The sequence below is a fragment of the Candoia aspera genome, chromosome 7, assembly GCF_035149785.1.
Source record: "Candoia aspera isolate rCanAsp1 chromosome 7, rCanAsp1.hap2, whole genome shotgun sequence".
NCBI lineage: Eukaryota > Metazoa > Chordata > Lepidosauria > Squamata > Boidae > Candoia > Candoia aspera.
Window position 1 is genome coordinate 70,468,642 of NC_086159.1, and position 1,153,433 is coordinate 71,622,074.

The window sequence follows — 1,153,433 nt, forward strand, 5'->3', positions numbered from 1 at the left end:
TGATATATGATACAAGTACTGTAAAACATGCATAAGAATAAATGAAATGCTTAGTGAATGATTCAGCATTGAGAACGGAATAACACAAGGATGAGTGATGTCCCCTTGATTGTTTAATGTATTTATGGACAAATGCCTAAAGAATGCTTGTGGTAATGTTAACAGGAGTGTTATTTGTGGATGTGAATATATACATGCCCTTTTTTATGTAGATAGTGCTATGTTGGCTGAGAACTGAAATGATTTGCAGTGGATGTTAGACAGCGTGTATGATACAACAAAGAGTCTGAATCTGAAAAATAATATTCCAAAGACTAAGTGAGAGAAAGGTATATCAGGAGAACCCTAAAAATAAATTGCATGGGGTTTGTAAGAAGAGATTGGATCAAAAATTAATGGGTGGTGAATGATTGTGGATTGAATACAAAATGGATGACCAGTATAATATGATCTGATCACCACTTGGACCATGTAGCCATATAGTTTGGTACATGGAGAGAATGAAAGAGGATCAAAGTATAAAACAAATATATGAAGGAAGAGTGAATGGGTCAAGAGGAGGGTGAAGGCTTGATTTAAATGGCGTTGATGAGATCATCAAAGAGAGAAGTTTAAAGAACAAAAGGCCATATATGAAGTGGTGCATAGCTGTAGTAGAAGGATGGAAAAGTCGCATGGATAGATGATATGGAGAGGTATAGTGAGTGGTGTTGGTATAAACTAGATTTACCTGTGTTTCCTTTTCTTATCTCTTGCCTTTAATCAGTTTGGCTTACTCCTTTTCTGAAAATCCAAAAGGAATAGTGTGGTGTGTGTGTGTGTGTGTATACACATACACATACTGGAGTAGCTTCACAGGGGCACATGTGTCACCGTTCTGTGCCCCCCCACCCCCATTAATGGTATTTTAACCCAGAGGCTTATGTAGCCCTTCGCACCTCACGTGAATCAATTCAGTGTGTGTATTTATTATGTAGGTTTATTCATTATTATGTAGGACTAGAAGCCAGGAGACACTGGTTCTAGTCCACCCTCAGCCATGGAACCTCACTGGATGATTCTGGGCAAAGAACTCTCTCTTAGTCAAACCTACCTCACAGGGTGGTTGTGTACAACTGTAGAAGAGGGACTGCCTATATCCCACCTTTAGTTTTGTACAAAAGGTGGAATATAGATCTAGTAAGTTCATAAATAAACTAATAGCACCAGTGCATTGTACTAGCATAGTCCACCTAGCTGTGTGGTTTATTGAAAAATGTATCGTTGATTGGATTCACACAACACTCTTACACGTATTCGCAGCGCACGTTTAGGAATGGGCTACAAACAAGATTCCAGAATACCGTCCCACGTTAGCAATTCAGCCACCCCTAAAGATGAATCAGAGACTCGGGAGAAGAAGTCCTGCACATCCATCGGCACCCAAACCCTGTATCTAAATCCCAGGCAGACTCTATATAGCTACAATTTATTTCCCCTCCTACCAAACCACAATGGTACATCCCACAGCCCTAGTTCTCAAACCCTAGGATGAGCCCATTTCCATGGGATAATTTAGGGGTGGGAAAAGGAAGTTCTCCCGCGGTACGGAGGGAGGGAGGGACTAGCAGCCAAGCCAATCCCAGCGAGGTTCGGCAGCCGAAAGCCAATCACGGAGCAGCGTGGCCAATCAACACGTTGAAGGGCGGGGCCCGAGTGGACGGGACTGCGCTTGCGCGCGGGAAAGGCAGCCAGGGAGGGCGAGCGAGAGGAGAGAGAGAGAGAGGGCGGGAGGAAGGATCGCGTCGTTTCGTCTTCCAGCTTTCGGCGTTGGCGGCGGCGGCGGCGGCGGCAGCGAGAGAGGGAGGGGCAGGCGGCGCTGAGGAAGTTGCGGGGGGGGGGGGTCGTTTGGAGAGGCGGCTAACTGAGGAGGAGGAGGAGGAGGAGGAGGAGGAGGAGGAGGAGGGGGGGGGCGCAGCGGGAGCGGCAGGAAAGCCGGTCGGCGGGGCGGCTCCTCAGACTGGGTCGCTCGCGCTTCAGCGAGGGCAGGAGGGAGCGGGCGGGAGGAGGAGGAGGAGGAGGAGGATGGAGCAGGAGGAGATCCTGAGGAAATTCATCCAGCGCGTCCAGGCCATGAAGGACACCGACCACAATGGGGAGGACAACTTCGCCACCGACTTCATGGTACGCCTGGGCGGGGTGGCAGGGACAGTGCAGTCTATCTGGCCTTTCCGGGCGGGGAGGGGTCGCGGCGGGAGCCTCCCGGGGTAGGGATGCTCTCGGCCCCCTCCCCCATTTCTCCCCCCGGAGGAGCGGTGGGGGGGGCGGCGGAGGGGAAGGGCTGCCTCCCCTCCCCTTCCCTTTCCTCCGTGAATGCTTCGGGTATGAATAATCTCGCCGCTTCTCGCTGGGTGTGTGCTTGCGGGATGGAGGGATCCGGGGCGTCCCTGGCCGTGGGAGATATTATTGCTATTGTTTGTGGCTTCCTTTTCCTCCCAGTAATCAACCTTTAAAAACCCCGGGCACTCCTTTCCTTGGAGAAGTCAGGGCTGGGAAGGCTGAGCTGGAAAGGTTCATTTCTTGCCTCTTTTCCCTTTCCTTTCCTTCTCTTTCTCTCCCCCACCTTTTTCTCAGTGTGGATGCAGTCCTCATCGAGGTGGAGCGAATGGATAGATTAACAGCAGAGTCTTTTTTTAAAAAAAATTCTCTGGACTCCTGATGTAATTTTTCCCAGGGCTTTTCATCTTTCTCCACACTGGGGGTGTGATTCTTTTCAGGTTTTGCCTGCCCTTTTCCCTTGCATTAATGGGGACCATCACTTTTTCTCTCTTTGCAACCTCCAGCCGTATTTTTGTTATTTTATCTTTTTACGACAGTTGCAACTATTTAGGGGTAGGCTTGCAGTGTGCGTTTAACTGTATTTAGCCAAACAACTCCGTCTTCAGCTCCGTCTTCTTGAGATGTATTTTTACATCCCTTCGGCTTTTGGGATATGATGGGTACATCAGTTTTGATAGCAGTGCAGTTCCTTTTAAGGATCAGTCTAAATGCATCATATGGAACTCAGAGTTCTCAGCAGAAAAGAACATGTGGGTTAAACAGCTGGAGATAGTAACCTGTTTCTTTGTGCTGGTCAACTAATATTGTATGTGTGTTTTGGCTTGGAAAACAGAAATTTTGAAGCAAATGTCAAATTGGGTTGCCTGAAATACAGGGAGGTGGCTACGGGATATTGCGAAAGATCAAGGAGGAAAGTTGTGTCAGGTTTGAGACATGGAAGAGGAAGTGGATTGTAGGAAGTGGCTTCCTTATCCTGATTAGGGAGGCATGGAAAGAAGAATAGCTCTTCTGGCTGAAAGGATCCTATTGTTCCTCAGGTAAATAAAAAAGAATCTGGAAAATAGGTGGAAGTTTGCCATTTTAACTTACTTTGAAGTTATCTTGATGCACACTCTCTAAGATTTCAAACTATTTCATAAATTTAGAATATATGTTGCATACAGTTAAGAATGTAATTCTGTAATACCATTACGTATTTCATCATAGTTCTTGTGCTTTGCATACTGTTGTGAAATAAACATGCAAATTCCTCTGTTCCAATAGAAGAGAATATCTGTAGCTCAGGGGTGAACTGTGGAGTCCTTGGTACTCTCTGAGCTTGGTTTTCTTGCAGACGTTTCATTACTCGACTAGGTAACATCATCAGTGCTAGTGGCTGTGGGATTTGCTCCTTGTTTATATACAGTAACTATGCTGTTTACTGTGGAAAGCTAAGTAAATGAACTTGAAAATTGCAGCCAATTTATAGAAAATCACTGTTCTATCAACATTCCATTCTAATAATACTTGAAATACGGAGTATTTGTCAAGATCTTGCCTCACCTGTTACCAGAGCAACATATGTTAGAAAATAATTGATACAAAGTTTGACTTTATGAATTTATATAATGAGGAGTAAAAATATTTTTTAAAAAGGGAATGAAGTTTTGTTTAGATTTAGCACCTGAATACTTTTGTAATGCATCTTCTAATAAAGTAAAACGTGTTTGCCATTTATGTGTGAAGATGGGGAAAAAGTGTTTATTTGTCTTGATTTAATAAACCACATTTCAACTAATTGGTTTCCAGCTGTATTAAGCTTATTCAGCAAAACCTCAATTTAATGGACCATTTGCAGGGCTTGTCCATTAAATAGGAATTTATTTCATTTACATCAGTTTGTATCAGTTACATAATTATGTAATTGACATTAATGGCATCATTTGCAATAAAACTTCTATTTAATGGACAAGTCCTTGATTTAATGGCTGTTCGTCCATTAAATACAGGTGAAGTTTGAATGAAAGATTTATCTGTTGTATCCAAAGACTACAAAATTGAGATCTGCTAAACTGAGGGTTTACTGCGTTGGCTTGCATTTTTAGTCAATATAAATTTCTAATATTCAAACAAGATTTAGTAGGGTAGGCTCACTCCAGGTCTCTTGCCTTAGGGATTAACATCTGCAGGGCCCAAGGAGTCGAGTCTTCTTTTGCAGCTTACTGTCCAAGATCAGAGTAGCTTCTGTCATTTTGTATTTTAGTAGAGGCATTAAAAGTTGGCTTTTAAGGAAAGCTCTGGGAGGGGACTTAGTGTATATTAGAATTCCCCCCCCCCCCCGTTATATTTGGATGTTTTTGTTTTTGATGGCCTTGATGTCTGTCTGTGTAACTCTTGTAATCATATCGCACTTTAGTTTGTTTTATTTGATCATAGTTGTATTTTAAGCCTTTTACAGTAAGAAGGGAATATAAGCCACTCAGTGTCCTGCTGGATTGGGGTGATGTGTAAGGCCCAGTTAATAAATAAATACATAGAGAGACTTAATACAGTGAAACCTTGATTTTCCAGGCTTTAATGCAATGGGTTTTCTATCGAATGGATTACTGTTGTGATTACCTACTTTGTGAAATGAGTTATTACGCAGATGATGTAACATGCATTGCCACAGTGATGTAGTTCTCCAGATTTTGCACAACACACTGAATCATGAACTCGGCATTCTGTCTGCATTTGTACAACACATTAATTGCAAACTAGGCAAACACATTTTAGTCTGGTGTGACCTTAAATAATTTTCTTGAAGGCCTTGAAAGAATGTCCTTTTTACTTGCTTCATGTCTAATGTGTTCTAAGCTATGTAGACTTTACCAACTTTGTGGAGCTGCATGCATTGTAAAATGTCAGTCATCAGTGTTCTGGGCTGTGTACCATGCAGCTCTCTCTACCTTTTTGGTAAGTTCCATGTTCTTTTACTGTGCCTGTTTTGAGCCTTCCTTCGATCTTTTCACACTTACTAATTGAAGTCTCCTATAAAGTGCTTTTAGAAATTGATCGTTATTATAGTACATCGTTTTAGGATGATGTTTATGCATATGCTGCTCTGAGCTAATTTAGTAGAAGAGCAGGATATTGATGATGCTGTTAATCTCTTAATCTCATATAGATTTATAAGCTTTTTGGTCAATCACGCTGCATTTATGGTTTTCTGTGGTAGTTGAGACATTGTTAGTCCAGGATACTGGGCAGACTGCCTTTGCCATTACAGACTTGATTGATTGTTAAGATCATCAGAGGGGTTGATGCTATGTGTGTTGAGATTGACAGAGTGCCATTTTAAGCTTTTTTTTTTTTCCCCAGACAGGCCTCCTGTGTAACAGTCTCTGCACACTGTGATGCTTTGTAAGGTATCTACAGTTACATCTTTTAGATGTTGGCTGAAGACCTTCTTTTTATCTAGGCCTCTCCTGGATGAATGGCACTTATTCTTGCATTTATTTCTCCCATTTTTGAATGCAAATGCGTCTTTAATATTTTGATTTGTTTGAGCAAACTTTATTTGTTAAACTCTGTTTTATAGAATAGAAACTGGATTTTAAAGTTTTATTGTAAACTGCTTCAAGAAACATTTGTATGGCAAGTAGTATAGAAATATATTAAGTATGCTATTTGGATTATATGCTGAGCCATAGTGATAAAATTCCTTAAGGCTTCAGTTCTCAAACTGCACAGCAGTGAACTTATAGGGGCATCATGAGATATTTTAAATTTTTGAGGGAAGCACAGTGATACTTGACGTCTGTCAGACAGTGGACAAACTGCTACCTCAAGTTTTGGCCTAGAGGTGCTGTAAACTGAAAAAGTTTGGGAACCTTTGCCTTAAGGATTGCATAAGCGATATCTACACTTTTGCACTTAGTATATGAAGAGAGTTAGGAAATAAAGGATGGGAGACATAATGGTCTACATTTCACAATTTAGGCCATAATGTGTTTAGTTTGTTTTGAGGCTTATGTTATGTGCATAGCCATTCACTATGAAATAACGTTATGTATATACTATATTCATCACAAATTGTAGTTTAAATATTTTTTGGCTCAACATAGCCTATGGTAGCAAGGGAAGAAACTTAGTATATGTGGTGACTTGTACTTAAAAGTGAAGAATAAGAGAACAAGTAAAACGCAGAAAATATAGTTTCCTTCTATCTTTCTCTGGTAACTCTATTAGGCATTTAAAAATCTCAGTTTTATATGGAGGAGGGTCAAAGAGGTGGATTGTAGTTTAATGTTAATAGTGCATTATAGCTTAATTGTGGGGGACAGGGTGTAGTTGAATATTATAAACAGAACTGAAAGATGCTGAAAAGGCATGAAGGCAGTAAGAAAACAGGATGTGGGGAAGAAGGTAAAACAAAATGGTAGCATCCCACTAAGTTGAATTTTGGATAGGGAACCATGGAAAGAGTCAAACAGAAGAATGGTGTTTACTAAAGATTCTAGAGCACAAGAACAACATAACCAGAAGACGCACTTCAGTAGAGTACAGAGGGCAAAATTCAGATTATAAAAGGTCAAGAAGAATTGAAGGAGAGAAAGTTGGGATGGTAGGAATGAATAAAGCATTCAAACATAAGAAGGAAAGAATGAGGTTAGCTACTAGTTTGAGAACAAGCAAGGATAAAAAATATGCAGAGAATGGGATAGATGATGTTTTGAAATGTGAGTAAGGGGCTTTGAGAAAAGAACAAATTATTGGTGTGATGGAGATTTGGAATAATAGAAAAGATAGAATTTGGAAATAGAAAGTGTTGTTATAAAAATCATGTATATATGGTTAGAACAGTGATATTTTATTTCATGGTAGAGAAAGAGGTATTCAACTTTGTAATTGTAATTTGCAATGCCACCATGCCCGTGAAATGGGTGACCGGTTTCCCCCCCGCCATAGAACCATCCAGCTGGGTGAAAATCATGGGACGTTGCAGTGGAAAGCTGGGTAACTCCAAAGCAGCCACCACGTCAGGGTGCATCAAGCAATGCGAACACCCCGAATCGATCAATGCCCAAACTTCAACGGTTCTTGTGCGGGAGCCTAACTTCACGTTCAGTGTGGGATAGTTGGCACTCACTGAAACATGTTCTCGCCCGTCCTCCACCACCTGCCCACAGGCGCTCCTTAGAGCAGGTGGCTGGCGTTTCCCGCCGGCTGGTGTAGGTTGGGCTCCCCCTAGCACCCAAAGTAAGGAACCTCCTCCACTTCAGTTTCAGCCCTGGCTGCCTTCATTTTCTTGGGTAGGGAGGGAGATTTCCCCGTCGGCTTCCCCGAACAATCATCGGTCTTGCCCTTTGGGCACGCCGCCGCTCGGTGACCTTCCACATCGGAGGCACTGCCCTTTCGCTTAGTGGCGCTCCCTCTCCTCCTCCCAGGCACATTGACCGGACTTTCCAGTGGGCGCAGCAGGGTGGGAACCCTTGCTGAGCCCGGAATATCTCATCCCCTTCCTGTGAGCGAAGGTTTCATGGGCATGCTCAGCCTTCCCTGCCAACTGTATCCATTCATACAGGGTATTTGGGTCGTCCCTACCGAGCAACCACCTCAGGACCTCCGCGTTCAGACCGTCCTTAAAAAGTTCTATTAAGGTAGATTGGGACCAATCCTCAACCTTCCCAGCCAGAGCCTTAAATTCCAGAGCATAGTCCGCTACCGATCGTGGCTCCTGGCTAAGCTCCCTCAGCGCCCGTTTTGCCCTTTCTTTAGCTAACGGGTCTTCAAAGTGTAGCTTCGATACCCACAGGAATTCTTCGAACTCCTCCAGTTCAGGGGCATCCGATTGACATAACTGCACATACCAATCGGCAGCCTGCCCCTTGAGCTTAGTGGCAATGGCATTAATCTTGGCTCTTTCTGAACGAAAGTACGGTTCCCATTCATCCATATAACTCCTTGCATTGGTAAGGAAGAACGATAGCTTAGTTGGATCTCCATCAAATTTAACTGTAAAGTCCTTAACCCCCACTCCGGGCAGTCCCTTCGCCACAGCTGGGTGGTCGGACTTTCTTTTAGCTCCCAGGGATCTCCGCTCTCGAGGAGGGGACCTTGAAATTCGCACCCTCGGCGCCCTTGCCTCCTCTCTGTGCCGGGTCTTACTCCTTTCCTCCGAAGAAGGTGTGGGCGAAGAAGGGGACGAATGCCTATTACTAAACTCCTCTCTCCTCCTCTCCCGGGGACCCCAGCCCATTGATATTTTCTGAAGCATAAATTCTATTGACTCCAATTTGGCCTCCACCAGTCTTATACGGTCAGGGGTTTGGGGATCCTCCTTTCCCTCCTGCCTCACCACAGTTGGGGAACTCAGGTACCGCTGTTTCCAAGACATTTTGGACGTCCCTGGTAGGGGTCCCTGGGTTTCATCCCAGGTGGTCAGTTCGCCTGGTGACTTGCCGGTCGGTTCAGGGGCTCTTTTACCTCCAACCTCCTCTTCTCCCAGGCTGGAGCTCGACACCTCCCGAATTTCTGAGAGCTCCCGAGTAGGGACCCTCTCTGTTCTTATCACCGTGGAGTCGGGTTCCCCCTCGCTCGATTCCTCACTTTCCATGGTTTGGGGATTTGGTTTGCTCATCACTAGCACTTCTCCCTCACAAAATAAATCTGGAAAGGGGCTAGCGGTAAATTTTTTGAGATTCTCAGCTTTATGTAAGGATTGCCTACCCTAATAGACTCAGACTCACAAGCAGGAACTTAATGATATCTGATTTATTAAAGAATAGTATGCAAATACAGAGAAAGCTGAGAATGAGCAAAAGCGTGCCAAATACAAACTAAACACCCTGGGCTCAAACGTAATCCCTCCCCTCGCCCTGCCGTTGCAAATTCCCCCCCCCCCCCCAGGTGCTGGTAACCGTTTCTGCTGATGTCCTGGGAAAGGAACCTTGAACACAGGAGATAACCCAAACACATTCCAATCCAGCTGCTAACATATAACAATCCCACAAGGTGGAATCCTCCTCCTCTCCCGGATGAAACACGCATCAGCCAAATGACATGCGAAACGTTACGAGGTAACGGCAACATTGGAACGGTGAACATGACAGTAATTGGCAAAAATAAGGAACCACATGGAATGAAGAAAGAAACAGGTCTTAGAGTTGAGTATGCAAAAGTACAAACAGGACTCTCAGAATTGTTTAAATGCAGATAAATCAGGGGGCCTGGATGGGGAACAACAGGCTTCAACTGAACCCTGGTAAGACCGAGTGGCTGTGGGTTAATGGTTTTTCCGTATCTGGGACATTAACATCTCTGGTTCTGGATGGGTTTGCGCTGCCCCAGACAGACCCGGTGCGTAACTTGGGGGTCCTCCTGGTTTCACGGCTCCTGCTCAAAGAGCAGGTGGCAGCCATGGCCAGGAGAGTCTTCGTGCAGCTACGTGCTGTGCACCAGTTACGCCCCTTCCTGGATGGGGAGGCCCTTCGAACAGTCACTCATACCCTTGTTATCTGTCATATAGACTGCTGCAATGCGCTCTATGTGGGCCTACCCTTGAAAAGTATCTGGAAGCTCCAGCTGGTCCAGAATGCAGCTGCGTGAGCTGTTTTTGGTGCCCCTAGAAGGGCACATATAACACCGCTGCTGTGCGAGCTGCACTGGGTACCAGTTTGCTTCCGGGTCCAATTCAAGGTGTTGGTTATTACCTTTAAAGCCCTACATGGCATGGGGCCAGGTTACCTGTGGGACTGCCTCTTCCCCATTACATTAGCCCGTCCCACCCGATCGTGCAGAGAGGGCATGCTGTGGACCCCATCTCTAAGACAACTTCATTTGGCGGGGTCCAGGAAGCGGGCCTTCTCCGCAGTAGCTCCTGCCCTGTGGAACATGCTGCCCCTGGAGGTGAGATTGGCCCCATTGCTCCTGGCCTTTTGGAGGAGTCTGAAGACCTGGTTCTGCCTCCTCCCTTGGGGTGGAGAGGGGAATAGATCTACATGGGAATGGCTGCTATAGACCACTCCTCCCACATTTGGACTGTTTTAGATTCTTTCGCCACTTGGACTTTTTATCTTTACTCTTATTTATATTATTTATTATTGTAATTTTATACTGTAGATTTTATGATTGTTGTTTTAATTGATTGTTGTAAACTGCCCAGAGTCCCCCGATGGGAGGAGATAGGTGGGGACAAATTAGATAAATAAAATAAATAAAAAATAAAATGCTTATTCAAATAAAGAGCAATGGAAAAAGAAGAGAATATGCAGTCAATATGTGCAGAACTCATTTTAAGGAAAATGAATATGCCCATCCAGACTGGAGATTAGGCTTCTGAAGGAAACTAACTTTGAAAGAAATCAGAGGAAGCTTGAGCACCTGTAAAATACAGCCATGCTGTAACTCTAACTTAGGTCTCCTGCTGCTAGAAACAGGAGTTAGATTCCTAAATGTGTCCTGGAAGATACTATTCTACAGATGGGGTGAGGTTTAGATCCCTTTCTTTTCTTTCCCACACTCAACCACTGCTCTTGGGAAGTTTTAAAGGACAAGAACCTCTAAGAAACTCCTCCCTCACTATTTAATTTCAAAGGAAGGGGATTATTCTTGCTTGCAGGTTTAGTTAACTGGCCTTCATAGGCTTACGTTGGAAGGAATGGTCAACTGTGTTTATGTGTGTTTTTATCTGACTGGGGTCTCCAGGTGCTTGTGTTGCTAGAGGTAGCCATTGCACAGGGGATGTGAACATTGTCAAAATGTTTTTCAAGGAAGGTCCCAGGTTTAGCTTCTGGCATTTCCAGCAGAAAATCAGGTAATAGGAAAACTCTTGTCTGAGTCCCCAGCAATTGTTGAAGTGGTCAATGGTCTGGCTTGTTATAAAACAGCCATCTAGGTTTGAAAATTGACCTGGGTAGATTATGAGAGACAATTCAGAATCATGGGCCAAGGGAGGAGGCATAGTACGGGAAGCAGCTCATTATTGTGCGTAGGGATGGGAGTTGCTGATTAGTGAAGTGAGATAGGAGTATTGTCAGAATGCAAGTTGAGTGTTATGTAAGAGCAGTAAGAGGGAGAGGGAATTGGTAGAGTGACATACCATAGCACTGTTGTATGGCAAAGGCGGGTAAAGCATGAAGGCTTTGGAGGATCTTGAAGGTACACTTGTCGTAAAAGTTAACGGGTATATTGCTCAGTTGGCCCTTAAAGTTAATTTGCATTGGCTGCCATGAGTTGAATATTTTTGTATTGTTTCACCAAATCATATTTCCACTGCTGCACATTTGAAATATGTATTCATGAATTTACTACAGCAAGGTCCTGTGGTATGCAGCAGTCTGCCTCTGAGCATGGACAAAGCAGGGGATGCTGCATAGTTTTGCCTTTTGTCACAGGGAAGTATCTCAGACCAGTAGGCCAGTTAAGTGCCTTCATTTGATTGCATTAATATCAGCCTGAGTCTAAAGGCACTTTAGCATTTTAGCATTTTCCTAAGTACTAATTTTTCACCTCCTCTAGGAACCTTTTGCAGTAGAAATTGGTCTGTTTTTTAATGGTTTGTTGTTGTAAGAAAACTTGTACATGATCTCAAATGTCTCTGTTTTATAATATGATTGTATAGAGGATGTCTAGCATCCTCCAATTGTTCTATTCCATTCTGACTTGCTACAGTTCACCGGATGTCTAGAGAGTCTATTCCCGTAAGAATATACGATCTATTTGTTTTAGTTGGCTTTAAACAGTCTGTGATAATTCAGCTGCTGATGTTCAATAATGGGTCAATTTTTCTTGCGTGCGTAAAGCTTCCCTACAATGAACTTGTATATTCAGCACTTGATTTCAGAGAACCAAAGCAGAACATGGTTGCTGATGGTTGCTAGATGGGCCTGAATGAGAGTGTGCCAGGTTTTGAATAATGTTACTCTGGTTACTGACTTTGTTTCTCAGTTTCTCTGTATTTGAAATAAAAGTGTAGAATCCCGGGTCACTTGAATGCATATTGGGTTTTTAGTTGTGATTCAACCAGGTCGCATTCCAGTTAATTTTCAATTGCTGGTTTGTGTCTTGATTGCACAAGTGAAGAGGCTGGTCCATGTCTCATATTTTGCCCATGTTAGTTGGCCTAACAGATAGCAGCTTTTCTAATGCTGCTGCAGGTGTCTTTTTAATATGGGTAACTTCCCTTGCCTGTGTTGGGATTGCCACATCATCAGCATAGATGAAGCTGTTTGTTTAGATGGGTAGGTTGATCATTTATATAAATACTAAAAGGCAGTAATGGTTCTGGTTAGCCATTCTCCTGAGTTTGGTTTGCTGTTATGCCGCAGTGCAGTTCCATTTTCTTTGGGTCATTGTTCAACTTCTAATCATCTTTCAGCCTTTCTGGCTGTTGTGGATCATGCTCTGCTCTATCCATTCTGGCTCTGGTCTGTGTTGTTGTTTAACTAGCATGTCTGTTACCTTTCTTCCTCCCCTTATGCTTTTTTTTTTTTGAAGGGGTCAGTATTGTACATTTGGACATAGTATGTGTCAAATCTGGTTTGTAGCCTTGTTTCCATCAACTGCTGTTAAAGGCAACCCACCCCAGTATTCTTGCCATGAAAACTCAATGGATCAGTACAACCAGAGATATGTCGGTATACCATCGGAAGATGAGACCCCCAGGTTGGAAGATGGTCAAAATGCTACTGGGGAGGAACAGAGGATGAGTTCAACTAGCCCCAGACGTGATGACGCAGCTAGCTCAAAGCCGAAAGGACGGCTAGCGGCCGACGGTGCTGGTGGTGAACGGCGAATCCGATGTTCTAAGGATCAACACACCATTGGAACCTGGAATGTAAGATCTATGAGCCAGGGCAAATTGGATGTGGCTATTGGTGAGATGTCAAGATTAAAGATAGACATTTTGGGCATCAGTGAACTGAAATGGACTGGAATGGGCCACTTCACATCAAATGGCCACCAGATCTACTACTGTGGACAAAAGGACCACAGAAGAAATGGAGTAGCCTTCATAATTAATAGTCAAGTGGCTAAAGCAGTGCTTGGATACAATCCAAAAAATGACAGAATGATCTCAATTCGAATTCAGGGCAAGCCATCTAACATCACAGTGATCCAAATATACGCCCCAACCACAAATGCTGAAGAAGCTGAAGTAGAGCAATTCTATGAGGATCTGCAGCACCTACTGGACAACACGCCTAAAAGAGATGTTATTTTCATCACAGGAGACTGGAATGCTAAGGTGGGCAGTCAAATGACACCTGGAATTACAGGTAAGTATGGCCTGGGAGAACAAAACGAAGCAGGACATAGGCTGATAGAATTTTGCCAAGACAATTCACTCTGCATAACAAACACTCTCTTCCAACAACCTAAGAGACGGCTTTATACATGGACTTCACCAGATGGACAACACCGAAATCAGATTGACTACATCCTTTGCAGCCAAAGGTGGCGGACATCTGTACAGTCAGTAAAAACAAGACCTGGAGCTGACTGTAGTTCAGATCACGAACTTCTTCTTGCACAATTTAGGATCAGACTAAAGAGATTAGGGAAGACCCACAGATCAGCTAGATATGAGCTCACTAATATTCCTAAGGAATATGCAGTGGAGGTGAAGAATACATTTAAGGGACTGGACTTAGTAGATAGGGTCCCAGAAGAACTATGGACAGAAGTTTGCAGCATTGTTCAGGAGGCAGCAACAAAATACATCCCAAAGAAAGAGAAAACCAAGAAGGCAAAATGGCTGTCTGCTGAGACACTAGAAGTAGCCCAAGAAAGAAGGAAAGCAAACGGCAACAGTGATAGGGGGAGATATGCCCAATTAAATGCAAAATTCCAGAGGTTAGCCAGAAGAAATAAGGAATTATTTTTAAACAAGCAATGCGCTGAAGTGGAAGAAGACAATAGAATAGGAAGGCCTCTTCCAGAAAATTAGAAACATTGGAGGTAAATTCCAGGCCAAAATGGGTATGATCAAAAACAAAGATGGCAAGGACCTAACAGAAGAAGAAGAGATCAAGAAAAGGTGGCAAGAATATACAGAAGACCTGTATAGGAAGGATAACAATATCGGGGATAGCTTTGACGGTGTGGTCAGTGAGCTAGAGCCAGACATCCTGAAGAGTGAGGTTGAGTGGGCCTTAAGAAGCATTGCTAATAACAAGGCAGCAGGAGACGACGGCATCCCAGCTGAACTGTTCAAAATCTTGCAAGATGATGCTGTCAAGGTAATGCATGCTATATGCCAGCAAATTTGGAAAACACAAGAATGGCCATCAGATTGGAAAAAATCAACTTATATCCCCATACCAAAAAAGGGAAACACTAAAGAATGTTCAAACTATCGAACAGTGGCACTCATTTCACATGCCAGTAAGGTAATGCTCAAGATCCTGCAAGGTAGACTTCAGCAATTCATGGAGCGAGAATTGCCAGATGTACAAGCTGGGTTTAGAAAAGGCAGAGGAACTAGAGACCAAATTGCCAATATCCGCTGGATAATGGAAAAAGCCAGGGAGTTTCAGAAAAACATCTATTTCTGTTTTATTGACTATTCTAAAGCCTTTGACTGTGTGGACCATAACAAATTGTGGCAAGTTCTTAGCGGTATGGGGATACCAAGTCATCTTGTATGCCTCCTGAAGAATCTGTATAACGACCAAGTAGCAACAGTAAGAACGGACCACGGAACAACGGACTGGTTTAAGATTGGGAAAGGAGTACGGCAGGGCTGTATCCTCTCACCCTACCTATTCAACTTGTATGCAGAACACATCATGCGACAAGCTGGTCTTGAGGAATCCAAGGCTGGAGTTAAAATCTCTGGAAGAAACATTAACAATCTCAGATATGCAGATGATACCACTTTGATGGCTGAAAGTGAAGAGGAACTGAGGAGCCTTATGATGAAGGTGAAAGAAGAAAGTGCAAAAGCTGGCTTGCAGCTAAACCTCAAAAAAACCAAGATTATGGCAACCAGCTTGATTGATAACTGGCAAATAGAGGGAGAAAATGTAGAAGCAGTGAAAGACTTTGTATTCCTAGGTGCAAAGATTACTGCAGATGCTGACTGCAGTCAGGAAATCAGAAGACGCTTAATCCTTGGGAGAAGAGCAATGACAAATCTCGATAAAATAGTCAAGAGCAGAGACATCACACTGACAACAAAGGCCCGCATAGTTAAAGCAATGGTGTTCCCTGTAGTAACATATGGCTGCGAGAGCTGGACCATAAGGAAGGCTGAGCGAAGGAAGATCGATGCTTTTGAACTGTGGTGTTGGAGGAAAATTCTGAGAGTGCCTTGGACTGCAAGAAGATCAAACCAGTCCATCCTCCAGGAAATAAAGCCAGACTGCTCACTTGAGGGAATGATATTAAAGGCAAAACTGAAATACTTTGGCCACATAATGAGAAGACAGGACACCCTGGAGAAGATGCTGATGCTAGGGAGAGTGGAAGGCAAAAGGAAGAGGGGCCGACCAAGGGCAAGGTGGATGGATGATATTCTAGAGGTGACGGACTCATCCCTGGGGGAGCTGGGGGTGTTGACGACCGACAGGAAGCTCTGGCGTGGGCTGGTCCATGAAGTCACGAAGAGTCGGAAGCGACTAAACGAATAAACAACAAAAGCTGTTAAAGGACCACGGGAGCTTAGGATGTATATCATGCTCATCTGGTTTATTTCTACCCAGATTTTCATGAGTTCACGTCCTTATTGTGGAGTTACATCCCCATTTAGCATGAAAGCTATGGAAGTTGCAAACTATAGTTTGAATGTTATTTATCCATATTGCTGGCTTTGCAAAATCAAAGGTTGTATTTGATGCCTTGTAAAGTGAGATGATTAAGTTCTGTCCTATTTTATTTTAAGATTGCAATACTGTTCTCAGCCATAATCAACACAGAGATAAAATGCATTGCCTATTACTAGTTTTATTCCTGGCATCAAAGTTAGATTATCAATTGATAATCTATGTTTCTTGGAAAGAGATTATATGATATTTAGTTTCTTCACATATTTTAGCAAGAGAAGAGCTTTTGGCAGTTGAGAAGCATTTGACATTAATTGAAACCCTCCATCAGGGTTCCACAAGGGGCTTGCTTTTATTAAAGTCATAATCTCTAGGAATCTTTGAAGTTCTATATCTTACTTTGGTGAAATGGTAATTGGCAGGATTTGTAGTTGGTAGTTAAAAAAAAAATCTGACTCTGAGGAGAATGATGTGAGCATTCTTGCTGTTGTCTCTGCTTATGAAACCTTAACTATGAAAATCACAAATTTGCAGAGGTACTGCATTTATTAGACCAATTAAAATATAATAATTGGAAGCTTTACATTCTCCAAAATTCTTTATCAGGTAAGTTTAATATATATATATATATATGTGTGTGTGTGTGTGTGTGTGTGTGTGTGTGTGAAATGTCCATGGCTGGTTTCAGGGGTAGGGGTAAAATGTTATTACTGGAATCCATGTGAGAACACAGTTGGTATTTGTTCATTATGTTATTACATATTATACCATAGTTGTTTCCTGTTGTCATCCATCCATCCATCCATCCATCCATCCATCCATATATATATATATATATATATGGAACATAACATTCAGAAGAGATTTTTGGAACATTTCTCAATGCAAAACCTTAGATGGCAATATATGGAGTAAAGCCTATTGTTAACCCTCTTCTATTGTGTTGTATAGACAAATAATAATATTAATTAACCATTGTTGTAGCTAACATAAATCACTAGCAGTGGCTTCAGTCTTGGAATCACCTGTAGCATGCATTATATTTTTATAGTACAATATTTTTTAAATCTGCACTGTAAATTGGGATCTATTTTACACCGGATTGCAGATCCATCATGGATTGGTGATAAAGGCTAAGAACTACAGATTTAGCTATTTATACTTTCTGGCCTGCCAGTGTCTCTTGTCAAAGAACCTGTGCTCCCCCATGATAGAAAAGGTAATCCCCTTTGTTCTGGGAAAGGCATGTATATTTATGAAGTTGTACAAAGCATTTTAAGGGGCATTTGGCAAAGTTGCTAAGGGAAATGAAGCGCTCCTTGGAGTGGCATCCTTTGGGAAACAGGACAGTTGCTTGGAGGCTGTTCCTGGTGATCACATGTGTGCACAGGCAACATTGCTCTGTGACTGTTGACAGAGTGAAGTGGTTACCCATGCTGATCTATGAAGAGATTACCTGGGAAGGTTTCGGAAGTAACTCGTTCGTTTCTTTGAAGAGAGGAGCTTGTTCATGCCAGTTCACTTCACAAAATGCCCTTCCAAATACTTTGCATTGCCCTGATGTTTACAAACATTCACTTATATTACTGTCCTTAAAACCTAACCTAATTTATGTTAGGTTTTAAGGACAGTAATAACTTCATCACTAAGACAGATGTGATTAATGTATTAATATTAATGAGAAAACTATTAAAGCAGCCATATTTTATTCCTTGTTTCGTGCTTGTAAATAACAGTTAATATTTTCTTTCCTATCTGTAAATAGATGTACAGTTTTAGTAATTCCTACTTATAAAATAATATTTTCCAATTGTAATATATTTAATCCAATTAACTTAAATGTTGTTTTCCTAATCAATCCTCCATGCTCACACACAGGGCCCAGAGAAAAAGTAATTTGAGTAATTTTATGAAAAGAGGTCTTTTTATAAAAAGCCTTATGTTAGCATATTTTCTTTTCTGCCATTGCAGTTATTTGTGTGCAGTGTAGAGGCCCTGAGTAGTTTGGTTAATTTCAAAGGATATCCTTTCCCACTATTTCTTTAATTTTAAAATTGATTTTCCATTCCCCGTACAAGGGACTGTACAGTGGTGGGGTTAAGACTGCCGCTACCACACTGAGTCAGAACCATAATCCACAACAACAGTCATAAAAGAACGAGGGAGGGTTCTGCTGTGTTACTTTGCTAAGCATGGAAGGCTTGGTGAAACCATTCGGGTTCCAGACACCCTTTCTCGCGGGCTTCCCTTGGTAAACCGTTGCTGCTTCTCTGCTTCTGGTTTGTGCTAATCTTTGTTAACTTGCAAGAGGTGTGGAAAACAGCAGTGCTGGAGAGGAGCTGAAAGGTGAGGGGGGGGTAGAACAAACCCCAACCCAACCCAACCTCCTGTTTGCTTCTCACAAATCAGCAAAGGTTTCACAGAATAGGGCAGGATGAAAAAAATGCAACAACCTAGCCTGGCAAGCAACTTGGAAATTGAAGTGGGCTGGGGGGGTGGGCGGGAATAGGGTAGGAAGTTGGGAATGAATTTCTCACTAACAAAGCTGGTACAGCCTGTGTGGCCCCACTCCTCCATTCAAGCCTGCTATACTCTCTTGCTTTGAGAAGGCTGCTTCAGGATGCGGTTCTTGAAGCCGCTCAAGCTGGCAAGCATGTGGAGGATCAGGAAGTTGTCGGGTCAGCATGTCATGTTTGCCGATGGACAGGATGACTGAGGAAGTGTGAATTCTTAGTAACTGTTGTGCTTAACTTCCTTCCACCTAAACTGCAACTGCGTATCATAGGTTGAGGAATATTTTTTAGGAAATTTGCTGTCAAATTATGCCTTTTGGACTTTCCACACTCAATATTTGTTAACGTTTGCACATGGTAACTTTTTTTTTGCATTGCCTCAGCCTTAAGATGTGTTTATTTTATTCTGTATTTATATAATTTTTATACATTTACATAAAACAGTACTATTGTGGTTGAATTTAAATTTCTGCATTTTGTTGAGTGTCCCACCATATAAATAACTTAAATGAGAAGAGAAATGGATTTTGCTATGCGGTGCTATTTCAGAAAAAAAATTCTCAGGCGTAAGTTAAGGCATTGTTTAAGCAGTTTTGTTTAGCATAGTTCAGTAATGTTTTCCTGTTGGAAAAGTAAAAATAGATCATCTACTTTTGGAAGATTCTTCATCTTTAGGCAACCACGTGAATTTACTTTTAGAAATTTGAGGAGGGAGAAGTTAATGTACAGAGTTTAATGCTAGCAGGAGTATGATAAAATACAATCAAGAAGGACAACTAGAAGTATTATTTCAGTTTGTGTGATACTTTGATTAAAATCTCTGACACAAGAAAAGCGGATATGCTAATGTATTATTTTGCACAATAAACTACTAAGTATGGAAATAAGTTGTCTGTTACATTCATCAGAGAAAACTGCATTCATAGTTGTCAGCAACAAAATATGTAAGATAATTCTGTTTTTGCATCTTGCTGCAGCACTGATTATGATAGGTTTGTCAGAAACTCATGACTTTGTGTACATAGCGTCACAACCTGAACTAATTTAATATAAATGGCCTCCTTTGATGGAACTAATATCATTTATTATTTTTGTTGCTGAGGCTTTATATCATGAGACTAGAGGTCTTGCAATATGCAATAGCTATATAAATCACTGGCTTTCTGTAATTAAATGTGGCAGGAACACACAGATTCATGGCCTTATAGTTTTATATGAGTGAAAATGGGCCCCTCTGTGGACATATGGGGGGCTATAATGTAGAGCAAAAACTTATTGCTTGTTGTTGGTCTTTTTCATTTAAACTGTACTGTATTGTAAGCCACCCAGAATCTCCTGGGGATTTGTTGGTCTCCAAATCTAATAAATAGACAAAACAAAACAAAATAAATACCAATAATAGAGATATTATCCATGTAAGAAAATGATGTTTTGAATTAAAATGTCTCCCTCCCGCACAAAACCTACAGCCCTGGATACTATATCTACCTTCACTATTGATGCTAGGAAGTACTCCTTGCATATAGAGGGAATCATAGAGGTGCTAATCCTGATAAAGATAGGATAGACTGCTTGGCTTGGTTCCATCAAAGCACTGGAAATCCTTACCTGTACCCTATTGCTCCCTTAGTCCTCCCTTTTAATCTGAGTTAATTCTAGGTGCAGATGGATTTGGAGGGGGCATTACAGTATGATGCCTCTTCAGAGTCTTCCCTCATATAATCTCCAGGGGATTAAAAAAGGCTGAGATTTCAGTTGTTAGTTCTGGCTTTTCTGCACAGTTATTTCAAAATGACTCCATGGATGCTTTTATCATAAATATAAACGATGAATACTCTGCAAGGCTTCCACCACTGCTGATTATCTAGTCTAGTGGGACCTATCTATGAATGCATCGTGTTGGAGCTGCTAGATGGATGTATTGCAAGCTTTCTGCAAAAAATTCTTTTGATCTTTCCTCTATGTAGTAAGGCATATTTTTTTGTGAAGTTTAATGAAAAATTACACTTCTTTGAACCAGTACTGAAGGTTTTCTGAGCGAGAAAACGTTCATTATTTATACTGATATTAAAATAGCCAGACTCTTCTTTCTCAAAGTGGTTTTAAACATAATCAGTGTATTGATTTTCAATGAATTAACATCTACTGCTCTGACAATTGACTGCAGTTCTCTCAACATGTTCTTACTGGAAAAAGCAATTACATATTCTAGGATCCAGTAACATTTTAAACAATAACATATAGGTGGTGTATTAGTGAGATGGCTTTATTGCCTGTAACAATGACACTCCTTTTATTAGTAACTTTGGCTGATGATTTAATTGCTGAATTTTAAATAGTTTTTATTTTTATTTTTATTTTTATTGTATGCCACCCAGAGTCATGATCTGGGTGATCTTTTTAGTTTTGATTATCTTACAGGGTAAGGTGGGAAAAAAACTAGAGGGGAGAATACTGTATGGGGGTTGCAAAGTCCCTATAATATATATCTATGAAGACAACAGTGCAATTATTTCCTGTACAGCTATTTGAGCTTAAACATGTGGTGAGAACCACTGCAACCAGAACAGGCTGTACCTAAGTTACTAGCAATCTAAAATTACAGTTTTTGCCAAGAAAACAACAAAACTGGATAATTGAACAGAACAGAATTGAGCAGGTACACTCCTTTAAATATCTAGGAGTAGCCTTCCATGACGGGATCCTGGGAAGTCCATCAGGAATATATCAAGCAAGTGGCATCAAGTTCTGCATAGGCTATGAAAAATTTTGTTTTGTTTTTTGTTATACTTCAGAGGAAGTAAACTGATACCTCCAGCATTAAAGCTTTTTGAAGCCAAAACACTAGCCTAAATACTGTATGCAGCTCGGCTTATTATTTATTTATTCAGTTTGTATGGCCACCCATATCAACAAGTGACTCTGGGTGGCGAACAATCTTCAAATAAATTAAAAGCAAATCCAGTCACAAATTCAAAAATTAAAATACACAGTAGGCCTATACATGGGGGGGGGGGATCCTAGAGACAATAGAATCCAAGTTTTTAAGATCATCATTTGCTGCACCCCACCCAACAGAATACTCAGGCTTGAGCCTGGGATGCCCTAAATTGAACATAAGGCATGGAGAATATTGCTGGTTAAAAACCAGTTTTTTCTTCAGGTTTGCTACTGCTAATCTTAGCTGACAATTATCTCTTGCTGTGGACAAAAGTGATAGAGCAGAAATTAAGAACATCTGGACTACCTGTAGATTCCTTATTATATTCAGACTTCGTTAAGGCCAAAATTCTGGTGTTGCAAAGATTGAACAACACTGAATACCAGTCTGAAGTCAGCTCACTGTCTCAGAGAATTACACTAGACTGAGGCTCCTGGGAACCTGCATGATATTTGTACACCCTCACTTCCTCTAGCTTGCGGAAAGGATTTTCAGGGCCAGGCATACATCCTTCCATTTGTGATGTTATCTAGCAGGTTTTCCAGTATTCCACTATCTCGGTGCACTTGCCTTTGTGGCTCTGGGGAGCTTTGAGACAATTCAGCATGTCCATTTTTATTGTAATCTTTATAAGGATCTTTGAAAGGACATTCTAACTCCTTTTTTTTTACCAAGTGCACCTGGGAGAACAGACAATTTCTACGCCCACTTTTTACTCTGAGACGCAAACCGCGAAGCCACCTACGCAACCAAATTTATTATTGCAGCAGTTAAAATGAGGCAACAACTAACATCAAACACAACTTGACAGTCCTTTCTCTTTCCTTGACTTTTAACTGTGTGATTTTATCTGTATCTATTGCCGATCTCTGACCATGAATAACTTGAATTTGAATACTTGTATACGCATTTAGTCTGTACCTGCTGCCAGTTTGTGAGTAGTTGTCATTTGTAATTTATAGCTGTATCAGGTGATTCCAGAGTTAAGATAGTTTGAGAATAAAATACAGAACAGATTCTTCAAATTTGAAGTTGCAGTGGTTTTTCTCTTTTGTGGAGTCCCATATTCTCAACCAGATATTTCAGAACCTAAGTGATTGGAAGGAGTAAGTGGAATGTTCGGGGCAGATTTCAGGAGGGGGAATAAAAATACTTCCAGTGGTTCTCTCTCCCCATCTCTGGAGCCCAAGCACTGCGTACAATGCTGAGATTTGATTCTGGTATGATCCAAACTGAGCCCTTCGGTTGAGTTAGTTTTATGGCATAGAAGGAAGAGCTTTCTGGGACAGGAGAAGTATTATCTTGCAGTGTAAGCTGCAACAGAAGGAGAGAATGGAAGTTTTATTGCTTTACTACAACGAAACATGAAAACAAAACAAAAACTACAAAAAAGAGAAAACATGACTAAATGGAAGACCATAAACAATTTTATCTATGTTTGAAAAGTAACACCAGCTCATCTTTAAACAACAAATTAAAGTTGACCACACAAATTCAGTTGTCCAGTCCTTCCCATGGAGTTGATAAAAAGCTAGTTCAAAGCCTGGAGATGACACAATTCATCAAGCCAACCTTTGGTATCTAGCTGTAGATACCAACTTTCTTTCCAAGGCTGTTGCAGTCTTTTTTCCAACAATCCAAGCATGGTAGATCCAGAGTTCTTCAAAAATAGATAAATTCTAAACCAGTAACACCTTTAAATGTAATGTTCTTTACTAAAATTGTATTGATCTTATTGCAGATATTCAGTCAATCAGAGGACATAAATAAATCAGGTGTCTTTTCCTGCATAAAAAGTGAGATACTCAGCTCTTTTTGAACATCTGAGGAGTTCAGGAGACCCAGAAAAAAAATTGAACGAATTTGTCCATCTTAAGATTATATGAGACATGCTTAACATTTATTTAAAATCTGAAACCACTGATTTTTAAAACTGGATATTCCAATTCTTTATTCCTAATTTCTTTAAATTAACAATACTTACAAAAATTTCAGTTATTGATAAAACGGAATAAATGATTTAGCCTCTAAAAACTTTGCTTAATATTCTTAAACGTAAGAATTGCTTTAATTACACATAAGCCATTCTGCTGTTTAGTCAGCTTTTTAGATTTTTGTTTTTGGTAACCTCTCAAGTCTTCATGGTATAACTAACAATAAGCTGATCTAGGGTGTTTACCTCATATTCAGTCCAAATTTCTCAGAAAACTCCTTTTTCCAGTCATTTTAAAATTAGAGTTATTCTGAACAGTCTTTCATCAGAACAAGAATCAGATTTTAATTTCTCAATAGTAAGCAGATATGTCTAACTTTCTTTAATGCTGCGAATACACTAAATTCCAGCTATAGTTAGAACCAAGTACTGTTGAAGATTTCAGAGGTGTCAAATAATAACTTTCCACTTGTCCCCATAGTGGTACATACTCAATCTCACTTTCATTCCAGAAAAAACAAAATAGAAGTTAATATGTACTCTCAGTGGCACAATGAAAAGTCTGGAAAAATTAAAACTCCTATGTTCATATGGGATTTGTAATTTAGAGAGAGAGAACCTTCTCTGTCCATTCCTTGAAAACGTAATCATTTACTTGTCATTTTCTCTAACATGTATTTTAATAGAATTAACATAGCTGTTTCTCTTAATACTTACCAAGTTATTAATTTTCACAGTGTTTATCCTTTCACATAAATTCATGGGTATTTTCAATCATGTATTAATATCATTATTAATCTGTGTTACACTATTTAAAACATTCTCTTATACTAACAACTGTATTTTTCCAGAAATAGTTATCCCCCAATATTTAAGAATATCTGAACAAAAAATCCTATTTTTGACACATTTCCATGGAAACCTTATTATCAATTAGTGATACATTTGATTTATTTATTTGGAAGTAAATATATTAGAAATATACAGTATTTTGGAAATTTTCCCATATTATTATGCAACCTGAGTAGCATTGGGAAAGGACTTTGAAAATATTAGTAAGTGGAAAAATCAGTGGAAAAATAATCCCTTCAAGGAGAAGGGCTAAAGTAGTAAATTTTAATCCAATAAATACAAATTAAATTATAACACGTTCCAAAATTTCAATCTGTATCATACTCTGTTAGATATTTGCACTGACAATGAGGGGTATTTCACATCAACATCACTAATAATAGCTAGCTAGCTGCAATATCTCATATGCTGCAGGAGGCTTCTGTAAAATTTGTCTTAGTAATTTGGACAGTTGCATGGAATGTTCATGTTTGAACTCACTTGTAAAAGTCATTTTGTCATGGCATGTTACATGCTGGAGATGGCTTTGAAGGAGAATTTTGGTGGTAGCTCTGGTTGTCTTGAAATAATTTATGCTTTCATCAGACAGCTGAACAAGTGGTTATTTTGGAAGCCTGTAATAAAACATGGAATGTCTCTATATAAGAGTTATGCTTTGGAAAAAGAAATCTAAATTGGTAACCTAGATTGTAAAGTTTATCATATAAGAGGTATTTTAGTCCTAGAAATAAAATGCCATCAGTCAAAGAATATGTGATCTTAAAGAAAATAATCTGTGTAAGTAAACTAGGTATCCTGGTCAAACTTAAATTATTGTTACTTGGGGAAAAGAAATGAAGTTCTCTGGCCCCCAGGCCTAATTTTATTTGCTGAGTTCCCCAGTGTAACTGTGACAATGATCCCTATGGTCCTGATGTTTTCATGCTTTTCTATTTCCCTTCCCTTGCTCTCTTCTTGAGATACTTGCTGCTTACAGGTACTCCAGGTTTTTCATGACCTTTTCATGATTTCTGGGCACCTAGCATAATCATTACCTTCTGAGATTCTGAGAGTTTTTAAATTTTATCTTTGGAATTGATCTGTTCCTCTGCATTGCTTTGTTGGCCTTCTTAAATTAAAGAGGCTTCCATGATTTTTGCAGAATATTCCTGTATGGTAACTAGCTGTTAAATAATTTGGCTTCTCCAGAATGGGGGCAATTTCGTATTTGCAGCTGCTGTGAACATTTCTGTTTCCATACTGATGCGGTTTTATTTTTGAGAAAGCATCCATAGGACTGGGAGCCTTAGTCATTGATGATGTAGCCAAAAGGAAAATGTTCATAACGGCTCAGATGCTGGAAAGATCCCTTAGCACTATGTAAAACACTAAAGACTCTTTAGTGGAGTCTTTAAAGACTATTTAATTATGCCCAAAAAGTCATAGAATTCTGTATGCTGAAGACTGTTGGATCTATTTAATAGGGCAAACTTGTTTTTTTTAAAATAATTTTATTAAAGATTATATTATACACGTAAAACTAATACAACTACATAGTACAGAAATACATTTAAAAAATTAAAAATTTAAAAAATGGAGAAAAAGGAAAAAAAAGGGAAAGAAAAAGATAGAAAAAGAAGCCTCCCCCCTTCATCTCCACCAAATATAATCAAAAATAATAATTTATCAATAGAGCAAACTTGTTGATACTTCTAGTTACGGAGTTATTCTTAACAAAAGAGGATTTTTGCTATACTTCGTTGAAACAATGCACACACATGCAACATCTCATGTGTATTTTGTTTTATGTGAGGAAGGGAGAACAGAAAACATTTTCTCAGATGAGATCAATCCACTGTGATTTTTGTAAGCACTTACCCCTTTTAAATCCTGCCTAGTTTAACTTAGGCTCAGAAGATTTTTAATCAATTGAATCTTGCAGGCTTAATTTGATGCAAGATCTGTTTACTGCCTAGATTCAGCCATTAGCCCTCTGCCCACATAAGCTGAGAGCCAAACAGTTATTTCAGTTTTACCATGAATCTTGACATAATTTTTTCTCCCCATTCTCCTATTTTCTGACTTAAAAATAAAACAAGCTTGCTTTACAGTTTGTAACAGGGAATACTGAAAGCATATAAAATACAATAAAAACGCAAATACATACAATAAATAGCAGTACTTACCAGAAAATAAGAAATTACTTAAAATTTTAGCCAAGTTGCATGATTTACAGGATTCGTTTCTTGGCATGTATTTGGCAATGATACATGAGGATATGTAAGAATTACATAAAGGAGGACTGTTAATGTTACTGTCAGGCATTTATGTACTTCAGAATGCATTAGGATGCATAAAACAACCAAAGGGTATTATCTTAAATGTGAGAAGGTTTGCTGTGTAACCATCAAGACCAGTTTTAAACACAGATGCTCTGTATTTAAAGAAAATAAGTGCAAAAGCTACACCAATTCCGACTAGCATTGAAGTATATTTGACTCTCTATGCCTTGCTCTATTCATGAATGTGAACCAATAAGAATGGGATTACAGATGGATGCGGCAGTGTCAGGAAGAGTTATTGGGGAAACTGTATTTGGCTAGCTCTGGCTGAGGACATGTTGTAAAAAGCATTGTTCCTTATCTACTGTGGTTTGGATACCCTGTTTCAGTTTAGCCCGATGCTATTGTGAGGCTAATAAAATGTTAGCTCTCACTTTTTTTGCCAAATCCTCAACCTATGTGAAGAAGGAGACTTTGGAGTTGAAAAATCAACAGTTGTTACCATGATTAAAATTTCTCTGGCTATGCTTTCCTGCCTGTGCATTATTTAGTCTTCACTCAAATATCTAATGCCACACTGTGGCTGTAGATAGAATGAGTACAGCTTCAAGCCCAGTGCAAGATGCAAATATATGACTTTTAAAACTCCAGTGGTTTAAGATCCAAATACTTGCAGGGAGCATTATTTCTATCTCTAGTTATTTATGCTCTAGGATCTTCTTCTGTGTATCCTCTCAATCAGGGAGAAACCCATTTATGTAGTAGTGCCCCCTGAGGGATGTATTCACCATATAGAGGATATTTACCATATGTTCCTCATATTTTTGTCTTTAAAAATTCCGGATTATCACCAAAAGAAGACGAAATCTTTGTCTGCTGGCAAAGACAGCTGAAGAAAAAAAGCAGGAGGGCAGAAATTAAGGATAGCCATAGAATGGGAAAGACAACAAATTTAAGAAAATCACAGAAATCAAAGGATTCTTTTATGAGAAGGTGGGCACAGTAAAAGACACAGTAGGTAAGGATCTACTGATAAAGAAGGAAGAGCTTGGCTGTATGGAACAACTGTACAAAAAAGATTAAATCAATCATACATCTAAAGGTTGGTCACTGGACTAGAGCCTTGTTCTTGAAAGTGAACTTCAATGGACCCTAGAAAATATTGCTAACAGGAAAGCTGCAAGAGTTGATGAGGTACTAGCAGAACTGTTTATAACCTTAGAAGATGAGGCAGTTAAAATGCTGCTCACAGCTTATAAGCAGATAGGGAAAATAGTCATGGCTAACAGTCTAGAAAAGATCAATTCGTATTCCAATACAAAAAGTGCTACACAATGCTCAAACTATTGAACAGTTGCTTTTATCTCACATGTAGCTAGGGTGCTCTTGAGATTTTTCAAGTCTTTGAAATACATGGAATGGATACCATATAAACTAGACTCAAACTAAACAGGAACACCCAAAACCACATTACTAGTGTAGGATGGCCACTATAAAAAGGAGGTTTTCTGTTTTTGCCTTATTGGTTATATAATGGCTTTTGATTACGTAGACCACAATAAGTTGTGAATTCTTAAAACATGGAGGTGCCAGGCCACCCTCTGCTTATTGAAGAATTTTGAGATGCCCAGAAAGCAAAAGTTAGAACAGAATATGTAGTACCTAAATGGTTAAAATTGGAAAAGGAGTGTCCAGGGTTGCATATTGTCACCTTATTTAACTTCTATGCAGAACATATCACGAAAAATGTTGGACTAAAGGAAATAGAAATTAAAATTAAAAGTACTGTGATGAATGCCAGCAACCTCAGATACATTGGCTTGATGGCTGGAAGAGAGAGAGGACAAAAGCCAGTCTGCTCTTCAGTATTAAAAAAAACAAACTATGTCAACAGTGTTAACACAGTAAAGAAGAAGTTAAAGCAGCAAAAGACTTTTATCTGTTCAAGTACAGAGACATGCTGACAACAAAAGTACTTATTGTCAAGTCCACAATTTTCCAAATTGTAACATATATCTGAAATCTGGACTAGTCAGAAAAGCTGAAAAAAAGAGGAAAAAACTGATGCCTTTGAATTGTGGTACCCAAGAAAATGGTTGAGAATACCTTGGACCAAAAAGAAGAATAAAACAGTCAGATGAAATAGCACCAGGCTGCTTACTGGAAACAGTAACAAGTAAACCGAGCCTTGCGTATTTTGGACAGATAACGCAAAGGCAAGAGTTAATTGGAGAAGATCCTGATGCTTGGAAAAATGAAAGGTCGAAAAAGGGCAACAGAAGATGAAGCTCGCTATTTCAGATGATACACACAAACTTTAAGAACTTAAAGAAGTGGTTGCTGACAAACTTGATGAACTTACATTGTCCAGTTCACAAAAAGTTGGAAGTGACTGAACAACAGCAAAACTATCATCTAACCCATTTTCCGATGGAATGAGTGCTTTCCATTCCCCCTAATACAGGTTTTCAGTTTCCTGAAAGAAGTCTTCCTAACTTTAGGGGCACTGTTAAGGATATTATGCTGGCCTCTCCTTCTCCTTCACCCTTTCACCTTCCTCTCTGACTACTTATCACCATTTTTATAGAATGTGGAGGTATCTGTTGGGAGATTGACTGTTGATTTGCCTAATCAAGGATGATGCTCCATGTACTGTATGACAGTGCTCTGACCAGCAAACTGGAAATGATCTGGGAGCTAAGCCCTCCTCCTTGTTACCCCTAATGGAATTATAAATGTACAATTTGAATTTCACCCATTTTGCCTTTGTATAAATGGAATTACAAGGGAAAGGTTACATTAGGAAACAAAAGCTGAATTCCACCTATTTAAGCGTCTCAGAATAGGATCAGTTCATCCATTGCTCTGTGGGCACTATGGTGTCACTAAAACTGGGGTTTTCCCAGTGATCAAGGCAGAAATAAAGTATTTTGTGTTCCTCTTACTCTTGCAAATATAATTATAGCTGTACTTCTACTATTTCTTTTACAAATCATACCTGTTTTCCTCTATAAGTCACCACTTCCACTAGCAAGCAAGGCTTTCTTTGGTATACAATTAGGATGGGTAACCTGTGGCCACATGCAGGACCCCCAGACCCTGAAATTGTGTGCAGAAATTCAGTTGCAAAATGTAATTTTTTTCTTTCTAAAAAAATGGTAGTGCAATGGGAAGCATATTTCTTGCTCCCAAATCCTGGGAAATGATTGATTTCATGCTACTGAAATTGAGTGGCAAAATGGCCAAATCTCAGTAGTATAATTTTGGTCTATTTGGGAGAATTAAGGGTGGGAAAGAAAGCAGTGCCAGCTGCAGAGGGCAGCTGTGTAATTCTTAGAAATGATATGACTGCTGAGTTGCTGGCAGGAAGTACATTCTTGGATACCTGCATCTTCCAAAATACCTTTACTAAATTGGTTTTGAATATCTGCATGGCTCTAAACGGTATACTTTCCCCCCATATATAAGATTTTAACTCTTAATTTTGTGTCATTCAGTGGGAAAACCATAGTTGAGCTGGTATTTTGTATGTGTTTTAGATTTAAATTATTTTCAGTTAAATTGCTGCTTCTTGAAAATCATAAGCTGTTTTGTCTATATTGAGAAAAGTGATCTACATTGGCAATGGGAGGAATTTTTAAAAGCTAAAATAGCTTTTAAATGAATAACTTGTTACATAGAGAAGGCAAACAAATTATATAAATTGAATGATTTGGTTGTTCTGTCATTAACTACTGCTTGAGCTAAACTCCAGATTGAGAACAGCCAGCTTTTTACCAACACTAATGTAGTAAACAGAATTCCACATTCATGGTACATCCCATTCTTTTGATAGAGAAGTTTGCATCTGAGTAATCATGTGTGACTAAAAGAAGCAATTACTAACAGACAGTGCAGGTGAACAACCAGTATCACATACGTGTTTTAAAAAGTATTACATTTAACATAAATTTATGGAACAGTCAATGCAAGTTACAGAAAACAAACTTGGCCACTAAAACGGGAACAGTAAAAAAGAACTGTGTGCTAATTTAAGCTGTTAAAAAGATCCACAGGAATGCAAAATACACTTAAGAGTGTGACATGGTGATTAAATGGGCTCCTTTTGGGGAACAGAGAGCCAATTCCAAAGCAGTGGTGCCATCGTTCCCCACTATGTATTCTTACTGGAAATCAGGTATTCCTGGCATCTTTTAGAGAGCACAGAGGCTTATTTAAGAAGATATATTTCAGTAGAAATATTGGACACAGATAATTTAAGTCTACAGTGATTATAACTAGCATTGTGCATCTGGCTTTGTAAGGTAGGGAGAAATGCTCAATGTGTTGAATACTGTTATTGAAACCAAGTATTGTTAATAACTGAGCTGCTATATTTTGCAATAAAATTGTATTTTTAAATCTTGAGATTACCCTATTACAGTAATCAGTATGGGAGGCTGTAGTTGGTCAGTGACCATCATAAAGCCTCCTGCTAAATGGGAGTCTACCAGTGCATTGGTGCAAAAATAGGATCCTAAAAAAAGCTAGAATAACATTGATCTTGGAAAGTCCACTTTAAGTGACCATCATAAAGCCTCCTGCTAAATGGGAGTCTACCAGTGCATTGGTGCAAAAATAGGATCCTAAAAAAAGCTAGAATAACATTGATCTTGGAAAGTCCACTTTAAGTGACCATCATAAAGCCTCCTGCTAAATGGGAGTCTACCAGTGCATTGGTGCAAAAATAGGATCCTAAAAAAAGCTAGAATAACATTGATCTTGGAAAGTCCACTTTACCTCCTGTCACCTCCAGTGGAATATGATGAATGTAGTTGACTCAAACTTTTTAATTATAAACATGAGTACAGCAGAGTTCTAGATAGCTTAAATATAGGTAGTTCTCAGGTTCTGATGACAGTTGGGACCAGAATTTCTGTTGCTAAGTGATGCAGCTGTAAAGCAGGATGTCACGTGACCACATTGCTTAGTGACGGCAATCCTGGAAGTCCCTGTTGCTTTTGTTAAGTGAGGACCACGGAGATCGTTAAGCGAGGACCTCATGTCACCATGACGGAACAGGTGGGAATCCAGAAGCACTTGCTGATGCCGTTGAAACTGCATCCCAGGCAAGCAGACCAGTGGGAGACAGTGATGTGTGAGCAGGTGCCATGGGTGGGTGCTACGGAGTATAGGTGGGCAGGAGCTACAGACTACTAAATCCCCATGCTGCCCAGGGGCTTCTTGGGAGAAAAAGCAGCAGGAGTGGGACTGACTTGCGATCTCCTGCTGGCTTCCCCATTGACTTTGTTTGTGGGAAGCTGGCAGGGAAGGTCGCAAATGGTGATCACATGATTGCAGGAGACTGCAGCCATGGTAATTGCGAACTGGTTGCCAAGTGCCTGAAGCGCAATCGTGTGACCATGGGGATGCTGTGATGGCTGCAACTTTGAGGAATGGTCATAGTCCCCCTCTTTCAGTGCTGTCGTAACTTCAAATGGCTGCTGAATGAGTGGTCACTAAGTGAGGACTACCTGTATTGTTGAAATGGTTGGATGCACCTGCAGTAAATGTGGAAGTGGCAAAGATTAGCATCTTCTGCTGTGTTTTGTTTCAAGGAAATCAGTGATGTAAATATCTGTGCATAATTTGCAAGTGTCAGTACTGTGTATTTTGGTTTCCTAGTTTTTTTTTTTAAACTGTTATAAGAACCTGTGGTGGCAATGCAGGTTAAAGAGTTTCTGCACAGCAGATCAGGATAGTGTGTGGTGTTCCTTCTACCAGGCATTGGCTGAAATCAAGCAGTGTGAACACCAACTGTGGGAAAAACAGATTTTCATTTTGTCTTTTAGCAACTTCTGAATCACATCAAATTTCAGTTCTTTTCTACAATTGACAAGATGGGTAGCAACCTTATCCTGTTAGAAGGGAAATACAGGAAAAAGTGACAGCTCAGATTTAACATTCTACATGGATATTTTAATAATTATATAATGATTATATTAGCAATAATTATACTGCTTATGAATGTTCCTTACTCTTAAATATTTCAAAACATATTCTGTAGGAAATGTCATATGCAATATATACTGTACAGTCATGTGAATAAGTAAATACCCCCCCATTGAAATTTTTGACTTTTTCAACATATTTCAACATACAGATATTTGATCCAATTCAACGTTATTGATAAAGGGAATATAATATAATAAATATGCATCATTTATATTTTGCAGTCCGTTTTGTAATTTAAGTAAACATAAATGCCAATTTCGCATGTGGAAACAGTGAGTATACTCTTACATTTATCACCTCTTCAAATACCTAAAATTAGATTAGGTGCACCAGATCAGGTACAAACGATTAGGACGTCTGGGAGGAACCTGTATTACTGAAATATCAGACATTTGATTTGATTTGTTCCATGTTGTTGAAGTGTGTGATATCACCATGCCTAGATTGAAAGAGCTCTCTGAGGCCTTCAGACAGAGGGTTATAGAAGCCTATGAGTCTGCGGAGGGATTTAAAAAGATTGTCAAACAATTGGACATTGATAATTCCGCTGTCTGGAAGATAATCTACAAGTGGAGAGGATTTCGAGCAACAGCCAACTTGCCCAGGCCAGGCCATCCCAGCAAGTTCATCCTGAGAGCAGAACACAAGATGCTGAAAGAAGTCTCTAAGAACCCCAGAATTTCATCATGTGACCTACAGGTAGCTCTCACCACTATTGATGTCAAATTGCATGAGTTTCCCATTAGAAAGAAGCTGCACAAATTATATCTACATGGGAGGTATGCCAGGAGGAAATCTTTGCTGTCTAGAAAGAACATCAGGGCAACACTAAAGTTTGCTCACTTTATACCTAGGCAAAGACTAGGACTTCTAGTCCTGTCATTGGAACAATGCTCTCTGGACAGACAAGACAAAGATAGAGTTATTTGGCCACAGTACCAGGAGACAAGTTTGGTGAAAACCAAAGACAGCATTTCACCAGAAGAACCTGATACCAACTGTAAAGCATGGTGCTGGAAATGTTATGGTTTTGGGTTGCTTCGCTGCATCTCATCATCATAGGATCCACTATGAATTCTTCGTTGTATCAGAGGGTGCTTGAGGATAATGTAAAACCACCTGTCAGATGATTGAAGTTCAACTGAAAGTGGACCTTGCTATATGACAATTGCCCTAAACATTGCAGTACATCCACCAAAGAATGGCTTAAAAAAAAGAAAAGAAATGGAGGGTTCTGGGATGGCCAAGTCAAGGCCCAGATCTAAATCCCATCAAGGTGCTGTGGGAGGAGTTGACACAGGCTGTGCATGCAAGAAACACCTCAAACATCACACAGTTGAAAAAATTCTGCATGGAGGAGTGGGAAAAAAAAATCCTGGTAAACTGGTAAACAGTGATATGAATTCAGGTTGTTTTTGCCATAGTGGGTAATGCCAGGTATTACAGCCAAGGGTGTACTTACTTTTTCTACAGAAGGAAATGGCATATCTGTTAACTTTTTGTTGAGTAAATGATTGTCAATTTTTCATAGTTTTTTTAATTCAGTTACATCATCTTTGTCTTTATATACTGTTTGAATGAAAATAAAATATTGATATGTCCATATATATTAAAATTTTATGTGGGGTGTACTTTTTCACATGACTATCAGTATGTTGTTGATGCATTTTGTAAAAGTTATATTTGGTTCTTCATAATGACAGTCTTATAATTTGAAAATGGATGCATATGATATTGGGAAGAGTGACACCTCTGGGAATCTATAGGTGCTACTGAGGATCTAGGCTCCTCTTCCTGTTGTGTCTCAGAAATATAGGGCTATTTGTGAACATATTGGGTTAAATGCAATACTCTTGCATGAACAAAGTAGCTTTGGAAATGTTACTTATATTTGTTTTCAGAACTATATTTTTGCAATTTTGTAGAATGTTACATAAGTTGTTCTATCCATCAACAGTGCAAAGTTAGAGCAAATAACCCATTTATGTTTAGAGAGAAATAACTTCCTTTCTATCCTGCCTCCAAAATATTCCTCTACAAATGTACTTAAATTGATTTAGGTAAGGAAATTCATCCATCTGGGGGAAATTCACCAGAAAAATGAATGAATGAATGAATGAATGAATGAATGAATGAATGAATGAATGAATAAAGCTCTTTAAACAATGGCTTAGCCATTGTTTGATGACGAGGAACTTCACTTTTTAAAGTTCAGCAATCTGCTTTGGTGGTCTGATCCTGGGGTGCCCTCTGGGGGGTTGCGAAAATAGGTTGGCCAAAAGCATGCCAACTGCAGATTGCCCACCCAGATTTCCAGGCTGCTTTTTCTTTGGGTAACCAAAGGAAGGTTCACCAATTATCTGGGAGGAACCTTTTTCTAAAAATTAGATGTGACTTTAATTCTTTCAGTAGCAATAATTGCAACAGTGCCCATTTTGAGAAGCTCAGCTGTTACTGGTAGCACTAAACAATTCTGTGTTCTTTTGAACACATAATTGACCTCCAGTTCTAAATATGAGCCATCCCAACATTACATTCCTTTTTGATATGCAGTATTAAATTAGTTGTGGGGTTATTAAAGTTGAGGTCCCAAGTATAAGGGGTTTTCTAGGCTGCTTGTTTAACCTCTGTTGTGCTCTGTCACAAATAGGCCTTTTGTGGAAAGTGCATTCCTTGGGAAATAGCAGTAGGCTAGATAGGAAGAAGGCACATTTTTACATGTTTTGTCCATTAAGGGAGTTGGGTTTTTAAAAAGGTTTTATTTTACTGTTCATGGATTGAGGTTATGACCTTAATAGCCTCATACTTTAAGCTTGTATTTCACCCTCAGTTTTCTGTTTTTTAAGAAGCCGCATCGTGCTTTTTTCTGCGCTTCCAGGTATAGAATGAAAGGACAATATGGAGGGCCGAGCGCCATTCAGTGCTGCTCTGTGCAGCTACTATAGTCACCCGATCCTTTGGACTGAGGCAGCAGCAGGGAAAGACTTCAGTCATAGTGGGAGCATCTGGCTTAATCTTTAGCGGAGGTACACTTTTCTAGGAAAGAATGTTTTCTTAAAAGCATCTAAGAAAGATGATACTTAAAATCCTGAGGTCGTTGGACTTCTGACAATTTTGTGCCATGTTCTGTTCATAAGCCCAGCCTCTACTACTTACCTCTCATGACACCTTATGGCTGTTCTGTAGCTTTAGGCAGTGTGTTTTCAGGAGATGAGTCAGGGCTGATACAACTTACAACAACTTAAATACTTTATCGGTCTCCAGGAATTGCTAATATAGAAATTATTAATGATACTCAAGTGTAATGTAAGTTCTTGACAGGGTTGTTGGGAATAACTTCCATAATTAAGAAATCCTTTCTGTAGCACCTTGCTGACATTAATTTCTAATGGACTATCCATATTTATTACTGTCAGTAGTCCATGAAAGTATAAAAGCTATCCCCTTAATGTGATTCACAGATTATTATTTTAACACTAGGTTGTTAAATTTTAATTTGTTTTACAATTTAAGCCAGAGTTACTCACGTAAAATTATAATTCCTGGTTCACATAATAATATAGTTTCTACTAAAAATAAATTATAAATAAGTGAAGTCTGGTTTATTCCTTAGTCATCTTGGGAGAGAGCAAGTATATGATGTCTGTTCTTCCACATGCGGTTATTTGCTGCTTTACATAATGCTGAAGTTTGATGTAGCAAAAGGTGAAAGATTTATATGGAAAAGATAATAGGTCTGAACTGGCAGTTTGGTATCCATGTAGCCTTCTCATTGCAAAGGCGGCTTTCTTCTATCTTGATAGATGTGTGGTCGTAAAACCTAGAAATCTCAGCAGAGGCCATACAGAATGGGGGGTTCTGGGAGTTAAAGTCCATGCATGTGGCAGGTGCCCAAGTTGGAAAAGGCCTACTTAAGGAGTAGGAAAGATTGGCTCAAGTGGTTACCTGCAAGTGTTATGGGACGCAGCAGATTTCATTTAGGACAGTCAACAGGGAATTTGGGTACTAGGATGGATTTACCATTATCTCAGACTGCTTTCTCAAATTCTTCCCTCATTTCCATAGATTTGGTTGCCCTTCTCTTTTGGTAGAATTGTCTGCCAAGTGGACAAAACACCTTCTTAGGATGTATAACCTATCCTCATACTGGCCTAGTGGTGCACAACATTTTTGCAGCTAGGTGTAGCATTTTTTTTTAAATCTCCAGAGGGTCCTGAGGTAATGAAAAGCTGTCACTGTCTTTGCAGGTGGCAGGGCCTGGTTGAGAAGTGAAGGATCAGTCCTTGTTAGTACTTGGATGGGGGACCTCCAGGGAATACTAAGGATATAGGCTAGACTGGGAAGTCAGAAAACTTCAAAGAAAATGCTGTGACTAACCATTGGGTAGTTTTACCAAGAATACAGCATGATGCGTCTGGGAAGACACCAGGTGACAAACTCCACTCAAAGGAGACTTAGTTACCTACCTAGGGATGTTACTGAAGGATGCAAAGCTAGAGTTTTTGGCCCTGTATCATCTGTTTATATTTTTTAATGGAAGTAATAAAATGAACTTTAAAATAAAACAAAATAACTGTATGAAACTTACCAGAACAAGCATAGATTTTTAACATGTACAACATCTCACTGCTGTTTACCCACCCACCCTGGTTTGTCACCAGATTTTAGCAGCCTGATGGGGATTGTCTCTTGGGATTGCAAAAAAGGGATTATGTTTTGAAGTGAATGGTTCAATTTCTAATGACAGTTGTCTTATAGAATGCTTATTATTCATCTGTCTGCATGTATATTTTTATTCTTCATGTAATAACCTGGGAATTCTGTTACTGTAATATGTTCTTTTTTTTTTCTCTCTCTCTCTCTATATGTATACATGCTGATGGTAAACTGCTTGATTGGGGAGTATTCTGCTACTTCTCCAGATAGCTAAGGCTTTATTTTTTACCTACTGTTCATGTACATAATTTCTTGATTCTTGAGTCTGGACTGGAGAAGGTTCTTGGTACAGATCTTTAATGTCATGGCATTTTTAAATATTTAATTTTGTTTTAGAGGTTACCTAACATACAAATTCTCATACAATAAATAGAAGTGAGGAAGAATTAATTACACTGTTTTCCTGGTGGACAAGGAATTTTGCATGGTGTTTGCCACTTTTTGAACCATCTGTGTAGAGCCATTAGAGCAGCCTTTCTCATCCTTTGACCCTGGAGGAACCCTTGAAATATCTTTCAGGCCTTGGGGAACCCCTGCACATTCAGGCTCAAATATACGCCAGAAGTTACAAACTTACTATTATATTTGTTTCGTGTGTAGGCCTGTATATATGCATTAACCATATTCTTAAACTGAAAATAAAGAATGAAACTTACCTCTTTAATGTGAAGTGGCCTGAATTTGAAATAATTTTTTAAATAAATGGTGATCTCCCAGAGAACCCCTAGTGACCTCTCACGGAACCCTAGGGTGCCACAGAACCCTGGTTGAGAAACCCTGCGCTAGAGTGTTAGAAGGTAAAGCTCCTCTTCAGGCATTCTCAGCTGAAATGAATTGTAGGGGATTACATGAAATAAACTGTTCAAGTCACCATTGTGCATTTCTGAAACTAGTGTTTGTAGTTGATAGTTGATTGTGTTGTTGTTTATTCGTTTAGTCGCTTCCGACTCTTCGTGACTTCATGGACCAGCCCACGCCAGAGCTTCCTGTCGGTCGTCAACACCCCCAGCTCCCCCAGGGACGAGTCCGTCACCTCTAGAATATCATCCATCCATCTTGCCCTTGGTCGGCCCCTCTTCCTTTTGCCTTCCACTCTCCCTAGCATCAGCATCTTCTCCAGGGTGTCCTGTCTTCTCATTATGTGGCCAAAGTATTTCAGTTTTGCCTTTAATATCATTCCCTCAAGTGAGCAGTCTGGCTTGATTTCCTGGAGGATGGACTGGTTGGATCTTCTTGCAGTCCAAGGCACTCTCAGAATTTTCCTCCAACACCACAGTTCAAAAGCATCGATCTTCCTTCGCTCAGCCTTCCTTATGGTCCAGCTCTCGCAGCCATATGTTACTACAGGGAACACCATTGCTTTAACTATGCGGGCCTTTGTTGTCAGTGTGATGTCTCTGCTCTTAACTATTTTATCGAGATTTGTCATTGCTCTTCTTCCAAGGATTAAGCGTCTTCTGATTTCCTGACTGCAGTCAGCATCTGCAGTAATCTTTGCACCTAGGAATACAAAGTCTTTCACTGCTTCTACATTTTCTCCCTCTATTTGCCAGTTATCAATCAAGCTGGTTGCCATAATCTTGGTTTTTTTGAGGTTTAGCTGCAAACCAGCTTTTGCACTTTCTTCTTTCACCTTCATCATAAGGCTCCTCAGTTCCTCTTCACTTTCAGCCATCAAAGTGGTATCATCTGCATATCTGAGATTGTTAATGTTTCTTCCAGAGATTTTAACTCCAGCCTTGGATTCTTCAAGGCCAGCTTGTCGCATGATGTGTTCTGCATACAAGTTGAATAGGTAGGGTGAGAGTATACAGCCCTGCCGTACTCCTTTCCCAATCTTAAACCAGTCTGTTGTTCCGTGGTCTGTTCTTACTGTTGCTACTTGGTCGTTATACAGATTCTTCAGGAGGCATACAAGATGACTTGGTATCCCCATACCACTAAGAACTTGCCACAATTTGTTATGGTCCACACAGTCAAAGGCTTTAGAATAGTCAATAAAACAGAAATAGATGTTTTTCTGAAACTCCCTGGCTTTTTCCATTATCCAGCGGATATTGGCAATTTGGTCTCTAGTTCCTCTGCCTTTTCTAAACCCAGCTTGTACGTCTGGCAATTCTCGCTCCATGAACTGCTGAAGTCTACCTTGCAGGATCTTGAGCATTACCTTACTGGCATGTGAAATGAGTGCCACTGTTCGATAGTTTGAACATTCTTTAGTGTTTCCCTTTTTTGGTATGGGGATATAAGTTGATTTTTTCCAGTCTGATGGCCATTCTTGTGTTTTCCAAATTTGCTGGCATATAGCATGCATTACCTTGACAGCATCATCTTGCAAGATTTTGAACAGTTCAGCTGGGATGCTGTCGTCTCCTGTTGCCTTGTTATTAGCAATGCTTCTTAAGGCCCACTCAACCTCACTCTTCAGGATGTCTGGCTCTAGCTCACCGACCACACTGTCAAAGCTATCCCTGATATTGTTATCCTTCCTATACAGGTTTTCTGTATATTCTTGCCACCTTTTCTTGATCTCTTCTTCTTCTGTTAGGTCCTTGCCATCTTTGTTTTTGATCATACCCATTTTTGCCTGGAATTTACCTCCAATGTTTCTAATTTTCTGGAAGAGGTCTCTTGTCCTTCCTATTCTATTGTCTTCTTCCACTTCCGCGCATTGCTTGTTTAAAAATAATTCCTTATCTCTTCTGGCTAAACTCTGGAATTTTGCATTTAATTGGGCATATCTCCCCCTATCACTGTTGCCTTTTGCTTTCCTTCTTTCTTGGGCTACTTCTAGTGTCTCAGCAGACAGCCATTTTGCCTTCTTGGTTTTCTCTTTCTTTGGGATGTATTTTGTTGCCGCCTCCTGAACAATGCTGCCAACTTCTGTCCAGAGTTCTTCCGGGACCCTATCTACTAAGTCCAGTCCCTTAAATCTATTCTTCACCTCCACTGCATATTCCTTAGGAATATTAGTGAGCTCATATCTAGCTGATCTGTGGGTCTTCCCTAATCTCTTTAGTCTGATCCTAAATTGTGCAAGAAGAAGTTCGTGATCTGAACTACAGTCAGCTCCAGGCCTTGTTTTTACCGACTGTACAGATGTCCGCCACCTTTGGCTGCAAAGGATGTAATCAATCTGATTTCGGTGTTGTCCATCTGGTGAAGTCCATGTATAAAGCCGTCTCTTAGGTTGTTGGAAGAGAGTGTTTGTTATGCAGAGTGAATTGTCTTGGCAAAATTCTATCAGCCTGTGTCCTGCTTCGTTTTGTTCTCCCAGGCCATACTTACCTGTAATTCGAGGTGTCATTTGACTGCCCACCTTAGCATTCCAGTCTCCTGTGATGAAAATAACATCTCTTTTAGGCGTGTTGTCCAGTAGGTGCTGCAGATCCTCATAGAACTGCTCTACTTCAGCTTCTTCAGCATTTGTGGTTGGGGCGTATATTTGGATCACTGTGATGTTAGATGGCTTGCCCTGAATTCGAATTGAGATCATTCTATCATTTTTTGGGTTGTATCCAAGCACTGCTTTAGCCACTTTACTATTAATTATGAAGGCTACTCCATTTCTTCTGTGGTCCTCTTGTCCGCAGTAGTAGATCTGGTGGTCATTTGATGTGAAGTGGCCCATTCCAGTCCATTTCAGTTCACTGACGCCCAGAATGTCTATCTTTAATCTTGACATCTCACCAATAACCACATCCAATTTGCCCTGGCTCATAGATCTTACATTCCAGGTTCCGATGGTGTGTTGATCCTTAGAACATCGGATTCGCCGTTCACCACCAGCACCGTCGGCCGCTAGCCGTCCTTTCGGCTTTGAGCTAGCTGCGTCATCACGTCTGGGGCTAGTTGAGCTCATCCTCTGTTCCTCCCCAGTAGCATTTTGACCATCTTCCGACCTGGGAGTCTCATCTTCCGATGGTATACCGACATATCTCTGGTTGTACTGATCCATTTAGTTTTCACGGCAAGAATACTGAGGTGGGTTGCCATTACCTTCCCCAGGGATCGCATTTAGTCTGACCTCTCTGTCATGACCTTCCCGTCTTGGGTGGCCCTTCACGGTTTAGCTCATGGCATCATTGAGGTGCTCAAGCTCCAGCACCACGACAAGGTAACGATCCTTTGCTGAAGAGTTGATTGTAACCTCAATTAATTATGTAATAAGTGACAAACCTAGTGCTTTAAATTAATCCAGATACCTTATTTTCAGTAGATAAGATTGTAAAGGAAGGTCTTTCAGATTATAATGTTTATTTTGTTAGAATATAGTAGAAGACCATAGCGCTAAACATGTATTGAGTAGGTGCTTTAACATTAGGTTGGAGGTGAAGGTGATGTAGCTATGACATATTACTCCATTAGTAATCAAGGTTGATAACACAAGAAAAACTAGCTTTCATTTAAAATTTTCTGAGGAGGCACCTATCAGTTTCTTATCTTCAGACTGTAATGGAGTATCTATATATGCTATGATATTTGCAAACTAGAGGTTTTATTTTTAAAATCTGTTCAGTTTTGTCTGATTTTCAGAGACTGCCTGGACAAGTCCCTGCAGTTTTCTTGGCAAGGTTTTTCAGAAGTGGTTTGCCATTGCCTCCTTCTTAGGGCTGAGAGAAAACAACTGGCCCAAGGTCACCCAGCTGGCTTTGTGCCCACGGTGGGACTAGAACTCACAATCTCCCGGTTTCTAGCCTGATGCCTTAACTGCTACACTAGACTGGCTCTGCAGCCTAGAATAAATCTTCACAATTGACTTATGGAAAAGAATATATTTCAGAACGTGACACTACAGTCAAACAGGCTTGCAGGAGTTATATGCTACCATAAACAGTAGCTGTGAATGAGACCCAGCATTTTTATGGCACATTTTGTAAGGGAGCATCAGATCATGGTGACAATTTTGAGAAAGCAATTAAGTGCTCAGATCAGTATTCAGGTATAATTCCACTAATGCCAGGGTGATATTGGTAAATTCCTTTTCATTACTGATGGGGGAGGAAGGAGGAGTTGATATTAAATGAGTCTTGAGAATGACAAGGAACCCTGGGATAATGACAGAGTTGTTGCTTCATTGTCCTCTCATCACAGTTACAACTTTATACTTCATCTATTCCAAGGAATGTACTTTTGACAAAACACCAGGGAGACTTCCTGTAAATTTTAGTAGTGTGGAATAAGCTCTTAGAATAAATGACTTTTTTTGTGAGTTTTTGTTTTTGTTTTTGTTTTTACTGAGAGAGTAAAAGCAAAATATTGTTTATAAGCACAATATTTTGAAAAGGCAAGGCAGAGTTAATTTTGGTCTTTATACTATCTATACAATATGAAACTTTGTGTAGGGATACAGTTTAATGAAAGGAAAGACCACCCTGGAACCAGTTAGATTACAAATTGCTAAAATGATACAAGTCATATTATGGTTCTGAATTTTATGGCTTTAATCGCATAAACTTGCTAGAAGAAACACAGAGGTACTTTTTAGGCTAATATTATTTTTATCCCTAGTACAGTAGGAAAAAAAGACGGCCTCGTGTGGCACAGAGTGGTAGGCAGCAGTATTGCAACCGAAATTCTCCCCACGACCCGAGTTCAATCCCAGTGGAAGCTGGATTCTCAAGTAGCCGGCTCAGGTTGACTCAGCCTTCCATCCTTCCGAGGTTGGTAAAATGAGCACCCAGCTTGCTGGGGAAGGTGACGACTGGGGAGGGCAATGGCAAACCACCCCACTATAGTCTGCCAAGAAAATGTCGCGAAAGTGGTGTCCCCCCAAAGGGTCAGACATGACTCTGTGCTTGCACAGGGGACCTTTCACCATCACACAGTAGGAAAACTTCTACTAGCATAGAAATAAATTTCTTTAATACAAATAGGTGCAGATGGAAAAGATGTTATCTGGAAAAAAGACTACTATTCAACACAGTAAAAGTTGACTAAAGAAATGAAAAAGACTTGTATTTTTCAGTAGGCATTGTATCGTGAGCAGATTTGGTACTGATTCAGTGAAAAATAAAATATTACATAGACATGGAAAGGTTGAGCATATGTGGGCAAAAATTAGTATAATATAATGCACAATATATTTTTATTGCTCATCATATATGGCACTGAAAAGGGGGTTCTTTTCACTACTGGAAAGACTTTAGAAATACCTGTCATATTTAGAATATTTTAATGCAGTTGCAATCAACTAATAATACAGGTTCATTAGTCTGTATTTTGTAAAGACATTCCTTCGTGGGTCATGTGTACATTGGATATATGAGGTGCTCATTTTGGGAAACCAGTGGTTTTAGCATTTCCTGTTGTATAATTTAGAACCACTTTGAAAACTATCTACAGAAGATACTCATCTGTTTAATGTGGTTTGATGCTGGATTTAGAGGACACTACCCAGAATTACACAAACTAACTTTTTGTGAATTAAGAATTCTCTTTATGTACCTCTAAAATTGCTTCAGGAGGTCTCTAGAAATGTTGGGTATATAATTCTGTTGGAGAGAGAGAGTGAATAAAATCCACTATATGATGTTGAACTTATTATGTCATTGAACATCAAGTGATAATACTGCTATCTCGATAGCTTTGAATCAGGAATTGTATTGTTGCAGTTAAAGATAACTCAGCCTCTGGTCATATGTGTGCCATTTTTTTCAGGTATCATTTGCTTTACATTGAACAAGCTGAACTCATAGGGTGGTTATATGAAGTTAACATGAGAGAAAGTTCTGTATGTACTGCCTTTAGCTACCGGACCAATGGCAAATGTAAATGAAATAAGTAATACATGATAATGTATAAAAGTCTTTAGACTGGTGGTAGCTTCCTGATGTTAATGAGAGATAAGGGGGAAGTTGTTTTTGAAGGATTCCTAATCAGTTTCTTGTGCTTAGCCTAAAAATGAATTAATTACTTTGACCAAAATTCAAGTTGTACACCAGCAATTGAGTAGCCATGTTCTTGAAAAAGGAGCACTTAATTATTTATTTATTGAATTTCTGTTGCATGTTCTTCTATCATTTTTCTTTCTGTGGGTTTCCCCTCCCCTGCAATATTTTAATTTTTTGTTCCTTGTACTTTTTGTGATTATATTGTTCACCTTGACAAATATTGTTGCATATGTTTTGGTGTTTTAGAATCTATGTAAACAGTTACATCTGATAAAATGAGTGCTAGCAACTCCATAAAAATGCTTCTTTATTATTAGGCTTTACTGTATTACATGACTAAATTCCTGTTTAAAGCTCAACAGATTAAAGAAGAATGAGAATCAGAAAATTGTACATTCCTGCAGCTTAAATGTTACTCTCATTTGCTCAATGTTTTACTGTCAATTTTTAATCACCAATAGCACCAATAATATTTCTGAAAGCAACAAAGCAACTGGGTAGCTAATCCTACAGCTCTATTTTTTTCTGTATTAGTGTCATGAGTAAGGATGGCGAGCAGGGGGCTCCCATCCAGGCTGTAAAGTGCATGCGTAGTACTGAGGAATTAAGCAGCCATTCAAAGAGACACAGATCAGGCCCACCTTAGCTTTGGGGGTTTATATGTCTGGGTTTTTCCCACGCTTATTCAGTTTGTTAGGATTCTGTTTATGTAGCAGTAATAAACATTAGAGAACTACTCCTCGTCTCAGCGTGTGTCTCACTGTTAGGACATCTACCTTGTCCTTAGTTTTGGAAATAAGTGCTTCATGGTGTGTATGTATACATGTGAAGAAGCCTTTATTTGTTTACAACATTGATTTCTCTGATTTGGCATCTTTTTCATGTAAAGATAGAAGGTTATGGAAAAAAAGGTTACCTGAGGGACCACCTCCTCCTCATTACATCAACCCTTCCCACCTGATCATGCAGAAAGGGCATGCTGCGGACCCCTTCTGTAAGAGAATTCCGTCTGGCGGGGTTCAGGAAGCTTGCCTTCTCTGCAATAGCTCCCACCCTCTGGAACATTCTTCCCCCGGAGGTGAGGTTAGCCCCATCGCTCCTGGCCTTCCAGAGGAACCTGAAGACTTGGCTCTGCTGCCTTGCTTGGGGTGGGGAGGGAAGTAGTTATGCTTGGGGATGGCTAGTGTCTTAGAGGGCTTCTCAGACACATGGACTGAATTAGACCTTTCTGCCACTTGGATTTTATTCTTATTTTTATATTTATTGATAATTGTATTTATATTTTATATATTGTATTTATATTTTATAGTTATTGTTTTAATTGATTACTTTTATTGTAAGCCACCCAGAGTCCCTCTTTTGGGGGGAGATGGGCGGCGACAAAATTTGATAAAATAAAATAAAACAAAATAGTTGTAGAAGAAAGTAGCTAAAAATCTTCCTTTGTAGATAGAGACCAAACAGAAAAAGTATTTTCAGCCACTAAATAAGTAACAACTTAGAACATTTTAATTACAGAGATTGAGGAGGTTATCAACAAAGTATAGAACAGAAAAGATCTACCCAACCATCACTGGAGAAAAAGAAGAAAATGTGAAAAAGAACAGATACAAAGATATACTGCCATGTAAGTCTGAGTCTCTTCCACATACGTTTTAATAACATTTATTAAGCTATCTTTCTGGTTAACATTTACAGTCTTGTGTGTAGGTGAATTAGATGGTAATTATTTGCTGAAAAGAATATTTTTCCAAAGATGTTTCATCTGCCTAAATTAATGCTTCTTTTTATGTTTGCCACCCTTGCAGCCACTATTTAAAAACTGTCTCCAAGTGCTGAAAAAAGTGTTAATTAAGTGTGACCTCCAAACCAATGTAGCAAAAGTTTTTCTGAATCATCAAACATGCTATTTATCTACATGCCCATCTACTTTCAAAATGTCATTTTTCTTACAATTTACTTCTCTTAGGGGAAAAGAGAGAGAACCTGGACTGAATATTGACTGTGCATAGTATATAGGGCTCTGATAGTATCTTATTTGAAGATACATGATACTTAAGTGATAACAATAACAACATTTGTGAAAGCTTAACTAGAGTTAAAATGCAAAGTTTAAGCATGTAGGACATTAATCATGTTCTCCTATAGTCATGAGATTTTGAATAATGGCAATTGCCTGGCTTTTTGGCTGCTTTGGAGAAAAACCTCTCTCCACTACTCATTTTTATCGTTTATTCTACCTTGGAATGACTTATCTTATAGACAACAAAATGGAGAAGTAGCTTCCTTCACTCCCTGTTGTGCGATTAGACTGTTGGGATGCTAAGACTACATATATCTAGAGTTAGCCACAGGAATTGAATTGAACTCCATGACAGTTGAGAGGAGAACCCTAAGCACTTCATATTCTAGGGCTCGCCTGCCTCTTTTTCCTGTCACAGCCCTGTGTGTTCTCAAAAAAAACACAGCTTGCGGCTGGTAACCCTTGAAATAAAATGAAGTGGACTGCACCAATCCAAGACACTGGCTGCCTGAAGTGAAAGCCAAGATAGCTGTCTGCTCATTGCATACACACAGGGTAGACTGTAAGTTGACTATTTCTTCAGTACTGCTCGTGGGGCTTTCTCCTCTCTGAACCTGAGGATAAAAAGCTAACCTAGAAGGGTGCAAGTTGCGTTGTATACCTTTTCTGTTCTCCAGAAGAACAGAAGGGCCAGGGAAAGCCCAGGAGAAACAAATGAGGGTTGCCACTAATATCTCTCCATTCTCAAACCTCCTACTGAGAGGTTAACCCTGTGGTGTAATGAAGTTGGACTAGTTAAGATTCAAAGCACTTGTGCAAGTGACTAATCAGTATCATGTGACTAATCAGTATTTGATTGGTGGAGCACACCTACTGACATGCAAAGTAACGTTCCGTAAATTTGCTGTATTTTAGTTGATCACAGTAGAGTTAAACTGACGTTAAAAACTCCCACACAAGATTCTGACTACATCAATGCAAACTTTATTAAGGTATGTATTAATGTAATTTTATGACCTTGTGTGATGTGCTGACACGTTGGGAATACTTCAAAATGCTAATTTACATTTCTCAATGGAGACCAACTTTGACAGAGAAGTATTGTGTGTGATTCTGTTGAACTTGAATGCAAAGAAACTAAAACCCCAAAAACTGAAATAAGGAAAGAAAAAAAGAAAAGATGATCCTATAAACCGTTAGTGCAGGAAACAATAACTGCTGAATTAATTTACCAAAATTAGGCACAAAACCAAAGGAAATAAAACCTCTGATTATAGCAATTTGTAATAACCTGTTTTGACTGGCTGTACTAATATGTATGTGAATAAGAGAGAGGCCTTAATTGATTAACAGTTTTGAATAAAGAATCTTAGTAATTGTACAGCTTTTAATTAATTGACTGGTTGCATGTGATAAATATTTTATAAAGTCCAAGCAAATTGGAAACCTTTTTACTTCTGCCTTTTGGAAGTATGACACAAATTAACATGTAATTCTTCCAGAAGGCAGAAGTAAATTAACATCATTTGTTTTATGTATTTATATTACAGAAGCAATACTGTGTATTATTCCCAAAGCAGCTTATATAATAGAAAATAGCTATTATGGGTTAGATTTTAGGCCACCGGATTCTTGCATCTGTGGTGTCTTTTCCTCAAATTCAGATTAGGTGATTCTTATTATAATTTTTTTTTTAAAAAAGATTAGGCGATTCTTAATGAAGTCCTGTATCATTTAAAAAAAAATCTCAATATTTGTTGGTTTTGTTTTGTTTTTAAATAAACTGTTTCACTTTAGGAAAACAAGACCAAAAGGAAGAGCAATCAGTTAAAGAAAATAATTCATATGTTTTGCAGCCTGTACATAGAAAGAGGACTAAGCATGTTCCCTGAGTTGCTCAATCATTTGGGCTGTTACAGTGAACTTTTATTTGAGGGTTTGCTACTTAACTTGTATTTTATTAATAAAAATTGGTATTTGTCCAAGGATTTGTTTAAATCTTCATTTCATTTTGAAAAGGAAATCTTGTTGACACTTTGTGTCTATTTTGAAAATGCATGTGCTTATTATCATATCTGTCTTTGGAACAATCTTGGACATTTTATGTGTAAGAGCAGTCTCAAGATGTATCTCGTTCTGTAATAATATGCAGTTGTATATTGCAATTTTAGGGAGTACATGGGCCAAAAGCATATGTTGCTACCCAGGGACCATTAGCAAATACAGTAATAGATTTCTGGAGGATGATATGGGAGTACAATGTTGCAGTAAGTAACTTAAATACAGAATTGTTTATATTTTGTGAACTTTTGCTAAGAATTTGATTTGACTGGGGTAGGCCACTTCTGGTTGCCTAGCAGCCCAAGATTGTCCTATCAAAAATTGGAAGTAGATTGGCTGAATTTTTGTAATGTCTCAATTGTTTTGGAAGGCCTGATGCTCCTGTCCCAACTGTTAAACCCTTCATATGTATTCACCTCCCACAAAGGTCAGCTTCTAGATAATTTAAGCCCTTTGTTGATGGGGAATGGCAATTAAGGATAGGAATGGGAGGAGGCCTCTGGAAGGCAAATCAGCTCTCAGAATCCCCAGTTCCCCAAAATTTTGTTTTTGGGGGCTAAAAAATGGCACTCAGTCTCCCAAAGTCTTCCCTTACTAATGCCTACCTAAAAGCTGACGAACTGCAATAACAGAAAGGGCTGGAAGTTTTGTCCTCTTCCAGAAATAACCTTCCATGGCTCTCTGGAAAATTGTCAGCTCAGCCCCTGATATCTCAAATATTATCCACCCCTTAATGTTCTGTCATTACGAGATATATTAAATCCTTGCTGGGAAAGTGTTGGCAATACCATGGAATTAGAGACTCCCCCTTGCCCCTGTTTACTCTGATTAAGACTTCATTAAAAAATAAAGTACCTTCTAAGTATGAGATCACTTACATGGGGCTGACTTTGAAGACTACCTGGAAGCTTCAGTTAATGCAAAATGCAGCAGCCCACGTATTGGCAGACAAGAGCTCCACAGGGATTCAGTAAGGCAAGGATTTTGGCGACTTTTTATAGTCACATCTGTTTTCCCCCCCCAGATTATTGTAATGGCCTGTCGAGAATTCGAAATGGGAAGGGTATGTATGGATAACATTAGTTTCCTTTTGCATTTGCCAAATTTGCTACAGGTGATAATGAAATTAAATCCTGACTTACAGTTTTAGCTTTATTTAGTGAAAAAAAACCTCCAGAAAAGACCACAACTAATGGTCCTTTAGTCTACTTCCTTTTGTAGACTAAAAGGACATCTATAGACATCTCAAGAGTCCATTTAAAGTTAAATAGCATTTAGTATTTTCTTGTGCCACTTAAAAACCAGGGTATGAACATTTTTACAACGCTAAATTTTCTGACATCAAGACGAATCATAATATTGCTATGAAATTTCAAGTTTCAAAAAGACTAAATGTGAAAAACTGAGGAAGTAGATTGCGAACTAAAAAGGTTGGGAGGACTTTGTCCATTTAAAGTCTGAAATGTATGTCTTCCGAAGTGTGTATATCTTTTTTTTAAACCGCATATTTTGCTAACAGAAAAAATGTGAACGTTACTGGCCACTGTATGGGGAAGACGGTGTTTCCTTTGGACCATTCCACATTTCTTGTGTAAGTGTTCTTACAATTGATAGCCTTTAAATGAAGTTGTAATTTGCGTTTAATATGCACATTTGTGTGAACATTGAACAAATCAACTTATTTTAAAGAAACTCCATTCTTCTGCGGTTATATGAATTAATCACTGGTGGTTCTGAAGTGTTTTAGTTTGAATAAATTGAATAATCATACAAGTAGCAAAAGCAGATTTCTAAATTCTTATCCTCAGTGATGCTACATTGATATCTTGTTCAGACATGTGTGCATTAATAATGGAGCATTTTCCCTTGAAATTAAACTTCAAAAATAGAGAAATTGTACATTAGCCTTATTCATGAAACCATGCTATGGGTAACTTGTGACATTCCCCCTCTTCTCCACTGTGGTGCAACTAGAAGATTAGGAGATTTTACTGCCATTTTTAAATTGTCACGGTTCGCTGATTTGCACAAACCTGGATAGACTGGTCAGTCTGAGCAAAGTTTACTATTGCTTATGTGTTAAAGAAAGCAAGCTTCATAAATCATAGTTTGAAGCTGGCTTTTTTGGTAAGCATATTTAAGTCTACTCAGTTTGTCTTAGTTTCTACACAAAGCTGAACAGGGTTTATTAAAGGAATTTGCACAAGAGTGCAAGGCTTGCCTGTGATAAGTCATGCAATGCTAAACTGGTGTTCATCCCGGAGCCTTGGCATCCTACTTTCCTATCCTAGATTCCTCCCAGAGTGGCAAAAGTTGAATATTTCAGACTGTTCCAATAGAAGAGAATGTCTGGAGCTCATGGTTGAACTGTAGAATTCCTGGTGCTCTCTGAGCTTGGTTGTTTGCTTGCAGACATTTCACTACCCAACTGGGTAACATCATCAGTGTGAGCGAGTGGGTGGGGTTTGCTGCCTGCTCATATGCAGTAGTAGGCAAAGGCTGATGAGAACCATGAGTCTGGGTATTTCAATCTTTGTGTATTTGGCTAGGTCGGATGTGGTGTTGGCAAATGCTAGAGAATTCCTGGAAGCTTGGCATTCAGACAAATCAGCCATCAGTAGACATATAGAGATAAACCACATTACACACCATTCAAAAGAGACAATAAAAAAACCTAGGAAGGAAACAAAAAGGCTACAACTTATTCCCTCCAGCAGCCCACATTCAGATAAGCAACGATCAGCACCAGACAAACAACGAGGGAGACTCATTGAGAGTCCGACAAACAATCAGACTCTAATCAAGGAACCACCAAGAAGGAAACCACACCCCCACCAACACTGGCAGGGCTAGCTACTGCAATATAAACAGGTAGCAAACCCCACGCTCACTTGCACTGATGTTATCTAGCTGGGTAATGAAACATCTGCAAGCAAACGATCAAGCTGTGAGACCACCAAGAACTCCACATTTCAGACTTTTTTTTTTTTCCTGTTCAGGGTTAAGGGGCAAAATTAATGCTTTAACCCTCATAGAAGGTTAAGGCCCCTATCATATCCCTTAAAATGCCCCCCACCAAAAGTCAGGTTGCTCCCCACTATTTAGGGGAGTCCTGAGGCATTACTTTCAAGACTTAACCACCCAGTAAAAGTCCAGAAACTTGGGGCATACCTACTGTGGTCAGGGAGAGCAGAAAGAAGAAGTATGGCTGAAAAAGATGACCTGTCTTTATGCTGAATTAAATTTAACGCTGCCACAAAATGATGAAAACCAGTATTTGTTTTTCCCAAATTGCCATTAGATAATATGGAAAGGAGTGGCTGTAGAAGTATCAGTGGGTTACCATGCTGCTGAACTGTGAAATGATGAAAACTCAAAACTGATTGTTTTGAATTTCTGTGGTGAATTATAGAAAGGAAGAAAGCCAGTTTTTAAATTATGCCTGTGAATTGGGATTTCACTAAAAAACAGAATAGGCCTATTATGTTGAGATTGAGTTTCTGTTTTGTACATTATGAGGAATAACTGCAATAGGAAGTGGGGAAAGGGGTAAGATACTTTAAGAGGAAAAGGACATTATGCCCTCCCCATCTCTGCAAACCTTCTGTAACTAATAAAGATAGTTTCTTCATACACAAAGAATATTCCACTTATTGAATAGCTATTTCATGCCTTATTTGGTTTAATTTTTGTATCTCCTACATTCTTGTGCTTCAGCAAATTGCACATTTCACATACTGAAGAGAAGTGTCTGTAGAGAAATAAATTTACATTCCACTTTTCAGAAATACTGTTGCTGACCTAGGAACAATAAAGGTGTTGGTCATATGAACATGAAAATATATCAACTTCTATAGAATCTTGTATAACACTGCTGCCATTCTGGTTTAAGCCTTGGTATAAATATGTATGGAATTGCACAAGTAGTTATTTTTGTTATATTCAAAATTACTTGGCTTCAACCCATAATTTGCTAGAAGCTGGAGATCACATGGAAACACCATTTTAGTTTGATGACATTGCAGATGTAGATTGGTTTGCTATGGCTTGCTGTCGTTAATGTTACATCTGAGCAAAGTCTGAATTCCATTTATTTCTTTTATTGAAACAAATAAAGCAAATCAAAACTCATTTTCCATATTCCAATTTTTGCTTCTTATTAAGGTTCATATTACTATCAACACTGAAGTAAAATTGGGCAAAGTTTTAATCTACTCATAATGCTCTCTTTCCAATTTAGGAAGCGGAACAGGTCAGAACAGATTACTATATTAGAACTCTGCTATTTGAATATCATAATGTAAGTAGATAAAATATCTGTCCCCCAATCAAGCTGAACATGATAGAATTCTTATTTTGATTGTTCCATGTGTGAAATTACTTTAACTGTTTTTGATAGCATATTGATGGAGTAATGGAATGGCTTTCAGTTTGTCAGAGTTGGCAGTTAAATTCTGTTCAGCTTAGAATAATAGGAATGGTTTTATAAATAATATAACTTCCTTCTTTTCCTTTAGGAAACACGTAGAGTATATCAGTTTCATTATGTCAATTGGCCTGACCATGATGTTCCTTCATCTTTTGATTCTATTCTGGATATGATCAGTTTAATGAGAGAATACCAGGAGCATGAAGACGTTCCCATTTGTATACACTGCAGGTACAATTTTTTCTTCGTGATTATTGCAGGAGTTTAAATGAGAGGCAAAAGGAAATACTTTGAGTAGTTTTCTTTTCCTTTAATAACGTGGGAGTTGATGGATTTTTTCTGCTCCTTTTAATATATTTCTGAAGTCTATTACACTGGGAAGTTTAAGTCCTACATATAAATCATGGGAGTATAAACCAAAACTTATGAGTTATGTGCCTTTGAATGTACAAAAATAGACTGTGTATCCGTGTGGACTCTATTGTAATATAAAATGTTCAAGTGGGAAGTTTTTTTTAATAATTTTTAATGAAGTCCGGGAGCAGCTGTCCAGGATGCAGGTGGGTGATATCTCATTCTCTCCTTTATCTGGAAAGACTTTCGCTGGCCAGAAATCACTGCTGGCCAGCATTCACTTCACTGCGCCATCTCTGCTACTTTGGAGATATGTAGTCCACCATAGAACCTTACCCGGAAGCCTTCAAGCAGCAACTTTTCATGTTATGTGTCATTGAAGTGCTTCCTATAAGCCTTTTAGCGCAGAATTAGAACCCCTTCAACTAGGTTGGGCAAGGTGTTGACTCTCCATCCTTTAAGTCTTTGTTCTAGTCATCCTTCATTATTGGAACATTGGTCTTAAGTTACACAGTCTTTTCCCATAGAAAGCTTGTTAATTTTAGCTGAGCCAAGCTTTTGACTAGTGAAAACCTTCATATATTTTTCTTTTATCTTTTGTTTTCTAATATTTGTGGGCATCCAAATTTGCGATTTACAAAGTGAAAAAAATGCCAGAATTCAAGGTAGCTATTTTGGAATTAATAGTTACCTATTACAATAACCATGCAAAGGCCAGTAGTGAGATATAAGCAAAAAAGTCTATATTGTATCATTTATAGTACAATGAAGATATATCAATTTGTAGACCCATATTTTAAAAAAATAGAGTGGAACATGCTCATTAAAAGCTGATGCTTTTCTTCTTGAGGTTCTTTGATAAATGAGACAGATCAAAACTGTAGTTGTCACTCTTATTCTTGGATAATGGCTTTTAATAGACCTTTGGCCACATTAAACTAGATGCACTCTGAACCACAAGATATATTGTCTTTTATTATTTTGAGTCTTTGCCCCATTGTGCAGATGATTGGATTGTGAGTATGCAGTGGAATAGCACTTCTGTGAAACCATGTTGCTCACAGCTCTAGGAAGGAGGATAGTAGCATTCTGGAGTGAAACAGGCTTATATTTGACAAATGCATTTGCTTATTTATTTAAATTTATTTAAACAATTTATATAGCTGCCAACTCGCAACAGCGGCTCTGGGCAGTGCAAAACAGGATCATAATATACTGAAAAGGGTCCAGATAATCCAATTCCCCCAAGCTTTCTGGAATTGCAAACTAACCACCTTCTCAACAACCTGCCCTGAAAAGGGAAGGTTGGAGACTGGCCGGAAATTCTTCAGTTCCACTGGGCGTGTTTCTGTAAATGCATGTCATGGTAGAAGTATTGAAACTGCTAATAGTAAATTATTTGCTTTCTCGTCTATTCATTAAACTTGGTTATTGGGGAAATAAAATGCAGTAATAAAAAGTTCATGGTTAAATGGACAAATCAGTATGCATTTTGTACCTGCTATTTGGTTTTTGTACTGCTTTTAAAAAGAAAACATTTTGACTAGTTTGAACAGGTTTGTAGTCTAGAAACTTAAGCCTTTCCTATAAAAACATTAAACCACTTATTAAACTTATTTTCTCTATTATCCTTTGATAATAATTACTTCAGGAGAGTCCCTTTTCCAAGTGTCCCTGCCTGATAAGGCAAGGCAAGTAACTACAAGAGAAAGGGTCCCTTTACATAATTTTTTTAGTGCCAAATGAATAGTTCTTTTAAGTTTCCAGTTATTTTAAAAGCCATTTTGTGTGTGTGTGTGTGAGAGAGAGAGAGAGAGAGAGAGAGAGCTTATAGCCTGTTCCAGTTGTTACTGTGAATGACTGAGTGGCATCCCTCCCAACCTTAGTAAATTGAGTTAGAACAATACAATAAAAAGGAAAAAAAAATAAGTAGTATAACACAGCCTACATATAGACTTGGAATAACCATCAATATCACTTAAAATCCAGAGAGTACAAGGTCACAACATTCCAACCCCCAGGGCTTGATGAAATAAAAGTATTTCAATAGCTTTCATAAAAAACAGGAGATTTCAGGAGGAATGCTGTGTTGTCCAAGAGGGACAGTGACTGAGAAGGCTCATTTCCAGGGACCTGGAGAGAAGCCCACTCTACCGGATTTGTTGGATGGACAAATACTGTTGAGAGCTGATGCTTTCACATAAATATTCTGAGCCATGAAGGGCATTAAAGCCAACCAACACCTTGAGTTATACCCAGAAGCCAACTGGCAAACAGTGCAGCTCTCAAAATATTTGGTTATATGGATGAATCAGGAGTGTTGCAATAGTCCAACTGAAAGGTTGAGTGACTACGAGTAGAACTCCTGTTCCAGAACTGTAGTGTTTGTTGCTAATTTGTTATTAACCTTTTATGCTGTCTTTATTGTTTTCACTATTGCTGTTTTGTCTTTTCTGTGCTGTTCTCCACTGTCGTCGGTTTTTTTTGCAAGAGATGTATTTATATATGTGTGTGCATGGATGTACATATGTTTGTATGGGTCTGTACCCTGTTTTATAGTATATTTTAATTGGTTGGACACTATCCATACAACAAGAATTCTTGGTTAGAATAAAGATACAGTATGTTTAAAAAGTGAACATGTGGAGTTTTATTTAAATCTACTTTCCACCAACTGTTTGTGTCTCCTTTTTTGTTATAGTGCAGGATGTGGAAGAACAGGAGCCATCTGTGCCATAGATTACACATGGAATTTGTTGAAAGCTGGGGTAAGGAGGGTTTACAGCAATCTACATGCTAAAAAACTAGGTCATCTTATGCGAGTGATTAAAGCTTTATAGAAGAATAATGAGTTGTACTCCATGTGCAAAACTGATGATAATTTGGAGAAAAAGCAGGCTGTTTACTGCTGTCAGGGAAAAAGTAATGGTAGTTTTAATTGTTGAAGTGTACAGTGTTACAACAGAAAATAAATAAGCAGTTTGTAAATGCTTTATACAACATTTAAAATTAAGTGCTTCTATGGAAAATCTGTTGTTCCTTTCTACTGCAGAAAATACCAGAGGAGTTCAATGTGTTTAATTTAATACAAGAAATGAGGACGCAAAGGCATTCTGCAGTGCAGACTAAGGTAATCTTGTCTTTGGTACTGAAATTAACTATACGGCATGATGGTTTTGGTGAAACGGTCTCTTTCAAACAATGTATGTTAATCCTTGTCTTTATCATGTACACACAGGAACAGTATGAACTTGTTCATCGAGCCATAGCACAATTGTTTGAAAAACAATTGCAAAAATACGAGAGCTGTGCAGCTTGGAAAATTGCAGATGGATTGGTATGTGGTTTTAGTCGTACTTCATCTATTTTATATATTTTGAAACTAGCATTTCCATGGAGTTGAATTACCTTTGCTTTGTTTAGCCTTGTTTCCTTTGGTGGTAAGCAGCTTTTCGGATACTGTGAAGGCACGGGTAGAATTCCGGCTGCATTGGGTCCAGTTCAACCACTGATACCAATTTCTAATACTGCGTAATTTTAGATTTATCTCTTTTTTATCTTTCTACATTTCTTATTAAAGTTCTCAGCATGGCTCTTTTGAACTTGGCCTGTAGCGATTGTGTGATGTGACACTTCTGCAACACCAAGGTTTTGATAGTGGTGTGGCTAGTGCTAAATAAAATTCAGTCATTTAGATCCCACAACCTACTTACCCTTACTAGGTTTGTTTTGAAGCTGTCTTTATATAATGTATTGATAGAAACTGGCCTTGATACTATGTGCAATCTCCTCTTTAATTTGTACTTTGTATTGAGTAGGTAAAAATAAAACTGAGTAACTTCTGCAGTAGTTGCCTGAGTGCCAATTTTCAATTGGAACTACTTTTGACAAATTGCAAATAAACCTGACCCAGAAGAGAGTTCAAGATATATATTGGGGAAACTATAATTGAAGAGTATTTTCTGGTCTGTCGTGTTTTACCTGTGCTTTCTCAAATTTCTTAGACACATTTTATTTCTAGACATCAACAGTTTCAAAGGCGGTTGTGCAATATCCAGTTTCAGTGACTAATTCAGGCAAGGTAACCACAGGCAGACAAAGCATTCATCTCCCTTCTGAAACTATTTGGCTTAGAGTCACCACATTAATGAATTCTTAAAGCTTCTGAATTTCTCTAGTCTGAGACATAAACAGTGAAATTCTGGTGAAGGGCTCTTACGCTTTAGTCATCAGAGAATATATTGATGCCATGCTGAAACTTCCCATGATGTACTTTAATCTTAGAGCTTTAAAACCCCTAAGCCGTTTTCCAGTGGCTAATACCTTTACTTGAGTTTTCCGTGCATTCTACAGAACATAAAGGAGGAATCTGTCTTCTCATGCTGGTTCTGCAGAAGCTTGTGGGGTCTCTGCATCTTGCAAAAGGAACCCTTGAAATATTTTTCAGGCCTGGGGGAGCCCCTGTACATTCAGGCTGAAATATAGGCCAGAAGTTACAAAAGTATTATATCTGTTTCATGGGTAGGCCTGTATATATGCATTAACAGTGCTCTTAAACTAAAAATAAAGAATGAAACTTACCTTTTTAATGTGAAGTTGCCTGAATTTGAAATAATTTTTTAAATTAATTTTGATCTCTCAGAGAACCCCTAGTGGCCTCTCGTGGAACCCCGGGGCTCCGCGGAACCCTGGTTGAGTAACCCCGTGCCTGAAAAACTTTAGAGAAGATGACAGCTGTAGTAGCAAACTTTTGTGTGACACCCTGTCTTATGCAGAATAAACAGGGAGAGGATCAGGCCATCTACTCTTTTTCTCTGCAGCTCACTGAGATCACAAAATTGGGAAGGGCTGGGGCTGACTAAAATAGCTGATTTGTTAGTCCAAACAAAACCTATGTATCTCTACTTAGGTGGCATTTTCTGTGCTCAATTCTGTCTTTTGTTGTTGTTGTTGTCACCAAAGAACAATATTGAGGCCATTTATCAATCACATCCTTATTTGTTGAAATTACTCAGGCATTTCCTTGGATTGGGAATTTAGAAAAATGATAATCAAGGGATCAGTTCTACTCAATATGACATTTTAAAAGATTTGGTTTATATATTTATAGCTAAATATAAAATAAACCTTTCAAAATGAAAAAAAAAATGAGCTAAAAATCCTTCTCCCTCACCCCTCCAAGTTACCATTTTGTCAGTGCTTGCTCCTACGTTCTTGACAGCTAAAAAGAATTAGGGGAAAAGTGCAGACCTCTGTAACAGAAGGTTGGTTGCTTCTGGTTTTAGTGCAAGAATTTTATTTTTGTTTGTTTATTATACCTTTCCCCTAAAACATGAGATAAATATGTTAGTGATATTTCTGGATTTTTTTTCCATCATGAGATGGGAAAAATTAAAAATGTCTTCTAAGATTTGGTTGACTTCTGATTCAGATCAAATATTTCTATGGTCATAAACCAGCATATAACTTTTAAATGATATATGAAATCCCATTGACCATTTTGTTAGCAAAAATAACTAATATTGTTCTGATTGTAGACAGTATGCTCCAAGATTGATTGTGTATGAATAAACTAACCTCCTTTTAGAAAAAAAGGATCCCAGTTTGTTTTTGTTGCTGTTTCTAAATCATATTTTTAAAAGTAGACTTCAGTCATTGTAGGGTGGAGCTAGACTTCTTAATTCTGTCCTACTGGAACAATTTTTTATAAGCTGCAGGCTGGTTCATAAGCATATAATTACCTTTCAAAATTACTAGGTCAAATTTTGGTAGGCTACGTAATATATCGTGCTTCAAAGTGATTTTCTGTTAATGTAGTTATGGAAATACAATAGATATATTTGTATGGGCAAATAGGCAATAATTTGGCTAAAGCAAAGGGGTTTCCTATAATGTCTGTATCTGTTCTGCCTCACAGTGGATGAGGTCATCATTAGAACATGTATGACAAATCCTTAAGTTGTTTTGGAGTGCCAGAAGCAAGTGTTAGGAGAATTTGCGAAATGGGATTGGTTGAATGGTGCATTTGGCAGCTTTAACCATACACTGCACTTTATCATACTTTGCAGTTTAAGCTTCTTGGCTCGGTTTTTCCCATAATCTCTCCTTGCTCTGCGTAAGCTCATCTGTTACCTGTTCTTTTTTATCCTTCTTTCAAATTCTGTTTGCTATCTTGAAACTTTGCTTTAAATGTCACTACTCCAATCTTTATTCCTTTATGGCTTTTTAAAAACCCATTCTGTTTTGTAATATTTTACTCTCTTGTGTAACTATTATAGATTAATACCTTGATGTTCAAAAACCCGTTTACCTTCATTTTCCATGTATAAATATTTGATTACATTTTATTTGAATTATTTTGTAAGGATCATCAAGTAACAGATTTTGTGATGGGATAGGAATTGTTAAATATTAAAAGTATTAAAATACTGATCCAACTCTGTTGATTTTGAGCCCTGCCACCTTCACCATTTACACTGTTTTTGTTTTGGTCCAATTTCTCTCCATTACATACAGTATGCTAAAGACCAGGGATATGGAACCTTGGGCCAAAGGATTTCTCTGTGCATGTCCCATACAGAGATCAACCATGTTCACACAACATGCTAAGCGTGGGTGGCTTAATGTTTACCAAAGTCAGGAAGTTCACTCAGGAAGCATGGCTCACATGAAACAATAAAGTACAGCTTGGTATGCTGCATTAGTTTTTTTTCACTGTGGTCAATATCCCCACAACTGTTGTGCTGGCCAGCATTTCCTGGCCTTTTAATTATACAGAGAGCATTTGTGGACTGGCTGAGGATGGAGCCTTCACGTGGAGGATGGGGGAGCCAGTGCAGAGATTCCAAGAGTCCAGTTCCAATCTACCTGAAGAAAGCCAAGTTGGAGAAGGCTTCTCTCAGTGGATTGGACCAAGTATCTCAAAAACCAACTGCTCCCACATGAAACATCCCTCTGAACTTCCTCTCCTCTGAAGTCAGACTAGTATCTGCATGGATGCAAGCCTGTTTGATGACTAGTCCCACTTGGTGAAATGCTTCGCCACCTGAGGCTTGTTTTGATGTTCTGGCTGAAATTGAGACTAGTCTGTGGTTTATCCAGCATTAATTAGAGGCTTAATTGGTTTTCATTCCTTGGATTTATATTTTATTGTTTGTCATTTTGCTTCTCGATAGAAAAATAAGATAAACATAGTTTAAGCTAAAAATTCATTCTGGGAATCATTTACCCTATTCTCTTTGCTGACTACAGTTTTCCTTGAAAATTGCTTTAGGCTTTGAAAATCTTAAAATACTTTCCTGAAGTGTGATGCTGAGTGTATGTGTTCTGTATACAAAAATGTTTATAGTAGAGTATGAGGTGGCCCCATCCAATTCTTGCAGGACCTCCACCTATTTTGGCATGTGATCCTTAGAAGGCTCTGCAAAATAGCACGTACTGAAACTGTAACACATCCTGGTTATAAAGTGATATGCCAAGCTATGTCTCCCCCTTACCTTCAGGGATCTCCATTAAGTTACTAAATTTAGTAAGTAACATGTAGTTTTAGAAACGACATGAAAATTGTCCCGTTACCATTTTAGCTTAGTGTCAGCCCTTGTTCTTTTACATCATTGATATCAGAAGTTCAGGTTCATTGTACTGAAATATTAAGCATCCACATTGCCAAAGAATTTCCCAACAATTTTTAGCAGACCGGTGGCTAGATAAGGTAGTGATTCGGAGCAACTGTACTGAATTAAGTAATTATGACTATCAGAAGTGGATAGTGAACTTATACACTTTTCTAAAAATGTCAGCAGTGATTTTAAACCATTACAGAACTGTGTCCAAAAAGTGTACAGCAGATTACCACAAAGCATTTTCATTTGAATGGCAATGTTTGGGTTTGTATCAGAAAATAATTTCATGTGAATGCATGCATTCACTGCACAAATGTGTCACTGGAGATGTTGTGAATACTGTATATGCAGAGGAGCCTTTCTGTGAATGGAATAGTGGCTCACAATTCAGTATAAAGTCCTTGTGAGAAGAGCTCTGAAATCCAGTGGGATGCTATTACTGGGTCAAGGTCAGGGAATTGCAGATTTTGTATTAAGGCTATGCTGTGCACATTGCCTTCTAGATTTAGTGCAACATATTGCAAAGAATCCCTATTAAATGGAGTCCTGTGGATTTACAGTATTCAAACTTCCGTATTGTTTTGCATTCTCATTCTGTTTCTAAAATGCTAATTTAATTTCTGTTTGTGGGTGAGGCTCTTAAAAGTTCAAATAAAATTCCTTGGGATTTTATTCCATTGACAGAATGAAGTTAACACAGAGAACACAGTCGGTTCTGGAGACCTTGAGAAACAGGATTCTCCTCCCCCCAAGCCACCTCGAACTCGCAGGTATTTCTGAATCAACCATTGATCAGTTATTAGGAATCATTTAATATAGATTCATTCATTTTCCATTACTGCATAAGTTTTATTCAGGTGTTCTTCTCATGATGGAAAGTAGGGGATGTGCTAGCTATTTTTGTACATAATCCTAATCTCATGGATAATTGACATGTGCAGCAGAAGTTTGGAGTGGACAATAGAGGTTTGATAGAATGGGTAGAAAGTCACTAGGGTATCTCTGCTCTTTCTAATATAATTTGGATTGCAAGAGGAAAACTTATCTCCAATAACAAATATCCTCAGTGTGTTGATACAAAATGATGACAATTTCCCTGGAGCTGATTCCAGTGACAGTGGTGTTAGGGGTAGTCCATGCTGAGTACAGAAATGGCTTGCTATTGCCACCATCTGGGATGGTTTTTCAACTTCTTAAGCTAGTCTCCAGTCCTGGGATTTCTTGATGGGCTGCCATGAAAGGTGAATTTGGGAGATTTTGCAGAACTTGGTCCCTGTTGGTCCTGGGGAGGTTTGAAGCCTTCTGGGCATGAGCTTACTCAGTCTGTAGGGAGGCATGTTTGCTGTAAGAGGATTAATATAGAATCCAGTTTCTTTACATTTAACATGGATACCTTTCCAGTATATTATTGTTGTTGTTGTTATTAATTAAATTGATATGCCGCCCAACTCCCAGTAACTCTGGGCAGTTTACAAATGATTTAAAACATGAAAACATGACAATAAAAACAACAAGAAGCAAAAAAGAGTAGAGATGGCAGAGTAACAAACTGGGTGGAAACAAAAGAAAACAGCCTAAATTAAAAGGAGGCTTCAGTCATCCCCTCCAAATATATTCTTTTAAAGTCTGCCACAAGAGGGCATGACTTTTCTGCTGACTGTAAAACTAAAATTAAAATACGCAGTGGAAGTAAATGGATACTGGTAGTTCCCAGAGGCAAGAAGATCTGTCCTATCTTGGTCTTCAGCATTTTTGGTCTTTCTGATTTGACTTTTATTCAAATACATAACATAGAGATTAAGAATCTGTATGTTGGAAGGAAGTAGGATTTCAGAGGCCTTCACCATTATACATGGTACTGAATCTTAAAGTCTCTACAGTTGCAAATAATATCTCCTTATACTTAATTGCAATTACAGTCTGTTTTATCTCATTTTCTGTGTTTGTGTGAGAGAGATACTTATTACAGTATTACCATAACTGTCTCTAGTTGCCTTGTTGAGGGAGATGTAAAGGAAGAAATTTTGCAGCCTCCAGAGCCTCATCCAGTACCTCCCATTTTAACACCATCACCTCCTTCAGCCTATCCAACTGTTACAACTGTTTGGCAAGACAATGATAGATACCACCCAAAGCCTGTTTTGCACATGGTTTCTTCAGACCATTCAGCAGACCTCAATGAAAATTATGGTAAATCAACTGAATATTCAGGGAAGAATGAACTCTCTGACCATGTAGATAAAAAGCTGGAACGCAACTTGAGTTTTGAAATTAAAAAAGTGCCCCTTCAGGAAGGACCACGAAGCTTTGATGGAAACCCTCTTCTAAGTCGGGGAAATGCACTTAAAATTAAAACAAGCCTATCTAGTGCAGTGGATATGACCTCTAAAACACAGGAGTGTGGTTCAGGAGATGCATCTACAGAGACTGTACAAAACACTTGTATAGAATGCAATATGCAGCCAGTTAATCAAGTTGCAATATCCTCCCTGGAAGGACGTCAGTGTCTTACAACTTCTAATGCTCTGGAAAGACCAGACTGTTTGCCCCTTAAAGAGAAAGGACATGCCCTGTGGTCATTACAAGAGACTAAAAGTGAACAGCCAATATCAGAGGATGCATCTTTACCTGTGTTATGTCATGAAGTTAAAAATCTGTATGTAGACTCAAACGTGCCAGTCCAAATGGACACCCCTTCAGGTGAACCAGCAGTTCATTATCAGAGTGGTGTGCTCTCAGTTAGAGCACCTCTTTGTTTTACAAATCCTCTGCATTCTGATGATTCTGATTCAGATGAAAGAAACTCGGACGGATCCATGGCACAAAGCATGTCTAATGTTTCTATTGCAAGTGCCACAGTTTCTGCAGCTACTAATACAGAAAACATTTCTGCTAGAAAGGTATTGCCAATGTCAATTGCAAGACAGGATAATCCAGTCATCTTACATTCTAAATCTGATAAAGGTAAGTTGCACAAAATTTTATTTATATGAATTAGGAAAAAATGAAAGGGTTGGGAGCTAAAGACTGTGTAAACCCGAAGGTGATAAGCAACTTCCTTTTTCCTCTTTGCATAGTGCTCTCCTGCTTCTCCTGTGCATCTAGCATGTATGCTGTGGCATGGAAAGGCAGAAAGAGCTGCTGTGAAGGAAAAGGCAAATTCTTCCTGTGTGCAACATCCATTGTAGGCTTCAGTGCATGTGTGATACAGACATATATGAATCAAGCGGTGGCTTGCTCTTTTAGCTTTAACCCCGTCCACAGGAGGATATTCCTATGAAATGTAGCTGCCAGAATTATTAAATGACAGTTTCTGTTTTACTTTAAAGCAAACTATGAAATACGAATTCTTAACAGAGGTGAAGTGCAAACCAAGAAAGAACCGTCCTCTGTATTTGACTCACTGAACTGGTTCATCTTGTGCAAGTGATTTGAATGTATATATCCCTAAAACCTCTACTCTTCAACTATTTTAACTCACATTTAATTCCATGACTGTATGAAAACTAGAGCAAAGAGGTTGTGTTATAAGGAATATTCATATTTACTGTCTGAAAATAGTGTGATCATGATGAAATCTTCCTAGCCATTGCAGTTAAACATGAATAGTCTCTTTTTAAATCAAAAACAGTTATAATTATCTGTTGACCAGTCATATTAGATGGGTCTTACTATATCTTATTAAATTGATTCTTTATGACAGATCTGTAAGGTTCTATATGAGCTTTCATTTGAAACAGACAACAGATGCCAGGAATTAAGTATTTTAATTCTGCCTGATATAACATTTTGCATTAATATAAATGTTGGATATTTTCAGCAAATTCTAGAAACTGATTTTGATACTCTGACAAGTCTGGACACATCTACCTGGAAGTTGATCTTTCACCAAATTGCATGACTCATGGCAGTTTATAACAGCAAAATATAACAGTACACCATAATGAACCGTGAAATCAAAAAATAATGTAAAAATAGCATGCCTAAATATACCAAATGTAGATTCCATCAACACAAGTAACTTTAAGTACTAACGGCCCTATGGAACGGCCAGTTTTTACTGGTCTGTGAACTAATGTTAATGTCTGTACTAGTCCAGTGGGACTGGCAGGGGAGGCTGTTCTATAAAGTGGGGCCCTTGATGATTAGCTTGGCCTGTATCCGTTTGTGATGAAAATTACTGTAGTTTTACCCTATTCCAGTTGTAACCTGGTATCATGCAAAGTGAGTTAGTAAATCAGATTAGGGGGTCTAAATGCATTATGGTTAATCCACTATTTTTTATTTATTGTGTGCAATGCTCTTAGATAATAAGGGGATAATATAGGAGGCATCACTCTAAAGTTTATTTGATTGATACTTTACAGAATACCTTATTTAAATATTTAGGTGATCTAAATAATGTTTTTCTGCAGTTCTGCTCACTGACAGTTTTATTCAACTTAAATGCAGGTGCAATTGATGATTTTTCTCCACTCTTACCAGAAAGAACTCTGGAATCGTTTGTGCTTGCAAGTCAACAGGGTAAGTTTTATGTTACACTTGAAGCAAAAACCATGGATCAAATGCATGTACCAAAAGGCAGGATTGGAGTCAAATAGCAGTCCATCGTGGGGGAATGACACTTGTGTATTCATTTATTTAGTTTGCTGGATTATTGCTTCTGTTAAATATAGTGTGTGTGCAATCTTTTGAGGCTACCTGTGTTAAATAGTCCCTGTTGCCTCAGCTAATAGAGCTTTCCTGCAGCTACTGAGCACATCTGTTGTCCTTACTTTTTAAATATATATATGTATATTTATTTAATTTTTAGTCACAGCTTTGCCAAAAAGTACTGTTCTTCAACAGTCAGCTGAATGGAATTTGTTACAAGACCAGAAAATTTCTGAACAACCAAAATGTACAGTAAGTATAATACAGAGAAAAAAACTAGCAGCATATGAATAAGATATTCGTAACGTCCTTCAGGAATATACCTTCTGGATGGGTGTATGCGTGTGTGTGTGTAAAAATAAATAATTGTTATTGGCAGCTTCCCAAGCAATCACTTGATTTATGTACTCAAAACCAAACTGTAGTATGTAAGCTACACCCTCACTGTTTTACTTACAAGAGCTGGCATCGCCAAAGATTTTTGTTTTGGTTGTTGTTATCTTCCCTGCATTTAGTATGCAGATATCTTGAAAGCAAAACTTTATTTCAGGAAGCATTTTTTTGTATGGGTGGGAACTTTAGCATACTGCAATTGTTACCCTGCATTGATTTATGGAAGAAAATATCCTGTAGTATATTATGATGATTTTTTTCATAAGAGTTTAATTATGTTTTTTTCATGGAATTTTCAGACTGTCCTTTTGAGTAAAAGGTGAGTTGTGAGATGTGATAGAAGTGCATGATGCACTTGGTTGTCTTGCCAGAACAGTATGTAGTATTTCAGTTGACTAGATCAATACTGGGCAACTGAGTCGAGGCACATTGTTATATATGGATAAATTGGGATCTGGCAATTCCCAGATTCCAAAGTGCCTGCACTTGTTTGTTCATTTAAGAATAATCTGGAAGCAGAATGTGCTTGTCTCTGTCTTCTGTGGACAAACAAATAATTACCCCATGGCTCTTACTGTGGAATCTAATAAGAGTTCTAATAAATGGAACAGGAGGAGAGCTTGTCCTTCCTCTATGGTTAAAACTTGCTCCAGAGGCTTCCTTGACTCTTTGGACCACACTTTAAAGAGTTGTGGGGTTAAAGGACAGAACAGAGTCCTGTTGAGTTAGTGTTACTGTAGCTGTAATCCAATGGTGGTGAGATAAAATGTAGCTTTAATGTTGGGCAACGTTGGGCTTCAGGGTTTAGTGATATGGTCTGCGGAACAGATTTCCTGATGTTTCATCAGCAACTATGGCTGGCATCTTCAGAGGCAAAGTGGTCTGCTAACACAGACCACAGGCAACTGAGCAGGGACTGACTGGGCTACTGTCTTTATAGCCAGGTGTCGTGAAATCTGTTCCTTTAGACCATGGTCTCTAAACCCTGAAGCCTAACATATACTGGCCATGAAAACCTACACCAGTTTATTGAAGCTTTAATCTTAGACATTTATATCTATTTGTCCTCAATTAGCTCAACACTGTGTGCAAGAATATATCATGGAAAGTCTTTGGTGCTCTCTGAGCTTGTTTGTTTGCAGATTTTTCATTACCCAACTAGGTAACATCATCAGTGTGAGTAAGTGTGGGGTTTGCTTCCTGTTTAGTCAACTGGCAGGACAAGTACTGTATATAAACAGGGAGAAAACCCCACACTTACACTGATGTTACCTAGTTGGTGTCTGTAAATAACCAAGCTCAGAGAGCACCAAGGACTCCACAGTTCAACCCTGAGCTACAAAGATTCTTTTCAATTGGAATATATAATGCTTTTGATTTCTGTGTGTGCGTTTAGCTCTCTTATATGAAACCACAGTTCTTATATGTATTTTTATGTTAACAGAGAATGAAAATGTCTGGGTCTTCACAGCTTGGTAAGCAATTTTTCTCATTTACAAGCTTATAGAATATTATTGCTAATCAAATTAAATTCAGACTGTTGTGAGTTGAGAATTATGTAATTACAGAAGTACAGTATCTGAAATCAAAATTTTGGTGCATGAGTAAAAAGCATTTCCACTTTTACATGAAAAGAAAAACTACTGTACTAATCCCTAAGGCCTTACTGGGTGAAGCTCTGGAAACTGTGAACGGAAGCGTGGAGGAACATTGTATGAGTAGAGCAGCTACTTATTTGGGTTTGGTATTTTTGGTTTATAAACACCAGCTGCCTATAAGAAAAGTTTAGACAGTCCTCACTTAAAACCCAGAATTGGGACCAGAATTTAGATCACTACGCGATGCACTCGTTAAGGAAATCCGGACCCGGTTTTATGACCATTTTTGCAGTGGTTGTTAAGCAAACCACATGGTTAAATGAATCACATGGTTCCTTATTGATTTTGCTTATTGGAAGCTGGCTGGGAGGGTTGAAAATGGCGATCATGTGACTGTGGGATGCTGCAACCATTGTAAATGCATGATGGTTGCCAAGAATTGTGATCACATGACCATGGGGATGCTGTGATGGTCGTAAGTGTGAGGAACGGCTGCAAGTTGTTTTTCAGCACTGTTGTAACTCAGCAGTCACTAAACGAACGGCTGTTAAGTGAGGACTACCTGTTGTTAGATTGATAGAACATTTATTTAGTTCTAGTGATAGAACATTTCATTCATTCATTCATTCAGTTTAGGTGCTGCCCAACTCCAACTGACTCTGGGCAGCTCACTATGTATTACCATAAATATCCAATATAAACCAAAAACAGATGGAATCCAGTTACTATATACAGACAGAAACAAAAAGAACGATGTGCCCAACAAGGGGCCCCATCCAACCCAAGATTTGGGAGAACCACCAGAATGTAATAAAGGAGTAGAAATAGTCAAATTCTTTAAATTTTGCTTAGTTTCTCCATTTTTCAGTTTTATCTATTTCTGAATAAGTTTGCAATTTTAAAAAATTCCACTCAGTTTAACTCATTTTACAATACTTTACCTAAATTGCCAGAATGTTTTAAAATGCATTACAAAAATTGGGAATATAGCAAAGAATCATTGCAATTGAGTTTATTTCATAAAGTGCAAATTTGTTAAGCCCATGTTAAACTACAAACCAAAGTAAGCTGTTTGTTGCAAAATGTGAGAGATTCCTCCAAGTTGTCATTGTACTATGATACCAAAGTACTGAAACTCAAACTAAATTCTGCTGTTACCAAAAATTAAAGAACAAGAAAAAGCTGAAAGATGAGTCTCCCACACTCAAATTATGGCTTTATTTAGATTTCTTATTATGTTCGCATTTTACTAGGCTTTGCTGTTCATTACTTATTCTTGGCTCCTGGTTGTACTTGTTTATTTCCTTTACATTGACAAACAGAAAGATTACATTCATTTTGAGGTGGTTACAAGATCTAATTAAAGTAAAAAAAAAAAGATGAGCACATTGCTCTAGAAGTTTCTTGTGCACAAACTTACTACCTTTTAATGCTGTTCATTTCTTACAAAATTGGTACTTGACCTCCATATGACCATGACGCTGCAAGAAATGAAACAACTTTGCAGAAGCTCACAGGAATTCATGGCTTCTCATGTGAGACTACAGGATATACTTAAAATGCATTAGCATTTATTAATCAGAATTTTCCTTTATAAAAAGGGAAATATTTTTGTAACTTAAGGAGTACATTATCCAGTAAGTTACATTGTTTAGTAACACTAAATTGTGCAACCTGCTTACTAGTGAAACAATTTGTTTGTTTTATGTAAGAAATTTTTGCTTGACATGCAAGCTAGATATCCAGTTATTAAACTCTAGATACAGGTATCTATGATATCTAGAATATTAAATCTATGAATCTAGATATTAAAACTTAGTTTTGAAAACTGTCCTTTATTGATGACTTCCCTTTTACAGATAACCCAGAGCTGGAAGACAAATCCCAGACTGATACAATACCTCAACCATCTTCCTCCAGTCCAATTCCTGAAAGACAGCCATCACCAGACGTTGCACTTGAGACTACAGATATTGGTAAACTGCTGATTACTATTCTACCTGAATTCTAACCTGGGCAAATTTCGTGAAAAATAGCATTATCTGTGCTTGCGTCCATTACATTTAAATTGTGCTTGTTTCCTCATTGGTTTCAAGACAGTGTGAGATGTCTTCCATCCAAGACAGGACCTAGACCTGTTTGCAGCCAGACAGGTGCATCGTGTTGACCCTTGGACAGTATCTTCTTGGGGGTACAAATATGTATAAATACAGAATTTACAGATTTATAGGAAACTACTTTTAGGCAGAATTTTCAAGCAAGAATATTCTTGGGAAGTCAATTACTCCATGGTAAAATATTTCAGTTGTAGTGCCCCCTTCCATCAAACATAAGTATAATAAAATAAAATTAACCTGGAAGTAGTTTAGCGAGAATACTTGCTTAATTTTAGAAATTGCTGCCATTTCGCAAGCCTTTCATATATCCAATACAATAGTAAATGCAGCTTTTTCTAAAGACAGCCGCATTTTAAGTTCCTCTGCCCCAACTGCCCCATAGACATTCAGTGACAAAAATGCTAATATTGATCAGCTTAATTTTTGGTTGGGTTTACTTACTTTCCCATAGAGAAGCCACCCACATCAGTTACTAGATGAACAGATGTGCTTGGGTTATGCTATTTCCGTTTCTTTTGATCTTTTGGTTGTCACATGAGGTCTCCTATGCCTCACACCATAGCTATTTGAAAATACCTGTCACAGAAGTAGCATTTGCTAGATTTACTACAATAGCATGAAAAACCAGAAATATTTCTGAACATTAGCTAAATGTGTATTGTTAATGAGGTGCCTTCTTCAATGGATTTGTACTTTTAGGGTTTGGTAACCGCTGTGGAAAACCAAGAGGACCAAGGGAGCCACCTTCAGAATGGACATGATGCAAGAACAAATGGACACATATTAAATTATACTGGAATATTCAAGTGCCACTGAACAAGATCCATAGTATTCCAACACTTTATTTTTTGGAACTAACAGTGTACATATAGCTACACAATGGTACACTTTTGTATACATCTGCACCAACATTAAAGATTCAAAATGGTGGATTCTATACTTCAATCTTAACTTTCTGCTGGGGCCATCAATCTGCCTTATTACATTTTAAAAAAAGTATTACTTATGGTTTGTTACTTCAAGTATTATTGCCTTAATGTCTTTTAAACCTGTTAAAACACTGTTTATAGACATGTTAATATGGTGAAACTTTTGACAGATTGAGTTTATGGACAACTTTTTTGCTAATGTTTGATTACCATGTACATTTTATTTTGTGTATGTACAGGGCAAGCAGGTATACAATTTGATAAAGCTGCAATCATAAAGTATTAACAGAAGGTGTAAGAAATCTCTGCATGAACTAAAGTTGTGTACCTTGTAAATTATTTGCCCTAATGTTTTAGAAGTTTGTTTTTTGTTTTTAATAATGTTGGGTGCACATTCAGAATTACAGAATAGCAGAGATGAAGATTGTAATACATTTTGTAAATTGTAAGCAAAAGGTTATTTTTATATTATATACTGTTTAACTGTCAGTCCTAATTTGTCCTGGTTTTCATCTAGTCACTGATATTCCGTAAGTGCCTTGAAAGACCAGATTTTTAGCATGAACAGGTTACATATTGAGACTAGTGTTATCAACATATTTGAACTGTCAGTAAAAGAGAACATTTTAAACTCGTTTTAAGTTATTCTTTATACTGTATTTCAATTTAAATTCTTAGAATTTTCTAAAGGAAAGCCTTGGTAAGTATCATCAGGATTAAAGTTACAGTAAGTAATGGTGCTAGTAAAATATTTTTCCCAAGAGAGTTAATTTTATGTAACAATTTGAAAGTACCCAAAATCCTTATGGCATCAGTCTTTCTCGACAATCTTTACTGTCAAGTTCCCTAAAGTTCTGCTACAAATTTGTTTCAGCTTCTACAGTATAGAATCTTTAAATTAAGAAATGAATTTCATGATCATTCATGTATATTCCAGTAGAAGTAGTGTAACTGACTTGGGACTTAATGTTCTTCCAGTTATAAAATTAACTTTTGTTCCAAGCCCCTCCCCACCTTTGATTTGCATGCTAGTGGTCACACCCTAAGAATAGCAATTAAAACTAAAGTACTTAAATATAGTTGACTGTTCTTATAAACTGATGCTAATTATTGAAGGCTAACAAATCTCACAGAATATAGATAATGGTCAGGATTTCTAAAATTGTTACTTGCATTAGCAAGCAGTCCTTTCCCTTCACAAACTTAGATTGAACTGCCCTGTTCAGAGAACAAGTTCTTTAGGAACATGAGTAGTTTTAAATACATTATGGCACTAATTTTCCACTGTGACTCTGGCTCTGCTTTACAATAGTGCTACACATGCTGTTACTAACCTGATGATTCAAAACTATTTTATTGAAATATCCAGTGATGTATATTTGTGTATCTTTCTGTGTCACACACACACACATCACTTAGGAATGTTAGCCTAGATAGAAGAAGCTATGTTGTGTAAGGAGGAAAATAAACAAGGCCAGAATTTACAGCAAATTAATTTTATTGAGAGTGAAATACTCCTGTATAAATCAACAGTGTCTCTCAGGGGCTTTCAGTCTTTTGCTGCTAATAGAGGATTGGGTTCTATCAACTCTAATTTCCAAACTGGACTAACCACAAAGCTCAGTAGGAAGAATGGAACGGTTTTGCCACTGAAAGGATTGGCTTATCTGTTCTACAGAATGATAGAAACCTGAACTTAAGTGTACTAATACAGTGTGTGCAACTTTTTGTGTTGCTGGGAGCTGCATTTCAAGAAATGGAACGGGCACTTAAAATCAAGGTGGGTGGGGGAAGAGAATATGCTATGACCAAAAAGTGTGGAAATGTTTTTTTCCTCCTCCTACTTTCTTGGGTTTCTTGTATTGAAACTGATGTACTTATTTTTTTTCTCCAGCAAAACTTGGTGGGAAATCATGGTTCCTTTTTTGACAATTTGCTGAATTAGTACAATTCTTGGTATCAGCCAAAAAAAAAAAAAAAAAAGTATTGTGTGCTGTCTACCTGTGTATGCAACTGGTATTTCAGCAGATTGTTAGGAGTTCTGCACTACTGTTTAAAAACAAATTCATTGCTAGCTTGTCTCTGAAACTATATCCTATGGAAAAAAACCATCACAGGAATACAGTACATACGTCACAGTAATATGTCAATTTTATTACCTCTGCACAAAGTCCAAGTAAAAGTCATTTAGTATACCCTTCTTCCTGAATTTTCCAAGTGGAATTAAAAAAACAACAACCTTACTAGGAGTATACATCTACTGTGGTGCTTCGAAGTTTGTGAACCCTTTTTAATTTATTATTTCTGCATAAATATGACCTAAAATGTTATCTGTTTTCCACATGAGTCCTAAAATTAGTTAAAGAAAACACAATTAAATGAGTCAAAACCATATTTGTTCATTTGCCTTGAATGCTGAGATAATACCGTCTGGAAAACTGTATACAGTGCTGTTGCTAACTTTTTACATTGGCACTACAGTTCATTCTGAAAACATCCACAATTCTACTTACAGAATAATCAGCTCTTTTTTTAGGATATGAAACATAATAAAATATGGTATCATGGACATGGTGCATTTAGAACAATGTGCCACCTCAAAAGTGCTGATAAAAAATCTCACGACTGAAATAAAAATAGCCCCATATCCATACCTTCTCATGAAATACAATGCTTATTTCCAAATGCTTCCATGTTCTTCTCTATTGTTCTAATACTGAGTGTTCACTCAATTTCAAAGATAACCTCGGTTTTTTTTTTAAACAAAACTCATTTAAGCATTCTGAATTCAAATACTTCCTGCAAACAACAGGAATGTAAATTTAGCTAATACTGTTCTTATACCATTAAGATAACTAAAGAATATGAAATTTAATCTTGCAAAAAAAGCAGGACAAGTTTTTAAAAAAGGAGTAAAAAAAAAGAACGATCTAGATTGTGAAGGACGAATAAAATTATATTGAGCAGCTATAATTTATGATAAATAAATACAAGAAGTCTTAACAGATTTCCCCTGCACTGAAATAGTTTTCTAATTCTGTACTGGAAAGTTTTAGAGTAATACAGTTGATATTTTACAGGAAACAAACTTAAATTACAGAAGGCCAGGTCCACGTGACACATTTACAGGAAATAGAGGAAAATAATGGAAATGTTCATGTAATAGTCTTCATTCCCCAGGTCTTACCTTTCAATTACCATGTTTGTTCTGGTTGCATTTTTGGAAACACTTGTTAAGCAAGTTCCTCTGTTTATATAATACACTTCTATCCCAGATACAACTCCAAGTTTATAACTTTTTTTTTTTGCTCTTTGAATTTTTCAGTATATTTTTCATTTCAAGCTTTTAAAAAAGTAAGGTCGTCTTTGAGTTGAGCTTAATGTCTGATATGTCCGTGTCCATGCAAGTGACTTGCCACAGCCTTATTCCCTGTTTATATTTTTTTCTATCCTAATCATAGTATTAGGTAAGAAGCGTTCAGTCTAAATATTTCACTTACATTAAATGTTAAATAAAAAACCAGGTATTATTTAAGAAATATATACCCATATTTATTTTTAACAAATAGTTTGGGCTAAAGCATAACTATACATTTAGTAAACAATTGTTTTATTATAGGTATTTTAAAATAGAAAAACTATCTTTAATAGTTCTGAATGGACTATTAACATTAATCCTTAATTTTTCTAAGCAAAGTTTAATTCCTAATAGTTCTAAGCAACTTAGAATTTATTTATATAAAACTAATTTTACTCATAGGAGAAGGACTAAGAGCACTGGACTGCAAGAAAGAAATTTCCTTACAGCAGAGACAGGCGTTTTATGATGTTTCCCTGCCATTTGCTCTGGAAGTTGGGCTGGAAATATTTCTGATGTTGGTTCCTATGGGAGGAAATAGCAGTCTTCCCCAGTCCCAGGCCTGCCTTGTTTGCAGATATGCCTGCAAGTTCCACCTGCTACCCATTAGCTGGGACCATTACAATTACAGATTTTTGCCCATTTTCACCTTTCTTTGCTTTTTACCTTCTGTCTCTGGAACCTCAGGCGATGGCCAGTAAGCAAAGAACAGAGCCCTCCAAGTATTTCTTGGAGTCATTTTGATGATGATGAAGAGCAGGTAAGGTGGTTGGTTTCCAACTGCACATTAACATGAACTCTCATCTCCTTTCTTGCTCTCCCTGCAGGAGGATGTGGTCAATCCTTTTTTTTATGTTATTTTTATAAAAAATATGGAATGCTTCATGAATTTGCATGTCATCCTTGCGCAGGGGCCATGCTAATCTTCTCTGTATCATTCCGATTTTAGTATATGTACTGCTGAAGCTAGCACAGGAGGATGTGGTCAATCCTGTGGTTCTTGAGTTACTGACTCTGTACCTCCCACAGACCCCCAAAAATTCAGTGCTATTCTTTTTGGGAAGCTAGCCAGCCCAGACACTAGAGGGCACAGTAGTCAACAGTGCTAGGCATCTGATCTTCCCACTACTCATAATCAACAGAACCTCAACATTTCAGCTGTTACACCAGCTTCACCAGGTAATATCCTTCCCAAAGGCTCAGATACCATTAATTCCCTGGAGATCTCAAGGGAAGGCCAGTGGACACCTAGTTGGGTCAGGACTCTGGCAAAGTGGCCTACATCTATGACTGCCTCCTGGGAAGAAGAGCAGGAACAGGAAGTCCTGTCTTGGGGCCTTCCAGTTGGGGGTGATCAAGGAGAGGCAAAGGTTAGGTTGTCCTGGACCCCTCCTGACCTCCACAAGGGTTGAAGTTGATACCATCTTCACAAGCAGGAAAGATAGGTCATGGGATGTGTTTGTGTGTGTGTAAAATACCTAGTCTTCTCCTGATCTTAGATGCCTCTCCTCAGACTAGCAATGTTCACAAGGGGCAGGGGTGTCAAAAAGCCAAGGGGGCAGTTCAGAACATAGGGAGCTCAGACAAGGTATGAAGCAGCTAGCCAGGGCTACTGACTTAATAACAAATGTTAGTCTGGTCAAAGTCTAGTTCTCAAGTCAAAGGCATGATGTCCACTATGGCCTCCAGGAGTCAACTAGGGCTGAAGAACATGCAGACCACGTCAGACTTATTGTCAGGACTGTTCAAAAGTGGCAAGTTATTTGCAGAAACTCTAGATAACCAAGGTTAAAAAAAAATGCAAGGGCAACAGGTACACTTCCATTTCTATTGTCCCTGCTGCCCCCGAAGCAAGCCCTTGGATCAAAAGGGGCAGATCCTTCAAAAGGCAGGGCAGAAATCCGGTGACAGATCACATTCAATGCAGGGGGCCCTCCCCTATCAATAAATACTCTCAGCCTCCACACCTAATTAATGCAGCCTTAAAAGGGAAAGTCATCAGAAAATGACCCACAAAGGCATTACTTAATTTTTTTGTTGTTACAGCAAACAAGTTAAAGGGACCCAAGATACATGGTAAGCTTCCGAAGTTTCAAGTGACACCTACTAGCTGAGCTTCACGGTGTCAGGCAAACGCAGCCTATGTGAACTACAGCCTGTCTACATCTCAATGCAATTCTCACTTTCTATATAACAATCTTAAATTCTGTGGCTTACGAGAAGTTTACACAGCCTCATCTAGCTATGCCCGTTCGCAAGTCTGATTTAAGCAAGCATTTCTCTCTCCCCCATTCAGTACCAATGCTCTCACTAAAATATATTCAGTTAAATTTGGCCAAGATACATTCCACTATTCCTCACTGCTGCGTTGCAAGCTAGCTCTGACGCTAAGCTTTCAAATCGCCGCTCTTCCACAACTGCCTTTCAATGGATATACTTCACCGACTTAAAGGGGGTTAGCGGTACGGAAACATCTGCATGAACTAGCAGCTTTGCGGGTGGAAGAGTTTATTCGTTTTGGAGACAGTCCCAACCCCAGAATGTCCCAATTAACTCGGGTAGGCACGATCCACCGCGAACCTTAAATTTCCCCCGCTTTCACCGGGATTTCTGGCTAGGGCGGTCGTAGGACGGCGGGCAGCCTTAACGCGCAATCCTACGCCTCATTGGGTGCAACGGCGCTGAGCACTACGGAGAGGCCTCCTGGCCGCGCTTCCAGTGCCACTGGTCCTTTCAGGCCAGGCCACCGCTGTTCGTCGCCAAAGGCACCATCTTCACCAGAGGCGCGCTGGGCGGCGAGGGCGAGGCTGCACCTCTTTAAGATGGCTGCCGCTCGCCAGTTTGGGAACCGGGGCACTTCGGGGTGGCGTTTAGGAGATCCGCCGCCCGGCCGCGCCTTTTAGAAGGCCCAAAGGGTTTGGGCTTTCCTCCCTTCATCCAGCCCGAGGTCTCCCGGCCGGTTGAGGAAAGTCGACCTTGTCCCGCGGACGCCGAAGCCGCTCCGTCGCCCCGAAGAAAGAGGCGACCCAATCCGTCGGTATCCTTCGCGGGGAAAAGGAGCCATACAACCTCCTCCTTCGCTCCCTCGCCGACAAGACGAGGCAGGCCGCTTCCCCGCGTCCGACACCCGATCGCGGGGCCTCGGCGGCAACGGGAGCAGCAAGCCAACAGCCACCTTCTCTTCCCCGCGACGCCACTCGTAGGGGCGCCGCGGGAAGAGCTTTCGAGCGGCCCATAAGCCGCTCCTCCCTCGGCCGGGCGCCCCTCAGCCATTGGCGGCGTCGGGCGTCTCTCCAACGCGGGCCGCGCTCCTATTGGGAGGCCGAAAGTGGCGCTTGCAGGGCCCTCGGCCCGCCCCCCGACCGTCCCGGCTCTCTCCAGCGACGGGCTGCGAGGTAAATAGAAGCCAGATCGCAAAATGGCGGAGCTGCCGAGTCCCGTGCGAGGGGCGACGGTGGCGCCGCCGCCGCCGCCGCCTTCGGGTCTAGCAGCGGACGCCCGGGTTTCCCCGCGCGGGTTCCAGCCGGCCACCAAGCGCCTCAAGGGGGACGAGCGAGGCTTCAAGGGTGCCAAGCGACTCAACGGCGAGGGCGGTGGCAATAGGCAGCCGCCGCAGCCGCCGCCACACATACCAGTGGCGTCAGCCCCGGGAGGTCCCGGCGGCCCCGCTGTATGGAGCCTCGCCGCGTTTTCTTCAGGCGGCGGCGCTCAGCCGACGAGCGGCGGGTCTTTCGTCTTCCCGCCTCAGTTGCCCCCCAAGTTGCTCCTGCCGCCGCAGCCGCCGCCCGCTCCGCCCTCGCACCTCTGCTTGACCGCCGGCGGCGTGGAGGGGAGCGGCGGCGCGAAGAGCAAGAGGCCCAAGGAGAAGCGCGAGAAGGAGAAGCGGAAAGTTCGGGCCCTGCCCGTGACAGTGGCCGTGCCGGCGGCGGCCCCGGGACCTGGCGGCGTTGGCCGGGAGGAGAACGGCGACCTGAAGATATTACTCCAGCAGCAGCAGCAACACCATCACCACCACCATCACCACCAAGAAGGTGAGGAGCCCGTGACGCCGGCAGGCCTCCGGGCTGACCGGCCGAGAGTGGCCGGCGGGACGAAGGCCAAAGTGCGGGGTCTCCTTGCCTTGGATGGGGGAGAGGAAGGACTGCGTGGCTGGAAAATGGCCTTCCCCTTTTTGCTGCTTTGGCGTTCCCCGAAAGTGTGTGGAGAGGAGGAAAGGGGCGTCCTCTGTAGCCAGGGAATGGCTGGCTGCCCTTCTCGTGGAGGAACGATGTTGGGGTGCTGGCCGCCCTGGTGTTGGACGGTCGCCCTCCTCGGGCGTCGCCCCCTCTCTTCCACCTTGGGCTACTTAAAGGGGGCCCCATCTGAGAACTGGGGTACGGCTGAGTGCTGGTGATGTGTCCAGTTTTGCAGAGGAGGCGGATGCAGAAGCGAAGCGCCATCCTGCAGCTCTTGTCAGAAAAGGGGGTGTGGAAACAGCTCTTCCTCGAGGTAGAAGTTGCCTCGGGCCTTAGGTTTTCAGCCCTGTTCGGGAATAAAGGTCGCTTGTGGGAGGTCAAGACCCAGATGCTAACTGTACTCCTTTGCATTCTGGTGGAAATGAAATGTCCTGAACTGGGGTAACTTTAGCCCCTCTGCCTGGAGAGAAATGTAATTTATTAAAGGGGTTACTGTGGACTAGAGGTCATGTGCCATGGAAGCTGATGGCCAGCCATGTAAACTAATTACATATTGATGCTTCTGTGTTTAAAATGCTATTTTATTCTGGTGAGCTAGAAATGACTGACTTGTGTTTCTTAATATAAGACACTTTACCAACATCAAGTTTCAAACACTTGAATCTTTACTACTGGAGTCTACAGTGTTTTTAACATTCTAATGGGGCAATTTCTGCAAAAGCTGTGAACAGTGAACTTGAAGTTCAGTGCTATCTAATGTCAGGATGCAGCTGTGTTAGAGAGGATGTAAATGCCTTAAATCTTTGCTTTTTTATTCAAAAGTAAGGCCTACTGAATATAGAGGTCCTTATTGCTAAAAAGTCTCAAGATAGCTGGGATTGTTATGAATAACTGCTACAAATTTACCTTCAGCCTGGATGCAACTGAGAAACCCTTTTTGTGACTACTGTAGTTTAAGGAATTTGGGCAGTCCAGCTGAACCTTGTATTAACCTCAGATGAAAAGAAACAGGATTTGGTACTTTTGAACTTGGTGGAGTTTGAAAGTTAAAAACATGAATGCTATAAAAAGTGGGGCCCGTTATGTAATCTTAAACAATATGCATGCTCTTTTCTGTTTATATACAGCTGGCAAAAATGCCAAGGAACATCACATGGATCCCTATACTCAATCAATTATTGTTGAACAGAAAAGGAATTGAACATTGTTTAAGTTGATACCAGCTGGTTTATGCAGATGTAAGCCAGGATTTTAATGGCAGCCATTTTAGCTGGAGTAGAGAAATAGGGGTGTTTTCAAATGTGCAGGTTTTTAACAAGTTAGGAGGTTTTGACTTCTGCACTTAAAGCAAACTTTTGAATCTCCATCCAAATGTTTCCCAGAACCTTTCAGTATAACCTGGAAAGTAGTAACCAAATTAGATGCTTTTCCTTAAGACTATTGTAAGAGAAACTTATTTTATTAGAACTTCATGGTGTTCAGCAGCAAAACATTTATTATAGGGTGAAATAAATCAGTGTTGACTAATAACCACATTCACTTTATTCATATGTCTGCATAGTTAATTTAAGAAGAGTAATTATATTTGTTTACTGGTAATTAAATGTACATATTAGAACTATCCACTATTCATCTTGCATCACTGCACTCTTAAAACCTTTTTTCACATATAGCTTTACAATGGAAGGGAGGTTTCCTTTGGGAAAAAAAAACTGCTTTAATGTTTTAAAGAGCAGCAAGATGATGTGAGGAAGGTTTTAGCTTCCCACACATGTTTCTTTCAAGAAACAGTGAATGCTGCTTTATTGGTGAAGTAAATAGATATGGGGGAAGAAACATATGTCTTTCCTGTCACATCCGGTTTGGCTCAGTAAAAGCATATAGATACTTATGAAATCAAGCTGGGGTTGAAAAGGAAATTTGTTTCAATAGTCAACAGTAAAAGCACTTCTCTAATCTCTCCAGAGTACTATTATATTAAGATTTTTGTGCATATAGAAATCTAATCTGAATATGAAAGGTCAGATATCTTCTTGAATCTTCAGTGTTTTCTTGCATCTGTTAGTGTTCAAAGCTGATTAGAAGTTTTAGCTTTAATAACAAGTCAATATTTAAAAAGCTTGCAAGAAGAGGAGGTAAGAGGAGGACATTTGCTTTGAAATGGTCGCTACAGCAACTTAAAGGAGTATCACAGACCTGTGACATGACTAAGTTTTCCTTTAGATAAATTGAAAAATGTAATGGTAAAACTTTTTGGGCTTTTCAGTATCAATATATAAGAGCATAAGAACAATACTGTTAGATAAGGACAGTAGCTCACCTAATTCAGCTGTTTCATACATTGGCCAAGAAAATGTGTGGAGGAAGTTCATGAACATGGTTGGAAGGACATTCACTTTCTATCTTTCTCCTTGATAGCTGGAATTTGAGTCATGCTACCTCTGATTCAGGAGATAGTAAACAACCATCACAGCTAGTATCCATTATAATCCAATCCCTCAGGAATTTGTCCAGTCCTTTCTTCAAACTGATGGTATCACCATATCTGATAACAAATTCCAGAGTTTGTTATTTCTTTCATCTTCTGAAAGAAAATGCAGGAGACTGATAAAAATACTTTTTTTACACAATAAATAATTTTTATCAGTCTCCTGCATTTTCTTTCAGAAGATAGTCCCAAGTTCTGATATTTTTGAATAAGTGAATAGCATTTCTTTAGCCACATTTTTCATACCATATAAATTTTTCTTATCTGTCTTCAGTCCAGAAAGCTGTACTTGCTGTTACTAATTACTATTGAGCTATTTACTACCAAGATCCTTTTTAGGATCAATCATTTCTAGCTCAAATCCCATTAATGTATAAATGAAGTTTAGATCTTTTGTCCTGGTTTACATCACTATGAATTAATTAATATTCAGCTGCATTTGGTAAGATTCATTTTGAGTTCTTTCTTATTTCTTATGTGCTACCTGTAACAGCTTATATATCTTTTTGGTATGAATCTATTCTGCTTTCTGTTTCCTTTTCTTTAATCACCATTTCTATAGAATTTCCAGCTTTCTTCCTTGCATAAAAAGGGAAAAACTGTTACAGTAGTACCCTAGTAATAAAGAGAATGGTGAAACTTTTAGATTCTGCCAATAAGCCTGTTGTTACTTGAGTTGTTGGTAGGTAAGTTTATAACCACTGAAGTTTTGTCTATGTGAATGATTAGCTCATATTAAAGATATAATATAAAATTTATACAGTATATTGCTGTGGTTGATAAGTAAGAATACATTTTAACATAGGATTATTACCATTTTCATATTGCCTATTACACAGTGATTTTAAGGTAACATGATAATTGATTTCATGTTTACCAGAATCATTCTATTGTCTAGCTAGTGTGAGGATCAATTGTGCTATTACCCATTGAGAACTTGTGAATGCTGTATGAAAAATTGACTACAGGTCTGAACATATTAGATTATATTTTGGCATTCTCTTAGGTTTATTTTTACAAGATGTATAGTTTCTTAGTTATAAATTTATGGCCAAGGTGCTTCACTTAAGTAAAGTTGCATTTCCTTTCACATTATGAGAAAGTTGATTGTTTTTAAATAACGTTGCCAATGATGTTTCTGTGAAAGTTTGCCAATTTTGTATATACTTTGGAAGAAACTGACTACAAAGGAAGCTCTGAGATTTTCAAAACGTGTCTTATTTATCTATTTATTTATTTAACACATTGGCATGCCAGGATGTTCCCAGCAAGCTTAGCCCATGGTAGTTTATATCAATATAAATAAAACTTTAATACAAGCAATAAAATATCAAAAATAGTGACAAGAATTAAAAAGCTTTAGAACAGTTAATAATGCCATAATAAAAATGCAGTAAAAATACAAAGACAAAATACTTGGCAACAACATTAAAAACTAAAGAGCAAATTAAAAGCATTGTCTTTAGGGGGGAGAGGCTAAAGAACAAGCATAAGTTTTCAATTTAAACATGCCACGGAAGAGGTAGATTGAATAGATTGGAGAAGGGCATTCCAAAAAACCAGTGTCTCTCTGAAAAAGCAAGGGAAGTTTCTTTTCAGGGCAGCATATATAACAGGGCTTTATCCAAAGAGTGTATCTCTGAGGCGGCTATGTATGAAGGATGCCATTTGTCCAGGTACATGCAGCCCATTATTCTAAGTTCATAACAATACTTGAAATTCATGGGCCTTGCTTGAGTTATTACTCTTTGAAGAGGATCTTTCAGATTCTGATGATATCTTGCTACTACTTCCTCTAAAATATATGTCCTTAGTTTAACACAGTAATCCTAATGAAGGCATGTGAGGCTTAAATGAAAATAAATCCAACAGTTAAGAGTTCGTGTGGCTGTAGAATATGAGTAGAGAGCCAAGTTAAGGCATCAAGCTAGAAACTGGGAGACCATGAGTTCTAGTCCTGCCTTAGGCACAAAGCCAGCTGGGTGACCTTGGGCCAGTCACTTTCTCTCAGCCCTAGGAAAGAGGCAATGGCAAATCACTTCTGAAAAACCTTGCCAAGAAAACTGCAGGGACTTGTCCAGGCAGTCTCCCAGAATCATACATGATTGAATAGCTTAAAAAAAATGAGTAAATTAAGTCCTGATATATTTTTATGCTGTTTCTTGCTGGCTGCCTTCAGTTTGGTCTGTCTTGACCTTTTCATCTCTGAACTAGCTCCCCACAGTGAGTTGCCTGAAACAACAGTTTGGCTTCTCAAATATTTAATGTTGTGGTACATTTGTCTTTAAAAGTGTGTAGCATCAGAACAGAGAAAGGAAGTGTTCTTCAGTAAATACCCTGAAAAAGAAATGTAGAATCCTCCTATTTACTCTAAGTTAAGGGTACATTAAATACCTGGGCTGTTTGTAGAAGGCTGCAACCCATTTCATTATATTTTACATTTATTTCCCTGATACAAATCTCAGTTTTTAGCTGTACATTCTCAACCAATTGTTTAGAAATTCTTACCACATTTAAGATGAAGATTGTCATATAGGGCTATGCATTTTGAAAAATGGCAATTAAAGGTATGAAAAGTAGATGCTATTATGCAGCAGTGTATATAATGTTAGATTTCAGGGAACATTTGCTTGCTATAATGGCTAATAAGAAACTGCATGATTTTAATAGAAAGGATGCTCTACAGATGGCTTAATTTTGTATACAGCATATCTGAAAATTTAGAGAACTCAACTGCAAATGAAGTAATGCTTTCATTGAACATAATGCTTATGCATTATTGTGGCTAAAATTATACTCCTTTTCAGTTTTACATTATCTAAAATGCCCATATATAGATACTGCTTTAAGACTTCCATAATTTTTAGTCAAACAGGGTGGTGATTATCTTGAATTTCAGCTTTGCTACAGGTCTGTAGGACACATTGAATGCTGCGGCCCAGTAGTAACTGAAGACAAAAGAAATATAACAATGTATCCTGTTTTACTCTTGAAATTATCAGTAGTTCAACTTCTGATTCTGAGCATTTGCAGTTCAGCAGATACTGGATAAAGAGAATTGGTACATGCAGGAATGCGTTGATTTACTTTTGTTTACTCATCCAGTTTACGAAAGTAAGCAACAATTAAAGTCAAATTAACAAGTAGGATATAAATCCCTTCTCACCCCTATGGGTGATATGTGTCTTCCTCAACCTCGGGTCCTCTACTAAAGGCCTGGGAGTTTGAGGGTTCTGCGCAGTATCTTAGCTATTCCTAGCACTGTCCACTCTGTGGACAGAGAGCTCTGATGCTGTTCCTGGGATCTGTTGGAACCACTCTCCCAGCTTGGGGGTCACAGCCCCAAGTGCCCCTACCACCACTGGAACCACTTTGGCCTTCACTTTCCACATCTTCTCTAGTTCCTCTTTCAGGCCCTGGTATTTCTCCAGCTTCTCATACTCCTCTTCTTTCTTCCTGATGTTATATTCCAAGTTCACATGGACAAGGCAAGAGAACCTGGAATGAATGAATAGTGTTGATCATATTAAGTTTCTTCTTTTAGCAGTTTTGAAAAAGAGTGAAAATTAACATTGCAATAAATACCTGGATGGCTTAGGTATGTCTTCAACGGTTTCCTTGCTCTGTTGACTCTGCTGAATTCAAAACAGGCTTATAAAATCATAAATGCATTTGAAAGTGCTTTAAGACTGTTTGCCTAGCAATAGGTTGCCTTGGCCAGAGCAAGGATTGTTTTCATAGTGACTGATATAATGGCCTATGTTTAGACCTCTTAGACTGTGCTGCACTGATGCAGTAATTTCATACACCTTTTGACAATGCTTAAACTGCATAAGCAGCCCTAGATCTTAGTGACTTCTTTTATAATCTGATCTGGGATTCTGCTGAAAGAATGCGCAAAAGGTATTTGCTTTCTAATAGAAAACCAGTATAATACAAAACCCACAAATAGGTATACAAGGTTGTAAAAGGATTAAAATATATGATTAATTGGAAAATACCAATCAGTTATTAAATATTAGAATTGCATTGAGATAAACGTTACTTTAATTGGCCTATGCCAATTTCAAAAGGCTAATCATTTTATGATTAGTTTCAGCAGAATATTCTGTCATTTTTACTAGCTTCGTTGTTTTAAAGAGCAGTTATATAATATAGTAGTATTTCTTAATTCAGAGTACAAATTGGAATATTACTGTATGATCTCTCGCAACAGGAATTTGAAATACTTTGGTCATAGAAGTTGTAGAACTATTTGGATTTTGTATCTCTAATCTGCAAGGTTAAGAATTACTACATTTTTGTTTATGTAAGGGTAGACTCTTAAAGACTCTAAGTTGATCCTTAAGAAGTGGAAAATGCCAGTTTATTTAGTAATTATAATTTTCTGAGTGTTGCTGCTTGGAGTACAGTATAGCCTTTTACCTCACTAATAATTTTTGTGCTAGCTTTTCTCACATACAGATACACAGTAGATCACTGCATATCACAAGCAGTCAGACTGCTTGATCAGAGGTAAATAACTCAGAAATAGAACACTTAATAAAATTTAGACCCTCCAGGAACTGAAAAGGTTTAAATGCACTAACAGCTTAAGGTTTACAGCGAACATGTCTCTTTTAAGGGAACAAAATGGTAGCAGAAAAGAAATAGAGTCCTCAAAATGGGATTAGGCTGCAAGACAGAGTTAATACTAAATAAAATCATGAGGAATGATCTTTGAGAGAAGAGAATACTAACCATTGGTAATTTTTAGAATTAACTATCAATATTCCCCATTCTGGATGTACAGACTTGAGTCATAGAATTTTCACATAGGGTCGCTCTTACTGAGAATTCTGGGAGTTGAAGACTGAAAGGTATACCAACTGGGGAAGGCTGAACTAAATCTACAAGCATACTGGGTGTCCTACCAAAAAGGATGGACAACTGGTATCCTGATTCAGTGAGTTTCTGAACAAATTACTTTTGAGGCTGGACTTCAGATCAGTTACTATTAGCTACTAGCTTTATTCTGAATAACAATAAAACCTGAAGATTTTGCCAAACTGATTAAGACATCTGTTTGAGGAGACTATGTTACAAAAGACAAATAAGTACTTGTATTAAGAAAAAAAGATACCATAAGGGGATGTTCCAACTAGTTGATCCATTTTTGAAGATGCAAAGCTTCTGGATTGAGCTGTTTCCCCAATCAAGGTTCTGAACTGGACAGTTTTTAAGTGCTTTGGTAAATGGCTGGATTGCAGTTTAGCAGTTGGGCAGATTTATAAATACGCTGACCCTTGTGAAACAGCAACTCCTCATCTGTCAAGGGAATGAGCAGGTATCTTTCCTGGACTGAAATCAATGAAAGAGATACATTAGTAGGTTCTTTTTTCTCAGTTTTTCTCCAGGAAATCATCCTTATTAGGAATCACCCAAGCCTCTGACTTGGTTGACCTTTTGAAACAAGATGGATGATTGAGCCAAGATTTCAAGGTAATGAGAATGGGAAAATATATAGTGACATGAGAACAAAGAGGTGGTATATTTTTGCCTTCACAGTATAGTCTTTGAAAGTTATTCTCAGACCTAATTTTCCAGCTGTAAATTGTAACAGATATTGGTCAAGATTGTTAGTTGAGATAGCACACTGAAGATTATAAGCACTTTGCAATTTAAAAGTGGTATATTAATGGTTTATAGTAATTTAAATTTCTTTTCCCTGCAGTTGCATTTTGTGAAATTAGATTTTGCATTCTAGGTTAAGGAATGGCAGTCTGTAGATTATTAAAAAAAATCTAAATGCATATAAGAGAAATCTATAAGTATTTTTGCTTATCCTTTGAAATGTCAGGAACAAAAATAGATTGCTCTAAAGAATCCTGGTTAAGTCATTCTGTTTCTGAAATAAAATATTCTGTTTAACCTCCCAGAGTTTCCCGATGGGAGGAGATGGGTGGGGACAAATTTAATAAATAAATAAACTGTCACTTTGTATTCATATACTGTTTAACTATTTTCTGAGTTGCAAAATTGTATATTGTGAGAAGAAAGGGCATTCAAATACTCTTTTTGAAAGTTGTGCTGATCTAAGACCTGTTTCTGTTACAGTGCATTAAAGGTGTAGTCCAAACCCCAGTCACACGGCAGGTCATTAGTTGTGCCTACTGTTGGTAATTTCTTTTAAAAACTTTCTTGTCTTTATTGAATATGAAAATATTTACTTTTCAGATGAAATCATCAGAGAGAAAACCACAGAACGAGACAAGGAAAAACAGAAAGAAAAGAAGAAGCACAGATTAATGTCTGAAATAAAAAAAGAGAATGGAGAAATGAAATTATTTCAGAAAGGTCAGCATAGTATTCATTACATATGATTATGGTATATACTTGAAGGAAGCTTTTTAAATAATGATGTACTTAAATATTTTTAATTCTGATTAGTTCAAGCTTCGCTTAATGTTAGGAGGCAGTATGGTCTGTTTGGTTTTCATTTCAGTTTTGTACTTAAAGGAAAGAGTATCATGCTTATCTAGTTACAGGTCTGAAAGACATTACTTACAAACAGCAATTTGAATACCAAATCAATTATGCTTTATGTGAGAATTAAAGCCAAACACACAGTTTTTGTGCCTGAAATTTTAATTTGTGGTACATTTCTAAGATTCTACTCTTATATGACACAAAAATGTTTGTATCAATACTAAAATAGGTTATAGAATACAGATTTTTTTTTCATTCGAATTAAAGTAATTCTGTTAATTAATGGACCTGGTCATGAACAGATCGTTCATCCTAGCTGGCATCCAATAACTACTATGGATCTTGCAAGATTTTACTTATAAAAGTCCTTCCCTCCTGATAGTGTTAAAAACAACTTGTCATACAATTTTTTTCTCAGTTTCTAGGCTAGTTTAACATACTGTGTTGTCTTTAATGTTTCATGGAACCATTTTTATTTATTTAGATTTTGGCATCACACAACTCTGGGGTCTCAAAATGTAAGAACAAAATACAAGAAGATAGTAAAAATAGAATAAAGGAAAGAACACAGAGGAATTAACAGAATGGCAATCTGGACAGCTCACATCAAAACATACATAAAACATGATAGACACCTCTAAAAATGGGATTCCATCCACTCTACTGCAATTTACAGCTCTTTTACTATCCCTTTTAATTTAGCATTGTGAGGTTTGATTCTGAATTAGTAATTTGATTTCTGGCTTCTCTGGACAAATATGGTAAGTCAGTCTGGATGATTAATAGGATAGAAACAATGGTTAATCTTAACCATTTTACATACCTATCCTTTATTCCTGTTATCTCCTTTAAACAGGGTGTGAAGTTTATTTGAGTATTTGCTGAACCTAGAATAGTTAGCACGAGCTAGCACTAATGACTAATTTTGTCTCAAAACTGCAAAAGTATAATATATTTTAAGAAAATCATCAATAGTTTCATAGTGTTGGTGGATATTTTTCTGGCTGATTTGGTCAGTGGTGTGTCCATGCACTGGTTGATCTCTAGCTATCACATGGGTGACTGGCACAGTTACCACCCAGTATTCTCTCCAAAGCTTTTTTTGCTTTCTATGGAATTGGGTTCAGTAAAAATTATTGACTTAGGTTTAGAGCATAAAATAGTGGAAAATTTGGGCTGAGTCTGATCAAGCACAAATAAATATCCACTTTAGGACCTTTTCTGTGCTGCTGATGTGGGGAAGCCTTCTTCTCTACCTCTATCACAGTGATGGTGAACCTGCTGGGCTCATATGTCAAAAATTAGGAAACTGCCTAAGGTGACTCTACTGGCATGTCATCCCCTCCCCCCAACAAAAGAGAATCAATTCTTTACATATTCATTTTAAAAAAGTACAATCCAATTTTGGGTAGCCAAAAGGGCAGAGATTGGGGGTGGGGGAATCGGTGGGTGGGTGGGAGTTACAGTGCCTTTTGTTTGTTCAGTTGTTTTGTAACTCGAACAGGGAGAATAGTTGTTGGGTGTTGATGAACACTGGTGTGTCACCCAAAACATTGTGGTGTGTCATCTTTGACACACGTGTCATAGGTTTGTGTCGCTGGCTTATCATATCTGCTTGATGCTGTCTAAGAACTGCTCTGGATATAAACTGGCTAGGGTAAAGATGGCTTTGAAGAGTGAGACGCATGTTTTAACCATTAAGCACAGCACTTAAAAGATAACATTGGTAACTGCTGCTCTGACTCAGATGCCATAGTTATGACAGTTTCCATTCTAGTAGTTGAGTCCTATTTGGGCAATTGTCTTTAGGTGCTTTGAATAAACTGTTTTGCTTATATAATGGGTGGACTCTAATGCAGTCTGCTTGATTTTTTTGTACTTCTCAGCAGTTTTTATTACTAACAGTTAAGAATACTTCTGATCTGCCTCACTGTCTGTGAGTACTGTGAAAGGGTACTATTGTACTATATTTCCTATTGTTTTAGCAGGATTTTCAAGGTGCTGTGAAGTTAAACAGAGGTTTAGAGTGGAGGATACTCAGTGTATTACTTGATTAACTCTGGGTATGTTTCTAATACATGTGTTCCTGGGATAATTATATAAGTCAGAGATAGCTTGGTGTCCAGGAGCTTCACTGTGCACAGGGAAGGATTTGGAGTGGGGAGATGCCTTTTTTCTTCTTCCTTCTTTTTTTTTCTTTCAAACTTCTGGGTTTGGGGCTCTTTGGTTCATGGAGAATTGCCATCTTTGGTCTTGGATGGGGTTGCACTACCCCAGACGGACCTGGTGTGTAATTTGGCGGTTCTGTTGGACTCACGACTCCTGCTCAAGGAGCAGGTGGCAGTTGTGGCTAGGAGGGCCTTTGTGCAACTACAGGTTGTGTGCCAGTTATGTCCTTTCCTGGACCAACAGGCCCTGCTCACAGTCACCCACACCCTAGTCACCTCCTGTCTTGACTACTGTAGTGTGCTCTACATGGGGCTGCCCTTGAAAAGTATCTGGAAGCTTCAGTTGGTTCAAACTGCAGCAGCCCGCATGGTTTTGTGTAAGTTCAGTTTTGCACATGTGTCATCTCGTTTGTGGGAGCTGCATTAGTTGCCAGTTTGCTTCTGGGTCCAATTCAAGGCTCTGGTTATCACCTTTAAAGCCCTACATGGCTTGTGTCCAGGTTATTTGAAGGACCACCTTTTCCCAGTTACATCTACCCAACCCACCAAATTGAAGAGCTGGGGTATGTTACAGGTCCCCCCCCCCCCCATTAAGAAGGTTCGTCTAGTGGGGCCAAGAAGGGCCTTCTCTGTGGTGGCTCCCTCCCTGTGGAACATCATCCCCACAGAGATAAGGTTGGCCCCCACCTTAATACTCTTCCGAAAGGACCTGAAGACATGGTTTTGCCAGCAGGCCTGGGGGTCCTAGGTTAATGCGGAGCCCATTGAGTGGTTTATTTGAAGGTATTGTTGCCGTCGGGGGCGGGGGAGGTAGTGGGTTTTATATTTGAAGTTTTATTTCTGTAAGCCACCCAGAGTCACTGTGAATGAGTTGGGCAGCCATATACATCTCCTTAATTAATAAATAAAATAAAACTTCAGGGAGTCACAAATTGCCTATCCCAGGTTTAAGTTATAAACCAGTGTAGAGAGTGAGGAAGATGACCTTGATGGAGATACACAGAAGCTGATGCCTAGTCAAAAGGGTGTGAAGCATTTTTAAAGTCCAGAACAGCCAGATAATATTTGGAAATGGCTCAAACAGATGTCTCCCTAATTCAGTGAACTATAGGAAGGAGGAGGAGGTATAGCACAATAGACTTGAAAGATAGCCGGTCTCTATAAAAGTGGTAGCTTTCCTGTGGAATTGATTTCTTAGTCTGATCTATTTGAGGGCTGACAACCAGTGCCTGGGAACAATTTTGAATTATGATAAGTAGATTGAAGTTTGATCTGAATAACGTGCCTGAACTTTTGGTTAGTAGACCTATTCAGTCTGTTCTTGAATTTGTTTTATTAAACTAATCAACAGAAGTAATCCAAAGATATGTATGGAAGTATTAACAAAATCATGTAATCTCAAAATCAGGGACTATGATAATAAAAAAAGCAGAAAAGACCTATAAAACTACATTATAAATAGTACAATAAAAATTGACTATATTGCTTGAAAGTATTATTTCTTGCCACTTTGTTCAAAACAAAACAAAAAACAAACCTTATTTAAATGTTGACAAACAGTACATATCAGCAATCCATTGCTGTAAATCAGATGCACATTGCCCTCTTACCTGATAATTATTTTACATATCCCCCAAGTCTGAAGAAGCCACAGTTCTTTATGTCTTGATATTGCAAATACTGGTGATATAACCAAGACACATATACTAATCTAACATACCGTGATTGATCCAGTATTCTGTTGATTTCAGCCAAAATGTGGCAATAATAGGATAAATCCAGACTGGATAAGTTAATGTTCCACCTCCTTAGTTGCATCTCCAACAGCATGGCAATTACAACAAATCTTTATTAAATCTTTTCTGAAACTTTTGTCTTGTTATTTAAAGTGAACTTCTACTGATTTATCAGAACAAGGCATTCAAGTTTGTAGTCCCAGTAGTCCCTTAACATTGCAATATAACATTGCTTCATTTGTATGAGTCTGAAGGCTAATAACTGGGTTTCTCTCCATTTTCTCAGTATCATTGCCTGCTGACATGTAATAATAATTCTTTTATGGAAGCATACAGCTTGTTAAGTTGTTATTGATATAAAACAGGAATGTATGCTTGGGTTTTGAATGGAAACTTCCTTGCTTGTTTGAGAGTATTTGTTTGTTCCTCTGGATCTTCTCTTGGCTTTCATTAACAGTGACCATGGTATTATTTTGGATTGCCTGTTAAATTAGTTTTCAGATGTTGTTATATGGTGGCTTTGATCATGCTTTGGAGATTAATTTCAGAATTAATCTGAAATTGGGGATCTTCTACTGGGGGTGAAATTGGTGGGGATCTTATTCTGCCAGGATGATTAGTAGTTTGAATTTTATTGTCGTGAAAAATGCTTTGCAAAGATAACCTCACAATTGGGCTGACAATACCACCTCAGGAAGCTCAACATGTGCTTGGAGATGATTTGGCAAGGATAAGAATGGCCAAATTGAAGAATATATATACAAAATTAAAATGCAATAAATCCTTAAGGGACCGGGGTGGGGGGATGACTATTGCTAACTGTGTGTTAAATCCAAAAATACATCACACAAGTTATTTCCACCATGACATGATGAAAATGATGGTAATGGTATAATATAAATGGTCCAAACTCTTATGGTTTACAGAAGACTTTGCTACATGCAAGCGTTATCCAAACACCAAATCTGTCCACTAAGCCAAAATTCGCAAGTATTGGAAGTCGATCAAGCCAAAGTCTGTTGAAAGAGGGTTTACTACACTGCTAATCTCGATAGAAAGATTTAACCGCTATTGGTTCTAACTGTTAAAACCTAGACTGAGTCTAACTTATTTGAAGAACTACTTCACTTTTAGATATTCTGTGTATATGCAAATGTAATACCCTTCCTTTGCTCATATAGGCACTTAAGGCAGCTTACAATAAAAATAGAAAATCTAAAATGCAGTAAAAACAAAATTAAAAGCATTACAAGAAATACAGTGAAAATAAGTTAACAGTTAAAAACTTGGTAAGCGTTGAAATATTGGGACAGTAGGAGCCAAATGTGGCTGCTTGGGAAAAACATTCAGTCACCTGGGAGCTACCCAGGAGAAGAAGCCTTTCTCCAGTTTACCGGTCGGCTGCGCTTCTGCCAGTGGGAGCAATGTTCAGAAAGTCTTTACTTAGGATCTAAATACAGGGCAGGTTCATAGCAAGAAAGGCAGTCCCTTAGGCCATAAGCCATTTAGGGCTTTCAAAGCCAGTACCAACACCAATTGGCAGTTGTAATGCATGCCAGGTTAGTGCTTTCATTCAGGATTAAATCCTGATAACAGCTGTTTTGCCAACAACTGACCTGGCATTGGAAGGCAGAAATTTGAGGTTGTAGGGCCCACCTTTGCTGAACCCTTGACCTCCTTGTTTAGACTGTAACTCGAAAGAAGAGAGATCATCAACTAACAGCCTGTCTTTCTTACCCTGCAGCAGCCAAGTTGCAGCCTCCTATCATGTATCCGTATGCCAGTTGGGACATCAGAATTTACTTCCAGGACACGCTCCATTCCCCTAGGGCTTTCATATCTGTACTGCAAAAATCCAGATGACAATAGATGGCAGCATGTTTTCCATATTGCTTGGTTGCCATTGACTGTCCTAATCTTCTACTTTCTCCCATCTCTTTCATACGTCTTAAAACACCAGATCATGATCAATAAAATGAGAACTTTGAAGTAATTCCCCCCATGCTACAATCTCAATTCTCTCCCAGTGTGTCTGCATAAGGACAAACAGAATGGGAATCGATGTAAGGGGTTTCCAAAAGAAGCATCTCCTTTGACAGCAGTGTCACTGCTTCAGGAAGTCCAGGAAGCAGATGGTGTAATTTTTGCAGAGTGGCTTCACTAGGCAAAGCTTAAGCAATTTAGATCCTGCAAAGAAAGTGACAAGCAGCTGTTATTTTTGCAGCTACTCTCCAAATAGTTGCTGCATACTGATGATTGCTGCTATCAGCTCTGGCCTGCACAACTCCAGACAACTACTTGATGGTAGCAGAGATACAGAAAATTGGTATTTCTTAAAACCTTGACCTTTTGCTGCCATCTAGTGGTATTAGAATATTTTTTTAATCATTCATTTTACTTGCTACTCTGACTTCCAGCAGCTTACGGACCTCTGAAACAGTAACAAGATAAACTAGAAAATAACAGTGTATCAGTAAGATTTCTTAGTGCTGAGGAACAGCTGTAACTCATGTACACAATTACCTCCATCCCCACCCCCTCACACACACCAGCACCACCAGCAGCAGCAGCAGCAGCAGGGAGACAAGAATAATCCCTCAGAGTCCAAAGGCTCACTAAAGCAGCCAGGTCTTAATGGCAGGTTTACAGGGTTGGGTCCTACCTGCCTTCCGGAGGGATGCTATTCTGGAGGAGGGAGCCAGCAACTTAGAAGGCTTGACCCCAGGATCCCTGCAGGTGACATTTCTCTTTTGGTAGGGATCCAAAGACAGCCTTCTCCCTCTGATTTTTTTGCAGCCTCGACCTGGTAGCTTAACTATATTAATGATTGAAGGTGATATTGCTGTTCTTCAGGATTCATGTGTAGTGTGTTTATTATACTTCAGAACTTAAATAGGTTTACTTGGCATATTATTGCATGGGATTATAAATCAATTTTTCATCTTCATGTATCTACAGCTTTTGATAAATTAAAGCAAAACCTTTTCTTCTTTTAATAGATGTAAAAGAAAAACCAAAAAGCAGTGCAGATGATCTACAGATTAAAAAAGTAAAGAAGAAAAAGAAAAAGAAACATAAAGAGTGTGAAAAACGGAAGCGTCCAAAAATGTATAGTAAATCTATTCAAACCATCTGCTCAGGATTGCTTTCTGATTTTGAGGATCAAGACGCCAAAGGCATTGTTGATAATCATCTTAAATATTTCAGTGAGAAAAATAAGAATCCCAAGAAGGACTCTGAGTACAAGATACCAGAGAACAGTGAGTTTCCATTTGTCTCGTTAAAGGAGCCACGGGTGCAAAATAAACTCAAAAGGTTGGACATGTTGGAGTTCAAACAGTTCATTCATGTTGAGCACCAGCCTAACGGAGGTGCCTCAGTTATACATGCCTACACTAATGAACTCTCCCACTTATCTCCTGTGGAGATGGAGAGATTTGCAGAAGAATTTGTGGGTTTGGTTTTTAGTGAAAAGGAAAACTGTGCAGCTTACTATGTAATGGGAATTGTTCATGGGGCAGCTACTTACTTACCTGACTTTTTAGACTACTTTTCATTTAATTTTCCCAATTCACCAGTGAAAATGGAGATTTTGGGAAAGAAAGATATAGAGACTACGACTATGTCCAATTTTCATACTCAGGTAAGAGGTTATCTTTCATATTTCAAAAACATTTTATTTCATATTATATGTTCCAGTTACTCCTTTTCTCTAAAAAAATTAAACTTGTTAAATGAGACAGTGAGCTTTCTCATTAAATGCTAGAGCTTTTTCTCTGTATACAGTGTTACGTAGAGAACAAAAATGACCGCAGTAATTTCCAGTTGGATTGAAGCATCCAACTATGTTTGATAAGCCAAATAAAAACTCCTGTGAATACCTACTTACAGATTAGATTGCCTACATAATTCATTGAGTGGGAAATTATGCCTTCTATTCCTAGGGTCTGGAATAGGAGGTGCTAGTTTTGTATATTCTGGATGTGTGTGGATCGTTCTATTTCTCTTAATACCGATGGACAAATAGTAGAATAGAGACAACATAGGAAAGAACAATTCTTAAAAGTGGTTAATGAGAAACAAAGCAGGTTAATTTGTCTAAATGTGAAATGGCTGCGGTCTTGTATCTGCTTATCTGAGAATCTGCATCACTGGACTCAGCAAAGCCTTTAGCCCACCTTGATATGTGCTTGTGTTATAGTAACTGAAACAAAAGAAATGTAACATATCCAACCCTTCCATTGAAATATTAGAATAGTTCATGTTCATTTCATACCTTTAAATGGATAGTGGAAAGATTTATAGTTTCTGATTTTAGATTTTCCACTAGACTTTGTGTAATTTAGAAAATAGATTATTTTCAGTTTTTTCACATATTAGTGTTTGTCACTTGCCTGTAAACAAACATCCAGCGGGTTTGTTTGGTTTTTTTGCTTGATTCAAAGAATGTAGAGGAGTTTAAAGCAAAATGGAAATGAAATAGTGTGTGGTATAAAGACCTTCTTCTCATGCTGCAGAAGCTGTATGCTTTTGCTTTTATTTGAGTTTTGTTGTGCCATACATCTGACACTGTTGTTTGAAGCATTTAAAAGAATGATGGCAAGAGTGTTCCTCATTTAGTCATCATCCCATGGAAAGTACAATGTTATGACCAACACTGTTACGTTTAATTGGATCTGAGATTTACAGCTTTTCTGCATATGGGGTCGGGGAATGTGGCTTTTGCCCACACACAAATACACTGAGATACCTATATCGAAGTATGCCCCATATACCCATTTACAGGACAGGGAATCTGTAGGATTGGTTTCAGCTGCACTTGGAAACCTTAGGTTGAAAAAGTGGGAAAGCAAGGTGCTTCACAGGACCTTTGCCTGTTTTTATCGTTTTATTTCAGTCTACTTCTCTTTTTCTGGTAGAAGGTCATTGTTGCAAATTCAGGTTCCTCTTCCTTTTAGTTAAATATAACAATCTAAAGCCTACTGAGGAGACATTTGTATGAAATCTCAACCTCATTTGTAGTTAAATAAAAACTAAAAGAACTTATGTTAATAATGAAGATAAAAAAATTCATTATGTCAAAATATTCATGATTAAAAGTTTTAAAAATATTTTCCAAATATGGAATTAGAATGATTATATGTTATAAAATATTAGTAAAAAATATGTATGCCATCTGGAGGAGTTACAGTTGTAATCGAAATTATTCAACCACCATTGCAAATCAGGTTGATTGTCAAAATGTACAGACTTTCAGCTGTTTGCAATGAACAAATCAAACAAAAGGAATTGAAATAGCTCAACACAACAAATGTTTCAAGTGGTGTCCCCAAATTCATCTGAAAATGTAACTTATAATGACTTCTCCAGTCTCAGAATTATTCAACCCCCTGAATAGAATCTGTCACAACAGCACACATACAGTATGCAAAACAGGTGCTGTCTCAAGCACACCTGATGCAACAAATCAAGGGCTTCATTAGTTGCACCAGGTGTGCTTGAGCTGGAACACATGAAATACCTGAAATGGCTAGGGGTTTGTTGGGTGTCACGTTTGACTGCGTGTTAGAAATACAGTATGATTAAGTCAAAAGAATGGTCCAAAAAGGAAAGAGAAGAGATCATTGTCCTTCACAAACAAGGAACAGGATACAATAAGATAGCGAGGGCACTGGATATTCCTAGAGACACCGTTGGAAGCATAGTTTGTAAGTTCAAAGTTGAAGGAACAGTGGTTACGCTACTGGACAGGGCAGAAGAAGGAAGCTGTCAGTGGCTGCAACCAGGTTTCTGAGAAAGCAGGTGGAGAGAAACCCTCAAGTGACTGCAAAAGACCTGCAGCAAGACTTGGTGACAACAGGCACTGAGGTTTCAGTGAGCACAGTAAGGCGTGTACTAAACACAGAAGGTTTCCATGCCAGAACTCCAAGTCGTACACCACTATTGACCCAAAAGCACAAGAAAAGTAGGCTCCAATATGTTCAAAATCATATAAATCAGCCACAGAAGTTTTGGGATTCTATTCTGTGAAGCAATGAAACAAAACTGGAACTTTTCGGCCCAATGGATCAGCAGTACGTCTGGAGGAAGAAGAATGAAGCATATGCTGAAAAGAATGCTCTGCCTACAGTTAAGCATGGTGGTGGCTCGGTGAAGCTCTGGGACTGCTTTGCATCCTCGGGCACTGGAAACCTGCAGCGTGTGGACAGCAAGATAGATTCATTGAAGTATCAGGAAATCCTAGGAGAAAACATGCCATCTGTAAGAAAGCTGAAGCTTGGGTGTCATTGGATCTTCCAACAGGACAATGATCCCAAGCATACCTAACAAATTCCACTAAGGCTTGGATGCAGAAAAGTCCTGGAAGATTCTACAGTGGCCATCACAGTCACCTGACTTGAACCCCATAGAACATCTCTGGTGGGATTTGAAGAAGGTGGTTGCAGCACGCAAACCCAAGAACATTACTGAACTGGAGGCCATTGCTCATGAGCAATGGGCTAAGATTCCTCAGGAACGCTGCCAGAAGCTGGTGTCTGGCTATGCATCTCGTTTGCAGCAGGTCATAACAGCAAAAGGGTATTCTACTAAGTACTGAAGATGCTTGCCATGAAGAGGTTGAATAATTTTGAGACTGGAGAGGTCATTATAAGTTGCATTTTCAGATGAATTTGGGGACACCACGAAGCATTCGTTGTGTTGAGCTATTTCAATTCCTTTTGTTTGATTTGTTCGTTGCAAACAGCTGAAAGTCTGTACATTTTGACAATCAACCTGATTTGCAATGGTGGTTGAATAATTTCCATTACAACTGTAACATCATAATTACATTTTTATACCATATTTGAATATATTTGTGTGTGTGTACGTGTGTTAATCTCCATTCAATCGTGTCTGATTCTCAGAGACTGCCTGGACAAATCCTGGCAGTTTTCTTGGCAAGGTTTTTCAGAAGTAGTTTACCATTGCTTCCTTCCTAGGGCTGAGAGAGAGTGACTGGCCTAAGGTCACCCAGCTGGCTTTGTGCCTAAGGCGGTACTAGAACTTCTGGTCTCCCAGTTTCTAGCCTGATGCCTTAACCACTACACCAAACTGGCTCTCATTTGAACATAAGAAATATCTTAAACTGCAATTTGAAAGCAGCATCAAAGAAGCAGGTTTAATAACCAATAAAGCCATTTAAAGCCTGCAAAATAAAATTTCTTGGCTGCTCATCTAAAAAGTATCAAGACAGGGCAATCTAGCATGCCCTTCTTCATAAAGAAGTTTTTCTTGTAATGGTCCAAGCTGCCAGGGCAGATTTTTTGGGAATAGATGGTCTTTCCAATATTTCTATCCAAACTAATATGGTTTATATTAGTTATATCCAGCACTTCAATTGGACCTGAAAGCTTTCTAATAGCAAGGTCTAAAAAATAGTTGGATCACTACATTTTGTACTGTTCTACTTTCTGGATACTCTTCAACGAGAGTTTCATGTAAAGTATGTTACAGTAATTTAATCTGGGTATGAAATTAGACAGCTTTCCCAAACCTGGGAAAATTCTCAGCAATGGCCATGCTGATTGGAGAATTCTGGAATTCCATATATGTGAAAGTGACCTAAGGTATGTAAAGATACAGCCAGGAAAGGATGCAACTGGTGCAGTGGCTGAAGCTGACAAGCAGCTACCTGGATATTGAGGTGTAATGTCCAGAACATACCGAAATTGCAAACCTCATCCTTCACAGGGACTATAACCTCAACCAGAATTTTCAAGTGGTCTTTTCCCATACATTACCACCTGGTCTATTGATTTTCTGTTTTGTTGGAATCTTAGCTTCTTTATTTACATCCAGCCCTTCTCTAGAATCAGTGATACTTGGTATTGTTTGGAAAAAATGAACAAATTGGGATGACTGTCCCAAAGGTTTAGTATAGAGGTTGAATTATGCAAGGCGAAAAACGTTTGTAGAATCTTATACCAGGCCATACATTGTGGTTTATTTTGGGGAACTAGCTCAAAATTGAAGTCATTTGAAGTTTATTTATTTTTCAAATTTCTATTGCTGCCCATCTCTCCCAAAATGGGGACTCTGGGCAGTTTACAATAAAATCAAAATTAAAAGCATATAAATTACAGTATAACAGACCAATAAATAAAGATAAAATAAATATAAAATCCAAGAGGTGAAGATCTTATTTGTTGGTTGATTTACATATCTGTCCTTTTAAGTATGGCTAATGCTTTTGCATGTCATGCTAAGCAATATTTGTTTGGAAGATGATTTGTTAAATAACTTCAAAGAGTTCTTGCAGATGAGCAAAGTAATCATGGCTTATTTAGCCAGTTTCTCATTTGTTTTCCTGCTATTTCGTCTGCAAATATCCAGCAGCATCTGTAATGCCCTGAAATAGTAACGGATTCCTTTTCCTGTGTTGAAGAAACTTGTTTTCTGTCGTAATAGTGCTTCTAGCATGTCTGTTGTGGGAAGTTGTAGGTTTCTTTAATGGGTTTGTATGATTTGCTGTGCTTTGTGGAGTATGCGTAGATACATACACTGTGCATACAGTTTCTTGTTAAAAGGGTGGTGAGCAGGGATTTTTGTTTACTTATGCCATAGTTTTGCAGAATGTGGGGCTTTGGTGGAGTAGTGCTGAGCATTTATATGAGGTGCACATCTTTGCCTGCATGCCTTATTCTGAGCCTCGACAGTTTTCTTCCTGTGAAAACGGTGTTTGGTTTTTGGTTTATATCAGATACCTGTTTTAGTATTTGGACGTTGGGTTCTCTCCTCTTCCTTGTGCTCAGAGAGGAGTTACATTATTGCCAGAAAGAAAGAATATTGTCAGGATGAATAAGGGGCTTTGGGGGGAAAGCAAGAGAATTAAGCTTAGTCTAAAAGTATGTCGCACTTTTCATCAATGAAAAGCTTGAAACAGAAATTAACCAAGTTTCTTGGAGATGTGAAAGGCATGTGTTGTGTTGCTAGATTGATCTGTTGATTACATACATATTGTTGAATTATTTAGTTATTCAGTGTATGCATTTATCTATTTCCTGTTTGCTTTTTTTAATGAAAGTTGTATGTTTAAGGAATGCTGTTAAAACATTTATCCTTTGGCAAAAATATATACATTATTATATTAATGAATGGGGTTTTGAATGACAAAGAGAGAACTGTGTTCATATTTGGGCAAATTACATGATTTTGCTTCTGCATGGAGAAACGTAGGCTAGCATTCAATTCCACTGTTTTTATTAAAAATAATTTGCTGCTTGTTAAATTTGTTCATTTCATTCTTGCTCTAAAAATAGGACAGATTCAGTCATAGCATGTGTAATCGTTCTCTTTCAATATTTAGCGAGCTGAACAAAATGCCAGCTAGATTAAAAGCAGATCTGCATATTCTTGATGCACTAGGATTCGCCATAATATGGCATATTATAAAACAACTTAAGATTATTATGTTTTGAGATGGTACCTTTTAAATCAGACTTTCTCAACTTTTTGACCCTGGAGGAACCCCTGAAATATTTTTCAGGCCTTGGGGAACCCTTGCAGATTCAGGCTGAAATATAGGCCAGAAGTTACAAAATTATTACATTTGTTTCATGTGTAGGCCTGCATATATGCATTAACAGTGTTCTTAAACTAAAAATAAAGAATAAAACTTACCTCTTTAATGTGAAGTTGCTCGAATTTGAAATCATTTTAAAAATAAATTGTGAGCTCCCATGGACCTCTTATGGAACCCTAGAGTTCCATGGAACCCTGGTTGAGAAACCCTATTTTAAATGAATAATTAATATTTAGAATACACTAAGTCGAGGCTAGAAATTAATAGAGTGGTGCTAAAAAGTTTGTGAAACCTTTAATTTTTCAATATTTCTGCCTATATTAGACCTAAAATGTGATCTGTTCTCCACTCATCCTAAAACTAGATAGAGAGGACCCAATTAAACAAATGAGTCAAAACATACTTGTTCATTGATTTGAGGAAAATTATCCAAAGCTACATGTTTGTGTGTGGCAAAAGTATGTGAACCTCTAGGATTATCAGTTCATTTGAAGGGGAAATGACGGTCACGTGTTTCAATCAATGGGATGATAATCAACTGTGAGTGTGGGAGATCCTGCCTTATTTAAAAAACAGAATTCTGGGTATTTACTATCGAAGTCTGATCTTCACAACACAGGGATGTGTCATGACTCGAACAAAGGAGATTTCTGAAGAATTCTGAAAAACAGTTGTTGATGCTCACCAGGCTGAAAAAGCTTACAAAACTATTTCCAAAGGGTTTGGACTCCACCAGTCCACTGTCAGGCAGACCATGTACAAATGGAAGCAGTTCAACACCATTGTTGCCCTTCCCAGGAATGGTCAACCAAAAAAGATCACATCAAGAGCAGGGCATGTACTACTCCGGGAGATCTTGAAGAAACCCAAGGTAACATCTAAGGAACTAAAGGTATCTCTTTCATTGGTGAGTATCAGTGTTCATGAGACCCTCATCAAAAGAACACTGAACAACAATGGTATGCATGGCAGGGTTACAAGGAGAAAGCACTATTCCCCAAAAAGAATATTGGTGCCTGTCTACAATTTGCAAAATACCATGTGGATAAGCCAGAAGGCTATTGGAAGGATGTTCTGTGAATGGATGAAACCACAAAAGACCTTTTTGGTTTAAATGAAAAGTGTGATGTTTGGCAAAAGGCAAACACTGCATTCCAGCATAAGAATCTTATCCCATCTGTGAAATGTGGTGGCAGTATCATGGTTTGGGCCTGCTTTGCTGCCCCTGGACCAGTACGGCTTGCCATCACTGATGGAACTATGAATTCTGAATTGTACCAGCAAATTCCACAGGAAAATATTGGGGTATCTGTCCATAAACTGAAGCTCAAGAGAAAGTGGGTCATGCAGCATGACAATGACCCCAAACACACAAGTTGTACAACCAGAGAAAGGTTACAGGAGAAGAAAGGTAATGTTTGGAATGGTCAAGTCAAAGTCCTGATCTTAACCCTGTAGAAAATTTGCACAAGGAACTGAAGCAGGCAGTTCATGTGAGGAAGCTCACTACCATCCCTGAGATGAAGCTGTTCTATAAGAAAGAAGGGGCTAAAATTCCTCCAAGTGTTACACACACAAGCTCCCAGGTTTGGCTTATGGCCAGTCACACAGACAGCCTGTTGAGGCACGCAGATCTTGTCAGCCCCCCTTGCTTTCTACTTGGGTTTTCCAGATAGGTGCGGCTTGAGCAGACAAGACACACAGACCTGGTCAACAGCCGGGAAGTAATTAGGGACATACACAAATAAATTTCAAGCGAACTCTGAGGCACAACAGGTTCTTTGAAATACACGGAGACCCAGTGAATTTAAAGGAACAGCAAAACTTTACTAGTTGCAAGATGCTTTTTCTTTTTCTCATATGCACGCGCACACACACGCTCATCCACACTTACCCACGTCCAACTAAGCTGCCAGGCACTAGCTAGAGGGACGGAAACTGCCAAGTCTGGATCCAAAGATGACTCAAGGAGTGGGTGGGCTTTGGGACCCCTTTTATCCCCAAAAGTCCTTGCTTTGTTGATTTCACAAGTTTGGTAGCTGTAGATGGGATTGGGGGGGATGGTCCTCCATGTGCTCAGGCCTAACTTCCTTTGGCTGGTTTAGGTGACATTTTTCCTTTGTTTCCTTAACAACTTGCTTCCTTCTTACCTACCTCTCCGAAGGGATCTCTTAGACAAGTTTCCTGGCTTTTGTCCTGTCCGCTTGCGTGTCTGCTCATCTTTAGGTAATGGCAGATTCAGCCTCGTCTCACACAAGGCTATGTGCAGGACTGATCAACCCTTATTGGAAATGTTTAGCTGCAGTCATTGCTGTCCAAGAGGAGCACACCAGTTCCTGAAAGCAAGGGTTCATAGACTTTTGCCACCCACAGAAATATGTAGCTTTGGATCATTTTCCTCAGTAGGCAAATGAACAAATATAATGCTTTTGTCCCATTTCTTTAATTGGGTTCTCTTTATCTTGTTTTAGGACTTGTGTGGGGAACAGATCATGGTTTATGTCATTTATGCAGAAATACTGAAAATCAGAAGGGTTCACAAACTTTTAAGCCCCTCTGTAACGTAGCTCAAGAGTCTCAGGTGCTGCCTCCTGAATTTTTATTTATTTTAATAGTATGAATCGCAAGCTTAATATTTTTGTGTGTTTGTTTTTGCTTAGTATAATACATGAACCAAGTGATCGTAGATTTACAAATCATGGCTTAATAAAGATGTAGGCATTTTTCCCTCATGGGGACCACAATTCTTTGGATCATGTGATGTCACAGGACTTACCTTTTTTTTTTTTTTGCCATTTGGGGTGGAAATAAAAGTTGGGGGGCCTCTGGGAGGAAAGGTACTCCCATGTCCACCCTTAAAAGGCCCCAAGATAGCCTGGAATCATTTCACTGAATTTAAGCAATAAAATGGCTGAATGGTGGTGGTATGATTTTTGGTTATGAGGATAGTTAAGAGTAGAAATGAAGCACATTGTCTCCCAGTCTTCCATGTTTTTAAGGAGGAAAACAAAAAAAAAAAATAAACCCACCGAAAATTACACTCCTCAGAACTGGCCATTTTGACATTGAATTTTAATGGCATGATCTTGGAGTATTGGGTGTGAGTTGACAGGATTTGGGAAGATACAGTATGATGTGTGAATCCTGCTATTCAGTAAATTGTTCTTAAACCAAATAGTTGTTTAGTGCAATGTATAAATCTGGCTCTCCAGTTACTCTCCTGAAAAATAATTGTTTGCATTTATTCACAGAATGAGTTGCAAGGCTGTTATGAAAAGGAACTATTAATTTAGGCTCTGTTAATTATATGTGTTCCAAAGTATACAAGACCTCTCTTATGAGTCTTGGAAGAAATGACTTGGACAAATTTTTCAAAAATGTTGTCGAATATCACTTATTGGCTGGATTCAGAAATCAGAAATAATTTGTTTTAACATTGGCATACTGAGCAAGCCACTGTGGCCTAGTTCATAAGTAATACTAGGGCGTAAATCATGGTTTGAAAACTAGAGTAACTGGATTCACACATTTCATTAAGCCAAAACTAAACAAAGCACATTACAGCTTATCAAGATGTTAACCAAATCATTTCTCATAATGTAAATATTTGTTTGACATATGTGCTTATTAAATAACACTTGTTTCCATTCCTCACATTCATATAGATTCAGACTTGGCTGTGGTAGCGGAAGCAGAGTTTATATTAGTTGCTACCTCCTGCTGGTTAAACCTTGTATTTATTTCTACTTTTTTAAAAATATATTTGTTAAGTCTTTTATACTGTTAAATGATACAGAATATATGAGACAATTAAAAGCAAACTGCTTACTGACAAGCCAGTAGATCAGATGATTGCCTCAACAGAACTTTCAGTTGAGAAGAGGAGGAGGAAAAGGAAGGAAGTGGTTAAGGAACCAGGCTGGAAACCAGGAGACGGAGAGTTCTAGTCCTGCCTTAGGCATGAAAGCTGGCTGGGTGACCTTGGGCCAGTCACTCTCTCTCAGCCCAACTCACAGGGTGGTTGTTGTGGGGAAAAATAGGAGGAGGAGGAAGGAGTATTAGGTATGTTCCCTGCCTTGAGTTATTTATAAAAATAATAAAGGGAGGATAAAAAAAAAACTTTAAAAAAAAGTGAGAATAGGATTGCTTAGCTACCAAAAAAAAAATTCAAAACTGTCTCTAGTTCCAGAAGATGACAACAACTCACCATTTAATCATGATGTGGCATGTTTACAGTAGTCTTTACCTGCAGACTTTATCCTAAAAACACAACAGAAAAGAGGGAGGGAAGAGAAGGATGGAAGCAAATGAAAACAAATTGTTGTTGTTCAGTCGTTAAGTCATGTCCAACCCTTCATGACCCCATGGACCACAGCACGCCAGGCCTTCCTGTCCTCCACTGTCTCCTGGAGTTTACTCAGATTCATGTTCATTGCATCAGTGATGCTATCTAACCATCTCACCCTCTGCCGTCCCCTTCTCCTTCTGCCTTCAGTCTTTCCTAGCATCAGGAGCTTCTCCAGTGAGTCCTCTCTTCGCATTAGGTGGCCAAAGTATTTGAGCTTCAGCTTCAGTACCTGTCCTTCCAATGAACAGTCGGGGTTGATTTCCTGTAGGATTGACTGATTTGACCTCCTTGCAGTCCAAGGGACTCTCAAGATTCTTCTCCAGCACCACAATTTGAAAGCATCAATTCTGCAATGCTCAGCCTTCCTTATGGTCCAACTCTCACAGCCATACATCACTATCGGGAAAACCATAGCTTTGATTAAACGGACCTTTGTCGGCAAGGTGATGTCTCTGCTTTTTAATATGCTGTCTAGGTTTGTCATAGCTTTCCTCCCAAGGAGCAAGCGTCTTTTAATTTAATGGCTGCAGTCACCGTCTGCAATGATCTTGGAGCCCAAGAAAATAAAATATGTCACTGCTTCCATTTCTTCTCCTTCTATTTGTCAGGAAGCGATGGGACCAGATGCCATGATCTTAGTTTTTTTAATGTTGAGTTTCAAGCCAGCTTTTGCACTCTCCTCTTTCAACCTCATCAAGAGACTCTTTAGTTTCTCTTCACTTTCTGCCATTAGGGTGGTATCGTCCGCATATCTGAGGTTGTTGATATTTCTCCCGGCAATCTTAATTCCAGCTTGTGATTCATCCAGCCCGGCATTTCTCATGATGCACTCTGCATATAAGTTAAATAAGCAGGGTGAGAAAATACAGCCTTGTACTCCTTTCCCAAGTTTGAACCAGTCGGTTGTTCCATGTCTGGTTCTAACTGTTGCTTCCTGACCCGCATACAGGTTTCTCAGGAGACAGGTAAGGTGGTCTGGTACTCCCATCTCTTTAAGAATTTGCCACCGTTTGTTCTGATCCAAAGGCTTTTGCATAGTCAGTGAAGCAGAAGTAGATGTTTTTCTGGAACTTTCCTGCTTTCTCCATGATCCAGCAAATGTTGGCAACTTGATCTCTAGTTCCTCTGCCTCTTCGAAACCCAGCTTGTACTTCTGGTAGTTCTTGGTTCATATATTGGTGAAGCCTAGCTTGTAGGATTTTGAGCATAACCTGCTAGCATGTGAGATGTGCGCAATTGTGCGGTAGTTCAAACAATCTCTGCATTGCCCTTCTTTGGAATTGGAATGTAAACTGACCTTTTCCAATCCTGTGGCCACTGTTGAGTTTTCCAAATTTGTTGGCATATTGAATGCAGCACTTTAACAGCATCGTCTTTTAGGATTTTAAATAGCTCAGCCAGAATACTGTCGTCTCCCCTGGCTTTGTTGATAGTAATGCATCCTAAGGCCCACTTGATTTCACTCTCCAGGATGTCTGGCTCAAGGTCAGTGACCACACCATCGTGGTTATCAGGGAGATTAAGATCTTCCTTGTATAGTTCTTCTGTATATTCTTGCCACCTCTTCTTAATCTCTTCTGCTTTTATTAGGTCCTTGCCTTTTTTGTCCTTTATCGTGCCCATCTTTGCACAAAAGTTCCCTTGATATCTCCAAATTTCTTGAAGAGATCTCTAGTCTTCCCCATTCTATTGTTTCCTTGATTTCTTTGCACTGTTCATCTAAGAAGGCTTTCTTATCTCTCCTTGCTATTCTCTGGAAATCTGCATTCAGTTGGTTATATCTTTCCCTTTCTCCCTTGCTTTTAGCTTTCCTTCTTTCCTCATTTATATGTAAAGCCTCATCAGACAGCGACTTTGCTTTCTTGCATTTCTTTTTCTTTGGGATGGTTTTAGTTGCTGCCTCCTGTACAATGCTACAAACCTCTGTCCATAATTCTTCAGGCACTCTGTCTACCAGAACTAGTCCCTTAAATCTATTCATCACCTCCACTGTATATTCATAAGGGATATGATTTAGGTCATACCTGAATGGTCTGGTGGTTTAGATTGCATTAAGTGTAATGTGCAGCTGAAATGAAAATAGTTCAGGGAGAGGAAGAGGTAGGTGTCTATCTGCCTATCTGATCTCCTTTTTTCTATTCAACTGTTTAAATCAAGTTGCTGTTGGAGTATGGATAAAAGTTTGTGCATTTTTCTTATAATATAGCTACAACAGATAGAACAGGGCAATCTTGACTGTAAGCATTCCATGCATTCTCTACCATCTGTAAACAGGCCTGAATATTTTATGTGATAGCTTTCCATACCAACATGCTACTTGTTTATTATAAATGCCTGGAAAAGTGTTTTATAATCACCACTGTCACAACTTTTGGCCCCACAGCATGCTTTATAAGCGTGCATTTGATGTAACTGTAGATGTAGAAAAGTGTAGTTTAAGAAATACGGAATAAGCTTTATTTTATCTAATTTTTTTGGACCAAATATTAAAACAAATTGTTGTAAAAAGAATGATTAACAAATTTTTAAAATCAGAGTGGTTATTATTTACATATCAACAGCAATATCTTTAATTTTAATCTGAATATATTTTTTTCAACAAACAGTTGTATTGCAATTACCCTCCAGTACACTTTAAACTGCTCAGCAAGTTAAACTAAATGGTTGCTTAACCTTTATGGCCTGTTCCATTGGGCTGTTTTAATGTTGTCCATTGTGTTAATTGAGTGTTTTAATTTTGTTTTAGTTTTGGTGAGATGGCAGAGTTTGTGGAATTGGGGCTATATACTGTATAACTTACGCAATATAAACAAACAGTTTAACCTCTCAAATATCTTCAGAAGTCTTAAGTCATGTAAGAGTTTGTGTGCAAAAATATAGAGCACCAAACTTCAATTGATGGATTAGAAAATTAAAGTTGGCTATAGGGGCTTCTGTGGAAGAAGTACCGTATGCTTAATTAATTTGGAGCAGTATTTTATTGCCAGGCTAGTGAAGAGGTTTTGTTCCCAACATTTATGTTTCTTTTCAGGGTATGGCAACAACATACATTGAAAAGAAACACATGAGAAAAACCATTGTCTAATGCCCAGAAACTTGAATCTTTGACTAAAGAGATTTAAAGATTAGCACTGCCACATTAGTTACTGCAGTGTTTTATTTTAGTGGATAGGATTTTGGAATTCAATATGTGCATTAGATCATCTGGTAAGTTGAAAGGCCCTTAGTGGATACTGAGGATTCAGCTAAATAACCTTATGAAGTATTATCTTCTCTATGTGTTCATTTTTCCCCTCAATGTGATGACAACTTGATTCTATCATTCAAAGCAATATTGGCAAAAATCTGAGATAACAGCTTAGATGAGATAGCATTTACTGCCTCTTATGAATGGGAATGAAATCCCGAAGTTATACCTTAACAAAATGAATGATTTTTTAAGTAAATATTCTCAAGAAGTAATTTTGTAAAAATAGGATGCTACATTATGTATGAAGTAAGTATATTTTCTTTTTTCTTTTAATTAAGAACATACTCTGTCTCCTTTAGCTATGTACCTGAAAACAGAAATTGATATTTTCTGATTGCTCTTTGTATTGCAGTGTTGCACAGCCATCATGTCTTATTTGCCACTTTTGCTTAAATTTATTTTTAATGTATTTGAGATCATATCCTTTTGTTTAAGCATATATTGAAATAGTAATTTAGCATTGCATTTGTCAGCAATCTGTATTTAAAATTATTTAGGTTTATTGTTTTGTGAGCAACTTTTAACACCAAGTCCTGCTTGGGTTTCAGAAAATATTTAGGATATTTTTATATATTTAAATACTTTTGCAACTTATTCTGGGTATAAAGTAAACTGGCACTTTTTTTTTTTACTTTATATGGCTTTTGTTCAGGTAAAAAGAACATATTCCCATGGTACATACAGAGCTGGCCCAATGAGACAAATCAGCTTGGTTGGAGCAGTAGATGAGGAAGTGGGGGATTATTTTCCAGAGTTCCTTGATATGCTGGAAGATTCACCTTTCTTAAAAGTAAGATCGAAATTGGAGTCTGGTGGAACATTTATTTCAAATAAAATCATGCTATTGTTCAGAAATTAATTTCCAAATCTAATTAGACAGTCAAAATCAGTAAATTATTAACAGCAAGGAGGTAAATATATTGTTCCTTCAAATTGTATTCTACATTCATATTTTAAGAGCCAGCTCATATTTTAATTCCTTTTTAAGGCTGCATCCCATTGCAAGTTTTCAAGCAAAACTGGAAGTTTTAAAATTGTGAAGCTCATAACATGTAGTTTGTAGTTTGTCCCTTGCAGAAATTGGCACAGTTGCAATGCTCATCAGTTTGATTTGAAAATATTGTGACTGCACAAGTTTCAGTCTCAGTTACAATCTCAATCTCAATTGAACGTTTCAATGCTTTGCATTAATCAAACTGCTGATAATGTTATATAATTGTTGGATACACAGTGCTTTTCATTTTGTAAAATAATTAAAATGTCTGAAATAGTGGTATCACAAAATAGCATAGGTTTTAAATATAAGTGTTTCATTTTAGTGTACTTTACCATGGGGGACTCTTTCTAGTCTGAAACTAGAAAGTCGAAAAGATAGTGATGATGGTCCCATCATGTGGGTACGTCCAGGAGAACAGATGATTCCTGTGGCAGATATGCCAAAGTCGCCTTTCAAAAGGAAAAGGTATGTTGAAATGTCTGGTTTATCTCAATATTCAGTAATATTTAATACTCTGTTCCAGGGACTGGCAGTGCAGTTACTATGTATTGTATGTTTTCTCCTGATCATAAAACTAAATAGAATATTAAGTAATTTTAATATGGTCAATATCTCATGAGATCTTAAGTAGATTTTCAGCCATTTAATTTTATATTTTCTGTCCCTGGAATAGATTATCAAATCAATGTGCACATGCCCACACCATCATATAAATTTGCATGATGGCACCTGAACAGATTTCTGACCCTGCTTTGCTTTGTAGACTCCTAAAGCAGCTTTCAACAGGGAAAGCAATAATGAACATCATAAAAATATAAAAATCATGGGTGAGTAAAAGGATCTTCACTAAACAGACATCATTCTCCATATTCCTATTGGGTAGAGTGTATATCCTAAAGAACTGGTTTCCCAATTACCACATATCTTGCCCTAAAAAAGCAGCTGAGCCCCAGAAAAGGGCTTCAGAGGTTGACTGTCAGATATCTGATTAAGGATTCTGTTACTGTTCTTGCTTTTTTCACCTCTTGCTCTTAGAGATGCTATTTCTTACCAAACAAATACATAAACTTATTTAATTGTTATCCCCTTTAGGGAAATAAGGAGCCCACATTTCATGCAACATGTAAGCCATAGTTTGTTTTTATTTGGGATGTGCATTGTGTCCCTGAGTTCCTTTATCTATAATTCTAGAGCTCTTCATGATTACCTTTGTGTACACACATACCTCATGGATAGTCAAATATAAATGTATACTAGCCATAGAACTATAGTAGTATAAAAATCCTTCTGAACTTGAAGGACCTGTGTCAAATTCTAAACTAAACCATTTTGAGCTCAAGTACACTTCCGGAAAGGTAATAACAGCAGTAGTTAATATTTCTGGTCAGGCTTGAACATCCTGTTTCAACTCAGACATTTTGCATATCTCTAAAGAACAGTTATTTGGTCCTGTGTAAGCATATGTGAACCCAGCCTCTTTCTTGGGAGGGTGTATATGTTCAGAAGCTGAGTAAGAAAAAAGTGTAAGACCAAATGGGTCTGGAATGTGCAAATGTGATTATTTCTTTGTGGAATAAAAAGTAAGTATTTATTTACATGAAGTACTCCTTTTGATTCTAAAAAAAAGTTATTAGAAGAGTTTATTGTGTGAAGTCGTTGAGAATTAAGTGTCTATATCTTCTGTATAGAATAAAGGAGAGGTGATACATTCTCTGGAAAAAAATGTGTATCCAGGAGGCATGTGAAATTATTGTTTGGTTCTTCATTCTGTCAGGCTGTTGTTAATTACCTGTTTATTAGAGTGCCTCATTGCTTGGCAACCATTTGTATCAAGAGTGCATAGCCCATGGTATGCTGCTTCTGGGATTCAGTTTTACTCTTGCATGTGAGGGGGATTTGCCCTTCATCTCTCTTCTCTCTACTCCCCTCCCCCCCACAAGATGGAGAAAACAGAAAACATCTACTGCTTCTAAAAGGCAGTCTAAGATGACAAGCTTTCCCCCAAAGAACAGAAAGAAGTCTTAAGACCCACCTTCTAAGTAACGGGGGTAGAGTTAACCCTTTCCTGTTGGGTTCATCTTCCATTGACCAGAGAGATACGTCACAGTAAACCCAACTAATGTTCAGTACCTAAACCTCTTGCGGTTGTAAACCATTCAAGAGGTTTAATGGGAAGCAATATACAAGCGTTTTAAATAAAAATAAATACAAACTAAATTTGACAGTTTAATTTTGGCACATTAGGAATGCTCTTGAATATTCCATGAGACTAAAGCAGGTTGGCTACTGCTAAGGATATCTTAAATAATGCAGCTTGCTATTTTTGTGGTATATAAAAGGATTTAGAGTAAATCTCTGTGATTTAATTTCATATCTAAGATACTATTCTTTTGCAGAGTTTGATCCAGGATGTGCTTATCCACATGACTCTAGCTTTAATGTTTTTATTTAGTCTTTAAAGATAGGCAGAAATTACCTCAAAGTTGAGAACTCTGCCTCAATGTTCATATATTGATAGTGTGGAGGAGGCCTGCTTTATGGAAACGGATATCCAATTATGGCTGTGCTAATTAAAGAGTCAGTATAGCGATTAAGGTGTTGGATTGGAATGAGGGAGGACCCAGGGTCTAGTCCACCTTTAGCCATGGAAGCTCACGTGGTGACTTTTGTACAAATCCCCCTTTTTCAGCCCATCCTACCTCATGGGGTTGTTGTTATAAGGAAGAATTGGAAGAAGGAGTTGTATGTATGGCATAGGACAGGGGTTATTTGTGGGACTATCTCTCCCTGCTTGTATCTATCCATCCTGTTAGAACCTGCAGGAAGGGCATGCTCTGGGTCCTGTCTGCTAGGGAGGGGGTGTTATCAGGCAGGAGCCAGGAGGAGAGCCTTTCCTTTCATGGTGCCAACCCTCTGGCCGTCATTCCCCTACTGATCAGACTCATCCCAACCCATGATGCCAATCCTCTGGCCGTCATTCCCCCAACCATCATTCCCCCAGTGATCAGACTCATCCCAACCCTGCTGGCCTTTCGTAAGGACTTGGAAATCTGTTCCTTTCTTTTTTTTTTCCCCATCAAGCCTGGGGCCCCATATATGTGGCTAAGCCCATATCATAGTTGTGCAAATTGTTGTTGTTGGTTGGTTTTTCTCAGCTGCTATAAATGCTATTTATAATTTTTAATGTGGTTTTTATCTTGGTTTTAGATATTGTTAACTGCCCAGAATCCTAAATTGGAGGTGGGCAGCCATAGAAATTGGGTAAATACATGTATGTCACCTTTTGCTCCAGGAAGAAAAGCAGGATATAAATCTAACACATTAATTAATTAGCTTATAAATATAAGCTATATTTTAATTCATAGTTTTCATAATTCATATTTTGTTTTATTTTCTTGGAAAGGCTGCCCATTCCTCCCATCTCAGTAGGAGGGCAAACTGATAGTTTCAGATTTTTCTTTTTTTAAATTTCAATTTTTACCTACTTAACTGTCATTGCAATAGTTATGGATTGTGGGTGTTTACTCCAAAACATGTAGGAGGAATTAGATTTCATATTTTGTAGATGTAGTATAAACTTCAGTGACTACAGTTGGAAGAAATATAAACAATAACAACTAAAAATGAGCAGAGAAATGAGGGTGTTTCTTACTCATTGGAGAAAAAAAATGAAATCAGCTTCTGTGCTGCGAGTGAAATTAACTGATGAACCGAAAATCTTTAAAACGTGACTTAAGTGTGTACTTTCTATTATTTTCTTTTGACAGAACTACCAATGAAATTAAAAACCTGCAGTACCTACCTCGTACTAGTGAGCCTCGTGAAATGCTTTTTGAAGACAGGACGCGGGCACACGCAGATCACATAGGCCAAGGCTTTGAACGACAAACTACAGCTGCAGTAGGAGTACTAAAGGCAGTGCATTGCGGAGAATGGTATGTGATTGCCAGTCTGTTCAGGGAGAATATCTGCAGAATGCTAGACATGTTTAGCATTGAGAAGAAGTGTCTGAAAGTGGGATATGATAGTACCCTTCAAGTACATGAAGGGGCGTCTCACAGAAAAAGGTTAAGTGTTGTTTTCTGTCGTTTGAAAGTGCAGGATATGGCATAATGATCTTCGGTTATAGATCAAGGCAATGTTGGGTTAGGAAAAATGTACTGGTAAGAACAGTTTGATGGTGGAACCAGTTAAACATGCTGAGATCTTTTCCATTGGATGTCTTCAAACATACCAGTCAAGGACACTGTAATTTGGATGCCTGGACTGAATGGGGGGTTGGATTAAATGGCCTTTTCCAAGTTTTTTCTAGACATATCATGGCAGAATTTTCTTACTAAACACATTCAGTAGCATAAAAAAAGGAAGATATTTAAAATAATATTCAATGAAGACATATTTTTGTTACAATGTTTATTATTGGGGTAATTCATACAAAGTTATCTAGAAAAATGAAAATTATATCTTGATTGGAGAACTGTAATGTCTGGCACTTAAGGAATGGAATAATAATAATTAATCTTTTGGTTTGAAATTGGGTTATGCAGATTTTACTAAAAATATTTCCTTTTTCTGAAGTTATTTGTTAGTAGAATATAATAATAGGTATTCAGAAGGAAAATGCCACGTCAGTAGAATATGCCCTCATTTTGTAGAATAATCTTTTTTGTCCCATATTGTCTCATAAGTACATAAATGGAAATTTTTGGCTGATATAATTTCATTCCTATGGTCCTCCCATGAACATATGAGTGGAAATAGGTTTTGGATTCTGTGCATCATATATGAAACCCATATGGCATAGTAGATATAAAATGCTGTGAAAGTGAACTTGTAAATATTTCGTTATAATGCTGTCTGATAAATCGAAAACAGGAATATTTGCTAACCTGAAGTATGATTTCTTTTCCTCGTAGGCAAATTTAGATCAATCTAAATTTAGCACTGGTTTAGGAAGTTTATTTCTACTTATCAAACTATATAATCTTCCATTTCTTAGTTCTGTGAATTGTACTGTATTTGTATTTAAGATGAGAAAGTGAAAGTGAGATGTTAAGAAAGCATTGTTATGACTGAGAATTTTTATACCTGCTGATAATTGAATTACCCTTTCTGGAAGGAGCAGCACCTGGAACCAGACTGATTTTAAGCATTACTGCATAAGCTCTTCAGATATGTATTTAAGCTAGAACATGCTCCAGAACATGTCTGTAAGGGAAGCTTTTACTATTAGCAATACTATATTTTGGGAAATGATTCTCAGTGACTTGTATACATTTCTGTAAAATGGGAAATCAGTGTTTTTGAAACTAAGGATAAAGATTATAATTATCATTAGAACTTTGTACAGAAAGAATTTTTGCTTTAAATGAGCATTTTCTTGGGTTTTTCTTTTTGAATCTTGATGAAGATAATATATATACATATTAAATACAGTTGTTACAAATACTGTATTTCATGAATAAATTAAGTAGGTTTTAGTAAAGTCTCTGGGGACGTGGTAGTGCTGCGGGTTAAACCGCTGAGCTGCTGAGCTTGCCGATCGGAAGGTCGGCGGTTCGAATCCACGTGACGGGGTGAGCTCCTGTTGCTAGTCCCAGCTCCTGCCAACCTAGCAGTTTGAAAACATGCAAATGTGAGTAGATTAATAGGTACCACTTCGGCAGGCAGGTAACGGCATTCTTTGTAGTCACGCCGGCCACATGACCACGGAAGTGTCTACGGACAAATGCCGGCTCTTCGGCTTTGAAACGGAGATGAGCACCGCCCCCTAGAGTCGGACACGACTGGACTTAATGTCAAGGGAAACCTTTACCTTTACCTAGTAAAGTCTCCAAGTCCTAGTGACTTACTTTATAGGTATCTCCGTGTAGTTTTCTTGGAAATAATGCTTTGCCACAGTTTTCTTCTAGTGTTTTTTTAATTTCCCTGACTAGCCAACGGCGATAGTATATTCTAAAGGTCTCCCATCCAAGTACTTAATGAAGATTGTCTCTGCATAGCTTCCAAACTCAGTGCTAGCTAGATGCTCCTAAAACAGTAAGATACTGGGTTGTGAATCTTATTGCTTTACTCTCAGTGTAAAAGTAAAACATTGCTTTAATTCATTACTGTCAGTCTGTTGCTGTACTATTTGCTTCAATTGTCACTAAGCAACAATTATGGGATATTCCTGTCCAGAAACTAAATCATAGTACAAGGTGCAGACCTTTGGGATCAGTTACAACTATGCCTTCCTGATGTCCTTCTATTTAAATAATTGTAGTCATAGTAAATATTGGATCACTTTTAGTAAGGCTAAATTACATGTTTTTCTATCACATATATTGAAAGATATCCCTACCTTTGACGGTGTCCCTATTGAAGAAGGATTTTGTCCTTGCCATAGCGAAGAGGTAGAATTGGTGGAACATGTTCTCTTGATTTGTAATTTTTAGGTGGGCCATTCACTTATATCTGCTTTGTCCTATATTAAAAATAATACCAGTCAGCTCTGATTTTGAATATGTTTAGTTCTTGTTGTCTAATAGAGATCCCAAGGTGATGCTTAAAGCAACCAAATTTTGGATAATGGCTATCTAACTTAAGGACACAACTACCAAATTATTTAGTACTGGTTGGTTTTTTCTAGTATATTGTTTATAGTTAATTGGTGATGAATAATTAAATTGCTGTTTTTCTGCAGTGGGTAATGCAGTAGATTCTGTGGAATTTATATTTTGTTCTGTTTCATGTTGAGTGTCATGGTTGTCATAAACTCATTACTAATACATTGCTGAAGCTGAAAAATGGAAAAGAAAGAATTATCTGGGCTTGACTTTTTATTACTATGATAAATTTTCAGTTTAACAAACTGGAGGGAATTGGATGTCTGTTAAATTTAAATGTCCATTAAAGATGTGCTAAATCAACTTACTTACACAGTTTACTCAGCAAAAACAAATTTTGAATAGTTTGTTTTACATTTTGTACAGAACAAAAACAATACTGCTGAATGACATTTCATCTTTCATTTATTGTGTGTCAGAATCAACTTTGTTTTGGTTATAGAATGGAACAGGAGAAGAAAAGCCAACACACACACACACACACACACACACAGAGAGAATATTAGAGAGAGGGAGAGAGACAGAGGAAAAAAGTACTTCGTTTTACTGATTGATTTGAAGAAAATGTCCAGTTTTAATAGTCTTGGAAGCATGCCGCTTCTGTATCTTTCTCTTGAAGAGCATGTAAACATGGATAGTATGGCCAGACTTTATGTTGTCAAGGTGGACCTCAATGCCAATAATTTTACTTTGGGATTTCACAAGTTTTCTTTACTGTCATCTTGATGTCTTGCCAAACATAGTCTCTGCATTTCACACTCTGATATCACCTGTTACATAGAGTTGCCTTCATTATCTTAATTACTACAAGACATCATTCACCAGCTTTTTGGAAGGTTTTGTGGTAGTCATGACTTTCAAATCCTTCAAACAGCAGTCTGTATCAATGTTGTAAGGCATTTTTTCATATGAAAATCGGAATTTTTATTGTTTTTTTAAAGCTGCAGCAAAGTTGTAGATTGCTGGCTTTAAATTGTTGTTTTTGAAGTTTATTAGGATACCTGTCTCTCTGCATCTTTTCTCTGTTTCATCTTCCAACACAGCTACCACCTCTTCTAAAAACCTTCCTGTACAATCTTTTGGTTGCAAGAATGGTTCATCAGCTGGTGATGGATACTGTGTTTTTGGGCTGAAATTTGCTATTAAACTTTCCATCTTCATTCTCAAAGTTTTTTTTTTCCTGGTGGATGAAAGAGTGTTTTGAAGAGTTAGAACTTTCATTTGTTAAAGTGATATTTTCAGCATCTCCTTCTAGTACTTCTGATTTGGGGCACAAAGAGGAAGAACCATTTTTGAAAAATGATAATGTAAACTATACATCGGTGAACTGCAATATATGACTGGCAATTGTTTCATGATGTGTTTCAGCACTACTGGATGATGAAGTTTGCATACTGCGATCAACTGTGCACTCCATCTTTGATTGTGCAGCGTGATGCCAAGATCTTCTCCTTGCTGATTTTTTGTCTTCTATTGATCTTTCATGCTGAGATCCCTGAATGTTTTAGGAACTGTGTGCCAGAATAAACCAGCCTTATCTGCATTGTAAATTCAACACAGTATGAGGCATTCGCTATCAGTGTTTTTATGTAACTTTTTTCTTAAAGGCCAAATTTCCTCAGTTGGGACAAATGTTCACCGCCTGTTCGTCTTTCCACAGTTCCAAAATTACAAGCCACAGTCATGCAAATCTAGATTCATGTGGTTTGCAGTCGCATTAGCTGCTGATTTTTAGTTCTGTTCCATGTAAATTAACACCACCTGAACACAGTGTTTCACCATTGCTTCACTAAGTTGGTTTCATGCCCCATTTTTAATTTTTTTTTTAGCTCCAAGTGCAGTTTACATACTGCTATTATTTATATTACACTGAAGACAGTTCTTCCGCTTCCTTTTTGCTTTACAAATATCAGAAATAACTTGTGATTTTTTTTACCCCATACTTTTCTCAGGCACATGCAATGGGCATCTCTGAGTCTAGTTTATCAATCAATCATAATCTGTGTTGCGTGGTGAAATTTATTTTTTCCTGTTTCCATCCACTGCTTTTTTCCCCACTGCTGAATTGCATACTGGGGGACCTTACAGTCTTCTGCCCATGATGTAAGCTTTTAAAGTTATCTGAGATTGTGAGCAAACGCCAGTAATGCCAAGATCACCAGTCGATGTACAGAAGGGAGAAGGCCAATGCATACTCAAAAAGAAATAACACTGTTGCATATGCAGATGGGTGTGTTGTCAAGACTACTTTGGAAAGAGCAGAGTTTCACCATTAAACACAGGTGGTGTCTGAATGAAAATTTGTCTGCTGAATTTGAAAGCCTCTAAACTGAGATCTATTAAACTGAGGTTGCTATTTGATCATAACTGAGTGAGGGAGCCTGTATCTAAGGTGATTTATTTAAAATATTTGTCTCCTTCTGTGATTAAAATGATGGGCTATGACTGAAAGCATAGTTACAGGAGAAACTATTAAAAAAACTTACAAAAACAGTGATACATCAGAAAAAAAAATAAATGGTGTGAAAATCTGCAGTATAGGAGGATGGTTAAATTGACTTAACTTTTTATTATTTATAAGGGAAAATGGACAGTGGCTACTTCAGCTATTTCAGAGCACAAGTAAGGGCTTTTTATAAGAACAGTCCACTTCTCTTTGAGAAGTACATGAAGGATTCCAACATTTTATCAATAATTAGCAAAATCTGCATTTAAGCTTAGGCTGGTAACCATAGATGACCAAGAATTCCATTTAAGTGAGGTTTCCATCAGTTGCATTCACCATGTGAAGAATATATAGCACACTATTTTGGATGGTTTGATTGTTAAAAATATGGACCTGACTTGTGCCATTATAGGCAAGGAAGTGTTGAACCCTTTGATTGATGAGCAATCAGAGAATTCTAGGGAAGTTGGTAGAAAATAGTAAAGTAGGGGAAAACATGAAGGGTCTCTTACTTAGGAATAAAAATGTTTTAGAACAGAAATATAAAAGGTTTAAAGAGAGTGAGCAGTGGCATTTTGACTTTAAAGAACTGCTTAACAAGCCTTACAAAAGACTAATACAGAAAAAGTTGCTTGTCTAGTCTTGAAAGAAAAAGGTGAGAGAGAAACTTAGGAATGGGGAAGTTGGATTAGAGTAACATTGTGAAAAACCAAGTGTTGGTGACAATGTAATGCTTAAAATGTAAGACTCGGATTGGGGAGATCTGAGTTCTGCTCCATCTTCAATTTCCTGAATGACTTTGGGCCAGTCACTCTCTCAACTCAGTCTACCTCACAAGATTGTTGTAGGAAAAAATGGGAATGCTATGTATGCTGCCTTGAGCTCCTGAATAGAAGGCAGGATATAAATGAGATTAATAACAGTAAGTATGAAACCAGTATTTTGATACATTAAGGAAAAAAGACTTGGCACCTTCTCTTCACCTTTGTTATGTTTAATAAAATATGCTTTGTTTTTGGAAATCCTCATCTGTCATTAAAGAATTCTGACTAATAACCTCACCCTAATCTTCCTCACCACTCTAGAAAGTAAGACCACCCATTAAGGAGACATGAAATATAGAATGGGCAGAGTTACAAGCAAACAAAAGTGGTCCTCAGCAATAATGTTCAGTAGGAAAAGCCAAACCGAAAAAAAGAAAAATAATCGGAAGCCTGCATTACCACAGAACTATTTTCCACTGATCATTCTGTTTTGCGGTATGCTTTCCCAAAGTAGCAAAGTTACAGTTATATTAATTAAGCTTCTTTCATGTAGCTAAAGTAGAAAGATGAGATGCCTTTCATTGACATTTAGGAGGTGGACGTATTTGGCTGAACTTGTCTGGTCTCAGAGGGAGGCTAAGCAGTATTCGCCCTGATTAATACTTGGATAGGAGACCACTAATGAATTTCAAAGCAGTAAGCGAAACTGAGAAGTCAAAAATGCGCTTATGCCAAACACCTGCATGGATGAGGCCAACTAGTTATCAGGAGTGGTGTCCAACTTGGAGGTGTCTTTACCATTACATTTAAGCTTGGTCAGTTATGTATGTATGTATGTATTTATTTAATATCACTGCCCATCTCCCCCAATGGGGGACTCTGGGCGGTTAGTTTAGACATCAATAAATGGCTGTTTTGTTCCAGAAGGTATGCTGTATACTGTAGCTATGCTGCTATGTGTTCATGCAGGTGTAACAGAGATTGGGTTTTGGCTGCCAGCCTGTGCTGCTGCTGCTGCATGAAAGGAAATAACAATTTCACGTGCTGTTGATTGCTTAGTATTTGGGCTTCCCCAAAATTGGAACATAATTTGTATATTGATAGTGTTTCGTTTAACTTGCTTATAAATACTTAGAATGCAACAATCTTTTAATTTTAATAACTCTGAATGGCAACTTTTTTTTTCCCCCGGGTAGGGTTGAACAGCCTCGTATAACCAAAGACGTAATTTGTTTTCACGCGGATGATTTCTTAGAGGTAGTTCAACGACTGCAGTTGGATTTGCATGAACCTCCGCTTTCACAGGTAATGGTTTTGATAGATTGATGGCATTAAGGAATGTTATGCTTTGACAAAGATCTTTATTTTCTTTTTTGCTTTTTCCTTCTAGTGTGTCCAGTGGGTCGATGATGCAAAACTTAACCAATTACGAAGGGAAGGCATTCGATATGCCAGAATTCAGTTGTATGATAATGATATTTATTTTATTCCAAGGAATGTTATACATCAATTTAAGACAGTTTCAGCTGTGTGTAGTTTGGCATGGCACGTTCGGCTCAAACTCTACCACTCAGAGGGAGAAAACCAAACCATCTATGAAAAGGATCCCCCAACCGATCACACATCTTCTGTCACGGGACTTCAGACAGATAGCGTCACCCATCCAGGGGGCGTAAATGCCTCCGAAGACGTCAAAATTTTAAGTACCCTTCAGACTAAGTATGTGAAACAGGAGGTTTCACACACGCAACATGGACCTGCTTTATCTCTCCAGAATGAAGAGGGGCCAGTTGCAGTTAACCTTCCTGAAAAGATGGTCGCCTCCAGTGCTGTGGAATGTCAGAGAGTCAAAGCAAGGCTGGATCATGCTCAGTTGACAGGGTCGAGGCTTGAAACTGACTCTGAAATTGAGCTTGGTGACAAATATGTACAGGACAGTTTGTGCCCAGGTGGCCGTGTGAATCTGGAAGATACAAGACAAAGTAGTCCGGCTTATCCACGTCTGCGTGGCAAACAGGAAGATGACTTTTTGTGTTAAGTGTGTGTGTGTGTGTGCGCGCGCGTATATATGTTTTTAAAGTACTTTTAAAATATAATGACATAATGTAAAGAGGCTTACATTCTGTGAGGCAGGTTTTTTACTTGCCCTTGCAGCTGTTACAGAAAATAGTTTATGTAGCTTTGTAACATTCCTCAGTGCCTGTCCATAACTGTAAACGTTTTAAAGCACTTAGGGCCAGATGCACTGTAAACACTGCAGGTATAACATAAAAGTCTTTAAATATGAGTTGTAGGTTTTAGAATAGAGCTGACATTTAACATATATTTTTTGTAAGATAAGCCAGAATTCTTTTTGACAATTCCAGGCTTTTCCATAGAGCTTATTTATACCATATTTTTTTTTTCATTTTAATGTGTCAGCACTGTAGTGTAAATAGCTTTTTTAAAAAAACAAAACAAAACAAAAACTTTTTAGCGTGATTTATATTAAAATGTGAGCCGCTTAATAAAGGTTCATAATAATTTTTATTTTGAAAAATCTCAGTCCTGGTAAAAAGGGAAATATTCTTATATTAAAAATGCATAGATGTATTAAGTTAGATATGATTTGTGGTTGAATTTTCACAAAACCTTATTTGGAGAAGAATTTGAACATTTGTAGCAAAGTTCTTCTAGAGCTATTCTACTGCCTGGCTAGAGATAGGAAGGTCCTTTCCCTTTTGGTCAGATGCTATATACCGGAACTAATGGGCAACCTTCCTCCCTTTCCCCATTTTATTAAAGTTACACTTTAGCAAGGATTGAGCATTTTAGCACTCTAAGAAGCAAATGACTAAAGCAGAGTCTCAATGAATGGCAAATCATAAATAAATACAAACAGTGGAATGCAGGTTAAAAAACAACACTACTACAGTTTGCCAGTTATTTGAACAAAATAAATAATTAGACAGTGCTGATCCACTAAACTCTTCCTTTCCTGTCCTTTGGCTGGGCAGTAATTCCGCAACATCAACTAGCAGATAACTAGAGAGTTTTACAGTACATTTAAGAAAGGAAAGAAGAAAAGAGCAATGCGATTACAACCAAGAATATAGCACCAGATCAATATGAATTTCCCTCATGCTTCTGTCTAAATAATGTTAGGAATATGCTTAGTCTAATTCCCTCTGTACTTAAAACACAAGCCTTCCTTCTGTAACAGAAAACAGGAACAGCTGCCTTTTTCTGACCTCTCTCTTATGGCACAAACTCACAGTATTCCCAGCTGGGAGTAAAACACGAAACCCCTGGACATTAAAAGATCAACACATCCCTGCTGTTCTATCCCAAGTCTTCAGCTTCCCAACACACACTGTGACTACCCTTCACAGCAGTTCTGGCCCCAGTATGTGGTTAAACATTCAGTTAACTTCTCCCTGTCATATCGCTGAGTTACTTTGCTTGCAGTGCTGTAACTGTGATAAGTTTAGAGATAAGCAGATCATTATACTTCATTTGAAAGCAAGATTGTTTTAAAATTACATTTAATATGTGGGCCTGCATCCAGTTTGTGACAAAACACTGAAACCAGTGACATAAAGTGGTTGAGAATCAGCACGTCTTGCTCTTTTCAATGGGACTTAGGCATCTATAACTTAAAATTGATCCGAGGTAGGGAATATACGCTGCCTTGCTGCATCCTCCCTTGTTTCTCTACAAAAGAGAAACAGATACAATGAAAATATCAGTTGGAATGCCTTGCTATACTGTGTAAGTATATGTGGAGCCACATGTTGTAGGTTCTGAGATTTACTTCGTGATCTTAAAACTCAAAATTGAAGGAAAAAGCAGATGCGCAGAGATTGGATATAAGGATGGAGAATAACTCATCTGTTCTAACTGGACCTTTGGTAGAATAGTCATGTTTGATTTTAGCCCCTTTTACTTTAAACTCTGTGGGTATTTTGAAACTTTAATTTATAGTCTTGAAGAAGAAAAGCACAGCCAGAAAAGAATGCCCTTGGACCTTTAAAGCGATGACATATAAAACCAGATTCAATAATTGCCATGCATTTTAAGCATTGATGGTTATTACTAGAAGACTTTTATTATGAATGCAGGAGTCGACATCCTGTTTTCTGTACAAAGTTTGGTTATAGCCCTTTCAAACTGCTGCTGTCAGCAAACTCCATTTTTGTGTTTTTTGTACACAGATTGATTAATATGTCTTAACAATGTCAGGCAGTTTCTTTAATTTTTAAGAAGCTGCTTTTGTGTTTTCCCTTTAAGGTTTATGCGGTGTACTAAAAATGGTATGAAATGCTGAAGCCTCCTTTTGTTTAAATCAATTTTTCATCTGAAACTAAGCTCTCATTGGATGGTGTCATTTCTGTCTTTTGTAGGGCTATTATATCTGACATATAAAAACCTGGATGGCCTCTAGAAGGCAGCAATATGTTAGTTTTTTCTGTATCTTTCTGCTGTCATCTAGTGATTATCTAAATCTTTGTAGCCCAGATATATTGGCTTTAATCTTTCGTTTTTCCTCCAGAATTGTGTCCTTCCTAGTTTCCTTCCAGTTATCTGTTTTGAATGGTGCAACAACAGATAAATGCTACTTTTTATGATAAGTGCTCTGAGCTTTTTGATACTCTCCACCTCGCTCTAGATTTTAGGAGGAAACTACTTTCAATCTCTACATGTTAATCTTTCCCAACTAGGATTTGAACTGTTGGCATTATGTTTTGTTATGACATCCTATCCTCCATTTTAACGTATCATACAGGAGGCAAAGAAGAGCTTCAGCAATTGTAATAATTAGGAATTGGATTGAAGAGATTGGTGCTTAAGCATTTTGGGGGGGGGTGGAATTTGAGACACGGCTGTAATATTCCATGATCAGTAAATTATGGGAAAATATGGTTTAGCATTTCTGAAAAATGAAGGATTCACAAACATTTGAATCCTAGACCTAATGTTTTGCTGGCATGTAATTGACTACAAAATTAGTTTTGAAGTGGAGAATGTTTGTACTGTGTATCCTAGACAGCAATGGATCGTTCCAAAGCTTAATTCATGGATTATGCTGAAAATATGGTTAAAAATAGTATAAAAATCACACACTTCATTGAGAAGGCGATGAATGCTATAGGCACTTCCTGATGGAAGGGTCCTAGAACTTATTTATTATTTATACTTGACCAGTCAAGCAAAATTGTAATTCTTCTTAAGATACTGAAGTGATGGGAAAATATGGGTGGGTTGTATACCCATACTACAAAACTGACAAAAAGCCAATTGCCTTTTACCTGGTCCTCAAGTCATCTATGCAGTGGGTGGAAAGAAGGAAACTATAAATCATTTTGAATGCCTACCTTCTACATTTGTATAAACCTAAAGTTACAGAAGCTAGAACAAGCAGGAATCGGTTCACTGCTGTGGTACTCGTCCCATTACAGTTGCCTGCAAACCCCCCTCAAAAATTATTCTAACCATAAGAAAAGCCAGTGTTGTGCTTTAGGTAGAAAACTAAAACCCTGATGAGTTGGTAGATTTTTCCTTTGACAGTTCTGAATACAATTAGTTACCTTTATCCAGAACAAAATACAAAAATGTTCCATCTGAATTGAAAAATAAGTGAAATAGTATATATGCTCATTTCTCCATGTTACAGAATATTTTACTAGAGAAAGTAAGGCTAGTTTAACGTAAGCTAAGCTGATTTGGTTTAAGTGTAGTTTAAATATGCCTCAATGGTGGGTTTACATTTCACTAACCTACAGTATGGATTAATGTGATGTGTGAATCCTGAGAATGAATGGAAGAGGTAAGTCACACTGAGGAAGCAATGTATCTTCAGAGTATCTTAGTACATATAACACTTCAATGGCAATTGTTTTTTTTTTTAATATTTTACACACATTATTCTAGTTTTCCACACACAGAACTAGTCATAGACATGTAGAGGGAGTAATTTTTTTTTCAGAATTTATGTTCCTTAGTTAATGAATTATATTAAATGATGCAGAGGTTTGCCAACGGAACTGGGTTTTTCCACTAAAATGCCCTGATTTTCTAAGACTTCAGAAGTCAGTATGAAAGGAACTAGCAAAGATTTGGCAGAGGCAGCTTGCACAAAGATGGACCTCACTTGTCCAAACTCTCTCTACCACTCCATCACCGATTCTGTTTTTCTACTATAATACAAAGTGATTTCTGCTAATTGTAGGCCCTTCTGGTTTTCCCTGGTAGCCTGCATTCATTGATTGGCTTGCACATCACACTAAACTATGGTTTAATAAACTGCAATTGGTTGTACTAAAATATAAATCACAGTATATATCAGAGTATATACTAGGGCTCTTTACACTTCAAAAATGATTTAGAGTCTAGCATGAGCAAAACACATCTCTGCTACTAATTAAAGCAGTCTTGTCTTGGACTACTGTGGGAGACGGAAAATAACGCCTACTTGAATGAATCAACTAATTAAAATGACCTTTAAAGCAAACACATGTTTTGTCTGGCTTATGGTGGCCTGACAAAAGTTGTGGCTGCTCTAATGAATAGCTGAGAAGTCTCATGCTCCTATGAAGTCTTAAGGCACTGCCGTATCATTATTAAAGCATCCACAGCCCTCATGTTAATATTAAGCTCAAAACAAACCACATGATGGCTTAATCCTGTGAACAACTCCTGATGTGTTATTTTAAAAGCTTAGAAAGCCTTTTTTTTTTTTTTTTTTAGAAAACTGCCACTAGGCTAATACTTCCCAACCTTATGGTCCAGAAAGGTACTGCTAGTAGTTACTGATCTAGGCATAAAAATATTTGGAGGTTCATTTGGTAAACTCTTATTATTATTTGGAGGTGAGTTCACTGCTCAGGTGTTATTCCCTCCCATATAATTTCTAGGTACCCAGTTGAAGCCAGTCTGTGTCTGGATGCTATAAGTAGCCTTGCACCTGCACAGGCCTTCCTTGCTTATCTTCAAGTTGTAGAACCTACAGTCTCCAGAGTGAATAAGGGCTAATCAGGATGTCCTGAATGCTCAGTAGCACTCTTGCTGGCCACATTGGAAATTATCAGTGTTGGAAGAAACACGTAGAACAATCCTGGAGCTCAGGTGATGCTGTTGTCTATTGCCATTGTTGCTATCCTGAAAGTGGAAGAAGTAATGCTGGATCTATTGATTGCTCTTGTTCGCGAACAGGTCAACTTGGAAGAGGTGGCCATTTCTCTAAACTTGGCTGGAATTTTTGGGTGTAAGGCCCATTCTCTACAGGATAATGCTTCCATATTTGTTGATTCTTTTATATATTCTGCTATTGAAACCATGTGGCTTCATTATGAATCAAGCTACTATAAAGTTGTTTATGTCTAAGGGAAGTGTCACCTTGTACTGGGACCATGATCCTGAACTGATCAGTTCCAAAAATGGTTTCCCAATCCTACAAGCTGATGTCCCTAAGTAGTGCTTTTCGTGATGGATATATTAATATCAGCTATCAGCGTAGTGATTGGGCCAGTTCCTGGAATATTTTTAGCTAAATGCATTATTCTGTTGGGGAGGTCACTGTGAAGGCTAAGAAGAAATTGGATGTAAGTCAAAATGAGTCCATGGGGCTAAGTTTGTGATTGTGATCACATTCTGGTTACGTATCAACTTTATAATGGTTTGATAACATTCATTTCAGATCTCTTGACCCTCCCTCTGTAAATTTGTCTGTTCTTGTGATTTACATCCAGGTAAAGGCTCTTTTTGTTAGGACTCCCAGGTGCAGTACCTCCTTGAAGGCTGAGATCTTGGCCTAATTCATTATGAACCTTTGTTTTTCTAGATGGTAGCCCTGTCCATCAATGTGATCGCAATCAGGCTTCCTGGATATAAGTGTATGTATATGGCCCTTGTCTGAAAATGGCCTACCACTGCAGTTGGGCAAAAACAAGGCACTGCTGCCAGACTGAAAGGGAGCTGCTTGAACTGAAACTGGTTGTCAAGGGGGAACCTCAGCTCTACTGGTCTGGTGGGAATGTAGAAGTAGGCCTCCAGTAAGTCCACTAACGTCCACCGTTCGCCTGGTAGGATGGCTCCTTTAGCTGATCTCATTCCTGAATCTCAAATTGCTTCATGGACTTGTTTTATGGTCCTGATATTTAGCATCTATGCTGTCTTGGTGAATAAGCTGAAGAATAGTTCTTCCAATAATACTTGCTCTAAATACTGGTGTCTAACAAGTGGTCAGTGGCTGAGAGATGATTATTTAATGGTTTTCCCCATTTCTCCTATACACTTGTGATTGTAGGAACCTGTCTCGCTGGCTTTGAAATTCTAGTTAAGCTGCGCTTGCGTTATAGTCAGCTAACACTTTTTCCCACTCAGAATGGGTTTGGATGGAAGTTTGGCTTTGGGCTGGTAGCCTTCTTTCCAGTGTTTAAACCAGAGTCTACTGCAGATCACTACTACCAGTTCCTAAACTTTTGCCAAACTAGAAAGGCATTTGAATTCAGGTGTGGTGAGTGGTAGCAGCTGAGGGGAAGATGCTGGTAAGCTTGGGCATATTGGCTCATGGGCCATGTAGAAGAGAAGGGGAATGAAGGGTGAGACACCAGCCTTGCCTGTAAGACCCCTCTAGATTATTTTTTAAAGCAAAACCCAAACTATCAAAACTTTCCAAGTTTTGGTTTGGCCAAACTGACTGACCTAGTATGGTTTGATCAAACTTTGAAATTAGTATTTGTTAGGGTTCAACATTTTCTGTTGCATGCACACTCTTTAATAAACGTAACTGGTGAAGCCGTAACATGGTTTTGTTTTAGCCCAGTAATGAGCTGTGAAGCTAGTTGTGATTTGTAAACCAGGGTTTGTGGCTCAAACCAGCTAATGATGGTTTATTTAATAAATCATGCATGATGCAATGAGTGACTATGGTCAAAATTAGATGATTTGGAGGATATTTTCCTGCTCATGAAAGCTGCCCGTTTTTGTAATTATAAAGGAGTGCTATCTAAGAATGTAGATGCATTTCTGGTACTCTTAGCAGAGAGATGGACCCCACCCCCCCATCCAAGTGCCCAAAGCACAGAAATATCTTGATCCCTGAATTTAACTAATGCCTAATTGTGTAAATCAATTTCAATTTTATTTGATCATGTTACAGAAAACTCTCAGTAAATATGTTAAGTCATTGCTCGGGGCAAGTAGCATAGATTAGGAATTGCCACCTGTTATAGGAAGACTGTTTCATGTGATGAGTCATCTACTCCCTTGGCTTGCTTACTTCCCTGACACCACAGCATAGAGTCATAATCCGTTGTGCACAGGCACTTTTTCTGTCCTCTCAACTGCTGCCAAGAAGACTTGAAGGATATCATTTCTGGTAGTTATTTTCTTTCCACTAGAAGACATTGAACAGCCCCCATTCTTTTCTGCCCCTTTTCCCACCATGTGGCTGTGAGGGAAGTAAAATGGAAACTGAGAGCATTAACAAGCTCCATCTTCATAAAGCTTCCCTAGAACTTTGTTTCCGTCTTAGAAGCGGGAAGGGTCAGTTTAATAGTTTGCATGGCACAACTGAGGAAGGCTTAAACAGCCCTGGAACTGCGAAGTGAATAGTTTTTTCAAGCTATACACTAATCCCTGCCTTGACCCAGTTAAGTATATTGTGCAAATACAGCTGAACAATCATCTTTCCATAGCAACTGTATTTAGACTTGCTAGCTTTGTATCTAGTAGCAGTATAAAGCTTGTCCCATATCGGAAACACAAAACGAAAACATTTATGAGACAGATTCCGCATTTGGATACTTCATACCTGAACAAATGCTTGGTAACTAATTCTGTTAATATCAACTGTATTATAGAGCTTGATTACATACAAGAATTTGTTCATCTCCTTAGACACTTTTTTAAACTGCCTTCTGCAGTCTGGATGCTCTCCAGAAGTGCAGATTTAATTCCCAGAATTATTAACAAGACTGTTTGCTGGGGAATTCTGGGAGTGCACGCATTGGAAACATGGTGGTTAGAAAGAGTGGTTGACATAATAGCTGAAATAACTGCAAAAATAGTTCTGGTATACTGTTGTGTAATTGAAAGTTTTATGTACCGTGACTCACTCACAAGACACTTGAGACATAAGAACTTAAATGCAGAAACCACAGAAAATATGAGGTGGTTTTATTTACAATATGTACATGAAAATAAGACAGCTCTGCTTCACATACTGAAGAATCGCATCCAACAGCTTGAAGATCAAATATATATATATATATTGAATAGTTCCTTTAGAGGCAGTAAGCTTATAGCAGCATTGCTCAGGAATGTGAAAAAAAGTTTAGTCCCTTCGTACATAGAAAATATTATATCCAAGTTCTATCATCCCTCCAATTAGCAGAATCCAAAGAGGAATAAAGACATAAGCAAGCTTCATTACAGTAAATTGTTCTAGTTTCGCACAGAGAGCAAGGCAGGCGGCCAGCTTAAGTAGCATTGCTGCAAGATACCAAGCTTTTTTCTTGAGATTTTGGGAGCCATTGCGAGGATCATAGCCAGACTTACAACGGCGAGCCATTTTCACAATGATCATAACCAGAAGAATAGTATCAAATATCCAAACTGGAATAAATATTAGAAACCAGTTCCATGGTGCCTTTTCATCCAGTTTTAACACCAACATGATCAGGAACAGTAATGTAAAGAGCCATGTGAGTAGCACTCTCTGCGCCAAGGACATTCTCATCTAAACAGCCTTGGTAGGTAAGTAGTAAGAACAGAAAAGATACTCCCTAAAATAAAGGAAAAAAAAAAAATAGGGTGACGTGTAAAAGCATATAAAGACATTCAATTATGTCCATAAATACAGCTGGTTTTCCTCTTGCTATTTTTCAAAAACTTTCAGATAGTGAATATTGTGAACCGAGAATTTTTGCTTTTTATGAATTCTGTAAAACAACAGAATGTCTATCTGTTTCACTTAACTAATTTGGCTTTGCACTGGAGATTATCATAATAGACTAGTTCCTTGAGGGACATCCACATAGGAAATTTAAAAAATAAATAACTCCGATAACCTCAATTAAACAGCTATAACTCTAGTACAAGCAGAACGCTGAACCTATTAGTCCTAATTTCACAAAACTAAACTTACCTGAGAGCGTGCGTGTCGGTATTATTAACAGAATGATCAGGGAGACCCTGCTTGTAACTTACCAAGAACATGTTTGGAACTGCTGCCTAACAATACCAAACCTCTTTCATTTTGGCACCCATCAGCAATCAAATCTTTTTGCCATTAGGTCCTGTATTTTGCTCTGGAGAATATCTTTGTGGTCACTAAAAATCGCACTGTCCTGATGGCACATAATCAAGAAGTCCTGTATCAAATTAGCTGGACAACTCAAATATATATCCCATACTGGATTCAGTGCTGGAGAGTGTTTTCATTGTGCCCTCCTTTTTTCTAGATTTGCTTGTTGATAAAAGACGTTGGCCTACTAAAATACTGTAACAAACACAACAAATATAAAAAAGCCCAAGCACGACTAATATAAAAACTGTTGACTTTGTTCCTATCACCAAATTTCTCATAAATGAAAGAGCAGTTTCTGCAAAAAAGTGTTTATATACATTAAACAGCATATGAAATTAATGAAGTTGCTAAAATTATGTATTCTAATTGATTTATTATGGCAACAGTCATATGATTACCCAGCATGCAACAAAATATCAAAAATGTATCAAAAATACTGCATAAGTATGAGTTTTCTAGCTGTTACTTCTCAGTGAATATAAAATACATAGTGCAACATTTTTAAAAAAAATTTCAAGCATCTGATAAATTCTAAGCATTTTGCTAATGCGGGAGCTATCTGCACGGAACCCGAGTTATAGGAGCAGAAAACCATGATCCTTGAACCTGCACTTTAACATTATTATAGTCCAGATGCAGGCTACCCGATGAGAACAAGGCAGAGTTAACAACCATGCACACAGATTACAGTCTAGAAGACAAAGCCATTTCTCAATTAGTGCCTGCCTTATACTGTCTTTCTGAATCATCTAACCATCGTGCCAAAGCAAGGAATGAGGACAGGTTTTATATCGCTTCAGTGATGCCTGGACGATGCTTTGAAGGGTACCATAAGTCATTTACGGCGGATTTTTTTTTTTTTGGAAGGGGCGATTGTATGGTTCCAAATGTCGGAGAAACAAGTGACTCCCCCCCCCCCGGGACTTAACTTTTTAAGGTAAGGGCCCTCTTTCTTCCGGTTATAGCGTTTTGTTCTTTTGACCGCCGTTATAATCCGCTGCCATTGCCGTGCTGCAGAACTGGCTTGGTGTGAATCGTTTAATGCAACCGAATTCGAGGCGGCTCCCGAGCCTCGTCAAGGTAACCCTTTTCAATTCCGAGTTTGACTTTCAAAGAGCCTCGCTCTGGGGACCGGCCTTGGCCGGGTGAGCGGTGGGGAAAGCACCCCTCGTCCCGTGGCCGAAAGGCGGCAAGGACAAACCGGACCAGAGCCAGGCCACCCTTCCCGCCCCGCTCGTGGAGCGGCTCCGTCCAAGCAGAAAAGACGGGGAAAAGGGCCGCGTCTCTTGCGACGCTTAGGCCGGGGAGAGCCGGCTTCAGTCCCAACCTCCTACGGGGGTCGTCGTGAGAGGCGGGAGGGGAATCCGACGAGAGACGGGCGCGGAAAGCGGGGCGGCGAGGACCGTCCCCGGCCAAGGCTACTCACCCGCCTCAGGACCCCATGAGCTTCCGCGACTTACGCGCGAAGCTTCGGGCGCCCCGCGCAGCCAACGCCGGTCTAGGAAGGGCCTTCAGCGAGGGGGCTCCTCGCAGCGAGGCCCTCCAGGCCTCCGGCTAGTCATCGAGAAAAAGGAAGAAAAGCCAGCATCTTGAAGCGGCGGCCAACGATAGGCCGGTCGGGCACGTCATGCCTCCTTCCCCGCTCTCATCGGCTGAAAGGGTTGTCCGTTAACACGCGTTGCCGCCCACAAAGGCCTCCTCTCGTTAAGGAGGGCGCCCGCTGGCGCTAAGGGGAAGCCCCATTATTGTTTTCTCCCTCCTCCTCCTCCTCTATTCGTCAGCTGAGCTGCCTATCAGACTCATTTCAAGGACGCGAGCGGCTGACTAACCCCTCTCGGGCGCTGTCATTTACCTTTGGGTGATTGGACAATGTCCCCCGTCAATCAAGCGCTTCGCCGCGGCCTTCCCCGGGGTCCTCGCCCAATGAGGGAAGATGTTGATGCTGACTTGGGACCACGTTGGATTTTTCGATCCTCGCGCGCCGCGGGGCCTTCGTTTCTCCCCCGCCCGCTTCTCAGAAAGAGGCGGGGCAGGCAGAGGCGTGATTGGCGTGCCATCTTTTCCACGGCGGCGCGCTGTTGCTGCTGCTGCTGCCGCCGCTTTTTCTCCCCCCTCCCTCTTTTTCCTCCTCTCTCTCCCCCCACCGCCTCGGGCGCGCGCGCGTGCTTGCCCCCCCGTCCCCGCCCGGCAGCAGCTGCCTGGCGCGCGCTGCCTCCTCCTGCCCTTCCCCAATTGCTGACGGGTGTCGTCGCCACGGAGCGCCCGCCGTCCCCTCGGTCGCGTGCGGAGAACCGGTGAGATCCCCCGCCCTCGCTCGGGTCCCCGCCGCCCCCGGAGCTGGGGCCGAGGCGGGCGGGGGGAGGCTGGGAGGCTGGGCGCGCGCCGGGGGGGCGGGCGGAGCCGGAGGCGGGGGAGAAGGGCTGGGGAGGCCGGGCGGTGGGCAGCCGCCTTAGCGGCGGAGGCGGGGGAGCCCTCCCCGGCCGAGAGCGGGGCGATCGCCGGGAAGAAGGGCGCGGGGAGGCGGCAGCGGCGACACGTGTGGGGCGCGGGCGGCGGGCGGCAGCCACTTGTGGGGTGTGCAGGGGAGAGGATGCAAAGCCGGGGAGGCGGCGTCTCTCCTTCGAAAGAAGGGAAGCGTGACGGGGGCCGGGCCCTGGCCGGCGGCGGCGGCGCGGGGCGCGAGCTGCGTGCGAATGAGGGGTGGGATCCGTTCCGTGCGGGCGCAGGCGACTGGGAAGCGGGCAAGGACGCGCGGGGTCGAGTCGAGGGAGTTCATGCCGGCTCAGGCGGGAAGGAGCGTCCCTCCTCCGAGGAGAGGATGGGGAGGGAGCCGAGACGCTCCGGTTGGCTCCTGGCCGTTTATCAGGCACTCCCAGAGCCGCCCGTCCCTTGCCCGATCCTGAGCGGCCTCTCAGAACTGGGATCCCCGATGTCTTTGCACGACTGCAGGTGTGGTAGGAGCAAAGCCGTGCCAGCCTAGAGGGGCAAAACAGAAAATCAGGAGCCTGGTAGCACCTTTTCCGACTACCTAATTTTGTACAAGTGTACGCCTGGTTTTGTACAAGCCTACTTGATATGTCCCTGTGTATGCCACACCCTTAATCGTGCCAGGGAAGCAACACCCAAGAGATATAGTTTTTGTACAGCATGCTAAACAGATTATAGGTAAATCCTGATGAAAAATCTACAAGTAGCTTCCTTCCTTCCTTAGTTTTTGCCCTTCCAATCAAAACCAACTTTGAGCACCCTACAATTCCCACCTTTGTAATTCAGATTAAAAACGATATAGACTGATACAAAAACATAGCCAATCACAAATGCCAATGATCTGTAGCAACCACATGCAAACAATATGGTTATTGTGATTATGCAAACACAACCTGTTTGCATGAATGTAGAAGATAGGTTATTTTAGTAACTAGATTAAGCATGTGGGGTGATGGCTTATGTGTAATATCCAGTTGGTCTTGCCTGGTAGCCCATGCCAGGATGAGTGTCCCGATCCAGACAGTCAGCTTGGTATGCATGGAGGGTGGGAATATTGTTGGTGCATTGTGGGTGCATTGTTTTTAGCTTTATTGGGTGTTATATAGTTTTTGAAAGACATCATGGGATGTCTTTCTTAATCTTCAGATGCCGAGAGAGGAGAGGTTATTGGGTCCCCACTTTTCTAAGGGGTGATCATCTTGCCAAGGTGGAAGGGCTCAGTAACTTCAGTGACCCTGAGAGCGCTCTTAGTGGGAACTCCTGTTAGGATTATCCTTGTGGGTAAGGTCAAAATGAGAGAGGTGAAGGCAAGTGGGCTCTGCAGGAATGAGGGAAGCCTGCAGAGAATCAGAAATCAAACTTGGAAAAAGGCAGTGTCAAACCACTTCTGTATTGTTGACAATAAGCTGCACAGAAACCTTTAGACAAGTTTGAGTGCCAGATAAGGCTCCTAGTTGGGAGACACCCCTCTAGTTACTCAAGGGAAAAAGACAAACTTTCATAGGTCATCTAGAAATGCTGATCTGACTAGACCATGGTCTCAAGGGAGTCTAGTCACTTACAGTGCCAGTACTGAAAGGGGAGCTCATCTTTTTACAAGGATGCATATAGCTGGAACAATGGACTATTGAAAGCTTTAACCAAGGAAAACTTGAGATTGTCAAAAGCAGAAGTACAGTACATTAAGGCTAATAGGCATGGCAGAATGCTTGAATCTTCTTTTGAGGAATCTTTACAAAGAAAAGAAGCTATTATAAGAACTGAATTTGGAGAAACAAAGTGGTTCAGAATAAGAAAGGGAATGAAACAAGGACACGTATTATCACTGCATTTGTTTAATTGATACAGGTAATCTCAGCCAGCATGCTTAGTGAACTCACAGCTGACAGTGAAAAAGGTAGTAGATAGTTTTGTTTTATTGGACTCAAGGCTAAAGATGGGCAGTGCACTTGAGAAGGACAGACAAAATTAATCCTAGGGAGAACTTCAATTGCAAACTTATAACAGATCATGAAGAATAAATATATTTCTGTGATAGACAATTAAAGCAGTGTTTTTTTTTCCTAATGATAACATTCAACTATAAAAACTGGACATTGAAAAAAAATGAGAGAAAGAATACAGAAATCTCCAAATAGTGGGTTTAGAAATGGTTACTATAAATACCATGCACTACATGAAAATACTGTCAGTTGGTCCTGGGTGAAATGAAGACAGGTTGAGGTAGTTGGTAGTTGTCAGGAGTTTCACCTGACTTGAAGACAACTCAGTATTCAGTTCTGTTCTGTTTTACCTTGGTTAATGGAGTTCGCTTTCTTGATACATTCTGCATCTTCCAACTCCAGGAGTACTTATCTCTGCTCCATATATCCAAAGAGATTCGAGAAGACTAGTTAGGAAACTGTAATAGAAAAAGTTATCTGTCTAACCACCCTCAGGAATCTTGCCTGTTATATATGTACATTTGTCTGAGGGTTTGAATTTTGGACAATCTCCTCCTCCTCCTCCTCTTTATTTTTTTTTAAGTTTGTTTGGCTCGCCTTTTCTTGGCCTTGAAGATTTTTGCTGTCTGCCCCTTGTTTACAAAATGAAATTCTCTGGCACATTCACACCTTGCCATTTTCAACCGTTTTACCACTTCCCACTCCATTTTCACCTCTTAGTCCCCCTTTGGATATAGAGATGCCAGGAGCATATCTTTCCTCCTTTCTGTGCTCATTGGAGACCATTTCTATTATTTCCTCAACATGCTACTAAATTCCCCCCTCCCGCCATCTTTAATGCTCTCAGTTCCTCCTTCCTCTTGGCTGGGGATCTTAGGAAGGAAGGGAAGCGCCATTTCTTCTGTGGTTGGAGAATTTCCTCCTTATAGTTTCTTCTACCCTTTTGTCAGGCACTCCCCCATTACAGATCTCCGTCCCTCTGGCCCTTTGAAGGCAATCATAGTAATGTCACCCTCCCCAGACCGATCTTTCTTCCCTCAGAATCGGAACTCCTGACAGACACTCTAGCTGAATGCGTGGACAACTGCCTCGTGAGGTTTGGATTTGTGCAAATTAAAATTTCAGAGGACATGGTGGGTCCTAGGATCTTTTTGTGCATGACTAGTTACTCTAGTGAATCATATACCAAAATGCATTTTGTATTGAATTCTTTCTTGTCCTCAGCAAAATAAAACAAAAGGCAGGGCAGGGCAGAAGGTATGCAAGGGTGTCATTCCAAAACTTGGAATGATGCTGGAAATCAGGATGTACCTTCAGTGTGCTTGAGAGATGGAAGTGAAAGCCTTCTGGATTGATCTGGGCAAGAACTGTAAATGGTGCAGGAAACTTGATATCCAGTTATTTAGATGGTCATGTGGAAGGCCATACATAATCAACAACAGAGGGGAACCTTTTTGGCAGAGACAGTCAGCTGAACATTTGTAGGAGGTTTTGGCACAATCTGACAGATTCTTGATGAGGCGTTAAGCAGCCTGCCATTCCTGGAAAATGGGAGGATTTATTTGTTTATTTAACAAATTAATATAGCCACCCATCTACCCAGGGAAATCAGGGATGGGGGAAGACCAGGAAGCATTAGGCATTAGATTTGAGTTAAAACAACTGAGTAGAGGGATGTACCAAGTTATTGGAAACAAATAGCCCATAGGTAAAAGACCAATTTGGTATCTGGTTGGTAGTTAACATAGCAATGGAGGTATTGGTCCAAAGTGGCATTTGTCCTCTGTGTTTTGCTACCTATCTATGGATAATAGGCAGAGGATAGAAGGAGTTGTATGTGCAGTAGATGAAACAGAGCTTTCCAAAACCATCCCATGAACTGTGGGCCTTTGTCAGAAATTGGGCAAGCTAAATGGTTTTGAAAGACCTGTTGAATAAACAGACAGGCCATTTCAGGAACAGAAGGGTGGCTATGACAGGGAATGAATGGGTCATTAGCTACCACTTGAATGCCACGTAGATGCTTGACATGTGATTGGTAATAAAGTAAAAGGAAACTGTCCCAAAAACCATGAAGAGTGGTATTATAAAAGTTTATTGGTAAAAGAGTTGGGAAGGGTTGGGAAAAGAACAATTATAGCAAGAATAAAAGTGTGCCTTGATATCAGTTCTAATGTGGGACTACCCAAAGTGATGGAGAAGAAGACAAGTCATTTTAAATATTTTAAAATGTGTACTTGACCAGCTGTCATGGCAGATTTCAAGACTTCCTCCCTCAAGGAAGGAGGAACATACCACTGGTCATTGTGATACAGTTCTTCCCATTCCTAATAAAAGGGAGAGAGGGGTCCCTATGAAAGTAATCTGCCCAACCTTGCATGAATGGTCTTCCTTTGTTAAATATAGGTTTACTCAATTAGCAAAGGAGTCTTGTTTCAGCTGCAAGAGTTTCACAAGGTGAACCAAGCACTGGAGATGGACAGGAAAGTTTTTTTGGGGGGGGCAGAATGGATTTGGGAGGAGGTCACAGGGCAATAACTTTTCTGACTTACACGATAAAGCATCAGCATGCTTGTATAAGCAAGGAATGAATAGAGAGAGAGAGAGTTAAAACAAATGGATTGTTTCTACCTGATTTGGGGCTGCATAAGTCTGTGAGAAATTTATGTTACAAATTAATGTGGTCAGTTTGAACTTCAGTAGGGTGTTCCATGTCTTCAAGGAGATATCTTCAAGGAAATGTCACCAGTGTCTTCAAGGAGATGTCACCAGTGTTGAAAAGCATGTTTGATGATCACAAGCTCCTTGTTAAAAGCAAAATTTTGCCCAGAAAAAAGTAGCAGTTGACAAAAGGGAGTTCAAGGGAGGAAATAGTTGTTGAAGTCCAGAATGGATTGTAAATACAGAATGTCCAAGGTGGAATCAGAAGCATCAGCCTTAAATAAAAAAGGGTGAGTGGTATCTGGATAATGGAGAATGGATGGAGAAATGAATGCCTCTTTTAGCAGGAGAAAGAAGATCCCTTTCTTGGTAAATGACCAAATGTTGCAATTAGAACAGCAAAATTAGGAACACAGTTATAATAAAAATTTGCAAAACCCAGAAAATGCTGCATATCCTTAATAATGAATGGCAGTAGCTAAGGCAGAATAGATTCAACTTTAGCTGAATCCATCTAAAGCCCTTCTGAAGGAAATTAAGTAGTCCTAGTTAGGCAGATCAAAGGTGCATTTATCTATCTTAATGTCACAAAGATGTTGAAAGGCTACCCAAAAGTATTGATTGTGGACAGCAGGCTCCCCAGAGTAAATAAGCAAAACAAAACAACCCAAAAAACATTTCCAAGTCATGAAAAATATTTATACATTCCATGTAGACTGAGTGACTTGATGCCAATCAGAACAGCATTATTGTATATTCAAACTTCCTGTAATATGTATCAAAGACAGAGAAATATTCATGCCCTTTCTTCATGTGATTTGGATTGTAAACTCCCTGAGATCTAACTTTATGAAAAGGTGTGCAAGTGCTTCAGTAGATCAGAAATTAGAAGAAGATAGTAGTGTTCTCTATAAGAGTGTTCAGGGACCAGAAATTATGGATTACATGGAGGGAGGGAGCCTTGTAGTGGTCAAAAATGGACAGATAAAACCCTTCTGCAAGTTTTAAATAACAAATTCTGATTTGATACTGGATTGGGGCATTTTGTGCAGTCTGAGCTCCAGGAATGAGGTTGATATTTCAGTCACAATTGATGGGGAGAGGCAGCAGAACCTACTTTCCCCTTTTTAAACATATTATTAAATAATCAGTTTAATTAGTATACCAGGCAGACAAAATAGGAGGAAGAATTTCTGCTGCGAGGTGGTGAATGTTGTGGGGTGCTGAACCCCTGTAGGCTGTGAGTTTTGCAAGCTGAAGTCAAAAATTAATTCCTGTGCCAATGAATATATGAACTGTGAGCCCAAAGTCAGTCCATTGCCAGGATTATTGGAAAATGTAGAGGTGGAGTTAAATAAAGTTTCAGAGAGTCCAGATGGTTGTTGATGTTAAGTAGAGTTCGTTCAGTGCACTCAGAGATAGGTCCTGTGTATAAGAGTTGGCCATCAATAGTTTCAGCTCAAGTGGGGTGGGTGGGATCAACAGGATACATGGGAATAGCATACTAGTGTGTGCTACATGATTGTGTAAAGTTGCTGGAGATGTCAAAGTTTATTTGGACTTGTAGTTGTATTTCCAGTCCCATTTGGGTTTGAAGAGTAACAGGAATAGTTAAATCATAGTTCATCTCATCACATATTTTGGCTTCACATAATTTCTGGTGCTCAGCCTCTGAGCTCTTGGATACTCTTAGTTCACAGCAGGCAGATCCAGAACATTTGGGACACCTGCTTGCAAAATGCCCCTTTTCCACAGACTTAGTTGATGCTTTGGAAGGGGCAAAGTTCTTAGCGGGGCATTTGTGCATGATATGACGGGGGCTCTCCAAAAATATATACATAGTTCTTGCATCATCTGACCTAGCTGCATAGCATACATTTAACTTCTGAAGCGTGGGTGGAGTGGGGCAGGGATGAACAAGAAGTATGGCATCTTTCTCTCCTGCCCATACCTTGCTGCAATTCAAATCTTCCATTGATACCCAACAGAGTTGGATTAATGCAGCCAGAGTTTTTAGGGTGCCCTGCCAAATAAATTCATCCTGTATTTCATCTGATAGTCCCTTCTTATGCTTGTCTCTTTCATTCCAGTCCACAGCTTTGTGTGGACAACTGAAAATCAGTTGACTATCCTTGCACAGAGCGTTTACCCTGTCATTGGTGATGACTCTTGCAATTGCTGATCCTGCTTGACAGGATCATTGAGTATAGTTCTCAGGAATGTGAGAAAATTAGGGTAGTTGTCCATATTCTGGTTGTTTTGTATCAGAAAAGAGACAGTCCATTTCACAACTTCTCAGTCATCAGGCCAATTGTAAATCCTACTTAAGATCTTAGGGAGATGTGTAATTCATTGAACAAGGAAGGTATTAAATTTGTCTGGATTCCCATCATATTTGTCAGGCAGGGAGGCAGGTATTTGATGTTAGAGGGCTGCTGCAGCATTATTACTGCTGGCAAAAAATGTAACTTATGGCAGTTCTGATGTTTAAATAAGTATGTGGCTATATTTAGTTGGCTATTCTAGGAATGATGCAGTGATAAGATGATTTAAATATTCTGCATTTGAACACTATTATATTTTCTATATCAGATCTAGCTGCAAATGAATATTTGACACTTGAGCTTTCAAAAGATTAAACTTATCTCCTTAGAAATCTTTTGCACAGTAACTTTAGCAAACTCCTGTGTGTTATATACCTTAGAACAGAATTTATAAGCTTGTAGCTTGTTTATCCAGAGTTAAATTCCACTAAGTCCAGTGGGATCTACTTCCTAATTGCATTGTATTTCAAATTTAATTAAATTTAGTTGTAAACTGGGTATGGCCCAGTGCAGAAATTTTGCATTAAATTCTTTGCCCTGGTTCCAAATAACTACTTTAGGCAAGCTTAGTGGATTTAAAAAGTCAACCTGACATTTTGCAAATTGCTTTTGTAACACACCTTATTCTGAAAAATAGTTCATTCTGTATCTGTGAATATGGCTGGAAAAAAAGCAAACTAAGTGCCTTAATGGATCTCTAGCATTGCTTACAAGGAAGGCATGAGAGCTTTTACTGAAATCTATAAGCTCTACTTCCTTCCATTAATTTAATATCTCCTTTATATATGCCTTTACCTGTGGGACCTTGTTCAATTGACATTACTGATTTGGGATAGTAGAATATATTCTGCTGCTAGGACTTTAATTCCAGAATGACATCTTTAGAAATTTAATTGCCTTCATGTTCTTGTTTTTGACTTTTGTAAAGAAAGAATTCAGTTGGTGCTAAACATTTTTCTGTTCCTGTTCAAGCAGTGCTTTTGACTGAAAACCACAGAATCTGGTTCTTTGCAAATTTGGGTTGATGTGTCCCTCTCTAACTCACTCATGCATATGCAGTGCCTTTTAGATTGTAATACCACCTCCACACATAAGGTCAGTTTTAAAGCAATGAGTAATGTGAGTCCTCTTGGATGGAAAGTCTTCTCTGCAAATGTACCTATGTAGATTCTTAAGACAATTCTGACCCTTGGGGTGTGGTAGGAGACTGGCAGTAAGGAAGAAGGTCTGACCAAGCCAAGTAGATGAGGAAAGAAAGTCAGATGGGAGAGTTTGCCTGGGAACCTTCTATGTAGACCCTAGCCTGGCAGCCTGAAAGTAGAAAACAGTGCAGAATTGGAAGTGAGTTTAGTCTTTTTCAGCCATGGACATTGCTACAGAGAGACATCATGGAATAATCAGAGAAGCGGTTGGAATTCTTCAGTAGAGGCAAGTATATAATGTCCTCCCTATAACTTTACAAAATATAGTTCAAGGGGACATAATCAGTCTACCAATTGATTCTCTCATTTGAGTACTGATATGTAGATCCAGTTGAGCACTGAACAAAGAGCATTAGATTTTGGCAATAAGGAGATCAGCTTGTTTTCCAGGAAGAATTAAGTGATGGGAATAGTAAGTTATTCGGAATGTCTCTTTCTAAAAATAATAAATAGTTATATATAGAAATTCCACTCCTACTCTGAATCCATTTTTGTTTTATACTTGCGGCATGACATCACCAGAATGATTTTTTTCCTTGTGTTGTTTCTTATATTAAACAGCCCTGGCATTATGGGAAAATACATGTTACTGTTTTCCATGGCTGCCTAAGGCAAAGGACTTGCCACATTTTCCTACAAAACAAGTATCATGTGAAAAGAGAATGGAATCTTCTTGCCTATGAATATATAATTTATGAGCTGACATTTCAGCTGTTTAGCTGAACCAAAATCTTGTATGAGGAAGATTGCAAATATATCCTCATGAAAATATGTGATGAACGAGAAAAGTTTGTTATTGCAAATGTTTTGCAATTAAAGTCTCCAAATCCAAGTTCTTCTTGGACACAGTCATGGACAACTTTGGCAACATTTTATAACCTGAAGGCAGGAACTGGATTCTGTGCAAGTACCAGTGCTGTTTATGTACATTTATATTTAGAACTGATTGCTAGGCAGTTCAACAAGTTTAACACAAAAGTTGTAAAAGTGAAACGTGCATAATTAACATGCTAATAAAAACTGCAAATCCATTGTCCTAGAAGTCATATAACTTGGTATTAACTTTATAACAGAAACAATCTGAAATTGCATTGATCTCAGATCTCTCTGCAAATGAACTTGGCTTGAGGGTTGTGCTTACAGTTGATGGTTGAAAGCCTTAATGTCGATAATACTTGTGAATTTTAGTGATGGAAAAGAAATTACTTGATAATATCCGAAGCTTCAGGGATCAGCCTTGCACCAATTTTTAGCATGAATATATTTGCATTAAACTCAGCCTGTCAAGCTTATTGAATTCTTTTTCAAATTGATCTTCACTTTTCTATAATGTAGTCTGTTGTTTCTGGAAAACTGCTGTTTGTTTCCTATACTATACTATATTTTCTATAGTATACCGTCTTTTCTAATTGCTTACAATATTAATAATTCGCATAGTTAAAAAAAATAGGAAATGAGGGAAATGAGGGAAATGTTAGCTGGGAGTGAGAGATGCACCATATGTATAATAACATGGTAGCAGAGGAGCTTATGTATTGCAAAACAAGGAAATTAGCATCGTAGCTTCAAATCGGATCACAAAGCTGTACTTGTGCAGGCAAAATACTGCTATTCATGCAACTGCTGGCAAAGGCTACTGAAGAAGAGATGGGAAGTCCTTTTTCTAACTAGTGTTATGAATGAATGATCTTATTGACTGCAGTGCAGCTTTTGCCAAAAACAAGAACCTTACTGTGTATTTATTTCATACAGTTTCATAAATATGTTCTTGAATAGATTCTTACATGTTATTACAAGACAAAACAAAGGATAGAAAGATACTTCCAGTTTTTATTAAGTAGCAGTGACTATTTAAATCAGTGCTTCCCAAACTTTTTCCTTCATTGTCCAAAGCCGATCAGAAAGTCCTTTTTACCCAATGTAGGTAAAACAAGTCAATTTAATGGGGTCGTGTGTCATTACCCAAAGAAAAAACACTTTTACCCATTTTGGGGGTAATTTACCCAGGTTTGGGAAGCACTGCTTTAAATAGTGACTTTTTCACATACAGTTGGATTAAGGATGCATGAAAAATTATGTGACATTTTCATTATTCAAAAATACTTGAATAAAGATTGCCTTTTCCATTTATTTGGCAAAGGATTTCTCTTAATATTTAGCTATATCAAAAGTAATGTAAATATGAATAAGGTAGATATGATTTGGAAACGCAACATCCAGAATTCAGAGGTACATACTGGTATTCCATACTAAAATAACTCATATTTAAGAAAGAAATCAATATTTAAGAATAACTGGAGCTACCTGTTTATCAGTAGGATTGTTCAAGGCTGCTGTTGAATACACCTAAATATCTGAAAGAAAAAAAATATTTTGATGTTTAAATAGAGAAGTATTCAGTTGTACCATTAAACTGTCCTGTGAATCTAGGAGAGAAGTATTCAGTTGTACCATTAAACTGTCCTGTGAATCTAGGAAAACAAATTGTACCACTGCTAGAAAAAAATGATCTATATGCTACATGTATATTGAGGGAGGTTGGATTGGAAGATGAGTGTGGTTTTAAAATTAGGGAAAGATCCTTCAACAACCTGTACAATGCTGATGACTACTCTACTCTGGTATCTGAAAATGCAAATGATCTGCAAGCTCTAGTGATGAAAGCCAAGGAGCACAGAGAAAAATAGGATTAAGATTATATGTAAGGAAAACCAAGCAGATGACCACAGTCACAGCAACCAGTTTTAGAATTAACAATAGATATTAAAGTGGGAAATAGGATTAATAGATTAATTAATCCTTAAATCCTGCCTTCAGGGATTAATTATCTATAGTAAAGGAACTAGCACTCAAGAAATACACCACAGATTAGCAATTGGTAGGGTAGCAATGAAGGCCTTGGAAAAGATATTCAGATGCCATGCCATGGCTGTATCTACAAAGATCAGAATTGTGCAGGCCGTGTTTTCCCTGTATCGCACTATGGATGTGAAACTTGGACTTTGAAGAACCAGGATCAAGAATTGACACTTTTGAGCTTTGGCATTGAATGAGACTCTTGAGAATACCATGGATAGTCAAGAAATAGACAAATGGATTATAGAACAAATCAATCCCGAGTTCTCACTTGAGGTGCAAATAACCGGGCTCAAGATATAATACTTTGGCACATTATGCAAAGAACCAGCTCCCTTGAGAAGTCCATAATGCTGGGGAAAGAAGGAAGGAAGGAAGGAAGGGAAGAAAGGCAGGCAGGCAGGAGATGGCCATTAGAAGGTGGATAGACGGGTTCTAAAAAAATGGGAACGTACTTCTAATGTGCAAAGGTTTACCTCCCAATGAATATGAATATTAATGGATAATCCAAAGCTTGATTGTGTGGGGGTGAGTTTGTGGGAGTTGTGAGAGAGTTAAATGGTAGTAGTTAACATGATTAATATTGAGACCTTCTAGAGGATAACCAACTTAGGCTTAATGAATTTCTTTATATACCTAATTTTGTAGTACTTTAAATAAATCTAATACTTCAAGTTACTATCAGAATGTATTTGAGCTAAAACCAATTATTCTGAAAATGGAGCTAAAACATACAAGTTTTAATACAGGTAGCAGCTCCTCACTGATCCTGGCTAGGCTTGGAAGTTAAGCAAGATTAGCCTATATGGGTGGGAGACTACGTGGGAAACATGTAAGCTGCTCTGGGAAACTATTCTGAAAGAAAAGAGTTGCCAAGAAAACTGTGTGGTCTTGTCCATGCGGTTACCAGAAGTCAAGCTCAACTTGAAAGAGACTTTATCTTTAAATATTGTACTGTACAGACGTGGCCAAAAGTGTTGATACCTCTTCACTTTTTCCCAAAGAATCTCAATTTGCCATGAAATAAGTTGAAACTGACACAAGAAAATGGCACCCACCATTCTTTGTTCTGTAGCTCGGAGAGCAGACACTTTGCCTTGGATGTATGACTTAACATATTCTTTTCATTTGTTTTATTATTAACAGGAATATGTTAAGTCGTACATCCAAAGCAGAGTGTCTGCTCTATGGGCTATGGAATAAAGAATGGTGGATGCTATTTATTTGTGTCAGTTTCAACTTATTTCATGGCAAATTGGGATTCTTAGGGGAAAAGTGGAGGGGTACCAATACTTTCAGCTGCGCCTGTAAGTATTACTGTGTGCTTAATATACATACTTTTTAAAAAAGGGCAAATATCTACCACTGGAGTGCCAAACCTGTCAAAGAAGAAGAGTTTAGGCTTGGTTTTCTCTTCTGTTATCACATTGTACACAGGTACAAAAGGGGCAGGGCTTTTGTTGCAGTGCTCCATCTGCCATCTTGCTGATTTTGACCACCCCACCCCTTGTCTCTCTCAACATGCCCTTGTATACATGCCCTTCATGCTGAGTGCGGTTTTAACGGCAAGAAAAGGAAAGTTCAGAGCCAGCTGCTGGGAGGGAAGGATTTCTGTGCCAGAAGAGATTTATGCTGACTCCTGACTTCCCATCAAAAACAGCCTCTCCCAACTTTCAGTGCTTTACAGGAGTTTGAGTTATAACTCCCAGAGTTTCCACCCAACGTGACCAACAACCATGCTGGCCAGAAATTTGGGAATTGTAATTCCAACATATGTGGAGGGCACCAGCTTGGAGAATACTGTCATAAAGTAACAGTTTTGTGTTGTGGGATATTATATGCATGTAAGTTAATATATGCAGCAGTATTTTTTAATTAGAAAGTTGTACATGGTACATAACTTCTTTCATAGATTACTTATTTGGAATCCCTTTGAAGGCAGCGTAGCTCATTTCTGAGTAGATGGGTATGGTATTCACTGGCCAGGTGGTTCAGATTATATTAAACTAATCCTGAAAAGCTTTCTTTGTCTATTTTATTTAGAAAATGCATATGCCACCATTCTCTTAATGGGTTTGGACAGCTTACAAAAGTGCAATAAAAACAGTAATAAAAAATTAAAACAGAGAAATTATAAACACTAAAAACTAATATAATAGCACTTTACTTCATAACCCATCACTCCAAAGCAGGAGAATATTTGCTGTCATTTTCATCAACACTTCATAGTTACCCCAACCAGGCTGGGACATGTTTGTCCAGAAAAAGGAGAATTTTTATTTCATTTTGATCAATACGACATTACTGTCCCAGATAAAATAACATTTTGTGCAGATATGGGGAATCTACATTTTCCAAATTGTAAGGCAAACACTATTAAATTTAAGTGAACATAAATTTCTACATGGAATTTTACTTGGTTCTGCTGTGAAATTGTTAGAATGTGCTCAGCTCTGAATGTGTGTGCATTTCCCCCAACAGAGTTGATGCACAGTTTGGGGGTCCTCTTGGACTCACAGCTCCTGCTCGAAGGGCAGGTGGCAGCCATGGCTAGAGAGCCTTTTAACTTGTGTGCCAGTTGTGCCCATTTCTGGATTGGGAGCTCATACAGTAACTCATTCCTTAGTCACTTCCTGTTTGGATTAGCGTAAATCACTCTACATGGGACTTCCTTTGAAGAGTATTTGGAAGTTGAAACTTGTCCAGAATGAGTAGTGTGCAGTTTTGGGTGCTCCATGATACATTTATATAACACCACTATTTTTGTGATCTTCACTGTCTTTCAGTGAGCTTCCAGGTACAATTCAAGGTGCTGATTATTATCTATAAAGCCATACATGGCACTAGGTCATGATATTTGCAGGACAATCTGTCTCCAGTAGTTTTTGCTTGCCCTACCCGAACTGGCAAGGTGAGTGTGCTCTGGATCCTTTTCATTAAGCATTGCCATCTTGTGGGACCTGGGAGTCATGCCCTCTCTGTTGGGATGTCTCCACTATGTAACAGCATCCACCACTCCAGAGATCCAGATGGCACCAACCCTAAAGTCCTGCTTGTCCCCTCAGGCATTTGGGCCAGAATGTTAAGGGAGCCTCCTCAGTTGATGCATTTATGCTTGTTGTTTTTATCCTAATTGTAAAGTATTTATTTATTATTTATTTTATTTTATTCAAATTTTTGGCACTGCCCATCTCCCCCCACAAGAGGGGGAGTTTTACTTCTGGCCTCTGATGTATCTATTGTTTGTGGTTGGTATTTCTTTTTTATTCATTGTGTTTTCATTTTTTGGTTCTTAATTTCCTTTTCACCACCCAGATTCACGGTAATGAGATGAGTGACCATGTAAACTGTTTAAATAACATAAATAACTATTGTAGGAACAGGCCGGGAAAGACTGAAGAGATTTGGTTTCGTGTTTTCTGATGGCGGGATGCCAGCCATGAAAAAAAGAGAGTGTTCAGTGGAAGTATGATGTCAGCTAAATTCAGTATAGCTGAAGAGTATAAGCAAAAGCATACTTTCTTTAACGTATGTAGTTGGTGGAAAGACGCATCAGATCGTATAACAAAACCTAGGAATTAAAAAAAAAAACATTTGGAGAGAAAACATGCTTATCCGAAGAGTAAGTCTTCTTGAGTGCAGTTTAAATCATCCTTGATTTAGACAGATAGCTTTGCTTTGGCAAATAGTGGCACTGCCACAGTCCTGGCATTATTTTTTAATTTCTTCGTAGATTGCTACGGGTAAAAAGCTTGCAGAGAAATTCTTGGAAAAGAAAATAGGATAGCTAAGATCCTACTTTTAAATTTTATTTATTTATTTTTCACATTTCTATTAAAACGATTAAAATAATGATTGAAATAATGCAGTTATGGTGCTATTCTGGGGGCATGGTGGCTCGGCGGTTAGGAACCCAGGCTTGTCGACCGGAAGGTTGCAAGCTTGGCGGTTCGGGACCCGAGCGCTGTGTGACGGGAGTGAGCTCCTGCGCTCGCCCCAGCTCTTGCCAGCCTAGCAATTTGAACGCATGCAAATGCCAGTAGAGAAATAGGTACTGCTTCAGCGGGACGGTAACAGCATTCCATGACTGTCATGCCAGCCACATGACCGCAGAGGTGTCTTCGGACAACGCTGGCTCTTCGGCCATGAAACGGAGATGAGCACCGCCCCCTGGTGTCAGACACGACTAAACGGGAACCTTTACCTTTATGGTGATATTCTTTCATCACTTCTTCTTTTTCCCCACAACCCAAATCGTGTTAGTGTGTTCCTGCCAAGCTTTTTTGTTCTCTTTGTCAGTAGATGCTGATAAGATTACTTGAGTTGTAGCATCTAGAGGGAAAAAAGCAGAAGATGACTGATCATTCTCATTGCTACATTGCAGAGAATACGACAAGCCAAGCAGACTGGAAATTGTAAAAAGTGAAGCCAAACTCTGCAGTGCATATAACAATTTTAGATGATCCTCATAATTAATGACTGTATTATGCCAATACAGTCATTAGAGTTAACCTAAAATTGTTCATATAGTAACAGCAGGGTGACAATATTTGACTTTGTTCTTATAAATCTAGATGAAAGTCTAAAATAAGTGTGTATAGCTTCTTATAGAATCATAGGATTTCAGATCCAGCTTCCCCATGGGAGATAAAAAGTAGGCGAGTTTCAATGTAAGACAAGTGAGAGATAAATGTTAAATAAATAAATATATTATTACTGGATTATTATTGATGGATCACCTTTTTTCGTATGCCCTTTAATCAAGTCCAGGTACAATTTGGAAGCTTCTGTTGATTTCAGACTATAGCTCAAAAGAACACGACACTTTTAATCACCTCATCTTCTTTCCTTTACTTGATGGCATGGAAACTTCAACTTTATAGCTAGTAAAAAATGAGCCTGGTAGCACCTTTTCCACCTAACAATTTTTTTTAAAAAGGCTTAAGCTTTCGTGAGATGCCCCTCACTTCATCAGATGCACAGAATGGCTAGACTGATGTAGGATTTAAATTGGAGTGAGGGTGGGAGGAGGAAGTGAAGACAGGTTGGTTATGCAACTCTTACATTGGAGTAAGAATTTGCGTTGTTCTAAGCAACAAGAAATAACAGAACCATGATGCTAACATGGGAACCAGATCCTGCAACCAACCTAGATGTCTACTTTACCCCCATATCTACACCAGCAGCACCATCACAGGCCCCACATGCTCTTCCTCTAATGTGATATATGCCATCATCTGCCAGCAATGTCCCTCTAGATTCTACCTAGGACAAATGGAACAAACTTTGCACAGAAGAATTAATGGACACAAGCTTGACATCAGAACTCAAAACAAGGACAAAGTTATATCAAAGTATATCAGCCTCCCAGGTCACTCAGTGGTATACCTCAAAGTGACTGTTTTGGGAAAATGGGACTTTAATATCACCACTGAGAGTTTGCTAAACTCACATGCCTCAGAAAGTCTCAACAAACACAATGGGTGTTTTTATAGTATCTTTTTTAAGATACTATAATTGTTAATTTATAAGTTACTTTCAGTGTAACTGCATCTCCATAACCAACCTGTCTTCCCTTCCCTTGCTCCCCCCTCACCTTGGTGAGGTGAAAGGTCCCCTGTGCAAGCACCGACTCATGTCTGAGCCTTTGTGGGGATGCCGCTTTCGCGACATTTTCTTGGCAGACTATAGAGCGGGGTGGTTTGCCATTGCCTTCCCCAGTCGTCACCTTCCCCAGCAAGCAAGCTGTGTACTCATTTTACTGACCTCGGAAGGATGGAGGCTGAGTCGACCTGAGCCGGCTACCCAAGAGAGAATCCAGCTTCCACTGGGATCGAACTTGTGGGGAGAGTTTTGGTTGCAATACTGCCCTTCACCTTAAAGGTAAAGGTAAAGGTTTCCCTTGACATTAAGTCCAGTCGTATCTGACTCTAGGGGGTGGTGCTCATCTCCGTTTCAAAGCCGAAGAACCGGCGTTTGTTTGTAGACACTTCTGTGATCATGTGGCCAGCATGACTAAACGGAACGCCGTTACCTGCCAACCGAAGCGGTACCTATTAATCTACTCACATTTGCATGTTTTGGAACTGCTAGGTTGGCAGGAGCTGGGACTAGCAACGGGAGCTCACCCTGTCAAGTGGATTCGAACCGCCAACCTTCTGATCAGCCAGCTCAGCAGCTCAGCGGTTTAACCCGCAGTGCCACTTGCCCTTGCCTTACCCTTACCCCAATTTAAATCCTACCTCAGTCTAGCCACCCTATGTATATGATGAAGTGAAGTGCTCATGAAAGCATATGCCTTTTAATACATTTGTTAATTGGAACAGATGCTACCAGACTGCAGATTTTTTCTACCACAGACTAACATGGCCCTCCTGCTGTCGTTTATACCTAGTAGAAGTCTTTACAGTACTTAGGACTGCTAAGAAACTTCACTTTGAAGTTCTGTGCAATGCTAAATAAATGCTTCTGCAAGGTTACCCAGAGTTCTTTACAAATTTATTTTGCAGCTATATCTGTATGTCATCCACCACTTACAAAGGAAACTTCTTTTTCCTCTCACCCGCTCTCAGGGCATTCAAGCTATTGCTCATAATTTCCTCTGCAGGCCTCCTGAAGTCTTTTATTTTCCTTTGAGCCTTTAACCGCTTGCAAAGTGCATCTATAGAATATGAATGTGATATATTTAGTAACAGTTGCATCTGCAGTTGCAGATCTTATGGTTGATCTGCTTTTGCAGTTTCTAAGAATAGAGGTGGATATGGAATGTGTTCTCAGACTTCTACTTTAGAAAAAAAAAGATACAGACTTTTGGATTCTTAAACTAGGGTGAGTACTTCCTTTGAGTGATCTGTACTCTCTTCACTTTTGATGTGATGTGTCCATCACATTGCCTATAAGTTTAGCTTGTTGCCAAACGTGGGATGAACAGAGTCCACAAAGAACAGACTGTGTACTAAGTTTTTAAGAGACTGTACATTTTGCATAATTCACCCTCCATTCCTGCACTGATACACTGTTCTTGCGTCTGGGGAGAACTGAGGAAAATGATGTTTTTCTGTAACTTAAGACAGCCACAATGGAGTGTGAGTGGGACTTCTTGCCAAAAGTTCTCCATTTGGTAACATTCTGAAGGCTGTTCTGTACAGGCACAAGACTTACATTTGGGAATGCAGAAATAACCATCCAAAGAATCACATTTACAGATCTGTAGCCTATCTTTCTCTCCCAAACCATATTTTCTAGTAGAAAAGGCAGTGCATAAATCATTAGGACTGTGCAGCTATCTTAAAGAAGCTTATGTAGCACCCCAGGAAAATATGTGGTTGATCGAATAAGGTACCAACAAGCACGATGTGCACACCCATGCTCATTCCAAATAATTTCTTTCCCAAATCCAGATTGCTGCACATCTGCAGTAATCACCACTTGCATAGCACAAAGAAATTATGAGGTGTCTACCTCAAAATACACAATTGAACGTCTATCTCAAAATATACAATTAAAACATGGTCAAGTTCTACCATCTGTTTTTTGTGGTTCTGTCCATGTGGGAAGTAATTTTCCTGATGCAGGAAACATGCAGAATATTCTCATGGTACTCTTGTTAACAGGAAGAGCTACACAGAAGATTATAATGGGAATGAATCCAAGTTTAGGTTACTGGGCTGAAGGAACAGGATTTTCCTATAGCTCCTGCTGAATAGCAACAGCTTCATCTCTCCTCTCCATATTCTCTTCAGAGGGATGTGGAATTTCTTAAGTTTGATGAGACAGACGGTGTTGTGACTTGATAATCAATACTGTACCTTCCATGAATGGAATTCTGCACATTTCGGATCCTTTCGTTCAACTTTCAGGGCCCTTCTTTACTTCCCACACCACAGCCTATTTGTCCCATTCAACACCATTTGTATACCTTCTGCATAACATTTTTTTTAAGCATTGGAGATGAGCTGCTATGTGGACAAAGGATATAGGGAGTTCTGCAGTTGACTAGATCTGGATCCAAGCCAGTGTTTCATTTACAATGCAAATCCTATGCTTTATTAGAAATGCAGCAGTTTATTACAAATTAAACTGGTTACATTCTTCCTTTGGAATCCCATCAGTTCTGTATTCCTGTACAGGAAGTAGAAGATGGACTGTGTCAAATAACTGGGAAAGAAGACTGAAGTCTCCCAGAAAGAGTGACAGGGAGATTACTTCTGAAATAAGAGTGTAAGAATATAGTGAAACAGAAAGAGCTTTTGGAGGGCTTAGAAGCAATGCGCCATAGGAAATGTTAGAGATAACCATATAATAGAAAAGCAAGTAGAAAGTGTGACATGATTGGCTTTATTGACAACATTTGAACTTGGTTAAATAGTCATGGACCAGTTGACAATATTTGACTGATTAATTGGCCATCCAGATTTATTTATTTATTTGTTTGATTTCTATAGCCGCCCATCTCAGCGAGTGACTCTGGGCGGCTTACAGCAATAAAACTATAAAACAATTAAAACAATTACAATTAAAGCAGTTAAAATACAAAATAAATATACATGGCTGCCAAGCGAGCAATGCATGAATGTTAATACAGCCAAGAGAAGGGACCATCCACATGCTCGAGGGCCCGGGCACAAAGCCAGGTCTTCACAGCCTCACGAAAGGCCAACAGCGTTGGGGACATCCTAATTTCTGGAGGGAGGATGTTCCAGAGGGCGGCGCTATGGAAGAGAAGGCACGCCTTCTAGTTCCCACCAACTGACACTCCCTGGCTGACGGGACCTGCAGCATACCCTATTGGTATATTGTTTTCTGTTACAGAGAGATTAAAGTTACTGTCATGAGTAAGGACAGTTACTATGGTAACTAATCATTCTGGCCAGGTAAAGAGGTTGAATGTAATTGTCCTCTTTTTAGGTGATAATAGTTACATTGCCTCAGGCAAGGGCAGCTTGCTTGTTACTTAGTTCCTTCTTTTTAGGCTTGCAGAGAGTATGCAGCTGAGAGAGAGCTCTCTCCTCTCTGAGAGCCTGTGAAAATGCACAAGCCTATAAATATGTTTTTGTGCTTTCTGTAAATAAATTTATTTTTACAGAAATGCCTGGTGTGTGACTTTTCTGATCTCTCCTGGGCCAAATGTTTTCCAGCACTCTGCCAACATACCCAACCTACTAGATCGAATTGGACGGGCAGAAACAACTGGGAGAAGGCGGTCCCTTAGGTAACCCGGCCCCAAGCCATGAAGGGCTTTAAAGGTGACAACCAGCACCTTGAATTGCACCTGGAAGCACACCGGCAACCAATGCAGCTCACATAGTAGTAATGTCACATGTGTCGAGTACCCAACACCATTTACTATCCACGCAGCTGCATTCTGCACCAGTTGAAGCTTCCGAATGCTCTTCAAGATTTAAACTAAACTGTCATGTAATGCTTGTTTTAGTTTAGATTCTGATTTTAAAATTATGTATCTTTTTCTCTGCAGCCTAAAATGACTCCTGTATAAATGCCACAGAATAAATGGCGTCCAAAGTAACAGATGCTATAGTCTGGTACCAGAAGAAGGTAAGATTTTTCAGTAAAACTTAAATGATTGTTCTAAAACAAATTATAACTTGGCTTATGATTGCTTACTTACTTTTTCTCCTGTGTATTTGTATTTTGCCACTCCCTATTCCACACAGTTCACATTTCCATCACAATGTGGCCTGCAGGTTCTGTTGTAGCTTCAGTGGATGGGGGCTCTAAAGGTGGAACAGAAGAAGGAGAGAGGCATGGAAATAATTTGTCTCTCTGCTATACTTAGTTTAAATCTGCTTTTTTAATTTTAATCCTCCTTGGCAATTGCATGTTTTATTTCTTTTGTTTTTTTATTTATTTTCTGGATTTTATAGCTCACAGCTGGCTTGCTGTATGTATGTATAAGTGTTGCTTTCATGCCACCCTTTCCCACAAGCCACCTTTTCCCAATATAGACATATAAAATATCCCAAGGAATCCCACATATATACTTATATATATAGTATATAAGAGCCCTACTCGAAGGACCGCCTGTTTCCCATAGTATTTATCTGGCAGGGTTGGTACACTCCAGTTTCCTTCAATGAAACAATGCCTTCTATCAAGAGCCTGAAAGCATGCCTTCTCTGTATCAGTACCTGCCCTCTGGAATGCAGTTTTGCCCGAGATGTGGGCAGCCCCCTGCCCCCACTGATGTTTTGAAGGGCCTTGAAGACCTGGCCTTTGGCAAGGGTGCACGAAACTCCCCTTTAGACTAAAGTATGTGGGATTGTTCCTTTTCGTTCCTGTCCAGTTTTTTGTCACCTTCATTTTTGTCTACCATGGTATTTTTAACTTTTTTATCTGTAACTGCCAAGAGTTGTTGAGATTCAGGTGGCATATGAATTTTATGCATATGATATATCTATATATCTATATGTATGTATGTATGTGTGTGTATATATATAGGCAGTATATATATATGCATAATATATACTCACTATATACTCTCAATATGTATTCAATATATATACAGTATAGACTCAACATTATACCAATCACTTTGCTATATATCTCCTTCATACTCCTCCAAAATTAGGGTTGATAGCTCTCTACCTGCTGTTCCAAGGAAACCCTGTTTAGTGACTGATGAAACAAAAGTAAGAAATGAATGAAGTAAAGAAACATTCTGGCATCATGTTTCCTCTAAAAAGAAAATAATTTTTCAAGATCTGCTCAAACCTTTGGACCCATATACTGTAACCCAGCTCTGTTCTAGGAAATAGCCTTCATGCAACTAGGATCTTTTGATAGCTGTTTAGCAGGTATCTTGGGATCTTCTATGTGAGTATCTTTTTCTCCATCTGAATACATATTTGGGAGCTTCCTTCAAAGATCAGGGGTAGTGTAGCTTTCAGTTCCTTGAAATCAACTGCTAAGGAGTTAATGGTGCCTTGTTCTGTTGGTTGAACTATCTAAGCTTCTGCGTGGAAGGGATTCTCAGTTACACTAGTATCTGAGTTTTTTAAAAAGAAAATAATTCAGTTCATAGTCTTGTTCCATGAAGCTTTTGTAATGTCTGAAGGCAGTGGGTGCCGTAGATGTTTGTTGCAATATTTTCATCTTTACATAGAAAATAACTTCTCGCTCTGGTCACCCACATGAACTTAAGTTTTTCAAATGTTACTGGAGAAATATGCAAGGGTGGATCGTGGTTGCCTTGGGCACAGTTGTAAATATATGAATACAGTCATTGTGTCCTCTTTCTTTATTCACTATAGTTTATTCTTGCTCTTGAATTTTTAGAAAGCAAATTCAAACATGACTTTTCAAAGGCAAACTTTTTGTCTTCTTGGATTATTGCTTAAGGTTGAACTTAATATTCAGCTCAGTAAACATCACTCAGGTACAAATTCAAATTATTTACTAGATTTGATTTACTGTAGCTTAGATGCAAAAGTGTGAACATCAAAAGAAATCTCCTGAAATCTGGTTGCTCATTCTAATCTACCTTGGTGTACCTACATCATGTTGTACCAGAGGATACTTTATTCCTAGAAGTTGCTTTTTTAAGATTATAGGAAGAAGGAAGAGAAGAGGAATCATGCAGAAAATCCCATTTCCATGTGCTCTTCTCTAGGACCAACTAATGACTTTATGAGGCTTCAATAATTTTCCTTAGCTAAAGGTCTTCAGTGAATAAAACATTTTTATGTCACAAAGAACTTTTAAATGGCAACAGGTATGGCTGATTACTGTTCAGTGCATAACTGCAAGCATAAAATATATGCACATTTATTGAGGATGGGGAAATCTCCAGGATTGGTTTCATCTGGATTTGAGAACCCCAGGTTGAAAATGTGAAGAAACTGGCATAACATACAAATTTTTGTCTGTGTTTACAATTTCTTTTTCTATCAAATCTTCCTTTGGGGGGATGATTGTCTTAAATTTAGGGTCTTGTCACAAAAATACAGTACATTTTACTCAGTAACAATCAGTTTTAGCTAAAATTTGACATTGAATATCTTTTTGACTCAATATACAGCTTATTTTGGAGTTATGCATTGCAGAATTTATATTTCTGTTCAAAGTTTTATTTATTTTTTCTGATTATCAAAATTTTGATCAGGTTGATTACACAAATATTTAGGTTAGGATTTTCATCTTGGTGGATGGTTGTCCTCCTGGACATGAATTATAAATTGCTTCTGAAATATTTATTGTTTCTATTAGAAACACTGGGGTTGGTAAGTATTGGACTACATGTTGATACTATCACAGCCTATAGTTAAACTGAACATTAGGTGTCTGTCACAAAGCTCAGGTTTAGTTCTGGAAAGGATACACATTATTCTTTCAGCAAGAAAGCTATGGGAAGAATTAATCAACAAGATATCTCCTCCCAGCTTTAAAAAAAAAAACCATTTATTTTTAAAAAGAGAAATGTAAAGGTAGATATAATTGCACAGTTAACTACATACCTTTTAAGGTTTGCCTGTGAATAGAGATGGTAATTGGGCTGTTTTGCTCATGTAGTCGCAAACCCCCCACTTCCACCCCAGAGTAATATAATTCTACATTTTATATCAAGTTGAAGAATAGGTAGTAATAAAATTAGCAGATTCTTTTTCAAGAACTTAATTAAAGTGGCTACCACCTCCACCTTTTAGAAACGTATGTGTATGTGGGAATGGGCACATAGCAGTTTTTAATCATATCCTTCTAGTATTTGTGCACTGCTTGGGATGGCTAACAACTGGTCAAAACAGTATTCTACAATACTGTTGAGAAGCTAAAGACATGAATATATAGTATGGTGTGTCTGTACATAATTCATGGAGACTAGTTATAGTTTCTTCTGAACAGAGAAGTTCCATTCTATCCTCCTTAATGCTAGGATAATCATTTTCAACTTTTAAAAGGTACTAGCAGAGTTGTGGGTTCAGGCATAATGGTAAACTAGAAGTGCATCAAGGGTGCCACCAAGCCCCACAAAAGCTTCTGTGTCGTTCCCCATTCCACCCCTGCCAGATAAAGCCACCTATCTGCTGCTGAATCCAGGCTCTACGTGTGATTGGCAGGGAGAAGAAATTAGCAAATGTAGTACCTGTATAGCCAGTCCCCCTCAACTCTTTGCTGTTATTCTCACTCCTCATCTACAATGGCATGCATCTTGTCTTCATTCCTTTCTCAGTGTAGCTTGCAACTGCAAGGCAGAAACAGCCTTTGCTTGCCCTTTTGTTCCTCTTTTGTCCTCTTTTGATTTTTGTTTCTACTTGTTTTGTAATCTCTTCTTTTTCACTCCCAACTTCTTTGTGATGCTTTTAGCCATGGTGAGAAGCCTGGAGGACAACAACATTGTTAGTGCTTTCTGCTCTTTGAACTCTGAATCATGATCTTTGACATAGACTACTTCCTGCTCCAACCACCTGCATGCTTCTTAAACCAGTTTTGTATTAATACAACAGCATCCCCCACAGTTCTCTACTTAACTCTTGTCATTCTCGTTTAGTTTCTGTTCAAGATTGCTGGGAGTGAGAGGGTGTTCACTCCGCATCTTTCTGAGTGATACTTCATGAAAGCAGGTGCTGTGTGGGGAACGCATTACTTCTCTCTACACCCACATATTTTGTGAGGAGTTGAGAAAATTAAATGTATGGATGGGTGAATGAATGATTTCTACAGTTAGGAGTAACTTATTGTACAGTCAAATCAATCCATTTTAGTCAGTTGCTATACAGTTAATTAGATCTTTTTTGTGCCAGTCCTGCTTTTGTTTGGAGTGTGGCCTCTAGCATTCCAGCATATCTTATGGCTCTTAGCTGAAAAAGAAAATTAAGCACCTTTGTATGAACTTAGCTTATGTCTATATTCTAGTTATATGTGACTTTCCAAATTACATTGATCGTTTCACTTCAAATCAGCAAATGAATCATTTTTCTTTCCATGCTTGATTTCACTATCGATTTCAGTGAAGACTGCAATTCTGCTGCATACCATTGTCTATCCAGTAGCATCTGGGAAATTACTCAGCTCTGGTAGATGTGGAAAAATTTAAATTATACCTCCTAATTGGTGAGATGTGGGGAATGGTGTGTTAGCTTGTGAGATGGTGTCTGGATTAAAAATCCTAGCTTGCACATAGCAGTGTAAACATGCTTGGAATAAAAATGTGCTTTTGTTGTGTTTGTAACATACTGGTCAAAATGTACCAGACTGACCACTATGGTCCTTGCTGGTAGCAGAAAATGATGCATTTGGCATAGTTGGTAAACAGCCACTAGGCAATAACCTAATCTACACTTCTCTGTATCACTAGAAGGCATTACATGAAAGCCTTGATTGATCAAAGCCATGATGGTGTATTGTCACTGCAGAAGACTGGGTGAGAAGATATAGTGGGATGCCAATTTTTTCAAGACTGGATTAAAAGTATTCCCTGCTTATCTGTTTGTACTTGGATTTCTCACAATGTAGAAAGCTGACACAAAGCTATGTAGATAAATCTTCTGCCTAACACCAAGCTACTCCCTAATAAGCACACCTGCAAAGACAATGATTTTCTGGTAAGGGTAAATGTTTTTCTGTAACTTTGACAGTACGGAAAATAGATAAAATGGAAGAACATAGTGGTAATAGTAAAGAATGGGTAAGAAATAGCCTTTTCCAATTTCTTCTGTTATAATATCACCTTTGTTGGGTGATACTAGCTAAGGAGAGAGAGGGAGAAAGAGAGAGATTATGTGCCATCAAGTCATTTTTGATTCCTAGTGACCACATGGATAGATTTTCTCCATGACGATCTATCCCTAGCCTGTTCTTTCAAGTCTCCCAGTGGTGCACTTATCGCCACTGTAACTGAGTCTGTCCATCTTGTTGCTGATCGTCCTCTTCTTCTCTTTCCTTCCATCTTTCCTAGCATTAGAGCCCTTTCCAGAGAGCTGGGTCTTCATATAATGTGTGGAAAGTAGGATAATTTGAGCCTGGTCATTTGTGCCTTGAGTGAGAACTCTGGGTTGATTTGTTTGATGATCCATCGGTTTGTTTTCTTGGATATCTGTGGTATTCTCAGGAGTCTTCTCCAACACCAAAGTTCAAAGGTGTCAATACTCTAACTATCCTGCTTCTTTGGAAGTCCAACTTTTGCTTCCATAGAGTGTCACAGGGGATACCATGGCTAGCATGATTCCGATCTTTGTAAGTATAAACACATCCTGGCATTTGAATATCTTTTCCAAGGCCTTCATGGCTGCTCCACCAAGTGCTAGTCTGCAGCATATTTCAGTGGTGAAGGGTACACTGTTGGAAGATCTGAAAGACCAGGTTAGAGACAGATCATCATGGAGAAAAATCGACATGGTCCCTGAGTCAACACCAACTTGATGGCATGTAATCAATCTATCAAACATGAGCTTATACTATTCCTGGTCAAGTAACACATCTGAAATGAAACCGAAGTAATTTAGAGGCACACTCATAATGGAATTCCAATTATATAAATAATAAACCTGTTGGTTTGAACCAACTTTCCTGTACATCTATAGTCATACTCAACAAGAGCACATTATAAATACAATTATTCCATTGAAAGAATAGAATTACACAGTAATTAAGTTTTATAAACCGACAGCTAATTTTTTATTATGATAAAAGGCAATTGTGTGATGACCTGGATAATTACACTGTTTCTGTTCATTCAGATGTCAAAGTATGATGTCAGTTTAAATATAAAAGATTGTTATATACCCTTGATTGGTTTCTTTATTAACCATGCATCAGTGTTTTCAATGATCCATGATATATGTAAATACAGAGGAAATTTTCCTATATTTTCAACATTAGTAGATCCACAGCATTAGATATGATCTTATAAATTATATAGCAGTTCCCATATATGTTCTAAAGTACCAAACTAGGTTAAACGAATGTAAATCCATTTTAATATACTAATTTGCCCTAATTGTGCTTTATTTCATGTTAGAATACTTCTCTTGCCTTCAGTTTATCTTTACACTTTTCTGCATTTCAAAGTATTGTTTCCTTCAGTTTCAAAATGCTCAGTTGCACATCACCTTTTGCTGTTGGGAAAAAAAAAGCCTATCTAATTTGTCCTTAAAGTTTCGAATTTTATCTTTGTTCCATTTGAGCATCTTTCAATAATTACTGTTCCTGATGTGAATCAATAATGGAGTCTTTATACTGCATTACAAGGTTGTGTGATAGGATTTTTAAAATTTTTAATCCTTTTGATTAAATTGCAGATTCCGTTCATTTTTTTTTTCCAAAAAAGAACTATATATCTTTGTTAATAGTGATTTTTGTTCAAAGGAGTTAAAGGCACTGTCAGTAGCTACTGTTCTCCCAGTATTTCCTTCAGTAGAAGAAAAACGTAATGTTGTATTTAGAGCTACTTGCTACTTTTCTAATTTCTGGATCTGGTTCATATCACCGAAATCAGGAATTTATGGAAATATCTTCTGTACTGAAACAGACCAAAGGATTCTGGGCCCAGCAGTCTAGATTGTCTCATGAACTGGGTTCACAAAAACTGGAGGGTGGCCCTGGAAAATAAGCTTAAGCAGGCTGAGAGATTCTTACTAGATTTCATGTAGGTTTTTTGAACTGCTATCATGTTTGTTGCTGTGTGCTCCTAAGAAAAGTGGAGCTCTCAGGATTATATAGAAAAAACATGGGAATCAGTTAATAGTGTTCTGCAGATCATTCTGAGAGACATGGCTGTGATGGCAGATGCATGAGGAGACAACCAGCACTGGTTTCTGAATTTCTGAAGCAGTCACACAAGCCTGGAAAGAGACATGGCTATGTTAACAATTCAGATAGGTATATTTTTTCAATGCTCCCACATATTCCAAAGTGCATCTTGTGAAGACTTTGCACAGCCCTAAGAATTACACGTTTCCTGTTATTATCCCTAACCCATAGCAATGCACCTGAATTGTCAGCTTTGGCCCCTCTGTTTTCATTATACTTTGGTTTCTTGTCTTTTCATTTGATAGTAATGCAATAAGGGAGCTGCCTCATTTATACCATTTATGATAATAGGAACCATTTATTTGGAACTCAGGTTTTTTGGGGGGGAGCGGATTTTGGAGAAAACAAATTTCTTTACTTCCTGCTGTTGGCTGGCTTTCTTTTAGTGTGTTTCTTTACATTCTTTCTGTCTCGCAAACCTCAGAGTTCCCACAAGAACACTGATCCCCCTGCAGTTTACCAGAGGTAGCATTTTGCTCCCATTTCTAATGACACTCAGCAGTGAGAAAGTGGAAAAGTTGAAAAGGTGATTTAATGAAAAATGGAGAGGAATGCTTTAATAAAAAGTTTTAAACAGCAGTATGTGACAAACAGAGCAGAAGTACATTATTTTAAAGGAAAGGATAATTTTTAGAATATGCATTGTAAATCGTACTAGTCTTCAGTCTGTTTATGAAATTTTATGAGATTATCTCTTCGTACTAAAATGAAATGTAATGTTTACTACAGACATAATGGCAAACCACAAGTTTCTACTCTTCCTTCTTTCTCTGTACATAACAATTGTAGAATGAAAACTTAAGGCATGTTTGTGCAGCACAGCATATAAATGATCTCCTAATAATTTAGGGGCACTCTGAAATTATTGTGATCATTTAGTTTCTAGGGTAATAAAGTCAGCACGGTAGCAAGTCAAAACTGCCTTTCATGTATTACCTAGCACTCCTGCGATCATGTTATTTCACCATCTCTAACATAGGCATGTGTACTGATAGGATGAATTATTATCTAGCAAAATCTGCCACCAAGACTTGAGAGGGATGTGGGATCCTGAAAGTAACACGGTCTACGGAAATGTTATGTAGATTCTTTTTATTTTTGTATATTTGTTTTTTTCTAGATCTGTCTGAACATGGTCAGAGCATCAAATCATTCGTTTTAATAATGACTGTAAATATGTAATTTGTCACTGATCTACTCTGGCTCATTAATCAGCTATCTATTATACAAGGAAGCAGATTTTATGGATGATTAAATATATTTAGGTCCTATGCACAGTATAGTATAGCAGATCTTTTTTATTCTGAGGACAGTCTTATTAGGAGCAATGCTTAGATGTTTATTTCGTTTATCCGGGAATTACTAAAAGTATACTGGTGTACCATCATATCTACTTACTATAAAGCAGTTCTCTGGAATTTGACTGATTGATTGATTGATTATGTGCCATCAAGTGGTTTTTGACTCCTAGCGGCCACATAGATACATTTTCTCATGACAGTCTATCCCTAACTTGGTCTTTCAAGACTCTCAAAGATGCACTCATTGCCACCGTAACTGGGCCTCTTGAATTTAGCAGTGTTCTAAGTCAGATGTTTTAATACAGCTTCTGATTGTGTGCCAGTGCATTTTTGCAAACAGAAAGTATTTAGAAACAGTGAGCAATTTGCTGTTGCCTTCTCTGGAAAGTTTTCCAGCTTCTGAGTCCAGCCTATAGCCCTGAGATTTTCCCATTCAAGTATTGCATAGGCCTGACCCTGTATTAACTCTGAAGCCCAGACAACATCAGCTGGGTGCTGCCACCAATTCAAGCAGTCAGAAAAATATAGAAAAGGCCTTCTGTATTTCCTTATGATTTGCAGCACAGAAAGCTCATAAGGAAGTCATAAACCAAAACACTGTCATGCTGTTAAAAGAGGTACATGTGATTTATTATCAGCCATTCTATTTAATCAACTATAACATTTACAGATAATGCTTCAGTTGGTAATTGCTGAACTGTTTTTTTATTTTTAATAGGCACATTTGAATTAAATTTATTTAAGCTGATTCATCTCTTTGATTTGCAGACATATAGAGATATACACACAAACACACACACACACTTTTTTTCCTGATGTCATGCAAAATTTACATTCGAAGACTGCTATGTTACAGTACTTTGCTGTGCAGTATTTTAAATTAAACCCTTTTTCCTTTTTAGATTGGGGCTTATGATCAGCAAATATGGGAAAAATCTGTAGAACAAAGAGAAATCAAGGTAAAGTTTCAGATTTTCTTACTGTTTTATAGCAGTGCATTCTTTAATAAATTCCTCCCACATTGGTTAAGATGAAGCAGAATTTTTATGCAAAAAGTTCTAATCTTTACTATAATGTTTAGTGTTGAGTATTAGCAGTGCTTCTTAACTGTTCCCTATATGTACTTATATACAACCAATAATATGTTTGATATTGTCAGTTCAGTTTTAGATATTTGCATAACCGATTTCCCTGTGCTGTTTAATGGCTAATGACCGCAATAAAAAAATTCAAATTTTAATATGTTTAATACTCCTTTTCAAATATGTGTTTTATGGAAGTATTTTTGGATGAATAAGCTTTTAGCAGCTTCCTTTCCATTATGAACTTACTGTGGAAGTCATATAAAATTCTGAAGAGTCACATGATCCAAAGAAAATTATATGAAAAAACTACATAGTATCATGCAGTTTTAAAAGAACCTGCTTGAAAGATCCCCTTCCACATTTTGTTATGAAGTAGTAGCATTTATTATGCTAATATTTACAGATCTGCAGTAAATTTTGTAGTTTTAAATCAGCTTTTCTCCTTCTACTGAAATGAAAGATTGGCATAAGAATCGGGAATGGGAGGGTAAGTTATAGGATTTGGAGATGTATATGTTTTGTATCCACCTGGGTATAAACTGTTCGATGGTTGGCTGCTATGGGTGCATCTATAGAAGCTTCTGCCTTTGGAGAGGAAGTTAGACCCCACCTCTCTCTTTAAGAAATCCCAACCCTGACAAAAATACTGCTGCGTTTCATTAATGTTGCATTAAACTACTTGTCATTTAGTAGTCCACTCTCCTGTGTATTTTTATGTGACGTTTGTCAGTTTTAGTTTATTGTCTTCTGGTTATGTTTATAGTTCCAGTTCACTTTTCATCCTGTTATTCTTTTGAACAGTTTACTAAATTGGTAAGTATGCAATGGCAGAAATTTGTATTAAGCAAACAGCTTCTGTAGATTAACTGTCTCTGCATCTTAGCGTCACTAACAAAATCCACTTAGTATCTGATAAGCTAGAAACTGTACCAAAAGCACTTGAATGCTTTAGGATCCTTTCCTTTTGAAAAAATTAGGCTGCAATCCTGTACAATTGACTTGTGAAAAAGTGTTATTAAACTTCTGAGTAAATTTGCATAGGATTATACCATTAGGTTTACTTTCAGTATTTATACAGTTTTCCAAAGACACATGAATGTGCCCAGGCTGGGATGTTAAAAAACTTAATCTTCTATGGAGAAAATTTAAAACTTTTGGATCTGATCCCAGATTTTGACCTTAAATCATAATTCTGACATAATATATGTTTGGTACGTTAGAACTTAAGACATACCCTTTTATTTTATGTCTTGAGTCTCTTTGGCTCAAAATAGTCATTTTGTTCTGGAAAAACATAGCTACAGTAAGCTTAAAGAAATGGAATTGCTAGGAACAAGTAGCAATAAATTAATGTATTGTCTTTTCTAAGCAGGGGTGTATGTTTCTTCCCATACTAGGTTAAAGAGAATTTTCCAGAGAGTCGCCAATAACTGGCAATGGCTATTTGGTTGGAGCCTCCATATTTCAAGTAAACTTACATACAAAGACTCTCTGAGTTGACCTTTCCAGAGCCCACTAGAAAAAAATGCCTCGGTTCTAAAGCTCTGTTTTTTCTTCTAAATGATTAGCAAATTCAGAATAACAAGTAATTTTACTGCATCTTTCTTTTCACTGTCTGCCTTCTGATAAACAGCTATAAAGGCAACTCAGCAGCCTAGAAAGTTTCTGAGAAAGTTTTTTTTTTCATTGTCAGATACAGTGGTTATGTTCTTTGTTCTGACCATCCTGAGTACAAGCCCAGTGCTACTGAGTTCTTTGAAATGTAATTAAACAGTAATTGTCTTTGAGTCCAGATAATAGACTTTCCCCCACGGTCTTGCTTACCTACTTGTATCTTACCTGTATGCTGTGCATCTTGATTTGGCCCAAGCCCATTGATTTTTGGTCTCCTGCTTAGATCATTCCTCTTATTTTTCAATATCATTATCTCCATTGTAACAGCCATCTCCAGAACTAGAATCTTTTGCTGTTTCCTTGGCCTGTTTATTGCCATGCTGGTCCAGAAGGCCCTGTTTGCCTTCAGAACATTTTATCCTTTAATAAAATACTCCTTGAGTCCAGAGCCTGGCTTGATAAAGTGGTATGGTTGCACCTGTCTATCCTCTATGTTTGTTGCTAGGTAGCTCTCATGGCTGAGCAGGAAATTCAGAACTAGTGACCGATTGAGCTAATTATGACTGTACTCATTTTTTATTCTCTTTTCAAACTAAATTACTGTGGCTCAGGGTCAGTATTAATGGCTTAGCCTGTATTAAATCTCCCCATTATCATCACCATAGCTGTTGTTTGGAGGCATCTAAAGGCATGAGATGTTTTACCTCATTTTTCTTTGGATTCAAAAACTAAGAGCATGGAGGGCAACATATGATTTGCCTCTTTTCCTTCTTAAATTTATCGGTTTTATCATTTCCTTTAGTCTACATAGCTGTGCAGCCGTGCCATTTCAAAAGTGTCTCCTTTCATACCTTCTTTGAAAAAATGCCGTCTTTTCTCCCCATGACTTTTTTACCTTTGTTAGAAATAATATGCTGCTCTTCACACTAGGATCTAAACTTACTATCTAATCCTGCTTTCTTTTTTAGAACATGGATGTTTGCTTCTTTTTTTCTGCTTTTGTGTGTGGGTGTGAAATAAACTTATGTAGACTTTTCAACTTTAGGGATGGCCTGAGATAAGTCTACTTCACTGCTTGGGAATGTGAGTGCTGGTTGAGTTATTTCTCTGTTGTTTACGAGTTTGTGAGCTAATTATTTCACATGCAGTAATAGTGTCCCCAAATCAGTGAAATAACAACCTACAGTATAGGTGTAAAGCCCAGCTCTATGAAAAGATCCCTTGTTTCAACATTTGGGTTAACATCAAATTGCACCTTCTCATTTTTATGGAATAAAGGGAAATGCAACCATTAAGAGTCCAGCCTTAGAAATTAAGCACCACATAATGTCCACAGGGTATAGTGAAAAAGGTCAAGATGGCAGCCCACCACAGTGTGATTGAAGCTCCAGCTGTTTCTTTATGTGCATTGCACAGGTGGCGCGTATAAAAATGGGTGGAGATTTGTTCACACCATTGTGGCCGTCATCTTGACTTTTTTGACCACACACTGTGGACACCCCTAATCACTAAATTAAAAAAAAAAATTGGTTTAGCATAGGTACTACTGATTTGAATAGGATGAGAAAACTTTTAAAAGCCTAATGGCTTGTTTCAGAAGACACTGAAACAGGGGTCCTTCTTTACAGACACTAAGACATTTTTGTAACTTGTTGCCTGCATATTAATGATTACTCCTGGGCAAGCAGTCCCTTGCCAATTGCATCTGCCTGCTCTTCTTTGGTTGTTGCTTACCTGCATGCACCATTTTCAGAATAAGGATTGCATACATCAAAATCCAGTGTTAACCTGCTGGAAAAACAAGCCTATTAGGTCTAACAGAGAGAGAGAAATGAAGGAATGAGACTAGACTACCTGATGCGTGTATGGTCATTCTTTCTTAAGGCAGAAGAAGAGCATACATTAATTGAGATAGAAGTTGGGGGTGGGATGGCGAAGTGGGGAAGTGGAGCAGAGAGTGGGAACATTCTTTTAATGCCAATGTTTTATGGGTCATGAATTTATTTCCATTGCAATTGGTATCTTTTTCAGTTTTCTCTTTGCTAATTAGCTGATATCATTTAGATCTCTCTTAAGTAAGTTTTAACTCAAAAATTGAGATTTTTCTGTACTGCATCAGAACAAACATGCCTCTAGATTCTGTGTTTAAGTAATCAGGAATGCATTACCCCAAACATGGAAGCTGCAGCATTTTGAGGCAACCAATCCATAAGTTAAATTATTCAGTGCATTCTTTGTCCTGAATATTCTATTAACCTGCTTAAGCTTTAGTTAACACAAGGAGGAGGATTAATTTCTCCCTCTAAAGTATATATAGCTTACCATGATTCCTTTGATAATCTTTCCCAAAATGAAGAAGAGAGATTCTTAAATAAAACAGAGCCATCAGATGAAAACGTCAAGCAATTTTGTTTAACCTTTCTTTTGCAGTACCTTTTTGACAAGAGAAAATCAGTACAATTCTACATTGGTTATAGTGAATCTTAGATAACAATACCATCTAATAGCCAGCTCAGAGGCTTAGATCTCCCAGTATATTTTTCCACTGGAGGTTTTTCTAAGATGCTTTCTGTGATTTGAACAATCTATATTTAATTTCTCCTTTCATTGATTGTCTTGAATATAACTACTTAAAGTTGAAAAGGATTTTTTTTACATTCTCTTTTCCTTTTATTTTTTTAAATGAGGCTTGATTCTATTTATCTTTTGCAAGATGGGCCTATTTCCTGACAAAAGAGGATGGGTTGATTTTCCTAGCCACTATGTATCAGTGATATAGGACCAGGAGGTGGCACTATTGAATTAATTTTCTCATTTCCCTTTTTCAGTTCCCCCTTTTTACTCACTGGTGAGGCATCCAGGCTGAGGGATACCATTTCTCTCACATGCTGGGGGTTGGGGGAATGCCAAACAGAGTCACCTCTGGTGGCAGGGAGAGCTACCAAGACAGAAGGGGGATCCAAAAGGCTTGAAATGAAGTTTTGATCTCTAACCTTCCATCCTATAGGTTCAGCTATCTGTTATGTGGCCATAACATGTATTTGGTATGCATATATTGCAGCTTCCCTGATCTGTATCTCTGCCAGCTATTGGCATCACTGTACGGTTTACTGTTGCTGCGGTATTCACTTTTATATCAGTATAATGTTGCATATAAAATCCCCTTTTGGCTTGTAGTTAATTTTGCCTTGATTCCTGCTGGAATATTAATGGTTGGGAATTAAGAGAACTGTAGCCAAAACACATTTGGAATGTACCCAATTGAAGAAGGCTGCTTTAAGTGAGATGAACTTGTACAGTATTTTGCATCTTTATTGATTCTGCTATTTAACAGTAAATATAATAAATTGTTTGAACTTGTTTTTTATAACCAGTAAGATAGGCCTAAACTGAAAACTGGTTATAGAAAGAAAATGCAGGTGCCCTAAAGGAATATGACCCTCCTACCCATATGTTTTCATCTTCCTTTTAACCGTAAGTGAAAGTGTGTGTTATTTTAGTTACAAAATCCTTGAACCCATAATTACCAAAGTAATGAGAATACATTAGTGGAAGACATATTTGTGAGCTAAGAGGAAGGAATAATGAAGTTTGCCATTTGCCACACAATAAGGCAGAGAACTTACATTAGCTAGTACTGTAGGCAATAGATGAACACTGAGATTAGTAATGAATGCAATAAGACTTTAAAAGCAACGTGTCTTGTAATGTGTCTTACCTGGTGTGAGGTAAGACATAGGAAGATTGCATTGAAGCTAAGATGCACTAAACAATTGGTGATTATTTGCTGCCAGGAGAGAGCAGGAAAGAACAAATCAGTTATCTAGGTAGATGGGAAAAAATGTTATTTCCAAATGGTGAAGTGAACTGTCATCATGATCTCTGTGAATTCAGTGGTTAAGTTAAAAGGACTCCAAATTACAATGACTTCTGGGCAGGGGACTTCTTAGTGCAAAAGTGCTTGATGATAAAATAATGACCTTGATAGAGAATATGCAAAATATTAGCCAGTGTTAAGATAGATAATTTCTTAATTTAATTGAATGTGCTAATATACTTGAGATCTCACAAACATGAATTTTAGAAATACTAACATATTTCTAACATAACAATACAGCAATTGAAACAGTTGAATTCTTCTATGGTACAATGTTTCATTGCATCTTTCCTGGGATGAAGAAAACCCTGTTTTAATGAGGAGATGGAAGAGACAGAACTGATTACAAAATAGGTGTCAAAATAAAACCAGGATTAAAATGCCAATTAAAACAGTAATTTAACAGACCTGGACAAAATGGAATCAAAAGGCCCTCTGTCTTTTAATTTCTGAAGTGGACATTTTCAGTTTGACTATGCTTAAATTTTGTAAGTGTCCTAATTCCACAAATATGTCTCAGGAGATAAGGAAGCTTAAGAGACAGGGAATCCAGTAAGAAATAGAAATAGGGATGAAAGTGAATGAGAGGTAAAGGAGCAAATAAGGTAAAAGTAGCTTTTAAAAAAAGTATTTAAGTGCCTGGTTTCTGACTATTTCAGATGCAATTATTTGTATTTCACAGGCAGGAATAGATAGACATGTTGTCCTTCCATCTGAAGTCTGTTAAATGGGAGATCTGTTAAACTGAGCTTTCACTGTAAATATTAATCAAACCAATAAACTAACATATTCTCTACCTGAATGAATTAAATTCTCAGAAAACAAATGCATTTCTTATGCTTCTCTGTAAAACTTCCCATCTATAAAAAGTAATGGATCCACCAATCGTAAAATTAATTAATTAATTGGTGTCACTGAAAGAGAGAAAGCTCAACAGTGCCCTGTATCCCATCCCCAGCAATCTATTTACTGATCGCAGTTTCTCATCATGGAAAACTAGGTTTTTGCATAGAGGGATCATACGGGAAGTCTAATTTTTCCTCCTGCGCAGCAATCTCTGTTTCTCCCAATCAGAGGTAAGGAGTTGACTTCAGAGAGAATGAAACAGCCTAAATTTGGTTTTTGTTTATGAAATCTTGCTGCTATTAAAGCCATTAAGGCAAAGAGGAGGACATAATCAGTCAGCTAGAAGAAAGAAGGAACAAGTGAGGGCAAAAAGAGAACAAAAAGCCCGAGATGCTCCGAGTCCAAATTTTCAGCAGAAAAAAAATTGGCAGTTTCAGTTATGTGATAATTGATGTTCAGATTCTGAATTGATGTTCAGAATCAATAATCAGGATTTCACTGCTCTCCCTCTCTTGTGTCAAATAATATATCCCAATATTAGTGGTGATTATGAATACTGAGATGAATATACAAATTAGACTCATATTTCACAGAAAAAAAATCCAATTGAATTTTTTTGTGGGGGGAGAATAGCCCTCTGAAAAAGGCACATGGTAATGGTTTCTTCTCAGGACTGCAAATCTCATTGGTGGTGAGAATGGGGGATTCAGGAGTAATATCAGGGGATGTTGAGGATCCATCTGGAACTCTTTGAAGGCACTTGTATACTTTTGGATTTGATAGTGGGAAGATAAATTTCCCATACATGCCTTCTTTCGTCACTGCAGTATGTAGCTGAACCAAGAGACATTAAGCTATACAGTCATCATAACATTCTATTGTGGTTGTATTGCATTTTCTCTTAATTAGGATGTTAACTTTGCTAACTTGGCTATTCATTTTTTCCCAACAACAACAACAACAAAGCGTTGTTTGGCTCTAAGATCTTCCACAAATAGAGTGACTCCTTCTGCTCATGACAAGCAGGCACTGGATCCAAACCATTTTAAACTGAAGCGTTTCTTCAAATAGATTTAAGGTAGCCCAGTTATGACCCATATTCAACTTTCAGTGTAGTGAAGATATGTTATGTTCTATGCGTGTTGCAGGGGTTGAGAAACAAGCCAAAGAAAACTGGGCATGTGAAACCTGATCTCATAGACGTGGATCTTGTAAGAGGTAGGACTTGGTCTCCTCTGTAGGGGACATAATTGCATTCAATATATATTAGCTTAATTTTAACATTTTCAGTGTACTCTTGTTTTAGAGGGCCCCCATTTTTTTCATGGGTAAAACTACCTATTGGGGAGGGGAGGGGAGTGATTTTCAATAACGGGGAACTGCCATGAATATTTATCAGCATGGTATAGCTCTGTTCCTATTACTGCATCACTTACTGGGAGGATGGAAAACAATTTGTAAAAGAGAACCTCCCTGAACAAATTATTGTGTCGCTCTTGCAAACAAACAAGTATATTTCAAACATTGCATGCACACACACACACACACACACAAAGTGGTGTGTTAACTGGATTGAAGTAACAGCCTGCTTTTGCTGTGCTTCCAATTCTGTAGCAATCCCTCCCTCTCAAGTATTATTCCTCTTGAGGATAGTGGAATTCAGTTTGTTGGAAATAACTCCAACAGAGTTATTGCACATGAAAATAACTCTACCAAGTGTAGAAATGGAAAGAGGTCCCTGTGAAATACCGTCCTCCATGAGCAGAGCGACACTGGCATTCTTTGTACCTAGGTGGAAATGTTGGGCTTGGTATCAGGGACAAATAGACATATGTTTCTGTGTAACTGAGTAATTTATTTTTCTTCTGTTCAGGCTCTGCCTTTGCTAAAGCAAAACCAGAAAGTCCCTGGACCTCCCTGACTCGAAAGGGAATTGTTAGAGTGGTTTTCTTTCCCTTCTTCTTCAACTGGTGGTTACAAGTGACATCGAAGGTTATTTTTTTCTGGCTCCTTTTCCTTTATCTTCTTCAAGGTACAAGTGGATGATACCTTCTGCTTAACAAATGCCTTTATTTAAAAAGAAACAGGGCTACCTTGCAGTTCTATTCTTTGAAATAACAATTGTCCCAGTAGTTGATGAACAATAAGAATAATGTATTTAAAATATATTATTTTAAAATACAGTGTAGTATACAGTATATGCTATGCTATGCTATGCTATTTTTTTAATGTTAACAATATGAAAAAGAAACAACAGTGTGATGGTGGTGGTGGTGGTGGTTTTGACACTCTCCACAAAGAGCAGGAGATTAATACAGAAACAAAAAACATCTTAACGATGTTTAGATTAACGAACATAACTAGTGAACTTACCAAAATCTGAATGTGCTTGCTCCTCCTCTTGGTGAGAACAGCTAAGAAGATCAGGGAAGCTGGGCTAAGATTTATCAGGCATTACATATGAACAGGAATCCTTGACTGTTTTGCTCTTCTATAAGCCATTTTGATCACAGGATTTGTTCTTTTTTCTGTTTTTTAAGTCAGTGATTGTGTATCTTAGGTAACAGACCAACACCACTAAATGGTGTGCTCAGAGTCTTAAATTTTTTGGTATATTTTTCTGTTGAAAGTTCTTCTAAGGTATTCTATGAATTGAGAAGCCCATATTTATATCTGTTCCACCATTGATTGTATTCTGTGTAAATACTTGAAGTTAGAAAGGAAGTTTTACATTTTTTTCTTGAGCTGCAGTTTTGACTTATTAGGACAGTAACAAACCATATGTGCCAATTTGATGTAATGGTAAACAAATAATAAATATAGGCTTTCTGTTTGATTAACTGCTTCACTAGCAGAAGGGAACAAGTATGGGTCCCTAAAGCAGCATGCAATGTTTTTGTTTTCCTGATGTGACATGCACACTTTTTATTAAACTTAAAGCTTAAAAATTATTCACATAATTAGAAAACTACCCCCCTAGTTATTTGAATTATCATTAAAGTGTTATTGAGCCATGCAAGGCTTCTGAAAATAATTTGAAATAAGTGTTTTGCAGCGTGTTGGAGTTACAGCCGTCTGCAACCCCAAACAGTCGTATCCCCAGGATTGTGCAGCTGTTCTCTTTAGCTTTCAAGTGATCAGAGTAGAAGATGTGTCTCTTTGGAAGAGTTGCAGATTAATGCTACATTTGCACTTGCAAAATGCTGAAGCAACTTTTTGGTATTAAAACAGGAGCACTGCACAGCCATATTATCATATAGTCTAATAGCTACCTACCTACACATAACAGAATAGTGAAGGATTTATTGCTGTGCTTCATTCTGGATAACAATTTAAATTTATTCAGTGCATAATACCTTAAAATACTTAATTGATCAGGAGTGCACTATTTTAATCAACCACTAATATTACTACATTTGTCAGCTCTTTCAAAGATGTCAGCTTGAGTAAAAGTATTTCATGTACAAATCAATTTATAGGTCAGACAGAATAGTATTGAGTTATACTCATGCCTTATACCTTATATTATTGTTTTAACGGCAGTTTCCAGCTAATGTCTGAAATTAGCTGCTGCCAAACATTTTAGCAAAGGGACGCGGTGGCGCTGCGGGTTAAACCGCTGAGCTGTCGATCGGAAGGTCGGCGGTTCGAAACCGCGCGGCGGGGTGAGCTCCCGTTGTTAATCCCAGCTCCTGCACACCAAGCAGTTCGAAAACATGCAAATGTGAGTAGATTAATTGGTACCGCTTCGGCGGGAAGGTAACGGCGTTCCGTGAGTCATGCTGGCCACATGACCCGGAAGTGTCCTATGGACAACGCCGGCTCCAAGGCTTAGAAACGGAGATGAGCACCGCCCCCTAGAGTCGGACTCGACTGGACTTTACGTCAAGGGAAACCTTTACCTTTACCTAAACATTTTAGCTGTAAGAAAATAACTGTATTTGTGCACAGTACAATATTGGATAGTTTTCTCGTATGTAACAAGTTCTACCACAGAGGTATATTAAAAAAAATCACTTTATATAGAGAACAGTATCAAGCCCAAATTAAGAATGTTTAGATACCTTGATTTCAGTGTAAGACTTACATGTATGCTTAAATCTCTTCCACTTGGGGATAGGGGTTGAGTGGGAAGGTTTTCTTTTGATTGTGATCATTTCTGACTTCTAACAATAACAATCTTCTGATTAATGATCTCCTTTTCTTTAATTTAATTATGAATGTCAGTGCAGTTTTATCCTGTTTTCTTCTTTCAAACAGTTGCTGCAGTAGTATTGTTCTTTACAATAGAAGGCCCACACAATATACCTCTAACTGAAGTAATAGGGCCAGGATGGCTCATGTTGCTCCTTGGAACTGTTCATTGCCAGATTGTTTCAACAAGGACACCGAAATCATCACCAAGCACAGGAGGGAGAAGGAGAAGGTACATTTATGCTAATACCGGGTGGTGTTTATGCATGTTTTTGCTTTGAATCGATTCAAATAGCATTCGAATCTTAAACTCTGAAAGATTATAGAAGACACATTATATAAAATTGGAGATTATATATTAGTATGATACTATTACAAGAATTCGTTAAGTCACGCATCAAAAGCAAAGGGACTGCCCTTTGGACTATGGAATAAAGAATGGTGGATGCTATTTTCTTGTGTCAGTTTCAATTTATTTCATGGGAAATTGGGATTCTTTGGAACAAAGTGGGGTGGTGGTACTGATACTTTTGGCTGCACCTGCATGTTGTTATTTCTAATATTCCTTTTATCCAGGAATACCATACAGATATTTTATTATATGCTAAACAGTACAAATCCATACATTTTAATAGAAACCTAAATAATGGAAATAAGATGCTGTAACCTTAAATACTGGCTCTAATTCCATGAGAATTAAAGTAGTCTGTTAAAAGTTTAAAAAGTGTTTATGAATTTTCTTTTTTCTGCCCTTCTGAACTTTTTTTTCTTATTAAAAGAGAAGATTTCTGTTGTTTGAAAAGGGGGTCATGAAAACTTAATTTGTCTAAAATTTGTTAACTTAACAAAGCATTGTTCAGCTTTAAATATACTGGTAGATTTAAAGCTCTTGTGTACATGATTTTCAAGCATGCTGCCCGTGTTGTGGTGCTAGCGAATGACATTTACAAGATACCTCCGCTTTTAATTTCTCCCGATGAAGGAAATTAAGGAAAGCGGCACATTTGGAAGTGCACAGAGAAGGAGATGGCTCCAGTACGACAGATAACACACAGGAAGGAACCATACAGAGCTACAGTACAAGCACCTCTTATAGTCTTGGCTCTGTCTTCAGGGATATCTGGCATGCTACTTCCTTTTTATCAGGGTTTGTATTTCATTCAAGGCTTTGTTTATCTTAAATGATGCCCTATCCCTTTTCTGTAATATAATTCTATCAAAGTATTTTAGCACCTGCGACTTTGTTTTCCACACTGCAGTATGTGTAAACATTGAAGACTAACCTGAGAACATTGAGGCCCCAGAGGCCCCAAGTCCATGAAAAAATTAGATTCTGTTGTAAAACTGCTGATCTTTTTTCAGCTGGGTTTCTTATTTGGCTCTCATAGATTTGCTGTTTAATTAGGAACACACTCTTCTAATTTTTCAGATGCAGGACTTTATTTCCAGCCTGTAGCCCTCCATTTCCAAATTCAGAAATGGAGGGCTACAGGAATAATGTCTTTGGTGCTTTCAGGTTCTGGCTGGTTGAAGAGTGGCCTAACAGATTTGGAGGGTTATGCCATTGTTTAGAAAAAAGAGAGGGGGCATTGATGGAATCTTTAGGTAATAGAAAATACAGTTGACTTTCATGCCACTGTTGAGGTAGGCCGTTGTCCTAGGTGAAAGATGAAAGGTCCCCTATGCAAGCACTGAGTCATGGCTGACCCTTTGGGGGGACGCTGCTTTTGCGACGTTTTCTTGGCAGACTATAGTGGGGTGGTTTGCCATTGCCTTCCCCAGTCGTCACCTTCCCCAGCAAGCTGGGTCCTCATTTTACCAACCTCAGAAAGATGGAATGCTGAGTCGACCTGAGCCAGCTACCCAAGAATTCAGCTTCCACTGGGATCGAACTCAGGTCTTGGAAGGAACTTTGTACTTGCACTGAAGATTTTATTCATTCATTCATTCATTCTTCACATTTCTTCACCGCCCATCTTGCCAAAGTGACTCTGGACAGTTTGCAATCAAATTAAAATAACAAAGAGATTAAAATACCATAAAAACATCATTAAATATAAAATCCAAGATGGAGAAACGAACAGTCTCAATTAAATTCCTCAGGGCCTCATCAAGGCGCCAACCACCCCCTTGACTGACTATCCCCCCTCCCTCCAGATTAAGTATTCACACAAGGAATTTTCACTGTGTGTTCACTAGATAAAGCTCAAATTGGAGAGGTGCCATTAACAGAATTACAGGTCTTATTTATTTATTTTTTAGAACAATGCAATACTGAACTAAAATATATCTATGCTGCAGCATATGATTGACTGGCAAATATGATACTTGTTCATTAATGCTATGAATGTAGCATTGGAATCTAATATAAAACCTGCAGAGGAAAAGAATTGTGCAATCCTTTTTAAACTATAAACTGACTACTCTTCATCCCTGTCTAAATATGGTTCATATGTTTGCTAAAAGAACTGAAGTGCTGACATGTATAATAAAGTAATTGTGTTTTAAAAAATCATGAAAAGGGATAATGCAGTTTACTACGTGAAGAGTTTGTACTCAGCATTGCTACACTGTTTCTGCTGTTGGTTGCAAATGGAAATTTTGGCACATGAAAATGATATACGTTGCTTCCAGCCATCTTATAAATAACTTGGGGGCAAAAGTGATTTCATGCTCTCTAGTTTTGTATGAAATAGTTATTTTCCACTGTATAAAAATCTTAGTTTTGTAGTTTTGTCAGAACAGGTGAACAACGACTATCCATTTTTTAGAATCATTTACTAACAGTGTTAATTATCCAAATAAATAATCATACTTTCCTTTGTTTACCAATATTTAGGTTATTCAGTTGTAAGTAAATTGAATTCATTAAAAACTTTGAAATGCATGGCTTGTATTATCCAGGGGCAGGATGTTCCAGAGGGCAGGCGCTACTACAGAGAAGGCCCTCCTCCTGGACCCCAAATATTGTGTCTATAATAGCTGAATGCTACATTTTCAGAGTTCAGAGGGAGCCATCTTCCTTCGACCCATCAAAAATTAGATACAATGGGTATCTTTTCTCTGACTGGAATAAATAAGGAGGCGTCTGGCAGCCCATTTTAGAATAAACCCATTTTGTTAAAAGGCATCAGCTTTTGTGAACTGTAGCTTACTTCATTAGCTGCACAGGTGGTTTTGTAGAGTTCTTGGTGCTTTCTAAGCTTGGTTGTTTGCAGGATGTGGTTTCCTTCTTGGCAGATCCTTGAGTAGAGTATTGTCTTCTGCCCGATGGTTTGTCTAGTGCTGATCCCGGCCTATCCAAATGTTGGCTGCTGAAGAGGATGGGTTCTATCTTTTTGTTTCCTCCCTGGATTTTTTATTCTCTTTTGAAAGGTGGCAAGTGACTACATATAAGCAGGCCACCACCCCACACCTGAGAGCCAGTTTGGTGTAGTGGTTAAGGCATCACGCTAGAAACTGGGAGACCGTGAGTTCTAGTCTCTCCTTAGGCACAAAGTCAATTGGGTGACCTTGGGCCAGCCACTCTCTCTCGGCCCTAGGAAGGAGGCAATGTCAAACCGCATCTGAAAAACCTTGCCAAGAAAACTGCAGAGACTTCTCAGGCAGCCTCCAGGAGTCAACGCTGACTCACCGCCCCCCCCCCCCAAACCCCACTCATTCTCACTGATGATCTAACCTAGTTGAGTAATGAAATGTGTCCAAGCAAACAACCGAGCTCAGAGAGCACCAGGACTCCACAGTTCAACCCTGAACTACAGACATTCTCTTCTGTTGTAATGTAAGATTTAAACTGGGATGAAGTGAAGACCGGGTGTTTATACAGATGTAGGTTACATGTGAGACAGATTATGAGTATTTTTGCAACAAACCATTGCAAGTGTTAAAAATCCATTGTGCTTGTTAAGAGAAAGCCTGAAACCGTTTGATGTACAGTATGTGAGTTCAGCAATCTCTGGCTCAATTGTTTCTTTGTCTCAACAGCTACTTTGAAATCCATAATGGGGTGCTTTGCTATTACTTCGCCCTTGTTTTGTGTCCTGATGTCAAACTTGTGTCCGTTAATTCTTTTTCACAAAGTCTGGCCTGTTTGTCCTGTGTAGAATCTAGAGGGGCATTGCTGGCAGGTGGTGACCATTAGAGAAAGGGTGAACCTTATTGTCTAACCTCAGTGTAACTTTATTAATATCTTTCCAGGATTTGATACTGAAGTAGTTACACTATTCTATTTTCAATGTCCTTAATTTTTGTTTCTTTTCCTGGTTACTCTTCTTAAGTATTTGATCTAATGGATAGGCCGTATCCATTTTATCTAATCAATAAAATAAATTATGGAATTATGAAAATAAATTCACGGACACTTGCAATTAAGGCAGTCAACTTTCATGTGTGGCCCTTCTCAGCCTTCCACCTAAGATCAGATGTGTGTGCATAACTTTCTGGTGTGCCTTATGCAGAATTTGCATGTTCCTGTTTCCATGTTGTTTTCTTAGCTAGGGTATAAAGAGAGAGAGAGAAAGTTGATTTCCAGATCAATTTGTATAATAAATAATGTAATGAATCAATAGGGATGATAAAATCTAGCAGGGTTGAATTTTCTTTCAAGGACTTTCAACGGCAGCACTTCTGCTTTGTCCTTGAGCCTTGAGTACTGATTGCTGCTCTCGGGAGTGCCTTAATTTTCCAGGTACATGCTATTCTTAAATGTCAGTTCTACTTCCAGGTCAATAAAGGAGGGTTTTGTTTTTTGTTTTTTTGCAACTAAACAAATCAAATTCAGTAGAACATATTAAACCAAATAAGTAATATTATCTAAGGGCTATATAATGGAGAATCATTAAGAATTTTTCACTTCATGTGTGGTCAGAATCCAAGTATTACATATAACATGGCCTTTTATCTGAACCAAAGAGTACAGTTGAAAATTGCGTATGTGGGTCTGATTAGGATAAATTGTATGGGTAGTACAGAAATATGATTTGTATTTCCTTTTAGATCTGCCTGTTACTTTATTTTATTACACATGGCCTAATTATTGTTTTGCATTTTTTAATTTTGTATTCTGATATGGCCTTATGGCTAATCAATAAATTATTGTTGTTATTACTATTATTATTAAGAATCTGTCATCATCCAGCATTATAGAGTTAGATTCACATTGCATTTATTACTAATTTTTTGGTCTAAATTTTTAATCTTCCTATTCAATATATATGTCTTAGCTCAATGGTGATTTTAGTTTTAAGAAGTTGGGAATTGTACACTTCTCAAAGTATAGATCAGAAAGGGATGTGGGCATGTGAATATTGTATACATATAAATATCAATTGATTGGAAAAAATATTATATTGTGATATAATCTTCATGTAAAATCTTCCTCCATGTTCATTAATTTACTCATTCCAGATTTATATTTTTCAAATAAAAAGTAACATAATTGAATTCCTTGTCTGATTCCCAGTTCTAATTTTATAACAAAATTAAATCTTTAATTGTCCTTTTGGTGAGCTTGATACTCATATTTTTAAATATGCCATAAGAATGTAGTTCAAGAAAAGTAAGGCACACCTCAGACAGAACCGTAATTTCAATTATTACTCTGTCATTACTAGGCCAACTTAGGCATAAGATAAATATTGCCTCCAACCCCCTGATTTACTTTGACAAACAGGTTTATATATCCCAAATCAGTAATTAATTTGTAATAGTTTGTATATTAAAATATACTCTCAGTTTATATCCTAAATACTAAGTTTATTATTGCCTGCCCCTCCCTCCCTCCCTCTCTCTTTCTCTCTCTCTCTTTTTTTTTTTTGGTTAAAGCAGTTTGGGAAATCAGATAATGAAGAACTCCTAACTTATTTCGTGTATATCATTTGCCTCTAGAGCAAAGAAAGCAAAGAACTCAATAGACAAATCAACGGAAACTGACAATGGGTATGTCTCCCTTGATGGAAAAAAGACAGGTAGAAACAGTGAAGATGTTTTACAGTCCCATGAGCCGCCCTGTGAAGTCACCCGATCAGAAGAGTCTGGGTGGAACACGGCAACTGCAAGAAGTACATACAGTAATTCAAATCATAAAGTGAGTGCCTTATTTTGTCTTCCGGTTATTATTTTAGGGAAGCTAAGAATGCAATGATGCAGTGGGAGCAGGGGGCAGGATTTTCTGCTTTTATTTTTTTTTCCCTTGAGTTTTGGATGTGCTTTTTAAAAATACCTTAAGCCTGTTTTACGACTTACAGTTAGCATTCTGAGCCTGAAAATGGCAGGTAATGATGCTAATGATTTTCAGCAACTGATCAGCTGGAGCTACAAGCGGCAGTAAAGGGGTTCAGATATAGGATGTAGCCCTTGTGCCTCCAATTGCCACCCTTATTTTACTTGATGACTCAGCACCTGTATTTTCGTATTTTGAACCATAAAAAATGCTGTGTTGGGTGACACCAAAAGTCATTTTTGTTCAGCATTCTACCTTCTGCACTGGCAGTTTCCACTTTGTTAATGGTTTTGAACATCCCAATTCTAATCAACGTTTGTCAACACTTTTATTTTCCCTACAATTTGCCCCTTAATCTGTCTTCTGTAATTGGAGAGCTAGCCCATATACTGTAATTAGCTAAATCTTGAAAAACTCCAGGCTTTGATTCCGTCACATTTCATTTTTTTATTCATACCTTTGGCAGGGTAGGGTAATGCCTGAGCTTAGAAACAAAAGTTTGTTCCCTGCTTTTGAACCAAATAGGAATTTAGAAAATAAAGACATAATCAGACAGTATGTTACTTTTCTATTCAGTAAGTTCACTGAACCAAGCAATTACAAGTATTTGTTCTGTATGGAAATCTTGTTTTCAAATGGTAAAAGATAATGAAATCGTAGGTACGGCTTTGAATATAACAATAGTTTTCTTATGTTGCATTGTGCAATTATGTGCCACATGTATGATGCCTGATTTTACAGAGTGTAACAAAAGACAGTAAGTGTTTTACTGAACAATTGTCTGGTTTCAGCAGCTTCCATATCCAGACCAAGAATCTCTTCTATATCTTTGAGTTTGCTGTTGAATATATGTTCTTACTGCATTAGTAATTACCAAAACCAGCATAGGATTATTAAAATCATACAGTTTGTGTTTGTTCTCCATATGTGTTTATATAAAAAGAAAACTGGGTTCATGAAGCATGGAATTAATCAGGAAACAGATCACAGGGGAAGTAATGTGAATGCATTCCTATTGGTCCACCCCTCCTCTTTGGAATGAAGTATGAAGAAGGTACTGTAGACGTGTACAGACGAGCATTCAAGGATGCTTGTCAAAATAACTGCGTTATTTTAAGATATTTGGTTGGTTGGCTGATTTTGCACTCTGAACATTTCTTTAAAAATTCTCTAGAATTGTATATAAAAAGTGTATAAATTACATGTTCCATACCAATGGAGGAAGAATATGCCTTATTTATAAATGTAAACACATATGGAGAATAAGAGCCTTGTTTGAGATTAAAGATGTGTACTTTATTAATAGTAACGTCTTTATTGGCCTAGGACAGTCACAGAACAATGACAAATATATCTGATGAAGTTTCTAGTGAAGAGGGGCCAGAAACTGGCTATCCTTTGCGACGGAATGCAGAACGTCCTTCCGGTGATTGTGCATTTCGAAACAAGAAATCTCATCATTATAAGAAACATTACCCCATAGAGGTAATGCCTTGTCTTGTTGCTAAGTAAACCTTTATGCAAGTCAAATTTGTTTGTATGTCTTGGGGCATAGGTGTGTGAGATATGTGTATAAAAGGACTGTTTTCAGTATGACCTCATGTTTATATATCTGCAGTATATATTTATTATAGAAATGTTAAAATACAAGAATATAGAGGGTTCTTGAATGAATCTCTTTATCCATTCAGCAAAGAGTAATATCACTGCTTAAAAACTAACATAAGTTTTGGGGAACTTTGGTCCATGACAGCAAGTATCATGCTTGCCACAAAAAAGTTAACATGGCTACTTCCCTCCTCTTTGCTCCAGAAATTAGATGTGTGTATACTGATACAGTATACTGATACAGAAGGGACGCGGTGGCGCTGCGGGTTAAACTGCTGAGCTGCCGATCAGAAGGTCGGCGGTTCGAAACCGTGCAGCGGGGTGAGCTCCCGTTGCTAGTCCCAGCTCCTGCTCACCTAGCAGTTCGAAAACATGCAAATGTGAGTAGATCAATAGGTACCGCTTCGGCGGGAAGGTAACGGCGTTCCGAGTCGTCATGCTGGCCACATGACCCGGAAGTGTCTATGACAACGCCGGCTCCAAGGCTTAGAAACGGAGATGAGCACCGCCCCCTAGAGTCGGACACGACTGGACTTTACGTCAAGGGAAACCTTTACCTTTACCTATACTGATACAGTTTAATTGTAATGTATTTCCCAATACGTATCCTACCAGTTGGAAGAAATCAAAGTAAGAACACAAAAAACTGGTATAATAAAGTACCAATGCACAAAAAATACTAAATATATATATAAAAGAACTCTGAGAATTGGCTTTAAGAATTATAGAAGGCCAGATAGATAGCTATGTTAATGTTCACTAGTATGCATGTTTGTTTGCTTTAGCTGTTAATAAGATTGTTTCATTCAGAACCAAAGAGCATGGTTAATTACTTACATTGTATATGCTATTTTACAACAGATTCATGTTAAATATCATACTATGCAGGTGAAATATGTACGTATTGGTAATTTAGTTTCAGTGCTTTATCAGTTTCCCATGCCTGTAAGAAACAGCTCATTTATAAGAAAAAAATAAATAAAAGGATGCTTTGATGGTGGCTAAAGTAATCTGCCATAGTCATTATAAATCCAACTAAGATTGTTCTGATCTTAGCTATTCCTCAGATTGTAGTCTATAGTTTTTTCCATTTAAACTTGATGTTTAACTTATTTTTTCCCCAATCCTAATGGCATTAATTTGATTCTTACAAGTGTACACTGAGTTGTATAAACTTAAACTTCAAAAATGTTGGAGGTCAAGGATTGTTTCCGCTGACTTACTCTGTGGAGAAATATAAAATTAAGCATATAATAGAGATAGACACCTATTGCTTTAAGAATATTAGAAGACAGATTCCTTTAATAAGACACATTCCATTAGTACTAATTCTGAAAACTAAAAAGTATTTGTTAATTGAATAATAACTAATAATTCTAAAGACTCCTTTTGTATAAACCAAATTATTCTCTTCAGTTCACCATCAGAGATTGTTCTGGTCATGCCACATTTGGAAGAATGTGAAGATTCAAAGAGAGGTCCTCTGTGCAGTGATCTCTGTATTGTTGGAGTAGAGATTGGAATGGCATCTAAGAAGCAGGTGTACCTCCTGATACTTAGCACTCATTCTGTTGAGTGCAAGAAATTTTGTGTATATTCATGTTTTATTGGTTTTATTTTTAAGCCACCTGATATCTTGTATGATTGCATGAGGTTCAGAGATAGTTTTATAAATAATAAAGACATATTTGGGGTCTTTGTACAGCAGAAGAGCCTTAGCTTTTAAAAAAGACCTCTAGCATGCCTTAGACTATGAGTTTAGTTGGCTATTCGTAGTCATGAATGCGTGATAGCGTTATATGGCTATTAATGTATATCTTCAGGATGTCCCTAAATCAGGCACTAGTTGCAGTTCACGATGTTCAAGTTCTAGACAAGATTCTGAGAGCACAAGACCGGAATCAGAGACCGAAGATGTACTCTGGGAGGATTTTTTGCACTGTGCAGAGTGCCGCTCATCCTGTACAAGCGAGACAGATGTGGAGAATGCTCAGGTCAATTCATGTATGAAGAAGGAATATAGAGATGACCCCTTCCATCAGGTTAGTGGAAGAAGAAACGATATGTAACTTACCAAATCTGTCATAAGCTGAGTAGTTACATGCTATTTGATAATGTAATTTTTGTTATGATTAATACTTGTTTACAGAACTTTCTATGTCCTTTTTTGTTTGTTTGTTTGTTTGTTTTTCACAGAGTCATTTGCCCTGGTTCCATAGTTCTAACCCTGGGCTAGAAAAAGTAAGTGCAATTGTTTGGGAAGGCAATGACTGCAAAAAAGCTGATATGTCAGTGCTTGAGATCAGTGGCATGATCATGAACAGAGTGAGTATATTTTTAAATGTTAGGATTTGTCCCCAGTTAAATATGATGCTTAAAATGCTCTAATTTGAGTGTATATATTGTTGCTGTTTTTTATGCTTACGCTTGTTGTTCAACCAAAGAAATGGGCTGGAAAGAGGATGATTTAGTGATTTTCTAGAAGTTAATCTTCTGAACCACAGATTATACTGATGATGTTCAGGAAGCTGTTAAAGACCCGGCTCTTCTCCCAGGCTCTGGGTCAGAGTGAAAATTGAGCCCCTACAAAATTGGGTTTTTGGGTTATTTGTTGTTTTGGGGTCCGTTCACAGTCCCTTTCTTGTGTTTTATAATTCTGTGTTTTTAATTGTAAGCCACCCAGAATCGTTGGGAGTCAGGCAGCCTATAAATTATATAAATAAATAATTCTTGGACATGGTTGGGTCATCATGGCCCAGAGGAGAAACTGAATATTCCAGAAAATTATTCTTTTCCTGGAACGGTAGGTTTTGCACACTCCTGGTGGACATCATTGTACATGGGTATGAAAGACTATAACTTCAAATGTGGAATATGAGCAATGTTTTGAAAGTTTCAGAAATACTGGATTAGATACAAAGGTCCTTGCAGGAGGAGGAATGCCTAATTTTTGCTGAGTATCATCTCCAGCTGCTCTCCCATTCCCCATATCATTACCAGAATTGACTTTTAGTGAGGAGCAAGAGGCTTGAAGAAAGGAAAAAATCATGGGTTTCGATGTATTACCATTTTCAGACCTCTAATGTTTTTTTATTTGTTAGATATACTGCTCTAAAACACTGTAGATGCTATAGAGTTTAATGATTGTTGCTGTTCTCACTTAACTTCTGCACTTTCCTTCAGCCTTTTTCAGAATTCCTTTTTATGCCATATGTACCACTTCATGGAATAGTGTTTGTTAAAATGCACGGTATTAATAGTCTTTATTTTCTTTTGTTTTACATCTTTAGGTGAACAGCTATGTTCCAGGAATAGGATATCAGATTTTTGGAAATGTTGTCTCCTTAGTCCTGGGATTAACACCATTTGTATTTAGACTTTCACAAGCAAAAGACCTGGAACATTTAGCTACACATACTGCGACTGAACTTTATGCTATTGCGTTTGGGTCAAATGGAAACGTAATGGTGATTTCCATGGTTATTGTGTGCTTTATCGTTCGTGTTTCCCTTGTATGGATTTTCTTCTTCCTTTTATGCGTGGCTGAGAGAACTTACAAACAGGTATGTGTTAACACCAAAACTTCCAAACTCTTGTTTTTGAGGAAGAACATTGACATATTTTTCTATGATCTTTGCTATGTTTCATGCCTTGGATATTGTTTCTAGTGCTGTTGTTATGCTTTATTTGTTATAAAAAATACATACTCTATCCTTAAAAAATATTTTTCCAGCTTGGCTTACAATTCAGTCGTTAAAATTAGAACTCATTAAAATACCCAAATTTTAATTGGCTATTACTATTATTATTGCGTACTCAGACTAAGAGAAAACTTCTAACATAATTCTGTTAACAGTGTAATATAGTTAGAGAATTAAAGAAAAAGTAGGCGTAGAAAGTTGTATCATAAACAGACCATGTCCAAAAACTAACCAAATTTGTGAAAGTCATCTTCCTTGCCCCTTTGCCAATAATAACAATAACAATAGTTTAAATATTGGTTACACATATCAGTAATCCATTCTTGCAAATCAGGTCTTGAGTTAACCATGGCCATTATTATTATGGCCATTCCTTGTGCACCTTTTGATGTCTTGACAGATTCCTAGTACTGGGGATCTAATAAAGAAATTAGCATCCTTAACATGCAACAATCAGTAGTGTAAGTACCTGTAATTACGGTTGTATTCTGTTTGTCCTCCTAGATGCTCCTGAAAGGACTACGATGAAGTACATTGTTTATTTAATTTAAAATAACTTGTGTTTTACAGAGGCTACTTTTTGCCAAACTCTTTGGTCATCTTACCTCTGCTAGAAGAGCTCGAAAGTCAGAAGTCCCACACTTCCGACTAAAAAAAGTGCAGAATATTAAAATGTGGCTTTCACTTCGCTCCTATCTAAAGGTTTGTTGGCATTTATTTAATTTTTTTTAACATTTACAGCTTTAACTTAAATTAATGCTAGCCAAATAGGATGGTTTTGATGTGATATGTTTAAACTCTCCCCTTGTTTTTCTCTCAAACTGTACAGAATTAAAGGCCTGTATTTCTCAGTAGCGGGGGGGAAAGCCAAGAGGTCAAGAACTAGAGACATTCAGTCAGTCTTAATTTTAATAAGTCTTTCTTTTGTATCAGGACAACATTAACCGCCCAGAGTCCCCTTTTCAGGGGAGATGGGTGGTGATGGAAATTTGAAATATAAATAAATAAATAAATAAAATTACTCATGGCTTCTTTTGCCATCACGCATTTAATGCTAATCAGTCCAATGTTCTGTATCTTAATTGCTTTTGTAGGTTAACATCTTGCAGCAATGAATCTAATCTAAAGTCAAGAAACATTTACATGATATCTTTTGAGCAAATCTATGTTCTGTGCCTGTAGAAAACCAACATTTTGGTTTTTGTTCTGAGATAATTACAGGGGTGCTTGTTGTCTTGATGGATTTGTAGGTTGAAGAGATGGTGGTATCATAACAGAATGATTCTGCCCTGATAGCAATTTACAAAGATCTCAGAAATTTTAAATAGATGTCCTATAGAAGTATGCAGAACCTGATGATGATGATGATGATGATGATAAAAGTATTTTATTTAAGTAGTACACTTAAAAAATTAACAGAAGATTGAATTTGTACATGATGTTAAGTTAGTATTTCAATATATCAGAAGATCTACACGTGATCACATATGCCTTTTTCAGATGTTAATAGAATTACAGGCCAGGCTACAATTGTTGCTTCGTTAAATGTATAACACAATCCTTTTTGTTTTACTTTGTTTTATTTTGTTTTCATTTGTTTCTGTGTTACTTGCTTTCAGAAAACTTAAAGGATGGTTACATATATAAGATTCAGAATACTGTGATCAGACAACTTCTAAACCTTTAGAGATAACGCTGTTCAACTAGCATTTCTTCCCATTCATTGATAATAATTGTTTTTAAAAACCCATCCTCTGAACTCTACAGCAAATAATGTAATATTTTGTATGCACAAGTTACCATATTGTTATATATTAATATGAGAGCCAGTTTGGTGTAGTGGTTAAGGCATCGGGCAAGAACCTGGGAGACGGTGAGTTCTAGTCCCACCTTAGGCACCAAGCCAGCTGGGTGACGTTGGGCCAGTCACTCTTTCTCAGCCCTAGGAAGCAGGCAATGGCAAGACAACAAAACATTGCCAAGAAAACTGCAGGGACTTGTCCATGTGGTCTCCGAGAATCAGACACGATTGAATGGAAATATACAGTATATATATAATACATACATACATATAAATATAAGTTCACGTCACCTCATTTTCCAGGTTCTATGATGGTCAATCCATCCAATCCATTCACTGTTTTTATTTCCAGCGACGAGGTCCTCAGCGTTCAGTGGACGTAATAGTTTCGTCTGCTTTTTTGCTGACTATTTCTGTTGTATTTATCTGCTGTGCACAGGTAAGAAACTGATGGGAATTGATTTCCTTCATTTTAATATGTCACAGTGAAGCAGTTTAGATAGAAATGTTCCTGCATGAATCCTCAAATAGGCATCACAGGCCTAAATACACCCATAATCACAAAACAAAAATAGATGCAAAGCAGAGGCTGGTCCAACAGCTGATGCATTTACCCAGGTGGTAGACCCTAGGATGCCTCTCGCTTTGCGTGGTTCACAACCACAAAGAAGTATGAAAAAGAGAAGGACTTTGTCAATGGCTATTAAGAGTCCAAGGACAGGAAGAAATCTAGCTAGAATTAATTTGTTGCATTCATAACTATTTTATCCTTGGTAACAAATGCAGCTGGAAGTTTCCCCTTGCTAGCTTACTACAAGAAACGGAATTTGCCCAAGAGCATGGTGATTCGCGTAGCTGATTTTTGTAAAACTTGCAGAGATGAAATTATCTGGGGAGCTCTTGCACTTCTGTAACACAATCATATGCATGTCTACTCAGAAATTAATCATGTTAAAATTGAAGAGACTTTTCCTCAGGAAAGTGAGGATTTCATAGGATTGCAACACAAGTCACTCATTAGTTTTATTTTGTGAAAGATACTTGAGTGCTTGGGAGTCTTATGGAGAATTAACCCTTCTGTTTTTGTTTTTTCTTATTTCAGCTACTTCATGTACATGCAGTCTTCCTTGATTGCCACTATAATTGGGAACTGGTGATATGGTGCATTTCATTAACCCTCTTTCTTTTGAGGTTTGTAACACTTGGATCTGAAACAAGTAAAAAATACAGCAATACATCAATATTACTTACAGAACAGGTGAGAACTATCCTGATGTTGTCTGAAAAGATTTACCTCAAAACATTGTGTTACAATTATCTTTTTCTCTTAATGCATTTTTGCTTTGTTAGAATTTTTATCTGTAAGCTGCCCAGAGTCACTATGGAGTCAGGTGGCCTCAAAATTGAAATGATAGATAGATAGATAGATAGATAGATAGATAGATAGATAGATAGATAGATAGATAGATAATGCAATATTTTAAAAATGGAAACCATCTCAGAGTTCAGATTGAGAATATCTTGAAGGTGGATATTTTTATTCTATTCATGTTTAACTGATAAAAATAAGATTTTTGTGGAATATTCAATATTGTATAGCTAATGTATCTACTGAGCAGTGTTACTTTTGAAATACTTTTCTTGATTCTCAACTAGATCTCTTAACATCAATTCTAAGTATTTATATTCATCTTCTGTATTATTTACAATATTTTTATTTCTTATTCTTCATAAGAATTAAACCTATTTTGAGAATTCAAAGGTATTCATGTGGCAGCATTGGGAAAATATTAAAAGCTTATAGCTGAGACATTATTGACCATACTTAATCTTTCCTTAATATTAAAAATTTAAACACAGATCTTGCTTGAATGTTAATGTTTAATGCTAATATTCATAACTCTTTTCTTTTCTAATTATTCTTGGTATTTGTAGTCTTTATTTACCAGACCAGTAATATAGGGAATCACCATCTTCCCAGATAGGCTTTTTTTCATGTAGAGAATCCTACCTCATTTATGGAATTTTACAGTAGTCCAGATGACATCTGCCTTGATGTATCTTCTGAATTTTTCTTTCCACAACAGTAGCTGCATGATTTCTTGAGGGGTAGCATTGGAAACCATCCATCTGGAGGGATCAAGAAAGTCTGAATTTATGTTTGCTCATAAATATACCTTCATAATGTAGATACGTGGATTTATGGTTAACTCTTGAGTCACTCAGAAAACAGACGAAACTGCAGTTATGTCATAGCAGTTACTTCTGAGTAGATTTGCAGAGGATTTCACATATTTTAAAAAGCACTTCTTGCTATATGAACCTACTCAGACTGTGCTCTTCATTTGTGGCTACAGCAGGTAGGAAAAAATGAGAGTACTGTGGTTTTGGTACTCTGTCCTTGGAATTCTCTTCCTTGGAATAGTAGTATCTTATAAGTACCAAAGGAAGACTTCAAAAAAATTCTTAAGCATCTCAGTAGATGAATCTATGAAACATTCTTCATAGAAAATAGTTGATAGGTCTTTCTTAATTTAAATGTTAATTTAATTTAGTTTGTAAATTATTTATTGCCCTGAGAATCTTAGCCTGAAGAGTGGCTTATGGATTTATTATATAAATAAACATTTTCAAATGATTTGATAATGAAAGATAAGCACTATCATTGTTAAAAAAATAATGCTACTTGAGATGAATGTTTGTTTTAAAAAACAACTTTGTCTCCCCCTTGGGTTAGATAAACTTGTACTTGAAAATGGAAAAGAAACCAAACAAGAAAGAAGAACTGACATTGGTAAACAATGTTTTAAAACTTGCTACAAAATTATTAAAGGTAAGAATAAAAATGGAAATTCTTTTGCACACTTAAAAATAGACTGACTTTGCTTAATAAGGTTCCTTTTGAGATTGTGATCTCATTCCCAGATAACTTGCTTGCCATTTGTATTCTGCCAGTTCAGATTTATTGATTAAAAAACAACCTTAAGTTCTGCCATTTCTATTGCAGGAAGTGCCAAAGTGTATCTTAGCAAAAATTAAAATCCATAACATCAGTGCAAAAGAATAAATCCATACAGTGATAAAAAGCTAGCTTAGACTTTATTCCCTCCATACCAGAACACAACTACTTTACTTGCCTCTGAAATAAATTAAATGTAGTGCAGTGAAATCATGATTTAGTGAATCCTGACACAATAGACTTTGTCTGTAATAGAGCAATTTCCATGCCAATGTATGTAGTTTGTATAATGGTATCATTATGCAAATGATGCAAATTGCCACAATGATGTACTTTTGCGTTTAACAGGCATTTATGAATAACAGACACCCAAGGTTTCACTGTGTTTTTCTTTAAAGCACATAGGAGTTTGGGCGGCAGCTGAATATGTATGCTTGAAAACTAATAATATGCAAAAGTTCATAAATAGGAGGACTACGTCTCCAGCTCTCCCCACCCCCCGCCCCAGCCTTTGGTGGTTTTCAAACTGTTTCAACTAAATTATAAATAATGGTAACACACAGTCAGGGATATGTGTATTTGCATTCTGTACCAATTCAATATGCTTAATACTTGTTTGTATTTTGTCCCCTTTTCATTTTGAGGCAGAATGGAGTCAGCAAGTATTTATGGGTAGCTCTCTGTTCTCTCTTGGGACTCCACTTATTTTATAAGTGTAAATAATCTTTTAGATGGGGTCAGATATTTTGTAAGGACAATGACATTCTCTGTCCCCAAGCCATGGTGTTCCATTCACTTTTCACCTGTTTATTGGACCTTACACTCCTTTCTTAATTAGCAGTAGTAGTAGCATACTTTATTGATTAGTCAATTGACCACATCAAAGCATGACATCAGCAACAGTAAGATACAATAAAACGAAATAAAGTAAGATACCGTAAAATGAGGTAAAATAGGCTACAGTGAGATAAGAGAAAAACTATAGTAAGGTAAGATGAAGGATAAAAAGTAAGATAAAATAGTATAAGATAAAATACAGTGCAGAGATGTATAGTAAAATGAATATTAAACTCAAAGACAGTACGTGTTTAGGCAAATTCATCATCTTTGCATGCAACCCCACTGTATTCTATAAAATGAGTTCTCTGTTGGACAGCCCTGACTATAACTTAACAGTTCTAGTGACTACATATATGTTTGTGCCCTGAAGGCAGTAAAATAATCTTTTGTTGGAGTCCCAATATATGGTTCTGTCAAGTAGTGTCTGCAAGTACTGAGCCCTTGCTGAGGCATATATTTGACAGTTAAACAGGACATTGCAATGTCTTCTCTTTCTGATGCTCCACAAACACATGTTCTCTCAAAATACGGCACTTGATGAAGTTGTCCATATTTGACCATTTTCTTAATTAGTCAACAGTCTGTACCATTGACTTCTGGTGGTGATGTATTTGGGTTCCCCTTGGTGTTCCCCTCAGCGTTGCACTTCCAGGACTTGGAATTAGCACCAACTCCTGATGTATTGTCCTGGTACTTTTTTCTTCTGTATTTGTAAGGTTATTTTGGCTTCAGTTCCTTGACCACATAAAGATTTTAATAGAAAGCAATGATAAAAAGATTTGCGGTCTGCATCACATTACGCTGTCTCAACCTGAGGAGGCTGAGCTTAGACTCCTGTTTTTCTTCATGTAAACATGCTTTATGAAATGCGCCTTAGAGGATTGTAGAAGCATGTTCTTTGATTCCTAACTATAGAGATATAGATCCGCTCTTTCTAAAGCATCAATTCAGATATCCGCTAATACTTAAATGTTATCTAAACAGTATTTCTTCCATTTAGATGATTTATATTTCTTCCATTTATATTATGTAAATATATTTCTTCTTCCCAGGAGCTGGACAGTCCCTTCAGATTATATGGATTAACAATGAATCCTCTGCTCTATAATATAACACAAGTTGTTATTCTGTCTGCCGTTTCGGGTGTTATCAGTGACTTGCTTGGATTTAACCTAAAGGTAGCTTTCTCCATTTTGCCTTTAATTTATTTTAGGTTTGTTTTTTGTGTTATTTTAAAGGTAACAGTGACTTAATTTATAAATGTTGAAAAGTGCACATTATTTTAAAAAGTTGATGTATTTCAGTCCCTAGCACTTGTTCTTTTCTGAGTTACATGAAAATATGTAGGCAATCATTGTATTATGTTATGAGCTTTCTTGAATTTGGGGCCTAAACATTTGTATTAATGGGTTTGCCTGGAGCCACAGAATAGTATTCCAGAGCACTGGCATACTGTAATGGTTTGTGATATTGGACTGGTTCAAACTCAAGTAAGCTTCAACTTGTATAGTGATCTGCAATAAAAAGAGCTTTAAGTGAAAGTCATTCTCTATGGTATTTGAAACTGTATTAGCTAATCATCTTGTCTGCCTTAAATGGTTGATCAAATTTCAGTGGAAACGCTTTATGACACACCTTTTGTCATTTTTTTAAACAATAGCTTTGAAAGAAAGTAAAACATTTTCTCAACATAATTGTATGCTTACATATTTCAGTGAGATTGAATTTATCCCTAACCTTGCTTGCTCATGGTCACTCATGCCTTAATCACCTCCTGATTGGATTACTGCAATGTGCTTTACATGGGGCTGCCTTGAAGACCATCCAGAAGCTGCAACTGGTCTAGAATGTAGTAGCACACACAGTTCTAGGTGCCCCAGAGTTCACCCGAGTTACACTGCTGCTTTGTGAGCTGCACTGGCTCCCAGTTGCTTTCTGGGTGCAGTTCAAGTTGCCGGTTGTCACCTTTAAAGCCCTACATAGCACAGGGCCAGGTTGTTTGCAGAACAGCCTCTCCCGGATGGTTTCTGCCCATGCCACTCGGTCAGATAGGGAGGGCACACTCCATTTCCTTTCCCTTAAATGCTGTTATGTGATGGAACTTCTCTGTAGTGCCCCTGCCCTTTGATTTAGCCTCCCACCCCTTTAGCCTTCCAGAAGGCCATGAAGACCTGGCTCTTCTCCCAAGCGTTGGGCTAGGATGGGGATAGAGGCAGGAGGTTAATAATTTAGTTGGTCTAGCACCTGGTGGGAAGTATTGTTCTGTTTTCTTTCCCTTGTTTTTATTGGTTGTTCTGAGCAGCCTAGGATCACTGCATGAAATAGGAAGGCATATAAATTATTTAAATAAATAAGTAAATAATCTACATAGATAAGCTTGCAGGCAGGGGAAACCTCTGTTCTGTCAGCCCTTAATATTGCCTGGAAACACTCTCTGTCTTCTGAAAAAAAGAGAGGAAGCCCGAAACTGGGAATGGCGTACCGTGACAGTAATACACAGGAGCAGGAAAGGACAAATAAAAGGGAATAGAAGGTAGAATTGGTGAGAAAGGCTTTAGAAATTGTGGCTCAAGAAAAGAGAATGAGGTGAAAGAAACTGAGAAATATGCCATGCCTAAATGTAATATATAATATATAAATATACCTGTAAATCCTTGTCTCTATTTGTAAATGTTGAGGAGCATGTGTTCCTTGCAAAGTTGCTATCATCTTGAAAAAGGTTCCTACCTCTGATGCCAGAGGAGGACAAGTACAAGATAAAAATAGATGGTCAAGCTGGAATGATTATAAATCTTTTGTTTTCCACTGTTTTAATTTCAGCTTTGGAAGATCAAATCCTGACCTTTTTCCAAAAGAAGATGCCCACATTGTTCTGAAGAAGTGAACAGGTTGACTAAGCTGCCTCTGTGCAGTCACCAATACTGTATTTCAGATGTTACAATCTCTTCAAAGACCTCCTTTGAAAAAAACTGAAGTGTTTACAACTGACTGTCTAGTGCAATCTTGATATTTATTTTACCTTTTCAATTTTTGTAAACTTTATTTTAGCTGACAATATGTTGGATTTTGGATCATCAACATGCTTTGGTTACTGAAATGGTCAAAAATGAAGATTCCAATCCTTGAGATCCTGGTAATGGGTCATCTTAAATAAGTCAAATGTGCTTCATGGATTTGTGAAAGATGAAGTCCGTCTCACTTCAGAAGTTATTGTTACAACAAAGTCATGCTGAAGTCACCTTATTGAATAAGTATTACAAAGTGTTTAGAACATTTTATACCACCCTTGGGGGAGGGGGGCATCAGAGCACCAGCATATTGTTGATTACAGTAGAAAATTACATTTACTGTAACGATAATGCATTATGCCAGGGAGCTAATAGATACGTATAAAAATACAAAAGCATAAATGCAAGAGCCAGCAGCTTTCTTACTGAAGTGAATCCAGGATCCACACTGAGCCGTTGTTTAAACATTACCGAATCTTAACAAGGTGTTACCTAGCAGGTCAATAAGTGCTCTTTCACGACATTTTTAGCAGAGCAATAATTGTAAACTGTTACTACAGTGTAAGATATTTTGATAAAAGTTAGTTGTAGTATTTATTTGAAACGATGAGCTGTTTACACAGCTCTCTGCCGCTCAGTATGTGCACTTTCATTGTTATTTTAATAATGATCTTTATATGTACTAAACAAAATACATTATGGCACTGTGGTGCAATAATATTGCCTTTGCAGCTGGATATAAAAATATGTATGCTCAAGATGAATACTTTCCGGTAGTACACTATAGTATATGTGACTTATACCACACATAGACTTTAAAGTGAACATCTTATTAAGGTATATGTTTTAAATTATAAGGGGAAACTCCAATTTTCAATCCTATTCCTAGCCCTGTTTATAAGCAATTGCTGATTGTTTCAGCGAGCATCTTTCCAGACAAAATTCCTGAATTCCTGAAAAAAAATCCAAAATTCCTGATTTGCCTCTTTGTTCTGGAGGAAGTTATGCTGAACTTCTCAGCATACTTTGGAATGAACATATTTAAGGATCAGCTTGTCTGACTGTGATCTTAAACTCTCCAGTTGTGATCCGGAAGCACAGATAGAAGGAGGTTCTGAGCCTTATTTTCAAGTACAGGTGCATAAGACTGCAGCCTAAATTTATTTCTGGTTTCTGGTTCAAGACAGAGCCATGGGAAATTTGACTGGGTTTCTGTAATTTTCTAAAGCTATGTATAGCTTTATATGTGTAGACAATATTAGTCAATGTTTCCTTTTGTAGTAATATTGGTAACTAATGGTTAGTTATGCAGTGAATGGGGGTGATGCCTATAACTGAGTTATCTTGAGCTAATATGCACTGCTGTGATATATGGAGGGCATAGAAAATGCTAGTTGTGTCCCGGCACACATCTCTAGGACTCTCCCATTCAGTTGAGCGGTCAATACTGCATGCACAAAAATTACCAATAACAAGTTGCCACCCTGTTAGGTGAGTAGGATAGTCCATATACTCTGTGTATTCCCTGGATTCACTCTGGGTTCCAGGCGAAATTGATGGCATCTGCATAAACGAGAGTCCGTCAGAGTTGGGCGGCTATAATAAATTTGGATAAATAAATAAAGTCGAATTGTTAGATTTACATGTTATATTGATTTCCTATCTGAAGAAAAAGGATCAGTTGATTTTTTAATAAGCTGAAAATAATGTCTTTATAAACTTCAGTTTGGCTTACATCATCACATCGTAACAAGTATGCAACAAAGTACAATTTTATTATGTTGAATATATCTAGAAGATTCTGCATTACTCAGTTGATGCATTGAGTTTAGAGTTTTAAAATGTTGTTTCTTTTAAACGAAAGCAAGAGAAAATAATGTAGCTGAGAAGAAAGAAAGCTTAGACGTTAACCTCTTGTCCAGAATTATGACTGATCTTAACTTGTGTGGTATAAGATATTTTTATATATAAAGCAACACATTTTGTATTTTATTTGTTGCTGTACTAATGACCAAAGTACATGCTGTTGTGTTATTGTTTGTTTACCCTTTCCCTAAAAGAATGTGTTACTAGAGCTTTAAGAACATGCTGTGTCTAATTTATCATGTAAAAACATTGGCCGCGTGACCTGTTCTTCTTCATCTTTGTTGTCTGATGTTCAGGTTATGTTTAGGAATTAAGTCTATTTTATATATATTTTTTCCAAAATACGGTACAGACCTACATAAAGCTAAATTTTACAAAGAATATATTTTGAGAAGAAAAAATAAAGAACAGTATGAGTTGATGACGAGTTGCGTAGTGGTAAGAAATCATTTTCCATTTCTACGTTCTGACTTACCGTTTAAAAAAAAGAGATGTTTTCATAATGAAGCCATTTTTGGTTCTTTAGGTATCTAAATATTGAGTATGATCTTATTTGAAGGCGGCCGTTTGAGTTTAAGGAAGGAATTTGATTGGAAGCATACTATACCTCTGCAACTAGCAGTATGCTAGATTGTCAGTGCTACCATAATTAGTGCAACAAACTTAAATATGAGGGCTAGCAAATATGAAAAGTACTTCACAATAATGACAGGTTTAAATTGTGCCATTGGTATACCAAACACGCAACTGAAATGCTTAGCATATTTTGCATCCCTTACTTGAGAAACAGAGGCAAAGAGAAATGTGGCAATTCTTGTTTAACTGTTGTTGACTTATGTTTGTAACAGGCAGCGTGCTCAAGCTTGGAATAAAACCTGTGGCTGATGGTATAACTCTTAAGTATCCCTTTTTATTTTTTCTATCACGGTCTTTCTCACATTGGGGGGTCTGGACTACACCGAAGCTCTGTATTTCTTCAGCTAGACCTGGATCTTCCTTGTTGTCTGTTAATTGCCTTTAAAAGTCGTAGCCCACATGACCGCTCCGGGAGATGGTCTTATCATTGTTATTCTTGAAAATGGAGGGTTCTTGCATCCTGCAGATTCTCCACGACAGCTATTATATGGAGCAACTTATTCGAGCATTTAATAAAAATATTCCTGATGCTATCATAAACACACCAGAGAACTACGTATTGTCCTGTTACTACACAGAATTTAGAAATAGATTGCAATAAAGAGAAATTGTGTACATAATGCGTTTTCCATTTATTTCAGCTATTTATAATAACAATCCTAGGGAATGTCTAGGCCTTGTTCTCATATATCTAATGGGACAATAGGGATGGGTTAGTGTATTTTGAGAACAACAAAAAGGTTAATTGACACAGTCTACTAACTCCTTGGGTGTGTGTGTGTGTATGAAATTTAACCCAGAACAGATTCAGTCATAAGCAGGTTAAACTAATTCCACCTGTCATGTATTCTATGTGATACATCTAAGCCTGTTCAATGTGTCTGTTACCATTCTTTTCCTCCACAGTAAAGTGCTGAAGGGGGGGGGGGAAACAGCAGTAGAATTATCCATACTGTGAATTACAACAGTATACATGTCAGTAATTGTGATTAGACTGTCAACCTGCTTGATTTCCTGCTTGCATGATTTACAGTAGCAGAACAGTAGGAAACCGTTTAGAATAATGGGATAATGTCTCAGATGTTACTCCTGAATTCCTCAAAATGTGACATAGTAATTACTGGAAGTCCCCCAAAAATTAAAATAAAAATTCAGATCCTTCTAGGAGGATTTTCTATCTCAGTAAGTAAAGATAGAATATTTACTTCCAGGTCTGTTGAAAAACAGTTGCTAACCTTTCTCTTGTTGCATCCCATCTGACCAACATAAACTGCTGCTTTGGTTTGTTTAGTTCATGCTTTTCTTTACGTTCCTTCCTTCCTTAGACATCATCATTTACTAACCACTTTCAGATGGGCTTAATGAACATAATTATGAGGATTTAGATTGCTAGTGTCACATGCTTGGGTACAAACACAATTCCATCCAAGCACATGAGGTATTGAAAGAATTGTTGGCTTTTTCTTATCAAAATACAACCCAAAAGGCTAAAGTCTTTTAACATCTCCCATGGCTACTTTTCATGAAAGTTTTATTTTTTAATTTTTAGAATTTATTTGATTTATATAGCTGCCCATCTCATATATGTGAACTTAAGTTCCTGGACCATGGACTGCGTGGAACCTCCATTTTGTAGCCTCGGGGAACCTTCAAAATAGGTTCTCCACTTAAACCCTTTTGTGAAGATGCTGAGACCGAACAGTCCAACCATATTAGAAAATTGACTGATTGCAATATAGCTAACTTAGCCAGCCAGCCAGCCCCTGCTGTTTTCTATCCCTGAAGGCTCCATTCCTCTGACAAAACAGAATCACAGCCTGGGTTTGACTGGCTCACTTGAAGAGGCCTTTATCAAACTAAATGGGGCAGATGAGCATCCATCAACAAAATCTGCTTCCTCCGGTGTAATTTTGTTTTAGCTTGTGATATATATATATTTTAAACTATAAACCACTTTGGGATTTTTATAAAAAGGTGTGGTGTACCACATCTTGCAGTCTCCTGGGGTACAGATTCCAAGGGATTCCCAAATCAGTCCCTTTCCACTCATGAAAGGAAGGGGCTGGGATGAAGTGTAATACAGCACTTCAAGGCAGTGATGTACTGAGGAGGAGGGGGCCAGGGGGAAGGGGAGCCTCCAGGATTCAATCACTGGCCCAAGTAATCAGACAGGTCCTGAATCTGCTGATCTGCAGAGTAATCTCTCAGCTACTTTTGTTTATTCACTTTGACCTAAAACAGCAGACCAGTAAAGCAGAAATATTAGAAGTATGCTTGAAGTTAACTTTCTAATTAAGAAGTGGCACTTGAGGAGCAATTAAGCAAGAGAACCAAATGTTTTCTGCCCTGTAGGTTCCTTGTTTGGACATGATCCCTTAATTCTGCTGTAGGCCATCCAGTTGTCTCTGGTAATCATAAATCTAATTCTAGTAGGAGGTTCTTTTTTAAGAAGGCAAAATGCATCATAGCCCAGTTCTGTGTTAGGGCTACTAGATCTGGGATGCACCATTCTGAATGACTGCAGATGATCATCAGCAGAATATTCTCTCTCTTCGCTGCCATCTAGCAGTCAGCTGGAGTTTTACAATTCAGATGTAGTAGTGCAGCCACACGAATGCTTAAGCAAAGAGAATATTGCAAACAAACATTTTGAAAAATAATATTGCTCAAGGTGCCTTCCACAGAGCTATGTGCACAAAACAAGCTACTGGATCCAGGCAACCCCAATTCTGCTATGTTATATTCTGCGTACGGTGATCATATGCATACATCATCTTAGCTCTGCTAAGCTTATTCATTTGTGTAATGTGTTCTTGAAAAATGGTTCAGTAGTTCTTCTATATTAGCTCACAACAGCTGAAATGAGCTACCTGAAGAGAAAGCCAGATGTGTTGGGCCTGCATCACCCAAAAGTCCTTGCCAGATGAGAGTACTGGGAGTTGTAGTCTCAACACATCTAGAAGAAGCTAAATTGGAGAGGAGGCTGCCATGGGCTATAGTGCCCCCCTCCCCCAATAGTGGTTGTCAGATGTACACTCTACTTTCATGTTCCCATTCCTAGTTGCAGTTAAATCTTGAAGCTTTTTCTCATGACAGATATCCTTGACTCCTATGTCGAAATTCTGTATTAATGATCACTGATGGAAATGCACATTTTTCTCCACAGAGTCACTCAAAGTGATGTACAAATAATAAAAAATGGGATGAAAGCTGAAGGTAACACACTGCTTGGCATAATCCTATATATCTATTCAATCAATCTTTAATACGGTCACAGACCAGAATTAGAAATTTTTAAAAAAGAAAGAAATACATTGAAATACGTTAAAATACATTAACAATACATTAAATGAACAAAACATGATAATATATTTACAGCTTAATAGAGTCGTCAATGGGCAGTCAAGGTCTGCCTAATTTGCAGACAGTATAGCAAAATTTAGCTACGTTCAGGGAAACTAAGTCATTCTGATCAGATAGCAACAACTGAACATAAAAGAGATCAGAATTTCCTGGATATTTTATCAAATGAGGCGTTATTAAATGGGTTTGTGAATCCTTATAAAGAATACAGTATAGCAGGACATGCTCTATAGTTTCAATAGCCCCTTGTCCACAGGGGCACAGTCTTAACTCGTATGGGACTTTTTTGTAGCGGCCCTCCAAAACTGCTGTGGGAAGCACATTACAGCGTGCCAAAGTAAGCACCCTCCGAAATTTGGAGACAGTTACATGATTTAGGTATCTCGCTGGCTTATAAGAAAAGACTGGATCGCCCAAAAAAACACTCTTAGGCAAAGCTGACTGGTCCTGCTGGATTTCCAGGTCTTTGATATGCTGCTTGAATTCGCTAAGAGCACGCTCATAGCCCATCATTAGGAGTGCCTCACTAGAAAAGCAGAGATGTTGTAGTTTTTGTGAGATAGTCCTGAACCATACTGATTTATAATTATCCTTAGAAAGGAAAGAACCCAAACCCATAGGGAAAATCAGTAGTTTCAGCCAATGTGCTATAATACAAGTCCATGCACCTGTTTCAACTTTAGGCAACCCCGCTTCCCTCCTTAATACTACATTTGGGGTACAGGGGGGTACCTGAAATATGGCCCTTAAGAATTTGGATTGACCCCTTTCCAATGGTGTGAAAGAAGGATAGGGTCCTAGCTGAGCACCGAAGAGTAATTGTGTGCGGGCCTTAGCTGAGCATAACTTCAGTGCTGCTGGAATGTGCTGTGCTCCCTGGGTAAAATGAAAGGATTGGATTGCTGCCAGTATTTTTTGAGCATTTTGTATAACATAGCTTTGGTGCGCACTGCGTTTAGTGGAGCTATGAAAAACCATGCCCAGATATTTAAAGGATTTAACTTGTTCAACGTTCTGGCCGTTTATCCTCCAGATGTGCACTTTAGGTCTCTTTGCAAAGACCAAAATTTTAGTCTTGCTATAGTTGATTTTGAAAGCTTCTTCAGAGCAGTAACTGGCCAGAGCGTTCATGGCTCATTTGAGTCCAATTCATGTTTGTGATAGGAGTACTATGTCATCTGCATACAACGAAGTTACGATATGCCTGTCTGCCAATTTTGGAGGGTGGTATTCTAATTGATTCATTTTGGCCACAAGTGAATTTATATAGAGATTAAACAGCAGAGGAGCTAAATTACAACCCTGCCTCACTCCTCTGTGAGTTGGAATCTCACTTGTGTGAAGGCCTTGCGTACTGCACCGAACTTTGATTCTGGAGTTCTTGTAAAGATTATGCATGAGCAGCAGTAGCCTTCTATCAATTGTAGTATGGATAAGCTTAGACCAAAGCCTTGCTCTGGGAACCAGATCAAAGGCAGACCTAAAATCAATAAAAGCGGTATATAATGTCAAGCCTGTTTTAGATGTATATTTTTCAGCCAGATGTTGAAGTATAAGGGCATGTCCATCAATAGAATGTCCGGACCTAAAACCTGCTTGCTCATCTGCCAATATATGCTCTGAGTCAATCCAGTCAACTAGCTATAAGTGTATAAGTGTCTGGCATAGAGCTTACTACTTATACTTAACAAGCTAGTGGGCCTGTAGTTAGCAGGCAGGTCTCGAGTGCCCTTTTATAAATAGGGACGATAATGGCTAGGCCCCAGTCCTCTGGAATTTGTGCAGTGCGGTCAATATAAGTAAACAGGGAAGCAAGAACAGGAGTCCACCAATCCAGGTTGTTTTGTAATATTTCAGGTGTAATAAAGTCATTGCCTGGAGCTTTACTAGGCTTTAACTGTTTTATGAGCCTCTTTATTTCAGCGTTTGTGACAGGGGCCCAATTTGGGAGCCGGTTAATCTTAAGATCTAAGTCAACTATATGGGCCTCTTCTTGTGAGTATAATGCTCTAAAGTGTTCTTCCCACACAGATGCTGGTATGAGGTGAGGGAGTAAAAGGGGCCTGTCAATTGAATGGAGAGCTATAAGGTGCCAGAACAGAGTGGAATTTCTGGCTTGAGAAGCTGTTGCTGCCAGGAAACCTTTGTGAATTCTCTTTTCTTGTTTTGTAGAAGATGTTTATATTGTTTCTTCTGGAGCATAAAATCTTGGATGGGGTGGTCAGCTGGGTTCTCTTTGTATAGCTTAAATCCCCTGATCAGTTTACCTTTGGCCTCCAAACATTCTGCATCAAACCAGGCCTGGGAAGGATAGATCTTTCCCCCTAGATTATCTCTGCTCCTTGATATCTGGGTGGAAATCACAGGCTGGAGCAACTGAATCAGTTGTGTAAATGTCTGCAAGGGAGAATCCCCCGATCTCTCTCTGACTATGGTGGAGCGGAGTTGCAGTGCTGGTTCGGATAGAAGCAGCTGAGCACTTTGCTCACTAAGTTGCTGAGTCCATTTGACACGAACCAACCTCAGCTCTGAGTCTGAATCCCGAAATGGGGTGGGTTCTGTTTCCAGAAAGCAATTGTCAAATGTTTTTAAAACTGTAATACTTGGAAGATGGTCACTATTGGGTCGATTTCCTAAATAAAATTTTTGTACAAAAGTAATCAAATTCCATGAGATTAAAGTATAGTCAATCAGGGAAGGTCTTGAGCCAACCCAGTGGGAGAATTCACCAGGGAAATCACTACTGATAGATCCATTCAATAAATATAAATTGAATTTGTTAATTGTTAGTAATAGACACAGCCCCTTATAGTCCCCTTTTGAGTCTTTAGATTGCCGGATTAGCAGGGGGGGAATTGTAACTGGTTCTGGGGGATACTGGTGGAACTGAGTAAAAAGTGCCTTATCGTTTGCCCCCACCCCTGGCATTTAGGTCACCAGAAACTATTAGCTGAAGGATTATATAGCATAAGAGTACTTATATATACTTCCAGTTTAGTCCATATGTTGTTAAAATGGGACCTATTCTGGAGAGGTGGAAGATAGACATTCACCAATAATGATAGAGCATTATTAAATTTTAACAGCACAGACATTGCATAGCACTCCATTGGATCTAACTGTATAATATTTGTACGTAGTTTGGTTGAGATTTGAGACCACACATTCTGCCTCGTCCTGCTCCAGGAGCTGCGGGTAGTGAGAGGGATGTATACCCATTTATAAACAAGTTGCTGTCAAACCAAGTTTCTTGGAGTAAGAGTAGGTCAAATTCAGCAATGTAGTTTATGAAAGCGGAGTCTTTGGATTTGGCATTCCAACCTGCAATATTCCATGAGAGGATAGATAGGGATTTAAGAGCGTCCATATGTTGATCTGAGTTCCCAAATGTGACCGTTTTTAAAGGTGAGTCCTGGGAGATGGTCGAAACTTGAGTTCCTTCATGATGGTTGCAAGAAAATTTATCTTGTACAGGTCTTCCAGAAACAGAATATTCTAGATGGGGTGGTTGACTAACAAGTGAGGATAGATACAGTCAATTTGGTTCTGATGCTGGGACTATGTTGTCAATACTTCCCGTGTAGACGCAATTATTATAGGATTCAGCTTTCGTCATCATAGGTTGTAATTGCTGCTCTTCTTTGTCTTGGAGGCCAATATTCCACAGATTTTGGTTTGCTGCTAGCATTTCTGCAAATGGTAGAGGACTCAATCCATCCCTCTCATTTTCTAATTGCTGTACTTGAAAGTGACTAGCGTCAAGTTAGTGGCTGTTTTCGGAAAATTGCTCCGATTCAGAATTTCCCTTCATGGTATTAACTTGTACTGATATAGAATGACAGGATATAGGCGGAACACCCCCTTGCTGAACAGAATCAGAATTAGGGTCCACGCTGAGTTCAACTGGGTAAAGCGACTCTTGAGATTGCTCTATCTGATTCTCTACTGCCAGTGATGTTAGGTCACCAGCTACAGTTTCATCCTCTGGATGGTTAACTAGGACTTGTACTATATTATCCTGCTGAGAGTGCTTCTCCTTTGTGTGGTTTTGCTTTGGGCTGGCATGCTTTCTCTCTTTTTTTATTGGAGATTTTATGCTTTCAGAAACCGGACTTAGTAACATCTCCACAGAGGAGTTGCTGGAGGGGAGCAGGGTGTCAAGAGTTTCTGTCGCGTTAGTTACCGATTTCAACATTGACCTTACTGATTCAATTTTATGTAAAATCAGTTGTTGTTCTCCTGGGGGAAGGGTGGCAAACTGATTGATTAGTTCATCCTCACCATCCAAAAACTGTATCTTCCCTTTAAGTGAACCTGGGATCTTTTTTCCGTTAACCTTATCTTGTTCTGTCTTTGTTAATGGAGGAGTACTTTGTTTTACTGATAGTGAACAGTTACATTTAGGATTTTCAAGGCTCATTGTCCTAACAGCCAGGAACCATGCTGAGACAAGGAACAGGTCTCTAGTGTTTTATTGCTGCTACATAACAGGAAAATCCTAACAAACTGAAGAAGCGTGGGAAAAACCCAGACATATAAACCCCAAAGGCTAAGGCGGGCCCAATCTGTGTCTCTTGGAATGGCTACCTAATTCCTCAGTGCTACGCATGCGCTTTACAGCCTGGATGGGAGCCCCCTGCTCACCATCCTCACTCATGACACTCATGTTGTCCTCCCTCGCTGACTTGGCTCTCCGCCCCGACTTTAGCAGGGACTGAGTTTGTGTATTATAAAACACACGAATTGGCCAGATACAACATTTCCTTAAAGGATTTTCAAGCCTAAAGAGCATTGATGGATAAATAATCTGTCCAAAAGTTAACAATATTCTTTTACATCCGTGCCTACTAGGGAGCCAAGAGATCTCTATTAATTCATTAGAATATACCCTGCAACGTAAAAGTTGAGAAAGAGAGTTCAGTATTACTCTTCTGTTATGCCACCTAGCCCTATTCAGAGGTGTATCTGCCACTTGGAGCAAAATCCTGTGCCTCTGTAAGACTAGCCTCTCCTCCATGTCTTCTCCTCCTGAGAGCCCCTGTGCCACCCATGGTGTCCGTGGATTAGGGGTACGTTTTGGAGCATGGGAGTCACTGTTTGCTTTCTTATCTGTTTTGGAGATGTAATTTCCCATTGGAGTCTTTAGTTCATCTATCTTATTGGCTTCTGAGGGTTGACAATATATAGCAATGACTGTCTAAGCAGTCAAAAGACAGTTTTGGCAACCAGGTCCAAGTCTCCTTTAAAATTGCTCTTCGTATTAACCATGTCCTCCCCTCTATCTCCTGCTGAAACCTCATTTTCAATGGAAAAACAATCGTCCACATCCCAGTCCAGTAGGGGTTAAGAATTGTTGACGGAGGTTAGAAGGGGAGAGGGAAAAGGAAAAGGAGACTTACTTGCAGTGTCTACTGATTGAAATAAATCCTTTATCTTTGGTTGCTTTAGAGTCTTCGCAGCCTTGTCTTGTTTTGGATTTCCTCCCAGCTGTGTCTCCAATTTGTGACTCCTTTTGACCTTTCTTTTCAAGTTCTTTTTTGTTTTTATTCTTGCTTTCTGATTTTGCATCCTTGAGTGGTAATTCAGGATTGTAAGTCCTACTCTCACTTCGTTGACAGGTGTCTGCAGCTGATGAGTTCCAGAGTCCAATCTAAAATCCTAATCCTATCTAACCCTGAATCTAAAAACCTAAAATTGCTAATCCTAATAAGAAAAACTAAAATTACTAAGATCACTGATTGATATTAAATAAAATAAACTAACTTAAAACTACATATAGGGGGTAAATAAAATAAGAGGATCAGGAGCTCGCTAAAAAGCTGTCACTCGGTGGCCATCTTGCTCCCCCCCCCCATATATCTATTTAGAAGTACAACCCACTGAATTTAATAGCATTCATTCCCAGATAAGTGGGTTTAAGATTGCAGCCCTCCTTAACATTTTGTTTTGCACAGTATCCTGAAAATATGAGAGAGGAGTGGTATTAAAATATACTTTGCTTAAAACAAAATCTCATCCTAATTTCTATCACGAATAGTATTGCCTCATGCCTGCATAAGAACAGAGTAGTTATTTTTTAAATAATCCGTTGTCACTTAGTATGCAATGCACCATGACAATAGCCACTGTTCATGAAGTCCTAGAGCAGGAGTGTGTGGTGGGGAGGGTGTCCCGACTCTTACCCTTATGTAGCATGATAGTTGTATGGCCTGGTTTTCATCACATGTCCATTTGCCTTGCATAATGGTGTAAATAGGTAAGAACATCTCAGATGGGATTTTTATTTGTAGTAAATAGTTTAAAACCTGGCTCATAACATGAAAAACCTGTCTGTAGTGGGCCTGAAATATGTCAGTGATGTTTTGCTCTGTTGTAAAAGCACTCACGTTAAGAAAATACAGTATCTTCCTGGGCTTTGTCTATTGCAGAGTAATTTGAAGCAGAAGATGGTCTGCTTTAGTTCCACTTCTATGTTTAGTAGAACCTCTAAGCCATCAATTGCACAATTTAATGGCGAAGTGTGTGGTGTCTTTCCCTTTCCAAAATTAATTCTATACTCATTGGGGGGGAGAGTTATCATCTGTAGGGCAGATGCCCACAAACAGATTAAAACAACGTGAAAAAGAGTTGTCTCTTCATTCTACCATGCTGATAGCTACTCACCTCTAACTTAACCCAAGTAGCAAAGAATCAACAAATTCAAGCTAGTTTAACAAAACCTAATCAATCATTTTTCAACTGTGAAGATCAAGCGACTCTTATCAGATGGCTTTTCTCTTTGTTAAGCCTTGGCATGAGTTTTGAGATCAGTCGAATGCTGACTTCTGTTTATGAAGCTGTCCCAGTTCTTCTGCTGAAGTGTAAAAAATGAAAGCACTATTTATTTTGTAAAAGTGTTTCAGGGTATGCCCAGACTTTCCCTCTGCATGTAGACCCCATGACCATCTGACTTGCATTGGAGATCAGAGGATTCCGTTTCCATAACAAAAAGTACGCATTACTCACCTGATGTGTACAAAAACTGTATCTTTCACTCTTGTAGGAAATAAGGAGCAAGTCTGGAAAGTTTGCAACTGGTTGAGTTTCATGAGCTGGTTTAATAAAATACCATTTCAGCTGGCTGATCTCTTGATGCTTCCCCTTTGATGCCACAAGGTGGCTCTGTGGCCCACCAAAAAGCTACCTAGAGCTGGTTAAATTGATCAGGAAATTTCAGGCATGAGGACTCTTGGTATCAATATTGTCAAGATGCTGTGATGTTGAACCCAATGAAGAAATTCCAGTTCACTTCTAAAACAATGTGATTAATATCACACACTCTGAAACTGAGCAGCCCCTCAATTCAAACACAGACATCCCTAAAAGAAAGTTCTGTCTGATTGGAAATGCTTGTTTCTGCCTAATCTTGCCCTGGAAATGGGAATAATGCATGTCCTCATATATCACTGGTAAGACAATGATGTTGGCCTCTGCAAGGCTATCTGCATGAAGTCCCTTCTCATTTGCATAACAAAAAGGTTCTTTGCACCTCCCTTTCTCTTATCCAGATCCTACATCAATTCAGTGCCAGATGTCCCAATAATGATAATTCTGACAGTTATTTAAATTTTGCTGTTCAGCTGAAGAGAGACACATTAGCAATCATCGTGTTTCAGTCCAACAGGAAGCATCTTCTTTTGAAAAGTAAATTAAATCCTTACAGCTGTGGCAATCAGCTTACTCTTGTGGAGGGAGATTGGATGTCAGAGAAGAATGATTTTCCTTCTGTTTTTTTTTTAAAGGTGCTTTTAGTGACTTCCATTTTGACTCCTTCTTATACAGTAGAACTCTCATCTGGCATTGTTAATTAGACTCAGACTGGATGGGAAGATTGCCATCTATGGGTTATGCAGTAAGTAAGTTGATGACAAAGAACCTGAAGAGGATTAGAGGCTCAGTTGTCTCTGAATGTCAATCTAGACGAGGTTTTTTCACAGGCTCTTTGTGGGTTTAATGCAGGACACAACACACGGCACGACACTTGTTATTCACCCCACCACCACTCCCTTCATACTGTTATTTTTAAGACAGTAAGCAGGGCAAAGGAAAATAGTTTCTGCTTTTGGCTTTTGGTCAACATGCCTTATCTCTGATAAGAAGCAGGAAAACCATTGTAAAGCCATAAGGCAATGAACTGGAGCTTGCATTAGAAGCAGCCAGCCAAACATTATAAAGGTAAAGTGCTCTCCTGGTAATGTAAACAACTTAAGCCTATTCAGGTTTTACCTCCGCACTAGCATAATAAAGTTTTGTGCTTCTGGTAAGGTCTCCTTCGTTATGTGTGCAGTTTTGTATGTCAGCTAAACGCAAATAAGGCTATCTAAAAATCCCTTCCTACTTCATCTTAGAAATAGGAAAGGGGTTATAATTATACAGGCCAGCATTCTGTCTCTTGGACTGGCATTGGTCAGTCTCTGGCTAGTAGAACTTCATCTCTCCCATTTCTCTTCAGCCTCCTACCCATGGAGACCATCTCCAATGAGTAGATTTTTCTCTCTCTCAGCAGCCCTCCTCTGCTTCAGCACTTTTCTCTGGATTTTCCCAGTCTCCACTTCAAATGTCTTGACCTGGTCATCTCAAGAACAACAAAACAGTTCAGACCATTTCAGGATCTCCATCCACCCTTCCTTGTTTTCCTCAAATAGACTAAACAACAGTAAACTCTGTCTGAAATTCCCCTTGGTTTGCTAGCCATGACACTTCCATCTCTCCTTATCCAAAAGTTCCTTTTTAAGACTCCCTCCCTTCTCCTGTGAGAAGATCTTCCTATGGAAACTAGCCTATCTCCTGTTCTCAGCTTCTACTTATCAAGTTAAAGAATAGCATGTCTGTTTGGTTGTTTGGGTGGCTAGTGACAGGATGCTAAAGAGCCAAGGGTGATAGCAAGATTACTAGTTTTCATACATTTTCTTGTCACAGTTTCATAAGAAAACTCAAGTGGTCATGGAAAGCTGCAAAGTGCTCCAAGAAACTGATCAATATTGAAACATGTAAGTGACTGGGGTACTTTGGCATGGAATGTATAGAATATACCACAAAACAAAGCAAAGGCTTACTAGTAAAAACAAAATTTATCGACTTTGCTAGTTATGCCTGCTTGGTTTGTGACCTCCAAAAATTGATGTAGCTGCCCACTGTTTATGATAAATCTTAGACACTTGTCCACTTTTTGGAATCCCAGGCAGGGCACAGAAACAAAGATTATCAATGTTACTAGTCTGGTGCCACTTCACTTGAAAGTTTTTTATATTGCTGTTAAGATGACAGCCTAGTCATTGTTGACATACCTGCACTATGTTAAGCTAATCTTACTAATTTCTGGTTGTGGGGTTTATTGTATTTGTCAACTGGATAAAAGCTGTAATAAAATTCAGTCAATGACTTGCCTTTTTGTGCAGAAATCCTTGGTAGGACATTCATTCATTCATTCATTCTATCCAAGTTGTGGGTCAATGCAATGGCAATTACATATGAGTAAACAGCAATTAATGTATCCATTTTATTTCCCTAAAGTTCCTACGGGGTGTAATTCAATTTTCCTTGTTGCAGATCCGCTTGAGAATAAGTTCTTTTAGTCATTATTCATCACTATCATGTTGGTCAAGAAAAGCCACACAACTAGATTCAGTTATCCTTTTGACATAAGTGAAAGACCATTGGGCACTTAAAAAAAAAATCAGTGTGTTTCACAGGGGAACAAAATGATGGAAGCCAAGTGATGGTAGAGGAAATATGATATATGAAAAACATGAGTCAGGTGGAAGTGGTACATGTATTTCCTCTTTCCCAGAGCAGGATAGGCCCTTCTATAGAATTCAAAAAACATAGGAAGGTACAGTTCTGCATTACTTATCCACATCATCAGATTCATATATGAAGGTTGCACTTCTAAAAACCTTTCAATCCATGACCATGAGTTGTAACATGCATTACAGCAACCTGCAGTTATATATCACAGAAGCAGACAACATGAAGATTAAATTTGTAATACATGGTGAAAATAATGGGTGAGAGGCAAGGATTGGAACACAGATTCCCATCTTGAAAGGTGCAGAATATGATGGAACTTAAAATGAAACAAAATATAAATAAAACTAATCTGTGCCAACTTCCAGTTTTTAATTATTTGGTTCTATCATAGGTTTGCATGTACCATGTGCAACAAATCACAGTTTGGGGCAGGTTTTTTTGCGGGAGGAGGGACCAGGCCATGGAAGTAAATATTTCACCAGTGTCAGCCTTTGCTTGGTACCTCAATGGCTATATTGGTTTTTACTAGGGTCACTGGGTTTGGGTAGCAAAAATAAGCAGAAATACCGAAATATTGGTTGCTGGCTTTTTGTAGTCTCAGTGTGGTAGCCCTTCATTTACAGTTTAGGGATTATTAGGAAAAGATCTGAAGCAAACTGAAGTTGCCAATATTTCCACAGTTCTGGTTATTTGCAATGCAAAGATGCAGTGGTGGAGAAAGACATGTTTTTGGAGTCCTATACACAGAAGGAACTTACAGAGGAGATGTGTCAGTGATGTGTGTGATTATATATGGTGTGGAAAGGGAGGTGGAGAAGTTTTAAACTATTCTCACAATAGTAGAAGCTAGGGTCATCTAATGAAGCTGAATGGTGGGATAGGTAGGTAAAGGTTTCCCTTTTAAGTCCAGTCGTGTCCAACTCTAGGGGGCGGTGCTCATCTCTGTTTCAAAGCCGAAGAGCCGGCGTTTGTCCGTAGACACTTCCGTGGTCATGTGGCCGGCATGACTACACGGAAAGCTGTTACCTGCCCACCGAAGTGGTACCTATTAATCTACTTACATTGGCATGTTTTCAAACAGCTAGGTTGGCAGGAGCTGGGACTAGCAATAGGAGCTCACCCCGTCACGTGGATTCGAACCACCGACGCTCCGATCGGCAAGCTCAGCAGCTCAGCAGTTTAACCCGCAGTGCCACTGCATCCCTGAATGGTGGGATAGTAAGTTGAAATACAAAGTAGTTCAAGTATATAGCTAAGCCATGGAAAGTGCTACTATAGGATATACTATACTGATGGCTACCAAACTGGATTTCTTTGTAAGGGGATTACACAAATGCACCAAAGAAGAGATGACATTCCATCTCCTTCTACATTAGCTACTTTAGAGATATGATGGCCCAAAGCACATCAAATCAGAGCTTTATCTGCATGGTTTTGGCTGCCATCTTGACTCGCTTAACTCCCTCCCCACAGATCCCCTGATGTAAAAACAATAAAATGAAATAAAATTCATGGAAGAGAACATGAACAGTGCCTACTCAACATAATCAGTCTATCTTACTCCAGATGAAAGGGTTGTCATACCTGTGTCCAGGAGAGTACTCTGGTATTGTAGTTGTGGGAACTGAACACTGAAGTGAAATTTGATTGACCCTTCGGGGCTTTTAGCTTCTTAGATCTATAGTTTCATCCTCCCTCCCATAATGAATTGCACAGTATAAACAGTTGGGAAAAAAAGATTCTTGGATATATATTTTATTTGAGTGGTTTAGAATATCATACAGTAAACAAGATTTCTGTAAAAGTTAATTTATCCATAGTGGTGTGTTTCATAAAAATAGTTGCTCACTTACAGCTTTTCTGTGACTATTAATACATGGAATTATATTTATAGCAATAGAGCTGTACAAGGTAAATTCACAGCTAACACTACACAGAAATATTATTCAGAATGGGGTTTAAATGATGTCTTCACGGGTTATCAATTACAGCCGCATAAAGCAGTGATCTGCACAGAGGAGGGCTGGACAGTGTGCAAACTGAAGTTTATGCAAACAAAATTTCAGTTTTCTCCCCCTTTGCTGTTTGTTCCTGTTCATTATATGAAGGAAGTGACACAGCAGGACATATCCTTCCCTGCTGATTAGAGAAGTTCTGTCCACATTTCAGATTTAATAAATTAACAGCAAATTATGCCAAATGTCTAGGCTGGGAATAAAGATATATCTCTATTTTTTAAATTAATATATATAGACAGATATTCTATTTTGTAAACAGCTACATATCTTTGTGCTTTCTTAAAAAAACTATAATGGGACTAGATCTTAAATACGCATTTTGTTTTCAAAGGTGCAAAATCCTTTCTTCTTTTCATTCTAATTTAATAGAAAGATAGCTCCATAGCTCCTAAAGAAAATAAATGAAACACAGGTAACTCTGATTGTTGGTTGAGTGGGACTAGCAGTGTGGTGACCTGCTGCTTGGCTAGTATTCAATCACATTTTCATACCCCTCTCCAAATCAAAACTTCCGCTGATCTTAAAAGTAACTGGATTCTGCCCACCAAACAGTGTTACTTCTGAGAAATGTGAGGGTTTGCCCCGGAAATCTTTTCAAGTTAAATAATAATTTTCTTTTTAAAAAAAAAATATTATTACTGAGTGCTGCTGCTCTTGATTCTATTGCTGTTGCTTAAAAAAATAGCAAACCTCTCAAAAATAAGAGTTGATTCATGGAGCTCATTGAGGAAGCCACACTTCATCAGTGTGCAAATGAAATGTTGTTATGGCATTGAACACGTGAAATTTAAAAGCAAGAGAGACACAGAATATGGAAGGAAGAAACACGTAGTTGCCTGGTGGATTTATATAATAAAACAGGACTTTTGTGGACATCTATTTTAGACTTTCTAGAGTGTGATGGAGAATAAAATTCAAAGACATTCATATTAAAAACAAGCTGAATTAGTATTTAGACAATTATGAGTTCCTGCAGGAGACCAAGGCTGTTCTGATAGGAAACTTCAGTTTTTAATCTTTGAAGAATCACTCATTACAGTGACCCAGCAATTTTATGTCACAATTACCTATGTGAAACCTATGTGATGTTTGGGAATCCAAATCTATAGGTGTGCCTGTATGCATGCGTGTGTGGGAGAAATCTATAATGTTGCTTCTGAGGCTAGATTTCTGAATACAATTCCACCCTCTTTTCTCAATGTACAGAAAGATGGTTTGTACACAAAATGGAAGTAGAAATGATTCTGCTTTAGCTAATCCACTAGGGTTGTTCACCCGGCATAATGAATTATGCTACTAATATTGGGCAGTTTTTCCAAAGTGTTAACAGTAGAGACATACCATGGATTTACAATTTCAAATGGTTCAAACCCCTGTCTAGATATGTTGAGAACTATTTATTTACAACATTTAATTCAGATAAAATATTCTATTTCACTTTTAACTTTCTCCGTGCAGTTTTATTTAAGGCGATGTTCCAGTTTATGATTGCTCTAACTTCTTCCAGTTTCTTATATAAAGTCTGAATGAAAATCCCAAGGCCTTCATGCAGTGGAAAACATCAAACTAAAGCTACACTGCACTGTCTTTGTGGGTCAACTGTCCTTCATATTATTTTGGTTTCTTCCATAGCTGCCAAAGTCTCTGAAATGAAACTGGGGACATTAAGGTCACAGTTAGATACAAGAGTGACTATATCTTCCATTAACTTATTAAGACGTTATGCATGTTGTCATAGAATTACACATTACTGTTTTCATTTTTCCATATTTTGAGCAGGTATGTATATGAGTTAAAATAAATTAAAACAATGTGAGACAGAAATAAGAAGGATGTTCTGCATCACCGTGAAACAATGAGAAGGCAACGTTAACAGTTGACTTATCTGCTCATTGCAGAAGTGCTAGATTTTAGAACACCAGGTAGCTTATCAGAACCAGGAATCTTCCATGGACCTGGTGAGACAGTTGCCTTCCGAGCTGTAGGATTGGTATTGTGTGTTGTAATGGAATGAACATGTCCCTTCCGTGAGAATTCACTGGGCTTCCGGTCAGATTCTTTCTGGTTATGATCCATGTCACTTCCATGAGAGCTGCAGCTATTGCTACTGTATGTCTTGGTAGCACCAATGGAATCCAGCTTGACATGTTCGGCTGCTGCAGCTGATTTCTTCTCTGCAGCAACTGTGACATAGTGATCCTTTGTTCCAAGGGATCCCCCTCTTTTGCTTTCCAGCCACTTGGATCTCCCAACCCATTCATCATTGAGTCCAGCACATCCATGTTCTCTGACGCCAGCCTCGGCCATTGTGTTCAGTCCCGCTACCTTAATCTCTGGCAGCGGCCTGCCACTTTCACTGGTCTTACTCTTGCCTTCTGAGCTTCCTTTCTTCAAAACGTCTTCATGCTTTGACCTGTCTACCTTCTTAGGACTTGCAGATCTCTCTGTCTGTTCACCTAACCTTTTCTTTTTGTGGCCATTTACTGAGAGCTCCTTTGGTTTTTTTACATGATGTTCCCTCTTGATATCCCAAGCTGATTCTGGGTTTATCTGGCGGGAAGGGTCAGAAGATTGGGCTAGATGTGATGAAGATAATGGCGAGACAATGTCATCAGGGGAAATAGTTACTTCCGACAGACCTGGGGAGGTGGCAGCGGGAGAACTCCAGGAGTTTGGTTCGTCTGTTTTAATGAAGAGAAACAAGGTTATTTCCACAGCCCTTTGTAGAATATATATTACAATGCCTAGTGGTTTAACAGAAAGTAACCTCTGTAATTTTCAAAGGCTTGGTGAAAAGGAGGGAGGGGACCAGAAGAGAAGTAATTTTAATCAAAATTTTAACTTAGGAATGGTTGCTAACTTTTCTATGTTTTATGTTCTTCTAAAGTTGCATGTTGAGAGCTACATATCTCATAACAGAGTTTTTTTTCTTTACAAAAGCTAGCCAAGGTGGGCTCTTTGAATAGAGACTCTAAAGCAGAAGAAGAGAGATAAATGCTTGGCTGTTTAGAACTCTTGAGTTAATCATATCTGCTCTCTGGATATATTTTGGAATGGGGATTTAAGAAGAGGATTGGCCCAAGGGAAAATATTACTGGATCCATCCTTCTCCTGTGCCACACATGTAATCCCCAACACAACTGTTTGCCCAATATCTTTATTTTTTATACTTCTAGTCAATTCTTCAGAATGAATATTGGCTCTTACCATGTAACTTTGATAATCACAGTGATTATGATGCTAGATTAACCATTATGTACTATTCTATGCAACAGAATTGAGTCCATGAACTATACTGTAACCCTTGGGAAATGCAGCATTCATCACTGAAATATGATTGCAGCTTATTGAACATCACAGTTGATACTGACATGCATGTTCAGAGCCAGATTTTTAAATTATATTGCAGATTCAATTAATTGGCCTTTCAATGGTCATTTCAGGTCTCCCTTAAGTCTTAGGCATTTCATTCAAGCAAATAACTTCTATGCATGGAAAAAGTTTGCAAACAGGAGATGGCAAGACATGATGAAGTGGATTTGTTCATTTCATTGAGTATATCCATGCAACCCAGAGAAATAATGATTAAAGTTATAGTTATAAGCTTGGACAAACAAAAAAATGCATTTAAAACCATCCCATCCATAAAGTAGGACAGGCTTTTAAAGAGCTTTTTGCCGTGTAACACTTTGCCTCTTTTTAACGACCTTCTATCCCAGAGCACTATTTTCCACTTTCTTCCAGCTTTATGAATAATGTACACACATTATGGATATTAATGCCACATATGTTGATAGTATGCATGCCTTTTCCTGGACCAAAGAACTTTCCACAAAGAGAATGAGCAATAACTGAAGATCATAGTAAATCAGAGGTACCAAAAATTCAGTGGATTAACTTAACTTAGTTGAAATTGAAATTAATGGGACTTAACTATATTTTGATGGGTTGTCATTTTAATTCCAGATGTTACTGATAGAGCATATACAATATCTTCTGTAATACATGTTCCCAGCTTTAAAATATTAATAATAACAACAACAACAGAAAAGCAGGGCTTTTGGTTTTTTTCTTTACCTCTGATCTGGATGGAATGTGTTCTTACCCTCTCTTTGTACACTTTTAATAAGGTCACCGGTCCCCTACTTGCATCTGCATGCATATGACCTTCGAACAGTCACTCACACCCTTGTTATCTTTCATATAGACTATTGCAATGCACTCTACATGAGGATACCCTTGAAAAGTATCCGGAAGCTTCAGCTGGTCCAGAATGCAGCCGCGCAAGCTGTTTTTGGTGCCCCCCGAAGGGTACATGTAACACCGCTGCTGCACGAGCTGCATTGGGTACCAGTTTGCTTCTGGATCCAATTCAAGGTGTTGGTTATCACCTTTAAAGCCCTACATGGCATGGGGCCAGGTTACCTGAGGGACCGCCTCTTCCCCATTACATCAACCCGTCCCACCTGATCGTGCAGAGAGGGCATGCTGCAGATCCCGTCTCTAAGACAACTTCATTTGGCAGGGTCCAGGAAGCAGGCCTTCTCTGCAGTGGTGCCTGCCCTATGGAACATGCTGCCCCCGCAGGTGAGACTGGCCCCATCGCTCCTGGCCTTTCGGCAGAGTCTGAAGACCTGGTTCTGCTGCCTCACTTGGGGCGGAGAGGGGAATAGAGCTACATGGGGATGGCTGCTATAGACCACTCCTCCCACATTTGGACTGTTTTAGATCCTTGTGCCACTTGGACTTTTTTATTTTTTACGCTTATTTATATTATTTATTATTGTAATTTTATATTGTGGATTTTATGATTTTTGTTTTAATTGATTACTGTAAACCGCCCAGAGTCCCCCGAAGGGAGGAGATGGGCAGGGACAAATTGGATAAACAAATAAATATGTACGTACAGGTACAGACACACACACACACACACACACCCTGTTCTCTTCTGCCAATGACAACAGTGAAGATGGTAAGGATTGTGGAGGATATTATTTTCATCAAATTTCTTGGTTTGCAATCTTTATATATCCCTGATCTGCAAGACTATTTTGCTGAACAAAATCAAACCTATTTCTACTTCAGCATGCCCAGTGCTGAAAGCTCAAACACACAGCGTCCGCAGGGTATGGTTAACAAAAAAGTCAAGATGGTGGCCATGATGGTGTGATTGAAACTCTACCCTTTTTTAAATGTGTGATACACACATTAAAAAAAAACAGGTGGAACTTTGATTGCATCATTATGGCTACCTTCTTGACTTTTTAACCACACCCTCTGGATGCCCTTGCAACCACCACCCAGCATTAATTACCATCTGCAGCTTGGAATGTCTTTGTTGGCCCACTTCACATAAGCTGATCTGGGTGCTGATTTTTGTGAATGTGTAAGTGTCCCTGTCTTGGATTAATTAGGAGTTCAAACTGAAAAGATGTCACTGTTTCTGTAGGGAGAGATGCAATATATCTGTGTTAGCTTGGCACACGGGTTGATCCTTTTGCTGTGCTGTTCTAGGGAAAACCAGGGAGCAGCTAGATTAAAGTGTCTTTGTGAATATAGGCACATGGACTTGGGCTGGTGGAAGCAAACTTCCCCAGCTGCAAATCCAGTGCACTTTTGGTTGGGATTGACTGTTGGTGGGGAGGGCAGGACCGGAACCTTCTGCAGGCTTTCTCTACACGGCTCACCCCAGTCCACCCAGTTTGGCAATGGCCCTTGACCTTTTGCTTAGTGTTTCAGTGGACAAGAGTGAGGTCAGGAAGTTCACCACCAGCAGCCTAGTTGCATATTCTTAAACCTTGATTCAGCCCACTCTCCACTGGAAAATACATCAAAAGTGACTGAATGTGGTATCTTTGGATGCAAGTTAACCAAGAGCCAAAGCAGAGTTACATCAAACCTTGTAGGGAGGACAACGGAGATACATTCAGGCTCACAACCTGTCATTAGGTAATCAAAACCATGTAACTCTCCTGCTCAGAATGCCTCTGACTGGCTGGGTTCACTTAGTGAAGGACTTGATCAGGACCACTCCAGCTGGCAAGTTGATTGCCTGCTGAATATAGTGCCAGGAATGTCCAAGATTGCTGCCACAGTGCAATGCATTTTGTGCCTTGAGGATTAACTCATGCAGACCACTATGACTATAAAACTATACCTATAACATTATAACTATCTATACAGGACTTCTCCCCTTCTTCTCAATTTTATCATTTCAGCATTTTTAAAGAAAATAAAAACAAACAAAAACAACAACCCCACAACAGAGGATTCCTCTGTGAAACATGAAAACAAGCAGCAGTCTCCATGACTGTTGTTTGATTTAATGTAACGGGGATGGGGGTGGGGTGGGCTAACATTAAATAACAAAATTAATTTAAACATTTTGAAAGAGTGTAAATAAAAAGAATGTAAGTAAAACTAGAAACATTAAGCAATTCAGAAGGCCATTAGTTAAAGCCAAAGATAATTCAATAGATAAGAAAATCCAGGTTTTGGATGTGGCAAATAATGAAATTAAGAAAAGGGTTCTGTGAGGTACACATTCTTACCCAAAGGAAGAGCAAGGAGTGGCAGAGTTGGGCAGGAACTGAGGCAAAGACATTGTCTAAAGGGGCTCTGTGGTAGCCCACTGTCCAGACTGAATCTTTTGCAAGGTGTTTTCAAACTGTCTTAATTTGGACATGGGTGTATTGAGCGGGCAAAGACATTTATTAACAAATAAATAAAAATTCTTCTTAACCTGCCATAGATTTCAGCCCCACCTGAGCACAGGGCAGAAGTAGCTTAAATGATAAGCTCAGACATGGCCTCAGTTAAATGTGGCTGCAGAGGTGGAAAACCCTTGTTACTCCCCACAGAAAAGTATAAAAGCAGCATGAAGAAGTTAAAAGGAAGGTGCTGGAGAGTCACATACTTTTCACCTGGAAAGCGTGCAAAAGTACAGACGCAACGCAGCTCTCCTTAGAAACAGCTGTCTTCCTAAAAGCAGTTTACAAAGAGCTCCATTTTGCTATCCCTTCAAACCATTTATTCAGGGAAGTGGAAAGAGTTAACTCATACAAGGTATTCATCTAATCAGTACTCACTGAGCCAAAGCTGTACTAAATTATCTACAGCTAAATAGTTATCTGGCACTTTCAGGCCCAATTTCACAAATTATACAATCCTTGCCTTCCCAAATTGCATCTAATAACACAATAGGTCTTGCTCTGGAGTTATTAAAATGTTGATGGTGAGAAGACAGAAGGTGTGAGATAGGAGTAACAAGGGCTATGTGTGAACAAAGCTAAGTTTTCTGCAGTTGAGAATATTCCAACCCATAGCATAAACAATTGTTCACCTAGTTCATTAAACTACATGCATTTTTGGTGGTTTCTGGATTATGTTGATCTCATATCTTGAGATATGGCTCCACTTGAACAGTATAAAGTCTTTCTTCCTGCCCATAATGTATTCATTACTCTTTATAATTTTTCATTGTGTTAGCTACTTCTCCCAAACCAGAGTCCTTCAGAAAGGCTGAACTTCTAGGAGCATGGGATATCTGACAGTTGCAGTTTCAGGACATCTATTGCTAGATGGCTAGTTGCCAAAACATAGTGGATAGGTAAAGTGAACATATGAGAGCCATATCGTTGCAACCTCCCTGGTGCAGGTTCTCAGCTTTCAAATTGTCCTATGTATTAGACCTGAACAACAGGCAAGTTTACCGCATATACTCTTATATAAGATAAACTGGATATGTTTAGTTTGATGAGACTGAATGCAAGTAAATAAGTACAAGGAAGGCCTTCTGCATAGACTAAAAAGAAAGAAAGAGCTACTTCTGCTGATGTATCCCATTTTTTCCTTCTTTTATCCTTCAATGGCCACAGGTGTTAAAGCCAGCTGCTACAAATCTAAATGGTTGAAGGGCTGGATAAGGTAACCTGGAGGTGTATGGGTAAGTTCTGGGGATTCGTTTTTTTCTAATTTTAATTGTCTCCTAATGCACCTTCCAAGCAAGTCTCCTCTTTCTCTGGATAAAAATGCCCAGCCTAATATTACTATACATTTTATTGTTTCTGTGGCTGTCATGATTAACCGTGCTATGAAAATACAGTATATCAGAAATGACAAGGGTATATCATAGAATATTAACTTCATGTGATTTTCTGCTCAAATGGAACTCTGCTCAAACAGTTCATTGGGATTTGCTCAACCATCAATAAGATAACTTTTCTTAACATATTTTGATATGAAAAATACCCCATTTTATGCTTTATGGCCATTAGATTAATGGTTTTGGTCTTTTCAGCTTATAGGTAAATTCTGAAGATATTTGTTAGCACTTCTGAAGCGTATCCCTTTGCTAATACACACAGATACTTATTTGTTTCCCTCTCTAAGCCAGAATATCTCAAAGATAAATTTTACAGCATTCCTAGCTAAAACCATTTGCTTCCTTATGTTGGATTTTGGACAGATTCTCAGATATGCTGAGAATGCTGGCTGGGGAATTCTGGGAGTTGAAGTCCACACATCTTAAAGCTGCTGAGGTTGAGAACCACTGCTCTAGATATTGCAGAAACAACACATACACATATATACATACACACACATGAACATGTAAGTTTGTGTGTATACACAAACACATACACATTTACAGAACCATGGAAGCATTTTTAGCTCTTCATTCCCCTTTTAATCATGAATCCCTCAATCATTTCATTTATCTGGCAGTGGGGGCAATTTAATTAATTAATCAATATATTAATTTTTATAATCAGTAAACCAGAATAATTATTCCCATCACAGAAGGAAGCCTAAACCAAGGCACACTTTCTTTAGTGGGAGAATTCTGATCATGTGATTAGCTATTATCTGATTCCAACTTTAAATCAAACTCCAAGCACTTCCCTTAAAGTCAGAAATCCGCTTCTACAGAAATCTTTCTGAAATGTCTAAAAACTGTCTGTGTAAAAACCCAAATATGCTCCATTACAATTTTATTGGTGAAGTGAGGAACTGCCAGGAGGCAAATGTTATTCTTCAAAGCAGATACAGCTAATAAAGACCACAATGTTTTTCTTGTATGGCAAGAGTAGTGTAAAATCACAAAACATTTAGTCTTTGACCATCTTAATTCTGGCCTCCTGCAGCTTTTGCTTCATCAGATTCTTCTCAGTGTGAGACTGTTTAGCAACCTTCACACTGCCCTTTTAAAACAGGAAGAGAGATATAATTAAACTACCTTCAGCTTGACTTGTTAACAGCTAGAAACTTAGTTTATTCAATTAAAAGCAACTAGCAAAAATCAATCAGCCCCTAAATCATTCCATCTTTATTCATGATATCACAGAGCTCACCTTCCGCTTTTGTCCATCTGGGATTCTAGTCAGCATAGTCTTCCCACTCCTGCGGCCCTATCTTCTGTAATTCTCTCTTGCTGAACTCAAGTTAGATAGGTATTAAAATAATAAGGACCTCAGGGAGCTCTTTTATCTCTTCCTACAGGACGCTGAGCTCAAGATTCCTTCAAATCTCTTATGACCTCATCAGAAATGGAGATACTGCTTACCAAGATTGGAAGGTAAATTTGATATGAAGTGCTACTATTTTTTCAAGGCAAATTGTCCCTTCTGATAGTTCTTTGCTGCTTCAAATAATAACCTCCTCTCAACCACCCAATCACCTTTTCATTGGCTATTTTTGATGGCAGTTATGGAACTGTTATTCCTCTCTCTTCTCCAGGCATTTTCCCACTTTAAATCAAAGAGGGGAAGGAAATGGAAAGAGAAACATAGACAAGGGGAATGAAAAGTGGCTTCCTAGCAGCTGCGTAATTTGGGAAGATGTGCAGTTCAAACCTCATGACACTTCTAATGATGTCAGTAAGAAACACAGGACTCCAAACAGAACTCAGATTGATTAATCTATTTTCCATTGGAGGGTGGACAATACCTTGGTTTTTCAAGCTTAATTTACCTGCTCATTGCTAACTGTTTGGCCATATGCATCACAAGGAAAACACAGAACTTCACTTGGAGAGACCATTCTACAGGGCTTACAGAATCGGTGCTCATGAATGCTTTGTTTAAATTAGAAAAGTTTTAATGGAGAAAAGAGAGAAGCTTAAAAAAGAAAGAAGAGAAATGTTCTAGAAAATACAGAACCCAACAGTACATCTCCAGAACACATCCTAATGAAAGGGATAAAACAGGAAGTTGAGACAAAAATTTACAAGTTCAAGGAGAATATAGTCCTAATGGAATTCTAAAAAGTGACAAGTCCTGTTTTCTGCATTCACTTTTACCAGATATTTTAGAGGACAAAATCTTGATGTAGAATAGGATGAAAGGTAACAGAAAATCACTGCGGAATTAGTTAGTATGGATCTCCTCATTCTCATATAGACCCTATTACTGAATTTCTACTCTCACACTGCTTACGTTCATCCACATTATTTCCCGATTCATAAATTATAGCCAAATATTAAAAAAATCATGGATGTTAAACACTCTTTCTACTTCCATGATCATTTATCTTTCAACAGTAGAATTGACAACTCTTATGTCTCATAGCAAAATCAATCTGAACGTTGACTTTTCTTCAATTCTTGATTTGGATAGATACATATGCTTTGGTAATGGTTTTACCACTGTGCTACAAGTTACAAAATGACAAGTGATCAAGCTATATGTACATATATTTACTGGTTACATTTATATTCTCTAGAATTCATTATGGAGCTCAAATGGATGTACAGTATTTTCAGTTCTAAAGTATATTCAGCCTCCCATTAGATCTCGATCTGTTTATTTGCAGGAAAGTTGTTGGATGATATGTCTTTGTGCCATGGAAGTAGCCTATAAAATTATGTTTACCAACCCAACTCTATTATTTTTCAACTTTCAATTCTATTATCTTTCAACTTTCAACTCTATTATCTTTCAACTTTCAACTCCATTATCCTTCAAATGCCATGTAACTTGAGACTCAATTCCACTTTTGATTTCTTTTATATGTGGATACAAGTTGGATATGTTCTTTATGGGGTGGATATATCCCCAAGTGAAAGGGGCTGAATTTGCTGGAATTTACATATCAAATATCCTTGCGAAAATGCTATTCTACTTCACAGTAGATCACTCTTGGGGAGCTCTGCCACTCCAACTGTTCATATTAAAGTATGGTATGTTCAAAGCAATTAAAAAGGCAATTTTCACAATAATAATTGCTTTTTTTATTCAAATGAGTTCTGCCTAAGGATGAAAAAAAAATTCTTCAAGTCTATGTTTTATGCAGAGCCAAAGAAAGGCTGCAAAACCTATACCAAAAGTTGGGACATAATTAAGAAATATAATGAATTTTAGATAACTTTTATTAATATAATTAAACTATACTCAGTCATTAGAAGTGTCCATAAATAACTTAAAAATGGGCAATTAATAAAATAAGCAATTAACCTTATCATTTACATGAAATATTTAGGAGATGGGAAGTGTATAATATATTAGCCACAATCCTATAGACAGGGGTGTTTTGTGGGCAATTAATAAATTAAGGGAGGGTCAAAAAAGTCAAGATGCTGGCAATAAACATGTGATCAATGTCATTTCCTTATTTATGTGCATTGTGCATGTTGCACACAGGGAAAGGGGTTGGGTTTTGATTGTATGATCATGACTGCCATCTTGACTTTTTTTGACACCCACCCACCCCTACACACCCATGGACCTCCCCACCTATCAGCTTAGGAATAGCAAGCAGGTCATTTTATTAATGATACACAGCCAATAAGAGCCTAACCTTTTAAAAACCTCATAAAATATTCAGTTAGATACCCAGAAAAGATGTATTTAGACAATATTATTTTTCTATAAGCCAAGTTCTGAACAAATCTTTTGGCAAAGCACAAGTCCCTTTCCTTTCTTTTATGTGAGCAGACAAACATATTGGGAAGATTTCCACCAACTACAGTTTTTTGTTTCATCCAGTTAGGTACTCTGGGATTGGTAGCTACAGAAGCCAGGAAATTTGAAGTTGGTTTTAACCGGATGTATTTTAAACCAGTTAATTGCAGTTTCCCAATTCAGAAAAAGTGGGCAACTATAACTAAGAGAAAGACTTCCTCAGCTGTTTGCATTCTTTCAGAAGGGGAGAAACTGATGCAATTGAGTCCCTTTTTCATAGTTAATCTGGTATATAATTATTTGATTGGAGCCCAGGTTTTATGAAATTCTCTGCAATTCTTTTCATTTTATTGAAGAGTTTTACATTACAATCCTATAACCTCCAGCTCAGAATTCCAGGGACCAAGGACAAAATGAAATTCCCTGAAGCTGGAAAGAGAGTTCCAACTTCAGAGGTGAAATTTGAAATTGGTCTCACCTCCTGGTACCTGTGAAAACACCCCCAGCCTTTCTTTCTCTGATATCTGGGTTCTGACATTAGAAGGAAGTAGGGGAATGGAAAGAGTTTGCACTTAAGGAATCCATAGTGCTCCCTCCTCTCCAGCATAGTGCTGAGCAGACTTGCAAGTGGTTGGAAGTGTATTCTTCCCACTGTTTGCAAAGGAATGGCAACTGAGAAAAGTTAGCTGGGAAAAGAGGGGCAAAGATCTCTGGGCCATCACTTCTGTCCTACCAATCTGTTACCAACAAGGAATTGGAATCCTTCAACCCTCCAAAGTCAGACTAATCTGAGATCAATAGGATTGCCATTTAAAATAAGTTTTGCTCAAACACACTTTTTGTTTAAAATTCCTTTTTCCCCAAAACTAGAAAAAACACAACTTGATAGCCTGTGATACCTGGGCTGCAGAATTCCAAAGAATTACTACAGCAGTTGGCAGGAAAAGATGAAAAAATCACCTTACTAAGCCTTTGCTGATCTTGAGTGATCATTTGAAGATATGGTAGCTTTAATTGTTCTAACCCATGACATTTCTCCTAGAGTAATTCTCCTTTTTACTACTCTGTCTTATCCTATAGCTTCCTGCCAATAACTTTAACAATGTTGGCTTGAAGAATCATTATTCTTCCTCATCGTAATTCTTTTGCTCAGTTCTTCTGTTTCCTATTGGTCTGCCACACTGAATATTTTGCATTCTCAGTGTTTATCTATTTCTCCACATATTCCTTTTGTTTAAGCTTCCTATTGTTGTAGCCTTGGGTACATTGTATTGTGTTTAGTTATTCACCTGATACGTTTGGCTTTACAGACCAACCCCTGCCCCCTTACCAAATAGGCTACTCACCCAGAAGTTTCCAAAGACTTGTCAAATCAGATCCTGTGTCTGCATATCCTGTGTGATTCACCAAGTTAAATCTAGTCTGTCAATTTGTCAAGAGTTTCCTGCCCTTAGTTTTGTAGCCCTTGGCAACAAAAGACAATAGTTTTCTCAGATTCTTGATGGGATGCTAAACATATCTGGTGTGTCATACCTTGTGTACCATGCTGTCCAGATGTCATCTAACAGATTATTAGTCGACAATTACTTTTACAAGGTTCTCTTCTAGAGGTGGGTTCCCAAGAGTATACTTTATCCCCTCCTCAATTAATACAATGAAAAGAGGAAGTAAAATCCTGTTGCTCCAGTGAGATTTTTGTCAAAAGATGTTCAGGACCTTAACATTCTTTCTTTACAAGAACATATTTAGATAATAGCAGCTTGGAGCTGCTCACTTCTTATGGAAACCATTTTCTGATCTCACTTTCTTTGTTCATTCCACCCTGTGAAGGACAGATATAAAGAACATCTGATGCAAATGTCACTAATAGAGATTTTCAATTTTCTGCTAGCTACTAACTATAATAGAATTCTGATTTTCTGCTAGCTACTAACTATTGACTGAATTTTGAAATTTCACCTTGAATTGTTAGCTGAGACAGAAGGGAGCCAGAATTTTAGGGTAGTATATTTTAAGGGAGAACTACAGCACAAAGTTAGTAATTGCTGTTTTGATTCATTGAACTGGCATATACTTCTGGAATGAGGAGGCATGAGAATGTAGCAACTGAGAAAGAAATCCTAATGTAAAAAAGACAACACTGATGGCTGCTTTTCAGGGCATCAAGTGGTGGTAGAGCAAAACTGTTGGGGGACATATTCTTACTGGGCAAAAGCTTAAAAAGTACTAGATGTGTAGGGTAGCTGAATTCAAAACAATGCAAGTTTATGCCATCTAAGAGAATAGGCTGCAAATGGTCTATCAGAAGTCCATGGTGACTATCCATAGATATTTGAAGGACCAAATCTCTCCCATTTTTCTACCCATCCTGTAAGATCCTATAGGTTGGCCTGCTTCAGGTCCCATTGATCAAGCAGTGCCAACTGAAGGGAGCCAGCAGTCGTGTCTTCTGTATCATGGCTCTTGAACTTTGGAAGAACATCTTACCCAAAGCTGGACAGCCCTGACCCTGCTGCCCTTCAAGACAGTCCTGAAGACCTGGATGCCTCAGGGTTCACAATATATCCATTGTGAAGATACATATGCTGGGTAAATGGCTAAGAGCAATTTTCTTCCCCTGGTATGACTCTCTTACTACATCCCCATTGTGCTCCTGATGTGGAAGGAAGGAAAATATTATTTTGCTCTTTCTCTGCCTTTTTTCTGTGCTGTTGATTGCTCCTGGACTATTTCTCAGTCTCTTCTTTCTTTTCGTGGGCACTGGTCATCCATCCTGCATGGAATTCAGAACAAACTTCCCCTGTTCAGTTTAGTTAGCTTCCCTCAGTTAGTTGCTTCCACCACTACCATCTTGCCTCCTGGTAGAGTCTCTTTTATTAGTGGTTTAAATGTATTGTTTTTGTTTTTAAATCTTATAGGCTGCCTAGCAGGTGGCTCAATAAATTTCAATTATAAATAAATGAATTTACATTTAAATTATAAACCAGCAACTGTGCACCTCATCAACAATCAGTTCCCATATCTAAGTTGGGATCCTCCCCCCAATCTTAACCCACTCTGTTGATCCATGTCCCCGCTCCCTCCAAAGAGACAACCTGAGATCAGGTGAGAGACCATTTTGTTCTCTGCTTTGCCTTTTGCCCATAGTCCTCTGTACTTCAGAACGCTCCAAGGAATGAATAGATCGGTCCCTTTCTGGTGTACTTTGAGGCTACTTTCTATATTGTTTAACATTTTCCATGGTTTTTCTCTGTGGGTGATATGGGTGATACTTTTTGATATGGGTGATACTTTCTCTGTGGGTGATACTTTTTGAATTGCCATGGATTTCCTCCTGAAGCTTTAGGTGTCTAGTCAAAGCCCAATAGGACCTATCAGTGATAGGGTAACAATCATAAGGTAATCACCCTCATAACAGCTTTCAACTGAAACTCACACGAGTGTCTGCAGGGTGTACTAAAAAAGTCTAAATGGTGGCCATGATGGGGAGATCGAAGCTCCTCATCTTCCTCATGTATGATACACATAAAAAAGGCAGAGCTTCAAACACTCTGTCATGGCCACCATCTAGACCAGGCTTACTCAACCAGGGTTCCGTGGAACCCTAGGGTTCCGTAAGAGGTCACTAGGGGTTCCCTGAGAGATCATGATTTATTTAAAAAATTATTTCAAATTTGTGCAACTTCATATTAAACAGGTAAGTTTCATTCTTTATTTTTAGTTTAAGAACACTGTTAATGCATATATACAGGCCTACACATGAAACAACTATAATAATTTTGTAACTTCTGGACTATATTTGAGTCTGAATGTGCAGGGGTTCCCTGAGGCCTGAAAAATATTTCAAGGGTTCCTCCAGGGTCAAAAGATTGAGAAAGGCTGATCTAGAATTTTAACACACCCTGTGGACATCCCTGGAAAACTCAGTAAATGGAAGGCAATTGTTTCTAAGCTCATCAAATATAGATCTCTTTCAAACACACAACCCCAAGCAACAAACTCTGAAACCTACAAATGTGAGATTTGATTTTCTTTCCTGGTACCCATTCATAGCTTCATATTATTATCCTTTGTCTCAAATAAGAAGATGGCACTTGCTCACTGTACTATATCGTCTTTGAATTTCTTGAGTACTTCCCATTTTGTGTCCTTAATGATCAAATTACTTCTCTACTTGAAAAGATATCCAGAATTTTTGGCAGCTGGCTTTATAACAGGCTTGTCTGAGAAACTGATCTTCTTACAATATTACACATTTTTTGGAACTCATGAATTAGCTACAGCAGCACACACTGAATTTACAACACACATACACAGCCATCCCATAGCAGGCATGCAGTAAAATTAAGTATACTCTCACTTCTGATTATGACATTTAAACATATAATGCCTAATCTTATATGGCAAGAATATATCAATTATTTATTTGTTTGTATTTTGTTTTTGTCCAGATCAGCTTGTATTAGAGACTGAATTACAAAATCAATCTGCACTCATTTTTTTTCTTAATACTGTACAGACATGGCATCCTTGGGGGAGGGGGGGCTCAAAAAAGTCAAACGATGCATGTTAAAAGAGGGGTGGGGTTTTGGTTGTTCTGCTTTGGCTGCCATCTTGACTTTTTTGTTTCCCCCCTGCCCCATGGATGCTACTAAGTGTAATGTCTGGCCTACTTCTGCAGTATACCAATCTGTTCTTCTGACATTATTTCCTACTGAATATATTTCTTTTAGTATTTGTTATTGTTAATAATTTAAGTTTATATGATGAGAATGACTGGTCTATCAAAACGTCAATTTTGTAAATGTAATTTGCAACTTCAGAAGACATTTTGAAACAATGTGAATTCCTGATTGAAGTCAGACCCTGCTGGTGCTCATAATACATTTCTCTAATCTTTGTTGTTGATAAGGTTGGGAAAAAAGTGCCATATTCGCAAAAAAGGATGTTATACAATACATGTTATTTATTTACAACATTTGCAAAACTCTCCAGACTGAAATGGATCCTTTTTTAAAAAAAACTTTTCAGACACTGCCTTAAATACCACAGCGTGTCTTTGATAAAATTCATAATATAGTAGAATAGAAATTTGTCAAAACATCTATGTTTAAATACATATTGGTTTCTTTTTCATTGTAAATGGCAACAGAATGATTTCTGATAATTCTAGTCCTTTATTCAGATTAGATAAGAACAAAATATCTTTAGCCTTGGGTTGCTTGACATAGGGCAGTACATAAATTTTTATATAAATTGTTTTTTTTTCAAAAGTCTTTATTTTTTTTTCTAAAGGAGGTTAATTCCTAACTTCTCTTCCCTTTTATTTCCCCATGTAGTATACTGAATTCAGATCACTCCTTTTAAAGACAGAGTAAGCACAGGTAGGGTAAATGTTCCATTAATTTTCCTATGAGTTTACTACTGTCAATCTCAGATTACATTGAATGAAATGCGTAATTGCCCAAGGAAGCTCATTCTGTACCAATTAAAAAAAGACCAATGAGAGGAATATAAAAGAACTCCAATGAACTAAATAATTTATATATGTGGGTACAATATAGCTTCTAAAGGAAGATATAATCCATGTGACTGAGCCTGTTGCTTTCGCTGAACTAGCTGTGCTAAAGCAAGAAGTTAGCAGTTGAATTGGCAACTTGTACAGATGAAAAAAGCAGCTTATATTCAATGTCCCAGTGCTAATATATCATCAGACAGAGGATAGAAGTAGCTCTCCGCCATAAAGTACTTAGCATAATGGTTAACCCAGCTCTAATATCAAATCAATTTTATAAAGTTTGAAAAAAGGATTGAGTAAAATCAAACACCTTAACATCTATAGGTGTCTCTGTGTCAAAAAAGTCAAAATAGCAGCTCAGCCATGAGATCAAAGCCCCACCTTTTTAATGTGCATCTCATATGTTACAAATTGATCTTGTGGTTTCAAATGCCATCTTGACTTTTTTGACCCCCTGTGGCAGACACTTGTTGGCATACACAGAGACAGCAATGAAAGTAAAACTGAAATAAGGAAAGGATGTTCACTTGGCAATTACACAGCAATGATTTTCTCTTTTAATCATTTCTATGCAAGGAATTTCATACAAAGTTAGGATAATTACATCAAGTTACTGGAGATCATAAGGTATTATAAAGAACTGCATTGTTCATTAATTCTGACTCATTTGCAATGACATTTTCAGCCATTAAAACATACCAGGTCTCAACCAGAAACTTGTTTATTCATAATCTAAATTGTTTTTTTCTGGATCCTAGACTGAGTAAGGCAAGTGCATTTTCACATTAAAAGGACATTATTTTAAATAATGTGTGTGTGTGTGTGTGTGTGTGTGTATATATAAATTAGAAATTAGAAAAATATATTTTCTATAATGAATTTGAGGTTATTCATCCTGGTTCATGAGAATTGTTGTGCCTAAACTGTATTATGCATTTTAGTTTTAATAATAGATAAAAAATAGTTAAGAATAAGCCCTGAAATGGAACAAGATTTTTTTGTAAATGAATACTCTACACAATTCCTTGAAGGAGAATTGCATTTGTATCCCATGGAAATAAGATGGGATTTAAGCATTCTCTTCTATTTTTTACACTTAACCAATTTCACTGGACTATCTTTGTGTCTTCATGATCCAAACTGACTCATTTAGATGTTATCTACATTTAATATATAGGTACAGACTAAACAAGTAAAAGTTTAAAATGTTCTGAATAAAACATAACTTCTTAGAAAAATAAATTGAAATGAAATATCATTTTCTTAAGTTAGTTGCCACAATTTCTACTGGTTTGGGTTAGTGAGCTGATTTTCAGATCATCCTTCTTTAAAGGGGTGCATGACTAAACATGCCAATAATTTAGCAGGTAAAAAATCTTTTGTCTCTGTATTTTTCATCTGCAGGGGTTCTGCTAGGTGAAGCTGAACACCACCCAAGTCAGCAATTCAACTTGGGAAAAATCATTCAGGAAAAAAAAAACTTTAATGGCAGAATAATTAATCTAAGGAGAAAAATGTTTGACCTCTTCATTAAAGGATAAAAATGAACTTGATGTACATCAGCATATTCTTCTGCCAAGGTTCATTTCAATGGAAATGGATGAGCAGAACTCATACTTTTAACTATAATTGGGTATTACTTTTGAAGGCTACCCTACTATTCATGAAAGATACCTGCCTTTTTGATCATTTGAAAATGCAATCAGTTTAATAATATTAAACGTTTGAAAAAGTGAAGCTATCATTAGTGTCATCCAAAAATCAGTGTAATGAAACAGTATTTCCTTCAGCAGCAGCATTCTTTATGTCATCACCTGATGTTATTAATAATACTACTTTGAGGCTCCCTCCTTTTTAATAGCACCGGCCAATAAAAGTTGACAAAATGTAGAATTCCATTTTTCCTTTAGAAAGTTGTATGTGAAAGCATCTTAGAAAACAGTGGCAAGTGGATATCTATAGATCCACATGGGAAAATGATCAAATTTTACTTTATCATGGGAACTGTATCATTGCATGCGATAAGAAATATAGCACTGAGTATTACATAAGCCTAGACAGACGGTGTATTTTAGACAGAGGAACACAGAAGAAAATCGACACAGTGAGATTCCTTAAATATGATTTGAGCTGAACATTTGCTAAGGCTAGGGTCCTATAACCCCTATAGAATTTGTTAAACTACCTCCCCAAGGCTGGAGAGCAGGTTCTACGTTGGAGGGGGAAATCCAAAGTCAGAAAACTCCTCTCATCCTCTGGCAGCTTTTGACACTAAGAAAGGCTGGTATTAGAAAAGCTGTAAAGGAAGAATTTGGGGCTTGGCCAAGAGCAACTGGGAACAGAGGCCTGTTTCCAATGAACTCCAAAGCTACTCAGCCTTTCCTATGTTGCCAAATGCAGGGAAAATGTAGACCAGATCGCTCTAAATTCTGTCCCATTTCTTGCAATAGAAGGGAAATTGTAAACACGGGCAATAATTAGCAAAAGAGGTCCAAGGCATAAAAATAACTGTCTTCCCATCTACTCTACCTATCACAGAGTTCGTTAATACTTCTGAAGGTGAATTGCTTGTCCAAAATCGAGTGAAAGAAATGAGGTAATTTTCTACAGTTCCAAGTGTGATTGGGCTTTTGTTTCAAACCTCCTTGGATTCACATGTCATGGGATTTTTAGTGTGATAATCATTCAGTGGTCTTCTGGCTCTTTTCAAACATTATGTAATATTGTAGTTCAAGCAATATGAGAACCTCATAAGGTTTGAAGGGGGAATTATGATTAATTTAAAACATGGCTTCTTAAAACATCAGTATTGACGTAAAGAGTTTAGTACAGAATTTTGATATAACAAAAACTTCTAGTTAAACTAAAAGTACAAGTGGGCACTTTTCATCTCCTTGCGTGGAAGAAGATTAGGAGGGGGTTGAGCAAGTGCACATAATGGTTACTGTTGTTTGGGCAAATTGAGCAAAGTGCATCCGAACTGGTCAGTGAAATCAATAAGGGTTATTTTCCCATAACTGATCACTATGCCTGCAGCAAATATTCTACATAAACCTCAAGGAAATAGACGATACATCCTGAAACACAGATCTATGCATTCACTAATTTATCTTAAATTATGCACCTGAATTTTATATTTTCAGGCTAAAGCAAAACCTACGATTAGAGGAGACATAAAACCAGTTACGAACAATTGGACGAAGCTCCATTAAAAAAACAAATTCTGTCAAATGAAAGTATATTAGCAAATGATAAGTATACAGGCAGAGTTTACACACCGTATCCTTAGGGTGCCCCAATAAGTAGAAATATGGGGAGCCATGCTTGTCACTTTTCATGCACATGGAGAGACTGGAAGGTACCATTCCTAAAGGAAGGGGAGGAACAGCCTAGGACCAATCATTAGAATTAACAGAAGCAGTAACATCAAGACATTATTAATCATTTACTATTATTATTATTATTATTATTATTATTATTATTATTATTATCTATAGCAAAATAGCTTTCTATTATTAGAAGAGATGTTTATAAGCAGTAGCCACCTTTTTCTAATACAGATAAGACAAAGAGGCATGCAGACGATTAATAAAAGAAAAAGAATTAAGAACTTTACAGACATATTTAAGAAGCAGATATACGAGAAGTGTGGGATAAACCTTGAGGTGATTCCAAAAGGCATCTTAAGGTTGGAACAATGAAAGGTGGTACAAGATGAATTAAACCAATTTGTTCCACCCAAAAGGGAATAGATCTGTCTCTCAGTGGAATGGAGTAGAAATGTAATATTCACTTGACACTAGATTAGTATTGCTACCCCTGTTTTTTAGATGATAATTGACATTTCATGAGATTTTGGAGGTCTGATATAAGAACACCTAAACTAATGTTGATGGGGAGGGAGCACTTGGGCCATCATCCAAGGTTTCATCCAAGATTGATGCTTGGATATTTGAAAAAGGCAGCTGATTTCTAACAGAAGGAGCAGTGAAGGTCTCTTTGACTGCAACCATGGTTGTATTTCATTTGGTTTAATGCAACACAACATCTATGTGGCTACCTTGGAAGACTCTTGGAAATAGCAACTGGTTCAGGATGCAATAACCAGGCTATTATTTTGAACAATTATATGGCGCATGTAAGTGCTAGACTATAGCAATGATACAGGTGCCAATCTCTTCCTAGTCAGAATTCAAGTCCTTGGTATTACTTGTACATTTCTAAACGGTTGGCACCAAGATGCCAAAAAACCTTTGTGTTCCCAAGCAAAACTGCCAGGGTGTTGAAATCCCTTTTTTCTGTTCCATTAACACCTAATAAGAACTTGGCAGCAAGGATCTTTATGACACAAAGTCATAATGTAGTTTATTTGATTTTAGCTTAGCATGCTCTGTGAACCTAACTACTGCACACTGAAAACCATTCTTTATGGCTTAGAATTTTGTTTTTAATTTGTTAGGATCATATCTACCTTTCCTGCAGGAGCTCAAGACAACCCATGTGTGTGGCAGGTTGGGCTGAAAGACAAAGTCAGTCAGGCCCGAAGTCCCTAAGTGAGTTTCCATGACTGAAGGAAGATTGAACTTGAGTCTCCCCATCCTAAACCAACATCCTAACCATTCCTAGACCAATACCTTAAACTTGGTAGTGCCATGATCCCCCCTAAATAATAAGTAAATCTATCAGACAACACTCTGACAGAAAGAGCTCCAACTTTGTCTGGAGAAACCAGCTGTTGACTTGTCCAGGCAGAATTGGATCATAGCCTGGCTGTGATCCAGTTGAGAGTATACAAGCAGACTTGCATATCCAAAGCTGGATTGCTGTTAGAACTTGCTCCTGGGGCTGGGAGCCTCCTTCAATGACCTTTGCACTCATAACAATGGCTCCATTGTTGAACCCTATTCAGTCGGCTCAGGATCAAGGTGCTCTGAGTCTGCCTGTCCAGTAGGGAGCTAATTGCCACACCAGTTCTGCTTCTTGCAGGAGGATGACACCTGGCAATGGGAGCTTGTCTGGAGCAGATATGCAGGCTCCAAGCCAGGAACCATCATCTAGGCCGCCCCCTCCAAAAAAAGAAGTCTAGGAAGTTATGCAGGGAAGTTGGGACTATGTTAGAGCACTTCAATCCTGGACAGGTTGAGCATAAATGCTGTCAAATGAGAGTTCCCTCAACACCTGGATCCCACACATAGCCAGGTCCAGCTGTGGTAGTTTAGGAAAGGCTTCCTGGATCCAGGCAAAATGAGAGTGAGTGTGATTCCCCTCCAGTTTGCTTGAGATCCCCAAGGCAATTATGATCCATAGTTTGAGATGCTTTGCCTTACCCACAACTTAGTGTGAATATCCTGTTAATTGTGTTCTATTTAAGTGTGAATCCAGCCAAGACCAAGACTTTGGAGCTGTCTTCTAAGCAAAATAATTACAACACTTTTATTAATGGTCTTTTCCAAACAGGCAACCCCACTGTTGCTGTTTCTACCATCAGTTCTCTATATCTTTGCAGTGTGTGTGTGTGTGTGTGTGTGTGTGTATGTGTATTCTGCCTAAATCTCTGTCTCAACCAACAGGCAAATGGTTCTTCTCTGTTGCTCTGGGTTTTAATCTACATGTTTTATGTTTTAAATTTATTGCCTTGTTTCTATAATGGTTGTTAGTTCCTTGGGAATTTTTAATAAGATAGGGCATAAATTAACACTCTCACTATTACTACTACTACACACATAGACATATACATGCAACCTATTACTACTAGATGTGGGTGGCAAAAAATCTGGAAAGCCACCAGACGGGGACAAAGAGATAATAATATTACTGTAATTGTTTGCTCCTATCTAGTAGTCACACTAATTTTGGTAGCCCTAATTCATATTCTCTCTCTGTCCAGCATACACAAATTCACAAATATGAATGTAACACAAAATAAGCCCAAGTGCCACCATCAACGTGGATTCTACAAGTCAAACCTATCTAAAAACATCCACACCCATTGGGGGTAGTTTGAGAAGGTAGTTCCTGCCCTTTCAGCATCCTTTGTGTGGCTTGCATTCATGAAGCCACCTGCTCCCTGGGCATAGAAAGGAGGTGGGTCCTCAGTTGATGGGCATCTCCAAAAAGGAAAGCCCTTTCACTGACCCTTGTCCGTCTTCATGTCAACTGTGAAAGCAAGTTGGGTTTGAATAAAGAAGAGATGCCATATTTTGCTGTTTTTATTAATGAATTTACAGCTTGATGTTATTTATTTAGTTAGTTTTTTGAGCTGGGCTGAGGAGATGGGGCAAAGTGGGAATGGCCTAGGTGCAAATATTGAAGTTGTAACTGGTAGGTGGTGATAGATAACAGTGAAAGTTCTGCAATCTTGTCATTATAGGGAAAGGAGAACAGGTTGCTGGGGTATCAGTTAAAGTAGTTTTTTCAGCTTCAAGGTGCTTTTTAACATCAGCCCAGTTGTGGGTAAAGCATCCATTATTCAGGACTCAAGTCTGGATGAAAACATTGACTTGACACATTTTATAGACATCTGGCTGAGGGAATAGAGCCCGGGGGACTATATTCTACTGGAAATCTACAGTATCTCTCAGACTAGAAACTCCACTTGCAAATTTGCCAATTTTGAATATCTGCTGCTGCGTTTGGGTGGCCAGGACAGGCTGGGGATATTGTTAGGATACATGTCACCTCCCCAAACTACTTTCTCTTCCTTAGCTAGCTGGAGTGATAATGAGGAAACTGTGAAGCGCCTGGGCATTCCTGTAACTTAGGAAGTGAGCTGCATTAGACCTGTTTGTTTATATCTTTTGCTAGTCAAGATTAAAATGAAAGGACATGGAAATAGGCAGGAAAATGTTTGGATCCGCCCTCCCCCAAGATATTTAGCAGATGACTGTAGAGAGTCTTCCTAGTTTCTTATGGATATTTCAGATTCCCTGCAGATTAACTGCTCTGAAGGAGTCTCTACTTGGGCTCTTTAAGGTTCATAATCTTCACAAGCAACTTTGCTCATTATGATTATCAGCTTTTCTTGCCCAGTTTAGTCATTGTACCTTGACATGGGAAAGCCAACAGAAAATAACTTTTAATCCCTCAGTTTTGCATATTGGTTTCTTAAAAATTGGAGCCAGTAGTGAGAGATGGCATTTGTGACTGAAATGGGAATTCTAATGCTTATTGTCATGGAGAATTTGACTTTTTGAGGGACACTTTTTAATATTCCTTTTCATGGCAGCCTTTCAACTTTATTTTTCTTGAGGCTCAATATGCCTTTTAACTCCATCTAAATGTCACTTTTTAGAACTGGAGAACAACACATGCCTCTAGGGATTCACACACTTCTCGACATATATTAGTATTCTTATTCCTTGCTTTGCACACTTGAGCAAATTATGTTGGATGTGGACTTCAAACGCATATGTTCCCCCACCGCACTTGTGTGTGTGTGTGTTTGAATAAGTTTTAAATGCCTTTATTCCTACTGACTCTCTTCTCCCTTTTTATAATTTAATAAAGCTAGATAAATGCATCATATTGTTTTGTTGAACAACTATATACAAATAAAATTACATTACTTTCTAGCTTTTTAAAATTTCTGATCGGTCCTCAAGTATTTTATTAGGGTGTTTTAGAATAGAGTGATTCACGTAACTCTCTACCTTAGAAAGAAATTTGAATTATCTTCTGAAAAACAAGATAGATCCTTTGATTAGCTGCGAGAAGAGAATTAAAAGAGAGTAAATCTTTTACTTATCTATCTTATTGCATTATTTAATTTCTTACTTGTTGATTATGGGAAGGCTTTTGAAATGAAATTATAAGTACATTGGCAGGAAAATTGATGTTAGAATTGAGAATTGGTTGCTATTTCAATAATGACTCAGCCATTGTTCTCTCAATGTCCTGCAGAAAGAACCTCATAAAATACACAGAAAATATTCCTTATTCAGGCCACAAAAAAGGTTTTTCCCCTTAACTTAAATTTTTTAGAAGCAAAGTATTTTATTCCCTAGACAAATCTTACAACCCCAGATTACATTCTTGGTAGATAAATGTTGCCTTTCAAACTGTAATTTACAAAGAATCCCAAGAGATCCTCAGAGAGATGAATGAAGCTAATGATCACATTGTTGACCAAAGCTATGGAATTCAAGGTATGGCTTTGCAATGAAAGCATGGGGCTTTCAAGTTTTCTGTGCTTGAAAGGTAAGGGAACAAATGTGGGAGAAATAAAGAGTTCAGGGAAGTGCCTCCTATACCTTGCTACCCATTGAACTAGACTAATTATCTACATTGTTTTAAAAATGAGTTTGTTGGTAAGCAGAACAGGGTCAATGCTAAAATAGCAATGAATTCTAGCATTATTATTCCTGTTGATGTACTTACAATTTTATTTCAAAAGCTTCCCCATAATTATCAAATGAAACATAAAAGACTTTTCCTTGAAATAGAAAAAATAATATTTTTATTCTCATTTTTAAAATTTTCTATGTTGCTTTGTTCTATTGGTAATGCTACCAGTTACTACTTTTTTGTGCATGTGCCTTCAAGTTAGTATTGACCCTTGGTGACTGCCTGGACAAGTCCCTGCAGTTTTTCTTGGCAAGATTTTGGAAGTGGTTTGCCATTGCCTTCTTCCTATCACTATAACATATAAAAATCCAGAACAATGTTGTTTATGGTTGAGTTTGTGTGGTAGTACAAGAGTTTTCATATAGTCAGAATGTAAGAGTAATTCTTAATGAAAATACATCAATATAATAATTGAGAATTGATAGCATTGTTTATACCTGTGAGTGAAAATTCTCATCTAGAATTTTTTGAGGAATTGAAGATGTGGTCATAGGCATCCATTCCAAAACACGACAATGCCAAAATGATGAAATATGTGTCTTGACATCACAGTGAAATCTGTCCTTTCATACTTGCCCTTGTCACATCTCCTTCCTTGTCCCCCCCACCCCCCATAAATACCAATGGAACTGGTACAAATTTACATGTGAAAGATAGCCAGAAATATTACTTTGTAAACTTGTTTATCAAAACAAAATATCATTATATGAGAATCTAATAGACTTTAATCTAAATTGCATAATTCTATAAAATGAATCCTAGGGCTTAAGCCTGTAACTGTATTTCTTTTCTAGAGATTTCTTTTGCAGATATGCTATATATTCTCAAGTCAGAATGCCTGATAAAAACCTACTAAGCTTAACTCATTGATTTATTTATCCTTAATTATTTTACTTCTTTCATAACCACCTGCCAAGACTGCAGCCACATAGAAATGCAAACTGATTTTGGCAGCTTTAATGTAACTGTTCTTTGGCCACAACTATTTGTATCTGCATCCTTTTCTTTTATAAAACAAACTAATCAGAAGATTAGTTTGTTTTATAAAAGAACTAAAATCAAATCTTGTCTCTTGCAGATGAATTATCTTAGTGCTGTTTAATATTGATAATAATAAGATACGCTTCTTAAAGCTTTTCAGATGTAATTATTTAGATATCTGTTTTTAACATATTGGGATATAATGGGGATTTAAAATAAGATTTTGATGTACTTTGGAAAGAAGAAGGTAAGATCACCTTTGAGTTGAATACAACTCCTCATGGACAGATCCATGCAGTTCTCTTGGTAACAGTAAGAAGTGGTTTGCATTGCCTTATTCCAAGATGTTTTTCAATATCCCAGGCTAATCTGGGATGTCCTGACCTTGCTTAGCTTCCAACTCCAGACAAAATCTACCAAAACCAACAAGCTGTTTTTTTCCTCTGGAAAAAAAAAATCTGAAGATATTCCCTAGCACATGAAATATGGCAAAGGATGACCAATGCCTAACATTTCAGCATGGACAGGCTTACATGTAGAAGGGTACATACAAGAGAAGATCTATCACATCCCATGCATCACTTAACAGAAGAAACTTCAGGTTCCAAATGAATATTTTTTTTTCTCTGTACTCATGCATTTAAAAACAATATTAGAAATTTCTAGATAGTTATATTGGGAAAATAGCATACATAGCTGGTCCTATTATGTGACATTTTTAATAAAGGTGTATTCATACTTTCCTTCCCATTAAAAGCACATTAAAACCACAGCAATTAAAATCAAATAAAAAAAATCTCACATTAAACAAAACCAATAAAAATAGTAGAAAAAAGTCCAGCAAACTCAAAACAAGCACCGAAAGAGAAATAAAATAGACATTATGGAAATCTCTGCTGATGAAAACATTTGCAAAATATTTGATTGTAGAAAGGAGTTATTTCAGCAACCAATTAAATTGCAGGCATTTCCCCAATACGTTTATGTGCAAATTTATTTGTTAAGAAGTTGGGGGTGGTGGGGAGAGACAGATTTGTTCATAAAAAGCCATCCTAATTGTAATAGGATACACCTTTGGAATTAAGGTATCTTCTCCTCTGTAATGTTGTATTTAATGGCAATTTGGTAGGCAGTAGTGTTAAATTTAATGTCCTTGTAATTATTTTGCTAACATAAGAAGCATATAACAATGTAAGTAAACATGTATCTCAGGAATAATACTGCACCAGTTTGGTATAGTAGTAATGATGTTTAGCAGTCAATAGGGTGGAAGAAAGTGGGCCCATTTGGCAGTGGGTTGTAAATGGTTCTCTCTTCTACCACATCCATACATCTTTTCCAGAGGATGAAGGGATGTTCCAGAAAGACATTCAAAGGAATTACAGGATGGAGACAAAGAGGAAACTCCATTGCACAAGCAAAAGTCTTTTTTTGTGTGTGTGTTACTTGCAGTGTTACACCAAATACAATACAGGTATTTTAAATGTAAGAATCACTAAATTGACAACGATGATGATGATAGTAATAATAAAAAAGAGGAAACCCACCATATTCTGGGACCTGTCCAGTTCCACGTTTTAGTAACAATCGTACTCTTCTGCCACCAGATTTGATGAGTTCTATTGCTCTGGCATGTGTCATGTCTCTTGTACTTTCCCCATTGATTTCAATAATTTGATCTCCCACCTGCCAGATTGAAAAGGGGCCAAATTAATACTTGTAAACACAGCATTTCATACACATACATAAAAATTATTAATTCACATGCCATTAAGTTCAATGTATTTAGATTTTGGCCCTCCTGCTTAATGAATTAAAGATGTACAGAGTTCAGTCACATCTCAGAATTTTCTACCTGCTGCTGCCTTCTCCTCCTCTTCATTATGATTATTTAGAGTTTTATATCCAGTTTCTCCTCCAGGATCTCAAGGTGGATTTCCTTCCACTTTATCCCTACAACAAGAATTATGTGGGGAAGGTTGGCCGAGGAGAAACTGCCAAGTCACCCAATGACCTTCCAGAACTAACGGTAGACTTGAACTTGGGTCTTCCTAGCCTTAGTCCAACACCTCATCCCCCCAATGGCTTTCTTTAGCCACAATGAGTTCTGCTGCAAGTTGCAAAGACATTTAGGATACAATGACCTGAAATATGTAATTATGTGGCACTGTGTGGCAGTTGAGTTTCTAATTTAAAAGTGTGCAGCATTGTAGAGGTAAAGCAGCAGTCTGTTTCTGAGAATTAAGTTAAAACATATCACAAAAGAATGGTGAATAATCACTGGGCCTAAAAGTTTAGAATCTCTTGAAGTCAGTGTTTCTCAACCTTGGCAACTTTAAGATGAGTGGACTTCAACTCCCAGAATTCTCCAGCCAGCCATGGAGTTGAAGTCCACCCATCTTAAAGTTGCCAAGGTTGAGAAACACCGCTCTAAGTGAACATTTTTTCTCCCTCTGCTTGCAGTCACCAGAATCAACAAACAATTGTGTTTCTGTGGCAGACTAAAGTGCCTGTTCACACTCACCACCCACTTGCAATTCTGTGAGGCAAGTGTAAAGTTACATCTTAATTACTCTTTTCTTTTATTCTTACGTTTAGAAGAAAGTGTCACTGCCATTCAGCTTAATTCAGATTCATCAGCCATGCACTAGAACAACTGAGCTATGAAATTGGGCGGCCTGTTTTCTGACAATAATGAGGAGATAATATTCCTAGGGAACATCTAAATGACATTATTATTGATAGGTTAATTACAAAGAAAAGTGTAAATCTTTAAGAAACCATTAGAATAAAGAGTCTTTGAGGGAGTGAAACATTTAGATGTCCTTAAAAATATTTATTCTGTACAGTAGGTAAATCAAGTATATTGTTACAAAAATATTGTAAATCAAGTATATATTGACATATTTCTCTCAATAAGATCAAGAAATGTCTATTGTGACAAATCAGGTCTTCCCAGACAAGTGTACTTCTACTGATGCAGTGTAATTCTAGGTTCCCGATTGCCCTAGTCACATTTACCTGCAGGCATTCTGTATGCATTTCATGAGAAGCATGGGAAACTTCCTTAGAATCAGGTAGAGAAAACATGCAGAGGCTGGCTTCTGGAATTCATTCTCCTGCAGAGACCATATGTCTGTGCTTTGAGAAGCATGGGCTGGGCTGCATACACTTTACTCTGGCTCACAGGAGGGGAAGGGAGGCGGGCTCAGAATGGAACAGTTGCCAACGTTTTGAGCTGCTGTCCATCTGCCTTTCTCGTAGCGATGCAGAATTTTTCAGAATTTCCTTTTTCTGTAGTCTCCAGCCTGACCCATCCCAGTACAACTCTTTCAAAGTCTTCCTTTTGCTGACTTTCATCAAGCCACCGCACCAAATTTGGTCTCATTCTGTTCCATTTTCAGTTATTGTGCTGACACCCAGACAGAGTCCTGAGCTCCATTACATAGTTTGTACCCAACATTTCATTGAATTGGAAAGAATAATAAACATATGCATGAAGAATCCTACATGCACCTGATCATATACCTAGTTATTCTATGGGTCCCTTGTAGATGACATTGTATTCTGCATTATATTTCAGTGGGGAGTTAACACAGCAATAAATATAAATCATGGATCAGTAACTTGATGCTCCTTAGATATGTTGGAGCATAAGAATCCCTGACTTTTTAACCCTGTAATCCATAATATTTTGACATTTGGTTCCTACCACCAATAGACTAAATAGCTGTGTGATACTACATAACTAATGATTGTTTGCAAATGTATTTCTAAATTAGTTTCCTTGGGATAAAATCCAAAATATCTCCGCAACAATAAAAACAATTCAAAAGTATATGTTCTTCAACACAGCCATAGATAAGAGATAGGACAAATGCCCTGTTTGCTATTCTCAACTTATTCTTTTTTCAGTTACACAGAAAAAATACTTTCTGCATAAGAAAGGTGGAAGATATGAAGTAATTTTACTGGAAGACATGCAACAAAATTAGACTTGCACAATTCTGAGTTAAAGAAGTTATCAGGAACATTAAAGAGTGGGAAGATGGAAAGCAGAGGCATCTGCAAGGAGGAAATAAAAAAAATCAAGATGGAGCCCAAGACCATGTGATCAAAGCCCTGCCCATTTGAGTATGTAGTTGTGGCTACCATCCTGAGTTTTTAACACACACACCCCAAAGTGGCCCTGAAGTGAAAAAAAACCCCCAGTGAATTTAGCATCTCAGTAAATATTTTCAGTTGATGTTCCTGATTAATTTCTGATATTTCAAAACAATTACAGTAGCTTAAAGTAAGGATGCTGCAGTGTCACTCTTGAATGAGCAAGGTTCTGCCAATAAAAAAAACCCATTACAGGTGGACCATTTCCCTGCCACATCAGAACAAAATGTAATTACATGTGTGGGCTTTCAGCTTCTGTTAAGTGGCAACTTTTAATGATAAAACAGCCCCTGATTGTGCACAAAGGGTACGGTTGTCTGCCAACTTAATGCATTTGATAATTAAACCTCCTGAAAGAGACTAATTGCCTGATGGAAAGTGACATCTTCTTTCTAAATGTGGATTGTAGTTTCCAGACAAATTGTTTGGGTATCTTTTTCTTCCCCATCCTTCCTGCTGACAGAAAGAGACAGCAAGTGAACTTGTGGTGTTGTGAAAGTCTGCTCACCGCAGGAGCCTTTTTCTACTCCCCCAATTGGCTGTTCCTCTCTTGTTGAAGCTGAACATGTAACAATCCCCATCACAGCCAATAAAAACTAGATGGCTCTCCCATAAGTTACCTACCCAAGGGTTCAATTACTGGTTCAGGGATGGCCCACCTGATGCCATGGTGCTGAATGCAGCCCCCAAACTATGGTTTTATGACCCACCTCAAAATATCTTTTACTACACCATTGAATGTTTTGCTCCCTGCCATTATGAGATGGAAAATACATTAAAATCTGTGAGTTCTGAAATATCATTTGTGACTGACTTACCCACTCTGCATTATTGTCACACCCTCCAGGTCCCTTGTCCTCCATTCCCTCTGACCATCACAAGGTAGCCCACCCCTGTTCTAGATAGCCTGAAAGAAGCGATGGCCACTCAGCCATGGCTCCATTTCTTCAAGTGTTGCTGAGGATTGCAAAACATAAAATGTGTGAAACACTCTCAGTCTTATCAGGAGGAATCACTGTTATTCTGGGGCAGGAAAAACAACAAAGACTCATGTAGAATTTTAGTATCTACCAGATTTATTAAGCTGGAAGGCTGAATAGATGCCCTGCCTCAGAATAACCTTTAAGTTCAACCATCCATTTTCTCAACCACATGAGGTTTTATACTGAGGTAGGAGTAAGGCCATAGAAATGCCAAATCTGTGACATTTCTTTTCTTTCTGATCTCACTGCTTACTATTCTGCACCACCACCATGTTGCTTATATACTGTCATAGGATAATCTTCCATATAGCTGATCTAGTAGAATGAAAACACAGAATCCTGTGTCATAAGACTTGTGTTATTTTGAACTCTAAAGCATGACAGGCTTGGAGTTATCTGACCAGATAATTTGATTCAGAGCAGGAAGCATTGCTTCTCCCCAATGAGCAACTGAGGTAGGCCCAACCTGCCTTGACTGGCTGATCTGCCTTGAGAATGGAAACTTCCACGCTCTGCATGGGGGAAGCAGCTGACGCTGAGCAACATGGCCCTACTGCTTCACAACCGTTTGGGGTGCAAAACATTTCCCAAAGGGTCACAACAACCTGTTACCAATGCAAAACAGCTTTTTCCCGCTCAAGAGAATTGTTTCAAATCTGAGTCACAGTGTTCCAGTTTCAAAATCATGCAACTGTGCTAGGGATTCTCCCTGCATTTTTATAGCCTGCTGATTTCAGGTGATGAATGATGAGAAAGCATGGTGTCAGAGAGCGAAAAGGATTCTTATTTTCTTCTTTCAGACAGGTTTATTAATTAGAAGAATAAGAAGTGAAAGATAATGCCATGCCAATTTATAATACCCAGTATTATTAAAATGTTAAAACATTCCTCTCCTGTAAATACCTTGCCATAACCTTGCTGTACCAAGTATCTAAGAGAAGTTATCTCTGCATGACTCATTGCAGCAGGATAAAAATGGTACACATTTGAAAATGTGTATACCGCTAAAGCAAGGCATGCATGTTGGCTATACACACATTTAGCTGTACAATACAATGTACACTCCCATGTCCATGGATTTTAGGCCCAGTGTTCCTGTTCACAGATCTCTTAAGTAGCATGTATTGTATTTTTTAAATCTCAGAAAAAACAGAGGGAACACTGCCCCTCTGCTGAATAAGGAAGTGTTCTTGAAATGCCCTTCCTAAAATAGATTCTGGCTGTAAATGTATAAGAAAGCAGAAACGCTTGCCTCTTTAATAATCCTTCCTTTTGTTCACTGCTATGTGTGACAGGGACAAAGGAGATTAGAACTAAATTATGTCCTGTGGTGAAGTTTTGGCAGGTCTTCACTAAGCCTGCAGTGAACTGGTTAGAACCTTACAAATTAAGCAATAGAACAAAGGAATCATAGCACTTTTGTCAGTTTTTTGTGTCTCTGTGCTGTTGCCTGTGCAGACAACACTGAGTTACTCCTCATTGTCTTGCTGGGAATTATTCATATGCTATTGAGGTAAAAATCAGGGGACAAACCAGTTCTTTCTTGCCCAAGAACCTTATTTGGATGATTTTCCTTAACTGGGAATGCTACAAAAAGTAGAGGACTTGCCTGGGAATGGGAGAAGAAATTTAGGAGTCCCTCACTCAACCTGCATAGTACTAGGAACTGTGATTTCCTTTTTCTAAGTCTGGGTGTGGCTTTCATCTGATTAGCCCCATATCAATGAATACTCTGGAAACTGCGAAGAAGCAGCATATTTTAGGTTGCAATTTAAATTATATAAAAGAGTAAAACAATGTGCATTTTGGCCTACACCATTCTGTTGACAGGAGATTTACAGCATGATTCTTGATGGCTATCTGTTATGAGAGTTGCAGTTATCTTCAAGAACATATTCCAGAAATTTTATGCATAATTTACCAATGGCTATGCTAATTCATTCCACAGAGTGAAAAATGTATGTACTCTTATAGATAATTCAGATTTAACAACATTAATTTAGCAACATTATCATTTTTTAAAAAAGAAAAGTTGAATTAGATCTGATTAAAGCTGAGATTATTAGCTTGACTTTTGGAGGTTATTTTCCATGAATTATAAAGATACTTGCAGCTAGACAAGCCGACTACATCTTTTAGAGAATAAAATTAATCATAACTGTAAAAGGAGAAGTCCTTTCCTTCCTGATTAGTCTTCTTTGCCTATGAGAGCTGAACTTGAAAATAGACTATATAAAAGGTCTCCCATTTGCTTCTTATTAAGATGGGATAAAACATCCAGCTGAAATAAATTCAAGTACCCTAAAGAAAATGCATTCTACATTATCTACAATTTTACTTATGTCTTACTGCAGTTCAATATATTATGTTACTAAGGCTTTAGGATTCTGATTCATCAAAAGCCAATGCCTATTTTATTAAAAGAGGATAAAGACGAATGCCGTAGAGAATTAGGGTAATGTCCGCCAAATGCTTTAGAATACAAAAGATGACCGAAGACTTGGCTACAGGAGCTAAGATTTATTCCAAGTAAACTTCACTTTAAATTCAGAACACAGCCTATATGAAGCCTTAACAGACAAACTGCCATAACTCAGAATTACTTCCTAAAGAATGTTCACTTACTTTTAGTGTGCTAATTTATTATTTTTTATTTAATTATAAATCATCATTCCTCCAAATCGCTCAGAGCCTACTACATATTAACCTTGGCTACTTTTAGATTGAGGGGATGAAGTTTAAGGGCTGAGAGGATCTGAACCATTCCAAGCGCAAAGTGAAATCATTAGAACAGGTGTGGCCAAACACTGTAGCTCCATTTTGTAATATGGCAAATTTGGGGTTTTTAAGGGATAAAATGGATACATTACAGGTAGTCCTCAACTTACGACTGTTTGTTTAACAACGGTCTGAAGTTACGATGGCCTTGGAATGGGTGCTTTATGGCCTGTAAAGCACTTCTGAGTATCGCAAAATGTTGCACCACCACCCCACAGTCACATGATCGCATTTTGGGCACTTGGCAACTGGCTTGCATTTTTGACTGGTTGCAGCATCCTCTGGTCACCTGATCGCATTTTACAACTTTTTTGCCATTTTCCGGCAAAAAACTCCTGTTGGGGAAGCTGGATTCGCTTAACTGTAATGACTGCAATCATTCGCTTAATGACCCATGATTTGCTTAACAACTGCCATAAAATGGTCGTAAAATCAGACCCAGTCACATGGTGACTCGACTTATGACCGCAACGACGTACAATATAAATTCTGGTCCCAATTGTGGTCATAAGTCGAGGACTCCCTGTAATGGGTCCTTGCAGGGGAGAAAATTTCAGAAGGGTATAAGGGACAGTTTCTTACAAATTTCCCTCTTTCACCTTACAGATCAAGTTGAAATCTGGTCCCACTGTCATTGTGAGACACAAAATATTGTATGTGTTGGGATCACATGCAACCTGTGGATTGTGGGTTATTCTTTAGCAGTAGGCAGACAACAAAACAAGTAATTTAACTAGAAACTTGGAAAATGATCTAAGAATGGGAAAATTACAGATATGGCCAATGCCAGTGGCAATTAAGATATGCTTTCAAAGATGAGGCAGTAATACATCAATGGGAGAATATTTAGCAATGGGGAATTATGTCAAGTAAAACCTTGCTGTTCAGAACAACTGAAAAAGGAGCACTTAAAACTTTCACGTACTTTGAATTCACTGTTTGTCTTAGAATCATATAATTAGAGTTGAAAACTGCCACGTCAGCTGTCCAGCCTCCTGTTTAATGAGGGATTCAAACTGAAGCTTCTCTGATACATGGCCATCTAATCTGTACATGAGCAAATCCAGTGGACAGGAACCCATCATCTCTCTGGATAGTTGATTCCTTTTTCTGAATTGCTGCTATCTTAGGATTTTTTTCTCTAATATTTAATCAGAATCTGCCTCCCTGTAATTTAAATAAATCATTCCATGTTCTGGACTCTGGAGCAACAGAAAACAGGTCTTGATTATCTTTTGTGTGATATCCATTCAGATATTTGAAGAGTGTTCTCATATCCCTCATCAATTTAAACATTCCCTGTTCCTTCAGTCTCTCATTATAGGACTTAGTTTCTGGTTTTCTGATCATCCTCGCTGCCTTTCTTGGAATCTGCTCGTTTCTCTGACATCTTCTTAAAGTGTGGTGCCCATAGCTGGACACAGTACACAAGGAGAGGTCTGACCGAGGGAGAATAAAGTGTAGCTGCCACTTCTTCTGGTTTGGAAATTACACTTTTCTTGAAGCAGTCAAAACTACATTTGCCTTTTTGACAGCTGCATCACAGTGCTGATTCTATTCAGTTTGCAATCAACTATATTCCAAGATTTTTTCCCCCCACAAGTATTATTACCAAGCCAGCTATCTGACAGCTTCCCTTCTTGCATTCTGGATTGGAAATAGTTAATTCAAGTAATAGGCATCCATGAACTCTGATTAATGGTATTTATTAGAAGAAAGGTAGGTATTTCAGTATAAATATATTTATATTATTTCAGCAGCACCCTGTCTCCTAGGGTTCCAGAAAGCTTTGAAAACCTGGTTTTGGTCCCAGGCCTGGGGTTGTTGTTTATTATTTGTTTAAGGCCCCCATTTTGTTTTGTTGATTTTATTGTTTATTGATCATTTTAGTCTGGGCTGTCTTTTGGATTTAATGTTTTTAGCTGTTTTTAATGTTTCTGTTTTAGTTTTGTACACCACCCAGAGTTCACTGGAGTTGGGCAGCCAATAAATTTAAATAAGTAAGTAAGTAAGTAGGCAATTTAAGGCAGCAAAACTCTAATCCAGTTACTCCTTTCTATGTAGAGGGCTGGATGTCCTTTTTTTTTGCAAAGGAGGGGGAGTTTGTATCTGTTCACCGATTTGATAATATGCACTCCTTTTACCAACTCTCACAGTATCCTCCAACCAATATCTGTGCATTTGATTTCTGTTTCTTTTATCAAGAACTTTGCATGTGTGTCCATTAACATCCATTCCATTATTTTCAGCCCATTTTCCCAACCTATCATGATAAATTTGATGCTTTTTATTTCCGTCACCTTATGCCAGCCCTTCAAGGTAGATCAGACTAGGAAACCAGTATCATGTATGCTAGTCCTATTTTTATTGTACAGCTATAGTAACAGAATCTTGCAAGTCTGAATGAGCCTCCCCCTTCCCTCCCTGTTCCTTTGTGTGCACTGGGGAGGAGCTTGTCTGAGTCGTTTACTCAAGCTACTTTCTTGGCCCAGGCTCAAGCCCCACATCTGACCATTGCTTTGGCAGTGGCTCCTCCTCCTATCCCTCAAGCCCACTCCCTCTTCCCTTTACACCTTAGATATTAGTTACCCTAATCAATTTTCAGTCATTGGCAAATCTAATGAACATTCTTCTACCTCCTCATAAATACTTAATAAAAAAGGTTGAAGGGAGCACAGTGTAGATGTAAACTTTGAGTGGGAGGGCAATAGGCTTCATGGCTCTCCAGGAATCCACAGAAGTGGCCATGTCCACCAGGCCAACCCCCATTTTGGTCTATGTCCCCACACCAACTGGCTTCATCCGACTCTGCAAGGACCAATTTGACAAAACACATTCAGCATTTTGTTTCACTTAAGTGCCATGTCCCCCAGCTGTCCAGATAGAATTAAAAATGATTGAAATCTATTTCTATTGTTCTGTATCTTATATACCTGCTATATAAAGGCTTTTTGGACATCTATTACTTGATTAAAGCTCTTCCTAGGGAATTGACAAGTTCTCCCCCCTCCCCCTGTAAACTGGGAAGGGGACCAGTTTTGAATATTGTGACATCTCACTAGGCACCTAATTTGAGTGTAATAAGGAACCATTGATGAGTACTCTTTGAATTCAATTTTTGAGCCAGTTATATTATCAGCTTTTTTGTTACTCCATCAATCCCACACTTAACTAGCTTGCTAATCAGAATGTTGAGAGATATTTTGCCAAAGGCTTTTCTGAAATCAAGATATATTGTATCTGCCACATTCCTATATTCTACTAAGGATTCATTTAAAAAATGAAATAAAGTGAGACTGAAAGCACTTGTTTTTGAAAAATATTTTCCGATGATAGCTAATTGCCACATTGTTTTCAATGAAGTTGGATTGTCTGGTCTATAGTTCCTTAGATAATCCTCTTTTCTTTTTAGAAGAGAGTGCTACATATCTGTCTAGTGCTTCCCTAGTTCTCCAGATGTAGACAAACAGAACAAACATCAGGATGCAATTTACCCGGCTTTGAGATTTGAACTCATTAAAAATAAATACATGTTTATTGACCATGTTCCATCCTATCCCTTCATCCTGGTCTTCAACAAATGGAACATATTTCCTCTTGCTGGAGAAGTCTGAGCACAAATAGGAATTGAGTACTTATCACTTACTTTGGCACCTGTTAGGCATTTTGCCACTTTCAGACAGTTGATGGTCTTCTTCAATATTGTTTTATTAGTGCAAACTATGTGGCTCAGCAGAGTGAGGCTACCACCTCAATGGCAGATGGTAGAGACCAAAGATGGTATCTGTTCCTCTTGATCCTCCCTCAGTGCCACGTAGCCTGTTTTGAATCCTTGAAAGTAGTCTCCTGTCCTCTAGTATGATTAAGAACACTATTTTTGCAAGTATCAAAAGAACTATTCAAGTGTCACTCCAACCAGCCACTATATATCAAACAAAGAAGGACATCTTGTCCTTTGTCTGAGAAGCAATATGTCTTAGGTTAGCTCTGGTACAATTTTGAATAAAGAACACTCCTGTTTACTTAAGGATCTCATTAACTGAATATCTGGATGTTCTCCAGGGCAACCAGAAATGAGACTGAATTATCCTTTTGCCCCTAACATCCAGGAGACTTTGATCTGATGAACTTGTTAAAGTTGAGCAAACTCTGTTTCCTTTTCCAGTCAATGTTTTCAATTTTTATAAAAAAGTGTTCAATGTTCCTTATATTTTATAGTGTTTTATCTTTATAAATATTTCTATTCTAAACTCTGAGAAGCTCAGTTCCCTCAGCCTTGTATATCCCATCATTCTTAGTTCATTTATTCTGTTAACCCAATCACTGATCCTTAATGCAGAGTCTCTCACACTATTTCATTTTCTCCAGTTATTTGTTTTTCTCTTTCACAAGTTTGCTTCAAGATTTCAGCATTCCCATGACTGCAACCTTGAATACTTGTATACAAGCCCCCCAAGTCTTTTTTTCTAACCTTCTTAGTTTTCATTCTGGCATAATGCAACAATGTGCAGATATGTCCTTGCAGCCCAAAAGAAGAGGAAAGAAACATCAAGGATTACAGAGATGGGCAGAAAGTTTGTTAATATCAACAGTCTAAACACTCATGCTTCTTAAGGCTTCCATTTATGGGAAATATTCTAAAACCATCAGCACTTAGTTCCTTGATAGCTCAAGCAAGCACTGTCTACATTGCAATTTCTACCCTATGCTGATGATCCAAGAAATATTGAGCTACCCAGAATTCAGGCAACCATCTGTAACATGTACTGTAGGTATGTGCCTCCACAGAATATAGATAGAATCAGTTACATGAATACCTGACTGCCTTAGGAAAGTAATGCTATGTAAGAATAACGGACAGAAGGGTTCAGCAGTTGGACAGACTGTCTCAACAGGTGGCAAACTCTCCTTCATGGTGGTGTTTAAACGGAGGCTGGGTGGTCATCTGTTGGGGATGGAGTATCAGTTACTTCCTCCTCTAAGCAGTGGATTGGACCAGATATCTCCAGGATCCCTTCCAACCTTTACATTCTATGATGCTTTGATTCAGATATGAATTTAAATGCATGTTGGGGCAAAAGCATCAGTTCTGCCCATTGCTTGGACAGTCTTCAGGTGTTGAGTACCAAGTTGTGCTGTGGGCTTGTGAGCATGTCCAGCTCCTTGCTATCTCCAGTACTGCCTTATCAGGCCAAGTACACATGAGTAGAATGAATGTTTCCAGAAGATTCATAATTACAGAACATCCAAAATTACAGATGCATCTTTCAATTTTTAATCATGTACTTCAGCAATAGTGACTACAACTAAAGCGGATAAATTGCAGGAATAAAATCTTACAAAGATGGAGCATGGGGTAGTTTTATTCCTTAGAAGATGTTTTTATATGCAGATAAATCTGCAATAATGATCAGCTAGATTTGCTTAGCTGTATTTATGATTTCCTTACATAATGATTATTGTTTCGTGCAGTTACTGATGTTCAGGTTTTTAATTCTGTGATTTGACTTTATTCATTTGTACATTAGCTTGGCAACAAGAACATTGCTTTCTCTTTGAAATGAAAAGAAGGAAAAAAGGGCAAAACACCGATGGTTAATATTGATATATTGCTGTTCTGAAGTCTATCAATGCTATGTGATAGATTAGTTCCTCAGGAAAAGACTTCGTTGCAAACGTATTACTACATAATCATAACATCTGCCTCCCACCACAGTAAGCTATTTTCTACATCAAACAAATGAGCAGATACATGTTTACCCAGATGTGACCCCACTGAATTCAACAGAGCTTATTCCTAGTCTGCATTTAGAGTACCCTGTACCAGCCTAGTGTTTGAAGTCCCACTGACTTGAAAATCATATGAGATAGAGAGGTTTAAGTTATGCTGACAGTTATGGGTGTACAGGACTCCAGCATTAATACTCTACCCTATGCATATTTAGTGAGACATGACCTATATTTTGTTCAATGCCACTGGCTTTCAATGGTCTGTTAGAGTTTACCTCCTCAAGCCGTCTTACCCTCATTCGTCCATTTCTTATTGCTGGTCCGTCTTCTGCCAATCTCAAGACATAGAGATCCATTTTGTATTCTCTTCCACCTCGAATACTGAATCCAAACCCTTTGGCACCCTTTTCCATGTCAACAGTAAAATAATCAAAATCCTGAACAAACCAAGGGAGATAAGAAAAATAGTTTTAATAAATGATAACATTTTTCTTTACCAAGGCCAATATTTTCAATTTATTGCCCATATAAATGAAGAGACATGGACTCAGACTAATTTACCACTTTACACCATGATGCTCAGTTGAAATATTCACTAGGGTTTTTTCAATGATCATGTGAATTTAGTTCTCATATGCTTAGTGTGAAATCTAGGTTTGTGTGTGATGTTGTCTTCTGGAGCTCAGTTTGGTGTAGTGGTTAAGCATTAGGCTAGAAACCCGTAAACTATGAGTTCTAGTCTTGCATGAGACACAAATCCAGCTGGGGGACCTTGGGCCAGTCACTCTCTCTCAGCCCTAGGAAAGAAGCAATGGAAAACCACTTCCAAAATCTTGCCAAGAAAACTGCAGGGATTTGTCCAGGCAGTCACCAGGAGTCAACTATGACTTGAAGGTGTGCGCATGCACACACACACACAAACAGATAAGATCAGAAGCTCTTATTTTGAGGACAGGTACACTGTAGCTTGCCATATTCTCTGAAGCTGGTAAATTGTAATTAAGTACAATTTGCTTGAAACAATGATGCTTCAAATCATGATTCAACAAAACATTAGCTACAATTTATGTTTTAGATTAAGTACAGTGCAGTTAAGGGGGGGGGGAACCTAAAGCAAAAATTTCTCATTTCTTCATGGCTGTTCCAGAAAAAAGAAGAGAGGAACATACAAGCCTAAAGACCACCTAGTCTCTGTTCCATCATGATAAACCATAGTTTATTTTGTTATCTGAATGCAGACAATATGCATAAGATCAGCACTTAAGATACCAGCAGATGGATAATTAAGTTACCACATTTTCATATCAATGCAGTCCATGTCACAAAACATGGCATTATTCCAGCGAGGTGACTCACTGAATCATTGATCTCATACTTAGGTTGATATGAAAGAAATGGGACATATGTCTGAGAAAATTGTTAAAAGATTGTAATCCAAATCTATAGATTGCAGAGAGGACTATAAAGAAGATTTTGAAAATGTGGCACATTTATATATATATAAAAAAATTAGGAAGTTTTTTTTAATACATAGCTGATATTTCCATAACATTTGAATAGTTGGGTTCTGTCATTCCAAATTATATGTTATGTGTTATACAATCTCTCCATCTCTGTATATTTCTGTGATTTACTCACACAATTCAGATTCAGTTTAAAAAATCAAGAAAAGAAAATGTATCCATATAAAAATACAGTATACAGGAGATGGGCCATATTTTGTTCCTATTCCCTAATATGGAGAGTCTGTGGAAGAACAGATGTAATCCATTAATCCGTCGGGTATATTTATTTATTTATATTTCATATTTTGTCACTGCCCATCTCACTAAGAGCGACACTGGACGGTGATGAAATAGAGTTCAGGAAAAACTCCTACACTAAATTCCATTAATGGCATAAAGAAGCACTTTTAAAATGTTTTTTGATTACATACAACGAGGTGTAAAAAAGTGACTCCATTCTTAAGCACCATTACTACCTCAGGGTCAGATCTGTGCAGCAAAAATCTGATCCTAATTGTTGATTCAGCTTGGAAAACCAATCTGATCTGGGTCAGTTTGATTCGGATTTCCAAGATAGTTCGGGGGAAAAAAAAGCCCTTTCTGTACATGCTTAGAAGGGTCTGAGACATCATCCCAACTGATTCAAAGACATTGCAGATTTGATTACATCATCAAAGAATGGTAAGTACCACCTTACTAGATCAGGCGAAGGTCCATCTTAGTCCAACATTTTGTTTTTCAATGGGGCTTTTGGGGTGTTCTCAAGTAGGCATTCCCACTACGGTTCCCCTGGAAGTGATATCTGGAGGCATTCTGCCTCCCACCTACAGGTCACATGACTGAGAGCCCTTGGCAGAACTGCCCTTCAGTCTGAATATCCAATCAAATATTTGCTCAGCCCTAATCAGTAGATTCCTGCTGTAAATGTAGTTTACATGAAGTGCAGCTTATGTGGAAAAGTATATTTATTATACAAATTATATATATTTTTGGCTGGCTCTCTATGCTTATTAAATCTGTGTCCGGACCAAAAATGTCTTAGGAGAAGACTACTGGAGTTGTTGAGCATGAACGTGGCAGGATCTGGCACCCGTTCAATTTATGTGCAGAAAACTTCTGTTTGGACAATTCAAATGGCAATGCAAATATGCACATAAGGTACAAGCTGCTGAATAAACAGTCATTTTGCTTGAGCTCCTTTGTAGTTTTCTTTTTTTTAATGATTGCCTAATTACAAGAAGAATTGATCTATAAAAGTGAGAGAAGTGGCAATATTGATGTAGTAGTTCCATTTGGTTACATTTAGCCAATCCACTGGCAGAGCTGTTTAGACTATCCATGCGGTAAAAGTGATTCCCTTGCTCTCTTGCTTAGGCAAATGATATGGCTCCCTTCCAAAGAACCATGTTACACAAGAACAAGGGTTTATATAGCTGGAGCAGTATCTTAGTTGATCAACTATTATCTCAACAACAGTATTTTGGAAGGTGTTTTTAAATACAGAAGGGTTTACACAGCTTGCTTTCATAGATACCACCACACTTTGCAAAGAAACTAAAAGAAAACCTCCATCCATCCATCCATCCATCCATCCATCCTTTTCTGGCCTGCTCCTTAACCCCTAAACATCTTCAGAGTAGCTAATAACTAAAATAACAGATATCAGTATTAAAGTGGAAATGTATAGGTAGTCCTTGCTTAATGACCACAATTGGCACCAAAATTAAGCAAACCTGACCCAATTTTACAATTTTTGCGGCAGTCGTTAAACGAATCATCATGGGCATTAAGCAAACCACATGATCGTTAAGTGAATCACATGGGTCCCCAAGCTGGCTGGGAAGCTTGAAAATGGTGATCACATGACCACAGGAAGCTGCAACAGTCATAAATGTGAACCAGTTGTCAAGTGCCCAAATTGTGATCACTTGACCATGGGGATTCTGCAACAGTTGTGTGAGGACAGTTGTAAGTCGTTTTTTCCACACTGTTGTAAGTTTGAACTGTCACGAAATGAATGTTTGTTAAGTGAGGACTACCTGTATGTATAAGTTACTTAAGATCAAAGCAGGGCATTAAAACAGAAATAGCAGTCACCTGCCACACTGTCCTAGAATCAGGCAGATAAAAACACAGAATCTGGACCAAAACAGGGCCATCTGCCTGCTTGCTCATAGGAGGCCACTAACCAAACATGAACTCAGCTGGAGAAAACAAAACAGCATGAGAAAGAAACTCACCCTTCCTTGACTCTTTTTGGTATGAGAGAAAGGGAAGGGGAAATGCTTTTAATTTTAATTTTATTTTAATTTTAATGTTTTTAAGACTGATGTCACCCTTTCAAGAAAGGCTAGGTCAGGAAACAAACACCCCAAAAAATCCTAAAATTGATGTTATTGATGCAGGCTATAATAACTGAGTCTTGAAAGCCTGACCGCACTCCTCCTTCCCTCCCATTTGTACTAGGGAGAGAGACAAGGCAGGGCAACTACGAAATTATTTCTCGTGCTGTCTTCCTGGACGAGTTCAGATTGCATTAATGGTCCCTGTGTACCTTCTCCAAGGCCATCCTGGTGCTCCTTTACAATCTGTCACTTTTCTTGCACTCTTGCTCCAGCACTCTTGCTCATCTCTCTTGCACCCTCTTCCGTTTTTCCCTCCCTTGTCCTTTTCTCACTCTTTATCTCCCTTGCTCTCACTTCACGACTCTCCCCAATCTGCCTCTCTTGTTCATCTCTTGGCCAATCTCTCTGTCTCTCACTTGCTGTCTCTCAAACCAGCTGGGGAAAGGGCTGCTAACTGGCAGTGGTGTGTGGGCTTTTCCTGCTTCAGCCGTTGCTGCTGTGCTATGCAAATTTCCTGTCAGTCTTTTATCTACTCATGCAAACCAGGAACCTGCAGAATGCTTGGCTGTCATCACAGTGCTGGTGCTGGAAGACTCCTGTTGCTCCAGCCCAAGAAAAGTGTCAGTAATGATTGGAAGAGAGGGATCATGCCCTCAGCCACCAAAAGTGACCAGCTCCTGCTGCATCATCCTTGGGGTTGCTGCTGAAGCACAACTAATTGTTTAGGGAGCAAGTCTGGTGCTGGAAAAAGATGGAGAACATCACTTTAACTTTGGATCAGATACATATGAAGTTAAGTATGTGACCTTTGAGAACGTCAGCAAGGCATCTTCTAGTGGATGTGTGGATGAATCCACAGTGCTTAGTCTCAATCACTGATCTCTAAAAGATTTTGGAAGTTTCAATCAGCTTTCAAAGACAGTCCCACATAAATGCACTATAGTGACTTTTTGGTGGCCAAAGGCCTCACTAGAAGGCAAAAAGAGGATTGGGTCACAACACCTATGAGGTGTTCGGCTGGGTTTGGAAAGAAGCTTTGAAGAGTTTTCTTGTTTCTTTTTTTTAAATCTCATTGCCTATTTTAGGACTGGTACTACATTTCTCATTTTTAACCGCATCAAAAATGAAAGGAAATTGTCCCTTCAGTTTTCAACAATCATAGTCAGAGGTTAAGGAAAGGATACTTGGGAACACACAATATTATCTTTAGTAGTAATCCAAATGGAATATTATTAGTATGTGGATAAGGCTAACCTGGATCAGGAGGCTTAGAAATGACACATCAGCCTAAGATGGTGAAAGCACACAATTTGGGCCAATGGAAATATCCTGGGACCTTCATGATAAACAGATCTCATTACATCACTCCCTAATGCCAAGGCTGAGAATCTGGGCCTTAAGAGAAGGTGCAGTATGTGTTTGTTAGTCTCTTGCTCTTCCCTCTTCATTGGATCTATTTTCAAATATTTAAGGAAATATGCTATAGTTACAAAAGTACTTATAAATACATGAATGCATACAGATTTCAATTAACGGAACATCTGAATCTGCCTTCCACTGATCAAACCATTGGTCATTTGGTCTAGTCTATTACTGTCTGTTCTAATTGCCAGGAACTATCCAACATTTCAAGAGCCAGTTTGGTGTGGTGGTTAAGGCACCAGGCTAGAAACCAGGAGACCGTGACTTCTAGTCCCTCCTTAGGCATGAAGCCAGCTGGGTGACCTTGGGCCAGTCGCTCTCTCTCAGCCCTAGGAAGGAGGCAATGGCAAACCACTTCCAAAAAACTTTGCCAAGAAAACAGCAGGGACTTGTCCAGGCAGTCTCCGAGAACTGGACATGACTGAACAGATTAAAGAAAAAATCCAACCTTTTAGGCAAAATCACTTTTCACACTGGAGAGTCCATGGGTTGACTTTGTCTATGAAAACCTTGCAGTGATTGAGGTCCCTTCCCATTTCTGTCCCCTTCCCCTTCCCATTTCTGTTCATTCTCTGTCCCACCCTCCCACCCCCACAAACACACATACACACACACACTACAGAGTGTGTGTGTATGTGCATTTGTGTTTAGGTTTTCAGTTAATTTTAGCAAACAGAAACATCCAGTGATTGGGGCATAGAATGGAAAAGCATTATAAAATTATGCAAACCAACAAGGAGAAATACCTGAGGCGGTCTGTAATCTGATAAGGGAAATTGTCTGGTGTCAGGAGAATGCTGCCGGTAGTCCAAAGGGGGGGATTGCCGGTAATCTAACACTGGTGGATGCCGGTAATCTAATGGAGGCTGCCTATAATCTGTAAATGGAGGTTGCCGAATGTCAGGTTTCACATCCTGCCTTGCTTTTACCTCTGACCTATAACTAAACAATAAAGAACAATTACATTAGAATCTGAACACTGTGTTGTTTGTTAAATTAAAGACCTGCAAAATACATGCCCAGAAACAAAACGTAGATTGCTGGATTGTAAAACTGAGTCCCACTAGGCTTGGCTAAGTAATCAAAGTATGCAGCATTTCATTTTCAAACATATCGTTTGAGGTGTCTTGTTGAAAATTAGAACACTGTTCCTAAGGCAGTGGCATTTGAGATCTCCACAGAATGACCAGGGACTGTTCTGGTGTGCTTCACAACAACTGTGCAGCAAGAGAAGCAGCTGGAGAGGCAGGTTGCTGGAGGTGAGAATCACCTCCTGTTGCTATAGGACATTTGAAAAGGGAAAACTGCTTTGTTGGTTGCCGCTCTCCTCTCCTTAGTTTTTCACTACTCGATTGAAAGGTTAAGCAACATGGCACCACTGACTGTTGAACATATCTCCATGACATTAACCAAGCCATCTCCTCCGCCTGTTAACTGATATCTATGTTCCTGGGGTATTTTTGTTCTTCCTGACCAACAGGGGGAAGCATATCATCATAGAGAGGAATCATGGAACCTTTAGTCTGAGGGCATGACACATTAACAACTATGTCTCTCAATTGAGTGTTTAAATCAGGAAGGAGTGCACCCATTCATCTCTATGACCCAGAGACACATGACCTGAGATGACTGGGTGAATTATGAGTTGGCCATTTACGTAGTTCTCCCAGCCTCTCCAGATGAGACTGGGAAGCTCTTGCTTCTTGTCTTTTTTTGAAAAAGGGAAAAAATAATAAAGACAAATTCACAGTGGACAATTGGGCTTAATACCAGTGCATTCAGTAGTCATTACTCAACCCCAACCATTTCTATTCCTTTTCTAGGAAGCTGGAGGGAGAGAGACACAGGTCTTTCTAGAATTTTGTTTGTTTCAGAACCAGGAAAAGACATTTAATCATTGCCCCAATCTTACAAGATCCTGCATGAGGACACTAATATTCAGGAACCAGACCTTTCTTCTGCTGGAATACAAAACAGGTGACAGACCAGCAGTGGGGTAGGCAGGCTTACATTAAGTTAATATATTTCCATATAATTGAGGCAACACTTATTTTTGCCTACATCATTTGTGCCATTAAAAAAAAAAAAAAAGGATTCCCTTTGTACATCTCAGGAAGAAAAAATATTGTAACACATTTCCTGAATGTATAAACTGTGAAGTTCTACCAGAATTTCCAGAAATTTGTTAGACAGACTCAAGCTCTCATCATTCTGCATCTGGATTATGGTAATGTGCTCTGCATGGAGCTGGCTTTGAGGACCACCTTGAAGCTACAATTGATACAAAATGATTATCAGGAGCATATTATGCCTCTGCTTAAAGCCTTGCATTGGCTACCAACAGGCTTCAAAGGGCTGGTCTGGATCTATAGAGCCCTGTCTGGCTTGGCATCAAGATATCTCCAGGACTGCCTTCTTCACATGGAGTTGATTTGACCAGTCATTCCAGCTGTTCTCTCCAGTGACCTCAGGACAGGCTTTTGGTAACCCCACATTTTGTAAATTGAAGGTGTTAAGGCCAGGAAATGATGTTTTTGTATTGTGGCACCAAGATTTTGAAACAGATTCCCTTTGGAAATTAGACTCTCCCCCCCTCCCTCAACATAATGGCCTTCTGTAAAATGAATTATTTAGGAAAGCCTTTGGTAAGTGAGTGATGCCTGGGGTGAATTACAAAGTTGCTGTGATTATAGCCCCCCCCCCCCCATTATGGTTGTATTGAGGATGGAAATTGTTACAATTATTGTTACTGTGGTTGTTTCAATAATTTATTTTTGTTTATAGTGGATGTTTTGGAGTGGTGGTGCAGCCGTATTGGTTAGAATAAAGTTTAAAATGGCAGTGTAACTGACATACATGCAGATTGTTCTTTAAAGAAAATCAACAATTTTTTCATCGAACAACCTGTAAATAAATAAAGCAATGGCTGCCCATGATTGTTGAATGGGATTTCTATGCCTAATTAATAAAAGGCAAATAATGCCAGCTTTTCCCCCTGACTCACTCCTGATTATTCTCCATTACAGGCAAAGTGTTCGCAGCTCATTTTCTTATGGTGTCCAAGGGGGACTGCTTTCTCTTGGAAAGCATCTGCATTCCCCTCACCAGGTCAGTATTTCTTTGCCTGGATCCATACTTACATTTCATGCCAGTTGAGTGGGAGGCAATGGTTAAATCTCAATTTGTTATTCACATTCTGTATGGATGATAAGGGGAAGGTCTTTTTTGGCTGAGGCATGTCCCTGGGATTGGGTTTTGCTCTGAGGACTCCAGTTGCTTATTTCTACTTAATGCTGAAGAGCCAAAAAATTATTCAGCTATTTATATTGTGAGGAAAGTTTTTCTAATGAATGGAGCAGGCTAAATCAAATTGAAACATAAGGAATGTGCTTTAGCCTTGAAACTAGCATTTCACTTCAATTTACGGCAAGTTTATCTAGACATTCCCATGACAACCCATGCCAGATGCCCTGGAATAATGTATCCTCCTTTCTGCATTTGGCACCCCTAAATTACTCCCTCCCACCTGTTTATTTTCTTCACTAAGACAATTGCTTTCTTTGAAGTAGATAGCAGAGGGGGCAGAAGGCAACCCAAGAGATCTATTGCTCATTAATATACATGCATCGCTTTCCCCTTCCCCCTTTCTCAAATTTATATATATTAGTGCATTCCTTTTGTTGGCAGGGGAAACACCCACAATCCTTTGGTGAATTTCCCCTCCAGTATGTACTGAATCAACTGAATCAACAAATACTGCAGTTTGCCTTGATTATTTTTGCTTTGAGACCTGTGTTGATTCCACAGTATGCATTTCCGTTCATTCTGGATTTATGTTTTTCTAACTCTTTTATGTGGTGATATCTTGGAAGTCTTCTCCATTTTATTCCCATGATAGAACTCATAATGGAATCAACGGTATTGCCAAATTGTCACTGATTCTAACTGAAGCCCGTTCAAGGAAATTCATGTCTTGGGACCTTCTAAAGTGGAAGAGAATATAAAAACAAGTTGCACTAAAGCTTAGGGAGGCCTGCTCTTCACAAAACAGCAAAGGTGTACAAAATGGAAAACTGTTGTCCCAATTTTCTAGTACATTATCTGGAAATGTCCCACTGATTTTAACAGAACTTATATTTTCCTTAGAAAGTAGGTTTGGGATAGTAATTTCCATTCTGTGGGATTGTTAAATGAAGCATTTTACTTGAATTATTGCTAATTGGTCCTTTTTGCAACTCAGTTGAGAATCTTTGAAACTGTCATTTAATGTTGGGTCAAGGTCCGGATGAGGAACATTGGTAAATCAGTGATGTGATATGGTGTAACATAATGCATTTGGTCACATTTTGCAAGACAAAAGTTAATCCAAGGACAAAATATAATTCTCTAGAAATTATAAAATGATAGAAGTTTTAATGTGCCCATTTATTTTAAAGTAAAGCTTCCATAAAGAGTCAGTTTGGTGTGGTGGTTAAGGCATCAGGCTAGAAACTGGAAGACCATCAGTTTGTCCCATCCGAGGCACGAAGCCAGCGGGGTGACCTTGGGCCAGTCACTCTCTCTCAGCCCTAGGAAGCAGGCAATAGCAAACCACTTCTGAAAAACCTTGCCAAGAAAACTGCAAGGACTTGTCCAGGCAGTTGCCAGGAGGCAACACTTACCAAAAAAAAAAAAAAAAAAAGAGCTTCTGTCCTTATGTATGAAGAGATGTGGGTGTGCAAAGAACTAAAATGGAGAAATTATGGAGAGCAATCTGCTATAAACGAAGATAGCTAAGTCACTTAAGAATCTGAAATACTTAAACTTGAGGCAGGGCTAGTTTTAAGATTAAAAAAAGATGAAATCAGTATACAGTTAACTAGAATAGATATGTGTCAGTGGCTACTTTTGATGTGGTGAAGTTATCCAACATATTTTGCCCATTGTTTTTCATATGAAATAGTATTTTTAGCATTCTGTGGTAGAAATGCAAGCTTTATTATAATGAACTTTATTTTTTTATATGCATTTTCAGAACTTTGTAAAGAATGCGTTATCCTTTGGGGAATTATCACAAAAGTTCTTATTATGAAAAAAGGACCTTTTGTTAGCCTTGTCATCTACAATGGACTTTGCATCCCAATTCTACCTAGTCTGTTGGTGGAGTAAGTATCCAATTTTATATCCTTTCATTAACATATAGGGTTGAATCCATAAATACTGCGAGAAGAGTTCTCCTCATGGAAGACTTTCCCCTATAAAAAAGAAAGTGATTGGGGGGGCTGATTCTGGTTTGGATCCTGTGTTTCCTGCCCTCCCCTCTCCAAATTTGCTGTGGAGAGCCAGGAGATCCTCTAGAACATGTGAGATTGAGGAGGCAGAGAAGACAAAACCAGCCTATGAATGGAAATCTTTCTTCCTACCAACCAAAGTGTAAGTAAAGCTGAACTGTTTTGCTTATGACCAGTAAGTGCTTCCCATCTTCCCCATAAGCCCAAGAACCAGTGGTTCTTGCCTTACCTATTTTCATGTCCTTGAGTCTGTAGAGGCTGCGGAGGTGTCGGCTGTGCTACAGGGCTCTGCTGAGTCACAGGGCTGTGTTGCTGTGCCATGGGACTCTGTTTTTCTGAGCTGGGTGCGGAAGCTGGGCTGCTCAGCTCTGCATGATGGGACAAGAGAGGTTGAAGGGTTGTCACACCAGATGGCATTAAGTGAAGAAAAAAAGGGAGGCAACCAATCCACATCAAACCATACACATATGTATTTCATTGCTTTTATTATTATGGTTTGTAAATTAGATCTAAAAAGAAATCCCTCTTCACTTAATAGGTTCCACTGATAATTTTTATGCTTCAAAATCTCATATCAGCTGAGCTGATACAAAACTGAGATGGCATCGACACACATGGATTCCATTTCTCACAGTTCTTTTTAAGGTGAAAGAGAAACGAGGACATTTGGAAAGTTCCGACAGAGAACTTCAATCATAATGAATTTTACTGTGTTGGCATTTCAATTTACAGTGGCTTTAGTCCATCTGATTAGAATGTGAGTGTTTAATGGAAAAAAAAATTGGTAGATTTCTCCATGGTGACACTAGGTTTCTAAGCTGGAGCCATGCCCAAGTGGAATGAAATGTACAATAGTAAGGCAAAGGTGAGTAATGGCTTGTGGACCCCAGCACCTTCTTGGTGGCCCAAGGACCATCTGAGAAAGGACTGAAAAAAAAATACTGGAAAATTTTGGAAATGGTTAAGAATGAAATGGATTCCTTATGTCTCTCCTTAGGGACCCAAAGCACTCCTTAAAAATCCAATCTCCCATAAAAAATATTTTGGTGGATTTTTTTTTTTCCTTTAGGAGATTTTTAAGAGTAAAATTGAGGTATTAAGAGTCTGCAAGATATAAGGCATCAGTTTCACCCATTAAGCCTCTCAAGAGAAAAACAAAAAATGGATGAAAAATTCAGCCCAACCTGTTTCAGTGCTGACACAATATTATCAGCTGTGCATCTTGGAACAGGGCCTAGACCGAACGCATGGCTGTCAGTGCAAGAAGGGTTCTCACCCATATACTGAAGAATGGGAAATGGTAGTGTGAAATAAAAAAAAGATTTTTTTTTAAAAAAAGGAATAGATAGAAATCTATAAGGCATAAAAAAAATCAGTTGAATCTAATTAGGTAAAATAAATATTCAATATCCAATCTGAATCTGAAGGATTAACAGATGTACCAAATACCTGACTGATTGATTGTTCCATCACTAGCCTAAGTGTATTAGGTAAGACTTCCCACCAACTTCACATATATGGGTAGGTGTGGTAGAATTGTAGTCTAAAGTACTCTTGAAAATGAAAGATACTTGAATAAAACAGAATTCATACACTTACAGGAGTAGAGTAAATCACTTATGGAGTTATCTTCAAAACACCTTTAAAGCCTATGCCAAATAAATCTATCATTTTTTAAGGTGCTACCTAACTCTGTTGTTTTCATAGGCCATCTTCCATTATCTACATTTTGTTTAACGTACAAGGCACTGAGAACAAAGATCTATCAAGGTGCAATTGCTATTTCTTTTTTTGATCCTGATTAACAGGGCCCAGTTAGTCAGGTTAGAAAGGCATGCAGACAGACAGAAATGTTCTTCTCCCTACCCTTGGATTCAGCAAAAGTTTAGGAGGATTGAGGACAAACCAACAAATACTGTCAGATATAGGGGCCTTCCACATGTAAGAACCCTTGGGTGACCTGACAATGTTATAGGGCTTCCAATGGGCTTTGCACCCTGAGCTTATCAATTTCTCCTCCTGACACTTGGCATTCCCCCTCTACTCCTGAAATGAAAATGCATGGGGCTTTGGAATCATTCCTTCCCTCCCTCCTTCCCTCCAGTTTTCTTGGCTGCAAAATGCATCTTTTGTGGGAGAAGAACAAGGAAAGGGAACAAGGGCAAGCCAGCTATTTTTTAAACAGGTAGAGCTTCAGTTTCACTGGCTACCATCTTGACTTTTTTTTACTACAGCCTGTGGACACCTCTGCTGGGTGGGGATGAAAGGTAGAAACTACAGCAAAAATTTCTAAAGTTCAGAGTGATCTGTTAGAACCCTGATTGTTTTGATTCTGTTCTCAGTTACACAACCCTAAAAATGCCTGGACGTGCACAAGCAAATTAACTGACGTCAGTGGAAATCCAATTATGTAAATGGAATGAGATTGGAACTGTTAGTGGCTGTAGTGATGGTTTCCAACTGCTGTATAATGCTAGTTTTCCCAGAAGACAAAGCAACAGACCCTAAAGTGCTTCATCAAGGGCTTTTTCTGATGGGTTCAGATATACTTTTGCCATCTGAAGTGGTTGTGGAGGGCTCAGATTCTGTTCCAGCAAGGTCTGCGGGGATCCAGCAATACCATTTATATAATGTCATGTCCTGCCCACACATATACAATTCTCTTCCCTTTCCCAAGGGAGCAGTTTAGATTAATTGGTTCCTACTTCAAGTTTCCTCCTGGGTTTTAAGGGTCAATTACTTACCCTCCTGAGGAATGATGCGAAGAGTCACACTAAGACCAGCATCTTTAATTAGCTTCACAATATCTGCATGAGGCATGTTAATAATAGACTGGCCATTCACAGCTAAGATCCGGTCTCCGACTTTTAATTTTGCACAGCGATCAGCAGGACTCCCATCAATTATCCTGCCTATTTTATGGGGTACAGCTAGAAGAGAAAAGAAGGACACAATGGGGTAGATACAAGCAAGCAAACAAATAAATGTTTATATACAGACAAAATGGCTTCCACTGGAAAATGTCTAGACCAGCTGCCTGAGTTCTGTAAATTATTCCTGCCTCGCCTTTCTCTTTGTCCTTAGGCTTTTTTACTGTCCAAGCTTCCACTGTCATCATGCTTGTGTTTTTATTCAAAATTTCAGCTGCTAAATCCATGTTATTGGAACTAATGCTAATAATCAGGTAGTGAAGAACAATATCTTCAAAATCCCTGACTTCCATTATAAATGCATCTTCTCTTGAAGATTAATCTGAAGAAAATACCTTCTTATATTCCTGTCTTTGCTGAAGGTGAAAAAGATACAGCACAGTGTCAGAGGTCCTTTCAATGCTAGCTACAGTGGCCTTGCACAAAAGGCCTTGCAAGTTCTCTGATGATGGGTGAGGAAACAGAAGAGATACAAGAACAAAGACAGAAAACTTATGGCACTTGCGGCAGGCTGGCACCTGAAAAGCTAGTTGGACAGAATTCAACAACTGTTGCAACTACTCATTTCAGGGCAATCTTATGAAAAAGACAAGACAACTGCAGGACTCTCAAAAATCTCCCCTGACCAAAGGTCGTTGGGGTGAGGTCGCTTCTCACCATTATGAGATGGGAAACCTACAAAAACTGCACTGGATGCTCTAACGTGACTGAACACAGTTAAAAAAAAAATGGAGGAAAAAAAGCCTTAGATCATTTCAGTCCTGTCATTATCCTCTTGCTCACTGGAACCTTGTCCTCCCAATAAACATTGGGACCTCAAAAGCTCTATTAATTGGATTATTAACTATTCACATACAAAACATCTCTGAGTAAAGTTTTAGTCCAGGCTGCTGCTTTATGTGTATGTGGGTTTTAATCGTTTTACTCTTTTTGTGGATTTTATAAGCTGCCCAGAGTCTTCTGGAGTGGATGGCCATATTTAATCAAGTAAATTAAAGGGATGCTGGATTTCATTTCAGTGTAGCACTGGACAGAGAAAGGTATTGATTCAATGCAATGTCGTTTACGCATTATGGATGATCGGGTTACTAATGCAATCTAAATTTAAGTATGTATTTATTGAATAAATTATCATTCAATGAAGTTATCAAGGGAACTTATAGAATGGCCACAGAAGATGACCACACATAGCTGAGCTTGAAAAATGCTAAGGGGATTTGACACGGTTAAGACCATCTACCTGTTACAATGGAAAGATGTGGTCTTCTTTTATCTGATTGTTAAAATATGAGCATATGCTGCTGCTTTAACCATTCAGTCGTGTCCGGCTCTTGACGACTTTATGGACGAGAGCTCTCCAAGCAGCCCTATCAAGCACAGCTTCTTTCAATTGCTGGATGTTCATCTTGATATCTGTTATGAGTACAGATGGTGAGCAGGAGGGGCCCCTATCCAGGGGGGAAAATGCACCTGTAGTTTAGAGGCTTTGAACTATCATTCAAAGAAACTCAGAGCAGACCCGCCGTGAGTTTGGGGGTTTATCTGTCTGGGTTTTCCCACGCTCATTCAGTTTGGTAGGATTGATGTCCTGGCTTAAGCAAAGAACACACTGAGATGAGGAGAATGTCTCTAGTGTTTGTTAAACTGCTATAGTAGACAGAAAATCCTACCAAACTGAAGGACCGTGGGAAAACCCAGACAGATAAACTCCAAAACTCAAGGCGGGTCTGCTCTGAGTTTCTTTGAAGGACAGTTCAAAGCCTCTAAACTACAGGTGCGTTTTCCCCCCTGGATAGGGCCCCCCTCCTGCTCACCATCTGTACTCATAACAATATCTGCTTGATGGTATCGAGCCAGCATATTCTTGGCCTGCCCCTTCTTCTTGTTCTGCTAACAATTCCTAGCATCACCAACTTCTCTCGTGAGTTTGCACGTATGACATGGCCAAAGTAAGTCAGCCGTAGTCTTACAATCTTGGTTTCTAATGATGCATCTGGTTTTATACGGTCCAGCATGTCTCTGTCGGTTACTCTGACTATCCAAGGTAAATGTAACAATCAACTCCAGCACCACAATTCAAATGCGTCAACTCTTCTTCGGTCATCCATTCTTATTGTCTCACACCCATGCATCATTATGGGAAAGACCATTGCTCTGACTAGTCTGCCTTTTGTATTTAGGGTGATAACTTTGCTCTTCCAGATCTTATTCATGCTGACCATTGCAGTGTGGCCTAAAATTATCCTGCGTTTTATTTCAGGTGTAGATTTGCCATCATGAACAATTTTTGATCCAAGAAAGATGAAATCCTGGACTGATTCAATTTCCTCATTATTAATTTTAAACATCACTTGTCCATCTGCTGCTGTTGTCATTATCTTTGTTTTCCTGATGTTAAGGTTCAATCCCATTTTTTCACTTTCTTCCTTGATTTTCAGAATCATTTTTCCCAGATCTTCCTTATTTTCAGGCAATAATGTTGTGTCATCTGCATACCTCAAATTGTTTATGGTTCTTCCACCAATCTTCACTCCAATATCAAGCAACTCAAGGTCTAATTTCTGCATGATCACCTCAGCATAGAGATTGAAAAGGAGTGGGGATAAAATGCATCCCCATCTAACACCCTTGCTGATCCTGAACCAATCTGTGTCACCGTAGAGTGTTCTTACTATGGCAAGAGCTCAACATGATGCAGATGAGCATATGTATTTGCAAAAATCTTGGGGCTTAGGAAATTATTGCAACTTTGGAGTAGAGAACAAGAGTTACCCTGTACAGTTATGCAGCCAAAGAAACAAGTGGATAAAGGCAGTAAGATTCCTAAGGGTCTAAAAAGGGGGTAGTGTCACCCATTACAAATTTTTAGATAAGGGTGCCTTGATAAATCAGTTAAATAAACCTACAGAAAATTGTATGTTCTTTTTCACCTGATCCCAATGTTTCCATATCTAAACTGCAAACACCTGGATAATGGCTATACAGTAGATTCTCAGATAACCAGCACCCATGGGGATTGGTAGATACCAGATAAATGTAGTTTCTGGTTGCTTGAGAGTTACTAATAAACCCTAATACCCACTAGATGGCAGCAGAGAGATAGATTTTTTTTGCCAGTTGGTTGAGAGTGCCAGTTGAGTGCTGGTTCAATTTTTCTGCTGATTGCTTGAGAGTGTTGGTTGTTTGAGTTCTGGTTAACTGAGAGTCTACTGTATTGCAAAGAAATCCAGAAAATGTTAACACCTTGTAGCTACCTAGCGTTGGGCTTTCCAACATCTTCTGCTGAGAGTGGATCATTTTGCTCTGCTGGATAGGATACAATCACCCATCTTTGGACAAGATGATCTTAGTAGCTCCCTTCTATACCACTGATTTTGTACTAGCCTCTTCCACAGCAAGCAAGCAAGAGTAAAACCAGCAATGACTGGTACCCTTCTTTCTCTTGTCAGTGGTTGTATATTTGTTGATGTACAGACACACAGTTATCACAGCAAGATAATCACATTTGGGTAATCACAGCATAGAAGAAGAGTCGCAGCCAGGACCAGGCAGATTTTGAAAGGCAGATTCTGTTGGAATTTAGACTTTGGCAGGTGCCTGACAATATTATCACTGAGAGATACTGAAGGAAGAGAGTAGCAACCAGTTATGAAGGGATCCTTTAATATTTTGGCTTTCCAAGCTTGTTTCATGGATGGTGCAATCATGTTGATTTCATGACGAGGATTCACATGGACAGTCTTTGTTGAAGGGTCATGGATGCATTGCAACATCTGCATTGGATGGATGCATTGCAATGTTACAACATCTGACCAAAATACCAAAAGGTGTGAGAAGATAAGACATTGCTGGCAATAAAAGTTAATATTGCTGATATTCTTTCAGTTCTTAGCTGATATTCTTAGCTGATATTCTTTCAGTTCTTAGCTATCACTACCTAGCCATTACCAAATACAGTAAAACCTTGTTTACTGTTGGGGACAGAGGTGTTGAGTAGAGCCAAATGTCCATTAAATGCAAATGTATGTAGCTAGCTGATGTCTTTTGCCTACATTCATATTGTATATATAATTACACAACTGACATAATTTACAGCAATTGCATTAATCTACATCATTTGAGTAATTATGAAATAACACAAATGACATCAACTTACACAAATGGCATCAATTATGTTAATTGTCCAGGCTGTTTTACAGTGGATGTTGTCTGCTAATATGAGATTTTGCTGTAGATTTTGCCAAGCAAAATGGTCCAGCTAGTTGCCTGGAATATTTGCCACCCAATCTGGTCTTTTAGTATGGAGGGAGGGGGGTGGGAAACCAGTATCCGTCTCTCCCAACTTCTGTTTGACAGAGCCAAAATGTGTTTAAAAGTTAAAAGGTTTGATTCAATTTATTTATGTATTAGACTTACATGACTGCCATATCGGAAAGACTTAATACATGCAGGCAGAGCCAACAGGAGTTTGGAGACCTGGCATATGAATTTCAACAAAGACATAGCCAGTTGCATCAGGACAAATCATTGTGCCAGAAGTATGTTATTTAAGGTATGGAATAAACTACAAGGCAGCAGTACCCCATAACTTCATGCTATTATATTATGTGGTCTACTGCAGCAACAGCTTTGAATGTTCTCAGAGCAAGAAATGTATAGCTCCATCACTTCCTAATTATATAGAATGCAGCACACACAGAATTGTTGTCGGAATAAGCTCTTACTCCTGCACTCTTAAAAGCATTAATGAAATTCTTCAACAAGGTGTTTTATTTGTATGGGGACAATACAGTTGTGTCCAGTCTCTGTAGAACATAAAGGGGAAAAAAAAACCTTATAGAACTTATGGAACATTTTTCAGCAGGACAAATTTTAGCCTCTTCCTCTAATTGAAGCAACATCCTTTATCAGTGAAGAAACTCCTGCACTGAACTTAGGAGTTCAAACTCCATTTTATGGATCTTAAATTTTAAGTTTGTTAATTTCTTCACTGGACAATTTAAACCTGTTAATGTCATGTTAAAATTGAAATCCCAGATTGGAGCATTTGGGGCTTTCTATCCTAATTTCCCCTCTTTTCCTCAAACACTTCCTGCGCCAGTATCAATTATGACATCTAAAACTCGCTGATGAACTACAGTTTTTCAAAGAAAAACTGCTTCCATTGTGCTTTCTCCTAGCAACTAGATAATGCTGCATGGCTTTCAGCACAGTATTAACTTCTCATTAATTTCTAGTGCTTTACCATTAAAAGCACTTTTAATTAAGCAAATTGTAATTTGATTTAGTGCTTTGGTTTCTCATGAGCCACTTCATTGTGCAGTGACAAACAAGTATCAGGCGCATTTAGAGAAATGCAATGCCTGAACATTTGCAGAATATTACATCAAAAGTGGGGGAAGAGAAGAGGCCCCACCATCTGTAAATTTAACAAAATAAAAATGTGGTTCATTTTGGGATCTGAATTGTAAGAAGTCAGACCAGACTGATGAAATAGTCTGTAGCAGCCTTAGATTTTAGACAGCATTCACCTATATGTTATGAGCTTAAAAGCTGAATAAATCTGACTTCTACAACTACAGGTAGTCCTTGACTTACGATCATTTGTTTAATGACTGTTCAAAGTTACGATGGCGATGAAAAAAGTGACTTAAGACCTGTCCTCACACTTACGACCGTTGCAGCATCCCCACGGTCATGTGATCAAAACTCGGGTGTTTGGCAATCGGCATGTATTTACGATCACGTGATCACTGTTTGCAACCTTCCAGCCAGCTTCCGACAAGCAAAATCAATGAGGAACTGCGTGATTCACTTAACAACCACGTGATTCGCTTAATGGACACGATGAGTCGCTTAATGAAGCAGCAAAAAAAGTCAGAAAATTGGGTACAGTCACATGATGCCTCACTTAACAACAAATTTTCCAGTCCCTATTGCGGTTGTAAGTCGAGGACTACCTGTAGGTATAGCAGGGACTGCCAATTTCTAAAAGCAACTTTTAGGAAAAGGATAATGAAATGCAACATGTGCTCAGCCCTGCAGTGGCAGCTATAACATAAACATTTAAACTTAGCCACCCAAAATGTAAATCAAAACGTAGTACTAATGAGTAGCAGTTTTTGCAGGGGGGAAGGAAGAGCAAATGATGAAAGCAGGGTTACTCTGGTGCAATCCAAACCCTGCCCCTTTTGTGTGTGCTTTTGACACTGCAACAGTACAATGCTGCTTTGGATTCTGCAAGAGCCCCTGCTAATGGGCTCTCAAATTCAATGAGAATGTGTAAGAAGGCACTGGATAAGTGCCGTCATACTACTGATTTGCATCACTGCTAAGGAAACTACTTGTGCTAAACCCAGCCTACATTTATCTAATTCTGAGACAGTGAAATATTCCTATTTTAGACATACGTAAAATGATTCTTATGCTCTCCTTTTGCTGACTGCCATTTCACTCATCTATTAATTTTGATAGAAAGTGCATAAAACATGCAGACATGCTGCTTAATTTTTTTAACCAAAAGAATAGGGGGGGGGGCTCATAGTAGAGATTTATTTATTGACAGCAGAATGTCTGTCTATTTGTTTCCCCTGCCTATTTATTTTTTTTATCCTTTTAACTTCCTTTCCAGTAGAAAATAAAATGTGGACCCTAGTTTCCTCTCTAAAAGCAGCTAGGCAAGGCAATTCTGAGCAGTTAAATGGACAGAAAAGGAAAAAAAAAAATGACCAAGCCCTGACCTGCTGAATTTTGGTACAGCAATTGTATCATATACTCTCAGACCATGACTGAAAGCAAAGACTGCATTCCCATGATTGGTTATGAGTGCGAATGTGTTTTCTGTGCATGGAAATGTCTGTTTCTAGGGATACTCCCTGGTCACCCCAGTGGAACTCTACACAAAGGGATATTTGCACAGCTGGCCCCTCAAATTAATTAAGGTGTTTTCTAGGCATACACTGCAAAAGAGAATTTCAGAGTGAAAATCTTCCCTTCCATTCTTCCTCTAGTACAAGGGTCTGCCTAGTTTAATTGAAAGTGGCTGCGACAGATAAAAGCAAAAATACAAGCCAGTGTTTGATTATTAAGATGATAAACTTAGTAAAAGAAAAAAAAAAAGAATGCCAACCAAAATATGGCCTCTCTCTCTCTTTCTCTATCTCAAAAAATCACTAAGCCCAGACAGAACTCCAGTTAATATCACAGCATGGCACAAGAAAATGTTGGTTGTTATAAGCCAGTGTCACAGGCAAATTTCTCATTTCAACAGTAGAGTGCATTTTCATCAAGTGTGTGAGTACAGTACATCCCTTAAGCATTTCAGAGGCTGTATTTTGTGAAAAATTGCTTTCCTGCATTCTCTCATTTCACTTTTTTCTTATATAGTACGTATAGAAAGTGGCCTCCCCCCAAAGGGTCAGACATGACTTGGTGCTTGCACAGGGGACCTTTCACCTTTCACCTTTCACCACGCTAGAAGTGATGGAGTAGAAAGGGGAAAAAGCCTTCTCTTGTATTTATTACAAATTCTGGCAGATAACTTCATATAGTCTTTTTTTTTTTAATGTACACAGAAATGGATGCTAAACTTTTCAATATGTTACATGATAATCACAGAAATATTTGTTATGTCTTCAGTTCTCCATAAATACGTATGAACTTTCATTTAGCTTTAATTCTTAGTATGACATCATTTGACTGGGAGAAATAACAGCCCAGTAGGACTGCTTTGCTCCCTTTGTACACATCTGTGTCTGAGACAAACAATCAATAATTCTTTGCAAGCTTCCTCTAATCTTCTCGTGTTAGGAAATCCCAGGAGTGCTTGTCAACCAAAAGTTGTCCTATATTGTTAACAAGGTGTGTGAACTGCCTGATACAATGCCCTGTAGCCCTGCATGCCTTACATTTCTTGCAACTAGCTTTAAACTATAGTTCTATTAAACCTGGAAGCAAGGAAGGAAATCATTATGTATCCATCCATACTTTTTACTCATGGTCTTGGACAACTCTTTTTATTGGCCTTTATATCAGACAACGTAGCGGCAACTTGAGATTTCAAACTGTTCAAACCATGCAAAAACTGTACAGAAGCCCTAAAACAAACTAAGCATTCTTTAAAAAGAAAGAAAGAAAAGAAAACTGTTTCCCCAACCCAGGGGAAAAATAAAATCCTAGTTCCATTATATGAATGACATGGCCTTGCCCATTTTGTTCCACCATCTGCGTATTATGGCCTTTGTTCTCCCCAAAATCATTAAGTGCAGCCTTCAGCAGCTGAAATACTAGCCTCTTCAGATGTGTGGGCAAAAATGTGGGGGAAGCAAAAGGAGCGAATGATGCTATGCACATGACTGCATCACTACACAAATGCCCTTACTTATGTACTCTGATAAGAGGGTGCGTAAGGCAACTTTGGCATGATGACATCACTAGAAGCATGCCATCATTTTGGCATCACTGTGGTTTGCTGTGGGTTCTACTTCCAAGACTTCAAAAATGGAAAGGGAAGACAGCAGACTTCTGAGGCCATATCATCTGGAAGCAAGCAAGTATTGACCAAAGTGATAATTGAGCCAGCCACAAAGGCATAATGACTGAGGGCAGAAAATTGGTATGAAAGTAATTGAAATCTATGATTCAGCAATGAATTACTTCAGCTGAGATACTCAGCCAGAATTAGAAGATATCTAAGACCAAAGGGAAACCTAATAACTCCTTGAGTTATTTGATCACCATCTGGTGGCAATGAGGCACTGAAAGACTAGAGGAGAACTTCATTTTCTGACAAATTACCTTGATAGTGAAGAGATCCAGCCACATGTTACTGTCAGAATCAAAACCCTTCAGTGAATTGCTCTGCATCTTTCAAACACATTTGAACTCTATTAAAGGGAGTGAAAGATTGTAAGCAGAGCTTACACAAAATATACCTCCTTATTTTTGTTTCCTAAAATCTATAACCTAGGGATGCATTTTTTAATGGCATTTTCTCAATCTTCACGAGAAGTCATGATGTAGGGACAATTGTATGACACACTCTTTTATCCATAGCATTATTTACAAAAGTCTTATCTTGGCTGGCTTTTGGGGAATAGATTATTTTTACTGGACACATGCCTATTTATATACCAATTTTATACTATTTCTTTTAATGCTGTTAAACATGTTGGCTCATTGCTACTGATGTTGGTCATAAAAATATCAACAACACTGGCCACCTGATATGTAATAAACTAGCCTGGAGTATATTTGCACCTACTGTTCTGTACTGTGCCATGCATCTACTACTGATATAGTAGATACATTTTGGAAAAATGATGCCTATGGATGCCATGGCATCCATTAAAAGCAATAAAAATGGCACCTATGGAGGTGTAAATTAGTTTTAATTTCTTTCAGAACTGACTGAAATGTGGCAAGGTTGTCAAATCTTGTAGGACTACCAGAATTTCATGGAATTTAAAGCAGTTGAAAGGGGAAGCTGTTGTGCAAGTTGCCCAGAGCTTGAAAAGACTGTTAACTTTTGTGCACATGAATAATTTTATCATTCACACACACATACAAGTATACAGTTAATAAAAATTACAATACTGGTAGCAGTAACAGTAGACAAAATAATTTATATAGTATGTAATGTAAAGTAATATTGCCCTTAATTTATGATGTATTTTCTGTTGAGCTTAACTCTGTTTATTTGCTTGCCTTGATTTTGGCTTCCCCTTATGAAACTCTACCTGTCCAATTTCCAGATGACCTTACTGTGGCAAAATTGATGGGGTTCTGTGTCCTTCCTTTATATATGGTTCCAATTCCCTGTTTAATACTATGCCATTCCTATGCCTCTGAGCCTTATTCCTCTCTGGTGGCCATCCGTTCTTTATTCTCCACATTTGACGGTTCCTGCTAAAGCTTGTGGTTTTCCTTATGTCCATGTTCTCTCTTCCCTTTTGGGTTTTTAATTTTAGCTTTAGATACCTGTAAAAATTTCATTTTCTCTTGCTCTTTGTGGTTGGAAATGCACAGGTCTGATGGTTATGGTGCACAGGCTCTGATCGATGCCCACATTTTCCGTAATGAAGGTTGGCATCCAGAACATTTCCTGGCTGTGTTTTGATGTCACTTGGGAGACTTCGTTCTTTCCAGTCCCCCCACTGGTTTCTATTTGCCCATTAGGGTTAAGCATCTAGCAGGTTGTGCTGAAAGTATGCAAGCCAGGTTCCATTTTATCCAGATAAAGGTAATAGTTAGTACCTTTTAATTAACAACGCTTTTCATTTTTAAGTAATTCTTTCTGTTAATTCTTTAGAATATAACTTTGCTTCTGTGTTTCTTCTTCCTTATAAAATCCTGGTAGATACCTAAGTGGAAAAGCAGAACTTTCAGTACCATTTTGTGTGGGGGGCATGCCAATGAGTTCTGTTCATCAGAATGAGGAATGGGTTTTTTTTGTGTGTGTATTATGTTCAGAGCCAATCATAACTATTATTATTTTCAGACTGATGACAAGCACTGCCACAACATGATCATGTGGGATAGAGGGGAAGGCACCACAACACAGTTCTTTTCTTCTTAAGGCGTGTTCTGTAGACATGCTGTGTTGGGAAATGTATTTTGGATGGACTGTTGTTTGTAAAGAAGAACACCTCTGAGACTCAGCTCAAAATTCATCTTCTGTGGTCTGGGGACCTTGCCTGGGAGAGCTGTGCATTTCTGGCATATTTTTTCTTTTCAACTGCTTGCAGCCAGGAGCTGAAGTATCATTCTACAAAAGCTCTTTGCATAGGGCCCGGTTCTCTGCTGGATTGCCTATCTCCAATTGTTCCTGGTTGCCTGGTACGTTCTGGCAGAGTGGGTGTGCTCCAGGTCCCCCCATTAAACATTGTTATCTTGTGGGACCAATAAAGTGAGCCTTCGCTGTCATGGCCCCAGAGATATGGATGGTACCCACTCTCCTGGCCTTCCAGAAAGCCCTTAAGAGCTGGATCTGGTCCCAGGCCTGGGGTGAATATATTGGTGGGGCTCCGTCATGTTTTTATTGATATGGTTGTTTTTAGTCCGGGCTGTCATGTTTTGTTTTATGTTTTTAACTGTTTAGATTTTGTAAGCTGCCCAGCATACGTTTTATTGTTAATAAGAATAGCCTTAGAAAACAATCTATATAATGTATTTGTGTCTCTGTGTATTGTGTGCTATATCAACATTCAGCAACCATGTACAGCTAGAAACCCCAGTTTCCCAAGCTGGGGTTTATAGCTAAGAGAGCTGGAGGTGGACAACTGCTTATGTGAATTCCTACACCAGCATCTCACATGGGTATCACCTATCAGGTCTGTAGCTCAGTGTGCTTATAAATGTCCCAGGTACAATTCTCCAGAAAAGTCTGGCAAAGCTATCTGTCTGAAGCACAGGACAATCTTTGACATGCAGCAATGGACTAGAGGAAAAAAGGGACTGACTTGGAATAAATTTTTGATGCCCCCCCAAAAGATGCCATATAGCCATTACTAGACTCATTCCTGGGTAGAGTTTCTAGAAGGTAAGAAAATAATGGCTCCAATCTGAGTAACAAAGGAAAAAGAATGCAGAGGGTAGAGGAACATTAAGCCTAAGAAATGTAAATTTATCTTCAAGTTCTTATGAATAAAAATAACATTTTAAAAAGTAATAGAAACCTAAATGGTGGTGGTCAGTTCTCTTCTTCTTACATATTCTCAGTTCTCAACATCTGTAACCACATCTCTTTGGAGCCCCTAACTGCCTACTATTCATAACTATGAAAAACACACATTTTTGTTTCAAATTTCCCATTTCCTTCATTGGGGAAGCAGCTAGTCACAAGTGAGGGGATGGCTAATAATCCAATATTCTGCAACCCATGGCCAGCTCATACAAAACCATTACAGGGCTCTCGTCAATCCATAGGAAGTATGGGAAATATTGCTCATTCCAATTCTAGTAAGAATGCTATAATCTGGAAAGCTTCTATTACAGATGGAAATATTAGGAGAATATTGAAATACAGTGGGCACAATCCAGAGAAAGTTAACTATGAAATCAATGGGGCTTAAGTGCTTATATCTGAACTTAAATCTCATTGATTTCAACTGAACATAGGCTCACTTAGCTTTCTCTTGATTGTATCCAGTGTCGTCGTCCAGCCTGGTCCTCTGGTATGTAAGGCTTAGAATGACTCTGGGTGTGGCCACAGTCCCACTAAATTCACAAAACATCAAGCTTGCATCAAGGGAACTGCAAACAAACAAACAAAACCCACGGAAAATTTCTACAATGAAATCCAAGCATACCTTCATGTATGAATGCAAACATATCCTACAAAATATATCGAGTTATATTATTCTGGAAAGGGATTTTTAGGCTTCGTCTCCTGCATGTCATTTTAGAAAACTGAACTACCACAGGTAAAACACACCTCTAATTTCTCTTCTTCCTATTCTGAGGGAAGCCACTAATATTGCAATTTAATCCTACGTGAGGTATCTGGCAGATTGCCCTTGTAGCACAGGGGTGAATGATTCACAGTCTGCTCTCATGATGGATTTGTGATTCTCTCCCGTTAGAGAAATTTTCGTCATAAGTGACATGTAAATGCACAATAGTAAAAATGGTAATTTAACAACAGTAATTTAACAGGATGCTCTTTTCCAAAAGCAGCATCAGAAATATGAGATGTTAAGGACCTACAAGGGCATTTTATGCTGTTTAACATTTTTATAGTTCTGAATCTTATGATGCCTGCAAATAACTAAACAGTGTTTCTCAACCTTGGCAACTTTAAGATGGGTAGACTTCAACTCCCAGAATTCCACAGCCAGCATGGCTGGCTGTGGAATTCTGGGAGTTGAAGTCTACCCATCTTAAAGTTGCCAAGGTTGAGAAACACTGAATTAAATTAATTGTTTATAGTCTTGTTTGATATATATGATGCTTGCTTCTTATTCATGTCTTTAGAGTTGCAAAGCATGGCCTAAATGGGAGCATAATCACATGGATCAGGAACTCTTTAAATCCTGTGTGTTTGGTAGTGAGTGTTTGGGACAGACAACCCAGTGGAAAAAATCAGTCTCGTTGACTCCAAGGACATCAAGGGAGAAGCAGTTCATAAATGCTGAACTCTTTGGATAAATAGTCTGCAACTCTTGTTGCTAGCAAATGACTTGTTTTGAGGTTTTAATAAAGGGCTTGAAGAAATAATTGGCATGAAGATTTAACTTACCCATTGTTGACCCAGATTCAGGCCTGTTCAAGGAGCTAATGATAACGAAGCCAAACCCTTCATTTTCTTTGCGATGGATGATGACATCATTCGCTTGCAAGCTGTGCGAAGGAAAGCCCTCGGGAGGCGTAGCATTGTTACTTGACCCAACATGATTGCTGTTGGCATATGTAGCATAGTCACTTCTTGGAGAACTGTGATGGGTAGACACAGAGCCTGGACTTCTGCCATTCTCTGGACATGGTTCTCCTGAAAAAGACATGGCACAAGAATCAGAAAGCACACTGTCTCCCACATCCTGTACAAGAATCAGAAAGCACATCCTGCATTCTAAATTCTAATTCTTTCAAGAGGGAAATATTGGTGAGTCTCAGGTCAAATCATGGAATGAACCTTATGGCTTACTTTAGGGTCTATTGCTTTGGGGCCTAACCTACTTTAATGGTTTCTTCAGAGCCCAAGAAAGGTTCAGGATCTGCAGTCACCTGCTCATTCCTCTGTTATCTGGGAGGAGAGCAGACAACTTGCTGGTTTCTAAGAACATTATTAGGAAAAGCTGAGAAAGACTTTGTCCTAACAAACAGAATGATAAATTGGGTTCTAAAGTGGAATCCTTGTTGAGATTTCAGAAACCTTATTCCTTATTTTTTCAATAAATTTGCTAAACAAATTCAGTGGGAATCTTGCTTTCAGATGAGTTGGCTAAGAAGAACTGGATTCTTAAACAGAATCTGCTTAAAGTAGTTATATTTGTGTTGCTGTGATTAAGTATGGTTGCCATTGCTTGGCTACAAAAACCCAGATGACCACTAGTTGGCAGCAAAAGGCAGGAACAGGGCTTCCTAAATCTTGTGGTGCTATGACTCCCTAAAATGATAAATGAACTTTAGTAATTCCATCTCCATAAAGTAAACCCTTGGGCAAGAAACAAACATAACAACTCACATTAAAATGTAATCTGTATATCTGTGCTCTCTACTCAGATCTTTGCTTTGTGGGTATATGTGCATCTCTAAATAAAAGAGCATTGCAGAGCATCTTCCTCCCCACTATCCCATTTGAGCATCAGTACCCTTTACCCATGACAGCCTTGGGTGTGATGCTGCAATCCAGTATAACTAGAAACTGCCAGGTAGGGTAGTCTCTAAAAGGTAAGTTCTTTAACTTTTCATTATTAGCATTAAAGAAACTTCCCAAACATAAACAACAAAGGTATTTCTCTGCTTCCCAAAGACTGGGTTTTTAGGGAAAAAGAAAAAGTCTACCTCTTGTCTCCTTTTTTCTCTGAAGGGTGACTGCTTTGACCTGCTATATGTGCTGTAATAAATGGCAACTCATCTATTTTTAAAATGCCATTTAATGAGGCGGATTTTAGCTTCCCCCTGCCCCCCAATCTGTTTTCAGGATTTCTTCAAAGCTGAAATTCCTGTTTGAACAATGAGGTATCCAAGCATCCATGTTCAGATGCACAGGTGATGTGGTAATCCCCCCATTGCCTTAGTATTTCTTCTGTCCCCAGTGAGAAGTGCTGATTTTACAAGGTTTACTACTGAAATATAGATCATAGGGTTGGAAGGGCTATTTAGAAGCCATCAAATCCAATCCCTTTTTAATGCAGGAATTCAAATTAAACCTTCACAGTCAGCTGAGATCCCCGCCCTCCCTCCCTATCTTATGTGTAAAATTCCATGTCCACTGATAGCACTGTGAATGTTAATTCTAATACTATTAAAAGGGTGCTACAGAAACTACTAAGCAGTGTGGGGTTCTAAGTACTGGAGTTCCTTGTTGATATATGACCTTGGGCTCTACTGCAATGTGTGTCTAATTCAGTGTTTAATTCAATATTGAGATATTTGCCTTCTACTGTAATTAAAAGAAGACTAAAGAAGGCAACCAGTAGAGTGATTAGGATTAGCAGTGTGATATCTCTTATTAATCACTTGAGGGAATGATATTAAAGGCAAAACTGAAATACTTTGGCCACATAATGAGAAGACAGGACACCCTGGAGAAGATGCTGATGCTAGGGAGAGTGGAGGGCAAAAGGAAGAGGGGCCGACCAAGGGCAAGGTGGATGGATGATATTCTAGAGGTGACGGACTCATCCCTGGGGGAGCTGGGGGTGTTGACCACCAACAGGAAGCTCTGGCGTGGGCTGGTCCATGAAGTCACGAAGAGTCGGAAGCGACTAAACGAATAAACAACAACAACAATCCCTTATTAAAAGAGAACTGCCTATTCAAAAGTTCTTTGTGGAGAAGATGGAAGACTGATTCCAAATAATAATTTCATTGATTGTTCAGAAAAAGAAAAGTTGTTCCTGCATCCACAATTGTAATACTTGCCTTTATTTATATAGTGGATAATATATATGTATGGAGGCAACATGTATGAAGATAAAGATTTTGTTTGTAATGTTTGTACCTGGCCAAAAGAGGGAAGGAGGAAGTGAAAATTGCAAGTTGGAAAATGCATAGCCCTCTTCCTTTGGCAGATTTTTATTTACAGATCTAATACAATGAGAATTGTTGAATGTTCCCCAACCTGGTCTATCCCACAATCTAAAATGAAAATTGATAGGCGGGTAAATGTCAATTCCTTGTGGGAACCAACAGACTGGACCATCCCTCGGTAAGTTCTACAACCAACAGTATGGATTTTCATGCTTTGGTTAGATGGAAGCCAGCAGAAGAACCACAGCTCCCACTGGGCCTCCTTTTGCTATCCCTAAGTGAAGGTAGATGACAGAGCAAGTCCATCTGTTATGAAAGGCAGAGAGCAGGAACATACAGTTCAAAGACAGTATGCTTTGTGCAGCAAGACAAGGCCCATACTCCCAAGGTGCCAGATTAGGATTCATTTCTCAGGCAGTTTTCAGAACTGAAAAGGGAGTCTCAAAACTTTCTTTCTGCTCTTTACCTCACCTGCCCAAGTTAAACATAATGCAAAAGAGATGCTCTGGCATCTGCAAAAGGGTGCTCTTGGACAGCATATGCCTACCCCAGGTCTCACAATTTGCATCTTTTCAGAACCCTAGATGAATTATGTCCTAAAAAGAATACAAGAGACTAACTCTATCCAGATGCTTTTAAATCCTAGTACCATTTAGAGAGCCAACTGTATAATAATAATAATGCTCAGCCACTGTATATTTAGTGGGGCTGTACAAAGCATTAAAAAGAGATGCTTTTTGGTATGACTGAAGAACTACTTCTCCAAAGGTTAAAACAGCACCATCTTTGGAAACATTGATGTGGCTGCTTTGAAAGCTGTCCCTGACTGTGTGCATGGGTGCATAGCTCTTCACTTCACTGATGATCCAACATGTTGCCTTCCCATATGTAGACAAGTAGGACCAGCCTTTGAAGGAATTCTAGAAACCTTCAAAAGGATTCAGTTGTTTCAATGTTTACAAGAAGGAGGCTTTGTGTCCGCTAACATGCTTTGCAAGCCTTGAACACTTTGCACAGCCCTTATGTCTTGCCCAAAGCATGGTACAATAAATGCAATCGTATTGATTCCTTTGTGAATATGCAGTAGGTTGAGTGAAATGTTGGCTTTTAGCCAGGTGCCACCTGCTTGCTGTCAAATAAATACTGGGACCATCTTTGATATTTAGAATCAAATCAAATCAAATCCATATATAGCACAGATTATTACTTTACTCATGCTGCTGTATGAGAAGCAAAAACCTTCCAGTTGAAAAGTGTTTCTTAAGGCAATTGTTCTTTACTCCTGGAAGTGTGTCCTCTAGAAGTCCTTGTAGAACTTTGATATAAAGTGATTAGTGCAAGAAAGAAAGAAAAAAATCCCACCAAACAATGGTTATGCCACTACGTTTAGAACTGAAAATCTCCCAGAGTTATTGAACCAGAGCTGAAACCAAGTGCCACAGTCAGTGACAAGAAAAATCTCATTTTCTGGCTGTCATGTTTTGGAAGGTTGAATGCTGTTTATGTCACAGTGGGTGCAACAGAAAGGAATTATCTTACCCTACTGAATTACTGACAGCTGTCTCTGCTGTAAATGAATGTAACTGATTCTTATTAACTATAGGAAAAATGATAAACGAATTAGAACAGTTTTTATATTGCTATTGGATTTCTACCTATTCTGAAAGATCTATTCATCAGAACAAAAGAGTTAAAGATTGGTAATATTCTCTGCAGAAAGCAGCATGCTAATCCCTTTCTTCTTTGGAATGTCAGTATTTCCTGGCTATTCGTGTTTTAATAGTTGGCAATTCTGTTCCTTGCTTAAAAACAACAACCCTAAACTAAAAGCATGATGATTTTTTAAACCTAAAGTGCAGTCCACTCTATTAAATGCTTTCAGAATAAGCTAGATCCTTTATGCTTGGGTTAATTAGATTCCTCTCATTCTGGCAACACTTCATATTTTATCCATTTTTCAGAGGTATGAAAGTATTTCAAGCTTGGGAAAAGGTCTTGCTAGGAAGTGTAAGATGCCTCCCCTGCATCTAGATACTCTCAGCCACAGAACATCCCTTCTCCTTTTAAAGGCCAGGATGTGAGGGATCAATGTAGTATGTAGAGCTTTTACACATGCAACACTTTTTTCCTGATTGTAAAACTACAGCAACAGTATGTGCAAAAATACACAACCGTTCATTTGAGTTAAGCCTCTGCTCTTGTATTTTTTTGGTTTTCAACTTTTTAAAAAAAAATATTGTTCAACTTTCCTTAAATTCACAGTAATCTTTTGCCCTTGTAATTTGACCAAGACACATCATCCTTCCATAATGTCTCTGACTGGCCCTGAGCTGCCCTGACACTGTTCCTATGAACTTGTTCTCTGTTCAAGTTTGATCACAAGGATCATTCTGATTTGAGGACAAACCTATCAATCAGTGAATCCAATCCTTTTCTTCTCTCCTCAAAATGATGCAAGCACCCCAAGATGATGATAATGATGATTATGTTGCAGAGTGCTGGAAAGCATTTGGCCCAGAGAGATCAGAAAAATCACACACCAGGCATTTCTATAAAAATAAATCTATTTACAGAAAGCACAACAACGTATTTACAGGCTTCTGCATTCACACACGATCAGAGAGAGCTCTCTCAGCTGCTTACTTCCTACAAGGCTAAAAGAAAAACTAACCAAGCAAGCTGCCCTCCCTTCAGGCAATGCAACTATTAACACCTAAACTGAGGACAATTAAATTTGACCTCTTCACCCAGCCAGAATGATTAGTTACCATAGTAACCTTAATTTCTGTAGCAGAAAACAATATACCAACAGATTAGTGAGGCCATTACAGCAGCATCATTTGTAGTACAGAGCTTTGAATTGGTTTGGGTCCCAAGCATCATGGAGAGTTTTTATTTATAGAGGGTTTTCATAGGTAAATGGCAATCCCCTGATTTCCCTCAGGAATCACATATTGTCCAGATTTGAAGCCCAAGCTTGATATACAGTGAAAGGAATTATAGGCATCTCTTCCTAACCACCATGATGCCAAAATGATGACATGTGTGTTGTAACATCCCAGTGCAAGTTCCACCATTTTATGCCCAAGTTACAACATTGTATCATACACAAGTATGTGAATGGCAGAATTTGCTGCACAACTTTGTGATGGACATTTCATCTCATAACCTACACTTGCAGATGCCCTGGTAAAACACTCTGTAAAAGATGTCATTAGTTGGGAGAAAGACTGGTTCTGGGAGTGCCAGCAGGTTCATTGAAACCATTCAAATAATTGGGATAAAGATAAAAATAACTTGGAGCAATTCCTCACAGGTGACATGTTCTCAGAATCTAATGGGATCCTAGGCTGAAAGTAAGTATGCTATTCAATACTTGTCACTTAACTCCCACTCCCAGTAAACAAATGGGGTCAGGTTGCACAGGGTGCTGTTGTCTTCAGCTTATGTGTGAAACAAATGGATTTTCAAGGCTGAAGTGTTTTCCTGAAAATATATCTTGTCTTATTCTTCTTTCCCCTTCCTTCTGCTGCATTAAGGAAAACTGGAGGGAGTTAAATGGCCTTGGTCCAGCTAAAATTAGTAATATTTAATTGAAAACAAGGGAACAATTTAATTGAAACTAATTTAATTAACAGAAGCTTCATTTCTATACTCACTTAGTGGGAAATAAGACAAAGGGACTTACTTCTGAGTAGACAAATGTACTGTTGCATTGTTTATCATGTTTAGCTTAATTTAATTTAATTTCTAATTTTAACTGGACCAGTTTTTTTATTTTTAATGCTGAATGATAAAAATGGTCATCAGTCTGAAAAAAATGAAATAAATTAACTACAGTGGCATGCTATTGATTTTATCTGAATGAGAATATAAATAATTCATATAAAAAAGGATAGCAAAACTTTTATAAATGCATATTAGAAGAATCTTTATACCCTAATTCCAGTGGCCCTGAAGCTTAATTAATAGTATATAACTAAAAGAATTGCATGGGAACAAAATGAAATGCTAAAAGAAGTACTTCTGAGTGCCGTAGTAAATAGTTCTGTATTAGTTTAGACTCTGATTTTAATCTATGTTCAATCAATGGTATTAAATTCTAGGGAGACATAGAATCGTGGCACTGTGATTAAATCACATCAAATTATGTCATACAGTAAACTTCAGAAACATTAGCTGAAACCTTGGGTCTTATTGATAAATTAAATGTTAATAAATCACCAGGCCTAGATGGTAAATTAAGAAAAATGCAAGGGATCCTCTTCATCAGTCACTACCTATTCCTGGTTGAATAGCAAGTCTCAAGACAGGATTTACTCACATTCCCTTGAACTGCAGTTGAGAACCTTAATATCAAAGGACCTTGTAAAAGTGCAACCTTTAGATGAATATAAACATCTTAATGTATCTCTTCCTAAAAGCTTCTTAATTAAAATATATGAAGGCAAGTCCTTTATGGAATGGAGAGTGAAGAAATAGAAAGTAGGACTAGTGGACATTCTCCACTGATGGAAGAATATAAGTGAGATTCTCAAAACCTTTTGATGTGGTAACCTGGTTAAGACGGTCATTCAAGAGTTATAATTAAGTGTGAGCAGTGAGAATGTGCAATTCATGGTTGCTACTGTGGTGAAAATAAATGAAACTGAAAGAATGGACACTCACAGAGGAAATGCAATTCAATGAAAGCACCCATCAAGTGACACACTCTGTATCAAAGTGTTCCCCCAAACAAAAGCAACATGATGTTGATAGCATTTCACTAGTCTGACTGCCTAGAAAATAAACTCCTCTGATCATGGTGGCTGGTTCAATGAAAGTATCAACCCAGTATGAGGCAGCAGTGAAAAAGACAAATTCCATGTTAGGAATTATTAGGAAAGAATCATGGTGGATTGCTCCATGGAAACATTCTTTCACTGTGAGACAGCTGTGAAAAAGGCAAATTCCATTTTAGGGACCATTAGGTAAGGAGTTGAAAATAAAATTGCTAAAATAATAATGTCCAGAAGGGTAGCTGTGTTTCAGCAAAAACAAATGTGCAATGGATGCAATCCATTAATGCTTATGGCAGAATTCTTGTGTTAATCTTTAAGGCCTTGTTACTTTTTAATATAGTAATAAATTTATACCTCTCTATGTTGTGGCCACCCTCACAGAGTTCTAATTTTCACATTTGGAAGAATGATGGCATTTTTCAGATGTACGACTCGGGTTTTAAAGAAAGGTGGACAACCTTTTTGGGTTTCAAAGGCCACGGAATGCTACTGGTCCTCTGAAAACCATCAGAATGATGTCTTATTTTCCTGTTGGATAAGCTCAGCAGTTTAATTTCTGCTTGGCAAGAGCACTCTATCAACATGCTAGAAAATTTTAGCACATATTGCTATGGAGATAGAATGTGCTGAAAAATTATTTTCCCCAGCTCTTAGGAACTTCATGGATAAGTGCAACTTGTATCTTGTTGATCTAAAGGGTTCGGCGACACATGAAGGGCTCTGCTCCATATGTTAGTGGAGAAGGGGTGTCTGCAGGTTGGGTCAAAAAAGTCATCATGATGGCTGTGCTCTTTAGGAAAGCACACTTATTTGAATTAGGGATTTATTTATTTTTTCAACAAGGGGGCACAGATTCTGAGTAGGTATAAAACGTTCTAACATAACTTTTCTGATTTTTTTCTGTTCCCTCCTTTTTATTATTATTATTACCTTGAGATTACATTATATTATTCATGTTGTTTTAAGCATGTATATTTTTTTTCTTGTTTAATGAGATGGGTATAATAAAATAAATAATAGGAATCAAAAACAGCTACATAGAGGAAACTACCTACAACAGATCAGGAAGCTGCCAATAAAAAAAAAAATCATGCACATTTTTAAAATAAATCTTTTTAAAAACAAACACAAAAATACCCAACAAACTGGAAAAATTTCTACTTGTGCAGAGAATAAAATGGATTAAGATAGAGAAAGATGGAGAAACATCCTTACTTAACATTCTTACTGCTATTTATTTCATATGCATGTGCTATTTTATTTATTTATTGAACCAAATTTCTATGCCACACTCCCAATTGTAAGAGTCTGACAGGCTTCCAAAAATAAAAAGCAAACAGTAAAAGCATAAAGCAAAATACACAAATAAATAAGTAATATGTTTATTTATAAAGCCACTGCCCCCATTGGGCCATAGTCCAACTACAAACAAAATTAACAAGTAAAAACTATCAAGAAATAACCTTATACAAAAGCAATATACTGCGATCAATATAGACCATGAGATATTTATAGCCACAGTAAAAAGAAATCAGCTCTAAAATCCTCTATCTGCCATCTTTTTCTTTATTATGTGCCATCAACTTGGTGTCAAATCTTAGTGACTGCTGCCGTCTACTTTGCTAATAAGGTTCTCAGTAAAACAGCCCTGCCATCTAACTTTACTAACAACCATTCTCAATATCCACCCACGGCCATTTCCACCAAATAGTCTGCTGCTGAAGGTTGCATAACACAAGAATAAAACTATAACTCAAATATAATAAAATGCATTCAGCTGGTCAAATACATATTAAGACCCCAAAGCTTGTTGATAGAGGATGGTTTTCACTTTCCTCCTGAATCTTAACAGAGATGAGACCATCCTTATATTGGAAAAGTGAACTGTCCCACAAGGCTGGGGCAGCTAAAGGGAAGGCAAATGTCCTGGTCCCTCTCCTTGGGACTTGGAGTAGGGAATGAAAATATGCTTCATGCCTTCACAACTAACTGATCCTACTTGGGAAAGATAGTTCCAAAGACAAACACAGCACTGATGTCAACACATCAGCTAACCAGAAGATTGTATGCAGGGTCGTGGTAACACAGAACCATGGAAGATGAAACATGCCAAGACCAATGGATGGCTCTTAGGGAAAGCTGGAACATAAATATGTTCTTAGTTTATTAGTCTTTTCCGCCATCGAAATCCTCAGCTTACCTGTAGGTAGCACCTTTCTTCTCACAGTAAGATTCACTTGCCCATTTCGAGCTGCATTATGCATGAGATCAATCACATATCGGTGAGTTTTGCCAGCCACAGGAAGTCCATCGACGTAGACCAACTCATCGCCAGGATGCAGGCGGCCATCTCTGTCTGCCGAGCCCATCGCAATCACTGCACCGATCAGAATCTAAGTCAGAACACACAAATAATGTTACGAATGGAAATACAAAAACAACCAAAGAACTCCCAGAATGTTTTGTGCAATGAGTAGACAGAATTTCCCTTTTTTACACTCCAGGGTGTGTGTGTGTGTGTGTGTGTGTGTTTTGCAATAGGATTCAGGAGTCATCCTTCATAGAAGCCAAGGAGAAACATCCCTAATCCTTTGCAATAACTGAAGCTTTCTGCAGTAATTAAACACAATTTTTCCTAAAGAGTGCTGAGATTCATAATCCAAATAGCAACGCATGTGTGACAATTACAGTGCTGAAGAAATCATTCCTAAAGGATATTCTTTAAAATTTTAAAATATAAACTATCATGCAATTAAATCTGTAAGCATACAGGATACTAGAAACATCAGAGTTTCTAGGACAAAGCTATTCTGGCTTTTAAAAAGGATTTATGTGTTACAGGTAACGTATGCCCCATGCCCTAGTTAGAGAAATTGCTTTCTTCAGGACTCTTGCTTTAGAAGGAATTGGAAAAGTGGTGTGTGAACTCCTGAAGGCTTCATGACAAGATAATTACAACTGCCTGTTCTTGTAGAGTTTGCTCATCTCTTTCCATTTTAATCTGATAATACATTTTATGTTGTACAATGTTGATTAGACACTTGTGCTATTCAAGAAGTTTCTGGTCCCTGCAGATGAGAAATAAATGTTCTGAGGAATGTGTTGTTAGCTTTTGACATCTCATTTAATTTTAGAACTTGGCTTTTGGCTTGCTTCCCTGCTATGGTGGTGGTGGTGGTGGGGGGGGTTGATACAGTTGATGGAGTATTATAATGTGTAAGCTGGGAATCTAAGGACCTTAGCTGTAACATGATTAAATAAATGAAGCAGTATCATGGAAGTTGCTGTAGGTTCTTCCTCACAACAGGTACTCTTCAAATGAGGAGACTTCTTACAAGAAGAGGAAAGAAGTAATGTACCCATCAGTCCCTAAACAGTGATAAACATCATAGACCATGAAGAGTAATGCAGTGATCAGTTATTTCAAAAGGGTCCCCCATTACACTGGGAATCACCTTGATTAAAAAGCTTTGTGTGTCAAGTGATATGGAAATTCTGTGTAACGTGCTTGATCTCTGATGGTTTATTTATACAATCAAGTAACCAGGCGCTTCACAGCAATCCTTAGGGTGATTGCACGGCAAATGTTTACTGCATGCACTTCAGCTTTTATGAAAAAATCACCCTTGACTGAGTGTTCAGCTCAACTGAGAATATGAATCAAATGAATAACATTTTCCAGTGGAATCATTCTTCACCTGATGAAGCATTGACAGATATCATAAGGGAAGCATAGGTGTGTGTATAAATCAGTCAATAGTGAAGGCATACCATTAGATCTGTGTCTTGCATGCTGAGCACAATATTAGATTACTTCATAGGCAAATATGTTAGCGCTGTCATCTAAAATCATAATGTCACCCCAAAGGAGCTCAGTTTTACACTGAAAATATACACATTTCTTTTCCCATCCTCCCAAGGTTTCTTGATGAACTGCTGACTTTGGCTGAGAAGTACATCCTGAGGCATTTTCTAACACAAAGCAATGGCTTTCCCATTATCTTAAAAGATTTTACACATTTTTTTTTTCTTCCAGGCTGAAGAATCAAATGCTCCCTTAAAAAGAAAACCATAAAACAAAAAGAAAAGAAAGACATTCTTTTGTTCTTTGTCACCAAGGACAAAGAAGAACTTAAGGTTTTAGATGTCTCAGAACATACTTAATATAACAGATAAACAGAGGGTGGGACAGAAGACCAGCATCAGCTGCAAACAGTCTTATTAATCCATCCCTTTTTTGGAATGATATACATCAATATTTATGTAATGGACAAGAGGAATAACCTTGAGGAACAGGAGGAAGAGCTGCTACCAAGACAACAGTGAGATTAAAAAAACATCTGAGTCTGGGCCAGAACTGTAACTGGAGAAAACATCTTGGACAAGACCCTCCCTAGTTCTCATGAATATCAAATGCAAGATTCTGTTGTAATGGCTTTATAATAAAACTACTATTAGCCTGCATGACTTTGGTTTCCTACTCTGGTCTACCTTGAGGAGCTGAAAATTAGTCCAGCTATATTATTTCTCATTATTAGTTAGTGGTATTAATAGTATCTTGCTGCTTTCCTAAGAATAACAAAAGCAGTGTGGCACTGCAACTCTGTCCCTTTGGGATGTTTGTGTGACATCAAAACACATGTAGATAAAGAGCGTGGTTTGTGTTGTGACGTTGCAATGCTACTTTCATAAATTTTTCATTCCCTCCCTCCTGCTGATGCTACTGTTACTAGCTCAGGGGTATACCTCAGGGAACCTGTCTTCTTATGCAGCTGTTAAATAGTAATCTAATGTGTAAATGTTTCTTTCTTATTTCAAGGGATGAAAACAGGCTTCATGTCCTGGTCCATAGAATCAGAGCTCAACAACCTTTTTCAGGTATTGGACTCCAACATGCAGTTTTAAAAATAACTAGAGGTCAGTGGTACTATCTAGAGTAGTGGTGTTGGGTCACCTCACACAGACATAACTTTTCCTGTAAAATCTAGTATTTACAAATGGTCAAAGGTTTACAGATTTATAATTGTACTTTTCATAAAGTAATGGCTACAATCAGTGACAGAATTGGATGCACAAACTTCACATGCTGAGACAGCTTATGCACCTCACCATAAAACTGGTATGAGGAAGAGACCATGACTGCTGCTTTAGATGATACGAATGCAGATGCATGCAAAAGTTTAACCTCTGTATTTTTCAGTGCATCCTTTGTGAACTGAAGGTGACCTAACCTCTACATGGTATAAAAGTTGACATGACATCTTCCTGCATTCAAGTTGAGCATGAATGCATGCTATTTATGTGCTATTGTTTACTGATTCAAAATAAGAAGACAGGGAATGTGCCCTGTGCAGACATCTGGACACCTTTCCAGTTGATTCATTGCAACTGTTTGTTTTAACTGTAAAGTTTTTAATAAGGTCAAAAAGGCAATCGACATTGAGCTTACAATTAGTCCAGGGAAGATAATTCTATTGGTAAGCAAATATGCTGATAAGTAAAGAATTTAGCGCTAACCTTGGGGAAGGTATGAGAGAGCTGTTAAGGGAGAAAGGGAGGAGTAAACTATTAAGAGAGGAGTTGGAGAAGAGAATACATTGTCCTGAGATACAGGGAAACTTGAGAAGAAACTCAGAATCATCCCACCTTGATTTTGATTAGTATAAGATGGGGCAAAGAAAAACTTGGACAGGCTGTCCGATTCTGTTATTCTACCATATAATAAAGAAAATTCTGGAATCTCTGCTGTACATGTTTCTTGACCTGGTCTACCTCAAAGGGCTGATTTGACCTTTCTAACCTCTCTGATTGTGACTGTGTTGTTCTTTCAACAAGCATGAGGTCCTCTAAGCAGGTGAGTGTTTGAAAGTAAAGTCACTCTTACAGTTTATAAAAAAATCTGAATGCTTCCAGCTAGCAATTTCAACTATCAGAAATACTCTTAGGAAATGGAAGTTACCTGGAATACTAGAAATCAAGGTAAGATCTAGAAGACCAAGAAAAATCTGTATTTGAACTGCTCCCAAACTGGTCAGATTGTCAAAACAAAATCTACAAATCACTGCCAACAACTTGCTGAAATGTTGGCTGACATTTGTAGTTGTCCACCATGCAGCACTGTTTATATAACAAGTGGAAGAGCTGTCTAAAGGACTTTTTTCTGACCTCATCACAAAAGTCATAGTCTAAAATATGGAAAACTTTGATAAGCCTAAAACTTTGGGGAACAAAACGTTCAAACAAAAACTAAATTATTTGGCCACAATTGCTGATTTGGAAAAGAACAGGTGAAACATTTGAGAATGTAATAGCTGGCTAACCATTAAGCAGAGGGGTAGCTCTGTAATGCTTTGAGGTTGTACAGCAGCTACGGGCTGGAAATACTGTGTAGGTGGGAAAAAGGAAGTATGGATTCAACTAAATATCAATATATCTGTAATGGGCAGAAGAAATAACTCTGGAGGACAGAGGAAGAGTTGCAACCAAGAGAACAATCAGATAAAAGAAATCTGAGTCCAGGCCAGGTCTATAACCTAAGTAAGCATCTCAAACAAGACCTTCTCTAGTTCTTATAAGGATAAAGGGAGAGAGGTGGGAAGCACATTCAGATTTGCAAGGTTCTGTTACAATCACTCTATAATAAAAGTATTAGCCTGCATGACGTTGTTTTCCTATCCTGGTCTACCTTGGGGAGCTGACAATATCCTAGAACTAATGTCTCATACTCAGTGAAGAAATTAAAGCTAAAAAGATGTTGCTATTTCAGCAATACAACAATCCAAAACGTACTTTCTTATTAATGATGAAGTACTTGGAAGAAAGAAAGATAAACATTTGGGAATGGCTTCACCATCCCCTGACTTGAATATTATTAAAAATCTGTGGGGAGATCTAAATATGCAGTATATGGAAGGAGATCTAAGAATATTTCTCAGCTAGAAGAGTTCTATAAGGAAGAGTGGGAAAAAGTATAAAAGTGAGACTAGAAAGACTCTTAGCTAGCTACAAGAAGTATCTGGAAATGGTTATTTCTGTCAAAGGGAGTGTTACAGACAGCTGACTAGAGGCCTTTCCAAATTTCTGCACCTGTTTTTGCTCTGATTCTACAAACAACTGTACATAAATCGTAAGTAAGCATTCAAATTTGCAGAAAGGTAATGTGTTGAACATTGTACCATGTAGAGATTGAGGCAGCTCCTGTCTACACAGAGATTCATTGAAACTTATGATTTGCCCAGGAATGGCTAAATTTTTGCATACAACTGTAAATATGAAGAAAGGAAGAACCAGAAATAGTCATTTTACATTGTCTTTGCATTTGTTAACACTTTATACCTTACTATACATTATTGATTTGAAACTCTAAATGGCAAGAAACACATTCAACAGTCGCTACCACTGAATCAAATAATGTGCCCTCTTCAATTTCTGACAGACTAGGTTCTTACACCTGTCACAGTTTCAAGAGATATATTATAAGGAAAGGAAGCATAACACTTTCATTTACCCCTCCTTTCCTTCTTCCCTCCCCTCCCTCCCCTCCCTCTTCTTCTTCTTTTCCTCTTCTCCTTTAAAAAATACACATACCACTCTATGTTTTATTTTGCTATTTTTTTGTTATAATCGGTTGGACCATAATGGTCTTAATCCCAACAACCCCTAGCAGCAAGTCTTAGACTTAATCTAAGTTAGGACAGCTTTACATTCTCATAGTGTTTTATAACATTCTAGTATTATTTATGGCCTTTTATACTTACCTGTTCTAGTTATTTATAGTATTTAGATTATTCATTCTAAAATTAATTGTAATTTTATAGGATACTTCTGCGTTTTAATACCTCTACTCTGTAATTTCAGCTTAGTAATTTTATCTTTACCTTATTTTATTCTATCAATATGACTTTTTATTTTTATTTCAATTTTTAATGTAATTGTTATGTTAGTTCTATGCTGGTCTATGACTGAAATAACATAGATTTTAACATTTTCATCTGGATGCTACAAAATATTGGTGAATGACTACTGCAAACCATTACCTTATGAATTTCAGAATGCAATTCAGTCTCAAGATACATGCTGATGGTTTTCAGGAAAGAATGATAAGGAGAGCACTAAAATAGAGCTCAAAAATCCCAAAACCATTATATTTCTCCAGCAATCATTTTTCATAGTTAGCAAAGCATGATATTCATTTTCTCTGAGAAAGTTTAAATACAACTGTACTGTTTTGTTGTTAAACTGTGGCTTTACTACCTGAAAACATCTTGCAGGAGTCTGTAAATCAGTAACTGAAAGATGTCAAGAATAAAATGAGCCATGTAAAAAGCTGGACAATACACTCTCGGTAACTTAATACAGACTGATTCACAATGACAGCTTGTAGATGGAGATGCTGATAACTGAAGAGAGTTGCCTTTTTCGATATCTGAACAAGGGGAAAAAAATGCCATATTCTGACAGATACAGATACCAACAGAATAAAGTTGTCAAGAACCAACTTACTGGCTGTCCTGGTTCATCTCCTCCAAGAATTCTGAAGCCGAAACCAGATTCCATTCTCCGAAGATGAACATCTAACTCTTTGTAATCTGAACCTGGTTCAACATAATAGTTCATTGAGATACAATTTTCCCCCAAAAGAAACTTAACCATATAGTATTGAGATCCTTAAATGATATATGATAGCTCCACCAGAGTTAATGCAAACCATGAGACAGTGTGTTGAACATAGATTGGCAGGAAGCAATGCTGTAAAACTATCTGTAAACAATGCTGTAAAACTAAATTAGGGTATTAAACAACCCAAGTTATTTCTGGCTTGTATGTGAGCTTAAAAAAAAAAGATCCTGCTGCTCTAAGGAATGAATGACAGGTTGCACATGGTAAGCTCCAAAGGATTTTCTTTGAATAATTTTTGCAGTTGAACAGCCTTAGTGCATATGTGTAAATATGTATGTGTCAAATACCAGATGCAATCTTCAAGGCATTTATATTTGCCCTGTAACTATGGGAAGAGTAAACACCAGAAAATAAAACTTTCTCCTTTTAGAACAACTGCCATACATGCATATCAGAATTCATGATTATAAATGTGACTGACTTTCTTGGAACACTCTCAATCTTTGAAATTAGCAAACCATTCTTTACAGGATGGTTTCTGATACCTGAATTGGTAGGATTTATTTGTTTCAGCACTGCAAACATTGTGAACCTCCAGAAATCATTGGATTCCAACTTTTATCAACCTGATCAACATTCCACTGTCCTATACTTGATCAGTAACAGTTGTTATATAATATTGCTATAGCACTTTAGGACTAAGCTCCTACAGAAAAATTTCCAAGGGAAATCTCTATAGATTTTTCAGGAAAAATTTACAAGCAGGAGAGCAGAAATTTTTTAAAAAACTTTTCTAATTCTAGATATTCTCAGAAAAGCTATATTCTTCTATTTTACTGAAATCACTTTAAGGCACTTTAAGGCACATTAAGGCACTTCAGCATTAAAATAATTGTACTTTACATTTAGAAAACTTTGAGAAATTCAGCAAACCTTTGCATTTAAATATCCTGATAAGTTAATACTAAAAATCAAAACACAGCTACAGCTAAAAATTATACCTACAGCCAAATTGAAAAAAAAAAATGTTGAAGATCACATTCCTTATAATTACAGCCATTTTGTCTATAATGAGACACAGGCATTCCATGCCTATAGTAGCCTGGGAAATAGGTTGAAAATGCAGTGGATTAAAATAGTCCAATTGAGCAAAATGCAATGGATTAGAATTACATAGAGGGGAATAAACTATAATATGATATACCCTAAACAATCAGGCAAACATATTCTATACATATTATAACAGCTTGGTGCACATGTGGGTTGAGAAAAATAAATATTTTATTTATTTATTTATTTATTTATTTATTAAATTTTGCCACTGCCCATCTCCCCCAAAAGGGAGGACTCTGGGTGGTTTACAATAACGATAATAAATATGGTGGATTGAGAGCATTTTTAAGAAACTTGACAGCTGTAAATATGATAGTGGAATGTGCTGGATGAACTAATAGGTGAGTTGGTTTAAATGCTTAATGAATCCATCCTCAGACAAGAGACAACAGGGAAAATAATTTTATTTATTTATTTTTATTTATTTAACCAATTTGTCCCCGCCCATCACCTCCCATCAGGGGAAATAATTCCTATGTACTTCCTAAGTGCAATATTGTCTAAATGCTTGACTGTTTTCCAAATACTGGTATCTAGCTGTCTACATTTTAGAAGGCAATCTGCAGTTTTAAAAGGGAACCCTCAATTGCTATGGAAGGTCAATTTCATCACATTCAATTATTCTATAGAATAATAAAAGAAGGAGAAAGGAAGGAAAGGAGATATATACACATACAGAAAGAGAGAGAGAGAGAGATTGTAACAAAACGTAATATGAAATACCCCCACTGATACTTTAAATTAAAAATAACCCTTTTTTGTATATTTTTTTGCAAATAAATGTTTTTGCCCAGGTTGAAGTTTTAAATATAGCACTATATATTTTTGTACTTGAATATTTTATGCATACCTCTCCTTATTGGATCTTCCTGAAAAGAACTTCTTAGCAAAATAAGCTCTCTGGACAAAGAATGTGTTTTATATAGTGAAATCAACACTATGTTGATTTCATCCTTTATCTTTGCCTGAGGGACAATCCCAAAGGACAGGAAGTATACTTTCAATTTAAATGTTCTAGTATTCCTGGGAAAGCAGTAGATCTGTCACAATATTCCCTTCCACCAAGATTTTTGGAAGCTTCATCTTGTATCAGGAAAAGTGAATATTTGAATCCAGGCCATTTCCAGATGTGAAAAAAACATTTTAAGACGCTGCTCCAGACAGAAACGAAACGAAACGAAACAAAACATTTTTAAAAAAAAAAAAAAACTTGAAGTGAAACTTTTGGCTTGGGTTGAGTATGTGAATTTCTGTGGACTTCCTGTCATAGTAGTAAAACCTGGCATGTAGGCAGCAATTCAGTAAATTTTAGTTTATTTTCTGGAGGAAGCTCTGCTGTTGCTAAATATAACTGAAAATAAGCCAGAACAAACACGGCAGAAATTGTAGGTTGCTCTGTTGTGTGTGATAATAACACACTGTCTTAAATTTTGTATTATCTTAGTCAGTTTTCAAAAGCAAATCTAAATATTTCCAGAACATCATTTTAATGGCTGTCTATCATGGCAATCATTTTAAAAAGGGAACTCTAATGTGACTGTTTTTTTAAAAAGACATCACTAGTTAAAAAAATTGACGTGTACGTGACTGCATCTTATTTATAAATAATTTTATTATGTAAGAGATTCTTTATTACATAAAAATCAGGAGTAAACTGATTCCCCCCCCCCTTATTTCTATATGAAAAATATCAGCCTAAATTATTGTATGAAGCCAACTAAGGTTTATCACAAATAGTAATCCTCTGGCCAGGCAGTATGAGAAGTAGTAATAGTAGGAGTAATAGTAAAAATGAACATAGGATGTGTTAAACTTCTACCTTCCTTAAAGGCTTAAGAAAAGAGAAAAAAAACATTTGCTTCTCCTCACAAATGAGGATTAAATTGATATTCTTTGCTTAATTAACTTCAAAAACATAAAAACTATATTACACAGGACGGTAATCGGACACTCATGATTGACCCTGGCTCTAAGCTGTGATTTAAAAAAGTGCACCACTAACATAAAATGGAGAAAGGATGTGTAGCACAATGAAGGCAAAATAATACTTGCCTGAGGAATCCATTCGAACACCTGTCCTGGGTGGCCCTTGTTCTGAATAAGAAAACATGGAGTTAAAGGCGAAATAAAACTTCTCCAGACATTGAAATATACAGTACTACTGTCTGCCTTGGCAATATATGCTTAATTTTGCACTTTGGAATAAAGAGATTTCACTTCTCATGCTTCTCTGTTCAATACATGAGTGAAAATATCTGTCTCTAAACGCATTCTTTTTTAAAAGTAGGTAAAGAAATATTGTTAAGTAAATGACAATAGTCTACCATTGGTATTACTCTGTGGTTTGGGTCATTACTAGTTTTACAAACTATTTTCTGTTTTCCAGTGATAGCCTTCAACTAAGTAAACTTGAATTTCAGTATGAGGAACTGATGGATTGTTATCCGTCATATTGATTTCCCTTAGACATGGAGCAGATTTCAAAGGCTGGAATCTATGTCCCTGAACAATTTATGGCTTTAGCTGATTCCCGATCGCTATATTTAGACAAACTAAAATGCTAAAAGCCAAGGAGACACTCAACATTAGGAAGCCTGTGATGTTTTTGAAATCAGCCTGGCAGTCCCGACTCTTCTGATCCTGCCTTTATTAAAAAGTAAATGAAATAATCCTAAATTAGATAGGCAACAGTGAAATTAGGTATATAGGCACTAAGCTTGGGGCAACTAAACCTTGTGTGCAAAACCTGGCAAGGATAAAACAGATTAAAAAGGAAACAACTGACAATCCACCTAAAAGACGCAATTTCAGGAGAAGCTCTGCAAGGCTGAAACTTTTAATAAGGCTTCGGATCAAGAAAGGCTTACATATATGCAGTGACCTGGCATAAATGTAAGTGAACTCAACAGAACTTACTTCTGAGTAAGCTCATACTGTACAATAGCCTTCTACTTTCTCTGTCCAATAGGAGAGCGAAAATTTGTTTAGCTGTGTCTAAATAAATTATTTTTAAAGGGTAGGTAAAGAAGTATTGTTAAGTAAATTATAGTGGTCTTCCATTGATATTGGAGACCTAAACTGTGAAGCAACTATTCTTCTTGTTTCTCTTTAAAAACCACCACCACCACCACCACATTTTAGCCATCTAACTTTTCAATGCAGAGGAGCATTGTACAGTATAGTTTCTTGCTAACTTGACCAAAAGCACTAAGAGAGGAAGAATACATTTGGTAGAATCCCTTCACATCAAAAACACAACCTGCCTTACCAAAACTAATAAAATACATACAATATTTCAGTAAAAAATGTAAGGAAGTAGTAAGCTTTAACTTAACAAACTGTCCTAGTTCTTCTAATAAATAGACATTTTTTGGCTTGTTTGCCCAGGCAATGAAGCACTTGGAGTCACCTCAAACAGGCAGAGAACCACTGGGTAGGATTTAGTTCAAAAATGCCATAATGGTAATAGGACACACAATAGGAGGTTATTGGTTCACTTCTGGTAACATGGAAAGTATGGCTTGGAACAAAGAGAAAATCATGTGCTATCTGACCCATTAAGTTTGGAGGAATGTTCAATGCAGGTACAGAATGACAGAATATTATATTCTGCCAGCATAATAGATATGTATTTAATGTCACAATGCTACCATTTAACATTTATATATTACTGCCTACACCCATTCATACAAATTCTGACCCAGACAGACCTAATTTGCATTACCTGACTCCTAAACCTCATCCCAATTATGTATCAATATTCGAACTTTCCAAACTTTGCAATGCAGTTCCCAATCAGTTTTTTAAAGTGTCAAATACATGCATTAGGAAACAGCACACCAAAAATTGCATTTGAAAAATGAGATTGTTAAAATGCATGCATTATATAGCTTATACAATGTACGTAAGAATGTGCAGAAAGACACATAATGAACTTTGTAAACTGATACAGGAATAAAAGAGAATAGAAAAGGAATAGAGTAGAATGTAAAGTTAGAAAAATCACACACACCCCCTTTCCCTCTCTCTCTGTGTTTCCTAAGGCAAAAAACAACCCTCCCCAAATCTCTAAATTTCTAAAGGTGAGTAAAGACTTTTGCTTTTTAAAAAATTAGATATTTTAAGAGGAATAGATTGGGACACCCTTAATACAGCTATGAACTGAGCAAGTGACACGTCCCCTTAGCATGACTCTTTCTGGGGTTTCCTTGCCAGCAGTCGGAATCGTTTCACATCCACAGCACTTTCTCTTGTGTTGATATTGTTATAATCGCATCTGAAAATGCTTTTGGATTTACTGTCAAATCCCATAACCAACAAAAATATTTTGTCACAATGAGTAACTCTGCTGCCAAAATGAAGAGCACTGGGAAAATTTTTGACTTAAAGCTCCCCCTCACATCTGAAGTTTATTCTGTATGATGTTAGAGGATAATTTGTATTCATAAGATGTAAGCATCCTCCTGTATCATATTTGGAGAGAAAGAAAGAGAATTTTTTGTTTTTGGAAAAAAATATGTTTGGTGAGTATATGGGTAGAAAATGGGACACAAAAATTATGCTATTTCAAAGCAATATTTAGAGAAACCTACACGTGGTTTGAGAAAAGATTGCATTGTTTTTTGTTTTACACTTTTAAAAGTTGTCATGTTTGGGATATAGTTATTCAGAGTGAAAGTAAACTAAAGGAACCACACTCTGAAAAAAGACAGCTTCAAACATTTAAAAACTAGCACATTTTTTTTCTGAACATACATGGACTGTAATGTCACTAATAGCTCAGCCTCTCCCAACCTAGCAGGCTCCAGATAGGTGAACTTCAGTTCCCAGAATTCCCCAGCCACCATGGCCACCCCTGAGAATTCTGGGAAGTGAAGTCCACACATCTAAAGGGCAGATTCAGGAAAGCCTTCAAAGAAACTGACTCAAAGTCTCTGCTCAAAGTCACTGCAACTGCAACATTACATCTCAAGTTGTCAAGGACCAACATTTGAAAACGTGCTAATAAAGGTTCCTTGGCAGGCACTTCATAATTCTTCTTGTTTATCTCAAATCCAGTTCCATCCTGGCATGTATACATATTCATGTACTTGTTAGATTTATAGCCCAACTTTCCTCCAGGTTCTCAAAGCAAATTCTCCTTTCACGTTCTCCTCAGAACACCTCTGGATTTCAGAATGGACAGAGAGAATTGTTGGTGTCGAGTGAATTGTTACATTTAAGAATAGATTTAATTTTTTAAAGATTTTTTTATCCTGCCCTTCTTATTTTATAAATACTACCTCAGGTTGAGGAACATACCTAATATTCGTTCCTCCTCCTATTTTCCCCACAACAACAACCCTGTGAGTTGAGTTGGGCTGAGAGAGATTGACTGGCCCAAGGTCACCCAGCTGGTTTGCACGCCTAAGGTGGGACTAGAAGTCACAGTCTCCTGGTTTCTAGCCTAGTGCCTTAACCACTAGACCAGTGTTTCTCAACCTTGGCAACTTAAGATGTGTGGACTTCAACTCCCAGAATGTGTGGACTTCAACTCCCAGAATTCTGGCAGTTAGTCCACACATCTTAAAGTTGCTTTGGTTGAGAAACGCTGCACTAGACCAAAGACCTACTCCAGCATCTAAACACTGCACCACCCTGGTGGCTGGTATTTTCCCTTACAAGATCATCTGGTTCTCGTAGGGAGCAGCAACAACCTGCAGCAACAGGCAGAATGCTATTTAGATGTTCTTGTACAGCCTGATACTGAAGTATTAAGGGGTCTCCATAGAAATCTTTAGTGAAAGGCAAAATAAACTGTCTGAACCGGAATTATGGAAGAGAAAAAAAAAGTCTGCAATCTTGCATTTTATTCAACTGATCTCCACAAAGGTCCTTCTGGGATACCTGGCAACCTTCCAGTCAGGTATCTCTCTCTCTCTTGTCCTGGATCAATGCTACATGGCAAATCGGGCAGTAAGGGTTCTCCAACTCTTTTGGTCTTGGCCGAGTGCTTCGGCATCCTTCCATGTGATATTCAGTGCCTTTGGGTCTTGCATGAGAGTTCTTTGCCATGTTATCCGGGGGCATCCTTGTCGTTTAGCATCGGGGGGGGGGTCCAACTCATTGCCACTTTAGGGATCCAGTTAGGGATCCAGTTAGGTATGGATTGAATATTCTTCAGTGATAATATTATTTGCAAGAATCAGATATCAGCCTTGAAGAACCTACTATCTGTGCTTCTGTGTCTCCATCTGAGTCTACAGAACATCCTTCTCAACTTAAAAATGGTAAAACTGCTGGGAACAATTGAGTTCCAGAACTATTGCTGGGCAAAACTGATTGGTGAGCTCCCAAATTGGCCATATTATGTACACACATTGATTGCCCAGCAGATCCCTGGCAACTGGTGTAATCCAATCACTGTTCTATCATATTTAAAAGGTCATAAAATAATACATGAAATTATTGTCCTATTAGAGAAGCATCTTAAGTAAGCTATATATCAGACACCTCTATATTAAATTGGTGGACTGGTCGATATAGATGTAATGACATTAAAATCAAAATGATGTAACTTATGTACTTGAGTCAGATGTCATTACCTAATTGGACCATTTGTGCAATGACATCTTGATGCACAATTTGGGGTTTTTTTTTTACATCATCGTGTCTTTTACAGATGCCTTTGGCAACAAATTTACCCAAATATGTTTTCATATGGATTGTCCATGGGATTTGAACTAGCCTTTGACTATAATAAACTTTTTAGAACTATCAGTGTGGGAGGCTGTACAACTTCTACCTGCATTTCATAATCTCAGCCATGGAAGTTGATCACCACCACCTACGGAAGGTATAGAATCTTCTGCTACCAGGGATAAAGAAATCTGCACTCTACATCCCTTAAAATGGAATAAATAAGCTGAGAATGCTTAACCGGAATGCTTCGTGTCTTCATATTCTCCTTTATCTGAATTTTTCCTCTACGGGGGATTGTTACACAGGCTCTTTTCAAAGTTGGTTTGATTGCATATATAATTAATTAATTAATTATCAGATTATCCCCTCCAATTATACATTTTATAGTCTGTTTAGGGAGCATTAACAGTACAATGTATTAATCCGTTCCAGGATTTCTGACAAGTTTATACGTCATGCATGATTTCTGGGTTAAATTAGAAGGTTCTGAGGAAATGCCACCATCCACAATTTTTCCTCAGTGTTACAAGGAATACACCCTATTTCATGAGAGAAGTTCCTTGTTCTGCCTTCATTAGAGAAGTCTATAAGCCTAGAAGTCAACACCAGTAAATAGGGGTACTTCTCAAAAGTACTTTGAAGTCAATTGTTTTTGTTTCTGCCCATCTTATAGAAATACAGAAAACAAGGAGCAGAAATTCCTGCTTTGAACTGCAGTAAATACCCTGCGGTAACAGAAACTCCCTCACGAAAGAAAATAAAACAATATCTTGTACCCCCTCTTTATTACAATCTTATAAATGTTGTTTTCATTTGTCTGGCTACATTTCTCTCTCTGTCATTCTCTCTGTCTCTCTCACCTGTCCCAGTGGTTGAAAAGCCACCAAGTCACATTTCTCCTTGAAATAACTTCTAAGGAGACTGAAACATAGATGCTGGGAGGCACAGTGAGATTTGAATTCCTGCAAATGGGAGAATGATCACCCAGAAGCTCCGAAGAAGAGAAAATATCATTGTTGTAGAAACAGGGTAGTTGTAGAAAAGTAAATTGGCTCAAATACTAAACAAGATGAAGGCATGAGATCACACAGGTCTGAAGTGAATTCTGGAATGACACAAAGATTCTAAGTGGAAGTAGGGAAAGTTGCTGGACTCTTGAGCTCTGTCAATTAAATATGTTGCACTAAAATGGTTGCTCAATTGTTGCTACCTGTGGGGAGACTACTTTGCTCATTTTACAGGGACATAACGTATATGCCTGATGGAAGGTGTGGAATGGCCTTAAAGACTATCTGATACTGAGGAAACGAACTAAAAGTTTTATGTACTCAGCTAACTTACCCAACTGTTTTGTGTGCTAGTTTTGTTAGAAAGCTGCGTCAGAACCAAACTCTTTTGTGGGCTAATGGCTATTATTCTTCTGTCATGAAGACCCAAGGCCTTCAAGGAGTCACATGTGTGTGTTTAACAAGTGTTAAAGACAAAATGGGATGTGAACTGAGCACTGGAGCTGACATTGTGGCAGTGTGAGAAGACAGTACTTTTCAGAGTAAGTTATTTGTTTGCATTAGGGTTTGATTAGTACGTTTTATGGATGCCTCTTTTACTACATAAATGATGATTCCCTGCATTTCAGCACTACAGCAATTACTGTCATGTTCTCATTCTAATGTCTGGTTAACATTGTAACGTTTCACATGTCATTCTCTGTTCCGTATCCCTTCACCCGGGGTTTTTCCATTCTTTCGCCCTCCCTTGTTTTGAGGGCTTGGAATGCATGTTTGGGTTTGCGCTCCTGTTCAAGGTTACTTTCCCAGGCGCGTCTAACGGCTTTCAGCACCTGGGAGGGGGAGCGTCCTGACGGGAGATGGGGCGGGACCGGCCCACAAGCAAGGCTTTTAAGTTTGTATTTGGCGCGCTTTTGCTCATTCTCAGCTTTCTCTGTATTTGTATACTATTCCTTTAATAAATCAGTTATCTTTAAGCCCGAGCTTGTGAGACTGAGTATTTGGGTTTAGGCAATCGTTACATAAAGCTGAGAATCATTCTATCCATTTTCCGCTAGCCCCATCCAATCATTGGATAAGAGGGAACGCTAGCGATGACAGAACCTCAACCTCAACTTCGCGCAAGTGAGGGAAGCGAAGAAGAGCGGGAGGCGGTCAAAAGCCGGCCAGTGCTAACTTCGAGAGCGCAAAGAGCAGCCCGTCGAGAGTTGCGAGATATCCAATTGGACGAGCTGCTGATATCCATGCAGGAGAGTCTCAGGAGTGAACATAGAACTGTCATGGAAAGAGCGCAGGGGAGGGGGTCTCCACAATTGACCTGGGAGCACGAAGTCCCCTTGTCACCGAGGGTGGTGGTAACCAACCAACCCTCGGAGGAGCCGGTCACTCCGGCCCGTATGAGGGCATTAGAAGATAAAATGGATTTAATTGTGACGATCCTCAAGGATCTACCCAAAGAGGATCTACCCGGAGAGGCAGAGCCCACCCCGGAGGATTGGGAGGAAGAGCCGTCACAGTACCCCAGGCATAGTACCATGGTGACCCGGGGGAGAAGCAAGACTCGATCAGCCCGTCAAGGGGGGGAGCGAGAGGCAAGACCTCCTAGGGATCGACCACCCATGGGGGCTCGGCGCACGCTGACATTAGCGGCACCGCCACAGCCAGCTGAGCCGGCAAGATCCTTCCCACCATTTGGAGTGAAGTTCGATGGGGATCCCACCACGCTCTCCTTCTTTATTACTAATGCCAAGCACTACATAGAAGATTGGGGTCGAAATTTTCGGTCTGAACATGGCAAGGTCAATTTCATTGCTAACAAGCTGAGAGGAAAGGCAGCGGATTGGTATGTGCAACTATGCCAAGCTGAGGCAACTGAGTTAGAGGACTTCGATGACTTTTTGTGGGCACTTAAAGAGCATTTCGAAGACCCCTTAGCTCAAGAAACGGCCAAAAATGACCTGCGGAAACTTTACCAAGGGTCCCTCCCAGTTGCCAAATATGCGTTGGAGTTTAAAGCTTTGGCAGGAAAAGTGGAAGACTGGTCTGAGCCAACAATCATCGAATTGTTCAAGCAGGGGCTTGAACCCGAAATCCTTCGATGGGCTCTGGGTAGAGATGATCCTAAAACGCTATATGGGTGGATTCAGTTGGCGGGAAGCGCAGAAAATGCCCTACGAACCTATGCCCATACCAAAGAGCTTAGACAAACACGTCTCGCTAGAGGAGCGCGCACATCTGGACTTGCCAGCCGCCCTAAACCAAAAACCTGGGAAGAAGAGAGGGAGCAACGGTTCTCCAAGGGTCAGTGCCTCAGATGTGGGAAAGAAGGACATCGAGCCACTTCGTGCCCAAGACGCCGTCCAGAGGAACGACAGACGAAACCCACGGTAAAGACGCCTGCTCCTGCTCCACCACGAAAACTGAAGGCAGCCCTCGCGGAACTGGACCCCCCAGACCTTCCCTTCGGTGAAGAGGAGGAAGAGTTGCAATTCGAGCAGCCGGCGGGAAAAGCCTACCACCTGCCCTGAAGGGCGCCCTAGGGCAGGTGGAAGAAACCGGGCGTAACCATGATTCGGTGAGTGGAAACTTCCCCACACTGACTGTTAAAGTTAAACTAAGCTCAAAAACCAAAACGGTGGAAGTGTGGGCCATGCTAGACTCGGGTTGCTCCCGTTCCCTAATGCACCCTGATGTAGTAGCGGCTCTGGAACTGCCCACGTTCCCTTTGCCAAGACCCATGATTTTCACCCAATTGGATGGAACTATGGCGGGTGGGAAAGCAGTCAATCTTTCCACGGGACTGGTCGCCTTGCAGATGGGCTCCCATCAGGAAAAGCTGCCATTTGTGGTAGCTCCAGTGGGGGGTCCTCTGGTAATATTGGGGATGCCTTGGTTTGTGAAGCAAAACCCTTTTATCAACTGGCTGCATAGAACTGTGACGTTTGCAGATGGATTTTACAAAGTACCCGAAAAGGACCTACTGGAGGACATGGAGGGTGGAGGGGTAGCGTATACCACTGTGCAAACGCTTCAACCTCTTGAGGGGCTACCCAATCAGTACCAAGATTTTGCTGAAGTATTTGGGGAAAAGGAAGCAGATCGCTTGCCACCCCACCGAAAAACGGACTGTGCCATTGAGTTTTTACCAAATGTAAAATTGCCTCACCCAAAAATATACCCCATGTCTCCCAAAGAGCTTACCACGCTAAGGGAGTTCATTGACAAAAATCTGGCTAGAGGTTTCATTGAGCCGGCAAATTCCCCGGTAGGAGCGCCTGTCCTATTCAGGCCAAAAAAGGATGGGTCATTAAGGCTTTGTACCGATTTCCGCGGGCTCAATGCGGTCTCAATATTAAATAAATATCCTTTGCCCCTGATCAAAGATATGTTATCACATCTGGCCAGAGGCAAAATTTTTTCAAAACTGGATTTGAGAGAAGCCTACTTTCGCATTCGCATAAGGGAAGGGGATGAGTGGAAGACAGCGTTCAACTGTCCTCTTGGGGCTTTCCAATATAAAGTCTTACCATTCGGGTTATCTGGGGCACCTGGGGTTTTTATGCAACTAATCAATGAGGTCTTGCATGACCACCTATTTAAGGGGGTACTGGTATATTTGGATGATGTATTGATTTATACTGAAACCATGTCAGAACATATCCACCTGGTGCGTCAGGTACTAGCTAAATTGCAAAAAGCACAGCTGTATGCAAAACTGTCAAAATGTGCCTTTCATCAGTCGCAAATTGATTACCTAGGGTACCGCATTTCAGCTCAGGGCATTGAAATGGACCCTGCAAAAGTAGAAGCCATCGTGGCATGGGAACCTCCCCGTACCAGGAGACAATTACAGAGTTTCCTTGGATTCTCTAATTTCTATCGAACATTCGCCCAAAATTTTGCAGAAATCGCCCTCCCCCTTACTGAACTGTTAAAAACTAAAGGACAGGGGGATACGCGACGTTCAAAGAACCCAGGCGCGCTCCTTAAATGGACTCCCGCCTGTCAGCAAGCGTTTGAAGCGCTCAAACAAATCTTTACCACAGAACCGATTTTACAGCATCCAAACCCCTCTAAACCCTTCGTGGTACAAGTCGATGCTTCTGATTTTTCCATAGGAGCAATTCTATTACAAGCTGACCAATCTGGCGCTTTAAAACCCTGTGCCTACCTCTCTCGCAAATTCACAGAAACAGAGAGAAGATGGCATGTTTGGGAAAAGGAGGCTTTTGCTGTAAAAACAGCGTTGGAGACATGGCGACACCTATTGGAAGGCACTTCAAACCCTTTTGAAGTCTGGACTGACCATAAAAATCTGGAAGCTTTAAGCACCAGTCGAAAACTCAGTCCCAAACAGCTGCGCTGGGCTGAGTTTTTCAACCGCTTTGACTTCACCCTTAAATTCATACCAGGCAAGAAAAATTTCTTAGCTGATGCACTCTCGCGCAGACCCCAAGATGCTGGCCCGGGGCCAACGGTCCAAGGCACCGTCTGGACCGACAAACAATTAGGTTTGGCAGCGGTGACTCGCAGCCAGACCCGAGCGCAATCAACTCCGCCTCCAGCCGCTCCGCTTTCCAGCCGCCCGCCTCCCTTGTCAATTACCTCCGATTTGCAACAACAGTTGCTCTCCCACCTTAAAACAGATACTTGGTTGCAAGCCAATCGCCACATGTTAACTTTCACCGATGATCTTGCCTGGCGCAACGATCGTCTCTATGTACCCGAACCAATGCGAAAAACCATACTCCAGCGCTGCCACGATGACAAGCTAGCTGGACATTTCGGCTACGTGAAAACTTTGCACCTCGTTCGCCGCCAATTCTGGTGGCCAACTTTACTCAAAGACTTAAAGGAATATGTCACTGCGTGCCCTGTATGTGCGGCGATAAAGCGCAAACCGGGCAAGCCCCAGGGTCTCCTTCAACCCGTGGCCACTCCATCTGTCCCTTGGCAGGATATCTCTATGGATTTTATCGTTGATCTACCCCCTAGTCAACGAAAAACTGTCATTTGGGTCGTCAAAGACTTTTTCTCCAAACAAGCCCATTTTATCCCATGCGCTTCTATCCCCACCGCACAACAGCTGGCACGCCTCTTCCTCATCCACGTGTACCGCCTCCACGGTATCCCCGCCCGTTTGGTGAGTGACAGAGGCACACAATTTACGTCACAATTTTGGCGGGCATTTTTGAAACTTTTGGGTACCAAACAATCGCTTTCTACCGCCTGGCATCCGGAAACGGACGGATCTACAGAGGCGGTCAATTCTACATTGGAACAATACCTCAGAGCTTTTGTTAACTACCAGCAAGACAACTGGGTAGATTTACTCCCATTTGCTGAGGTCGCTTACAACAATTCCATTCATCAAACCACTGGTCAAGTTCCCTTTAAAACAGTTTTTGGACGTGAATTTGTTCCGATTCCTGAACTTCCTCATCCTCAACCGCTCCCAGCCACCCTCGCTGGCTGGGCAGACTCTCTCAAAGACTCATGGTCTAATATTCTACTCGCTCTCCACCATGCCCAGGCTACCTATAAACGCCATGCCGATGCAAAGCGTTCCCCAGAACCATCTTTTGCGGTCGGGGATAAAGTCTACTTGTCAACTAAGTTTATCAAGTCCCCACAACCCTCTAAAAAACTTGGTCCTAAATTTGTCGGTCCTTTTTCAATTGTTGCTCAGCTCAACCCTGTTACGTTTAAACTTGATTTACCTCACAACCTTAAACGTTTACATCCTGTTTTCCATTGTAGCTTACTCAAACCCTACCTCTCGTCGGACCGTTGGCATCCACAACCCACTCCTCCACCTCCCCTCATGATTGACAACCAGCAACACTTCGAGGTGACATCTATCCTCGATTCCAGACGCCTCCGCTCCACTCTACAATACCTCGTCCGCTGGAAACATTTCCCTCATCCTGAATGGGTTGCTGCTCCAGACGTACATTCTCCTCGTCTCGTAGCCCAATTTCACTCTGCCTATCCTGACAAACCGGCTCCCTAATTTTTTTTTGGAGGGGGCAATATGTCATGTTCTCATTCTAATGTCTGGTTAACATTGTAACGTTTCACATGTCATTCTCTGTTCCGTATCCCTTCACCCGGGGTTTTTCCATTCTTTCGCCCTCCCTTGTTTTGAGGGCTTGGAATGCATGTTTGGGTTTGCGCTCCTGTTCAAGGTTACTTTCCCAGGCGCGTCTAACGGCTTTCAGCACCTGGGAGGGGGAGCGTCCTGACGGGAGATGGGGCGGGACCGGCCCACAAGCAAGGCTTTTAAGTTTGTATTTGGCGCGCTTTTGCTCATTCTCAGCTTTCTCTGTATTTGTATACTATTCCTTTAATAAATCAGTTATCTTTAAGCCCGAGCTTGTGAGACTGAGTATTTGGGTTTAGGCAATCGTTACAATTACACTCTTTAAAAGCAGAACATAATTGGTAGCTCATTACTGCCTAAATTAATATTACACAGAACACACAGATCCTAATGTAGAAATCTCAGTTATGCATACCTATCTATTCTTATTGTCATTGTGCCCAACCTTTTGTTGGCAAAACAATATTTCAAAGGTAATTTTCTACTCCCTCCATGTTTTCTAAAATATATTGGTAGTGTGAGTAGACTAGCAGGAAACCTAGGCTTTGTTTGCTACAGTGTATAGAATAAGAGACTCCGAAAATTTAATTTGTAGATGCTCCTGGTCAGTTATTTTTACATGCAGCAGCTGGACTCAAGTGTCTTCTTAAATAATGCCACTTCCTGGAATGCCTATGTGACCTCCAGCTTTATAAGATCACCTGGAAATTCCAGGAAGAGGGAGACTCTTGGGGAAAAAAAAATATTGTTTCCTTGCTTTTTAAAAACATCATTGACTATCCTTTAAAAGTGAAAGTGTAACCCCGAAGCCAGAAAATAGATTAGAAAAAACCTGACTTAAAATTAAAAAAAAAAGTAGACATGATTACTGCTTCACTAAAGCAGACAGTGAGATGTGGTGATTTATTACAGAACTGTGCCTCCCTTAGTTTGCTTTTTCTAATTCTACTCTAGTGTGATGCAGATGTTTGTTTATACACTGAAGAGTAGATTAATGTAATCAGGGCTGCAACTAGGGTCTGTGTCACCTGGGGCAAACATGGATTCCGTGCCCATTTTGGCACCCCCCAGCCCTCATTTTGCCCCCCAAGCACTCATTTCCCCCCCCCCAGCACAGCGCCCAGGGCACATGCCCTGCTTGCCCCCCCAGTTGCGGCCCTGAATGCAATCCTGCCCAAGTGTGCCAGCACACCTGACTACATGTATTGTATGCTTTTTACCCATTTGCTGTGGCAATCTATAAAGGACATTTAGCTGTGTGCACTTTCATGCGTTCCAATGTATACTGCCTTGCAGATATTCAGTGGAAAAAGACTTCTGCAAGTACCAGGGCATGGAGATAAACTTCCTTAATAGTTAAATCCACTTGTGGGCAGAGAAATGCTTCCATGAAATCTTGATTACTCAAGATTTCTATTTTGCTTTGTTTATTCAAATAGAATTTATTTATTTTATTTTTCATTCTTTATAAGCATTTTAACCCACTGGGCATTAAAGGGAATTTCCAAACTTTACTCAGCACTATTCAGCTTTTTGTGAGGTATCTTCAAGAACCTTCCTGCTGAATCATAGAAACAGAATCATAGAATCGAAAGAGACCAACTCTAAAGTGTTAGATCAAGTCTCTCTAAAGCAAAGTTTTTTAAAAAAATCTGTTCAATTGTGTCCAATTCTCAGAGACTGCCTGGACATGTCCCTGCAGTTTTCTTGGCAAGGTTTTTCAGAAGTGGCTTGCCATTGCCTCCTTCCTAGGGCTGAGAGGAAGTGACTGGCTCAAGGTGGCTTCGTGCCTAAGGTGGGACTAGAACTCACAGTCTCCTGGTTTCTAGCCTGAAGCCTTAACTGCTACACCAAACTGGCTCTCATCAGCAAAGTTAATGAGCTGCAAAAAATAAAGCAACACACACCCTTGCAAGTTACAGGCCCTCTCTTCACTTCTCACAGCTCTTTGTCATTAGGAAATAACTCGGGACAAGTTTAGCTTGGAACACTTTTTCGAGCAGTTTTGCAAACCATGCCAAAAACTCATGAAGAAAGATGCTTTGTTTGAGCTACCAAGCTTTAAGAAGCAATGCTTCTGAATGCATGGCATAGCCCTGTTGGATACTGCCTCTGACCAGAAGTCTGAGATATTATGGGGACACCAAACACAGCTTTACCATTTTTGCTTCCCAACCCTCCTCCAATGCAGTTGAGAAGATCAGAAGCTTGTGTTCCATTTTCAGCCCCCCCATTTATTGGCTTAGACTATGCCACGAGGCAGGGTTTAAAGCCACAGGTAAAGTTGCCCAGTTTTCCTAAGTCATAGCTACGTGTAACCACATCATACCCAGGTTTGTGCAATGGGGTCACTTTCATTTGCTGGCTCTATCTGCAGCATAATTTAACTAGAAGAGTGTCATCAGAAGACATTCTGAACTTGAAAAAGGTCATTCTGTTTTGAAGCTGGACTAGTCCTTGAATGCTCATAATGGCTTCTTTCTGGGATGAGAATGGCATACTGAAAGGCTGAATCAGCCCATTTGGGGGCCCAAACATTTCCTGACCCTAATATATAGTATTTTGCACCCTCCTACTAACAAGTATCTGTGGTTTCCTTTCCTACACTTAGTGGGAATGGGCATGTAAGCACGACTGAAGCCATATTAATAACTGCTCCCCTCCTGTGGTGTCTACCACGTGTTGCCCCCATAGCCCTCTTTACATGTCCAACACTTCACCATCTCCCTTTGCTTTCAGTCTCTCAGAAACTTGAAACTGTGTATATGACAGGCTAGTTGGAAAGACGTTTTATAATATTAATCAGAAGATATGGCATCATTTTCAACTGAACATTGTGGCCGCATTACAAAAAACACCAGAAATTATATATGAATGAAGTAAAGGGAAACTGCATTGTGGAACTAGCTTGACATTCATTGGTCTATGATGGTATGTGACCATAATAAAGACTAATTTAACTGCTGAGTGGGGATTCAGAGCAGGCAATCTCCACAAAAGGCCAATTTACATGGTTGCAAATTATTAACATCACCTAGCAGCAGACATGGCTGTTGTACCGTTCCCCATCTGTTTCTACTGAACTTAATCATCAGGGGTGCCTTCAGCAAATTTAAGACAAATGCATGAAGGTTTTTTCCCCTTAATATCCATAACAAATAAATTTGTTGTCTGGTTTACATGTAGTCATAATAGTCAATTCCAATGGGTCAATTTAAAGTTTCAAGGGCTCTGCAAAGGCGGACCATGGTTTTCACTTACGCCTACTTTCATAAATAGCTCGTGATTTCTCATACAGCTCGTATGGGTCAGGCTTTCTTGGGTCAAAGGCCTCTGTTGAATCAGGGAAAGAACTCCTGTGAAGGGCGGGTGGAAAGGGAATATTCTGTGGCACCGCTGGAGCAGATAAACTTGTCTGTGGACTGCCTTGATTCTCCCATTTTTCCATCATCTATAATAAATAAAAGAAAACAATACCTTGAGAGCCTGCAGACAAAGTCCATAGCTTTTTCTTTTGTCATCAGGTTATACTGTCTTGCTGTTTTGCAACGTAATTCTGGACATTTCTACTGAACACTAGATCTTATGCACAGGACTGCCATCTTAAGCATTTGTAAATAATCAATAATACTGTAACGTGTATGACATATCTAGAAAACATTGTTTTTAATATATTTCCTAGGGTCACAGTAGAGATGTATCATATGCTAGGAAGTTGAGCAAGGTAACATAAGGGCAGCAAGTCTGTCCCGGTGGCAATTAAATTTAGAGCTAACGTAATATCACTTCTACTCTATGATACACAATTCTCCTCTTATAAAGGTATAATATCCCTAAAAGTAGTTAAGTCTAGATTTATGGGAACCACTCACCAAGCTCTCCAATTCATCTCAAAAGATATATTGAAACTTGAACCAGGATCTCTTTCTATAGCTGCGTGCATGCAGATCTGTGTTCTGAGATACTAGCTGGAATTAAATTTTGGGAGCAGTTATTTAGTCCAGCTTGTTCTTGTAGACAAATTCAAGTCTTCTTGGAAGAAAGCTAGAGCGTGATCTTACTTCTTGTGGCCTATAGCTGAGCATTAGTAGTAATAGGCATTCCTTTACTTATTTGGTGACTTCAAGCCAGTTGTGTCTCCTGATGACTTTTTTTTGTGACCTGTCCAAAGTCCCTGTAGTTTTTATGGCAACATTTTTTGGAAGTGGTTTGCCCTTGCCTTCTTCCTAAGGCTGAGAGAGAGGAACTGACCCAAAGTCACCCAGCTGGCTTCATATCTCAGGTACAACTAGAATTCATGGTCTCCCAGTTTCTAATCCAGCGCCTTTAACCAGTAGGCCAAACTAGCAAGCTATTTCTGAAGTCAAGCAATTCGTTTCGGATCATGATATACAAACTGAAAGAGGGAAAGATGTACAAATTGATAAATCCAAAGTCCCAAATTATATTATAGAGAATTTTTACCTCAAGCCTAATTGATTTAAATCCTTTTTACCTTCTCTTTATTAGTCCCATGAATACACACACACACACATGCACACATCCTTTTAATTGGTGTGTGGAGACAGAATTTTATCAGCATCCTTCTTTTAAGGAATGCATGTGTTCAGCTAACTGTGTAAGCTGTAATTGTCAAGGAAAATAATAAGCCTCCTTGTCTCAAGAGCTCCAAGGCTCTCCTGGGGGATAAGGATGCCTAAGAATAAGTTGGAATATGAGGGAGGCTGGCAAGTACATGATAGGTATAAGTTGGGAGATGGCACGAATGGAAGATAAGGGAAGGGAATAACCAGCAGAAACCAGAAGAAGATAATACAAGAATGCAAGCATGCGCACATGGGGGATATCTTGTCCAAAAGTAACCGGACAGGTAATTGTAATGTTAAATTCTCCTCCCATTATTAGATCATTCCACTCCCAAAGGAGGGGCCAAGATGGAATTTTACACCTGAAGGAGGGCAGAATCCGTAAATGGTGATGGGTGTAGATGTAGTGTATAGTTAACATAGATAACACAAATGTATGCATGCCTATGTACCCTGTGACAGAAATGGTCCAATAATCATCTTATATTTGTAACTGTATCTTATGGATAATGGTATAAAAGATGCTGTCTACTAACACAAAGGACTCTCCTTTTCAGAGGAGAGACCCCCTTGTTACTTGGGCGCTCAAATAAAAGGTTTATCCTATTTCTCACTTGGTGTGTTTATTAGGACCCATTCCAGGTTGAAAGGACTCCGGTCCTAAGCCATGATTTGCGGCCCTTCAGGTGTTTGACTATAAATTCAGAAATAAAACATATGCCCAATAACCATGTCTTCTCATGGAAAGGTGGATTCCAAGTCTGCACAGCATGTCTGTCTTCTGCTGGCTGTCAAGGGAACAATATTCACCACACCTATAAATCCATATGATTTCTGCAATAATTTGATGCTCGTTCCTAAACTGTAGAGGGAATAAGGAATGGCCTTGAAATACAGTTACCAAGGCAACGATCAGACAAGCATGGTTTAAGTCCATCCCAAGAAACTAACTTAGGAAAACACCTCAGACAGGCCTCTCCTTAATTCACATGAAGATAAAGTGAGGGAGGAGGGAAGCACATTCAGACTTGCAAGATTCTGTTACTAAAGCTGTCCTAAGTAGCTGTCCTAAAATAATTTTAGACCTATGTAACATTGGTTTCTTAATCTGGTCTACCCTATAGGGCAATATAAGTAAAATATGTCTGCCTAAAGCCCTCTCCCCTATAAATCGTTTAGGTTACATCCAGGGTCTGAAATTACATAGCTTTGCCACATTCATCATACACTGCTTCTACTGTGCTTAGGCATAAGCACATACCAAATACTGCTACTATCAGTACTAATACTATGTGAAAAATGGCCCAACTTTTAAAGAATTCCCTAGGGACTCTTTCCTTGATGATTTGTTCTTTCTCAGAATGACATGAAGATAAAAGTATCCAAACTCTCCTGGAGTGTTACTTGACCCCTAGCATCCCCAAGAAAGGAAACCTGGCTACTTCCATGTGAAGCATGTAATCCCCAGTCTGCTGTTCACACAGAAGAAAAGGACAATCTTCAGGGATGACTATCCAGGCATGCTTTAAAGATGATCTCATACAAGGACCTATTAACAATAGAGGTACACTTTTTTGGAGGTGCCTTCAAGTCCATGCAGATTTCTTAGCAACATTTTTCAGAAGTGGTTTGCCATTACTATAGCTGAGAGAGATTCATTGGCCCAAAGCCACCCGGCTGGCTTCATGCCTAATGAAGCACTAGAACTCACAGTCTCCCATTTTCTAGCCTGCTGCCTTTAACCACTACACCAAACTGGCTTTCAGATGGACATTAGCTGTTCCTTCTTAATCAGGCTAGTAGACAGTTATTTGTATTAATCAGGCTCTTCCATTTTCTTGAATAAACATTGGCTTAATCACATTAACCACTCAAATGCTCCTAGGCTTCATTGTCTTCAATTCTCCCACACATCTAATTTTTTTGTTGCTCACTAGTTAAGAAAAACAAGTCTGCAACTAGAGTTGAAAACAATTCCCATAATAATCTCGGTCTAATATAATCTGCTTCCATTTGGCTAATGCTACTGAAAAAATGATTTAGGTATTAATGCTGAGCAGGCTGGAAGATACAAGGAGACTTATAGCTCATGAAAAAAAAAAACGAATTAACAAAACTTGTTTTTGTGTTCAGTTATAAGACACCGTGGTTCTACCATGAACAAAATGAAGACCCAACATTTATAGCAAATTCATATGTTGCTCATATGTCAGTTCCAGTAAATTCAGTAAGAAATGCTTGCTTTCAAGATGGCAGGTATATATATGTGATCAAATACTGTCGCATTAGATTTATATTCCTATACTTGCCAGTAGGATACTAAACCCTAGAAATCTTACAATCCAGGCTATTGTTTGTAATCATACTATTTCTCTCTCAACAATGAATCTTATTTCCATACATTCTAATTGTTCTTATTAGATTTAAAATTGAAAAGAATTTAAATTTAAAAGAAAACTTACAGGCTTTGGAGTTTTCCATGGTGAAAAGAATCCTAAAGAAAGAAAAAAAAAGTAAGCCTTACAGACATCTTTATCTCAATTTCTACAAATTATAGAAAAGCAGTGCCATCTTGTAACACAGAACATATGGAAAAATGTTTCATGTTCAACTTTTTTCATATTTAAAAACAATGGTCAGAGATAAATCTCCATATTCAAAAATGAATTAGAAAAGCTTGAAAAAAAATCCCCAACTACTGCAGTCAGAAGCTATTATCACCAGGGGTTTTCATACCTTAATACATTACATATTTATCTGGATGATTGCCTGTGTCTTTATCTACAGTATCTCCAAATATATAACTGAAGGTAAATGACTGGCTAAATAGCTAGTCTAAATTTCATAAATGTAGTATTTATCCAAAGTGTCAAACTATTTTTTAAAATTTATTTATAGTTGTGTGATTGACTTCCTGAAATATATTTTACCTTCATATAAAACCCTTCCTCTGGCAACATTGTCTTGCTCCTGAGAATTATAACCATGTAGATGATCCTGTCCTACCTTTCTATGAAAAATATGAAAGGTGGTATCAAGCAGTGCAGAACATTAACAGGCATGAAAGCTATTAAAATCTCAAATAATAATAAAAAATATAGGAAGAACTAGCATTCTTACCAAATACAAAAACAAAACTTTGTCTGCTTCAGAAGGCCACTTGCCTAAAGTAGTTTCCAAATCACTAGAAGTGAATATATTAGACTATCTCCATGATGAAGCTTTAGAATCTGGATACCATCATACAGAATACCATCTTTGTACTTTTGATACAAAGCAGGGTTTAAGATGATGTGCTGAACCAGCTTGCTCCATACAGGCCACTGAACATTTCTTACGGGCAGGAATGCACATCATCTTCTACCACCCACCCCAGACCACCAAGAAGGCAACTCTCACATGTATTTTTCTACTTGACATCAAAAGTGGTGTTTTCTGACTTATCCTGGCTCAAGCAATGCTGTCAGGCTTGCCTGCTACACTTCATTTCTTTGTAGACAAATATCGTCCCTGTCCTTCTTCTTACTGGTCTCTCAACAGCCTTTTTTCCCCCAAGAACAGTGAAAGGCTGGGCTTTTTAAAACACAAGTTGAGGGCTAGCACAGTGAAATGGTGGCCCTATCCTTTTTTTAAAAAAAATTAAAGGGGAAATTGATGAGAGTTCTGTCTGTTTCACTTCTAGCAGAAGTGACTGGAACTGTGGTGTGTTCTTTTTCTTTTTAAACTGGCGGATGCCAGGGGGTTACCCAAAAGGTCTATTGATGGACCTTATATGTCTCCAAAGATCCACACATGAACTTGCTTTTCTGTGATAGGTGGGAGGGATAAAGATGCAAAAGAAACGCAGTCAGAGGCTGTGATAAATGTGGTCTAGACAGAACATGGCCAAAGTGGAGGAAGAGGTTGAAATCTGGAAAGGGTTTTCTTAAATTGGCAACATGTCCAGCCAGTTTATGCACAAGAGTTAAGCAGATTAAGGCTGCAGTGTAGAAACACACACTATCTGAAACTTCTTTGTAAGATGAAACAGTAGTAATTGATCTATGATAGCAGCTGACAGATTTACAGATTACTCAATAACCTCAACATCAGTTTCTGGAGTAGCTGGAATTCCATGATGATGTTTATATTTTTTCCACATAGCATCAATGGCAAAGTGAATACATTTTACATTCAACAATGTCGCTACTGATGGTAACGTTTACCATCAGAGAGCAAAACTATATGCGACCGGTATCTCAGGTAACCCTGTTCCTGGGTCAAAAGACTCATCTCTCCATAAATACTTCTTCTGCAAGCATATTGTTAAATCCTGCAGAGAAAATTTCAACAGAACTATCTCTTCACCATTGGAGGATTTATCGACATGCTTAAGAACTATAACAAATATTATACCTGGTGAGCTGAATATAACCATCTGAGGGCATGGTTGGAAAATTGGACCTTCTTTCAGGAAGCTCCATTCCCATTTTGGTTTTCCATAAGTTTTCCATTCCTAACCTTCCATCTCAGAACCGGCAATGATTCTTTGGCCACAGAATCTTAGGTCCACATTTTTTTTCAGTGGTGGGTTATGTGAGGAACTGCTGATGACTCCCTCTCTTTTTCAAGGTCCTTCTTTTGGCTGTATCATAACTCTGCAGTTGCCTTTGCTATTAATATTAAGGGATGATTCACTGGAAAAGTTTTAATCATGTAACATGCCTAAATATAGATTATCCACTGATACAATAAAGAACAGCACACACACACACACACACACAAACATTTTGATGCTCACCTTTGTAAAGGCAGAATCCAATTTCAATTTCCTATGCTTAGTCGCAGCCTAGAATGAAAACCTATGCCATACATAACAAACACCTGTATCTTCCTTTACTGCATATGTACTTATTTCTTTTTATCTCAGAATGTAATAGTGTAACAAAAGCCATCCTCCAGCTTTGCAGTCTTACAAGGCTGCTTTGAATTTTTGTTGGCATTTCATATTGTTAATAAACCCAGTGACCTTGAAGAGTCTTGAATATGGAAACAGGAAACCAACTTTTTAATTAAGTTAGTCATATAATTTAGTTTGCAGCTGAGTATGGTGAATCCACATTCAGTCTCTTACCTATGCCCCACATATATCTCTATGTGTATCTGATTTCTTTAAATAGTTCCCTGAAGACATTACATACTTTTTAAAAAATTATCTAAGCATTTATTCTGGATCACTTGGGCAAATAAGACCTTGAGAGATAGTTACATCTATTGAAGGATCTGTGGTCTTCCATACCAGTAGTCCTAGTAAGCAAAACTGTAGTGAGGGGTATTTGAAGTTGTACCAGGCAGAATCTGGACAGCCACAAGTTTTATACCCTGATCTGTTGAATTGATTTGATGGAAACTGGTTAAACACAGGAATTTCAAACTATTGTTTCAGCTAGCATTTTCCAGCACAGTGTTCTAGTAGCTGTGTTATATTACAGTTTCCATCAACCCTTCCTTGTCTGGAGGCAACACAACTGTTAGGCCAAAATATTCTAGAAAGCCGGTTCAACAGATGTCACCTTGTATTCATATCACTTGTCACAACTTCATATAACTTTGTGGATTTTATTGTCTTTTGCCATAGGAAGCATCTCTGCATAAGGCTGTCTTAACTAAACTGTCTGAAGAACATGGCAAGGATCTTTATGGAAAATGAACAGATGGTATTCTGGCCCTTTCCTGGGAGATAATTGAGTCTCAGCATGAACTTTTGAGGTCCTGAGCAGCGTTGACCTTTATTTAATTTAAGGGCAAACTTTTTCAGAAATGATTTCATGTTATTAAGTTTTGTAGCAGCACTGATTCCATGTTCAAGTGGACAAATGAAACATACTTGCATATTCATCATCTCTAAAATAAATTGCTTTAGATAACAAAAGTATATTTGGAGTCTTGAAAGGGGAGAGAAAGGTTATTTAGGACATCCCTCAACTCTCTGGAAGAGACTTCCAGAAAATCTGGGTGTTAGGGATAGTGGTGGAAATGGCCTCTGTGCCAGGAGTATGCTTTCCACATGAGCTGCCTTCCTGGCAGCTTTCATTTATCCCACTGTGTCATTGTTAAAGATTCCTGCCATGATCCACAGGTTTCAAGAGCATGTGTTAGGTGTAGCCAGCCATAATCTTATCCTACTGGGGGCAATTAGGCCATCGTTTGTCCTGCTCTGGTAACTTTTCCCTTCAACGATTGCAAGACATTTGTATGGGGCTCCTGTGAAATTGCAGTTCATCCAGAATAGACAGACGTTGTCCTAAGGATATGCTTTGAACACCCCTTTTGAATGAAAGGCAAGGATGATCAATAAAGGGGAAGGAAATCCACGTAAGGCACCATCTCCCTAGGAAGGTTTACCAGGTGACATTTTGTGTTTTCTTTGTCAAGCCTTCATATAACATGTTGAGGATTCTTCAGACAGAATATTGGACTAAAACCACAGAGACCCAGATATAAGATGATCTTCCCTGGGTGACTTGCTACTTCTCAGCCCACCTCCCTCTCTGGGAAAAATTGGAAGAGAATGCTCTCTTGAACTCCTGGAAGAAAGACAGGACATAAATCTAGCTAACTAGATAACTTGGTAGCTACCTAAACAATAACCTGCATTTTTATGAAGTACAATTTCTAACTGTTTTGCATTGCAGTCTTAAGGGTGTGTCATTTTTATCAGTCAGAGAATTTCAAAAAGTGTATCTATATAGTGAAAAAAATAAGTGCCTGTGGTAACATTATAACTTGCTATAATTACTCTATTTTTATCCAACTTTTTCTCTGAAAACATAAGTTGACATGCATGAGGTCTCCCCTGATTTTAAGCCTACAACCCTGAGAGAAAGGTTGTGTCAAGAGGGGGTGACTGGTCACAAGCCATCCACTGAGCTGCACTGGGAAGAGAAAACTCAATGCTGGAGCTCCCTAGCTTGAGTCTTACACCTTAATAATTTCACTAGTTCCACCAAAATATCAACATTCATATTAGCATAGTGGTGACTGTTTGTTTATCTATTAGATTTATATGGCCACCTATCTCACATAAAATAACCCTGGGTGGCTAACACAATAAAAACATCAGTACAATAACAAAATGCAATAAATAAAACAGTCTAGAAGCATACAAATGGCTAAAAGATAAAAGAATACCTGGTCTATTTTATTTTAACTGAAAGAATGCTCCCCTGTATAACTGATTAAAAATGATATTAGTCAACATTAATAGCAAGTGTGAAGGATGACAACATTTAGAAGCGTTTCTGTCTCAAACATAATAATCACCAACATTTTCCCAAAGTTGCTACAACTGAACTTTTTACCTGAAGAATCGGCCAAGGTGACTAAAAGCAGATCTAGCTGACCTAACAGTCTGCCTTAAAGTTTAGAATGTGGAGATAAATGAAGGTTTAGGAGGCAGACATTGTGTGGTTTGTGAAATGCAAGTAGTCATGAGAACACCTGATGGCTCCAGAACTAGGCACAAAATGGCGGTTGAGGTGTAGCCATAGATGTCTTCTGTTCCATCTGCACCTGTCTCTCCAAATTTGAATTACTCTCTATACTGTCTATATCCATATCTTCAAATCTGAAGTACTACCAGTATTCTGAATCCAGTATTTGATGAAGTTTCCATATTTGAAAAATGCATCAAATGCACCTGAGATTAATCTGAAAAAATCAAACATGAAATTCGACTCTCGTGGTCCACTATACACAGAGAACCTTAACTTTCCAACCAGGAAAGCATGCAGCATTCTTACTCCTGGGACTGCAAATAGCAGTGAAATGTCAAAGATCATTGTAAACATTTGGTTTTGAAGCCTGAGTTTTAATTTTTCCCAGGGAATCATCTTTCTTAGTCCCTTTAATTCATAACCAGGTGCAACGTATCTCCCCATGTGTTGTTGTTAATCTTGTGACCACAGACATGGCTTCCCACTTGTTGTCAGCCATGTTCCCTGTCTACCAGCAAGCTGCAGAAAACAGTTTCAGTCTGGGTGAGATGGCCTTGGGGGAAAAGTGGGCTGGATTTAGGTTTCATTTGTGAGCAAAAGTTCTTTAATCCAATGGAAAGCTGTGCAGCGGTGTGATTCCATTTCCTTTGTACATTTTTAAGCTTTTTTTTTTTTTAACAGAAAGCAAATAGCACTTTGTAAAAGTTATAAATTGCTGTGAGTGGTGGTTTTTCACCAAAATGGAAGATATAAGTGGCTCTGTAAGCTAATAAAGTAAATAAAAGAATCTGTTGCACACTCAGTTTTTTTAACTCTGTGTCTTTGGGACTGTTTTGATTTCTGCTGACTCCATAGACAGGTCTATGCAGTTTTCTAGGCAACATTTTCAGAAGTGGTTTGCCTTGGCCTTCTTCTTCCTAGGGCTGAGCTTGTTTGGAGGTTCTAGCAGGGGAGTGCAGCTATCGTATACCCTTGACCGGAGATCAGTACATTCCTTCTATCTGGGATGGTTGTCTTCTTCCACCGAGCGCGCAGCTTCAGGAGGGACACACATGGAGCGGTGAGGGAAGAAGGTGACACCCGCCTAGACAGCCAGATCAGCCAAATCAACCCTGGCAATCAATGGGGTGATAGATGTCGCAGCCAGATTGCCCTCACAAACCTAACCTTCCCTAAGTTGAGAATCGCATTCTTCAAAGCTAGATTCATTATTCTTCCATCTGCACTACTCCAAGGCAGGTATAACAAAGTCCCTATAGCTGAGCATATCTGCCCATGTGGTGAAGAAGAAGTAGAAACCATCTCGCATGTACTGCTACACTGTAAATTTTATAGGGACATCAGGTCAATCTACATTTTGCCCCTAATAGATAAATTCCCTGGGTATCCAGATAATTTTTACATGAACCATCTACTTCAGGATCTAGAACTATACATTATGTGTACAGTTGCTAAATTCTCTGTTGCTGCAATGAAAATAAGACAAAACCAGACAAAGAAATAACGCTCTGTTTTAAAAAGTACTTTTAAAATTGAAATATTTCAATTAATAAATTGTCAGGGGATATATATATATATATTACTTTTATTTATAATTCTTAATGTTCTAGCCTCACCCCACTAAGGTAACAAATGTATTAATATAGTAATAGCAGAGAGAAAGCTGTATTATTATGTGATATATCTTATTAGTCTGTAGTATATTATTGTACTTCTTCGTTTTACTTTGCTTTTCTCCTTTTAAATTTTGCTGGTCATTGACTGAATAAATATGATTTGATTTCTAGGGCTGAGAGAGTGTGACTGGCAAACAAAAAATGCCAACCCCCCCACAATAAATAACAACAACAACAACTATATGAAGTCTAGGTAATTCAAGAACCTGAATTTAACCAGAGATGATAGTTCTAATCAGGCAAACATAATTATGAAAACATAAAAGACATTAGGAAACAAGGATTCTGTGTTTAAAGTGGAGTATCATCAAGGTGGAGACTCAGCTTTTTCCTTGTGGTCAAGGACATTCATGTCACGGATGTCTTGAATGGTGTACAGCCAGGTTGTGTATCCACAGCATGACAGAATGTGACAACCCAAAATAAGAACGGACCGTTTAATATGAAAATACAGATTGCAAGTTTGTGGAAAACAGGAATGATTAAAAAGCACGTGCAGAACTCAATAAAGGGAGCCAAGCCATAGGCTGACCTACTGCTATTTAGATACAAATAATACAGGGATCTGAGAGAATTCTTATTAACTGCTATTCACAGATACAAAATTGAATTACATACAACACAAAAGCTAATATAAGGTAAATATTTCAAAGATAAAAATCAGGAGGAATCAGAACCTGCGCACTAACCAACAAAGAGATATGGTAAAAGTACATGGCACGTGGAATGATGGCATGACAAAGATAATTAAACAGGAACCAGATCGGAGATGTTGGTATAGGATGTGCATACACTATCCAGGCATTCAGCAGGCCCATGAAACTTCAGACTATGCCCTTGCTCATAAACAATTGTTCTCCATCTATACTTCTTTCTATCGCACAAGAGAAAGGAAAGTGTTAACAGTGATATGACTTTTAGAACTGTGAAATACTTCAGATTCATTTTGAGGTATTTCTAAATATGCAGAAACACAAACACAAAAGTGGTCTACAACTCATTAAAGCAGCTACTTCCTATTGTCAGGACTGAGACTGCAGAAGTTGCTTTAATGAATCACAGTGTTATGTTTATGCTTTTGTGCATTCCAATGTATTCCTTATTCATAACTGAATCCAAAGCAATGCACAGACCTGCTGATTTCTATATTATCAATTATCCATTTTTCTGTCATACTAACTACTTAGCAAGTCTGATGTGAACTCAAAGTTGGGTTCAACCATTACACATGATGCAGTCCCTTACAACCATTTTTGCCTTGGGAAATCACTGAGGTAAAAACATAGAAGAGAGTATTGAGCCCAGCCCAAAATTTAAATTTTGACTCTGAATTCTAGCTAGCTTAATCAGGTGATAAAGCAATGCTCACTAATACGGAAGGCTTGCTCTAAGAGAAAGGATAAAGAGGAAACGTACTGTGTAGGCTGAAGAAAGAAAGAGTTAGTGCAAGGGAATGAGAGAAAGATGAAAAGAATGCATTCAATTACATAGCTACACTGGCTAGAAAGCATAGTTTTGTGAAGTGGGAGAGACAATGAATACATGTGTGTTTGTGTTGGTAGGAAATATCCTATATAAATAGTGGAGCTGTGTAGTGGCAGTGTGGAAGACCACTGTATTTTGAGGAATTTAAGTGACATATTTTGATTTCTCCTCATATTAAGAAAATTATAGAAGCTCAGAGTTCATTCTGAGTTATGTTTAATCGGCTTGTTTTTTTACTCTTGCTTGAAAAGGGAGAAGAGAAAACACAGTACATAGACACATCCATGTATTTTTCCAGTTGTCAATATGGAAGTGGCCTACCATTGCCTTCTTAGAAGATAGAGTATTTTTGATTCTCCAGTCTCTGCTGCGACCCTGGGATTTCCTGGTGATTTCCCATCCAAGTCATGACCAGTTCAAACACTGTTTAGCTTTTTGAGAATATGTTAATGTATAAAACAACCAAGTCACACAGCCCACCACAAAACAGCACTCAACTTCAATGAAATAGAATGTCATGCCAATTGATTTTCATGTCAGCTGGTTATTGACTAATTTCTGATAACTTGGTTGGGATCAGTTGAATGAAGTGGTGGATTTGGAATCAAAATAAATAAAAAAATAAAAAAATAATTAAAAAAATAACCCAATCTTAACCATACAGTCCATAGCTGACCTTTCTCAGCTTCACCTATTTTACAGCACTAACTTCACAAAAAAAATTATTTAAAAGATGTTACTGGTTTCAGGTATTTTATCATTATAATGATTATGGTTATATGAATTTGGTGACATCTGTGGAAAGGCAAAAACACCATTAAATAAAATGAACAAATAAGATGTAACAAATATATTACTTCTTAATATTCCTTTCTGCATATTTGACAAAACATGATAAAAATGGAATCTTGAGAAAATAACTATGGACCGTTCCTGATAACAAAACATATTTTGAATATGAAATTAGCTTCATCACTCTTTTTGTATTTATCCAGAAGTATGCTATAGTGTGTAAGGGGGCGTGGTAGCTCAGTGGTTAAGACGCCATGCTTGTCAACCGGAAGGTTGCAAGTTTGGTGGTTCGAGACCTGAGTGCCACACGGCACAGTGAGCTCCCTCGCTCGCCCTCGCTCTTGCCAACCTAGCAATTCAAAAGCATGCAAATGCAAGTAGATAAATAGATACTGCTTTGGCAGGAAGGTAATAGCGTTCCGTGATGTCATGCTGGCCACATGACTGCGGAGGTGTCTTCGGACAACGCCGGCTCTTCAGCCATGGAAACAGAGATGAGCACTGCCCCCTAGTGTGTCATTAGACATGACTAAATGGGAATCTTTACCTTTATGCTATAGTGTATTCGAGTTATACTGTACTTAGCCAGTGATAGGACCTATTCAACCCTATGGGACTTAATTTTCAATAGATGTGATCTGAGTGTTTTCCAACATTTTAATTTGCAGTTGGAATCCCTGGATAAACTGAAACCATTTGTCTGGATCTACACATTGCCCCGAGTCTGAATTTTATTGATGATTTGCTGAATCACAGTTAGTTCACACTTCATACTCATCTAGAAAGGCTTGCTTGCCATCATGCCAAGGCAAATCCAGACAAATCATCATGTGGTTGATTGCTCTCTCTCTTTCTCTCTCTCTTACTTACAGAGCTTGTCTTTTAAGTGTTCAATTTAGAAAGTTTGGCTTTAGAATTCTTTAAGCCCAAGGAAGAGAGTTTTACATAACGGAGGATCATTTTCTGAGTGAACTTAATCCAAAATGCTCTTTCCTTTCAAGATTATTGTAATTAGAATCATGAGGACCATAACAGAAGCAGCTTATTCCAGCAAAGGATCAACTTTTTGTGAAGCTCTTTTGCAAGTTATCTCCTTCCAAGTGATTTATGTTGCATTCAACTAAAACCATCTTTAACACATACAGATGTGCTGTGCACAGTAGTTGGTCCTGATTTAAATATTTTATCACAGCTGGTTTCTTTAAATTGCTTTTAATGGTAATACATTGTTTGAAATCAAATTTTTTATTTTGTCAATTTGGTGTGAAATGTGGGGTGAGATGACTTGTACATGCTAATAAGCTTGGCCAAGCAGGATCTAGAAAAAGGTGAAAAGAGTTTGGACCCTGATTTTTATTTATTATGTTTTACATTTAATATTGTCCATCATTTGTGGACTAAAACAGCTTGAACTATTGAGAGTAGGGTGGAGGGGGAAACAAAATGATGAAATCAAATATTAGCAAGCAGGATTTAATCTCTTAAGAAACACTAAACATATATGAAAGGGAACATGTACAAGTCAGATGAAATCAACTAGGGTTGGGCTAGGAATTTTTCTTCAAGGTGTTGAATGCGCAAAAAGGTTGAGTTTTAAACTTACAATATTTCATACCAGTTGACAACATTATCAGAGCAGATAGTAGCACATCTCCTCAAAAGCTAAGCAAGGTTGGATCTGCTTAGTACTTGGATGGGCTAGGCAATCCACCCCTCAGTTCTCATGAAGATAAAAGAGAGAGGAAAAATACTACATTCAGACTTGCAAGAATTTGTTACTATAACTGTTCTAATAAAAGTAGCTTTAGGTCCAAATGGTGTCTGTTTATTAGTCCAGTCTACCTGATAAGGCTGACATCAATCTTGCAAGTATGTGAAATGCAACAAAATTTAGTTTTATTTCTAGCTCTGCTACTGTTTTTTGAGGATCCCTTTAACATGTCACCCAAGACCCCTTTACCCATAGAAAGAAGGGGTGGAGCTTTGATTAAGTGGTCTCAGTGCCATCTTGACTTTTTTTGATTCTCCTGCAGATACCCCTGCATGTCTCTGATTTGTACAGTACAATAATTTCACTTAAGGAAATTCCAGAATATTGCCATTCTTCAGATTTACCTACAAAGATTATATATTAACTGCCAGCTCCTGTACGGCTTGGCAATTGAGATACTGACAGTCTGCATAAATGCAATCTGCCTAACCCACTCGGAGCACTAATGTCACCAACATCTTTTAATAGTCCCCCCAGGGAGGAGAATGGGGGTTTACAGATATTGTTTTTTAGTGGCAGTTCCAATATAATGGCAATTGGGTGGTGCTTTCATAGCTGGCTTTTGAACTATTGAAGACAGCTGTTCTGGAAGGCCTTTGGGGAATGAATGGTCACTTCTGCACATATTGTATTATGGAATATTTAGTATTTTTTTTCCCCTTGATTTTAAGTTGCTCTACATTTCATGCTTTTATAATGGCAACCATCAGGAGTTGTTTTCTTAGTCTACTGGTATACAAATATAACAAATAAACATATAGATGAGCAGAGTCTGAATATTTATAACAATGATATGTTATCAGAATTGCCTTAGAACAACAGAAATTACATGTAATACTTCTCAAACGGACAGATTAGTTTAGATTAAAATAAGGTAAAGTGGCAGGGTTGTGGTTTTTTGTTTTGTCCCTTCAAGTCAAGGTTGACTCTTGGCAACTGTCTGGACAAGTCCCTGCAGTTTTTCTGGTGAGATTTCAGAAGTTGTTTGCCATTGCCTGCTTCCTAGGGCTGAGAGGGACGGACTGACTCAAGGTCACCCAGCTGGCTTTGTGCCTAAGGCAGGACTACAACTCACGGTCTCCTGGTTTCTAGCTTGATGCCTTAACCACTACACCAAACTGGCTCTAAAGTAGCAGTAGGCATAGTGAAATACAGGAAATTTAGACCCTTGTTTCTAGAAATATGCCAAAAGTCAATGCATTCCAAGACAGACAAGCAAACTGTACATTCCATATTAACCAATACTGGGATAAACAGAAACCAAAAAGTTTGGCAGATCAGGAGTTGTGACTAATGTGTTATGCTGAGTTATTTTGCAGATTAAGAATACCGTGAATGGGAATGGCAGAGAAGGGAGGGAGGGCAAATCATCCTGATTGCCCATGATGGATAGCTCACATGGCATCTTAAACTGAAAAGAAAAATGGGCAAGCATTGCAATATCATAATGCAACTGCTGCATCCAACAACTGGAGCTCAAACACAGCAAAGGGAAATGAAGGAGAAGGGGAAGGGGGAATGAAGTTCAGAACTCAGAGAGTTCCACAGCAAACAGAAGGCCATTTCAAGAGGAAACTGCTTTGTGACGAGGTGAGAGGTTGATTTATTTATTTATCAAATTTGTCACCGCTCATCTCCTCCAATCGGAGATTTACAACCACACATTTACTGCACAAAGCGTGCAGGCGTCCAAGAAAACATTGCGTTTGTCCATTGGCTCATTTTCATAAGGACAGGTTACCGGTACAACCTTTTCTCTCCTGACATTTTACAAAGCAGACTTCCCCACTGTGCAGACAATTTTGCGCCACCTAACCCGCGTGAAGGTTATGTGATGTTGGATATGTTTTTTTACTTAGTAATTCATTAAGAGTCCATCTCTATCGGCTGAGAAGTGCTTTCAAACTGTCACGGAATAATAAAAGGGTTCATGGTGAGTGATTCACCAGTTTGCATCCACAACCAGATTTAAATCACCCATGCTGTTTAAGAGATTTGCTAGGTAGGGGACATTCAGCGAAATGTCCAGGGAACAACTTCAAACAGGAGAAGAGCATTTTTCCTTGTGCTTCGACTTTGAATGGTCAGACAATCCATGAGCAAGTTGAAATAATAATTTCAGATTTTATCCAATTTATTACACCCTCCTTCTACTCCAAACCTAGATTTTTGTAAGAATCCCCTCAAACAGTATTATTGTTTCAAAAATACATTTACTTGGCAAAAGTATATATGCCTCTTATTTTATGTGTTTTGTCCCTGTTTTTTTGGGTTACTTTTATTTGCTGTTTTATGCTGTGTTAGCTGCCCAGTGTCCATGTTTTGAAATGAAGCATAAATAATACACATTTTAACAAATATATTTTGCTTAAAGCTGAAATAACACGCTAAAATATTTTAAGATTTCACTTTAGGACAGCATTTCTTATACTTTTTTTTTCTCTCAGGACCCCTTCCCACTTTTAAAAGATATGGAGGACTCTGAAAGAGCTTTTGTTTGTATGGGCTATATTTATTAATATTTACCACATTAAAAATTAAAATTGATGCATTTGCTGCCACTACTGCTTCTCACAATTGTATGAAGCGTTTTTAAGAAAGTAATTTTTTTCAGCATAGGCTGGCAAATAATTTCGATTTCACAGATCCCCAAAAGAGTCTTGGGGGGGGGACAAGGGTCCACAGACCACATTCTGAGAAACACTGCTTTAGGAAAATGGATAGGATCACCTGATTAATTTTTTTCCAAGCTACAGACACTTTAGCTTTATGGTATAAGACCTACAAACTGCACAGAATAATTTTCTTATGTCTATTTTCACTCTTTCTTGTTGCCTTTTAGCAGTTTAAGTAAGGTAGAGACTGTATATTTATTAAAAGTACAGATCTGGGCCAAATTTTCTCCCACTCAAAGATTAATCAACAAAACCTTCATGGTTCCCACAATGAAACAAAGTTTCTGTTCGAAGTAATTATTTAATATACTGCTGGGCTGGTGGTTATAGTAATAAACAGTGAAATGCAAACAGTTTATGATCTGTCTGTTCCTTGATTTTTTTTTGTAAAACATAGTCTATTATATATTGATTATCCACTACATGACAGCCTTTGGGACAAAACCTAGACGTTACTTTAAAAGGAAAAATTGTGTCATTTCAAATATAGATTTGTAATTTTTTCACTTAAAGAATATGGACACTAATTTCTTCATTTACAATTGCTACCTGAAATTTAGAAAAAAGGATTACAGCTCATTTTATAACTGACTGTTGACACTTTATGATTGAAATAAATTAGGATTTCCACTATTTTATCATCGCATATATGTGTATATTCTGCAGGCAGATGGAACTACCAGACAAGAATAGACTTTTTGCTTTTGTTTTTCAGCAATACTTTTCTTTTTTTCTTTTTTAAAAAAAGAGGCTGGGATTTTGATATGAATGTTTATGGCTGTCATCACCAAAACGCTTTCCATTTAACCTGTCACGTTTATGCACCATTGCCCTATTCTCGTTATTAAGGGTTATTTCCATTTTGTTAGCTATGTCTTTCAAATCCAAACAGGCTGAATAATTTCTGTTTCAAAGAGAGAGAGAGGGAGGGAGGGAGGTAGGGAGGGAGGGAGCGCTAAAGTGTCATCACCGGAAGGGGGCAGGGAAAAATTCATCATTTTGTCTTCTTTCTTTCCTTTTACTGATATTAAATTCGGAGTGTCTTTGTTGGGAGGTTTTATCATAATGCATTTTCACATATTCATGCTAAGTACAAAGATGGTCAGTGACCAAATTTAATAGTGCTGAATAAGAGGAAGCGTGATTTTTACCCAGCACCACAAAGGCAATGACTGCTACTAATCAAGTCTCACTAGTCATTTTCCTATAGTGATTTCCCTCTGCCTTCGTGACTCTTAAAAAGCCAATGTCTTGTCAGTATATTAAAAAATAGGTGATTATTTGTCTTGTTTACATTCTCTACTGCAGCACTCTCTTGTTAAAGATCCTTCTCCTTCACACTCTCCTGATGATGGTTTTGAGTTTCTGGGGAACTCTACATTTTCTTTTATCTTAGCATTTACCACAGATATTGAGAAATACAATCTGTTTCAAGGACTAGACAGCAGGCATGGTGGTCCTGATACTAATTGGAGTGTGAGCAAAATGTCTCATAAGTGTATAGCTGAAAATATGATCTTGGGTACATAAGAAGTCAGCAAATAGCACTGTCTAAACCTATACACAGTAAATAGCCCAGTCTTTGAAACCTATGTCAGCATAAATTAGCGAACTCTGGAACTCGAAGAGATAGTTACAGACGTATATCCTCAGATGTACCTTGTTTGCACCCAGCTGCAAGTTGTAACTCCGCCAAGGCTATTCATGTACAGTATGACTTTGCCAAACCTACACTAAGACTGAGGAATTGTTCAGGAGTAAAAAATGGGAACAATTCTTTATGTTCATTAAACACAATTTGGGAGAAGAATATTCCAACTTTAATTGTGAATTAAAGTTGTACCTTTTCCACTTAGATAAACACATATACTGTATACTGTATACTTTTGTTTTGGAAGATAACGTTGCACTTTACTTGTAATCAGTTCTTAGAACTACAGACCAGGAATTGGAGGATAATTAAAATTAACTTCCTTAATCACAACAGAAAGGAAAAAACAGAACCTCCTGCCTTTCAAGTTCTGACATCAAAACATTAATTTTCTAACAACTATACAGACCTGAGTAGGTAAGTATAATCAAATTTCTATTTTTAACATATGAATTCAGATTCATGTTGGACTAAACAAAGATGTGCTTAAGGTTAAATTGTATAGATACCCTACAGTAGAGGGTTTGCGGCCATCTAACATTTGGCGGTAGAATTCAGGAGCACTGATGATATTATTTTGTCAATCCATGTCCCTAATTCTTTCTTTTACTATTGATTTGGCCTAGATGGGCCTTTTCCAGAGCCCACTTTGATGTCCTTCCTACAGCACTGCTGGTGGGAATATTTCATGGGACTCCTTATTCACAGAGACTTTGCCCTTGTGGATCCAGGGAGATAGAAACTCTTGCCTATGTCCTCAGATGGTGTCCTTTTTATGATGCCCCAAGACGTGCTTTGATCTTCCCAATCATCTCTAAATTTGAAGGTCATACTGATAGATTTTATGTTTATTTCTTTTTAAGGGTTGTTGACTCTAGACTCACACACCAGGTGGTCAAATATTTTTATCAAGTTATACAATTGTGCAAAACTTTTAATTAGATATGCTGTTTCACTGTTTTATTGTTTTCCTTTTTTTTTTCCTCCTGATAATGAATTGTGGGACTAAACTATTTTTCTTCTTCTGTTTTAAAGTCTGGTCAAAGACCATAATAAAGATATTTGATTTGAAAACAAAGATGTGTTTTTTTAAACAAAAAAACTTCTTTAATTTAATTTAATTTAATTTAATTTCCTTAACACTCTTAATATCAACCACCAACAGTTAGTTATCTTTTAATCAACTATTTCATAGATATCACTATTTTGGTTTATACAGGTTCTGCAGAAGCTTTAGGTCCAAAATAGTGATTTGGTTATATATTGTGTCACAGAGTTAAAGCGTTTGAGGGTAAGAGGCAATTTAAGTCCTAATGAAATTAAAGCTACCATCCTTGAACATTTCCTTGTAGATTCGCCCCACTGAACACAACACAATTTCCCTTTAAACACACATCTATAGCATTGTTTTACAAGTTACATAATTTGTAGTTTTAGATCGTAATTGTAAACACATTTATTCCAAAAGTGGCCAGATCAGGTGGCTATGACTTTACTTCTGAGTATATGTATAAAAGATTGCATTGCAGAAGTGAAAAGAAAGGAACACCTGCAAAATTACACGGATCACATGCTAAGAATCACTTTTCACATTGCTGAAAATAATTCTGTCTCCTGTTGCTGAAAGCCAGTGTGTACTGTCATTATCTCTCAGAAAAAAAATATTAAGAGGAGGAAGTGCTGCCGTTTGGCTCCTGGAAGTAAGGTAGAATACAAATTTAATGAATGAAGAAATGAATGAATGTTACATACAAGGAGGACCTTTTCCAAGTTACACCGGAATATAGCCTCTGTCCTAAAACGTACCTGACATTTCTGCAGTGCATGAAACAGCAAACTATGTACTACATTATGCTACCTGTGCATGAGGGAGAAGATATGTATTCACACTCTATTGAGATTCTTGAGAATTAGAATTTGTAATTCATAGCTGCAAAAATTCAACTTTTATGTTTTGTAAAAGTGAGCAGAAGGACATGAAGGAAACTTTACTTTGTTATGTAAAATTATCAAGGTTATCTTATCAGTTGGACTGTAAAATGAGCTGGTAGTGTTAAATTTCACCCAGCAGGCAGCACTGTATATAACCTAGTAAGCAAGCTCTCAGGAATCCAAGAACTCCTGATTAGTAACCTGAAGAAAAATAGGAAGCCATAGTAGAGAATTCTAGTGATCATAGTTTTTCAGCAAACCTTATATATAGAAACAATATTTAAACTCTTTTGCACCTCTGTTTCATTCCTACCTTAAGTAATAGGATGAGTGAAATGGCTTGTTTCAACCTGTCCTTTGTTCTTGTAATGGTCAGATTTTCTGTTGTATTATTTTTCACTGACTGGGTGTGAACTCTCACACCGAGTTCCTTAAGGCAAAAGCTTGCTATGAGTTCAATAAAACAATGTGTTCAACAGAGATCTCTTCCAAAGGTATAGAAAAAAGGGATTTATGGCATGGCATGGGGCCAGGTTACCTGAGGGACCACCTCTTCCCAATTACATCAACCCGTCCCACCCAATCATGCAGCGGGCATGTTGTGGACCCCGTCGGTAAGAGAATTTCATTTGGCAGGGTCCAGGAGGTGGGCCTTCTCTGCAGTAGCTCCTGCCCTCTGGAACATCCTGTCCCCAGAGGTGAGGTTGGCCCCATTGTTCCTGGCCTTCCAGAGGAACCTGAAGACTTGGCTCTGCCACCTTGCTTGGGGTGGGGAGGGGAGTAGTTATGCTTGGGGATGGCTAGTGCCTTAGAGGGCTCCTCACACACATGGACTGGATTAGACCTCTTTGCCACTTGGATTCTATTCTTATTTTTATATTTATTGATAATTGTATTTACATTTTATATATTGCATTTATATTTTATGGTTATTGTTTTAATTGATTACTTCTTTGTAAACCACCCAGAGTCCCTGCTGCAGGGGGAGGGGAGATGGGCTGTGGCAAAATTTGAAAAATAAGTAAAATAAACAAAATTTAGCACATGATTAGGCCAATTCCCACTCTCCTACTCCTTCCTTAACTAAGGAAAGCTTACATGCTTAGTCATTTCTGGCATTTGGCTGATGGAGCAGACTCAACTACTGGTGAGTTTCAGGACAAATTTTACAGCTATAAAAACGTGACTTTTTAAAGAAAGGTCTGGTAGGAGTTGGGAGCCTGGGCTGTTTATTATTCATCAGTGGTCCCAATGTTTGTAATTTATTGTTTTTATTACTGTTTTGTTAGTTCTGTTATTTTGTTATATACAGTCCTGCTGGATTAGAGGCACAGATGAATGTTGTTATGATGAATGAATGTTGTACAAGCAAATTTTATTTAAAGCTAGGATGAACATATCCATCTTTGTAGAGAAAAGTCTTCCATTGGGAGAGCTAGTTAAATGCATCTTCTCTCTGAAAGCCTATTTATTCACTTTAGGATCGATGATAAGGAACCATAAAAGAACAGAGTCCTGGACCATTATCACCAACTGGAACAAAGCACATTACATTCATTTGCATCTGTTTAACTTTAAGGAAGTGGCAGCATCCTCCCCAATGAATATTGCTGTTTTTATAGTTTTTTTGAAAAATACTGATCATGAGCAAATCCTGTGACAGGCACTGAATGCTTAGAATATTTTTAGATGACTTAATCTTCGTTATTGTTTTCAAAATGTGGTGCAGGTACATGTTTTAAAATATACCCGCACCAGATTTTAAAAACAATAATTCAGGAAGCAATTTGGGTGAGGGAAATGATGAAAATCCTTCTACCTTAAGTGCAATGTTTACTAGTAAAAGCAAGATGGAGATTGTGTGCAAAATCCTTCACTATTTTGCAAACCAATTTTAAGAGAAGTGATTTGACAAGAGGAGTTGGCATGATGTGAGCAATAAAGAATAAAACAGCAATTAAAAAGGGAATAATCTGGCAAGGGGGAAAAAGATGATAAGAAAGAGTGTAGTAAAACATATAAAAATGTTTTAATGAAATGCAGAGACACTCTTCCAAGTACCTTTCCAGAAGAGATAAATAAAATCCTCCATATCTCAAAATGGAAGTCTTGACAATTATATATATTTTTCTACAGTGACTGAAAACTAAAAAGAATGAACTAAAAATGTTTGTTTCCAAGATGGGAGGTTGTAGATGACAAAGACAAATGACAAAAGCAGTGTTGCACCATAAGAAACACCTTTTTGTATGTGTGTTGAGATGATGCATGAAAGGAGCAGAGTCTGCATTGTAATGTCGCAATACTGCTTTTGACCTTTTGACAAGATCTTCTCATCCAGAGGAATCCTCTATTAGGCAAGTCTGACTCTGGGCAGCAATTCTGAGATCAGCCAAGGTCAGCTAGCTGGCTGAGATGAACATAAATATAAGTGCTGAGGAGTTTTTTTAGTAAAAGCCAAAAGATGTAATAATAAGATTTGTAAAAGCTCATGTAAGAGACAAAATTGTGTAAAGAGCTCATGAGCTGGAAGGGATAAACTGAGACAGAGATTAAATGCTTTTTTAAAAAAAGATATTAGCCCTGCATCGTTACAGAGAACGAAAGCATTTAAACCTTTTACTGAATAATTACTGTATATTTAAACAATGGAATATGGTACAAATGGGGGTTTCCTTTTAAATTGATTATATTGAAGCCACAAGGAAGAGAGGCTATTTCAACCCTTTGTGAGACGCAGTTCTAATAAATTTAAGGAATACTCTCTTAATGATTAACAGAAGATAACTTTGGACACTGAGAAGATTTGTGTGACTCTCCAAGAAGAAAATTAAGACAAAAGTGTATCAATAGGTGGAACTAAGTGGTAGAGTCTGGAGGACAAAGTTGGTAACACAGAGGAAGGACTGAGATTGAGGAAGTGTACCCTCTGTTGAGAAGTACGGCCTTTGGCCCTGGAAGTAGTTCATTTTATTCAGCAAGTAGTTAGAACAGGAGGCTGTATGTGGGAGTTGTTAGCTAATATAGACATTTAGTATAAATGAACCTCCAACTCATTGTTATTGGAAGAGACTTTGAAACAAAAAGGACAATTTGTAGTCTGGGAAGTATAGAAACATTGAATGTCATAGAATAAGTGCTCAGTGTTCGTTAGGAGATAAATGAGAAAAAATAAAGGAAAGTGCTAAGTATTTTATTGTATTATTATTTTATTGCTATTGTTATTTTAATTAATTGTATTAATTGTTAATATAGGGATATGATTGGCAGGGAAGGGGAGAAAGGTCAACCTGCAAATCCTGCCCCCATATTAGATTAAAAAATGATTTATTTAACCTTTTGTGATTATTCACAATTGTTCTAAAAGAGTTTAGGAGAGCTTGAAGTAGCTGAGCATAGTATGGATAGGTTAGGGAAATGGGGTAAGAGTGGAGACAGGGAGAGTAGGGCGAAAAAGGGATAATTAATCAGAAAATAATGTTAAAGGAAACACCTAAGTTTAAAGGCATCAAAGACAAATAGTTTAGAAAACTATTTTTTTCCGGAAGACATTAATAAGTCGGGAGATGTGGCCATTTTATTTAAGACTAATATAAACTTTAAGGCTGAAAATATTCTGAAAAATAAGGAAAGAAGACTTATTTTCATTAAAGACAAATTTGATAACAAAACTATTGGCCTGGCTTCTATATATGCACCAAATCAAAATCAAATTGGATTCATGCAGAAAGTTGTGAAACCTTTGAGTAGGTTTGGCTGGGAAAATGTGATATATTTATGCAAGTAGTACCTGGGGATAACATATTTTTCATAAAAATAAAAGGCAAGTGTTAGCATCTAAAAGCTGTAGAAAGTAATGCAAATGTATGGGCTTTGGGGAACTATGAATTTCTTAATGAAACAATATACATACTAGTCAGGCAGCCATCAGTCTCCTTCAAGGATAGATTATATTTGGGGTCAAAAATTTCCTTGAACTGCAGCAAGCAGACATTGCACTAATATGCATTTCAGATCACACTCCAATGAATTTTGGGTTTAGCTTAAATGTATGCATCCCATTTTCTTATTTTTGGCATTTTAATTCTAGATTGCTTTACAATCTACAAGGGAAACAAATTTAGCTTGAGTTTTGACAATTTTTTAATGAAGATGCTGGGAGCAAACATTGTTAAAATAAAATGGGACTCTATGAAGGCATGAAGAGGAGAATGTATATACAAAATGAGCAGGATTAAAAAAGAAATCTAGAGAGGCAATTAATTTGTTATGTTCAGAATTTAAGATTATAGGGGTAGAATATATGATCCAGAAATATATACAAGCCATTGGAAAGGAAAATAAAGGAGCTAGGTATTTTAGAAATTGACAAAATTTCAACTCAACTTTTATTTTTCAAGCAAAATATTATGAATTTGATTTATAAGAGCACAAAATTATTGGCAAATAAACTCAAAAAAGCAAAAGAAAGATTTGTAAAAATGATAGAAGATATTCAAGATTATGTTACTATTAATACTAAAGATATTAATAAATTTTTTGTTAATTTTTATAGCTAGGACTTAGATACATTGAATCTTCTGGAATTATCTTGAAGAGATGCCCAGTGTTTGGATTTCCTGCTCTCAGAATCAGATGTTACTGAGATTTTCAAAAGTATTAAAAATGTGAAATCTTTGGATCCAGATGGTTTATCAGGTGAATTTTATAAATAGTTTAAATATATTCCTGCAACTGAATGTTTATTAATAAACAATGAATAGCATCAAGGAGATCTCTTTCTACCATCCTGGTGAGATTAGAAAATTTAGGCAAAGATCTCCTGGATTTTACAAACCTATTTCTTTACTTAATATAAATTATATGCCAAATTACTGAAAAATTAACTTAGTCATAGGAAAAGTTACGTCTATCTGTCCTATCAGATCTGGCAGGAGAAGCATGTTAGTGGTCCCATACATTAAAAAGTGCCATCTGGTAGGATCCAGGAAAAGGATCTTTTCTGTCATAGCACCAGCCTTGTAGAACATCATCCCCCTTGGCCTTAGCTCTGTGGGCCTTTCAGAAGGCCCTGAAGACATGGCTGCATTACTGAGGCTGGGGATCAGATTGACTGTTGTAGTCTGTGAATTAGTTTTATTGAAATATTTGTATTGTATTTGTATTGACAATGTTTTCCTTTTAAAAAAAAAAAATCTTGACTGCTGATTGCTTTTTTTGGGGGGGGGGTGTCTGGTTTCTTATTGTTGTTAGCCTCCCTGAGATGGACTTCCATATACATTGAATGAATGAATGAATGAATGAATGAAGTAAAAATATTTCTTTTATAGAGGGATGAATCATGTTTTTATCTGATCTGGAAAGATTATACATATTATGTTAATAATAGAATAATAGCTCTAATATTGATTCATGCCATCTAGTCAGAATAGATTGATTATGTGCCATCAAGTTAGTGTCAACTCTTAATGACCATGTAGATAGATTTTCTCCATGATGATCTGTCCCTAACTTGGTCTTTCAGGTCTTCCAATGATATACTCATTCCCACTATAACTGAGTCCCTCCACCTTGCTGCTGGTCATCCTCTTCTCTTTCCTTCTACCTTTCCCAGCATCTTTGTGTAATGTGTCTGGAATAGGATAATAAGTGTGATCATTTGTGCCTTAAGTGAGAACTTTGGGTTGATTGTTTGATGACCCATTTGTTTGTTTTCTTCACTGTCCTTGGTATTCTCAGGAGTCTTCTCCAACACCAAAGTTCAAAAGCATCAATACTTTTTTATCCTGCTAATCTAAGTCCAATCTAACAAAAAGCTTGTGATTTTATGGAAATCAAAATCCCATAAATTATGGGTATCTTGTGATTTATGAGATGAGAATGAATTCTAAATTATGCTGTTGCTGACTTTTAAAAAAATCTAAATAATGTGATTTTTTAAGATTGCCAATATTTGAAATGCTTTATTTTTTCTTCAGATTTTTCTGTAAAAGTATTCATTTCATAAAATTGTGTCATCATGATAGTTTTCTGATCTTCTAAAAATAGTTCAAATACATACTGTGATCATCATCAATCTGTCAAGAATGATTAATGAAACAACTGGATAAGATGTCACTTTAGTATGCATTTTCAGCTATAAGAAACAAACACAGAACAGAAGGCTTTAAAATAATCTTTGCTGCACAGGGAAACTAGAGTGTAAATAATGTGTAATTTTGCCCTTCCATCTACCCAGGAAGGTGCACTTTAGGATTTTAAAAGAAATCTATATAAAGCTATATTTTATATCTATATCACAGTAAGAATATATCTTCTTTAATGTGATATTATTTTGTTTTTGTTATACTGCTATGCTATTACAAATATTATGTATATAATATTCTGCTTGGGAGGACCAAGAAAGATATTACTGTGAATATTACATGCTATGAAAAATTTTTAAAAAATATATTCAAGCTGTACACAGTCAAGCTCATGTACATCTCAGTCAGTACTTTTTTAGCACTTCTTTAAAAATTAACACTGTATCTGTGTCCCATATTGGAAATAATATTTTAATGTTGTAAGCTTATTTTAATGTATGAAATTCTCATGTTATTTTAAGGATGTTTTTATTCTTTCTTATGTTATTTTAAGGATGTTTTTATTCTTTCTTATGTTATTTTAAGGATGTTTTTATTCTTGGAAGCTGCCCTGAATGTCATAAGGTGGTAGGGCACAAGATAAATCTAAATAAACAAATACAAACAGCACCAAAATTGGCAAGCTACCCTCCCACCGATCCATGACAAGAAGACCTCTGTAGTAAATTTCCCACAAGGATAATAAGTTCAGGTCTTCTGCTACTACCTAAATGCCAGGTAAGCAATTACTTTTCATTTAACTAAATTATTCTCTTACTTCAGATGAAAACAAATATTCAACTTCAGTTCAAAGCTATTCTGAGCTATGTTGTAACAGCTGCAGACTAAAGTATCATACTCCCACCTCACTTTGCATGCAAAACCTATAACACACATATCCCATTTTGTATGTAAAAGAAATGTCAACATCTCTGTATGTGTAAATGAATATTCCTAATAATAAAAATAATTCTTTAGATATCTGCATTCCCTCCTGAATGTGACACAATTCCACAATTCTCATGCATGCTAGCACTAATTCACTTAGTCATATATTAGTCAAATATTTCCCCATATCTGCCTTTTAAATTTATTAATAAAAGTATTATGTAATTTTAGTATGAACTTCTCCAACATGCAGTTGGAGACTATTCCACAGCATACACTTGGACGCTATTCCAACAATATTAGCCATAAAGATAAAAGCATCCACTAATTCTATAGCTTTGCATGAAATATTAACAATGCTAACATGAAAGCAGTATTATATGTATGTAAATAACAGAAAGAAATATTAGCAGTAAATATAGTTTAGATGGCTATGTTATGCTTTGACTGCAATTAACTCTACATTTGTTGTTGCACTATAATACCTAGTAACTATTACTCTTGCTCATCCTAAGTTGGTAGCTTCATGACATTTTCTATGGGAGGAAGAGAGGGGAAGGAAGGAAGGAAGGAAGGAAGGAAGGAAGGAAGGAAGGAAGGAAGGAAGGAAGGAAGGAAGGAAGGAAGGAAGGAAGGAAAACTTTGCTCAGTGAAGAAATATGACAAATCTGTAGAAGCTATAATTGCAAGTTATAGGATAATAAGATTTGAATAATTCACCTGTGCAACACCTGATATGCTACTGGGTACCGTTCAAGGTATAACCTTTGAGTTATATGGCATGGCATATAACATGTCATGGGGCCACATGGGACTGTCTATCTCCAAGGGTTTTTGACAGGATGGTCATGCTCCAGATCATCTTGAGGACCAAGGAGACATGCCTTCTCTGTTGCAGCACTTGCCCTATGGAACAGCCTCTCCCTGACCCTCTTCATTTTCTGGAATGTGGTTAACATCTGGTTTTTCCCCCCAGGCACCAGGGTCAGGATGTTAAGGGGAGCCCTTGTTTTTATGGAATTATTAAGTAGTGTCTTTGTTATTTTTTCTTGATTGGATTGTTTTAATTGAATATGGTTTTTTATATTGTTTTTGTATGGATTGTTTCCCCAACAGAGTTATGTATTTAAGATGGGTGGCCATATATATTTTCTAAATAAGGAAATATGGAAATATGCATACATATATAAACACATTATGATATAGAATGTGATTGATTATACAAATCAGATTTGCTGGAAAAATTTGCACAAAGCAGTATTTTGAGAGTAATCAGGCAGAAATGCATCACCCTAGTATTTCCAGAATTTCCCAAAACCTAAACTGTATAGAAGCTGATTTTCCTGATATTCTGAGAGAATACCAGTAAGTATTTATCTTAAATTTAATAATAGAAAAGTTAATTAAAAGTTATGAGATAAACAGAAGGGCAGTAATAAATGATAATTTTATCAAAGTGACAGGACAGGAGCTGCCAGTTCTTTAACATGTATCCTGTTTTTGATTTCTCATGTAAGCCCATCTTTTAAACAAACATTTCAATTCATAATTTAAAAATAAACACAAAAACTATATAGCTACGCACACAGACTTAGACACACTTACAGTATGTACACTATGTTCTTTTTTATAGTAAAAAGTAATGAAAATGCAATTTAACAAAAAGAGAATAGGTTAAAAAATAGGTTTTATTGTGAACCGCCCAGAGTCCCCTGTATGAGGGAGATGGCGGTGATAAAAATATGAAAAATAAAATTAAAAAAAGAATTTAATGTGAAGGGGTATGTTGCATTTTATTCCCAAGCTGGGAAAACCTAGGTTTGAGAGATGGAAATAAATAATATGGCATCATTTTTAAACTTCCTTTATTTCCTTTTTATTTCAGTTAAAGTTGTGAAGCATTTTTCCCTGAGGTATATGGAGGAAAATGGAAGAATCATATGTACTACTCCTTTTTGAACCTTTGGGTAAACATATTTTATCCCAGATTCACCCATGATTCAATTTATAGAATTATCTTCAGTTGTGTTTTATGCTGTTTGTTCTTGTTCCGGCAATACCTGGTGGCAATAATGGACTGCATACTAATTCATGAACAGAAATGGCTGAAAAGTTATTGGGAAGATAGCAAATGAATTTGTCTGCAAGGTATTTCAGGTGAAGCACAGTTTTATTCACTACAACCTCTTTGCAATGCTTATAGAAATCTTCATTTTCAATATGTGGCACAAATGTGGGAGAAGATGAAAACTTCGATGTCCCAGCTTATTTTGATATTTCCAGTGTTTTTATGACTTGTTTGTTTGCAGCTTCAAAGTGAGGCTTTTCAAAGATTCAGAAATGTCCAGCAAATGAAAATTGAAGTGTTTGGTTGTAAATCCATGATAGAACCTTTCTATCTTTTGTTGACTGAGGAAATTCTCCCATCATATTTCAGATCCAACAGTTTAGAAAGCATGTTCCCTTGGAAAGTCATCATACCTCTACCTGAAACAAAGGTCTTTATGATCAGCTCCTAAATCCATATCAGGAGCACACACACACCTTCCCCCAGTCTTGGAGTTGAACTGTTCTGTAGAAAATTTACAACACTGATGGCTACATTCAACATACGCAGATCATCTGGAAATGTTTTAGTAGCCAATGCTTGTCAGTATAGACTGCAGACAGTCACCATTATGACTTGATTATTTTCTTTTACCAATGTAACAAATCCAGAATGAGAGACAAGAAAGGCTGGAGCACTATCTGTGCACACTCTCCCATGAAAATCTGTTTTCTTCCAAATACAAACAAAAACGTTTTTTTCCTAACTCCAGAAATCTTTGATATGGTTCTTAAGTCCTTTTTGGGTGTGCACAGGGACAGCTGAATGAAGACAGAGAACTGACAAGGTTGTGCTATTGGGAGAAATGTAAAATCTTCTGCCAGGTCATTCATCCAAAAAATTCATAGAATTCTTGGAAAGTGAAAATCCAGAGGGTTTTTTCCCCTTGCTTTTGGCACCTAGTAAAGTATCAGCTGCTTTCAGCAGGAAAAGCTTTAAAAGAAAATATAAGCTTTACATTTTGTACCTCCTTGGGTTTAGCAATGAGCAATGACAGTTCCTAAAATTGGTTCTACCACTTTGGCTGCTGCTTGATGAAAATGCCAACAGCTCTTCAACTTTATGTTTCAGATTTTAAAATTTAGCACCAAGAAATTCCTTTGGCTATCTTTCAAAGTGCTATAGTTTGTAGTAAGGGCCACTCAAGATGGTTAAGTTTCATGGCCTCGTTGCTAAGGACAGGGAGGCAAACTGCACCTGGGGATGGTGAATCCTGTTCTTTCCATGATGCTGAAGCTAAGGTCAATATACTCCTCAATGAACTTGGTTTACTGCCATATTATATTGCTAGAGACACAAAGATACAGAGAGATATTCTTCATACTTCACAATACATTTAAGAGATACTATTTAATTTACAGGCGCCAGTAGTGCCATTTATGCCTATGCATATGGATTTATACAGTACCATTACTCCCTGGACATAACTGAGCAGCCCCAGTCATTCTCAAATATTCATAAGGATGCTAGAAAAATCAAGCATGTTCTATATAACTTTCTCCAATGTACTGTACACACACATTAAAAAAGAAAAAAGAAAAGTGAAGAGAAGAGAAGAGGAGGAGGAGGAGGAGGAGGAGGAAGAATTTACAATTCATGGTATGACATTTGAAAACTATTTTTTTAGCCAGACAATTTTCTTTCTTTATAATCTGTGATTAGGTGCTACAGCTTTTCTATAGCCGATCCAGACTCTGGAATCTATCTATAAACTACTATTCTCCTGCTATTATTATAGTGTTACTGTATTTTTGCCCTGATATTTATATTTGCTGAGTATTTTGTTTAAGGGGATAAGGATAAAAGATGAGATGCTATAAAAAACAATGTGTTGGCCCAGGAATATACAATTTTAGACTACTCACTACACAGCCACCTCGACACAAGCCAAACTCTACATTCAGCTCATAATTTTCACAGTGATATTTTTATAGCTGGTTTGCTTGCCCAATGATAGAGAACCTGCAGAAAAGTAATTTCTCAAAACTGCAGTATCATCAGAAAGATAATTTCTCAGAACTGTGGAATCATCTACAGTTGCTGGTAGCAAGGGTTGGTATTTCTGTACATGCATTTATACCATCAAGAAAAAAGGGGGTTAGAATCTTGGAAACCAAATAAGCAAAATTCCAGCCCTCGCTTATTAGTGAATTAATTTAAGGAGAGTCTCTGTGAATTGCTTAAACTTCTTTCTCTCAGACTGCTTAACTGACAAGCTAACAGCTCTTTCACGAGCTAAGGCTAAAATCTGCTCTGCTTTGTCAGGTTTTAACATATTCCCCTTTCTTTATCAGCTGCCAAGAGTTCTCTTAAACAAGCAGTCTAAGTCCATTCATTGTTGCTTCAGATTTGTGTAATAGCGTTCCTCTTCCTCTGTGAGTAGGTTCAGTTAATTTTAATTCCTCAGGATAGTTTGTAATTAAATTTAATATGTAGTAATTGTTTATAAATTACTTATAAATGTGAATGTTCATATATTCATGCCAGCAGGATATTGATAAAATCTGTAACTAATTTCATAATATGGATTATATCAGATGTCATCCAGTTGGAGAATATTCTTTAACAGAGGGCATCGATGTGATATAAATCGATGTGCCTATTTTACATGCAACCAGTTTCTGCATATATTCTTTGCCAGTTTGACCACGGGATCTACTTGATCAGTCCACAAGTGAAAAATCACATTTAAAAACTGCAATATGAAATAATTGTGCATGTACTAAGATCATATATTATGCAAAACAAAAAGATATGAATACCCACATTTTCATGTACATGGGGAGTATACATGAGCATTTCATGTGAGTGTTTAAGGTCTTAAAACATAAGGGAAGTAGAATGTATAATATTACATTTTGCGTATACACCTCATTATGTTTACATTTTTTACTTACCGTATATATGAAGATAACTGTCTTCAATTTCATAACACAATAATAGAGCAAGCATATTTATAACTTTTACACATATTATTGTAATTTTATAGACTTTCCAGACTTACCTCCTCTATGGATAAACAAAGAAGTCTCACTTCCAACTGGACATTCTTTAAGTATATCCACTACTTCTGCATGGGTCAGGTTCTGTACATTCTGCTGGTTGATCTCAACAATGAGGTCACCTTCACATAAACCAGGGCACCCCTGAACGTCTAAAATTTGCTTCACTCTCTGTCCTGTTGGACTGTCTGCTATAGTGAAGCCAAAGCCCTGGGCCCCTTTCACAATGGTTAAGGTCATGAGTTCAGCTTGAGTGGCCCCTGAAGAAGCCATTGAGACATTATCATCATGAATGGGTGGTGGGAATGTGCTATCAAGCTGACTGTCTGCTGGAATGGAGTGCAAGGAATGTAGTGGCCGATCTGTTACATCTGGAACAGACTGAGAAGTTCTAGAAATGTATTCCAAATAAGTTTCATAGTTATGTCTTCCATTTACTACTACTGGAGGTCTCTCCATAACTGTGAGTGGTGGCACCATGCTGTTGGCAGGATCTTCAGGATCAAAGGGCAGAGAGTATCCACGACATAGCACCAGGTTGACACTCTGACCAATGGGAACAGACTGGAAGAGTTTGACTACATCTGCATGAGTATGTCCAAGGACACAAACTTCATTAATGTAGACAATGACATCACCTAGAAAGAAAAAAAACAGTAACATGAGATATATTCATCTTGTCTTGAATTTAATGAATATATTTGGAATATCCAAGAAAGACAACGATTATGCTGCAGCCACTGAGACAATTGCTTAAAATGACAGGGAATAAAGTATATCTGCCTGCAAAAAGAATGTTGGTTGGTGAATATGTCCTAAAGATTTTACTCCAAGTTTATAGATATTTTCAAATTAAAAAACACATTGCGTGGAAAGAACCCAATGAACAGAAAATGTTATATATCCTTTGTATACCCAGAGTTGCTGCTTTAGCTTTCCCCATAACTGCAAACCAAATCTTCTGTTTTGTTATGGAAACTAATATTTAAATGCTTCTTCTAAGGATGCATGTGAAATAGGAGTCATTGTCATTTTATATGTGATATCATAATGTATATTCACAACAAAGTTTCAGTCGTTTTTGTTCTCGGTAAAAATTCAATGTACACCTCCTATCAAAAAACATGCTTATATGTAGTGCTTACAGTGATTGCCCAGTGATTGCTACACATATTTATACATTCCTAGCTAACAACCTGGAGCACACCTCAAGAATCACCGTCTATGGCTAAGCTGCAGAGACAACTGCATTTGTTATGGCTTATCAGAAACAGACTCACACATTAAGGATCTGTAATAGGTGTTTTTTTAGATAAGAAGGTGTCTTCACCTACACAATAAGGTGAAGACGCAGATCAATAAGGCCAGGCTTGTACCCAAGAATAATCTGCTCCAGGATTGACCCAGAAAAGAAAGTGACAGAACATGACTTATTATCTGCAGCTCCTTTAAAACAACTCCACTGTATTATCAGTGATCTACTGACCTCTGAACTACCTTGAGCTATAGTGGCTTGGCTACTGACAGCTTCCTAATCTAAAACAATGACTTAGCAGCAACAAGAGACCAAATCACCGAGGCAAATGCACAGGAATCAAAGCTTGGGAGAAACTCCAGACAAAGAATCAAGAGTGAGCATGGACTACAAGACTTAATAATGTTAGTTAAAACTTGAGAGGTTTATCCAACTGCTTATTCTCCAATATAACACATGTCAATCTTGTCCATTTGCCTAGCAGCAGCAGCAGTTCAGTCTCTAATGAAGAAACTGACAAAAATTTGCCAGCAAAAACAAATAGATCATTTCAATTTGTCTAACCACTGCCATTTCAAACAGATAACTTTCAAAACACGATTCCAGTGTGACACCACTGCATTAGAATTTATTGACATCTGATTGTTGAAATATAGGAGACGCCAAACTCACTACAAGTGCGCATTTATTTAGGAATGATACAATAAGTTACAAATCACCTCTCCTTCTAAATTAAAAGAGCATGTGAAGGAGTTATAGACTACATGGCCCATTTTTGCCAGAGTCCCTGAGAGTCATATTTCAGCAACTGACTTATTCAACACTCATGAAAAGACAGTTTCCAATCTAGTCCGGTTCCCTCCATGCATGGAAGGTTTCTCTGTGTTGGGACGTACATCAAATGCAAAGGTGGTGAGGATGAGCAGCATCCATAAATCTTGATTGCACAGGATGACTGTTCTGTGGAAATCAGCTCACCCTGACAGATTTCTAAGCTGATTCACAGAAAATTCTACAACTTGCAGATACAAATAAAGCATATTGCACAGCGTGTCATGTCCTTTACTCAATGCTTCCTTTGGTAAGGAATTCACCAGATGGCCTTTGGCATAATATTATTCTATCACCAATGTATTTCTCAAAACTTACGACTAGTAACTAATAAGCCTATTGTAGAAGATTATTATAAGGAGCATTGATGAGCTAATGTACAAGAAGGGCTTTTAACACCCTGAAGTGCCATATAAATGTTAAGTTCCATTTAAGTTTATTTATCTAAAAGATTTGCCTGGCTGCCCATCTTAAACACAACTCTGGGCAGCTCACAACAATAAAACCAATAACTATAAAATCATAAACCATAGAACCATAAAAATAAAAACCGGGCGCCTCAGTCATCCCCTTGGGATGCTCCACAACCAGCTCCAAATATCCTCATTCTATCCCAGCACCTGAGTCAAGAGTCAGGTCTTTCTCTTTTTTTTTTCTATAAATTTTATTAAAAGTTTTACAAAGAGTATAAAAACTAACAAATTAATAAAGAGTGGAAAGAAAGAAAGAAAGAAAAGAAAATAGAAAGAAGGGTCCAATTTCCTTTGCAGTAGATATAAGTAAAACTACAAAATTATCTCTTACTCTATGATTACAAAAAAAAAAGGTCATGTTTTTATTAACCATTTTTTTCTAATCATCAAAACCACAAATCATAAATGTATTGTTTTCCATTTCATGCAAAAAATCTATAAAGGGTTTCCAGCCAGCTATAAATGTAGATACTGTTTTTTTTCTCTGATCAAGAAGTTAATTTAGCCATCTCCACAAGTTCCATCTTCACCAACCGTTCCTCCATTGTGGGTAGTATCAAACCTTTCTGTTTTTGAACATATAATATTCTCGCTGAAGTTGTCATATACAAAAACAGAGTTCCATGACTTTTTCTAGTTGCCTATCTATTAATAATAAAGAGCCAGGTCTTGATGGCCTTCTGAAAGGCTAAAAGGGCGGGGGCCTGCTGAATCACCAGGAGGAGGTGTTCCATAAGATAGAGACAGCCATGGAAAAGGCACACTTCCGTGGTCCCACTAAATGGCAAGATTTCATGAAAGGGACCTGGAGCGTGCCTACCCTATCCCATCTGGTAGGATGGTCAGATGCTCTCTGAGAGAGGCTGTCCTGCAAATAATCTGTCCCTGTACCATGTAGGGCTTCAAAGGTGACAGCACCTTCAATTACACCTAGAAGGAAACTGGGAATCAATGCAGCTGATGCAACAGAGGTGTAATGTGGGTGAACCTAGGAAGGCCCAATACTGCGCACGTCATTGCATTCTGGACTACTTCTGAATGGTCTTCAAGGGCAGTTCCTTGTAAAGTGCATTGCCGTCATCCAAAAGGATGACTGGCTGGGGAATTCTGGGAGTTGAAGTCCACACATCTTAAAGTTGCTGAGGTTGAGAAACACTGATCTAGGCTACATTTTCTCTATTTTACTAAAAAGTGTGATGTGAAAGTTCAGCTGACCAAGATGAGCAGCAAGAAGCTAAGTATCTACGGGCCTATATGGTATTGGCTGTGGCATCTGAAGATTGTATCTCTGAAGGTCAGAGGAGTAAGTAATAAAGAGTGTAAGTTAAGGAATAAAATCAATAAAAAAAATACATTGTGTTTCTGTGAAAGAAAGGCAAAGGGGAAGAGTGTAAGAGAGCTAAATGACTGTATGGAGTGGAGTTGATGGATACATATAAGGAAGTGAAGGTGTAAGTTGAATGATCAAAAGGCTAAAATTTATGTCAGAGAGTGACATCTAGGCTGTTCTGAGTGCCTATGAAAGTAAAAATATATAAACCATTTCCATGTTATATTTTGAGATGTGCGAATGGCCCAGAAGAACTACAAAGTGTGCACTGAAAAATATTTTTTAAGTTTTTTTTTTAAAAAGGGGGGATTCATTATGAAACCTTTCAATTATCATGGTGTCAAAGAACAGTAGCTTCAAAGATGGGGTGCATACACCCAGGGGTGTAGAAGACAATCCACTGGGGTGCAGGAAGAAATTATTAGAATATCTATATTGATTTTTATCTAAAAAGTGAGAAATCATGCTATACTAATACTTAATATATAGTATTAAGTGACACTAATTCTTAACATAGTGTTTTACACACATAAACACACACACACACTTGTTTGTGTGCTTTGGATTACACCAGTAGTTCATGTGCATAAAATATAAATAAGCATACATGGTCAGGTGTGAAATCAAAGCAGTTTGAAGATTACTGTCAGAGTACTGGTGAGAAAAAGTTACATTGCTGGATGGTTTCCTAAGATCAGAAAATGTTTAATAAGAAGAAAAATGTCTTTTCCCCATTAACTAAGAATTCAGACATGGATTTTGCCTTGTATATACGATTATATAACTCATGGAGTGCAGTATATAATTAATCCACAGAATGCAGTATATAATTATCTTCACTTCTAAGACTTATTAAACATCAGGTCATAACATTAAATAAACCCACCTTACAATCTGATGCCAATTCAGAAGCAACCGAAGGACCCATGAATAGATCTTGGAATCTCCAATTTAACCAACAGTAATATAAGGATACCAAATATGGCACTCTATTAATTATCCCCTTCTCTTAAGATGGTGTTTTCTTAAAGCTGCCAATATAGGATAGCAACAACACAGTCCATTTTTGTAAGCACAGTTTTCTTATGCCTTGAAGAAGACTGATGTATACTTTCCAAAAGACATCAGCCATTAAAATGCAATCCTAATTTTACATTTTTACAATTCCTTCCAAACATATAGGTAAAATAACTTTTTGATTTGCTTTCTTAAAAACTGTTGCTGAATAAGAATGAAACACAGATATATTGTGTTTGGAGCTAACATCTTTTATATAGCTTTTAAACTTTTTTCTTTAAAGAGATCTAGCATAATTTTACTTGTATCCTGTGTACGTGTTTTAATTAAAAAAGCTGGCTTTTCAAAATGTTTGTGCTAAACCAGCATGCATCCGGTAATTACAAAGAAGCAGATGTGGACGAGTTGACGAGGCTATTTACATTTCTATTGTGTTCTGCATACAGTGGTAGGATCTATTTAAATGAAAACGTTTAACTTTTGTTTTTTTTTTGCATGAAAGGAAGAATAAAATAATTTCGAGAATCTAAAGACTTTGATTATTTGCTGATGTGGCAAATATCGAACAGCAGTGATGAAAACTGCAAGAAAAGCACAAATGATTGCAAGATGAGTGCAAAAACCAGGCAGAAACTCTGCATAGATCTGGTCTTATAAGTTTGTACTATGCTACAACATGATAAATAAAAATAACACACATTTTCACATCAAGGCCATTGGATGTGGAAGATATGTCAACCAGTAAGTAAATAAGCTCCAGAGCATGCAAGGGCCTTTTCCCATCAAACCTAGAGCTTCTTTACTGCATGATAGGGCATAAGTGTATTTGAAGAACAGAGAGAAAAATACACATTCTGTATTATTTGGGAGTGCTTGAAATTCCATGTGGAGAAAGCCTTGCTCATATGGAAGCTACAAATCTGTTCTCCTAAGGATGCCGTATATTATTTCTCCACCTGAAGCTTCATATGCCTTCGGTAATGGTTCTCAGAAGCAGAAAATTAAGTTAGCAGGTCTCCCAACACCCTCAAGGTGTAGCTATATGATATGGCTGGAGTAAGTTACAAATCAGTCACTGTATCTGGCACTGTATCTTGCACCTAGTAGGCAAGTAGTAACGAGTGTAATAGAATTGCCACCTGGATAATGAAATACACCCATAACTACTCTTATTCCTTCATTCTGGACCAGCTGAAGCTTCCAAGTGGTCTTCAAGGGCAGCCCCATGTAGAGTGGGTTGCAATAGCGCAAATAAGAGATGACTAAGACAGGACAGCCTTGTGATCCAGAAATGTGCATAATCAATATACTCTGTCTGTGCAAAGCCTACGGAAGAGAGCTTTCCATGAAGGGAAGTATTTGATTCCTGTATGAGGAGTTCCTAAATGCACATTGATTGCATGCAGCTTTTTTTTAAAGTTCATATAGGACCACCTAAAGATCTCCATGCATAAATTGCCAGACCAATGTGACTGTTCTTTGTAGGAATATTTTAAAGTGAGCTGAGATATGGGTTGCACGTTCTGTCAGCTCTACAAGGTAGACCAGCCTAAGAGACCAATGTCAGATAGATCAGAAGTACTTTGATTGTAACAGCTATAGTAACAGAAACTTGCAAGTCTGGATGTGCTTCCCCTTCCCTCACTTTTATTTTCATGTGAACTGGAGAGGGACTTGTCTGAGACATTTTCTCAAATTCTTGGCCTGGGCTCAAAGCCCACTTATCTCACCGTTGCCTTGGTAGCGGCTCTTTGTCCTGTCCTTCAAGATCATTCCCTATGCCCTCTAAACATTCATAGGGGAAACATTGGTCAGGCTTATTAGTCAAGACAGAGAAAGGAACTTTTACATGTAGAGACAATAGACATACAGGGACGAATAACAGATATTATAGGCAAGCAATCCTGGTAGGGCATGAACACTGTTGGGAATTGAATTCCAGTTTACATAGATCTTGGCATGATTCAACAAGGCAAATGTTATAGTACTTAAATATGTAATTTTTATAGAGTCAAAATTAATGTACAATTCCCCTTTCTTTCCAATATTAAACAAAGTAGACTCTCATATTTAATATAACTAATTTTACCAGTTCTTTGGGTCTATAGTGATCATAATAAATGAGAAAAGGCAGGCCATTTTTGAACACAGTTGTATTTATCCTCCCACTCGGTTAGCGTATATTTGGTGATTTAATTCATAGTACAGATTTGGGAATTAGTAGGTACATAAAAGAGTTGGACTACAGGCCTATTGTGCCACAAATCTGAATAAAATATGCATATTCAGATTTGTTATCATATCCATGGTTGTGTCCTGACAAGCAGGAACCATGCCGAGATGAGGAATAGGTCTCTAGTGTTTTATTACTGCTACAATAAACAGAAAATCCTAACAAACTGAAGAAGCGTGGGAAAAACCCAGACAGATAAACCCCAAAAGTCAAGGCTGGTCTGTTCTGTGTCTCTTTGAATGGCTGCTCAACTCCTCAGTACTACGCATGCATTTTCCCCCCTGGATAGGGGCCCCCTCCTGCTCACCATCAGTGCTCATGACAGGTTGTAACACTTTTGTAAAAAAATAGAAACAATAATATTAATTAATTTTCCATCCAAAGCACACCAATAAAAATAGTTAATTAGTACTTAAAAAGCTCATACTGGCCCAAATTAATAGTTCCTCACCAAACACAATTAATTCGCAATGTCTATTAATGTATGAAAAAATATTTTTAAGGTCTTTGTATTTTTTTTTTCATAAATCAATATATATACTCCACTAAAAAAGCAACTTTTGCACCATAATTAAAATGCCCCAAATTAGCACAGCATTCAGAAACAAGCCAAGCACACATCACAGGACCACAGCACTTCTTTTCCAATGCTCTGAATCATGTTCTGAAAATGAATTCATTTACTGCGATTAACAACCCCATTCATTAGTAAGGATTGGCCACATACATTAAATTCCACATAAATAAAGCAGTGCATGTCTTCAGGGGTGGGGGTTCAAATGCTGGGAGGGAGATGAAAATGAAAGCCCAAGGGAAGCAAAGAAGGAAGGAGGGAGGGGCATACCTTTGGTGGTGATCAAAAGGATGAGAAGATTGGAGCACGTACAAGGCAGCATCAGAGAGACTTAAATTGTATGGGCACAAAAAGTTTAAAAGGAAACCCCAGTAGAAGAGCTGGAAGTGCAGCATCTGGAGTTTTCAGTCTATGCCAAAGGGACCTAATGCTTTTGGTGCTAAAGGTTACATTTGGGCTTTTGGTGGGAGATTGACACAAGTTCCTCCACCCTGTTTCTTATAATTCTCCTCTTTCTATCATTAAAGCAAGTCTGTAGATTTTAAAGGGTCTTGGAGAGATATACCAAGGCTTTGTGGGTGAGCAACAGGTAATCCTGGGGCTCCACCCGTGCTGCTGTATATAGTGAGAACTGTGGAGTCCTTGATGCTCTCTGAGCTTGGTTGTTTGCTTGGAGACATTTCATTGCCCAACTACGTAACAGCGTCCGTGAGAATCAGTGTTGTTGTTTTTTTTGTCTTTGAGTTAGTGTTGATTCCAGGAGACTCTTCTAACGATAGTGAGAACTTCTGATTGTTTTTTCCCCAATCCCAATATGCAGATGTATAAACTTATAGGCAAAGATACAAACAGAGTAGGCAAGAAAACTACATGTTTAGTACTATCTCTCCATATGTCACCACATAGGGCAGGAAGACATGCAGGAATAAAAAGATGCTAATATAAGATTGTTTCCTAAACTTCAGTGCTGTGTTGGGAAGGGGCAGGACACAGAAAATGCCTCTGGATTGCAGCACCATGAGCAGTCCCTTAACTCTTACTTTACACCATAAAAAAATCACTATCCATAGAAAATAAGTTTCCATTGGTAGCAATGGACAATTGGTGCCCAGAGAAACAGATGTGGTGTTTCCTCTATTATAGAGGAAGAACAATAGCTGATTTCAAATAGACTAAGCTCACTGTATGTTAACTGTGTTTTTCTTTCTCTTTTACACCACCCCGGTCATCGAATGTCCCTGAAAACATTTGACATTTTATTACCCAGAGTAAAATACCAGATGATAATATTTTATCTAAGTATTTTGATTTACATAACAGAAACCTTTTCCAACTTAATAAGAGGCAGCAAAGCATAGAACTGTCAAGATCAGTAATCATAATATGCAATGTTACCATTGAATTATATATTTTTATGGCTGGCCTCTGTTGTAGGTGGAATTAAAATTCTTTAAAAAGCAAGACAGAAAGGAGATCTCCAAAGCAGGTATCTGCCATTTCTAATATAGCTTATTTGGATCCATGATCTGAAAACTTCAGAAATGATCACCACCTCATTGGAAAGATGGGAGAGGAATTTAAAGAGTGCCACGGATTCATCCTTAATGCATTATAAAGTTCATTTTATGAATGAGTGCAGAGGGTTGAACCAGTAGAAAATGAGAAACAGTAATTTTCATTTTTAACAGCAGAGATGTCTGCCTCATGGGTTTTAGGAGGCTGTTCTCAAAAGGCATAGTGAGGAACAAATTAAATTGGCTAAGTCAGGTGCACACATTCTAATACAATGGAAAACATGTAAGAGATTAAAAGTTGCCTCCATAAAAAGAAAAGAAATGGCCTGTTTGAACATTCTACAATTCCCTCAAATTTCCCATCTCTTAATTAAGGAACAGAAGAGAGGCCTCATTCAGACACAAAAATATATGGAGTGTTCATTTCCTTAATGGCAAATGAATGAAACTGAGTAATAATGTGACTCAAATGTAATCTTCAAATCTTTGGCCTGAACTCAATTTATTTAAAGTTACAAAGAATAGCATGACACCATGAACATCTAATTGCCAACGCTCTTCTGGCCTGAATTAAGACTTTTTCATTCAGTTACTCGGAATGTAAGTTTTTTATGCTTTTATTGTTTTTTCTTTTTATTTAATTTTTTTTTTTTAATTTCAAAAACTTGTGAGTGAATACTAAAATAGTATTTATGTTTCAGGAGAGGAAATGCCACGTGGTGCCTTATCACTTGCAATGCAGCTGAGAAGAAAAAAATAAATATTCCTCTGTAACATGTTGATGAGCTAACTTCAGGCCTTTTAATATATTTTATTTGTACTAGAACATCAAGAGTGGGGCGTGGTGGCTCAGTGGTTAAGACGCCAGGCTTGTCGACTGGAAGGTTGCAAGTTCGGTGGTTTGAGACCTGAGCACCACGTGATGGAGTGAGCTCCCGCACTCACCCCAGCTCTTGCCAGCCTAGCAATTCGAAAGCATGCAAATGCAAGTAGGGAAATAGGTACCGCTTTGGCGGGAAGGTAACAGCGTTCCATGACTGTCATGCTAGCCACATGACTGCAGAAGTGTCTTCGGACAATGCTGGCTCTTCAGCCATGAAATGGAGATGAGCACCGCCCCCTAGTGTCAGACACGAGTGAACGGGAACCTTTACCTTTTACTAGAACATCAAACCACCTAACCAGCCGGAGTGGCTCAGGGAAGATACATACCTAGTAAAATTAATGGACAGGATATTGTCCAACATATCAATCAGACCAAGGACTTGTTTTAAGGACCAGACTTGAGCTGCGTCCTGGTACTTTCCCTTGTTATTCATTTTAACAACCTAATTAATAGGATAAGAGAAGTTTTTTGTAATAGCTGCTGTTGGAAAACGAATGAGAAAACAAACTTGCAGATCTATTTGCAAACAGATAGCTCTTCCACCCTTTCTGATACATATACCTGAGACTTGGCTTCAAATCCCTTTTCAGGCACACAGAGCTGTAATGAAAAAAATGGGGAGGAGGAGATTTCATTTACAAATATATGACAATAATATGAATATGAAAATTTAATGTAATAGGCCATATTGTATAATTATGTAACATGCTGCCAGGTCCTCATGATTCATAGATTTAAGAACTACAGGAAATATAGGAAATGTACACAGTGGTGCTTAAAAGTTTGTGAACCCATTGGAATTTTCAATATTTCTGCAGAAATGTGACCTAAAACATTATCTCTTCTCCACACAAATCCTAAAACTAGAGAAAGAGAACTCAATTAGAGAATGAGTCAAAAACATTAAACTTGTTCATTGATTTATTGAGGAAAATGATCCAAAGCTATATATTGGTTTGTGGCCAATATTTAACTTTCCTATTTCACTTCAGTTTCCCATCTGCCTTCCAGAAAAGAAAAAAAAGAGAGAGATTTCTGGTTTGGGATATCTTGGTTATTTATTTATAAGGCTGCCTGACTCTGGGCAGCATACAACCTTAGAAACAAGTTAACAACAACAAAAAGAACATATTAGCCCATCCAGACATATTGCAACCAGCACCTTTTCAACATACGGTATGCCTACTAAGGACCTCACATTCAACCTAACCTAAGTCCTGGGGGAACAGCCAGGTTTAAGGGCTTGTTTGAATGAGGCCAGGGTAGGGAAAAATATGAATCTCTTGCGGGGAAGACGCCATAAGAGAGAAGGCTCATTTCCTGCACCCCATGAGGTGGCATTGATTAATCAATGGGTTCCAAAACATGCCAACTCTTTTGGATTGAGCAGGACAGGCAGACATCAGAAGAGACAAACTATGCCATGAAGGGCCTTACAGTGATAGCCAGCACTTTGAATTGCACCTGGAATCTTGCTGGTAGCCATTGCATCTCACAGAGCAGAAATGTTATATGGGCATACTGTGGCCTGTGCCACCATCTTCTGAACAGCTGCAGCTTTTGAATGGTGTTCAAGGGCAGCTCCATGTACAGCACATTGCAGCAGTCCATACATAAGGTGACCAAAGCATGACTGATTGTCTGGAGGGCCTCCCAATCCAGAAATAAGTGCAATAGGGTTGAAATATATAATTGGTCCAACTGATGGATGACCTCACCCAGTGACTTCATATTAGTGTTAGACAGGATAGGAGAGAGCATTGAGTCCTGCAGCTACCCACACAACAGGGCCTTGGTCTCTCCCCTCTGCCAATACTGACTGACACAGGCCACAGAGAAAGGAGGAGAACCACTGCAACCACAACATGGTGCCCTCCACTCCCGTAATCTTCTAAGTTGTAGCCGAACTATTTTCTCAAAAATATTTCCTAAAATAGGGAAGATTGGAGAGTGGCTGAACATTTTCCAGAACTGTTGGATCCAGGGACAGCTTCTTAAAAGAAGAAACACCACTTTCTTCAAAGCCAGTGGAACCACCCCTTCCCTTAATGAAGCTGATACTTATCCATGGACCCAACCAAACCCCACCTCTTAGAAGGTGTTTGCAAGTCAGGAGAGGTGTGGATTTAATAAACAGATGGTTGGGTTAACCGTCTTGAGGTTCATGTCCAATTTTGCAGGAGTTATAGACTCAAACCTTTGTGAGAAACTCTTATATATGAATGTAATTATTTTTTAAAAAATTATTCTTGTCCATTGCTTTGAGATTTAGTTATGTATGATCAGTCATGTGTGCATAATCAGGCAAATTTAGAAAAAAAATAACACAAATCCATAATTTTAAGAGCGAAAGCAATTATCAGAAGCATATGCAAAATCAACAAAGTAGACTGCTGGTCTCCTAGATATTCTCCCTCAAGTTGAGTTCAACTTCTGTGACTGTATAAACATGATATTGTGGTTTTCTTGGCAGCCTTTTTCTGGGATCTACGTTTGACTTTCTAGTGTAACCAACAAGCAAATATGAACCACGTCTGACTCAGCTTAACTTTTTGAGACCAGCAAAGACCAGTTAGATGCTGTCATCTGCTGTAGAACCAGCATCAGTGTCTCTGTCCATGCTGAGTTTGTTTTTATAAGACCAGAAACAATCTGAAGTCTCTGAGGGAGAAATTACTTTCTAATGTCTTGATAAATAGGAAGAGACATGCAATCAAATATGGTATATGAGATTCACCTTACCATTTAATTTAGTCTACAAATTGTCTATCTTCTAAGAAAAAAGGGCAAAATAAATTAGTAAGAGGTTGATAATGTTTATTTCCCAAGCTATTTCTAAGACATAATACATCATGAGAGATATCATATGTATGAAAAAAGATTATCATTTGAAAAGATTTGACCCAGACTGCTAAGAGCAATGACCCAAAATAAATATGTAGCTTTTCACAACATTCACATTCCTCTCAAAGAAAAATAGCAATCACAAATATCCATAAAATTTCAGTAGAATTCATCCAATAAACTTCAATAGTTCATATGATCAAAACATAATGCTTGCTTTGCAGAAGGTTACATTTGTGGTGGATTTTTTATTTTGTATTCTTCATTTTAATTATGATTAGCTTGAGTACAATACTCAACTAAGTAGGCTAACAGGAAAGGTATAAATAAATACTGTGTCAATCATATGAGAAGTTCTTGAGAACTACAGAAGCAGCTGAATGGCACTCCACTTTCCATTCCCCATCTTGCCTCATCCTGCAGGGCAGTGAAATTGATTTCTAACTCTGAAAAGACATCTATTTCCCTCCCTTATGGTACTTAAAACTGTTGAATGAAACAGCTGGACTCCATGCCTAGCAGTTTCTCCAAATTTACATAGGGCTACAACCTCAGATCAAACTTCACATATCATATTTTCCTTCATATTTTTAAGAAAACACAAAAATACATTAGTATTATATTTTTGCCATTCCCCCACCCCAAAACACACAGCACTGTCACTTTGCTTTGCAGCCAACATGCCTCAGTACTGCTTTAAAGGAAATGATTGGGCTATTTCATGAAAAAGAAATCCTGGGAAATCCTTGCATCCATATTGAAAAAGACAGGTCTAGCTTATTTTATTTATTTATTTATTATTCAAATTTCTATCACCACCCATCTCCCCCCAAAAGGGGGACTCTGGGCAGTTTACAATAAAATTGACCATTTAAAACCATCAATGCATAAATTACAAAGCAAACAACTGACATAATAAAAATAAATAAATATAAAATCCAAGTGGCAAAGATTACATTCGGTAGGGGGGACTCTATGACACCAGTCACCCCCAGGAAGAGCTATTGCCCTTCCCGTCCCAGGCGAGGTGGCAGAACCAGGTCTTCAAACCCTTCCGGAAGGTCGGGAGCAAACGGGCCTGCCTCACCTCCAGGGGCAGAATGTTCCAGAGGGAGGGTGCCACTGCAGAGAAGGCCCACCTCCTGGACCCCACCAAGAGGAATTCCCTTACTGGCGGGGTCCGTAGCATTCCCTTTCTGCATGACTGGGTGGGATGGGTCAATGTTATGGGGATGAGATGGTCTCTCAGGTAGCCTGGCCCCATGCCATGTAGGGCTTTATAGGTTATAACCAACACCTTGAATTGGACCTGGAAGCAAACTGGCACCCAGTGCAACTCGCACAGCAGTAGTGTCAAATGTGCCGATCTTGGGGCACCCATAACTGCCTGTGTGGCCACATTTTGGACCAGCTGAAGCTTCCGGATACTCTTCAAGGGTAGCCCCGTGTAAAGCGCATTGCAGTAGTCTATGTGGGAGACGATCAGGCCATGAGTGACTGTTTGGAGGGCATCTCGATCCAGGAAAGGGAGTAACTGGCGCACAACACAAAATTGTGCAAAGGCCCTTTTTGACACAACTGCCACCTGCTCTTTGAGCAGGAGTCATGAATCCAGGAGGACCCCCAGGTTCTGCACTGGTTCTAAATGGGGCAGTGCAACCCCATCCAGAACTAAAGATGACAACTTCCTGGATACTGAGGAGCTGCCAACTCACAGCCACTCTGTCTTACCAGGGTTCAGCTGAAGCCTGTTGTTCCTTATCCAGGCCCCTACAGCCCCCAGGCACTGAGAAAGGGCAGTCACCACATCACTTATCTCAGCCGGGATGGAGATATATAACTGATTATCATCAGCATATTGATGATACCTCATCCCATGGTGACGGATGATCTCACCCAGTGGTTTCATGTAGATGTTAAATAGGAGAGGAGAGAGGACCAAACCCTGTGGCATCCCACACAAAAGGGGTTGAGGGTTGGATCTCTCATTTCATCTCACCACTCACTGGGAGCAGCCCTGGAGGAAGGAGGTGAACCACGCCTCCCACCCCCAACTCCCTGAGCTGCCCCAAAAGGATACCATGGTCGATGGTATCGAAAGCCACTGAGAGGTCAAGAAGAGCCAGGATGGATGCACTCCCTCCATCCCGCTCCTGCCAGAGGTCATCCATAAGTGTGACCAATGCAGTCTCTGTCCCATATCTTGGCCTGAAACCTGACTGGAAGTGGTCTAGATAATCTGTTTCATCCAGAATCTTCTGGAGTTGCAACGCCACCACCTTCTCAACCACCTTCCCCATTATTAAGTTCCATATAGTATTGCAACCCCTCCTTCACTTGTCATTTCTGTATGCAAGAACATTATATGTTTATCACTCACTGGACAGCTCATGAAGTGAAGCAATATTCAATAGTGAATAAAATGAGAAGTTAATGAGGACCATTATTCCTTCCAGATTAGTTTTTTGTCACTCTCTGCCAGCAGAAAACCAAAAGCTATCATATATATATACACATATACATATACATATACATATACACACACATACACACACACACATACACAAACATACATACACACATGCATAGTGGGTAGTGTTGAATATATATATATATATATATATATATATATATATATATATATAAACTTTTAAATAAGAAAATAAAAACTAATATAAAGTGAGGAATGAAAACAAGAAAGAAATCAAAGGAAAAGCACAAAGTGCAAGAAAAGAAAAATAGTTGAAGAAAAATAGGAAAGAAAGAAAAAAGATATAAAGCAGTGGCTTCTAATATTCTTCACAGCAGTTATATGTACAAATATATTTTAACCTCTCTCTAAAGTTACATTATATTACTCTTCCTTCTATAATCTAACCTGTCTAACGATAAATTACAAATTCATTTTTTAAATTTTTATGCAAAAACTCTATAAGAGGCTTCCAGTCACCAATAAATATAGATAGTATCTTTTCTCTAATCAAAGAAGTCAATTTATCCATTTCAGCAAAATCTGTCAACTTCACCAACCTTACCTCCATAGTGGGTAGTGTCAAATCTTTCCATTTCTGTGCATATAGTAATCTCGCCACAGTAATAATATATTGAAATAATCTTCCATGGGTTTTTTCTAACTGATATCCATTAATCCTAAACTATTGGTTATGTTTTTCATGGGTTCTTTACCTGCTACAACTGGAGTTTCCAAATGAGTTGGATTTTTGGATTTTCTTGATCTACACCCAAGATGGCTAAAATCTCAATTAAATCATTGTAAATGGATTTGCCTTAAAAGCCAAGTTTTCAAACTGTCAGTAAAGTTATTGAGTGGCATTTGCTATGAAAGCAGATAGGGAATAATTTGCCCCTCACCCAAACACATACACTTCACATTAGATTTTGTGGGAATTCACTGGAAGGCTTTAATATTGCAACATGGAAAGTCATTTTTAAAGTTCATTTCCCAAAACATAAGGCACAGGATTTGTTCTTTGGGTCTGGCAATGGTGACACTAGTACCATATATTTTATTTCAGTTTGTGCAGAAACTGCGTAATCTCCTTGATCGACACAAATTCTTTAAGGTGTGTAGGAAGGCATAAGGCAATAAACAAACAACACTGTTTGTCACTCTTGTTGCAATTGTAAAGTTGGCATATTTTACTCTTCTTAAGCCATTTCCCTACATATCTTGTACATCACCATGCTGATATAAAGGACAGACTTTATATTGCTTCAACAATGACAGGGTAGTGCTACAAATTAGTGCTAAAATTAGTTTTCCAGTTATTCTCCTGGGTAGCACTGGGTAGTGATTTATTACTGGAAAAATGGCCTCAGTGGATTCTCTCAATGTTATGGAAGTTTGGTTAATGTTTGATTTAAACTTGCCAAATGCGCTGCGGGTTAAACCGCTGAGCTGCTGAGCTTGCCGATCGGAAGGTCGGCGGTTCGAATCCGTGTGACGGGGTGAGCTCCCGTTGCTAGTCCCAGCTCCTGCCAATCTAGCAGTCCGAAAACATGCAAATGTGAGTAGATTAATAGGTACCGTTCAGCAGGCAGGTAACGGCATTCCATGTAGTCATGCTGGCCACATGACCACGGAAGTGTCTACGGACAAACGCCGGCTCTTCGGCTTTGAAACGGAGATGAGCACCACCCCCTAGAGTCGGACACGACTGGACTTAATGTCAAGGGAAACCTTTACCTTCACTTAATCTCATAGGTCTGACTTCTTCAAAGTTTGTCTCAGGTTTATAGCTGAGAGATTAAAAAATAATGGACAATGATACATTTCTGTGTTACATGGGTGATGGCAGGATACTTATAAAGTTAGAATGGCTCATGTGAATAAGAAGTTATTAATGATGGAAGTTAGCAGAAGGAGGCTAGCAGGACTTACTGTTGGAACATAAGAAAACATTATTTTTTCACTGTAGGCCTTCATTTTTTTGTAAATTGGAACCAGCTAGAAATTCTTCTGTTTGGGAGGCTATGTCCAATGGATAACGTTAATAAATTATAATCCAAAGAGAAGGTACTAAGCAATGTTATCTGTTGAACTGTGTGAACTCTTTTTGCAGATGAGTAATAACAATCCAACTCTTCTAGACACATTAAAATCTGGACAAATCTATCCACTCTTTCTTGGAGCATCTCTGATTAAAAGGTGATAACCTTTTGCAAAACAAATACCTTACACATGCAACGCTTGGTCTAGAAATCTGACATTAAATCATTTCTCTCTTTTTATTGTTGCCATTTTTAATCAACTAAAGAAATGCCCTGCTTCTCTAGGATATTTCTGGTTTACATATTAACTCTACAAAGCAAAAAAGGTCAAATCAAATTATTAGGAGAAATAGGAGTCCTGAGCAAGTGTAAGACAGAAGCGGAATAATTTAAAGCATTGGATTGGATTAACCTTGGATAACTATTGTATTGGATAACTATTTGTATATTTATATGCTTGGATACAAGCCAAAAAACGATAGAATGATCTCAATTCGAATTTAGGGCAAGCCATCTAACATCACAGTGATCCAAATATATGCCCCAACCACAGATGCTGAAGAAGCTGAAGTAGAGCAGTTCTATGAGGATCTGCAGCACCTACTGGACAACACACCTAAAAGAGATGTTATTTTCATCACGGGAGACTGGAATGCTAAGGTGGGCAGTCAAATGACACCTGGAATTACGGGTAAGCATGGCCTGGGAGAACAAAATGAAGCAGGACATAGGCTGATAGAATTTTGCCAAGACAACTCACTCTGCATAACAAACACTCTCTTCCAACAACCTAAGAGACGGCTTTATACATGGACTTCACCAGATGGACAACACTGAAATCAGATTGACTACATCCTTTGCAGCCAAAGGTGGCGAACATCTATACAGTCGGTAAAAACAAGACCTGGAGCTGACTGTAGTTCCGATCACGGACTTCTTCTTGCACAATTCAGGATCAGACTAAAGAGATTACGGAAGACCCACAGATCAGCTAGATATGAGCTCACTAATATTCCTAAGGAATATGCAGTGGAGGTGAAGAATAGATTTAAGGGACTGGACTTAGTAGATAGGGTCCTGGAAGAACTCTGGACAGAAGTTCGCAAGATTGTTCAGGAGGCGGCAACAAAATACATCCCAAAGAAAGAGAAAACCAAGAAGGCAAAATGGCTGTCTGCTGAGACACTAGAAGTAGCCCAAGAAAGAAGGAAAGCAACAGGCAACAGCGATAGGGGGAGATATGCCCAATTAAATGCAAAATTCCAGAGGTTAGCCAGAAGAGATAAGGAATTATTTTTAAACAAACAATGCGTGGAAGTGGAAGAAGACAATAGAATAGGAAGGACAAGAGACCTCATCCAGAAAATTAGAAACATCAGAGGTAAATTCCAGGCAAAAATGGGTATATCAAAAACAAAGATGGCAAGGACCTAACAGAAGAAGAAGAGATCAAGAAAAGGTGGCAAGAATATACAGAAGACCTGTATAGGAAGGATAACAATATTGGGGATAGCTTTGATGGTGTGGCCAGTGAGCTAGAGCCAGACATCCTGAAGAGTGAGGTTGAATGAGCCTTCAGAAGCATTGCTAATAACAAGGCAGCAGGAGACGATGGCATCCCAGCTGAACTGTTCAAAATCTTGCAAGATGATTCTGTCAAGGTAATGCATGCTATATGCCAGCACATTTGGAAAACACAAGAATGGCCATCAGATTGGAAAAAATCAACTTATATCCCCATACCAAAAAAGGGAAACACTAAAGAATGTTCAAACTATCGAACAGTGGCACTCATCTCACATGCCTGTAAGGTAATGCTCAAGATCCTGCAAGGTAGACTTCAGCAATTCATGGAGTGAGAATTGCCAGATGTACAAGCTGGGTTTAGAAAAGGCAGAGGAACTAGGGACCAAATTGCCAATATTCGCTGGATAATGGAAAAAGCCAGGGGGTTTCAGAAAAACATCTATTTCTGTTTTATTGACTATTCTAAAGCCTTTGACTGTGTGGACCATAACAAATTGTGGCAAGTTCTTAGTGGTATGGGGATACCAAGTCATCTTGTCTGCCTCCTGAAGAATCTGTATAACGACCAAGTAGCAACAGTAAGAACAGACCACGGAACAACGGACTGGTTTAAGATTGGGAAAGGAGTACGGCAGGGCTGTATACTCTCACCCTACCTATTCAACTTGTATGCAGAACACATCATGCAACAAGCTGGCCTTGAGGAATCCAAGGCTGGAGTTAAAATCTCTGGAAGAAACATTAACAATCTCAGATATGCAGATGATACCACTTTGATGGCTGAAAGTGAAGAGGAACTGAGGAGCCTTATGATGAAGGTGAAAGAAGAAAGCGCAAAAGCTGGCTTGCAGCTAAACCTCAAAAAAACCAAGATTATGGCAACCAGCTTGATTGATAACTGGCAAATAGAGGGAGAAAATGTAGAAGCAGTGAAAGACTTTGTATTTCTAGATGCAAAGATTACTGCAGATGCTGACTGCAGTCAGGAAATCAGAAGACACTTAATCCTTGGGAGAAGAGCAATGACAAATCTAGATAAAATAGTTAAGAGCAGAGACATCACACTGACAACAAAGGCCCGCATAGTTAAAGCAATGGTGTTCCCTGTAGTAACATATGGCTGCGAGAGCTGGACCATAAGGAAGGCTGAGCGAAGGAAGATCGATGCTTTTGAACTGTGGTGTTGGAGGAAAATTCTGAGAGTGCCTTGGACTGCCAGAAGATCCAACCAGTCCATCCTCCAGGAAATAAAGCCAGACTGCTCACTGGAGGGAATGATATTAAAGGCAAAACTGAAATACGTTGGCCCCATAATGAGAAGACAGGACACCCTGGAGAAGATGCTGATGCTAGGGAGAGTGGAAGGCAAAAGGAAGAGGGGCCGACCAAGGGCAAGATGGATGGATGATATTCTAGAGGTGACGGACTCATCCCTGGGGGAGCTGGGGGTGTTGACGACTGACAGGAAGCTCTGGCGTGGGCTGGTCCATGAAGTCACAAAGAGTCGGAAGCGACTAAACGAATAAACAACAACAACTATTTGTAATAAATGATACAATACACAAAAGGAAGTGTAATTATCTATAAAAATATATTAGGCTATTCAAACAGAGTTTTTAAAAGATATTGTTTATTTAAGAGGAACAAAAAGAGACTTCTTAAAAACCAATTTTCCATTAAGTCCCCAAATATTACTCCAGTAGAAGATATTATTAATAGTATTCTTCCTTGTATGTTAAACTAAGCATAATCATAATATGGAAATATCATTTAAAAAATGCCGAGGGACATTACTCAATTTGTCATAATCTTCTAACTCCTAGAATCCAGGAAACGGACATGTTCCCAGTTGAATGAAATGTCATTATCAGCCAACGGATAGGTACATTGGAAGAACCTTACTGCATTTCCACAGCCCCCATAGAAAGCTCCTAAGGAGGATGGTCATAATTGTAAAGACTTGCAGTTTTTCCTTAGCAACTGGAATGTAATATTTGCTCCTTTGATCCTAAGACAATCATAATCATAAACTAACCATGGCTAGTACCCAAATCACTTTTAAAAAATCCTCTGTGGATATATTTTATCCCATTTAGATACATTGGTGGCACTGTGTTTTATGATGGAATAACAGAAATACAGTATTCAAAGGTAAGTATTACTTGGGAGTGTTCTCCCAAGTGTGTCTGTATGTTGTTTTTTTGATTTAGTGTTAGGGTTAGACAAGTCTCCTTTAAGTGGAATGTGGCTCCTGGTGACTACAAAAACACATCCATGCAGCTTTTGTGGCAATGTTACTGAAATTGTTTGCTCTTCCTTTCTTCAGGATATTTCCTGACTTTTCTGCCTAGCCTACAGTGGTGTCTTATTTAAGTACTAACCTGTCACAGCCTTGCTTCACTTCTTCCAGACTTTATATCAGACCTGGCAATAAATCTTCTCTCTCCAAAAATTTGACCCACACTTGCTAGCTAACTAAAGAAGCTTCAAGGACATGGCCCAGCTAGACCTGTAGTTTTTATTAGAGATACAAAAAGAAATCAAACATGCATGGAAGATCAGCCTATGGTGGAGTATAGGAATCATGTCCTATATGTGCGTGTGCACTTATGTGTCTGTCCTTGTGCATATGTGCAAGAGCACAGTTTAAATCCTATACCAATCAGGGGATTCTTAGAGTCTGCCAAAATCTGCCACCTTCCAAGACTAGGACAGAAAAGAGACCCTTACATGCATAAGCCAGGTGTAGTATGGTTGATGAGTTTTAAAAAGATACTTCAGCTTTAGAGTGTAGGGAGCCAGGGAGATGACCTTGGGGAAAATAGATGCCATTACAGAAATAAAATGTTGAGAAGCATGCGTTTTGCTCTGGGAGAGGAGACAGTACTAGGAAGAGATTCAGACTGGGTCTTCCCTGAGTAAGGTAAAGGTAAAGGTTTCCCTTGACGTAAAGTCCAGTCGTGTCCGACTCTAGGGGGCGGTGCTCATCTCCGTTTCTAAGCCTTGGAGCCGGCGTTGTCATAGACACTTCCGGGTCATGTGGCCAGCATGACGACTCAGAACGCCGTTACCTTCCCGCCGAAGCGGTACCTATTGATCTACTCACATTTGCATGTTTTCGAACTGCTAGGTGAGCAGGAGCTGGGATTAACAACGGGAGCTCACCCCGCCGCGCGGTTTCGAACCGCCGACCTTCCGATCGGCAGCTCAGCGGTTTAACCCGCAGCGCCACCGCGTCCCTCCTTCCCTGAGTAGTTGTGATATAAACACAATTAGACTTGCAAGATTCTTTTCCTATAGTCTATCTCAATAAAGCTTAGTTCTAGTCTTCCTCTGGAGTCTGATTCTTGATCTGGAGGACCTTAAAGGTTATATATGCGCTGCATCCTTAGGCTGTTCCTGTCCTGTGTGCTTATGTTGACATGATTCTAAACTGGCTTAAGAAAATCCAGTCAGGATGGAATACATTGGCAGCAGTATGCAAAGTATGCAGGGCAGGTTTGTTGTTGCTTGTTGTTGTTGTTGTTGTTTAAATTTACTATAGCCACCCACTCCCATGTTCTCCCAATTCCCTGGTGCTGTGCTGTAATCTTCCAACTTTCCATTCCAGGAAAGCAACCGCCAATTTCTTCCTCTGGACATAGATACTTGTATATCTGTCTGGGTACCTATGCACACACATACACACACCCGCAACCTGACTTTTTTGACCTCCCTATGGACACCCATGGCACATTGGGTTCGTTTGTGAATTTTTCTAAACTATGGGACTAAGGAGAAAAATAACTCTTTTCTCTTCCTCAGCACAGTGGTCTCAGTCCAGAAAGGAAATGCTGCTGCAGCATAATTATTATATACTTTGTCCCTAAGAAATGGTCTTGTTAGGTCTGAAGGACTGCGAGCATCTTGCTTAAGCCTGATACCTCAAACTGTTCTATACTCATGGCACTCCATGGAACTGAGGTAGAAGAAAGAAAATTGTAGGATTAATTCAGGATTAAGAATGAATAGGGATGAAAGGAGCAATTACACTGAAAGCAGAGAATGGGAGAAAGAAGTATTGAAAGATAGCAAATCAAAATCTACTCCAAACCAATAGCAATACCAACAGCAGTGCAGTCATGCACAGAACACACAAATAAAAATAAAATTTCATGGAGGACAAAGGAGTGGAAGAGAATAGAATCCAGCAGAAATGTTAATGACACAATAAGAAATAAAGGATATACAGTATATCCACCCAGAGTCACTTTCGCAGAACTGCCCAGAGTCGTTTTCGAGATGGGTGGTGGAAAAATACAATAAATATGTAGAAACTATAGAAATCTGCCTCGATCAGAAGGAAAGGTAGGTGAAGCTCAGGAGAAAACAATAAAACTCTAACCATCTAGGGATTTAAACTTCAATAACTTTGAATGAACAGCTGCTGGATAGCATAGTGGTTAGAATGCTGCCTTTGGAGCAGGAGACTGGGGTTCAAATCCCAGCTGTACCTACCTTACCAGTAGGGGTCCTTGGGCAAAGACCCCCTAATGCTTCACCTGCCTACCTCAAATATGAGAGTGACACAGACTAAGAGAACCATGCCGGCTCGGATGTTGCCCAGATTAACAAGGTCCGCGTCAGATGTTGGGGAACCAGGACAATCTGATGGTCAGTGGGCTACTGGAACAAACCCTATGTGGACGAGACAAGAGAACCTGGAATTGATGGAATGCTACTACAACAGCAGACCTAATGAGAGAGGATATACGAAACGCATGAGGGAACTACGGATGGACATGCACTGCTGTCAGCTTCTTTAGCTAGTAGGTGTGGATCATGTCTGGGCCAGGTGCTGTCCAGCTCTTCACGTTCTTGACCCGCTGTTGGATGTCTGCTACTGTGATGGTGACTGGTTCCTGCTCTGGGAGATTTCTGCGGTCTGTTCTCAGGTCCTGCAGCCACATTGCACTGGTGTTATGTGTCTTCTCTTTCTCCCATTTGTTCTTCCAGTACTGTTCAGTTTCTGCTGTTGGTGGCTCTGCTGTTACTGTGTTGTTGCACTGCAGTTGGGAGTACACCTTGGATGGTTCTTTGGTGAATAGGGCATTTATCTTCTTGGCCTCTGCAACTCTAGTGTATCTCCTTAGCCAGGTAGCCAGTGCTGTGAGCCTTTGTTTAGCAGTCTCTAGGGCTTCAGATGGAGTCAGGCCCTTGTATTTTTTCAGTAGCCGAGTCTTATCCTTAATCTCCACACCCTTCTGTAGTTCTACCAGCTGACTAACTTCTCTCCGAGTTGCCTTGATCTTAGCCTCCAACCTCATTTTCCAGGGGGGCTACATACTACTGTTCTTCTTGATCAGGTAGCCAAGCATTTCCAGGATTACAGCGGCTGTAGTGTATACTAGTTCATTGGTTTGAGTTATAGTGGTAGTAGGGATTGTCGCGAGGGCTCTATTGGCATCTTCTAGCATACTATCTGATGGTACTTCTCCACTGAGCCTTGGTAATCGGTCTTGAGAGTTGACTGCAGCTAGTTTATCCATGATCTTTTGCCTCATATCAGCTGCTGTGCTCTATAATGGAGGGGGTGGCAGCAACGTTCCAGCTTCAGGTGTTGGCTGTACCTCCACTTGTTCTTCCAGGTCTTCTTGAGTCTGGGATATAGTTGGTCTATCTCAAGTTGTGAGAGCAGCTTCCTCTTCACCATGTTGAAGTGTTGGGTAACCAGCTGTTTCTCAGTTACTGTGGATGCAGGTCTTCTGTCCATCCATAGTTCCCTCATGCATTTCATATATCCCCTCTCATTAGGTCTGCTGTTGCAGTAGCATTCCATCAATTCCAGGTTCTCTTGTCTCATCCACGTATGGTTTGTTCCAGTAGCCCACTGATCGTCAGATTGTCCTGGTTCCCCAACATCTGACGCGGACCTTGTTAATCTGGGCAACATCCAAGCCGGCATGGTTCTCTTAGTTTGTGTCACTCTCATATTTGAGGTAGGCAGGTGAAGCACAGATGAACCAGCTGCTAGCAGCAGGCTCCCAACCAGACTGGCTAACACAAGGTAGGTCAGTGCTGATCATGAAAGACCCCAACAAGGGAACAACACCATCCAACTACCGGCCGATAACCTGCCTCCCACAACATGGAAAGTCCTATCAGGAATCATAGCTGCCAAGCTGCAGGACCATATAGGCCAGTACATTAGCACAGCTCAGAAGGGCATTGGGAACAACACCAGAGGCTCCAAACACCAGGTGCTCATAGATGGAGCAGTCACCTGAGACTCAAGGTCTAGACAGACCAATCCGAGCACAGCCTGGATTGACTACAGGAAAGTCTATGACTCAATGCCACATACATGGATCTGTGAATGCCTGGTACTATACAAAGTCAACAGGACACTCAGGACCTTCCTCAAGAACTCAGTGGGACTGTGGAAGACAACACTGGAGGTCAACTCAAGGCAGCTTGCACAAGTGGCCATCAAGTGTGGCATATACCAAGGTGATGCACTGTCCCCACTGCTGTTCTGCATGGGCTTGAACCCCCTCAGCCAGATTATCACAAAAAGTGGATACGGATATAAGTTCAAGAGTGGAACTACCATCAGCCACCCCCTCTATATGGATGAGATCAAGCTGTGCTAAGAGTGAATGAGACATCAACTCACTGATCCACCTGACACAGATCTACAGTGAGGACATTGGGATGTCATTCGGACTGGAGAAGTGTGGCCGGATGGTGGTAAAGAGAGAGAAGGTAGTTAAGACTGATGGGGTGGAACTACCAGCAGGCCACGTGGCAGACATACAGACCAGCTACAAGTACCTTGGTATCCCACAGACACATGGCGACCATGATGAGGAGGCAAGGAAGACACCAACATCCAAGTCCCACCAAAGGATAAGACAGGTCCTAAGGCTCTGGCTCAATGAGAAGAACAAGATCCACCCCATCAACATGTATGCCCTGACAGTCATCAGATACCCTGTCTGTCTAGTGAGCTGGCCAAAGGAGGACATGGAGGCTGCTGATGTGAAGACCCGGAAGCTCCTCACAATGTACAGAGGCTTCCACCCCGAGTCCAACACCCTGACACTGTATACCAGGTGAAAAGCGGGAGGGCGGGGCCTGGTGAGTGTCCAAAGCACTGTCCTGGGTGAGACCCAGAGCATCCAGGTGTCCATCAGTAAGATGGCCCCTAAAGATGAGCTGTTGAGACAATGCCTGAGGCAGCAGCAGACATGCAAGGAAGATCAAGCAGAGGAAGTGCCATGGCAAGACAAGAGCCTGCATGGGATGTCCCATCGACAGACAGCTGAGGTGGCTGACCTTGGGAAATCCTACCAGTGGCTGGAAAGGGCTGGACTAAAAGACAGCACTGAGGCACTGATCAGAGCAGCACAAAAACAGGTGCTAAGCACCAGAACCATAGAAGCAGGGGTCTACCACACTAGACAGGACCCGAGGTGCACACTGTGCAGAGAGGCCTCAGAGACAGTCCAGCACAGAGTGGCAGGGTGTAAGATGCAGGCAGGAGGAGCATACACTGAATGGCACAAACAAGTAGCTGGCATTGTGTACAGGAACATCTGCAGAGTGTATGGGAGACCCTCCCAAGTCCAGATGGGAGATTCCACGGAAGGTTGTGGAGAATGACAGGGCTCAAATCCTGTGGGACTTCCAGATCCAGACAGACAGGCAGGTACTGGCCAATCAATTGGACATCGTAGTAATAGACAAGGACCAGAAGACAATGGTGGTGATAGATGTAGCAGTGCCAAGTAACAGCAACATCAGGAAGAAGGAGTATGAGAAGCTGGAGAAGTACCAGGGCCTGAAGGCGGAACTGGAGAGGATGTGGAAAGTGAAAGCCAAAGTGGTCCCAGTGGTGGTAGGGGCACTCGGGGCTGTGACCCACAAGCTGGGAGAGTGGCTCCAACAGATCCCAGGAACAACATCAAAGCTCTCTGTCCAGAAGAGTGCAGTACTGGGAACAGCTAAGATACTGCAGAACCCTCAAACTCCCAGGCCTCTGGCAGAGGACCCAAGGTTGAGGAAGACACATACAACCCATAGGGGTGAGAAGGGATTTTTTTTAAAATAGAAGCATGCATTTTGATGGAGCACTATAGCATTTATCTAAAGATTACTTCTTTTGCAAATTCAAATCCTTCTACATTGGCTCAAACCAACCCTCTCTATAATATTTCACTCTTGATTCATATTCATTAGTTTCCTCATGAAACCAGAAAGTCATGAGCTCTACAATATTTGAACATCTTATTTGAAACTGAGGTTTATCTGAGGTTTCCAACAGCATGTAGAAAATATAAAGATCTGCCTCAATCAGAAGAAAAGGTAGGTGAAGCTCAGGAGAAAATGCAATAAAACTCTAACCATCTAGAGATTTAAATTCAATAACTTTGAAGTGCAAGCAACAACTCTATATCAAGATTTTGCTTAACATAAATAGGAATATCCTGGTATTATTCTTGCACTGCAGAGAACCCAGATTGAATGAAAATGATAAAATTAAAGTTGAGTAAGACAGCAACAAAAGAATTAGAAAAAAGGGGCTAGGAAGTTCAATTCTCTGAATAACATAATCTTAATAAAACCTGAAACCATTGTTCTGTCACATCCTTTTAGAAATATAAGAATTCAGTTTTTTTGAATAAATACATCTATAACAAGATAAAAATGACTATAGAACTTTGGTATATGAATCAGTACAAACCGACTGTATATGTTTGAGGTGAAGGAAAGATTAAAGGATCTTGACATAACGCCACCTCTTTAGAGAAAATAAGCATGTACAATGTATATCTGTTAAGTATCTCATTAAAAAAAGTAGTAATGAGATGCTGGTACAGATTTTGTTAAGCCAATAATATTGAATCCTTCTGGGGCTACAAACGTTTTCAGCCAGCCTGATGACGGGAGGCCTAGGTGAAAATGAAGTATTAAGCTGCAGGCATAACTTAAAGAAAATTGTAATTATTGTCAGCTTATTTCTGACCAATACCTCGGCATCCCCATCTTACCAGTCCAGCTTGTTAGTCTCTCTGCCCAGCTATTATCCTCAGATGTGGAAATTAGTTGTTAATGACACAAAAATAGAACAAAATTGGTAATAAAAATACATATAAATATTAATAATAAAAACTCAACAGGAGGTCTCTGTAAAAGCTTCTTTCTCACTGTTGTCTTGGCTTCAACTAATGCCTCTGCATGGCAGGATGTTGTTGACATCACAAGATGATGAGTGAATCAGTTTGACTGCTCACCATAGCCGGAAGGTGGGGTATCAACCAATCAATCAAATAAATAAGAAATATTTTGTTTATATAAATGAACACAGGTTTTACAGAACAAGTTTTCACTTGTATATAAACCCTTGAGGGTTTGTTGTCAATCCTGGAAAGATGAAATGATCAAAACAAAGCTTATACATTTTACTAAATATACAGCAAACAAACAAATTAGAGTTTAGACACACAATACTGCAGTCATCTATTTAATTTCAAGCACACCAAAATCTCCCTTCAAAACTGGCAGTATGGTTCATTGCTATATTCTGAGAAAACTCCTATAACAGAATAGGAAGTTACTGTGGTCATGATTCAGTTCAAAAGTGATTAATTGGCTTTACTCTTATCAGAACCCCACAGTTCATTCTGATTTTGAATAGACCTCTGGTGCACCATTTCTTTTAGCCATCAAGCATCTGGAACTTTCTCACTTTGTGCCAATTTTCAATATAGGGTCAGACAGAACAATGCAAATCAGAATCAATTAGAAACCCTCACGAGTACCCTGAGCAATTTAGTTAAATTTCATTCTTTTGAAAAGGATTTCAAACTTTACAATCATCCAATTTTAAATCTATAAACTTAGAACGTTTTGATATTTTCTTTCAGCACAGTTCCACCAGGACACACTGTGAGTACAGAATTTTGGATAATATACAAGTGACTCAATTGAATGTCTTCTTCTGACACATACTGTATATAGAACCAAACACGTATAAAGAATTTATCTCAGATGCATGTCTCAGTCGCCTACTGGAGCTATCTTCCAACTATGTTCTGGGCATCTGTACAGACATACTGTATTTTCCAATCTATCTGGGGTAGTAGATAGAATTAAGATGAAAGTAATTGGCAAGACTGTGATTTATTTTTCCCCTATGTAAAGCAGAATGGTTGATGACAAATTTGGAACAAAATGAAGAACTTAATCTAGCAAATTACAATACAATACCAACATTTGTTTTGTTAACTGCAGAGAAAGTGGCAACTGAAATTTCATACACTTCAAACAATTGGTGCCCTTTAGAAATGAGGATGATGTCATGCGTGTCATGATGTGACATAGATTAAATGAACTATGTCATGTCAAATGACATGGATTATATAAATGGTGTCATTTGAACAATGATGTCATGATGCACATTATGTCTCTTGCCCCTTGTCCTCAGTGTGATGTCCATGCTTTTGACCTGTTGAAGTCTATCTTCCAGTATGATTGCTGTGTGCATGTCAACTGCATATACTTGTTAGGTGAAGTTGGTACCTTCTGAATCTGCCTTAGTGGCTAGGTACCTTTAAAGAATAATTTCTTCAGTTTTCAATTTCCTGATACATCAAAGCACTTGTACTCAGTTCTTCTATCTTATTTTGCATCGCACAAGTCAGGACAACAAGCAGAAAGTCTGAGCTGAGAAACAATATCCTGACCAATTACTCTCTCTTTGTTGAGGTCATGCATACGCAGATACATGGTTTGCACATTGCAGTAAACCATGATGAGCTCAACTACTTAATGCTTCAGTAGTTTGCTTAATAAACCACAATTGGCTGAGTTCTCACAACCTGATGACCCATATGAAGGAAATCACATTAGCAGTCTGCATGCTGAATGAACCCTGTTACTGAGGAAGCTGCTAATGACAGGCCTATTTATTCTGGTGTTTCATGCACCTTTCTATGTTAGCGTATGCAAGAAACCTTTAGACTTACCTGTTTCCATCTTGCCATCTTGTGCTGCGGGCCCATCAGGGATGACACTCTTCACCTGGAGAAATTCATCGGGCTCATCCCCACCAATGATGGTAAATCCAAAGCCCATATTGCTTTTTTTAAGAGTGGTGCTGAGGAAAGTGCCTTTCAGCTGTGAGGCATCCCGGGTGAAGAGCGGCTTTTCTACATCAGTCAACATAAAGGAAAACATGAGATGCTTGGGTGGCACTGTATGTATGCACACACACACAGATGCACACAGACAAAATAACAGTGCAGCAGAAGCAATAGCAGGGACAAAGTGGCATTTGTACAAGTAAAAGCAAAGTAAGAGTGCAAGCATTCTGAGAGAACGAAAAGTATTAGTGAGTTATTTTCTATGTAAAGCTAAAACCAGCAAGGGAAGGATTCACTTATCTAAAACAGCATTCCTTAATTCCTTAATTAATTGCTTAATTCTCTGTTTGTTCAGAGTTGGATTTTTGGGGTACTGAAAAGGGATCTAAAATGAGAAACTGGCAGGAGGTGCTTAGCCAGATGGTTATTTTTCAACCTATCCAAGTAGGTTTGCCAAACTACTTGAATGCTGACTTCTCAATCACACTAAGGGGCTGCGCACATGCGTTCCTATTTGTGTTTTCATGGCATTTTTAATCTCCACAAGTGTGATTTTAGAATCTGGCAGCTGAAATGGTTCAGTAATCCAGAATTCGCTTTCAGAGAGATCCCTTGGAAGTGTGGCAAACAATAAGCCTCATTTGATCACGAGGGCCTCTGCGGCTAGGCTTAATTAGGTGATAAAAATCACAGGATGAGGTGAAAAGCTCGGTGTTCACTTTTTTAAAGAATTCAACACACTACTTTTTATAAAAGTGCAGCCCAGGTAAATAGCAGCACTTGGACATACCATACAACCTGTACATTCCAGCATTGTCCCGCCGATATTGAGACAGGTCACTCACACTGCGAGACCTCTGAGGAGCAGGGCGCGGGTGAACATGTTTGGGCCTAGGTAATGTTGATGAGGCGCTGTCTACTGATATAAAGGAGAAGAAGCCTCATTCTTTGCGTATAGCCTTATATAAATATTTAATCTCTGCACCAATATAGACCGTTAATCACCCTTTTCCATTGCGTGCATTAACCTATTCATTACTAATATATGCATTGTTATTTTCCCACCAAACAGAGTATAAAGTCATCTTGCAGAGGTTGCCAAGGCAAGGTAAAGTCAGCTTATAAAGTCTCCCTCAACATCAGCTCAAAGCGTGAGGTAAAAAAGTAAAGAATTCCTTGAGTTGAGCACAACTCCTGGTGAACACATGTCCACGTCTAAGTTGACGTCCGTGTGCCATTGCCTTTTTGTAGTATGTCTGTACTGTCCTACAGCCGTGATGACCGCCCACCTAAATGCAAACCAGGTCTGTTTCAGTTTAGCTTTTTCATCATCCGCCAGGATTGGCTATTTACTGTCACCTGAGGAACAATTATTCTATGAGACTCATCTGTTATCTGTGCAGCTTCTTTCGGATAACAAAGCCTAGGTTAATGGCTGTGCCCCTTAGCAAAATGCAGTGTAATGCTACTGTCTGTATAGATCAAACATTTGATCAGGACTATGGCACAATGAGAAGAAGAAAAATGCCCTTTTTTCTTACGCTGCAATCCTGTCATACAAACAAACAGGCATCCCTCAAGCTGCTACTGGTCTGCAAATGAGTGCCCCTCTTGTGGATGACAGCAGTTTGGGAGGGGAGGACTGGACTTTGGAAAGAAAGAATGAACTCCCTTTCCCATGTGCCACAGCCTTGGTCCTTCTTTCTCTCATCCTCAGTGGTTGCCAGTAAACGAAAAGAGACATGTGCAATTTAGCATCATTTGTGTAAGGAGGACAACAGGACCAACATATATCATCTACTCTTTCCCTGCTTCTCTGTTTAAAAGACAGAGTGGAGGTTCAGTGAGACACTTAATGATTTTGCTCCAGTTCCCCAGGGGACTATATGGTCTCTTTTTAGTCCCATCTGGATTACCCTATTACTATTATTGTTAATTAGATTTTTCTGCTTCTGTGTAGCAAAACAAACCTTATCAGTAAAGCAGCAATGTTGGTTTGTCTTAAATAGGCTGGAGAAGATCCCCACCCCACCCCCGACCTTGAATTAGATAGGCTTACCATGACAACATTTAAGAAAACGATTTAAACATGCAGTTTTGCCCCATCCCTACTAGTTTCGGAATTTTAGAAACTGTGACGATCAACCAAAATCTTTCAATGTTTTGGGAGAAAAAAATTAGATGTTTTCTATATTCATATCCACATATTAAAAACACTGTTACAGGTGTAACACAAAACTTAATAGAATTGATCAGTCTGAAATGTGTGCACTGCGGTGATAGTGTACCTCGGAAACTTTGGGCTGGCATAGGCTTGATTCCAAGTTCTGCGTTGGGCATGGTACGCTGCTGTAACTTCCTTTTGGCTTCCAAAACGGGATTTTCAAATTGTGTCCTTCTATTTATGTGGCTGAAAATATAAAGAAACCCACTGTCAACTGAAGTGATCCTTTTCAAAAATGGTCTAGTGAAACCTTACTTGACCGGACCTCAATGAAGAGGAGACCTACTTTCTGTGCCAATTAAAGTCATAATGATGTCATTACACAAATGCTGCAAAAGATGCTGCACATGTCCTTCATGTCACAACATCATTACCCAAACAACAGAAGTGTATTTATGTCATAGGATTGCACCTTCGAGGCTTAACTGAGTGCTAAAATGAACTTACTTGTAAATTACATGTAAGTAGCTTTGATTGTATTGCCTCCAAAGGCAATAGAAAGGGTTATGGAGCATCAAGAGCCAAGAGGATTCATGTAAGTCACAGGATGGAGAGCTCAAGCAAATCTTAGAAGCCAGGAAGACTAGATTATAGTGGTAAAATAGGCTACAGGGAGTAGAACTGCTATTGCTATCCAATAGGTATCTGGCAGCTTTAAAAGAAGCTGTTGCGTACTTGGCTTGTTTAGAAATATGCCAGTAACAAATACAGACACACACATGATGTGCCTAGTTCTTCCCCAAGTGCTCGAAATGCAGAGACTAGCTTAGTGATTCCACAGTGAGGGAAAGACTTGGTACAAATAACAGATCTGTTCTTTCCTTTTTTAAAAAATATCCAAAAAATGAAGAGTAGAATACTGGAAATAATTATCAGGCTGCAATCACAGGGAATATATGTAATTGTATGTCTGATTATTACCATTATTCTTTGTTAGCTATCAGGAGTGGCTCTTCTCAGTCTTTCCCTTGCCATATTTATGTTATCAAATTTCAAAGAGCAAAACATAAATTTAATGCTTACTATTATCAAACAACTAGGAATTTGTACTCAGTGAAGAATTTTAGAGGACACACAGATTGTGGCTTTGGAAAAATCCAGCTAATATCCACAAGGCAGACTAATAGAAAACAATAATTTATTGTAAACCACCCAGAGTCCCCCCATGAGGGGGAGATGGACAGTGAATGAATTTATAAATAAACAAATAAATAAATAACCAAATACAAAATATGTGTTTTGCAAATCTCTCTAGCCATTGCCTGCTCCCTTGCCTGACATCTGTTTACCTGTCTGATAATTCTGAGGATTTTACATTATGTTTGCATTCTGATTTTGAAAGGATTTTTAACCTTCTGTTTTTCACCTCTTGCATGGAAATAATCCTACTTAGGTTTCTCTGGGGCATTTGGGCCTATCAACCATTGAGTCACGATAACTGGTATTGGAAAGCTCCAATTATTTGTTACATTAAAGCATTCCTTTTATACAGGCATAGTGTGTGACTCAATGGACCGAATGCTCTCCTTTCCTGCACATTTTTTTTATTTTGGTTTGCACCATACTGCTAGTTTTCCTTGCTTCAATGAGTTGTAGCTATTTGCTTAAAAAGTTCCTTACTGTATCACATTTGTTCTCTATGGTGCATAACATGAATTATATGTGCTAATCCTTATTGAAAGTAATATTTTGGACAGGTGATTTATTGCATTAAGCCAATCATTTTGATATATTATGCTCTTATGATTAATGGTAAATAAGAAAGGCATGGAGTGTGGAGGTAGGTGGCCTTTAAGATTAGAAGAGCAAAGTGGATTAGTCTAGGAGAAGAACAAAAGTCAGACCCAGCTTTATAGAAGAGAAAGTAACGTAGAAGCTGTAGGCAATAGAATTTGGGTTTGATGAACAGACAACTAATGGTTAGTGGCTGTATTTGCTGTTAATATATATTTACTGCTAGAACTGTAAAGAGAAGCATGTGTGGCATGCTTTGCTGTCTACTTTAAGATAACTTGTTTAGGTGTCTGGAGGAGGTCAGAAGATGCCATTGACTTCTGCAATTCATGCATCAAAATGACTCAAGCCAACCTTGATAGGAAGATATGTAATAAGCTGAACATTCATTTGTATAACAATACAATGGTATACTGTATACGCTGTGTCACTAGATACTTCCACATGTTGTTTTTAAACTTTATTTTGCAACTGCGAGGACTAGAAAAGCATTGTTTGTTTATAAAGGAAATGGAACCTTTGGCACATTAGTTTTCATCAAACATCATTACACCTGCCAATTGCAACATTCTTAAGGTGGCATTATTATTGTTGTTGTTGGGTTTTTTTTCTCCCAGGGAATAATAAGAAAAAAATGTTTAAGAGGAGGAACAACAGTTTACTGATTAAAAAAACCAAAGATATCCTCATCATCTCCATTCAAAATGATCAGGTAGCAGATGACATTAAAGGACTCTGTAACAGGCTTTTAAAAAAAGGCCCTGCCATAGCACACCATACTGAATCAATAGTTCTACATAAGGAGACTTCCTGGGTCCAGCACAGATTCTGTCACTGTTTTACATGAAACTGTTACAGTAATTCCCACTGAATTACTTGTTAAAGAGTCACATCAGGTGCTTTCTTCTCCTAGGCTCCTTTCTAGCATACATCTGTGTCAGTTTTACAGAATCCAAACCAGGCTGCTTTCAGTAAACACCATGGTCATGTTTTAGACTGTCTCACCATAGACTGACAGAAGTAAAATCCATGAAGGAGATAAAACTCTGATGGCCACAGGTTGTGGGAATTGATCCACAGAAAGGTAAAGGCACTTTTAGAAATAAGGTTCTGAAAAACTTCGTAAAATTCCATTCCTCTAGATCACCCTGATCTGCCTATCCTGGAGATGATCCAACAGTTCCCCAGAGGTTAATCCTCCAGACCAAAGGTGTTACGAATGTGGTGCACTCTGTTTTGTCTGACACATCAGATCTAAAGCACCATTTCTGGTTCAGAGGTTTATCTTCTGCAAAACTGATAGACCACCCCAAGAATAGCTAGAATGGCATGATCTGGAAGAGAAACAATTTCTTACATATGAATTCAGAAGCCAAAGAGAGCCATTTCTTTTTCCAGCTGGCCACACAAACTTTTTCAACTGAACTTTTTATGATATGTCTATTTTTATGATATAATTAAAGCTCTGTGTTACAATGGGATATTATCTCCTTAACAACAATGCCATCTATTAAATATCAGTGATAAAAGGAAGCATAATATTGTCACATTTTATGATGAAAAATGAGAAGCAATTTTTATTTCTAGCCTATGATCTTAGCAGATTAAAACACAGATTTTATCCTGACTATAAAGGTTTTTATAAATGTGATCTCACTGTATTTCTACTGCCATTAGAGCTTTACGTATTATTCCAGATCTCGATTAGAGTTTTCTTACTGCTTCCTTTTTAAAAATAAATGCTAGAAAAATAAAAATTTTCAGAAATTTGAAAAAAAATGTGTAAAATGGGTTAAGTATATTAAAACCAGTAGTATAGCTCTCTCTCCAGGTCCAAGTTTTTGAACACACCTGTACCACTTTGGGACTGACTCCACCTTTCACCTACTAAACAAAGCAGCTATTTAGGAGAGAATACACATGAACATTTATGACATACAGAGCAGTATATTTAGCTTCTCTTTCAGTGACTCTAATAATCCAATGTTGGTGTTGGAAGAAAACAATTTCAAGAGTCTTTGCTATGAGAGGGGTGGTCATATAAATTTTTCAGAAGGAAGGAAGGAAGGAAGGAAGGAAGGAAGGAAGGAAGGAAGGAAGGAAGGAAGGAAGGAAGGAAGGAAGGAAGGAAGGAAGGAAGGGAATTCTATCCTAAAATTAGACAGTCAGGAAAAAATGATAGGTAAGGGAGAAACTGTAGTCACCAGAAGTCCCCTATACTCTCCTGTGATTGCAATTTTTCTAGCTAGCAGGGTATCCTGATGGATCCACTCTTAAACCTCCGAGGCGATCAAATTTGAAAAGAAGAAATAATTGGTGGAGAGGTTTAAGCATCACCTTTTTTCCTCCTTCCATATTTCAGCTCCAAATTCTCCCCTCCTTTCATTTTTTTTTTTTTTAAATTAGTGCAGGAACTCTTTGCACATAGTTAGCCCTACTGTGAGAAGCAATGCAATGATGTATAAATTCCTGGGACAAAATAAACCGGAGAGAATGACTGGAAAACTGTCTGATATGCTCACTCAGAAAACAACAACAACAATACAGTGCTATACTTTCTCCAGGCAGCAATTTCATTAATTAGGCAGAGGATATTCTAGTTAAACCACAAATAATATATGTCTGTGCATATGTGCACACTTTCTTTCGCTTTGACCAATGTGCCAACAATAATTTCATCAGTCTTGCAGAAGACACTGCTGCTTCATGCTTGCAATTGCTTTCCATAATTCTACTTTAAAGGTTTTTTGGAATAGTGGTAGACTTGTTGTACACACTTTTAGTTAGGGTTCTTTGTGCTTAGGGTGATCAATAATGAAGTAGTGATCATGTGTTTTGAATACATTTCACCTCACATTCTAGTGAGGCTTCCTCAATATACTGCAATATTGCCTTGCAGTATTTATAGTCTGTGTGAAATTTGAATTTGGGGTGCAGCAGTGGTGGGTGGGTTTGTGACAGAGAAGGTGGCTTCTTAGGAAGTACTAGTTGATTGGTAGTTGAGAATGATTGTTGTCCAGAAAACTAGCTTTGATTGAACAACAACAGTCTATCATGGTCATGAACCAGTGCAACTTTGATTGGATGATTGATTCCTTCATTCATTGGGGAGTGGGAGACACGTGTGTCTCTGAGGTGATACTTTTCCTGATGGCAGGGCTGTAACAGAAAAGACACGCTTCCTTAGTCCCACAAGATGACAACATTTAATTAAGGGGACTTGGAGTGTACCTACTCTGTGCAAATGTACCAGAAGGCAGGCAGAAACAACTGGAAACAAGTGGCCCCTCAAATAACCAGAACTTATGCCATGAAGGGCTTTATAGGTGATGACTAGGATCTTGAACTGTAAGCCAACTGGCAGCCAGTATAACTTATGCAGCAATGATGACACAGGGGAATAACCAGGAACACCCATCACTGCCCATAATGCTGCATTTTGAACCAGCTGTAGCTTCCGGATGGTCTTCAAGAGCAGCATTGTAGAGCGCAATGCAACAGTCTAATCACAAGGTGACTAGGGTATGGGTGACCATCTGATGGGTCTTCTGGTTGAAGAAAGGGTGCAACCGGCACGCAAGTCAACCTGTGGAATGGCTTTCCACGCCACAGCTGCCACCTTCTCTTTGAGCAGTAGATGTGAGTCCGGGAGGACCCCCAAGTTCTGCACAAGTCTTGAATGGGGAAGTGCAACTCCATCCAACACCAAAAGTGAAAACATCCCCAATCTAGGGGGCCTAGATGTTCTGAAATTATTTCTTTTGTCTTTGAAACATTATTCTCTGCAGGGGAAATTGTTGGCAGGGGAAAGAGGAATAAATATATTTGATCATCATCTGGAATTCTAGAAGACTATTCATCTAACTTTTGATGTAGTTTTTTGTTCCTTGTTAACATCTTGTAACATAATAAAATCTTTGGATAACTTGAACTGCATATTTTCCTTCTTAAACTGCATGTTTTGAATCTAACTGCATGATAAAAAAATGATTATATCATGCTTTGCTTGAGACTACTGATTCAGGTTGAACAATCCTATTTAAATGTATATAGTATAATTGTAAAATATGTTTAATTCCAACAGAAGAGGTTAGCTCAGCACAGAGTTGCATTAACAACTCTCACCCTTTGCTCGTTTTCAGTTATTTCATTTACAGAATTTTTTTCTTCTGCTCCACTTATCAGTAAAAGCTTTCTGATGGCATAGTTGTGCTGCCAATGGCACTTAAATTACTTTTTTTTTTTCTGAGAGCAAAAGGAAGCATTTTCAAGATTCACACTGAAAAAAAGCATTATTCTTCCAAAGGAGCTTCAGAGTTGAGAGCATTAGTTGAAAAGATCCCTATGGCTACCTCAAGGCACTCTGAGGACTGTGTTAAGTTTCCATGTGCAATATGAACACTTTTCTGTCTAGGATTTGAGGAAAAAGATGGGGGCAGAATTATTAGAAGATCCAACCGTTTACAGAATGTGGCACTGCAAATTGTACTGTGTCTCAGGGCTATCTCGCCTTTCAATAGAAAAGATTCTGTAAGATGCGGCTCACAGAGTTAAGAGAAATAGCACAAAATTACAAAGAACCACAATAATGTGTGCAGGAAAAAAAAAATGAAATGAGACCAAACACTTAGCAAAATAGTAAAACCTTTTAAATTCCCTCTATAATGGTAAATAGCCCAATCGTATAACACACGTCTATTCAGAAATAAGGTAAAAATCTCCCTTAAGCCAAACTCAATCCCTAATGACTTTAAAGACACATCCATGTTGTTTTCTTAGGAAAAATACAGAAGTGGTTCATCACTGCCTTTTCCAGGATAGCTGGATTTTGCATCTGGAGAGAGAATTTCAAAATTTGGTGCTACAACTGAAAAGGCTCTCATGCAGTAGATGACAACTGATGCTGATAATCATTAATTAAAGCCCTATGTGGCACAGGACTGGGTTATTTGCAGGAAAGCTTCTCCCAAATGATATATGCCCATCCCACATACTATAATAGGGTGGGCATGCTTTGGGAAACTTCCCTGAAACAACACCAGCTGATGGGGCCCAGAAGTCCTTTTCTGTTGAAGCACCTGTCCTCTGAAATGATCTTCCCCCTGAGATATGGCTGGCCTTGCTTCAGAAAGGCAATAAAACAGGCTTTTCCCTCAGACTTTGAGGCCCGGATGATTGGAGTTTCACATCTGGAGATAAAATTAAATTAAATAAAATTCCCTTCTCACCCCTGTGGGTGGCATATGTCTTCCTGAACCTTGGGTCCTCTACCAGAGACCTGGGAGTTTGAGGGTTCTGTGCAGTATCTTAGCTGTTCCTAGCACTGTCCACTCTCTGGACAGAGAGCTCTGATGTTGTTCCTGGGATCTGTTGGAGCCACTCTCCCAGCTTAGGAGACACAGCCCTGAGTGCTCCTACCACCACTGGGACCACTTTGGCCTTTACTTTCCACATCCTCTCTAGATCCTCCTTCAGGCCCTGGTACTTCTCCAGCTTCTCATACTCCTTCTTCCTGATGTTGCTGTCACTTGGCACTGCTACATCTATCACCACTACTGTCTTCTGGTCCTTGTCTATTACTACGATGTCCGGTTGATTGGCCAGTACCTGCCTGTCTGTCTGGATCTGGAAGTCCCACAGGATCTTAGCTCTGTCATTCTCCATGACCTTCTGTGGAATCTCCCATCTGGACTTGGGAGGGTCTAGCCCATACACTTAAATTAAAAAAAAAAATCCTGATCACCTATTAATGATTTGGATTTTAACTGAAGTTGTTCACTTTGTTTTGGTTTCAGTTTATTTACTGCACACTGCCTGGAGTCACAATGTTTGAGTGGGGTGACCATATCAAATAAACAAATAATATCAGATTGCACAACTACAAAAATGCTAACTCTTTTCTATGGAAAATACTCTTCAAACGAGTGCTACTACTTCTTTTTTTCTTTCAGTTGGGCCTTCTATTTTCTGTCACGTTTTAAGGTGTACAAGAAAAAGAACACCACAGTGGGCTGCTTCTTTCAACCTGAAGTGCCACATGGGACATTAGCAATGGTTTATACAAGATTAATAGGCAGTTAATAACGGTTTGAAAACTTACTCAACATAATAAGTGCCATAAATGGGATCATCAATTTTCTCCCAGCCATATGGTAGTTCTGAAAAAGAAAGAGTAATGCCTGTCAGTACTTATAGCACAGGATGCCAAGATTTCTAAAAAAATAACAGAAGAGTATGGTTGTCAATGGGAGAGCAACATTAAACCTAGAGCTCAGAAGCAATGCCAAATGTTAGACATACACCTTAGAGGGGCAAATGGTTTTGCCATGAAATGTGGCAAGAAAATGCAGGCTGTTGTCTGCCAAAATAAAATACATGTTTATGGTTGTCTCTGCCATACACAGATGTGGTTCATCCATGAGTCTCTCGTCCATGGAAACTGGGAAAGCCTTGGTCACCTAAAAACCCCAAATTGCCACAGCGGACTAAAAAGAAGCAAAGAGGTATTGTGATCACTATGTAAACACGATACAAGGGGGGGAAAATACTGTCATTGTTACATCATTCAAGAACATTCACAATTCAGTTTAAATGTAATCAGAGTTAGCTCTGGTTCAACCAGAGTAAGTGCAGGTTTCATATATTTGCTAATGTGATGAGTACTGTACAGAGGCATCCACAGGTTGGAGGCCATGGCTATGACATCAAAGTCCTACCCCATTCTACATGGGATGCACATAAGAAAGGGGCACAGTCAATGGTTGCCATGTTGACTTTTTTATCCTCTGTGGATGCCTCTACATGAGTAAATCAACAAAAAAACAGGAATAGGCACCTTCAGGTCATGCCACACTCTTAGTGGCTACATGGGGATGTTCATGTTGCTTTATTTGCAATAATACAAAAATGGTTTGCTGTTAGCTTCTTCCAGGGTGTTTCCAGCTTTCCCTTCTAGCTTACAGCTAAATTTGACCAAGAGTTGCCCAAACCCAATAGTTTTCCTGTTGTAGTTTCTTATGCATTGCCTGATCATTTATGTTTTACTTCCTTTGCCATCAGCAGAATGATTCTCACCTTAACCATTTCTACTCTCACATTTTACTAGATCTAAGATATTTTTAACGGATTAAATTTTATAGTCAGGAACTTCCACAGTGGGCTTTAAAAGAGATGGCAGCTGAGACTTAAACAGGTAGAACTTCAGTTGTGTGGTCAAAGCTACTATCTTGATTTTTGTAACCCCACCCACAGATACCCTTGTTTATAGTAGTTATTAAACCTCCATTTCAGTTTTTAATACCCTTGAATAAAGGAATACAGTTCAGTTCAGCATTTAAGTCCAAGTATTTTACCCTCCCTTTTAAAAATCTTACTTTTTCTTTGTACTTTTACTTTTGAATTCTCTCCTTCCATCATGAAGCTGTGCTCTAATGTGGTAATAGACCATAATAAAAATATGTATATGCATATATGTACCTATGGAACATTTCTTGAAATAGTTTCATTTGTATAATCAGCAAAAATATTTATGGAGATCACACAAACTGCCTAGTGTTAACTATTTATTAGAATTCATGCTGTCAGTGACAAGTTAGGCCTTCTATTATCCTCACTTTTCAGTTTTCAATCCATCCATCAATCCATCAAATAAAACATCTGCATTGCCTTTGAACTCAATCTTCTAATCAAATATTCACATAGCCTTAGTAATTGTTGTCAATTTTATACTTACTACAGTACATTCCTAGATTGACTGCTGGCAATTTGCAGTGCTATGTAATGAATAAGGATAGTTGAATAACCAAATGACCCTCTAAAATAGCTTCCTATGTTTTGCCCCTTATATTTGTTATTCAGAGACTAGCAAAGACAGATAAAAGGGATATAACATTAAATAATGTATCACATGCTATTAAAACACATAGAATTAAAAACTACCAAAATTATGGCATATGTTATAAGTTGGCATATGTTATAAGTTGAAAAGCACATAGTGCTACATATACAGCTTTTTAAAAAGCCTGGGTGAATAAAATTGTCTTCTCCTAGTGCCAAAAAACGACCATGAAAATCATACCAGATGAACTTTCTTGGATCCAAAGATACCTTTGAGACAAGCCACACCCCATCCCAAGTGGAAATGTTGTTATTTTCTTGGTAACAATACAAACTTCAGGATCTTTTCACCTTTCCTTACTTGCCTACAGCCAAAGTTGGCGGAGTTGCCAAAAGCCAACAGTTTTCCCATTGTAGCTACTACTGTTTTATGTGCCTTCTCCTTGTGCCAAAAAAATTCCACTATGAAGTCATACCAGACAAACTTTCTTGGATCCAAAGAATTATGAATACATTGCATCTTCCCACAGATGAGACTTTCCAATTTTGGCATTTTATAGCTTTGCTTCCTCTCTAAACTTTCCCAAACTTATTTGCTTACTCAAATCAGGGTGGCATAGTTATTGAGAATCTTTAGGACATTGAAACAGCATGGAAACAACATTGAAATGTCCCTAATTTCCAGGATTGACTGAACTATTTTCAGCTTCTTCATTGGATGCATTATTCAAAAGGATTCTGAAATCAACAACATTTAATGACTCAATGGAGCATCTGCAACAAAAACTGCTTTCTTTCATCCCATATTATTATGTTCAATTTCCCATTGCATGGTAAAAACAGGTTAGGCATGAGGGATGCAGATGTATCCTAGAAGAGCTTTTCAACTTCAATATTGATTTAATATTTCAACCTTAATATCGTAGTTGTACCTGAGGTTTATTGGGCTCAACAACTAAATATTATATTCAAATCAGATTTGATTAAAGGAATATTGCTATTGGTTTTAAACTGTTTTTTAAATTGCATTCCAATCTTGGTTAAATAAAATCCAAAAGCATTTACCCAGCAGGAAATGTTTTCCTAAACCCTTTGCTGCAGCTACTTCATAAAATATAGAACTAAGTACTTGCATCTAGCACAGTTAAAAATAAGTTCTTACAGTTTCCTGCAGAACCGAAGATTGTTAGAATACTGGTCTGGATGCAGAGTTAATTAAATAGAAATCTATTTATACAACAGGGCTTCCTCCTTCACTGGTACCCAGGAAATTGGACTTACAGATTACAGTAGGAAGGGGAAGAGGACAAAAAGGTTTTGAATAGGCAGAGCTAACGGAATGTCCCCCACACTTCATTTGCCTGGGTTTTAAAAATCTTACTTGAGTTCAGTAGGATGAGAACACAAGTCATGGAGTGTCAAGATTTTTCCACCAGAATCTCACATTACACCTTATATCAGGGATAATAGCCAGGTTCCATTTTTTTCAATGAGGAACAAATATAATTAGCACACAGAGAATTTTCTCCACCCAAAAACTAGCCCTGAGGTGATGAAAGGTCTTGACTATTGCCTTTTTCAAAATTTCATGCATCCAGCTTATAATATTATAATGCAGGAGTGGTAAAAGTTAGATTTCATTTTAGAAAAAAATCAGAAGGAATCTGGTAGCACCTTTTCTGACTAACGTGCTCCATTAAAAAGCATACACTCTTGTGAGCTGTACATCTGATGAATGAGCTGCTCTTAAGTTTTTTCAGCTACCTTCCTGAATGCCAGTTCACATCTACCAGCCCTTCTCCTTTGGCCCATGTACACTCAAAATACTAACTCCTTTCTTGGGTTGTCAGCATCTTCTATTGCCAGGCTGATTCTGTTGCTCCCACTTCCTTTGCAATGCTCACCTCTCTCTGATGTATCCCAACACCACAATTCCTCCCAACATGCCTGTACCACCACTGGCTGGATAGTCTTCTTTTGTAGTTGATGTGAGTCTTCACTCTTCAGCAGAAGACCCAGAATTGAAAAGATGGGAAGGAGGAGTTTACACGAATAAACACATGGCTCCCCTTCCTTAGTATATAAATCTGTTAATATGTATGCACACCTCTGGAAAATATTTCCCATTCTGAGGTTAGCACACATTCATTTCAAGTATGAGGTGAAGGGAATATGTTGGCATAAAAACCCAACTTATTTATGAGGAGATGTATTCAAATTATTGGAAGCACACTGTTCTTCCTCTGGCTCATTTTGTCCTCTTATTTGCTGAAATATGTATGTGTATGTGAATTGTCTGGGATGCCACCTTTAGATCATGGTAGAAGGATGTAGGCAAGTATCAGAGGAAACGAATTAAAGAAGCATACACAAGAACTGAAACTTTTCTTCTGTTATACTTACTGTTATGTTAAAAAAAAGAAAAACTTATTTGACCATATTGCCTCCAGACACAGAGTGAAAACAGGAGATAGCAAAGTCAAATTACAATTTTACTGAAAGAAGCAGTGTCGAATCAGAATTTTCAGCCAATTCCTTCTACCTTCCCATGAAGAGACTGTTTCTGGGGCTACTAATAAAATTTGTATCACAAACCTGTCCTACTATACTTGGCTGGAAACTGCAGAAGAACAATCCCCCATAGCCTGAAGAAGCCATGAGCTTAACGAGAAAAACTACAGGAGGTTGCCATAAGATATAAATACCCACCTTTCTAAAAACCAATGCCACCTTGACTAAATAAACAGCCCTTAAAAATGTTGTCTATGTTCATGATTTTTTCCCCCCTGACTTCTAACACTAGTTGCATTATGGCCTACAATAAGCTAGAGAATCACCCCAGGCAACTCCCTGAGTGAAACATCTGATTTCACATCACTTCCAAGGAATTATTTAAAGGTCCTTCAAGTCAAGCTTCACTCCTGAGGACTTCATGGATGCATCCATGTTTTGTTTTATTTTATTGGCTTTGGAGGCTATCCAATTCCAAGTGACTCTGGAAAGCTTACAATTCTAAAAGTAGAAAACAATGAAATGAAAGAAAATGACATGTACATTTGGAACGAACAACCCAGCCTGTTATATAATTTTCTTGATAACAGTTTAGAAGTGGTTTGTCTCTCTCCATAATGATCTTGATTCCTGGTCTAGCTTATGATCATGGTACTCCCTGGAGCTTTCCCATTAAAGTCAGATCTCTTTAGTTTTCTTAGATCAGTCAGGGTTGGCTAGATGTTGTGTCATGTCCCCCGTTGCGATGTATACATACATCACAATGGGGAACATGCCTTTCTGGTGAAGGGGAGGGGGGAGGAAAGAATCAGTGCTAATCCCATAAGCACTGAAAGACAATACAGATAAAGGACAAAGGAGCCATACCTTTGCCCTGACCCGGGAAGCCATCATCCTATCTCCCTGACATCTCTGCATTACCACGGGGGACACACCTGCTCCAGACACAGGAAGAGGACAGAGGTAATCAGCGCTAATCCCCCTGATCGCCCATCGAGACTCCGGAATCGCCCCCTGATCGCCCATCGAGACTCCGGGTTCACCGTCGGTCAAGACTTTGGGACAATGGGGGGTGGGGAAGGATCAGGTCCGCACTGCGGGTATTTACTGGCTACCTCGCGTGCCATGTGCTCATTCCCATCTTTCTCTGTGTCTGCATTCTATTCTTAATAAACCAGATATCCTTAGCCCTGGCTGGTGAGTCTGTGTTTTTTTGAATAAGGCAACCATCACATAAAGACGGGAATCAAAATTTTTTTTTCCGCTAGCACCATTCCAGATTTCATCTATGAGGGATCAAAGCTGGCAATGGAAAGACTCAACCCACGAAGAGGTGGCTACCAGAGGACCGGCGACGGGGCACCCGACTCCACAGCATGGGCGATCGGTGAGAACACTATTCCCAGACGGTACGAAATCCGGGAGGGTTCGAGATCAAGCTCGGAGGAGGAGGAGGCCGGAAGGAGCAGGACACCTGAAGCCACCAGAGAGTCGCTGGGTGAGTGGGTCACCCTGGACGAGATGCCAGGATCCCTGCCAGGGATGCTCGGGGCATCTAGGAAGCCACGGGACCTGCTGTCCTCGACGATCGCAGGAGCTGAGGGAAGGCGCCAGATCGGACAAACCGAGGAAGGCTCCCAGACAGCTGAGAGGCTGAGGATAATGGAGGCGAGGCTGGGGTCAGTTGAACAGCTGTTCCTGAGATGGTCGGTGGCGTGGGAATCCTGAGGAAGGGGTGAGGTGGAACCAGGTACCAGAAGTTCATCACACACCCCCTCCCACCCCTGAGACGCGACAGCCGGGGAAAGGAAGGAGATGGCAGGAGGCTGAGGCAGCGCCGGGCAGAGTTCACCTCACGGAATCTGCCAGGAGGTCATCTTCCCCCCCTCCCACCCTGGAGATGCGACCGCTGGGAAGAGGCTGGAGCCGGCACGAAACTGAGGCAATGCCACCCGGAGTCCGGCTTGGGGAATCCCCACACCGAGACCGGAGAACCCCAGCAGCCTGAGGTACGTCCAGACGACCAGATGTGGTTTGGAGCCCACCAGGAGTGGGGGTGAAAGACTTTGGGGTCAAATTCGACGGGGACCCAGCAACATTATCCTTCTTCCTAACAAATGCCAAGAACTACATGGAAGAATTTGGGCCATATTTCCGCTCAGAAAAGGGCAAAATTAATGCCATTGCTAACAAACTTAAAGGAAGGGCGGCTGACTGGTATGTGCAGCTATGCCAGGCAGAAGCCCCAGAGCTCGATGAATTCGGCGAGTTCCTCTGGGCACTAAATCTGCACTTCAGAGACCCCTTAGAAAAGGAGAGAGCGAAGAGATCCCTAAGGGGAATCAGCCAAGGGCAACGATCTGTAGCAGATTATGCCATGGAGTTTAAAGCACTGGCTGGAAAGGTGGTGGACTGGTCACAGTCTACCCTAATTGAACATTTCAAAGAGGGCCTGAACTTGGACGTTCTGAGGTGGGCATTATGCAGAGATGACCCAAACACTCTACATCAGTGGATACTGCTGGCCGGTAAGGCGGAAAATGCCCAGGAAACCTTCCTACAAGCCAAGAGGGCAGCGCAACGAGTGGCGATGGTAAAGGGACCCCGAACCGCTGCAGGACTGGCGAGGCCAACATCCCAACCCTGCAGAGAGGAGAGGGAGCAACGGTTCGCCAAGGGGCAGTGCCTTCGATGTGGGAAAGAGGACCACAAAGCGGCGGCGTGCCCGAAAACAAAGGTAGTTGACAGGCCAGGAAAAACGCTGGGCAAACCACCCGTAGGGCCCAAAAAGATCCCAGCGGCCAGGGGAGAGATCGGAGCAAAAGAACTACCTTACTCCAGTGAAGAGGAGGAGAACGACCAGGAAGAACTGGCGGGAAACGCCAGCCACCTGCCCTGAGAAGCGCCAGAGGGCAGGTGGAGTAGGAGAATGGGTGCAGCGATGTCTGGGTGAGTGCCAACTGTCCCATCCTGTATGTAAAAGTTAAGTTAGGTTCCACTGAGAAGTCGGTTGAAGTCTGGGCCCTAATAGACTCGGGCTGTTCTAGGTGCCTAATGCACCCGGACGTGGTTGCCAATTTAAATCTCCCCTGCTTTCCACTTCAGCACCACATAGTGTTCATGCAATTGGACGGTTCGGCAGCGGGAGGGGGCCCAGTCACCCAATTCACCAGAGAAGTGGCGCTGCAGTTAGGCAGCCACCGGGAGAGACTGAAATTTGTCGTGGCACCGGTGGGCCACCCTTTAATCATCTTAGGCATTCCGTGGCTGGTACGAAGGAACCCATACATAAATTGGGAAACCAGGATGATCACGTTTGCAGATGGCTTCTACCAAGCACCTACAGGGGACCGAATTCCCTGTGCTGCGGTGGGGAGGGCGGCATCCAAAACCACACATCTGGCTGCAGCAGCCCTGGAAGGCTTGCCGGACAAGTATATTGAGTTTGCAGATGTGTTCGGGGAGAACGAAGCAGACAAACTCCCATCCCACAGAAAGACTGACTGAGATAGAACTGGTCCCCAACACAACCTTGACAAAGCCAAAAATTTACGCAATGACCCAGAAAGAACTGGCAGCATTACGGGAGTTTGTGGACAAGAACTTAGCACGAGGCTTCATCAAGCCTGCAAACTCATCACTTGGAGCCCCAGTGTTGTTCAGAGAAAAAAAGGATGGGACATTAAGACTCTGTACGGACTACCACGGATTGAATTCAGTTTCCATATCAAACAAATATCCCTTGCCCCTAATCAAAGACATATTAGCACATCTGGCAAAGGGGGAAATATTCTCTAAACTGGACTTGCGAGAAGCCTATTTCCGCATACGCATATGGGAGGGGGATGAGTGGAAGATGGCTTTCAATTGCCCACTGGGATCATTCCAATATAAAGTATTACCATTTGGTTTGGCAGGGGCACCAGGGGTATTTATGCAATTGATCAACGAGGTCTTGCACGAACACTTGTTCAAGGGGGTCCTTGTGTATTTAGACGATGTATTGATATATTCTGAGACTGAAGAGGAGCACGGACGCTTGGTTAAGCAGGTGCTCAGGAAACTCTGCAAAGCCGAGCTATTTGCCAAGCTTTCTAAGTGCGAGTTTCATAAATCTCAACTAGATTATCTGGGTTACAGAATCTCTGAGAGGGGCATCGAAATGGACCCTGGGAAAGTCCAGGCCATCCTGGCATGGGAGCGCCCACGCACTAGGAGGCAACTACAAAGTTTTCTGGGATTTTCTAATGTTTACAGGGGGTTCATCAAGGGACTAGCTGAAATCGTTTTGCCCCTAACTAATTTACTCCGCACCAAGGGTTTGGGAGACACGCGCAAGGCATGAAACCCGGGAGCACTACTTAACTGGACACCTGAATGCCAAAGGGCTTTTGATCATCTCGAAAGCCTGTTCACAACTGAACCGGTTCTACAACACGCCGACCCCACCAAGCCCTTTGTAGTCCAAGTAGATGCCTCCAATTTCTCAATTGGGGCACTCTTGCTTCAGCGGGATCCAAATGATCAGCTGAAGCCCTGCGCGTACCTCTCCCGCAAGTTCTCCGAAACAGAACGGAGATGGCATGTATGGGAGAAAGAGGCTTTTGCCATCAAAGCCGCCTTAGAGGCATGGCGACACCTCCTGGAAGGGGCCACTTGCCCCTTTGAGGTCTGGACAGACCACAAAAACCTGGAAGCACTCAGTACCCCAAAACACCTCAGCCCCAAGCAGGTTCACTGGGCTCAATTTTTCAGCCGCTTTAATTTTCAGCTGAAGTTCATACCGGGAAGAAAGAACTTCTTAGCTGACACTCTCTCTAGGTGGCCCCAGGATGCCAGTCAGGCATCAGACATTATAGGTACTGTGTGGACCGACACACAGCTGGGTTGCCAAGCTGTCACGTGCAGCCAAACTGGAACGCAGCGTACTCCGGCACAACTGCCTGCAAGGGGAGGGAGACACATGTCTATTTCATCGCAATTGCAACAGCAGTTCGTACAAGCCTTAAAAACGGATACATGGTTGCAAACCAATAAAAACAATGTTTCTTTTGAAAATGATTTGGCCTGGAAACAAAATAGCCTGTACGTGCCGGAGCAATTGCAAGCAGAGGTTCTGAGATGTTCTCACGATGACAAAACGGCAGGGCACTTTGGCTTTGTAAAAACGTTACATCTGGCAAGGCGACAATTCTGGTGGCCTACACTTAGGAGGGATGTAAAAGATTATGTCGCTGCTTGCCCTACATGTGCTATGGCCAAGCGAAAAGTGGATAAGCCCCAGGGACTATTGCAGCCGGTGGCAAGCCCCTCCCGCCCTTGGGAGGAAATCTCGATGGATTTCATTGTAGACTTGCCACTCAGCCAGCGGTAAATGGTCATCTGGGTGGTTAAGGACTACTTTTCGAAACAGGCCCATTTTATTCCATGCGCCTCCATTCCCTCCGCTCAACAGCTGGCACGCCTCTTTTTAAATCACATTTACAAATTACACAGTACCCCCTCCCGCTTGGTCACAGATAGGGGTACACAATTTACTTCACAATTCTGGAAAGCATTTTTGAAGTTGATTGGCACCAAGCAGGCATTGTCCACTGCTTGGCACCCCCACACGGACGGCTCTACGGAAATCCTTAACTCCACCCTGGAGCAATTTTTGCGCTCCTTCATAAGCTACCAGCAAGATGATTGGGTAGACTTACTCCCCTTTGCTGAGGTGGCATACAACAATGCAGTGCACCAGAGCACGGGCCACACCCCCTTCCGGGTAGTCTATGGACGAGACTTCATCCCAATCCCGGAGTTGCCACAGCCAGCTACCCCGCCTTGTTCCCCAGATGACTGGGCTGCTCAGCTAGCCAATGTTTGGCCAATCATTCAGTTGGCTCTCTCCGAAGCTCAAGCAACCTACAAGCATTATGCGGACAACCACAGGGCTGTGCAGCCAGACTTCAAAGTGGGAGATAAGGTCTACCTCTCCACTAAATTCATTAAGTCTCTGCAGCCCTCAAAGAAGTTAGCCCCCAAGTTCATTGGCCCTTTTCCAATAGTGGAAATAATCAACCCGGTAACTTTTAAGTTAGAATTGCCACACAACTTGAAACGCATACACCCGGTGTTCCATTGTGCCTTACTGAAACCGGCTACCTCCTCAAAGTGGCATAACGAAACCCCCCCGCCTCCTCCCATCATGATCGATGAGCAGCAGCACTTTGAAATAAAGGAGGGCCTAGATTCCCGAAGGCTACGGGGCACCCTTCAGTACCTGGTCTGCTGGAGACATTTCCCCCACCCTGAGTGGGTGCATGCCCGGGATGTCTCAGCGCAATGGCTAGTCACACGCTTCCATGCAGAGTATCCTTCCAAACCAGCACCTTGAGGTTTTTTGGGGGAGGCAGTATGTCATGTCCCCCATTGCAATGTATACATATATCACAACAGGGAACATGCCTTTCCGGTGAAGGGGAGGGGGGAGGAAAGAATCAGTGCTAATCCCATAAGCACTGAAAGACAATACAGATAAAGGACAAAGGAGCCATACCTTTGCCCTGACCCGGGAAGCCATCATCCTATCTCCCTGACATCTCTGCATTACCATGGGGGACACACCTGCTCTGGACACAGGAAGAGGACAGAGGTAATCAGCGCTAATCCCCCTGATCGCCCATTGAGACTCCGGAATTGCCCCCTGATCGCCCATCGAGACTCCGGGTTCACCGTCGGTCAAGACTTTGGGACAATGGGGGGTGGGGAAGGATCAGGTCCGCACCGCGGGTATTTACCGGCTACCTCGCGCGCCATGTGCTCATTCCCGTCTTTCTCCGTGTCAGCATTCTATTCTTAATAAACCAGATATCCTTAGCCCTGGCTGGTGAGTCTGTGTTTTTTCTGAATAAGGCAACCATCACATGTTGTGACCTAGCTGGGGTAGTATTGAATTCATGGACATGAACTTGTAAGTTTCTTGGCAACAATATGGAAGTGCTTTGCCACTGTCTTCTACTAGGATTCTTGTTTTAGTTCCTAGTGTAGCTGACAGCTCTGAGACTTCTGGGTGGTTTCCCATCCAAGCATTTACCAGGCCCAACCCTGTTTAGCTTGCCAAAAGGTTGGCTAGGTGCTGCCATTAAGCTGGGTGATCACAAAAAGTAGGGTACCTGCAATTTAGTATGGACAATGTTAAGCCTACCCTGTCTCTACATTTTCCACTGGCTTGTAGGTCTCAATAACCCTTCCTTCCCCTTAATAAAGCCAGGCACAAACCTTCACTCATGAAATGTTGTATATGGAAATATTTTTCTCTACAGATTTCTTTTCTTTTGTAGCTGCCGTAAAATCTGAGTACTCCAATGCTTTGTTTCAGTTGCATATTATGCAAATTACTGCTGTGTGACAACAATTTCTTTCTTTCTTTTCATCAGCATCCTGCAGCAGCAGCAGCTATATTTTTGAAGGCATTTTCCTGAGTCATTCCAAGTTTAGAAATTCTGTTAAACAACCTCCCAGCATTCGAATGACAAGGAAGTAGACATCCATTTGGAGGTTTATTTCATTTTATTTGAATTGTAATACCATCTGCCAAACTTAACTCACTCTTTATGTCTCTAAATGCCTTCCTTTTGACAGTATCATCAGAAAAGGAAGTCTTCACAACAAAGAGGCATCTGGTCTTAATTTAAAAAGTGATACATTTTGTTTGCATTCGCAGTGATTTGAGAACATTTTGCAAATTAGGGGTTGAATTAATCTGCCATTTTGGAAGAACAACAACCTCCCCCCGCACCTTTCTTAACTATATCACTCTGTGGATATTGTTACAAAAAAATTGAATATTTTTAATTACATATTATTAATTCAGATTACTTCTTTGCCTTAAGTATTAGCAAACAGGTTGTCATGAGTACTGATGGTGAGCAGGAGGGGGCCCCTATCCAGGGGGGAAAACACATGTGTAGTAGTGAGGAGTTGAGCAGCCATTCAAAGACACAGATCAGACCCGCTGTCATGTTCACTGTTTCAATGTGCACCGTACATCATAACGTTTCACATGCCATGGTGCTGACGTGCGTTTCTGTTGGGAGGGAGCTGCTGTGAAACCTTGTGCCAAGCTCTGTATCTATGTTCATTTCAATGGAATGTGTTTGGGTTATGTGCTCTGTTCAAGGACTTTTCCCGCAGACCATCAGGAGCCGTTAGGAGCACCTGGGATTGTGAGCCTGGGAAGATTCTACGGGGGGAGGGATCTCGTTTGTACCGAGGGTTTTTTAGTTTGCATTTGACGCACTTTTTTCCATTCTCAGCTTTCTCTGTGAACCTGCACACTATTCTTTAATAAATCAGATATCTTTGTGATCCTGCTTATGAGTCTGATGGTGTTTAGAATAGGCAATCATTACACCCGCCTTGACTTTTGGGGTTTATCTGTCTGGGTTTTCCCACGCTTCTTCAGTTTGTTAGGATTTTCTGTCTAATGTAGCAGTAATAAACACTAGAGACCTATTCCTTGTCTCAGCGTGGTTCCTGGCTGTTAGGACGCAGGTTATATTTAAGATATAGTACACGTATGGTAGAAAAATGCATGCAAAAACACTGATGTAATTTGCTCAGTATTCGGTTTATGTAAAATGTTATACATAAATTCAGTGGCATAGTTTCTCCATGAAAACGTTCTCTGAAACCGAAACTATTCTATAATTCTGGTGGTAGCATTCTTTTACTCAATATCATTTGACTTTCTACAAGGATTTCTTATGCTAAATCATGGCCCAATAAACAGAAGCTAATTTAGGGTTTACATCAGAAAGTTTTTCCATGTTTCTGCCTCAAGCACCTGTTTATACAGAGGCCAATTTGTCATGTAACAACCATGAATAGGATAGAATTGAGGGGTGAGGTGAATATCCTAAAGTGCTTCAATTCAATTTAAGTGGTGAACTAGCCAAGCTTCACTACTTCTTGGCTGAACGAAGAGTTTAACACTCTCTTGTGTCTGTCTGTTGCAGGGGAAGATCGATAATGGAGCACATGCTCTTTTTTTTCAGATAAGCTTGTCTGCATTATTGATCTTCTACTTGAAGAATCCCTGTTAAGCTTCCCAGGAACTACAAAGGAGACCGTTTCCAAAACAACAGCAATAAAGTAACCCCTTTTCAACAATGAATCACATAGCATGGGGTTGCTGAATGGTTATGCAAAGACAATGCAAGGTTCTCTTGATGCAGCATAATAGTGGTCCAGAATGAAAATCCCAGAATAGAGAGAGGGAAGGAAATATGGACATATCATATTCTCATGGGTCCAGAGATAGGACAACCCTTACTTTCTGAACATGCTTTCTACTTTCAGGTGATAGATAAAGCTTCAAGCAATAAAGGACACTGAGAACGAGATTTTTTCTCAGCTTCCAGATTGATACCAAAGAGCCCTTTTGTCCTAATAAATGAAAACTGTATAAAACATGAAGAAAAAAAAAAGTGAACCGTGAGAAACTTCAAGGAAAAGAAACATTAGAAGATCCCAGTAGAATCAGAATATATCATCTGAAAGATGATAATCCCAGACATCCAAAATAAACCACTGAGATACTACATGTATCTTGTTTCTAATTTTCAGGATGGGAAGCTGCCCCCTTAAAGTTCTGAAGAAGGAAATTTACGTTAACTTCCCATTTTCCTTTCTTCAGTGGTAGTAGTGGTTATAATTCATTTGATTTTTATTATGGCATTGTGCCCAGTTCAACAAGCTGTACAATTGGGATGAATAAAAGCAGGATGGAATTCCATTTTCTTGGGTTCTAGACACAGTTAAATGAAATGAACCAAAGACAAGTGATGGGTGTCCCCATCACAGTTCTGATGCCCTTGATAAATTCTGGAAGTTCTAGTCCAATGACCTGGTGGCCACTGGATTTGGGAAGACTGTCCAACTCATGAACACATTGTGGCAGGGAGAAATGAAATCTCAGCTTTTGGTGGGAAATGCTGTAGGACTAATAAACTAAGCAAATAATCCAAATAATTCTTTTTTTTTTTTGGTGCCTTCAAGTCAGTTTTTGACTCCTGTTGACTGCCTGGACTAGTCCCTGCAGTTTTCTTGGCAAGGTTTTTCAGAAGTGGTTTGCCATTGCCTCATTCCTAGGGCTGAGGGAGAGTGAGTGGTCCAAGATCACCCAGCTGACTTTGTGCCTAAGATGGGACTAGAACTCAAAGTCTCCTGGTTTCTACCCCAGTGCCTTAACCACTACACCAAACTGGCTTTCATCAACTAATTGATAAGTAAGTAGAAACCCTGAAACACAACAAAGTTAATATTCAGCAGATACGAACAATATTAAAACTTTTTAACCCCCTGCAAAAAAGTAAAGAATTGTGCCTTCAAATGTCTATGGAATATCATTATTTATTTGCATAAACAAAATTTAAAGAGAAATAAAGCAGACTGGTAATTGTGGAAACAGATGAAATGAATGTTTATAGTCAACCTGACAAAACCTCCTAGAAAAGGGCAACAGCAAACTATTTTCTCATTGCTGTTAAGTATTTGAAATCATGAGCAGTTGAGCTTGACTTGAAGAAGGGAGCCATGTTCAAGTCCTCCTTTCATCATGGAACTTCACTGGGTGATTTTAGATCCGTCTCTGCCATTCAGCCAGCCTATCTCACAGAGTTTTTGTTGTTGTGGGGGGGGGGACCCTGAAGGAGGGAGTTTGTGCATGCCCCCTGAACTCCTGATGGAAAGGCAGGATATAAATCTAACAATCAAACAAATCATAACATGATTTGTTTTATGATTTATTTGGCTGTCCAAGGGCAGATTAAGTAGCTGGGAACCAAAAATCTATTCTCACTCAATGCCTTGAGAACTGGTAGGAAGTCTGAACCAAGTCTGATCCCCATTCATGAGAGAGATAGAAAGAAAGAAATGAAAGGGGCAAGATAAATACAGTGAAAATTTTGGAAAGTGAATTTCAGGGATTTTTTTTTAAAAAAAACATGGTGTTTATCTCAGTACCATTACAAGGCTGCCAAATGTTACTTTTAATTTTGCGTTGTAAGTTTTCTACTAATCTCCAACACATCTCAGCCTCCTCTTTTGGAAATGCTTAACAGAATATCTAGATGATATGGACTGTACATAGGTAATATCCTACCATGGCATTCCAAACAAAACCAGGACAGAAACATGCACAAGGAAGTGCCAGTAAACTCCAGTGTGGCCTTTCCCTCAACTCACTTGATTTTATTTCTACCCCCATTGCTTACAAGGGTATAAACTACAAAGAAGTTTTTCCAGATATAGAGATGGCACAGGAGTACTGTAGAACACAATACAGTTTGCTGATATTCTATGCAGAAAGAGTGACATCCTTTCTTAGCAGAGGACAAATAAAGCCAGAATGTTTGCTGAATCAAGTCAGATGTAGTACATCAATGTAGATCTACTCAAACGTCTATATGATCTAACTCTGTATCTACTACTTCAAGATGGAAGACAGAAGGATTCTTTGAAAACAACCACGTGAAGCCTAAAACAATCACTCTGCTCTGGAAAGCATCACACCTAGTGGTATCCTTGGATCTATGAGCTTTACATACCTCTACAGTGTTGTGTTCAGGTGAACACATATGTAGGCATATGTAAGTATACATTTACATACCATATGTACATTTCTTTCCCTGAAAGCAATCCATTTAGATTTTGGACCCTTCCTTGGTCCCCATAAGAAAACTTTGAAGGAGACGAAAAATGGTGGAACAGATGCAAAGTGTAATTGCAGACCTAATTAGGCCACAAAGAAAAAGAGAGAACAATCCAAATCCATAAATCCCCTCTGTAACTCTGTAGAAAACACAGATCTAGCCATTGACCCTATATATTCTTAATGTATATCCTATTTCTTCAAAGGTTCAATAAATAAAACAAGTAATTAGTTATATTACTTCAGGGATATTTCTGGGATCACCTGTCTCCAATTGTGTCTGCTCACCCAGTAAGCTTTGACCCATAAGATAATATTTTTTAACAGACAGGACCTGAGGTTGGCATGCTTTGGGTCCTGTCTTTTAAACACTGTCATCTTACAGGACCCAGAAGACAGGTCTTCTGTGTTGTCATACCTGCCTTCTAGAATGGCATCCCCCACCCACCCCAGATCACTAAAATCCTGGCCCTGCTATCCTTCAAGAGGACCTTAAAACCCTGGTTCTTTTTAAGGCACTGGGCTGGGATATTGCATGAACTCACCACGGAGACTGAGATAGCATGGCCAGTTTTATTATTACTATTTTAATTGACTACATCATTTGATTTTAACTCTTTAGCAGCCACCCAGAGATGTGTGCAAGTGGATGAGCAGAGAAATTGAAATGATAAATATCCACCAACAAATCTTTAAACAATGGCCCAAAGTACATTTTGCTGAATTAAACCCAGTTAGCATATGTACAACAATCTATTCCAGCATAAAAAGTTTCTATTGAGAAAAAGTAGAGCCCATGGAATCAAAACAGACCGAGAATTTCTTTAGAGAACACCAAATAGTGTGTTCCAGTTATATCACACTGGAAAATTAGCAATCCAAAATGCAACACGAAGAGTAAAATCCAAAGTGCACAAAGTGCAAAAAAAAAAAAAAAAAAAAGCATGAGAGCAGAATATACACAGCAAAAGACAGCATTTGAAAATTCAGTCTTGAGTGGAGTAAAAAACTTAGCTGGTATCAGATTTCTTGTTCTCATAGTCTGTGTGGGGCTCACACATTCATCAACAGTGAACAGCTGTTTTCTTGAGAAAAATTGGCTTTAGGCAAACAGGGTGAGGCAGGATATAAATCTAAGAAATAAAAATATTTGACTTCTAATTTATATCCTGATCTGTTAAGCAAGATTAACAGAGGTATGTTTATCACACCCAGATATTAAAAAAATAAAAAATAGAAACTCTGTCCTTCTTACAGAATCATGATGGGGGAGAATTACTTTTTCAAATCCAGGTTTTACACTTAAACCCACTATCTTGTTCATGTATAAAACATCACCTTCAAAAAGGAGACAAATTGCAAGAACATTTCCCCATTCAGCAGGAGCTTCATTTCTCCGAATCCTGTCTTGGCGAAAATGAAAGAGCCATTTCTGCCTTTAGATTTTCAGCCTCCTGAAAGGGCAATGAGTTTGTTGCTTTTTCGACAATAGCCACCACATTTTATTGCCGGTGGAGGTGTGCTCCGGGTATGCTTTAAAGAGTCAAGACATAAGCCACAATGGTGTGATTGAAGCTCTGTCCATTCTTTGTGGGTGTCATATATAAAAAACTGGTTCAGGTTTGATTGCACTGTCATGGCCACCATCTTGACATTTTTTTAACTGTATTCTGTGGACACCCCTGATTTCCAGAGAAAGGGGGACTTACTAGATTTTCTGTGGTGTAACTTGGTTTGCAGCAAAATGTCTTAGCAAATTATGTGAAGCAAGAAACTACATTTAATTTCTTTTCCTTTTTTCTTGCCCAACAGGCATCCATTGAATTCCTGACTCAGGTGCCTCCTTCTGTCTTGGTTAGAACTATGACACTATTGAAGGAAAGCACGCTACTTCTGTTCAAAAGCATCCCCCCCACCCCAGGTGATACTTCTATCCCAGAATTCTAGAATTCTGATTGAGACAGAATCTGGTCTGCTTTTCTGAATGGTGCCACCTATTTGTGTTGCCTGTCCCAGGGTTTTTCTTTTGCTTCACATCTGAATCAGGATTTCAATGAATCAGCATTAATGGTGTTCATGTAATGGCCATTCATGCAGATATTAATATAAGTACTGTAAACAAAACAACCAACCCCAAGTGATCTAATGGGGTTGCCAATCTCTTTCCCACTCCCACTTCTTCTGGATGCAGGGGCATTTGTGGCAAACAAGTCAAGATGTAAGTGCATCAATGTTGCAAAGGAGTGGGACTTTGATGTTCTGCCACAACCATCTTGACTTTTTTGAACCACCCCACCCCGACCCCAAGACATTGCTGCCTGGGTAAGTCCCATACCATGTTGAAAAGGAGCAGGGCTTTTATTGTGAAGTTGTGGCTGCCATATTAACTTTTTTGACTCCCTCTGTTGTTACCCCTGCTGCATACTGAAGTGCTACAGGTCTAGTTGAGAAGGGAGGCTGATTCCAACTTCTCCCTTTGGTCCAGAGATAAGCAAGGCATAACACTGTGCTGTTCCCAACATTGTGGAATTTCCTGATCCTGGGATACACCTTCTCTAAAATCATTTAGGAAAGAGATAAAAATGATCCTATTCTGGCCTGCCTTCGGAGCACTGATCTGATGCTATGATGACTGCTATTTAACAGTAACTGCTACCTGAATTTTTGTTTTCGTTTTTAGGTTGTTTTTTAATGATCTGCTCTTCTTCCATTGCTGTTTACGGTTTTTTATTGTGAGCTGCTAGTGCCATTGATTGGAGAGGCATGTAAAATACATGATCAATAAACAAACAAACCCCTTTCCTATTGCAGAGCAACCTTTCTCAGCCTGTTGATCGCTGGTCATATTTGAAACAACTCTGAGTTGATCATTCTGGATTACAAATCATGGGGGTTATAATCCAACACATCTGTAGCACATCAGATTAAGGACAGCTGTTTAGCTACACTCTACTAAGGGGTGGGAATAGTTTCTATGCCAAAAGATTAGAAAGTTTTGTCAAAAGGAAGAAAAGTGGGGCCAACAGTTAAGATAAAAATTGGATGGGGGCGAGGATGGGGAGACTGCTTTCTTGCTTTTGTTTAACTGAAAGACACCTTCTTACCCTTATTTCATCTGTTAGCACTGTGATTTTAGATAACATCTTTATGGTTTTTTTAATGGTGGTGAAAGGGTGTTAATGGATTATATCATGCTGCTAAGCAGTTCAGTCTAACATCAGATGCATGCAAATGGGTTTATGTAAGAGGCTTGTTTTGTTGTTGCTCAAAATGAAAAACAATGCAAGAATATTGGCAGCATACAATATGTCTTGGGTTGCTTGTTGGTAAAAAGGAAAACTTAATTCAAACTCCTTAATTTCCATAGTAAAAATGCACACATTTCCTTATTTCCTTCAGCAGAAGTTTTGCAGGTCACATAATGCTATTTCTCTGTATAGTCTTTTCATAAGGACAGCACAGAGAAACTTGTTCATTGATTTATTTATCAGCTTTTCATAGAACTGTTTCACCTAGCATGGGAGACAAGGGAAACTGGGCAGAGATTCAGATGACAAAGTAATTAATACTGGAAAAAAAATCATAGTCATGTAGCTGAAAGGGACTGCAAACATCATCTAGTCTAACCTTCTTAGATATCCAGGAAAACCAAGTAAGTCATCTTTGAGATTTAGCTCTTCTTAAAAACTTCCAGAATTGAAGAACCCACAACTTCCACAGCTAGTCTATTCCGCTGTTGAACAGATGTTACTGTTAAGAAGTTTTCCTTATATCTAAATTAAATCTAGGTAGCTGTAATTTATACCTTTTTATTTTGAGACCTAGTTTCTATAGCAGTGGAAAGTAGTTCTCAACCATCTTTCTTCTGGCACCCTTTTATGTACCTAAACACTCATATTCTGTCTCCCATCTGAACATGGATATAATTGGGAGAGTTAAAAGGTAGCAGGTGAAAGAAAAAGACTAAGCACCTCCATTGAGAGAAAGGGATTATGGAAACCATACAGTTATTCTAGGTTTTTAGGTAGGGAGGATAAAAAAGATATTGTTGGATCATACAAAGGCATGTATAGCCAAGTGTCCATTTTTCTTCAGTGGCAAAGCAGAAGCCCACAATAAAGATACAAAGGTAATGTAGGGAACTCATTTGAGAAGTTGACAGTGCTGTAATAGTGGATAGATGTGGGAATAAGGCAGATCTGGGCCTTCTTCCAGAGTAGGAGTCATGACCTTTCTGCTGGAATGAATTCCTAGTCAGTACATTTGCTTACTGTTTTATTTTAAAAGCCTGTCCTTTGCATTAAACACGCATTAGAATGTAACACAATTGTTGTACAACTTGTTGTAAAGAATTTTTAAAGAGACATGGAATAACTAGAAAGACTTGGTTATAGTTTGAATCTGCAATAAAAAGAAGGGTGTAGTGGTTAAGGCACCAGTTTAGAAACAAGGAGACTGTGAGTTCTAGTCCCACTTTAGGCATGAAGCCAGCTGGGTGACTTTGGGCCAGTCACCCTCTCTCAGCCCTTGGAAGGAGGCAAGGGCAAACCACTTCTGAAAACTTGCCAAGAAAACTGCAGGGACTTGTCCAGGCAGTTGCCAGGAGCCAACACTGACTTGAAGCTTTTGCCTGTCTTGTGCTATATTTCCCTTTTCTTATGAACAACTTTTGTTTATATCTACAGCTTTGACTTTATCGGTTTAATAGTAGCACAAGGCTGCATCATTGCACAGCTATTCCTGATGTATAAGGATTAGCACAAGGATTGTTCTGTATTTCTGGGCTTTGGGTAGGAAAATCCAAAGCATTTTCCTTTTCTTTTCCTAGAGGTAGGCTGAATGGAGAAGTCCTTGGTAGAATAGCTAATCCCAGCAAGACAGGCTGGGGTCTGTTAAGAAGTCCATCTTGGCTGATGGCAGCTTATCATTAATATATTTTAGTAGTGAAGTCTGGAAAGAAGAGATATGCCACTGCGGCTTTTGATTTAGCTTTCCTTCCATTTCTAGCCGTGTATGTAAGGATGTACTTTTATTACAACAAGCACAGATACTTCAATGGGACAAAGACCATTCTGCTAATACTCATCTGCATAACAGAAAGCTGGTAATAAGAACAATGACTTGGAAAACAGGTACCAAGGAAGATATAAACTGATTTAGGCAGCAACAGCAACCAGAACTCTTGACATATAGGCCAATGGGGGTGGAAATGCAGCAATTTTGCTTGATAAGTAAGTAAGGCCCGCTGGCTGTTTTCCTGACAGTAAAACTCACTGAATGTAATGGGACTCATTCCTAAGTAAGATTGCACTATGAATGAGAAGTAAATATTTTAATTATTTCTGAATGGTTGCATGCATTTATAGTATAAATGGAATTTCACCAATAACTAGAATATTTGGCTTGAATGTTTTCTGTTCTTGCCAGAAGCAATCTTATCTTGCCATCTGCCAGGCACAACTAAGTCAGCAATGAAAGGAAGTAGAAGAGTGTGATAAAAGGCCCTTATCTGAGATTGGAGGAAGCTTTAGCTCCAGACAACAGGAAAACAATTCATTGTTTTGTGTTTTAATCAAGGCCAGGTTGTGAAAGATGTACAAGTACCTGAGTTACTTGTATGTCAAGGCATTTTGTCTTTTAAAAAAACTAGCCAGCTGAATAGTCCATTTTCCAAGTCACATTACTGATGACATTTTCATTCCATTGTACTGTGGTTTGCAATGCAGCTTCTGCATTATTTCCAAGAGCTTCACACACCAGAAATACTCAGGGACTAATCTGAACCATACTATGAATGGTGTGTCACTAAGAAGAGTTGGGCCTGCTTAGTACTTGAAATTCAGGGGCTGTAAGCTAAACTGGCAAGCTGGAAAAACACCTAGACTAAGGCAATAGCAAAAAACCTGAATAGTTCTGCAAAATTTCAGAACCTGAAATCTGCACAAATATATTCATGTAGACAGACTGACATGCCCCACAGCTCTCAAGCCCCAGAACAACTGCAACAAGCAAAAGTGTTCCTTTTGGCTGGGAAGGTATGTAACTACATCTAGAAGTAGTCGTATGCTTACATATACTTATAGTAGTCTGTTCTGGGAATCGATTATCACTCCAGACCTAGTCAACTATAAGTGTGTCGCAATCAACAGAAGAGGAACTATCAATTTCTCCAGATTATATATGTTTTCAGAGATGCTTCAGAATCATTAAAAACAAAACAAAGCAAAACCTCAAAGGGATTTCTAACTGCTACTAAACACTTAAAATATTACACTTGCCATTCTACTTAAAATAGCATTCAACCACTAATAGGAAAAAATAAGCATTCTAACATCTCCCTTATTTGCAAGAATGCCTTTGGGACACAAACAGGCTCCATAGACATGCTGCATAAATGAAAATAGTACATGATTGCGACCCACTGCTTTGTTGGAATTGTACCTAAATTCTAGAGTGGGGGGAGGAGGGGAAGTGAAAGGGAAGATAGAATATTTTAAGAGTTGGAAGGGAGATTGCAGATCTTCTAATCCAATCCCCTGCCCAATGTAGCAATCTACTACTTCAACATCCTCAATGGATGTCAATCCATCCTTGGTTTAAATGCCTGTAGTGAAGGAAAGTCCACCACTTAGTCCTGCGTAGAAGCAAGAGAGCATCCTGGGAATATTAGAGCAATTGCTTTGGGTCACTGGTAAACTGGTATTACAATTCTCACAATTCCCGATGTGTCCATTGGTCCCAGAATATTGGTTTATACATAGTAAACATTCCATTCACAAGCACAAGATTCAGAAGGCCTTGTAGCACTATATCCACTGAAATCAGACTACCCAGTATTTCATCTGGTTGGAAATGAGAGGACTTTGATCATCCCAACAAATCTTAATAGCAAGAAAATTGAGCTGAATTACATCAAAACGGGGATCATTTCTTCACTGATAGGCTTTACATGCAGCTAATCTCTGCTAGCTGAAAATGAAAATCATAAAGTGTGAAGTCAACAGCTAGTAACTGCATCAAATATCAAATATTCAGTACTGCAAAGGAAAAACAACATTCTTAATGTTGGGCTGGCCCTTGTTGGCACCTCAACACTTCATGCATTCATGCATAGGTACACAAAAGAAATTGCTACCTGGTATTTTCTTCTGTTTAAGTCTCTACAATGAATGAACTGGAGCTAATAAGCTGTCTCCTGCCTACCTTTCAACTGGAATTCTCCTTCCCCTGTCTCTTTTTAGCAACCATGCATGGCTATTTAAAACCTGGTAAAATGACTGGATTTTTAAAAAAGTACAAAGTACAAATCACTCAGAGTAAGCAGAAGCTTTTAAGTGATGAAATAAGATGATAGTAGTAAACTTTCTAAAAGGCCATTGGCTTCTTTTTTTATCAGAGCTAACAATTATACTATCTTTTTTGCAGATTTGTATCAACTGATTGAATATAGTATTTATAAAATTAAAACATCCTGAGAGGTGGCTGTCCAGCATCAATTTAAAATCTTCAGACATGCAGAACCTACAATTTCCACAGACAGATTGTTTCACCGTTGTACATATCTTACCATCAGGATTTTTTTTTTCTTACATTTAAATGAAGTCTAGATAGCTGCTGAATATACCTGTTATTTCTGGTCCTAGTTTCTGTAGAAAATAGATCATTAAATTAATGCCACACCAGGTCAACTTTCAGAGAAGAAAGGTAAATCAAAATGTCAAAATATATGAAATTTCATAGACAATTTATGTATTAAGTTCCTGGTGTAGTTGTTCTGATTCTGGCTCAGAGAAGAATTCATGGGATTTCAAAAAGCTAGCTCAAAGGAGAGACATGCTTTCCTAGATTACATTTGGGCTAAGATCTTTAAGCTTTCCTTGTCTCTCTGTGACAGCTCAGAGAGAGACTTCCAACCTAATGAATTTTAATCAATTTCACATACACATTCCATTTCTGAATCACACCTCTAAAAAAATACAGATTCTGCAATATATGATTTTAAAGAAATGAGTCCCTGAATCGTTTTAAAAATAGTTTTTCAAATTTTTTGTATGCACATTAACTATAATTTCTCTATGTACTGATATGCACATTTTGTCCTAAAATAAGCACTTTCATCTAAAATATATATTTGATATATTTTGGTACATTTTTAAAGCCTAGAATTATACTGAAAAGTTCAGAGAAGGTTCACTTAAAATTGGTCTGAACAAAAATCTCAACATATGTAGCCTGAAATTTACTCAGCAGATGCACAAAAAAAGCTAAGACTCTATTATACCATTTATTTTAAAATATATCCTTTTGAAATGCACTGATTAATCATCAATATATGATGTAGCAACTCATTTTCCCATACCCCAGAAACAAATCAATGAGTTGATTTTCAAGGATGGATGAATTGAAGAAGTGATCACCAGTTCAACCTATATGGACTTCTATATGTTTGGTTATTTTCTCATATCTAAATGCCTTATCTGAGTGTTTGTTTAAATATAAAGAAAGAGCAGGAGTACAGGCAATTGTTTTAATGTTTTGGACTTGGCATTTCTATTTATTTGCTTACAAGAAAGACCCATTTAATCATTCCCATATTTTATATGTACCTTTATTTGCATTTATTTTTCTGAATATCATCAGGTAAAATGAGTACATTTACAAAGATACTCTGATCTTGTTTGAATTCCTAATGGCTAATTCTCACTTTATTTGGATTCCTAATTCTGTTGCCTTGAACATAAAGAAGAAATAACTCAGTTATTCATTAATTATTCATCAAGTTTGGACTTTTATTTAAAAAAAAAAATACAAAGAAGAAGAATGCAGTTTGCTCATCCAGATTTGTGTATCATGAAAAAATAGTCAACAAGAAAAGGTCTATTTCACTATAGCCACTAGAAAGAATTAATGTTCAAAGTAAGGTAGAATTTTTCACAATTCTATCCTACCATGAAACATGGCCAATTTCTTATATTGTTCACATTACTATTTATTTGTTTGTTTGTTTTCTATCCCACCTTTATTTTTTTTTTATAAATAACTCAAGGCGGTGAACATACCTAATACTACTTCCTTCTCCCATTTCCCCCACAACAGCAACCCTGTGAGGTGAGTTGGGCTAAGAGAGAGGGACTGGCCCAAGGGCACCCAGCCAGCTTTCATGCCTAAGGCGGGACTAGAACTCTCATACCATGCCTGATTGGCTCTTGGGCTGAGAGAGAGGGACTGGCCCAAGGTCACCCAGCCATCTTTCATGCCTAAGGCGGGACTAGAACTCTCATACCATGCCTGATTGGCTCTTGGGCTGAGAGAGAGGGACTGGCCCAAGGTCACCCAGCCGGCTTTCATGCCTAAGGCAGGACTAGAACTCACAGACTCCTGGTTACTAGCCCATTGCCTTAACCACTAGACCAAACTGGCTCTAGTACAATTTGGGGTATGTAGGGGTACTGGCATTAATAAATAGGATAATCAGACAAATAAAAATGATTTAGTTACCCAACATGTCTAGAATTTTTTGAATAACTGTAATTTTAATTAGTTATTCATCTTACTATTATTTTTCTTTTTCTGTTAATATTTTGTTTATTAGACTTATAGCTACTCCAACCAAGAGAGACACTCAGTGGTTTAGATACATCTGTTAAAATACAATACATCCATGGTATAACTGTAAAAGAAACAAGCAACAAAATAAACACAGTTACATATCAGTTAATCAGATACTTGTTTTTAATAACTTTTGGAAAGCCAACAGTTTGGGACCTGACCAAATTTCTGGAGGTAAGCTACTGCATAGCATAGATACACCAACAGAAAAAGAGCACATAGTTGTTTCTATCTACTTGTGAGGAACCAAAAGCAGGTTCTCCAGAACACCTGAGAGAAAGCATCCAATCAAGTGATCTGGTGCTGAAGCATGTAGGACTTTTGTGTAATCTTCAAGACTTCTAATCAGAATTAAATTAAGTTCTGATTAACTTTCCCTTGTTAAAGGGTTAGGATATGTTAAGTCAGGTCTGGTCAACCTTTTATGGCCAGGGAACATGGTGGGGGAACACTGAGAACTGTAAAGTGGCTGGGTACATTTAAACATCTGTGGACACAGGTGAGAAGGTGTGTGGAGGCTGGGGAAGGAATGTAAGAGAAAGCAGACTTAAACAAACAAAAGACAGCAGGTGAGTCAGTTGACAGCTTCTCTCATAATCAGCAACTCAGCCAAGGTAGCAAGAAATGTGGGAAGAAACATTTCAAATCATTCAAAGAGACTTCATCTTAATGAACTCATGAGGATGGGAAATTCCTCATTTACCTCAAGAGTAGCATTCAAATAACCTTACTGAAATCTGTGTAATTCTTGTTACCTTGATCCTGTCAGCTGCTTGGGGCTTGCAGCAGTAGCTGAGTTGTGGGATTTTTCACTGTTTATTACCTAATTCTTTTACCACTTATAGTACAGTTTGCATCTATTTTCTACCTTGAAAGGGTGGGAAATTATGCCTTCTGTTTCCAGCAATCATGATCAGAGAGAATTCTAAGGGTTTCAGAATGTGATCCTAGAAACTACATTTGGCTCTGGAGCTGGCGGATGCCCAGCTGCGAAGTATGAAATACTTTAATATCTGTTCTCTCATCTTCCTGGTATATATATGTGTTTGTTAGGCTAAGATTTTTAAACATGGAAAAATTAAAAGGCTAAAACACTATAATTGCTAAGGAAATGGAGGACCATAGTCATCTCACCTTGGAATCAACCAATGCCAATAGCCATGTTTTCACAGGTGGAATAGCTGCTCTCCTTCAATCCACAGTACAACCTTTATCCCCATGGTACAGCATGACTGTATGCAGTAGGATCATGTATTCATATAGATAATCATGTAATCTCCCTCAAGATCTGGCTTGTATGCGATCTCTTTTGCAAGGGCTGTTCACCAATTCTTGGGTTTAGAGTTGCTTAGGGTTTTTCACTCAATAGAATGTAGGCATTGGTCCATCTGGCTCAGTACCTCGGAATCTCATTTCAACAGACTAATTGGGGAGAGGACTGTCAATTATGCAAATTCTGTGAATCATAGTGGAAATTTGGTCCACTGAATGCAAAGTCTGTTTGTTTATTTATTTATTATTCACATTTCTATTACCGCCCATCTCCCCCCAAGCGGGGGACTCTGGTCGGTTTACAATAAAATTCTCCTTAAAACCTCAACATAATAAAATCACCGAATCAACACCTACAATACTAAAATAATAAATACAAATATAAAGTCCAAGAAACCAAGTTTTCACTGTATTGCAAAAGTGAACAGCAATTTCAGAGAGGAGTTTTCTGAGGGTCTATTTTGAGATGTTAGGAAATTAGAACTTTTATTTATTTATTTAGCATATTTATATAACCGCCCATCTCACAAACGCATGATTCTGGGTGCCGTACAACACAAGTTAAAAACTCCGTAACAATTTAAAAACCATAAAAAATAAATATAATCAACAGATGAAATAAATGGATAAAATAAACAGATAAAACCCAAGAAAGAAGGTGAACAAACATCACTTAATCTCATACAAACACCTTACAGGCTCTCCCTGAGATCCCCAAGGCTGGTGAAAAAAACATGTTTTAAGGGTCTTCCAGAAGGCTAACAGAGATGGGGCTAACCTCACCTCAGGGGGAATGATGTTCCAGAGGGTGGGGGCCACAGTGGAAAAGCATGCTGCCTGTGTCCTGTCAGATGACATTCCTTAATGGACAGGACCCTAAACGTGCCTTTTCAGCCAGACCTGATGGGATGTGTAGATGTAACTGGGAAGAGGCGGTCCCTCAGATAACCTGGTCCCATGCCATGTAGGGCTTAAAGGTCAAAATCAGCACCTTGAGTTGCATCCCAAAGCAAATGGGCAACCAACGCAGCTCTTGGAACAGAAGTGTAATGTGTACCCTCCTAGGGGCACATATAACGGCCCATGCAGCTGCATTCTGCACAGGCTGAAGCTTCCGGATGCTCTTCAAGCAAGTTGTTTTGCATGCAAAACAGGTATTAACTTGGGCAGAGATGAACATTGAAGGCTCTGTTCCAATTTCTCCCTTTCCTTTTTCCCCAGTTTTTCTAATTTCCCCAGAAAATAGGGTATTTTTTAAAACATCTAGATAATGACTTAAAAAAAAAGCACCAGGCTGCTGCTCTATGAATCAAAATAAGACATTTATTTTAGCATTTGAGGACACAATTGTGAATTAAACAGTATAATGGAAAAGACGCTGTCATTTGCAGATAAATTGGGTGACGACATCTTCAACTTAGCAGCAGCAATACCAAAGAAGCATATTCACTTCAGAAACATACATACCTTAGCAAAACAGTTTAAAGGGTTGAGGGGTGGGGAAGCAAAACTAACTAGACAAGAGGCAAGACTAGAAAAGGCCTAGAACAAAATAAGGAAACAAATTAAAACTTCGCTTGCATTCTCAATAAAATAAGGGGAAAAAAGGGGATTTCCAAATTTTCTTTGATTAATTTTTGAACAAGATCTTAAGCTAAATAGACTGGAAGCGGCAGAATCAAAGCAGTCTACTGAGCAGGGACTAAGTCTGCTAAAATCCTGAATACACCTGGAGCCATGACAGTTACCTTTATTACATTAATTTAGCTTTATTACCTTCATTCTCTTCCTTTGTTAGAGGAAAGCTTCCTCCGTTGGAAGAAGGGAACCTTTGGATCCAACCCATTAGATTAAGATCTGTATGGGGAGAGGAAATTGACCATTGAGGTCCATGGAATCATGGTCCTTATAACATTTATCTAGATACCATTAATTACTGGGATTTTCATGTTTTAACTGGCAAAACAGTAGATTTCACAACATCCATTTTGTCTGGAGTATTCTGTTTCACTTAAGCATTCTTACCATACAGATAATAATTCAAACAGTCCAGGAACTCGTTAAAGATAAAGAGAAATGATAAGATCCACTATTTTTTGTAAAAAACAGAATATTGCTTTTCTTTACACATCATCTAATAGCACTAACAAATTGATAAGGTGCTTCCTATTATTACCTCCTATCCTCTACTCTATATAATATGAATATCTATGAATTCTCTGAATATATTTTCAGTTTGTGCTAATGCATTTAACTCTAAAAATAAAAGAATAAAATTTTCAAGTTTTTTTTTTTTAAAACGATGTTTTTATTAATTCAAGAAACATATCAAAAATAAGAGGGAAAATATATTGTCTTAAACTGCATGTAATAAATGGTCTCTGATGAAATAGTAAAATCTACCCCCAAATCCAAGAAAAAGCTGTAATAAAATCCAATCCAATTTAATTATGAAATGTAAAAATTACAACAAGGTTGTAATTTGGCTGTTTGTTAATACATATAATAGCATGCAAGAACATTCTACATGGTTGACTATTACCAGTTACTAGACAAGAAATTACTTTTGCTTGTATTCATATCCACTAAGAGATACAAGTGTAGCTTTTCCAGATTGACAAAATATTTCCAAACATATTCACTATTGTCAATATAAACTGCATTAAGCTAAATTGTGGAAGGAAAGAGAAGAGGCTGACCACTAGCAAGGATGGACTCAATTACCATGGCAATGGGTGCACCCTTGGAAGACCTGAAGGACAAAAGAATGGGAACAGATCTTCCTGAAGAAACTCTATCCATGTGGTCGCTAAGAGTCAACACTGACTTAATGGCACAAAATCAAATCCAGATACGAAATTATTCTGGGATATTATTCTGGGATATTCTCCTCCTTTCGGGGGAGTTGAGTGGTGATTAAAAATGTGAAAGATAAATAAATAAATAAAGTATATTCTGAAGGAACAGGTCAATGGACCAAAGTGAAAAACACACACCTAAAAACTGCTATCTACCCAAGTGCCCCACTGCAAAACCTTTTACAAGCTAAACACCTGAAAAAAAGGCTTCATATTTTGCAGGCCTCGTTTTCATCCCTCAAAACTTAGGAGGAAATTTGTAAGCTGTTTGCTAGGCTATCGGCTAATGGATAAAAGGAAAACAAAGTGGACACACGCATAGTGAGATTAACTAAAACTACTTCAAAGCAATATAAAGTTATGTCTGAAGTAATCATAGAGTAAGATTACAACCAGCCTTCGAAGTCTGGAGGAGAACGGTCACAAAAATTATCAATACCCCCTTTAAAAAGAGAAGGAAATAATGAAAACGATGGAAAAAAATAATTAATTGATGGTGGAAATGGCATTGTATTTAAACTATTTTAGATGCTGAAAAATGAACCCCTAATTGATTAGGGCTGATTGAATTTGAAGAGAACATTTGGAAGGAGAAAGATCACTTTTAAATATCCCAGCTGATAATTGTATCATACGTCCAAATCATACATTTAACTACCTCTATTATCTGAGGTTGTCATAGGCCAAAGAGGGAAAAAAACAGAAGAAACTCCCCTTTCATGCCTATGAAAAATAACCAATAAAGTTAATAGATAAATAAATTCGCCCAGTTGGGAGTTTAACCTTTCATATTTCTTGCTTCTACCTCACTGTTGATTCTTTGCTGTCTGTTTCCATTCATTTAGGAGTTCTGAAAGTGAGCAGTTACTGTTTTTGGAAGGTTTAGAGCAGCCTTTCTCAACTTTTTGAACCTGGAGGAACCCTTGAAATATTTTTCAGGCCTCAGGGAGCCCCTGCACATTCAGGCTCAAAGATAGGCCAGAAGTCACAAAATTATTATATTCGTTTCATGGGTAGGCCTGTATATATGCGCTAACAGTGTTCTTAAACTAAAAATAAAGAATGAAACTTACCTCTTTAATGTGACGTTGCCCCAATTTGAAATAATTTTTTAAAATAAATTGTAATCTCCCAGGGAACCCCTAGTGATCTCTCACAGAACACTAAGGTTCCATGGAACCCTGGTTGAGAAACCCTGGTTTAGAATTTATGAATGCATGTCCCTAAATCAGGAAAGGATCCAATGCATGCAGAGGAGATCCCCATATCAGACATTCTCCAACAACATCCTGAAGTCAGGACAAGGTGGAGCGAGGGCATCTGCCCATGGCTCCACGCCCCTCATGTCAGCATTAACTGAACAGAATGCTAGTTGTAATATTATTTAAACACACAAGACCATCACAGGTTAATTACTATAAATGAAAGGATGTAAAGAGAATCAGAAATGAGTATTTAGAATACCAGGCAGAGCCCAAGTTTACTTGCTATAAAACAATTCTCTCAATTAGTAAGCCCTCAAGTATTTTTAGATTCAAACTAACCCCCATTAGGTTCCACCTCCTTTCTGAGAAGAGCAGAGCCTAAAAAAATGTGTTTGACTTGGACTCTAGTAACCCATCTCAGGAGTTTTATTCTGTTTTATAAGCCAAGCTACTCTGTGTCAGTAACATTATATAATTAAGCAGAACCTTGGCAGAGATATGTAAAAAAATGCACAGTGGAATTAAATTTGTTATTATTACTTGTTTGGTATTTGGTGCTTTTTCCATGTATTTTTCACAAAATCAGTAGAGGGCTCTATAAATACCTAAGACTACACTGTAGCATGTCTGAGAAGTAATAACAGATAATCCAGTATTAGCACTTCAGTAAACTTTAATTCCTTTTATATGTACATAACCATGTTATTCCCTTTTGGCATAAGCTGTGTTGTGCAGAGTGCAGAAAAGGAATAACAGTGAGCAAGCCAGTGAAATTAAAGGAATGAGAAAAGAAAAAGAAAATATAGCTAAAATGAATTTACACTAACCTTTCCATGCCTTTCTATCTTCCCACCATTTAAACATTGCCTTTTATTATTTAAACTTCTCTTTTTTTCAGGATCTCAACAACTCCATACAACCAGAACTTTCTTGGGTCTTCCCCTTCTTCTTGATCTGTTTACTCTTCCTTCATATATTTGTTTTTTGACTGAATCCTTATTCAATCTCTCTATATAGCCAAACACTTCAACATACTTCTTCCATACCAGTTAGGCAATTTTGTGCTCAGTCCAGATTCATTCAGGAGCCATTCATTATTCCTCATTCTATTCTTCTTCCTTTATTACATATACTTCTTAAATAATGGATTCCTACTGCATTTAACCTACTTTTATATTTCCCCTGACATACCCAACTCTCACCTGCCTATAGCAAAGTAGGCAGAAGCCTGCTCTTAAATAAGCTATTTCACTTCTTTCAACAAGTATTACCACTACTACTTTTCTACCAGTTTGTGAGCCTTAACATTTCTCCATCCAGCTTCTCCAGTTACACCATCTACATCTGCAGTCTTATCATTGTTCAACATTTTCACAGCATTTATGATTTCTTTTTCATTTTTAAAATTTCATAGTAACATTTATAGCAGTCATTTCAATTCCACACTTCAACATATCACTATTATTCTTTAGAAATCTCTTAAATACTCTTTCTAGCATTACCTCACTTCAGTTTTGTCCCAAATTGCTTATTTATATTTAATAAATAAACAGTTCTGTCTGGCTCCAATTGACTCTGGACAGTTCAAAATACATTATCATAAAAAATCCAATAGAAACCAAAACAAGATGGGATCTGGTCACTCTATACAGACATAAGCAAAAATAACAAAGACACACCCAACAAGGGGGCCATCCCTTTCAACCTAAGGCTTTGGGAGAACCACCATGTTTTCAAGGCTTTATAGACTAGCAAAGGGGTAGGGGCCACACAGATTTCAACATTATTTTATTTTTAATCCCATTCACTCTTCTGAAAGCTCCTTGTTTAGCCCTGTAGTAAATGGAGAAAATCCCATCTAAGTTCATACACTCTTAAGAGTTAAAGGAAAACATGGATCTGTCAATGCAGGCAATGGGCAGAGACATCTGAACTTGCTTCAGTTAGGGGCACATTCCATTCTCAGGTGGGTTTTTAAAAAGAGGAAGGGGCTGGCTCTATTTTTGCTTTCTATCTTTTGTCTTATTTCTTTCAGAGCTGTTCCCTGATTGCTTCCATTCATTCTTTAAAACCCATGAGCCAAAAATGTTCACACATGTCCTTTCTCCAATCTAATGACCTTCATATGTGTATACTGCATTACCAACTTGTAGTATCTTTTAGAGCCATCATTTTCAACCACTATGCCATGGCACATTTGTATGTCATGAAAGGTCCACAGGTGTGCCCATCAGTGAGCTACAAGTACATGGTGGGAAGTGCTGTGCAGCTGCACAGCGATAACCCTGCCTCCATGACATCACAATGGAATACTGCTTCCATTTCTCCTCCCAAGTCCCAGCCATCTTTAACATCATGGAACTTCTGGTTTTGTGATCTGGAAGCTCTGTCTAGGAGATGTGAGACCATGCAAGTTAGCACCTTGTCAGTGTGCCATGAGGTGAAAAAGGTTGTAAACCACTATTTTAGAATAATCCATTCATTGTTGTGCTAATACTGTATAAAAGTAATGAGGACAAGCTTTATATTACTTCATTGATGGCTGGGTGATGCTATGAGGATGATATACTTTGCCAGTGCAGAAAAGATCTGTAACTCTCCTTGTTCCCATCAACATGGCTAACAACCATAAGGTTGATTTATTAGTTATTGAAATGTGTCGATCATCCCACAAAGAAAAATAAGCCAGTTTGGAAACTCTTTTCTTTCAAACAAGGGAACCGCTCTTGTAAAACTTGAAAGAATTGGATATAACATGAAAACATTTGACTAATTAGTTCACATTTGAAAAAGTGATAACATTTTAAAAATTGCAGCTGTTTCTTTATATTTTAGAGAAACAGCTGGTATGCTAGAGGGGAAAGTCAAATTCAGTCAGTTCTTCTAAGCGGAAAGGGACAAGCAGATAGAGTAGCTAAAAATGGCTATTTTAGAGATGAACATAAACCAAAAGTGATGTATTTATTCTACCTCAAATCACCTTGTATGTTAGTGTCAGGAACATGTTATCCAGCAAATGCCGAGCCTGCCTGCTTTCCCAAATAGGTCTGGAATATTTTTCACACCTGTTCCAGAAGGCATCCTCTTGGTTATGACTAGATGCTTCATGAGGCACTATAGGCACTACAGGTAGTCCTCAACTTATGACCACAATTGGGACTGGAACTTCTGTTGCTAAGTGAGGAGGTTGTTAAGTGAGTCACACCCAACTTTATGACCTTTTTTGCCATGGTTGTTAAGCAAATCACCACGGCTGTTGAATAAATCATGTGGTTGTTAAGCGAATCCAGCTTCTCCCGTTGACTTCGCTTGTCCGAAGCTGGCTGAGAAGGTCACAAATGGCAATCACGTGACCCTGGGACACTGCAACCATCGTAAATACATGCCAGTTGCCAAGCGCCTGAATTTTGATCACGTGACTGCAGGGACACTGTTGTGGTCATAAGTGTGAGGACCGGTTGTAAGTCCCTAAATTCAGCACCATTGTAACTTCAAAAGGTTGCTAAACAAATGGTTGTAAGTCAAGGACCACCTGTAGATGCTTCTAGTTCCACTCACTGCAGGCAGTGAAATATGTCTTCTCTACTAACTCCAAAAAACAAGCTCTTTTTCATGAGTCTCCTTGTGGAAATGAAAATGGTTCCTAGAACTTTTTGCTTGTCCTTTGCTTCTCTATTGGAAAGGCTGGATTCCTGCTATGCCCACTGCTGGACAGAAAGTCCTGAGAGGCTCACAAAATTTGCAAACCCTTTGATGACATTGACATGGGCTGTGCTAACTTTCCATTGGCAACAGCTTACAACGGCCTGCCAATCCAACAGAAGGAAATATGATAAACTTCAGTGTTACAACCATATCTGTTTCCTAAACAGTGCTGGGTATTTCACTGAATTTGGATTTTATGATTTCATTTAGCTTTACCAGGAACTGATTCCACTGACTGATAAGACTGATAAGACTACTTCATCAGCTAATTACAACTGGCAGAACTTTCAACTCCACGTGGCATGCCATATAGAACAGGACTGACTTTACAATGCTATTGTAAAGAAGCCATTGGTCATTCATGGGAAATTCTGCTTCTTTTCAAGATTTGAAACTGATTAGCACATGAGTTAGAGATATTATTCAATTTTGAAATTTCTTAATATGCATTTAGTATTTAGCTGCTTTCCTTGTTCCTCTTCCTTTTCCTGCCTGGATCCAGTTCTATTTTTCTTTTGCATTATTTATTTTGTTATCTATCCTTAATCTTCAGGATAGAATGGGATATGAAGCATAAACCTGGTTAAAGCTCAAGAAAAGAGCAGAAGGAGCATCCAAGTTGGAAGAATCTGTTCTGCAGTCCAGTGAGCCAAAATGTATGCACTAGATAAAAAATAATAATTTCAACTGATTGGTTCCATACTCAGCATCTGAAACAAAGCATGATTACCAGCTATCTGGCTTACATAAAAGTAACATTAGACATTTCCCTAGGTGATATTTTATGAAAAATGACTGTTCTTAAAGCTTACACGATCTATTTTATACATGCCTTCTGAGTAATATTGAGATTTAGTTTCTTAGTTTGCCTTATTCTATGATAATATTCTCTTATCCCCAGAAAGAGTACATTTGAAGAATGGGCTCCAACTAATCCCCCAAATTAAAGCCACCTTGATGCATTGAGTACAATCAAATTAATTTGCCATGCATTGAGATATCACTGAAATGTTTTCATGTTCTCATGATTTTGTCTCCAGTATCTTTAATACTTTTATAGCTGACTTCTCCCGTAACCCTTGCCTTGTTTTTAAAAAAATTGATAGCAGCTGGGACAAGCTTATAAGGGTTATGATTAGCAAAATGCACAATGGCATTGGTAAGCTTATGGGCCTGGAGAGGTTGATGAAGAAAAAGAAAATAGAATAATCAGATGGCCATCAGAGACAGTCCTGATGATAAACAGAGCAAGTTCTAGAATCAGTCACCCTTGAGTTGTGTTGCATATTACTACAGAGCAAAAATATGTATCAGTTACAAGTTGCCCGAGAAAATGAATTATTTACTTAACAGGACATTGGCATCTTAAATTTGTATTAATTGTCAAGGTAACATACTGTATATACTCCCTCTTCCCTTTCTGCCCCCTCCCCCATGGTAGCCTGTGAGGTGGGCTGGACTGAGACCTGGTGAATGGTCCAACATCACCCAGTGAACTTCTGTAACTAATTCTGGAATTCAGTTGGATTCTCTCTGGTTCTGTTCCAAGAGCTTTACCACTGCACCACCAGTCCAGATTAAAATTAACTTGAGTGTGAGTTCCTTTACTTCTAGCATCTTCCACTTGCTTATTTACTTTTCTTCATACTTCCATCTACTCCCTGAAAATTTGGGAGAGATTTGACCTAAAAACTGACTACTGAGCAGATTCTGTGTGCTTCCAAATAGGTTGACAGTGGATCTTCACCCAAGTGTCTTCTCAAACCTGATCCCCAAACTGTAGCTGAGGAGCGTTTCCTGGAACAGGAAGTCTGTTGACTTCTACAGTTGGAACAGTCCTGGGAAAGTGCTTTAGAAATAACATTAAATTAAAAAAAAAAGTTCTACACATCTGACACCAATGAAATCCTTTTTTAAAAATTACTCTCCATTTTTTTATCACTATACTTTTTCATCTTCTTGCTAACAGGTATCTATGGAGGTCACTCCCAAAGTTTTCTAATTCTGCACATTACACTCTCTATTTTTTTTAATAATTGATATACTGGTTTTCTTGCCAATTATTCAGAAACTCAGAAAGCAAAGTCCTGTAGTTCAATAAGCTCCTGTCTGGATTTGTACCCCTACCTCAAAAAAAAAAAAAAAAGGATTTTAACAAAACATATATTTGTGAATACTGTACATTCCCAATTAGCTGAAAGAATGTATAAGCTTATGGGTCACCAAGTTGCATTTAAAGAGATTAATGTCTTTAGTTATGGTGCTCTACAGAGGCAACCCCCCCCGCCCCCCCCTGCCATTTTGGCCACAAAAGTCTCTATGTTTTCCCTTGAAAAGTACTGTCCTAGACATCTGACACAAAAATTTAAAAGGCACAATTCCCTTACAGCATAAAGAGCCAAAACTAAAACACAACTCATGTTTGCAGCATTGAAACTTAAAATAGAGTTCTTATTTCTAAATTCTGGCTGTTAACAAACTATATTAAAGCTTGTGTCTTCATACATCCAGGCTCCAAAACTATTAGTAAGCATCCCATTCTGCTCAAGGTTCTTCTAGAAAGTTAATACTCAGGAGAAACTTTGGGTTAGAGTTCCCTACCGCACCCACCCCTCCATATATACCTGCCTGATCCATCCAGCTGCCATGAATAAAGGAAACACTCTTCCCGATTCATGTTTTGAACAATGTTAATATTCATTGGGATTACCAGCTGGCTATTATTCTAAATAATTAAATGGAGTTTTGTATCAGGCATCCACACCCAGGTTACACATGGTTTTAAAGTATTATTTAACTTACGTGTGCATAAGTAATAATTCATTGATAACAGTATAATTCTGAAGCATAAATGTACTACTTAGCAGACAGGTGAACTTAAGCTGGCCAAATCCTTTTGACAGCTCAGGCAGAAGATCCCCAAAGCATCTCTTTCTCTCCCCAGTCCCAGAATATGTTAGGGGAAACCCACCAGTGGAACCTTTTGTGAGTCACCCAGAGAAAATAATTCTTTTGTGAGCCATCCAAAGTCGGTTGGAGTTGGGTGGCATCAAAATTGAATGATTGTTACTGTTATGCCTCAGTACAACAGCACTCTTCCAGTTTGATTCCCTAGCACTGATACTGGGAAGCATATTACCTCCAGTACAGGAGACAATATATAGCAATTGTAATTAGTAGTCATTAATATCCTTATTTGCCATGAATGAACACAAAGCAGGGATATGTAGTTTCTACAGCTTAACAGTCCCACCACCCTTGGCATGACATATTGAGTAGACAGGGCTCATTTTGGGAAGGAGTTTCAGGATGTCAATGAGTGAAATGGGTGTTTTATGAAATAACAAGGCTTAAGAGACTCATTTTTCTCCCCAGAATGCAAAAAGGGTCCAATTATTGGTTTTACTCTCTCTGAAGAGGCTACAAAGACTACAGAATGGAATCTGGCATTGTTCTTTTTGTAGAGGTAAAGTCAGAATAATTCCCAGAAAATTAAGGTTCTGAAGGACAAATATGTCAAAGACCAATCAGAAGTCAGTGGTCAGCCAAGAAGCCTGCAGGTTACTCTTTCACATGACCTGTTGTGGCTGAGAATTACAGTAAAGTTATATAGCTAGCCAAAGAGTTTTCATTCCATTAGTTCACAATGAAGTAGCTTACACATTCCCTGTCTCACAAAGGCAGATACTAACTCACACTCTGTATATACTATAAGTATAAATGCAGTTTGGAAATAATTGGTATATCTTACGAAGAAGGAAACCAATAAATAAGCAACTATAATATTTTTCTTCCTTATCACAATCAAATAGCTTTTTCAGGAAAATTAGAATATTACAGGTGGAGGAATCGAAAGAGGGCTTTCAAAATATACTTGTTCAAATTCTTTTGTTTTTTTTTTAAAGCATACATAACTTGTTTTGTTTTGAGAAAGAATGTAATGAAACTTAGAGTGAAAATAGACCTATAATGAGGTATATATATGGCACACTATGGGTGTGTTAATTTGTGAAAAGCGAAGGCCAAGAATAATTATGTTCCTTTATGTATACACTGGACCTATCTCCAGGGATTTGAGGGTGAGAAGAACTATAAGAGAATAACTCATTCATCTTTTATTTAACAGAAACTATAGACTTTAAACCAGTCAATTAGGTTAAAAAGCCATTACATTACTTCTTGTGGCTTGTAAGTATGCATAATGGGAAGCAATGATGCCATAATTTTGGGATTTGGAGAAGCTGTGTCTTTGGTTCTATGGAGGAAAATGCAGATAGTATAGCAATATGAATTGCTTTACTGGTCTGAAATACGTTTCTTTAAAAGCAACTTAGGGAACTGTCCAAGTTGACAAGGGAAGGTCCATTTGCGCATTTGCTTCAGGTTTCAAAAAGTTTTGAGCTGGCTTTGGGCAGCGCAGTACAACTTCCTGGTCTTTATACACTGTGGGAGATGCGATAGAAAAGCTGAAAGAAAAGAGAAAATGTCTCCTTTTCATTCAATTCGTCCCACACCAACCATTACAAAGGCGAGTGAATGGACGCGGCACATCCATCTCATGAATCAAAGAAGGTGGAAACTAAAGGGGGATACTTTTCATAATGCATCTCAATATAGTTCGATTCCTTTACCTGATTACAAACTACAAGTGATCCATCCCAGTGATAAAAGATGATTATGTACAAAATTAGGTAGGGCTTCCTTTGCAAATAACTCACCAGTGGCAAACCCAACCAAATTGCTTTAAACAAACACTGCACATTATACCCTTGCTGCACATTACAATCTTCAGCAAATTGTTTTTCTAATAGCAATATATTTATGAGGTGAAAATGATTACCAAGCTTATACATCTAGGGACATTCATAGAACAAATGATCGACTGGCTTCTTTAGCTGAATGTTCCATATCCCTTTATTCCACTCTGAAGCTTGTTATTCCTGTTTCGCTACTTAGCTGAGTTAAAAGAACTCTTATGAAATATTCTAGGGAGAGATGGAGTAATAAAAATTAAAATGGCAAGAAACACTATCCAGAGTAAGATCATAAAAATCTCTGTGTTAAACCCGTCATGCACTGCTGGCATTTAGAAGACAAGTTTCAGAGGACCAAAGGAATTAGGAAATCACTTACTTATAATTAGGAAAGTATTTCTTTGGGGTACAACACATACACACACACAGAGACACAGACACACAGAGTCATTATACATCAATGTGTTGTCTGAAGAATATTACAGAAAGTCATAAATAGTTAATTATCCTGCATAGTATACTATGGTGACATTAAATCGATTGATGATGCCATAATATATTAAGGAGCACAGATATCTTGAAAAATGCTAAACTACCTGTTCTAAGACCGATGTGGCATGGGCAGTGTCATCAAGAAAGAACTAGAACCCTTCTCCCAAAAATATTCTATCCCAACCTTTCTTGATATCTTTAGGAGAGGAGCATTTTTTGCTATTCTCTCTTTTTGATCGGATCTATATATTTACAAAGTGGCAAGGCAGTACGGCCAAGACAAGGTAGAAGAAATCAGGCTCAAGTTAAGCTCTGATTATAGAAGGGAAAACCCCAGAAGGTAGTTGTAATGATTGCCTTTTCTAAACACCATCAGACTCATAAGCAGGATCACAAAGATATCTGATTTATTAAAGAATAATATACAAGTTCACAAAGAAAGCTGAGAATGGGAAAAGCGCGCCAAATGCAAACTAAAAAACCCTCGGTACAAACAAGATCCCTCCCCCTGTAGAATCTTCCCAGGCTCACAATCCCAGGTGCTCCTAATGGCTTCTGATGGTCCACAGGAAAAGTCCTTGAGCAGAGCACATAACCCAAACACATTCCATTGAAATGAACATAGACACAGAGCTTGGCACACGGTTTCACAGCAGCTCCCTCCCAACAGAAACGCACATCAGCACCATGGCATGTGAAACGTTACGATGTACAGTGCACATTGAAACAGTGAACATGACATACTGCCCCCCAAAAGAAAGAAAGCATTAAGCGGAAGGTTTTAACGGGTAAGCCAAATGGAAACGGTTAACTAAATCAGGAGCATTAACGTGGTGAGCAGGCACCCATTCAGGATGAGGAAAGTGTTTCCAGCAGATCAGGTACTGGAGGGTGCCCCGAAGCTTGCAAGAATCAATGACCTCCTTGACTTCAAAGTGCTGTTGCCCGTCAATCATGATCGGAGCAGGAGGAGGAGGTTGGGGATGCCAGCGGGAAGAGTGGTGGACAGGCTTGAACAGGCTGCAATGGAAAACAGGGTGCAAGCGTTTCAAATTGTGAGGCAGGTCCAACTTAACAGTAACTGGATTGATAAGACCAACAATAGGGAAAGGACCAATGAACTTGGGAGCAAGCTTTTTTGAGGGCTGTGGGGACTTGATGAATTTGGTAGAAAGATAAACCTGATCCCCAATTTTGAAATCGTGTTGCAAAGAATGACGTTTATCGGCTTGAAACTTGTAAGCAGCCTGGGCATCAGCCAAAGCCTGTTGAATCACCGGCCAGGAATCAGCCAGCTTAACAGCCCAGTCAGAGGCAGAACAGGACTGGGGAGGGGTTTGTGGCAGCTCAGGGATGGGAACAAAGTCATGACCAGAAACCACACAAAAAGGGCTTTGCCCGGTGCTCTGATGGACAGCATTGTTGTAAGCCACCTTAGCAAAGGGCAACAAGTCCACCCAATTGTCCTGATGGTAATTTATGTATGCTCTAAGGAATTGTTCAAGGGCAGAGTTCAAAACCTCCATAGATCCGTCAGTCTCAGGATGCGATGATGTGGACAACACCTGTTTGGTGCCAATCAATTTTAAGAATGATTTCCAAAACTGGGAAGTGAACTGTGTCCCGCGGTGGCTGACCAAATGGGAGGGGCTACCATGGAGATGATAGATGTGGATAAGAAATAGGCGGGCCAATTGCGGGGCTGACAGGATGGACGCACATGGAATGAAATGGGCTTGTTTGGAGAAAAAATATTTTACAACCCAAATGACAGTTTTCTTCTGACTGGGGGGTAAGTCCACAATAAAATCCATAGAAATCTCATCCCAGGGATGGGATGGGCTGGCCACTGGCTGCAGAAGCCCCTGTGGTTTACCCCCATTTTGCTTTGACATGGCACAAACAGGACAGGAAGCAACATAGTCTTTTACATCACGCCTTAAGGTTGGCCACCAAAATTGACAGCGAACCAAATGCAAAGTTTTGACAAAACCAAAGTGTCCAGCAAGTTTGTCATCATGGGAACGCTGCAGAACATCAGCCCTCAAAGTTTCAGGCACATAAAGGCGGTGTTCCACCCCCGCCAGACCGTTTTCAAAAGAAACATTGTCTCTATTAGCTAGCAACCAAGTGTCAGATTTCAGTGCCTGGAGAAAGTCCTTCTGTAACTGACAAGGAACTTGCATTTTCTGCTTCCCAGAGGGAGCTGGGGGCGGGGTTGCCTGCGCATGGGTCTGGCTCTGGGTGACGGCAACCAAGCCCACTTGTGGTTCAGTGAGAACAGTCCCAACTATATCTGCCACGTGGTCAGAGTCCTGAGGTAAACATGACAAAGCATCGGCCAGAGTCAGAAGCATCAACTTGGACCACAAAGGGGCATTCAGGATCGGGGTGCTGTAAAATAGGCTCAGCAGTGAAGAGGGTTTTTAACTTCTTGAATGCTGCCTGGCATTCAGGGGTCCAATTCAGCACTGCCCCAGGGCTTTTCACCTTGTGTGTCTCTCCCAAACCCTTGGTACGTAGCAAGTCAGTAAGGGGCAAAGCAATCTCAGCAAATTCCTGGATAAACTGCCGATAATAATTACTGAACCCTAGGAAACTTTGTAATTGCCTCCGGGTGTGGGGACGTTCCCAACTTAAAATCGCTTGAATTTTTTCAGGGTCCATCTCAATGCCTTTGTCAGATACCCTATAGCCTAGATAGTCAAGTTGGGTTTTGTGAAATTCACATTTGGAAAGCTTGGCATAAAGCTTGGCATCTCTAAGCTTACTTAACACTTGTTTGAGAAGGCGTTCGTGTTCCTCCTCGGATTCAGTGTAAATGAGCACATTGTCCAAATAAACCAGGACCCCTTTAAACAAATGATCATGTAATACTTCATTAATCAATTGCATGAAGACTTTGGGCGCCCCTGCTAACCCAAAAGGGAGGACTTTGTACTGAAATGAACCCAATGGGCAATTAAAAACAGTTTTCCACTCATCTCCAGCTCGTATGCGGATGCAAAAATAGGCTTCACGAAGGTTGAGCTTGGAGAAAAACTTGCCCTTTGACAAATGGTCTAACATGTCTTTCGTTAGTGGTAGAGGGTATTTGTTGCAGATCGAGATGGAATTTAACCCCTGATAGTCCGTACAGAGTCGAAGCGTGCCATCTTTCTTTTCCCGGAATAGCACAGGGGCTCCAACTGGGGAATTTGCAGGTTCAATAAACCCCCTTGACAGATTTTTGTCAATAAAGTCCCGTAATGCCCCAAGCTCCTTCTGAGTCATTGGATAAATTTTTGACTTGGGCAATTGAGCATTAGGAACCAACTCTATGGCACAATCAGTTTTCCGATGGGGAGGGGGGAGTAGCTGATCTGTTCCATTTCTCCAAAAACATCTGCAAAATCTTGGCATCGATCGGGCAAGCCCTCTAAATGTGCCAAACTAGGGCGCGGCGTGGCAATTGCAGCCCTTCCAACCCCTGCACTTGAAGCCCTCTCCACAGTAGGGGCTTGGTAAAACCCATCCTTAAAAGTCAGAGTTCTGTGTTCCCAATTTATATGGGGGCTTTGATAGGTCAACCAGGGAATTCCCAGAATTACCAAAGAGTTGCCAACAGGTGCTACTATAAATTTTAAAGTCTCATGGTGGCTGCCCATTTGCATTGCGACAGTTCCAGTGAAATGGGTCGCCCCCCCCCCCCGCCGTTGAACCATCCAACTGTGTGAAGATCAAAGGCTGCTGGAGGGGGAAGCTAGGCAGGTCCAAAACAGCAACCAGATCAGGGTGAATCAGACACCTGGAACACCCAGAGTCAACTAAAGCCCAGACCTCTGTAGTCTTTGCGGGAGCCCAATTTCACTTTCACTGCTAGAGTGGGACAGTCAGCACTCACCATAGCATCCTCGCGCCCATCCTCCTCCACCTGCCTGCAGGCGCTTTTCATGGCAGGTGGCTGGCGTTTCCCGCCGGCTCCTTAGAGTCATCTTCAGCCTCTCCTGAGAAGTAGGGTACTTCTTCAGCATTGGCCTCCCCCTTGGCTGCCGTCATCCGCCGCTATGAGGGCAGAGATTTTGCTGCTCGGTCTCCAGCCTTGGCTTTTGGGCAATCAACTGCTTGGTGCCCTTCCTTTCTGCATCGGAGACACTGACTCTTTGCATAGCGCCGATCTCTCTCCTTTTCTCAGGCTCTATAGTCTGGCTGGGTAGCAGTTGCTGCACTTTGGGGTCCCCTCATGGTGGCTGGTTTTTCAGGTTGTTTGGTTTGCATGTAGGTATGCTGGGCGTGCTCAGCCTTGCCTGCTAGACAGATCCATTCATACAATGTCTCTGGGTCATCTCTACACATCGCCCACCGCAGGACATCCATGTTGAGTCCCTCTTTAAATCGTTCTATCAAGGTTGACTGAGACCAGTTGGGGATTTCCCCAGCTAAAGCCTTAAACTCCAGGGCATAATCAGCTACAGACAGTTGGCCCTGGGTAAGATCCTTCAGTGCCTTTTTAGCCCTTGCCTTGGCTAAAGGATCCTCAAAATGCAGCTTTAACACCCACATGAATTCCTCAAAATCCTCAAGCTCAGGGGAGTTAGCCTCACTTAATTGAACATACCAGTCAGCCGCTCGTCCCTTCAGCTTGGTGGCAATGCCAGTTATTTTAGCCTCTTTGGAAGGGAAGCATGGTCCAAACTGCTTCATATAACTTTTAGCATTAGTGAGAAAGAAAGACAACTTAGTTGGATCCCCATCAAACTTGACAGAAAAGTCTTTCACCCCTGCTCCTGTTGTAGCTGAATTAGCAGTTACTTGAGTGGTTGGGCCCCAGGTTACAGTAGTTCTCCTGTCTCGGGGTGGGGACACTGATGGACGAACCCTGCGGGGTGGAGATTCATCCCGGCGCCATCTCCGGCCCTGCTCCGCCGGTGGTCCGGGTGAGGGAATGGAGGATGATTGCATGGAGCTGGAAACTCCTTCGCGCCTCGGCTGCCCCCCCCCCCCCCATGACAGAGACAGGGCTTTTAGCATGTACTCCATCAATTCTAATTTGGCCTCTACCACTCTTAGCCTTTCAGGGGTTTGAGATTCCTCCCTCCCTCACACGTTAGGCTGTCTCCCTTCTGATACCATGGTAGATTCTACGTTTGGGGTCAGCGGGAACCGATACTTCCAGGATGCCTGGGACGTCCCTGGCTGGGGTTCTCCCATTTCATCCCAGGTGATCAACTCTGCGGGCGATTCGCTGGGTGCCGGTTGCTCTGGTGCTCTCCCAACTTTGGATTCCTCTCCCTCAGGGCTGGAACTCGAATCCTGCCATGAACCTGAAGGTTCTGGGGTGAGGCTCAGTTCTCCGCTCCTGACCGTTGACTCAGGCATCAAGCCAGTCGGCTCCTGGTGTCTCCCGGTCATGGGTTTGGATTTGGCCATCGTTAACTGTTTTCCCTCACAAGAAACTAATCTTGGTAGGAGCTAACGGTACAACTTTGGTGATTCTCAGCTTTATGTAATGATTGCCTATTCTAAACACCATCAGACTCATAAGCAGGATCACAAAGATATCTGATTTATTAAAGAATAGTGTGCAGGTTCACAGAGAAAGCTGAGAATGGAAAAAAGTGCATCAAATGCAAACTAAAAAACCCTCGGTACAAATGAGATCCCTCCCCCCGTAGAATCTTCTCAGGCTCACAATCCCAGGTGCTCCTAACGGCTTCTGATGGTCTGTGGGAAAAGTCCTTGAGCAGAGCACATAACCCAAACACATTCCATTGAAATGAACATAGATACAGAACTTGGCACAAGGTTTCACAGCAGCTCCCTCCCAACAGAAACGCGCATCAGCACCATGGCATGTGAAACGTTATGATGTACAGTGCACATTGAAACAGTGAACATGACAACATGACAGTAGTTAGATCACAATTAGCATTTAAGATGGTCTGATGCCTACTTTTTTGGGAGAAGAGGTCTGTGCCTTTCCTTTCTCACAGCAACCATTCCAAGCAGTGCAGACTTGCGCTGAGAAAGTGCAAGCAGCTGTTTTCGTTGGCAGACAATGAAAAACCAAGACGGTGGCACTGTGTTAGAGAGCATAGGCTATGCTGTAATTCCTAAGCTATGCTGATGCTATCTGATGTGGTACTGGATAATGCTATTCAAAATACTGAAGGAATACATGGAACAAAATGGGGCATTTTGTCTTTTGTCTTAAGCAACAAAATGTCTTGAGGTGGCCATGCTCTCAGACCCTGCACTAAATATTAGACATATGGCTGGAGAGCCCAGCTCAGTGATTTGAGTGAAGTCTCCTCAAATTGGACTTTCTTCTCTATGAGGCTGCTACACAATTTTGAAGTGGAAATCTCAACTTCACCCTTCAGTTTTGCAGGCCACAAACAACTGTCCATCAGGCTTTCTATCCGTCTTTCTCTCCATCTGTCTCTCTGTCCCTCCATCAATCTTTCTGTCTGTCAGTCTGTCTGTCAGCCTCTGCATCAGTCAGTCCGTCCATCAGTCTGTACTTCCGTCCATCCGTTTTTCTGTCCATCTGTTCTTCCGTCTGTCCTTCCGTCTGTCCAACTTTCAGTCCATCCATCTGTTTGACTGTTCATCAGTCTGTCCATCCTCCATCTTTCCATCCATCCGTCAGTCCATCTATCAGTCTGTCAGTCTGTTGGTCCATCCATCTGTCTGTCCTCCATCTGTCCTCCTTCTGTCCGTCCATCTGCCCATCCATCCATAAGTCTGTCCATCCATCTGTCCGTCCGTCCATCAGTCTGTCTGTGAGTCTGTCTGTCCATCAATCCATGAGTCTGTCTGTCCTCCATTCATTGTCCATCTGTCCTCCTCCTCTCCATCCTTCTGTTTGTCCATCAGTCCATCTGCATGTCCCTCTGTCCATGCGTCGGTCTATCAGTCTGTCTGTATGTCAGTTTGTCCATCTGTAAGTCCATCCATCCATAAGTCTGTCCATCAGTCTGTCCATGTCAGTCTATCCCTCTGTAAGTCAATCTGTCTGTCTGTCATTCTGTCCGTCAGTCTGTCCATCAGACTGTCTGTCTGTTCATCCCTCTGTCAGTCTGTCCCTCCGTCCCTCCGTCAGTCTGTCTATCAGTCCATCCATAAGTCTGTCTGTCAGCCTGTCTGCCCATCATTCTGTCTGTCCATCCATCTGTCCATCTGTCTGTCCATCTACTACCATTTCAGTATTTTCCTGCTTCTGATTTTTTATGGGAATCAAGGTTGTATACCAGTAATACCAGTCGATCACCAAATAAGACTATTTTGCTTATTGAAGTTGGCACCTTTTTTGACATTTGAACAGCTACTGATGAGGGCCAATGCATATATAATGGCTGCCATGGGGAAACTTAAAACTGTCACAAAGGGCTGTTAAGCATTTCTAATTCAAGTTCAGCAATGCACAACATGGTCTGTGGACTTTTTTTTCATTGTCATCCAGGTTGGTTTCTTCCAATGTGGTCTCTTCTGAGAGCAATAATTTATACAGTGACCACTTTGAAAATTGTCCTGCTCTCAGCAACAAATGTCTTGCGATTCTTGAATTACATAGTGTTTAATATCACATCAAACTGTTTCTTTGCCTGAAAAAGCTGCCTTTATTTTTCTAGCTCATTCAAAGGGTGTTTTACAGTTCCTTTGGGTGTTCCCCCCCCAATTTATTTAGCTAATTGCTGCTGTTGTTTTGTATTGCACAATTGTCCATCAAGACATAGCCTGACTACCCATGCTTTCTTGAGATTTAATTGAAGCTTGGGAATCAGAGAGCTGCAGATTGCTAGACTGCTCAAAAATGCAGTGAAAACTTTTATCACAGCACACCTACACTCACATCCTTCTTGAATCCATATCCCCAATGTCCACAGCTTTATAAATTTCCCTAAAATCATTCCTGGAAAGTAGTTGACCAAGGCCAAAATGGAAGTTGCCACTGGCATAAGCTACTAAAGACTTTATTCTGCACTAAGTAGTACTATTCTAGGGGTCAGCTACACACATTCCAACCAATGCACGTAAATTCATGGAGAAATCTACAATCCACCAACCAAACATTCACTGAACATCTGAAGCAGGCTTTTGAGAGGCACCAGTGTGAATTACTTTCTTGACAGACTCCACTTAGGGAAACCATTTTTTTTGTGACAATTGAGACCTATCTGTGGCAGATGGAATGTGCAAGCGAGACCTCAGAAGAGATCAGTGACAATTTTCTGTTCCACCTTCTTCTTACCTTAATCTGCGTTTCTTAAAATCTCCTTAATAATGTTTATTTGAATAAGCATTTGAATATGCATTTTCTCTCAAGACAGGCAATTTGAAATGTGTTTTTTCTAAATCCATATCCATCTGTGAAAAACTAGAAAGGAAAACAGCTATACAGCTGAACAGTGAATGATATTAGGAGGAAGGGATCAAGTTCATTCATGTCAAAAGTCTGGCAGATTGAGTTCTTCTAGCCTAAGTCCTGCTTCTTGCAAAATCTACATGGAAGGACAGAACATGAAACATATAATCTACCTTATAAAAGGTAAAGGTTTCCCTTGACGTAAAGTCCAGTCGAATCCGACTCTAGGGGGCGGTGCTCATCTCCGTTTCTAAGCCTTGGAGCCGGCATTGTCATAGACACTTCCGGGTCATGTGGCCAGCATGACGACTCGGAACACCGTTACCTTCCCGCCGAAGCGGTACCTATTGATCTACTCACATTTGCATGTTTTCGAACTGCTAGGTGAGCAGGAGCTGGGATTAACAACGGGAGCTCACCCCGCCGCGCGGTTTCAAACCGCCGACCTTCCGATCGACAGCTCAGCGGTTTAACCCGCAGCGCCACCGCGTCCCTGCTAATCTACCTTATAGTCTATGGTAAATTATATTGTTTTAATGGGAGAGGGTTTTTTTAAAAATAAAATTTAATATACAATTGTCCATCAAATGGTGTATACATGGATATATACAATAAGAATCTTTCAGATATGACTATACAGAATACTACTATTGGGTCATGGTCATGTGGTTAAGCTGTAGAGAAGTTAAGTGTTACAAGCAAGAAACATCGCGTGCAAAATATTGTTAGTTATGACAACACTCAGCAATACATAAGCTGATTCTTAGGTTGAGTGTAATTTCAATAGCATACATTCATGTTTCAATAGGCACAGATTATTTATTTATCTATTGTTATTGGCTGCCTAACTCCAGTGGACTCTCCAGATACTGAAAGGAATTCCAAACTCATAACCAGAATTTAAAAAAAAAAAATGGAAGTCCTCCTGGATGCTGAAAAGTTAAAAGAAGACTTCATACAAATTAGGAAGAGTGTAGATGAGTATTTTAAAAGGCTGAAGTGAAATTATATTTTCTACCTTGGATTCCAACATCAGTCCTGATCTGACACCTCATTATGGTTTAGTTTTTGCATATAAAATGATTGTGCAAATTCTTCCTTGTAAGATAATGTTAATGATGGATGTGATGTTTTCAAACATCTAATAAGCTGCCATAAAGAAGACAAAAAACAAGTGTGAATTATAGCTACTGAAGATAGGATCCAAATCTATAGGAAGATGAAGTGGAATAGATAAACGTTAGAAACAATTATGTGTCACCAAGGAATTTCAATCTGTTGCTCTCTGAGATATTTATGTGGAAAATGAATGAAGAGTTCTGGGAAATGTTCCACCCCTTGATTATCAGATGATGGCTGGTTTATACTTGTTCTTCAGTTTTCTATGAATTCTATATTTCACAACTTGCCTTCCTAGTATTATGAGTCATAAACAGCACTCGATTTAGAAAATCATAGCAAAAAAGCAAATTACTAAAAAATGTCTCTGTAGCAGTCAAATTGCCCTGACCAGCCCATTTTGCATGTGTATTTCCTGCATTGGAAAAAACTGAAAAAAGGACTGCTTATAATGCACCCGCCCATCTGTACGATTTCCATTATAGCAATGGTAGCGTGGCTCAATGGGCTAATCAGCAGGATTCTAATAATGCGTTCAGAAGGAGGATAATAATGAAATGAGCTTCCATAGATATATACAATTCCAACAGGATCATAATGCCCCTTTAAGAAGAGATAACTTCCCTCCCCTCTTTATTCCCCTTCCCTCTTCGTGGTTTTATTTTAAACTGGCTACTACTAACTGGCAGAGAATCTCCCTTCACAAAACAAAGCCCATCATAATATTCATCTCCCAGCTGTGCAACCATTGCCCTGGACACTTAACATTGCAGACATTTCAAAGCTTAGAATCTCAGTACGCAGACGGGATTTAAATGGGAATTAAAAACAGCTTCCAAGCCAAAATCCCAGCACCGGGGACTCATAGTTGTTATTCTTAGACTGGAATATTACAGACTGGGGACGGGAAATACAAGCATGCTAAAACCAGAGCAAAATGCAGAATCCCAGCCCCAGTTAAACTTTCCTTTTCCTCACTCCCTAATATTTTCTCCTATTAACAACCCAGAGACATGGAAAACTTGCTTCTCTCCCCGTTTCAGATTTTTTTTTTCCCCAGCAGCAATGAAAAGTTAATAGCCTACCATTTTCTTTGCACTCTTCTGGAGGTTTAGCCTTTTTTGCCAGTCGTGGATCCAGCCATGATGTGGTCTTTGTGTTATGGCTGAAAAGAAAAGAGATCACCCTGATCAGGCACATACTAAATGGAATCACGTTTATTTCTTCCGATACCAGTTGAAAAGGGGGGTGGGGTGGGAAGGAGTAGGAGAAGGGGAAGGGAAAGAGGTTAGCGCCACAAAATTGCAATCAATATATTTATTTGCTTACTGGTTCTAAGTAGACCTGGAGGAGGTGTAAGAGTAATTGTGCAAGGCAGCCTCTAATTTTGGCAGCCTGAGCAACTTGTCCTCAAAGCAGCTATTTTTATTAAACACAACTAGAATTGTTGCCAAGCTAACCTAATTGAACATGCAGAACTCATCGGGGGCAAAAGGAACTTACAGCATTCTCTAACAAAATATGGGTGCAGTCAACAGCCTTCTGTGCTCATTTGCTGGCATTGGGCTATAGAATTTGTTTTAATTCTAAAGAAAACAATCTTGTACATATAATTTCTAAATAGCCACAGTGACAGAAAGAGATGCAGACTGTTGATGTTACAGCTTCTGTTTTCCTAAGTCAATGATTAATGACCCTACATTTAAGCAACTGTTATCTATTCCATATTTCGTCCAGCTCTGTTGCTAAAAGTATTGGGGATGTTGAAAAGAATCACATGGTTCATTTGACTGAGCCTAAAATAGCAGCCCCCCTCCCCGCCCCCCCGACCCCACTTTTGAATAACCAATGAAACAATTTCTGGACTCTTATAAGATTGTTAAACAAAGAGAGCAGCTTCCCAGATAAATAGACAAAACAACAACAACATATAAATAAAGTTACATGTCAAACTTTTTAGAAACACACATCCTTTTTCACAGCCAAGTGAATGTAAGGACAGCTTAAAAAGAAGAATGACTACTGTTAGGATTATAAACAAGGCAGAGAGATGGCCATTAGACTGTATCCAGTGATGGTTCTATAGAAGCAGGCAGCACTTCAGTTCTTACAAGGAAAATGTTCTAAACTATTTACCATCCGGTATTGCTTCTCTCTAGGGATCCAAAATGTGGTTCTTCAAATTGGATATGGTGTAGTAAACTACAAAGGTTGGAAGATTTGGGAGAATTGGGTGTTCAAACTTATGCAAGAAAAACACTTTTCATTAGCACAAAGCCACTGTTGGATACAATCCATTAGTTCCCAATTTTAAAAGACAGATTTAAACACATGTCTTCTTTCCCTCTTCATACATCCTCTAAAACTCTTTGGTAATGCACTTTTTTATTTATTAAACACATCTTTGGAGGCTGCTCACTTTGGATTGTTCACATAAGAATGAATTATTAAAGTTTTTATTTATCTACCATTTGTTGACTAACTTAACCAGTCATCTTTTTCTTTCAATGAAGGGTGGTAAAGGATCAATCAGCCTGTAAAAAGTCCAAGCACGTTGGTACTATTGATTGCTTTTCAGGCCAGGAGTACTGTGACTTGTTTAATGACACAGAGGATGTCATAGATTTTAATTTTGACTGTACCTTCTCTTTTGACTTTGAAGTAGACAGATAGGTTACACTTTTTGTCTTTTGCAATTTCTAGTCCCTAGAGACTGAAATAAAATCCAAACTGCTGAATTTGGGAATGGAAAAAAATGTACAAGGTTGAATTCAGGCTTATCTTCTTAATTTCACTTTGTGAGGATAAATTTGTTGAACCGTTCCAGACATACAGCATGGAATGCTCTTTCTAACAATGATAATAAAAATCTCTCCATATAAAAAATCTATCATGTCTGAAAGGCACAAGGATAATTCCTTGATTAAAGGTCATATTGTTAGCCCTATTCAGATGTTACAAATGCAGAGCATTAATTACCTGAATGTTTTGCATAACCCATGTTGTTTCAATGATGTCTTTTTGCTGCGGACACTTCTGCTTTCAGCCTAAACTTCTGCAGCAGATAAGTTCTTTTAGGAAAAATTGTGCCTGCCTTGCTTCTGTGCAAGCTAGAAGTTGCATTATGATGTCCCCATAAACTTTCTTCAGGATTTCAAAGATCTACTCATAAATCTAATTTACATCAGCTCCAATTGGGGCTGACCTCCTGGGATCACTCTGGTGTTGTCTGGAATTTTGGGTAGTAGAAACTCAGCAACATGTAAAGATCCACAGCTTCCTCTATCCCTGTTAGATATCATAACTATATTTACTTAAATACAGTAGACTCTCAGTTAACCGGAACTCAAGGAACCAGCACAAAAATTGAACTGGAAAAAACCCGGCACTCTCAACCAACTGGCAAAAAAATCTGTATCTCTCTGCTGCCATCTGGTGGGTATTAGGGTTTAATAGTAACTCTCAAGCAACCAGAAACTATATTTATCTGGCATGTACCAATCCCCGTGGATGCCAGTTAACTGAGAGTCTACTGTATAAGTAGACATGTAGTAAATATACTATCATATAATATTTAAACCCATTATAAAGTAAATGTATCTGTTTTATGATCTTGTTTGTATTTTCTTTTTAAATGGTGTATCTTTTTGGGAGTCACCTAATGGCAGAAAATGGGACTTAGGCTACCATAAGGAATCAAGTAAAAATATATATAGCAGGTTCATTTTTATTTTTAGGTTTTAGGAGCAGTTTTTTTTAATCCTACCACTAGGAATGTAAAGGTTGGATTCTACAATTTAGAACAATAGGGATTTCCAATAAAAATGGGGGGGGGAGGAAAAAGGTCTTCCAATATTTCTACCCATGTGCAACCAATATTACTGCATGGTCATCCATAATCAAACCCCCCTCCTATGCAAACATACACACACACACAGCTTCTTGCTAAAAAAAAAAAAAAAGGCAAGGCTTTTCTTCTGCAGCAAAGAACCGCATAAGCACTTATAAGTCACCTGCATTCTAATTCTAGACTGTGCTTTTTAAATTTAACCTTTACTGGTGCTGAAACTTCAATTACTGCAAACTCCCAAAATAGGAAAACCAAGAATTATTTTCTAAATGTCACCTTCTGCTCACCAAGTGATTCAAAGGCCTTTATGTCACCCATGCACTCATTCAAGGCAATCCATTCAAAGCATTCACTCAAGGCAAATTATCACTGGCAGAGAGGATAAATGGAAAAAGACAAGAGGACAATCCAGAATGAGAGGATTATTTCAGTGCTGTTAACTTTTTATTTCCTAGCTAGCTACCATTTGGTTAGCCAAGAATCCAGTTGGTCTCATCACTAGAGAAACATTCAGTAAAACTCCATAACTAAATGCACTAATTAGCTTGGAAAGAATATATTTATTTCATTAGAGGGCTGTTGCTACAATCAAAAAAGTAAATAAAACAAAACATCCCCCCACCTGCAACTTACAGTGTGGCATCTTCTTTCATGAAATCCCAGGAGCTGGTTAGAGTACTTAGAATTATTTATTCAACGTCTCTAATGCATTTCCCAATTCTACAACTCCATGGCAAAAGAGAATGATTATCACTATTGTTCAATCATTTATTGAAGAATAAATGATTTATTTATCTGTTTATGTATTTTAAATAACCAAGATAGGGAACCATCATGATCATGCTCCAAAGCAATTCTACCATCAAATAATCATTGATCAAAACATTCAGAGCTACACAATACTTTAAAAAGCTGAATTTAAAAACATTCACCTTGATACCGTTCCTTAAAACAGAGAGAATGAGGACAAACTGGAATTCTTTATTCAACATCTCTAATGCATTTCCCAATTTTACAACTCCATGGGAAAAGAGAACGATTATCACTATTGTTCAATCATTTATTGAACAATAAGTGATAATCGAACAACCTAAGAGACGGCTTTATACATGGACTTCACCAGATGGACAACACCGAAATCAGATTGACTACATCCTTTGCAGCCAAAGGTGGTGGACATCTATACAGTCGGCAAAAACAAGGCCTGGAGCTGACTGTAGTTCCGATCACGAACTTCTTCTTGCACAATTTAGGATCAGACTAAAGAGATTAGGGAAGACCCACAGATCAGCTAGATATGAGCTCACTAATATTCCTAAGGAATATGCAGTGGAGGTGAAGAATAGATTTAAGGGACTGGACTTAGTAGATAGGGTCCCAGAAGAACTCTGGACAGAAGTTCGCAACATTGTTCAGGAGGCGGCAACAAAATGCATCCCAAAGAAAGAGAAAACCAAGAAGGCAAAGTGGCTGTCTGCTGAGACACTAGAAGTAGCCCAAGAAAGAAGGAAAGCAAAAGGCAACAGTGATAGGGGGAGATATGCCCAATTAAATGCAAAATTCCAGAGGTTAGCCAGAAGACATAAGGAAGTATTTTTAAACAAGCAATGCGCGGAAGTGGAAGAAGACAATAGAATAGGAAGGACAAGAGACCTCTTCCAGAAAATTAGAAACATTGGAGGTAAATTCCAGGCAAAAATGGGTATGATCAAAAACAAAGATGGCAAGGACCTAACAGAAGAAGAAGAGATCAAGAAAAGGTGGCAAGAATATACAGAAGACCTGTATAGGAAGGATAACAATATCGGAGATAGCTTTGATGGTGTGGTCAGTGAGCTAGAGCCAGACATCCTGAAGAGTGAGGTTGAGTGGGCCTTAAGAAGCATTGCTAATAACAAGGCAGCAGGAGACGACGGCATCCCAGCTGAACTGTTCAAAATCTTGCAAGATGATGCTGTCAAGGTAATGCATGCTATATGCCAGCAAATTTGGAAAACACAAGAATGGCCATCAGATTGGAAAAAATCAACTTATATCCCCATACCAAAAAAGGGAAACACTAAAGACTGTTCAAACTATCAAACAGTGGCACTCATTTCACATGCCAGTAAGGTAATGCTCAAGATCCTGCAAGGTAGATTTCAGCAGTTCATGGAGCGAGAATTGCCAGATGTACAAGCTGGGTTTAGAAAAGGCAGAGGAACTAGGGACCAAATTGCCAATATCCGCTGGATAATGGAAAAAGCCAGGGAGTTTCAGAAAAAACATCTATTTCTGTTTTATTGACTATTCTAAAGCCTTTGACTGTGTGGACCATAACAAATTGTGGCAAGTTCTTAGTGGTATGGGGATACCAAGTCATCTTGTATGCCTCCTGAAGAATCTGTATAATGACCAAGTAGCAACAGTAAGAACAGACCACGGAACAACGGACTGGTTTAAGATTGGGAAAGGAGTACGGCAGGGCTGTATACTCTCACCCTACCTATTCAACTTGTATGCAGAACACATCATGCGACAAGCTGGGCTTGAGGAATCCAAGGCTGGAGTTAAAATCGCTGGAAGAAACATTAACAATCTCAGATATGCAGATGATACCACTTTGATGGCTGAAAGCAAAGAGGAACTGAGGAGCCTTATGATGAAGGTGAAAGAAGAAAGTGCAAAAGCTGGCTTGCAGCTAAACCTCAAAAAAACCAAGATTATAGCAACCAGCTTGATTGATAACTGGCAAATAGAGGGAGAAAATGTAGAAGCAGTGAAAGACTTTGTATTCCTAGGTGCAAAGATTACTGCAGATGCTGACTGCAGTCAGGAAATCAGAAGACGCTTAATCCTTGGAAGAAGAGCAATGACAAATCTCGATAAAATAGTTAAGAGCAGAGACATCACACTGACAACAAAGGCCCGCATAGTTAAAACAATGGTGTTCCCCGTAGTAACATATGGCTGTGAGAGCTAGACCATAAGGAAGGCTGAGAGAAGGAAGATCGATGCTTTTGAACTGTGGTGTTGGAGGAAAATTCTGAGAGTGCCTTGGACTGCAAGAAGATCAAACCAGTCCATCCTCCAGGAAATCAAGCCAGACTGCTCACTTGAGGGAATGATATTCAAGGCAAAACTGAAATACTTTGGCCACATAATGAGAAGACAGGACACCCTGGAGAAGATGCTGATGCTAGGGAGAGTGGAAGGCAAAAGGAAGAGAGGCCGACCAAGGGCAAGATGGATGGATGATATTCTAGAGGTGACGGACTCGTCCCTGGGGGAGCTGGGGGTGTTGACGACCGACAGGAAGCTCTGGCGTGGGCTGGTCCATGAAGTCACGAAGAGTCGGAAGCGACTAAACGAATAAACAAGTGATAATCATTCTCTATTGTTCAATCATTTATTGAAGAATAAATGATTTATTTATCTGTTTATGTATTTTAAATAACCAAGATAGGGAACCATCATCATCATGCTCCAGAGCAATTCTACTATCAAATAATCATTGATCAAAACATTCAGAGCTACACAATACTTTAAAAAGCTGAATTTAAAAACATTCACCTTGATACCGTTCCTTAAAACAGAGAGAATGAAGACAAACCGGAATTCTACCAGGAATGCATTCAGATGTCAGGCCACATTCAAATCTTGTGTCTCTAACCAAGAGAAGGCTTTCATGCTCTATACCCTTCTATCACCTTGCTTGGAGGCAGCATTCATTGAATCCCATACTTAAAGTGATCATGCCCAAGTGGTACAGGAAAGGTGGAGACCATCGCCCTTAATATTCTCCAGAACAATAAAGCAAATTTCTGCACTAGGTCCTGCTGCACTCATAAAATGCACCGTCTAATTTAGGTCACAAAACATTTATTTATTAGCATGTATTTATTGAATAAATATGTTGTTCTGAATCCTATCAAGTTTTTGACATCTAGCACTTCTTTTCCCAAACTGATGTTTTCTAGCTTTTTGTTTTAACATATGTATGCTATTCCATATCTCACTTTTTCTCTAGGAGCTCAAGATGACTAGCATGGTATCATGTTCGCCGTTCCAATGTTGCTGGTACGTTGTAACGTTTCGCATGTCATTTCACTGATATGTGTTTCATCTGGGAAGGGAGGAGGATTCCATCTCGTGGAGTTGTTATCTGTTGGTTGCTGGTTTGGAATGTGTTTGGGTTATCTCATGTGTTCAAGGTTATTTTCCCAGGACATCAGTGGAAATGGTCACCAGCACCTGGAGGGGGGGGGAGTTTGCAACGGCAGGGCAAGGGGCGGGATTACATTTTGAGCAAGGGTTTTTAGTTTGTATTTGGCGCGCTTTTACTCATTCTCAGCTTTCTCTGTATTTGCATACTATTCTTCTAATAAATCAGATATCATTAAGTACCTGCTTGTGAGTCTGAGTATATTGGGATAGGCAATCATTACATAAAGCTGAGAAACCAAAAAAAAAAAAATTCCGTTAGCCCCTTTCCAGATTTAGTTTGTGAGGGGAAGTGCTAGCGATGAGCAAACCAAATCCACAAACCATGGAAAGCGAAGAATCGAGTGAGGGGGAACCTAACTCTACAGTAATAAGAACAGAGAGAGTCCCTCCTCGAGAGACTTCAGAAGTTCAGGAGGGGTCGAGCTTCAGCCTAGGAGACGAGGAGGTTGGAGGTAAAATAGCCCCTGAACCGACCGGCGAGTCACCAGGCGAGTTGCTCACCTGGGATGAGACACAGGGAACCCTACCAGGGACGTCAAGAACATCTTGGAAGCAGCGGTACCCATTGTCCCCAACCGTGGTGAGGAAGGAGGGAAAGGAGGATTCCCAAACCCCTGATCGTATAAAACTGGTGGAGGCTAAATTGGAGTCCTTAGAATTTATGTTTCGGAAAATGTCCATGGACTGGGGTCCACAGAAGAGGAGGAAAGAGGAGTCCAGTCATAGGTATTCGACTCCTTCTTTGCCCCCACCTTCCTCAGAGGAAAGGAGTAGGACCCGGCACCAAGAAGAAGAGCACCGAGGGTGAGAATTTCAAGGTCCCCTCCTCGAGAGCAGAGATCCCTGGGGGCTAGGAGGAAGCCCGACCGTCCAGCTGTGGCGAAGGGACCGCCCGGAGTGGGGATAAAGGACTTTACCGTTAAATTTGATGGAGATCCAACTAAGCTGTCATTTTTCCTTACCAATGCAAGGAGTTATATGGACGAATGGGAACAGTGTTTCCGCTCAGAAAGAGCCAAGATTAATGCCATTGCCACTAAGCTCAAGGGGCAGCCGGCCGATTGGTATGTGCAGTTATGTTAATCGGAGGCCCCTGATCTGGAGGAGTTCGAGGAATTCCTGTGGGCGCTAAAATTACACTTTGAAGACCCGTTAGCTAAGGAAAGAGCAAAACGGGCATTGAGGGAGCTGTGCCAGGGGCCACGATCGGTGGCAGACTACGCTCTGGAATTTAAGGCTTTGGCTGGGAAAGTGGAGGATTGGTCCCAATCCACTTTAATAGAACTTTTTAAGGACTGTCTGAATACGGAGGTCCTAAGGTAGTCGCTTGGCCGAGACGACCCAGATTCCCTATATGAGTGGATACAGCTGGCAGGGAAGGCTGAGCATGCCCATGAAACTTTTGCTCACCGGAAGGTGATGAGATATGCTAGGCTCAGCAAGGGTTCCCACACTGCTGCACCCACTGGAAAGTCCGGCCAATGTGCTTGGGAAGAGGAGAGAGAGCACCGCTATGCGAAGGGTCAATGCCTCTGATGTGGGAAGGAAGGTCACCGAGCGGCGGCGTGCCCGAAAGGAAAGACCGAGGAACGTCTGGGAAAGTCGTCGGGGAAATCTCCCTCTTTACCCAGGAAAATGAAGGCGGCTTTGGCTGAGACTGAAGTGGAGGAAATTCCTTAATTCGGGGACGAGGGGGAGCCTGATATATTCCAGCCGGCGGGAAATGCCAGCCACCTGCTTTAAGGGGCGCCTCTGGGCAGGTGGTAGAGGAAGGGCATGGCCATGTTTCAGTGAGTGGCAACTATCCCACACTGACACTGAAAGTGAAGCTAGGCTCCCGCAGAAGAACTGTTGAAGTGTGGGCTTTGATCGATTCAGGGTGTTTGCGTTGCTTGATGCACCCTGACGTGGTGGCTGCTTTGGAGTTACCCAGTTTTCCACTAAAACGTCCCATGATTTTTACCCAGCTGGATGGTTCTACGGCGGGGGGGAAGCCAGTCACCCATTCCACGGGCATGGTGGCATTGCAAATGGGCAGCCACCGTGAGGGGCTGCCATTTGTAGTGGCACCTGTGGGGGGTCCTTTAGTCATTCTGGGGATTCCTTGGTTGGTCCAGCAAAACCCATATATAAATTGGGTGCACAGGACTTTGACTTTTGGGGATGGTTTCTATCAAGCCCCTGGGGAGGACGACGCTCTGCAGGCTGCAGTGGGGAGGGTGGTGGCAGCAACCCCACATTTCACTGCTACCCCACTGGAGGGCTTGCCGGAGCAATACCAAAGTTTTGCAGATGTGTTTGGTGAGAAGGAGGTGGACCAACTCCCACCTCATTGAAAAACTGACTGTGCAACAGAGTTGGTCCCAGATGCACAACTGCCCAAACCAAAAATCTAAGCCATGACACAAAAGGAACTGGTGGCGCTGCGGGAGTTTGTGGACAAAAACTTGGCCAGGGGTTTTATTGAAGCAGCAAATTCGCCAGTGGGCGCCCCCGTTTTGTTTCGAGCGAAGAAGGATGGGACATTGAGACTTTGTACAGATTACCACGGATTAAATGTGGTCTCGATATTAAACAAATATCCTCTGCCAATAATAAAAGACATGTTAGCACATCTGGCTAAGGGGAAAATCTTCTCTAAGATGGATTTGAGGGAAGCATATTTCCGTATCCCGATACGGGAGGGGGATGAGTGGAAGACTGCTTTCAATTGTCCTCTGGGCTCTTTCCAGTACAAGGTTTTGCCATTTGGTTTGGCAGGGGCACCCGGGGTGTTTATGCAATTGATCAATGAAGTGTTACATGAGCATTTGTTCAAAGGGGTACTGGTCTATTTGGATGATGTTTTGATTTATACTGAAACGGTGGAGGAACATGAGTGCTTGGTGAAACAGGTGCTTAGCAAACTGAGAAAGGCTGAGCTTTATGCCAAACTTTCTAAGTGTGAATTTCATAAGACTCAGCTTGACTACTTGGGGTACAGAATTTTGGACAAGGGTATTGAAATGGACCCTGCGAAGATTCAAGCTATTTTGGAGTGGGAGCACCCGCATACTCGCAGGCAGCTCCAGAGTTTTCTTGGCTTTTCCAACTATTATTGCCAGTTCATCCAGGGGTTCACAGAAATTGCATTGCCTCTCACTGATTTATTACGTACAAAGGGGCTGAGGGACACACAAAAAGGAGGTGAAGAACCCGGGAGCATTGCTGAATGCCAGTTGGCTTTTGACAAACTCAAAAGCCTGTTCACTGCTGAACCTATTCTGCAACACCCTGATCCCACTATACCCTTTGTGGTTCAAGTGGATGCTTCCAATTTCTCCATTGGAGCACTCTTGTTGCAGGCAGATGCTGCAGGCTGCCTGAAGCCCTGTGCGTATTTGTCCCGCAAATTTTCTGAGATGGAAAGGTGATGGCATGTTTGGGAAAAAGAGGCTTTTGCAGTCAAGGCTGCTTTGGACGCATGGCACCACCTCTTAGAGGGGGCCAAATATCCTTTTGAGGTTTGGACTGACCATAAGAATTTGGAAGCGCTTCATACGCCCCGTAAGCTCAGTCCTAAGCAAATCCGTTGGGCTCAATTTTTCAGTCGCTTTGATTTTAAATTGAAGTTCATTCCGGGCAAGAAAAACTTCCTGGCTGATGCGCTTTCCCGCCTGCCCCAGGATTCGGTCCAGGCACCTGATGTTGTGGGAACACTGTGAACTGAACCCCAATTGGGTTTGCAGGCTGTCACTCGCAGTCAGACTCAGGCACAGCTGCCCTCAGCTTCAGTTTCACCGGCTGGGGGAAGAACATCGATTCCTTCGCAATTGCAACAACAGTTTCTCTCAGAACTGAAATCTGACATTTGGTTGCAAGTGAATAGAGACAATGTTACATTTGACCGAGGCTTTGCATGGAAGCAGAACCGCCTCTATGTCCCTGACAGTTTGCGAAGGGAGATTTTGAGTAGATCTCATGATGATAAAGTGGCTGGTCATTTTGGCTTTGTGAAAACCTTACACCTGGTGCGCCAGCAATTCTGGTGGCCTACATTGAGATGTGATGTCAAAGAATATGTTGCTTCTTGTCCTGTCTGTGCCATGTCAAAACGGAAGGTGGGCAAACCGCAAGGCTTGCTGCAGCCGGTGGCCAGTCCCTCCCGCCCTTGGGAGGAGATCTCCATGGATTTTATTGTTGATTTGCCTCCTAGTCAGAGAAAGACTGTGATTTGGGTGGTGAAGGACTACTTTTCTAAACAAGCCCATTTCATTCCATGTGCCTCCATTCTGTCTGCTCAGCAATTAGCCCGTCTATTCCTAGTCCACATCTACAGAATTCACGGGAGCCCCTCCCGCTTGGTCACAGACCGCGGAACACAGTTTACTTCTCAGTTTTGGAGGGCATTTTTAAAGCTGGTGGGCACTAAGCAAGCATTGTCCACTGCATCGCATCTGGAGACTGACGTATCTACAGAGGCTCTTAATTCGACCCTTGAACAATTGCGAGCATTTGTCAACTATCAGCAGGACAATTGGGTTGATCTCCTGCCTTTTGCTGAAGTGGATTACAACAACGCCGTCCATCAGAGCACAGGGCACACCCCTTTCCGTACTGTTTTTGGCCAAGATTTTGTTCCCATTCCTGATCTGCCTCAACCCACTACACCACCCTGTTCTGCTTCTGATTGGGCTGCGCACCTGGCCGATTCCTGGCCAGTAATTCAACAAGCATTGGCAGATGCCCAGTCCACCTATAAACTGCATGCTGATAAGAGACGAGCCCTCCAACCTACTTTTAAAGTTGGTGATAGGGTCTACCTTTCCACCAAGTTCATTAAGTCTCCTCAGCCCTCGAAAAAATTGGCTCCTAAATTTATTGGTCCTTTTCCTATTGTGGGAGGTGTGAACCCTGCCACGTTTAAATTGGATTTGCCACACAATCTTAGATGTTTACATCCTGTTTTTCATTGCAGCTTGCTCAAGCCTGTCAACCACTCCAATCGGTGGCATCTGCAACCTACATCTCCTGCACCAATCATGATTGACAGTCAACAACATTTTGAAGTGAAGGAGGTCCTTGATTCTCGCAGGCTTCATGGCACCTTGCAGTACCTCATTCGCTGGAAACATTTTCCCCACCCTGAGTGGGTGGCTGCCCGCGATGTTCAATCTCCTGTTTTAGTTAGACGTTTTCATCTGACTTATCCTATGAAACCTGCTCCTTAGTATTTGGGGGGGGGGGTATGTCATGTTCGCCATTCCAATGTTGCTGGTACATCGTAACGTTTCGCATGTCATTTCACTGATACGTGTTTCATCTGGGAAGGGAGGAGGATTCCATCTCGTGGAGTTGTTATCTGTTGGCTGCTGGTTTGGAATGTGTTCGGGTTATCTCATGTGTTCAAGGTTATTTTCCCAGGACATCAGTGGAAACGGTTACCAGCACCTGGAGGGGGGGAGTTTGCAACGGCAGGGCAAGGGGCGGGATTACATTTTGAGCAAGGGTTTTTAGTTTGTATTTGGCGTGCTTTTACTCATTCTCAGCTTTCTCTGTATTTGCATACTATTCTTCTAATAAATCAGATATCATTAAGTACCTGCTTGTGAGTCTGAGTATATTGGGATAGGCAATCATTACACATGGAGACTTCCCTTCATTTTATCTCCACAATTCTGTAATGGATTGATAGAGAGTAACTGGTCCAGTAAGTTTCTGTGCTCACAGATGGATTTAAATTTGTGTCTTCCCAGTCCTAATTCAGTGCCTGTGCTACTACAATACACAGAAGCTCTGGAAGGTCTAAAGTGCTTGAACTTAGCCTGGTGGGTACAGATTTTCCCAAGGCTCATGTGCTCCAAGTTGAATTAATTCCCTCCCTCCCTCCCTCCCTCCCTCCCTCCCTCCCTGTCAGTGTTGACTGCTGCTGACTGCCTGGACATGTCCCTGCAGTTTTCCTGGCAATATTTTGAAGGTGGTTTGCCATTGCCTCCTCCCTAGGTCTGAGAGAGGGTGACTGGCCCAGGGTCACCCAGCTGGCTTCATATCTAAGGCAGGACTAGAACTCACTAGTCCTCATAGTCTCCCAGTTTCTAGCCTGTTGCCTTAAATACTTCACCAAACTGGCTCTCTTTGGATTTTCTTACTGGTGTTAATTATGCATAACATATATCCTGAATATTCTATAAACAATGAACAGACATAATTCAGAGACCTTCCTAAAATTTACCTTGCTAAAGGCTCTTGCCTCAAAAAGCTCAAAAATTTGTTTTGATCAATATGGCTGGCGGTCTTCATGATAATGATATTGCATAAAAATGTCTAGCTCTGACAATTCTGATGATTCTACTGCATTGCTGGACACACACTCTCAGGCTTTGGAGGCTGGTAAAAGATAAACATGAAGCCCTAGTCCATCGCCGCTCCACTACAATGGTAAATTGTAAACCCATGGATAAGTGGTCCCAGTAGTTACTTCTGATGGAACCTGAAGGAGCTGGTTCATGATCCAGGTTCCTCTCGGATTTGCAGCTATTGCCTAAAGAGGAAGAAAAACTGTGGCTAGGAGGGCCTCTACCCTGCTTTGATACATTGGAGATGGTAACCTATGTTTTGATCACCATGTTGTTGCATTACTGTAACATAATCTACCTGAGGCAGCCTTTGGAGATGAACCAGAATCTGCAAAAGGCCCAAACAGCTTGACTACTAGAAGGTCAGGCCTGCCATTTCAGGATAATGGTTTTGAAATTGATGTACTAGGAGCCAGCAGGCTTCTGGGCCCAATTCAGAGTTTGTTATAATCTCCAAAGCCCTATATAACAGTCCTGGAATATATTGCCCTTGCCAAGATGGAATCTGCTTATCTGGTGTGAACATCTTGAGAAAGTTGAGAATTCCTCATCCTATGAGAAGAATATGAGAGATGAGTTAGATGGTAGGCTTTTTCTGCCATGGCCCCCAAATTTGGGGATTTCCTTCCTAAGATGCTGGTGCTGCACTTTCCCTCCTGCCATTCTATTAAGTGGCTAAAACAACCTTATTCCACCAAATTTAATTGTTATGAAGAATAATGTTGGGCTGGGTTGGTTAGTTTTCAGTTATTGTTTTTTATATGAGTGCTTTGTTGTGTATCATCCGGAGTATTTGGTTGGGATGAGTTCCAAGGGGGAATGAATTAATTAATGAAGGAATGAAGGAATGAATGAAGCAGGATAGGATCCTAGGGGAAGGGGAATGAAAATATCTATCTTTTGACCTTCCTCCCAGCAGGGAGCCACCACATCCAATGTCTCCCTATTTTTTTAAAAGTTTATTTAGCTTATGACAGAGCCTGCAGAAACTCAAGCAAATACAAGAGTGCTTAAGGTCTTTGCTATTTATCCAGTACTGAAGCTTTTCCTGAGACTTCCTTTGGTACTATGTGATCTAGGGCCAAACTACATGCTACCTGAAACCATTTGGCTGGATCCAGATTCAGGAACATCAACCTGAATGGTAGATCGACTTGACTTTCCCCTCCGCAATGGCAACCCAACTGTCTGAATGGAGTTGGCATAATGTTCAACTGGGGATGGAGGAGACAAGAGGAAGAATTCCTACACAGATGCAAGGGATTTTTGAAAACTGTGTAGAAAGCGCTACTTGATTTGGAGGATTTCTAATTTTCTTCCAGCAGCCACACTACTTTCTTCAACAGAATCTGCCCATAGATGTTATGGCATTTCTTGGGTGCCTACAAGATGAAGATGGATTAGGACTTTGTCCCGACTGGCTGGATGTGATTACACCCAATCTCAAGGCATAAACCTAAATTTGAACCTTACAGGGAAGTGTAACCAATTCAAAACTAAAAACAGAAGGTTTTGATTTTCTCCTGGGGTGTGGAAAAAAGAAAAGAAAAGAAAAGGGAAAGGTGCACTCAACCCCAAGAACTCACTCAGGCAGCTCCATGTCAAAAAGAAGCCAATGCTTTTTTCTGCTATAATAGAGCTGGGGCTTTGTGTTATTCTGTAAGTAACTCTTCCAATTATTGTGAATGGGTTACTGCTTGTGTTGTGTATTAAAATAGATTTCAGGAAGAAATTCTTTAGAAAGGAAAAAAAGAGTCTGTGGGTAGGAGAACATAGATATTAGATAACACTCTTGTCCTGATGATAAATCTTGCACCATTGTAAAGGATGTATTTTGTATTGTTTTGATTAAACTATTCAGTGCAATTTTTTTCCCCATGGAATGGCTGTTCGTGGAAAAAATGTGAGTTGAAATGAAAATGATGAAAACAAAGACATAAATTCTTTTGTATTCCTTGTGACATTTAACAAACAAACACATCTCAACTAGTAGAAGTCAGAGCTTCACAATGTGAAGCTACCAGCAAACAAACCCCATGTATGAATAGTGACCTTTCAGGAAGTGTGATCTCTTTTCATTTGATAGAGTAGAATTAGAGTGACCCAATTATTTTTTGTACCAGACACTTTACGTGCTCTTGGGAAACCTGCAGGAAAATTGTGGATGCTATTATGCATTTATTTTGGTAAGACTAATGCATATACAGCTGATCCTTGGATAGTGGCCAGGGGTATAAAATAGAAACAATGAATAGAATGCCATGAAATTGATGAAGTGTATTAGAAAGGGGAGAAAATGTTCCCTTAAAGAATTTGCAATTTAACCTCTATTACTATTTAATATGACTATGTAATGTATTCGGACGAAGAACATCCTCTGCAAGGCTCAGATGGCCGATTCCAGAGCATCCCCATCTGTCTCCACATCATCAATTGGCTCCACCAACAGTCCCAGCAAAAAAATCCCCTTTTTATGTGCACAAACATGCAGGTATTTGGGATTTTGCAAAGCACCTCTTTCAAACTCTGTGCACAGCCCTACTATATTATCTCAAACCATGCATCTCCTAAGCTCAGCATTTTTCAGTTTAAGATTTATATATTGCAATAACTGCTTTTCATTTATCATTGAATAATCTTGTAGTATAATTCTCCTCAGGGAAGGTGTTAAACAAATAGATTTTTGACTTCATTTGGTGGCTAACACCAACAGTGCCTTTGTATAATGTGAACACACAAGCACCTAAGAGTCAATTGAATGGAACTTCTATTAATCTGCCGAAGCATGGAAAACATGAAAAAATGTAAATGTTCTACAAGTCAACAAAGATTGGGGGAGATTACATTTCAACGTTTCATGATCCTTGTCAGGCAGTTCAGCAGTGCCTAAAAGTGATACTTCTAAGCACAATTCTAACAGACTTTTCTTCAGCAAGATTTATTGAGAGGAATAGGATGGGCTTGCAAAAAACTCCAGCAACTAAACTCTTTCCCATTTATACCTATTTTATTCTAGCATACATTAGGGCAGATTTTTTTTTCTTGTTACTGATAATGGAGATCCTTGTACTTAGCTGTTTTCATAACAGTGACCTGAATCTTTACTAGTCTGGGAACCAACGATTACAGTAGTATGCAAGCAAGCAAATATATATACTGTACGTGCATTCACTTATGCTTACACACACACAGAGAGAGACACACAAACATGGAAAAAAAGGACTTGATGTCCACTTTTACTTTAGAGTTGATACCTGGTAAGTCATTACCTCTTTTATATAAGCAACCCAAGAACATTCATCTTAATAAGGCCTACATGAGAGAACTTCCTCATATTCCCCATGGATTATGCCAAATAATGTTTCAAAACTACACAAATGGTTTAAGAGTAATACAGCCCATATAATAATACTATATAATCTAAATATATATCTATATAATCTAAATATAATCTAAATAAATAAGATGTGTAGTCCAAAGGAACTCTCATCATATCATACACAAGTCTGGCTGTATCAGTAGAACACCTGAATTATATCAACCTTAGGAATAATTTCACTGAACTGAGATGGACTTTTTCAGTGTATAGGAGGGAATTACTACCATTATCTCTTTCCAATGGGTAGTACTTACTCAATAAAGTAGACTTCCCCTTTCTCTGTGTAAGCCATTTCCCAATTATCAGGCAATGGGCCCAGTTCATCATTTTCTTCAAGTTTTGGCTGCTTTGTTACATCCATATCCTCTTTTACTTCTTCCGGTTGGCTATAAACAGGAGCAGGATAAGGCTGAGATGAAGTTTCACCTGAGGCACCTGTATTCTTTTCTTCATGTTCACTTGACTCTGCATGAACAAAGACATGTGCATCATTTGTACGCTATTATTATTGCAGGTTTGCAGTACAGCATGCAATATGACTGGGCTTCTGGATGGTATCTCCAGGTCACACTTGGTGGATATAAGCCAGGAATGGCACACAATAATTACATACTATTATTATGGTTGGTCACACAGTCAGCCAGATGTTTAGACTGGATTTGGCATTTTTGTCTACCTACCTATCGAGTCCTATCCAGGGATCTGGGATAGGCAGATGCTGTTTAATAATATTAAAGGTATTGTCACAGGATGTGAGCTGTTCCAAGCATAGCTGCCTTTTGAAAGTGACTGATGGTGATTTTGTCAGTGCTGATGGTGTTCAAGTGGTGCTCCAGATGTTTCAGAATTGCACCCAAGGCGCCTATTACTATTGGTGCTATCTTTGCTTTCTTTTGCCACAGTCGTCCTACTTCTATTTGCAGGTCTTTATATTTTGTGATTTTCTCCAGTTCTTTTTCTTCTATTCTGCTGTCTCCAGGTATTGCATCATCATCATCATCATCATCATCATCATCATCATCATCTATTTATTTATTTTCCCTGTGTGTGTGTAACTCAAGGGGGCAAACATACTTAATACCCCTGCTTCTTATTTTCCACATAATAACCCTGTAATGTGGGTTTGGCTGAGAGAGTGACTGGCCCAAGGCCACTCAGCTGGCTTTTATGCCTAAGGCAGGAATAGACCCCACCGTCTCCTGGTTTCTAGGCCAGCACTTTAACTGCTACACCAAACTGGCTCTCAGTTGCCAGTTTGTCTATCAGATGCCTTGATAGACATCAGTATAATTTGATCCAATATATCAAAATTAATCAGACCTATCCCCCAATAGTGACCTTCTTTTAATGCACTTTTATAGACAGTGTGCATAATTTCTGACCTGGGAGGTGACTTTAAGTCTCTCCTTGCTAGCAGATAATTTATATAAAAAACACTGGAATGCTGAAGGAACTTTTTAATTAAAGGAAGAAGCAATCTTTGAAATCAAAGTAAAATTCCCAGTAAAAAGAATATGCTCAATAAACTCTACTCCATCTGTCCCTTAAAGGCATAACCTTTGCAATACTGGGGTATTATGATATCTACCCTCTAAATTGCTAAGAGTAAGACATTAAAACAGGCTCTGGAAAAGTCCACTGACACTTTCAATACATAAGTGGGAATAAGTATTTTGTGGAAATTGTCTCTGGGTTGATGGTTTCTTGTACTTTGGCCCAACTCATTCTGAAATATAGTACCCTCTGCCAGTTGCCTGATGACCTTCTCAGCCTTGTTTAACCCTAAAAGTAGAAAAGAAACTACGGTGGCATTCCACAAGATCATAATTTATGTGTAACATTCAACTACCATTTTGATGTATAGTTGTCCCTTAAAATCAATGGTAGCAGTAGATCCTACAGTATCTACTACTTTTTGCCAAGCTCTGTTCTTAATTCTGGGGATCCCAGCCCCTGACCCCAGGGCCACATTAGGGGTCAAAAAGAGATTCCTTAAAAACATTCTGTACTTTTTCACAGAGTCCAAAGTTTGAATGAGGGCCCAGTTGTGCCTCATACAGTAGTTGAGAAACTGATATGGTTATAGAAAGTTGCATTGCACTTGAGATAAAGGCTTCCCTAGCTATGATTAAATCTTAGGATGTTGATGCCACAGAGGCAGTACAGTTTGATTCAGTCTTATTTTCTTTATGGAACTCTATTCCTAGATATTTGAACCTTCTCATTTGCTCAGTGGCATGATTATTTAGGTGCCATTTGTGGGTTTTAGTGGCATTGTAAAATACCAGAATTTTAGTTTTATTATGGTTTATAACCAAATGTTCCTCCCTGTAGGGTTGGACTAAGTGCTCTCCTAAGACCAACTTAGGTTAGAGACCATATTGTAAAATGGAATAATAGTAACAGTTTATATGCCAGTTTAGGGACATCTATATCTAAATCCTGTAAATATTGACTGAAAAGTTTATGTATGGATTGGGCATTTTGTCACTGCCTGAAGGTAAGAAGGCAATGTTTCTGAAGATAGAACCAGTTGGCTTATCTTCTCTGGGCTTGGAAACTAGGCAGGACTATAGGCCAGACTGGAAATAAAAAATCTTTCTAAAGATCATACTGAGTTGTAAGCTAACCAAGCACATTTTAGTCTACCACGTTGACTGAATCCAGGCAGACAAATGAAATGAAAGGTTTTTCCAACCCAATGCTAGTTTTTTTTAAAGAAAAATGTATCAACTACATAGGAAAAGTTTTCCTCTCCTGGCTGACATTTTTTCTCATAAGTACCAAGGCTAGTTGTATTGCAAGAGAGGAGTGAACACAATAATGTTAAGAGGTTCACAAACTTTTTGTCTGAATAAAATCTTCTTGGGATCCTGCAGTGGTTTCATCTCTTATGTACAATCCTGGGGGATTTTCCTTGCTTGATATCTGCTTCATTGGCAATGATTTTGTGGTAAACTTTTGCAGTTAACTCTTTACCACCTGAAGCTATGTGTACAAGGCCAAATCATATTTATCAGAAAGAATTTTCTCCTCTAGAAGGAATTCACTTAAAAATATTAATAAACTGACTACCAGATATTCTGAGCCACGTTTAAGACAGGCAAATCTTTCCATGGCTGAAAATGAGGTTCTAAATTAAGTCTTTCCTTTCTGTAACCAATGGAAACAGTCTTGCATTTTTAGGTGACCTACTTTCAAAAATTAATCTGCTTCACAAAAGGCGGATAAAAGCACAGTTTTATGGAAAGACATCTCCCTGGAGAAGTTCAAAGCTTCCACATGACACTGTTTCCACTCTCCATTCTGTCCAAAGGATTATGAACATGGTTGGGTGATTAACTTCATTCCTGCTGACCACAGAACACTAAGAATAGCTCTGGGCTTCATTAGTACTCCCTCCAGCCAATAGGAGAAAGCAAAAAATGATAACGTATCCCTGCACTACAGCAGTTCCTGGAGTAATAAAAAATCCCTGTTAGCTCTACAAGGTAGACCAGATCACACTGATGCCACATGAAGACTAGAACTTTACATTATTGAAATAGGCCATACCAACAGAATCTTGCAAGTCTGTCTGTGTTTCTCTTTCCCTTCCTCTTATACTCCAGGGAATCAGAAGGGGCTAGTCTGAGTCTTTTACTAATACTATCCAACCCGCCTGGGCTTAACACATGCTTCAGAACCTGCTGTTGTCCTAATGGCTTCTAGATACCTTCTCCAAGGTCATCTCCATGGCTGCCTCCCTCCACACAAAAGAGAGAAAAAATAAATTGCATCTCCATTTCTGTTTTAATCCATGAGGGCAAAGTTGCTTGACTATCAAAATGTTCAGAGCTGCAATGACAGCATAATACTGTAGTATCACAGTTAGGGCCATTTTCTCAAGAATTGCAATTAAGAATTAAAAGGTGCAGTGAATTTTTTTCTTTGTGTGTGTGTTAGGATGGGAGGTATTGTGAATCAAAAGTATGGAACATGCTGCTTACATAAACAGAGAATAACATTTTTTTTTACAGGAATTGTAAATCTAACTAACTAGAAGTATTAAGTTCAGGTTCACTGACAAGCCCAAGGTGGGAAATGGGATTAAGGCAAAATTTCCTATGAATTGAAAAATGAACTGCACAACTCGCTGGAGTGCCAGTGTTGCTATCTGAAAAATAGAATCACATGCACGGTTTGGGTTTGGTAGACCTTCATGTGACTTGCGGATGTTAGATGCTCTGATTCAGCACCCCAGCTTGTCAAAATTATTCTTGCTACTGTTTAAATATATACCTATCTTCATCCTCAAATCTTCAATGCAGAAAAGTTTCAGTTATTGGGCAAACATTAGGTTCATGTTTATTCAGAGTCATCTACATCAAAGTTCAGATGATTGTTCATCTTGGCAACCAAACAACAAACAGAAACAGCTGTGCAGACCTACTACAGTATATCTAGATCCTTAGAAGGTGGCAGTGACCCAACATGCTTTGCATGCATCAAAAGTTGATGAGAAAGATTTTTAGGGCAGAGAAATTGAACACCCAAATTATTCACTATTTTTGAATAAACTTGAGGAAAACCTAGCCTACAAAGCACTGAAAGTAACAGAACACAGCCAAATAACCTCTCAGTCTCAAAAGAGAGGGTAAATTAAAATGTCTAGACATTTCCCTTTATTCTGTCTGAAGTATCAATTAAAACAAAATTGTATCATGACTGATCATGACGTATTATCTTTTTTTCCCCCTTTTCATTCTGTCCCAGTGTTGGTTTAAAGAGGGATAAATAGAATATTTCTTGTAAGAAATTGGAAAAAAAGTTGCTTCAGACTAGTTTGGTTACTGAAAAGCTGCCTTGGGAATGAAAAATCAGGCTTCTGCCACTTTTAATTTTAAAGATAATCCTGAGAATAATTGTTTGGTTGCTATAGTTTATTGCTCATTCATCAGTACAATTTTTGCATGATAGGTACAAATAAATTTCAAATAAATTGAGCGATACATTATGGCTGTCCTCCCCTCCCCACCCCCAAGAGACAAGTTAATCCACTTATGGATGATTCAAAGAGGATCATTCAAAGGGGAATATGCCAGATTTAGGGAATTCAGAGGAAAATGTATCAACTTTGCTACCATTTCTGATTGCTGCCCCTTTGACATGCCCACCTGGCTACTATTCCCACCTGCTCCTTTTGAACAGCTTCTCTTACTTGTCATTGCCACTAAAGTGCCACTTGCTCACTTATCCATCAATCCTGCAAATAAATCCACTTATTACTGCTTCCAGACTACTATCCATTTAAAATAACTCCTGCTGTCTTCTGGTTAAGTAGTAGTTTGGTTGATTTAATTCCATATGACACTGGCACTAAAGGGCCAGTGCAGCAATAGGAATGGAAGACCAGGGAACATAGCCTGTCTAATTACACTTGGGTTCAACTCAAGGAAAACTTTAAAGAGGTGAACTGCCAACCAACTGAGTTTCAGTAACTGTTCGTTATTGCTAATTGTGGTGAGTTATCATTGTTTTTCTTCTTCACTGGAGCTTCGCGTGGGTGGAAGGAAAAAAGGCAACTACTACAAAGCAATGAAGATAGAAAAAAATTGAGTGGAAAGAGAGAAGAAGCAGAGAAGGGAAGGATGGAAATGGAAGTATAAATGGGAGTGATGGAATAAACACAAAAGGGAAGAAAAGAAAGCATTAACCATCATGGACTAAGGATGAGCTCTCTGAGTCGTGTTCCCTGGATAACTTGAAATAAATAAGTCAACTGCATACTGAATTATTTCTCAAACCTTCCATTCTGTCTCTGGTTTTTGTGGTGCTCATCTGCACACAATACTTGGTGTCTACCAACCATGCACACACAAATAATCTTTCCATTATTTTCTCCCACCATTGAGCACTTCTTCCATTTTATCTTTCCCTCTTTCTTTCTACTTCCTACATTCCATGTCTAGGAGATGCCTACTAATGGATGTATAAAGGTGTAAAACTCCAAAACAGCAACAAGAATTCCAAATACTTGCAAGCAGCACTCAAAAGTCTTTCAGAGCTGAGATAAAAACCATCCCTTCTCCCACCCAACTCTTCTGTGAGAAATGCAAATATCTGCCATTAATGAGGAGAAATGCAATAATCAGCAACCTTGCAACCATTTTCCCCGCTCATATTTGTTAGCTAACAAAACCATTCTAATTTTAAAAAGGTATCACCCCATACAGAATTTTATTCTATGATATTTAATCCCTGTAACATAAAAGATGGCCAAATGATCTCAATTTTCCTTGCCACATTAGCTTCTGGCTTTGAATCACCTACCATGTCCTCAAATTTAACTTGCCCTTAAGAAATACATAATTAAAAGAACGTTTCCATATTCTCAGGCAACAACTTAATGAATTTCCTATAATTCAATAAAAAAAGAACAGTAACATAAATCTACTCTTGTTTTATTTAGGCTTCATTGTTAATGTTATCCATTAACAATCTGTTCCAATATTTTTAGATAGATTTATCAATTTGGGAATCAGCTGGGTGCAGTTGGGAGGATTTGCAGAAGAATGCAGTCTGGAACAAGGATGGAAGACATTGCACTTTATAGAGATAAGTTATGCTCATATAATTCTTTATATTCTAAATTACACATCACTTTGAAACTGAGTTTGGTATCTTTCTAGCTGCAGATATGGATCCCATAATGGTCCTGTGCAGAAAAAAATACCAGAAACATAGGTTATGAATAATACAACAGACTTGCATCTCACTTTGAACTGTATAGTACTGTAGTTATACAATTTCTTTAAAAATCCACCATGCTGGGCTTTAATTATTTTAAAGCAGGGACTATTGTATTTTGCTCCATATACCTGCCAAAGCAAAGGCTTTATAGTGAAATTACAAAAGGAACTTTGTGAATAAATGTTTGAAGTTAGGACTGATTCTTAATAGATACAATGGAATAGTAGAGTGACAAAAGGTAAGCAAAGTATTTTTGTGCATGATCTGTAGGAAGGATGTTATAATGGGACAACATAGAGGACAATGTAGAATCAGAGATAAGGAGTGAAGTACAATTTGCTTGTTTTTCCTCTGCCCCAAATTTAGCCCGTTATTTACCACTGTCAGCAAATCTGTTTAGGCTGTAAAACATTCTCAGTAGCTTAGTCTACTGGTCGCTTACAATTCCTGCCTTGGCATGAGGAGTTGGCAGAACCAATTGAGACAGCCAGTTTTCTAATCTGTTTGGTTGTCTGTGTCTGAGCAGGCTTCAAGGTGTTGTTGCTGCTGCTGCTGCTGCTGCTGCCTTTCTGTTTTTTTTCAGATTTCTAAGAACTTTTTGATTTTGTCCAGTTTCTCAGAAATTTCTATTAATCTCAGTAACATTGTTATGACTGCTTGAAGTAAGTAAACTTTACTGTAGGCAGCAGTGGTATGTGTTGTTTGTTCAGCAGGACGTAAGTATTTGTATCTGTATTTGGCCTTTAAGGGTTACATAAACAAATCTACAGAAGGTAGAACTTCCAAATTAATATCTGGATTTGCTGCTGATGGAGAAGGCCCTGGATTTCCAGTGGGAATATGGCGATCTGTACAGCTGTGCTTGCGGGCTCCGCGAACAGAACTGACAACATGGCAGTTTTTTGCGGGCTCAGGCAGATTTTCCCTGAAGTCCTGGAGCTTTTTCATGGATAGAAATCTCTTGGAATCATCCCATCCATCCTCCAGAATGGCACCTTATAGCCAGAGGATCGCAAACAGCATTCTCGTTAATCTGGTAAGAGCACCTGGGAGGCTGGGATGGCACCATTTCCAAGCTGCGGTGTAGCCTTAAAGAGACACTAAAATCAGCCACCCCATTTCTAAATCACCCAATTTATATTTTTAAAGTTTATGTACCTAAGAGAGGCTTTTTACAGCAAGGAGAAGTGATCTCTCTTGGTACTTATCGTTATTTTTGGGATTAATTTTAAAAAAAAATCTTTTTAACTTTTGGCTTGTTTCCCATCCAAATACTAAGGAGGATTGAGAATAAATAATTGCCTCCCTGCAATTATTTCTGTACTGAATTTGAAGAATTAATATTTTCCTACACGTTGTATCTGCTGTTTTGAATCTTCAGCTTTCTGTTGCCACTTTCCCTGGGAGCTGCCTGTTAGCATACTTTCACTTGTGTCAACATCTTTCAGAATTTTCCATTAACTTATTAACTCCTCCTTTCGCTAGTCAAGTATCTAGGCGGCGCCATAATCTACAGCCTGAAACATGGAGGATCTCAGGCAGACTTTCTCAGAGTTCCATTGTGAGCTTCAACACATTTTTAAACAGATTTTTTTTTTATTCCTGTCAAGCTATTATGCAAGATATTTGGGACATTGTAGAAACCATCAGCTTTAAAATGTGTCATCTGGCTGGGGATGTCATGGAAGAAGTTGAGGAGCTTAACAATGATAGAAATGTTTCTACTGATAGTGAGAGCAAGGCTTTTGCTGATGATGACCAGATTGTGGAACTGAAGGAATTAAAGGGACAGATTGAATTACAAATCATAAATGGAATTGTTTTTCTGATGGAAAGTTATGGGAAGGAAGAGTTTTTTTTTCCTATGGGAGGTTTTCTGCTGAGAAGTTGGAGTTTTTAAGGGGGGTAGTTGGGCTGTTTGATTTTTTTATTAAAAATGCGTTGTATGTAATGTGAAGACATGTAAATGCTTTGGTATATTTTGAAGTGGGTCAGAATGTTCATTTGGATTGCTTTTAAGGCTTGTTTGACTTCATACTCTTTTAATGATCTGGATTAAGATGAATAAGGTATAAACAATAAATGCTGGTTTTAGGTTTAATAGAATTAAGGTTGTTACAATTGCAGTATTATTAATTATAAGAGCAGACAATTTATGTTTTTTTAGTTTGATCTTTATTATAGTAGACAGAAATGTATAGAATAGTGGTAGGAAGGAAATAATTAAATAAATGTTTTGCAGGGAATTGTTTAGGTTTATATATTTCTTTTTCTTTTAATATAAGGGGAAGGAGCAATTGTATTTAGTGACTGTTATAATGTGCTAATGGAATGATTTATAGAAATAATGTGATTTTGGTTTGATATAGAGGGAGGGATTGATTATGGAAATTGCTGTATATTCTTGCTGTTAAAAGTCGGAAGTCACCTCTTTATATAATCTTTAAAATTCTTTTTTTCTTGTGTTTTCACACCTTTTCAGTTTTTTCCTCTTTTTGTGGTTTTTTCCTCTTTTTGTAGTTTATTTTTGCTTTTTTGTAGTTTTTATCTTTGCTTTAAATCTAATAAAATTCTTACACAAAAAAGAGAGAGAGAGAGAGAGAGAGAATGAGAGAGAGAGAGAAGGCCCTGTTGACATGATTTCTGGTTTGACTTAGCATCACCTCAGCAGAGTAATTAGCTGTTTAGTAATTAGGTGTTTAACTATCTAGGAACAAATCTGACTCTAAAGCAGTAGACTTGTTAACTGTTTCAAAGGAGTCCAATAATCCTACATTTTTGAGTGGGGAGAAGCTCTAGTCAATTTTGGGTTGCCCTGGAAATTTTTGTAGTTTCAAAGTCATATTATTACCAGGGCTATTTCTTAATATTCTTTTCCCCTCATATTTGCAAGGGAGTATGACATATAGTCACAAAGTCAAGAATCAGGATGGAATTCAGCTCAGATGTTGCTCTCTTTCCCCTTCTATAAGTCACACAATTTACAATGGAAAGATGAACAGAAAAGATCTTGCTCAGAGGCTGAATCATAAATGGGGAAATTCTACAATAGACTAAATTTAAAGATGTCATTAAAGTAGTGTTAAAATGGAAATATAAATGTGTAGGACACACCTTATGTTTACAACAGTGGACAAAAAGTGACGTAGTGATGGTCCTACAATTACACATCTCTACAAGATAGAGAGATGATCTCTCTACAAAAAGAACATGATCCTAACTGGAACAACATATTGAAAGACTGAAGAAAATAAAAGTATCTGTTAAGTCATTGCTTTGGATATCAACATTATCCAGATGGATATGATGATAAAGTGATAAAGTGAAAGTGTGGGGAAGAGGCACTTCTCAGATTTTCTGCCTCAAGGAACAAAACAGTCTACCCTACCTTCTTATAAGGAACACTTGTTTCATTTCAAGATTTTAGCCTTTCAGTTGCTAATCCCTTTTTCAGTTGCTGCGCTACTGCCCGAGGAATGATCCACAGGATACAGCTGACAAAAATGACAGAGAAAACTTTTCAAAATGATGGGACTCTCTAGGAAACTTCACCCACCCTGTTTAAACTTTGTTGTTCATTGCAGGAAAGAAAGATCAGGTTCACCTTGGATTGAGGATCTAAAAAGCAGCAGATAAATGTAGGTATTTGGAAACAGCCCTCAAGCGGACAATGCCAGATGGATTTTTAACTTCTATCTCAGGGATCGGCTTCAAAAAACTCTCACTCCCCCTTCCTACAAAGACTTTCTCCATCCGGCAATGAGAAGAGCATCATTAAAAACATCAGGACATGATATCATCATGACTAAGCTGTGCTAGAAGCTATATGATGGAGAAGGACGTGATACAGAAACACCATTTTCTGCTGCCGTCTGATTTGCTGTATAATGTATTGAGTTAGTGGTTTTTTTTTATTATTGGTATTATAAGCATAATCACTAGAAGAAAGCCATAGTGTGATGGAAAGCTCAAAACAAGAAAAAGTGCACCAGATTTGTTTCAGGGATAATAATCCAAATATGGCTATTTAGGAAACACATTTCCAAGTCATTATTTCAGAACCAAGAATTATGTCTGAGATGAAAGGGATAGAAATGTGCTCTGCATGTTGGCCAGAAAGAGATCTGTTTCCCACAGTGACTAACTTGTTCTTTGTCTTTGTTTGCTTTCTCACTGTGAGATGGGCAACAGAGTTTTATTTGGTGCTTAATCGCAACAAGTAAATTGCTGGTTGAATCCTACCATTTGATATTTTCTGCCTAGTATGCAGAAGACAAATTCACCAAGTATACAGCAAACTGGGGATGCTTAGTTGGCCTGCAGTGTGCCTGCAGAGAAGCATGAAAAAACAATATGAATTTTCCCAGAATAGGGCCAGCAATTATAAAAAATCTTTCTCTCACTGCATAACCAATTTCTCTGCCTCCCCTTTGCATTCATTCTGAAGTCCATTACAGAATAAAATGTAAGTTCAACAATGATACGATGTTCAATTTGCAAACTTGGAAGAAACCAGAAGACTTATCAAGGCTACCTCTTCCCAATAAACTAGAATAAGGCGGACTGTGAGATCAGTTACAGACTTTGCTTAGCTCCTGCCTAAATCTCTACTCTTAGTATAAATCCTCTTTATTTCCTATGAAATGGCTGATATGCTTTATCCAAAAAGGCACTTTTTGTTTCCTGCTCAGCAAATTTGCTCCTGGTGAAATTCAGCGGCAATGCTACTTTTTCCTTCATTAGCTTTGTCGGAGGTATGGAGAGTTTCCTATATAGGTCAGCATGGCCAAAGGACCTCCTGTACTAGTGAGGAGCATATAACCCACACCAAACAGTCTGTTTAATAGTCTAGATTAATATTTTTTATGGCTCCTACCTAGAGCTATGCAGATCCTCAGAAATGTCACCTCTTTTTGCGTTAAAAAAACAAACAAACACGTTCAGATGTCTTAGAGGAATCTGCATGATCCTTCTGGAAAGTTGCTTTATGCAGATTTAGTAGAAAACATAAGAAACAATGCAACCAAGATTACACATCATGTAAAGCCATAATACAGCTTTTTTGATTTTGGCTTATGTTGTTGCAGTTTATAAATAAAGGTTTGCAGCTTATTGTCAGCCCAACATGGTAGATCAGATTAAGAAACCAGTGCCATATAGATCAGTACTACTCTTACTGTAACAGCTGTAGCGATAGAATCTTGCAAGTCTGAATGTGCTTCCCCCCTCCCTCACCTTATCTTCATGTGAACTAAGGAGGGCCTTCTCTGAGACATTTTCTCATGTCATTTTCCTGACCCGGACTCAAGCATTTCTTATATGACCGTTGCCTTCGTTGTGGCTCTTCCTTCTACCCTTCAAGGCCATTCCCTATTTTCTCTACACTTACTGTGTTGGATGAACATAGCCAGTGGTGGCCTACAAACAAACTGTGAATTCATGAAAAATATATGAAGAGAGCGCCATCTTTCTTTTATGGCGCTGCGGGTTAAACCGCTGAGCTGCCGAGCTTGCCGATCGGAAGGTCGGTGGTTCAAATCCGCGTGATGGGGTGAGCTCCCGTTGCTAGTCCCAGCTCCTGCCAACCTAGCAGTTCGAAAACATGCAAATGTGAGTAGATTAATAGGTACCGCTTCAGCGGGCAGGTAACGGTGTTCCGTTTAGTCATGACCACGGAGGAAGTGTCTACGGACAAACGCTGGCTCTTCGGCTTTGAAACGGAGATGAGCACCGCCCCCTAGAGTTGGACACGACTGGACTTAATGTCAAGGGAAACCTTTACCTTTACCTTTACCTTTTAATAGTAATAATAGTTTAATTGTTTTATTATACACCTTCACCAAGGCTTGGTACAAGACCCAGTAATTACAGAATTCTGCCCAATAAAATTAGTTCACAACTCCACATGAAAACCACCAAACAAACATTAACTACTAAAACAAACCAAGTGAAATAATGCTCTGTGATACCACCAAGGCTCTAAACATCCATAAATAAAATAAAATGCTGTAGGTATTAACCATGGAATTGCCAGTATTAATGAGAGTACAGTGGGATAACCATGCCCTACACTAATCACCATGTCATATAAAAAGTTCTTTAAACTCCTTTTAAATGTGATCAAATTTTCACAGAGGCATAGGGAAGGAGGGAGCAGATTCCAGAATTGTGGAATCAGGTCCCTGAAAGTTCTAGAACCTGGAGTTTGCAACCCTGGAGCAAGGAACAGAAAGAAGACCCTTCTCAGAAAATGGAAGAAGTGAATGAGATTGTAGGGAAAAATAAAGGCAGACAAATACTGTGGGGTTGTAACCAGAGGGTCAGCACATAAGCACCAGTATTTTATAGTGGTCTCTGTTGCAGATAGCCACTGAAGAGTCCTGCAGTGCAGCAAGACAAAAGATTAATGTGGAAAGGCCAGAATGGCCCTGTTCTGATGTAAGGACAGAAGACAGAAAGAAAGATCAGGGCCACTTGCAGAACACTAGAGGAATAATCTAAACAAGAAACAACCAAGGCATGAACCAATAAAGCCTCACTTCCCAACACCAGAAACACCCAGATCATATGAATTCTTATTAAATGAAAATTAGAAACCCTCACTGTAAAATCACAGAGTCAACTGATCATCAGTCAAGACTCTGAGGCTGAGAGAGGAGGAAACTGGGGCAATCCAGGAACCCTGGAGACAATTAGTGGGGAGACACAATAGAGGATGGGGAAAACAATAAAGCCAAAATGCAGCAGTCTCCATCTCATCCCCATTGAGGTGATAGGCAATGATGGCATGGCAAACCCTGATCATGAATCAGGGCACCAAGGAAAGATGATAAAGGCTAAACCAAATAGGATCAGAGTGTATTAGTTTTTTGTATAATGAAGCAATTAGCCATTTATTTCACTTTTTAATATTTAATTTTTATTATATGTTTTGTTGTTTAATCTACATATAAAATTGTGGTCTATGGCTATAAACTAACCAACCAAGTAACCAACCAATCCAAGACTGATCTCTGATGTCACTGTAAAGAGAAATTTCTGGGACTGTAATCCATCATGCAACAATGCCAAAGAAAAAGTCAAAACAGATTTGGACCGCATGGTTAACCTTTCTATGATAGGTTGGTTAGATAGAAATTTCTAAGATAGAAATGTTCAACTCTTTAGTTACAATTTAATTTGATTGAACTAGAAAGGATTTCATAGCTATATATTGTAAATTTTAAATGGGTTTGTGGACTGTCCCAAAGAACACTTGCATTTCTAATAACAGTTCCATTTACCAAAAAAAAAAAAAAAAAAAAAGGAAAAAAAAATCTAATCCCTGATAGTGAAACAGAAAAAGAGTGCCCTTGCTAATTCTGGACCTCCTTCTTCCTAGCTCTCCCAGTAGACATAGTGAAGTAAGCTGCAGTTAAAAGAGCCCCTTTCCTTCTCCAAAGGGCCTGGTGAGCTTCTGATCATCCAGCATGGGTGAAGCTCTCCTGGGAGAGACTGTGCTGCCAAAGTGGGAAGGTTGGAAGTTGGACCTGTGAGGAGGACATGGGGGAAGAAGCTAGGTATGATTTGCTTACAGCTCAAATTATCAGGCAGAGCTCCTTGAAATGACCTGAGACAAAGGAATAAGTTCCACCTAATACTGAGTGCTAAAAGGGATTGCGTAAGAGTAAATTATTAAAGAACAAAGTAGTTTAAAACAATTGATGAAAAGGATCACATGTTTTTAAACCCTGTAAATGAACTAGAGCACAAGCTGAAAAGGGGGAAGGCAGTTTTCTAAAAAGTAAAACAAAACTGAAAATGTATGCAGCGTGCAGTTTCAGCTTGGAGGTAAGTGAACACCACCTTAGATGTTTTGTGAAACCATGGCTGCTGCTGAAGAAACCCATCAGGACACTTCCCCTCTGCAAAGTCTAGCAGAATCATGGCTCTCTGTAATTCTTTGTTCTTCTCCTACTTCTGGCTAATAAGAGGAAGTGAAAAGAAGAAAGTTCAGAATCCTGACTCAAGGGGAAGAAATCTTGAATATTCCAGGATGGGAGGGAAGAAGTGAGTGTCTTCAGAGACTGCCATCTGTGAGTTGTAAGTGGTGTTTTGTGTGTGTGCGTGTGCATGTGCAAAAGCTGGGTATAGAAGCATGAGAGAAGATGCCCTCACCTGGTGTGATTGCCGTGCCATTGCCATTGACCACAGCTTTCTCTTCCTCCTCTTCTTCTGGAGGTTCAATTCCCGTCTTTTCCATGTTACTCACTGACTTGTTTCTTTTCCGTTTGCCTTCCGAACTGGGTGTTGCACCTGGGAGTATCTGATCTGTGACATTTAATAGTAGTGGGGCTGGCTCAGCAGGAGGCTTTGGAGTACCGTAGTAATTATCTATGATGAAGCAAAACAAAACCAGAAAAATCAGAAAATGGGTCCATGGGAAACCTTTTTCTATTGATTTCATTCTGCAGTTTTCAGCTTTCAGTACTCAATCTCAATGTCTATAAAAAGTCACTGGAATAAGGAACTCAGATAAATTTCACTGATAATAATATTTTTTTATATATATACTAGTGGATAGAAATATACATTTCAGTGTGGAATGTATATATAGATGCTAGCACTCAGATGTATGGTTTGTCACTCTTACCTCTCCCCTGTTTTCTTGTTTATTTAATTGGGTATTTAGACCCTGTTATTCTGCTCACAAAATTGCCTAATGAAAAATAAAGCCAATCAAAATAGAGCATTTATTATAATAATAATAATAAAAAAAATAATCACACTCTAAGACAAATTCAGAAATAATAGAAACCACCTAATTAAGCAGACATTTGGACAAAAAAAGTGTATTAAACATAGTTATTTATTTATCAAATTTCTTCACCACCCATCTCATATAGCAATGGCTCTGAAAATCTAAAGATGCTGAAAAGGCAACAAGGCTGAGGTCTAGTTATCTTTTATGGGAAGTCTTCAGGCGGATGCTGGATGGTCATCTGTCATGGATGCTCTAGTGGATCCTGCCCTGAACAAGGTTGATGATTTATAAGACGCCTTCCAACTCTATGATTCTACGATCCTTCCATGACAGGTGCCATTCCCCACTTCACGAAATAAGCTGGAAAAGTTCTGGCATAAGGAATACGTACCAATGGCAAAACAAAAATATCTGCACTGAAATTTAAACCTTGTGGATTACCACTGCAAACAGATTTATATTTGCTTCAAACACATTGTTCATTTGTTCTTCTTGTCTTTGCTCTTGGAGAACCTAATGATGACATAGCGGTAAGCATGGAACTCTTCTGCTATTGCTTTTCCAAACTGCTTTACCATCTTTGCATGAATTTAAAAATAAATTTTAACTGAAATGTAATTTATTGGGATGGAGCAGTTCAAATTAATTCAAACAGACTGTGTGTCATAAAATGCAAATGTTCTGGGGATTTCAAAGCACCACAGATTAAATTATTAGCTTTTTGATCCTCCCTTTCTTCCAGAACAGGCAGCTATATGCATGGAACTTCTCACAACAACTAATGATCTAAAATGATGATGATGATGATGATGCGGGACTAGTGGAAGAAAAGTTGCCTGCCCATCAAAGTAGAACGACTGTGGCAAAAGAAAGCAAAGATAGTACCAACAGTAATAGGTGCCTCAGGTGCAATTCCAGAACATCTGGAGCACCACTTGAACACCATCGGCGTTGACAAAAGCACCATCAGTCAATTGCAAAAGGAACAGCTCATATCCTGCGATGATACCTTTAACACCATCAAACAACAACATCTGCCTATCCCAGGTCCTTGGGAAGGACTTGATAGGTGGACAAAAATGCCAAATCCAGTCTAAACTTCTGGCTGACTGTGTGATTAACAACGGTGTATTGAACTTGTATGCCCATCCAACTGCAATGACTGTAAATGATTTCAAAGCTGAGCAAAGATTTCACCCCATGATCTTAGTCTACAGCTTTATTTATTTATTTATTGTTTTTTAATTAAGAACAAAAGAAAAAGAAAACAAAACACAATGGTAATACTGATGGAGATACATACATTGTCATAGCAAGGAAAAAATATATATAAAAATGCTTTACAAAAAAGTGGAAACAGTGCAACCAAAAAAAGAAAAGAAAAAAAACCCCATAGTATAATATGTCCTTATAGCAACTACCAGTAACAATTTTATATATACTGTACTTATCTAACAGAAATAGTATTCAAGGACATATAATTCTAATACATTTGTATGACTACCATTTTTTAAACTTAGTGTAATTACTGTAAATGAGTCCCATATTTCATTATACTTGTCCATACAAAGTCTACATCTATAGGCAATCCTCTCATAGGTGGCAAGTGTAACCAGGTCTTCAATCCACTGAGTAAATGGGGCCATACATTTATCTTTGCATGGTGCAATATCAGTCTTTTGGCCATAGTAAAGGCATGGAGAATCCATTTACATTGTCTAGTTGTCAAGTTCCATGTATTAGGTATATAATTCAAAAGAATATTATCCTCTGAAAATCTTAATTTTTGTTGCACAGATTTATATGGTCCACTACTTTCTCCCAAAACTTGGTAAGCATAAGACATTGTAAAAACATGTGTCGTAAAGAAGCATTGTCCTTATTACATCTCCAACAGAATGTTGTCTTAGACAGTCCTTTTCTATACAGATGAAATGGAGTTCAATAAATTCTAAATATTATTTTTTGTTGTATAAGTCGTAGTTTAAGGTCCACTGACACTCTTGCTCTAGAAGTTAAAATGCTCTCCCTTTGTCTAGGCAATATAGGAACCTCTAATTCTTTATTCCACTCCTGTCTTAGCATCTGCATATCAAATTGATTTATTGATAGCAAATATCTATAAAAACTAATAGTAGATTTTTTAGTTTTAAAGGATTTAACAAGTTGTTCTAGTATCTCAGAAGCTCTAATAACTTCTTAATGAGAAGCTGAAGCAGAGGACTCTGACAATGTAAAAATCTCTCTCTCTCTCTCTTCCCTTCTTTCTGATGTTTTTTTGCTCCCCTTACTTTCAGTCTTCCAAGCACTAAAAGGCCACTTTTCCCTGTATGAATCTACACCATTTTCAGAGGGAAAGTGAATGAAGACTGAATGAACTTCTTCAGGAGTGACACCATGTTTGTGAAATGCTGAATCCAAGAAGACTGAACTGATCCTTTTTTTTTCAATGCAAACTGTACATCACTTCATAAATTTTAATTATCATGTTGTTGTTTTTTTTAATCTCAATGTGTAACTAGGAAGGCTGAATATTATTTCTGGTTTGATCTCAAAAACTGCTTTGAAGCACACAGAAGTGTGAATGTAACACCTTAAAGTGGCTGCTCCTGTATGTGCCAAAGCATCTTCTGGAGATCAAAATGGAAAAGCTGCTCAGTCCTAGAGAGTAGTTTCTGCTTGTAGGATTTATTTTGCTGTTCACAGTTGTAACTTGTTTGGGTTCTGGAGCAAAGTGATTTAGTAAGAAATCAGACTTTTCTAGATATCTTTTTGTCAAGAATTAAGTCTCATTTAGCAATGGAAAGAGTGCCAAGTTGATAAAATATCTGCACAAGAACTTGCTGGTAGCTATTTGCAGAACGTCTTCCCCAAGGAAAGGTGAATGGGTTTTCTTCCTGAACTTTTGATTCAACAAGCTTTTTACTCTTAACCATGTATAGGTATTTTTCAGGCTGTTTTAACATATTTTGATTTTGCATTGTTTTCCTGTTCTTATTTATTTTGCATTGTTAACTTTTGTTTTCAGCTATTGGATGGCACTGATATGCAGTAAATAAATACTTCATGCAATGAACATGGATTTGAGTATACTCCGGGAGATGGTGGAGGACAGGAAGGCCTGGCATGCTATGGTCCATGTGGTCACGAAGAGTTGTACATAACTTAATGACTGAACAACAAATAAATGCTTCAGGAACAGAGATGAATAACAGAGATAAACCAAATTTTAATTGGTTGTCATTTGGAGAATGAAATGTATGTTATAAACATTGCCCTATTCATGCCCCATTCATTCATTCATTCATTCATTCATTCATTCATTCATTCATTCATATATATTAAAATGTGTATAAAGATTTGCTCAGTATCAGTACAGACCAAAATTCCAGGGCAATCAAAAATCTGGTATAAGAACTTAAGAACAGAAGCAGTGCCCTGCTGGATCAGATCCCTGGAGCATCTAGTCCCCTATACAGTGGCCAACCAACTGCACAAGAAAGCCTACTAGTCTTCTAGCAGATGGCCTTCAGAGACAGTCACCCTGCCATCAAGGCTAATAGCTATTGATTTTCATGAATTGGTCCAACCTTTCTTTTTTTGAAGCCAGCCAAGCTGGTAGCCAGCACATCTCATATCTCTAGAAACCCATAATGCAAACAGCAGCAGAAAAGCACATCATCCAAGCAAGACAGCTGGCAGAATATGGTCCCCATTCTCTCTGTCTTCTTGAGATTATATATCTTCACCCAAGATATCATAGCATTAATGCAACAGAGATAGGACACATAACTTTACCTGTCCTGAAAAATAAAGCAAAATGAAGCAATAAATTAAGCAGATAATAATAAACAAATCTTCCCACTTTTATGCTTTTTAAATTGGGCAACATTTATGTGATTTGCATCTTCAGCTGGTGTATGGAACAGATTTCTTCCATGAATCAACGGATGACCTTGAATAGACACAAAACATTTTAACTTATTATCTATAGACACATAAATAAAATATGGAAGTCATGGGAAAAATGCTGGTGAATATAATGTTCAGCCAGCTTACCTTATTACAGAGGGCTAATTAACAAATTTAACACCGCCATACCATTATATAGAACAGATGTTTCCGTAATTGTGCAATATGAAAAATGTGCACTGTGCCTAATGATTCCAAGGTTCACACAGGACTTCTAAAATGCAATTGGTTGGTATATTGTTGTTTTTAAAAGCTATTATAATTCTACTTTTGTATGTCATTATTGGAGCAAAGCCAGTAAATGCTTCAAATATGTCTTTGTTGGACTTGTTGCTAGTTAACTAGGAAAGCTAAAAGGAAACAATCATTTCTGAAGATCATTTTTCTAATTTCACCCAAGTACTTTTGACTGCAGTTACTTTTTCACTGAAATGTTTAACTACATTTGGTTAGTAAAAATGAACTCCATGTTAAGTTACCCTGAAGAAAGTTTGGATGATTCAGCACGTAGAGAATGCAAGAAGTCACTAGGCCAACTAGAACAATTGACAATATATAGATTGCAACTGACCATATACTCTTTTGAAGTGGGAGGGGGTCTTTCATCTGACCCCTCCATCCCCCAAATCTCTGGTTTACTCTGGCCAGTATTTATGGTGTGAAAATGAAGTTGAGTCTATGCAACTTTGTAATTAGTCAATATAAGTGATCTTAGATTTCTGTATATTTATTGGTCTTCATTCAATCACTTGTATTAGTTGAGCCTCTGATTTTTTTTTTTTTTTAAATTTCCTGTCTTCTGTCTCTGTTGATACATGGTCAGCCACAATAGCTTTAGCTATTGCAACTTTTTCTACACATTTCAAACTGACTCTGTTTAGCATAGGTCCTCCCTGTATCGTAAATGGCTTTGATTTAGAAATTGTATGTCTTGACAAGAGCAATCTCCTTAAGGGTGTAGAAAAAGAATGCCCTTACAGATCCTCCTGTCCCAGTGCTATGTGGGCCAGACTGTTAATCGACAGCAGCAATTAGCATGGCCTCTGTGTTATTGTTAAGCTAAGTGCCCTACCAGTACAGAATGTTCTTGTACTGGACAGGATGCCCTTGATTCTTTGGGCAACTCCATCTGCATTTCTTACCAGTTGTAAACAATTGCTCTGACAAGTTCAAACTGTGCTTGTGCCCCTGAAGTTATGACATACGGATTTGATGATTAATAATATTAGCTGACAATAGAAAAAATGGATGTTATGTTGTTACCTTAGAGTAAGAGTTTAATGTAAGTTTTACTTATAACTGTTGTAAAAGGAGTCGGGAGTTTTTTCTATTTCTGTTTTCTTCTTTTTCTGCACTTCTGTTCTCTTTTTCTTTATTAGTTTCTGTTAGATTTTACCTCTCTGTTTTAAAATTTAATAAAGTTATTGTAAAAAAGATCACGCTTGTGCCCCTTTCAATTCTCTGTGAACACTATATAAGATAGTGTTACCCACTGCATTCCAAATGCTGTACTTCAACAGCAGGACTCAGTAAACTAATCTCTGGATAAATATCCTTATTTACCGGCTAAAATTACATCACAACCGCAGAGGACTGACGCATCTAACTTCAAATCTTCTTGGGAAATAGCTATTTAAAGGAGACTGAGTCTCTATGGCTTCTCCAGCAATGCCATATTTGCCTTAGAGTCAGAACAAGCTAGATCAATACTAAGGCAAAGGATCTTAGACATAGAAGGCCAAACAGAAATTGCTGCTTTTTCTCATAATATAATTGTTAATAACCAAATCTTAGTGCCTAAACCAGCTTCATATTTACAGTACATTATATTACAGTTCCCAAATTCAGGACAGTCCTATCTTTAGCCAGATTTAATGGCCTCCCACAGCTGTTTTAGAAGGGAAATACAGGAAAACCCCATATGAGATCCAATATTGCCCCTGTGACACGAGTGCCATAGAAACCACAGCCCATGTTCTTTTGTCCTGTCAGTTCTATATGGACATTTGCCACCAGTTGATTACCCCCCTTTTATTTAAATTCCCGGGGCACTCTGATAAATTTTATTTGCATTGTCTGTTAAATAACCAAGATAAACGCATTTCTCTGAAAGTAGCAACATTCTACTACATTACATGTAAGCTTCGCCCACATGTGGGCGAAGTTATTGATATTAGGGGATAACTTTGCTTTGTTTGTTTATAAAATGTATTTTTTATCAGTCAATGATTGAAATAAAGTTTCTGTCTGTCTACATAATATCTGCTCTGATCAGTCTCTGTGCCTTTTGCTCTTCCTGGCTGGGAGGCCAGAGATCATGGCAACTCTGCTATCGTAACAACAACAAAAGCAACAACCACCACAAAATCACAAAATCTAAAGACCTGCAAATAGAAGTAGAATGAGTGTGGCAAAAGAAAGCAAAGATAGTACCAATAGTAATGGGTGCCTCAGGTGCAATTCCAAAACATCTGGAGCACCACTTGAACACCATCGGCATTGACAAAATCACCATCAGTCAATTGCAAAAGGCAGCTTTACTTGGAACAGCTCATATCCTGCGATGATACCTTTAACACCATCAAACAACAACATCTGCCTATCCCAGGTCCTTGGGAAGGACTTGACAGGTAGACAAAAATGCCAAATCCAGTCTAAACATCTGGCTGACTGTGCGACCAACCATAATAACAACCCTATTCTTAAGGTGATTCCCAAAATGGGAAGGTCTCTAGAACATGATTAACAAATGCTGGGGAAATAAACCAGGCTAGAAACTAAAACTCTGATTGTAGCACAACTATTATGTAAGCCCACCTTTGTCTCAAGATCAAGGTAATCAATTTAACTGGGTGATGTTGTTTCCCTCTTCAATGCAGTAAACTAATTTTCTTCCCTTTCAAAATCTAAATCTTTTTCATATCTGATATAATGATTGACAATGAGGTGATCAATACTTTTGAATATAGTAAGGGGAGAAGAAAGGCTGAAGCAGTTTTCCAATGATGTTAGAATTCTGCTAGTGTAAAAAGTATTCTTTTAATGTTTCAGGAGCCCTGATCAATGGGACATTGATTTAGATGTAGGTATCCACTCATTCCTAATTGGTCCAAACATAACTGCCTGGAGTTTGATTTCCTGTATTTAGAGCTTCTGGGACAATGTTATAGTTGTTGTAGGAAATGCAATTGTGTGGCTTCTTTAAAATAATAACAAAACACTCCACTCTTGCTGATTGAGCATGGAGTTCTTCCACCAACCACCTATAGATATCCATTTGGACATGCACATATTTGTGGTATTTTTCAGCATGAAATTTCTGTCAAAAGTAAGGCGGTGAGAAGGCTGGTTAAACAGAATTAGGGAGCAAGCAGAAGATCTGTATAATCACAACAAAATAAGGAAGAGAGGAAGGACTGTAGTTTGCATACTCTTCTTTACACCCAAAATTAGTTCCTTGGTGGCTTACGATTAAAGCTCTCAGAAATATGTGTGTGAATGCTCATGTGTGTATGCATTGCGTGATGCCATTCACGTTTCAAGTTTTCCTTCCAGATGGATGAAGACAAAAAGACCTCTGGATGGGTTTGGGAGACTGCTGAAGGTGGAGATGCTAACTCCCAAAAGAAGCCTTTGTTTTGCTTTTTCAGAGACTTCCATGTTTAGATCCTGGCAATCAGGGATATTTGAGAAAGAAGAAAGAAAGGAAGAAGGGTGGAAACTAGGCAATGCAGAGGGAATATTATTGGGCAGAGTATTAAACTGCAGAAATAATTTCTTTTCATCCTATCATATATTGGTGAATATGAGAAAAAGTTTTTTTCTATTTCATTTCACTCTCCTTTCTCCTTATGGTCACATGAAGATATTCTTCATGCTGATAGATTACTAGATCCATGGATGCCTCTGCAAGCTTCAGTTTAAATCATGGCCAGATTGCGTTTCATGATCCTAAGGCTTTTTGAATATAAGGCTATTGAACAAGCAGGACCAAATGGACACATCACAGATGATTAACTGGAATAAAGCAGGTAAGCTGTGGTAGGTGATTCTGCTAAGACTCATATGTAAGCTATCAAGCAGGTGGCTTGAAAATAGGCCTGAGCAATCAAGACCATCTATGTCTATACTGAATAATAAATTCTCAGATTGCAGGACTATAGTTATGATCAGAAGCTATATAATATCACACTGGTGTTTTGTCCTTTGGACATCTGTCAAGCCCATTACTGCAATCTGGCCATCTGGCCATCAACAACAGTGATGCTCAAGTGTAGCAGACATTATGCTGTAGTTTCATTCATTCTTTTGGTAATTACCTTGCTAATGCAAGGAGTGAGCTGTTTGTATCTCATTGACAGAATTTGGAGTTCCCATTTCTTTAAAGGAAGCCCAACAGAGCAAAATGATTTTGGATTCAGCTTATAGGTTATTGTGTGAAAGAGGCAAATGTTACCCAGCATGGGGTCCTTTCTTTTGGCTTGGATATTCTTCAGTAGAGAAGACTGGAGTTGCATGCAGTCTCTTCCTCCTTCTCATTTACTGCCAGAAATATGTTAAAAAAATACTTAAAAGCCATCTCTAATTACCTGAAAGAAGGTGACAAATGAAAAATACCCAGGATTATATATATTGTATATGATTTAAGAAAGGCTCTGCATAAGCTTTTAAATGAATCTTAGCAGGATTTTGAAACCAATTTGTTTTCTTCTTTTCAAGTACCCTGTGATGATAACATGAGTTGAATGTGTTCATTTTTCCTTAAAAATAAAAATTATATACAGTTGATTTAGAACACTTTACCCTCAATTTTGGTATACCATCGGAAGATGAGACCCCCAGGTCGGAAGATGGTCAAAATGCTACTGGGGAGGAACAGAGGATGAGTTCAACTAGCCCCAGACGTGATGACGCAGCTAGCTCAAAGCTGAAAGGACGGCTAGCGGCCGACGGTGCTGGTGGTGAACGGCGAATCCGATGTTCTAAGGATCAACACACCATTGGAACCTGAAATGTAAGATCTATGAGCCAGGGCAAATTGGATGTGGTTATTGGTGAGATGTCAATATTAAAGATAGACATTCTGGGCGTCAGTGAACTGAAATGGACTGGAATGGGCCACTTCACATCAAATGACCACCAGATCTACTACTGCGGACAAGAGGACCACAGAAGAAATGGAGTAGCCTTCATAATTAATAGTAAAGTGGCTAAAGCAGTGCTTGGATACAACCCAAAAAACGACAGAATGATCTCAATTCGAATTCAGGGCAAGCCATCTAACATCACAGTGATCCAAATATACGCCCCAACCACAGATGCTGAAGAAGCTGAAGTAGAGCAGTTCTATGAGGATCTGCAGCACCTACTGGACAACACGCCTAAAAGAGATGTTATTTTCATCACAGGAGACTGGAATGCTAAGGTGGGCAGTCAAATGACACCTCGAATTACAGGTAAGTATGGCCTGGGAGAACAAAATGAAGCAGGACATAGGCTGATAGAATTTTGCCAAGAGAATTCACTCTGCATAACAAACACTCTCTTCCAACAACCTAAGAGGCGGCTTTATACATGGACTTCACCAGATGGACAACACTGAAATCAGATTGATTACATCCTTTGCAGCCAAAGGTGGCGGACATCTGTACAGTCGGTAAAAACAAGGCCTGGAGCTGACTGTAGTTCCGATCACGAACTTCTTCTTGCACAATTTAGGATCAGACTAAAGAGATTAGGGAAGACCTACAGATCAGCTAGATATGAGCTCACTAATATTCCGAAGGAATATGCAGCGGAGGTGAAGAATAGATTTAAGGGACTGGACTTAGTAGATAGGGTCCCGGAAGAACTCTGGACAGAAGTTGGCAGCATTGTTCAGGAGGCGGCAACAAAATACATCCCAAAGAAAGAGAAAACCAAGAAGACAAAATGGCTGTCTGCTGAGACACTAGAAGTAGCCCAAGAAAGAAGGAAAGCAAAAGGCAACAGTGATAGGGGGAGATATGCCCAATTAAATGCAAAATTCCAGAGGTTAGCCAGAAGAGATAAGGAATTATTTTTAAACAAGCAATGCGCGGAAGTGGAAGAAGACAATAGAATAGGAAGGACAAGAGACCTCTTCCAGAAAATTAGAAACATCGGAGGTAAATTCCAGGCCAAAATGGGTATGATCAAAAACAAAGATGGCAAGGACCTAACAGAAGAAGAAGAGATCAAGAAAAGGTGGCAAGAATATACAGAAGACCTGTATAGGAAGGATAACAATATCGGGGATAGCTTTGACGGTGTGGTCAGTGAGCTAGAGCCAGACATCCTGAAGAGTGAGGTTGAGTGGGCCTTAAGAAGCATTGCTAATAACAAGGCAGCAGGAGACGACGGCATCCCAGCTGAACTGTTCAAAATCTTGCAAGATGATGCTGTCAAGGTAATGTATGCTATATGCCAGCAAATTTGGAAAACACAAGAATGGCCATCAGACTGGAAAAAATCAACTTATATCCCCATACCAAAAAGGGAAACACTAAAGAATGTTCAAACTATCGAACAGTGGCACTCATTTCACATGCCAGTAAGGTAATGCTCAAGATCCTGCAAGGTAGACTTCAGCAGTTCATGGAGCGAGAATTGCCAGATGTACAAGCTGGCTTTAGAAAAGGCAGAGGAACTAGAGACCAAATTGCCAATATCCGCTGGACAATGGAAAAAGCCAGGGAGTTTCAGAAAAACATCTATTTCTGTTTTATTGACTATTCTAAAGCCTTTGACTGTGTGGACCATAACAAATTGTGGCAAGTTCTTAGTGGTATGGGGATACCAAGTCATCTTGTATGCCTCCTGAAGAATCTGTATAACGACCAAGTAGCAACAGGAAGAACAGACCACGGAACAACGGACTGGTTTAAGATTGGGAAAGGAGTACAGCAGGGCTGTATACTCTCACCCTACCTATTCAACTTGTATGCAGAACACATCATGCAACAAGCTGGCCTTGAGGAATCCAAGGCTGGAGTTAAAATCTCTGGAAGAAACATTAACAATCTCAGATATGCAGATGATACCACTTTGATGGCTGAAAGCGAAGAGGAACTGAGGAGCCTTATGATGAAGGTGAAAGAAGAAAGTGCAAAAGCTGGTTTGCAGCTAAACCTCAAAAAAACCAAGATTATGGCAACCAGCTTGATTGATAACTGGCGGGAGGGAGAAAATGTAGAAGCAGTGAAAGACTTTGTATTTTTAGGTGCAAAGATTACTGCAGATGCTGACTGCAGTCAGGAAATCAGAAGATGCTTAATCCTTGGGAGAAGAGCAATGACAAATCTTGATAAAATAGTTAAGAGCAGACATCACACTGACAACAAAGGTCCGCATAGTTAAAGCAATGGTGTTCCCTGTAGTAACATATGGCTGCGAGAGCTGGACCATAAGGAAGGCTGAGCGAAGGAAGATCGATGCTTTTGAACTGTGGTGTTGGAGGAAAATTCTGAGAGTGCCTTGGACTGCAAGAAGATCAAACCAGTCCATCCTCCAGGAAATAAAGCCAGACTGCTCACTTGAGGGAATTATATTAAAGGCAAAACTGAAATACTTTGGCCACACAATGAGAAGACAGGACACCCTGGAGAAGATGCTGATGCTAGGGAGAGTGGAAGGCAAAAGGAAGAGGGGCCGACCAAGGGCAAGATGGATGGATGATATTCTAGAGGTGATGGACTCGTCCCTGGGGGAGCTGGGGGTGTTGACGACCGACAGGAAGCTCTGGCGTGGGCTGGTCCATGAAGTCACGAAGAGTCGGAAGCGACTAAACGAATAAACAACAACAACCCTCAATTTTAGGGAAAAAAAGGGCAACGGTGATAAACGTTTATATGAGAACATGTTCTCTTTCCTATTAAGGCTTTTATATTTCTGTCCTAGAAGTCTTGAAAGCAACTGATTGGTCTCTACCAAATCCAAATGGAAGGGAACACTAACATGAACAACCAGCCAAAGGGGAAAAAATCCACCTTCCTTTGAAATTGGCCTTTGTTCAATAGTCCAATGAATACAAACTGGAACACACTGATGAAGGAAATCACAAGTCAGCTGAGAAAGATGAAGCTGGAGTAAAGTCAGTTACTTCTTTAGATCAGTATAGACAGTATACTGAGTTGGATACAATATTGTACCCAGCAGAGCAATTGCTAGGCTAATTTGCTAGCACCCTTCAAGGAAGCGGGAGATAAAACATTGTCAACCATTTATAAGATGCCTGAAAATTCTCAGAAAATGTGTTAGTGAAATTAGCCAGAGAAAATAAACTGTTATTTGCTTAGTTATGCTACATTCATGCTGTGAAGAAGCTTAAAGACTTTTTCTTAATTTTGCAAACAAAGATCTGACTAAGCATTTGTCTGGAGATCTTGCCCAGAAAACATACAGAAATGAACACAAAGCTTCACATTAACAGAATGAAAGGCATTTGGCTATCAACTTGGGTGTGGCATGTAGAAACCTCACTTGGGGATGTGGGGGTGGGGGGAACTGAGTCATATAACAAGTCTACAACTGCTATATTCTTGTATCTTATGTTCTCCTAGCTTATTTTTTCATTCCTCACATATTTTGCCCTGATTCTATAACAATTTCAACTGTAGATCATAGAGTATCATCTACTTTTTTAAAAAAAACATATTGGTTAGATGGGGAATTTTCCCATTCTAGGTACAACAGAGGCCATCGTCTGAAAGTACTATATGTAATTTTGAAAACATGGTTTCCTGATTTATACATAACATTTCTAGGAATGCTCTCCTTACTCTGTTACAGTTCCTCAGTTCCTGTGAATTAGAGACCAATCCTCTTAGGATAAAACAAATCACTACATTTGAAAATCATTATATTTCAGTTTTCTTTGAGATGGTAAAGCACATAGAGGATTCAGTAAACAGTGTAATGATTATCCCCAGCAAACATGTTCCTACAGAGCAGCTATTAAATTCCATGAGGCATAATTGAAGGAAGTTCCCAGTGGCTTAACTGTTAAATAAATATCATCATGAGTTAGAGGTTGCCAAGCTCAATTAATAAAGCCTTGTTGAACTTGGTTAATGCCTGCAAGGCTTCCCAATGTATTATGAAAGCAAACATTTTATTCTGCTATTCCACAGTATATTTCTTACCTAGCATGCTATATGTGAATTTAGCAGAGAAAGTGAGGTACTTTTACAGATTGCCCTAAAGTGTGAATGCTGTTTATTTCCTTGCATCTTCCAGTCCTTGTCTGCTGGGTGGCTATGGCCAAACAACAGGGATAGCCAGGGTAGCTAACAATTTAGCAGCTGCACTCCCACAACATGCCAAACTTGTTGATCGTTGACCTTGGTTAGTCTTCAGTAGCTTAGTGTGTTGTACAAACCCAGCCTGTTGCTTACTTTACTTATTTACAATTTCTATTCTGGAGTGTTAGAATAAGAACTCTGGTCCAATCAGGTAATCAAATGCTTACTTATAAAACAACATTTTACAGAACACATTGGGGTGGCATGCAAAGGTGATGAATTCACCCCAACACATACTGTTTTGGTATTTTATCAATCATCTTATTATAAGCTTCTGCATTATCTTATACTCTTGTATCTTACCCCTTTATCTCTATTTCACCTCACTGTATTTTATCTTATTTTATCTCACTCTAGTCTATTTTATCTTATCTTATTGTATCTTATCTGCCTTATGTTACTGTATTTTATTGTGGCTGATGCCCAATTTTTTGATATGGTCAATTGACTAATCAATAAAGTTATACTACTACTACTTATAAAATATATTATTGCATACAGTGTATGTCTTTTGTTGCACTTTTCCTGTAGCACCTTTAAGAATGGATTTCTCTTTACTATGCAGATTTGTGCCTGTTCATGACTAATTGATTATAGAGCTAATGCCTTTAGAGGAGGCAGTAGATTCAAGCTATTTATCTCTCTTCCCTCTGCAGTAAAGGGACTGCTTATTAGAATAACATTACAGCCTTGTAGGAAGAGAGCTGTGTTAGTCTAGTGTAGTGAAAAATCATAAGTCTAGTAGCACCTTTTCCAACTAACAAATTTTATTATGCATTTTAATAACATTTGTTAGATGGTAAAGGTGCTATTAGACTCCTTCTGAGTTGGAGCTGCTATGTTGCACTTCAAGGAATCTCTGCAGTGCCTACCCACCATGAAGGATACCTGCATCTCTCTTTGCCGTTATATTCTTTCCTTATTAGCAATTCTTTCTGTATTTGAGGTCTTTTGCTAGTGTATACTCATGCTTGAACTGTCTTTGATGACCATTTTATATGGTCATCAAATGTATGTGAACTTATGGCTCTTCATTTGGGTGCAAAAGACCAGTGACTCACTAAAATATACTAGCTTTGGAACTAATAAAATTATTTTTTTGGCCCTCTCCTGCAACACCACTAACCTTGGTGTTTTTGGTGTAAGTTTTCCACTGGTATATACCACTGATATATATATGTTTGTATGTATGGGTTGTTTGAAATAACAATAAACACATTAGAAGCACAGGTAACAAAACAATTACAATGGTAAAGAATGGATCCCTTATTGGCATCTAATCTCAGTGGCAACAATCAGGGTCACTGTGCTTTACTGGGCAATATCATTTTTGGTTAGCAATGAGGGTGCCAACTGAACTGCTCAGGGACGCTATGCAAGATGTCCGTCAAATGAGGGGGATGGTAGACACTTCTTGGGATGAGCACAGGACTGCAACTGGGGGGGGGGCAAACAGGGCATGTGCCCTGGGCGCCGCACTGGGGGGGCACCAAAATGAGCACTGGGGGGGCACCAAAATGGGCATGGAATCCATGTTTGCCCCGGGTGACACAGCCCGTAGTTGCAGGCCTGGATGAGCATATAGGACAGGCTGGTTCTACATAATTCTGAAAATATGGTGGAACCAAGGCATGTAAGGTTAAAACCAACACACTGAATTGGATCTGGATTGGAAGTTAATATACCGCCCACTGAACCAATATAATATGGCTGTAGCTGCCACATTTTTCCCCAACTGCAGCTTCCAAGTAATCTTCAAAGACAGTCCCACATAAATCATGTTGTAGTGGTTGAAACTTGAAGAGATTGAGGTGAAAGTTACTGTTGCTAAGCCTTCCCAATTTAGGTATGGCTGCAATTAGCATATTAGGTAAATGTTCCCGTGATCTCCATCTACTAATCCAGTACTACAAATCCAGAAGAAACCCCAAATTACAGACCTGCTCCTTTAGGAAGATTACCATCCCATCACAGAAGCAGAAGCTGACAGACAGCAAGATGGTTCTTGGACAAACAGCACTGGAGTTTTGCAAGGGTTCATTTTCAGTTTATTTCATCCCACTGAGTCCCCAGTAACTTCCAAACACTGGGTGAAGATTTCCACTGCATTCTCCACCAAGGTAGAGATGCTTAACTTTGTATCAGAATACTGATGATACCTCACCCTGAACTGGCAGATGATCTACCAGCAATTCCACATTCATGTTAAAAAGCAGGTGGCTGCTGAGCCCTATAGCAGTCTTAAGGGGAAAACCACCAGGTCCCCATCAGCCCTGGGCAGCTGTTCCAGAAAGATACTATGTCTGATCACATCAATGCTGGAGATCTAAATGCACTCTTCTCCTTGAGGTCCTGATGAAGGTCATCCAACAGAACAAGTTTGATGTACCATGGCCAGGCTGAAAATGTTGAGATCATCTACAGCTGATATCCCACCACCTTCTGCACAACCTTCCCCTTTATAAAGTTTGGAATTATTCAACAGCTGAGACATGTTTCTAATCACTGCTAGTAACTGCAGATTGAAGAGTTGAATGCTGTAATATTAAGCAGCTAAATCCTATGTAATTATTTACATAGGATAGAATTATTTTATACCCTAGTGGTCCCAAGTCCAAAATTATTTTATGCCATAATCCATGCACAGCATGGAGGAAATTCCCATCCAACTAAAATTTCTGCTTCTTTCTTTGAGGCTGCACCATTTATACAGATTAGGCTTTTAAGCTTACTATGTCTCACAATTACTGTCTTTTGATGCACTATTTTTGGATTGTGTTGTTTCTCCAAGTGCCTTTTGCCACCTTCAGGGCACCTCTGTAGAAAACGGAATTTGCCTGATATTTCTCCCAGCCTGCTTGAAATTAAAATGGCAGCCATTGATCTGCTACCAGATCTATCCATTTACTAAGGTTGATTCTGAAGTGGACTGAACATTTCTTAAAAGATGCAGCCAAGATTCTAAACTGAGAGCCTAGCTTCATTGGATAAAGAGCCTTATACTTTTGCCCCTATTCTTAATCCCCATTTTTTGCATTCTATATTGCAGGGTCCAAATTATGATCCTTATCCCTATCTGTACGATCCTAAATGGTAATGGAGAAATGGTTTGTAAAGCAGGACTTTCTTACATTAAAAGGCATTCACTGTGGAGTGGTTAGATATAGGAATTCACAGACTTAAGAAATCAGAAGCAGTTGATTTGATAGATGTTTGATAGAATATGGTTCACACTGATTCCATTCAAAACAAGAATGCACTTACAAACCTTTATACTGTAAATGTTGCTCCCGTAGAATTATTACTTCCTGTAGTTCTCAGGTTAAGTAATTTCTTAATGTAAAGCTACAGGAGATATAATGCCAAACTTTGGGTTCATCTTCAGATTTCTTTTAAGCCTGAAAGTTCTCTGTATCCAACAGCACATTCTTAGCAAAGAGGAACCCCCAGTACATTCAATGTAGCGTGCTTCTAAGTTGATATGCCTAGGGCTGTCCTGTTAGAATATCATTATTTCCTAAGAGATTGTCATGGAATATAATGGCAAGAATTTATTCCTTCAACTACCAGAGGTGATTAACATTTGCTATGCTTAAGTTATTGACCAGGGCCTTAATCCAAGGTGGAAGAAGGTCTTATGTTTCTGGAACAGCAAGCCCACAATGGCAGACTATATGGCCTGGTTCCTTGTTGCTTTAGGATTGTCGTCTTAGTAAAATCTGCTTGCTGTCCATGAACTAATAAGGAGACAATGTTCTGGGTACCCATTGTGAAAGAGATGGGGGGTTGGGACTTGGAGAATGACATTCTCAGAGGTAGACCTCCTCTTTCCCCCAAGGTCAGAGATATCCCTGTCTTGATGGCATTTCACAGAAACTGAAAACAATCTTCTTCGTAAAAGCTTGGTAGCAAAACTTTTTATTAATGGATTTATTCAACAGGAGTTATTGGCTTGAAATGGGTTTGGTTTTTGGAGTATTTTAAAGACATTTATGGAGTTAATTATAAGTCACCTATAATTGTGAGATTCAGACACATACAGATGTTTGTAAATAATACAGAAAGAAATAGATGTGGCCCTGCAGCTTGTTAGGCATATTCAAGCCCTTCGGCATCCCTAAAATGTATATTTTGGATCCTGCCCATAGTCTGAAAGTACACAAACTGTTGTATCTGCCAGCATAAATCAAGGATAAAAAATGAAGTGCAGAGCTTTAAAAAAATAGAGTCTGGGTAAGGAAGTGAGTAATAAAAAGAGGATTAATTTAATGAATAAATTGGGATTACAGTGTGATTTCCCATTAGCCTCTGTTAATGGCCTATAAGCTCTTAGATCAATATTTCCAAACGTGAGTGGAATTGGTTTTCAGTAGTTTGCTAACTAAGAGGGACACAAAAGTGATCTCTCCCATCAAGGTCAACAATATGTTTTTAAAGTTTAAGTCAGTTATGCCATCAGTGAAGACTGAAAATAACGTTTGTGGCAGATTAATGTTTCTTCTTTTCGGCCTCTCATCAACAAGCTATTTGCCAGAGGGAAATTGCATTTGTTTGGAGTCATCTCTCACCCTGCATTTTTGATACATGTCTTCTGACACCTCTGTCCTGATAACTATTGGAAATGAACAAAGGGAATGGAAATAATCCATTATATCAATTGTGCTTAATGCCTTTGCCTACAAATGCATCATATCTGAGTAAGTAGGCTGGAGGGATACCCCGTGGCTTACACTGGTCACCGTAAGCAAATGCAAAAGCAGAATCCCAAATGGTGAAGCAAACCTCTATGAAACCCAATGCCTGGAGAGAAATCCTCAGAACTAAATACTGTTTGATCGTTCTTTCATACTTGCAACATTCAGCCAGAATTTCTGAGATGCTTCCCAGAAGCAACTCTAGCTGAACTAAGCATTCTAGAAGAAGCAATAGTTTAGCATCACTTCTGAACTGGAATTCATGCTTGAACTACCCATTACTGCAAGTGACTACTTCATTTCACATTACAAATTCCTGGCTTGTTTGGAAGCAAAGAAAAGCTGAGCCTTGGCTAAACTTTGGCTAGCTTGTGAATTCTCAGTAAGAAAAGTCATTGTGGTCAGAATTCTCCAGCAATTGTAGCTGATTGTTTTGTGAAAATGTGGTGACTTTGTAGTCAACATAAGCATATTTAGGATCTTTGGACTGATTTACAAAGCTTGGTTTGCTGCAGAATGATGTCTCAAGCAACAAATTCTACTCAATGATGAAAGGTATTACCACTACTTTTTTTTCAAATGGTGTTCTGTAGAAACTTGGGGTTCCACAAGAATTTGATGGGGTTCCGTGAGAGAATAAGGGGGAAAAATCACTTGATATGTAGCAAATTCTCTATTACTAGAGCTTTGCCTCTTGATCAAGTGGTCCAGATTTTTTTTTAAACTATTGGTTCCATGGCCTGAAACAATTTGAAAACAATTCTAGATTATTCTAAATCTGCAGTGTTATTCATACATAATTAAAGAATATTGTTAAGGTGGATATTAATTATTTGCAAGACCATTGAAATAATGAGTAGTGGAACTACCCCAACTGACCAGTGGCAGCCAGTTTAGCAGAATAACATCTATTGTTTCAAAGGGTTGACTGCTGGTGGGTTTCTGAGTTCCATTCAAGGTGCTGGTCATTACCTACAAAGCTTGAATCCTTGTTACTTTCAGGTAGAATCTGCCTGCCCTACATGTCTTATCAGGAGGTATTGCTTCCTGGAGAATTACGGGTACTGGAACTTGGAGAATGACCTTCATTCCAGTGGTCCCCTAACTGTAGATCAGTTTGTCCCCAAAGTCAGATTGGATCTTAATCACATTCATTTAGAAGAACAGTAGAAGCTGTTCTTTTCAAGCATTTGGTGAGGATGAGTTTTAGTTATGGATAGCAGCATATTGGATATTTTTTCTTTGTTTTCATATTTATAATATGGGTTGTTATTATGGCTTTGCCTATGCAAACCAGTTAGAGTCTTGTGAATCAGGTGACATACAGATTTTTGTAATACAACAAAATATGTAAAAATATTAACAAATCAAGGTTCAGAGGTATTAAGGAATATTGTGTTTCTTCAAATGAAATTAATCCAACAGAATATTTTTCTAAGCTTCTTGGATGCCTCAGAGAATATTTAAAAGTGATGGGCTGTCAACTTGATTATGCTGGGAGGGAAAAATGATGGAGGGGACCCTTATGCATATGATTTGGATTTTGTCCACTATTATTTCATTTTGGTTTAATATCCATAATGTTGTCAATATTGTTCTGGGAAGAGTAATATAGTTTAAAGATGTGAATTGATTTTGAATTATATATCAGAAATTTGGAATCTATCACTTCATGAAGAATTATGAATTTATCAAGCATGGGGCATGGCAAAAAAAGATGATTCTTTCACAATGGAAAGACAGCATCTCCCTGGATTTACAACTGTGGATTGACTGTATGTGTTCTCTTTCTATTTTTGAATCAGTCTCTAGCAAGTTAATGAAAGACTGATCAATATTACACTGTGCGAAGTTTAATGCTGCATTCAAAAACTGAGCTGTTTTCTATATGAAAGACAAGTTTCTCTTTTCCTTTCTTTTTTCCCTTTCCCCTTTCTTTTTGTCATTTATTACTGATTATCACAGTAAGAAAGTACCCTTAAGGTCAAGCTCAGTTCCTGGTGACTTCACAGCTTCATGACTTCATGCAGTGGTCTTGGCAATAATGTGGAAATGATTTGCCATTCCCTCCTTGACTTCCCAGTCTAGTCTACAACTCTTCCCTGATATTATTTAGCTTCTGAGCTCAGATAGTGCAGATGTGCATGACTAATTGCCCAACTGCAAAGACATGCTACTGCCCATTCATCGAGGGTAGAAACATAAGACATTGTCCTCTACCTGCTCAGCTCACCAGGCAGGCAACCTCTTCTCTTCTTTTCTACTACACATCTAAACTAGTTTTTCCAATTTGTGGCAGCTCATGCAGAGTTGTCAGATTCACCTGTTGGACATCATTTCCTTGGAGGCTGACCCCTTGGCTACTATGCTGTGTGGCAGGAACATCCCTTCCCCTTGTAAAGCTGTGTTGTCTTTTTTGTGTGTGTGTGTGTGCTTTGCTCTGCTCTGTCCACCTGGCAGGAAGGTGACAAGTACAAGATGGAATCAATGAAGAAGCTTATACAAAAGGTCTGTCAACTGAAATCATATGTCCCCAAAGACCCACCCCTGAAATGGAAGTGATTGATTCTTGTGTTCCTGGCACAGGCTGGCAGGATAAAAAAGTCCCTCTTTTGAGGGAGATGGGCAGTGATGAAATTTGATAAAATAGATAGATGGATGGATGGATGGATGGATGGATGGATGGATGGATGGATAGGCAGGCAAATACATCAAGCAGGAGCTATGGTAAGCATGGTCTGGACAGAACATCAGGCCATCACTGTAGTCAAAGCAGAAGAAATTGTTGAGATCCAGAAAGGGATTTTTAAAAAACTGGTTTCCTTCCCAGCTGGTTGATGCATGAGAGTCAAGCAATTTAAGGATGCAGTGTGGAAAAAGCCCAAAGGAATCCTGGTGTTGCCACCCTAGTGAGACACAGTATCTGGGACCAAATAACTTTACAAGCATGGATATGATCAGTGAAGAGAAGCAATCACTTTGGGTAGTATACAGCAGGTCTCCTGCTAACTCATCAAATGCTTCTTCCTGCACAGTAGCTGATTTTAAAAGTTGGTAGAAATCTCCCCAGGATAAAATCTCACATTCTTTCTTTTTGGAAAATGTGCATGTACTATTCCTGTAGTCCTGTGGGTTTTTTTTTTAAAAAAAATTATCGCTCTGGACAGGATATGAATTTTATTGCAACTCCACTTGAATTTTCAGAAAGGACAGGCAGCTTTTTCACCTCCAGAGATCAAAGATGGTTAAGTGCCACAGTATACTGAGACAATTATATCATCATTGAAAGGAACATGGATTGTGTTTGTTGAGGTTTTCCTACTAACGATTAAGACTGCTATTATACCTAATCATTTTGGCCAGGTGAAGAGGTTGTATTTGATTGTCTCCTCTCACGTGCTTCATGCAAATTGCCTGGGGGGAGGAAACCTGCCCGGACTTGTTCTTACTTCCTCTTTTTTCTCTGCCGGCAATGTAGCCAAGCAAGGCTTGCTCCAAAGGGGAGCTAAGTCCTTTAAATATGTTTTGCTTTTGTTTTGCTTTCTGTAAATAAACTATTTTTATAGAAATGCTTGGTGTGTGACTTTTTTGACCTCTCCTGGGCTAAAGGCTTTCCCAGCATCTGCCAACAGTGTTTTAGTCCTTTTTGCAATAACTTTTGCAAAAGATACCAAGGACCTACTATAGGCAGTTCTGAGTGAAAGAAGCTACAGTATCGGCTTTTGGAGTATTACATTATTTCTCACTCATTCATATGTCTATGTATCTACTTATAAGCGTAACTGTTATAAATTGCTACATTTCTTGCCTCATGCTTGTAAAGTAAAGCCAATTCCAGCATGTATGCTAGAGATATAATTAATAGGTGTAGATATGATTCTCCTTAGGTGGCAGTGTGAAAAAAAATAAGCTATGTTGGATTGCTCTAAATGGTATTTAGCTAGAGTATTAGATTGAAGCATTAAGTGTATCCCATTGCTGATCTTCCTTGGATTAATTACATGTGCGCTTTCCCTGTCTAAAAAAGAAATGGTTCTGATTTGCCTGCAAACTAAAATAGTTGGAAACTGGAAAATGCATTTGTTGTCATAGTGAACCAATGAAGGTGAAATGAGTAAAAGCTTAGGTAAAGATAATGAAGCTGGAATTATATTCACATTTTAAATGTTTTTGATTTATTGGACAGCATGTCATAGGACAAATGAAAGCCAAAAGGACTCACACTCTGATAAACATGTGATGACTATTATTATTATATTTATTTGGAAGTTTGCCATCTGGTACCATTCCAGATATTGTCAGCTATAACTCCTACATTCTTCTGTCATTGGTTTTGTCAAATGGAAATGATAAAACTTGTTCCAAAATATTTAGAAGGCACCAGTTTGCTTACTTAAAATTGCAGTAATACATTCATTTGGGCACTTATATATGTTGAACATAACATTTTTTTGTAAACACTTTGTAATAATATAAAAAATTCAAGATTAAAGGAATCTAACCTAACTTGCTCAATGAAGTTTGAGATCACAAGTTAAATGTTTATTGTTTTATAATTATCTGTGTAAACCAAATTGGAATTATAATATATTTTTCTTTAATAGCTCCCTCTAAATAGAGAATTTAAAAATAATTCATGAGCTATAGAAACTGTTCATAATGAGATGCCCATCCTAATGCTGAGGTTTAGGTGATTTGTATTCTATTAATATTACAATGAAATGTATGACTAACAAGCTTGGATCCAACCCTATGGTTCTGGAGAGAGAGAGGGAGAGAGAGGGAGGGAGGGAGAGAGAGAGAGAGAGAGAGAGAGAGAGAGAGAGAGAGAGAGATGTTTTATTATTTTACTGATAATTTAAATAAGTTATTAGATGTGCCCATTCCTATGGCTGAGGCTAATGTAAACACATTAAAGATTTAATATGACGGGCTCATGCTTGGATAATTTTTTAGTGACTCTTTAAGATGAAAATTCCCTGCAGATACATTCTAAACTGGACAATGGGAGAACAGAGAAAAACAGGAAGATTTGGTTTGAGTTCAGGAGCAAAGACGAGACATACAAGAATTCCCACCTGTGGGGTAAACAGATTACCTTGTTATTGATCTGTATAACGACCAAGTAGCAACAGTAAGAACAGGCCACGGAACAACGGACTGGTTTAAGATTGGGAAAGGAGTACGGCAGGGCTGTATACTCTCACCCTACCTATTCAACTTGTACACAGAACACATCATGCGACATGCTGGAGCAAAGAGGAGACATACAAGAATTCCCACCTGTGGGGTAAACAGATTACCCTACAAGCCTAATATATCAAAGTGCTGCCAAAAAAGGAGGACAGATTACACAAAGATTAATTGACTGGAGAGATATTCCCATAACATAAGTGGCTGAGTAGAGTTGGATTAACTTGGCATAACTAGATTTGTTTGGAGCTACATTTAATCCCCGGGGAGCCAAATGAATGGGTCAACTGACCACTTTTTAATGTCCCCACAGCATAATAATATATCTACTGACCCAGTTAAGCATGTTAGAGAAATAGAAACAGAGTCATTGTATAAAGCTTATAAAACATGTTAGACTAATTTTCATTCAACTATTCTTTTTTCCTTGCTGAAATGGCACAGAAGCAATAAACTTAGGAGCTTTTTCCAAAAACCAAAACCACAACCTTGGATACTCTTTCTTCATCTTCTGTGAAAATGGAAAGATATCTATATCTTTCTCACATCTAGCAATAATTACAACACCTGTCGCAATGTGCACGTTCTAGCTGGTCTCTGCTAGGTCACTTAGATCACCGTTGTCTGAGGATGAAGAAATCAATTTGTCTGTTGTAAAGTGGATGAAAGCACTCCACTGTGAGCGCAACCTTCCTGCCTTCAGAAGTGCTAAGACTATATTTACCAAAGCTCTGACAGATATTTCAGAAACGGAAATATTTTGAACAACAAGATCTAATGAGAATGATGGTAGTCATTTCAACCCTATGCCAAGCATGCACACTGGTTAGATCAGATATAACAATTGTATCCTGACGGCAGGTTTAAGGCTTTGGGCTCTCACATTCTGTCCTTCCACAAATGTTCTTATACATTGTTTAATGCAACCTATGGTGTTATACGTTGTGTTGCACAATGTCCATGTATCCTACAAACTAGATTGCAGATAATAGCTTGCCAGGTTGGAGACAATAGGAAACACTGTTGTCAAGAGGTATAAAATGAAATCTGTAAGTTATATATACCTCTCAACATCAGAAAGAATTTTTTTTTTGGCAATAGGCTGGTCTCCCAGAGATCCTAGGAACTAATCTGAAATTGGAGACATACTTTACAACTCTTTCTGTCATGAGTAAGGATGGCGAGCAGGGGGCTCCCATCCAGACTGTCAAGCGCATGCGTAGCACTGAGGAACTGTTCAGCCATTCAAAGAGACACAGATCGGGACCGCCTTAACCCTTGGGGGTTATATGTCTGGGTTTTTCCCACGCTTCTTCAGTTTGTTAGGATTCTTGTTAAGTACTAGTAATAAATATTAGAGACCAGTTCATTGTCTCAGTGTGTTTCCTGGTAGTTAGGACACTTTCCAATTTGACTGGGTTTAAAATTTACCTAGTAAACTGCTTTCAAGATTATATTCCATATGCAAGGTGTTCCACTTGATGCTGCATTCTGTCTTCTTTCCCATCTTAAGTTATACTTGAAAAGTATTGAACCTCTTTGCACATTTTCTGGCAAGCAATATTTACCATTTTCACAAAGTCAAGTACATCCTTCCTACTCACTTGATAACACTTGGGGAATTATTTCTATATAACTAAAAGCCCAGCCACAATAACAAACCCAGACCTCATAGTGAAAACTACAGTGTAGAGAGATAGATACTGTGTGTGAATCTGTTTATGAACATATATGTTGCCTTAAAAATAGCTTATTTTTAAGCTTAATACCAACCAAGATTTAATAAATCTAAGTAATCTAACAATGTTGCCTCTTAAGAAATCTAGGGTTCAGAAAATGGAATGTCCTAAATTTCCTAAATTTACATGGACTTAAATCATATTTCCTTTTCTTTCTTTCCTTAATTATCTGTGGTCCTTCTTATTATAGTTTAAATAAATAATTTTTGTTTAAATCTGTTCAATTGTGTCCAATTCTCAGAGACTGCCTGGACAAGGCCCTGCAGTTTTTTGGCAAGGTTTTTCAGAAGTGTTTTGCCATTGCCTTCTTCCTAGGGCTGAGAGAGTGACAGGCCCAAGGTCACCCAGCTGGCTTTGTGCCTCATGTGGGACTAGAACTCACAGTCCCCTAGTTTTTAATCTGGTGCCTTAACCACTACACCAAACTTGTTCTCTAATGATAATTAATTTAACCTATACTTTCTACAACATTCTGTATAATCATTTAAAAGAAATGTACAAACAACAAAATAAGAATGTTTAGATTACATCAATGACATTACAATGAAGTACAATCAGTTAATCAAAAAATGAATTCAAAAGATGGGTGAGGAAGAGGAATATACATATATAATGAATTTATTATATACAGTATATAAGATTTATACAAGGAAGGCTTGGGTGAAGAGACAGATCTTTAATAGGCATCCCAAAACACAATAATGAAAAGCAATACTCAAGAAGAGCAGGAGGGAGAATTTGGATGAATTACATTAATTTTGACTATATTAATTGATTCTTAAAAAAAACACTTTTAAATCTTTGCTGTACATAGGAAGAGAGCAACCTGAGAACTCTCTCCTAGACTGCATACTTGTGAAAGCTTGTAGAGCCTTCATGCATAGAAAGCACCAATCATGTTTCACAATAAAGATAATTTCAAAAACACAGAGGCACACCAAAACTCCATAGACAGGAAATCCTGCTACACCCCTGCACTAAAAAGCTGATCTGACATAGCATCATGGCATCATGCTTTGGATTTCCCATGGCTTTGTCTTCTCTTCCAACCATTGTCCACTCAGTCTATCTAAGCTTTTATCCCTTTGCATCTTACCATCCAGGGCACCGATAAACCTACAGTCAGCATGATGATCAAGCTAGAAGTGTATTACTTTGTTATCCACGGTTTAAACCAGTCAGTGGTGTTCTAGTTTATCCAGGGTTGTCAGATTCTACCCCAACAGGTATTTTGCATTTCTAGATGGAAAAGATAGCACATTTGTTTGTTTGTTTACTTAACAGTGTCTATCACTAGCCTTGAATGAGGAGGAGGAGGAGGGGGGGGGTAACAATAATACTACCAAACCTAAGGAAGAATCTCTCAAGCCAATTGGGTGAGACCAAGAACATACCAGAATAATACAGATTTTACCTGTTTGCTGAAAGTTAATACAGTGGAAGCAACTTATGAGGGAAGAGTTTCCAGAAAGTTGGGGTTATCACAAAAAAGGCATTCTGTCTACTCCACACCCTAGGTACCTCTCAAGGAAGGGAGACTTTCAGCAGACCTCTCTAGATCAGGGGTTTTCAAACTTCTTCAGTCCACACACAACCTGCTAATTAAAAAGAATATCTATCTTTTTCAATCTCTCTTTCCAGGAACTCCTGATCTAGTGATAGAAAATTGCCTCTATTTGATGATGATGATGATGATGATGGTGATGGTGAAGAAGGAGGAGGAGGAGGAGGAGGAGGAGGAGAAGAAGAAGAAGAGGAAGAAGAAGAAGAAGAAGAGGAAGAAGAAGAAGAAGAAGAAGAAGAAGAAGAAGAAGAAGAGGAAGAAGAAGAAGAAGAAGAGGAAGAAGAAGAAGAGGAAGAAGAAGAAGAAGAAGAAGAAGAAGAAGAAGAAGAAGAAGAAGAAGAAGAAGAAGAAGAAGATTATTCCCTTGGTCTCTCACAGAACTCCATCAAGTTCTCAGGTTCTGTGGAACAGTTTGAAAAACCCTGCTCTAGATTATCAGACTACATGTGCAGATTCAATAAACATACAAGACACTGTCTGATGTATCTCGCCACTGTGCCGTTAAAGCTCTCAAGGTAACATCCAGCATTTTGAACAACACTTTGTTGTTCACAAACAGTACTTTGTTTCCTTCCCAAATCCTATCGATTTGCAATTCCTAAGCACCGTAGCCAGACTCGCTGACACATTAACATTGGTGCAGTTTTCCTGTGACCAAGAAGTACAACAGGGTACCTCTCTGACATGGTACATGTCTAGAAAGGAGTATGACAGGGAAGAATGCTTGCTCATCTCTCTCTAATTTATATGTCGGTTGGTGAACCTTCTTCATAACCTAGACTTTCAAGGCTCCTAAACCAGCAGGGCACAAAATCCACATACTTCTCCATGCTTATGATGCTGCCATAATATCTATCATGCTGAAAAGAGCAAAGGCTGCTATATTTTGGTATTGCAGACAAAATAAATTGGTCCTTAATTTTCAGAAATCTAAAATTCTGGTCTTTGCCAAGACAGTCGCTCAGCAATCCTGGACAGTAGAAGGGCATAAAGTAGAGTAGGGTATTGCCTTTTATTATTGGTTTTTACCTTGGGGTGGTTTTTAACTCTAAAGGCACATGGATGGCACAACATAATCACATAGTACAGCTAGTCCTTAGATCTTCAAATGTTATTAAATGCTTTTTTATATATACCAATGGAGGCCAACTAATATTTGTGGCACTAAAATTTTTTGAGACCAAATCATTGGCCCATAACCTTTATAGTGCCCAAGTGAGAATTTACACAAAGAATGTCAGCATTACTAGGTAGACCAGACAGGAAACACGAACAGATGAGCTTAATCTACTTTATTGTAAGGTTACATTAAGAGAATCTTACAAGTCTAAAAGTACTTCTCTTCCCTCAATCCCCTTTACAGCCCAAAAAACTAGGATGGGTCTCTTCTCAGCCTCTTGCCCCATTCACATTCCTGCTGAGGACTAAGCTGTCTTTTATCTGACCACTCCTTGGCTAAATCTTGTTGCCCTGTCTCCCAAGGTCATTCCCATATACTATTGCAAAGAAGGACATCCTGGAATCAGTAAAAACAAAATTTCTGAGATCAATCCTCACTGCACCTAATGGAACAACAAATGCCTGGTTAAGACTTGTGACAGGAATGCCCACAATCCAGCCTTGAGGAGGATGGTAAATTACTGGTTGGAAATCCGATTCCTTCCCACTGGCCTGACCTCTGTAGATTTTATGGACAACTTTTCTTCCTCCTGGAAACAGGCTATAGAACAGAAGTTGGCATTGTACAGGCTTTCTGCACCATTCCTAACCTCTCTAGGGCATGATCAAGCCAAACAATTTCTCACCCAAACAATATAGGACATGGAGTTCCAGGCTGAAGTTAATAGGTTGCCCCAATATGGCAGAAATTGCATAAGAGCACTTGTGAATCAGTAAAATACTTACAGAATCCTACTTTCCTGAGGCTGAGGATAGCATTTTTCAAAGCTAGACATAGTATCTAACCAGACACATTGGTGCAAGGTAGATACTTCAAAGCCCCATTAAGCTAGCATACTTGCCTGTGTGGTGACAATAAATTGCTAATGTATTATTACACTGTAAATTTTCAGGGATATTAGATCTATTTATATTCTGCCCTTATTATGTAAATTCCTAAGAAGGCCAGATAATTTCTATGTGAATCATCTTCTAGAAGATTCAAAACCCTTCACTACTTGCTCAGTAGCCAGATTTTGTGTTGTCACAATGAAAATAAGATATAACTGGATCCAGGAATAACCACTTCTGTTTTGTTCTCCACTTCAGATTCAGTATACAGATTCTCCAATTGTGCTAGTTGTTTTGTCTTAGGTGATACATATTTTTATTTCACAGACTGTCCTAACCCTAACCCTATTTTAGACTTATTCCTGCACAGTTTATCAATATACATTAACATAGTAGCTTATGATACATTTTCATTACAGAGACTCTTCTATGTTGGTGTTTTATCTCATCCATTTGATTTGATTTTTCTGTTGTACACTTTGTAAATTTGACTGAATAAATGTTACTACTAACATCATGTGTGATCACAGCTACAATTTCATAATTCTGCTGTATGACTAAAGTTTAAATGGTTGGTCTTAATGACAGGAGCATGCAGATAATCATCCATTTTATCCATCTTCTTGGGCCTCCTCAAGCCATTCCATTGCCATGCTTCCTTGAAAGTCCTGTTGTATCTGCTCATGGTAAAATTCTGCATTGTCTTCAGAAAGATAAGTTTCTTTTAAAAAAAAATACACAACCTTTTAGGGGGGCTGTAATTTATACTTAAAATGAACTGAGATGCAAAGCAATGAGTAGTTGTTGTTGTTTATTCATTTAGTTGCTTCCGACTCCTCGTGACTTCATGGACCAGCCCACGCCAGAGCTTCCTGTCGGTCGTCAACACCCCCAGCTCCCCCAGGGATGAGTCCATCACCTTTAGAATATCATCCATCCACCTTGCCCTTGGTCGGCCCCTCTTCCTTTTGCCCTCCACTCTCCCTAGCATCAGCATCTTCTCCAGGGTGTCCTGTCTTCTCATTATGTGGCCAAAGTATTTCAGTTTTGCCTTGAATATCATTCCCTCAAGTGAGCAGTCTGGCTTTATTTCCTGCAGTATGGACTGGTTTGATCTTCTGGCAGTCCAAGGCACTCTCAGAATTTTCCTCCAACACCACAGTTCAAAAGCATCGATCTTCCTTCTCTCAGCCTTCCTTATGGTCCAGCTCTCGCAGCCATATGTTACTACGGGGAACACCATTGCTTTAACTATGCGGACCTTTGTTGTCAGTGTGATGTCTCTGGTCTTAACTATTTTATCAAGATTTGTCATTGCTCTTTTTCCAAGGATTAAACGTCTTCTGATTTCCTGACTGCAGTCAGCATCTGCAGTAATCTTCGCACATAGGAATACAAAGTCTTTCACTGCTTCTACATTTTCTCCCTCTATTTGCCAGTTATCAATCAAGCTGGTTGCCATAATCTTGGTTTTTTTGAGGTTTAGCTGCAAGCCAGCTTTTGCACTTTCTAATGAGTGGTACGTGTATGTATGTATATATATATATATATATATATATATATATATATATATATATAATTAAATAAATAAATAAAATAAGAGTTATGGTTCGGCTGAGATCACAGAGCTATGCCTGGTCTTTTCAATTAATGTGTTGTTCCCTGTCCTACTGGGGACTTTTTTCTCCCTAAAGAGCAAATTTAAATTAATTAGCTTTGGAAGACTATTAGTTACTTTTGTTTTACTAATTGGATAACATCACCTATAAAAACAAAAGTAAAAAAATAATAATTGGACTCACTTGTAACCTGCTTGATTTTATAAAATACGTAAGTTATAGGTGATACATTATGACCAGTCTCTCAAAGAGGCATGTAATAGTGGTATTAGGAGATTTCAATTATTCTGATATCTGCTGGGAATCTACTCTGCCTAGAGTCAGAAGTCTGACAAATTCATGTCCTCTTTTGCTAACAACTTCTTTTGTGAGAAGGTAGAATAAGGCGGTCTGCTGTCCTGAACCTAATCTTCACCAAAAAGGAATTGGTTGATTAAGTGAAGGTGTCTGGCACTTGAAGGAAAGTGAATTTGTGATATTCAGGGAAGAACTGAGAAGAGTCAGACCTGCATACTGGACTTCAAGAGAAGATTCTGGTGAAGGCAGGTCAGATCCAATGGCCTGAAATCCTGAAGGAGAAGAGTCTCCAGAAAAGATGGGAAGGTCTCTGGGACAAGATAGGATAACAATTCCTACAAGGAAAAGAAAATGGGAGAAATCTAAAGAGGCCAGTGTGCATACATGCAGAGCTCTCTAAAATGCTGAAGAAATATGTGTCAAAAATGGAAGCAGGGGCACATAGCCAAAGAAGAATAAAAGATAGTCTTGTGGAACTATTGTAATGGTGCCAGAAAGGTGAGAGACATACCGAAGGCTTGTCAAAGAAATAACAAGAAAACCACCCCTTATTTGGATGCGTTAGAAGTAAAAAGAAAGTCAAAGGGATCCATTGCAAGAAGACACCGTTGAACTGGTAATGGGTGATGGTGATTGTGCATCTGTGTTTTCTCAGAAGGGAAGAGAAGACCTAGCTATTCATCATTATGCCCCTGGGGGAAAGCAGGAACTGCAGTTCAGGGTAGACAAGGCAAGTGTAAGAGAGAGCTGAACTAATTTAAGCCAACTCAAGTCTCCAAAGCCAGATGGATCCTAGGGTACTGAAGGGACAACTGGAAGTGAATGTGGAATTCCTTTTGGTAATCTTTGAGAAACCCTGGAGGACATGTGAAACCTCAGCAAATTGGAGGAGAGTAAATGTGCTCCCCATCTTCCAAGAAAGAAAGGAGGAGGATCTGCGGAACTGCAAACCTGTCAGCTTGACATTACACCTGGCAAGAACTTCAAAGAGATAATTAAATAACATTTTTGAGCACTTGGATAGCATGCTACAGATAACAGCATGTATTTGTCACAAATACATCATACCAGGTGAACCTGATTTCCTTCTTCAACATAATTACTTCCTAAGTAGATCAGGGGAATGCCCCAGGCATAGTGCATCTGGACCTCAACAAAACCTTTAATGAAGTCTCTCATGATACTCTCTTTCATAAAATGGTAAAATATGGGTTAGATGATAGAACTGTAGGATGGACTCCCAGTTGCCGGAATGACAGCATTCAAAGAGTGCTTGTTAATGGCTCAACTTCAGCTTGAAGGAAAGTATCAAGTGCAAGTATCAAATGCTCCATCTCTCTGTGCTGGGCTCTGTGCTAACTTGGATGAGGGAGCTGGGGGGATGCTCATCAAGCCTGCTGATGTATAAAACTGGGCAGGATGGAGAGAGAGAAAAGAATAAAAATGCTGTAGACAGTCAGTGGGCTGAAATAAAAGGGATGGAATTTAACAGGAAGAAATGTAAAGGTCTGCTTCTGAAAAGAAAAACGAAATGCATAAGTATAGCATAAAGGAAAACCGTAGTACATGTGAAATGGTATGATTGTTGACCATAACTTACATATGAGCCAGCATTGTGATGCAGCTGTTAAAAAGATAAATGCTCTCTAGGACCAGAGAGCCCAGGCCATAGGTAGTAATTCTGCCCTGGTCAGACCCTACTTGTAATACTGTGTTCAGTTCTGGGCTCTGCAGTTAAAAAGGACAGTGAGAAATTGAAGCAAGTTCGAAGTAGGGCTATCAAAATGGTGATGCATCTGGGAACCAACCCTATGTGGAGCTGGGTCTGTTTAGCTTGAGTTTGCTTTAGTCTGGGATATGTGACAGCAATCTTCAAGTATCTGAAGGGTTGTCACATACAAGGAGGAATGGATTTATTTTCTGTTGTCCTGGAGAGAAGGACCAGAACTGTTGGGTTAAAAATACAAGGAAGGAGATTCAGACTAGTCATTAGGAGGAACTTCCTAAGTGTACAAGCTGTCAGTCAGTGGAACAAGCTGCCACATTAAGTGGTGAATTCTCTATAACTAGAGGTTCTCCGACAAAGGCTGGATGAGAATGTCAGAAATGCTCTAGTGCAGTGTTTCTCAACCTTGGCAACTTGAAGATGGGTGGACTACAACTCCTAGAATTCCCCAGCCAGCCTTGGGGGAGGTTCCCCAGCCAACCTTGCTGGCTGGGGAATTCTGGGAGTTCAGATCTTCAAGCTGCCAAGGCTGAGAAACCCTGCACTAGTGCCTTGTGTACTGAGCAGGAGGTTGGCCTAAATGACCTCTGAGATCCATTCCAACTCTGCTTCTGTGATTATGTAGTAAATGATATACTGCCATTCTTTTTTATAATACAATATACAGAAAGAGAGACTGTGTTTGTGAGAGAGACAGGCATGCAGGGAGGAGACAGGGAAAGGCTGATCCTGAAGGTTGTTCTACAACTGTTTGCTGGCTTTAGGGGAACCCTGAGCAACTTAATGAGCCTCCTCTTTCAAGGCTGTTCTTCTTCCTTCTTACTAATGTTCCCTGCCCATTTGCTGGAGAAAACTGTGCCTACAAATTCTTCCTGCCAACATGGTTCATCCTTCTGAATGAGAAAGGAAGGGAAAACAATGGCAGTGAAGAGGATCAATAGGAAGAGGTATGTAAGTATGTGACTTTTGATTGCTGCCTAACAATGATAATATTTGTTGCTAGTTCTGGATAAGCTGCAGATCTACATCCTGGATTTTTCCCTTATATTTGACTTGTTTTTGCTAATTATGCTAGTTTTTTTCCCCTGGCTTGGCTGTTTTTAATCTTGTTTGAATTGTTTATGTTGTTGCTTTAGCTCCTGCAAGGCACTCTGAGTTGTGTATGAGTGGGTGACTGTGAAAGGAAATTATAACTTACACACACACACACACACATGCACAAATGCCTGAGCCTGAAGAAAGCCAAAAATTGCAACTGTAAAATTCACCAAATATAAATATATTTTAGTAAAAAAGAAGAAACAATACACTGAATTGCTTAGGCTAGTTCAGCTGATATTAGTAGTTAGTTTCCAGCTATGGCCCTTTTTGCAGTTCTATTCCCCTTAATTAGATGCCATCAAGGGCGAGGCCAACCCACAGTATTGATAAATGCCTACCATCTCATCTGTCTCCACCAATAATCTGCAGCTCTTCAAGGGACATCTCAGTGATTTCCTTGTTCCAGTTCATTCACCTTCTGCATGGTTTAGCCTTCCCCTTCTGCCTACATTCCAAATACGATAATTTTTTTCTCATCCATCATCCATATGCCCAAAGTATATGAGTTCCTGCTTGCTGATCATCACCTCAGGGGAGCTGTCAGTCTTTATTTCATCTAGACCTGACTGGTTCTTGTTGCAGTCTTACCGTAATCATCTCCAACTCAAACATTCAGAGGCATTAACATCCAGCTTTCCACTGCTTAAAATAAGGATTAATCTCTTCTTCACTTACCCAGTATACCATTCATCTTTATTCATAAGTCCAAGAAAACAAAATCATCTATCACCTTTCCTTCTTCAGTATCAAGTGTGAATTCATTAAACATGTGGGTTAAGTTTCCATAACTTTGTTTTAACCATGGTAAGAAATATGCACAGATCAGGGTTACCATGTGGTCTTATTAAAGTTCTCAAACAAGGTTTTGGGGTTGCAAACATTTCATTATCATACTAGAGACCACCCTGCACATCTCCAGTTCAGGAGATGTGGGGGAGTAAGGTTTGTTGGTTGGCAAGATTTGTATGCATCTTTCTATTAAACGCTTGGGTGAGGACGTTCTGTGGGTGGCGGTCAATTTGCAAAGGTTATATCTTTTCACAGGTCCATAGATAGGTGTAGAGATCCATAGATAGGTTTATATTCTACATTTTGTCATGATCCATGCAGTCAAAGGTCTTGGAATCCCCTTTTGTTCAGATCAGCATTTTTACAAAGTTTAACACCCTGAAGCTGTCCGGTCCAAATGTATAAGAGCTATAATTGCAGTTCCAAGAATGCTACCTTACAGTTAGAGACAGGTTGGGTTCCTGTGGGTGCTACAGCCTGGCTCTATCCCCTTAATTTCTGGTAAAAAATGATTTTTTTTTCCTCTCTGGGTCTGGCTCCACTGGTTCTCAGAGACCATTTTAAATCAACCTGGCTAACAAGAACTAACAGCAAACTCTAGTCCTTAGGACTCTCTGTGGAATGCCTCTGTCCATTAGGATTTGAAAATGCCAGGAGTCATCTTAAGCAATGTATCTGGGATACTGATTTTCAAACCAGTCTAAGCCTATCATCTAACCTCACAGTTCATGGCTTTTTCTCAGATGGGCACATGCCATCATCTTATCTCTCCTCAATTCTAATTTTAATTCTGAAATTTCATCAGGCCTTCACCTTGGCCAGGTTGGATGTACTGTATAGTCCTGTGGGGACTGTATAAAAATATTCCTCTTTAGCAGCGTTTATGCCCGTGTGGGGATGGTTCTCTGGAATCCCCAAGCCACCTGTTCCTTTGTCGCTCTTGTTACAGGGCATCTCAGAAGACATATATCTATCCCATTTTAAAGAACTACCATGGTAGAAAGAACAATGCATATAGTATCTGTTATTTCTTCTATTTGACCAGGACCCTATCATATCTTTCCAGGTTGCCTGAATTTGTACCAACATTTGTTCTACCGATCCTACCTACAACTGCAGATTAGTACAAATTTTGGTGGTTGCAACTGTTATCTCCCAGAATAAGTTGATCTGAGTCTTCAGGAGTGGTCTCTATGTATACTTCTGGAAGAACCTTATCTGGAACAGGAAAGGTTTTTTTTTTGTTTTTTGTTTTGGTGAAGTATTGTCATGAGTAAGGATGGTGAGCAGGGGGCTCCCTTCCAGACTGTTAAGCGCATGCGTAGCTGAGGAATTGGTGAGCCATTCCAAGAGGCACAGATTGGGACCGCCTTAACCTGTGGGGTTTATATGACTGGGTTTTTCCCACGCTTGTTCAGTTTGTTAGGATTACTGTTATGTATTAGCAATAAAACATTAGAGAACAGTTCCCTGTCTCAGAGTGTTTCCTGGGAGTCAGGACAAGTATTCATTTTAGTTATGTTAGGGTGGGATTCAGAGTAAGAAGACCCAGGCTTGCAATTACTTTTCACAAGGGATGCTTTGTGAATAGTTATTTTCTCAAGGTTAATCTATCTCATAAGGTAGTTGTAATGATAAACTTTACAGTATAAAACTGGATCTTGATCTCTCTGGATGGGAAATGGGCAATCTCAGGGAGAGGTCATGTTTTGTCTTTTGTGTTCTTCTGCCTGCCTGCCTGCCTGCCTGCCTGCCTGCCTGCCTGCCTGCCTGCCTCTGTGGCTTCAGGGTTATTGAGGTGTCACAAGAGTCCCCCTTTGGGGGAGATGGGCGGTGACAGAAATTTGAAATATAAATGAATGAATGAATGAATGAATGAAAGGGGTGAATGTGGAATTTTAGACATCTTTTAAAATTTTAGTTGGAGAAACCCTTTGATATAATCATTCTGCACTAAATCTTACTGGGGGCTTAACACATTTATTTTTACTTGTCATTTCTTTTTTAAAAACACACAGAATAGGCGTTGCAAAACATTGACAGAGCTTTGAAGGCTGCAAAATTGTTCAGCAGTTGTTCTGGGGGCTGTGGTGGCCACATCTGCTTCAGACAAAGAGCTTCAGACAAAGAGCACAGGTGATAAATAGTTGGTAGCAGATTGAAGAAGTATTTATTGTGTATGAGTCAGTAAGTCTGTGTATTACCTATGACCGAATGGAGAAAGTGAATTCTGTGCTTTATATACATTATAGGAAAACTAGGAACCAGGAAAGGTGTTAGCAATAAATAACAATCCCATAAACTAGATTAGCAGGAATGATTTATCCAAGTATTGCATTACATTATGCACATAGGAACACTTTGGTATTCAGTAATAAAATATATTTTTATTCAGCCTGCTTACAGCATAACCCACAACTATAATGTTCTCCTCTACAGTGGGACAATCTTTGCAGAATGATTACAAGGACAAACTCACAAAACAGAAATATATTACAATGGCCTCTAGTATATATCGTAACACATCATTTTCAGTGATAAAATGATATTAAAACACAGGGTGGGGGAGAAGGAAAGCAGAGAGCAATGGACTTGTGCTGGTTTGAGGTATGGAGATTGTTTAGAATAATGAGTGCTAGGGAAAAATTCCTTCTTGACAATGTATTTGATGACATGCAGATGCTTCCATGCTATGTTTCTAATGAAGACAAATAAATACAGCCCAACACTAGTCAGCATTCTAACACATCCAGCTTCAGGTCACCAGATAATTTTGGAAACACTTTACTCAAGCCTTTCTTTATTTACAACAAAGACTGAGATTTCATTAATTCCACTTTTCATCCCTGATGGCCTGCTGTGAAGTTGCCTTTCTGCAAGCCAGATGCCAAGTGATACAGATGTCCCATGCACTGAAATGAAAAGGAAGTGGTTTCCCTGGCAACAATAATGGTACAAAAGCTCTCTGAATTTTCTCTCTTGCTCATGGGAGACTTCAGTAATCCAAACAGTACAGAAGAATAATAATAAGCATCTGATCTGAGCATAATGCAGCAAAGAGATAGTGAGAAGGAGAGAAAAGGTGCGTTAATGTTATTTATAAATGTGGATGTAGTATGCCTTGACTTCACTTCCGTTTCGAATGATGTGTTTACAATGGGATCTTTATCCCATCAACATGCAAGCAATATTATCCCATTATATTCCAGCTCTCTTAGGATCAGAAATGAATAATAGCTTAAGAAGAGCACAGGAACTATGGAACATGATCTTGAAGAAGAACTAGGAAGTAGGCTATTTTTAAGACAATTAAAGAAAGATTAAAGCATAAAGGATTTAGTTGATCATTTTCATTTTCCAGATTATCACTGCTTTGCAGGGTCCCATACTTCCTGTTTATTCATTAGATTAGTAACTTGTCCTTTACTCTAGGACATTATGGCTATTTCCTTTATTTTACCCCCATGATAACAACCCTATTTTATTTATTTATTTATTATTCAAACTTAATTATGAGGTATAGAGAGATAGGGACTGGCCCAGTATCACCCCCTGAGTTCCGATGGCTGCTGGTGGACTTGGACTTGGTTCTCCCTAATTTTGTCCTCTGCCTGGTGCAAACACTTCACCCTTTTAGTCCCAATGTCATTTTTACACTTTGGTGAAAGAATCTGATAATAAGGCACAGCTATTCCAGAAAACAGTGGCAAAAAATGAGATCAGAAAGTCATTGGTTAGTCTTGGTATATTGTTTTTAGCACTTCAATTAAGGCTTAATTTTTGTTGATTATTGAAGACTGGAAAAAGATTAACAATAATTCTGGTAAAATTATGAGCATGGAGCCCAAAGATCTTTGAAGAAAGATGTAACCTTGGAATAGGCATAGAAAAGCTCAGCCAGAAATGATCTGGCTCAGTTTTTAAAAAATCAATTCTAGTGCCTTTTCATGTTAATACTGAGGCAACAGATATTATCTATTCAGTATTAGGAATCACTTAATACAAAGGGTAATTTAAGTGAATTCCCTAGCAATGGAAAGATGCCATACCAAATATACTTTGAAACACAGAGTAACATTACATAATGCAACACTAGTTAAGGAATCAGAACTAATGTTAGGAACATGTGTCCTATTACCCCAACTCTATCTCTCCCTGTAGTCAACACCATGCCTTGTCCAAAGCATTCTTAAAATTACATTTTCATAGGTAATTGTGGTGAGAAATAATCAGCTTTCTCATTAACAAGGTTTTGTTCACTGGAAATTGCTGGCAAACACACATTGTCCTAATGCAATACTTGTGAGCATTAATCTAGGCACCTGACTCAGTGCGTGAGTCACTCATATAGGTGAATATTAAATATATTTTAAAAATCGGAAGCTGGCATCATCTTTACCTCCAAGAATGCCTCTGGGTCCTATATATGCAGCCCCAATCACTCCACAGTCCAACCAATCAGCCTTTAGCCCAGCAGCCAATTGTTTTAGCAGCCAGAATGACTGGCAATAACAACAGGGAAGTGGTGTTCTGGATCAGAATAATCATGGGAAGGAGGTTGTTTAACTCAAGGGTACTGAGATCTACACTCAGAGACTATATGAGCATGTCAGCAAGTGTTTATTTAATTAATTCTATTTGATGCTGCCTGACTCCAAGTGACTCTGTGTAGCTCACAATATACTAAGCAAGATAAAAGCAATATAATAAGAACCAACATACAACAAAAACAAACTAGAAAAGGAGAAAAGGAACAAGATGGCAAACCCAGCAGATAAGCCCAACCATCCCACCACATCTAACATCCAGCAAAGAGGGCTCCAGTCATCCTAGCTGAAGACCTGGGAGAACAGCAGGTCTTTGTGGCCCTCCGGAGTGCCAGAGGGTGGGTGCCATCTAGATCTCAAGGGGAACCTCATTTCAGAGGACAAGCGCTGTGACAGAGAAGGTGTGTTTCCTTCTGTAATCCTTTACAGTGATCAGGGTGGTGATGTACCATATTTTACAAAGGATGGTACACTTTTTGAAAGGCTAAGTATTTTTTTGAAGAACACTTCATATAGAAGCAGGAACTTTGAAATTGTCTGTTAATGTTGAACAGATATACAGGACGTCTCAGCAGTGTCTTCATGATTGTGAAATATATGTTATTATTGCAGTTAATTGACAGTAGATACAATTTTAACATTGGCATCTATTCATATAATCATTATATGCAGATGTTATGCAGATATGCACCCTTTGGTGTCCATTGATGCATTCCTTCTTATGCTGGGGGATGAATATATGCCTTCTTAATTCCTATACAGTAGTTTGCTGACCTCTCATGCTGGGTAAACTACAGAAGCTCATATAATTGATCACTCACTGATTCAAAGAGTACTGTCAGTCAACAGGGGTGTATCAATGGACCAATAATAATAATAATAATAATAATAATAATAATAATAATAATAATGCTGCTGCTGCTGCTGCTGCTGCTGCTATTGTGCAGCTGAACTGGAATAATTCTGTTCTGAGTTCCAAGTCTTCAGTTAGGGCAATGTGGCTGCTAATGAGATTACCCATGGATCTGTTCTTAGCTCCTTCCCTCACCAATTGCCTAAGGAGGCGTAGTTTTTGGAAAAGGGAATCTTCTGGCATCAAGCAAGCAAAACAACCTCCTTTGTTACAAAGGCACATAGTACTTCCTGAGAGAGCTCTTTTGTAAATTAATAGCCCTATAACCACTGTGATTCCTTCTGTGTTTATAGACTGGCTGTTTGGAATCCTGCAGTTCCATCTTCAGGGAGACTGTCTCTCCTTGTGTTGGAGATGCAAGCCTCAGTAGGACTTTGGCAGAGCTGCAAAGATGTTATTCATTGACTATTTCTTGCTTGCAGAAACCTGGTTTCTTTGGTGTATGGGTTGAAATACAAGCGGTGAACACAATAGTCTCTCCTTTTGATCTACATGCTGAGTGCATCCAATTCTTCATACAAGGGGGACAATCTCTTCCTGCTGTTCATCTTCATTCTTTATGCAATACTTTATCCATCATTAGCCTAATGGTGAGTTCAGAAAAATCACTTCAGAATTGGTTTCATATAGGGAAGACTAGCAGATGCGCTTTACTTCATATCCAGTCTACAGTATCTCTTATTTATGAAGCTTTAGATGTCTCCTCTTTGACATCAATATAGATGTCAGTAAAAACAAAAATCAAGAAAGGTTTCTTTTTTTGGTAGCATTACATGATTTTTGGCAAGTGTAGCGGACTTTTCTCAGTATAGAAAACATACCTGATTTTAGAGAAATCGATAGTAGATGTAAATAATTCTGTACTATGTTTCTGTAACTTGGGGGGGGGGGGTAGAGTGACATTTGTAAAAATGTAACTCCCTCTATCTGTATGTCTCTGTATTAATAGGGAGACAGCTCCATGAAACAAACTTGAAATATCAGCAATGTTGGCCCTAATGACATAGCAATCAGAATTTTAAATCTCACAAGGAAAACACCAGGGACAGATAAAGAGAAAATTAGTGAAAGTAAAAGGGGGAAAAAGGCCAGAGCCAATGAACTAACATCGGAAAGTAACACCTCAGAAGTATTTTTTACATGAGAAATCGCCGCAGCACTGAAAGCATTAAAATCAGGAAAAGTGGTTGGCCTAGATGGAGTATATCCTGAGTTCCTGAAGCATAGCAGGCCACGCACTATACTCTGGCTCACACAATTTTACAATGATATCCAATGAACAGGGAGATTGCCAACAATCTTTAAAAGAACAAAAACTGTTGCCATCTTAAAACCTGGGAAAGAGGGGAAATCTGTGGAGGATTTTAGACCTATAGCGCTCTTAAGCATCTTTTATAAACTGCTGGAGAGACTCGTTTTAAGGAGAATTAAAACCCTGGTCGAGGAACACATACCTATAGAACAGGCTGGATTTAGATCAAAAAGAAGCTGCTGTGATCAGGTACTGTCACTAACCTCCCACATAGAAAATGGATTTCAGCAGAGAAAAAAATCTGTTGCCATGTTCATCGATCTATCATCAGCCAATGATATAGTGTGGAGAGAAGGCATGGTCTTAAAATTCTTATGTATTGTGTCCTGTAAGAAAACAGCTACCCTACTAAACAACATGCTTTCAAACAGATACATACATTTAGATGGCCAAACCAGCCAGAAGTATAGGTTAAATGACGGCTTGCCACAAGGTTCTGTGCTGGCCCCACTACTCTTTAATGTTGATACATCAGATTTTCCAGGCACTGTTGCAAAAAAGTTTACATACACTGATGATATTGTGTTCATTAAACAATCTGAAGACTTCAACGCCTCTGAAAAAGCCCTTGAAAATGACTTAAAGGAATTGGGTAAGTTTTTTGAAATTTGAGGCTAAAACCCAATATCAATAAAACTGAGGTTGCTTGTTTTCATTTGAACAACAGACAAACCAACTATATACCAAAAGTGAAATTTAGGAATCAGCTGCTGAAGTTCAGTTGCAACCCAAAGTATCTAGGAGTGACCCTCGATCGGTCTTTAACTTATAGGGAACACCTAAGGAAAACCACGGGTAAAATAAAAACTAGGAACAATATTCTACACAAACTTTCTGGCACCAGCTGGGGAGCAAGTGCCACAGTTCTTAGGACATCAGCTGTTGCTCTGGTATATTCGGCGGCTGAGTATTGTAGTCCTGTATGGTTAAATGGTGCCCATATAAAAGCAGTGGACACCCAGCTTAACGACACTGTGAGGCTAATATCAGGAACCATTAAATCAACACCTTCTGAATGGCTACTGGTACTATCCAACATACCATCCCCACATCTTAGAAGGCAACTTGCCTTAAAAAGGGAGTGGCATAAATGTGAGGCAAATCTATTACTACCTAAACACAAGGATTGCCATGATCAAATATTTAGATTCAAATCTCAGAACCCACTGTGGAAAGCAATTAGAGAAGACTTTCATTGAGACAGCATGGCACCAGGAGTGGACAACTTCTAACCCAGATCTGTTTATTTTAGTGTCTGATCTCCCAAGGAAAATCTGGACTGTGCTTAATTGGATTTGAACTAATTATGGCAGGTGCCGATATTGGAAACATAAATGGGGGCTGGGTGATAATCCTAACTGTGACTGGGGAACATCCCGCATTGCAATGGACTGTCCCCTCAGAAGGTTTCCTGGCTCCGTGCAAGAACTACATCATCTCAAGGGCACTGCTGTCCAATGGCTAAACAATTTAGATATTCAGCCATAGGCTTAGTTACTTTAGTAACTGCTCATACATGACTTAATTTATTCATAATTTTATTCATTATTTATATTGTGTGTTTTTAAAATAATTTATTGTCCCAATGTCCTATATTTTATACACTTTAATATATTGTTTTTGTGATTTTTATGCAACAATGCTGCATTCTGCTATGCCATACGAAATAAATTAACTGTATTAATAGGACCAACACATGCAACCAACAACACAATCATGGAATTATATGATTACTCAGATAATTGAATCACTAGGCAGATTTAAAGAAAAATTACTAATATTGTTCTGAAAATTAGGAACAAGATTGCTCCAATCAATCAGTCAAAGTTTATTTAGGGTCCGAGTCCAAACACAGGAAAAAGACCAGCAATACAATAAACATAAAAAGGAATTTTAAACATTGTGAGAAAATCCTAAAACAATTAGCAGCTAATAGTTAATAACACGGGGAAAGAACCAGATGGCTTGTAACAACTATAGCTATTGATAACATTTTTTGCAACCTTCTAGGAGGTTTCTGAAGAGTGGTCACTCAGGAGAAGAATAATGGCTCCCTGGTTGCAATGGCAATTAGAGTTGTTAACAATTGGAAGCATTAAGTTTGATCACCATGGGCTATAGAACAGACATTTTAATAGTACTTATGAGACAGAGGGACGCGGTGGCGCTGCGGGTTAAACCGCTGAGCTGTCGATCGGAAGGTCGGCGGTTCGAAACCGCGCGGCGGGGTGAGCTCCCGTTGTTAATCCCAGCTCCTGCACACCAAGCAGTTCGAAAACATGCAAATGTGAGTAGATTAATTGGTACCGCTTCGGCGGGAAGGTAACGGCGTTCCGTGAGTCATGCTGGCCACATGACCCGGAAGTGTCCTATGGACAACGCCGGCTCCAAGGCTTTGAAACGGAGATGAGCACCGCCCCCTAGAGTCGGACACGACTGGACTTTACGTCAAGGGAAACCTTTACCTTTACCTTTATGAGACAGATTCTATTTCCAAGTCTGAACAAAAAAAGGTTCAGCTTTCATATAGAAGTCTTATCTATCTACCAGTTGTTGTCCTAATAGGCAGTGCCCCAATTTGGGCCACATTCTTCTACGTGAAACATATCAGATGTTGAAGAAATATTTAGGGACCGTCCAGGGTGGAGGACCAATTGTGCTATAAAAGGGATGGGGAGCATTGGCTCTGTTGTTTTGGATATCTAGATCCCAAATCCTCTGCTTCAGTTCAGCCAGGGTTTTATCTCAAATCAGGTAGTGCTGACAAAGGGATCAAGATGAGGTCATTCCAAATTATAAAGGATGTAACTAGCCATGTGACTTATAACTTAATGTCAGAGCACATGTTTTGGATGCAAATAATTTTCACTTGGTATTCCCAGGTAAGGCTGGGAAGCCTTCTAATGCTGGGCTCACACAATATAAATGCCATGGTTTGCTAAGCTGTGGTTTACTGAACAAACCACAATAGCTAGGTCCAGTTAACATCCTAAGGCACAGCAAGAGGAGCACATTATGCTCTGGAATGCTGTGAAATCTCTGTCTGAAACTCAGTCGGTGTTACACAGGAGGTTCCAAACAGGAACTTTATAATAGCTTCAAAGCTACTTGTTCAGCTTATCAGGAGTGAAGTACCAATGGTACATCATTGTATAAAAATTCTGTTCCAAATTATAATTCAAGGTAAATTTCATACCTTTGTTCCACATATACTCCCATTGTTCAATCATAGCAATTTCAACTACCAATCTCTTACTCTATATTAAACCCAAAACATGGGAAATGTTTACAGGATGAAGGAACTTTCTATCATTTATGGTGGACCTGTGGAAAAGCTAAAAAATTCTGGAATCAAATATGTATTATTATTCAAAAGATTCTCAAAGTGGACTTACAATTGAAACTGGAGCTGATGGAAGGATGCACAAATTCCCTCAATTTTTGATGATTAAAAAAAAAGCTACTCATTCTTGTTTATCCAAAGAAACAAATGCAGGATTACAACACTGCTGATTTTTTCATTCATGCTGACATTCTAACATACCTGGCCAAACTGAAGTCAGCTGGCCAGCCTACATTTGAGTTTCAGAAGAACTGAGGTGGAATGCAGAGTACTCCAGTCTATGCAATGGCCCCCAAATACTACAATTCCCATCCACTTTTGTAATTTCCAACAAGCCTTGGCTAGCCCAAATTTGGTACTTTTCCTCACAGTCCTGGTACTGTTGCTTATGCTATCTTCTTAGAAATATTTATCTGGTATTTTTCCAAATGCAGCAAAAACTGAAATCATCCAGAACAACCCTTTTCCCTTCTGTGGCATGCTCTGAGTAAGTCTCCAGCACTGCATCTTTTGTACAGATCCAATCATACCTTCACACAAATATGTGGCATAAGGTGCCAGACACATATAAAGAAACCACATAACTACAAATTAGTATATAGTAACTACAAATTAACACTGGTAATAATATGATAACATCAGGGAGACACAATGTGTTTATGGATCAGTGCTCTAACAAGATAACTTCCTATCTTCCTCCTACAGTTCCTTGTTTTCCCAGTGATGATCAGCCAGGAGTGAAGAGAGACAATAACCATTGCCAACATCTCTGAAACAATTACCAATCAATATGTGGGTTCATAACTTTGTGAAAATCTAGGACAAGATTTTAATGAAACTATCTAGAAGTTATGCAAAGGGAAAGGGAGTGTGGGAGAGAATGCATTTTCCTTAAAATAGACGTAGAGTTGTTGAAAGAAGTATTATTCATGGCTTTTCAATCTCTTCTGTAAAGAAAATAGTACAAATGAACAGGAAGTGACCCCCCACCCCAAAAATGTGGCTACTGGAATTGGGTTGGAAAGAGGGATCATTGTGTAAGATAATAATGGAACCAGAGTTTAAAAACAACAAAAAGAAAGACGCTGGGGTGGTTAGTGATACATGAGCAGATGGCCGTTGTCTCACACAGCATTACTCAGAAGTTATTTCACCAACAAGAAATGTGCTTTGTGAATAACAAAATAGATTGTACTAACAGTACTGACATACTGTAGCTTCCCTTGCTATGTTCCTTATTTAATGTGACTCTTTTTTGTGGTTTTAAGCTGTCATACCATGAAATGTTAGGTTTCTAAAAAGATTCTTTACAAGTATAGCTCTATTAAAATAAGCATTGCTAACAAATATTCTATATCTGTAAGATGAAGTCCCTGAAGTGGCATTCAGAAATATAAACATTTTCCTTTGGTGCTATATGTTAATCTTTTTCAGGATGACAGTTGTTTTCAGCCCCATGTGAAACTTCTGGACAAAATTGTTGTTGCCATGGAACTGACAGCACTTTTGATCAGGAACAGATTCAAGAAAAAGGATACATGTAATTCAAGCAGCAGAAGCCCTTCTTAAAAGCCCTCATAAGCTGCCTCCTTGAAAAATTGACCAAGTATAAGTGAAACAAAGAACTGAAGCTTTGTAAAATTATATTTTTATGACCAGAGAGGTTTTCCCCAAACTGGGTACCTTTCTGATGTCTAAGTCTGGACTCCCAGAATTCAGAGGCAGCTTGGCCACTGAGTATTCTGGAAGCCTACCTATACAGAGAGCTGCACTGGCAAAGATTTAGCAGTCTAAATCCAGTTTTCCCTTTGTGCATATAAGAAATACCTGTGCAGAAAGGGTTATTTAGGCAGCTGCGGCAATTTGTGGACTCATCCACATATTAAGAGAAATTATCTAGAGAGCTTTGCAGATGGCATCATTGTTCTTGTTAATCACTCTTGCCTTGGTATTTCCACTTCTAACCATTAAGATGAAGAGGATCGCACCAGCTCCCCACTCTACCTAACATGTGCCAAGGGGAAATGGACAATAGCTGCCTAAGAGCACTGTTCTCATAAACAAACAGTCACTTCCCAAGGTATTGACCAGGTGTGTTATCACACCATCCCCAGATGCTGTCTGCTAGAGACTCTATCTTTCTTAAAATATTCTTGGCAGATATTCCACTGTCTAAAGTTATGATCAAGTTCCTGATGAGATGTGCTACCGAACCATCTCCAGGCGTTATTGTTTATAGCCCCTGTCTCATAAAAGGGTATAAAAATGAGGTAAAAGCCTCCAGGCAATTTGCACCTTGGCATAAACACAGTGTTCTGGGAAGGTGCTGCACAACTACCAGTTTCAGGGGGGTTCCCCCATTGCCATTCTTGGGGTTCCTGGCACGCTGAAGGGATGTGGATTAGTATTTCTTTCTCTGTGATTAGTATTTCTTTCTCTCTTAACATTTATTCAATAAAATCCACTTGGCATTTCATCTTCAGCCTATTACATTCATATCCTAAAGAACTTATTGGGCCCAACTGGCCACAGGGGTGCCAGCAGAAGAGAACCCTGGTTGAATAAAGTTGGGCAAACCTCCGCTTAGCAGAATGATTATCAAACTGTGAAAGTCTGTGAAGAACTACAGGCCACTTCTGTCAATGCCAAAACAACTCTATCTTTCCGACAAATGACAAGTCAATAATGTGGGAAGAAATGCCAACACTCTTATTAATCTTTTGATCTTCCAAATTAATATAATCATGTCAGTTAAACAGAAAGAACAGTTGAGGCCAAAATAGTAAATATAATACATCCTCCTATGGCTTATTCTTCTCATGTGATAAAGGAGAGGAATTCTGGTCTCTGTATTGGCTCATCTGAAAATAATAAAAACGGCTGCAAAGTCAGTAGCCAGAACAACTCATAACTCCAATCACTGTCTATCCCACAGATGGATCCAGACATGGAAAAGTGTAGGTCTTGTTAATCCAAATCTTAAGACAGAAGGGTATCATACAGAATCAGGCAACAGACACCCGATTGAACAAACCTTTCTTCAGATAATTTCATTAACAATGCAGGGATATCAGGGGGAGTCAAAAAAGTCAAAATTGTAGCCATAACTATGTGACTGAAGTCCTGCCCCTTTGGGCTATACTGCATGCACAAAAAACCTTGATAGCACCGCTGCAGCCACCATCTTGACATTTGAAACGCCCACCCCTTGGGAACCCCTGAACAAATTAAGGGAGTAAAACATTAAGGAAGTAAAAAAAAAATCTAAATGAACTTTTTGAACAACCTCAATTGCTTTTGAACTTTCATTCTACCTTTGAATGCAGAGTTGCTAAACTGGAGCTCAGAGCTACCCAATGGATTGCTGGTATGCAAAGCAATTAATCCCCTTAAGGTCAATACAGCATCACATTTTAATGTGGCTGTTTAGCTAAAAGATATATTGTACTGTATTTAGTAATCCTCGTAATTAAGGTATTTGTATGCTGTAGCCATATATGTCCTGATCAAAATATTCATGAATAGGGTTTAAGTGGTGGCTGTGTCTAATTTAAGACTACTTGAATCTTGAATGCACATTTTCAAACTTCAGTGAATACTAATTCAGTGTTTATATTTTGGCATTCACTCATCAATTTTTGCAATCTATTTTCTTACATGCAAAAGAAAAAAAAGTCACATATTTGAAGAACTTGGAAATCTGTAATAATTTCTCAAAAAAGGCACGTTTTACTCTGTTAAAAAATATTATACTTGCTAACAGGTTCCCAAAGGAAAATTCTAAGTTCACTAGTAGAATCTTCTATAATAAAACCATATGGATACCCTATTTTCTAGATTTGCTTATTCTGAGTGGTTTCAACCATTGATACTAGAAATATATGAAAACAAGGCACCATGGAATCTCGAGATACCAACTGGAGACACACCATATGAGAAAAGATGCAGCAGATTCTGTGACCAAATGAAATATTAAATAGATCCACAAACAAACAAGGCTCTGATGAACCATTTTAGAGACCTAAGTTGGTAAAAGTGCTTTTTCTTTCTTTAAATCCAAACCGTAACTTTTCCAGTTAACAACTGTGTCACATTAAGATATCAGCTATAATGGTCTAAGCTAACATAGCATTCTAGATGTTTCAGAACTCTGATTCCTGGAATGTCAGCCCGCAGTGCTTAGGAAAGATTTCTAGAGTATCTTTTGAATGACAATCTTTTGTATTGTAGGATAATTATAGGTGTTCCCTCAGAGTGCAATCCAATGGAAGGTTACTCAAATATATCAAGAGATTGATGGAAAGAGGTTTATTTACCCATAACTTACTTATGTACAAGAGATTTATTTACACATAATGTAAATAAATTTATCACCAGGCATTTGCAATCAAGTGTTCACAAATAATTTCTAAAGCAATTTTCTTTCTTTTACTTGCAAACCAATACTATGGAAGCAAGACTGTTATCTCCAAAAAATGAACATTTTTTTAGTTACAAATATCCTAACTGAGTGCCATTTCAACAGAAAATCAGAATTACAGGACAGGCAATGATTAAAAACAACGCAATGTAACAGCAGCAGTGATAACACTAGCAACCCAGAATTAGTATGATGCAGGAATTCTATGGACAAGAAGCCATGAATTAATAAACACTGGGAACAAGGCTATGGCATTGCAACTGTAAAGGCCTGTTTGACATTCATGTCTTGCTGCAAGGCATCCTCTGTTGTAATAGGTTCAACATTCAGGGAATACAAACAACTGAGGCAACAGAAGGCTTGGTTAGTTGAATGCCTTCAGAAAATGATCCTCATTAGTGTACACAGGATTTGTGGGGATGTCTGCATCTCTCCTCCTTTAGTGATCCTGCAAGTACAGGAAATGTTTTCCTCTTTCTCTGACAGTTGTCTGCATATGAGTTTTGGGTGAAGGTATTTTCTTTTGTATCTATTTTACTATCCCAATCATAGGTTTTTACCAAACCACAGGGTGCTTGCACTATGCATGAAAATTCACATATACTTCCACGTGAAATAAATTGCAAGGATTGTCGGAAACAGTGGAATGGAGACCAAGATTAGCTAAGGGGCAGTAAATGCTGAGGAACTTGAGGTGCTCCATTCCTAACTACAAGATACTAAAGGAATTTTATTACTTCTAGGATATGGCTCCCACCTTCTGAGAAGGACTCAGGGATGGTGGAATCTCATGCTACCAGATTGGTACCACTTTTAGTTCTGGACTTCTGCTCTGAGTTGTCATTCTTCCTGAGAATATCCATGCCTCAGAGGATCTAGAGCTGAAAGTCTAGGACTAGTCATTGTGCAAATGGATCCCCTGATTCTATAGCCTACCTAAGTGAAGAACTAATGGCAGGAGATTATCAGTGTCCCTTGACTTTGCTAGTATACAGTGGTGAAGAGATTTTCTGCTCAATTTCCAAAGTCTCATTAAATGTGATTCTGGTCTTGACATGAAGGTGGTCATGTCAGGACCATAACTCTATCTTACCCAAGAAAGAGTTAAAGAAACTAGACCCTTTCTTGATCTATGTGTTCTCCATTTCTGGACAGTAATGGCTTGGCTTTCTGGTTATCACTGAAAAGAAAGCAGTAATCCCATCTTTCCCATTTTGGATCATATTCCACTAGCATCCTTTTCAATGCTTGAAGTTGGATCCTTATATAAATCATAAATGTTATGTTTTATTTCTTTTACCTGGTTGCTACCTACTCAGGTTTGTTTCTCACTAAATGAAGAATAGAAAAATTATGGCCCACATGTAATATCCAGCCCTTTCTTGTAACTCCTGGAGTTACCTAAGATTACACTGCTGGCATTCAGCAATAAAGGGTGAAATCTTGCAGCATGAATCCTCTGCTAGGATTATCACCTTTCTTTTATTTTAACCATTTCCACAAACTTCGTTCCCACCCACAAAGTAAAAAAAAAGAAAAAAAGGCTTTGACCTCTCCAGTCAGTTCACAAAAAAATTAATCACAGGGAAATTAGGGTTAAAATATGGGAGGTGTTGTAATGTGGCATTCATTGCAGCAGCATAATACCTGAGATGAAAAGGACAATGTACCATATACTGTATAAGCAGGAGTACTGTGCCTTACCTTCTTCTAATGAGAAGTATCAATCCTAAAAAAACATTGCTCATTTCCAAAAGAAGATATTTATTGGGATCTTTGTGATCTTTTTCTTCACTTAAAGACATGCTTCATGCTTCAACCTCAGAAGCCACACAGTGCTACCAGCACATAAACATGGAAGTGGAGACAAACCTCTACCTGACCATCCTCTACTGTTGTGACACATATCAATGTAGCTCCTGTGTCTTAGACATGCATATTTAGGGGAAGGGGGAGATTTGCTTGAGTAGACTCTGGGCTAAATATGGCTTTCTGGGAGAGATCAGCTGGTCCCAAAATCGAAGGAGACTAGAAGACTTGTCCCCAAGACAACAAAATTCACCCAATAATTATCTATTAAAATGGTAGAATTAATTGCTGACCTTTGCCCACAATGTTGTAATAGTACTATTCATATCATATACCTACTGGCAAAATCCACTCCTTCTTTTAAAAAAGAAAACTGTTCCAACCCACTACTCATATCAGTGTTCACATTTCTTCAGCAATTTTAAGTGGAAGTGGGAAGCATCCAAAATTGGTTTTAAAAATCTCATTTCTATACCAGTTGGGTAAACACATGTCTCTGGATAGTTAGACCAGAATTACAGCAAAATCGAGAGAATCTCATATTGCATTGTCTTTTTTTTTTAAAGCTAGTTAACGTTTACATTCTATTTTGTTTGTTTGTTTGTTTGTTTATTTATTGTACCTCAGGGCCTAAATAAGAAGTTACTGCTGAAAAATCTCCCTGTAATATTTCAGGTAACTCGCTGATCCAAGAAAAGGAGTCATGCTAATTGTTCTGCATTTCTGACCATCGATTTTATCTTAATCAAATTAAAAACCAGTAACTAAACCCATGTTTCTTTCTCAGCCAAACACCACAGCAAACAGATTGATAGAGGACATGCATATTGAACATTAGACTGTACTGTACATTGGGGGAAAAAAACCCCCATTATTTTACAATTTATAATTAAATCAAGAACCAATATCAAGGGAATTCCTTCGTTCTGGCACATCATCCTTACTCTGGTAAAAATACTCAAATATAAATTTTATTTGAATATTGGCTGCACCAGGAAAATACTTCTGGACAAAATTTTTCTAACAAATAGAAGTTCCATACGTTCTTTAAAGTTCCATACAGAATTCTGTTAGGATCTTATAAAACTCAGATCCACTTGAGTAGGCATATGCAGTTTTCTAGGTGGGCTACGACCATCTTGTTCAACTCTCACATATGTCTAAGTACTAAATCACTTGTAGAAGTGATAAAAGTGCAAGGCCTTGTCCGAAACAAGTCAACACTGTCTAACTCGATTTCATTCTTTCATGTCACAAAACCCTTTGGAGAAAAATACCTTATTAAGAGGTAGAAATACATATTGCCAATTAAAAAAGGCAGAACATATTTATATAGTAGGTAAATTTCACTTCAGGCAGGTTTGGGAACCATCTGTTAAATAATTTCTCATCTACCAAAGTTTAAATATAAAATAACAATAATAGATATGATCTAATGCTTGGAATTCCTACTAATTTTGAAAAGAATTAAGCGCATACGTCAGAGTTTCTCCGTAGTTGATGGTGTCCTACCAATCTCAATCAAAACACATACACACACACACACAAACATCAGCCATTATTGTATCTTGAGCGTGTGATTGTGTGACCCACACATCTTTCTGTTTAAAAATACAATTTAGTTAACAAATACTCAAGATTATCAATCTATCAATCTATCAATGCCAGCCATTTTTTATCTCTTGTATGTGTGTATTTAATAGAGCCTCATGTGGCACAGAGTGGTAGGTGGCAGTACTGCAGCCGAAACTCTCCCACGACCCGAGTTCGATCCCAGCAGAAGCTGGATTCTCTCTCGAGTAGTCGGCTCAGGTCAACTCAGCCTTCCATCCTTCTGAGGTCAGTAAAATGAGGACCCAGCTTGCTGGGGAAGGTGACGACTGGGGAAGGCAATGGCAAACCACCCCACTATAGTCTGCCAGGAAAACATCCCCCACCCCAAAGAATCAGACATTACTCAGTGCTTGCCCAGGGGACCTTTCACCTTTCACCCATGTGTGTATTTATCAATGCCAGTAATTATTTTACCTTGTTTATGTGTGTATGTGTTTGTGTGATGCACACATCTTTCTGTTTACAAATATAACTTAGTTAATTCTTAAAATGATAGTTAGCTATTGACTTGTACACTTATGGAATGAGCCAAATCTGCAACCTTTTTATTCATTTCAATCCAATAGAAAGTCAGAAATAAACTATAGCTCCCCATATAGAGAGGGGTTCAGAACACTGTCCGTCTCTCCATCGGCATAATAACCCTCCCCAAACAGAATATAACTGGGTCACATTTGGTGTGGCGGAAGGAGCCAGCAAAAGAAAGAGATTTTGAATAGGGGCTGGATCAGGCTAGGGGCTGTAGAGAAAAAGAATGCCACTGAAATTCCCCCTTAGCATCTATCTGGAAGAAGCCAGTGGGCAGGGCTCAGAATGCTGCCAATGGCCCCATTCATAAGTTGCCTTGTCTCTTTGTCACCTTCCATTTCCACTTCTACCCTTTCTATTTTTAACACAAGATGTTATCATTTTTCATAATGGTTTTATTTTGTTATTTCACTTTTGGCCATTTGCACCCTGCTCTGAGACTTCTGTGATGGGCACTCCAAAAATGAATCAATAAGTAAATCATTAATGAATATTAAATAAACATTATTTAATTATTTAATACCCAATTATTTAAAAACTAAAAAAAAAATACATTAAAACCACACCCTGGAGATTTGGCCATTGTGCCACTGAATTGTGGAGATGTGGTTTTGGGGTTCTGGGCAGCTGCAAATAGGGTTATGGGGCTCATGTGTATTATGTGCTGCAACCTTCTCCTCCATGTACTCTGTGATTATCTGACCTGGGACAACAATGGGAAGTTTTGAATCAGACTTCGAACAAATGCCAGCAAAAATATTTAGTAAGCCAGTACTACAGAGAAAAGATGAGCAGATTTGTCATATAGAGAGTCAAGACTTTACAGCAGAAGCAGCAGATAGTTCAAACTATATGAATAGGGTTCAAATTACTGGCTAAGCAAAAGGCAGATTAAAATTCTAAAAGCAGAATCTCTAGTCCCAAATCATCAGGACATCAAACGACAAGTAGTCAAGGAGTACAAGCTATTGTTTCCAGGACTGATGCTTCTTGGAGCTAAAGTGCTTCAAGTGTGCAAACACCCGTTGCCACCTATCAAGTCCTTCCAAAGAAGCAACTAATTGAAAATCAGACGGTGCTCCTGAGAAGGTGCCTTCTCTTGACAAAACCTTCAATCTTCAGATAAACACTCCATTTTGGCTCCTGCATCCTTACATGCCTACACTCCCTAGGACTGAAGAGCATTTGAACTCAACCTGACTGAGGCGTCCATGTGGTTGGGGGGGGGGGGTGTCTATAAAATCAAGATGGTGTCCCTAACTGCATGATTGCAGTCTTGTTCCTTTTTTATGTGTCTTGCATGTTCAATGCATATAAAAAGGGACTTAGATCACACAATGACAGCTGCCATTTTCACTTTTGTGATCCCCCCTGAGGACATCCCTCAGCCTGACACTGGGACATTCTTCCTTTCTCCCCCAGGGCTGATTTGAGCTAAAGCGACTCTCACAACCATATCATTTAAACTCAGAGGAGAAGTTGAGCTAACTCCCCCTTCTAACTTCTGATATAAAGAAGCCATGCTAAGGGAAGTCACAAAAAATTGGGTTCCTCTATTTCTTCTTCTTATTCTCCCCTGAAGAAAAAGAGGGGGAATGGAGCAGAATGGGTAGGGGTGGGAAATGTCTTCTGACTTAGTCCATGGTAGTGTCGACCCTGATCACACTATTACAGAATTTTTACCCATTTTGGAGAGGGAGGGCTTTCTGAGCCAGAAAAATGCAGTCTTTTCCATAGCGTTGAAAATGGCTGCTTCCCTGTTGATTGGATCATTGGCAGTCATGTGTCCTCAGTGCATAGGGGTCAATTGGTTAACCAGTCAACTGTGTTATAGAAACATAGCCAATAATGAAGTTTGTGAGGATCTTTTTGTTTCAAAGAACAGAGCAGAGTGGCTATTTGTGGATGTATGTTTTTAATTCGTTCTTCTTCCAAAGACTTTAGGGCAAAGCTACATAACGCACTCAAGATGAGTATAACATTAATTAGGAACTGTTTATATTCCTAAGGTGTTTTTGAGAAATAGGCAATTTGCTGCAGGTAACTGTGGGTGGAAGGGATTAATTATTCTGTCTGCCTACTACTTTTTCTATGACCATTATCTTGCACCCCAGCTTCTGAAAGCAAAATATGAATCTCTAATCTTTGCACTGAAAAATGAAGCCAAACTTATTAAGTTTTACAAAATTATTTCTGTTAAGGCTGATATTTTGGAGCATAGTTCATCAGGCTACCATGTATGTATGTATGCTTGTATATATGTATTCATCAGGCTGCTACCGCATACACACACACACACACACACACTATATATATATATATATGTATGTATGTATGTATGTATGTATGTATGTTTGCTGTGGATGTATTATAAATTGCAATCCAGACATAATAAATACATAAAAGAATTTTGGTTTTAGAGCAAATTAAATGTGGCTTCAAGATTGATAGGTTTCAGCTTCTTTGGCTTGTTAACACAGCTTTATGGATATCTAGAAGTCTTTCCCAATCTGTTTCCCCTTCAGATGGTGCCTAGGAATTAAAGAAGGACCTCAGGAGAAAAAAGCTGATTGAGTGGAACAGCCCATTTGCTATAATTTCAGTTGTAAACTTGTGAGGTGGAAATAATAAGTAATGTACACTTACATCCTGAGAGCTAGTAATCATTAATTTGAGGTCTTCAAAATTACTCCTTCAAAGATCCATTGAAACCATACTGTCATTTGATGTATTGGAGTTGTACATACATAAATAGCTTTAATGTATAGCTGAAAAACTTAATAATATGCAGGGATAAGCAGTCAAAAAGACCCCAGACATGATAGATGGGGATGCAGAAAAAGGGATCTTCCTTTCTAAAATGTTAATTTTTCCAACACTATATAATTAATATGTTTAAGTATTATTTTCTTAACAGCAATACATTAGTTTCTAACTAATTCTGAAGATTTTCCACATTTTTCAATTCCACTCCAGTTCCAATGCAATATGATATACTACCATTTCACATATTCCATTTTTTTTAATGATTCTTGACTAAAGTTGAGGTGTATCAACAGTAACCCTAGGGGCATCATTAAACTGCCAGCTGCACATCTGTCAAGCAAATGTTTTTAAATCTACATACTACTGCAATTCCTTATCTATCCGTACTGCATATCTAAGGTGGTAGAACTATGCCTTTCTGCTTTTCATTAAGTTTGGAAAAAATTAAAGGATGTTAAAGTGCTCTTTCCTTATTTTAAAAGTGCTGAATCAGTTTCTGAAATACACTAATTTCTGCAAGATAATTAATAATGGGAAAGAAGATGTGTGTGAGCGCATTGTGAGGTGGACACATCCATCCATTAGAGCTCCGTTGGAAAACTTGCTGAATAAGGAATCTAGTTCATTATACAAAATATTTCAACTTAAAGCTAATTTCAAACAAGTATAGATCATGAAGGGGTTCCACCTTAACTTTGCAAGCAGATGATGAATTAATCTCAGTTTTCATTCTTCTCATCAAGTAGTGTGATAATGGATTTTAATTACATGTGCCTATTTGTGTTTAGCTTTTTACAGATTAAAGAAATTTCCAAAACTGCCCTCTGCTCCTGGAAAATTTAAGAGAATGCATACTGTGACATATTCTAATTGGATGTCCTAATGCAAATCTAGAAAATAGGAGAAACATCATGAAATTGCAAAGTAGGGTTTGCAGGAAGACTACACTTACCTTCATATGTTCCACTTTCTAAAAGAGCACCACTTTTCTCTAGTTCCATAAAATCTTCAACAGTGATGAAAATATAATCCACACCAGGGACTTCCCCCTCCTTATGAGGCCTTGTAGTGCCTATTTTGAAAGAAAGAAAAACCATATAGATCTTTTATGTGCCAGAAAGAACAACAGACTCCCAAAAGATTCAAGCAAGGTTCAATTCTTTGCATAATGTCATAAAAACTGGGTTCCCAACTGACATATTTTATCGGTGCAGCTTTCTAACCAATGAACTATGTGTCCTTCCTTCCTTCCTCCCTTCCTCCCCTTATAAGATTTATATAGCTGCCCAACTTGTATAACTGTGACTCTGGGTGGTCAAACAAAAACCAACCAGGAAACAATGATTACAAAATCAAGAGAAACAAAATCCATAAGCTACATATCATGCAATATATGGCCAGAGTCAACCAAACACACATACACTTTACAGAAGATAGGCTCATCTACTTCCTGGCCTGCCTGAGGGGGGGGGGGGGATATTTTGGAAGCTTTCTGGAAGGCTAACAGGGCCAGGTCCCCCTGGACTTTAGAGGGGAGATTGTTCTAAAGGGCTGGCACTGACACAGAAAAGATATATCAATGATTGGATAAATCACTGATTTATAAACAAAAATGATTAGAAGTGAGTACCAAGATTTAAATATTAAGATTTGCATCGAACACACAGAATATACGTTACTGAGGTACATCACAAATGTAACACAAACAATGTGGTTCAGACTTAATCTGGAAATATCCAGAATGTAATCCTTCCAAGTGCTATTAGACAGAGCTAAGCAAAAATGAATTCCTACAATCTGATTTCCCAATGTTAGTTTATATAATTCCTGTTACCAACCTCGATTCAATGGCGAAAAAATGCTGCCAAGGTCCCTTAGACCCAGATATAACAGGAACATCATTGGCTTCATGAACATGGTACAATCAAAGCATTGCATTTACTTTAGGAATGGTTTTGATGTCACTCCCAATTAATGTAGAAATTCAAATTATACCCATGCCAGATTTTCCTTGGACCTACCACAGTTCTACAATCTTTTGGGGTACTTCAGAGAGTGGGCATGGTCACAGTCACAAAATGGCTGCCATGGAAGTCTTGCCCATTCACAAAATGGCAACCATGGTAGGCATTGTCACCTGCCAGAACTGAAAGTAAATATTTTGTCCTATGGTCAACCGTCATGGAATTCTCATTAGCAAGCTTAATTAAGGTGAATATAGGAACGTTACAAGAATTCTAGCAACTGAACTATTTTTATTTTAGAAAACACAAACATATGTAAATTAGGGTGGGCAAATTTCTGAGTCTTTTTCTCATAGCTTTATGGTATAATAGTAAGGAGTCAGATCTCTTCTCAGAGACTGGAAGTCTGTAGCTCTGGGTTGTTTAGGTAACAGTCAAATATAGACAAAACTGTTATGGTAACAGTCACTTGAATCCCTATAGTCTGATAATCAAACTTACAGCCCATAAAAAACATAAATTTTCCAGGCAAGAAATTGTATCCACCAGGATGCTTTCTACCATCTGTATTGGACTTTGATGGGATTTATAGGCATTGTTACAAATAAGCTCAATGTTAGATCTAGTCTTTTGTTTAGCAGTATGCCAACCTCCTGTTTAGGACTGGTAGTTCTGGACTGCAAAACTCCATACAATCAGAAGTTGGCTAGAAAACTAACTCTTTGCTACCATCTGGTGGTCAACTGGACCTTTGCAACCCAGTTCTGGTAAGTCCTTTTTAAAGTTAAATTTAATTTAAAATATCTGGGGGGCCCTGCTAAGAGTCCCCCAAATCTCACAAGGCTCATGGGGCATTGGCAAGGTATCTGTCATTTTCCATGGTTGTTCTCTGCCCTTTGGAAAATGCTTCCAGAGATACAAGTATGTGCCGCTCTTTCTTTTATTGCATTCTGCAAGACACTTAAAGAACATTTTGTCCTACTTTGCCTGTCGTTCTCATTGATTCCAAGGGATCACTATAGTTAGGCTTATCCACTTTGTACTTATTGCTTTTGTCCCCTTTTTTAATTGTTCTTCCTTGGGAACTTTATGGAGAGAATGGTTCACAAATGCTGTGAAAGTTGGATAGGGCAGACATAGACAAGTTGGATAGGGCAGTTGTAACTTGAGCACTGCAAGAAGAACTAACTAACTATAACTAATTATAACTGAAACAGGCCCTTTTCCTTTCCTCCAACTAATTCATTTATACTAAAAGCACTTTTGGCTCCTTGCAATTGTCTACTAATTTCTTTAATAAAATGCCTACACCCAACTTCAAGCTAATACATATGTATGTATCAAGTGTGACACATCTACTTGTTCATTTATTTTAAAGCATTCTGATTCTGTTCTATAGCCCCAAAAGACTTCCAGGGCAGCTTATATACCAGTGATGAGAAACTGTCTTTTCTCAGGTGTATAATGGAATAGATGTGATGCACAAGGCAAAAAAGATGGTAAGGGAAAAAGAAAACAGAAACTTAGAGATTAGAAATTACAGTTTGTATTGTAACCACATGGGATGTTCTCCTGGTCTCTAATTCACTTACAATGGGAATAAATTGTTCATCCTATCATCTTTTTGGTTTATAAACTCATCATTGGTGGATGCTCCCAGAATCCCACACTCTGCCAAAGCTCCCATCCCATCCCATCCCATCCCATCCCATCCCATCCCATCCCATCCCATCCCATCCCATCCCATCCCATCGACAGCTATCCATTTGTTGTTGTTACTATATAGTGTGATCTAAATTCCCAAGGAAAGAACTATGGAGTAAAACACATGCTGTGTAAAGATTCTTAAAAAGAAAAACCAAACAACATTGAAATATACAAATGACAAAATTCTTTTATAATCCTCTTTTTTTCCCCTGCTATCAAAACAAAACTGTCTATAAAGTTACGAACATTTGCCACTGTAAGTCAGATACGGATTTGTTATTTCAATCCTACAGGGAAACAAAGGGAACAAACTGAGAGCATGTATGACAATGTCATCACACAAATGCCAGAATTTTTGTACTTGTATCAGACATAACAGAGACTTCTACATGCTGACCTCATTGTAACGTGTTGTCATTTGGTATCACTGTGGTTTGTAAAAGATGCTGCTGCTGCTTCCAATGTTGTATAATAATCCTCTTGGGCACTTCTCCACATGTGATACATTCTTAACTGTTTGCATGTGAGTGCATTAATATATTTTACTATATTTGGGGTACAACCTAAAAAAGATAGGAAGCACTATTGTAATCTGTCTCAATTGAGAAAAAAATATAATAAGGGTTAGATCTAGTTAGTACTTGGCTGGGAGACCAGCAGAAAAGCCCTAGGCTTTAGGTTAGACTGGAATTTTTTTAAAAAAATGAAGGTGACAACAGTAAACTGATTTTGAAAAGAAAATAATGGATGTCCCTCTATAGTCACCAAGGGTGGAGAAATTCTGGGAAACATTTTTTTTAACCATAATTGAGAATACTATGAATTTCAGACCAAAATATGGTAACATCAGGACAAGTAAGGACCATGCAAGTTAATACTGTAACTCTATAATTGCATATCCAACACAAAAAAAAGTGTGACAAAAAACAGGGCAACTCTTCTGGTTCTCTCAGTGGCTTTCAAAAGATCATGGTATCCTTCTGGATGAGCTCTGGGGATTGGGAGTGGGAGGCACCATTTTGTGGTGAATCTTCCCCATTCTCCATGGCCAGTTTTACTTGGTGTTGGGAGGGAGAGGTTGAACCCTAGGCTCCTGTAGTGTGGTGCCTCAGGGCTCAGGTCTCTCCCCTCTCCTCTTTAAAACCTACATTTTATTTTTAAAAATCTTACTTTTGATGGTCATTTTAACTAGCAAGATCACCGAGAGAGGGCAAACATGCATAGAGCAACAACTCAAAATTTTCGCCACTCTGCACATGTCCATGAATAGCCACAAAAGCTATTCATGGTTACAAATAAATTTTAGCAAATAGGCAAACTGGCAAATATGGAACCCGTGAATAACAAGGATTGCCTGTATCTGGGAATGATGTGAATAGCGGTTCAACATTTCTGGAGAGTACATGGTTGGGGGATATTGCCCAAACACTCCCAATTTTCCTAGTACACTAAAATCAAAAGAATTATGCAATAGATGCTATTTGCCTTTAGATAAATGAGCCTCGGAGAATTTTGCAGCTGTTTTTTTTTTTAATAAATGCCCAAGAGATACATAAGAACTAGGTTGGTTTGGGGTGCTAAGAAGGCCCCCCACATGTTCCTCCTCTGCACACTGTGAAACCCTTTTACTTCAAGGGAACCTGCCTCTTCCTCTTCCTTCTTTAGACTCAGTCCAGCAGATAGTCAAAAGTACCAAATCCAGTCAGAACTATCAGATATAAGTGTTCTTATAGTATAGGGGATAGTATATTTCCCTATTGTTTCCACAATGGGTCCAAGTCAAGGTGAAAAACCTCCTAGGAAGAACATGTACAATGTTATAAAAATATCTAGGGACCACCCACCTGCAGCAAAGTGAAAGTACGAAACATTGGTCCTATCATCTTGAAGATTTAAATCCAAATCCTTTGTTTGACTAAATGATCTGGGTCAAGTGATGATATAAGAAGAAGCTATAATATGCCAAATGAGAACGAATTTGGCTCCTCAGGGATGACATAAACCTATCGAATTGAGTAAGGTGAGCAAAGGACTCACCCCAGAAAATTTGTTTCCATCAAAACCTGAGATAACAAAGTCTCAGGTGGGCCCCAAGAGAGATGCAGTCAAGTGCTAAGTAAGTAAATAAGCACCTTTGTAGCTGAACGAAGAACACAGACCATAGCTTTTAAAAACTTGGATTAGATAGCTTCCAAGACAGAGACATACTTATAACTGGGCATCAAGGAGCAACAAGCCCAAAACCTTAGTTCTGTATAGTTTAATTGCTTCAGGGATGTGGTTACTGCCAAGTTGGTTTGCATATTTAAGGACTGCACTGAAATCTCCTGGGGCTTTAATCAGAAGCTCACTCAACTGATTATTCCAAGAGGTGAGACATTGGAAGTGGTTGTCTAACATACTTAAAATCCTTAAACAGATCAATTGCTCTTTTATTAATTTCCCATCTAGTAGGGGACTTAAAACATATTTTTGAGAAAACCTAAAATAATATTTTTTGAATAGTTAATTTCAAGAGATTCCCTAGGATGTTAGGGTGCAGCTTAGGCCTCTATTAAGGCCCACTTGACTTATGGATAAGATGACAACATCATCCATGTACAGGAGAGTGCAGATGGGTCAGTGGAAAAGAATTAGACAGTGAAACACTGGCTTTGCAATGGACACAATGATGTAATTAATATAAAATTTGAACAATAAGGGGCAAGAATCCAGACATGTTTAATTCCTTTTAGGATAGGAGAGAGAAAGTATTAGATAGATATATCAATAAAAGCAACATAAAGCACACCTTTAGGGCTAGCAAACTTCTCAGCTAAATGGTGTATAATATAAATGATTGACCCTGCTGATTGATCCATCATGGAATATCCTGATCCAAATTCTGCCTGTTCAGGGACAAGATGTTCTCTAGATTCATTCAATCTAGAAAATTTATGATAGAGAAATCTAGCTTCTTAATTATTGACATTAAACTGTAGTTAGCTGGATTTTGCCTATTACTTTCTTCTTTGTTGCTAGGATTAAGCCACTGTGTCAGAAGCAATAAAGCATTGTTAACAGCAGTTAACAGGGGGGCTACCACAGAAACCCACCAATTCAGTAATTCTGGCAAAACCATAAGTTTACCTGGAGTTTCACTGTTCTTAACTAAGAAATTAGTTTTTGCATGTCTTATTGCAAAACTGAGAACCAATCTGAAAAGAGATTGGATAATGGGGGGCTAAGCGAGTCATTGCCAAGTGGAGCATCAAATAAATCATGAAACGTTCTGGTCCAGGGCTTTAAAGAGATTTGGTTACTGGCATGAAAACTAGATTTTACTGAGGGACGAGGAATGAGATGTCAGAAGAGATGCTTATTTTTATTTGTCACTGCTTGTTGGAGCCTAAACCAATTCACTAATAAATACATTTCTTCTCCCTCAAAAGCTTTTGGTACCCATTTTTCAATGAGTAAAAGATTTCATGGGAGGCAGAATCATTACAGAATTAGGTATTTCTTTAGGCTGAAATTACCATTGTCTTGGCTGGAGTGCAATCTTTGTCAAACCAAAGTTTAGAGTGCTTAGAATGCATGATTCTCATGGTGTCTCTTTGGAAAGATTTGTTGAGGACAGGAGTTTCAAGAATTCTGGCAGCCAAACTCTTTCCCATCTAGCAATCAATATACGTTAGGGCAGAGACTTCTTTACCTTTTTTCTAACTGTCTTTCTCTGAACAGGTAAAATTCAGGGTCTTTTGACTGATACCACAGGAGCTTCCAGGTGGTTATTTAAACAACTGCCTCCTGAATTTTAATCAGTTTGAGAACAAACCATTTCACTATCTGCCAGCCCCTCACCAAAGCCTAGGGCTCATCTTGGCCAACCATCTACTGTCCCATTTCATTTGTGGTCTGCTATGCCTGGAGAGGAATAGAGAAGCAGAGAGAGTGGATGGAGTTTTAGGGTACAAATAGGCATGACAGTAACTAGGTTGATATATTTGAATGTTAAAAAGGGGGCTTTGAATATTCATCAAAGACTTGTGAATAAGCTTATTAGTTAATAAGTAATTAGTAGAATATAGAAGACAAAAAGTAAAGAAAAAATATATTTTTCTCTGTCCCTTTCTTTCTCTTTCCTCTAAGGGAAATGTGTCACTGTAAACAGAAAGAATTTGTTTTTTTTTAAATATAAAAATAAAAAATATGTATTAGTTTTTTATGTCCAAAGTGATTATCCAAGACAAATCTTTACTTTTTAGCTTGAGTTCTATGGGTATTCTGGTTTGAATACATGGTTTTAACATTTTGTTTCATAGGAAACCATGCACATTGCTAGGGCTGTGCATGTGGGGCTCCTCCAGATCTAGTGCTGCACTGCCCCCCCCCATTCCTTAAACCAGGCCTGAGTTACAGGGTGTAAAAAAATAAAAAAAAAAGGGCTAGATGAGATCCCCATAGATTCCACATTCAGCTAATTCTGGTTCATACTGCTCTCATTTAAATTTATCTGAATTTGAACTCTCAAAATTGCTTGTTTCTTAAAGAAAGCCCTACAGAATATCAGCCCAGATGCTGCCAGAGCAGGCAAACTGTCCATTCAGGAAAAATACCTACAATTATTTGGAGATATGATTTTGCAATCCTGGATAAAAAGTATAATTAAAAAAAGGACAACAATTAAGGAAGGATATTCTGAGATTCCAAGTGAGCTCAGAAAAAGCGCCAGATGTGTTCATTGTGTGCAGAAATGCTGAATAAGGTGTTTCTAGTGGGATTTCAGTGCCATATGGAGTTTCTTTTTGGTCTCCTTGGTGACTAAGGCTAGCCAAATGCCTTATGCAAATTTACGTAATTCATACGGGTAGACACATTCAGCTTTTGTTTGCTCACAATTTGGGTTTCCTGGATAAGTATTTTTTTCCCCCTAAGAGTAGAATTCACGTTTGAGAATAAAATGGAGGGGGAAAAGTTGAGTCAGTATCTGAGTCAAAGATTAGAATCAACAATGGACTTCTCTTGAAGTTGTTGGATTATATTTTCTGGCACCTTCATTTTTGTTTTTGATAGTTAGGGCTAATGGCTGCGATTCAGCAATATTTAGAGCAGTACCACCCATGTAAGGTAAGGAAACAGAGGTTTAAAAGAATCACCATGCAGTGTTGGGAATTCCACACTGAAACTTGCTTCCAGCAAGTGCATATCATACTGTGTGGGTGTGAAGACCCACTCAGTGCAGAAAGTCACAATCGAAGATCAGCTGAAGGAAAACAATAACATAAAGTGCCTTAAAAATATGTCCCATAGTAGCAGATACCTAGAAGGGACGCGGTGGTGCTGCGGGTTAAACCGCTGAGCTGCCGATCGGAAGGTCGGCGGTTCGAAACTGCGCGGCGGGGTGAGCTCCCGTTGCTCGTCCCAGCTCCTGCTCACCTAGCAGTTCGAAAACATGCAAATGTGAGTAGATCAATAGGTACCGCTTCGGCGGGAAGGTAACGGCGTTCCGAGTCGTCATGCTGGCCACATGACCCGGAAGTGTCTAAGACAATGCCGGCTCCAAGGCTTAGAAACGGAGATGAGCACCGCCCCCTAGAGTCGGACACGACTGGACTTTACGTCAAGGGAAACCTTTACCTTTACCTTTTATCAGATACCTACAGGCTTACCCTGTACCAAAATAGTCTCCAAATTGCTACTAAAGTTACAAAATGAACTGTTTTCTTTGAGCATTTGATCAACACATTTGGTCATTTGGGGGTTAGGTGATTATGGTCAATAAAATTGGCCAAGTACATGGATTAACTATTATTTGTTGTTTATTTGTTCAGTCGCTTCCGACTCTTCGTGACTTCATGGACCAGCCCACGCCAGAGCTTCCTGCTAGTCGTTGACACCCCCAGCTCCCCCAGGGACAAGTTTGTCACCTCTAGAATATCATCCATCCATCTTGCCTTTGGTCGGCCCCTCTTCCTTTTGCCTTCCACTCTCCCTAGCATCAGCATTCTCCAGGGTGTCCTGTCTTCTCATTATGTGGCCAAAGTATTTCAGTTTTGCCTTTAATATCATTCCCTCAAGTGAGCAGTCTGGCTTGATTTCCTGGAGGATGGACTGGTTTGATCTTCTTGCAGTCCAAGGCACTCTCAGAATTTTCCTCTAACACCACAATTCAAAAGCATCTATCTTCCTTCTCTCAGCCTTCCTTATGGTCCAGCTCTCGCAGCCATATGTTACTACGGGGAACACCATTGCTTTAACTATGCGGGCCTTTGTTGTCAGTGTGATGTCTCTGCTCTTAACTATTTTATCGAGATTTGTCATTGCTCTTCTCCCAAGGATTAAGCGTCTTCTGATTTCCTGACTGCAGTCAGCATCTGCAGTAATCTTTGCACCTAGGAATACAAAGTCTTTCACTGCTTCTACATTTTCTCCCTCTATTTGCCAGTTATCAATCAAGCTGGTTGCCATAATCTTGTTTTTTTTGAGGTTTAGCTGCAAGCCAGCTTTTGCACTTTCTTCTTTCACCTTCATCATAAGGCTCCTCAGTTCCTCTTCACTTTCAGCCATCAAAGTGGTATCATCTGCATATCTGAGATTGTTAATGTTTCTTCCAGAGATTTTAACTCCAGCCTTGGATTCCTCAAGCCCAGCTTGTCGCATGATGTGTTCTGCATACAAGTTGAATAGGTAGGGTGAGAGTATACAGCTCTGCCGTACTCCTTTCCCAATCTTAAACCAGTCCGTTGTTCCATGGTCTGTTCTTACTGTTGCTACTTGGTCATTATACAGATTCTTCAGGAGGCATACAAGATGACTTGGTATCCCCATACCACTAAGAACTTGCCACAATTTGTTATGGTCCACACAGTCAAAGGCTTTAGAATAGTCAATAAAACAGAAATAGATGTTTTTCTGAAACTCCCTGGCTTTTTCCATTATCCAGTGGATATTGGCAATTTGGTCTCTAGTTCCTCTGCCTTTTCTAAAGCCAGCTTGTACATCTGGCAATTCTCACTCCATGAACTGCTGAAGTCTACCTTGCAGGATCTTGAGCATTACCTTACTGGCATGTGAAATGAGTGCCACTGTTCGATAGTTTGAACATTCTTTAGTGTTTCCCTTTTTTGGTATGGGGATATAAATTGATTTTTTCCAATCTGATGGCCATTCTTGTGTTTTCCAAATTTGCTGGCATATAGCATGTATTACCTTGACAGCATCATCTTGCAAGATTTTGAACAGTTCAGCTGGGATGCCGTTGTCTCTTGCTGCCTTGTTATTAGCAATGCTTCTTAAGGCCCACTCAACTTCACTCTTCAGGATGTCTGGCTCTAGCTCACTGACCACACCGTCAAAGCTATCCCCGATATTGTTATCCTTCCTATACAGGTCTTCTGTATATTCTTGCCACCTTTTCTTGATCTCTTCTTCTTCTGTTAGGTCCTTGCCATCTTTGTTTTTGATCATACCCATTTTGGCCTGGAATTTACCTCCAATGTTTCTAATTTTCTGGAAGAGGTCTCTTGTCCTTCCTATTCTATTGTCTTCTTCCACTTCCGCGCATTGCTTGTTTAAAAATAATTCCTTATCTCTTCTGGCTAACCTCTGGAATTTTGCATTTAATTGGGCATATCTCCCCCTATCACTGTTGCATTTTGCTTTCCTTCTTTCTTGGGCTACTTCGAGGGTCTCAGCAGACAGCCATTTTGCCTTCTTGGTTTTCTCTTTCTTTGGGATGTATTTTGTTGCCGCCTCCTGAACAATATTGCGAACTTCTGTCCAGAGTTCTTCCGGGACCCTATCTACTAAGTCCAGTCCCTTAAATCTATTCTTCACCTCCACTGCATATTCCTTAGGAATATTAGTGAGGTCATATCTAGCTGATCTGTGGGTCTTCCCTAATCTCTTTAGTCTGATCCTAAATTGTGCAAGAAGAAGTTCGTGATCTGAACTACAGTCAGCTCCAGGTCTTGTTTTTACCGACTGTACAGATGTCCGCCACCTTTGGCTGCAAAGGATGTAGTCAATCTGATTTCAGTGTTGTCCATCTGGTGAAGTCCATGTATAAAGCCGTCTCTTAGGTTGTTGGAAGAGAGTGTTTGTTATGCAGAGTGAATTGTCTTGGCAAAATTCTATCAACCTATGTCCTGCTTCGTTTTGTTCTCCCAGGCCATACTTACCTGTAATTCCAGGTGTCATTTGACTGCCCACCTTAGCATTCCAGTCTCCTGTGATGAAAATAACATCTCTTTTAGGTGTGTTGTCCAGTAGGTGCTGCAGATCCTCATAGAACTGCTCTACTTCAGCTTCTTCAGCATTTGTGGTTGGGGCGTATATTTGGATCACTGTGATGTTAGATGGCTTGCCCTGAATTTGAATTAATATGCCTTTATCTTTTATGGAAACTGCAGGTGTCAGCTTGAGCTGGTTGGTTCAAAAATATAATAATAAATCAAAACAAATATATACAGGAGGTAATTTCAGAATCAGAGATGCACAGCAGGATACTTAGATGGGCTAAATCACTGCATCTGGCTGCAGAAGATGGTGAGGCTGATCTTTCTCCTGAACTTTGGTCATGAGACAACCTTGGTAGCTCACTGATTCCCAGATTTAGTTGTTTTCTTCTTCCTCTTTTTTATTTTGTGAGATGCCTTTTAGACTCAAAGTCTGCAGGCAGCATCTTATTGATCTCCTGCAATGCTTTTGGGAAGCAGGATGGGAAAGCAAAAATGCATTGATGACCTGCTAAAACGAACACGGATACACTTAAAACTGGCTTCAAAGTAACCATATGGGAAGTATGTTTTCTGATTTTACCAGGTGAATGATCTCTTTGCCTTCTTTGTTTATTCATCCTCTTTGCTAAACACAACATTCCAGGCTGACCATGTGCTATTCCTAAAAGCTTCTATTTAGACCTTAGGCATATTACACTGTAGTATCTTCACACAAGCATACAGTTTTTAATCTTAATTTTAGGCCAAATTATCCAGTATGGATGCCTTAATCTCCTGGCCTTTGAAACAATTTAGAGGTCATGGTACTGCTGTTGATGGGGTGCTGTTTTTTGTTTTGTTTTTAATCTGGGGAAGTACATTGGATTGGAACACTTTTTATTCCCTTTTTTATTTGCCATTTGAAATTTGTTTGTATCTGCTTGCATTCACAATGAGCTTGAATTATATGCTCAATTTGCTGACACCATGGCAATCTTTTGGGCTCTCTACATGGCAGATGGGAAGCAGATAGCCAGGCACATGGGAGAGCTGTATAATTTATATGCTTTTTTTTTGTCTCTGAGTTGTTTCTAAGGCGCTTAGCATGTAGGAATGAATACAATTTTCTGACTTTGCAGTATAGGACATATGCCAGATCCCAGTGTGCATAAATGGAGAATGTGGTGAGGCTTATGTTCATGGGCACCATTGGCAGGCTCCATAATTCAGTGGAAAATCTAAACAGAACTTTTGAGAGTAGTCCTATAGGAGAGGGCAACCAAGTGTCTCAGCTGCAAGCAGACAATCCCAATTTTGATATAATTTTTGGGACAAATAATTGACGTATATAGACGTAACAATATAATGAACAGATAAGTAAGCAAAATTGAAAACAAACATTATTGGAAAGATGTGTATTAATAAGCCACCTTTACGCAGTAGGTTGTTGTGGTTGTAACAATGTCTATATCTTTGCATGTTCACTCACAAAGATATACAATACGTAATTTTTGGTTCCGAGACTGGTAAAGATTCAAGAGACCATTGTGTAAACAACCAGCTGCAAGCTCATTTGTTATCAGCAACAAAACAAAACAAAACAAAACAAAACAAAACAAAACAAAACAAAACAAAAACAAAACAAAACAAAACAAAATCCTACCAGTTCACAGGAAGGCAGTTAGAAAGAAAAACAAAGCTATTCCTACATTTAAGATATATTGCGGTATGTTGGATGAGAATAGGAAATAGTTCAGTTGCTGGAATTCTTGTAAGCCCATCCTTTTCATCTCAACAACTCTTGCTAATGATATTCTATGTGTCACGTTCACTGTTTCAATGCACAGTATACATCGTAACGTTTCACATGCCATGGCGCTGACACGCGTTTCTGTTTGGGAGGGAGCTGCTGTGAAACCTTGTACCAAGCTCTGTGTCTATGTTCATTTCAATGGAATGTGTTTGGGTTATGTGCTCTGCTCAAGGACTTTTCCCGCAGACCATCAGAAGCCGTTAGGAGCACCTGGGATTGTGACCTTGGGAAGATTCTATGGGGGGAGGGATCTCATTTGCACCCAGGGTTTTTAGTTTGCATTTGGCGCGCTTTTTCCATTCTCAGCTTTCTCTGTGATTCTGCATACTATTCTTTAATAAATCAGATATCTTTGAATTCCTGCTCATGAGTCTGAGAGTGTTTTAGAATAGGCACTCATTACACTATGAGTATTATGCTTGGGAAATAATTAATTTTGGTTTTAGATAGATGCCAAGAACCTTTTATTCCTATATACAAACATGCCATTACAGCAATTGCAATGCTAATAGCTCTAGGTCAACAGATATGGAACAACACTGAAAAAGATTAGTATATATCTAATCTGCAAAGGAAGATGCAAGAGAATGCATAAATTACTGAATCCTTTGCTAATTCTTCATGCAAGCAAAACTTTGCTTACGATCTTACAAAGAAGAATATAAGAAATAATCTAAAATGAGCAATGGAGAGAGCAGGAGAATGCAAGGAGGAGGTTTCCCTTTGCTTTGCTGACTACAGCAAAGCCTTTGTTTTGGTCATACAGAATATTAGAACAATTTAAGGCTAAGAGTTCTGCCAGAGTACCTAATTATTCTTCTGAAGTATCTTTGCAATGAACAAGAAGCTACTGTAAGAACTGACATTGGAGTTCATTGCAAATGATGAGGATGAAAAAAAATGACAAAAAGTATGGCATGATGGGATTATGTGAGATACATACTTGTGTCTGATACTGGGTTGCAAGTATGAAACAATGTGCAGTTTGCATTGTTACATCAGTCTGTTTGTATTCTTGCTGGCCACCTCTTTGCCCCCTGCACATACCTATGAGAACTGATTTTGTGGGGAAACCCCCCCTCCAACTAGTTTACAATATGGATGTACATTGTTCTCATATCTGTATAGTGTACAGAATGAAAATTTTATAAGAAATGAAAGACTGGGAGTTGGAATTAAAACTGTAGGTTAAAAGAAACCGCAATCTGACATATTGTAATAGTGGGTGGGAATGACCTTGGGAGACAGGTCAACGAGATGTAGCCAAGGGAATGGTCATATATAAGGCAGCTTAGCCTGCAGCAGGAATGTGGGTGGAGCAAGAGGTTCAGAAGGGACCCTCCCTAGTTTCTTGGGCTGCAAAGGAGGCGGGGGAGAGAATTGTACTTTCAGGCTTGCAAGATGCTGTTAATGTAGCTTTACAATAAAGTAGAATTAGCTTATCTGGTCGTGTTCCCTGTCTGGTCTGCCTCATAAGGCTGACATGAATATGGTGGACATGACTTTGTTAGATGAAAGTAAAATCTTAATAGAGCTCTTTATGAACAATGGAAAGTGAAAAATCTGGGTTAATGCTCAATATGAAGAGGACCAATGTAATTTTAACCTACATGCTACTAAATTTATAAATGATAGTTAAGGTGATAGGTATGACTATGTTGCATATGTAGATAAAATTATAAAAAGTTTACTATTGTATACAAGACAATTATGAAGGTTAACTACATATGCAACATAGCTGTAATGTAGTTTTTCATGTTTTATATCTTGTATCTAATATACTCTTGAAAAATTCTATATTCTCAAATAGTTAAAATAGGCTACACCCTAGACCTTGCATATAGAGTTAGATAGGTAATTAGTGTATTTTAACTGATTTTAATATATATTTTAATTATATGTTGTTAATATCTTAAGCGTGACTGTTTGTCTTACAGAATAACACTAGTGTATTGGTCTGTGACTGTAATAAAGATTTACTGGTACTGGTACTGATTATAGGTAGTTTTGTTTTCTTGGGATCAAAAAATAAAGATGGGTGGTGTGCTGGAGTGGTACAGAGATTACAAAGGAAGGCAGTGGCAGACTTAAAGATCATGAAGGATCAGAATATTTCTATGATGATAAAGGTCTTTCTGATTAAAGCTATGTTTATTTCTCCAGTAGTACTGTGTAGCTGTGGAAACTCAACATTAAGATAAAAACAGCATAGACCCCTTGGAATTATAGATATCACACAGCATTTGCCCTAGCTAGATTTGATGCGCTGCCCTCAGCACTCACAGACGTAGATTCCAAAAGATTCCCTACTTTAAATTCCTCTGCACACATGAGTCCCATACTACAGAGGATGTATAACATGTCTTATTCTGATTTTTATACACTTACATGCTGTATTAATTGTACTTCTCATAAAAATGCTGCCAGGTAGAGATAGTGAACATACCTTTTCTTCTGGGAGACCATAGGCCATGGTTACAAACAACACTGCCAAATTTTGCCTGGCAATATGAGAATGTAGCAATGAATGTTATCCAACATGGCTGAGCCCTTTTAAAACTTTCAGCTTTTAAAAACTTTCTACAGATTTCTTAAATCTTTTGCTATTGTTGCATTTCTGAATTATGATGTATTTTATGTCGATATATTAGTCTATGTCTATAATAAAGTCATACTTACCTTTGAATTATGGATTTGAAGTCAATTTCTAAGAGTACCATGGATAGTAAGAAGAACCTATCAACTGGTCCTGATTTCTCCCTCTGAGTATATGATCAGCAAAAGAAGCTAATATTCTTTGGGCATACAGCATGTCAGGATGGAATCTTTGCAAGGTGTAGAATTCCTTCAGCTAGAAAATTGGCAAGAATGTTTATTTATCACATTTACTATTTGCATGGGATGCCTGAGAGGGTAATCTCTGATCACAGAGTCAAGTTTACATTACAGTTCTGGTGGGAGTTCTTGAAACTCATAGGGGTGGAGCAAGGCTTAAACTCCTTCCACCATCCTGAGACAGATGGAGCTTGTGAATGGTGGAACCAAGTACTGGAACAGTACTTAAGGTGTTACGTAAGCTACCAACAGAATGACTGGGTGGAGTTACTCCCTTTTGCAGAAGTGGCTTACAACAATGCAGTACACCAAAGCACCAGGTTCTCTCCTTGCACAATTGCTAATGGCCAAGACTTCGTTGCTAGTCCAGCATTAGCCAATAAAGAAGCATCAGTTCCCTCACTGAATGACTGGCTCTGTCAGTTTAAAACCACCTGGCCTGTGATTACCAAAGCCTTGGAGGAGGTGCAAGAGATATACCAAACCTTTGCTGATCGCAAACGTGTGCCTGAGTGGCCGCTGAGGGTGGGGGACAAGGTCTTCCTGTCTACAAAATACCTTAAGTCCACTCAACCCTCGAAAAAGCCGGGGGCCAAATTCATTGGTCCCTTCCCTGTAATTAAACGCATTAATGATGTCACTGTACAGCTGTAGTTGTGTAAACCTTTGAAACGGGTTCATCTGGTTTTCCATTACAGCCTGTTGAAAGCGGAGAAAACATCGGAATGCTGGCACCCTGCATGTCAAGTTCCACCTCCTACAAAGGTGGAAGGGGAGCAATGTTTCAAAGTTTAAGACATCTTGGACTCTCAGGTTCACCGAAACTGGCTCCAGTACCTGATCCAGTGGAAGTATTTTTCTGCAGGCCAAAATGAATGCTTTGACAATATCTACGTCCATGCTCCCAAACTTGTGAAGAAATTAAACCAGAAATTCCCACAGAAGCCAAAATGAGACACTGTCACAAAATTTTAAATGCTATTTTCTGCATTTCGCTTTCATTTTTTTTTTCTTGCTTTGGCTTGCTTCAAGGGGTGGTGGTGGGAGTTATAAGGTTTTTTTTGTGTATCTGGGGGGAGCGGAAGGTGTTCTAATTCAAAGTTTCCATCAGAGTTTCCACCCTGACATGATTTGTTGCTGCTGTGGAGGAAAGGAGGGGGTATGGTGCGGAACGGAAACCAGCACACGCGAAATGGCCAGCATTCCTTAGTAGGCTGGTGTGAGATATGGGGATGAGAAGAACTGTCAAGGTCAGGCTCCTGTGCCATCAGGAGATGGCCGAATAGAAGCGTGAAGGGGGCAACCAGGGGGATGTGGAAAGTTACAAAAAATACTGCTTGTGTGCGGTGGGGGGAGAAACCTTAAGCTGCTGAATTGCATGCAAAAAGTTAATTGTGACTTTACTTTGAAACAGGATGCTGATTCTCATTGAATAAACTTAATATATATCCTGCATGGCTTGTGATTAAGTTGCATTTAGGGGAATGCAGAACTGGGTTCATCACACAGAAAGAGTAAATGATAGTTATGCTTGGCAGTGGACCGATAAGATGGTTGGATGGCATTTGCTTGACTATTGCAATGCACTCAACGTATGTCTGCTTTACCAGGTAGACCAGACAGGAAATACAACTAGATAAGCTAATTCTACTTTATTATAAAGCTACATTAACAGAATCTTGCAAGTCTGAAATTCTCCTGCTGTCTCCTTTACAGCCCAAGAAATTAGGAAGGATCCCTTCTGAGCCGCTTGCCCTGCCCAGTATCCAGCTGTGGGCTATGCTGCCTCTTATTTGACCATTCCCTAGGCACCATCTCTTTGACCCATCTTCCAAGGTCTTTCCCACATACCATTACATCATGGACTTCCTTCAGGCCACTTGGAAGGTTCAACTGATCCAGAATACAGTGGTGCAAAGCAGTGATAGGCTTGCCTCGGCATGCCCATGTGACACTTTTGTTGCCCAAGGTGCACTGGTTGTCAATGTGCTTCCAGTGTGATTCAAGGCGCTGGTTATTGTAAAAGCTCTACATAGCAAAAGGCCCAGTTATTTGAGGGATCACCTATCTCCTGTGATCTCTGCCCAGCCAGTACAATCTGACAAAGTAGGTTCACACAAGGTTCTCTTGATTAAACAGTGTCATCTATCAGGACCCAGGAAGCATGCCTTCTCTGTAGTTCTGCCTGCCCTCTGGAATAAGATCCCCCATGAAATCCAAATGGCTCCTACCCTGATACCATTCTGGAAGGCATTGAAAACCTTGCTATTCTCCCTGGCCTTGAGGCAGGTTAGATGAACCTCCCTGTTTCAGATTGGTGTGCTGTCTAGATTGCTATCTTGTAACTATTTTGTAATTCTTTTTGGATTAATTTTTATTGTATTCTTATTTATATGTTTTTTTAACATTTTTTTTTTCACTTTGTGAGCTGCCCAGAGCTGTTTGGAGTCAAGTAGCATCAAAAATTGATTGATTGATTGAAGAATGAATGAATATGTCCCCCAGAAGACGAATTCAGCTTGAAGGCACCTTACCATATAAACATATACTATAACATATGTGGTATATATAGAAGCACCTAACCATAACATACATGTTGATTGTTAGTTCCAGCTGCTGGGAAATCCATACTCATGGTGCCAAATACAAGCACTGCCAGCCCCACCAGCCAGCATAGATGTGTACTCTTTCTGTCCTCAATCAGCTACAGTTTGACCAGAATGAGAGAACAGGTTTTGGAATCATTGAACAGAGTTAGTAGTCTGACACTACTCAATTCCCAGGGCTAGGATTCTTCTGATCTGTAGTGTTAACATTTTGACTTGAGCTAGGAATGCAATCAAAGGAAAAGTGATAGTTCATTCAATCAGCACCTTCACACAATCCTTACCATTGACAATGTGAAGCCCTGCAGATGATTGTATGAGAAAGTAGAATGTCTGAATTTGATGGAGAAAAATGCTATTTTCAAAGTGCAGTACTTTGTACAGGGCAAAATAATGTCCATTTTAACTTTTATTGATTTTATTGTAATTTCTTTGATTGTTGTGAGCTGACCAGAGTTATTGAGAGTCAGGCGGCATACAAGTTTAATAAATTATTATTTTCCAATTATCCTGCCCTGGGAGCACATATGTTGATCATGTAACTGTTGGGTGGAATGTATTTGCGTTACTGGCATAGACACATATTGGTTGTTTTTAGTATTATTGTGTTTTATAACGATCTTACATACTATTCTGGAAATATACTGTAGCAGTTCACTTTCCTGTATTGGAGAACCTCATCTAAGGACAAACAGATCTTTGTTTGAAGATTTCATTGTACGAACCTAAAGCAAAGCTAAAACATAGTTTGAATTCAGTATTGTTTCTGAATGCAAGAGAAAATAAGATATTAATGTAAAAGAAAGCTTTAGGAAAGAATACATCTTGTTTTTTTAATCAATTCATAGCAAGGACTCAAATGAAATCTCCTAAGCACACAATGCTCTGCTGTTTCGCTGGACACATACCAAAAGTGAATACATGTTCTGAAACAAAAACAGCTTGTTACTGACAAATATATGCAAAGCTTATCACATCTTAATATAGCCAGAGAGGTCCTACAGAATTGAACAGCTAATCTTTATTAAACATCAGATAAATTCTTAATATGACCTTGCATATACCTTGCCACCAGCAAATGTTGCCAATATTTAATGAGCTTCTTTGTTCAGTATGCCATACAGAAATAATACTGCCATAAGGAATAAAAGAGACAAAGAATTTCAACCGACAAAGGAACATCAATTTCAAGAAACTTCATTAATTTATTGCCCTCTTCTAAGCTCCAAGATGGCACAACCACTAAATATTCTTTATAAGGAAACTGGTATGCATTACAAGGCAGAAAGGCCTGTTTTGTTTTTTAAATATTTGTTCAGAGTGGCACCAATAAAAATTTGGAAATAATTTTCTGTCAATGCTTACAGTGAGAGTAGGGCTACAGTACACTCCATGATTTACAGATGCATCCAGTTGTTGCTCCTCCATGGACTATCCCTAGACATTTCTTTAATATCCTATGTGCTCCATCTAGGAGGCTATCTACTTTGGCCTGAATTGGGGCAGTACCTATTAGGGCAACAACCAATAGATATGTAAGTCTCCCTTATGATAGCTGAACTTGTTTCTCTTCAGACTTGGAGACAGAATCTGTCTCACAAGTGCTATTAAAATGTCCATCATACACCCAATGGCAATCAGGTTTAATACTTCCAACTGTTAACCACTCTATTGTGACCAGGAAGCTGTTACCCTTGTCCTCCAGAATCCCCTAAGAAGGTTGCAAACTTCTTATCAATAGTTATGGTTGTTAGAAGACGTATGGTTCTTCCTTCATGTTATTAACTGTTAGCTGCTAATTGTTTATGATTTTCTTGCAATTTTTGAAATTCCTTTTTATAGTTATTGCTGGTCTTTTTATTGTGTTTGGTCTTGGACTGTAAATAAATTTTGATTGATTGATTTACAGGGGCACGGAAATGTTTCACATAAATATTGCCTTCATGACATCTTGCTCCAAATATCATCTCAGCATCCTCAAATAGGGTACATACATAGAAACCCCATCTTAGAGACCAATGCAGTGAAAGAATACAGGCAGACACTAAACAAGTTGATTGTGATAAGTCCAATTATTCTTACAGATTTAAGAACATAAAAATGAATAGTAGTGACCCAATGGAAAAATGATTGATAGTTAGCTTCTACAGGATAGGGCTGGGAAATAATTCTGCTTGAAACCTGGGAACGATGCACCAATGGTCTGCTTCAGTATAAGGCAACTGTTTTACAATTTGCAAAATGTGTTGGAAGAGGAAATAAATCCAGAGAAGTTCTTCTGTTTCTGAAAGTGGAAAAATGACGGCGTACACAGAATCTGTATATTAGATATGCATCATACTATTTCAATAGTGCCTGTGGCAAGTTTTTGCAGACTGATGCTAATAGTGTTTTCCTTTCCATTCATAGTTCTTGGATCCAGTGCCAAGACTTGCAAACTAGTAATGTTAATTGAGCCATCTTTGTCTAGTTGGCAAATTCCCAACTCCATCAACAATGCATCTACTTTCAAGAACCGCTCTGACCGAGGATTAAACCAGTTGACAAAGAGGTTCATTTTTAATCCTGGTCTTAACTTATAAGACATCTTTCTTCCATTATCTTTACCAAGAGTGCCTTCCAATTTGTAAATAATAATATTCACAGGATTCAATGCCCTCCATATAATAGTAGTAGTGTGAATTTCTTGAGATAGCTTCTTGGGAAATTATAGGCATTTCAACATTTAAGAGCAGCAATGAGGTCAGCAGTTCAAATGTTTAAGGGATTCTTTGGTGTTTATTAATGAAAGGTGAAAAGGAAGGACGTTATACTTGAATGTTTACCAAATTGCAAATTGTCATCTCAAAACAAAGTATGTTTTGTTTCAGAAAGCTTACAGCTAGGATGGTCTTCATGACCTTTTCATAACATTTCTGTGTTGCAGGTCATTTTCTAATAATATGCTTTAATATAATATGCTTTAAAAGCTGTGGAAAAATCTGAATACTACAGTTTGCTAAAGCAGTCTTTCTTAAACTTTTTTTTACTACTTTTTTACTACCATTTCTTCAAAAAATGAGGAACTCCATGATTTTATTAAAAGCCAGGTGAGGGAAATTAAAAGGAAATTGAAATACAATATGTTTCAATTTCATGCTTAATTTCCCCTTATGATTAATACATCAATTATAAATCTTAAAGGGATGTATGACTTTGTATATGATGGCAAATTTCATCAATGTCTAGAGTGAGAATTGCTAAAGTTTTAGGGTTGGTGTAACCTTTATCTTATACATATGGGCTTGGTTGTAGCAAGTGATGAAGATCCAAGGAAGGTGAAGAAGTAGTCAGAACTTCAATGGAGCTTCCCAAATTCATTACATTTTTAGACTGTGCACAATTCATTTTCTTATTTTAGTTAGATCTTTGAGCGGGGTGGAGATATGAGGGTTGAATGTTGACTATACGTATTGATTTTTTTCATAGGATGTGTTATGCGATTTATTATTTGTGCTAGATAGCAAAATAAGATCAACATCCAACCTTAAATTGGACTGAAATATGCACATCAGTGATGTTCATTTACTTAAAAGCAAGTAAGTGGAACTTACTTTAGTGTGAAAAGGTAGGCTAAGAATTTTAATAGGGGATATCTTGTTTCTTTGTTGGAGAAGACTCCTGAGAATACTCTGGACAACCAAGAAATTAAACAAATGGATCACTGAACAAATCAATCCAGAGTTCTGACTTGAGGCACAAATGACCAGGCTCAAATTATCCTATTTTGGACACATTTGGTGAAGACCCAGCACTCTGGAAAAGCTGGGAAAGGAGGAAAAAAAAAGAAGAGGACAACCAGCCACAAGGTGGATGGACTCAGTTACAGTGGTGATGCGTGCACCATTGGGAGACCTGAAAGATTAGATTAGAGACAGATCGTCATGAAGAAAATCTATTTATACAGTCACTAGGAGCTGAAAACAACTTGATGGCACATAATCAATCAATCACCTTATTCTTTAATTTTCTTCCTTACTACAAAATCTGACATCCTCAAAGAGTTTTGTGCCATCTCTACTTCCTGGAATGAAACAAAGGCCTTGATTCAATATGCTATGAGATGCATGCCATACAATATGTTGGGAAGACATACACTGTTCTATTTGTGGTGCTAAATAAGCTTATTATTATTTGATGATGCTACAAATTGTCTGTTTTCATTCAATTGCCTCTTATGCCTAAATGAATGATGGGTGATTCAGAACTCCACTTTTTGGACTGGCACAACTGATAAAAAAGTAAACTGACTCCAAGGGCTAATTAGCTTGTACAGCAGAAGTCTTGTTAAGGGGATCTAGTAGACCTCAGCTGGATACTTGAAAGTGGCTTCAGAGTGTTAAATGTAAAGTAAACAGAAGTTTAATGAACATATACAGACCTAAGTACTAAAATATGTATAGTGATGAAACTTTACCTTTTACCTCCGGTGGGAGGAGATGGGCAGTGACAAATTTGATAAATAAAACAAATAAAAATAAAAAATAAATTATACTTCCTGTCATTTCAGAAATTCTTTGCTTCTTTTTCTTTATATATTTAATAAAACAGAATAGAAAAAAATAACAGAAAAAATAAAAAGAGAGAGAAAGAAAGAGAGGAAAAATATTCCAATACATTTAGAACAAGATTAATGTTGCATAGGGGCTTCTCATGCATGCCTGCATACATACATATATATGTGTGTGTGTGTGTGTGTGTGTCTGTCTGTCTATATGAAATTTTACTTAACAGTTACAATAAGAATATTACTTTGCTTTACAATTTGATGTTAAGCTGAGTGATGACTACTGAAAATAAAATTACATATTCTTATTATATATAATCCTGCAATTATGACAATATTCTGTTCAATATGCCTGTTCAATTCCTTTGCCATTAAAGCCAAAGTTATTGTCTCAAAGAGTTTAATTTCTGCAAGTTAATTAAAACTTTATTTTGAATTGAAAATGAAATATATCTTTGTACCTGCACGTTTTGATGTTAATATTGTAGTTATCCAATAGGAAAGTAAGTCCCATCTTCTCAATAATTATCTGTGAATTAGGAGGAGGGAGAGTGAATCTAAAGATGCAAAATTCTCTTGAAAATAAGTGAATGGATAGCTTGCAAATGGCCACAGAGATCACTGTTGGAAAGCATGAATGCCTTAAAAAATTAGTCAGAACTCCACCTATTCAACTTGTACCCAGAACACATCATGCGACATGCTGGGCTTGAGGAATCCAAGGCTGGAGTTAAAATCGCTGGAAGAAACATTAACAATCTCAGATATGCAGATGATACCACTTTGATGGCTGAAAGCGAAGAGGAACTGAGGAGCCTTATGATGAAGGTGAAAGAAGAAAGTGCAAAAGCTGGCTTGCAACTAAACCTCAAAAAAACCAAGATTATGGCAACCAGCTTGATCGATAACTGGCAAATAGAGGGAGAAAATGTAGAGGCAGTGACAGACTTTATATTTCTAGGTGCGAAGATTACTGCAGATGCTGACTGCAGTCAGGAAATCAGAAGACGCTTAATCCTTGGGAGAAGAGCAATGACAAATCTCGATAAAATAGTTAAGAACAGAGACATCACACTGACAACAAAGGTCCGCATTGTTAAAGCAATGGTGTTCCCCGTAGTAACATATGGCTGCGAGAGCTGGACCATAAGGAAGGCTGAGAGAAGGAAGATCAATGCTTTTGAACTGTGGTGTTGGAGGAAAATTCTGAGAGTGCCTTGGACTGCAAGAAGATCAAACCAGTCCATCCTCCAGGAAATAAAGCCAGACTGCTCACTTGAGGGAATGATATTAAAGGCAAAACCGAAATACTTTGGCCACATAATGAGAAGACAGGACACCCTGGAGAGGATGCTGATGCTAGGGAGAGTGGAAGGCAAACGGAAGAGGGGCCGACCAAGGGCAAGGTGGATGGGTGATATTCTAGAGGTGATGGACTCATCCCTGGGGGAGCTGGGGGTGTTGACGACTGACAGGAAGCTCTGGCGTGGGCTGGTCCATGAAGTCACGAAGAGTCGGAAGTGACTGAATGAATAAACAACAACAAATGCTTAAACTGTATTCCCTTCCCTTTTCCCTTCTCTTCTCATTTAGTTATGTCTTTTTAAGAGAGGATAGAGATAGAATAAAGGGAAATGTTCCAAAGGTGTCCCGATTATGCAACACGCCCATTTTATCTTGAATACCACAAACCACTTCTGCTATGAAGGATTTACTTCTACAAAAATAACAAACAAAAACACACAACTGAACAGCCCCTGGAATGGCCTGGGATGGAGACAAGGCAAGGAAGAGGTTCAACATAGTCCAGAAGAGGTAGCAGAATATTATGGCCCTCTCTGGAATGTTTGGTTCCAAACTGGTGAATTCAGCACATCCCTAGGTGGTATATGCAAATGGACATCAATTTATTTATTTATTTAATCATATTTATAGAGCTTTCCTCAATTCAATTAACTCTGGGCAGCTGAGAATAAAAACAAACAATAATCCAAAAAATCTAATAACACCCCTGCCCCCTGCCCACCAAATTCAAATAATACAAGACAACCCAAGGAAGCCATTATTCATACCAGGGCCTGGAAAAGGAGCCAGGTCATCAAGGTTCACATAAAGGACAGCAGGGGTGGGCATCGTAAACCTCTAGAGGGATGCCATTCTAGAGGGCAGATGCAATGACAGAGAGGGCACACTTCCAGGAACATTATTTCAAAGATAGGACCTGGAGTACGCTCCCACTCTACTGAATCTTACATGGTGGGCAGAAACTATGGAAAAAAAATAAAATTTCACATCCACTTCATTCAATTAGTTTACTTTTCTCCAGCAGAGTATCTTGGATCCTCTTCAGCCTCCTCCCCATATTCATAGGGCAGATGGAATTTGCTTTCTTATTGGATAAATTTATTTATTAGGCAGATGGAATTTGCTTTCTTATTGGATAAATATTTATTTAATTAATTAATTTGTCCCTGCCCATCTCCTCCCATCAGGGGACTCTGGGCAGTTTACAATAATTAATTAAAACAACAACCGTACAATAAATAAAATATACAAATATAAAATTACTCTAAGAAATAAACATAAATAAGAGTAAAAAAAGTAAGAAAGTCCAAGTGGCAGGAGAATGTGAAACAGCCCAAGTGTGGGAGCAGTGGTCTATAGCAGCCATCCCCATGTAGCTCTATTCCCCCCTGCACCCCAAGTGAGGCGGCAGAACCAGGTCTTCAGACTCCGCCAAAAGGCCAGGAGCGATGGGGCCAGTCTCACCTCCAGGGGCAGCATGTTCCACAGGGCGGGAGCTACTGTGGAGAAGGCCCGCCTCCTGGACCCTGCCAGATGGAGTTCTCTTACAGACAGGGTCCGCAGCACGATCGGGTGGGACCAATATGATACCAATATCAAAAGTATGCACAAGTACAGACACAGAAACATAACCCTCCACACACTCATAATGAGCCACACTTGCCCATTTCTTGGTAAGAGTGAGGGGAAAAATCTGCAGGTTAATATTAGCTTGATCTAGCAACTCTAAGTTGGCAAGAGAGGAAAATGGACACTGCATAGGATATTTTAAAATTGTTTTTATGATTTTTTTCCCCTTTCTACCTTCCTTTCGTGGGCTTAATCTTAACTGCAGGGATGTGGATTCCAAGGTGGCACTTAGTCAATTTTCTATGAAGCCATATTATCCATTCGGTAAGATAGGAATCTTCTTAACATTGTTCAGTATTTAGAAGCAACCACTGCATTTTTTTTAAAAAAAAAGTCCAAAGTAAATGGAGTATTTCCCTTGGAGAGTCCTGACTGATTGGAAGATTAGCCCATAACATTTGTTATGGAGGATTTCTAAATCACCAGGCTTTCAACTCCTGCTAGGAACAGCTTCTCACAAGCTTATATCCCTGTACTTAATGGGACCTGGTCAGCAAGGAATCTGCTGAGGGAGGCTGCTGTGTCCAAGAAACTCAAATTTAAATGTGAAGGAAAATTAAGCGAATGAGCGCATGATTTTTTGTTTATAGATGTGAGCATCAGAAAAAGAGGAAGAATTCACATAACACTGGTGATATCATATGCAGACTCTGATTTTAACACTGGGTGCCAAACAGATAAGGCCAACTATAACTGAACAGATATAGTTGATAGATAGATAACAGTACTGATTAGAATAATTACAGGTACAAAATGTACCCTGGGAACACCAATGTGGTCAAAGATTCCTCCTTGGTGTGCACCAAGTTCCTGACCCATCTGAACCGTTACACTGGAGGGGGGTGGTTACATATATACATACATTTAAAAAAATGGGGCTCATAACATTTCTGAGGAAATACGGATGGCTACAACTCAATACTTTGTTCAAAAGGGTGTCTGCTTCCCTGTGAAATGGCCAAAGGCAAACAGGAAAAATAGCGAGAATCCTATATAAGCCTTTTGGTAAATTGATGCTTTGTAATTGGTTATGAAGAGGGACGTGGTGGCGCTGCAGGTTAAACCGCTGAGCTGCTGAGCTTGCCGATCGGAAGGTCGGTGGTTTGAATCCGCGTGACAGGGTGAGCTCCCGTTGCTAGTCCCAGCTCCTGCCAACCTAGCAGTTCAAAAGCATGCCAATGTCAGTAGATTAATAGGTACCGCTTCGGCGGGCAGGTAACGGCGTTCTGTGTAGTCATGCCGGCCACATGACCGCGGAAGTGTCTATGGACAAACGCTGGCTCTTCGGCTTTGAAACAGAGATGAGCACCACCCCCTAGAATTGGACACGACTGAACTTAATGTCAAGGGAAACCTTTACCTTTACCTAATTGGTTCTGGCAACTCTTCTGTGAATATCGCCTTGCTGCCATTTTTTAAGACGATCCAAAATATGTTCTCAGAACTCCAAATATGCCCATCTGCCCAGCCGACCCTCCAAAGTTGAGGAAATCTTGAATAGCTCTTTCGACAATCAATATACACTGACCCTGTTTGCACAAGTTACTCTGTCTCTGCAGAAAGCCAGAGAGACCTTCTGGTCTCTCTGGCTTTCTGCAGAAACAGAGTACCTTGTACAAACAGGGTCAGTGTATATTGATTGTATGCTACAGTAATAAAATGGGGATGTTTATTGTTCCTTCCGCCCCAGAGTGAAAGACACCCAGCCTGCTACATGGGACAGGTGAGGGAAAGAGGCACAAGATCTGAACCTTACTGTACTGCAAATATAAATATGGCTTGCATTTTACACTGGGCAGTTGCTGGATTTCTTTAATGAATTTTCTAGTTCTTACAATAAACACTGATGATCAAAGAGCTGGTCCTTGAATTCTTGCCTACAAGGTTTCAAGTCCCAGTACTTGTTGGGAGGAACCTGACATTACCCTCGTCACAGCTCCTGACCGGTGACTGGAAGCACATAATGACTCTAACAGGATCATAAATTGTCATTTGGGGAATATAATATGTGGGCCACTGCCACAGTCCTGCCTTGCACCACAAAAGTATGTCACTGTATCACAGAATCCTTTCCCATTGGCAAGGCAGCCCATTAGTACATCCTGTCCTGGCAATGAATTCTATAATAAAACAATTCAGCTAGTTTCAGCCACGCTTTCCCTCCAGCTCATTTTGTTTGAGGATTTTGTTTGCAAAACCTGCTAACTCACTGAGTTTATTGGTTCCCTCCATATGAGTGACTGGATGTCATTAGCTAGTTTCTGTCCATGACTGCGTCTGTATGGGGTAAATTTAACTCCTGTGGATTAACTGACTGGGACATTTAAACCTATTTTGGTATTCCTACAACATTCTAAACCAGGGTTTCTCAACCAGGGTTCCATGGAGCCCTAGGGTTCCATGAGAGGTCACTAGGGATTCCCTGGGAGATCGTGATTTATTTAAAAAAATATTTCAAATTTGGGCAACTTCACATTAAAGAGGTAAGTTGCATTCTTTATTTTTAGTTTAAGAACAGTGTTAACGCATATATACAGACCTACCCATGAAATGAATATAATAATTCTGTAACTTCTGGCCTATATTTGAGCCTGAATGTGCAGGGGTTCCCCGAGGCCTGAAAATTATTTCAAGGGTTCCTCCAGGGTCAAAAAGTTGAGAAAGGCTGGTCTAGACACTCCTCCCTTTTAACCACATTCTCTTCCATTGACCAGAAACCCTTTATAGAGTTTTGGCTGAAAACGAATAAAAATGAACTGCTGATTTTGGGATTTATTGATTAAATAGGTTTGTTTATAAGGGACGTGGTGGCGCTGCGGGTTAAACCGCTGAGCTGTCGATCGGAAGGTCAGCAGTTCGAAACCGCGCGGCGGGGTGAGCTCCCATTGCTCGTCCCAGCTCCTGCACACCAAGCAGTTCGAAAACATGCAAATGTGAGTAGATTAATTGGTACTGCTTCGGCGGGAAGGTAACGGCGTTCCGTGAGTCATGCTGGCCACATGACCCGGAAGTGTCCTATGGACAACGCCGGCTCCAAGGCTTTGAAACGGAGATGAGCACCGCCCCCTAGAGTCGGACACGACTGGACTTTACGTCAAGGGAAACCTTTACCTTTACCTAGGTTTGTTTATGGGAAGAAGGGAACTATGACATGCAATATGGGAGGGTGGAGATGGTGATTGTTAAGTTGGTAACTGCTGCAAAGAAGATCAGAAGTCGCTTCTTTAGATTTTTTTCCCTTTCTTGTTATTCATTTTTCTTTTACCCTTTTATAACCTTTTTCTTTTTCTATTTCTTCTTCTATGTTTTTGTAGTTTTTAAATCTTTGTAAAATCATCTTATAATAAAAAAGTATTTTTTAAAGAATAAACACTGCTCCCCATTTAAGTATGCTGCAAAAACAGAGCCCTTATTGGTTCAAGAAACCATTTTAAATTTCATAGTCCTGTTTGTACCTGTTCCATATTATGCTTATTCTGACTCACCCAGCCAGTTATGATACAAGTGTGTATTCTAGTTATTGTGCAGTGTGACCAGAAAACAAAAGTCAAATCCTGTTTTTGACAGGCACTCTAGCTCTCTCTGTGTGAGGTTCAGCAGGGCTTCACTAATTTCCCGTTTTGGCGAGGACAGCCAGTGACCACGGCTGTCTTTAGCTCAAGCAGTGGAACTTAAATTGATCTACTTTTATGTAAAGATTTCTAGTACTGGACTGCAGCTCAGGTGTTTTTAGAGCGATAAAAATAGCAGAATTTCTTTAAGTAAAATGGTTTCCCACATTTCCTTTCAAAAAATATAATTGGGGAATCAGCAAGGAGCTTCACCAATGACCTCAATGCCACTTGTCTGCAAGCAATTTATCTGAAGCATGGCCGCAACTAAATAGGTGAGATGTCATTTGGCTAACCTTCTTTTGGATCAATTTGATCATCAGCAATCAGATGTAGGTCAGTGGTTCAGAAAAACACATGTTTTCCGCCCCGGCTCTTTTTCAAATGTTATCCATAGCCTGCAAAATGTGAGAAATAATTCTCCCTGTAAACCTCAAAAACACAATGAGCAAAACAAGCTAAAGTGCTTTGTTAACTGTTCCTTTTAGCCAAATCAGGCATTTTTATTTAGAATTGATCCCACAGACAAAGATCCTTTCAGGTGGGACTTCAGAACTAGACTGTGAAAATCTGTATGGCCACTAGATGACAGCAAAGAGATACAGAGAGCTCCATATTCAGTGTTCAACATCTTTGTTGTGTTCTGCGAATGCAGAAAACAGAATTCTTAGCTAGCATAGCTTTTGTTCATGCTGCTGGAAAGCAATGGGTGTTGTAGACCCTCCACTTCTCTGGGTTGTCAGGTTAAGGAATATTTTTATAAAATCCCCAAACAGCTATAAAATGGAAAGTGTGATGAATGACTTCATGACGGCCCTTTGATAGATAATGGAGGATCCCAGTATGTTGGCTTATGGTTTCCACTACTGGTCCCAGCCTTAAACAAAGCTAAACCTAACACATGTAAGTTTAGATTGCTCATTTTTATTTATTTTTATTTAAATAATGTACAAGGCTGCTCAACTCATAATTTATGACTCTGAGCAGTGTACAAGTGTATATACAGACAATACTGAAATCACAACGATACATACATAGCCAGTTTGGAAACAACAGCCATTTCAAAGAGTTGGAGAACTGAAGATGGCTCTGCTAAGAGTGGAGCTGACAACCATGGTGGAATGAAGAGCTGGCGAGTAGACTGGCTGTTTGTAATTTTTATTTGGACAAGGAGAAGACTTGAGATCGCCCACAAGTGCTCTGTATGGTTGCTCCTTGTGAGGAGATCACAAGACAGCGGTCTCCAGCAGGCTTATAGCTCTGGGAGATGAGGGAATAGTCATCTTGCTAAAACCGGTCAATTCCTTTAAAGACACTGGGTTTGCATACTTCCTTTTCTAATCAGTTTTGGAAATTGCTTTTTTCCTGTTTTTCAGCTATCAGAAACCTTTGGATTTACAAGTTTTATAGTACTGGGTGAGTTTCCTTCAATCCTTAGTGAAAGAAGTTTTAAATACAAGTTTAAGGACTTAAGTTTTTTCCTGGGATAAACAGCAAAAAGGTTATTAAAACATTGATTTTAGAAGGTTACAAATGGACTAAGGGTGCAGATAATTTTGAAATAAGATTTTGGAATTAATTATAAGAATCCTTCCTGTGGGAAAATGCTTTTGTTTTGGATTCTATTAGAAAAAAAATGAATTTGTGTGCTATAGAAACCACAGCCCATGTTCTTTTATATTGTCAGTTTTACAAGGACATTTGATACCAGCAGATTATCCCCTTTTATTTAAATTCCCAGGGGACTCTGATTATTTTTACTTATGTTATTTGTTAAACACCCAAGATAAATGTAGTTCTTTGAAAGTAGTAACATTCTGCTACATTATATGTAAGCTTCACCTACAAATGGTTGCTAACAGTTATAGATATTAGGGGATAACTTTGCTTGTTTTATAGAATGTATTTTATTGGTCCATGACCGAAATAAAGTTTCTATTCTATTCTATAAAAAAACATGATAGAATGGGACGTTGAAGGTTGGACACTTGAGGGAACTAGAAGGAACTAAAGATTACAATTAAATGAGAAGAACACTTAAATTTGATTTACTAATACAGAATGGAGCAAAATATTTTAATATTGGACATATTGAAGGATATTTTTGAACACTGGACTTAGAAGTTAATTTTAAGAGTATCTGCCTCTATAGATAGACTGTGTTTAAAAAATGTTATGGAAGAGGAACAAGTTTTACCAGACAAGACTGAGACTGATCTGAAAGTGGATTTTAAAATGAGGTTACAAGAATGATATCGAAAAAGTTGCTATACTGGACATTCAAAAGAAGCCAGCTGATGACTTAGTAATTAACAAACCAAAAGAGTGACCTGGATAACTTTCCTATATTGGATTTACAAAAGAGGCGAAAGAGGGATTAATTTCTTTTATATATATATATATATATATATATATTCCTTCCTTCCTTCCTTCCTTCCTTCCTTCCTTTTCTTTCTTTCTTTCTTTCTTTTACTATATTTTTTTCTTTTCTATTTTCTTTCCTCTATTTTCTTTCCTTCACCTTCTATTTTTTCCTTTTATTCTTTTAGTTAGTATTAGATTTTTAACACTGTAGTTAATTTTTTTAATAAAATTACTATTAAAAAAAGAAAGATATTAAGAGAACCCAAGGCAAACTACTGAATATTCTTTGACATGATGGACAATTTAGAACTTGTAGGTGTATGGAGACATAAAAATGGTGACTCAAAAGAATATACTTATTTTTCTGAAAGTCACAGATCTTTTTCAAGGATTGACATGTTCTGAATTTCTAAGAATTTAGCTACTTGTTTTAACAAAGTGGAAGTACTGCCAAAAACTTCTTTAGATCATAATCCAATGACTTTAACATTTAAAAGGAAAATTAGTTCCTTTAGATGGAGGTTGAATGAGACATTTTTTGTTGTGTATTTGTTCAGTCACTTCCGACTCTTTGCATTACTTCAAAAAGAAACAACAGTGGAGGATTATAAAATGAAGTTGAAAGAATTCTTGAGAACAGCCTTAAAGAAGGTACAGATGTAAGGAAAGTGTGGGATGCAAGCAAATCTTTTATGAGAGGACATATTCATACAATATAATAGTAAACTTAAAAAGCAAAGACAAGAGAAAACACAAGTGGTCCTAGATGAGATAAATATGAAAGAAGAATTAAAGAAATTCCCAGGAAAGAAAACTACGTGCAACAAATCAAACTTCTACAGTGACAGTTGTCTATGTTAACAATAAGAGAAATGGAAATAAAAATGAATTATGCAAACCAAAATATTTTTGAATTTGCAAACAAGCCAGGGAAATGGTTGGCATATAAACCACAAAATGAAAAAGAGGGGGAAAAAATGAAACTACATGATGGAAATATTATGACAATAGACAATGTGAGGATACAAAAAATATTCCATCAATATTATTCAAAATTATATAAAGAGGAAGAAATTTCCCTGGCCAAAGTTGATGAATGTTTAAATAAATAAAATTTACTGAAGATTACTGATACAAGAAACAAATCATGAATGGACCTATCACAATAAGGAAAATCTGTGACGCTACAAAAAAGATAAAAATAGGGAAAGTGTCTGAACCAGCTGGCCTACTAGCTTTCCATTATAAGCATTTTGAGGATAAACTATTACAACCTATGCAAAAAATGATGAATTCTATTTTACAGAATGAAAGAATACCAGGTAGTTAGAGGCTAATATAGTATTAATTCCTAAAGAAGGCCAAGATTTGACTTTATCAAAAAAATACTGACTGGTATTATTGTACAATGACTTCTTCTTCCTAGCATTTTCCTGCTATCGCTGGGTCTGCTTTTCGGATCCTGAAATGCCACTTTGCCTGATTGTCTGCATCTTCAGGGTGCAGACCCTCAATTTTCATGTCCTTATTGATGGTGTCTTGCCATCTCTGTTTTGGTTGCCCACATGGCTACCAGCAATCAATTTTAAGACGGTAAACTATTTTGGCGACAGTGGAAGTTTCCACTCTAAGGACATGTCCATACCAACGAAGCCGGCTTTCTCTCATCTTCTCTGTAATTAATGACACGCCTAGTTGTTGTTGGATTCCATCATTTGTGACCTGATCAAGCAGGGATCGTACTGTATTGTACAATGACTATAAGCTATTTATGATGATTCTGCCTGAGAGGATGAAAATAGTTTTACAGGATCTTTTTCATGAAGATCGTGGATTTTTACTCAAAAGGCAGTTAAGAGACAATATTAGAAATATGGACATTTTGGAAAGCTAGAACAACATAATGAAACACAAGCTGCATTGATCTATTTAGATGCAGAAAAGGCATTTGATAATTTGAACTGGACTTTTTTGTTTAAAATTCTAGAAGATATGGATTTTGGAGAGAACTTTATTAAATGGGTGAAATTGATTTATACATTACAAAAGGCACAAATAATTGTTAATTGAGAGTTAACAAAACCCTGTGAGATACAAAAAGGGACAAGACAAGGATGCCCTTTATCCCCACTTTTGATCATTCTAACTCTTAAAGTTTTGAACAGAGACATAAGACAAGATGAGAAAATTGCTGGAGTAAAATTAAAAGACAAATATATAAATTAAGGGTGTTTGTTGAGGATTTTGTGGTAACTTTGGAAGATCCTTTGGAAGGAACAGAAATATTAATGGAAAAAACACAACTGGTTTTCAGATTGAGAAAAAAAGTAAAATACCTGGGAATCAATTACTAAGTTATATGAATTGCAAATTGTTCTAAAATAATTATGTTACTGTATGGAATGAGATTAAGAAGGATATGTTAAGATAGCAAAAATTACAATTGTCATTGTTGGAGAGAATTTCTGTGATAAAAATGAATGTATTACCTAGAATGATGTTTTTGTTCCAAACAATACCTATTTTGACAGCTGATATACCATCTAAACAATGGCAGAAAGATATATCTAGGTTCATATGGCAAGGGAAAAAAACCAAGAGTTAAATTAAAAATTCTTCAAGATGCAAAGGAGCAAGGCAGATTTGGATTGCCTGATCTGAAATTATACTTTGCAGCCTGCTGTTTGGCTCTGATGAAAGAATGGGTATTACTGAAAAACAAGAGAATTTTAGAATTAGCAGGGCACAGGCTCTGATTTGGATGACATGGTTTTCTATGGTACAATAAAGTTAAGGTTAAAGTAGATTTTAAAAACCATTATATCAGAACTGCCATACTGAGAATATGAAATAGATACAAACCCAGCTGTGCCCAAAAATGCCTTTGTGGATCTCAGCACAAGAAACATTTGATAGAAAAGAAACAGCAAGGAAAGAGAATTGATTCACATATCAAGAGTTGTCAGAACAAGAACATGGATAATATAAGTTGGAATCAAAAGAGCAATTGACTGCAGAGGGATTTAGTTTCCAATGCTTTTCATATGTACAGTTAACAGAAAGATTTAAAGTAGACAAAAGAACATTTGGAATTGAACAACATAAGACAGAAATTGAAACTGATACACAAATGATGAACACATAATTGCTAAACTGTATAAGCTTTTACTGAAATTTGAAACAGGAGAACAAGTTAAAGAGTAGTTATAATATACAGGTGGATCAATGGGAAAATATGTGGCTGGAAGGACTGAAATTCACATTATGTTATAATTTAAAAGAGGATTATATATCGTTGGTATATGACACCAGGAAAACTTTCTAGAATATATAAAGGTACTTCAAATCTATGTGGGAGATGTGGAAAACATGAAGGGTCATTTTATCATGCTTGGTGGGCTTCTAAAAAAAGCTAGAAAACTTTGGATTCAAATATACACAGTGATATAAAGAATTTTAAAATTTAATATTGAATTTTAAACTTTTCTTGCTGGGACTAATGGACAGACAATTGGAAAAGACTTATGGACAATTGTTTTTATCCATGGTAACTGCAGTGAGGTTATTATAAGTACAAAGATGGACAGACTCTGAAATACTCACAATGGAGGAATGGTTGGTAAAGGTAACAGAATTTGCAGAGATAGCAAAACTGATTTGATTGATTAGGGAAAAGACAATAACTACATTGTCAGAGACTGGAAACCCTTTATGGACTTTTTGCTGAAAATGGAAAAAAATGAACTCGTGATTTGTGGGTTTGACAGAAAGGAAGAATATGGAAAGAAGGAAGCCATGATGTAACCTTAGAGAGAGAGGATAAAATATAAATGCATTTATAACTGCTGTAAAGATGTTTGGAAGCCACTACTTCAATTTTTTCTTTTCTTTCTCTTTCTCTTTTTCCTTTTCTTTCTTTTCTATTTGCTTATCACTTATCCTTTCCTTTCTTCCTTTAAATCTGTATAGTTTTTATTTTGTAAAAAAAACCTTTAATTAAAAAATAATTAAAAATGCCCTTTCTATACTTCCAGTATACCTTTATTTAGGAGGACAAAGCAGTGAATTTAAAGAATATTAAAACGCTGTGGTATTGCAGTTTGTGTACAGACCCAAGAATAGTATTTTATTCATTGTTTAAAATTTGAAAAAAGAAAATCTCAATCTCTTTAATCTAGGAAACAGTACAGAATTAAATGAATTAGCATGTGGTGTTCAGTGTGGCAAGTGACAAAATATAACATTGAGAGTGTCTGTATCTCTTTTGGCCAGACTATAGATACCGTTTGATATTAAACTAGTGAAACAGGAAATGGGGAGCCTACTGTTGTAAAAATGCACAATAGGCACACATTAATATGCTACTTTTGAGCAATGAGGCTAGATATATTGCAATACTTGAGATGAAAAGACTGGGTATAGTTCATTTGTTGCCACTATTCTGAATAACACAATTCATTATCAAGGAGAGGTAAAAATGGAAGAAAGGGACAGGAATCTCTTACAGACCCAATTTTGTCAAATACAAGAAACAGAATTTGAACAAGAGATATCAAGCAAATAGATCACACAGTGTAGATAAGGGTTAATTCAATTCTTAATGACTGCTGTTGGCTTCTCTGGGCTGAAGCAGGAAGAGAGCGGGAAAATAGAAAGACTATAGTCTCATCTTGATAAATGGGCACTGAAAGCAAGGTGTTGGTTGAATATATATCTCTATCTACCTGCCTGCCTGCCTGCCTACCTATGATAGTCAGAAGATGTAAAGAGGTCCCTGTGTAGAACTGGATATATCTCCACTTGAAATTACCTGAGGATTAGTTTCTAAAATGCAACAGAACTCTGGATTGCACAGGATGTTTATCTTTCTTTATATTTCCTAAGTTCTTGTCACAATTACTCTTTAGTTGTCCACCATTTGGTCAAGCTCCACAGTCTTATATCCAGCAGAAACTGGACTTGGGTCTAGGAAATTTACTTTCTATACTGCAGTCTTTGCTAACAATCAACATATTGATTTTTTTTTGTTCTTCCTTCTGAGAAAGGGAAAAAACACCAGACAAAAGGCCAACATGGTGCAGCAAAATTGCACTTGATATTATTTATAGTCCGAATGGTTTTTCTCTTAATGATAGCATCAAGGAGCAGACTGCGTACTCAGATGATAAAACAGAAAATTCTGTATTTTCCGTTCCAGTTTTCATTTTAGCTGAAGTACACTGCAACACATAGAACTGATTAATTCATTGTACATTGAAAGGATTTTTAAATTTAAATTTAAAAAACCTTGCCGTGATTACTTCCAAGATAACATTATGCAGAAAGGAATTGTCCTTGCAGGGGTCAACATTATATGTCTATTAAAAACTGAGAAAAAATAAAAGTTATATCAGCCATGGCATACCTTGACCATTTTAATGTACTACATTCATTTTGTGAAAGCTTTTTAGATCTTATACTATTAGAAACCATATCTGATGAGTGGCAGAATCTGTCTAAGCCACACTTCCTGGAATGAGTCAATCTATAGTGCAACCTTCCTCAAATTGGCGGCCATTAGGTGTCTTGGACTTGCTGGCTAGAGACTTGTGCATTTAAACATACCTGAAGGGCACTTTGTTGCTGTGACTGAAGAAGATGCTATTTCTTCATTCATGCAGAGGGGACAGTCTGTCAATACTCTCTGCAGCATTAGGGAACCACAGAGTGTCTGAAGGAAGAATAGCTGAGAGCCCCATTCTGTTAATGTTGGCTCTGTTTTATTGATAGAATGAAAAGAAAGCTCTGAGCCACCCAAGACTAGTATGCTAAGAGAAAGTACTTCTTTGTTTGTATCACGGTCTAAGCTTGCATATTTAGCACATTTCTGCATCAATTGAGTACTTTTCTAAACAAACGCATGAACATTTGTGTGCATTTTTATGGGTATTTCTCCAAACACATACTACTCGTACACCATCAATTTCTTCTAATGCCGTTATTTTCTTCTGCACAATATGATACAAAATTATGCACACCTTCCCATTATAACATAGTGCTCTCTAGAGGTTTTAGATTTCAACACCAATTAACCCCAACCAGCATAATCAAAGAATTGAGGGCAATATAGTCTGTAATATCTGGAAAGGAGAAGTTTGCCTATTCCTATATATTCATTTTGGAATGCATTTTGGCCTTGCAAACTGCATCGCAAATCCTGAAAGGCGTACACTTGGGCATAAAACTGTTGTTCACTTAGTGGTGGTCAGCAGTCTTTTCCAGCTGCCAGGCATCACTTGTCCAGACACCAAATAAATAACCATCCTTTTGATGATGATGCATAAGATTCCTGTGTTAGAAAGTGTAAGTGTGAGTGCATATTAAAAGGAAAGCTGAATGTTCCCCCCTAGCTTTAGTTTAACATTTTTCTGATGACTTTGTTGTAAATTTTAATAAGGTTCTAGATGGAGATGAGAGGACAAAACAAAAGCAACATTCTTTTACCAGCTGTTGGGATATTTTTTTTATAAAGCAAACAAGCCTGCAGAACATCCTAAACATCTAATACCTCTGTTCAAGCAGGCTCCATCTTCATTAATCATCTCTTAGATTTTTTTTTTTTGTTCTGTTTTGTTTTGTTTTATAGCAATTGTCACCCATCAGGAGCTGCCAGCTCTGGCATAAAGACAGTAAAGCTGCCCAACCTGCTTCAAATGTGAATGATCACCAATGATTCTAAATGTATCTGGCAGAAGTAATTGGGCCAACAGTTGCAGCAATAAAGATATTTCTCATGGACCCAAAATACACACATTCTACAGCTGTTTCAGTATAAAGTTATCAAGTAAATTCAATTAAGTTCTTTACAGCAGTGGTGAAACTTGTGGGAGGAAAAAAGTATTATACCTTAAGGCATAAGTATTTCTCACTGGGGATTCTCTAAAGCATAAGACTTGCCTTTAACAAAATACTACTTTATTTACAACAATAGTTCACAGATGCTTCTGAGTACTGATGAGTAATGACTGGAAATTACTGGCTTTGCAGTTCTCTTTCTACCTAGTAGCTGGCATTCAGAGACACTGCCCCCAAACATGTAGCTTCATTTAATGGCCATAGCTAATATGTATAGATGTGGCTTTGCCTTTCTAACTAGGAAAAAAAAGATTCTCTATTAATGTAAGAACAATAGCTATGATTGCCTGAAAGAAAAAGAAAACATAAAAGCCAAATTGTAGAGGGCAGAGGGAACCACCTTGAAGGACAGGAGGACGCGCCACTACCAAGGCAACAGTCAGATAAGAGAGGCTTGAGCCTGGGCCAAGAAAATAATGTGAGAAAACATCTTAGACAAGCCCCTCCCTAGTTCACAGGAAGATAAAGTGAGGGAGGGGGAAGCACATTTAGTCCTGCAAAATTCTGTTACGATAGCTGTTACAATTAAGTAGTCGTGACCTACATGGCATTGGTTTCTTAGCCCGGTCTACCTTGTTGGGCTGACATAAATGGAAAGATAATAAAAGATGATAAATGCCTTTACTTTAAACAGTAGTTAATAACAGGTATAAAGCAGCAGAAATAGCCTTAAAAATAAGTAAGCATTGACTGATTATCAAGAGCTGAGAACAAGTAATGTCATCATGGTAAGAGTACTTTCTTCTTTTTCTTTTACTTGCAATGCTAGCCTTCCACCCAGGGATTTCTGGGTAATCTCCCATCCAAGTACTAACCAGATCTGCCACCACCTCCTGGGTGAGTTTGAAATGCAGACATACTATTTCTGATTTACCTTTTAAGGGATGTTTGAAAGTTGACTGCAAAGGCTCAGCTGGATTCATTCCCAGGTAAATAGGTATATGATTTCTGTTGTATCATATTAACTAAAAAAAGAACCACAGTTGAAAACCTCTCTCTTTTTATAGTTGGTAAAGCCTGGATAGGTAAAGGTAAAGGTTTCCCTTGACATTAAGTCCAGTCGTGTCCGACTCTAGGGGGCAGTGCTCATCTCCGTTTCAAAGCCAAAGAGCCGACGGTTGTCCGTAGATACTTCCATGGTCATGTGGCCGGCATGACTAAACGGAACGCCGTTACCTGCCCGCCAAAGCGGTACCTATTAATCGACTCACATTTGCATGTTTTCGAACTGCTAGGTTGGCAGGAGCTGGGACCAGCAACGGGAGCTCACCCCGTCACGTGGATTTGAACCGCCGATCTTCCGTTTAACCCGCAGCGCCACCGCATCCCTTAAAGCCTGAATACCCCACTGGAAACTTGAATGATTTTACAAAATAAAGGTCCATCAGGTATCCAGATCTAATGGCTGCTGAAGCATTGGAGAGGCACTAAATACCTGGAATAGGAGGTGGTGATAGACAGTTGGTATGGATAGATAACGTAATGGCTTCTTTCCTCTTGAGCTGCTAATCTGGAAGGATGCAGTAGCGATTACTCTATATAAAAAGAACTAACAGGGCTGAGATCATCTGACCACATAGACTGACAATTTCGGGGTCTGTGGTACAGGTACCATCTAGATTTACCTGTAGTTTCCCCACCTGATCTATAAACTGCAATGACAAAAAGGAGTGATGAGTGTTTATTTCTATCTTGGCTGTTGGAGAGAAAACCTCAGCAGCCTGTGAAATAGAATGTCAATTCCAATTAGACTCTTCCACCTTAGTCTAACCTTTGCTTGCTTGCCTTGACAGAAGACAGTACAATCTCAGAACTTAAGTGGCTATCTTAGCTCTCAGTGGAAAAAACACGGAGACTGAATTGTTAATAATCAACATAATGGTGCAGCAAATCCTGATTCTTGCAAAGGTTAAAAATACACAGGAGGTGATATAAGGAACTCTAGGTTTATGCCCTTAAACAGGAATCCCCAGCATTATGTTCTGAACAAATCTCGAAGTATAATCCAAATCATACTTGCTCACCACTGCCAGGAAAGTCAGCAGAACCATTTGGATGACATTTTTTCTGTCCAATTCATGGCACAGACCATCCACTAGATGATCCTAGCAGTCCTATGCCATAACCAGGTCTAAAGTCAGACTGAAATAGATTTGGATAATCCACACCATGTTGTGTGTTAGAGTTCTCTAAACTAGGTTTTTGGGTTGCAAATATTTCATTACCATTCTAGATAACATCATCAGCTAGAAGATGTGGAGAAGGGGAGCCCTCATATAGACCATCACTTTGCCCCAAAATGGAATATTTAAAACTGGCATTTATTTATCTATAAAGTTTACATCCTGCCTTTCTACAGTATCTGCACCACTCAGGATGACAATCCAATAGCACTGGGTCCAGGGTGAGTTTCTTAATGAAAATCTCACCACATTTAAGCACAACCCTTCTCCAAACAATGGGCTTCAATATCACTGATAAAAAAGTCAAATGCCTAGGAATCTATTTGATTAAAAAATAATAAAGACTTATTTAAAAATAATTATTCACAGACTTGGAATGGCAGATACAGTATTTCAAGATGAAGAAAGTTAAAATGGTCTTGGATAGGTAGACTTGCAGCCATAAAAAGTAATATCCTATCAAAATATTTTGTTCTAAATGATTCTAATAAAAACTGAAAGCAAGGTATTAAATTGTATCTGTTTAACTTAGATCACGGATTGTATTGTATCTCCTTATGGTTCAACTACCTCTACTGAAGGAGAAGAACTACCAGATAGTCTGCACAAGTATCTTTGGACTGATAAAGCAGAAATAAACAGCTCATAAGAGATTATGTGATAATAAGCAGCATATTAAAAGTTTGGGATAAATAAAGGAAGGAATCAGTCCAGACCGATCCCCTCTTGTCTTATTAGTAAATATTTATTTTCTTGACGAGGGAAGCACAAAGAAATTTACCCAGTGGAGAGGAAACAAATTGTACAGCCTGCAAGATCTGATTATTAGTAAGATAAAATCGCTTGGAATTTTTATCTTTGGGATCTCCAGAACCACCTAACTGGTTTCAATATCTTCAGATAAGTAGTAATGCATTAAAAGAGCAGCAAAAACAAGGGGGGATACTTAGACACTTAACTAAATCTTCTATCACAAAATTCAGAGTATTTTCTGGGCCTTATTTACAAATGGTTTAGAAACTGAACAAGCGAACGATTGTATGATTAAATGGATGCAGAATCTAACACACACTAATTGCAATGCAACAATGGGAATTCCAATGGAAGAAAAAAAATATGTTTACACCAAATATCATGCTTAGAGAAAACTGGTATGGTGTTTCACTGCTGGTACATTATTTTAGTTCTGATTGCTAAAACGAACAGGTCATTCTCTAAGAACTATCAGAAATGTACAACTAGTTTGGATCATTTTTTTCATATCTGATGGCCATTTTCTAAAACTCAGCTCTACTGGAAGGAAACAAAAGTTGAAAGGAAATTCAAAAATTCTTTTAGAGCCTGCTATTTTTTAAATTAAACATTACTAAACTTTATATTCCCATAAAGCATATTGAATTAGCATTCTGTATGGTAGCTGCTGCAAGAATACTCTATGTTTTCTATTGGAAAATACCTAAAATTCCTCCTGCAGAAGAAGGGCTCATTAAGTTGTGGGACTATGTCTTGATGTCCAAATAATTTTGTATCTCAAAAATAATCTGACACAGAATTTAATTCGGCTTGGAAACCATTTATGAATTGTAATTCTCTATAAGGGCTTGAACTACATCTAAATATTGGGTTTCTCTTAACAGAAAGTCTTAAAATTCCAGCTATTGTGCTGGTTAAAGACCGCAATAAAGTTATTATTATAAAACTCCAGCTGTAAAATATTCTTAGAATCAGAAATTGGCTCAGTAGCTTGGATATAATTTAATGTAACTTTTAACCTTTTATGATTGTACTATTTAATTGTGTTGATATTAATATAGCACCTGCATTTTAACAATGTCCTGCAGTTTTCATAGAAACTGGTCTGGTCTGTCCATTCAGTCGTGTCTGACCCTGGTCACTTTGTGGATCAATGCTCTCCATGCCTTTCTAGTATCTCTTACAGCTTCCTTTAGTTCCATCAAAGTCATTCCAGTGTCCCTGGAATGGTGTCAAGCCAGTGAGTCCTGGGGCGGCCCCTTCTTCTTTTCCCACTGACCAATCCCAGCATAATTGTCTTTTTGAGTGAGTTGGCTCGCATTACATGACTGAAGTTTCACAACCATATGTAGCTACTGGAAATATGATTGTATTTCATAGCAACAGTTACTTAAAACTAAATAATAAAATATTGAAATTTTAGCCTAATTCTATGTTGCTTGTAAATTCCCTTGTGTTTCATTATTACATTATTGTTTCTTTTTCCTTTTTTTTCAAATAGAAATCAAAATATAACTTAAAAAAAATGTAAAAGAAACCTTGTTGGACTCAACTAATTCTCCCTTGAGGAAGGGAAGGAGAGAGGGAAGAAGCAGTCATAAATCATACATATGGTAGATATCAGTTGTCTAAGGCTCTAGTCCACACCCTTAGGCTGTACCAACTACAAACTAACTATAGTAATGGGGTAAGCAGAGGCCAAAGTAAAATCCACTGGATCTCTACCAGTAATGGAATCCAAATGGGATAGTCTGTTGGAGACATGAAGAGAGCTTGGACCAGCTTCCCCCAAACTAGAGCCATACATTTGGAAGGCATCAGATTATGGAAGGCTGGTCTAGAAGAATGTGAATAAAGATGCTAAGGTAGCAAGTCAGGCAAGATAACAGCAAGCAAACTAAGACGCATTCATCTTCATAAATGTAACTTTGATGAAAAAAGGGAGCAAAAAATTGCAGAGACAACCTGCATTTCCCCAAAGCTACTGTCATAGTAGATATTAATTGAAATGCTCCACTATCCATTAATACAGTCAGTAATTTAAGCAGCATAAACATTTGACAAGAGGTTAGCTGAGGCTGTCAATTTCACCAGGCATTGTAGATGTATTAGGTGGCGGCACTTCCAGAGATTGTAAAGGCCAGTTGGGGATTAAATCTCTGTGAGGGACTGAAACCAAACAAAAACTTCTGTGGCCGATGATTGCTATCAAATAGCTGTTGTACTTTTCATGTCAGCATGAGACCATTATGTGTTCATCAAGGCCCAAAAAGCCCCGGGGCTGATTGGGAGCATCAATACTTATGCCATTCACAAAGAATAATGTGATTTGCTGCTGTGCTTTTATGGTTAGAGTCTTGTTTTAATAACCCCTTTTGACCTGAATTTGCACCTCCAATCAAGCACTTGAACTCCTTATTAAATGGGCCATATAACATGAATAGTCCGTTCTGAAAAGTACACTGCTTTGTCCATTTAAACCCAGGAGTTTAAGCTGCACTTCTTAGCTTAGTTGGGGTTTTTTTTCCTTGCACTTTTAAGGTTCCAAAGATACTGCTCTCATCTGAGTAAATTGCTTTGAAATATTCTAATGATGGCCGATGTAAACATGGTAACATTGTGTCATTGAGCAAGCAAGTCCCAGTTCAAATCCTATCATTCCCTACTTGCTGTAAGCAACCCATTATTTTCTCAGTTTTAGCACTATTCCCCCATTCCTGCTATACGTACACACCTCTGTCACAATTATTATAAAGCCTACTCAGATAGGTTCACAAAGTACTTAGAACACTGACAAAAGTACTATAAACTTACAACATTACAGAATATATTATGAATCATATTTCTTATTGATTACATTTGAGATCTTGCATATTCTTTCATTTTTTTTTTTTTAAAAGCAATGCCATTTGCATTACATACTTGCATTGTATTGCATACTAGACAACCCTGTGACCTACTGGGTCATCCTTAGAGAGATAGGTAGTGAAGTCTGATGTGACCAGAATGAACATTAAATTTTGGGCTGACCGTATTCTTTTTACCCCAATGCTGGACAGTCCCATGATCATCTAAGAAGGGTATATATCATAAATAGAAAAAATAATTGTAGCAGCAAAAGAACTTCAATAATAAGGCAATATTTACTTACCTAAACAGATCAACAGAATGACTATGGGCGGGCAAAAAAGTAGAGTGACTTCCAACTTCCTGCTGGCTTCCCCATTGACTTTGCTTGAGGGAAGCTGGCAGGGAGCATTGGAAATCATGATCATGTGACCACAGGGATGCTGCAACAACCATAGCTTTGCAAATAAAACTGGTCTGAAGATTGTGGAAATTTCAATTCCACAGAAGTAACGGGTCCTGGATTTTTTATGCATTCTTTAAGTTAGCAGATTCAGGATACCTTGATTCAAAAATTGTTGCGGTATGATGCACCCTTTGGGCTAACTTGAGGGTATAAACAGTCAAATGGATAAACACAATGAGAGTTTTAGTAGTAAATAGATGCTTGTTTAAAGCTCCTTGTTTCAGTTTCTCACACTTCTGGAATTTGTGTCAAGACATATCGACTTTTCTAAATATTTTCTAGTTTGCAGAACCTTAACATGTTTTCATGGAAGTTAATCACCAGCCTTAAGCCATCTCTCTTGAATTGTCTTTCCATGCCTTTGTCATTGTTAATATTTTATTTATACAGTATAGTACCTCACTTTCTTAGATCTGTTTTTTTCTTCAGAAACCCGAGAGAAACATTTGGCCTGAAACATTTACCAAATCTGGACTGAAACCATGTACAAAAATGGCTAAATTGCTGTTTGACTTATTATGCAATTAAAAGGTTCTCTTTATTTAAGAACACCATTATGGAGGTTGGCAAGTTTAGCAGCCTCAGTGGCCGCTAAATAGAGAAGTTATTTTATCTAGAGTTTGGTAATGAATTATTTATTTACATAATGGCTGTGTTAAGTTTGTTGTTTAAGTTTAAACATATTTTAATTAGGGTTGCCTATGACCCTACACATGAGAATAAACTTTTCCTTCTCTTCAATATTTCCTTTTCTGGATAATGAGATCCCCTCCCCAAATCTGCCCTCCTTCCCCTGCTAATTGACTCATTTACTGTACTATGCATATATTTTACGTCGAATATTGAGAAGATACTTCCAGTTATATTGACTGTCCTGCAGACTGCAGTATATTAACAAGAACTTCTGTCTTCCACTAATTAAAGAATACACACTCAAATTACAGGCAAAACATATTTTTTGTCATGAGCACTGATGGTGAGCAGGAGGGGGCCCCTATCCAGGAGGGAAAACGCATGTGTAGTAGTGAGGAGTTGAGCAGCCATTCAAAGAAACCCAGAACAGACCCGCCTTGACTTTTGGGGTTTATCTCTCTGGGTTTTTCCTATGCTTCTTCAGTTTGTTAGGATTTTCTGTCTTATGTAGCAGTAATAAACACTAGAGACCTATTCGTCGTCTCAGCGTGGTTCCTGACTGTTAGGACATTTTTGCTCCTTTAGCCCATCTTATCATAATGACTTCTCATCCTTCCTTTTGCTGACCTGTAAAATATAATTAGTGGTTATATTTGCATAATTGTTTATTTGGATTTGCTAGCCGGGTTTATGATTTTTGTGTTCCAACTGCTGTCATACAGAAAGAAGTACAATACTAGAAACACAAACACACACCTGGAGATTACAACCTTAAGCAGAAACACAGTAAAACATTTTTCATTTAGATTTCCTGCATGAAGATAAGAGAGAGAAAAAACCCTCAACTGCTAAGAAAAGAGACTAAAAACACTCATTTATATCAGAGACATGTTCAACCCTGCCATAGTGATTTGTAGCTCAGGGGCATCATATTTGATGTAGCACAACTGAATTCTTCCTGTTGAATTTACTATATAATTAATCTAAAAACTGTTCTAGTATTCATGAGAAGTTGGTTAGACATGAGGAAGCTTTTTCAATCTTCAGGGGTGAACAGGATAAGCATCCCTATTTATGCACAAAACATTTTAAGAATTGTTATATTTCTTCCACCGTTCCAGGCTGTCCTTCAGATTACAAGATGCTTTTTTCCCCATTTCTTCAAATGAGGGGTTCAATGTATAAAAAGAAAAGCTATTTGTATAAATTGATTGCGCCATTGCAATACAATTTTATACAGTTGTCATATATACAAAGGTATTTCACCTTGCAGTACTATGATATAACTTCATGCTGTCCCTTCAAGAATCAGACACTATTGCGCTGATTGAAATGTTCCTGTTGATGTTCCAAATACTGAAACAATCAAAACCTTCATATTAGCCAGTTTATGGGGTGGTTTGTACCCTCAAGGCGGTTCAAACACAGCTTCAGTTCATGGGAAGAATTTAAAAGCATCAATGTTTTACAATACCAGAGTGGATTTTGAATTACTAACACTGCACTCATTGTGTTTTTATGTAATGTTGTTTGTTGTCTTATGTATACTCTGTTTTTAATCATGTGAACTCACCCAGAATTATTTTGGATTTGGGTGGTCTAGAAATTGGGCAAATAGATAAATACATAAAGATTTAGCAATTCTAAACATATGTAAAGGCTTGGAAAGGAATCGTAGCTTACTGTTAGAGTATACATTGTGAACACCAATTATTCTAGGACCAATTTATTAGCAATTTATTAGTTCTGATCTTCAGATGTTTCAAGCTTCAACTCCAACAACTTCAGCTAGCACAGTCAGTGCTAATGGGTGGTGTATGTCTGATACAGTAAGTAGCGTATAGTCAAATCCAATATGTATCTGGATGACACCAGATTCCCTGCCAAAATTTCCATGTTGGGAATTCCACAGGAGCAATAGATCCTAATACAGAGAGAATTTAATACCTTATTGTGATGTCTATGGACTAGTATTTAAGTCAAATCACAGATTAAACAAAAATTTAAGAGAGTCAGTTTGGCGAAGTGGTTCAGGGGCTGGACTAGAACCAGGAGCGCCAGTTCTCTCTTAGGCATCAAAGCCAGCTGGGTGACTCTAGGCCAGGGACTCTCTCTCAGCCCACTTCACATGGTTGTTGCTGTGAGGAAAATAGGAGAAGAGAGAATTATGTACACTACTCCTTTGTACGTGGTATAAAATAAAGGAAGGATATAAAACTAATAAATAAATGTATGGGACTGTGTTTTGTGTGTTAGGTAGATACACACACTTTCTTTACACCACAGTGATGCAATCACATAGTATTTATTTATTTATTTACATGGATTTAAAGAATGCCCAACTCCCAACAACTCTGGGTCCTTTACAGTATAAAAAGGCAGGGCAGTGAATGAAAAGAACAAAGATCTGCATCCAGAAAAAGAAAAACCATAAAAACAAGGACAAAATCTTATTAGGCTGTTACACAAATCAAACTGTTCAGTTTTCACATGGCTTAGATTGTCTATTTATTGACTAGGTTAAAACATCAGCAAAGTTTCTAAGTGCAAAGGAACTGGTTAGTTACTAAGTCATAAGGAGCTGAGATATTACATCAGTATTCTAGAATCTTTATACCTAGGACCGCTTGCTGAAACATTGAGCTACCAGCCACGTGCTATCACATAAACTATCACTATCCTCAGATTTTTGGGTGAAATTGGACAGTCTTGAATAAGAGGTGGTGTCAGTCAACTTACACTGGGTCTAAATCATCACCTTTCCAACAAGACATTTGATATGGTTCCAACCTACTGAATTGTTTGATTGATAACAATGGCAGCGATTGAGATGAGTTCAATCTGACTTTAATGCTAGTCTGGTTGTAACAGTAAGATGGTGTAGCACAAACTAAATGCTTAATAATTTTTCACACGTGCTCAATGTACATGTCTGTAAAATAGGTTGATGATATTTCAGTTTTACTACTATGGACGTGAAATAAGTGGAAACCATTCCATCTTAACTTAACTGTGCCCATATTATTCTGAAAAAGAAGTATTAAATTGTGAGAAAACATTCTAAAATTTAGCTTCATTTGGAATCTTTGACATATTTTCCCAAGAAGAAACCCAGATAATTTTGCACTGAGGTTTACTTTAAGTAAATGTACCAACTTTATTTTAATAAGTGGAAATTCTGCTCTTAGTGCAAAAATTGATGCTCAGACTCTTTTTTGTAGCCAGTCTTTTCAGTAGACCATTAAAAACAACCCAAAAAAGAAATTAATGGCAGTTAAAACATTCTCATAGTGTCAATATCTATATCCAAGAAATGAAACACTTGTTTCTAGTCTAAACTCCGGGTATTATATGTATGAAATCAATGACTTGGTTATACAACCTATTGCCTTGTCATATATCAGTGTAAATGGATCAGAATATAGTGATTTTATAGTTTTATTCATAGATTTGCACGTCTAAATATTAATATATACCAAGTATAAAGATTTCTAACTATATCTATATGAGTTCTTAATATTCTTTACAGTGATAATTCCTACCTCTGCCTCATCAACTTGCAAATAATCCACCTTAATATCAAATTAAGACCCAGTTTACGGTAGTGGTTAAGACATTAGGCTAGAAACTGGGAAATCCTGAGTTCTAGTCCTGCCTTAGGTACAAAGCTAGCTGGGTGGCCTTGGGCCTGTCACTTACGCTCAGCTTTGGAAGGAGAGAATGGCAAACCACTTCTGAAAAACCTTGCCAAGAAAACTGGAGGGACTTGTCCAGGCAGCTGTCAGAAGTCAAAAACTGACTTGAAGATGCACACACACACCATCAGATTTGAGCTTTGAATCACTCCAGTTGGAAATATTTTTAGACAAAGCTTTTGTGGATAACCCAGAAGTGATGAAAAGGGGCATGATTGTGTGTCACCATACTTTGCCTAAGTAGTCATGCAGCATCTTCAATACATGGACCAACCTCACTTCCCATTCGTAGGATGAAATACCTTTTGTTTTGGATCGTAAAAGTGAATGGTTGCCACTTGCTTCTGTGGAATAAGTCAATGTTAAGCAGTATGCCTATGGATATTTTATCAGATGCCTATCAGGCTTCCTGCCCCTCAACTTTAATTATAATACTTTATGATCAGAGATCAATTGTCCAAATACACTTTACTTAACAAGCAGACCAAACAATGCGGTTAGCTCTAAAAACTATTTCAGGATTGCCAGCAAATGTATCTTCAAAATTAAGAAGTCAGAGCTAACCCACTAGCCTTCAGCAGTAGCAATTAAAAAGTTAGCAACTTTTCTAGAGGCTGTCATTGACCAACTAGCTACTAGGAAGATTACTTTCTTCTTGTCCAACAAGTCTAGACAGTAGGCTAGCAGGATGTTGCCCTTGTGCAAACAGGAGCATTATTCAGTCAAAGGGCCAAAATGCTACAATGGCAGCACAGTAAATAGGGAAACCTGACTCAGTCATCTTCCCAAACATTGGCAAAGGTAATTGATTAAGGAGATATTATTAACTACTTTTCTAAAACTATTGAGGACAAGACATTAAGCTTGGCCAAGGAGAGAAAGCACTAACAAGATACATGTGAGTTAATCAGCAAGATGAAAGGTCTTCTCAGTAACCTACCTTTGTAATAACAGGGAAAAAGTAATTCTCACTGGAGCTAAAGACCAAGGATCAATGCTTTCAACACCAGGATTAGGGATGAATCCCAATGAGAGCAGATATTGGACTGAGAGGTTGTAAGACCATGTCTATCTTTTTTTTCTAGGAGATTACACAGATGTCTTCAAGGATTAGAGAGCTAATGACTACTCCAGAAGGGCCAACATTAAAACCCACAATTTTAATTTTTTAAATTAAATTGAAGAATTTTTAATTCTTCGATTAAAATATTAGTAATTGGGAACTTGGCATGTTATAATCAAAGTTTCTGGCATTATCTTTATTTACAAAAAATGCATCTGGATCCCAGAGACACTCTTTAGGTTTTCTTGGAAAACAGAAGTGATGTGTAGCTATAGTTAAGTGCTTTGTTTGGAAATATGCCCACCCAAAGTTGGGCTTGGTAGAAAGTTGGGATGGTAGAAAATATTGTGGGGGGTTGGGATGATGGAAAGTATTGTGGGGGGTTAGAATGGATGACAAGGAGTAACATCATCAGGTTGTCTTCTGGGAAAAAGATATTCCTGACCAACCCAATCACAATTTTGTGAATAATCTATTTCTCCCTCCCCACTTGCAGTCAGCTATGCACAAATCCATTGGCTATCCCTGGAATAAGCAAAGAGGTTTCCCATTCACAATGAAAATAAAAACAAGAGATGGGAAACACTTCAGGCATAGTAAAATGAAAGAATTTCCCTGAAGCTATGTATGAATTAGGACTACAGGCTAATTAGATACAAAATGTTAGGAACCCCCTCTTTTAGAAAATGCACGCATTTGTATTGTTTACTAGGCTTTCCTCCAGTGTGAAATATAGCCAGCAGTGTTTTTAATAAGCAATAGGTATATCTGCTGTTTAATGACTTAGGGACAGTTCTTACTCAATTAAATTAGTCCTTAAACTATTAATCAAATCCAGTCATAGATTAACCGTGGGGATCTTAATGCGATAACGCATCCCTGCTGCAATCCACTTGCCACATATTAAACAGCATCTCCACTTTCACCTTTAGAAATTAAGAAAGGTTGACTTATTGCAGTATCCAATCAGATTGGTATATATCTATCTAACTGGTTATTAAGAAAGATTGCCTTGATCTGCTGTGAAGCCATCTAAATGCAGGAAGGAAGAAGAAAAGATTAATTCAGGCTTCCAGTCGAATATATTTCTCCATATAGCACTGCACCAGTCAATAGTCTCCCAGCTCTTCAGATGGGCCAAATCTCTGCTTCTTCCCATCCTGGGGGAAAGAACGTTCCCTCTTATTTATTCTTAAATTCAGTCTGTCCTTTTATTATTTAGCTATTTGTATATTACTAATTAAAATCATCCAAACTGAAGGTGATGCAATATATATCATATCTGGTGCTCACAGAAAGTACACAGAATATGCCAGTGCATAATGTTACAAAATGATGTATACAAAATGCCATAACCCAGTGGCTCTCAAATTTTAATGACTTCATTGGAGTTAGGGTTAGGCAAGAAATAATGTTACTTCTTCCTATAAGATCTGTAACTTTCATGGTACGTTCTTGACTTAGGCTTATTTTTTATCAGCGCTACCTGGAAACAAGTCATCTTTAGCTGCTCTGTCACCACTCAACAAAAGCTTTTTTGACTTGAAAGGCTAGACATATGAATTCTGAATTTAGATTATGGATTATTAATTTAGATTATGTTGGAAGTCACCGGTTGGCAGGAAACCAACCACCAATTGTAGCACTGCTGTGACTGGTAGGTGGTTTTGACCAATGGCTAGACTCATGGGTATGGCCAGTTCTCACAACACATCACAGGCTTCGCTCCTTGCATTTGCTGTACAATCCTGGTAATGAGAAATGAGCTTAGCTCTCACTATACTCTCACTTGGACTGTGCAAACTTGATCGGCATTAAAATGGGTTTGAGCTCTCATTTAATTGCTTATGACCCTGGAAGGTCATGACCTAAAGCTTGAGAACCCCTACCATAACCCATTGCAGAGTTAATTTAATATCATATGCTCATCACTACTTCATTGGTTTCAATGGCTTTAAGCTTAATTACTTCTTAGTGGGACTTGAAATGCTTTTGTATGTTGCCTTGAGAGCTTTTAGGCTGATACATTGTGGAAATAAAGTCAAAGGAAAATAAATTACACATGAGTTTCTACAGATAAATACAGTGAAGATAGAATGGCTCTCTTCAACAAGCTGGAAATCACAATAAAAATTGTATATGTCCACTTTTATAACCCACCCAGTTCAAGCATGTTCTAAATTACTCACATCAACATTAATCGGTCTTTAAAATACTTCACTGGTATATTTTTAAATGTGGGTGCAAAGAGCAGGAATATTTACACTGTTCATTCGTCGTGAACTATACACATTTTGTACAAAGTTTATCCATTGTGAAAGATACATATTTTGCAAACAGGTTTTTAAAAGCTTCTAGCATGCTCTACATTGCTGGCAATTTGGAATTCTGAATTATTATTAGCTTTCTGAATCTCACCTCTGCTGCAAAATATCATTTTCTGGTACATGTAAAAACAATTATGCATTAGTGAGGGCAAAATGTTATCTAAAATATTACAGTTGGAGTATCTGACCAAAGCAAGAGCTTTAAATATTTTCTTTTGCACAGCGACGCATTTCCTCAAATCTTGATGTTAATTATATTTAGTATTCTAGTCATCTCAGTTTATTTTGGCCTGAACATAAAGGTTATATGCTGTACAGCTAGTAAGATATATTTACTTCATTGTACTGGATACAGGTAGTCCTCACTTACCAACCACAATTGGGACTGGCAACTCCATCACTAAGCAACGCGGTTGTTAACTGAAATGTCATGTGACCATGACAGACTTATGTCAGTTCCGCTGCAGTCATTAAGTGAATCATTGTGGGTTGTTAAGCATGACATCACATGACTGTGACTTGTGACTTCCTCCTGGCTGCTTTCCCATTGACTTTGCTTGTTGAAAGCCAGCTGCGAAGGTTACAAATGGTGATCATGTGACCAGGGAACATAGCAACCATCATAAATGTGCACCAGTTGCCAAGGGCCAAAATCATGATCACGTGACTGCAGGAGGCTGCAATGGCCACAAGTTCAAGGACCAGTTGTAAAGCTACTTTTTCAGCACCATCGTAACTTCGAACAGTTGCTGAATGAGGCACTTGGTAAATGAGGACTACTTATATATTTTAATAGTCTATGGTAGCACAGATGAAGTTCTTAACCTAGTGATTTACTATTAAATATCAGTAAATTGTCACACTAAGGAGTCTTTGTCTGCCAAAAACTGTCTAGCCCAATATTCCTTGGTCACAGTGACCAACCAAATTGTTCTGCAGGGGCTTTTGCTTCTTCAGAAACTCTCAGATCTTATTAACATCCCTGGCATATTTCCATTTACTTACAAATAAAATTGATGGCAGTGAATTTCTTCTTTCCCATTGGCTCAGCAAGATACACTTAGTCCAAGATGACACTTAGAATTAAATGCAAATTTACTCATCTAGAATTGGTTATATTACATACAATAGAAGTTTCTATGGTACAGCCATTTATAATTATCTATACATTGTGTTTCTTTTATGTGGCATAATATGCATTAATCCAATCTATATGTGAACATTTAGAAAAAAATAATCACTTTCTTAGAGAAAAAAAATCATCTTGGAATACCCTGGAGATTAATATACTAATTATAGCTTGAGCCTTTTTGCATTAGAGTCTATTTCATCCAACTGTCTTTCTTAGAGACAGGAGGTCACCCATGAACATGCTAATTTCAATGGTATGGATTTTACTTAATGGGGTCTCTGATTTCTTTGCAACTTGGGAAGGATGTTCTCAACACTGTCATAAAATAGAATTATTTGTACATTAGGTCAGATAACAAGCTGCCTTCTTAAAAACAATACTAGTTTTGAAGAATTAAGCAAGAAATGAAACACACTAATCAGGAAATGGCTGTTTGAAAAGATGCAATACTCATTGTTCAGTTGCAAGCCATCTGTCATATTCACACTTGATCCACTTATAGATATCCATGTTGGGGAAAAATGGGATTAGGAGTTACAATAGACACTTTGGTGTTATTAATAACATTCTGCTCTTATTTCATAGTGAAAACAAAATGTCACTTGGAAGTGAACCAAATCCATTGCTATTACCAATAAAACAAGAGCATGTTATTGTAACATTTGTGAAAACATAGTTCCTTCACCAAGCCATGGGAACTGGACTGACATAACCATCCCTCCAGATGATGAATTGCCTTTATAGTATTGAAAGGGATTCCTGGTTTATATGCACGAAAGATATGGCTTGTTTTTAATTGACTTGTATTTGTTTTTAATCCCAATTTACATATTTGGCAAATTGTATGCAGTTGACCGGGCTGTCCTCTGAGTAATGGAATGAACTAATAAATAAATAAATGAAATATGGGGAGAAGTGGAGGTGGATATTAGTCTTAATTGCCTCATGAGTCAAGTGATTACATGGCATGGGGCCAGGTTACCTGAGGGACCGCCTCTTCCCCATTATGTCGGCTCGTCCCACCTGATCACGCAGAGAGGGCATGTTGCGGACCCCATCGGTAAGAGAATTTCATTTGGCAGGGTCCAGGAGGTGGGCCTTCTCTGCAGTAGCTCCCACCCTCTGGAACATCCTGCCCCTGGAGGTTAGGTTAGCCCTATCGCTCCTGGCCTTCCAGAGGACCGTGAAGACTTGGCTCTGCTGGCTTGCTTGGGGTGGGGAGGGGAGTATCTGGCACCCTAGTGCGCTCCTCACAGATATGGTCTGTGTTAGATCTTCCCACTTGGACTTCATTTTTACTGCTATTTTTATAGTTATTTATTAATGCTGTTTATATTTTTATATATTGTATTGTTTTTCTATTTATTGTTTTAATTGACTACTTTTGTTGTAAACCACCCAGAGTCCCTCTGGGGGAAGGAGATGGGCGGTGACAAATTTGATAAATAAATAAATAAATAAATTTATTTTATACTATTTTTTGCAAAATACCGTGCCTTTCTTTAGTAGATTTCGTTGATCATAAGTGGCCTTATGCCAGTTCAAGATTATTTGTGGTATATGTATTGTTACATTCCTTACACCAGAAGAGCTTATCCTGATGTCTTGCAAATGTAAAAAAAAAAAAAGCTTTACCATCTCACAGCATGTCCAACCAAAATGCATCAAGTTAATCTCAATGTCTGAAACACATGAAGGTGCAGCTCTGCTATATACTGTATTTGAACAGAGATCTATGGGGAACCAAACCCAGCTCTGTATCAATGAATTCCAGAGGAATAACCATGTAGCCGAAAGCAGTTTATGAACAAATTCATTAGTAATGGTTGCTACAAAAAATGATTCATCTCACTTAGGTCGTAGTCTTTAATGTCGCTAACTGTGCAAATTTGTCATTGGTGGCAATTGTTTTAAAATGTGCTGTCTACTCTGAATTTTGCTCTTTATAGACTTGTGGTGCTTCTATTGTTGTTTCTTGAATCATCGTTTTGCTCCTCAACAGAATTTTCCTCCTGCTCATTACATCTCTCCATCCTAAATGTAATTAATACATCTGTTATCATACATACACAGTCTTACTTAGTTTAATGCATCTCTGAAAATGTATGTTACTATATTTTTTAGTAGTATTGTACATTGTATATTGTATAAACTGGGCTAGCTTGGGATCCACCCAGGAGTGTCAAACTGTTGCCCATTTTGGACATGTGCTGTATGTAATGTCACACTTGCAGGAAAGTGTGTAGGATTGCAGCAAGACACTCTTTTCATTTAGATTGACTGGCTTAACCTCCCCCTCCTTGGACACCAGTGGTTCTCCCATACTGTGAATGGTCCTGTGGTGCTATAGCTTGAGACAACATGGAAGACTTTTAAATTCATTACCAAATTTTGTAAACTAGACATAATTTACAAAGAGCTTGCAAAGGCCAAACCAGATATCTCTTAGAGCAAATCTAATATGAACAGCTGTGCTGTTAAAAACCTGTTACAACTCTCTGTAGATATAGACATGCCCAATTTTCCCCAAACAGATCTGTGGTGCAATTCAAATTCATCTACACACTATTACATACATATTTACATACTGGAGATTGGTTCTAACTAACCTGAGTTAGACAAGAAGTTATCCATAGCTTCAGAGTAACCTTTGCTTGAGGGTGTATTCTTCCTTTTGAAAACCACACTCAGGTTTTAGGGCAGATTACGTCTCATTAGCAAGCTGTGCTTTGGCCAGGTTTAACCTTTTGTCCTGCTTTAATAACCACAAAGTGTTTCTTCAAAGCAATTCTCAAATGCACATCAGACATTTATAGGAAGACATGAATGCTTATGGCAGTTCTGAGGCTGTGGGAGGGCAGGATTTGTCTCTGTTAAATCTACATTTCATATAGATGTGGCAAAATAAAAAAGGAAATAATTGTGTTGTAAGTTTCATTTTTATCTCTTGCATAAAAAAGAAAACAAAACGAGAAAATGGTGTGGAGAATGTTGATGCCCTGAAGCATTGTCTCCTGATTTAGCAAAGTTCCCTTTCTTTAAGGGGAAGAAAGATGTAAATATAGCTTACAGAAACGTCTACTGTCTTTTGTTTACTTATGAATGAACATCCACTACCACCCTTTTTAAAAATATAACAATGTTTTTCACATTATTCTGAGACTCTCTAAAATTTAATATCCAAAATCTAAACAGGGACTCACAGAGTTCTGATCTCACTTACACATTTGCAAAAACAATGAGGTGGGTCCCGTTGTTAAATTTAAATCTCATTAAAATCCATTGGGCCAAATAACAAAAGCAGTAACGGTATGAGGAGGAGGTATGGCACAAAACAAAACAAATACAGTAATTAGAAATCAATCCAATAAAATTACATTAGCTCATGAAAACAAATATTAATATTAATTTTAACACACAAACATCTAACACCACAATGATACATTTAAAATAATACCCTGGGATATGACCAAGTACATTTGTGTGTGTGTGTGTGTGTATGTGTGTGTTTGTATGTTTGTGTGTGATCTCCATAAATTAATCAGAACTTCTTTTCCACTGATTTCAACGGAAAACAAGTGCAACTTGGCTGGTTCAGTGATAGTGCCAAGTATAAACCCGATTGCCATCTTGAATCTTACTTTTATATCTGGCATTTTTATATTATTACTGATATTTAAGTATATTTATATTGCATTGATTTTATATTGTATCGTTTTTATTGACTGTTACTTATTATTTGTAGGCCGCCCAGAGTTGCTGTAAATGAGTTTATCAAAGAAATTTGATAAATAAACAAACAAACAAACAGACTTACCCTGATTAAACACATCGAAATACTATATGGGAACTGATAACAGGGGAAAATATTAATGACATCACAGTTCCTGTCAAATTCCTTTCTCTCATTTTTCAACAATAAAAATGTGTGCAGGACAGAATTATTCCAGTAATTGCAAATACTAATAATATTGATTTATCAGTCATCTCCTATGAGGTATCACTAATAAATGGTGCCAAATGAGTTGGAAATCCATATGGTCATGCATTTCCTTACCAAGTCTGCTGTGTTTAATATGGATTCCTAAGATAATTAGGGAACATCTGATACCCTTTGAGGGCCAAATAGGCCTAGATTGTTCCAAGGTAAGTCAACAGACTCGGTCCCCCAAACCACAGCAATTTGGAAAAAAAAATGGAACTTTGTTATATGCATATTTCTTTCTGTGTCATTAAAATCCCATTCACTTTAGGATTGTACTTTTTTTCTTTAACTGAGAGAATGTTTGGATTCTAGCAGAGGTTGTCTTATGGAAAGCTACCTCTTCAAAATCTCTCCAGAGAAGCTAGGTATGGATTTGTCTCAAATTTTCTTACACTCCTGCTGCTTCCTTAAGAGAGAGAATGGACTGGTCATTTCTGTATGGGGAGGGACCACTTCTGGCAACCTGGGGGTTTCCAAGCAGTCCACAACATCTTCTAGGCCAGGGCTGTATCTCAAAATGCAGTGAGTAAAGCCAGGTCAAAAAATGAAATTTGGTTAGTTCATTGACATTCATTTAAAATTAGATACAGCTTAATTTTAATTCATTTGATTCTTTGTCAGTCATGGATTTAATAATTTTCCTCTTTGAGGACATTAAAAATGAAAATTTGGTAACGACTTTTGAAAGTCCTTTAATTACAGCCCTTATTAAATGTCCTTGTTTATGAGCTAGGTGACAAGTTAATAGTTATTCTTTGAATTATGGCCCTTACATAAAATAAGGGTATATATGAATTAGCTTATTTTTCTCATGCAGAAAGAATATTAAATACCTGTCAAATGAGATTTATGCTGCCAAAAATAGAAAGCTTCCAAAATCCGTTAGGCCATTCAAAGTGGGAACTGATCTGAGATGTAAAAAAAAACAAACTGTGGCAATAAGCAGATCATTAAGTCTCTTTATTTTCACTTAAAGAAAGCATCATGCATGATAATAGAGTCTATTAACCACCTGAGGCACAGATACATCCCACAAATAAAACTACGTAAATCATAAGACTGAAGGGTCCTAGTTTTCTAAGGTACCATACTCAAAGTTTCAGTCACAGGACTACAGAAGGCAAAAAAGTATTTAAGACTACAGTCCTATGCACACAAAGTTGTTCACTGTTCAAATATTTCCACTATGCTTTCAGTCATAACCCATGGGAGGTTAAGGTAGGCTTGGAGCAGGACACTGGTCTTCTGAGTCATGGTCTCCAGTTTTATAGAAACCACTTCCCCTTGTATAATTGGTTCCTACTGTCCTTGGGTTCAGGAACACCCTTAAAATGGTTTTATTTCAGTAGGCCTTTGGGCCCCAGACTGTTTTGATGTGCATCAGTTTTGTTTTTATGACTGTGGCTTGTTATAATTTTAAGCTGTTGGTTTTAGATATGGAGATATTCATTGTACATTTGATTAAGTACACGGCCAAGAGTCCAATAGATTGAGATGGTCTATAGACTGTTAATATTTACCTACCAACCTAGGTGCCTCATGTGGTGCAGAGTGGTAGGGGGCAGTATTGCAACCAAAACTCTCCCTGCCACCTGAGTTGGATCCCAGCAGAAGCTGGATTCTCGGGTAGCCAGCTCAGGTCGACTCAGCCTTCCATCCTTCCAAGGTTGGTAAAATGAGTACTCAGCCTGCTGGGAGAAAGGTAATTACGACTGGGGAAGGCAATGGCAAACCACCCCACTCTATAGTCTGCCAAGAAAACCTTGCAAAAGCAGCATCTCCCCAAAGGGTCAGACATGACTCGGTGCTTGCACAGGGGACCTTTCACCTTCACCACCAACCTATACCTTTAACCTGCTGAAGAACACACTGTCAGTTTCCAAAAAGGACAATGGGTTGTAATCTTGAACATAAGAGCACCCAGATTATCAGTACATAAACTTGCCATTAAAGATAGGGATGATGCAATTGGCTTTTCCTATAGTGTGCTCTACAACATACTGTCTTTTTCGCTACAGTCCTATTCAGAAGGGGTAAAATGAATGGCTAATTTGAACAGATCTGGACAATCAACTTGACTTTATGTTTTGTTCTGAAGTACTGAATTGGGTCAATTCAGTTTTCTGAATCTATTTAATGGAGGGCTTTTGCATATGTTTAAAGGCTTTTCCAAATTCTTGAATTGATTCAGAGGCTTCCAATTCTATTGAGTCTGATATGTGATTCAAAAGTATCCCATTCTATTGACTCCCAATTATCTGATTCAAAAAGATAATTTGATTCAATGGCTCCATGAAACCATCTCTAAGCTAAATGAGGTTTTGACCCTCTAAATGACTATCTACTATTGGTAAATGGGTAACCTAGCCAGTTTGATGTAATGGTTGAGGCATCAGACTAGAAAGTGGGAGACCTAATCCTGCTTTAGGCACAAAGCCAGCTGGGTGACCTTGAGGCAGTCCCTTTCTCTCAGTCCTAGGAAGGAGGCAATGGCAGACCACTTCTGAAATCTTGCAAAGAAAACTGCAGGGACTTGTCCACGCAGTCTCCAGGAGTCAAGACTGACTTGAAGGCAAAAACAAAACAAAACAAAAAAATACAACCCAACCCTAACTATGCAACAGCTTCATTCCCACTGATCTTCATGCCAGATGTTTGTTAAAAGTAGATCCTACATGCACAAAGATGGTATTTGCACAAAGGAGGTCTTTATACCAAGAGTTTCCATGTGATCCCACACATGCATTTGAGGTCATGTGAAAGCCCATGCACATACTGTATATCCCCGTGCCTTTAATTGATGTAAGAGCAGTTTACATAGGAAAGGGATGCTCTGCATTCTTCATCCATGAAAACTGGGTTCTTTAATTCACTTTGAGGGAGGATATCATTGAATCAAGATTGCACAAAAAGGGAAACTAGTTTACAATAGATTGGAATAACAGGCCCCTATCCTATTCAAATTATTAATTCATTCACTGATTCAGTTCAATCTGATTAAGAAAATAAAATTAATTTCTTTCTTTTTAAAAAAAAAAAAAGCTTTTAAGCTTTTTAAATTGCTGGCTTGATTCAAATACAGTCAATTCATTATTTTGATCAAAATCATCAATCCAGTTTGAAGTCAATTCAGTTTGTGATTCAATCAAATTGTATTTGTATTAAATTTCCAAACCAAGTATTTGTATACCCCTCACTTTAAGAGTCAACATTGGTAATAAAATAATTCTACAATATAACAATAAAGCAAGAGTTAAGGATACTGTTAGTTATTTTTCAATATTACAGAAATAATATTGCTTAGTTAAATCATCCACCTTTCCCCCCCATTGATCGTCTATTAAAATAAAATCTTCCTTTGCATAATTGAGCACAATGAAACAAGAAAGTTATATGAGAATTGTAATAATGCCACAGCAATGACATAACACTAAATCTATTTAAACAATCACAAAAGTAAATTCTTAACATCATATCTATTTATTAGCTTTATTCCAAGTAAGTTCTAATGTTTTATATTTCTGTATAGTCAGATGGCAGTGCTATTGACTTACACTGACCAGTTGATGGATCTATGTCATACATACAAATCCTATGATACAGATCTTTGCAAACATCAGTTTTGTTTTAATGAGATAAACAGATTTACAAACACATAAAGTTTTCCCTTGTAGCTAACAAGAAGAAAGCTGTATATCATCTCTCTGTTGGATCGCAAAGGATTTAATTACAACATTAATTTTTAGTGTTTTTCAGTGTCTGTAACATTATTTATGGAGATTAAGAACACTTTATATGAAGTGTGTATATAAATAACTACATAACTTCCTTACAAAGATGCTGAAACTGAAAAGTCTCTTACAAAAACCTAACACTTGTTCTTCATTTTGAGCCTTCACACAAATGCTAATGAATACATGCATACATATTCATCGCTGTTTAGCACATTCTAAGTTCACAGACTTGGGGAAATGTTGTCTTCCCAGTATTCAAATAATTGAACAGATTGCTGTTGCTGTATATGTCTTTTCATGACACAAGGCGCCCACACATGGAAAAACTGTTCCCAGGATTATTTGCATTGTCATGTCCCATAATAGATCATGTGGATTTCAATCTCATTTCCATTTTCTTCCCTTGAGCTTGTTACAGCTTTAATGAGATCATCTTAATCTGGCAAGCTTGCTTTTTCATGATTCTCTGAAGCTAGCAATGTTTTTTAAATTACCTATCTGGCATTCAGGCAGAATAAACCTCACTGTATTCAGTAAATGTAACTGGTGCCTTTTGAAGAAGACTCACAATGGAGTTCTTTAGTTATTTCCCACATGGTTATCTTCTATGCATAAAGCAAAGGTATTCATTAAGGTGACATCCCTGTATCTTTTAATATGATCTTTGCTACGTCTAATTCAATTTTAAAAGTATATCATGAAATGCTGTGTTTCTTCCAGGCTACTACATAAAAGCACTGTTTGGAATTTGGAAACCAGCAAAAATCCTTTCACCAAAGGATTCAAGCCTTGGGTACAGGCAATCTCTCAAATTGACTTTTGAAAAATCTTGTTTTAGTTCCTCTCATCCCAATTTAGGCAAAAATAACCACCTATTATATGTAGCAAGCATTTGCCCTTCAAACCAGAACTGGGAACTCATTTTAAACAGTGGTTATCACTGAAAATTTGAAGTCTTTGCACAAACAATATTTTGCTGATTTATGCTATAATGGCCAACTCTGATTTGTCCAGATCAGAGGAAGAGAGGAAGTTGGGAGGAAACATAAACATCCAAATATTAAAAAACAAGGGTTGATTGTCATGTAAATTGATATGTTTTTAATTCCAATAGAAGAGAATATATGTGGCCCAGGGTTGAACTGTGGAGTGCTTGGTGCTCTCTGAGCTTGGTTGTTGGCTTGCAGACGTTTCATTACCTGAGTAGGTAACATCATCACTCCACACACATTTTTGTTTTATTTCATATTAGATGTTGTAAGCCACCCAGAGTCTGTTGGAGTGGGCGGCTATAATCAATTTAATGAAGTAAACAAACTAACATTACAAACCCTAATAAAACAAGTTTAGGCGATGGAGAAAGAGCTCAGGTGCTGTTTCCATTCTCACTGCAGATGAAGCCCCACAGGTTCTCTTACATTTCATCTCTTTTCTACATGCTAGAAATCCATAGGGCATAAATAAATATAAATTTATAAATAAGCATGATGTCACAAACTACTGTTGCCTCTGCACATTTTTTTTTATTTTTTTTATTTATTTTCTATCCTGCCTTTATTATTTTTATAAATAACTCAAGGCGGTGAACATACTTCATACCCCCTCCTCCTATGTTCCCCACAACAGCAACCCTGTGAGGTGAGTTGGGCTGAGAGAGAGGGACTGGCCCGAGGTCACCCAGTTGGCTTTCATGCCTAAGGCGGGACTAGAACTCTCATACCACGCCTGATTGGCTCTTGGGCTGAGAGAGAGCAACTGGCCCAAGGTCACCCAGCCGGCTTTCAGGCCTAAGGCGGGACTAGAACTCTCATACCATGCCTGATTGGCTCTTGGGCTGAGAGAGAGCAACTGGCCCAAGGTCACCCAGCCAGTTTTCATGCCTAAGGCGGGACTGGAACTCCCAGACACCTGGTTTCTAGCCCGTTGCCTTAACTAGTAGGCCAAACTGGCTCTCTCTTTTTTAACTTCATGAAAAGTTAATGAGTTTAGTACGATATTTGAACTGACAAAATATAGTTAGCAGTTAGACAGCAAATCAGAGATGAAGTGATTTGCAAAGCAAGAGAAACGGTTTGGAACTGAAGAGATACAATGCCTTCCAAAATCACTACATATACACAATGTAAAGCTGAGGGGGAATAATAATAGTAATAATAATAGGTATTTTCCAGCTATAGATTCTGTGTAGGACACTGCATGATTTGGTTATGATGTCTGGAGGAGAAGGCGCACTGACGTAAAGTCTGCTTTATTCAACTATAGTTTATTTAACAACCATAATTAGTTAGGTATCACAGCCCTTGTAGAATATGCTCTTGTTTTTCAGCGCTCAGAAAATCTTCTCCAAATTGGCATTTTTGTTAATGTCCATGACAAATCCATATATTTTTAAGAAGGGTTTATTATTTGTTTTGCTTACTAGCAGAATTGTACATTCAATACCATTATGTATTATTAAACACATTCAGTTACAATTAATTGCTGGCTTCTGATTTCTACAGCTCCAAAGGTCTCAGTGGGTTTATTATTTCAGGAAAATGATAACTTCTGACAGAACAGCTTATCAACTAGGTTCAGATTTATGCCTCTGGATATATAATCCAGGAGTGGTAAGTAAGCATGTTAGGCTCATGCATTACTGAGACTGGTAAAATAGGAAATAAAATAGTTTTAAGATCAATAAAACACAACTTACATAAATGTGTTAAACATCACCTCATGAACAATATTCACAATATATCATACAAATACATACATAGCTTCCTATACTAATGATACATTCTAGAAAAATACAATGAGCTTGAATTTAATTTAAATTCATTGTATTGAATTATACAGCCTCCAACAGTGTTAAAGTTCTTGAAATAGAAAAGGATCTAGCCTATTAAACAGGCAACGCAGTCCTTTGCTTGCCTCATCACCTTCTGTTTAAGGCAGGTGGAAGGCGTTTCCCGCCGGCTGCTCCAGGGCGGCCAAAGCGTCTCCTGTAAAGTATACATCATCCTCTTCGTCCGCGGTCACCAGCACCCCCGCCAGCCGCGAGGGGGGTTAGGTGTCTTTTGTGGTATCTTTTGGGTTGGTTTAGAGGGGCGATCCGCTGTCTTAGCTCTTTGACATTCCGCTGCGCGGTGACCTGGTTTGCCACACTTGATGCCCTGGCCCCGGGTGAAACGGCGTTGCCTTTCCTCAGCCCAGCTGGAGTCGGACTGCATCCTCAGCCCCTTCCCACTGGAGGGGGGCTTGTCTCCTTTCGCAGCTCACATAAAGGTGCGCTGTGCATGCTCAGCCTTCCCGGCCAGTCAGATCCAATCATGCAGTGAATCTGGATCATCTCTGCACAGCGCCCATCGCAACACCTCCTGATTGAGGCCATCCTTAAATCTATCGATCAAGGTAGCCTCCGACCATTCGGGAACTTTCCCTGCCAAAACTTTGAATTCTAGGGCATAATCAGCAACCAATTTTTGTCCCTGAACTAGTTCTTGTAGAGCATCCTTAGCCCTTTCCTTAGCCAGGGGATCCTCAAAATACCATTTCAAAGTGCTTAGAAAGGTATTAAAGGCAGCCAGCGCTGGGGCTCTTGATTCGCATAACTGGACATACCAGTCAGCTGCTCTGCTCTTCAGTTTTGTGGCAATAGCCATGATTTTAGCCCCCTCTGAGGTAAAAATGTCCATATTGTTGCATATAATTCGTTGCATTGGTAAGGAAGAATAACAAGTTTGTGAGGTCACCATCAAACTTCACTGAAAAGTCCTTAGCTACCCCGCCGCTCGGAGGCGCCCCAACTGGTGGACAAGCCGGGGTAACTACCACCGGAGTGGAACCACGGAGAGCCGGGGAAAAGTCCTTTGGCTGGCCCCTTCCCCTTGGAGCTGGCGATGGAGTTGGTGGGACGCTGGGACCCCCTGCTGCCCCTGGACCACCAACAACCTTTACCAGGTCACTCACTGTGGTTGAAAGGGAGTGTAGCATGTACTCCATGGATTCGATCTTGGACTCAAGGACTCTGATCCTATCCGGCATGGTAGAGTCCTCCAGCCCCGGCACTTCAGGTCGCTGACTCCCTGACACTTTTGTGGACTGTCTTTCAGGAGTCTGCGGGCATCGCAGTTTCCATGTGGTGCGAGACGTCCCCGGCCGGGGGTCTGCCAGGGCATCCCACAGGAACTGTTGGTGTTCGGCAAGCCCTTCGTCCATCGGTTCCCTCTCCTCCGGGCTGGAGCTTGGATCTCTAGAATGGGGTGTGGGGTGGGATGGGAGGGGGCTCGAGTCCCTGCTCAGGAACGCCATCTCCAAGAGCTGTCTGGTCGCCTCCCCAAACCCCGTTGACTCCTTCCCCAATTCTGCCATCGCTAACTTCTTCTCTCTCAAGAAAATTTCTTGGTAGAGACTAGCGAGGTTTGTTCATGGAATGATTCTCAGCTTTATGTAACGATTGCCCTACTCAAATAAAGTGCTCAGACTCCAAATCTAAGTTTAAGGTCTGGTTTTATTTAGAATAAGGTACAAACAGAGAGAAAGCTGAGAATGAGAAAAGTGCGCCTAAACTCAAACTAAATAGCTCCATTTCCAGCAACGACCCCCCCCCTTGCATACAGAACAATCCCACATTCCCAGGTGCTCCTAATGAGCTCTGCTGATCGACGGGCAAAAAGACCTTGACATTTAAGAGATAACCCAAACACATTCCTTCCTGGCACAGCCCTACACATCTCCCCGTACAAGGTTTATCAGCAGCACCCTCCCAGCCAGGAACACGCATCAACACTCTGGCATGCGAACCGTTACGATGGAGCGAACCTTGCAACGGTGACCATGACAACTGATCACTACTATAGAGAGATGGACTTGGAATCGTTCCATTGACCAGGGCAAGTATAGATAGCACTACAACACTGAATGAATGAATAACTTTATTGATTAGTCAATTGAACATATCAAAAAGTTGGGCATCAGCCACTATAAGATATAAAATATAAAATATAATACCATAAAACAGATAAAATACAGTAAGATAAGATAAAAATATACCATGGTAAGCTAAAGTACTATAAAATATGATAGGGTAAAATAGAGATAAAATTGTAAGATTAAAAATGCAAGATATAAAGAAAATGAGTAATAAAATACAGAAACAATGTGAGTTTAAATGTATTCATCACCTTTACATGCCACCCCAATGTGTTCTATAAATTGCATTCTCAGTTGGACAGCCCTAGCTATAAACTTAACAGTTCTATTGACCACATATATATGTGTGCCCTGGAGGAAGTAACATAGTCTTTTGTTAGGGTCCCAGTATGTGGTTCTATCAATTAATGTTTGAAGGTCCTGAGCCCTTGCTGGGGCATATAGTTGGCAGTTAAATAGGACATGTGCAATGTCTTCTACTTCGCATGCTCCACAAGCACACATCCTCTCAAGGTAAGGCACTTGGTGGAATCGTCCGTATTTGACCATAGAACCTAGCTGCTCAAATCTTGCTCTAGTAAGAGCTATCCTATGGTATTGAGTCAGACCCATTGTCAGGTATTTTTCTATTTGAAAGGAGAGTTTATTCTTAGCCAGCCATTTCAACGACCTATTGTGTGCAAGTGACTCAGTGTCTGTTTGGGCATTAACATCCAAGACTCTTTGTTTGAATATTGCCTTGGCCTGATCTCCAGCTGAAAGTAAATATTGTGGTGAAAAGCCAAGGAATGCGATAGTGTGGAGGAGTTGATTTATCCATGTGGTGGGTTGAGGTGTGCCCATCTGTTCTTCAAGGCACATTTTTGGTAGTCTATCATGTTCCATTGGGAGAATCCTCCACCACAGTTAAAGGAGGCATACAATCCATATGTAGCATTCAACATTTGAATTCAGGCACCCTACAAATTACTGGATGATCTAATTTAACCTTAAAAAACAATGCTGGATTAGCATTTTGAGATCATGGTGGCTAAACAAACATTTATGGAAACCTACAAGGAGAAATAGAACATCTGGATCATGTTCCCCACCAACGTATGTTCAGCAAGATTTTCTGGAACTGGATATAATATACAACCATCATGACTCACAGCCTTTTCATGAATGATCTAAAGTTCTCTAACCTGGTGATTGCTTTTCACCTTGTGGCACTGAATTTTATATGTGTTATGTAAAGAAATATATCCTTTCTTTCTCTCCTGTATTTCTCTATTATTCAACTTCACTGAATTACTCTGGATTTTCTTCAGTTCCTGCATGCCTGTCTTTGTTGATATAATGCAGATATGGTACTAGATCTTGAGAAGTAATTAATCACCTTAAAGATTTCCTGGTGGAAAAAAGGCAGGCAGGTGAGAAGGAAATGAGAGACTAAGCAAAGATGCACAAAACTATTGTGTGTCCTAAACACCTCCACTGACTGGTTATTTTTTTAAAAAATATTATGTTTTCAGCTGTCATACTTCTGTATCTACTGTTCATGAGCAACTTCCCTCTATCCTTTTTTATCACTTTGCTTTCCATTGTTACTTATATTCTTCTTATTCATAGGTATAATATATCTTTTTATGGTATATTATACCTAAAGCTCTTCTGCTTCATTTTCTTTCTTTTTAGACCCTTATCTTTCCCTTTCCAACTTTATTCCCAATTTCCCTTCAGTCTTGGCCCTCTTCAACTTTGTTCCCCCTTGTATTCTATCAGTCTTATATTCTGCATTATGTGCCTTAATTATATCTTGAACAATTATACATATACATATACATATAAGAGAAGACATTCATAGAATGGCTGGGCCTGTCTCATCTCTCTATAACACTATAAAGCTCAGCCACAAAAGGTTTCACTCCGACTCCCTGAACTTTCAGAATCCCCATGGGTGGAAAAGGCCCAATAAATTAACAATCTGGGGTTATGATTCATAGATTTCACATAATTATAATTTAGTAGCTATGAAGGGGGGTGTTCAAGCTGGCACTCCCTCACTGCTATGTATTCAGATTTGGAGCTCCAAACCAATGATCAAAAACATAAATTGCAGATTGCAAGATGTGTAAAGAGAAAAGGAAGAGAATGAAGCAATATACAAGAGACTCCTAGTATGGATGAATGCTGCATCATGTCAGCATTCATAGATTAGATGAATGAGATGTTCCTCTCCAAAAGCTTCTCTAGTAAGCAAAATTTCAAATAAGGAAATAAAATTATTGACAGCTTGAGTTATTTTTGTGCACAACAACTAGGGAATAAAATGGCCCCATGAAAGAGAAAGAAATAATTCAAAGAAATGGCATGATTCATGGGCTGGATTATTTTAGCAGGAATGTTACTCAAGGATATATTAATGCTAAACCAGCTAAAATTAATTATGCTTGCTGGATGGTTATCTAGACTTTTCCTTACAAATTTCAGCTGAATTTTGCTTCCATGATTTTATACCTGACAACAGTGACTAACCAATTTTTTAAGTCTTATTTTCAACATGCAGCATAATTGTTTAAAGTATGGGCTGAATGGTATTGAGGAGTGCAGGCATTAGAGGAGATTTTTTAGATTCTTAGCTGTTCATATAGTTAAAGAGGATAAGAGCCTGCTCAAGGCTCTAGAATTATGGAAGTTCTAAACCATGTTGGGTAGCATGCCCAAAATAATTACTGAAAACATGGAACCACAAATGCAGCTGAACAGAAATATTGAAATCTCAACCTGTTTACACTACAGGTTTGAATTACTTCTCCCACAGGCATCCTTAGAACAGCAATTTTTTTGAGTGCATTTCTTTCCAATCCTTTCTTATACCCTTTTATCTCAAACACAATTCCAGGTCCAAACTCTTTTTGTTCTACTACAGACATATAAGTAAAATAATAATAATAATAGAATTATATTCAGTTTCTCATATTTTGCAGAAGGAAGGGGATTTACAAAGCCACCCACACAACCAAGTTGCAGACAGAGCAGTGATTAAAACAGTATTATGTTTTAAGTTTTTTTTTTTTCTGTTTTTTTGCTGCAGCCCAATTTTACCATTTCCTGTGAATGGCAGTAAATTAGTTGGAAGACAGTAAAAGAGCTAGGAGTGTGCATAAAGGCCAGACATCCTTACTACTGCATGGAGAAGAAAGATTACAGGTGTCAGCTAAAGCAATTATCACAAGTTCTGATGTCTTCAAGCAATGACAAAATAACAATAACACAACCTTTCATTGAGCAAGATGGCTCGTCTTAAAGAACAGTGTAGGCTCTCTCCTAGACAAGCATAATGGCACTGTGAAACTTCTACAGGAGAAACAAAGTTATAGAAAAAATTACGGCACTTTCTACACATGCAACTAAGTATGGGGCAAAGGTATTTTGTCTTCAATGGATGTAATTTTCTGGTGGTATTTTTACAACAGTGATAAAAAGAGTTAGGGAAGGCATTTAATTTTGTCATAAAAACAGAAATGTCTTCCAGCATACTGGAACACATGTCGCAAACCTGAAACAGTCCTATTATTGGGGAAGCTTTAAATGTTATCTAATATCTCACTGCAGCGATAGTAATTAGCCTATTCCACCAAAATATCACAAATAGAATGAACAGATACATCATTTTGAACCTGAGAGAACAGATTAGCAAATTTATGCAAGCATTCAGGGTACAAAGGATATGGTCTGCTTCTGCCTTAATTTGAGAATGTTAATACGTGGTTTAAACATGAGGAGCCTGTGATCCATAAAATGTAACCTGCCTTAACGAAGCTGTGCCATACGTGGCCTTATATACTTGAGACGGATATCGTGCTGTGTATTTTTAATGCTAAATATGACTTTCAGAAGTCAAAACAACACTTTTGAGTAGATTTTCCTGCATCAAGATGCTGGACCTTGATGGAGCATCTGAAATCATCACGTTCTATGAGATGTTACTGCAAATCACCCAGAGAGCTTTGGCTCCGGGGTGGCTTAACATGTATGTATGTATGTATAAATAAAAAACATTTATCAGTATCCCCTGCTCTGCATGAAAGAAACATTTCAATTCATTTGCCCTAGTACTGAAGACAGCTGTTTTGTTTGATGCAGTAAGAAGAGATACAGTAATATGAGTGATAGGAACACTTTTAGAACAATTCCCCGATATATTAATACAGAGTAACCACTGCAATGCACCACTACCAAGCTTTCCAGATCTGCAGCGTACTTTTAGAAATTAAGGATCTGCCAGTTTGGGCATCAGCTATCTGAACTAGAAGAAGCAGCTACTGGGCAACTACTATTTGCAGAAAATTCTTCTTCTGTAAACTATGTGTTACTTGTCCAACACTTTAATGCTTGCTGGGAAGGTATTTTCAGCACCGTCAGGAAAAAAAGTACAAGAACTTTAGAAACGTTTTAAGGAATTAATGTAAGGACATGCTGCAGCTGGAACATACACTGTCCTGGTATTAAATACAGGGCGCTTCCACACAACACTCTTTCAACTTCCCAAACCCACAAAGTCTTCAGGCCTCTTAGAATACTGATCACTATTATTTTCCAATGAGTGCTCCTTCCAGACAAACAATAGGAGTGAGCAAAAATTATCATTCAGTCAGTGTTCCATTATCTGAATCACCGACTTCTTTAGTAACAAAGGCCCTATTTGCTCAGGTCTACGCAGAAAGGAGAAAAATAACCAGTGCCCCTAATTTTTTTAAAATCTAAACTATTAGTATGAAGGAAAGCTGCATGGCCCTCAAGGTATCATTCTTCCTGCACATAATTTCCCACTGAAAGTTGCAATGATGGCTCCTCACCACCATTTCCCTAACAACCACCACCGTATTCTATGTATGTGTAGGCATACTTGTGTGTAGAGAATAATAATGGATCCCTGGAACCCAGTGGCTGGGAGTTGGGATGAAGCAAGAATGAGACTCACACTGCTATTATGTAAGTAAAGAAAATCAGTTTCCCCCCCCCCTTTTTTTTAACAGTTGTTTACAGGAGTTGGAAAACAGACTGTCCCCTACTCCCATGGAATCCAGCATCACAATTTGCAAGCCCTATAATTTGAATGGTGCTGTAGTTTATCCAGAAAAAAAGGCTTACCTGCCCAAGAAGGGTGATATAATGGGAATATGTTGCCATGGGGTCAATGCTGAATAGCTGCAAATTCTATATGTGAAAGGGGCCAGTCTCTGAGTGGAGGTGGCATCCAAAATCATTAAAGTCAAGACCTGTAGTTGTAAAGAGTGGTCTTCAGGCACTGGCCTACTTTGAAACCATAATTGCTACATACAGAAGCCTGAAGGCAAAGAAAAGGGGTGTTCAATGCTCAATTCTGATTCAGCTCTATAAAACTTGTCTCCTACCACATGTTTGGGCTTAAAGAAGACTGCCCCCAACAGTAACAATGGCTGCTCAGCTACTGCTAATGTCTTATTTTGTTGGGTCAATTCCATTACAGCTTGAAAGAGTAAGTTCTCAAGTGAGGAATATATTTCTTTTTTTAAATGCAGTACCCAATATTGGTATCCAAGCTCACCTTCTGATGGAGTTATGGATTTGTCCATGTAGTTTTCTTGGCAGCAATCTAGAAGTTGTTTGCTAAACAAGGTCAGCCAGATGCCACTACTTGCTGAAACACATTGACGTCTTGAGAGGTTTTGAGTATGAACAAGGATTTTAGGTGGACTAATATTTTAAGAGATTAACTGAGCAGAAATGCTGAAAGGAAGCCTCCTATTCTGAAATTCTTAAGAGTGTTGACTTCCTTAATCTATAGCTAAGGGTGTCCCTGAGTTAGATCTTTCAATATAGAGTTTAAGCTCTGTATTTTCCTCAATCTCTCTAAGAATCTGCACGTAACACATTAAAAATGAAAGAGAAAGAAAGAGAGGGAGAGGGAGAGAATAATAATTTGGCATTTCAAATGTCCCTTTTGGTTTTTATTCCCAAGTAATTTTTCTTCTGCTTGCTTTTTGCTTCGGGAGGTGGGGGTCACATATACACATCAAGATTAGTGTGGCTCCAATTGATCTAGCTTCTCAGAACATGCCCAGACAACAAGAAAATGGTTTCTCAGGCAACAGCAATTATGTGAAATCTGTTTGTATCCTCCCTCCTTCCCATTTCTCTTCATTTTTAGCTGTTCACAAATATACAACAATGAGGCAGTGGACCTCTAGCATGTAATTAAAATGTATCAAGATAAATCATTGCAGGAGAGATTGCTTTAAACAGCTATATTCCTTGGAAACAATTATGCATTGCACATTTGTTTCATGCTAAACAGCAGATCACCTCAAAATCAAAAATAGAGAAGGAAAAGGTCATAAAAACCAGGATTTAAATGCATTTCTTTTATGCAGAATGCCTGTTAGTGCAAAGCCCACAGAAGAAAACTTTATTAATGACTTTTACAAGTGAAACTGAGTATGCTTCTCCACCTTGAAACACACCTCTAATAAAGGCAATATTGGCCTTGATTGCAATTAACAATGTAGTCAAATCTTCACCACCATGTTCTTTTCATCACTTATTTCCATTTTTGCAAACTTTTCTTCCTTTCTTTTTGGATATGTTTGCAGTGAAGGTAGCATGCTGGGTTTAATTCTTATTCTGGCCAATTGCCATTTTATTTTCTTAAGAGTCCTGCAAAAATGGGGTTGACCTAACCCTAAATACCTTATAAATATAAATAACTTAATCAAGGAACTATTAACTTAGTCAATCAACCAAGCAGCAAACACAGCCCAATCAAGGAACTCCCAAGAAGAGAACAACACCCCCACCAACACAAGCTGGACAAACCACAGTATATAAACTGAGAGCACATCCACGAACACCAACTGGCAGTCAGAAGACATGACGAGAACCCCTTAATCTCACAACACATGGACAGACTCAACCAGAGTTTCAACTGGGAAACGGGGAGCATCCTAAACCAAGCGAAATCCAAAAACGCCAGAGAATTCCTGGAAGCCTGGCACTCAGACAAAGCAGCCATCAACAGACACGTAGAGGTAAACAACATTTGCATACCATTCAAAAGAGACAATAGAAAAACCAAAAGACCAGAACACCTCCTCGCCAGCAATCAACACCCAGAGATGCAAAAATCAACACTAGGATTAACACCAGATGAACCATCAAACAGCACAATAAACCTTAATCAAGGAACTATTAACTCAGGCAATCAACCCAGCAGCAAACAACAGCCCAGTCAAAGAACTCCCAAGGAGAGAACAACACCCCTATCAACACTAGCAGGGCAAGCCACAGTATATAAACTGATAGCAAGGCCCACTTCCTGTTCACACTGACGATGTTGCCTAGTCTGGCAATTAAACGTCTGCAAGAAAACAACAAGGCTCAGAGAGCACCAAGGACTCCATTTATAAATTTGATAGATAGATAGATAGATAGATAGATAGATAGATAGATAAATCGTGCTTGAACTGAATCTGAAAAAAGGCAGTAAGCCACTTGCTTTTTGCAGGAATCCTGTGGCATTATAGTGAGCATAGGAATCTGTTGGACTGTTAAGGCTGAGACACTCCCATTTTCTGCTTAGCCTATACAGATGATATCTGTGTAAATTGATACCCTAACCTGAGTCCCTCTTTTGGGGGAGATGGGCAGTAATTAAATTGGAAAAACAAACAAATAAATAAATAATACTTATTGTATAAATTCTAGAAGCCTTTACATGGCTCTTCCAAGAAACAGAATGAGAAATGAGCACTGAGCTCCTGAAAGTTCTCTCATCTCAGAAGAAGCAAATGCATAATAGTATCACAAGTTCCCCTCTCTTATAATTCTCCCATCTGTGTTTGGGTTTCTTTGTACTCCTGTCAAGAGAAAGCTAAAAGAAAAGAAAAGAAAAGAAAAGGTGTTTCCACTTATGGACAAGCAAAATCAAAGAATAAAAAAACGCTATTTACAGACTTATGCTTACTGATCGACATGAGTTACGTTATTGACAAGGATCTATACAGGGCAGCAAACAGGTAATGGAGACTGTAGCCAGATTCAAACACATTTATACTAAACAAATTTATTTATTTATTTACTAATTATTCAAATTTTATTACCGCCCATCTCCCCCAAAAGAGGGACTCTGGGTGGCTTACAATAAAATCAAAGCTACAACAATAAATGTTAAAATCCCATAAAAACAGAGCACATTACAAATATAAAATTCAATAAATAAATATAAAATCCAAGTGGCTATAAAATTCCAGTCTGGTGGGAGGGGGTCTAAATTCTTGTGCCTAGGACTTCAAGGCCCGGGAAACCTTTATAGGAAGCAAAATTAATATACTAACACGTTTATGACAATGAACATCCTTGTTTAAAAGCAGTGTTTCTCAACCTTGGCAACTTTAAGATGTCTGGACTTCAACTCCCAGAATTCCCCAGCCAGCAAGTTGCCAAGGTTGAGAAACACTGCTTTAAAGTAAGAGTTCAAATAGTTAAGTCTGTTCATTGAGACTATTACTGCCTGTCAACAAATAAGCTATAAAAAACCTATAAACTATGAGGACATCTTAATTTATACAGCTTTACGATCAAAGATCAAACACAATTTTGTAAAACACTTAAAAACTATACATAAAAGTAAGCTGAGGAAATAAGGAATTTTATGGCTAGCAACAGTTTTCTTCTCTTGTTCTTCAATATTACGATTTTTATATTTAGGCTTATTTTATTTTAAATTATAAATAATTCACATGGTTTCCTTCCCTTGATTGACTGAGGCATATATATTTTTTTAATTAAATAGGATGGAAAAGTACTACGAAAAAAATCCTACTGCAGCATTTTATCAGATCTATATGCGGGAAACAGTTGCATTCAAAAATGTTTTCTCAATTTTTTCCAATATATTTTACTGAGCCTTAAAGTCTATTAATGTTTATTCACACGTATGTGCATAATTTATTATGTGTTTTCTTGTAGTTGTCCAATTCATTGGAATGTAAAATGCACACTGGTTTTCAGAATCAGAGTTTGCTGCTGAACATACCCAACTGCCTGTGCAATTTGTACACCGTAGAGGAACATTGGAATGGAACAAAATCTATTTGTTAGGAAAGCATTATGTCACAGGCAATCATAACATTTATTGAAACAACAGTTTGAAACTGCTGATAGTTTTTAATTTGCTTCAGTACCAAGTCCGCTTTAAAAACCTTGTTTGAATCGTAATGTCTCTCTTTGTTGGCAGAAAATCTTTGGCTTATTTATTTAGAGACTTTTTACAAAAGCATATGAAGCAGGTAGAATAATTTAAAAACACAGAGAAACACAAAAAGGGTATGCATGTATCCAAACAGAAAAGTAATAAAAGAGGAATGCACAATAAGGCATTAGAAAACTATCAATTTAATCCCTAAGACAGCCTTGCTAGCCCTTTGACTTCTGAAGGCAAATCAATGGGGCAGGACTGAGCAACTTTCTTAAAAATTTCTGTGAAAATATCTACTAGTAAGAAACATATAATCCTGGAATTCATCCAGCTCTGATACCTAGGGAGGAGTAAATTTAGTAATGGCCACTGCCAGTTCTGCAACAAGGGGCAGTGCAACAGGATATGGATTATGGTTTTTGATGGTTGTATCTGAGCAGAGAGAGCCAGTTTGGTGTAGTGGTTAAGGCACCAAGCTAGAAACAGGGAGACTGGGAGTTCTAGTCCCACCTTAGGCACAAAGCCAGCTGCGCAACCTTGAGCCAGTCCCTCTCTCTCAGCCCAAGAGCCAATCAGGTGTGGTAGGAGAGTTCTAGTCCCGCCTTAGGCACAAAGCCAGCTGGGTGACCTTGGGCCAGTCCCTCTCTCTCAGCCCAAGAGCCAATCAGGTGTGGTAGGAGAGTTCTAGTCCCGCCTTAGGCACAAAGCCAGCTGGGTGACCTTGGGCCAGTCGTTTTCTCTCAGCCCTGGGAAGGAGGCAGTGGCAAGCCACTTCTGAAAAACCTTGCCAAGAAAACTGCTGGGACTTGTCCAGGCAGTCTCTGAGAATCAGACACAATTGAATGGATTAAAAAAAGAAAAAGAAAAAACGTCTGAGCATAATCAGTGGTGATCTAGAGAGGAAATGTTAAGAAATCCCTCCATCAGGTTCAAGGATAGACATTTGAACCTAACTAATTTAAATGCCTTCTGGTTTGAGGGAGAAAGTATCTTTAAAATGTCATTCAGCATAACAAGGAATGTGGTAAAATTCTGTAACACATAATTTAGTATTTTAACCCTGCCTGTTTGTAAGTCAAGGTCAAACTTTTTCCAAACCCATCAATGTTATGCCTGAAATGAGAGGCTACAGATTAATTGGCTATTTTTTTCCCATAAGGATTGAATTTTACTAATAAGAGCAAGTGGGACCAAGGAATGACTTCCATATTTTAGTTTCAGCCAGTACCTTAATGGGATATTATTATCTGGTTTATTATGGTTTCTCTTCAGATTGATAGAAAGTCAGCAAAAGTTAAGGTAGGTTAGTTTTTCTTAACAATGAGCTCCAGAGCCTGAGAGTAGAAACTGGGAAGGACTTCTATCATATTTACCCAAATGTGCTTCTGATGATAGGGCAGAGAAGGATAAGTATTTCTTTAAAAGATTTTAAAATCTGGCCAAGTATGAAGGATGAGGGCCAGTCTGGTGCAGTGGTTAAGGCACTAGGCTAGAAACCAGGAGACTGTGAGTTCTAGTGCTGCCTTAGGCAGAAAATCAGCAGGGTGACCCTGGGCCAGTTATTCTGTCGGAGTCCTAGGAAGCTAAACTGCTTCTAAAATCTCAGTAAAGCTTGCAGGGACTTGTCCAGGCAGTTGCCAGGAGTCAATATTGACTTGAAGGCATACAAACACACACACACACACAAACAAAAAGAAATCCTCAAAGGATATTATTTGATAAATAAATAAATATAATAAATAAATTATGCTCTTCGTTACTGTTGATGCTGGGTTTCCATCTTCACAGCTGAGTATATCCAAAAGGGTCTTCAAAGAGAATGTAAACTCATCTAGGACCAGGTAAATCCCATCCCTTGACCTGCTTTTTGACTGATTGAGAATATTTCAGTCTCATCTGGATTAAGATTTAATGTGCTTTATCCAATCCATTAACATAACTGAGCCAGAACTTTATGTTTAGACTGAGAGATAGAGTTGATCATCATCAACACAAACGTATCTTGGAAGTTGATCTGCTCCAGTCTGTACAGATATATGTTAAAGAGCACACGGGTAAAATGAAATTCTGAGAAATGCTACAGATATATTTATTTATTTCACTTATATCCTGCTTCTCATTCAGGAACTCAAGATTATATACCTAGCCCTCCCTCCTGTTTTTCAAGACACCAACAATCCTGTGACATTGTTTAGACTGAGAGACAGAGACTGGCCCAGTTCTAGTCCAACATTTTAACCACTGCACTGCACTGGTTCATATGTCGCACTTTATTAAAGTATTCCTGCAAGCAGAGGAGAACAATTACCATAAGGCAGTGCTCAAATTGTTTCCCAGCTAGGCACTCCAGAAGAATATCGGAATATCATCTATCTATCCCACAGAGAGCTTTCTGTAACTTCCTATTTGGTTTCTGGTGTTTATTAACCATCAGGTAGGCCAAAAATACACTCTGTACCATATCTACATATGCCTGAAGCTGAGCTGAAATGGGAAGCATTTATTTATCTCCTCTGGAAAGATCTTACACGAGATGCCATTGCATGTTCTAAGAGTGGAATACCAGAGCCTGGGTAGAAATTATCCAAAATAATAGAGTAAATTTTAAAACAAAAAAGAAAGGTCTTTCTAATGACTGTTCTAGGCACACTGGAATTCCAGTTTGTAAAGATGCAATTACCAATACACTGAAGTTTTCACCCATTCATAGCCAGGCTGGTTTTATAAGCTGGGAAAAGCATTAATCAAATAGAGAATAGTTAAGAAAGCAATTAAATGGAATCATCACAGTAAGCAGTATGCTTTTTAAAAAAATCTAGATTCACATTAAATATACTATAGAAATGCAACAGCTACATTCTGGAAGGAGAAGGGCTCAGATATAAATAGGCTTTTATCTGAAACTGTAAATGGTAAACTTTACAAGGTCTGACAAATATCTGCTAAAGGATAAAATGCTGTAATCTTTTCCAATGCGCTTGTGGGTGTATTCCCCAAATGAATACATCCGATCATTTCGCCATTATTAATTACTAAAATAGTGATGTTAATCTTAGTATGCTTTATAGGTTTTAACATAATCTGCAGAATAGGACAGTCCTATTTAAAATTTTTAGTTGTCTGTATGCTAATATCAGGGATGCAAACAGTTTTACTTAGGAGTCAGTTCAGTGAACTGGATTTGGAAGGACACTCCAATCCTTCCTCCATTATTGTTTTATTTATGAACAACCCAAAATCAATTGGATTGACACAGTAGGCTAAGCTAGCGTTTCTCAACCTTGGCAACTTGAAGATGTATGGACTTCAACTCCCAGAATTCCCCAGCCATCATGGCTGGCAGAAAAATTCTGGGAGTTGAAGTCCACACATCTTCAAGTTGCCAAGGTTGAGAAACACCGGACTAAGCTACAAAATACTTTACAAGTCATAATAGCTTGCTTCACTCAATACACCAAGCCAATCAATTATGATTTAGCATTTTGTGTGACATGAAGCAGAGGTTTGCATCAGACCAGTTTCCATATTCTGACTTCTATTTGCTTTAACTTCTTTTATGACCTCCTGGCTTCCTCATTTATTTTCTTTTCCCTCTGCTTTTTTCAAGCAGTCATCTAAAAATTCACATCTATGGGTTATACATCTGCAGAGATTCCCCATTCAAAAACCTCTAGAGCTAACAGAATTCTTAAGGTTGACATAGGGGATACAAAGGAACTAAGAGCCAGGTCAGTGATGTAATTCCTGCTTGGCAAACTACTATTCTGTGAGCCCCACTAGGTAGACTAGACCATGGAATCAACTCCACAGTATGGCTAAAACTATTTTTATTGATATTGGGCATAATAACAGAACCTTGCAAGTCTGACTGCACTGTTCCTCCTCCTCCTCCCCCCCCCCCCGCCAGTGTATTAGGGAGGTGTCTGCCTGAGCCATCATGAATTCTGGATGTTCTGGACTCTAAAAAATGTTTTAGCCCTTTTGTCAAGGCAACAGCACCTGCATATCTCTGTTAAAGCCATCATTCTTTTATATATTCTTTTACATATTTTGTCTGAAACTGTTTTCTGCTTGTCTTTTGCCAGGGATATCTTCTCCCCCAAATGATGGTATTTCACTATACGTGCTTGATAGCTGGCAACACAGAAAGAAAAATCTCTTGAGGATTATAATTTGCATTCAAGGCTTTCCAATATTCTGCCTTTCTTATCCATGGAAACAGAATACTGTTAAGAGTGGGAGCCTGATTGTGATAGTTTCACTATAATATTGGATGTTGGAATGAGAAATGACATCTCTCTTCCTTTACTATGTACTATATTCTCAATATAGTGAGGAGCTGATGGTATAGAAACTATCATGGTCCAGGAGCTTCTTGACACTTTAGTAAAATTGGAAGCATTGGAATTAGGACTGGCAAAATGGTAGCATCTTAGACTAACTAGGTTCTCTGAGACATTTTCTGAGTTTCAAGCCAACCGAGGAGGCATCAGATACACAGACACCAGGTTTAAAGAGATTGGCACAAGATTCAGTAGAGGATATGAGATGAGTCCTCTGTCTCAATGATGGTGGACAACAACTGAAGTTGACCAACCTCAGCTGATTGAAGATAAGACAGTGAACTTTGGCAAGAGCAATGTGGACTGGAGAAAAGATGCCAGATCGGCCTTAGAGGAATGTCTGGGGAAAGGAAAAGTCTTGAGGATGAGAGTGATGTTTGCAAAAGCTGTCTATCACATGGCCAGTCTAAAGCACAGTCAGATAGTGGAATTCAAGAAAATTGTTACATGGAAGACCAATATATGCAATGATTTGCCTCACTATATCCTGAGCTGACCAGGGAGTAGAAACCAACTGGCTGGGAGTATGAAAGGCCTAGTACTAAGAGGACCACTGATCTGCTATAGAAGGTGGGACACTATGTAATGCAAGAATTGCCCCTTCTGATATTTGGAGTTGCAAATTACACTCATTGACATTCATGGGAAAACAACAACACCAAACCACAAAAAGAAAACAACAACAAAAAGAGAGCTTGTCACTGCTGAGAGCTATGGAAATTATCTGTAAGGTGAAAGTTAAGAGGTATTTAACTAAAAATACTAGACTGTTGAGTAACTTGTTGTATGTCCTTATGGATAAAATGACAGCAGTATGGAAATAGCTTGTCATTTGAAAGTACTTAAGAATCCATGAAAGGACACTTTCATGAGTAAGAATACCTATAATGTTTCTTTCCATTTCTTCATAAAGACTGCACTCCAGTGCTGTCCCTATAGGGAAGGCTTTATTTTGTTTGCTAAGGGGCCATGGTGGCTCACTGGTTAAGATGCTAAGTCAGAGGACCGTTAAGGTCAGAAGGTTGGCAGTTCGAAACCTGAGAGCGCGAGCTGCACGACGAAGTGAGCTCCCGTCAACTTGTCCCAGCTCCTGCTAACCTAGCAGTTCAAAAGCATGCAAATGCAAGTAGATGAATAGGTACCATTTCGGTGGGAAAATAACAGGGACATGGAAGGAGTTCCCTCAGGGCAACAGTGACATCACCAGCAAATCATTTCAACGCAGAAGCACCTTGGTAGGTGCTTCTGACACACACACACAAAATTGTTTGCTGTTGTAGATGCTAGGCATAATGGCCTATAAGAAGTCCCCAGAAGTCAAGCTACTGCAACTGAGCATTCTTGTTAAAAACAGCATTGTATTTTTCTATCACTCCAAGTATGTTTATAAAAAAATGAATTTTCAACCATAGATAATATCTTTTGGAAATGATATGGATTTGGAAAGGTCAGATACAACCTACCATCCAGCTGCTTTATTTTCTTCCCTTAATTTCTGCCATTCTTGCAGGATATCCATCATCCTTTCATAGAATACAATTATTTCAGCTTGATGTTAGCCTGACAGGAAGACTGTACATTGATGAAATGCCATCATAACACACCCAATGGAATGCATCCTACTGAAGGAATTTGCCTTAGTTTACCAGTGAAGTCTCTTTTGAGTCAAGTGTGACTCATACAGAATAGCTTGCAATTATTTCTTATTACATTTTTCTCATGTACGCATGAGAACATTTGGCAGGAAAGTTATTCAGTTCACTTGTAAATGCTGAGACATGTGCAACAAAAGCCAGACAAAACCCAGGAAGCTGGAAAAGCCAAAATCTCCAGATTTTTTTGAAGTTTACATTATTTGTTAGTTTCATATCATGCCTTTCCTGCAGGAGCTCAAACCAGAGTACATAGCATTATCTCCTCCTGTGGGATAAACTGGGAGTGACTAGCTCAAAGTCATCCAGTGAGTTTTCATAGCTGAGGATAGATTTGAACCTGACTCTCCAGGCCTAGTCTGGCACCTAGTCTATACCATCTATTTTGTAATTCTTGTAATTTACCAGAGTTCTGCTCCTTTTCTCTCACTTCAGACAAAATGTGTCTTACAATGGAAAATGAGAAGCACCAAGGATTTATTGATCATCTTTGGATCTGTCTTTCAGAATATCCACAGAGTATTTTTTGTGCCAAATATTTAATGAAATTCATTTTGTGATCAGTAACACAATATCTTACACCTGTCCACTCACAAGCTTACTCCCTAAGAAGTATGAATATACTTACAACCAAAACACTGTTTAATTCTATGACCTCTTCCTCATCTCCATGGAAGTTATTCCTTAGCATTGCTGATAAATTTCATATTTTTGTTCTGTGATGGTGAAAGGTGAAAGGTCCCCTGTGCAAGCATCGAGACATGTCTGACCCTTTGGGGGAACACTGCTTTCGTGATGTTTTCTTGGCAGACTATATTGGGGTGGTTTGCCATTGCCTTCCCCAGTCGTCACATCATTTTTTTTTCTATTCCATGCCAAATCTTTGTAAGCTTAATTAGTGTTAAGAAACGTATGCATGGGTAATACCTTTTGTTGTCTTCAAAGCTGGAAGAGGACAACCATTTCCAGTGACTCAGAATCTTAACTGAAACCTGACAGCATGTCAGATGTTGAAAAATGTATTCACTGAACCTACAAATGCTATCTGATGGCTGAATCTGAGCACCAGGATAGGTGTAACTACCAGCTCTCAGTTTTTGTCTAGGCATTCTTCCAATAAAGCTTGTAACTTCCAATTCTTCATATACAAGAGAAGAGTAGGGGACCAGAATATGTTTTAGGGGGCAGAATTCCTGATCTGACAAATTTTGGTTCCAGTTTTTAACTCCCAAAACTTACAATCTTGAAGAGAAGGACCTCTTTCTTGGATATGACCAATTAGCCACAAGAAACACCTGAGAACACCTTAATCTTCTCAGCCCTAGGATGGAGGCAAGGGCAAACCACTTCTGAAAAACCTGCCAAGAAAACTGCAAGGACTTGTCCAGGCAGTCTCCAAGAACTGGACACTATTGAATGGGGATAGATAAACAGACAGACAGATAGATGATAGACAGATATAGAGAAAGAGTGCTATATATTCCACAAGAAATGCAATCAACCAGCAGTAGACACTGCCTATCTTTAAAGTTGTTAAAACTGACAGCTAAAAGTTAAATCAGTCAGAAGCTTATCCTCCATTCCCTTTGTCCAGCAAAGTCTCATCCTGTTTAACAACCTTGCCCTTCCCAAATAGCCTTCCCTAACACTGCAAAAGGAAGAAATAGAGAGAAGTGAGCCACAAGTGGCTTTCAATTAACTGCAGCGTTACACAGCTAGCAAAATTGGCAAAATTGTGTTTTACAAAGGTCTACAAACGTGTCTTCATCAGTCACTATTGTGTGAGGAATAAAAGAAAAATGATAAAGAGGAAAATGCAGGGACCAATGTCTGGAGAAAAATAATGAGTGAGAAATATTGCTGCCTTAACAATAGAGTTCAAACCTTAGCAGGATGGAGACAGCCTATCTCTAAAGTAAAACCAAGCCGGCAACTTCATATGTTTACTGCTGAGTTATGTGAAGGGACATGAAGCTGTGACTGATTATATTCCCAAGATTTAACTACACCCTGTCTAAAGGGGTATTTGACATTGTTTCTTACACATGAGCCCTCTACAAAATTATCCTGGGATACGTCAGTGCATTCCAAATCATCTCTCCAAACTGATGCACTAATAAATAGTGGCACATTTAAATAGCAAAGGCCAAAAGAGTTACTGGGTTATTTATATTTTATTTTATTTGTCAAATTCATCTAACCACCTGAAACCAGTTGTACTCTAGGTGGATTACAGAAACTAACTGTTAAAAAGAAAATGGAATTAAAAGATTAAGTTATGGTTACAACAGAAAACTAAAAATTACAAAATGTGGCATCACAGTATGTCCTTCTCCAAATGCTCTTTGGAACAGCCATGTTTTCTTCAGCTTCCTCAACATTTAAGTGACCTTACTAAATTTGGCTTTAAATATTGTTAGAATGTTGGTTCCATTTTTCTTTAATAACAGTATTTTAATGTTTTAAGGTTTGAAATACTCATGTTATTTTAACTGTAATTAAAATTTTGATACGGTCTAATAGCTAAATCAATAAAGTTTCTATTCTATTCTATTCTGTAATTAAAATCATGTTAGTGTGGCATAAATCTAAATAAATAAATCTAAATGAATGTGTTGTTAACCAGTCTGGATTCTGTCAAGATTATAATTATTGTGACAGTGTGGTTTATTATCACAGTGTTTTTCCACACATCAGGGACAGAGTTAACAGGCCTTTCATATTATTACCCTTCCTTTTCAACAATTTGAATGGCATTATGAATCATTCATCCTTGGGGAAACATATACTGACTTTTTATATGTCTGTTAGCACTTGGTGGAAAAGAAAATAATTTCTGCTGATGCTACATCCATATTCAATCCAATCTCCTTCAGCTACTATTAATGTCCATGTTGAAAGTTGCCTTGTAGGTAAAAAGAACAGTCACTTTTCTGTCATATCATTCGCATGAAACCTTACACAACTAGTAGAAACAAAAAGCTGAAAGGTATGTGTCAGTTTGGTTTTAAGACTGAATTTAACAATGTGCCTGAGTGTAAAATATGTAAAGACTTATTTTTTAAAAAATAAGGCCTTCTGAGAATCTTACAGTCAATTAATGTTTATAAAAGTGTGCTATTTTCAGCAATCTGCTGGAAAAAAAATCTTTGAAGTGTTGTAATTATGGAGTTATTAGTGTTATTAAATTATGACACAAAATAATTAAAATAATTAAGATACATTGATTAAGATGTTTAAGATACATTGCTGAACTTTTTTTAGAATTTGGAAAAAAATCATGAACAAGACCATTGTTTTATAAATAATGAAGAAAAGATAGAGCCCTACTTGAGTTGAGCTTATTTTAGAAGAAATGCAGAAACGTATCTTTTATTCTTAATCATATTATTAGCCAACAGTAAGTCATGTCCTCCTCACCACTCATCTGGATTCTGGTAATGCTGTCTTTGAAGACCACACAGAAACTTCAACTAGTCTAGAATGCAACAGAGAGCTGTTGGTGGTTATTTGTTAAAGTGAGTGCATCACACCTCTGCTCTGGATCCGGCACTGGCTTCTTCTCAGTGTCAGTGGTCAATTTGAAGTGCTGGTTTTCACCTTTAAATCCTTATATGGCTTACTGCTATCTCCACAATACCTTTTCCATTCAATAAACCTGCTGGGGCTGCCATTGAGTGTGTGGCCAATCACAAGCCCTCCACTTATTAGAAGCATCTCTCTAAGGTTGTTGCTTCAACCTTCTTTAGTCCCAGAGATGCCATTATCATCCCACTCTGGCTTTGTCTTTTATTTGAGAACACTTCCTAGAAAAGTTTTGGGCTGCAGCCACCCATGTTCTCATTTTGGTTCAGTGCTCCCAGGAGAATCTGCTATGAGTTCTCTACTTCTGTAAAGTAAGTGGTATGCAGGTCTGCAATGCTGCTGTTCCAGTGCGACACTAGTCTTATAGAACTCTTTGTTCCATGCAATTCAATCAGCTCATACCTTGTTAGGCTCTAGAAAATGATTTTAAACATCATTGCTTAAGAAGCCCTTTGGATCTTCCTTTGCCTTTGGGTGGTTGTTTCTAACTTACTATGGCTTTTTATAATTCCTTACTTAATATATTGCACCATAGATATTTTATCAGCATGACCTTAACTCACCAAGAAATTCTTGAATGCACTGGATAATTCAAAATAATGCATTTAATAATTTTGAGTTAATAATGTCAATAATGGTTTTCAAGTTTTCAAAAGTTTGATAATGAAGTATTTAGGAAAACCCACATTTACTTTTTCATCTAGATGAAAATTGACATCCATTGTTGTTGGGTTTTTTCCCTTTTAACAAGTGGTTCAGTTTGATGACAATGGGTGCTTGTTTCTAATATTTAGTGACCTGAATCTGGAGACACTTTATTAAATCCCTCCTCAATGTACTTAATAAATATAAACATTTTTCCTTTTTCTTTTTGTCTCTAAGTCAGACTTGATTCCTGGTTTTGATCCAGTGCTTAAGATGATGGACTAAGAGCAAGGAAACTTGAATTCTAGTGCTACCTTATGCATGAAGCCAGATGGGTGACCTTGTGCCAGTCAGTCTCTTTCAACCCTAGGAGGAAGGCAATGGCAAACCATTTTGGAAAATGTTGCTTAGAAACCTACATGGAGATATAAATATTAGCTATGCAATTTATTCATAAAGGATTTCTCCATTCAGCCGTTAAAAAAAATCACAATGAGTAGAGAAGACATTTACGTATATCAGGTATATCCAAAATGCATTAGTACATTGCAGTTACCTGGATGGGTAGAAATGAATTTGGAATGAATATAAAAAATGAGTGGATGGCCAGTATGAAAGAGGAAGCCTTAGGTAGTTGGGGCATATAGAGAGAATAAATGAGGAACACATCTTAACCAAATCCATGAAGTGAATGGGTTGAAAGAAGACCAAGAAAATCAAAATTGGATGGAGTTAATAAGGTCCTCAAAAAGAAAGAGATGAGAATTATAAAGAAAAAAAAGTCAGTATATGAATTGATGTAAGGATGTGGTGAAAGCAAGGAAGGTTTGCAAAGACAGAAAAATATGGAAAGGTATAATGTATGTTGTTTTGATGTAAACTAGATTTAGATAGATTTCCTTTCCTTTTCCATTATATCCTGCCTTTATTTTCTTTTGTTTACTTCTTACTTTTTTTTTTGAACTTTGCATGATGTTGCTTAAACCAAAAGGAATAGTGTGAATGGTATGCCTGTCTGTCCATCTGCATATCAGGGATTACTTCTGGACTACCTTTGATACACATGCATGAAAAAGCAAGGTCCTCCTCTTTTGGAAAAAAACAAGGCAACAATAGGAAATATTTTGGACAACAGAATAAACATGAATTTGCCATTTATATTTATGAAGCTTAAATTACAATTCAAACAAACTCCAGGCATATATCCACTTAAAAACTTGATGGGCTCAATAGCACACAGGGCACCTTCATAACACTAAAGCAATGTAGCCAGAAGATAAAAATGAAACTGATCTTTTTCAAGAAGACAGGTGAAGACATTTCAGTCATTTGTCCTAAATTTAGGATCAACATAATGATAGCAGCAAGTAAGGCATTTCAGAAAGAACATCTTGCCTTCCAAAAAGCTACACAGATGTTCATATCATAACTGTATTTCTGTTTCCTTTAAATATGAACACAAACACGGTTACACAATTTCTAAATTCAAGATATTGCAATACTAACCTACTCCAGCTTGGTATTCTATAATGTTTTGAGCAGAATTCTGGTTAGGAATAAGAGTTCAACAAGGCCACTAATGTTTACTGCTACATTATTGAAATATAAAGAGGAACAGTCTATAGCATTCAGAAGTTTTTGAAATTTCCCCTAAGTCACTTTACAGTGCTTACTTGTTTTGAAGTGATCCATTAAACCGAACAAAACAATTGTTTTGTTGTGTTGGACCAAGTTCCCAGAGGTTATTTTCCCCCAGCTTCTGGTTAATTGAACTATTTTGATGTAACTTTCAGGAAGCCATAATTGTCTCTAAAGGTCATGTAATTTATACATCAGACATTGTATTATAAAAATTAATTTGCAGTATTTTCAAAAAGAAAAAATAGAAACTTAAAGTAGCCACTAGTAAATGTCCAATATAGCAGTAAACCATCAGGTTTCACAACGGTAATTTATTCCTTAGATTTCAAGGTCACCCAACTCCAAACAGAATCTGGGTGACTTACACAGTTAAAAGAGTAGATAATATAAAAAGGAAAACATGAATGCCCAGACAGAACTCCTGCCCATATCTGCAAAGTGTGAGGGACTTGATAGGATGAACGCAAGCAAGATGGAGGTAAAAGCTGGGCTATCCAGAAACATGAGTTCCAGTTGATTGATCTAGACAGTTCACACCCCCTCTCAAGGAGCAGGTCCATGACCTGTGGGTTCTGCTGGACTTGTGTCATCTGCTAAATTGGTGGAAATCATGGCCATGGGAAGCACTGACCAGCTTAGGTTGAAGTGTCACTTGTAGCCCAACTTGGTATGCTTTGATGATCACCCATGCCTTCATCACCATGCATCTCAACTACTGTAATTCACTCTATGCCTTTGAGGGTGCCATAGAAACAACAAGGTGCAAAATGTAGCCACCAGCCTGCTGGTGAGTGTTACAGTATAACAGTTATTTCTCAATCACTGCACTGGTTACAGGTAAACTTCTGCAGAACTGAAAGTGCAAGCTTTTACCTATAAAGCCTTTGATGGCACAGCCCCAAGCTATATCAGAAGCCACCCTCTCCAAATGGTCCTGCCCATCTGGCTGGGTCATCTACACAAAGTCACATGCCTTCAGGAGGTAGGATGTTTTGTTTTGTTTTGTTTTGTTTTTTTTGTATTGTTGGGGGGTATTATACTCTTTGGGGGAGTTCTCATGCTTTAGTGATTTATTTTTATGTTTCTGTATACTGTTTTAGTCTGTTGATACAGATAGTATAAAAATTCTGTTAAATGACAGCAACACAAATTATAGAAGTCTTTGTTCCCTTTTCCTATGTTTAAGAACTTTTCCTGATTAAGAACTCAGAAGAATAGGTCATTTATCAATGAATATAAACAGGGAATAATTGATTAAATAGCTTGAGATCAAAAATACTAATTTGTGGGATGAGGTTTATGCAATAAAAATATTTGCTAACACAGACAACTGAGATGAGAAAATTAATGAGACCCTCCCCCCCTTTTTTCCCTAACTCCTTACAGCCAAAAGGTTACTTTGCAGAAGTTTCTTCAGACATTCTCACCATTAACTTCAATGCCCTGAAAAGATGCTGAAGAACTGGGGAGGATGCTAAATGGTGGCAAAATCAACAGGGAGAAAGGAAAGAGTAAAGAAAGGAAGGTTGTTGTACTAGTACTATTTATGATGAGCCCTGTTCATAAAAAGCATTGTGCAATTTCTACTCCCTGTGAGAAATTTGATAATCGGTATCACAAAAAATTTTGGAGAAATGTGAGAAAACTTTTGCGCAGAACTTTATGTGAGACAAGGTCTCTAATATTCTAACTACAAAAACTTTATCACAAGGCATTAGAATAAAGCCTGTCAATATTTTATTTATTTATTTATTTATCAAATTTATCACCGCCCAATTCCCCCACAAGGAGGGACTCTGGGTGGTTCACAATAAAAACATTCAGTCACAATATAATATAAATACTATACAATACTATCAATAAGCAATAGAATATAAATATATTCAAATGGAATAGAGTCCAGGTGGCTAAAATTCTCTCTCTGTCTGTGAGCGAAACAGGGCAATTCTAAAATGAAAAAATTTAATACCTGAGGTAGGCTATTCTATACCCAGTCTCCTGGAAGTAGCATCACTGAATTCAGCAGAGTAATAATAGATTTAAGCCAACCTTTAGGGAGGCACAGAGAGTAATTTATGGCTGTGAAGAGAGGAACAAACATGACACCCACCATGCAGGGTTTAATTTTAAGATTTCTGGTAAGATTAATTCTTTATCAGGAGCGTTACTATTTTCCATCTGAGAGATTAGTTTTTGGACATCTGAAGGTGAAACTAGAGGCCATTCATGAAAAATATCTGGGCAGAAAATTCACTGACTTCAGATGTAGTGCACAAGTCCCAGAACTGTCTAGCCCAAGACTCAAGGATGATTAGGTTGTTATTGCTATCACAGTTTTCTTTGGAAGAAGATCAAGAAACAAGACACCAAAACAGGCGATTGTTAGCTATGGTTTGCTGGACCCTAGTCCAGTTCTCTAGAGTGTAACTTCGCTTTTCCTCCTTTAAAAAACTTCTTTTAATCCCTTTTTAGGGTTACGGTCTGGGTGACCACTCTTCAGAAACCTCTAAGATGAGGATTGCAAAATTCCTATCAATAGCTGTAAGTCCTAGAAGCCACCTGGATCCTCCCTCATGCTATTTAATTGTTAGTTGTTAATTATCTCAGGATTTTCTTGAAACTTTTAGAATTCTTTAACAATATTTGTTGCATGATTGGTCTTTTTCTTGTGTTTGATCTTAGACGGTGAATAAATTTTGAATTCAGCAAAATAGGATTGTATTGCTGTTCTCCTAGAATTTTTTTAAACTTTCAAAATTCAATGTTCCTTTTAAAATTGAGATATTCTCTTCATAAAATGCAATATAATGCACACAAATTATAATATCAAAATCATGGATGTGAAATTAATAAAACCTAAATATCAAAATTCATATCTGATCATGTAGGAAAATATGGATCAGATAGCATCATGATTTCCCTCCCCCCTAAAAATTAACTAAAAGGATCCTTTTTTCTTCTAGTTGTTTAGTTCACGTATTACTAGGCATCATATAAAAATAAGTTAATTTTGTAACTAAAACTACACCCTATTTCAGTTTTACCCATTCTACTGGTTTCCAGTGCTGAACAATTGATGTTTTGCTTCTGTAAGGAATACATTTCTTTAGAGGGAAGGAGCATAGTAACAAATGAAAAGCATGGGCAATAAATAAAACTGTGTAAGAAACACTGAATGGACTACTGCCAACATCTAACTGCTGCACAGAGCTATTCTTCTTTTTTATCAAATCCAGCTGTAAAGAATTATAGTATGGGTGAGAATAAATAAGCTGTGTCTGATCCCCCAGAGAGAGCTGTAATGATCATGTGCAGTTGCTGGGTTAAGAAGGAGAGACGGATTCCTTTTATCATGAATCTTTGCTTTGTTGAAATATGCAGTTTTATTGGATGTGATTGGGTTTCAAGTCCCAGTGAGACATAGCTGTTTTTAAGAGTATCATCAGCCCATAGCGCGATGGCTGTATGTATCCTTGGGACTGAGAATTCAGAGAATTTTCTGAGAACTCTGAGAATTTTCAATTTTCTCAATGACTTGCAACTCCTGACTTTAATCTTTCTTGAACATACTCTGGGTGAAGTGACCTTGGAGTTTCTTGCAAAACTTCAAATGAAAATATCTATTTTTTCAGTTCCACCTGATTCAGCTTATAAAACTTTTAATTTGATAGATTATTTAAGAAAAAAAACCCTCTTCCTGGTATATCATTATAACTAATGTAGTAAAATATGAAGGTGATACTGTAATATTATTAGAATTGTATAAAACTGGGACTATCTTGAAAGAAGGCTACCTGGGTCTTAGATAATTATTTTTAGGAAACAGTGGAAAATTGTTGTCCTTAGGAAAGATGTTCATTATTTTCTATTTTCACAGGACTAACTGTATTAGTTTGTTATAGTAAAAACATCAAAAAGTATTGTGGCTTCTTAGCACTTAGCAAATTTATTATAGCACAATTTTTTATGGACTAAATTTTGAATTTAGCTTACAACTGCATAATCATTTAATGTGAATTTAGCCTACAATTCATAATATTTAATAAATGTTCAGCCACAGGCCATTACGTCTGTTAATATTACAACGATTTAAAAAACAATTTGAACAGGAGATCTTAATTCAACACTGGCCTCACCCCTACTACTGTTTAATTGCTGCATGATTTAAACAATTCTTTTGTGTTACTAGTGCAAATAGAGTTACATTCCACAGCAGAGCTTCATTAAAATCAGTTATTTTATTTCATCTGAAATAGCTTACTTTTTATCAAAGATAATGCAGCAAATTCTTAATGTGAGAATGACCATAAAGGCAGAGAGAATTTGCTGATATCTACCCTCAGTCACTTGAGGGACGTGGTGGCGCTGCGGGTTAAACCGCTGAGCTGCCGATCGGAAGGTCGGCGGTTCGAAACCGCGTGGCGGGGTGAGCTCCCGTTGCTAGTCCCAGCTCCTGCTCACCTAGCAGTTTGAAAACATGCAAATGTGAGTAGATCAATAGGTACCACTTTGGCGGGAAGGTAACGGCGTTCCGTGTCGTCATGCTGGCCACATGACCCGGAAGTGTCTATGACAACGCCGGCTCCAAGGCTTAGAAACGGAGATGAGCACCGCCCCCTAGAGTCGGACACGACTGGACTTTACGTCAAGGGAAACCTTTACCTTTACCTCTACCCTCAGTCACATTAGTGAACAGTTTGCAATGCTTACTGATTTTTGTAGAAGGTTATATTGACTGATTATTACACTTTTATGGTCTGGTTTTAACCTGAGATAGTAAGGTGAGAACCTAGCTCGTATCATGTGGTCTTCTTGTAGCTTATCCAAAGAAATGATAGGTACCAAAAGTGCATACTTGTCCAACATTTTACATCAGCCAAATTTCTAGCCTCTTAGTTTAACCAGGAATTTCCAAAAACTAAATGGGGCCTTGTCAATACAAGCTTTAATTGAATAAGACCAACTCAGCTTGTAATGGAGATGGATTTTTAAATAGTGAGATGAAAATAAATTTTAGAAAATGGTAATTAAATTGTTGTGGGAATCAGACAGGCAGACTAGAATATGCAATTGCTGGATTACAATTTACTGAGAAATCCAGTTCTTATCTGTATTTTAAATTGGAATCATGATGTTTGATCATACTGCATGATTAATTACTACAGCAATTTCCAGATACTTGTATTAACACCAAGAATGCTGTGGGAATATTTTAAATTTAAATAATTGTAACTAGCTCTATTTTCTGCATTTATTTTTTTTCCAACACCATTGTAAATATTCTCTCTCTTCCCACTTCCTCCTCCGCCACACATCCACACACAACACAGAGAAATTTTTTTGTCTAATGAAGTTGGATCATGATGTCCATAAAATATTATTCTAGAATAGAATTATTTTATGTTCCACAAGACTGAATTTTTTGTTGCTACAGAAGTGACAGCCTTGGTCTTTTTATTGTATCCTATTGAAAATGGATTTCCACTTTTGTATTTTTTAACAATACCTTATGATGCTTCTTACCATGATTCTGTTCTAAAGGAAGGAGAACATGCTTTACTTTTAAACATTTTCCTCCTAATTCAGAGGGCAAAAGGCATGAAGAGAATGGTAGATAAAATAGATCAACGAAGCACACTTTTCTTGTTTGATGAATTCAGTCCAAGAAAAATGACCATTTCCTGTTAATAACTGAATCAAGCTCAGTCATCTATAAGCACCTCTTTTTCTCTTTCTTGTGAACAATCATTCAGTGTAGCCTTTTTTTCTTTTTCACTTTTTAAAAATACTCCATTCATAGAAAAGCAAAAGCAAGCAAGAGTGAACATCAATGAGTAGAAATGGAACGATTTGGAACTGGAATTGATATTAAAATATCCTATTCAGTGATCCCTCCCTACCAACCTCTCTACAAATAAAAAGATAAATGTTTTAAAACCCATTCCTTCATTGGTTGTATGGAAGTCCTAGTAAAACATGGTTTCTGTATTTGCTTTTTTACAAAATAAAAACTGCATTGCTGGTGAAATTATATATTCTGCACCATTTACACAATGATATTATGATTTCACTGGACCCCCTCACCCCTCTTGTGGATACTCATATTAGTTGCCATGAAGAGCACTCACTGAAAGAAAACAATTTGGGGGAGCATCGTCCTATACCTGGTATTATATGACTATAAATCCAAAAACTGTACAGAATATGCAGGTGGGATATAAAAATACATAAGGAAACAAGTAATAAAAAGGCAAAAAAATGTAATTCCAGTAAGGTAAGAAACAACAGAAACTTCAGATGGCCTAAAACATTCATTCCTATCAAAATTACTCAAAAACACAGGTAAAACTGTGTGTAGTAGTAAAGTACAATTTAAACTTTTGGCTTGATTTGTGGCAAATCTGTCATAAAGATTATCTTCCATTGATATAAACACAGTTTTGGAGCATTAAACAAAATTCTTATGTAATAGGATGTGGAGCACCTCTTACCTTGGTTAATGCCAAAAAGCTAAGCAGAACTGGATCTGGCTACTACTTAGATGGGGGTCAACCAGGAAATCCCAAAGTTGTTGGTTAGATAGAGTATCAAAGAACTACTATTGCTTCAGGAAAACTAGTTGAATGTGTATTGTGTAGTCACCTAGAGTTGAGCTTGCTTGAGGGAAATTAGAACTTGTGAGAGACTGGGCCAGGTAACCATTTTGCATTCCACCTCATTAGAGCTTTCCTTTGACAAGGGTCTTTGTTGTAGTAGTAACAGAGAATGGGAGGTGTAGGCTAACTTAGAATTCCTATAACTCATAAATGATGTTTCTGGACTCAGGCAAAAGAAACAAATTGGAACCAACAGTTCACCCTATACGGTAGAGCACTGAATATCAGATTATGTATGTATGTATGTATGCATTTATTTAAAGAACTTATATGTAGTGGTCCTCATGTAGTGGTCCTTGGCAGTTCACAACAACCAATAAAAACAAGGGAATAAAAACAGAACAGCCCTTCCCACCTGGTGCCAGACCAGCCAAACTATTGATCTCCTGGCTCAACACCCATCCTAGCCCAATGCTTGGGTGAAGAGCCAGATCTTTACTGCCTCCCAGGAAGCTCAAAGGGTAGGGGCCCCTTGAATCTCAGGTGGGTGGGTATTCCAAAAGGCTGGGGTAGCTACAGAGGTCCCATCAGATGACAACATTAAAGGGAAGGGACCTGGAACATTCCCACCCAATCTGACCTAGTGGGACAGACAGACACCCTCGGGGAGAGGCAGTCCTGACAAAAACCTGGCCCGGTGTCATCTAAGTATAAGTAGTAACCTCTTTTCTGACATGACTCTATTACTGTTTTAGTCAAAAGCTCTACTCTCACATCTGCTTTGACATCTAAGTCTCTAAGGACATGTTCAGGTGGGTGTTCAAAGACAAAAGAGTATCTGACACTGAAATTACACTACTGGGCTGTTCTCTTAAGGGTAATAGCCCTGGTGTAATGCACTGGGTGCTACTAGCCCAATCTCATCAGAAATTAAGCTTTCTTTCTCTCCCCCCATTTTATTCTTCTGCTACTCTTAACTAATCAATTTGGCACTAAACTCATCCCCATGATTTCATTCAGAATTACACTTCCCAGATAATGCAATTCTCCCAACCAATATTAAGAGTTATTATCTGTCCTCTACTGGGGTTCATGCCCAGTCCCAATACCCAACAGGCTGAATAAGTCATCCTAGCTGAGATATACTTACTAATTTTGTAGATTTGACTTAGTGCTAATATGAATTTATACATACCAAGAAGAATATTTTTAGATATAATTACTGATGTAAGGACATTTGATCACTGGGATCTTTCAGTATCAAAAGTGCAGCTGAAGGCATGCTGTTCTGAAGACAACGCAAAAAATATTAGATTATCTGTACATTACCAATATTAAGACTACAGCCCTGTTACTCCAATTGGGAATATGGTCCACTGAACCTCATAGACTTAGAGATGAATATAACTGTCTTTTTCAACACCAGATAACCTTTAATTTAAATAGTCTTGTTACATGGAAAGTATGAATATCTATGTTTAACATTCTTTTTTTTTTCTTAAATCCCCCAAAGGCAACCAAGGAAAATACAATTTACTTTCTGCACTATGAGAATCATTATTATTTTATATGATTGATGATATACAAGGTACAGAGCATTGTTTCCACATATTATACCATCTCACTTTGAAGAATTAATAGGTGGATCATTAGCAGTAGTAGCACACAGGGAAGATAACAGCAGAGAATGATGTATCTTGTTTTGAAGTCGATGGCTTGAAACTGGGCAAGTACTGTAAGTAGCAACTGGAAACTGCTAAGCTTTTGGTTCAGTTCTTGGTGTGTTCCTTAGTAAGACAGTTACTATACAGTAGACACATGTTGATTCTTAAAACTGTAAGCTTTGGATCAATCTTGTTGATTTGAAGAGGCAAGTTAATGAGGCCCAACAGTGATAGGGAAATTAGTTTATATAATTGTTTGGTTCTTACTGCAATGAGTTCAGGTAACAGATATCCCAGTGTCCTTGTTTTAGAGCAAGGCAGCAAAATTTGTTGCTAAATTGAAACTTCTAGAATCCTCATGCTGGCTAAGTCAAAACAAGCTATAGTTTAGCAGGGTCTCATGTTCCCAACTTTATCCTTACAGAGTTCCTGACATCATTTTTAAATGTAACCAAAAACAAATTCCTGTCTATCTCACCAGTATTTAACTATTTGGCTTTGGGTTTAATTTCTGACATTTAAAAGCCTCTTTTATTTCTGGATAATATAAAATCTAGCTCTGGCCTCTTTCAGAAGAAATGGAGATGGCTTTTTCTTAGATATTTTCTTTCATAGATAACCTCTGGACCTTGGCCAACCACATGAGTTTCACTGACAAAGAATCAGCAAGGGCTTGCCATTATAAGAAGGGTATACTTTTGTTTCACAGTCAGCTAGACCATCGTATTCTGCCTGGATTACTTCTCCATCGTATTCTGCCTGGATTACTTCTGGGTGACAGAAACAGTAAGATCTGCAAAAAAGACACAGGGAATCTCCACGAGGGATAAAACAAAATGGGTATCTTGCTCATTATGATGTTTCTGCTTGAGTTTCTTTAGAAGAAGCTTCCCAATAGGCAAGCTTAACATTCCTAAAATACAAAAGTGCCTTGTGAAGTGGGAAACAAATTAGGTTGTCAAGATATCTGCTAACTGTAGATAGCAAAAGTACGACAGGCTGTCAAAGAGGGAAGTCTGAAGAAAACACTTTTCAACCAAACTGGAATGAATGAATCTGAAAGGGTTTCTTCAGGCGAATTAGAAGGCGAGCTACTTTTTGTTCACAGATTACTGGATGCTCTGCTAATATTGGTATTCTGGTTTTCTGAAGTGTGAGAATAAATATGGCCTTTCAACAACTTGTCAACTTTGTGCTTTATCAACAACATGTAGTTGTGCTTGTCATTCTTTTTGTTACCCTTTATGCCAGTATCTTTAGCAGAAACTTGACTTTTAGACTTTAGCAAGTATTTATATATATCTATAAACCCTAAAAGACTAGTTTGGCCTTGCTGCAAATTTTAGAGAAACCCTTCTTCAAAGGTGCTTTGAGAATCTTTGCTCCAAACCCCCTTGCACCCTCCTCTGTGCTTCTGATAGCCAGAAGAGGATGTTGTGCAATCCAAGAGGGATTCACTCAACCCTGACACCCTTAACCTTTAGCTCAACGTAATTTTTAGATGGATAAGGAACATTTTTAAAAGTTTAAATTTTAATGCAATCTCCTAACTTGAGACTGAAATACAACCTCAGTGATGCATGATGACCTTATAAAGAAAGTGGATAAGATTTTTAAAAAATTCTGAATCATAATATAATATGGAATGAACTGTTGGATAAGTCCACAAGAACATCGCTACTGATCTGACTCAACCTATTCTCCTTAAACTGGAGAACTCACTGGGGAGAGCTCCATAACAGTAGCTAAATAATGCCTACCTGGCTGAACTGAGCCTACACTACACCTTAGGAGTCCTATAAATGCCTTGTTATTTGTTCTCCCTGTTTCTGAGAGATCCATTAATCTTGTGTCTTACGGCATTTCCTTCTTTAAAAATCTTCACTTATTGACTATTCTGTCACCAATGCTATTTAACTTCTAGATGATGCTGCTGCAAGCAATTATCAGAGAGTTTGATGTCACAGATGCACAGACGACACTCTGTTTTACTTCTTCTTAATATAGAAGTCAAGAGAGACGGTGTCTGTATGGACAAAGTAATGGGGTGAAGGATGGCCAATAAAGCGAACCTGAAATTGAATCCTGACAAGACAGAGATTTTATGGGTAGGTATCCTTCAGATTATTTGGGAACTGGGTAAAGGGGAATGGTTTACCAGTTCTAAATGGGGTTGTATTCCATCATAAAGAACAGGTAAGTAGTTTGACAGGATTCATAGAACCATCATTGCCGTTCAAGGCCTAAGTGATTTCTAGGCTAGGAATGCCAGTTTCCAGCTTTGGTTGATCTATCCTCTAAGTACTTTCCTTGACAAGGGCAGGCTAATTACATTTTTTCACCTGCCAATAACCTTGCATTAGATTGCTGTAATGTGTTCTTTCTACAGCTATCATTTTTTGTTGCAGCAACTCTACTGGTTGCCAATTAGTGAGCAAGCCAGAAAGACACTAAACAGCTAGAGATCAAGTGGTCTTCACTTTTATAAATGTTGGTCACTGAATTTATCCAAGGCTGTCCTGGTCTAGGTATTGAGAACTGGTAAATAGCTCAGAAAAAGAGCTTCTCTGGGTAGCACCTGCACCCTGGGATTTGAGAGGTACCTACTATAACATCAGTAGAAAAGTTGGTTCTCAGACTAAAGCACATATATAAATAATAGTTTTCTTTTAAAGTAGTTCATTCACTGCAATTCTTGTACCACTACTGCTTTTATCATAAGTCTTGTCAATGAGAACACCTTGAGTCTTACACTTGGGAGAAATCACTTTAATTTCAGGTAGTTACCAAAGGCCTGGCCATCTTTAAAGCAGCTGCTGGAAACTCACCCCTAGTCTGAATCTTGAAAGACTCCCACCTTTTAACTGAATACATTTTATTGAATATTGCTGAGAAGATTTGTGGAGACATCATTCATTTCAATGTATTTTGGACTTAAACACCCAGGATTTTCAACTATGAATTGCTTATTTGGTCATTGGGCATCACCACCTGCATCACAACCATGCTTCTTGTTCAACCGTTCTCAGATAGAGTATTGTGTTTCTTGATTTATAGACTGACTAAGGATTAACTCTACGGGATTAATATTTCTATGGGTCTCATATACTAACCCTTAAATTATGCACTTGATTGTGCTTTCTCCACTCTGTGGGGCAGAATATTTACCAGGACATATCCTATTTCAGCCCAATATTGATCTGAAAAGATCAATGTGCAATTTGGCTGCATGGTTCCTGACTTGTGAATACATGATAGCTTAAGACACTGATTATCAAAGTCTTTACAGTTTATGTGGTGCAGAATGTAAGAATATTATAATATTATAATATTCTATTTTAATGTTGAAGCATGAGTGGGCATTGGAGTGATCTTATACTCTCACTTTTTAATCAGTACTAAATCAAGAGAACTAAAATAGTCTATTTGGAAAGACCAAGCACAGGTTTGGTAGCCTTCAGTCCCTCAAGTTTCCAGAAAATTTAAGAGGGAATCCAGTATAAATCCTAGAGAGCAGCTTATCTCATCATTGAGTACATATACTGAGTGCATCCTCCATTTTGCTTGGTTTGTCATCTACCAGAAAACTGGGAGAAATGAAGGGTAATCACAGCTTCATTCTGACCTGCTTAGTATCCTTGGAGTTGATGTAACTCCCTGTTTCTGCAATCCATACACGTCCACATTGAATAGCTCTTTGAAATAAGCATTGTGCCTGTGACTTTTAACGAGTCATCGGAAAAAAAAATCTCAGATTTATGTATGATGTGGAGAATTTATAAGCTGTATAGAGACTGCAGGAGTCTAAAATGCAATATGCTAAAGAAAAACAAGACTGGGGAAAATGTATGCTTGAAGATAGCATCTGTAAATTCTGCAATAGCTATTTCAGGGGAAAGCAGTACAAGAGCTGAGGATTTGAAAGCATCTAGGCATGATAGGAGGAGATTTATAAATGCTCAATAGGGCTGTCAATAAGTATCTGGATTTGACAGGGCTTTTCAGGTTTCTACTGCTCAGAGATTTGCCCTGAGACAAGCAGAATATTGACTTAACACATACAGCACACACACAAACACAAACATTATTCTCCTTCATTATTTTAATAAAAAACCCTATATGGGTTGACTCTTTTCATCAGTTGTCAGAGTCAAGCCTGCCTCTGACTCAGAAAGCGAAACTCCTGAGTCAGAGGAGGAAATGGACATCCATCCATCCATCCATCCATCCATCCATCCATCTATCTAATTTGTCCCTGCCCATCTCCTCCCATCGGGGGACTCTGGGCGGTTTACAACAATTGATTAAAAAAAACAACCATAAAATACACAGTATAAAAATACAATAATAAATAATATAAATAAAGGTAAAAATAAAGAATGCAGGTGGCGAAAGAATCTAAAACAGTCCAAGTGTGGGAGGAGTGGTCTATAGCAACCATCCCCATGTAGATCTATTTACCAGGCCAAAACCGGGAAAACGAAACGAGAGGATGAGCCAGCCACGTGGGAAGGGTCCAAGGTGCTGATTGGACAGGATTCGGGGGAGGAGTCGAACCCTCCAATCAGTGTGCGCCGACGGGCAGAAAAGTGCATGAAAGAGAAGGCAGCCTGATTGGCTGCAGAAGGGTCCAGGCGTGCAAAGGATTGGGACAAAAGGCAGACATGCAAAGAGTGAGCTGCTGGAGACAACCGATCCTCCAAGCCTGCAGCTTCAGTAGAAGAGTCCCTACCTGCATCGGAGGCAGTGTCTGTTGCCAAAGAGGAATCAGTGCCTTTGCTCCACTCTGAAGAGGACTTGAATCCTGCCTCTGCTGCCATCAAGGATTCTGTATCCACCATGCCTAGCGATCTCAACCTTGCATCCAGCCTTGAAACTCTGCGATCTTCAGCGCAGCTTCATTGTGCCTTTGATTCTCAGTCCCATGGCGTGCCTTTGGTGCAGTCCAACCATACTTCGGGTGCTCAGCCTTGTTCAGGAGTTTTACACCTATCTTGTTGTAAACCCGTATCCCAGTCTAGTCTTGTTTCAAGTTCCCAGCCTTGTTTCAAGTCTCCAGTCCAGAGAATTCAGCCCAGTCCTGGGCTTCCAGCCGAGTCTAGCCTTGCTTTGAGTTCCAGTCTTACTCTAAGTCTCCAACCTAGACCAGAGTTTCTAGTTGAGTCCAGCCTCATTTCCAGTTTATAGTCTTGCTTTGAGACTCCAATTACTGGCTTCCAGTCTGGTGTGGGTCATCAGCCCCCCCCCAGTGTTCCAGTGCCAAAGCAACTCAAGTACTGTTCCAGTTCAAGTCCTCAGCTTCAGCAGCACCTTGTGTTCCGGTTTCTTCCAGCCTCCCTGTTTCCATTAGGAAGTCCTGTTCTGCTGCCTCGTTGTGGCCGAGTTGGGCTTGTTGAACCCAGCTCTTCGTACTTCAAGGACTTACTCATTGTAAACAGTTATTTAAGAAAGAGTATTTTTGATATTACTCTGCCTGGTTGCATAGTCTGAATAGGACGTCAGTCTAGATAGGAGAACCAACTGGATAGCCAACTTTTTTGTAGCGTACATCATTAAGCTTAACACAAAGTTTAAGAATTTGTCCTTATAACCATTTGTTTTCCGCACTGAACAACCTTGAGTGTTGTTAAAATATCATAAAAACTGATGCTACAGTAGGAAAGTTAAAAATAATTTGTCTCATTCTGCTTTCTTCAATTCTTATCACCATTTCTTATTGTTGTTTTGGCTTGTCCATGTCCTAGTTTCCACCATTACTTGGTGGAAATCCATATAATTGTTTTTTAGGGTTTTTTTCACGAAGGATTGACACTTGACAATCATGCTTTCATGGCAATCTTCGGAGAGCTCAGTGTCATATTAAGAGGAGATGTCATACTCACAGAATTGCTCAGAATGTTTGGAGACAGGCAAATGTTATGGTGTTAATCATGATCAACAGTGAGAATAGTAATCTAATTATTAAATTTGTAAGACCACCCAATTCAAATTACTCTGGCTGGTGTACAATGTGAAAAAAAACAGTTAAAAATGACAGCTTATTTTTAAAAAAGTAACAGAGAAGACTTGGCATTTTCCTGTACAGTAAGATTATTGTTGATGACCTCACCATTGGTAAGCTCATGGCCTGAGAGAAAACCAGGTTTTAGGGGCTTTTATAAATAAGTTCAGGGTGGAAAACATACAAATCTCAGGGAGAACATTATTCCAATGGGTAGGAGCAGTGACAGAGAAGGCATGTTTCCTGGGGCCCATCACATGACATTGTTCTGTTGATGGGACATGGAATTAATCTCTCTGTACTGTTGGCTACAAACATTGACCGAAGTGCACCTCTGAAAATAAGATTCTTTGGTATCATGTTCTTCAGAATTAACATGCTAAACATTTTTGTTGCTCTACCTCAAGCTTTATAAATAATATTTTTTCTCCCCACCAATTTCATTCCTTCCACTTCTCCTTTCACCCCCACAATTTTAGTGTCTGCATCATAAGCCATCTTCTTTGATTTCATTCTGTAGATCTGTTGAGTGGATCATCATCTAGAAAAACATTTGTGAATATGCATTTGTTTCTCTCTAAGATGCCACACGTATATTCAAGTCTTGTCTGATTTTTCAGGATGAGTTACATAATTATTTCTAGTGGATACTAAAGTTATAGTAGTCTATATCTGTGGTAAGTGCCAAACTGTTGCAGAGGTTTTGATGCAGTTGTGAGGTCATGAGTTTGGAGCTATCAGATGGTAGAAAGCTTTGCTAAATCCTGCATGACTTCTAATTGACAATCACTTCCTGTTTCAAATTTCATGCTTACTTTGCCAAATGAATCCTGATCTTTAAACTGTTTATAGAAGAACGGAATTGTGGAATGCTTGAGGCAGGCTGGATGAGAGATAAATTAGATTTTACTTAAATTTTTTGCAGGCAGGTAAGAAACAAGTGTTTTGGGAACAAATTAAGTGAAAGGAAAATAAATTAACAGAATTCCCAGGATAATGAACTTAATCAAGTGCATAACTTAAAAATACTCTTCAAAATGCAAAATAAAAAGTACTGCAACAGGAGAGAGACTGTCAAGAATGATTTTTTTTCCTATCTTTTTTGTCCTTTCCTCTCCACTCCCACATTTGGAAATCCATTTTAGGAGCATGATGTGGTAGATTTCGGTGGTGCCTCTGGTTCTCAGGAAGGAGGGAGCACATTCCAAGAAGGTGGAGGAGATAAGAGGAGGCACAGTCTGGGAGGCAGTTGTGGGAAAATGAAGAGGTTCAGAGTAGCCCTGCCCTAGAGCCTTCCCAGGTCATTTCCCCTTGGGTTAGGTAGAGTAGCTGTCCTGATTACCAGGAAACACACTGAGACAATGACTTGGTCTCTAATATTTATTAGTAGTACTTAACAAGAATCCTAACAAACTGAGGAAGCGTGGGAAAACCCAGCCATATAAACCCCAAAGGTTAAGGCGGTCCCGATCTGTGTCTCTTTGAATGGCTGAACAGTTCCTCAGTGCTACGCATGCGCTTGACAGTCTGGGTGGGAGCCCCCTGCTCGCCATCCTTACTCATGACAGTAGCTTTAGTCTGGCAAGATTCTGTCTATATGGTATGAGTAAATAAAGGACTGAAGTCTGAATGGACTGATTCTTCGTCGTTCTTGGGCTGGGCCTAACATATGTGCAGGGATATTCCAGTATTCTTTCAGCAATTTTATGGATTGTTTCTTCTTTTTAGGTATTAGGGAGGATTCTTTTAGGTCTGAGCTCAACTACTGCCATGTTCCATTTCAGCATAATTAGTTTTCAACATAATTTTCTTCTTTAGTCCTCAAATCTTCTAAAGAGAGGAAATGTTTATTTATTTATTTATTATTCAAATTTCTATCACCGGCCCTCTCCCCCATAACAGGGGGACTCTGGGCAGTTAACAATAAAATTAACCATTTAAAACCATCAACATATAAATTACAAGACAAACAACTGACATAATAAAAATAAATAAATATAAAATCCAAGTGGCAAAGATGATATTCAGTAGGGAGGCCTGTATGACAACAGCCACGCCCAGGAAGAGCTATCACCCTTCCCATCCCAGGTGAGGCAGCAGAACTAGGTTTTCAAATTCTTCCAGAAGGCCGGGAATGAAGGCGCCCGCCTCACATCCAGGGGCAGAATGTTCCAAAGGGCAGGTGCTACTGCAGAGAAAGCCCACCTCCTGGACCCCGCCAGATGGAATTCCCTTGCTGACAGGGTCTGTAACATGCCCTCTCTGCATGACCGGGTGGGACAGGTCAATGTTATGGCGATGAGACAGTCCCTCAGGTAACCTGGCGCCTGAAATCTTTATGCTTTATTTTTCCTAAGTCATGTCCATTTCAAAATGATGTGATAAATTGTGAGACAATTTAAAAACAAGGGACAATTTCAAAACCACACTGTACAGACAAAATTGAATTATGCTGGTACAGATACAGAACTGCAATAAGCAAAACTAAAAATAAATCCTCAATGAAAAATTGATTTAAGAGACTATAGACTTGAGATACAAAATTGTATTTTGGAATATAATTTCAGCCTACGTGCATTAATCCAATTTTGTGTTTTGCAACTTTTGCAGAAATGTCATTGCAGCTAAGATGAATTTTGCTACAAACATGGTTTTTTACATTTGGCTCTTACAAATACATATATTTTTCTTTGTTGACTTTAGGGAACCAATGTATTTTACTTTATAGAAGATTTGAATGGAACAGGAACTATACCTCCCTAAATTCTCAGAATTATGCTGGGAATTCAAGGAGTTCAAATCCGAACATATACCAGATTGAATATAAAGTTGCTCTGTACAAAACTGGGATTTTGAAGAATGGTTTTCAACCAATGAACACTAAGAAGGTACAGTTGCCATCAAGTTAGCTCTGGATGCTAAGGTAAGCTCACACATAGGTCCATAGAGACCTTTCTATTTATATTTGGGTTCTGATTTCAAAAAATAACATTTGCTCATTTCATGCAAATGTGAATCTTACTCTGTTCTGTTTTTTCATGATCTTTCCTATGGTATGTTCAAAACTAAAAGTGAGTCAAAATCATTGCTCTTTCAAAAGGTTTTAGAACTTATGTCTTCCAGCACAGGAAAGTCTTTTGATATTTGCCTACCTTTTCCTTATATTTATAATAGGATAAGTGAAATGTATATTGATCCTGCCTGTGGTCAAAAACAAAACAACACCCCCCCCCAAAAAAGGAGGGGTTAGCTAAATGTGATGTGCCTGCAGTCAACATGGCTTTTTGCTGGCTTGTCACATATGAATACTTCCATGCAGACACCCAAATCAAGGCTTGTGCTAGTTTGTGCTAGCTTTACTGATAGGAGAATAGAGATGTTCTCTTTTTAAAGGTTCTTATAGGAGATAAAGGAGGAGTGCAGATGGGCTTGCTCTGGGAGGTGTTTAAGAAATAATTAGGGAGGATCCTGGAAAAAAAATAAATGTAGGAGAACTGGAATAGAAGTAATAGCTGGTTACTAAAATGGTTAGGATAACTGGCTATTGAGGATCAATGGCTTAGTGTAGAACAATGGGCTGGCAAATCTAAATTTGGTAGCATTTATACAGCTGAAGACTTGTTTGTTCAAGGCCAATTTCAGAGGGAATTGCTAAAGATTGTTGTTAATTATGGTCTGGAGGTGTGTGCTGAAAGTAAAAAAAAGTGCGTACTGAAAATTAAAAGTGGAGAAAGTGCTGTAGGGACATGTTGGGTGGAAGATTCTTGGTGGAGCTGCAGATAATAGAAGATCAAAGATTTTGTTAGCCTGAGTGAATGGCAGCCAAAGCGAGAGATAAAATTGCCACCAATCTCTGTAAGTCCTTCCTTAACTCTAAAATTAGGAAATAGGGTTAGAAATAGAGTAATACACTCATAAATTAAGGTCGCAATATAATTTGCAAATATGTGTGCTAAATTTGAGTATAGAGAAAAGCTTTTTTCTTGCAGTTTGAAAAGCAAAGAGCGTAGCTGTACCTAATCAGAGAAAATGGAATGCAATGCAGTTAGTTTGCCTACCACATGAGGCTAAGAAAATGAAACTGCTCATGCTTCTCACTTTAACATGTTTCTCAATAAAATGGGGAAGAAACCCAGAAGTGGAGCCTTGCATTGCATTTCTGTCAGATTTTAAGAACTCACAGGCAGCTCCAATCAACCTGAATATCAGAAGCAATCACTTGTGCAACCATGACTTTTGCTCATGGACTGCGATTTTAATTTATTTTTGTTTAAACCAAGAATATGTTTCTATAATAGTATTTAGCTATGTATCAAAAACATATGAAGATCGAGGGTTGGGGAGAACATTTTATAGAATTATTTAAGTTTGCTGCTTAGCATATACGCATACAATTGCAAATAGGCAGGGCTGTGCATTTTAAGATACTTGTTTTTAATGCTTCCTATAAACCGGGAAAGAAGGAGAGGTTTCTTCTATGAATCCCTGCCCCCTTCCCAAAGTAAAACACTTTACAGCTAATCCTATCATTCTGAAATTAATTTAAAAAGTATCTGTATTTCAACTATCAGCCTACTTTCGATCTTCTCTCTGCTCAGAAAACAAAAATGATGAATGGAATAAAACTTGTACACTGCAGTTTCATGGAAAGAACAGTGATTGAGATCTGTCCTCTTCATGAATGGAGGCAACTGACATAGTGTGGCAAGGATAATCTAAGGAAACTTCACATCCTGTGTTTTATGCAGCAACTCCACGCCCACACCTGTGGCAGCTAAGCTGATTTATATTTGTCTCAGCTATGGTTCATTAAGAAATAGACAAAATCTATTTTTCTAGTAGAAGTACTGAAGTTCTGCAAAGCTTGGAATTGACCCATTTTTCCATTGGTGGAAAACCCTGCCTTGCCCACCTCACTTCCCTATAGGTTTGCACTAGCTTTTTTTTTTTTTTTTTTGCTATTTACACTGAGCAAAACAGCCTCCTCTCTGTTTGTGAATGCTCTGTTGTAGATGCCAATTACAATTGTACCAATCAAAGTGAATATTTGTAGCTTGGGGTTGAACTGTGGAGTCCTTGGTGCTCTCTGAGCCTTGTTGTTTTCTTGGAGATGTTTCATTGCCAGACTAGGCAACATCTTCAGTGCGAGGATGGAGTGGGCCTTGCTCTCAGTATATAAACTGAGAGATGAACACTGAAGATGTTGCGTAGTCTGGCAATGAAATGTCTGCAAGAAAACAACAAGGCTCAGAGAGCACCAAGGACTCCACAATTACAATTGTTCATGGAGGGTTGGATTCCAATTCTGTACCCTCCTTTTGGGCAATTGCAGGATTCCCTAATCACAACTTGTGGGGTTCTCAGCATTCTGAGGTGAGGTGTCATGCCCTGTCTATGCAGAGTAAAGCACTGGCGCTGATTCATGCGAGAGCAGGTTCAGTTTTATTCTTTACATAGCAACAGTTCCGAAAAAAGCTGAGAGTGACAGGAGCGCGCCGGTGCGGGGTTTAAATACCCCGCGCCGGTCAGCGCCCCCTCACTCAGGGTTACGTCATCCCCCCTTTGTCCAACATGCTGTCTTGCCGGTAGGTGAGGGGTTGCGAGGCCCCGCTGGTGCTCCGGGATCGCCCATCATCGGTTTCCTTATTCAGCCGGTGATTGCTGTCAGCTGGGCGATCTCCGTTGCGCTAGTGCTAACAGCTTGGGTGTGCCTCGCGATCTGCTTAGCCTTTGTCTCTTCTTCTTTCTTCTTTGTGAGCTGATGGCTGCTTATCTTGAGCCCCTTCCCCTGCTTCCTCGTTATTGTCATGTGTGCCATTGCGCTGATGTCTTCAGCTCAACGGCACTCATGACATGAGGAATGGTGAGGGCAACCACAGGTTGGCTTGAAACTGATTCTAAAGTTTGGGAAGTGAAAGCAGGGACAGTATGAAATGGTCCTAAGCATATAAAGTGCTCTACAGAAAGTTGTCTCCTTTGCTTTTTATACTCATCACATTTTCCTTGTTTATGTCTACTTTTTTAGAACACGGATCACCATCTGATCACCAAGAGTCTGACATACTTGAACAGAAGCAAAATCTGAATGGATATTTAAGTCAACCTTAAAAGAAATCTTGACTAAATTCATTACCTCCTAGATGTAATTCAGAGAATTCACAGCATTTGCAGAGGAATGTCATTTCAATAAATGCCTGTCAAAGAAAGGCTATGTCTGCATCCATAAAGTTTTGCATTGAAACATGAATAAGGACCATTTTTTTCCACATTTTTCTCTCATCAGTGTCATTAGCTAACCAATCCACCATGACAATTAGGAAGGAAGGAAATCATGCCATAGACTTTTGCCAAAAAACAATGCTGCCTTATCAGAAACTGAGATGATTATGCCATCCCACAGACGATATGAAACATTCTGAGAGATGACTCCAAACTTTTTTTCCCCCCAGCAGGATCCTTTTACAGTCTCCAAATTCTGATGCCAAACATAATTCCTTCAGTAGGAGCAACAGTGCCAACAGGCACAGCATGTCAACCCTGTTGTTCAAGCTTCCAGCTCTTTCCAGACCAGGGTGTCATTTACCAAGTTATATTGGGATGGAAAACAGCAGGTTTTTGAGATCCTTTCTGAAAGAATTCAACAGCTGTTATTCAACAGATCTTGAGTCAATACTTCTAATGCTCAATCCATCTACTGCTAAACATTTCCAGAACCGCCTTAGGTATTTTATCAAGCAATGTTACTAATGATACTTTAAATGGAATGTGTCTAGAGGTAGATTTGAGGCGATCACAATTTTGTTAACTTGGAGATCTGTCTCATCTTTCAACAGAATTTTCCTATCACCATGGTTTCCAAATCCAAAATCAAATTATTTTCAAGCTTCAATGCCTGTTTGAAGTTACAACACCAGTAAATTCTCTAAATTATAGTAGTTTAAGGCTAAAACTGCAACTTATCCAGGTCTAGTAGTATAGCAGATAGAATTCTAAGTTGACAACACATTGAAGTAAAAATGGCCACTTGATAGCTGATATAAGGAAACATATCCACTGCATATATTTTATGTATCAAGTTTCTGGTGTGATTAATTTATCAGCCATATCCATCATCATCATCATCATCTCATATGACCCTTCTCCACTTGAACCTGATTTTAAGTAGAGAAATGTTGGTCCATTGGTTCTGAATTATTTCCATGTAGACAATCACTTTCTCATTCTAATTTCAAACTTCTGCTTCAGAAGTTTGCTTATTGCTCTGAAATATATGAAAATATGAGTAATTAACTGAATATAACTTGAATACATAACATTTGGAATTTAGGGTACATCTAGCAGTTAACGAAGTATATTAAATGTACCTTCCAAGATAAAGCCTTCATTGTTGTTGCTGCTGCTACTGTTATAGTTGATCCTCATTTAATCCTCTAGAAGGTTTCACAATCTTCTGCAAGACTACCTAACTAAATCTTATTAGTGGTATTATTGAGAAGGGAACTATACTATAATTGTACTAGATTTATAATAATCCATCTAGTCAGCATTCTTCTGAACCCAAGATCATTTTTCTAAAACCAGAAAAGGAAAGGAGCTAATGTAAACAGCCGTGTTTGTTGCCTGACTTTAGTAAAATTGGGCAAGATGAAGACTCATGTAGACCCACTCCTTTAATGTGAAATTACAAGTCAATCAGTCCATCAATCAATAGCCTAAAGACACAGCAACCTTTATTTAATTTATCTAAATTATTAATTTATTTAAAACAAAGATATAATATTGCTATGTGAACAAAGAACATTACTAAAGTTATAAACTAGAAGAGGTTCTCAAAGAAGAGTGGGAAAAATGTCAAAAGAAAGAACTAAAGGCTATTTAGCTGTGATTGGTGCCAAAAGAGGTCTTACAAAGTACTAACTAAAAGGTATCCAAACTTTTGCACCTGCCATAGTAACATTTTTTACTTTGAATCTGTAAACAGCTGCACATAAATGGTACATATACAGTTGAACCAGCAGAAAGATGTCATGTTTAACTTTGTACCATGCAGAAGCTGTGTCAGCTTCTTTCACTTGAATTCACTGAAATACACATTTTGAACAGGCTTATCTAAACTTTTGCTAGGTAACTTGTTTGGAGTTTTGATAAATAGCACTGATAAAGGCCTTTCCATATGTATATATCATCCTTCATGCTTCCTTTTTTTATGGATGTCCCCTTAATATATTTAAACATTTTTCTTGTCACTCTTGTCAAGACCACTTCATTATTAGACAGGTGGAAGTCATTTTTGTCAGCCTTTCCAAGGAGATCTGATCAGGAAATAGAGACTACAAGGATTCCAGGAATGCTATTTTATTGTTCAGAGGTCTCCCCAGAAAATTTTCCCAGTCAGGTGGAATGAAAAAGTAGCTGGGTGGGGGAATGTCTGTCTGTCTGTCTCTCTATCTCCCTATCTGTTTTGCCGTATTATAAAATCATTGAATAAGTAAAAGTTAAAAAAAAAACCCTGCTATACTCAATGTGATTTCTTTTAAACATCAGTTCTTCATTTCTTCTTTAGAGAGGCCCATTTGTCTACAGCTTTCTCATAATCAAAGTCACTTGGATCTGGTCCCTCCATAAAAATCAATGTGACATTATTTACTTTCCTTACTGTCCTCTGATTCACCAAATTTCTCAAACAGGTCTTATTCTTTTTAGGGCGGAAAACCCTTTTCACATTCAGCTGTTTTCACTGGTCTGACCAGTCCAAGAACAGCTAGTTTTGCTAAATTTGGAAAAGACTGAGCTCAGACGTTGTGGCTAATTTTAGCAAGATCTGTTTTGGAACTAGATTTTTGTATGACTGGCTTTTAATCATTTTTTATGCAACTGCACACAATTGTTTGGTACTGTCATAGTTTAAAACAGCAGGACTGCCATTACTGTCATAATGTTCAAAAAGAATCTCAACAGACTCACTTGGATCATCAGCTTTGGCACTGACAATTCTTGAAAAGCAGGAAATGACTGACTATATGAGTGTGTGTGTGTGTGTGTGTGTGTGTGTGTTGTCCTGCATCTACTTAAACCTTCAGCTGTGATGTCATTTTGCTGTCTTTCAAGTGCAGCTATGACACTCATCTCTCTTAGAGATTGTAGCACAGAATCATGAGAGAACCACCTAGCATCACTGACCATTTTCCATTTAATTTGGGGAATGTTCAAAATATTTTTGATTACAGTTAAAACAGCCATACTGACAGAGGAGTTTTGGGAAGAATAAAACAGTTGCCCTAAGATATCATTAAGTTTCACTAAATAAGGTACAGACAGCAGGTGTTGGCACACTTGCAAGGGCCAGCTGGTGGTTTTCACAAGTAGAATTAACCAGGAGTCCAGATGTTATATCTTTGAGCAGCTTTGTGACTCCTTTTTCCAAGAAGTGTGGTTTTCTGAACACTTTTTTTTTTTACTCCTTGTGGGCTACATTTACTTTTTGACAAAAAGTATTGATTTACACACCGAAAGGTTCAGGTCAGGTATAGCAGTGTTTTTCCACCTCCTTCCCGCTGGCTGGGAATTCTGAGCATTGAAGTCTGTACATCTCAAAAGATGGTGAAGTTGAGAAATGCTGAGGTATACTGCAATGTGGGCTTGGATAAAGCACAGCACAGCAGTTTTTCTAAGATTGTCATGCTAGCAATAATTTCAATCTTTTCTCTCTCGGCCATAGGCCTTGTATCCGTTCTTTTGTACAAATTCCCCTGTCACAATAGAACAATTTACTTGAGCAACTACTAACAGAGAGATTAGTGGGTTTGGGGTCAAAGTTTTCACACACTTGCAATAAGGCCCAGATAATTATATTTTTGACCACAGTAGAAGCGCTTCTCGCTTCTTACACTGATGATCCTCTTTACAGCCCTCAGCCCCTTTTAAGCTGAATCTCTCTGATGCTTTTGCCTACACTCAATATGATAGCACAGAAGCAGAGCTGCTGCAGTAAGCTCCTAACCACACCAGCCACAATGTTGACTGCAAAAAGCCCAGCTAGAACGTCACTTCCTTGCACCCTTTGCAGACAGCAGATAGGCTGTTTTAAGTCTCCATCTCTCCTATGGGCAAAATATATTCGTATCCCCAACCCTGTTCCCCTCCTCCTTCTTGCCAATCCAAGTTCCCCCATGATGTTGCGCCTGTAACAAGTATAAGCAGAAGATTCTTTTTTCAAAGATTTATAGGAGATGAGGCTCAATAGGCAATCCACCACTCTCATCCTGTGCTTCCTGAGATGGCAGAGAGGTGGGAGCAATTCTGAGCAGTTTACAAAAAATTCTGGGTGAAGCACCCAGCTAAAAGCACCTGGGAAGAACACTGTTGTAGGGTATAATAATAGAATCCTGAAAGCCTGCCAACAGAATTATATCCAACAGAATCAAGGTGGGGTTATTTTGAATTTCTTTCTCAACCCTTCTCCTTTCCAAGGACAATGTTGTTGTTTTATTTTTTATATTTTCCCTTAACGGTTCTTGCATGCTTTTACCAAAATTGTCCCTTACATTCTTGTACACAAAACAATTTAGCATTCTAGCTTCTTAATTGAAAAAACAAAAAAAACAAAAAAACTTATTACTCATGAATTGGTTTCTCATCACTAGGTTTGTGTGATTAGATTTGCATATTAAAATATTATATTTGCCCTTTCCTTTTAGTACACTATTACAGTAGCAATTTTAAAATAAATGTAAGATAAATAACCACGTAAAGTAATAGTATATCTGCTCACATGACAGCATCAAGAAACAAACGAGAATTTGACCATAGTCTTGTTTTGTTGTAGAATTAAAATTTTACATTTATAGATTATGAAACTTTGTAGAGGATTGCTGGTCTGATCCCTGTATGTTTCTACATGCTTGTTGAATAAAAAATATTTTATCTTTCTTTTCATTTGACAAATGATGCTGAATTGCACAAAATCCCCATGTTAATGATCTAAATCTGCTTAGAAATGCACATTTTATTTAAGATGGCACATTAAGAAAAGATTTGCAGTGATTGCCAGTAGTAAATGTTATGATTATTTTATTAAAACTAACTATTGAATTTGATAGTATTTATTATCATTATTATCTGATATATTTTATGACTTTGATAATTTCTGAATTACGTTTTGCTATAGATTTATGTCTGAAGCAGCAGGGGAAAAGCATTTGCAAGAAGTAAAATTAATCAGTTAACCTTACCAATGTTCCAAAATGCAAGACAGATCCTGCCCTCTCATTTAAAATCTCAACATCTACGGCTTTTAAAAAAATAAATAAAGCATGATTTCTTCCATTCCTTTTTGTTAGTATTTCAGAAAGCTCATAAACCCTTTATTTTTCATCCAGTGAAGTAAATCAGACTCCAGTGCAGTTAGTTTGAACTATTTATGAATACATGTTTTGAAGGCTGAAATCAAACTGACATTTTAAAGAAACAAATATACAGTTTGTTTCTATATACAATTTAAACACACGTTAGGTAATTCTTGCTTTTAACATTGATTAAATCTTCCAGGAATATATTTAGCATTTATATTTCAGCGCCTTCTGTTTAGGCTGGTTGGATATTTTGAACCTCAGATGTAATTAATTCAATCAAAATAAAAGAATAAATCCTCACCCTAAACTTGAGAATTTAGACCATCCACAATGTAAAAATTATGTATTCCTTAAAAAAAAAACTGTTGGGAGTATATAGTATTTATTGGAATGTATAGAAGACATTTTTTGTCTGCTGTTAAATTGCTATGCTTAACATCAATTCTCTACTTTAAGTATATTTGTTTAAAAGAAAAATACCAAGACAGATGCCAGAGAAACAGACTCTGCTGTTTGCAATAATAAAAGCGAAATAAAACAGAAATCTATTAAACACAACAGGTGTAAACAATTTTCCACTGTAGGACATAAACACTACTAGATAAATCCACTGAAGATCTTCCATAAAATAATTCACAGTGGCCTTTTTCCTCAATCGTGCATTCTAGATTTGATATTGTGATTTTGAAGTATACTTGCATATTCTCTACGTATCTTTCTAAGCATGGTAGCAAGCACAGTCAGTTATAACCACCCAGGGTCTTTTTGGGGGAGATGGGTGGTGATAAAATTTGAAGAATACATACATAAAATAAATAAATAAATAACTTCGGGTTGTGTGTAAGCTGTGCCTATTCCTGGATCGGGAGGCTCTACTCTTGGTCACTCATGTCCTGGTCACCTTCAGAATGGATTACTGTAATGCACTCTACATGGGGCTGCCCTTGAAGAGCATCCAGGAGCTATGGCTGATGAAAAATGAAGCAGCATGGGCAGTTATGGGCACTCCTCATTCAGGGCATGTTACACCTCTGCTCCGCAAGCTGCATTGGTTGCCAGTTTCTTCTGGGTCCAGTTCAGGGTGCTGGTAATGACCTATAAAATCCTATATGGTATGGGGCCAGGTTATTTGAGGGACCACCTCTCCCTAGTTATCTACCCGTCTACATCTACCCATCCCATCAGGTCTAGCAGAAGAGGGATGTTAAGGGTCCCATCCATTAAGGAATATCATCTGACAGGTTCCAGGAGGAGAGCCTTTTCTGCTGTTGCACCTGCCCTTTAGAACATCATTCCCCCTGAGGTTAGGGGGACTGGCTGGTTTTCCAGAAGACTCTTAAGACATGGTTCTGTCATCATGCCTGGGGGTCCAGTGGTGGTATCGAGCCTGCTGGTAGGTTGCATTGTTAGTAATTTATTGCACTTTTCTGCAAATCAGTTTTATTGTTTTAATTAATGGTTTCAATTGGTTTTAATGGCTTTTATTTTGTTTTATTTCTAATTGTTGTTGTTTTTAATTATGTAAGCCACCCAGAGTCACTTAGATGAGATGGGCAGCAGTGATATAATTGAATAAATAAATAAATATGATAATGCCTTCTAACTCCCTGTCCTATATTATAAAATTTAAGGACCACTTCTACCCAGAGTGGTCATTCTCTTTGTTGCTCACCTTTGATTTTCTAGGACATAGGCAGAATAATAAAGGTCATATGGCTACTATCAGAAGTACCCAAATAACACAGTCAAGTGAACTTGATAAAGCCATGCCCCATTTTTTTAGACCTGTGGCCTCTCAGTCTACACAATACGTATGTAATATGTAATCTAAGCAAGACATTTTAAGTACTGACCAGTAATTGATTAATTTGTATTCCAAAATCTTGAAAAGTTAAGCCTACAATGTACTTGGAGAGCTAACCTAATATAGCTTAAATCTTGGCTTGAAAGAGGGTGTACAGAATCCAAGAACAAAAAAGTTTCAGTTTATTGGATCTATAGGAACAGCAATTACCATTTTAGCAGTGAATTTTACAACCCAAAAGAAGAATATGACTTAACTGGAATGAATGAATGAATGAATGAATGAATGAAACAAGAGATGCAAATGAAAAACTGGAGAAAACCGGTACAAGCAGTCATAGAGAAAAAAAAAAAAAGCAACTACCTTTTGGTGATTAGTTTCCAATTCAACATCACAAGCTAATTCTGGGATGCGAAGTACAATCATACCTGAGAAATAGGTTCAAGCATTTTAGTAGCAAGTGAGAGTTACCTTATAAAATGATTGTAAGTTCTCTCCCTCACTGGTTCCTCCTTGGAACCTCTCTGAATAAGGACAGGATGAGAGGTTGCCCATGAGGAGACTGCAGTGGTTTTCCCCAGGTCTGAGTGCAGAGAGACAATGGGATTAGCCATCTTGCTTGCAACCACCGTGGAGACTTTTAAGGGACACTAAGTTCACAATCCTCACTTTCTAATAACTTTCAGAAATTGTTCATTAACTACTCCTAAGCTATTAGAAACCTGTAGAATGACAAGTTTGAAAATGCTGTGTGAGTGTGTCTTTAATCCTGAAAGAAAACTTTAATTATAAACTTAAGAATTTAAAGAATCTGAAATAAACTGCAAAAAATAAATGTTTTTGCTCTTAGAAAGTTGCAAATGGACCAAGAGTCCAGATAAAATTGGAATATTGAAACTTTTACAGTAAGATTTGGAATTAATTAGAAAGTTCAAACAGCTTCTCATGGGAAATAGATCTTGTTTTGGTTTTTACAAGACACAACATAGATAAATAATTTCATGATTTCAAAAACTGGACACTAGAGGGGCCTAAAGATTTTAGGTAGAGGAAAGATATACAGGCCTGCAAGATGGCTGCGACAATAAACATACTGAAGGAGACTTTTGAAGAATGGAAAATAGTAGCCATGATATCAACAATGTCAGTAATGATGTCTCCTTCTATGGATAGACTATGTCCAAAATATGTTATTGAAGAAATGACAGATGTAGAACAAATTTTATCTGACAAGATAGAGATGTTATTGAAAGTGAATTTAAACTGACAGGCCAAGAGAATAACTTAGAAAGGGAAATTTCACTGGATCTACAAAAGAAACTGGCTGAGGTTTTGAAATTTAAAAAGGAAATACAAAGTTCCTCGAGTGACTTGGATATTCTTTTCCCACTGAATTTGTAAAAGAGGCTTGTTAAAGCCTTGAAGAACTCTGTGTGATGGGACACAGATGAAATGAAGAGAAATCAAATCCTACAATAATCTTTGAATGAGCTAATGATTAAGACTGTTAGAAGTAAAAGGAAAGAATATAAAGTTAGTTTATTTGATCAAGATTAAAATAAGATATGTTGTTACTTCTGGCTACCCATCTTGGACTTTCTGCTGACTCCAGGACTGCAAAAATGATATTTTATGGATTTGTTTATAGGTAAGAAATGGGAGATGGGATAAGGAGATAAATGTTTGTAACCTTAGAGAGAGTGAAGTGTTACTAAATTTGTTTATATTTATGATGAAGGTTGGAAGATTGGTTAGAATCTCTGGTTCTAAATAGTAAACCAATATCAATTTAGCTGTATGCAGATCACAATGTCATCCTTTGCCTAATGTGGGTCAGTTTTTGACAGAATATACAGGCTTCAGACATGTACTACAGTGAGGAACATTTACGAATTATCTATGGTAAAGCAAAAGTGTTTTTATTTGTAAAACAACATGGTAACTGCTTCTATAAAAGGAAAATTAGGACCAATCAAACCAAGCAAATTAAGACTCTTGAATACTTTGAAAGTTTAGGATTACATAAAAGCCATTTCATTCCATGCACAAAGAACTTCCAACACTACATTTAAATTTGCTTTTTAAAGTATAAACAAAGAAATGCAACCCATGCTGTGGCTAGAACCCATTAATATTTTTATGATGAAAAACACTAAAAACTTGCAGTTATTCTCTGCTGCTTCCCTCCCACCTTACCCTAAGCTCCTGTAATTTTTTGCTTTTTGTTTCTCTATTTATAGTCTATGATATATATTTCCGTTCTTAACACATAAATTTGTATGTGTTCCTTGGATCAGTATGAGTTTACCCTTCTATACAATTTAAATATGTTCTCAAAGATACTAGATTGTCAATATTCTGATAGCATTATTCTCTAGGTAGATGGAATCTTCTTGAGCATTCCATATCAAAAGCCATAAAGCCACAGGCATATCTGCATGATCTCAGATGATGCCTAAGCAGTATTCATGAGATTTTCCACAAGATTGTCAAAATCGTGTCTCATGTGAGGAGACAAAATCTTATGAGATTTCAGGGAATGTCAAAAGACTGGCATTATTAAGCGAGATTTCAGCAATTTCATATGAGCTAACAAGAGATTCCTGACTTTTTTTTAAAAAAAAAATGGGATATTTCTGGGGAGATCTAATGGATGCTCTAAGGCCTGGAAGCATTTGGCTCAAGAAAACCACCATCCTTCTCTGCCACAAACACAGTACAGCCCTTCATGGCATAGGGTCTGGTTAGTTGTCTCTGGTTGTTTTTGCCCATCTGGTGTGATTGGGCAGAGGTGCACTCTGGATCCCATCAATTAAGCAGTGTCATCTTGTGGGATCCAGGAAGCATGCCTTCTCTGTCACAGTGCCTGCCCTCTGGAATATCCTTCCAGAGATCTCTATGGCTCCCATCCTGATGATGTTCAGGAAACTATTAAAGACCTGGCTATTATCCCAGAGAATGAAGGGTACACCCTGTTTAATCGATTTCTTTTTTGGGGCCATTTATGATTTCTTCTTTGTGTTTTATGATTTTTTATTCTTAATTGTAAGCCACCCAGAGTCGCTTGGAATCAGGTGGCCTATAAATTGTATGCCCCCTCCCCCCCAAAAAAAGGTTGTTATTTAGGAAGGAAAAGGGTGTTTAGGACTACTCATTCTACCTATTCTGCATTGTGTGGAATCAACACAAGAAGTTGATTCCTGACTAGGTTTGATAGTCTTGCCAAAAAGCCACCAGGAGCAGTACAGTACAATTAGAAAGGATGGACCTAAGACTGACACCATATGAAAGACTTCAGTGGCTTCATGATGCCAGTATCTCATACTAATGTATATTAATGTTCTAGTTAGGTTCCTACAGGACTGAAGAGCTGTCTGCTGCACATTGCCATGGTAACCCATGAATGCATATTCATTTAATCTGTGGCTGAAACTATTCCTTAAGCAGCTGTTCACTTTGAGATTCAGAGGAAGGTTTGAAATTTAAAACAGTGGGGAGACTCAAATTAATTTAAAATAAATTTAAAATATAATAATAATAATAATAATAATAATAATAATAGCAAAAAGCTGGTTATTCACATATGTTCAGAAATTCTTTACCACTTACAGAACCATTTATTAAACATTGCCCCTGAATCTGGGAAAGAAAGGTTGGCTGGAATAAACAAGTCTGAAAAGATGATTTCTCTGAAACTCCCATCAGCGCTATATTTATGGCTATACATTATAGTGGGGCAGAGTCTTCTTTTGCCTTTGTAACCCAATGGTGTGCAAGAAGTTGGAAAAGTTACAGGCGAGATAGCTGGATTGCAGGAAGCAGATTCTTCTAAGATGGATAGATAGGTTGGAAACGATAGGAAGCTCTTCATTCCAGATAGTCTAGCTCCAGATTATAGTTTAATTATCTCCCGTCCAAAAGATCAAACAATGTCAAGGGGGAATAGACAAAGGAAAGGAAGTTAATTTGCGAGGAGAGAAAGCAAGCTAGCTCAGAAACCAAGAAACTCAGAAACTAAGATCCAAACTTTGGGTGTGGCAAAGGGAAGGGAGAAATGAAAGACAGGATGAAAGGGAAAAAGAACTATTTGGAAGCAGCAGAGAGTCTACCACTCCACTGCTGACATAATGACTACTCAGAAGCAGGAAGTGAAAGAGGGAAGGCATAAGGTTTTGTGCAAAGAATACCATATATACAAATAGAAATATATAAATTAAATAAGTAACAACTTGTGCCAAATCCATCATAAGGTTATGGAATGCAAGCTACTAAGATCTAAGCTGTGTCAAAAGTCACACAATTATATAAAATCACCCTATTTCATGATGGAATAGTAACCAAACTAGTATTTTATTATTAAGAAGTACAGAATAATTTATTTTCTGTACATAGCTTCTACCAGTAGCTACCTAGCTAGCTTGCTTGCTTTCCTTTCTTTTCATTTTTGACACACTTGTAAGTTCTCAGGAACTGATCACACAAAATACACCACGAAAGGACTTTTTTGTGAACCCATCTGATTTTTCTCTTTCCTCTTAGCATTTCAAGCATAGGATGACATTAGTTTCTCTGCAGGATTGGCTCCTTCAGCTATACAGTTACGCAAGTGGCAAAGCTAATGCAAACCAACAGAGTTTCAGCTCCCTCTTCTTCTGGTGTCTGCTTTCCAAGAAGAATGGGAAGTAGTAAATTGCATGATTACTTAGCTGTTCTGCCATTCTGAGATGAATGATCTCCGTACCTGCAACAGTTTTGTTTCTGCTAAAATGATACTGTGCCTATTCTTGGCTCTAGCTACATCTCTCTCTATATTTTTTAAGCCATTCAATCATGTCTGGTTCTTGGAGACTGCCCGGACAAGTCCCTGCAGTTTTCTTGGCAAGGTTTTTCAGAAGTGGTTTGCCATTGCCTCCTTCCTGGGGCTGAGAGAAAGTGACTGACCCAAGGTCCCCCAGCTGGCTTCGTGCCTAAGGCAGGACTAGAACTCACGGTCTCCCAGCTTCTAGCCTTGTGCCTTAACCACCACACCAAACTGGCTCTCATAGCTACATCTCCATCTATAGCTACATCTATAGGTAAAGGTAAAGGTTTCCCTTGACGTAAAGTCCAGTCGAATCCGACTCTAGGGGGCGGTGCTCATCTCCGTTTCTAAGCCTTGGAGCCGGCGTTGTCATAGACACTTCCGGGTCATGTGGCCAGCATGACGACTCGGAACACCGTTACCTTCCCGCCGAAGCGGTACCTATTGATCTACTCACATTTGCATGTTTTCGAACTGCTAGGTGAGCAGGAGCTGGGACGAGCAACGGGAGCTCACCCCGCCGCGCGGTTTCGAACCGCCGACCTTCCGATCGACAGCTCAGCGGTTTAACCCGCAGCGCCACCGCTACATCTATAGCTCTTACTAAATTCCCAAAGAGTTAATTAACTAACTTCAATTAAAAGTTAGCTGTCTGTCTCTCATGGCTACCACAACCTTGATCTTCCTTTTGCATTTGGTTCTTCTTCTCCGTCTAGATAGACCGATCCCATGCTGCATTATTCTCTTCCCTCCAGAGTGATTTTTATTCCAACTCTTCTTCAATGATTTTTAGGCATCCTGGATCTGGCATCTCTTTAAAAACCCTCAACTGCCTAATCCATCTTTGCTTGGTAGCCATTTTCCTTCTTCCTCTCTAAGTCCAGCTCCAATACTAATAATATCTGTCAACTCCTTAATTTATTTCATTTTTTCTCTCCCAATGAGAGACTCTCTGTATTTAACCTTTTTTTCCCCTCAGCATTTTCCCTGACTATCACCCCAAACACAACCTGGAAAATCATAGCAGGATGGCAGGCAATGCTCACCTTCTTTATTCTGGCACAGTTCTAAAACAAAGTATTATCTTCTTTACTCAGTTGAATATTCCACTGCTCCCTGGGGATATACACATGAAGAGCATGAAGCCTTTCATTCTTGTGCAAAAGTACAAAGTCATTTCCACTACTGACAGTGATCAGAAACGAAGTGATCTTTGGAGAACTTGCATACTCACAAGTGTGTTGAAGGTTAGAAAAAAAGAAATTGTCATGTCGTTGACAATGCAGCGCAATGCACTCCAAATTCCCTTGCAGCTTACTACCAAAATACCTTCTAGTTGCAAATGCAGGATATTTTATCAATAAACTTGAAGGGAGCAATTGACTGCCTCTGACATCAGTCAGGACAATAGGAGCAAAATATGCTGATGGTGGACACCCATTTTAGCTTGGTTATCAACCCCAGGCAAAAGTTATGAACTTGCTCCACCGTTCCCTTCATATAAGAAAGATTCTGAAATATGCATATATTATATGGATTGCTGCTATGATTTCACTGCCAAATGTTGGGTAGCTGTATGTCTTTATCAACTTTGCTACACTGTTTATTCATTTATAAATATTTAAAATTTTATTTATGATCTGCCAGTTTCTCCTACTTATTCATTTACATAACATTAAAGAACCATAAGATGATGAGAAGTCCTGTGAGCCTTTTTTACACTTCTCCATACTTATCATTCGCTGCAGAGTTATAACAATGTGACTTTACAATAATTTCTCAGGAATGGCAGGTATACTGCAGTCCCACGGGGACCTTAGTAAATTAAAGCTGAATTTTCATGGAAAGCCAGATCTATACAGTTTGTCTAGATGTGCCATGCTGTACTTCGGATATGGAAGTACACACAAATAAGATGTAACTGGAATTCAGTGTGCAATGCCTTGCTTATATAGCAATTATGAGCATATGAAATATCTCCTGATGCTGAAGAGCTGTGTTCCTGTTTTCCTAGATTCCTTATAATACTGGGTTGTTATAGGAAGCTGAAGACAGACTAAGGCAATGAAGCAATAATGAAATATAGCAATTACAAGGTAAACTATTCTTTGCAGTGAGGTTGTTTGGTTGGCAAAAAAGCAGCTGCCAATATTTTTGCTGAGCTTCCCCGCACAGAAGATCATGGAACAGGATTGCAGCTCTGCACTATTCAGCTTTTCTGTGCAGAAAAGAACAAAAATGTCAAGTCCTTGTGGATTATGCATTGTGTGAATGATGGTCTAAAGTTGTTCTTTTAATCTTGATTTCTGATCTCCAGTTGAAACCCATCAGTGAACACTTCTTTTAGGGGGTTTTAAAATGATGTTTTCTGGCTCTTCTCAAGAGAATTTCAAGAAGTCATATATATTCCTCTTTTTTTTTTTCCATTGGGGAAGTCAAATGTATACCCAAGATAAGAATTTTACTTGGGGAACACAGCAGTTATGAAACCTTTTCATCATTTCTTCTTAGGATAAGACTAGCTCCTAAACATTGTCTCAACTAAAATTAAGAAAAAGTCTTTCCCATTTTAATTTTATAGGAGTATGCATTACGTATAATAATTTCTGTATCAGTCAAAGTTCACTTGTCTCTTTCATGTAGGGATTTTTCATAGAATCAATAGACCATTTGGGGGAATTCTGAGTCTATACAGCGATTGGGTACCTGGAGAAAATGAAGATATAGATATCCAGGTTTCCTTCTAACAATCCAGTTATGTAGAATCACTGCACTCTAACTTCTGCTTTGGGAGATTGTTAATTCAAATTCACAACCCCCAAAACATATACTCAACCTCAGATTCACTCATGTAGGAATTAAAGTTTGAAAAAGGCTTTTATTTTTCATATATACAAAGAAAGAAGGAACATGTTTTCATGTTCCAAGAGAGAGAAAAAAAGATCAATTAGGATGCCATGCCAGCTTCAGACTGAAATGAGGTGCAAATCATTCAACATACCTGGGTGGGGTTAGTCAGAAAAAGCCAGAAAAAGGTATATTTAGTAAAAGGTGAAAGATTTATATGATCTGAAGAGAAACCAGAATATAGGCTATATCTGAGATTGCACTTATAGAGTTTAGTTAGAAAGTCTATAAATGCATTTTGACTTGATTTTAATGTTTATCCTATTTTATCCTACATTGTTATCATTTTAAGAAAGACTATGTATATTTTACAGAACACTATCTTCGTACTGGTCTAAGACTGCAATAAATTATGATATCTGAGAGATATGTTTAACAAATGACTGGCATGGGCAGTGATAATGGGAAGACAAAATGATCATACTGATCATGATGAAAGTGATATTTATTTATTTATCATATTTTTATCACCGCCCATCTCCTTCATACTGGGGACTCTGGGGGGTTCACAATAAAACAGTTTAAAATTCAATAAAACCATAAATAACATCAATAATCCATAAATATCAATATCAATAAATAAATATAAAATGTAATTAGCTCCAAGTAATGGCAGATCTAATACCACCCAAAGGGGAACAAGACCAGACTTGGTCCCTATTATTATAAATAATAATAATAATAATAATAATAATAATAATAATAATAATAATAATAATCCCAATAGCAATGAGTTGTTTGCTACCATAAGTTACTATTTCTCATAAGTTCTGGATTTTCTTCAGAAGATATTCTCTTTTGAATTTCATTTATTTATTACACGCATTTGTATACTATCCAATCACAAGAATTGAAAATAAAATTAACCATAGCCAAAAATGTTACATCTGGGAAGAACTGGCAACCATCTCAAGCACAGACAGAAGTATTTTGTGGAAGCACCATGAAGCTTTTCCAATAGTGGTTAGGCTTTTTAAAGCATCTATTCCCCACATGTCTAACAATTTTCAGTAGTGCCTTCTTAATGAGGGTCACGGCCTATGTACAAGAGCGGGAACTGCTATTATAATTCATATCAACAAGACACTCGTTCGCTTTAAAGGTAGGTGCTTTTTTTTTTTTCCCTGGTAGGAGTTGTTGTGTATCTATGTGTGTGATAATGAACTGTCACAGAACAATTTCACAGATGACTAAAATAGAATAGCCTTTAGAAACTGTTTTCTCTCTGCAAACAAATAAGCAAAACATCACATGCACCACATTAAGCCATTGTGAATCATTTTATGCAGTTTTTTTCCGCCTTCAGAACCCTAGCACATAAAGTCTCAGAAGCTAAAAACAGGTCCATTTTCTATAAAGCAGCCTCTTCTATTGGCCTGCTTATAAATCTTGGTAGTGAATTCTAACATTCTTAATAATGATAAAGGCAATATGCACAAAACAAACATTCTGGGAGCCAAGGCTAGACATAAGTAACATTTTTCAGTGGAAAGTTAAGAGGATAAGGACATGCTTCTGGCTGATTCATAGAAGTATTCTTTCTATCCACCTTCTTCTAGACTAGAGTAATAGATTTAGCAAAAAAACTACTACTCAAGAAAACAAAGATATATGGAATATGGGTTCCTGACCCTGTATCACCCTGAATGGGTTCTGTATCAAAGGCAAAATCCCCAATGTGGTTCCATGCCCCTGCCTTCTTTTATTTATTTAGATTATTTTAAATAGGAAGCTAGGTTGTTACCTGGAAATATTATATTTTTCTTATGAAACAAGGAAAACATAAAAAAGATGAAATGCAACTAAAAAACAAAAGTTGGGAATATATTTGCCTCTATACGTACTTGTGCAATTTCAAGAAAAAATACAGCTTTTTTAAGCCTCCATATTCAATATTTCTATCCAGAATAACATCTGAACTGACAAAGGCAATATATTTAATATTTCATAAAATTATATATATATATATCTTATTTATAATATTTAATATTTATATATAATATTTAAAAATATTTAATTAATATAGCTAACCAGATTTCCTTAATTGTCGGGTTCTTCAAAACTCTTTGTTGCAATCAAAACGATTCCCCATACTTTTTAAATATTATTCCTTGAAGAGATATGCTTTAATTGTCTACTATTTTATAATTTAAAAAACCTAGCAAAACAAACCTGAATCAAATTCTTATGTTTCATAAATCCATACGTGTAAGAAGAAAATGACAGCATACCAGTGGCAGGATGCAATGTCAAAGATAGTTGGGTGATTATTTTTTTTTCCAACTTCTTCAGAAAGTTTCTATCAAAAGGAATGATTAATCGGGCATTGCAAGCACAAATTATAAATGTTACAATCTATGTAATATAATTTTAGTAATTTTAATTCCACATGGAATATTGTCATGGTAAATAATTGATCACTTGCTGAAAATAGATCCCAGCAGCAACAGTAGCAGTGCTCACAATTTGTCAATGACCTGTGCTATAAACTAGACTTCATGAGCACCTAGTTTACCCTATTAAAGCGCTCTGTATCTTGATATTCCTTGCATTAATTGAGCGGTAGTTTTCACACATGCTGTCTTGAATGCAAAGAAAAGAATCGTGTACCATGAAGAAAACCTAGAGTCCTGAGCAATCTGAGTTTGTTTCTGGGTGAAGGCCTTTGAGAAGTGTGCAGAATCTTTAAACGTTTATTTACTGGAAATGTTGACATTGAAAACAATTGTCAGGGCAACGGTAAGGTGGCCCCCATAATGTTGGGGTAACCACATTCCAGGGGTGAATATGAATGTGAGCATTATTTCCAAATTAGATTAAGGAGGATGTATTATTTCATAAATGAAAGAACACTCATTGCATTCGTCAGATGATGACCTGTGCTATAAACTAGATTTAATGAGCACCCAGTTCACCATATTAAAGTCCTTTGTAATTTGATAGATACAGTCTTCCACATACTAACCTTTTATGTTCCTCTATACCCATCTAACGCTCCTACCCCTTCTTTTTTTATTCTTGTTTTTATATATACTTTCTGTTTTTCATTAATCTATATCTTTTATATCTTCTAGCTTCTCATAATTTTTTTAGATTTTTATTTTTACTCTAATGTATCCTCTATGCTTTTCATGACTGTACCCCACCCTCCTTATGCTGGTCTATGACCATAATAAAGACTTGGTCACAGCACAAAATGTTCTAAGATTCACTGAGTTCAAACCCCAAATCAGGAGAGTCAGATTTTCCTGTTGCAATCCATGCACAAGTTTTATGTATAACACTGAAGACATTTCTTGGTTTTAAAATGTATCAATGATGATAGGTAAGTCAGATCCACTAAACTTCAAAGGAGTGGTTGAATATTACTAATTTAAAGCCAAATTGGTATTTGCTTTCTAAAACATACTCAGCAGGAACAAGGCTTCCATCAATTATCATATCCATAGTTCTATTAAATGTATGATCAAAGATTGGCAGAAAAGGAGTGAAATCAGGATCCAAAGATTATTTTTATCTTTACCGAACTTCTAAAGTAAGTTTTAAATATGGATTTGTGACAGTATACAATTCCTTAATGTCATGGAGGAATGATATGCTAACCATAAGGACACCAGTGATAAATTAACTGAACATTACTTGAATTCTAATAATATGGATTGTCTCAATTGAATAGGATTAAATTAGCATTTCAAATTTAGTATGTCTAAAACTTTGGCATGTTTTTGTGTATACTATGCAGTTTGTTTACATTATGACTCGTTTTATCTTAAGTTGTTATTTTCTGATCAATCTGATTCCATTTCATTGACCACAGCTAAATACTGTTCTATAGTTTGTATAGTATGCCGTAGTATCTTCTCTCATTTTTCTTAGATATTTTAGAATTTTATGTGTTTCTCTTTTTTTTCCAAATTGTGGTTCTTTTATTTGCTCGTCTATGACCTAATAAAAATTGATTGATTGATTGACTATGCAGTTTCCTTAACCCTAGTCTTTAAGTGTGTGTATGTGTGTATGTGTTTAAAGACACACACACACAGACACACAAAATCAAATAAAAGCAATGGAAATCTTTGAAATAGAAATATATTTCAGAAAGAAAAGTTATTCTGAGTGCAGCTGCTCAGCCATACAATTATATTTGAAAACTGTTGTCATGACTTAAATTCAGCATTTTAATCATGTACAGAGTATGGTCAGAATTGCAGTATTAATCAAAAGGAAGAAGAGATTGAATTTAAGATGATCCCCATCCCCACCGGAGGAAGAGTAAGCAGAACCAAACTTATAACAGAGAGAGTAACAAACAAACGAACTTTGCAATATTCAGCTTCCACATCTTATTAACCAAGGGTTTCAAATTCCAAATAAAACCAGTTTTAGAGATTCCCATAGACCACAGCACCCACTTGTATGTATATATGCATCTATCTAAGAGGAAGTATATAGCAGCCAGAAGCCACATTCCAAGGAAGATAAGAACAAGGACAAATAAATGCAGTTACATCAAATGAATTAATTACTAATTAGCATAAATAGCCTGTAAAACAAGGTATCCCATTTATAAACTTAGCTAATCAACCATTCTCTGTTACACTTAAACCACTCTCCCATGCAAGAAAACCAGGATGCAGATAGGATAGGTGAAGAGATAATTGTATTACAAGGAGAAGAAAAGTGGAAGAGGGATACTGAAGATAGAGGAGGCAAGCAGAAGACATTTCTTGACAGGGACATAAAGAAAAGAGAAGGAAGCTCATTTTAATCCTATTCTGCAGTCATTCCTTTTTTTTCCAAGAATTGCTTCTATTCTTATAAGCAACCCACTGAATCACATTTTTGGAGGAAACATTCAATTGGTGCCAATTACTCATAAACAGCTCTACCTGATTTTAAGTCAAATGCTTTGTTGCAATTGTATCTGATTATTATTAATATAGAACATGACTGATCAACTTTGAAGATGGCTGCTTTGTAAAATGCACCTAATTCAAATAGCAAAGTGTTTCCTTAAAGAGCATAGCTGATTCAATTCAAAATCCAGAGGACCTCAAGCTGGCAGCAAACAGATAAGTAGAACTTGATTGTTTTGCTGCCATCTATTAATCATCTTGACTTCTGCATCTCAGACTTGGTAGCCTTATATTAATTACAATAATTACATTTGTGTGTGTGTGCGTGTGTGCTTGTGTGTGTACACACAGGCACCATTTGGTCTGCTATCTTCAAACATGTTTAAAGTGCCCGATAAATCTCAGCAATAAATAATAGAATAAAATGTATGAACTCAAAACACAGTTACTGGAAAACAGGATTGGTCACAGCTCTAGTCCCAAAATTAATCAGTTATATTTACCAACAAAAATAATGATTAGCATCATGGATTGTATACAGATTAAAAAAAAAAGAATGGAAACACCAAACAAGAATAACCACTCTCTAGTTTATTTGATGGCATTATCAAAAATGTGGAATATTAGGAAGAACAAAAATATGCAATGCCTTAACATAAGAACATGCAATAAATCTTTTTACAGATGACACGCCCATTTTAATACAAAATCCTAATACTGTACAGATACAGCTTCAAGGATAGGGGAAAAAAAAAAACAAGAACAATGGAGATAAGTGACAGAAAGCTAGTAAAGCTAAAAGAGTTAATGAAAAGCAGTTTTGTTCATTTCCCATCTGGAAAATTGCTGTTTTGTGGCTTCATACAGCACACAAAACAGCACACATGTTTTGTGAGTGTGCCCACAACATGCTCTCTGTATTCAAACTGCCCACCAGTTGACAACAAACAGATTCATTTCCCTAACATCTAGTTAGTGAAGCAGGATAAATCATTCTGGATTCAGTCTAGGAATCTTCCTTTAGGACAAGGGCAGCAAGCTCTTACTGTAGAGAAGATCATGGAATCTCCCCATATGGCCTGCAGGCTCTCTTCTGTTTCCCCATGTGCTTGTAAAAAGTGTAATTGAAGCAGAGAGTGGTTTGGGGAGAAGGGAAGACAGGGAAATAAAATATTTCTGTGGATGAGTGGCAGATTTAGGCTAAAATGGAGTAGGATAATTTGTGGAGCATATGTTATTGGAACCCAGTCATAAACTTAGTATGTTCAATGAAACTGGAAAAGCCATAATATAGATATGTTTTGTTAACCTGTTTTTAAGATACAGAATGCTATGCTATCCCAACTGCATGCATGTATTTAAGAGTGTTTGCACACTTAGGAATGAAAAAGTGGTGGTTATCTATGAGTTGCATATGACCATGTGTTTGGACATGAAAGAGAGCTAAGGTGGATATTTTTAAGGACTGGAAAGAATAGAGTCATTGCCATTAAAAAAATCCACATCCTTGTTCTAGGGGGATATTAGATAGAATCCCCCAGGCAGTCCAAAGGATGAATGAATTGAACAAAAGAATGCTTCAAATACAGTCTTAGCTTTAGGCATGCTAAACTGATTTCTGTTCTTGAAAAGACTAGTATGATCTTTTCAAGCATCGGAAACTGTACTTGCTAAAGTTAAGAACTCTAGGTCAATGTGCAGCTATTTTTATGGCACAACAATTTTGCTTTCTATAGAATCAGCATCTGATCACTCTTGTTTAATACATAGTCTTTGTGTCTGAAGCACGAAAGGAAATTTAAACATATGGTTTTAGGGCAAAACCAATTCCAGGTATGACTCATATTCACAGGGTTCAAATCATGGGCTCAACACCTCTTGTTAATACTGTTTGAGACACCACTTTCTCTATTTTACAACCTAGCATCGGGTTGTTTTTTTTTAGAAACTATATTAGATATGTGTTTTTATACCATTACAGATAAATACACTTCAAAATAATAGTCCTCCAAATGTTTTTTTTTTTCCCTCAAGACTAGGGCTATGCAGTGTCTGAAAATAATTCAGAAGCAATACTTTGGACCTCATGTGAGCGCAGCACCTGTGTGATATTCATTAAAGTAACCCAACTGTTTTCAAGCTTCTGAAAGAGACTGAAAAAAGATGTGGCTACTTTAAGGAATCAATACCTTAAAGTTAGTATGATTCTTCAAGCAACCACAACTTACTTTTGAGTTTGCATGGAACTTATAAAAAGTTGGGCCAATTTAATGGTGTTCTCCTTGAACGAGTTTGAAGCCCTTCTTCCAAATCATTTTCAACACATGCATGGTCGTAATAATCACAACATATTCATTTATGGGGGAAAAAAAATCACAGACGCTCAATACGCAGCTCCAATTCTGCATGGAACCATGTCTCACTGCCATCAACAACCTAAATGTTATGTTCACACATTACTTTAAATTATATTTCATTTTCATCCTGGTCTGTGTGTAAGCTACTGCAGTCTGATTGCTTCTTTGCTTAGCAATAAGCCACTACTTATAAAACCCCCACAGTGGTGTGGCAGAGACTCCACAGAGATGTGGAGAACTGACTAGTGAGTAACAGAAAACAAATACTTGACTCTTCAAAGGTGTAGGGAACCTGCTGAAAGTTATTCTCCCCTGTCCCTTGAGCCTTCAGGGACAGGGGTTGACATCAAAACAGACTCTTTGGAACCTCAACACACCAAGAACTCAACGTAATGTTCAAAATAAAATGTCTAACCAAGGAAGTAAATAGATCTAGGAACAGCAGTTTGCGGCTTGTTCTCCTCCTCTTGCAGCAACAGTCTCAATAAACCTTCCAGCCTAAGCTTTGGGCATGTTAGCATCTCTTTATTATGGCTTAGTGCAATGTATGAACCCACCCACTAGGTGCAGGACTGGTATCTCAGAACTGTGTTTAGAATCACAGCGTTAATTTAAGATTATGTGCCCTGGCATCAGTACCATGTACAAACTGTATTTCCTTGTATATTGAAAGGGAATGACATGATGGGGATACAGTCATGTATATGCTGCATTTGTAAGTTATCAAAGAAAAAAAACACAAATCTAACTTCTTCAGATTGATCAGAGAACAGTGGATTCTGTGCACGGGTTCAACACAATGTACTGATGAGCTGAATTTACATTAGCCAAAACCAAATCCACAACACCATGACTTAGGGTATAAGCATATGCATCCATGAGGGGAAGGGGCAAATGATAAAATGTGCTTTGTGTTGTCATGATGCAAACCACATACAGTACATACTTCCATGTGACACTGCAAAGTAATTGCAGAAGTCCAAGATCTGTGTTACGATGTTGAGATGAACATTTGTCAATTTCTCATTATTGTAGCCTGTACTGGATGCCTATGGGTAAAAAACCAGCTATCATGGACTGCTCAGTAAATCACAATTGAAATTTAACTATGACTTAGGGTGATGCATGGCTCCAGCAATTAATAAGTACAGCTAGCTAGGACTTCATATAGCCCCAGTGAATATTTTCTGCTCCATTAAACACTTCCTAGGTGGTCTCACCCTTCAGCAAAGGATCGTTACCTTGTTGTGGTGCTGGAGCTTGAGCACCTCAATGATGCCATGAGCTAAACTGTGAAGGGCCACCCAAGATGGGAAGGTCATGACAGAGAGGTCAGACTAAATGCGACCCCTGGGGAAGGTAATGGCAACCCACCCCAGTATTCTTGCCGTGAAAACTAAATGGATCAGTACAACCAGAGATATCTTGGTATACCATCTGAAGATGAGACCCCCAGGTCAGAAGATGGTCAAAATGCTACTGGGGAGGAACGGAGGATGAGTTGAACTAGCCCCAGACGTGATGACGCAGCTAGCTCAAAGCCGAAAGGACGGCTAGCGGCCGACGGTGCTGGTGGTGAATGGCGAATCCGATGTTCTAAGGATCAACAAACCATTGGAACCTGGAATGTAAGATCTATGAGCCAGGGCAAATTGGATATGGTTATTGGTGAGATGTCAAGATTAAACATAGACATTTTGGGCATCAGTGAACTGAAAGGGACTGGAATGGGCCACTTCACATCAAATGACCACCAGATCTACTACTGTGGACAAGAGGACCACAGAAGAAATGGAGTAGCCTTCATAATTAATAGTAAAGTGGCTAAAGCAGTGCTTGGATACAATCCAAAAAACAATAGAATGATCTCAATTCAAATGCAGGGCAAGCCATCTAACATCACAGTGATCCAAATATACGCCCCAACCACAGATACTGAAGAAGCTGAAGTAGAGCAGTTCTATGAAGATCTGTAGCACCTACTGGACAACCCGCCTAAACGAGATGTTATTTTCATCACAGGAGACTGGAATGCTAAGGTGGGCAGTCAAAGGACACCTGGAATTACAGGTAAGCATGGCCTGGGAGAACAAAACGAAGCAGGACATAGGCTGATAGAATTTTGCCAAGACAACTCACTCTGCATACCGAACACTCTCTTCCAACAACCTAAGAGACAGTTTTATACATGGACTTCACCAGATGGACAACACCGAAATCAGATTGACTACATCCTTTGCAGCCAAAGGTGGCGGACATCTATACAGTCGGTAAAAACAAGACCTGGAGCTGACTGTAGTTCAGATCACGAACTTCTTCTTGCAGAATTTAGGATCAGACTAAAGAGATTAGGGAAGACCCACAGATCAGCTAGATATGAGCTCACTAATATTCCGAAGGAATATGCAGTGGAGGTGAAGAATCGATTTAAGGGACTGGACTTAGTAGAGAGGGTCCTGGAAGAACTATGGACAGAAGTTTGCAACATTGTTCAGGAGGCGGCAACAAAATACATCCCAAAGAAAGAGAAAACCAGGAAGGCAAAATGGCTGTCTGCTGAGACACTAGAAGTAGCCCAAGAAAGAAGGAAAGCAAAAGGCAACAGTGATAGGGGGAGATATGCCCAATTAATGCAAAATTCCAGAGATTAGCCAGAAGAGATAAGGAATTATTTGTAAACAAGCAATGTGTGGAAGTGGAAGAAGACAATAGAATAGGAAGGACAAGAGACCTCTTCCAGAAAATTAGAAACATTGGAGGTAAATTCCAGTCCAAAATGGGTATGATCAAAAACAAAGATGGCAAGGACCTAACAGAAGAAGAAGAGATCAAGAAAAGGTGGCAAGAATATACAGAAGACCTGTATAGGAAGGATAACAATATTGGGGATAGCTTTGATGGTGTGGTCAGTGAGCTAGAGCCAGACATCCTGAAGAGTGAGGTTGAATGGGCCTTAAGAAGCATTGCTAATAACAAGGCAGCAAGAGACAACAGCATCCCAGCTGAACTGTTCAAAATCTTGCAAGATGATGCTGTCAAGGTAATGTATGCTATATGCCAGCAAATTTGGAAAACACAAGAATGGCCATCAGATGGGAAAAAAATCAACTTATATCCTCATACCAAAAAAGGGAAACACTAAAGAATGTTCAAACTATCGAACAGTGGCACTCATTTCACATGCCAGTAAGGTAATGCTCAAGATCCTGCAAGGTAGACTTCAGCAATTCATGGAGCGAGAATTGCCAGATGTACAAGCTGGCTTTAGAAAAGGCAGAGGAACTAGGGACCAAATTGCCAATATCCACTGGATAATGGAAAAGGCCAGGGAGTTTCAGAAAAAAGATCTATTTCTGTTTTATTGACTATTCTAAAGCCTTTGACTGTGTGGACCAGAACAAATTGTGGCAAGTTCTTAGCGGTATGGGGATACCAAGTCATCTTGTATGCCTCCTGAAGAATCTGTATAACGACCAAGTAGCAACAGGAAGAACAGACCACGGAACAACGGACTGGTTTAAGATTGGGAAAGGAGTATGGCAGGGCTGTATACTCTCACCCTACCTATTCAACTTGTACACAGAACACATCATGTGACATGCTGGGCTTGAGGAATCCAAGGCTGGAGTTAAAATTGCTGGAAGAAACATTAACAATCTCAGATAAGCAGATGATACCACTTTGATGGCTGAAAGCGAAGAGGAACTGAGGAGCCTTATGATGAAGGTGAAAGAAGAAAGTGCAAAAGCTGGCTTGCAGCTAAACCTCAAAAAAACCAAGATTATAGCAACCAGCTTGATTGATAACTGGCAAATAGAGGGAGAAAATGTAGAAGCAGTGAAAGACTTTGTATTTCTAGGTGCGAAGATTACTGCAGATGCTGACTGCAGTCAGGAAATCAGAAGATGCTTAATCCTTGGGAGAAGAGCAATGACAAATCTCTATAAAATAGTTAAGAGCAGAGACATCACACTGACAACAAAGGTCCGCATAGTTAAAGCAATGGTGTTCCCTGTAGTAACATATGGCTGCGAGAGCTGGACCATAAGGAAGGCTGAGAGAAGGAAGATCGATGCTTTTGAACTGTGGTGTTGGAGGAAAATTCTAGAGTGCCTTGGACTGCAAGAAGATCAAACCAGTCCATCCTCCAGGAAATCAAGCCAGACTGCTCACTTGAGGGAATGATATTAAAGGCAAAACTGAAATACTTTGGCCACATAATGAGAAGACAGGACACCCTGGAGAAGTTGCTGATGCTAGGGAGAGTGGAGGGCAAAAGGAAGAGTGGCCGACCAAGGGCAAGGTGGATGGATGATATTCTAGAGGTGACGGACCCGTCCCTGGGGGAGCTGGGGGTGTTGACGACCGACAGGAAGCTCTGGCGTGGGCTGGTCCATGAAGTCATGAAGAGTCGGAAGCGACTAAACGAATAAACAGCAAAAAGGTGGTCTCACCATACTGAGAGATGATATTTTCCCCCTTGATTCAGAAACAAATGATTTTTCCCCTAATACAAATAGATTAATCAAGTTTCATTTTTATCTGGTCAATTCAAATTATCAATAGTTTTCTCTCCGTCTTGCCAAGGATACGTGGAAGAAGTGGCAAGTCTATTTCCTTACCTTAGTTTTAAAAGGAAATAACTGATTGGGCAATATTAAATCTAATAGGTAGTAATTTCCTAAGCTGAGAAGCATAATTATCAAATGTCCACATTCCTTATCACTCAAGGTTATAGCTAGGATTAATCACTGGGACAGCTGAATCTGCAAAACCAAACCGTAAAGCTTCCTAAGGGCATTCTCAGGTCCAGAAATCAAACTGGTTACCCTGCTTGCGTGCAATGAAGAAATGCAGAAAAAAAATCACATGTCATTATGAAGCTCTACCTCAAATGTCTCCTGAGGATGCAAGTTCAGTCTCAATATGGAAATGTAATAATCTGTCTCTGGTAACCAAAAGTATGTGATGGTTATACGTTAACTCTTATAAATATATAATTAATTATCATTATAATTAATATGATCAGTGTTTGTGATAGCTAATGTCAACATTTTGATAATGTGAGCAGGGATGTCCAGCGGGTACGGTCCAAGAAGTCAAGATGACACCCACAATGGTGCCGTTGAAGCACAATCTCTTTGTTATGTGCATCGTGTGCTGCCATCTTGACTTTTTTAACCACATCCTGAGGGTATCCCTGCAGATGAGGTTCTCTTTTTTGGAGCACTCTCTCTCTCATGCAGACACATACATAACAGATTCAACATTACATTATTTTTTTTATTTCTTCGGGCACCCAACTCTCAGAACATTGCTCTCCAAAAGGTAGACAAATGAATTAATTTATATTTTGTTGACATTCAGTTTAGAAGTTTGACAAAATGCTCCATCTCCTCCTTCTTCATCACTGGCCAAGATTCTTTCCTAACTTGAAAGGAAATGTGCTTTTTCCCCTTATTCTAAAGAGTTAACTCTCTTTCATATTTCATTTCTGCTGCCTTCTACTTCCTCTCCTCTCTACTAAAAGCAAAAGTAAGTTTGTGCAGTCCCGGTTGAGAATTTTGAAAAATAAGATTTACAGTCCTATACGCACTACATGTGAGAATGTCTCACTAAATTCACAGTGATTTCTGTGAAGAGATTACAGGATTCTCCTATAACAGTCCAGCTTCAGGGCCAAATGTGGTACCTGAAATCCAAAGGCACATATACAGATTGCTACTAATTGTAATGCTTAATGCAACAGAAAGGACAAATAGGGGCTAGACAGATGATTAGACAGTAGTCATATTAAGGATAATTAATTTTAATTAAATATAAATATGTAAAAACAAATCAAACTTTTTGCTTTTTTAGTGTGTGGCCCTTGACACATCACTCAAAGGCTGAGTAGCCTAATTGTTGGCTTGAAAAATGTTTCCACCCCTGTTTAAATAGATATTGAATGCTATTAACAACATATATCCATCAGCTTTTGTTTTAATGACCTGATAGCTAATTGATGCTATGATCAATGCTGAAATGAAAAGTTATGTCCAGTATTTCCCCATGGGCCAGATATCATTTGATCTGTAACACAAAATAGTTTTCTGAATTCTTTTTCAGAATGAGCCCTTCTGATGTTTGCCACAGTTCGGTTAGTGTCATCATTTATGCATTTAAATAAAAGATTTATCTGAGTGATAGAAAATACGTTGCAAGTTTTTTCAAGACCTCAGGAGTGAGATGCGGACTCTACATCTTCATGGCTTGTATAGAATAAACTGATGATAGATAGATAGATAGATAGATAGATAGATAGATAGATAGATAGATAGATAGATAGATATTCACTGCAAGATGTAGGATGTTTTGGTATGTCTAGCTGATCAATCAATCAAAATTTTGCCCTGGGTTGGCGAAATAGCTAGCTTTTCACTTAATTTGATGCCTGGATGACCCTATCAAATTTTAGTTATGTTAAGATAACAAGTTGCCTATTGTAAGGAAAATAAAAATTCTCCCAGGTTGCTACAAAGAGTGAAACTTTAATTTTTTTCTTTCTCTCTCATATGCATGGTGCTCTGCCACCCCATACCCATAGGTCTTTAGTGCTACATAAAGCCAATTCTGTCATGGGGCTTACTCATTTGTAAGGAAAGCCATGTGTGTATTAAGATTGTCCCAAACTAGTATCTGAAGACTGTTCCTGACAATACAAAATATACTTGATAAGCAATGGACTGACTTTTTCTGATGAACGTAAATGTAAAGGAAAGACTTTGAGACTTAAAGGCAGGCTGTTTTTTAAAGCTTCAAGTATATTACTGCAGGAACCAGTTTTAAAAAGGTTGTTCTTCTACCTTGTCTCTGATATTCCAACTGGATCCTATGGAGCATCTTTCACTGGTTAAATTTCTCAGAAAGATGTGCTTTCAGCATGAACATCTGGGGTGCTGTGACTTCTGATTTGATTCTTTCCCTGTTAATATGCCCAGCTCATTTGCATGTTTATTTCTTTACTCCTAAAGGAAAAAGAAAACATGGAGATTTTCCCTTTCTATTTGTGGGAAAGCAAAAAGGAAATGGATTTGGATCATTATTGTTGTTCTAAACAATTCCTCATTACAATCACATCCATAGTGAATAGAGTGGTCTAGGTCATTAACATTTTATCTTGTTTATTTTATTCCCACCGGGCTTGTTGTCAGTTAGTGTTCTGTTTGTTCTCCCTTTTTTTCTTGAGAGCTCTGGCAGAGCCCAAATCTGAAGATTAATAATTTCCTGTTTAGCTATTGCTTTTCATTGTTAACAACTATGAATTGGAAGTCACCTGGATTGGCTGTCATCTAAGGCTTTGGCTACAATGACCCATGTTTAAAGTTAATATGCCAGTAATGGGCTTTTTGAATTTCTTCACCATTACATTCTGCTTACGAGGACCCCATTATGTTGCTATGACATAGTTTCTCTGGTGACATCATAGAAGAATTTTCATTAAGATCCTGTTCTCTTTTTTTAGATTTCCCCACTGCGTAAACTGAATCACTTTCCCCCAAGCAGGCCATTTCTGACGGCCAAATTATCTACATTTTGAAAACTTTAATTACATTGTGCATATGCACATAAAGTCTATTCCCACCATTTTCTATGGTAAAGTAGAATTATGCTATATCTCTAGCTTTCTAGTTCTATGAAAACAAATTGAAGCATTCAATTGGGGAAGTGTGTTTTTGATACATTACAACATTTCTAAGCGCCGTCTAAAAGGCTGTGTCTTTTCTACTGAACAATTAGTCCCACATTTCCACTAATATAATTAAAGCTCTCCGAAATATTACTACTTGCCTGCTGCTAGACGTATCTGAAAACCAGCAGAAACTATTGCAATTTGCAGATGCATTTCTGAAACCTTTGTGATGGGCTTTTTAAAATGCTAATTTCACACACACACACACACACACACACCCCAGAAAATTAATCCAGCCACTATTTTTGGAGACTGTATCCTTAACTATTCATTTCTCTAGCCCACACTTGGGTGGCGAGGTAATATTATGACACTTTAACTCATGCTGCGCACTGCAGGAGGGGGGGAAAGATTCTGTTCCATTTTAAGCCAACTCTAGTAGAGGTCCGCAAATCCAATCACACATGGAAAAACAGGAAAGCGTGCAAGGTGATACCTTTCTCTTCCTTTTTTGTAAAGCGCTCCCCTGCCCCTGTTATCCAGAACTCATAGACAAACCCAAAAGCAATAATTTTCTTTGCCAACACTCAACAGCTTTTTGGTTGCTGGCTTCTCTTCCGTGAACCTATCTTTGTAGCTTCTCCACTTCTTCATTGTCTACCAAGATATAATCGTGAGCTTTGTCCTTTCTGTCCCATAGAAGAGATCCTCCCATTTTAAGCTCATTTATTTATTCAGAAATAGATCATCTTCTAAGGGTGGCAGTGGTGGTCACACCTTACAGTGAATGCTGTTTTGCATATCCTACTCCCACCTTTCAGTGAGTGGTGCATTATCTAAACCATACATGTGTCTACACACATCCTTTCCCAATTAACACCACACGCTGCTACCAGTTAAGTCCCTCTGTAACAAGTATTTCCTGTCTTTTGATCATATCGCCAAGGGAAAAAAAACCCTAACCCTCATCCTGAACCCAGAGATCTGGAGAATATACAGCCTGGATTTCAAACAAGTGAACTGAAATTAATCAGACAGAAAGCCTTGGCAAAACATCGTGATTTCTTTCTACCAACAATTCAGAGAAATGCATGGCTCAGAGACCATCTCCGTGGTACTCAGGAAGAGATGTGGAGCCATTTTTCATGAGGTTCATGAGAAAATGTCAGCGTGCAGATGTTCCATGCACTGTCAAACTGCATCTTACTCTGGCCAAAGGGGGGACCCAGTCAGTCACCCCTTACAGAGAAAATTTTAAAAGGCCCATTAAAAATCTGATTTATTGGTGTGCTTCTAAGTCCCTCTCTGCTGTGTGCTGCAGATTTTGATGGGATATGGAGAGCAGAAAGCTAGAGGAATCTGTGTTTCTCACAGTATTTCAGAGATCAGAAACATCAGAAATACCAGCCTCTCTCTTCTGTCCCTCGTTTTTTTCCAATATCCCCCAGGCAATTTGCTTCAGAAAAAAACAAAGTATAACCTCGTACACAATAGGCGATTGGTATACTAGCTAGTGTTATCGTAAATACAAAGCCCCTATGTATTCAGATGCAAGGTCTTTTTGTTGTTGCTGCTCCAAAATGCACAGACCAAAAGCATGTTCAAGAACAAAAGGAAACTCATTGTTTACCCAGAGGAAAAAAAACAAAACCAAAGCATTTCGGTTTGCTAAATATAGTATGCTCCTTACATGGCAAGAAATAATAAATAAAAAACTCAAGCAGATAGAGAGATTTGGAATATAAAACCCTGCCTCTTCCCTGTTATTAGCTTTTATATTCTCCTCGGGTACCTATGCAAGCAATTCCTTTCAATTGTTTCTCTGCTTTAAACCAAAGCCAGAAAGTGACTTTAAAGGACACGCTGATTTTGGTGTTGCCGAACAAGGAAGTCCTCAAAAGTTACTTGTCCTGCAATGCAAACAATGGACAAACAATCCAAATAAAATCTTTGCTGCTGATCAGGTTATTACGGATCCCAACCTCAGCCAGGGAAAGTCAATTCTTGTTGCTGTAAAATGTTAATAATTTATACCCTTGCTCTGCCCTCCTGGCACTGGGCTTTGCTGCTTTTGTGTTTGGTTTTGGTTTTCTAGACAACAACTCCCTGCTACTTTGTGAATGAAAGAGAAGGGTGGGGGAGGGAGGAATACCAAACAGTGCTTTACAGCATCCTCAATATGCCTATGCAGGATCAAGTCCGGTTTCCATTTCTGTTCAGCATCCAGGTAGCACTCCCATCGAGCATTTGGAATGTAAATGCTTGCAACTGGGCAATGCCTCTGCCATCATCTTTCAAGTTGCTGGTTTCCAGCAAGAAGAGCAAAAAGGAGCCCGAAGGGAGAGAACCCAAACCATGCCACATGCACGCTCCCCTCTCCCCCAGCTGCCCTTTCCCCCTACCTTTCCATGGCCCTCCTTCAGCCAGTCTGCCTTCTCCTAATCTTGATGCCACCTGTACTGATCCAACCCATTTTGGAAGGGAAGAACAGTCTTCTTGCAAGGGAATAAGCCTCAGCTGGGCTTCAGAGTTTTCAGCATGGATGTCTAGAATTTTCTGCTTAAGCCAGACACAGCACGGCAGCACAAAACTGCAGCTGAGCGCTTTTGTTTTCGGTCCTCTCTAAAGCGAGGCAAAGCCAGCAAGAACACAGCAGCAGCAGCAGCAGCAGTTCTCCTAGTCTCTGACTCTCTCTCTCCCCCCCAACCCCCACCAACAGCCTGGCTCTCTGTTCCTTCATTCAGGGTCCTTGACGCTTCTGAGCAGCCGCAGATGACCTGTTCTGTGCCCACCTCTACCTATTACTCTTGGTTTCCCTGAGATAAAAGAGCATATCTAGGTGGCAATCAGGTGACCTTTTCTCTCTTAAAAGCAGAAGAGGCAAGGATGGAATCTTTGAGTTAGCCTTATCTCCTTTTCTGAAAGGCTCATTTGTATTACAAAGAATGAAGGGGGCAAAATCTAACTCGGTACAGAGGGAATTAATATTTTAGTACACACTTCCCTTTTATCCCCCACCCAGTTATCAGTGAAAAGCCCAGTAGTAGGGTGGGGAGAGATTTAATTAAATTTCTTATGGGCAGGAATGGTTAACATATATCACCTTTGTATGAATGTAGGATAGTGAAGTTTCCATGTTTATGGAGAAAATGAGCCACATTAAATCTAAGTACTCTATAGACTTTGGCTGATACTACTGTTGTTTGGGCACATGATGTCTCCACACTCAAGCCATATCATCTATTTATATGAGTTAGTAGCTGCGTTGGTATGGTGTCACTCCTGCTTAAGTAATATCTATATCATTACCAACAACTCAGATATGATCTAGCACTACAGAAAAGTAATATAACATATTGGGTATAGGATCAGAGCAGGTAGGAGCACACAGTCAACCTTGGCTCATCTTGAAAAAGCTAAGCATGGTTCAACTTCTTTAGTATTTGGATGGGAGACACAGGAAATTCCAAGACTACAGACTAGACTGGGAAGTTGGGAAAAAAAAATCAGAGGATGGCAATGGCAAACCACTTCTGTACTGTTGGCAAGGAAAAAAAAAACAAGACATATCTCTGTAATCACCAAAGTTGAACTTGACGAGAGTAAATTGAACTTTACTTTTATTTGGATTAGGAGGAATTAGAAATAAACCAATGAATGAGAAGTGGGGCTTAGGGTTACATCGCTGTCATGGACAGATTACTCCTTGGTGTGATTTAAGCTGGCTGTGGCTAACTTATCCTACAAGGGCAGGGGATCATTTAAAATGGTTTGCACCTGGAGACTCATGGACTCCAAAAGAGTACTCAGTGCTATCATTCTGGTGTTTCTGATCTCTTAGTAGGTTAGGAATTATGTTCATAGTAATTCCATTCCTACCTTCAGGACCAAGTAGTAATAGATATCTGATGGACCCAATGGTTCTTGTGTTGCCAGTACAAAGATCTGTTAGTTCTCTCCAGGTCTTTGATACAAAAAGACAGGGATTTGGACTATGGTGATAGCCACCTGCATTTCCACAGTTCCTGTTTTGATCTTTCTTTTGGGCAAATCCATGATCCTGATTCAGTGCCTTCCAATGCAGAATAATTTACCCTACAGGAGCTAATCTTTTTTTGGTTTTGGTTTCTGCATGAGTTCTTCCCTTTTGGCCTGTTTCCTTCCAATCCAGAATATAGCAGGGTCAGTGCAGAAACCCAAGGAGTAGCAGGCAGTTCCAACAGAAATAATAAACCTTGTTGCTGTTTAATTTTCCATTGTTTGGAAAGATTTCAGCTTATTATTTCTGGAAAGCTGCCAGAATAATGATTTGTAAGAAGACACAAGAGGCAGTTCTCAAAACAAAAGATGGTTCCCATGTGATCTGGATGGCACTCAAGTACCAGCAAAGTACCAGAAGGCATAAGAAAAGTACAAAACGGAGACTGATCAAATCAAAGATAGGACTAGCTGAGTCTCGTTGGAAGTTCAAAGATGCACAGTAAACATCCTGTCCCAATTATTGTGTAACTGAAACTAGCCACGGCAGCTAGATTTTAGGTAGGCATGCATGGATATGTATGTGTGTAGGGAACCATGGAGATGACCTTGGAGAAGCCATCCAGAAGCATTAGGACAACAACAGGTGCAGAAGCATGAGTTAAGCCTTAAAGACTGCCCCCCACCACTCCATGAGATATAAATGGGAGGAAAGTGAAAATACAGGCAGACTTGCAAGGTCCAGTTATTATGGCCTATCTCAGTAGAGAATAGTTCTAGTCTTCCTGAGGAATCAGTTTCCTGATGAGGTCAGCCTCATAGGCCTAACAATGTGTGGATAACATACAGTAGAGTCCCCCTTTGTGGGGAGATGGGCAGTGACGGAAATTTGAAATATAAATAAATAAACACAGTACATACCCATGCTTTTTAGAAAGTGAACAGTACAAGTTGTCAATCTGCATTTTGTTTTTTATGTGTCTTAAGAGTTTGGATAGGTAAAGGTAAAGGTTTCCCTTAACATTAAGTCCAGTCGTGTCCGACTCTAGGGGGCGGTGCTCATCTCCGTTTCAAAGCCGAAGAGCCGGCGTTTGTCCGTAGACCCTTCCGTGGTCATGTGGCTGGCATGACTACACGGAACGCCGTTACCTGCCCGCCAAAGCGGTACCTATTAATCTACTCACAATTGCATGTTTTCGAATTGCTAGGTTGGCAGGAGCTGGGACTAGCAACGGGAGCTCACCCCGTCACGCGGATTCGAACCGCCGACCTTCCGATCAGCAAGCTCAGCAGCTCAGCGGTTTAACCCGCAGCGCCACCGCGTTCCCAAGAGTTTGGATAGCTAAGAACAAAACAAACAAACAAAAATACTGAAAATGTTCCACAGACCCCAATTTGTGACCCCATGTGCACCAAAGCTTGCAACTTATTCAGAAAAAAAGATGCTTTGGGCATGTGCCTGAGGTTCTGGAAACTACTACAGAGGAAGACAATGTAGCTAAAGTTGATTAAGTGTTTCTTTCTCATGTCATAGTCAGCTACAGCATGTAGCTAACCTTCTTTGACCTTGAAAAACCTAAGTAAAGTTCATGAGACAAAGACAATCTTGACCAGAAAACTACATGCAATCACGAGAAGTCAAGCCTGACTTGAAAGAGTTACTGTTTTCTCAGAGAGGGCAAGGTTTTTATGGAACATAATTACATAATCTCCTTGGCAGTACTGGATCAACTGTACTGATGATAATGTCCTACAGGTAGTCCTCACTTAATGACCATTTGTTTAGTGAAGGTTCAGACTTACAATGGTGCTGAAAAAGCCGACTTACAACCAGTACTCACACTTACGACTGTCGCTGTGTCCCTGTGGTCATGTAATCATGATTTGGGCGCTTGGCAAACCGGTTCACATTTATGACCATCGCAGCATCCCATGGCCATTTTCAACTCTCCCGGCTGGCTTCTGGCAAGCAAAATCAATGGGGAACCATGTGAATCACTTAATGACCATGTGGCTTGCTTAATGACTGCAGTGATTTGCTTAATGACTACCACAAAAAAGGTCGTAAAATCAGGTCAGATTAGCTTAATGATCGCTTTGCCTAGCAACCGAAATTCCATTCTCAATTGTGGTCATTCAGCAAGGACTTCCTGTATTTGACTGGACATCATTTGTGCAAAAAAGCAGTTGAGGGTACAAAGCAACATTCATTAGCATTTATCATGGTTAGAGATCTCAATACAGGGATGCAGGTGAAGCTTTGCACAATGGTCCTGTGGGAATTTGGACACTACCTTCATGGTAAAGCTAGCTCTAGTCCCCCATTTTTCCCAAGAAGCACCCCGCCCAGCTCTACAAAAGAAGAAAAGTTTGGTTTTCAGTAGAACGTTACATGCTACCTCTAACTAGCCTTGCTTCTTTTTCTCAACCCATTTCTCTTCTCCATGACTATTGTTAATCTAGAATGGATAGATGGATAGACAGACAGATAAATGTCAGCATTTATCCAAATGATGCATCTGTTGATTCCACATACAACCAAGCACATACATATCAATATGTACATAACAGCATGTGTTAACACTAGATATTGTCTAATACTTCAAAATGAGATGCCAAATTGTTAGAAGACAACCACAGTCTTTTACATATACACACACACACACACACAGTCACTCACTCTATGAGCATACTCATCATTTACTAGTATTCTTCTACTAAGGGAAAAAAAGAGAGAACAGTAGCTTTAGTATATAGACAAGAAACTCTTGTTAATTCACTCTCATGCTGCAGAACTGTGATTTATTCCCATTATAGAAATATCAGCTATAAATCCTATTGGGGGAATCTAGTCAATAACCAGCCTTACTCTGTATACTTCAAGTGGATATTTCAAGCACTTATTGCTAAAAAAGTAATAGGTATTGGAAACTGTCTGGGGTTATCACTATCAAAAGTACATATTTTGTTGATGTTTTAAGTGTATAATGATTAAATGGGGAAGTTTGTTTATTTTTCAGATTTTTACCACCGCCCATCTCCCCCGAGAAGAGGGACTTCTTATCCATATCCATATCCATAACCATAACCATATCCATAACCATATCCATATCCAACTGCCCATCTCTCCATCTCTATCTATCTTTGGCTTGGTCCATACTTCATGCCATGATTTGGGTCAAAGCTATGGCACAAAAGCCAGAAAAAGGTTGGAAATCACAAACAACCCATATACCACCTTGTTATACCACTGCCTTAGGAGGTGATGAACATTATTTTGCTGAAAATGTTTAAACCCAGGCTGGATGAACATCTGTTGGGGATCCTGTAGTAGTGGATTCCTGAACTGGGGAGTGGGTTAGACTGTATGATCTCCTCTACATTCCATGTTTCACATAATTTGACTTGCCTTCAGTATATGCTTGTCAATATTATACAACTGAAATATGTGTTAATTAAACAGGATGGTCCTGATGCTGTAGAAGGCAGCAAAGTACATGCAATTTTACCTTCTTTAAGAGATGCTGTGCTTAAACAGAAACTAACAATTCAATTTTATAGGTTACTAACAAGTGAAAATGAAAGTATAGTTACATATTTGATCTGTGGAAGGAAGAATTGGAATATCTGATTTTAAAAAATCAAACCAAGTTATGAAAAAATGTAAAATATACTTTGTATGATATAAAAAATGAAGCTATATCAGAACGTATTATTTCAGGTCTATTGGACCATTCAAAGAATCTTTAAAATGGTATGTACATTATATTTTTTAGGCTGGCTACATAAGAAATTTGAAGTTTCCTTAATTCACGTGATTTGTCTTACTCTGTTATAGCTTGTTTTGGTTTCAAATTAACATGCATGTTAATAAAATTTTAGGAAGAAATGTATTTAAGGATTTCAATGTGATGATGAATTATATTCCTAAAATATGAAATTCGTTATCTGTTGAAGAGCTCTGGTTTTATGAAGCTGAGGTTCAGCACGGCAATAATCCTACATCACTGGTAAGAAATTCACTCCCCTGATTTTAAGGAATGCATTTACGATGTGAGTTTATTCTTGATTTTTGAAAGTCCTTGTATTCTGAAAATAAGAAGATGGCACATTATGTTGCTATATGGTCCAGATTTAACAATAAGCTCAATTAATGACTCAATTCTACATAGGTATTTATACTTATCATGTTTATCTTTTCTTAATTCTGTTCATTAAGTTTATTTAATTTAAGAAAAATAAAAATAAATTATTTTTAATTGTATTATTGGTATTCAGTGTAGACTTTTTATTTTGCATTTCACTAATAAAATAAATAAATTCTAAGATGTTGAACAAAGAGAAGCAGGGGGGTGAGTTATCCTGGCACTCCTAATTTGGAAAGCTTAAGAGTTTGAAGACATTATATCTGTATGAACAAAATTAATTAGCATTTGAAATGCAGGCTAAAACTTAGGCCAAACAGGAGTCAAACAATTTTATGTTTAGATAATTAAGAGTTCTATATAGTGGTTAAAATCATATGCACCTAAACCTTAAAAACATAAAATTTCAGATTATCATGAGAATACATCTATAGTTCTATAGGAGCAAAACATATATTCCATAAATGTACAGTTTCTAATACATATGTTTTTTTTTAAAAAGGCTGACTTAAGTATAAAAGATAAATGTAAAGAATCTTTACATCTGCCATATATCTTTCTTGTGTAACTATTCTCAAAGTTTGCTGTATCATGAAACAAAGCACCCATATTCTTTTATGACCATATACTGCACTAGTCATAAGGTTCCTATAAAATATTCTATTTGTAGACATTTAAAAGCCTTTCAGTATAGCAAGGATGTTTTATCACTGCAATAACAGTTGGTTTAAGTTAAATGTTTTATATTTACTGTATATATGGAAAACAGGCTTCAGTTTGACTTTAAAAAACCAGCTGTTTTATCAACATTTATGCTATTGATAATGTAAGGAGATGTTGAAATGAAATTTCTTTATTATAGCACTTGGCCAGGATTGCAAATAAGAGGGGAAAAAAAAGATTGCTACTTCAAACCCATTACCAAAAATTATCACCAAACAACAGAACACCAAAACTAAGTCAACGTTTTGTCCAGTTTGGGTTGGTAAAGTATTTGCAACTCAGAATGTGAATGAAGAGTTAACATCCCTTAAAAAAATAAGATAATATTATTATTTGTAAGATCCTCAAATTTGGAAATAATTGGGGAGAGCAAAGCATTTCTTAGGATACCATATAAGGGACACCGTAATAAGACGTGGGTTGCAACTTGCTTAGAGCTCCATGGGCAAAATCTATGGATAAAGAGTCTCATTTAATCTACTCACCAATTATATGGTAGGAAGAACATTAAAATAGGTTCTAGCACAAGCCCATCTACAGTATATTTACTCAGGATTAGATTCTGTAATTGAGACCCAGTTTGGTTTAGTGTTTAAGGCATCAGGCTAGAAACTGGGAGACTGTGAGTTCTAGTCCCACCTTCAGCACAAAGCCAGCTGAGTGACCTTGAGCCAGTCACTCTCTCTCAGCCCTAGGAAGGAGGCAATGGAAAACCACTTCCAAAATCTTGCCAAGAAGACTGTAGGGACTTGTCCAGTCAAAACTGACTTGAAGGTTAAAAAAAAAAAAAAGGTTAGTTTGCTTTATTGTCTCTGGACACAAATGGCAGTGAAATGCTGGATAAACGGATAGAGCTCTATGCCATTTACTACACTAAGAGCTCTAAATTATATCTTGTATTAATTGCATGGTCTGCAACAACCCCTTTTGTGTTTGCCTTCTTTTCGCTCTCAACTAGCTAAAGCAGGCATAATAATTACTGTATTAAGTATCCCAGATTCTTTACTCTTTTTGTACCCTTGTAGCTCAGATCCATAGCCTGCATTAACAGAACACAGTCAACCAGTCATCTATTGCGATTTAGCACAAGGATTCATAACGTGCCAAACTTGGTTAATATTAATGGTTTTGGAGGAGAGGGTGGCAGTGGCTTAGGGCACAGCATGAACTAAATCCATGTGGTTAATTTACAGTTCAATGTGTTCTGGAAATGAGTTAATTCAGTAACCAAGTGAAGCAACTGTCAAGGTCGACACAGCTGGGCAAGATGAAGGAAGCGAGCACTACACAGATTTCAGTAAGGTATCTTGACTGGTAGTCTTGGGGTAAATACAGCATCTTGGAAACCAGAGGAAACATCCTTATTGATAGTGAATTAATTAAGGCAGAATCTCTGAATGATCTGAAATGCTTCTTCCTAGTTTTTGTTTTTTTTTTTCACATGGGCTAAGCTGCTGTTTATGAGAGAAGCCGTAAACTGATTTGCCCTCTGTCTTTTGACTGTGTATATCTAGTCTCCCTTCCATTCCTTTCCCAGATTCCCCACAATCTCTTACAGCATGAGGTGTGGCAGTAGTCAGTGGGATTCATTTATCCCATTCAGGCATCAACGAAAGACTTCTCCTGATCATTCGGTGCTATTTGTTTCTCTTTCTTTTAAATGTTCAAGCCCAGCTTGCTAATGTAGATTACACAGAATCAATCATAGCCTCCATTCATATTATACTGATGCTCTCACGCACTGCATATTTCTGAAGATGAAGTTTCACTGTTTATTATAAATGGAGAGCTGCTTGTTAATGATGCCAGTTGATGATCTGGCGCTTGGTAGCTACAGTATGCATAGGGGAGAATGAGGTAGGCTTGATATTGTAGGATCTTTCACAGCCAGATGGCTATCCCCTAAAGAAAAAACATACAGCTGTAATATCACACTTTGTGATGGCAAAAGAAATTGATTGGCCAATGTTGCAGTCTGTGAACTTTCTGATAATTGAAAATGACAATTAAGCCCACTGTATCATAACACAATTGTGTCTGACTTTCTCAAACCATCAAACATCAAAGAGAGTTCAGTAGTTGTTGAAATAAATGTGTAGTAATGAAGATAACTGAAGAGACAAATGGGGAATATAGCTTTATTTTGAAGGTCAGCCATTCAAAAACCAGGGCATTTAAAGTGAACTATGTTTATGATCTATAACCCATCTATGGATTATAATTTTTCTCAGCTGCTGTATATGTTTACTTTTTTTGTATTGTGTTTGTAATTGGTTTTAACTGATTTTAAGATTGTTCGTCACCCAGAGTCACTTGAGATGGACAGCCCTAGAAATCAATCAATCAATCAATCAATCAATCAAACAAACCAATAAATAAATAGTGAGCTAGATCCTTAGACATTTTATTAAGTGTAGCAATACACAATAAAATACAATAATACACTTAACTGGAGTTCTTATATAAGACCTTCTTTATGAGAAACAATTTTAACTTTTTGGCTTTCAAAGCTATATGATAATAATGATACATAGTATTTACAAACAAATCTTTTTATCATAGACCAACAGAAAATAACATAAAACTGCTGCAGCCATAAAAATAAATAGTAGTGCTAGTACTAAGACATTAAGGAATCAAATCTCTCTCTCTCCCCACCACCCGCTTTGAGTCAGTCTTGACTCCTGGTGATTACATGGACAAGTTTATGCAGTTTCCTTGGCAACATTCTTCAAATGTTTCTTGCCTCTTTCCTAGAGCTGAGACAGAGTGACTGGCGCAAAGCGATCCGGTTGGTGTCCATGTCTAAGGCAGGACTAGAATTCAGTCTCCCAGCTTCTGGTCTAACAACTTTAACCACAAGATCGAACTGGCTTCCCCACAAAATGTAAGAATGTAAACATGATTAATAAGAACGAAAGTTGCTAAACTATAGGTCTAAAAGCAATTAGATAAAACTAATCAGACATTCAGTTTAAAACTAATGAAAAACAAAAAGGAGAAATTTGATTACAACAAAGGATCAGCTCGGAAATAACAATACTAAGCAAGCAAAAAACAAAGAACAAAACAGTGCATCACTTTTTAAAGGACACATTCACATAATACAGCTAAACAAACCCCATACATAAATATTTGCAATCTAAAGCCCTTCTAAGGCAGACAAGATAGAAATTGAATTTTAATCGGTCAACAGTAAAGTGGTCAATTCACAAGGCTGAGAACATTTTTTAAATATATGTATGCTCTATTGTTAGAGCTGCAGGTAAAATATTTTACTGTTACTGAGAAAAGCACTATAGTGATAGCCATGAAATCTAGTTGATATCTCTACTTATTAACCCAAATATATATGCCACTTGCTATTTCTAGTCTAGGCAGCTTACCACCCATGAGTTAAAACTTTAATAAAATCATCCATAAAGCAGTGAATAATAAGTAAAGCTAATAAAAATAATTAACAAAATAATAAAACCAGTAAATAATAATCAAAGCTATTAAAGACTATTAAGAAACCCAGGTTGAAATATTCTCTTAATGAAGACTGTTTTTGTCATCTTTTAAAATATTATCAGGACAAGGGTACATCTAGCTGGGGGGGTGCTAGAGCAAGGGGGCTGCCCCTGAGAAAGACAATCTCCACCTCCCAGTCCCCCTGGATTTTTTTCAGGATGGGTAGTTAGAGTATCTGCTCTCTGTTCGTGGACGTTGGATGGATACTACATAATGAAGATGGTTCTGAAGATAACAAGGCTTCAAACTATAAAAGGCTTTATACGTGATCACCAATACATTGAATTGTACCCAGAAGCCTACTTATCACCACTGCAGCTCCCGGAGAACAGGTATTATTCTGCTGAACCAATTAAGCTAATATGGCACCACAGTAGTGGTTATTTTTTCATTTATATCCTGCCTTTCATTCAGGAGCTCAAGACAGTAGACACAGTTTTTCCTCCTCCTCCTCCGATTTTATATACAGCTGCATGTAGTTTTTATTGTTATGTGCCATTCATGCTATTCATATGCAAGAAAGAGCCAGTTTGGTGTAGTGGTTAAGGCATCAGGCTAGAAACCGGGAGACTGTGAGTTCTAGTCCTGCCTTAGGCACAAAGCCAGCTGGGTGACCTTGGGCCAGTCACTCTCTTTCAGCCCTAGGAAGGAGGCAATGGCAAGACACTTCTGAAATCTTACCAAGAAAACTGCAGGGACTAGTCCAGGCAGTCGCCAGGAGTCAAGGTTAACTCAAAGGCACACACAAACACACAAATCATATGCAAGAGCCTTCCCCATGGTTGCACTTACAATATATTTTGCTCCATGAGATCAGTTGGGCTATCTGTATGGCAACAAAACAAACAAACTCAAACCAAGCAAAACAAAAATCCTTATTTTAATTCCCCAAATGCATCTCTACCTGACTGAGAGAACAGCAATTTAAATCAAAGTTACATTGCTGGGGCACACTTTTGTAACATTAAATCACAGATGCCATATATAGGTCAAACTTCCCTCGTTGCACTATAGACTGAAAACAGCTAATCTAGGGAACAATGATCTAAGAGCTCTGATTTATATCTATTTACTAGGAAAAGGTTAAGGTTATAACACAGAACTGCAGCAAGTACTCTACGTTCAAATGTGTCACCAATATATAAGCAGCAAAACTGTTGTCTGCTTCCTCCCACTGTACAGTAGAAGGGGAAAGATTCACCCTTTCTGGGAAGATCAAACACTCTGCATCTGTTCATTGTTTTGGTAACTACTGTTCCACTTAACCAATGTGAGAAATTACTCTCACTCTATATGTGAAAAGGGGCTTTGCAACATGCAGACCATGAATGAAGCACTTCTTCAAATCATTAAAGCAGCCATGTCTTTGGCTTACATGACTAATTTGGAAGCTTCCCGGTTTTGCTTCCATATGCATGTGTACAGACTATAATTTTGTTTTGCTTTCTTCCCAGTGAAATGAAGTGGCTGCATGTGCATACAGATGTGAAAACATCAGTATATTACCTACAGGAAGTGAATGAAAGACTGAGCAGTTCCACCTAATTAATGTTTGACTAACAATCACACAAATCCAGGTCCAAGATTCCAATTATCTCTGTTCACTTGCCAGAGCTGTGCTCCACCTTCTTATTAGCTTTCCTCCTTCCAAAACAGAAAACAAAGCAGAATGGGTGACAATTGCTTTATTATGCATCAACTTAATTACTTTTTTAAAGCTGCACAGTTGATACTGTACAGGAAAATTAAATTTCCATCTTGCAAATCTAGCAGATCCTAACAGTAGGTGACCTACATTTTAGAAATACTTTCAGTGGGTACAGAGATATTATTCAAAGCTATTGTGAGAACATCTTTCTCCATCTGTGACTGTGTAGGGAAAACCAGGCACTGAGCAATATGTTTGGTATTGGAGAAGCTACATTATTAAGTATACCCAATCATATTCCGCAGAGTTAAAAACTATATAATTTTTCATTGGTGCATCAGAAAAGAAATTGGTCATTCCTGCAATACGCCTAAGGGAATAGAAACAGTATGGCACACATACATATACTCCAAATGCCCTATCATCCACATTGTAACTTGCCATAATAAAATGAATGGACAGCAACGATGGCATGACAAAAGTTTTAGTACAGGGAAAAAAGGATATCAGAAAATCAAGCAAGCAAATTAAAAACTTTGAACGTAACATAGGATGGGGAAGATCTAGGTTGTATTCCCCGATCAGCATGAAGCTCAGTTGGGTAACCTCAACCAGTCATTAAATTTCAGCCAATGCTTCACTAGATTTTTGAGAGAATGTAATGGTAGAAGGGAGAACTATGTATGCTATTGTGAATATCTTGGAGAAAAATATAAATTAAACCAACAAAAACAATAAGCAAGATAATACCTTTCCACACAATGTGTAATTAATTGGTCATAAGATGTGATGCTGTCCATGGCTTCAATGGTTTTCTAATGGAATTAAATCAATTTATGGGGGCAAGGCTCTCAGTGAGTTAGTAGTCTTAGTGGCTGTATACAAACTCCTTCCTCTGGGTGGCTCTTCCAAATATGAATAATTCTGGAAGTGCTTTATTTTGTAGCACAGCTTTCTCCAACTTGATCCCTTTTACATGATGCTCGAAGACATCTGGAGATCATCACACTGGGGAAACTGTTCTAGATTTTACCTTACATTAGCATATATCTGGATACACACACACTACCATGTTGTAAGAACTGAATGCAAGAATGTTTTTGAATATGCAGACAGGTGATCTGAGAGGCAAAATTGTAATAATTAACACATACAGTTTTTTCTCTCCCTCTGACAAATTAAACACCTCTTTGTGTACCTATCTAAAAAGAACATTGATTAGCCTGGCATTAGCATCAGAATAGCAACAATAAATATTCTAACAGCTTGACAGTGCATAAAAACATACTGACATTTTATAATATAATATAACTTATCTCTGAACAAACATATGCACACATGCACAAATACTAGAATTCATACATCACTCTATTCCTTTCATAATGTGGGTTGTTTCTGATTTAAAAATAATAATAATAATAATCATTGTTTGAATATATAAATTTTGTGTTAATTCCTTGTTAAAAAATCAGCAATAACTTGTTTTATGAAAGTCATTCTTTAAACTTTTTGTTAATTGATTTAACCAAATCCCCAAATTTGTATTCAGTACCAACTAATAGGATTTTATGATATTGTATACTAACTGCTGTTCAACTACATTAACAGGATATATGGAATTTCAAATGTATTGGCTAGATTACAATAATCCATTGTAATCTAGCCAATACATATGAATACATATGTATTATTATATGTAATTATTTTAATTTTTGTGAAAATTATTTTTTTCTGATTCTCAGCTGACAAATCTCAGTATGTTATAATATATAGATGTTCATCAGAACAATAAAATACAGATCAATAAACACCAACAAAGATAGAAAACATACCAGTTTAAAACAAGCTGGTTGAAATCTTAGAATACCTGGGCTAAAGAAACAAGCCTATATTTGCTGTTAGTTAAATTCCACACAGATGTCAGAGACAGAATTCCTACACCTATAACAGTTACACAGAAGAGGTAATTTAAATTACTACAGCTTGTCATAAAAGCTACAGGTATTCTACTTCCATAAGTAGAATTTTCCAGGTCCAATTCAAGGTGTTGGTTATTGCCTTTAAAGCCCTACATGGCATGGGGCCAGGGTACCTGAGGGACCGTCTCACCCCCATTACATTGTCCCGTCCCACCTGGTCACGCAGACAGGGCATGCTATGGACCCTGTCAGTGAGGGAATTCCATCTAGCGAGGTCCAGGAGGTGGGCCTTCTCTGCAGTGGCACCCACCCTTTGGAACATTCTGCCCCTGGAGGTGAGGCAGGCACCTTTGCTCCCAGCCTTCCAGAAGAATTTGAAAACCTGGTTCTGCCACCCTGTTTGGGATGGGAAAGGCAACAGCTCTTCCTAGGGGTGGTTGGCACTGTAGTGCCTCCCCACTGAATTAGAGCTTTTCGCCACAAGGATCTTATATTTATCTATTTATAATGATATATTATAATGATATATCTATTTATAATGATATATTATAGTATTGTAAATTATGTTTTATGGTTTTGTTTATTTTGTTATAAACCACCCAGAGTCCCCCTGTTATGGGGGAGATGGCCGGTGACAGAAATTTGAAATATAAATAAATAATAGTGCAGGTGTACTGAACTCTGGCATCTGCCAACCCGAATTCCAGATGTATGGTGCTACAATATCACACACATATGAATAACAAATCTGGTGTTCTATTTAATTTCAAAAGACAACAGAAGTACAAGGACTGTCTCAGTAATTAATGTAATATTCAGAAAAGCTCACATGAAATCTGTATGGGATGCAGAACTAAAATATCTCAAAACCCCTTTTTGTGTATGATTTAGAGCTAATATTTGATAATGGTTAAAGAATTTCTGTTCTCCGGGGAATTGGAAGACTCATTCTCTCTATATCTCTACTTACAAATAGGATGTGGAATTTTGATAATCCATTTACATATTTCTCTGGATATTAGGACTAGGAAAATCCTTCACAAGAGGCGCTTGTAATCCATGGGAATGTGTATAAAGCACTAAAAAAACCTTTTAACACAGCCATTCGTTTTCTGATCTGATATGGATGGCTGCTTCAGAAAGTCTTTGGGATTTTTCAAATTCATGGGTATGTACAGCAACTTTGCTTTACTGGGAAAAATGTGAAGTTGCTGTTCATGAACATACATGTGAAAACAGCTGGAAGAAGATTCTAAAGCAGATGTGTGTCTGAAAAAAACCACAGATGCTTTAATAGTTCAGATGAGACCTTTGTAGATCTTATTCTTAAGCACATCTCTGATAAAACCCTATTAGATATGGCTGTGAATGATTGGGCATTGTTTGAGTTAAGTACCTTGGACAGCTACATAATCACATCAGCTTTTCAGTATGATTATTTTTCTCTTATACAACATGTAATTATTTTCTTGTATTGCTCAGATCTTAAAACTTAGCTGTTATTTTATAGGAAACTATTTTATTATAAAATCTGGTCCACATGAGGGTTAACAGCATATATTCATTCAAATATAATTGATTTATGAATAAATTAACTGCTATAAGGTATTAAAATTCTCTTGGTGTTAGATTACCTCCTTTTTTGCTCCCCTTCTACTGCCAGACAAAAGCTAATTCAGCCACAGTTTGGTTAAAAAAAAAAAAAAGGCTTTAGTAGCTGAGCTGGGAGGGTGACATTGTAAGTTATTTGTATTTTTTTAATGTTTGTTTTTATTTCAGTCCATATCATTGTTAACTGCTGTGAATGTCATTCTTTGATAGAAAGGCCAAGCATAAATTCAATAAATAAATTAAATAGTGAATACTTCAAATTTGAGTTTAAATTCTTTGCTATAGAGAATATTTTTCTGATTTAAAAAACTAAAAACAACTTATTTAAATATCTTCATCAGATTAATTTCTTCAAATAGATGAGAATTCAGGCTTATTCTGTTGGCTACTTTTCCTACTGAAGGGGCTAACTTTAACTTTGGTCAATAGTACAATAAGCTTTTGAAAAACTAAAGTTCATTTGCATCAAAAATAATACATTTTAACCAATTTATCTTACAAGATGGTCATTAATAGCCATTTTTACAGTACATGGTTTGGGGTTTTTTTGGATATAGGTATATGGAATCGATTGATTCTTCTTTTAATTTTTATTACTGTAATCTGTATTGAAATCTCAGGAGTTTGGTGGTATATAAACATATCTAAATAAAGACTAATATTGATGGAAAAAAGAAATATTAATTGTGCTATATTTCTATCATGAAGTGCTAGTTATTGAAGACTAAAATTTTAGTACATTTTAATTTAATTACATACATCTGTGACATACGTATCAAGATTTTGGAGTGGAGATGGCGAAGTAAAAGCATCTATTATTGAATCAGGTTTTTTTTTTAATATGCAATTATTCTTTTTTAAAAAAAATCTAGGGTTCTAATATACACATTTGAGTTTATGTTTTGTCCTCACATATTTTTTATCTCTGATTTCACTGTTCATAGATATACTATTATAAATAATAGTTTGTACTCATTTTTGGATTTCTTTTATAGTGTTTCGTTTTCTATTAGAAAACCTAAAATGTAAGAAATACATGAGCCTTTATTTAGATTGCAATTCTATATGTGCAATTCAGAAAGTGAGTTTAGTGGAGCTTATTTCCTGTTCCTGTGGTTATTTGAGGACTGGCTACATGGTTTCTTCCTGTTTCTACCTCAGAAAAAAACATGATTGGCCCTTTAGGAGAAAAAGGGTGATAGCAAATGAACTATAGAATTGATCTGCATTTCAGGCCCTTTAATCCTCCCTACGTCCACCATCTCCTCTTCTAACCCTCTTCTTCGAAAGGTATACATGGAGAAAAAAAAACCCCTTACATGTTTCTAAATTTTTAATCTTTACCTTTACCTGAAAGCAAAGCCACAGCCTTTTCAGAATGCAATTGTAACATCCATTTGGGCCTCGTTGGCCAATCCTATAAGCACAAAAGTTCTGTGCTAACAAAGTTATCTTTGGAAATGAATTAATAGCACTTGTTTAGGAATGTGCAGGATGACAACAGAAAAAGAAAAATAACCTGCCCTGTCCCAGGGCAGAAATGTATGCAGCCTCAGCAAGCTTAATATTAAGACCCAGATCTGCCATTGTCCAGGGAATGTGCTGATCCCCTCACATGGGACCATCATTTATTAGAACTGACTTATATTGTGTAGAATACAAGTACTTGCCCCATACACATTCCCTTTGTGGCAATCAGTGTTCCAGAAGTAGAGATGGAATAATTTAGAAGGCCTACTTAGAGCTCTCTTTAACGGTACAGTTGAATACTATGAGGTTGAATAATTCTATTTTTTTCAGCTGCTCTAACAGTTCTATTTTTACACACAGACACACACACACAGACACACACACACACACATATATATATACTGGCACACTTTATTTTTAATTTAATTTAATGTATTGCAAACTGCATTTCATTTTTCCACTTTGGGATCTATTTTTTAACACTAACAAGCTGGTGAAATGATACACAAATTGAATAAATAAATATGATATATGCACTCACTTTCTCACACACACAAACATACATAAATAAAAGAATAGTCAAGTCTGGAAAGTTTGATTTACTACTAACATCTAAATAAGGCATTGGCTTTCAGTCTGTTCACATGGTAAGTTGCCCACAAGACAAAAATACGACAATATATCCTTCATAAAAACACGAAAAATAGTTTTGTTGCAGACTGAAACCTAGACTAAGAGAATTGACAAGAAAAAACACTATAGTGACAAAAATTGAAAACTTCCTAAGTATTACTGAATTTTTAGTTCTTAGTATCTAAATGTATATTTTATCTAGATTAAGATTCTAGCATTAGATACAATTTTATGTATTTATAAAATACTTTAGGCCACCTTTTTAGGTTTACAAAATCTTTTGAAGATAGTCAGAAAGAGTTCATAATAAACCTCAAAATAAATAAAGCCTGAAAGATGTATTTCCATGGAAGGACAAAAGTAAACCATACTTGTTTCCCTACAGAATGGGCTTTTGTCTGGTTGTCAGTCATTGCACTACAAACTTAAAGTTTCCATTACATTTTTCCTCACTCTAAGAACACTACCTCTCTGAAACAGAACTGCTTTTTTGACATGTATGTCAAGATTTCTAGAACCACACTTAACTTCGCTGGAATTCAGATACACAAAAAGGCAAACAGAACAGAACAGAACAGAAACACGGTTTATGTAGTGGAGCTATAATAGATTCGCATTATATTCCTGAGTTCTGAAAAAAATAATTTTCTTCCTGTGTGTATTAGCAGCACAATTCAACAAATGAGTGGTGGCTTTACATTGTGAATTTGCATATGCCAGTGAACAAATGGCCAAAGCAATTTCCAGACAAATAAATGGTTGAGTTGCCCTTGACTTTAAAATATCAAGAGTTGTTATATTAATAATCTGCAGAGAAAGGAGTATGTGCCATTTAAATCACAAGGCAATTGTATGACACAGTTGCACAAGTGTTCCCCAAATGGTTTCATCACACTTATATTGGGCCACATAAGCCCATGGGAGTTCCAAGCTACTTTTGTTTTTAATAACAAAAATGGTGAACTACTGTAAAATTGGGATGCCCAGATTCTTTAGAACCTCTATTCTTTGACATAAGGTCATTAGAAAGAAAGCTGCTATGGAAATGTTGCTCAGATGAATGACGATCCCTAAGAAGCCCTTATTTCCTCTCCTTCTTTCATACATGAACAAATTGACTTATGGATACAATGATGATTATTTAGCTGCATAAAGCTATGTGCCCTTAAACAAGGAAATTGGAAGTTCACTCTACTCTGACCTTGTTATTTCCTCCAACTGCTGAGAAAAATTACTCACACAAAATTATCTATTGTGCTGATGAAAGGCAACTTTGCATTTATTAAGAATGATGTCATTCCTCACTTGCTGAAAAAGTTTCCACTAATGCTACTTTATAATTATAAGGAGTTAGTTGCACTCAAAAACCCAGTGAACACAGTGAATGATTAATTAGCCATTAATTTGATAATTTTTCAGGTAAGGAAGCTTTCAGTTAGGCAAAGTAGTCACCCCATCACTGAACTTGCACAGAAGGACTGCTCCAAGCTAGTTTTGAAATCTGTCATAGCAAGGAGAAACCACAAGCATAAATAAAGCATAAGTTATTCATGACTGAAAATGAAATTTTCTGGACTCAGAAATCTTTATTTTTTCATGTGTGCTGGGAATAATCTAAAAGTTGCATATTCCTAGGGAAAACAAATAGTATCCTGCCCACTAACCGCTATGTCATTCAGAAATTATTTATTACAGTTACAATTGTATTCCATCCCTTTTCTAAAGGCAGAATATTTCATTTTAGTACATCTGAGTAGCTATAGCAGAGGTAGAATATAGTTTCCCTGCTCCAAGTCCTGCATTTTATACAGCACTCCACATGAATACTACAGAAAACTTACGAAGTGCCTCCTAAGGGTCTCCTTATCATGAGGTGGGATGGGAAGGAGCTTAACAGAAAAGGTTCTCTGTGGGGTTCCCCTTCTTTGCAACAGCTTGTCTTCTGAGACAATTAGGGCTCCCATCCTCGTGGACTTCTGCCATCTTGGAAAAAAAGAGGCTTTTCTAGAAGGTCTTTGGGGATTGATTAGGGTAGGCTACAACAAGTGCCAAAAATGGATTTACTAATGCATATTATATATACTATATACTATATTATGTTGATGTATTAATTATGGATATCATACACTGCCTAGAGTTAACTGAGGTGATACACAAGTCCTGCAACTCAATAAATAAATGCAAAACCACTTCAACATACGTGACACCCTGCGTGGTCTGCAAGTTTTTCTAGCTCTGAGGGGCCACCACTTGATCTTACCTATTCGCTTGGGTGCAATCCACCCAAGGAGAAAAAGAGGCACAACTGGAGAGGGCAAAAAGGTGATGCAGCCATTCCCCTTTCTCACTCCATATCAGCAAAGGATAATGTCCCCAGCTGTTTGAGGGGAGCTAGCCATTCAGCAGGAAAATAACTGATAAAGTGGAGACACTACCAGCCAATCCACTGTAATTTCCTAATTTCTCCAGGCCACATACAGAAGCAGACAAATGACCAATTGTTCTGGCTCTTCTCCATGAAGTACCTTTTTTAGCAGCATGACAGAGAAACAGTACACAAGATGTGTGAGAGTGAACATCAGAGCTGTGTACTCATCGCAGTTGTGTAGAAGCTAAAGCCCCAATCCCATTTCAAGTTACCTTCTTCAGGCTACTGTTTAAGGCAGTATTTTTAGTCCAACTGGCTGGATGAGGAAACAGCTTCACTCTTTCCTGTTACTTATCTGTGCCTGGACAAGCGGAGGCATCAGGTACTTGTTAATCAACTCCAGACCTAAAATGTAAGTATACTGTAATGGCTTCCCTTTTTTAGTTTATTTTAATCCCCTCTCCAGATAATGGGTTTAATTGCTTGCTTGCTTGAACCTTACTGTCCTGTGCTGTTGAGTTCATGTTGCTCAGGTGTTGGATTAAAAAAGGGTACAGTTAAATTCTCGATCATGTCCCTACCTGGCTCTTCCCAGCATAGGCCATAGGCAGCTGCTATGGATTCAAAAAGCTGCTTTATGCATTAAAGTGTGGGTTGCTCCTTCCCTCCCCTCTACCAACTGTTTCGGTCCCAACGTCTGCAACTTGGAAACCTTACACAGGCAAGTTTCATTTATTTTATTTTAGTTGTTTACAAATTACAACTGCAAGGAGTGATGGAGTTCAAACACCTCTTCCCAAGTTCTGCATTGGTTTGTTTATTTGCCACATTACTATCCTAATGTAATCTAAATTGCCATATTGTTTCTTCTGTGAATCAACCTTAACCACCATGAAGGTATCCTACACATATTAGTGACGGGCTTTTTCTGGTGAACATTTTAGTGTCCTCCTTTTTGCAATTATGGCAGATAGAAAGAAATCCCTGTGGCTCTTAAGAAATGCCCTTGTACCTCTGATAAACTCAAATTCCTAGGAAATGTTTTTCTAAGGTTTAAATTCCATGCAGAATAGTGCTCCCAATTAATTATCCCTCTAAAGGAAAGACTGCCCTGATCAATATTACTTAGTTTTTTTGTAAGTGACAGGTGGCCTGAAATCACCTTTTTAATTGCTATGTTTTGTACCTTAGCCAAAAGGCTGCATCATATCCAGATTTGTTAATAAAAGTACTGTATATAATATATTAAACTGTTAGGTGGTTGTATTTTTGGATGGTTGGCTCTTTTAAAACTTACGTTGTACTTGTCTTGGACTGTAATAAAGGAAGATGAAGATCCAAATTGATTCTTAGCAGTTTACATGATGCAGACGGATTTAAAATACCCATGGTAAGTAAACATTAAAACAGACATTAGAAACAATTAAAATGAAATCAAACCCCAAAGATCCAAATAATAAAAGATGGCCAAGCTTAACTAGAATGCTCTCCAGAATAGCTCTGTCTTTACACGTTGCTGAATGCCATCAGTGAGGGTGGAAGTCTGATCTCCAATGGGAGACCGTTCCATTGAACCAGCACTGCTCGTAAAAAGCAATGCGTCCTTGCCCCAGTTTCCTTTCCTTCCCCAAAGTGGAAGGAAAGTAAGAATTGTTTCTTCCAAAATGACCCAGTAGGTGAGGCTGATTCCGGCTGAAATAAGAGGTCCTGCAGTTCCCCAGCTGCCAAGCCATAAAATGCTTTATAGGTCAAAACCAGCCTGTAAATTACACCTAAAAGCTGATTAAAATAATTCAATCTGGCAGCATTTAACCTACTAAGCCACTGTTAGTAAAACACTATTCCTCCACTTAGATTAGATACTTCGTAAGAACACTATGATGAAGCATCCTTAGACTTCTGGGAAAGAAATTGAAAATAATTAGATTCAGCCTGCTCTGCTGACCATGGACTTCCCTTAGTAGGTAGCAGCCACTGCTGTTTTAGTAGTTTTGGCTGAACTGGAAGAGTTGAAAAGCTGAAGTAAGAATACCGTCAAATCAGCATTTGAGAAAAGAAAAACAGTTAATGCTATTTGACAGTCACACAAGGAAGAGTTTAGCTGGACAGTCACATTTCTGAAAAATCAAATGTTTAACTATGTCAACATTGTGATAGTTAACGTGCTAAAGCGGATCCTGCTTACAATTTTTAAAATAGGCATGAGCTCTATAAATAACTTGTTTCAATTAAGTAAGGCCACAGTCACATATATCCGTTTAACTAGGCATAAAAACCTACGTAACTTCTGAACATGGAGAGTGCTCTAAGAATGGCAAAAAAGACAGTCAGTTAAATGGTTGTGGGTAACATATTTGATATAGTTGGATGATGTAATAAGCATTCAGAGAAATAAACTTCAAAGCACCGTGAAACCTGTGCTTCAGCAAATAGGAGATTTGGGATTAGGAGGATTTTTCGAGTCTTTTATTAACAGATAAATCCTGAGTGAAACACCAGAGTGAGAAAAAAGAACTATGGATGTTAGCATTTTTTTTCAATGAGCAAGTACACCCTAAGTGAGCATTTTCCTTTGTTATATTAACTCAAGTTCACTGAACTGATTTCCTGTTCATAGATTCAACTATGCATTAGGTAAATTTGATATGAAGGATGTTACTAATGAAACAAATCATGGGGCAGTGGAGAGCTGTGAAGCCACGTTTTCTAGTGTATGAAAATGCAGTTACAACAGAATTTGATTTTGCAAACATTTGAACAGCAATCTGAATGACAGTTTAGGAAACCAAGCTACTGCTACTGGAAGCAGAATTTGGGGCACATGAGCCCAAACCCACCCTCTATAATATTTTGATCATAAACTAAGTTTTATATGTTAAAATAATATTAGTGATGCATTTTATGCTAGGGACAGGCAGCTGGAAATTAAGAGGGGAAAACTGTTTTCCAGAACTTGATTTACCTAGCCTTGCAGCTCCTGCTTGCAGAGCAGATGGCAGTCACAGCTAGGAGGGCCTAGATCCAACTTGTGCATTGACTGCATTCTTTCCTGGCCTGGGAACCCTGCTCATGGTTACTCATGCCTTAGTTACCTCTTGTTTGGATTACTGCAATACATTCTACATGGGGCTACCCTTGAAGACCACTCAGAAGCCACAGATGGTCCAGAATGCAACAGCATGACTAGCTATGGGTACACCTCATATGCTCATGTGACACCACTTGCCAGTTGGTTTCTGAGTGCACTTTAGGGTGTTGATGGTCACCATAGCTTAGGGCCTGGTTATGTCTGGGGTGGCCTCTTTCCAAATGCCTCTACCCAAAGGGTTGGCATGCTCTGTTTCTCTTTACTCAAGCAGTGTCATCTGGTGGGACCCCCAGAAAAATGACTTCTGTTGCTACTCTGGAACAGCATTCCACTGAGGCCCACATGGCCCCACCCGAGTGAGAACTGAAAGACCTGGTTCTTGTAGCAAGTCATGGGGCATGCCATGACTGTTTTAATTTTTTGTATTTCCTGGATGATCATTTGCTGTTTGGTTCTTCTTTACTCCTATGTTGTGTTTTTGACTTGTCCTATATGCTGCCTTGAGCCATCTAACAATATGGCAGCTTTACAGGTACTACTACTACCACTATTAATATGCCTCCATAATTTCCAGGCTTTCAGTTAGTCCACAAATCATCAAAAAGTACCCAGTCTAAAGACAGTGATAGTAGTTGGATGAATAGATGATAATAATAATAATTAATTATTATTATTATTATTATTATTGCTATGCATTTCAGCTGCTTCTTAAGTGGGAGGAAACATGAGTTTCTACTATCTTCTGAGGAAGCAAGTGGAATTTTGTCACATACTGATTTGATTAATCCACAAAAATCCATTAATCTGTATTTCTGCGCAATCAAAATCTGGTACTATTTTTTTTTAATATATATATATATATATATATAACAGGATTATAAAACAGAGAAAGCAGACCTTGACACCCTTGACAGGTGCAAATACAACAGGATTTGGCTATAGCTATGAAAATTGCAGCACTCTGCGTATTGTAGGCATTTAGGATATAGGGACTCAGCTTATCTTTATGTGAATAACATGCCATACGCCAAGAAAGTCAGTTAATATTTAAAAGTATGTCAAGAACATCATTAGCTTTTAACATACCCGAATAAAATATGAAAGTTATTAAAGGAAAATGTTGCTGTATATAATAATGAGAGCAATTCAAGGATCATAGGCTCATTAAATGCCTAGCAATGGCTCATACATAAATACTCAATAAAGCCCACTTGCTTACTTGTACAGATTACATTCATTTTCAATTCATTCATGCCCACCCACTCACATATACACCAAGTGTGAGCAGGGAGCAAAGCTGAATTAGGGCACCAGAGAATATGAGTCTATAGCAATCTTATAGTAAACTCAACGTGAAGCTAAAAGCTTTGGACTCCAAGGAAATCAAGTGTGGTTTGCTTAAAGACATTTGATATGGCTAGACAGTTTCTCTGGAAGAAAACCAAGAATGTGTTCCCAATCAAAACAAGCTAGATCAATGCTTGTATTTCAGAACACTGCAAATCTTCTATCTTATCATCAGCCTTATCATCAACATGGTTTAATTTTTTAGCAGTAAAGCAAATGTTACAGTTAGCATTATCAGGCGAATTAATTTGGCATATAGATATCTTTAATCCTGTGTGGGCTTACTTTCCATGTCTCTCCTCCCTCCCTACTTCAACCAGAATTCCTGTGCAAAATGACTGATAAAATATGCAAAGCTACACATTTATTTCAAAGATTTACATTCCACACCTTCAATGGATTTCTAACAGCGAAGACAAAACTCACCTCAGTAAACTGATATGAGTGTGCAGTCTTGCCCAGAACACACTTTCCTAGATCACCAACTATCATAGCATTTCTTGAAAGCCTTGCAGGAGCCAAGTGATGCAAAAGTAATTGCTGATTTACTAGTAGATCTGTCATAGCTGAACCATCCTTGAGAAATAAAGGTTCCTTCAAGAAAAGCTTGACTCCTGGTGACTTCATGGCCACCCAATTTACTTTTCTTCACAGCATTGTAGAAGCAGTTTGTCATTTCCTTCTTCTGGAATGTTTCTCAATATCCAAATCTAGCCCTTAGCTTTGGGATTTCCTGGTACTTTTCCTTTCACGTATTATCCAGATTTGATCCTTGTTGGCTATTTGCGAGCAGCCTAAGACAGCTGGGTGCTGCCACCTGCTATAGGTGAACCATCTTTAAACATGGGTAAAGAATGTGCTCAGGGAACCAGATACTCTGAAGGACCAAAATTACTCTAAACTGACACAACTATACAATGACTGGAGAATAAAAATGTCTTGGTTCATCTAGTCAAGGGCTGCACTTGACTTTTAAATAGTAGTAATTTTATTAACTAAAAATAGGATGATATAACATGGTTTCACAACACACATTACAGAAACATTCATACATCATGCATTTCATCCATTTCAAGTACTTGCTTACAATTACAATTATTTCTAATCTAAGCAATTGCCTACTAATGTTAGAGCTTTCTATATATAGCCCACATCTTTCCATACTGAATGTAAGCATTCTTTGGCATAGTTTTTTGGCTGGTGAAAGGGATCAAATCCTGCTGTATCTCAAACAATAAATATGGTTTGGATTGTTTTGTTTGAAGGTGTAACAAATGGGCTAATGTACCAAAGGTTATCATAACATTGTACTATGTACCATACCATGTAAAGTAAAACGCACTACTTTGAATTTTTTATTATCACCATTCTTGTTACTATCTGCACATAAAGCATCAGTTGTTTTAGATTTTATTTTCTTATTGTCTTCAATCAGTATTCCCAGCAAAGCAAACTCTATGCCTATTTTGATTTCCTGATGAATGATTTCACTCATTTCTGTATACACTACACTACAGAACTTTCTGATTGTTGGGATCTTCACCACAAATAGTGCCTTTCTATTGCAATTATTCCACAGTAAAGTATCATTGTCTGCTAGAGAATGTTATCTTGCAGGACCCAGGAAACGAGCCTTTTCTGTCATGGTGCATCCTACCCCCAGAGTTCAGATTGGCCCCAACCCTACTGGCTTTTCTTGAGGCCTTAAAGTTGTGGCTGTGCCACTGGGCTTGAGGATCTGAATGTGTAGTAGAACTTATACAGTGGTTGTGTTGAGTATAGATACCTTGGCTGTGGATTTTGTTTTCAGTTTTTTTATATGGCTTTATGAGTTCTAAGATTGTATTTTGTTCTTTTTGTAGCTTTCAATTGTTGTAAGCTGCCCAGTCATGCAACTGAGATGGGTGGCTGTAAAAATCAAAATAATAGTAATTAAAAATATTTTGATATCCTTTTCTTCTAATTTGGCCAGAGGATAAGAGTATTATTCCAGTCCCCTTCCTCAATGACAATTTGGTCATTTTCCAAACTGATTTTAATGCATCTAATGCAGGATATTGAATCCCAGTAAAGTAAAATTTGGATGTTAGCTCCTTTTTGTTGGCTTACTGATATCTTGAACTTATTTTTCAGAGTTTGTAAACTGCTTTTTAATAGCTTGGATATTATGTTTGGAGGACAAAATGAACACATTTGTAGCAAATTAAACTAGGTAAGTTTGATATCTGATTTCTTTGTTTGTTTTATCTGCTCCAAGGGAAATAAAATCCCCTTGTAATATGTATCTCTCCTAATCTGGCTGTCCTTTAGCCTCCATTACCTCTGAATATTTTCTCACAAAAAGGGCAGTGTATTATTAATAAAAATGGCAAAATGAATTACAAGTAGATCATTATTTAGTGTAATCAGAACACCACTTGGGTTATAAGTTGGCTGCCGTTCCCACAATGTTTCTTCATAATAAATCTAACACTGGGAATACCTACTCCACCATCTTCTGATTTTGCTTTTTATTAGCAAGTATTGACCAACAATAACTTTTGCTGTCTTTGAACTATGGATGAAGATAATTGGAAGAATGTGATGCTTTAAGTATATCAACAATAGGGATTATTTTTACCTCTAACTTTGGAACCCATTTAAAACATACTAACTGGGACCAAAACCTCCAATCTTATACAGCCAGCATCTCTGTTATAGTGGAAATTCCCTGCTTTCCCTAGTTATTCTAAATATCTAAATATCCATACAGGAGATTTTTCTTCCTGGCCCAAATTGACGCACTACCGTTGGGGTGATAATACTCAGATATACTGGTGTCCCTTTTGGAAATTGCACTTGCGTGTGCTCTGACACAGAGGTTGAAACTGTATTGCATGTACTCTTAAATGCCCATCATGCACCCAATGGTAAACAGATCTCATATTACCAATTGTCAGAAAATCTAATTGCATTTTTAAAAAAGATACAACCAAAAATCAAGGAAAGAAACAAACATCCTCTCTAGCAACCAACTCCCTGAATAGCACCAGATAAACCATGAATAACACCCTGAATAGAACCAGATAAACCATGAAGGAACAATAACTTAATAAAGGAACCATCAAGGAAGAATCCACATCCCCACAAGATTGATAGGGCAAGCTAACAGCCAGCTAACCCCTCTCTTCCTCGCACTGATGATATTACCTGGCCTGCTGATGAAACATGTGCAAGAAAATAACTAAGCTCAGCAAACAAGAACCCAACAGTTTGTCCCTAAGCTACATAAATTCTCTACTATTGGGACTTAATTGCTCTTATAATCATGAGCTGACCCCTCTCCTTTGCAACCAATTTCCAGATACCTCCAAGAAGGCTGCAAAATTTTCATAAACAACCATGGCTTCAAGAAGTTATTTGGTATCGTCTTTACCCGATTAACTCTATGCTATCAATTTTTTCAGGCCTGTTTTATAACTTTTTTTCTTTTGATCCATTATAGTATAGTATTTTATAGTATCTGCAGTATTTGATGCATTTTAATGATTGATCTTGGACTGCAAACCAACTGAAACTGAATCTATAATTCGAGCATTGATAATATGAACAAGAGTGGGGAGAGTGACAGCCCTGTTTAGCACCTTTACTCATTGTGAAATATTCTGAGTTGAAGAATTTATCTGAATGGAAGCTAAAGATATATTATAACTGTAGAATAATGTTCACTAATTCTCCCCCCATTTGAAACTGGTCTATTTCTTTAAGCAGAGAGGGCTTTTGGAGTTGGTCAAAAGATTTTAAAATACCTAGTGTTAAAATGACCAGTGAGTTTTCAGAGCATTTCCCATTAAATACAATTTAAAATACAATTTATTATTAGTAGTACTGATTAAAAAGTACAATTGACCAGTAAGATTTGACTCTTTGTTCTGGTTAAGCTCTGATATCATAAACAACTAGACTTGATATCATGAATAAGGGATATAATTCTGCAACATTGAATTAAACAGGAATGAAACTAGGGGAAAAATTCTGATTTATTTTTTTAAAGAACAGTTGCAGTAGTACCATCAACCCCAAGGGACTTATTTCATTTCAAATTGTTAATTATTGTTCTTTTTCCTCCTTGGAGAATAGTTGATTGAGATTTATTCTATCAGCTTCTGCTATAACAGTGATTTCAACTTTAAAACATTCATCCATTTTATTTATAACTACTTATTCTGAAGAATGCTGTTTAGAATATAACAGTAAAACCATTTATTTATGCATTCATTATTTAATTTAAAATATTTTCATCCCTGAATCCATTTTGAGTTGATTTTGATCTGTGAAGCATTTTAACTTCTATTTACTAATCATTTATATGCCATATTGTCATGCTTGTAAAATAAGGAGAGCATTTTATTACAGTCCAAGATCTCTGACTCTGTCCTCTTTGGAATCCATTTTTTTCCCAAGATGGTGGTGAATCTGCAGGAATTTTAGCTTTTGCTGCCAATTCCACATTACCTTTATTCAGATATTAGCACATTTACTTTCTTTTCTTTTCTTTCATTTTTCTCTTCTACATATCCCTTCTATGTATTAGCTTCTTACCCTTTTAGACCGAGTCTGTAAAAAAAATGTTTTTTGCTCCTTTCTGCCAACTGTCTGGATACGGAAAAAGAAGAAGATGGCACAAACAAATTTTGGTTCTCATGCCCCAAGAAAACCAGAACACAAGTAAAGATTGACAAATTAATCCCAACTCCATCTCTCCCTGTGAGTAGAAATGATTTATTTATGATAAATAACAACTATGGTACATAGACTCAATAGAAAGTGAAGCCATGGTGAAAAATCATGTCCCTTTTTGTATATGTTCTCATTTCTTAATAATTTAAAAGTCCAGGCAGGCATGGAGCCATAAAGTTCCATAGAACTTTGCTTCCCCTGTGATCTTCTATCAAGTCAATACTTTCTTACAGCAAAGTGGGTATCCCAGTTATATTTAAATCTTGACCCTATTAATGACAAACTTGACATTCTGCTAAATCACCTTCTAAATCATCCCTTCCAGCCAGGGAGTTGGATAACTTATTGCCCCCCCAAATGCTGACTCCAGATAATAGCTTGAGCTCCCGCACAGCATGTCACATACCTGCTGATTCTTTTGTGTACCTTATGAAGGAAGTCTCCAACTTTGGGAATGAAATGGATATTCTTCCCAAAATATAGCAGAACAGATGGCCCTTTTTGCAGCATCAGATAAGCTATTAGCATCTTCTCCATTAAATCAGACTTAGTTAGAAAGAAGATTAAAGACCCTTCCCTAATATATGCTACCTGCTGATAAATGAGGGCCAAGGTATACATATCCACTTTCCAAGATTCTGTAATCTAACACTTCGCTCATTGCCATTAACCTGCCTACTCAGGTTGCTTCCTTGGTTGAAATTGCTGTGAGAGACTTCCCATGACACTATTATATTCACATATAATTTTGTGCCTCAAAATGGCAGGACGGTGTTCTTCAGTTCCCAGTAACCATGGTGGGGGTGGGGGTGGGGATTTTCAAGAACTATGGAAAGAGATCTTGGGACCTGTATGAGTTCCTAGGATTGCAGGTTGCTCATCCTAGAGTTATATAATTAACTAGACAAACTTGTGACACGTTGGGTCAGCCGTTGAGAGGAAGGTAGTGCAGTTTGATGTGACCAGAATGAACATTACATTTTAGGCTCACCGTATTTTTTTACCCCAATGCTGGATGGTCCCGTGATCATCTAAGAAGAGTATATATCTTAAATAGGAAAATAATTATAGTGGCAAATGAGCTTCAATAATAAGTCAATGCTTACTTACCTAAACAGATCAAAAGGATGACCACGGGTGGGCAAAAAAGCAGTGGGAGTGGCAGCGACTTCTGACTTCCTGCCAGCTTCCCCATTGACTTTGCTTGTGGGAAGCTGGCAGGGAGTGTTGGAAATCATGACCGTGTGACCATGGGGACTCTGCAACAGCCACAACTTTGCAAATAAAACTGGTCTGAAGGTTGTGGAAATTTCAATTCCACAGGAGTAGTGGGTCCTGGATTCTTTACACATTCTTTAAGTGAGTGGATTTTAGGTACCTTGATTCCAAAAACTTTGCAGTATAATGCACTGTTTGGGCTAACTTGAGGGTACAAACAGATAAACACATTGAGAGTTTTAGTTGTATATAGATATCTTGCTGGAGCTATCAGCAAAGTGTTAATTACACTTTAAAATTTCACATGAGTAATGCGATTTCATTACAACAAAAATAGCAGAACCAGGAAGGCAAAATTTACACTTTATATCTTCTTCACAATCAGTGTTTACACCTAGGAAAATAGAAATATAAAGGCTATCTGAAGTGCTTACTAAAAAGAAAAATACACTTAGAAAAATGCCAATCTCCTTTAAATGTCTCAACATCATCTAGGCTTCCAAGGATTTTACCAACAGGGTTTTAATCTTGAATTCTAGAGTTATTGAGATATGAATTCAAGAGTTTTCCAGTGTGAGAAATGGAGTCTTCTATTCTATTCTTAGAGTCAAAAGGGGGAAAAAAATTGTAGCAGGCTTTGAAGTTTCCAAACAGTAACTTGAACTGACCTTGTTGATGCAAATATTTTTTTCTATAACTTTCTCCTCTTCTTTCTACTTTAATATGATGGCTACAGTTATTTATGGCTTTAAAATATTAAAGTCCAAAAACAAAAAAAAAGGCCAAATTCCACCAGTGCACTACAACCTGCTTTATTTTATCTTATGAAAGATTTAACAGCCTATTCATATCTAAAATAGATGAATTTTTTTTTAAAAAAGGCTTTTAAAAGAAATTGAAATAGAATAGTCTCATTTTCCCTCTAAAGCGAGTTTACCATTGACTTTAAAAAGTTGTTTACATTGCAAATAATTCCATATATGAAAATTTTGATCTGAATTATGGCAAAGGAACACTTTTTTATCCTTGCATTTATAGATTAAGTTTATTTTTTGAGAAATATATTACACTATGGGCATAGTAGGATGCTGTACAGAAAAGCACAATTGTATAGGGTTTTGTTTTGTTTTTTTTAAGATCCACATAAGTGCTTATCTGGTACAGGGCCAAAAGTCTACCATCTACAGGATTAAAATATTTATTAAACTCCTTAAAAAGATAGAAAATGTATAGGCATTTAAGACGATACAATATATTTGGTTGCCAGTTATGCCACAACAATAATTCATAAAATTTATTAATGATCGTCTCAATGTGTAAGAAATGTAAACAATACAAATAAGAGAATTGTTATTACTTAACAGTTACTTAAACTATATGCACATCTGATAGAAACATTCCACTGAGACCATGAGAATTCACTGAAAATTTGGTGTAGGAACTGAAAATGCCAGGAAAATACAATGCTAGGGGACCCATTGTTGGCAAAAATATGACTGAGGAACAGGTTACATGGATTTGAGTGTAGAGCAGAATGTGGAAGGAACAATGAATGGGCACACTTTAAGGTGTTCTGCAGGTGTTAAAGGTGTAATTTTATACCTGCTCCTATTGCAGTCCTAGTAGCACGTGCGCACACACACACACACACACACTTCTCCAATTCTTGTCTATGGAAAAGAAAATACTGTTGCCTCCACATTAATCTGCTTTAAGATTACTATGAAAACAGAGAATATTGTGTAACTTAAAATTAGATAATATCACTCATATCACCCCATTGTAAAATTCATAGTCATACAGCATACCACTGTATCTCTCTGATCAATGATATATATGGTAAGACCTTCCAAAGGAGAACTTGGTGAAGGGATCTATGGAGACTACAAACAAACAAACAAACCTTTATTATGATCCAAGACCATCATATATAGAGACTACCATTTTGCACACGGAGAGTAACTTGTACAAAATAGTAATATACTAAATAAACAACCATTGAGCAAACATTTTTCTATCCAGAACCCTAGCAGATATGTTACTCTGGAACTCCAAACACAGAGTCCCAGCCTCAACTTAATTTGGGAAGGTTCAGGACAAATCAAGAAGAATGAACACTTATTGCAAAGACATCTCTCCAACAATCCATCTCTTCTTAAAGGGTATTACTAACTATCTTCCCTTCTCATAGCAAAGAACAGAGAGGGAGGTATGTGTTTTGCTCTGTGATATCTGAGGAACTTTGGCAGAGATCTTCCAAGGATATTTGCCAAGTTGTTACAACCCCTTTCCAGACAGGAATACTCACATTTCTGGCATCAGTCATATGTACTTTAGTAATCTCTTGGTTGGATTACTGTAATGCATCACATGTGGAGACACTTTTGAAGGTAGTTCAGACGTTTGAGTGAGTTCAAAACAGAGCTACAACTGATACTGGTTGATATCATCCTATCATCAGTTTAATTGGTTGCTGCTCTATTTGGGATCCAGTATAAGGCTGATTTTTAAAATACCTTGGGAATGGATTATCTCAAGAAATGCTTCCTCCTCCCTTACGAGTCTGTCTGGGCTCTCCAGAGGACATTAGAGCAATTTATTTTTGTCACCAAAGGCATTCTTCTTGGATTTTAAGTGCTTCCTCTACACTGGAATAATGCATTTTATATTTTTATAGCATTCCTGTACTATGCATTTATTTATTTATTGTATTTTATTGCTCACATGGTTTTAAAAAGCTTTCAGAAACTTCAGTTGTTTAATGTGATTTCGCAATCCATCTCAAAAACTTCAGCAACTGGCCAGACTACACTTATAATAAATAAAGAAATATGTCGTTTTAATGATTTTCTTTTTATTCAGCCATCTGCTGTTCACAAACTTCCCTAACAGCAGAGCTTTTCTACACAACTTTCTCTAACATTTGAGTTTTTAATGTAAAATTCTAATGATATGTATTTTTAATGTATATTTCCAAGTATATTTGTTTTTACATAAATACCCTTGTTACGTATTTACAAAATGCAAGCCCACTGGAGATCCTTTCTAAAAGGTGGTTTTACAAATGCTGCACTCTCTTTTAAGCACAGTTTTTGCAAATAAAACACTTTATTTATTTATTTATTTATTTATTTATTTATTTTTCAAATTTTGTTACCTCCCATCTCCCCCAAAAGAGGGACTTCTCCTGGCTTTTCAGCAGGAGAATTATGGAGAGGGTCTGTAATTTCTGGCTGCTACTCAAAATTTTCATTTTGGCAGATTATGCCTATTTATTCCTTTAGAAAATGGCAGATTTCTTTTGAATCTCTGCACCTTAGCCATATATTGTGCAACTTGGGCTGCTGCATTTGCATCCACACTGCCTTTTTCTTTGGAGGAGGGGGGTGGAAACCAAGGCCACCTTGTGGTCTTCAGGTGACTTGCTAGGGCTTCATCAAAAAGTAGTGGGTGTGACCAAGGTAAAAGCTAAACTTGATTTATGTTGACATGTAATAAAATTACTGTAAATAGTTAATAAGATCACTCATGTGTCATGCATATTAAAGAAATTCTTTAATCACACAACCAATTAATCTAATCAAATCTTTATTACAGTCATAGACCATCATAAAGAAGGTGGGGCACAGTTATTAAGAAAGCATAAAGGATACATCAAGAGTAAAAATAAAAATCTAAAAAATATTGAAACTACCAATTATAATTTAGTAGCATCTCTTCTTGGAGTTCTATCAATAGTTCTTTTAGGGATCTCATCTGATTTAGTTCATAAGGGAGGTCTAGTCCATCTCCATTGCCCTCCATACTTAGAGCAGGCAATATCCTACATTCTGGCATATTCATGGGGAAAATCCCAGGTGATGCTGTTCTGGCTAGGGTGATGGGCTAATCCTGGATCTAGTGAGTAGCTTGCTCCTTAGGGGCTGATGGGACCCTGAGAAGCAAGCATCCAATCCCAAACATTCCCACACAGTAAGTGTGAGAAATAAGTTTCCTTTTTGTGGTATTAAAACTAGCACTTCTTCCCATATTTGTCCATTTGCTTGTGTGAGGTTTAAGGTTCTCTTATTTTGATAAATAACAGAAATTTGATGGGGAAAGAATCCTCACATGGATTGAATGCTCAACCTCACAAGGACATTGTGCTGCCTTTGTATGGATGCCATTTTGGTAGATCAGACTCTTGACTCAGCATGCACACGCTATGGTAGCTATTCCACCATCTGGTAGCTGTTCCACCTTCAGTGGAATCTTGCTAGCTCTGAAAGAAAATGAGTTATCAGCTAGATAACAAATTGGTTATAATTAAGGGGCAGATAAATTCTGTAAGCATGCACACCAGATTTAATCACTTGGAAGTTCCTATATCCTACACCTATTTCTTATTGAGTGTCATCGTCTTTTCTGAAAAGCACTTTATGAACTATTGATAGACTTCCTGACCACTTTCCATCTAACTTAAATCCCTCTGTTGACAAATAGATGAGAAAACACTCAGCTTCCCTTCAAAGGTATTCAATTGTCTGAAATACAGCAGTGAGTAATTTTATGCCCAAAGCAATTTCTCTTTGCATTTGTCATAACGTTCATAAACAAATTATGAAATGTCAGCTAGGCGTTTCTTTTGAAAGAATTCACTACCCGTTATCTTTTTAAATAATTGTAGAATTCATCTGAGAGATTTTTTTTCTCCAGTTCCTAGCTATGTACTGTACAGTGGAATAACTTGAATTCCATTCTTCGGGGTTGATCACAGTTATTTCTGCTATTGTGATTTTTTTTCTTTTTTTCTCAAGCATCACAGAGCATATGATGTCACATCATGTGCCTTGAGACAGAGAGCAGAAATCCTTCAATAGTTCCAAAAATACTTACAGTCAGTCAGTTTTTGACAGTCAGTTACTAAATTTACCCTGACGGTATGAGCCTTCTGTGTGGTGAAATTATTTTTTCCATAATGATTAATTTAACATTACTTTCAACTAAATGTAAATGAGGTTTATCAGGTTTAATTGATCCTATCATGACATGAATTAATTTTAAATACCCATAAATTGCTCTCCATACCTCTTAACTTTGGAAAACATGATGCAATAGAATTCATGGGGCTTTTTGCCTTGGAAATATATGTATATATATCACTACTTTTTATTTACCAAGCACATTTAAACTATAAATCAAAATGACTCTCAGCCAACATTTGGTTTTTTTCTTTTATGCAATATCATCATTTTGATTGATCAGCCTACATATTTCCCTAATGAATTTTTTATCTTTTCCTCTAGAAAAATGATTTTCTCACATTTTTGTTTATGAAGTGACTGCCATAACTCATGAAAAATCAACTGATTTTTAGCATTTCAGGCTTGCTTGGTAACAAAATATGACATAGATGATGTATGATTTATTATACTGTACATTAGTATGCAACAATGTTATTGTAATGGTACGTGGGAATTTGGGAGATGGAGCAAAGAGATGCTGCCTATGGAATTGTCAAATAAGAGAGGGCATAGCCCCCAGCAGGAATGTGGGTGGAGCTAGAGGCTCAGAAGGAGCCCACCCTAGCTTCTTGGACTGTAAAGGAGACAGCAGGAGACTGTACTATCAGACTTGCAAGATTCTGTTAATGTAGCCTTACAATAAAGTAGAATTAGTTTATCTGGTCGTGTTTCCTGTCTGGTCTACCTGGGAAGACTGGCAGACAGAGCGTTGCAGTTCTCCTTGGACCTGGGAAGACCTAACCCTTGATTAACTCTAAGGAGAATTTAGCATTGCTGCATTTTCAAATAGACACATGTTGACAAGGCAGTAGGAGCATTTAGAAGAAGACTATTGAATGCTTTAGTTTTCTCTGTCCGATCCTGAGAACCCCATGTCATGAGGGCTACCACATCTGGGTGGAAAGAATCTGGGTTATTTTCCTGCACCCAAATGGAAATGGATTGCCAGTGGCTTCTCCTGGGATTTGACTTCCCTGTCCAGTCTCCTGCCCTAGTATTCTCTGCCTGTCTCCCATCTGAGTCCTACCCACCCCAGCAGAGCTTCCAAGCAAGAGGAGATAAGTCTCATTTAATTATTTTTCCAGGTACACTGCTTTTTGCTTGAAGGATTTCACTTCCAAATTAGAAGGATTCTTATTTAAAAAATGATTTATACTTGAAAACCGGATAGTTCTACTTTAGCACCCTTTTATGCAGAGCAACTTCTGATATAAAGCGGTTCCTTCTTTCCCCCTTTTGGTAAGAAATTGAACTGATTTTACTACGTTATTATTAATTGTGGAGGATTAAATAAACTTACATGAAATGTCCTGGTTATGTATTCTTACACATAGGGACTAAGGATACATCTTTAGCTACTCCTGTGCTAATTTATTCAGAAAGAAGTGAATTAAGTTGTGCTCAGGACTGCAGCTTTAATTGTAAAATACACTCACAGTGTCAGTTACACTCCAAGTGCTAAATGTGTTAATTATAACCCATAGAGTGCATGGGACTTGTTTAGGCACCTTTGGCTGAAAGATGGAAGTCTAAGCTTCCAACACAACACAATATGATTGTGTTGTGAATCCTCTGAATTCACAACACAATCATATATTAGGCTGGAGCTCAGCTGTCATGGGCTACATTCATCCTTGTGTGAAGTTAAATTGTCTATCTGACACTAAGCGTAGTTAATGTTAACAAGCATACAAATTCACTTCAAAATCTGTTTATGACCTATAGTTAACAAGGGACTAATCTATACAATAGTTAAGTGACTATGATTCTTGCTTGTTAGAAGGAAAAAAATAATGTAACCACGCTCCACAAGTAAGATAGAACTATACTACTGAGAAAACTGTACCATGAATTCCTACCCATAAGTCTCTTCAAGGGAAGCAAGGGGGACGAGTGATGACATGAGTGGCATGACACCATCATGCAAATTTTGATGGCATTTTATGTCATGGTGGTTGTCATCATTTTAACACTGTCATGGCCAGAAACTGCCATTCAATTTTAAGTAAATATTTAGCAGCTTCACAAGCAGTGTTCTCAGTCTCAAATGAGGCTTGTTTATTAAATACTGTGTGTGTGTTATTTAGCTCCATGACATCCTGGCACAAGATGACAGAACAATGTAATTTGCATAATTTGTGTGAAGATGACATCAGAGTGACACTGGATGCACCATGACATCATGTTTTTAGTGGACACTTTTGTTGGAATAGCTGGGTACTTTTTTTTTTTAGAGAGAAAAATAATCCTAACTGTATACATGGACTGTTGAATGCCATGTTTTTGAGAAAACAGGCTAGTAAAATCTTCGTTTTCTTAAAAGATGTGCCCTTGTGGAACTAGGTGGCCATTTTCACCATTCCTATCCACTCTGTGATACAACTCTGTCTAATAAATATCTTGTCAGGAAAGGGAATCCCTAAAGTCCAGAAGAATAAGGAAGGGTATTAAACAATTTCTGGTTTATTCTGGATAACTTCAAAATCTGTATATTAGCTACTAAATGAAGAAAAGGTAACTAAGCCAGGGTATAACTGGGCCAAATTGGAAACCTGAACAAGCATGAAATGTCACCAAATTAACCAGCCAGTATGAGGGCTTGGCTTTTGGCTTAAGTTAATAAAAATACAGAGGCAATCTCTCTTTCTGGGGAAAGCCAGTGTAAGCTGATCATCAGAGTTTGTAGCTTTGGAGCATTTGTAAAGTAATTTTCCCCAAAGGTCATCCATTCAAGTGGCCTTAACTTCAAGCAGGCAAGCCTTTAATACTTTGACTATGGACCCATAATTGCAGGAGTTGAGTCAGCGCCCTGAATATGATGATTTAATTGGTTTAAAGAATGAAAGCTGATTAAGTCAAAAACTGAAACATCAAAGTAAAAAAAATGTGGTTTTATTACTCTAGTTAAGCAAATGACAACAACCTATATTTAAAAAAAATGCAGGTAAAAGCCAGACCTCAAAGATTACATTGCTTCAGTTATACTAGTCTCCTAATATATGGCAATTGTATAAAAGCAAATTTAAATGTTAAATGGCATTAAGATTCCTTAGGGAAAAAAATCAGTGGTATTAGCTCTTGCTTATTTGTTTTTAAATCCAGAGCTACTAAAATTATCTTTTATGAAGATTGAAAGCCATTTCATATATTCAAGGAGCTCCATGAACACAGGTAAATAGTGGCATATGGAACAAACTGCAATGTGGAAATGCCAGAATCACAACCTTGTGGCAGTGGTGGCTTTTCTCCTATGAAATAATGTGCCCCCAAATATATGGACCACCACATTCTAGATGAGTTTCCATGGAGAGATGAACATCTGGCTCTGGGAGAGAACATTTGAAGATTATTATGTTTGGGGTCTGCCCCTCTTGGATTGTTCCATTATAGTTTACCTTGTTTTCTGATTATTCTGTTGCCATTTGGAATAGAGAGGCATAGAAATAATAATCGCACAGATCAAGTATGGAAGCCCGCACCGTATGTGTTATGACAGTTGTTGTCACTGACCCCCTGCAGATGCCCATATGAATAAGGCTTTCTCAGACAGAGCCATAATGTCTTCTCTGGGTACTTGTCTCACAGCAGACAGTGATGAGCATTGGGTACCTTGAATCAGGAATAATGCTGGTCTCTGTCATTTTGCTTTCTTAAGCAGAACCCAAATGGAACCTTGCTATAAAATAGGACATTTTTTCCTTGTTGTATGTTTCAGGTATGAATTCCTACCTTCCTAGTGCAATCACCTCCAGCTTTTGCTTTGTCTTGTTGGTAATGAAAATTTTTATTTTAAGTTTCATTGAGTTTTTTTTTTGTTGTTGTTGCAAGTCACATTAAGCCTTGTGGGATTGAGGGGCATATAAACTGTAGAATATAAAATAAATCAAATAAATCAGCCAAGTCAGTAATTCAAGGCCCATTTCAATATCCAGTTTACTGAGCCACTTAGGACTGCCTGTGCTCAGATTGTCTAAGATCAGACTTTTCCGAGGTAGAAGGGAACAAGGCGGTGTCATGAGACCCTTTAGGTGCTAAATTTAACAGAAACTAATGGATTAGTTTCAAATTTAACTTGGAATGGATGAACACTTGATCCTTATTGACAGTGGACCATTCTTTTCATTCCAGCTCTTTTGTTCTTGCTCCCATTCAGCTGCTCAGTAAAAATCTAATTTTTTTAGGTGAAATAATATATAAAAAAAAAAAAAACAGCACTACCATGATAAGAATATATCACAAAAATCAAAGCAGCGAGACCCCAAAAATATGGTTGATCTAAAATGGAATATGAATCAATAAGATGAAAAACAACTCAATTAGGTTATATTATATGTGCATTCAACCCAGTGGTTGCAATTAAGCAGGAAATATACTTTTAAGTATCGAATAGGATCTCTGAAGATGGTAGATAAAGATGTTAGGGAAAGATAAGCTTTGCCTAAACCTGCTAGCTCCAGCCCCTCCAAAAGTCATGTAGTGGGATGAGATAGAATGGAAGAAAAAGGAAGGAGTTGGGGGAAGGAGACAGAGAGCTGGTTGAGAAACATTTAGAGGACACCAACTTTGGGTGCTGAGAGGAAGAAGAGAAAGAGAGGAGGAAAAAAGAGGAAAACTCCAACTGCTGTTAGAAAGACTACTCATGATCAGGAGGTAAAGGAGAGAGCTTGAAGCTTTATGCACAGGATCTGGAAGCTTTGGCGGGCTGCTCAGCCAATATGAAACATGAGAACGCTCAAGCTTCACCAGTTAGGAGTTCATAGCTGGGAGTCAATTGTGGGTTGGAGAACCCAGAGGACAAGAAGTGAGAGAGCAGACTGGCAGTCTAGTACAGTGGAAAGGGGTCAGGAAGACAGAGGGAGAACTGATCCATAAGACATTGCCATGAACCCTGGAGAAGGCCAAATCAATAGTAAAAGTAAGAATTAGGGACATTGGTCACCCAAATGATATTACCAGTGCTCCCGAATTCTATCACCAAATTCTAGACAGCTGCAAGCCCTCTACTGCAGGTATCTATACAATTTAACCTCAAGCAAATATAGATGGGCCTTTTCCAGGGCCCGCTTTAATGTCCTCCCTTCAGCACTGCTGGCAGGAAGGTTTGATGGGACTCCTTATTCACAGAGACTTTGCCCTTGTGGATCCAGGGAGGTAGAAACTCTTGTCCTTGTCCTCATATGGTGTACTTTATATGATGCCCCAAGATGTCTTCTCTGGGTACAGACCAAGATGTGGTCTGATCTCTCCAATCATCTCTAAATTTGAGGGTTATTCTGATAGATTTTATGTTTATTTATTTTTAAGGGATGCTGACTCACATACCAGGTGGCCAGATATTTTTATCAAGTTATATCAATTGTGCAAAACTTTTAATCAGATATATTGCTTCACTGTTTTATTGTTTTCCTTTTTCCTGATAATGAATTGCTGGAGTAAACTGTTTTTCTTCTATTGTAAAGGCTGGTCAAAGATTGTAATAAAGATATTTGAATTTGACATTTCCATGAAAGCATTTGTCAATGGAGGGTGGGGGAAAGGGACTGCTTAAGCTGGACACTGAGAGTCAGGAAAGATTAATCTTCATTCAGATCAATAGCTTAGTATTGTTCAATGTTACCATTGTTCATGTGTCTGTATACTATTTCCTAATGAAGTTAGTTAAAACTGGAATCCGTTCACAACCAGAAGTGAGATAGTTTTTCTCACTGGATGTCCCAAGAAAGAAGGAAATCATTTGTAGAACCTCTGCTGGTATGAAAGAAGTCACAATGAGAGCTCAGAAAGACCCTGCTTGAGAGATTTTTTTGGGAATCAGTCTGAGTACACATACATACAGATACACACAGAGTCAATAGCTTTAATTAAAACAAATCCAGTTGTAAGAATCCCTACTTCACACTAAGACAAGAGCGCACAAACACAAAATCAACTTTTTCTCCCATGCTATGTTCCTAATAAAAACATCAATTTGTTATAGTAAAGCTGCTATGGTTGCAAATAATCTATTTTATTAGGAAAATGGTGCAGAAGAAGAATCGGGATTGGGACTTCCCTTAAAAAGAGAGAGAGAGAGAGAGAGAATATATATTTAACATGCCATGTAATTCAACCTAAGCAAATAGTTTGTGTTGTGGTTACAACTGAACCAATTCATACACAAAGACCATAAATTCATTACAGATCGTATTTTGGCAAAACATTTTCAAATCAAGATCCACATGAACATTTGAAGACTATATATACAGGCCTTCCTGTATATGCAAGCTGCTACGTTACTAACAATTAAAAAAGAGTTTTCATAAATTTTAATGTTGTGAGAAAAAAGAAGCAAAACCAACACTGGTTAAAAGCCCATAATCTAACTCAAGAGCATGATATCACAAATTCATAACCATATAATTCCCAAGGAATTTATGGGTTTATTTATGGGTTTTCCCATTTCATCATGTTATGAACTGATCAGCCATGTAAAAATCCTAAAATGCACAGATATCTTTCTCTAGGAAACTATTACCACGTGCATTCTGCTACATCATGTTATCCCAACAGAAGAGAATATATGTAGCTCAGGGTTGAATTGTGGAGTTCCTGGGGCTCTCTGAGCTTGATTGTTTGCGAGCATGCTGATGATGACACCTAGAAGGAAAGCTAACAACCAAGCTCAGAGAACACAAAAGAACCTCCACATTACATTAGGCTCGATCCATAAAGATTGATCCTTGGTTTTTGTTCCAGAAAGTTTAATTTGGTGAGTTTAATTTAGTAAGGCTGATCTCAGGTTGGAAAAAGGGAACTTACCTGTAGACCACTTCAAAAATAACAAGTGGCAGTTACATTCCAATGAACAGTGTATTGTATATTCTAGTCAACTACAGCCATAATGTTAAATTAAGCAACACTGTACAATAGCGTGATGAAATGCATCATGAATTAGTACAATGGAAAACAGCTGCCTCTCCTATTTACTGTATAAACTACTAAATTCTTAACCAGCATTGGCTGGTTTTTGCAACATCATCTTGAGGTACCCAAATAAATAAGTGATAAAAGATCATGTGCATTTTCATTTAAAACTTTGAAATGCTAGCTAGCTCACAGCCTCTTTTAGATGGGACATTTACTTCTACTCCGAATAGTTAAATAATTAAGAACTTAATGTTGTAATACAGATTATGTTTCATCTTAAATTGTGATCCCATTATCTGTTTACTCGCAAAGGCAAAAGGAATAGAGGAAAAGCATTCAATGGTTCCACTCTATATTACAAAACAGCAGAGATCAGAGTAGTCGGTATCTTAATTACTGGAGATACCATTAATTTTGTACACAGGAACAATTTTCTTTTATTACAGCTATAAATTTATTTGCCGAGGCACTTGAATCATACTGCAAAATAAATTGCTGTATATTCAAAATTTCAGGGTGGATATAGTGACTTGAATCATTAGGTTTATTGCTTACACACACACCCTTCTCTTTACAAAAGAAGAATTAAAGCAGTTAAGATTTTGTACTCATTTATAGCTCAGTGGGTCAGAATTTAATCCCTTTTCAGGTTTTTCGTGAAGTACGGTGGAGCTTTTCAACAGGAAAAACTTGTATTTATTATTTTGTGGTATGTTTTGCCCTATTTCAAAGGAGGTAGAGTGATGATTTCCCTAGCATTATTTCACAGAGCATTTAATATAAAACAATCTTCCCTATGCAGTCCTGTCCAAGTATGCCTTAAACACAGAGGACTTCCCTTTAAGCTATTTTTCTCTGCATTAAAAAAAAATCCCAATAGAATTTATTTATTTATTTATTTATTTATTTGTATTTCGAATTTCATCACACCCATCTCCCTCAAAAAGCGACTCTGGGCAGTTTACAGTAAAACTGGAATAAATAAAAATTAAAATACAATAAAAACAATATTCTTAAATAAAAATATGTTAAAAAGTTCTTACTTCAAATTCATTTAATTCACAAGAGTCTCTTCAAGGCGCTAACCACCCCCCAGGATTGATAATCTCTCTTCACACCCCAAGCAAGATGGCAGAGCCAGGTCTTCACCCCTTTCTGGAAGGCCGGGAGAATGGGGGCCTGCCTCACCCCTGGGGGAAGAATGTTCCATAGGGCCAAATGTCCAAGGGTTCCAACCCCCCTAAGTCCCAAAACCACTTTTAAAGACAAATCCATGCAAAGTCCAAATACCTGTACAACTAAAGATTAGTTTCCACAAATATTATTAGTACCTATTCCTCCTCCTCCTCCTCCATCAATCCACTGCAGGTTGGCCTCTTAACTGAAAGTTATGAACTGTAATCTCCAACAATGGTTGAGTGCAAATTGGTAGATAGATGTTTTTTGACTTCTCAGTCTAAGGCTAAGACAGGAACTGGATCAAAGACACTCAGCCTACGCCTGGGCCTAAAGGAGGACAAGAACCTGGATCTTCCTACTCCTAGTCAAGCTCCTTAACCATTTACAGTAGACTGGCTCATAATATAAGCATATGCAATTATTATGTCTTTGAGTATAGATGGGAGAACACAGGAAGACAAAGCTTTAACCCAGCTAATGCAATACCTAGTTCCCATTCCACTCCGGTTGCTCTTTCTGATCTGCTCCCTACCTTGAAAAGTATTGTTAACAGCAAAACCTCTCAAATTAAACAAAACAGTTTCTCTTTCTTTGATGCATTTTCCTAATGCATCAGAGACCATGTCTAACCAGCCAAATTAAACATTCACAAAGCATTTCCTTCTAGAACAGTGTTTCTCAACCTTGGCAACTTTAAGATGTGTGGACTTCAACTCCCAGGATTCCCCAGCCAGCTGTGCTGACTGGGGAATCCTGGGAGTTGAAGTCCACACATCTTAAGGTTGCCAAGGTTGAGAAACACTGTTCTAGAATCTTGCCATGTTAAGGAAATTGAAGACTCCCCAAGTTAGCCCTTTTCACCTCACCCTCCTATGTGCCACGTGTAAGGTTTTCTTGACTTAAGAAGTGGTCTGAAACACTATCTCACCACCTGTTGCAAACATATCTATTCCAAAGCACTTACTTTTATCAGTTGTCTATAAATGAATGGTTTATAAGAGTTCTTCAGAGAACTCTTCTGAGGCCTTATTAACTCATCTTTGGTTTTCAGCACCTATTCTCTCCTCACACAAATTAGAAAGTCTCACTTAAATACAGTAAGTTGTGCAAGGGAAGAGCTATCCAATTTGTGCTCAGCTTTGTTGAATCCAAGTTTCACAATATGCAGTTCTAGTTCTTGGTTTTGCTGTCAAGGTCTGTATTTCAACCATGCTTGAATGGCATTTCCAGAACAAAGGAATGGCGTATTTTGAAAGAAAGACATTCCCTGCTGCTAATCTATAAAGCCTTCCAGGAAATATTAGCAGTAGAAGGTTTTATTTAATGACTAAAATAAAATGGAATACTTAGGAAATTTAAATAAAGTATATTCCACTGAATTATTTGGCTTTTCCTATAATAAGATGCATGAAATACGATGTTTAAATTATTCAACCTAACCCAATATTGTAATTTTGCTAAAGAAAAGTAACACATGATTCTTCTTGGGGTTTAATTTTCCATGTATAACAGATGCACTTACCCAAACCAATTTACAAATCTAGCATTGTCAGGCTGACTTAATGATTGTTTAAAAAAATTCCAAGAAAATTCAGATTCTATGTTATATATTGTTTGCAAATCAATAAACAGCACAGTGCTCTTTCCATTCTGGAAAATGCTATTACTACTAGTTTTTGCAAAATATGATTTGCATTCATTATATACAGGTAGATAATTTTGTTCTATATTCTCAATTATAAACAAAATATTTATACATACATACATACATACATATACACACACACACACACACACACACTGTATATATGAGGTTAAGAACAGTAGAGCTATAAATTGTAGAGAAGTATAACCTCACACATCTGCTCCATCTCTGTAATGTATTAGAAATAAGTAATGCTCTTTCATGGAAGCTCTGAAATTATGAAGAATGGAAAACTGTGAGGAAAGCTGTTCATTCATTGAGGGAAAGAGTTGATCAAGAATAAAGACAGCCAAACCAAAGAAATATAAGTTCTGTCACTTATGTTTTACTAATGAACCTCAATGACTTAATTACAATATTCACATGTAGATTTTGCTAGATACTTTTGCAAAATATTTGTGAAGAAAAATAACTTTTGCTTCCCCTATCAATGTCTTGCATAAGTTTTCCTCCATTAATCAGGGTTTAAGATGTTGAACACAGGGCAATTAAAAAAGAAAAACTGAAAGGAAATTTCAGTAATATTTCAGTAATTGTTTTCAGGATAAAAGATGAGCCTGAACGTTTATCTTCCACAATTAAGGAGAATATGTTAAGAAAGGTACAGTGTACTGGCAGCACAAAGCCACAAAACTCAGTAATGAAACATGCAACTGAACTGGGGTAGAATTAATTTGGATCAATTATTTGATCAAAAGTTTAATTACTGCCTAAAAGGGTCCAGTCTGATTTATTATGTCCAGTCGAACCGGAATATAATGGTTTTATTTGGTATCAGCCTGTGAAAAAGGTGAAAGGTCCCCTGTGCAAGTACCGAGTCATGTCTGACCCCTTGGGAGGATGCTGCTTTTGTGACATTTTCTTGGCAGACTATAGCGGGGTGGTTTGCCATTGCCTTCCCCAGTCGTCACCTTCCCCAGCAAGCTGGGTACTCATTTTACTGACCTTGGAAGGATGGAAGGCTGAGTCGGCCTGAGCCAGCTACCCAAGAGAGAATCCAGCTTCCGCCTGGATCGAACTCAGGTCGTGGGGAGAGTTTCAGTTGCAATACTGCCGCCTACCACTCTGCACCACACGAGGCTTTATCAACCTACAGTTATTTATGTAAACTTGTAAGGATGCCTCTAAAACATCCTTGGTACCATAATTAGTTGATTCTTATTTTTTTTTTCTTTTGGGGTGGGCAACTGAATAAATATAGATGCACAAAAACATTTTTTTTTCCCTGAAACTTACATACATACATACATACACACACACACATACACTGTATATATGAGGTTAAAAACAGTAGAGCTATAAATTGTAGAGAAGTATAACCTCACATATCTGCTCCATCTCTGTAATGTATTAGAAATAAGTAATGCTCTTTCATGGAAACTCTGAAATTATGAAGAACAGAAAACTGTGAGGAAAAGCTGTTCATTCATTGAGGGAAAGACTTGATCAAGAATAAAGACAGCCAAAAATACATGACATATCAAGATGAATCCTCTTTTTTTTTTTTCCACTCCATTTTGTCCTGGTGAGATTTTCCAAAATGGACCCATTTCTGAAAATATATTAAACATTATTTTAATATGCTAAAGTCTATTATAAATAAAGTATTAAGCATATATATTGCTTTTCTCACTGACTCTCACATTGGTAAAGAAAGCCATCTCTACAAATTAATTAATTTGAATGATAATGAGATACTGCATTATTTTGCATCAGCTTCCAATTCAGTTTGTAAATTTAAATCTAGTGTTAATTTTCTGCTTGGAAAACTTACTGCTTCCCATGCGATGTAAGTAGGTAGGGATCATGAATTTTAAGCAATAAGGATTGTAAATACTTTGTGTATGTTTAAATTCATTCATTCTTCTATCCAACTAGTGATATTTATTTCTTTTCTGTTAGTATCACTGATGCAGTTTTATTCTATCAGCCACAAGATTTATGTTCTTCTTACATGTAAAAATATGGAAATCACATTAAAAATACCCAGCCTTTACTATTGAAGCATATTACAATACAAATTCTCCAGTACACAAACCAATTTAAAAGTGTCCAGAAATTCAAAAGCTTTCAATTTATCTGCTCATATCCAAACTGCAACCAGTAACTACATGATGAGAAATCCATGCAGAGAAGGATGGAGCAAACTCTACAAGATCTATACAATAATTCTAAAAAACCTTCTAAATATGATCAAATGAATAAATAATTAAAGCATTATTCTTGATTATGTAGCTTAAAGACTGAAAGGCACGTTGCACGGAAACTCAGAAGCTAGCATGGATCTCATGCAGGAAAAACTACAGAGGAGTCCTGATCAATCATGCTAAAATGTGCACCACCACCCCTTTTAAACATGTGTTCCCCAGGAAAAAGAAATTATAAAGCATTTATTTTTAAAAAAAAAGAGGGGAGAGAAAGGGACAAGACCACGTAAGCAGATTGTTTTACAAATGACCTCTGTGTCACAGTTAGCAGAAGGTGATACCCAACTGTGTGTTAAAGTCCTGGACATGGATGGAAGCCTCTTGGCTTCCAACATTTTCTCCTGTGATTTGTGGGGCATAGCTAAAGACTAGGAGAGTTTCTCTGTCCCATCTGTGCCCAGCTGGTCTCCCAACATCAGTTTCCACAGTTAGGAAGACAGAGTTTGTCTTTTCTGCAGCAGAGGGAGAATTCAAGGTGACAAGGTCTCCTTCCAAAGCCAATGTATGTGCTTTGACATCAAAGATGGAAACCTGAAACTGTGAAGGCCCTGAAGTAGCGTGCTACCTAATTGGCTAAGAATGGAAGTTGCTACCTAATTGTAGCATGGGATTCCTATCTAACCAACAAGGTTAAAGTTTCATCTCATATGAATTCTCAACGGCTATACAAAATTCATCCTGAAGTAAGTGCTGCTGAATTTTGCACTCTTATTCCTCAGTAAACATTTTTAGGAATTGATTATAAGTGTCAGTGAACACACTGTTGAATAAACATGCCTATGGCCGTGCTGTGGTTTATAACTTTACAGCAGCTAATATCTTAGCTGTAATCCTCAAAGAATAAAGAACATTTGATTATTTTGTAAGTCCTGATGATAAAGCACGTATTGCTCAATCTATAAAAAAGAGTGCATTTAAAAGCATTTTATAAGTATGGCTACAAATATTACTATATGTGAAATATTGTGAAATAATTGTGTTGCTCTTTTACAATTAATCTCATCCCTTGGCAATTCATTCCAATTCAGATATCCTGCAGTTGTTATCATGGCTTCTTAATGAGATAAAATGTATTGTATCTTTTTTAAAAATGAAATTCAATACAATATAATGCCTTCCTGGACCTGCAGGATGGAAATATACTTAATCTGGGTATTTAGATGACTTACCCTCAGTGGTGGTGATGAGGCAATTTAAGATTGTTTATACATCTGTTCGGATCTTGGAATTGAATCAGTTGCACTGTACTATTGAACTGGTCCATATATTATTCTTGGAGGACCAGTCAGGCAACAATGCATTTCTTGCCAAATGACCAATATTCTGAAGATTCCAGAAAAGTGATGAATGTTTGTGCTCTTGCAATTGCTATCTGAAATTACTGGATCTGAACAAATCCAGATACACTTGATTTCTGTTATGAATGGGCTTTTTATGTAGGATGTGTATATCTTAATTGTGCTTTTAGTCTATGACCCGGTAGAACTAAATATAAGCATTCTTTCTGAATCTTTTCATCTTTTCCATGATTTCATCTTTCCTGTCCACCTATTAAATAAAGCTGATGGACAATGCATTTTTTAAAATCAGAATCCAATTCAATTTAAGAGCTCATTATTTAAATTATTTGTAACTTAGACATGTTGAAAACATTACACTTATTTCTCAGCTATATTTACATAATTTTGTTCATTTTCCACTACCCATTTCCACGGTATGTTGAACAGCAGAAAAACTGAACCTTTATTATAATCTCAAACACAAGAAGAAAAATAATTGCAACTTATACAGTATATTACGTTCTTTTCCTATTATTAAAAACAACTTGAGCTCTGCAATTTATACAACACAGTTAATTCCTCTTCAGCATAAAAATAAGACAGGTTTGCCCTTGCTATTAGATATCTGACATGTTTTTGACACTTATACCTGATTATTTAACTTACTAAAACTCTATCTGTAATACAAGAAATTTCACCTTTATGAAATATATATGCAATGTCCCCTTTATTAAGTTGCCAAACAAGAATATCAGCTTCATCAAAAAATTGTATTGTGTTTGTATTATATATAATTCAGTTCCATGGTCTATGGCTGGCCATAAAAAACTACGTGATGTCACATGTATCATGATATCATCACACAAATGAGGTGATTTTTTAAATTTTCATCCATTGCATGATATGACCAATACACATTACATCATCTGGACAGTGACATCTAATGTGCATAATATTACTTGTCACCCTTTCTCCAAGAAACCAAGGAACTATAACTCCCAGCCAACATAGCACATTACTTCCAGTAACCTTTTTGGTGTTCCAAACCATCATCTTCCAAAAATGACCATAACCAAGTTATATTTTGATATTTAGATTAAGATTTATGACGTCCTTTACGCTTCTTGATGAAAATTCTTTTCCTATAGTTTGCTGTAAGTTCAGAACAGACTGAATGGAAATGACAATTGGATTGAAAATGATAATCTGATGTCTCTCTTGACAAGCCATGACATCTCTCATGCAATTTAACTAAGTTGCATTTATAACAAGATTGCCAAGTTGTTGATGTTGGTGATCGTATGGAAGATGTTGAAAGAAATATTTGTGTTCTGCCTCTCTCACATCTTTGTTCAGAAACAAATGGACATTTCATAGCATCAGTGTGTGTCTCTCTACTCACACACAGAGAAAGTGTAGATTTAATGTACCGCTTCCACTACGTTCCTGGGACGCGGTGGCGCTGCGGGTTAAACCGCTGAGCTGTCGATCGGAAGGTCGGCGGTTCGAATCCGCGCGGCGGGGTGAGCTCCCGTTGCTAGTCCCAGCTCCTGCTCACCTAGCAGTTCGAAAACATGCAAATGTGAGTAGATCAATAGGTACCGCTTCGGCGGGAAGGTAACGGCGTTCCGAGTCGTCATGCTGGCCACATGACCCGGAAGTGTCTATGACAACGCTGGCTCCAAGGCTTAGAAACGGAGATGAGCACCGCCCCCTAGAGTCGGACTCGACTGGACTTTACGTCAAGGGAAACCTCTACCTCTCTCCACTACGTTACAGTGGCGTAAGGCTAGAAAACAGTTTTGCAACATGGTACTGCACTATGCATATGAATTATTTATTTTGTTCTAGATGCTGGAATTGGATCACGAACAAGCATTTATGAAATACCCTGTGTTATCAGAGTAAGCCCTTGATTTAACGAACTGCTTTAGTAGACTTTGGACTTGACAAGAGTGCAAGTTGGGAGAGCTTGAGGTGGATGGGAGATGCTGGAAAGCTGAGGGATGAACAGACAGGTAGGAAGTGTAGCATTAGTGCAGCAGTGATTGAGGAAAATAAAGGTGCTGAGAATATCGGAAGTGGAAGGCTCAGAAGTTGGGAGGACCCTTTCCCTACTCACTGTTGTTGCTGTTAAGCCTTGAGTAAGCCCTCAGTTTATAGGACACTGGCTTTAATGAGACTCCTTCCTGCCTGGTAGCTCATTCCATCAAGGTTTTACTGGTCTATAGCTTATTTCTGTGCCTGCTGAAACTTGTGAAAGAGAATTGATAAGAGAGTGACTGCTTTATGTTCAGAAATCTCTTTTGCGTATCTCTTCCTTAGTTTAACAGTTTACCAGACATCTTTACGGTTTTTGAAATCTATGACCAACTTTCTTTGAGGATGTCTGTCCCTGAGTTCTGAACTGAACAGTAATTATCTTTAATATATATTCGATTGTTTAAAGCTACAGAAGAGACAGTTAAAGTGTCAACAAATGTGGAATAAGACACATCCATCCAGGCCTAAAGATGGGATAATTTGGTTCTACACTGAAGAAAGGTAATGCAAGAGAATATGTAAACTATTTAACCATTGGGCTTATTTCTCACCTATACAAAATTGTGTGCCATACATGGAAAGAGAAATTCCAAATCAGCGTTTCTCAATGTCAGCAACGTTAAGATGTGTGAACTTCAGCTCCCAGAATTGCTAGTTGGGAAAATCTGGGTGTTTAAATCCACAGATCTTAAAGTTGCTGAGATTGAGAAACATTATACTGGTGTAGGCTTTCTGTCAGCCCTCCGAGGCAAGCCAGACAGGAAACACAAGATAAGCTAATTTACTTTATTGTAAGGCTACATTAACATAATTTTTCAAGTCTGGAAGTACAAATCTTCTGCCCTCCCTATTTACTGCCTGAGTAGTTAGGGCGGGTCCTTCCTAATTTTTTTTCTGTGGCCATTACTCTGTTGAGGGCTCCTTTCTCTTTTATCTGATCATTCCCTAGGTGGCATCTCTTCCCCTTGTCTTCCAAGGTCACTCTCACATTCCATCACACTTTCACAGCTGGTATCTGTTGGGCAGTGTTGGGTTTCAGGGTTTAGTGACCATGGTCTAGACAAGTGATTTCACCTTGCAGACCACCTTGCCTCTGAAGATGCCAGCCATGGTTGCCAGTGAAACATCAGGAAACCTGTTATCTAGACCACAGAAGCCCAACACTGCCTTTTCTAAATGAACCGGCAGGTTTCCTAAAAAAGGAGGAGGATACAAGATAGAAAGCTAACATAAGGATATTTCTATGACAACCAAGGTCAAAATTACAAAAACAATTGTCTTTGCAGTATCCAGATATTGTCAGAAACTAATTACTATCCAATTAGTTTAACAGTTCCCCCTGCCCCCAATCCTTTCCATTTCATTGACAAATTACAAATTTTCTGGGAGATTTGTCATCTTTGGCTCACTAATACTCTTTTTCTGGTAGCACTTTGTCATAACCAATCAAGGTGCTCTCTAAGAGAGGCAAATACAATTTTATATAACCTTTATTTGAAGTACATCCATCTGAGTTCAATTAAGTTTGCTTTAATACAGAGGAACATGCATGGAGACCAATAATCCACTGAAATGAATTGGGAAGCTATTATTGTTGCAAACGAGACATGTGCAGAGCATATGATAAGAGTGGCTGTGCAGAAGATGCAAAGGTATCTCTCACACTGTTCCAAACATTAAACTTCATTCGGAATGTATGTCTGTATATGTCATCGTAGTCTGGGATTAGGTTAAAACATTGGGTTTTAACTTGGTCACACTTACTAGCTTGGTCTGCATGATTTCCCTTCATTAACTTTCTCCATTATTTTGTAGCTTTTTGCTTTGTGACTTCTGTCACTATTTTAAAGACTCCAGTGGTCTGCCTTTCACTTGGTATCCTATTCCTAAATAAGAAATAATACCCAAATATAAAACACTCACAGGTTTTTAACAATAAGAGTAGATGTCAGACTATGATACTAGTCTAAGTTCACATGGACAGTCATAAATTCTATCCTGCCTGATGACCTGAAGATCACTTTTAAGTAGACAGCAAAAATGGATGGAGTTGAGGTCAACATAACATCTGGAAGATTGAATCTGTCTTGATCCATCAAGCTAACAAGTCATGAGTCTTACTAAGCAGATCTCCGATTCCTTCCCAATTATTGCTTGAAAGTTTCACCTCTCTCTTGCCATTCTTAGTTGATCAAATATGCACATATTTTGTCCTTGAATACATGCTCCTCAATATAGATTTTTTTTAAGGAGAAGAAATGAATATAGAATGAGAAACAGAAAAAAAAATTCTGTATATGAGCATCAGGATATGTGGTGACAGACTTTCAAGAAACAGCAAGGGACTGTTGAAGAAAGATCTAAATTACTAAATCATCTAGGGTAACTGATTTAAATCTCAAATCTCAAACTTAAAATCATTGGTGTAGCAAAATATATGGCCACAGGATAGGAATCCACTTATCTTCCCATGGCATATGCTAAATAATGCAAAATTCAAACAGCTTGTAAAATATGCAAGGTACCCATTAAATGTAGGACATTTTGCATTAATTACAATATTTTTATCACGTCAAACATATTTCATCTTTGAAACTGACAAAATCAAGACATAACCAGACACATTTGGTGGTGTTTTTGAGTTAGCAAATGATTTGCATGTTGCTCCAGATTATTACCATAACACAGTGATTAATAGAACACAAACACTGGGTACATTAGGAAATTCCTTTGGGTCTCCAAGTAGATACACCTCCTAGCAATTTTTTCCTGACAGGTGAAAAGCTATGATCTGATTTTCAAAACAGCCAATAAGATTACCCCCTCCCCTAGTAACAGCAATACACATTCACAAGGTTTTTAATGGATAATGTTCATATAAGAGTCCCCAGAAAAATAGTGATTCAGGACACTATTCTGTAAACAACGAAGAGTAAGTTTCCCCATCAGCGAAGAGGCCTGCCTCCTCACTGGATCGTAGGAAGGGTGTTAGAAAATCAGAATGCACCCACGCATACACGAGGATAAATTGTTTCTAAATGAGAAATAGTTCAGTTCTTGTATCCCCAACCCTTTTATCTCAGTAAATCTTGCTAATCAGGACTTTGTGAGGATCGTTCTTGGAAATGAATCACTTACAGTTTTAGACAGCTGCCCAAAGTCCTAACAATTCAGGTTCATGCCTGAGATGTAAGTCTGGCCAATGTTCCAGAAAGTTGTAAAGTATTTTTAATCACAGATCCATGAAGAAGCAACCAGAGGATAGCTTGGGTAACAAATGCTGCGTTAAGCTGTTTGTTCTTTGCTGGCAGGGTGGAAGAGCAGAGAGTAAAAGCTGATCAAATAGAGATGTCCAGTTGTAAAGTAACTCTTTGTATGCACGTCACACAACCCTTTCCCCAAAGTTTTATTCTGTTGTGAATATAAGAGGAAGATGGAAAGAAAGGATGAAAAGAAATTTCTAAGTTAAGGCTAGATGTTGTAAAGAAATGTAGAGATGACCTTGGGGAAGGAGTAGATGATCTGCTAAGGTAGGAGAAACAGCAACTCAGTCCTGGGAAAGAGGAAAATAGGAGGAAAATGTGAGGAAATAAATTCAAATAACTCCACCTTGATTATGAATAAGAGGGAAACTGTCAGGCTTTCAGTACTGGAGGGGTTGTTTTGAGTTTTTTTCCTTACATTTTCTCCTTTCCTGGGGCCAAGTTGCCATTTTTAATGGCTCAACTATTTCCTCACCAGGGTCATCTCAACATCCCTTTAAAGATATTTTCTCTAAAGGCTAGACTGGAAATAAAAACAAAACTGGAAGGAGACCACGACAAATCATTTTTGTATTGCTGTCCAGAAAACAACAAAAAAACAACAAAAAAACAAACCAAAGATGTGTAATCATCAGGAACCAAGCAGGAATCAAGCAGAACTTGGGGGATATTTTACTTTATGGACCAAAGAGATGTGTGGGGCCACATTAGCTGTATATTTTAATTATTTGAGTAGGGTTTTTATTTCTCTATTGTGGTTTAATGGGTTCTCTATCAATGCTTATGTTTTATGTTGTTTTTACCTCCTTATACATCAGATGGAATTATTCCAATTAGGTGGCTTATAAATTGAATCAAATAAATAAAACCCGAGATCTATCAATACAGGGCATATCATATGTATTTTAATAAATAAATGTTGCCCCAAAAGCCAATCTCTTCTCACTACAGCAGGGATTCTCAGCCAGGGTTCTGTGGCATCCTAGGGGTCTGTGAGAGGTCACTAGGGGTTTCCTGGGAGATCATGATTTATTTAAAAAAGTATTTCAAATTCAGGCAACTTCACATTAAACCGTTAAGTTTCATACTTGATTTTTATTTAAGAACACATCAGGCCTGCACATGAAACAAATAATTTGGTGACTTCTGGCCTATATTTGAGCCTGGACGTGCGGGGGTTCCCCAAGGCTTGAAAAATATTTCAAGGGTTCCTCCAGGGTCAAAAGATTGAGAAGGGCTGCAGTACAGGGTTATCCGTGACCCACATAAACGAAGGGGTGGGGCTGTTATCGCATGGTTGTGACCACCATCTTGACTTTTTGGACACCTTTGTTTCAAGCCTTTTTAAAGATTCCCCTCAACAAAGAATACCACACCACCACTTGCAGGAATAATTTTAAATTACAGTTAGGCATTTAAAATGTTTAACATCAGACAAAGAAAGTCTGAACTGCATCCTTTGTCAGAGGAAATATCTTCCAAAAGATGAGTTAAACTGCTGCTGTCCATCTAAGGATAATTACCACTGACAATATACAAAGAATTGCATTGTCAAAACATGTCACTGTCATCAGCAGTAGTGTGTAGTTTGCATTCAATAGTCAGACTGTCTCAGAAAATTTTAAACAAATTAAAATTCTCAAACAAATGTTTTACTGTCTTATATATTTAAAGATGTTCCCATTCCCAACTAAACTGCCAATCGTCGTTTTAAATGAATACACTTTTTCACATTTTTTAAACTGTCATGTGCTAAATGTTATTTAGCTCTTTTCACAGTCTTTTGTTACTAGTATTAAAATCCCTTATTTTAACAGTTAAAATAAGAGTTTTGTGGGGACAGAGATGGCATCTCTGGTCGAAGATATGGCTTTCCAAATTTGCTCTAGCAGAGGCCTACCTTTCTCTTAATGAGAAGAGAAGGTAATAGATTGTTCATACAGAAAAAAATATCTTTTAAAAGTATAAGATGAAGATTGAATGATAGTCCACAGCTCAGTGTGGGAACACATTCTACCTAGATATTTTCAGTGATAACAAAGCTTAGATAGCAGATGATAGGAAAGTTCTCTGCCTTCATTCCTGGAGCACTCTGAACAAATTGATTAATAAACTGATAGGTTGTAAGGCAGGCTCCTGTATTTCTACATATAGGAAACTACCAGTAGGAACTTCAAACCAGGACTAAGTGACAGATGTTCAGAATCTGACTTGAAGGACTGAACAGAAGGATCTGACTTGCTACAGTTTGAAGTAAATCAAATCAAATCAAATCAAATCAAAACCTTTATTACAGCCTTTAGTTTGAAGTAAAGTTCTGACTTGCTACAGTTTGAAGTCAATAATACTTCAGTCTATCTAAAAGGGCAGGTACCCTGAAAGGGTCATTAAGTCCAGAATCTAAAATCATCTAACCGTCATTAAGAATTACTTTTCCTCAATGAAACTTGACATTAGACATTTCTGAAATGGATCATTATGCTTAGGAATGTGCAAAACGTTCTCTATTGGTATGATTAGGCTTTGGAGCTTCACATTCTACTCTACCATCTCCCCCCAAAAGTGCCAATCTTGGCAGGGGGGAGGGTGTTGTATTTTTAAAAAATGTTTTTATGTTTGTGAATTGTTAAGAACCTAAACTGGGTGTTGTGTTCCAGGCCCCTTCCGGTCTTCAAGTAGAAAAATGGGACACTACAGAGACACATCATACCAACATGGAACATCATTAATTAAGTTCCATTTTTGAACAAAGAATTGCTGCTTAACTCAATCACCTCTATGCAGAGTTGCATTAAAGTTCACTTTTTTGCCACAGAAAAAAGGAGACAAGGCCAGATCATTGAAACTTGCAGAGGCAGAGAGGGTTGACTTTTTGTGAGTGGATCTTTTGAGTTCAGCAAAGCTTTTAATATGTTCTGCATGTAGTTTCTTTTGACAGACTACGATGGTGATTGGCAACCTTTCCAGATCGGGGCACTAGGGCACAAATCTTGCACAAAACCTTGGATACAGTCCAGCTAAAATGGGCCCAAATCTTGCAAGATTCCCAGCAGTTTCATGACATCTCAGGCAACAATATCACACAAGAATTCTCCATTTGTACAGGAGATCTCAGAACGTATTTGGGTGAGATTACCAACATTATATTAACATTTTAATTCCAGCAGCAATGCTGTTTGTTGGTGATGGATGCCTTAGCATTTGTATGGTGTTGTGATACTGATTTCTGGTTACTATGTCATGCTGACTTCTTAGTAATTACTACTCCTGGGCAACATGAGATGAAACTAACTGCTCTTCTGGATGAGTTTTAGCAGATAATAGTATCTGACTAACATTGTCTGGATCAAAAGCTGAACATGGTCAGATCTGGCTAGTACTCAGGTGAAAGATTCCACAGAATTAGAGTAATAGTCTCAGAAAAAACACAATGGAAAACCACTTCTTTACTACTGCCATGAAAACAGCATGGACCTTTCCATGTTGTCATCTAGAATTAAGCCTGATTGCAGACAGTTTAACCATTATCTTATGGATGCTACATTTCAGTAGAATTATTTGTTACTTGTTGCTTCGTTCTTGTGCTGCCCAGAATCAGATTTGTGTATTACTGCACAATAAACATCAGGTTGTCACCAGTGTGGGACATAAAAACAACATTTTCCTTTAGCTCATTCATAGTATACAGGAACCGCCTCATAGCTACCAGCAATTTCCCTCATAGCCTCTTCCACAGATTTATACCACTCCACAGGTATCTCTATTGCTGGTGCCCCATCTTCCCATTGAGGGAGCCTACCTCCCTTAAGAACCCTACCTCCCGACCTCCAGTTGGCCAGCCACTGGGGCAAACAACAACAGCCAGCTGTTGCCCTCTATCCATCTGCTTTCTTTAGAGAAGGAAGGAAAAAAGGGTTGAAAAACAGCAATGAGAAAGTTACTCCTTAGAGCAATTAGAGAGAAGAGGGGCATGCCTTGCCTTCAGAAAAAAGATCATCCCTGGAGCTGGGAATCAAAACAGGACAAGAGGTCCTGCCATGGGAAACTTCCTGCTCTGTCCTGCAAATCCAGAGAAAAATGATCTTTCCAAAACTTCTTCTGGAGCAGGAACCGGAACTGAAAATTAACTGGGTAAGCTTCGTAAGCCTTGGGATGTCAAAGGAATATTCAGAGAGGGAGCATCTTCTTAGTTCAGCACAGCCCCTGTGTGTGGGGTGAGGCTGATACAGTTTTTTTTTTTTTTTTAGGGGAATGGGCATTTTTTTTCCTATTTTTTATTTATTAAACAAATTTATATTATTTCCTAAGAAGCTAAATATTCTTCTATTTTATGGAGGACTAAAATAGTGAAAGGCTGATCTATAAACAGACCTGCTAACTCACAAAAGCCTTATGACATTAACGTCTCTGCTTGTACTGAAATTGTGAAATGTGACTCAGGAAGTGTTAAAACACTATGAAGCAACTACCTATTCCAGTCAAATGTCCTCACCCATAGAAGAGTTGTGGAAGGTTGCTCAAGTGGGTCCATCAATAACAGCTTGAAGAAAAATTAACCAGTGTGGCATTAAATAGCAGTAGTAGCACTAATAACACTCCTCTGAGGCAATTTCCCTGATTTCAATGTGAATTGTTCTTATTAGCTATAACTAATAACTATTAAAGTTGGTTTATCTCCACAGACAGAAGGACTCTTTGTGATTTTCTTGGAAAGGGAGGTGTTTGGAACACATTTCCCACTCTGTTCTTGCAATGGTCTTTGTCATCTGGCTGGATTTGTATAGCTAAAGTTAGGTTGGGATGGGATATCGTTTTCTGTATCCTTTAACTCATCACTGCCATCTTAACTCTGGTTGCTCTTACTCCAGATGGGATCTAGTTGGGCACCACTATTTACATGGTAATCTACATATGGCCCTGAGGCTATATCATTGGAAACCTGTACACTATGAAAAAGTAACTTAGGGCCCTTTTGATTTTATTGAGTCTCAGCACCTTTCCTTGACCTTGCCAATTTAGCTGATGGGAATTAGAATCCAAAAAGGTTTGCAAGATAACAAACCCTTACACAGGAACTACAGAAAAATACACACAGACAAAACTCCATAGGAACTGCATGGATACTCTTTGAGTGAGTGAGTGAGAGAGAGAGAGAATAAAATGGAATCATTCCAGTTTCAAACTCACTATATGCTAATTCTTTGCCTGCAAGTGGAATTCTTATGTATCAGTTCTACACATCACTCAGCAATCTCTCCAGAATGGACACAATAAAAGTACAACTGCTTTGAACTCTTACACTCGTACATACAGTATCTCCTAGGACCAGAATATGAATAAAGAGTAAATGGAAGTCTTGCATCAACTGCCTACTCCAAGCAATTTCCCTTCTGTTGGCTCACTTTAGGACAGATTTTAATATAAGTTTACCATGTGAATAACATGATTCATCATAATGAAAAGTGACAGGAATTAAGTAATTAGGGAAGCTCTCATTGGTATGCATCTTCAAAATGTAAACTGCAGTTCAGAAATAAATAAGTCAGTTCCTTTCCTAATTTTCTTTTTAATTAGAGAGCTGAACTAATTCACTTTCTAATAATTTCAATATATACTCTCCTTGGGTAACTAATTTGAAAGAAAAATACTTTATATAATAACGCTTTAGTGCATGGCTGGTCAGCCTCAACTCCATTCTGTTTGGTTATCATACTCTATTAAGCTCTGATATAAGGCTGTGTCAGAATAAAAGGTTTGCATTTTCTTGACATTCAAAGCATTTTGCACTGAAAATAAAGGAGTCTAAAATTAGCTAAGTGAGCCTCTGAGAATTAGCCATACGCAATGAAAGCAGTCATTACATATAAGCAATAATCTTTCTGAGAATGGGTTATTACTAGGGCAAGGATTTCTATGACCTAAAAATGTTAGAAATATGCAAGCATTTATGACCTTAAAACCATTTAAATATGACCAATTAAACCAAAAATATGACTTCTAAAGAAAAATATGACTTTACAATTTTTCTGAAATTAGCACCCAATTTTTAAAAATCTGTGCTTACACACACACACACAAATTAAAAGGTTTATTCTTCACTTCCAGTGCAGAAGTGCTAGTATTGAAGGAATCAAATGAACGTTTTGAGAGTAAAATGGTCATCCCCGGATTAGTTTTCATTAACAGCAGAATTGCATTGGATGACCACGTGCATCTTGAGGTTATCAAACTCAAAACTCCTTCTGTTGTCCACCAGTATGTTCTTGTGTCTGGAGAAACTCCGTTCGACATCACAAGAGGTTATAGGAGCAAATTTGAAAAAAGCAAACTCATCTGGAGAAAATTCTGGCTCGAAGTCTTCAAATTTTGCTTCGAGTCCATTTAGAACATTACTTATTTTGCAAAGTGTGGAATAACCCAGATTAGATTGCATCACTCTTTGCAGTTTATCACTAATTTTTTCAGCCACTTTCCCCTTTGCTTCCTTTAAATCACTCTCAGTTTGTTTTACAATGTTCAGTGCATCACTAAGTTCCATTCCTACAGTTTCAAGTCGGGTGATTGCTCTTGATAATCCACTGAAGTTAGATCCTATATCTGCTAAGCTTCCAGCCAAGGTTTCAGAAAAGGAATTTTGCACAATCTTGATGGAGGAAGATTCACAACAGTCAAATTCTTTAACTATCTGCTGCAAGGAAGAATAATTTGTGAAATAATACATAGCCGCATCCAGCCAAGTCCCCCAACATGTCACGACAGGTTGGGGAAGGAGAGCCAAAGTAGGAGCAATTTCTTTGAACTTTTGTACTCAAAGTGGAGCTTTAATGAACATTTTTCCCATTCAAAATTACCTTATCTACATTAGGATAGTTGCTTCAAATCTGTTCGGCCACTCTGTGTAAACTATGTGCAAGGCATGTGATATGGATCATTTTTGGATAAAGAAGTTTAAGTCCCTTGGCTGCTTTAGTCATGTACGGAGTGGCATCCGTTACAAAGAGAAGGATATTTCCCCTTTTTACACCATCCGGCCAGAGTAGTTTCACAGAATTGTCAAAGAGCGTAGCGATAGTGGAATTGTTTATTTTTTTTAGAGTTTCACATATTAGAAGAAATACTTCACCAGGCTTGTCACATTTCAGAGTGCCAATAATAACATTGGCTACATATCTTCCATTTACATCACTTGTTTCATCTATTGAAACCGCTATCTTATTGTTGTCAACAGCAGATCTTATCTTTTCTAACACATCTTCATAGCAGGCAGAGATGCAATTTTTTCTTACAGTTGATTCGTTTGGAATCAGGTGACTGGTGTACTTCTCCAAAAAATGCCTGAGGCTACCACTACCTAATTTCCTTAAGGGAATATTTGAAGTAACCATCATTGTATAGAGATCCTTACAAAATTCTGACTGAGGATTTGATGAACCTGCAGTTGAAGAAGCAGCTTTCTTGAAAAGGAGATGTTGCCTGTTCTCAGTGAAGGTAAATCTTGCGAAACAACTCTTGTGTTTCGCAGTGTCACAATATTGTTGAATATTAAAATGCTTTTGGGCTGATACTGTACCTTCACACAATTTACAAAACAAAATATCACCATCACTACTGAAAATCTGCTCCCCAAATTCTTGAACAAGATGCCATAATTTCACACTCGCTGAACATCTATTTTTAGGCATGTTGACATCCGATTGCAGCTCTCACATGACTCCACCACCTTGAACACACACAAACACACCTCTGAGTTGGGGAGCAAATGAGAAAAAGAAAAAAAAAAAGCAAATTCTCACTCTTTTTTTCAGACCTGGTCAGGGGAGAAGCCTCTGTCCGCTGAAGTCATTTTAAAAAATGTTGCTGTCCCTCTCTTACACACACACACACATACAGAGCCCTGAGTTGAGGAGCAAATAAGGAAAAAAAAAAAAACAGGCAAATTCTCACCATTTTTTCAGGCCTGGTCAGGGGAGAAGCTTTTTCCTTTGCCCTCCTTCCCTCACACGCCCCTGAGTTGGGGAGCAAATCAGAAAAAGAAAACAAAACAGGCAAATTCTCACCTTTTTTCAGGCCTGGTCAGGGGAGAAGCCTTTGTTCCCACTTCTCTCTCTCTCTCTCTCTCTCTCACACACACACACACACACACACATCTCTCCCTGAGTTGGGGAGCAAATAAGAAAGGAAAAAAACACACAGGCAAATTCTCACTGCTGGCTTGAACTTGCTGGCTTGTCAGGAGGGTTGCCAATGACCAAAATATGACCCAAATATGATCAAATTATGACGTTTGTAACAAAATTAAGCAGAAATATGTCATAACACCTTTAAAAAAGTCAAAATACGACTTTTCAGGCAAAATAAAAAGCATATAATTCTCACCAGATTACTTTAAAACGTGTTTTAACTTACTTATGAATTCAAATAAAGGTCCCATAAAAAATGTGACATGCCATAGAAATCCTCACCCTAGTCATTACATTTAGGATATGCAAAATATTCCACATTCCAGTTCTGCAATGTCCTATTTTCCCCTTAATCTGAGCAATCTGGTATGGTTTGTGAAGGGATATGTTTGGAACCCAATTCACAGAATCATAGAATCATAGGGTTGGAAGAGACCTTGGAGGTCTCCTAGTCCAACCCCCTGCCTAAGGCACTAATTAGGTACTAATGTTTCAGCATTTCCCAGGCTGTTATACATTCTAGATATTTTGCACTGAGAAATTTATATGTGAATGTACCAATGAAAGTACATTGTCCCTGTAAAAGGAAGGTGATTTTTGTGCTGTAGTAGTTTACCACAGGTAAGAAAATGAAAAGAAATAAGCTGTCAGAAAAACGTGATGAAATTCCAGGAAAATGTTATGGTAGTTCTTGAAACTGTGTCATCTCCCTCTTCTCTTATGTTTGGCAGGTACCTATGGGGACCAGTCCCTGTGGAATAGGAGTTTATGACTAGATTTTCCAGGGTATAGGATCCACTCAGGAGAGTAGATGGCAGTGCTTGGAACCCCACCCCCCCCCCAAAAAAATATGGATTGATCTGAAATAAGCAGTATCACCTGGGATGAGAAAACAGTTGAGTGAACTGACTTAAGCATTACAGTATTCATTTTATCATTCATTTATTAGATTTATATCCTGCCTCCCCTCCAGGACCTCAAGGTGGTCTCCAGAAGCCTCCCTGCTATTTTCCCCCACAACAACCACCTTGAGAGATATGTTGCCTTGCAAGTGTTTGGCCTTTTGGCTGGGGGTGGACCAACCTGGGTCTCCAAGTCAAATCCAGCATCTTAACTGCTGTGCAGGACTTTATACAGCAAACAACTGGGCTCACACCTAACATGATCTCTACAACTCAGCAGCATTGTAATTTAAGAGGGTCAGGCTGAAGTGTGGATGTAATTATGGTGCTACATAAAATGATCTATTCCAAAGCTCTCCTCAATACTCTCAAAACAGGGCAGATGTTATTTTTTTTCAAAGCCTGTCAATGCCTCTGTTGGTGCTGGGATGAATCTGTACTTTGTTTTGTTTTGTTTTTTAATAATTTTATTAATTTTCTTGAAAGCCACAGCTAATAAAAAGGTAAAAAAGACCAATGAATGAATTTATATAGGAGAAAGAACAGAGGAAAAAGTGAAGCAGAAGACCAAAAACAAATGAAAATTAAAATAATTTAACAATTCAATTAATCTATGTTTCTGCAATACAGATATAGTAGTCAGATCTTTGTAAAGTATTACAACTCAGTTCTTAAGCAATAAATTGAGTCCTTATCACATACATTATACTGGCTGATCTTTCCTTTTCTTCTATAAAGAACCAATTCAAAAGCTGAAAGTTGATATAAGTTTAAACCAAGCTTTAAACCCTGGTATGCAAGTGTTCTTCCAGTAATACACTATTTTTTTTGTTTGTTTCTTTTTTGCAAAGGCCTAGGTACAAAACAACCCGACTCTTCATAAATGGACAAATTCCAAAGTTTTGGAATGTACAGTGGAACACCACACTGAGACCTTAACTTCTTCCCAAGAACCTGGTTCATTGTAAAAATATCCAACCAAAAAGGTCCACCAATAAATACAACCAGAGAATGCACATGAGTACCTTTGAATGTCTGTTTCAAAACAAATACACTTTTTTTCATATTTAGGGGTGGTTTTTACAGACACAGGGCCTTGGGTCAGTCACTTCAAGCAAAGTTCTACAAAGGCCACAGCAAGTTCAAAAACGCTACTCAGACTACTTAGTTATAGCCACCCAAGCTCTCTGCTCTCCATTTTGAAGGTCTACAAGGCAAAAATTGTACCACTGCTAACATATGCTGAATTATGGGGCCTATCAAAGGCCTCCTTACTTGAATAAAATCAAGCACGCTTTTTAAGGACCATTCTGGGGACTGACAGGAATACACCTGCAGCAGCAGTAAGAGCTGAAACAGGCACCCATTCCATTTACAGTCTATCAGTAATCAAAGTCTTCAACTACTGGTGGAGGATTATCCCAATGGAACATGACAGAATACCAAAAATGTGCCTTGAAGAACAGATGGGCGCATTTCAACCCACCACATGGATCAATCAACTTCTCCAAACTACTGCATACTTCTGCTTCTCACCACAGTATTTACTTTCAGCCAGATATTTAAACAAAGAGTTTTGGATGTCAATGCCCAAACCGATATTGAGTCACTTGCAAGCATTAGGTCGTTGAAATGGCTGGCTAAGAATAAACTGTCCTTTCAAATAGAAAAATACCTGACAATGGGTCTGACCCAATACCACAGGACAGCTCTTACCAGAGCACGATTTGAGCAGCTAGATTCTATGGTCAAATACAGATGATTCCACCAAGTGCCTTACCTTGAGAGGACGTGTGTTTGTGGAGCATCCGAAGTAGAAGACATTGTTTGTTGTTTATTCGTTCAGTCGCTTCCGACTCTTCGTGACTTCATGGACCAGCCCACACCAGAGCTTCCTGTCGGTCGTCAACACCCCCAGCTCCCCCAGGGACGAGTCCGTCACCTCTAGAATATCATCCATCCACCTTGCCCTTGGTCGGCCACTCTTCCTTTTGCCTTCCACTCTCCCTAGCATCAGCATCTTCTCCAGGATGTCCTGTCTTCTCATTATGTGGCCAAAGTATTTCAGTTTTGCCTTTAATATCATTCCCTCAAGTGAGCAGTCTGGCTTTATTTCCTGGAGGATGGACTGGTTTGATCTTCTTGCAGTCCAAGGCACTCTCAGAATTTTCCTCCAACACCACAGTTCAAAAGCATCGATCTTCCTTCTCCCAGCCTTCCTTATGGTCCAGCTCTCGCAGCCATATGTTACTATGGGGAACACCATAGCTTTAACTATGCGGAACTTTGTTGTCAGTGTGACGTCTCTGCTCTTAACTATTTTATCGAGATTTGTCATTGCTCTTCTCCCAAGGATTAAGCGTCTTCTGATTTCCTGACTGCAGTCAGCATCTGCAGTAATCTTCGCACCTAGAAATACAAAGTCTTTCACTGCCTCTACATTTTCTCCCTCTATTTGCCAGTTATCAATCAAGCTGGTTGCCATAATCTTGGTTTTTTTGAGGTTTAGCTGCAAGCCAGCTTTTGCACTTTCTTCTTTCACCTTCATCATAAGGCTCCTCAGTTCCTCTTCACTTTCAGCCATCAAAGTGGTATCATCTGCATATCTGAGATTGTTAATGTTTCTTCCAGCGATTTTAACTCCAGCCTTGGATTCCTCAAGCCCAGCATGTCGCATTATGTGTTCTGCGTACAAGTTGAATAGGTGGGGTGAGAGTATACAGCCCTGCCGTACTCCTTTCCCAATCTTAAACCAGTCCGTTGTTCCGTGGTCTGTTCTTACTGTTGCTACTTGGTCGTTATACAGATTCTTCAGGAAGCAGACAAGATGACTTGGTATCCCCATACCGCTAAGAACTTGCCACAATTTGTTATGGTCCACACAGTCAAAGGCTTTAGAATAGTCAATAAAACAGAAATAGATGTTTTTCTGAAACTCCCTGGCTTTTTCCATTATCCAGTGGATATTGGCAATTTGGTCCCTAGTTCCTCTGCCTTTTCTAAACCCAGCTTGTACATCTGGCAATTCTCGCTCCATGAATTGCTGAAGTCTACCTTGCAGGATCTTGAGCATTACCTTACAGGCATGTGAAATGAGTGCCACTGTTCGATAGTTTGAACATTCTTTAGTGTTTCCCTTATGGGTATGGGGATATAACTTTATTTTTTCCCATCTGATGGCCATTCTTGTGTTTTCCAAATTTGCTGGCATATAGCATGCATTACCTTGACAACATCATCTTGCAAGATTTTGAACAGTTCAGCTGGGATGCCATCATCTCCTGCTGCCTTGTTATTAGCAATGCTTCTGAAGGCCCATTCAACCTCACTCTTCAGGATGTCTGGCTCTAGCTCACTGACCACACCGTCAAAGCTATCCCCAATATTGTTATCCTTCCTATACAGGTCTTCTGTATATTCTTGCCACCTTTTCTTGATCTCTTCTTCTTCTGTTAGGTCCTTGCCATCTTTGTTTTTGATCATACCCATTTTGGCCTGGAATTTACCTCCAATGTTTCTAATTTTCTGGAAGAGGTCTCTTGTCCTTCCTATTCTATTGTCTTCTTCCACTTCCGCGCATTGCTTGTTTAAAAATAATTCCTTATTTCTTCTGGCTAACCTCTGGAATTTTGCATTTAATTGGGCATATCTCCCCCTATCACTGTTGCCTTTTGCTTTCCTTCTTTCTTGGGCTACTTCTAGTGTCTCAGCAGACAGCCATTTTGCCTTCTTGGTTTTCTCTTTCTTTGGGATGTATTTTGTTGCCGCCTCCTGAACAATGTTGCGAACTTCTGTCCAGAGTTCTTCCGGGACCCTATCTACTAAGTCCAGTCCCTTAAATCGATTCTTCACCTCCACTGCATATTCCTTCAGAATATTAGTGAGCTCATATCTAGCTGATCTGTGGGTCTTCCCTAATCTCTTTAGTCTGATCCTAAATTGTGCAAGAAGAAGTTCGTGATCTGAACTACAGTCAGCTCCAGGTCTTGTTTTTACTGACTGTCCGCCACCTTTGGCTGCAAAGGATGTAGTCAATCTGATTTCAGTGTTGTCCATCTGGTGAAGTCCATGTATAAAGCCATCTCTTAGGTTGTTGGAAGAGAGTGTTTGTTATGCAGAGTGAGTTGTCCTGGCAAAATTCTATCAGCCTATGTCCTGCTTGGTTTTGTTCTCCCAGGCCATGCTTACCTGTAATTCCAGGTGTCATTTGACTGCCCACTTTAGCATTCCAGTCTCCCGTGATGAAAATAACATCTCTTTTAGGCGTGTTGTCCAGTAGGTGCTGCAGATCCTCATAGAATTGCTCTACTTCAGCTTCTTCAGCATCTGTGGTTGGGGCGTATATTTGGATCACTGTGATGTTAGATGGCTTGCCCTGATTTCAAATTGAGATCATTCTATTGTTTTTTGGATTGTATCCAAGCACTGCTTTAGCCACTTTACTATTAATTATGAAGGCTACTCCATTTCTTCTGTGGTCCTCTTGTCCACAGTAGTAGATCTGGTGGTCCTTTGATGTGAAGTGGCCCATTCCAGTCCATTTCAGTTCACTGATGCCCAAAATGTCTATCTTTAATCTTGACATCTCACCAATAACTACATCCATGCCCTGGCTCATAGATCTTACATTCCAGGTTCCATCGGATTTGCTGTTCACCACCAGCACCGTCGGCCGCTAGCTGTCCTTTCGGCTTTGAGCTAGCTGCGTCATCACGTCTGGGGCTAGTTGAACCCATCCTCTGTTCCTCCCCAGTAGCATTTTGACCGTCTTCCGACCTGGGGGTCTCATCTTCTGATGGTATAGAAGACATTGCACATGTCCTATTTAACTGCCAACTGTATGGCCCAGCAAGGGCTCAGTACCTTCAGACATTACTTGACAGAACCACATATCGGGACTGTAACAAATGTCTATGTTACTTCCTTCATGGCACAAATACATATGTGGTCAATAGAACTGTTAAGTTTATAGTCAGGGCTGTCCAATTGAGAATACAATTTATAGAACACAATGGGGTGGCATGTAAAGGTGATGAATTCATTTAAACATATATTGTTTTTGTATTTTATTATTCGTTTTATTATATTTTACACTTTTATCTTACTCTTTTATCTCTTTTTTACCCTACTGTATTTTATTGTATTTTATCTCACTTTAGTATATTTTATCTTATCTTATTGCATTTTATCTGTTTTATGGTACTATATTTTATCGTGGCTGATGCCCAACTTTTTGATATGGTCAACTGACTAATCAATAAATTTATATTACTATTACCTTTGAATGTTCTGCATCTTTAAGATAAGACAATAACTAGCCTTTTAAGAACATAGTTGGTGTTTTCAAAAAATCCCAAAATGACTATTCTATTGAATTAGCCTTGTTTTTAATACATAAGAAGCATGTTTAGAACTTGACACCTAATACAAAAAAAGTCATTTTCTTTACTCTAAATTTCTTGTGCATTAACCAAAAACATTTTATGGATTATTTTAGTTGTTGGATCAATTGAATGGGTTGGTTTAGCCACCCCAAGAGCCTTCTCTAACTTATTCAGAGTTTCCAGAGTTTGTGAGGCAGCTAAGAAATCTGGGCCAACCTATGAACAAAGAAAATATTTTAAATGTATATATTGGTCCTCAGTTGTTTTTAGTAAGTTAGTAAGTTTTAGTAAGTTTTTAGTAAGTTTTAGTAAGGGGACGCAGTGGCGCAGCAGCTTAATGATGCTGGAGTCTGCTGGCCAGAAATGGTCGACACTCCAATGGTATGAGCCCAGCTTCGCGTGACGGAAGTGAGCTCCCATCATTTCGTCCCTAGCTCCTGCCCACCTAGCAGTTCGAAGGCATACCATCTGCCAATAGATAAATAGGTGCCCCCATTTCAGCGGGGGGAAATGCTGGCGGCGCTCTGCGTGGGGAGCAGGATCTAATGCTGGATCTGCAATTGGCAGAGGATTGGTGGAGAAAAACACCCTGGATGAGCCAACTTCCCTAGGAATACTGCTGGCCAGCTGGTGCGAAGCTAGCTTGCCGTCTTGTGGTGCACTGCTAGTGCAACAAAGAACTAGCAGTTGTTGGTGCCAGAACACCTACCGTGTGGAAAAACATTGTAGACTCCCTGGCACTGTATGCCATACACTAAATAAATAATAGTAAGTTTTGTAAACTTTCAAAAACTTTAAAGAATCAATAATTAAGTGGTTAAGAGCAATTATGCCACTTTCCATCTTGGAATTCCAGAATAAGCTTTTCTCCACCATTTTAAAAGGATTACTCTGAGGAATCAATTTCTCATAAAACCCATGGCCAGTTTTCAATTCCTTCTTCAAGATTGTCCAAATATGCCTGTCTTCACTGTTGCAAACGCCATAGAAGCCTTACTATACTTTGAACCAAATACTTACCAGGATTTCAAATGGTAACTCTCCCCCTGTTCCCATAATGGGGCCTATTCAATATCCTTTTAATCCTGCACATTATTGAAGTTAACAAATATGCTCAATGAAATAATTGAAATTCTGGAAAACACAACCCTCCATTTTCAAAAGAGTGATAGTTTAAAAAGGTGTTTTATCATCTTTTAAAAAATTAATCATTGATTTCTCAGTTTGTTTGAGATATCTAAGTGGAATTAATATGGCCATTACTCTCAATTTATACATCAATAATTTTATATAACTGTATCAAACTCTTAATCTGCACCATAGCAAAGGCTTTCACCACATTTATTGAGGCCATTATGGCTGTTTCATTCTTAGTGGATGAGGTATCTACCAATAATCTATTATTAGAGGCCTGGCATTCTGGCATAAAACCTGATTGTGCTGGATTAATTATTGATAGTGGTGTCTTCCTGCCAAAGCAGCTATCAAAATCTTAGCATCTGCATTTAACAAGGCTATAGGACAATATCTCATACAATTAGAAGATTCCTTTCTTGTTTTCAGAATAACTGTCAGACCTAGCCCAAGAATGACATAGAATCAATCCAGCCAAGTTCAGTTCTTTAGTTGCTCACACTGTATAGGCCGAATTTTGCCAGACTAAACTTACTGTACTCTAACCTAAAGAAAAAATAACCTGGGCGGCTCTAGGGTGTGGCTACTCTGAATCTCTTTCTCTTCCCAGGTCCAGTTCCAAGTTGTGTTGTCTTTTGTCTTGTCCCCCTCCTTGGGATGTGCTCCCTCCTTCCTGAGAACCAGCTGTGTTACTGTAGTCCCTCACATCAACATAGCATGACAGGGGTAGCAACTGTGACAGATGGCTGTCTAACATCTGGTAGGGCTTTGCTTCAAAAATCATTAGGAGAAAGTGTTTTGAACCTTATGCAAGTGAATTGTGGAACCTCTCTATTAATTAAAGTGACCTGTCTATTTTTAGGAATTCATGTGAGCTGAAGAAAGATGCATATGCTTTAAGAGTCTCCTTGTCCAGACACAATTTTCAAGCTGTTTAAGTTGAAAAAAGATGGGCTGCTTTAACTATTAATAGAGAGATGCATTTCTCTCAATCATTCTTCAAGTCTACAGGCTTAACATCTGTTGCAAAGGGAGCTCAGCTCCTCTGTAGGTGATGAGCCCCACTTTCAAACTGCTCTTACTTTCTTAAGATTCAACTGGAATTTGCTTCCTGTAATTTAAGACCATTGGTTAACATCTGCAACCTAAGGTGTTAAGTAATAGCCCTTAATTACATTAATTTGTATGACAGCTCTTTCAGGTTTTAGCTAAGTGGTATTATTTTCTTTTCTCTTCTGAAGGGAAAGCATGCCCCATTCTTTCAGTCTTCTGCCCAGCATTTAGTTTCCAGTTCCCTGATTATCCTTACTTCCATCCTCTGAATCCAATCCAGTTTGTTTGAATCCTGGTTCTTTTTCATTGCTTTACTATGAATTCCAAGTTGGACATGCTAAATCCTTCAAATAGAGAAACTGATTAGTTAGTTATAGGCATCTTGGGTTCTTGATATCAGTAGCATTATCCTGGAAAGAGATTGACTTAGAATTAATTTAGGATTGTACTGGCTGGTCAAATTCTTTAACTCTGTCCATCAGAGAATCCATCAAGATAAGTTATGGAACCAGATTATAAAAGGATAATAATTCCTTTTAATTCTTGTTCAGGTGAGCAAAGTGGGAAGTTATTTCTTGCCATAAATTAGCATACTCACACACTCTCTTTCACACACACATACTATTGACATAATCATAATGACTTCTAAATGAATAGATAACTGCCAGAACTCCTAAATAGGAAATGTATCATTCTAAATGTATTAGGTATGCTAATACCCCTCTTTGTCTTTTCCACCTCACCGCAGAAACATTTTAGACAACAGTTTCCTTATACTGAAGCTAAAAGAGCTAATGATAAAGTAAGAGAGCTTTAGAGAAAGCTGAAGTCATTAAACAGAGGCAGGAAAGATAATTTTGCATGCATGAAAATGCATTCTTCTCTAAATTAACCCAGGGTCTGTATCACATCATTCTACTGACGTCCTGAAAATAAATGTAGGCAATTTAGATGAAGGATGAATGCATCATCTTCAAAGCTCTATAATATTACATAAAATGTTTTCCTTGAGCTCTTGGGTTTTCTAAAGGTTAATAGTCCCCAATCAATCTGTTCACCTGACATTACCGGTGAAATATCAGTCTGGACGTCTGCCTGGTACATGGCACCTTAGAAGCCAGTAAAAGGAAAGATGTACGTTAAAATCAGAGGGAAGGACAAATTTGGCAGTTTTATTTCTCCCAACTGCATTTTTTTCCATGTAAAGTTCTTCTCTTTGTGGTTGTAAAGAAATTTGTGAACTGTGGTAAGTTCATATAGATGTACATAGATACACAGAAACATGGTTGAAGCAAAATTCTGACTCACCGTTCAAATTAAACAGAACCAGCAAATATATGGACATTATTGTATATCCTTGAAATGTACAGATTTTTGAAAAGCTAAAGACTCTTCTGTCACATCCATTTTTTTTGAAATCTCGATTTTAGTCTTGTATATAAATAAAAAAAACCATGTTTAAATATGCAGATTCCATGAAATCCTCACCCATTCCAAATGAAACATTATTTTGTTACATTTGGAGCAAGATAAACATATTTGCATAGATAATAGTAATATACTTGCATTGCATATAAAAAAACAGACTGTGATACAAACTATTCTTTATAAACAGAAGGTATATAGTGACATAGGGAAAACAGATGAAACATTAAAAGTTTAGTAAGTAATGTGACTGAAAAATGGCTATTATATATTTTTCAGACCATCTGTAAAATAGGAAGTTTTGGTTTTCTCTTATGGGGTGAGGGTAAAAATAGGAAAAAAGAAAACTATCATAGCACTGATCTTCCATTCCCATTGCCACCTCCACCCCATCACCCAGAAATAGTTAGTGAGGGAATCTTTAGAGACAGAGGATCAAGCTTAGCTTTATAACTCATAAGATATGCATACCTATTGATGCTATACGATGCATCATCTCACTTTTGGTTTCTTTCAGCACATGGTCAATGAACATTAGATTCCTAGAAGATATTTTACTGGTGCTCACTGTAAGAATGGAGGAAACAGGCAGGCAGCTACACAATCAGAACCAAGCTTTCCTGTGTTGTACACTGCTAATTTGAGTATTGGTAAGTCCAACCGACTTCCTCTCTTTTCACCTTCCCTTTTACTGCTAAAATACAGCCTAGGAAAGCTGCTCATTGCAAACAGGATATGCATGCGTGCTCCCAAAACGTACAAAGTCATTCTGTTCTTAACAATATCCTAGAGTTTGGCAATTAGTCAAAGCAGGGCAAAAAAAAAAAAAAGCTAAAATCAATCCTGGTTCTTTTTTTATGCCTTCAGGAGCTACTCTAATAGCAGGAGATTTGACAGAAAAGGGTAAACATTGAAAGCAGAGTAAAACTCCTGAGAAATGCCAGGAGCTGAAACATTCAAATAAATGTGGACTTTGAAGAAGTGCAGAATGTTGCTTTAGGCGTTTCCTTCCTTTCTTGCATTCTGCAAATTTGGGTAATCCCAGCTCTCCCCTTGTTGTTCGCTGAGTATATAATATTGGAATATATAATGTCATTGAAATGACCTGAACAACCATATTTCCCATTATACCAATTCCTCAGTCAGAATCAAAGCACTTGAGCGTATCAGTCTTTCCAAGCTCTTGTTTTCAAATAGCTGGTTTACAGATTTTACATGGTTACGGTTAGCAAAATCTTATGAAAAGTAGATACAGATCATGATTCAACTTAGTATGACAATGGCAGGCAATTGCTTCTTTTCTAACATCACATATTGAATTAGAATTAGAATGATTAGAATTAGAATTAGAACATGTTTGTTTATAGTCTTAGATTCCATAATTTTACTGTGGATTTCAGAAGGATTGCAACTAAAAAAATAAATAAATACAAGTAACAGCTGAAAATATACTGAATGCAGCAGCATTATGTCAGCCCTCCCAAACATTACCATTCCTTGTAGGAGGTTTACATCCTAGCCTAGAGCTTGATATTAAAGCCACATCTTAATGGCTTTCCCTAAAGAATCATGGGAATTGTAGTCTGGTCCATAATTCCTTGATTGCTAGATTATTAAACTGACAAAAACTACAATATTACAATTGGTATTGAAAATAGTTTATTATTCTTTCCTCACCTGATGCCTTCTAAATGGCCCACAAATGCCACCATCTGTAGGCTCTTGGCCATATCTCAGGATGACAGTAGTTGAGTCCATCCTATTGGACAGCAGCAGAAATAGATTTTTGGATGGAAGGGAGAAGTGTAAACATTCAGAGGCCAAGGATGTTTTTAGCTGTATGTTTTAAATCAGGAATGTTTTGGTTAAAACAATGGCCCTGAACAAAGGAAAACTCATCTTGCAGCATTGAAACCAGTGCCATTTACTGATCTATTTACTGCAGGAAGAGAAAAATGAGGTACAGCTATTCTGTCTCCCCCCTTCCCCCTCATCCTCTCTGCAAAAGTACAGCTTATTGAGAGTAATTGACAAGGGGTTGCAGGTAAGCAAGCAGAGTGACAGATGTTCACCAGAAAAGATGAGCAGAGAGGAGCAGTGTGGCTGGTGATCTTCTAGTGCACCAGGAAAAGATATTTCAGAGTGCATGGGGGCACTCTTGTAGTATTTGTTGTCATCTCCTTAAAGCCATTGTACCATTTCCTAGAATCATAGAACTGCCCTCCACAGATGCAGCATAATCCCAAGAAAAGATTTTCTTGAGTTAAGGAGCTGTTAAGAAGGGCTAAGCATGTCCCCCATTAACTTTCTGAAGCACCTCTTCCCCTCCAAACCTGACGTGATGGATAGCCTTAGTATGTATAGAGTAGACGGGTGCATGTGCATATAAACAAAGATATCTAACCCAATGGACAGTTTGGTACTAAAGATGTAATAATTTGTTGAAGATGGTACCATTATAGCAAAGAACCACTTCTGCCTAACTGGGCAACATCAAGACAGAAAGTAATGATCTTCCAATCATACAGAAAAGAGAGATCCGTGTTTACAATCAAAATTATGTTACTAGGTTAATATCCACTGTTTTCTGAGAGAAGAAAGAAAAAGTCATGAGGTGACTTTTTCCCTAAGCATTTGTTAAAGCTTTAGAAATGTTAGCACAACAATAAAAAGTTCCAGGACCACCATTATGAGGAAAATCTGTTCAATCTGGATGCTAGTTCCAAATGTACTTAATAATTCTATGTAGATGAACTGGATGGATGGTCACATTTAAGTTCTACACAAGAATAGGGGTAACTCCATCAGAGTTCTTGTTTGGTTTTAAATTTAAAAACAAATGCATCAACATGAGAATACAGTTGATGCTGAGTAATGCAGACCCATCAAACACTGTTGTGAAATTTTATGTCAAATGGATTGTCTTTGTTCCTGAAGATGAACCCAGCTGTTACTGAGTTTTCTATAATATGAATTACTGTTTCTATATTTCTAGTTCTGTAATATGAGTCACTATGAAGTATTAGATTACTATAATATGTAAATCCTCATTATGTTTTGGAATTAGTGGTTATTAAACTTAAGAAAAATGTTTGTTTTGAAATAGAATCTATCAGAGTTTAGAGTATATTGTGTACATGCTTACCAATTATACTATTTAAGCTACTATACACCTTTCTAAGGGGAAGGAATATTTTGACAAGGCTAATGTTCTGACAGTAATCTCCCATAACTGTAATTTTGAACTTCTGGTGTCATGGATGTTATAAACAAAACACAGACGTTTGGAAGATTAACCTCATCTTTGTCTGAGATCTAAGAATTTCTTCTTTTTATGAAGCTCCACTGCTTTTAGAAGCATTATTTGATAGATTGTGTAGCCTCATTTCTTTGTGAGCCACTGCAGCTGGTCACATGAGAAATGGTGGCTCAGTTGAAGAAACTTTCTTCTAACTCTCAGAGTAAAATGGAATGCTTTCTTCTTAAAATTGAACCTTCCCAGAAATTGTGATTAAGATGATGAGCTCTTTCCATTTAACTCATAACAAGTCAGCCAAGCAGGATGAAGAATCATTAAACCACAGTCAAGCTTAAGAAAAATGCCAAAGTTTTGGGGATTATTGCAAAATATAGGAAGAAATAATTGCCCAGAGAGGTTATTAAAGATGCCTTTACATGACCACAGGTATTAAATTTAACCTCATTTTTTGTCTATTGCTTGTTTCAGAAAACATCTGCCAAACTGTAGCCACCATCAACAATTACCTATTTCAGGTTTCTGAAAATAAACCTATCCCATATCAGAAATATTGCTTATATGTACATCCCCACCCCCAATATTCTATCAATTCCTTATAACTTTCTGCCTTTCCACTATCCTTGTTCCCATGCCAAATCTTCCCAGGAATAAATATTCCTTTATTCTTTAATACAATAGCATTTGATGGACCATGTAGTGATTGAAGGCCTTCAAGGAGGCCTAAATACAATTTTCAAAGACTTGATGGTTGCTTTTACATATAAGGAAAGGGTGGTCGGTTTTCTACTTGCAGATCAAAACCCTACCACCACCAACAGAGTTGCTAAGTTTATGTTTGCAGCCATTTCCACAAGACGACCTAATCTTGGAATGATGAAGTGATACTGTAAATGTTTTTCTTTTACTTTCTTGTATTTCTATTTTATCCTGTTTTTATATTATCTTATGTCTCATATTGCTTTGCTGTATTTTACTCATTTTTTCCCTTTCTTTAAGTCTGTTTTTTTCACCTTTTAACTGACTGTAGTTGAATAAATCTAATCACTTCTACATACTTTAGCACTGCTGCCCCTGGGAATTTTGATGTTTTCAGCATTAGACGGCAATACTTCCCAGCTAATAGTGGCATCCACAAGGAGGAGATCCAAGGGGTCTATCTGTTAAAGGTGCGGTTGTGCCATTGTACCATAAGCCTTATCCCTTTAGTACATGTGTTGTCAAATGAAGGCCCCAAAGGGGAGGAGCCTGCCGCATGATGCTACTGTTGTCATTTTGCAGAAGCCCAGAAGCAACAGGATAACACACTGAGAAAGGCTGTTCTTATAGGCTGATATTTTAGAAAGACTAGCTGAACAGAAAGCAAAGAATATGAATTAGTGATCATTATTATAAACATAGACCTGCCAATAATAATTTCTGGTAATATAAATCTTACATTAGTTGTCTCTTATTGCTTTTCATCCCTGTCTTGACAGTCCCAGAAGACTAAATACTTTTTTTCCCCAAGCTACATTTGTGGTCTTATTTATCAGGCTGGGGGTTGCCCAACTCCAAGTGACTTTGGGGGGGGGCCTTCCAAGAGTTAAAAGAACAACAATACATAAAAATAATAGCCATACATAAAGCAACAACCATCAGAGGGAACAACAAACCATCCTTCAACATCCCCCCACCTCCAGGTTCAAAGAAGTCCACTCAGCCATTCCTAAACAAGGCCTGAGGGAAATGCCAGGTTTTAAATATTGCTTGAAGGCAGGCAAAGTGGGGGCCATATGAATTTCCAGGAAGAAAGCAAAGGACAGGCAGAGGCTATAGGAGACAGGCAGTCCCTCAAATAGCTAGGCCCTATGCCACATAAAACTTTACAAGTGATAACCAGCATCTTGAATTGCGCCTTAAAAGCCAAGTAGTAACCAGTGTGGCTCATATAGCAGGGGTGTTATATTGGTATAACAAGCCTTCTTCATCACTGCTCATGCTGCTCTGTTCTGGACCAGCCACAGCTTCTAAGTGGTCTTCAAGGACAGCCCTATGTAGTGTGCTTTGCAATAGTCCACTTGTGAGGTGACCAAGTTGAACCTGTGTGAAGGCCTTCCTGGCCACACCTGCTCCTTATGCAAGAAGTGACAATCTAGGAAGATTTCCAGATTGCACACTAGCCCCAAGCAACCTTGTTCTGGACTAAGAATGGAAAGTCCCCAAACTGGGAGGACCAAACACTTGGTCTTCCTGAGACTAAGCCTGCTCCCCAGCCTCTTGCTCCCCATCCAGACCCCAACAGCCTCCAGACACTGGGACAAGGCCTTGACAGCATCTTTTGGTTGCCCAAGGGTTGATATATATACAGTAACTGAGTACTGAGTATGGCCTACTGATGATACCTGACTGCAAACTGGGAGATGACTTTCCAGGTGCACCCATGTACATGTCAAGCAGGAAGGGAAGGAACATGAAGCCTGGAGGCACCCCACAAATCAAGAGCTTCAGGTTTGATTTCTCCCCCTCCAACAAACACCATCTTCAACCAGTTATGGAGAAAGGAGGAGAACCACCACAACACCATGTACAGCACTTGCACTCTCCATAGCAGCTCCAGAAGAAGAAGAAAAGAAGAAGAAAACCATGGCAGTGAAAACTGCTGAGAAATCAAGGAAGGCAAGAATAACCTCCTATAACCCCATCCCATCTCCACTATAGGTCATCAACAAGCAGTTCCAGATTAGCAATAGTATCAAAGCATATGTCTGGTCAAAAAAACACTCAAACTAAAATCAAAGGGGAAGGCACAAATCACCTCCAAATTGGTGATGGCAGCTGTAGTTTTACACAGCTGGAAACCCAGATTGCTGGTTATATTATTATTTTTAACCACATTTAGTCACATTCTTCATATGATATTATGTGCAATGATCAGATGTTTCATGTTTGACCTATGGAACATTGAAGCTTCTGAAAAAGCTTATTGCACGGTATTTCTAATGCATCCTTTTACATCTGCTTTTTCACTTCCATTTAAGCAGAAGAAATTAGCCCAGCTCTTATAGTGAAAAGATTTTCTGCTCATCTGAGCTTGATGTTTTTGCTGTTCATTTGCTCCTTGCAGAATTGTGTTCGTAGTGTTATTTATTCAATTTGTATAGCAACAGGGTATTTGCTGTGCTTCATAATTATAATAGCCTAATGTGGCAAACAGAACCAAGACTCGCCTTGTTGTCCACTGAAGCCCACAGGACTTTTACCAATGAGTCCTCAGAAGACAAAAATCTGCATGTTATTATTTGGATTCTGAGCATGTTTGCAGTACAGAACACGTACGGCTAAATTAACTATGTTGGTTGCACTCGTCCTCGGTTTTTAGAAGTACACAACAACTAGAAATCACTCGCTCTTTTTCTTCTCTTCCTTCCCATTCTCTGAATATCTTCCTATCATTTGCTAAATCCTCAAATTGTAAGGAAGAGATGAAAGGAAATAAAGTGCCTCCCCCCACACCCAAAGTACTGCCAAGACTATACAAAAGGGAAGAAGTCTATGGCTTGATGGCTTGAGAGGGCTTTGGATAAAAAGAAAAACAACCCTTAAGAGAAATCATGTATTCATGGCCAGGCTTTAATAGCACATTGGAAACTATACAACCTTCCAAAGTATCAGTAGTACGCCAGTCAGGTAATCATAACCTGTCTTTTGGGCAAGTGAAGGCATGAAGCAGTAATCACTACTGTACACTTTACTATTTCCTTGCCTTTGTTGGCCACTCCCCCAAAGCCAGCATCTGAAGGGTTTACCTGCCTGGTATGTAATTCGGGTATGTAAAACTTCCTTTTATTTAAAACACAAAGCAGCACAGTTGCCTGGCTCAACAGGGAGAGGAGGACAAAATGGTTGGTTGGTTGTTCTTCTGATCTTCCACATAAAGAAGTGTAGAGTAGAATTCAGAGCAACAATAATTTAAGAAATACACAATGACATAACAAGGCATCAAGAACCAGAAAACTGATTGTAACTTCAGTCCAACTTTGGAATCAGTTACCAGAGAAGTGGTGAACTCTCCTTTTGGAGAGGGTTTAATTTGTATTTCTGCAGTGAATGGCAAGTTGTACCAGTGACCTCTTCCAACTTTAATAAATAGTGTCTATGTGGGTTTTCAGAAAGCCATTTACAAAGTTCTTAATCAGAGGCTTTGAGTAAACTAAGCTATCATGAGATAAGAGAACTTGTTCCTTTAAGGATTGGTAACAGGTTGTAAAGAAATGAGAAAATGAGTAGGAGTGAATGGGAAATTTCCTTTTCAAAGGAAATTAAGAAACGGTGTCCTTCAAGCCTCTTTGTGGGGAGCAGTGCCTTTTAATTTCAACCTTGGATCTCCCCTGAAGTTTTAAATTATCCTACTTCCAGGGTTGTAACAAGTCTCAGTCAACATTAGATATCCATGCCTGCTATTTGCAGGGGAACAAGACCTTTCTTTGTGAGCAGGGAACCTCTCCCTAACAAAAGGAATCATATAATAAATATATTATTTATTTATAACATATGAATAATATAAAATATAAATATTTTATTTAAATAAATAAAGATAAATAAATCATGTAACAAATAAATAAAATAAAATAAAATATATAACAAAAGGGTCAAGGAATCAGGGTTCATACCCAAGCTTATCAATAAATCACAGATTTTCAAACTTCACTTAACCTCAGATTCAGCTCTTGGCTAGATTTGGCAGAAGATGTCCATACAGGAGTCATCTCAGTTAACATCTGTATTGCATGAATCTGCAAACACAACAGTTGCTTGCTCACTACAGTGCATAGAGAGGCTTTCTATACCCAACTTTGAGCGTTCAACTCTAACTGAAACTTTAGGCTGCTTTTTCCTACCCTTCTGAATTAACAGACACTTGGCAAGTTGGTTGACAAAATAACTTTACATAACAGCTCTTTCTAGTCTGGGAATCACCAGTTCCTCCTCACCAGTCTCAGCCCTATATTAGCCAGGTCCAGATTTTTTTTTTCAAAGTTTGCTACTTGCATTTCAGACAAATTGGCCATAAGCCTTATCTTCATAAAGATTTGGCAGAAGTTATACTAAGTGAAAGGTAGCTTATTTTTCCATTAACTTTTTTGGGAGTAGAGTCTATCTCATCTGCACTGGTGAAATATTCCATTTTTTTCCACGATTAACACTGAATGTCAATCAAGTTTCCCCCAAAATTATAGCAATCCTTCTCAACCCTCACAGCTGGTTGTCTCAATTATGTTAACTTTTTTCTTGAATCTTAGTTGCAGCTCTTATATAAATACTTTTGCCATAGAAGCTAGAGCATATTATTTAAAGTCATTTGTGCTATTTGTGATTTCCACATGATTAAAGTATATACATATACATATATAATGGTATGTGGGAATAGTTTAGGAGCCAGGAGGAAGAGCCACAGCCTAGACAATGGCCTGATGAATGAGTCAGAAGGAGGGGTGGGGATGGAGAAAGTGTCTCAGAAAGGACCCTCCCTAGTTTTGGTGAGTGTAAAAGTAAGGGAGGTGAGAGAACATGTACTTTCAGACTTGCAAGGTTCTGTTCCTGTAGCCTTACAATAAAGGTAGTGTTAGAACTCATGGTTGGTGCTTCTTGTCTGGAGTACCTTCAAAGGGCTGACACACACACCCAACTTTATTGAATTTTTAAGCTTGACTAGCAACAGCTATGTGAAAAACCCAATAATCAAATAGGGCAATTCTAATTCTGACTACTCATCATTCATTCAAGTTTAAAATAAAAGGCCTTGTGAATAATTTAACTGGTATCAAATTACTGTTTTATGTTTTGTGTGAAGGCAGCACTGCATTACTCTACTTTAATATTGTATGACATGCTGTGTCATTTACTTTTTCCTAAAAGTTAATTATTGCACACTTCATTGTTTATATCTAGCAATAACTGTTTTCCCAATCAATTGCTAATATACTGAGTTATAACGAACTAGCCAGGCCCACTAAGATTCATAACAACATTTTAGAGTAGATTTTAAAAAAGGATTTCTAAATAGCTGCCATGGGGAAATTTTTAATGATTACAAGTGGACCAAGCAAGCAACTTTACAAGTTTGTTTGAGATTGCTTCTCTACTAACAGCTCCTAACACTACAGCGCTCTGTTTCCCACGATAAGTTCAGACGTTTCATTTATTTACATCCTGCTATGCTCCATCCGTTCTCATAAGCATGCCCTACTGCATTGCACTTTTTATTTATTTATCAAAGTTATATGGCCGCCCATCTCACAAAAAAGTGACTGAGTGGCATACAACAATGAAATAAAACAATAAATATATTTTTAAAAATCATTATTAAAAAAATATAAAAACTATATATACATACATATATACATAGTAAAGGTAAAGGTTTCCCTTGACATTAAGTCCAGCTGTGTCCGACTCTAGGGGGCGGTGCTCATCTCCGTTTCAAAGCCGAAGAGCTGGCGCTTGTCCGTAGACACTTCCGTGGTCATGTGGCCGGCATGACTACACGGAACGCCATTACCTGCCCGCTGAAGCGGTACCTATTAATCTACTCACATTTGCATGTTTTCGAACTGCTAGGTGGGCAGGAGCTGGGACTAGCAACAGGAGCTCACCCCGTCACGCAGATTCGAACTGCCGACCTTCTGATTGGCAAGCTCGGCAGCTCAGCGGTTTAACCCGCAGCGCCACCACGTCCCTGTACGTACGTACGTACATACATACATACATACATATAAAACTAAAAGCACAGGAGAGAGGGAACATTAACTGCAACGATAGAGCCATCTTAGAATATTTATTGGTCCCCTGGGATCTCCAGGACTGATGACATAGCCAGGTCTTGAGGGACTTCTGGAACACTGACAGGGATTGAGCTAACCTGACTTTGGGGGGAAAATGTCCCATAAAGAGGGCACCATGACAGAGAAGGCCTGCCTCATCCTCTCCACCATATCTAATGGGATGGGCAGATGTAATCGGGAAGAGGTGGTCCCTTAGATGACCCAGTCCCATGCCATGTCATTTTAAATGAGTGTGCCTTTTTTTAAAAAAAAGTTGAGGGCTGTGCACAATTCAGCAGCATTAAAAATAGAGGGAAAACATGGAGATCCCTCCGCATCACACACAAATACAGATGCCCAATACATCAAAGTTATAAAATGATGCTCAATTAAAAACAAAAGCAAAAATTAAATGTATGATTTTTTAAAAAAACCTTCAAGGCTACCATTTGAAATTAAATTATCAAAATATGCCACTAAAAAAGCATTGAAGGTTTATAGAGATAGAGGTGGGTGCTAATGGGTTCACCTGCATAATATTCCACACTAAAATTAAGCCCTTTAAGGAGACTGAAGAAGTGGTGCTGTAAAGTACAATTTCAGTTATTTTTAAAAATGCAGTTTTCCTAACATGAAAAAAATAAAAGAAGAAGACAAGGAATAGATGACATTGTCATGTATCCAGTACATAAAAAAAAAGAAGAAGAGGTGAACTATGTCTTGAATTTACAGCAAACTTATAATATAAATGCTTCTTTGTCATGTTCATTGCTACTTAGGTTTAAAAAGACAATAAAAACTTAACTTCTGGCCAGTTTTCAGATCTCTAATATATACAGTATAAACTATCTTACAAAGGTCCATCTTAGCAGAAACCATCAAAATTTAAAGCACAAAGTCAATCTCCAAAATACAGTTTCTCATGTAAGACAAAATTTACTTTTTTTTCTCTTCTCTGGCCCAAAAGACCCACTTACTTGCCAGGATCCACTAGAGCTATACAAAACTTTTCATGCATTGTGTTACAGCGCCCTCTATGGGCTGATTTAGGGAAGTTAATCTTGAAAAGTTTTAACAAAAAGGATATCAGGAAGAGATGTAGCCTTCAAAGATCGCAAATACAAATCAGCTGATGACACAGCCATTGTGGCATAGTGGTTAAGTGTTGGACTAAGACCAGGGAGACCAACTCAACTTCTTTTGGCTACTCTGCCTCAGCCCAATCCACCTCACTGGAGGAAGGGACAGCTATCTACACCCCTTTGGGTTTCTGGAGGAAAGGCAGGATGTAAATCTAACAAACAAATAATTCCCCAAATAAACCAACAAATCATGTAAAAATGAAGCATACTTGGCAATTTATAACACTAAAAAAATTGTTGAACACACTCTAATGGTAAAAACTTAAATTAACGAAAATAGAGCCTTCTCCTATGAGTTCCCAGCTATGGAATGTTCTCTAATGGGAGATGTCCTTGGCTCCATCTCCCTCTGCATTTGAGCAAGACCCCATGCTGGTAGCTGCTAACCAATTTTAATTACGTTTTTCATTCTCAGTTTGATAATAATTGTATTGATTTCATTGTGTGTTTTATGTGTGTATATTTATAAGCTGCGTTCAGGGCTTATAGAAGTAGAAAGGTCATCATCATCCTGCGCCTACTATTCTATGGGGAAAAATCCCAAAAAGAAGCATTAGTAGGTATGTTTTCAATATATTTTCATGGAGAATATCTACCTATGTGGTTGCTAAGAGCTGACACCAACTTGACGGCGCATAATCAATCTCAGGATACACTGTTTTATCCATACATTTAGAGCCAAGGGTACTGATTCCACTGAATCCACCAGACACATTATTGGTAAATTTTATTTACCAATGGCTTTTATATTTTATAATTATATTTAAGAGGTACTGTTTTTTATTGTATTTTAATCTGTATTTATTTTAGTTTTATTGTAAAACACCCAGAGTGCCTCTTTTGAGAGAGATGGGCGGCGACAAAATTTAATATATAAATGAATATAGAATAAATAAATGCATTTGTCTGTAGGAGAAATCTCAAACAGTATTCTTTTGAACAAAGAAGATAAACAGCTTGGAGGCTAAGTCCTATGAAGAATGGTTAAAGGAACTTGGTATGCTTTGCCTAAAGAAGAAAAGGTTAAGGGGAGACATGAAGGGATGTTACAGGGAAGAGGGTGTGGATTTATACTTAGTGCAAGGTGGATGGATGATATTCTAGAGGTGACGGACTTGTCCCTGGGGGAGCTGGGGGTGTTGACGACCGACAGGAAGCTCTGGCATGGGCTGGTCCATGAAGTCACGAAGAGTCGGAAGCGATTGAACGAATAAACAACAACAAATCCAAGGGTAAGACAAGAGTCAGTGGGTGAAAGCTAAATAGCGTGAGAGCCAAACTTGAAATGAGGAATTTCCTTACTGTGAGAGCCACAAAAACAGTGGAACAGCCTGCCTCCTGATGTGGGTGCTCCATCACTGGAAATTTTCAAGAAAAGATTGGACATTTTGTCTGGATGGTATGAGGATCCCTGCACTAAGCAGGGATTTGGACTAGATGATCTCCAAGGTTTCTCCCAGCCTATAACTGTATGATCTCTACAACAGAAGCAAGTAGGAACATACTTTCTCTCTAGACCTAAAGCCACTCTTTCCTTCATATAACTCCATAAACTTTGGCAACCTAGAACCTGATCTAAAGAAATGTTTTCCCATTCGGAAAGATTTGGCACATGGGGAATAAATAAATAAATGCAGTCTAATTTTTCAGCCCAACTGGACCAAACTGACAAGTATCTTGAGATAGGCCTGTAAGTATCTACAATGGGCCATGTCATTTAACCATGAAAATTAGGGGAATGGAGGAAACTGCAGAATGGGGGAATGGCTTCTAGCTCCCCAACTCTGGTCCTGGGTTGGGTGGAACAAATCAAGTATTTCCATTGACATACTTTTTTTTTGGTCAGTTTAATGGAAAGAAGGTTGTTTCCTTTGTACAAACCCTTCGAGAATTAATTTTGAGAACAGATGAGGATTGATACAGGATATTGAAAAGAAGGAAGGAAGGAAGAATGCTTCAGAGATGTAATGTCTTCCCTCTTTTTTTCCTCTTGATCACACGTTTAAGGCCATTTCAGATATTTATTGAAAGCAGACTACGTGAGATGGAATAAATATGCTACCCAGAGAATATAATATACTGTAGATGTTCATTTGTCATTCTTCCTCAAAAGGGTTGACAGCATTCCCTCAGGTTGTCTGTAAACAACGTAGAAATATCAAAACCTGTGGCTCTTTTCAGGGTTAATTCTTTCAGAGAGTGCCTAAAGATAATCTAACAACAAAAAAAGATGCAAAATGCATAGCAAGATGTGTCCCTGCAGTTTTTTCTAACATAACTGCATACAGCAGTGATCTATCATGATAATGGTATTACAGTGATTTACCATCAATGTAGAGTAGATTGGAGAAATATTATACATGCAGTTTACTTATAGAGTGGCTGTTTGTGAATGTATGAAGACTGTGCCGTATGACTGGAAGAATGGCATTGTGAATGGATTTGAAAACTACCAAGGGTGACAATTCTAAAGGGTCCATACACCCTCAATAGTGCAGAAATATGACACTGATTTAGAAAACGCATATAATGAAGTAAATAGACTTGAATTATGGAACATTTTGCACAAATATGGGAGTAAAGATTTATGATGGAAGTAAAATGCACACGGGAATAAATGGGATACTTAGACAAGGGTTCAACATTGAGCAGGAAGTAAATTGAGGATGTGTGAGGAACTCTTGGCTGTTTAGTGTACTAATGGATAAATGTAGAAGGGATATTTATGGTGATGGAAGATGTATGTTTGTTAGGGGAAGATGATCCTGACAAAGATATGCAGGAACTTTTACTGAGGCAAAAGGGGGTGAAGTATTTTTTTTTAAGTCTGGAACATCCAGATGACTTTCAGAAGCAGCTCAGCCAGATCAGCACATGCTATTTGCTCAGATTTGCATAGTCCTTTCTAATCCTTTTCTAATTTGTGCAGCACAGTTCCATTAATTGTGTTATTATGTTCCCTTTACATCAAAAATGATCAATGTTTATTACAGTCAATGTTCTCATATGCTTTTAGAATCAGAAATGATCAGATTCTTTATTCATATGAATAGGACAAAGGAAGCTAGAGTTTATGGTCAAAAGTTTGGATTTAATACTCATCTGCAATAAAAAAAAACCCTGTGTGTGACAATGGTTAGTAGTAATTCCTCCTCCTTGTAAGTTCTCTTATGGCACTATTCCACAAGAAACCTTGGTTCTGAGGATATAACAGAGTAGTCTGGAGACGTGCAGCTGAAAAAGCAGGCTGAATGATGCATGTAGACAGGAAATACTGCACAATGCTTACACTCCATTCACCTATGGGCCTTATTTTTCCATGCAAGAGTGTGATGCCAGAAGGAAAACTCATTAATGTTGCTATACCTATACCTTGGAATAAAAATACTGGCAAGCTTATAAATAATACAATCTGATACATTTTGTGGGAAACAAATTAGGCTTTGATTTTATTTATCTAGCAATTATTTTATAAAATTTGCTAGATAAATAATAATTGCTAGATTATTAATTTGTTAGATCCTCAGATGAATACAAGCTCATACTTAAAGTGGTGAAACAAAATATTTATTAAATCTATTAAATAAATTATCTTTGAGATAGTTTATTATAGTCCATAATGAGAAAACGGTACCCAAAAAAACAAGAAAAAGCACTTCACTTTAGCCTAGAATCAATTGTATCCATTAGTTAATAAACTGAAAATATTCATACAATCTTAAACCACAATAAACTGCCTCTTATGGACAAGACGTAAAGTCTAATTCTACTAATTTGATTTAAAAATCAAATGCTTTCTTAAAATGATGCATGAAAAAACAAATATTGCAGAGCTAAAGATGGACACTTGCTTTATTAAATAAAATTCAGAAAAAGGGGAAGAAAGCAGAGGAATGATCTCCACAGGATTCTGCAGCAACTAGTAGTTTTATCAAAATAATAAAACATGAGTACCAACATCTCAGTGCAAGCTTGGCCTTTAGATAATTGCATGCAACATTGCAGGATATGAACAAAAGAGGCAGTTTGTGACATGTGTTTTGCAATTTACCCCCTACAGATGGCCATGCCAATTGGTGTAGGATGACATTATAGTAACAGTTTGACCACATCGGCATTCAGTGGATTTATCCAAACACATATTTCTTCACCCTACCTAAGAGGTCTATCTCAGCAACATGTCGTAAGAACAAGCCAAGAAGAACCTATGAACAAAATTTATACAGTTTGCAAAAAGAAGGGTTATAAAAACAGTTATAAGCGGTTAATAAAAAGAGTTAGCTTTCTTGAAATCAGATTTTTGTGGATTTGTTTTTTTTACCAGAAAACAAGAGGGATAGATGAGCAGATCAGAATGTTGTGTATTTCAGAGGTTATTTGTTCAAAAGTAAATATTCTACATCCTTCAAATTTATGCACGTTGTGTTATGAGTGATTTGGAACAGCTGACTTTTAAGAAGATTCTCACTAAACCCCTTACTGAAAAGCACTGAAATTATATTTTAATAAGCAGCCTAAGTTCCTAATTCTTTTAGAATTAAATTTTATTAAGTGCATTACATAGGCCAAAGTATATTGTAACTGTGAGTATGCAATGACTTTTAAATGAGTTACTTCTCATGTTACTTTCTTCTAGAAAAGGGGGATGAGGATCTTCTTCCTGTGAAGAGCTGTTGACTTACAGGAAAGATCATTTGCAGTGGAATCATTAGGAATGTACAAGATTTGGAAAGATAGTCAATGAAGATCACTAAAGAAAACCCAGATACCTCTAGGGATCTTCAGAAAACTGGAGAAGGATGTGAGATAGTACTTGAACTAAGGGAAAAGAACAGAGAAAGAAAATACACATATTGATCACCATAATTTTTAGCCCAATCATTCCACATTGGTCTTCTCAATGAATACAAACAATGAAGTGTTTGTTTTATTACAGACTTACAAATCTAAGCAGAGATAGATAGATAGATAGATAGATAGATAGATAGATAGATAGATAGATAGATAGATAGATAGATAATTTAAAAGTCTAGGGAATTGTCTTGGCAGTAAAAAATAATATTTATTCAACCCTGGCCACTATTTCTAAGGTATATTAACCATGTTTCCCTAACAGACTGGTTTTTCTACTGGTTGATTTTGCATATTGTCAAATGAGACTTTATAGCAACCAAGCTGCTCTTTTTATTCTTATTTGGGTTACATCATATTTTTCAAGTTGCTTGATTTATTATGTTTTTAACCCTATATTGTAAATCACCCAGAGACTTGGGAGTTGTATTTTGTTGTTTATTCGTTTAGTCGCTTCCGACTCTTCATGACTTCATGGACCAGCCCACGCCAGAGCTTCCTATCGGTCGTCAACACCCCCAGCTCCCCCAGGGACGAGTCCGTCACCTCTAGAATATCATCCATCCACCTTGCCCTTGGTCAGTCCCTCTTGCTTTTGCCCTCCTCTCCCCCTAGCATCAGCATCTTCTCCAGGGTGTCCTGTCTTCTCATTATGTGGCCAAAGTATTTCAGTTTTGCCTTTAATATCGTTCCCTCAAGTGAGCAGTCTGGCTTGATTTCCTGGAGGATGGACTGGTTTGATCTTCTTGCAGTCCAAGGCACTCTCAGAATTTTCCTCCAACACCACAGTTCAAAAGCATCTACCTTCCTTCTCTCAGCCTATTTGTAATTTTAAAAATAGGATGCAGATTATCTTCCCTTATACACAATCATACCAATCATTCTTGAGAAATACTGAGTATGGATGTTATGTGGACTTAGGCACATATTCACAGCCATGTTGAACAGTGTAAAATGGAAATGCCAGCACATCCTTCAGATTCATGGACAGGTTCTCCAGGCTACCCTCTCAGAAATCCACTATATCATCCATTAGATCTGACTCACTTAGAGTTTACAAATATCAAACAATTGGCCTGAATGTTTTGGTTTGCTTGAGATCTAATAGCATATACAATGCTAGTTTTTTAAAGCTTTGTGAACCACCCAGGATTGTCTGAGAATCAGGTGACCTAAAAAAATCCAATTAAATAAGAAACAAATAATGTCAGAGCATTATCTCTTCCTGTACAATTAGATGCTTCCAGAATGCAGATAAGGAAAATGTATCTCTCTCCCTGGAGATGTTTGGTAAACTCAGGCCCAAAACCTTCTCCCTTCCTCTTTTTGCAGACTATTTTGTTAACTCTTTTCTCTCAACCTACCCATCGTCCCTCATATCCATCGTCTTCACTCCAGCTATTAAAAGACTGTTCATTACAAGAGCTTGAATTGCTTTTACCCAAATAAATGGAAAGTTGTTTGTTTGCACAAGTGTGCAAAGGCAGACTGCTAACACTAGCGTGCTCTTTCTATGGTGGAGTGACAATTTGTTTTGTTTTTGTCAGTCCCTGATATTCTTTTATGGGCCTCCCTCACATCTGCCAAGTATGTGAGAAAGGCCTGTAAATGGGTATCAGGAAAAAATCACTGATTGGTCAACTAAGAGGGCAACAAGGCCAATGTGATTGGTTAATGAAATGAACAAAAAACCCTGTTATTCTCCATTCCCATAAAGGAACAGAAATGATGATCCAACCCTACGAAGTATGGAGAATGCAATTCTAAACTGAGTATGTTTTACATTTTTAAGGAAACAATTATTTTTATTCTGCATTTTACATTATCTTTACATTGTCTTATTTTTATCCTGCATTTTACATTATCTTTACATTGTCTTATTTTTATCCTCCATTTTACATTATCTTCACATTGTCTTATTTTTATCCTCCATTTTACATTGTCTTTACATGTCTTTGAAAGCATTGATCTATACATGTCTTTGAAAACATTGATCTAATCTGGTCAATTGCTAAAATCCTGGAGAAATTAAGACTATATTTTTTAATCAAGATGGGACACCTGTGATAAAGGACTTGTGCTTTCAACATATGGACTCACCGATTTCCTATCCTATTTCACTTGCTTTGTTCAGCATTATCCACAGTGTTTGAACAAAACTGTTTTATGTGATGTTGTTATTCTTTAGTGCAATACCAGAATGATCTTGAAAATTTGGTGGATGGTCTTTGCATTTTTTAAAGATATTGTTCACATGTGCGTATACAGTATAAATATACTCATTCATTCTGTTTGTCATGAGTGCCGTTGAGCTGAAGACATCAGCGCAATGGCACACATGACAATAACAAGGAAACAGGGGAAGGGGCTCAAGATAAGTAGCCATGAACTTACAAAGACTAAAGGACAAGAGACAATGGCTAAGCGGATCGCGAGGCACACCCAAGCTGTTAGCGCTAGCGCAACAGAGATCGCCCAGCTGACAGCAATCACCGGAGGAATAGGGAAACCGATGATGGGCGATCCCGGAGCGCCAGCGGGGCCTCGCAACCCCTCACCTACCGGCAAGACAGCGTGTTGGACAAAGGGGGGTGACGTAACCGCGAGTGAGGGGGCGCTGACCGGCGCGGGGTATTTAAACCCTGCACCGGCGCGCTCCTGTCACTCTCAGCTTTTTTCTATCACTGTATCTACACTGCGAATAAACCAGAGCCTGCTTCATCGGAATCAGCGTCTGTGTATTACTCGGAGGTAGGCAGCTCATGACACTGTTCTTCTAAGTGGTTCAAGATGAATCATGGATTCCTACAACCATCCTGCTAGTTACATCAGGCTGAGGAATTAAACCCAAGTCTGCCAACTCAGGATCCTCTTTCTGTCCACAACATACTTTCATGGCCAAATTATTAAATATTGCACAACATAAAATTTGTTCCTGAGGTTTGTATTATATCCAGGATTCCACTCTGCAGAGCAAAAATATTACACTTCTCCAAAATGTCAAAATCTGTTGCCAAGAATCTGACAAAACCTTTAATCATGAATTTACTCAGGGTTTCAGTACAAAGAGTGTTTTCTTAAATTGCTGGTGCCTGTAATGGTAAAATATGTATTATATGGCAACATTACTGTGACCTTCACAAGCAACACATATTACTAAGTTAGGGAAACCATTTTAAAAATCCAGCCTAAACTGGTAAATTGTAACTACTTCTGAATTGTACCAAGGTTTCAGTTTTTATATTATCTCTTAGGATTTATGAAGCCAACCCTTAAGGAACAATGCCTTGGGGGGAAAATGAAATAAGAACTATTTATTGCTATAATTATGAGTACACTGATGATCTTCTATTACAGATACTTCCACAGCTGGATCATTTCCCAAAGAAATTCTTAAATTAGTTTCTGTCTTGGAAATTCTTTGCCCCCAGACCTGTTTGTCTCACAGCAAAGTGCACCTAAAACTACTTGACCAGCTCTACATTCTTCAATTCTAGTCTTCTAAACACATTCTTCTAATCACTTAGAAAAGGGAAGCAGGAACAGATTGCTGACCTAATGATCAAAGGTTTGTTAGACATTCTTAGCCATGCTTCCAATTTGGCTGCAGTTTCTACAGAAAACCAAAGTGGTTTAAGGTTGGTCTGCTATGAAAAAGAAAACACAAAATTTCAGAGCTTGTACTGAATCTGACACTAAGCAGTTTTCCTCCTGCCAGTAAACATTTCTAGAATCTCTCACATTTTTCTTGGGCTTCTTATTCCTAGAAAAATAGCCAGTAAGAATGAAGAAAAGCATCAGCTTCGTGAGACAATCTCTGAACACTAGCAAGATTTGGAGGTCATAACATCTGGACACCTCTCCAGGAAAACTAATGGCAAGAATTTTTATTTCTTCATACCTGAAGAAAAAAATCATTACAGCTGGTAAGTTGCTCCAATATGAAATAAGCTAAACTAAATATTAAAACATTTACAGTATATCTACTTTTAAGGGACAGGTGACTAACGCAGGCATTTTCAGCTCTATATTCCCTCATTAGAGGCAGCATTTAATCCATCTTCTTTGTTCTTGAAAATCTAAGCAGATCACATCTGACCAGTATAAGGATGGGAAACCAGGAGGAAATATCAAGACTGAAGACTAGATTTCTCAGAAGCAGCCAGATGCCAACACCTTCTCTATTGGTGCCAAGAAAAATGCTTAGACATGTCCAAGTTACCAAGAATCTAACATAGCTCAAAAGAGATTTTACCTTGGCAGAAGCATGTATTTTGATATGTCACAGTAATTTAAATATATCTTCAATCAATAGTAATTTATACTTCAGTTCAAAGCAGAAATAAACAATCACTTCAAATATTCTTGTCTTTTTGATATATAAGCCTTCATTCCACTGTCATCTGCTAAAGATACATATGTGACAAAAGCTTCTAATAATGTCACTTAAAACATGAGTTTATTTATCCATAATTTATTATTCAAATTTTGCTACCTCCCATCTCCCCCAAAAGGGGGACTCTGGATAAGCAGAGATTAAAGTTGAATACTGGAAATTAATTCTGGAGTACTATATACCATTACTTGTATATAGTGTACAGGAATATAAGTGTGAATGACTCCTGCAAACTAATAATTTTTTAATAGATGAAGGTTAGATCTTCAATACTGAAGCTAAGGATACAACAGCAAGATTTCTCTTTCTCTAGGTAATAACTTACAAACTAATCTAGAACTTATCAGACTTGATGGGGAATATAATCATAACACTTTTCTCCACAGCATAGCATGCATGTCAATCTTTTGCTTGCATCTGACGTTATTCACCTTTATGGAACTATTTATATAATGAACAACTGCTGCTCATGCTGTTCTACAGAGATGAGGAAGCATTCCCCTTTTATGATAGCTGGACCTTTCCCATTCATGGAAACTGCTTTTTTGATCTATAAAATAATAATAATAATAATAATAATAATAATAATAATAATAATAATAATAGTATGCTTTCAGAACTTCATTAGTAAGCAGACTATCTCTGTTATCTTGAGATACTTAGTTGATTGCTAAGAGTAATTTCAGACTAAAATGATTTACATAGAATAAATCTATAGAGCTAACCATGGCAAAACAGGGAGAGGAATTCATTATTAGAAAATCAAAGTAGGTTTAGATGCTTTCTTTACCCAATGTTATCAGGCAGATAACAGGTCTATATGTGATAGATATGTATAACATAAACAGCTAATTGAACTATTTATTATGCAGGTCAATATGAGTTCCATACTAATTTCTTAAAATTCTATATGGAACAAAGTATAATAAAAAAGTTATGCAGGTAGTCCTCGACTTATGACCACTTGTTCAGCAACCGTTCAAAATTAGGATGGTGCTGAATGAAGGGGACTCATGACTGGTCTGTGAAGCTGTCGCAGCTTCCCCAGCACTTAGGCTCCTGGTTCACGATTACAATGTTACAGTGAGCCAGGCTCCTAAGTCATGTGATCACCATTTCCAATCTTCCCTACCAGCTTCCCACAAACAAAGTCAATGGGGAAGCTGGCAGGGAAGGTCACAAGTCGTTCCTGTAAGCCATGCCCACCATTTTTTGTCCCGAGGAGCCCTGCTATGGAATATGTGATCCCATGGATCTCATGCTCTGTAGCACCTGCACCCACCTGCATGCCATACCACATGCCGGCCCGCAGCACCCCCTGCCTGCCCATGCTCTCCAGTGTCCATGGCCCTCATCAGCCTGCCTGCACTCCCCAGTGCCTGCCCATGGCCCTTGCTGGCCCACCCATACCCCTTGCCAGCCCACCCACATTCCCCAGTACCTGCCCACGCTCCCCAGCACACACCGTGGCACCCCCCACCCCCGTGCTCTTTACCTGGGACTCCTGCGTCTTTCTGTTTAATGACCTGCATGGCCCTGAGGTTATGATGCCAACTGGGACTGCCAGAATTGCCATCTCTAAGCAATGTGGTCAGGTGACATCACACTTTGCAACTGCATTGCTTAGCAATGGCAATCCCAGTCCCAATTGCCATTGTAATGCACGGACTACCTGTAATGCTCAGTGATGTATAGGAACTATTGACAATAATCAATCAAAAGGCACCAATCCTTTGGAACATCATCGCCCCTGAGGTCAGACTGACCCTGTCCTTACTGGCTTTCTGGAAGGGCCTGAAGGCTTGGCTTTGCCATCTCACTTGGAGATCCAGTAGTAGTGGTATGGCTCCTGCTAGATGGTTATATTGTTATCACATTCAATTGCACTTTCACACATTATTTTTATGGTTTTTAATATTTTTTACTGTTTTAATGTGTTTTTTTCATGCTTTTTGCTGTTATGATTTTGGTTATTTTTGAATGGATTTTGTGGTTTTAACTTTGTGAGCTTCCCAGAGTCATGTATGTGAGATGAGAAGCTATATAAATTCAATGAACAAATAAATAAACCAAATAACTCTTGGTATAAGAGTTTCAGTTAAGCAGTTGACAACCAAACTAGGCAGGATGTTACTTTTATTTATTCGATTTTGATGCCACCCAACTCCAATCAAATATTCACTTCTTTTAATGTGTGATATTTCAGTGTTAATATCAGCGTTAATATCTATCAATGAATAGAAGGTTGATTAATATTGAGTGAGCAAAATGTAAGGAATAGGTTAACACCTTTCCCTGTTTTTGACCTTGATCAAAATTGTTCCTTCAGAGCTGCTATTTTTACCAATTTATGGGGATAATAATTTGAGAAGAACAGTTCAAGAAAAGGAAGTTGAAAGGCCCATATGGTAATTAAAGGGAATGAACATTATAAATGAGTAAAAACAACATGAAAAGTTGTCTTGTAAATGGAGTGAGTGTAATGTTTAGATCAAATCTTTAAATTAATTCCCAACTTGGTTTATTGTTCTTATGTAATGATATTTGTTACAGTAATTTAAAAATTACTGTGTTTTATTATTTCATTAGTTAATGAAATATTATTCCATGTGTAGCCTTCAATTTATATTTCTTTCTGAGCAGCTTTTCTCCTTTTTCTGTAATGTATTAATCAAATAGTAAAACATTTCCCTAAATGCTTCCTTTAATATTTCATCTTTTGAAATAAATATTCCATTTATTTGAGTATGGTGTATTAGATTAATAAGATTAAAAAGAATTGCTTTCCAACTGTATTATGGTTAAGAGGAAGTTAATGGGAAACACATTGACATGTGGTCCACTTCACCACATAGAAAAAATAGAAGAGAAAACAGATTGTGAAACATGATCATTCCAAAATTTTAACAGACTGAGGTTTCAATTATTGTTTCAGATAAACACTCCAGCTATCCAAAATGGCTCCAATTTTTCAAAGATAAAACATTAAATAATGTTTTTATGCATTCCAACTCTGTGTGGTGAACTGGCTTAGAGAGAATATCTGAACAGGCCTTGATTTCCAACTCTGTGTGGTGAATTGGCTTAGAGAGGATATCTGAACAGGCCTTGATTTCTCTTGGTCTTATATCAAGGTATCCTGCCTATATCCTGTTCATGAACAATTCAGCAGAAATATTCCTTCATTTAGTCCTTTAATTACAGAGATGCAACCAAGGAAATAGTTAGGTAAAAGGCAGCTGAGCCTGCAGCAGGAATGTGGGCAGAGCAAGAGGCTCAAAAGAGACCCTCCCTAGTTTGGGGACTATAAAGGGGACAGGGGGGAGAAGTACTTTCAGACTTGCAACATTCTGTTAATGTAACCTTACATAAAGTAGAATTAGCTCATCTGGTCTTGTTTCCTGTCTGGTCTATCTTGTAAGACCGACATCAATCTTCCGAGTCTGAAAATATATCTCTACCCCCCACCCATCTCTTCTACAGCCTAAAAACTAGGGAGGGTCTCTTCTGAGCCTCTTGCCCCTCCCACATTCCTTCTGCGGGCTAAGCTGCCTTTTATCTGTCTGCTCCCTTGGCTGCATCTCATTGCCCTGTCTCCCAAGGTCATTCCTGCATACCATTACATCAAAGTATACAAGACTTCTTGTCTCAGTGGAATTTTGAATACAGTTTGCATTGAGATGTGGCCCATCTTTGTTGTCTTCTTCTGCTTGGATTCTGTCTGTCCAGGACTGCAAATTCCTGGAGCATCATTTATTCCTGTCTCTGCTGTGGCATATCCTTACAAACATGGAATGAAAAAAAAAACCTTGCTGGTCTAGGATTGTAATAAAGATTTAATTTGACTTGAAAAAAATAAAGCCAGAAGAAAGCATTTTGAGACAGAGAAAGAAAAGGTAATGTTTTATTGTGACATATAATTCAAGAGGCACAGGTTATACCATCTATATATACACCTTGATCAGAAGTTGAAAAGAATGAGGAAATAAGATTTCTTAGTTAAATCAAGCATCATGACATTTGAACAACCCGTATTGGGTTGGCATTGTCCAATAAGAGTTATGACTCTTGTTTTTTCTCTGTATTAATGTCTTTAGTTGTTTCTATATTTCATTTTTTATGAAAACAAACATGATTCATACGATTTTGGCAGAATATAAACAAAATAGTTTTATATGGATTTTTGGCAAAAATACACAGGAGTAATCTTGCAGGGTATGGACTGTAATGCAAATACAATTCTCTCCCTTGATTTTATTATAACATTGCTATATTTTTTTAAAAAAATATAAAATCTGGTTGACTGCTGAACCTTGGGCCAATTTAAAGATACATACACATTGAAACTTGGATTCATTCAAAAGGACTATGGTACTCAAAGAGTTCAACATGATAATTTCCTAATAATCTTTCCTACTCTGGAAAGCGAAATATTTGCACTATAGGGGTTATACTGAGGGCTAGAATTTCCCAGAGCAGAAATGCCAATAAATCAACAATAAATTGCCACCCAGCAGCAAGCATACAAAATACAAAGCAAGGCATCTATTAAGCAATAGAAAAAGGTGAAGTGAAAAAGTGTGAAATTTAATCTATTGCTGGTTACAACATACAACTGAATCCAGAGGACAATCAACTATTTAAGTGGCTTCATCTTGGTATGCAATAAAGATTCTTATCCAGCCATGTTAGGTACAGAATGAATTTATTCCAGAAGTTTTGTTGCAATATTACGTTGGTCTATACATTTTGCTGAGATATTATTCCACATTATGACTACAATAAACACATCATAATGTTAACAGTAGAAGTTAAATGGACTGACAAGACAGGGCAACCAGTTCTATTCTGTACTAATCCAGACAACCACTAGGTGAAAGCATAGAGTTTCAGATTTCTGTATCTCTTGCAGCAATCTACGGGGTCTTCCAAATATTTGGAGCCAAACTCTATCAAACCTAAAACAAGACCAACCTATACACCCTTCATCAATCTCTTCTTCTAGTATAGTTTAACCCATATGGCAAACAGGAATATAAAACATATATTCCATATACTGTATGAGAATATATAAGAGAGAAAGTAAGCAGCTCAAGATTAAACATTTATTTATTTAGAACAGTGTTTCTTAAACGTTTTGCTCTCAGGACCCCTTTCCACTTTTAAAAATTATGGAAGACCCCAAAAGAGCTTTTGTCTGTATGGGTTATATTTATCATATGGGTCATATGTATTGTATGGGTTATATTTATTGATATTTACTGTATTAAAAATTAAAATGGATGCATTTGTAGAATATCAATTTATTGAATCATGTAAAAACAATATTTGATTAGATTATCTAATTATTAATTAAATAGATTAATAAAGAATATTAGATATTAACATCAGTAAAATGTTTTTCCTGAAAAAAACTATATATTTTTAACAAATAACAGTAACAATGAGAAGAGTGACATTGTTTTAAATTTTTGCAAATATCTTAAATATCTAGCAAATAATTTTGATTTCCTGGACCCCTGAGAGGGGCTTGGGGGACCGCCAGGGGTCCTCAGACCACACTTTAAGAGACACTGATTTAGAAGGTTAGAACTCCTACAAATATTTCTGGCCTGAAAAAGGCTGCAAGGTGATTTACAAAATAAAAAAAGTAAATCACATAACAAAACACATTTAAATAGAGCTAGATGCTCTAGATCTTCAAGGACATCAGCGTGGTAATTTTATTTCAAAACCATTATATAAAGTTCAATATTAAGCAAAAAAATCACTTCATAATGAAGAAGTATTTGAACTGGTTTTTTAATCCAGCTACAACTCCGATCACTCGGGAATTCAAATGAAAATGCTTTGCAAACAAAGAAAGTCAAATTCATACCCCAAATTAAGCAATTGAAGGAGTTCTGGTAATTTATCAGGGGACTAAAACCAATTTGCCCTGATTGCAGCACTGCAAAATTGAAGACAAAGAAATAAACACAAAGGGGGAAAAAAGCAAAAGAGCTACTGAAGTGCTGTTGAAAACTGCTTTGGAATCATGAAGAGTAAGAGTCATTTCCAAGAATTATTCAAATCTTCTTCCCAGCATAACCTTATGCTTTTATTAATCTTTCTAGCCAGCAGCATGAAGTGTTTTGTATTTCTTAATTTAACTAAATTGATCTGTGGCTATTTCAGCTTTATAGTATCACTATGCCTCTGCATAGTGCATATTTAAAGACACCAGAAATAATTTTACACAGTGAAACAGAATTAAGATTCTACAAACATTAGAGCAGTGTCCAGGGGAAAATGAAAAGTTCTTCCACAATTTTAACAAAATGTAAGCAGGGGCGAAAAAGAATCAAATTAATTCCTGCTTCTGTGACACTTCGGGGAATGATTAAAAAGGATAAAACTCAAGAAGGCTATTATGGCTCTGATGGAGAAACAGATTAGATTACAAACTGGAAGATGTCAGAAGGAAGATTTCCAACCAAGTTGAAGCACACTTATCCATGCAAGAGGTAGACAACAATGAGATTACAACTGCATTCAGAAACTGTGAATCACAAAGATGAATGCAACCCACAAGTCTTGTCTTCAGCCTGCCTGGAATTTGACAACACTGAGTGATAGAATCATTAGAATCACTAGATAGATTGTTTGGGCAAGCATCAAAAATATTTATTAAGTTGTTGGTGGGTTCAAAAGAAATATTTGCCCATCTATAATAGTATTATTTTCTCTGACAGTTGCTTTCTAGTGAACCTTTCCCAGCACTGGGAATCTTTCCAGTTTGAACTGGAAATGCCAGGCACTAAAACTATGGTATTTGCCATTGATTTATGGACCTTCTTCATGCCAATTATTTGTAGTTGGCAGCATGTATTTATCTTGGTTGGCACAAATGATACAGTCACATTGACTGTTGCCATCTTACTCTATTTTTAGTTTCATATTAATACATCTTTTTGAACCTTGGTTGTATAATGTTATTATTGGTTGTTATTATCAGTTTTTATATTTTCTATAATTATTGAGATCTCAATTTTACTGTGGATGTTTTAATTGTATAATTGTTTAACTGGATAGTTACAAACCACCATGAGTTTTCATTGGTTTGGCAGCACACAAATAGAATAAGCAAACAAATAAATAAATGTCGTTTATGATAATTGCATGAAACACTTGGCGAAACCCTAAGCTATCTTAGTCTGTACACTGTCAAATATTATTAATAAACTACAACTATGCTGCCAGTTTTTCCATATTTGCACTCTACCAAGGTTAGCTACTTATCTGCTTTATTGTATTGCTTTCAACATTAATTTTTTGTTTTAGTTTCCCAGTACCAATTACATAGTCAGGTCATTTGCTTAATTAGATTTCCCTTTGTTACCCTAAGTTCAAATAAATTTTGGAAAGTGATCTCTCGCTGTCCCCCCCACTTCCACTTGAGGAATAGAATCCTATAATTACAAGCTATCACCTTGTATACAATAAAGCTATGAACAACACTTTAAAAAGTCCATCTTTTTCATTATTCATAATGAAAGAGTACTGAGAGAGTCAGAATTATTAGGTATTGATGAAGATAACATTTAACAAACATGAAAAGGGGCAGGATATACAGATATTATATTGAATATACTCAGTCTGGGTACGATTAATATGACCTTAAGCCTATTCCAGAAGTTTTAATATAACCGGAAGGCACAGAATTAGGACAGAATGCATAATGTTATACGGCTTCTGGTGAGGATTCATGGCAAACTAGATGTCCCTGAAGGAGTGGGGACATCATTGCGGTTAGATGGGTGGCCAGATGGTGAATTCTGGCTGGTGAAGTCTCACTGGAAAAGATTGGAAGATCGCCCACTTGCACTCTGGACAGCTGCTGCTCATGAGTAGACTGCAGGAACTGAGGCTTTGTAGGCAGCTCATGAGTTGAGCGGCTAGGAGTCAAGGGATTTCAATCAAGCTCACTGTCATTAATGCAGCCTACATGACATAAGGTTCGCACAAGCCTCATTTCAGAATGCATAATATAATGCATTATCTTTTAGCACATGGACCTGTTTCACAATTTTTCCAAGTAGACTCAAATGACAATGCTTTTTTTCCTTGTTTGTTTAATATGGATTCCTATTTAATGACTCATAAAATCACATCCATCTCCCTTTTAAGTTCTCTTAAAATCTATTTAATTACAAAGCATATTACCACTTATGGCAGACTTCCAAAACTGGCACTATCCAGGTTTCTTAATACTAGAACTCAGCTGGAGTAGAATTTCCAGCCAGCATATAGGGAAGGTCATGTACCAAAATCTTTCCTATGCCTTCAATAATAACACAGTTTCTGTCAACTAGCAGTGCAGCCAAGTTTTGTTTTAGGACTTAATGGTCTTACACACCAAACCCTTGGCTGAAAACAATTTGTCTCTAGAATCATTGACATTGTACTGGCAGGGTTGAGTCTGTAAGTGCAACAGAGGAACATTATTTTTAATATCTATCTATATCTATATCTATATCTATATCTATATCTAATTTAGAGATTGCCCAACTTTAAATGATTCTGCATCATACTTTAAAAGTAAGAAACAATAAAAATTGAGAAATGAATTATGGATGTCCAGAAGAAAAAACTATACCTAACAACAACAACAACAAAACTGATAGGGGCTCAACAACCCTATCCTCAACTCCCAAGGCCTGGGAGAAGAGATTGCTTTCAAGCACTTCCAGATGAATATCAGGGTGGAAGCCATGCAGATCTTTTGGGTGATGCTATTCCAGGGGGCAGGTGCCATGAAAGAGAAGGCATGTTTCCTTGGTCCCACCAGTTCAATTTTACATGTGATTGGAATTGGTGGGATTTGTAGATAACTAGAGTTAGTACGGCAATTTATATCAGATAACAAAAACACTGTCACACGTGCATCACCTACAACTACCTCCACCCAGGATCCTGTCCACATTTCTGTTACATCACGTTTCTTCTATTTCAAACATAGTATCTATAGTTTCTATCCAACAGACCTTTATTTTATAGGTCCAACCCTCTGCGGTTATGTCTCCCTGCAAATATTTTGAAGTGGCTTGAAGAGATACTCCTAATTCTCCAACACATTAACTTTTGCTTTCCTGCTTAAGATATGCTGTAAAGGAAGGAACTGTCATGAGTAAGGATGGCAAGAGGGGGCTCCCATCCAGGCTGTAAAGCGCATGCGTAGCACTGAGGAATTAGGTAGCCATTCCAAGAGACACCGATTGGGCCCGCCTTAACCTTTGGGGTTTATATGTCTGGGTTTTTCCCACGCTTCTTCAGTTTGTTAGGATTTTCCTGTTATGTAGCAGCAATAAAACACTAGAGACCTGTTCCTTGTCTCAGTGTGGTTCCTGGCTGTTAGGACAGGAACAGTTAACACCTTTTCTATAATCATACATTCAACTTCAGAATTTTGATGTTGCCGTATACTGTATGTCATTCTCATAGTAAGTGGTTATGTTTAATGCTTTTTCAGGCTACTTTACTACTATAATTACAGAACAGTCCTCACAATCCTAAACAAGCTTGTTCTTGTGGCATCTGGATTGGATCCGTATAATATGTTCTACATGGGGCTGTCACTGAAGATCATCTGGAAGCTACAGTTGGTCCAGAATGCAACAGTGTGGGCAGTTTTGGGGATGTTGTGTTATGCTTGTGTGATCCCGCTGCTCTATGAGCTGCACTGGTGATCAGTTAGCTTCTGATTAAAGGTGCTGGTTATCACAGTTAAATCCCCATATGGCATAGGGCCTGGCTATCTGAGGAACCACTTATCTCCATGATTGTCCAGCTGGTACGATCATGAAGAGTGTGTTTGCCCTGAGTCCTGTCAATTAAACAGGGTCATCTTACAGGACCAAGGAAGAGCATCTATTGCAGCACTGACCTCTCGATATCCCCCCAGAGATTCAGATGGTTCCAACCTTTATGACATATAGGAAACATTAAAGACCTGGTTGATCTCTCAGGCCTTGGGAGGGAGTGGTTAAGGAGACCCTTTAATTATGTGTGCTTTATGGTTGGATGAACTGATCAGCCTGGATCTCCTTTTTACTCATATTTATATGTATTGTTTTTCTTTTATCTGGAAGCTGTCTAGAGTTGGGTGGCCTAGAAATTGGATAAATATATAAATAAAAACAAATCTGAAACATATAGTAAGACTTTATGCCTGCTTGGATAGCCTAAAAGTTACATACACAAATGTGAAGATTTGATCAGGATTTCAGTATGTATTTTCCTATAAAGAGAAATGTAGCAGGAAGATCAAAATGGCATTCAGAGGCAAAGAAATATGGAGAGCTGGTTGGTATGAGGGTAATACAGCAGGAATAAAGTATTTTGTGTTAAATTTTAATATTAAGTGTCCACACTGAGCACTATTTCAAATTGTATCTGGTGATGCATGTAGATTTGAGAAAAAAAAATGCCTCTAAGTGGGGATCCCTTTGTAGAAAAACATTGCAAATCTGAGTCCTCCTGAATCTGTATTAATGATTTGTATATTAGAGGAGTTGAAAAACAGTGTATTTGCAAACATTGATACATTTCTCCTTCAGACAACAAAGAGAGGGGGAGAGGAAAGAAACATTTTCCCTTCAAGTTCTGATATTTGAAAAAATATTATATGCTTATCATTCTGCATATCCTTAGGATAAGCCATCTCTATGGTTTAATCCATTTTCATAAAAATTGCCTAACATCAGTCCATCAGTTGTCAAAGGTGTATAAATAAATCCATCTACCTAGGTAACAGAAAAACAGTCTAATAGAAATTCCCCATCTGTTAGACACACAGCCTTCTTAAACCCATGTTATTTGCATGAATCTGTCACAATCCCAAATTAACAATTTCTGATTCAAAAGATACATCTTGTTCACATGTAATCACCATTTAATGAGTTTGTTTTGTGCCAACAGTGGCATATAAAGAAAGGCAAAAAAAAAAAGGTGGCTGCGACAAGAATAGAGACATGACTGTATTAAACAGGGTGCAATTTCTTGTCAGCAGCTTAGAAACTGTTGATCATGACATGGAGGAAACCCACCCATTGTATCTCCCACTGACAAATTTTCTAGCCCATCTGCAGGGGGTAGAACAGCTGTCAACAGCATATGGTGGTCTCCTATTAGGTACTTTATCAAAAAGGCAGCTAGAATTACAACTCCTGATCTCATCCGCATAACCATTATAATGGTTCTGGCATCCATCAATATAGGAAAATCAAAGGTGGAAGACTTTGTTTGTATGACAGTGTAACAGAAAAAAGAATAAAAAACAGAGAACTCAGCTAAAAATTCCTTCTTAGGCACCAAGCAGCAGATCTCAGCAACACATAAAAGCTAGTGAGTAGGCAAAACCATATATACATCCCAACAACAGACCAAAAGGGAGAAATTCTTTGTCAAGTTTCATTCCAGCCTTCCCAGAATCCGCTAGCAAAACTTGAACCCTGGAATTGCATAATATTGTTCCTGAAGATGAGACTAGCGACCATCTCATTTCCCTCATGATCCAGCAGGCATTCTGATAAATCAGGGAGTCCAACATATCAAGACTTTCTTGTTATTTGTATTTAGTATTGTTTCAGATCTGAGATAACATTAAAAATAGAAGTGTATTAAATACTAGGATTATTTTGTTCAATTTTAGCCAGCCACAAACTTTGGAACAATAGTGCTTTCATCATTCAGGCATCATTGACAAGATCAATACTTTTTGTTGAACTCTGATTTTTTTTTTCTTTTCCATTTTAAACGAGCATACACATATTTAAGTCTTTTTACCTTATCGTTTTAAAAAAATAATTAAAAAAACTCAGTACTGAGCTTTCCAAATATTTATACAGTATATTGTATAATATGAACAACAGCCACAATGGCCTTTCATTTATCACCCTGTAAAATAAACCAAACCATCTTAATTAAGACTTAATTTGCACTGCTGGTTTAAGAGCATTTATCCTCATTTTTATTTTCTAATTCATGAAACTACACAAGATGCATCCATTCTGGCTATTATTCATTCTATTATTTATCTCTCCACATCTACCCCTGTACCAGGTATTGGAATATTATATCTATATCTATCTATCTATCTATCTATCTATCTATCTATCTATCTACCTACCTACCTACCTACCTACCTACCTACCTATCTACCTATCTATCTCAAATGGTTGCAGGCAAAAGGCTGTAGACACATTAATGTTTTTAGTGTCAAAACTATATTGGATAATCTGAAATAATACATTCTTTTAGAAGACACTTAATGTCTTCTAAAAGAATGTATTATTGTAAATAATGTAAACCAGTTCCCCTGGTTATTTTGTTTTCCCAACATCTGTAAAAAATTGAAGAGTCACTAAGTCACCACTAAAAATCTGTATACAGTATATGGATATTCCACCTCTTAACTTAGACAGAATCAGGCTACTGAACTAGACAGTATTCTTTTTGCCATAGCTGATACCAAACGTTCAACACCAGCTGAGCCCAAAATGTAACAATAATCAAAATTGCCACATAGTTCTTCTAGAATTAAAACACTGCTCCTATTCTTAACCAGTGCATGCATAAAAATCCATAGACTTGACATGCTATAAAAAAATAAAATGTACAGATGACAGATTAGACTCACATGGCACTGTTCGGAGGTAGAGATTGTCTCGAATGATCTGCTGAAGCTCGTGATCCACTGAACCCTTCTGGAACCGTAGATTGAGGTAGTGACGGAGATCCTTATCAACAATGCCTCCTGGTAAAATTAATAACCATATTCTGATTAATATGAAAACAGGAAGCAGGACTAAGATTATTTCCTTTTCAATTAAATATTTTGGTTCACCTATAATAGCAACCATTAGTCACTTCCTAGCTTTGTAACTCCACAGATAATTTTCCTTTTTTTTTTTTGAGTTGTTATAAATTACATGTCTCCATCCAGAAAAAGAAAAAAAAAGAGTTAATATACAGGTAACACTGTTAGAAAACTGTATGAATCAGCTGCTTAATTGGGAAATGGAAACACAAAAAACTACATTCATCCTTTCCACATCACGACCAGGAAACAGCTGAACTGGTATTATCATCAGTTTCTAGAAAGAATATGTAGGTAGTGTCCTAGTAGCAAGTTTGGAGAAAAAACCTGTTCCAGAAGATATTGTCACTCAAAAATTAGCTAGTGATAATACAGGTGTTACATGGGATTCAGAGTTTACCTGGAAGTCAACCTAAATGTCAATGCTGGAGAAAGAAATGCTGATTCCAAAGTGGTTGGGAACAGACTGTTAATATCTTCAGCATAGACAATGAATTAGCATCGCAGAATCTTATCCGCTACACGGTTAACTGTATCTTGTAGGTAGTGACTGTAACTCAAGAGCTTGGGTTTTCATCACATAGTCTTAATATAAAATATATAACCGCCCAGAGTCATCGTAGTACGAGTTAGGCGGGGAGAAATATGAAATATAAATAAATCAATCCGATAAAATCTGACTCAACTATGTGGAACAGGAGAACTGATACATGGGCTTCATTACAATGCCCAGGACCACAAAACTCCCTTTGCAAGGTAATAGGGTAAATATCATTAATAAAAACTGCTTCTTTTTGCCTTATTTTTACTAGTAGGCTTCTAAATACAATTCAAGGTGCCAGTTCTTATTTATAACGGCCCTCATGGCATAGGGCATCTTTATCTGGGGAATTGCCTGTCTTATGTTGCTTCTGCCCACCCTATATGTGAATGGGTAGAGTTGGCCGGCTTCAGGTCCCATCCATTAAAGAATGTTGTCTGGTGGTACTGCCTTCTGAAATGATTCCCTCTCCAGAGATCTGTGTGGCTTCCACCCTGCCATTATTTATATGAGCCCTTAAAATCTGGGTCTTCCTACAGCCCCTGGGCTAGAATTGGGAGCAGAGCCTTTGTGGCAATGATTGGTTAGTCAACAGGTGTCAGATGCTTACTTTTGCTATTGTCTCAATTGTTGGCAAACCAACAAGGGTTAGTGTGACAGTATTCTTGGAAACTCTCAAATTGGCCAAGTTTTTTTGTTGCAGCAAAGTACCTTCTACTTCTACCTTCTAAACTCTTGGTTATACATGCAACAGAGTGTCCGAGGGCCATTATGGCAAATGCTTACTTTAAGGAAAATCTGACAAAAAAGAACGGAGTATATATACGGCAAAATATTTGTTAATTGGTCCATGCAAATTAACCCTTGGACAATTCCCTTTCTCGCATTATGAATTCATGCATGCCATAAAGGCCTCTAAATTAATACTGCTACAGATAAAATATAAGCAGAAATGCTTAAAAAAATTATCGTTCTGAAAATTTGATTTTCAATGTCAACTTTGTAATTGTCTAATGCTAATTTTTACATGTTTTCAGACACACTGGGAAAAAATGCATATCAATGCTTTGCTAATTATTATAATTAGTTGTTCTTTCTCCTTGGCTGAAGAGGGCTGAAGTCCTGTGGCTTTTCCTAAAAATGTGTCAGAGATGCAAATGCTTCCTGATGCTGAAAAACTCCAACCGCTGGAACGTGAATCACTCATCTTTTGTAAAGAGCACACGTAGGTGTGTAATGTGCAGTACTGGCACAAAGTTTAAGATTGTGTTTTGTTATTCTTGAAGAAAAAAATTCCATTTACAACTTCAAAACCAGCCAGTTCTATATGCATTTTAACTCCACGTAATTCTAGTTTTTAAAGTAAACTATCAGTTGCTTCATTTCATGTTCTAGATATTTTCATAAATCTGTACTTTTTGCAGCACACAATGAATCATCTTAAGACCACCTAATTAATTGGGCAATCTCATTCCTTTGCCACGTAATGGTTAAATAAAAATGAAGGGAGACAACTAATGAAAGAAGTGAGGTGTAGAAGAAACTAGATAAAATTATTAGGACCATCAAGGGAGACAGGAAATGCCACTGTCTTGTTCTATCCATAGTGTGGGTTCTTGAAGACACTGAAAGAATATATGAAATATGTAGGGAGTTTCAGAATTTTGAAGCAAAGGCGGAAAATACCAACAGGAACAAAAGAGATTGGGGAAGAAAGCTTTCCTAAACAGGGACATTTGCGTACAAGCCTAAAATTTATTTTCGCAGCTAATGAAAGAAGTGTATCAGAGAGATGGTAAATAGTGCATTCTGAAAGAATGAAAAACTTGAAATCTTCCTAAATAAAGACATATATCACAGCAACCCACAGTGCTGCAAAAATGGCCAAGCAGCCAGGAGCCAATTACCAACAATCCCCCATTGTATAAACTTCTAATTATTACAAGAGAAGCATACAGTAGCAATTTTCTAAAATAGTTACAGGCATCACAGTTAATTTAAGATGTGCCTTGCAACATAAGAAGTGCTTAGCAATTTGCTTCTGAGCATTTCTGGATTAACTGCTCTTGAGTCATCCAAGTATCGACTCAAACCCTCTTTTATTCACAGTGCTCGGCTTCACAGCAGTCAAGCTCTAAATGGGCCCGAAGCATGTAAATTAAACACTGTTATGTACATTATCCTTCATAATACAAGCCTCTTTTAAATAAATAAAGCTATCAATGAAAATGGCCTATTGATATCTCGTTAACAGGAATTCCTAAGACTTCCTAATGCATCAAACGAAAAACTTCAGTGTTCCCGTACTTTGCCAATGATATTGATGATAGAAGCATAATCATTTAAAACTATTTTTGTATATTTCCTTTCTTGAACACTACTAACAAAACGAAATTTGTTGAGTACAAGGAACATTTCACACAAAGCAATATTGAACAGAGTACAACTGATTAAATTATCTAAGTCAAAGGCAAGATTGCTTTAATTTCTGAGAATTTATTTTTTAACTGTATGGCATAGCAGTTCGGTGTTCATGCTGCTTTTTTTCTTGCTGGGAAATCCTTGTGAGGTCCAGCAGCCAGATGTGTAGACTGTTTAGCCGTGACAAGTCATGTTGCCCGGGGTGCACCACAAGGGGGCTAGTCTACATTGCACTGAGTTGGGCTGAGAGAGAGGGACGGGCCCAAGGTCAGCCAGCTGGCTTTCATGCCTAAGGCAGGACTAGAACTCACCGTCTCCTGGTTTTTTTTTTTCCCTAGGCCAGGGTTTTATAAAACATATACTTTTTTCACACCAGAGATATTGCAATTAAAGCAATACTGCTGAGTTTTATTTCTTTTTTCAGGTTTAGTTATCAAACAGTTCCCTTTCTCAGTCACAATAAAAACTAATTTCTATTGTTCCTTTTCACAAATGAAATACTCAATTTTAATTATATTTTATTGCTAAATACATTGGAGACTACATGGACGTCTGCTACCATATTTATACTGTGAACAGAATTTGAGATGGTACATTATTTTTATTTTTATTCTGAGAGCACAATCCAATTCATCTGAACCATAAACAAGTTTCCTTAAATTTGAGATATACTAAGATCAGAAACAAAACATTCTCCCTGAGATTCTAAAGAAACTTTTTTATAAGCGCAGCTTATGACCCAATATGACCCATATAACATACAATTACAATATTTAAATGAATAAGTTTGCAAGATAAGTGTGTGTGTGTGTGTATAAAATTTTGCAAGATAACAAGAGTCACATGAGAAAGGCAACTACTTATGCATTCCCCCACACCCCCAGTGGTCATAAGGCTGAAAGGTAGGTATTGTGCAGTGCAATGCAGTGGAATGGAACAGAATGATCAAATTGAATGGAAGGAAAAGCTATCATAGGCAAATGGCTTCACACAAGCTATTACAAGTTGTGCAGACATGATTTTATCAATAAACAGCCATAGCCTTTCTAAATTGACCAACAAATGGGATTTCATTTTACATATAGTTTTGCCTATATCTTTTTAACCAGGAAGAATGGTCTCCCTCTTTAAACTTTTAATAAGAAACCAAGGAAGGCATATAAGTTTGCAATTTGTCTGTTTATGAAGAGAGATGGATCTCTCCAGGCTGAATTGTAACAAAATTGTATTTTTGGAAGGACATGTTTGTGTATCACATTGTAAAGGTTGGTTTAACAAAATCTGTCAGTCTCAGCTTCTGAATGGGCTTTGAATCAATGGAGAGGCAAGATCAGTGGCGAGATAAAGGCTGGACCATATGGTTTAGGCTTAATTTGTTTAAAGATTGATTTGCAATAATTCATGTAAATATATTTAATATCATAGAAGAATACTGGTTTTTTAATCAAATAGAAGAATACTGGTTTTTAAACTGCTTATTATTGTATTACTGGATGTGTTTTTTTCTTCCTCCTGTACAATTTATATTTTTTTCTTTCTTTCCTATTTTAACTTTTTTGTTTGTTTTCTTCTGCTTTTTCCTTGAATGTTTTTTTCCTTGAATGCTTTCCTTTTTAGCTTGTGAGGTTTTATTATTAGTTTAGGTATATAAAGTAATTTAAAAGAAATGGAATTCATTAGTTTTGTTCTTCTAACTTGTACCAGTTTAAAAAACTTAAACTATATACATACAAAAACAAACAAACAAACACCAGGGATGGTACTTTACGCACACACACCATTAATACATAAATCAATGTATGAGGGAGGACATGAGTGAGGATGGGTAAGGCCAGAGCTACAAGGACAGGAGCTTAGTGTTACTGAAACATCTCTCATTGTGAGTCCCTAATTTCTCTTCAGATGATAGAAGTCTTTCACTCTTTGTGCCACCTTATGTCCTGATTAAAGGTCTAATGCTGTTTAGTTGATTTATATTTAGTTGCTATTTGAACAGTCATGTTTTAAATGCATTGCTTCTGCTGTTTACTTTTGGATAGTTCTAATGATTACACTGGAATCAAATTAGTTTAGGGACTGAGAAACCCTCTGTGAATAATTTCAGGCTGTAATTATGAACACCCTTCAAAGACAGCCATAGAGATCTGAAAATCTCTTTTCTCTAGTGGAGTCTGACTTCCTTCTGGAAATTTACGGCATCTATCTCCTTAACAAAAATCATTTACCACTTGGTGATTGCTTTGCCTCCTGTATTAATGAAACCACTGTTTAATTATTTTTGTACGACCCATTTAAGTAACAGCCAATAGATTCATTGACTGCTAGGATGTCCAGTCATTTATTTCTCCACAGTTAGGTAAGGATAGCAATAGAGAATGGAGAGGGTCTTCTCTAAAATATGGCATAGTTCTGTTTCTAAAGGATTGTTTAGTTCCCCTGCAGTTTCTCCCTGATTTTTCAGATTCTGAGTTTGGTTTCCAGGTTTTTATCTTATTTTGTATTTTAAAAGATTTATAGTATAACCCATCTAGTTAGAAATAAGCCCTAGTTTGGTAGAACCTACTCTAAGGTGAGTGTACAATTAGTGGGTTTAGATATTTGCAGTTATTCTGACAAAGTATAAAAATATTACTGGAGTTCTGATAAAATTGTGCAGTGTAACCTGGGCAGCTGTGGGCTTTGCCAGTTATATGATTCCCTCTAGTCATATTTTTTAATTAGAGTTACCAAGACATAATAAAAACCAGTAATTTAAATTATGCAAACTACTTTTACTGATATTTAAAACCCTTGTTTATTTTTTTTATCAAGAAACAAACCCATTAATTATTTTATAGCCTGTATAACTTTACACTGATATATTATAGCAAGTCAGCATTCAGAAAAGAACATATTAAAAAGTGGTAAGTTAAGAAAGAGAACAATACTATAGAACAGAATCATTTTATTTAAAAGTACAGGTTTTCAAGTTCCTAATTAAGCCAGTACTTTTTTTCCATAAAATATGACATGATGATAGCTATTTGTATTACTTAAAAAAGAGATACTAAAGTTTGCTAGCTAAATCAGAGTCTTACGTTCTTCACATGGTATCATTTGCTAATCTTACTGTAATACCCCCACTTATTTTATACCATAGTCAATACAGGCAGAATATTGTAGTGTGTATTGCCAAGCACTGGCCAAGTGCCAGACAATTGGTTCTTTTAGGATCCAGAGACAACGAACACACCAGTAAGTAAGGGAATTTTAAGCTTTATTGTTAACTCTAGCAGCCAGATTTAAACAGAAACACAATTTAGGCAGATTAAACAGAGACATAAAAGCATATTCCATACAAAAGTAGAGGCAATACCAAAGTCTTACCAAAGTCTGGCATGATTACCCCGTGACCTTGTTTCCATGGTACCAAGACTGCAGGACCCAACCTCGGCCAGATGGTGCACCTGTTCATCGTGTGACCCGCCTGAACCCTGGAATGTCTGGGAACTATATAGATAACCTTGAGGTCCTCCTACAACTGTGTTAAGATTCCTCCCTTCTCTTTATTCCCAAGCAAGAATGAAAAACAAGCCATCTGAACATGACTCCAGATGAACTTTAAGCTTCTATAATCTTCTTAATATGAAGGATAAATCAAAATGTGTCACTAAACTCCCGAAATACAATAGTCTTCCGCATCGCCACGGCATAGTGTTCATACTCCAGCTGATTCACTTGGTGGTTTTGGACCTCTCATTCTCAATGACCCCAACTAATCTCAAAGAATTACTATTTTTATCCTTAAAATGGGGAGAGAAATTAGGGGAGACTCCTAGGCATTCCGCCTTCTCAGAAGAAAGGGAGGATGCAAATACAATAAATAGGCAAGTAAATATTTTAAAATCCCTACAGATCCTAGTAATAATTGAAAATGAAGGCATATCTGCAGAAAATTCAGTCCACTTCTGTATTTCACTCCAAGGAATTGTTGACAGAACAACACTTCTAAAGGATCTGGTTTTATTCAGAAAGAAAGATAGGATGGCCTGCGCAGACATTCCTGGAAGAGATGGTTTGGTACCTGTACAATGTTTGGACCATAACTCCCATAATCCCTTCCCATTAGCTTTAACGTGTTGAGGGCTACAGACCCGGGGGGTCAAAGTGAAGGATACCAGTAGAGTATAGGGGCCAAAAGAGCAGATACTTTGAACATGGACAAAGAAGATGTATTTTTCTCTTTTGTGCTAACTCTCTACCCCTTTTCTCACTGATGCATTAATAACTCTCCCCTTGTATTAGGAACACAGAAGATTCCTTGCCTTTCTGTGTCCTCTTATGTTGAAGAACTATTTTAGAGAAACTACTTATTGAGTATTTTTATGCTGCCAATGCAGGAAGTTTATGAAGTCTGACCTTCCTCTTTGAACTCTACCCCAGGCAGAGAGATAGCAAAACTCCTGTGTACCTACTTAACAAACACAAGGTTGCATGTTGCCTGAAATGTTCCTGAAAACTAAACAACTTTGTTCAGATTACAGAAGTAAAAGAAATATCTTAAACTTAACTGGAAACTTAACTGTTTTAAATACAAAGTATCATTACAGGTAGTCCTCGACTTACAATTGTTCATTTAGCGATGGTCTGAAGTTACGATGGCCTCATTACATGTGTTTTATGGCCTGTAAAGCACTTCCAAGTGTCACAAAACATCGCACCCCCCCCCCCCGCAGTCACATGATCGCATTTTGGGCACTTGACAACTGGCTCGCATTCATGACCAGTTGCAACATCCTGCGGTCACATGATTGCATTTTGTGACATTTTTTGCCATTTTCCAACAAAAAGTGCCCATTGGGGAAGCTGGATTTACTTAATGGCCCATTATTCACTTAAAGACCACTGTAAAAATGGCCGTAAAATCAGGTCTGGTCATATGGTGACTCGACTTACAACTGCAATCACTTACAATGGAAATTCTGATCCCAATTGTGGTTATCAGTCGAGGACTATCTGTATTACTAAAATTTAACCAATTAGATAGCAGCAGAGACAGAATGATCAAATCCTATTCATTTACCAAAATTTTTAAAATAACTAATTTCAAAACTGTTAATATGAATACATTTACAATAGCTTTTGCAATTTGCAAAGTAGATATGAATAGATTTTACAATTTGCTAGGATGCAATAGTAATGAACACCATCCTTAAGAAACTGGGCATCTCGCATATCCTAATGGAAAGTTTGCCAGCACTAACAGGGGATCTGAATATTGTGGGATAGTACAGCAGATGTTGGCAAGCATTTCATCTGTATGGGACTATCATGTTCCATACAGATGTTTTTAGTGGAAACATTTTAGAAACGGAGCTGTTGGACACACCGTTATTATTAATGTGGCTGTAGATTTGAAAGGTAACTTCTCATCAAGTAGGGGTGAGTATCTATGCTGAATCTGTAGTTCTGAAACAAGCCAACATATACTCATCCACCTGAATTTGTAGGATTTGTTTCAGACAAATTGGGCAAATTTTCAGGTCATCTCCCTTCATTCTACCTCCATTACAAGAATCCTGTGGGGGAGGCTGGGCTGACAGAGTGACTGGCCTCAAAGTTACCCAATGACTTTCCATGACTTAGGGTAGAGCTGAACCTGCATCTCTCTGGTCCTAATGTAAACATTTCAACTATGGCATCAACCAACAGAAAACTAGCTTAAAGGCACACAACATTCACTCCATGCTAATGCTCTCAACTACAAGAACTCCTAGGAGAAGAATGCCATGTGTGGTTTTCTAGATTTTTAAAATATTTATGAAAGAGATTCATATGGCCAAATCACTCACAGTGACTCAGGGCACCTTACAAAAATAAAACCCACTCTACCCCCACCCCCTGGCAGCAGCAATACATTCAATATTTATTTATTAAAGAGATTTATGGGACCATAAATCATAAACAGTGACTGCAAATGTGCTGTAAACAATACAGAGTTGTAAAAAGGAGAAAACATTTGAGACTCATTTTGGAGAATATCAGGAGGACATTAATAAAGATCAGCCAACCAATTTTAGGAGCTGCTTCAATTATTTGGGGAAATATAAGGAAGTAGTAATCGTAACTGTTCTTTCCTCTCATGAGGAGAGATTGTAGCTCAAGCTTCATTAAGAGAACTTGACTTCTAAACAAAGGCATCTATTGACCTAGAAAACGTGTTTTAGCTATAGCTATGTTTTAAAAGGGAAATTGATTTCAGTAAAAATAACATCATTGACTTAAATTAGGATGCAATTTTTATAAAAGCAAAACCATAGGGATGGCATATTTTACCATTACACAAATTCAACTGAAAACATTCTCTGCTAAATTCAACGCAATTAGATAGAACAAAAGTTGGGTAGTCAAAACAGGATTAAGTAAGCAATAACATTTTCTGCCAAAGCATACTTCACTCAAGATAGAAATAAACTTTTATTCATCAGAAATTAAAGTCTTACACTACTTTTGTCATCTGATGCCCCCCAGAAATCTGGAATTGTAATTGTTTTACCACTGATTTTACTGGCTGGGGTGATGTGTATTTCAATGTATATGGAGTGTAAGAGGTTGATCAATTCTTTCTCATATTTAAATAGGATCTGCTGAATTGTATCAATATGACAAAGGAATTGTGAATAAGTGGGGCAAGTGGGAGGAGGCACACAGTCTTAGGGTGGAATCTATGATTCCTGCATCCATGTTCGTTCCTCTTGCAATGTTAGACAGAACTCCAACCAACATCATCTTGGTGTTTCCTTTCACTTCCTCCTCCTTTTGAGACTGGGATTTACCAACAAAGGTAATGCAGCCCAAAAGCTTAACACAGAGCAAATATCCATTCTTCCTCTGAGCAAAGAAAGAATCAAGTCCAGTTTGATCTGCATTCCTCTTTTCTATGCTATTGTACTGCAGCCATTACAAAGTTTGGATTTTCTGGAGTTTTCAGAAATCAGAGTACTGGCTGTCAACAAAGCTGATGGAAAAGCTATTGGTGAAGCCTGATGAAATGGGCTGCTACTAGGAGACAGTTTTGGGTGGAAACATCGCATAACAAACCAAAGTGGCTGTGTCAATTTCCTTCTCTTTTTCTTCCCTCTATAGATCTAAATTACTCTGAACAATTTTCTATGGCCTTGCACTGTTATTTGTGAAGTGTCATAATTCTACTATATTGATTCACCAGTAAGATTTTCCTTATTTTTATTGTTGTTGTTTTTTAGTTGAAGAACTTGGCATGGACCATAATCTGCCATTTACAATGTTGAGTGATACATAAACAACTTTAAATAGAGGATACCAACCAAAGCTGAATCTTAGGGCAATGATTTTTGGTGCTCTTCAGTTATGGCACATGCCGGGAAGGACTTAATGCTGAAATTAAGTATGAACTACAATACCAGATACGAGTAATCTCCTGCTTTCATTTAAAATCTCTACTCTGCTGATAATATGGGTCTGTGAATATTATCCTGATAAAAATGATCAGAGAAAGCTTAAGATAAATCTCTTTTCTATCAGAATACTTAGTAACTTACCTTCACCTATCTCAAAGGGGAATAAAGCAAGATGATCTCACATGTTACATCCCCATTCAGTTCCTTCTTTTATATATTTCTATATTTTGTTCCACTAATTGTATTTAAGTTCAAAGCTAATTTGCCATCCTAGTTTGGCTACAATTGTAAGCAGTTTCTACCTAATTACCTAATTGATTCCTACCATCCATCTAGATGTCTAGGGCTGTTTCTCAGATCAATAAGGCTAAGTAAAATGGTAAAAATGAGAAAATAATGAAGTTTATATTGCAACCCTTCAGCCTTGTACTGTAAAGGATTGTGACTAGTGATATTAGCACTTCTTTCCCCATTCTGGAGAAAAATCAATCTGACAAGAGAAAATAACTTTGTTTTAAAAACCAAAAGTGAAACTGAAAGATACAAGACACCAAACACAATTTATACAGTGTTCTCAGCATACCACACGATAATGTTGGTCAGCTGTCAATTAGTGAGCAAACTCAGTGTCTCTACTTCCGAATTAGGTTTCAACTCACAAGAAGTTAATAAAGAGAAAATAAATTGTCTGGAAATTACATGGAATGCTGTACTTCCGCTGAGTAACTGAAATAAGAAACAGCAAGTCTTAACAACAGATCTAGCAGACATTCCCAAACTTTCTCAGTTTAGGGCACCCTTAGTGTCTCAATCATTTTTCACAGCAGCCCTAACAGTTCTCAAACCGTGCAACCTGGTGACAGAAGAGTTCTGTTTATTAAGCAGTAAAATATCCTTCAGTGTCCCCGTGAGTTTGCTGCAGCCACAGCACCAAGTTTGGGAACTGCCAACATATAGACAAAATAAGTTAAAATGTAATGATTATTTTTTTTCCAATTTTTTAAAAGCTAACTTGAACTCCAAAGCAAAGTCCTCTGGGTTTTTTTTTTTCCTTAGACCATCCACAATCTCTTGGGATAATTCCAGCTATTTATCAGGGCTACTGGAGAATTTCTCTCCCCAGCTCAGGTGCAGTGGCTTCTTGCTCTGTTTTCTTGCAATTGCAATTTTGTTTTGTTTTGTTTTTTAACTTTTTTTGTAGCTAGGACAGGAGGGACGAACCCCATGCCTGAGAGAAGGTATGTATTCAAACTCAGATGCTGTCTAGCATTTAGACTGGCAGGGAGACTGCCATAATGTGAATGCAGGCTGGCTATTCATAATGTCATACTATAATTTTGTTGCCTGAATGGGGAAGAAGTGTTCATGCACCAAAATACCTTGATTTTACCACCTTGATTAATATAAGCCAGGGTCTCAAACTCAATTGTCAGAAGTGCAAGATAAGGACTACTTCATTAGCCTGAGGGTGGCAACACCAAAGAATTTGCACTTCACTGATTCAAAAACCTCTAGTGAATCAAAGTAAAGCATAAAATATATATTTATTAAATTAAAAAAGTCTTATCCAAATTAGACAAATATTCTAGGCATAAAATCCCGATCTGAACAAGCTAACAATGTTCCCCTTCCATTCCTTTATTTTACAGTGTTTCTATACCTCCCCAATCACAAGACTCTGGATGTTGCACACAGATAAAACTTGGTACATCTGCTCACAGATAATGCTACACACTATTTATTAAAAATTACACTGAAGTGAATTAAGTATAAGAGTTCTAGAAGCTTTTCAGTAGAAACAGATCTACAATAAATGATGTATGTTAGGGAAACTGCATGTAGTCAATTTCCTGCAGCCAATGCACCACATTGCCAACTGTATTACAGATCATGCCTTTAATCATTGATGAGTATGTTGTAGGTTCCTAAAAGCTAGAAAAATGACTACCACCCCTGGAAAATGGGGTGGCATCCCATTAGCATGTGTAGCTAGACCACTGCAGATAAGTCTAAGAAATATGGAAACAAGCAATGACATAAACCAATTCACGTAACTTTTATTTGTTCCAACATCACTCAAGTCAAGCATTTCTGAAGGACACATCTTATAGTTCCATGGTGAGACTACACATAAATTAGATATATTAGCCAAAATTAATACACCATATGAGCATTATGGCACACTTTTAAACTGACTATTCCAAATTTAATAAAATCTATCCATTAAGCCTTTCAATTGAGTTACTTTGTTTGCAAGCTTGTTTTGAATGGAGAAGCAACACAATTTAGTTTTCCTCAACAACAAATGGAAATGGGTAAAGCCAGAATTTTCTGAAGCCCTTGGCGATAGCCTAGTCTGCTTCTACAGTATAAGCAACACAGGAATAGTGAAAATTAAAGTAAACCAACCATGGATGTTTGGAAGCAATCTTGTCATTAGCATGTTTGTGTCAATTGTTTGGATTATTATTTTTAGCAGGGTGGCCAGAGCATGCTAAAGATCACAAACAGGAAGCCAAAGACTTTCTACATCAAAGAGTTTTAACCAAATTACAAAGAAAATAAAGAGAATAGAAGGAAATGATAGGAAGCATAACATGTTGTTGTTGCCTGTGACTTACAGTTCTGCAGTTGTGATTGGGAGCAAGTAACTAGCTGCAGATGTTTTTTTCTTTGCTTATTTTGTTTTTTTTTAAAGAAAGCTATATAGAAAGAGGTGGCATAGTTGGAAAAAAGCAGAAAGTTGCTGAGGCTGCAAGGTTCCTATTACAGCAAACCTGAAAATTTACGCTATTTTGCTTCAATTGCAAAAATGACTTAGCTATGTAAGTCAAATTACAGTATGATAAATACAATCCCTGGGAAATACAATACCTTTTTTTCCTTGTAATTCAATGCTATAAAGCAGTGTTTCTCAACCTTGGCAACTTTAAGATGTGTGGACTTCAACTCTGTTAACAGATTGCTAGGAAAGCCTTTGGCCCATGAGAGATCAGAAAAGTCACACACCAGGTATTTCTATAAAAATAATTTTATTTACAGGCTCTCAGTGAGAGCTGCTTAACTCTCTACATGCCTACACAGAAGGGAAACTGAAACTAAAACAAGTCCAGGCAAGTTCTTCCCCCCAGGCGCAAAAATCAACATCCGAAAAGGGGACAATTAAATTCAACCTCTTCACCCTGCCAAAATGATTAGTTACCATAGTAACCTTAATCTGTAGTAGAAAACATATTAACAAATTCTAGGAGTTGAAGTCCTAAAGTTGTCAAGGTTGAGAAACACTGCTATAAAAACATGATTAGCTGTTTATTAGATACTCTTTTCTAGAGAGAATGGAAGAGAAGGGAGAAAGACAGGGCAGTGCATCAAACTGCCATTAAGGCAAAATAAGAGGATGCTATCATCAGGATATGTTTATTTATTTGCTTTGCCACCAGATGGTGGCAGAGAGTATAAAATTAAATGGTACCACCATGCATGGAGAAGAGTCACCAGCAGCCAAGCTGTCATTTACGCTGACAGGGCTCTTCATGCCAGATAAATTATGGCTATGGAGGAGTGAGCGAGCTTCAAGACTGTAGCACTAGAGAGAAATATACATCATTTCCCCACTCTCCAGAGACTCACTTCAGATTGTAATGGCTCACTTTTCAACAAACAAAAACCAAATAAACCTTGTCCCTGGAAGTGCTCCTGAAAGCATCTACAAAAAAAAAAAAAAAAAAGCCCTGAAAAATGTTGCAGCAGATATTTATTGATGACCACCGTGGACAACCATGAGTGAAGAGTTCTGAGATGGTACAAAATTGCATTTTTCTACAGATTTCTTTTCTGGTACGGTAAGGATGTTGGGATCATACTACAAAGCACCCAGTTATTTCAGAAAAATGTGCAGATGTTCCATGGCATGTATGTTACATATGTGTACAGGCCTTAACTGCACAATATAATCTTTTATTTATTTAAATATCCACAACCCATCACTGTCCTAAGGTTCTCCAGGTGGATTAAGATCCATAAAATCCATTAAAATGTATAAAGTAAAACAATACAATTAACAGAAAAGATTGTAAAAGGTTAAAATCGTAATGATCATAGGAAGCCTCAGATTTTCACAAGGACACAGCTTGACTAAGCTTGCTAAGACTGAATAAATAAGCCAAACCGCCACCACCCCGATCTTAATTTAGTGCTGAAAAGCCAACAATATATTAATTTGGCCTCCTAGAAAGATAATTCCATAGCTAAGACACCATGATAGAGAAGGCCTGTTAGGGTTCCCTCACAAAATGTACCTCTCCTTGCAATAGGGCACTGCAGTAGGTCTCCTTGGAATAGGATAGTAAAGGTAAAGGTTTCCCTTGACATTAAGTCCAGTCGTGTCTGACTCTAGGGGGCGGTGCTCATCTCCGTTTCAAAGCCGAAGAGCCGGCATTTGTCCGAAGACACTTCCTCTGTGGTCATGTGGCTGGCATGACTAAACAGAACACCGTTACCTGCCTGCCGAAGCGGTGCCTATTAATCTACTCACACTGGTATGTTTTTGAACTGCTAGGTTGGCAGGAGCTGGGACTAGCAACGGGAGCTCACCCCGTCACATGGATTCGAACCGCCAACCTTCTGATCGGCAGGCTCAGCAGCTCAGCAGTTTAACCCGCAGCACCACTGTGTCCCTCACATTGGAATAGGATACTCCCCCAGAAATCTTAATATTTGGGCTTTTGAATGGCCTTTAATGGGGAATTCTGAATTCTTCACCAAGTTATAGTTACCGAGAATCTTTGGGAAAATAACAGCTTTGTGCTGTGTAAGTTGATACATTCATTTATAGTATATATTCATTTATAGTATGAATATGGCTACATGAAATATCACTCAGATGTTCCAGCTGCCCAGTGGATTAAGCCAATCTCAGCATTTGTTGATGCTTTTAAAAATATTTCTACAACTTCCTTAATCAGTTGCAGGCACAGCTGTAAAACAGTGGCTGGGTTCTTCTGTGTTATAAGCATGCTTCTGGCATATAGTGAAGAACCATTATTCCATAATAGTATATAATGATTGTAAGGTTTCAAATCAGCCAAGATCTGCTTCCAAATCAAATGGAAAGCTTTGACTAGAACTCACACTTTGAAATTTGAAGACAATAAGATTCAAGTTAATAAAAGATTTGACTATAAACTTTAATGCATAAGCATCAAAACACCGGTGGCTGTTCATTTTTAACAGAATAGGAGGAGCAGGGATGACAGATCTTTCTGAGAGCATTGACTATGTGATTTCAGCTGGACAGTTTCAAGAAGTTAACTGCAATGAATTATTGGGTTATTTCCCTATCAATGCAGCTCTTTTAAAGCATTGATAGTACTTAAGAAAAGCACAGCAGAGAAGTCTCCAATTGTCCAACAGCCTATAGAACTTCCATAGAGACATTGTGCTGAACAAGTGTAGAAAGTGTCCTACACTAATTAAAAATGAAAAACTTTGAAGAACTTTTTAGAAACTGCTAGTCTACTACTCCCTGACTTTTCAGGCCTGACAGGCTTCTTGGCATAGCTCACTGGTAAACTTAGCCTGTTGTGGGAATTGTCTGTTATTTTGCTGCTTGTGCCATCACTGTTGTGTACATAATGTGTCATGTTATGAATAAATAGTTGGAATAAAATAGACATTAGCCTAATGGCAAGTAGATTATTTTTCACTAAGTCAAGCAATTAATAAATCTTTGTCTTTTTTCCCCTCTCCTCCCAAGTAAGCCTGCCTAAAGAAACTCTAACAAAAGAGGGTGGGTCACAATCAGGCCAACATTCCAAATATTCTGAGAGGCAGGATTTACAATGGTGATCAAAATCATTGGCCATGTCAATATCAGAGAGGCCATCACAAAACTCAACCGCTATCTCAGCTTTCTCCCTTTATGGAAGGAAATCTGCAAGAGTGTTTGAGACTTTAAAAAGTCCCTCAGTTCTCTAAGTTGTCATGAGTTTCCTGAGACAATTCAAAGGCAGTTAAAAAGCTAGAGATATCAACATAGAGCAGGTGCCTTCAATGACCATGATAAGAAAGGCCGAGTATCCATTGACTCAGAAGGGTGGAAGGAAAAGTTTAGAGTTTAAAACGTGAGGCATGGTCTGTACATAGGCCTTGACTCCTGTATATTTGCAGTAGACCAATGCTTTAAGTGCATATGACTTCATTATCATTTGCAATAAATACACAAATTTTGCCTAGTTGTGCCTATAAGCTTACTATGGAGTTCACTGTTTGGAGAACTGATATTAACAGCTGTGCCCTGGTATGATGCCTGACATTGACAATGCCTCAAATTTATTTGAAAATTCATTTCGAAGGGGTGGTTAGATACAATTGTCATCAAATCTGATCAGCCATTCACAGTTTCACATAGCAGTATCACTGCAATATAACCAACTGCTATGAGGTCTCCAGATATTGTGCTGACTCTGGATTAGAGCAGTTAAAAGTTCAAGACGTGATAAACATAATAGTAGTAGAAACCAAAAAAGATATTCTGAATTTTTGTAGAATATTTACCAAAGATGAGAAAATGGAAGAAATGCAAACAGCTGTGTTTAAGAGCATTCTTCTGCTGGTTTTATAATATGGAAGTGAGTTATATAAAAGTCGAATGCAGTAGGAATCAGTTACCTGAGATGCATTTGTAGTAAAACAACAAGAGACAGGATCAAGAATGAAAGCATTCTGAATGTGTATAGACAAAACCCAAAACTGTGGGATCAGTATGAAAGAAATATGTTGATGTGGTCTGGTCAAATGCAGAGTATACTAAGGGAGAATAAGTGGACTAAAAGGAAAAAGAAGACTGAGACAATTCTGGTTGGCTCGAGTTGATGAGATCTCCAAAGACAAAGAGGCAAGACATTAAATGCAATGCAAGGTATGAACTGATGCATGAACCTGATAAAGCAAAGATGTTCCATGGAAGGAAGACATGGAGATGAATAGTGAATGAAGTTGGTATATATTAATTTAAGCTATATTCCTTTTTTCTTCTGATCTCATGCCTTTAATTTCTTTTGCTTTCAGTTTCTTATTTTCTTCTGCATTTTCATTAATGTCACTTATCCATGAAGAAAACAGCATGATAGGTATGCATTTAAACATGTAAACCCTATATTGACATTGTTACAGGCACCAGAAAGTGCTACATAAAACTGGCTCTAAAATCACCTCTCTTTATTTTTTCTGGTTCTAGAGGTTTTGAGGCAAAAAGGAATAAAGGGGTTTAAAATGGAATGTGGAGACATAGTTCCTTTTTTTTTTTCTTTTTATAAAACAGTACCAATATCCCACAGGCTAGATAAGATGCTGCTTTACAAAATTGAAAACAGAAACCTGGAAAATGAAAGGGAAAGTAAATGAAAGGGAAAGCTTCACATATTCATAGTGCCTTTCACAAAATTATCATACATTGCATATGAATGGACTTGCGTTACCATCTAACTCATCTGTTTAATCAACTGTTTACAAGAGAAAGCATTTTTTAAATATTTTGTGCATACAGCTGCTTACCAAACATGGCTGTTTTCTAACTGACATGTTGTTCATGTTGTTTTTGTTGGCAGAGTGCTAGAAAGCATCTGGCCCAGGAGAGATCAGAAAAGTCACACACCAGGCATTTCTATAAAATAATTTTATTTACAGAAAACAAACATATTTAAAGGCTGTTTGCTGAGAGGAGAGATTTCTCTCAGCTGCATATTCTCTGCAAGCCTACACAGAAGGGAAACTGAAACTAAAACAAGTTCAGGCAAGTTCCTCCCTTAGGCAATGCAACCATTAACACGTAAAAAGGGGACAATTAAATTCAAACTCTTCACCTGGCCAAAATGATTAGTTACCATAATAACCTTAATCTGTAGTAGAAAACATATTAACAGTTTTGTGGCTGTTCACAATATTTTTTTTTTCCCCAAGAGGTAAACTTTAAGCTTTCATGCCATGTTATAGCTAACCATAAATTGAAGAGTAACATGACAACAATCTCTTTGGTTAGGCATAATTAGTGCTTTCTTTGATGCAAATGTATTCTTTCGCTGCCATTCTGTATATATTAAGCCACTGAGTCATCCTCCTTGCAGGTTTAAAGTATTTTTCTTTATATGTTATGAATCTTTTCTTAGTATTATGCAACACCATTAGAAGGCTCTGTAAAACCTTCCTTCCCTCGGTTAGCTGAATTTTCATACAGCTTCTGACTTATATTTTAGATCATACTATTTCTTTTCCACAATTTAACTTTAAGATATCTAATTTTAAGTGAAGTCAAGAGTGGGGGAGAAACAGATAAAGAAGAAAGATGTAATATGGATTTAGAAACTTAGACGTCTGCAAGTGCAGGAAAACAAGTGTTCTAACAGTTTTTGTTGAAGCCTACAAACTGCTTTGGTGCTGTTCCAGAAACTGATTTAATTTATTCTGAGCTGAAAGACATACACAGTGAAAGGCATAATTAATAGTGTAATCCCAACAAATATACAGCTTCTCTTGCACTGTCATAAAAATAATTATATTATAAAGACAAGACCTTTAATAATTGATTGCAAGAGCCTGAATACGGAGAACAATGTTCTCCTATGTTTGAAAGCAGAATTAATTTCTAACTAAATTTTCATTCTGATGGCCTTCACTTTTTTTTTTTATTAGACTTAAGTCTGATTAAAAATTGTTGATTAGTAAAACTTGGGAGACTGTGTTTAGACAAGGGAAATCCTAGGTTTCTTCCAATATGTCTTCAACCACTCCAGTCTCTACAACCACATCTGGTATATATTCAGTGCTGCATGTCTCTGACACCACAGACTTCTAATTCTTGTCCTTCTTTCAATGATTTTCATATCAGAGGAGGGTCCTCCTTAACGACTCAGCTTAAAATTCGAGATATGAAACGTTCTGCGCTCAGAACATATTCACTGGGAGTGATCATCAGAAGTATGGAGCTGGTTGCCATGTAGAGTATATGTGGATGTCCCAAGTCTACTTCTCCTTTTCATCTTTATCAGATGTGTTGGGCTCCCTGGGAAATGCCTGCTTGAGCCCAATTTTGGAGGTGTAATAGGTTAAAACTGGATCCAGACAAATCAGCCTGGTGGTTGAGGGGGCTTCTACCTGCACTAGGCAGACTCATACTTACCCTAAATTAGTAAGTACGCAGCCTGGAGTGCTCTTTGATCCAGGTCAATCCTGTGGCAACAGTATTCAGCTGTGACCAATTTATCAATTATGTCCCTTCTTGAGAGAGGTCTCACCTGGCTACTATTAGCCACAGGCTGGTTACCTCCTGATTACATTACTGTAATGAACTTTATATGAGGATACCCTTCAAGGAAGCTAGCTAGTTGTAGGAGGCCCTGAATGTGGCTACTATCAGATGCTTCCCAAGGGAAGCCTATGGCAACTGTTTGGAAGAAGTACAGCGGCCATCTGTCCTAACAGCCAGGAACCACGCTGAGACAAGGAATAGGTCTCTAGTGTTCATTACTGCTACATTAGACAGAAAATCCTAACAAACTGAAGAAGCGAGGGAAAAACCCAGACAGATAAACCCCAAAGTCAAGGCAGGTCTGATCTGTGTCTCTTTGAATGGCTGCTTAACTCCTCAATACTATGCATGTGTTTTCCCCCCTGGATAGGGGCCCCCTCCTGCTCACCATCAGTACTCATGACACCATCTGTAGTTTTCTGGGCCAAATTCAAGGTGATTGTGTTGTCACGTCGATTCCACTTCGGAACCCCCCCACCGCCATTAGAATTTCAGACTATTTCTTCCTTGGCTTGTTTTAAGAAGAGCTAAAGGCTTCTTTTATGCCCAATCCTTATCCCCCTCTACTTTTAACATCATTGCGCCAATGTTATAGGCTTGGAGTTGGGAATTTTTATTCTCTGTGTATTATTATTATCTGCAAATATTATAATGGATCGGATATTTTACAATATAATTGTTGCTGCTTTGGATTTATAATGTGAACTGCTGATTTCACCAGGAGAGAGAAGGATTAAAAAAAAGCCCAGATAAATAAAATGTTCTCTTTTGAAACTCAAAACCTAGGGCAATTTTGCTTTAAAAAGGCTTAACTTCAAAGTATTTTGCACAGCTCTACTTAAAAAAAAACATTGTTTCCTTGATGCTGTTGGCAATGCGGGAACAATAGTATGGCTAAGGAGGGCTGTTGAAATGGATGCTCTTCTAAAGCCCTGCTGAAGAGGTTTCCAGTTTCCAATGGATAACAACAGGATCATAAGGAACCCTGGTTTACTTAAAGTATACCCATGGAAGGCTTTTTGAAAATAAAATACTAAGATGTTACTTTGTTATGCCAGATGATTCTTTCATATATTTAGACATGCTCCATTTATGTTAGGGACGCGGTGGCGCTGCGGGTTAAGCCGCTGAGCTGCCGATCGGAAGGTCGGCGGTTCGAAACCGCGCGGCGGGGTGAGCTCCCATTGCTCGTCCCAGCTCCTGCACACCAAGCAGTTCGAAAACATGCAAATGTGAGTAGATTAATTGGTACCGCTTCGGTGGGAAGGTAACTGCGTTCCGTGAGTCATGCCGGCCACATGACCACGGACGGGTCCTTAGGGACAACGCCGGCTCCAAGGCTTAGAAACGGAGATGAGCACCGCCCCCTAGAGTCGGACACGACTGGACTTTACGTCAAGGGAAACTTTTACCTTTACCTACCATTTATATTCTTTTGTCTCTAAGATGGGAGACACATCATGGAGACACAGATTTTATTTTTATTACCACTACATCTTTTATTATTTTGAAAAAAACTCCAGAAACTGGAGACACTGTTGATTCTATATCAATTTAATATTCTTTATTACATTTATCCATTGAACTTAATCTGTGGAACATACTTTCTTGATCTACAGTAAAGCTTATCTTAGACTATCATACTAAGTAATGTCGAGGAATGAAGACAAGTAAAGCTTACATAGCAATAACATTCTCCCCAAACTGAAAAATGTTACTGGAAATATGATTCATGTTCTACAGGTTTGTGCTAGCCATTATTCCTGCACCCTTATTAAGGAGGCTGAGATAATCAAAATGGGTCAGATTAGGTGAAACCAGTGACTTGCCCCCCACTGATCTTTGAAGGGACAAAAAACAAACAAACCAGAAGGCACCATAAAGAAGCAGAATCAAAGCTTACTTTCTTCTTCCCATCTCTGAGAAAACATATTTAACTCCCAGGTCAGTATTTTACCCATAAATGCTGTTGCTTAGCTCACACATGTTGGATATTCCATTAAAGAAAAAATAAACAAGGACTTTATGCATCACAAATCCATTTTCATCATCACATAGACATAAAAGGTGACAACTTCCCAACAAAATAAATAACTTTTCATGTGTGAATGTTTTTTGCATTCCCAAAATATAGCAAAAGCAATTTGTCACTCAGTCAGGCACTTTTCAGATTTAGTACATAAAAAGCATAAAATAATACCTCTTGGAATACAAAATGAACCATCACTTTTTTAAAGGTTAATGAAACTTTCAGATGTATAACTGACTTACTGAGTCACTGGTATTCACATAAAATAATTATCAGAATTACTTATACTAAAAGTAAGATTGAACAATAACAATCTCACTTCTCGGTCTTCATATAAATGCCCTCAGGAGACAGCACAGAATCTAAAATAATAAAAGCTTTCCCCCTTTAGCAAATGAATCTCCTTGTGCATCTTTCTTTTTTAATATACAGTAGATAACTCTGCAATCAATTCCCATAAACCCCTAGCCAACGAAGTCACTCACAATTACTGTGATTGATCCTGGTGGGATCTCTACTAATAATTTGTACCAAACAACAGGATAGCTTTACATCACTTCAAAGAAGGCTAGATTATGCTATGAAGATGCTTTAAGTCACTAGATAGGAAATGGCCCATGAATCAGGTCTTAGGCAGCCAAAGTGCTGCTACATTAAGGCTCAAACCTTGTTCATCATTATCTGTCAACCAAGTCTACTTACCCCATTCTTGTAGAACTAAACCCTTGAGTTCAATAGAGAAATTACAAAAAGTTGCAAAAGGAAATTAAGTATTCTTATGATTCTTATACGTATATCCCAAGGCCTGACAGATAAATATTATTCTTCCTGGAAAAAGCAAATGGAAGGCAAAGTACAAATACTGGGATTTTGAATTGAGATGTTCTCAATTAAACTTTACTGTCCTGTGTACCGATGTTACCTAGCCTAGTAATGAAATGTCTGCAGGAAAACAATCAAGCTAGTGAACAAGAACTCAACAGTTCAACCCTAATAATATATTTGTATTCTTTACTATGGGAACATATATAACAATCCCTAGGAATTGTTATCCCAGAGGAATTTTTTATATATACAGTATACCTACCAGAACTTTTAACAAATATACTTCTGTCCCCCTCCAGCTCATGATTAATTCCCACTAGGATTGCTTTCCATGAATAATACTTCTCCAAAGAACAAAGGGATCTTTGTAAGTATCTTTATTACAAGTCACAGACCAAAAAACACAGTAAAACATATATAGTAAAGAGAGCTGTTGTTATGCTTAATCTACTTTGCAATTAGCAAAGGAGAACTCTGCAGGCTACATTACAAACCTATCAGTGGCAGGAGTTATTACAGGATCTTTATCCACCAAAAGAAGCTTTGCATGAAATTCTTCTGTCCATCTAGGGCAGTGTTTCTGAACCTTGGCAACTTTAAGATGTGTGGACTTCAACTCTCAACTTCAGCATGTCCGGCTGGGGAATTCTAGGAGTTGAAGTCCACACATCTTAAAGTTGCCAGGGTTGAGAAACACTGATCTAGGAAATGGGATAAAACAGTGTTAGCAGCTCATTACAAATATCTCAGTAAAATTATAATGAAGTAAAACAAGTGCCAGTGAAAGGCAAACCTGTTCAGCACAGGGGATTTTCCAGCAGTGCTGTTGGTAAGACAGCATGGAAGCCCTACAAAATGTTATTGTTTCTAAGTTGCATCAAGAAACAATGCATATTTAAAATAAAATTTGGTATGACTCAGTTGCACTCTGGGTGACCACTTACTGTATTCTGTTTGTAATTCTATATTGAGAATCCTTTGTCTGAGAGCTATTATAGCCTGTTCTTACATCAGGGCCATCAGTATCTCAACTGAAAATCCCAATGTTTCTAATTTGTCTAATATTTGCTGTTTTCAAGAACGTTATCTGACAGAGTAAGATATATCAGACCATGACACTGAAAATTAATCTTTAGCCAATGTTTAAACACGTATCACCCGTTTCAACTTTTATGAATCCTGCCTCCAGACACATTTGAAAAAACTTTCTTAGAAAGTTGCTTTGTATTCCCTCTAGTTTATCACAGTTGATCCCTAGGTTTAGCGGAGATCCATGCAGGATCTGAACATCTGTACTGAATATCTCTAGAGAAGAAAAAGAAATAACTGTTGCTAACTCCTACAGTCAATGTGTGCCACTTCCCCAAATATTGCTGCATGAAGCCCAAATGCTTAAAACAGGAAACCAGCTCTGTTTTATACTCCTCAAAGGTCCAAGTCAGTTTTTAAAAACCTTTTCACACAATGCAACCGTTTTGCTTTCTCATCAATGATATGTAATGAGTGTTCCTTACAGAAATGCTTATGGCCCCTTCTAAGGATTATCACTACCTGCTTACACAGCAGAACAGACACAGGTCTATTAGTCAATTTTGGCAGGGGAAACCCTTCCATATTTAAATAAGCCATCACTGCATTGATGTAAAAGAAAAGAACAATGGATCTAAGATATATCCTTATTTAACCAGTTTAATGGTTAACACTTCCTCTCATTATAGGCTCTGAGAGATGGTCTATAATAGTATATATTACTCTCTGACTCATAGTCTTGTGAAGTGCATAATAGGGTGAATAACTTCTGTTGATTGCAGATGCTTTAGATTTGTATCAAAGATTTTTTTCTAGATATAGAATCAAAGGCCTGCTTAAGATCTAAAACAGGGCATAAAGAGCTGATTTAGGAGGCTGGATATCTTTTTCAATCAAGTAGAAAAATATCAGTCCTTCACATAACAGAGAACCCACTTTAACTCTTTTCTGCTCCTTAGCTAGGATGTCCTCTTCCAGCCAATCAAAAAAAAAATAAAATCAAAAGAGTCATGTACCCATGATGATTACGCCATCCATTCAATCATGTCCAATTCTATAGACCAGCTCTCTCCACAATTTCCAATGTACCCATAGACCTTACTAATTATGCTAAGAAGACTCATTGGGTGATAATCGGCTGGGACACCTTTCTTTCCCTTCTTTTAGACGGAAATGATATAAATTTACCCATACCTCTAACATAGAAATAAATTGGTTTGATTTAACTTTATGCCATCAGTGTCAGTCTTTAAGCCCTTGATGAACTCAACAAGGAGAAGACTTTGACAGTAGCACAGTAGAGACCACGAAAGACTGTCTTCCTTATCAAAAGCAAAGCAAACATTTAATTGGAAGTAATTAACAAATCAGCCTATTTTTGCAATAGTTTTTGTTTTAAAATTATTTAGAAGTTCCAATATAACCCCTTTTGTTCATATTTTAATCTGGATTCAGAAAATCAGGAACTGGACGTGTTGAACACATGTGTGCCTTTAACAAATCAGTGAACCCAGATGTAGTATAGAAATTATCATTTAACTAAACACTAACTTCTTGCACTGTAGGCATTTGTGCTGGTTCAAAACAGAATCAAAGTGCATGTCTATGGTCGACCCAGAATTTACTGCATTAATCAGCAGGGCATTCCAATACAAATAAAGCTGAAATTTTAAATATTATATAAAGGGGAACTGTCCTAACAAGCAGGAACCACACTGAGACGAGGAATAAGTCTCTAGTGTTTTATTACTGCTACATTAGATAGAAAATCCTAACAAACTGAAGAAGCATGAGAAAACCCATACAGATAAACCCCAAAAGTCAAGGTGGGTCTGTTCTGGGTTTCTTTGAATGACAGCTCACATTCTCTCAACTACGCATGCATTTTCCCCCCTGGATAGGGGCCCCCTCCTGCTCACCATCAGTGCTCATGACAGGAACACTTCAGCTGATTATTCTGTTGTTTCCTTTTATGACAAAAAGGTAAGATGTGTAAATATTCTGAAATACAACTATCACAGCATATTATACTGATGGTGCAGTATTTTGCTGGCATTCCCAAAAGGAGAGCATTAGTAGCTACTGTATGTTTATTTTTTCTGTACTGATCTCTCTCTCTCTTTTTTTTTTTTTTTGGTATAAATCTCTTTTACAACAAATCTGGCCTCTGTATTTGGACTGGGAATAAAATCAATATATCAAAATGTTTATGTTACATCATAGCATGAGATAATTTCTTATCCCAGAATGTCTGAGAAATATAACGTGTTTTGTATTTGAAACAACCAAACCTAAATAAATATTTAAACCCAAGAGCTAAATTACTAAATAACCATTCAGTAGTCCTCTTTGAAGGAGAAAGAAAGCAGAGGACTTCTCAAAGGAATAAAATTAATTTATCCTACCTGGGGAATATTTCATATAAATATTAGGACCACCAAGGTAATTTACAGTTGCTTAAAATTCTAATTATGCATAAAATACATCAACAACATTAATTAACAGCATCAAAACAGAACAAACATAGAATGTTATATTGGTAATGACAAGGGGGAAAGAAGGAAAAATGAATGGGTGGAAAGGAAAATATTTTATTTGATCAAATAGCAGAAATCACCTGTGATGGATGAGAAAGCAAATGGAAGAATCCAACAATTACAACACAACGCAATGCAATTGATTATAGCTGTCAATAGACACCAATAATCATTAACTTCTCATCACTCCTAAAATAATCAACGCATTCTTTCCTTCTTATAGTTGATACAAAATGCAATTACTTTTGCAACAATAATAGTATGATAGAGCATTTGATTTTGAATGTGAACTGAGGTTCTAGCCAAGGAGAATCCTGAATATAATGAACAATAGCTCCACATCTCCTATATCTGCCACTGTGAAACACTAACGGAGACGTTAAAAAAAAAAGCTCTGAAAATTATTAAGTTAAAACTATGTTTAGTGAATAACCTATATGCTAATGATAGACCTACTTCAAAATAAGTAGTTTTCCTAAATTTGGAGACAGCAAACACTCTGGTCAGTTTTGAATGACCATCTGGCTCACTGGGAAACAGTCTCTCCAATTTCTTGAAGTTCATTTCTATAACTGTAAACTGTGGTTTAATATGACATGCAAAATGGGCCAATATCTGCTTAATTTTGTTTTTGGCAGACATGGATCAATCAGCATATCACTTATCAATATCTCAGTCTGGAACACAGATAGTTTACCCTGTTGAATAGGTAATTTCAGGTAACCAGTCACACAAACAGTCCCAAGCCCTCTGCTCACAGTTATGTTTGTAATAGTGAATAGTGATCAATGTGAGTGTATGTAAAGCTAGGATTGTCCTCACAATTCAGTGAACTTCTCTTCTCCATGAAATAAAGCATTTTGGTTTTAAAGTTTTTTTTCATAAACAGCTTGAAACTGTCAATTTTTTTAATGGTTGAGAGCTGTTCTCTCTCTCTCTCTCTATATATATATATATATATACACACACACACATACACACATGTACCTATCTACCTACCTACCTACATACACATATACATATACATACAGTATATACACACACATACAAACACACTCATTCATTCTGGGGGAAGTCTTTACTAAAATATACATTTCTTTTAATAAAGCACACTTGGCATTCATGGCCTTACAGAACTGCTCTCTTTTACACCATCAAGAAAATGAAGTTCTGTCCAAGAATTATACCTTTTGTTCAACATAGTATGAACTGCCTATTGGATCAGAACAAGGGCTTTTGCAGTCCCCACCATCCAGATGCTTTGGAACTGTGGTGTTGGAGGAAAATTCTGAGAGTGCCTTGGACTGCCAGAAGATCAAACCAGTCCATACTCCAGGAAATAAAGCCAGACTGCTCACTTGAGGGAATGATATTAAAGGCAAAACTGAAATACTTTGGCCACATAATGAGAAGACAGGACACCCTGGAGAAGATGCCGATGCTAGGGAGAGTGGAAGGCAAAAGGAAGAGGGGCTGACCAAGGGCAAGGTAGATGGATGAGATTCTAGAGGTGACGGACTCGTCCCTGGGGGAGCTGGGGGTGTTGGCGACCGACAGGAAGCTCTGGTGTGGGCTGGTCCATGAAGTCATGAAGAGTCGGAAGCGACTGAACAAATAAACAACAACAAACCATCCTGTTTCCAACAGCAGACATTAAAATGCTTCTAAAAATTCTAAAAACTGGTAGGTCTTCCTTCCTATAACTATAGGGATCAACACTATTGACTATTTCTAAAATCAGAGACTTTATTGAGCTACCAATTAATTCATTTGTATTCTACACTTACACACCCATTCATACCAATTAACAATGTTCACCATCAAGTATAACTAAAACAGTAAAACTCATCAATTATAATTCCAAACAACATAATATCATGAAGAAATAGTAATTTAAACAAGTCAGTTTGAAAACCCAATCTGAATTTTAAAAAAGTACTTTGTCTACCAGTAGAAGCACAATAGACTAAAAGTAACTAAAAAGACCATTATCCGTATTCTTGACAAATGTATTTCCCATCTTGACAGGACAAGGTGATATGCTTTAATTTTACAAGTCCCATTGCCAAAATTTAGGTAGCAACATTCAAGGAAACCCAAATTTAGGCAGAATCCTGATTCTACCTGGGAATGTAATCCTACTCAACACCACTGAATTCCCATTCCATAATGGCTACAGACCTGGATTCTTACTTTTAGAGGACCAATGGATACAATTCCTTAAACCACTTATTCTTGCTGCCATCCCATAGTTTTTGGATTTTATCACCTCAATAGACTCCCTCTGCCTTATTTGGATTAAGCTTTGACTGCCCTTACCCAGTTAATCACTTACACCAGACACAAATTTAGAACTTGAGCAGCATTTCTGAATTTACATGGTAAGGATATTGAAATATTGCGTATGAAACTGATAACCTCTTTTGTTTGATATAACCTCAGGCTAGAGAATTTGAATGGTAGTTTTTGGGATTATTAAGTTTCTTCTCAGCTATCATTGCACAGGATTTCAGCTTTAAATAAAAACTGTTGCTGGAACAGTATCTCATTGTAAAAAAAACCTCTGGTGTTTTCAGTAACAACCAATTTAAATTGTGTACACTGAGGTTAGGTGGTACAAACCTGGCAGCCACAGAAAGTAAAATCTTCTCTGGGTGAAGCTTGACATCTGGTAACTCCATGGATATCCCTTGGAGATTTTTTGGCATTAGTACCCAAATGGTTTGCCATTGCCTTCCTCTTTTTGCAAGACTGAAATGGCCTGTTGCTCTCCTAGCTAAGTTTCAAACACACCTGATTCCACTTAACCTGACTACAGAAAAGGTCAGCCACATGCTACCTTGTGAATTGGAAGGCATTGCTGAAGAAATAGTAATTCCAAGTGCAACCATAAGGCATTATGTGGTCTAAAAAACAAAACAAAAGCTTTAAAAGTGCCCATCCCCAGAATCATATGGGTCTGCTTTTGCCAGCTGTTGAATAAATCAAGGTTTAATAAAGATGGAAGAAGTCATTGCAGCACTAATATTAGAAGGATATGAGTAAAATATAGGAGGAACACAGGATCTGAAGGGTATAGAAGTCATCAGAAACAAAATTTCACCCTAGCCTTGCCATAAAACAAATGTATCAAAATACAAAAAACAAGGTGTTAAATATCAGTTTGGTCAAATTCACAGTTTACTTGTTTATTGTATTAAATACACATTTTTCTCCCAAGCAACCTGCTTTATTTCAGCACTCGGTGTTATTTGTTCTGTCTGAGTAATGGAAAGACAAAGGATGCATTGAGTCCAGCCCTTTGTTATTTCTGTGTTTTGCCCAAACAAACAATGACTGACCATCACAGCACTTTGTCTAATAATCAAAAATTATTTTTGTTCTATTATAATTTGCATAATAAAAATGCTTCAAACCTGGGCTGTTTTATCTCCAAGATGTACTTCAAATTAAATTGAAATATGGTCCCTATATTTTGGGACTACATTCCTTTTTCTTATGAAATGGAATGTTTTTTATTTATTAATTCTACCTTTATTATTTTTATAAATAACTCAAGGCAGCGAACATACTTAATACTCCTTCATCCTCCTCTTTTCCCCACAACAACCACCCTGTGAGGTGAGTTGGGCTGAGAGAGAGCGACTGGCCCAAGGTCACCCAGCCGGCTTTCATGCCTAAGGCAGGACTAGAACTCACAGACTCCTGGTTTCTAGCCCAGCGCCTTAACCAATGTTTCTGCATTTAGGCTCCAATCTGAGGCACAGTTGTGTTTTATTTAATCCCTGTTTATTTCATGGCAAGGCCTGGTCATTCTCTTCCATAATCCATGGTGGGATTGAGGTTGGGTGGATAGTTATCTCTTTGGTTTATAGGATCATTGGAAAAAGCCATGTAAGCAGTCAGGTCTGACACCATGATCAGTACCAGAATCCAGTTTAAAGAATCTCTGGACTCCACATGCAAACTGGGCTCCAAGTTTGAAACTGCCTACCCCTGAAATTTATGAGGTATTTCTATAACAGCTTTTAAAACCTGCACAATGTACTTAACCCAGGGTTTTTGTGTAGGAATGATGGATAGTTTGAAGAGTTTATGATGTTTTAATTTCATGCTTGTATTATTAATTTGTTATTGTTTTATGGTAAACTGCTTCATACAGAAAATTGTTTTAATCCAGCAAAGGGAAGCTAAACTCCTCTACCCTTGCTTTTTCTTATTCTTAAAAAGTTTTTGGTAACATCCAAACAGAATCTGCCTTCCTTTAACGTTATTCCATGTCCTGCATTCTGAAACAATAGAAAAATTCTGTCTAACATCCTTCCAGGAATTTGAAGGGTGGTATCACATTACACAAGTATTACATATACACTTACACAAATGCATTTCAAACCCAAGGTCTTTAACAGGTACTGAGCCGACATTAGGTAACTCAATGTCAATTTAACCACCAAATGTAATTAAATGAATATAAAATACATAAAGTTCAACAAGAAATTGACTCCTGATAAAATATAAAATAAAGATCAGTACGAAGGCCTTTTTTAAAAACTTCATTCATTTTTGAAGATGATAGTGTGAGATTGGTTTTTCTTTTTTGTATGTGTTAACTGAAAAGATACCAAAAATCTACTATGAATTCAGTAATGTGTCTAAATGAATTTGTATTTTATTAATCACAACGTTAATTGAAAAAGATATTCATACAGAAGGTATGGTTACTTATCCATTTTCCTGAGTCATCCAATGAGTTCATTTTGATATTGTTCTTATTTTAATTCATCTATTTGCAAAAACCCATTGTCAAATTTAGACCGGTACTTGGATCAGCTGCTGAAATAAAAACTGGATAATAATCACACGGCTATGCACCAAACTGTAGTGATTTTTAAAATTTTTCTTGTTGACTTCATAAAAACCAAGATCTCTTTATAAAAATATTCTGTAATGTGTTACAGCTGTACTCCACACTAAACATTTCCAGATATTTCCAAATATCCTAACCCTCTTTTGAGAGCTGCTCTGAGGTTGCTTTCATTAATAATTCTCTGACTCATCTTCTGTGGCTCGGTGGGGACTTTACTGCATGCACTGGGTGAAAAACGGGAGGTGCCATATTGCAATAATTTGCAAGTGAGCATATTCTCTCTGGGGGCTCCAAATTTGAAATTACCGCCCCCCAAATTTGTGAGGTGCCGCTACAACATTTTTTAAATCCTGCAGAATGTACTTCATCCAGGGTTTTTATGTAGGAATGATGGATAGTTTGAAGAGTTTTTGTTGTTTTAATTTCATGTTTGTATTATTAATTTGTTACTGTTTTATGGTAAACTGCTTCATATGGGAAACAGTATATTGAAAGAAATAAACAAAGAACCGCTGGCCAGAATCAACTGTAGTGCAAAATACCAAGAAAATGTATTTTTAGGACATGTCATGCGGACAATTTCAAAAGAGGTTCTCATTACCTCATATGATTTATTCTGGCTCAAAACAATATATAATTGATATATCATCATCATCATGTAATACATTATATTAAAACATATTTAGGAGTATCTTCTCTAATTGGTAGAGATACCTCAATGAAAAAGGAATTCATCTCCATTTCTGGTGCTGTTGTACAAGTGTAGAACCTTTTGGGAAGATGTTTTATCAAAAGATAATACAATTAAAGTACAATAATTATCTTTTAAAGAGAAAATGGTTCTGCTATCTATCTTTATGTAAATTACTAAAACTGTCATGCATATAGAATTGCAAAAGCTTCTCTTTGCAACAGGGAAGCCTTTTTTTTTATTAATTCTATAACACAATGGATTTATTAAACAGTATCATCAAATTCTCACAGGTCCCTGCAATGAGATTTATTTAACAGAGCAACTACATTTAGTTAAAAATAAAATTCAAATAATAGTAATAATAATTTAAAAAGCCTAACTCAAAGATCTATAAAGGCATGCATCGTATTATCAGAAGTGCTGAAAAATCATTTTAAAAATCTGTGATGCTTAATCCTTTCTAAAAATGAGTTCTTAATTCAAATTATAGACTAATACAATGATCTATCCACGTTAAAATATGTGCCAAATTATTTTTTCTCAAAGAAGGCAGTGCAAAGGAAGTGTAATAGCTGCTGCTCTGTCTTGAACTGCAACATGATATATCCATGGGTCTCTTAAGACTCCATTAAAACTCTACTTTCTAATAAATTGCTAAGAAACATGGGGGTCAGGGCCCCATCATCTCTATATTGATCTGCTAAATTTCTTTGTCTACAGCAGGGTTTAATTCCAGCTGTATCTACCCTGTGACAATATTCCTTGAGTGTCTAAATGTTAACCGTAACAGTTTCATGTGATTCACAATGTATCAGTTTTCCAATAAAACAAAAAATGCAGCTAAAACTGGATTTTATGTTCTTCTGGTTTTAATGGAAGCTCTTTGCTGCCCTCCACAGGTTGCTTAAAAAACTGCCAATAATTGAAATACTACTGTACAGCCAAAGTTCTAAGAGAAACTTAAAGACTAGCAAATGTAGGACAGAACAAGATTTTGTACTGACTTAAAAATAAATAAAAATAATTTTCCATACAATAAGATATCCTCTACAACATTAACTACCCCCTATCTGCATATATCAATTATTCTTTCTCTGTCATGCCAGCCACTTTCATATACAGAAACATACAAGCACAACAAGAAACTTATTTCCAGCAGACAACCCCCCACCCCCAAAAAATGGAAAAGAGGTGATAGAAATTGCCCCAGGAAACTACAGAATACAGTTCATTGGAGTAAAGTGAGAGAAAGAGATAATTAGATAGAGAAGGCAAGAAAAGGGACAGGCATTGCATAGGGTTAAACGTACCATGCCAGCAGCAACTTTCAAGCAAATTTTAATTTTCAGGCTAAGCTTAAAGTCACCCACTTTTCCCAGCTGCAGATTCTGAAGTCACTTGCGTCTAAGTCATTCTCTGTGAAATTACCTCCTTCCATAGACTAAGGATAGTAGATTCAAGGAAGAAAGTATTATTATTATCCTCAAGCATGGTCTATAAAAGGGACGCGGTGGCGCTGCGGGTTAAACCGCTGAGCTGCCGATCGGAAGGTCGGAGGTTCGAAACCGCGCGGCGGGGTGAGCTCCCGTTGCTAGTCCCAGCTCCTGCTCACCTAGCAGTTCGAAAACATGCAAATGTGAGTAGATTAATTGGTACCGCTTCGGCGGGAAGGTAACGGCGTTCCGTGAGTCATACTGGCCACATTACCTGGAAGTGTCCCTAGGGACAACGCCGGCTCTAAGGCTTAGAAACGGAGATGAGCACCGCCCCCTAGAGTCGGACACGACTGGACTTTACGTCAAGGGAAACCTTTACCTTTACTATGGTCTATAATGTAGCACCATTTTTTATCTCAAGATCATGGGTCTACAGTTTAAATACCTACATCCCAATGAGATATACCAGTCGGTCCCACTCATATAGCATGCACCTGGATCAGGTCCAAACAGCTTCAATCCCAAAGAAGTCCTGATTATTTTTCAGAGTGGTTAAGCAATATTTGCTGTTTCCGCAAAAATCAGCAACAAACAGAGAGGATGGATTTAAGCCAACCTGTACAGCAGTGGTTGTAAAGAGGATTAGTATTAATGCCATACTGCAGGTTTACGTCTCACTAAGAATACCGGTATGTTTGAGCTAAAGAGAGACTAAATACTGGACTTCAGGTTTCATCGTGGTCATCTCTCAAGCACTATTTGCTATTCTTACATTGAAGGTGAAAGGTCCCCTGTGCAAGCACCAAGTCATGTCTGACCCTTTGGCGGGACACCACTTTTGCGACGTTTTCTTGGCAGACTATAGAGTGGTTTGCCATTTGCCATTGCCTTCCCCAGTCGCCACCTTCCCCAGCAAGCTGGGTGCCCATTTTACCAACCTCAGAAGGATGGAAGGCTGAGTCGACCTGAGCCAGCTACCCGAGAGTGCAGACTGAACTCAGGTTGTGGGGAGAGTTTCGGTTGCAAAGCTGCTGCCTACCACTCTGCACCACATGAGGCTCATATATTACTCATATATATATGAGGCTCATATTTTTATTTTATTTTATTTTTATCCCACCTTTATTATTTTCATAAATAACTCAAGGCGGCAAACATACCTCATACTCCTGTTTTCCCCACAACAACAACCCTGTGAGGTGAGTTGGGCTGAGAGAGAGGGACTGGCCCAAGGTCACCCAGCCGGCTTTCATGCCTAAGGCGGGACTAGAACTCTCATACCACGCCTGACTGGCTCTTGGGCTGAGAGAGAGCAACTGGCCCAAGGTCACCCAGCCAGCGTTCATGCCTAAGGCGGGACTAGAACTCTCATACCATGCCTGATTGGCTCTTGGGCTGAGAGAGAGCAACTGGCCCAAGGTCACCCAGCCAGCGTTCATGCCTAAGGTGGGAGACTGGAACTCCCAGACTCCTGGTTTTTAGCCCAGCACCTTAACCACTAGACCAAACTGGCTCTATATATTCTTACATTATCTCAGTTTTATTTTCAAAATAGAAAAAAAAATGATTGCTGGTACTTACAGTAATCACCTCCCATAACTACAAAAGTGCAAGAAACAATAGGAGAAAGATAAAATCTTTGCAACAAGGAAGGGGAAGCAAGGTTGAAACTTGAGTAGAATCATTGGAATATGTGTTTGAACTTAAGCAATGAAATTATTGACTAAGCAGGACATCCCTATAACAGAAACTGGGGCTGGCATGATGATGTTACGCCAAAAATCCTGAGGATAGGCAGGGATAAAAAGCATTCTGAATGTTCTTAAATACCCCATACTTACATCAGCATGTTCTCAGCTAACTTTTAAAATGCAAAGAAAAAGGTTTTTTTAAGACATCTTGAAATACACCAGGAATCTAATACATATACAGATGTCTTTGTCTTATTTGGCTTTTCTAGACTTGTAATCTTGATTTTCAGCCATGTCCATGATACCATATTTGGGGTATAAATAACAGAGTATAGTTATTTCATTCCATATTTTAACTTACATTAACTTCCATATTTATTACTGAAATTAGACTGCTCATGTATTCTAGACTCCTACCTTCATGGAATCTCTAGAACCCTTAGCTTACAGTATTTCTGATTTCTGCATCATAACCATTCTCTCTGCAGATCTGGTTTTCCTAGGTTCTTATTTAATTTAGAATATGAATCATGTCATCTTTTCCAAATCTGCTACCTTCCAAATGTGCTGGGTTTGTAACCCCTAGTCTGCACATATATTTTCTTTCTAGTTAAACCAGCAGCAGATATTTCACTAGCTAGCTAGATGTTCAGAAATCTCATGAACGTTCTAGGAGCTGGCCAGAGACTTCCAGGCATTCCAAGCTGAACCATGGAATTCCATAGTGGAACTGCTTATTAGTTTTCTAGCAATATTTTGTTCACATCTAAGTGCTGGCTTGCATGTGTTTTATGGGCAATAAGACTTTTTATTTTTGTGAAAAATTTGTTTGACTGTAACGAATGCCAAGTCTAAAACTACATCAATGAGAACCACTTTGGTGCAGTGGTTAAGGCATCAGGCTAGAAACTGGGAGACCGGGAGTTCTAGTCCTGCTTTAGGCATGAAGCCAGCTGGGTGACCTTGGACCAGTCACTCTGTCTAGCCCTAGGAAGCAGGCAATGGCAAACCACTTCTGAAAAACCTTGCCAAGAAAACTGCAGGTTGTCCAGATCATTGCCAGTCAAAAATTCACTTGAAGGCATCCCCCCCAAAAAAACCCCACTACAAATTATTGATGAATTCAAGGAGCACAAATGGCCTTAATTCTGATTTGTATTGCTTCAGGCAGCTGTGATATTTCTCTTGGAAGCAGAGCTTTTAAGAACAACTCATTGCTTCCTACATAAGCTACTTGGTGCTGTTCTGCCTTCACTTTGCTAATGCAAAATGAAGTATTATGAGCTACGGCTGGTCACATGTACTAAACAACTGTTTAGGTATAGCTGTTTCAGTTTCCCCAAGGGTGAACTTGCAATGCTGCTTCAACCCTTCTAATTTTATTTCTTTTCTTGTATGGTTTAAACAGTCCTCTAACATTTGTTTCCTAGTGTTTTCTAGGACAGTTCTGAAGATTTACAAGGGGGAGTGAAATGGTTTAAAGCTTTTGGAAAAGGGTTCTTCATAAACAGTGTCACTGCGTCACCTTAACTCACAACACCGGGAATGTTACTTAATTGGAACTTTCAAGGGAAAAAAGACAAGCCAGTGTTACGCACAATATTCAGGTTTTAAAAACATTTTTTTTTTCAAATTTTACATTTAGGGAAAAAAAGGTTAAGTAGGCATTGTACTGATATCCATTTCACCTAAGAAATTCAGGCTTCCATGTTATTTAGCAAGACAGAGTTCCTTCTATAACCATTAGGTATTGCCTGCATGATCACACACAAACTTACACTATTTCATTGAGAATCAGGTAAGGCATTTGGACCTGAATCCACAATCTGCAAGTCTTTTCATTTTTAAGTCTCCCAAAACCAGGGCCGCAACTAGGAGGGGGCAAGCGGGGCATGTGCCCCGGGCACCGCACTGGAGCGGGCACCAAAATGGGTGTGGAATCCATGTTTGCCCCGGGTGACACAGACCCTAGTTGTGGCCCTGCCCAAAACTGACTATTTAAGCAAGAATACATACACGTAAAAGGATTCTGTGTCTTCCTTACTGAATTTTGGTTCCTCAGCAAAAGAATGGCCAAATTATTTCAGAAATAATTCTGAAAATAGTGCAAGGACTTTTCTGGTTCAGTGGAACATATACCACATCATTAAATTAATCAGAAGGTTACTGATTCTCCAGTAGTTACAAATGGTAGACTTTTGTTTGTAGCATATTTCTACATCTAGAAGTAGATATAAACCATGGAATATGCTAAAATTAGGATACAATATATCTTCAGCTTAATAATTAAAATGAAGTAAATCATGCTATACATGTGGGAGACAAAATATTGTATATGCTCAAGCAAGACCAAGATAGATTGGTTAGATCAGGTTAGTAGAAAAAGAAAACATGATTATAAAAATATTTAGGTCACATTTCATTTAATAAGGTAAAACATCATATTATTTGTGTTTAACAAATACATTCTGAATTCACTTTCTCTTTTTTTGTTGTTGAAAATGGATGAGCGGATAGATGAGCCATTTGTACTTTTAAAATCTTGCATATTTACGGTCACAGAACAAAATGGCAAGCTTAAATATCATCAATTCAATGATTTCTAATGCTTTAATAAACAGAGAAAGGAAAGAACAAAATGAAAAGGTTAAAGAAAAAAAGTTTTCGGCACATGGTTAAATTTTGCCCACATCGAATAGCATTGATCCGTTTTGCATCACATCATTCAAGAGCTAATTCATAAAAAGGAAAGAGATCCACACATATTAGTGATCCAAGATTGAAACACTGGGATCACACTGTCTTTCCTACATACTAAAGTTTCTTCTTGTAGTCGTTGTTATAACCCAAGTTTAGTAAATCCATATTTCTTCATGCAGTGATTGATTCCTAATTTTTGGTACATTGTTCAAAAGTATATTAACATTTTTAAATTTATTTATCTTTATAACTGTTACATCAGAACACGATAGTACTGGGGAAATGCAGCAATGTCACAGGAGTAAGGTTTTCCTCACCCATCCTGTACTTCCAGAATAGTGATGTTGACAGGCAATTCTTTTTAAACTTGAAAAACAATATTTTGAATCTCATCGTATTCATAAGAAACTTACTTTACTTTGTTTAAAACCCTTCACCTTCAACTTGCCAGTATGAGATACAGTGTTCTGAATCTTTATTCAAAATTCTTGCAAATGAATATCTACTATAACTCTTCAGTTTATAACAGGATCCTACATATTTATTGTAATCCAAAACACATTCAATATTGACAACACTCCAGGAGTTTCAGGTGTAGCTAATGCACCTGGACCTAATTATAAATGTGAAATTTGGTAAGCTGCCATTTCACAATTTGCAGCAATCCACATTCCTCTTGCAATAACTGTCCTTTGTTTGGTTTCCCTGATGGGTGCCCACCACCCTCCAGCCTTCCTGCATTCTGCTGTAACAATCTCTGTTGCATTGTCTGTAAAATCAGACATACCTTGATCTTATCAATGATCTAATCACAAACTGTTTTGTTTCATCCACTGTTTATTGTTGTATTCTGGTCAGTAACAGCAATAAAGGAAGGTATGTATGTATGTATCTTTGTAGAATCCCCTTATTTCTGCATTTATTTCTTTTGTTATTATTCTTTTGTTTTTAACTTTGGACCAATGCTACCCCAACTGAGGCCATGGACCAGTCCATCATTCATTTGATGGAATGATTAATATAATTGCTGTTTCCCTTTGAGTTAGTCCAAACAAGAAGCACAACGATGAATACTAACTGTACCTTTATTGTAAGGTTACACTAACACAAACTTGCAAGTCTAAAAGTATTCCTCCCTTCCTTTTCTTTTATTCTAGGGGGTAAACTAGGGAGGGTCCCCTCTGAAATGGTTCCCACACCCCCTCTGCTTCTGTGGACTGAGTTACCTTTTGCATGATGGTTGTTTAGTCTGCAGCTCTTCCTCCTGTTTCCCAAGGTCATTAACACATACTTTTATAATTGTGGAGTGTCCTATCTAGAGGTCTTTCTTTATAAGTCACAGAACCAAGGAGAAATATTGCATAGAGTGGGCAGGGTATGAGAGCAGAAGGGGAGCAAGCTCCATGGGAGAAACTGAAAGGCTGCTAATCGGGAATAATAAGGACTGGATGGAGCTTTTACAGAGCCACCCCTGGCTCAATTGCTAGATTTAAAAATGTCTTTATTTTACAGTTTTACATACAGTATACGGAAAAATGAGTGGAGATCTGAACAGCTTAGCAGCTCACAAGAAAGGGTTATGAAGGCAGTGATTAGTCAAAGGGAGGGGGTGTGATAAGCCGTGCAGCCAATCATGTAGCTGTTAGCTAAATCAGAATGGAGCACTTGAAACAATCTACTCTAAAGGCTTAAGGCAGCTTGGGCAGAAAAACATTACTTTTTAGTCACAGCTGGGAAAGATGGGGAAACTGCTTTCGTGATGGGCTCAGAATAGGAGGGGCATCATGTCATCCATTCCTGCACTCCAGAAGAGATCATTGATCTGTACTAGCAATGGGCTGAATGAAATGTGCAGATATGCCCTAACATGGGTATTTCTACTACTAATTACATTTTAATTTAATATGTCATCTTTCACTGAAAAAGTTTGTGATTGCAATAGATGATCTAAATGAAGCAGCTTTGGTTAGTTTTTCATCAGGCATGTTATATATACTAATTATACTAATCGGTATTATCATTCAGCTTCCAAAAAAGAGGATGCTGGAATAAGGGTCTTTCTTTGCAAAATATATTTTTGTTCCTTTTTCTTTCTCTGAATGCATACTGTCTCTTAGGTCAGAATGGGATAAACGCAACAGGACAACAACCCATTAGTAACTGGGCCAGTTAAGCCAAAGATGCTGTACAAATGTTGAAACTGGTAACGGCTCATTAAATCAGTTATGGTTCCTTTGGCTGCCCACAGTATAGCTAGCTAGTTAGGCTGAAACAAATGTACGGGACCAGATTGTTTTAAGCCTAAACCACAAAATACTGTCAAATTATAAATAATAGGTAAGTGGAGATGACACAGTATTCAAAATCAAAACACTGCCAACAGCATTACATCTACAGCAGTACATCTCCCAAAAGCTAACTAGATCTTCCAGTACCTTGTGAAAAGCAGCATGTCTGTTTATATGGTTTCTGGTTACACTCTTCTTCCTTTCATTCACCTATGAAGAAGCCAGAAGCTCCTCCCCATTCCTACCGCAATGCACCTCATATGATGCACACCACACAATATTGCCACCACTGGCTCTGCCAGTAATGCTAGACATTTCTAGGTTCCTTTTCTTTCCAGATGGAGGGACCATATTTCAGCAAAAAAAGAGGACATTCCAGGAGAATCCAAATGTATGATAACCTGAGGCTATCAATAGTTTATAAGCATGTGCTGTAAATAAATATTTTGTGATATTCAGTTCATGAGCAAACATGCATACCATTAAAACCAAAGCAGAAGAACACTTTTAATCTTCAATGCAAGATAGACAAATTACCATTTTTTCAGGTTTTGTTTGATATCAAAACAAACATTTCAACAGTCACCAATATAAAGCATTCACAAATAGCTCACCCACGCTACACATATTTTCTTCTGAACTAAACACAACCTAAGTATATTGGTGTACACATATCAACACATTTCCAAACTGGAGTAAATTACGTGCTGGGGCAAAGCTATATTGCTGCTAAGAAATTAGATTAATTGTGTGCATGGAGTTGCCAGGAGTTGAACTCAACCTAAAGGAGATTTTATTTTTATTCTGAAATACAGTACATTCAGCACTATCCAAAAGACCTTCATGAAGGCTTTCTGACTGACTTGAGATCCACTTTTTTAAACTGACTTGTGTATTCCTTTAAGCTTTAGGAGTTTTTTAAAATAAATCTGTGGAGTCTCCTACACAAAGAAAGGATAAGATTCACAAATTGTAAGTTCCTGCAACTTATAAAAAGTATTCTAAAGAGAAGAGAAACATCTAATATTTTGCATACTGGACTACATTATTTGAAGTTTACTACACACCCTAAAATGCAATTGGCCAAACTATTCAATATATATACATTTGTTCAAAGTTGTATCAGTGTGCTGAAGGCTCATACATACCCTCTCCTGTCTTGTTTATTATCAAGATACAAGAACTAGTATTGTGAGCATTTTGAAAATGGTTTGGAATAAAACTTGTGCAAACACAATGCTTCTGTGCTATTTTTTTTTAAGTTTATTTTCAGGCTTCTGCAGGAACCTAAAAAAAGGTGCTCTGCTTTAAGAGTCATGTAAGGAATCGCCTTAAAGAAGCAGCAACAGCTTTTGAAATTATAAATCCTCATTTATAGCTGAAAACCATCCATTATGTTTCATCCAGTCCCATGATAAAAGAAGGCAAATGCAAAGAGAAGTTCAAATAACAGGATAAAGCCAAGCGGTTAAGAATTCTATATAACCTAAAAGGGTAATCATATGCAGTAATTTGTTTCAATCTTTAGTTCAGTCTAATATGTCATTTACATGAGCTGGACAGAGGAATGATTCATTCAAATGTATCATTTGTGTTTCTAGAACAAAACATATTAAATGTTAAGAAAGAAATCTTCACTATTATATTAAGTAACAACCATATTGTTTATTTGTTATCAGAATGCTTTGGAAAAATAGTGAAATGGCAAAGCTTTGCAGCAGTTTTGGTCTGGCCTGGATCTAGTTGAAACATCTTAAATTTATCCTTATGGTATGGTATTGGCAGGTATAGAAATATTTTACCATCTCAGGAGAGAGACAGAATTGAACTTTTATTTCCTTTCATAAAACACATTAATTATCAGAAGAGCATATAGGAAAGGAAGCCCTGCTTGTGGTCCTCCAACTGGAAGAAGGGGGTGTTCAGGTTTTGATTAGTTTTCTATATGCTTTAAGTATCACAGATGGTTTTATTTTCCTTTAAAGAAAGCTATTTTTCCCCCTTTCATTTTTTTTTGGGGGGGGGATATAACTTGTCTCAGAACAGATTTCTGGATTGCTTCAAAGAAGGTGAATTTGTAAATGCTATCATTTGAAATTGCTATTTTTGACAAGCACATTTACTAATTTACCCCCCCCCCCCGAAGCAACCCTTGAAGGAACATTTGTGCACACACTCACAGATAGTTGTGACATGAATGGATATGGATAGTCCTGGATATGGCTAACAAGGGAAAGCAAAATTGTTGCTAAGCTTAAGTGATCAAAGACTTATACTATTTTTTTTTTTTACAAAAAACACATCCACTGGATGAGAATAAGATTTGGTAAGAGAAGTACTGTATATATTAAGGGTTTTATAGAAAAGGAAAGGAGAGTGTCTATAAAAATTATAGATTGTTTCTGTGTTCCAAGTAATAACAAAAGTTGAAGAATGTTATGTTCTTCTGGTATTAATTTTGAAAATATTATCTTGATCAATATATTTCGGCCATAATTTTGACCCTCCTGTCATCTAAGGATGCTATACATCAATTTCCTCTTATTATCTATTTTAATGTTTATATTTGGTGTGGATTTAAAGGAATTCTTGAGGGAATTTTACCGTGATGTTAAACTTTTACAAGGAATTACAATGTGGTAAGTTTGAAATGAATAAATAGTTTCTACTAGGCAGAATTTATATAAACTTATCTACATCAAGGGTTTTGGAAATCTGGAAAATGACCAGACAGAAATCTGGCATATTGATCAAAACAGCTCAGCAAATTCCAATGTTCATAATGAACAAAGTGCTGCAGAGTTTTCTTAATTTCATGAATAAGATTAACATTACAAGACATAAGAGCATGAATACCCCCCAAAGCGGAACAAAGGAGACATAAACCACAGGGTTCTTTATTTTAAATGCATCCTAAATTCAACATCAATAGGACATAACCAATCAATCATATCAACACTCTGCTAATAGTCTCTTGTGTTGGCACAATACTCTTGAACAACTGGAGGACTGAATATGGTCTTTACAAAATAATAAGCCAAGTATCATTCTTCAGACCACTAAAGCTTACGCATCCCAAGTTTTTGGTATCAGCCAAATCAGGCAGCCAATTGAAGTCATTAAAAATAACCTGCTGCTATTTTCACAGTTTTGGGGTTATACTAAAGCCTATCTAAGAGGTGAAGAGGCTGGATAGACTAAACGCCTTCAGGTGAAGTGAGACATTATCTGCATATTGAGAACTAGAAAGGAACCTGAGAAAATAGTAAGAAAAGTAGGAAATTGCTTTACCCCTTCTGTTTTATAGCTGCTACCAGCATTCCTTTAGGATTATAAAACACCCCACAGGAAATCAAATCAAATCATAGTTAGACCAGTCTTAGACCAGAACACAAAAGTCATGACTAAGACTTAACTCCCATTTTATTGTTGACTCCAGGCCTAATGGGTCCACACTGATGAACAGTTGAATTTTGCAAATATAGATGCCACTTCAGGACCGCACAGGATATAATATTAATGAGTTTGCCCAAGGAGACCACTTCATTGGCTGAGAAAGAAACACCAAGGCAATAGCATCAATCCAGACTTCCTTTCAAAACAGGAGGCCATGTCCCTTTTCATCCACAGTAAGGATCAATTGTTACTTCCCATCCTTAATTCACTTTGCTGCCAGATCCTATGATCTATGCTATACAATGGTCACTTACTGAACACATTATTTTAGCCCATCAAACTTTTAATGCAGTTAGAGTATTATTCATTTCTTCTAAATGTTTTTTTTTTGCATTTTGCACCTGAAGTATGTAGTGTCTCAGTTCAGGTATTTTACATGCTCAGGGTAATAGGGAGAATGGGTGTATACTAGGCTGCAATTTTTGGACTTTCCAGATTGAGCAGCAACATTCAAACAGAGCATGTGTTCATGTTTGCATGAATACAAGTTGAATTCTGCAGGATCTATCTGTTTTCTTGATTATAGGGAAAGCTCTGCTTAGACTCAGACAGACCCCACAAAAAGCTTTATTCTGACAACATTTAGTCCAGCAAGGTTAGAAACAAAGGGGATGGTCCTGCATAAAGAAGCTATAGGGGAACTAGTGCCCATAGTCTTGTCAAAGATGAAAATGATAAAGATGATAAAGTCTTTTTTAAAAAAAAATAATCTTGACTTTTAGTGACTTCACAGATCTATCCAAGTAGTGTTCTTGGCAACAGTAAAGAAGAGTATGCATGAGTAGGTGGTGGTGGTGGTGGTTGTTTTTCATATTTGATGTAAAGCTCAACAATGTTGGACAATGACCTGTATTAGAACAAAAGAGATTTTAAAAGGTAGATTTCTATTTAGTAAAGGAAAATCTGATGAAAATATAATTCTAACTGGAAACTCTTCCTGGGCTAAAACTTAATACCTGGATTTTTACTTCATCCAAAATTTGGGTTTTTCTATGTATAAAGTCTATATTTTAACTTCATGGGATATTCCAGTTAGAATAGGTTCTCAGTATTGATTCAGTTTATAATTTCAGTCAGTGCTTTATACAGTGTTGACTGTGGTTCCTAATATGTATTCTTAGGTTAAAAGCTTAATATTCATTCTTAGCCAGCCCCTGCCCTATGAAACAGCATCCCCACCTAAGTGACACCAGATGATGCTCTATATTAGATAGGGCTTGGAGCACACTCACCCTGACAATATTGGTGGGGCATGCAGAGACAATTGGAAACAGGCAGTCCTGCAAATAACCTGGCCCTGTGTCATGTGGGGATGTCACATACATTTGAGCAAGGTGGCAATACATGGCCATATACCCTGTGATTTTGTAAGCACTATGAGGGGTACATTGATTAGACCAGTGTTTCTCAACTTTGGCAACTTGAAGATGTGTGGACCTCAACTCCCAGAATTCCCCAGCCAGTCCATACATCTTCAAGTTGCCAAGGCTGAGAAACACTGCATTAGACTGTGCTGTTTGCCTGTTCTGAAAAACACTACCATCCCTGCAAAAAAATACTGCTTGTTCATGCAACAAAGAGAGAAGCTGCATATATGACAGAGTTCACAATGACGTCTGGAGTACTGGATTCACTCCATGTAATTATAATGCTTCTCTATAACCACAACTAAACAGCAGCGTTATCGCTGCCCCAGAATCTTTCCACAGGTACATTTCTTACAATAACACAGGCAGAAAAGCTGAGTGGTGCAGAGTTATCCTAATACTGTTGCAAATACCACAGACTTTTAGGAGGAACTGTGGCAATTAGGGATTGGTCAGCTACTACCAATAAGAAGCCACTGTGTGTGCAAATACTATTGCCAATCTGGACTCTCACTGGAGCATAAGGGAGGAGATGCAATGCTGCAACAGCAGCTGCCATTTTCATCTTCCACTGAAACATCTGCTCCTGTCTATTCCTGCCATTGTAACTAGAGAATCTGGGTCTTTTATTGGCTGATACTGCTTGTGCAAATGGACAGAAAGTTGCCACAAAAATGCTGTTTGCTTCTTTACTAAATGCGGGTTAGAGGTTTAGATGACTCCCCTGCCATCGTTTTTAGTTTAGACAAAGGCAAGATTTTCAAATTAAATTTCCCACAAGAAACAGTTTTGTTTGACTGCTTTAGCATGAAAACACAGAGTATTTTCTCCTGGATTCATTTTAAATCCATCCCTCCTTCAAAAAGGATGCAAAGATCCCCACCTGCAATAGAAGAAAAGTGATATAGCCAATTAATCCCTTCTATTTCATTTGGTAGTCTACGAAAGTGGCTTTAAAACAAGCAGAAACTCACAAATAGAATGGCTTCACAAAATTAGAATAAAATAATAACAACGTTGATCCAAAAATAGCTACAAAAAGGAGCATAAGATACTGAGATTAATTTAAAAACCTGGAATGAAAGCAAATAAATGCTGGATGACCCCCCTCCCCATTTTACAAGTGTGATTTCGCTTGAATGTATTTGTCAAGAACAAGATACATATTCTGTGAAGTTATTCCGCAAAAAATCCCTATGGCATGGTTAGCTGTGCAAATCTTATATACGTTAGACTTTTTGTTTACATGCATAATAAGTGTGATACAAATTGGAGAGAGGTTAAACAGATAAGCCGAATTGTTAGTTTGGTTGGTTCTGCACTTTATTTTCATCTAACGATAGGCAGTAGCCACATTTAAAATGGCCAAATATTTATACTCCATTTATAGCTCTCACTCAGTACTCTCATGATAGTAATTTGTTCAGTAAAGCAATGATCAAACATTTATTCATTACTGGCTTGTAAAATGAATCTAAATCCCAGCGAGAACGAGGACAATGAAACCACACGCATACGTTCAATTTGCACGACCCATCGGGGGACAAGAAACTTTCTGAAAGTCCTGCCATTGCACCACAGGATGAAAATCATCTCACCCGTTCATTTATTTAGCATAACATCATTTCCTAAATGTCCAAATTCAGCCCAAGCTACTTCACAGGATTGTCGCAAAGAGAAAACACAAGAAGGGGGATTACGTTTGACCAGAACACCCAGAGTAAAGGTGATATATAAATCCAATCCAGCCAACTAATATTCACATCATCTGAAGTGGCAATCATAGGACCAGAGAATTGTGAAACTGGAAGAGATCGCAAGGATCATCCGGTTCAACCTTCTACAATGTACAGGAAAACCAATTAACCAAGGAATTATCTGAAAAGCAATTTTAAGTTAGCAGAGAAGATTAGAACTATATAAAGCTTCAAAGAGTGCTTTCCTTTCATGGCCTTCTAACTTCTAAATTGAAGAGAAGGAGATTTCTCTGGAAGTTTCAATAGCTAGAAGAGACTTGAAGGCATAGAGCTTCTTCCAGCTCTTCTGGTTGGCACCTGGAAGCACTGGGCCAGGCTTTGGACCACGGGTGATGCCCATGCAGACCCTCCTTCTGGCTGAGGCCTTGGACCAGGATGCAAAGATGAAAGGGTAGCCACCTTGCACACTCCTCATAAATAATCAGTTTATGTGTGTCTCTTGCATGATGGTGATGATGAGGGGGAAAAGTGCAAACAGAACAGCTGGTATTTTATATTTTATTTTGAATAAAATGGGTACAGACACCCCTTGAAAACTGGTTCTTCCCCTTGAAAAGAAAGATTGTGGAACTGAAAAAAGTGACATTTTGTTTTTCAACAAAATAAAAAACAAACAAACAAATAAATAAAGGCCCAAATGTTTGGGGCTATTTAGTTTTCAAAAATACAATTATGAGGGGAGGAAGGGATATGATAGAGGTATCCATTCCCGTGGGATTTGCTGCCATAAAATATGGTTATGGTTACAGGTTTTTGAATTGGATTAGACAAATTTGTGCATCTCAAATCCATCAATGGCTGTTACAGCCAGACTGAAGTCTAATTAAGAGTTATGAGCAGGAGCAAGAAGCAAAAAAAGGGCTGTTTCATAGGCTGGCTGGCTGGCATGGCTGAAAATGGGATACTGACCTCTGAGTTTAATCCTGCATGCCCTTTTTATATTCTTACCTTCCCTGTATTAAAAATGTATACTATAGTTTTCTTGCCATCTGCAGACAATCATTCCTGTCCCATTTCATATCCTTCCTCTCTTTTCCTTGTCCTGGCTTTTCTCAGCAACACATTTCCATTCACATCTGTTATTGCTTCCAATTATAGCTAGCGAGACAGTTCCCCTCAGAGAAACACGGTTAACACCTCCTTGTTTCCAGTACTAGAATGACATTCTTTAAGGATGCTTTGGCTGAATCAGCACATTGAATGCTATGGATTAGCAGCAGTAGTATTAAAAATGCCGACTCCACTTGGGATGTGCAAGAAACCACAGCAGTTGTTCATGGAAATTAAAAAAAAAAAAAAAGCTGGATGCATTAGGATGAAATTTCTGTTGTTCTTGAAAAGAATATATTAAAATTGCTAAGGAAAATAAAAAGCACCAAAAATACAAAATATCAAGTACATGACATACCTGAATAAAGTACCTTCTTCTGGCCTTAGAAAGAATCAGAAACAAACCCAGGTTTACAAACAAGTACTGTATATCAAAGTCAACAAGCTGATATGAATGATCAAAAACTAGATAGGAATCCATTTTTTTCCCTCTAGAATTTAGCAGGATAAAATTATTTGGTTTACCAAGCAGAAAAGAAAGATGATCAAGATGAGGCATAATAGAGGAATTAGAAACTGTGAGGAAAGAAACAATAGAGAATCCTTTTTCTCTCTAGTTAGAATTCTCGGGCAACAAAAGAACTTATTTGCATTTACTTGCAAATTTATCATTAGAAAGAAAAACAAAGAATAGGTATAGTTAGAGATATGGAAGCAAATTTTGATTCTCATATGCTTTAGCAGTGTTCTGTGAAATGCAGACAGTATGTCAAATCCCATATCCTCATTCTATGCTGGCATCTATCTTTGTCTCATTTGTTCACAGCGTCTAGCTTTCACATTAGCACTGTGAAAACCACTGGCTTAACTATTCTGATCTTTGTTGTCATGGAAATCTAAGTTTATTATTGACTTCATCCTTGGATTAAATTCCTCTTTATTTCTCCACCATATTTCCCATCAGAGATGTGCAAAACCTACTGGTCTGGCAACAGAAAGCTCTGGACAAGTAAAAAATGTTCAATTTGTCCTCCAGACCATGCTACTGATGTCTACACAATAGAGTCTATTTAAGTTGCTTGACTTGCTTGCAGGTTTTGACAATGAGCAAAGAATTTTCTTCTACAGCAAAACCAGATTCCACTGTTTATTCAATTTTGGTATTCTAATTAACCATTAGTAATATTATCTCATTTCTGGATGTTGCATTTCAAACCTGAAATTTTGTACAGAATTCTTCAGTGCCTTCCCTAGGGGCATACATCTATATAACCCTGACATTCAATGGATATCCACTAATTCTAATAGATATGTTTCTGTTTAATATTGGGTTGATGATGATGATGATGATGCCATCAAGTCATTGTCAACTCTTAGCAACTACATAGATAGATTTTCTCCTGGATGATCTGTCCCTAAATTGATCCTTCAGCTTTTCCAACAGTGCAGTCATCATTACTAACTGAGTCCATCAACCTTGCTGCTGTTCATCGTCTCCTTCTCTTTCCTTCCACCCTTCCCACCATTAGAGTCTTTTCCAGAGAGCTAGACCTTCACATAATGTGTCCAAAGGATAATTTGCATCTGATCATTTGGGCCTTGAGTAAGAACTCTGGGTTGATTAATTTGATTATTCATTTGTTTGTTTTCTTGGCTGTCCACAGTATTCTCAGGAGTCTTCTCCAACACCAAAGTTCAAAAGTGTCAAAAGTCTTCTTATTCTGCTTCTTCAAAGTCCAACTTTCACTTCTAAAGAGTGTCAGAGGGAATACTATGGTTTGCATGATTCTGATCTTTGTAGGTATAGAGACATCATGGCATTTGAGTATCTTTTCTAAGTGCTTCATGGTTGCTTTACCAAGTGCTAGCATGTGGTGTATTTCTTAACTGCTTGTTCCTTCACTGTTGATGGTTGATCCTAAAATGCACATCATCATCATCATCATCATCATCATCATCATCATCATCATCATCATCCACCACTTTGATATCTTCATTGTCAATTCTGAGGCTGGTTGTTCTATCTCTTTCATTAGTTTGGTCTTCTTTATATTTAATTTTAGGCCAACTTTTTTCAATGTTCTCCTTGACTTTTTGTCAGGTTTCAGCCAGCTTCTGACTCAGAAAACAAAATTCATTCTGAGTCAGAAGGGGAAACAGAAACTTACCAGGCAGAAACCAGGAAAGCAAAAACCAGAATTGACTCAGCAGCGCGAAAGAAATTACAGACACTGATTGGCCAATCTTTGGAGGAGGATTTGAATCCACCAATCAGGGTGCAGGAAAGATGTGCAGAAAAGCATGCGAAGTAGAAGGCAGTCTGATTGGCTGCAGATGGAAACAGGCATGCAAAGGATCAGCATAAAAGGCAGACACGCAAAGAGCAAGCTGCCAGATCCTTCGAGCTCACTGCCCCAGCAGAAGAGTCCTTACCTGCATCGGAAACCTCGTCTGTAGCCGAAGGGGAATCAGAGCCTGTGTTTCCCATTGTTGAGGACCTGCCCTCTGCACAAGCTGCCATAGAGGATCTTCTCCCTGCCAATTCTAGCAATCTCAGCTTTGCGTCCAGTTCTGGACCTTGCCACCGTCATTCAGCACGTCCCAAGCATGTTTTCAGCCTTGTTCCTAGCTCTCAGCCTAGCCCAGGATCTCCAGTCCAGCCTCCCCATGCTCCAAGCTTTCAGCCTTGCCCAGGATCTCCAGTCCAGTCATATCCCAAGCACTCAGCCTTGTCCAGAGTCTCCAGTCCAGCCCAGTCGTGTGCCAAGCTCCCAGCCTAGCCCAGGATCTCCAGTCCAGTCCAGTCCAGTCCAGTCCAGTCTTGTTTCAAGTTCTCAGCCTTGCCTTGAGTCTCCAGCCCAGTGCAGTCTTGCTTCCAGTTCCCAGTCTTGCCTGAAATATCCAGTTCAGACCAGCCTTGCCTCCAGAGCCAAGCCTTGCCCAGTGGTTCCAGTTAGGTGTCACCTAGCTTCCACGTGCCAGCCCAATTCGGGTGGTGTTTCAGACCACAGACTCTTACCTCCAGTTCCAGTCTTGCCACACGCCCTAGACTCATCTAGTTCCACAGCTCTGGTCAGCGAATCCTGCCTTGCTGTTCTGCCACAGCCTCTCCTGCAACCTTGCCTGTTCTCCTTTTGTTGCCCAGGTGGTCTTGATGGAATCAGCCTACCTCATTAATCACATGGACTTATTATTATAAATAGTTGTCTTAATAAAGAGTTGTTTTTGATAATAACCCTGTCTGGCCACCTCATAGTCTGAACAGGACACTTTTATTAATATGGACTTGCAGATCCTTTGCATTTTCAGCTATCAGTCTAGTGTCACGAGCAAAGACCAGGTTATTGATGGTTCTTCCTCTAATTTTAAAACCACACTCATCTTCTTCCAGTCCAGCTTCCCTTAATATATATTCAACATATACGTTGAATAAATAAGGGCAGAGTATACAGCCTTGTCACACCCCTTTACCAACCTGGAGCTAGTCTGTTCTACCAAGTTCTCAGCTTCCTGACCTGCATATAGTTTCTCATGAGGGCAATGAGATATTCTGGGATTCCCTTTTTTCTGGCATGCATCAGCAATAATGTCTAATGTTCCTCAGCCTTTTTCTTTTCTTTTCTTTTTTCTTTTTCTTTTTGTTTATTATTAGAATTTTTCAATATAGTAAAGTATACAGAATGAACAAGAATGAAGATAGAAAATAAGAAATAGAGAACCAAAAAAGAAATTGAAAAAGGAAAAAAAAGAAAAAAAATACAATTATGCCTTCTGCCCTTCTTTCTGTTGAGTAATGATCATCTTACACTTTTCCCCACCCTCTTCATCCCCTTTTTAATCCCCAAATCCCACAACAAATTTTATAATCAGAAGGTTCATTGGTCATTGTCATAATGGATTACAGGTGATTCAGAAAGCAGGGAAAACATTTTTGTACCACATATGGCTTGGAAACATTCCCATTTGAACTCAGAGAGTAAAAGGTTTAAGTCCACTTTGGAATACAGGTATATTGCAACAAATCAGTCAGATTCTACCTCCCCCAAGAAAGATGACAAAGAAAGATCGGCTCAAAGCTCTATTGTACTAATTAGGATCACCTGGAAATCTGCTCAACTGATTATAAAAGTCTATCTCCAATGGTTTACAGTGATTTAAATCTTACAAACAAAAGCAGTAATGAATTTGGGTGTCAAGATATGCTTTAAAAAAGGCTCTGAATCCTTCTTTCTGAGAATTGTTGCAGTTGCAGGTCTATTTGTAAACTGTTTAAAGGCAGTGACATTACACATAATGGATTTTAATGCAGAAAAGAATGAAAACAAAGGACTTTGGCAGGAATCAGTAACTACCTTCTCTATAAACATATATCTAAATTTTTGTCAATGTTATACTATAATTTGTACTTTAAAAGTCAAATGGGCACCTCATTTCAGTGATATATTGACATGGAAGTGTTTTAGGCTTAAAAGCACCTAAAGGAATATTGTTTATTCTTTACTTTAAACAATTTGAAACAATCCATTTCAAATCCTTTGGTTTGCACCTAAAAGCATTTTTTTTCATTACGTTTTTTCAGGTTTTTTTTACTCAGCTGTTTAAGTGATCTTTCAAGTATATGAAGAAAATATTATGCATTCAACAAGAAGACAAACCTAGCTAATCAAATAGAGGTAATACAACGATAGGCTACTGACTCTGAAACAGGGACATAGAATTTTTTCCCATACTGCTTTGGACACAAATCCATGTTGCTTTGTAAACTCTCTGCAGTGAAATAAATGATACATGACATTTCATGAGAAGGTATTACTTAGAATGAGAAGGTATTACTTAGACAGTATTAAGGGTATGATTATTTATTTATTTATATTTATTTATTTATTAATCAAATTTCTCACCGCCCAGCTCCCCCCAAGGAGGGACTCTGGACGGTTTACAATAAGACATTATTCTTAACATGGCATTGAAAGTATAGCAGTAAAAAAAATCAAGAAGTTGGTTCAACGTTATTGACTTGGTTTAAAGTACTGCATTCTATTTTATGCACTCTCTTATCATAACTGGCCAGCTTTAAGCTGTTGTAGGTCTGATGCCAGATAAATAATTTATTATTTACATAAATTCTTCAAATCACTCACTATCTTCATTGGAACTTCACTATCATTGGCATACTGTATCTTAAAAAGTTACATTTGCGTCTTATTTCCTTTCTGAACCTCGTTTTATGTCAACTATGTCCTGAATATTATAATATAATATAATATAATATAATATAATATAATATAATATAATATAATATAATATAATATAATATAATATAATATAATATAATATAATATAATATAATATAATATGTTATAATGTTATAATGTTATAATGTTATAATGTTATAATGTTATAATATAATATTATAAACTATGGAAGGGAATTTGTAAAGACCAAGTTTATGGCTTGTCCAAATATCATTGTGTGTAAGAAATATGGTAGAGGGCTAGATGAGCAGGCTAAAAATCCAGTGGATCCCAACTCTCCTGGAACATACTTAGCTAAGCCTCTTAATCAGTCTGCCCATATGGGTGGCAGCAAAGGGAATTCCAACTTCAGACTTCCTTCTTCAAAGATGAAGTTCTCTTAACTTCTCTCACAAAAGGAATTTTAATGCGTCTTATATTTCCTGAATATTATCCTAAAGAGGTTTAACAGTGCAATTCATTGCATGTTTAATCAGAAATACATCTCATTATGTTTACTGGAGCTTACACTGTAGAGAATAGGGTTGATTACATCCAACTGAGAAAACATACATATATAGGAATATACTGTGAATTTCTGTTGGATGGCAGCCAATTTTATTACATGATGTTATTGCATTTAAAGTATGGAGTAGATACCAAATTTTTGTTTATTTATTTATTTATTTACACACACACACACACACACACACCTATATTAGAATATTACTATGTGCCACTTAACAGATTTAGTTTTAAAATATATACTTAATTAATTACAGCAATTATAAACCACTACTAAGTAGCCATAAATAAACCTTAGTCTGCCAAACATCTTTGCTAGTTTCTCTTGGAACAGCAAATCTAAGCAGTATATCTTACCGGATTTGCTATCCGTTATCGTAACAATTACATATCACAAAGTAGTAGATGCCAGTAATGAATTGCTGTCCAGACAGTATTGTCAATGATATTGGACCAATCATTTAAAAAAAAATACCCAAAAGTATTAGGATTAGTTAATGAAGAAAATCTGAGAGCTAGTTTGGTGTAGATGTTAAGGTGCTGGACTAGAAACCAGATCACCACAGGTTCTAGTGCTCCCTTGGGCATGAAAGCTGGCTAGGTGTCTTTGGGTCAGTCACCCTTTCTTAGCCCAATCAACCTCATGGGGTTGTTTTTGTGTGGAAAAAGAAAAGGAATTAGGAATCTTATGCACACCACCTTGAGTTGTGCAAATAAAGGCAATATATAAACCTAATAAGAAATAAATCAAAAATATTAAATTGGTAGCATTAACTGTCCTTCAGTTCACTCATAAGGAATGACTACTGAAATAATGTAGGGATTACAGTTGTCCCACCCTGTTTCCCACCAAAATGGCTGGAAACGTCAGGGCTAAGGAGGACTATCTTAGTGGAATGTTGTATTTCCAGATATCTGAACAATTGTCCTTGATTTTATGGCGATTCTATCATATGACCCCTTTGAAGCAGTCCCCAGAAGGAAAGCATCCTTCCATTTCCAGAACAGAAGCAGCCATATTTTTCATTCTGCCTCATTTTTGAGGCCTCTTCTGGATGTCGCAATAGTCTAAAGAGACTTCTGCATATGAGCTGCACAGAAGTCTTTTCTGACATTTCCAGCCAACTTCTGGAATTATTCTGGGTACTAGAATTGTTGGTAAAAGCTTGATCAGGTAATGATGATTTATGTTTTTGATACCTGACCTTAAATACTTTTTTTAACGTATGTTATCAATAAATGTATGTTTTTCTGCAAATGCATTATATTTGCAAATCTAATTCAAATATATACAAATGTTTCAGACCGTATTAATTGCAATCGTATTCTGATATAAACGTAATTGCTGTATTTTGGAGCATCTGTATATCAGATTATATGTTATGTGTGGCAGGCAAGATGTCCATAGCCAAACACATTTTTTGTCACCTATATATATATAAAAATAAAAACTCATTTATTTCGACAAAGTACAGTCTATTATATACAATACTTCAAATGATGCTTTCTAAATGTTCCCAATTACCAAGCATTTACCTCTCTCCAAAAATCAGGATCTTTTTTTAAAAAAAACACCTAAGTGCTGAGAGAGGATATTTAGTATTTCATGCAGACTGATCTAAACATTCTATTTTGCTTTATTTGCAGTATGGATAAAAATCAAACAATTGTCTACCAACAGCGTAGTTATTATATTATGTACAGACATAATATACGTGCAGGGCATGATTTACAAAAAAAAAATCCAAGCAAATCAAAAATTGCTTTGAGAATATAGAGTATAAACCAAAAGAAAATTGTCATGACTATTGTGATAACATGATTGTGAAAAACTGCAGGAGAAATTTTTATATTGGAAGAAAATCCTGTACTGGGGCTTCTGATGCATATTGCTGCTTTCCTGTATCTTGAAAGACACATTAGAGTAACATATATCTAATTGCATCCAAAGTCTACTCAGGATATTTCAGTATCACTGCACTGTTTCCCAAATTCTTCTGGTCAAAATTAATTCTGTTTGCCTTCTTGCTTTCAGTCTGTAGACCAGATTTGTATCCTCTACACATACATAAATCTGTTTTAAATATTAGAGATCTATGTTGCCTTAGAATTAATTTACAGATTTGTTTTTCCATAATGAAGAATAAATAATAAATAATTATGATGCCCTTGGCATGACCAGAAGAATTTGGGAAACAGTGCAGTGATTAATTTTAAATAATAATAATTAAAAAAAAAAAACTATCATTCAGCTACCTTGGAAATACTTTTTCTCAGTCTGGTGATCACATAAAAGACATGATAGGTATCCACAGGATTCAAGGCTTTTGACAAAATGACATGACGGTGTTGCACTGTGGTGATACAAGCTCTGCCCCTTTTGTAGCTGCAATGTGACAACGCACAAATAAAACAATAGGGGTGGAGCTTGTGGTCCAACAGCAGGATGCTGTTTAAATCATTAATTCCCTTGCCCCACTTGCAGACACTTCTGCTGTGATGTTTGTCTGTATTTGTGTATGTAAGACAGAGAAAGAGGGGGAAAAAAAACTTAGCAAACCACTTTACTCTCTCTCTGATGCAGACAAACTCATTGTTTCTCAAATGTAAGTAAGGGCACATACATTGTGAAATTGTTTTATTGTACAAGAGATATGTTCTCAGTGAAACAAAGCTTCACTATTAGCACCAATGGGATGGTGGATTTCTTCCCAATGCAGCTTCACAGAAACAATTTTCACTAGGACCTCACAGAAAATGAAAATTCCCCATCTCTGCCAGCAAGATAATTATCAGCTCACTCTGTCCCCAGCAATTATTATTTGAGGTTTTGGTCAAATTAAATCAAATCAAAGTTTCTCCCTGATTGAAAACCAAAACCAAAACAATCCTGATTCTCACTTTCTCCAGAATCTCCACCGAACAGTTAAGGAAAGGAACTCATAGAACTCATAGTTTAATGAAATTGAATTGGCTTTTTCTCTACTAGGAAAATGAAGTTATCTTAGCAAAAATGTATTATGTTAGGAAACAAGCTATAAGACTCCAAATATACATAATGGATTGTCCTGTCTGGTAGCTGATCTGTTTTCAGGGCCTTGAAATCTAAGGATGGAGATGCACCATTAAAAGATCTAAGAAAAGACATAGGTTGAAGCTTTGAGAAAAAAATACAAAACAGCACATCAAGGCCTAAGGACCTTGGGCAACTTTTTCTGTGGGTAGATTTACTGAACAGGGGAAACTTAGTTTCAAATTACACAAAGACCTCATTAAATTGTGGGTGAATATGCCATGACTGATCGTTCTTCATGAATGTCAGATTCTCAGAAAAAAAAATACAGTTAATGAGGTGACATATGATGACTTCTGGTTGACTAACTAGCAATCTCATCTAGGAGAAAGTTAGCAGCAGCACTCACAGATGAAGTGTGTTTCTTTGTAGAGAAAGACTTTAAGGATATCCCGGATGAGATTAAACAACTAACATAAATTATATAGCAAGACACCTAAAGGAAATATCCTGTAAGGCAGGTGGTTCACCAGTTTCTATGAAACTCCTTTCATATGGAGGACCAAGCAGAATTTGACCTGAAATGTTATGTACATTGATCTTCTTTTTACTGGAATCATATTTAAATGATTCCTGAACTCATTCAGCAAATACCAGAATGTTTCCTCACATATGTAAGAAGAAATAAATGCTTAGTGAATGGTTCCACTTTGAGAAGGAGGTAAGGCAAAGTTATGTGATATGTGCTTGGTTGTTTAATATACTGGTGGATAAACGTTACCAAGGTAAGTGTCATGAGTACAGATGGTGAGCAGGAGGAGGCCCCGATCCAGGGGGGAAAATGCATGCGTAGTTTAGAGACTTTGAGCTGTCGTTCAAAGAAACCCAGAACAGACCCGCCTTGGGTTTTGGGGTTTATCTGTCTGGGTTTTCCCATGCTTCTTCAGGTTGGTAGGATTTTCTGTCTACAATAGCAGTTAAATAAAACACTAGAGACTTTCTCCTCGTCTTGGCGTGGTCTTTGCTTAGCCAGGACAGTAAGTGACCAATATAAAAGTATGGCTTAGTTAAATAGGGAGAATAGATAAATATCAAATTGCAATGTAAATAAATGATGGGGAGTGAATGGATCAAGAGGTAGGGGAAAAAAACCCAGAAAGTTCTGGTTTGCTTGAATTGATGAGATCCCAAAAAAGGGAGACGTGAAAAATTTAAAAAACACAGGCCAATATATGAAACAGTACATGTACTTGATGCAAGATAGGATAGTTTGTAAGTATAGAAGTTACAGAGCATTATACTAAATGGTGTTAGTATAAACTAGATTTATCTATATTTCCTTTTGTTATCTTATGCAACTAATTTTTTTTTGACTCTGGCATTTCTTAGTCCCTTTCTGAAGTTTGCATTATGCTTCATCCAAGGGAAGAGCATGATCGGTATGCACAGTATATATGAGCTAAATCTGCTTTTGGCAAATCTCTATGTAAAGATTTAGAAGCCTATTAAAATGGCAGTGAAAATAGGTTTTTATTGAAGTTTACCCAGAATATGCAGTGGAGGTGAAGAATAGATTTAAGGGACTAGATCTAGTAGATAGGGTCCTGGAAGAAATATGGACAGAAGTTCACAACATTGTTCAGGAGGCGGCAACAAAATACATCCCAAAGAAAGAGAAAACCAAGAAGGCAAAATGACTGTCTGCTGAGACACAAGAAGTGGCCCAAGAAAGAAGGACAGCAAAAGGCAACAGTGATGGGGGAGATATGCCCAATTAAATGAAAAATAGAAGAGATAAGGAATTATTTCTAAACAAACAATATGAGGAAGTGGAAGACAACAGAATAGGAAGGACAAGAGACCTCTTCCAGAAAATTAGAAACATTGAAGGCAAATTCCAGGTAAAAATGGGTATGATCAAAAACAAAGATGACAAGGACCTTACAGAAGAAGAAGAGATCAAGAAAAGGTGGCAAGTAAATATGGAAGATTTGTATAAAAAAGTAAAGGTTTCCCTTGAAGTTAAGTCCAGTCCTGTCCGACTCTAGGGGGTGGTGCTCATCTCCGTTTCAAAGCCGAAGAGCAGGCATTTGTCTGTAGACACTTCCGTGGTCATGCAGCCAGCATGACTAAATGGAATGCTGTTACCTGCCCGCCAAAGCGGTACCTATTAATCTACTCATATTTGCATGTTTTCAAACTGCTAGGTTGGCAGGAGCTGGGACTAGCAATGGGAGCTCACCCTGTCACATGGATTCGAACCACCAACCTTCCGATCTGCAAGTTCAGCAGCTCAGCGGTTTAACCTGCAGCACCACCGCATCCCACATGACAGAAGAAGAAGAGATCAAGAAAAGGTGGCAAGAAAATATGGAAGATTTGTACAGGAAGGATAATAATATTGGGAATAGCTTTGACGGTGTGGTCAGTGAGCTAGAGCCAGACATCCTGAAGAGTGAGGTTGAATGGGCCTTCAGAAGCATTGCTAATAACAAGGCAGCAGGAGACGATGGTATCCCAGCTGAACTGTTTAAAATCTTGCAAGATGATGCTGTCAAGATGATGCATGCCATATGCCAGCAAATTTGGAAAACACAAGAATGGCCATCAGATGGGAAAAAATCAACTTATATCCCCATACCAAAAAAGGGGAACACGAAAGAATGCTCAAACTATCGAACAGTGGCACTCATTTCACATGCCAGTAAGGTAATGCTCAAGATCCTGCAAGGTAGACTTCAGCAGTTCATGGAGCGAGAATTGCCAGATGTACAAGCTGGGTTTAGAAAAGGCAGAGGAACTAGGGACCAAATTGCCAATATCCACTGGATAATGGAAAAAGCCAGGGAGTTTCAGAAAAACGTCTATTTCTGTTTTATTGACTATTCTATAGCCTTTGACTGTGTGGACCATAACAAATTGTGGCACGTTCTTAGTGGTATGGGGATACCAAGTCATCTTGTATGCCTCCTGAGGAATCTGTATAACGACCAAGTAGCAACAGTAAGAACAGACCACGGAACAACGGACTGGTTTAAGATTGGGAAAGGAGTACGGCAGGGCTGTATACTCTCACCCTACCTATTCAACTTGTATGCAGAACACATCATGCAACGTGCTGAGCTTGAGGAATCCAAGGCTGGAGTTAAAATCACTGGAAGAATCATTAACAATCTCAGATATGCAGATGATACCACTTTGATGGCTGAAAACAAAGAGGAACTGAGGAGCCTTATGATGAAGGTGAAAGAAGAAAGTGCAAAACCTGGCTTGCAGTGAAACCTCAAAAAAAACCCACCAAGATTATGGCAACCAGTTTGATTGATAACTGGCATATAGAGGGAGAAAATGTAGAAGCAGTGAAAGACTTTGTATTTCTAGGTGCGAAGATTACTGCAGATGCTGACTGCAGTCAGGAAATCAGAAGACGCTTAATCCTTGGGAGAAGAGCAATGACCAATCTCGATAAAATAGTTAAGAGCAGAGACATCACACTGACAACAAAGGTCTGCATAGTTAAAGCAATGGTATTCCCAGTAGTAACATATGGCTGCGAGAGCTGGACCATAAAGAAGGCTGAGGGAAGGAAGGTAGATGCTTTTGAACTGTGGTGTTGGAGGAAAATTGTGAGAGTGCCTTGGACTTCAAGAAGATCAAACCAGTCCATACTCCAGGAAATAAAGCCAGACTGCTCACTTGAGGGAATGATATTAAAGGGAAAACCGAAATACTTTGGCCACATAATGAGAAGACAGGACACCCTGGAGAAGATGCTGATGCTAGGGAGAGTGGAAGGCGAACGGAAGAGGGGCCGACCAAGGGCAAGGTGGATGGATGATATTCTAGAGGTGACGGACTTGACCTTGGGGGAGCTGGGGGTGGCGTCAACCGACAGGAAGCTCTGGTGTGGGCTGGTCCATGAAGTCACGAAGAGTCAGAAGTGACTGAACGAATAAACAAAAACCCAGCTTTACAAAGGAATCTCACTTTATTAGACAAGGAGAAAATAGAGGCTTGTTTTATATATAATTGTTGACCAAGGCTTAAAGTGAGGATATTGATGCAAATGTGCTGATTTTCAATTAGTAGGGGATCTTAACAGCTTCCTATAAGGAGTTATTTATTATGGAAGGCACCTAGCTTTCCAAACACTTTTAACAGACATTCAGCATCACCAGAAATTTAAATGGAAGTCAAACATGCTTGGAATTTTTTGTGAAGTATTTTATCTTATGTTGATCCAGTTTATGTGAGCATTATGTGCTCATATATGAACACACACACATACACTTATACACACACACACACACACACCGACAAGTACACTACATGAAAGACAATGAGCAGAAGGTTTCCAAGTCAAAGTCATCTGTCTGCAACAGTGTTTTTCAAACTTGGCAACTTTTAAGATGTGTAGACTTCAACTCCCAAAATTAAAGTTGCAAAGTCTGAAAAACACTGGTCTATAACGTTTGGCTGAAATGGCTCAGAATTTCAGACAGTAATTTCTCACTTGACCAGGGACATTTGTGGGAAAAAAAAGTGTAAACCATCTGGATTAATTACTACAGTGATTTAGCAAAACATTCATGTCCTAAATTAAATCATTTAAACACTTGGCTTAAACATTGTTGTGCAAAGCTGCATTTGCCAAAGCACTTAAAAATGATCCTAAACAATTCAGTGGAGCATATTCTTATGCCTTCCCCAAGCACTGGCATTCTATGGTAGATGAAGATTCTTACTCATCATCAATAACCTCTCTATTCTGAATATAATTATTGCATCCATAATTGAGGTTAGGAGTACTTTATCTGGCTAGGTTTGAGATTTATGCTGGTAAAATGCCAACACCACCAGAACATTTTTATAGAATGCCTAGTCAAAAGTACCCCCCCCCCATTGCCCATGTGATCTAAGTTGGACACTTGATCTTGCAGTATTAGTGGGTGTATTTGCATAATTTATTTTTAATTAATAATCTATTTATTTAAAAGCTTTTTAAAAACAGGGTAAGTAGCTACATAAAAGAATAAAAGGGAAAAAGCATCCTGGATTAAGAATAAAATATCGGTAAATGAACAAAGGATTTACAAGTATCATAAAATTTAAAATTCACGGGACTTCTGGGGAAGAAATGGTGAACTAAAGACAGAGCTGATAACCATGGTGGAATGAAGAGCTGGCGAATAGACTGGCTTTTTGTAATTCCTCTCCATACAAGGAAAGGGCTTGAGATCACCCACAAGTGCTCCAGACAGTTGTGCCTCATGAGGTGACCACAAGGCAGAGGTCTCCAGCAGGTTTAGAACTCTGGAAGATGATGGAATAGTCATCTTGCTCAAACCACAGTTGATGCCTTCAACCGCAGTTGGCGCCCAGTTGGACACTGTGTTCGCATACATTAGAACTTTGATTTTGGAAAGTTACAAACAGACGAAGGGTCCAGATGGATTTGAAATAAGATTTTGGAATTAATTATAAAGAATCCTCCCCATGGAAAAATGCTTTTGTTTTAAATTCTTGTATGTATGTATGTACAGTATGTACAGTCTGTATGTATGTATGTATGAATGAATGAATGAATGAATGAATGAATGAATGAATGAATGAATGATAGGATGAAACTTGGAAGGTTGGACACTAGAGGGAACCAGAAGGAACTAAAGATTACAATTAAAGGAGAAGAACACTTAAATTTGACTTCCTAATGCACATTAGAGCAAAATATTTTAACATTGGACATATTGAAGGATATTTTTGAACAATCAACCAGAAGTTAATTTTAAGAGTGTCTGCCTCTATAGATAGATTGTGTTTAAAATATGTTGTGGAAGAGGAACAAGTTTCACTGGACAAGACTGAGACTGATTTGAAAGTGGATTTAAAAATGAAAGACTACAAGAATGATATGGAGAAGATGCTACAATGGACATACAAGTGAAACCAGCTGATGTCTTAATAATTAAAAAGGATATACAAATAACAAACCAAAAGAGTGACCTGGGTAACTTTCCTATATCGGATTTGCAAAAGAGGCTTGTTAAAGCTTTGAAGAATTTTGTGAGAAGGGACAAAGAAAAAAATGAAAAGAAATCAAGTTCTAGGACATTATTTGACGGGACTAAAGATCAAGATTGTTAAAAGTAAAAGGAAGAAATATAAAGTTGGCTTATCTGATCAAGGTTAAAATAGATACGTTGTTATCTCTGGTAACCCTAATGGACTTTTGCTGATCAGGACTGAATGATGAGGCTTTAAGGATTTGTTTATAGATCCTTAAACAAAGGATAGTCATCTTTGTAGATAGTCATCTACAAAGTCTATAGGAAGAAGAGATAATTTCTTGTATTTTAAGAGAAGGTGATAAGTTGCTAAAATTGTTTATACTTGTTGTAATGAAGGGGGAAGTAATTTCTTTATATGCTTCTTTTCTTTTTCTTTACTATATTCTTATTTTTTCATTCTTTTCTATTTTTCTTTCTTTTTTTCCTGCACCTATTTTTTCTTTCTATTCTTTTATTTTTTTAGTTTGTATTAGTTTGTATCTTTTTATTTTTTAGTTTGTATTAGTTTGTATCTTTTTATAGTAATTAAAATTACTATATAAAATTATATATAGATATTATTTATATATAAATTAAAATTAAAATGCATTATGGCATTATGTTAGTAGGTAAGTTTTATTGTTGTAACCACAGGCCATAACATATAATGTACCATACAATAAATCTTGTTACTTAATCAATTAAATATATAGGACTCGCTTCATTATATCATCTTAAGAAATAACTACAAATCTCAATAAAAATCTAAATACAAGTATTAATATTGATATCACCAATATTTTTCATTGTTCCAAAAATAAATACACATAATCATGTAGAAAGAAAAGGAAAAAGGAGAAAAGAAAAATAATATTGAAAATAAACAAAAAAATTAAAAATCAGTAAAAATAATATTGAGTTCTTAAGTTCTTTCCCATTGTTACCAACTAACAATTGCAGCAAAATATTTATAATATTTAGATTGCTTCTAATTACTGTCTTTCCATCAATTATTTCCCCCTTATAAGCTGTAATCTATCATTCTTGGTCTGATAGTCATCTACGAAGTCCTTCTTCCCCTGGCCAGATTTAACTATTTCCCTTTGACTTTGACTTAATTAGTTAATTAAGCATGTTTCTGTCTGTATCATCTTAAAAAGCTACTAAAAAGAGGATTGTTGACATTACCTTTCTAGGGTTTTTTTTTTTCCTAGCAGTCAGCAGATCTAACGGATTTGACTTCAGTGAAGCTAGAAATAGATGTACAATACCTGTCTCAAAGTGCTTAGGATGTGAGACTGTTATTCAGTAGTCTGTCAAATATGTATCTGATAAAAGATTGGTGATAAATAAAACAGTCACCAGAAACATTGAGCAAAATTTGATTTATGTCTCCAGACAGGAATGAAATGCAATGTGCATAGCTGACACTGTGTAAGAATGCTTTCCCACCATTTTCCCACCATTTCACAGGTATTTTTTTTTCCTTTAGATAATAGAACTACATTACAAGTTTTAAACAGCTTCCTTCTAACTACGTGAAAATTAATCAACCACCATGGAATATTATTTAGTTATCATGTTTGCAGACTACACTGAAAAATAGCATCATCGAGCCTTGTCCTCCTCACTTCCCTAAACTCACCTCCCTAAATTAGCAGAGCATCGCTAATATTTTTTCCAGGTAGATCAACATTTCCAGTGGGGGAATCTGGTCCTGCAGATAGCTAGGCGCCAAGACATGTATGGCTTTATAGGTTAGCTCCACTTTAAATTACACTTGGAACCCTGCTGGCAACCAGCGCAGCACCCACAGGACTGGTGGATTATGCTCCCACCAGTGAATACCAGTCAGCACACAGGACGTTGCACTCTGAACCAAATCACTTCTGAGTGATCTTCAAAGGCAGCCCTATGTAAATCACATTGCAGTAGTCTAAGCAAGTAGTGATGAAGGCATGTATCTCTTTAGCAAGATCCTCCCATTCCAGATAGGGTTGGAAAATTAAATAATAATGACAACCAACAATTTGTTTGAATTTTTTTTTTTAAAAAAGAACTCCAAAACTCTATTTCACTCTGCTTAGCGTGCTTTTTTTTTTAATCTGTTCAATCATGTCTGATTCTTGAAAACTGCCTGGACAAGTCCCTGCAGTTTTCTTGGCAAGGTTTTTCAGAAGTGGTTTGCCCTTGCCTCTTTCCTAGGGCTGAGAGAGGGTGACTGGCTGAAAGTTACCCAGCTGGCTTTGTGCCCAAGGCAGGACTAGAACTCACAGTCTCCTGGTTTCTAGCCTGGTGTCTAAATAAACCACTACACCAAACTGACTCTCATTATCAGGCTTAGTGTGCCCCCAAGAGAGAGACACACACACTATTTATTTCAGCTCCCAGTTTCCCAGCCTTTTAGGTAATTTAGTATGTGACAGCTATTTTCCAGCAATGAAGGATAATTAGACTTCTTTCTCCAGTGTACTACTTAGCTTTCATTTTGTCTAAAATCTAAAAACACAGCACATAATTTACTGTGTTTTACAATAATGCTAACTTGTTATGAACAGCAGGATTCAGTATAAATATTACAAATGTAAGTTGATATTTGTTAAGAAGTCCAATGCAGTCACCTGCTGTTTTACAGTAAGAAAATTAAGGAATTAGTGAAAAAGAATTGGAGCGGAGAAGTAAAATAACAACAACCAACTCTCAAACCTTTCAAATTTCAAAAAAAGACTACTCAAACTAAGAACAGCAACAGGGATGGAATTAAATCAAAGATAACTAGCGTTATGTGTTGTATTTAAGAAAGTCAACAAAAGTTCCTCAGAATGACAATACACCAAACAGTGATTACATCCAATACTACATATTATGATTCACTATAAATAAGCTTTTATAATAACACAAATCACATCCTTTTTTAAAATAAGTTTTGCGTCTGTCCTTCCCAGAACTGAAGCCTAATGCCTCACTAATCCAATATCATTAATAAGATTTATTATAGGTTTATAGTGGCAAGAGAATGGAAAGTTTAAGTGATGGGAAGTGAATTTTCACTCAGCAAGGAATGAAGGACAAGATTAAGCGAATACAAAAGGCATGGCCTTTAAAAAGGAGGCGCCACCATGTCACAGGATTTACTAAAAGCATGCGTACATACATAACCATAGAATAGAAAAAGAGGAAAATTACCTCTGAGAAGATAGCATTCTTTGGAGACCTAATCCATTCATTACTAACCAGCAAGGAATCACCTTAAGTTCAATTTTTCATTCATGCTCAGAAAGATTGTGAAGCAGGTAGTAAACAAATATGAATAAGTAGAATTGCGTAGTTAAAAGGAAAAATAGGTGAATAAAAAGGAACATCTGTGAGATTCACTGGTTGAACCTATGGCACTAAGTGATGCAAAATTATCAGTTATTATAGTGACTGAGGAAAATGGGAGAGCTGGCCTCCAATAGGAATCTATGACTCACACAGAGGAAAGGACTGAAACCTCATATAGAAAATACTTGAAGAATGAGTGGAATAAGTGCCCATAGTTGGTTGTTCCATCAGTTCATAAAATTATGGCAGTGCCAGCATCTTACTCTCAAGAGATTTTGAATCAAGGCTGTCATCTAGACTATTCTGAATGAACGCTGCAATGTTGGAAATGCAGTTGCACCGACTCGTTGCTATGGCTGGGTGGGCAGTGGTTGATAATGGTTGCTTCTCATTTGACCAGGATGGTGGTGAACATGTCATCACTGAGAACATGGTGGGTCAGTCATTTCATGAGAACATGACATTGAGTGCTTTCAGAGGGATGGTTCCCACCACTGGCTGGGGAATTCTGGGAGTTGAAGTCCACACATCTTAAAGTTGATAAGGTTCAGAAACACTGGTCTACTAAGTCTAATAGGAGGTGGAAGTTTCAGTGGAAATGGGGGTCATTTTGTTTTTTTGTTTTGGTTGGGACAGCAGCCATCAATCCACAGTAAAACATCTTCCAGGAACTTGGGCTGCGATGTTAGATGAACCTGACCAGTATGGATGAATGAGAAATATTGCTTTTTGTGGACCTCAGTATATTGAATTCATGTGTGAAAGGTGGTGAAAGGTCCCCAGTGCAAGCACTGAGTCATGCCTGACCCTTTGAGGGGATGCCGCTTTCGTAAAGCTTTCTTGGCAGACTATAGCGGGGTGGTTTGCCATTGCCTTCCCCAGCTGTCACCTTCCCCAGCAAGCTGGATCATTTTACTGACCTCGGAAGGATGGAAGGCTGAGACGACCTGAGCCGGCTACCCGAGAATCCAGCTCCCACTGGGACTGAACTCCAGTCATGGGGAGAGTTTCGATTGCAATCCTGCCGCCTACCACTCTGCGCCACACGAGACTGTCTTTTTGAATTCATAGTCCTTTTAATTTATGGTTTTGGATTTTTGTGTTGGCTTTTTAATGTACTGTTAACTGCCCAGAGAAAGATGCCAATTCATTGAAGCTAAAGGTAGACTCTTAGAACTGCCATACGTTCTGTGAATACCCTTCAGAGCCACTGTAACACTGCAGCATGACGAGTTCTTCTGGAGGATTCCTCATCTGAAGATGCACAGCCCAGGAAGAACATAACTCATAACTTCCAGAGGGTTCAACAAACCATACTGCAGAGAAAGGAGAAAGGAGGATGAACTGATGGAGCCTCCCCAGGTCCTAAAAAGAGAAGTCATCAAACATGCAGGCCATGAGGAATAGTCACCGTTTAAGGCAGATGCTTTGCAGAATGAGAGATTCGCTTGCAACCGCGTAATTACTAACAGCTGTGCCTCAAGTCGCATTGTACAAACATTTGCTTTCTAGTATTTCAGCAACGCAAATGACTGACATCGCTCGGCTTCTGATTTTTCTCTAGCTCAATACTCCATACTTCAGGCTGTCCCTGGTGCTCACTTCTGTAGGTATCCTATGGGATTTGATGAACTGGGTGGCACTGCTTCCTTGTTTTACAATTGCTTTGGTAAAATGCTTCATTGCTCATCCACTCCATAAAGGTGAAACAAGGAACTGGGTGTGGAACTGGGTGTAGACATCCCTTATACCAAGGATGAGCCACAGTTTCCTATATGTGAAGACTATAGTGAGAACTCTAAAAGAAGCCATAACTCAGAAAACAACAAAAGCAACAAAGGAAATCCCAAAATTACCTTGCAAAACCCAACCCTGCCCACACATGCTATGTGGCCATACCCAATTTGCAGCTCACAGTGTCTCCACAGGGGGCTGGGCTTAAATGATACATTGAAACATATTAATTCATTTGATTTCTGTCCCACCTTTTGTTCAGGAGCTCAAGGTGGAAGAACCACAATGGTGTGAGGTAGGTTGGGCTGAGAGAGCGTGACTGGCCTAAATTTATCACCAAGCTTCCATGGCTGAGGGTGCTTCTGAACCTGGGTATTGTCAGTCCAACACCTTAACCAGTGCAACATGCTGATGTGTTCTTAGCTCTACTGATCCACTTAATCTCCCATGCAGAATTCAATGGGACTGATGCTAGATTGTTCATATGGAAATAGCAAGCAATAATGACATCATGTAGACCCCATAGATGTAAGATATGACCAAGGGCATCTTTGTTTGGATGGTAAAGTAATGAAAAGGAGAGCCCTGTTGTATAAGCAGGATGCCTTTTCTTCTGTACCTTTGGCGAAGGTGATTATTTCTTCCAGAGTGGCTGGGAGTTCGGAATGACTGCAAAATAGTGAGGGGCAAGTGAGAAAGTCTTGACATGATAGATCTGCTGTACTAGTTTCCCACATAGGCACAAACAAAGAAGAAAAGGAAAGGAAAGACACTCTACTCCCCAAAAAACCCTACAGATTCATGGATCAGGAAATCATCATAAAAGGGGGTTCAAAGCTCACTGTATTTTATTTTGGGTTGGGGGACAAGAACTTGGGTTACCTTGCTAGGCTGACTTCTGGGTTCTCACTGGGTCCACTCCTTGCACAACCCTCTGCTGCATTTGGATGTCTGAGAGATGTCTTCATCTAAGCAGCCCAACAGCTGAGTTACTAACTAGAATAGTATGCCCAGAAACCACAATGAAGAACAGAAAGGTTAAGGCAGGCATATAAGTTGGGAAGAACTTATGCAACCTGATAGTTTTGGAATCTGGCAAAGCTCAGGCTCCCTCTGCTAAGGTAACATTTCATTTGCAAAAAGATTAGCTTCCTTTCTCAAATGTTACACTAATTCTGCATACATAATCCCAGTTTTCTTGGTTAGATGTTCAGCTGTCTGTTTCAGAACTTTCACATGAACCAGTGTAAACACACTTCAGGTTAAATCTCAGTGTTTTCTCATTCTTAAATAAACACATCCTTGTATGCTAACTTTAATATAGCTATTATTACGGAAACAAACAAAAGGACTTAAATAACGAGGTCCACTATTTCCAGGAAAGGCTGATTTCCTCTCTGCATGTAATTTTTCAAGAAGGGTCAGGGTGAAAAACACAGGGAAGATGGTAAACATTTGTCACAGGTTCTCAAAACATCTGTCAAAGATTTTTGGTTTTCCTTTCCTTTATATAAGACACAGAGGCATAAACGTGTTAAGAAAGACACTGCAAAACTTGGCAGCTTAATGAACTGTCAAAACAGAAACTGTACCACAATTTTCCAAGTAAAGAATTTCATCATGTAAGAGGCCCATAAGTCATCTAACAGCAAAGCTTGTTCATTCTTCTCTCTCCCCATCTCTGTTTTTAGCATCAGCTGTATTATACCCATACACTTAGGTTTGTTTAAAGACAGATGATCTATAAATTTTGTCAATGTGGTTTTTAAAAATGCCTGCCGGCCTGCCTGCCGGCCGGCCTGCCGGCCGGCCTGCCGGCCGGCCTGCCGGCCAGCCTGCCGGCCTGCCTGCCTGTTATTTGCTAAGGAAGGAATTGTTTCCAATAAGTGCTCCTTTGGTCAAAACAAGTTGTTTGCCATAGCTTGAAAATTATTAAGAATTGGGAGATAAGTGGCTTACTATCCTTCAAACATGAACTGTCTGCTATGTTCTGAAAGAACAAGGCCAGTATCTCCTTGACAATATTTACAACAGTGTTCTCGGGGTATGGTCAAAAAATCAAGATGGCAGCCAAAAGAGGTGGACTCTGACTGCTCCATTATGGCTAAAAACAAAGACAGTGAAGTATTTTTAAAAGACACACCCATTTATTTTACTATCAAATATTAATCTGATTAGAGCTAATTTTTGTCTCAGAAATAATCAAGGAAAATTCTGTATCTACTCTTGACTCTAATTATCTAATTACATCAAGGGACTAATTTCAATATAAATGATGATAATGGGTGGCATCTGTAACATGGGATGCAAACTTATCACCAGTCCATCTAAATTGGATTTGTAAGATGAGAAACAATCACTTTGCTGTAAGTCTTGAAAGTGCCCAATCCTTTAATACACATCAAGACAGTATCATGATTAAATTAAATCAAAAAGACAAATTTGAGAGATAAGGAATAGATATTCAGAGAAGATGGTAATTAAGCAGAGGCAAGTGATGGGGAAGGTTTCTGATATGACTATGAATCTAGTGACTACCTGAAGTGTAGAAGTAGGCAGCTAACATAAAAACTTATTTATATCTGCTTATATAGAATTCCAAAACTTTGATAAAATACTCAATTTAAAACATTACATATATTTTTTTTAAAATCTTGGGGTTCATTGTAGTATAATTAGAAAATGAAGAAGCTTACCAAAGACAAACTGCTCTCTCTCTTTCTGTGTGTGTGTGTGTGTGTGTGTGTGTGTAGGTGTACAGATATATCTTTAGGAAGACACAATACCCCATTAAAAACAATGCCTTTGGAAATGATGTCTAAAACAAACTTGGAACTCAGCCTTTGGGAAGTTCAACATGAGCAGAACTGAAATTCTCAGGTACTTGTTTTTCAACTTCCTCAATGTTGTGCTGCAGCCCACAATAAAAATAATTCAATTGAAAATCTGCATTTCAAAAGAAAATAGTATTACTATATATTTATATGTTAAGAATCGTAACCATTTTTTAAAAACCAAAAATTAATAGGGCTGAATAAACTCTTTCAGCAACATGCTCTGCAAAGGGTTAGCATGAGCAAATCACACCTCCTTAATGTATTCAAGCAGTCTTTTGGAAGACTTGGGTGCCAGCTTGAAAGCCTGCTGCCAGCTGTCTGTCCAGATGTGCACCTGCACAACTCCTCTGTTTTACTGGTGATGCCAGTGGAAGTCTTGTTTGTGCATATAAGCAAATAACCGGAGCAGCCTCTGAAGCATCTTTGTGAGCCTTCCAAAGGACACGACTTTTTGAATGCTTCGAAAAGAGGTGCTTATCTCTGACTAACACGCTTTGCAAAATACTTTATTTCAGATGCTTTGCACAGCCCTAGGTATTAATTTGGAAATAAAGAATGGGCTAATGAGTCAATCCACGCAGGATGGAAATAGACCAACTGACCATTCCCAGTGTCAATGTTTTATTTGTTTACTTACTTGTTTTAAAACATTTAAAAACAAAATAGTACCATACATCTTTTCCATGTACAATCTTTTTTAGGTTTAATATCTTGTGAACTAAAAATGTTTGAGGAGCAATCATTGGTCTGATGTGAAAATAAGCAGGTCCTGTATATCCCTTCCCTCTTGCCCTACACTGTAGATGTTACAATAGGTTTTACACCACCTTTTGAAAATATATAATTATATTTTACACTATGCAATTTTATCATGTTTCTTGACTTTATTTAGCAGCTGTTTTGGTGTATTAAACATCTTCCACAAATCCAAATATATTTAAAAAAATATTTATGAGAAGAAGCAAGGTCTATTAATTCAGATATGCCATATGAAGAGACATGTAAGTCATGCTTTTAAGGCACAATTTAACATGAAAAATAGAAATGAGAAGGCTGAGCAAGATGAAAAAACATATGAGTAAGCAAGCTACTGTTTAAATAACCAGATGGGTAGTGAAAGCAATTAGGCAGTACAATATAACCAGTGGGCCAATATTATATTGCATAATAAAATATTAAAGAATAAATATCTGCTATAACAATTTCCAATAGAAAACCACAGAATAAAACGTAATAAAACAAGTAGACATTTCAATTAAAAGTGAATAGATCATGAATATCATCAATAATTAAACAACTAAAATCTTGGCCCTATATAACCTTTTGTATGTCTTGAAAATACCAAAGTTAGACCTGATCTAACTTCATGGATCCTCAGTAATTGGGCTTTAGTTGCAAGCAGATGGGTAGTCTGACTTCTCTAGTTTATGGATTTGTGTGATTTGATTTGATCTGATTTTAGAAAGGCTTGAAATATAAATCATATAGAGCACTGTTTCCCACCCTTGGCAACTGGGAGGCCTGTGGATTTCAACTCCCCAAATTGTCATCAATCGCAATGGTGGCTAGGTAATTCTGGGATTTCAAGTCCTCACATCTGGAAATTGTCGAAGTTGGGAAACACTAATACAGTGGAAGTAAAATATGTCAGTCGTCTGTATCTGATGTTATTCCAAGCTAGCAATTTGCCACTTAACCTCTTGTGAATGCCCATCGGTCAATTCCATCATAACTTTACAACAGCTTGGAAGCATGAACACTTTGTCCTGTGCTCTACCAGTAATTCTGGAATAGAATGAAGTATTCTATTCTAGTTTTGCCTTCCCCAGCCCTTGCAGCTATCCTCACACAGAAAATAGTAGCATCATAGATTTTTTGGTCCGCTATTATTAGAATGATGTGAGAAAAAATCCCTATACTAGTTGCTAAAATATCACTAGAGTATACTGGTTCTGAATTGCTAGATACGCTGCACTGAAGTAGATTAATCCAGAGGGCAACAGTATTGGCTGCATACTGTATCTCTGCGTGTGAATGTCCGTGATGTTGGAAAATTAATGACAATAATTTCCAGTTTAGTCTGTACCTGATGCACTCTTGTTCCATCACTACATCCAGATCAGAGCAAACACAATTCCACTCAGTTCAGCTGGCAAAAGATACAGGTTGATATTTATTAAACATCAGCAAACATAAAAATAGTTAACTGGCAAAAATGGGGGGAAAGGCAGACAAAAGAAGGGAGAGAGAGAAACAAACAATAGGCAAGGGGTAAAAAGGCTTAAGAACAAGGATCTACATTATCTCCATCTATCTGTACCTATCAAAAGCAGACAACATTCCAGAGCCAAGGGAAACAATACTTAGGGTAATTGACATGGACAGGCAATGGCCCTTGGTTATTCCAGCTTTAACCCTTTTGTATATATAACAGCAGCAGAATAGAGATGGAAAGTAGGACACCAGGTGATCCTTCCTCTATCCTGCACCTTGAAGGAAGCAAATTGGTGCATGGGGATGACGTATGGAGCTGAATACAAATGCACTTAGTATTTTTGGCCCAAGAGGAGCAGTAGAAAAGGTGGACCTTAATTCCACTTAGTGCCAGTTATTCCCATGGGTTGTAAAGCAGCAAGAAATAATAAGTACTACTAGGAAGGCAGGAAAGAAGATCAGCCTCAGGCACTTCTTTCCCAAGTGAAAGCAATGATAGTAAGACCAAAACGTGTCTGAAGGCAGAGGGAAACAAAGTCAGGGATGGTAGAGTCAACACTTTCATTCTTACATGGAAATGATTTGTCTTCTACTAAGGCATTGCACATATTACACTTCCTTAATATCCTATACATATTAGAAGTTAATTAACAATAGTCACACTGGTTAGGTAGAAGCCTGGGTCTGAAATATTGGGTCTAAGACCATCTGGGAGTATGTTCATAAAGTGGGTAAAATTTAGATTAGGAGCTTCATAGTTCTCACTCTCCTAACCATTAGAATCATACAGTATGTTTAAAGCAGGATGTTTATGATATCTATGTTTGTCACTTGAAAAGAGGATCCAATCAGAGTGTGTGTGTGTGTGTGTGTGTATCAGATTTTCTACTTTTTTTCCTTTTCATGATATATTTTATGCTTTGCTATCAGAACTACTAGGAGAAAAAACATTATCCCAGGATTTTCTAGTATAGTTTAAGACGTTCAGCTTTTGGATCTCGGTACTCTAAAGTAAGTATGGCAATATCTTGTAGAACGAATGACTAATTTTGCCTTTCAGCTCAGCAATTAAATACAGCTTTATCAAGAAGGAAGCACAGCTCTGAAACAACCATTTTCCCCAGCAAATGGGGCAAGAAAGTGTAGAAAATCCATTACGTTTACACAACTTCCAATAATGGGTCGTTAGAGGGGAAAGAACCAGTTTTCACTGATATTAGTGGATCACATATGAATGCAATGTGCTAAAAGAACATGCAAATTATCAATATGCAGTTAGCCACATGTAACTGAAGAAGTTTTACTTTTCTACAAGTAAATGCCAATTCTAAACTCATTAAAAATTGAGATACTGCCTCTTGGCCCTAAATGTCTAACATAGCCATCATAACATCTGCACTATTAGAGGAGGAAGACAGCTAAAATGTAGCGAGTTTGTTCATCTTGATATCAAACTAACGATTCTTCTAGTTTCATCTGGCAATACTTTTGGTCATAGGTCTTTCCTACCCATGTACTCAAGCATCTTTAATTAAGACAAAGATAAATCTGATGTATTACTGGGTGGTGCAGAACTTCAGAGTCTATCTTGAAAAGTTGCTTCAAAATGCATGGACGCATGAACCTAGCACCTGTCTGCAACACCTTTAAGCTGACACATGTTTTCTCAGAAATCACAGGAAAAGGCACAGCTGCTTTAAGGTGTTGCAGACAGATGCCATGTCTGCACTCCTAAATGCTTCAAAACACTATTTAGAGATGGAAGTGCTGTATATCCCCAATATATTATATGAGGAAAAGCTGTGTTCTGCTAACCTTTGCAATGTTATGGCCCTCGCCCTATTAATTATAATGTTGAATTTTAGATAGATATGTAGACGAAGCCCAAGCTGTATCTGCCCTCTGTGTTATTATTCCTTACTGGATTTGGTGCCATGGAAAATATCATGTTCTGAGAAACACTCTAGAGAAATTAAGGTTATAAAATGGCTGGAATGCAGCCACACGCTAGATTTTGTTGGCCAGCCATGTGCTCTGAAGAACACAGTAAAATTCCAGTGGGGAAAGCTGCAGAAGGGGACCCAGAAATAATGGGAGGTAGATAGAAAGGATGGAAGGGAGACAAGGTGGAGAACATTTTATGTACATTTTAGGTATTTATGTCAGAGAATTACAGTACATGTCTGTGTGGGTGCATTCATCATCAGTGAATTGGTGAAAATATGTATGAATGCTCAGTGAATGCTATTTGAGATAGGAGAATATGAGTGTATCAGGGTGAGAGAAAGAGAACAAGAGAGGGAACACATGTGCACAGGTTGATAATTATCCAAAAGTAATACGGCTGATGATTAGAGCAAGGGGAAGAATGCATTGTGGATTCAGCTGATTAACAGAGAGAAAATTAGCAAAATAGGAACTATTGATTTATGGACTATTTGTACCGGGAAATACATTACATTTAGAGAAATTTATTCAGAGCTGTCTTCCCTTTTCGGAAACTGCTGTATTTTTAATGGGGAGATCCAATAAATTGTGTGGATTCATGAGTTTTCTGAGCGTTCTCAGTTTTCCATCAATGAAAAATGCAGTTTTGCAGAATCAGATCTTATAAATAGGATTCAAAAACTACCTCTGTATCTTTTCTCAGATTCTGGGATACATTTTTGATACCTACAAACAGCTAGCACCATTTTATGCTGCTCCTTTATCACATTTTCCAATGTGTTCACAAGCCAAACATATTTGGCATGCCTGGGAAACGGGTGCAGGGGGAAATACCTATAATTTTGCACCTGCACATTGTACGGCATGGGCCAATGCATATAAACCAAGCTTTCATACAATACTTAAATCACTTATCATAGAAAATACTTTAATCTATTCATCTTTTGAGCATTGTTCACTCCCCCACTCCTGTGAAACAAATAGCAAGCCAATTATTACTATTCTATTGTGCTTAAAACTAACTTCTCAGCAACTGTAAATACAGTATGTTATCGAGATCAGATATCCCTACCACCAGGATATACTGTAGTTCTTTTAATTTCTCTACAGGATAGTGGCTACTTCCTTCTTTCCCATATTCATACCCTTTGGGGAGGGGGGGGTAATTTTCTATTTATATTATTATTGCTGTTGTTTTTGTTATTTACCTTGTCTACATGGTGGCAGGGGCCATATGTTTTTGCCCTGCTCTTTGTTAGTTCTTACAGCAAAGCTATTGATGCATCCAGCAACAAGATTTTTTGTTTTCCAGCTGGCTTGTTCCAGACCCTGATGCAGATTAGGGCTGAGAGGGACTGACTGGCCCAAGGTCACCCAGCTGGCTTCCACGTCTAAGGGTGGAACTTTGGCTTCTAGTCCAGCAACACCTTAGCCACAACCTCCTGCAGGCTCTCTGGGTATCACTGATGTTCTATTATTATAAACATGTGCAGATTTGACTGGAACTGCACTGATATAGGTTATAGCAACAGAATCTTGAAAGCCTGACTGTGTTCTCTCTTTCTTACCTTTAATAACTCAGGGAGTCAAGGCAGAGTCAGTTTGAATTTCTTTTTTACACTTCCTCATTTCCCGGTCTTCAGGCATGTTTTTATAACCTCTGTGACCCTGGAGAAATATTTCTCTCCAGGGTCACCTCTCTACACCCAGCCAGCTTTTGTGCCTAAGAGAGAACTAGCATTGGGGTCTTCCTAGTCCCACCCCAGTATCTTAACCACTTCACTACACTGCACTGGCTATTACTACTATTTTTTTTTCTAAATAAGAAAAATGAGAATGGGTCTTGTTAGAAGTAAGTGTATTATTTGAAAATATCAATGAAAGTTTATGAAACAAACTGAACAGTCTAGATTCCTGGCAGATTCTCTTCTGGGGGCAAACAACAGGAACAAAATTGCAATATTTCAGCATTAGTGGAGAGTGTGCTCCCTATGTTTACAAGAAAAAAACATGGGTGAGCAGAACAAGGAAGCACAGCAAGACTGTAGACCAGTGTTTCTCAACCTTGGCAACTTTAAGATGTGTGGATTTTAACTCCCAGAATTCCCCAGCCCAGCCAGCTGTGGAATTCTGGGAGTTGAAGTCCACACATCTTAAAGTTGCCAAGGTTGAGAAACACTGCTGCTATATTCAAGGACTACTGCCTCAGTGGAGAACATTTATTTAATGTCCTGTATGCTTAAAGGCTAAAAGCCATCACTTTGTTCCTCTCTCAAATTGTATTTTTAGCTATCATCAGTGAACGTAGGAAAATATATACGAATGCTTACGTTTGTGTACCTGTTTCTAAGTGTGCTGGCCTGTGTCTGTAATAAAATTGTATGAAAATTTATTTGTATGACTGTTTAATGAACAAAGTGTGGGAGAGAAGAATTGATATACAGTATGTATGTTTGAATTCTGTTAGTGACCTTGATTATGCAGGGAAGCAAAAAGATGGGGTAAAATAAAAATCTAGTAACTAAAGATAAGTTAAAATGCCTACTCCCTCCCCATATGGGATACCTCATTTATTCAACATGAAACAAAAATAAATCATTAGATAGGGAGCAATGCCATAAGGCCTTACCACTGCTCAGGACTCCCCAGGGCTGGAAGAATGCTGCTATCCTGCGCTTTCCACCTGGAAAAATACAGATAAGACTGGAAAAATATTGGAAGGACTGGAGGCTATAAGCCCATACTTAGGGAGTGTCATGATACTGGGCTCAGCATAATTCCAACTCAACATTCCATTAAGTAAGCACAAACATATTAGCCATACTCCAATACACAGTATTGAATACATGAATAACCTCTGCAAATGTAGAAGTTAAACTCCACCCAAGTATACAGCTTAATAAAGCATTACACCATTGTGAAGGAAGGGATCTGCAACTGGAAGATAAAACTAATTGCTAGAATGGGAAAAAAGAATAAAGCATTCAGTCCTACTATACAAATTTACAAGAAGTTGAACAAGGATTGATTTAACTGTTGTGGCTATATAAGTCTAAGACTTTAATGTTGCCATTAAAAACGAATATGCTTCAGGGGGAAAAAAATGCCATTACTTTTAAGAAACAGGAACAATATGCTAGGTTTTGTATTTAAATAGATTCTGAAATTAAAACCCGACATAGACTTCTACCTTAAGTTACTTTTCTAAAGAAATAAAAAGTGGCTTCAGTTGGTAAGTCTCACTGAAACCAACAAAAATTGCCATAATTGTGACTGACATAATTTCCAATTCTATTGCTTTTATTGAATCTGCTACAAATAATTTTAGGTGAGTTGAGGGTAATTTTTCTTTCCTTTCCCTGGCTTAGAATGCAATGGGCCTTTACCTACTAAATGATTCCTTAGTTCTTTTTGAAAATATGATATGCCATACATTTTGGTTGATTAAATCAAGTAATACCATTTGATTCCATTGCTCCTATATTGATTGCTTTTCCTTTGAAAAACAAACATTAAAAGAAAATACTCTAGAATGCTATGATCATTGTTCATGAAAATAAATTGGCATTTGTAAGTTAGATGTCTTAGCTATTCTCGTACCATATAAAAATCTAAGAGTAATTGAGAGCAGACACAGAGACCTCAAAAATCTCAACTAGCCAAATCCACAGAATTAAATAAGAGCTATCAAATTGTTGTAATTAAAGGAATAACCCAATCAAATCACATTGAATGGGTTATTCTTAGTTCCCATTATTTTGGCAGTCAAGATTCTCTCATATAGATAACAGTCTCCTAGAGAAATGCACGAAGTTGAAATCTGCACAGTGTTTTTTTTAAAGGACCCATAATTTGAAGGACATAAAATTATGGTTTTGAGAAATAGTAATTACAGATGCTACATGGAATTTACCCTGAGGGAAAGCAGAGGTATTTTCCAAATTTTAACAAAATATCTGTGGCTTTTAATCTCTGGCTACAGATAGATGATAGTTTTACATGGAGTGTTGGTAAAGAAATTGTGGGGATAAATTCATTTTTGTGCTCATTTTCATCTCTGATCAAGTATATTTTCAAGAGACTTCAGTGCTTGAAAACCTGTGTATTCATTGGATAATAGTAGTATCATTCTATCTTCAGTTGCTTGAAAAGTACAAATAAATCCTCTGCTTAACAGATCTCAAGGGACGCAGTGGCGCTGCGGGTTAAACCGCTGAGCTGTCGATCGGAAGGTCGGCGGTTCGAAACCGCGCGGCGGGGTGAGCTCCCGTTGCTCGTCCCAGCTCCTGCACACCAAACAGTTCGAAAACATGCAAATGTGAGTAGATTAATTGGTACCGCTTCGGCGGGAAGGTAACGGCGTTCCGTGAATCATGCTGGCCACATGACCCGGAAGTGTCCTATGGACAACGCCGGCTCCAAGGCTTTGAAACGGAGATGAGCACCGCCCCCTAGAGTCGGACACGACTGGACTTTACGTCAAGGGAAACCTTTACCTTTACCTTTACCTTTAACAGATCTCAGTGAACCAGTTTAGATGCAATGGGCAAAATTTCTCCATACACTGTAGACATCTTCACATGTGTAAAATCCAGTTTGCCATTTTACAGAGGAGTAAGATGCATAAAATATGTAACCAACCTATGCATAAAACACATAAAATATCATGCCTAAAATCCTATTCAGATTTAATAGTCTTTTAAAGACACGCTTTCCCCCATTAAATTGAGGTTTTACTGTACATTATTACATGCTGACTCAGGTGAATTGTCTTCTCATCTCAACCTGACTAAGAGAGAAGGTTTCATCATGATACATATCAAGCTTCATTCATAACCACCCAAAATTACAACTGAACAATTTATGTAGTGGGGCCAACCAAATCCCACAAAAAAAGACTAAGCTTTTGAATTCTCCAGGACTGTTTACCATGTTAGATGGCCCAAAAGCAAAGGGTAGAGAAAAATGACCCCAGATCAGGCTAAATGTTATGGCCGTGAATCACTGAAGATGGGGACTGCAGCCTCAATTATTTATAGAAGGAACTGTAAATATCAGATTACCTCTTGCGTTCTGATCCTCTTTTATTCTGAAATATATGCAAAATAAGTGCACAAAGATCATATAAAGAGATATCCAATTTCACTTTCGGAATATGTCCTTTTGCTTAAATCCTATAGACAATTAGGAAACAGCCAGTTACTGAATCCACCAAAGCAAATGGAGCACTACAGATCTCTTTCTGTATACTGCTATATTACTGATGATACAGTGCTGAAAACATGTGGTTGTGACTGACTGCCAAGACCAGATCCATGCCCATTGTGCTATTGGTCTGGCACAGTTTGCATACGTGGATTTTCCTCATTCAGTCAGAAAATATAATGTTGTGAATCCACCCTATATTTGCAACTGCACAAAGACTCTTTCTAATGCGTTTGAAAAAATGAGGAAAGGAAAACGAATTATAGTTAAAAGTTGCTTTGATTAAAACGCTCCAGGAATAATCCCTAGAATTATTTGCATCCTCTTAATACAGTAGAAACACAAAGAAATTTCTTTGCTTTTTAAAAAGCAGAGTGGAATATGAGAATTGTCAGTCTGATTAAGAAATCCAAGATAAAATTGTACTAGTTGCCTTTTGGAAGCAAGAGAATTATATTTCTTACATTGAAGAAAAAAGTTAATGAACACTCTAAATAGCAAATAATGAAAAAAAGCCTTCAAGTTAGTTGATCTCTAGTTAGTTGATCTCTAACAATTAAAAGAACATGTCAGTTTGAAAAAGAGAAGAATCTTTGAGGATTTCCCAAAGTGAGACAGAGTTTTCCAATGGAGTAAAAATTGTATACAACAACTTGTATAATTCCAGAATATGTTTTATTCACATTAGGATATCATTGAATCTGGGTTTGAAAAGCAACAACCTGATTTGCTGAAAAACCATACAATAGCCATTGCCATTAATTGCGTTTTTCTGAAGCAGAAGCCAAATAAAAACATACCTACACTAAAACAATATAAACTCTATGCATCTGAGACGTAAATTGGAAAAAAATAATATGCTATTAAATGTTTGGCATAGAAATGGTCCATAATGTTTCATGTACAGAGTTTAAACGTAATATGTAGAAAAACAATAAAAAAATTAAAGATGGAGACAAAAAAAAAAAAGCTGGGTGGAGGGAAGAAAGGAAAAAGAAACAGGGAACCTAGCTATAATTGCATTACATCAACACCACTCTACTATCCATATTTCTATCCTTGCAAGTCATCCTTGCTTCCACTATGCTCATGCATCCATTCATACCTTTCCTTTAAGCTTGTTACTGAGAGACAGTTTGGTCTAGTGGCTAAGGTGCTGGGCTAGAAACCAGGTGTCTGTGAGTTCTAGTCCCGCATTAGGCATGAAAGCCGGCCAGGTGACCTGGGGCCAGTCCCTCTCTCTCAGCCCAACTCGGTGCAATGTAGACTAGCCTCCTTCTGGTGCACCCCGGGCGACGTGACTTGTCATGGCTAAACAGTCTACACATCTGGCTGCTGGACCTCACAAGGATTTCCCAGCAAGAAAAAAAGCAGCCTGAACACCAAAGTGCTACACCATACAATAATAATAATAAAAAAGTTTGTTACTTCTCTCTTTTCCAGGCTCCCCTCCATTAAATGATGATCTTCTCAGTCTGTCTTTCCCCCCAACCTGTTCACATTTCCTTCACACAACTGTTTTGTAATCCTCACAACCCATTCACTTTGCCTTCACTTATACAGTTTTCTTTTTTTGACCAATTCAGTCACCTTTTTTTGGCCAACGACCTCAATGTACATCACTCATCATTACTCTTGTATTCAATACACAGGCATTCTGCACCCATTCATTCATTGTTCCCCATACATTTAAGTACCCTACTCCTACTGCATTCAACTTGAGTTTATACTTTCCCAATATACCCTAATTTTCCTTCCATACCAAAAACGGGTATACAGTCTATACAGTCGGTAAAAACAAGACCTGGAGCTGACTGTAGTTCCAATCACGAACTTCTTATTGCACAATTTAGGATCAGACCAAAGAGATTAGGGAAGACCCACAGATCAGCTAGATATGAGCTCACTAATATTCCTAAGGAATATGCAGTCGAGGTGAAGAATCAATTTAAGGGACTGGACTTAGTAGATAGGATCCTGGAAGAACTATGGACAGAGGTTTGCAACATTGTTCAGGAGGCGGCAACAAAATATATCCCAAAGAAAGAGAAAACCAAGAAAGCAAAATGGTTGTCTGCTGAGACACTAGGAGTAGCCCAAGAAAGAAGGAAAGCAAAAAGCAACAGTGATAGGGGGAGAGATGCCCAAATAATTGCAAAATTCCAGAGGTTAGCCAGAAGAGATAAGGAATTATTTTTAAACAAGCAATGCATGGAAGTGGAAGAAGACAATAGAATAGGAAGGACAAGAGACCTCTTCCAGAAAATTAGAAACATCAGAGGTAAATTCCAGGCCAAAATGGGTATGATCAAAAACAAAGATGGCAAGGACCTAACAGAAGAAGAAGAGATCAAGAAAAGATGGCAAGAATATACAGAAGACCTGTATAGGAAGGATAACAATATCGGGGATAGCTTTGACGGTGTGGTCAGTGAGCTAGAGCCAGACATCCTGAAGAGTGAGGTTGAATGGGCCTTAAGAAGCATTGCTAATAACAAGGCAGCAGGAGATGACAGCATCCCAGCTGAACTGTTCAAAATCTTGCAAGATGATGCTGTCAAGGTAATGCATGCTATATGCCAGCAAATTTGGAAAACACAGGAATGGCCATCAGACTGGAAAAAATCAACTTATATCCCCATACTAAAAAAGGGAAACACTAAAGAATGTTCAAACTATCGAACAGTGGCACTCATTTCACATGCCAGTAAGGTAATGCTCAAGATCCTGCAAGGTAGACTTCAGCAATTCATGGAGCGAGAATTGCCAGATGTACAAGCTGGGTTTAGAAAAGGCAGAGGAACTAGGGACCAAATTGCCAATATCCACTGGATAATGGGAAAAGCCAGGGAGTTTCAGAAAAACATCTATTTCTGTTTTATTTACTATTCTAAAGCCTTTGACTGTGTGGACCATAACAAATTGTGGCAAGTTCTTAGTGGTATGGGGATACCAAGTCATCTTGTCTGTCTCCTGAAGAATCTGTATAACGACCAAGTAGCAACAGTAAGAACAGACCACGGAACAACAGACTGGTTTAAGATTGGGAAAGGAGTACGGCAGGGCTGTATACTTTCACCCTACCTATTCAACTGGTATGCAGAAGACATCATGCGACATGCTGGGCTTGAGGAATCTAAGGCTGGAGTTAAAATTGCTGGAAGAAACATTAACAGTCTCAGATATGCAGATGATACCACTTTGATGGCTGAAAGCAAAGAGGAACTGAGGAGCCTTATGATGAAGGTGAAAGAAGAAAGTGCAAAAGCTGGCTGGCAGCTAAACCTCAAAAAAACCAAGATTATGACAACCAGCTTGATTGATAACTGGCAAATAGAGGGAGACAATGTAGAAGCAGTGAAAGACTTTGTATTTCTAGGTGCAAAGATTACTGCAGATGCTGACTGCAGTCAGGAAATCAGAAGACGCTTAATCCTTGGGAGAAGAGCAATGACAAATCTCAATAAAATAGTTAAGAGCAGAGACATCACACTGACAACAAATGTCTGCATAGTTAAAGCAATGGTGTTCCCCGTAGTAACATATGGCTGCGAGAGCTGGACCATAAGGAAGGCTGAGAGAAGGAAGGTAGATGCTTTTGAACTGTGGTGTTGGAGGAAAATTCTGAGAGTGCCTTGGACTGCCAGAAGATCAAACCAGTCCATCCTCCAGGAAATAAAGTCAGACTGCTCACTTGAGGGACTGATATTAAAGGCAAAACAGAAATACTTTGGCCACATAATGAGAAGAGAGGACAGCCTGGAGAAGATGCTGATGCTAGGGTGAGTGGAAGGTAAAAGGAAGAGGGGCCGACCAAGGGCAAGGTGGATGGATGATATTCTAGAGGTGACGGACTCGTCCCTGGGGGAGCTGGGGGTGTTGATGACCGACAGGAAGCTCTGGCGTGGGCTGGTCCATGAAGTCACGAAGAGTCAGAAGCGACTAAATGAATAAACAACAAAACCAAAAACTGAGCACAGGAACACTTTTGTACACAGCCACTTTAATTTCTATTAATAAACATCTGTTCCTCCCAACAGATCAGTACCATTATATCATGATTTGCACATCTTAATATTTCTCTATCCATTTATCAATCTTTTGCACCCAAGGTATGCAAATTCATCTACTTGCTCTGGTTTTTCATGATTTATTTCTAACTTTCAATCATCCAGTCTGTTTTTGCTGTCCAGTACTTTCTCCTAAGTGTTTGATACTTTAATTTTAAGATTCATACTTCACATTGTCTCATACAGACTATTTAGCATGTGCTGCAAATCACTGGGATTCAGTTTTTCTTTCTATGTGCACATCTTTCTGTCTCATCTCTTTTTGCAGCAATCATTCTATCAGCCCAGGGAGGTTGTTTCAGTTTGTCCCTTGTTCAGGAACTTGAATCAGAAAAGAGATCCACTTAAAAAACACAAGGTTTAGAAAGTGTTCATTCTCCTTTGGGATGTCTTCTATTCTCCTCTTTATTTTAACTATAGAAGACAAAGACAAACAGTAGAATGAATAGCACTGCTCTTTTGGAAATTCTAAAATGGATATTTAGCTACCAAATTTATCATTTTCTAATATCCGTAGTCAAATTCCTCTATGTCACAGAGATAAATCAAACAGGGTTATAATTGTGTTCATCCACAACCATGTCTAGATATACAATAAATTCTGCTCTAGACTCACTAGGTATGTTTGGAAATAAATATTTTACAGAGCAAAGATCTAAAGTTGTTCTGCATCTTCACTCTTCTGTGGATTTTATTGAATTGTGCTCTTCTTGTATAAATTCCAAGATAAGCAGGCTCCTCCCAAGATTGGGGGTTGGGGTAGGTGTTCAAGAGGCAGTATCACCAAAAGCAATACTCTTATAACTAATTTGCTTTACATTTCTTTTCTCACAAAGAACTTAACTTGACATTTAAGCAATCAAATACATGCATTTCGCATGTTGCTTAAGTAAAGAATAGATTCGTACAGTCCATTGGGAACTGGGAAAGCTGAAACAGCAAATACTGCTATGCTGTCTGAGTGCTATAGAAGGATTATAGAAAAAAATCATGGCAAGAGCGGAATATGTTGCATTGAAAAAGGATGTGTCTGAGTAGGGAACACTCAACATGAGCACTGCTTCTATCGGTTGGGGTGCAACTACCCTGCAAAAATTCTCAAAGGCATTGTTGTCAACTATGTCAGACAACCAAACTCAGAGGAAGAAAACTGGGTCAAGGAAATCAGCAGCAGAGGGCCAACTGTGAATGCAAACTAAAAAGATAGCTTCTCAACCCACATTGCTCAGCTGTACTACAAAACGACAGCAAAGTGAGGTGGGGAGAATAAGTCTTTTAGAGTAAAGGGGTCAAATTTTAGGCCAACCAAATTGAAGCAGTTTTTGAAAGAGAAAAGAGGCAAATTATGACTCAAAAACTTGTATTGTAAAAAACAAAAACTCACTTCTAAATCCCACCAATTTGCATGTTTTGATTGACTGATTATGTGCCATCGAGTCGTTTTTGACTCCTAGGGACCACAGAGATTGGTTTTCTCCATGACGATCTGTCCCTAACCTGGTCTTTCAGGCCTTCCAACATTGCACCCATTGCCATGGTAACTGAGTCTGTCCATCTTGCTGCTGGTCATTTTCTTCTCTTTCCTCCCACCTTTCTCAGCATTAGAGCCTTCTCCAGAGAGCTGGGTCTTCACATAAAGTACACTATCTGCATTTTTATTCAGGAATAAATGCACTAGAATATTTCATTCTATAAATTATTACTGATGATGATGCACTCCATTTGTCACCATTATTATAATATTAATGATCCATTTTGAGCCAATATTCATGTATACCATTCCCACAGAGTATTCCTTGGGATACCAAAGAAAACCAAACGAACAGCATCATCAACAGTAATTGTATTTTTCATTCATTTGTATTTATGCTTCAGCCAACACATTGCACTTCAGCAAATAAACCTATGAATTGGCATAGTATCTATCAATAAAAAAGAAAAATGTAAATTGGTAGGGGGAAAGGAGCAAATACCTTGTGTGCATGGTGTGAAGGTTATTAGATTGTTTATGGAAGAATTCAGGAGAGTTCTTATGTGTCATGCCAACCAGAAAACACAAATATTTCTTCATTTTTTACTGTACATACACTCTGCCTTCAGGAGAAAAACCCGGACGTACATACAATCTTAAATAAATAAGAAGACAGACATTTGCATTAGTCTCATCTTACCATTACTACATAAATACCCAGGGTGCATAGGACAATTTTATACCTCCTTGCTGTTTACAGGGATTCTAACCCTGCTACAACATACCGTGTTGTGGCAGCACTTAAAATTTGTTGGATGATGGTTTGTGACTTGTGATTGGGCTCAACTTCGTAAACGAGATACAAAGTCCACAGTTTGCCAATTAGGGTGTTCTGTAACCTGGTAGGTACAGTCTTTCACAAGCTAACTTGTTATGCTCCCCTATACCCTTTGATTGCTCCCAGCCCTCCTTTTTAGATTTTCACTTTTTTTAACTTCTACTTCTTTTAGCATAGTATATATGGAGAGACAGATCTTTTAATAACTCTTTAGATTTTTTGCTTTTTGTATTTGCATACTTTTTATGTCATATATATATATACATAAGAGCCAGTTTGGTTTAGTGGTTAAGGTGCTGGGCTAGAAACCAGGAGTCTGTGAGTTCTAGTCCCGCCTTAGGCATGAAAGCCGGCCAGGTGACCTGGGGCCAGTCCCTCTCTCTCAGCCCAACTGACCTCACAGGGTTGTTGTTGTGGGGAAAATAGGAGGAGGTATGTTCGCCACCATGAGTTATTAATAGAAATAATAAAGGTGGGATAAAAATTAAATAAATTATATATATACACACACACAGTATATATATACTCTTTTCCTTTATATTACTTTTTTATTTTTATGTTTCTTTTTAATGGCTGTACCTCACCCCTTTTTACTGTCTATGGCTGTAATAAAGATTGATTGTATAACTAAGTAACTACAGCCAACCACTGGATGGCAGCAAAGAGTTAGATATTTTGTGTCACTGTGCTGCCACCTACTCCAGATTAAGCCTCTTCTCATGTTAATATTTAAATATTTTTTTCAAGCCAGTATTTTATTAAGTAGCTCTGTGGATTAATTACTTTACTTAGTAGTCTAGTCATTTAGTAGCTCATTACTGTATTTATTCAATTTGCAAAGTAATTTCATAATTTAGTGACTTAGTTTTGTATTTAAATGTTTTCAGGATTTTAGTATTCTAGGATTAGGTTTATGCTAATACTTATACTTACAGTGTACTTTTAGTAGCTTTTGTTTTGTCTGTTGTTTAATTTTATTTCTCTTTCAATTTATTTATAATTTTTCTACCTTTAAATATTCTTATAACACTTATACAATTGTCGTCAATTATTATAACAAAGATGTGCATTCACTAGACAATTGGTGAGTTTTGTTTGTATTTGAAACTTCAAAAGGGATACAGTGAGGCTTCTGGTGGGAATGGCAGACTGAACGGCTGTGCCTGCTGGCTCAGCGGGTGGAACTGCCAGCACAGTGATTTTTTTCAGGCTCAGGCAGGTCTTCCAGCAGCCCCAAAATGTTCTCTGGATCAAGGAGAATTCCAGAAATCACCTTATCTGTCTTCCAAATAGCTGATTGTAGCCAGAGGATTGGAAATTGAGCTTCGCATTCACCTGGTAAGATCAGCTAGGAAGGGGGGGATTTCATCATTTCCAAGCTGTGCTGTAGCCTTAAAGGGACACTAAGTCCAGCCACCCCATTTTTTAATCACCTATTGGTATTTTTTTAAGTATATGTACCCCAAGAGAGGCTTTCTACAGTGAGGAGATGCTAGCTCTCTTGGTGTCTAACATTATTTTTGGGTTTACTTCTTAGTATATATAAAAAAATCTTTTAAGCTTTGTATTTCATTTTCCTTCCAAAGGAAAGGAAATTTCCTGTTACTATTTTTGTGTTAAATTTGAAGATATTAGCATTTTCCTACATGTTGAATCAGCTGATCTGAACCTTCAGCTTTCTGTTCACTTTCTCGTGAGAATGTTCCATTCACTCTCACTTCTTGTAAACAAGCTGCTGATTTTCAATTTTTGCTGGTTAAGCTCCTAGGGGGCACCATAACCTACTGCATGAGACATGGAAGAACTTAAACAGATCTTTTCTGATTTTCACCAGGATTTTAAGCAGATTTCTTCTGACTTTTATTGTGCTTTTATGCAAGACATCCAGGACATTGTGGAAAATATGAGATCTAAAATGTGCCTTCAGGTTGGGGATGTGGTGGATGAAGTTGAAGAATTTAAGAGCGATAAAAACATACTTTTTAAGACCGAGATTGGAACTATTATCAAGATGCGGGATGGAGATTGGATAAAAGACTTGGAGAAAACCAAGGGAGAGAGTGATCTGCAAGCCATATGTAAAATGGATCCCCTGGTGGAATCCCATGAAAAGAACCTGGAATCTTTGATGGGGGCAGTTGGGCTGGTTGATTTTTTTAAAAGGAAAGCTTAGTGCATACTGTGGGGATTTGGTTTATTATGAAGTGGGATAAAGGTTGAAAAAAATGTATTTGGTTTGCTTTAAGGATTTGACTGATGCTATTTGCCTTAAAAGATTTGGATTTACTGTCTTGAATTGTTTTTTTATGGGCTTATCAAGATTATAATTACTGAAATTGTTTTACTAGGGTTAAAAAATGTTTATCTGGTTATTATTATTAAAATTGCTGTAGTATTAAGTATAATAGTAGATAACTTAAGCTTTTTAATTTCATTCTTATTATAGTAGACAGAAATGTATAGAATAATGGTAGGAATGGATTAATTAAATATGTTTTATTTTTTGGAGGGGAGAAAGAGGGTTAAGGTTTATATAAATTTTTATTTTCTTTATTTTAATACAAGGGGAAAGAGTAACTGTACTTAGTGGTTTTTATTAAGTGTTATAGTGGAATGATTTATAGAAATAATGTGGTGTTTTGGGTTTAATATAGAGTAAGAGATTGACAGTTGAAATTTTTGTATATCCTTCCTGTTTAAAGAAGCCACATCTTTTTGTAAAATTGAAAAAAAAAATTGTGTTTTTGCACTTTCTGATTTTTTTCCTCTTTGTAGTTTTTTGTTTTTTGTAGTTTTTATTTTTCTCTTTAAATCTAATAAAATTTGTCCCCCCCCTCCCAAAAAAGGGATACAATGAGAGGTTATCATAAAAACTGAACCCAGCTATCCATTTCTTTCTCTGTTTGCAGCTGTTAAGAGGGAGATACTTCCTTATTTTCTTTAAAATCCAGCTGTAGAACTCTGCCACCATTTTTCCATATAAAGGCCCTCTTGATTGGGGAAATGTAGAGTAGCCACCAGATAGTCTGAAATGAAGACTATGGTTGATAACCTTGGCTGCTTGTATGTAAATTTGCACATCTTGAACCATGGACTGAACTGGGAGTAAGATTTTCCTGATTATTCCCCTTGGATTACCTCCATTGGTTTTTTACCCTGGACTAGTAGCAGGGCAAGACAGGCATCCTCCCTCCTATTTCCTTCTGGACATTTGTTTTTGGTTTCCTGGTTTGCTGCTGTTAGAAAGGGGAAGCTTCTGCCAGACATCCCATGTTCCGTAACAATATATGAACTCAGAGGTGAATACATGCACAGTCAAGATGAGGGATCTTTAGAGAGATGTAGCAAAGTAATGCTATATTTCTTATTTCACTAATTTGATCCTATTTTTAACTTTAAATGATAACAATTAGTTCTATTATTCATGTACCACATGTACAGTATGTTGATGTTCGTTCTACCCAAACTAATAGACTAAAAGTAAGTACTTTTAGTTCTTAGTACTTTTACTAAAGTACTAAGTCATGCTACAGAGGAGAAACAACCCACAGTAGTAGAATCTGTAAGTGTTCTCACACAGCCTGTGAAAAACACCTTGGTAGCAAATCTGTTGCAAAAAGGGATTTAGGGCAGCTGGACATAAGAACTGGCAAACAACCTGTTAAATATTGTGGGAAGGAAAAGGAAACAGAAGACGAGTTGAATATACACTTTCCATATAAGGCTTGAAACAGTATTGCTGAAATTCTTTATGGTTCCATTACTCCCAGATAAAAAATACTGATCAGCAGTTCTTGGATTTCTGAAGTGGTTCCAGATCTGCCATTTCGTGAAGCCCGTCACAACCTCCTTTATACTACTGCATTTATGGACATCTCTCACAGTACTCACCAAGTGTTCATTTGTGACTGACTATATTCTGAACTGAAACTGTTTTTTCAAGTTTTCTGGGAATACTTCCAAGTGAAAAGTCATATATCTGGATCTCACAGAACCCAGGGATGTTTTCAGGAAATAAATGAGGTAAGCATGAAGGTTGGAACTTCTCTCTGGGGTACTCCCATAAATTTCCCTCTCCTTGTACAGTGTATGAAGCACGTGAGGGAATGTTGGATAATGAGGGCATAACTAGGGGTCACTCGGTATCGCGTGGGAGATGAAGCAAGTCTTCCCAGTGAACTGGGAGGGTAGACTGGGGAAACCAGGTATACAGGATGTAGATTTGGGAGTTCTGAAACCACAGCACAAGATGTTAGAGAAACCTTTTGCATGATGCAAATACAAGTTGCATGAAACTCAGAAGGAATCTAAGTTTATATTGGGGGCAGTAAAATAGAGAGAAAAAGAGTAATTCAACATGAAAGAATTTGTGGAGAGATCCTGAAAGGGAAATGGGATGGTTCAATCTCATTAAAAACAAGCGAACAGGGGACAAAGAAATCTATAATTTTCTTGTCCACTGATTTTTTTAAAATTATTGATGTATCATGGTTTCTATACCTCAGCTCTTAAACTCAGTTGGAGTTAGCTCGAGTCAAGGGTCATCCAAACCGAATAAGTAAAATAAAATCAAAATAATAAAAATAAAATCTAATGTAAAATAATTTAGTTCAGAGATTCTATGCTATTTTTCTTAATTTCTTTTTCTTTTCTTTTCTTTTTTTAATTTGGGATGAACTGTTAATGAGAGCTGCAGAGAACTGATGAGACTATAGAGAAATACTTGAATGCTTACTAGGTATTTTCTGACCTTACCCATCTTTGCTCAGCAGTAAGATAAATTGATTTCAGTATGATTTACTTCCAAGAAATGTTTGTTATGTTTGCGTTTCATATGCTGTCTGAGGAACTGCTCACAAAAAAAGATAAACTATCCCTTACTGGAAATTTGCAATTAATTTGCCCAATGGCAAAATGTTAATCCTGTCAAGATTTAAACAAACTCACACAGGTTTGCACTTTACATATTTGTTACTAATGAAAATAAGATTAAAACTGCTTCTTATACAATCAGGCTCTGAGGCATCTATATCTCTTTTCTGTAATAAACTGAATTTATAAGCATCGTTTTGGGAAAAAAAAGTAGCTTCTGATGCATTAGGTTTAGCAGAGAAAGCCTTTCAGAAACTTTTCTGAGCTTGCACCTGGACCTGAAACATTTTTTAGTCTGTATATTTCAACAGTAGAAAAGGAAAGTATTTTTATGCCAAACACAGTTAAGGTAATTGAAGTAATATTGCAAAAACAAAAGCACATTTTACAGATTTTGTATTAAAAAAAAATATCTAGCACCAACATGTACTCATGAGAAAGAGAGAGAAAGAGAGAGAGAAGCAAGTAATGTGTAATGGAGGTTTGACGTGTTGCATAGTTAAATTCTCTGAGCTTGGTTTGGGGTTTACAAATGTGCAGTGCAGAAGTTTTAGAAAACCAAACAACAAACCTCACTTCTCAAAAAATTCTATCCTGATGTTACCTAGTAGCTAATGACAGATTTGCACTCTAGAAACCAAGCTCAGAGAACTAAATAATACAATATATACAGAAAAGAAATGCTAGAATTAACATTATCTAACCAACTTAGCAACTTTAAGAATTGATCTAACATGTACAGTGGTTTATAATATTTTAATTTATTTTAACTAGGACATTACTTTGGCTGCAGTTCTATGGCTATGGGATTGCATACTAAGAACCAGGACATTAGCTGGAATCTTCTCCCTTCTCTACCAAGTTTGGAGAGAAGGCTACAATCTTGGAAAAGAAGGTAGGATATTTAGTTTTCTCTTGTGGTCAACCTGTAGCAAGTTGGCTGGTTTTGACAATAATGCTTGGAGATTTTTGTCTTGTTTTGGTTTGGCGAATCCTGCTTTTCTTCCAAGAATTCAAAAATGTTTCTTCATTTTTCCCCAACAACAATCCTCTGAAAGATAAGGCTGGGAGAGAACATCTGGTCCAAAGAACACAGTGAGCTTCCATGACTTAAGATGGACTTGAACTCCAATCCTTGTAGGAAATGAAACTAGTGAGGCAAGATTCAAAAAAACAATCCCCAGGTTAGAATGAATGATTTGGTGCCTTCCATGGCAAGTATCCATTAAGTCAAAGAAAAGAAGAAGAAAGACCTTTAAGTTTTAAACCCTGGAGCACATACACATACTGCAGGATTTAGTGTGTATATGGTTTTGTTTAGCTGAATAATGTCTGAAAGTCTTCTACCAAGTCAGTCAATTCCTGAATAAATGGTTAAGTGTCTGGAGAGCCAAAATCTGCAGCTGAACAGAATGTCCAGCCTAAATGCTAAGCTTCCCACTTGCATACCCATCACTGCAGGCTTCTTCTAGAGACAAGGATTAGAAAATGGATTCTGACTCTCTTGCTACTCAGCTAACCATTGACCAGGTCACCAATGCTTTCTTCTAGAATCAGAACCCATTGGCAATCTACATGGACTAGTTAGCCCAGGTGATGAACTAGTTAGCCCAACAGGTGAGACAGAATCTACCACAATTGGTGATCCCCTTATCAGTCCTGGCCATGACTGCAGAAATCGCTTCAACACCTGCATCAACTGTCTAGTGTCAAGTTCCCACCTTCCTCCATGAAAAATATGATGGAAATCCAAGCAAATTTACTGCCTTCCTTCCTGAACGTGAACTGATGATCAAATTCAAGGCAGAATTTATCATTAGCCCCAACACTGAGGGAGCTGTAAAATGGGCAACACTCCCTTTCTGATTCAGAATCACCCAGACTTGGACAGCCATACTAATTAGGGGCTAGCCCTAGCTTCAAGGAGCCAATAAAGTGGAGAACTCTGTCATCTACAACCTAGAAAGTTCAGGGTAGAAGTATGTTGCTGAGTTTCAGCTGTTAGCCCAGACTGTGGCTGGAATGAAATACCAATTCAAAGACGACGTTCAAAAATTTCACATTAAGTACAGAACGAACTCATTCTTCAGGACTCCTAACAGATAAAGTCAGCATTTATCTAATGGAAGACTCAACAAATTTCAGCAGAGTATGAGAAAGGAAGAGAAGGGAGACATTACTATTTTCTTTATTCCCTCCTGCCCTGAAAACACACCGAGCCTAAATTTATACTGTGAAGACCCTGATTATTTTGCATATGAGTGCCTTCCTAAGATACCTACCCTCCAAAGCATTAACTAAGTGGGGAATTGGGGCATTTTGCCAACAGTGCCTAAGCATTCCTTATCTGGCTTGTCAGGAATTGAGGCAACCCAGCCCTCAAGGGCTCAAAGGTTGTGACAAGCAGAAATAAAGTTGAGCCCAGATATACAGAGGTACTCATTGACATTGGATCATTTCTCTAAACCTACAGACTGAAACTTGTTTTCAAATACAACTTCATTTGTACTGAATTGCATGCATATATGCTTTGTCCACATAGTCTGTCCAACTTCCTTTTAGAGTTGACAGCACAGAATGTATTGCAGTATACACTGAACCTCTACCCTCACCGTCAACAATCATCTTGTTATGTCAACCTAAATCAGGTGCTTTCCAAGGACACTAAAAGTATGGCTAAATACTCATTGACTTGGAAAGGTGAGAGGAAAAAGCCTAGAATTTAAACCTTGGAAGATAGGCTTTGGCTGCTTCAGTGGGCAAATCCTCTCTCTGTACGTGGCTTAATTCTTGTCTGCAGTAAAAAGCTTAAATCTAGTTGAGTTGTGTCTGAGAGTCTTCTCCACTGTAAACCAATTCCTGAATAAGAGGTTAAGGATCTGGAGAGGTGAGATTATTGTTCAGCCTTGGTGGGAAGCCTAAGTTTGAAAAGTTCATTTAGGGCTATGATGGAAAATGAGAATTTGATGTTTGGATTCTCCAAGGTTGGAACCCTCTCTCCAAACTTGGTTGTAATAGTAATAAACCCTTATTGTTTTGATCACTGATCATAAACAATGCTTGGTTGAAATTCCAGCTAATCCTGTGGTCCCAATAGCCACTAAACTGCAGCATACTCTTGTAGTTCTAGCTAAAAGCAATTTACTGCCATACATTAAATCATCTTAAATTACTACATTTTTAAAAAAAATAAGGGTATTAAAGCAAAACAGTTGCAGGGAGAACACTGAATATCATTGCCCCCTTATTCCATTCTGTCAAATTGTCACCAGCAGGATCTTGAATTTATTACAGCACTCCAACATCAAAAAGTAAAAATGGCATCCACAGAGGGAGGAAATGGATTGCAGAGGAAATTCATAAAATCTTAGTTGAAATTTCTTATAACAATAGTGGTTTAAAATAACAAAATGTATTGGAAACAAGGAATAATTTATTTGAGGCTTAAAGCCAGTGTTATTAGGAGGTAAAACAATAATTCATTTGCAATGATTTTATTTTGGATTGCTATACTGGAACAGCTAATGATTAACCTATTTTGTAACAACTCTCTCATAATCCACAATAACCTATATCCATAGTCATCGTTGATGAAGAAATTGGAGAAAAACATTTTCTGTGGAAGTAGGGTTACAGTAGTAAAACTCATCATCATTAAAATAAAGGAGAAAAACAATCTTATATTAAGGACTGTCAATGGTTTTCAAAATCAAATATAGAATTATAAGTATGGAGTTCATTAGTATATAATATTAAATTATTTTAAACTCTTTCTTTGCCAAGTACAAGAATACTTCTAAAATAATTTAAAAACCAAACTTCTCTATCTCTGAGCTACATCCCTGAGCAAACAGATATAGCCTTCCTCAGTCTGGTATTCTTCAAATTAGTTGGGACTGCAGATCCCAGAACTCACTATGTTGAACAATTAGGTCATCTGACAATATGTAGAAAAGGATGAGCTAAAAAAAAAAATAGGTTATGGTGCTTTGTGACCCAGGCTTCCAGGATCTAAGCCATCAATTGCTTGATTCTGCCTGCATGGAGCTCTTGAAGGCAAGTCCAGGCCATAATAAGTAGTCATATTGGCATTCAGCCAAAGATCATCATATATACAGGATAAACAGTAACTGCAGCACAGAGGTAATGAGTGTAATGCTTGACTATTATTTAATAGCTGGGGAAGCATTTCACATTGAGAGCCTACATAGCCACATAGCAGGTGGCAGCATTAGAAGAAATGCCTTCTTTTGCACCACTACTAAATAGGAAAGCAGCTGGTCATAGCACCATAAACAACACATAGGTCTATAAATGGTTTCTTATATAGCTTGGTCCTAAACTGTCATACAGACTTAAAAACCAAAGGGCACAATATTTATTTATTTATTTGTTTATGGGTATGATCTGTTAAAGTACATGACTCTGTTACTTAGTTCACAAAGAGAGTAATTTATCATTTAGAGTTATTTATACGAAATATAAAAAAAATTAGCAGTGATTTTTAACAGTCCTGTTCTGTTCTGACCTTATATATGTACACATGGTATAAAGTGGCAAGGAAATTGGTCTTTGCAAGACAACTGAAACTTCCAAATGAGCAACTTGTTCAACAGTTTCTGAGATCTGAATGAAGGTATTTTATGTCTCCAGCCAGGTTTATATTTCCCTTCTCAGGCTCTATCATGGAAAATGGGAAGTTTTAAAAGATAAGACTTTTGGTTTCATAGTCTTTCTCTTTGTAGATTCTTGCCAAGCTCATTGCCATTGTCTGGCCAAGATATGGGGTGAGTTTCTGGCACAAAGTTGGACAATTGCCGAGGGGCTGTAAATATTAAAGACGTGGATTTTGAAGGTGCTGCATTATTGGTACCTACTGTAGCTCAGGGCTTTCCAATTCAATGAGTTTCAGTTTGGTCACAATTCTGGGGTATGGTGAGCTTCCAGAAACTATGCCATCCTGCTGATCAAATGGATCTGGCCAATCTTTCCTCATCTGAGTCAAAGTCTGAGCTGAGAGTGTTGCTCAGGACTAGTGCTGAAGACAAAACAGTGCAGTGAAGTGAGCAGGGATGCAAAGCTACCTCCGCTCCTTAAAACATCTGTATCTCTTCAAGGAATTGGATGGCTGCTCTCTGAAACTGTAATACAGTCTCACAGATAGGCATCCCCGTGGGCTCTAAAGCACTTATTTTTTATATCCAAAATGCACAATTGTAATCAGTATTAAGTAGACACTTAAAGATGATTTCCTAATAAAATAATGCCATCACTTCCTAAATTCTAGCATATTGCTATTTAATGCTTTCTTTTAAAACTTCATAACATGAGCATGTTTGTCTTCAATAAATAAGAGAAAAGTGACCCATACCAAGTTTTCTACTTCTCCTTCATCTTGCCTGAGTTCTACTGTCGAAGAAACAGAAATTTGGAGAAATTTGTTTTCCAAGTGAATAGATCAACTAGGTACCACTGAAGTCACTCACAAGGTATGGCATAGGACCTCCCTCCTAGAAAGTCCATCAGAACACAAAATATCACCAGACATTAAAACAGCACCTGAGGTGTTTGGAGCTGAAAACCTAGCAGTCAAGCTAGCTTATTAATTCAAATGTGTCTTGCCAGAAGGTATGTTTTTCCTTAGAATAATAAACTGAAAAGATTCAGAAGTCAATGCCCAGTTATGCAATCACAGAAAGCTATAGCGTTACATCTCTTCTGAATTTTGACAGTACATCCTGAGACAGAGCATTCTACTGAAGGAAGGAAACAAAAATAGTTGGGTTTGGTCAATGAATCAGCCATCCCAACACTGCAGTGATGTTACCATGCAAGAATGCTTTCTGTCTGTCTGTCTGTCTGAAATCCTTCGGCATTAGTACACTAACTTCCCCAGTATGTGGTATTTTGAAAATGTTTTTTTATTTACAGTAATTGAATTTGTGCATCAAAGAAACTCAGGAAAATTCTCATAATTTCAATGACCTTGAATTAGTAATGAATTTGGCAGAGTATGTCTCCTTCATCCTTCATATTCAGAAGTCCCAAATGTGTTTTATTTACGATTTCAAGTAACACAATGGAAGAAAGCCAAAACATTGACGAGTTAATTTAAACGTGAAAGGCCAACTACACAGCACATTATAGCATACTTCAGAAGCTTTAGTGGTTTTTAGAAATGGCATTTTCTCTCTTGTGAAATCACGGATCCTGTTCTTTTGCTTTATACGTCTTAACTCATACAGTACATCTTACCTCATTTTATTACATGCCTTATATATGTGTCTTATCTATAAGTCTTATTTTATTTCTAAGAAAAATAGTTTAAAGATTGGGTATGCAAACTGGCTTTTAGAGGTCTGTAAAATAACAGCAGCCTTAGAACACACATGCATATATTTATCTATTAAAAGAAGACAAGTCAACACAGTCATGAAAGGACCCGAAACACTTCTTACTCACACACCCCACAGCATCCGCTAGATTCATGAGCTGCTTATGAGACACTGGGACAAAACAGAGTAGAGATCAGTCTAAACCTCAACTTCAGTTTCAAACCTTCCTATTTGCTCATTAAGCAGCCTTAACCAAGAAATACTCTTTCAGCCTTACGACTCTATCTGAAACTTTGCCATCAACCTTGCAGGGTGATCTTGAAAAGATTACTGAACTAATTTATGTTAACGTTCTGTAAATCCTTGGACCAAGTCATTTCCATTTTATTTGCTACTTAGTCTCAAAAAATCAGTAATATACTGTATATAAAAAAAGTTTTGTTGTGTATGATGGAAATCCATTCCTCTGTCTTGCCACATTTCAATCATATTTCCTTGAGAATAGAAAATCCTTCCTAATATTTTCCACTGAGTGACAGTGGAATCATTCAATCACTCCTGATGAAGGAACAGAGCAAAATTATCTGCATCCCATGTTGTACGTCCACACAAAACACTGTTCTGGCTTTCTTCCAGTTAGAAAATAGGCTCCCGACAGTGACACAGGTGGCTCTTCTCTAAATGATACTTTTTATACTAATGGGGGAAAATAAACTTTTTAAAATATAAAATCAAAGAAGGCGTGCAATATTACCTTAGTAAAAATTGCCCTGCAATTGTCTGTAATGCACTTTGTTTTTTTGGGAAATAAGAAGAATACAACTATATAATTAAATTAATAAATAAATGATCCAAATGTTAGAAAACCACATTCCAGGTTATAGTTTTTAGGCTTTTAAAATAATATGCTTGGTTGTTATTTTGGACTAAACTAGTTATAGAATCAATAAAATGAACAGAGCTATGCGACAGTGCATAGAACTACCTTCATCAGAACAGGCTAGATTACCTCACAATGTTGCTTTGGTTAGCTTTATTAATGAATAATTAATTACCAATACAAATGTTTTGGAAATTCTCCAATAGATCATTTTCTAATCCTCAGTAACTGTGTTTCTGAACAGCCATCAACAATGTCAAAGCAATCTCAAGCAGTGCTGACTTTGTAAATTCTGTTAGAATGTCTAGGGAAAAAAAGACTTCACAATGCACTCCGATATCTGCTTATTCAAAAGCAAGGCCAGATGGTTTGAATGGTAAAGGTGTATACAGAAGCCTTCTTTGATCTATTGTTCTGATGTTTTGGGCCAGTGGAGAGGGAAAGTCCCCTACATTTAAATGACACGATCTTTGGGAACAGCATTTCATTCTGAGGATAGGCCTTGTTTTGCAAAAGTTTCAGGCTTATTTCCCCTAATGGATTACTTCCTGTTGGAGAGAAACAGATGGAGTGTGACTTACTGATCTTGCTTGCTGCCACAGTGATTTTTGATACTTGTTACTCTCCTTTGCTTTCCCCTTGGTTGGATGTTGGGGATGTTGTGTTACAGTAGTTTCAACCATACTTATAAGAACAGTTTCAGACAATATCACTGGCCACCCTGTTCAGAACATGTGGACTAGTCAAATCCTGCATCTGGGAATCATCTACTGTATCTACAGAATTTCAATTGTACTCTGATTCAGATTCGGTGTTTTGCCTCCATCCAACTGACCATGGGCATTCCTGACTCAGACATAACAAAGAGAGAATGCAGGGTTATCATTAGCATTTTAATGACCCCTTTCTCCAGATCCTCTAATGATCATTCACAATGGCCTCATATAGATAACTAGCACCTATAAATAATATCACTGGCAACCATATTCATTTTTAATGTGACAAAAAGGAACTTTGTGATAAAATGTATTTCTATAGATAGTGCTGAGGTATTTTAAATTCATGTAATATTAATACAACTCTCTGCTTATGGGTTAATCCCAGGCCCTGTTGGTCCATTATCTATATTCTTAAGGAAGGATGCATAGCAGTGATTTATTATTAACATGGTACTCTGATTTTGCAGAGCTTTGTACTGATCAAAAGATTTACTAATGAGATATTAAATAACTCATAGGGAATAACTTCTTTCTACCTTTTTGACTTTGATTCTAAAATAAAGTTCAGGCAACAGGTAAGAAACGAAACATTTTTCTTTCCTATAGACCTTTGCTTCCCAAAGCTCATTATTTCTTTTCTTAGGGTTTAAATCAACCTTGCTTAATCTGGGCAGCATCCAAATATATTGACTTCAATTCTTAGTTTGCCCACTGCTGAAAATGCTGGGAGTTTATGCTCACATATCTGGAAGGCACCTCATTTGAAGAAAGCTGTTTCATGTCCAATATATATAGCCTTACATATACCCATTACATTCAAGGGAAATTAAATTCAATATCTCCATGGTAATTGTATTTCTACATATTCTGTTTATACAGTGCTCCCTTATATTGTCAACAGTAATTAATTTGATCAAAGGCATGTTATATACTACACTGCACAGAACGCTCTACGCAAATGCTGTGGAAATAATTAGGTTTTGTATGAACTCTATATATTTACCACTTAGTAGAGTAAGGCCATGTAACATGCACAGGTTTGCAGCAAAGTTTTTCCACACAAATAAAATAAAGAACTAATGTTTCCAAGACTGTCCAAGCATTGCTATAAATATGGAGGTTTCTTTTATCTTAACATTTATTATCATTCCTTACATATCTAAAAGGCAGATCTCCCCATTTTTGGTTGATGCTGATAGAAGAATTTCCACTGAGAACGACAGAAATGTTTGTCTTTTTTTTTTCCTGTAACAAGCTCCTTAACACTTCTACAATTGCTCTAATTTTCTGGGTCAAATTAATAATTCAAATCTGTCTAAATGAATGTTCTTATAGTAAGAATGATCAATTGTGCACTGACAGAGTCAGCTTTGTAGATTCCACAACTCATTGTAATTGCTAAAGTATTTACAATTAGAGGGAAATTATAAGAATAAAACCAAGAACATCAGACATTAACACTGCAAAAAGGTATGTTCTACTAAACCAGCTGAGGTTTTTTTTATATACTGTATACATTCTTCACATTGAATAAGCTAGGTTTCTACCATTTGTAATATCAAAGGCAATTCTTTTCATATTCATGGAGGAAGTGCTGCTATTTGAATACAGCAACTCCTTTGGCTTAAAAAAAAAGTTCCCCAGTTCTTAAATTCTGATCCGGTGGGGTCTAGTGGTTAAGGCAACGGGCTAGAAACCAGGAGACTGTGAGTTCCAGTCCCGCCTTAGGCATGAAAACTGGCTGGGTGACCTTGGGCCAGTCCCTCTCTCTCAGCCCAAGAGCCAGTCAGGCATGGTATGAGAGTTCTAGTCCCGCCTTAGGCATGAAAGCTGGCTGGGTGACCTTGGGCCAGTTGCTCTCTCTCAGCCCAAGAGCCAGTCAGGCGTGGTATGAGAGTTCTAGTCCCGCCTTAGGCCTGAAAGCCGGCTGGGTGACCTTGGGCCAGTCCCTCTCTCTCAGCCCAAGAGCCAATCAGGCGTGGTATGAGAGTTCTAATCCCGCCTTAGGCACGAAAGCCAGCTGGGTGACCTTGGGCCAGTCACTCTCTCTCAGCCCAAGAGCCAATCAGGCGTGGTATGAGAGTTCTAATCCCGCCTTAGGCACGAAAGCCAGCTGGGTGACCTTGGGCCAGTCGCTCTCTCTCAGCCCAAGAGCCAGTCAGGCGTGGTATGAGAGTTCTAGTCCCGCCTTAGGCCTGAAAGCCGGCTGGGTGACCTTGGGCCAGTCCCTCTCTCTCAGCCCAAGAGCCAATCAGGCGTGGTATGAGAGTTCTAGTCCCGCCTTAGGCACGAAAGCCGGCTGGGTGACCTTGGGCCAGTCCCTCTCTCTCAGCCCAACTCACCTCACAGGGTGGTTGTTGGGGGGGAAATGGGAGGAGGAAGGAGTATTAGGTATGTTCGGCGCCTTGAGTTATTTATAAAAAAAAAATAATACAGGTAGAATAAAAACTAAATAAAAATAAATAAATAAAACAATATAATTCCTGTTTTATAAAAAATATAAATGGAAAATATAATACTTTCTTCTGACATCAGCCCTCAGAGAAAACTGTGTAAGCCAGAGGTGTATAGCAGAAACTGTGATTTTGTCAAAATGAAGAAATGACTCTTCATGACAGGCCTGCCCCTTATGTAGTTGTGTATAACATCACAATATAGGTACAAAAAAGCTAGAGTTCACATTGCAACTTCGATTTTGTAATTTGCCCAATCTAGGCCCTCCCCTAGATGCCCATGATTTAAGTAAATCTTTTAAATAAGGTCCATATGCAGAAGTTTGGCAATGACAAGCAAAGAATGTATGGGCATCCTGCAGTCCTTAAATAATTTTAGGATTCTGGCAAGGGTGGAATTTGTACGCTTCCCTTTATTTCTTGAAGAAGTGTACCTCATGCATGTTATTCTTAAAAGTAAAATTCATACCCTTTCTTTGAGACCAGATATGCATGGAAAGTGAAGGAGTAAACAAACAAATACAGGTAGTCCTCGTTTAGTGATTGCCTCATTTAGTGACTGTTCAGAGTTGTAACAGTGATGGAAAAGTAACCTTACAACCAATCCTCATATTTACAACCTTTGCAGGTCTATAAAGCAAAGGAAATCTGAAGTAGGATCATAAGCATAGTCAAGGTTTCACTTAGTGACCACTTCGCTTAATGACCATTTTGCCAGTCCTAATTGTGGTTGCTAAATGAGGACTACCTGTACCTTCTTCCATGCTTCCTTTTCATAGGCAGAAGCATCCTATTTCAGAAGTCAGTTGCCAAGCTCTTCACAGTGGGCAAGCTTATCCTATTACAGTATCCTAGAATTCTCCATATTTCGGTCTTCAATGCACTATTAAAGCAGTGGCTTTGTCCCAATCCAGATTCACCAATTTGGAATCCTGATCTGAAAAGTTGCCAGTTTAGGAAAGAAATTTTCAAGAAAGGATGCTTTGTAGAGTCCTCGGTGCTCTCTGAGCAAGGCTGTTTTTGGTTGGTTGCTTTGTTTCTTGAGCTTGAGAAACATACAATATCTGGGAAATGTTATTATCTGCCCATTCCAGGTGGCACCAAATGTTATTATCTGCCCATTCCAGGTGGCACCAAATGTTATTATCTGCCCATTCCAGGTGGCACCATATGTTATTATCTGCCCATTCCAGGTCTCACAAAAGTCTGGGATAATATCAGTTTGCTGATAATCTGTTTGGATCCATTCTGTTTATATAGCCACCTCCTTCCTGGCTTTAGCATTTATATGATCCTTGTGTAGATGTAATTTTTTTCATTGTTGTTATTTGTTGTTTTAATCTGGTTTTCTCTTATTTCAGTCATTTCAGAAAATTTCCATTAATTCTGTCATTCACATACTAATATGCTTTCAGCTTTATAATACTTAGCATAAGTTAACATGGTATACATAAGCTAATCTTTTACAATAATAGCTACCCTGAATTCACAGTACCATGTTATACCATAGCGCGTATAATGTAAGTAAGATTTCCCCTTGCAGGAGAAATTCAGTACATGATTCCCATTCTTCAATATCTTGAGCCCAGGACTGGTCCTTCTGCACTCATGTGTTTTCCAGCAAGACCCTTTGCACAATCAATTCATCTTGTATGTGAATTGCAGCCATGCCTGGACTACTATGTCTGGACTATTGTACTCACCACTCTACATGGGGATGTCCTTGAAGACCATTGTAGGGAGTAAGCAAGTTGACCTTAACAGAGATAGGCCAGATCTGTTACCAAAGTGATGGGGAGAGAAACACAGCTTAAGTCCAAAACAAGCGGAAAGTATGCAGAAGCATCTCAGACACATCTCCCTAATTCACATGGGTATAACAAGGGGAGGAAAGACCAGAATAGTGCAAACTATGATATGCCCTGTGAGACTCTATGGAAGCAAAAGCTGGAGTTCGAACAAGCAGGATAGGAGAAGTATTGATGTTTTTCAATTCTGGTGTTGGAGAAGACTCCTGAGAATACTACAGACAGCCAAGAAAACAAACAAATGGATCATTGAACAAATAAAGCCAGAGTTCTCACTCAAGGCACAAAGGACCAGGTTCAAATTATCCTACTTTGGACACATTATGCAAAGACCTCACTCTCTGGAGAAGGCTATAATGTTGGGAAAGGTGGAAGGAAAGAGAAGAGGAGGATGATCAACAGCAAGATGGATGGACTCATTTACAGTGGCAATAGGTGCACTGTTGGAAAACCTAAAAAAACAGGTTAGGGATGGATTGTCATGGAGAAAATCTACCTATGTGGCCACTAGGAGTCAAAAACAACTTGATGGCACATAATCAGTCAATAACAAGGGGAAGAGGTGCAGCGCAATCAGATCTGCAAGATTCTATTGTTATAGCCACTCTCAATAAAAGTAGTTTTCCTGTGGAGTTGATTCTTGGTCTGGTCTGTCTGGTGAGGTTGACATTCATTCAGAAGCTGATGCTGGTCCAGAATTCATTACCTCAGATAGTAATGAACTTGGAACGGTTCATCCTACACCTCTACTACAGTAGCAGCATTGGTTGCCAGGGGTCTTCTAAGTGTAATACAAAAGGCTGTTCCTTATCTTTAAAGTCCTTTATGGCTTTGGACTTGAGTATCTATGAGGCTATCTGCTCTGAGTGCAATCTGCCCATTTGATGAGATTGAGAGAGCCTGATGAACATCCTTAACCCTAGGAAGTGCAACCTTCAGAAACCCCAGAGATGAGCCTTCTGGGTAATTGTCCCCTTCCTCTGGGACAGTTTACCCCAGAGCTAAGGCTGGGCTCATCCTTCCTAGTGTTCTGGAAGATTCTTAAAAACTGGGTGTGCCAGACAGCCAGTGGATAGCATGTTCCCCTGAATAAGTGTACCATGGGGGTGGAAAGTTGTTCAATTCTGAATTTGCATTATTATGTTTTTAACTCAATTATCCCCAGGCACGGGGGCCAGAATGTTAGGTTGGCCTGACCTACATTTTATTGAAAAATGTTTTATTCGGCTCTGGCACATTGTATATTTTATATTGTTTTGTTGGTTTCTTTATTGGTTTTTAAAAAAGTCATTAGCCACCCAGAATCATGAGAAGGAGATGGGCAGTAATATATAAATTTCTTCAATTAATTAAGGAATTTATTAAATTACTCTACTGGGTAATAAATTGATTGGTCTGATTGGAATGTCATAGAAGCCCAAGAAAAATATATCTAGAGTACTTGAGCCTTTTTTTGCTTTTTCCTCAGAATCCGTTTTTCTGAAAAAGGCAATAATGTCTTTGCTTGTCCTACAGAGACTTTATTTTCCAAGATAACATTATTTATAGGTTATATTTACTATCTGCTCAGTGGACAGAAAAATTAGAAATATTTTCTCAAGCAATGATAACATGAACATACTTTTAGTTCTTTTAAAATACCTACCCTTGCCCATGCTCTGGAGAGAAGTAAGCAACCAAAGGAATTAAATGTATGAGATAAGAAAAAGGCATAACAAAAGTCAATCCCATTCACTATACATCTCCATACTTTTCTAGCCTTGCAAATGTTGCTGGTTTCTACCATACCCATACACCATTACATGAACTGCCCTTTCTTCTTTAAAATTCCCACCTGTCTCTTTTTGAGGATCTCATGTTTATGTCCAACACAGTTTTCTCAGTCTTTCCCTCTCAATCCTTTCATTCTTCCTTCATATGTTTGTTTTACAATTTGATTCATATTCATCCACTCTAGATAACCAAACCATCTCAATGTTCTTTTCTACTGGTCACTCATTTCTGTATTCAAACCATGTTCTTTTAGAACTCATTCATTGTTGCCCCATCTGTTCTTTCATCACAGACCCACCTACTGTATTTTTCAGAGTTACAAAAAGAGGTGACTTCTGACTTTTAACAGCAAGTATATACAAAAATTTCCATAACCAATCACCTACTCTATATTAAACCAAAATCACATTATTTATATAAATCATTCCATTGGCACATTGTAAAAATCACTAAATACAGTTATTCCCTTCCCTTATATTAAAAAGAAAAAGAAAATAATATATAAACCTTCTAATCAACTCCCCTGCAAGATAACATTTACTTAATAATTTCCTTCCTACTACTATTCTTTACTTTTCTGTCTACTATAATAAAGATCAAACTAAAAAGCACATAAACTGTCTGCCATTATACTTAGTAATACAACAATTTTAATCTTAGTTAACCCAAAAACCTCAAAGTAGACATTTTTATATACCTTATTGATCTTAATCCAAATCATTAAAGATAAATGAAATCAGCCAAGCTTTAAAAACAATCCAGATAAACATTCTTTAACCCTTATCCCACTTCAAAATAAACCAGAGCATTTACATATCCCCACAATGTACACAGAGCACTTTTCTTAAAAAGATCAAACAGCCCAACTGCCCCCCTCAAAAATTCCAACTTCCCTTCAGGAAACTGCCCATACATAATAACCCCTTCTTTTTCCTGGCATTCCACCAGAAAATCAATTTCGCTTGTGGCTTGCAACTCGCTCTCTCCCTTCAATTTCCCCAACTCGACTATCCAATCTTCATCCAGCATTTCAGCAGAACTTTTACTTCCATATAACACAGTGGGCAGAAGCATCATCTTATACACAGACATTTTCACCTTTTTCCACAAACATTCCTCACAAAATGTACATGCACCCCAATCACCTTCAACCATCATTTATATGTCTTAACATTTTTCCATCCATTCTTCCATATTCAATAAGCACTCTACCAAGGTATCCAAATCAGACACTTGCTCTAGTTTCTGACCATGTGTGTATAATTTAGATTCATTCCATCAGGCAGAGACTTATTTTTTACACACATAATAAATAGTTATATAGCCACTCTTTCCACTGGCAGCCATGCTAACAATTTTATCTACCATGGACCTCTTCATGGAACCCAAATCAGATACTGGCTCTAGTTTCTGACCATGTATTAGAGGATGCTGTGACCAATGATATTTAGAATTTTCCTAAAGGATAAGTGCCCTGAAATCTCCCACACAATCGCTAAATTCTGTGCCCAAGCCTTAAGGCTGTACTTCATTCAGCCCTGACAACAGAAGTAGGTTATTCACTCAATTAATGAGGTTTTGCTATATTCTCAGATTGTATTTCGGTGTTTCAATTTTTATGATCTTCTTGGACTCTAATAAATTGTCAATTTGTTCACTACCATGAACGTCAAGGCACTATACATCACCAAGCCCCACAAACATAGATTTCAAGCCATTAGGGACATCATCACTGGTGTCAACACAACATGCCTTGCCACCAGATTGTGTGACTTTGTACCCACCCATAACTATTTCATCTTTGGCAATACCATATACCCAGGACTTGGGGTATATGGTACTATATACTGTATACCCAATGCTTGGGGTACATTATATATACCCAGGATTTGGAATAGGGTGGATCAGACTCCCCTGTTGGTGATGTTCTATGTCTGCTTGGATTGCCATCTTGTAATTATTTTGTACTTATTTTTGTATTTATTCCAGCTAACTCTTTGCATTTTATTGTTTTTCTGTTATCGTTGTGAGCCACCCACAGTCAGGTAGCATCAAGTGGCATCCAAACTGAATAAACAAACAAACAAACAAACCTGCAAATCAGTAGCAAAGCCATGGACATCTGCTCCAAAATATGGCAATGTCTTGATGGCTGACCTAGAATACTTTCTCAACAAAATCTGACAACTACACACAAAAGGTTAGAGGCACCTTCACATGCTCTTCCTCTAATGTAATATATGCCATAATCTGCCAGCAATTCCCCTCTGGATTCTACATTGGACAAACAGGTCAGACTATGTGCAAAGGAATTAATGGACACAGGTTTGACATCTACACTCAAAGCAAGGACAAAATAGTATCAGAGCATTTTACTCTCTCAGGACACTTGATTACAGATTTCAAAGTTGACATTTCAGTACAAAGACACTATGCCAGCATCACAGAGCAAGAGAGTACTGAACTCACATACATCAAGATCTTAAAAAACCCAACAGATTATTAACACATTACAATTATTTGTTGATGAGATGCTTACAATCTGACTCCCATGAAATCTGCATCTACATAACTACCCTCTCTTCCCTCCCCCCTTGTCTTATCACATTTCAAATCCTACATCAGTTTAAACTCTCCATGCTTCTGATAACCTGTCCTGTTAATAGAATCTCTTTTACCTGAGATAAACAGAGGTTCTCTAAAGCCTCCTGAAAAGTTGCTCTTTTGAAATACTTGTCTATTGTCTGTAATGGTTGCCTAATCCCAAATACTCAGTCTCACAAGCCCGGGCTTAAAGATAACTGATTTATTAAAGGAATGGTATGCAAATACAGAGAAAGCTGAGAATGAGCCAAAGCGCGCGAAATACAAACTAAATACCCTCGCTTCAAACCCAATCCCGCCCCTCACCCCACCATAGTAACCACCCCCTCCCAGGTGTTGGCAACCGTCACACTTCGGCCTGGGAAAGCAACCTTGAATACATGTCATAACCCAAACATACATTCCTGCAGAACAGCAAGGAGATTACAGCCTGGCACGGCTGAAATTCCCCTCCCCGCAAATGACAGACACGGAACAGGAAAGTGACATGTGAAACGTTAGGATGTATTCAAACCATTGGAACGATGAACATGACATTGTCAAACACATTTTCTCTCAAACTACGTACACGCTCCCCTTCCTGTTCTATCCATGATCACAATAAAGACAATTTTTGTTTTTATATGATGTATATACTGTATCTGTGTTTTAAACAGAATTCTCTCTTACACAGGTTTGAGGATGAGCTCTGTTTAGCAAGCAATTTGGGTGCCTGTTGTGAGACAAGAAGGCTTCTTTGAAGAAACATTATTCTGTACAGCGACTTGGGAAATATCCAGTAAATATCTCCACATCAGCTTGGTAGATAGCCAGCAATCATGAGGCTAATTATCACACAATCTGTTCTAACCTGCAGTGCATAATGCTGATACTGTATCTTGTGTACCTAAATTCGAAGTCCTCATACTGAACTGTGATTGATGTATGCATACATGCACAGGGCATGGTGGCTTGGGCCCTATGGACAAAGGGTCTCTTAACCCTTACCTCACAACCTACTGCATCCTTCCCACAGCTTCTGTACATATCCATCACACACACACACACAAACACAAAATTAAGAAATAAAAGAACTCTTCACCAGGTTGTTCACACATCCTGCTTGTGTCTAGTGTTATTCCCTAAAAGAATTGTATTCACTGTCATGAATCCATATGAACAATGGCAGGATACAAATAAAGTAGGTAAGTAAGCAAATACTTAAATAAATTGTATTTTCTTTCCTTAATTAAAATGTGTACTTCCAAAATCTCTTGCAAGTATGGTAATAAAAAAGAGTAAGAGGGAAGAACTGTGGTTTGGTTGCCGATGGCAAAGGGTATGGTGGGTGTCCTTTCCAATGCCTTCCAACATGCAGAGTAAAAGACAGCAATAGACAATAATTATGTCAATGAGAGAGATTACACCTTTGTATTACTATTTATTACATCGAAGGAGAGAAAGCTTGCTTGTACTAGAAAGCAAAGCAGGGTCAGTCCAGATTAGTATTTAGATGGGAGATCAATTCTGGGCTAACTTGAAGAGTCAGCAAAAAACAAAACAAAGACTTGAAGGAAGGTAATGGAGACCACATTACATGCACACTTGATATTCTGCAGTCATCAAGAAAACTGAGTAGATGTATTCACACTATTCACAAGCAACTGAGCTTGTTTTTGTTTTTGTTTTGTTTTGCTGTCAACAGCACAGAAACAAACAGCAATAACTTATTATCAGAAACATATGAAGATTTCAGGAGTCTGCAGTGAAGATACAATCAGTATGGCACCAATACTCAGCTTTTCTCTTTTTTATCAGATTCAAGTGAAGGTAGGAAAATGCTAAACCTGTATTTCAAATAAGCAGTACACTAGGTGAGGTCAGTAAACTAGATCCTGGTAATTTAGAGACACCATTGATGGAAATCTCGACTGTTTCACCAGAGCAGGAAGTTGATCCCTCCAGATGTTAAAACACCAAATCCATCAAGTTCTGCCAGTGCAATGCAAGACTTCAGGAGGAACAGCAAGATATAAATAGTCTTCTTAATATTTGTGGCACGCTTCTGGTATTTTCTACTAATCATAATTATTTTTAGGATCATGTTATATTTTTTCCATAACTAATCTTTTTTTACATTTTAGCAGAAGGCATTATTAATCCACACCCCTGACGCTCATGTATTTTTACTATCATCCCTGCTGTTTTGATCTTCACCTTCTTTTATTCTTTGTTCCTATTGTTGACTTGTGACTGTGTTTGTTTTTTGTCAATTACAATGCAAGACAGCATTTTTTAAATTGAAGAACAGGATGGAAATGATATTAACAAATAAACAGTATCGATCCATTTATAATTTGTTTTTCAGATGTTACCAAATGCCAGGATGGAAAATAAAATTGTCAGGGGTAACAAAAGGTATAAAGAAATATCAACCCTTAATTCCTTGAGAAACATACTCTATAGTGATACTATGATAGGTGACTCTCCAATCTTAAATGGATAAAGATTGACATAATAAATAATGAGAGCTAGTTTGTTCTAGTGGTTAAGGCACCAGGACAGAAACCAGGAGACTATGAGTTCTAGTCCTGCCTTAGGTGCGAAAGCCGGCTGGGTGACCTTGGGCCAGTCCCTCTCTCTCAGCCCAAGAACCAATCAGGCGTGGTAGGAGAGTTCTAGTCCCGCCTTAGGCATGAAGGCCGGCTGGGTGACCTTGGGCCAGTCACACACTCTCAACCAAACTCACCTCACGGGGTTGTTGTTGTGGGGAAAATAGGAGGAGGAAGGAGTATTAGGTATGTTCCCCACCTTGAGTTATTTAAAAAGGCTAGTATTTGGAATCTGGAACAGAAGATAGTCCACATGAGACAAGCATGGTTAACCATATAAGGTGAAATTTAGCTTCATTTTTGACTGAATAGCCAATAATAGAAGATAATTGTACAGTATATATAATGGTTTGGAGAGCTAAATGTAGTGATTAATGGCAGAGGGGAAAGAAAAGTAGGTACGTATTTGGGCAACTAAGAGAAAGGGAAGGATGTAAGAGATATGAATGAAGGTGGTCTGATATTATGGAATGGAGTTGATAAGTCTTGTAGGGAAGTGAAAGTGTAGTCTCAGTTATGAATGAAAGGGATGAAATGTGTATCAGAAGGTATAGTGGTTGTGAGTGCATAAGTGTGGTGATACTAGTCCATTATGCTCCAATGAATGTGAGAAAGGAAGAACAAGAATCATTTTTTGTGAAAAACGGTACCACAGTCTGAATGAATGCAGTCTAGGAAAATGAAATATTCTGCATGGTGACATGAATGAATGAGGAAATGAGATAAGAAACCACAGAAAATGTGAATGGACCCTGCAGACACCCCAGAATGAAGATGGTGAAGTTTGGGTGAGCAATTGCTTAGAAAAAGGCCTGTTTCCTTCAAATACATGGTTTAAGCACATGTCTGTTCATTTGTACACATAACAAATGAACAAATATAAATCTAAAACCACGGCCCATTTATTTGTTCATGAGGAAAGGTAGTAGTAGTGAAGGATACAAATGGGATGTGAGGCAGACCATTTTTTAGAAGTGTTGACAGCACTCCTTGGGAAAGATGAACATTAAAGAAAAATAAAACATGAAAGGAATTAGAGTGAAAATAGAATGACAGCAGGAAGAAAAAGTATCAGTGTTTGAAAAAGGGAAATGACAAGAAAAAGGCTGTGAACGTCAACAAGTGCTTATAAGATTCAAAAGATGAGGAGCAGAGAAAGATAGTATTTATGTACAGAAAGGGAAAACATAGCTGTAAAGAATCAAGTGAAAGGGAGCAAGAAATGGTTAAGTTTAAAAATGGTACAGAAAATGCAAAGCTATTTTGACGGAGAAATGAAATGTTGCTTTGCAAGTGGGAAGACAGCTATATAAGGAGGCTTCAACAGAGTGAATGGGATTAAAAATAAGACTGATTAAATGATTTGGGATGAAATTGAAGTGGGAAAATGCTAGAAGGAGCGTTTTAGAGATGTGTATGGGAATGACAGTACATGTTAAGGAGAAAGGCTGAGAAAAACATTGTTGGATGGAGTTGACAAAATCCTCAAAAGAAAGAGACAAGAACTAAGAAGAAGAAATGTTTATGAACACGGTAAAAACATGGGTGGTTTGAAAGGCTAGAAAGATAAGGAGAAGAATATTGAACAGTGATGGCATAAACTAAATCTAGCTGTATTTTATTTTTCTTATATCATGCCTGTAATTTATTTTGTTCAGTATTTCTTACTTCCTTCACATACTTTGCTTAAAATTGTTTACCCCAAAAGAGAATAGAGTGACAGGTTTGTAAGTATGTATGTACGCACACAGACAAATTAATGGAACATCATTAAATTCTTTCAATAAGCATACAGTTGAGCACTTCTATTTTAAGGAATATTTTTAATGTATCAAAAATGTTTGTATATGTAGAATAAAATATAAGATTCTAAGATGTAAGATGGCGGCCGTGAGCGAATGCTGTGAGTGAACGCTCTACGGTGTGGGCTCCAATGTTTAGATTTTTTGCCCCTGCCTGCCTGCCTGCCGAGGTTGGGGGGCTTACAATCCCCTTACCTGATGGGCCGGTGTAGGACTGGAGGGAGCCCCTGGAAGGAGCAATGGCAGAGGTCAGTGGGTCCTGGTGGGGCACAGAGTGACCCAGGACTAGGGCTGCAGCTGGAGCCGGAGGCTTTCGGAGCTGTGGTGGCTGGAGCTGCCGGGACTGGTTTTGATTCCCCCTGAGGGAATTGGGGAGACTGCACCGAGCACTGACGGTGCCGGGATGCGGACGCCATCAACACACGACGCGGACACCGGCAGCACAGGAGATTCAGCGGCTATGGGACCTGGGGGCGACGGGACCTAGGGGTGATGGGACCTAGGGGTGATGGGACCTGGCGGCAATGGGAATTCAGCAGCGATGGGACCAGGAATGACGGGACTTGGCGGTGATGGGACCTGGCAGCAACGGGACCTGGTGGCAATGGGACCTGGCAGTGATGGGACCCAGGGGATATTGGTGGCACAGCGGGCCCCAAGCAGCTGCTACAGCTGCAGCCGGAGCTGCGGTCAGAGTAGCCCAGCACAGCGAACCTCGAGTGGCCAGAGTCCTGGCCAGAGTTGTGGCTGGGAGGCATGCTGGAACCCCCCGGACGAGCTGGGGGGTGGCGGCCCACCCTGGTGATCGTGGGGAGTGGTGGAGGCCGGTGAATGCCAGTGGTGCTGTGGACCCAGGTGACAGGTTGTCTTCTGCTGGGGAAAGTCAGGGGAGTCGACGGGAGCCATGCGGCCACAGACTGGCCTTCAGGATACATCGGGCACAGGTGACAGATTGGTTATAACTACACCGACAGCGCAGGAGGTCTAAGGTCCAGCTTGACAAACATGGTGCAGCAGGCCCGGGGAACTGCGATGTGACAGGTGCAGGCCCTGGATAATTGGACTAAGCGGATATCCAGCGCTCTGTAGAAGAACTGGTCTGCAGGCACGATTTCCAACTTTAAGAGCTGAATCCTTGGGTTTTAACTCTGGCCACCACCACCCCCAACCTTTTTAGCTATCATCAGTCATCTTTAGCCTTGTGAAGATCCCTCCAGGTGTATGGGGTACCCCCTCCAGGCGTGAGATGCAGGAGAGGGAGTACGGGTTACTGGTTGGGAAGTACTGTATGGACATACTCGCCCCCTGAGTGAGAGGCAGGGGGCAAGGAGTAGTGGCTGGTGCGCCCCCTCCGGACTAGTGAGAGAAGCCGGGGTGTGTGTGTGAATGAGTCGATAGGCGATGGTGAGGCCCTGACAATGCCAAGAGTGGGAGCTGGTGCACTTGAAGGGCCCACCATTGCATTGTGATTGGGTGAGTGTGAGGGCGGGAGTGAGCATGTCCTTAGATGGAGGAACCTTCATTTTTAACCAGGGGCCTTAGGAGTCCAGGATTGGGGGCTAATGGATGGCAGGACTCTGGGGACTGTAGGGCAGGACAGAGGATTGAGGTGGTGACGGGTCAGGGATGTTATGATGGGAGCTGGAGGGCGGGCCATCTACAGGGAAGATGCCCCCAGTGTTTAGTACTGGTGGCATGTTCCGGCCCTCTGTGCTCAAACCCAGGCCCTGGTCAACAGACCCATGGAGGCCCTGGGCTTCAGGTGCTGCTCTGCAATGTCAGATCCATTAACAACAAGGCCCGTCTCATCGGTGACTTGATCACAGAGGAGGGGGTCGACCTGGCGTGCATTACTGAAACCTGGCTGGGCATGGAAGCAGGTGTTCCTCTTTCAGAGATGTGCCTGGCTGGGTTTCAAGTATGGCACCAGCTGAGACCTCAGGGCAGGGGAGGAGGGGTGGCTGTTATCATCTGGGAATCCCTTGTGGCTTTCAGGGGCCATGCTCCACAAGTGACTGGGTGTGAGACCCTGTTTTTCAAGTTGGGTTCTTGGGAACAGTTGGGGGTGTTGCTAGTGTACCAGCCTCCCTGCTGCATAGCAACCTCCCTGCCTGGGCTGCTGGAGGCCATCTCCGGGTTGATAGTGGAGTTCCCCAGGCTTATGGTTCTGGGGGACTTCAACCTAATGTCCCTGGGGCAGGCCTCAGAGGCAGCTCAGGAGTTCATGACCACCATGGTGGCCATGGACCTGATTCAGAATATCCAAGACCCAACTCAGGACAGTGGCCTCACCCTGGACTTAGTTTTCTTGTCAGAGCAATGGCAGTGTGATCTGAGGGGAGAAGTACATCTCTGCCCTTTGTCATGGTCAGATCATGCCCTGGTGAACCTGAGATTCTCTTATGCCGCTCCCCTCCGCAAGGAGGCAGGACCTATTTGATTGGTCTGCCCCTGGTGACTAATGGACTTGTCAGGGTTTCAGAGGGAGCTGGGAGTTATACCTAAGGATCTGCTGCACAGTCCAGCAGAGGCCCTGGTGGTGGCCTGGAATAGGGAAGTGGCTAAGGCCTTGGGACAGGATCAGGCCTGTGCGGCCTCTCTCATCCCATTGAACCCGATACTCCCCGTGGTTTACAGAGGAGCTTGGGGTTCTGAAGAAGATTAAGAGACATCTAGAGCACCACTGGAGGGAGACAAAGGTCGAAGCTGACTGAACACAAGCTAGAGCCGCTATTAAGGCCTACCTTGTGGCGGTAAGAGTGGCAAAATGTCAGTATTTCTCCGCTCTTATTGCATCCACAGAATGCCACCCAGTGGCCCTGTTTAAGATTACCCATTCCCTTCTGGGGAAAGGGGATCCAGAGATCCATCTACAGGGCCAAGCTGAGGAGTTTTCTTGGCATCTGCAGGATAAAATTTCTCAGATCAGTTCCAAGTTGGACTCTGAGTGTGAGGCAATGTCTTGGAGAAGCCCGGCGGATATTCTTACTCTGTTATCTGGGAACAGTTTGTTGAGCCTGAGGAAGTGGACAGGATCCTCTGGACTGTAAACGCCACCACTTGTCAACTAGACCCATGCCCCTCCTGGCTGCTGAAGGCAGCCCGAGAGGGGATGTGTGGCTGGATCCAAGCGATGGTAAATACTTCCTTGAGAGAGGGGGTATTCCTGGCAGCCTTCAAAGAGGCACTGGTGTGCCCCCTCCTCAAGAAACCATTGCTGGACCCTAGCATACTGGACAACTTTCACCCAGTCTCCCACCTCCCCTTTTTGGGGAAAGTGGTTGAGAAAGTGGTGGTGCTGCAGTTCCAGAGGATCCTGGATGAAACAGATTATCTAGACCCCTTTTCAGTCAGGTTTCAGGCCTGGTTATGGGATGGAAACGGCATTGGTCGCACTTATGGATGATCTCTGGAGGGAGCAGGATGGAGGCAGTGCATCCATCTTGGCTCTTCTTGACCTCTCCGGCTTTCGATACCATCGACTATGGTATCCTTTTGGGGCGGCTCAGGGAGTTGGGGGTGGGCAGCGTAGTTTTGCGCTGGATCATCTCCTTCCTCCAGGGCCAGTCCGTGGTGATAGGGGAGGAGAGATTGGCCCCATGGCCCCTTCTTTGTGGGGTGCCACAGGGATCAGTACTCTCCCCTCTCCTTTTTAACATCTACATGAAACCGCTGGGCGAGATCATCCGTCACCATGGGATGAGGTATCATCAGTATGCTGATGATACTCAATTGTATATCTCCATCTCAGGTGAAGTAAGTGATGTCGTGACCACCCTTTCTGAGTGCCTGGGGGCTGTGGGGGCCTGGATGGGGAACATCAGGTTTTGACTGAACCCTAGTAAGATGGAGGGGCTGTGGATTAATGGCACCTCGGGTGCCAGGAATTTGTCATCTTTAGTGCTGGATGGGGTTGCATTGCCCCACTACCAGGTGTGTAACTTGGGGGTCCTCTTGGACTCACGACTCCTGTTCAAAGAGCAGGTGGCAGTCGTGGCCAGGAGGGTCTTTGTGCAACTTCAGGTTGTGCGCCAGTTATGCCTTTTCCTGGACCGACAGGCCCTTCAAACAGTCACTCATGCCCTGAGTGTCTATATGTCATCTCCCATATAGACTACTGTAATGCGGTCTACATGGGGCTACCCTTGAAGAGTATCCGGAAGCCTCAGCTGGTTCAGAATGCAGCCGCACGGACAATCTTGGGTGTTCCAAGATTTGCACATGCAACATCTTTGTTGCGTGAGCTGCACTGGGTTCCAATTTGCTTCCAGGTCCAATTCAAGGTGTTGGTTATTACCTTTAAAGCCCTACATGGTAGGATATCTGAGGGACCGTCTCATCCCTATTACCTCGACCCGCCCCACCCGGTCATGCAGAGAAGGCATGTTACGGACCCCATCTATAAAATAATTTCATCTAGCAGGGTCTCGGAAGCATGCCTTCTCTGCTGTAGCTCCCGCCCTTTGGAACATCCTCCCCCCAGAGGTGAGACAGGCCCCCTCACTCCTGGACTTTTGCAAAAGATTAAAGACCTGGTTCTGTCTGCAGGCTTGGAAGGGGAGGGGGAATAATTACACCTGGGGATGGCTAGCACCCTAAGTGATTTTGAGGGGCCTGTTACACTCATGGACTGATTAAAATCTTTTGCCACTTAGATTTTATTATATCTATTTTATTGTATTATTGTATTGAAATGGTTTTAAATTTTAACTTCATTTATTGTAAACCAGAGTCCCCCATAAGGTGGAGATGGGCGGTGAATGAATGAATGAATGAATGAATAAATAAATAAATAAATAAATAATCCTTCCAGCTCTTAGAAAACATCCTTTTAGGAAACATCCTGATCTAAAGATTAAAAAATCCTCATCTGATCAAAGCAGCTGCAGCTATATAAAAAGAAGGAAGTAATCACTAAAAAAAAAGGCTAGTTCCAAACATGGAGAGATGCTGATTGTGCCTTTGAAAAATGTTGATTGCACAATAGCATGCACATTACATTTTTACAGGCTTCTGCAGGAGTAAAATATATGACTGGTAATTCATAGTTTGGCTCTAGGAGAGAGGTATGTAATGCATCCATTCCAATATGTGTGTATAGTGTTTTTTCTCCATTCCTTCATTGGCTTTATCTCGAACTGAACAAGCATAAACCAGGTTATGAATAAGCTTTGTGCATGCATCTGCCTCCCTTCTGCACCTACTTCACTCTTCTTAAAAAGCAGAGAACCAAGAAACCTCAGTGAAATAGAGAATTATGCCAATGCTTTCTAAACAAGGCAGGATTCAGTGTGAATAATCAAAGTTCCTAAGTTAGATGTAATGGGAAACAATAGTTAACTGTAGCCTCTTGCTCACATTAAGGAAGAAGTAAAGCATCATGAGAAGAGCTTTGTGTAGACACCCCAAAGTTCAGGTTTATCTTTATTTACTTTAAGCCAGGATTTCATCATTTAAGCCTGCCAGTAAATATGGTAAAGTTGTTCCCCCCTCTTATTTGACCCAAGCATGATGCCAGTGCCATTGAGAATAAACAGCTAGCAACCAGAGATATGATGACCTGTTTCACATGTTAGGGATGTACTGATATGCAAATTCAAAGGATAAAATGAGATTTGGAGCATCTGATTTGGCAATCTCAGGAAAAGATGTTTGCCCTTTGAACCTGGATCACTGTACAGCCCTGTTAGGGTTTGGGGTTTTTCAAGTCAGCGTTGACTCCTGGTGACTGCCTAGACAAGTCCCTGCAGGTTTCTTCTGAAGATTTCAGAAGTGGCTTGCCCTTGCCTTCTTCCTATGGCTAAGAGAGAGTGACTGGCCCAAGGTCACCCGGCTGGCTTTGTGCCTAAGGCAGGACTAGAACTCTCAGTTTCCCTGTTTCTAGCCTGGTGCCTTAACCCATACCCCAAACTGGCTCTATTAGGTATACAACTCAATAAATACCAGCTATATTCTCCAAATATTTAATTGCTATAGTGACATTTTAAAATTTTATGTACACATTAAGTCTGATCCTGATAAACTCTCAACATATTTTCCTTCAATGATGATCATGATCTAAAAGTGTTTCCCATATTTTGGACAACTAGAGAAAGCAAAAATAATGCCCCCCCACCATACTTACCTTTGATAGTCTTATTTTTCTCACAGAAGTTACTGTAACTTTCCTGACTATAAATGCAAACTAACCATGAACCACGCTGTGACTTTTGAGACAGAGCAATGAGCTTGAACCCATTTAGCCCTACAAGATAAGCACAACTAAAACATCTGCATTAACTTGCAGCATGCCCAAAGGAAGAAAATTGCAAAAATAGGCATAGCAGTTGCACAAAACAACCGTTAAGACAGAGTAGATAACCTTTGCTAAATGGCTGTAATCAGGTTTGATCACTGCTAGATTAGAAAAGAGAAAAATGTAAGGGTGGGTTCTGTTCACTCATTAACTGAAGCTTAGCTCGATCCTTGTCCAGCACATTTTATGAGAAATGAGCTAACAGCTGTTTGATTTCCCTGGTGTTGTTTTTTTAGATGAGCAATTTACATTTCAGCTGGGGTTTACTTCTATAAATGCAGTTTCAGGAACATTTTAATGAGAGCCTATGTGGTGTAGTAGTTCAGGTGCTGGACCAGGAGGAAGAGGAAGACCTAGGTCCACCCTGACGCAGAGACTCCTTGGCTAACTTTTTGGCTAGTCACTATTAGTCCAATCTGCGTCACTGGGGGAAAATGTAAAAGTAACTGTCTTGAACTCCTCAAGGCAAGGGAAGATATAAATCCCAGAATCCTGTAAAAACAGTGCTGAAAATATACTTTATGTATTTATTTATAAATTTATTCACCGCCCATCTCCACCTCATGGGGGACTCTGGGCAGTTTACAATAAAATGAAGTTAAGATTTAAAATTTATGCACATAAATTGAAATAACTTCCCTTCACCTCTGAACTATGCTGTCAGATTACATATTCTTTGTTTTTTTTAATCTGTTCAATCGTGTCCAATTCTCAACGACTGCCTGGGCAAGTCCCTGCAGTTTTCTTGGCAAGGTTTTTCAGAAGTGGTTTGCCATTGCCTGCTTCCTAGGGCTGAGAGAGAGAGTGACTGGCCCAAGGTCACCCAGCTGGCTTTGTGCCCAAGGCGGGACTAGAACTTCCGGTTTCTAGCCTGATGCCTTAACCACTACACCAAAGTGGCTCTCATCTCACATATATTCTTTTGTTGTTTATTCCTTTAGTCGCTTCCGACTCTTCATGACTTCATGGACCAGCCCACGCCAGAGCTTCCTGTCGGTCGTCAACACCCCCAGCTCCCCCAGGGACGAGTCCGTCACCTCTAGAATATCATCCATCCATCTTGCCCTTGGTTGGCCCCTCTTCCTTTTGCCTTCCACTCTCCCTAGCATCAGCATCTTCTCCAGGGTGTCCTGTCTTCTCATTATGTGGCCAAAGTATTTCAGTTTTGCCTTTAATATCATTCCCTCAAGTGAGCAGTCTGCCTTGATTTCCTGGAGGATGGACTGGTTTGATCTTCTTGCAGTCCAAGGCACTCTCAGAATTTTCCTCCAACACCACCGTTCAAAAGCATCGATCTTCCTTCTCTCAGCCTTCCTTATGGTCCAGCTCTTGCAGCCATATGTTACTACGGGGAACACCATTGCTTTAACTATGCGGGCCTTTGTTGTCAGTGTGATGTCTCTGCTCTTAACTATTTTATCAAGATTTGTCATTGCTCTTCTCCCAAGGATTAAGCGTCTTCTGATTTCCTGACTGCAGTCAGCATCTGCAGTAATCTTTGCACCTAGGAATACAAAGTCTTTCACTGCTTCTACATTTTCTCCCTCTATTTGCCAGTTATCAATCAAGCTGGTTGCCATAATCTTGGTTTTTTTGAGGTTTAGCTGCAAGCCAGGTTTTGCACTTTCTTCTTTCACCTTCATCATAAGGCTCCTCAGTTCCTCTTCGCTTTCAGCCATCAAAGTGGTATCATCTGCATATCTGAGATTGTTAATGTTTCTTCCAGAGATTTTAACTCCAGCCTTGGATTCCTCAAGCCCAGCTTGTCGCATGATGTGTTCTGCATACAAGTTGAATAGGTAGGGTGAGAGTATACAGCCCTGCCGTACTCCTTTCCCAATCTTAAACCAGTCTGTTGTTCCATGGTCTGTTCTTACTGTTGCTACTTGGTCGTGATACAGATTCTTCAGGAGGCAGACAAGATGACTTGGTATCCCCATACCACTAAGAACTTGCCACAATTTGTTATGGTCCACACAGTCAAAGGCTTTAGAATAGTCAATAAAAGAGAAGTAGATGTTTTTCTGAAACTCCCTGGCTTTTTCCATTATCCAGCAGATATTGGCAATTTGGTCCCTAGTTCCTCTGTCTTTTCTAAACCCAGCTTGTACATCTGGCAATTCTCGCTCCATGAACTGCTGAAGTCTACCTTGAAGGATCTTGAGCATTACCTTACTGGCATGTGACACATATATTCTACATAGCCTAAATATAACAGATAGGTTTGTCACCCATCAGTTTCACAGATCTAGAGCTGAGTTGCATCTGATGCTATGTGAATTACAAATATCCAGTTTGAGCATGTCGCATTATGGAACACCATATCCAGCTAGCTAAGACCGAGGCCTGTAATGGAATGGTCTCATTTTCATTTCCAGAGAAGATGTACAGTAATTGTTATAGTGGTCCTGCTGCTTCTCCAAAACATGCATGCTTGTTTTAGCACTGACTTCTAATTTGCTTTTAACTAGCGCCCATCCTATCACCCCACCAAAAGCAGCTCAAATGACATAAAGATGTGCAGTGTAAAAGATCTGTTGTCAAAAAGACAGTACAGTATAGAAAATCTACATGAGAAGTAGCTGGGAATTTGATGTATATTTCTTAGCTTTGTTTGTTTGTTTTCAGTATTTACAACTCATCCCAGTCTTGATGGACTCTTGGCAGGTAACAATACATTAAAACATAGAATACCAGCCCCCAATAAATAAAACAACCCTTAACAAGGCACCATGAAACAATTAAGGGCCAAAAACATGCTCCAACCTGATGGTTTCCACTTGTTTGCAATATGCCAATGAGACTTCTAAGGCAGGGCTCTCCAAAGGGTCAATATTGACCTCCAAGGGTCAATGGGACCATCCAAGGTCAATGGGACCATCCAAGGGGTCTATGTTATTATTGTTGTTGTTGTTGTTTGTAGTACTATTAAAGTAGCATTTATTAAATTATTTTCATATAATAAATGTTTGGGGGTTGATGAACAATCTGAAACTTCATGAAGGGGTCAGTGAATTGAAGAGTTTGGGGACCTCTGCTCTAAGGGGAAAATATTCCAAAAAGGAGAGACCACCACTGAGAAGTCCTATTGCCTGATCCTGTCTCCTGGAATACAAACAAAGGAAGCTGATTTATATTGAGTCAGACCATGAGAGAGAGGGAAGGAGGGAATGCTATTTATCTATTTGCAACAAACAATTCTGAGCAGTGAACAGAAGAACCTCAGAAGAACAATCTCCCTAAAACAACAATAAATAACAACCAAAACCCATTAAAAATCACATGGCTCATACCTAACTCCACTAGGTATTAAAATAATTGTAAGTCTACCTAAACAGAAAAGTTTTCACAAGTTTCCTGAAAGCCTAGAGTAGAGGGACTAAGTATACTTCCAGATCAACAAGTAAGGCCGCTATCTACTGTGGTTCACCAAATAAAATTCTCAGCCCAGTTATTCCAGATACAAATCTGGAACTGGGAAATCCTTGATGCAAAGTTCTTGGAATTCTCTCCCTGGGAGGTCAAAATGCTGCTTACTACTATTACTATGACAACTACTATCACTACTTTTATTAGAATTAAATAAGCATATCAAAACTTCAAAAAAACATGTGGATCTTGTGCTAAACTTTAAACCATTAATTCAAAAATGTGTGCAATTAAAAATAAATGAAAAATCCTTTCTAAACCTACAGAAGATGATCTAAATTATCTAGTACTTATGAAAAAACTGTTTTCCTTGGCTTCACTCTGGAGGCCAAGAAATGGAAAAGTTTCCTGCCCTCATAGTCTGAAGACACAATGTTCAAAGGAATACATTTCAACAATTCATCTTTTCAGATATACAAATGCCATACGCTTCAATGTAATCATTTTGTTAATAAATAAAAAAGCCTTGAAGTTAAGGAAATACAATAGCTCACTGTATTTAAATTCCTGCCCAGCAATCAGAGGGCCTACCGTCACTTAGTCTATGAAATCACATATTATTCTACTACCCAAACTAGTAAATGAGTTTGTATGGTTGCCATGTGTCTAGATAGCTATTTTTCTAATGGATGGCTACTTTTCAGACATAGAATGTCCATAACAAGGGGAGGACTGATTGCAGTTAGAGTTACAAATTTACGTACCAAAGATCAAAAGGGGGGTCTAAGTGTGCATTAAATGAGTGTGCATGCATGTTTGTGTGTGTGCATCTGATAAAGCGTGGGTACAAATGCAGCAACATCGCCTCGTGTGGCGCAGAGTGGTAGGCGGCAGTATTGCAACCGAAACTCTCCCCATGACTGGAGTTCAGTCCCAGCGGGAGCTGGATTCTCGGGTAGCCGGCTCAGGTCGTCTCAGCCTTCCATCCTTCTGAGGTTGGTAAAATGAGTACCCAGCTTGCTGGGGAAGGCGACGGCTGGGGAAGGCAATGGCAAACCACCCCGCTATAGTCTGCCAAGAAAACATCGCAAAAACGGCATCCCCCCAAAGGGTCAGACATGACTCGGTGCTTGCACAGGAGACTATTCACCTTTCACCTTTCACACGCAAATGCAGCATGCAAAAATCACTAGCGAATCAAATCCAGGGAAAAATAGCAACTGAAAAGGTGAGAACAGTTCCTAACATTTTCCCGAGACCCATTTCCCCATTTGTATTTTAATTACATTCTTTGCTGTCTATTTCTTAAAGATTTTGCCCGGGCTTTTTGTTTTGTTTTGTTTTGTTTTCAGTTAAGAAAGCTTGGAAACTTTTTTTCAATCTCCAATTTTTTAAAAAAAAAACTAGGAGCACCTTTGCATTTTAAGACGGTGCACATAACTTCTTTCATGCTTCAGTTCTCTTCCAGCTAACATATTATAATTATTGCAGACACATATGGGTCTGAAGCATGGCTTTCTTTTGATGTTTGGATCATCTCCTGTAATTTCACATTGAACTTAAGACCTTACAATGTCTTGCCTTAGTCTATTTTTTCTAAGCATGGGATGAGTTGGAGAAACAGCCAAAATGTGGGTCAAAAGGATTGTTTTTTTTAATGTATCTCCAAACATGTTGCTAATGTGGAGTTTGTCATCTTCTGAAACAACAGTTTGCATATAAAGGCAAATTCAACCTGCTCCATATATCTTTTTCAAGGCTGTTTACTAATAATTTACTACTAATGCATCATTATTGTTTTATGCTTAAGGCATGAAGTCAACTGAGTGATTTTGGGCCAATCTCTCTCAGTCCTAGGAAGAAGGCAAGGCAAACCACTTCTGAACATGCTGCCAAGAAAACTCCATGGACCTGTCCGTAGAGTCGCCAAGAGTCAACATGGTTAAAAGTACATATTTACAGTACTCACTTGAATTAGAATGTGTAATTATTTTGAATTATATCATGTTAATATGTTTGTTGAAAGTGAAGAGAACAAGATGGAGAGTTACCTGTTATACTTCATTCTGCCATCTGGGACTCCTTGGTCACTGAGCTCAATGGCCACCTCTGCTTCCTGCTGGCATTCTGATTTGCCAGAGTTTGGAAGTATTAGTTTGTCTTGCCACCCAAGTCTCCATCTGCCCTCTTTACTAATTCCCTTAATTTTTCTAGTAAGCATAAGCAACATAACGGAATGTAAGCTTTGCTTAACTTATGCAGCGATTTGTATTTTCAAACACACAGATATTGTGTTTTTTTCTAAATCTCAGAATCAAAAACTATCACGGTTTTGGGAGTTCTAAATGAAGGCTTAACATAAAGGACAATGTTTTATCTTTGTTTTCCTAAGAAACAACCCCTACCAAATATTTTCCCCATAACTTCTGTATTATGTCTCATGGGGGAAAAAAAGAGAAAGAAAAGATACGTGAAAGAAAAACCATCATCTTGGCACTGATTTATCAGAAATTCCGACATTTTGCTTAAAAAGCAGGAAGAGAAATGAAAGTGAAAAGAAATAAATAATATACTAAATGTGTGATTGAAACAGCAAAGGAACACAGCTTTTAAAATCAGAGTATAGGATGTTACTATCTTTAGCGCTGTAGTCATGGATGCAGGTCAAGTAGCATACAATAAATATGTAGAAAGCAACACAGTTTGGTAGTATTGCTGACAGAGTTATTTTTAGAAAACAGTTGTCAACACAAGAAGTAAATTGGTGGTGACAAATCAAAATCCTGTAGCTTCTTCCCATGCAATTTTTTGTGAACCACAGTCATGAGATGACAGAGAACATCAAAATACACCATTGTGCTTTTAGAACAACTTTCAATGTTGAATTCAATTTTCATTTTTACATTAACTCCAAGAATTAGGAAGGTCCCAGTAATGAGAGGCCTGAGTCCAACTAAGAAGATCATTGTTTCCAAACCAGTTTCCCTTTGTGACACAGAGGAATTCATTTTTTTCACACATTTTCTTGCTAAAAAATTAGAATATATGTATTAGGTTCCCAAAAACTAATGTGTATGTGAACAAGAACTTTAAAAAATACACTTTTAGAAGACTAATTACAAAATCCACTTAGGCCTCAACCTAACTTAAAGACAGAAATGGATGACCTCCTGAAACGTTGGACTACAGTACTGAAAAGCTTTAGCCTACAGACTAATTTCTTCAGCAAAGGATCGTTACCTTGTCGTGGTACTGGAGCTTGAGCACCTCAGTGATGCCATGAGCTAAACCGTGAAGGGCCACCCAAGACGGGAAGGTCATGACAGAGAGGTCAGACTAAATGTGATCCCTGGGGAAGGTAATGGCAACCCACCCCAGTATTCTTGCCATGAAAACTAAATGGATCAGTACAACCAGAGATATGTCGGTATACCATCGGAAGATGAGACCCCCAGGTCGGAAGATGGTCAAAATGCTACTGGGGAGGAACAGAGGATGAGCTCAACTAGCCCCAGACGTGATGACGCAGCTAGCTCAAAGCCGAAAGGACGGCTAGCGGCCGACGGTGCTGGTGGTGAACAGCGAATACAATGCTCTAAGGATCAACACACCATTGGAACCTGGAATGTAAGATCTATGATCCAGGGCAAATTGGATGTGGTTATTGGTGAGATGTCAAGATTAAAGATAGACATTTTGAGCATCAGTGAACGGACTGGAATGGGCCACTTCACATCAAATGACCACCAGATCTACTACTATGGACAAGAGGACCACAGAAGAAATGGAGTAGCCTTCATAATTAATAGTAAAGTGGCTAAAGCAGTGCTTGGATACAATCCAAAAAACGATAGAATGATCTCAATTCGAATTCAGGGCAAGCCATCTAACATCACAGTGATCCAAATATGTGCCCCAACCACAGATGCTGAAGAAGCTGAAGTAGAGCAGTTCTATGAGGATCTGCAGCACCTACTGGACAGCAGGCCTAAAAGAGATGTTATTTTCATCACGGGAGATTGGAATGCTAAGGTGGGCAGTGAAATGACACCTGGAATTACAGGTAAGCATGGCCTGGGAGAACAAAACGAAGCAGGACATAGGCTGATAGAATTTTGCCAGGACAACTCACTCTGCATAACAAACACTCTCTTCCAACAACCTAAGAGACGGCTTTATACATGGACTTCACCAGATGGACAACACCGAAATCAGATTGACTACATCCTTTGCAGCCAAAGGTGGCGGACATATATACAGTCGGTAAAAACAAGACCTGGAGCTGACTGTAGTTCTGATCACGAACTTCTTATTGCACAATTTAGGATCAGACTAAAGAGATTAGGGAAGACCCACAGATCAGCTAGATATGAGCTTACTAATATCCCTAAGGAATATGCAGTGGAGGTGAAGAATCGATTTAAGGGACTGGACTTAGTAGATAGGGTCCCGGAAGAACTATGGACAGACGTTTGCAACATTGTTCAGGAGGCGGCAACAAAATACATCCCAAAGTAAGAGAAAACCAAGAAGGCAAAATGGCTGTCTGCTGAGACACTAGAAGTAGCCCAAGAAAGAAGGAAAGCAAATGGCAACAGTGACAGAGGGAGATATGCCCAATTAAATGCAAAATTCCAGAGGTTAGCCAAAAGAGATAAGGAATTATTTTTAAACAAACAATGCGTGGAAGTGGAAGAAGACAATAGAATAGGAAGGACAAGAGACCTCTTCCAGAAAATTAGAAACATCGGAGGTAAATTCCAGGCAAAAATGAGTATGATCAAAAACAAAGATGGCAAGAACCTAACAGAAGAAGAGGAGATCAAGAAAAGGTGGCAAGAATATACAGAAGACCTGTATAGGAAGGATAATAATATCGGGGATAGCTTTGACGGTGTGGTCAGTGAGCTAGAGCCAAACATCCTGAAGAGTGAGGTTGAATGGGCCTTAAGAAGCACTGCTAATAACAAGGCAGCAGGAGACGACGGTATCCCAGCTGAACTGTTCAAAATCTTGCAAGATGATGCTGTCAAGGTAATGCATGCTATATGCCAGCAAATTTCGAAAACACAAGAATGGCCATCAGACTGGAAAAAATCAACTTATATCTCCATACCAAAAAAGGGAAACACTAAAGGATGTTCAAACTATTGAACAGTGGCACTCATTTCACATGCCAGTAAGCTAATGCTCATGATCCTGCAAGGTAGACTTCAGCAATTCATGGAGCGAGAATTGCCAGATGTACAAGCCAGGTTTAGAAAAGGCAGAGGAACTAGGGACCAAATTGCCAATATCCGCTGGATAATGGAAAAGGCCAGGGAGTTTCAGAAAAACATCTATTTCTGTTTTATTGACTATTCTAAAGCCTTTGACTGTGTGGAGCATAACAAATTGTGGCAAGTTCTTAGTGGTATGGGGATACGAAGTCATCTTGTCTGCCTCCTGAAGAATCTGAATAACGACCAAGTAGCAGCAGTAAGAACAGACCACAGAACAACAGACTGGTTTAAGATTGGGAAAGGAGTATGGCAGGGCTGTATACTCTCACCCTACCTATTCAACTTGTATGCAGAACACATCATGCAACATGCTGGGCTTGAGGAATCCAAGGCTGGAGTTAAAATTGCTGGAAGAAACATTAACAATCTCAGATATGCAGATGATACCACTCTGATGGCTGAAAGCGAAGAGGAACTGAGGAGCCTTATGATGAAGTTGAAAGAAGAAAGTGCAAAAGCTGGCTGGCAGCTAAACCTCAAAAAAACCAAGATTATGGCAACCAGCTTGATTGATAACTGGCAAATAGAGGGAGAAAATGTAGAAGCAGTGAAAGACTTTGTATTCCTAGGTGCAAAGATTACTGCAGATGCTGACTGCACTCAGGAAATCAGAAGACGCTTAATCCTTGGGAGAAGAGCAATGACAAATCTCGATAAAATAGTTAAGAGCAGAGACATCACACTGACAACAAAGGTCCGCATAGTTAAAGCAATGGTGTTCCCTGTAGTAACATATGGCTGCGGGAGCTGGACCATAAGGATGGCTGAGAGAAGGAAGATAGATGTTTTTGAACTGTGGTGATGGAGGAAAATTCTGAGAGTGCCTTGGACTGCCAGAAGATCAAACCAGTCCATACTCCAGGAAATAAAGCCAGACTGCTCACTTGAGGGAACGATATTAAAGGCAAAACCGAAATACTTTGGCCACATAATGAGAAGACAGGACACCCTGGAGAAGATGCTGATGCTAGGGAGAGTGGAAGGCAAAAGGAAGAGGGGCCAACCAAGGGCAAGATGGATGGATGATATTCTAGAGGTGACAGACTCGTCCCTGGGGGAGTTGGGGGTGTTGACGACTGACAGGAAGCTCTGGTGTGGGCTGGTCCATGAAGTCACGAAGAGTCAGAAGCGACTAAACGAATAAACAACAAACAGACTAATTTAGTTAGGTATTATGGGAGCTGCAAATCAAAAACCCTAGAATGATCCTAGTTTCTTACCCTTTGAATGATCTAATACTAAAAAAAACTAAGAAGGTGGTTATGATGAGGATAACATTCCCTGTTTTAGTATTTTGTATTCATGGATATATTGTTTTAGAATGTAGGGGGCTTTGCATCTGGTCTGGATTGTTACTGGACAGGAAGTGCACCTATCTTCCATGATTAAGACATGGTTTTAGCCCCACACCCATCTAATTTTATTCAAAAGAATTATATCTTGCCTTTCCTCCAGAAATTCAAGGCAGAGTGCGCAAGCACTACCTCCATTTGTTTTCCTACACTAACTACCTTGTAAATTCTGTTGGCCTGGGGGTTGGTAATTGGCCCAAAGATATGTAAATATGTAAATAAATAAATATTCTTATTCAAAACAACCTGGACAACCTCAATACAGCTTAGAAACCACAGCTGTTTGGGCCTACTTAGTACATGGGTGGGAATACATCAAGGAATACTAGAGCTGTAGGATAGATGGAAATAAAAATCTATTTCCCTGAAGAAGTCAACGGCAAGCCATCTCCATATAGTTGCCAAGAAAACTGCTGGGATCTGTCTCTATTGTCAGCAGAAGATGAACAACCTGAGGACACCTTTACCTTTATCATAATTAAAACTCTAATATAGTAAGAGTTTATATCTTGGATCTATTCCATAGTGTAAACATTGGCAAGCAGTTTCTCAAAATGATGTGCACCTCCCACTTGCCTACCTTAAAAGATTTTGTTCCAAAACAAAGACAATGCACATAACTGATATTAAAACATTTACTCTACAGCAGAATTCAAGTTTTTGTGCTGGACAGTGAATTCAGGCAACAATTTGTCGCTTTACCTTTTCTCAGTATCTGTTCCACATACAAGAACCAGCTAATGTTAGCCTGTATTATTATTGTTATTGTTGTTGTTGTTATTGTTGTTGTTGTTATTATGCAAATTTATCACCTCCCATCTCCCAGAAGAGACTTTGGGTGGTTTACAAACCATCTGTATATACTTTATTTTATGGATACATTGTGAACCTTTTAATATTTCCTTTATAATGTGTGATGAACAGAGAGATGTCAGATTGCACTGTCAGGTAAATGCAATAAAAAATGAATATCAGACCCCACATTTAAGTCCCAGGTATTTTTCTCCTTCCTTTTCAAATCAATGAATTCTTAGCAATTCATTTTCTAGCGTTGAAAGCTGGCATCTGTTTCATGTCCACGCAATGGTTCTGACATTAGTTCCTACCTTACCAATTTCAGCCCCATATCCCCATATCTTAATAGAGATCTTAATATCCCTGCCCTCAGCAGTCCTTTCTGGAAGTTTTAAGGGTACTCCTATGCACCATTGGTTATGTCCATGTGGTGATGGCTCAATAGAAACCCTAAACCAAATGTTATTATACTGTTCCCTATATAAGGACTTTAGACAGATCCTTATATATCCAATTTTGAAGAAATTTCCAGGTAGGGAGTGTGATTTCCATTTAATGCTACTACTTTTGGACAAGGACTCAAAAATATCCTCCCAAGTTGCCCAGTTTTCTGCTACCATCTGCATAATACACCACATCATTCCTTAGGTTTAGAATTTCTTATAATAGTATTTTATTTTGATTTATTTTAGTATTTTTATTCTTAATTATTTTTAGATCCTATCATACATTGTTTTTCTAATATATACTCTCTCTGTCTGTGTGTATTTGTTTATTTGTTCAGTCGCTTCCGACTCTTCATGACTTCATGGACCAGCCCATACCAGTTGTTGCCACCCCCAGCTCCCCCAAGGTTGAGTCCATCACCTCTAGAATATCATCCATCCACCTTGCCCTTGGTCGGCCCCTCTTCCTTTTGCCCTCCACTCTTCCTAGCATGAGCATCTTCTCCAGGGTGTCCTGTCTTCTCATTTAGTGGCCAAAGTACTTCAGTTTTGCCTTTAATATCATTCTCTCAAGTGAGCAGTCTGGCTTTATTTCCTGGAGTATGGACTGATTTGATCTTCTTGCAGTTCAAGGCACTTTGCATTTTTGCATTTTGTAAATTGATAAACATGAATACAAGAGGGTTAATAATGACTGTGTGCCCATGGATGCCAAAGTATTTACAGCTGTATTCAAAGGGCCTCCTCAGTGTAAATGTTGTCACTGTATGTATGGATGAGTCTATTAATTAGATCTCACCAATGCAACTTCTAGGACCAGGACTCATTGCTACTCTTACTTAATGAGTAGTGAGACTTGAATAGGCATACATATTAACATATATTTAAGATAACTTCTGTATACTGAATTCTAGTCTCTCCTAGCTTTCCTGTACATAAAGGGCCCTGCTCATCACAGCACCAACTCTATACATTTAGAAGTTCTGCTTTGAATGCCAGATCAAAGAAAAATAAAAGCACTTTCATCAAGTGTTTGATCCTAAATGATTTGCCCAGTTGAATGAAACATTATCAAATTTTTCTATGCAGAAGCAGAAATATCTTTAACTAGGTAGGCAGGGATATTATCATATCTACTGCAATGCACTGTATATGGGGCTACCCTTGAAGAGTATCCGGAAGCTACAGCTAGTCCAGAATGTGGCCACACAGGCAATCTTAGGTGCCCCAAGGTCAGCACACATAACACCTTTGCTGCGAGAGCTGCATTGGGTGCCAGTCTGCTTCTGGGTCCAATTCAAGGTATTGGTTATTACCCTTAAAGCCCTACATGGCATGAGTCCAGGTTACCTGAGGGACTGTCTCATCCCCATTACATCAACCTGTCCCATCTGGTCAGGCAGAGAGGGCATGCTATGGACCCCATCCATGAGAGAATGTCGATTGGCAGGATCCAGGAAGTGGGCCTTCTCTACCATGGCACCTGCCCTCTGGAACACTCTTCCCCCAAAGGTGAGGCAGGCCCCCTCTCTCCCGGCCTTCTGGAAAAAGTTGAAGACCTGGCTCTGCCATCTCATGTGGGGCAGGAAGGGGGATAGTCAATATTGGGGGTAGCTAGTGCCTTAAAGTGGTCTTCATATATGTATGAACCAAATTAGAATTTTATCTGCCATCTTGATACCATTTTATATTTTATATGTATATTTTATGTACATATTTTGTTTTTATTGTATTTTAATCTTTTAGCTTTATTGTAAACCGCCCAGAGTCCCTCTTTTGAGGAGATGGGTGGTGACAAAATTTGATTAACAAATAAATAAATAAATATCCTTTTTAGATGATCAAGCCAGTATTACCTAAATTCAACTGAATATTCCTTCAGCTAACCAAGCCATTACTTAATTATTCTTCTGCCTCCTTTGGGATGTACTGGACCTTCCCAGACTGAAACTGAATGTTCAATAAACATTACACTTTGGACAGGCTGTGCATAGACCAGACAACCTGCTTTCAAGATGAATCCAATATTGGGATAACATAAAATGCATCCGCCACCCAACTAAAATGCTGGAAAAATGCATACTCCACCCAACTTAAAAAAACAACAACTCCAGAAACATATGCTCCTTTCATTTACTGTATTTCTTAACTGAATGTTGGTTAGAGCCTAATCATTCCCACACATTTAAGTAGACAACTTTACTACTCTGAGATTATTTCTCCAGGGGGACTTTATTCTATAGATAAGTCCAACTAAAGATTACAAAAGCTATCTCTGCAGTCAAGGTAGAGGAGTGGCCCGGTATGGGCTGAATCAAATGCACAACTGGCAATCCATCCATAGCTATGCAGACACACACCTGACCATCACTAAAACCTGGGTATCTGGGTTTAGGGTGGAATCCTGGAAAATGCCTGAACTGTGAATCAGAGTCTACTCAGGGAATGTAACTTTACATAAGCTGTTTGACTACATATTTCTTGAGCTGCCCTTAGATGACAAGTAGTATTTTCTGAATGAAGCTTTAAAATTTTCACCCTCATTTGGTCATTGTTTGAATTTAGAACTGGACCAGCTTCGTTGCACTTCAGAGGAGACACAAAAGTAGTCATTCAGTGTGACAAATCAGCAAGCAACTTCACAGATAAAGAAACTGCTTTTATTCTTCTTTTAAGCCACAGAATAGCATGAAAATGCCAGAAATAAACAAACAAGCAAGCAAACAAACAAATAAAATCCTTTTTAACTTTTCTTTCACCTTGATTACAGAATTTCATGATATCTCCTGGGGGGGGGCGGGGAGATGGGCGGTAATAAAATTCAACAAATAAATAAATAAATAAATAAATATACTTTGGGGAGATGTTTGTTTTGTTGATCTAAATAATTCAATGGATGTAGACAGAATCCAGGCATATGAAAATAATCTGCACTCTACCCTGCCCTTCCTGGTTAATAAATGAACTGAAGGAGGTTCGGCTCAGCAGCTGAAAAATTATCTTCTTCTTTTTTACTTTTTGATAGAGAGGAGCTGGAACCAGTTAATTTAAAGGAAGAAATGGTAAAACCTTTATTCAAGGACTCTCTCCACATTATATTGTATAAGATAAAAAACAATCTGTGTTAAAAATCACTCAGGGCAAGGTGCTTGAGTAGTTCATTGAAAATCAATTGCAGAAGCTTCAGGAAGCTACTAATTATCTGTCCTTTTTAAGAGATTTGAGACTGAGATGGTATTAAATTACGTTTATGGACAGTTTGTATGAGGGGCTCAATAGGAGTAATGTGTGCTGAAACTTTTAGGGAATACTTTATACAACTGGGATGGATTTTGGCTGGGATCATATTTCCAATAGCTACACTCAGGCTAAATTTTTAAAAAGTGCTTTGGGAGAGGGATATCGTTTCTGCCCATGTTTTAATACCTTCATGGAATAGGTAGGGGAGAACTTTAAGCAATTTCACCTGGTGTCAACTATCAGCAGATGTTATTCCATCCTTTGAGACCTTTGAAACAAAATCTAAGATCAACAGTGAACTAGATATGTATTAACAAACTGAGATTTAATCTGGGAAAGGCAAAAGACAAGAAGTTTTCTTATGGTGAATTTCAGTTGTTTGGGATAAGATATTCCTTATCTTCAGACTTTAAGAATTTCCTCAGGGGAAAAGTCACCATGTTTTCCCAAACCACAATGGTAAATATTCTATTAATTTTAGCTACCTAACTACCGCTTAAAAAAAAAATGAAAATCAGGAATAGAGACATACTGGGGATCCTGAACAGTACATACTATTTATATAATAGTGACGAGAATTATAACCCATCACAAAATTATTCCAGGTGGAAGAAGGCCTTCAGGAATTTCAGAAAATCATGATGAGGAAATTTTTATTTTGTGCTAAGCCTTCTGGAGACATCTATCATCTTGAAAGAACAGTAAGAGTAGTTGTGTGAGAACCTCAAGAACCTCCACAAACTGGATCTCATTCTTTCTACCTATTTGAATCCTGAACCAACATCTCTGTTGGAGTGTGCAGTGCCTTGGATTCATTTCCAAAATGAAGCTTCACTGCATGAACACAGAACATACCTGCAACCCTTTGAAGCAGCTGAGCACTTTTCCCCCCTGGGATCACATGGGAAACACAACATAACCCTAATCTCCACTGCATACTTGTAAAGCACAAGAATGTAACTATATGGGGTGGGGTGGGGTGGGGTGGGGTGGGGTGTGGAGGGGAGGGACTGAGCATTACTGTAGTGCAAGGCTGTGAAGCTGGATGTCTTGGAGTTCACAAATACTGGGTAGGGCCCAGCTATCTGGAGGGTAAAGACATTCATGATAAGCAAATCAGGTCATTGGAAGTTTACAACAGTCTACCTTGCTTCCTGCATCTGGAAACCTCAAACTTACTTGGACTGCACCAGGACTCAACTTTTCTACTAACCCCTTTGGATATCTTATTGCATATACTTCACTTATCTTACAAAAAAGAATGCTTTTTACTTGTTATCTTCACGAGAACTGACTTGAATGCTGTAAGACTCACCCAACTCCACTATTCTACCACGCTCTCTCTCCCCCCCCGTCCCCACACACACACATGTGGCCAGATCCATATTTGCTCTTTTTTCTCTTTTCTGAGAAATGAATTAGAGGTAGTCCTCATTTAGCAACCACAAGTGGGACTAGCAACTCAGTCATTAAGCAAAGTGGTCACTAAGTGAACCTGCAACTGTGCTTACGGTCTTACTTCAGCTTTCCTTTGCTTTACAAACTGGTTGCAAAGTTACTTTTTCATCACCGTCATAACGGCGAATGGTTACTGTACGAGGCAGTCGCTAAACGAGGGCTACCTGTAAAGGACAGTTAGATGCTCTGTCATATTTGCTGGACTCTTTATCTACCAGGGGGTTCTGAGTATCTTGGGATAAAATGTCTTTGATCCAGCTTGGAAAATTAGACAGGATTCTAAACCCCACAAATTAGAAAGGGAACGACAGGTAAAAATGTTCCTTGCTTAGGACTTGTCCTAACAGCCAGGAACCATGCTGAGACAAGGAGTAGATCTCTAGTGTTTTATTACTACTACATAACAGAGAATCCTAACAAACTGAAGAAGCGTGGGAAAACCCAGACATATAAACCTAAGGCGGGCCCGATCTGTGTCTCTGAATGGCCACCTAATTCCTCAGTACTACGCATGCGCTTTACAGCCTGGATGGGAGCCCCCTGCTCGCCATCCTCACTCATGACAGGACTGATCCTATCACTGTTGACAGAAGCATCTGTGTTGAGGTCACTGTAGCAATCTACCAGTTTTTCCTGCACAGTAGATCAGCAGAGAGAGTAAGTGACATTCCCTTCCTGAAGGGATGATCCTTGATATCAACTAAGCCCAGCTGTGACTAGCCATCTCTCTGCAGTTTCCTCCCAGCTGTTGGAAGCACACAGATCCAGGGGAAGATGGTGCTGTTGATACTGCTTTCAAAGTCACTGCAGAAAAACTGTTACACTGCTACCTTGTTGGTTATTAATCCACAACCTCCATACAGGGTAGAATTAGGGGATTGAGGCAATGAAAGCCTGCCAGTAATGCCACTTTATTACTAGGGGGTGGGAGTTCCTGACAAAACATCTGGGATGTTAGAATAAAGAAAGTCTTTGATTTTGATTTTGCAATAAGAATGGTTAGATTTTTAGACAGAGTGTCTGGCCTGCTCCTGTGAGAAGAGGCAATCGGGGAATGGCAGAATGGCTTCTTCCTGTGGAGAAGCAATGTCGTTAGCTCTGTCTACATGCTGCAGGAGAAGTACAGGAGATTGATGACTTCTAAAACCTGAAAAAAGTAATTTTGACCAGTTATCCAAGATAAAGATCAGTTTTGGATGAGGTTGCACTGCCCTTGCAAAACAGTTTCCAGTTTGTCCTTGGACTGTCTTGTTTCTGAACTGTCTGCAGTTGTTTCTAGAAAATCTTTGGAAAGCTTTGGTTGTTGTAATAACTGTATCTATTTCTATCAGTGTTTACATGTGGCTTAATTACTGACTTTATACTTTATACTTTAGCATGTTCTGTGCAGGCCTGGCTTTGAAAAAACACACTTTTAAGCCATAGTTTCCAAGAAGCCAACTGTGATTTAACTACTGTACTAACTTTAGTGACTTCTGGATGACCTTCAGTATATTTTTATGACATTTTCAAATTGGTAGTCATTACTTTTAAAGACCTATTTCACCAAGGAGTTGGATATTTAAGGTTATCTACCCATGTAATCCTGCCCATCCACTTGGATCTTTGAAAAAAGACCTGTTTCATGTCTGGCAGTCAAATGATTTATGGTCATTGTTTGCCCAAGCTTTTTGTTCTTGACTGTCATCATTCTGGTTTCTTGTTGTTCTTCCTCACCCAGTGGGTGGTGTTAATTCCTGTCTCTGTCCTTTGTTGTTTTGTTTTGTTGTTATGAATGTATTTTAACTTCTATTGCTCTTAGCTGCCTTAGACATTTTGGAAATAAAAATAAAAATGTGAAATACATATGTTTTATAGAACAAAAATAAATTAAATAGTTTCAGTTTAGGATTACTGATATGCCAAGCCCAAAAGTCCACTGCATATTTCTAGTCTCTGGAATGTTTTCCTTCTTCTGTTCTGAACATAAATTGCTTATTTATTATTATTTCCCTTTTCTAAGCTATATAGATACAAAATATCACTACTATGAGAGAGCAATCAAACTAAAGTTCACAGCCAAAGTTTAAAATAGTGGTAATTTTGATATAATACTATTAGCTATGTAGTGGGAGACAGTTTGGTCTAGTAGCTAAGGTGCTGGGCTAGAAACCAGGTGTCTGTGAGTTCTAGTCCCACCTTAGGCATGAAAGCCGGCTGGGTGACCTTGGGCCAGTCCCTCTCTCTCAGCCCAACTCGGTGCAATGTAGACTAGCCCCCTTGTGGTGCACCCCAGGCGACGTGACTTGTCATGGCTAAACAGTCTACACATCTGGCTGCTGGACCTCACAAGGATTTCCCGGCAAGAAAAAAAGCAGCCTGAACACCAAACTGCTACACCATACAATAAAATAAAATAAAAAAGTTTGTTACTTCTCTCTTTTCCAGGTTCTCCTCCATTAAATGATGATCTTCTCAGTCTGTCTTTCCCCCCAACCTGTTCACATTTCCTTCACACAACTGTTTTGTAATCCTCACAACCCATTCACTTTGCCTTCACTTATACAGTTTTCTTTTTTTGACCAATTCAGTCACCTTTTTTTGGCCAACCACCTCAATGTACATCACTCATCATTACTCTTGTATTCAATACACAGGCATTCTGCACCCATTCATTCATTGTTCCCCATACTTTTAAGTACCCTACTCCTACTGATGAAAGCCAGCTGGGTGTCCCCGGGCCAGTCCCTCCCTCTCAGCCCAACTCAGTGCAATGTAGATTAGCCTCCTCGTGGTGGACCCCAGACAACGTGACTTGTCACGGCTAAATAGTCTGCACATCTGGCTGCTGGACCTCACAAGGATTTCCCAGCAAGAAAAAGCAGCATGAACACCGAACTGCTATGCCACACAATTAAAAAAGAAGAAGCAGCAGCAGCTATGTAGTAGTGGGTTCATGTACAAGAAAAACAGAGGAGAAGCCTATAGTATTCCTAATTAAATAGGCTGCATTGGGCCAGAAAGAGTATTACCTGAAAATCTAAAAGCCAAGTGTGTTAATTTGACACACATGATAAGCAGTTTCTATGTAGCACTGCCATTTTCAGCTTGACACACAGACTGAGGAATTTGTCCCATGTCACTTCAGATCTGAACTTTAAAAGAAGAAAGCATTTTGTAGTAAGATAAACACTACTTCTGTTCTATATAATACAGACTGCTGGAGGGGAGCAGCCATTACTAATATTAGCATAAAAATTAATCACACACCAGCCATAGATATCGTCCATACTTTAGACATGATTTATTCCCCACCCCCCACCCCCAAAGCAGCAAAATTACTTTTAGTTTGGCAGAGCCCATTAAAGACCAGCTGAATTTCAACCTTATCCTCCTTGAAGGAAATATGGTCTTTTCAAGAAGTATGTCCCTACAAATGTGGAGAAGACCCTCTCTCCCCTTCTGCATCTCACCTGTATGTTGTTCTTCAACCTTATTTAGAACTCTTTAGTTTTGCTTTTAGGTATCCATACAAACCTGGAAAAGAGTGAACTCAATGGAACTTGTTTGTGACTAAACTCTATAGGTCTACGCTGCAGGTCAGTCATACTGACTCAGTGCAAACGTAATGCCAAATCATGGTTGGGTGATTGGGAGTGTCTAGCAGCCTCATTGCTTTCTCATATTTCCTCTCAAACATTCCCCTCCTTTTGAGTTAAGTTAGGGGGGTGATAGGCACAACGTTCAAGAACTTGTTTTGGAACTCTGCTAAATTGCCTGCTGGGAAAATGTGTCAATACACAGCATCTCCTAAAATGGCTTCCTCATCAGCCCATCAACTGGCAATGTTAACTTACATTCTTGTTTCATGCTCATTTACAGAGACTATATAGATTTGTTGTTTATTCGTTTAGTCGCTTCCGACTCTTCGTGACTTCATGGACCAGCCCACACCAGAGCTTCCTGTCAGTCGTCAACACCCCCAGCTCCCCCAGGGACGAGTCCGTCACCTCTAGAATATCATCCATCCATCTTGCCCTTGGTCAGCCCCTCTTCCTTTTGCCTTCCACTCTCCCTAGCATCAGCATCTTCTCCAGGGTGTCCTGTCTTCTCATTATGTGGCCAAAGTATTTCAGTTTTGCCTTTAATATCATTCCCTCAAGTGAGCAGTCTGGCTTTATTTCCTGGAGGATGGACCGGTTTGATCTTCTTGAAGTCCAAGGCACTCTCAGAATTTTCCTCCAACACCACAGTTCCAAAGCATCGATCTTCCTTCTCTCAGCCTTCCTTATGGTCCAGCTCTCGCAGCCATATGTTACTACGGGGAACACCATTGCTTTAACTATGCGGACCTTTGTTGTCAGTGTGATGTCTCTGCTCTTAACTATTTTATCGAGACTATATAGATATATATTGTATTATACACAATTCTTGCAGAGTGTGAGATGAACCACCCATGGAATTTTACCCACTAAATGCTAACATTACCGCTGTTCTTTCATGTTCCACATTCGATTTATCAGAGGATTTCTCCAGCATATATTATTTTTAATCCCACATGTTATTCAAAAACTGAACTTTGCGATAATATATTTTTACTATTTTATTGGCTTCAAAACTGTTTTAATGTTTATTAAGCTATATGTCAGAATTAATGAGCTTATGACTCACATACAGTATTGTTCAGAGTAAATACTTGGCTGATGAATATAACAATTAAACTAAACATTTTACATTTAGGAAAAAGTGTAGCATATTTGTTAGAAATATAACCTAAGAGCAGGATTTAAGAATATTGTAGGGGTTTAACATTTTCACGCTGGCCAAGACTGCTTTGAAATGGGAATGCTTAGTCTCAGGAATTGTTCCAATACTGTACCACACCGTATGTACTATATGTGTCAAAATATGTTTATGATTTTTTCTTATGTGGCTAAGATGGACTTTCCTAACCAGTGCCTTTACATTCTCAACAAATAACAGTTGTTTCACTGCTTCTTCTATGGGGCTGTCTCTGCCAAATCAAGAACTCATCTAGGGCTTTGAGGAAAATAGGCACTAGTCCCCAATTTTTGGATTAATAAATCAGATCAATTATAGGATAACAGTAAGAAAAGACCACCTAATGTACTACCATTCCTTTTGTTAGTCTTGTGGCATTAGAACATTTTGCCTAAGAAAAAGGGCTGTGCAAAGCTTTTGAAAGACGACCTCTACAAAGTGAGTGGGTGTGAGCAAAGCATCTCTGTTTGAAATGTAAAAACAACCCTGTCTTTTGCAAGACTTGTGCAGAAGGGTATCCACAATGGCATCCACAACACTGCAATCAAAGCTCTGCAGAACTTCAATCACATTATCATGGCTGCCACTTTGATTTTTTTGATGATGCAGCTGCTTTGAAGGACTGATTTGAGAGACATTCTGGCTGGCTCCATACACAGTTCCTACTTTGGTGGTGATCCCAGCAGAGACACACACAAACAACTGTAGACAGCTGTTGCAGCAGCTGCATTAGCTTGGTGAAAAAACATAACTGCTTTAATGATCTGAGGAGAGGTACTAACACACTCTCCAAAGTAGCTCTTATAATGGCTTTCACAACCTTTTTAACCAGCAGCAGCCTGCTAGATGTTCTTAGACAGCACTCACTATCTTCTTGAACCCATGATATACATTAAAATTATGAAATTGGAGAAAATGCAGAATGTTTGTCATTCCCTTTCCCCAGGAGAATTATTTATTTATTTATTTATTTGATCACATTTATCACTGCCCATCTCCCCACAAAGGAAGGACTCCTTTATATTTAAATAATAACCTCTTTTCCCCTGACCCCAATACTTGACTGAAAATAATGATAAACGATTCAAGTTTCAAATTACTTGAAGCACACTTTATATATAAAATTAGACCCAAGTCTAAGGACCAGTTTGCAATTTAAATCAATCAATTAATTAATTAATTAATGGAAACAAACATCTTTTGTATATTTCTAGGAATATACTAAACCAAACATTTTGCTAATTCTGGCATAATTACAATGTTTATTTGTCCTCAGTCTATAATGCTAAAGTTCTGGGAAAGGCCAATAGTCCAAAGACAGAAATTAAAACCTTCCTTCTGATATAAAAAGCACAAACACACCCAATTATATTTGCTTGCATGAAGACTTATTAAGTTTACAGTAGTGAAGTTTCCTATGATTTGCATATTGAATGCTTCTGTCTCCCTTCATCTTCTACAACATCAGCTTTGAGGGAAGGAAGTTATTTTTAAGTCATAAAAATATTTAACCCCCACCCCCAAATCTCAGTGACATAATTCTGATCCAGAGGAGAGGGGGCACCCAATTGCTTTTAATTTTAAAAAAATTAAGGGAAATCAAATTACAGATCTTCCACATCATATGCAGCTTAATATTCTAGCTCTCCTCCAAAATAATTGCATATTATGTCTTCATAAAGCATTAACCTGCCTTAATATACTGTTATCCTGGGATACAATGCAGATCAACACTGTATTATGTATCATTTAATTCTATTAGTTCAAACTAGCTGTATACAATAATTCTGCCATGGACTACACTGGGGCTAAATCTGGGTATTCTACTGTCCCTAAACTTAAAAGTGGCACATGTGTTCACCGAAAAATATGGTCCACTATTGCATACAAATAGTGAGAGTTACATTTTAAAAAGAGATTACATGATAGAATTCCTGTTTTAAAAGCCTGCATCAGAGATATTTATATTTCAAAATGTGCAAATGAATTAAAGAATGTAATTTACATAAAACAATATTTAATTAATCAATCAATCCATCAATTAATTAGATTCATAGGGCTGCCCATCTCACAACAGTGACTCTGGGGGGTTAACACAGTGCTATTGTAGAGCGTATGGAAGATGACCTTGACAGAGATAGGCCAGATCTGTCATCAAAGCTACAGGGGGCCAGACATGGCAAAAATCCAAACAAGAAGAAGGTATGAGCAAGTGATTCAGCCCTAATTCAAATGAGTGACTGTGGGACGTAAAGAACAGTGGGACTTGTAGGATTGATGTCAGACCCACTATGTAGACCAAACCAAGAAATCGACTCCACAAGAAGGCTAAAAGTACTTTTATGAATATTGACTATAGGAACGGAATCTTGCAAATTTATTTAAAATATAACTTTATCTGTACTTACATTTGTATGCTGCCTACACCACAAATTACAGGTAGCTTACGTTATAAACCATAAAAAATACCAAGATACAAAATATTCATACTCATTCTATAAGGGAGTGTGGAATCAAGCCATGGAATGTCTGGTATGTGAATGTCAATAGTAGATCACTTCAGGATCTGGACTCCATATTTTGTTAAGGATCAGTCTCACTAAAGCTTGCCTGGACTGAGTCTCAGCCTGCACCACAGGAATTAACTGAAAGTGCATTGGTGAATATCAACCCTTCAAGGTAAAGCTGGTCATGAAACAGACACAAGAACTACTAGCACTCTACTTTATTGTTATAATAAAGTAACAGTTGAACAAACTAATAATAGAATCTTAAGAGGCTGATAGAGATCCTCTCCCTACCATCTTATACCAAAGAGAATCAAGGCAGGACAATCTTGAGTTTCTTTCTCATTCAGTCAAGACTTTTGGACTTAAACTGGTGTTTAGGTAACAGCTGCTGAATGCCTTTTCAAGGTTATCTCCATATTCCACTACAGTGGAAGAGGCATTTGAGGAAATGCAGCTGCAGTCTGAGTCAGCTCCCTCAAGTCTGAGTTAGCCAACATCCTGAGCCCAACAATACATTGCAAATTACCAAAGGTAGAACAAAGAAATGCAAGCCATATATTTGAAAGAAAGGTGTGACTCAGCAAATTAGTCAAGCTGGTAGTCAGAGCCAACCATCACAAGCAAAGGAATGTGTGGAGTGTGGAATTAATATTGCTTCTTCAGGGTTGCATTTGAGGGACGGTGGATTTTCAGTAGGAATTAGAAACACAGCACTGTATTTGAAGAGATTATTTTATTTATTTTTCTATCCTGCCTTTATTATTTTTATAAATTATTCAAAGCAGTGAACATACCTACTAATACTCCTTCCTCCTCCTGTTTTCCCCACAATAGCAACCCTGTGAGGTGAGTTGGGCTGAGAGAGAGGGACTGGCTCAAGGTCACCCAGCCAGCTTTCATGCCTAAGGTGGGACTAGAACTCACAGTCTCCTGGTTTCTAGCCCATTGCCTTAACCACTAGACCAAACATGATTAAATAATACAATGCTTTACTTATAATCATGTATCTTAAGGTTAGACTATGCTTTTCAGTTCATTCCAGAAAGATGCTTTGGTGTATACAGGGTGGGGGTGCAAATACACTAGCTGTCTACAATCCTTTAAAGGGGTCATGTCTTCTCCTGGGATTACACAGCAGGTTTTCCTGATGTGCGTGTAAAAAGATTTGTATTCCTTACTCAAAAGGAGATGCACATATGTGTGTGTGTGACAGAGAAAGAGTGATAGGTGCTTTAAAGAGGTGAAAAGTGTTACATTCATTCATTATGCACCCCAAGCCACTGTTCTGTAACTGAATCCAAAGCACTGCCCAATCATAATACATATACATATAATACATGTATCTTGTTATTACATTAACTATCCGTAAGGACTTCTCAAAAAGTTAATAATATTGATATATGATGCATTATTCTAAAGTCTTATGCAACTTATCTGGCAGAGCAATAATACCATTTATAGCTTATATCTCCTAGTGACTGTGGTTGGTCTCCAGTAAATGTATTCTATTATCAAACATAATGAAACTTTTAAAATAAAGCAATAAAACCACTTCTATAGAATGATATGGTTTTTGTTGGGGTTCTGACTCCAATTTTAAAGAACGGCACAAATGCATATTTTATAAATAAAATAACTATATTCCTATAAAATTAATTGCCAATTGTAATTTTAATTGTTTTATAATTGCTTTTAATATCTATTATTTTAATTTTGATGTTATATCTTATGGAAAACAAGGATGCCACAGTAGTGAGCAGTCTAATAAGTTTAATAAATAATAATTTTAAAATAAAGTAACTGTAAACATATGGGAGGGACGCGGTGGCACTGCGGGTTAAACCGCTGAGCTGCTGAGCTTGCCGATCGGAAGGTCAGTGGTTCGAATCCGCATGACGGGTTGAGCTCCTGTTGCTAGTCCAAGCTCCTGCCAACCTAGCAGTTCGAAAACATGCAAATGTGAGTAGATTAATAGGTACCGCTTCGGCGGGCAGGTAACGGCGTTCCGTGTAGTCATGCCGGCCACATGACCACGGAAGTGTCCACGGACAAACGCCGGCTCTTCGGCTTTGAAACGGAGATGAGCACTGCCCCCTAGAGTCGGACACGACTGGACTTAATGTCAAGGGAAACAAACAAAAAAAAAACATATGGGAATACATTTAAATACTTTATTTTTACACTAGAATTATCACAAAGCATTATGTCTATGTTATGCTTGCTTAAAAAAAATCCGCCCAAGAATTCTAAATATGATTTCAATTGGGTATGATCCACCTTGCTATTATTTTATTATGGGCAACCAAGCTTTTAAAACAGAGGTACATACTCAAGATCTCATGATTCTTGATTAAGTAGTCTATAAGGACTCATTGCTGAGCAATACCAAATATGGATTGGACTAAGATTAACCTACTCTAACATTGAAAGGAATCTTAGTTACCCACAGCCTTTGCAAGCTACTTTGTCAAATATTGACCCATGCATTGTATAATTTCTACTTTTTTTTAATCCTTTCAGTTGTGTCTGATTCTTGGAGACTGCCTGGACAATACCCTGCAGTTTTCTTGGCAAGGTTTTTTTCATAAGTAGTTTGTCATTGTCTCCTTCCTAGGGCTGAGAGAGAGTGACTGGCCCAAGGTACCTGGTTGCCTTTGTGCCTAAGGCAAGAGTAGAACTCAGTGTCTCCTGGTTTCTAGCCTTAATGCCTTAACCAATACACCAAACTGGCTCTCTTAATTTCTATTTACTCACAAATATTTGACCTTAATATACTAGACAGAACTGAAGAAAGGAGTAAGATGCCTTTTTAATTCATTCCAGATCAAGAGAGCATAGAAAATTATGTAAAGGAACTCAGGAGTCTCTCCAACTGTCTGTCTGCTTGTCCATCAGCAGAACAACTCTCCAAAACCAGAACAGAACTAGACTAAATTTGGTATGGGTGGAAAACGTGGTAAAAGAAAGGCTGTTGTCAAAAATGGGTTTCATTCCCAAATGTGTTGTATTTCAAACCCCATTATCCCTGTTCCACCGTTTAGCTGGGGATGATGGGAATTACAACACATCTGGAGGATAGGGGATTGGGGAAAGACTTCACAGACTTCCCTTCTGGAAAGAGCTGAAAAACTCAAGTCCAGTTCTCTTATCTGAAAAACATAAAAGACTTTGGATCGAGACTATATGTAAAATGCATGGTGCTTTGGTAAAATGAACTTTTTAAAGGTGTACATTCACTTTGATGTAGGCTTTCTTGAAATGTGTACCACTTGTTTTTCTTTCTTTTTTTTTTTTTAAAAAAAACAAGTTTTAAGAGGGATACCTTCTAACAACCATGCATGAATAGGATCAACTCTTACAAAAAACATATCGTAAGAGACAAAAAGTCAATTTTATAACTCACTCCAAACTTTTAAAGGCCATTTTCTTCAATTTGTAAAGCTGAATCTGCTGGAGCAGAATCACAGAACATTCAAGCAAATATTGCTTTTCTTTTTCAGTAATCTGTTCTACAAACTATTATGAACCTAAGACACCTCTTAATTTCATTTAAACGGTAAACCCGACTATTGATTTGTATTTAATATTTAAATATATTTTTCCCCAAGGAACTTTAAAAATATATTAGAAATGGAAAAGCTCTCCCTCCACCTTTCTTCCTGTTATTTTATTCTGACAGACTTATTTCTAAGAAAGAGAAACAAAAATAGTCACATGGCCAATTCAAGGTCATGATGTTTTAATTAACTGTTTACAGGGTAAGAATCTACAGAAAGATCATTGATGAATTTATGCAGAGATTATGATAATGACTTCATTAACTTTCCTCTAGCAAGTCTTAGAAACTAAAGAGAATGAAGTTACAGAAGCAATATTTATTAAGCATCCTTGCTTTGCTATCCAGACCGCCAAGGGGAAAAATCATTGGGAGCAGATTTTATGCATGCATACGGAAGAATGCAGAACCTAGACTGGACTGAATTTTTAAAGGCTTGTGTAGCAGAAAAGGTATACTTCCTTGTCCATCTAGCCTCTGACCTCCTCTGAAAGCAGGCCAAGTTGTTGAAGTTGCTGCCCTATTCCTTCTCATTTCATCTTGGAGAAATGCTTTCAGCACTGTGAACTGTCTGGCAATTGGGGGGCAACAGCTCCTGGAAACCTACCTTCCCTTAGGCATAGTTGATTAAACCCAATGTAAGTTGCAAAGCAATCTACTAGGCTCAAAGGAGGGGCAGTCCTTAAAAGATCAAAAATCAATCAATCAATCCCCAATGGTATACAGTATAAGGAAATATCAGAGGCTAAAGGAGAAGTGAGGAGTACAGGTAGTCCTCACTTAAGAACCATTTGTTTTGTGATGGTTCAGAGTTACAACAGTGCTGGAAAAAACAACTTGTGACCAGTCCTCACATTTACGACTGTCACACTGTCCCCACAGTCACATGATCACTATTTGAGCACTTGGCGTTCACATTTAGGACAGTTGTAGCATCCTAGGGTCACGTGATCACCATTTTCTATCTTCCTAGCCAGCTTCTGGCAAGCAAAATCAATGGGGAGCCACATGATTTGCTTAATGACCACATGATTTGCTTAGTGCCCATGGTGATTCACTTAGCGACCACCACAAAAAAGGTGATAAAATCGGGCCGGATTTGCTTAATTACCACTTCACTTAGCAACCAAAATTCCAGTCCCACTTATGGTTGTTAAGCAAGGACTACCTGTATGAATATACTACAGTATAAAAGTATATAAAATCATGCCCCAGAAAGTGGTCTAGCTAGATTTATTGAGATTTACTCAAGATAAGTCAACATGTTTCATCCCCAGGGAGACAAGGAATAAACAGGAATGACTTAAAGTAAGCAGGCGTGAGCAAATAGGGACAAGGATAAAGAGGATTTTGTTAAGCTTTATTGCTGCAGCTGAAATGGGGTGGCTTTGATTGAAAGTTGTCCCTCCTTTGACCAGTGAGCCAGAAGCAACAGAAGAAGAACCATTAATGGGACAATTATTATCAGTTTTTCTATGTAGGTGAGAGGGTAAAGACAACCTTGAGCACTGCAGGATGCCAAGTAACTTGAAAGACGTTTTAAAGATGGCAGGCTTTTGTCACTGTCAGTTAGTTATATATGAACTCGGCAAACTTTCTTCTATAAGAAAGTTTAAATCCTGCTGTTTCCTTAAATTCTGCCATCACCAGAAAAGTTACCCTTCCGATAAAGACGATTACACAGACAACATATAAAACAAGTAATTCCATATTCCTTAATCTGGTGGCATGTCCCTTTTTGCAGCCAGGAGCTGCAAAAAAACACCTTAAAAAAGTAATTATGTTGAAGCCTAGAGAAACAAAGAAAGGCATAATGATGTCATCTGAATAGGCAGGGCTAATTGGGAGGATGATGCAGTAGCATCAAAACAATCCAAAATCCTACCATAGCTGACTTTTGTTTGTCTTTTACCTGAATTCTGTGGGAAATCCCAGAAGCTTCCTGCTTTCCTGCCAGAGTTTGGTGGTATAATAGTTTTATTTACTTACTTATTTATTGTTCACATTTATATGGCCACCCATCTCACACAAGGCGACTCTGGGCAGCATACAACAGGTGGGGATTGGAGGGATGAAAACTTATGCAAGTATGGAGTTTGCAACTATGCAAACTCCATATAATGTTGGCTGTGTTCATAAATTCTGTAAAACTATAATGTGATCAGTTAGGATTTAGCTTAACAGGCTGTGTGAACCCAAACCACAGTTTATGGCTTAGTAGAATTAGGAACTTGGGCAATGTCACCAACTTACTTATTCATGATAAATGTAATGGTCCAGGGAGAGATGCAATGCTAGCCTACTGGAGTGGGTGTCACGTTCCCTGATCAAAAACATTCCCAAAACATCTGATTGGACTCGCATGCACGAATGAAGTCAACACGTGTCAGGCCTTGCAAGTCAGTAGAGGGGAGGGGGAACAGTCAGGAGTGAGAAGACATCATGTTTGGACTATTTCTCGCGTCCAAGGTCAACTGGCTGAGCTGTTGCAGATACCTGAAAGAGACTGGCACAAACTGAGGGAAAGAGGGGCTACATACCAGAGCGAGGGAGGGGAATCTTGTACTCATTGGGCTGTTTAAGTTAGACAAAGCATGGGAATATTCATTCGCAACTTTTCTCGCCATTCTGTATACTTCTTCCATTAGAAGATTTCTATTGTATTTACGTATGAAATGGATTTAATGGTAATTGAGTGTTGCAGTCATCATAGTGGGTGGCTATAGCAAAATTAAGTAACAACAACAACAACAAGAACAAGAACAACAGCCTGAACAGCAGTTCCAAAATAAATACGAATTAAGAATGAAAGAGAGACCTAAGAAAAATGCTGTGCATGTAAACTGGATGGTGCTTACCCACAAAAATGCTGAGTCATACAGCTTACTCGTTCTGAAGGGGTAGGTAAGATCTGATAGAGACTGAATGGAAACTTTTGCATATACAACTCTGCACAAGAAGGTACTCTGCTGAAAACAGTCATGCTGGGCTCAGTGAGATTGGTTTTTTTCAACATCTCTAGCATGACTCTACAAAGGCAACTGAAGCTACAACTATTTATTTATTTATTGCCTTCAAGCCAGTGTTGACTCCTGGAGAATGCCTGGACAAGTCCCTGCAGTTTTCTTGGCAAGATTTCGGAAGTGGTTTGCCATTGCCTCCTTCTTAGGGCTGAGAGGGAGTGACTGGCCCAAGGTCACCCAGCTGGCTTTGTGCCTAAGGTGGGACTAGAACTCCCAGTCTCCCAGTTTCTAGTTTGGTGCCTTAATCACTACACCAAGCTGGCTCACAACTTTATTAGTCCTCCATTATTGATGTCAGTTATATCAGTTCAAGCCATTTGGTTAATAATGCAATCTACTTCATTTGCATATGACAAATGATGTAAATAGATGCAAATGATGTAATTGTATCAGTTACATAATTATGCAAATGATGTACATTAAGTCAGTGGTCTGGAGTGCTTTGGAACAATGAACTTTGTTACCAGGGGGAGAAGTCTGATGTAAAATGTTGTTCATTACATCCAAAGTTTACTGAATGGAGGTCTGTTATTGTAATAACAACATAATGGTTATTATTTTCTTTCCCACTGCAAACAATAAAGAAGTTCCATCTACTGTTGTAGGCTTCTATAGCATCCCAAAGGATAGTTTTCTGTACAAAAATCAAGATACAATCATTTTAACAGTTTGACCTTACTATATGAGATAGAGCAGTAAAATCCAAAATACCCAATTCAAACTTTGGATCAGTTCCACCCTCTGAGTAATGCAAAAGTAGAGAATTATTGCAAGTAATTAGCAAAGGAAAATAGCTAAACTTTGCCACTAGAAGTTGTCAGGAGCTAGCTTCTCTCATCTACAATTCTGTAAAAAGCTATCCACCCCCTTTTGGATTTTCTGAATGTTTTCATGTCTTTGTCACTTCATTTTATTAGAGCTTCATATGGGTCCTACCCATATTAGAGCTTCACATGGGCCCCTTTATATACTACATAAAGGGAATCTGAGTGAACAAATACCCTTTAAAATTTGGTTCTTGTTTCATTTATTTCATAAAGAAAATAATCCAAAATGTGATGTGATGCACCACTGTGAAACTAGTAATTGCTCCCTTAGATTCAATAACTGATTGCATCACATTTAGCTATAACAATTGCAACCAAACACTTCCTGTAATTAGGGATCAGTCATTCACATCACTGTGTAGGAATTCTGACCCACTCCTTCATGATGAACTGTTCAGCTACTTCAGCTCAGGGATATTTGAAGGGTTTTTTGGTATGAGCTAAATGTCCTGCCACAGCAAGATCTACTGCAACATTTCTATGGGGTTTAGGTCTGGACTTTGATTTGGCTATTCCCAAGCATTCCAAAATATTGAATGTATTCTTTTTTACCCGTTGTCTCATACACTTGCTGCTTGACCCACCTGTGTTTCACCTTCAGTTGATGAGCAGGTGATTTATTTTTTCCCCACACATTTTCTGATACAAAGCAGAATTCATGCTTTCACCAATGTTGGCAAATCATCCAGGTCCAAAGGCAGTAAAACATCTCCCAGGCATGACACCACCACTTTCTTGCTTGGCCATAGTTATGAGGTTCATATTGTGCAATGAAGTATTTCGTTTCTGCCAGGCAAAATATATTCATGTGGAATGAAACATTACACTTTTGATTTATCTTATTCCACTTTTGACTTAGCTTACCATAGAAATTTCCTCCATGTGTCTGGACAGTCATCAAGATGCTTTTGGTAAGCATCAATATTTTTAATGAGCAATGGCTCCTGCCTTTCCTACCACAGATCTCCTTCTTACCCACTGCTTCTCTGGTGATGGAGTCATGAACACTGACTTTATACAAGATGAGATAGGCCTGCAGATCTCATGATATAGTTCTAGGGTTTTTTGTGACTTCCTAGTTGATTATATGCTACATTTTTGGAAATGATCTTGAAACGACTACCTCTCTTGGGAGGATTCACTGTTGTCCCAAATATTCTCCATATGGAGATTGTGTCTCTGACTATAGATCTGTGGAGCCTCAGAGCCTTAAAAAATGATTTTGTAAACTTTCCCAGACTGATAGGCATGTCTGTATGTGTAGAAATGGGCTAGAAACCGGGAGACTGTGAGTTCTAGTCCTGCCTTAGGCACAAAGCCAGATGGATGACCTTGGGCCAGTCATTCTCTCTCGGCCCTAGGAAGGAGACAGTGGCAATCCACTTCTGAAAAACTTTGCCAAGAAAACTGCAGGGACTTGTCCAGGCAGTCTCTGAGAATAGGACATGATTGAATGGATTAATATATATATATATATATATGTATGTATGTATGTATGTATGTATGTATGTATATGTATATATATTGTCTCGAGAGAAGAGAAAAGAGAAAGAGAAAGCAAGAAAAAAATAGAAAAGAAAAAAAAAGAAGAAAAAGAGAGAGAGGAGAAAAAAGATGTAGTGGTGTCAAGTGACAGCAACATCAGGAAGAAGGGGTGTGAGAAGCAGGGCCTGAAGGCGGAACTAGAGAGGATGTGGAAAGAGAAGGCCGAAGTGGTTCCAGTGGTGGTAGGGGCACTTGGGGCTGTGACCCCCAAGCTGGGAGAGTGGCTCCAACAGATCCCAGGAACAACATCAGAGCTCTCTGTCCACAGAGTGGACAGTGCTAGGAACAGCTAAGATACTGCGCAGAACCCTCAAACTCCCAGGCCTCTGGTAGAGGACCCGAGGTTGAGGACGACACATCCACCCATAGGGGGGAGAAGGGTAGTTTTTTATTTTACAGAACCCTTCAGAAATTTCTTTTGAGCAGGCTGGGGTCTTCCAGATTTTAAATTATATTATGAAGCATGTGGATTATTATGGGTAAAAGAGTGGAATACTTTACAAAATTATAGATTATTAAATCTAGAAGGCCACGACCTGAAATTTGGTTGGCATGGATTCCTATGGTATAACAAATTGAAAGTAAATAAAGTATTGAATAATCATTGTATTAGAAAGTCCCTTCTTAGAATTTGGGAAAAATATAAAACTACTCTAACACTCACTCTACCATTATGGATTTCCCCGCAAGAAGCGTATAGTAGGAGAGAAAAAACAGGAATTTGCAAATGGCTAAGATATTTGGACCTAATAAAGTTTGAAGTGGCTATATATAAAATGAAAAAGAAGAGATGAATTGGAAAATGAAGGACATCCATGCCAATGGTTTTTGTATTTTCAATTAAAGGAACAATTTAAAATTGATGCCCAAAGTTACGAATTCACAAAAGATTTAACCTGGTGGGATAATTTAGTTTATGCCAACAATGACCACATGATTTCCAAAATATATAAAATGTTATTACAAATAAGAATGGCAAATGTACAAATTAAACAATGTATGATTAAATGGGAGAGAAATCTTGGACATCACATTGACTATGATGTTTGGGAAAGAATGTGGACCAAAGGGCTGAAATTTACTTTAAATTATAATTTAAAAGTTTTTTTTTTTTCAAAATGATGTACATGTGGTACATTACTCTGGACAAAATATCCAAAATGTTTCAGAATACTTCAAATGTCTGCTGGAAGTGTAAAAAAGAAACAGGAACATTTTATCATATATGGTGGACTTGTAAGAAGGTGAAAAAAAATTGGACATCTATACACAATATAATTTGTAAAATGTTGACTAAAGAAATTAATAGAACTCTATTTATTGGGCATCATGGACAAGGATTTGGAACATGAACATGGAAAACTTTTACGATATTTGATCACCGCAGCTAGAATTATGTATGCATCAAAGTGGAAGGAAGAACTGACCCCCTCAATGGAAGAATGGACATGTAAATCCCTGGATCTGGTGCAGATGGCAAAACTTACGGACCAGCTAAATGATAAAACTGTGGAAGATTTTCAAAATGACTGGACACCCTTCTTCAACTATGTAGAATCGACCCAAAAATTAACATAAATGTGTAAAATATATGAATATAATACAAGATGTAAATATTATGTATTTGACTTATATAATCTCAATAGAACTGTAGAATTATTGTAACCAAATTAGTGAATTGTGAAAATAAATTATTTAGTTAAGGTATAAAATTGTATTACTTAGGGAGTTGGAAATCCATTTCCTTTCTTTTAAACCTCTTCTTCTTTCTTCTTTCTCCTTTCCTTTTTTCTTTCTTTTGTTTTTGCATTTTATGTTTATTGTTGATTTGTCATTTGATGTTTGTATTATTTGTGTAAATAATTTAATAAAGACTATTTAAAAAAAAAGAAATGTCTTTTGAGCAGAGAATGATGTGTGTCTAGAATCTGTAGGGTAGGAACTTCCCTACCAAAGTTTGTGATATTTATATAGGGAAGGACTGGGTCAAATAAGCCATGATGGCAATCAATCAATCAATCCTAGTTATACCTTTAATTGAACTAACTGACATAGAGGACAATTACTTTCTCACTCTGGTCTGTTGAATGTTGGATGACTTTGTTTATAAAATAAATCAAGCAGCAATAAACATTGGCGTTATTTGTTTACTCAAAACTTCCTTTATGTATCATTACAGCCCACATGAAACTCTGATAACATTCAACGTAAAACATACGCAACCACTCAGAAAATCCAAAAGAGGATGAATACTTCTTACATAACCACACTGATGGTACCTTTCCATTATATTTTTTGTCTTTTTATATTCCAAGCTACCAATAAACATGAAGCTGAGAATATTAACCCTTACACGACTTCTGTAAAAGAATTCAGCTTCCTCTGGTACCTTAGGAATGTTCTTGAGCAGCTCTAGGGATGATCTCAAGAGAATTCACAGCAACGGTGCAAAACTACAATTTCTATAGTTAAACTGAGGGTCTGCCGTGGACTCCCTCATTCAGCAATTATCCGACTTTATAAGTCATCAATGTCTGCATTTATTTAAATACAAATAATGTGGATTAATAAACTAGGCACTTTTTTTTTTCTTTCCTTGGCTTAGGACTCCAAGCTCTGAGGTCAGTTTTCCAATTATATTTCACAGCTACTGATTTTCTATAATAAATCAGTTATTTATTCACTGTTCTTGTTGTCTGACCTCCTAGGATATCTTTGATCTCTCTGAGAATGGGAAATATAGATTCTTTATCCATCTACATTCCTTAATCTGAAATCAACACGAACGGTAATAATTTACCAATGCAGATATAGTTTTATGATAAAGTACCTTAAGTTTCAAAAATTGCAGCTTAGTAGCATAGTTCCATAAACCCAATGCCATTTTGACACCAAGACTTATTTTACTATGGCGCCTTTGACTTCAACTTGGGGATGGCAGGCACCTTCAATATCCTTTGGTGAGTAGTTTAATCTGTCTATACCAAGCTTTCTAGTGAAATGTTTAATTGCAGTTTGCAATCTCTACCTTTTTGGAAGCTAGCATCATAAAGATCCACGGCAATAAAAGAAAATGAAAAGAAACAGAAAATCATGAAAAGAATTTCCCAGCTATGTTTAAGCCATTTTTTTTTTTTTAACCTTTGGAGTTAAAAACTAAATGAAAATCAGGACTACCCTACCTGGACTGCCATATTCAGACTACCATAAGATGGCAGCAGAAAGATAGCGAAATTCTAGTTCTTTGCTGGTGTAAAGAGGCCTTCTGGATTTTGGCAGCCCAGCTCTGATGGCCTTCATGAAAATGGTGCTGTCTTGATAGGCATTCCAACAGTCAGGACTTCTGCAGAAGTGAAGCAGGCTCAATCCAGCTTCTCTGGGCAAGGGTGCCCCACATGCTATGCGAATCCAGGGCAAAAGCCCCGTTCAGTTAAACTCTGCCCTGCCCCTCGCCCAACTCTCCCACTGACTTGAGGGTTATGTTGGGAATAACGACCACCATCCCTGCAAACTACCACAACTGGGTCTGTTTCTAGCAGAGCTTGCGCGTGTTCACAAGGCTGCTCCTCCCCCCCATAGCGACCAGTTCCTCGCTAGAGTGATAACGGCGGTCCTTGCTTTCAAGGGACCTTTTTCTTTTCTTTTCTTTTTTTTTTTTGAAGCATATTCCACCTTCGTCCCCCCTCTTTTTTTTTTTTTTTTTTGAGTCTGAGCTATACTCCCCTGCCAAAGGAAAAGGGAGGTTGCCTGGAATAACTTCCATTCCGATGCAGCGTGCCAAGTCAGCTGTCTGACCTCAAAGATGCGCAAAGCAATCCTACATACTCCTCTCCTGGATTGGAAGGCGCTCTACAGTTCCCCTTCCGGGAAGCGCTCCTGGGCCCGCAGCCTTCTTCCAGTCCCATCCTCTAAAGACGCACTCCGGCTGACGACGTCAAAGACGCTCCGAAAAGTTCAGCGGAGTTTATTCTCAAGTAGGCGGGTGCGAATCCGGGGCGCCGAAAGCCACGGAAAAGCCTGCGCTGCCCCGGGGGCCAGGTAGCTCTCTGCACTTGCTCAGAGGCATTCGGGTGAGGGCACGCACGGGAGAAGGCAGCTCCGGTCGTGAAGCGGGGCGGGGACGGGCAGGAGGAGAGGAGACCATCCCCTCGGCTTGGCCCACGTCCGCACCCTCCCGCACGCGCAGAGATACGCCTGGCAGTTCCGCGCGTTTCTCGTCCTGCGCCCCGCCGAACTTTCCCCGCCGCGGTGCAGCCAGCCACTGACGCACATTTAATTCCCCCGTGCCAGGCAGGAGACGCGCGTCCAGGGCGCCGCGCCGCGCCGCCCGGGAAGCCCGCCGGGAAACTCCGCAAAGTTGCTCTCCCGCGGTTCCGAGCCCCTCGGCCCCAGGCGGACGCCCCCTGCCCGGCCCGGCCCGGCCCTGCTCGGCCGGCCGGCCTCGCCTTACCTTGCTTGACGCACTTCAGCCGGATGGGGTCCTTGCAGTGCTTGATCACCGCCAGCACATCCCGGATGGTGAGCCCGGCCACGGGGGTCTCGTTCACCTCCAAGAGCAGCTCTTCGGGCACCAACTTCCCGCCGCTTTCGTAGACCACCTTGCCGGGCTTGACCTCCCCCAGGTACGGGAACTGCCCGTTCTCGGCTCCCCCCTTGAGCTCAAAGCCCAGCTGGCCCTCCGGGTTCCTCACGATGACACACTCATGGACTCGGCTCGTCCAGTGGCTTTTCTTCTTCAAGCCCTTGGACATTGCCGTGGGGAGGGCGGGGGGAAGGAGAGGCGCCGCGGCTGCTGTCCCTCCTTGCCTCGGGGTGTCCTTGGAGTTTCCTTTCGCGTGTGGGGGGAGGCGAGGAGAGGCGGCGGCGGGGAAAGGTTCCGAGGGGCGGGGGGCTTGGCTGCTCGTCCCCGTAGTCTCAGTCGGCGGCGGATGAAAAGGGGGTGAGGACCGGGGGCAGGGGGGGAGGAAGGAAGAAGGAGAGGAGAGGAGGGTGGGAGGCCGGTTCCCCCTCCGGCTCGCTCTAACGGCGCGTGAGGCGGGAGCCGCAAGCCATAGCAGCGACTGCTGCAGCCGCCGCCGCCGCCGCCGGGATGCTGGCGAGCGAGCGCGTGTGTGTCTGTGTGTGTGCAAGCGAGCGAGAATACTAGTTGTACAGTAACTGGCTGGAGAGGGAGGGCTGTGTACGCTGGAACAGGAGGCGGGAGCGAGCTGGGCTGGCGGGCTGGCTCACACAGTGGCCCTCCGCCGCGCCTGACCCGGTAGTGAAGACCGAGCGAGAGGCTGGCTCGCCTGGCAGAGCAGCAGCAGCAGCAGCAGCAGCAGCAGCAGCAGCAGCAGGGAAGCCAGAAGGCGGAGAGCAGCCAGCGGTGGGTGGGGAGGCGGGGAGGCGGGCAGGGGGGAGGAGGAGGAGGACCCGCTGCTGCGCCGCCGAGGCGAGCAGCGCGAGTGCCGCAGGCGTCGCCAGCAGCTCGGCTCCGCCGGCGGGGGCGCGCGCCCGTCCTCTGGCTCTCGACCCGCGCGGGGCGCGCCCGACGAAAGGGGACGTCGCCCACCTGCCCTCTTCCCCTCCTGCCCCCCCTCCACAATCTGGTCCCTCCAGAGTCTCGTCGCGCGCGGGGCTGCCGTTCGCCTGTTCCGCAAAGCGCTCCGGAGACCGGCGAGGCGGCGGCGGCGGCTGTGCCGGGCGAGAAAGACGAGCTCCAGAAGGGGGCGGCGGCGGGGGGCGGGGGGGACTGGGGCTGCAAGAAAAGCTTGGCTCCGCTGCACGCCGCCCCCACCCCCAATCTGATTTAAAAATAAAACCTATTTTACTCCCGCAAGAGTCCAGCTTCGTTTAGGGAACTCCGACTGAAACATTCGCCCGTCTCCGCTTCTGCAACTCCAGCAAGAGGAGAGACGTGGCCGGAGTAGCGGCCCGTTTTCCCAGAGACGGCAAAGCCTTCACGCCAAGTTCCTTTCCTGGGGACTTCAGAAGAAGAAGCTAAGAGTCCTTGCTTGGAAGCAGGGAGAACGCCTTCCTTGATCTCCGGAAAGTGGGATCCAGAAGGGTAGGACAGAAATGCCTCCAGGAGGCATTGAATCTGTAAGGGGAGAAAACTTCCAACTGCATGGAATCCTCCAAATTCCTCCTGGGCAAGTTGTGGAAAATGAAAGTAGCCCCTACATGTCCCTTTGGGTAGATGAGGGGACCTGCCCACCCTGTCAGGTTTGGGAGACAAAGATGGTGGGCAGTTGCTGTCAATAGTCCCCCTTGTTCAAATTCCAGGTATAATCGACCTCTAGTTAGTTAAACCTGCCACCTTAAGACCCATTTGGGGTACTGGGAGTGTAACTTTTGGATGCTCCCAACATGCTTGATCTAACTTGAGCAAGGGTGTGGTGGAGATTTATATTAGTCTAAAACCTGTCTTTATATTTATGTATTTATTCATTTCATTCCATTGATACGACCACCCATCCACAAGCAACTTTGGATGTTGAACAGCTTTAAAAGCAGCCAATGAAATATGCTTAATACAAAATGCTACAGAATACAATACAACAGCCAAATAAAAGTCAGGAAAGGAAAAAAAAAAACACACATACTATACGTTATTTTTAAATACAGTAATTGATTGATTTATCCCACAGTATCTTTTTGCTTGAGAGTCAGTCTGATGTAGTAGTTAAGGCACCAGGCTAGAAACCTGGAGACCGTGAGTTCTAGCCCTGCCTTAGGCACAAAGCCAGCTGGGTGACTTTGGGCCAGTCACTCTCTCCCAGCCCTAGGAAGAAGGCAATGGCAAACCACTTCTGAAAATCTTGCCAAGAAAACCACAGGGACTTGTCCAGGAGTCAACAATAATGACTCAAAGGCACCAAATACCCCCCCCCCACACACACACACGAAATATACTCTACCAGTATATTTCTGGTATAGGATACCTTCTGCCATCCTATTCTCTTCAATACCTCTAAACGGTAGGAATTTAAAAAATCTCTGTAGTGCCATCTTTCTCAGATTTACTTAAACCACAGACACTTCATGCACAGTGTACATTGACAATGCTAATGAATTAAACAATTTACTTAGGACAAACTGCTCTTTGACATCCATGACTATCCTATTCTATGGAGAAAATGTCCATGGGTGGGGGTATCTTTGTCATTTTATCTGTCAGTTTAATAATTAAAAAGGGATGCCTTTGTTTCATTTGACTTCAATTATATATCCACATTACCATAAACAAGCTTGGTTCATTAGGGTTATATGAATTTTCCAGTACTTATTAGAACCTGGTGGCTGATGATATGACTATTACGTTTAATATCTTGTTACTTAAATGATATATATTCTGATGGTACAGGCTGTGTTGTTGTTTTTTTCCTATGCAGGCTGCAAATTGGACTCAGCCAATGCATTTACTTGAATCTTGACTAACTTGGTATTAACTTGTCCAGAACTACATTCAGTCCGTTAGTTATGCTTTTGACTAATGATGAAGGCTAATAAGCCAAAACATGTATAGTCAGCATTATATCTGTCGGTGAGCATTCCAGTTGGAATATTTGTGTCTGTTTATTGGTCTCTACATGTTGGCTTTGTGGGCTTTTTTATTGTTTTTGTTGTATTTTATGTATACTTTTATTATTCCATACAAAATATTAGGAAATAGCATTGTATATTTTAACTTGTGGCCCACCATATTTATATTTACTTGACCTTGTTGTTATTTCACTTTGTGTTTTTGGTTCCTTTCTTTTTTTGTTTTGCTGTTCTGTTGTTGTTTTTTTTACAATGTTTGCATTTCCATCAAGAACAATATGGGCCTGCGTAGGCTATTAATTTGTTACAGTTATACTGTTTTAGAAAAGTATAGTCTGTTGATTTCCTTGTCAGAGGAGTAATAGATTTGCAGTTATAAAACCGAGAGAAAAATTAGCTCCTCAGTAGCTGAATGAGAAACAAAGGTTGCACACCACTGAAGCGTTTATCAAGTCCTCAATTCAGCACAGAAGCAGGAATATTTAACTCATAGTCAAAGTGAAGATTTTCCAGCATGAAATTATTTGGATAACAGAATAATAATAGATAATGGCTACCAAAGTTTCAAAAGTCTCTTGGACTATGTCACGCATATTGCTATCTTTCTAATTTATAGAAACATTTTCCCTACCACCTTACTCTGCTCTGTAACATCATGCAATCAAACAAAATCACAGTAAAGGGATTAGCAATTTAAAATCCCCAAGTAGATGTTTTGTGTCAAACATAATGGCAGTGTGAGTAAACCTCTCTAGAGATGACATGCCATAACCGACAGACCACTGCTCAGTAAAAATCCTCACATTTATTACTCCAGTAGCACTGAGTGAAAAGTCGTCGTAGGAAGTCTTAAGGCATGAATCGGTTGATGTCGAACTGAAGCCACTGTGATAGGGTTTTAAAGGAATGTGGCAAATCCCAGGAGGGGACCTTGGCTTTAAACAAAGAAGACACCTGACTTCTCTAGAAGCTATATGCAAATCAGTTCAGAGGTAAGCTCCTTGTGTTAAATTGGACTTATTGCCAAATAAAGATCCAGAGTCTTAGAAATCCAATTTAATGCTGGGACCCAATATTTCCTACTCAGGTCAATATGAATGCTCAGTCCCATACAGCACACCTAAAACTCAATCAGTTTCCTTTGTTTTGAGATGATTATGTGATTAGAGATCTCATCAGGTCTTCTGAATCTTGCCTGTACCAAAATGGTACTTATTTAATCTCTCTTCCCTGTTTTGTTTTGAGTCTTGTGTAGCACAGAGGGGTAGGCAGCAGTATTGCAACTGAAACTCTCCCCACGACCCGAGTTCAATCCCAGTGGAAGCTGGGTTCTCTCTCGGGCAGCCGGCTCAGGTCAACTTCCATCCTTCCAAGGTTGGTAAAATGAGTGCCCAGCTTGCTGGGGAAGGTGAGGACTGGGGAAGGCAATGGCAAACCACCCCGCTATAGTCTGCCAAAAAAATGTTGCAAAAGCAGTATCCCCCCAAAGGGTCAGACATGACTTGGTGCTTGCACAGGGGACCTTTCACCTTTTCCCTGTTTTTAGCACCTACTCTAAGTTGAAGATGATTTTCTGAATTGGGGAGATTCTCCTATCTATGGAGGCTCTTTCCATAACATAGATAGTTGATTTTGAATGATTTCATGTTACATGGAAATGTAGCGCTTCATAAATAGAAGGGGTTCCACACTTCAGAAGCATACTGTCAATCCTAGAATGGACTGCAGAAGCAAATGTGCCAATTCTTTTCCATGTGCTGTCATGAGTAAGATTAAGAATGCATGAAGGTGTTTGTTTTCACTATCACTCTTGTTAACAACTCAGACGTTAGGCCTACATTTCTTCCTTTCTTGGCAATAGCTTCATTTAAAAAGAATCTGCTGCTTTACACTGAAATTCTTTAACAGACTCTAGTAATGTATCTATATTAAAGAGTTAAACAGGTGTAAGAGTTCATTTTCTTAGAGAATAACTGTAGGATTGCCATATCTAAGCTACATAAATCTAACTGACCACTAGCGGTAGAAAAGACATAGAGAAAACTAACGTTTTACTGCCATCTACTGCCATACAGATTTTTGCAGCCCAGATATGATGTAGAAGTTCTGTGGGGAAATCTAAACTTCTGGGAAGTGTTATGGAGAGGAGAGGCAACTTTCTCTTTTCCAGGGTTTTTTCCTGTGTTTCCTTGCTGAGTCATGGAAGAAGATTAGGGACTTTGTTTGTGGGGTCAGAGTGGAGTAGCAGAGCTACTTTTTGTAGGGAAAAAAATGGGAAAGAAATAGAAAATTCAAGTTCATTTTTTCATAGTCTGTGTAATTGCATTTCATATACTGTATATATGAAACCTAAAGTCAGTATCATATGGTAATTGTTTATGTAATTTTGCACTTGCAAAAAGATCATTTCTGCAGATTTCTTCCAACAAAAGTTGTCTTCTGCTCCCCAAAGTTTGGATTTAAGCTTACCTTAGAGTTCTGAAATCAGTAGATATAGTCAGAATTAACTTAAATCCCACTAATAAAAGTCTTTTGGCAGTATAATACCTTTATTCTAGCACAGGTTTTGATGGGCATGCTAGAATAAGTCAGTCCAGTTGATCGTATATGAGGCCCAGTTGATCAAATACGGGGTTGTATCTTGAGGTAAGAGTATGTGTATGTACCTAATATAATGTATTATGAACAATTGCAGTATCATGATGCAGGCCTTTCCCATGCATGTGTATGCGTTCTGACATCACATGAATGGGGTAGAGCTTTCATCATGATGACACAATGCTGCTTTCAACATTTTGTTGGAAGGAACCAAAACTGTGAATGTCAACAATATGATTATGGTTCTTGTCAGTGACTGAATTTTCAGTTGGTTATCAGACATAACGAACCATCTCAAGCAGGTATTCCGGGAATCCTCCATTAGAAGATGTGATTGCTCAGAATCAACACTTTGTGAGTACAACAGAAAACAACTCTTTTGACCTGGCTTTTCCCAATCACTTTTAACAATCTCATTCTTTCAAGCAACCAGCATCTATTTTGAACAGAAAGAATCTTAATTTGCATTCCTACGGTATTCCTACTATAATGTGAGTTAATCCCTAGATTAATTAATTGCTAGAATTGCTAATTGTTCCCTTGCTAGGAACAATATACTTCTTCTGGACTGTAAGACTCCTGGAATGCCATGAGTTAAAGAGCCTGTTAAATGAGATTCAGGTATATTTGTCATGAGAACAGCACAGTAAAAAGTGATGTGCAAATCCTCAGCTTAGTTTTCTTATCTGAAACTAATCTTAGCATTTCTACTATACATAGGCTAATAAGGTCTGCAGGTAGCTGAGCAGGTCCTTTGTCTAGCTAATTGCCCTGAGTGGATATGAATACAGTACTTCTGCACAGTGTAGGGAAAAATGGTTGCCTTGCTAGTTTGCAAGCAAACAGTCAAGCCTTTAGATAAGAATCTTAAGAATGTTAGCTTGAATCATATTCAAGTAATACTCCCAAACTATAATTGCTTTTTCAAAGCTTTTCCTGGTACTAAATGCCAATGCTACAAGGCTAGATAGCAACCTTAGATGCTCTACAGGGGCCAGATTGAATGGAGACTGTAGCAGCTAACCTGAAAACTGCAGCTAGAAATCCAATTAGGGCAGTGCCACTCTTTGCAGATGAAGCTGATGGTGGCACCTAATCCCTACAAGATGCTGCAGCAATCGGACTACACTGGTCCCAAGGCTAGGGAGGCACTAAAAAGAGAGAAGCCATAAATGTGAAGGAAATGTACAGCAAACATGAGAGCTTGGGAAAAAGTGGAGAAATATCTAGTGAAAGATAAGTATGCTACATATGCAGAACAGCTAGTAAAAATAACATAAACTCAAGCTTGAGCACTACTAAAAATCCTGGAGTATGACAGTGCAAAACTATGTCAGGCTTCCAGAGAAGATTGACCCAAAATTGAGCAAGTATGACTAAGGAATAGTGAGCAATGTGAAAGACAAAAAGAAACATGATGTGCAACAATATACAATGAGGGAAGAAATGTTTAGGGATCACAGATTAGAAACCATGGAATTCCACACTGTTCTATAAATTCTTTGTATCATCCTACCTGTCCAAGAAGGGAGATCAACACAGATCATCTCTCTCCTCCTGTGCTTGAACACTGTTACCTTCTCAAGCATCTTCAAGACATATCCATCATTCTGGGAAGTACGCATGTTTGAGTGCCTCCACACTTGTCTCAGCAACTGGAAAAGGAAGAGCAGATGCAGCAGTTGTTCAAAGCATCCCAAGTGCACTAGAAGCAGCTGAGATAAGAGTGCACCTGTAATCAGCAGAAGTGTTATCTAGAGTCAGAAGTGTTGAGATGGAAGCACACATAAAATCAAAGCAATTGAGATGAAACCATAAGTAGCCACACTGAAATAAGAGAAAGGAGATTCTCAAGCTGCAGCAAGAGCCAAGACACTCGCAAGCACCTTAAGATCAGGGCATGAGTAAAGTGGAGTTGAATCAAGTGGACCATATCCAGAAGATGGCACAGTATGTGTCATGAGTGCCGTTGAGCTGAAGACATCAGCGCAATGGCACACATGACAATAACGAGGAAACAGGGGAAGGGGCTCAAGATAAGCAGCCATCAACTCACAAAGAAGAAAGAAGAAGATACAAAGGCTAAGCGGATCACGAGGCACACCCAAGCTGTTAGCGCTAGCGCAACGGAGATCGCCCAGCTAACAGCAATCACCGGATGAATAAGGAAACCGATGATGGGCGATCCCGGAGCGCCAGCGGGGCCTCGCAACCCCTCACCTACCGGCAAGACAGCATGTTGGACAAAGGGGGGGTGACGTAACCCTGAGTGAGGGGGCGCTGACCGGCGCGGGGTATTTAAACCCCGCACCGGCGCGCTCCTGTCACTCTCAGCTTTTTTCTACAACTGGCACTACGCGATGAATAAACCAGAGCCTGCTTCAACTGAACCAGTGTCTGTGCATTACTCGGCGGTAGGCAGTGCATGACAGTATGCCTTACTACACTCAATTCTACACTTGCAGATGACATTAATGCCCTTGATAAGAACACCCCTAGAATTTAAGAGTCATCCAGCACACATGCCAGACATTTAAGGAGTTTGACAACAACATATCTTAGAGATCAATGCACCTCAATGCCTCCTGGGCCACCTCTGAGAACTTACCAAATACGCCAAAATCCTCAACTCCAGCAAAGTGTCTATATAAACACACCTGATCTAGCAACATAGCTAAAACTAGAAGGAAGTTTCTGACTTGTTTGATCTGTGAGGTTCAGTGATTGTTCAGAAAACTATAGTAGTTGGAATGACAGTTTCCGTTTAATAATGAAGCCATGAATCTTCTCTCCTCTGCATAAAGCTCAATTAATCTCCTGACCATAGAGAAAGGGAGCATTTGGAGGTGATCCAGGAAACTCATAGAACTCATGCTGGGACAGAATGCATTTAAACTGACAGAGATCTCTGTCAGAAAGATTAAAACCTGAGGACCTTCACCAAAGTAACAGACTGGCCTCTCCAAGCTATGGGACTTTCACCATATTTTGATTTAGGTAGTTTGGATTTTCTAATAAACTGCCACTTCATTTATTGGCAGAACTTGAAATCATCTGCCCAAAGCAATTGGTGCTTTTTTCCCCCTCAGATGACACATATTTAGATCAAATTGTGCTATAAGTCTAGATCCAACACTAAGAAGGCAGTTAAGTATGACTACCTATCAAAAGAATGTTCTACCCATGTACCTTCAAAGAATCATGTCCTCTCCTTTTCTAACAATGGTTCATCTTTTCTGTGGATTTTTAACATTTGACAACAAAATAAGGGCTGTAATTACTAACTTATCTAACTCTGGTCATAACTACTATGGTGAGGTGAAAAAGCTTTTATATCCTTGTTACATATTAGAAATGTAAGAGATCTGGGCTGGCCAAGATGATTCTTCAAGAATTCCTTTTTTTTCCCGGCTAAATAAAGCAAAATTGGCTAGATAAATTAAGTCTGTCCCCCCTTTTATTGATATCTCTGCTTAGACTGATTTGAAGTGGTTGGCAAAGAGTTTGAGATGAAGGTTTATTATATGTGTGCATACACACACACAAACACTCCATACTGAAGAATGTGCTGGTCCCAGTTGAGAAATGTGCAAATTCAGAGTCCTGAGTGTAAGAACACAACAAAAAGCTTGAGCCACTGATGACTGGAATCAGCCAGAGGCACTGAAAAATTGCTCACCCAGAATTGGAAAATTTTTCAAAAATTAGTCTGCAGTGTGTGGGTCATTGGGGAATTATTTCAGCCATGAGGTAGTATGGGAGCAAAAGATAGAGGGAATACCTGTCAATCAGTTATAAGCTGAAGGCATCATATTCCAGGGATCTGATACACTTTGCTGATACTCATGTATGTTTATCAAATATTACAAACATACCAAAAAAGCTCTCCTTCAGAGATATCTGAATATATCTTCAGTTGTCAAGACAACTGTAACAGAGCCTTCGGTTTGTCGAGGACAGGAATTGTAGTCTTAACACATCTGGGAAACATCAGGTGAAAACAGTCTAGAACTAATATCTACCAGATAGTTATACCCCATATGTATCTCAGTCATCAGGAATAGAAGTCTATTAACAGTGTTGAAAAGTCTATTAATAAATGAAATGTAAATTTCTGTCTAAGACATGCTGTGGTAACAGTGTTTTCCTTGCACAACATCTGTCAGTCTTTCCCTGCCTGAGACCTTAAATCATTTAAAAGCCTTGAAAAATATTAATGACCCTGATTGAAAACAGTTAGGCAATGGAAATCCTTTGGTGAGATAATGGAGAATTAGTGGAAAGGGTTGGGGCAAGAGTATTACTAATGCTGAGCTCCATGGATTCCCTGTCCTTCTTGTGATGCATTTCAATCTTCTTTTTACATAGAATTACAGCCATACACTCCTGCCAACCTAGCAGTTGGAAAACATGCAAATGTGAGTAGATTAATAGGTACCGCTTCAGCGGGCAGGTAACGGCGTTCCGTGTAGTCATGCTGGCCACATGACCACAGAGAAAGTGTCTTCGGACAAACGCCAGCTCTTCGGCTTTGAAACGGAGATGAGCACCGCCCCCTAGAGTCGGACACGACTGGACTTAATGTCAAGGGAAACCTTTACCTTTACCTTACAGCCATACAAACTCACAAGTTTTGTTCCATTATTACTACATACCATTAAATTTCCCTTAGTTTCCATGTAATTACAGGGCCAGTTCATTTGCCAGGAGAAAAACAGGTGACATGCCATGGACCATCTTACTTTTGACATTATTCCAAATCAAATTTATTTTTAGCACTACAATTTCATCATGTTGTAAATTTCATTGTTACAAATGGGTCTATCATGCCTGGACACAATTAAGTTCATATCACCAGGACTACCATCATAGCCTGTGTGGTGGTCTTCTTTATGCTACCTTATTTGCAAGACTAGAAGTTGCTTGCAGAACATTATATGACTCTCTCTCAAGAATGATTATATGTTTCTGTGCTACCTTCCATGCAATCATATATCTCTTGTACTTCAGTCAAACAGCCCTTGATTACATCTCCATATCAGTCCATTTATCTTGTGGGATTGAAAGTTATCACTTCAATAATCTGCAGTTGTATCACATTATAAAGGGGGGAAACTCGATGCTGCCTTTGCAAATGTGTATGTTGGCATTTGCAGAGAAGAATCAGCTAACAGGAGAGGTCTCTTCCTTTTGTCTCCCTCCACCCCCAATTTTCCATTAGAAAAATACTTATGGGTCATTTGCAGGGATGTATGTCTTTCCTAGTATTGCAATTGCTTTTTTGTGCAATATATAGTTAGGTTCTGAGAGCATATGGCCAAGCATTTTCTCTCCCGCATCTCTTATCAGCCCAGTTAATTGTCCAGTTGTTCAATTCCACTTGGACTGCTAATATACTTGGTGATATGAGAACTTAGGCTGAGGCCTAGTAAAGCCAAGCTTTAAAGTTCAATGTAAGCAATTAAGTGACAATTTGGTATGTGTCTCAACTAAAATGTTTAAGCAATTAATACAAGCTGATACACAAGTGCAGTCTGACATGTATGCATTTTTCACTGGACAAAATATCTACTTTCTGTAAAATCAGCATTGATAAGTCTAGTGATGTAACTATGGTCCAAGGTGAGCAACACAATTATCAGTATATAAAAGGCATGAAGTACTGTTACAGGATATACAGGTAATAAACATATTCATAATAATACTTCGGTGGAGTTCATAAGCCAGCACCCAGAATCTGGATAATGCATTTTTTTTTTTCAAAAGTTCTGAAACAATGTTCATCTTTCTATTAGTTCTGATCTTTCATAAAGACCTCATTATGCATTATTAATTGGAAGCACAGTATACAGAGACATTGTGCATAAATATAGATGGCAAGTTCCTTGCCTGAGGATTTTAAAACAAAGTTCTCAATGAGACAGCAGATCTCAATGTCTTGGACATAATGTACTTCCTTATATAGCTATTTCATATCACAATAAGACACAAGGATGGGGTCAGTCTCTTGCAAACAAAGATTTCTGCAGTTAGCTTTGCTACCTATATAATTTGTCATCCTCTGTTTTTGTCTCTTCCATTCCTAGAGTTACCTGGCAGAGATTTTTTCAGATTAAAAGCTGACAACACACTGGCTTTTAGTATCTCTCCTGATTTATGTACCTGCTGAAACTCTAGATGAACATAATTTTCCAAACTGGCTTTTATTCAGTCAGTGCACCTGCTCAGTATCATTGTGGTTACACATTCTCTATCTCATGCTCCTGCAGTGGTGCAATTCCCAACAACGCCTCTAAGGAAGTACAGTAAAAGCAGGGAAAGTAGAAGTTAGAAAGGGCTGGAGAGTTAATGTGTTAAAGAATTTAGAAATCCAAAAAACCAGACTGGAGGAATACTCTTTAAGGACCAGAGTGTGCAAGGGATTGATTACTTCAGAACTCTTCATTAGATTAGAGGGTAGTATAAAAAAGGGAGAGGAAATAAAGGGAGAGGAGAAAAAAAAAAGGGAGAGGAATAAAGTAAGCCAATGTGCCTGTCAAAAAATAAAGGTAGGGATATGATTCAAGACTCTTTATTTTAAAAATTCTATGAGATTTAAAACATTTTGAAATGTTTTGCCAATGCAGAATAATGGTGGAGAGAGAAAGTGAGGCATGACAACACTAGGCAATTGTATCCAAAGTTGTATGCAGTCTTTCAATGGGTATGGGTATGTTTAGAGCAGTGTTTCTCAACTTTGGCAACTTTAAGAAGTGTGGACTACATCTCCCAGAATTCCCCAGCCTGCAAGGCAATGTATTAAGGATTGGAAGACTTGGTATTGTATGTGTGGGTATACCATGCTAAGAAAGAGTTAACACATTTTCACATTTTCTTTTGTTTCTTTGCTCCCTCTCTCCTAGGCCTTTGTGTTGAGGCAGTGCAGTATGTGGCTGCTTAGAAATTAATACTTTTTCATGCACTGCATCAGTAAGAAGTCTACGGAGAAGATACCTGGATCTTTTTTGTGTTACTCTGAGAGCACAATCTAACAGCAGGCTGTCAGCTGAGCCTGAGAGCCGTTGCCTAATGGAAAAAAGACAGGGAAATTATTTATTTATTAGGTTGATACCCTGTATTTCTCTCCAAAATAAGGGTCCAGTGATAACAACAGGCAAGATCAAGTCTATGCATTTTCTGGAATCTACATTTATCCACTAAGAAATAAACAACAGGCCCCATCAGTGGCATTCGCGAGAGTAGGGTGCAAGCTGGGGGCAGATCACAAAATCAGCACTATGCCATCATGATGCAAACTCTGCCCCTTTTTTACACACTTGTTAAAGGGACAGAATTTGTGTGAAACAGTGAAATGCTGCTTTCATCATCTTGACAAAAGCAATGGATCTTGCAGATGCCTCTAAACCCAATACATGTGTTGCTCATGGTGAGGTTAATATGCCTTAGTGCAGGGTTCCTCAACCTTGGCAGCTCTAAGCTGTGCGGACTTCAACTCCCAGAATTCCCCAGCCAGCAAAGCTGGCTAGGGAATTCTGGGAGTTGAAGTCCGCACAGCTTAAGAGTTGCCAAGGTTGAGGAACCCTGCCTTAGTATATTCATAACTGATGCTTAGGTTGCTCAGTTACCAGAACCACTCTGGCAAAATTAGGCACTGGTGATGGTTGCCACTATTGCTTTTTCAATCACACAACATCTGCAATTCCAAAAACGAACACTTGCTTTCAGGAAAGGATGTAGTGTTTAGGATTCAAAATGCTGCATGGGTACAACAGTTCTAGCCTGCTAGCAAATGAAGACAAAGCAGCCAAAGAACCCCATGAAAATAAAGCAGGCTCCAAACTCTGGCTACATTGTTCCATCTCTTCTTATCTCCACTGAAAAAGACATCCCTCAAAAACGGCTTGCTTTCTGTACAAAATGCTTGCTGGTTTCCAAGAACAGAAGGGCTGGACTGTGATTTCGTGATACTGTCTCTGGTTTGAATCTGTGTCCTCTCTAGATTGCAATGGCACAGATTCCAGCCTGACTCCGTGGCAAAGTTGCCTGATAAACTAAGCTAAAAGAACCAATGATCTGACTTCATCTTTTTTATGTTACTGTGCATGCATGGGACTCTTTTTCTGATTAATCACGTAAAGCTGCCAAATCTATTCAAAGGGCAGTCTTGCCTCTACCCAAACCCACCACCCTATTCAGCATAGTCTTAAGACTATGGTGCTGTGTTTGTATAGTGAAATATGGCACTAAGCAACTGCAACAATGAGCAGGAGGGTTGAAGTACCTTGTGCCACATGTTCAAATTTTCATCATCTCCTTCACTGCAGCTTTGTCCCCCCTCCCAAATTCTTAAAGAATTCAACCCAGAATCAATTCCCCAAGAACGTATTTGGCACTTATCAAGGAGAAGGAAAGGGCTGTACTTTTGTGATATGTTTCTGAGTAGCCTGATGCTTGATCATTATTATGAAGGGCATCAATTTTTTTTTTCCAATCTCCCACCCTGTACTGGTGTTTCTTGCCCTTCAGTTTGAGGAACAATGGCATCAAGTTAATCTGTAAAGCTCTGCTGAAAAGACTCTGAACTGCAAATGTACTTTTCTGAACCTCTAATGTTGTGGGGTTTTGTACCCTAGCAATGGAGGTGATTTAAACAGCTATTGGCCAAGTGTTCTCATTGACTGCTCTTGTGAACTCAGCTGATGGGTACCATTTATCCTGGTCTCAGATTGTGTAGTGTGTCATTTTGCATTCACATGCTCAAAAACCATGTGATTCTCTCACATTTTCAGTGCCGAGAAACAAATTAAGCAAGGGAGCATTCAAGAGGATTCAATTGCCCTATTGTACAGGCTGTTTTGAACATACAATGGCATTTCTATTGACACAGTCAAGGAAAGTTACTGTTTTCAGATGGTACAGTTGACTCACAAAAGCCTTCTTTTCCACCTCACTAGCAATCTCTGTCAACAAAAAAAGGCCCCAGTGCAACACTCTACTGGTTGTTTGAGGTCATGATAGAATAGCAAAACTGCAATTAATCACAACTCTTGCATATATTAAAACAATAGTTAATGATTGTGGACATTAAAATGGCTCCACAATCATTGTATTCTGCAGAACATTAGGCTCTTGTTTTAGGAGCAGATTTTAAGATAACAAGGTATATTTTCCACACCTGCTTTCTTCCCAGAAGGCTTACATTGTATGTTCTCATGTTTCTCTAAACATCCCTTTTATTTATTTATTTATTTTATTTGGATTTATGTCGCCGCCCATCTCCCCCAATGGGGGACTCTGGGCAGTTTGCAATAAAATGATACTAAAAACTTATCCACCTAATTTACCATTAAAATATAAATAAAAAGTGAATATAAAATCCAAGTGGAGATGGAATACAATCACTAAGGGGTGCTATGGTGCCAGCCACCCCCAGATGGAGCTGTCTCTCTCCCCCTCCCAAGCAAGGTGGCAGAACCAGGTCTTCAGTTTCTTCTGGAAGCCCGAGAGCGAGGAGACCCATCTCAACTCTGGGGGTAAGATATTCCAAAGGCTGGGCGCCACTGCAGAGAAGGCTCACCTTCTGGACCCCGCTAGATGAGTTCCTTTTCTGATGGGGTCCGTAGCACGCCCTCCCTGCCCGACCTGGTGGGACGGGTCGATGTTATGGGGATGAGATGGTCCCTCAGGTACCCTGGTCCCATGCCATGTAGGGCTTTAAAGGTGATAACCAACACCTTGAATTGGACCCGGAAGCAAACTGGTACCCAATGCAGCTCGTGTGACAGTGGTATCACATGGGCTGATTTTACAGCACTGGTAACTTTTACAGTATGATTTCCTAAAAGCTCAGAATGGGGAGTTTTGGACTGTACAGATTTGGATTTTGAGAACCCCTTAAAACTCCCAGATCTTATGCTTCAGGAGGTGATGAAAGAGGAACCAAGCATGCTTTACCAGGGTTCTCATAACCCAACGTGTCAGGAAAGTCAGTATAACAGTACAGTGGTGATGTAATGATTGCCTACCCTAATAGACTCAGACTCACAAGCAGGAACTTAATGATATCTGATTTATTAAAGAATAGTATGCAAATACAGAGAAAGCTGAGAATGAGCAAAAGCGCACCAAATACAAACTAAAAACCCTCGGCACAGACGTAATCCCTCCCCTCGCCCAACCATTTCAAATTCCCCACCCCAGGTGCTGGTAACAGTTTCTGCTGATGTCCTGGGAAGAAAACCTTGAACACACGAGATAACCCAAACACATTCCAATCCAGCTGCATACAGATAACCACCCTGGGAAACAGAACCCTCCTCCCCTCCCAAACGAAACATGCATCAGCAAGATGATGTCATGAGTAAGGATGGCGAGCAGGGGGCTCCCATCCAGACTGTTAAGCGCATGCGTAGCACTGAGGAATTGGTCAGCCATTCAAAGAGACACAGATCGGGACTGCCTTAACCTTTGGGGTTTATATGGCTGGGTTTTTCTCACGCTTCTTCAGTTTGTTAGGATTCCTGTTATGTACTAGCAATAAACATTAGAGACCAGTTCCTTGTCTCAGCGTGTTTCCTGGCTGTTAGGACAGATGACATGCGAAACGTTATGATGCACCTTTAACATTGAAATGATGAACATGACAAATGATGTCTGTTTGTTTAATATCTATAACCCACCTGAGTCCCAACAGACTATGGGTGGGGTACAACAAAGCTTTAAAAATGCATTAAAAACATGGAAATAATGAAAATAAATAGTATTAATAGTACATCAGATGTGCCAATTGCTACCTAATGGCCAAACACCCACTGGAACAGTGTCGCTTCCTGCTTCAGTGTTTCTGAACTATTTGTAGAATAAGGGCCATCTGTACTACTAAGAAGACCTGTTGTTATAACAGGAATAGGGAAACTTCTTTCTGGAGAAGAGCTGAAACTGGGCATGGACATGCTTTTTATCCCATTTTCTCTGCCAATTCTGGTTTCTTTTCTCCTTTTCCTCCCATTTCTTTCTTTGTTCCCTCCCCATCTAAAGGCTGCTTAATTCCTTCTCCCAAAGCAACATCCATTTGGATTGGACATCTCCCATTCCTCTGCTCTCCTTACAATGGATTTCTACATCCTTCTGTCCCTCCCTCTCTTTGGCTTTCCTGTCCACATTTTCTCTTCTGTTTACCTCTCCACTGGCCACCTCTTCTGAACTTTATAAAACAAATCCAAGAACATCTCATTAGGCTACCTGTTCAAATCCCCACTTAGTCATGAAGCCAACTAGGTAACCTTAGGCAATTCATTTCACATGCCGCCTGGAGTTCTTTGGTCAAATGAAAACATAATTCCAAGGAAAACTGACATATATGTTTAGTGTTCGAGGATGTGTATACAGATTTAGCCTTCTGCATCTATATAGGATAACTATTTCTAGCTAGAAACATTGGGCACTTCTTCCTCACTACTATTCCTATCCCCCATTTTCTTCCAGAAGAGTTGAAACTGATCTGAGATCTTCATTTCTCCTAACAGTGTACACCTTGAGCCAACAAAGGCTCCCTCCAGCTGACCAATAAGAATGTAAAGGAAGTTGTTTGGTCAGTGCCCCACTTTCCTTATCCCACCCTAAGTAAAATCAATTGCTAGCACCCTCTTCTTCTCCCAGTTTCTGTGACTGGAAGTAAAGTGAGGTAAGGCCTGTGCCTTGTCACCCTTACTTCGCTACATTTAAAAGGTGAAACAATTGCATATTATCAGGTGAATTCCAAGTCCCCACAAGCTCTGTAGAATTGCAGTATCAAATAGAAAACACCAAACAAAATGTAGCAGGGCCAGACAAAGACTGACTTGGTTCTCACAAAGAGCTGGTTCCAAACTGTTGTAAAACCTTTCATGGAGGTAGACATAATCTCCCACTTTTATGGTTGCCAGCCAAATGGCAGCTGGGAGTATGACCAGCCTTGGGAATTGCCAAAGCTTGCTCACATATCCCTAAGATTCCTCATATCACTTTCACTGCAGCAAACAGTGCCTACTATATATGCCCCAATGAAAAAGGCCATATTTATTTAAATATCTGTTGAGTCTGGAGAGCTTATTTTAAAATCAGTTCTATTACTGACACAGACCAGTACTCAGATTCATACCTTCAACAGGCCACACAAACAACAATTAGGCAACAACCCTAAAGAAGTGTCATGAGTAAGGATGGCGAGCAGGGGGCTCCCACCCAGACTGTCAAGCGCATGCGTAGCACTGAGGAACTGTTCAGCCATTCAAAGAGACACAGATCGGGACCGCCTTAACCTTTGGGGTTTATATGGCTGGGTTTTTCCCACGCTTCCTCAGTTTGTTAGGATTCTTGTTAAGTACTACTAATAAATATTAGAGACCAAGTCATTGTCTCAGTGTGTTTCCTGGTAATCAGGACAAGAAGCATCGGAATTGTGATTCTATTTAATGTCACTAAAAGTGACACGTAATCCAACAGACAGAATTTTGCAATTTGCCACATGATTCTAGAAACTTGGTCCACAAGTAAGCAGATAAGGTAAAAACCTTCCAGCCACCAGGAATTCTGCAAATTATATAACAAAACATTGCAAAAAGTCTAGAAGTGGAGAAGCCTACAAGGACATGAACCAGAGTTTTAAATACTCCATGAGAGCAAAATCTTTCTTAGCAGCATCTGTTTTATACTTGCCTTCTGGAATGGCTGAGGGAAGGATATTGCAGCATGCAGAGATAAATTCTGTACTAGGAAGAGATGTCTGAATATCTTGCCTCTTGAGGTTATCTCTGTCATCAGCTTATTTCCATATATAGAAACTAATATTTCTGTTCACAAATGAGCCCCACTAAATCCCACAGAATGCATTCCCAGTTAATGGGCAAAAAACTGCAGCCTTAATCTCAAATACAATCATCTGGACCTTATCTTTTCACTTAGAGCAAAAACCAAGGAATAACCCACATTTTAAAACATGCTGACTGTCCAAAGCGGTTGCCTTTTATATCTAACATTTATTGTCAATGGGTCAACATTTTTGTTCAAGTCCTGCAGGTAATCAGCACCTGGAAAAAAAAACCCTAAAGAAAAAAATAATCAAGAACATTAAGAAGACATTCAATGACATTTTAGTCATTGAATGGCAATACCCCAACTATACTTAATTGCTTGCCTAGTTTAAGCCTCCATTGTAAATCTCTGGGAAGTTGAATACTGAAAAAATATATTTCAACATGCGATGGTGCAGATGTGGTGCTTTTCTTTTCTTTTTGTAACAAGTAAATATTTACATACAAATGTAGGGAAAGCAACTTTATTATTGCCTTGTTATACAATAGCTGGAAACTAAAGGAAGGCTACCCATGGCTGATTCTGAAAAAAGTGTTGAATATTTCATCACCATCTAGTGCTGACTGGCTGGAGAGAGATAAAAAAAGCATATAGAGGATTCAGCTGCCTAAGCAAATGTACTAGGATCTTTTCTAAATATCTTCAGATTGCTTAACAAGAGTTGTGCTCTCCCTTCAAGGACAAACAATTTAATCTGCTGGGTAATAGTATGGTAAGCTGGTCTCCTGCAGTTCCTTCAGCTAGTAGCCATATCAAATTTGGTCTTTTACCCCTGAATATTGTGATAAAGTGTATATTTAAAAACCAGTTTTCCCAGCCTGGTACCTTTAATTATGATGGATTCAAGGGACCTAGATTTACACCTAGAATAGCCACTGCAATTGATAAGGAAATGGAGCTCTGTCCATGTAGAGCACCCTTTCTCAGTCTTTTTACCCTGGAGAAGCCACTGAAAAAATGTTCAGGTTTCAAGGAACCCCTGCATAAAAACCGCAAAAACATTTGAACACTTCACAATACAATTAACTTCTAACCTACACAATCCACATTTTATAATGTTTACAAAAAACAGTTGCAGCATATAAAAATTGTATGGCGTGCAAAATTGAAAAAAAACAACTTTTTTTTTCCAATCACAGTCTCTGGCAGAACCCCTAGCAACCTTTCACAGAACCCCGGTTGAGAAAGGCTGATCTAGAGGCTGCACTGCAATAGCCCGTAAGCACAAATGGCAGTGGCCCTAAGGCCTGTGAAAATTCATAGGCCCTAAGGCCTGTGAAACAGTCTATGCAAAAAAATAAATAAATCATCAACCATTTTTTGAAATTTTGCTTGATAAAAGCTGGAAGTTATTAAAAGAAAAGAATAATGGTAGAATTCCATTAAATATAGACCTTAGACTTAAGGGTAAGGCACTAGATATTTTTTTTTCAAATTTACCTTAAGTTAGCAGCCTCATATCCTTAGTCCCTTTTATAAATTAGAATACAGTGAAACCTTGTTTTAACAGATCAGTTATAGGAAGGGGAGAGTTCTCTTATTGTGGCCATTTACTACAGCCTTCTTTGAAGAGCCTGGATCTACTTCTTGCAGGAAGAATTTTATAACCTTTTCTACTAATTATAATAAGCAATAAGGGGCAAGCTAACTCCACCAAGCAACTTGACCATGTCTTAACAACTCAAATTCATCCAAAATCTGACAGAGTCTGGACACTTAGAAAGATTGTGGTGCCAGTAGAGTCTGTGTTATAATTAATTTGATTAATTCTGCTCTCAGAGTTCTAGCCAACATGCTATTGAGGCTTCCATATGAACGTCAGTGGGCAAAATTATGAAGGTGCAGTAGCAGAGGAGAAAAACTGCTTTTTTGCCACTATTGCTGCCACAAAGTGGTCTCGATAATGAGCTGTTATGATTAGGTTCAAAATGAGTTGCCCTCCACCTGTATTCTAGTTGTTTCCCAATTCACTTGATACACACTAAGGTGTGTACCAAGGGGCAGAATTGACTCTACTGTGTGAGAGGATGCTCAGTGTCAGAACCAAGCTTGCCTCTGACTCGGAAAGTGAAACTAGTTCTGAGTCAAAAGAGGAATTGCAAACTTACTGGGTTGGAATCGGAGAAACAAAATTCCAGCATGACTCAGCAGAGCAGGAAGAATCCACAACACTGATTGGGTGAGATCCGGAGGAGGATTTGAATATGCCAATCAGTGCATGCCAGAGACGTGCTGAAAAGCATGCAAAGGAGAAGGCAGCCCAATTGGCTGCAGGAGACTCAAAGCGCGCCAAAGATCGGGATAAAAGGCAGCCACGCAGAGAGCGAGCTGCCGGAGACAACTGATCCTCTAAGCCTGCAGCTTCAGAAGAAGAGTCCTTACTGGCATCGGAGTCAGCGTCTGTGGCTGAAGAGGAACCAGCATTTGAGCTCCACTCCGAAGACAAATTGAATCCTGCATCTGCTGCCAACAAGGAATCAGCATCAGCCATGCCCAGCAGCTGTCACCTGGCTTCCAGCCATGAAACTCTGCGATTTCCTCAGCAGTGTGGGCAAGCCTTGATGTTCCAGCACCACCCTTTGCCTTCAGTCCTGCACATGTATGCTCTGTTGTGTCCAGGAATTTCACACCTATCGTGTTCAGGATCTGGTTGCCAGCCTAGTCCGGGGCTTCCAGCTGAGTCCAGCCTAGTTCCAAGGTCTAAGCCATTCTCCAAGCCTCCAGTCCAGAGAATCCAGTCTAGTCCACGGCTTCCAGCCAAGTCCAGCCTTGCTCCAGTTTCAAGCCTTGTCTTCAAGTCTTCAGTTCAGAGTACCCAGCCTAGTCTAGAACCCCCAGCCAAGTCTAACCTTGCTCTGAGTTCGACTCCTGCTCCAAGTCTTCAGTTCATCCCTCTCTGTTGTTCGTAGTCCTGATCCCAGATCCAGTGAGTCAGAGATTCAGCATTAGTGTTGTTCCAGTACGATTCCAGTTTGAGAACTCTTGCCTCCAGCCTTCATATTCCACTTGGATCCAGTCAACCCAGTTGGGCTTGCTTAACTCAGTCTTGCATATCAGGGACTTAATTGTTGTAAATAGTTATTTAATAGAATATTCTTTGAGAACCTGTCTGGTGCTTAGTCTGAACAGGACACTCAGGCCAATTGTGTCATCTTCCCTGGTCAATTTTATTATCTACAAGACAGCCAAATCTTTGGCAAGTGCACCAACCACACTCAACAGAAAACCACTCAAAGCTTTCTGAGAACCAATGTTCTCATCAGCTCAAAAGCAGTCAATTCTAATGGGTCTCCCACCTCTGCCACTGGAAGCTCGAAGTTCAACAGGAAGTGGCCTGACCATTACAAGGGGATGGAGATAAAATCCCAATTTTTAGACCGCCCCCCTTCTGCCCACTGAGCGGGTGGGTGGGTGGGTTGAGAATCCAGAATCCAAGTTGAGACAACTGTGGTTTCATGGCAGCAATAAAGTCCTGCCCCCACCCAAGGGAGTCTCATATGCAGGCTTAAGGCTCCCAGAACTAACATTTTAGGAGTCTTCAGTCCCAAGTTCATTTGGTGCCACCATCAAGTTAAAGGTAAAGGTAAAGGTAAAGGTTTCCCTTGACATTAAGTCCAGTCGTGTCCGACTCTAGGGGGCGGTGCTCATCTCCATTTCAAGGCTGAAGAGCCGGCGTTTGTCCGTAGACACTTCCGTGGACAAGCAGAAAAATTAATAACATTGCAGTTAACCTAATGATCAAATCAGCTGCTAAGACCTGCCGTAGATATGGATTGATTATATGCAGAATAATCAAAATAAAGTAGCTTTCCCAACCAGGTTTGCTTTTTTTTTTTTACCTTGAATTCTTTTGTCCCTTCTAACACAGGAAATACAGTTTTGCCTACAGCCTGAATTGTGCATAATACTTACAATGAAGGAATAAACAGAAACATTAAATATTGTCTTCTGTCAGCTAAATTAATGACTCCAAGAATTTCAAACATTTGTGACAGTGCCAGGAAATTCAGTTAATGTATTATATTGACACTTACATTGAGATAAATGGGTTCTGTAAGCAAGGTTTCTAGCAGAAAATCTAATGCTGATGCTTGTATTGGAGAAGACGGGGTGGCAGAAGCCTGTCCAGTTCTTTTCATTAAAAGGTAAGCATATATATAAAAGATTTTTCACAGTTTGTTACATTTGAGGCTTTTTAATGAGACAGCAGAGTACACTCCAGAAATGTTGGTCTTACTCAGCAGTGTTCAACATTCTTGCAATATTGCTTGACAGTGAAGCTTCAGTTAATGTGTACAAGCAGAGAAATACCATTGAAAGCATTACTTTTGAAAGTATGGATTTGACTGTACATTTATTTGCCAGCTGAATTTATTTTTATCTGTAAAATAATCATTAGGAAATAGAATCACCTGAGCAAAACCAAATATTCATTCAAAAGATGAATGATCTAAAGCAAGGTATGAAGGGCAGCTGTCCCATTGTCTATCTTAATGCAAAGTATTAAAGGGACTTCAGATTTTTTTTTTCCCAAATAAGGCATTTTCATTTACTTTAAAGATCAGGAAAATCATCTTGCTCTATTGACTGTAATAAAAAGGTCAAATCTCTTTCAAGTTGAACTCTCCTCCCTGGTCATGTTGATATAATTTTCTTGGCAGCAATACGATTGTGATAAGCAATCTATTTTTTTAAAAAAATGATTGATTGATTTTTAAACTAAAATCACCAAAGTGGACATTATTGTTTAATTTCTTACCGTATATTTGGAAAATGCTATACTGTATATACCGTACATACTGCACAGCAATATAATTTAATAGAATGGCATGCTAGTTCTTTAAAACATTAATTGAACTTTGTAGATTATTGCTATGTTGATCACATATCCCAGATAATATTCTATGGGAATCTTGCACAAAAGGCAAATTATGTAACTGTCACAAAAGATGCTATGAATACTACTGATGCGACATATATGAACAAGTTAGGCTTCTCGGAAAACAAAGATTTGTCACTTCCATTTAAAACAAATTCCATATATATCCAGTCTAAATTGCCTTTCATTAAAGATTCAGTAAGACTGAAAGAAGATACTAGATTTAGAATAGAAAGAGACCTGGTATCCCATCAAGGCTATGAGACTGCAGGCAATTAATTGAGAAAGTGAGAAGCTATACTGAATACATATACCAGGGAGTTAACTGTGTAAGTACAGAGGAAACTGTTCTGGGATCAAAGCCACAGTAAATCACAGAGGCCAGATAATAGGAGTGAAAGGACTAGATCCAATTATCAAATAAGCTAGTCTGAACTTAAAAGTTGACATAAATCAGAGATGTACAAATTTGCAAGGATCGAGATGCCAGTAAGAGATAACACGATTGTTAACAAAGCTGAATTCTGTTAACCTCTCTTAGTGTGATATCAAATTGTCCACTCTTCTTCTAAGTATAATTAGCATCTCTTTTCTAAAAGGCATAAGTATGTTCTTCGTTTCATTCTTCTCAGTTGCTTCCAACTTTTAGGACTGAGCACTCGGCCAAGATCTGCTGACTTCTCACTGTCAAAATGATTAGTAGTTGGGGAGGATTCTGTTCATTAGCAGAAATATCTGGTTCTGTTGGCTGGGAGCCAGACTGCTCGTTCACAACAGGTAGGTGGTCTGTCAGATTCATGTTTTCTTCCTCAGAGGAAGTCATGAGAATAGTGAACTTGATAAGCAAACTGAGGCATCAGTGAAAGCTTCCATGAACATCAAAGAAACTAATGTAAGAAAAACCTGTGCACAAAAGGAAAATATCCATTCATTTGTGGGATTTATAGTTCATCTTTTCAGAAGCTCAAAGTGGCATACATATCATATCCTTCTGCTATTTTTGCCACAATAACAATGGTGTGACATAGATTGGGCTAAGAGAGAGTGACTGACACAAAGTCACCACTGAACTTTCATGGCTGAGGATGGACTAGGACCTGGGTCTCCCTGGTGCCAGTCTTGGGTCTCCCTGGTGCCAGTCTACCACATTAACCACCATACCACACTGAATTTCATCAATTAGAAGGGTGGACGTGACACAGAAAAGAAAGATTGTACAGTATTGGTTGGCACTGTTGCTTCCTCATGATTTGCTGGGAGAATAAATCTATTGTGTTGGAAGGGTCATCTTCCAAAAGAGAAGTATCTTCTGGCATAAGAAGGGTATATAACTATGCTATCATGTCCTCTATATACCACTTAGTAGGAGGAGGATGGTGTTTCCTAAGTAGTTTATCTACTGGAATAAGTGGGCAGGGCGAAGGGAGTGGTGGACTCATAATGGCTTTTTCTCCTTGTTTGAGTCAAAACAAATAAATATAGTGCTATGCCTGCCAGTTTTCAAACAGGGAGGGGACAGGCCATATTGGTACAGAAACATGGACATCTGCAGGAAGGGCGAAAAGGGCAAATTATGTCAAATAAGTCCTAATATCATCACAGAAATGACACAAATTATGTACTTTTTATCAGTCATGTCATCATGAAGCCAATACCATGAATTTTATGTCTAACACGCTATTTGACATCTGGCTTTCAACACCTGGCTTCCCCTCACCTTTCTTCTCCAAATATATTTTCTAGTGTACTCCTTTCTGACCAGAATGGAACTACTCACTGAGGCCTACACATTTCTTATTATGCAAGATTATGGGCTTGAGGCTGAATATATCACACGAAGAACAGCAATTCTGGTGTTTTCCCATCAAATGGGAAGTAGGAATGAAAACAGGTCTGTCAAGCCTCCACTGGATTCCACAGACAGCTCTGGAAGTTCCATCCAACCCTAAAAGAGCCAAAAAAATTAATTCTGCTCCCTTCAGTTGCTATTACCATGTCATTACAACATCTACAGTGTCCTTCAAATAAGAAAAGCTACAAAAAGTTCCCATCCTTTTCTAAATCCCTCACTTGGGAATATGAAGTCTTCTGCCTTACAGTACTGGATTTTGTGAAATAAACAGGAAATTTCTCCAGCTAAGGATAATATCTAATAAAGCTCAGTATCCCCAATGGAGCATAGGCAGGGATGATACAAAAATTACTTCCAACACCGATATTCTCTTCCATCTCCAGATCAATAAAGAATCTTGCCATGAAGCCAATTCAGCAGAAATTAATGCAATACTCTAAGGAATGGTACATTTCCAAATTTCAGTCACCTAAGTGATGGGTGATTCCTTAATCTACAGAGCTGGATTCAGTTTGTTTAACTATATATTTACATGAAGACAGTTTGAAAAATGAGGGACTTTCATTAATGGGTAAGGTCAGAACTATATTTATAAAGGAGGAAAACAAGGTAAAAGGATGCCAAAATTCTGACTAATGAAACAAGTAGGCAAAATGCTTGGTGAAGTGAGGATTAGTCTAAAAGCTTGCAAAGTAAGTAACTTAAAGTAAGCTTTAAAACAATAGAAAAAGTCACATGCTTTTGTGTGTACTGCAAAGTGAAATAACTGGGAAAAGTAACTTTGTTGGAATTCCATATTGTACAGAACAACAAACCCAGTTTTGGGTTTATTGGTTTATTAAGGAACTGACAATCCATTTGTCAATGAAGCCCAGAATTTGTATAAACTTTTCAAAAAAAGAAAATAATTTTGAAACATTTTGAAACATTTTTGGGTGGAGGGGTAATTTTAACTAGAAATGATTCTATGGTCATTGTCCTTTAGCAACAACAAAAGAATCATATCTTTCCCACACTTCGGATAGGGGCAAGTGGGCTTAAGTCAGCTGTCATGAGCAAATTCAGTTGGGGTCTGCATACAATTACTTAGACAAGATAACTTGAGTCTTCTGAATATTGTAAATCTGATCATTCTAATCTGATGGTGGTCTTCAAGGGTACAGCATGTTGTTTGCTGTGTGGGAACCAAAATAAGAAGATATTTAAAAATACAAGATCATAAAATCTTGTGAGGTTTTCTCCTGAGATTTCAAAAGAGAATGACCAAATTCTTGTGAGATGGGGCAAACTTGAAAAAAATTGATTGTTTCCAGTTCAAAATCAAATGCATTTAATTTTGCAGTTCCAAGGATGCTGGTTGGATGGGTCATGTGTATTAAGATACCAGCAAGCACTGTGTTGCCAATTCCTGGTTTACACAGAGATCTGGAAAAGCTTTTGACTATGGTGTAATGGTCCTCATAAAAGGCTGGGATTGCACTAACACAAAAGGAATATAGTACTATTGATTAAGAAATAATTTGGAAATAATTATCTGAATTAATATTCTGGCACCTATTTTGTAAAAAATAATCAACATGGTGGAATGAGTTCTTTGCATCTGGATAATCACTAAATTTAATAATTTCCTCTTTTTAAGGGATACCTGGGTCATAATATCCTTGTTTTTATTGCTTGTTGGAAGCCGCCTAGAATAATTATATTAGATGGGTGGCCATATAAGTTCTGTAAATAAATAATATTCATTTGAATGCCACTCCCCACCACCACCAACAACCAACACTTTCTTTTCATGGATTTAAGTTAATCTAGTTTTTGTTTTGTTTTGCTTTGTTTCATTTTCTTCATCTTTTTGGTCCATGGAATAGAAGGAGGATCAGAAAACCCATGAGGTTCAACTAAGATTTGGTAGGATATATTGTAATAATGTAGTTTTTCTGCATCAGATTGAAAGCATTGACCCACCTGATTATTTACAGTACTGTACTATACTTTGATAGTTCACTCCTCAGCCCCACCTCCATATAGGAAGTAATTCCCCCTATTCCTCACTCCTCAGATGAGGACAAGTTCTCCTCTTCAAATGTTCTCAGGAAAGAAGCCTTGCATTGGAGGAAACGAAAAATTGAATCCTTAAACTTGTGATTAATTTCTTTAAAAAAACATAGTTGCAGAAGATGTGTTTAAGGCCATATCTACTTTATTACGGTCATCACTTCAGTAATCCCTTAAGAACAAGCTTTTCGGCTCTGCTTCTTTTAAAATTTTCCTCTAACTGAAAAAAACAACAACAATATTCTGAGCTACAAATACCTCTTTAAACCTTTGAAATGTTCTAATGCAGAAGAAACATAGCAGCTTTAACCTCTGTTTTCACATACCAATAAAGTTAAATTTTTGTTTGCTTTGTGTCTGCCTTCCCCCATCCTTCTGCTGATAATGTGCCCCTCCAGGTGACTTTTTGCTTGCCAAGAAATTCTCATTTGTTTTCAATAATATCTTTGCTCGCATTCCTGTGCCAAGATGCCTGCACATATCAGCGGAATAAACAAGGAAGCTGTCAGCTTAGCTTTTTCTAAAACCATTTGTGGTGGCTAAAAGTAGAGACTCCTCCAAACTCTTTCTTATGCATCTCTCAGAAATATCTGAAAAAGATGCTTTAAAAAAATTTGCCACAGTTCAGGTACAAATGCAATAGGTTTACACTTTCCCTGTGTACTTGCCAAGAGAAGTTGGTCCCTTGAATTTAATCCTGTCATCTATTTTTAAAATCTTGGAGCTTCTGCCCAGAGAAAATGTAGTAATTTTTGGAAGAATAATTGCCAAAAAAGTGATATAAGTTACCGAAGAAGTCCTTGCTTTCACCAGTCAGATGAAGCAGGTCAGGAGAAAATAATCTGTATGCAAGATACAGCTTTCACATCCTCAGCTGTAAAATTAATATCTGATAAACACTGAACCTCAGCTATCTCCTAAACTAGGAGCTGTACTGTACACAAGATTTATTTTCTTCCTTCCTCCTTTCCTCTTGACAGTTAGAAAGTGAGGGAGAAGGATAACTTGAGTAGAAGAGACAAAAATTCATTTGAAGTCTCCATTCTAAAAGAAAGACGTACAAGGTACTGATGTTCGTGGAGTGATTTAGAAGTATGACAGATTTTGTATTTATTGTGTACCCTTGTAGATAATGTATGTAATGGATCACTTGGTAGGTTGGTAGGTAGTGTATTTCATTCCAGAGACATGTAATGCTTTCCCCTTTATAGAATTCTGTTTCTGGACAAATTGGATGCAAGATAAATTTGATTTCAAATGCAGTTTATGACAGTGCAAATGAAGCTGACTGTTCCATTTTAGTCTAGGGAGAGATGTCTAATTAGATAAATGCCTTCTTACTGCCTATCTCCACCAGTTAAATTACATTAAAGTAATGCAGGAAAGGTGTACCACTGTTGTTAATACTGCTTTTAAAATTCTTTGTGTGCCTTACTCTGCAAAAATGAAAGGAAGAAGAAAGGGAACATATCCATTTAAAAATATAAAACAGTTGGCTCAGGAGTCAGTGGTATGTTGAGCAGAAGCCAATAAAAAATGAAAAAGGCTGGGCCATATTCTACAGAATGTAAGAACTGAATAACTTCTTGTGAATCATTTAAAAGGATGTTATAGCTCAGCATTGGGCCTCTGGGATTCTCAGAATGATAGATGAAGTTGTTCAATAAAAAAAAAGAATGGTATTTATTTAAAAGCTAATAAATGAAGCTCCTAGATGATTTTGGAACTGAATTTGTTTTTCTACCTTTTTTCCCGCAATGACTAAGTGGGTTTAGTGTTGTGTGTGTATGTGTGCTCAGAGTCTACTTAAATTTTAAGAAAAAAAAAATATTGCAAATTACTGGCAGAAGTAGGTATGAGAATTTGCTCTCCTATACACCTGATAACTGCCAGAGACAAAGTATTTATTTTATATAGCCATATTTCATTTATTAATTGTTAATTTAGATCCTGCCTTTTCTCTTCTGCAGAATTTTGCAGAATCCTATTTACTTTTTCTTTTTGCTCTACCTACTTTTTTCTTGTCATACCCAACCATCAGTATACCACCAAAGACTGAATAAGACCTTTTATCAAATAACAAGTACAATATAACAACAGTGGGTTGCTTCAATCTTTCATGTAAACCATTGATTATTATACCAATGGGCCTGATATTTCCTTTACATTCTGTAAGTACAGTGTTTGCCCATTCAAAAGTGGTGTTTGAGATGACACAAGATGATCTGGAAGTTCTACCTGCATCTTTCCATTGACAGAAGCAACCCATGACTTCAAGGTGCTTCAAATCATCAATGTAGAGCTGAAATATCTGAAGCTGAACAGTAAATTAATCCCATTGTAAAGCATTATTTTGAAGGTGATGTGAAAATACTGACTGTGGTGTTAGACATGTGAAGATTAAATCACGTATTCAGGTCACTATTTTGCTGTTTCCATCAGGTGACTAATATGCACAAAGAACTCTGTCAAATTCCTAAACCTATCTGTTTGAAATAAGCTCCATGGATATGAATGGATGGTGAGTCACACATTACACTAGTCAAAATACAGCTGCTCAGATTATCTTTTTTCACAGTCTGCTTTACCAAACAGATGATCAATACTGAGGAGTACAGAGATAGCCTTGAAGAAGATATTAAACAGCTATTATGTAAACACCAGCTTACCTCTGAAAGGAAAGAGACAGTGAGAAAGAAACTAAAGATTGCCTCATCTTGATTCTCTTTGGCATAGAAAGGATCAAGTTTGGCATAGAATCAGGTTTTCAAAATTCTGTTATTATACCCTGCAACAATTTGTTGTTCAGTCGTTAAGTCGTGTCCAACCCTTCATGACCCCATGGACCACAGAATGGCAGGCCTTCCTGTCCTCCAGTCTCTCCCGGAGTTTACTCAAATTGATGTTCATTTCATCGGTGATGCTATCTAACCATCTCCTCCTCTGCAATCCCCTGCACCTTTTGCCTTCAGTCTTTCCCAGCATCAGGTCTTCTCCAGTGAGTCTTCTCTTCGCATTAGGTGGCCAAAGTATTTGAGCTTCAGCTTCAGTACCTGTCCTTCCAATGAGTTGCAGTAATCCTTGTGGAGTCTGTTTCCTGACCTGGCCTACCTTGAAGGGCTGACATCTACATCTGTGTTCTATATTTCTCGTACTCCCAGAAAGGGATAAATTCTTATTAAGGTTGGAAGCCATCTGCCTAGTGATTTCTTCTGAAAGTCAAGGCTTTCCAGAATTCCTCTCTCAATTGTCCAACCCAACGAGGTTGAGTTGGAATTTCAACATTTGGAAGATGAAGATTGGTGAATTTGCCCTGAAGCTCTATTCAGAAGAATCTTGAAACATGTGCTCCAATTTTTATTTCCAACGAAATGTGATAAGGATTGAAGCATTAATAGAAATGATAGCATTCCAAATAGTGGTTCAATTAGTACAGCATTTTGGATGTTATTAAAGACGACTTGCATTAAAGGCCAAATCTTACTAGAAAGAGGACTCTGACTTTTCAAGAAATCTATGCTTAGCTAACAGTTGAAAGCTACTGTTTTAATTTTAGTATTTTGCTTATGTATTCAAACAAATTGCTCCTTTTTGATGGTTCTGGTCTAAGTAAGCAGATTGTTATAAACAAGATATATGGTCAGATCTTACTTCAGCAAAGGATTGTTACCTTGTTGTGGTGCTGGAGCTTGAGCACCTCAATAATGCCATGAGCTAAACCGTGAAGGGCCACCCAAGATGGGAAGGTCATGACAGAGAGGTCAGACTAAATGTGATCCCTGGGGAAGGTAATGGCAACCCACCCCAGTATTCTTGCCGTGAAAACTAAATGGATCAGTACAACCAGAGATATGTCGGTATACCATTGGAAGATGAGACCCCCAGGTCGGAAGATGGTCAAAATGCTACCAGGGAGGAACAGAGGATGAGTTCAACTAGCCCCAGACATGATGACGCAGCTAGCTCAAAGCCAAAAGGATGGCTAGCGGCCGACGGTGCTGGTGGTGAACGGTGAATCCAATGTTCTAAGGATCAACACACCATTGGAACCTGGAATGTAAGATCTATGATCCAGGGCAAATTGGATGTGGTTATTGGTGAGATGTCAAGATTAAAGATAGACATTTTGGGCATCAGTGAACTGAAATGGACTGGAATGGGCCACTTCACATCAAATGACCACCAGATCTACTACTGTGGACAAGAGGACCACAGAAGCAATGGAGTAGCCTTCATAATTACTAGTAAAGTGGCTAAAGCAGTGCTTGGATACAACCCAAAAAACAATAGAATGATCTCAATTTGAATTCAGGGCAAGCCATCTAACATCACAGTGATCCAAATATATGCCCCAACCACAGATGCTGAAGAAGCTGAAGTAGAGCTGTTCTATGAGGATATTCAGCACCTACTGGACAACACGCCTAAAAGAGATGTTATTTTCATCACGGGAGACTGGAATGCTAAGGTGGGCAGTCAAATGACACCTGGAATTACAGGTAAGCATGGCCTGGGAGAACAAACGAAGCAGGACATAGGCTGATAGAATTTTGCCAAGACAACTCACTCTGCATAACAAACACTCTCTTCCAACAACCTAAGAGACGGCTTTATACATGGACTTCACCAGATGGACAACACCAAAATCAGATTGACTACATCCTTTGCAGCCAAAGGTGGCAGACTTCTATACAGTCGGTAAAAACAAGACCTGGAGATGACTGTAGTTCAGATCACGAACTTCTTATTGCAGAATTTAGGATCAGTCTAAAGAGATTAGGGAAGACCCACAGATCAGCTAGATATGAGCTCACTAATATTCCTAAGGGATATGCAGTGGAGGTGAAGTATCGATTTAAGGGACTGGACTTAGTAGATAGGGTCCCGGAAGAACTATGGACAGAAGTTCGCAACATTGTTCAGGAGGCGGCAACAAAATACATCCCAAAGAAAGAGAAAACCAAGAAGGCAAAATGGCTGTCTGCTGAGACACTAGAAGTAGCCCAAGAAAGAAGGAAAGCAAAAGGCAACAGTGATAGGGGGAGATATGCCCAATTAAATGCAAAATTCCAGAGGTTAGCCAGAAGAGATAAGGAATTATTTTTAAACAAGCAATGCGCGGAAGTGGAAGAAGACAATAGAATAGGAAGGACAAGAGACCTCTTCCAGAAAATTAGAAACATCAGAGGTAAATTCCAGGCAAAAATGGGTATGATCAAAAACAAAGATGGCAAGGACCTAACAGAAGAAGAAGAGATCAAGAAACGGTGGCAAGAATATACAGAAGACCTGTATAGGAAGGATAACAATATCGGGGATAGCTTTGACGGTGTGGTCAGTGAGCTAGAGCCAGACATCCTGAAGAGTGAGGTTGAATGGGCCTTAAGAAGCATTGCTAATAACAAGGCAGCAGGAGACGACGGCATCCCAGCTGAACTGTTCAAAATCTTGCAAGATGATGCTGTCAAGGTAATGCATGCTATATGCCAGCAAATTTGGAAAACACAAGAATGGCCATCAGATGGGAAAAAATCAACTTATATCCCCATACTAAAAAAGGGAAACACTAAAGAATGTTCAAACTATTGAACAGTGGCACTCATTTCACATGCCAGTAAGGTAATGCTCAAGATCCTGCAAGGTAGACTTCAGCAATTCATGGAGCGAGAATTGCCAGATGTACAAGCTGGGTTTAGAAAAGGCAGAGGAACTAGGGACCAAATTGCCAATATCCACTGGATAATGGAAAAAGCCAGGGAGTTTCAGAAAAACATCTATTTCTGTTTTATTGACTATTCTAAAGCCTTTGACTATGTGGACCAGAACAAATTGTGGCAAGTTCTTAGCGGTATGGGGATACCAAGTTATCTTGTATGCCTCCTGAAGAATCTGTATAACGACCAAGTAGCAACAGTAAGAACAGACCATGGAACAACGGACTGGTTTAAGATTGGGAAAGGAGTATGGCAGGGCTGTATACTCTCATCCTACCTATTCAACTTGTATGCAGAGCACATCATGTGACATTCTGGGCTTGAGGAATCCAAGGCTGGAGTTAAAATCGCTGGAAGAAACATTAACAATCTCAGATATGCAGATGATACCACTTTGATGGCTGAAAGCGAAGAGGATCTGAGGAGCCTCATGACGAAGGTGAAAGAAGGAAGTGCAAAAGCTGGCTTGCAGTTAAACCTAAAAAAAAACAAGATTATAGCAACCAGCTTGATTGATAACTGGCAAATAGAGGGAGAAAATGTAGAAGCAGTGAAAGACTTTGTATTTCTAGGTGCGAAGATTACTGCAGATGCTGACTGCAGTCAGGAAATCAGAAGATGCTTAATCCTTGGGAGAAGAGCAATGACAAATCTCTATAAAATAGTTAAGAGCAGAGACATCACACTGACAACAAAGGTCCGCATAGTTAAAGCAATGGTGTTCCCTGTAGTAACATATGGCTGCGAGAGCTGGACCATAAGGAAGGCTGAGAGAAGGAAGATAGATGCTTTTGAACTGTGTTGTTGGAGGAAAATTCTGAGAGTGCCTTGGACTGCAAGAAGATCAAACCGGTCCATACTCCAGGAAATAAAGCCAGACTGCTCACTTGAGGGAATGATATTAAAGGCAAAATTTAAATACTTTGGCCACATAATGAGAAGACAGGACGCCCTGGAGAAGATGCTGATGCTAGGGAGAGTGGAGGGCAAAAGGAAGAGGGGCCGACCAAGGGCAAGGTGAATGGATGATATTCTAGAGGTGACGGACTCGTCCCTGGGGGAGCTGGGGGTGTTGACGACCGACAGGAAGCTCTGGCGTGGGCTGGTCCATGAAGTCACGAAGAGTCGGAAGTGACTAAATGAATAAACACCAACAACAATGGTCAGATCTTAAACAATTTCACTTGAAAATTTCTGGCATGAACTGTTGCCTCCTTCTTAAATAAATAATAAATCATTGCCTTATTAAAGACATTCCAATTAACAAATAATATGCCTCTAAGATCATATTATTTCAGATGACATGACCTAGCTAACCTTGGCTGATCTCAAAATCAGGGTCAGGCTTCTTAATATTTGGATGGGAAACCACTAAGAAATTCCAGGGCTGAAAACTGGAAGTAAAAAAGAAATCTGAGAAAAAGTAGTGGGAAACCATTCCTGTACTGTTGCCTAGAAATCTACATGAGCATGTCCATGAAATCAGCAGAAGTGATTTAAAAGGAGAGGTTATCTAAGGTCAGTGACTGAACTTAAACATGTTTTGATCTGCTGCCAAAATGTAAGCATAGTTGGTACCATTTGGATCCTCTACCTTGGAAAAGCATTTTAGAATTGGGTATTATCACAAAAACATTGTTCTCCCTCTCTCTCAATGAATTTTACTGCTTCAAATTTAATGTGGCATGGGGAAACGGACCTTATCAACCTGGCCTAGCGTTTCCAATAGGTGCATCAGCCCCTCATTATTGCAAAATAAATAAATAAGTAAACAGTCACTACATATAGCCACATAGGTTGCCTTTTGTTGATAATCACATTTTAAAAGTTGTTGTATATGATAGCACTTTAAAAAAATGAATGTATTTTGATGATGCACATTTGGCCCTTGGTTTGTTTACAGCTTATGTTTATGTGCAAATTTAGCACATATTTCAGTAATACAGTTTTCTGTTTATTTATTATAATCTTATTTTGCCAGACATTTGCAGTATACACACCATCATGAATAAAATTCAAATATTTCTTCACATCTGGCAGGTACAAGGAAGAGGATGTTCCACTCTAATCTGCCAATAACTGTTGGCTTTGGTTAGAATTTACTTCATTTGGGTATGTAAGATACTGTAAATAAAGCCTTACCTTCAGAGGATATTTTGTGATATTATTTTATAGCTATATTTCAATCTAATAGTTTATGAGCCCCATTCTGGAATGTTCTCATAAATAATTACTTTAAGAAGCAAATAAAAGTGGATCTTGATAACTACAGAGAAGGAAGTGCAAGTTACAATAAACCATTGGTCCATTTAACCCAATATTGTCTATTAATGTTAGCAGTTCCTGTGAAAAAGCAAAATTATAAGTAATTTAATTTTGGACTCTTCAAGCAAAAACATAAGATCAGAAAACGGAAGGACTATGACCACTTCAATCAAAGCCACTGGCCTCAGTGTCTGGTTCACACACATGGTTGGTTTCTTTTTGATTTGTGTGTTGTGTAAATCCAGTTACTTCATTTTTTTAAGTCTTGAGTGATACAGGAGTGAGAAGCCAGTGAACAGCATTGCCTGATTTTGCATATGCCTTCAAATAATGTTTAAAGAAATCTATTTAAAAATGACAAAAATCTTGCAAGACCTCAATGTGAGGATCTTCTGAGACTTGGCTATATTATGAAATATGTATCCTCTTAATGTTTTTAAAAATGGATTATTACTACTACAACTACTGCTACTAGGATTTTTAATGGTGGACATGAGATGGCATATTCTGTGGAAGATCCATGGACCGCTACAGCTTTTCAGGACAGAAATGTCAGGTATGTCAACAACCAACAGTTGCTTAGCTCTGAGGCTGAAAAACAGAAGGCAAAATGTCCATAAAGCCATAAGACATGCCAGAGAAAGCTGCATTATAATTAAACTGCTGCAGATACAAGAAGTGTCCATATTGAAAAGAGGTAGTTAATTGCTTAAAACAGCTTCATTGCAGCTTACAGTAAAGATCTTTACCCAACCATGCTCTATCAAGTGTTTGGGTAGCTTCTGCCAAATTCATGCTGGGAAGCTGGATAGCTTCAACTGCCCTCTATAAACATAAAGTGGAGATCGATCCAATTCCTGCAGTTTCATTGCTGTTTTTCTTTCTTCACCTTTCCCACAGCTGAATGGGCATTTTGTCTTGTTGTGGAGCAAAACGATTGTGGGCTGTTGACATAATTCACACTTCTGGCCTGAGAAACTGTAGCTCCCAACGTAACTGCCCTGCTACCTTCTAGAGAGGGTGACCACAATGCTGACCCATGGCTTTGCACGATGTACATTTTTATATGCAGGTAGACTTCTGCATATAAAAAATGTACATTTCCCCACCATATTCCTGCTTCACTTTGATTATGAAGGAAAGTTTTTGTTCAAGTCAGTGAAAATGCAGTTTCCCATCTAGGATTAATTAAAGAGGGAGTTAAAGAAAAACTTCAAATTACACAATACTGTGATCCATTTAATTGGATGAGTTTCTTATTAAAGTCTCATGGATTCTCTTATTTAGTCAGAGTGATTTATAGCTTCTGGCTTCATCCTCCCTACAGAAAGCTTGTTTATGGAAGTTTTCATGACTAGAGATTCAAGCATTTGGTCAAATGCTTGTATTACCTTGCTGAATATCTTGCAGATGGTCTTCAAGGGTATTTTTATGGCTAGAGCTTATACTTTTATCTTCAACATGTTCAGCGAAACAGGATCCTGTGCAATGTATAATAAATCAAACAAATGACAAAACAGTAAGACAGTTTTTGTTATGTGCATGTGTACCAGATTTTATAGCATTTTACTCTCAGAAAAAGCTATTGGAGAAGTTTATGTGCTCATAATTTATAAAGGCTCTTTAATTTTATTAACTAAATTAAATAGGGGAGTAGTCCCAATACTCCAAAGCCCATGTCCTTTGATTGATAGTGGATTTAACTCATACACTGGAATAAAGAGTTTCATTTCTTTTGACCTTCTTTTTCCTACTATTTGCTTGATGCTTCTTGAAGAAAAGTGCCTCCATTATGGTTTAGACATATCCTCCCCAAGTGAATCCTTTAATTCTCTGAATAGCATGTTTGAGGGGACTGAAAAGATTAGCATACACAAGAAAAAGCAGAGAATTCTGCTCCCATCAACTGTATTGTACACATTTAGATCTCAATCTAATCCATTACATTCCACATACAACAGCATTCTAGGAAGCTGATTGACTTCTCATTCTCTTATGTTCAACTCCCACAACTTACAATCCAAATAATGTTACATTAAAATGCCTTAAAACATCAGCGACACTTCCTGTTTTGAGGTTCAATCCCAGAGAATTATAATAGCTGCAGGGGGGAAAAAATGCAACCTAACTGTAGACTCTGCTTTCCCAGTGCAATTTAAATATGGGTCATTTTACTTTATTTTTTTAGGAGCAAGTCTTGTGTCTCTATCCACGATCAAAACTATTTTATCTTTCCACAGTTTTCACAAAGCATCGTGCCCTGGGAAGCCAACGAACTGTAGGTTCTGTGCAGCACTTCAGATTCAATTCCAAAAAAGATGAATCAGACCACACAAGGGCACAAATATAATGCCTCTGCAAATCCTTAGAGTAGCTGAATTTTCTACTAGGACCACATTGCCATACAATCCGAGGAAACTACTATGTAGTTGATTGTACAGAGATGCTACAATTGCACCACCAAGCACCCTAAAGCATCATTTTGGCGTCCAGTAAAATATGCTGCATAACCCTAATGAATGAAAATTTAGCTGGATATTTCCAAAAACCTCAGGGAAAAAAAAAAAGGAGAGAAGACTGTAAAGGAAAGTGGAGATAACTTTGATGAAGTAATGGATGAGCAGCTAAGGAAGAAAAAAAATGATAACTAAGTCCTGGGAAAAAGTTGAAAGCATGGAAGAGAAAGCCAAAAGAATCCTGCCTTCATTCTGTTTGGTATGCCTGAGAATCATGCTAGCAAAAGAGCTGGGGAAAAGACATCTGGCATTTCTTCGAGACAAGCTTTACCTCCCTTCTCGTTTTATTAAATCAGAGGGATGTTTCAGATGCCTGTTGTTACTGACACGTAGAGTAATGGAACTGCAATTTTTCTTCCCACTGCCTTTCTGAGGGCCAGCCACTCTCAGTGTATATAAATCTTTATACTTAAAAGTTAAAGCCAACAAAAGAGGTAAATTCCTTCCATCGAAAAAAAGGGGTATCCCAAATATTTTCCCCTGATTTTTCTGCAGGTTTATTTGAGGATGGCTTGCCAAGTATCCATTTGTTTACTTTCTCAGGTAGATAATACAGTCATTAATAACAGGACTGGGTAATGTAATCAGTCGGAACTGACCTATTGAGCACATAATTAATGTGAGTTAGGGTGCAGACTCTAGATGTGCTAAGTGTTTTGGTAATGGATGGTACGCCACAAGCCAGTGCAAATGGGCAGCTTTAACTGGACCCCATTGGCATAACTATTGAAGCAATGGCTTGGATCCTAACTAGGAAGTGACAAATTGAAGGGCTTCTATTGTTCATAGCTGCCATTTGGCAGGCCTGACAAAGCTCCTGAATTATACCGCAGCAAAATGCCCATCCTGTTTCCTAACTAATGAAACAAAAAACTTCTAATTTTACACATAACTAAGCATGATACATGTGTAATCCCTGATTCAGATTGTTGTGTGTGTGTGTGTGTGTGTGTGTGTTTATTTATTTATTAAATTTTGCCACTGCCCATCTTCCCCCAAAGGAGGGACTCTGGGCAGTTTACAAAAACAATAAAAACATTAAATATCCTAAACATCCAATACAATATAATAATATAATTTAAAACATTATACACACACACACACACACATACATATACATACAGTATATATACATACACATACAATTTTGCTTTTACCCAATTTGTCACCTTCCATTGTCTACTCTTAAACAAGGATCTTCTGTCTCAGCAGCTGTGCAAATCAATGTGAAATGGATGAGCAATGCACCAAATTGAAGATATTTCAACAGGCATTCATTTAAAGACTCATCCTGTCAAAGAACACCAAATGAATAAAATTGCACGTTGATTTCCCTTAGAATCTAGTCAAGCCATAGATGTAGCTTAAATCCATATCACCTTTAACTCTTAACTGAATATACAAAAGGTATTTCTCCGTTTACTTTTTCATTCAGCAGCACTTTGGCTTACAAAAGCTCTCCCTGCTGGAACGGAGAAGGGCAGATTCCTCTACCTTACAAGAGTGAAATATTTATGTTTTCCAGTCTGCCCAACAGGAGTGTCCAGAGGGCTGGGGTCAAAAAAATCAAGATGATGGCTGCAACCATCATAGGTTGTGGTCACCACCTTGATTTTTTTTTAAATTCCCTACTGCCAAATATGGCCTTTCTCTCTAACAGAGGCAATGGGTTATATGTAACTTTAGCACCTGAGTGGGAGGGCCTGCTTGTTCACGTAGCCTACGGATCACAGAGTGAACAAATATGGGTCCGGATATTTTTGGAGTCCCACAAGACATAATTCATCTGAGAACAACCCTTGCTGTAAAGTGAACGGGGTTTAGATGGTGCCTCTGAATGTCGCTCTCTTGTTCCTTTCACATAAAACAGTTTACTCCAAGACAAAAACGTGAAGTGCTGAATCTGGATCTGGAAATGCCAAAAGTGCCCTCCATCCCTGACACTGGGCATCAAGCATTTCACTGACTGGAATTCCACAGAAATATGTAAGCAATACCCATGCATGGAGAAATTTAGCAGTACACAAGCAGCACAGAAGCACGCTTTACACACGCTGCATCTTTCCCATCTGTTATTTCTAAAAAAAATTCCAAAAGACACCCACTTTATCATTACAATAAATCTAAGGCATTGGTAGGATGCTCCCCATCCCCAGATTTGTGTTACTTTTCTTCTCTTTGACATTCGTTCCATGCCTAAGTAGGACAAGTGCCCTCACCCAATGTTGTTCCTAGACGTGAACATTTTGAACAATGTTATCTATTGTATGAACACACCCAATCATTACAGGTGAGATTCTGCTTTCTCTAATTTATAATTTGGAAGTTGGGTAGATTGCAAAGTACCCCAGTAAAGAGAACTGGGGGAGAGAGAAACCTGGAATTACTAAAGAGAAATAAGAAAGGAAGGTACATACGGTATCTCTATAACTCTAAATGTCATTTGGATTTCTCTGTACAGTGCAAGTATGCCATGACTGATCAGGTGATAGAGTGTGTGGTCCTGAACTAAAATCTACTTCCCACTCCCATGCCCAAAAGACCACACATTAATCAGAGAACAGATAAAAATGTACCCAAGGTTAAAACTCATTCAGAACTTCCAATAAATAGAGTGTAGTAGAGAGATTATGAGTTTTGAATTTCTGCTGTTTTCTATTTTAGTTGTTGGATGCCAGGTTAGTTTTCGTCATTTTAGCATGGGCATCAAAAGCAAAATATTTGGAATTTAAAAGGGGAAGTTTGCTAATAAATTTCTAGCTGCTAAAATCAGTTTGCTTGGGATCTTGCTGGAACTGATAGACTTTGGGACTATCACTGCCTATGTGTATTCCCATTTCCCATCTGCTTCATTTTGGAAACTCATACATCACGGATCTGTCGGAGCCGTTTTACAGGTCTCTAGTCTTTTTGCCTCACAAGGAAGATACCTCTTTTTAGCAGATTGTAGAACTCCCCATTGTTTTGCAATGATACAATTTGTGAAATAGCCTGAAACAATGTTTAAGCTCCTACAGTATGTATAAATAACTAGGAATGGAATTTTGAGTATTTTGAGAAGTGCCACTGTTACCTAAGATGAGAAAGATTTTCCTTTCCTTTCCTTTTCACTATTGCACCATTATTTTTCGGAAAATTCTGTTGCTCTAAGAACCTAAAATATCCATCCTGGTATCATGAAAATTGGTGGACCTGAAATAGGCAGACACTACCCCCAGAATTCCAAATTTACTGCTTGCATCAGCTTTGCTAGACAGAATGCAGTTTAATCTGTTCTCCCAACTGTTGCTCCATAGTCCTGTTCCCACATTATGTTTAAAGAACCCAATCAAATGTCCTTGTGAGTAATTTGGAATCACACAAGCTCAGTAAAACAAAACGATTATTTGGAGAATAAAGAATCCAGCCTGCTTTCTCCAGGAAGTCCCTAATATCCCATGAGCACCAAGAGAAGTGCTAATAAGGTTTCATAACATCACATGCCAAAAGACAGCAATTAGGCCACAGCATCCCAACCATGTCTTGGAAGTGAGTTCTAATTTTCCAAGTCTTGGCTTTGAATTCTGGAAGGCTTGGCTTGTTTCTTTTCAGCTCTCCAGCTGTTTCCTTGGAAGACTAGGCAAAAGTCACAAGCCATTGCAATATTATAAACCATGTAAGGTTAACAGCAAATTTATCTTAACATTAAGATGCAAAGTAGGCGCTAAAGTTTAGGCACTCCACTGTCATCAGCTCTGTTTCATGCTGTGAAGAGGTACAAAAATCAGTGGAGCGTCCTGGGTTAAGCAATGGATGCTTTCTGAATATTTTTGCCAGTAGAATAGCAATATATTGGCACCTGAGTATCACTCATATTCCACCCCTGATGCCCTTCAGATGCCTAGGGAATGGTGGCTAAGAGTTCTGGGGACTGTAGTCCAACACATGGAAAGCACCAGATTGTAGAAACTTACACTGTTTGCAATTTACAAACTTCCCCAAAGTGCATTGAAAGGGTACCTATGCTCTGTTACTTAGGAAACAAAAGGAAAAATAACAATACAATACATACAAGCTGAATGGAAAACAGCTGAGTGGACTAAGGATTTCTGTAACAACATCTTGAGAAAAAGGCTTTGACCTTTAGTATCTCATTTTTTTAAAGCTCTGGAAAATAAGAGAGTGTTGATTAATCCTTTAAAAACAGATTTGTGTGAGCAGCATGATATCATATACAATGTCACTCTCGCAAGATCAATTCTGACACATTGACATAGAAAAAAAGAAGAAATTCTTTTCAGCCCCTTTATCAACAGTAGCCATAGAAAGCATCTTCATTTTTCGCTGAATAGCAAAGTAACATGTTGCATGTGTCTGTGTGTGTCACATGTACTATCTACATAAGGTCTAATTGCTGGGGGTGGGGGTAGAATTTTCTTTTCTACAGCACCAACTGGATCCAGTTCATTTTCTAACCCAACCTTTCTTTCTGCAGGTTTTCCCACTGTGCTAAATTCTAAATTTTCTTGTATTCTATTTCAGGGAGTTACCCTGTTGATTTATACAGTAGATAGCTAGACATATGTAGAAATGGACAGCATCCTTCCTTCCCTGCTTTGTGTAATTTTGTTCTGGCCACCACTAGGTTGCCAAAAATAGAAAAGTCACTGATGACACTGAGAACCACAGACAGTGAGTAGGATTGCCACATCTGGACCACCAAAATCCAGATGACAGCAAAGAGTTTTTTCTCTTTCTGTATCTGTTTCCTGCGATCTGATGTTTTCCTGTAGTTTTGCAATCCAGACATGGCAATACTACTTATAAGATACCGTGACTTGCAGATGATACCGAAGAGGAAAAAAAACAGCCCATAATGATGATAGAAAGCTTTTTTCATTACAAAGGATACAGTCATCACTAGTCTGAAGAAAATGCAGATAGTCTGTGTAGGAGGTCAAGATAAAGATAACATAAGAATGTGTCTATGAATTAACAAGTCTTCAGGATGATAACATACTTTCAATTGTCTCACTTCATGTCCTCGTCTCAGTCCCAAACTGGCAAGAGATTGGTATGTTCGCTGCCTTGAGTTATTTATAAAAATAAATACATAAATATTGGCCTACTGGAAAAACGTTGGGCCGCAGGAATACTACAAACGTATTATTCAAAAAAACTGTATATCTAACTTGTGTTACAATCATGTATTGTTTTATCAGTCACAGGAAACTGGCAGCACTAACCTCGGCAGCTCCCAAAAAGCTAAAGAGGATCAAACCTGGTATGCAATTGGATGGGAGACTACTGGGAAATACAGGGCTACAAGGTAAATGTCAAACCACACCCTTATGGTTGCCAAGAAAATAAAATGTGTCCACGTAGTCATTAAGGAACTTTAGGGGCAAGTGACTACATGGCAGAGCCAGGGTATCTGGCTGTCTCAGACAGGGCAGACAGGGTCTTCCATAACTCCAGGTCTAATTAAATTGTTTTAGCAAAAGCTTCAGAAAATTGAATTCTCATTTGAGGCACAAATTACCTGGGACAAACGATTGCATTTTGGACTCAATTACAGTGGCTGCACCATTGGAAGACCTGAAGGACCAGGTTGGGGACAGATTGTCTTGGATAAAATCTATGTGATTCCCAAAAGGTGAATCATCAATCAAGGAGTCCAACAATCATTCAAACTTCTCCCAACCCTGCCATAGAATTTCAACAACAACAACAACAACAACAATTTGCTACTTTTCCATGGCACCAAAAACCTGCTGGCCATTCTTTTAACAGTAAGGTTGGCTTAGACCCATTCTTGCATTGTTTAGATTCATATGAATTTATATACAACTCAATATATTTATGGACATGTAAAGTGCATCTGGGAGCAGTTTAGTATCATGGTTAAGGCATCAGGCTGGAAACCAGGAGAATGAGTTCTAGTCCCGCCTTAGGCATGAAGCCAGCTGGGTGATCTTGGGCCAGTCACTCTCTCTCAGCCCTAGGAAGGAGGCAATGGCAAACTACTTCCAAAAAACCTTGCCAAGAAAACCGCAGGACTAGTCCAGGCAGTTGCCATGAATCAAAAACTGACTCAAAGGCACACATTAAATAAACAAATAAATAAATAAATAACAAAGTCCATATCCTAAGATGTTTCCAAGTATTCTGATTAATACCCCAAGGCTGGAAAAAGGCTATCATGGTCTGATACAAACATGGGAACAATTATGTCTGTGGTAGTGGGTGGGTGTTTTATTTTGCTGACAGTTATCACCACCATGTTTCATTCCGACATAGAATTATACCCACCTGCATAGATACATCCCCATCATATTTTCTTTGCAAAATGGGTAAGCCACATTGTACAAAGCACACAAAAACAGCAAGAATTAGTGAGCAATTTACTGAGAATTTAAATGCAAAGAATTAGAAAAAGCACCCTAGCTAGATCAAGTTTAAACCATATAGCATTCATTATATCTCTCTATATTGTTCCAGCCTTGCAAATTCTCCTTGTTTTTATCAGGTTTAAATACCAATTCATAATTTGGGTTTTGTCTTTAATTTTCTTTTTCTTTCACATAGCAATTTTATTAAAGATTATAATTACAACAGTAAAAACTAATACAAACTTTAAAAAAGTAGAAGAATAAATAGGAAAAGTAGATGGTACAGAAAAGAAAGAAAGGGGAAAAGGGAAAAAGAGAAACAGAAACAGAAAAGAAAAAATAAGAATACAATAAAGAAAAAGAAAATAAATATATAAAGAAATGACCTTCATCACAAGTATAGACAATTTTAGTAACTTATCACCTTCTCTTAAAATACAGAAAATGATCCGTTCTTCCCATATCCCATCTCTTATCTATAAACAAATCCATAAAGGCTCCTCATTTCAGAACTGATCAGCAAAAGTCCATTAAGGGTTACCAGCGATAACAATGTACCTATTTCAACCTTGATCAAATAAACCAATTTTAAATTCCTTTCTTTTACTTCTAACTATCTTGATCTCTAGTCCTTTCAAATAATATCCTAGAACTTGATTTTTCATTTTTTCTTCGTCCTTTCTCACAAAATTCTTCAAAACTTTAACAAGCCTCTTTTGTAAATCCAATATAGGAAAGTTATCCAGGTCACTCTCTTGGTTTGTTGTATGTACATCCCTTTTAATTATTAAGATATCAGCCAGTTTCTTTTGTATACCCAGTGTAACATATTTTAACATGTCATTCTTGTAGCATGTCATTTTTAAAATCCACTTCCACATCAGTCTCAATCTTGTAAGGTAGAACTTGTTCCTCTTCTATAACATCTTTTAGACACGGTCTCTATAAAGGCCAACACTCTTAAAATTAACTTCTGGGTCTATTGTTCAAAATATATATTTCAATATGTCCAATGTTAAAATATTTTGCTCCATTCTGTAATTTTAAGTCAAGTCTGAGTGTTCTCCTTTAATTGTAATCTTTAGTTCCCTCTACTATCCATTTTTTAAAGTCTTATCTTCAAAAAAAAAAAAAAAAACACCTCAAAACAAGAGCAATTTCCCATGGGAAGGATTCTTTATAATTAATTCCAAAATCTTATTTCAAATTTCTCTAGGCCCTTGGTCCATTTGTAACTTTCTAAAATCAAAGTTTTAATCACCCTTTTGCTGTTTATTCCAAAATAATAATAATAATAATAATAATAATAATAATAATAATAATAATCTCAAACTTGTAGTTAAAACTTCTTTTGCTAAGGATTGAAGGAAATTCACCTGGTGCTGTAAAACTTGTCAATCCAAAGGTTCCCCAAAAGCTCAAAAGCATTTAACAAGCAATATCCAAAAGTGATTAGAAAAGAAAGTATGCAAGCCCAGTATCCTTTCAAAGGCGCCAGCCATGATTTGAGAAAGTTGGCTGTTCCCTCATCTCCCAGAGCTCTAAACCTGCTGGAGACTGCTATCTTGCAGTCTCCTCACATGGAGCAGCTGTCTGGAGCACTTGTGGGCAATCTCAAGTTCTCTCCTTGTCTGGAGAGGAATTATCAAAGAGCTGGTCCACTTGCTGGCTCTTCATTCCACTGCAGTTGTTGGCTCCACTTCTTGAGGGGCCATCTTCAGTCCGCTGTTTCTTCTCTGAAAGTCCCTGTTTTGTCTTTAACTTTCTGATAAGTCGGCAGAATCATGCTTTTATATACTGTCATTTTCACTTCTTTCCATAAACATTTATTCAACACAGCAAATATTACAGTATGGACTCTCTGCTTATTGTTCACCCATTCACCTTCAGACACCCCACTGAGGCAACACGCCTGCCTTGTGTTCTACCAAATCCAGAAACTAGATAGATGTGGCTAACACTTCATAATGTATAATCTTAGTTTGAGGAGGGGAGAATTTATTGAAGGATACACTCAGTCACTTTCAATGAGATATGGGGGTTCACAATCTTATGCAGTAATGAAATTCTCAAAGGAACACAGAGTATCCATAAAGTCTCCATTACCCTGTAAAGTTTTATTAATTATAATTGCTTAAGCATTACTCACATACATACTACACTCTTACTCACATGGTTTGTCATAAGACTCACCAGATAATGTATGGGTTTGGGGAAGACAGGAGCACTTGGCAGCTGTTGATGACAGTATACCCAAGTGGAAATCTTCTGAGAGAGACCTGTGCAACTTGTCCTTTTATCCATTACCAGCTGCTTTCTATCAGCATTCCATCACATGTCACCTTAGCTGTCCTCTTTTTGGACTGTTAGATTTCTGTGTCAGATGTGACTTGAAGAATGTCTGTAAAGTTTCTTGTTTCTGGTTGCTGTCCTCCCATCCTTGTCTGATTTCAGAGTTTATTTCCTTATCGCTTTGGCTTGCTTGCTTCTGCATTCTTCTCTAGGGTCAAAGTTTGGCCATTCTGCTTCATAACATTGTAGTAATGCAGACCACATTCTAACCACATTTCTACCAGGATATGCGGGTCATAAAATATCTTCATCCATTTCACAGGTTTAATAAACATTCACTCCATTTTCTTTCTCAAATATATTGGATTTCGAAGCATTAATTCTTAGCTCCATCCTCATCAATGCACCCTGCAATCTAACATTTGCAGCAAATCGTTCAGTTTTCAGCCAAGAAGACAAGACTATCTTCATATAAAAGGAGGCACATATTCATATTCCAAAAACAGACCTGCATCCTCACTACAAGCATTGCTCATAACTTTCCCCATAAATATACTGAACAGGTGTGATGGAATGTGTTTCTGAGGGAGAAGGTGATGTTATGGAGATTGCTGGTGAGGAAGGAGGGGGCCCCTTCCAGGGGAAAAAATGCACACACAGTGTAGAAAGCCTTGGGCACCTGGCTAAGAGGATCAGACAGGACCCAGCTTAGGGTTTCTGGAGTTTTCCCCTTACAGTTTGCTAGTTCTGCTCAGTTTTGGGAAGTTTCTGTTAACAATAAAGACTAGAGCTTCATTCCTGACTCAGCATTGATTCTTCGCCTCTTTCCTGACAACAACCAAGGAGATATCACACAACCTTATCTCATGCCCTGCTCAATTTTGAAACATTCACTAAGCATTCTATTTATCTCACCTGTGGTTTACCACAACCTTCAACTCCATATTCCAACAAAAGTTTCGTAATTTACTTTATGATACATTTTCTGTAGATCAAACGTACAATAAATATGTGGATAGGTAGTTGGATGGAATCTAAGAAATTATTGGAATGTCCTTGGAACAGCTACAGCTACCCATATTACCAGAGAGAAATCAAGATGGTGAACATTTGTCCATATAATCACCAGAAATTGAATTCAACTCAGTGGCAACTAACTAACTAACTAATGTCACTATAATGTTTTTTCATTATTTTTACCACAGTGTAAGACTTCAAAGCAGATCTGATACATTGGCCATTGCAGTGAAATGACTAACTATGCAATATAGTAGTAAAGGTAAAGGTTTCCCTTGACGTAAAGTCCAGTCGTGTCCGACTCTAGGGGGCGGTGCTCATCTCCGTTTCTAAGCCTTGGAGCCGGCGTTGTCATAGACACTTCCGGGTCATGTGGCCAGCATGACGACTCGGAACGCCGTTACCTTCCCGCCGAAGCGGTACCTATTGATCTACTCACATTTGCATGTTTTCGAACTGCTAGGTGAGCAGGAGCTGGGATTAACAACGGGAGCTCACCCCGCCGTGCGGTTTCGAACCGCCGACCTTCCGATCGACAGCTCAGTGGTTTAACCCGCAGCGCCACCGCGTCCCTCAACTATGCAATATGGAGTCACCTAAAAAGAGGAAACTTTCAATATTCTATTTTTCTAAAATGGATTTCTTTAATGAAAATAATCATCTGTAATTTGTTTAAAACCTATTTACATTCTGTGTGCTTTAGCCTAGCATTCTTGGTAGCAGTCATAAGCAGCCATCTGTACACATGCATCAGCTAATTATGTTATTACTGAATTAATTGGCAAGATAGGCTTGAAGTAAAAATAGATGGGTCTCAAGGTCCATACTGCTTGCCAATCTGAAGATAACAAGTCTAAGAGGTGGCCTATTTACTTACATTCACATAAAATGGCTAAAATAACTTTTTTTCTTTGAACTTTTGAGCCATTTAGTATAAACCGTATCTAATATAGAAAGTAGCTCTACCAGATTTGGGATGCAAAAATCCAGATGACTCTAGATGGCAGCAGAAATATACAGAAAATCCTAATCCCTCTGTCGCCATCTAGAGATCATCTGGATCTGGTAACTAATCAATTGTTCAGGTATTTGTCATCATAATCTTTTAAATTAAATAATGCTCTGACTGACAAAAATTTAGCCATCTGAGATGAGCCAACAAAAGGCACTCTATTTCCAGTTTATTTTTCATCCTAGTCTCACATCTAACAGTGAAGAACATTTGAAGATTACCAAAAGGAGAAGAAAAATAAAACCACACTAGTCCTCCAAAGAAGATCTTGACCTCACATCCAAATACACACACACACACAAACATCAATCACCAGGTTAAACATCTGAAGTCTTTTCAAAGGTGAGTTCTGCCTGTAGATAACATCTGAAAAGTTCATGGAACCAATAATCTTGGTTTGGAGCAAGATTCTTTGATATGGGTAACTATAAGAAATAAAATAGCATCTAAGAAACTGAGTTTTTTAAAATGCAGTTGAAAAAATAAATCTCCAGAGAGATGTTGTAATACGCCCTGAAATCAATCCTTAGATTATGCTTAGAATCTGCTCTGGATTTATTCTTCAGAGAGAGAAGGTACTTACCGATAAAATTTCAAGCCTGTCTTCTTTAAGCTCCTCTAAGCCACTTAAACTGTAAATCACTTGTATCATACAAGGGAAGAAAATAATCTTTAGCCTTAGAGGTATATAAATTGTGCATGGGGGAAAGTATTATTTTACAATTACAACTTTTCCATAAAAGTACATTGCAACACTTAGGCTATGGTCCTAAATTTACTTACTAGAAATAAACAGTGGCATTCCCTTCTGAGAAGACCCCATATGACTTCTCCAGGCTTCTCTCTAACAGCTCTAGGGAGCTCTTGATAGCAACTGCCTATGTAATAAATTACAGGGATTTCGGTTCGGGTTGCAAAAGCAATGGTGATTATTGCTTTTAACAATGCCGATTGGCTTCACATATCATGCAAAGCTGTAATGTGGTTTAGTTTTAGCATAACGCTGGTGCAAACCCAGTGATCAGGATAAATCATGGTTTATACTGTAGCACGTGGCCATTTCTATCACTTGGGATTTATTCCAGAAACCTTAGTTAAGAAAACCTTGGTTAAGTAGTGTGATTTATGACATCAATGATTTTGTTTCTTTTCAGCCTTACTCCTTGCCACTGTTAATTTTAAATATTTGTTGTTGTTGTTTATTTGTTTAGTCACTTCCGACACTTCGTGACTTCATGGACCAGCCCACGCCAGAGCTTCCTGTCAGTCATCAACACCCCCAGCTCCCCCAGGGACGAATCCATCACCTCTAGAATATCATCCATCCATCTTGCCCTTGGTTGGCCCCTCTTCCTTTTGCCTTCCACTCTCCCTAGTATCAGCATCTTCTCCAGGGTGTCCTGTCTTCTCATTATGTGGCCAAAGTATTTCAGTTTTGCCTTTAATATCATTCCCTCAAGTGAGCAGTCTGGCTTTATTTCCTGGAGTATGGACCGGTTTGATCTTCTGGCAGTCCAAGGCACTCTCAGAATTTTCCTACAACACCACAGTTCAAAAGCATCGATCTTCCTTCTCTCAGCCTTCCTTATGGTCCAGCTCTCGCAGCCATATGTTACTACGGGGAACACCATTGCTTTAACTATGCGGACCTTTGTTGTCAGCGTGATGTCTCTGCTCTTAACTATTTTATCGAGATTGGTCATTGCTCTTCTCCCAAGGATTAAGCGTCTTCTGATTTCCTGACTGCAGTCAGCATCTGCAAGAATCTTCGCACCTAGAAATACAAAGTCTTTCACTGCTTCTACATTTTCTCCCTCTATTTGCCAGTTATCAATCAGGCTGGTTGCCATCATCTTGGTTTTTTTGAGGTTTAGCTGCAAGCCAGCTTTTGCACTTTCTTCTTTCACCTTCATCATAAGGCTCCTCAGTTCCTCTTTGCTTTCAGCCATCAGTGGTATCATCTGCATATCTGAGATTGTTAATGTTTTCTCCAGCGATTTTAACTCCAGCCTTGGATTCTTCAAGCCCAGCATGTTGCATGATGTGTTCTGCATACAAGTTGAATAGGTAGGGTGAGAGTATACAGCCCTGCCGTACTCCTTTCCCAATCTTAAACCAGTCCGTTGTTCCGTGGTCTGTTCTTACTGTTGCTACTTGGTCGTTATACAGATTCCTCAGGAGGCAAACAAGATGACTTGGTATCCCCATACCACTAAGAACTTGCCACAATTTGTTCTGGTCCACACAGTCAAAGGCTTCAGAATAGTCAATAAAACAGAAAAAGATGTTTTTCTGAAACTCCCTGGCTTTTTCCATTATCCAGCGGATATTGGCAATTTGGTCCCTAGTTCCTCTGCCTTTTCTAAACTCAGCTTGTACATCTGGCAATTCTTGCTCCATGAATTGCTGAATTTATATTTACTGAGGCTTATATGGTGCTCTAACCCAAAAGGATGTTCAGTGGCTTACCACTCCCTTCGTTCTGTAAGATTAAAAAAATAACAGAACAGCATCACAAAAAGGCATCAAATGGAAACAAGTAAAAATCTCAAAGGAGATTCTGATCAGCAAAGAACAATAGACATTGAGACACAGCCCAGAGTGGGGATGCCAACTTATACCAACCCCTCTAAAAAGCCCAGTTTTTATGGCTTTCACTAAACTGAGCAGGTGAAAGCTAATCTGATCCTGGGAAGTAAACCATTCCAGGGAAGGGAGGATGCAACTGAAAAGGCTTAATTCTTTGGGCCCTATAGGTGACAGTCTCTAAGAGAAGGGAGCTCAAACAAGCATGGCCCATTCAATCTTATTGGCCAGGTAGAAAATAGACAATCCCGGTCTCTTGATGTGGTAGTCTGTTCCAAAATAGCACCAAGACTTTTATTTGAACTTTCTGTCCTTTGATATAAAGGAAACCTTGAAATGGTTTAGATTTTATCATCATGTACCAAACAGTAATAACTAGATCTGTCTTCCAATGGCTTCCTTTAGTTTTAGTACAGCTATTTGAAATTGCCTTGAAATTATCAGGAACTCTTAGGTGTTTATAAATAGGATCGTTCTTCTTTTTTACGTGAACAACAACAGCAAAAAAGCTGAACAAGTTCAAGGCCTTACTGATGTTCTTCTAATGCTGTTGCTGGGGAAAAACTTGTTCAAGGCACAAAGAGTCAGAAAAAGCCAATTTCAGTAGGCACCTTTTGGGGCAGAGTGGAAATATGATTACAGAAGTTAGCCAAACCACATGAGAAGCCACTTCTGACAGCTATAGCAAGCTGGAGGCAGACAGGAAGGAATAGGAGCTTTAGTAAGTCATTGAGCAGGCACGACAACTAGATATTATATTTCCCTCACCCCAACTTTCCTTCTTCACCACCAACCATTTCTGCACTGGCTAGTCAGACAGTGATGTGCATGGAAAATGCCCCACTCAGAGAAATTCCATTGGAACATTCCAGGTTGTCTATGTTCCAACAGAAGAAAACTTGATCCAGTTTAAAAGTTCTGTGTTTTACTGTAACAACATTTGAAAAGCTTCAGATTGCTGCAGCTATAGGAAAGAATGGAAACCCAGAACAAGCTCCTGAGTTCTTTGTTTCTCAGGACTGCAAGATTTGAGTAGCTATTAGAAATTAGCGTACACTGACACCCTAACAACTTTCAGAAAAATTGGCCAAAGTAACCATTTTTAATGATTTTGACTTTTTTTATATAAAAAGCTTCCCTTAAAACTATGGAAACAAACTGTTAATTTCTATCCTGGCACTCAAGCCTCCTTGTATGGGAGGTTACTAATTGAAGGGGATAAGACTGATTAGTCTTTATGTTCTTTTTAAAGCAGCATACCAATTTCAAATATTCTTTTCAATTATTTCCAGGACCAGTTGTTTGACGATCAGTCAACAAGGCAGAAAATGAATCTCAGTGAATCCACACAAAAAACTTGTAAGAAAGTTTTTAAAATCACCCAATCTTCTATTTATTGTAGGCTGCCTTTCAGACAGTCAACAGCATGAACAGTCAGACACCCTAGTCATTTGAAGGTTCAAGCAGAAACAGTTTCTTGACATTCTCAATAAAGCATTTGGATTTAAAAGTTTCAGTGTTCACAGCTTAATAGCCATGGGAGATCCACAGATCTGGCCACAGGGCACACATACACATATACCAAGAGACAGTGGCCATTTGGCAGAAATAGTTGGTGTATTTGGATGTTTGTAGCACATTGGCAGTTATAGGCAAATTATCGGACTTTAAAGAAGAGGGATTTTTTTTTCCTCAGCTTCCTTCATTTTTTATTTTTTATTATTGTTGATCCTAGTGTAAATCCAGGTTGAAAGACCAAACCCATTTTCACATGCCTCTTACTGTAAAGACTACAGATGAGAAAGTAAAGGATTTTCTGCTTCCAGATGCACCATAAATGTTTTCTCAACACATAAAGAAGGAAAGGTTGATAGTTGGAGACAACACCACCAGTTTAGTAGATCAGATTCTCCTGGGCCATGGGAACTAGTGATCCTAGGATCTGCAACTGTTTGCAGAAATCCTTCAAATGGGCAAATTATCACTGAGAGAAGAACCTAGCTTTTCTCGTATGATACTGCTATCTTTTGTGAACACTCTCCTAAATCTTTGAAAGTCTGCCTCTATATGGCTGAGACCAGCAACCTGGAGCATTACAACTTGGAGATGTTGGCATTTCATAACTATTTCATATTACCAGATTGCAGTGACTGAAGAATCTTATCACAGAGATTTTGCCCCAAAACAATTACCTTCCTCTGTGATGTGGTTGAACAAAGTATACCATTGAATAAGACTTTGGGTATTTGTTAAAGCACAATCTGAACCCAAATAAATTATTCATTGGAATAATGTTTTGCAGCAAGACAGAAAGGAAAATTAATTCCAGAGGCAGCTTTCTATTATTCTCCAGATTGTAACCTGTCAACTTCTGAGTAAGTCAACAGCCAAAGTACAGCTAAAATGTTGTACAAATCCTGTTCTGCTAATGAAATCCTTTAGTCATGCTAATTCCAGTGTTAACTCTAATTGCTTCTAATTTGACTTTTTTTACTACCAGTCCAAAAGTCAATCCCATCTCTTGATGTTTGTCTGTTTTACAGCTTTGCTTTCCTGTGCCAGTATTGCTAGTGCCAGGGTTTGAGCCATTTTATATACAAAGCATGTGTGGGAAAGGTATAATGATTCAGACAGGGGGGGGGGGAAAGCCAACTCCTATTGATTTGCTTTGATGTGCTATTAAATGTGCTCAAGCATTTACTTTCAGGTTATGAAAGTTTGATTGTAAGATGGGTGGCTATATAAATCTTTTAAATAAATAACATGTAGAGGAAAGGTAGACAACCTGCAGTCCTGAATCAAATGCAGTCCCAGTACCTCCTTTCTGTTTTTTTAACAACCTCCCTCCCCAACACTCACACTTCGACTATGATGGATTAAAATTAACACTCAGTTTCTTTCATGTTTGAGATAGGAAGCAGGCAAATAAGTCTTACAGGAAAACAGCACCATTAAAGAAATGCAAGCAGAAGTCTCCCTTTCCCAACCGCGGGAAAAAGTAGACCATCACAGACTCATGCGCATGCTTGATATGGGACTGCCCAATTTATGCAATTGTCCATCTAATAGGAACTTTGTCAACCCTCAACTATTAAGCCCAGCCCTCAGCACACGCACACACACACACACAAACATGTTTTTCTGTTGCTGATGCCAAGAAGGGTGTGCAATTTGAACTGCACAATGGTTCTTTGAATAGTGTGATGCTGCTGATCGGTAACTAAATTTGATTTTGTTGCTCTGAATTAACACTTAGCTTTATTAGTTTCTGGTTTCTCTTTTGTTTCATAAAAGTTACCACTTTACAGCATGGTCTTGCTACTTTAGAACAGCCTAACCATTGTAAAACTTCCCCTGCAGGTCATTTAATCTATTTTCATTTTTACCCCCTTTTTCCTTGTAGATTGGTGGCTTGAAACAAGCATGTCCAATCACACTGAAAATGTTGTAAGGATCTGCACTGTAAACTTATTACTGCCCTCTCAGCAAGCTTTCCAGGCACTCAGAGTTTAATATTCATTTTTATTTGGTATGTGCTTATATCTAAGCACAGTACCAGACCATTTTACCCCCACAAAAACAAGCTTGTGAGATGGCTGGGCTGCTAAAGAGTGGCCCAAAGTCATCTAGTGACTGGGGTTGAGGATGGATTAGAACTTAGGTCTTCCTTCTTCTACTTCAATACCCTCACCATACTAACTTTAGAGAGTAAAGATATCTCTTTGGTAACATTTCTCTCCCTCAAGCCAAGAAGGAAAACATAGATTAAGCCTGGAACATGTAGAAAGTGTGTGCAAATGTCTCAGGGAGACACCTTTCTAATTCACATGGTTATAAAAGAGAGAGGAGGGGAGCACAATCAGACTTGCAAGATTATGTTACTATGACCAATCAAAAACCATCTTTAATCTACTGTGGAGTTTATTTCTTGGACTGGTCTGACTTGTAGGGCTAACACTAACTCTCAAATCAAATTCTGCTGAGTTGTGAGCCAGCAACCCTCTATTTACAAAGCAAGTGTTATAACCACTGAGTTATTCCTACCTATTATTTGCAGACAAGTAGCCACTTTTTCTGCAGCAAGTCATCTCCTGCCACTTTTATCTTATTTGTTTATTATTTATGTGTTGCTTATTGTGTGGACATATCGATGCTTGTATTCTATGTTAAGTTTCTAGCTTTTGGCTCAGTGGCATCCAGAGAGAGGGTCAAAAAAGTCAAGATAGCAGTTGTAAGCATGCAGTTGAAGCCCAACTCTTTTTGGATATTTGCTAATACTGCGTGGATGTACAAAGGAGTGGAGCTTTGATCATGCAGTCATGACCACCATTCTGACTTTTTTAAAATCGTACTTTGGTTGTAATAACACATTACTTACTTACATGCTGTGCATTGGCTTCCATGAAATTAAGAACATCATCAGGCCATAGTCTTTGCTTGCACAGAAGTTGTCTACATACTAGTATACTGACAAAATACTTGTCCTGCAGACATATGTGGTATATACTTTCAGTAAAGATGACATTATTTGTATGATGGTAGGGTTATGAGAGTACTTGTATGCTATTCTACCAAAGATCTGCATAGGACTTCTGTGCTTAGCTGTGGGATCATCTCTACAGGGGAAGGACAAAACTGGGTACAACTATTGCCGGAAAGCTAGTTACTAAAATATGGTATAATGACTTACATCATATCACGATTTAGGACTTCAGCCTAAATTGCCCTTAGTTACTGTTGTGCCACTGCTTGGAAATGAATTGCCTAAAATGGATTTGTTCAGCATTTTGCAGAACAGGAGAGCATTTAAAATGGTGGAATACAAAGCTGCAAATGGGGTCTGCACATTTATTTTTGGACAAGAAAGCAACTGGGCTCATAGTATTTGCTGGACTGGTTGTATACTGAGATTCTAGCTAAAGAACATTTTGCTATCTAAATCTTTGCAAGTCCCCTAGCCGTGCATAGAAAAAGTTATATATACTGAGCTGTATACAACCTAAATAATTAGTAGTATGACTAAATAAATGAATACCACAGTCCTTTTATAGCCTTATTCCAGCCTGCCCTTCCTATAATGAGTTCTAGACAGTTTCGTGACTCTTCTAATTTAATCTTCAAAACCATCCTGTGAAGCAGTGATTGGTCCTGTTATCCATACCTGAAATCTGAACCCACATCTTCCCAGTCCTGGGCCTGTTCCTGAGCCATTCTGGCACTTTGTCCTAGAACCATTTGCCCAAACCTATTCTATAGATAGAATACAGTCAGTTGCAATGATTACTCTGTGATTTTTCCTCTGAGAACCTTTTTAACTGAAATGAAAGCAAAAAAGTAATTTAATAGAGACAAAAACAATAAAACCATCACTTGCACCTTATTTTCTGAGGAAAATGAGAAAACTCATGAACGGTCAGGAATGAACAGAAAGTAGAGCAATTTAAGCTCACTTGCAGAATATATATATTAAAGAAAGCACATCACTGTTTAAGACTATAGTCTGACATCACATTGAGAGTGTAATTAAACTATTTGCTACATGAAGCAATGAATAATGGGTTTATTTACCTGGAAATTGCAACCCAAATTTCAGTATTACTCCTGTAGCAGCTCTTGTAAGCAATGTGCTATAAACAGGACATAAAAATACTTTATATAACAATGCATTGCTATGATATTCCATAATAGATGTTTCTGGAAGCACTGTTTCAGCACCCCATTAAAATCTCAGACAGCAGCATTTCTGCATCAAAGAGCTTCATTCCCCCCCTTCCGTTAATACAATTTCTTGAGAATTTCTATTGCACAGATTTGTTGTGGAGAATACTTCACAACAGTACTTTAGAACATTTCTGTCATCAGAATGTATGAATGTATAAGAGATCACAAACTGGAATGTCAGGAAACATTTCAACATTAAAATGAAAGTGTGTTTAACTGAATTCTAGGACTATGTTTATAAATCCCAAGTTGACTTCTATGCGTGTATGTATTTTGGCTTAGATGCATGAGTGTGTTGCCATGGCACTAAAATGCTATACTAGCCACAAGCTTACACACCATCCTCATAATGTGATCCATAAGTGATACTTAACTCATGATTAAAGCTTCTCTGTCATGCATTTATCTCACTCTGGAAAAAAATAGTGGTCCCCTCATGCCAAAAAAAAAGGGGGGGGGAGAGGCAATTTGTAGACTCATTCAAAATGCTGAGAAATTAAATTTCCCCTTCCTGAAGGACTCTTTCAGAAGGGCACTAACCACTCACCACTACCCTTTCAAAGATCAACTGAAAATACCTAGTATGGTTTCTGCATTCACCTACCCCATCACCCACAGCCAGATTGTTTTTCTTAAAAAGGCTTGTCTTGTCTTTTCAGTAGACAAAGAGATGTGAAGGGAGAGAGGAAACCACTGGCTGTTGGTTGGAGACCTGTTCAGATACAGGCTTTCTCTTTGCTCATTTCTCAAGCATTTTTCAAGGGAATTCCTTTGTTAGTGGTAAATTCTCCAAACAAGCAGTTCCACCTCATTTTAATGGCAAACAATTTGTTACCAAGTTAAACTTGCACATGGGCAGCAGCGTTTAGAGATAGTAACTACCTGGTAAGTGGGTGGATCTGGAGAAGCAGAAAGGGAGTAGGGACTATAGGTGATAGTTTGCAAGAACATCTTGCCATAGGACAGCAAAATTCCTTTCTGCCAGAGATTCAAGAGAAGTCTCCTTCAGTGCAGAGATTGAACATAATAAATGAGAAGGCCCAGTCTCAAGTTTGAATCAAATCCAGGTCGTATGTTGGTAGGACTCCAAAACATTAATCCAGTACATAGTTTTTTTTAAAAAAACCTAATTATAGAGAATATTCTAAGAAGGAAAAACATACATAAAGCTAACACATAAGCAGATTGAGAGGTACTCATCTCCTCTGGCTTTTGCAATTGTTGGAAGTCACTAAGAGAAAGTCACAAGGCAACATTCTCCTTTGCTGATGTCAACTCTTCTGGCTTGTACAAGTAATGGAGGAGACTAAGAAGAGAAGGTAAAAAACAAGAGGAAGACTTTGAGGTGATGCAACCCATATCATTAAGTCAAATTGTGTTGCCCATTTTTCTTGATGCCGAGAATCATATGATCTCTCCATCATGGAACACTTTGCTAAGGCCTTCTCAATTTATCTTTCAGTTTTTGAGAATAGATTCTTATTTAGCATATTTTTCTTAAGGTTTAAAATAATATATACCAATGTTCACCAAACTAGGTGGAGATTAATAGGGATTGTGCAAGGGGGCCAAAGGATTTCTTTCAATTGTGTGCTGATTCCGGGATCCCTGATGAGTGATTACTAGAAGCTCTTTCCAGAGAGATGTCACCCAGAACAAGAATGTGGCCATATAATACCCAAGAGAGCATGAAGGGCCAGGGAGAAAATTTTAGGTGTTTCTGAAGTTAAAAGAAGTTGGGCTCAGCCAGTTCATTCATTTTAGAAAATAAGCGCAAGTCTCTTATACCTCCACCATGGATTTATTTATTTTAATCTGTGAAAAGCCAAGTGTTAGTTGGACATAGTTTCTTTACAGTTCATCCACTGTATATACTGATATTTGCTCCTAGCAGGATCCAATTATTTTTGAATCCTAGCTTGGGCAAACACAATCTGAATGGATTTAATACTTATGGCAATAGAAGATTTGCACTTAGCAAAATGTCACAATTGAATACAACCTTAAATCTGACACTCTTAACAACATACCTCTTCTGGGGCTATCTGAAAAAGAGAAGAAAATTCTGTCCCGGAATGTCTTCATTAGCCCAGATAATTTCAATTTTTACAAAAATAAACAGGCTTATAAACTTCCAAGTCATGATATAATTAAAGCAAAATATACTTAATGTGTATGAAAATCTCAGTTTCATTTTAGATTGTCACAATCATTGCTTAGCAACATAGAAAGGCCATATGCTCTGTTACCTGGGAAGCCCTACTGATAAAAGAAGGAATCCTATCCATTTTGTTCCCATTGGTTTTGAATGCTCTCTTTAATTTTTTAAATTTAATTTAGCTATTGACCTATAGTTCATACACTTAAACACAATGTTGCTTTTCACATATTTCCCCATGTGACTGCTTCTTGGCCAAAATAGGGAAGAAAAAGAAAGGATAACATACTTAGATCTTTTGTTTATAAGAACTGAAAAGTGATCAAAGATACGTAATTTAAAAAGATTAACTATTAGGGTTGAACTAATTAATCGAACAATGCTGTCAATGCAGCAGGATTTCAAGTATTATGCAAGTATCATCCAAATTTTGCACTGAAAAACTGCTAGAAAACTTTTATTGGTTGCCTTTCACAACCTTCCACAATATATGGAGTTCTGTAAGTTTTTCTTTCAATTAAATTACCTGGAGTAGAGCATTTAAAATATGCAACTTCCCTTAATAAGCTTACTTCTATATGCAACACTCCCAAATATATGCTCTTCTTGAATCTATGTTTCATGAGTACATGGTTTGGCAGTATCCTGTTGTGTGTAGAGTAGCCAAATGTCCAGAATTATGCTCGATGGACAATTTGTATTTTTAAAAAACTTTGCTTTTCGTCTATCCCCTAGAAGACCCACTTTTTATTTGCCTTTGAAAGTGTGTCCTCTTCTTCTTTTTCCTAAAGGGAATACCATATCTGGGCTGTAGAAAACTGGATTATCACTAGATGGCAGTGCTTTTTTTCTGTATCTCTGTGATGCCATCTAATGGTCATTCATGTTTTAATGCCCTAAATATGGTAGCTCAACTCTATTGGTGTCTTGTGAGATGGGACTTGGAGGCAATAAAAGTTCACACAGGCATGAGACTAACTTGGCATACCAGCAAGGAGTTTGAGTGATGGTGAGGCAGAGCAACCTAGTGGGAAAGTGATGGGCCAGGCAAAACAAACAGCTGAGCCCTGGAGCAGGCTTCCAATTTTTTTCTTCTTTCTCCTGATCACTGCCAGTGCAATTTTTAAAAGTTACTACTAGCAGGGAAAAAAGCTCAAAGTCTCACATTTATGAGTGAGTGAGCCATAGGGACATGTGGCAGGAGAGAAAACAAACAGGGAAGTTTGTATATGAGTGAAAAGTGTGTGCATGCTTCAGGCTTCCCTAAGCAGGTCTCAGCTGTCGATCATGAAACCCTAAATTTACAAGATTTAACGTTAACTTCTAAGCTGCTGGAAGTCTCTCAGACACTCAACACCGCATGGCTAGATATGAATCTATCAAACTATAAGGAAGCCATATTGGAGGAAGTTGCAAATGTTTTGAGTTAGTTAAGTTTGCAAACCATTATCCATTTCTGAGAATCCCATAATAGCAATGCACATAGTATTATGTCCTCCTTTCTGTCCTTCAACAACCATCCTTTGAAGTAACCGGCTCACCATTATCCAGCGAACTTCCATGGCTGAGGGTGAACTACAACCTGGGTCTCCCTCATTGGAGTAGAATATCTTAACCACTACACAATATTGGCTGTCATGGTTTGCAGTGCAGTTCACTGGTTGAAACATAGTTAAAAAAAAATCATTGTCCTCTGTTAGTGTGAGTGTCAGTGTGACAGTGTCAGTGTGTCTGCCATATATCTATGGCTAATTAAATCTGTTGCTTCTTCCCTCCTTGTCCATGATTCAGGAGAAAGGTTGGCCAGCAGCTGATGGCATTCAAGCTGAGCAGTTATTAGTTGTTGAAAAAGCTGATATCTCAGTCCTGAGAGCTGCTGCTTATTGCCTTAACTCTCACAGCATGTGTGTGGGTGACAGAGAGAGAGAGAGAGAAACAGAGCAGGGTGGGGTGGGGAGAGTATGTTTAGTTTTGTAAGTATATCTAACATAATTCTTTATTGTTATGGAGATTTTTATTGTTGGAGGCATGTTTAGTTGTTAAATAAATAAATAAATATTACTGTCCTCTTCATCATGTCCTTCCTCCTTAGGAATTTAAATGGACATTCTAGGTGTGGACTCTTTTTCTCTATAGTACCCCTAAGAGGATGCTTACATAAAATTTAATTAAAATTGTTTAAACATTCCAAATGGCCAAAATGTCATTCAAGAAATCTCAAGAGATTTTAGTCTTCTCATGCAGTATGAAGTTGCCTGTGATCTAAGCAGTGATATTGCTGAAAGCCTTGTGCAAGATTTTATACCTCAGAAGAAGTGACTCCTTCCCTAACAGATTTATGTGAAAGAATTAACATATTCCAGCACATTCTGTACATTATGGCAAACCCATGGTGGCTTTTCTTTACTGTCCTGTTGACCAGATAAACTGGTTCACATTCTGCTCCTAATAGATGAATATAGTGTTGGGTGATGGACCAGGAAGCATCCTGGTGCCAAGGACAATGTTTCCTTTCTTCCCATCACACATAAATGTGTGATGTTGAGGGTAATCTATCATCTATCATCACCTACCAAATTGTGAGTAGTGGGTTTAGGTTTAAAGGCAAAATGCAGCAATGACAGCTTTAAGTACTTTCATGGGCTATGCAGAAAAAATTCAAGTGTTTTTGAGGCCTAATTCAAGGTAGGGAACACCAGGAAACAGGAACTGCTAAGAGTCTTGGAATGTACTATAACACAGTTAGTATTGTACCAGAATCTTTAGAGCCCCTCCACACCCCTCTCTGTTTCAACTTATGCCTAGCACAGTCAAAGCAGAGTTGTTTTGAGTTTCTTTCTTATGCTTTCTACTTTCCCAAGACTCAAATATATTTGCTGTAATGACTTGACATTCCTCCCCCGCTTCTGAGAGTCAAACTGGCATCCCCTCACAGCAGGCCACCCACATGCACCTTGAATAATATAATTTAATGCAACCTTATAAGGCTGGGCCTGCCTTTAAGTAGAGTAAAGAGACCAGATCTGTAGGTATCATGAAAGGTAATACATTTCTGATCACTGGGTTTTTATGGCCAAGAAAAGTTTCTACTGGGAAGTTCTATCTAACATGGCTGAATTGGATGAGCCTGTTGACTTGGGTAGGGGGAATCTGTTTCACCCCAAGCAGCAAAATATTTCATGTCAGTCTTACCAGCTTAATCTCATCCGCATGTTAAGTTTATAGTGTAATATTTTGAAAGTTCAGAAGAATGTATATGGTCCATTTTACTCTAAATTTTACATATATTTCCTAAAGTTTTTAATAATCTACATGGTGCACCTTGTCTTATACAACAAATCAACCATATCCTATCCATTTGTGTGCTTTCTCTAGCTTGGATAACATTTATGCACACCAATTCTAAAATACCAACCCATAAAAGAGAGGCATCTTGTTATTTCTATTTGGGATGAATGTCTACTCTGGGAAAAACTAACAAACAAATGGCATCTTCCTTCCAGCAGAACCTGGGATTCACCCTATACAATAGTATAATAACAAATCATAACAAGTCATTTCTACTTTTTCAAGATTATTCTCCAAAGAATTTTAAAGCCAGAACAATTCTTAGAGCCAAGATCAATGCCCTGTGGTCCCATCCTGCATCACTATCTACTACAGAGACCAAACATGTCAATTCCATTTTCTCACCCTCTATTTTTGTGATAATTTCCTCTAGTATCTATGCTGTTCTCTGCAATTTTGCCTCATACCTTTGTGTTTTGGAAACTGTTTTCTCTAAAATCCCAATTTTCAGTACTGATTCATTTTTTAGGGATCAACAATGTACAGTATTTGTTAAAATTTCTGTTGTTCTACAGATTTGCAAACCTAACAAACTAAATCGATGTATATGGGTGCTGGAATCAATGGGATTTGAGTGCACAGTTATGCCTTTGTTGATTTCTAAAGAATGCAGACATACTTAGCTATCTATGAATTGCATTCAAATAGCTTAGATTTACTGTTGGGCATTGCTCAACTTTATAGATACAGATTATACTTTTAATGTCACAGATGGAGTTTATTGGAGTTTGTTTATTACATACTTTTTGGAAGTATTATAGCAACATAGGAGGATGCCCTGAACAAAGACAAACTACTGGTTCATTTGGATGATCACTGCTTATTTTAACTATCAGTGGCTCTCTTAATTTTAATCCAGAGGTTTTCCTAGCCCTATCTGAAGATGCTGGAGACTGACCCATGGACCTTCTGCACCCAAAGCAGATGCTTTATTACTGAACAATGGATTTGGCAAATATCTCTATATGTGTTGGTACACTACATGTATCTCTTGAGTAAGTGGGATGCAGACAATACTATATTGACTTGCAAGGTAGTGTCAGAATTAAGTATTCTAATTGCATGGAACAGTGTGAGCATGCTTGGGATAAAAATGAGCTTTAGTTGCATTTGTGGTATATTAGCCAAACTATGCCAAAAATTGTCAGTAGTTTCCTTATTCTTAGCAGGGACTAGACTAGATTACTACGACTAGAAATCTAGTCTACCCCTTCTCCAAATTATTAAAAAATGTCATGGGAAAGCCTTTAGTGACCAAAGCCAAGATGGGTGACAGGATCAATATCTATGGGCCTATCTGGTGGATGACCATGGAAGATTGTAATTGGGAATGTAGGAGGAGTAAATAGTCAAGAGCAGGAATTACTGGAGCAGGAATTACTGTATGAAACCAAAGCAATACAAATTGATATATCGTGTGTCTGTGTAACTAAGAGGGTTGAACACTTGCTGACAAAGATTTTCAGTATACAGGGAGTGTGCAGTTCTTGTCCACACATCTCTGTCTCAGTTACTAGTAAAATACCTGAGGAACCCTAATGCTAATTGGAGTATTGGCAACAGACCAGGACGTTGCTTAGTAAGAGGAATAATCAGTGTAGTTGTTGTTTTTATTTTGCTTGCAACCTGCACTATACTAGGCTACACCCCCTTTTTTCAGGAAGGTTGGCTGGGTATTGAGGGGAATCTAGTCCATTCAAAAACTGGAGCCTTGTGTTTCACTTTGGAGGAGAAAAATCCTAGACTATGGCCTCTAGGATGCCATGTCATGTGTTGTTGGAAAGAAGGAAATGGAGAAGGAGCACCACAGAATACACTGTCTAAGCAAGAGTGAGTATGGAAATTACTTGTATAATGCTTAACATGTTTCCTGCAGAACACTGATTGTCTTGCTGCACAGTCTGATAGCTCTTTTTGAGGACTAGTCACTGCTACAGGCTCATCGAGCTGCAAAATCCAGAGAACCACAAGATGGCTTGCAAAAACATAGAGAAATGTGACTTTGTCCTACCATTTAGAGGTAACTTGGATTTTTGCAGGCGATATGTAAGCCTACGTAAATGGGAAGAAATAATTAGAATGAAGGTTTAAACTCAGCTACTCTTGCAGATGGATAGGATGGTAAACTGGTATTGCTGACCATATCCAACACCATCAGGATGACCTTCTTTCTTTTAGTTATTTAAATGTTTTAGCTATACAAGAGACATTTCTTTCCTTCATATCCTTGATGTGGCATAAACTGTTAAGATTACAGTCCCACAAACCTGATAATCAAGCTTAGTGCTGCATGTTAAAGGAATCTAGACTTTGCTTGAACTCTTTTAACTTATACTGGCTGCACCCATATATAATAGGCTGCCATTACATGAATCAAATTACAGAGGAAAATGCTATTTCTTATTTAGTCTGCTTGTGGTTCTGAAAAGAAAATATGCTTTGTGTGTGGCCTAGAAGATGAACACACAACCATTACCATTAAGACGACACAGAAAAGAAGTTGTTTCAAATGGCAAAGTTACATCAAGCTAACACTGCAGGCTTTGAGCAAACAGAGTTCTTGTTAACAAAATGGATGAAACTGTATTCGAAAGGTTAATTAATAAAATGGTGCAACTCCAAAACAATGAAGGGAGAGAATCTCTCCTTGCTGACCTTTCCAAAGGGTGACTGATAAAAGCCAAAAAAACTTCAGTCATTTACCTAAACAGGAAAGAATTACCTATTGAATTAATAACTGTCATGAGTGAGGATGGCAAGCAGGGGGCTCCAATCCAGGCTGTAAAGCGCATGCATAGTACTGAGGAATTAGGTAGCCATTCAAAGAGACACAGATCGGGCCCGCCTTAGCCTTTGGGGTTTATCTGTCTGGGTTTTTCCCACGCTTCTTCAGTTTGTTAGGATTTTCTGTCATGTAGCAGTAATAAAACACTAGAGACCTATTCCTTGTCTCAGCGTGGTTCCTGGCTGTTAGGACAGTAACTGTATTGAATTAGTGGGGATGCTGAGGCTGTTTAACTATACAAAGATGAGCCAATATCAAGACTTTATTTAAATTCTCAGTCCATGTCATATACATCTTATTTCTTTTAGGAACAACACAGAGAAACAGAGATACTAGCATCAATAAAACATCCTTTATAATGGAGAACTTAGTATTTCATCTTCTTACAACCACTATTGAACCAATGCCAAAAATTTACAAGAGATTATGATGAATTACATGCAAACTTTATTATGATCTTTGAGCCAGAAACCACTATACAGAAAAACATAAACTTAAAATATGTTGATATGAGTATAAAGGAGGCATAAAATACAATAACCTAACCTAATATGAATTAATTTATAAAAATAACAAAGGTGGAATATAAATAAATAAATAAATAAATAAATAAATAAGGAAATTTGTTACAGGCTCATTCTAGTGGTAATCCCATCAACAAAAATAAATTAAAAACTATTTTATTTTATTAAATTTGTTATAATTCCCCACTCTATTAAACTCTGAGCAACGGATGAAATCCAGAAACAATAAAAACACTTCAAAACACTTAAGCACCCATACACAGGAAGCCTGGATTAAAACAACCAAAATGATGAACCATACAGATGACAGGGGCTCCACAAATATCTCAATAAACTGGTTAAACCAAGGTGTTTTTTTTTTAACATACTGTACTGTATAATTTTAAGGAATTATTTTTAAACTAGCAATGCGTGGAAGTGGAAGAAGACAATAGAATAGGAAGGACAAGAGACCTCTTCCAGAAAATTAGAAACATCGGAGGTAAATTCCAGGCAAAAATGGGTATGATCAAAAACAAAGATGGCAAGGACCTAACAGAAGAAGAAGAGATCAAGAAAAGGTGGCAAGAATATACAGAAGACCTGTATAGGAAGGATAACAATATCGGGGATAGCTTTGACGGTGTGGTCGGTGAGCTAGAGCCAGACATCCTGAAGAGTGAGGTTGAATGGGCCTTAAGAAGCATCGCTAATAACAAGGCAGCAGGAGACTACGGCATCCCAGCTGAACTGTTCAAAATATTGCAAGATGATGCTGTCAAGGTAATGCATACTATATGCCAGCAAATTTGGAAAATGGCCATCAGATTGGAAAAAATCAACTTATATCCCCATACTAAAAAAAGAAAACACTAAAGAATGCTCAAACTATTGAACAGTGGCACTTATTTCACATGCCAGTAACGTAGTGCTCAAGGTAGACTTCAGTGGTTCATGGAGTGACAATTGCCAGATGTACAAGCTGGGTTTAGAAAAGGCAGAGGAACTAGGGACCAAATTGCCAATATCCTCTGGATAATGGAAAAAGCCAGGGAGTTTCAGAAAAAACATCTATTTCTGTTTCATTGACTATTCTAAAGCCTTTGACTATGTGGGCCAGAACAAATTGTGGCAAGTTCTTAGCGGTATGGGGATACCAAGTCATCTTGTTTGCCTCCTGAGGAATCTGTATAACAACCAAGTAGCAACGGTAAGAACAGACCACGGAACAACGGACTGGTTTAAGATTGGGAAAGGAGTACGGCAGGGTTGTATACTCTCACCCTACCTATTCAACTTGTATGCAGAACACATCATGCGACGTGCTGGGCTTGAGGAATCCAAGGCTGGAGTTAAAATCGCTGGAGGAAACATTAACAATCTCAGATATGCAGATGATACCACTTTGATGGCTGAAAGCAAAGAGGAACTGAGGAGCCTTATGATGAAGGTGAAAGAAGAAAGTGCAAAAGCTGGCTGGCAGCTAAACCTCAAAAAAACCAAGATGATGACAACCAGCTTGATTGATAACTGGCAAATAGAGGGAGAAAATGTAGAAGCAGTGAAAGACTTTGTATTTCTAGGTGCGAAGATTACTGCAGATGCTGACTGCAACCAGGAAATCAGAAGACGGTTAATCCTTGGGAGAAGAGCAATGACAAATCTCGATAAAATAGTTAAGAGCAGAGACATCACACTGACAACAAAGGTCCACATAGTTAAAGCAATGGTATTCCCTGTAGTAACATATGGCTGTGAGAGCTGGACCATAAGGAAGGCTGAGAGAAGGAAGATCGATGCTTTTGAACTGTGGTGTTGGAGGAAAATTCTGAGAGTGCCTTGGACTGCCAGAAGATCAAACCAGTCCATGCTCCAGGAAATAAAGCCAGACTGCTCACTTGAGGGAATGATATTAAAGGCAAAATTTAAATACTTTGGCCACATAATGAGAAGACAGGACACCCTGGAGAAGATGCTGATGCTAGGGAGAGTGGAAGGCAAAAGGAAAAGGGGCCGACCAAGGGCAAGATGGATGGATGATACTCTAGAGGTGATGGACTTGCCCTTGGGGAAGCTGGGCGTGGTGATGACCAACAGGAAGCTCTGGTGTGGGCTGGTCCATGAAGTCACGAAGAGTCAGAAGCGACTGAATCAATAAACAACAAAAACTATATAATTTTATTAAAGATTTTAAAAAAGAGATAAAAATTAATACAAACTAATATAAAGTAAGAAAAAGAAAAGAAAAGAAAGAAATCAAAGGGAAAGCTAAAAGTGCAAGAAAGGGGAAAAAAGAAAAAGAGAAAAAGAAAGAAAAGAGATATAAAGAAGCAGCTTCCGATCTCCTTTACAGCAGTTATAAGTACAATTATAAATTTACCTCTTACTCTATGGTTACAAAATAATTCTCTTCTTTGTATAATGTATCCCGTCTAATCATTAAAACCAATAAATTGTAAGTTCATTTTTTTCTGTTTTACACAAAAAGTTCATAAGGGGTCTCCAGTCAGCATTAAGTGTAGATATTGTCCTTTCTGTGATCTAAGAAGTCAATTTAGCCATCTCACCAAAGTTCCATGGCTTTTTTCCAACTTTTTGGCCATCAATCCCAAAAGAAAAATCTCTGGTCTCAATTGTATATGGCATCTTTCCTCCCTGTAATTTAGAGTTCATCGTGTTTTGTAAAGGTTGTAAAAGTTCATCCTCAAAACATCTGATGATCCATCTGGTCCAGGCACCTTTCCTGGTTTAAACTTTTTTTATAGCATCAGAAAATTCCCTTATTGTTATAGGTCCATTCATAATCTGTTTCTGCTCCTCTGTAATCCTCAATAAATTTTATTTCTTTAGATATTCATCTATTTTCTCTAGAGAAATGCCATTTCCTTTATACAAGTCGGAATAATATGATGAAATGGTTTTTGTATGGCCACGTTATTCTTTTCTTTTTCTTTTCGTAATTTATATGCCAGCCACTCTGGGATTGTTCTAAATCTCAAACAAAATTCCTTCTGTCTCAATTCCATTACAGCCAGATTATCTAATTCTCTTTCCAGCTCTGTAACTATCTTACTCTTCAGAATGTCTACGTTATCATTAGTTTGTTTTACATCTTCAGACACTTCTTTTACAGAGCTTTACATCTTCTTAACTTCTTCTTTCATCTCCTCTTTCTTGTTTACAAGTCTTTTTCAACCATTCTTTTTTCAAAAGCTGTCAATTTAGTATCATGTGATTCAGCTAACTTACTGGCCAGTTGCTCAAATAGTTTCTGAAGCAAATCTGGCATAATTCCTCATTCTGCAGGCTGCTCTAGTGATCCTCTCCTCTACTATTTTTGCTGCTTTTCTGGTGGTTGCCATTATGATATTATAATCCAAAAATGAAAGCATCTCAAACAAGGGAAAGAGAAAAGGCAAGGTTCCCCTCTTTTTTTTTTTTTTCTATTTTGTCTTCTTGTGCCTTTAATAGTTCTTAATAGGACTGGTTCACTTGTACAGCCTCATGTGGTGCAGAGTGGTAGGCGGCAGTATTGCACTGCCAAAACTGTTGGTATATATATATATATATATCTGCCAGGAAATTTAGCTGCAGAGGAACAGTAACCATGGTAATTGAATACTTTCATAAGTGTCAGCAGGGTGAGAAGGTCAAACTTAATTGTCCTCAGGTTGGGGTGTGGAAAGGATGACCAAATAAGAAAAAGCTGCTGATTGCCTGGGGGGAACTTGCCTGGACTTGCTACCAGAAGATTCAGTTTCTGTTTGCAGTCTCTCTTCCAGCAACCTCTCTTTCCTGCTCTGCATGTATATGTGTGCATGAGCTTGTAAATATGTAAGAAGCTTTTGTGTCTATCCAGGGCTCTGGATATGGAAACTGTTTATGTTTTATGCTTTCTTTAAATACACTTAGTTTTATATAAATGCCTGGTGTGTTTTTTCTGATCTCTCGGGCAAAACACTTTCCAGCTCTCTGCAACAGAAACTCTCCCCGCGACCCGAGTTTGATCCCAGTGGAAGCTGGATTCTTGGGTAGCTGGCTCAGGTCAGGTCAGGTTGACTCAGCCTTCCATCCTTTAAGGTCAGTAAAATGAGTAGCAGCTTGCTGGGGAAGGTGACAACTGGGGAAGGCAATGACAAACCACCCCACTATAGTCTGCCAAGAAAACATCACAAAAGCAGCATCCCCCCAAAGGGTCAGACATGATTCAGTGCTTGCACAGGGGACACTTCACCTTTTTAAAAAATTGTCTATTTTAATTCCAATTTGTTCAAAACCATTTTCACAAAAAAATAGCCTTTCAAAATAACTATCCCCTTTACCTGTTTTAAACTTTCTTTCATCCACTCCTTGTTAAGCTTTCTGCCAAAAGTTTTAAATCTTTAGAACCCCCTTTTCCCTTTGTAATTCAGAAAGAATGTTGACTCACCAAATGGAATTTTCTTATCCTACCTATCTCTTTAGCTGTAAATTAGTTACATCTGAATGTATTTAAGAAATGAGGCTCATGTGAACCTTGTGTCCATTTAGGCTGCATTATGGCTGTGAGCTTGATTGAAATCCCTCAACTCCCAGCTGCTCAACTCATGAGCCAACCACAAAGACCTCAGTTCCTGCAGTCTGCTCATGAAGAGCAGCTGTCTGGAGTACAAGTAGGCAATCTCACAATCTCTTCTTTTTCCAGAGAGACTGTGCCAGCCAGAATTCAGCATCTGGCCACTGATCATTGCCTCAGTGGCATCCTCGCTCCTTCAGGGACATCTATTCACCATGAATCCTCACTGGAAGCTCATGAGCAATGTCAGGTTTTAATGGCTTTTCAGAAACCCAAGACAGTGGGTGCCATTTTCAACTCCTCATCGTTTCAACAAAACAAATATAGAAATTTGTCCAAACATTAGTACATAAGGATCATCTAGATCTCTTACATTTTTTGAAAACTTACATCTATCTGGAAAATACCAACCTGAGGCATATGTTAACAAATGTCTCAAAACAAAATTATACCCTTAATACTCAGTATTATACCCTTCATAGATTAAAAACTTAAATTTCAAAACTTTGTGTACTAAAATCAGCTACAGATCAGCCTCCCTCACCACACCCCCATCTAAAACATTAAGTTCTTCTCTACACAGATTAAGAAATGTATTTATCATCATCTAAGTTACATAAATTGAATTCTACTTCTTTTTCTGAATGAAGGAATGGATATAGGGGATTTATGCCCATAGGTGGCTTCACTGCCCAATTGCTGGTTATATCAGAGATTACCAAGTAAGGTGTTATATTCTTTGAAGGTCAGAAATAGAAGAAGCACAGTTATCAGGCAAATAGTACTAGGCTATGGGTAAGGAATTATTATCTAGAAGGTCAAAGAAAGTAGGCTAAGGGACCACAACAGCAAGCTATTAACATGATCAGAAGCGTTGTTTCAGTGGCTGGTCTATTCCTACCTGCAGGCTTTCATACTTCTACTTCCAAAGTAACCATCAAGGACTAGCAGTTTATCATTGGCTTATCAGTCGGAAAGGCTTCTTCTGAGAAAGAACTTATTCTCAAGTAGGTTATTGACTCCTGAAGACCTTTTCCTTAAAGCAGAGCATTCCTGTATCTATCCACCTACAGCCTAAGCCATTTGGACTCAAGGAGGCTTCTGACAATCTGGTTGGATTCAGCTGCCAAAATAGCTTCCACCAAGATCCATTCCTTGTCCTTGGATAAGAAGTCTTTCAGAGAGCCAACGCCCAGCAATCAAGTATATAGTGAGCGCTCACAAAACTTGTCACTGGGGGCAAACCGATAAACCACTGCCTGCTTCTTAACCACTCCTGTTTCTGATGGTAGCCTCTGCCTCATATTGAGGAACTGTAGAGCTATTTTCAACTTTGTTTTCACAATAGTTGAAAGAAAGGAAAAAACTAGAGGGGTTGACAGTTGTTCAACCAGTTTTGGGAAGACTTTCAAACGTATGAGAATTCTCAAAGCAAAATAAGCAACAAATGTCCTTTAATGGTGATTAAACACAGAAATGGAAGTATCTGTTATTAACACAATCATCTCTCTTCCAGCTATAACATATGATCAAAATATCAGTGTGGCTTCTAAAGCATGTACTGAGCTGTATATTTCAAAACATGTACTGAGAATCAACATTTCTCAGAAGAAGCTGCTTATTGGAAATTGTGTAGTCCCCTTGAAATAGACATCTGTGCTCAACCAATTGTCTCTCCTTTTTTTGCCAAATGCACAGCTGAAGTCTGGGCAAATGATAACAAACCATTTCTAGGAACAAATTAGCAAATGATGTGTGGCTCTTGTTTTGATTTGACAGTCATTCATCCTCTCAACAGGGATGGAAAGGATAATGAGAGTGGTTATTTAGTATAATTTCAGTCAGGGAATTCTAATGAATCACCAATTCTATTGTGACATTTTCCTGAAAGAATATAGATTTTTGCCATTGCAAATGTTTCATTTGAATAACAGAGCAGAAATACCAAGAAACTGATATTTGGGATATTTAGGAGTCTTAGAAAGGTAAAAGAAGAAACAACCAACTTTTGAAAAAGCTGTGCCCTGAGAGTAGAAATGTGAGAAGCTTCTTTATGTCTATAAACAGTTAATATCCGTGATTTATTTTATAGTACTTTAAATCAGAGGGCCGGCAGATGTAGCAGTGTATGAGAGGGGAAAAAGAGAGAGAGAGAGAGAAATTACATTTAGGGTTGATTTTGAAAGTGAGAAATGAATGGAAGAATTTAGAATGAAATTCTGAATGACAGAGAGAATTGTAGGCACAAAACCGTAGGTTTAAAAATATATTTCATTTCATTTCATGATTCACTTCTGGTCTCTGCCATAGTCTTGGGATTTTGTATAAGCCTCATTAATCTGTCATTTTGTGAGACAGGCAATTTGTGACTTTTGTTGACATCCATTGGTGTTTTCCTTTGCTTGTTCCAGCAAAAGCTTTATAGAAACACATACATGCAAGCCACAGAAGCAAATCTGAAAGCAACTTTTGCACATAAGGATCAAATTATGCATGATTTTTAAATGCATTCCCTTAACTTGTGGAAATTCTTTTAGAAATGCAAATAGGAACTGGAAAAAAGATAGGATGGATGATTGGGCCCTGCTAAGGACTCTGAAGAAAACCCATCTCCCAAACAGAACCCTCCCCACTGAAAATAGCCAACTGATCAAGGGCAAAAAGAAGCTTCAAGAAGGCAATTTTAGTAGTTCTAGTGGTCATCTGGATTTATGCAGTCAAGATCTAGTAGCTTTGCACTGGGTTGACCTTCAGTTTTATTTTCTGGTCTGAAATGACTTAGATGTTGCTTCATATGGAAGAAACGGCATGTAGTAACAGACAAACAGAGTTGAGCAAGAACAATATTGGGCCACTGTTTACAAACCTTTTTACCTCCTTATCCAAAGCCCTCCTCTTCCAGGGATTTGTTTATATTTGCAACAGGGGCTTTATATAGTCAAAAAGCTCCCAGACCAGCTGATAACTGCCAATAATAAGAAGGAACAGGGAAATAGCCAGAAGAAGGGGAAAAAGGCATACTCAGAATACCCTCCTATCCCGATGTCACATGAATGTATGTGGCAGATTTCTTATTGATTTCTTATTAAATTTACACACTGCCCATCTCACTATAAAAGTGACTGTCATGATGTTATTGTGTCAGAAAACTGTTTCCTGCTTGGCTTGGATCACAGACCCAGCATACGATTTCTTTTCAATATGCTATTGTTTTGCATTAAAGACCTAGGAGGACCACTTTGTTTCAATATACTGCAAATAAACCAGTTAGATGGCATCCAGCCAAGAGTTCTTAAGGAACTCAAATGGAAAACAGCTGATCTTCTATCAGTGTATGTAGTACATTCTCAAGAGCAACCTCAGCACTGGAGGATGGGAAAGTAGTAATTGTAATGTGGGAAAGGTGCAGTGGGAGATCATACCAAAAGTTAATTTCTCCAAAGTTGCGTTAAAATATATATTAGCAGGATGAAGTCTGTGTTATGAGTTTAGCTGCTGCATGATTTAATAATCCAGTAGAGTAAAGATTGATCATGTTCTGTGTTCTGATGCAGAATGCTGCTTTCCTTTTGCCAGAAATCTGCCATGACCTTCACTGTTGTTCTGTAAGAGGACGCTATTTAAAAACACTTTTTTTTTGCTTTGAATCTAGAGAGTCTTTTCTTTGTCTAAAAAGGTCTAAAACCTGCAACATTTGCTAGGTTCCTCTTACACTGGATTCAGTCTCCTTAATCATAGCCAGTTTATTAATATGCAACAGTCATTGTAAAAAGACTATCCCAGGGGCATCTAGGAAATTACAGGTTAATTAGCTGAATTTCTGTTCCAGATAAATTGATGGGAAGCATTATTAAAGATACAATTAACAGGCATATTGCTTTGCTGAAGAAGAATCACCTTGTCTTCTTGAAATGTAGGGCATCTCAGGACAGATAAAAGGAAATACCTATTTTCATGGCATGGAGTTTAATTATGGAATTGACAATTCTAAGATGTAGTTAAGCCAGCATCAACATAGGCAGTTTTATGGGGATACTGAAGTGAGGAATAAGACAGTTGGTAGCTACTGGTTGTGGGAAGTAAGAGCATATGTATTTGGTTGCCCTCATAGCCATCTTGGACAGGAGGCTCCTCCTTGCAGGAACAGAAAGCTGATATATATGTTTATATTCCATTGGACTTTAAAAAAAATGCAGTATATAAAAAGGATATAAAAAACAAACTGAAGAGGCATCAAAAAGAACGAGCTAAGCAATATTCGAAGGAGTTCCAGGAAACATTTGGGATTCCCTCAAGGTATCCTTGTACACTGAAAATATTCAATCACCGACATTCTGTGCAATCCTAGTTTTAGGTAATAAACTGTCTTCTCGTCCAAAATCATCTATCTTAATTTGCCTCTTGACATTATTGTTTCAGAGATGCTGGGAGCATTCAATCATTAATTGCCTGTCTCCTGTCTGAAGAGATACAGTTCAACAGCAGATACATTACAAAAGACATATTGGTTTACTAAAGCCTTCTCCAATCCTCCAGATTATTGGATATGCTGGAACTACAAGTCCTTGAATTCCCAGCCAAGTTCACAACTCATCTTGCTGCTTTGGGATTCTGGAATTCATTTCCAACATACCTGGAGGGCACCAGGTTGAGGAAGAATGAGATAGATTGTCCTGTTATTGATACATTTATATAAACCATTTTACTTTTATTTTATAATGAAAATAATTTGTTACATTTAATTAATATCTTCAACATATTTGTTGGAACCTGAGTATGAGTAGATCTCTGTTGGAGAAAATGATGATTTACTATTCTAATGTTGCTTCCTCATCTATATTTCTAGGACTTGTGTCTTAGCGCGATGCAAATGAGCTTCTCCATCTTCTTGATCTGCTGGTAGAGCAACCTAAGTCAGAAAACCCAAGTTCAAATGATATTTCTCTGGTGTCACAAACAGAACTTGAGCATCTTGACAGCCAAACCATAAGGATCCATATTTTACTTTATTGGGTGTTTGGAAGGGGCAGTCTGATTCACAAATAACAAGCAGCAAAGTGAAGGAAGAAATTAGCACTAAAACATATGACTGAACAATTGGACCCTTAAGCTCTTCTTGTACCTTGTATGCCTCAGACTATTTCATAATCACTACATATCTTTTGTGCATGGTGGTTAAGTCTTTTTGGAAGCTGCCAAATGATACACCTGGAACAATGCACACTCTCTTGTCTACAGTTTCCAGGCAATGGCATAAATTTGACTCTGTTTTATATTGGCCCACAATTACACGTGATCTCCCAGCATCTCATACAGTATATGACTGCAGAATGTGCAGGGATGACATATTTGGACCTAAGGATATGTGTTTGCATGTTGGAGGCTTGGGATACCTGATTCCCCCACCTTTAATTTGTGCATGTGCGTGTCTTCAAATCATTCTTGATTCACACAATTTTCTCGGCAAGTTTTTGGGAAATGGTTTGCCTTTGCTCCCGTCTTCCTTGGGCTGAAGTGACTCAACTGATATCATGCCCCAGACAGGAGAAGAACTCATGCTCTCCCAGTTTCTAGCCTAGTCCCATTAACCACTGCCAGACTTGCAAGATTCTGTTAATGTAGCTTCACAAAAAGTAGAATTAGCTCCTCTGGTCGTATTTCCTGTCCAGTCTACCTCATAAATCTGACACTGTCAGTCACCTCCAAGGGTTGTTGCTATTGGATGGATAAAATGAAGGGGCTACCCATCTAAACCACCTTGAGCTCCTGGACATCAACCACTTCTCAGCTCAAAGTCACCCAAACAGTTGACATAGTTTAAACTTGTGTCTCTTCTGTCCTCCTTCAAGACTGTACCCACTATCAAAGGCATGTATGTCATCTCCCTTGGTTTTCAGCTTGACACCTTGATTAACCAAAGCCATGGTATATGGAAGATTACAACTCGGAAGGTAAGAGGAATAATTGATAAAGAACATGAGTTAACCAATAAAATGAAAGATATGTCCTGTGTCTGTGAAACTAGAGAAAGGGAAGGATGTTATACATCTGAATGAAGATGATTTAATCTTGTGCAGCAGAGTTTAAGGACCTGCATGGTGGACTAAGTTATAATTATAGTTTAGAAGCCACAGTGGCTGGGATTGCACAGTAGCTATAACCAAGCGAGCCATATGTTGGCTTTGTGTGATATGTGAACCCAGTTAAGGAAGAAATATCATTTAAGATTAGAGGAGCTGGCAAGTTTCTCTCTGCCTAAGGGCACCAGAATTCTGAAGAGTGCTAAAGTATCTCCCATCCAGCCCATGGAAGATCACCAGATGTTGCTCACTGAGTATACGTCTTCCAGTGCTAAGTAAAATGCTGCATAGGAACCATCTTCATAACATTACACAGTCACCACTTCTATCAATTATTTTGCAGGAAAAAAGGGGGAGAAAAAAACAACAGTTCAGCATTCTGTTACTTGGATACCATGCCTACTCATCTTAACTAACACTTCTCTGCCTCAACCAGCCTCACACTAATAGGGGATCAATAAGATGAAACCCTAAGATTTATCCCAGTTGTCTCCAGATCAGCACAGATTTAATCCTGCCCAAAACCTTGGAGAATTATTGCCAGTCAGTGTCCACTATACAGATGACCTAATGAATTATATTCCCGATATTAATCAAGGCTGAACTATTAGCCAGGTGCCTTACAGATCAAGCCATTTGGAGATGAACATCATTTCTCTCTCCATGTTCTTTTTTTTTATTTTATTTTTTTATCAAAGGAAGGTTTTACAAAGATTTAAAAAACTGCAGAAACATAGAAGAAATAGAAAAAGGAAAAAATATAAAAGGGTAATAGAAGAAGTGAAGGAAAGCAAAAAAGAAAGAAAAAGGAAGATATCTACAGAAGTGACTTCCAATCTTCTTTGCACCAGTTACAATTTCTTTCATGTTCTTGGCACCATTTTAAGCCTCCATGTATTGCTTTTTAACATTTAGATTTACTGTAGTTTTCAAATTTGAAGCTGCCAACATTAATCCCTTTAGCTTGAATATTCTAATGTACAGAAATACAGTTGATGTAACACACATACTTACATTTTATTCAATAAACTCAGTTTTCTGGGTTCACCCGATGATGACCATTAGACTACCAACAGATGGGAACAGAGAGTATTTTCAATGTTATTAGCTATTTGAGTTTGTGGGAAGCATCTCACTTTGTATCTTTAAAACCGATGAATTTGTATGACATCCTGACTTACAGATTTTCCAGCCACATTCTAGGCTAGCCAAACCCTATTGTTGATTTAGGATTCATGTAGGGTTACCAAAAAAAAAAAAAGACCATTAAATGGCAGCAAAGAGAATTTTCTGTATCTCTCTGCTCCCATCTGTTGGTAGTCTAATGGTCTTCGTAGCTAACTGGTCTAATGGTCATATTCAAGCTAAAGTGATTAATGCTGGCAGTTTCAAATTTGAAAAATACAGTAAATCTAAATGTTAAGTTAAAGAGCAAAGCCTCGTGTGGCGCAGAGTGGTAGGCGGCAGTATTGCAACCAAAACTCTCCCCAGAACCCGAGTTTGATCCCAGCGGGAGCTGGATTCTCGGGTAGCCGGCTCAGGTCAACTCAGCCTTCCATCCTTCCGAGGTTGGTAAAAGCACCCAGCTTGCTGGGGAAGACGACGACTGGGGAAGGCAATGGCAAACCACCCTGCTCTATAGTCTGCCAAGAAAATGTCGCAAAAGTGGCATCCCCCCAAAGGGTCAGAAACGACTCAGTGCTTGCGCAGGGGACCTTTCACCTCATTACCAAGTAAAAGAGCAATACATGGAGGCTTAAAAATGGTGCCAAGAACATGAAGAGAAATTGTAACTGGTGCAAAGAAGATTGGAAGTCACTTCTTTTTTGCTATCCTTCACTTTTACACTATGCTACTCAAAATAAAAAAATATTATTGCTTATTATGATGGCCTAATTCACATATAGCATGCTGTAGCATAAAATATACAATTTTATTTTACTATAGTCCAGAGCCCAGTTACTGGGTTCACATATTATTCCTAAGTTTTGGTTTAGTATACTGTGTAAACCTATTCTGGCTTGTATTCCATAGTTTATAGCTGAATGTGTTATATGAACCCAGCCAAGGAAACCAAGGTTTAGTGTAATATGGGAACTTAATCTTGAAACTATGGTATATATATATATATTTATCCTGTTCCTAAGTGGAAGATTAGCAATTTCATGAGCACGTTCACAGCAATGTAAAAGCCAGCAAAACATAACTGTCATACAATAGTGGTTTAAGATACTGTGATAATCCAAGACAGAATAATTTTAGCAAAATCTTATGAATTATTTTCAGCATCATCATAAAAAGCCATCTCTTTTTTGTTTCTGCTTAAAAATGTCTGCTTAAGGGAAAAAGGGGGGAAGTTAAAGGAATGAGGAAAAAAAAAAAAACCTGGAATGTTGAAGAGCTGATCTTAATTTTCTTTGCTGCCCTCTTCCCCTGAATCCTTTTTAATTGCAATCGTTTTGTTGTTAGTCTGGATAAATAAATTTACAATTAAAACATGGGTCATGCTAAAAGGTTGGGGCTTTTCTAAAAAAGAAATCCAGAGAAAAAGCATGAGAATCTGGCAATTGGACATGGATACAGTATGACTGAACAGACTGTAGCTCAGCTGTAGTGGCAAACAGGTTAGGCTTACACAAACACACGTCAAAACTAGAATCTCATCGCCTGTTTTGCCTTATTGGCCAATTTGCATAATTTGATTTACATAATTAAACTTCATTATTCTTTGCCATCTGTACATCCTGGGCTGAAACACAAAGGCTTAAGAAAAAGAATTAACAAACCAAAAAGAAGAAAAAAAAAATTAACTTTCTAAAACACAAGAATTCACATACATATTTTGTTCTGTACACATTTTGTACAGAACAAAATAAATTGTGGTCTAATAACTCCCAATGGGAGTAAATGGGAGTAAATAAAGAATGGGGTGGGGGGTGGGGGGGGTGGGAGAGGAACCAGCTCTGCATATATTCTGTTTCATCCAAGGACTCTTAACATTTCCCTGTGCTAGAAATTCTGATTTCATTTGCAAAGATCTTTAAAGGTAGACTAACTTTCCTGAATCAGAACAGGAAAAGGGGAAAAAGCCAAGCAAACTGCTGTGTTTGCAGGGATGGGGATAACTGGCAAATTTAGTTTACGAAATGCAGACTGAATGACAACTGGGTTGGCATTTCATATATAACATGACAGCTACTCCGCAGAATTTTTTAAAAACTCTCTGAACCTTGCAATCAAACAACTCCATTGGAGAAGGAAAATAATCTACATCCCAGCAAGCCCATGTGTCCTTCTATTCCAAAACAGTCCAAACTGACTCCATCTTGTTCTGTTTCAGATAATGACAACTTGCTTCATTCTGTATTATCTGAGGGCCTTGATCAGAAAACAGGACAAAAGGAAGCTGTTGTATCAAGAATACACCGTAATCAAGATCTTCAATTTACAAATCTAGCCATGCCCAGAGACTGCAAACTAATCAATAGTCCAAAGTTACTGTCTGCTAATGATTCCCCTGCTGATGAGAACATCACCTCAACATCTTCAGTATATCTTCTTGCACTGAGACAAATATACGGAGTAGAATTTTTACTAAGGCTGGTAGTTTGCCCCTGTGTGCATTCCATGATTTAATTTTCCTGAAATCTCCCCCCCTCCCCAACATTCAGTTAAGAACACAGAAGGAAAACATAAATCTATTCCCCTGGGTCCAGCAGCAGTCCAAAAACCCTGCTCCTTGCAGTTGCATTTTAAGCAAAGGAAAAAAAAAAAGGTTGCAATATTTTATCCCAGGAATGCTTCCATATCTTTAACAGGTGAATGACAAGCATCAGATCAGACAGTGTTTTCTCATGCACCAAATTGCTGCACAAAGAAAATTTGTCCTTGCTGAATTTGTCTCTTAAAGAAATCAACCATCTTGCTGGCAACTCAAGTTAACACAGTGTCAGGTTGCATAGCATCTTAGAAACAATTTGGAAATGGTGCTGTGGAACATGAGGGAGCTCTTTAAAGCAGCTGCATCTTTTTCTGGGGTAATGCAAACAATGTGGCTGCTTTGAAGAATTGCAGACTGGTGCTCTTTTTGTGCCCCCACATATCCTGAAGCACATTTTGGACCTGAACCCCAAGCAAAGCACAGCCCTAAAATGATGAGTGCTATGGGAATATACAGTGGCCAGCCCTGTCATCTTTGAAGAACCACCACAAAGGCTGCATCTTAGCCTTGTAGTGCCCAAGCCTAATGTGCTTCTAATTGCTAAAAATCAGCCAAGATGTTTCTCATGAAGAGCAAGGTTTCCCCAGTATAAAGCAAAACTCTTGATAAATTAGCACCTGGGGTTGTCTTTTGGATTTGTCAGAGTTAGAAACATCAGGCCACTTTGGAGGGATTGTGTGACTGTCCATAGTAAAGTGGGATTCTTAGGCATCTATGGGTGGAGGGAAGCAAAGCAAATTGTGAGATGTACATTGCAATGCAAACACCATCCCTGTGTTGTGGCATCACATGCGGGTACATAAGAGATGAAACCTGCAATGTGCATTTTGCTGTTTTGATGATACTTATTTATTTAAATTTATTAGCTGCTCAGCTCCAATGGATTCTGGGCTTGCTGCAGGTATTAATGTTCCTGGGGGGATTCTACCCAAAGTGTTCTCTCTGACGCTTCAGATGTTAGTAATGACTTCCAAAAGGCAGCAAGTTTCCAGGCAGAAAAGAAGGCAGTGTGTCTTTTCTATTCAAGTACCAACTTTCCAACTTTATATCAAGCTCCTTTTAATTTCTAAAGTCCACTGAACAACTTGCATTTTATTGACTGCCCAGCCCACCCAACATGCAGTGACAAGGAACTGGAGTGAATCCCTCATAATTCCCTTCCGACCTCCAATTTAGTTTTAATGATGCCTAGCAAAAAAGCCACTGCACATGCCCTTCCATAATTTAATACGTTTCATGCCCTCTCTCTTCCTGTCTAGTGACCTTTCTGTCAAACTGCCAGCTATAGAAACAGTTGAATTTCATTAAAAAAGAAAGCACTTAAAATTCATTTACAGATGCTCTATAGTAATTCACTGTTGAATATTCCATTTTGATTTATGATGTACCATCAAGTCAATGGGGACTCTTATTGACCACACAGATAGATTTTCTCCAGGATGATATGCCCCAAACTTGGTCCTTCAGCTCCTCCAGTGGTACACCCCTTGCCCCTATAATTCTGTCAGCTGTTCATTGCCATCTTTCCTATTTCCTTCCACTTTTCCCAGAATTATAGACTTCTCCAGAGAACCTGGTGTTTGCATAAGATGTCAGGAAAAAAAAAAAAGATAATTTGAGGCTGGTCATTAGTGCCACACAGAGAACTCTGAATTGATTTGTTCCAGCACCCATTTATTTATTGTCTTAGCTATCCATGGTACTCCATGGTAATTTCAGGAATCTTCTCCAACACCAGAGTTCAAAAGCATTAATAATCTTCCTCTCCAAACTTTGCTTCCATACAGTATCACGGGCAAAACCATTGCCTGCACAGTTCTGATTTCTATAGATATAGACACATCACAACATCTGAATGTCTTTCCAAGGCTTACAGAGCTATTCTACCAAATGTTAGTCAGCAGCAAATTTCTTGACTGCTGGTTAGTTTAATGCTGATAGTTAATCCTTAAAGGTAGAAAATATCCACCACTTCAGTATCTTTATTGTCAATTCTAAGACTAGTTACTGTACCTATTGTCATTACTTTGGCCTTCTTTATATTTAATCTTAGTCTCATTTTTTTTCACTGTGTTCCCTAATTTACTGGAGCTTACAGAACATTTGCAATTTCAGCTGTCAGAATATAGTCATCAGCATAAAAGAGGGTGCAGATGTTTCTTCCTCCAGTTTAAAACCACACTAATCTTTTTCCAATCCACCCTTCCTCAATATATATTCAGTACATAGATTGAATAAATGAAGGTGGAGTATAGAATGTTATTAAAGGCAAAGCTGAAGTACTTTGGCCACATAATGAGAAGACAGGACACCCTGGAGAAGATGCTGATGCTAGGGAGAGTGGAGGGCAAAAGGAAGAGGGGCCGACCAAGGGCAAGATGGATGGATGATATTCTAGAGGTGACGGACTCGTCCCTGGGGGAGCTGGGGGTGTTGGTGACTGACAGGAAGCTCTGGCGTGGGCTGGTCCATGAAGTCATGAAGAGTCGGAAGCGACTGAACGAATAAACAACAAAAATAGACCAGGTTGCATCAGAGAAAAAACAAAAACAAACAAACAAAAACTGTATATAGTTTTTGTCACAGTAACCAGAGACTCTGATCTTCCTTAGGAATGCCCTGTTTGCTATTCCTCTATTCCACTGAGGCCATATGGAAGATGGAGTTTGGTGGTAAATTGCAGAGTTTGGTGGTAAATTCAGAAAATCCAAAAATTCATCATTCTCCAATTAGAAAGAATGGACAGCAGATTATTGGAAAGATATCTACCACAAAGCTGTTACCAATCAATGGACCAGGGGTGAGACACACATAAAAAATGGGTGGAGCTTCAATTGCATTATCTTGGCCACTATCTTGACTGTTTTGACCATACCCCACAGGAACCCTTGCAATGGATAAATAAGCAGACCTGGTAGAAAACATTTTCTGCTCTGTTAATAATATTGGAATTACTCTTATTAATGAACTGGACTATAAGGAGATATGCAAGTCTGTGTATGTATCTATAGAAGACAGCTAGTCACAAAGATATGCCATCATTATGTCACTATGACGTTAGAATAAAAGTGGAAATTGCCTCTAAATAAGGATGGGTGAAATGAGTGGTTTCAGTCACTTTTGCCTGTTTGTGCTTTTACTTTCCTCATTAATCTGAGTGCTTAAAAATCTACACAAATATTCATTTGTTTAACTCTATGCTTAATCATGCATTTCTAAATGTATTTTCCCCTCTCTCTCTCTACACACACACACACAAGCATTTTTATCTTAAAATAGCATTGATAAATGCATGCTCTCTCCAAAAGATTATTTTAAAAACACATGTGCTGCATAAAACTGCCAAGAAACTGCTTTGAAACAAGCTGGAAATATGAAATTGCAATCTTCATAGTTGTCCAAGAGGTGCGGAGCAGGTCTTTTAATGATTTTCAATTCACACTAATTTAATTTCATCAGCATCCCTTATTTCGAATTCTGTTTACTCAAGGTAAACATAATTTTTCATTTGCTTTCTTCATTTGACCTCAACTGCCCATCTGTAAAATGGAAGCATTTCTCTCCTCCGTCATTTTCTTCAGTTGCATTTCCATTCTCCATACAAACAGCTTTTCTTACAACTCCTGTATAAATCATTAGTATGATAAGGCTGCCAAAAAGACCCAGTGCTATAATATACTACAACTATTATGGCATAATTATAACATTTAGCATAATAACAGAACAGCCTTACCTTTGAAATATTAAACTTGTGATCTTGGAAATGGAGCTAGCAGTAGTAAATTGCAGAGGAAGTAAATTCAGGCCTTCTAGCTGGCAATTAAACAGCTATGTAAAAAGTAATTCATAATATACTAAAACGCCCAAGTGGAAATAGACTATCATTACATGGTATTCTATATTTTTCTTTTCCTTTATATTTACATCACAAAAGAAAAGAAACTGAACTGGGTAAGAAGAGAAGATTGGAAGATTGAGGAAGGAATTCAAAGGTGAGACAAAAGGCAGGCAGGAAGAAGTGCTCTACAATGTGGAAAGAGATGCAATAATACCTCTTAGATCATGCTTTCCATCCCAAGCTCAAGCAGGAGATTTGGCTGATGTGCCGGTTGTGGCCTTTTCTGAAGTGGGATACATTGCCAACAATTATTCATGTCTCTAACACCTCACATTTGTATCACTGCTATGCTTCCTAAAGACTCCTCAGAAACTAGACTTGGTATAGACTGCAGCAGCTTACTTGCTGATGGGTGAGAATTGTTTCGACAAAGTAACAGCTAAGCGGCTGATGCTGCATTGGTTGCAAAGATGTTTCGGGGTGCATTTCAAAGTGCTGTTTATAACCTATGAAGCACTTATGGCTCGAGTCCTTGAGTGCTGTTCATCCTTCAGGCCTTGATACCTTGTCTCTATCCAGCAAGGTGTGGATGTTCCAGGTTCAAAGATGAATTTTCTTTGATATGTTTTTCCTGATACTTGACTGCTAAGGAGATGATCTGCCAGCCACAGTTAGCTAGTCAGAACTTGCGGGGCAACGTTTAGGGCACCTTTTCTAACCCCTCCCTCATGCGAGGGTGGGCAGTGCTATCCTAAAAAGGGCTGCCCAGTTGCCCTAGATGATACCAGACATCTCTGCTGCCCTGGCTACTGAGAAGAACGACCACTGGTCCAAGGGCTGCCCACGTGCAGGTTGTGACTATAACTGCCAGTGGTCATCTCCACCTGTTGCTTTGCCACTTCCCCATTGCCACAGGACTCAACGAATTAGGTTTGGACTGAGATGAATTGTAGATGAAGATGAATTGCACAGCAGAAACCTGTGCATGGTGGAGTTTTAAGCGGAACAGCCATTGCATGGGGCAGTTGCACTCTTGGCGTAAGAGACCTCAGTTCAATGGCACAGAAAACCATTATGGTTGGAGACCTCTCCTGATGCAGTGGATGACCAGGACGTCTAAGTGTCTTGCCATGCTCTTAGCACTCCACAATGCCTGCTGGGCCTGCTTCCTTGAGTGTTGGACCTTTGATCAGTCTCCTCCACTCCGTCTGCCAGGACCAGACTTCACATGCGGGGATAGACATATCTCCTACCTCACCGAGGGTCAAAGACTCATCAGCTACCTCACTTGGTTTGGCCTGCCCTGCTGAGATGGTTTACCAGGCTGTGGCTGCTGCGCAGGTTTCAACTTGGATTTGTCTATACCCTTTCTCTAGTAGATCTTTGCCTCCTTTTCCTTTTATCATGCCCATCTTAACATAAAGTTTTCTCCTGATTTATTGATATTCTTCTAGTTCAAGTCCTATCCTCAGGAGTTGTTGTTGTTGTTGTTGTTTTGCATTGTTGATTTTGATACAACTCCTTGTCTCTGCTTGCTCTTCCCTGAAATTTGGAGAAAGGGGAAAAGGGACAGGAATTTTACCTCCACACATACGCACTGTTCTTCTCTAAATGGCGGTGTTTATTGCTGTTGTGTTTTTAGACAGATAATCGGCGCATTTCCGATTGAAAGAGTGGCTTTGGCTTAACGTACTACGCATATGTAGTTCTACAGTTCCATGAAACTTTTCAGAGTCTTTTATCTACTTTATTCACTTCCTCCCTGATTCACACAGCTTCTCTCAGTACTTTCAGTTCTTTGGCCACTTGCAGCCTGGGGGTTGGGTCAGGAAGAGGGAAAAATAACAATTTCTAGGGTTTCTTGGATTCTGGCACTATTAGGCTATCATTGCTGATATCCTTCAAAAGGTGCAGTCCCTTCCATGAGCAAATGCACTCAGCAAATCTCTCCCTTGGTCCTACTTGGGTCTACTGGACCTTCAACTGCAGATTCCACCTCCACTTGTTCCTTGATACACACAGGATATCTTGGCAATGTGTACAACTCCAGTAATGTCCAACAACCTCTTCCCTCATCGCTTAACACTTCTGATGTTTATGTATTGTGAGATGTACAGGAGACATGCCTTCATCCAAGTACTTTAGAAGCATGAAGCTTCTTGGTGACCACATGACCCTGAGCCTACGTTTGGCACACAGAAGGGAAAGCTTTCACCTTGAGATCACTAGATCCTTCCATGTCCATCAGGGCAACTCAGCCAGCCATAGTTTAGTTGGGCAGACTTTCCTCTGTTTCTATTTCTATTTCTTTCCTCTTTTGCTTTAAGCCTTTCTTTAGCTGTTTTCAACATGTCAGCAGACAGCCATTTTTTTTCCTTTGCTTTTTAAAATACGTTTGTTTGCTTCATTTCTAATGACATTTGGAGTCCAGAGCTCTTCAGGCACTTCATTTATCAGATTGAATTAATTCCTTTTTAATCACCCTTGCATAAATATGCAGAATTTTGCTGAGATCATGCTTTATTGGTCTGATTATTTTGTTTTCGCTAGATTGTGCTGTGATTTTGAAAGGAATTCATGATCTGAGCCACAAAAAGGCATGACTTTTTTTTGCTGACTAAATAGACCTTCTCCATCTTTGCTTGCAATATACATGGGCAAATTGTTTTCAGTGTCATAAGGTAAAATAAATCTGGTTTATTATAGAATAGAATGAAAATACAAAGAAAGCTGAGAATGAGAAAAGCGCACCTAAAATCAAACTAAATAACCCCCGATACAAATGAAGTCCCACCCCCCTGCAATCGTCTCAGATTCACAATCCCAGGTGCTCCTAACGAGTTCTGCTGATCAATGGGGAAAAGACCTTGAACAGAGAAGATAACCCAAACACATTCCATCTTAATGAACACAGATAGAGAGCTTGGTACAAGGTCCCTCAGCAGCTCCCTCCCAACCAGAAACGCACGTCAGCGCCCTGGCATGCGAACCGTTACGATGTACAATGCACATTGAAACGGTGAACATGACAGTAGCTCATTGCATAACCTACTAACCTGGCGGGGGTGTGTGTGTGTTCATCTTTCCATATCTTATCCTGGTTCTGAATGCCCCCCCACTTTTTTTTTGGCAGAATACTGAAGTGATGTCAAGCCCAGCCCAAGAACAACAAAGAATCAATCCAGCCAAACTTCAGTTCTTTATTTGCTCACAGGGTGTAATCTTGCCAGAATCTTGCCAGATTAAAGCTACTCTACCTATCCTAAGGGGAAATAACCTGGGAAGGCTCTAGGGCAGGGCTAGTCTGAACCTCTTAGCCTTCCCACACTCCAGCTCTGGACTGTGTTTTCTCTTATCTTGGTCCCCTCCTTGGAATGTGCTCCCTCCTTCCTCATAGGCTGACCATATGTCCCGTTTTGAACAGGACAGTCCCGTTTTGTTAACATTTCCAGACCGTCCCATCATTTTAATATAAATGTTCATTTTGTCCCATTTTCTTAAAAATCTTACTTAAAAATTTGAAAGTTCCCGCAAACCTATCAGAATGCAGTCTGACTGAGTGGAAGGAGGGGGAACTAAGCAGAAAAGGTGGGAAAAAAGCCACAGAGCTCAACCCAGTAGGAAACCTAAAAAGAAAAAAACAGGATCAGCTGATAGGCAGTGATCAAAGGGTGAGCTGATTGGCTCCTTCCTTGAAATGGCATGAAGAAAAGAACATAAAAGCACAGCCAGAGGAGGAATGGCTTGTCAGGGACAACCGTTCACTAGACTCTCCAGCCCAGCCTTGCCTCTTGCAAAAAAAGGAATCTGAAGATTCCCAGCCCAAGAAAACTGGAGAAGTTCCTGCCTGCCGGTCCAGCCCGTTGCCCAGCCCTGCCCCGTTTTGCCATCCCAATGTCCCGTTTTTGTCTCAAGGAAATATGGTCAGCCTACTTTCTGAGAACCAGCAGTGTTACTGAAGTCCATCCCACCACCTCCCCCTTCAGAGACACATTCCATCACAAGCGGTTTATCTATAACCTGATCAACATAGGGGATTCTTTTGGGAATGGACACTCAAAATGGTACGTCTTATAGCGTAATTGTGATGCTGAAGCCTAACAGGGTAATGAAGGGCAAGTAAACAACAAATAATAAAGTAGAACACCTTCCAGGATGAATTGATTTTCCCTCTGTAAATTGAACTTCTATTAATTTTGAGAATGTAAGCCTAACTTTTCCTTTGGCAATTTTTTTTCCCCATTTGGTTTTATTGTGAATTGAGATGGTGGGGGACGGAGACCTACCTTTTGTTTAAAAGAAGCAAAATATAAATGGCACGGGCAATCACGATGGGACCATACAAAACTGCTAAGCACTGATTGCCAACAAATAAGTACATTCATCATAGAAAACCCTTCAGAATATTTATGGTTCCCTCCTGGAAGATAAATTCTCTGCATTCAAATGTTTTGACAAGGTGTCTTCCTCAGTGATATGCAGATAGTTCCCTCCTGTACATTGATCCATCTCTAAGCACCTGCATAAAACTACAATTTAAAATATGTCACGTGTACATACTTTATAAAGTGGAATTACAACTTGCTGTTTCTTATCCCTGCTACTTCAGACACAAACATTTGCTGGTTTACCAAACCAGGCAGAACAGAGAGAACATGCAAATTCTGGGGATTGAGGATGCCAATATATGTAATGTCAAACCCTTTACAAATCTTGCTCACTGCAAGATAACCAGCTTTACTGGATATGAATATTCCCTTTCATAGCCTCAAGCTGAAATGTAAAGTAAATCTTTTTCAAGTATCCCTAATCTAGTCATTTTATTAGCACAGATGGTTTACAGGATTTAATGGGACCTTTCAACCCTATGTTTCAGTGCAACTTGTTCACACCTTTTAAACAAAAGAATTAAGTAAGCATTTTCCATTTAGAACTTTTGGCTGAACTATGTCTAGGTCAAAGGTTCCCAAAGTTTCTCTTCTATGGTGGTGTTCTAAAACCTGATGCCCGAGGGATGCTCCTTTAACCAATAAAATAAAATAAAATAAAATAAAATAAAATAAAATAAAATAAAATAAAATAAAATAAAATAAAATAAAATAAAATAAAATAAAATAAAATAAAATAAAATAAAATAAAATAAAATAAAATAAAATAAAATAAAATAAAATAAAATAAAATAAAATAAAATAAAATAAAATAAAATAAAATAAAATAAAATAAAATAAAATAAAATAAAATAAAAATATAAATCTAGTCTTCCAAGGTTTTTCAATCTAAAATAGAAGAACTTCATTGAATTAAATTCCCCCTTCCAATAAAGCATTTAAAAATAACATTTTCATTTAAACTCTATTTTTGTACTTTGCCAATCTCATTTTCAGTTTCTTGAAGATTGACCTACATATATCCTCCCGTACTGGCATGTGAAAACATTTATTAGTTGTGTGTTTTTAATGGATATTTTAATGAGAATATGGATATATGAAATACTTTTATCATGAAGGACATATAGCACATTTATGGTGTTCTGGAATTCCAATCTATGGGCAATTTAAATTCATATAAGAATGCATTAACTAATCTCCCATATTAAATGTTGTTCTATAATTCAGTATAGAGGGAGTTTACACCTGAGCAAGTATAAGATTATGGGCCAGTGTTTTAATATTAACCCTTTAATGGAGAATGTTAAAGGAGTATATTCTAAAGTATGTGTGTGTGTGTTTCTATATATGTCCTTTTCACACTTTTTGTTTAAACCAGACTTCAAGACATGTTTTGTCCTGACTGTAGCCCTTTCTAACCTTTGTTAGAATATCCATGGTTCTTAAATTGATTGATCTGTAAACTTAGCTAATGCATAAAACCCTTATCATAAAAGGAATTCCTTTATGTCCATATGTAATTGTCCATACAGATAATTATTCATGTGTCTGGCCTTGGAATGCAAAAAAAGAAAAAAGAAAAAAAACCCCACTTTTTTCTATAGCCATTGAAACAAATTTTGTTCTCATAATTCACTATGAAATCCTCCAAGAATGCAGTCTGTACCTGAACATAATTTCCACTGAAGGCTCAGTTGGCAACTGTGATATTCATCCAGTTCAAAAACACCCATGGTTTTATTTATCCGTGGTACTGTCCATAGAACCTCTCCAGACATGAGAAATAGCGACTGGTCCAAAGTCACCCATTACCCAGTCATTTTCCATGCCTAAGGGAGGACTAGAGTCTGGGTTTTCCTGTTTCTAGTCCAGTCCTTCAATTACCACTACATACATGCACACACATTTATAATAATTCCCAATAGTTTTAAGATACACCCCAAAATGTATCTGTATTCCAAATCATGCTTATACAGGTTCACAAACAAAACGATAAATTTTAGGTCCATTGAAATGCCTTTGTAGGCAAAGAAAGGACAGTTGAATATGAAAAAGAAAATTATTGTCTAACACCACATTCAATAAATCACATAAAAATGAGTCTATTTCTAAGTCTATTTCTCCAAGTCCACACCTTCATACCTATTTTTATAGCTCCCTTGTGTACTATAGATTAGGGCTGTGCCAATCCTCCAATAGAGGTGCTTTGCCATGCCCAGGACTGAGATGAAACCTCTCTCTTTGAATCGATAAAGTAGCTAGTTTTTTTTCCCCAAGCTGCTTCATAAGCTGCTCCTGGCTGTCTCTGAAAACATGTGCCTGTATAGCCACTTTGCTTTGCTGGGGGAAAAAATAGAAGTGACCAGGATGGTTCCCTGTGTTTTTCCTAGCTCTCTTATTTTGTTGGTGAATCCTTGGTGCCCCTGATATACAATTTCATAAAAAAGAATGGGATGTCCAAACATTGAAAGATCAGCTTAAACAGTTATTCTCTTGGCCTGTTGATGGAGGAAACTTGATTTCAGACAGTACACTTTCAAACCAGGGAAAAGTTACCCAGAATGTATTCCCACAAATATGAGTGTTCTATATGCATGGTTTGTTTGGTCAAGTGTTACTTTTAGAAAAGTGATGTGAGAAGGTGGCTGTGACAGAGTGGCTGTAAAAGCAAAAATGCCATCCTGTTTTCTTTCACCTCCTCCTCCCTGACAGCATGAGAAGGGTCCCACTCAGAAGTAAAGGGAAATGCTCCTTTTAAGAGCAGGGATGAGCACGTTGGTTGGACTCATCAGAGGAATGGGCTGGACTTCACGGTGCCAGAGAGAGAGGAAGAAAAGTTAAGGAGTTGAAGAAAAAAGAAGGGAGGGAAGGGATACATTTTGTCTCATGATTCTAAATCTGAAAAATCACCTGAGAGTCCATTTGTTTCTGAAATGGAAACAGAGTCCTTCTCTGAAATCCTCAGCCATTTGTGCATCTCATTTCAGTTCTGCTGTTGCTGGGACAAACCTTTTAAAGTTAAATAATCAAACTTATCAAGCTGGAGTTTCCTCATTTTTTTCCATTCTTGATTTCTTCACCTTTCCCCCCTCTCAAATCTCTCTATCTAGTTGGCTCTGTATTTCATCAATCATGGGGGAAGGAATCAGTTGGGCTTCTAAAATATTCAGCTGTTGATCAATACTTTCTATTTCAGTATTTGTCCTTTGGGTAGTGAATAGCATCAGATCATTTGAACATTTACTGAGAATCCTAACCCATGCGCTATTGAATGCAGTATCATCTCTAAATAAAACAGAAGCTGTCTGAATTCTAAATCCTCTAGGAATTCCCTCTGACTATCTATTCAGACAAAAAACCTTGCTCAGAAATCCATCCTATTGGGTTTTTTATTTATTTATTTATTTTTGTAATAGCTCCATTTCATTCCATTGCATCTATCCATTTACCTATGTGTCCAAATAGTATTTTGATGCTGCCATCAAGCTGGTGTTGACTCTTAGCAACCAAACAGATAGATCTTCCTCAGGATGATATGTCCCCAGACTTCCGGTAAGGATTCATGGCAAACTCAACATCTCTGAGGAAGCGAAGATGGCACTGCGGCAGTATCGGTGGCCAGATGGCGATTACTGGCTGTCCAAGTCTTTCTGGATAAAGGAGAGTTTGTGAGATCACCCCGTTGCACTCCCGACAGCTGCTCCTTGTGAGTGAACTGGGGTTTCTGCAGTTGGCTGGTGAGTTGAGCAGCTGGGAGCCAAGGGATTCCCACCAAACTCACAGCTGCAATGTAGTCTTATGGACATAAAATTCTGCCAAACCTCATTTCTTAATCGCTTTTGGAAATTGCCTAATAACCGCTTTTCAGCTATTAAGAACCTTTCAATTGACAAGTTTTACAACACTCATCGGGTGAGTTTCCTTTAATACTCAGGAAAAAAAGTTTTAAAGGTAAGTTTAAGGACAGAATTTTTTTTTTTAAAAAAAACAGCAAAAGGGTGATTAGAATGTTGATTCTGGAAACTTACAAATACACTAATGGATTTGAAATAAGATTTTGAAATTAATCGTAAGAATCCCTCCTACTGGAAAACACTATTCTTTTGAATTCTTAAAAAGAAAACATGATAGGATGGGACTTTGAAGGTTGGACACTAGAGGAAACTAGAGGGAACCAGAAGGAACTAAATATTACAATTAAAGGAGAAGAGCACTTAAACTTGACTAACACAGAATGGAGAAAAATACTTTAACATTGGACATATTAAAGGGTATTTTTGAATAATGGACCCAGAAGCTGATTTTAAGAGTGTCTGCCATTATAGACAGACTGTGTTTAAAAGATGTTATGGAAGAGGAAGAAGCTTTACTGGACAAAACTGAGACTGACCTGAATTTAGAAGATTTAAAAATGACAAGTCACAAGAATCATTTATTTATTTATTTATTTATTTATTAAATTTTGCCACCACCCATATCCCCCCAAAGGGGGGACTCTGGGCAGTTTACAATAAAGATACAAACATTAAAATACCATAAATATAAATATCAAATACAAATATAATGTAAACATAAATACAGTATAAAATTTAGATGATGATGATAGTCATGGTGCTGCTCATATATATCTAAAGGGCCATTTTAGGGCACCAGCCATCTCTAGGAGTGATTACTTCCCTTCTCACCCCAAGCGAGGTGGCAAAACCAGGCCTTTAAGTATCAGTTTATAGATAAGAGATGAGAGATGAAGAGATTGTTGTACTTCAAGAGAAGGTGATAAGTTGTTAAAATTGTTTATATTTGATGTGATGAAGGGGGGAGTCACTTCTTTATATATTTCTTTTCTTTTTCTTTGCTATATTCTTATTTTTTCCTTTTCCTTTTTCCTTTTTTTTCTGTACCTTCTATTTTTTTTTACTGCTTTTTTGTAGTTTGTATTAGGTTTCTTTTTCTGTTTAACTATAATGTTCAATAAAATTGGTGTGTGTGTGTGTGTGTGTGTGTATGGATGATATGTCCTCAGCATGGCCATTCAGGTCTACTAACAGTAACCAGTTGGTGCTATAATTAACTGTATCTACCTTGCTGCTGATCATCCTCTTCTTCTCTTTCCTTCCAGCTTTCTGAGCATTATGGACTTTTCAAGGAGGCTAGATCTTTGCATAATGAATACAATGTATGCTAATGTAAGCCTGGACATTTGTACCTTGAGTGAGACCTCTGGATTGATTTGTTTTATGATCTATTTGTTTGTTTTCTTGGCTATCCGTGGTATTCTTAGGACTCTTCTCCGACATCTGAGTTCAAATGCACATTTTTGTTTTGTGTCATCAAAGTCCAACTTCATACATTTTGCCACTGACATTTTTGGATCTGATTTCATTTCCATTCCATAACAGTTACAACAATACAATTGTACAACATACGATTCTCCAAGAAACAAAGGTTTTAGTAATGACAAGTTGTAGAGTTTGATATATTTTGCATTGTAGTCCTACAGACATTGATAAGGATGGATCAACTTACACTTGAGATAGTATTCTCTGCATTACTGCAGACATCTTGTCAAGACCTTTGAACAAATAAAATATATGTATACACAGAACACCATAAATATTCTAAAGTACTTTGCTAAGGCTGATACAGTACATTGATTGTGCCTATTCATTGACAGTTACTACTCAGCATTTTTGCATGTTACCAAATAAAGTACCATGCATTTGGATACTTTGTAAATGGCTTTTTTAAAATAGAAACAAAGTCACCATATAAAGAATAAAAGAGGAAAAATATATGATTTTAAGAAATAGAGAAAATCTAAACCAACACAATTCCAATAGTGAGACAACACAGTAGAACCACCAATGTATATTAAACCTACATGGGATGACTTGAATGTACCTTAGTGTTTCATGCCACGGCAGCAAGGCAGAGATGGGATTTGCCTGAACCAAGTGCCTCGCCTCACAAGTCAGAGGAAACTTTTCAAAGTGAAACTGTCCCAAGGGTGTCTGCAGGGTATGGTCAAAAAAGTCAAGATGGTGGCCATAACTGTATGATTGAAGTTCTCCTTGGTTTGTAGATGCATAACACATCAAAAAACAGGCAAAGCTTTGATGGCACCATCTTGACTGTTTTGACCACACCCTTCAGACACCTCTGAGCTGCCCCATGAAGATTTCCACACCCTTAATTTGCACATATGCAATCTTAAGAAATGAAAAAGTTGCTAGCAATTGTATTCCATATTTCTACTCAGACAAATAAAAAATCCTCCAGAACAAGAAACCCATCACTGTTTTATTTAAGTCATTTACTTAAGCTAGACATATGTAAGAGTTTTTGAATACTTTTACTCAATACTCAAACTTTCCCGGAGCCATATGTCTTCCTGATCTCTAAATCATTAACTGAGATAAAAATGTCTCTTTCTACTAAACATAATTCTATTACACAATAAAACAGGCAAAAGTCATATCAAAAGATTACAAAGTTAGTTTACCATGGCAGAATGTTCATTCAAATAACTCACACATTCCTACATGAAGGCTTATAAAGTAATTGGTTTAACAGATAAAATAAGCAGTACCTATGGGAAACAACCAACCTGTCCATTTTAAACAATTGCAAAGGCTTAACTATGAGTTCCTTTTTATGCTTTCCTTAATCTAATATTTACTTAATCATACATATCTCAGGCATGACAGGCATTTTTTGAGCAGATAACCTAACCTGGCACCATCTTCTTTCCCAAGTTGTAAACTATTCTTGTGTCAAACATCTTTATCATTGAACATTTCCCTCAAATAAATTTATATAGGAAAAATCATATTCCCAATATGAATATCTGGGTAATGTCTACTATCACTCTCTAGAGGTCTGTGTTTCTAAAATTCCAGCAAGGAATATATGACTCTCATTTTTCATTTTAGGATGTTTCCTGGCTATCAGTTGTTTCCTATTATCATCTTCTTCCCAGAATCCTTTTGATTTTATTGGCCTGTGATCAGATCCTTTTTGCTGAAGGGTTTGCTATACTGTGTTTTGATTTACTAGTATTCTCATCCAACATATTGTGTAGGTGGCCCTTTGTCACAGACATTTCTATAGATGAAAGAAATAGATTAGGGAAAGCTTCATGTATTTGAAATGTAGTAAATGTATAAATCCTTAATTATACATTATACATAATGCCTAAGAGCATTATAGGATTCTTTAAAGCTCTTGCTGTTAGGTTAATTTTTCTGCCAATGCAATTTCCCACTCATTTTCACTGAGCCAAAGAGTTACTAGTTTTTCAGTGTTTGTGATAGCAAATCTGGCAGCTAACAACAAGGGCTGAATTAATTTCATATATTACACTGCTCTATAAATCTTGGGAGATGTGAATGGTAAACCGATAGTACAATTAACCACCAAAGACTATTGAATGATTTCCTCAGTTTCTTCAGAAATATTCAGCCAAAACTAGTAACTCTGATAGTGACCTGCTATTAGACATGGTAATTGATACTAACTTGATGTGCCAAACAATCTAGAAAAGTGAGAATATGCAGTTTTTGAGAGGTCCAGCACCATCTGTGTAATCTCTTTATGATCCGTTCTTGATGATTTGTTGAAACAGATTTCAAAGGCATTTTAGTGCATCTAAAAGTTCCAAGTGGACTCATTAATTTAAGATCCTGTTGTTAAAAACAAACACGAGGAGGAGGAGGAAGAGAAATCGATACTATTATACATTACATGAATTTACATTCAGTGATAATAGCATATGTAACATATTACACATAGTTTGAATTATTAGAAACTCTACAATATGTCTGCATTTGTTACATGAAAACTTACCCAAATAAGCAAGGAACCCCCCCCCCCCCCCCCAAGATAGATTTAGACTTACTTACCAGGGGAAACTTTGCAAATAACATTATTTTATGTTGTATCTTCAAAGTCATTTGGTTGGTTTAAATGAGCCAGGTTTTGGCCATAACACCCCTTTGGAACTATAGATAAACTGTACCCATGCACTTGCACAGCTCTCTTATCTTTTGATTTGGGACTGAACGTGTGCAAACTAAATCCATTTAAATGATCTGACATGAGCAAAAAGCTTTAGTAGAGATAGCTGGTATATTAAGAAACGACTATACTTGATGAATATTTCCATGGCCATACAAACATGGAAGTTTGTATGGAGCAAGCTTTTTCCAGCACAGCATGCGTAGGTCTCTCAGTCAGTTGCTTATAATAGCATCATGAAAAGGAACAGAGAAACAGGAATAAAGAAGATACCTTGAACATGTTTTAGCCACCGATTCCAATAGGACTTAAACATGGCTGGATTATTCTCCTGATACAGCTCAATTATAGCACTGTCAGAGGGGCAAATGGAAACCAAATGGCCTCAGAAGACAAGAAAAGTCAGATCTCTACTGCTTGACAAGGTCAGACAGAGACTACTTCAATTTTCAGAGAGTCAGAGGAAGAGCAGATTGCATTGCCTGGGTATAAACAAGATCTGAGAACTTCAGGAACTCTGCTGCTGAAACAATTACAATTCGGACAAAGCTCCACTAATTTATTAGTGCCTTGTTGTTCTTCTCAGAGAGCTTCATGGTGTTTTCTTGTTCTGTTCTACTGCACTCTCTTGCATGGATAATCAGTATGGCAGCTTGTGCCCTTAGTTCTTATGTTTATAGATCAGAAGGTTTGACTTGCTTATCATTTTTGGTAAACAGGATGCACATAAGAGTTGGCCTTCACCATGTTGGAACATTAGAGGAACATTTCTGCAGACAATGAAACATCCTCTTAGTAAAAAACAAAACAAAATAGAAGTCTTTCTCTCCCCCTCCCCAAATTCATTAATCGTAACATATATTCCTGCCACGTTTGTAATACTGATGCTGCATAAACACTTAACAGCATTCCACCATTGTTATTTTTTAGTTTTTGCTTCTGCCAGACTCATTTCCTGGTGACTACAGGGATACGTCCATGCAGGTTTTTTTGGCAATATTTTCATAATTAGTTTGTCATGTCCCCGTGTATGAGGTCCATGGGGAATGACATAAGGTAACATTTGTATTTCTCTGACAGCTTAAAGGAAAGTGGACTGTATATACCATTTTGAAATATTCTAATGGGGATACAAATGGCCATTGTTCAAATGGTAGCTAAAACTAATTGTAACTTTTAAATATTTATTTACTGTAGAGGATAAGGAAGATGACCTTGATGAAGATACGCAGACTCCATTGCCTAGGCTAAAGAGGATAAAGCATTTTTTTAAAGTCAAGAATGTCCAGATAGTGTTTGGAAGTGGCTCAGACACCTCCCTAATTCACTGAACTATAAAAAGGAGGCTGAGGTACAGCACAATCAGACTTGCAATATTCTGTTATAGTCACTCTCAATAAAAATGTCTTAGCCATCCTGTGGAGTTGATTTTATGATCTAAATCAGCCTAGTAGGACTGACCTTCATACACATATGGGTTAACAACATTCTAGAATAAAAACCAGCATAAGGAACATAATCAGAAAGCAACCTCCATGCAGATCCACATCTGCACAACACCAACAACACCCACACAGTTTGAGGGTATAGTTAAATACAGTGGTGATCTTAAGGAGAGAGTCAACATTTTAAATATCCATCTTCAATATGCCCATCTAAAAAACTATTTGATGGAGGTAATTTATTTTGAGACATCTTCTTAATGTAACTAAAAACAAAGACCAGATGTGAATTAAACAATCTTTAATTCAAGGAATCTTCAAGAATTTTCTTCACTGTATTAATTTTTCAGCCAGTGTTATAACCTCCATTTTAAATGCCAGTGATCCACAAAAAGGTTTCCAGTGTTTTGTGATAGATAATCTGGTAGCTAAGAACAAAAAATTGAATTCATCCATTTCTGGTGTTGCACCATTTTATATGTCCTGGGGAAAATGGTCATTATTAAAGCCTGCTGTGTGTGTGTGTGTATTTCCCGCAAAGCCTTCAGTCAAAACACTGTTGAGCTCCAAATAATGTGAATTGATTATTTCAATTGAAAAGCATCAAAATAAGAAAGTGCCTTGTGATTGACTATTGTAGCATGGAAGCTACTGTGGTGTGGTCATGTTGAAACTCTTGGAACATTAAAGTTCTTTCCCTTGTCAATCTGGGCAAGATGACACTTCTTTGTTCTGAATCTGGGGACTGACTTTTCTCCATGCAGCCTGGGGTTTATAAATTTACCTTCACAGTACAACATAGGATGGAGATCCATGATGATGATGATGATGATGATGGATTAAATTTGTTTAATGCCAAACTGTTCATAGTCCTGGTGGTTTACATCAAGATGAAGTCCAATAAAATGTCAAAGAAACTAAAAAAATCAGCAAAAACTAAAACAAAAAAAGGTGTAAAACATCCATGATAAAAAAATAAATGAATTAATAAATTTAAGCCACTTCTCTAATAACACCAAACCCCCAAATAACTCATAGAATCAACACCAACAGGATAAAAACTTAATAAGGTGAAGGTAACACCAGAAAGGACTCACAGGTCTGTAATTGTACAACTACCAAGAGAAGTACATGCCTTAATCATATTTCAGCCTGAGGAGGATAAGTCTCAAGATATCCAGGTAGTAACCTGGAGCCTTGCTTTAAAATTTCAGAGGAAACAAGTAGGCACAGCAGCTATGGATTTACTTGTTCAAGTCCTCTCCTTTATTGAACTGAATGCCACAAAGCAAGTGAAGCAGAAAACAAATGAAAAGATCTGGAGCGAAAATGTGGCAGAAGCTATGGCTGCAGAATCACCTAATTCTCAGTATACAGTTGATTTCCAGGATGCAATGCACTCTAATAAGTGAATCGTTTAAATTTGTGGAAAGTTTTAAAGAGGATGACCCATGTGTGGTCTGTATTAAAAACTTGAAAAATGAGCATGTCAGGGATTAGGAACCCTAGCCAAATATATGGTCAGAAACAGGACTGGTCCATTGAATTTTGTTGTCTGAGAGGAACAACAAGAAAGTTCTTCCTCCATATATAACAATCAACTGAGCCAGTAGTTGAGCAGGAGAAATGGGGAGCCTTCTCCCTTGCACATGGGCCATAATGTATGAGGAAGAAGGTCCATTGTTATACATGCATTCACTTCCACCACTTGGCAACTTCTGCATTCTACCCAGGATACCTGCTTCCTCAAGCAACTGTTTCTCTTATTCTCAGAGAACTAGGTCAGCAAGCAGTCCTGCTGGGAACTTGTCCAGCAAGCTATCTAAGATATTGTGTTTTCAGGTCTCAGAAACCCTTATTGCTATAAAATAGAATGGAGATATAGATATACAGATGTGTGTGTATACTCACACATGCACATGATGTTCAACTTCCACAAAAGTCTCTGGATTCGCCAAGCCTCAAATAAATACTATTCAGTAAACCAGTCAATAAACCAGTACCTTGTAATAGCAGAGAATATGTATTCTATGCATTCACCAAGGACCACCACCAATACATACACCAAATATGTATTCAGCAAGGACTCCCAGCACCTTGTGTTCATGGCATATCTGACACAAATCTCTTTGCTCTGTGTAAAAAAAAGAAAAACTCTAGACAGTAACCTTAAGAAGGCAAGGTTAATTGAATTTGACTCCTATGGTAGATTTATTACATGTTAGAACTTTGCTTCTCTTTGTTCTATCCAAGAAGATAATTAGAAGTGATTCACACATAATGTTAACAAATAGAGGAAGTTATCTGGCCACATCATTATTTATGATTGTACTTAATGTGCTACTGGATGGAGAGACAAGAATTGTATATCAAAACATATTTCTGACATGTTTGCAGATCCTGGGAAGATGCCTGGGTTTTATCTTGAAAGCTATTCATACAAATCACATTCTGTTCAAGTTGTATTATATTTACTGCCTTTGTATAAGGTTCACAGGAGAAAAATAGTAAATATTAAAAATAACATTTTCTGTGTAGTATTTCAAGATGGTTGAGCTGTTATTGTTGTTTTGACAATTCCCTATAAAACAATACTGAGAGATATCCAGTCTATTGTACTTTATGTCACTGGCGGGTAGGGTAGATGGGAGTCCCTGTTTGTGATGCTTTATGTTTACTTTGTTATTGGATTGCCATCTTGTGATTATTCTGTGGTCATTTTTGTACTGTTTTGGTCAATTTTTTGTGTATGGTGCTGTTTTTCATGTTCTTTATTGTTGTGAGCTACCCAGAGTCAACTGGATTTCGGCAGCATCCAGACTGAATAAATAAATAAGACAATTGTTACTCTATGTAGCTTTGCCTTGCTTCTTATTAGCAGAAAGTCATCATGGTGTCATACTGTGATCTTTTCCAGTAGCAGCTATTGTTTCAACTGGATCTTCTGGAACTAAGCCAGACAGGAGTGGGGTTTTGTTTTCAACTTGAAAAGAAAAATGCCCATGTCATGTGATTGATTAGGTGGGTACATCACATTCATTTTAAATCAGAATCAGGAACTGAATCCAAATGCTTTGTAGAGGTTCAGGAGAGGCCCCAAATGAAGAGGAACTGAGTGAAACTGAAACATCCTTCTGAATTTTTCTACTGCCCTTTTTACACGGATTTACATGCAGACATAACATTACTGCCACCTAACAAAAACCAAATCTCTTACAATAAAGTTTGTTTCATAGACGCAGGTTGGAACTCTACCATCACCAACAGAGTTGCTAAGTTTCTATTTGTGGCAATTTCTATAAAAGACATAAGTTATCCTAATCTTGGAGTGGTAACATATTTCTTTTTTATTTCATTTTCTATTTCATCATATATAGTATTATATTGCTTTATTGTATCATTTCATTTTTTTTCCCTTTCTGTTTTTAAAGTCTTAACTTTTGGGGTTTATGTGATTACTAAACTGTTTCTATTATACATGATCATTGCTTCTGTGTTTTTACTTTGCTGGTCATTAACCAGAAGAAAATAAATATGATTTCATTTGAGAATTATTTTACTTCAGCTCAGCTTTTCCTAGAAGGCACCCACATATCATATGGAGGAAAAAAAAAAACCACAGTCTATAGCCCTGGAGACATACAACAGATTTCTAAAAAATAAAAGTTGTGAACTTTGGAATTATGGCTTGTGCTACATTTGATAACACACTCAACCACCTTTTTTTAAAAAGGGTGGATGGCAAGAGAAACAGAAGAGTAGAGCCTTCTGAGGAAAGTGGCAAAACCTGAAGGCATCATACTCAGTATATCAAGTGAGGGAGGCAGCTATATATTATCAGAATGAAGCAAAAATGATTTGCATTACAATATTCAACTTTCCATTCCACCAGAAATCCAGTAATCCATCTTTTTCTCTTTCCCATACCCCAGACAACCCTGCTTTACCAGTCTCCTTTGAAATCTTACATTAAGCACACTAAGGAAGAAAACAAAACAAAACAGAAAATCCTTCCTTTTGGATAAATTGGTTAATCTTACTAAGAACAGGAAAAGAGCGAGATCAAAAACTCCAGGCGAAAGCATATTTCAGTGATCAAAATTCAAGACACAGATGACACAGCACACAAATGTATAGTACACCTAATTACCACTCTTTAATTAAACCCTGGGGGACGTTTCAGGGAACAAAATAAATGGATTCCCAGGGTTTTCTCTTGCTTGGAAACTGAACTGTATGACAGCCCCATTGAAAGCACTTGCCAAAGACTGGTCTTGCGCTGAATGGTACTGGTTAGCATGCTGCAATTAAAGAATCAGCACAGGCACTCAAGGAATTCATTATTTATACTTTCTGGAGCAGGGATGGGAAACTTTAAAAGTATTGCTATCAATTAACCTCTAAGGCTCACAAGGGCCAAATGTTCAGGAAAAGTGCACAAGAAAAAGATCAGGAGAAGAATGCTATCTGAGCAATTTGTCCCTTCTTGTACACACAGATCAGAAGAATTGTCTATATGAGAAAGGACAAAGGAGCTATGGACTGTTTCTGCCCCTTGGGCTATGGAAAAAGGGACCTCCAGCAAGGCAATGTATGGTGGGTCCCAGACATAACAACCATCACAATCTTATTCTGATTGTAAGATCTAAACTCATGTCTTCTGAAGTTTCTTAACTATTCCAGAGACCCTCAAATTAATCTTCCAAAGACTATGGATATTATGTTTTCTAAAAACGTCAATGGCCAGGTGGGTTCTACCCAAGCTCCACAGGAAAGGGGAAAAGTAATAAAGTCCCAGTGGGGCAAAGAAAACTGTACGGCCAGGTTTTCTTCTAGTCTGGGAGAACAGTTCCGGCATATACTCCGAGTAGCAATCAGCATCATTTTGCCAGCATTTTTGTCTTTTGCAAACCTTGATTGTCTTGCAAGAATATCTGGTAAATTTGCAGCTTTAGTTCACCCAATGTAACAATTTTATCGCTTTGTTTTCAAAGGTCCATTCACAAAAGACATTATGTCTTTTTTTAATATACTTAGCACACTCTTTGCTGACACCACCATTATTTTTTGCAAATCTTTTATGTCCCAGTTTAAACACTCAGCAGAATTGAGCTTTTTCTAGGCTGTGCAAGTTCACGTTGTAGGTGAGTTTTTCCATATTCATGGCTTATGTAGCAAATGCTGCCCTAGAAATCAACCCCAATATATATATACAAGTTTTTTTTAACCCCTTGGGTGAGAAATCTCCCAAAATAGCCCCGTATGAACTCAGAGGCATGGAATTATTGAGGAGGAAGAATGGGAACTGCAGCAGGACAAATAAAATGGAAAGATTAGAAAGAAAAGTTACAAGAAGTCAGAGAGAACCATCTAAGTGGATAATAGAGTAGAAATGGAAGAGAAAACTGCTCATAGAAAACATTTGAGATATTTAAAATTTCAATATATTGGAACCAAGCAGCATTGTGCCTTTTGTATAATGTCATACCAATGTTTCTGTTCTTCCTGATTCAGTTATTTTATGGAAAGCATTTTTGAAGGAAAAAAATTGCAAGTTGCAAAGCAAATATATATATTTTTTCCATATTTTAGACCCGAAAGGGTTATTGTTGGGAAAGACGGATTTATGGCAACCCTGAATATTTTAGGGCTCTGATATAGTAGACTTGCATTTATTCTCACTTTACAGGTTTGCCTGCAAGACTGATATAGAGACTGAATGCTACCCAGTTATACTCTTACATCAGATTGGGGAACTGTGCTCTGAAAGAGAAATAGAGAAGCCCTATGATGGCAACCACTGTTTATAATAATCTGGGTTCCCAATTAAAAATCCCTCTTACTTTCATCTGTAAAGCTCCTGTTCTATAAATTATGCTCAATTGACAAAGAAAATTTGAGGAACATACAGGACAAATGGGGAAAAACAAATCTTTGGTGCAAGTAATGAAGCAGAGTTGTGCTGTTCTGCTCAACATTGAGTTGAAATCCCATGCATGTTCAGCCTCCTTCGTTGCCACCATCTCCATGAAGGTAGCCACAGGGCAGGAAACAGAGAATATGTGGTTGCACGGAAAAACACCTGCAGGCAGATATACTAAAAAATAGGCTGATGCTTTGAGTAGCCAAGCTCTGGGAATCAGGGCTGACGTACTGGCTGTGCTTGGTTGGAGGCTGGCAATTTCCAAATTTAATGACTCACTTAACAGTAGGATGACTCACCTAACAGTAGGATGGTGATAAAGCAAATCTTTATGACAGGCCAGCTTCTGTGTACTCTGCATTTTGCTTCAGGCTGTGAAAGCCTATTCTTGACTACAACTGACCATGCTAAGTACCTTACCCTTGAATCTCAGTGGCTGCTAAAATCTTTGTTTCAGCTGAACTTTGATTACTATAAGACAATGGCTTTGTCTAATTGATTTTATAGCAGCTGCTGGTTCTCTCCATCTCACTGGAGCTACTTATTATTGCAGTCTTAGACCACCACCATGGCCAGATCAAGCATTCCCTTACATACAGAAGCCATATACAGCACTGACTTGCATGAAGATTGGATTTCTGTTAACTATAGGCTGAGGTGACAACATGGATTTCAGGTATTTAATTTTATTAAAAATTATCCAAAAGCAAAACTATCTTTCAGCATGCCCAGCCAATGTGCAAATAATTATAATTGGAAAGAAGAAGGCATTTAGCACTGTTAATAATATAATCAGCAACTTAAAGATCAGTATCCCATATAATCCTATTGGAACATTGGGGCATAGATGTAATGGGTGGGATATTGTCATGTTCACTGTTTCAATGTGCATTGTACATCGTAACGTTTCGCATGTCACGTTAAGTTGCTGATGCATGTTCTGTCTAGGAGGGGGCTGTGAACTCCTTCTGCTGGGTTTGTTATCTGTCTTCAGGGGAATGGAAGGTGTTTGGGTTATCTACTGTGTTCAAGGTTTTCTTCCCAGGACATCAGCAGAACTCGTTACCAGCACCTGGGGTTGGGGAATTTGAAACGGTTGGGCGAGGGGAGGGATTACGTTTGTACCGAGGGTTTTTAGTTTATTTGGCACACTTTTGCTCATTCTCAGCTTTCTCTGTATTTGCATACTATTCTTTAATAAACCAGATATTCTTAAGCTCCTGCTTCTGAGTCTGAGTCTCTTAGGATAGGCAATCATTACATAAAGCTGAGAATCCACAAATTTTTACTGTTAGCCTCTTTCCAGATTTGATCTGTGAGGTAGTAGAGCTAGCGATGACAGAACCTAAATCCAAGACCGGTGGAAGTGGCAAAATGAGTGAGGGGGTGCCAGATTCCATGGTTAGAAGAACAGAGAGGAACTCTACCCCAGAACTATGTGAGGACCAGGAGGGTTCGAGTTCCGGCTCAGAGGAAGAGGAGGCTGGAGAAAGAAGGGCACCTGAAACCACCGGAGAGTTGCCAGGTAAGCTAATCACCTGGGATGAGGTGCAGGGACCTCTACCAGGGACATCCAGGATGTCCTGGAAGCAGCGATACCCGTTATCCCCAACAGTTGTAAGGATGCAGGGGAGGCTGGTGGGCTCAGAAAGCTTAAGATGCTACAAAAATGACAAGACTTGAACTAGCTCCAGAGACAACAAACTTCTGATGTGGAATCAGAGGCAAATTCCTTGCAGCAATTATCAGACTATCAAAATATTAGGATGTATAATGTAAACTAACACATTGGAACACAAAGTAATCTGAATGCAGATCCTGGCCTATAATATATCCCACCTCTCTCTTCTAGATGTTCTTCCTCTTTTCTCCTCTGAGACCTGCTTCTTTTCACTTCTTCCATATCTCCTTGTCTCAAGACAAAGATTTTTGCCCGGAGGGGGCTGGGAGAGGCTGAGGAAAGTCTTGTTTCTTTATCTGGGCAAATCAGGACTTAGATTAGACTTGTTGTCCAACACATGTTGAATATGTGCTTAGATGAAGATGCTGATCCCAAAAGATCAGCTCCCAATGTTGGGGTGGCTGAATGAATGTGGCACTAGCCCATTCACAACACACCAATGATTGACTTAGAATTAGGTCTTAGATAGCCAAGAGGAGGAGAAGCAGGCTAGATTCAGATTGGAGAAGGTTCAACCCAAGATGGAATGAGAAAATGCCAGGAAGAGAGAATAAAAACAGCTGTGTGAGACTCAGTGCAGAGACTGGGTATTTGCATGGCAGTGGGGAAAGATGGTTTGGTACATATTAGGTTTAGAAATGTACTGTTCCTTTAAGAGACTGCTCAGTCTGTTGGTGAGGTGACGACTATTAATTCTGGGCTGTTCTTACTATGTGATGCTGCAGGATTTCCCATAGAAATCAGTAAGCTTAGTGTGGGTTAATATTAACATTGTACCCATGCTATACTGTTTGTTTGCACACTGTTTCCTAATGAAGTAAAAATTGTACAACGTTCTCTACTACAGGTGGGGATTTCTTTCTTGGATGTCCCATGAAAAAATAGGAATTGCTCTTAGGTTTCCCCTTTGGAAGAAGGTTTGGTAAATTTTTTAATTTTTTTTTTATTAAAGGAGTTTTTTACAAAGTAAAAACAATACAAATTTAAAGAAAAAAAGTAAAAGAAAAGTGATAATTGGAAAGAAGAAAAAAATAAAGAAGCTTCCAATCTTCTTTACAGCAGTTATAAATGCATTTCTATTTTATCCTCTCTCTAAAGTTACATCATGGCTCCCTTCTTTATGTATACTACCCTTTCTAATCATCAAACCCATAAATCAGAAGGTTTAGTAGCAGGCTTGATAGGTATCAGTCCTATAAAAGCTGGTGTAGGGGTGGGAAATACCCTTGGAGGGAATCAGCTCTCAAACTCAGAACTAGCTTCAGAGTTACAACAAAGGCTACCTAGATCTAGTAGGACTAGCTAAATAAACCTCCTCCAAATTTCCAGACCTGTTGGTATTACAGTTCCCAACATTCCCGGCTAGCACAGAGTCACACTCATTTCACAGCTACCTGCTTGAGGAAGGCTGAGCCAATTGCTATTGTTCGTAAGAGCAAGCTTAACCGTTCACATCTCTCTAGGAACCACTCCAGAAAAAACAGCTGTAGTAGCAGAAGAGTCCTTTAGCATATTAAATACAACACCTGAATCACACCAGATTCGGACACCAAATTCAAGGTCACTTAAATCAAGAAAAGAAACTTCCTGTGAAATTCTTGTGCTACAGTCATTACACAAATCCCTTAGTGCAACCAAGGGGCTTCTCATTCTCTTCTTTTTATTGTTTCGTTGTCTTACCTCCTCAATGTATCTGCCAAATGACATCCCTTGGCAGCTGAAAAACAACTGCACTTACAGTATTGATTCCCCACCACCCCGGCAATATGATATTGACACGATGCAGCACTCTCTTACGCGGGCTGTTCAACTAATTGTGGGACAAACCCCCCATATTCAGAAGACACTTCAGAAAACTTCACAACTATTGCTGACAGGAAAACCATCACTCCCTCCTGCAGAGAAGCACTTTATTCATACAAAGGCAGAGAAAGAACTATGTTTTTGTTCTGCTTCCTATCCTGGCTACAAAATGTATAGGCTAGAGGATACATTTTGTGGAGGAGGTCTAGTGGTTAAGGCGCTGGGCTAGAAACCAGGAGTCTGTGAGTTCTAGTCCCGCCTGAGGCATGAAAGCCTCATAGGAGGAGGAAGGAGTATTAGGGATGCTTGCCACCTTGAGTTATTTATAAAAAAAAATAAAGGCAGGGTAGAAAATAAATACATAAATACATGGTGAGAGCAACTGAGCTGGTTAAGAGCAGAAGGCATGGATTTTCCCCCTTTCAGCCCCTCTAATACAATGCCATTTTCAACATTCTAACCAGTAACAATTATTATAATACATACATACACATACATATATATACACAATCATGTACTCAGGTGGCAAACATACCTAATACTCTTTCCTCATCCTCTTTTCCCCACAACAACAGCCCTGTGAGGTGGGTTGGGCTGAGAGAGAGTGACTGGCCCAAGGTCACTCAGCCAGCTTTCACACCTCAGGCGGGACTAGAACTCACAGACTCCTGGTTTCTAGGCCACTACACTACACCAAACTAACAACAACAACAATAGAATAATACCTGGGCAGGGCAGCAGTGACCATACCTGGCATGGCTACTTCAGAGAGGGAGGCATTTGCCCTGGATATGCTGGATGAAGATCAACCTTTGAGAGTAATCAAGCACCTGGGGCTACTCCACCTGGCAATGATCAAGAGCAGCTGTGCTTGTAGTCAGCCTAGCACCAGATCCTGCCCTGCTGCATATAACACAGAGCAGAGGCATCTTTCATGCCTTCCCACCTGGCAAGGGCATTCCCAGACTTGATTGGGTGAAGCTCTAGCCAATCAGGAGCAAGTGGGTAGTAGCAAGCACTTCAACTATTCTATCTAGGCTGCATTGTTCTCCTGGGCTAGGGAGAGGGTTGAGCCCCTTTAGTTGTTTTTCTGCTGTTTGGGTTTTAAGGTTTTGGTCAGCTGTTTTTTTTCCCTCTTGATAGGTTTTGTTTTCTTTTATTTTTTTATTGGTGAGCTGCCCAGAGTTGTTATGGAGCTGGAGGGGTAGAAATTGAAATAATTAATAAATACCTGGACTTCATGTGCCTGAAACTCTTTGAACCTGGTCTGGCTGATGATGTACCCACAATGCTTAGAAGTTTGGACAATGAACTCACCTATTGCTTTGGACATCAGCTGCTGGGACTTGTGCAGGTAAGTTGGTGAAGCACATACATGCTCTGCTTGCCACTGTGTGTCAAACTCAGAACTGTTTTATAATGTATATAAGTGTATTGGGAATGGGACAATACTGTTTCTAGCCTTAGTCCCCCAGCATTCAAGCTAGTGATAGAAAATGACATTAAAAAGATGTCTTGGAGAGTTGAACCGGATTCCTGGTAACTTCTTGGATACTGTGACGGTCCTAGTACCAAGATCTTAACTTAGAAATTCTCCAGACAGTCCATCAGAAAGCTTAAAGAATTCTTTATTAAGGATCCAATTAACACAGGACAGTGATCAAAGCTCCAAGTGAGAATTTGGCGCCAAGACATTCAAAGTGATTCTTTCCCTCCTCTGATCTTGTCCCTCCTCCCTGTCCTGCGAACAAGCTGTTTCTCACTCCTATGTTCCCCCCCACCTCATCTCTGTGATTAACAACCCAGGTGTCTTATCAGCAGCAGAGCGTCCTGGGCTGAAATGGCTGGAGCAAAGGAATGAAGCTAACACCGGTTGGTTCTCTCTCTGGGAATGCAGTGAATGTGTGAAGCCAGCTAAAGCATGTCAAAACCTCTAATGGCAGGTGAACCAAGAGAAGGGAGCCTGACAGGTACATCTGTGATCACAGTTTTCTTGGCAACAAAATAGTAGTGGTTTAACACTACCTTCTTTTCAGTCTAATCTGCATCACACTAAGCCACAATGCAACTTGCTTGATTTTGACTTACCGTTTTGTGCAAATCTTGTACAACACTATCCAGTTTATAGTGCAGCATGATGCGTAAATCTAACCAATTGGAGTTGAGTCAGTAAACTACAATTAAACAAACTAGGGATTAAAAAGTGCAACCTCATTCTACATTTGGGTTTTGTTGAATATCCAGACTGGATTAACACTTCAGTCTCTAGTCTCAGCAATCCACAGTAAGGAGCTCCCTCAACTACTATTAAGTAAGGTATGCAGAATTTTTGGATCACCCTGTCATTCCACTATAATGCCACCAAGGACAGGTTAGAAGGTTATAATGCCAAGGACAAGTTATAAGGTGATGAAATTTGACTGAACAACTAGAAGAGGCATAAGGCATCTTCTCATTCCGATCTTCTTCCTCCCCATGGCATTATTATTTCCTACAAGTCACATTATGTTACTATTTCAAGTATTAAACAGCCTCTAGAGTCTTTGGCCACTAATCACAAATATCAGTCCTATGGAAAGTGTGCTATGAGCTTTGTAGTGGCCAAGTTATTGATGGTGGCTCCCTGCCTTATGCCACTGAAGCAATTTATGATCAGCTGGTGCTAGTTGGTTGTAAATCTACCCACCTGTTCCACTTGCTCTCTTGGTTTTTGAACTTGGCTGCAGCTGGTTGTAGGGGTGCATTCTGCTGAACATATGGATGCAGCTTGCAATTAAAGTTTGGGAGGTAGGCTATGTCTCAGTCATGGCCTGTGGTTCACAATGGTATCATGGATAATCCATTAAAGGTTGAATGGGATTCCTTTATCTCTTGGCCTTTGGATTGCATAAAAAGCCATCCCTTCAAGGCACTGATGTTAAATCCTCATAGAGAAGGGAATGAGACACACAGCTTCAATTAGGTTCCCACAGGGTCTACCTGGGATAACAATTGTTTCTTTGTAAGCTTCAATTGCTAACTCATGCTGGAGTTCCACCACTAAGTGTAAGGTTACTCTGCATGAAAATTACAGAAGGTGGCTGCCAAACAATTGCTTTAATTTAAAGCCACTATAGCACATTCCTTATCTGGGATAGACTGTATGGAATTGAGTATTTTTTTTTTTTAGTGCTCATACCAAAACTGAGCGAATCTAAAAATCTGGCTCTAGGGGACACATTCTAAAGACACAGGTATGATTGTAATTCTCACTGACTTCACTAGGACAGCTATTTTGCCCAAAGGATAAATTACCATTTTTAAAAGAGCACATGATTACTGTGCAGAGAAATTATATATTCAAGAAATGCTGAACACATTAGCAATTGAAATCTGGGCCATAACAGTAAGAATCCACTCAGAGAAAGAAAAGAACATTGAGTGTGCACTTGTGCACATACTCACAAGCCCACTGGTCCTACTGATTTGAAAAATGATAGATCATTAACTCTTGTTTAAAAACTCTAGAGTGGTTGTTGATGCTTTAAAAGACTGTGTAAATGTAGAGTACAGTATGTTTATTGCTGGAAGGGTGGTATGCGTTGGCAGAGTGCTAGAAAGCATTTGGCCCAGGAGAGATCAGAAAAATCACACACCAGGCATTTGTACAAAAATAAATTTATTTACAGAAAGCACAAAAACGTATTTACAGGCTTTGCATTTTCACAGGCTCTCTGAGAGCTGCTTACTCTCTACAAGCCTAAAGAGAAGGAACTGAAACTAACAAGCAAACTGCCCTTGCTTCAGGCTATACAACTATTAACACCTGAAAAGAGGACAATTAAATTCAACCTCTTCACCGGCCAAAATGATTAGTTACCATAGTAACCTTAATTTGTAGCAGAAAACGATATACTAACAGTATGAAATAATGAATTATGGTGATGCTATAATACAGCAAAGAGCAGTATTAGTAATAAAAGTTATAAAATTCTCCAATGACTTGGTGGCCCTCCAATATAATCCCCTATCAAGTTGCTCCAACTTTTTCTGCGAAGATCATCAAGGCACCTTGGCTCTGAGGGATTGGTATATTCCAATAACAAGCTTTTGTTGTATAATGAAAACCTAATAGTATTGTGTTTGGGCAGAGCTTAGAAACTAATCTACATTTCTTTGCAAGTTCAGTAGTTTGCACTAAAGGGTTTAGGGCATGTTTGCAGCAAATATAGATTTTAGTTGACAGTTTAATGATACTGCAGATTAGAGTGTGTGTACTGCTAGTAACTGATCTGCCCAGGTTGTGCTGTCAGGAAAATTTTGTCACTATTGTCCATTGAATCAAGCAGCATAAAATCTCTTCTTCTGAAGGAGGAATGGACAGCCTTTATCCTTTGGTCCACACTCCCTAATTTATTGCCCCCAACACAGCTCCAAACTGATCACTTGAAATTCAGGGGCAAAACAACTGATGCTCAGCAGTGTTCATTTCACATTTTTCCAGCAATAAAAATATGCAAAATAGATGTGGGGAGCAATACCATGTTTCATGCACTTATTTTTCACTTTGAAAAAAGGACCCTTCAGAAAGCAGAATTGTCACCTCCAGGGCCATTGCAGGAGTGTCACTTTCATATCCCTGTGGCTTGCAGAAGCTTGCTGCCCCAGCTAAAGTAAAATCATCCCAATATATTGACCTCAACTGCAAAATGTTTGCCTGACTTTGTTCTATATAAATATGCATTCTAATAAACCCATTTAAGCAACACACTGTTCTCTGTGTTAAAAATCAATGGAACATAGAGGATTAGATCATAATTGCAGGAGGTGAAAACTTTTTCTTGACTGGGGCTACATGTAATAATTTTTTGGGAGTTAACAAAGTGGGGAAACCCATATCATGGACATGGGGAAGGGTGGCTATCTTCTGGGGGGGAAACACGGTTTTAACTCTAAGAAGGATATTTTTGGACTCATGCTAATAGAGTGTACACTCTATTCACAGAGTCTTATTATATGCTTATGCCTAATTTTGCATCCCACTGACCAAAACCCTGAAGAAGCAGAGATTCTGTTGGGGAGAAAGCTCCAGTTAGATCAACCAGACAGCATTGTGCTAGTTACCCTTGTCATGAGTTAATTCACCACCCAAAACTGCAGGGCAGAAACATTCTCAGAAGAGAGACTTTTGATTGTTCACCTTCTGTTCAGCTGGAATGAGGATTGGAGTAATTGTTTCCCAACTTTACACGGGCCAACCCTATTTGAAAAGCTGTTCCAAATCCTGTTGAAACATCAGGGACCTGGATAAGAGAGTGATCTGACTGTTGCTCATTGATCACCAGGATTGATCTGGTTGATTTAGGTGGATGTTCATTTTGTTGCTCATCATTTTGTATGCTTCCCTCCAAAGCATTCCATGCTTGGTGGAACAGACATGAGTGCACTATTTTTCAATCAAAGGTGTATGATAATTGTTCTTTCTTGCTAGAACTTCCTGAAAAGCACCAGGTCCATTTGTAAAATCACCAACCATAAGAAGTAAGGCAATTACCTGGAAGGGCCAATTTAAGTTAAGCAGAGTGCTAAAAGAATACTCAGTAATTAAGAAACTGAACATCCCATTAAATGTCTATAATACAGTGATCCTGGATGCAGAGTATGGCTTAGAATGTTCGCAGATACCGATTATATTTGAAGTAAAAGCTATATCTATTAAGAAATATATATGGATGGAAAGGCCTCGCTTCAATCTAAACTATAATTTTAGGAGTGTGACAGAGAAACAGGAAGTACAGAGAAACAGGAAGTTTCTCTTATGTATTAACCAACAATAGGCCAGGTCAGAAACAGGAACAGTGTTTGAAGACCTTTCCCTCAACTCATGACACAATTGTTTACCGTTGTAATGATAATTATATTTCATATTTTTATTTTACTTTTTCTGTTATATTTTTCTCACTTTTTAAAACACTTGTTATGTATGTCTTTTTTATTATTATTATGTATCTTTGTGTATTGTTTCTTTTTCTATCTCATAACTTTTGCACTACTGGGTACAAAAGGTTCATTGGTGCAAAAATAATGAAATTTCCAACATGTCTGCATTTCACTTGTAGTAAATGTTTCTAAAATTGTATCTAGGCATATGAATCAGCTTATGAACCAGCACAGACAATTTTTATGCAAACACTGTCCTCTTTTTCTGGAGATTAATTTACTCTTTCCCAGTGACACACAAATGGACACATTATACTTGTACAAACATTTTTTTTCTAAAAGGTATCTCTGTACTGTATCATGTATGTATAAGGTAGGGTCTTCAGTTAAACAATTTATCTTGCTGAGCTCAAAGTTTCAAGAGAGCAGTATAACATGTCCAATAATATCAGCCCAGTCTTTTAAAAAGTTAGATAGATAGATAGAAAAAAATGAAAAATGGAGAATGACGGGATTTGGCCCCAAACAGTCATAAACTTCATTTAGTTGTCTGGGGAATAGCAACTTCGAAAATCCATGATTTATAAATTATCTATTTTGGGATGTGTGTCATACTTTCCATTACACCCAAGGGAACTTACATCAAACAAAAAATATACAATATAAAATCTTTTGTCTATGAAGGGGCTATAGCAAGAATCTAGTTTCAATCTGGTATAGGATTATTAATTCATGTACCTTGGTCAAGGAATATACCTATATACACGAATTTATGGTGCTGATGAGAGAGCTTTGGGCCAGTCATTCTCTACCCACTAAACTACCGTATGGAGCATGCTGTGAGGATGATTAAAGAACATGGTGATCCATGCGCATCACTTTGAGTTAATCGGTGGAATGGTGGGATGTACATGGGTGAGGTAGCTACATAAAATAAAGCTGGTGTCGATTTGATGGAAAGATTTTTGTTTTATGCATCCTTTACAAACATCATGAGACTGCCTTGAACATTAATAGCTTTATTAATAGAACCTTGATAGAAAACAGAGTGAGATAATATATATATATATATTACTGGTTATTTTAATCACACTTTGATTTCCTATTACCAAGGGTAGCCTTGTGTTGTCTAAAATTGATATACAAAATATAAAAAAAAATATGAAGGGCATTAGATTGTCTACCTCTGCTCTGAAATAATCAGTTATGCACAATGATGAAACTTGAAAACCTCACTACTGCCTCATTCAATAACTAGTTCAAGGAATGTTGTTCAATCTCAGTGGGCAGGCTGGAGTTCATATTGTATTCCAGAAATTCTTTCCCTTCATCCTTGTCTGCTGTCTCTTTTGAATTACCAATTCGAGCAAGCTTTAATATGTGCTGATGGTGTCTTCCAGTGACTGGTTGAGGTAGGAAAAACAAAATGAAATTAAAGTCAAACCTTGGAATGCAGTCGTACACTCTATAAACACTTTTCATTATTAATCAGAGAAGAAATTGACCACACTGTTAAAATCTTACCTAGCCTCCAAAGAAAAAGAAAGAATATTTAATTGTACAATTTTGTATATATCTACTTATTAGTTAGCCCACTCCACTGATTTCAATGTGATTTACTCCCAAGTAAGGGGCACAGATTTTCAAAATCTAAGAATTTTATTTTGTCTCTTTACATTATTCTATTTCTGTCTTATATGATTTCAGTTCACTCTCCCACCTTTTTTACTCCAATCTTTCAATTAAATCTCTAGTCTGTTGCAAGTCTTCATTACCTAGCTCCAGTAATCTCAGTATTAGATTACTTTAGCCCCTTATCCAAGGAGAAATGGCAGGATTTAAGTTGATAGCTGATTACACTATATAGACAAAATTCACATTCAATTTATTTCCTACCTCAATAAGAACATCTATGGCTGTTTGGAGGAATGCCAACTTGTAACTAAGTTCAGGGACTTTGAAAAAGATATCCTGTGGTTTTCAAAAGTGTTTTTGTTACTTTAGTGTAGCTCTCAAAGGACAAATAAGCTTATTTTTAATTATTCTTCTTAAAATAAAATGTTTGGGATCCAGCTGTTCTATACATGCTTAAATTTCATTTTATTTTAAAATTTCTAGAGGCATTCTTTTTTTTTTTTCTTTTAAAGAAAATCCACTCTTATTTATTAACACAGTGAGATTTATTTGGGAGGAAAGAGGAGAATTGGGAATGAGAAACTGGTTGGAAGTGATCACTTAAGTCATAACCAGCAGACAGAGTTATGGTGGATTGCAGGAGAAGAGAGCAGGCCATTGGCTGGCTCTCCTTCCTTTTAGGCTGTCAAGAAGACAGAGCTGGTGATCCTTTATTAAAAGTCCTGCTGTCCAATGTGAAGGCAATTGCTGATATGAAAGTACTGATCTACTGTATATAAGGAAGAATGGGCTAAAAAGAAGAAAGGAGGGGGGGGATCCATCTCTTTTAACTGTCTATTGAGCTATTGGGATTGTAGGGTGGGGAATTAAAGAAGCTATGGTTTATAGGAATTCCACCTTGCTGCTGACCAGATGCTCTATTTGCTAATTTTGAGTGCTTCCTGCTGTATTTTTAGTGGCTGTGACAGTTCAGGCTTATTATTATCATTCTTACTATTACTATTACTATTATATACACAAAAACATGAAATCACAGCTGCCAGTTCTTTAGGTGTTGGTCTTCATTTGCACTGAGTTCTTCCCAAGAACCTAGGATCTTGTAATGTATTGGCGTAGTATATGTAAAGTGTGGCCTTTTGTAACTGACAGATGGAAATTCTGTCAACGCGCAGATTTTCTAAGTGCCATCCAAGGTTTTTTGGTATGGCACTCAGTATGCCAATAACCACTGGGACCACCATGGCCATAACCTTTCAACTTTGATTTTCAAATCTTTACACTTTGTTATTATTATTCTGTCCATCTTGCTGCCTAATAGTGTGTCTTCCTTAGCTAGTCAGGGTGATCTCAGGCACGGTGTCTATACTGAGGTTGCTCATTTAAGAACATCTCAGATTCAAAGTCTTCCATGATGACCATGGAACTCAGTGGTTTTGTTTCAATTGTCATTTTGCCTGATTCGGCTTGATTTGGGTGGATCTTATAATACAAAGATGACAGAGGTCCATGTGATTCCATTGTCCTGGAGAGGTAATTACTTGGTGCTCTTCCATTTTCTGATCATTCCCTGGTAAGCTTTAGATAGGCAGCCAGTATAATCTACTACAAGATGGAGGACTGGTTAAAATGGTTTGGTCCAAGGACCTGATGGATCCAGATTTGCACCTTGGGTACCTTGTCTGTTGTAATACTGACTAATGAATGCACAGATTGCTTGAGCAGGTAAAACTCTCACTAAGTACCTTGATTTATTAGGGAGCTGAGAGCACTGAAGGAGATGGAATGCAAGTGGTGGAACTCTCAGGATGGTTCAGGATAGGGGATGAAGTGAGACCTATCTCAAAGCCAATCTATTTTAAAACAGTGGAGGCAGTGAACAGGGTTTTTTCTGCCTCTATTGCAGCAGCACAGAAGAGACTGTCTTAACTTCTGGTTGGTCTCTCCTTTACCTGCATCTTTGGGGTGGGTGAACTAAATTATTTTCAATTTTTTCACTTGTAGATCTTAAGGATCAACACAGGGTATCGGAGATGAGAGTTACCACGCATTTATTTCATCTGCAGTTAATTAAATCATCCAAAAATGAACTGCCCCTGAATCAGGAAGGTTTATGATTTCCTCCTAGTAGGTGTGATATGTTCCTTCCTCTCTAAGGAAAGGACTGATAAATAGTCTATTGAAGAAACACTTGACAGGATTCTGTACCAGTCTCAAAATTTCAGTTTCTAGAAAAGATGATCAAGAAGGTGGTGGCCTCAGAGACAAAGATATGTATGAATGATACTAATTATCTGCACCAGTTTATTCTTTCAGCTTGGATATGCAACTGCAAATACTTTAGTTGTCTTGGTGGATGATCTTCATCAAAAATAGGATGAAGTTTCTCTTGAACCTCTTGATGGCATTTGTTACCATTAACCATGCAATTCTTTTGGACAGCCTGCTGGAACTGGGACAGGGATCACTGTTTTTCAGAGGATCAAGTAACCATTAGGCTATATCTAGAAGATATCCAGAAAGTCTTATTAGGAAGCTATTATTCTATATTTGAATTGGACACAATCGAACAGATTTTTTAAAAAATCTATATTTAGGCATTAATGTATGATGTCCCACAAAGGTCTATCTCATTTCCTGGGCTGTTCAACATCTAAATTTAGATAATCTGTAAAAAAAAAAAAAAAAAAAAAAAAAAAGCTCTTTTGCCAAACTTGTAGTTATTAATTAATCTTAATCTTAGTCTTCATTTATGTTTCAAACTTTTAGATTCCTTTTTTAAAATGTTAGTTTTTTAAAAAAATTCTCACTAGCATAGCAAGACCAAATATAAATAGAATACGTTATTTGTATTTCTGTTTAAATTATAACAAATATACCTGGATGTCCTCCTATTTATATAAATTAAGATATACACATTTTATCTCCTTTCATCCTTTCTGGTTAGGGGGATGAGGAGAAGCTTAGATGTATATCATTGGATCAAGTATTTGTATTCTTTTATATTAGTGTATTGTGTCTGCAGTGGTTTATTTTTTTTTATAAAGCATTTCTCTACACTTACACTTTATAATGCAACGCTGCACTTAAATGAATTGTTCTTTTTAATTTTACTATTCATAAGTTCAGTAATGAGTTATCTTAGACACAAACCTGTTAAAAACGGACATACAAAATAGTAAATAATAGTAATACCAACAGATTGCCTGCCTGTATTACAATATCTGATTCTTACTGCCTCTGATCCATGCCTGTGGATATATAATTTGAAATTAGAACATTGAAGTATAATATTCTCTTTGTGAAAATGCATTCCATTCATTGATGGAGAAAATATTTGTATCTATCCATCCATATGTAATATGTTGTTACATTTATTGTTAATCCTTATTGAAAATGACTTCTTTCAAGCAATCATTTGAAGCTTCATTTTGGATGTTTGAAATTCCAAAGTTAAAAGCACAGAGTAATATCTTTAGGATTGATTTTTAACCTTCACCTTATTTTTAAATATAATAAGAAGCTTTTTGGACCACAAAAGGAAAAAAAAAAAAACTTTTTTCGTGTCTTCTCTCCCAATTGCATTTTCAGTTCATAGAAATGATTAAACACCAATTCCCAATGGTCTGGCTTACGTACATTAAAGATACTGAAGCAGAACTATTGATATTCTCTCATAAAAATGAAAAGGCATTTACAAAAGGTTAGGGAAGTTTCACATAGAATACAGAGTGAACCTGAATAATGGTAATAATGATGTATGTAACCAACAAAGCTTCCAGATTAATCGAATAGACCAGTGGCTTTTAAAGGTAATAACATTTATGAATCCAGTGCAATTGTCTGAAGTTATATAAATGGCAGAGCTACTCACATTTAATCTCAGCTTTTTCAGAAATTATACTATATAAATAGCTTGTAGATTTAGGAGGTGAAAAAATGTTATGTAAAGTTACACTGTTGATGTTCTCATTTGACTTTAATAAAGAAAAAGCAAACATAATTTTTGGTAAAGGCCCCTGTACTGATAGTTTACTTTTTAGTACACTTCCTTATGTTATATAAAGACTAGAGTTATAATATTCATTACTACATATGTATATTGGCATAAATGGATATGTCCTAGAAGCTGGAGCTCAGAGAACTCTATGAAAGGAGGTATATGCTCTGTATAATGAAGAATTTTTGCATATGTCAAAATGGCAACTCTTTGCACACTTCATTGGCAAAGTCGATCTCCACCAATGAAGAATGGTTGGTGTTCCATCACCCAAAAGATCTCAGCAGTTTCTCCTAAGCATAATCTCAGCATAGTTAGAATGGACTTTGGATACACTGGATTGAAAAGTTCTGTCATCCCTCAGCTATCCTAGTTGGAGTTGGAGTAACCAATGCACTAAAATAAATGGGAAGGGTCAGTTTTAAAGGTTATTCAGATGGTTTAAATGAAATAAAGGAATGCATAAATAAACAAACTCATTTCTATCAATGGGTAAGAATTAAATGATACATTGTGCTGAATCAGCCTCCAGGTTCTTTCTTGACTCATACATACAACATAATCAAGGGCAAATCCAATAAAGGAGAATGGAGGAACTTTCCTAGAAGCTCGCATGTTGACAGGGGTGTCCACAGGGTGTGGTCAAAAAAGTCCAGATTGCAACCAAGAAAAAAAAAGAATGGAGCTTCGACCACACATTTGTGGCCACCATTTTGACTTTTTTGACCATATCTTGTGGACAGCCCTGCATGACCTTATGGATCTTTCTATAACAATCATTATTGCATAATTGCAAATCCTTGGCAATTGTTTTGGTTCTGCATCATTTCAATCAAGATATGCATTTTTAATCAATGGTGTGTTTACTGGACCAAGAATTACAATATTGATTTCTGAACAAAGCAAAATAAAAATCAGCCCTCAACTTCTCACTGCTCAGCCTTTAAAGAAACACTGAAATATTGTAAACTACTGAACACCCTGTTTGACATTCAACATTTGAGAGAGATTCTTGAGTTCTGACTATTTTGTTGCCATGCTTATAAAGACTGAAAGAAGATAAATTGCATTTGCTTTTAATTATCAGGAACACACTATAATGGATATTGGGAGAGCCATTTTGGTGTAGTGGTTAAGGCACCAGACTGAAACATTGCCCAGACATTGGACTAGTCACTCTCCCTCAGCCCTAGGAAGAGGCAATGACAAACTACTTCCGAAATCTTGCCAGGAAAACTGCAGGGACTAGTCCAGGGAGTCACCAGGAGTCAAAAACTAACTTGAAGGCACGCACATGCACACAATGAATATTGGGATTTTCCTGGAGTCATAGATCTTGCTAGAACAGTTGTGAGGAAAGTGTATGTCCATCTTTGGCTGGCAAATGTTTTTTGAACTAGGAAGCTCAAGAAACAGTGAGTCATGGACTTCTCATTTTGCATTCGGATTACTGCAATTTGGTTTGTATAACACTCCAGGTCCCCCAATGAAACAATGTCATCTTATGGGACCCAGGAGGCATGCCTTCTCGGTGGTGGATCCTACCCTTTGGAATGATCTTTCCCTCGATGTATGGTTGGCTGCACTCCTGCAAGCCCTTAGAAAGGCAATTAATACCTGGCTCTTTCTCTAGGCCTTTGGTTCAGGGTGAGCAGAATTTCCAATTTGAGTAGTTACAGTATATTTCAGATCTCACTGCCATTTTATTTTCTTAGTAGGTTTTAATGGTATGTGCTATTTTCTTTTGTATTAGCTGGCTGATGGTTTTTTTTTCTTTTTCTTTTTTGTATGCCACCCAGAATCACATTGTCTGAATTGGGCAGCAATATAAATGCTATAAAGGGGATGCCCTTGAAGATGGCCCGGAAGCTGCAGCAGGTGCAGCATGAGGCTGCCCACCTATTGTCTGGTCCTAACCAGTTTCATTGAATAACATCAAACCTGCAGGAGCTTCCTAAGTTACTAGTAGGTTTTTGGGCCCAGTTTGAGGTGCTGGTGAATACCTATGTATATATTTCTATATGGCTTGGTCCTTATTACCTTCCCGTTCATCTGCTCCAGATAGAATCTGCTCACACAACACAATCTAATCAGGAGTCATGGACTAGTTAGAGGGGAGAGACATGGGTATCCATGCCCCAAAAGATCAAGTCTATATGATGGCCTTCTCAGCAGCAGCCTTCCTCTCTCCCCCCAAAGAGTACCCCAAACCCTAAGTCCCCACCCTTTTGTCATTCAGAAAGAAGATAAAATTATATTCCTTCACACAACTTTCAGAATGGAGGATCAGATGTAGTGTTTTATTTTGATTTTATTATGTTTTATATTTCTATCCTTTTATTATTCTAAACAACCTAGAATCTAATGGCAGATGGCATTTAATTTTTTTGTAAATAACTAACTAGCTAATGCCATTATAAATATATATATGTATATTCCTGCAAATTTTAGAAGTTCTGTTTCTTCTCTGTCCTTCCTTCCTTCCTTCCTTCCTTCCTTCCTTCCTTCCTTCCTTCCTTCCTTCCTTCCATTTTTGATTGCAATGGCTTATGGCTAAAACCAACAGAATTTGTGACAAATTACTGCAAAATGAGGAGGTTGCATAATGTTTCTTTGATCTGCCACAGAGCGATGCTGACAAAGGATTGGATTTGCAACCCTTATTGTGCTTGAAGTGAATACCATTAGCAGCAAAGATATTGGAGCATGAATATCCCCATATGTTAATTCAATCAACAAAGGTTGAAATTAGGTTTGCATCTATTGTTAAAGGCCAAGGAAACAGCAATTAATTCCTTCCTGCTGAGCCACTGATAGAAAATGAAGGATGGGGTAAAATATTTACAAGAATTATACTCAGTCAAGGGGAGATTGTAGTTATTAACTTCTGACATCATTTTGAATTTCACTGGAATGTGCTATATTGATGGTGTTCCTCTGGGGCAGTATTATGAAGCGCTTTTGAATTAATAGAGTGGATCATACTGTCTTTGGTCAAGCAAACATTGTGATTAGTATCCAAATATCTAACTAAAGATTCACTGAGTCTATGCACTGATATCTTCTGATCCCTGGGACCTTTGAGCTAATTTAACCAATATATCTCTTTCCTTCAAACTCATATGCTAACTATATGTCACTCTGATCTATTTTATTGAGTTGTTGTGTAACTAAAAGGGGAGCAAATAAATCCTATGTGTTAAGATGTACAATACCAGAGGTAAATAAATAAAAGTTTCTCAAGTGTGGATCAACATAGACAGATGCTTGTTTTCCACTGGTATTTCAGATGCCAAACATGCTGGGTATGTGGTAGATCCCTAAGACAACTGCATATTCCATGTGCCCAAGTTCATTATATGCAGAAGAAAAGTTTTGCACAGTGCAGAGCCTAAATGAACAAAGGTACACACTTATTTTAGAGAAGTACCTTTTAGGTTTCAACCCTTTTTTAAAAAGGTAAAGGTAAAGGTTTCCCTTGACGTAAAGTCCAGTCGAATCCGACTCTAGGGGGCGGTGCTCATCTCCGTTTCTAAGCCTTGGAGCCGGCGTTGTCATAGACACTTCCGGGTCATGTGGCCAGCATGATGACTCGGAACGCCGTTACCTTCCCGCCGAAGCGGTACCTATTGATCTACTCACATTTGCATGTTTTCGAACTGCTAGGTGAGCAGGAGCTGGGACTAGCAACGGGAGCTCACCCCGCCGCGCGGTTTTGAACCGCCGACCTTCCGATCAACAGCTCAGCGGTTTAACCCGCAGCGCCACCACGTCCCATCCAACCCTTTTTTATATGCATCAAAAAAGAAATTAAATTATTGGTCGTTTTGCCCATAGATACATAGATCCTCAAGTCCACATTGCTTTTCAATAGTACTCATCAATGTCATATTGTTTCCTCCATTCCTTACCAACAGCTTCAGCTTACCCGAAGTAGACTTTCTATTTGTCTATGAGCTCTCAGGTCACTGGCTGTAATTCCAAGGAGGTCAAAAATATTTCCTTCTCTCCTGGTTTCCAGATGTGGAAAGAGCCTACACAGGTAAAGGGACTCTCCATATTTAAATATCACTTTAAAACCACAATGAGAATGATGATACAGGGTATGGAGCAAATCCCTGGTAATCCTCCCCATGTAGGCCTGAGAATTACAAGAAGCAATTGCAAGAAGATAGCCAGGATACCAGGAACATCTCATAAAAATGGATTGGACCCAGACATGACCATACTTTGAAGAGAATTATTTAAAATTAATGGATTTAGTCATTGTTAAGTTCCATTGATTTCAAAGGATTTGTCTAAGTATACTACATGTAGATTCAATTTGTACAAATCTATTTTTAAGTCAAAATGACATAACATCCAATTTACTCATAGGGAAACACTAAAACATGCTTTTTTCCCCACTAGCTGAAGTTTTATACAATATAACTGAGTATAGACTTTATCATGTTTTTTTTTCTGCTGAATGCATAAACACCAACAAGAATGTTGATGTTAGAGGTTCAGTTCAGAAATTAAACTGTCCAAATGGAATTTAGGTTGGGTGAATGGAGGTGGGTGATTGGGTGTATTGGTCTTTCCATTAATGCTCGCTTTGCCTGAACTTCATCAAAATCTTTATCAAATCTTAGTCCTCCCTTTTCTACTGAGCAAAAGGACTTCTATTAACCACAGAACTTGCCCATATAGCTGCAAACCTAAGGTAAGGTTCATTAAAGCCAGTACATTTCTATCTTTCACACTACTTTCTCTATGTAATAGGAGCATTTTATTATTGCATTGTGTATTTCTACAGTTACTGATTCCTGAGATTGATAGTTATGGCCTGCCATGATGGCAACACTGTTTGTTTATTGACTCTGTGATCTCAGACATTATGCAAATATGAATGTTTAGGTAAATTGTTGTTTAGTTTAAACCAGTATATCCATCTTAATATTCTTAGAATTTGAGAGGCATAAAATAAGCAGAATTAGCCCAAGGCTTATATACTGATGTACCAAAAGCAAGATCTTCATACTGGGATTTTAAGTTATTCTGAATTTTGTGATTATTAAGATTTTTATCTGCTTTTTCAGTTTGTTGTGATACACTTGATTCTCCACAACCCTGAAATGCTAATAGGTTAATAAAGGCTTTAGAAAAGTAAAATAACAAGTGTTTACAGGAGTGATAAAACCAGGAGGTTCATAATGTGAGTTTTCTCAGCAAAACTTCTCAAACCATTTTCACTGTGTTATGTGACTTACAACTAAGAATGTTTTACAGTAAGAAACAACCATATATTCTAATTCTAAACTTGCTAGTTGACCAAAGGAAAAGGCTCTGATGATGGGAACTGATTGGATGCAAAATATATTCTCCTGGGGAGATATAAATATATGATAAATATATCTTATCAAAAAATTGAAACATTCCCCATTTCCAAATGTGCACTTTATGACTAAAAGATACAGTCACCATCATTGGCATGGTGGAATTTATCTAGCAACATTTTTTTGTGTTAAAAAAAAATCAATATAGTTACAAATGAGTAAGATAGTCTATAGCTGCCATTATTCTTAGCTGGTGATGCACATAGTCATGTTTTTGAAGCATAAAGAAGAGAGAAAACTGTTGATGTCCAGGTGGAAAAGATACAGGACACCTTTAGATCCTGTTGTATCTGAGTTTTTGAAAGGATGAAGTGGGGCAGATTAGCAATAACAAATATTAACAAAGTGTTAACAAATTAATAAATATTGCTGGGAAAACCAAACACACACATTATGACTGAAAGAGTTGATTACACATACTTTGTCATCACTACTAATAAGGTCTTCAGCAGTTGCTATAACTCCTGAATGTTGCATTTTTCTTTGGTTAGAAGATACTCAATTTGTGCCTTTCTCTTACTCTTTGCCATTCTCCTGCTTCTGTGTTCTACAACACTGTTACCTTTTCTCTTCTTCAAGTAAAGTCACCTCTGAGTTGAGCTCAATTCCTGAAGAGTTTAGATAAACACACCCATGAAGTTCTCTTGGCGTGAAATGGAGTATTTTGACATAGCTTTCTTCTGGGAGATTTCTTCACTTCTATGTCTAGTCTGCACCACTGGATTTTCCGCATGGTTCCCTATCCAAGAATATATCAAGGAGTGATCCTGCTTAGCTTTCTAGGTCAGTCAAAATAATCTAGAACTGGGAACTAGCTATTCTCTCTCACTTTTAAATATATGAAAAAAATTTCATGAAACAATATCTTCTGATCCTGGAATATCTAATTTTGATCACAGGACACCCATTCCAACCTTACCAGAAATGGTCCAACCCCTCTCCAAGAAAGAAAGTAAAAGAGTTTTCTAGCAGTTTGCTGCCACCCACCCACTGCTCATTCATTTAATTACAGTACACTCAAGAGTTTTAGAAGTTACTTGGACAATTGAATGGGCTCTGAAAAGAAGGGTTCATATAATTGAATAAGAATGTGAGAAAATGGATACTTGGACATGATATACCCAGAAGACAGACTTGCAGCAAGAAAGAACCATTTTGATAGGTCTGGATATTTAAGGGATATTATGAATAGAGCAGGCTTTTTCGCTCCTGAAAAAAATAGCTTTTTGAAGCATTGAAAGAAACAGCAGAAGAGCAGTAAATGCCACGCTATCTACTAGAAATCTTTGCTGCTATCTACTAGTCTAGAGTTTTGCAGCCCAGCTCTGCAAGACCACTTTAACTGACCACCAGAATGCCATTTAATATCAAACAGTTGCCTGAAAAGCTCTAAGACATATCTTGGCTCCTATGGTGTATACCTAAGATTTGAAAGCCAGCATGGTACAGTGATGAATGTGACCCAGGTGCTCATTCAGCTCAGCTACAGAAGTTCACTTGGTTGACTTTGGGTTGGTAACTCTTTCTCAGCCGGACCTACTTCCCAGAGTTACTTTTGTAGGGAAAAATAGGGGGAAGGGCAAGATGCATGGTCTTGAGCTCCTGCATGAAAGGCAGGGTATTCATCTAACAAACACATAAAAACACTCCTATGTTCTTGTTAAATACACTTGAACATCAGAATACGGCCAACACAAGAAGATTGAGCATCTCCATGTTATACATGGAGAAGGTTGAGAAGTAGCTACGTTGCTTGGTTCAGCAATTGAAGGACAGTGGTTTCTTTGCCTGCTTCACCTGCACGAGTTACAATAAAGCCTATGCATTTTTACTTAGAAACAAGCCCCATTGCATTCAACAGGGCACAGATATAAGGCCTGTATCTGGGGAAAGAGATGTATTAGCACAATTATGGGGGGAAAAAATTATCTTGGCTTCAAAATGCCTTGCTGCCCTTTATCTTTTCTTTTCTTCTGTGGAAGTAAGAGCAGAATATCTCTTTCTTCTTCTTCTACATAGACATCAGAATGACCATTCAAAGAGAGAATTTCTTTTTAGTCCAACAGGGTTTCACAGTTGTGCCCAGGATCATACAGTGTATTTAACGGAGTCAATGAAGGTTGCAGAATATTATGTAAACAGGACAAAGATCAGCAGTTGAATTGCAAACCATATTGTGTTGGGCTAAAATATAATGAGTTGTAGGAGACCTGCATATTACAGGACATAATATGAAATCTTGGCAAACCGATTTTACAGCATTAAGCAACAATGGAAAAAGAACTACATAGATATCACCTTCCTATTTATGTTTTATTGTTAAGAGTGTTTCTGTTGAATATTATATATGCATGAAACAGCTGAGAGAATGACATGGGTGCTGCATGGATACATACTACACACACACAGATATTTGTGTAGACCATATATGGGCTGCAAAAATCCATTTGACCCACTAGAGAGCAGGTAGGAAACTTTCTTTTCTGCTATCTGGTGATAATCTGGATTTTTGCAGCCCAGATTTAGTACACCTAATGTTTGTATGTGCAGGTGGGCTGGTTGTTTTCTGTTTGTGACAATCAGATGATTGACATCCGACATCATGAACAAGTACTGCATGTGTGGGGGGTGGAAAAGGGAAATCATCCCCAGAAACATCTGCACTTCTTTGACCCATAGTATAAAATAGACTCTCTCTGTGGATGAATGTTGCAATGCACATGGTGGTTTTCTCTGGGAAAGTTTGATTGATTATGATGGCTGACATGTAGCAAGGGGAAATCTTGTGTGGTTGTAACCAGCAACAAAAATATAAAGGCTCATCTTATTGCTTTTTCATAAAATGTGATATATGGCATCAATCAAAGGAGGCTAAGAAAGGAGATGTGCTTGTGTACACACACACACACACACACACACACTTGCATAGACACTTGCACACACAAACCCATATTGATTTTGCATCATGAAGAAAACTCAGTGGCTGATTGCAAAAACTCACATTTAATTGAGTAAGAAAGATAATGAAAGAAAATGCTGCCTGTAGCCTTAAAAAATCACTCACACTTTCTTAAACGCTGCAGATTTTAGGAATTTATCAGTGGAAATAACCTCCTCAATGGCCACAGTTACATCTTGCTGCTTGTCATAAAGAAAACACTTCCAGAAATGCCACATATTGTTCATGGTTTCATCCTGAGGTTACCAAGCAATTGTGCTGTTAACAAAACCAGAGGGTATTATTCTGGGCCAGTTCTAACACACTCCATGAAACAAATAGCTGACAGGCTGAAAAGAGTCAAAGCAGAAATGAAAGAATCCAGACCCTTGCATTTTCATCAGGCTGAAGAGGATTGTCTGTACAAATCCATTTGTAAGTCAAAATATTTCTGAGAAATCACGTTTTGATTAGGCTGGCAAGCTAGTGAAGTGGGCTATGCCCTAGCACACTTATGGAATGATGCTGCATTGTGACAATCCCAGTGTGTCCATAATTGGTGAACTTGGAGTGTCCAAGTAGGTCTGGACTTACTGAGCTTGGTCTATCTGAATCTGAGCTTTAATAGGAGGTATCCATATAGGATCCAACTGCAACATGTTTAGCTCTGAAAGGATAAGCATAGCATATGCTTACTAGCAGGGACTTCCTGAATCAGACCCAAAGAAGTAGTTGAATGGTAGAAATTCAACTAGAATTTCCACCACCCAGAGACATTGCTCTATCCCTGTACCAGACACAACAAAATCTTGGTGCAATGTGTGAACACCAGACATCTCTAGCTTCTCTTTCTTCTACAATGTGGAATCCAATTCAGTGGGGAACCAGGCAAACCACCCATCGAAGCTGATTGGTTAATAAACATAGCCCTCCCCTGACTTGTAAAACCAAAGCAACAGCAACCCGCTGGCCAAAATGAAAGCCAAGACCAATTTGCAGTACATCCGGCAAGGAAACCGATCTGCCACCGAATATGCCATGGAGTTTAAAAGCCTGGCAGGGAGCCTGACTGACTGGCCAGAGTGGCTCAAGGTGTAGTTCTTCCAGATGGGACTACAACCCGACATCTTGGACAGGTGCCTGGCTAGGGGTGACCCAGACACCCTGAAGGAGTGGATCTGTCTAACTGGTATGGTGGAGAATCAAAAGATTTGCCTGAAGAAACAGTGCCAACTGCAATCTCCTATCAAGAAGCCAACCTTGCAAGTGAATGCCGGATCAAAGCTAACAGTGTGGAGACCCTGGGATGAGGAGAAGGATCATCACCTAAGAGAAGGTCTTTGTTTTAAGTGTAGCCAGGGAGGTCATTGATCCGCAGACTGCCCACACACCCCTGCTGCGCCTTCCCCAAAGCCAAAGCTGAAGCCTAAACCCACCAAGTCTCCAACTATCAAGAGCAAGGCAGTGGTGGCCAGGGAGGGGGTGCTGCTAGTTGTCGACTCTGATGCATTGGAGCTGTACTCATCAGACGAAACCCAGTCGCCGGCAGGAAATGGGCAAGGCTTGCCTTGAAGGGTGCCAACAGGCAGGCTGAGCAGAAAGGGTGCAAGAACTCGGTGCCTTTTGAAACGTGTGTGAGGAGGCTCTCGCTGGCACCCAGAACAACCTCTCCCCGCGCCCACTATGATTGAAGGAGAACAACATTTTGAAGTGAAATGGCAATTGGAACTAGGTGGGAAGAGTAGAAAGGTGGGGAGTGGGGTGATTGCTTGCTTTTAATTAGGAAGTTTAGGTGGGAATTTTCAATCGCACCTTTATGTAAGAATCTGACCCTTTTACTCCCAATAATAGTCCTACTCATGCATAGGTAAAATATGCAGATTTCAGATTTATTGAGAAAGTGTGTAGATCAAGGGAAAAAGCTGCAATTGAAGATTCCCACCTAAACTTCCTAATTAAAAGCAAGCAATCACCCCACTCCCCCCCCCCCCTTTCTACTCTTCCCACCTAGTTCCAACTGCCAGGCATGCCAAGCACAGATGACTTCTGATGGTATGACCTTGACTCTCCCAATTAGCCCAAACAGCATATTTTCACACTCCTTGATGTTTCCCCCTCCCCACTGGTTCTTGACATGCCTCAACATGGCGGATGAACACAGTCAAACAATTCATCAATCATTTGATCGTGGATTCTGACAGTATGCAGGTTTATCTTACTGAACCCAGAGTACAGCAGGAACCAGGAAGTCAACTTTAAAGTGGATAGAAAATTGTAGTGTATGTAGATAGAAGTTAGGCTTTCTTGTACTTGTGATTGAAACCTGACTCAAATGTGTTGCCATTCCATGAAATGTATGCTCAAAGCTAGCATTTAATATGACTGAACAGCTGCTAAGGTCCTTAGGCTGTTGAAAGATGCATTGTTCTGAGGATTTGTTTGTGCAATTTCCCTTCTGCTAAGCTCAGAATGCTTGGTGGTCCCTGAAGCAGAGTGGAGTCCAGTACTCTTGTCAATGTGTTGACATGATGAGCAGGAGACAAGTCAAAAGCAGACATTGTAAGACAACACAATGGGAGATGGGGAAGGCCCATGAAGGAAGGATTATGACTTGGGGCCTGGCTGCCATTGGGATTCTGCAGGAAAGACTAGTTGAAACCTGAATCTTAATGCAGCCTGTTTAGCCATGTGCAAATATTGGCATACAAATATTGGCTCTCCAGCCCAACCTAGCAGCATGCCGGTATGTCTTCACAGATTCTCTGTATGCAGCTACAGTGTCCTGTTTGAATCAAGACCATTTATCTGTACAAAAGAAAAGCAGGAATGCAGCCAAAGATAAACACATAATAGTTATTGCAGAGATTAATAAAAGATCGATAATGAAAGGCTGCTCTCTCTTTGAATCTAGACTTCTGAAGCCACACGGAAAGGCCTGCCTTATTTAAAACAAACATTATACTCTGTACAGATGTGTTGGTTCAGTTGCTCATCTGTTCGTTCTTTCTATTGTTTGCTAAAACTGAACCCTAGCTCTGCCAAAGGATCTTGTAAAAATGTTATTGCTCCACTGATCATCTCCACTGTTTTCCTAGCAAGAGCCAGAAGAAACCACTTAATTAGAGGTACCAGATCAGGGTTGCAAAAAATCGAGATGATTATTTGATGGTAGCAAAGAGATGCGGAAAACTCTAGCTCCTGATCTTTACAGCCTTGATATTTTGTAGCCCCAAGTCTTAACTTATAGAAATGGAAAATATAATCTCTGGTTTGCCATAATAAAGGAGGCATTTTGACAAAATGATTGACAGAACCACTGGATACTTCACTGCATCCACTAATAAATTAAAAATTTTCATCGATGTCCTGGACTTTGATGATCTCTCATAGAGGCTAATATAACTGGATACTGGTTTTGTGAGCCTAATGACAACTTTCAATTGTTAGGACTCCATTAAAGTCTAGGTTGGCAATTAAAAACAAAACAAAACTGCTTAACTATTGACAAAAGATGACCTCACTAAACGACAAAATGTTGGAGATGTGACCCATCTATCTGGGATCAGATTGTATATCTTGTTTTTGAAAGAATGAAGCTTTGTTCTTTTAATGATATGACCTCTGCAGATTTATAATATAGATATTATTTTCCCTTCCCCCCTTCCTCCAGGTATTCCATTCTGTATTGTGTTTCCACAGTTTCAAGCGAAATGAATCAGACTCTGGTATAAATGATTGACATCAATAGCATCTTGCTGCAGCATTTTATGTAGACTAAAGTATTGGCAAGACTTCACTGCAGGCTTGTCCCTTTATATTACACATTTTCCTTGCCCCTGACATTTTCATGTTGTGTATGGATATCATCATAGTAAAGTCATGCACATAAGTTTCTGTTTAGAGTTCCCCAGAAGCTGGAATATTCATGAAGATTTTCAGATGCCAATGTCTTCTGCATTTAGTGGATTTTTCCTGAACTGTCGGTATGACAACACACTACTTTTGGGCTTCCAGGTGTTTGTGAGTTAAGACTACAAGCAATTTGTGGTAAAAAAAGGAGCAGGGTTTGCAAAAAATGAATAGACACATTAATGGGTTAAGGCCATATTATTTGCTAAAGGAAAGCAGGATAGCTATAAGAAGGCTGTGCATTTTTTTCAGCATTCTGAAGCATCTAGAAAGAACATAGATGATCTCTGATCTGAGAAGGCAATATATTGTTAGGAGGAGGATATGTTTTCTTAGGACACACATCAAGAAGGGGTCTATTGAGGTCAGTCCTTAAAACTTAAAGGTGCATAGAGAATGAGAATGGACTACAACCAGCAGGGGACTACTCAGTCGACGCAGGGACATCTCTGAAAGACTATTGTGTTTTTCAGCCAATTTTGGGACATTTAAGGGTTGGAATAGGAGTAGAAGGCAAAGTATCCCACCCTCATTCCATGCCCAAATGGTTCAAATTTGGTGGGCATCAGGACATTCAGCTGACATTCTGTAAACTGAATTTCAGTGGCATGATGTTGAGGGTCTGTAAATGGGGCACTAGGGGCTGCATACAGCTTGTGGCCTATTTCTGATTTAGCAGATAAATGTGACAACAGAATAATTTTGAATCAGTATTCAAAGTGTCTGTGTCTAAACCCCAGGTACCAGAGTAACAGGTGGCATATGTGAATGAATGACAAACCAGATACAGTATAGGACTAGATATTGTAGGGATAACATCTGGAAATCAGGGCAAAGCTGCTATAATTACTTCCTGTATCTTTGATACATTTTTTCTAATGTAGTCTAGAACTGTATTAGTCCTTCTCACAGCTGTTTTCACACTGCTGGTTCATGTTCAGCTTGCTGTAAATGGTCACACTCAGGTCCTCTGATGTAGTGCTTCCAAGCTGCAAACACCCCATGTTGTACAAATGCCTTAATGGACATTTATGTTAAAGGACATTTTGTTCCTGTCAGCCAGTTGTCAAACCTGTACAGATTAAAGTACATTGAACCATCCCAGCTGTTGGCCAGACCTCCCAATTTTGTGTCACCCACAAATCTGATAAGCAGCCAATTCATCTCATCATCCAGGTCACTAATAAAAATGTTGAACAATACTGGTCCCAAGACTGATATTGCAGAACCTGACTCTCTGAGTGCAGTCAGCAAGCCTGTTATGGAACCACCTTACTGTGGTGAACTCACTGTATTAAGGAGGGTCCACTGCAGTGGAGGAACATTTGTTTGCCAACTTGACTGAATAATTTGCAAGCCATTTGCCAAAGTGTCTCAGTCTGGACAGGATTTTCTTAACCTGGTTTAGAAACCACCTTGAGCACAGGCAGGAGCAGCATAAAGAGTAAGGGCAGATTTGCCCTAAGACTGTCCAGACAATGCTGTTTATAAAATCCAGCACAGAACACTGAACTGATATAATCTACATGTAAATGAAGACTGATCCAGCTCTCATTGGATACTTTCAATATCTTTTTTTTTTTTTGTATGTGTGTGCATGCTTTCAAGTCAGTGTTGACTCCTGGTGACTGCCTGGACAAGTCCCTGCAGTTTTCTTGGCAAGGTTTTTTGGAAGTGGTTTGCTATTGCTGCCTTCCTAGGGCTGAGAGAGAGTGGCTGGCCGAAGATCACCCAGCTGGCTTTGTGCCTAAGGCGGGACTAGAACTCACGGTCTCCCAGTTTCTAGCCTGACGCCTTAACCACCACACCAAACTGGCTCTCTTCCTTCAGTATCAGCACATGACAAATGCCTTTGGGGTTAATTTTTTGCAGCAGAAAATATAGAACACAAGTCTCAACTGGAACATTAAGACTATTGTTGTTGTTGTTTTTATTCTCATACAGATTTACTTCATGGATTTTGCCTTTGGGAAATTAACTTTGCACATACATTATTAATAGATTTGGTGAATTATTTAAGATGGCATGTGCAATCTGTGTTAGTATTCCTTTGCGTTATTTTTTTGCCAGGTTTGTTTTTTCAGTCCTATCCATATATCAATCAATCCATTTTATTTCAGCTGTAGACCAGCATAGAACTAATAACATAATAATTATGCTGAAATAGAAATAAAAATAAAAAATCATACTGATGGAATAAAATAAGGGAAAGATAAAATTATTAAGGAAAAAAATTACAGAGTGGAGGTATTAAAGCACAAAAGAATCCTATACATTACAATTTTACAGTGAATAATCTAAATACTATAAATAACTAGGACAGATAACTATAAAAGGCCATAAATAATACTATAATTTATAAAACACTATGAGAATGTAAAGCAGTGCTAACTTATATTAAGTCTAAGACTTGCTGAAGCCTTGCTAGGGTTTGTTGGGATTAAGACCATTATAGTCCAAGCGATTATAACAAAGAAACAGCAAACTAAAACATAGAGTGGTATGTGCATATTTAAAAGGAAAAGAGGAAAAGAAAAAGGGAGGGGAAGAAGGAAAGGGAAAAAAAGAGGAAGAGTAGATATATTGAGTTATGGAAGTCTAGGTAAGGCTCAGCATCACCTCACTTGGAGGAGATGTTTACATTTAATCATAGCTCTGACACAGAACCGGGTTACATTGTCTGAAGTCCCTGGCACCTGGTCAGCTAGCAAGAGACTAAAGCAATCAGCCTCCAGCCTGCCCAGGTATTCTGTTATACATGGGGAAATACACATTCCTTATAGATTTCTATAAAAAAGGCAAAGCAGCAACACATGACCCACAATTTCAATTTACTCTGCATGACAAGGACAGAGCCACAGCTTTTTTTGATATGTTATAGAACCTTCTCTCCAAGGGAGCGGAGGGGAGGACATGATGTTGACCAAGAGTAAAAGCTGTTCTGGTGTTTTTGGGGGCAATATTGTAGAAATAATGTGCAGGAGCGACACTTTTTTGTGGGTTCACTAAATTAACATGTGGTGGAACCTTGCTCGAAAGATGCTTTGGCCTGATCAAGTCCCATTGGAATCAGTACATCGCAGGAGAATCCACAATGGGTTATGGTGGCACCAAATAATTTTCCCCAAGAAGTCTGGAATTTGTCTTGAAGAGTCAAAGAAGTCAGACAACCAGTAACTAACATGTGCTATTTGGGCATGAGTTTTAACTGGAACCATTCCAGTTTCAGCCCAAAGGGTTGAGTTAGGAACACAATGAGGAATCAGAACCAGGGTTCCTTAGGAAGCTTGAATGTACAGCTTCTAATGGTTCTAGGTTCTTATTTGGAAGCTGTAGGACAGCTGTGATATTAGTTTGGCCTCAAATACTTTTAGCCCCTCCAGGTAAATATAATTATTTCCTACTGTGTGAAGAAATCTTAAAATGGCAGCTTCACTTCTTCTGACCTTCTCTTTTATGGATTGAATTTGTGGCCTTCATGAGCTGGTGGCATGAAAAACAATTCCAAGGTATTTGAAGGCCTGAACTTGTTCAACATCATTCTCATTTATTTGCCACCTATGATTGCCTCTAGAAGGCTTATTTGAAAAGACCATAATTTTTGTTTGTTTTTCATAATTAATGATTAAATTGTCTGTGCAGTAGGAGCTTGGCAACATCTTAATTTTCAGTTTCTAGAATGTTTAGTTGGTAAGTCAAGTTCCTTTTTGCAAGATTGTTATCAGGTGAAGCTACTGCTACTGAACACTTTTTCTCTTTTCTTTTTGCTAAGGGTATTTCAACACTTTTAGTTTACCATGGACTACTGCCAAGGTGACTTTGAAACAGTTCTCAATTGACCTCCAGTTTACAATGCAAACATGTGACTTTGGGAACTCTCTTGCAGAAAGCCCTTCTTTGAAGAGGAAGGAACAATAATCTCCCTTTGAAACAACAGCAGTAAAAAAAAGTATGTGCACAGGATATTCACAGGCAGAAAAGCCAGATGTATTGAATTGAGGTGAAAGTTTTGTGACCATGAACTGAAAATGCACCTTGGATTTTTAAATTTCATCATATTCCAGCAGCAGCAGCCACAGGGTGAGAAGGTATAAAAAAAACTCAAGGTGGCAGTTGTGGCAACATGATAGAAGTCCCAATCGAAGCAAATAATTGTAGCTCAGGGTTGAACTGTGGAGTCCTTGGTGCTCTCTGAGCTTTGTTGTTCTCTTGCAGACGTTTCATTGCCAGACTAGGCAACATCTTCAGTGTGAAGAGGGAGTGGGCCTTGCTCTCAGTTTATATACTGTGGCTTGCCTGGCTTGTGTTGTAAGAGGTGTTGTTCTCTCCTTGGGAGTTATTTGATTGGGCTCTTGTTTGCTGCTTGGTCGATTGACTGAGTTAATAGCTCCTTGATTAGGATATATTGTGCTGTTTGATTGTTCATCTGGTGTTAATCCTAGTGTTGATTTTTGCATATCTGGGTGTTGATTGCTGGTGAGGGAGTGTTCTGGTCTTTTGGCTTCTTGCAGCTAAACCTCAAAAAAACCAAGATTATGGCAACCAGCTTGATCGATAACTGGCAAATAGAGGGAGAAAATGTAGAGGCAGTGAAAGACTTTGTATTTCTAGATGCAAAGATTACTGCAGATGCTGACTGCAGTCAGGAAATCAGAAGACGCTTAATTCCTTGGGAGAAGAGCAATGACCAATCTCGATAAAATAGTTAAGAGCAGAGACATCACACTGACAACAAAGGTCCGCATAGTTAAAGCAATGGTATTCCCAGTAGTAATATATGGCTCTGAGAACTGGACCATAAGGAAGGCTGAGAGAAGGAAGATCGATGCTTTTGAACTGTGGTGTTGGAGGAAAATTCTGAGAGTGCCTTGAACTGCAAGAAGATCAAACCAGTTCGTACTCCAGGAAATAAATCCAGACTGCTCACTTGAGGGAATGATATTAAAGGCCAAACTGAAATACTTTGGCCACATAATGAGAAGACAGGACACCCTGGAGAAGATGCTGATGCTAGGGAGAGTGGAGGGCAAAAGGAAGAGGGGCCAACCAAGGGCAAGATGGATGGATGATATTCTAGAGGTGATGGACTCGTCCCTGGGGGAGCTGGGGGTGTTGACAACCGACAGGAAGCTCTGGCGTGGGCTGGTCCGTGAAGTCACGAAGAGTCGTAAGCAACTGAATGAATAAACAACAGCAAATTGTCCCTTTTGAATGGTATGTAAATGTTGTTTACCTCTATGTGTCTGTTGATGGCTGCTTTGTCTGAGTACCAGGCTTCCAGGAATTCTCTGGCATTTTTGGATTTGGCTTGGTTTAGGATGCTCACAGTTTTCCAGTTGAAACTATGGTTGAGTCTATCCATGTGTTGTGAGATTAAGGAGTTCTCATCATGTCTTCTGACTGCTAGCTGGTGTTCGTGGATGCGCTCTGCTAGTCTTCTGCCTGTCTGTCCTACATAGTGGCTGCTACAGTCCTTGCACTTTATGTTGTAGATAACTCCTGTTTTTCCTTCTTGGGCTACTGGGTCTTTTGGGTTACTTAATATGTTTTGAAGAGTTTCAGTTGGTTTATGTGCTACGATGATGCCATGTGGTTGTAACAGTCTGTTGGTAGTTTCTGAGATGTTTCTGATGTATGGCAGAGTTATCCTTTTCATAGCTTCTGTTGGTTGGGTTGTAGTGGGTTGGGTGGTAAGGCACTTTTTGATAAAGTCTTTAATACTTCTCACTATGTGCATTTACTGCTTATGTTGGTGAAAGATGCAGGGAAGAGCAGTTGTGCAGTCCCAACACCTGACTACAGAAGGGCTGTACTACACGTTTATACTTTAGGAAAGTCATCTTTTTTGGCACCCTGACTTTGAACACCTTTTGGAAGCTATCCTTCAATCAACCTTATCTATCTTTCAGCACCAGATAAAACCTGGCATTCAGGGTTTAGCACTGATGGTATAAGAACTCCTTTTGCTCCTTAAGTGTCTTTTTGTGCTACTATACTGATTATTGCATGTTTTCAGTTAAGGTGTTTTACTTAGTTTTACTGTTTTTACCTTGTGTATGTCATGTAACCTGCCAGGAGGTGGGTAGGGGGAAGGTAATAAATATTTTATACAACTAAATAAAGTGCTCCATCTGCTTGTGAGTAGGTTGAATAGCCTTGGGGATTGGAAATTTGTCTGTAGAAGTGGCAGCTTGGGCACTGAACGATCAAGCCCAAGAGGCAGTTCCAGGAGAAAAATTGTATTGATGAAAGTTTGAGCACACCATCTTCCACTTCTTTGCTATATGCTAATCTCCTTTTTAGGACACTTGGTAGTAAAGATGCGATCATTTAAAAGAAATATGACATGCAGCTGCTTTCTCAGGAGCAGCTTAGCTTGACATATGAACAGTAAATTTGTGTAAGCTCATCCTCCACGTTAATCCTTTCTTGCCTTTTAACAGTTGATCCCTTCCAATGTATATTCTCCCAGGGCTGTATAAAACTTTGATCAAAAAAATTGATGCAAAAGCAAATCCATCAGATTGTGCTGGAAAGTCTAACCAAACGGTTGAATCAAATTGGATACCTCTGCATCACTTCAGAAAATCAAATTGAGACGATTCAATGGTCCGGATTGACTTGATTTTCCAAATTGATTTGAAGCATCATATTCAACTGACCATCCAGAGCCAATACACACCCTTCCATTTTATACACTGGTAGGGAAGATAAAGGGATGCGGTGGCGCTGTGGGTTAAACTGCTGAGCTGCTGAGCTTGCTGATCGGAAGGTCGGTGGTTCGAATCCGCGTGACGGGTGAGCTCCTGTTGCTAGTCTCAGCTCCTGCCAACTTAGCAGTTTGAAAACTTGCAAATGTGAGTAGATTAATAGGCACCGCTTCGGCAGGCAGGTAACGGTGTTCCGTGTAGTCATGCCGGCCACATGACCACGGAAGTGTCTATGGACAACTGCCGGCTCTTCGGCTTTGAAACGGAGCACCGCCCCCTAGAGTCGGACATGACTGGACTTAATGTCAAGGGAAACCTTTACCTTTACCTAGGGAAGATAAAGCATTGTTTCCTGATACATCATTAAACAACTAACGAAATGGAAGAGGAGTTTATTATATTAGGATAGGACCTGAAGAAATACAACAGAATTACACTTCTTATGCATCTTGCCCAGACATGCAGTATATAAATGAGTTAAGTTCTTAAACATTAAAAACACCTTATTATTACAATGAGAATGAAAGGACCAAGGTAGTTATTTGACCTCTGCTTGAAGGCCTTTCAGCTGAGAACCCAGCACCCCTATCATAGGTTTTCCATCCAAAAATCTCTCCACATATTGAAAATAGAAACTTCCACTTCTGTAACCTAAGCCTATTCAAGCAGTTTTGCTTCTGGGGTAGGAAAGAGTGAATCTTGGTCTGCTTTTGCGCAGAAGTCCTCAGTACTATTCTGGCTCATTAATGCAACAGTAAGAATCATTTTTATTTGCCCATGACACCTGAGCTTGCTTTGCCCATCCAATGCTGCCACTTCACGTTGTCTACCTGAAATTTCTACTTCTAAATTCAATTACTATATTAGAAAGAAATCTAGACTAGTCTAAGGGTTTAAGCTGGTGAGGTGGGAATCTTTGATTCTCATGCAAAGGTAGCCATTTTGTAAACAAAGGATAAATGGCAGAGACCTTTAAAGAGAAAAATGGATAAGCACATCGCTATTGACTTGAAAAGGTGGGAAGAAGACACCTAGAATTGGGATTCACGTGGGTAAAAGACAGGATTCTATGGAGGTGTTACTTTATGTGGTCTTCCTCATTTTGTGCAATAAATCTACTTATTTAACTTTCTTGAGTCTGTTTGGGAAAATGGAACAGGGAGAGAATCTACTTGCTTCTTCTTCTTGACATCTACTGTAGTTTCCCATCTGCATTGGTAGATTCTAGGAATCATTTTACCATATCATCTGCTGAACTTGGAATCAGTGGATGGCTTCAGGTAATTCCTACCTGCAGTTTAGAATTGGTAATATTGGCCTCCACAAGATCATGGTAAGACCTACACAGAGATGGGGAACTTATGTTCATCCAGAAGCTACTGATTACAACTCCTGGTGTACCCACCATTGGCCATACTGACTGTGGATACCATCATTCAGTAATACCTGGAGGACTGCAATTTCTGCTTCCTTATTCTAAGAAATACTGTACCCAACTCTTTGCCAAGTAACAATATAATTAGGAATTCTAAAATGTATGTAAAGAATGGTTCTGTATTTCTGACTGAGGAAGGAAGAAGGAAGGAAGGAAGGAAGGAAGGAAGGAAGGAAGGAAGGAAGGAAGGAAGGAAGGAAGGAGACACAATCTAGCAAATCTGAACTTCTTATTTTACTACTTATTTAAAATTATAATTTTAATGTACTGCAATATATATTTGCAAGGTATTTCACTATGCCAGTTATATGTAAGAATAGCTTTTGTTGCTCAAGATAGAATGTTCTCATTAGGCCTGCAGCTGATATTTCCAAGTGACTCTCTAAATTATGAACAAGTAATGGAAGACAGTTGGTTAGTAGATGATTAATTGGTCAGCATTTAAATTGAAATTTTTCAAACTACCTAGGAAATCTGGATGCCAACTTCCCATTAATTTTGGACATTCAAGAATAGGATTGACCAGATGTCCTAGACAGATATTAAAATCTCAGTAGAAAAAAGAAATGAATCCCTTGTTAGCATGTGGTTTGTCTCCATTTGCTTCCTAATGAAAGGAGAATTCTCAGGATAATTGGAGCATACAACGGTATATGAAGCTGTAATTGCATTTTTCTCTACACTTTCAGATAGAAGACATTAGAAGAGATTTTGATGGCCTTCCAAAAAGGTATGTTTGAGTCAAATAAAATTATTATATATGTCAATAATCCTAAAGTACAGTCTGGCACAAAACCATGTGCTGTAGGAGAACTGCCAATACGCTGCAATGAGAAATGCAAATAAATAAATAAAGCAAAAGTAAATAATGCTTTGTGTCCAAAACACTCACTCACAGATGGAGCTGCTCAGTGCCTCTCCATATTAGCCACTGGCTTGAGACTTTAATGTAATATAAGTCCATTAGTTTGGATGGTTTAAATATGGATAATTTGATGGAGGACAGACCTATCAGTAGCCATTAGTCATAGTGGAAATATACAACATCTGTCTGTTTAGAAGCATCATGTCAATGCATTCTTGAGGCTGGGGAAGATAAAGGCATAAAGCTACAGCTTTATAGCTTCCTAGAAACTTCTCTAGAAACAAAGAATTATGTCAAACTGATGCCCTCCCAGCATGACGAGATTGCAACTTCCACAGTTTTCACATCCTCCTGAGTGACTTTTACTAGATGACTTTTTTTTTTTATGATAATCTTGTATTTATAGAATTCTTTGATGTCTTTGATTGCCACTTAAATTCCTTTCAAATTCTCGCTGTTATTATTTAATTTAGCAGTTGGGTCTTTTCTTTTTTAAAAAATGTGTTCAGGCGATCCTCATTTTAAAAGCTCACAATCGCGAGTTTCTTTTCTTCTACAATTCTTTACTTTTTAAACCTGGTAACTGTTAACCCGGAACAGTTTTTTTTTTTTTAAAGTATGATCAATTGAAGGAAGGGATGCCAAGTCAATTCAGTTCACAGATATTTGGTTCCTAGAATGGATAGATGGAAGATACCTAAATAGAACTTTCCATGCAAGCTCAGGAAAGGAAATATTTTTGCCCTTTCCTCGCCATCTAATCATAGGCAGATCAAAGGAACCGCACCAGAAACAACATAGTTGGGTCTGCAAGGTGAAGATCCACTTGATGCTTTGAAAGGCTTTTTGGAGGGTGAAGTCGGGGGAACCTCTCTCTCTAAATTTGCTTTTGCTCCCTTTTATATTTTTGTATTTTTATATAGCTCAAGGCAGTGTATATAATGCTCCCACTTCCTATTTTCCCCACAACCTTGTAAGGTGGGTTGGGCTGACACAGAGTGACTGATCCAAGGGAGGACTAGAATGATAGGCTTTTGGTTTCGAATCCAGCACCTTAACCACTACACCAGACTGGCTTTCGGAGAGGACTTCTCAGAGAAATGGCTTAGAATCTCCAGCCTTTCCTCCCTCAGGCTTTAGACTCAGGGCAGATGTCCAGATCATGTGAGATTCGCTGCAGATAATCAGAAATGCTACTTTAAAGAACATTGTCTTGTATACAAAGAACTGTGAGTCCCTTACCTAAAATATTCATTAGTCAAGGTTGCTGAAACAGAGGTATAGACAGTTTTGTAAGAAATTTGAGGCGGCGGTTGGTCTGAGAGCTTCAAAGCATTTGAAACTGCACTCAAAGTATATTGTATCCCATTTATTGTCCATTAATCCTGGGCCTCTGTCCCACATCACATCTATGGCTTTTTAGGGGGAAAAAAAACGATTTTAAGAAATATAAATTTATCTAGTAAGTCATATAGGAAGACATTTCTTCTTCCTTGTCTTGACATCATCCAGCAGCAGGTGATATCAGGGGCATATACATGGCTCACAAGAACATCAGAGCATAAAGGCTGATCTTATTGGGACATGAATATGTTTACACAAATCTTGCACCTAACTTTCCTTGTTTTCCTCCTGCAGGCTACAAGGAGGAGTCTGGAAATGAACGCTTCTGATTACAACTAACCACAGTTTAGCTTTATCTCTGAATCCCAAACTGTAGTTGACTTTAACTCTAGTTGATTGAAACAAGTTGACTGATATCAAACATAAAACAAATGCTTTTGCTTTCTGTGACTGCAGAATGAGAAGAGAAAGAAGGGAAAAAGCAGCATGTGGTGTAAGATTTCTCTAGTATTACTGCTGCCATAATAAACTGTAGTTTATGCTGTCCTACAGAATATACAGGAGTTGAGGAAAATTTGCAGAATGCCACCCTTTCAATAAACTCATATTTCTCAGAATGTGCATTTCTGATTTCAATGCACATTCAAGTTAAAATATCAAAGAACCCCTACAATGTTAATAAGAATATACAGTAGTCATTTTTCAGGAGTAGTAATTGCTGATCTATTTGCATTATGTTCTTTTGCTGTAGTCAGTTCCCAGTTGCTTTCAGTTTTGAATATGCAGCATATTCTGGAAGACAGAGAAAAAGTAGTATTTAAAATAAATTATTATCCAATTAGTATAGAGAGGAGCCATAATGTAATTGAAAAATGCATACAACCATTGCTTATGGCTAGAGTTCTCATGGGGCTTGCAATACGTTGCTAGAAGCTGTTTGCCCACATGCAAATAAATGCTAATTACTGTTCTCCACAGAATATTTGAAAAACAGTTACAGGAATCTACAGTTATTAAAGGTCAGCTGAATGTGAATTTCCTCTCTGTTCCTCTAATGGCACGTTGCCCATCTTGAAAGAATGGGATGTCATTTCAAATAAACTCGTTTTCTTGATCACCTTTTTTGATAACAAAATACAAGCTAGCAGAAGCCACATAATATAAGGGATTCAGTAGTAGATTCATAAAGGGCTGCAAAGCAAAGGGAAGACTATAGAACACTCTAAAGGTAATCAGCAAAACAAACTGAATGGTCAGAAATCTTTATTAGCAAACAAATTTAGAAGTCTTGTGCAATGTTTGTAAGTTAACTGACCCAATCATCAGGGCAGCATTTTTTAAACAGAGCAATGTCACTGTTACATAATAAGCAAACAAAAATTTGATACTTTGTCTGACATATTTTCTAATAGAATGGAATCCCAAGAATATGAGTTAACGTATTATGCATAAACCTGGGTTTTGAGCATGCAAAGCACTTCCTGAACATCGGTTGATTGATTTAATATAGTCCTATCTTACATTCCTATGTAAAGGAAAACCTTGAAACAGTGATCAACTTTTATGTCAGGCTTATAGGGTTGCCAAGTTGATTGGCCAATGTAACATGGACGTCTTATGACATTTTCAGAGCAACTTTTATTTCTTTGTGCTTATTTCTCAAATAAACATTGCTCTTCAAACCCAGACATTTCCAACCAGCTTGCACCAGCAGGAATTCACCATCAAAAATTCTAAACAATTAGAATATGCAAGAACATCTATTGATGAAATGCGTAGTGCAAAATGATGAAACAGCGGCAGCTTAAATAGTTAAAATGTTCTAAATGAGGAAGTATGTTCAAAACCAACACCAGTAGATTAAAATGCCTTTCTCTGGTGCTGAAAAGACAAGACACGTCTCACTGGACAGGGCATTTTAGACTAGCGGGCTACTATTGAAAAGTCTACTCCAAAGAAACGGCTGCATCCAGCATGGGTAGACACCTGCAGCAAAGCCCCCAATGATGAATTTACAGTAGACCCTTTCTTCAAATGCTGTTTTCCCAACCCAATAAGAATTTCATGGATTGATGGAAATATTCTAGCACTTGGGACTGGAACCAAAACTGAACACGAAACTAAACATCTACTCAGGTTTTAAAAGCTGAAAGGTATCAAAAGAGAATGTGACCCAGATCATTTCTGTGGAGATAACTGTTCAGCAGCAGAGTGGATGGAACACCAACAGAATTCCCAATTTGTCCCAAGTGTCCAACACCAGATATATGTAGTGTGGGTTGGCATTAGAATGGATTGGAAGTCTGGAGAGATGAATAATTGAATGAGACTAACACTGTCTCCAGCAATTCAAATTGAAATGTCAGTTATCTAAATCAGTTTTACTACAATCAGATCATGGATGAAGGAGATCTCATTATTCAGTGACCTGGAATTTAACAACTGCATCATGAGGTAGCCGCACCCAGCTGATCTTGACCAAGTATGAAAAGGTTCCATGAACTCCTTTTACCTCAGGTGACTAGAAAAAAAAATAATTGTGCATCAGTGGACTTATTTTTTTAAAAGGCCAATGGAAAAGCAGGTAGCTCAGGGAAAGAATTTTTTTTTTCAATGTTTCTGTAAAGTTTCAATCCAGGGATATTTTACATGTTGTGCAAGAGGTAGAGTGCCATATGCCTCTGAAAAAGGCCTGTGAGGCAGGCTGCAGCAGGCCTTGAGTCAAAGGATAGGGGTTTGATAAGTGCAGCAGGCAAACTGGATCATGAAGCTTGAACTGGCACAAGCCTGACAACACTGCTTTCAACTTGAACAGGAAAACACAGGTGGAGGTCCCATTTGTGGTGAGTTGAGCTGAGTAGAAGACAACGTCATCCATTCTTGCCCTCCAGAAAATGTTGTCAGTCCATACTTATGATTGAGCAACCTGACATTGCAAATATGCCTTAAAACTATGTAAGAAACTTGTAACTGATGCAAAATTTGAATGATTGCGTTCTGACTTGTGACCATTATACCAGCCTTTCCCCATATGGCATTCTGTAGATAAGGCTTCGGCAATGCTTGCTGGACATTTTTTTCAACCCACCTAGGGTGTGTCATGTTGAAGAAGGTTGCAAAGATCTCTCCATGTATATAAGACCTATTCATTATTGGTGCCAACCAGGTAAGTAGAAATGAAAACCTCCCCACCCCCTGATCTTGAATGCTGTAGGAAACAGTCATTCTATAAAATGCCTGCCATGCAGGTGAATTGTGGGTGGGCATGTGTATTGGAGCATGGGTTTATGAAGTGTCTTCAATTAATATAATAACAAACTCATGATAAATTGATGGAAATGTCCAACCCTTTGATTGTTGGGTTGCAGGATTCATCCACTGTGCTTTGGGCAAGGATAACCAAATTTCAGCAACCATCCAAATCCCCTTCATAGTGCTCTAAAAATTCTCAGTGGTTTTCTTCTCCCCTTTAACACTCTCAAACACTTCTAATGTAGTCAAATGTTCAATTGCAGGCACAAAGCAAAGGGAGAAGTGGTTCTTTTCAGAGAGGGAAGTTGGGAGGAAAGAAGGGCTGTTAAATATCTCCTCCTCCTCCTCTTCTAATAAGGACTTTATTGTCTAGTAGCCAGGTAATCTGAATCAGCCAAATAGTGCATGTGTAATCTGAATGATGAGCAGAACAGATCAAGGGTTATAGAAAAGCACATGACAGTAACCCAGACAGTTTAGAATTAAGACTGGCAACTGATGATGTGCCAAGGAGGTTAATGTGGAAGGTTGAACTACTTCACAGGGAGATAATGGAAACCAGGTGAGGAGGAGGAGGAGGAGGAGGAGGAGGAGGAGGAGGAGGGTATGATAAATCTGCTAGCATAAGAGGAGGAGGAAGGAGGGAGGGACCTGTTTCAGATATTACTATGCAAATATATGAACAAATTAGTTAAACGACTTGACCAAAAATGTATAGAGTCAAGATGTCCACGTACAGTCTTCTTTCCCTCCCCAACAACATTGAAATGGTTTCCATTGCTTTCTTTTGGGATCCTTCTTCCACTTCCATGTTTACCGTACAGTCCTGGCATTTCCAGGTCTTCCATCCAGTGCTAAGCAGATCTGTCCCTGCTTAGCATTTTGAAATCAGCCAGGATTGGCTAGGATCTGTCAACTAACTGAGCTGAAAGTTTAAGCTGAATGGTGTAAAACCAGTTCTCTGCCTCGGGATGTCTAATATATCAATTGTGAGGAGTTCCTTGACCTGTCTGGTAGAAAGTAAGGAGCATGAAAGACCAAATCAATGCCCCATTCAACTCATCTCTAGGTCTGTGCAGCAGAACCTTTGTTAGGTAATGACACAATAAGACACAATGCAAATTATCATTAATGTTTAGTGGCATTCACACAGTACGTCTTTGTGCACAGATCTTGGTTGCTCATCTGAGTAACTGGCTCTGAGTAAATCAGATTGCTTGATTTTGAAGATTTATTGCAATAACACACCCATATATGCTTGCATACCAGACTATCACCTCTCCCAAACCACATATGTTTCCCTATCATGCTGCACCCTTTATAAATCTCACTAATGCTGTTGTTGTTAATTAGTTGCCATCATGTTGTTTATGACTCATGGCGACCCTATGTATAACAGAACGAAATGCTGTTTGATCTTATGCCATATGCCTGGCTATTCCAATGTTTGCATCCATTGTTGCTGTAACTGTATCAATCCATCACATTGAAGGTCTTCCTCTTTTCCGCTGGCCCTCAACTTTACCAAACATGATGTCCTTTTCAAGCGATCAGTCTTTCCTGATGATGTGCCCAAAGTATGAGAGTCTGAGCCTAGTTATCTTCACGTCTAGGGAACATTCTGGTTGTATTTCTTCTAAAACTGATTTGTTTGTTCTTCTGGCAGCCCATGGTATTTTCAATAATCTTCACCAACACCAACAAATCTCTCTAATAGATGGACCCAAATCCCATCTGCAGAGGGATTTGGAGCTAGTAGGAAAAAATAAGTTCCCTGCAGCTGTTTCCCTTCTGACTGATAGAGGAAGTCAGTGAGGTCTCCTCCCTGCTCTTCCCCCTTTCTGCCCAAGGAGGAGCTGCCTAACCATGTGCTACCAGACTCAAGAGAAGCTAAATCTGAGATGGCCACACCACAGTGGTTTGCAGAAATATCCCAGGAGCTCTGAGCAAATAAAAGATATTAAGATGGCTTAATTGTCCTAGGAATAGGCTCAGTAGCAACAAAGTGAAGAAAAGAAAGGAGGGGGAAGGTGCTTGCTTCCTCCTTACTTCTGAGATGACAGGGACTTGCTGCAGATATCAAAGTTACCATAACAGTGGCCCAATCTCTGTTTTCTGCATGTTATACTACAGCACAGCTTTGGTTCACAAAGGTATCACCTGTGTAGGTATCTGGCTCCCTAAACCTAGCTATGCTCAGTAAAGGAGTTTGCCCTAGCTTTTATTATAGCCAGGTTATCATGAGCAGAGAGCTGACCAAACTTATTGAAATCCAAAGCTCCCAAACTGTGCCCTGACCTAGATGCAGGAGGCACATCATCAATAATACTGTTTTGAAGATGTGCTTTAGGATGCCAGAGCCATTCATCATGCTTTGTTTGGGGAAAAAAACCTCCCCTATATTCCCACAGGGGGTAGCCTTCATCACTTCCAAGTGCAGGCCAAAATAATTCCTTTTTAATACATATCTCCTACCCGCCCACCTTTTTGTGCAGTCTTACCAACACAACTCATTTTCCATCCAACTGCCTCTTCATATTTTAAGATTTAATACCTGGCGGTCAAAGCTAATTTCTGTTCATCTCCTCTCTCCAGCCACTTGCATCACACAGTTGTCAAGCATTTTTTTTTTTTTATTACTGCTTGCATTTCTTTAGAACTGCAACTACTTCTAGCTGTTTGCTTGTTTGAACATTTTTTTAAATTATCTTGGTTGTGCCTTTCACATGGACCATGGAAGGAAGCAAAGCCATCGTGCTGCCCAAGTACCTGCTCTTCATATGACATGAGCATGATCCTGCATGTGAAATACATAGATTTCTGGCTCCTCACATCATGTGGGACAGTTTTTAGAGATAAAGAAAAATATTTCAGCACTCAGCAAAGAACAAGATCATATCATTAATCATTCTCTGAGCTGATCTATCACCCAATTCAGAATCTAGATATATTTTCCTAAATCCATAGGAATTTATTCAGCACTCCAGTATTTTCATTGCTATATTCTTTAGTATTATGTAAATTTACTCTCTGGCTATTTTATGCAAAATAGATAAAACAAATCTTTTTGTGACAAATGTACAAGGGAAAATGCTCTGCAATTGAACTGAAGGAAAGCCTTTCAGATTTCCTTGGTCTGTACTGAAGTACAGAACATGACAAAAATATAGGTCTTTGGGAATGAGTGACTTTTAAATAATCAAGCAGGTTTCTTTGTGAATGACAATCAAAGAAGGAGACTTTTTCCCTCTTCTCTTACATAAGTCTCTCTGTGTGTGTGTCTCTGAGTGTAGGCAATTGTTTTAAGATTAGGCAAAGACAGGAATAAGAATTAAAATATTAAAATATTTTTAATTCTGATCCTGGAGGGAGAAATGGGAGGGAGAGAGGGAGAGAGAAGTTGTTTTGTTAGTACAAGTTATTGAAATATAAGTTGTGCAGAAGGACAGTAAATGGAATGGAGTTATGTTTAGGGTTTAGTCTGGCTCACTTGCTGTTTTGCTGGCAATTTTGCAAGAAGGCCAATGGCTGGTTTGTGACACTGCTAATTGAGATTAAATAAAAACATGAACAAGGGATCATGCCTGAAGTAGTGAATTGATTAATGATAATTATTAAATATTTAATCAGATTATTCCCATTGTATTTTGGAGCACATACAATGGTTCCAATATTCTATCAATTCCTCTGACTTTGGATTCCAAAGCAAAGTCTGATATACAAGGCACCTTTTGTTCTTTTTCAGTGAATGAGATTCTTGGCAGTTCTCTCTCATGGCTGGACCAAGAATCTCTTTGGCTATTAGCCTAATGGTCACCACTGCAATACTGGATACTTTGCTGAATCTTAAAAAAAAAAAGAAAAGAAAAAATCATAAAACCTTTCTTCAATAAGGCTTTGATGGTATTTAAATGTAGACTGAATACCCCAGCTCTTCTAGATCTGAGGATTCTTGTTTTCTTTCTTTGTAAGAGAAACATCAGCGCCTTGTTGTGTCAAAGAAAAAGGCCACTCTTCTTTCCTGACATGGAGTCAAGAATGTGTTTTGTTTCATGGATATCGTGTTAACATAAAGCATTAAAAGCTAATACTGTCGTCAAAGTGCAAAATCAAGGGAAATCAGCACCAAGGACAGAGGCCTGAAAAAGTGTTCAGCTGTAAGCCACTCCTGTTGTTTCTTATTTAACCAACTTTTTGGAGGAATTGTTCTTGAAACATTAAAGCTTGCAGCAATAGTGTAAAAATCCTTAATGAATATAAAATCTGGGATTTTTTTCCCCACACGGCCAACATGACTCCTGTGGTTTTTTTTTAAATGGCAGTATATAGATTAGTCTTCCTAATGGGGTACCTTCCAGATGTTTTGCACTCCATTTTCCATCATACCAAGCAATGAAAGCCCAAAGGCCAGGGCCAATAGGAGCTGCAGCCAGAACATATGAAGGAGAAGGCTAATAGATGCACTAGAAATCTCTCTCCAGTTCTTGTTTGGAGATAACTGCTCTTGGGATTTCTGAAGGGTGAAATCAGTAAAATGATCTCTGCCTCTGTCTCACTGTTCTTTGAAAGCTGGAGTATGCTTTGAAATATTCTGTTCTTAATATATTTTAAAATTATAAAATTCAGGAGTCTCAAACCATTTTGAGGTAGTATACACATCAGGGATGTCGATTTGGCACCAAAATGGATGCAATGGTTGATGTGAGCCAGAAAAACCCAATTTAAAGGGCTGATGAATTTGAAAGGCAAGTAAATTTCCTAGGAACCTGTGTGAAAGATAGATGCAAAGTACTGAAGAGACCTATACTTCTGAAACTACAGCTGTACCACTTTCAGCCTCTGAGAACCCAAGATCACCCAGTAATTCATTTTTCCTTATTTAGGATATAGGATTATCTCTATTTTTTTCTCTTTTGCTAACCATCCCTCACCTAAAATGTAAAAGCCCCCTGTTTTTATTTTATTTTATATATGTTTTATTTATTTTATTTTATTTTGGGAGAGGAAGAATGGGAAAGAAAGCAAGAAGTCACTCTTCCATTCTTTACAGAGTGCAGAAGAATTTTAAATCTCTAGGAAACTATTAATACCACAACTTTCTTTTAGGTCATTTGTTTATTTATTTTCTATCCTGCCTTTATTATTTTTATAAATAACTCAAGGTGGCAAACATACCAAATACTCCTTCCTCCTCCTCTTTTCCCCACAACAACAACCCTGTGAGGTGTGTTGGGCTGAGAGAGGGTGACTGGCCCAAGGTCACACAGCTGGCTTTCATGCCTAAGTCAGGACTAGAACTCTCAGTCTCCTGGTTTCTAGCCCAGCACCTTAACCACTGGACCAAACTGGCCTAGTCATGCTTGACTGCCCTGCAGGATAATAAAAACATATTTAACATGTATCCCCAGGCACCCTAAAACTGATTCAGAAAAGTGAAGTATCTTTTTGTCATTTTCTCTTCTTTTCTGATGGTGAATAAATTATATCCTTGTATTTATTTTCTTGTCTGCCTCCTGAAGAATCTGTATAACGACCAAGTAGCAACAGTAAGAACAGACCATGGAACAATGGACTGTTTTAAGATTGGGAAAGGAGTACGGCAGGGCTGTATACTCTCATCCTACCTATTCAACTTGTATTCAGAACACATCATGCAACAAGCTGGGCTTGAGGAATCCAAGGTGGAGTTAAAATCGCTGGAGGAAACATTAACCATCTCAGATAAGCAGATGATACCACTTTGATGGCTGAAAGCGAAGAGGAACTGAGGAGCCTTATGATGAAGGTGAAAGAAGAAAGTGCAAAAGCTGGCTTGCAGCTAAACCTCAAAAAAACCAAGATTATGGCAACCAGCTTGATTGATAACTGGCAAATAGAGGGAGAAAATGTAGAAACAGTGAAAGACTTTGTATTTCTAGGTGCAAAGATTCCTGCAGATGCTGACTGCAGTCAGGAAATCAGAAGACGCTTAATCCTTGGGAGAAGAGCAATGACAAATCTCAATAAAATAGTTAAGAGCAGAGATATCACACTGACAACAAAGGCCCGCATAGTTAAAGCAATGGTGTTCCCTGTAGTAACATATGGCTGCGAGAGCTGGACCATAAGGAAGGCTGAGCGAAGGAAGATCGATGCTTTTGCACTGTGGTGTTGGAGGAAAATTCTGAGAGTGCCTTGGACTGCCAGAAGATCCAACCAGTCCATCCTCCAGGAAATAAAGCCAGACTGCTCACTTGAGGGAATGATATGAAAGGCAAAACTGAAATACTTTGGCCACATAATGAGAAGACAGGACAGCCTGGAGAAGATGCTGATGCTAGGGAGAGTGGAAGGCAAAAGGAAGAGGGGCCGACCAAGGGCAAGATGGATGGATGATATTCTAGAGGTGACGGACTCGTCCCTGGGGGAGCTGGGGGTGTTGACGACTGACAGGAAGCTCTGGCGTGGGCTGGTCCATGAAGTCACGAAGAGTCGGAAGTGACTAAACGAATAAACAACAAAAATTATTTTCCTTCATATATATTTAGAATCTCAATTCCATTTTTGGTTAAGATTTTTTTTCTTTTTGGGTGTCCACGTTGTTCTTTAATGCACAATATGATGTGCAGTCCTTTTCTTCTTTCTTTGTAATGTGATGTAATTTCACTTTGACTTACAATATTTTCTTTTCACTTGTTATCATGTATTCTTTAAGAAGGAAGGATGACAAATCCCCAGAGACAACATTCTAAGAACTTTTTATGAGTCAGTGTAATGACTTTTTATTAACAATTTATGTTCAAGGACCATGAAATGAAGCAAAGTTCTTAAACACATAATTTGTCCTGAGATGGCATTCCTCACTTAAATGGGCAAAATATAATTTTTAAATTATAATTGTAATTAAATGATATCCCATTAAAATTTATTAATTTCAATGGACTTTTATAGCATTATATTATGTATTAATTAGTTATTAATTACTGCAACTCAATATACAGTATTTTTGCTCCCTGAGAAGAGCAAAATAATATTTTCCTTCCCATACATGGAAGCTACCTTGGGTATTCAGTTATCTATCTTTGCCCAGGGCTGACCAGGTGATGCTGTCAAAGTCCTTTTCCAGTGTCTGGAGTCTGTGAGAGCCTGGATGCAGAAACATAGGGTTAGGGTTAGTGACTCAATCCTAGCAAGACCAAGTGGCTGTGGGATTTGTGGATCTCTTAACCCAGAACTGGGAATTTTCCACTTTTGGTTTTGAAGGGGGTTGCATTTCCCCATTCAGAGCCAGACAGTTTCTGTTTGAGGAGCAGGTGGCAGCTGTAGCCAGGAGGACATTTCCACAATTCCATCCTGTACACCAATTGTGCACATTCCTGGATCAGGTAGCCCTGCTCACAGTCACTCATGCCTTAGTCATCTCCAATTTGGACTACTGCAACACACTTTGTAGGGGGCTGCTCTTGAAGACCATCCAGAAACTGCAGTGGATTCAGAATGCAACAGTGTGGGTAATTATGGGGACAACCTGGTATGTCTATATAACATCACTAGTTTGTGGGCTTCACTAGCTTCTGGGTGCAATTCAAGTTGTTGGCTATCCCCTACATAGCACAAATGGAACAGGACTGAGCTATTTGTGAGACTACCTATCTCTGGTTATCTCTACCTGTCCCACATGCTCTCATACAGCATATTCCATGACATTGAGAATGTCATCTGATGGGACCTGTCTTTTGGAACCACTCCCCCCTCCCCAAGATTTAGATGACACTGACCCTATAAACCTTCAGGAAATCTTTAAAATCTTCCTTCAGGCATTAGGTCAGGATGATAGATGAGCCCATCTACTGGAAAACAGTGTGTATAACTGGTGAGCTCTTGCTGCATGTAGCTGAAATGTTGGTTTATGGATTCATTTTTCTTGATGCTGTATGGTTCTTACTTGCAGGAATGTCTTGGGGGGTGTTATTTGATGCATGTCACCCAGAATTGGGATTACATGAGTTGGGTAGGCGGGCATATAAATCAATCAAACAAATAAATAGAATCCCAAATTCCATCCATCTTTGAATGGGAGTGAGCTTGCTCAACTCCACTTTCAATCTTCATTTTCTGCACTCCCTTTATTGAGCTAAAATGAAAATTCAGCAGCATCTGAATCTTTGTCTTCCCCTTTTTTACTGGAGGTGACCAACATTTGACTAGTCATTGCTGCTCTCCCTTTCATAAGGCACAGAACTCAGAACCCGGTCTAAATAGCTCTAACCTGTTTTGGTTAGCTCTTCGTAATGCTGTAGGTATTGTGGAAACCTCAGAACTTTCAGTCTGTCATATTTTTGAGGGAGAGGAAAAAAAAAGATTTGAAGAGTAGACTACTACCTAAAAAAAATCTGTGTTTATCCTATGATTTCTGACAATCACCATGGAATGAATCTGCTTCTTCATTTTACCCACCCAGCTTTTGACTGATGAGCAGTGAGCAACACGCCAGACATTTCTCACTGTTTGGCAGGTGGCAGGCTCAGTCTTCAACAAAGAACAATGAATGAAGCAAAACAATTGTGATGGGTGACAGTCACATCACTTTTCCAGGAAGACAAATATAGGGTCTTATCACCTGCTCATAAATTACAAGCATTGGAGTAACAACAGTTCTTTCTGCTGACATGAAGGTGCCAAGAAAATCCTACACTTTACATGCTAGGTAACTATGAATAGATTAAAACAACATACTGTGGTTGGAATTCTGGAGAAATAACATGGGTAGAGAACCCGTTTTTTGCTAAATCCAAAAGGAGAGCTGGACTTTGATCTAGGTCAGTAGGGTTAAGATCTAACCTCTTCCATGGCTCTGCTCAATGTCAGTTCCTCATGTGAGAAAAGGCATTGTCATATTTGTCAGGATAAGAGATGGACATAAATTGAATTAGTTTAATTATACTCATTCATAGGATTCTCTCTCTCCTAGTCTTAGGTTTTGTCCAACAAGTAAATAAGGCTTTTGGTTTTTGCTGCACAAACACGAGGACTTTTGTTTTTTAAAGTGTCAGTTTCAATAATTCACTGCTGATACCTCCTATTTCTCAAATTAGATCCTCTGGTTCATGTGGAGAGTCCAGAATAATACAGATTGTAAGGCAACAAGACAGTCTGGTGCTTCTACCTGATAGAATCAGGAGTGGATGATAAGACACAGATGCTCTGCATGTTTGTGCAAGCACAATCAATGGGGGTAACATGGCAAGATATTTGCATGCTAACAGTTCACCCTGAGGAAGAGACTATTGCAATGTATGTTCACAATGGGACTGGAAGGAGATGAGTTGGAGATGGCAGTTGTGTTGCTGTGAGCAAGCAAAAACATGTAGTCTTTTTGGCTTGGGAATAAGGAAGATCAGCATGGAATTGGGGATAGTGATGAATGTAGGGCTCAGCCCCATTACCCATAAAGATCTTGCTCTCCTACTATCTAACATTTATCTAGCATCTATCTATCTATCTATCTATCTATCTATCTATCTATCTATCTATCTATCTATCATCTATCTCACTTATATCCTGCCTTTTTTTCTGAAAGGTTGGAAAAGAATTCATGGGAAGATGTCCTAATTTATCCCAACAACCAGGTTACTACCTCAAAGTTATCCAATGAATTCCCATGGCTAATGATGGACTTCTACCCCTCTTGGGTAGAAATACTGGCTAGAAGTTCAATCATTTCACTTAAAAGAAACCCTCCATTGGTATTCTACAATTAAAAATAAATGGAACCTCCCCAAATGCATTTGGAGTCAGCCTCTTCTCCCAAGAGTTTTTATAGGATTAATCCAAGCAACATTTGCTAATGATAATGGAAGTTATGAGTAAACTCCTGCCTCACTATTGATGGAATGATTGGATATTGTTTACTGTAGAGAAGGAAGTTAAATGACTTTGTGATTCTTGCTGGATACTGCCTCTGGGATGATGAAATTAACTGTGACTGTGCTATGTTTTCAAAAGATAAAATGAAACAGGTTCTGTGCAGAGAAGCTTTGCAGGAGACTATAAACACTGAAAGGGGAGGGAAAGAATCCAGTGATTTTGCAGAAGAGACATTAATAGAATGACCTTGGTTTTTCATGATTTTTTTTTAATTCCCTGCAAGCAGGTGCTGTCTTTGATAAATGATGCCTGTAAATCAATGCTAATGTTGCACAGTCCCATCCGGCATGGAAAGTGTAAGTGCTCCTGATGAACTTTAGAAATGCCAGCCAGCAGGTGCATTTGGTCCCCATTAACATTCATAGATTTTATTATAAATCCTGAAACAAAAGGAACTGAGCTTGATGGAAACGTTGACCACCCTATAAACACTTCATTAAAACTGTACATATATCACTCTGGGAGGAAACCTCCCTGTGATAGTCAAATTACATAGAATGAACCCAAACAAATTAAATATGCCATCAAGACAGTGTGACCAACTTCCTAACATTCAGTATATCACACAGGGGAGATGGACGATTGACTCATTCACTGCATCATCACTCTTTCTTGTAGCTTTTTTTTTTTTTCCTATGATGAGCTCTTCCATACAGAAATGAAAAAATGCATCTTTTCATATTATTACTAATTATTTTACTACACTAGAAATGTGCCATGGTGTCTCAGACAAAATTCTGTTATGCATAGAAGGAAATGCATTCTGTACAGGATTTTGGATGATGATGATGATGATGATGATGGTGACGATGTCTTCTTTTGCTCAGATGTCATTTCTTTGGGACTTTCAATCCCCTGATTTATCCCATTGTATGTGATCACTCAGAAACTCCAGGAAGGTCCTTTTGCAGGTGCCCTAAAGTGTGGGTTGTCCTCTTGTAGTTATCTGCAGATGAATCTTCTTGGTGGTGGTTCCTCATGCTTGGAATCCTCTCCCTTCTGCTGGATGGCATGCACTCTAGTCCATCCATTAGGTGACTACTGCAGAAGCCATACCCTCTTCAACCAGACTATGTGATACTATGTACCATTAACATAGTAGAGATTGTTTTTTTTTTTTTTAATATATATATTAGGGTTTTTTTCTCCTTTTTCCCATCCATTTTTTCATGTCTGTGTTTTATATACAATAGATGATTGTTTGATTTCTCAAAACTATGGCTAAGGTTCTTTGAGATATTTTATAGGAAGCAGGATATTATTTAATCAATAAACACTAAACAAATATTTTCTATGGAAATAGGGTGAGGAGAACAGTAATTTCCCACTGGTGAAAATTGTGTTGCTTCCCTGCCTTTGAAAAACATGTCCAAAGGACAAATAAGATTTGACAATTCTTTCTTCCGAGTGGGGAGAAGGAAGAAATGGTGTGATTACAAATCAATGCTAGAAACAGCAATGTTGCTGGTTTTTTGTTTTGTTTTTTTGCTTAATAGAATTAGAAAGTAGATTCTTTTCAATTAGGAGTTGGTTGGGATGTGAAATTTCCCAGGGGAGTTTAACTAGTCTTAAAATATAGCTACCAGCCTTTCTGGAAATTACTCACCTGAACAGAAGCTTCATTTCTTAATTTTATTTTTTTGCTTCCAGTTTGTTTTTATGCAACGGTGCTTTTGATAGGATTAGTATGAGTCTTTCCATTAACATTAGGGTTAAACATTCCCTAGCCAGGACAAGTATTTATTATTTATTTTTATTTATCAGATTTGTCACCGCCCACCCCCTCTGACTGGAGGGACTCTGGGCGGTTTACAATACAAAACAATAAATATATAATAAAATTCCAATAAAATACACTATAAAAGAATTTCGCAAAGCTACCAAATATAATAAAATCCAGATGGCTGTGGCCTCATTCAGTCATTTCATAGGAGGGGGACTTCAAGGCACTACCCAACCCCAAGTATGACTATTCTCCTCTCTGCCCCAAGCCCAGTGGCAGAGCCAGGTCTTCAACTTCCTTCCGAAGGCTAGGAGCGATGGGGCTAATCTCACCTCTGGGGGCAAGATGTTCCAAAGGGTGGGCACTACTGCAGAGAAGCCCCTCCTCCTGGACCCCGCCAGATGGAATTCTCTTATCGGCGGGGTCCATAGCATGCCCTCTCCGCATGATCGGGTGGGATGGGCTGATGAAGCAGGGAAGAGGCGGTTCCTCAGGTAACCTGGTCCCATGCCATGTAGGGCTTTAAAGGTGATAACCAATACCTTGAATTGGACCTGGAAGCAGACTGGTATCCAATGCAGCTCGTGTAGCAAAGCTGTTATGTGCGCCCTTCTAGGGGCATCAAAAATAGCCCACACAGCCACATTCTGGACCAGCTGAAGCTTCTGGATACTCTTCAAGGGTAGCCCCATGTACAGCACATTGCAATAGTCTATATGGGACATAACAAGGACATGAGTGACTGTTCAAAGGGCCTCCCAATCCAGGAAAGGGCATAAGTGGTGCACAACATGAAGCTGTGCAAAGGCCTTTCTGGCAATGGCTGCCACCTGCTCTTCGAGCAGGAGCCATTAGTCCACGAGGACCCCACATTATGCACTGGGTCTGTCTGGGGTAGTGCAAACCCATCCAGAACCAAAGATGACAAAGTCCCAGATACGGAAGACCCCTTAATCCACAGCCACTCCATCTTACCAGGGTTCAGCCAAAGCCTGTTGTTCCCCATCCAGACCACTACAGCCCCCAGACACCGAGAGAGGGCAGTCACAGCATCATTTACCTCACCTGGGATGGAGTTATACAATTGAATATCATCAGCATATTGATGATACCACATCCCATGGTGACGGATGATCTCCCCCAGCAGTTTCATGTAGATGTTGAATAGGAGAGGAGAGAGAACCAAACCTGTGGCACCCCACAAAGGAGGGGTCTAGGGTCAGATCTCTTACTCCCTATCACCACCGATTGGGACTGGCCCAGGGGGAAGGAGGTGAACCAGCACAGAACCATGCTGCCCACCCCCAACTCCCTGAGCTGACCCAAAAGGATACCATGGTCGATGGTATTGAAAGCTGCTGAGAGGTCAAGAAGAGCAAGGATGGGTGCACTACCCCCATCCAGCTTCCTCCAGAGATCATAAGTGTGACCAATGCCGTTTCAGTCCCATATCTGGTCCTGAAACCTGACTGAAAGGGGTCTAGATAATCCGTTTCCTCCAGAATCCTCTGGAGCTGTAATGCCACCACTTTCTCAACCACTTTCTCAACCACAAGAAGGGGAGGTGGGAGACTGGATGAAAATTATCCAGTATAGTAGGGTCCAGTGATGGTTTCTTGTGGAGGGGGTGCACCAGCGCCTCCTTAAAGGCAGTTGGAAACACCCCCTCCCTCAAGGATGTATTGACCATCGCCTGGACCCAGCCACATGTCACCTCCCGGGCAGCTTTCACCAGCCAGGAGGAACATGGATCTAATTGGCAAGTGGTGGCATTTACTGTCTGGAGGATCCTGTCCACTTCCTCAGGTCCAACAGGATCAAACTGTTCCCAGATAACATGGTAAGTATGATCCCCTGGTATTTCCACAGACCATGCCTCATGCTTGGCATCTAACGTAGAGCAGATCTGAGCGATTTTGTCTTGCAGATGCTCCAAAAACTCCTCTGCACGACCCTTTTGGTGGGTCACTGTGCCCACCTTCAGTATCATTCAAAATAGTAAAATCACAGAGAAACTGAGTCATGTTGAGCATCTTCCCTGAGCCATCCCAGGATACAGAATGAATATATGTGGAGTTCAGCCCTTTTATACCATGTACAACCAAGAAAACAAACAAATGGATCATCAAAAAAATCAAACCAGAATTTTCACTGAGTATTTATCCTACTTTGAACACATGATGTGAAGACCTAGCTCTCTGGAGAAGGCTGTAATGCCAGGAAAGGTGGAAGGAAAGAGAAGAAGAGAACAACCAGCAGCAAGGGGGATGGACCCAGTTACAGTGGCAATGGGTACACTGTTGGAACACCTGAAAAACCAGGTTAGGGACAGAATGTCCTGGATAAAATCTGTCTATGTGGTCCCTAAAAGTCAACATTAACTTGATGGCACATAATTAATCAATCACTCAATCACTCGATCAAGGCCCTTTTGGAAAGCTTTTGCTGGCATTTGAGAAGACCCCCTCCTTAATATCTGTGCTGCTTCATATGAGCTGGTGGTTTACTACTTTCATGTACTGTACACCTGAGTAGAGCTCCCATCAAAATGAAGCTCAGGGCTAAGTCTTCAATGACTGGGTGATCTTGGCTTCATGGATCTTGACTTCATAACTGGCAAATCCACTGCAATCAGCCTCCCACCTTGTCCTTCCTCCATTCATGTTCATGTCAGTATTACTATTACTATTACTATTGCTATTATTATTATTATTATTATTATTATTATTATTATTATTATTATTATTATTATTATGTGGCTCTTTATGCATGCCTTAAAAATACCTAAAATAATGTGCAAAATTGCTCTGGCAGTTCTTTAGCAATGTCATTGAGGAGAGTAGCAACTTAGCACAAGTGTATTCTGCCAATTTCTGCTTTGGGCTTATAGATTTCTATTTCCACCTGGCTCTGGAGATGAAAAATATATTCTTATGTCTAAAGAAGTGAGTGTACAGCCAAATTGGATTCATTGTCCTACAAATATTACACACTTCATATAGTGGCTATATTCAGATTTTGAGGGGAGTGTTTGCCTTCTAAAATATCATTTTCTGGCCCTGGAGGTTCCTCTGATTGTATATTATATAAGTCCTATGGCCACATTTTCTTATACTGCAGCTTCTATGGGGACTTACGTGCCACCATAATTTCTCCCGTCCTAAAGAATCTACCAGATAGGGAAGATGAGGCATTCATCTCACTTCTTCTGTCTTTTGGACCAATGTTACCCACTCAGTAGCTAAATTCTGTTCTGAAAACCCACTCTCAACTGACATCCAGATTACCAAATCTATACCATCTTCTAAATAGTGACAGGGGCATCTGCATGGAAATGTTTGAAAAAAGTCAAGTTGGTGTCTGTGACCATGCGATCAAAACTCCACCCCTCTTTTTCATGGTTTGTGCATAAAAGGGGTGGGGCTTTGATCCTGTGGTTGCAGCCATCACCTTGAGTGTCAACTGCCTGTTTTGTTCCCTGTGTAATGACCAACGATAAGTTTTTGGTTATATACTGTAAGTCTTGCTAACACGCTCCAGATGGTAAAAGGTAAAGGTTTCCCTTGACGTAAAGTCCAGTCGTGTCCGACTCTAGGGGGCGGTGCTCATCTCCGTTTCAAAGCCTTGGAGCCGGCGTTGTCCATAGGACACTTCCGGGTCATGTGGCCAGCACGACTCACGGAACGCCGTTACCTTCCCGCCGAAGTGGTACCAATTAATCTACTCACATTTGCATGTTTTCGAACTGCTTGGTGTGCAGAAGCTGGGACGAGCAACGGGAGCTCACCCCGCTGCGCGGTTTCGAACCGCCGACCTTCCGATCGACAGCTCAGCGGTTTAACCCGCAGCGCCACCGCGTCCAGATGGTAGGCAATGTTTTATTTTATTTTGTTTTACAACTGTATGCACAATTATTTGATCTGATTTTAGGTCTCAGCCAGGCAATGTATTTTAGATCACTCATTTCGTCCTCATATCCTCTCCAATAATGGGTTGTATATTTATTCATCGCAGTGTTCATAAGTCTTTGTATTTCCTTTTGTCACATTGACCAGACATTGACTGAGACTTCTACACCATTGTTTCCCAATATGAGCAACTTCAAGATATGTAGACTTCAACTTGCAGAATTCTTAGCAATGGTGATGTGGGCTGGGGAATTCTGGGAGTTGAAATCTGCACATCTCAAAATTGTCCAGGTTGGGAAACATTGATCTGCTCTAATCTAAACTCTAAAAACCTCTCTAATTCCAGAAAAATAAAATAATTCCCAATCCCATGGTATGTGCCATGAAACTGCACCCACTGTGATCTTTTTCTATATACACCCAGGGCCGCAACTAGAGGGGGGGCAAGTGGGGCATGTGCCCAGGTGCCACACTGGGGGGCCGCCAAAATGAGTGCTGTGGGGGGGCTCCAAAATGAGCCCTGGGGTGGGGGTGCCAAAAAGACCAGGGAATCCATGTTTGCCCCGGGTGACACAGACCCTAGTTGCAGGCCTGTATACACCCCCTGCAAATGGTTAAGTGCAGCTTCTGACCTCTCTCAACTTGCCTACCTTTATTGTACTTCAAGAGTCTTAATGAACTTAATTTCTCAACAATGGAATTTCTGTGTGAATGGGCATCCGATCTTCTCCTCTCTGGCCCTGATTCATTCAGTGAAGTTTGGGATCAGGAGAAAAGCGAGTTGTCAGTAGCTCCTTTATTCAAGCCCCCAGGAACTGGCCCGAAATATGAATAAGATTGTGGAGGGAGGTTTCCCCCTTGTGAGCAGAACTGAATGTGTCTTTCCTTAGCAAGAATGGAATGCCACAGCAGCCACTGCAGGGCAAACAGCTCCTATTGTACACTTTTCTCCATTAGATCAAATTGTATTACTGTTGCAATGTAATGTCAAGATGGCAGCAAAACATACTCTACAGCTTTGAAATACAGAGAACGGAAGCTGGTGGGGCGGCGGGGCAGTGGGGGGATCCCATTATTTCAAAGTCTCCATTCTATTAATCATCCCAGCTGGTTGTAGACCTTGTCTGACCTTCATCCTCTTGTCAGAGTCATCACTGAAGCAATTTCTGTTGACACTTCCTGCAATTGTCTCCCTTCAGTCTGTTTGCAATAGTTCCAATTTGTAAATATTTTATATTTTTCCTGTGAAGTTGGCATGTCTGCTGCTTAATTAGAATATGTATTTTAAGTTTCCCCCTTTTTTCTTGGTAAGCACTGCTCAAGATTTCCACTTCTGATAGAAGGAGAAACACTACATTAAAAAAGAAATAACAACCAAAACCGACCAAAAATACCCATGTTTTTATGCTATGGAAAGCTGTGATTTCAGAGATTCTTTCCAAGAACAAGCAGCCCATTTTGTTGTAAAGACCTACTGAGAATTATAATAATAATAACAACAACAATTTATTATGTGTCTTTACCAAGGCAATGTTACAAATCAGAAAAACTGACTGCAAAATTTCAGCCAATAAAATTAGTTTACATCTTGCGAGCCAGGTCAGTAAATAAGTATTAGCTCTATTGCAAACCACACACAACTGCCATACATATTTAAAATAAGCATATAAACATCAAATGAAACATGCATTAACCTAGGAACCATATAGCAGAGACATCTATAGAGTGTGAGTATGTGTATCAGATGATAACTGCAGCATTGTGCAAATATAACCCAACCTCTGCCTTTTGTACATGCATTAAGATGTTGCATGCACATAAAAAAAGTGTGTTGTGTCATGCCAACATAATGTTCTTTTTGTTGTTTTGATGAAAGTGGTGGATCTTGCAAATACCTTTACTGTCAAGATTAATGAAGGTAGAGTGCGATAACCAGGCCTTACCCCAACCTACTAATCAAACAAGAAGGTCTTTAAACGCTTTTAATTACTACTACTATTAATCAAAGTGAGCAAGTTAATTCTAGTGCACGTAAAAAATGGGCAGAGCTTTGACTGCACCACTGTGGAGGCCATCTTGAATTTTTTGACCATACCCTGCATACACTATCTTGCTGGATATTTGAATATTACTGTACTTAATTTCTACCAAGACCGCAGCTGTCCAGTTCAGAAATGTTCTCATAAACACAGATGGGAATTGATTCTCTATTAATATTTTCCTGGATCCTTTAAAGCTCTGCATGAATATAGCCAGATTACCCAAATCATAAGCTGTACGTTTATTAACCGATATACACTGTGAACTTTAAAAAAAATATACAATAAATTGTGCTGTCATTTCTTTGAAGGATATTGGGAATTGTAGTTCAACAAGGGTGCTCCAAATAGAATTGTCTATTCTGACTGCATTTTATCTGCATGTCATGTTCACCGTTCCAATGTTACCGTTACATCGTAACGTTTCGCATGTCATTTGGCTGATGCGTGTTTCGTCTGGGCGGGGATGAGGATTCCATCAGCAGAAACGGTTACCAGCACCTGGGGGGGGGGGGGAGTTTGCAATGGCAGGGCGAGGGGAGGGATTACGTTTCAGCCGAGGGTTTTTAGTTTGTATTTGGCACACTTTTGCTCATTCTCAGCTTTCTCTGTATTTGCATACTATTCTTTAATAAATCAGATATCATTAAGTTCCTGCTTGTGAGTCTGAGTCTATTAAGGTAGGCAATCCTTACATAAAGCTGAGAATCTTAAAAAAAAAATCCATTAGTCCCTTTCCAGATTTATTTGTGAGGGAGAAGTGCTAGCGATGAGCAAACCAAATCCCCAAACCACGGAAAGCGAGGAATCGAGCGAGGGGGAACCCGACTTCATGGTGAGAAGGACAGAGAGGGTCCCTACTCGGGAGCTCTCAGAAATTTGGGAGGTGTCGAGCTCCAGCCTGGGAGAAGAGGAGGCTGGAGGTAAAAGAGCCCCTGAACTGACCGGTGAGTCGCCAGGCGAACTGGTCACCTGGGATGAATCACAGGGACCCCTACCAGGGACGTCCAAAACATCTTGGAAACAGCGGTACCTGAGTTCCCCAACTGTGGTGAGGCAGGAAGGAAAGGAGGATTCTCAAACCCCTGACCATATAAGACTGGTGGAGGCCAAATTGGAGTCACTAGAATTTCTGTTTCAGAAAATGTCAAGGGACTGGGGTCCCCGGGAGAGGAGGAGAGAGGAGTCTAGTAATAAGCATTCGTCTCCTTCTTCGCCCCCACTTTCTTCGGAGGAAAAGAGTAGGACCTGGCACAGAGAGGAGGCAAGGGTGCCGAGAGTGAGAATTTCAAGGTCCCCTCCTCGAGAGCGGAGATCCCTGGGAGCAAAAAGAAAGTCAGATCGCCCAGCTGCGGCAAAGGGACCGCCTGGAGTGGGGGTTAAGGACTTTACAGTCAAATTTGGTGGAGATCCAACTAAGCTATTGTTCTTCCTTACTAATGCAAGGAGTTATATGGATGAATGGGAACCGTATTTTTGTTCAGAAAGAGCCAAGATTAATGCCATTGCCACTAAGCTCAAGGGGCAGGCTGCCGATTGGTATGTGCAATTATGTCAAACGGATGCCCCTGAGCTGGAGGAGTTTGAAGAATTCCTGTGGGCGTTGAAGCTACACTTTGAAGACCCATTAGCTAAAGAAAGGGCAAAACGGGCGCTGAGGGAGCTTAGCCAGGAGCCACGATCGGTAGCGGACTATGCTCTGGAATTTAAGGCTCTGGCTGGGAAGGTTGAGGATTGGTCCCAATCTACCTTAATAGAACTTTTTAAGGACAGTCTCAACACGGAGGTCCTGAGGTGGTCACTCGGTAGGGACGACCCAAATACCCTGTATGAATGGATACAGTTGGCAGGGAAGGCTGAGCATGCCCATGAAACCTTCGCTCACAGGAAGGGGATGAGACATTCCAGGCTCAGCAAGGGTTCTCGCCTTGCTGTGCCTACTGGAAAGTCTGGTCAACGTGCCTGGGAGGAGGAGAGGGAGCGCCGCTATGTGAAAGGGCAGTGCCTCTGATGTGGAAAGGAAGGTCACCGAGCGGCGGCATGCCCGAAGGGCAAGACTGATGATCATTCGGGAAAGCCGACAGGGAAATCTCCCTCCCTACCCAGGAAAATGAAGGCAGCCATGGCTGAAACTGAAGTGGAGGAGGTTCCTTACTTCGGGTGCGAGGGGGAGCCTGAGCTACACCAGCCGGTGGGAAACGCCAGCCACCTGCTCTAAGGAGCGCCTGTGGGCAGGTGGTGGAGGATGGGCGCGAACATGTTTCGGTGAGTGCCAACTATCCCACACTGAGCGTGAAAGTGAAGTTAGGCTCCCGCACAAGAACCGTTGAAGTTTGGGCATTGATTGATTTGGGGTGTTTGTGTTGCTTGATGCACCCTGATGTGGTGGCTGCTTTGGAGTTGCCCAGCTTTCCACTGCAACGTCCCATGATTTTCACCCAGCTGGATGGTTCTACAGTGGGGGGGGAAACCGGTTACCCACTACACGGGCATGGTGGCATTGCAAATGGGCAGCCACAGTGAGGGGCTGCCATTTGTGGTGGCACCTGTGGGGCATCCTTTAGTCATTCTGGGGATTCCTTGGTTGGTCCAGCAAAACCCCTATATAAATTGGGTACACAGGACTTTGACTTTTGGGGATGGTTTCTATCAAGCCCCTGGGGAGGACGACGCTCCGGAGGCTGCAGTGGGGAGGGCGGCAGCAGCAATCCCGCATTTCACTGTCACCCCACTGGAGGGCTTGCCAGAGCAATACCAGGGCTTTGCGGATGTGTTTGGTGAAAAAGAAGCAGACCAACTCCCACCCCATCGAAAAACTGACTGTGCGATAGAGTTGGTCCCCGACGCTCAACTGCCCAAACCAAAGATTTATGCCATGACTCAAAAGGAACTGGTGGCGTTGAGGGAGTTTGTGGGCAAAAACTTGGCCAGGGGTTTTATTGAACCAGCAAATTCGCCAGTGGGCACCCCCGTCTTGTTTCAAGTGAAGAAGGATGGGACATTGAGACTTTGTACAGATTACCATGTATTAAATGCGGTCTCGATATTGAGCAAATATCCTCTGTCATTAATAAAAGACATGTTAGCACATCTGGCTAAGGGGAAAATCTTCTCTAAGCTGGATTTGCGGGAAGCCTATTTCCGTATCCGTATATGGGAGGGGGATGAATGGAAGACTGCTTTCAATTGTCCACTGGGTTCTTTTCAGTATAAAGTTTTGCCTTTTGGGTTGGTGGGGGCACCAGGGGTGTTCATGCAATTGATCAATGAAGTGTTACATGAACATTTGTTCAAGGGTGTACTGGTCTATTTGGATGATGTTTTGATTTATACTGAAACGGAAGAGGAACATGAGCACTTGGTGAAACAGGTGCTTAGCAAATTGCGAAAGGCTGAGCTCTATGCTAAGCTTTCTAAGTGTGAATTTCATCAGACTCAGCTTGACTACCTGGGGTACAGGATCTCTGACAAGGGCATTGAGATGGATCCTGTGAAGATTCAAGCCATTTTGGGGTGGGAGCGCCTGTGCACCCACAGGCAGCTCCAAAGTTTTCTGGGATTTTCCAACTATTACTGCCAATTCATCCAGGGGTTCACAGAAATTGCGTTGCCTCTCACTGACTTGTTATGTACAAAGGGGTTGGGGGACACATGCAAGGTAAAGAACCCAGGGGCATTGCTCAATTGGACACCTGACTGCCAGTTGGCTTTCGGCAAACTCAAAAGCCTTTTCACCGCTGAACCCATTCTTCAGCACCCTGATCCCACTAAACCCTTTGTGGTTCAAGTGGATGCTTCCGATTTCTCAATTGGAGCACTCTTACTGCAAGCGGATGCTGACAACTGCCTGAAGCCGTGTGCGTATCTGTCCCAGAAATTTTCCAAGACAGAAAGGCGGTGGCATGTTTGGGAGAAAGAAGCTTTTGCAGTCAAGGCTGCTTTGGAGGCATGGCACCACCTCTTAGAGGGGGTAGGACATCAATTCCCTCACAATTGCAACAACAGTTTCTGCTAGAGGTGAAATCTGATACTTGGTTGCAAGCGAATAGAGACAATGTTACATTTGACAGAGGCTTAGCTTGGAAACAAAACTGCGTCTATGTCCCTGACAGTTTGCGAAGGGAAATTTTGATTAGGTCTCATGATGATAAACTGGCTGGTCATTTTGGGTTTGTCAAAACCTTGCATCTGGTACACTGCCAATTTTGGTGGCCCACATTGAGAAGTGATGTAAAAAGTTATGTTGCTTCTTGTCCTGTCTGTGCCATGTCAAAATGGAAGGGGGTAAACCGCAAGGGCTGCTGCAGCCGGTGGCCAGCCCCTCCCATCCCTGGGAGGAGATCTCTATGGACTTCATTGTGGATTTGCCTCCTAGTCAGAGAAAGACTGTGATTTGGGTGGTAAAGGACTACTTTTCCAAGCAAGCCCATTTCATTCCATGTGCTTCTATTCCGTCTGCTCAGCAATTGGCCCGCCTTTTTCTAATCCACATCTACCGGATTCACAGTAGCCCCTTCCGCTTGATCACGGACCGCGGGACAGAGTTCACTTCCCAATTTTGGAAGGCATTTTTGAAGCTGGTGGGCACCACGCATGCGTTGTCCACTGCGTCACATCCGGAGACTGACGGATCTACGGAGGTTCTTAATTCAACCCTGGAGCAATTTTTGAGGGCATTTGTCAACTATCAGCAGGATAATTGGGTTGATCTGCTACCTTTTGCTGAGGTGGCTTATAACAACGCCGTCCATCAGAGCAGAGGGCACACCCCTTTCCATATTGTTTTTGGCCGGGATTTTGTTCCCATTCCTGAGTTGCCTCAACCCCCCGCGCAGCCCTGTTCTGCTTCTGATTGGGCTGCTCAACTGGCTGATTCATGGCCAGTCATTCAGCAGGCATTGGCTGATGCCCAATCTGCCTATAAACTGCACCCTGATAAGCGACGAGCCCTTCAACCTGATTTTAAAGTTGGTGATAAGGTCTACCTTTCCATCAAGTTCATTAAGTCCCCTCAGCCCTCGAAGAAGTTGGCTCCTAAGTTTGTTGGTCCTTTTCCCATTGTGGGAATTGTGAACCCTGTCACGTTTAAACTGGATTTGCCACACAATCTGAAATGGTTACATCCTGTTTTTCATTGCAGCTTGCTCAAACCTGTCAACCACTCCGATCATTGGCATCCACAAACCCCACCTCCTGCTCCGATCATGATTGGACAGCAACATTTTGAGGTGAAGGAGGTCCTTGATTCTCGCAGACTTTGTGGCACCCTGCAGTACCTCATTCAGTGGAAACACTTTCCCCACCCTGAGTGGGTGTCTGCCCGTGATGTTCAATCTCTTGTTTTAGTTCGACGCTTTCATCTGGCTTATCCTCTGAAACCTGCTCCTTAGTGTTTTTTGGGGGGGCGGTATGTCATGTTCACCGTTACAATGTTACTGTTACATCGTAACGTTTCGCATGTCATTTGGCTGATGCGTGTTTTGTCTGGGAGGGGAGGAGGATTCTGTCTCGTGGGATTGTTATATGTTAGCAGCTGGATTGGAATGTGTTTGGGTTATCTCCTGTGTTCAAGGTTCCTTTCCCAGGACATCAGCAGAAATGGTTACCAGCACCTGGGGGGGGAGGGAGTTTGCAACGGCAGGGCGAGGGGAGGGATTACGTTTCAGCCGAGGGTTTTTAGTTTGTATTTGGCACGCTTTTGCTCATTCTCAGCTTTCTCTGTATTTGCATACTATTCTTTAATAAATCAGATATCATTAAGTTCCTGCTTGTGAGTCTGAGTCTATTAAGGTAGGCAATCCTTACACTGCAGAGGATATTAAAGTCTACCAAAATAAATGAGAGAGCTGCTACATAGGTAGATGTCATAAAAACTCTATTACTATGTGCCTATGATGGCTAGGCTGTGGCCATGACATGAGAACATAATTTGGAACCTCTAGATGTTAAGTGTTAAAGAAAAGCCAAAATTTTATTTCTTCTGAGGCCTGGAACTGGGCTTGTAAATAAAGGTGATTGATGGTATTTGGGATACAAGATGTTGAGCTATCATTCTAGGAACAAACTACATCATCTTATTTATGCAATGGGATCAAGAGCAGTGTAGTCCTATTCATATCTTCTCCAAAGCATGTTGCTCATTTTTCTATTTATTTTTAAAATAGAATAAATTGGAAAAATTAGAGAAGAAAAAAAACTTTGTAGAAAAATGTGAAATTAACTTAATATTCACCTTTTAAAATTTTAGGTTTCAAGCTGACCATCACTTTTTTGTTTAGAAACCTCTTTTGTGGCCTTCAACAACTGCATAACATGAAGGTTAAACATGGACTTCTCAATTCTGGGAATAACTGAACCCAGCAAATTTATAAAATTTTTGCTTCAATTGGTAAAATATTCGCTTCAATGGGTACCAGCCAATTTAGCCAACAATATTATCCAGTGGCATATACAAATAGTAGAAATTTGTATATAAATTAATAAAGGGTATTTTTAAATTCAAAATAGAAAGTTATTTTCCTATCCTAATGAAGATAAGACTGAGTATATATTTGAAAATCAAGTGTTAAAATTTATCTGTTTATTTACTTGGGAATAAGGTAAGTAATGAGGGATGCGGTGGCGCTGCGAGTTAAACCGCTGAGCTGCCGATCGGAAGGTCGGCGGTTCGAAACCGCGCAGCGGGGTGAGCTCCTGTTGCTAGTCCCAGCTCCTGCCAACCTAGCAGTTCGAAAACATGCAAATGTGAGTAGATCAATAGGTACCGCTTCGGCGGGAAGGTAACGGCGTTCCGAGTCGTCATGCTGGCCACATGACCCGGAAGTGTCTATGACAACGCCGGCTCCAAGGCTTAGAAACGGAGATGAGCACCGCCCCCTAGAGTCGGACTCGACTGGACTTTACGTCAAGGGAAACCTTTACCTTTACCTAAGGTAAGTAATAAGATAATTACATTCACGAATAAGCCTTTGCATTGCTAAAGGGTCTAAGAACTCCATGAAATGTAGATGTTATTCTAAACAACAATGGATTAAGTGGATTCTTCTGTACTAGTGCTATCTTCATAGTCTTCAGAAAGTGACTTCTCCATTATCAGGTGCATGTTTGTATGACTGAGAATGTTCAAAATTATGGCAGCATGGTTAGTTCAGAGATGGTTCCTGAAGATACCCTAGTAGATTTCAGCTTCTGGAGTTTTTCCCTCAAATGAAGAAGGAAGCCCAAATTTTGACACAGTACATAAAGCTGTTCAAGAAACGAAGACAAAATTGCTAAAGACATGACAGGTGATGCAATCATAGGTGGGAAAATGTCTAAGAAAATAAATGTGTTGTTTTTATAATCACTCCTTGCTACAGAATATGTCAGAAGGAGAAACCAGCTCAGTTGTGGACTTCAATCAGGCATAAAATAGACATGGACTCACTTATTATGAACTTCGTTGCCAAAGTCTTGATAGTTTTGGAACTGTAGGTGTCAATTATTGCTTCAAGTGCTCTCTAAACAGAGTGTCATTTGAAAGTGATCAAAGACTAAGGCAATAGCTAACCAGATGCTTCACACATCTGTGTAAAGATCTGTTCATACTTCACCAACTCAGATATGAAGATTGACTTCAGAAGGTGTCACTGCAGAAAAAAAATCGTTAAAAAACAACAAATAAAGAAAAAACCACAAGGCCTCACAGATTCTTTCCAAAATTAAGCCAGTAATTGCTATGTCTTGGTAAACCCCTCCCTCCCTTCTGCCACTGATTACAAAAGCAGCTGGATTAAAAAGCAAGACCTTAATAGGATAGGTCTGTCCTATTAAAAATATGAACAGAACCGTTGACCAAAAATTATCTTGGCTGATGAAATGTCCTATTGCTGACATCAGATTATGATATTTCACCACAGGAGAAACATCACTTTCTTCTAAGACTCAGTAATTGGCAGGGGCAGGATAAAAAAAATAAAATGTGATTAAATTAACTTTAACTGTAATCCCTCCGCAAAGGATCGTTACCTTGTCGTGGTGCTGGAGCTTGAGCACCTCAATGATGCCATGAGCTAAACCGTGAAGGGCCACCCAAGACGGGAAGGTCATGACAGAGAGGTCAGACTAAACGCGATCCCTGGGGAAGGTAATGGCAACCCACCCCAGTATTCTTGCCGTGAAAACTAAATGGATCAGTACAACCAGAGATATGTCGGTATACCATCGGAAGATGAGACCCCCAGGTCGGAAGATGGTCAAAATGCTACTGGGGAGGAACAGAGGATGAGCTCAACTAGCCCCAGTCGTGATGACGCAGCTAGCTCAAAGCCGAAAGGACGGTTAGCGGCCGACGGTGCTGGTGGTGAACGGCGAATCCGATGTTCTAAGGATCAACACACCATTGGAACCTGGAATGTAAGATCTATGAGCCAGGGCAAATTGGATGTAGTTATTGGTGAGATGTCAAGATTAAAGATAGACATTCTGGGCGTCAGTGAACTGAAATGGACTGGAATGGGCCACTTCACATCAAATGACCACCAGATCTACTACTGTGGACAAGAGGACCACAGAAGAAATGGAGTAGCCTTCATAATTAATAGTCAAGTGGCTAAAGCAGTGCTTGGATACAACCCCAAAAACGACAGAATGATCTCAATTCGAATTCAGGGCAAGCCATCTAACATCACAGTGATCCAAATATACGCCCCAACCACAAATGCTGAAGAAGCTGAAGTAGAGCAGTTCTATGAGGATCTGCAGCACCTACTGGACAACACGCCTAAAAGAGATGTTATTTTCATCACAGGAGACTGGAATGCTAAGGTGGGCAGTCAAATGACACCTCGAATTACAGGTAAGTATGGCCTGGGAGAACAAAACGAAGCAGGACATAGGCTGATAGAATTTTGCCAAGACAATTCACTCTGCATAACAAACACTCTCTTCCAACAACCTAAGAGACGGCTTTACACATGGACTTCACCAGATGGACAACACCGAAATCAGATTGATTACATCCTTTGCAGCCAAAGGTGGCGGACATCTGTACAGTCAGTAAAAACTAGGCCTGGAGCTGACTGTAGTTCAGACCATGAACTTCTTCTTGCACAATTTAGGATCAGACTAAAGAGATTAGGGAAGACCCACAGATCAGCTAGATATGAGCTCACGAATATTCCTCAGGAATATGCAGTGGAGGTGAAGAATAGATTTAAGGGACTGGACTTAGTAGATAGGGTCCCGGAAGAACTCTGGACAGAAGTTGGCAGCATTGTTCAGGAGGTGGCAACAAAATACATCCCAAAGAAAGAGAAAACCAAGAAGGCAAAATGGCTGTCTGCTGAGACACTAGAAGTAGCCCAAGAAAGAAGGAAAGCAAAAGGCAACAGCGATAGGGGGAGATATGCCCAATTAAATGCAAAATTCCAGAGGTTAGCCAGAAGAGATAAGGAATTATTTTTAAACAAGCAATGCGCGGAAGTGGAAGAAGACAATAGAATAGGAAGGACAAGAGACCTCTTCCAGAAAATTAGAAACATTGGAGGTAAATTCCAGGCAAAAATGGGTATGATCAAAAACAAAGATGGCAAGGACCTAACAGAAGAAGAAGAGATCAAGAAAAGGTGGCAAGAATATACAGAAGACCTGTATAGGAAGGATAACAATATCGGGGATAGCTTTGACGGTGTGGTCAGTGAGCTAGAGCCAGACATCCTGAAGAGTGAGGTTGAGTGGGCCTTAAGGAGCATTGCTAATAACAAGGCAGCAGGAGAAGACGGCATCCCAGCTGAACTGTTCAAAATCTTGCAAGATGATGCTGTCAAGGTAATGCATGCTATATGCCAGCAAATTTGGAAAACACAAGAATGGCCATCAGATTGGAAAAAATCAACTTATATCCCCATACCAAAAAAGGGAAACACTAAAGAATGTTCAAACTATCGAACAGTGGCACTCATTTCACATGCCAGTAAGGTAATGCTCAAGATCCTGCAAGGTAGACTTCAGCAGTTCATGGAGCGAGAATTGCCAGATGTACAGGCTGGGTTTAGAAAAGGCAGAGGAACTAGAGACCAAATTGCCAATATCCGCTGGATAATGGAAAAAGCCAGGGAGTTTCAGAAAAACATCTATTTCTGTTTTATTGACTATTCTAAAGCCTTTGACTGTGTGGACCATAACAAATTGTGGCAAGTTCTTAGTGGTATGGGGATACCAAGTCATCTTGTATGCCTCCTGAAGAATCTGTATAACGACCAAGTAGCAACAGTAAGAACAGACCACGGAACAACGGACTGGTTTAAGATTGGGAAAGGAGTACGGCAGGGCTGTATACTCTCACCCTACCTATTCAACTTGTATGCAGAACACATCATGCGACAAGCTGGTCTTGAGGAATCCAAGGCTGGAGTTAAAATCTCTGGAAGAAACATTAACAATCTCAGATATGCAGATGATACCACTTTGATGGCTGAAAGTGAAGAGGAACTGAGGAGCCTTATGATGAAGGTGAAAGAAGAAAGTGCAAAAGCTGGCTTGCAGCTAAACCTCAAAAAAACCAAGATTATGGCAACCAGCTTGATTGATAACTGGCAAATAGAGGGAGAAAATGTAGAAGCAGTGAAAGACTTTGTATTCCTAGGTGCAAAGATTACTGCAGATGCTGACTGCAGTCAGGAAATCAGAAGACGCTTAATCCTTGGGAGAAGAGCAATGACAAATCTCGATAAAATAGTTAAGAGCAGAGACATCACACTGACAACAAAGGCCCGCATAGTTAAAGCAATGGTGTTCCCTGTAGTAACATATGGCTGCGAGAGCTGGACCATAAGGAAGGCTGAGCGAAGGAAGATCGATGCTTTTGAACTGTGGTGTTGGAGGAAAATTCTGAGAGTGCCTTGGACTGCAAGAAGATCCAACCAGTCCATCCTCCAGGAAATAAAGCCAGACTGCTCACTTGAGGGAATGATATTAAAGGCAAAACTGAAATACTTTGGCCACATAATGAGAAGACAGGACACCCTGGAGAAGATGCTGATGCTAGGGAGAGTGGAAGGCAAAAGGAAGAGGGGCCGACCAAGGGCAAGATGGATGGATGATATTCTAGAGGTGACGGACTCGTCCCTGGGGGAGCTGGGGATGTTGACGACCGACAGGAAGCTCTGGCGTGGGCTGGTCCATGAAGTCACGAAGAGTCGGAAGCGACTAAACGAATAAACAACAAACAACAACAACTGTAATCCAAATTACATTTAATTAATATGATTCGTGTATGTGTGTGAGAGGGAGGGAGGGAGAGGGAGAGACAGAGAGAGAGAGAGAGCTATAAATATATATTATAATTTCCCTCTTCTATCCGATTAAAATTGTAATTTGGAGCAACTTTAGAGAGCTAATGGGACCAAACCCAATCTTTCTGGAGATGGTTCAAGTTATCTGCTGCTGCTTTAGGCAAAATCTGGTGGCTTCTCTACTCTCAGGTCTTATCAACGTTGTCCTCTTTGGAGAATTTCTTCACCATCATTAGAGTCCCAACTTAATCCAGGAGGACAAGTCCATTTCACTCAGAACCAGGCATTAGTTTTGGAATCATAAGTTGTGATACTGAGAAACGACTTTTCACAACATGACACCCTCCAGATATGTTGGCACTGTACTCCTAGCATTCCCCACTCTCTTCTTACAATTCCTTAAATGCCTAGGGGTTTTAAAAAACAGTTTAGGTGAATGTGGATTCTTTCTGGTTTTGACAGAATTGTAGCTTTAGAACTATTTAGAGCTGTTAAAATTATGGTTTTTTTATAATTATATGTACACTTCTTCTTCACATTAGAAACCAGAATTGGGAAATTCACTACAAAGGAATTGAAGAGGTAGCTTCACAAAACACAGCTATGGAATCTTTTGCTCCAAGATGTGATTGTCATTGATTTGAAGGGCTTTAGAAGAGTTTTTTTTTTAAAAAAAAATGCTTCTGCAATTACTTGGTATAATTTGCAGAGGCAAAATGTCTCTTAAGTCTAGTAGCCATCGTCAGGAGCAGGAGATGGTGTGCCTGCATGTCCTGTTGTGGCTCTCCCATCAGTATTCTGTGGGATAGTGTGAGAAGTGAGATTTGGCAAAGCTATTCTTATGTACTGAATGTTTATAACAAGGTTCAATTTTGTGTTTGTTTCACTTAGCTCAAATGGAAATACATCAGACTACTGAGAGGCCAAGTGGACAATGCAGTGGTAGACGTCCTTTCACAAAGAGCAAGATTTATTTATTTATTTATTTATTTATCTATCTATCTAATTTATCCCTGCCCATCCCCTCCTGTCGGAGGCCTCTGGGCAGTTTACAACAAGTGATTAAAACCATCACAAAAATACATAAAATAAAATACAGTAAAAATATAATAAATAGAAATAAAGAATAAAAAATAAAAAATCCAAGCGATGAAACATCTAAAACAGTCCAAGTGTGGGAGGTGTGGTCTATAACAACCATCCCCATGTAGATCTCTTCCCCTCTCCACCTCAAGCGAGGCGGCAGAACCAGGTCTTCAGACTCCGCCAAAAGGCCAGGAGCGATGGGGCCAGTCTCACCTGTGGGGGCAGCATGTTCCACAGGGCGGGAGCTACTGCAGAGAAGGCCCGCTTCCTGGACCCCGTCAGATGGAATTCCTTTACAGATGGGGTCCGCAGCATGCCCTCTCTGCACGATCGGGTGGGGCGGGTAGATGTAATGGGGAAGAGGCGGTCCCTCAGGTAGCCTGGCCCCATGCCATGTAGGGCTTTGAAGGTGATAACCAGCACCTTGAATTGGACCCGGAAGCAAACTGGCACCCAATGCAGCTCACGCAGTAGAGGTGTCACATGTGCCCTTCTGCATACTTGCCAAAGTCATGTCTTATCACGTTCAAGCATAGAATGAATCTCATAGCATAATCTTCCTATGATGGAGTTGAAGAACAATATGGCTAAAAGATTTAATATAGTTAAATATATATATATATATATTCAGATTTACATTTTCCAGTATTTGTTCTGAGAAATGTCTTCCTCTTTCCTTCTTAGACAGAAGGAATATAGGAAGCATCCCACTATAAATCTTCAGAGAAAGAGGCCTGAAAAAAAAAATAACAAGCAAGAACCTAATTAATTCCAGCATATGTTTTGCCACATTTGGGGGGAATGACTGATTATGCATAGCAACAGTTTAATGTACAGTGGTGGAACTAATCATGCAGAAGTAAAGCCATGAAACAACAGTAGAAATTAATTAGTTTTCATTTTAACTAATGCTTTTCCTTCTGTTTCTTCAAAGAAACTGTGGCTTGAAATGCCTGGACAGAATTAGAAAGAGTTGTCCTGGAATCCCAGATTCTATTAGCCTGACCATTCTAAGACTTATTTTCCTAGTACATCTCCAACTTCCCATTATGTCTAGAATCTGGAATCTCCATAGACACTTGTGTGAGGCTGCAATGACTCCGGTTCATATAGTTTGGAGTTATAAGGCTCCCCCAGCTCAATAATTACTCTGGGCAGTATACAAATCAAAAACAGGTCCAATACCTAAAACAAACAAACAAGAAATAAACATAACAGAGGGAAAGAAATCCTAATCAAAAGAAACATTACACACCAGCTGATCACACCCTGCCCTATTACTGCACAGAGTTTGTGGTGTGGTGGTGGGGAACAGCCATTTTCAGAGGTTCTTAAAAGCCTTCCAGGGAACCTCCAGGTAATGCTGTTCCAGATGTCAATGACAGTGATATTCTTCCTAGATCCCACCAGGTGAACCATAAAGTGCACCAGCTCTGTTGGATCTTACATGATGGGCAGAAATAATGGGAAAAAGACAGTCCCTGAGATAGCCAGATCCTTATTATGAGTTTCATAAAGGAACCACTGACATTAGAGATGGTATTAGAGGAGAATGACCTTTGGCTTTTGAAGGCATTCCAAAAAGTGGAAGGGCAGCCAAAGAAGTAAGAGGAGCACAGTAATGGGATTTGATTTAATTCTAATTAAATTTAAATTATATTAATTGCAGGCACTGAAGAGGCTTCTGCTCTCCTGTCACAATAAAATTCATAGATCACTGCCAATCTTTGGAGGAATTAATAGACTCTACCCAAGACTCTGAAGCCCAGATTATGAACTTCTGATCTAGAGAGACCAATGGTTGAAACATCACAGCTCCTGTCATGTTTTTCTTTACTTATTCATTCATTCTGTTTTGTGACCCTGGATCTCAACTAAAACCCGAGCCCTTGATAAAAATGTGAAGAAACCAAAAGAGAAAGATTGAACCACTGTGGTTTTGGCATAGGGGTATACAATTGTTTCACTGCTCTTTCCTTTTCTACCAAGATGCCAATATTAACAGCTAAAGGGAGAAATGGGGTTGGTGTTCCAAAGGGGCAGTCATTAAGCATTCAGTAAACGAAAGCATTCAGGCCTAATTTCCCAGTTACCCATGAGACAAATCTTACCTGTCTTTTATTTAAGATGTTTGCCCTGTCCTTCCTTTTCACCCATTGCTACAGGACAGTTCTAATAACATTTTCCTTCTGTTCACACACAATTACTAAAGTGATCAAAAGACTAACCTTAAGAAATTAGATAGAGAGGAGAGAAGAAATGCATTTTCTTCGAACTCATTTACAAAAAGTGGGATTTGGAGCAAATCAGATTAAAAAGAAATGGTTTCCAGATGTTGAACAAACTCTATAGATAATATGAAAGAGAACAGATGGTGGATTTCAGTGCAATTCAAATAATTCAGTACATGCTATTTAAAAAAAAAATCTGGAGTGAAAATCTCAATATCTTGATAAATCATGCCACTGGATAGTATTTTAACAGAGACTTTCCCTTTTTTAGGCTACCCTGTAAGCCTATTGATGATCTCCATGTAAGTACAGTTCAGGATTGGTTACACAAGTTAAAGAATAGATGGCCTTGGATGGGAACTCACAATTGTAAGATACAGTTCAACACAATTTTGTTGCTACAGGGATTTTTGACTCTGTTTTCCACACTTTTCCTGCTGCTTCTGACACTATTCCATCTGTTCTCTATCCTGAAGCCCAGTTAACATGATTGATGGAGTTTACTTATGGTGGCTTGGAATGAAGTTGTACTTTTTCTACCGCCTGCTGATCTGGCTTCTTTTATATCACAACTCAAAGGCAGTTTGGAAAGGTATCACATCCAAAGGTGATTCTCCTGATTATGTTTATGTTTTATATAAGCACCTTGCTGACCTGCCAAGTTCTTAATGAGCATCACAGACCAATAATGGGAGGTACATTTTGTGGATTAACTTTCTTCAAAGTGCCCTTGACTTTCAATCTCATTATATGGTAATATATAGTTTACATACCTGAATGCTGACCCTGGAATGTTAGGAATAAATATCATCACTATCTAATGGTAAAGAGAACTAAACGTCTTGAGCTCCCTTTGAGATATACAGGTTAATAATTATGTATTTATTTTTACTCATAATATTCATAATTTTAAATACTATATATTTGATTTCAGATTTAATATAAAAACATATGCTACTATATTAAGGATTATTATTTATAATATAGGTTAATATCTTACAGGAGGGATAACTGAGATCTGTAGTGACTCCTTGAATGAATATTTTGAGATAACTAAAAGATTCCTGATCCACCGTTACATTCTTTTACCTAGCTCTTTTCCCCCAAAATCAATCTCTTAATTATTTAACACAGAGATTTGAGTGGGTAGCTGAACCTCATGATATCAGTCCTTGATAATCTAACCATAACATCACACTACTTTTTGTCTCATTCAATAGTTGGGTTATTGCCATTACCGAATGCCAAAATGTATAAAGATGTAGATTAACACAGAGATAACCTTGAAGAAGGAATGGAAGAGCCATTGCATAACAACAGCTTAGCCTTGAAAGGGTGGAGAGAGTGAGAAAAAATTTCAACATAACTTGCCTTGAATCTTTTTGGTATAAGACAGGGGAGAGAGAATCTCTGTCAGGCTTTCAACATTCTGTTTTTGTATCCTGCAACAATAGAGTTCCAATATAATAAGTGACAATATGAGATCATTTTCTACACCTTACGGACAAATAGTAAGCCAAATGAATGAATGAATCATAACATCCAGGTCACATCAAACAAGAGATTTGGTTGACAAAACTGTGCAATTGCTGATGTACTGTAATAACCAAAGTATATAGTATAATCCTAAAACCAAGCTCTGTCCCAGAGGACTGGAAAATGATCAAGTTATGCCAACTTCAAAAAAAACAGTATCCAGAGGGATTCAGAAAGTTATAGTCCAGCTGCCACATATAGAAAGAGAAATCTTACTGAAGAACAATGAACATTTCTGCAAAGGGATCCTGTCTCCCTCTTGAAATACTGTCTTCAAGAATATGAATAAGCATGTGAGTGCGGAAGTCCCTGTAGACATTCCTTACTTGGGCTTTTGAAAAGCATTTGATCAAGATTTTTATTGACAACTATTAAGAAAACATGGCAATCATGGCTTAAGAAGAGAGATCCTCTTATGAACACAAATTAATTGCACTGATGCATTAAAGTTCTGGGAAATCTGTATCTTTGAATCTGTACTTTGTTCAGGATTCTGGATGGAAGTATTATGGATTTTTAAACATACCTGAAAGAAGTTAATAATCTGATATGATGTGGTTAAAGCATCTTGGAATTATAAGACTGCACCTGCTGATGTGTTAGATCATCTAGACTGATAGTTCCTCAATTGTAGCCCCAGTTTTTCTGGGGCCTTCCAGGTGTGATTACTGGCTAAAAGTAAAGGATTCTATTAAGGGGGGTAGTTCCTCTTCATAATGGGAGGTGACTTTGAAGTTCCTGCAAGCAGATACAGTAGTTTGTGGGCTATTAGTAGATAATTGGGGATACTAGCACCCCTCCCTCAAAACTGAATTCTCCTGCTTAGTCACCAAATGTTTATAGTCAATAACCCAAATTTGAGAGCTGCAGTACCTGGTCTCCTTTCTAACTCCCACTGTTATGACCTTATCCTTAGAATAAGATTTTAATAACTTTTATATTTCAGCACTTTTGCTGCTAAAAGTTCCTATTTGGAATGCATTTCATTAAAAAAAAAGTGCACTAAATATGGCAAAATAAACACAGGCATTGATAAATATCTGTTTCCCTTTTTGTGGTTCCATTTTAATGTCAACTCCATTTTTGCAGCAGAATGTAATAAGATCATTTTTTTAATACAATACACATACACACTTACAGTATATACACACACATACATAGAGTATGGTTCTTATTACTTGTGAGCTTCTGTTCCAACCAAACAACTGCAGATAATGAGACTGCAGATTAGACTGAGAAAAACATATGTTACAAATGTGCAGAAACCCATCCTTTTTTGTACATTTATATGAGAGAGAGTCAAAAAGTCATCTTCCAAACTGAACCAGGTACCAAAACCCATAGATATAAATACTGGAATCTGTACGAAAAGCTGGGAAGTTGAGACAGAATGACTAAACCAGTATTGCATCATTGTAATAGAGGCCCCACCCCTTTTGTACATGTGTTGCAACATCATATACAAAAGGGGTGGAGCTTTCATTGTCATGGCACAGAGCTGCTTTCATCATTTTGGTTAAAGCAAGAAGGTTCTGCAGTTGTCCATAGAGACACAAAACCCCTTGTCACAGGAAATGAATTCTGATCTGTATTTTCCAGCCATAGATATGTAAAAAAACAGATTTGTGAAACTGTAGATAATGAGGGCCATTGTAAGGACTAGCATTCAGTCTTATTCCAAAGGTTCTACTCTAGTGCAAAATACAGACCACAATTCAATTCAGAATTCAGAACTCACAAGTAATGAGAACCATACTGTATGTTTTGTTGTTTATTCGTTTAGTCACTTCCGACTCTTTGTGACTTCATGGACCAGCCCACGCCAGAGCTTCCTGTCGGCTGTCAACACCCCCAGCTCCCCCAGGGACAAGTCCGTCACCTCTAGAATATCATCCATCCACCTTGCCCTTGGTCGGCCCCTCTTCCTTTTGCCCTCCACTCTCCCTAGCATCAGCATCTTCTCCAGGGTGTATGTATGTGTGTGTATATAAATGTGTGTGTGTGTGTGAGTGTGCGTGCGTGCGTGCAATGAAAGCAGCTCTGTACCATGACAATGAAAGCTCCACCCCTTTGTATATGATGTCGCAACGCATGTACAAAATCTGTGTTTTACAGATCTATGGCTGGAACTATAAAAAGGGAAACAGATATTTATCAGTGCCTTAATAGGATCCTTGCCTTGGACATGGTGGAACTGCAGTGTTCTAAATTTAAAAAAGCTGAAGAGAATTAAGATCAAATGTCCTTTCATATTACATCATTTCTGGTATCCTAGCAGAAACTGAAATTGTTGGCAGAATGCTGGGAAAGCCTTTAGCCCAGGAGAGATCAGAAAAGTCACACACACCAGGCATATCTATAAAAATAATTTATTTACAGAAAGCAAAACAAAAGCGAAACATATTTAAAGGACTTAACTCTCATTGAGAGCTACCTGGCTTGCTACATATCGGCAGAGAGAAAAAAAAAAGAGGAAGTAAGAAACAAGTCCGGGCAGGTTTCCTCCCCCCAGGCAATTTGCATGAAGCACGTGAAAGGAGACAATCAAATACAACCTCTTCACCTGGCCAAAATGATTAGGTACAATAGCAGTCTTAATCGTTAGTAGGAAAACCTCAACACTCCCCTTTTTATACTACAGATTAAGATGCAAACCAATCTTCTCTGACAACTTTGTGTCTTGGTACAGGAAGAGGTTTGGTTAAAATATCAGCAATCATGTCTTTTGATTCACAATATTTTAACATTATTTCTCCTTTGCTTATCATATCTTTGATATATTGATATCTAATATCGATATGTTTTGTTCTATTTCTGCAGGCTTCAGATTTTGCCATAGCAATGCAAGCTTGATTATCCTCATAAACAGTTATAGGCTGGTTCACTTCCATGCCTATGTCTTTTAACAAATGTTTAAACCATGTAACCTCATTACAGGTTTGTGTTAGAGAATAAAACTCTGCTTCTGCAGTGGAAAGAGCAACAAGTGTTTGTTTTCTAGAATGCCAGCCTAAGCTAGATCCAGCAAATTGAATTAAAATCCCAGAAGTGGATTTTCTGTCACTGACATCTGCTCCCCAGTCAGAATCGGCAAAAGCCTGCAATTTCTCAGTTCCAGAGGCATTTAGCTTCAGGCAATAATTCTTTGTTCCTTGCAAATACCTCATTAACCTCTTCAATGCTGCTTTTCCAGTAGATGTAGGCTTCTCTACCTGTCTACTTAAAATGGCCACAGAATTTGAGATATCTGGGTGAGAATGATTTGCAATGTACAGTAAACTTCCAATTGCAGATCTATAGTTCTCTGCCTCAGTTAATTGAGTTTCTCCTATATCTTTCTGAAAATCTATTATCATCAGAGTAGAGACTGGTTTACAGTCTTGCATATTAAAATCCTCTAGGAGCTTTTGAATTTTACTACGTTGGTTTAACAGAAAGCTACCATCCTTGTCTCTGTGTACTTCCAAACCTAGGTAATTGGTCACAACTCCAAGGCTTTTTAATATGAAATGGCTTTTCATGCAGGCTTCAAAATCAAGCCTTTGTTTTTCTGTTGATGTGAACAGCAGCAAATCATCAACATAAATGCACAGATACATACAGCCTTGTTTGTCCTTCTTCATATATACACAGGGATCTGCTTTTCCTTTTTCAAAACCAAAATTCTGCAGTTTTTCATCTACTTTTTGGTTCCAGGATCTAGCAGCTTGTTTTAACCCATAGATTGACTTCTGCAGTTCACAGACTAGATTCTCCCCTTTTTCATAGCCAGGGGGTTGCTGCATGTATAATCTGTGGTCTAAATCACCATAGAGAAATGCAGTTTGAATGTCATAGTGGTGAACTGACATTCCCTTGAGTGCAGCAACTTTTAACAGTAATCTAATTGATTCACCTTTAGTAACTGGTGCAAAAGTCTTGTCAAAGTCTAAATCTTTCCTTTGAGTGAACCCTTTTGCAACCAACCTTGCTTTATATTTTTGGATTTTGCCATCAGCATCCCTTTTTAGTTTGAAAACCCACCTACAACCCAGACAGCGTTCATTGGGAGGTAGATTTACCAGTTTCCATGTTTTATTTTCTTTCACGGATGCTAACTCCTGTTGCATGGCAGAATGCCAATTTTGTGCAATCTCAGGTGGTAAAGCATTCACTTGTTCTAAAGACTCAGGTTCTGTGAATATGTGAAAAGCCTTTACTGTTTCAGCCTGAAAACGTGATGGAGGAACACCTTTATTACTTCTCTGAGATCTGCGAGGTAATACAGGGCTTAAATTTTGACTCCTATCACTTTCCTGAGAAGCATCTGTCTCATCTGACAGATCTTCAGTTTGCTTTTCTGGTTTAATGTCCTCATCAGGCAAAAGATCACCATCAGCAAGTCCTTGCTGTTCTCTTGTGGTGGTCAGATCAATTGGAGAGCTAGAGTTTAATCTCCCCCAGTTTTGTTCAGCAAAAGAAGCGCTTTTGCTAATTATCAATTTCTCTCCCACTATGAACCTGTAGCTCCTCTGCCTTTGTTCATAGCCAACAAAGATGGCTTTCTTTGTTGTGGGGCCTCCTTTCCTTCTCTGTTGTTTTGGAATGTGAACCCATGCAGTGCTACCAAACACTCTAAGATGGCTTACCTTTGGTTTCACACCATAAAACAAATGGAATGGAGTGTCCTGAATCACAGAGTTATACAACCTGTTCTGTACATAACAAGCAGTCGATAAAGCTTCTCCCCAGTACTTAAAACATAATCGTGAATCTTTTAACATGCATTGCATCGCATTTTGCAAGGTTCTGCCCTTTCTTTCAGCAACACCATTTTGCTGAGGGGTGTAAGGGTTAGAAAGAATTTGTTCTATCCCCTTTTCCACTAGGAACCTTCTGAATTTGTGAGAAAGGTATTCTCCTCCTCTATCACATTGGAGTGCAGATACAGGCCTAGGGAATTTTCCATTTGCCCATGTCACAAAACTTTTAAATTTCTCAAATGCTTCATCTTTATGTTTTAAGATGTAGATAAATGTGTATCTTGAGAAATCATCTGTGATGGTCATTGCATACCTTGCTTGTCCAAGACTTGGAGCAAAAGGACCAATAATGTCAGAGTGTACAATTTCCAAAGGTCTAGTTGTAACTCTGTCACTGTGCTTACTCACAGGAGCTTTTAGTGTTTTGCATTCTTTGCAAACTACACAGTCTAAGTATTTATCACAGGGTTTTATCTTTAGGTCAGCACACAACTGTGGCATTTGTGCTATATACTTGAAATTAGCATGACCAAATCTCCTGTGCATCAGGTGTACACATTGGTCATGATATGGAGTGTTGCCAACTGCAGCCTTGCAGCTTGGCTTCCTTGCATTTTGCACAATGTACAAGGAGTCTTTTAACATACCAGTAGCACACAATTTCCCATTTTTTCGTATCTCACAACCATTTTTCTTAAATGTTATGATATACCCTGTTGCAGCCAATTGTGCCACAGATAAAAGGTTTGATTGTAAATTTGGTACATACAACACACCTTTTACAGTTTCTCCTAAGCAGGATAGATACAAGTCACCTTGTCCCATAATTTTGGTGACAGACCCATCAGCCAAAGATACTCTTTGTCTTTCAGTTTTAGACAGTGACACAAAAGGGCTTTTACAATTACATAAATGACAACTGGCCCCAGAATCTAACACCCATACATCAGAATTACCCTTCTCAGCAACCTGTACAATTTGGGTTGTCTGAAGAGCCTTCTTCTGTGTTGCCCTTGTGTTCTTCTTCTCTGTCTTTCTAGTCTTGGGTCTCATGGCACAGTCTCTTTGCAAATGTCCAGCTGAACCACAAGTGAAGCATTGCTGGCTGGCTAGTGCTGTGGCCTCAGGTTCCTTTCCCTTCTTTTCCCTCATTTTCTGGTATTGCAGCTTTCCAGAAGAGATGGGGGGGGATCTTTCCTCTCTCTTCTCCCATTCAGCGAGTAAGCGCTGTGTAACATACGATGGGGTGAGTTCTGCTTCAGGCATAGCCTCCAGGATACAAATCAGCATGTCCCACGTTGCATTTAGTGAGGACAGGAGGATATAGGATTTTGTGAGAGGTGTAAATTCCATTCCTCTCTCCTGCAACTCAACAAACAGCTGCTGAATATAATGCAGGTGCTCAGGAAGGCTATCTCCTTCTACAAGGTAGGCTCTGTACAGCTTTTTCGTCAGAGTAACTTTACTCCCTGCTGTTGCCTTTACATATAAGTCTCTCAAAGCATCCCAAAGTTGCTTTGCAGACTGCATGCCTCGCACGTGGACTAACTGATTGTCCTCAACTCCCAAGATAATGGTGGCTCTAGCCCGCTCATCTTGTCTCAGCCATTCAGCACTGGGATTTTGGGGGTTTTGCTCACCAATTGGCAGCCAAAGATTCTCTCTGCGAAGATACATCTCCATCTTCAGGGGCCAATTCAAATAGTTGGTCTCTGATAGGCGCTCCAGAGGCATCGCTGAGGGCTGGGAGGTAGCCATGGCTTCTTCCTTCTTTTGCAAGTCACCTCAGCTAGCTTCTTTGTCCTGTAGACCGGCAGTTGCTGGAAAATCTCCAGGTGGCTCCAAAGAAAATCTTCACAGGTCTTCGCTACCTGCCTTTAAATTGTGCATGAGGTGTGGAGCTGATCTCTCTTTTCTCTCTGGGTTTTACTGGGCTTACTGGGTTGCTCACTGGGCACATAACCTGTTGGCAGAATGCTGGGAAAGCCTTTAGCCCAGGAGAGATCAGAAAAGTCACACACACCAGGCATATCTATAAAAATAATTTATTTACAGAAAGCAAAACAAAAGGAAAACATATTTAAAGGACTTAACTCTCATTGAGAGCTACCTGGCTTGCTACATATCGGCAGAGAGAGAAAAAAAGAGGAAGTAAGAAACAAGTCCGGGCAGGTTTCCTCCCCCCAGGCAATTTGCATGAAGCACGTGAAAGGAGACAATCAAATACAACCTCTTCACCCGGCCAAAATGATTAGGTACAATAGCAGTCTTAATCATTAGTAGGAAAACCTCAACAGAAATGGCATCTTAGCTAAGGCACACTGTTCCTATTTCAAATTCTCACACCTTAATTATTACAATAATTTAAAATATATTCCTCTGTTGACAGCAGCTGCTTCTAGGGGTGCATGAAAATGTCCTCTGATCTCTCTTACAATTAAATGTCTTCCCTGTAGCCAGACTTTGATGTTTTATGACTAAGGAGCACTTCCTCAGTAGTTTGGCCTAGATATATTGGGATGGCTCAAGTTTAATTTAGTGGTATTCAGTAATTCCAAAATCAGTTGGCCAATGTGAATATGATTTAACTTGCTCCACTGACTTCAGTGGAAGCTAAGTGCAGCTAACTTAGTCTGGACTCAATTTAGTGGAATCTAAGGTGTTGGACTAGGACTAGGGAGATTCAGGTCCATGTTCCCCCTCAGACATGGAAGCTTACTTCATAAATCTGGGCAAGCAATCTCTTTCCAGCTTATCTCTCAGGGCATAAAATGAGGGAAAACCACCATGTGTGCTACTTGAGTTCTCAGAGAAAATGCAGCATATAAATGCAACTAATGATGATTCTACAGAAACTTTGTTGAGAATTACACCAAAGCTTTAGCAGCTTCTTGTTTTGCCTGCCTCTTCTAGCAGGTCCTTTCTGTAAACTTTCTGAAAGCTGAACCAAGGGAGAGTTCTAAGCAGTTTTAACTGGTCCAAGGCTTAGCCTGGGCAAAGCAAGCCAAACTAAGAAGCAATTTCAAGAAAAACTAGTGGAAAATGAACCAGAATTTTAACAAAAAGATGTAAAGAAGGGGAGGGGGGAGAGAGAAGAATCTTATCTATTTTTAATGTCAAGGTCATGTATATGATAACAAATGGGCAATGCCATGCCCACAAAAGATGGATTAACAGGTTTAGTTAAACCTCAAGATTTGCAAGGGCACTCAACATTCAACATTTTGGTCAAATAAAAAAAGCAGTTGCTGCCTTCCAGATATGTTGGATGACAGTAACTAAAATGGCTGGCTGGGGAGTCTGAGAACTGCCACAGAGAGCACAAGAGTAAGGAAAGCTATCCTGAAGCCATGTCTTGAGAGAGGAAGATGAGAGAGAAAAGGATGGAGGAGACTGCTCAGTAGCTGATCCCTGTTGGACGAATCAAGTCCCACCTGGAGAAAGTGCAGAACTGCATCTTTAATGATACAGCCCCTTTGGCCTGATGTTGCGTGGTACCCGCATGATCCCTGAAGGTAACTTCTTTCAAAGGTAAGCAAGATTAGCGACATTCCTTTCTGAAGGAAGTAAATTAAGAATTGTACTGCCCAGAAACAGCTTCCTAGAGTTGCTTAGCCTGTTCTCTAAAACTGAAGAAGGATACGAGGCAGAGGCTCATAGGTTATACATTCCACAAAAGTGAGCTAGAGGGATTGTCACCCTAGGAATCCATGGGAACAATTTTAACTGCCGATGTGCTAGCTTCCTCCCCCATTTCCCAGCTCATGTAAACAATTTCTTTGTTGACACAGAGGGGGTGCTCCTCTGCCTTATCTGCTATTTATTAAGACCAGAGATACGAAGCCAAGAATGATGTTACTCAATTTTCCAAGCAATGCTTTTGTGAAGGCAGGAATAACACACCATTTGTTAAAAGTACAATATCTCCTCTTAGACCATTATGCAGTGTTATACAAAAGGCATTAAGAGACTTTCTTAATTAATTACTTTTGCGCCCACAACAGAAGATTAATGCCTAGATCAACTGATCCAAACTGTTACATTTCATGCACTTAGTTAAAATACCCAGTTCCCACTTCAGCTGATGAAAGTAATTCACAAAGAATGGAAATCCAGTAAAAAGTGGTCTGATCGTTAGCTGTAATAAAGTAATTAAATTAAAGAAAGAAAAAAGTATACAGAGAATAGAAATTTATTTAAGAAATAAAAAATTACAGTGAAAAATGCTAAAGTGTCAATAAAAAATAATCTGAAACAATGGCTCTAGAGAGAATAGAAATCCAGTTCTGCTGTGTATCTGGCGTTTATTTCAGAACAAATCCTTGCATCTCTGTTCCCATCCAACACCCAAAATAAGGTGGCAATTTGCATATCATCTAAATAGGATTGCAAATATTTAGAGGCTATTTGCATGTGTTAATTTCTATGTATGCATGCAAATTTTAGGAATTATTATTATTTACGTGGAACTGTGGATACAATAATAAGATTAAGGAGGGCGGAAAATGGTGATGTGTGCTGAGTGTGGATTGGCGACTTCAAAGGATCTGCTCTTTTTTGAACATGGTTAGACCTGGCTTTGGAAGCCCTTCAGACATAAGGCTGTGTGCTTTCTAACATCAGAGACAGGGCCCCCTTAATTCAAAATGGCAGGTGTAATCCACTCATAAAGACATTTAATTTTATCATACTCTGCATCTTCCTTGAGTTCAATTTAGATCAAGGCTATTATCCTTCTGCTTTATATTTCAAATATTATATATTTTTGAGCACACAACATCGCTGTGGCACTTATTATACAAATACTCCATGCGTGTGTGAAAAGCAGGCAGAGATCTAGTTTGGTTATGAATCTACCAATCAAGATCTACTGCAGTGTTTATTAACCTTGCATGCCAGCTGGGGAATTCTGGGAGTTGAAGTCTACATATCTGAAAGTTGCCAAGGTTGCAAAACCTCTATTTATATTATTTTTTTTACTGTATTTTACTCTTTGTATTTATGGTGATGGTTTTAATCGATTGTTGTAAACCGCCCAGAGTCCTCTGATGGGAGGAGATGGGTGGGGATAAATTAGATAAATATATAAAATAAATAAATAAATAAAACACTCCTCTACTGCATTTGCCTTTGTATCCCTTTTCTCCACAAGATGATTTATGATATCTGTGCATTTCAAAATTCAGCTCTTAGATGTGGTAAGCACAAGAAAAGAACTCAAAGCATTTTTAAAAGAAAATGTTACAAACCAAGCATTTTTTTCTTCCAAGATTAGATCTATTAGTGAATCCCTCTATGTCTCTCATTCTTTCTCTCTGAGATTGGTAACCCATACCTAATTATAATGAACTGGCTAGAACACTTTCCTCAGTTTCTTGTTAACATAATTTGCAGCTGAAGCTACAAAGTGTCTCATTAACTTCTATAGCTTTTTTTAAAAAAATGTCTATTTCTTTTTAAAGAAAACCTTGGAAAAATTTAAAGGTATGTTGGGGAGTAACATTTGTTTTTCCTTTGCCCTTATAACTTTCTTGTTCTGACCTCACTCACTTTTTTTTCCCCCTGATTATGGCCATTGGCGCAACTCTCAAAGGCAATGTAGGATATTGCACCCACCCACCCAGCCACACCCATCACTGCTATACCTTGTCAGTGAAAGTATCCATATTAATAGTGTATACAGAAAATATTTTGGTAGCATATCTTAAGCTTGTTTGGAGGTTCTAGCAGGGGAACAGAGCTATATATATTCCTTGACTGAAGATTGATACCCTCTGTATATCTGGGATGGTTGTCCTCTTCCACTGAGTGTGCAGCTTTGGGAGGGATGCATATGGAGTGGTGATGGAGGAAGAGGACACCCACATAACCAGACACATTACCCTCACATCTGTGATAGCATTGTTAATATTGCTTTCTACTACAGATTAAGGTTACTATGGTAACTGATCATTTTGGCTGGGTGAAGAGGTTGAATTTAATTGTCCCCTTTTCATGTGTTAATGGTTGCATTGCCTAAAGGAGAAGAACTTGCCTGGACTTGTTTTAGTTTCAGTTTCCCTTCTGTGTAGGCATGTAGAGAGTTAAGCAGCTCTGAGAGCCTGTGAGAATGCAGAAGCCTTTAAATATATTTTGCTTTCTGTAAATAAAATTATTTTTATAGAAATACCTGGTGTGTGACTTTTCTGATCTCTCCTGGGCCAAATGCTTTCTAAGCACTCTGCCAACAGGTTATGGGCCCAGTAAGTAGCCCAGTAAACCCAGTAAGCCCAGTAAAACCCCAGAGAGAATAGAGAGATCAACTCCACACCTCATGCACAATTTAAAGGCAGGTAGCGAAGACCTGTGAAGATTTTCTTTGGAGCCGCCTGGAGATTTTCCAGCAACTGCCAGTCTACAGGACAAAGAAGCCAGCTGAGGTGACTTGCAAAAGAAGGAAGAAGCCATGGCTACCTCCCAGCCCTCAGCGATGCCTCTGGAGTGCCTATCAGAGACCAACTATTTGAATTGGGCCCTGAAGATGGAGATGTATCTTCGCAGAAAGAATCTTTGGCTGCCAATTGGTGATCAAACCCCCCAAAATCCCAGTTCTGAATGGCTTAGACAGGATGAGCAGGCTATAGCCACCATTATCCTGGGAGTTGAGGACAATCAGCTAGTCCACGTGCGAGGTATGCAGTCTGCAAAGCAACTTTGGGATGCTTTGAGAGACTTGTATGTAAAGGCAACAGCAGGGAGTAAAGTTACCTGGACAAAAAAGCTGTACAAAGCCTACCTTGCAGAAGAAGATAGCCTTCCTGAGCACCTGCATCATATTCAGCAGCTATTTGTTGAGTTGCAGGAGAGAGGAATGGAATTTACACCTCTCACAAAATCCTATATCTTCCTGTCCTCACTGAATGAAACGTGGGACACGCTGATTTGTACCCTGGAGGCTATGCCTGAAGCAGACCTCACCCCATCATATGTTACACAGCGCTTACTCACTGAATGGGAGAAGAGAGAGGAAAGATCCCCCCCTCCCATCTCTTCTGGAAAGCTGCAGTACCAGAAAACAAGGGAAAAGAAGGGAAAGGAAGCTAAGGCCACAGCACTAGCCAGCCAGTGATGCTTCACCTGTGGTTCAGCTGGACATTTGCAGAAAGACTGTGCCTTGAGACCCAGGGATAGAAAGACAGAGAAGGACACAAGGACAACACAGAAGAAGGTTCTTCAGACAACCCAAATTGCACAGGTTGCTGAGAAGGGTAATTCTGATGTATTGGTGTTAAATTCTGGGGCCAATTGTCATTTATGTAATTGTAAAAGCTCTTTTGTGTCACTGTCTAAAACTGAAAGACAAAGTGTAACTTTGGCTGATGGGTCTGTGACCAAAATTATGGGACAAGGTGACTTGTATTTATCCTGCTTAGGAGAAACTGTAAAAGGTGTGTTGTATGTGCCAAATTTACAATCAAACCTTTTATCTGTGGCACAATTAGCTGCAACAGGGTATGTCATAACATGTAAGAAAAATGGTTGTGAGGTACTTAAAAATGGAAAATTGTTTGCTACTGGTATATTAAAAGACTCCTTGTACATTGTGCAAAATGCAAGGAAGCCAAGCTGCAAGGCTGCAGTTGGCAACACTCCATATCATGACCAATGTGTACACCTGATGCACAGGAGATTTGGTCATGCTAATTTCAAGTATATAGCACAAATGCCACAGCTGTGTGCTGACCTAAAGATAAAACCCTGTGACAAATACTTAGATTATGTAGTTTGCAAAGAATGCAAAATACTAAAAGCTCCTGTGAGTAAGCACAGTGACAGAGTTACAACTAGACCTTTGGAAATTGTACACTCTGACATTATTGGTCCTTTTGCTCCAAGTCTTGGACAAGCAAGGTATGCAATGACCATCACAGATGATTTCTCAAGATACACATTTATCTACATCTTAAAACATAAAGATGAGGCATTTGAGAAATTTAAAGGTTTTGTGACATGGACAAATGGAAAATTCCCCAGGCCTGTATCTGCACTCCAATGTGATAGAGGAGGAAAGTACCTTTCTCATAAATTCAAAAGGTTCCTAGTGGAAAAGGGGATAGAACAAATTCTTTCTAACCCTTACACCCCTCAGCAAAATGGTGTTGCTGAAAGAAAGGGCAGAACCTTGCAAAATGCAATGGAATGCATGCTTAAAGATTCCAGGTTATCATTCAGGTTTTGGGCAGAATGAATATCTACTGCCTGTTATGTACAAAATAGACTGTATAACTCTGTGATTCAGGACACTTCATTCCATTTGTTTTATGGTGTGAAACCAAAGGTGAACCATCTCAGAGTGTTTGGTAGCACTGCATGGGTTCACATTCCAAAACAACAGAGAAGGAAAGGAGGCCCCACAACAAAGAAAGCCATCTTTGTTGGCTATGAACAAAGCCAAAGGAGCTACAGGTTCATAATGAGAGAGAAATTAATAATTAGCAAAAGTGCTTCTTTTGCTGAACAAAACTGGGTGAGATTAAATTCTAGCTCTCCAGTTGATCTGACCACCACAAGAGAACAGCAAGGACTTGCTGATGGTGATCTTTTGCCTGATGAGGACATTAAACCAGAAAAACAAACTGAAGATCTGTCTGATGAGACAGATGCTTCTCAGGAAAGTGATAGGAGTCAAAATTTAAGTCCTGTATTACCTCACAGATCTCAGAGAAGTAATAAAGGCGTTCATCTATCATGTTTTCAGGCTGAAACAGTAAAGGCTTTTCACATATTCACAGAACCTGAGTCTTTAGAACAAGTGAATGCTTTACCACCTGAGATTGCACAAAATTGGCATTCTGACATACAACAGGAGTTAGCATCCTTGAAAGATAATAAAACATGGAAACTGGTAAATCTACCTCCCAATGAATGCTGTCTAGGTTGCAGGTGGGTTTTCAAACTGAAAGGGGATGTTGTTGGCAAAATCCAAAAATATAAAGCATGGTTAGTGGCAAAAGGGTTCACTCAAAGGAAAGATTTAGACTTTGACAAGACTTTTGCACCAGTTACTAAAGGTGAATCAATTAGATTACTATTAAAAATTGCTGCACTCAAAGGAATGTCAGTTCACCACTATGACATTCAAACTGCATTTCTCTATGGTGATTTAGACCATAAATTATACATGCAGCAACCCCCTGGCTATGAAGAAGGGGAGAGTCTAGTCTGCAGAAGTCAATCTATGGGTTAAAACAAGCTGCTAGATCCTGGAACCAAAAATTAGATGAAAAACTGCAGAATTTTGGTTTTGAAAAAGGAAAGGCAGATCCATGTGTATATATGAAGAAAGACAAACAAGGCTGTATGTATCTGTGCATTTATGTTGATGATTTCTTGCTGTTCACAACAGAAAAACAAAGGCTTGATTTTGAAGCCTGCATGAAAAGCCATTTCACCTTAAAAAGCCTTGGAACTGTAACAAATTACCTAGGTTTGGAAATACACAGGAAGAAGGATGGTAGCTTTCCATTAAACCAAAGGGGAGATAATGTTAAAATAATATGAACAGAAAGACATACAGAGTTGTCAAAATTGGTTTGCATCTTATTCTGTAGTATAAAAAGGGGAGTGTTAATATGTTTTCTACTACAGATTAAGGTTACTATGGTAACTAATCATTTTGGCCAGGTTAAGAGGTTGAATTTAATTGTCCCCTTTTCACATGTTAATGGTTGCATTGCCTAAAGGAGAAGAACTTGCCTGGACTTGTTTTAGTTTCAGTTTCCCTTCTGTGTAGGCATGTAGAGAGTTAAGCAGCTCTCATTGAGAGCCTATGAGAATGCAGAAGCCTTTAAATATGTTTTGCTTTCTGTAAGTAAAATTATTTTTATAGAAATGCCTGGTGTGTGACTTTTCTGATCTCTCCTGGGCCAAATGCTTTCTAAGCACTCTGCCAACAAGCATATCTACTGCTAAACTATATTGCATCTATGGGTGCAGTGAGGAATCAATCAGGCAACTGCAGAATTGGTATATTGGAACTCAAATGGAACAGCTGAGTACTTTGTGTTTCTTTTGGCCACAACCCTGTCTGCAGAAGTGGTCACTGGGGTGTCAAAATCTGCAAGATGGAAAGTACAGTATTATAATCCAGGTTCTGCTTCTTTTGTACACACAAGCATGTACAAAAGGGATGAAGTGGCACCATGCCCATCATCTTGCAGATCTTGACATCCCCTATCTTGCGTGGATCTTGTCTGAATCAACTCTTCCATTTTGGTGCCTTCAGAGATGTTCATAGAAAAATAATTGGTACCATCACTGAGTCCTGATACTGTAACTCCCAGATTTTCCCATCAGCATGGTCTTTGATTAAGTTTATGGACGTCATTTTGGAAAAGGCTTATGATTGGATAGATTTGCTGTAGTCAAGAAGCTGAGGTGAAAGTATTCAAAGCTGGTAACTATTTGTTGCACACCAAGGTGGAAATCCTAGAAAGGTCTGTATCTGTCTTTGTTTTCCCATTTCAGATTGATTTGGATATTCCTTCCAAATGAGGAAAAAATCACTTCATTTTTTGAAATAAGCAGCAATTTGGAAAATAAGGACTCTCCCCACTACCCTATCCAGATTTGCTTCCTGGCAGCTCCTCTTCCAAATCTTCTCCCTGAGGTCTCATTTTAGTAGAATCATCAGGGAAGTGAATAGAAAGGGAAGGAATTAAGGGTGCAAGATCTCATGGAAGCTGTTTTAGTTGCAGTGGGCCTTGGAAACAGTGTGTTTTTGGGCTACATGGCCATGAACCTTTGCTATTCTGGGTAACAGTGAACCTGTCTGCTGAGAGTAGGAATTGGAAGATAGATCTTTAAATAAAGAAAAAACTTTCGAGAACAGAAAACAGAAGATTGGGGAAGCCTGGCAAATATAAAAACAAAAGAACCCAAAAGCCAATGTTGATTGTAAGGGTTTGTAAAGTTTCACTTATTCTTGAGACACACAGCATGTTAGGACCCCAAACCACAAATCAGTTCACTTTCTACTACTGGCATGTCTTTGGAAAAATGAAAGAGATGACAAAACCATGCAAACAATATCTCACTCACTAAATCTTGGGAAAGATTGCTCCTTGTCTAGCTTAGTGCCAAGTGCAGCTCCAAAAATGCAATGCAGCAAAATTGCTTCTTACTCTTCCTGTCTAACAGTTTTGCTCCGCAGATCCTGGAAGATAAAAAGCAGCAAAGTATCATGGACTTCAAATGAGACAAACAGGGGTATCCGCAGGGTATGATCAAACGAAATGGGAGCCACAGTGGTGTGATCGAAGTTCCACCTACTCATAAAGAAACAGGAGGAGCTTCAACTGCACCATTGTGCTGGCATCTCAACTTTTTTGGCCACATGTTGTGGACACCCCTGGAGAGAACCTGGACTTCTGTTGATTACAAGAATAAATTTGGATCAGCACTGATTTTTCCATAATGGCTAATTCCTTAATTCTAGAGTTATTTTCCACTTCAAAAAAATCCTGAGCTGATTTTTCTACTGTCTGAAATTATTCCCATGGTGATTTATTTTTCTTAAAAAGAAAGAAAATAGAAAATACCTTTCTAGACACAAGGGAGTTCTTCCCATGAAGTTTGAAATGTTCCTTGATATATACTGCAGATAGATACAGCAGACACTTTGCTTTATTGCTGCAAGAAATCTTGTTGAGCAGACAACATAAGGTAAGTTACATCAAAGCCAGTAATGAGACCCTGAACAGAATGTCCTTTATGGCCCCAATTGCTATCGATCCCCTGTGCCAATCATTTGTCTGATGTTCCAGAGACTTTGTACATTCCAAATTAAGTTGTGAACATTCTAGTCTGTGGTAAATTAATTGAAGATTTGCCACCCGAAGCTATATATGAAGAAAATAAGGACTTCCTCGGATAAATATCTAAGCAAATCTCAGGAAACAGACTAACATTCTGTATTTGATTCAACAAGAAGAGGAGTAAATGGATTCCTCACATACTATCTGTGGATCAGTTATGAGTTGAGCTACCAGATGCAAAGGTGCGCAAGACATCTGTTCCTTTAGTAGATGCCTAGAAGATAGAAATTATCATGAAGAATTTCTGAAAGGCGAGGCCTTTCAGATCTTTTGCAAATGTCTCCCTTCTTCACACTATTACCAACCTATATGGACACTACCTCCTTTTGCATCTTTGATATTATCTTTGCTGGGTAAACTTTCAGTAATGTGACAAAAAAAGTGGACCTTGCATTGTTAATCAGTTTAATCTACAAATGCATATCTTGCTCTTGCACGCACGCACACACACACACACACTCTTTCTCTGGCTAGAACTATTGCAGCTGTGCCAAAATCAATGCAACACATTCTGGCAGGAATAGAGCAGTTTGTAAAGACATTTGGATCTCAGCCAGGAAAAAGAGACATGGAGCTCGGTTTATACGTTGGTTGGGGAGGTGTAAAATAGCAGTCTGTTTTCCTGAGACATCTGCATTGGAGCCATTGTTCTCTGGCAGAGCACATGCTTTATGTTCAGAAAGGATCAGGTTCAACCCTAGTATTTTCTAGTTAACTGGATCAGGTAGCAAAACCATGGGAAATCTTCTTAAAACTGCGGAAAGCTAATAGTGATTGGTAATAGACTGATGGACAGAGACCATGTTCAGGCTACCCATCTGGAATTCTAGGTTCTGAATAATGAAAACTTCATGGGCATTTCATGAAGCATTTGTTGTTTGGCTCAGCAGATTTATCCAATTCTCTTTCAAACCCACCCAAGCTAATATCTGTCACCAAATCTAGTTTGGTGCTCTGTTTCTAGATTTTTGAGAATGGAGAACTTCCCCCACCACCATCCACAGAACAAGGTCTCTGACTTTCTCCTTCCTTCCAAATGTCCCTAATTCCAGGAAAAGAGGGAGGTATGGACAGCGGTCAAGAGCCCTTATTGGCAGGATTACAGAGGGCATAACATTCACTGGCCAGCTATTCATCTCAATATCAGGGACTCCACCCTCTCATTCAAACCCCCCAGGTTTGCCCATTTATGGAAATGCAACTTCAACAGTGATTGTGACTCCAAAAAATCAGAAATACCATCAGGTATTCTAATATATCTCTGTAACATCTGATTCAAAAATTCAGCTCAGATTCATCCAATTCTCCTTCAAACTCAATCACCCTTTTGAAGCTTCAGACAACTTCGTTGTATACTACCTTTTGACTCTGTCTGGAAACCGTCTTATTTATTGTTATAATGTTATATAACAGTCTCATTTATTGTTATAATAACGATAAATGAGGTCTCTTTATTTCAAAGGACTGGAATTACACTTATCTGTCAAATTCACTCTCACGCCAAGGCCTTTTTTCATTTTTACTGTCACGTTTGGTTGAAAATCAACATTTTCTATGGCTGTCTTTAGAAATCAAGGCTTGGGTTAAACGTGACCCTGGATTCTGGCTGCCAGGGAGAATCAGATCAGAATTGTATTTGGAAAGAGTAGGTGGTCTTTTACATGGCAAGCAAGAAGGAAATAGAATAGAGATTAGAGAATACTGCAGGATCAGTTTCAGTTTCTATCTAGTCCATGATGTTCCATTGACTGATTCTCTGATCTTCCACCAAACAGCTGAAACGTGTTCCCACATACAAATGTTATCTGCACTGCAGAAATCATTAAGAGATATTTCAAATATGTTACAATAAAAACCGGTCTTCAATAATATTTGGGATGTACCTATGCTGTCCGATTGATCAGTTAATTAATTAAGCTAGCCTGGTTCACCCACGTCTTAATTAAAAGCTAGTAATGTAAGCTTTTAGAAGTTTTTTTTTTTTTTTTTGCATTATATCTGCAACTACCCCAGGATGTTCAGGCAGAGACACTGAAAGAGCAGCAGGGAACTGTGTGGAGAGTTATCTTCCAATTACATCATGCAGGGCTGCTCACACACAAACTAAAATAATGTAACACTGTCAGTTGTGAAATCTGCTAGATGCTCCAGGATGTGTTACCTATATGGGACCTCAGTATGAAACATTCTTGGAATTTTATCCCTCTCAAAGTTTTGGAAATGCTTGAAGGCAATTTTTGAGCCCAAATAAAAGAAACCTCATGCTTGCATATGTTTATTTTCCTTGGCCAGGCATTTGCAGAATGGTGGCAGAAACATGAGGAGGAAAGAAGCTTGAAAAATAAAAAAGAACAGAGGACTTCAGCTGGAAGCAGCTGAGAAGTTTGGCAGTGCCAAATGTAGAACAACTAATATTGGGGAGCAAAGAGTAGGAAAAGTATTAGGGAAGTAAGGAGAGCTTGTTCTCCTCCTCTCTTTTCCTGCACATATTTTGACTTGATTTTTTTTTTTTTAGTCTGAAAATAAAAAGAAGGAAAGAGCTGCAACAGTGGCATGGTTTCCTTAAATGTCAAATCATCTGAGTGATCCTCTTCCATCAGTTCATAATGGGTGTGGTTTTGACATTTGTGATGATCTATAAGAAATGGGGGTGTAAAGAATTAATATGGAAAGGTATTAATGTCCATCTACATGAATACCTTTCCATATTATATGACTCTGAAATCAATCTTCTACAATGTACGTAACCTATTAAGTACTTAGATGAAAAATAAACTTCCATTAAAAAAAAAAAACAAGTTTTGTATTAATTTTTAAAACTCCACAAGATGTCTTTGTGGTGTTACCAGTTGGTGCCATTTTATTAAGATGTCTGTATAAGGGATGCCTCTTTAAGAAATCTTCAACATGTTTTGTCTTACATTGTGCCTAATTCATTAAAATAAATCACCAGGCTGCTAAAAGAATAGTCAATCTATTTTTAAGAAGAAGTATGCATAGCTGAATTGTCACTTTCCTGCAGAAATGTTTATGCTATTGTATCTAGGAGTGGATAACTCACAGCAGGATGCAGATATACACAAAATATTTGTTTCCCCTGAAACTGAGAAAGTTAAATATTTGTGGTTTTGTCCAGAGAAAATACTTGAAATCTGATGAGGGGACAGGAGCAGTGATCTCCAAAGTTCTTTGATTTCTCAAACCAAGGGCAGAATAAGCTGAACTCATTATATAATACACGTTGTAGCACTCCAGTGTTTTTCTACTATCCAAAATAAGCTTATTATTTTGTAACAAGAGCAAGCTAAAGGCATGGACTCACAATACAGGAAAAATGCAAGTGCGGGGTTGCAGAGAGCTGAGATGGTGATGTGATGGAGAGATTTTAATAGATGTATGGAATGAAAGGTAAAAAGAAATGGTAGCTTAGCTGGCCCAGACAGCTGTTGATTCTGCTGATCATATATCAGTAATGGAGGAGTATACTCAACAGCTCAGTAATTTACTATGTGCAGGCTGGGCTCACAGCAAAATTGCTCCTTCCTGCACGATCCCATTTATGGCACCTCACAAATGATTTTCTGTCTTTCTGAAATTGTTCCATGAGGGCCTTTTCTGTCTGGTTCTTCAGTTTTATCTTCTTTGCTCTAGTTGTCTTGTTTGTTTGTTTGTTTGTTTGTTGCAAGGAAGCAAACCAAAATGGAAGATCCCAGGATGGCTGGTCTACGAGGACAACCCAGGATCAAGTTGTATTCAGCTTTGGTTAAGTGCCGGAAGATTTTAAAATTTCATTGGTTGCGATGCAGATTGGTCACAGCCATTATTATACAATGCATAGTGAAATTGAAGAAAGCAGTTTGACCTGCCAGTGCTCCTAAGTTGAGAATAGAACTGGGGCAATTTCTTGTATACACCCATGTCTTTCCAAGCTGCCACTGGCAGTGGAATAAAGGGGAACGTATGGAAGAGAAGAAAATAATTAAACAGTTGCTCTGCATGTGGGTTAAATATTGTGGAAGTATGAAAATCATGCAAATGAATGAGGGACATCTAGTTCTCCCTGTGGCAGGGTGAAGTGGCCAGCTGGAGGAAAGTAGTTGGTCTGGGCCAAGGGTATAGATTTTTTTTTTTTAATGGAAAGCAGATGACTCAGAGCAGGTAGGCAGAAAAGGAAAAAATGCTAGGATGTACTTGTAAAGTGGAACATACGTGCCTTAGATACAGAATATAAAAAGAGAAGGGGAAGAAGAGAAAGAGGCGGGGAGGTTTATACTGTATACAAACAGGGAGCAAACCCCACACTCACTAGCACTGATGATGTTACCTAGTACTGTTTTAACTCACAAAGTTCCACTGCTGAAGAGAATATCACCTGGTTAATGTGGAATGGACTAGAGGAACGACCCAGCCTGCCAAGTCCAGAGACTCCAGCCCTGGGTTGAGTAGGAAGACCAGGAGAAAAAGCCTGGAGCAGCTTGTGAGAGTGTGGAAAGACTAAGAGTATGGGCTATGTCATGTGTATGGAGATTCAGATGCTGGACAGTGGAACTTTGTGAGTTAAAACACCACTAGGTAACACATCAGTGCTAGTGAGTATGGGGTTTGCTCCCTGTTTACATACAGTAGCTTGCCTTGCCAGTGTTGGTGGCGGTGTGGCTTTCTTCTTGGTAGTTCCTTGATTAGGGCATCAGCCATCAATAGACACATAGAGATAAACCACATTTACATGCCATTCAAATGAGAAAATAAGAAAGCTAAGAAGGAAACAAAAAGACCAAAATTCATTCTCTCCAGCAGCCTACACCCAGATAAGCAGGGATTAACACCAGACAAACAGTCAAGCAGAAAACAATGCCCTAATCAAGGAGCTACCAAGGAGAAAATCACACCCCCATCAACACTGGCAAGGCAGGCTACTGTATATACAGGGAGCAAACCCCACATTCACTAGCACTGATGATGTTACCTAGTTGGGTAATGAAATGTCTGCAAGCAAGCAACCAAGCTCAGAGGGTACCAAGGACTCCACATCTGTATTTAGATGTTGACTCTTGTTCTAGAGTATTGATTTCCATTGTATTGCATTTTCATAGCTACTGTTTTATAAGATTATTTTATTTTGCCACTCAGCATCTCCTGTCTCTCTGGAAAGCTTTGTGATCCATTCTGCTGACAATAAAGAATTATTTGGCAAAGCAGGAAAATACAGCTTACTTTAGCTTCAGTGCCCCAAATGCTGCATATAATTAGCCTGATTAATCAAAGCTTTACTCTCACATACTTCCAGCTGATAGTCTCCTTCTATAAGAATTGGCACTTCTCCAAAGCAAGATACAAATCTATACACCCTACTCTGCACTTTGGATAACTGCCACATCTTTCTAATAAGACAGTTAAAATTGCCAGAGTGTCAAAGGTCATGTGGCAAAGGAAAGGCAAGCTGCTGTAATTTTGTTCTTCACAGACAAATTGAGACTTGGGTAACTCTCAGTGATAAATCAAGTTAATATTAATACTAAAGTGCCATACTGCCATCAATATTTTGAACAAAAAATACACATGGTTGCAAATAAAGTTCGTGATCTTGGTTTCTGAATTGGAAATTCAGGAATAAACACCGGGCTATCAGTAGCCTGTCACAGTATTCTCTGGTAACAGATTTTAGATTCAGAACAGGGGGTTCTGCAGAGCTGGTCCATGGATGGGTAGCACAATGCCAAAATGACTGTAGCACCGCCATGACACACCCACATACGAAAGCAGTGTGCCGCTTGTTTCATCATTTTGTCAAAATGGTTGAATTATCTGGCTCTTTCACAGTTTCTGTTGATCAAAACAATAAGGGCAGCCCATTGATTGGGCAAGTGATGCATCCATTCTACAAAAATAAACTTTATCTAGCATGCTGTTTCACTGCCTTTAAGGTCTTTCTCTACTGATTGTGTAGCCTATAACCCTCAACTGAATTTCTACCTCTGATCCACTGTTGTCAATAACAGCAATCAGATACTCCAGCTTCATGATATTATACAGTACTGCTGTGCCTCTTTCTCATTCTAGATGGGTTGGTGGTATCAGAAAAAAATCCAGTAGGGATGGGACTACCTTCTGGTGTGTTGATAGCAACCAATGGACTGGAGCAGGGGCTGCAAAGCAACCAAGTAGGTGTAGCATTCACAATATCTTGACACAGTGTCATGATTTATTTATTTATATCTTGCCTTTTCTTTGTACAACTCAAAGCCACATAAATAATACTCCTTTCTCCTAGTTTTGAATCGAGGTGGGCTAAGAGAGAGTGGCTATCACCCAGCCTGCTTCCATGCCTAAAGGAGGACCAGAACTCATGATCTCCCAGTTTCTGGTCTGGCACATAACCACTATACCAAATGTACTGGCAGAACTGTTTCTTGCAGAAAGTGAAGAAAAAGACTGACCGTGGACTGCCTTATTTACTTATTTGTTTGTTTATTTATTTTCTATCCCATCTTTATTATTTTTATAAATAATCCAAGGTGGTGAACATACCTAATACTCCTTCCTCCTCCTATTTTCCTTGGAATTCTGTTCTGATTGTATGCTTAGAATGCTCAAATAGGAATGCAGTGAAGAAATGCCTCCTATACAACCAATCTCATCCAAGATATATGATTAATTCCATGTTCCGGTCAGGTCTACACTCAGGACAATTCTAAGCTCGTTCCTTCTGAACATATGCAGTTCCTCTTGTAGGGCACAAGAGATGGCATAGTCAACTGAGGTCAGCAGAAGTAGAGAAGCACTCACAGTAGTCACAGACAGCATGACCAATAGTGAGTCAGCAACATCTGGAGAGTTACTGATTCCCTGTACTTGCACTACAGCTTGGCATATCTGGAATCAATGTAGATAGCAGCAGTGGCCTTCAGTTTGTACTTGTGGCCACATACCCAGAATGTCACTGTAGGATTCCTGGAGATTTTGCTGTTGCCTCCTTTTCCTGAAACATTGCAGTTTATGTTCACCATCCATTCATGAGCATAACCTGGAAACCTTTTGTCCCCATACATGTTTACTGAGTACGGAGGTCTGAGAATACTGGCATCAGATGTCATCTTCATGCCATCATCACTTCAACATTCCTCTTCTAACAAATGCCAGGTTAGGAGGGTACAATTTTAAAGTCATGCGCAAGTCTGTAGGCCTTGTCTTTAAGCAGAATTTTTTTCCCCAAGCATAATTAATTAATATAACCATTAATTAAGTCATAGCAAATTTACCCCAGGTAACTGGATTGAAGGTTTTAAGCAAGTAGCTGGTTTCAAACGTAAGCAATGTGCCCTTGAAATATATTTTTGCATATATAATGTTTCCTTGACTTTCAGTGTAAAGAATAATGAATGAGTCTGGTAGTAATTATGTTTAAAATGCTGGTGGTAAAAGGACAAAGGTGGGGTATACAGGCATAAGTGTCGAATCCCACCAGCAATTTTAGATAACCTTCTTGCAGCCGTCATTTAATCCATTAGCAGATGTTGCATGTGTTGGAATACAATAAATCACTTATGAATAATAAAATGTTTCATTTATCTCTGTTACACTCTGTGACCAGTAATTTACTACTATGAGAGCCACTGAGTCCTTGGATTTTTTTTTAACCGAGAGGTGACAACCAGGGATTTTCAGTTTTTTTTTTTTTTTTTTCCATTCCTGCTAGGGCCTGAAGCACAATATATAGAAAAGGCCACCAATTTTACAGTTTATGTATGCTTTCTATTTAAACCACTGGACACTGAATGGGTAAAATCCTATTTAAAAAAGGTAACTATAACTCTTTATAAAATCTCTCTCTCAAAACTTCTGATGAATTAGACATGATCCATGAAAGCTTATGTCAAAAATATACAAAATATATTTTAATTATAATATTAAAATGCAGCAAATAATTTTGTTGATCTGTCTCTTGCTTCAGCATTGTTTCCTTACTCCTTTTCATACTTCAGCTACTCCAGTTCCACACTCATTATATGAAAGCTGAAAAATAATCAGTAAACCAAAATCTGAATGAAAACAATTACAGCTTCTGAGACTTTTCCTAAAGCCCAGCTTAAACACCAAACCTTAATACTTTCTGATAGTTAATTTCAGTAATAAGATGCAACACTTCAGAGTTAAGAATGAAAGATTCAGCTTAATGTTTTATAAAACGACGACACTGCCTAAATTGTCTAAAATGTATAAAAAGTATCAAATAAGTGTTGGAAGTGTGAAAAGGAAGTGGGGACTTTTTATCATGCATGGTGGACTTGTGAAAAGCAGAGGAATTTTGAGTGCAAATCCATACAATGATGCAAAAGATACTGCGGATTAATATTACGATAAAACCGGAATTATTTTTATTGGACTTTGTGGATGCTGCACTAGCAAAGAAATATGGGAAACTAATATTGTATATGGTAACTGGGGCAAGTTTACTGTGCACACAAAGATGGAAGAATGATGAAATGCCCACAGTAGAAGATTATATTATAAAATTGATGGAGCTCGTGGAAATTGCAAAGCCATTTTGGTCAGGGAAAAAATGATTAAGACTTTTTAAAAAGACTGGAAAACTTATATGGACTTTTTGCTGTAAGAAGAACTGATGATTTATGGATATGGGGATTAGAAAAGGTTAAAGAAGGAGAGGAAAGAGTAAGTTGGCAATTACTTGATAGAAAGAAGGGTGGAAGTCAAAATTCTTATTTTTCTTTTCCTTTTTTTATATTTTACTGTATTTTAAAATTCTAATAATTTTTTTAAAAAACACTTAATATTTAATATATTTAAATATTTAAAAATAAATAGATGAAAGATAGAGGACAAGATAGAAGATAGATAGATAGACAGAGATAGACAGATAGACAGACAGTCAGACAGACAGACAGACAGACAGACAGACAGACAGACAGATAGATAGATAGATAGATAGATAGATAGATAGATGATGGAGGGTTAATGAATAACAAGTAATGGCACATATGGCAAGCTTCAAATTTGATGCTTAGCTAAGTTGCCATTGTGAGAAAAGGCTAATAGATACCATCCCATGGCATTAACTATTAGAAATGATCACTTAATTCCATAGCATGCCAAATCAGATCCAAATATCCACACTGCAAATGAACTTACGGACAACTGCCATTGTTTGCCATGAAGATATGAAAAATCCTTAGTGACTATTTCCTGCTAAATCACCTCGTTGTGGTGGTGTCTCTTAGTTAACTAGCACTCACTAGTCCTGCTTCTGGCTCCTCTGAGAATATAATCAAACTTCCTGATACATAGTTTGGGATATTTACTATCTACCATTATTAGCTATTTATTTATTTATGCAAACTTTCCATATTTGCATTTGTTTTGAAATGTATTGGAAGCAAAGCAACACAGCTTAGTTGTAATCTAAAATGCCTGCTAGGCAAATTTGGCATAAGGGAAATCGCTGAAGCTAAGTTTCTAGCCAGAGCAAAACAGCCTTTCATACAAATTGTCCATGTAGCATAGCAGATTTGCAGAAGACTTTGCAGTGCAGTTGTTGGTCTTTATAAAAATGCCAGGTGTTATGAGGAAGACGATTCAGAAGAAATAACTCCCAATTCTATAAATACATTTGAACTGTTCACATTGAAAGGAAATAAAATCACACTTTGTAATTGGTGTTTTTTTTTTGTTTTTTTAAGAAATCTGTCATATTTGGCATCATTGCTTTCTCTCTCCTCAGGAAGAAGTAATTCCAGCAGTCGTAATTTTTGTTACGGCCTCTGATCAAAGCACACTTAAAGATTTAAATCTAAGATATCTTTGATGGGAAATGTAACTCCAAGGAGATCATTATTACCTACTGGGGGAATGTCACACAGTGGGAATAAAAATGAAAGCTTCATCTAGCTGAAGCAGACAGGTAATTTTAATGACAGAGTTGCTAGGCAACGCCTACCTTAAGACTATGTTTTGATTTATGTAGAAGGAAAAATGTGTCTGTCTCCTCCGTAAACAGGGAACCAGAAGAGATTAACATATATTAAAGAACCTGAGAAGGAATCACAGCTAGCACTTCCAAGGGAATACAGTAGTTAGATTTTAAAGTGGCAATCTAATGCAATCCAATACTTGGGAAGACGCCTTATTCAAGTCAATTTATTGCATCAGAGGAAGTCTAAAGAGGATTGGGGCACATATTTTCATGCATTTAGGCCTGTGGGGCTTACCTCAAGTGGAACAATGATGGATTGGATGAGCATTGACTCAGTTTTTACATGGTTTCTCAGAGTCTCATAAGAAAGCTTGGATACTTTTTTCCAACTCTTCTAGCATTAGTACATTTTGAAGGGCCTACTTGGCATCCTCATTGGTCCTCATATTTTCCCCCAGACTTTCCCTGCTGAGCAAAGAATAAGCTACATGAAGGATTGGACTTCATTTTTAAGGTGTACCCATTTGTTCAGCACATCCATTGCTACTATTGTTAACATATGAGAAGTAGATTCTATGGATCTCAGCTGACTACCACCTAGGCTGGATGGCACTGAAAGTTCCTTTCTACATATTTCCTAGAATTAAGGCCCAAAAATCAGTTTCATGGGTCAAAAATAATAATAATGATTTTTATTATAGTGCAAGAAAAGTAGGGATTTCATTTTTTAGATTCCATTTACTCTTTGCATCAAGATTCTTGCACAAATGTAGCACTGGTTCTAGCTGTGATTAGAGAGGCACATTCCCTTTTATCAGTATTGTCAAAGGCTCAAAAGAACACGATGGAGGACTGTGGTTGGAGAGCTTCAATTTACTTGCTTTTGTTTTGCAGAAAACAACCAGTTCATATGTTGGACTGAGATGACTGTGAAAAGCTAAGAGAGTTGATCCTTTTCATCATGCTGATTGCTTCTCCACATATGAAGCACTTGAAGCCTGGTCTGACCGAAAACTTGTTCCTTGGGTTGGGTGGTGCCTGATGTTGGATGTGATGTAGCCCCAGAGTTAGCTCTGACTGACTAGATTTCCTCCTACTTAGAAGAATACCTTGGGAAGGTCATGTTGCTATGTTTATTCTACCTCAGAATCTAGGCCATTTCTCCTTCCACCTTTGTTTTATTTATTTATTTATCAAATTTGTCACCGCCCATCTCCTCCGACCAGAGGGACTCTGGGCGGTTTACAACACAGAATAAATATACAGTAAAAACTCAAATAAATACAAGATAAAATTCCAATAAAATCCCATTAAAACCAAAACAATTTCTTAACTACCCCAGCTCATAAAATCCAGATGGCTATGATCTCTTCAACCATCATGTAGGAGGGGAACTTCAAGGCACCAGCTAACCCCAAGTATGTCGATTCTCCTCCCTGCCCCAAGCCCGGTGACAGAGCCAGGTCTTCAACTTCCTCCGGAAGGCTAGAAACGATGGGGCTAATCTTACTTCCAGGGGCAAGATGTTCCAAAGGGCGGGTGCTACTGCCGAGAAGGCCCGCCCCCTGGACCCCGCCAGGTGAAATTATCTTGTTGATGGGGTCTGCAGCATGCCCTCTCTGCATGAGCAGGTGGGATGGGCTGATGATACAGGGAAGAGGCAGTCCCTCAGGTCACCTGGTCCCATGCCATGTAGGGCTTTAAAGGTGATAACCAACACGTTGAATTGGACCCGGAAGCAAACTGGTATCCAATGCGGCTCACGTAGTAAACGTATTATGTGCACCCTTCTAGAGGCGGCAAAAATAGCCTGTGCAGCCGCATTCTGGACCAGCTGAAGCTTCCAGATACTCTTCAAGGGTAGCCCCATGTAGAGCACATTGCAGTAGTCTATATGGGAGATAACAAGGGCATGAGTGACTGTCTGAAGGGCTTCCCGATCCAGGAAAGGGCGCAACTGGTGCACAACACAAAGCTGTGCAAAGGCCCTTCCGGCCACGACTGCCACCTGCTCTTCCAGCAGGAGCCGTGAGTCCATGAGGACCCCCAGATTACACACCGGGTCTGTCTGGGGCAGTGCAACCCCATCCAGAACTAAAGATGACAAAGTCCCGGATATGGAGGAACCCTTAACCCACAGCCACTCCGTCTTACCAGGGTTCAGCCGAAGCCTGTTGTTCCCCATCCAGACCCCTACAGCCCCCAGGCACCGAGAGAGGGCAGTCACAGCATCACTTACCTCACCAGGGATGGAGATATACAATTGAGTATCATCGGCATACTGATGATACCTCATCCTGTGGTGATGGATGATCTCGCCCAGCGGTTTCATGTAGATGTTAAATAGGAGAGGAGAGAGGACTGAACACTGCGGCACCCCACAAAGGTCAGATCTCTCCCCCCTATCACCACCGACTGTGACTGGCCCTGGAGGAAGGGGGTGAACCAGCACAAAACTACACTGCCCACCCCCAACTCCCTGAGCCGACCCAAAAGGATACCATGGTTGATGGTATTGAAAGCCGCTGAGAGGTCAAGAAGAGTGAGGATGGATGCACTACCCCCATCCTGCTCCCGCCACAGATCATCCATAAGTGTGACCAATGCTGTTTCTGTCCCATATCCAGGCCTGAAACCTGACTGAAAGGGGTCTAGATAATCCGTTTCCTCCAGAACCCTCTGGAGCTGTAATGCCACCACTTTCTCAACCACTTTCCCCAAAAAGGGGAGGTGGGAGACTGGACGAAAATTATCCAGTACAGTAGGGTCCAACAATGGTTTCTTGAGGAGGGGTTGTACCAGCGCCTCATTAAAGGCAGCTGGAAACACCCCCTCCCTCAAGGATGTATTAACCGTTGCCTGGATCCAACCACATGTCACCTCCCAAGCTGCTTTCACCAGCCAGGAGGAACATGGATCTAATTGGCAAGTGGTGGCATTTACTGTCTGGAGGATCCTGTCCACTTCCTTGGGTCCAACAGGATCAAACTGTTCCCAGATAACATGGTAAGTATGATCCCTTGGTATCTCCACAGACCCTGCCTCACACTTGGAGTCTAGCGTAGAGCGGATCCGAGCGATTTTGTCTTGCAGATGCTTCGAAAACTCCTCTGCATGTCCCTGTAGGTGGGTCACTGCACCCACCTTCCCCAAAAGGGATTGAGTGATTTTAAATAGGGCCGTTGGGCGGCATTCTGCAGACGCAACAAGAGTGGAGAAGTATTGACGCTTTGCCACTTTTATTACCATCAGGTAGGCCTTAATAGCGGCTCTAACCAGTGTTCGGTCAGATTCGGTCTTTGTCTTCCTCCAGCAGCACTCTAGATGTCTCTTAGTCCTCTTCAAAACCCTCAGCTCCTCTGTAAACCACGGGGAGCAATTTATAGTCTTGGACCCAATTAGGAAAAGTTGACCATAGAACTTGTCAGGCAGTTGAGCCAGAAATTATTGAAGCTGCATCAGCTAAAGGTCTACCTCAACTGTTTTAGCTCCAGCCTATTCACTCTAGGTAGTATATTCCTTTTTCACTTTCTGGGAGAGGGCCAGAGGGAAAAGATTCTGGTACTCAGTTTTCTCATTGGTGGCTATAGAAGCCATGATTAGAAATGGTTTCAGTTGCCCTCAACATTCATTTGTGCAAGTTTGGTATATTGAGATTAAATATTTTTTTAATGCATATTTCTCCAGCCCTTTGGACTTCTGCCCACAATTTTGCCACAGTTATACAGTTTTTGCAACCAGTTTTCCATAAGGGCAAGCATTTTGTATATTGCTTTTATAACTAATTTTTTTTCAGGCTTTTCCTTAAAATTGCATATTAAATATATGGAAGACTTTGACTTTCAGATAGTAACTAAGTTTTGGCTATTCAGAGAGAAAATATTAATTTTCCTTCTTTCTACTACTACGGTTCTAATCCTATTTCCTATTTCTCAGCAACTTTTAAAAAATAGGGAGATTTAATTATGAATCCCCAGCATTCTATTTCATATGGACTTTAATATTGTTGATATTTGCAATATGGTTTCTTGTATCTCCAACCACACTCTTTTATCATTCTGAATACTATTTTCATATACTTCTCCTGATGAGAATGCAAATCTTTAACTTAACAAAGCAATGCGCTTCCACTCTGGGATTACATATTTTTTTATAACAAGGATGGAAGACACCCTATAAACTATTTTTACAAGAATAATGATTTAGCTTAGTTACTGTTTTCTTGAGAAGTTTATGAGATTGCAGAATCTTAGAATAAGCCAATATATTACATTTTCTTCAAATTAATACTTTGGACTTCTTGGATATTCTCATGACAGTCACTTAGTGACCTTAATTCAGATTCTTAACATTATTTTCATGTTACTAATGAGAAACCAAGATGCATTTGTGGACCTTATTTCTTTCTAAAGATGACAAATTTGAATTTCATTAACCACATTTTATTCAATAAACCTCTACTGATGGAGTTCACACAACCATCTATGTAAAAAAAGAAGCTAACCACATTATGGCTTAGCATATTGCATGAAACAGACTTTCAGTATCATTGCCCAAATCAAGCACAATACAAAACAAATAAAAAAACCTGAATCCTAAAAATTAAGACTGTTCTGCTTGATTTGTGACATCTTATTATATCTGATTATTAGAAATAGTTCCTGCTAAATTCAGTGGGTTTAATGTTTTTACTAAGCATGGCTAGATTTCAGTTTTACTCAAAATCCCTAAAAAGCCCTCAAATTAATTTTTGTATGCATCTGTACTCCCAGGATTTCTGCCTGTTCAGTATTTTTAATCAGTCTGAACGATGATTACTTATAGTATTGACAAAAAAAAAAAGTTTATGAAAATCAGATCAATACTTGATTTAGGGGCAACCAATTGCACATATTACATTTGAAAATTGTTTGTGGAGGACTTTATTTACTTTATTATAAAAACCCTTTGGGCTTGTAGAAAATCAATTCTCTGCTATCCAAATGTTGGCATAAAATTCTGCATGGTCTTTGTTTCTTTATTATTGTTCTGTATCTAGTTAATTGGGCTTGGGACCTGAAGGGGCTCTAAAACAAGCTTAGCTGCTTTGTTGAAGAGATTGTAGACATTTGAAACAATGGTTTAAAGATGTTGTTGCTGTGTGTGTGTGATGTTTTTTTCTAGCACACCACACACACAGGTTTAAATGAACTAAATAACTACGGGTGTTGCACATCCTTCAATGTTTTTAGAATTAGCTAACAATTATTTATGGACATTCATGGATGTGAGGCAGTGGACTGGTCAGAGGATAATTTTTTAAGAAGGTAAGAGATCAAGTAGCATTATGTCTTTCCACACTAGATCTTTTCCTTTCTTCTCAGTATAAGTTAATTAAGTATGGAAGTCTCCATATAATTATAATGAAATGTTCCAACCAGGAATTATATGGTTTGAGACATATTGAGAAACTATGTTAATTCAAATCTTAACTTAACATACCATGATTGTTCAATACAGGTCTTCCATATGGCTCTCCTACATTCTCCTAACTGATGTCACGCAAGAAACATATTGCAAGTGCAATAAACTATTCTGTCCTTTCCCTTATGTCAAAAACATTGTAAAATTAGAAGAAAGGAAGCCCTCCACATGTTCCTTTTGTATCAACACAGGAAGTGTGTTTTTCAGACTGGAGGTCAAGGAAAAGAAATAGAGCCGTATAATTCTATGGTGATTAGTAGAAATGCCCAGTTCTACAGCTCAGAACTAAAGCTCCATTCTTGATGCTTAAGATTCGGTGAAGCTAATTCCAGACACACAAACCCATCCATCTTCCCTTCCCTTCCCTTCCCTTCCCCTTCCCCTTCCCCTTTTTCATTTAGAACATGTATGTCTTGATTCCTCAAGTAGTGCTCAAGGCATCTAAGAATGGTAAGTTAAAACAAATAAAGCAGCATAGTAAATGAGGTATTAAAACAATTTCAACAAACAGCTTCCAGCCTTTGTAGAAGTTCTGAGTCTGACAAACGTTCATGCCCTAAAACTTTCTTAACGTGAAGACTTTGGCAACAAAGCTGATGGATCCCAAAGGTGCTGCAAATCTCTCTTGGAATGAAATCAAAGGCATATCCCAGAAAACTAGTTAAGGTTCAGATTCAAGACAAGGTATCCAGTCCATGTCTGGGAGGAAAAACAAAAAAAAACAAAAACCAGTGTAGCCACAGATCTGAAAATTCCTGCAAGCCAAAAACAACTCTTGGTTTCGATATCTCCTCATGCCTTGTTGCATCAAGGCTACTACTCTAGCTTTATTTAAAGTGAATCCAGAAGAGAACTATGAATTCTATGAAATAACAGAAACACTGTTGTGCGATTACCTCCTCTTTTATTCTCTCAAGGCATACAGGAATACATGGGACTTCAGCTTCATTCTTGTTTCTGTCTCTCTCTTCCAATAGTGTAATGAAGGATGGAATCTGGAGATTTTTTTTTTTCATGCACATATATTCAACCAGAATCAAGTAGATATACACACTTACATGGATGAACACATACTGTATATCCAACCAGAATCAAGAAGCCCATTCAAGTTGATTCTTTTCTTCAGAGCTTTCATTCAAAGGTAGGCAGAGGATAAAACCAGCAGCATTGCCAGGGAAGATGCAATACTGGGCAAGGTGCCTTTTTTGGGGGCAGGCGGTGGCTTCACCCTTAGTTTCTGTCCTTTCAGTCACACCCTTTTGTACTCTTTTCTTTACCATCCCTAGCATATTGGCTTGTTTTTCTATGTTTTCTAATTTTCTCTCTTTCCTTTTCTCGGCTTAGGACCTGGCTTAGACAATTACACTGTCTACTTACCTTCCTTTTTCCAGAGAGCCTCTAAGGCACTGTTTCTCAACCTTGGCAACTTTAAGATGTGTGGACTTCAACTCCCAGCAATTCTGGGGGTTGAAGTCCACACATCTTAAAGTTGCCAAGGTTGAGAAAGACTGCTCCAAAGGAAGGATGGATAGAACAGGGTTCTCTTATTTAGATCTATATTTGTGGGTCTGGAGTTGGTGAGCCTGACTGTGAGCACCATTGGCCCAACTGGATATGCCATTAAATGCATCTTTATAGTAAACATGTGTGTGCACCCACACACGCATACACTTTCATTTCGAGACATCTCAGCAGTACCTCTCCAGGTTTTCTGCTGTGAAGTAGGACATTTTCAGCTTTATTGCAATGCCCTTTTGCCTCTATTTATGCTTTGCTTGTTGTTTGCTAAGGAAATCTGGTATGAGGAATACTGTATACCCTGTAAGTGTCCAAATATTTGTTCATGAAAAACAACTTCCGAGGACACTGGGGAAAAATATCATTCTTTTCCCATGCTGCCATTCTTAGAGAAGGACCCCAATACTCCATCTGGTCTGCATTAAAAGGAGAGAGCAGAACAGAGTGCCTTAAAAGCTTTCACTGTGATAAGCAAAGTTCTCTTGATGGCCAAACTTGCCACTGCAATCATCACATCTTCTTAGGTCCTTCAAAGAGCTGAGCTGGATTTGGTGTTAATGAAATGGCTTTTTGGAAACTCTTTCCTCTTCATCCAGTGTGATATGAAGAGCAAGGAGGAATTCTAATGTACCATGTCAATTTTTAAAAAGCTTTTGGCTGAAAGAGCCTGAAGTTCTCTTGAAAAATTTAACATGATCCGCTAAGTTCATTAATCATTTCCTAAGCAATAAGTGCTCAGAAAACTTAGGAACTTTCAGCTTCCTGTTCTTCCTGTTGCTGTCCAGATAATGGCAGGAATACCGTAACTTCAGCCACATCCTCATCTTTGTTGCGACAGAGTACCTTTTTCTCTTCATGCACTAAATTTTACCTGTGCTAATAATGGTATTTCTTTGTGTTCGATTAGTTTGTGCAACAATGGTGGGTGCAGTCTGGCCACCAACTACTTTCTGAGTAATTTCAAGATGCCTTCTCTGTATCTTCTGCTTTGCAATCTCAATAAAGGCTTGGTCTTATTAGTATGGTCCTATTAGGAAGGCTATCTCTTGCTGAAAATCTATTGTCTTGAGAAAAAGGATTTATTGCTGAATTGGAAGAAACTGGAAAATCCATTTTTCCCCCCCTCTTGCTTATTAACACAATTAGCTTCTTTCTTCCCCTCTGTCCTGGGCCTCTTTAACATGGAATCTTCTTCAAAAGTATATATGAGGAATATCATGCTCATTATATACTATATTATAGCCCTTCAGTTGATTGATCTGAAGTATAGAGTTGCCTTCGCAACTCTTACTTTGCTAAGATGTTCTCTAAAGTGCAAGTATGGAAGTAAGCAGCAGTTCTCCAGCTAATTCCAGTTGTGCTTCCTGTCAGTTGTGTTCCTTTTTCTGTTTTGCTGCAAGGTTTATAAAAAAAAAGATATAGCTAAATATTTCATATAGTGCTTTTTTTAAAGGAATGGGGAAGACTTCTTTTGAGGAAGTAAGCCAGCAGACATAAGAAGGTAGACAACCTTTCTTTGCAAGCAACTATGCTTTGATAAAGAAGGAACCCTTAAAGTTGAAGCCAATTTAGTGGCCTGCTAGAACCACTGAAATGGATCAGAGCTTATAACACAGCGGAGAAGCTGGCACAGAAGAAGAAAATTATCTTAGATAGCTTCAGTGAGCATGCCAGAGAAACACAGGTTATTGATCTTACACACTCAGCCATCCCAAACATAAAGAATCACACCCTTAGATGTATTAGGTTAAGAAGTAAAAAAAATCTTACTGACTTTATTATTGCTTGTGTTACATCCATCTTGGTGGAAAAGATGAAGTTCCTTCGTTCTTCTTTCCTTTCTAAATTCTTAGTTTTGCCCTAACCTCTCAGCCCTACAGCTGCCAAGAGCTGTGTGGAAGAAAGGGGAATTCCAGGCCCACCACATGGTGCCCAAAATGGAGGAAAGCAGCACACAGAAGTGTGCTTGCTTCTGGTGGAGGAGATGGAAGAGAGAAAGAGGAAGAGGGAGTGGCAACAAACAGCCTCCTCACAGTTGCATTGTGGGACAACTCAATTCGCATGCTAATTCACATGCAAATGAGGCATGCTGGATTTGCCAGGACTTTCAACAAAAGTCAACGTAGGTATTGGGAGTTTAGTTGTTCATGTCATTTCCAAATGAGAAGGAAGTGGGCACTTTTTAAAAATGGCATTTACTTCCATTTATAAGTGTAGATCTAATTGGAACCATAACAATTCAGCAGAACTGGAACAGAAAGCTGAAACTCTCAGATACGTGTAATTTGTGAACCGTGTGGATTCAAATGTAACTTTTCCTGCATATATTTTTTTTTCATTAAAGAAATTTAGACATAGATTCACATGCAACATGGTTTTGTGTATCTCTCTACCAGCTTCATATCCACAGTCAGTGCATATCCTTGGATAAATCACTCTCCTATCATCTCACTCACAGGGTCACTGCAAAAACAATCTGAAATTCAGTTGTAAAACTTGGCAATAGGCAAGCAAGTCCCTTGACTTGCTTTGGACTGCAGCCCCCTTTCCATCACCCTTGCTGCTTGGTGCTAATGGGAGTTGTGGTATAATCCAAAACAATAGATAAGTTGAACTACATCGTCTTTGATCATTGGTTAGGATGGAAGATATAGTTTAAAACACTTAAAACATTTAAAGGATATCATGTTGGGAAGACTGACATTTCATTCAGAGCTCTCTTCTTAGTGTGAGGGGAAATTCCCTACCCAGGTACTATAGAAAAGGTACTGTTTTTAAAAGAAAAAACAGTAACACTGCTTAATATTTGCTCTTTTCTTGGAATACTTGTTGTTGTTGTTTATTCGTTTAGTCGCTTCCGACTCTTTGTGACTTCATGGACCAGCCCACGCCAGAGCTTCCTGTCGGTCATCAACACCCCCAGCTCCCCCAGAGACGAGTCCGTCACCTCTAGAATATCATCCATCCACCTTGCCCTTGGTCGGCCCCTCTTCCTTTTGCCCTCCACTCTCCCTAGCATCAGCATCTTCTCCAGGATGTCCTGTCTTCTCATTATGTGGCCAAAGTATTTCAGTTTTGCCTTTAATATCATTCCCTCAAGTGAGCAGTCTGGCTTTATTTCCTGGAGGATGGACTGGTTTGATCTTCTGGCAGTCCAAGGCACTCTCAGAATTTTCCTCCAACACCACAGTTCAAAAGCATCTATCTTCCTTCTCTCAGCCTTCCTTATGGTCCAGCTCTGGCAGCCATATGTTACTACGGGGAGCACCATTGCTTTAACTATGCGGACCTTTGTTGTCAGTGTGATGTCTCTGCTCTTAACTATTTTATCGAGATTTGTCATTGCTCTTCTCCCAAGTATTAAGCGTCTTCTGATTTCCTGACTGCAGTCAGCATCTACAGTAATCTTCACACCTAGAAATACAAAGTCTTTCACTGCTTCTACATTTTCTCCCTCTATTTGCCAGTTATCAATTAAGCGGGTTGCCATAATCTTGGTTTTTTTGAGGTTTAGCTGCAAGCCAGCTTTTGCACTTTCTTCTTTCACCTTCATCATAAGGCTCCTCAGTTCCTCTTTGCTTTCAGCCATCAAAGTGGTATCATCTGCATATCTGAGATTGTTAATGTTTCTTCCAGCAATTTTAACCACAGCCTTGGATTCCTCAAGCCCAGCATGTCGCATGATGTGTTCTGCGTACAAGTTGAATAGGTAGGGTGAGAGTATACAGCCCTGCTGAACTCCTTTCCCAATCTGAAACCAGTCCGTTGTTCCGTGATCTGTTCTTACTGTTGCTACTTGGTCGTTATACAGATTCTTCAGGAGGCAGACAAGATGACTTGGTATCCCCATACCACTAAGAACTTGCCACAATTTGTTATGGTCCACACAGTCAAAGGCTTTAGAATAGTCAATAAAACAGAAGTAGATGTTTTTCTGAAACTCCCTGGCTTTTTCCATTATCTAGTGGATATTGGCAATTTGGTCCCTAGTTCCTCTGCCTTTTCTAAACCCAGCTTGTACATCTGGCAATTCTCGCTCCATGAATTGCTGAAGTCTACCTTGCAGGATCTTGAGCATTACCTTACTGGCATGTGAAATGAGTGACGCTGTTCGATAGTTTGAACATTCTTTAGTGTTTCCCTTTTTTGGTATGGGGATATAAGTTGATTTTTTCCAGTCTGATGGCCATTCTTGTGTTTTCCAAATTTGCTGGCATATAGCATGCATTACCTTGACAGCATCATCTTGCAAGATTTTGAACAGTTCAGCTGGGATGCCATCATCTCCTGTTGCCTTGTTATTAGCAATGCTTCTGAAGGCCCACTCAACCTCACTCTTCAGGATGTCTGGCTCTAGCTCACTGACCACACCATCAAAGCTATCCCCAATATTGTTATCCTTCCTATACAGGTCTTCTGTATATTCTTGCCACCGTTTCTTGATCTCTTCTTCTTCTGTTAGGTCCTTGCCATCTTTGTTTTTGATCATACCCATTTTGGCCTGGAATTTAGCTCCAATGTTTCTAATTTTCTGGAAGAGGTCTCTTGTCCTTCCTATTCTATTGTCTTCTTCCACTTCTGTGCATTGCTTGTTTAAAAATAATTCCTTATCTCTTCTGGCTAACCTCTGGAATTTTGCATTTAATTGGGCATATCTCCCCCTATCACTGTTGCCTTTTGCTTTCCTTCTTTCTTGGGCTACTTCTAGTGTCTCAGCAGACAGCCATTTTGCCTTCTTGGTTTTCTCTTTCTTTGGGATGTATTTTGTTGCCGCCTCCTGAACAATGCTGCCAACTTCTGTCCAGAGTTCTTCCGGGACCCTATCTACTAAGTCCAGTCCCTTAAATCTATTCTTCACCTCCACTGCATATTCCTTAGGGATATTAGTGAGCTCATATCTAGCTGATCTGTGGGTCTTCCCTAATCTCTTTAGTCTGATCCTAAATTGTGCAATAAGAAGTTCGTGATCGGAACTACAGTCAGCTCCAGGTCTTGTTTTTACCGACTGTACAGATGTCCGCCACCTGTGGCTGCAAAGGATGTAGTCAATCTGATTTTGGTGTTGTCCATCTGGTGAAGTCCACGTATAAAGCCGTCTCTTAGGTTGTTGGAATGCTACAAATGAATAATCATGCTTTTATCTTTCATGCATCTTGTATGTTTTTGACTCTCTCTCTCTCCACCCACCTCATGTTTCCTCATCTCTGCCTAAAGTCTCATGTTCCCTCCTAGAATTCACCCCTGTGAACCTATGGTTTTCAAAATTATTATTTGGAATTGGTTTCTTTGCTTGATAGGGCAGTTCAACCCATTCTGTAGCCAAGAAAATCATGAGGAACATCCCTGTTTTGACAGGTTGTCAATACTTTTTGCTTTTTGTTAAAAAAGAAAGTTCTCCAGAAAATATTCATACTGCCTATACTGGAAAAGAAAACAAAAGAAAAGAAAAGAAAAAAGAATCAGGGAGCTCTTTGCAAGATTGGGTCAAATGAATAATAGAAATGCAAACTTGGATTGCTAGGAAACAAGGCAAGGAGAACCAACTGCTAGGGAGGTACCAGGCACATTTTTCAAGTCAGACAACAACACAATGACAACAAATATTATTATTCATCTGACCATATCAAAAAGCTATAAAACCAATACATGTGCAGAGAAAATAGGACATATTTATTTATTTCTCAAATTTCTAACACTGCCCATCTCCCCCCGAAAAGGGAGACTCTTTCATAATAAAGTCTATTGTGAACCCTATTCATAATAAATTGTCGCTCCTGCATTCAAGAAACACAAATGCCCATAAAAATGTGTTGCAAGCAAATAATTAATGAGGATTTAAATTGCCAGGTATAGAAACCCTACAAACTTACCTTTTCAGTTGTCAGGAAGACAGAATACTTACTAGAAGTTGGATGTCCTTCATCTCTCTCTTTCTTTGACCTTCCCTGCCATTGAGCCCTGCCAATTTTTCTTATAAAGAAAGATTATTCCACTGATTTCCTGGTGAGACTGTGAGAAAGTGATTAAAAAAGGCAAAATGAAACAATGTTGCTATTGCATCAATAGCATTCACTGGGGATACCTCTACTCTATGGAAGGCACATTCTACCCTAGCATTTTGAACTATAAAGGCTTCAGCATAGCTCTGAAATAGGTATTTCATGAAGGACCCAGGACTAAAATGATAGCTAACATTGCAGCAGCAGGTTTTCCACCATGGCAAAACATTCTGAATATGTGAGCACCTTGAATATATTTAGAGAGCTAGCCAATGATACGTCAAAGAAGAAAGGCTCCAAATCAAGCATCTCTTAGTTTCTCATGCTGAATATTTCCTCTGAATCTTGGTACTTCCTCTAGAATTCTGAGAGCCAAAAAACAGGTTCCACAAAAGAGCCATCCACACAGTGGTGTCAACATCTGCAAGATAGCAGGCATGGCATTGTAGTAAAGGCCCTAGCCCTTTTGCACGTGAGCTTGTACAAAGGTCCAGGGTTTTGATTCATACCTGAATCATACCTGCATTCTTGCAGAATTTGACCCCTCCCTATAAATGCCTCTAGTTCTGAATTTTGACATGGTAGACATGAAGCTGGAAGTGTAACATGTTATATTTAAGTGTTCCTCTCTGAAATAACTCCTTGGGCAAAAAGAATGAGTGTCTATGAGAAAAGGCTACATTAGAAACTTGTTCCCTAGCAAACAATAAAAATTAGACAATATGCTCCTATTACATAGAAAAAAGCACCTTGGGAATTCAGTCCCACGTCTTTCACTCTGTGGCCTTAATGTTCCAATATTGCACAGCAAAAATGTGCCTTGTTTCTCCTTCCTCTTTGAAGAAATGCCATTTAGTTCATTGAATGCCTTTTAAGATGCTTTGAAAAATCATGTTTACTAACATTATTTTCTCTCTCTGATGGTGTAGTTCCAATATTATTTTTCTCTGTCTGAATTGCCACTTCTATCTCCCATATTAGCAACATGGGTGCTCCCAGTAACTGGCATGCATACAAGGAGTAGTGTGACATCACAGGGCTGAGCGCTCTTTAGGTCTGGCTGTGTACTGATGTCATTAACTGCACCAATCTGACTTCACTGACTCTAGATAAGTCAAAAGCTTCCTGAATTAGACAAACCATTTTTTAAACTGTTACTGAAAAATCTCTGAGAATTTCTATTTGATGCTCCAGATATGTTATGAAATAGTAGATACACTTTGCTTCCAATAATAATAGAAAGTTAAATTTTATGAGCAGTGAAAAGCGATGATTTCCCCCTTCCTGGCTGCTGTATGTTTCCCCATATTATTTGCAATCTTGAGGGAGAGAAAAAGCTACTATTCTGCTTCTTTGATTTCTGGCTGTTTTGGGAAATGTAATGTGGGAGGTAAAGAACCAAAGATTGAGAGTTATACTACAAACATGTTATTTTACCTGGCATAGCTTAGCAGTTGGATTATTGTGCACAGTTCCACCCCACTCTGAAATAGGCAGATAGTTTTGGCCTGAAAAGCATGGCAAAATAATAAGAAGTGTGTTAAATCGTAGAGACAGCATGACAGCTGGTCAATACCTTTTTTTCCCCTCACTTGTCACTAGAATCCCCTGAATTTTCTAATTATCACAAAATGTAAGCATCAATTTTCACCAGTGCAGAGAAAATGAAATTATTATGGTTCACAGAACCCACACAAAAGGACAACAATATGTAAAGGAACATAACTCTAGCCTAACTTCTTTCTGTGAAGTTCAAAAACAATGCCTTTTCTTTAAATTTGATCTATCACCTGCATCTCTCTCTCTCTCTCCCTCATCATCACCACCACCACCACCACCACCACCACCACCACCACCACCATCATCTAATGATGGAGTAGACCAGTCTTTGGACAATATAGTGCCCTTCAAATGTTGGACTTCAATAATTCCCAGCAGCATGTTTTTTTTGGCCATCAGCTGCTTGTTATGCTGTAATCGGAAAGCCAAAGGGATATTTAATAGCCAACATCCCACTACTTTCTACACAAACTGTTTTTGTTGGGTGTGTAGCCAAGCACTACACAGAACCCAACAGACATGAAATCTAGTTGGTCATTACATATTTTTAAGTGTGTAGGGAAGACTGGAATAAACTCTTTGCCCTCCATCTTGTCTTAGACTTTCTATATTTATGGAGGTCTACAAAAGAGCAGTAATTTTGTATCCAACCAAAAAATGTTGTGATATTCCATAAGGTTAGGATCCCTGATTGTGTTGATCACATGCAGTAAAGCAACCACATCAGCTGTGTGTGGTTAAAATTCATCTCAGATGTTTGCTCTGACCATGAGAAGTTAGGACCAGGGCTCATACTGACATCTCCCATTAATGGGTCTTGATACTGAATCTGAAGACTCAACGCTTCTAACACTGCCTGAGACAAAACATAAATGGCATAAAAATACTTGTGTATGTATATGTATGTATGCATGCGTCTGTGTGTATACATATACATATACATACAGAGAGAGAGAGGGAGGGAAGGAGAGAGAGGATAGATAATTCAATAGAAATAGAGCAACTTGGTACCTAAATTCTTATGTTCCTAGACTCACAATGCCATCTGGATCTGTTAGCCCCAATTTTGCTGAATTGAGAAGCTGCCTTCAGGAAATATATGCACACATGAAATTATGCATGGAAATTATTGCAAAAGTTTCCCCTGTATGTATAGACGTTTGGAGAAGAGTACATCAGCATGATTCAGGGCTGAAGATACATGGTTTAGTCTACTGCCAATAGGCAATGTCATTTTAACCAGAGATAAAGTCTCCTTTGAGTTCAACGCCTGGTGACTTCATGGATGCAGTTTCCTTGGCAACTGTACAGAAGTGTTTGGCATTCCCTTCTTCAGGAATGTTTATTTGGCTATCCCATCTAACCTTTGGCCTTGAAATTTCCTGATGGTCTCCCATCAATGTACTAATGAGGTATGAAGCTGCTTAACCCAGCCAAAGTTGGCCAAGAGATGCCTACTGGTAAGACAATATATAAATATGAGGGACTTAGGCAAGTTTCTTGATAGTATCTCGAACTTTTCTTCTTTCCTTCTCTTTTGAATGGATGGTTTGAGAGGTTTTTGGGGTTTTTAGGGGTAAAGATTGGGTTTAGCAGCTCTCAGTATTGTTCCTCTATGAAATCAATACAGGTAGACCTTGTTTAGTGACTGCAATTGGTTCTGACAAAATGGTCATTAAGTGACATGGTCGCTAAGTGAACCACATGACAGAGAGAGAGAGATGCTGCAAAGATCGCTGGTTGCTGCCCTCTCATTCAGATAAAGTTATCTCATGAAGTGTCTTGTGCCTGACCTGTTTTTTTTTTCCTTTTCTGCCCACTCACAGGGTGGAGAGATTGCTTAAACAAGTTATCTTTTCCTGAGCTGCTTTTCTCTGTAGCTCAGCATGTCCCTAGAAAGCGCCAACCTGAAGTTAATAAGCTCAGCTGTGTTATCTTAATTAGTTGATTAGAACCCTCGGGCCCTCATACTGCTGCCTGAAACTGAACAGACTTTAATCAGTGTCACACTGAAAGCTTTTGTTGTCTTAAATGAGTGCGTTGGTTGGAAAATGATTTTTTGGATTACTGTTTATTACCATTGTATTTGCAAATGATTGCTGTCCAAGGCAATTGCTTAATGAAGACTCCCTGTAATATACATGAGGTGTCTACTTCTAAGCTGTACTTAGAAGTACCAATTTTGAAATAAGATGCCAAGAAGCCTTTGAAAGAAGGCAAATGAAACTCTATATTTTAATTAACAATTTGATAACAATATTAATGGAGGCTCATGATGAGGAAAATATCCCTACCATCTTTGTCAGGAGAAATGGATCAACTGAAATCCTAAGTGTAGAGTTTTTCATCTCTTTTGATTTTGAGTTTTAAACCTAACAAAATGATGTCAAATTAAAAGCAGGCAAAAGACACTTGAAGATGTCAAGACACCAATGATCTACTGGCAACAGCAATTCCCTCATTTCAAACACAGCACCACATTTGAACAGCCTTTAAAAAGAACCTTTTCGAACTGTAAAAAGGTAGATTTCCATCCCTCAACCTCAACACACAATAGGCAGATGAATGTTAAATACTGTTTAATCTCCCTTGGAGGAACCCTGGTTCAAGAATCATCACCAAATCTAACCAGGAAATTAAAAACAGCCATTTCACAACCACAAAAGGAATGATTGTACCCCAATACCACTTTCTATTATTCTTTTCCTTCAATTTAGTACATGTTTTCTTTCAAATGACCCTTTTTAGCTGAGTCTTCAGTATGCATTATACTGACTTCTGTTACTTTGCCACAGTGAATAGAAAAAAAATATTTTTAAGAGAGATATGGAAAAAGACATTGGGCTTTATCATAGTTTATTCAATAATCCACAATTTGCTGTGTTTACAGAACAAGCTAAGCAATGAATCATAGGTTAGAAATAACAATGGCTAATATGCTAAACCAAAACATAATAAACCATACTAGCCATTAAGGTATTGTGTTTTCCCAGTCAAGGAAATCTTTATTAAACAGACAATTTAATGCCTTCAACATGAAAAATTATGTTAGATATAAACATATTGGCTTTTAAGGTAATACTGGATTCATTCTGCCATAACAAACCTACCCTTGTAAAATTAAGTGGATATTTTCCAGTGGAGGCTATTTCTATATTTTTTTTTTTTTGGCGGGGAGGGAAGATTGGAAAAGCAATTTGCATAATGTCATGCTCTACTGTGATTAATTATGAACACTTGGGATGAAGGACAGCCATCTATCCCAAAGGAACAGCTATTCTTCTCAGAAAATGTGTGACTTAATGCCAAGTTACCAGAACCTTCTCCTTTTTTACCCGTCCCCCTCACCTTTGCAATTATTTCAGAATGCCCAGGTAAAAAGAAAATCTTTTATACTCTGCAGAACAAAGTGAAGCTAATTAGTTCTTCAGAAATCTGCTACATCACTGGGAGTTTTTGAAATGCTAAATGTAAAATCAAGAGTAGGAGCTTTAAAGCAACTCATTATTGATTAATTGAGGAAACCCATTGTAGCAAGTGACTCAGGCAAGGTGAATTTAACCTCTCTATCTTGATTATATAAATGCCCCCTTGATTTTTTAGGTGGTTAAAATTAAGGTTATTTTTCATAATAGAGAATATATCTATTGCAGCTTGGAGATTAGAGTTAGTAGGTCTCCTGGCTAAATATGTCAATGATATCACCTTGCTTCAAAAATAGCACTAATTCAGAGTCTTTGAGAAATCATTAGCTTAATACCCCTTATCTATTTATAGAGAGGGTGGGGAGTCTGTGTCTGTGTCAAAAAGTCAAGAAGACAGCCATGACCACCCAATTAAAGCCCTGTCCCTTTTTTTGTGTACCATAAAAAGGGGTGAGGTTTTGATTGTACAAGTGTGGCTACCATTTTGCCCTTCTTACCCCTCTCATGGTGTCCCTGATGAGGGTGAGAAAGTCTTGCCTTATTTTTTCTGGTACACAGTCACTTTGTGCAAAGAAAACAATGCAATTAGTAGCCTTTAATTATTCTCACAGTCCAGAGATTGATTTGAGTAACTCTTGTTATGTTCTCAACTTCATTGATATGACTTTTTAAAAGCATTTTGAGGAAGTCTAGGGATCAACTTTATTGTTCACCAACAATGCATTCTTTAAATTTTCTCCTGGGTAGGTGGGAGGTAAAGAAAAGCAACTTGCAGACATGGAGTGACAGATAGTCAAAAATGTTTTTGTCTCAGCAGAAAATCCAAATAGTACTTTCCTGGTGAAAAATCTCCCTCCCTCCGTCCCTCCATCTATCCATTCATGAATATTCTGTGTTCTTCTAATGGTATGCCAAAACTCATCTGTAAGAGCTCAGTTACTTCTAACTGTAGGAGCACACCAAGTGAATCTAATCCTAATTTTAACCTTAGCTCCTCTTTATTTTATATTTTGAATACTATGTTCACTGTTACAGGCCAGAGTTTTAAAAAGAATATTAGCAAAATGACTGTGTTCCAAAGAACAGCTACTAGTTACAGATTTACCAGATTATATTATTAAAGACACCCTCAATAAAAGTAGCCTTAGCCCTTCTGTGGAGTTGATTGTTGGTTTGGTCATCTCTATCCTGTGTATACTGTGTCCTTTGGGGTCAAAACAAATGACAATGGCCATGTAGGCTGAGTATTTTGGAAGTTATAATCCCAACAGATCTAGAAAGCATCAGATTGGGAAAGCAGTGCCAACACCAGTTTACTGGAAGCATAACTACTAAGATCTTCCAGAGACCAGTATTCAAACTGTAAAATTTCTAATCAAGAAGGAAAGAAGCAGTCAATTATGTCTCTTTGAGAAATTCAAATTGCCTTTTTGCAGCTACTTTCTATGGGTAAAAGTGCAAACCTGAGACTTTAAACTGCACCCTAAGTGTTTTATACTGTGAGCGGAAACACTCCCAAATGACATAGGGTGGAATAAGATTTTGCACCTCTACTCTAGAGTCATGGATCCACTTCCTCCATTCTTTTGAAAAGTCCCTTGACCAACTGGAGCAGATTTTGGGAGCCATATTCCAAAGAGAGGGTGGCAGCTGAACAAAAGTTAAAGTTGATTGAATTTAATTCAAACTGAAATTGATTAATGCATTACTCCCCACATATTCCTTAATTCATTAATACTATATTTTAAAAAATACAATTTGATTGCAAGTTTTGGTAGGGCTTTGAGGGCTGAGTGCAACTCTAGGGATACAGATTGAGCACCTTTGCTCAATATATGAAAAATATTTCCGTCTCCCACTCAGGAAGCAGAAACATTCCATTTAATCAAAAGAGTTCCTTCCATCCATGGAAGGATATTTGGGAATCCCATTCAGGAAGTTAAAACTAATGAAGGACCCCTGGATATTTCCCTCCCCTGTTCATCCATAAATTATTCTAAAAAAGTGATTTCCTTCTTTCCATTAGGATAGGCATTTTTGATTTTGCACTTGGCAAAGCTGTTTTACTTATTAAAAACAGGAGATGAAGAGACAGCTGAGCACAAAATGCAAAATTGAAAATATAAAGAAAAAGAACCTATTCCATAACTACCCAGGAAGCTGACAAACGTCTTAAACAAGATGTTATTCCATCAATTTTGTAGACTGTTTAGAAGTGAGAATAGAGTAGAAATGTGTTTTGGGTGTAATTCAGTAGTTGAGGTTAATTACACAAAAATCTTTTGGCTTATATTCTACTTTGTACTGAATTTGTCTTCATTCCTACAGAATTAGACCTGTGGTCATGAAGAATAAATGTTATGCCCGGGGTGAGTTATGTCACATGCTATGTCATTATAATTTTACATACATGTTATGCTATATTATAATTTAATTTTGCTGTCTAACTCTTTCACTGTTCTGATCATTGATCAAATACATTTGTGTGTGCGTGAGAGAGAGAGTCTATGTTCATTTCCTTTTTTGCATGCTCATGACTTCAACTGCTTTCTTTCCTTTGGTACATGAGAATGGATCCTGTTGGGTTTGGAATAGCTTTTTTCAATCTCTGTGATGGGACAATATTGGGAGCTCCCATCTGCAGTCTGAAATACAGACATGCAGGTTTTTCACTTTAATGGGGCCTATGTTTCAGAAAACACAAGAATCCCTTCCCTCCTTCCTCTTCTGAAAGTCTCTGAAATTCATCCATAAGAGACAAACCCAGCCAGATGACAGATTCATGAATCCTGAATATCTCCAAATCTATGGGCCACTGGCCTTAGACTATATCCCCAGTATTCAGGAAAAAAGTCAGTAAGGGCAGCGTTTCTTCAAGTCTGATCTAAACCCCAGTAATTACGGAAGAGATATTGGTTAATCCAGTTTACGATTAATTTCCCCAAACCTTCAAAAAGAAAAAAAAAGGCTATAGATTTTTGTCACACTCGCTAGAACCAAATAATATTGTGGCATTAGGGTGGTTTGATCAAATAATTAAAGTAAATCAGCTTCCCAAACTGAATAATTTAATTTGCTTTAACGGTTCAGTTGAAATACTGAAACTGGATTGATTTTCCAAATTGATTCAAACGTTGAATTACATTGGAATGATTTGGTGATTCAAACTGACTTTTCAAACCAGATTTTGCTCTTTTCACATAAGCCTAGTATATTATCTGTGCAGTTACCCTTTCCTCACTTAATTCCATCTCTTCCTCCTTCTCTTCTTCTCCTAGAAATGTGTATGTTTGTGTGCAAGTGTGTAGTTGTGTGTTTCTTTGTATGTGTGGTTTATGTGTGAGAAAAAGACTGGTTGCTATATGTAGTTAATAAATCAGTTAGGGCTACTAGATCTGCATTGCTAAGTCTTCTGGTATTTCTCTGTGGGGATGTGCCATCTAGTGGTCATCCAGAATTTTTCAGCCCAGATCTGGTAGCCCCAGAATAAATTATTTTTATAAAGGAAATACTTTATTTTACATACCCTGATTTAGTCTGTAGTGAGCCAGTCTGGTGTAGCAATTAAGGCACCAGGCTAGATACCAGGAGACCATGAGTTCTAGTCCCTGCCTGAGTCATGAAGCCAGCTGGGTGACTTTGGGCCAGTTGCCCTCTCTCAGCCCTAGGAAAGAGGCAATGGCAAACCACTTCTGAAAAATCTTGCCAAGAAAACTGCAGAAACTTGTCCAGGCAGTCTCCAAGAATTGGACACGATTGACCCGATTAAAAAAAAAAAGTCTGTAATTATTAATTCAACTCTTATTTAAGTCCTGGACCTGCCTATGGTTTCTGAAAAGTATAAATACATAGATACATACACGCACGTACATGTTGATACATGTACTCACTCATTTAGTGGGTAGGGTGAAGTATATTATTAAGTGGAGCTGGTAACTATAGGTTGATACATCAGGGAAGCCAAAGATTGCCCAGGAGTTTTGTCTTAGCATTCAATTTTTTTCTCCCTCTTTCCATTGAGTGGGATTGACTTTAATTCCTGGCCATCTTCTTCTCAGATAAATATGTTATTTTCTAATCAGAGTGGAAGCACAGCTGCAAAATACATAAAACCTTGTATTCTTCCAAACACTAGGATTAACTAAGGTAGGAAATTAGGTATGTTCTTAAGTTGCAGCTTCCCTAACCATTAAAAGGCATATGAATCATCCTGTTCATTCAGGGGTTATTTAAAGAACACCCTATAAATTCCTTGTTATTGCAGGAAATGCTCTGTGATCTGACAAATGATAGTGGGCTGGAAATTATTGTTTGACCACCTTTATTACTACAAACCAAACATTTAGAATGCTTTCCCTTAGTCCTGATCAATGACATCTCAACATATAAAAGGAGAAAGATTTCCAGAGAAGAGAGCATAATTAGCCGGCATACTTTAGCAATAGGCTGTGTTATTTCTGGAAATTAAAGGCAATATAAGAAACATGCAAAAATGAAATGGAGTTTTTCCCAGAAAGCTGAATGAAAATTGTTTCCTTTGGAAATGTAGGCAAATCCTTAAAGGAGGACGAGGAAAAGAAGAAAGCACCATATGAAATTTTAACATGTCCATATTCTGCTAGAGTTCCCAGTTCATGGAATCTGTCCAGAAACGAGCTGCTATTGCTTTGCAGGTACCTTTAAATGTCATCCATGTATGGTCATCTTTAGCAACAATTCTTGCAAGGGAAAGTTCTTATTTCTCCACTCACTTTGCTGTTTGTCTATCTGTTCAGTTTTGCCCATGTATAATGTTTGCTGGAACAAGCAGCCTTCAAATCTATTCTCTGAATACTACACCGAGTTAATAACTAATGCAAAATTTGAATATTCTACTGATAATAAAAAATTGTAAGGTGATGCCTTTTACTAAAAATAAATAAATAAATTGTGAACAATTTCCCATGATAACTGGTATGAGTAGTTTGAAACAAAGCACAAATCTTTGAAAAATAACTCATGTGAGTAAACAAGCAAATAAATGTAGAAGAAATTATCTTTATAAACTTTGCTACATGGAAATGGTTTCTTAAAACTTCTCTGTACCTGTGATGTAATAGGAATGATTTAAGGATATAATAAAGGAGTCTATCTAATGTCTGAACAGCCAACATTTAAATACACTGGATATGGCTACTTATTGGTCTTTGAACCTCTGCTCATTGCTGATGGGACTTGGATCAGACCAAGGTTTACCTGCTCCAGCATCTTGTTTTCTGATAAGTTCTCAAGCCAGGAATGATTAACTCTCTATTCTGCCCCAATACCTTGTGTATGCCCTGTTGAAACCTGTTGCTAGCCATCATCTCATTTTGTGACACTGATTCCAAAAGTGCATTATAACTTACCTGCTGCATGCTTGTCTATTCTATACCTAATATTTGCCACTTTTCTGGGGTAAAAGTTGTAGTTGGGAGAACTTGGATTTTGTTTTTTCATGGTACTTACTCAAGGATCCTACTCCCCATGGTAGAGACTGAAGTCTGTTGCAAATCAAATAACACCATATTGAGCATATAATCCATGCTCTTATTTATCTTGGTATAATGCTGTAGAATTATGTTGTTCCTATGATAAAGCTGTGTTTATCTTTATATTATTATTATTTTATTTTTAAAAAATCAGCCATGCAGGTCTGGCAGCAGAATCCTATACTGTACAGCTCAGCTCAGAGGTAACTCCCATTTTGCTTGTTGGGACTTACTCCTTGATATTTCAAGGACTGCAAACTGAGCTTGCCTTCCCACCGGTGCAGAATCCTTGGTGATACTCTCTGATCAACTCCTGGTGTTCCACAGAAGCATCAAACACCATAAGTAATGTTTTGCCACATTTGGCAATCCATATGCTAATCCATTGCTTCCTCCACTGTTCCTTTAGTTGTTTACAGAAGAGTTTTCAAAGGAAATATACAGGATGAGAACATGGGCAACAAATATATCTTGGAAGCTCTAAAGGCACACACTGCTATCTAGTGGCTAAAAACATTAGTATTTTCCAACACCAGGCTTACAATTGCAGCTGAATATTTCTAACAATGGCAGCTGCTTTTTACAGATTGATTTTTATCTGTCAGTTTAATTTATCAGCAATAGCAATGAAGAATCTAGTCTAGTGTGGTAGGAACTAAAGGGCTAACAAGCTATTTTTACATAAGCTTTCTGGGACCATATCCCTTACACACACACAGCATTATCTAGAGATAGAAGAACTAGGCATCCTATTTGTAGGTATAGTAGGAAACAGCTGTAAACAATTGTCAGAAAGAAGTGGAATGCAGAAAGCACAGATGGCAATACTTTTATTATTAACAATATTTTAATTGAAGGCCATATTGAACTGAAAATCCTTCCACTTGTAAATTATGACTTGGCTAGTTAATTCCACACAGCCTCTACCATTAGGTTGTTGATTGAAATATCACTGGCCAAAGTAGATGTAAGGCTTAAATAATTATTAGCAGGGACCAATTGATGTAAACTTTCAAGCAGTAATCCCAAAAATAGTATGAGAGGTGTTTATTGGGAAATTATAACCTTTTCCTCCATGCCCAACCAATGATGATAGCACTGGAAGAAAAGATTCAAAGCTAATTTTTGCCTGTGCAGGAAAGTGATTATTTGCAGAAAAGTTTAAGCACTACATGAAATTGTGTTTTCATGTCTTTGATGGTGGGGCAGAGACATTTGAAAAACAGAAAAAAATATACAATGCTTAGGTTTTAACATCCTTTATGCATTTAGAGGTACTTAACTGCTATGTAAATGCTTGTTTATTTTAAAATGTTTTAAAGTTTTGTTATCAGTGGGGCCATGAGCTGCTTTCCTTTAAGCCGTGCAGCATTTCTTCATCTTTTTTATGTTCAGGAGAAGCAAGGTGGTTAAAAAACTGATGCTGGAAAGAGATGAAACCATTAACACATGGTCACAGAACAAAGCCTGTACCTAGACTTTGTCTTCCACTATAGGGATGTGTGCAGCAGGTGATTTCTACTTTAGTGCTCTACTTCATGCATGAAGACATGAGCTATGCTATAATGCTCTGCTTTATGTGGTGAGGCTGATCTGCTTCCATCACTAGCAGAAGCTTTTTTATGAGTGAACCAAGCAACACAGCTGTTTAGAAGAAGGGGAGTTCTCCACTTCACAATTCTCCTTGGAAGTATCGCTTGAAGTATCACTTGAAGTATTGCTGAAACATTGAAAAATGCCCCTTTGTTGCTCCACGTACTTGCATTCCACTAGATCAGATAGAGAACTAGTTTTCAGGGGGGGGGGGATATTGAGAAAAATGGAAGGAACCCTGATGGTCTAGGATGGATGCACAATCTTGTAGAATGTTACAAAGTTGGGGATACAACTTGGTTGGGCAGGTATTGTAAAGGGAGCCAGGGATATCTTCAAACTATTGTATGATCCACTTGATATACAAAAGCTAAAACACTTATATATTTATTCTGGAGAATGTCATATGGGCCATATAAATCCAGTAATGCTAACAGCCAGTCGCTCAATCTATTTATA

General features: G+C 38.6%; 5 protein-coding genes, 1 long non-coding RNA gene and 1 other non-coding gene across 9 annotated transcripts; 3 read left to right on the forward strand and 4 right to left on the reverse strand.

Annotated features, from left to right (window-relative positions):
* Nucleotides 1–1,969: 1,969 nt before the first annotated feature.
* On the forward strand, nucleotides 1,970–70,963 carry PTPN12 (protein tyrosine phosphatase non-receptor type 12). 2 transcript variants are annotated; one of them, XM_063308072.1, is made up of 18 exons: nucleotides 1,970–2,163; nucleotides 45,668–45,776; nucleotides 47,088–47,164; nucleotides 48,344–48,439; nucleotides 49,258–49,296; nucleotides 49,753–49,824; nucleotides 52,474–52,533; nucleotides 52,751–52,893; nucleotides 55,718–55,784; nucleotides 56,069–56,146; nucleotides 56,255–56,353; nucleotides 61,323–61,408; nucleotides 62,629–63,602; nucleotides 65,091–65,162; nucleotides 65,452–65,543; nucleotides 67,129–67,159; nucleotides 69,142–69,258; nucleotides 70,099–70,963. In XM_063308072.1, the coding sequence occupies exons 1-18, from the start codon at nucleotides 2,065–2,067 to the stop codon at nucleotides 70,158–70,160; spliced, it is 2,373 nt and encodes a 790-aa protein (XP_063164142.1). In that variant the 5' UTR covers nucleotides 1,970–2,064; the 3' UTR covers nucleotides 70,161–70,963. The 2 variants fall into 2 exon arrangements, with proteins under 2 accessions (XP_063164142.1, XP_063164143.1); XM_063308073.1 differs by having other exon boundaries at nucleotides 65,124–65,162.
* Nucleotides 70,964–74,552: 3,589 nt separating this feature from the next.
* On the reverse strand, nucleotides 74,553–74,659 carry LOC134501690 (U6 spliceosomal RNA). Its single transcript, XR_010068376.1, has one exon. It is a non-coding gene; the product is annotated as a U6 spliceosomal RNA (small nuclear RNA).
* A 2,414-nt stretch (nucleotides 74,660–77,073) lies between these two features.
* RSBN1L (round spermatid basic protein 1 like) lies at nucleotides 77,074–123,637 on the forward strand. Of its 2 annotated transcripts, XM_063308083.1 has the most exons (9): nucleotides 77,074–77,717; nucleotides 86,566–86,685; nucleotides 93,721–93,981; nucleotides 94,300–94,364; nucleotides 108,534–108,671; nucleotides 109,201–109,343; nucleotides 112,646–112,813; nucleotides 119,893–120,001; nucleotides 120,087–123,637. In XM_063308083.1, the coding sequence occupies exons 1-9, from the start codon at nucleotides 77,105–77,107 to the stop codon at nucleotides 120,732–120,734; spliced, it is 2,265 nt and encodes a 754-aa protein (XP_063164153.1). In that variant the 5' UTR covers nucleotides 77,074–77,104; the 3' UTR covers nucleotides 120,735–123,637. The 2 variants fall into 2 exon arrangements, with proteins under 2 accessions (XP_063164153.1, XP_063164151.1); XM_063308081.1 differs by having other exon boundaries at nucleotides 93,721–94,364.
* On the reverse strand, nucleotides 83,662–104,967 carry LOC134500718 (uncharacterized). The gene is made up of 3 exons (XR_010068290.1): nucleotides 104,484–104,967; nucleotides 85,472–85,689; nucleotides 83,662–83,847 (listed from the first exon to the last, which is right to left on the reverse strand). It is a non-coding gene; the product is annotated as an uncharacterized LOC134500718 (long non-coding RNA).
* Nucleotides 123,638–128,837: 5,200 nt separating the features above from the next.
* On the reverse strand, nucleotides 128,838–131,587 carry TMEM60 (transmembrane protein 60). The gene is made up of 2 exons (XM_063308084.1): nucleotides 131,413–131,587; nucleotides 128,838–129,462 (listed from the first exon to the last, which is right to left on the reverse strand). The coding sequence occupies exon 2, from the start codon at nucleotides 129,414–129,416 to the stop codon at nucleotides 129,012–129,014; it is 405 nt and encodes a 134-aa protein (XP_063164154.1). The 5' UTR covers nucleotides 129,417–129,462; nucleotides 131,413–131,587; the 3' UTR covers nucleotides 128,838–129,011.
* Nucleotides 131,588–132,255: 668 nt separating this feature from the next.
* PHTF2 (putative homeodomain transcription factor 2) lies at nucleotides 132,256–196,036 on the forward strand. Its single transcript, XM_063308085.1, has 18 exons — nucleotides 132,256–132,280; nucleotides 152,935–153,014; nucleotides 162,427–162,483; nucleotides 170,095–170,164; nucleotides 170,820–170,978; nucleotides 173,207–173,372; nucleotides 174,123–174,287; nucleotides 179,027–179,225; nucleotides 180,687–180,845; nucleotides 182,792–183,010; nucleotides 183,165–183,293; nucleotides 184,259–184,531; nucleotides 185,240–185,371; nucleotides 186,823–186,909; nucleotides 187,573–187,728; nucleotides 189,208–189,303; nucleotides 191,322–191,447; nucleotides 193,090–196,036. Exons 2-18 carry the CDS (start codon nucleotides 152,970–152,972, stop codon nucleotides 193,108–193,110), a joined length of 2,259 nt encoding a protein of 752 aa, XP_063164155.1. The 5' UTR covers nucleotides 132,256–132,280; nucleotides 152,935–152,969; the 3' UTR covers nucleotides 193,111–196,036.
* Nucleotides 196,037–210,670: 14,634 nt separating this feature from the next.
* Nucleotides 210,671–923,678, reverse strand: MAGI2 (membrane associated guanylate kinase, WW and PDZ domain containing 2). Its single transcript, XM_063308087.1, has 22 exons — nucleotides 923,250–923,678; nucleotides 768,455–768,571; nucleotides 523,937–524,056; nucleotides 467,123–467,338; nucleotides 452,488–452,698; nucleotides 435,549–435,628; nucleotides 385,158–385,215; nucleotides 377,388–377,509; nucleotides 374,983–375,165; nucleotides 344,980–345,615; nucleotides 315,861–315,892; nucleotides 312,074–312,263; nucleotides 297,074–297,115; nucleotides 293,792–293,883; nucleotides 287,490–287,682; nucleotides 278,053–278,301; nucleotides 264,630–264,815; nucleotides 262,115–262,253; nucleotides 257,362–257,557; nucleotides 251,637–251,780; nucleotides 239,236–239,374; nucleotides 210,671–213,630 (listed from the first exon to the last, which is right to left on the reverse strand). The coding sequence occupies exons 1-22, from the start codon at nucleotides 923,548–923,550 to the stop codon at nucleotides 212,831–212,833; spliced, it is 4,446 nt and encodes a 1,481-aa protein (XP_063164157.1). The 5' UTR covers nucleotides 923,551–923,678; the 3' UTR covers nucleotides 210,671–212,830.
* Between the last annotated feature and the right edge of the window lie 229,755 nt (nucleotides 923,679–1,153,433).

Bases quoted from the DNA above. Each gene is read 5' to 3' on its own strand.
- PTPN12 (XM_063308072.1), top strand. From the start codon at position 2,065: ATGGAGCAGGAGGAGATCCTGAGGAAATTCATCCAGCGCGTCCAGGCC. The intron at 2,164-45,667 runs GTACGCCTGGGC...TTTTAATTACAG, and splicing joins ACTTCGCCACCGACTTCATG to AGATTGAGGAGGTTATCAAC. The intron at 61,409-62,628 runs GTATTTCTGAAT...AACTGTCTCTAG, and splicing joins AAGCCACCTCGAACTCGCAG to TTGCCTTGTTGAGGGAGATG.
- RSBN1L (XM_063308081.1), top strand. From the start codon at position 77,105: ATGGCGGAGCTGCCGAGTCCCGTGCGAGGGGCGACGGTGGCGCCGCCG. The intron at 108,672-109,200 runs GTAAGATCGAAA...GTTTCATTTTAG, and splicing joins AAGATTCACCTTTCTTAAAA to TGTACTTTACCATGGGGGAC. The intron at 120,002-120,086 runs GTAATGGTTTTG...TTTTCCTTCTAG, and splicing joins ATGAACCTCCGCTTTCACAG to TGTGTCCAGTGGGTCGATGA.
- TMEM60 (XM_063308084.1), bottom strand. From the start codon at position 129,416: ATGAGAATGTCCTTGGCGCAGAGAGTGCTACTCACATGGCTCTTTACA.
- PHTF2 (XM_063308085.1), top strand. From the start codon at position 152,970: ATGGCGTCCAAAGTAACAGATGCTATAGTCTGGTACCAGAAGAAG. The intron at 170,165-170,819 runs GTAGGACTTGGT...TCTTCTGTTCAG, and splicing joins AGACGTGGATCTTGTAAGAG to GCTCTGCCTTTGCTAAAGCA. The intron at 186,910-187,572 runs GTAAGAAACTGA...TTCTTATTTCAG, and splicing joins TATTTATCTGCTGTGCACAG to CTACTTCATGTACATGCAGT.
- MAGI2 (XM_063308087.1), bottom strand. From the start codon at position 923,550: ATGTCCAAGGGCTTGAAGAAGAAAAGCCACTGGACGAGCCGAGTCCAT. The intron at 467,339-523,936 runs GTAAGTGTAGTC...GCTTCATCATAG, and splicing joins AGAAAGTGGAACATATGAAG to ATAATTACTACGGTACTCCA. The intron at 293,884-297,073 runs GCAAGTATTATT...ATGTTGAACCAG, and splicing joins TGTTCGAATGGATTCCTCAG to GTTCAGATTACAAAGAGTTA.